We start from the raw sequence: 1,051,270 nt of genomic DNA on the forward strand, positions 1-1,051,270 counted from the left end.
CGACACCGCCGCTCGCAACCTTAGACAGTGGATCAACGACTGCACCAACACCCTCGCCCCGCTCAAGAAGCACTCCAAGTGACACACCAACAAGAAAGCAAGTTGGTTCACCCAATACATCCAAGCAATCCAACCAATACATCCAAGCAATCCTGCCGACAACTAGAGGAGAAATGGCACCGCGAACAGACTCCGGACAGCTACGCAGCCCACAAGAACGCCATCCACAGACACTATCATCTCATCCGATCCACCAAAAGGGCCTCCTTCAAAGACCGCCTAGACAACAACACACACAACAGCAAAGAAATCTTCAATATCATGAAAGAACTCTCCAACCCTAACTCCAACACTACCGAAATCCCACCTTCGCAAGACCCGTGCGACGCTCTCGCCACCTTCTTCCATCACAAGATCGCAGACATCCATGAAAGCTTCAACACCCTGACCGCCCCGACAATCACCCAGCCCTCATACCTCACGGCCACTACCCTCACCGACCCCCTGCCCGCCTGGACAAACATAAACGACGACGACACCATCAACATCATGAACACCATCCACTCCGGCTCTCTGTCAGACCCCTGCCCACACAACATCTTTAGCAAAGCCAGCTCCACCATCGCACTCCATCTCCGCAAGGCCATCAACATCTCCTTCGAGACCGCAACTTTCCCGGAAAGCTGGAAGCACGCCAAAATCAACGCCTTACTCAAAAAACCCATGGCGAACCCCAGAGACCTCAAGAAGTTCCGACCCATCTCCCTGCTCCCGTTCCCAGTGAAGGTCATCGAGAAGACCGTCAACAGACAACTGACCCACTACCTCGAGGAGAACAGCATCCTGGATCCATCCCAGTTCGGGTTTCGCAGCAACTACAGCACCGAAACTGCCCTCATAGCTGCCACAGATGACATCAGGATCCTACTGGACAACGGCGAGACTGCGGCCCTCATCCTCCTGGACCTGTCAGCCGCCTTCGACACTGTCTGCCACCAGGGCTGTGGTGGTAAAAGAGAAACCTATAAAGGGTACGAAGAGCTGCGGTTGCAGAGGAATTACCCATGAAGGGTACAGAGGGCTGTGGTGGTAAAAGAGAAACCTATAAAGGGTACGAAGGGCTGTGTGTGGCAGAAGAATAACCCATTATGACTGGAATAACCCATGAAGGGTACAGAGGACTGTGGTGTCAGAAGAGTAACCTATAACGGGTACGAAGGGATGTGATGGCAGAGGAATAACCCATGAAGGGTACAGAGGTCTTTGGTGGTAAAAGAGAAACCTATAAAGGGTACGAAGGGCTGTGGTTGCAGAGGAATAACCCATGAAGGGTACAGAGGACTGTGGTGGCAGAAGTGTAACCTATAAAAGGTACGAGGAGCTGTAGTGGCAGAAGAGTAACCTATAAAGGGTAGGAGGGGCTGTGGTGGCAGAAGAGTAACCTATAAGGGGTACAAGGGGCTGTGGTGGCAGAAGCGTACAGAGGGCTGTGGTGGTAAAAGAGAAACCTATAAAGGGTACGAAGGACTGCGGTTGCAGAGGAATAACCCATGAAGGGTACAGAGGGCTGTGGTGGTAAAAGAGAAACCTATAAAGGGTACGAAGGGCTTTGGTGGCAGAAGAATAACCCATGAAGGGTACAGAGGACTGTGGTGTCAGAAGAGTAACCTATAACGGGTACGAAGGGATGTGATGGCAGAAGAATAACCCATGAAGGGTACAGAGGACTGTGGTGGCAGAAGAGTAACCTATAAAGGGTGCGAGGGGCTGTGGTGGCAGAAGCGTACAGAGGGCTGTGGTGGTAGAAGAGTAACCTATAAAGGGTAAGAAGTACTGTGATGGTAGAGGAACAACCTATGAAGGGTACAGAGGACTGTAGTTGCAGAAGAGTTGTGATGGCAGAGGAATAACCATGGAAGGATAAGGAGGGCTGTGGAAGCAGAGGAGTAACTGGGGTGGAGGTTGGCTAGCAGACTGAGTGGAGGTGGTCTAGCAGACTGAATAGAGGTTGGCTAGCAGACTGAGTAGAGGTGGGCTAGCAGACAGAATAGAAGTGGGCTAGAAGACTGAGTGGAAGTTGGTTAGCAGACTGACTAAAGGTGGGCTAGCAGACTGAATACAGGTGGGCTAGCAGATTGAGTGTAGGCTGGCTAGCAGACTGAGTGGAGGTGGGCAATCAGACTCAGTGAATGTAGGCTAGCAGACTGAGTAGAGGTGGCAATGCAGACTGAGTGAAGTATAGGCTAGCAGACCGAGTGGAGGTGGGCTAGCTGACTGAGTTGAAGTGAGCTGGCAGACTGAGTATAGGTGGGCTAGCAGACTGTGTGGAGCTAGGCTAGCAGACTGAGTGAAGGTATGCTTGCATAGTGAGTTTAGGTAGGCTAGCAGACAGTTTAGGTGGGCTAGCAGATTGAGTGGAGGTAGGTTAGCAGACTGAGTAGAGGTGGGCTAGCAGACTGAATAGAGGTGGGCATGCAGACTCAGTGAAGGATAGGCTAGCAGACTGAGTTGAAGTGGGCTGGCAGACTGAGTATAGGTGGGTTAGCAGACTGAGGGGAGGTAGGCTCACCAACTGAGTGAAGGTTGGCTCGCAGACTGAGTTTAGGTAGGCTAGCAGACAGTGTAGGTGGGCTAGCAGACTGAATAGAGGTGGGCTAGCAGACTGAGTGTATGCTGGCTAGCAGACTGAGTGTAGGTGGGCAAGCAGACTGATTGGAGGTAGGCTAGCAGACTGAATGTAGGTGGGCTAGCAGACTGGGGTGAAGGTAGGCTCGCAGACTAAGTTTAGGTAGTCTAGCAGACAGTGTAGGTGGACTAGCAGACTAAATAGAGGTGGGCTAGCAGACTGAGTGTAGGCTGGCTAGCAGACTGAGCGTAGGTGGGCAAGCAGACTGAGTGGAGGTAGGCTAGTAGACTGAATGTAGGTGGGCTAGCAGACTGAGTGAAGGTAGGCTTGCAGACTGAGTTTAGGTAGGCTAGCAGACAGTGTAGGTGGGCTAGCAGACTGAATAGAGGTGGGCTAGCAGACTGAGTGGAGGTAGGCTACCCACCTATTAACAAGGAGAGCCAATTCATTACTGAGCCAAGGCCGCGCCTTGGCTCTATGACCCCATGCATGTGCTGAGCCATGAAAATATTTGGCAAGTAAGTAACTCTTGCAACAAACATCATGTAAAAATATGATAAAATTGCTTCACAATGAAAACAGTGCATGTCTTTAACATTCAGGAATGTTTCTCCGTAGAACGTCAGATATATCTGTGCATTGAGAGGCCTTTATCAAAAGTGAGAGTCCTAAAACATGAACTTAGAAATACTCATGCCTCCCCCAACTGTGACGAAAACGAACTAGTGAAGTCAGAGGGGTTGGCTCAGCTTCTTCTTACAGGTGAAGCAAAAATACAGTCTGTTAAATCAAACACAACATTTGCGCTCAGCACACTTCATGAGCTCATGCATTGGAAGGAGCTCTCGTGTGATAATGAGGTAAAATGAGTGGCATGCTGTGTAATACACAGGATTCTTGTTTTCATGTCTTAAGCCACACCCATAATTATCCAGGACCAGCCTCTCCGAAAGGATTCCTAGTTCTACTTCTTTGCAAATTCCCCCTTTAGAGCCTCCCCACCTTTTATTTTATCCCACTGCTGCCTCGGATGCAGACCACAGAGATCCAATCAACGCAGAGCTTTGGAGCGCCACGCCCCTCTCAGGTTTCACGTGCGGGGTTGGACACCTGGGGTCTCATTTATGAGAAATGACGCAGCGCTGTGTGAAAGCAGCGATGCGTCACTTCTCAGTGCGCACTCCTTGCGACATTCCTGATGCGTCATATTTAATGTATGACGCATCATGTCGCAAGGAGTTACAGATACGTCAGTATTTCTGACGTATCTGTAAGCGCAAAAGTGACGCATTGATGGAGTGTGTCACAAAAGTGACGCAACGCAAGCAATGCGTCCTTTCACATGGGGCAAGACCCGTGTAAAAGGGCCTGCGTCAGTCTAATGCCTGCGGAGGCAGGCGCAAGATTTTGACGCAACGGTGTCCTAAAAGTGACGCAGTAAAATCTTATAGATTTCATTGCATCACTTCTACGACCCTTCCTTGCGTCAATACGCCCCCCTTGCATACATTATACCTGGCGCAGGTATAATGTGGCGCAGGGGTTTACAAAGTGACGCATCTACCTAGATGCGTCACTTTGTAAATATGACGCAACAAGGTGCATTTTTTACGCCACTGGTGCGTCACAAAAAGTGACGCATCTGTGACGTAAAAGTGACGCAAGGGCTCATAAATGAGGCCCCTGGGACCCCATCTCCTCTGAGAATACCATCGCCGATAATAACCCTTAGCATCCCAATGAGTAGATCTTATAGCGCTTCACGTTTTGTCATTCCGAAGCACTGTAAATAATAATGTTCTGATAAATCGGGGCAGAGAGGAAGCACAATTGCTGAGTCACAGTTGCATGTATGACTTTAGAGCTGGAACATACATGTCAACAGCATGCTATATATCATTCTGAGATGGCTCACGCCTATTATTTGGTTATGAATTTTCACAGCCAACAGTGGCCAAGTCACACTGTCCTATCAACGTCATCATGTCTGTCGGTGCAGGATTGTCTATTACTGGGGTCTGACACCTAAATGGACATAAGACAAGCCCTGGTCACTGCGCGTGTCAGGATTCCTAATGAGAATCTATAACAGTGCTTCCCTGTCACAGAGAGGGCTCCTGGCTCCACAGGTGGATGCACACACCCTTCAAGCTCACAGCCCCTACTTACAGCTCAGCAGGTGCACAGAGGAGCAGTGCCAAACACAAGAGCATCAACCTCGTTTATACACATCCATCCGCCTGGGCACATACGCACACTCGCACTCATGACCCATCCATACGTACAAACATCCAGAAACACAACACATTCATACACGTATACCACATATGGAAAGCCACCTTTACACCACAAACTAACCATCAAACATTCTTTCACAAATAACCATTATTCTGCAGGCATTTTCCTTTCACCTGTATTCTCATCATCCTTCTCCCATCATCTGCTTATCCATCTGTCCACACAAATTCAACATTCATTAAGACATACATTCATGAGCCATCCAACCTCTCACTCACCCAGTTGTCCACCAGTTGACACCATTGATGGAGCATGATTCGTTGAGAATGATTTTGCTTGATCAAATCTACTCATTAAGTGCAAATTAACATATATATTTTTATAAATATGACTAACAGTGGGGTCAATTCAAAACACGTAAGAGTTTTTAAAAGTACAACGTAAAATGTGCAAGAGTGACACAACACATTTAGAGGGATATGTACTAGGAAGTGGAGGAGCGTGTGGTTAGCCTCCTTGGCTTAACGACACGCCTTGCCACTTCTGAAACGCAAGGTTGCACACTATTTACAAGAATGTGGTGCAGCCTTGCATTTCCCCTGTAATGGCGCTAAGTTTAACATCTTAGCGCCATTGCAGGTACCCTTGCTGCACATAAACAATCCTAAAATGCCATTCTGTCACTTTCATGTGTGCTGCTTCATGCAGCACACATGAAAGTTACAAAATTGATTTGTTTTTAAAGTTTGTTTATGTACAGGAAGGGACACCTTCCTGTACTTAAACACACCATGGCATTTTGCTTTTTCCATGTGTGCTGCACATGGCAGCACCCATGGAAAAAGCAAAAACGAGGAAAAATAATGCATTTCTCCATGTTTCGCCAACTTAAGACCAGGTTTTTCCTGGTCTTAATTTTGGCGCAGCCTCCTATGTACGCAACCCTTGTACATAGGGGGCATCGTCAAAAACAATGGGTGTTGAGGTGGAACACCCACAGCAACACTCACTGCCCACCCCTTTCATGCTATCCATAGCGTGAAAGGGTACCTTATGTACAAGGCAGCGTTAAGCCACGTTAAGTGGCTTAACGCTGTCTTGTACATATGGCACAGCCCCTATCGCCTCTACAACATCCGTAAAAGTGACGTTCTGGTGGCAATAGGTGCTTGTACATATGCACCTTACAGTTCAAAAGCTGCAATGAAAAGCATGCAGAAGGGTTGCAAACTTGTGTAATGAGAGACATTCAAGTTATGAGAAAACTTACTAAAGAATATAGTTCAAGAGTAAATCACAAGTAGTAATATTTAAATATCATAATGAAAATGCTTAAAGTAAAACAATTCTTGTTTATGTTTCCCTTGAATATGAAAATCATAATAGAAAAAGCTATTGCTTATACTTTTAGAAAATTGTATTCAGACAATGCTTATCGGATTAATTAAAATGATGTTTTTTCATATCCTTTCCTATGCATTCTCTATTTTCTAATACATTATTAATAACGGTGTTTTATTCGTTAGTAAAAGATGATGTTGTGGTTTCCCATGTAGGCCTCAAACACCTGATAGTGGGCTATTTCTTTCCTAAGGTAGGCTTCAGAAACATTTATTTTGGCCTTCATTATTTCTAAATTTGCTGATGTATTTTCTTTAGTTGTGAATTGTTCATCCCTAGACTTTCCTTCCTACGATTAGAGTATTTCTCTCTATGAATAATGGTGCACGCTGTGTTGCAAGCTAATGTGGCAGAGAGAGCGTGGATATGGAAAAGTGACGTGACGTTTACGAATTAACAAAGGCATTTTGTTAAAGTTCCGGATGAATTAGGCTAGAGAACGATCGCACCATGGATTCTAACCAATGGAAACGTGTACAATTGTGAAGAGACTACATTTGGGGGCTGGAATTGTGAACATTTTGAGGCATAACGACCCCATGAGAAAAGAACTGATGCTGATGCTGCTGCTGATGCTGCTGATGTTGATGCTGCTGCTGATGCTGATGATGTTGGTGCTGCTGATGCTGATGCTGATGCTGATGGTGCTGATGCTGATGCTGCTGCTGATGCTGCTGATGTTGATGCTGCTGCTGCTGCTGATGCTGATGATGTTGGTGCTGCTGATGCTGATGCTGATGGTGCTGCTGCGAATGCTGCTGCTGATGCTGATGCTGTTGCTGATGCTGATGCTGCTGCTGATGGTGATGCTGATGCTGTTGGTGCTGCTGATGCTGCTGCTGATGCTGCTGCTGCTGCTGATGCTGATGCTGATGCTGATGCTGCTGCTGATGCTGCTGCTGCTGCTGCTGCTGCTGCTGCTGTGCTCGATGCTTCTCTAGCTGGCTGACTATTATCCTTGCAATTTTGCATTCCCTGAACTGAACTATCTTGATTATCTTGCACTTCATCAGCTGTTGATGTTGCACAAGCTATACCCTTCCAGCTGGAAGGTTGGCTGTTTCAGACTTCTGCACACGGTGCATTAGTTTATTGATCTTATGTTCGTATGAACTCGATTTGCATACTGAACATTGCAATATGTATCTTTTCTTGGCTCTCTCTCTCTCTCTCTCTCTCTGTCTCTCTCCAGTTATTGATTTATGATGCATTTTGCCATGATTTGTATTTTCTATTCTGAATTTACCTGTATCCATTGAAATAACAAATGTATTGACAATTCTAATGTATTTTTGTGTATTGACCATTCATTCCTGAAGATTTAGCTAAAAGTACCTGGAGTTTGTCTTTATTGAAGGGAGTTTTTGACGTGATGTGTTTTTTGACTGTTGTTGTTGGTTACGCATTTTCTTCATTACAGGTCCTCATGAAGGAACTAGCGTTGTCTCTTATTATCCGAGTCCATATCAGCTCTCACAAAGACCTATCGGAGGACCTCATGTTTTGAAAGTGGTTGTAGAGTTTTCTATGGGCCCAAACTCTTGGTTGTAGTGAATGCCTATATTTGGGTTGGTGGTGTATTGGTGGTGTTGTGAATGATTACAAATGTTACACCGCTGCCGCTGGACCACCACCATCCAACCCCTCCATCCAGTTACACATGTACCACTCACGGCTCCACACATGACATGACATGTATTTGTAAATGCATACCCACCCCTTGGGGCATCTCTGCACTGAAATAGCAGATGTTAACACTCAACCATCCATACTTAACCATCTTACGTACTCAAACATCCAGGCACTTAGCACACAAACAACCAGACTGAAACATGCGCACCCAGGAGGCAGCGGTGGCAGCATGGCTGTGCGGACTCTGCTGTACCTGTCACATGAGAGCGGAGGGAGGCTTCACTGAGACCAGTTCTGCCTTAGGGTCAGGGGGGAAGCTCCTACCCCAGGTGCCACGCTCTGCCTGGTCTCTGAAGCAGAGACTCTTGCACTTCTGCCCACACTCCATCTCTTCCATGAGGAATGGAGGCGTGTAAGCCTCCCTTCCTCACCGCATAGGCACACAGAACGTGCATCTGCGGACGAGCTGGGCAGTACCACCGTTCTGTGTGCCCTTCTAGTGCCTGGCGGTGCCTGCTCTGTGAGCGGCGCTTGAACTGCCGAGGGTGAGCTGTGCCTATGCGGTGAGGAAGGGAGGCTTGTCCTCAGCCTGGGAAGCATTCATTGCATCTCTGTTGTGTTCCTGTCTGCTGGTGCCTCTGGCCCTGGGTTCTAACCAGCACTGTGAGCATCAAGGGGTGCCCTATCTTCTTTGATGCCCGCAGGAAGGGGTGCCACCTTTCCTAGAGAAGAATACTGGGCGTTTCTGTGTATTCTGAAGGTATGGAGGGCAGGAGGCAGCAGTTTGTGTAAAACTCTGCATCGTTTTTCATAGTGACTGCCTTTGTTTGCATTAAATACTTGGGAACAGTCTAGAAACCTCTGAAATAGTTTTGGCCCGTTTTCGTCTAGTTCTGTCCCCTTTAAAATCTGCATTTTAATGGGGACAAATACTGGAATGCGATGATGCTCATGATTTTTTTTTTGTCGAATTTGGCATGAAAATACTGGCCAAGCCGATGGCCACACTCGGACTTCGAGGGTTCATGCACCTACACCGGAGCACTGCGGGTGCCTTCAGATCTCACACTTTTCATCCAATGAAGATGGGTTGAGTAAATGCCTTTGTTACAACCATCCTTGTATAACCTTTGCCCTCACTTGCTCCCTTTCTTTTATATCTATTTGAAGTCACTTTATCATGTGTTGTGCACCGGGCGGTGGTGCTGCCGGGGTCTCTCATCCTGCCGGAGCCGGGGTCCAAACACCCCTTCTATTTGCATCTGCCTTGAAGTCATCACATTGGGGGTCCTGTCAATGCCAGTGGGTGAGGAGACATGTCCTGGGCACTCAGTCAGCTACAATCCATCCAGAAGTCAGTGTTTGCTACAGTAATGCATCCGGGTCAACCCGCACTAACACAATAACATCACACTAATTCCCATCACCTGCCTATGCACAATGCAGCTCAGCCAGGAAGCCAAGGATCTGCTTCCTCAGTGGTGTGAGTCTGACCAGGACAGACAACCCCAACCCCTGTCTCAGGTTCAAATCCCCATGCTTTCTCCGGATCATGCAACCTTAACATGGAATGCCTGCAAGTATGGAGAATGTGTGACTCATACGCCTTGCAACACTCAGTGCCTTATGTAACATTTCCTGTACATTGATTTACACATTTGCATAATGTATTACCTCTGTATAATGTCTGTGATGTAAAGCGCCCAAACACCCTTCACTGGGACAAGTAGCACCATGAGTATATGTAAAAGAAACCAGGGGGTAAATGTAAATCATCATTGGTGTACCCAGCCTCCAATCAGAGGGGCCGGTTCATCTGCCATTCTTACAGCACATGCATAGATCTCATATGCAAAGGCGGAACACAAACAAACGCCTGCGACGGATCCTAGTGTCTCAGTACTTGTAGCGTGATAACAGGATGAGTTGTATGTCATAACAACGCATGGTATTACCGAGCGTGCCATTACAACGCTGATATTACAACAAAAGTTGTTACAACGACTTTCGCTGGTGGGCGCTGGATAGTGGAATAGTTTAATTTTCTATTCTAACTCCAGCCCACGTTGACAGTAGGGAAGGTGTTGGATAGAAAATTAAACTATTCCCTATCCAACAGCGCCCTCCAGTGGAAGTCGTTGTAACAACTTTCATTGTAATGCCTGCGTTGTAATGGCAGTGCGGGGTAATCCCCGCGTTGTCATGGCTGTTCCCCACAGGATGTGTGGCTCTGTTTCCTTCCATCTTGTTTGCATCTAAGTGTTGGGGTCCCGTTAGCTCCCATTCAGGATGATACTCAACAAAAGCAGGGCTGAACGTCGTTTAAGTGAGGCCTTTGTTTTGGGCCCAGCTGGACATGAACATACGAACCCCTCCCCACCCCAGGCAGGATGCTGCTCCGGACAGAGAAGCAGGCATGGTGCGGGTGCTGCGGCAGGTAGCCTGGTGTTGTTACAAGTGCTTGACATGGAAAAATAGAAGTGCAGGTACTCTATAAGTGCAGGTAATCTCCAATTAAAGGTATTGCATTTCTTTTGAGAAGTGCTGGTACTCAGTACCTGACAGTACCGGCCCATTTAAAGCACTGGTTGGCACATGACACACGAACGCTCTCCGCAGATTTCGCTGGGGCTCGCCTGCTCCCCGATCTGGTTCAATATTAACTACCTCCCCTGCACCCCCTCACACAGTTCCTGCCCTGGTTGCTGCACAGGTGCAATGCTCACCCTCCGGCACCGAGCACGATACTGGGGGTCAAACCTTGGCAGTAGGAGCTTGGAAAGCGGAGCCAGGCTCAAGGTCCAGGCACACCAGGACAGTCAAACACACCAAGGTGACGGGACGGGTGCTGGAAAAGAGTCTAACCAGTGACAATCACCGGGTGTAGCATTACAACCCATGTTCTTCTGCCCACTGTGCCACTGCACAGAGGCCCACCCAATGCAGATCAGCACCGACCCGGGTCCTCATGGAGAGTCCACCCCCAGCCTTGGTCGTCACACACCTGCACCCTGCAGCCCACTGCCCCCCCAATCTCACTGAATGAATGACCATCTTGTAAAGCGCAAACTTTGCCCAAGGGCGTCAAGGCGCTAGGGACAGAATCCAGCGGTCAAGAGTAGCAGAAATAAGACTTTCAGATATTAAAGTACGAAAGCCACGTCTTTAAGGACTTACGGACGGGAGGATGCGACTCTTGGGAAGAGATCGATAGGGGAGGTTGTTCCAAAGCTTGGAAGTGGCGACGGCGAAGGTTCTTCCATCCCACCTAGACCTCTGAAACCTGGGGACTACCAGCCAATATTTGTTGGCAAACGGCAGCTGTTTGGTGGGAACGTACCTACCGTTGGAAGAGTAGTTTGATTCCTTCAGGGCCAGAGTTATGAAGAGCCCTATGGACGGTACATGGGGCCTTAAACAGAAATCTCTTTTCTAGAGGAAGCCAATGAAATTTGCGGATTGCCGCGGAGACCAAGTGAAATTTAGGAAGATCATAACGAGTCTCACTGTGGCCTCCAGGAGAAGTTGCAGCTTATGGATGGATCCCTTGTCAATGTCAAGGCAGAGAGCATTGCAATGGCCCAGTCTGGACAAATCATGACAACAGCTGCCTGCTTTCAAGAAGAGAGAGAAAGAGACGGGAAACATCGTTTACAGCGCAACCATTACATTGCACTACACTTACAACGCAGTCATTACAGAGCAACATCCTTTACAGCGCATGTCACTACAACGCAGGCATCACAACACATACCATTACAATGCATGACACTACATCGCATGTCACTACAACGCAGGCTTTACAAAGCATACCATTACAATGCATACCAGTACAACTCATAGTACCCCTACACTATCCAAAACGTACCCTACTGTTGCACACCCTGGAGTTAGAATAGTAATTTTTACCACTACACTATCCAACACTTACCCTACTGTTGCACTCTCTGGAGTTAGAATAGTAATTTGTACCCCTCCGCTATCCAACACTTACCCTACTGTTGCACTCTCTGGAGTAGGAATAGTAATTTTTATCCCTACGCTATCCAACGCTTTCCCTACTGTTACACCCCCTGGAGTTAGAATAGTAATTTTACCACTACACTATCCAACACTTACCCTACTGTTGCACCCCCTGGAGTTAGAATAATCATTTTTACCCCTACACTATCCAACACTTACCCTACTGTTACACCCCCTGGAGTTAGAATAGTAATTTTACCACTACACTATCCAACACTTACCCTACTGTTGCACCCCCTGGAGTTAGAATAATAATTTTTACCCCTACACTATCCAACACTTACCCTACTGTTGCACCCCCTGGAGTTAGAATAATAATTTTTACCCCTACACTATCCAACACTTACCCTACTGTTGCACTCTCTGGAGTTAGAATAGTAATTTTTACCACTACACTATCCAACACTTACCCTACTGTTGCACACCTTGGAGTTAGAATAGTATTTTTTACCCCTACACTATCCAACACTTACCCTACTGTTGCATCCCCTGGAGTTAAAATAGTAATGTTTAACCCTACACTAACCAACACTTACCCTACTGTTACACCCCCTGGAGTTAGAATAGTAATTCTTACCCTTACACTATCCAACACGTACCCTACTGTTACACCCCCTGGAGTTAGAATAGTAATTTTTACCCTTACACTATCCAACACGTACCCTACTGTTACACCCCCTGGAGTTAGAATAGTAATTCTTACCCTTACACTATCCAACACGTACCCTACTGTTACACCCCCTGGAGTTAGAATAGTAATTTTTACCCTTACACTATCCAACACGTACCCTACTGTTACACCCCCTGGAGTTAGAATAGTCATTTTTACCCCTATACTGTCCACACTTACCCTACTGTTACACGTACCTGGAGTTAGAATAGTCATTTTTACCCCTATACTATCCAATACTTACCTTAAATGCAATGTAATGGTATGCGTCGTAATGGTATACGTTGTAAAGGTATAATGCGATGTAATGGAATGCGTTGTAAAGGTAGTTTGTAAGAATGTGGTGTAGTGTAATGCGATCTAATGGAGTGCGTTGTAAAGGATGTTGCGATGTAAAAACTGCATTGTAAAGGCATGCGTTGTAAATGTATGCATTGTAACATCATATATGTGAGAGAGACATGGGAAGATCTCCCATAGGATCCTGACATTCCAGAAACAGGTTGAGAGAGTTCTGTTGGCCTGGGGGTTACTGACTAAGCTCCGTCCCCACCTACTGGTGGACTCAGCTGCACCGCCCCTTTTTGCTCCAGTGCATCCTGTGGCCACAGGACATTCCGTCCAAAATACCCCTGGACCATATGGCGCCAATGTTTACGCATGCAATGCCTAAGGATATAAACTAACTGTGGCTTCTAGAAGTAAACGAGCCCCCACTGACCCCCGGCTCCCCTCCCATCTCTACCCATCTATATGTCCTTCATGTCACATCTGTAAACATCAGCAGAGTTTAGTTTCAGTCGGAGGAGGCTCCTTACCTGGGGTCCGGTCCGTCCGCGGTGGGGCCCTGTGGTGGCCGGGCGCTCCTCCCGGAGAGCAGAACCTGGGGGTCTATGATGGAGCCGGTAAGGGGGGCTGGGAGGGGACAGGCCCACGTGACCCAGAGACACAGGGCAGCTGAGGTACTATGTGATGAGCCGAAGACCCAGGACAGTCCACGGGAAAGAGGGACTCAGAGAAGGCGCAGAGACACAGGACAGTCCATAGGCTGAGGGACTCAGAGAAGGCACGGAGACACAGGACAGTCTACAGGCTGAGGGACTCAGAGAAGGCACGGAGACACAGGACAGTCTACAGGCTTAGGGACTCAGAGGACGTGCGGAGACACAGGACAGTCTACAGGCTGAGGGGCTCAGAGAAGGCGCGGAGACACAGGACAGTCTACAGGTTGAGGGACTCAGAGAAGGTGTGAGACAAAGGACAGTCTACAGGCTGAGAGACTCAGAGAAGGCCCAGAGACACAGGACAGTCTACAGGCTGAGGGACTCAGAGAAGGCGCGGAGACCCAGGACAGTCTACAGGCTGAGGGACTCAGAGAAGGCACGGACACACAGGACAGTCTACAGGCTTAGGGGCTCAGAGAACATGCGGAGACACAGGACAGTCTACAGGCTGAGGGACTCAGAGAAGGCGCAGAGACACAGGACAGTCTACAGGCTGAGGAACTCAGAGAAGGTGTGAGACAAAGGACAGTCTACAGGCTGAGGGACTCAGAGAAGGTGCGGAGACACAGGACAGTCTACAGGCTGAGGGACTCAGAGAAGGCCCAGAGACACAGGACAGTCTACAGGCTGAGGGACTCAGAGAAGACACAGAGACACAGGACAGTCTACAGGCTGAGGGACTCAGAGAAGGTGCGGAGACACAGGACAGTCTACTGGCTGGGGGACTGAGAGAAGGCCCAGAGACCCAGGACAGTCTACAGGCTGAGGGACTCAGAGAAGGTGCGGACACACAGGACAGTCTACAGGCTGAGGGACTCAGAGAAGACCTGGAGACACAGGACAGTCTACCGGCTGAGGGACTCAGAGAAGGTGTGAGACAAAGGACAGTCTACAGGCTCAGGGACTCAGAGAAGGCCCAGAGACACAGGACAGTCTACAGGCTGAGGGGCTCAGAGCAGGCCCAGAGACACAGCACAGTCTACATGCTGAGGGACTCAGAGAAGGCCCAGAGACACAGGACAGTCTATAGGCGGAGGGACTCAGAGAAGGTGCGGAGACACAGGACAGTCTACAGGCTGAGGTACTCAGAGAAGACCTGGAGACACAGGTCAGTCTATGGGTAAGAGGGACTCAGAGAAGACCTGGAGACACAGGACAGTCCACGGGTAAGAGGGACTCAGAGAAGACCGAGAGACACAGGACAGTCTACAGGCTGAGGGGCTCAGAGAAGGCCCAGAGACACAGGACAGTCTACAGGCTGAGGGGCTCAGAGAAGACCTGGAGACACAGGACAGTCCACGGGTAAGAGGGACTCAGAGAGGGCCTGGAGACACTGGACACACCACAGGCTGAGGGGCTCAGAGAAGGCCTGGAGACACAAACCAGACCATAGGCTGAGAAGCTAAGAGAGGGCCCAGAGACACATGGCAGTCCACAGTTTAGGGTCTCAGAGAAGGACCGGAGTCTCACTACACTACACATGCTTAGGCTGAGAGGCTGGAGAGGGCCCAGAGACACAGGGAAATCCACAGGTTGGGGGCCTCAGAGAAGGCCCAGAGACACAGGGAAATCCACAGGTTGGGGGGCTCAGAGAAGGCCTAGAGACACAGAAGCGCCAACAGAATGAAGTCAAGGCAGAGGGCCGGGAGACACAGAGCAGTCCATCAGCTGAGGAGCTGATGGAAGGCCTGGAGAAACAGGCACAGGGCAGTCCACGGGCTTAGTGAGGGCCTGGAGGCAAGGAGCAGTACACGGGTTTAGTGAGGGCCTGGAGACACAAGGCAGTCCACTGGATTAGTGAGGGCCTGGAGGCACAAGGCAGTCCACTGGATTAGTGAGGGCCTGGAGGCACAGAGCAGTCCACAGGCTTAGTGAGGGCCTGGAGGCACAGGGCAGTCCACGGGATTAGTGAGGGTCTGGAGACACAAGACAGTCCACGGGATTAGTGAGGGTCTGGAGACATAAGGCAGTCCACGGGATTAGTGAGGGCCTGGAGACACAGGGCAGTCCACGGGATTAGTGAGGGCCTGGAGACACAGGGCAGTCCACAGGATTAGTGAGAGCCTGGAGACACAGGGCAGTCCACGGGATAAATGAGGGCCTGGAGGCACAGGGCAGTCCACGGGATTAGTGAGGGTCTGGAGACACAGGGCAGTCCACGGGATTAGTGAGGGTCTGGAGACACAAGGCAGTCCACTGAATTAGTGAGGGCCTGGAGACACAAGGCAGTCCACGGGATTAGTGAGGGTCTGGAGACACAAGGCAGTCCACGGGATTAGTGAGGGCCTGAAGGCACAGAGCAGTCCACAGGTTTAGTGAGGGTCTGGAGACACAAGAGAGTCCACATGATTAATGAGGGCCTGGAGGCTCAGGGCAGTCCACGGGATTAGTGAGGGCCTGGAGTCACAGGGCAGTCCACGGGATTAGTGAGGGTCTGGAGACACAAGACAGTCCACGGGATTAGTGAGGGCCTGGAGGCACAGGGCAGTCCACGGGAATAGTGAGGGCCTGGAGACACAGGGCAATCCACGGGATTAGTGAGGGCCTGGAGGCACAGGGCAGTCCAGGGGATTAGTGAGGGCCTGGAGACACAGGGCAGTCCACGAGATTTGTGAGGGCCAGGAGACACAGGGCAGTCCACAGGATTAGTGAGGGCCTGGAGGCACAGGGCAGTCCACGGGCTTAGTGAGGGCCTCGAGACACAGGACAGTCCACGGGATTAGTGAGGGCCTGGAGACACGAGCAGTCCACAGGTTTAGTGAGGGCCTGGAGACACAGGGCAGTCCACAAGATTTGTGAGGGCCAGGAGACACAGGGCAGTCCACGGGATTAGTGAGGGCCTGGAGACACAGGGCAGTCCACGTGATTAGTAAGGGCCTGGAGACACAGGGCAGTCCACGGGATTAGTGAGGGTCTGGAGACACAAGGCAGTCCACGGGATTAGTGAGGGCCTGGAGGCACAGAGCAGTCCACGTGATTAGTGAGGAACTGGAGACACAGGGCAGTCCACAGGATTAGTGAGGGTCTGGAGACACAAGGCAGTCTGCGGGATTAGTGAGGGCCTGGAGGCACAGGGCAGTCCATGGGATTAGTAATGGCCTGGAGGCACAGGGCAGTCCACGGGATTAGTGAGGGCCTGGAAGCACAGGGCAGTCCACGGGATTAGTGAGGGCCTGGAGGCACAGAGCAGTCCACGGGATTAGTGAGGGTCTGGAGACACAGGGCAGTCCAAGGGATTAGTGAGGGCCTTGAGGCACAGGGCAGTCCACGGGATTAGTGAGGGCCTGGAGGCACAGAGCAGTCCACGGGATTAGTGAGGGTCTGGAGACACAGGGCAGTCCAAGGGATTAGTGAGGGCCTGGAGACACAGGGCAGTCCACAGGATTAGTGAGGGTCTGGAGACACAGGGCAGTCCACAGGATTAATGAGGGCCTGGAGGCACAGGGCAGTCCACAGGATTAGTGAGGGCCTGGAGGCACAGGGCAGTCCACGGGATTAGTGAGGGCCTGGAGGCACAGAGCAGTCCACGGGCTTTGTGAGGGCCTGGAAGCACAGGGCAGTCCACGGGATTAGTGAGGGCCCGGAGGTACAAGGCAGTCCACAGGATTAGTGAGGGCCTGGAGACACAGGGCAGTCCACAGGATTAGTGAGGGCCTGGAGACACAGGGAAGTCCACGGGATTAGTGAGGGCCTGGAGACACAGGGCAGTCCACGGGATTAGTGAGGGCCTGGAGACACAGGGCAGTCCACGGGATTAGTGAGGGCCTGGAGACACAGGACAGTCCACGGAATTAGTGAAGGCCTGGAGACACAGGGCAGTCCACGAGATTTGTGAGGGCCAGGAGACACAGGGCAGTCCACAGGATTAGTGAGGGCCTGGAGGCACAGGGCAGTCCACGGGCTTAGTGAGGGCCTCGAGACACAGGACAGTCCACGGGATTAGTGAGGGCCTGGAGACACGAGCAGTCCACAGGTTTAGTGAGGGCCTGGAGACACAAGGCAGTCCACGGGATTAGTGAGGGCCTGGAGACACAGGGAAGTCCACGGGATTAGTGAGGGTCTGGAGACATAGGGCAGTCCACTGGATTAGTGAGGGTCTGGAGACACAGGGCAGTCCACGGGATTAGTGAGGGCCTGGAGACACAGGTCAGTCCACGGGATTAGTGAGGGCCTGGAGACACAGGGCAGTCCACGGGATTAGTGAGGGCCTGGAGACACAGGGCAATCCACGGGATTAGTGAGGGCCTGGAGACACAGGGCAATCCACGGGATTAGTGAGGGGCTGGAGACACAAGGCAGTCCACAGGATTAGTGAGGGCCTGGAGGCACAGGGCAGTCCACGGGATTAGTGAGGGCCTGGAGACACAGGGCAATCCACGGGATTAGTGAGGGCCTGGAGACACAGGGCAATCCACGGGATTAGTGAGGGGCTGGAGACACAAGGCAGTCCACAGGATTAGTGAGGGCCTGGAGACACAGGGCAGTCCACGGGATAAATGAGGGCCTGGAGGCACAGGGCAGTCCACGGGATTAGTGAGGGCCTGGAGACACAGGGCAGTCCACGGGATTAGTGAGGGCCTGGAGACACAGGACAGTCCACGGAATTAGTGAAGGCCTGGAGACACAGGGCAGTCCACGAGATTTGTGAGGGCCAGGAGACACAGGGCAGTCCACAGGATTAGTGAGGGCCTGGAGGCACAGGGCAGTCCACGGGCTTAGTGAGGGCCTCGAGACACAGGACAGTCCACGGGATTAGTGAGGGCCTGGAGACACGAGCAGTCCACAGGTTTAGTGAGGGCCTGGAGACACAAGGCAGTCCACGGGATTAGTGAGGGCCTGGAGACACAGGGAAGTCCACGGGATTAGTGAGGGTCTGGAGACATAGGGCAGTCCACTGGATTAGTGAGGGTCTGGAGACACAGGGCAGTCAAAGGGATTAGTGAGGGCCTGGAGACACAGGTCAGTCCACGGGATTAGTGAGGGCCTGGAGACACAGGGCAATCCACGGGATTAGTGAGGGCCTGGAGACACAGGGCAATCCACGGGATTAGTGAGGGGCTGGAGACACAAGGCAGTCCACAGGATTAGTGAGGGCCTGGAGGCACAGGACAGTCCACGGGATTAGTGAGGGCCTGGAGACACAGGGCAATCCACGGGATTAGTGAGGGCCTGGAGACACAGGGCAATCCACGGGATTAGTGAGGGGCTGGAGACACAAGGCAGTCCACAGGATTAGTGAGGGCCTGGAGACACAGGGCAATCCACGGGATTAGTGAGGGGCTGGAGACACAAGGCAGTCCACAGGATTAGTGAGGGCCTGGAGGCACAGGGCAGTCCACGGGATTAGTGAGGGCCTGGAGACACAGGGCAATCCACGGGATTAGTGAGGGCCTGGAGACACAGGGCAATCCACGGGATTAGTGAGGGGCTGGAGACACAAGGCAGTCCACAGGATTAGTGAGGGCCTGGAGACACAGGGCAATCCACGGGATTAGTGAGGGGCTGGAGACACAAGGCAGTCCATGGGATTAGTGAGGGCCTGGAGGTACAAGGCAGTCCACGGCTAAAGAGCTTAGGGAGGCCTGAAGATTAGGGCGGTCTACCGGCTGAGGGAAGGGTCTGGAGACACAGGGGAGTCCACCGGCTGACAGAGATAGACAGAAGCACAAGAGATGCAAAGGCTTAAAGGGGGCCCAGAGACAGAGGGCGAGGCACACTGGCTGGGGGGGGGGGGGGGGGTCAGGGAGGGCTTTCAGACAAGGGTGATGGAGACGTGAAATGAGACCCCACGAGGGAGACGGTCAGGGGGTTAAGAAACCTTGAGAAGAGACAGCACCCTGGAGACTGTCAGCGGATGATGGAGGCCAGAAACGAGACAGCACACAGAAGACTGTCAGTCGGTGATGGAGGCCTGAGAAGAGACAGCACACATGAGACTGTCAGCCGGTGATGGAGAGCTGAGAAGAGACAGCCGGTGATGGAGAGCTGAGAAGAGACAGCCGGCGATGGAGAGCTGCAGGTGAGAGGGCAGTGGGTGTTGATAATGTGTGAACAGGCTCCGTGCAGAGCGAGCCCTGGCGCAGAGAGTCTCAGGGGTGCAGGTGAGAGCACACCTGACACCTGCTGAGCAGGGGCCCCTCCCCCCACCTTGGCACTTCTAGGAACCTGTCATTACCTCAGGTGAGACACACCCCGGTCCCCACCCCAGCAGCCCCCGCGTCACAGCCCTCACCCCTCCCCGCCGCCTCTCACTGCTCTCACAACAACAGAGCCGGAGGATGCTGTTTCACGGAATAGAGAGCGAGAGAGCATCCCCGGGGACCAATCAGCGTCCAGGAAAGCACCTGAGCCCAGTTCGCAAACACGGAGGGGGCACGTGACCTGTGCGTACGGCAGGTGCCCTGTGGAGGCCTAGTGGCTACACCTCCCTCAGATCAAGAGAGCCCCCCCGCCTTTCTGACACCAAAAGGGACTTTTATTCATGAACATATCAATTTGAATAAATGATCAAGACCTGAAAATAAGACTTACTATTACTCAGCGGTATTCATCTTGTTAACCGTGAAAGGATGAAACACTGAGCCAGCCTGGCTGCTCTTGTGACCTCTGAGCTTCACGCATTTCACCAGCGACAGGCCCCTCTCCGCTCTATCCTATAGGTTCAGAATTGCTGTGGCTTTTAAACCACAATTAGCGCGCGCAGCCCAACTCTTGTGTGTTTACAGGTCGCCCGCACTCCTCCATGTCACACCCCTCGGTACCCGAGGGCGCCACCTCCACCCCAGGGTACTTCCTTTTCTCTCTTTTGTTTTCTCTGCTTGGAGCCGTGAACTGCCTCGGTACTGGGGTCATTCATTTTGATATTTGGCGCTGAATTAATCTCAGATCTTTTACCTTTTGTTCGCTTGAGCCAAAATAAAGATAACGTTTACTGCTAGGAGGTAGTTTGAATCTATGTGTTGCCCACCATTTTACGCTCTGCACGGACCAAGGTCTCCTACAATCCCACGTCATCACTGGTCGGGGGGCCCTCTGCTTGTTACACCTCAAAGAGGGGATGCAGGTAAGGAGACTGGGGTCCGTAACTCACAACCCCCAAACCTTCGCACCATCGCCTCGGCCCTCGTTCAGGATCTTCAAAACAAACCTTAAAACTCTTCTCTGCCAAAGACATGTTCATCAATAACTCCACCCCTCCCCCCCCCCCCCGACCCCCGCAGCCCCACCAGGCACCGCCCGCCCGCCCGCCCATGGCGTGACCCTGGTACTTGACACTCAGGAGAGTTAGCGTGACCTTCGACTCAGCTCTGTGAATATGTAATATGTATCTGTGCAGACTGTAATCGATAATATGTAATGTTTTGTGTGTGAATATGTAACTTGTAAATATGTAGCTCTCACCACGAGTAACCGTAGTAGATACGCAGGGCCCGCTTTAGGGCAGTGCGACTGGTGCAGCCGCACTGGGCACTGGGGTCACTTTTGCCCGGTGGTAGCAAGAGAATCCGAGGAGGATGGGTGTGGAGAGAGCGCCCAAAATAATTGTCGCACTGGGCGCCGCCAGCGCTAAAGCTGGCCCTGGATATACGCAGTCTGTTGTATACGCTTCCAACAGACTTGCCTCTGCCTTCTTGGATTTTGTGAGGACACTTTGTGCAACTTTCTCCACGCCTCGCGGAACCCGCTGCGCGGGTCCCGCTTCGCAGAGGGGCGCTTATCTTCCTGGGGTGAAGCTGCTGCTGGGGTACATCAGGGGCCGAGGGCTGCGAGCAAGAGGGCTGGGACTCCATTTCCCAGGAGCCCCAGCAACCCGCCCCCGCTCCACCTGGGCTGCTCTCCCTCCCCGCCCCGCCCCCAACGACCAGCCCACCTCCACCACAGCCATAAACTAACACGTGAGTACCGCTGCGCGGGAGCGCGCGGGAGCGTCCCGGGAGAAGCCCGGGACAAGGGCGGGACCGTCTGCGGCCGTCAGGGGCCGGAGGAGGCCGGGCTGGGCCTGACCTCTTTCGTTTGCAGTCCGGAGGACATTGTTCATTACATATTGGATATGGCAACAGAAGAAGAAACCCCGGGGAAAAAATCTAGATTACGTAATGGATCCCTGGAGAATTATTTTCCCAAGAGGAGCGAGGGAGAAAAAGATTCCATCCTAGCGGAGCGGAGGGCAGAGCGGCGTCGCTCTGTTGAGAATATGAAACATAGACCCCTCACTGATAGCCTACTTGAATTAAATCGGGAAGGTGATTCGATTGGCCTAAGTGAGGATAACGTAAGTCAAGATGGAGTCCCCCTATTGTTTCGTGACTTTGTAGCCACTCCTAGTTTGCCCGGGGATAATATTATAACTGTTTCACCCACCCCTAGTGGTAGTCGTGTGGCCGACAAATCCAAATCTAGGAAGCAGAAAGTTAATATTTATCCTGTAGCCCAGATCCACCGCCCGCCCCCTAGTAAAAAAAGAAGGAAACAAAGGGTGGTATCAGGTAAAGCAAAAACATCGCACACTGATTTTGGTAAAGGGACAAAAACCCCGATTATAACTGAGACCCCCACAGTAGTAGAGCAGGAACACACTCCACAGGTAGTTGTTTCACCGGGTCTTTGTCCATCTTCAGTAACTATACAAGATGAGGTTCCTGATAATAACACTAGAGTCACCCCACCTATCACTTCACCAGTACTTCCTTCTTCATTATCAGGGAATCTGGAATTTTTGTTAAGATCTCTCCTTTTACCCATTAATGAGTCAATTAAAAAGGTGGAAATTAGATTAACAATATTGGAAGCCGCCATAACTAGTATGTCTACCCATACCAAAAATAAAGGAAGTGTGGCGGTACATCCCAAACCACCTTCGACCACACCTCAAAGTAAATCTAGAATTCCTCCCGCTCCTGCTCCGGCTAAGCAAACTCGCCAGCTGCCGGGGGGAGCTGTGCCCCCAACTCATAATACACCGCAGCCTAAACAACCAAAAGCACCAGCTACTGGGTTGGGAGTGGGCCCCTCCAACCCATCTCTAAAGGCCCCGACGAGTAACAACCAGAGTGCACACGGGGATGATGGAAAAAGCAGAATGCCTCAGAAAAGGGTTCCACAAGTAGAGATTCCCCCAGAAGCTGTGCCCTACGTGGTGATCTTAACGGGGGTCCCGCAGCTAACTGAAAATAAGAAGGAGGGATTTGTTGACCTCAAAAATAAAATTATCCATTGGTTGCGGTTGCACAGGCCGATAGCACCTAACATAGATGGGGACATAGTTCATGTTAGACGGATCAATTGGCTGGGGAGTAGAATTAAAGATATTGAGGGGGACCTAGTGGTGGTCAATTTTAGAGACCCTCGGGCAGTTGATTACATCCTAAACTGGCCACCTGGGAGTGGGGAAACCTGTGTTATCCCACGGGCTTTAACATACTTTTATCCCAGGTCAAAAGTCACCAACTCTAAATATTTAAACAGAACACAATTTTATAGGCCGCCCATTATTCCGCCCTACATTAATAATCAACCTCAGTATGGTCATCAGCTGACTAGGGTGCCTGATCTACACTCCGCCTGGTCCATGGTCCCTCATGGACATAGGCAGAACCAGGGTCCCAGTATGAACCATCTGATGCCCTTTACCCCATTGGACACCTATAATCGGTTTTCTCAGCTGTCTGGGCTGGAAGACTGTGATTGAAGTTGGGGGCAAGGGGGGGGGGAAACTGATAATGAACCTCCAAGGGTGGAGGATCCTCGTCCACTCTGGGGTAGCATTGGTACTGAAGAAGTTAGTCTATCTACAGACCACATGGTGACCACCATTGACATTACTGAGGATTCTAGGCCAGCTGGGCCCATGATGAGTACGGTTGATTGTTTAGCAACCCTAACTTCAATGGCCCAGGAGGGGGGGTGCCCCTTGACTAGGGTGGCTAATGAGAGGTTGCCAAAAGTGGGTTACACTTCCACGCCTAGAGGAAGGAGGGTAATAAACCTCCTCTCTTGGAATATTGCTGGGCTAAAGAGGAAGTTAGATATTCCAGAGTGGCACATACAAATTGAGCAGTTTGATGTCTGCCTGTTTCAGGAGACATGGAGTTTTGTTCCATTACATAAATCGGGGTATACCACCCACTGTGTGCCCGCAGTAAGTAAGGGAAGGGCAGACCATCGGGCGGGCTCATAGTCTGGATAAAAATAGATCTGAATTGGGTGGTTACAAGACATATTGTGGAGTGTAATGATATACTCCACCTCTCGGCAAAAGGAGGGGAGGATGTTGTCAGGCTTGACCTTTTTAATGTTTATGCAAGAGGGACACAGGGTGACTCCCCCTCTTTGACCCTAACATCCCTGGATTTGGCTTTAGCCAATTGCCCCTGCTCAGCTAAAATTCTGGTGGGGGGAGATTTTAACTGTACATTTGAACCCCTTCTCGGAGACGACCCTTTAGGAATCGAAGAGGAGGATTCAAAATGGTCTATTCCAACTCTTTCCCTGTCCCCTGTTAGGAAGTGGTCGGCTAGGGCCAAACAAATTAATGCATTGACAAGGGACCATAAACTAAGAGCCCTCAATGGTAGGACTATGTCTGACCAGTCAGGGGCATGGACCTTTAATAGACTTTCGGGTCCGTCCCGAATCGATTACATCCTAATGGATGTTGGATTCTGGCCGGACCTGATCGACATGGAGGTCGTCCCAAGCCAGGATAGTGACCACAATCCCCTGTGTTGCAAGTTCCATTGGGGTGTTCTGAATGACAGGTGTGCGATGGCCATCCTAAAAACAACTAAAGAAGTTATCCCATTTAATAACAACCGTAGATTGAAATGGGATAAGGCTAAGCTTCATGAGGGCGATATAGGAAGCATCAAAGCAATGGTTGAGGGTCTATCTTCCACCTTAGAAATATGGGCTGGTGAAAATTGGACCGTTAGTCCCCAATACCCCTCCCTTGACTCTGCCTATAAATCCACAATAGACCAAGTTGGCAAATTTTTTATCTCGAAGGGGAAAAGTAACAGGGCTCCTGCTATACCCTCTACTCTTAGTAAAGTATGGTATAATGAACTTTGTAAAAGTAAAAGGAAAAAATTGACAGAAGCTCTACTTTCAGGGGACCCTCCACTGGTTAGAGCGGCCAGGAAGGATTACCTGAAAGTATTATCATTGGCCAAACGGGAGTGGGAGGAACAGCACTGGCAGGACCTTTCCAATGCAGTGAGTGGCAGGAACCCAAACCACTTTTGGGAACTGGTTAATAGATCTAGGCAGAGAAAATCGCAACCATTGTCTGATCATATAACTTGCCAGCAATGGTTTACACACTTCTCATCCCTATATGGAGACTCGGAAGAAACAACTTGTCCTGGGGTGAATAGCCTGGGTGAAGGGGTCCCCGTGGATGATACCGAGCTTTTGTTTTCAACGGGAGAAGTAGTATTGGCGATTAGACACCTAACCCCAAAAAAAGCCGCTGGGCAGGATGGGATCCCTGGGGATCTATTGTTGGCGGAGCCGGAGGCCTGGGCCAAACTAATAGCGATTATAATGAACCTGATCACGAGGGGACACCAGGTTCCAGACTCCTGGAAAGGGGCTGAGGTAGTTACTGTGTACAAGAAGGGGGCTAGGGATGACCCTGCAAACTACAGACCCATCAGTCTGATAGACATAATCCAGAAAGTGGTCGGCAGGGTCATCATTTCAAGAGTAGGCGACTGGATAGAGGAGGCTAGTATCCTCTCCCATTTACAAGCGGGGTTCAGAAGGAAGGTAGGTACGATGGACCAGGTCTTTCGTCTCTTTGCCATCTATTGGAAGGTGGTTACTATCATGAAGGGCAGTTTGTATATGGCCTTCATTGATCTTAAAACCGCATTCGACCTGGTCCCTCGTACAAAACTTTGGGGAATTCTAGAAGAGATGGGTATTCCCAGTGGTCTTCTGAGCCTAATCGTAAAGCTGCACGAGGGGAACTATGCGAGGGTGAGATGGGGATCCCAGGGTCAACTTACAGATAGGATCCCTGTGCGAAGAGGAGTGCGTCAGGGTTGTGTTATGGCTCCGACTCTCTTCTCCCTATTCGTAAACGGAGTGGTTGACCATCTGATGGGGGAGGAGTCGGATGCCCCATCCCTGGCGGGGGAGAGAATCCCCACACTTCTCTTCGCTGACGACACCCTATTAATTTCTAAATCCCCGGTGGGCTTGCAAAAACTCTTGAATCGATTTAGCTCCTTCTGCACCAACCGAGGCTTAACTATCAACACATCAAAAACCAAATTGATGGCATTTGCACCCTCAAGAAGATTTAGAAATAATTTTGTGCTTAATAACGCCCCCCTTGAGCTGGTTGAGTCTTTTGACTATCTTGGTGTCCGAATTAACAGTCACATGACCTGGAAGGATCATTTGTCTAAAATGCTATTAAACCATCATAGAGTATCCGGGGTGACGCTGAAGGAGATCCGGGAGTCAACCAGCAAACCGGTCTCCCCAGCTATGACCATCTATGAGGGCCAGATCCTTCCCGCAGCACTCTATGGCTCTGAACTGTGGGGGTTTGAAGGGGTTTCTGACTTGATGAGAGCGGAAAACAACTTTTTTAGGAAAGTGGTAGCTCTCCCCACTTCTACCCCAATGATCCCTCTAAGATTAGATCTGGGCAGAAAAACAGTAAAGGATTTGGTGAGGCTTCGCCCGTTGTTATTCTGGTCCCGACTAAGAAGAACTGAGGAGCTCGCAAAGTATGCAGAAGGGCTGGATGAACTGCTACTATTGGACACCTGTAAAAAAATAAGATGGTTAAATAAATTGAAAGAATTGGTTTTCAGCTTGGGTCTTAGAGAGGCATGGGAGTCGCAGTCACCACCACCGAAAGATGTTATAAAAAAACTGTACTGGGACTGGGTACAGAATAACACTATGAGGTCTACGAATTTGGGCTCACTCACTGACCAGTTTTTGTCTATTAAGTGTGTGCGTAAATTGGAACCCTTTCTAGACTTAATAACCAAACCATTGGACCGAGCGCTGTACCTCAAGTTGCGATATGGGACGCTCCCGGTGAATGAGTTTACGGTAAGATGGCTGGATGCAGATGCCTGCTCGCGTGTTTGCCCGGGCTGTGCGGCCCCTAAGGAATCGGTGGCTCACATGTTCTTTGCCTGCCCAGCTTACAAAGGGGCACGGAAATTTTGGTTGAAACCCGTCTGCAGGGAATTGGGGCTGAGGTGCCATAGTCTGGCACTACGCGTCCTTTCTACAGAGTCCTCATCTGCCAGTATGATCTGTGGGGTGGCTAAGTTTTTAGGAAGTGCGTGGATGACACGTTCCCGGTTACTGAAACTACAAATTGGAGGTCCCACTAACTGAGGACGATTATACTGTCAGTAAATTGATGAATGATGTGTCCATGCTTTTACTGTATTTTATAATCTTTTATTGGGATTGAAATGTTTATGTATTTGTATTCTTTTATGGTGAAAAATTGCCGAATAAAGATATTAAAAAAAAAAAAAAAAATATGTAGCTCTCACCACGAGTAACCGTAGTAGATACGCAGGGCCCGCTTTAGGGCAGTGCGACTGGTGCAGCCGCACTGGGCACTGGGGTCACTTTTGCCCGGTGGTAGCAAGAGAATCCGAGGAGGATGGGTGTGGAGAGAGCGCCCAAAATAATTGTCGCACTGGGCGCCGCCAGCGCTAAAGCTGGCCCTGGATATACGCATTGTCACCTACTACCCTGCTACTCTGCATTTCTTATGTAACTTTCTTTTCACTATTGTAAAGCGCTCTGATGCCTCTGGGTAGAGTACGCGCTATATAAAACGCATACATAAATAAAGAGCTCCCCTGCACGCCAGACGGACGCCCTATCAAGTGTCGGTGTGCGGAGGAGTTTGGCGGTCTTGCATCGAGCCGCCACACCGGCGCCCCGCTGCAGGACCACCGGAACCAGAGTCAGACGCCCCCCCCCCCCCCCCATTTATTTATTCATTTATTGAGCTTTTAAAGCGTGACAGCTACCCAAAAAGGGTTTCCTGGCGCTGAAAAATAGATAGCTGCTGAACAGATATAATGTTCAGAGGCTAGGCGGGTACAGATCACTGATTGAACAGCCAGGCCTTTATGGCTTTACGAAACTGGACATAGTTTGTTTCTGTGCGCAAGTTGAGGGAAAGGGAATTCCACAACTTTGGTCCTAAGAGTGAAAAAGACCTACCACCCATCTTGGATAGACAAACTTTAGGCACGCTGAAAAGGCCCTGCGATGAGGATCTTAAACAGCGTGCAAGAAGGTAGGCATGCACCAGAAATTTTAGATATTTCGGGGCAGAGCCGAATTAAATTTTGTGCATGAGACTCAGAGTCTTGAACTTAACTCTATTTTCGACTCTGAGCCAGTGCAAAGCCCTGAGATGCCCTGACATTCGATCTCTCCTGTGACACTTGCACAGCAGTCTAGCTGCACGTTTTGCACGAGCTGGAGACGTCTCATAACAGCTAGTGAGGACCCTAAGTAAAGGACGTTTCCGTAGTCAAGCCGTGAAGTAATGAGGGCATTGACTACAGACTTTTACGTATCTTCGGGCAACATCCATATGATTTTTTTTAGCCATCCCAAGATGGTGAAGCACGTGGCTGTAAGCTGACTAACCTAAGGCTGCATGGTAAGGCCTTTGTCAATGATGATGCCCAAGTTTCGCACTTGGTCAGATGGCATCGGAAGAGAACCCATTTCAGGAGGCCTGTGCCTAATACTCCACAAATCCGGATTTGGGCCAAGGATTCAAACCTCAGTTTTGTCACCATAGAGCTTCAACAGGTTTTCCTTCATCCATGTTGCAATTTTGCTGAGCCCTGCCTGCATAGGAGATGAAGAATTCTGATCTACGTTTGAAAGAGAAAAGATGATTTGCGAATCATCCGCATAAGTGAACATGGTCAGGCCTTCAGATTCGGCGATCTGCGCAAGTGGGGCCACATACAGATTAAAAAGCAAAGGACTAAGCACCGAGCCCTGGGGCTCTCCATACGGGGACAGATGGATGTTAGAGGACCCAGTGTTTGAAGTTATTTGGAATGTTCTTTGGGTCAAAAATGAAGCAATCCAGTCTAAGGCCTTGCCCCTCACACCCATGGCTGAGAGCGATTTTAACAGAATACTATGGGAGATGCTATCGAACGCTGTGCTGAGGTCAAGTAAGATCAGCGCAGCTGAATCCCCTTTGTCTACTAAGTGGTGCAAATGTTCTGATACCCCTAGTAATGTAGTTTCTATCGAAAAGCCGGGACGAAAGCCTGACTGCGAAGGATGGAAAATGTTGTTGGCTTCTGTGTAATGGGCGAGATGGCTATGAACATGCTTCTCGAAAAATTTGGAGAAGGCAGGGAGGAGGGAGATGGGTCAAAAGTTGGCCACAATTTTTGGGTTGGCCGTTGGTTTTTTCAACAAAGGTGAGACCTTGCCATGTTTCCATATGATGGGGACAGTGGCCGTGGATAGGGATTGGTTTAGTGCCTTGCAGATCACAGAGAGATGCTGCATGTAAAGATGTTTAAGAACAGAAATAGGAAGAGGATCAGCTGGGGAACCTGAGTTCAGTTTCCCAATTATCTCTTGAAGGCCATGAACATTCATCTCAGGCCAGGAGGTTAGCGGCTTATATGTCAAGTCAGGCTGGAGTGGAAAGTCCGCATCATTAAAGCCCGACTCAACATTCTTTTTAACGAAACCCAACTGTTGTTTTGAGATGTCCGAATAGATAGTGTCAATCTTACTTGTGAAAAAACAAGCCAATTCTTCACATTGGACATCACTCAAGGGAAAGGGTTCAGCAGTAGTTTTAGAACCCGCTAGTTCTTTAACTAGATTAAATAAAGTTCTGGAATTATTTGTGGCTGCCGAAATGGTCTTTGCCACAAAGTCGGCTTGAGCTGCAATATAGTCTTTTTTTTTTTTTTTGGAAAACCTTTATTGCAGCATTCAGAAGGTACAAGTATGGGCCTACAACCAGGGGGCCGGCCGCTAGACAGAAGCCAAACCTGATTTAACATGATTTATCAGAATTTAACACAGCTCCTCAGCCGACAACCCTGAGGTACGGCAGCGATTCAGAATGGATCTTGTACTAGTACACATTGATACATTACAGGAGATAATAAAGGTTTCATTTTATATTATTTAAATGAGCGGATCAGGTGCCATACAATATGAACAATAGGACACGGGGGACAGGCCAAGAAATCAGGATATGCAGATACAAGAACCATTAATGGGATTCTGGAGTTAAGACTTACGATTCAGAGAACACAACAGTGCAATATACAATTCCGTGGACGCCAGTACTCAGGGCCTGTCCACCCAAGGTTCGACCGAACGTAAATCAAGGCCACTAAATACCAGAGCTCGTTAAGTCAAAAGAAGGCACAAACCATACTGATCCAAAGGATTAAAGGGAAGGGAGAAAAGAAAGGCCATAGAAAATAAGAAAGGCAAAATAAAAAAACCCCACCCTCCAACCCCCGACCCTGCACCCCTGCCGATGTCTATAGCCTAACCCCACTAGCAGCGTGCCTGTCCCCCACTAACCTAAACCCTAAAAGAAGGGAAAAGAAGAAGAAGAGTGCATATTCATACAAAGTTTCCGACCCCTTAGTCCTCCCGCCCAACACAGATCCCCCCTGTCGCAAGGACGGATGTCGAGCTACTCCTACAAAGGATCACAGGGGGTACCGTGATACACTGCCCAGCCTCATTAATCAAACAATTGCAATTCAGGCGCCAATAATAGTAGTTCCAAATCATCCCAATGCAACAAACTTAACCCTGACCCCTCCGAACCAGCACACGGACCTTCCCCATCGAGACCCATGAGCACATATACATGTCAGAAATATGACGGAAGCCATAAAAGTCAAGCCATTACGACTTGTAGCTGATAACTCTACTAAAAGTTCAAGCACTAAAAGTGTCCTTCCCCGCGCTGGACCAACTCGATATTTCTCATCCCGGGATCGTAGAATATCCAAAGGAGGAAGAGGCCACCACACGATGAGGGGGGAGTCTATGGCATAGGTCTCCGGAGGGGGAACGCCATACGATACGTCCAAAGTCATTGACGATGTAAGGTACAGTGACACACTCACGGCCTCGGGGACACAATTTTCCAGGGCGCCATCCGTTGGTTCTAATACTCGCTTCTCTACTCGTTCCCTCACGGGGTCCTCACACAAAGGCAAAATGGCCGCTGCTGGAACAGCTGTAGATTGCTGATTCAATCGTATGGCAGGGTCCGGGGCCCCGAGCAGAATCCCAGTTAAACATGCATCCATTTTAGTCAAGGACACATCCATTTGCGAGCGAAACTCCCAAAGTTCCGACAGTATCGATCTTAACGTTAGCCCAGATGTCGTTTGATCCATTTTATCAAGTTCGGCACCAATATCAGTCAGCTCCCCGGGTGAAAACTGGTATTTCCAGGAGGGGCGAACAGGATCACGAGAGGGCAGGCGTAAACGGTGACCCACTGTTATCCACAGCCGCGGTGACTCGGCGGAACACGCGGGCCGGGGTCCCGACCCGCCGAGACCCCGCAGAAATCTATGCCGGGTCCGCGGGACGGGGATCCCCACCCTCAGTCAGCAAGCAGGTCACCTCTATCTCGATGCTGGGATAGGAAAACAATCGCCTTCAAATTTGGGCATAAATGAAGTTTCCACTGCGATCGACCGGACCCTGCCGAGGTCCCTAGCCGATGTTGTTGCACTGCAGCCCAGCCTTGCCGATACTCGAGTCCCCGGCTTCACCGTCGGAACAGGCCACAATCTTCAACACGGTGTAAGTTCGTTAAATCAGCAGATAAAAACGTCGGGATTTCGCCATCGGAGTGAGGAACACTTCATACACGCAGAGGCTGGGTGTACGGTCAGGATATTGTACAGGATCTTGCGGCGGAATACGGAGATCAGCGGAGCCGGGAACCTAAGCAGCCATCTTGTTTGCCGTCGTAGCTCCTCCTCGCAATACAGTCTTTGTGATACAGCCTAAGTTCCCTCCTGTAATTTTGGCCTGCCTTTGGAGAATAGTCCTTCCTCCAGAGACGCTCAAGACGTTTGCGTTTGGACTTTTTAACTTTCAGTGAATCATTAAACCATAAAGCAGGGGTGTATTGGGCCTTGACTTTCTTATGTATACATGGCAGACAGGCATCAATGGCCTCCTTGAGCCACCTGTCGGTCTTTATGGCCACAGTTTCCATATTGTCCAAATATGCATTCACATCATATGGTACAGAGTCTAATGCAGTTTTAAAAAGGTTTATATGAAGTTTCTTCCAGTTTCTGTAACCATACAGGACTGTTGAGTTAAAAGGAACAGGGGTCACTGGGGCCAAAAGGCTAAAATTGATAAGAAAGTGGTTTGTCCAGTGTAGGGGCAGAGCAGGGGAGCATTGAAGCCGAGGAAGGCTGGAAAAAATAGGGTCCAATAGATGGCCCCCATTATGTGTGGCCCCTGTATTACATAAAGTAAGGTGCATGGCTGCCAGGTCATTAATCACATTTATGGCTATATTATTCTGTGTCATCCAGATGAATATTTAGGTCCCCTACTATCAAAAGGTTGCTAGAGTTGACCAGAAAAGAAGCAACTAGATCTGAAAACTGCATCACCCAGGTTTGTGCGGAACCTGGCGGTCGGTAGACTAGTAATCCAGTCAGCGTAAAACTGGGGAGCAGTGAGAGTTTAAAAAGGGGTATTTCACAGGCATTCAAAGAAACTGGTTCAAGAGTGCATTGCAATGATTTTTTGAATATGACTGCAATGCCACCCCCGGTTCTTTTCGGTCTGTCCCTTCTAACTATGGCATAATTTGGCGGCAGGGCTTCTGCGACATCTGGGCCTGCATTGTCATTTAGCCAAGTCTCTGTAAGAAATAAGGCATCTAGTGTTTCATCGGACAGAAGGTCATAGATGTTTCTTTTATGTTTACGTAAAGACCGGCAGTTAAGACTGCCAAACCGCCAGGTCAGAGGCGATTTACAGCCTGCGGTCGATTGTCTACAAAGCTGGGGAGTATCAAGCTGTAGCTTACATGTAGGGCACACGCTGGAACATTTCCGGTCATTCAGAAAGATCATGCATTGTTCATTTACTGATCCTCGGAGTGACCGTAACATGATCGGGGAGTAGACACTTATTATCGGATCAATTTGTCCAGAGGTCTGGGACCCTGGGCACGACCTGGCGCGGACGGGTGTAGACGGGCTTGCCTTTGGTGCGCCATTGGTGCGCCTTCGGCGCGCCGACGACGCGCCCGCTGCGCCGTCGGAGCGTGACGATCATTTTGTAGGAGGGAATGATGGTAGGCAGCCAGCGACTAGAGCGCTACCCCTGCCGTCCCCCCAAGATGGCGTCCACCCCTCTCTCGCACCAGCACCTGATCGGCTGTGCGAGGAGTAGGGTTTCAGTAGCGGCGTAGAAAAGTGAGGAACAGGACTAAAGTGCAGAATTAGTTAAAACAACCAACAGGTACAGACAATTTATTTAAAAAGATCCTCTGTCACGTAGCTGGGCAATTTTTAAAAACAGAGAATTAAAAGTACAATTTGCACACTGCTTAACAGCCCCCGGCTTTCCGCCTCAGCGGTAAACAGCAACTAAATCAGGATTCCGTTTGAAACTCAGGCGGGTGCGCATCTAAGGCACATAGGTGTGCATCAGACGTGCACCACCAGTTGTGCAGGAACAGGGGGTGCAAATATACAGAGAGGCAGAACGTGTGCCCCCCTGTATGCACCCACAAGCACAGAGGTGATTGGGTGCCCTGTCAGAGCCCCCTGAGTTTCCACACTGCCCCCCTTTTCATGGCAGGCTCGCTGCCATCAAAGGGAGGAAGTGAGGAAACTTGTAATATGCTTTGCAGTGCCGCTGCGGCAATGCCAGCATATTGCAGCCTCAGCAGGGGCGGCTCCTCCACTAGGGCGGAGGAGCGTCACCCCACTGCTTTCGTGCAGCGCGAGAAAGCCAAAACATAAAATGGTTATAACTTTTAGTTATTACCATTTTATGTTTGCTTTGCGCATTGCGGGTGGGCGGGACTGCTCTGCTCTTGGAGCAGGGTATAGGAGGAGTGGTTTGTCGACTCCTGAGTGCACAAAGACTGTTTGGTCGGCCCCCTCGGGCTGTCCAAACCAGTCATGCGCACTTTGCCCTCGGAGAACATGCCCACTCCACTAGCTCCTGACTGGGTGCTGCCCCGACCAATCACGACACTGCCATTGCAGCATTGTGATTGGCTTATGGGAGGGAGCCTGGCTGCCTGCTTCCTGTTCCTGTCAGGGGCAGGAGAGCAGGCAGAGAAGATGCGCAACCCGGCGGAAAGTTAAGTTTAATTTTATTTATTTTACTTTTTTGATTCGCCCACTATCCCCCCCGCAACCCCTCCTCGCAGCCACCCAACCCCACCCGCGAGCAAGGCCGGACACTACTGAACCTCAGACCGCTGCACCACAGCGGCTGGCTCTAGGATCCCGGCTGTCCAACTGCTACACTTGTAATACAGTGGGTGGTCTGGCGTTCCACAGACTACAACGATGACTACAGTGATCCGACGAAGGTGTGGCCTCATTGGCCTGTCACCGAAACGCGCGTCGGCTTGTGTTTCCAGGAATACGGTTCTTTGTCCTAATTACTTCAGGACCCGTAGTAAAAGTCATCTGCCTGGAACAACATCCCGATCTCTGCAACATATTGATCATCTATGTGTTGCACACGCCAGGATTGGAAGAATGAATGGAAGAATGAAAGTTGAATGATAGAATACAAGGTAGAGTGAGAGAATGTATATAAGTTAGTCTGATAGTGTGTCTGAAGTATGGCTGGTACTGGGTAGGTTTGAATGTAGCATAATTCTCCTTTTTCGCTGTTGTCCCCATATCAGTGTCTGTCTTTTTGATATTCCCACTGTATCATGTAGATTGAAAGTACTGTTCACTTTTTATACTTTTTTGATATCTTTATTCTAAAAAGAAAAAAATATATTTAAAGGAAATAAAAAAATATATATTCTGAATATGCTCTGTTGAGTCCATTTGGTTTGACCTTGTGTTTGTTGTGTGCAGTGTCAACTCCCAGGTTAATCACCCCTTCTTATATAATTTTGGGACCCTCTAGCTAGGGCCATTATATCCCTAGGCAGGGTGCTTTCTCTTGTTCTATTTATAGTTGTTTCTTTCCCCCCCTTGGCCTGCCGATATCATTAAGTAACCCACGGGGAACCCCCTTCTTTTGTGCATTGTCTCACAGCCTTGTGCTGTGGGGGTTGTCTGGGTCTCTTGGCTGGATGAACCAATAGAGAGTGTGAATGAGAGTTTATTGAAGGGTAGTATGAATGTTTGTTTGAATGTGAAGCACATTTGACCTAAATCTATACCCACTTTGGCCCACTAAATAGAAAAAAGATCTTTGTTTGGACTATCTACCTCTCCCGGTTAGCACTATATATCTTCATTAAAATAAAAACTATAATGGACACTATAAAAACATTCGGTTTTACCGACGACGATTTCGCCAAAATGCTTGGGCTTCCAGCAGATGGCAACCAAGACTTTTCTGTTCCTAAAGGGCTCAACGGAGACTGGAACAAATTGCTCAATCTCCGTAAAAAATCAAAAAGGACAGAACTGCATGCCAAATTCATGCTCGATTATTTACGAGCTGGTACCATCCCTATCGGGCTTAGAGTCCGCAACATCCCAGGGATGTTTATAGAGATCAGACAGTTCCTGGAGCGATGGGCCCTTATTTCCAACCGTTGCTCCAGGGACTGGATGATGCTCATTGTGGGAGCAGCTCGGACCGTAATGGATATCCTTGAAAAGGAAATCCGAGAATTGGAAGACAAACTAAAAGAGGGGGATGCAGTAGATGAGGGGAAAAGGAAGCTTGAGGAGATCCGATTCGAACTGGAATCCTTCTCCGAATACCTACTCAAAAGAAAAACTGAGAAATTGAGAAAGGATATTCGAATCTTTTCACAGGAAAGGGCCTATCCCTACCTGGGAACCAATTTTTATACCACCCAAGAAGAAAATGCTCCTCGAGGACAGACACCTAGATGGGGCCAAGGAAGGAAAGTCACAACCTTCTCAGAAACAACTGATTCCGAGGGGGATACCCCCGAAGAATATGACCCCAGCTATGACCAAGGACATAATCCCAACCAAGGACATAACTCCAACAGAGGAAATAGAAACGGAGGGTATGACCGCAATTACCAACAGAACCGTTTTTTAGGGAACCGCCGGGGCAACACCCGCCCACCGCCGAGAGCCCCACAAACGAGGAACTACCATCAGGGTCGCGGACAACCACAGATGTATGTGCAGACCCGCCATCATCAATATTGGCGAACATAGGGGGCTCCCTGTGTTCAATTTGTCCAGTGAAACTATAGATCCAATGGCCATCCAAATTTTATCGAGGGGCCTATCTTTTGTGCCATCTACTAACTTCAATAAATTCGAATTGAACAGAGATCTACAGCTATTTTTCAGGAAGGTTCGCCTTCAAAAGTTCTTTCTGGAGGCGCCACCAACTGACAATGACAATAACAGATCTGGTTGTAAACCCCCTTCCTCATTTACACCCTCTTTGGAAATGGTGGGACCAGAAGTAAGTATCTTCGAAAAGACAGTCATGCATAAAATCAACAAAATGACGAAATATGTTCCTATACCAAAAGCGAATTTGCCTATTTCAGAAAATAGAGCCGTCAAGGAACTTGAATCTAATTAAAAAATCACAATTAAACCTTGTGATAAAGGGGGTGGGATCACATTGTTTGATACCATCGATTACAAGAAAAGAATGACTGAGCTGCTTTCATCCTCTGGTCACTACATCCGAATCACTCGGAACCCCGAGAACGCCCTCAAAAAACGTATATTGACAATGGTCCAAAGAGCGGTCAACCAAAACCACATCTGTGAAGCTGAAGCTGAGTTTCTTACGCCATCTAACACCAAAATACCCATTATATATGGGTTACCTAAAACCCATAAGAACAGCGCGGATCCACCCATGCGACCGATCGTCTCCACAATTGGCTCTGCCACCGAGCCATTGTCAAAGTATATTGACAAATTTTTAAATCCGTTGGTGACTGAACTGGAATCTTATGTACGGGATACAGGACACTTTATCCAGCAAGTGGAAGGCATTCCATTTCATGAGAATCTGGAAATAATGGTTACTCTTGATGTGGAAGCGTTATATTCCAATATCCCTCAAAGAGGAGCGTATGAGGCGATTGAAACTGTACTGTCAAGGAACCCCAACATAACAAACAATGGATTCATCCTACAATGCTTAAAAATAGTTCTTTTTGAGAACTACTTCGAATTTGATAACATCCTATATAGGCAGGCCTCTGGAGTCAGCATGGGAGCCAGTTGCGCACCAAGCATAGCCTGCTTGTACATGGGGGAGTTTGAAAGAACAAATGTCTTCAATGAAATGGCCCCCTTCTTTGAAAACGTCATGAGCTGGAAACGGTTCATTGATGACATCTTTTTCATTTGGAGGGGGGAAGAAGACCAACTCCGTGAATTCATTGATTGGCTCAATGCGGCGGATGCAAATTTGAGATTCACCAGCCATGTCAGCAGATCTAAAATAGAATTTTTAGACATCTGGATTGAGCATCATGAAAACCTCATCAAGGTATCTTTATATACAAAACCTACGGCTCGAAATACCTTGCTCCAATATGCCAGCTTCCACCCGCGCAGCCAGAGGGACAGTATCCCCTAAAGCCAGTTCCTTCGCATTAGAAGGAACTGCACTGATCTACATGACTTCTTGACCCAAGCAGATATCCTCCAGGAAAAACTTTGCGTCCGAAGTTACCCACCCAGACTGATCAAGGAGTCTTTCAAACGAGCGAGATACACCAACAGGGAAGCCATGTTTATGGAAAGAGATTCTGAGAAATTGAACCAATTGGTTTGCGTTACCCGTCATTCCGAAATGAACCACAGAATCAGGCAAGCCATCAATTCTAGCTGGCATATCCTGAATTTAGAAAATGAGAGGAAACACCTGAATCGTCCGATCTTTGCCTTCAAGAAAAACCCTAACCTGAAGAATCACCTGGTAAGGGGCAAAATACAAGAAACATCGATAAACACCCAAACTACCCTAACAGGATTGGAACCAATATATGGCAACCACAAATGTGGGACATGCCACATTTGCCCACAGGCCATTGTCGGTGATACTGTGAGTACCAACAACCGAACAATCTCTGTTAGACGCAATACCACCATGACTAACTGCCGCACTAATAACATTGTCTACCTAATACTAACCCTGGGCGGAGTTGGCGGAGTGGGGCTTCGCGGAGCTACGCGAAGTGGGCAAGAAACTACGCCCACCTCCGCACTCCGCGTAGCCCCACTCCGCAAACACCACTGGCCGCCAGCCCCGCCACCCGCCTCCCTCCCGCCCTCCCTAAATACTTTAAATTAAAGGAATCAATTAATTTAAAACGCACTTACCTTGCCCGCCGCATCCCCGGGGCTCGCTATCTTCCGTCTTCTTTACTAATGCGCATGCGCGGGCGGCCGCGCATGCGCATTTCTCACAAGAAAATGCGCATGCGCGGCCGCCCGCGCATGCGCATTAGTGAAGAAGACGGAAGACGGAAGATAGCGAGCCCCGGGGACGCGGCGGGTAGCGGCGGGCAAGGTAAGTGCGTTTTAAATTAATTGATTCCTTTAATTTAAAGTATTTAGGGAGGGCGGGAGGGAGGCGGGTGGCGGCCAGCTACGCTCCGTCTGCGGAGCGTGCTTAGTGCCGCCTGGCTACGCCCGCTCCGCAAAATGCGGAGTAGGCGGCATTACGCACACTCCGTGCACGGAGCGTAGCTGGCCGCCCACCCCTACCTAATACTGTGTCCGTGCAATCTCCCATATGTTGGGGAAACTGGTAGGGAATGCCGGGTACGAATAGGGGAACATAAGTCTAACATTAGAAATCAAAAACTAGCAGCCCCTATAGTAGGACATTGGCTCGAAAAAAATCATAGTGAACTGGATCTTCGCTGGTTTATCTTGGAAAAGATAAAAGCCAGCCCAGGACCTGACCCGGTGGGCCTCCGAAAAAAACGGGAGGTATTTTGGATTTTTTATCTAAATGCTGTGGAAAAAGGATTAAATGAGGACTGCCCCTGGCATCAGACATTTCTGTAAAAAGACCTTCTGTATATCTGATGTAAAGGTGACATAGAGAATGGGTGAAAGAAACTGGTTGGCAAAAAAAAAATTTGTAATTCATATATATGTGCCTTTTGCCTCTTTAACATCACAAGAGGGACCAAGGTCATCAATACAATAGAGTCTGCAGTAATGCTATTCCTGGCTTTTTTTAGGTCTGTCTCCAACGCTCGATAGCCCTTAAGCCTGTTTACCCAAAATGGCCGGACAATTACTTCCAAGGTAAATAAAGCTGGTAACTACCGTATTAGTATTCCATTGGTTTACACAAGATGGCGACTGGACTCAGATAGGAGAAATGAGTCCTTCATTGATGTTTGCGCATTACCAACACAGCTGGTTTTGGTTCCCGTTAGGCGCGAACACTGCACTATTTAAATGGGGACAGAAAGTAAACAGGCGAGAATCCTGTCTCCCGCCGTAGGTCGACCGGTACAGTCGGCGGAACCCCATTGGAAGAAGACGGTCCTCACGTTGAAGGTAAGCGGTCCGAGAACTAGATTCTGGGGATTAAACGGTACCAAAATTAGACATTAAAGATATGTAATAGGCTCCCTTTCTCGTTATTTTATCTTAGGATTTCCATCTACCCGTCTTCCTTCGTGGCTATAGGCCGAGTGGAGGAGTCGTCGGAACCCCATTTAAAAACGCGTGCCTGTTCTTGGAAGGTAACTATCCAGAAATGGTCCTGCGGTATGTTTTGAAACCGGTGTAATTATGGTATTAAATGGATATTCTCCCCCTTTTTCTGTCAATCGCCACTAGGAATTCGAGTAACCGGTCACTCCCGGCAGTGGAAAACACAGTACAGAAGTGCGCACCGGTTCTTCCGGTATGTATATCTGATATCTATTGTGGTCTATTACGTAAAAACTACAGGGAGGCGTTACGGTTATGTGCTAATATTCACCCCCCTTCCCTATAGGAACTTTGATCGGTAACCACTTGCCATCGTAACTTCATTGGAAATACTAAGTCTGTAGACTGCCTTCCAAAGCCACCAGCACTCGATCAAGTTTTCATTAGACAATGCTGTTTGATTAGCGACCTATCCAGGTAAATAAGGCTATACAAAATGCAATTTGCCTACTTGACGGCTGGAGTATATAGCCGAGTAAAGGGCCATAATTGGCGTGTTTTATTATCCTTACAGGGAGAAATCTGGAAATTTTTAACTTCCTATGCCCGTATATCCAGCTTATTTCCGCTATCTCCTGATGGAATATTTCCACGATATTTCAGTTATATTATACGGAATATGATATCTTGCTTATGGCAAACAGAGAAAAGCGAGTATGATCCGTTTGGATAACTCATATAAATATAACGTCCTGGAATTATATGAGCAATGACTATCTGTGAATCTTATCCATGAGTGAAGGAACAAGGAATTAATATAAAGCTCCATCATAGTTGTATCAGTATATAGAACATTGATCCTAATACATGCTATAGTTTGAAATTGCCAGATTTGATATTTAACTCTACCATTGCTATAATATATAATGTATACAATGAGGTTTTAATTTACTCCCACTGTAGGATCTATAGCTCTGGACTCCAGTCAATGAAAGTTGGAGGCTTTAGCCTTCCAGCACAGCATACTCTTCCATATACCTATGGTCTCTCGTAACAAAATAATATACAGGTAAATATCATTATATGTGTTTAGCAAAACAAGCCAAACAACCATTCTCCATTTCTCTCTGCATATAACTAGGAACTAGTATCCGGCTTATAGCTGAGAAATATCACAAATTGTCCTTCAGAGGTTTGGGCCTTACTTTAATAAATTGGTCAGGCATGTGCAAGAGTGAAAGCGTGTTTATAGCTTAAGAAATATGTATGAATGATCTGTGTTACGAAATAAGCTCTACAGGTTCATTCAGTCTAGGCTATAACTATGCCTTCTATAGATTCCACGGAACAGGGAATCTATCTCAGGGAGTGTCTCTAGGTAGTTTGACATTGCACCGCTACAAAAGGTCAACATCATGTATATCTTGTCCAGATTCTTAAATGTGTGTTCAAAATGTTAAGATGAACTTGAACAATGAAAAATGAAATGTAGTTGTTGGAAATGTATATTTTGTTTGATTGTAATTACATGTATATAGAACAGAAAATTGAGACCTGTTTGCTTTCTATCTTCCAGATTTTATATTTGTGTCCCTCCCAGTGTACTGCCCCTAGCCCTGATGAAGGTGTGGCCTCATTGGCCTGTCACCGAAACGCGCGTCGGCTTGTGTTTCCAGGAATACGGTTCTTTGTCCTAATTACATCAGGACCCGTAGTAAAAGTCATCTGCCTGGAACAACATCCCGATCTCTGCAACATATTGATCATCTATGTGTTGCACTCGCCAGGATTGGAAGAATGAATGGAAGAATGAAAGTTGAATGATAGAATACAAGGTAGAGTGAGAGAATGTATATAAGTTAGTCTGATAGTGTGTCTGAAGTATGGCTGGTACTGGGTAGGTTTGAATGTAGCATAATTCTCCTTTTTCGCTGTTGTCCCCATATCAGTGTCTGTCTTTTTGATATTCCCACTGTATCATGTAGATTGAAAGTACTGTTCACTTTTTATACTATTTTGATATCTTTATTCTAAAAAGAAAAAAATATATTTAAAGGAAATAAAAAATATATATTCTGAATATGCTCTGTTGAGTCCATTTGGTTTGACCTTGTGTTTGTTGTGTGTAGTGTCAACTCCCAGGTTAATCACCCCTTCTTATATAATTTTGGGACCCTCTAGCTAGGGCCATTATATCCCTAGGCAGGGTGCTTTCTCTTGTTCTATTTATAGTTGTTTCTTTCCCCCCTTGGCCTGCCGATATCATTAAGTAACCCACGGGGTACCCCCTTCTTTTGTACAGTGATCCGATGGACCGCCATAGTTGCATTTAGGCCCTTAGTTTGCCAGATGGTGTCATGGAACCAGGACACCACTTTTCCATTTCTGGGTTTTGTTTTTACATATTTATCAGGTGTGTTGGTCCAACTGGCTCAACTAAGATAAACCAAGACTCCAACTCCCAGAATGCACTGTTAGGTTAAATCAGAACCCACAACTGGAAATATGTGTGTCCTGGTGATATGCAATCACCCGGTCACCATATCCATGCTCCTGCCAGGAAGAGATTCCCAGAGGTCACTGTCCCTTAACCCCTTCGAGGCTGATGACGAGCTGGGCTCGTCATGGCGTAGCCCGCTCGCACGCTGATGACGAGCTCAGCTCGTCACGCAAAGTGCGATTTTAAAAATCTCAGCGTGCAAGCGGAATTCTGCTAGCGCGCATGAGGTTAAGAAGGTCACGGCCGGTGTCCTGGCATAGATTCCTCCACACATATCCAGTGCTTTTTCTGGGATGGCAAAGGTGGGGGGCTCTAAAGTGGGCTACAGGGGCATCACTAGAAATCCTTTCCAAGAGGAGGGGCCTATGTAACTAAAGGGGCAGCTTAAACTGAACTGACTGAAATCCTGCGCTTGATGCACCCTGAACCCTGACAGCATTTAGGAGCAACATTTTCCTGAGACTAGCCAGACCTGTTCACCCTCCTCAAAGTGTGCTAGCCATCTCAGATACATGAGTGAGGACAGTGGTTTTGTTAGGAATAATTGGGAGCTGAAAATATTGACATTTTTGAAAATATGAGCCAGTGAATGAAACATTACTGAGGGCAGTGGAATAGTTAGTTGTCTTCAGAGGGTGTCAGTCACTTCCGTTCTCCCCTTCGCACCACTCCCCTCAGCAGTCTCTCACACTGAGAGACACGTACATTCATCATTTTGAAATATTCAATCTGCATATCTGTCACATCACCTCCTTTCTCATCATCACTGACGTCTCTCTGTCCTTCTGTATGTTCTTCCTTGCATCACCTGCACTTTGCCATGGCCCTCTCTCTCTCTCACATTCACACTTTCTCCTCACCTGCATATTCTTCTCCTCTGGGGCTCTCCTATGTCAACATCTGTGTATACCTCCTTCACACAATTTCACTCAAAATGGTCATTAAAGCTGTTACATATGTGACCAGCACCTTGTGTGCTCTGCTGAGAGTCCAAAGATTGAATGAGCATGTAGTCCGAACATTTTTATAACCAACTGACAGGCACTGTGATAAACTTGCACTGCCTTCAGTCTCAACTCGGTAGACCCCCCATGGTGCCCTCGTCGTGGACACCCACACACATCAGGAACTCACTCAGACAAAAAGAGGCGACTCAGTTTACAGTTTGCGCTACACAAGAGTCATGGGACGTCCGAGGAAACACCACAGGAGCACATCTGGAAAAAGCACACACTCTTAAGGAATGCAAGATGAAGTAGAACAGCACACACACACAGGGCGGATTCACTGACCATCTTAAAAGTAAGTAAGTATGAGGCTTGTAAAGAGCACACAATAATGTCGGCGTCTAGGTGCTAGCGTCCAGACGAACCCTTCAAAAAGGCAGAAATCAATTTAACAGAAGAAGGAAAAAGTCAGGTTTTCAGCTGCTTCCTGAATTTTGACAGATCTGGCTGGGCTCTCAGATGGCCAGGCAGTGAGTTCCACCATTTTCAAGTGAAAGTAGGAAAAGCGTCTACCTCCCCACCGAGCTCTTTTCATTCTGAGGATCACCACCATTTTTGCTGAACTAGAATGAAGATTGCGAGTAGGTAAGGGCCACTGAACACGTTTCCGAAAGTAGCCGTGGCCAACCTTATGAAGAGCTTTATGGACACAGAATAGTGCCTTAAACTTGATCCGCTCGACCACTGGCGGCCAGTAGGCTTTGCTAGCCAACCACATACATAGCATTACAATTGTCTAACCTTGAGGTGACTAGTGCCATAATAACTGTTTTCTGGAGCTAGGCGGGGATGAAAGGAAAGATCTTTTTCCAATTCTCATTATAAAAAAACTGGAGAAGGTAACTGATTGATATATTCAGCAAAGCACAGCTTTCCGTCAAATAGGACTCCTAAATGTTTGCCTTTTGGCTCTGGTAGAGGAAGAGCGCCAAGATTTGGGGGCCACCAGGCTTTATTACAAAAGGAGATGTCCTTACCAAACAGGGGTGCCTCGGTCTTATTTGAATCTAATTTAAGACCATTATTCTTCATCCAACTGACAGTATTAATCATGCAGTTGTTGAACTGTTTGGCCACCTTTTCGACGTCAGATGAAACAGACACTATTATCTGAATATCATCGGCATAAGAAATGACAGAGAAACCACAGGTGTGGCTCAAGTTGACCAAAAGGGTGACAGATGTTAAAAAGAGTGGGGCTTAACGCTGGTCCTTGAGGAACCCGCAAGGAAGAGAGAGAGGCTCTGAGATAAAACCTCCAAGTGCAACTACTTGCTCTCTATCCGACAGAAGGGAATTTAGCATGGAGGGTGCCAGGCCCTTAATGCCGATGCTTTCAAGCCAGTTGATGAGTAATGAATGGTCAACCGTATAAAACACGGCCGAAAGGTCGAGCAAAATCAAAGCCGCCTTCCCACCATTGTCAACAATAGATCTAATACCTGGCCGCCACAAGGATTTTCTTGGTTCAGTGCCTGGGTCTGAACCCATGTTGAGAAGGATCTAAAAGAAAGATTTCATCAAGGAAGGTGATGATATCCGGATTCATTGACTTCCCTATTACTTTATCTGGCAGAGGAAGGCGAGAGATGGGCCAATAGTTCTTCAGGATGTGGGGGTCTCCGGTGAGCTTTTTAAACAAAGGGAGTATCAAGGCCGTTTTCCACGAATTGGACAATGTCCAAAAATCCGAATTTTGTTCAAAAGATGGACTGATACAGTGTCTGAGACTCTGTGAAGAATGTGTGGGAAGGGGGCAAGGATCTTAGGGGACCCCATATTTGGTAGATTGGATGAGTTTGGCAACATTCTCCTCAGTGAGGGGGTGAATGAGATGAGAGTGTTTGGGACAGAATCAGACTTAGCAGTAGTGGTCTTTCCACCCATCTCCATGTATATAGAGTCTTCCAAAGGTATATTGTTTGGATTAGAGGTGAATTCATTACAAATAGCACTCACCTTTGATTGAAAAAAAAATGCTAGATTGTCACTGAGAGATTGGGTAGGACAGGCAGTGTTTTTATTATTACAGTTAGATAGTGATACCTGGACCCGATCCAGGCCAACACGCTCCCCGCAGCTCTGTTGCAGCGCCGACCAGCTCCTCAGCAGAGCCCCCCTGAGCAGGGTTCGCTCCAGCCTTGTACCTCAGACATCGCTGCTGCTGCCTTCCTCACCTCGCCCCTGATTCCCCTGTGTGGCCTTATAGTATTGCATTATCGTATTTTATTTTTTGGTTTATTGTATTGTACTCTGTTTCACTGTAGCCTGTCACTGTTATTGTATTAGCGTTTTTGTTTCCTCCTAGCCCCAATCGTATCTCTGTGCGTGTATCCCCTCCCGCTGCCCCCGTGGCCCCACCCCCGACACAGCCTCCGCTCCCCACTCCCCTCCTCTGGTCCCGCCCCCTCCCCTACTTATGGTGACCGATGCTCGGTCCCGCCGCTGGCGCGCCGAAGGCGAGCCTAAGGCAAGCCCATCTGCACCTGTCCGCGCCTGATCCACACCCAGTGCCAGACCCCCTGGCCCCCGTGACAACCACAAGACCCAACACCGCAATGAAGCCAGCATCCTCCACACACTCAACGCCGGCCGTATTTTCTCCTGTGTCCAAGCCACCCAGAAGCTCACCCACAGAGCTTTCACCTGCCGAACTGCAGTCACACTAGCCAGCGCACACCGACTCGTCCTGCGTGTCCCAACACTGCAGGCCACAACTATCTCAGCTGCATACTACTCAACACCCGCTCAGTCCACAAACATGCCGTGGAACTCTGGGATCTGCTCGACACCTCCGCCCCAAATGTTGCCTTCCTGACGGAGACCTAGATGAACACCTTCTCGGCGCCTGACATAGCCGTAGCCATCCCGGATGGCTACAAGATCACATGCAGGGACGAAACAGTAACAAACCAGGAGGAGGAATCGCCATCATCCACAGGAAAGCCATCAGAATCTCTCCAAACACCGAAGACTCCCCTAGCCTGGCCGAACACCTACACTTCCAGATCCACACTGATCACAACACCACCCTCAAAGGAACACTCATCTACAGACCCCCGGGAGCCCGACCACAGTTCAGCGAATCCATTGCCGACCTCATCAGCACGCACGCCCTTGCTTCCACAGACTACATCCTCCTTGGAGACCTGAACTTCTACCTCGAGAACACCAACAACAGTAACTCCACAATGCTGATCGCCAACCTCAGACTCAAACAGCTTGTCACGACACCCACCCACTCGCCCGGTCACACGCCTGACCCTATATTCTTCACCAGCAACAACGTCACCTTCAGCCACACCACCTATCTCCACTGGACAGACCACCACTGCATCCACTTCTCCTTCAAGAAACACACCGCACACATCCAACTGCAAAGTATCCCACACCACAGCTGGAAGAATGTCACCGAAGAGCAGCTCATCACCACACACACCCGAGACCCTCCACCTAAACCCTCCGAGACCGACGCAGCAGCCCACAACTTCAAACAATGGATCAATGACTGCGCCAACACCCTGGCCCTGGTCAGGAAACTCTCCAACAGGCGAACCGACACTAGAGCTGTCTGGTTCAATCCCGACCTCTATAACTCCAAGCACACCTGCCGAAGACTTGAGAAGCAATGGCGCAACAACCACACACCAGACAACCACGCAGCCCTCATGAATGCGAGACGCAAACACCACCAACACATCCAAACCGCCAAAAGAACCTCCTTCAAGGAATGCATCGACAACAACGCACACAACAGCAAAGAGCTCTTCAACATCGTGAAAGAACTTGCCACCCCCAGCTCCAATGACTCCGCTGTCACAAGAACTCTGCGACTCCCTGGCCACCCTCTTCCACCGCAAGATCGCAGACATCCACAACACCTTCGAAACCCAGATGCCAACAACAGTCGCCGACACCCTGACTCAACACCCACCAAACAAACCAACGCTCTGCTCTCCTGGCACAACATCAATGACGAAGACACCACCAAAACCATGAACATCATCCACTCCGTCTCACCCACAGACCCCTGCCCCTCCACATCTTTAACAACGCAAGCTCCATCATCGCACCCCAACTCCGAAAGATCATCAACAGCTCCTTCGAGACCGCCACCTTCCCAGAGAGCTGGAAACACGCTGAGATCAATGCACTACTCAAGAAACCCAAGGCAGACCCAAAGGACCTCAAGAACTTTCAACCCATCTCCCTCCTCCCGTTCCCGGCGAAAGTCATTGAGAAGACCACCAACAGACAACTGACCCACTTCCTGGAGGAGAACAACGTCCTGGATTGCTCCCAATCCGGCTTCCGCAGCAATCACAGCACCGAAACCGCCCTCATCGCCGCCACTGATGACATCAGGACCCTATTGGACAACAGTGAAACCACGGCCCTCAACCTCCCGGACCTCTCGGCCGCCTTCAACATTGTCTGCCATCTTACCCTGCACACAAGCCTCCACGATGCAGGGATCCGAGACAAGACCCTGGATTGGATCACCTCCTTCCTCACCGGCAGAACCCAGAGAGTCCGCTTCCTCCCTTTCCAATTCGAAGCCACCATGATCACCTGCGGGGTACCTCAAGGATCATCCCTCAGCCCGACCCTTTGCAACATCTACATGGCACCGCTCGCCAACATCGTCCTAGCACACCACCTCAACATCATCTTGTACGCCGATGACACCCAGCTGATCCTCTCCCTTACCAAGGACCCGGCCACCACTAAATCCAACCTCCACAAGGGAATGAAGGCTGTCGCAGACTGGATGAAGACCAGCCGGCTGAAACTGAACTCGGACAAGACGGAGGTCCTCATCCTCAGTTCCACCCCCTCCGCATGGGATGACTCCTGGTGGCCAACCACGCTGGGAGCATCCCCGACACCCACCAACCACGCACGCAACCTGGGGTGCATTCTGGACTCAACACTCTCTAGTACCCAGCAAGTCAACGCTGTTTCCTCCTCCTGCTTCAACACCCTTTGCATGCTCCGCAAGATCTACAGATGGATCCCCACCGAAACCAGAAGAACGGTCACCCAAGCACTCGTCAGGGACGTATGATGTTACAACACATACATTTACATCGCGGTACATTACATAGCGATTTTTACAACGCAAGTCGTTACAACGACTTGCGTTGGAGGGCGCTGGATTTAGGAGTAGTATAATTTACTATTCCAACTCCAGTCTACATACAGTAGGGAAGGTGTTGGATAGTAAATTATACTATTCCTTGTCCTAGAGCGCCATCCAGCGCAAGTTGTTGTAACGACTTGTGTTGTGAAAACCGCAATGTAATAGCATCTCGATGTAATCCCCGCATTGTAAACGATGTTTCCCACTCGTCAGCCGTACACTGGACTACAGCAACGCCCTCTATGCAGGAATCACAGCTACAGTCCAGAAGAGACTACAACGCATACAAAACGCCTCTGCATGCCTCATCCTCGGACTCCCTCGCCACAGCCACATCACCACCCACGTGAGAGATCTGTATTGGCTCCTGGTCAACAAGAGGATCACCTTCAAGCTCCTCACCCACACTCACAAGGCACTCCACAACGCCGGACCAGCATACCTCAACGAACGACTATCCTTCTACACCCCGAACCGACAGCTTCGCTCCGCTGACCTCGCCCTTGCCACCGTCCCACGCATCCACTGAACGACCACCGGTGGAACATATTTCTCCCACTTCGACACCAAGACATGGAACACCCTCCCAGCCCACCTGCGGCAGACCCAGGACCTGCTGACCTTCAGGAGACTGCTCAAGACGTGGCTGTTCGACCGGTAGCTACTTCCCCCCACCCCCTCAGCGCCTTGAGACCCTCACGGGTGAGTAGCGTGGTCTACAAATGTTTTGATTGATTGGTAGTGTTTAAACTGTAAAGGCTTTAACAGGCTTTAAATCAATGAAAGTTGAGATCATAGAACTAAGGATATGGGCCCAATACCCAGTTTGTCTTGGTTTGATTGCTTATTAAAAGTTATCACGGGTCTCTCACCCAAGTCGCTCCAATGTGGTATTAATGTAACCTCACCTAGCTGAGTATATTGTTCGCACTTGTTTACTGACATGACATGTTCATTGGTTCGCTTGGCATCCTAATGTCTACATGTCAATCTATGAGGTCTCTGAGCTCTACAAGAATACACTAACCACACTTTTTAGAAAATATATTTAAAATATAACAATAAATGACTAAAGGGCCCAGGAACCAGAGAACCTGCATTGTGGAGAAGTGTGGCTCACTGGTTAGAGGAGGCAGACCTGGAAGCAGAGGTCAGCCCAGGACCAGGGTTCAATTCCCGGCTCGGCGGGGTCTTGTGTCCTAAAAATGTCCATGGACTCGACAATTCTCGCTCCGGTGCCTACTCGATTCACGGGTTCACACTCTGCGACTCTGGGCAATAGCTTGCTTAATCTCCACAACGGCCCCTCCGGTGGGGGGTTCACACTCTGCAACTCTGGGCAATAGCTTGCTTAATCTCCACAACGGCCCCTCCGGTGGGGGGTTCACACTCTGCAACTCTGGGCAATAGCTTGCTTAATCTCCACAACGGCCCCTTGCGGCGGGATGCCTGGCTTTCACCTTGTGGATACCCTGCCAGGGTTATCTCACAGGGGAATACCAGGACGGGTTCCCTAAACAAGTGCTTAGAAACCGCTTGGTGATTTGCGCTATATAAATTCCTGTACAACCACCCATTTCACAGTTGTTCATGAGTGCTGGGTCTGAGCCCTGGCAGGCCTGGCCACGTGTCTGTCCACGCTGTACAGTAGTTACTGATGCAATCCAACAACTTGGGGATCATGAAAACATATATACTTTGCTGTATTTTTGGCCAGAAAGATGACGTAATAACCTTGTGCTTTTATTTTAGAATATTTTATATAAGGCTGTTGGAATCTGGATCTTGCTGTTTAAGATGGGGAGACATTCCAAGCCTTGAACCCCGTCATTGCTTCGAGCTGGATGGCAGAACTTGATCGACTTTATTTGTGAACATTTAATTTCGGTGGTGTTCAAAGTCTTGCAAGAGCCTTGCGTCAGACCCGCTTCACCAGTGCTTTACGTACACAACAAATAACCATTGGCAAAACCGATAGGTCTGATGATGATGGCAGTCGTTTGGCAATGTTTGTTTTGTTTGATCATGGGTTTTGAAAAATCTTCTTTCTGGGAAGCTTCTCGGCCCTCTTTAATCTTAAAAAAAAACTTGGATAAAAGAAAAAAATATTTTATTGATCTAAAAAAGCACACATTGTCACTGTAGTCCCTGACATTTCAGGGAACTACTTTGTGAGATGAGTGGATGTTCTCCTCGTGAAAGGGGGGAGTGTCATCAGTGACGTTAGCCAATGACTGAAGAGCACTGAACCATGCCCTCAAGCGGTAGGCTGTAGGGGACGGAAGAACAATGTGACTGCACAAAACAGACCAATGGATGAAGAGGGCTGGCTGAAAGCCCATATGTGTAAGTATATTGTACATATAATTTTTGTAAAATCAAAAGGACTTGGTTAACAACAAGCCTAAGGGGGTGGGGTCAAACACATAGTGTAAAGGAAAAAAATATTCTCTATATTTTGTTTCCACCTTAAGGTAACAGCATGTAAAATAGTACCCACATTTCAAAGAAAAAAAATACAAGTTAAACTAATCAGTTGGAAAATTAATGAATTTATGTTATGGAAACTCCGTTGGTTAACAGGATCACTGCAGTTGTCTCGGTGTGTGAGCATAGAGTCACAGAACTAAATTCTGGTTGCTGTAGTTAAGAATAGCGACTTGTGTAATTGTCCTAGCCTGTGGCAGAAAGCACTATGAATATGCAAATCAACATTTTAGAATTCTATTGCAGTATAAGGTAGGCCTATGCAAAAATGTGGAAAAGATTTAATTTCAGATTAAACAAATGCTTTCAAGATATATGTTTCAGTGACAGACAGTACCTAGTGCAAACATATTTATAAGAGTCCATTAAAAGGACCTCTCCAGAACTCAGATGGTAATAATCTTATAGGAGCCGCCCCACCTCCCCTTGCCTTCAGCCAGGGGGAGGAGACACCTCAAGGTCGGCATTGGCCATTCAGAACCGTCATTTTTAACAAAAAGTACTGCTTTTGCAAAATTAACAAAGCCTGGTCTTGTGTTTCCCATGGATCTCACCTACTCCAACCTCTGACCTTCTGCGCCATCTCACGCTGGGCTCTGCTGGGGGGGCTTAAGCCCAGCGCCCCTGCAGTATGTGCTGGGAATTCATTTTACCCAATATCTCCCTGAGTTAGCGCTTTACTGTCAGACAGCTCAGCTCGGAATCAGGAAGAGGAAAACTCTGCTCATTGTTTCGCAGCTGTACTACCTGATAATAAAGTACTAACTCACAGAAACATCTAGATGAAAGGATTCACTATGTGCACAGTGGATGCATAAAACATGGGCTCGGCTCCTGCACTGCGCCAGAGGGGCCCATGATCATTTGGCCCCAAATAGTCTATGAGCTACTTTGGAGTTATGAGTCAAGGGGCTCCACACCTGTCTATAAAACACATAGAGAACTTGTAGAGTGTGTTAAGCAGGAGAGACCCCAGTGACAGAAGACACCGGATCGTTGTTAAGCAGGAGCAAGCCTAGCGAGAGAAGATACCAGATCTTTGTTAGGCACATGAGATCCTAGTGAGAAAAGACTGATCTTTGTTAAGCATGAGCAATCCCATTGAGAGAAGACACTGGATCTTTCTTAAGCACAAGAGATCCCAGTGAGAGAAGACACATGATCATTGTTAAGCAGGAGAGATCCTAGTTAAAGAAAACACCAGATCTTTGTAAAGCAGGAGATAGCCTAGTGAGAGAAGACACTGAATCTTTGTTAAGCATGAGAGATCCTTGTGAGAGCGGATATCAGCAAGTGGCGGACGTGATGGAGGTGTTGATTATGTAGGTCAGAGTGGTGCTGATTGGTGATGTTCCCAGGTTGTAAATGTAGTGGGTGCATGAGTCGGTTGGGCCCCTAAGTGGATGGTCCACATGATTGCAGCTGTGTTGTTTCTAGTGAGGGTTGTCCAATCAGTCAGGTGGCCACCTTGGTTGCTGGTGGGGAGGTTAGTAATACGTTCTATGGGGTATGTTTGGTGTACAAAGTTGCTGTAGATGTTTGTACCTTTGCTGTGGAAGAAGTTGGATAGGTTGTTGCAGAGTTGCTGGGAGGCAGCAATGATGTTGACAGTGGTTAAGGGCAAGGTGAAATCCTTAACGATCAAGAAAATCTCCTTGCAGTTGAAGCTTTCTTCTATGTGGTCCACTAGTGCTTATTTCTTGTGTCTCATATTTGCTGATGATAGCGTGAAGCCTTGTAGGTAGTTCTGCTGGTGACGGTGTGGCTGGCTCTCTATTTCTTTTATAGCTGTTTGTGGTGTTGTCTGGTGTTTCAGAGGTCTTCTGTGTACCAGCTGGCCTGATAGTTTGATCTACTATGCTTGAAGGGTGCAAGGAAGTCAGCATAGTTCTTGATCCAGTTTTTTGAAGTAATTTATGTCCTTGTCAAGGTTGTCTGTAGGGCTAGGTTGATCTATGCTGTGAGTGCTGATCAAGTCTGCTACAGTGATTTTTTCCCAGCTTTGGTTTGGAATGCTGAACTTGGATGGTGTGTTGACTTGAGGTGTGTTGATTTGGAAATTGATGATGGAATTGTATTTGATGCTGTTGCTTGTGGTGAAGATGGGGTCCAGTGTGTGTCCTGCGGTGGGTGTTGGTTCTGGGACGATCTGGGTGAGTCCAATGTTGCTCAAGCTTTAAGGAGTGCTGTGGAGCAGGGGTTGCTTTGGTCTTCCAGGGGAAAGTTGGGGTCCCCAAGGTGAATGTAGGCTCTGGAGCCAATGGTGCAGTACAAAAGGGGGTGGTCATGGACGGAGCATCTGAATCAATCAAACACTCACACCCAGTCAAAAGATCTGGGTTTAATCATTCACTGTTCTTTAGCCCACTCTGCCACCCCAGTTCAGACATGGCTATATGCAAATCACTCTGACCCTGTGCCTCATGGGAACAGTCCAGCCCGAACTGCCAAGCCATGTCTTCCCTGGACCGGAAACAAGCTTCCGAGGACCGGTTTCTGGCATGCTGCAGCTGCCATTAAGTAGGTCCTAGCAGGGGGAGGAGGGCGGGGTGCGATGGTGTCTTTCCTGTGCTAGTTGGTGATGAGAAATTAAGTCCTTTTGCTTGGCTTTTTCTTTTAAAGACAGGTTTGCTGGGAAAATCAGTAATGCCAATTCCTGTGCAGGTGGATGATGGAAAATTCAGTGATGTCACTTCCTGTGTAGATGGATGATGGGAGATCCAGTAATGTCATGTCCTCTACTGATGGGTGATGGGGAAAATCTACATTTCATACTTTTTTTGTGCAAGAAGAGCTTCACACTTGTAAAGGCGTATCCCTCAATAATGTTCCAAAATTCTTCCCTTTAAATTATTTTTCTTGTCCCAAGAGGATCCTGCAGCTTTTCTAAAATTGGCTACCAGAGGAGGACCCCAAACTATGTGTGACCGAAGGTGGAAACCTGACCCAAGTTTCTTTGATCTTTGCAGCCATTTGAAACTTTCTCACTATACAAAGTGTCCCTACATTCTGCCTGTGCTGAGACAGCTTGCATTACCTCATTCACACAGCATCCCCCTGCACAGTCAGGAAACTCAAGGGGATATGTACAACAGAATTGGCTGAGTGAGGAATTAGCCGGCATGGCTTAACGCCTGACTCCGCCACTTCAGAAACACAAGGCTGCACCATATTTACAACAATATGGTGCAGCCTTGCGTTTCCCCCTGTGCTGGCGCTACACTTAACATAGTGCAAGGGTGTCTGCATGCAGGGGTAGATTGTTTATGTGCAGGAAGGGGGACCTTCCTGCACATAAACAATCTTCAAATGCCATTTAATGCGGCACACATGGAAGTCACAAAATGTCATTTTATAAAAAGATTGTTAGGTCACCTTTCTGTAAATAAACAGTCCAAGGCATTTTGCTTTTCCCATGTTTGCTGCACAAGGCAGCACACATGAAAAACGCACAAACGAGGAGAAATAAAGCATTTCTCTGCATTTTGCCAAATTAAGACCAGGTTTTCCCTGGTCTTAATTTTAGCGCTGCCTCCTTTTTAAGCTGCCATTGTAAATAGGGAGTAGGATCAAAATCAATGGGTGTTTCGGTGGAACACCCACTATCCACCCCTTTCACGCTAAGCATAGCGTGAAAGGGGACCTTATTTACAAGTCAGCGTTAAGCCACGTTAAGTGGCTTAACACTGCCTTGTAAATAAGGCAAAGCCCCATTTGCCACAGAAACGTCACAAAAAGTTATGTTCCTGTGGCGATAGGGACTTGTACATATGCCCCCCAGTTACTACCTTTAGTAACAATATTTCTGGTACATACATAATTATCTTACAGACTCCTCCATTTATGTATTAATGTTCCAGGCATCAGACTGGTCCAGAAAACCTTTTCAGTAGCTGTATTTTTCCATCGCAACCAAGTGGTGCAGTGCGGAATCAGCTGAAACTCTCCTTTGGACATTAAGACATCAGAGTATATTAGGCCCGAACTCACGCACTGGCGTCAGTTGATGGAACATTTTCAACACTCCATAAAGGTGCGTGAAGAGGGACTGAGTGCAACAAAAGTAACAATTACAGCACATAACACGTTTGCGCACCTTGGGATATTACTAGTCACTACACTAACTCAAAGGGGAAGAGTGTGGGTGGTGAGGAATTTAGAGGAAGATTATGTATCCACTAGCAATGTCATTACAGACGGTAATCAAATCTTTCTTCTGATTGATTGATTGATTTATTTATTTATTTAAAGAGTTTTATATAGCGCTGGCTACACTCACCCGCTATCCCCCTCCGCTGTGGAGTACCGCAGGGCTCATCCCTGAGCCCTACGTTATTCAACGTATACATGGCCCCTCTGGAGAAACTGGTCAGTCCGTTCGGCATTTCAATTGTCAACTACGCCGACGACACCCAGCTGGTGGTAACCCTCTCACACCCCCATCACTCTCCCTCTGACCTTCACAGTTGTCTCTCTGAAGTTCACCGCTGGATGAACCTCTCCTCACTAAAGCTAAACGGCTCAAAGACTGAGATACTGATGCTTGGCCACAAAGAGACCTCCCTGCCGCCTCACCTCTGGCCCAGCTGCTTGGGTGATCCTCCCGCTCCCAAGGAAGAGGTCAAAAGCCTTGGCGTCTGGATCGAAAAAGACCTGAGCTTCAGAATACAGGCAAAAAAGACGGCAGGAATATGCTTCGGACTACTCAGAGCCTGTAGAAAGATCTTCCCCCTGCTTCCTGCGAACGCCAAGAAACTCCTGATTCAGGGCCTTATCTTGGCGAGATTGGACTACTGCAACGCAATCTACCTGGGAGCTCCTGAAGCCACCCTCAACATCTTGCAGAAAGTCCAAAACGCCGCAGCCCGCCTGCTCACGGGCACGCCCGCAAGATCTTCGGCTAAGCCAGCTCTCCAGGCTCTCCACTGGCTCCCTATCAGAGAAAGGGTTGCCTTCAAGGCTCTCTGTCTTGCTCACAAATCCCTAAATAACAACGGTCCCCCTCTCCTTAAGGAATTTATCATCCCCTACAAAACGGAAAGGGCCCTCCGGTCCAGCGGAGAAAACCTCATCACAGTCCCCAGAGCTAGAAAAGCCAGAGCCGGTGGCCGCCGCTTTGCGGTCCACACGGCCAAACACTGGAACAACCTTCCACGAAGACTGAGGACAGAACCAAATCTCTTCCAATTTAGGAAATCGCTGAAGACTCTCCTCTTTCCTCACTCATAATTTCCTCCTCTGCTGAAACTACAGGAGACTCAGGTTTAGCGCCGGGATGCTCCAGGGTTACTGCGCGCTCTATAAAACCTTTAAATTAAATAAATAAATAGACCCGAAGGTTTCAGGGCGTTTTACATAAGGTTCCACATAGTTGCAAAGTTACACCAGTTACAAGTTACCAAAGAAACCAGTAAAAACATTTAAGGAGCATAGAAGAAAAAGAAAATGTGGCGGGGAAGGGAGAGGGATTAAGGGAAAAGGGGGTAGGGTATAGATACGACGGAGAGACGAAGCGGAAGTTTGCCCAAGGTCCGACTGGGTAGGTGACGGTCGAGGGGGAATCCGTAGCCCATTTCCTCTTCAGCTATCAGGTAGCTCCACCGGGCATCGTCAAATAGCTCGCTCTCAACAGAAACACATTAAAGGGATAGAAGGCAAGAAGAAGGGAGCGTAGAGGGGGAAGGAGGTAGGGTGAAGGAGTAGGAGGGGGTACAACAGAGAGATGAAGGAAAGTATGCTGAAAGTCTGGATGGGTAAGTGACAGCCAAGGGGGAATCCACAGCCCATCTCCTCTTCAGCTAAAAGGTAGCTCCACCGGGCATCGGTCAAATAGCAGGGTCTCCACGGTCGAAGGAAAGTTCAAAGCGAACATGTCCTGGAGGGAGAGCCGGATCCAGGTCAGGTGAGGGATGTGGTTAAGATCAGGTTGATGACCAGTTCCATTGTCCAGGAGTGGTAGAGCATCATGGAGAGACCAACTGAGGCGGCCAACTTGAGGTCAGGATGCATCTTTCCACTGATCCCTTACCTTATGAATGAGTCCCAAAGGAAAGCAAAACTTCCATGGCAAGATGGATTGAATAGTTCCAGTTAGCCAAGGATTACATGCAACACAGCTCAGGTAAAACAGCTGTCACTGTATGCCTAATAGTTGAAGCGGTGGTGCTAGGCAAAAGTATGGAGATATGTCAATGTAGCCGCCCAGCAGATATCTGCAGCAGAAACACCTCTGAAGAGAGCCGCTAGGCAGCCATGGCCCTGGTGGCATGGGCACAAATGCTCTCTGGAAGACCCTTCTCAGCCAGGTGTAACATATGTTGATAAGGAAGATGACCTTGTGAAATGGCAAGTACCCTTCTTGGCTTCTTCAATGTTGCCAAAGAGCTGATCACCCACTCTCTCCTGATGAGTGCAGACAATCTAGGCTATGCATCTGTTTCTCCTCCTTGGCTGAATTTGGAAGGAAGAAAGATTGAAGGGTGATAGACTGGCCTTTATTAAATCACCTTTGGTAAAAAAAAGAAGGTGAAAAGAACCAACATATTTGGGTAGAGAACTGTGTAAGATGGACAAACTGAGCCGGCCTAAAGGTCTCTGACCCTACATGCTGAAGTTATTGCCACCAACAAAACTGTTTTCAAGGTAGGAAATCGAACCAGACAGCTATACAGACAGCTATACATTGGCATGAATGGGGATGCCATCTAGAAAGTTAACACATGAGTCAAGTCCCATATAGGAACAATAAATGAAGCAGGAGGAAACAAGTAAAGCAAACCATTTAGAAAACAGACCACATCTAAATAGAGGTTTATCAGGAAGACACATGAAAAAAGATAGGCCAGCTGGTTAGCCTTAATTATAGAGTTATGAGAAAGTGGCATTAGTGCCATACATTGTTGCTAAGATGAATAGTCGCGGTAAGTAGCCAGAGAAGAAGGAAACTATCTTGCTCCAAATAGATCTTACCTATATGCCACTAATGCCTCTTTCTCATAACTCTACTTCTTACAGGAGGAAACGCAAAAGGTGATTTTCCTGACAAGCACTTGGGTTTGTGAGAACAAACAACACACACACCATCCTTGCAAGCCATAGTGTGCATGCCTTTTTCTGATTTCTGATGAAAGCTACACTGACCCTGAGAGGCATAAAAAGGTCATGGCTGAAACATGTAGACCACACTGAAGATAGATGGAATCAACTTACTATCCACCATTTCTTTTAACTTTGACCAAAACTTCCACCATTAAAATTTCACATCCAGTGACAGGAAGTCTCAAGCCAATTTTAAAAATGGCACCTTTCACTAACACGCTCATAATCACAGTTTCCCCCCCAAAAAACAGGTCTGCTGTAATCAGCCTTCACAGCACATCCTGGGAGATTTCTGCAACCAGAGTGGTAACCCAATAATGAAGCATGCCTCCTACCAGGTAGGTGAGTGCGGGTTCTTTTAAAACACCCTGTGGGTTCCAAGGCAGGGTATCTAGACAACCTTGAGAAAGTGGTCATAGGAACACTAGCTAAAAAGAAAGGATAATGAGTTCCCAATATGACGAAAGGGTCTTGGCTCTCGCTTCTCCCTCTCCCTTATTTTTGTGTAGATATAACCTTATTATAGCCACGGTAAAACTCCGCTGTGCAAGGAACAGTGCAAATCACAAGACTTTGGAAGGTTGACATGTAAAGCTCTCAATGCCTTCCAAATCTCACCAAGGAACAAACTTGTTCCTGCGGGGAAACAGCCGTTACAACGCAACTATTACAGCGCACACCGTTACAACGCACACCATTACAACGCAGGATCCTTTACAACGCATGTCTTTACAACGCATGATATTACATAGCAGATGCTATTTCAACGCATGCCTTTACAACGTAAGTATAGGTAAGTATATCATTTTATTTAACCTTTTTTTAAATTTCAAAAATATTAAAAATAATTAAAATAAATTAATTAAAGTTATTTTATATATATAGTTTGGGTTTTGGGATACAGGGGTATTTTTAGGGTTCAAGGTTGGGTTTGGGTTTTGGGGTACATGGGTATTTTTAGGGTTCAGGGTTGGGTTTGGGTTTTGGGGTACAGGGGTATTTTTAGGGTTCAGGGCTGGGTTTGGGTTTTGGGGTACAGGGGTATTTTTAGGTTTCAGGGCTGGGTTTGGGTTTTGGGGTACAGGGGTATTTTTAGGTTTCAGGGCTGGGTTTGGGTTTTGGGGTACAGGGGTATTTTTAGGTTTCAGGGTTGGGTTTGGGTTTTGGGGTACAGGGGTATTTTTAGGGTTCAGGGTTGGGTTTGGGTTTTGGGGTACAGGGGTATTTTTAGGTTTCAGGGCTGGGTTTGGGTCTTGGGGTACAGGGGTATTTTTAGGTTTCAGGGTTGGGTTTGGGTTTTGGGGTGTTGCGTGTTTATCTAGGTTCCTGATCGATACTGTGACCTTATGCCCCTATTCGGCTATAAATCCATTTATTCCCTATATTGGCATAACCGTTCAAGTGCGATTTTCTGAAAAGTCATCTCTGGCCTCACACGAACAGAGCCACATTCCAGCATGACTCTCTGCCACTTCCTTTGCGACCAATTAGTGCAATGACAGAGCAGTAGTCACTATCTGATATTCCTAGATAACACTCCGAGTTCTTCAACAAGATAAAAACTTAGCAAACCTGGAAATCCCCGCTTGTTATGTTTTGATTAGTAATGGAACTCTAATGAGCAACTGATAACTATCACTTCCTAGTGACATCTTTAATTGACGTCTTATGTCCAGCAAACTTGCGTCAAACCCGGCACCTGTCAGGTATAAATATTACCAACGTTGCCTTAAGCAATGCGAGCCTGTTGCCCGGTTAGGAGCTGTTGTGAGCTGCGAGCTACTGATGCTGGCTGCCTGCATGACCCTGTGTTGGTAAATCTAGCACTCTGTCGCTGCAGCCTGCTATCCTGTGGTGGTGAAGCTGCTGATTACCATTATCGCCGCTACAGCGCGAACTATGGTGCAGTACGCTTTAGGAGCTGAACAGACGTCCCTCTGCGAAGACATCCAGCAGATTCCAGCTGCCCGCGGACGCTGTCCCCCCTCCTTCCTCGACGCGCTGAAGAAAGCCGCTGCCTTTCTCGTGCAGAGAAATCCAGTCCCGGCGCTTCCGGTTTACCCTCGCGGGTGACTGGGATATCGAGAGAGACCCCTGAAGGAGATACCAATCCTCCATCATTCTATTCAGAGGTATGGTGTTGACTAAACCCTTAGACGAGAATTCTTGAAACAAACCTTGGCAAAACCAGCTTAACTTAAAGCTACTTACTTACTCCCCTTCTCACGTGTTAGGCTTAGGTCAGGCACACTGGGGTAGGCTTAGTCAGAAGCACCAGTTGAGTATGTTAGCCTAATGTATATATGACTGTATATATGTTTTATTACTTTTAAACCATTGTATGGCTAAGAAACCATATCAATGCTTTTACAGTTCTATTTCGCAATACTTATCTTACTGTACGTACTTTTTATAATAACAATTATTGCAATTGTGGCAATACATTTATCTTGTACGAGAAGAAAGACTGTTCAATAAATGTTAACCCTTTATTGATACACGCCCGTCTCTCTATTCTCTACATCTCGTGAAAGTAAACTGCACTAGACTGACTGAGTGAAATACATGTCTATTGTTTCACACGACCCTAGAGATTGACTCTTGATCTGAGGAGCAAAGTTGTCATGTTGCACGGTTGTTGGAAAACTGAATCCCTTCTTGTCTGTGCCAAGGAAGCTGATCACTCCCTATGCAGAGAAGAAAGTTTCCAGTGACCTCTGAGCTAGTTGGTAACACAACCCAATTAAGTTTAGCATAGTCAGTGGAGGCCTGGAATATCCGCAGTTCCACGTCGATACTACTGTTTATGTTATTCCAATGCGCAGGGCCTAGTGGGAAACTAGGAACTACACTACATGGCGCCCAAACGTTTGGTAAGGCGATAAACTAACGCAAGACAGTTAGAGTAACTCAGTCGTGCATATTTCACACAGACCCCTTTCTCCCGTAAATACTCCAATAGACGTCTGGAGTGGGTGAAAGGTTAAAATCCGCCCGACCTTAGTAGGAAGAGATTCCTATGTAAAGCTCTGGTTTATTCAACGTTGAAGGATACAGTGTTCCAAAATATTGTGCACCTAATCTTTGTCTCCTTGGAGACCTACTCTGCAAAACCTGCATTTATACAATGTCAGTAGAAAATAACGGAACTACTGGGGGCGCAGCAGATGCGACTCAGCAAGGTCCCGAATACACAGACCCGGATGCAATAATCATCCCGGCACATTTAAGAAAATCTATAACTTCAAAACTTATAGTAAACGGACTGACACCTCAGGGTGGTACAGTAATTTTCGTGATAGAGGCTCACGAGTATCGGCAGACAGAGGTATTCTATTCATGGATAAACTTTCCAGCGGTAAACGCTATAACAAAAGAGTTTCACTATTACAAGATAGAGGAACCTCCGGAAGAGTACGCTCCTTTCGAGGAGATTGAAATTCCACTTAAATTTCAAGAGCACCTGCTCTGGTTTAATGGCGCCCTAAAACACAATGATCACATAACTAGGCTCGGTCCACTAGGTAGACCAGGAGCCACGTGGCCGGTTCTAGCCAGCTACACACCACATCCTGACATTGCAAAAATGTCTAGAGAAGAGCTGTTAGTACAGCTAAACACATTAATAAAAATACATAGGCAATTAGTCCAATATGTAATGTGGACTGCAACAGTCCAGCCAGCTGTTAATACACCACAGCTGACCCCTCATCAGGGGAACACAAATAAAATTACACCACAGAACATACAGTCATGTCTTGGTAAAACACCCGTAAAACGGGAACAAATTCCTTTCTGGTTAGCCCAGAAAATCACTCAAATAGAGGCAGTATTTCCTGATACTACCCCTATTGAGAAACACAGAATCTTGACCATCTGCCTTCCTATGGGAATCGCACCACACGTGGAGGACGGTGACACTTGGGGTACAGTCTTTGCTTCCATTTACACAAAAACACACGGTGTTCCGTCTATGGCGGTAATACCAGAAGTGCTAAAACAGATTCAAAATGAATTCGGTCCAGAGCCCGCTTTAAATCTAGGTATGAAATTACTGAAAGACTTCAAGCAGGTCACGGCTATATTATTAGCCAACGTAAAGGGAGAAGCAGCATCTGTGGCGATCCGCCAGAAGTTGAAGGAAACAGATATAAAAGATCCTGTTGAGCTTGCAAAAATCATAGAAAAATGCTATGAAGAATTAGGTAGAGACAGCTTGGGTGGAAAACCAGTTAAGCCACAACTGCTCGAAAATCCTGAAAAATTATTTATTAAAAATAATTCAAATACTCCTAAAAAGAGCTGGGATGGAAATAAACAATCCACTCCCAAGGAAAAAGTTTTCCAGTCCAGAGGAAGCTCTCCTCGACGGAGGGAAAGAACTCCGACTCGAGAACGCCAGTCTCCCCAGCGGGAGCCCTCTGAGAAAAGATATAACCTTAGAAATAGGGATAATCTGAAAAAAACTGATAGCTATCAAAGTATTGATACACGTCCCTCTCGATCTTTTCCACAGAATTCGGAAAGAAGAGGACGGTCAGACCCAGGAGAGCACACCAAGTCCAAAGACAAGGAACCTGCTCAAAATAAGAAATTTCAATTTCAGAAAAAGAAGGTAGCCAGTATTAGAGTAATCAACCATGCCGAGAATACTGAGGACACAGTTGAAAAACGGGGAGTGGGCATTGATAATGTTGGACAGTGCAGCAGAAATCAGTATAGCGCGCAAGATCTTGATGAATCATCTGGAGACAGTGGACACGAATGAATACATTCAGGTTGAAACTGCCGACGCCAGACTTAGCGAGCCCCATAAAATATACGAAATAACATTGCGTATAGAGGGTGATAAGACTAGGAAAATTAAGGGTCTATTTTGGGATAAGCTCTCAAAAGGCTATGATATTCTGTTAGCTGAAAAAGATTGGCCCCCAGAGTTTGTCAGGGAGTGCCCTCGTGGCGAAGAGGTGATTATGCCTGCCTTCTCGAATCACATTCCGATTCACAAAAAATATACATATGCAAGGAAATGGGCAGTGGCCCAGGCACCTGCATTGTATAAAAATCATGTAGGATGGGATGAGGATTCACCGCCTCACAAAATCCAACTAAAAAGTGAACCAACTGCCCAACGGCAGTATCCCATAAATAAAGCAAGAAGCTAAAAAACAGGTCAGGGAGATCTTAGATCAACTTGAATACCAGGGGGTGATTGAAACATGCACCTCTCAAATGAACAATCCTTTGTTTCCTGTCTCCAAGCCAGACAATTCATATCGTCTAGTTTTGGACTACAGACATCTTAATACATGTTGCAAAACTTTTGCAGTACAAAACTCGCATAGTGCAGCCCTAATGAATAACATAGTTAGGAAAAAATATAAAACGACATTAGACATTTCTAATGGCTTCTTTTGTCAAAACATTGCACCAGAAAGCAGATATTTGACCGCTTTCTCCGCATTTGGGTCGCAGAAAAAATTCTGTCGACTCCCACAGGGGTTCAAGAACAGCCCAGGACTATTCTCAGCTAGGGTAACAGAGTTACTACAAATCTATGATGATGAAGCATTATCTTACGTAGATGATATTTATCTCACAGACGACAACTTGGATACTCACTTGAAAAGAGTGAACACCATTATACTTGGGTTCGCAGCAGAGGGTTGCGAATTCAACTTTAAAAAGTCCCGAATTGCCCATCTGACAGTACTATTTTTAGGGTACGAATTATCAAGTGAAGGGAAAAGCCTAGCGGACAACTTCTTAGAGAAGTGCGCTGTACTCCAAGCTCCAAAAACGCTGAAGAATTTACAATCCATACTAGGTTTTCTGAATTTCGGAAGAACTTACATACTAAATTACGCAGAGAGGGTTAAACCTCTCTACGAACTAATTAAACCTGATTTTAAACAAATCAATTGGACTCAAAAACACACAGAAATTTTGAGATCACTGCAAACAGACATGTTAGCAAAAACTAAATTAGATACACGTGACAACACGATCGATCTTGTAATCCGAGTCATCCCAGGAAGATGCGGATTCACGTACCTAACCTCTAATGAGGGAGAAAAGGTACCAATTTCAATTAAATCTCACTTGTACACACAAGCAGAAAAAGCATTCAGTCACACAGAAAGAACTGTGAACGCAGTGCAAATCGCATTAGCAAATGAACGAGAACTAGCACACGGCAAACGGATTAATATCCTTACAGCAGAATCCACCTTCGAGGCGCTATTCAGCCCAGTAAACCTGCCTACAGTGTCACTGGATCCGAAATGGATACAGTGCATAGATTCTCTAGGAGCGGAAGATGTGAAATACTATTTCGCACCGCAATTTGAAGAACTGAATGATTTAGAATATGAAGAAGAATATCCTCTGCCAATCGAAATTCTGCCTCTCCCACAATACGCATGTATAATCTATACAGATAGCTTTGTACAGCATTTCAACGTAGAGAGAAAATCCTACGATGCAGCATGTGCGATCATTAAAGGTCGTTGGCTGTGCGGTAAATTCAGACCGAAAGTAACAAAAACTGAATCTGTAAGAAACTGTTCGGTTCAGAGAACTGAAATCAGATCTTTAAAGATGGCGCTCGAAAATGCAGAACGTGAATTCCCAACACTTATAGTGTGCGATTCTCATTTTTGCGTCAACTCTTACAACAATAAACTGCAGAGTTGGATCAAAAACGACTACAAAGATGACACAGGTGCCACAATAAAGCATAAATTGCTCTGGAACGAGGTAGCTCTTTTAAGTAAAGAACTACAAAAGACTCACGTGATTCACGCACAGAGTCTTCAGCGTGATGGCGTTCACGTTGCAGGGAATTCATTGGCTAATACAGCCACAGCGGAAGCAACTAAACCGGCTTCCGTAGCCACAAAAAAGCGTACAGATAAGTACATAGACGGGGAAACCATGCTGGCAGTAAAAACGACCGTAAAAGGCGACTGTGCAGCACTACCCGTAAACTATCCACTCAATTATGCATACATAATCGATGCAAACTCCGTTCCTTTTGCTCGAATCCCTGGAGTGGGGGACAGAGTAATTCCAAACATGAACAGGAGAATATTTTTAATAGCAGACGCACACATGGGTTTGGGTCTAAGGCACAGAGAGATCAAGGAATCACTGACTGAATTACAATCAGTATTCTGGTGGCCGGGAATGAGTGTAGAACACCAAATATATGCAAACAACTGTGAAAACTGTAATAGGGATCGCAGTAGCGAACCTTGCTACCGGCTACCAATCAGAAAGAGCGTAACGCTGCCTACACCCCATCCTGCGTCCTATTAACAGTTAAGACGAAAAGCACTTAAAAAATGAGGCCACCAGCGCTCGGCTGACGCTAGAACGGTTATAAAAGATTTGCGAGTCTTTATCGGCACATACGCAATTACCACGTTCCATTCTGACCAGGGTCCTGCTTTCAGCTCTCGAGCTTATAGGGAGGCCATGGCCAGCATGGGAATTGGGTTGCGGTATTCTTGTCCGTCGCACCCCGAAGGGAATAGTGTGGTAGAAAGAAAAAACCGTGACATAAAGCAATCTATATCAGCGAAGGTATTAGGTTCAGGCGCTGGGTGGGTCAAACATTTAATAAGTGTCCAGACTAGTCTTAACAACATGCCAAGAAATTCTCTAAAAGGTTTCAGCCCATACGAACTATTGTTCGGAATTAGAATGCGAGTTCAGGACCTCGATAGTCAGATGTCAGTGGTACAAGAAAAAACAACAACTTTGACATCAAAGATCGTTTGGCTGTTTTACAGGAACTGAATGAAACAAGAAAATCATTAAGCAACATAAAGTTAAAGCAACAGCCAAGTACCACTGACGAGGCACCACCCGCAACAGCCCCAGCAAGGCCTGTCTGGATTCCAAAGATTGGGGATCTAGTCAGAGAAAAGATCGCGGTGAAGAAGGAATTTGGGCCTTCTTACAGAAAAGCAGTACCTGTCTTAGCAGTCACCGGAACAAGATCAGTTGTGCTACCGCCCCTTGCTGGTAAAAAGGAGAACAGAGTCGTGTCTATCGATCTGGTAAAACCACAAGCATGTGGCCTATAATCAACAGTAGGCCCAGTGGACTCCCAAGAAACAACAGAATACCCAAACTTGCAACAATCCAAGAGGTTCAAACTGAAAGACTCATCACATTCGATCAGCCTGCAGTGCACAATGAAGGACTATGCAATAATGCCATGGAACTCGTGCCTCTTGAAACACAGATTGAAACAGTTCGTCAAGAAACAACACCAGTCTACACTAATGTGGCATCAGAAAGTGCTACCGAGAGACAGATTGAAAGAACAATCCCATCAATTGACAGAACTGCCTCTGGTTATTTCATCAACTTCGACAACTTCTCTGAAGATTTAAATGACCCCGAAGTGATGCCAGAAACAAAAAAGTCTTTTAAAGAAAAAGCAACGGAACTCTTTCATCAATTGAAGGAAATCTACCTTGTTTCCCCTTGGCTAGAGTTCTGGTTCGGTCTAGGTGTATTTTTCCTTCTGCTTTGGCTCATCATGGTGCTGTGTTTGGGAAAATTCATTGAAGGAAAATATATTACAATGGACACAGCAAGTCAGAACATCAACCTAGTCCTGAAACCACACAGATCATCCCACGTGAAGAAAAGAGAACTGTCAACAGTAAATGTCACAGCAATTGCAACACCTGGTGGGGTAGTATGGGAGAAAACTGACTATGAGATCTATGGTCCGGTCGAAATCCTGAAGTATCCTCATCAACTAAAGGTTTCCTTAAGTGACTTTGTGACACCAAGTACATTCTCTGATGATTGGGACTTTAACAGTATTAATGACATGATGTCTGATTTAGTAATGTCAGCTAGATTCACAGATCATGATTATTTACAAGGTTCATCCAGTTATGAGCAGTTATTCTGTTACACCCACTATGGGGATCATTACTTGCATAAATCTGCACAGCCTAGAAATGTTTTTATGTATAATCAATGGGAACATTGTGCTACACCACCTAAAAGCAGTTCTAAAGCATTTTTTGAGAAATTCAAATACTTCTCAGGGTTTAACAACAGTAATGCAGAAACGTTTTATTATAAACTGTTAGATAAAACAGGAATGAAAACAATGCTGACAAATTCTAAATTGATATATTCAGAAGCATTTTATGACAAAATGATGACATTTGGTTTTGATTATTGGAAAAATAATATTGAAACGAAAACAATTTGGGGTACAAAAGATTGGCAGGTGCAAGGCATTGAAGCACTTTTTAGAACCTGCATGATACCTGAACAAATGTTATTTTTAAATGACACAATACACCAAACATCTTGTCTTGGCCTAGCTAAGATCAAAGATCTTAAAACACCGTCTATACCAAAGCCAATACCTGAAAATGCAACCACAGATATTGAGTTAGACGTGTCACAAATTTTACATTTCAACAGAACAAATCCTGATTGGAAAAAGTGGTTAATCTGGCCTACAGACACAAATAGCTGTCAAGATAGGTTCCTGAACAAAACACAGGGGTTAAAAATGACCAGATTAGACCCTAGATACTCCCAGAGACAACATCCAGGGATTATAACAACATACAGTGTAGGGAAACTCTGCCTTGAATGGCTAACCTCGTCCACACTGGCTGAAATTAAGCAACACTTGTGTTTACTAAAAGATGGTGCTGATTTGCGCGATTTCATTCTTGGACCACGCAAACAGCGTCAAAAGCGTTTCATAGCGACCAGTATCTATGCTGCTTACAACGAGGCTTGGAAAGTAAAGCAAATTGAAACTGCTGAAAAAATACGAGAAATTGATCGTATTAATTTGGAGAAATCACTTTCTGTGGTAGACAATGGGTTAATGACTCTGTCTTCCAGAATATATTCGTTGGACAATATTGTATCCTCTGCCTTTGATGTGATAGACAGAGATTTGCTAATGTTACAACATGGCCAGTCTCAATTACACTCTATTATAGAATTAGGCTGGACGCTGCAAAATCTTCGTGCAGGCTATGTGCCTTGGCGTTTAATCAACACAACGTCATTATTTTCCAGTTTTAACCTTACTGATAAACAGATCAGTTTGGCACAGAAAGGAGCAGACTATACAATCCTGAGCATCGAAAAACTCGAGAGATTACCATTGACAATGTCAGAGAGTCCTGTCATTGAATGGATAATACACGGAATTATCACAATTCCGATAACAACTTTCCGATTTAAAAAGTGCCTTGAGTACATACCTGCTGGCCAATATGAACAATTGGGTAAAGGATATGTAAAATCTGAATGGAAATTACCATACACTCATTCTTGCTATAGTGACAGTGACAAAAATGTATTTCTTAGTGGTGAGAATTGTAAACATTCACTAAGCGGTATACTTTTGTGTCAGGGTATTAATTTACACGGAGCATGTGATGGAAATTCAAACAACCTTTCATGCCACCAGCTAGTCACACCTGCAACTCAGATAGAGCCCTTCTTTATGCAACTTTCGAACGGGAGTTACATTCTTAGAACGGATCACAGATGTTGTGGCCTGACGCCAGGGAAAAGTTATCTAGTACAAGTTACGTCCATGGTCAAATGTTGTATGCAAGCTTTGTTCCCGAGCGGGCCTCCAGACATAGTGACTCCCCTCTGGCCTCGTCTGAATCTCTATTCTATACGAATTGATACATTAAGCAAAATGAAATCTGTACTTTTACAGACAACCGTGCCTATAACGTCATCTAAAGAGACGTATGATCTTCTAGTCGCAAGGACGGCTACTGAGGTTCATGACCTTTTATCAACAAATTGCCCCGTGCATTTCGTATAAATGTTCAGCCAACTCCTTAACATGTCTAGTGCAACAAGCATCCCAGGCATATTTAAGACAGTCTTTACGGGACTGCTAACACCCTTCCAGGCAATTTTGGGAATCTTTCCTAATTTTGTGCACTCCATTTTTGGCGGCATACCATTATTTTTGGGACTCATCGCAGGGATTCTATTTTTGACCCTCCTGCTACGTTATGGCAAGCCTCGGCTCAGACATAGCTCCCATGGGAATGGAAGGGACAATCCTAGCAATGCGCTACCGGGACAGGATAACTAACGTCCTTGGATTGGCCAGGCTGAGAGATCTAAACATGACCTGGTTCCTTTCATTCAGACCGATATGGCAAAATTGCATTTTACCTGTGCTACGGTGTATGCTTTGCGGCGATGAATGCGTGTTGGACATCTGTCTTTCACTTCCATCAGCAGTACCAATGGACGTCGATACTTTGCTCAGTCCAATAACGGCTCACGCATTGTGTTGTCCCCAGCGGCTACCAATCCTGATGACGGCATTCGTGGAGACTCCTGTACTACAACCAAGTGGTAACAGTGGAGCGAGTGACAAAAGCAACATCATCCAGGTACAACGTTCTGTGAGCATTGCTGGTCCTGCCTTCGATGACAGCAATCATTCTCACACCTGCCAAGTTACAGCGCTATCTAATTTGGTTGAACTATCACCTGATTTTGTAGACCAATTCTTTGAGAGCCTGTCTGATACGATGTTCTCACCCATAGAGAAACAATAACTTTTTGAGAAGCTTTCCGACACACAGCGTTCCCATGATCTCTGAATTCGGCCTTCAGTTTTGATCAACAAAAACTGCCAAGAGCTTTGGAAATCTATTTTCTTTGAATTGGACAATTTTTTCTAATATTGACCTTTTTTGGCACGAACAATTCTTTGCTTAACGTAAAAACTATTCTTAGAGAACAGAAGCTTCACACTTCTATTTCTAAACACATCTAGAGACATAACAACATAACACCAGCCTCTAGCACACATGTTATTACAATGCATTTTTATGTGATGATTTATCTCGCTTTTCTTCTGTCAGAGATACTTCATGTGTAATTCCTTTTGCATAATCGTTCATTGATTTCAAATGCAATAATTTTTTGAATGATTACTATGCTTTAAAAAACGTACAGTACCTAAATTCCATGTATTACAAGTACGCCTATTTCGAATGCATTTATGTATTTTGGGGTGGGCAATGTTACACATGCATCTAATTGCTTAGTTTTAGTAATTTTGATGGACATTAACCCGTGGAGTGGGTGTTGCGTGTTTATCTAGGTTCCTGATCGATACTGTGACCTTATGCCCCTATTCGGCTATAAATCCATTTATTCCCTATATTGGCATAACCGTTCAAGTGCGATTTTCTGAAAAGTCATCTCTGGCCTCACACGAACAGAGCCACATTCCAGCATGACTCTCTGCCACTTCCTTTGCGACCAATTAGTGCAATGACAGAGCAGTAGTCACTATCTGATATTCCTAGATAACACTCCGAGTTCTTCAACAAGATACAAACTTAGCAAACCTGGAAATCCCCGCTTGCTATGTTTTGATTAGTAATGGAACTCTAATGAGCAACTGATAACTATCACTTCCTAGTGACATCTTTAATTGACGTCTTATGTCCAGCAAACTTGCGTCAAACCCGGCACCTGTCAGGTATAAATATTACCAACGTTGCCTTAAGCAATGCGAGCCTGTTGCCCGGTTAGGAGCTGTTGTGAGCTGCAAGCTACTGATGCTGGCTGCCTGCATGACCTTGTGTTGGTAAATCTAGCACTCTGTCGCTGCAGCCTGCTATCCTGTGGTGGTGAAGCTGCTGATTACCATTATCGCCGCTACAGCGCGAACTATGGTGCAGTACGCTTAAGGAGCTGAACAGACGTCCCTCTGCGAAGACATCCAGCAGATTCCAGCTGCCCGCGGACGCTGTCCCCCCTCCTTCCTCGACGTGCTGAAGAAAGCCGCTGCCTTTCTCGTGCAGAGAAATCCAGTCCCGGCGCTTCCGGTTTACCCTCGCGGGTGACTGGGATATCGAGAGAGACCCCTGAAGGAGATACCAATCCTCCATCATTCTATTCAGAGGTATGGTGTTGACTAAACCCTTAGACGAGAATTCTTGAAACAAACCTTGGCAAAACCAACTTAACTTAAAGCTACTTACTTACTCCCCTTCTCACGTGTTAGGCTTAGGTCAGGCACACTGGGGTAGGCTTAGTTAGAAGCACCAGTTGAGTATGTTAGCCTAATGTATATATGACTGTATATATGTTTTATTACTTTTAAACCATTGTATGGCTAAGAAACCATATCAATGCTTTTACAGTTCTATTTCGCAATACTTATCTTACTGTACGTACTTTTTATAATAACAATTATTGCAATTGTGGCAATACATTTCTCTTGTACGAGAAGAAAGACTGTTCAATAAATGTTAACCCTTTATTGATACATGCCCGTCTCTCTATTCTCTACATCTCGTGAAAGTAAACTGCACTAGACTGACTGAGTGAAATACATGTCTATTGTTTCACACGACCCTAGAGATTGACTCTTGATCTGAGGAGCAAAGTTGTCATGTTGCACGGTTGTTGGAAAACTGAATCCCTTCTTGTCTGTGCCAAGGAAGCTGATCACTCCCTATGCAGAGAAGAAAGTTTCCAGTGACCTCTGAGCTAGTTGGTAACACAACCCAATTAAGTTTAGCATAGTCAGTGGAGGCCTGAAATATCCGCAGTTCCACGTCGATACTACTGTTTATGTTATTCCAATGCGCAGGGCCTAGTGGGAAACTAGGAACTACACTACAGGGGTACAGGGGTATTTTTAGGTTTCAGGGTTGGGTTTGGGTTTTGGGGTACAGGGGTATTTTTAGGTTTCAGGGCTGGGTTTGGGTTTTGGGGTACAGGGGTATTTTTAGGTTTCAGGGTTGGGTTTGGGTTTTGGGGTACAGGGGTATTTTTAGGTTTCAGGGTTGGGTTTGAGTTTTGGGGTACAGGGGTATTTTTAGGTTTCAGGGCTGGGTTTGGGTTTTGGGGTACAGGGGTATTTTTAGGTTTCAGGGCTGGGTTTTGGTTTTGGGGTACAGGGGTATTTTTAGGGTTCAGGGCTGGGTTTGGGTTTTGGGGAACAGGGGTATTTTTAGGTTTCAGGGTTGGGTTTGGGTTTTGGGGTACAGGGGTATTTTTAGGTTTCAGGGTTGGGTTTGGGTTTTGGGGTACAGGGGTATTTTTAGGTTTCAGGGTTGGGTTTGGGTTTTGGGGTACAGGGGTATTTTTAGGTTTCAGGGCTGGGTTTGGGTTTTGGGGTACAGAGGTATTTTTAGGTTTCAGGGCTGGGTTTGGGTTTTGGGGTACAGGGGTATTTTTAGGTTTCAGGGCTGGGTTTGGTTTTTGGGGTACAGGGGTATTTTTAGGGTTTTTTAAATACCTAATCTATTTTTTTTAATATATATATATATATATATGTACAAAATAATTATTTAAAAATAATTTAATTTATTAAATTAATTTAATTTTAATTAATTACATTTTTGAATAAAATAATATACTTAGCTATACTTACGTTGTAATGGTATGCGTTGTAATAGCATCTGCTATGTAATGTCATGCGTTGTAAAGGCATTCGTTGTAAATGCATCTGCGTTGTAAAAAATGCGTTGTAACGGTGTGCGTTGTAAAAGTTTGCGATGTAACGTCATACATCCGTTCCTGGGACCTGCGCAGATGGATTTTGTTGCAGACTGCCTGGTAGCATTGATGATCTTAAAAATCCTAAAAAGAATATTGTAGGAAAGTGGGTTCTGTGTAAGCATGGGCGAATTTTGCGAATCTCGCGTTCGCGAATTTTGCGGATTTGCGAACTCGCAATCCGCAAAATCCGCGAATTCTCGCGAATTTGCGGATTTTTTTTTTGTGTTTGCGCGGGTTTCTGCCAGTTCGCGAGGGTTTTGTACAATTTCGCAAATTGCGAACTTACCTGTTTGGTCGCAAGTTTTGCGAACTTGTTGTTTCTACGTGTCCAGCCTGTTTGGGACACTCTTCTTCATCACTGCCACTCTCTGTCACCACTGCCACTCTCTGACTACTCATGCCACCCTCTGGCCCACCCATGCCACCCTCTGTTTCATCACAGCACCCTCTGGTTGTCCAGTCAGTGTACATTATTGTGGCAACGCAAGCACATCTTCCCTGCCTCAAGTGACCTGAATTAATTTGGGGCTGATTAATGTGTCACAGAATATTTTTTTAGCTGGCACCTGCTTCCTTAGTGCTTCCTGATTAGTGATCTTTTGCACTTGCTAAGTGCTTTCATTGTTGCAAAATTAGTTACAACACCTGCCCTGCCCCAACTGACAATGATGAATTAGGGGCTGATTAATGGATTTGAACTTCCAGCCTGGCTCCTGCTTGTCTCCCTTAGCTGTAATTCAGGACCTTTGTGGCATATGTGTAACTATTCTGAGGTTCAGAGCAGGGTCACATAATAGTTGCAACTGGCAACTGAACTCTGGAGGGGCCCCTCAGGAAGCACTACAGGAAATGGCTACTAATGATGAGCCTGAACTTTTGAACCTGGTAAGTAGTTTCAGTTTTGCTAAGATCGTATTTCTGCAATTTTGCACTTATTCGCGGGGCGCGAAGTTGTACTGGGAAGCCGCGAACTCACGCAAACAGTGCGAGCAAAATCCGCTGCTCGCGGATTTGCGGATTTTGCGGGAGATTCGCGAATCTCGCGGATTGCAAATTTACCGAAAATCCGCAAAATCCGCGAGCGAAACGGATTTTCCGCCCATGCTTAGTTCTGTGCACTCTATACTTTATTTTGGTATAGTATATACAGAGTCAGCTTCCTACAAATATGTTGTCCATCTCTATTGTAGTTCTTTACATTGACCCAACATATATCAGTTTATCTAGTGTAAATATCAAATCATAAAGTTTGTGGCACAGCACTCTGTCTTCAAAGATATTGTTATGCAATCATCTGCTGTTATATTATAAAGAACAACCATATATAATACATGGGAGCCCTGCAATCCTGCATAAAAACCCTTCTCTAACTTCCTTATTACAGGCGACTTGTGACGTCCATGGTGGCTTGTAATGAGGAAATGACGTAACTGCTCAAGTGCAATAACTTACTATAAATGAGTTCTGGCATAAAGATGCCTGCTGCTGGAGCCACTATCTACGGGGAAAGCATCATTTAACCAACACTTTAAAAAATGAAACAAAATATGGCTTTTCCTTCTTCTGGTAATTTGTTCTAGATTAACAGAGATAACCAGAAGGGTGAAACTTGTAGCAACATTGCTTATTGTTTACACACTTTAGGGAATTATAGGAGATACAGAATCTCTCTGCATGTGTCTACACATTCTGAGCTACAGTGATTTTTTAAAATCTGACTTGTAGTAAACTAGTTCTAATATCTTTCCGCAACAAATATCTAACTGATTTTTGGTGTTTAATTTTGCACTAGAAATTTTAATTGTAGTCTTCATGTTTACAAATATCCTAACTCTTGTACATTTAAAAGTACCTCAACAAGGATTCAAGTGGTTTGTAGTAAAGAGTTTGGTGTGACTATGTATTATAAGCAATAAAATACCCCCACCATACATTATAAGGATATTGCAATACAGATTTATGAGGATAAAAGTATTAAATAATAGATTTATAATTATAAAATAAAATATAGTGATTGGATATTCACTTTGAGTGTGATCAGTTACGCTAAACGGAACATCATTACACGTACACACTCATGAAGAACTGTCTAGATCCAGCAGACCCTGCCTTGAATTGACTGAGACAACAGCATTATCTATGACTTTCTTGAAGAAAACAGCTCACTCTCACATCAACAAACTGGGTGCCGCCTAGCCGGAGGAACAAAATCCACTTTGATCCCTATCCAGAATCAATGTGGACAAGAATAGAACCATCCACATTCTTCTAATGGACCTATTTTCTGCCTTAAACATAGCCCACCACCAGCTCCTCCAAGTCTGTCTACAGGTAGATGATTAAAAGAGGAGCATTAATGATTGACTACATTCCCTCCTAGTTCTCTGGCAGATCCTACATCACAACACTATCACTATACACATAAGAGACCTTTACCTTTGAGACAGGCATGCTTCAAGGCTCACTCATTTCTTGACTCTTTTTCAACACCTAACGCATCCCACTACCAGATCTCATCAAATCATTCAACATGACATAGTACAAGTATGGCCATGATACCCAGATCATGTTAAGCCTGGAATACTCAAGGCAGATGAACCACTAAGGACTAGACCCCTGCATCTGATTCATTGACTTAAACCTAGCACATCCAAATCAGAAATTCTGACATGCATCAGCTAGAAAAAGAACTAATCAACACCACTTGGCTCCAGGAACCTGGTAATGTCAATTCAAGTGAGAAACCTTGGTGTGATCATGGACCCACATCCTATCCATGGATCTCCAAGTAAAACACCTTCTCCACCTTAAATACACTGCAGTGAATTTTCCTGCATCTAGTTCATTTTAGAAACAGACAACCCTCTATATGTAGCAGTGAATGATCCTGCTTGCTTATCTTTTCCTAGAAACAAAACTGCACCGTGGTCATCTTGGCAGGCAGCCCCGTATAGAACTCGTAGTAAACGAGGATCCACGTGGCTTAAGACTGAGGCAGTAGTAGGTTCTTTGATTAGTAGGCAATATTGTTTGTACCAAACAGTCCATTTGACAATGAAAGGATCACACACTTCACTAAGGTGATTCATGCTTCTTATTCATTCTCTGATTTTTCCTAGTCGGTAAATATCCTTTGGTCACTTTGGCTAGTGGTTTACAGATTTTGGCAAATCCCAGAACAACTCTACGTCAATAGCCACAGAACTCCAAGAAACCCTGTAGATCCATCAGGATTTTTTGTCTTGGACAAATCCAAAAAGGGGCATTAACAGCTACTCCTTCTTTTATCATGTGTCCTACAAATTGTATACTATGATGAACAATTCTACATGTCTTTTTCGGATCATTTGAGCATTTGTTGTAAGAACATAATCCAGTTGGTTGATTTAGGAGGATTTATTAAGCAGCACAGCATATAGGTCCTGGCAGAATGGAAGCAGGATACAACTGCCCTCCAGTAATAGAATGATACATGAGCAAAGCTCTGTTTGGAATGCAAAACTAATAAAGAAAAATAACATGTTGCATGCCTTAAAGAAACATATTAATATAACATACATATGATAACAACTACACTATAATTATGAAATGTAACACACTTCTTTCTCATTCAAACAAAACAAAAAAAAAGAAAATAAATCATACAAAATCTTGAAACGAAATAGGCCTTCTTCTGACCCGTACATTATTTTTGACTCTTGATGCCACAGAATCACATTTCGGTTCATCACTAAATTTATTATTCTGAATAGAAATGTCCTGAAACCGTTTAACATTTTGTACAGGACACTTAGCCACCTTCCTTGAATTCCAGGCTTTACCGTCTTGGGTAATCACTGTATTTCTAAACACTTTTTTAATTTGTATGGGTCTACCATATTTACTCATACCCTTACTGACCAGAAAAGGTTTCAAAATCCTGACCCAATCACCTACTTCCAAATTGTGTTCCCTTGTTCTCCACTTGTTATTGTACCATGAAGTGATTTTGTCCTGCTTACAACTGACTTAATTGGCAACCTCTTGAATGTCAATTTTGTTCTCCTCCAAGGCTTTACATTTACCCTTAAACCACCAAGGACAAATATCTGAAGCTGGATCTCTTCCCTTCAGTAATTTAAAAGGACTGATCTCCGTGGTAGTGTGTGGGGTGATGCGATGAGTCCACAATTTTTCCCTGAGAACACTCAACCAATTACCTTTTTCTTTAACCGCATCAGAAATAAAAATTTTCAACACACGATTAAAGCGCTCAACTTGGCCGTTTTCGTGAGGTTCGTAGAGAGACGTGCGAATGTGTTTGATCTTACAACTCTTCAAGAAACTTTCCATTTCTGATGAAACTAACTGCACTCCATTGTCAGAGACTAAGGTAGATGTACACCCTTCTTGTGCAAAAACTTATTTGAAAAAACTAATAACAGCACTAGTGGTAGCTTTAGCCACAAATTTAACTTCTGGCCATTTCGAGTAATAGTCAATAATGACCAAAGCGAAACGTGAAGCTTCTGGGAAAATATGAAAAGGGCATGATATGGCAAAAGCAATCTTATTCCATGGAACTTGAGGCCATTTTACAGTTTTGAGAGGTGGAGTATGCACTTTTAACATTTTGTCACTGGCACAACTCTCATTACACTCTCTAACTGTACGGTCAATGAACCTGTCCATGCCGGGCCAACGAAAATACAATCTTATTAAACGCTTCATTGCAGAGATTCCAGGATGTGTTTTGTGCGCTAGTTTTAAAATCATCTCTTGTACTCCACTAGGTGGAATTCATTTCCCAGCTTAAAATATCAACTCACCCTCACACAATAAATCATCTGCTACATTGTAAAATGGAAGTAGATCTGGTCTAACATTAGTTTTACTTGGCCAACCTTCCAATACACATTTCCCGAGAAGCATATGTTTTTCATCAGCTTCTTGAAATTCCTTCCAACATTGTTCAGTAACGTCCTGATACTGAGGAGAAATTAAATTAGAAATTCCTAAAATAAAATCAAATTATTTGAGCTCATTCACATTGTTACAACTATCCTCACAAGGAAGGTGTGGGAGAAAATCCTCAGTAATATTTTTTTTCCTGGAATGTATTCTACTGTGAAATTGTACTGTTGAAGTTTAGATGCCAAGCGTGCACTTCGTGCTGTGGAATTCCAACCACCTCCGACAGACAATATGTGTAAAAGGGGTTTATGGTCCGTTCTAAGGACAAATTTGCTGCCCGAGATGTAAATTCCATAATGTTCTGCAGCCCACACACATGCAAGCAACTCACGTTCAATCACAGCATACTTACGCTCCATTTCATTCAGCGTCCTAGATGAAAAAGCCACATTCCATTCAGTGTCACCATCTGTTTGAGACAACACACAACCCAGGCCATATAAACTGGCATCAGTGGTAATGATACATTTTTTGCCCATTCTGAAAGGTTTCAAGGTCGGCGAATTAACAATATCATTTTTGATATCTACAAATGCTTTTTCTTGTTCATCCTTCCATTCAAATATGTTTTTTTGCCTTAACAGTTTCCTTAACGGTTCCATTTTGGTTGCAAAGTTTTCAACAAATTTACTATAGTATTCACACATACCTGAAAAAGAAAGTAACTGTTCTTTATTACTTGTAGCTGGAGCTTTAAGAATAGCTTCCACGTTAGATTTGTTTGGAACTAGACCCTGCCGTGATAGAGTGTGTCCTAAATACTCTACGGATCTACTGAATAACTTGCATTTATGTGCTTTGATAGTGAGTCCACAATTTCCAAGTCTTTTGCATACCTCATCCAGATGTGACACATGTTCTAATTTGTTCTTGGAAAAAACAAAATATCATCTTGGAAACATTTAACAAAAGAATTGAGATCTCTAAAAATTTGGAACATCACTCTCTGGAACACCGAGGCTGCTGACGCCAAACCAAATGGCATCCTTTTGTACTGAAATAAACCCATTGGCGTAATGAAAGCAGTGTATTTTTTTGACTCCTCAGTAAGTTCAATTTGATGGTACGCTGACCTAAGATCTAGGATGGAGAAGATCTGCACACCATCAAACAAGGAAACAAGCTCATTAATATTAGGAAGGGGATGACAACCAATGATGATGTTGGAATTAAGAGCTCTCAAATCAATGCAAACCCTTAATTTTTGATCTGGCTTCCGTACCAAAACTATGGGTGAAACCTATTCCTAGGATTCAATGGGTTCAATAATATTGACTTTTAGTAGATCATTTAAAAGCTACTTCAACTCATCTCTGACATTAAGGGGAACCCCTCTCAATTTTTGTTTCACAGGAAGGGCACCTTCCTTTAGAACAATTTTGTGTGCAAAATATTTCAATTTTCCCAAATTATTGCAAAATCAATCAATCAATCAATCAATCAATCATTTGTAAAGCGCGCTACTCACCCGGGAGGGTCTCAAGGCGCTGGGGGAGGAGGGTAAGTTACTGCTCAACAGGCCAGGTCTTGAGCTGCTTCCTGAAGGAGAGATGGTCTTGGGTTTGCCGAAGGTGGGTGGTTAGGGAGTTCCAAGTCTTGGCTGCTAGGTAGGAGAAGGATCTTCCTCCGACGGTGGCTCTGCGGATGCGTGGTACGGTGGCGAGGGCGTGGCTGGTCGATCGTAGCTGGCGGGTGGGCGTTTAGAAGGTCATGCGGTCGTTGAGGTACTTGGGGCCCAGGTCGTGGTGAGCCTTGTGTGCGTGGGTGAGGAGTCTGAACGTGATTCTCTTGCTGACGGGGAGCCAGTGCAGGTCTCTCAGGTGTCCGGTGATGTGGCTGTGTCGGGGGATGTCCAGGATGAGTCGTGCGGAGGCGTTCTGGATGCGTTGGAGTCTTTTTTGAAGTTTGGCTGTGGTTCCGGCGTAGACGGTGTTCCCGTAGTCCAGTCGGCTGGTGACGAGTGCCTGGGTAACGGTCTTCCAGGTTTCAGTGGGGATCCATCTGAAGATCTTGCGGAGCAAGCGCAGGGTGTTGAAGCACGAAGAAGAGACGGCATTGACTTGTCTGGACATCGACAGGGAGGAGTCCAGGATGAATCCCAGGTTGCGTGCGCGGTCCGTTGGCTTGGGAGCGGTGCCCAGGGCCGGGGGCCACCAGGAGTCGTCCCAGGCGGAGGGTGATGATCCCAGGATGAGGACTTCCGTCTTGACTGAGTTCAGTTTAAGGTGGCTGTTCTTCATCCAGTCGGCGACGTCTTTCATCCCTTCGTGTAGGCTGGCTCTGGCGGTGGTGGGGTCGTTGGTGAGGGAGAGGATCAGCTGGGTGTCGTCGGCGTAGGAGATGATGTTGAGGTTGTGTTGGCGGGCGATGGCTGCGAGGGGGCTCATGTAGACGTTTAAGAGGGTTGGGCTGAGGGAAGATCCTTGTGGTACGCCGCAGATAACTTCGGTGGCCTCGGATCTGAACGGGGGGAGGCGGACTCTCTGGGTTTTTCTGGCGAGGAACGAGATGATCCACTCCAGTGCTTTCTCTCGGATTCCGATGTTGCTGAGGCGCTTCACTAGGGTGCGGTGTCGAACGCCGCAGAGAGGTCCAGGAGGATGAGGGCCGCTGTTTCCCCGTTGTCGATCAGGGTTCTGATGTCATCGGTGGCTGCGATTAGGGCAGTCTCAGTGCTGTGGTTGGCCCGAAACCCGGACTGCGAGGGGTCGAGGGATCCGTTCGTCTTGAGGAAGGCGGCGAGCTGTCTGTTGACGGTCTTCTCGATGACTTTGGCCAGAAAAGGAAGGAGCGAGATGGGATGGTAGTTCTTGAGGTCGGTGGGGTCCGCCATTGGTTTCTTCAGGAGGGCGGTAAGCTCAGCGTGCTTCCAGCTCTCCGGGAAGGTGGCGGTGTGGAAGGAGGAGTTGATGATGTCCCGGAGATGGGGTGCGATGACGGAGTTGGCCTTGTTGAAGACGTGGTGGGGGCAGGGGTTGGTTGGTGATCCGGAGTGGATGGAGTTCATCGTGCGGGTGGTGTCTTCGGTGCTGATCGGGGTCCAGTTGCAGAGGGTGGTGGGGGCGGGCGTTGGTTTGGTGGTAGGGTGCGTTGGCTGTGCGTCAAAGCTGTTGAGTATGTCGGCGATCTTGCGGTGGAAGAACGAGGCGAGTGAGTTGCAGAGGTCTTGCGAGGGAGTGATATCGTTGTTTCCGGCGCTGGGGTTGGAGAACTCTTTGACGATGCTGAAGAGTTCCTTGCTGTCGTGGGCATTGTTGTCCAGTCGTTCTTTGAGTGCCGACTTCTTGGTGGCGCGGATCAGCTGATGGTGTTTGCGGGTAGTGTGCTTGAGGGCGGTCCTGTTGTCTGTGGTCTAGTTGAGCCGCCAGGCTTTCTCGAGGTTGCGGCAGTTCTTCTTGGATTCCTTGAGTTTGTCGGTGAACCAGGGGGTTTTCTTGCTGCTGGGTCTGCTGGGAGTGTTCTATTATACTTATTACTCCAATAGGACATGTCTTCCTTTCCCTCTATACTTTGACACATGACACTTGCCATATCTTGCACACTGCAAAGAGAAACTGGATCTTTAGCACATGGATTTAAATAATACCTAACTCCCATTGATCATGCGAACCAAGAACATTGACTCCTTTAACAGCAATATAAAGTTTTATGTGAGCTGATCTACCATTAAAGGCTAAAGGTACTCTTGAATATCCTTCAATATCAATTCTTAACCCATCAAAGCTTTCTGCAATAATGTCTGATTGTTGCAAATTAGAAATATCACATACATTTTTAAATTTTTCATCAAAATACTCTCTAGTAATGATAGTCCATGGAGATCCCGAGTCTACAATGAGTTCAATTTCAATAGTAAGAATATGAAAAATGCATTCAGGTGATCTCATACTGCTTACAATTCACAACCTCTTTGAACAATGGACACGACAAACCCTCTGTCGATTCCTGATTCACTACTTCACTTTTGTTAATCCATGACACTTTTGTAGATTCCAAACTGTAGGTAGAAAAACGTGATTTACTATTGTGTGATTATCTATTGTAGCGTCTATCCCTGCAGACATTACTAAAATGTCCTATTCTCCCACATATATTGCATTCTTTGTTGATAGCTGGGCATCCTTGAAAAGAAGCAATATGTGATTTGCTACCACACCTGAAACAAGAAAATTAGTTATTGGATTGATCTATTATCCTGCTGTTAAAATTGTCAAAGGAGCTCTTATTCTTCCCTTGTGCAGGATTGGAATTTTTGTTATCCACTTTGGATTTAACGATGCAAACTTCCTCTTCAAGGGTAAAATTACTGGTATTGGAATTTTGATTAACAACAGTGTCCATCCATTTCTCTGACATCTCTGTAGTTTTGGCTATAGCAATAGCTTCTTACAACTTGGGATCACCCATGCACCAAAGTTTTTCCTGAATTTTTATTATTTTTAATATGGACAGTGATCTAATTGCGGATCATCTCATCAGACATTGCCCCAAAGTTGCAATGTAAACATAAATATCTTAAAGAAGTAAGAAAGTCATCAAATGATTCATCATGTTTTTGTGCTCTAGTGTAAAATTTGAACCTGTTAAGAGCAATGTTGGCTGTTGGTTTAAACCTTTTCTCCAGTCTAGTTAAAGCTTCTACATAAACATTCATGGAGTCACCCTCGCCAGAATGTAAAATTGAGGTAAAGTTCTGAATATTTCTTGACCTTCAGAACCAAGGCAATGTAGTAAAATACTTTTTTTTCTTTCAGCTCCCATATGCTCCCCATCAATATCCTTCATATAGTTAAAGAATTCCTCTTTCCATCTAGCCCAAGGCATGGGAGGATCGCCTTTGACTTGTAGGAATTTAGCTGGGGGATCAAACTGCATCCTGAATGTCACAAGGTAATATTGTTATAGCCTGGGAATCACACGTCAGTCTAAAGCTTCAGGAGTTGTTGGGTATTTTCTTCCAGTTTTGCAAATCCAGCACTTCTCAAAGTTGCACTTCTCCAGCAGCCTTTTTCATCAAACACTGAAAAGCAGTTGGGGCTCCAGGTACATCTTGGGGAATGCTAATAAATTCATAGGCCGTGATTCACAAAAGTAACTCACACTTTTGAGTAAGGTTACACTTTTAATTAAGTCATCTATTAATCTTAAATTCAAAATAGGCTATTAAATATTTTATAATAAAGTAATAAATATGTACTATTTATATACATGTTTTTAACATCAATTTATATATATTAAGTTATAATTGTAACTATATTAAACATTTAATTTAATTTAAAATAATTTTGTATGGGGTTTTATTTCAAGTCACTTCCTCCATTATTTTCTTTATGAGGATGTTGCAGTGCCTGTGGTTGGCCATGTGTGGTGCTGCACGTACTATGAAAGTGTAAATTATTACAAAAGCGCAGTTAGTTTGATTCGGAAAAGTAGTGAACATACTGACAGGTGTAAACATACTCAAAAGAGCAGTTTGTGAACCAGGCCCATAGACCCCAAGTGTACCGGATTCCTCATTCTCTTCCGGAATCGAGGATTCTGGCTTCAATAGCACACAGAAAACCATCTAGCTCCTATTAAGCAGTCTAAGGCATCATCCACAATGGATGTTGAGTACTCGTAAGACATAGTTCCGCTCTTTAGCTTGCAATAATTCATATAAAAATGCAAATATCTTTTTTTCTGCATACACTAGTGGATTTAGCTCTACGCCTACCCTATTCACACTCTCCCTATCCACTAGTCTCTCCTCCCTCCTATCCACACTGCCCCACAATTTTTTGGTCACCCTTCAAGCAACCCTCCTGCCTCTCCTCCCTCTCTCCTTTATCTTGCACCTTTCTATCCTGTGTTTGTCTGCCATCTTCCAGGTTTCTGTTGAATCTACTGCTGTTTCTCCCTGTTCTCATAACCCTTCCCGCCCCCATTTCATCCCCAGGGACATCCCCATTGCCTTGATTTACCAAGCAAAAGTTGTTACCACAAGGAGGAGACAGTGGGATGAATGCCCACACCCAGGACTACTCTGGAGTCTGTTTGATGTTCCTGTCAGTTTGCCAGGCCTCTCTTTACAAGTAGCTCAGAGACATGGAGGTCAAGCCATTGCAGGCAATGGCCAGACCAAGATTCTTGAAGACACGGAGATGGCTAGTTAGGAACAAGCCTTGTTATAGAAAGCATCACTCTAATTTAAGCACTTTTGGAGACTTCTCACTCTAATTTAAGCACTTTTGGAGACTTCTGGAAAACACAGAAGTAAGCAGTTCTGATTCGGTGCCACCCCCTGGAATGGCACCTCTTACTCTGTAGGATCTGTTTTTGACTTTTCCGTCCCCAAGTCTTTCCCATTGATCAGGCAGGGGTTACCTTCATAGTATAATTACTCGCCTTACTTAATGCAAGTATACCACTAGATTTTGTTATATGGTATACAGATAGTAACCCCTTCCCACATAATCTGACTTTTTAAACTTTTTTAATCTTACCATTGGTACCCCAAAAAAAAAGCAGGGTAAGTATACTCCCTGTTAGATCTGGAGCTTTATCTTAAATGCTCCCGGGAAGATGGTTGAGCCCACCCTAGGTTTTAGGGACCAGGGTGCAACCCGATGATGAAGCATGGCACCAATTGGGTGTGCAAGTGTTATAAATAAAAAATATTTGAATTCCCCTGCTGAATAAGACAAGGTCATCTTACTTTTTCAAATAAACACTGATTTCAGGGTGGTAGGATACCTTAGTTGAAAGTTATCCTGGGCCACACCATGAATTCTAAATAACATACCTGGTTACACGATTATTCCTGTTTTTAAATTCCAGTTTAGGGCCATATTTGCCAAGAGACAGGCCAAACAAGATGCTCATTTAGATCTCCTGACTTTAGGGCAAAGATTCTATTTCATATTTCGGTTAATTTTAACAATAGATTTATTGTATACGTTTAATAAAAAAACCCTTACAATATATAAATCAAGTCATTTTAAAATGTGAAATGATAAAAAAACTCAAGCAATACTAGGAACAATAATATAAGTACATTAAAAAGCAATGATTGTATAGTAGTGGAGGATCTCTAGAATCACATTTGCTTTAAGTCTATATTTAGAAGTGCAATTGCCCAATACTTTGTTGAGTCCTGATGGTTTCCTTTTTAGGTCTCGCCTTGGCAGCGCATGCGCTGTCGCGTCGATCGATGCTGTACACAGTGTAGCAGGGGAAGCTCTGCCCACTTTCCACCTATCTTTTTGATTGGCCGAAATCCTAAATGCTGCATTCTGATTGATTTTCGGCAAGTTAGTCCCGCCTCCTGACGGCTATGTCATAATTTTTGTCCTTCCATGGCTATCGTCCTCTTAACTTTAAAAACTGTTTTGCTCCCCTGCCTCCCCCATTCCCTCCAGCAGTCCGTGACTTCTCGTCCCACTACCACCTCCTTCCCGTTCGTGCCTTCTTCGACACCTGCACTTCCGTTTTAAATGCAAATTCAAGTCCTATTGCATTTTAAATGCTTGTCTTGTCCTGGGATTGGCTGGGTGAATTGCACTCTGTTTTGCCAGACCTATCCAGAACACATGCGCAATACAGACGGCTATCGTACGCATGCTTCCAGTAGCTGCCATGGATTTCCTATCACTTTCGCACTAGAAGTCAGGGTAAGTGCACATGAATTAGGAAGGCGCTTTTTGAATGTCCTGAACTCTTTCAAGAAGAGCTTGTAGTGTAGTTCCTATTTTCCCTATAGGCCCTGCGCATTGGAATAACATAAACAGCAGTGTAGACGTAGGACTGCGGTCTTCTAGGTCTCTTCTGACTATGTTAGACTTAATTGGGGTTTGTGCCAGCTAGCTCAGAGGTCACTGGAAACTTTCTTGACTGAATAGGAAGTGATCAGCTTCCCTGGTTCAGACTAGAAGGGATTCAGTTTTCCGACAACCGCATAAACATGACAACTTTGCTCCTCAGAATAAGGGTCAATCTCTAGAGTCGTGTGAAACAATAGACAGCTATTTCACTCAGTCAGTTGTGCAGATTTACTTTCACCAGGATGCAGAGAATAGAGAGACGGGCATTTTCAATAAAAGGTATTATTTATTGAACAGTCTTCCTTCTCATGCAAGAGAAATGAATTGCCACAATTGCAAGACTTGTTATTATAAAAAGTGTGTACAGTAAAAGGAGTATTACGAAATAATACTGTGAAAGCATTGATATGGTTTCTTAGCCATAAGATGGTTAAAATGAATAAAATATATACATTCATATATACATTGGCTAACGACCTCAACTGGTGCTTCTAACTACGCCTACCCCAGTTTACCTGACCTAAGCCTAACACATGGGAGGGAGTAAGTAAGTAGCAGTTTAAGTTTAAGTTGGTTTTGCCAAGAGTTTGCTTCAAGAATTCTCTCTAAGGGTTTAGTCAGCACCGTACCTCTGTAATAGAATGTAGGAGGTCTGGTATCTCCTCTCAGGACCCGATATCCCAGTCACCCGCAAGGGTAGGCTGGAAACGCCGGAGCTGGATTTTCTCGGCAGGAGAAAAGACAGCGTCTTTCTCAGCGCATCAAGGAGGAGGGGCAGCATCCGTGGGCTTCTAGCATCTGCTGGGCTCTCTGCAAGGGACAGCTGATCTACTCCAGTATTCACCACCACCGTGTGTTTGCTTAAGGCAACGTTGGTATTATTTATACCTGAAAGGTGCCGAGTTTGACGTAAGTTTTTGGACATAAGACGTCAATAAAGATGTCACTAAGAACTGGTCTTTCTTACAGTGCTCGCAGGAGTTCTATTACTAATCAAAACAAAGCAAGCGGGGCTTTCCCAGGTTGCTGGGGGTTTGGTATGTCGAAAGAACTCGGTGTGCTATCTAGGAATCTAAGGAAGTGGCTTCTGCTGTGTCATGGACTGTCATGGACTGCAGAGGCGAGTTACAGAAATATGGCTCTAATTATTATGCCGTTATAGGGATATGTTCTGATTATAGCCGTATAGGAGCATAAGGTCACAATATTGATTGGGGTCCTAGATAAAACACATCACCCACCCCACGAATTTATGTCCATCAAATTACTAAAAAACCAAAGCAATAAGATGCACGTGTATTCCTACCCACCCCAAAATACATTTTGCATTCGAAATGGTGTATATGAAATACATGAAAAATATAAATAGGTACTGTACGTTTTAAGCAGAGTAATCATTCAAAAAAATCTATGCATATATATTCAGTTGAACGATTTTGCGAAAATTACACATGAAATGTCTCTAAAAAAAGAAGAGAAGGGCGAGACTATTTCATCACATATAAATACAATGTTGTAAAATGTGCTAGAGGCTGAGGTAAAGTTTTGTCTCTAGATCTACTAAAAATAGAAGCTCTGTTCTTTATGAATAGTTCTACTTTAAGCAAAGTACTAGTGCCAGAAAAAAGGTAAATATTATGAAAAATTTCTTATTTAAAAAAAAACATTTTCATGGTGAGTGGGGAAAAAGAGTTCCAAACGCTTTTCAATAGCTTATGTTTATCAAAGCTGAAGGCCGAATCCAGAGTTCATGGGAACGCTGTGTGCCGGATTGTTTTCCAAAAGTTATTGTTTCTGTTCAGGGGAGAACATCATTTCAGACAGGCTCGCAAAGAATAGGTCTACATATTCAGGTGACAGTTCGACCAGGTTCGATAGTGCTGTAACCTGGCAGTTGTGAGAATGATTGCTATCATCGATTTCAGGATCAGCAATGCTCACAGAAGGTCGTACCAGGGTGATGTTGCTTTCATTTCTTGCTTCACTGCCGCCACCTAGTCGTAGCACAGGAGTCTCAACGAATGCCGTCATCAGGATTGGTAACCGCTGGGGACAACACGATGCGTGAGCCGTAACTGGACTTAGCAAAGTATCGACATCCATTGGTACTGCTGATTGTAGTGCAGGTGTCTAACACGCATTCCTCTCCGCATAGCATACATCGAAGCACAGGTAATATGCAGGTCTGCCATATAGGTCTAAATGAAAGAAACCAGGGGCCTCATTTATGAGGCCTTGCATCAGTTTTGCGCTGCTGATGCGTCACTTTTTGTGACGCATCGGCGGCGTAAAACATGCACCTTGTTGCGCCATATTTAAAAAGTGATGCATCTAGGTAGATGCATCACTTTTTAAACCCCTGCGCCACATTATACCTGCGTCAGGTATAATGTATGCAGAGGGGGCGTTCCCCCGCAAAAAGCCTCGTAATAGTGACGCAGTGAAATCTATGAGATTTCACTGCGTCACTTTTAGGACGCTGTTGCGTCAAAATCTTGCGCTTGCCTCACAGCAGGCCTAAGACTGACGCAAGCCCTTTCACATGGGGCTTTCCCCATGTGAAAAGACGCATTGCTGGAGTTGCGTCACTTTTGTGACACACTCCAGCAATGCGTCACTTTTGCGCTTACAGATACGTCAGAAATACTGACGTATCTGTAACTCCTTGCGACATGATGCGTCATACATTAAATATAACGCATCATTGGTGTCGCAAGGAGTGCGCAGTGAAAAGTGACGCATCGCTGTTTTCACGCAGCGATGCGTCACTTTTCATAAATAAGGCCCCCGGTCATATTCAGATCTCTTAGCCGGGCTAGTCCAAGGACTTTAGTTATGCGGTCCCGGTAGCGTATTGCTAGGATCGTTTCTTCCATCTTTGCCGGAGTCATGTCTGCGTTTTGGTTTGCCATATCGGAGCAGGAGGGTCAAAAATAGAATACCTGCTACGAGTCCCAAAAGTAGTGGTAGGCCGCCAAAGATCGAATGGACACAATTTGGAAAAATGCCCAGGACTGCTTCAAATGGTGTTAACAGTCCCGAAAAAACTGTCCTAAATACACTCGAGATACCACTGGCATTCGACATATTTAGGATTTGGCTGAGCATTTCTGTGAAATGCACGGGGCAATTTGTTGATAAAAGTGTATGTATCTCAGCTGCTGTCCTTGCAACTTGGAGATCATACGTCTCTTTTGATGACGTGATGGGCACTGTTGTCTGCAAAAGCACAGAATTCATTATGCTTAAAGTATCAATTTGTATAGAAGAGATATTCAAGGGAGGCCAAATCGGAGCCACTGAGTCTCCAGGGCCATTTGGATCCAATGCTTGCATACAGCAAGTGACCATGGAACTCACGCTTAAGAGATATGCTTTCCCTGGCACCAAGCCACAACAGCTGTGATCCGTTATTAGAACGTAACTCCCGTTAGAAAGCTGCCTAAAGAATGTCTCTATTTGTGTTGCAGGTGTGCCGTGCTGGTGGCATGAAAGGTTATTTGAAGTACCCTCACAGGCCCCATTCAAGTTAATACCTTCGCACAAAAGTATACCGCTTAGGGAATGTTTACACTTATCACCACTAAGAAATACACTTTTGTTGTTGTCACTATAACATGTGTGTGTATAAGGTAATTTCCATGATGACTTAATGTAGCCTTTACCCAACTTTTCATACTGGCCTGCCGGTATATACTCAAGGCAATTTTTAAACTGGAAAGTTGTTATCGGAATTGTGATAATCCCGTTTATTATCCATTCAATGACAGGTCTTTCTGACATTGTCAATGGTAATCTCTCAAGTTTTTCGATGCTCAGGATTGTATAGTCTGCTCCTTTCTGTGCCAAACTGATTTGTTTATCAGTAAGGTTAAAGATAGAAAATAATGACGTTGTGTTGATTAAACGCCATGGCACATAGCCTGAACGTTGATTTTGCAACGTCCAGCCTAGCTGTACAATAGAACGTAATTGGGACTGGCCATGTTGTAACATTAGCAGGTCCAGGTCTATTATATCAATAGCAGAGGATACAATACTGTCCAGTGAATATATTCTGGAGTCATTAACCCATTGTCCACAACAGAAAGTGATTTTTCCAAATTAATACGATCAATTTCTCGTATTTTCTTGGCTGTTTCAATTTGAGTTTCTTTCCATGCCTCGTTGTATGCAGCATATATGTTGGCCGCTATGAAACGTTTCTGACGCTGCTTGCGTGGTCCCATTATGAAATCTCGCAAATCAGCACCATCTTTAAGTAAAGACAAATGTTGCTTAATTTGTGCCAGTGTGGATGTTTGTAGCCATTCGAGGCATAGTTTCCCTACACTGTATGTTGTTACTATCCCTGGATGTTGTCTCTGGGAGTATCTAGGGTCTGGTCTGGACATTTTTAACCCCTGTAATTTGTTCAGGAATCTATCTTGACAGTTGTTCGTGTCAGTAGGCCAGATTAACCATTTTTTCCAATCAGAATGTGTTCTGTTTTCATTGAAAATTTGGGATACGTCTACTTCAATATCTGTGGTTGTATTATCAGGTATTGGCTTTGGAATAGACGGTTTGTTAAGGTCTTTAATCTTGGCTAGGCCAAGACAGGTTGTTTGTTGAATTGTGTCGTTCAAGAACATTATTTGTTCTGGGATCATGCAGGCTCGAAATAAAGCTTCTAGGCCTTGTACCTGCCAATCTTTTGTACCCCAGATGGTTTTTGTATCAATGTTATATTTCCAGAAATCATAACCAAATGTAACCATTTTTTCATAAAATGCTTCTGAATATATCAATTTAGTATTTGTCAGCATGGTTTTTGTCCCTGTTTCATCCAACAGTTTATAATAAAATGTTTCTGCATTACTTGTGTTAAACCCTGAGAAGTATTGGAATTTCTCATAGAATGTTTTTGAACTGCTTTAGGTGGAGTAGCACAATGTTCCCATTGGTTATATTTAAAAACATTTCTAGGTTGAGCAGATTTATGTAAATAGTGGTCTGCATAATGGGTAAAACAGTACATATGTTCATAATTAGATGAACCTTGTAAATAATCATGTTCTGTAAATGTTGCTGACAACACTAAATCCGACATCATATTATTTATACTTTCAAAATCCCAATCATCAGAGAATGTACTTGGTTTTACAAAGTCACTTAATGAAACCTTAAACTGATGAGGATATTTCAATAGCTCGACCGGGCCATATATTTTGTAGTCTGTCTTGTCCCAAACTACCCCGCCGGGTATTGGAATGGCTGTGACATTCACTGATGATAGTTCTCTTTTCTCGATGTGAGATGACTTGTGAGGCTTCAGAACTAAGTTGATGTTCTGACTTGCTGTGTCCAATGAACTGTATTTTCCCTCAATGAATTTACCCAAAGAAAGTACCATGATGAGCCAAAGCAGCAGGAAAAATACGCCTAGTCCAAACCAAAATTCTAACCATGGAGAAATAAGATAAGTTTCCTTGAGTTGATGAAAGAGTTCTGTTGCCTTTTCTTTAAAAGTCTTTGTTTCTGGTGTCACTTCAGGGTCACTTTGATCTTCAGAAAAGTTATCGAAATTGATGAAGTAGCCAGATGCAGTTCTGTCGATCGTAGGAATAGTAATTCTCATTTGATTTTCATTAGCACATTCTGATGCCACATCATTGTAGACTGGTGTTTCATGACGAACTGTTTCAATTTGGGTCTCAAGAGGCACAAGTTCCATTGCATTTCTGCATAATCCTTTTTTATTCACTGCAGGTTTATCAAATGTGATTAGTCTTTCAGTTTGAACCTCTTGGATACTAGCAAATTTGGGTATTCTGTTACTTCTTGGGAGTCCACTGGGCCTACTATTTATTATAGGCCACATGATTGTGGTTTCACCAGGTCGATGGATACAACTCGGTTCTCCTTTTTACCAGCAAGTGGCGGTAGTACTACTGTTCTTGTTTCGTTGATAGCTAAGACAGGTACTGCTCTTCTGTAAGAAGGCCCAAATTCCTTCTTCACCGCTATTTTCTCTCTGACCAGATCCCCAATCTTTGGAATCCAGACAGGTCTTGCTGGGACAGGTGGTGTGTCTTCAGTGGTGGTTGGCTGTTTCTTTAACTTTATGTTGCTCAGGGCTTTTCTTGTTTCATTTAAGTCCTGTAAAACAACCAAACGATCTTTGATGCCAAAGTCTTTATTCTCATCTTTTACCACTGAAGCATGACTATCTAAGTCCTGAACATACATTCTGGTTCCGAACAATAGTTCGTACGGGCTGAAACCTTTTAGAGAATTTCTTGGCAAGTTATTAAGACTACGTTGGACACTTGTTAAATGTTGGACCCACCCATCACCCGAACCTAATACCTTTGCCGTTATAGATTGCTTTATGTCTCGGTTTTTTCTTTCCACTACCCCGTTTCCCTCAGGATGGAAGGGACAAGAGAACCGCAATCCAATGCCCATGCTGGTCATGACCTCCTTATAAGCTCGAGAGCTAAAAGCAGGACCCTGGTCGGAATGAAGCATGGCAATTGCGTATATGCCGATAAAGACTCGCAAATCCTTTATAACAGTTCTGGCGTCAGCCGAGCGCTGGGGCCACATTTTCTAAGTGAATGTATTCCTAAATGATTAATAGGACGCTGGATTTCGTGTGTAGACAGCCCTATGCTGCCTTCAGAAATGTCCAAGGCATTACTCCGCTTGACTCATTGCTGCGATCCCTGTCGCAGTCTGGGCAGTTCTTTACATATTTATAATGGTGCAGGCTCATCCCCGGCCACCAGTAGTCTGATTGTAATTCAGTCAGAGATTCCTTCATCCGTTTATGCCTTGGACCTTCACCCATGTGTGCGTCTGCTATTAATAAGATTCTCTGATTCGTGTTTGGAATTACCATATCCCCCACTCCAGGGATTCGAGCAAAAGGAACGGAGTTCGCATCAATTACGTATGTATAATTGAGTGGATAGTTCACAGGTAGTGCCGCACAGTTGCCTTTTGAAGACGTTTTTACTGCCAGCATGGTTTCCCCGTTTATGTATTTTTCTGAACGCTTTTTAGTGGCTACGGATGCCGGTTTAGTTGCTTCCGCTGTGGCTGAATTAGCCAATGAATTCCCTGCAACGTGAACGCCATCACGTTGTTGACTCAGAGTGTGTATCACGTGAGTCTTTTGTAGTTCTTTCTGTAAAAGAACTACTTGTTTCCAAAGCATTTTATGCTTGATTGTGGCACCTGTGTCGTCTTTGTAATCATTTTGAACCCAGTTCTGCAAATCATTATTGTAAGAATTAACGCAAGAATGCGAATCGCACACGATTAGTGTCGGGAATTCGCGTTTGGCATTTTCAGGCACCAACTTTAAAGATCTGATTTCAGCTCGCTGAGCCGAACATTTTCTCAGTGATTCAGTTTTTGTTATTTTCGGTCTGAATTTATCGCAGAGCCAGCGACGTTTAACAATCGCGCAGGCTGCATCGTAGGATTTATCATCTACATTGTAATGCTGTACAAATCTATCTGTATAAATTATACAGGAGTATTGTTCAAGGGGCAGAATCTCGATTGGCAGAGGATATTCCCTTTCATATTTTAAATCATTCAGTTTTTTCATGTTTGGACCATAATAGTATGTCTCTTTTTCTGTATCAAGAGAATTCTCCCACTGTATCCATTTCGGATCTACTGCCACGGTAGGCAGATTGATTGGGCTGAATAGTGCCTCGAAGGCTGATTCTGCTGTGTAAACAGTTATTCTTTTTCCTCGAGCTAGTGCTCGTTCTCTTGCTACAGCAGTTTGCACTGCCTTTACAGTATTTTCTGTGAGACTGAATGTTTTTTCTGCTTTTGTGTACAAATGTGATTTGTAAGCTATTGGTACCGTTTCTCCCTCATTAGAGGTCAGGTACGTGAATCCGCATCTTCCTGGGATGACCCGGATTACAAGGTTTCGTGTATTGTCACATGTTTCTAATTTTGTTTTAGCTAACATGTCTGTTTGCAGTGATCTCAAAATTTCTGTGTGTTTTTGAGTCCAGTTGATTAGTTTAAAATCAGGTTTTATTAATTCGTAGAGAGGTTTAACCCTCTCTGCATAGTTTAAAATGTAAGTTCTTCCGAAATTCAGGAAGCCTAGAATCGATTGTAAGTTCTTCAGCTTTTTCGGTGCTTGGAGTACCGCACACTTCTCTAAGAAGTTGTCCGCTAGGCTTTTTCCTTCACTTGATAATTCGTAACCTAAAAATAGTACTGTTAGATGGGCAATTCGTGACTTTTTAAAGTTGAATTTGTAACCCTCTGCTGCGAACCCAAGTATTATGGTGTTCACTCTTTTCAAGTGAGTATCCAAGTCGTCGTCTGTGAGATAGATGTCATCGACATAAGATAATGCCTCATCGTCATACATTTGTAGTAACTCTGTTACTCTGGCTGAGAATAGTCCTGGGCTGTTCTTGAATCCCTGTGGGAGCCTACAGAACTTTTTCTGTGACCCCATTATTGAGAAAGCGGTCAAGTACCTGCTTTCTGGTGCAATATTTTGACAAAAGAACCCATTAGATATGTCTAATGTTGTTTTGTATTTTTTGCGAACTATGTTATTCATTAGTGCAGCACTATGTGAATTTTGTACTGCAAATGTTTTGCAACATGAGTTAAGGTGTCTGTAGTCCAAGACTAGACGATACGAATCGTCCGGTTTGGAGACAGGAAACAAAGGATTGTTCATTTGAGAGGTGCATGTTTCAATTACCCCTTGGTATTCAAGTTGATCTAAAATCTCCCTGACCTGTTTTTTAGCTTCTTGCTTAATTGGGTACTGCCTTTGTGCAGTTGGTTGACTTTTTAACTGGATTTTGTGAGGAGGAGAGTCCTCATCCCATCCTACATGATTTTTATATAATGCCGGTGCCTGGGCTACTGCCCATTTCCTTGCATATATATAATTAGTGTGAATTGGAACGTGATTTGAGAAGGCAGGCATAATCATTTCTTCGCCATGAGGGCACTCCCTGACAAACTCAGGGGGCCAATCTTTCTCGGCTAACAGGATGTCATAGCCTTTTGAGAGGTTATCCCAAAATAGACCCCTTATTTTCCTAGTCTTATCTCCCTCTATACGCAGTGTTATTTTGTATATCTTATGAGGTTCGCTAACTCTGGTGTCTGCAGTTTCTACTTGAATGTATTCATTCGTGTCCACTGTCTCCAGATGACTCATCAGGATCTTGCAAGCTATGCTGATTTCTGCTGCACTGTCTAGCATTGTCTGTGCCCACTCTCCGTTTTTCAGCTGTGTCCTCAGTATTCTCGGCATGTTCGATTACTCTAATACTGACTACCTTCTTTCTTGGAAATTGTAATTTTTTACTTTGAGCAGGTTCCTTGTCTTTGGACTTGGTGTGCTCTTCCCTTGGGTCTGACCGTCCTCGAGAGGGACGTGTATCAATACTTTGATATCTATCAGGCTTTTTCAAGTTATCCCTATTTCTAAGGTTGTATCTTTTTTCAGAGTGCTCCCTCTGGGGAGACTGGTGTTCTCGATTAGGAGTTCTTTCCCTCCTCCGAGGAAACCTTCCTCTGGACTGGAAAACTTTTTCTTTGGGAGTGGATTGTTTATTTCCATCCCAGCTTTTTTTAGGAGTGTTTAGATTGTTTTTAATAAATAATTTTTCAGGATTTTCGAGTAGTTGGGGTTTTACTGGTTTCCCACCCAAACTATCTCTACCTAATTCTTCATAACATTTTTCAATTATTCTGGCAAGCTCAATTGGTTGATCTGTTATATCTGTTTCTTTCAATTTCTGGCGGATCGCCACAGATGCTGCTTCTCCTTTTATGTTGGCTATTAATATAGCCGAGACCTGCTTGAAGTCTTTCAGTAATTTCATACCAAGAGTTAAAGCAGGTTCTGGACCGTATTCATTCTGAATCTGTTTTAGCACATCTGGTATTACCGCCATGGACGGAACGCCATGTGTTTTTGTGTAAATGGAAGCAAAGACTGTACCCCAAGTGTCACAGTCCTCCACATGTGGTGCCATCCCCATTGGGAGGCAGATAGTCAGAATTCTGTGTTTCTCAATAGGGGTAGTATTCGGGAATACTGAATCTATTTGAGTAATTTTCTGTGCTAACCAGAAGGGAATTTGTTCCCGTTTCGCGGGAGTTTTTCCAAGACATGATTGTATGTTTTGTGGTGTAATTTTATTTGTGTTCCCCTGATGGGGGGTTAGCTGTGGAATATTAACAGCTGTTTGGACTGTTGCAGTCCGCATTACATATTGGACTAACTGTCTGTGTATTTTAATTAATAATTTTAGCTGTGCTAAAAGTTCTTCTCTTGACATTTTATCAATGTCTGGATGTGGTGTGTAGCTGGCTAGAACCGGCCACGTTGCTCCTGGTCTACCTAGTGGAATGAGCCTGGTGATGTGATCATTATGTTTTAGGGCGCCTTTAAACCAGAGCAGGTGCTCTTGGTATTTTAATGGGATTTCAATCTCCTCGAAAGGAGCGTACTCTTCCGGTGGTTCCTCTATTTTGTAATAGTGAAACTCGTGTGTTGTAGCGTTTGCCGCTGGAAAGTTTATCCATGAATAGAATACCTCTGTCTGCCGATATTCGTGTGCCTCTATCACGAAAATGACTGTACCACCTCGTGATGTCAGTCCGTTTTCTTTAAGTTTTGACGTTATAGTTTTTCTTATGTTTGCCGGGATTATATTCACACCCGGTTCATTAAACCCTGTAACATCGGAGACCCGTTGATTCGCATCTACTGCGGCTTCAGCGGTCCCGTTGTTATCGACGTTTTCTGGCATTTTACTGTCAGAAAGGTTTTTTGTTGCAGATCAGGTTTCAAGGAGACAAAGATTCGGTGCACAATATTTTGGAACACTGTATCCTTCAGCGTTGACTAAACCAGAAACTCTACATAGGAATCTCTTCCTACTAAGTTCCGGCGGATTTTAACCTTTCACCCACTCCAGACGTCTATTGGAGTATTTACGGGAGAAAGGGTCTGTGAAAAAGCACGACTGAGTTACTCTAACGTCTTGCGTTAGTTTTATCGCCTTACCAAACGTTGGGCGCCATGTAGTGTAGTTCCTATTTTCCCTATAGGCCCTGCGCATTGGAATAACATAAACAGCAGTGTAGACGTAGGACTGCGGTCTTCTAGGTCTCTACTGACTATGTTAGACTTAATTGGGGTTTGCGCCAGCTAGCTCAGAGGTCACTGGAAACTTTCTTGACTGAATAGGAAGTGATCAGCTTCCCTAGTTCAGACTAGAAGGGAATCAGTTTTCCGACAACCGCATAAACGTGACAACTTTGCTCCTCAGAATAAGAGTCAATCTCTAGAGTCGTGTGAAACAATAGACAGCTATTTCACTCAGTCAGTTGTGCAGATTTACTTTCACCAGGATGCAGAGAATAGAGAGACGGGCGTTTTCAATAAAAGGTATTATTTATTGAACAGTCTTCCTTCTCATGCAAGAGAAATGAATTGCCACAATTGCAAGACTTGGTATTATAAAAAGTGTGTACAGTAAAAGGAGTATTACGAAATAATACTGTAAAAACATTAATATGGTTTCTTAGCCATAAGATGGTTAAAATGAATAAAATATATACATTCATATATACATTGGCTAACGACCTCAACTGGTGCTTCTAACTACGCCTACCCCAGTGTACCTGACCTAAGCCTAACACATGGGAGGGAGTAAGTAAGTAGCAGTTTAAGTTTAAGTTGGTTTTGCCAAGAGTTTGCTTCAAGAATTCTCTCTAAGGGTTTAGTCAGCACCGTACCTCTGGAATAGAATGTAGGAGGTCCGGTATCTCCTCTCAGGACCAGATATCCCAGTCACCCGCAAGGGTATGCTGGAAACGCCGGAGCTGGATTTTCTCAGCAGGAGAAAAGACAGCGTCTCTCTCAGCGCGTCAAAGAGGAGGGGCAGCGTCCGTGGGCTTCTCGCATCTGCTGGGCTCTCTGCAAGGGGACAGCTGATCTGCTCCAGTATTCACCACCACCGTGTGTTTGCTTAAGGCAACGTTGGTATTATTTATACCTGAAAGGTGCCGAGTTTGACGTAAGTTTTTGGACATAAGACGTCAATAAAGATGTCACTAAGAACTGGTCGTTCTTACAGTGCTCGCAGGAGTTCTATTACTAATCAAAACAAAGCAAGCGGGGCTTTCCCAGGTTGCTGGGGGTTTGGTATGTCGAAAGAACTCGGAGTGCTACCTAGGAATCTAAGGAAGTGGCTTCTGCTGTGTCATGGACTGTCATGGACTGCAGAGGCGAGTTACAGAAATATGGCTCTAATTATTATGCCGTTATAGGGATATGTATTGATTATAGCCGTATAGGGGCATAAGGTCAAAATATTGATCGGGGTCCTAGATAAAACACATCAAGCTCTTCAGTATTTGCACCTCCCATTGTAGTGTTCTTATGTATGTCATGTAGAATGTTAAGGCCGTCATGGTTAGAATGGCGGATTATTGATACAGGAGCAGAAGACGGTTGCTGCAATAGGTGGCTCCTGCTGGTGGATGTTTAATCTGTCCTTCTTATGCTGAATAAATCTTCACTCCTGAACCTAATTGCTCACTCTCGTTACTTCACGAATTTCGCGATGAGCAGGAGAAGGAAGAAGGCAGCCCTCACCTTTTTCTTCAAATTAGTAGCACTGTGCTAGCTGTTTTTCCTGTGGAGGCATTGTCGTGCTCTCTGCTGCTGTTGCTTCAATCCCCAGAGCTAGTCAAGGTCTGGTAGTATTATGTTCATGCCCTCGTTTTGGGATATTTGAGTCCAGGAGGTGCGGATTACAGTTGGTGCCTCGCGCTTTGTCTCGTGCTGAGTCCAGACTTCTTTTTTCAGTAGGTGCACCCTCCTGCACACACACTTCCTGGGGAACAAAGTCCTGCATTATGATGCCAGAAATCTAACGTCAGTCTTTCCGGGAACGTGCTGACGCTACATGATGACGCTTGGCGGCCATCTTAGTTAAGGTGGAAGTTCCTACACTGTTGTGCATCACTGTGATGCGCACACCCTGTTCTTTTACTGAAACATCGGTGGATACTACACATTATAATCTACTTGGTTTAGTGTGCATCCTGGTATTTATTCAGCGCAGTGATGCGCACACCATTTCTTGTTTACTATGCAAGTAATATTTGCGCACAGCGGTGATGTGCACACCATTCAGGGTCTATTAAGTGGCTGTTAGTGCATCACGGTGATGCACACACCTTTCTGACTTATTGTATTACTACGATTACAATTTTTAAATAAAAAAAAGAAAGGTAAATTTTTTTTCTTTCTTCTTTGTTGCATATTTATTCTGCTTATTGATATTATCTGTGAAAATTTCAAAATGGCTAATATTGCTGCACCTCCACATTTCCTACAAGTTCCAGGTGAGCCTAGTATTGAATGGGAGCTTTAGTTTCCTATGTTTTTAGCATACATTGATGTCCTTGGAAAATAAGACTGTTCAGCAAATAGGAAACTAGCTTTACTTAAGCATTGCTTGGGTGGTGCAGGTTTGAAAGGATTCAATATTCTTCCTTCTATTGAAGATGCTGGTGACATGGATCTTTTTAAAAACCCACTAAAGAAATGAAGGTTCGTTTTGGGAAAAAGATCAACTTGGTTATGGAAAGATTAAAATTCTATTCACGTGCGCAAAAGGAAGAAGAATCTATAGCAGATTATGTATCCGCTCTACGTACTTTAGCCATTTCTTGTGCATTTGAAACCATTACTTTTGAACAAGTACTAAGAGATCAAATAATGATGAAGATCAAAAGCAAAAAAATACGAGAAAAGACTATGGTTAGGTACAGAATCTTCTCTTAGTGCGGTCATTAATATTGCTAAAGGTATCGAACAGTCTGAGAAATTTGTCACTGAAATTAGAAGTCAAAATACCAAAATGCAAAATATTGAACCAAAAGTTTCTCTAGTAAAAAATCAGACAGGACCTAAAAACAATCTGAATCCATACACCAAGAAAGATGTTGAAAAGAAAGCATTAGAGAACAACGTTTTTGTCAAAAGAAACACTGTATATTGTTACATGTGTGGTAGTACCAACCATGTTGGTAATTACAAAGGGTGTCCTGCTTGGGACAAAGTATGTGTGAAATGTAAAAAAAAAAGGTCATTTTAGTAAAGTATGTCGGTCTTCTCAAAAGATTAATTATATAGCTCATGATGAAGACGAAGTTCCTTATGAATTAAATTCTGTACGTGGGGTTAGTGATTCCAATTACAAGAGTTTTTCCACTTGTACTGCAAGGATTGACGATAAACCTGTTCACATGATGGTTGATTCTTGTGCTTGGTATAGTATTATCAGGAAGAAAATGTTCAGTGATCTTTGGTGTACAAGGAAATTGTTTCCACCTGTTGTTCAACCTGGTGGTTATTCTGGTCACAAGATTAATTTTTACAGTTTCATATGGGTAGACATAGAAATTGAAGGAAGAAGAACTAAAGGGAAGGTATATATTGCCACTAAAGGAGTCGCCATTTTAGGTTAGCCGCACCAACAAGAACTTGGCATTAAATTAGATCCTAATGCTTCTCCCTCTGTCAGTGTGGTCTCTGTTGACAATGAGAAGTTCGTTAACAGAATCAAAGAAACTTTTCCTAAAGTTTTTGTCAATTCATGAGGTAAACACAACAATTTCAAACATAGAATAATTTTAAATGATGAAGCTATTCCTATCAAGCACACAGTAAGAAATGTACCTTTAGCTTACAGGAATAAACTTAAAGAGATGTTGAATAATTTGGTTCATAAGCGCATAATTGGGCTCATAGAATCATCACTTTGGGTTTCTTCCATTGTTTTATCGCTTAAAGGCACAAGAGATCTTTATTTGTGTGTAAATCTTTGTAGTTTGAATAAAAAAAATTGGGTAGATAAACATCTTCTTCCCAATATCCATGATTAATTTCCACATTGTCTGGTGCTTCTGTTTTTTCCGCCATCGATCTAGCAAGTGCTTATCATCAGGTGGAATTGCATGATGAGTCTAAGCGTTTAACCGCTTTTGTTACACCAGAAGGAATATTTCAGTTTTTACGTATGCCATTTGGTTGGCAAGTGCCGCTTCCGTTTTTCAACAGTTAATGAAAGAACTTTTAGAAGATTGTAAGGGAGCTATTGCCTTCTAAGATGATATTTTAATTTTTGGTGGCATTGTGATGAACATGATAAGAAATTTGGAAGAAGTGTTAAGAAAAATACCAGAGAAAGGTTTAACTTTGAAGTTTTCCAAATGTACATTTAGCCAAAGCAAAGTTGAGTATTTGGGTCATTAAATTTCTAGTGAGGGTATCAAACCCAAACTCAATCATGTACAAAGTATTGCTAATGTTCCTGCCCTTGTCTCAAAAGAGCAGTTAATGTCAATTTTAGGTCTCACCAAATTTTATGGGAAATTTGTACAAATTAATTCTACCATTGTACATCCATTACGTCTGCTGTTAAAGAAAAATGCTAAATTTGTATGGGTGAACGATCAACAGTTGTCTTTTGATACTTTCAAAAAGATTATTGGTGCTCCATTCTTAAAATCTTATGTAGTTGGTAAGGAATGCATTGTTTGTGTGGATGCTAGTAGTGTGGGTTTGGTAGCAGTACTTATGCTGAAAATCAAAGATGGTGAACATGTGGTATCATATGCTTCCAGAACACTTTGGGATTCTGTATGTAATTATTCTACTATTGAGAAGGAACTACTTGCATGTACTTGGGCCACACAGCATTTTCATCAGTTTCTGTGGGGTACCAAATTCAGTTTAAGAACTGGCCATTAGCCATTAATCAATATGTTGACGGCTGGTGGTGGAAGAACTTTAACTGCACGTTTGGCAAGACTTACTGCTAAATTGCAAGAATACCGGTGTGTAGTTGAATATGTTCCTAGTCCAATGAATGTTCATGCTGACGGTATGTCACGTTTGCCTTTAATGGAGATTACTGAATGTATAAACAAGGATGATTGTGAAGTAGCTCACACTATGGATGATGTTAATAAAACTTTAGGTGAAGAGAAATTAGACAATGTGATTTCTGAAGAAAAGTGGAAAGTAGCTATGGAAGAGGATTATGGTTTAAGGACGTTTTGGCATTTTTGCACAATGGTTGGCCTGAGGAAAGGAAGTGAAATGGTGAGCTAGCTTCATATTTTAAAGTTAAGGAAGAAGTTATGTTTTTAGAAGGTATAGTTCTTCGTGGTGACAAAATTGGACCGCCTCAGAGTCTCAGGAAGTCAATTTGTGAGTTGGCTCATGAATGCCATATAAGGATGTCCACAACTAAGAGGAGAATTAGAGAATTTTACTAGTGGCCATGAACTGATGGTATGGTTGACAGGTGGGTCTTGGAATGTTCCCCCTGTTCCCCGTTTTAAATGCAAATTCAAGTCCTATTGCATTTTAAATGCTTGTCTTGTCCTGGGATTGGCAGGGTGAATTGCACTCTGTTTTGCCTGACCTATCCAGAGCACATGCGCAATACAGACGGCTATCGTACGCATGCTTCCAGCAGCTGCCATGGATTTCCTATCACTTTCGCACTAGAAGTCAGGGTAAGTGCATACGAATTAGGAAGGCGCTTTTTGAATGTCCTGAACTCTTTCAAGAAGAGCTCTTCAGTATTTACACCTCCCATTGTAGTGTTCTCATGTATGTCATGTAGAATGTTAAGGCCGTCATGGTTAGAATGACGGATTATTGATACGGGAGCAGAAGACGGTTGCTGCAATAGGTGGCTCCTGCTTTTGGATGTTTAATCTGTCCTTCTTATGCTGAATAAATCTTCACTCCTGAACCTAATTGCTCACTCTCGTTACTTCAGGAATTTGGCGACGAGCAGGAGAAGGAAGAAGACAGCCCTCACCTTTTTCTTCAAATTAGTAGCACTGTGCCAGCTGTATTTCCTGTGGAGGCATTGTCGTGCTCTCTGCTGCTGTTGCTTCAATCCCCAGAGCTAGTCAAGGTCTGTTAGGATTATGTTCTTGCCCTCGTTTTGGGATATTTGAGTCCGGGAGGTGCGAATTACAGTTTTGGCCTCGCGCTTTGTCTCGTGCTGAGTCCTGACTTCTTTTGTCAGTAGGTGCACCTTCCTGCACGCTCACTTCCTGGGGAACAAAGTCCTGCGTTATGATGCCAGAAATCTAACGTCAGTCTTTCCGGGAACGTGCTGACGCTACATGATGACGCTTGGCGGCCATCTTATTTAAGGTGGAAGTTCCTACACTGTTGTGCATCGCTGTGATGCGCACACCCTGTTCTTTTGCTGAAACATCGGTGGATACTACACATTATAATCTACTTGGTTTAGTTTGCATCCTGGTATTTATTCAGCGCAGTGATGTGCACACCATTTCTTGTTTACTATGCAAGTAATATTTGCGCACAGCGGTGATGTGCACACCATTCAGGGTCTATTAAGTGGCTGTTAGTGCATCACAGTGATGCACACACCTTTCTGACTTATTGTATTACTACGATTACAATTTTTAAATAAAAAAAAGAAAGGTTACATTTTTTTCTTTCTTCTTTGTTGCATATTTATTCTGTTTATTGATATTATCTGTGAAAATTTCAAAATGGCTAATATTGCTGCACCTCCACATTTCCTACAAGTTCCAGGTGAGCCTAGTATTGAATGGGAACTTTAGTTACCTATGTTTTTAGCATACATTGATGTCCTTGGAAAAGAAGACTGTTCAGCAAAAAGGAAACTAGCTTTACTTAAGCATTGTTGGGGTGGTGCAGGTTTGAAAGGATTCAATATTCTTCCTTCTATTGAAGATGCTGGTGACATGGATCTTTTTAAAAACCCACTAAAGAAATGAAGGTTCGTTTTGGGAAAAAGATCAACTTGGTTATGGAAAGATTAAAATTCTATTCAGGTGCGCAAAAGGAAGAAGAATCTACAGCGGATTATGTATCCGCTCTACGTACTTTAGCCAGTTCTTGTGCATTTGAAACCATTACTTTTGAACAAGTGCTAAGAGATCAAATAATGATCAAGATCAAAAGCAAAAAAAATACGAGAAAAGACTATGGTTAGGTACAGAATCTTCTCTTAGTGCGGTCATTAATATTGCTAAAGGTATCGAACAGTCTGAGAAATTTGTCACAGAAATTAGAAGTCAAAATACCAAAATGCAAAATATTGAACCAAAAGTTTCTCTAGTAAAAAATCAGACAGGACCTTAAAACCGTCTGAATGCATACACCAAGAAAGATGTTGAAAAGAAAACATTAGAGAACAATGGGGCATATTACCAACAACTAGCGATAATTTTTGTCTCTAACTTGTTTAGAGACAAAACTTATCGCCGCAAATCGGCGATTTTTATCGCAGATAAACCTTGCTATTAGCAAGGTTTATCGCAAATGCGATAAAAAACGGCCGCAATGCATGAATATCGCTGAAATGTCCGCGATATTCATGCATTATCGAGCAAATGCTCTTAGCCATGTTATCCACCTCCCATTGGATAACATGGCTAAGAACTGCTCAGGGCAGGTGTTAGCTTTTGGAGATATTCGCGCTTAGCACGAATATCTCCAAAAGTTGGTAATAGGAGATAGCGATGTTAGGGACTGTTTCCAGTCGCTAACATCTTGGCACGCCCACTTTGCATGTCATTAGTGATAAATATCACTGACATGCAAAGCGGGGCCCAAGATGGTCGCTATCTCCTATTAGCTGTCACTAACTGGTGTTAGCGACAGCTTGGTAATAGGGAGATAATTTTATCTCTGCTTTCTTGGCTTTTAAAGCCAAAAAAGCGGAGATAAACCCCCTTGATAATATGCCCCAATGTTTTTGTCAAATGAAACACTGTATATTGTTACATGTGTGGTAGTACCAACCATGTTGGTAATTACAAAGGGTGTCCTGTTGGGACAAAGTATGTGTGAAATGTAAAAAAAAAAGGTAATTTTAGTAAAGTATGTTGGTCTTCTCAAAAGGTTAATTATATAGCTTATGATGAAGACGAAGTTCCTTATGAATTAAATTCTATACGTGGGGTTCGTGATTCCAAACACAAGAGTTTTCCCACTTGTACTGCAAGGATTGACGATAAACCTGTTCACATGATGGTTGATTCTTGTGCTTGGTATAGTATTATCAGGAAGAAAATGTTCAGTGATCTTTGGTGTACAAGGAAATTGTTTCCACCTGTTGTTCAACCTGGTGGTTATTCTGGTCACAAGATTAATTTTGACGGTTTCATGTGGGTAGACATAGAAATTGAAGGAAGAAGAACTAAAGGGAAGGTATATATTACCACTAAAGGAGTTGCCATTTTAGGTTGGCCGCACCAACAAGAACTTGGCATTAAATGAGATCCTAATGCTTCTCCCTCTGTCAGTGTGGTCTCTGTTGACAATGAGAAGTTCGCTAACAGAATCAAAGAAACTTTTCCTAAAGTTTTTGTCAATTCATTAGGTAAACACAACAATTTCAAACATAGAATAATTTTAAATGATGCAGCTATTCCTATCAAGCACACAGTAAGAAATGTACCTTTAGCTTATAGGAATAAACTTAAAGAGATGTTAAATAATTTGGTTCATAAGTGCATAATTGGGCTCATAGAATCATCACCTTGGGTTTCTTCCATTGTTTTATCGCTTAAAGGCACAAGAGATCTTTGTTTGTGTGTAAATCTTCGTAGTTTGAATAAGAAAATTTGGGTAGATAAACATCTGCTTCCCAATATCCATGAATTAATTTCCACATTGTCTGCTGCTTCTGGTTTTTCCGCCATCGATCTAGCAAGTGCTTATCATCAGGTGGAATTGCATGATGAGTGTAAGCGTTCAACCGCTTTTGTTACACCAGAAGGAATGTTTCAGTTTTTATGTATGCCATTTGGTTTGGCAAATGCTGCTTCCGTTTTCAACAGTTAATGAAAGAACTTTTAGAGATTGTAAGGGAGCTATTGCCTTCCAAGATGATATTTTAATTTTTGATGGCATTGTGATGAACATGATAAGAATTTGGATGAAGTGTTAAGAAAAGTACCAGAGAAAGGTTTAACTTTGAAGTTTTCCAAATGTAAATTTAGCCAAAGCAAAGTTGAGTATTTTGGTCATGAAATTTCTAGTGAGGGTATCAAACCCAAACTCAATCATGTACAAAGTATTGCTAATGTTCCTGCCCTTGTCTCAAAAGAGCAGTTAATGTCAATTTTAGGTCTCACCAAATTTTATGGGAAATTTGTACAAAATTATTCTACCATTGTACATCCATTACGTCTGCTGTTAAAGAAAAATGCTAAATTTGTATGGGTGAACGATCAACAGTTGTCTTTTGATACTTTCAAAAAGAATATTGGTGTTCCATTCTTAAAATCTTATGAAGTTGGTAAGAAATGCATTGTTTGTGTGGATGCTAGTAGTGTAGGCTTGGGAGCAGTACTTATGCTGAAATACAAAGATGGTGAACATGTGGCATCATATGCTTCCAGAACACTTCAGGATTCTGAATGTAATTATTCTACTATTGAGAATGAACTACTTGCATGTACTTGGGCCACACAGCATTTTCATCAGTTTCTGTGGGGTACCAAATTCAGTTTAAGAACTGGCCATTAGCCCTTAATCAATATGTTGACGGCTGGTGGTGGAAGAACTTTAACTGCTCCTTTGGCAAGACTTACTGCTAAATTGCAAGAATACCGGTGTGTAGTTGAATATGTTCCTGGTCGAATGAATGTTCATGCTGACGGTATGTCACGTTTGCCTTTAATGGAGATTACTGAATGTATGAACAAGGATGATTGTGAAGTAGCTCACACTATGGATGATGTTAATAAAACTTTAGGTGAAGAGAAATTAGACAATGTGATTTCTGAAGAAAAGTGGAAAGTAGCTATGGAAGAGGATTATGGTTTAAGGACGTTTTGGCATTTTTGCACAATGGTTGGCCTGAGGAAAGGAAGTTAAATGGTGAGCTAGCTTCATATTTTAAAGTTAAGGAAGAACTTATGTTTTTAGAAGGTATAGTTCTTCGTGGTGACAAAATTGTACCGCCTCAGAGTCTCAGGGAGTCAATTTGTGGGTTGGCTCATGAATGCCATATGAGAATGTCCAAAACTAAGAGGAGAATTAGAGAATTTTAATAGTGGCCATGAATTGATGGTATGGTTGACAGGTGGGTCTTGGAATGTTCCCTCTGTTCCCAGAGTGATAAGTCTGTGAATATGCCCAGGGACCTTTGAGAAAATTGGGTATTGATATTTTAGGTCATTTTAGTTATCAATCGGGCAAGGATATGAATGCTTTAGTGCTTATTGACTATTTTTCAAAATGGCCTGAGTTGAAAATTGTTGAGAAAGTTGCCTCTGAGCAGGTAATTGAATTCATGGATGATGTTTTTAGTCGGGAAGGTTTACCTGAAGAACTTATTTCTGACAATGGTCCACAATTTACTAGTAAGTTGTTTCTTAAAAGATGTGGTGGTCTATATAGAAGAGTTTCCAATTATTTATTCCAGGTAAAAGGTCACGCAGAATGTTTTAAAAGTGTTGTCAAGGAGTCATGTCAGCTAGCCAATAAGAGTGGGTTGCAATGGAGAAAAGCTTTACGAGCTACTTTATTAACTTATCGTACTTCACCTAATTCTGTTACTGGGTTACCTCCTTTTGAAATGCTACATGTCAGGAAACCTAGGGGCATATTACCAAGCAATAGCAATAATTATCGCTATTGCTCGGTTAGAGACAAAAATTTACCGCTGAGCTGCAGCGATTTTTATCGCAGATAAACCTTGGTATTACCAAGGTTTATCGCAAATGCGATAAAAATCGGCTGCAATGCATGAATATCATTGAAAAGTCAGCAATATTCATGCATTAGCGAGCTAATGCTCTTAGCCATGTTATCCACCTCCCATTTGATAACATGGCTAAGAACTGCTCAGGGCAAGTGTTAGCTTTTGGAGATATTCGCGCTTATCGCGAATATCTCCAAAAGTTGGTAATAGGAGATAGCGATGTTAGCGACTGTTTCCAGTCGCTAACATCTTGGCATGCCCACTTTGCATGTCATTAGTGATAAATATCACTGACATGCAAAGTGGGGCCCAAGATGGTCGCTATCTCCTACGAGCTGTCGCTAACTGGTGTTAGCGACAGCTAGGCAATAGGGAGATAATTTTATCTCCGCTTTCTTGGCTTTTAAAGATAAACCCCCTTGATAATATGCCCCTGGTTCTAAACTTATGCCCTGGTGGTTAAAAGAAAAACATTCTTATGATACTGCCTAAATGGTCTGATCCAGTGAAAGTTACTGAAGTTTTCAGTAAGGCTGCTGGGTGGGTAAATATGGAATTTCAGACGTATATCTGTTTGCAAGTTACTTGTTGGGGAGAGAGAGCACAGGTGATTGTGAGTAATAAGAATGACACGTTAATTCCAAGGAAGAATTTTCCTCTCATCGAGTCAGAGAAGGAGAGTGAATGGATTGCTGGTTCTGATGAAGTTTTTGACAATCTGCAATCTCAATCTGGAAATGAATCCAATACAGATGTGAGTAAGCATCTTTGTGAACAGAATGTTACCACTAATAATCAGGTATCATTTCGTATAACTCATCCTGTGAACAAAAAGAATTTTGAAGTATTAAGGAGTTCACGTGTTAAAAACGTACCTACGAAATATAAGGATTTTGTTCAGTATTCGTATTTTTCTTTTTTTAATGCATTGCTATGTGATATTCATGATTTGTTATTAGTTTTTTTTCTTTTTGATTTTTTAGGGGGATGGTGTGTAGTGTTCTTAAGTATGTCATGTAGAATGTTAAGGCTGTCATGGTTAGAATGACGGATTGTTGAAACGTTGATCGGATTGTTGATACAGGAGCAGACGGTTGCTGCAATAGGTTGCTCCTGTTGGTGGATGTTTAAGCTGTCCTTTTAATGCTGAATAAATCTTCACTCCTGAACCTAATCTCTTACTGCACCCATCCCCCCACTCCACCGAACAGAACCTGAAATGCTGGCTTAGTTTGTTTTCTCTCCACCGAGGTGCACAAAGCTCCCATAGGGCTGAGGGTTCATTGGTCTCAGAGAGTCGATTTGTAGGTTGGCTCATGAAGGCCATATGGGAATGTCCACAACCAAGAGGAGAATTAGAGAATGTTACTGGTGGCCTGGAATTTATGGTATGGTTGACAGGTGGGTCAGGGAAAGTTCTCCCTGTTCCCAGAGTGATAAGTCAACATTGTCTCCTACTCGGACGAAACGCAACTGATCACTCACCAAAAACGCCGCCACCGCCAAAACCAACCTCCACGAAGGAATGAGAGCCGTCGCCAGCTGGATGTAGACCAGTCACCTGAGACTCAACTCAGACAAGACAGAGGTCCTCATCCTCGGATCCACGCCCTCAGCCTGGGACGACTCTTGGTGGCCAGCCGCACCCACACCCACAGACCATGCACGCAACCTGGGGTTCATCCTGGACTCATCACTCTCAATGACCCAGCATGTCAATGCAGTCTCCTCCTCCTGCTTCAACACTCTCCGCATGCTCCATAAGATCTACAGATGGATCCCCTCCAGAACTAGAAAGACGGTCACACAGGCCCTCGTCAGTAGCAGTCTAGACTACGGCAACGCCCTGTATGCAGGAACCACGATCAAACTCCAGAGGCTCCAACGCATACAAAACGCCTCCACACGCCTCATCCTCGACATTCCTCACCACACCCACATCACTGCCCACCTGAAAGACCTGCACTGGCTCCCAGTCAAGAAGAGGATGTAAATGTAAATGTAAATGTAAATGTATTTGAGCTTATATAGCGCACAGCTACCCACAAAGGGTTTCCCGGCGCTTGCTTAGGGAACCCGTCCTGGTATTCCCCTGTGAGATAACCCCGGCAGGGTATCCACAAGGTGAAAGCCAGGCATCCCGCCGCGAGGGGCCGTTGTGGAGATTAAGCAAGCTATTGCCCAGAGTCGCAGAGTGTGAACCCGTGAGTCGAGAAGGCACCGGAGCGAGAATTATCGAGTCCGTGGAATTTTTAGCCCAAGACCCGCCGAGGCGGGGAATTGAACCCTGGTCCAGGGCCGATCTCAGCTTCCGGGTCTGCCGCCTCTAACCCCTGAGCCACACTTCTCCACAAGTTCACCTTCACCTTCAAGTTCCTCACCCATGCCCACAAAGCACTCCACAACGCCGGTCCAGGATACTTCAACAAATGGCTCACCTTCTACACTCCGAACCGCCAGCTTCGCTCCGCCGACCTCGCCCTCGGTGCCATCCCACACTTCCACAGGACCTTCATAGGCTGCACATCCTTCTCCTACCTCGCTACAAAGACATGGAACACCCTCCCCACACAGCTGCGACCGAACCAGGTCCTGCTGACCTTCAGGAGACTTCTCAAGACCTGGCTGCTCGAGCAGTAGATGCACCCTCACCTCCTGTTCAGCGCCTTGAGACCCTCATGGGTGCTATGCTATGCTTTGTTTTGTTAGGCTATGCTATGTTTTATTATACTATGTTTTGTTGTGTTTTGTTATGCTGTGCTATGTTTTGTTATGTTATGCTATGTTTTGTTGTGTTTTGTTATGCTATGTTTTGTTGTGCTTTGCTATGCTATGTTTTGTTTTGTTGTGTTATTCTATGTTTTGTTATGCTATGCTGTTTTGTTTTGTTATGGTATGCTATGCTTTGTTATGTTATGTTGTGTTAGGCTAGGCTATGTTATATTGTGTTAGGCTAGGTTGTGTTGAGTTGTGCTGTGTTTTGTTTGTTATGTTATGTTATGTTTTTGTTGTGTTTTTTTACGTTATGTTTTGTTATGTTTCAGACATGCACACAATGATAGAGAAACATGTGGATGGACACACAACAATAGACGGGTATAGAGACATACACACAATGACACACACGGATACAAACACACATGACAGTCGGGTAAACAACCATGCACACAGTGAGAGACACATGGATAAAGACATGCACAAAACACACTGTGACAAAGAGGCGTACAGACACATGCACACAAACACACACTGCCATTCATGTATAGCGTGGGTAAATCAACATTTTTAGCCGTGACCGAGGGATGTGTGCAAGGCCTGCCTGCTCCAGGAATGTTGTGGCGTCTAGAGGTGTGTGGTGGGTGTGGCAGGGGTATCTAATACCCCCCAAAACTTTCCAGCCTCGACCTGTAATATCCTCGCAGGCTGGTGCAGTGCCCCACAGCGCCAGCCTTGTTGACAGTCAGTTTCCTTGGAAATATTTCATTATTTCCGTTTTTTTTCCATTTGTAAGTCCAGGCCTTGGGAGGAAGGCTGTCCCGGGCACATTTCCTATTATCATTTAGGCCATCTCCAGTGCCATTTATATAACAAGCCAGTGTTTTCCGTCTTTGCCTGCTGAGTTTGCCTGCAGAGCAGCTGGGTCTCACAAAGTGGGTCTCTCAGCACAGACCTGCAGCTCCACTCCACGGCGTTCTCTGCTGCGCCTTCTCAGAGCATTCTCCTTTGAGATACATAGCCACTTCCTTGTGTGGAGCCCTCTGGCAACTGGACACCGACAGACCAATGAGAGAGCTGACTGGTGCATGTTCCAGGCATGAAGCCAGCGTGGTTGCAGGACGCCTGGTGCATGCTCCTTCATGGCTCTCGTGAAGACATTTCTTAACAGTTTGTTAAATAAACAAGCTGATAAGAAATGTCTTCACAACAGACGCAAAGCAGGTGAGTAAGTCTGGCTCAAAGACAAAGGGCGTGTACAGAAAACCTTCATTTCCAATGGCAGGTCATCGTTTACCATAAATGATGAGGCTGGCCAATGGAAATGAGGGGTGGGGCTTAAAACCCTTTCCTGAAAGTCCTCTCCTACAAAATCTCTTGCGAAGGGAAGCAGCACTTTGCGCTGCAACGCTCGTGAGACCTAATGAATCCTTGGTCCAGGACGATTTTGAAACGCGTCTTGTTATTTATGTAATGGACAGAAGTGTGGGTAATGTTTGACGAACTTTATTACTTTGTAATTATTGTGCCTCATCTGCACGGCCAAGCCCAGATATAGTTGGGGTGGTTGTTTGAGGGATTTTTTAAAACAGTCTTTGTCAGTACTGTTCTGCCCACTCAGATCGGAGTGGAGTTGAATGTGTGACTACATCCTAGCGGTAATTCCATGATCAAGTTTGCATAGCCACCCCCAAGTCTTGGTTGGTGTGGGGCGCAGGAAGGGATATTGCAATCTTTCTAAGCTCGGCACGGCATAGCCACGCCCGGGTATGAGGGAGCTTTGAGAGCACAGCCCTGACTGAGCCATCAGGGGGGCTTTTAGCCGGCACTCATCTCTAGGGAGTGATACATGTTGGCCTTGGAGGCTGTCTAATTACCATCTCTGTCAGTCTTCCAGTTATGGGAAGTGTTGAGTGATGAAAACGGCATCTGTCCGACCGACAGCTATCATCCCTGAGACAGCAACCTGCAGTTCGAGAGAATCAACGAGGCCTCTGGTAATTGCTGATGTTACTCATACTTACATGCCCCCTGCACATATGTTTTATTTAAAGTGCCGATTTGCCTGTGGGTTTTCTCAGGACAAGTCGGAGATTTAGCTGTCATTGCTCAGTGCAGCAAAGTCACCACAACAAACACAACTGTTTCTCGGATCATATGTAGATTTTGTAGCATTTTTTTCCAGTCAGCCTTTATAAAGGGCAGCACTGTCACCGCTAGGGGTATGTGAAGCTGTTACAATACACTACTATGCTCTCACACCCTGAAGTCAAGCAGCCTCTGACCGATTAACATGCTTGCATAGCAGGCCCCACATTGTATAATGTATTTTTGGTGTTTTGCACTAGCCTATTGTGCTACTTTATTCACTAGCTTGATTCCACAACTCTGGTACTTTTTGGGGGTTGCCTCAAAGAGCCATAATTTAGCCATTTCACTCACTTTTGTATTTTCGTGTCCCATATCTGTTTGCTCCGTATCCCACAGCTTTTCTTGCCATGCACTTTATTTTTGTCTTGTCCTTATTGAAATTCTGTCACCCCCTGATATTTAGTGCATTTCATTCCTTCTTGCTCAGGACATTTCCTTTTGCCAGATACTATTTTAATTCACATAAATTTCATGCCATTTCATATACTTCTTGACCCACACCCTTTCTTCTTTTTACATCGTTGTATCCCTGCCCCATGCCCTTTTCTTCCCCATGCCCTTTTTGTCCCGCATATGTTTTACTACTTCATGTCCAGCATTCTTCCTCAGTGTCTTTTCTTCTTGCCCTACTTCCATTTTTGCCTTCCCATTACACCCCTTCCAAGACCCATGCCACACCTTCTTGCATCATGTCTTCATTTTCTGAGGGGAGTGGCTTCGGCACTGAGAAGATGGCCGCCGCTCCCTGAAGCTCCCCAACCACCTCCGAACGAAGGCAATTTTCGACTGTCGCCACTTGCTGGTTTGCTGCCATAATGACAGTGAGTTTGTATGAAGCTGTCCTCATTCCATTGCGACGCCCTAGAACATCGCTGGTGAGCATGTTGCCTTCTTTTTGAGAGGACTTTGCTCCATTCAGCTCAGTATACATCCGCCATTTTGTTTTGCTGTTCGAGCTCCATTATTGCTCGACTTTTGGTTTCAAAACTTTCAAAACCTGGCGTTTCCGCAATTTTCGAAGAATGTGTGCTCCCCTCATCTAATGGTTGGCTGTTGCTCCTCCTTGCCGTTATTCCTCATATTCGACTCCTTTTTAGCTATTTCTGGCATTTCTGCAGCCTAAACTATGCTTTTGGAGTCCTGGACATATTATTTGTGCCTCAGTGTGTAACTTCATATATTTTCCCCTAAAGGTGACGAGTTCTACTGGCAATATTTGTCTTCTTGATATTTTTCCTTGAGAAAGAGTGCCTGTATTTTTTCATCCTGGTATTACTCGCAAAAGACAAATTGGGATGTTACCCTGTGAACAGCTATGAACTTGCTTCATCTATTTTAATTGAGCCTTTTTTCTCTGAACGCTGTTTCTATGCTCAACACTAGTGTGCTGTATGAAACTAGTCCGCATATTTTGATGTCTTGGGACTTTTGTTGTTCTGTTTAACTTTTAACCAAAAGTTACGTCTCCCTTTCGGGCATCATCTAACTCTTTTTCAAATAATTCAAAGTTATATTTCAACGTTTTCTCACGAGTGGTGAATACTCTTGGAGTACAATTTTGTGGCGAAGGCACGAGTCACACTTGGTGCGTCCTCTTCCCTCAATCATAATACTTTGGTGGATTAAAATCCATTCAATATTTTGCAGGACAACATGGAGTCTGATTCTGCCTCAATTTCCTCAGTTATAAATGGATCCACTCCTGTTACAACACGAGTTGCACCTAAACCAGTCTCTAAGTTACCATCTGCATCGGCAATAGCAACAGGGAAACAGGTCAAGAAAGATCCTCCCTCTCCTTCCAGCTTTCCAACATCCATATCCATGGAACTCCTTTTGGATGAAATTCGTGCTCTCAAGCCCTATATGACAGAAACAAATTCTCGTCTCCAAAGTATCGAAGACAATTGGTCCCATATCAATCAAAAAGTTATTCACTTGTACCTTCCATGCATCAGGAAATCTCACGTCTGAAACAACAAGTGGAAAATTTAAAAAATAAAACAGGCGTAATAACGTATGCATTTAAGGCCTTGTGGAAGGTATTGAAGGCTCTGATCCCCTTGTTTTCTTCTAATCTTTTCTTCCAAAACTTCTAAATATTTCAGATTCTCTACCCTTGAATATCCAAAGAGCACATCGTTTGGGTCGTGTCCCACAAAATTCTTTCTCATCATTTATACCAAGAGGCGTTATTTTGTACTTTTTAGAATATACTGACTTGCTTAAGGTGTTACAGGGAGCCAAACTTAAACAGAAAATTTCTTAGTAAGGGTCTAATCAGTTTATTGCTCAAAATTATGCAAAAGCGACAGCTGATCATCGGAAGCAGTTTTTGGACATGAGGCCTGCACATCGAAATTTGAATGCTTGATATGGTTTGTTTCATCCGTGTTTCTTTAAGGTGACTTATAAAATCAAAACTACCAACTATGAGGATCTTGTTCTACTACAACACTTTTTGGATACCTACAGAAAAGTAGATATGGACATTCCCCACTCTTCATTACCTTGAAATTTGTTGCTTTGATATCAGTTTTTTCTTTTCTCTGTCCTAATTTTTAAATCTTTCTAGTCTACTTGTTTATAGATGATGTGATTCAGCTGTTTTACGAGTCCTTTTTCCTTGGATCTGATTGTTCTGTTTTAACCTGTTGCTATTTGTTTCCTTCTAGTGTTATATGTTTCAGATTATATGCTTATTATAATGTACTATTTTTCTTTTCTCTCACCAGGTATGTATCCCATGGTCTCCTGATTTTGTGATCGTTCTTCAGTCTAGTTAACCCGAATAGCTGTGCAGCCTTCCTTATGTGGCTCCACCACCCCCATTTCTCATTATATGTTTGTGGTATGTCTTTTTATTTTATTTTTCCTTCTTCTTATCCTCTCTTGGTTTTTTCTTTTTGACTATATATTTATCTCCTGGTTCTTTTTCCTACTATCATGTTCTTCCTTTCTCCTTAATTTGCTATTTTTTTTTGTTTTCATCTTTTTTCTCACAGTATCTACATTCTCCCTCTCACCCATTTCTCTCTCATCGTTTTATTTGCTGGTCTTTTCTTTCTCTTCTCATCAGTACTCATCTCTTGTTTCATTATCATATTGTATTCCTACTTTTTATCTCTCCTCTGCATAATACTTTTCTTCTTGATCTCTTTTTTTGGACATGTATTTATGATGTACTATGTTACTTTACCAGTTGCATTTCATACTAAGTTTTATTAAGACTTTTACTTGTGTAAATGTTGTTAAATGTTATATCCTGGAATGTTAACCTCATCCGTGCGGTGCAGATTTACCCCCGGTGCTGGGCCCTAATGTAAATGGGTGTGGTCATGACGGAACGGTTCTGTCATGAGCACAGCGCCACCGATGCTCATGACGGAACTGTTCCGTCATGAGCATCGAAAGGGTTAAAGGTTTGGGTTCCCCCATTAGACACCAACGAGTTTTATCCCACATTGCTGGTTTGAAAGGTGATATCGTTTTACTTCAAGAAGTTCATGTAACAGACAAAGAAATTTCCAAACTTCGACGTCAGTGGGTAGGTCATGTTTATGCATCTCCAGTTTCAGGCACGCGGAATGGTGTAGCTATCCTTTGTCACAAATGTTTAAATATTCAACTTTTGCATCAGGATGCTGATTCTGAAGGCAGGAGGGTTTTAATTTTGTTACTTGTTAATAAAATTCCTCTAACGATTTTTAATATATTTGCACCCACCACCCCAGATAAACTCTTCTGGCCTCACAGTTTATCTAAATTGATATTATGTACTGATGATTACTTAATATTGGGAGGAGATTGTAATATTATTGTAGACCCTTTTTTAGATAGATGTTCAAATCTATATGTACTCCCTCCACTATGCATACTCAATTTACCTCTGCTATATGTCAAAGGTCTCTAGTTGAATCTTGGAGATTATGTCACCCCACTCTCCAAGAATAATCATTCTTTTTACCCGTTCAGTCCTCGCAATTCCGTGTAGATCACATATTTATCTCAAAAGCCCTTACTCAACATATTACACATTTTGACAAAAGATCTATACTAATTCCAGATCATGCCCCTATAACCTTAGGTTTAGATAATCTTCCTCCCATTAAAGGAACTAGTCAATGGAGATTTAATAATGCCCTTCTCCTTGATCTTAAATTTGCTCCTGCTTTTCAGACATTTGCAGGCACCTTCTTTTTAGAAAATGAATCTCCTCTTATAATAATCCACATTTGTAAAGCGCACAATCACCCGTAAGGGTCTCTAGGCGCTGGGGGCAGTCGGGAAGATTAAGCAAGCTATTGCCCAGAGTCACATGGTGCTGGGCTAATCTGCCGCCGGCCCTGGGGATCGAACCGTGATCCCCAGATTCCGGAGTCAGTCACCCTGGCCGCGGCGCCACACCTCTCCCACTCTTAGCTCTCCCCCTCTCATTTGGGACACTTTCAAAGCTTCTTCTAAAGGTTTCATTATTTCATATGTAGCCCAAAAAAGGAAAACTTCTGCCCAAGTCAGAAATTCACTTACTTCCCATATTCAAAAACTGGAATATTCTTACTATTCTACAAAAGCCCCCTCTGTCCTAACTGAACTTATCAAAGCTAAGTTTGCTTTTAATAAACTTTCAACTGAATCTGCCAATTTATATTTACTTAAGTCTAGCGCTAAATATTACAGTGCGCAAAATAAGCAGGCAATCTTCTTGCCAATTATCTCAAAATAAAAAAAGAGCACACTAAGATTGAATCTATTTCAACTTCACTTAATACTATAGTTCATAAAAATGAAGATATTGCTCACCTGTTTGGTACTGTTAAGGATTGTTGGACTGCGAGCTCTTCACGGCGGATTTGCTCTTCCTTCAGCCTCTCGTCGCCACTACTTGCGGAACCCGCTTCGCGGGTCCCGCTTCTCCAGCGGAATTCCTGGTCTGCACTGATTGAATTGTGCTGTGGACAGTGTTGGAACTAGGACACGAACTGCCTAATTCAACTTTGAGGCGGCGGTGGGTGCAGGGCTGCGAGCGAGGGCAGGCGCAGGACTCCAAGTCCCAGAAGCGCCTGACCCTCAGCATTACTATCAGCTGCGACGCTCTCCCTGCTGGCTCCTCCCCCGCCTCAGCGCTGTTAAAACCTGTGTACCTAAGAGTCTCGCTGGATTGCTCACCTGTTTGGTACTGTTAAGGATTGTTGGACTGCGAGCTCTTCACGGCGGATTTGCTCTTCCTTCAGCCTCTCGTCGCCACTACTCGCGGAACCCGCTTCGCGGATCCCGCTTCGCCAGCGGAATTCCTGGTCTGCACTGATTGAATTGTGCTGTGGACAGTGTTGGAACTAGGACACGAACTGCCTAATTCAACTTTGAGGCGGCGGTGGGTGCAGGGCTGCGAGCGAGGGCAGGCGCAGGACTCCAAGTCCCAGAAGCGCCTGACCCTCAGCATTACTATCAGCTGCGACGCTCTCCCTGCTGGCTCCTCCCCTGCCTCAGCGCTGCTAAAACCTGTGTACCTGAGAGTCTCGCTGGATTGCTCACCTGTTTGGTACTGTTAAGGATTGTTGGACTGCGAGCTCTTCACGGCGGATTTGCTCTTCCTTCAGCCTCTCGTCGCCACTACTCGCGGAACCCGCTTCGCGGGTCCCGCTTCGCCAGCGGAATTCCTGGTCTGCACTGATTGAATTGTGCTGTGGACAGTGTTGGAACTAGGACACGAACTGCCTAATTCAACTTTGAGGCGGCGGTGGGTGCAGGGCTGCGAGCGAGGGCAGGCGCAGGACTCCAAGTCCCAGAAGCGCCTGACCCTCAGCATTACTATCAGCTGCGACGCTCTCCCTGCTGGCTCCTCCCCCGCCTCAGCGCTGCTAAAACCTGTGTACCTGAGAGTCTCGCTGGATTGCTCACCTGTTTGGTACTGTTAAGGATTGTTGGACTGCGAGCTCTTCACGGCGGATTTGCTCTTCCTTCAGCCTCTCGTCGCCACTACTCGCGGAACCCGCTTCGCGGGTCCCGCTTCGCCAGCGGAATTCCTGGTCTGCACTGATTGAATTGTGCTGTGGACAGTGTTGGAACTAGGACACAAACTGCCTAATTCAACTTTGAGGCGGCGGTGGGTGCAGGGCTGCGAGCGAGGGCAGGCGCAGGACTCCAAGTCCCAGAAGCGCCTGACCCTCAGCATTACTATCAGCTGCGACGCTCTCCCTGCTGGCTCCTCCCCCGCCTCAGCGCTGCTATAAATCTTCTTCTAGGGGCGGCAGCCCGGGACAAGGGCGGGACCGTCTGAGGCCGTCAGAGGACGAAGTAGGCTGGGCTGGGCCCCATCCCTTTGATTTTTATTTTTGCAATTAGCAGTGTTTTGTTTGTCAATCTTCCTTCACATATCGGTTGAATCCGATCAGGGTTGCATTGTGTCTTTTTGCTTTGTAAACCCTATAGCAAAGCTTCTTCCCTAATTTATACATGACGGCAAAAAAACTTCGTTCTGGTCGCGTCTTAGTGGGGAGATCTGGCTGCAAAACGAAATCGAACCCTTTACGTAATAAAATTACGTCTTCAATGCAACTGAAAGGTCAATGTCAGCTCTATAATTTATGGGATAAAGGGAAGGACAAGTCTGTAGAGATGCATCTCTCCAGTGAAGCTTTACAGAATAATGTTCCCGAGCCAGCTAATACTGTTAATAAGGCTAACTCTAGTCTGGGTTTGGTTCCTGGCCAGTCTCAGTTTACACCTTTCAGTCCCGAAACAGTGAGGGGTTTACCTTCGGTATCCATTGATGCACAACTGAAATTGAAGCCACCTCACGAGACCTCGGGATGTAATGTTCAGAAATTTGACATTCCCATCCCCCCTCAACCACCTCTCATGGCAGCTCCTAAAGCTATAGAGAATATTAGTATTTCTTTAGTCTTGCCAACTAATCCTGCCATTCCTGAGGGTGATTTTACATTACCAGATATTGATTTAACAGCTCAGAAAGATTTGTTGAGACCTTCTCAGGACAATCCCAGGGCTAATCCCAATATTAACGAAGTTATAACAATTTCGAGTTCTTGTCCACTTAGTAGTACCCCCTCAAACAAATTAGATTTCTCCCTTGCTCAGTTAAATTTTACTTCCTGTTCTGGTCCCAATTTGAACAATTCTCCTGAGAGTTCCCCAGGTATTAATGGGAAGCTAATTTCCAATTCATTATCTTCTTTGGAATCTTTAATATCTTCTATTCTGAGTCTACTTGAAAAATTTGTTGGAGGCTCGGAGTGTATTTTTGACACTGTAACTCAAATCCTAAGAGTACTTTTGCAGAATAAGAGCAGGTCAGTGTCTGAATGCCCTTCAATGCCCGCTACTCCCTTGGAGATCCCTAATAAGAGATCTCCGAATGGAAAAGTGATATTAGACCCAGTTCAATTGCTACCTAATCCGGAAGGTCAGAAAATAATCAATCCAGTAGCTATATCAGCTGACCCTAAGGTTTTCAAGGCGGCCTCGGCCGGAGCTAACTGTATAGTTACCCATAACGATGAGATAGAGGTAGTCTCGGCTTCCCCTGTCATTCAAAATTTGGAAACTCCCTCTCTTTTTCCTATATTCTCGTTACAGACAAAAAAAGAGGAGGAGGCCCTTATAGATTCCCCAGGAAATGTTGAAAAAATGGTTCCCCTAAAACAAAAAAAGAACAGAATAAAAAAGAGAAAACCCATTCGAAGATTTTCTAAAAAAAGACAGAGGAAACTCCTGTTTGAAAAAAGTTTGGAACCAATATTAGAAAATTCCTCCCAGCCTGAGCAGTCCTTGGTTACACAGGAAGATATGAATGCTTCCCCTAAGGTGGATTTTATATCCTCAGGATCGGGTCCCATAAGTTCTACTAACCCTTTCCTTCCTAATGTCCTATTACCCTCTGCCAATTCTTTCCCTTCCTCTCTTAATCCTTCAGCAAGGCCTTTTCAAGATTCATCTACAATTGCAGTTTTACCTCTGGTGCCTCCTAGGGAAAAAACAAATGTAGATACTTTTTTTCTGGATTTTTCGCCCTTGTTTGATACTGATTTAATTTTAAACAGATCTGCCTTACTTATCTGCTTTCAAGAGATTGAAGGCCTAAAATTAATCCAAACGTCTGATTTGGATGTGGTATTTCTTCTTAACATTTTAGCAGGGAGAACAAGGGTGAAATTTCAGTCTAAAGTGGTGCTAAATCACATTTTACAGTGGGCCGAGGAACTACAAATCAGAGGGATAGATGTTACTCCTTACTTCGGGGAAAAACGAAGTCAAAGTGCTTTCTGCAATTTGTCAGCTACTTCTAATATTAATTTGATGCCTTCTGATTGGTCCGCTGTCAGATCTGAGGACTTAAAAATATGTGTGTCTAGAAATGAAAGGCAAGTTCTGTATAAAAAACCCCCTCCTCTTAAACAAACTTTGATGGACGATTATTCTAAATGGAGTTGGTTACCAGGAGTTCTATCCAGTAAATCTTCTTCCTGCCCTAAACTGCCCTCACATTTTTAACAGAGACTTAAAGCTCATTTCTTGGAATACTGCAGGTTTTAAAGATCATAAGGAAAAATTATGTTTTTTGCGTTCCCTGGAGGCAGACATAATTTGTCTTCAGGAAACATGGGTGGAAGGTAAACTAATACTAGAAAAAGAGTACTTTGTCCTTGAAGATAGTGCAGTCCCCGCTAGGAGAGGTCATGCGAAGGGAGGAATAGCATGTCTGTTATCAAACAGAATCAATTGGTATTATTCTCATTATCTTGATCCAGGGAAATTATTCCAGGCAATAACTTTAAAAAATGTATTCAAGGATCGCACTAATAGATCACTTGTTTTGATAAACACTTATATTCCTCCAAACTGCTGCTTCAATGATGGTTTAAAAACACTCTTCTCTTTTTTAACTAAAATTATGGACACCACCCCCTCTCCTTATGTATTAGTAGTCGGGGATCTAAATTGTAACATATCTAATTGTGGACTTGACTTGTTTAGAAACAAACTTAGGGAAGAGTCTCTGAGTATACCCCAGGCCCAGTTCCCGTCTAAAATCAAATCTAATAAAAGAGGTAAACTAGTTCTAGAAGGTCTACATAAAGTGGATTGTCTAATAGTAAATGGGAGCTTCCATCTGATACCCTGGCAGCTTTTACACATAATTCAAATAAGGGAAACTCTATTATTGACTATGTGATTGCAGATTATGCTTTCTTTTCCTTGTTGAAAGACCTTCATGTTATTGATACTAATCTTAGTGACCTTAATGCGTTGATGCTCACAGTTTCCCTCAGTCCTCCAATGGCGGATTCTTGGAGCATCGATACGGATATGGTGAATTTTGACTCTAATTCAGGGAAATGTTTTTGGAATTTCCGTTCCTTTGAGAGCTTGTTGACGCTCCTGATCTCTACTGTGGAGAATTTATCTCTTTGGGGGGGGGGAGAGAACTGTTAGGATTTGCTGATTTTTTAGAATTAGTAATTTCTGTAGCTAAAAAGAAATCAAATGTCAAAAAACCCTTAGCAGCCCCCAATCATTGCGGGCATTAAACATAGAAATAAACAAAGTAATACGTGGGCAATATTTATCATTTAGTCAGGATGCCAACCATAGGTTAGCACTTTTAAAAAGAAGGAGATCCAGGCTTAAGGCCCGTTTAAAACGAAATAAGGAAGACTGAATATGGATTCAACTTAGGGAAGCTTCTTATAACGGCCAAGCCAAGACATTCTGGTCAATAATTGGCAAAGGCTGTGGTACTAGAGTCAGTCCTACGCCTATTGCCATTGAGGAACAGATCTGGGTCCAATATATTGAGAATTTGTACAGTAATAATAATAATTCACAATTTTACAATGTTGTAACTCATGTTGACTCGCGTGTATATGACTCTCCATCTGAAAAGGAAATTGAATTTGCTATTAAGAACATGCGCTCCTCTGGTGCGATGGGACCAGATGAAGTTCCTATCTCTGTATTAAAACAACAGAGTGAGCTATGGAGCAAAATCCTTTTTCCTGTGTTTAAATCTTGCTTTTCTAGCGGAATAGTCCCCCCCTCCTGGAAAGGGAGTATCCTTGTTCCTTTATATAAAAAAGGGGCAAGAGACCTTCCTCAAAACTATCGTCAAATTGCTTTGCTTGATGCCATTGGTAAGGTTTTCGCAAAATGTATTCTCTCGTTAATTAACGAAGGGTAACTGAGTTCAAAATTCTGCCTTTTGAACAAACTGGGTTCAGGCAAAAGCACGGAACGTTAGACAACTTGACTGCACTTCAGGTTATTACGGAAAAATATGTGAAAGTTCGCGGTGGGCATGTATATGGTGCTTTTATTGGCTTCTCCACTGCATTTGATAAAGTGGATAGAACATTGCTTTGGAGAAAGTTGTCTGATTTAGGGATGCCACCTTTTCTCATTAAATTAATCCGTGCCCTTTATTCTGATACCTGGTGCAGAGTATTGCTGGGAGGCGAAAGAGGTTTATCTAGAATCATACCCACATCCAATGGGTTAAAGCAAGGTTGCCTTTTGGCTCCTTTGCTCTTCTCACTTTATACAGTTGATCTTCCTCTAGCGCTCTCAGCATGCTCTGGTATTGCCCCGATGTTGGGGGGGCGTTCCGATTGCATGCCTTATGTATGCAGACGATATTTTGATCCTCGATCTTACCCCGAAGGGCCTGAATAATCGTCTGCAAGCTCTTTATGAATACGCTGGAAACCATTTTTTATTGATAAATATTGCAAAAAGCAAAGTGATGTGCATGGTTGGAAGGAAGAAATCTAAATTTCCTAATTTTCCATGGGAAGTAGGGGGTCAAAAATTGGAAATTGTGAGTTCTTATACCTTCCTTGGTAAAATTATCACGAGTAATTTAAGCGAGAAAGCTCATATGGACAATAACTCCCGAAAGGCTATCTCGCAGGGAAAGAGTTTGGCATCCTTGTATAAAGCCACAGGTAGAAGGCATTTTTCTATTTTACTGGATGTATTCAGAGCAAAAGTACCTGCCTCCCTTCTATACGGAATAGAGTTAATTGACCAAAAAAATTGGAGCTTTCTAAATTCCTCGGAAGGAAAAATTTTAAGAAGTTTATTATCTGTTAGCACTGCAAATTCAACTGCTACCTTAAGACAGGAACTCGGCTTACGCAGTAGCTGGGTTCAAGCTTTGGCTAGTATCATACGCTGGGTTGTAAGTCTTGCAAAGAGTGAGCCCAATACCTTAAGACATCTTATAAAAAATGAATTGCTGGGAAATTTTAATAACTATTCTTTGATTGTAAAAAATTTCAGATATGCTGTGGGTCTATTGCAATTAGATAAAGATGCTCTATTTTCTCTATCTTCCTATCAGTTAAAAACCCTTTTGAAGTCCTCCACGTGGGAACTTGGGTTTAGACTGGATAGAGATTTCCGGTTGTTGAAAAAAGGTAGTACCCCTGTTATTGAGTCCTGTCTACTAAGGAAAGCTCAACCGTACACCCAATGGAACATTCCTCACTGTGTTAGACGCATGGCGTTTTTAGTAAGACAGGACTTGCTTCCGTTGAAATCTCTTTATTCCAGATGGTATGGCCATTCAGCAGTCTGTGATCTTTGTGAGATGTATGACCAGGATTTGGTTCACGTCATTTTCGTTTGTCCAGCTTTGATGTCTTTTAGGCGAAGATGGTTAAGACCAATTTGCCTACAACTCAACATTTTGTCTGCCTCTGCTTTTCAGGCGGCTATGATTAATCCGCCAAATGAAATGTTTTGTTTTAAACTGTACAAATTCTTCAAATGCTTTCTGGATCTGTATTAAGATGGAACATTTTTAAATTGTTGAGTATTTCATATTATTACATGGTTGACATTTTACGTTTAATGCTTTTTGTATGCATATTTTATGTCTTTTATGTGGACCTCGTAAAGAGTTCCGTTATCATAATAAATAAAAACTTGAAACTTGAAGATATTCTGTTGGAATTTTCCAATTTTTATCAACAACTGTATACCCCTGAATCTTCTTCTCAACAGGCTGATATTGACCGTTATTGATCCTCTATTTCTTCACCTTCATCACTTAATGTAGACTTTACACCTTTGGAAAAGGATATTCAGACTACTGATATTCTTACTGCTATACAAGCTATTAAAAAAGGCTAAGCCCCAGGCCCAGATGGATTCACCATTGAATTTTATTCACACTTTGCTTCTTTTTGTAGTGTGGGCTGGGCCTTGTTGCGCACATTGCTATGTTAGCATAGGCTTATTAGAAGTTTAAACGCCATTTTACCTTTTTGCTGCTTTTGCACACAACACTGCATATAACTGTTGTTGTAAATTAGGTTGCGTGAAATGCTTCACATGAGAATGGCTTGTTTTCAGCTTCCCTAGACTTACATTGTGCCTCTAGTCTGCACACTGAGTGCTAAAAGCTTCCAAGGTTATCATAACAAGGTAGCTGTTGTTCGGGCTGATCGCCTCACGTTTTAGCCATAACATACATGCAGCTGCAAGCCAAAGTGATTCTGGCGCCTTTAATATCGCACTGTAAGCATGATTCAAGACACTTGGAAGAATCCCGTTTTTCCAGAGAGACAGAGAGCTTTTGCAGATCCTGATGTGATCCATTCCTGCTGATTCTAGAGGTATGGGGCCCCCCATACTAGCCTAAGAGACCTTCTATATTTTATAAAACATAGTTTCTAGCTAAGGAGGGTGATTTACTAGGCGCTATAGGACCTATTTTCACCATCATTGTAATATGATTTCTCCCTTTGTGTTTTATGGAATTGTAACAATGCTGATCATATTATTTCTAATCATCTGCTTATTTTAGCAAAGATACAGCATCTTAGAGCACGTCGTTAAAATGGAATGAGAGTATAATGAAGGAGTGTTCTTGCTTCCCATCATTCCTGAGTATAACCTAAGTTGCATGTTCTGGGTTGTCTAATCATGTTCCTTTGCTATAGGACGAAGAGCTAATGTGACACTGATGCTAGCTGGTTATGGTTTCTAGGCACTAAGGTGAGTTTTTTGGTACACCACAATTCACTGAGGTTCTGGGTCTCTGTGCATAGTTCTGTGTAGGAGCAGAATCCCTGCGACATGGCACACCTAAAGTTGTGGTCTTATTTGGAGACTCTCGAGTAGAGCTTGTATCAGTCCACGTCCCCCTCACTATTGTTTCCGGATGACAGTGGTGACGGATGAATCTACCTATAGTTAAATAGGTATTTTCAAGCTTGATACATTAAAACAGTTTCTAGAGGATTACTACCCAGTTGTGCTACATTACTTTGTATTGTGTTTTCCTCTTCTGTGTCAGTAAGGGTGACGTTGATATCCCGCAGCATAGTCGGTTGGCTGTACGCAATAATTTGCAGAATTTTAACGTCCCCTTGGAAGGCATGGCAGTCGTTTGTGTTGTGAGTGCTGACGCAGCTTACCCGTTTGAGCTTTTCTACTCATGGGTTACATTTTCTGCAGTCAATGCGGATACCAATTTGTTTCATGTTTCACTGTCGTGCCCATGGAGTCCACTCCTTATAAGACACAGGAGATTCCAATTTCTGCTTGGCAGCACTGTATTTGGTTCAATGGCGTCCTCCCCCATTTATTAACAGCGGTGAGATTAGGTCCTTTTTCCATCCCGGGTGCTTCTTGGCCGGTTTTGGCAGGATTTACACCGCACCCCAGCGCCGGTACGGCTCCCGTTGCTGAAGTGAGGACCCTGTATAACTCTGCTGTAGCGGTTTTCAGGGCCTTGGTTCATTACATTTCACGCAACATGCAGGGTGAGGCCCCTGGTGTTGCGGCGCATCCAGTTGGACCGAACGGGTTGAAACTTAGTCCCGTTATGGCTAATGCGGTTAAGGGCAAGCGTCCCCAAGATAAGGATGAAATGCCTTTTCGGCTTGCCGAGAAATTTGACCAACTGGAAGCAGTATTTCCTAATACCACTCCTGTGGAGAAACACAGGATTCTTACGATTAGTTTGCAGAAAGTCTTAGTGCCTGAAGTAACTGACTGTACCACATGGGGTATGATTTTTGCGTCAGTCTATACAAGGTGCTTCGGCATACCATCAATGTCTGTCCTACCATCCATCATTACATGTGTTCAGGATGAGCAAGGGCCGGAGGCGGCTGTTGAATTGGGAATGAGACTCGTCAGAGTGTTTGACAGAGTGTTCTATCTTGTCCTTGCTAACATTAAGGGAGATGTAGTAAGATTCCAGGTGTCTAATGCTTTGCGCGATGTCCCCGATGCAGAGAAACCCCGTCAGTTGCTGAAAATTATTACGGCGGCTTATAAGAACATTGGCCGTAATAGTTTAGGTGTTAAGTCTTTTGCCAAAGCAGCGCACAAGCAAACACATGCGGCAAAGTCTGACAAAGATGATCACACTTCAGGTCCAAAACAGACTTGGAATAAGAAAAATAAACAGGGGAAAAAGCAACAGAAAGAGGGGTCCCGTCCCGCTTTGCCAATACCTTTGTCTACTGAGCACACTTATGAGTTCCGCGACCGCGCTACAATTAAGTCACCTGATCGTTTTCAGGTTCCTGATCAACGTTCTCCTCGCTCTTTGCAGGATTCATCGGTCTCACCCATCGGTGGAGGAAAAGGCGGCAGAGGATGGGGTGTGAAACAAGAGCAACCCCATAAGACAGACGGTAAAGGCAAGCAGGATGACTCTCCACGTCAGAGGCCCCAGTTTCAGAAAAAGAAAATTGCTGCTTTAACAGCGAGATATGCCACGGATAGTGAGAACGCAGCTTCGGAATCTGACATGGCCACTGACGCTGTTGGACAGCGTGGCGGAGATTACCATAGTGCGAGAGGCGCTGCGTCCACTACTGAAGGTAACAGCGACTGACACATTTGTTGTAGTTGAGACAGCTGACACTAGGGTGGCAGCCCCTGAAAGGCTTTTTGAAATTGTCCTTTTAATTGAAGGTGACATAAAAAGTGGGGAACAGAAAGGTCAGGGTTTTGTCCTAAGTGTCAAGGTATTGGGGAAAGCCTGAATCACTTTTTGTATGTGTGTCCATTATACTCTGCCCCCAGGGCAAAATGGCTAAGACCGGTATGTAGAAATCTAGGAACCAGATCGGCTGTGGAAGCAACTAGATTATTAAAAACCAACCTGGATCCCCTTATTGTTGTGGGGGTTGCCAAATTCTTTGGGTGGGCCTGGGTGCTTAGAAGCAGGCTCATTAAAAATAATCAAATGGGGACTTAAAAGTTGTGACTGCCTTACATCCTGACCTGTAACCTGTTGATCTATGGTTGTACTCGAGTCTCTCTGTAAAGTTTTGTATATTTGCACAAGAAGCTGATTAGCTTGTCACCGATTTAATACTTGTTTTAACTGTTTTATATGTATATATTGTATTTTATGTCTTTTATGATGAACTAATCGAATAAAGACTTCTTGAACTGACATACAACGTACAGTAAAAGGGGTATTTTGGGAGAATCTAGCTACTACCTATGACATTTTATTGGCAGAGGTCGACTGGCCCCCAGCTTTTTTTTTAGCAGCTCTGCGAGGGTCGGAAGTAATCTTCCCTAGTTTCGCGCACACAGTGCTGAAGGAGCAGGCTCTGCATTTTGCAGATGATTGGGCTAAGGCGAGTGCACCGGCTTTGTACCGTACTCACTGTGGTTGGGACAAATTTTCCTCCAGCCATGAGATTCCCTTACGGTCTATAACACAGCCTCAACCCCCATGCCCCATGAGACATGAAGCAAAGGCTTCCGTGGCAGGAATCCTTGAACAATTGGAATATCAAGGTGTGATTGAAACTTGTGTGTCTCCGAATAATAACCCTCTTTTTACTGTGACTAAGCCTGATGGCTCGTACCATTTGATATTGGATTACCGACACTTAAACTCCCATTGTCGTACGTGCGCGGTACAGAAAACTCACAGTTCTGCTCTAGTGGATAGTCTCGTTCACAAAAGGTTTAAAACCGCACTTGACATATCCAATGGCTTCTTTACCCACAATCTGTCCTCTATTTGTAGTCAATGGACAGCTTTTGCCAGTGGTGGCAACCAGCGCCAATTCCGACGTTTGGCTACGGGCTATAAAAACAGTCCTGGCGTCTTTGCCGCCCTCATTGTCTCTCTTTTAGAGGGACTCGACACAGATGCTTGTTCGTATGTGGATGACATTTATCTCACAGACAATGAATTATGGCCGCATCTATGTCGTGTTGACCTCATAATTCGCCGTTTTGGGGACTTTGGATATAAATTCAACGTGGCTAAAAGTCACATTGCAGAGTACACAGTGTTGTTCCTGGGCTATGAGCTCAACAATGAAGGGCGAAGTTTGGCACCTCACTTCCTGGAGAAATGTGCACAGCTGCGCGCTCCCACAACACTGAAAAAAATACAATCTTTATGAATTTCGGGCGTACTTACATTCCCGAATATGTCCAGCGTAGCAAGCCTCTTTACACTTTGGTACAACCTACTTTCTCCAAATCTTGCTGGCTACCTGCACATTCAGCCATCTTGCAATCTTTGCAGGCTGATCTTCTAGAATCTAGATTCTTGTGACTTGTGATAACCACACAAACCTGGTGATAAGAATCGTACCTGGGGGGGTGGAATTCACGTACCTGACCTTTAATGAGGGTGACACAGTCCCTATCTCATAAAAGTCACACTTGAACACCTCGGCTGAGTTGCGGTTTTCCACTGTGGAAAAGGTTATTAACAGCAGTTCAAATGGCGATTCTCAAAGAAAGTGCACTGTCGCAGGGAAAACGCATTTTGGTTGTTACTCCGTATCCTGCCTTGGAGGCAGTGATGAAAGCCAGTGTACCGAATTCGAAAGCTTTGCACCCACTGTGGATACAATGGGCCACGTCCTTGACATCTCCGGATGGCTTGTTCATTTTTGATTCCTCTTTGCAGACTCAAGAGTTTCTGCAGTATGAATTCATGCATCCTGCTCCTCTGACCATGTGGCCACTAGAGGATTTCCATTGTATCATTTAAACTGACGGTTCTGCTCAAGTGGCTACGGGTTCAAGGCACGCCTATTCTTTGGTCTGCGCAATAGTGGTTGGTACTATGGTGGATGGTGGATTCAAGTCCGATGTTGTGCATACACAGACATTAGGGGACAGTACCGCCCAATTGGCAGAACTTCGTGCTCTGATGCTTGCATTGGAGTACACAGATCCCAGTGTGACTACTCTTGTCATTAGTGACTCTTACTACTGAAATCAATCATACAATGACAATTTATTCTTTTGGACACAAAATGACTATTGGGACTCCAAAGGTCTCACAATAAAACATAAAATGATCTGGGTTTGAGTGGCTGAACTTAAAGAGCGGCTCCCACTCGTCTTTGTAATTCATACTCTCGGTCACCAGCGGGTCGGAGTTCACACTCTTGGCAACAGTCTTGCCAATGAAGCGGCCAAGACAGCAGTTGCAGCATACTCAGTAGCAGCAGTTACACCTTCCAAAAGTAAGATTGATGATGACATCTTGACAGCTATTGCCGCAACAGAGAAGGGAGGTAATTACCCGAAAGTTTTCCCTTCTAAATATTCTTATCATTTAAGTCCTGATAAGGTTCCTTATGTGAGAATTAACGACGTTGGTGACAGGTTGATTCCCAAAGCTGACCGCAGGCAGACTTTGATTACAGCAGCACACGGGGCATGGCCTGGGGGCATGCCGGCGTGTCAGCTACTGTATCTCTCCTACAAAAGCGTTACTGTTGGCGATGATTGTACAAACAAACTCATGATTATGTCCTTCTTTGTGACATTTGCCAGCAGGCTAAACCTTCTGCTGCTACACGCCCACCCCAGACTCAGTTGTACATATCTAATAAACCACTTGGTTGTGTTTATTTAGATCACTGCGGTCCTTTCTCCTCTGATACTCCATATAAGTACATCTTAGGAGCAGTTAATTCTTGCTCGCGTTTTGTGTGGGTTTGGACCCAAAGGAGTGCTGATTCTTTAACTGTCGTAAGGGATTTGCATGTCTTTGTGGGAATTTTTGCATGTGGTACCTTCCATTCGGACCAGGGTCCGGCGTTTGCCTCTAAGGCACACAAGAATGCCATGTGTTCATTGGGGTCCAGGTCAAATTTTCATCTCCATATTGGCCTGAGGGAAAAAGTGTTGTGGAGCGGATGAACCATGACTTAAAGCAATCCTTGACAGCTAGGGTATTAGGTACAGGCCGGAACTGGCTAGCCCACCTCTTGTCTTTTTCTCTTTTGAAAAAGTTTTCCTAATTTACTGATTTGAATCAATCTAACCCTGATGCATTTTATTTTAGGATGACTCAGAAGTCTTCTTCCAGGGTTAGACTTACCCACACTAAATTATTATATCCAAAGTCCTTTATCGACCAATTAGCAATTGGAGGCTATGAGCTGTGGAAAGGTACCATTGATCTTAAATCTGTTTGGGGTTCTAAGCATTGGCAAGTGTGAGGTACTGAGGCTTTGCATCATGCATGTCATCCCGAACCATATGTTGTTTCTGAACTCGACTATTTCACAAACCACCTGCTTTGGATTGGCTACGTCTAAAAAACTGAATGCCTTCTCATACTAGCCTAAGAGACCTTCTATATTTTATAAAATGTAGTTCCTAGCTAGGGAGGGTGAATTACTAGGTGCTATAGGACCTATTTTCACCATCATTGTAATATGATTTCTCCCTTTGTGTTTTATGGAATCGTAACAATGCTGATCATAATATTTCTAATCATATGTCTGTTTATTTTAGCAAAGATACTGCATCTTAGAGCACGTTGTTAAAATAAATATTTTAACCTTTCCCATGTCTCTTTTACTCCTGTTGTGGACTGGTATGAGAGTATAACGAAAGAGTGTTCTTGCTTCCCACCATTCCTGAGTATAACCTAAGTTGAATGTTCTGGGTTGTCTAATCATTGGTTCCTTTGCTATGGGATGAAGAGCTAATGTGACACTGATGCTAGCTGGTTAGGGTTTCTAGGCACTAAGGTGAGATTTTTGGTACACCACAATTCACTCAGGTCCTGGGTCTCTGTGCACAGTTCTGTGTAAGAGCAGAATCCCTGCGACACTTTCTTCTCCCCAAATTACACCAATTATTTTCACATTTTATTTCTACTCAAAAATCGGAAGTCTTTTCAATAAGCGTTGATTTGCTTGCTCCCAAGAGAAAACAAATATCACACAGTCTGTAAGAACTACAGATCTATTTCTTTAATTAATTTGGATTACAAAATATTTGCAAAAATTCTTGCACTTCGTTTAGTTTCCTTTCTACCTCAACTGATTGGCAAAGAACAATGTGGTTTCATTAAAGGTCGTCACTTATCAGATAATACTAGATTGTTTTTTAACGTCCTAAGTAAATCTAAATCTTATAAAAAATCGTTAGCAGCAATCTAATTAGATGCTGAAAAAGCTTTTGATAGGGTTAGTTGGTGCTTTATTTTTTCTACTCTTTCTTGGTTTGGTTTCTGCCCAAAATTCAATAATTATGTCTCTACTTTATTCTTCTCCCAGGTTCTTTATTTTAGCTAATGGCCTTGTTTCCCCTTGTTTCCCCCTCCTTCGAGGAGTTCGACAAGGATGCTCTTTATCTCCACTTTTATTTGTTCTATCCCTAGAACCTTTTTTAAAAAAAATTAGATTGAATGTATACATTACTGATTTTTCTTATGGAAACAATCAGTTAAAAATCTCTGCATACGCTGATGATATTTTATTTTTCATATCAAACCCACAATCTTCTTTGCCAGCTTTCCTATCAGAAGTAACTGATTTTGCCCAGGTTTCAGGCTACAAGCTCAATGCTGTAGCCTGAAACAAATTTGTATTAAGTTCTGTATGTACTACTCTGGAAAACACTTGTAACACTGATTTAAAAAGTGTCCAGCTTGCTCACTTCTCCTTTGCCTGCGAAATCTCTTTCTTTTTCTTACAAAACTATCCGCTATCTTTTCATTGTGTTCTCTGTTCTGAGTAAAGCACAGGATTGTGCCCTTTATTTCTGAAATGATGCTCATGTATTGAGATGTTACAAATTCAATGATCATTATAAAAATAAACTCCCTGTCCGGCTGGACTTTGACAAATATATACCAACCTATTATGGTCTGTTTATCATTGCCTCATATCTTTGAAACTGCTTTGGACCACTGTTTTTTCTCAATTGAGGGATGTACTCAGGCACTGATTCTACTGGATCCATCAGCAGCATTTGATACTGTTGATCATGAGATCTTAACAGATTGAATTGCTGCAGAGGGCCTCAAAGGTGCCGTCTTAAACTGGATGAAATCCTTCTTAAAAGACCAAAAACAATCAGTCCATCTTTCTCCCCATAGCTCTGCCTTTGTCAGCAAGAACTGTAGTGTTCCTGGGACTTCTTCCGTGTCTCCCTATCCCTTCAACCTTTACATTCACCCGTAATACATATTTTACAACAAATAAAGGTTACCATTTACAATTATGCGGATTACATGCAGTTGATCTTTACTAACAATGAGACAGCTGGCTTCAAGGAGTTTCTAAGGAATACCATTCTGTTCATCAGAAATTGGATGAACTGCAACCAGTTAGAACTCAACTCTGATAAAAACAGAGATTGTCATCCCTAACAATAAACTCTGCCACTGGAATCCTGCTCACTGGTCAATGGAGCTTGGTTCCACACCTATACCTAAGAATATGATAAAAAGTTTTGGCATACAAATCGATACGGACCTATCCATGAAATCCCAGATAAGCTTGGTCATATCTTCCTGCTTCTTCTAATTTAGGAAGTTTAGGAAAATCAGAAGATTCTCCAGTAGAGAGGCCAGTATTCAAATCATTATAACACTGATCCTGTCAAAAATTGACTACGCTAATGCCATTTATCCAGGTTTCCAGAGTAACCAAAATCACTGACTACAGATGATACAAAACCAAGCTGCCAGAATCATCTATCAACAACCTAGGCGCTGCCATACAAGGCCACTGATGAAGAAGCTTCTCTGGCTTCCAGTTGAACAGCGGTCTATGTTTAAAATAGGTTGAATTACTTTTCAACCAATCCATAGCATAGGCCCCAAATGCCTTTCCTCAATGATCCTTTGATACTCCCCGATGCACACTCTCAGATCTGCACAAATGAATCGACTGGAGGTTCAAATATTCAGATGTAAACTGAAAGGATGGTCACGTTTTTCCATAGAAGGATCCCAATTTTGGAACTTGTTGCCCATCACCATCGTCAAGCAACAGACTACATGGGTTTCAGGAAAAGCTGAAAACATTGCTCTCTACCTAAGCATATAGTTAGTCACAGACCTTTTACCACTGGTGGGTTCCCAACCCAGCACCAAGAGTCCTGTTGGTGTGCTTGCGCTCTATAAATATCCCATTACATAACCTAACATAATGGAGACTATGAAGAAAGTGGAAGTGAATGAGTCATAATCTACTACTTGCGAGCAATTCCCCTGTTTGCGCACAGCAGTGGAACCATATCTTCTCCGTTATGGGTTGTTTAAGATCCACTTCCAATGCCAATCCTGCTGGATTAATAGCCCTAGCGATCCATTACTGTACATAACCATTTATATAGGAAAATAGCTGTTTGAAAATGATAGCAGTGGCAAGATTTCAAGTGGACCAGATCTATCATGTTCTTGAGAAAATGTTGCAGTCAGCTGCTCACGTTTCATTTTAAGCCGGTGCAGCAAGTGGTAGCCCAAAGGCATGGGCAAGTGATTGAGAATAAGCGCATCCTGCTTCATAAATGTCATGTTGTTGTAAAGTTTAGCCCATTTTACTAACTGTAATTTGCAAAATTAGGCACACGCCTTAGGCTCAGCCACCACACCAAATAGCCATAGAGTCTGCAGCAAGGCTGAGTCTGTAGCGAGGACTTAGGAGTGTATAAAGCGGTAGGATACAACACAAAAAGATGATGGGCGAAATGCTGAACATTGTCAAATATTCACCCCCAGTCATAGCCTGGCTGATGAGGGGTGAAACCCTCAAACCGGTCCAAGAATTCTTGTATCCGGTCCAGGGGGGGCATGTCCTGGCAGTTTAGGCTGGACTGTTCCCACGAGGAGCAGGGCCAATACTGATTTGCATATGGCTGGGTCCAAACTGGGGTGGCAAAGTGAGCAAAAGAACAGTAGATTAAACCCAGCTCTGTGACTGGGGGTGAGTGGTTGAAAAGTTTCAACACTCCATCCATCATCTTGTTTTGTTTGCTAGGTTCATCCGAAGTGGCCAAGGGTATGTCTAGATGTAGGTTCCTTGCTTAGTGTGCCACTTAATTCAAGTTAGCCTGGCTGATGAGGGGTAAAACCCCAAAACCGGTCCCTGGATGCTTGTTTTCGTGCAGGGATGGCCTGTCCCGGCAGTTCGGGCTGGACTGTTCCAATGAAGAGCAGGGTCAAGACTGATTTGCATATGGCTGGGTCCAAAACTTGAGGTGAGTGGTTGAAAGGTTTCACCACTATGTCCATTGTCTTGCTATATTCACCCTAAGTGGCCAAGGGTATGCCCAGATGTGCGTTACTTGCTTGCTGTGCCACTGGATTCAAGCTAGCCTGGCTGATGAGGGGGAACCCCCAAAAATGTGTCCCAGGATACTTGTTTCAGGTCCAGGGAGGACATGTCCTGGCAGTTTGGGCTGGCCTGTTCCAGTGAGGAGCAGGGTCAAGACTGATTTGCATATGGCTGGGTCCAAATTGGGGTGGCATAATGAGCAAAAGTACGATGGATTAACCCAGGCCTGTGACTAGGGGTGAGTGGTTCAAAAGTTTCACCACTCCGTCCATCATCTTATTGTGTTTGCTATGTTCACCCTAAGTGGCCAAGGGTATGCCCAGATGTGGGTCCCCTGCCTGCTATGCCACTTGATTCAACCTAGCCTGGCTGATGAGGGGTGAAACCCCAAAACTGTCCCAGGATGCTTGTTTCTGGTCCAGGGAGAACGTGCCCTGGCAGTTTGGGCTTGACTGTTCCAATGAGGAGCAGGGTCAAGACTGATTTGCATATGGCTGGGTCCAAGCTGGGGTTGCACAGTGAGCAAAAGAAAAATGAATTAAACCCAGATCTGTGACTAGGGGTGAGGGATCAAAACGTTTCACTGCTCAGTCCATCATCTTGTTGTGTTTGCTATGTTCACCCTAAGTGGCCATGGGTATGCCGTGATGTGGGTCCCTTGCTTGCTGTGCCACTTGATTCAAGTTAGCCTGGCTGATGAGGGGTGAAAACCCGAAACTGGTCCCAGGATGCTCGTTTCCGGTCCCGGGAGGACCTGTCCTGGCAGTCTGGGCTGGATTGTTCCGTTGATGGGCAAGGTGATGACTGATTTGTATATGGCTGGGTCCGAATATGGGTGGCATAATGAGTAAAAAAAGATGTATTAAACCCAGATATGCAACTGAGGGTGAGTGGTTGAAAAGTTTCACTGCTCCGTCCATCATCTTGTTGTGTTTTCTATGTGCACCATAAGTGGCCAGGGGTATGCCCAGACGAGGGTCCTTTGCTTGCTGTGCCACTGGATTCAAGCTAACCTGGATTATGAGGAGTGAAACCCCGAAACTGGTCCCAGGACGCTTGTTTCCGGTCCAGAGAGGCCTGTCCTGGCAGTTCGGGCTGGACTGTTGTCATGAGTTGAAGGGTTAAGATGGATTTTCATATGGCTGGGTTTAAACTGGGGTGGCATAGTGAGCAAAAGAACTATGGATTAAACCCAGATCTGTGACTGGCGGTGAGTGGTTGAAAAGGTTCACCACTCCATCCATCATCTTGTTGTGTTGACTAATTTTAAGCACGTCGATAATGGTTTTCCTGGAGGTGGAAGGTAGCCAGGGGAAGACCTTTTGAACAGCCTCATTCTAGCATAGCTGGTGCAACATGTGACATTAATCTGGTCTCTCAAAGATAGTGTCCGATCAAGTTTCACTCCTAAGTTTCTCACCACTTTCTTAGCAGCTGGGGCTTGTCTAAGATTTGAAGGCCACCAGTCAGCTGAGCAAAACTTGTGCGCTGTGCCAAAAAACACAATCTCCCGTTTCTCTCCATTTCGTTGGAGACAGTTATCGACCATCCAGTCAGCAATCTCCCTCCTGCAGAGCACAAATTGTTTTTTCACCACATCTGGGTCTGGACCAAAGGAGATGAGGAGTTGAGTTTCATCTCCGTATGATTGATCTCCACACCGCTACATCTCACAACATCTGCCAGAGGTGCAACATGCATGTTGAATAGAGTTAGGCTCAGTCACAAGCATTGGGGGAATCCCTTATTAGAATGTTTTTTCTTGATTAAACGGACCCAAATAAACCTGTTGGGTATGGTTGTCAAGGAAGTCATTGAGCCAAAGTAGTGCCATACCATAGATACCTACGCCATGTAGTCTGTGGATAGAAATGGGATGGGAGAACATATCAAACGTGGCAGACAGGTCCAATAAAACCAACATGACAGGGGTTTCTACATCAAGAGAGAGTCAGATGTTGTCAGTGACTGCCACCATATTGCCTTCAAGTAAAACATAGAAAACGGACTATACTTTTAGTTAAGGCCGCCATACTTTGGGAAAAAGTGAAGTAAAAGTATTTGCATTGCGTGCTTTCTTTTACATGTGGAGCATTAGAAAAGTGCCCAATATCAGTTTTGCAACATGTTTTTATCAAGTTATGAATGAATAAATGAATATAATTTATATGCGCAACTAATGCCCTTGGGCTTCTGAGCGCTATAGAAAACAAGGATAGCTACAGCCGATTTCATAAGCAAGTCAGACAGATGACCGGGTGCCTTTTAATCTTGCGAGAAAAGCCAGGTCTTTAAGGCCTTTCTGAAAGTAAGTAAAGAGGGAGCCGCTTTTAATGTTAGTGGAAGGCTATTCCAGAGCACAGCCCTGAAAAAGCTCTTCCCAACCCGGTTGGTCCTCCTGAATGAGGAGACCGTCAGGTTCATGGCAGAGCCTGAGCCCAGCATCCTCACCATTTGAGTTTCTCCTTGAAGTGGGATGGTCTCAGTCCATGCAACGATTTACAGGCAGAGAGCTTTAAACCTACATCGCAGTCTAACTGGCAACTAGTGTCGTTTCCTGATGGCGCCTCTAGCTGATTCATGTTTAGGAATTTAAAAAAGAAAACAGGCAGCAGCATTTTGCAAAGTCTGAAGCCTCTTCAAGAGACCCTCTGCGAGAGTAAGATAGAGACTTGTGCAGTAATCGATCTTTTTAAGTACCAATGCAATGATAACATTTCTCAGAAGTTCGGGAGGCAGGAATTTTAAAATCTTAAGGAGCAAAATGAGACTGATGTAATTTTATGTATTGTATTTTATGGTATTTATATTTATTACTGCATGATTAGGGCTAGCTGGTGTCATCAATTTTTTTATAACTGGAAAAAGGGTTTTGTTTACATTGCAGGCTGCTTTTATACGCTCAGAGTAATATGAGGTTTTTGCCGCTAGGATATGTTTTTTATGTTCAGCTAGTTTTTTTGTAGATGTTTTTCTGTACCTCATAATTTTTTCTCCGTTTTTTTTTCCAATCATGACTTGATATCCTAAGGTTTTCATTATACCAGGACCGGGATAATTTATGGCTACCATTTTATGGTTGATTGGTGCTTCTATGGCCAGAGCTGAGTTTAGCCAGAGTGAAAAGTTTTCAACATTCTGCTCCAGATCATCGGCCAGTTGCCTAGGTCCAGGGGTGATGGCGTCTCTCAGTTCGGCTGCCCTAACTTCGTGGCAGACTCTACATAGGGGTTGTTGGATAGTATTCTGTGCATGGTAAATTTCTCAGTCTGTATGTGCCAGTTAACTGCCCAATGATCTGACCAGGTGAGAGAGGGATGGGAGTAGAGTAATAGCCGAATAGTTAGAGAAGATCCCATCTAACATATGTCCTGCCCTGTGCGTTGGACCTTTAGTAATTAGTGAAAGTCCGAATGCGTTCATAGTATCGATCAGTTTTATGGAATATGGGTCAGTTTCACTCTCCAGATGAAAATGTAAACCGCATAACACCCAAAAATGTGCATTGGTAATAGAGGATTCCATTATCATGCTGATTTTATCGGCGATGCCATACCTTGGTCCTGGTGGATGATAGATCAGCCTGCCTTGACAGCCTGTGAGTCCGGCTGCTGCACCAAGAAGGCTAAAACCTCGAAACCAGAGGTGGTAGGTGGTTCAAAGGTCGATTTAAAATGTTCACGGTGAAACACTGCCAACCTTCCTCCTTTTTTAATTGTCAGTCCAGCGGATGGACAGCATAGCCGGTGGGGGTAGCTGCGACAATTTCTGGACCAGAGCTGAGGTCTGCCCACGTTTCGGTTACAAATGCCACGTCTCCGCACTGTGCTTTCACTAATTCGGAGAGCTCTAGATGATGTTTCACTAGAGACCTAGTGTTCAGTAGCATGCAAGAGATGTTCGAAAGTGTTGGACCAAAGCAACCTGAACAGTTGACCATGTGTCACCTGAGTTATTTGCCGGCTTTGACTTGGGGCGCCCAGTATAATTGGGGCAAGAAAGATGAGAGGAGGTCTGGGCAGGCGTGCTAAGTATAGTATCAGGAGAACCTTTACCAGACGATCTCATAGCCAGTAGGGCATCACACGAGTGCCTAATGATACCTACTGTGTTTTGGGCAAAAGGATCAGGGGGACAGGCGCACTGGCGCGCCCGCTGCGCTAGTTGGCTGCGGGTCGGCGCCATGCTCTCCATTTGTAGCCTGAAGCCCGAGTCACTGGAAGGAGACTAGAGCATCTCACTATCTGTCAGAAGAAGCATTTTGGATAGAATGTTTTTGTTTTATTTCATGAAAAGAGGACTGAGCTCACTTTATTAGTGACTGTGGATTGCTTGGAATTTCCAAGTCCTTGAGCATTAGTGTTAGCGCTTTTTCTTGTGCAAATTTTGTGGCCATTGAACCGCTATCTGATAAACCAAATTTCAAAACTATGGCTACTTGACAAATCAGGACATTCAAATAAATTGGAGCACATAAGGCTCCACAATAAAGAGAGAGAATGAGTATGATTTCAAAACATAGATTTTATTGAAAGTGTTATCCTTTACAGCAAGCAAAATCAATCAAATTAGTGGAAAATCATTAATCAATGTATGAATGTATCAGTACATATTAAGATCAAATCATTTCATAGCCATAACATAAGAGGATGTACACAGTTCTCCCAACAAAAAAGTCCTCTAAGATCTTCTACTTTGCTCTGAGCTGCACTGCAAAGCAGACATTAGCACTCTGAAATATGTTTCACTGCAATCTACTCTGCACTAGCTTACATCATATAATTCTAACGTTTGCTCCGCCTACACACAGTTCTCATAAAAATATCGATCACTTCAGGTTACCGTAAATCAAAGCCAGTATTACCCTTTCTTTCCTAAAATTTGCATTAAAACTTGATTTCTCAACAATGTTGTATCCAATAAGTGACTTGGGTCTATATTGCTGAAACTCCCAGACCTGTCAATGAATGATTTTTACTTAGTTCAAATAAGACTATTAGAATTCTACTTTGGCACAGATTTTTTACTCATCCTAAAATGTATTACTCTATCTCTTGAGTCTATGCACATATTGTGGATAGATTTGATCCCTTTAGTCATGAACGTCAGTTAGGGGTCGCCCTTGCACCCACCCGCCTCAGAGCTGGCAAAATCAGTGCCAGGAACACAGGAGCAGCTAGTCCTTATGGATATCAGTTGGGGCTCCACTTTTTTTATTTTCAGTCATTTTTGTTCTTACACTAATAGTGAATAATATCACATTATTCACTATTAGTGTAATACAAAAAGGAGTACAGTTAGCAGGGATATGATCGTATCTGGCAGCAGAGGTAAGAAAAAACGGTTTTAAATGTAAGTTGTGTGCAGAATCAAAGGCGAAAATGTGCTTCTGTGAGAGATAGTGTGTGTATGAGGTAATGTTGTGTATGTGTAAGCTAGTGTTTGTGAGGGAAAATAAAGGTTAAAAGGCATGTGATGTTACTTCAGCTACCCCCAGCATTTTAGTGAATTTATGTTGGTGCCTTTAGTTCCTGAACCTATGCCAACTCTCTGTGAGTCAGAATTGTCTGCTACTATAACTTTGCTAAAAATACATGGTCCTGATGAAGGTGGAGCAGTTAACGGAAGAGTGTCACCGAAACATGTCAACTGTTTTATTGTCCGTTGTTTCCTTCAGATGAGGATTTTTTATGAATAGCAATAACCAGGCAGAGCAGAAAAGGTGACCATGGTTTTCCTGAATGAATTGTGGTCCTGGGTTAGTTAGATTCCCTCACGCTGTTGTCCTGTTGCACAGCTTCAAGCAGCGCCAACTCAAACCTCTGAAAGTAAGTGTTCAGCTGGTAATGTATGTTCCATTTGTTCTCTAAGGGCCACACATAACAGTAATATGTAAAATCAGTGCCTCCATCCCTCTATAATAAGCCAGAACACTAATGGCTAAGGCTATTTTCACAGTAATCTGACCAGCATTAAAACATTTAACTGTATCTCTAAAGTAATAACACATTAATATGACACAAATAAATCCCTAAAACATGGAAACTGAGTTTTTGAGCCATGATGATAGCATTAAAAAAGAAATCTTTGCCCTATCAACAGCCTACATTTTACTGTCCAGTTAGAAAAAAACATATGTGCATAATCAATACAAAAAAGCTAATGTATTGTCCTAATAACATAATGTATTACGTGATTAGTGTAAACATGTTTATCAAAATAAATTATTCAAGTTGCCAGAGTATAATACAATTGGAAAATTACTTATAAGGTAGTCGCTAAAGGGGCAAAAAGATTCCGATTCACATTGATGTCCCAATGGAGGGGAATGAGTTCCATTTACAAAATGAAATTGGAGATTTCACCTCCAAACGTTTTCAGCGTTTTGCCTCCCTCTAGGGATCAGACAGGCATAATACAGGCCGCCCACTGAGGTTTGGGTTTCCAATGATTATTTTAGCATTGAAGGGTCAGAGGCCATCCCCTGGAGGGAAGCAGCAAAGCGATTAGAAGCACCTGGGGGGAGTTGTATTACAACTACTTAACATCAGATGTGATGTTAAAATCTGAAAGCCTTTCTTGTTTCGGATTTACTTGATGTAACATAGTGGAGTTTGAGCTGTGTACGCACCCAGCATCAGCAGTTCAATCTATTTAGCGATAACACATGCAATGATAAACTTTGAGACTTCGCAGCAGCTTGGATGTCCTTAGCTGTTCCAGGAAGAGGCCTCAGCAGCTCTACACCCAAGGATCCTGATCTGAAGTGCCTCATGGGGTCATCAACCAGAGTGTGACCTTCTGATGGGTGTTTCTAAGCAGTGCAACCCTCGCCTCTTCCACCAGGCTGTGCCAGTCTCAGCATGGCTGGAATATTGGATTTGCATCCATAACGACTGCCTGTCAGCTACATGATGAGAAGACTCAAGGGCCCTGGAGAAGACCACCAAGAACCCTGATGAAGACCACCAAGCACGTAGCCCAAGAGCACAGGTATAAACGTAGATGAGCTAAGCACTGACACAACATGGAAGAAGGGAGCCTCCCCTGAGCTTGAAATGTCTCACAACAGTCATGGGGCGGTAACAAACTCATCAACAGTAATTTAATCAGTAGAGATCACAGACATCAGCACCTACTTCACAGTAACTATTTGTGCATCAAAAGATAATTTTAAGTTAGGGTAAGACTATCGACCCATTGCCACACTGGAGGATTCCATCTCCACGGCCCAGTGTACACTGGAAGACCTTGAATAGTTGCTGGATACATAGAGGGCTGAAGTCCTTTCCCATGGAAGCCTCTGAAGCGTGCCTGGTTCAGTAGTGTGCATCGAGCTTCCTTGCCACTTGCTGCAGGATATCCTTCATGTTCGCGTAGAGTAGGATCTTCTCGTCCACCATCTGCCAGCGGATGGAATCAGCCGATTCAAGGATATGAAGATTCTGCACGACAGAGAAAGAAATTTACAGTACCACACTGGACCCGCTGCTCCTGTCCAGAACACACTTTCAACATTGTGCCAATTTTCACAAGGTGTTAAATACCACTTATCGCAGCCAGGTCAATCCCTACACAATATAAAATCAACTGATTCAAACACAGGATTCACGTTAGCAACAGCCAAGATCCATCCATGGAACTTACTCAGTGTCAACTCCTATTAATAAATCTTTGGTGCAATCAGGAACGGTCTAAAGTTTACTTTAAAAATATACATTTATTGTCTAATATGTTGTTAAATATCTTAAAAACACCCCTAAACAATCATACATAATCAGATTTATAGCTACAAGCTGTACACATGAGATAGACAAAAATAATTTAGACGGCCATAAGACATTGAAAAACAAAGAAAATACTTATCCTTCATTCGTTTGTTTGTTAATATTAAATCCCCACCTCTGTCGTCAATATTACTCTTAGCAAATGCAAAAAAATCCCATATTCTACTTTCTTATTTTTCAAGGAGTATGAAGAATGAGGTTCCTCTGGGGTGAGGCTACCTCCCGAATGCATCCTAACTGGATGATGCAAAAATAAAACATCTGGGAAATTATGAAGAATTGATGATGATGCTTAAGGAACCCATCTGCATTTGGCCCCACGTCTTCAAAGACAACTGAAGTGAATGAGTATGATGAAAGCACTGATCACATGGCCATCATATTCTAGGTTTATTTACAAATCTGTAAATCCTACAGAGGGTGTTGGACTGTATACAAAGTTAAATACTATAGTAGTATGATATTATTCAGCAAATTGCTTGTATTTTTGTTGATACAAAATTGTATTAGTCTGGACTCTGGCTTGATGTTGATGGCTTCAAAGTACTAAGTGGCATTAGGTCTTAGATCTTCCAATCACCTTCTCACAACATTTTATCAATCTCCAGTGATGGGCCTCCCCAGGATCTCTAAGGACTACTGTGTTAAAAAAAGCATTTGGGCCTGACTCACAAAGTTGTCCTTGAGAAGTCTCAGATTCAGACATTGTACATGTGCACATATGATTTGTAAAATATTCAAAATGTTTAAGGATTCACAAATATCCTCTTAACTACTTCTGTTCCTCTATGTGTTATCCTGGGACTGTCTGCAAGGTGGACAGTCTGTTGGGGTATACATATAACAAATGTGTGGTTGAAAATTTTTGGTAGTACCTCTTTCCACAAGGAAAGTATTTTTCGGTTTATGGAATCCCCCACTTCTGCGCTATCACAGAATGTGTCTGTTCTCTCTCTTGTACCATCATTTACTCCCACTCCCTAAAGGTGTCGTTTTACATGTGTTTCTAGGATGGAAACTACTTCACAAATGCTTGTCATTATCCACAAGACTGTGATTTTGTGGGTGCTTGGTGCATTTGGCATGATGATCCTCTTTTAATCCATTCCGTTGGCTGACGCGAGCACTACCTTCCGGGAGCTGCTCACGACTGTTGGCAGAGGCAGCCCCGCCCACTGTGTTGACCGCTCACACCGCGGCCGAATGTCCGCCGTATTAAACGGGTTAAGGGCCATTTTTCCACCCACAAAATTACGACAGTGGGAAATCCACGATTTTTTAGGACTTCCACCATCGTAAGTGCTTTGTAAGGGTCAAAAGCTCTAGTAATCCTGATTCTGTGAATCAGACTGTAAAAAGTTGACTGGCAAATGGTTGTCAGTGCTTTCTGTAAATGTATCTTGATCTTAGAATTGCAAAACCATTGGAATCGAGTCATCAGTGGATGAAAAGAAAAAAAGACTTTTAGAGCCTGCTGAAGGAAATGTCTCCCAGTGAGCTGATGAAGGAGGAAACATATAGCAAGAGATGGCAGGGTTTATTTATTCCATACTTTTACTACCTCACAAAGATGAACAAAACAAATCAAAGTTTGCAAATTTCTTCTTTCTTTCTTGCCTCAGAAAATAAAAATAATCTGAATTTGTACCTTAGGTTATCCTGTGGCAGGCATAAGCAGAACATCTAGTCCTGCTTTTTTTTAATAAAAAAAAAATTGACCTTCTAGAATTTGAAGTATTGTATTTACAACAGGAAAAGCAAAGCTACAAGTGAAAGAATACAAGAAAAAACAACTGAATCATACACCTGTGCCCGACATGGTTAAACATAAAAGCTATGCACCTTCACGGCCAAATGAGCTGCATCAAACCTATGATGGTAATTGTGGGGAGGCAAAATGGTGACCGGGTAACTCACTTTGCCCGTATCACCACTTCAGCTCTGATTGACTTTTAGTCGAGATCGGGGAAAGAGGAGAAGTCGCCTCAAATGTGGTCTGGGATGAGGTGCTACTCAGGCTGGTGACTTTGCAAGTGGTCGAAATCACGTCTGACTTCACTGAACTCGAAGTCCGGCTTTATCCCCTCCCAGACATGCGAGTAACCACCAGCCCCTCCCGGCCTTCCTCATGCACCCTTTTTCTCCCATCTCAGTAAACACAAGTTGAGTCACTGTTTTTTGTTTTTTTTATGAAACTTTTTTTTAAGGACAGTGTTTCGACATTCAGGCATCACAGCAATAATTGATACAATGATTAACTTTTTGCATGAAGCATATATGCATTGGAGATTGTGGTTATACATGGTAGTGGTTGACACTTCAGCGCCACGATCTCTATACAACAGGTGAGGTGGGAGGAGAACGGAGAGAGGGCGGAACACAAATGTTACCTCTGTACACATTCCATTTGCCTCAGACCTGTGACCACTCTTTTGGGCATCCCCTGGCCTTAGGGAAGAGGTGTGGCGCAGCAGCCAGGGTGCCTTAATCTTACCGAAGGCCCCCAGTGCCTGGGTAATTTTGTGGATTACAAATACTGGATTTCATTTCATATACAGTCTTGTCCCTCGTCATGCACCAATCCATGTCCTTTTCCCAGGTGTCCACCATTGATGCTATTGTTGCTCCCCACATTTTTTGTGATATTCCTCTTGGCAACCATCAGGCCCAATGTCACCCATGTTTTTTCTTTATTGATCAGGTCTGTGAGTTCCCAAATATTCAACAAACATATTTTAGTTTCAAGTTTCAATCTTGATCCAAGAGCCTTCTTCATACTAAGATGTACCCCCCTCCAGTATCCTTCGATATGTGCACTGTTAGAAACGGGTAGCGTGGTGCAGAGCGGGCGGGCCAAACTCAGGAGGAAATGTGTAAAGTAGCCACGCAGTACTCGCAGGCGACACACAAGGCACACTCCAAAAAGAGACGCTACACAAAATTGTGTAAGAATAACTTTTGTATTGTGTAAAACACAAGATAATAATCACAGTAATCTCTACACTGCGCCAACTGGCGCCAAGTCAATATGTACAGGGGTATCACAAGTGCAGATGAACTGGGACCAGCTAGGCACCAGGTAACCATTTACAGGGGGGACTATATACATGGCAGGGTCAATCGGGCTGCTGCCCGAATCATCGCAAAAGGACAAAGGATAAATGAGAGTACGTAAGCAATAGAGGTATCACAGTCCGTAGCTACTGGGGAATGGAAGTAAACTTAGCATCAGCACATTATGTATAACAGTGAACGTGTACTGACCTCCAGACACTTGGCCACCCTGCAATAAACAATAGGCAGACAAAGTAGGCATAAACCTGTGGCATAAATCACATCAGCATGACGCATTAGGCAGGAACCTCTGCAGTGGGCCTAAGTCCCATTAGGTTACACATAAGCACAAAGGCGACATTAGGCATAAACTGAAACATCAGGTTAGGCATAGGCCAAGTCACATTAGCGTGAGGCATAAAAGTGGAACCAGGCATCCATACATTATGTATACCTTCTGGCATCATCACTGGGGTATAAACCCATTTGCATAACTCACTCTAGCCTGGGGCCTAAACATAAGGCATCATCATTAGCATAACGAACATTAACATGGAGGAAGCAGCATTAGCATATGGTCTCTCAATAGCTGGAAAACACTAGGCCCAAAATCAGCAATGCAACCCAGAGGGAAAAGCATTAGGTATCATCCTAGGTACAAATACATTATGCAACAAAATTATGCAAGAAATCATATGGGCCAATAGGCCTCGCCAGCATACACACAGTTCGCCCCAATCGGGGGCACAACACTCTGAAACTGGCCCCAGGCCAACTGGCCTCCCTCTGGGGCTCAAATGCCCTATGTCCTGCAAAGTCAGGGCTGGCTGCAAAAACAGCAAAAGCAAAGTGCCCAAAGCACTGGGGCAGGGCAGGAGTGTCTCTCACTCCTCTCTCTCTTCTCCTGAGGAGTACAATGCCCCCCAATACGTTGCAGCTGCCCAATGTCAACCAAGCAGTCAGGGGGGAATCCCACACGCCAGGATCCCTACCTAGCACTTTAGAATCCCGGCGCTGCAGACGTCCGCTCCTCTTCCCCTGGCACCTTGAATATAGCGCTTGCGAGGCACTAGGTCCCACTAGAAGCTTCAGGGACAGAAGATAGTGTACCTCTTGTGGTAATCAGGAAAACAGTGCCCACCAGGCGCTAGAGTGCAGGCAGAGCAGCAGAGTCACTTCAAGTATTGTGCTCACCAGGCGCTAGGTGACTCACAGTTCCCGAGGTCCCACCCGTGGGAGTAGCGCCCACGTTCCTCACCTTGAAGGGCAGGCAGTCAAAGTTTAGCACTCACGAGGCACTAGGGCAGCAGAGCAGGCAGGCCAGGTTGTGCAAGATCAGCAGACAGTGGGCACTCATCAGTACAGGACAGCAGCTCCTAGAAGCAGTCATCTGCTATAAAGTGGCACTCCTCCTAACACAGCAGTCTTCACTCCTGCAAAGGCTCTCACTGGCCCTATGGACAGCAGAGGGGTACAGGGGCTAGCACACAGGCCCATGCGGTGGTACCTCCTGGCAGTGTCCCTTCTCATTTCAGTCTACCCTTAGTCTGAGCACATGGCATCTCTACTGCTCTACATACACACCCCTCCTCCCACCTACCAGAAAGAGCTGGAAGCTTCTAGATGGTCCCTGGCAGTTCCAGCCTCACTGTCACTGGAGGAAGTGTAGAGCACCTTGTCACTTCAAACACTAGACCGCCAACCCACCTCAGGCAGGCGGCACAAGCAGACAGAAATGGCTTCCATTCTAAAAGTGAAATTTCTGCAATGGTGAAAATAAAGGTGCATACACCATTACACAGCATTTATTATTTTGTTCTCACACCACACATGGCATATACATTTCCTACCATGGGGAGATGTCCCCTAAAGGGGGGAGGGGGCGTGGGGTTCCTAATAGACCTATGTAAGGCAAAAAGTCCACACACTTTGCACTGCTAACCAGCGCGAAAGTGTCCAACATACTGAACCCATCAATTCCATCACAGCAAAAGGGCTAGGGAAAAGGCAAAACGTTTTGGGATGACCCTGCAAGCAGGGCCAAGTCCAACATGACCCCCTCCCAGCCAAAAGCCAGGGTTGACCAATCAATGCCTTGATGGGATTCCCTGCTTAGGGCAAGAAAAATTGGATGCGGGCCCGCAACTGCAGGGGCACCCACAGGTTCTCTGCCACTCTGAAACCCAGTGGTTCCCTCTCTCAAACCTCCCTGGACCAACTAAGCCACCCCACTGGTACTCTCTAGTTGGTTGCGGCCAGGACTGGCCCCTAGGCCATCCAGATGTCTCTGGCCCTTGCTCTCTCACAGAGGGGGGGGGGCTGTAGCCCCAGGCCTGCAGTACCCGTTGACCACTCTCCTTCTCCTCCGTGCACTTCCAGACTGCCACCGGTCCTCCCACCTGGTGTCCGCACCATCAGGCTGACCAGCAATCGGAGGCGAGGCTCTCCTCCCCTACCTCTCCTTCTGGGGTTCCGCCCTATACTCCTATGTGGGGCACCCTAAGACCACCAGTCTCTCACTCGTCCAGGGCCGTGGCCCTCCAACTGCTCCACCAGCCCAGGGTCTAAACCCTTAAGCTGCACCGGTTCCAGGGGTGAGTCCTCCCTCCCCCTGCACCCCCTCCCAGAGTTCTGCACCCTCCTAACTGAAGTAGTACCCCTGGAAGACAATCCTGGGGGACCACTGCTTACAGATGTCCCATCCGCCAGGTCAGGCAGTACCTGTCCCTGGCCTCCCAACCCAGGATCTAAGTCCTGTGGCTGAGCCAGTGCCAGAGGCGAGCCCTTCCTACCTCTGTACCCCCTTCCAGAGTTCCGCACCCTCTCACCTGGAGAAGTACCCCTGGATGACAATTCCGGGGCGACCTTGATTACAAGTGCCCCTCCCTCCAGGTCAGGCAACCCCTGAACTTGGCATCCCAGCCCAGGATCTAAACCCTGTGACTGAGCAGACCCCCAAACCACTGGAGCTCCATTGACCAATGCCCCTGGTTCTCCTGAAACTAGGGGATCCCCCTCAATGGACAGCACATCAGGACAGCCTAGGCTCCCAACCTGGGGTTCCCTTATGGAACTCTCCAGGCCCTGAGACTGCGGTTGGGGCACCTCGGGACACCTCCCCGTCTCACTCCTTCCTGTAGATAGGACGTGAGGCCCTACAACCCTCTCACTAACCCGCGACCTAGCTGGGCTATTCTGCACCTCTCCCGCCTCGCTGGGTCGGAAGATCCCTGCACCATTCCCTTCAGGATCACTCCCCAATGCCTTCTCAGACTCTCTGGCACTCACCCAAAGGACTGCCTCCTGTGCAAGTTCCCTGGGGTCAGAGAACCCACACTGCAACAGGTGGTGGCGCAACCGGGGAAAACAACTTCTTGGCATGTGCTCCTTGATAACTACCTGGCACATCCCTTCCCAATCATTCACAGCGCCACACTCCATCCACTCCTCCAGTGTGGTCCAACACACGTCCACATACTCTCCCCAAGACTGATGGGACAGTTTCTTGCCGCCCCTAAATTCCAACCTGCCCCCTCCTCCTGAGGATCAGGCACCATCTTTCAGGCTCTGGGTGTAGGACTTCCCATACTGGAATCACTCTAGCTGCCACCACTGGATCCCACCCTCACTGGTGAATCCAGACCACAGAAACCACTCTCAGGGGACAACCGACCCACCTGAGCTATTCTCTCCCTGGCGAAGGCCCTCTCTGCCCCCGCCATCCTTTCTTGCGAATGGGACCTTCTCGGTCTCTAGCCTCTTCTCCTCTACCCTCAGCTGCGCTATCTCCTTGGCTTGCTCTAACCTGAGCCTCTCCAAAGCCAGTTGATGCCCCCTTTCATCCCTCCTAACCACCCACTCTTCTGGGGACAGGGAAAGGGATGGGGCAGTGCCCCGGGACTGGACCTAGCACGAGACTCCCTATCTATGGGGTCCTCACTGCCTACTGGTATACACACGATGTCATCTTGCATCTCCTGTTCAGGATCCTTAGGGCCACCCTCCTGTCATACGGCCAGGGCCCTCTCTTGCTCATACTCATAGTGCTCCCGGTCCCACTCTTCCTCTTGCCATTTAATCAGGAATCCCTGAAGACCTGGCTTAGCGTGCAAGACAAGGGACCTAGTTGCAAGAGCTGCCCACAGGAGTGTACAATTCAAAATGACACTTTCAGGGCGCAACAAAATCAGGAACAATAATCCCCAAAACCTGTGATTACTCTAAACCTGTGATTCTTACAAATGATCAGTTTGCAGTGCAACACGTTGTTGCTGTGGTACTGCGCAAATACAAGTCCTATTACCGCTGAGCACCAATGTTAGAAACGGGTAGCGTGGTGCAGAGCGGGCGGACCAAACTCCGGAGGAAATGTGTAAAGCATCCACGCAGTGCGCATAGGCGACTCACAAGGCACACTCCAAAAAGAGACGCTACGAAAGTTGTGTAAGAATAACTTTTGTATTGTGTAAAACACAAGATAATAATCACAGTAATCTCTACACTGCGCCAACTGGTGCCAAGTCAATATGTACATTGGGAATCAGAGGTGCAGATGAACTGTGCCAGCTAGGCACCAGGTTACCATTTACAGGGGGGGGTCCTAATATACCTATGTAAGTCAGAAAGCCCACACACTTTACACTGCTAACCAGCGCCAAAGTGTCTAACATCCTGAACCCACCAATTCCATCACAGCGAAAGAGCTGGGGAAAGGCAAAAAGTTTCGGGATGACACTGCAAGCAGGGCCAAGTCCAACATGCACCTTCCCATATTATATGCAAAAACGTTCCCTCTCGACCACACCACCACCTGCACCCAGATCCCCCTTACTCCCCATCTAAACCAGTGCTGGCCTGGTCAAATATATCCTGTCGAGTATCTTTAGCTGCACCAACCAGAGTCTGGCGGAGATCGCAACCTCGCTGGGAGTGGCCATTGCCTCCTGCTGTTCATCTTCGTCCAGCTCTGATATGTCCCTCTCCCAAATCCTGCTGAGTCATGCTAGGGGGTTTGGTGCATGGTTGATTAGCTTTTGTTAAGTTAGGGATATCGCTTCTTTGGGCATATAGCATCCAGGATCCTATCTTCTAGTGGTGAGGCCTCTGGGGGGTCTCCCCCATGGAATTTGCACCAACAGGGCGTGCCGCACCTGTAGATATCTAAAACGTTCTGTGGTTGCATCTCGTATTCTTGTTGAAGGGACAAGAAAGACACAACCTCCCCCGTTCCCCAGAGGTCCCCTATCTTACATATCCCAATAATGTCCTATCGAGCAAAACCCTTTTTCTTTCTTTGTGGGCCCAATTGTTCCGAGTTCCACAGAGGGGTGGCTTGTGTGATTTTTTGGTTTCAGCCCAGACTTCTAGTGGTTGTGTGCCACACCTGGACAGAATGTCCTGGAGTCCGGTAATTTGACATTTTGTGGGTTTGTAGTAGAGTTTCACCATGTAGTTACCACCCGGCAAAAGCCACCTGTCCCTTCTGTATCCTGGGTCATCCCGCTGTCGATATATGCTGTGGTTAATGGCAGTTAGATGGACCGCCCAGTAGTATTTTGTAATATCCAGGAGTCCTTTTCCCCCATCATATCACCCTCTCACCAATTGTGGGAGCGATATGCGTGGCTGTCCTCCCCAGAGTAATTCTCTCTGCACGCTCTCTATTGCCTTAAAGTATGTCGCCGGAACCCGATTAGGGAAATTTTGTAAAACATAGAAAGCGCGGCAGTGACATCATTTTAAATAGCGCAGCCCTACCTAGCAGTGATACGGGCAGGGCTCGCCAGCTCTCCATGTCTCTTTTTAATCGCTGTAATGGGGGTTGGAGATTAGGCTCATAACTAACTTTGAGATCGGTTGTTATGTATATCCCTAGGTATTTAAAGCCGCATTTGGCTTCATCCACTGGCCATTCCTTGGGCAGGAGAGGGAGGTTCCTGTTCAACACATAGATCAGTGATTTGTTCCAATTAATAATGTATCAGAATATTTCCCAAAATTGGTAAATAGAACCCTGTGCAGGGAGACTCTGGGCAAAGCCAGGTACAACAAAATATCATCCGTGTAAAGGGAAATACAGTCCTCCCATTCTTCCACCCATCTCAAACCTCGTGTGATTTTTTAATTTTTTTTAAATGATCTTTATTGGATTTTTACAGCAATGGTTACCACCCTTCCCCCCACCCACACCGGTCAGACAGGTACACACATAAACATAACATTATACATGTACTATTGTAGGCGGCATATATATTTTGAGGCATCATATATTGAAGTCTAGCATATAAGACTAAAGCAACACTTTTAAAGACTAAACAAGAAGAAAGCAGAAGCAACACAAATAGTTAAACACACATAAGCTAAAAGCATCAAGTTTGAACTGTGCTCTGAGCCAAACCTTGAGCCAAACTGCAATGTAGCAAAGGAGACCAGATGTTTAGTCCCCTAATCCGCCGTTGTTTAGCCTTCTTTTTATAAATTGCAACCTCCAGATTAGAAATAGCTAAAAGTCTAGCTAACCATTGTTGGAAGGACGGTGCCATTGGTTCTAGCCACGCAGAGGCTATGCATAAGCGTAGAACCGCCATTGCAACAATGATTAACTCGTGCCCGTTACCAGGAGAATCTGGATCGGCAGACCCTAGCAGAATTACTTCACTGGTTAGGACTATATTTCTTTGTCAGACAGTAGTCAGAAATGTCTCTATATCTTGTTTTAACTTTGTTAGCCCGCTACACAAGGCAAAAATATGAACCGAGTTGGCTTTCAAAGCATCACGTCTTGGACTGCATGTTCCCTTACCATTTCCCCATTTGGCGATTTTGTCTGGCGTGTAATAAAGAAAAAAGCAGGTTTTATTAAACTGTGTCTGAAGTTTGGTAGACATGAGAGTGGATTGAGAAAGAGAATAGGCATATCTAAATCCCTCAGCGGATATAACTACTGTATCCTGCCATTTCTGGGAAGGTTTCTCTAGATCTTCCAGAAGCATTGCCATAAGAGAGGAGTAAACTCCTCCAATAGTGTGGACCCTGGATCGAATGATTAACTCAATAAAAGCTGTTTCTTCACCCCATACTTTCCCTCTTAGTTCTCGTATAAGAAAATCCCTTATTGGTAGTTATTTAAAAAAATCTCACCAGTCCAGGTGGTACTCAGTTTTCAACATTTCAAAAGATTTAATCCCGGCTGGGGTGAAGAAATAACCTAATTTTGACATTCCTGCCCTGTTCCACCTAAGCAGGCAGTTATCTATAAAGATGGCACCTGGGAGTACGGGGTTATGTACTAGTGGTGTGTAGTATGAGAATTGACCTACCCTCAGCATTTTCCTCACCACCTTCCACACTTTAAACCCGCTGTAAAGAATTTTAAATGTAACTTTTTTTATGGTAGCTATCATGCACATGTCTCCAAAGATAACCTCTACATTTGCTACCAAGCAGTAGTTGAAAGATTGTCGGTGAATCGCCCCCCAGCGGTCCTCTTCCCCCAGGTTTTGTATGAGCTTGCTACTGTATAATACTACCGACGCCCAATAATACATCTTTAGGTTAGGGAGAGCTAGACCCCCTCTATCTTTAGGGAGAGTAAGGAATTTATAAGCATGCCGGGGTTGCGCATAGGCCCAAATAAAGCTGGCAAATGTACGTTCTATTGCCTTGAACCAATGGTTTCTGAATCCCAGACTAAGCATGGGCGGAAAATCCGTTACGCTCGCGGATTTTGCGGATTTTCGGTAAATTCGCAATCCGCGAACGCTTGCGAATTTACCGAAAATCCGCAAATTCGCACGCAGCGGATTTTTTTTTCTTGGTGATACCATTTTGCGGCGTGCGGTGTAAGTTCGCAATTGCGAACATGTAGGTGCGGCGGGCAGCAACAATCTTGCACTCGCGAAATTACAAAAATTGCAATTCTGCACAAGAAATCTACTAGCAAGCAGCATAGAGCTTCTGAAAATGATGATTTTTATCAGAATAACTCCTCAGGTTGACATTTGCCTGCACTTTTTTGGATTTGAGGCCTTTTGATTTTCTTTGGATAACTTTTGGATTAGAAATCAACTTTCTCATATAAGCTTGGTGGGGCATTACAGTTGCTGTTATGCTGTTCTGCAGAAAAACGAGTTTTGCAAAAGTGAAAGCAGGTTCAAAAGTTCAAACTCATCATTAGTAACCGTTCCCTGTAGTGCTTCCTGACAAGGGCCCCTCCAAAGTTCAGTTGCTAGTTGCAACAATTCTATGACCCTGCTCTGACCCTCACAGCAGGCTCATAGAATAGCTACACGTAGGCCACAAAGGTCCTGGAAAAAAAAATTGCACTGCAACAGAAAGCAAATTACAGATATGGAAGCAGGTGCCGGACTGGAATTTTAAAACAGTGACACATTAATAAATCAACCCCCAATTAATTCATGTCAGTTGAAGCAGGCAGGTGTGCTTGCTTTTTCCCCCCATAATCTACAGTGATGATGAACCAGAGGGTGGCATTGATGTACCAGAGGGTGGCAGGGGTGAAACAGAGGGTGCTGGGAACCTGTGATGATGAACCAGACGTAGAAACAACATAATCGTGACCGTTGCGAGCCGACATGTAAGTTCGCAATTGCAAACTGGTACAAAACCCGCGCAAACTGTCAGAAATCCTTGCGAACTGGCAGAAATCCTTGCGAACACAAAAAAAAATCCGCAAATTCGCGAGAATTCGCGGATTTTGCGGATTGCGAGCTCGCAAATTCGCAAAATCCGCAAACGCCAGATTCGCAAAATTCGCCCATGCTTATCCCAGACAGATTGATCTAAATAGGTACATGATCTTTGGGAAGTAAACCATTTTAACTGCGTTCACTCTGCCAATGATGGACAGATGGAGATTGTCAAGGCGGCATTGGTCTTTCTGTATTGAGCCTACCATTGGTCTTAGATTTATGTCTACCAAATTCTCAAGTTTGGAGCAGATGGCCGCACCCAAGTAAGTAGCTGTCTCAACCTTCCGGAGATCGATCATCCTGCTTGTTTTATTTAAAATCATTTGAGTCTTCCCTTGATTAAGAGCATAGCCGGAAACTAGCCCAAAGTTGGTAGCTTCCTCCTCAATATTGGGCATAGCTGTGCTAGGATCGGCAGTGGCAATAGCAACTTCATCGGCGTACACCAGAGTTTTATTTGGATAGTTTTGGAGCAAAATTGATGGTATATTCCCATTTCTTTAGAATCTACGAATAAAGGGGTCGATATATATGGCGAAGAGGAGTGGCGAGCATGGACACCCCTGTCGAGTTCCACAAGAGATTGTAAATTCTTTGGTGAAGCTTCCATTCACAGATACCACTGCCCTAGGGTTAACATATAGTTTCTGTTCTGCCTTAATAAAGCCCTCCTTAAACATGACCTTGGCCATGGTAGCCCATAAAAATTACCAAGAGACCCTATCAAATGCCTTCTGGGCATCTGGGATGATTAATGCCAAAGGGTCTCCTGCCACCTCGAAGCCATCAAATAGGGTAATCACTCTATGTATATGATTAATAGAAGACTTCCCAGGCACAAAGCTGTGTTGACATCACACAATCACCTTATGCACAATAGGAGCAACCCTATTTGCCAGCATCTTTGAGTAAATTTTTTCCGCGTTAATGAGGATCCAAACTGTTCCGGGTGTTTATTCTTTTTAGGGAATATTATTATTTTATCCCTGGACCAGGAACTAGGAGGTTGACCACCTTCAAAAATGTGGGTGAATAGTTCTAAAAGGATACTCTTAATTTGTTCTAAAAAGGTTAGATAGAACTCAGAAGGGATGCTATCCAACCCAGTAGCTTTCCCCTGTAGGAGGCTTTGAATGATAATTAAGAGTTCCTCCAAATTATCTCCGTTATGCCCCCCTGTCCTTCCTCTGTATACAGAGTTTGGTAAAATCTCCAAAAGGCCTCTCTAATAAGCTCTGGGTCAGATATTGAGCCTTCCACGGGGTCGTGTAATACACAAATCAGATTGGAGGTGGCTTGTTGTCGCATACGCACGGCTAACTTATGACCCACTAATTTGTTGACTTCGTAGACCACTTCTTTCCTGGCAGTAGCTTTTCTCAATGCTTTCTCAGTGAAAATATTGGTAATTGCCGCCTTGGCGATTGCTACCTGGCTTTGGATTTTGGAAATTTCGTCAGTCGCCTTGGCTCTGCTTGTAGCTTTTGACAGCTCTTCTTCTGACTGCCTAAGATTCTCTTGCAGGCCGCACATTGTCTCCCTCTCTAGCTTGTCGGCTCTCATTAAGTACTGTATGGTCTCTCCCCGAATACCAGCTTTCAAGGTGTCCCAAACTAAATCGATGGAGGCACTACCTGGGTTGTCAGCTAATAAATTGGGGATCCATTCTCACATATGGGCACAGTATTTAACATCTTTTAGAAGGATTTTCTAAAAGGTCCAAGATGTGGGCTCAGCTTTGGCCAACATTCCATTTAATGAGCAGACTAGGGGATTATGATAAGAGATTATTTGGGGCAGCTTCTCTGTTTGACATTTGGTTTTAAGGGAATTAGACAAAAACATAAAATCAATTCTGGTGTGAGAAGAGTGTGGGTTAGGAAAAAAGCTATATCCCGGATCATTGGGTTTAGATATCTGCTAGCCATCTAGTAATTCAGGTGTGAGGGGTAAATTTTTTTAGGGATTTGAATACTTGCAGTTTGCGACCTCTGTATACCCATTCATCTTTCATCGACCAGTTGGTTGGAAGGTTAATGTTAAAATCCCCACAGACCACTATTGGTAAGGGCCAGTGTGCAAGTTCATTGGAGATTTCATTGAGAACAGCCTCAAACCTCGTATGATGAGGTCTCTATAGCTCCACGCCGTGGGGAGCTCCAGTGTCAGCGCCAAAAACAGTGGGGACAAAGGGCAACCCTGTCTGCTCCCTCTCCCAAGGGAGAAGACTGGCACATTTTTATTGTTTACAACAACTTGCGCTTGAGGCTCTGAATATAGGAGCTTAATCCAACTGGTGAAATTGTGACCAAAGCCCAGCCTTCCTAGGACTGCAAAGAGGTATGGCCACTATGGTATCGAAGGACATAGTGGCATCCAACGACACCACCAATCAATCAATCAATCAAAGACATTTATAGAGCGCACTACTTACCCGTAGGGTCTCAAGGCGCTTGGGGGGGGGGGGGGGTGCCGTTACTGCTCGAACAGCCAGGTCTTGAGCATCTTCCTGAAGGAGAGGTGGTCTTGGGTCAGGCGCAGGTCGGTCGGGGGGGAGTTCCAGGTCTTGGCGGCCAGGTAGGAGAAGGACCTTCCTCCTGTTGTCGCTCTTCGGATGCGGGGGACGGCGGCGAGGGCGTGGCTGGATGATCGGAGGTGGCGTTTGGGAGCGTAGAAGTTGATGCGGTTGTTGAGGTAACTCGGGCCTTGATTGTGTAGGGCTTTGTGTGCGTGGGTGAGGAGACGGAAGGTGATTCTTTTGTTGACGGGGAGCCAATGCAGGTCTCTCAGATGTCCGGAGATGTGGCTGTTTCGTGGGATGTCGATGATGAGTCTGGCTGAGGCGTTCTGGATCCGCTGGAGTCTCTTCTGGAGCTTGGCGGTGGTTCCGGCGTAGAGGGCGTTGCCGTAGTCCAGTCGGCTGGTGACGAGGGCCTGGGTGACAGTCTTCCTGGTCTCGGTGGGGATCTACCGGAAGATCTTCCGTAGCATGCGCAGGATGTTGAAGCACGACGAGGAGACGGCGTTGACTTGTCTGGTCATGGAGAGGGAGGAGTCCAGGATGAAGCCCAGGTTGCGTGCGTGGTCCGTCGGTTTGGGTGCGGTGCCCAGGGCAGGGGGCCACCAGGAGTCGTCCCAGGCGGAGGGCGAGGAGCCCAGGATGAGGACCTCCGTCTTGTCTGAGTTCAGTTTCAGGCGGCTGGTCGTCATCCACTCGGCTACATCTTTCATCCCTTCGTGAAGGTTGGCTCTGGCGGTGTCGTTGGTCAGGGAGACGATCAGCTGGGTGTCGTCGGCGTAGGAGATGATGTTGAGGTTGTGTTGGCATGCGATGGCCGCGAGGGGGCTCATGTAGACGTTGAAGAGGGTGGGGCTCAGCGAGGATCCTTGAGGGACGCCGCAGATGACTTCGGTGGCCTCTGACTTGTACGGTGGTAGGCGGACTCTCTGTGTTCTTCCGTTGAGGAAGGAGATGATCCATTCCAGTGCCTTCTCCTGGATTCCAAGTGTATTTGGCCTGGTTGAGAACCAGGACACCAGTACGCACTACTCAATATAAATTTGAACGCTAGTACATTTATTTTGAATTTTCACGAAAAGTCAACTTAGATCAACATTACATTCATGTTTCATTTGTTGCAAAGCAAATTTTTTATCATCAACATGTACATTGCTATCTTTATACATATACCATACATTTCAATATCAATACATTTTATCTACACCCAATGCATTTCGGGGCGCGAGCCCCTTCGTCAGGGGTCTGTATGTAGAGAAGAGAAAGAAAAAGAAAAGGAATCTTATTACTATTGATGCACTAATGTATATAAATATAGATCTCTGCGCTATGCATGTTTCTTACCGCAGGTGAGGTAGAATCAATTATGGGTTGCAGTAACCAAAATGGATATTGGAATGGCCTAAACGTAGAAAAAGAGGGGGGGGAAGTTGTGTATGAGCATCATGAGTTGATTTGATTTTATTTGAAAACCTTTAAATGAAATTTCACATTACCTGTGCGCTTTGCTATATCTGGTCTGAAAAATAGGAAAAGGGGGAAGAAGGAAGTTAGGAGTTAGAATGGTGAGGGGAGTGTATGTTGTTCTCACTCGATAAACATGGGACTAATTTGACTTTGTATTACGTGATGTGCATTAGTCCTCACCTTATTTATGTTGACTTTAAAACTGGAGCCTATGAGGGAATGTAAAAAATCTCCATCAATAATGCCCAAAGCAAGTATATAATTAGTTCTAACTCCATTAGAAGTGGAGTTTACCTGTGAGTCCTGCATGTTGAACGTCGGGCTCAGCAAGTGCTCAAAAGTGAGGGTAGATCTGCCAATAAAACACAGTATTTCTTATAATGCTGGCTAACGTGCGATCTGTTTTAGAAAACGGTATGAATGAATGTTAAAGAATCCTTACCGGAGCGAAGTGCTCTGTAAACCCGTCACGACGATTTCCGAGTTTCAGCGTGAGGACGCTTAGTCCTTCTTTTAATGTGGTAAACGCTAACTGTGTAACTATCGATGACGGACTTCCGAGTTTCAGTGTGAGGACGCGTAGTCCTTCTTTTGATATGAGGATCGCTAGTTGTGTGGCTATTCACAATAGACTCTCGCTGGCTTTTGATATTACTGTGATAGTACTCTCACAGATAAAAGCTATTGGCGTTCTGGAAAATGCATTATGAGATTTTCAGAATTACGAGAACGCATGTGTAATGATAAGTCGGCTATTTTATGATAACGGCCGCCATATTGAAGTGGTGGATCAGAGGAATTGGTTTACTATGTTGGCAAATATGTAGATCGAGTAGAGGCTGAAATATTGTGGATGTGATAGATTCCCAATTAGATGGAATAAAGTAGAGTAAAGACGGAAAGACGGGCGGGGGGGGAAAAGAAGGAGGCGTGGGATTGAATGAAGTGATTTATGGCAGAACTTTGTCAAGTCATAAGTGTTAGATCCTTTGACTACTTCATATTTATATCACATAAATCGCAATATGCAATCCCTGCTATCAATTTGTTGTGACTACTCCTGCCTATTTCCATTCTATTATCGATATTCATTGACAGACTTAGGTTATACTATGTTAATTTTTGCGCAGGTGCTTATGGAATAATGTGAAATATTGTTGATGATGAGGTGTGTGATTATAGTTTAAAATCATTTATGAAGAGGCTGTATATTTATCCATATCCAGTTTGTTCTGTGATGTGTATGATCAATTCGGACTCCTAGTTGTTGAAAAATCAGAATAATATGGATTGTGTAGTCTTCCGTGAGCTGCGGTTTTAGGAGGTGTTTATACCTATAAAAAACATATGAGATCTAATTTGTCATTCAATCCATTTGGGATAAGAGTTTGGAGCCTACGAATCCAGAATGTTTCTCTTTGGATTAGAACTTTGGCGTTGTCCATTCCCAACCTTTGGGGAACCATTTCGATTACTTGGAATCTTAATTGGGCGATGGAGTGCCCTGATTCGATCCAATGTTTTGCCAGGGCTGCAGTCAGATTCTTGTTGCGGATGCGGCTTTTGTGTTCCGTCAACCTTATTTTCAATTTTCTGTCAGTTTTTCCGACATATATCAGTCCGCATGGACATTTTATCGAGTACACCACATGCTCAGAGTTGCAGTTAGTCGTGTGCCTTAGTTGTATCTTTTCTCCTGTGCGCGGATGAAGCAAAGTGTCTCCTTGTATGACGTTGTTGCAATTTTTGCAATTGTAGCACTTTTGGGTTCCTTTGTAGGTTCTTTTCACTGACTTGTCCTCACTGATGGATTTGTTCAATAGTTCTTTTAGATTCCGTGATCTTTGATACGCGAATAGAGGTCTGTTGTGAAAGAGTGTTTCAAAATCTTTTTCAGCTGTTATAATTTCCCATCTTTTAGTGATAATCCTTTGGACGTCTTTTGACGCAGATGAATATTTTGAAACAAATACCATCCTTTTACTATCTGTTTTGATCTGTTTTTGTAGTAAATTCTTCCTGGGTATGTTTTTGACTTTTTCCAAGTGTCTTTCTAGCAATTTATTGGGGTATCCCCTGTCCAGGTATCTTTGCCTTTGTTGCTCTAGACTTTTTGTACATTCCGTGTCATTTGACGATATTCTCTTGATCCTCATGAATTGAGAAATTGGGAGGTTGTTTATTAAGTTGGCTGGGTGAAAGCTCTCATAAAGTAGTGCCGTGTTTCTATCTGTTGCTTTTTTAAACAGTCTGGTTTGGATTGAACCATTTTGTAGTTCAACAAGAACATCCAGAAAAGGAAGCGCTGTGTCACTGATGTTGTGGGTGAATTGTATACGTGAGTTGGCCAGATTTAGACTCCTGATGTTCTGTAGTAATTCTGTGGGTGTGTTTTTCCATATGATGAATATGTCGTCTATGTAACGCTTATAGTAGACTATCCCAGTTTGCCATGTGGGGTCCTCCAGTATATAGTCTAGTTCGAATTTTGCCATGAAGATGTTCGCATAGACGCAGGCTCCTGGGAATCCCATAGCCGTACCTGTTTGTTGAATGTAGAAATCTTCTTTCCATACGAAGTAGCTGTTCAAAAGACAGAATTCTAGTAGTTGCAGTATGAGGTATCTCAATTCATTTGACATCTCTGATCTTAATAATGCCCATTCCATTGCCTCTAGCCCTTGTTTATGCGGAATTGATGTGTATAGTGAAGTTACATCAATGGAGCATAGTGTCCACTTCTCATTGTCAGCCATAGTGATTTCTGTAAGGCTTCTCAGGAAGTCTGAAGTGTCTTCTATATATGTGACCCATTTTTGCATAAATGGTTGCATGTGTGCATCGATAAAGATGCCAAGATTCTCGAAGATCGAAGAACATCCTGAGACGATTGGCCTGAAGGGGGGATCACTCAAATTTTTGTGAACTTTTGGTAAAAAGTATATTTTAGGTCTTCTTGGGAAAGTTTGCCGAAGGTATCGTTTTGTGGGATTATCAATCCAATTAAGTTCCTCCGCTTTATCTAGGATGTCATCTAGATTTTGGGATATGTTCATGGTTGGATCTTGTTCAAGTTTGGTGTATGTTTCCGTGTCATGCACATGTTCATCTCCTTTATGTGCGTAAAAGGTTGAGTCCATCAAGACTAATGCACCACCTTTATCGGCTCTTTGGAATGTCAGATCCTTGTTGTTTGCTAATCTTTGAAGAGCACTGTATTCTGCTCGTGTGAGATTTCTGCTTTTCCTTTTGAGTTGAATCCTGTTCATGTCGGCTTTCACTAGAGTTTCGAATGTATCCAGAGTTTTGTGGGATGTTGGTGGCATGAAGTTGCTTTTTGGTTTAAACCGTCTGTCTATTTCCATGGTATCTGTTGTTGGGTTTAAAACTGCGAAGAAGTATTTTAGCCTTAGAATTCTCATGAACTTAAAGAGTGCTACCTCCATTTCCAAAGCGTTTGTGTGGTACGTGGTTACAAAAGATATGCCTTTGTTTAATATCTTCTTTTCAAAGTTGGAAAGGGTGTAGTGTGAGATGTTTATTATGAGGTCTTGGTTTGGCTTCTCAATCCTGTTTTCTTCAATAGTTCTCTGTCCTTCTCTCGTTGCTTTTCCCTTTCCCTGTCCTCTTCTCGATTTTTTTCTCCAGTTGTTGTTATTGGGACATCCGGTGGTTTGCTTGGAGGTAAGTCCTTTTCTAAAAAAGGAATCGACGATGGTCCAGCGGCTGTACTGGTTGGGTCAGAAGGTTGTGAAGTTGGTTTTTGTGCTTGTGTGGTTACTATCGGCTGCCTTCTCGAGCTGATTTCACTATCTGAGACTACGCTCTCATCTGAGGAAGTTGGTTGTTGTCTTTTGTTGGTGTTAAATCGTTGTTTTGCATACACTTCCGCCCATGTGTAGGCCTCGTTTAGTTTATAGTCGATAGTGTCCTCACACTGAAACTCGGAAGTCCGTCATCGATAGTTACACAGTTAGCGTTTACCACATTAAAAGAAGGACTACGCGTCCTCACGCTGAAACTCGGAAATCGTCGTGACGGGTTTACAGAGCACTTCGCTCCGGTAAGGATTCCTTAACATTCATTCATCCCGTTTTCTAAAACAGATCGCACGTTAGCCAGCATTATAAGCATTATAAGAAATACTGTGTTTTATTGGCAGATCTACCCTCACTTTTGAGCACTTGCTGAGCCCGACGTTCAACATGCAGGACTCACAGGTAAACTCCACTTCTAAGGGAGTTAGAACTAATTATATACTTGCTTTGGGCATTATTGATGGAGATTTTTTACATTCCCTCATAGGCTCCAGTTTTAAAGTCAACATAAATAAGGTGAGGACTAATGCACATCACGTAATACAAAGTCAAATTAGTCCCATGTTTATCAAGTGAGAACAACATACACTCCCCTCACCATTCTAACTCCTAACTTCCTTCTTCCCCCTATTCCTATTTTTCAGACCAGATATAGCAAAGCGCACAGGTAATGTGAAATTTCATTTAAAGGTTTTCAAATAAAATCAAATCAACTCATGATGCTCATACACAACTTCCCCCCCTCTTTTTCTACGTTTAGGCCATTCCAATATCCATTTTGGTTACTGCAACCCATAATTGATTCTACCTCACCTGCGGTAAGAAACATGCATAGCGCAGAGATCTATATTTATACACATTAGTGCATCAATAGTAATAAGATTCCTTTTCTTTTTCTTTCTCTTCTCTACATACAGACCCCTGACGAAGGGGCTCGCGCCCCGAAATGCATTGGGTGTAGATAAAATGTATTGATATTGAAATGTATGGTATATGTATAAAGATAGCAATGTACATATTGATGATAAAAAATTTGCTTTGCAACAAATGAAACATGAATGTAATGTTGATCTAAGTTGACTTTTCGTGAAAATTCAAAATAAATGTACTAGCGTTCAAATTTATATTGAGTAGTGCGTACTGGTGTCCTGGTTCTCAACCAGGCCAAATACACTTGATACTACATAGTTTGCAGGCTACATACCAGCACAGCACACATATCGAACAAACGCCTTTATAAACTCAATAAATAGAGTGCAGCTACCCTTCCAAATTCACTTCTCCTGGATTCCGACGTTGCTGAGGCGCTGCACTAGGGTGCGGTGGCAGACAGTGTCGAATGCCGCGGAGAGGTCTAGGAGGATGAGGGCCGCTGTTTCTCCGTTGTCCATCAGGGCTCGGATGTCATCGGTGGCAGCGATGAGGGCGGTCTCAGTGCTGTGGTTGGCTCGGAAGCCAGACTGTGAGGGGTCGAGGGATCCATTTGTCTCGAGGAAGGCGGCCAGCTGTTTGTTGACGGTCTTCTCGATGACTTTGGCTGGAAACGGGAGGAGCAAGATGGGGCGGTAATTCTTGAGTTCGGTGAGGTCCGCTGTTGGTTTCTTGAGTAGAGCGCTGAGTTCGGCGTGTTTCCAGCTCTCCGGGAAGGTGGCGGTGTCGAAGGAGGTGTTGATGATGTCCCGCAGGTGGGGTGCGATGACAGCGTCTGCCTTGTTGAAGACGTGGTGAGGGCAGGGGTTGGTCGGAGATCCGGAGTGGATGGAGTTCATCATGCGAACGGTGTCTTCGGCGCTGATTGGAGTCCAGGCGCGGAGGGTGGTGGTGGGCGGTGTTGCTGCGGCCACCGCATCTTCTCTTGTTGTGTCCTTGAGCCCTAGTACTCATGCAGCCTCCTCATGCAGCCTCCACAAATTAAGTGCTGTGTTTCTGGAAGGCATAAACCCTGACTGATCCGGGTGTACCAGCATGGTAATGACTTGAATCAAACGAGTGGCCAACAATATCGCCAATGTTTTGGCTTCAGCGTTTAACAACAAGAAAGGTCTATGAGGAACATTTATTTTTGGGCTTACCTTCTTTGAGTATGGTTATCAGTGTGGCAATTCTAAGTTGAGTCACTGTTGATGCATAATGGCCGCAGTTTATTCACAAACATGGAACATAAACATTGCATTTTTATCAAACAGTTTGAATAATTAGTCTGCAATAACTATTACAGCACTTCGCGCACAGCCCCCTGATTTACAGCCCTTTAGGAAGTGCCCAGCGTTCGAGGCCTCTAGGCTTCCCTTGCTACTGTAATCTGAGTGGATGGCCGTCAGGCCCTGCCTCGGCTGCAAGTGATGTGTTCACCTGCTGCTGACCCATTGCTGGCCATTCGCCTGCTCCCAGTGCCCCTGCTGTAAGGCATCCCAAGGACACTGTTTGAGTAGCTCCTCTTCCTAGGCTACTGTGCTTTCTTGGGTGTCTAAGTGTGCTGTCTCTGTGGTCTCCTTGACTGCTCCCAACCTGCGGCTGCAATGCCCGCAATCTGATGTGGGTGGGCCAATGTGGAGTGGTCAAGTTAGGCACAGGCTGTTGCACTATGCCATTTTAACCTACTTTTCCCACCATGCCACTTCTTTCAGATTGGGGGGTTGAACCCTGCCGCCCAATCACTGCTTCCAATTTCAATGGCTTTTGGTGATTTTTTGGGGGCTTACAGCTTTCCATGTCCTGGGGGTCCCGCCCTCGTAGGCGATCAGCGTAGGCCCTTCATGGGTTCGGCTTTGCCTTACCGTACCACGACTTTATTTGTCACTGCCATGGTTGTGTTGCCGACTGCACGCTGGGCTAATTGAACTCTCGGACGCTTTCTCTCTCCAAGCGCGTCCCATGGTGGAGTATGCCACCCAAAGGTTCTAGACCGGCCCAGGAGCAGGCAGAAGCAGTACCTGTCCTGCAGCACTTTGCTGGGCAAGCCCGCCTGAACACGGACCAGAGCAGCACAGGGGTGAGGAAAATCAAGGTAAATGCCTGTAAGGATTCACATGCTCATCTCCAAGGGGCTGGACTCAGGAAAGCTTCAAATCAAGTAGTTCAACACTAGGGGCATTGGGGGCTTACTAGTCAGCCCAAACCCCCCAATGCAGAGTTCTTCACCCAGCTCCCACTGATAGTTGCTTTGAGGATGGACAAGTTCCAGCAGTGGGAAAAGAAACAGCTGTTGGGCCCATGGATCTCCTGGCGGCGGGGGTATCTGGGCTGGCTCCCAGTTGGGATGCATCTGAAGGAGCCCCACCATCATGCTCCTTCAATGGGAGCAAGAATTTACAGAGGTGCTCTAATGGAATGTCAGAAGGACTGCAGGAGCAATAATCTGCAGTGGCCACTGGGTTAGAGTGCATTGCAGAGGAGGAATGTCCCATCACAACAGGTATATGAAAGAACGTTGCTTGCCACTAAGGTTGATAGTAACTCTTAGAAGGGGCAGGCAAGGCTTGTTCCGGGGATACTATGGGAGGCACTATAGAGAGGAAGAAGAAGAGGGATAAAACAATAAGGACTTAAAGCACTCAGTAAAGTCAATCCCATTGGGAAGACTGGGTGCCGAAGACCAGAATTCCTTGGACGCTCATCTATCATAAGTGGAAATTCTTGCCAACATAAAATGCCTGCCTTCAGGGAAAGTGGTAGGAACAGACAAGATTCCTCTACAGTTTTCAAACATTTTCTCCACCCAGCTAGGGTTCGTCCTGAAGAATACAGCCTCGCTGAAACAAGGGGTGCAGCTGGCCCAAGCCTCTTGGTCCTCAGCAAATATTGTAGTGCTCCTTAACCCCTTCGCTTCTAGGCCTTTTCCTCCTCCTGTGCTAAGCCTTTTTTTGGCTATTTGGGGTAGTGTGCACTTAGGCCCCTGTAACTTTTTGACCACATAAGGTATCCATGCCAATTTTGCGTCCTTTTCTTCCAACATCATGGGGATTCTAAAGGTACCCAGGGTTTGTGGATTCCCTTGGAGGGGTCCCGGAAATTAGCCAAAATACAGTAACATTTGTGTTTTTTCAGAAAAATTGGAAAATAGGCTAGAAATGAAAGCCTCTGGGTTTTTCCCTGCAAATATTATCAAAAAAGGGTTTGTGGGGATGAAATCAAAATTTTCCCAGCTTTTAGGGAATGACAGTTTTTTGTCAGAAAACTAACATTTTTTACAGTTTTGCCATTTTTCTGGGACATAGCCTTTTTTAGTGCTTTCAACCTCCTTCCAGTTAATGGTACAAATGAGTATGAAAGCAATAATGGATCCTGGAGAGCTATACATTTTAGAAAAGTAGACAAACATCTAAATTCAGAAAGGGGTCATTTGTGTAGATCCATCAAGGTTTCTTTATGAAAACTAACAGTTAAATATTGGAAAAATTTAGAATTAGTTGAACAAAAACAGCCTTTTGTGTCAACATTTTAACCTGTAACTTCTTGTAATTATGACACCTCTTTGAAAGCAATATACTGTTACATCCACTGGACCTTCCTGGTTGTGGGGATATATAGGACTTGTAGGTTCACCAAGAAGCAGACGAACCCAGAGTCAAAAACTGAGTAGCAATTTGCAATGGCTTTTTATTATGTACTGGGTATATAGCAATTATTGTGCGAAAATGAACATGGAAAAATCGGTATGAAAGACACCTATGTATTTCTGAAATGGGCACAAATTATAGAGTTTAGAAACAGTACATATTTGCACATTTTCAAAATTGGGAATACTCATACTAGCATGAGAATTATTGGTCATTTTTTAAAAAATGACTTCTTTTTTACACATGTCTTTCATTTGGAAGGCAGAAATGCATCAAAACTCAATAGGTAATAACAGTTGCTTTACAAATCTGAATTACCCTAAGTCTCCCAATAAAAATGGTACCTCACTTGTGTGGGTAGGCATAGTGTCCACAACCGTAAAGGGCTGAAAACCCAATGAGAACACATCACATTTTCACAAAGAAAATGTACCCTTTTTTTGAAAAGTGTGTAGCTGTCGTTTTTTAACCCTAGCTCTGCCGGCACCAAGGGAAAACTAGCAAACCCATACATTTTTGAAACCTAGACACCCAGGGGAATCCAGGATAGGGTGATTTGACTGCCTGCCACCATGTTCTGTTTCCCAGAATCCCTTGAAAACCTAAAAAAAGTCAAGAAAGCCACATTTTTCCCACATTTCTGTGGTGAAAAGTTTTGGAATCTGCGTGGATCCCAAAGTCTTACAAGAAAAATGGTACCTCACTTGTGTGGGTTGGCTTAGTGCCCGCGACAGGAAACAGCACAAAACGTAACGTGGTCACACCTCATTTTTGCAGTAAAAAATGACCCTTTTTTGGCAAAGTGCATAGCTGTAGTTTTTGTACCCTAGCTCTGCCGACACCCAGGGAAACCTATCATACCAATATATTTTTGAAAACTAGACACCCAGGGAAATTCAGGATGGGGTGACTTGACTGCCTCCCACCAAGTTCTGTTACCCAGAATTCCTTGCAAACCTAAAAAATTGTCCAAAAAACCCAGGGTGGTGTGGAGTGCAAAAAAACGATGGATTTTGGCCCAGATCCTTGTACTGGGGTGAATGTATGACATTGTTCTACATTCTGTCCATCAACTGTGTTTTTTGCAATTTTCACCCAGTGTGTGCTGGGTATACTCAGACGTGAGTCCCAGGCTCTCCACACCACTGGAGTCAAGCTATTCAGGCTGAATGAAGGCTGATAGCCAGAAACCGGTCCTTGGATGCTTGATTCCGGTCTGCGAAAGACATGGCTTGGTAGTTCGGACAGGACTGTTCCCAGGGGCACAGGGTCAGAGCTGATTTGCATATAGCCAGTGTCTAACCCAGGGTGGTGTGGAGTGCAAAAAAACGATGGATTTAGGCCTAGATCCTTGTACTGGGGTGAATGTATGACATTGTTCTACATTCTGTCCATCAACTGTGTTTTTTGCAATTTTCACCCTGAGTGTGCTGGGTATACTCAGACGTGAGTCCCAGGCTCTCCACACCACTGGAGTCAAGCTATCCAGGCTGAATGAAGGTTGATAGCCAGAAACTGGTCCTTGGATGCTTGATTCCAGTCTGGGAAAGACATGGCTTGGTAGTTCGGACTGACTGTTCCCATGGGGCACAGGGTCAGAGCTGATTTGCATATAGCCAGTGTCTAACCCAGGGTGGTGTGGAGTGCAAAAAAACGATGGATTTAGGCCCAGATCCTTGTACTGGGGTGAATGTATGACATTGTTCTACATTCTGTCTATCAACTGTGCTTTTTGCAATTCCCACACAAGTGAGGCACCATTTTTATCGGCAGACCTGGGGAAACGCTGGGTGGTAGGAAATTTGTGTGAGCCCAGTGATGCCACACTTTTCCCCCACAAAAATGTGGGAAAAAAAGGATTTTATCAGCTAAAATTGAGGTTTGCAAGGGATTCTGGGTAAGGGGACTTTGGGGGATCCATGCAAGCCATACCTCCTTAGAAGCCCCCGGGTGTCTACTTTTCAGAAATGTGTGAGTTTGGTAGGTTTCCCTAGATGGCCGTCTAACACGGGGCTAAAAACTTATGGGACACCCCCTTGCAAAACCACGTTGTTTTTTGTTGGGTAATTTTGATGATGCCTCAATAGGTTTTTGGCCTTTGCCTGTTGTGGGCTCTAGGCCTATCTACACAAGTTAAGTACCATTTTTCTTGGAAGGCTTTGGGAAACATAGGGTGGGTGGAATTTTGTGGATCCATACGGATTCCAGAACTTTCCAACACAGAAATGTGAGTAAAATTTGTTTTTTTGGACAAATTCTTAGGTTTGCAAGGGATTCTGGGTAACAGAACCTGGTGAGACCCAGGCAAGTCACCCAATTCTGGATTTCCCTGTGTGTCTAGTTTTCAAAAATGTACAGTTTAGCTAGGTTTCCCTATGTCGGCTGCGCTAGGGCCCAAATTCCACAGGTAGGTATATTGCTGAACACAAATCCGTGCCTAGTCGGCTTTCTGACGCCCTGTGGGGATTTCGGGGGTGGGGTTGCCCCGATATGCCCCCAAGGCAGAAACACTGTGGCTATTTTTCTTGGGTGGTGGGGGCATTGGTATGCCCATTCTCTGCTGCCCTCACCCCCACACATAAAAAGCCAGCGTACTCGTTGGCGTCAAGTGTGCTTTTTTCCCCCGGGGGGGCGATTGGGGGCTGCTGCCCCCATCTTCCCACCAGGGGAGGTAGAAAGGCTGTAATTGTTGCGACTGGGGGTATTGGCATGCCCCTGTACCCAAAACCCAAACCTAGCCCTGAACCTTATACATACCCCTGTACCTCAAAACCCAAACCTACCCCTGAACCCTAAAAATACCCCTGTATCCCAAAACCCAAAACTAGCCCTGAACCCTAAAAATACCGCTGTACCCTAAAACACAAACCTACCCCTGAACCCTAAAATACCCCTGTACCCCAAAACCCAAACCTAGCCCTGAACCCTTAAAATGCCCCTGTACCCCAAAACCCAAACCTATCCCTGAGCCCTAAAACTACCTCTGTACCCCAAAACCCAAACCTAGCCCTGAACCCTAAAAATACCCCTGTACCCCAAAACCCAAACCTAGCCCTGAACCCTTAAAATACCCCTGTACCCCAAAACCCAAACCTACCGCTGAACCCTAAAAATACCCCTATACCCCAAAACCCAAACCTATCCCTGAACCCTAAAAATACCCCTGTACCCCAAAACCCAAACCTAGTCCTGAACCCTAAAAATACCCCTGTATGCCAAAAGCCAGACCTATCCCTAAACCCTAAAACTACCCCTGTACCCCATAACCCAAAACTATATCTGAACCCTTAAAATACCCAAACCCCCAAAACATATACCTCAGTACCTCAAAACATATACACCTATACCCATACTTACCTTATCCAAACATTTAAAAAAACATGCTTTTACCATTCATGCATTTACAACAAATTACGTTGTAAATGTATGCGTGGTGAAAGCATATAAAATGTAATGGCATGCGTTATAATGGCATTGCGGAGTCATGGTACTTTCGTAATGAAAGTATGCGGAGTGATGGTATGCGGAAAGAAAGTTGCGGAATAATGGGTGTTTACCCTCCCCCGGTAAGTACATTGGTGGCACGAAAGTCCACATCTCTAGCAACATACTCATATTTTTTTCACCACCAATTTGAAAAATGCACAGGCCTCTCTCATTGATGGCCAGGACCGACATACACTTTTAGGCACACCTTCCGCCACAGGTTCTAGAATTGCGAACTTTAGAGCTAGTGAGCTACGTTCGAATCTCGGCATCAGCTCAACATCCTGTGATTCCAGGCAAATCGCTTTGTTTAACCCGTGCCTACCACAAATGAATGTGTTCTTCTGTAATGTAAATTGTGCTCATGCCATGTTGTCGAGTTTGCGCTATATAATATTGCAAGGAAAAATAAAGTAGGGAAACTCGAGTTCACACACTACCGAACGCGCACTCTTAAGTGCATCAGCAGTGCACTGTAAATCAGAGCATTTCACAGGCCTGTCACAGAAGAGAAATGCTATCAAAACGAAATCCTACAAAACAATATACTACTGGCCGACAGCAATTCATACCCGCGCAACGTTGGGACGGGCTGCTAGTATATATCATGTTTTGGGATACTTGATCTCCTATTTGAAATCTTCACTTTATCGATGTAATTTTGACGGGCAATGTGCTTTTGAGTGATTGGTTTTAATTTCACAATTGTGGTATTTTAATCCCCGTGTTTCCTGTCATTTCTCTCTTCTCTGTCTACCTTTGTGCTCTACACGCTGTTCATACTCACTTTCGAGTGCCCTGATGTCTCCCTGTTGACTCGCTAGTTGCTCTACGACTCTGCCCCTGCTCCCTTTATATAGAGCTGTCGTCACATCCGCTCCTTTCACACTTCGGAAAGGGAGAGGGATTCCAGGCTCACTGTTTAACACATGACACACGTCGGTAATCATTGCTTCACATACTTTTTTTTTTCAACTCTTTATTAGTGACTGCAGAGAAAAATTGTTCTTACACATGGAAATGTACACATCACAGTAAATTTTTCAATTTACACCCTTATATCACAAATAGGAGAAATCTATGTCTCGAACCATCCGCCATCCCACCTAGATCAAAGAAAAACAGAGCAATCGTCTCCATCGTAAGTGGTCTGTTTCATACACAACCAACATGGCGTAGGTCTTCCATACGTACATCATTATTTTCTCAAAACATGTGAAACTCCCCACCGCTAAAATCCCCCCACCCCATTCCCACCCTCTCCTGGTCACTTATCAATTGTCTAGGCAGCTCCCTCGGGCAAGCAATGGAGACTGCCAATCCGCAATGGTGCCATTATCATGTGCTCCTTCTTGAGGACAGGGTTCTCTCCCAGCTGAATCCTTCCCCCTCAGGCCAACTATAGGGATCCTGCTACCTGAGAGGGGATCGATTCAAGCCCCTCCATCTACAGCATCATAACCTCCCACTCCATCGCTATGGGTTGTTTCCTATGATCTCTCTTCTCCTCCCTCCGTAGGGCCGCACCCTCTGCTCGACCCCACTGCACCAAATCCTTTTGCCATGCAGTTAACCTAATGGCCTGGGGACTTCCATCTCATCGTTATGTTCCTTATCGCCAGAATGAAGCCAGGTCTAGAAATTTCAACTTAACTTTGGGTGTCTTAGATCTTTTACGTAACCCTACTAGGCAATACAAGGCTTCTACTGGTACTGGTAAGTGAGCCACTTCATGGAGCGTCTGACATAGGTCAGCCCAGTAGCCCCGTAATCGAGGACAGGACCACACCATGTGGATGAAGTCAGCGTCATCTCCCTGACAATGGGGGCAACAATGTGGGGAGTCCAGAAACATACGATGTAGCTGTTTGGGAGTCAAGTATGCCCTATGAAGCGCCATCACTTGTATAAATTTAAATTTAGCATTATGCAATACTCTTTTTGGGTGCTCCAATATAAGCTGCCACGCCTTATCTGTTAATTCCGAGTCAGAATCCTGAGCCCAGGCCATCCTAAGGGTTGTGAGCGGGATCACTGCATGTTCCCTAATTACAGTATATAGCCAACGTACAAGGTATCCTCCTGCCCCCACATAGTATAATAAATAAACCAGTTTGTGTTGGGTAGGTTTGAGTCGTAGGGGTGCCCATGTGTGCCTTATGTAATGAGTTACTGTGGCATGCAATAAGTACAATCTCGGATGAACCCCACTGATCTGCATGAAGGATTCGTGATCTAACAACGTCTCATCGCCAAAGAAAGCACCTATGTCTTCTATCCCATTGTCCGTCCAGAGACGTAATGCATGTTGTGTAAGACTACCTTGCGGTGTCGTAATGCCCAACTAGGGAATATTCGCTGCGTATGGCGGTACTGCGGAAGTGTACGACAGTGCTTTTTTCCAGCACATCAAGGCCGTGTGCAGGAGAGGAGAGCAGTCCAGGGGAATCCGAGCTCTCGGTAGTAACAAGGAGTGGAGTTCCCCACAGTCCAGACGTTCTTTCGCAAAATCTATCTCTATTCCTGCCCGCAGTCCAATATGAAAGCCATTGAAGTTGGCTGGCATAATAATAGCCCTTCAAATTCGGGACACCAAGTCCTCCCGACCTAGGCCCTAATTGGAGTTTACACAGACTAATTCGCCTCCGACCAGTACCCCAGGTAAGGCTGATCAAGATAGTTTCTATTGCATTAAACATAGATTGGGGAAGGATCACCGGGATATTCACAAAAGAATACAATAGGCGGGGAAGCATAATCATTTTGGAAATAGCAATTCTGCCCATCGTTGACAGGGGTAATGAAGTCCAAAATACCACATTACTGCAGAGCCATGTAATGGCACGCTTGATGTTGCCGTCTATTTGGTCCTCTGGTGACCTGTACACCTGCATGCCTAAGTATTTAAAGGAGGCCTGGGCCACCGGAATCGGATACATGCCACAGCGTATGTGGGGAGAGTGCAGTCCCTCCCTAAAGAAGAAACCGATCGATTTTCCCGGGTTAATCGCTAGGCCCGACACCAGTTCAAATTGCTTAAAAATGTTAGAGATCGCAGTGTGGTCTGCCTCCAAATCCTGCAGGTACAATAGGATATCGTCAGTGTAAATAGATATCAAGTGGCGTGTGCCACCTCCAGGGATGCCCACATGGCTCATGCTACTTCGAAGTGCCAAAGCGAGTGGCTCCAAGGCCAGAACAAAGAAAATCGGGCACAGGGGACACCCCTGACGAGTGCCCCTGTGTACCAGGTAGCGTTCAGATATATGGCGGCCTGTGCGCACCCTAGCCCTAGGGTTAGTATATAACAGTCGTATCGAGCGCATGAAGGCTTCTGGGAAGCCGAAGGGTTTCAAAGATTCGAACATGAAAGGCCACGATAGAGAACCAAACGATTGTTTGAAATCAAGTGCTATGCAGCCTGCCTGCGGGAAGTCCAGAGGCATGGCTGTCATTAATGCATGCAGACTACACGTGTTCATTGATGTACTGCACCCTGGAAGGAAACCACATTGGTCTTGATGTATAAGAGTAGCAAGATGGGACTGCATGTGCATGACTAGGGCCTTGCTAAGGATCTTATATTCCATTGAGAGCAAGGAGAGAGGTCTATAATTAGCCATCTCTAAAATATCTCTGCCAGGTTTAGGTATAGATGTCACCAGCACCTGCATAGTTGAATCCGGTAAATGGCCTACCTCAAACGCCTATCTGTGCACCATCTCAAGAACCGGTACAAGGATATCCGAGTAGGTTGAATAAAACTCTACTTGGAGCCCGTCCATACCGGGCGTTTTATTACTGGTTTAGTCTCTTGATCACTGCCAGTATCTCATGCTGTGTAACGGGACCATCAATCGCCTTCTGTGTGTCGTCTGTCAGTACCGGAAAGGGAAGACCGTGCAAGAATTCAGCGATTTGTATTGAGTCCTCCAGGCCAGTTGGTGCATATAGAGCTCGTGTACGGACCAGGGTACCCGCCGGGTAATAAATTTGAGTTATGGTTGGTGGATCTGGTTGATCACGTATGAACCGGGCCAGTCGGCATCGGTGTGTTGACGACTTAAATATTCCTTATAAATTATTGATCGCAATGTTTCTAAAACCTCAGCATGTTCAATATACCTCGTCTGTAGGTCTCCCTTCCTCCAAGGATCCAGGCTCGCCTCTCATTCTAATACCTTCAAACGAGTCTCCACCTCACAAAGTTTCTTATGTATCTCTTGTCTGGCATCCACCAATTGCCCTATCGCTGCTCCTCTGATCACAACTTTTATGGCGTCCCAGATGACCAGGTTCGAGGAGGCGGGGTCCCAATTGTCTCTAAAATAATCAGTAATGGCAACAGACAATGACGCACGGAAAGGGTGTTCCTCCAGGAGCAATAGGTTAAGTCTCCAGGTAGGCACCAGGTCGGTACCTTACCCCAGAAAAGTGTGAGAGTTAAGGGCCTGTGATCGGAGAATGTTTTGGCCAGATATTCCGAGTTCTCTACTGTAGTGGCTATCGATCTTGAGCATAGGAACCAGTCAATTCTAGTGTGTAAATTATGTAAGGGGGAATAGAAAGAATATTCCTTATGGGTGGGATATAACCCACGCCATGTATAAGACAACATCCAGCCCTCCGCCCAGGAAGCAGAATGGTCAGCCAACTTGGTCGCCCCAGCGGCCTGGAAAGGGGGGGACCTATCCAAACCCAAATCCAATACCGCATTCCAGTCTCCACCTAAAACCCAGGGGATCCCGACCCTGTCTGACAGTGCCAAACCTATATTGTGTAAGAACCTGTCCTGATCATAATATGGGGCCTATATGCTTCCTAGCACTATCAGTGCCCCATCCAATGTACCTTTACCCAAAACATAACAGCCCTGATCATCCACCCTCCTTTCAGTCTCCACAAATGGTGTCCCATGACGGACCCATATGGTTGCTCCCCTAGAAAAGGCCAAATAAGTTGTGGAATAAATGCTGTTGTGAGATGGGATTCCTGAAGGAATGCAACCTGTGTGAAGTGTCTTAGGAGAAAGGCATGGATACGATGTTGTTTTTGGATCGCCCCTAGTCCTCGCACACTCCAGGTAAGAAATTTGTATGACCCTGCAGTCTCAGCCATGGTTGCCATCTATCAATTGAAGGAGTCTCTGTAGCCCCTCTGTAGTACCTTCCACTGAAAGCGCCCAAGAAACCCCGTGCCCTGAAACCAAATCTGAAAACAAAACAAACTTGGCGCAGCGTGAGAACAATGCTGGGCCCAACATTAAAATTGCAAACATATAGGGTCAGATTTTGGTGCATTCGCCAACAGGGGGATGGCCGAGCACTGGTGAAGTCATTTCACCGTCCACGTCAATCACCGCTGGCTCAACGGCCTACCATCCCGGGGATATGAATATAGGATAAACTAGTGGCAAGGGAATGGGGATATGTCCTTGGAGAGAGTGGGCAGCCATATGGGGACCGGGCCTCAACCATGATCGCGGTATGTGCCCAGGATTAAGGGACAGAGTCCAGGAGTGTCCCACTCCGTGCTACAACCCGGAAATCCAATTCCCCAGTGTCTCGGACGACGAGGAACTAGAAAAGGCAGTTACAGAAATAGCGAGCTAATACTTCATAAAGGATACCATGAGTCACAACTCTGAGTGTCCGCATCAAGTTGGTCCGCCAGTGTCATCAGTTGTCCTGTAGATCATCAGCAGCTCGAGGTGTAATAGTGGGAAACAGGATCACGCTGTGGTCAGAGTCGGAATGGACCGTGCTGTCTTCTGAGCCTGTCACAATTTTCCCTGTGTCCTCGCGGAAGGTACCGACTATGGCTACTGCTCCAAGCTGGTCCTTTTTCTGCTGTTCCCGTGACGGACTGGAACGGCCCTCCCTCCTACCGGACCTATGGGATCCTCCATCCTTCTGTCCCGAATCACTGCTCGAACCTTGGCCGGATAGCTCCTGAGTGGAGCCCTGGCTCTCACCTATGCCCATCATCTCCAGCCATTCCTTAACATCCGAGAGACTTTCGAAAAAGTGCGTTTTATTCTCGTGGATGACCTTCAGTGGGCCAGGAAGAGAAGTGCGTACTTGAGCTGGGCCTTTTGGAGGTTCTTCTTCACCGCCTGATACAAAGAGCGCTGCTTCTGGACCATCGTTGTATAGTCCGGGTACAGGGAGACTGAATGACTTTCATACTGAATGAGGGACTTCTCACGGGCTTTTCGCAACAAGACATCGCTATCACGATAATTAAGGATCTTAACTATCAGCGGACTGGGCGGTCAGCCCAGCCTAGGCCTGCCAGTCGGGATCCTATGAGCCCTCTCCACACAGAAGTACGGCAACAATCCCTCAGTGGCCACATGATCCCGCAACCATTGTCCCATAAAATCCACTGCACGTGGCCCCTCACAGCGCTCCGGCAGGCCTATGAGGCGTATGTTATTGCGTCGGTTTCTTCCCTCCGCATCCTCCACCCGATCCATCAATGAAGCAACCTGTTGGTGAAGTTGTTGTATGGAGGAAGAGTGTTCCGCCACCACCGGTGTAAGATCCGCAAGAACATGGCCCTGGTCCTTTACCTTGTCTGCCAGCTTTCCGTGATCTTCCTTCAGGAGGGATAAGTTAGTAGTAAGCGCCCCCAGCTGTTGTTCCATCGCTGATCTGGACTCACTTATTTCCTTCAAAATCAAATCCAATTTGTCGGTCGGTTGTTCCCTGACCAGAGCAGTCTCTGCAGTCCCAGGCGGGGCTCATCCGTCCCCAGCGCCCATCACAGCACGTTTCGCTTCAGAGTCCTTCTGAAATTCCGTCCCCTTTGCCCCCTTCCGAACCATGTCGCCAAGAGGACAGGCCCAGTCCAACACCAGGTAATAGGCATGTATTCAGGCGAGCGACTGTTCCAGATAGAGCTCCCCACTGAGGCAGCAGTCCTCTGGCATCCCCGGAGGCGCCATGCCAAAGAGAGGGTATCAGCCGCAAAGTAATCCCAACAGGAAAAGGAAGAGCCAAATCGCAACAGGAGGAAAGGGGGAAGTGCAAGGGGGGGGTCCACCTTTCAGGGGATTCACAGGCTCCAAAGTCAAGGTCAATGGCATCTCGCCCCCCACTCCACACTGTAGCACAAGCCTCTCTCCCGACGTCAATCTTCAGGGCACAAAAAACAAGATGGCTGCATGTCCCAGATTCATCAGTGGAGAAGAGGGCGCACCCAGTAGATCTACCGGCCGTCCTTAGCTGCACAATCCACTCGACTCGTCAGTGAGCTGACGTTAATACAGGACGGTCACTCCAGTGCAATATCCACCTCAAACTATAGTAGCAGGCCACAACGCATGTGTCATTCACCAGCCAGAGTTAAGAGTCATGGGGCCCTCGCAGCGCCACTCCTATCCGCTACCAACCACCTTGTTGACTCCTCCGCTGCAATCAGGCTCCTCGGTAGCCACGGCCTCCTCCCGACAGCACCTGGGTTCAATCGTCAATCAGGCCGGGAGAATATCAGCTGCCATCCGCCTTATGCACACTTTGCCCACACAGATTACTGCGTCACTATCCCCGCACGGGGGGAGGGCGAGGGGGCATGCCCCGCACTCACCGCACCCAGGATGCCCCACTGCCTCTCACAGCCTCGCCAATCCCTGTCCAGGCCTCAAACTACCTTTAGGATCTGGCTGCACACGTGCGGAAAGCAATCACCCCAGGTAGGCCCGGCCTCGCATTCTAACCAGGCGACCCAGCAAACCCCTTCTGCTGCGTGTCTCTTTACATCACGTTCCGGCTCAGTATGCTTGCGGGCGTAACGCTGTCCATCTGCACCCCAGGGCTGGAATAGCACCGGGGCAGTCACACGCCGGGGGTGCCGTTCGGTGACTACCGGCAGGGCAGGTCTCAGCCACTCCGGCCTCCGCCCGTACTCCAGCACCCGGCTTCACCACGCCGGATGCTGCAGCAGGCCCCGCTCTGCTCTCTGTCGTGCCATAGCCTTCACGGGTCCGACGAGAGTGTTTCGGACCCGGACCGAGGCACCAGCAGCAGTCCCCGCACCTTAGGACAAGTCTGGGCTCTCTCAGGCGCCAAGCAACAGGATAAATCCCCGGGTGGGTTCCGGAGCTCTAGCGGCAGCCGACCGCCATCATGCTTCACATACTTTTAGGCTTATTTACCCCTGACCTCTTGTGGAATCGGTCTTACTATCCCCTTTTCACTCTGCTATACAGGTTGTTCATAAGACGGACGGACCCGCCCCCCTTGACTTGATCCGGTCTCCACGGGCAAGAGACTTACCCATCCTGCCCCCTCCTGCCTTATTCATTGGCACTCCGCGCATTTACTTGTTTTAACCTTACACCAGTACATACCTGGTTGGAATTATCGCCGGTCCAGTGGTGAGTGTTCGCAGACTTGTTTTTTTTCTTGTGTTTCCACATGATTCCACCGAGCACACATTTGTGCCGTTTATGACGTTTCCTTTTTCATTGTCTCCTTCCTCAGAATCTGCTCTTTTTCGTAATTCAGGTACTTTATTCTGCACTTCTCTTAACTGTTAATGCGCGTGTATTCTCTGTGCTAGTTTAACCCTTTCTTATGTTTTTCCTTTCTTTCACCTATCCGCTTATTGTAAACTATCTTTCCTGATTGAAGATGGTGTCTCATTACGCTTGTTTTCAAGCTGCTTGGGCATAACGATAATGTATTGTATGATGTAATACTATTGCCTTTTTGTGACTTAGTTGGCAACCATTTTATTAGTTATCCCATTATCTTGCCTTCAAAAACTCCCTTCTCCCTTGTTTATTTTTAAATTGTATAAAGCTATGTCACTTTTGTGTCACTGTAGTCACGCACTAATAAGTTCACCATTGTCGTTGTACATATCTTGTTTCACACTACAACGTCTCTTCGATATATGGTTTCCTTTTTATTTCTTTTATTTTTATTGCTCCACAATATCAAAACAAAGCATTGCAACAAAATTATTTCATACATTCATATGATCACAGAATGCCCCCCAGATACACATTCCAATCTTCTGTTTCCTTGCCCCTCTTGCCGAATACAAACTCAATTCTAAACTAAATAAATTATACATTTTTGCACGCTAATGGGGGCTCAAGATGGCACCATTCAGAAGAGATACACAATCAAACTACAGTCATTGCAATAAAAATCAAGTAACAATGTTTAAACATAGGGGTCCCCTTTCAAAATCTTGCCCAATACCTAATAACATTATAGCAGGGGTAATTTTAATGGGGATCCCAGCAATCATTGACAAAAAAATTTCACTATCCAACACATACCTACACAATTTGCAGCAGCTAAAAAAAAAATGTAGACTATCCACCTTATCCCCCCACAGCGAAAACATTTGCCATCATACCCGCCCCCCCATTTAAGCATACGTGCCGAAGTAAAGTACAAATTAAAAACAGTTTTAAAAAATGTGACTTTCAAATTAGCGGATAGTAGAGTTTCCCTAGATCTAGCAATAGCTTTCCCTATAGATATATTATGTTCCCCCAGTACAGTGGACCTTTGGGCATTATATTTCTCCAAATCATCATGCTAGAAGATAACAATACTTTAGCACCCCAATTTTCTCGTGCCGTCTAACAGCCTCAATAAGTAAGTTTGGTGTCAGTTCTAAATTTTTCCGATTAAGAAAATCACGAATTTGGAGGAATTAAAAAAATTGTGTTTTAGGCGAGTTGTATTGTCTCGCTAAAACTTCATACGTCGGAAACAACCCCCCAGCCTCATAGAAATCTCCTATCTGCCGGATGCACTTATTCCTCCAGCCTAATGCCACCCTATCCCAGAAGATGGGGGGAAGAATATTTAAGGCATTTGTGTGCGTGTAATAAGTTAGCCCTTCCAACAAGAATAGTTTCCGTATTTTCCTCCACACCTTAAAAGCACCTTCCATAAATTTAAACCTTGTCCTTTTAAAGTAACTGCAATCGATTTCCTTAAACACACAATGTCTTCCCTCAGAACCCAACATCAACTGGAATATAGAAGGAGCCTCTGCTATATTACTGACATCCTCCCCCGTCAATAATAAAAAGCAAACATAATAATAAAATGTAAAATCTGGTATCGCCCAGACTCCTCTCTCGCTTGGTAATGTCATGAATCCTGTAGCACGCCTGGGTTTGCCGGGGGCCCAGAGAAATTTAGTGCACAGACATTGTAAATGTTGGAGTTGGACCCGCAACACTTCCAGGGGAATAGATCTAAATAAGTATAACACCTTTGGTAAAATGTTCATTTTTATAATATTACCTCTGCCTACTAATGTAAAATGTAGTCGCCCCCATCTTTCTAACGAATCCCTAGTGCTACTTAATATGGCCGCCCAATTAACATCAACCAATTCTGACATCGATGTTCTTATTTTAATGCCCAAATATGTGACCTATTTTATTGTTCTAACATCATTCAACACAATATTGTCTGTACATAGCATTTGTGTTTTAGTTACATTAAGTTTATACCCGGATACCTGACTGGATTCATGTTAGAAGCTCAATCTCTTTAAGTGCAGAGAATGGATCGACCGTAGTGATAGCTAAATCGTCTGCATAAGCGAAAACAGAGTGTGAGATGTCCTGTACCATAAAAGGTTTCATCAAAAAACTATTCCCCAACATATCAACAACCGTATTTATGTACAAAGCAAACAACAATGGGGAACAAGGGCATCCTTGCCGAGTTCCTCTAGTAATTCTCACTGACGCTGATACCATACCCATCACAGCAATTTTAGCAACCAGTGTAGTATACAATACTTGTAAAGCAGTCATAAACCCTTTCCCAAAGCCCGCCGGGTACATCAATTTCCACAAATAATCCCACTCTACACAGTCAAATGCTTTTTCAGCATCCAATAAAATTAACTCTAATTCCTGTTTCTCAGCCTGGGCTATGTCGGAGAACGTCACCACCTTGTTCACATGGGTAACCGTCCCGTGAGCAGGTATAAACCCATGCTGATTTACTGACACTAATGGACTAATAATCTTTGCCAAACGATTTGGCCAAGATCTTCGAGTAAATTTTGCCATCATAGTTCAGCAATGAAATCGGATGGTATGATCCAGGCAGATCCAGTGCATTCCCCTTCTTACTAAAGACCATAATAGTGGCTTCTTCCCATGAGTTTGGAGCTTGCCCATCCTGTGCTGCCCTAAAAGTAGCCAACATTTCACCCTTAATCTGGTTAAAAAATAAGTTATAGATCTCACTCTGGAGTTTGTCAGGTCCCGCAGCTTTCCCCATCGCCAAGCTATTAACTGCTGTTTCTAGTTCCTTCATAGTAATTGGGCTATTCAATTGGTCTAGTTGTGATATACCCCAGCAAATATGTTATTACCCACATCTACCACTTCCTGATGTATGTACAGTTCCGTGTAAAACTGATGCAAAATTGCCAAAATCCCTTGAGGATCATGACACAATACACCTGAATTATCCTTTAACGCCAAAATACGGTGGGAGGCTACTTTCATGCGCAGCCGTAATGCGAGGCACCTACCAACTGCTTCCCCATACTCATGACATTGTTTTTTATAGACCAGAAATTTTCTCGCATTGTCCTTATTCCACACCGCATTAATTTTGGCCGACATCTAGCAGCTTCATTCTCCAGATCCATTATATTTCCTCGCTGTGCTATCCCCTGAGTCAATTTTTCCTCAGCCACTCTTAAGTCAGAGTATAATTCCAGCATCTCTAATTTAATTTTTTTTTTATGAAATAGACCAATACTCAATACTTCTCCCCTGACACAGGCCTTAAAAGGTTCCCATATGATTGCTATATTGGGCAGATTGTCTATTACAATCAAAGAAATTTTTGATCCAACTAGACATTTGCTCTCTAAAGCCATCATCTAAGCACAGTTTTCGATCAAAAGAGAAGGCTCTGGGTATAAAATGAAGACCATTTGCCACTACTTCTAAAACAATTGGAGCATGGTCAGATGAAATTGTAGGAAAGATTTGGGCTGAGGACCCTACTAAGTATGCGGAGGGTAAAAAAAAAAAATCCAACCATACCAATTTTTTATGGGGAAAGGAATAAAACGTATACCCCGGATCCATAGGATATAGGTTACCCCATACATCGACCAAAACAAGATCATTCAAAAAATTATATAGGTCATTAAAGACCCATGGTTTACGACCCTTGTATCCTCATGGTCCGTCCTGCAGCTCCTTATTAGCTAAGTTAATATTTTTTTCCCCACATACAATAAACGGAGTTGGCCAAGATGTAAGCTCTAAGTTGAAATCCACCTGGGCTGTTGTCTCATCTAAATTGGACCCATAAATAGTACAAACTGTACATTTTCTGCTGCCAAACTCACACTAGGCTATAGCCCTTCGGCCTAGCTTATCCGCCAGCAACGGCCGATTGTCTGCACATTTGGTTTAGCTAAAATCGCAACACCACGGGTCATTGAGGTTTGCTGAGAAGCCACAACTATTGAAAACCCTAACTCTTTTAAAATATTACATTTACTCCAGGGTATGTGCGTCTCCTGGACACATAACAAATCTGGTTTAATAATTCAGGGTTCAACAGCAACTCTCTTACTCTTATTGATGTTATTGAGGCCTGAGACATTTAGAGAACACATTTTAATCCCCCTGCAAGCCATTATTAAGCCAGAAAAGAACCAATGTCAAAAGCCAGATCGAATATGTAACATTAACATATACCAAGCACCATCCGCAAGGCTGTATCATTACTTTATTACCATTTTTTCTTTTTGTGAATGTGGATTTTTCCCTCACTTTATCCCACCTAAGTGCCCCCCCCCACGATTCCTCCCAACACGCCCCATCCTGCCCCCCCGCCCCCCATTAACGAGGCTTTAGGGCCCATGGTCCTGTAGATGCAAAGCTTGTGTGCATCCCCTGCCTTTCTCGCAAACCCCTCCAGTCAAGGGAGAGGAAATACCTCCATACCCCATGGTTGGACTGGATCTGAAATGCACATTAATATCAACTATAAAGGGTAGAAGGAGTATAGCCACCTAGTTGGCAAAAAAGGAGGAAGAACCCCACCATTATACATCTGACCTTTAAAAGAAAAATTCCTAAATAGAATTCAGAAACTCCGTAGCTGACCCTTCATTAGTGAAAAATCGAGTGGGCTCCTGAAAAATCACTTTTAATTTTGCCAGATTCATCAGATATGCTTGACCCCCTTTGCCTTGAAACTGTGTAATAAGCTGCCGAAGCTGCCAGTGGTTCGCCAGTGGTTCTCTACTTTATATCAGCAGAAATCCGGTCTTACAAAAATTTCAAAATCTTTCCCAGCTCTTTTCTTATTGGGACGTGCCAACTGAAAAACCTCCTCTCGAGCCAGAAAGCTATTAAATGAGATTAAGAAAGCTCTAGGTTTATCACCGGCCTGACCTGCTCGAAGACGAATATTAAATGGAAACCTATGACCTCGTTCAATCTCCCTGTCCCAATCCCATCAAGTGAGCTCACGGAAGGCGTTTGTAAACAATTCCTCTATAAACTTGCGCGGATCCTGCCCTTCCTTTCCCTCCGGAATCTGCAAAGCTCTTAGATTGTTCCTTCGTGCTCAGTTTTCAATGTCAAGCCATTTTCCACTGTGTGTCCTCCTTGATAGAGCGGAGTGATTCAGTCACTGCATTCTGAGGAACCAATTCGTCCTCTAAGTTAGAAATACGCGTTTCTACTTCATTGAATCTTGAAGTAAAGTCAGCATGAGATTTAACAAGCCGCCGCACTGAGTTTTGTAGTTTACAATTTTGAACCCCATGACTCTCCTCTCTTGTTTTCTCCTGGTAGGCCATAATTGATTGATATATTAATGACAAAGAATTAACTTCGCCAGGGTGAGTGTTTTGTGACTGATCAGCAGACTGTTGCCAATCCTCAACCTTCCCCCTGCCAGCATTCTACTCAAGTCTCTTCCCCACAGTATGAGGACGGCCACATTTATATGCTCAGAGTATTGTGCTGCCAAATCTTCACAAGATGAAGTAGACTGTTCCAACAGAGTAAAAAAGTCCCCTGATTCCACATCTGGAAGCTGTGTTTGCTTGTCTCCTCCAAGATTTACAGACTGCATATTAGCTAGGTCACTGCCACCAATGGCGCCAAATTTAGTGCCTCCCTTTGTCGCACCTGAAGCACCAGGACCTCCTGGATCAATAAAGTTTTGTAGTAAAACCTCATCGCAACCATTTGGCTGCAGTCTGAGGTTTCCTGCCAAACTTTCCTCACCGAGCACCTGGTTTAATGCTGAGGTGGTATCTACAGTGTCAGAGCCCTCTGTCGACATATGCATAATCTTTTTACCTTTTCTTTTGTCTTTTACAGCTGAGAAAATTGCCGGAATAGTTTTGTTGCCTGCCGTATCCACTTTAACCCTTGTACAGTTTGAGTCGCTTTTTGCATTTTTAACAGAATTACCTGAAGTTTATCTTTCACCTCAGCATTGTCATCAGAGTTTCCACCTTCTTGGACTCACGGTCTCCCGCGCATTCCTTTTGGGGGCATTACCATCGGAGTCAACTCTTCCACCGTACTCGCCAAACTGTCCTCAGGTGGATTCAATCCGCATACTCTGTAACCAGTGTGAAGCATGCGTCCAGCGGCTCCGTCCGCACCTACTCAGCCCTGCCGCGAGTGCTAACAAAGTATCCAGCATTTACCGTCGGCAGAGATAACATCCCGTAATCAGCTCAATCGAATCTGTAAGTTGCCCAAAATGTCTTTTAAGAGGTCTTAAAAAGGCTGCAGGGTGATCCTTTGATCCCACGCTTAACTCCGTCTCCCTTACAATCACATTTGAGAGCTCAGGCAGGAGCGGTCAGCTCACACGTCCACTTGCGTGGATGCCATCTTGCCCTTGTCTGGATATATGGTTTCCAATGTACTTGCACCACCAATGGTTTCTGTCCCGTATGCTGTGAAGTGACTTTTTATGTCCTTTCCACCATTCTATTAGGGTTTCCACACACAGAGAGGTGCTTTTTCTGGTGTCACGACAGATGGGACTTTAAATGACCATTTTAACCTGTGCTTAATTACATAGTACAACATATATACTTATTATGTTATCCCCAGCCTGAAGAGTCCTGGCTGAATACCCAGGTGACAAAACATGTGTTGGCTGATTTTTCCTATGATGTTACTGTCTAAAGAATTTTGATAATACAAATAGAAAAAAAAAGCATCTACTGGTGTCGACCCTTTTTGATTATTTTGCCTACAATACGATTGGAGTGGATTGACACTTGTGTACTTTTTCCTTAACGTGTGCCCAGGACTTGGTTTAATTTATACAGTGCGTGCCCCTGCCCTCACTTTCAGGGGTTGTTGGGTTCCCCCTGACCTGGTTAGCACGTCTCTATTTTGGACATTCTCGACCCACCGCTTACCTCTTAGAGCGCCATTCTTTCTGTTCACTTCAAAACCCTACGCAGAATTGTTATTAGAAATTGGCCTTACGATGCCTGTGATCCCACCATCGTAATGAAGCCCTAAATGCTTTCTCTTGCCTAAAAGCCAAAAGCGTAAATTTGGGACATCTGAGCTTGACCAGGACTAAGTCAAAACTCAGGTCGTATATGATGAGTGGTATGGCCCGGTTAAGTTTTTACCTTCTGACTTAGTCACTTTTTTGGACTTTTGCTGTCAAAGTCAAGCAAGGCTCCTTGTCAGGCTTGGTTGTAGTTCGGCGACGGCGGCTTGCTTTCAAGGAATGCCTCAGTGGCTCCTGGAGGTCTTGATCCTTGTTATTGAAGGTGAATAGCTACAGATCTTTCTGAGGGCCATACCTTGATTTCAGGCTGACTTGCGGTTTGATGTTCCCGGCTTAATTCTCGATGACTGGCTGGTCCATTTATGGAGCTTTTTGACAACAATTTTCCAAATGGTCACAAGTATCTGGATCCTCTTCCAGAAGGTCCTTCTAGGGCCTTGAAGTCTCCAGAACACCAATCCAAGGTTTTGGATGCTCTGAATTACTCCTTGAGAAGTTGGGACTGCAAGACCCACAATGCATCTGGTAACATTCTTCAAAGTGCTGGAGAAGCTAGTCAGCTGACTTCTTCTTGGTGGAGGTGGAATTCTTTTAACCCGTTGCTTTCAGGGAGTCCACTCCTCAAACTTTCAGAGCAAGGCAAAGTTCTTCTTTTGGTGAAGCACAAAGTGTGCAGCAGGTGCAGTCCTTAATAGTGCAGTCCTCTTAATGCAGACCAGGGGTTCAGCAAGGCAGTCCTTCTTGTTTCTTCAGGCAGGGATCTGAGTTGTTGGGCAGTCTTCCATATTTATCCAGACTTCTGGGCTGGCATGAAGAGGGTTACCCCTGACCAATGACGTGCACTGTGCCACCCTCTGTGATGACTATGCCCCCTGAAGTGTGACATTTCTTAGACCAGAACGCACTGTTTACAAAATAGAGAAAATCTCTGTTGGAGGTTCAGGTCTGGCTAACCAAACCTACAGGTGTAGTCAACTTCCCCTAACACCCCCCTTACAGTCCCCCTGCTAGTTCAATTACAGGGGCTTCCATATGGCTAGGGGTACAGGAAGTGGGAGTGGGCCTAGTTCCTGTCTGTACTGTCCTTTTCCCTTTGAAGACCAGTTTGGCTATCTGGCCCCCTTCCTGCCTTTGCTCTGCAGGTGCAGATCTTCTCCCAACAGATGTCTCTTTGTGTCCGTTCAGGCAACTTCACAACTCATCAGAACAGTTTGGTTCAGCCTCTCAAAGGCTGGCCAATCAGGACAGGCTACTCCAGAGCTGGATTCTGGCACATCGGAAAATCAAGTTTTATAACTTCTTTTCTCTCCTAGTTATAATAAATCCAACCTTGGTAAATTGTTGGATGTATTCAAACTATTATTTGACCACTTTTAAATATTATTTTATCTAACTTCTGTCAACAGTTAGACTTTAGTGATTTTAAATAAAGCCTTCCCATGTTAGACTATGGAGCTGAAGTGCCACAATGGGGAATAACAAATGTGGTAGTTTTCGCGTCACCAGGGCATATAAAAGATCTTTTATGATGCTCCACCTCATTTTATCATGGCACCCTCCCTTTGTGGCACCTAGGGGAGACCTGAGGGGTGACTTATATGTACAAAAAGTTAGTTTAAGACTTTGGAAGTACCTTTAATTCGAAAGTCAAATTTAGACACAGTTTTATTTTAAAAGCAGCCTGTAGACAACACAGCAGTTCACACTTAAGTGCATTAAATATAATGGGTCTCTAGACATACATGCCCTACCATATACTAGGGGCTTACAGGTAGAGTGCCATATACATTGTAATTTCACCTAATTACCAAATACCTTTTATACAGAACACTGGCCCAGTGCCTGTTTAGCAGGGCCCAGGGCACAATCAGAGTCAGTTACCACTAATATCTCTGTCCCTTGCATCGGTTTAGCGTGTACCCTAGTCATGTAAGCAGATTCCAAATGTAAGGCTTCCTTGCACGATTGCAAATAAGCAATTCATTGCTACAAGGTAACTTTATTACCTTGTTTCAATAAAAATGACCTCAAATATTCCAAATTATCCAAATTAAAGGTACCTTGTTTTGAGAACATCAAGTCTCCGCCATCCTCAGTGCACTGTCACCAAGAGCTCCACATTTTACATGCCTTATTTCCCACTGCGAGCCACATGTAATGGCAGGGATCCTTCGTCCCTCAGGCTCTGCTTGACTTTCCAACACCCATTCTGTTCGCTCACTCACACTCCGGGGGCACTACAATGGAATGTGGAAGGAAGCTCTCTGAGCCAGTCCTATCTTTTTATGTATGAAGTTCTCAGCCAGACTGCGGAGTTGTTAGAGTCGTAAAATTACTAATAATATAATTATCTTGATAGTTTGGGAATAATAAAAAAATAGTAGACTTAAACAAAAGTGTAAGTCTACCTTTGCGAATCAGTCCCTCAAAATTCAAGTGTGACAGACGATCTGGTTGACGGGCAAGACCCTAAGAGAAAAATCTGCTTGATGTGACTGGGGTACTGCATTGATAAGAGTTTGCTCATCAGTTCCCTCAGAGCTCTGACAGCCAGGTCCAAGATATATCCCTGTGCCAGCCACCAATACTTGAAGGAGACTTCTGGTATCAGTATGAACTATTAAGTGGATAACAGCAAGGACCATTGGGGACTTTACCTAACGGTTAGAGCGGTTGACCTCAAAGTTGAGGAACTGGGTTCGAGTCTCAGAAGGGACGCTCAACATTCTGTGATTCCGGGCAAATCACTTAATCTCCTTGTGCCTTAGAAAATGAATGTGTCCGTCTGTAAGCCAACTGGTGCTCATGTAAAGTGATGAGATACCTGATACCTTCGGGTTGAGTTTAGGCTGTATAAAACTACCAAACAAAATGTTCCAAGAGATCAGCCCATTAGATAAATGATTACATTCTTATACACTTTCGATTACATAAATATGATCCTTACACAGCCGATCAGCTGCAATTCCACTGTAATATTTTGCAATGCACGCATTACTGTAACTTTACTGTAAGGGTGCTGTTCAACAGGTAATCAGGCATTATATTGATTATCACTAATGCACAAAGAATGAAGCAGGTTACACCAGCATGGCAACAACACACTTTCCATATTTGGATATCAGTTTCACATTATGGGAGTGTCACTATGCATACCAAATATGAGTAAGGCCTAGCTGGCTCTACACTCTGTCACAGCTTGCTGATTTTAAAGGGCCAGTCTGTTTTACAACAAGGCTACTTTTTAACCTATTTCCAAGGATAGTTGTTCTAGTTCCATCCTCATCTGCTCACCCTGGCTCAACGCTGTTCTTGCAAGCATGTACAGCTACTTTCCTGTTCTTTGCTTCTAACCACATCCTTCATCTCTGCAGGTACCACTGCTCTCATGCTCTGGCTCACACTGCAAAGGTCATCCTATGAGCAACACAATAGTTTTCCTATGCAAGGTCATGCAACATAGTGTATTGTAAATTTCCACTTCAACTGCACTAAGTAATAATGGCCCAAATGGATGAAAGCAAGGTAATCATGCTTAACTAACTCTTTTCGTGCTCACAGATAATCATGAGGTTCACACAAGCAAGATCTTACCAATTCCAGGAGATCCAAATCTTCTGGGGATTCAAGGTGCACATTCACTGTGTGTATTTCAACCCACGCGTTATCTGTGTTTCTGGGGTCATCCAGGTAACCTTTGTACACCTGCAAGGGTCAAATCAACAAATGGTCTGGTGTTACATTGGCAATAACAGACCTAAGGACTGGTTCCTCTGGGACCCCATCTTGTCTCCCCTCCCAACTGGCTCGTCCCACTTAGTGTTCACCCTTTTTTTTGTGTCAGCACAGGCTTTACTGCTTCCAGTCTACTAAGATAACCTTCTGTGCTCTCATCGCTTTAATCCTGCCTGTTTGCACTGTAAAATATGCACTTATTGATGGATTCTGCCTGCTTTCATCGAATCATTTGCCAGAACCCCAGCATCCTTGCTGCATCTATGGCCTAGACTACTACACTATACTTTTACGGTTGCATACAGCATTCTTCTATCCTATTTTGTGGCTTGCGTACTGCTTACCTTCCTCTTCACTTGTGACTTGTGTTTGTATATTGCACCATATGTATTTCCCTCATCGCAGGTTCCTACACCCTGCAAACTTTCATCATCATTTACCATGTTTATGATTTTGCCTCCTTATTTCATCTTGTGTATTTTATTCTTGACTGTGCCCATAATTGCTTGTGTTCTTTGATTATACTTGATGGCACCAAACAACCGAGTGCCATCAAAAGGCATGTTCATGAAAAGGTAGAGGTTCTGAGCCAGGCGTGGCACCTAAGGGCCATGTCTGGTCCTTCTTGATATGGAACACAAGCGACTCAGGACTGGTTTTGCCCTTGTTATGGGCTCATCAGCCAGGCACAGCTTGCATCTTGTGATACAGTGTGCATGGGACCTGCGTCTGGGCATACCTTTCCACGTAGGCCAGGTGTTTTGTCAATTTCTGCTTCTGGTACTAAAACAACTTATCCCTTCTGCAGCAGGGCACTACCTCCTGGTGCAGGATCTGAAGATGGTGTCCTGGAGAAAAATAGTGTTGGGGGCTGTTGGAGAAAGGGTAGGAAATATTCCTTGTCTATGCTTTGTAGGACCCAGTGGTTTGAAGTAATAATCTGCCAAGCATGAAGAAAAGAGGATACCCATCCTCCAACTGGCATCAGGTGGGCCATCACAGAGTAACTAATGAGATAGTCTAGATGGAGAGGAGAAAGAAGAGGAGGAGAATGAATCTTGGACTTGTTGATAACATACCTTGCCTCTATTTCTGTCCTGAAGGACCAGAGGGTTCTACTGTGTGTGACTGGCTCCATCTTCACTGAAAGGCTCTGCCAAAGGTCTTGGGTCATTAAAATGAGCAAAAAACCTTAGAGTCCCAGTGAGAGATTGGGGGGGTGCTAGAGGGTGCATGGCAAGATGACTGCGCCTTAGTGCAGCTCTGCCAGTTGAGCCAAAAATCTAATCAATATCCTTATTCCTTGTGAGGCAAACCAGCCCATCTGGTGAGCTAAGGGGTTGGGAATTGCACTGACGCTGCTCAGAAGGAAGTGAAAACCCTGTGGCACACCTAAAAGCGGCGAAACGAGAGTAAGTTGCAGAGACTGCGGTACAGACAACATGGCGGCCATGACTCTTTTCTGAGGCCTTCGGAAGTGGAACTGCGGGCCGATGCTCCTCAGGCCCTGATCACTGCAAGGCGAGCATACGGAGGTGATTGGGGCGCCGAGGGATAGCCGTGGAACAACGGAGCATTGAGAGTGGGCACTGGGCGACCAAGTAGCTGAGGTGCGGAGGCGCTGAGGGCGGCCGTAATCAGATGCTGCCACTGCGCTTTGACGATAAGGAGGGCTGCTAGCCCCGTGAAATTACACCGCGGGAAACGACATGCCGCTGCTGCCATGATGAAACGGTGTAGCTCACAGTATCGATAAAGTGACGTCCAGCAGCAATTGAAGTGAGGCCTGGGCAGCCCGTCTGCAAGATGCAGACTGCCAAAACGCCTGCAGGGGAGGACAGCTGCCTCGTGGACCCCGGTTTCAGGAGGAAAAATTTGCCTGCCGGATGCAACAAAATTAAGTGCTGCATTGTGTGAATCCTGGCCTTCTTAGATAGCTGGGTTGGCTGTGGTGACAAAGAAGAGAAGGATGCGAGGCTGCCTGTGGAAACCCTACAAAAAATATAAATAAATAAAATAAAATCAGACTGCGCCTGGGACGGAGCATCAGGCATGGCTGTAAGCAGAGTGCGGAGGCACCATTTTTTATTTGGTAACCCTGGCCCCCTACAGCAGTAGCGTACTACTTAGTGGAGAGAGAGTGAACAACAGCGGTCCCATACAGCGTGAGCCAGTGACACATAGAGACAGGTAGCTCCCTAGGTGTGAGCAGAGCATAGCAGCGGCTTTGCTATTGTGCATCGTGCTGTGAGATTGAGATATACAGTCCCAGAGTCAACAGAACAATTTCAGTATTGGAGTTGCTGAAGGTGAGGTGAGAGCTAGAAATTCAGGACATAGTCCAAGTGGCATGCTAATGAAATGTGCTTACTAGCAGATCGAGTGACTACTCATGGGAATGCAACAACTTGAGGCCAGGTGGTGTAAGCCCGCTGAAGCCTAACCTAATGTGTAAAACATCATAGGTAGTGCTGCAAAGGATTGTAAAAGATGGGCAAACCAGATAAAACGCAGCCACATCTCACATTTAAAGCTAGCAGGCCACAGCAAAAGACAGCATCGGATTCAGAGGTGGAGACCCTGTCAGATGCCACCCCTACGTTGGAGTCCACACTGCATGCGATGCAGCACAGTTTGCAGACAATCGATGGGGAGATGGATGCATTGAATTTGCGGATGGACAATATGGCAGCCAAGTTAGACAAGAAAGTTGCCAGACTGGGAGAGGCGGAGAAATGTGTTTCAATGGTGAAGGATGGGCTGCATATAGTGTCAGACACAATGTTAAATATGGAATAAGTGCTGGCAGATACACAGGCTAAAAATGAGGATTTGGAGGCGAGGTCTAGAAAAAATAATGTAAGAATAATAGGGCTGCCAGCATCAACAAATGTAGGCAAAATGGAGCCCTATGTACAGAAGCTTCTGCAAGAGATTTTTGGTACTGATAATCTATCCCCAATGTTGGTAGTAGAATGTGCTCATCACTCACTTGCGGTGTGCTCGAATCCAGGTGCCTCGCCTCGCCCCATAATCGTGAGATTGCTGAATTATTGGGATCGGGACATAATTGTCAGGCTTGCACAAGAGAAGGGGCAGATCACACATCAAGGGAACAACCTAGCATTTATCCCGGATTTCACTACTGCGGTGCAAGCTACTAGGAGGGAGTTCCTCCAGACAGAAAAAATACTGCTAGCTGAGGACATTCAATATGCCATGCTATATCCTGTGCGTTTGAAGATCGGACTGGAAGGGGCATCCAAGAAATTCATAAACCTGTGAGCGGCCATGGAACACGCGAAAAGTCTAAAAAAACGCAGGCGGGAAACTACTGCCGGATTTGAGGAGGAGCACTGAGGTTTGCAGTGTGACAATGGGCTGCAAGGACTGCAAAGAGATTCATGCGGGACTAATATAAAGTTCAGGGCTCCAAGTCTTATATGATGTACACAACTAAAGTATGAGCAAGTTGTGGTAAACACTGTAAAAGGGACGAGGGGCACGAGAATGTGAACTGAAAGTTGTATAATGGTGTTCTCCTATATGCCTTATCGGAGGGACGTGGATGCCTTGTCGGGTTATGGATAAGCTCGACCACCTTCCATTTACAATGGGAGGCAAAGAGCACTCTTGTGTTCCAATATGGGAATACCCCTGAGGTTTTTATGGGTTAACTGGGTGTTTAGCTGCTCAGTTATCGTAGTTCGGTTGTCTTTAGCAAGTTGGGGTGCTGAAGTGGGTGGGGGAATTGAGGAGGTGGGGTGGGACATGGCAGACTCAGGAGGGATTGATGTGAAAAGCACAATTTTGTATGCTCTGGTTACACTTGAATATCTCATGGAATGCATTGTGGCAAATATTAGATTGGACAGGTCTGGGTGATAGTATCAAGTTAATAACTTGGAATGTTCAGGGGTTAAACAACCCCCAAAAGGTCTGTAATGTTGGATAGACAAGATGTAGAGATTGCGTGCCTCCAGGAGATGCATTTAACTAAAAATTATGAATGGAAGGTAAGAACCTGCTGGGCCACCGTGAGTATTGCGTCCTCCTTCTCCTTTTACTCCAGGGACACATTGCTTTTGATTAAAAGGATACCTTTATCAAGTCCGGAGTGGATGAGGAGGAGAGTGTTCTGTTGGCACTGGGTAAGTAGGGTGATACATTGATTCTCCTAGTTAATACCTATGGGCCGAATATTGACAATCCTGCTTTTTTTAATGATGTGTGGAGATGCATTGCATCATACCGGCCAGCGGTCGTTATATGGGGTGGTGATATGAATGTATGTCTAGACTCTAGAATGGACCAATCTAATAATGTGGAGGGACGAAGTAAACAAGCTGCAATGTTCTTGGGGGAACTGATCGAGGCAGAAGGGCTAGTGGATGTATGGAGGGCCCAGATTCCAGACGTGAAGTAAGGCACATTCGTGTCAACATTACATGGTTCATGGTCCAGGTTGGATTATTGGCTAAAGTCAGGAGGCCACCGTCTTGGGCTATTTCAGTTAAGCATCTTGCCCGGATGTTGTCTGATCATGCCCCAGAGATACTTACACTAAAGGTGCTGACGTGTATCAGACCCCATCCCAGCGGCGATTGCAGCCATCTTTACTGATAGATATCTTTTTTCGGGCCAAAATAAGGGAGGCAATTGTTAACTTTTTCTCAGAATATGTTGGCACAGTGGAAAGTGTAGGCACCATGTGGGAGGCGTTTAAGGTCACCATAAGGGGGGAATGCATGAGCTCCCAAGCGGGAGTGTTAAAAGACCTACGAAATAGGATGTAGACCCTAGTTGACAGAATCGGCAAGCCGGAACATGACTACGAGAGGGACTCCAGAGCTGACACTTTGGCCCACATAAGGGAACTTGTCAGGGAATACAATGAAACAGCGGAACAGGAGTTATCGCATAAATCCCGGAGGTCAAGGGCAAGATACTATGGTGAGTGAGGTAGGCCTAGCCATTCATTGGCACATCAATTAGCGTTACCTAGGGGAGATGAATACAAAACAGCATTGCTAGATGAAAGAGAGGTTGTCCAGTACTCTGCCCCTGAGGTAAGTACAATTTTAATTGACTATTATTCTAAACTGTATGAGTCCAAGCAAACAGCTCCGGAGGACAAGATTGTGAATCATCTAGGTGATATCGCCTTGGGGTGGTTATCGGATGGGCAGCATGAGTATCTGACCCAACCTTTTGATGTGGAGGATGTAAAGGCAGCTATATTGGCATTGCCCATATTTGGGGCAGCTGGAATAGACGGGTTATCCAGCGAATTCTACAAGGCTTACCGTGAAGAACTTGCCCCACAATGATTGCAGGTGTACACCGAAGCATATGAGGCAGGAGTACTGCCCCCCATCTCTCAGTGAGGCTTTGTTGGTCACACTTTTGAAGCCTGATAAAGTGGATAACAAGTGTGACTCATATAGGCCGCTGTCACTTATAAATATAGATACCAATATCTTAGCAAAATAATAGCATGTCGGCTGCAGCTACTGATCCCTAAACTGGTCCTTCATGACAAATCGGGATTTGGCCCCATACATCTACAATACATAATCTCCATACTATATTTGCGGTAATGCCCCATCTAGACCCTGATACCCCAGCAGCAGCGGTGTTGAGTGCTGCCAGAGCTTTCGACTCATTACAATGGGGCTATATGTTTGCAGTGTTGATAAGAATGGGAATGCCACCATTCTTCCTGAAGTGGATAAGGCTGTTGTACACCGACCCACGTGTGAGTTAATTGCTGGGTAACTGAGGCAATCCCAGTCCGTAGAGGCAAGCGGCAGGGATGCCCACTGTCGCTGATGTTATTTGCCTTGGCATTAGAACCATTGGCTTGTAAAATCCATCAGAAGCCTGCAGTTGCTGTATTGGGGTTCAGATAGCCCACTGGTCATCTCACTCTATGTGGATGACATGTTACTATATGTGCAAGACCCAGCTACTCATTTGGCGACCCTGCTGAGAGAGTGTGTCATGTTTGAATGGCAATCAGGGTTGGGAATCAATTGGGCGAAATCTACTATCCTCCCGTTAACAGACAGCATGCAAAAGTTTCAGATGGACTATCCATTATCTTGGGCTGTGGACACAGTGAAAATATGGGTGTGTGCATGCACAGAGACCCTGAAAAGGTACTTAAAATGAGTTATGGGAAGGCGGTGACCGACATTAATGGGGAAAATATCACGCTGGACGCGCTTACCGTTGTTATTGGCGGACCGAATAGCTGTGGTAAAGATTACAATTCTGCCTAAGCTACTCTACTTATTTGTTAACGTACCAATAAAACGTATTGTAGCATTTTTTAAAGCACTGCAGTCCTGTCTGCGGTCATTGGTGTGGGATGCTAAGAAACCGAGATGCAGTTGGGGCACACTGAACCTACCATTTGAAAGGGGAGGCTTTGAGGCACCAGATATAGGTTTGTATTACTTATGTGCTCAGGCACAGTTTGCACAATACTAGAGTTTTCCACAAAAATATTGGCCGCATTTGGGGGTTGTGGCGGACACAGTACATCCCACACCGTTGATGGCTAAAATATTATATTCCTGCGAGGGAAGTCATAGGAAGGAAATCAATCCAGTTGATTATAAGTTTTAGGCATGGAATGCGCTCGCCATGCTTACTGGGAGAGATCTCATATATGCGCCAGGTCTGCACATTGAGGGCCACCCGAGAATCCCGGTGGCGCGACAGTGTGGGGCACTGGAGATACTACAGACAGCGGGGATTGTCAAGCTAGCGGATATGTGCAGAAATGGCACGTTTATGCCGCTAAATGATTTTCAATCAGGGCAACCATACAAAGCAATGCATGGGTTCATATATTCCAGGCTGCGCGTGGTGGTGCGTTCATTTAGCCCGTATTTCCCGCAGGAACCAACTGGGCTGAAGGCGCTACAGGCCTTATTGGGCGGCAGCGACAGTAAGGGGCTAATAACTAGAATGCATAATGCATCTCAACATGAGAATGATTGCCCGTGTCATCGGCACTAGATAAATGGAACTTGGTGCTTGTGTCCCCCATGCCCTGGGAGAATTGGGAAGACTGTTGTAAATTGACTAGGGATTTGACTGCTAACTGTAATCTACGCATTATTCATTTTAAATATTTGCACCAAGTATTCTTTACTATGGCACAATTGAGGACGTTTGAGCTACGAGAGGGTGACAGATGTTCACGCTGTGGGCGTGATGGGATGGACTCTATACATCTAGCGTGGGAGTGTGCAGTAATAGCGGAGTTTTGGAAGAAAGCGGCACAGACACTAACTGAAATGGGATAAGAAACAGTTCATTGCACACCAGAGATCTGTCTACTGGATATCTCAAAGGACTTTAACCATGCAACAGGCGTATAGTTGCCGTTGCCACTCTATTTGCAAAGCGGGCTGTGGCCATGAGCTGGAACACTAGAGCTGCTCCAACATTGATTAAATGGGTCAAAGATCTTGTTTTCTGTAAGGATCAACTGAATGTCTATGCAGAGGAACTACCAGAAGCCTCTAGGCCTAAGGATTTTTGGTCACCGTTCACGATGTACTTGATTAATCACACTGATAAGATGTAATTTTGTATATATAAACAAGTTGTTGAAACTTAATGGAAGGATGTTAACTGATGCCGCACTCTGGGACGCCAATGACAGAGTAATGTTGTGTATTGCCTTTTTTATGGGTCTGCAATGTGAGTTTGGTCAAAGAAAAAAAAAGTCCCAGAGAGATTTCTTTAGTTCTGACAAAAAGCCACTTCCCATCAAACGGCATGTCCATTAAAGTATTTTGCACATCTGCCAAGAAGCCAGTAGAGCAGCATAGCCAGGTATGTCTTCTCAAGCTAACAGATGAACTTGTGGTCTTGGCAACACACAGTCCATTGTGTTCAAGCCTACCCTGATGATGTGGTGAGAGGCATCTTGTCCATCGCGGGCTATTTCTTCAAAGTGGTCCCTTAGGGTGTTCTGCTGGGCACCAAGGATGCCAAGGGCAGGGATATAGCAACCCAGAAGACAAGTGGCATTCAGAGAGCAAAATACTAGGCTTCCTGCACATAAGGACTTTCCCTCCCACACCTACCAGTTTATTTGACTCTCTGTTGGGGGTCGGTGCCATCATAAACAGTCCTCATGTTAATCGTTGATGGACATCTTTCCCTATGGCGGGGCTTAAAACCTGCCATTTAGGTGGGACCATGTCCTTAGCATTGCACCAAAACAATCTGGAGAGCAAAATCTTTTCCCCTCAGAGCTGAGGAAAGAAGCTCTGGAAAAAATATAACTGACGTCAGGGTACCAAGGTGAGAGATGTATGGTTCAAGTGAGGTCACCACAACTCTGGTGTTGAGTTGGAGCTCGCATGGGAGATGTTAGATGTTTCTGGATCAAGGCTGGCACCTGGGATAGTCAAAGGTGAGGAATCTGCAGGTAGAAGCATTCATCAGAAAGGTAGTGCATGCTGCAGTAAAGAACAAACAACAGGACCTCTGTGGTGTTCTCACTTTCTCTCCCCAACAATGGACTTGGAATTCATTGTTTTAACTGCTGCAGGCTTCATAGAGCTGCCACCATTCCAGCCCAGTGTGTGATGATGTATCAGTGGATGGGGTCTTTACTATGCAATGCTTGATTTACTAGTGCACAAGATTGGTGCTCTGCAGTGCATGTTTGAATCCTTGCTCCTTGGCACATGCTCAGTATAGGGAACATGCCTAGTGGTGAACTATCAGCTCTCATCAAGCTCACTGTTTCACCAAGCACCCTGATGTGAATGGTACTGTGTTGAGTATGTGACCTTTGTCTACACTCATGCCTGGTGCACTGGGACCTGCATCAACCAGGGGCAGCAGCTGCCAGAAACTACTGCAGAGCTGTTCATGTAGACCAGAGGGCGAGTTCTGGAGCAGAGGGTGAATGTCCGTGAGCTCTGAGGTGCCCTGGAGGAAGGGCCTGAGACTCTGCTCACTAATGTAATTATAGCTTGGTGATGCCAGTAAGCACAACCAGTTGTGCATGTGATGTGGGTGATAAGTGATCTTTATGGGAAAGGGATTTGGGCACGAGGCCTACCTGTGATCATTGGGAAAAAGATTTTGAAAGGAAATATATGGACACCCTGTGTCAATAATGCCCCCCCAACCTCAAACTTTGTGCAGCGTCTTGCTACCATATAATTAGGTTTCATGGCCATATAGGGGTGACATCAGATTTATGTGTCTTTGTATACATATTCACCCCTCTGCCCTCCAGAAACATGCATTAAAAAGTCAACATTAAAAGCAGCACCTCAGTTCCATTTTCGAGCAGAGCCTCAAACGTTTCCCAGAATTCCTCCTTCAGGATGTCTTTGAGTGTTGATGGCAGCTTCTCATCTGGCCGCAGTCTGCCCTGAAACACAGGATATCACGGGTGAATGGAAGTTTGAAACATTAAAAACGTGCAGTCCATGACACATCCCAGGTGATGAAGGACATGGATCTTTTAAACAAAACCCTTGGCCCTTATTTACGAGGCCTTGCGCCAGTTTTGCGCCGCCGGTGCGTCACTTTTTGTGACGCACCAGCGGCGTACAAAATGGGCCTTGTCGTGCCATATTTAAAAAGTGACGCATCTAGGTAGAGGCGTCACTTTTTAAACCCCTGCGCCACATTATACCTGTGTCAGGTATAATGTATGCAGAGGGGGCGTTCCCCCGCAAAAAGCCTCGTAATGGTGACGCAGTGAAATCTATGAGATTTCACTGCGTCACTTTTAGGATGCTGTTGCGTCAAAATCTTGCGCCTGCCTCACAGCAGGCGTAAGACTGGCGCTAGCCCTTTCACATGGGGCTTTCCCCATGTAAAAGGAAGCATTGCTGAAGTTGCGTCACTTTTGTGACACATTCCAGCAATGCGTCACTTTTGCGCTTACAGATGCGTCAGAAATACTGACGTATCTGTAAGTCTTTGCGACATGATGTGTCATACATTAAATATGACGCATCATTGGTGTCGCAAGGAGTACGCAGTGAAAAGTGACGAATCGCTGTTTTCACGCAGCGATGCGTCACTTTTCATAAATGAGGCCCCTTTTCATTAGCGAGGCACAGGTGAAAATATCTTTAGAAAGAAAGAAGTGCTTATCCTGCCAATAGAGGTTGCTGAGGCAAGAGCTGTTAGTTTTGTCAGTGCTTGTCATAAATGTCAGTATCACAACTGTAGCCATCACTTCATGAACATGAAATCTAACATGCTCTCCTGGATCACTCAACTACTCCCTCTCTCACTCTTCTGAAGTGCTGTGTCTCAATTCTTGCACTTCATCTTCAGTCAGCAATTGGGTATTTCTCAAACCCTATAACTTTAGGACGGTGAAATCAATGGCCCGCACCCCAGCTCTGGAAATAGTTCCAGGACAACTGGGGAACATTTCATCAATTCTTTGGTGTTACTTAATGCAGATGTCTGAATACAATCTATTGCCGGTGTAGCTGGATGTGATTTGTTGGTGGTGACATAAAGTGTTAACCAATTTGGTTTATGACTCTTAAAGGGTTTGAATGGACCTCAAGCAAGCCTTGGTATCATGGACCACTTCTGGCTTCAGAATCATGCAACAACCTTACCAATCATAATAAGGTCTATAGCATGAAAGCATGTTCAAGGGACATATACCTCATGGGCAAGGAAGAAAATCACTGCCTGATTGATAGTGGGGGGTCTGACCTGTGCTGAGTTGTGATAGACTAATGGCAATGCCTATGCATTGCTGCTGAGGTCACAGCAAGCATTTTATTAAACCTGTCATGCTGTGATGCGTTTGCGCACCATGACTCGCCTCTGTATTTTAAACAGGAATCCAGAGGGAAAAGAGTCAGAAGTCTGATGTGTTATGGACCCAAAAACTGTCTACACCAGGGGCTGTATTAAGTATATAGCGCACTTTCACAGCTTGCGCCATGGCACACCTATCAAAGGTGCGGCGGGTGCAAACAGGGACAGTGTGATGTATTAAGAAGAATGCACCGCCCCGGGGCAGTTGCTAACATACACTGCCTGCGGGCAGCGCATTCAAGTGAAATACGGGGCGGTCGCTTTAAAGCTGCTCTGTGTTTTACAGTGCAGGCTGCATGCCACCGGTACACTTAAGGGGTGAGAGACATCCACTTGCAGGCAGGAAAAGTGAGTGCCCCTAGAACCCCCTTTCCCCCTCCAGAGGCCTATCCTTAGGTGGTGTACTGAAAGCGCACCACCTTTTCACTGCGCCTCCTAAGAATATGTTTGCCTCTAAACCCATGTCTATATTATTGCGCAGGGGCAAAATGATTTCCTCATTTGCATGAGGCCACCCTCTCGTAATAGCGCTGTCGCGACATGCGTGCCAACACTATCATAGTATTACATAAGGGGATACACAAGTGTCTGGGGCCCCTTCTGTAATATCATACCATTGTGCCCGGGGAACACACAAAGCTGTGCATGCATGGTAAAGCTGTGTGACATGAAAGCGCTTTGCATTAGTGTCATCTTCTCTTTTCCTCTTGCATGTGAGGAAACATCTCTCCCTGCTAGTGGACTTACCTACCCAGCTTGGGTGCCACCACTACCACCAGTGTCCTAACTAGTGGCTAAATGTAAATTTTCGGTGTGCAGCGGATGAGTGAGAAGCCCGTCCCCAGAACTCTGATTCAGTGTGTGATTCCTGTTATTGCTGGCAGGAGGGAGGGCGGGCAGCAGGCAACACGGACAGTGGGCAGGGAGAGTGAGGACAAGGAAGTCACAATGCGGGCAAGCACCAATCTGTGGTGGGTTCGGAGTAGGAGCAGCGGCCTTCAAGCACAACCGCGCTTATGGACTGCTGCAACTTTATTCAAAAAAGTGCCTCCAAAACCATGTGACAAGTGGAAGGATGATGGGTGCTGAAGGGAAGCAGTACTTGAGCCATGCTCTGCAAGACTGACAAACACAAAAAGTGGAAGTGAAGCTGACACACAAGGACAGATGAGGAGCATGGAAAAGAGAGTGGCGATGAAGTTAACCAGTGGTAAGCAATGCGTAGGCTCTAAGCCTCTTTAGGTTAACAAAATGTCTCAACGGGGCCAACACATGCGCTGTGCCAGGTAAGACTTAAAACTGCCCCTTCAGCTGCAAATGCTTGATGGAGGCGAAGTAATTCACCTCACTAGCTCAGTCAATCAGTGAATGGTTTCAGATTCTGAGTACTTCCTTAGAAATGTTGTTGTATGCGTGGGATCAAATGGGAACTGAATGGAAATGACAGTGACATAAGTATCTCTGACATCTGACATCATCATGAAACATGTTCTGCAATGAATAAGGTCACTCTTTCAAACAAATATACTCAGAAGCAAAGCTAAACTTCTCTAGCTCCTCAATTAATGATCAATCAAGAAGGAGCTGATGTTATTTCCTGCCTACAATTCCATGTTTCATCAACCGATATAGGATGCTGCAACCCTCATTGGCTCCCTCTACGACCATTGCCCTTCTCCGCCTCCTCTGTGGGTCTTACCCCTGGAAGAACCCAGCGTTCTGATCCCTCACGTTTCACTGCCAGGACCTCGAGGACCTTCTTCGAGTCCTTCCAGACAAAGGACCCATTGTCAGTAGTCTTCCAGCTGCAATGAGAATGAAGGCAGTGAACACCTCGGAAATTGAGTAAAATAACTTAATCAATTAGACTTCATGGAGTTCTGGTCCCAACAAGTTATGCTCAGCATTACATCAATGACTTTGCATTTATAGTGCATCTAGGGCCAGCTTCATATTTACAAATGTGTCTTCTGCATCAGGTAAACCATCTAAAACCAACAGCACAGATATTGAGCAGAACTCCATATCACTGAGAAAATGGATGTTCACCTATGATAAATCTGCTTGGATAGCTGAGGATCTGAAGAAATGATGGAAGGACCACCCCAGGGTCACTTGGACCATCAAGTGAAGAAACTGTTGACTTAATGCGTACACCATATTCTTCATAACTCTCTAGTGCAGTGCATAGTACTCCTTATAAAAGTATCCCCATTATATGCGGATGAAACCCCATCTTGGAAGGGAATATAGAACTTACCGTGTCAACACCGGGTGTAGACAGGGATTGGGCCCATACCACATCTGGCTTCCTAACCCTTTTATGCCTGTTCGTCCCTCTGGATTCCTGTTTAAAATACAGTGAAAAGTCAAGGTGAACATACATATCATACCATGACGAGTTCAAGGACATGCTTGGTGTGACCTCAGCAGCAATGGAGAGTTGTTGACAGTAGATTAATACAACTCACAACATGGGCCTGACGCATGCATCAAGCAGACAACAGATATCAAAAATGCATCAAAGTACAACATACGTATTCCATATTCCCCACTCCAAATATCAAAATTCTTAGTGCTCACACAGCAAAAGGATGAAAAAAATGGAACATGTACACTCACAAACAAGTAAAGCAAGAGACAAATCAGAGAGATATAATGTCATTACTAAACATTAAATGGATGGGATGGGAATGTCCCCTGCACTGAGTGCCCGACTGCCTCCTTCCAGTATCCTAAATTTGGTTTTGGTCCTAGCCTCACACTAATCTAATCTGTGCTTAGAGGCCTAAGTCTGTCTTGCGTCTGCTGTTCGATGCACCACATCTTGTGTGAGGGAATTCCAGTCCAGCTTGCCATGTTCATCCTCTTGTCAAGAAAAGATTCCCTTTTGGGTACAACTTAAAGTCATAAAGCTAATAACTGTCACATCACATTCATCCCGGAGCAAAAAAGGAAAAGTTAATTAAAACAAGGACAATTTATTCAATACGATACAATTCATTAAAAGAGACTATTCATTTTTGTACAACAGTCACAAATAAAAATCACATTAAAATGTCATTACATAATACATTAACATCTTACAAGTGGGAAGCAAAGCTTAAGGAAATTTTTTTATCCTATTCGCATGAGGTAAGTACATTGACCATAATCAGGACCACACTCTGATCTCAACTTATTTTTTTTCCCTTTTTCCAGAGTTACTTTCACTAAAGCCTAAAGTACTTAAACTCAACAAAAAGGGCATTGACGTGTTTCGGTGGGCATAATATTTTTAGAAGCCAACACCTTCTTCATGAAATGGTGGTTGGTTCCCACAGGAAAAGTAAATTATCTGCAATACAAGAAAAAGTCAATGGTTGGCTCTGTGGGAGATAAGGAGCATAAGGAGCATGGGAATCTGCTGTGATTGATGATGCCTCCGGGTCTCTGGGGAACTAGCCTACTTTCTCTCTGCTGGGAGACTAATGTCCTTTGCCAGGATTCAGACTGGTGCCCTTCCCTTTATTTCAGGGTGGCCTCTCTGCCATCTCAGGTATGAGTCTCTGTTTCTCCTGTGGAGTCGTATTCCACAAGGTGGTCAATGACGAAATTGTTGCAGAACCGTTTGAAGAACAACACATTTCTCTTGATAGCCTCCACCCTACTCTGGGCCGACACCATGGTGCCTCGGATATGTGCGATTTTTCAAGGTTTGAGTGGGAGGCAGAACTTACTTCCGGGGTGTTGGTCTTTCTCAGTCAATGAGTCTCCATCTTCTAGCTGGCTAGGTCTTTTCCTTCTTTGTCTGAATGCCTTTTCGTCATTGCGAAGGCTTGATTTTTGGGGAATTTTGCTGTGGACTTGGGTGATGTGGAACGGTGTCTTCCACTCTTCACCCTAAACAGATCATGCTGGGGACCACCTCTGGGGTCACTTGAGGAGCAAGCCGATGCTCTCAAAAAGGCACACACAGCCCCTTCAACATTTTACTTTGTGCCTGTGCTATGCGCTGATTATAGTGAGAGTCTGCATGAACCTTTCATCTTTCCTCCTGTTTGGTTAGGGCAACTGAAGGGTTATACCTCAGTGTTTCATCACAAGGACTGGAGGTAGTTGGCAATTTCATGACCGGTAAATGGGGGCCCATTGTGTGTGTGGAGTTTCTTGAGGAGCCTGTGGGTTACCATGATTTTCTTTCATTTCGGTATGGCCTCTCTTGCAGAGGTAGACTCCTCCAGGTATTTCCCAAAATCATCACTGACCACTAACATATGCTTCCTGCCTGGAAGACTTTCAAAATCAGTGCTTACCTGCTGCCACTGGGAAAGGAGGATGTCTTCAGGGATGATTGGTGCTGGGGGTTCAGGAGGTCCCATGGGTTGGCACAGTTGGCATTGTCAAACGAGCTTGCTTAGACCTTGCTTCTCAGCCGGGGCTTTGTCTTGACGATGCCTTGGTGGGCAAGGTGCACCAGGTCCACTGCCTGTTTAGGTTAGCTGTTTTGAGATCACAAATGGGTGGGGCCTTCAAGAATCAGCCTTCTGCTGTGACAGCCAGCTTATCCTTTATGTGATCTAATAACCACAACATCTGTCTTGCTTCTGCTGTCCGATGCACCGTGTCTCGTGTGAGGGACTTCCGGTCCCCGGATATCACAGCTGCAGATGTGAGTCTTAGGTAGTCATCTGTTTTGATGGCCTCCTCTATCTCTGCAAGAGATATGGGAAGGAGCTTCGATGTCTCCACCACAAGTCAGACATATTCTTCTTTTTTCTTCTGCTTCATTGCTTGTGGTGGCAAGATAATCAGCAGGATTTTGCACTCCAGGTCTGTATTCTGAAGATAACTTGTATTCTTGTAATTGCAGAATCTATTTCTTGATACTTGGGGGTGGTTTGGAGAATGACCCTTTGAACAATGGGAGGAGGGGCTTGTGGCCGGTGCACACCTCAAAGGGATGCATGTAGAGGTGGAAGTGCCTACAACCCTAGTCTATGGTGACTACTTTTTCAATATAAAAATATATCTGTCCAGTTGGTGTGAGGGCTTGAATGGTATAGGTGACCTTGGCCGATTCTCTGCAGCCCTGCTTCTGTGACAGGACAGCCCCCAGGCCTATCGTTCTGGCATACCTGCTAGTTCAGGCTCTTTCCCAGCGCCAAAGTACAGCAGTTGAGTGTGTTCGGACAGATCTGTTTTGGTTGCTTGGGTTGTCTCCCTTTGTTCATTACCCCTGGCCCAGGGTGTGTTCATTTGGCAGAAGTCAATGAATCACTGGACGACCAGTCACTCTGTATCGCAGTCACAGGGGAATCCTTCCTGGAGCGATAACTTGCCTTCTGTGTGAACAAGCTGCACCACAACCAGTTGACTTTGGGTCAATCTTTGGGAATCAGGCTTGGGTCCTTGATACTGTACGGCAATGAGGGGCAGCTATACAAAGATCTGGGGAACCAAATCACCCAAGCAGGCTTCTTCAGCTATTGTGGTCATATGCACCCTAGGGTCTAATGCTTCAGGTGGGCTTGGAAAAATCGTTCTCTACAAACAAGACACAGCAGGCATAGGTCCTTCCCCTTTGATAGCCACTGGTGTGCAGCAGTTGCAATCCACAGTGGTACAGCCTCTCTTTACTGGTTCCTCGGAGCAGCAGGGCAGTCCTTCTGTCCTTGTTTCCAATCTGTTGAAATCTGAGTTCAGGGTGGCCAGAAAATGCCCTCAGGATAGGTTGTGGTCAGCACCTAATGGGCTACCAGGTTCCCTACCTCCTGAAGGCCATTTCTGGTGAAGTGTGGAATTGGCAATCCCAGGTTTCCCATTCTGCCTACTTTGAATATGGCAGGACCTCTCTATTGGTGTCTAGAGCTGAACACAGAAGTACTGCTTAGAGTGATACACACCCCTGAGAAACTGATTTGGCAACTGGTTTCACATTCCTTGCTCCTAGTTCCAGCCTATCTACCTCAAAAAGAGAGTAGCCCCTCTCCCAAAAGTTCTCTTCTTGCCCTTCAAAGGTGTCTTCCCCTTTGAAGCTAGCCTTTTGGACTAACACCTGTGTGGCTTCCTGCGAAAGTGAGGTAACACCTCTCTCGGCCTCTGTTGTGTCTTTTCCTGGGAGTGATATCTAAGTCTCCCCAGGTAGGCAGAAAGCTGTTTTGTGGAGAGGCCCCGTTTGCAACTGTTAGTGGTGCAAGAGACATTAGGCAACAAAGTGGCGAATTTGAAAGAGCTGCACACCACAACACGTTATTTTAATTCCTACGTAAGTAGCAAGTTGAGCTTAATGTAACAAGTTGTTTGATACCTTACAGTATAAACTTTGGTTGCCCCATTCAGGATTCAGACCAGCTGAGGGGTCCAAATGTAACCCTGCACTCGCCAAAGGGGCTACCCAGTCCTTCCACATAAAATACATTTGCTTTCTCATTTTTACTGTCAGAACAAGTAAAATACATGTCCTGTCCCCAAAGTATGTCCCATCCTGTCTTAGGGCTTGTTAGGCCTGCCAGAGGGGTGCCTTGCACATATTAGAGAGGGAAGTCTGAGCTTTGCCATTCGTTTAAAGTTGGGATAACAGTTTAAAACTCTTCAATGGCAAAGTGGGAGATGTGTTTTTCTCCGGTCACGTCCAGAGTGGTGCAAGCAGTGCTGCACTCCCTGGGGTGACCCTGTAACAAGCCCTGGGTACCTGGAGTACCATATACTAGGGACTTACAGGTAAGTTAACTCAGACCAATTGGCTATAGGCCAATCAACCATACCCCTTTTCAGGTCATGGCACAGGCACTGAGGTCAGGTAGTAGGCCTCAGTGAACTCTCAGAGTTGAGAAACCAGGAGACATAGTCCAAAAACTTAGGGCTGACTATACAAAAATAGGCATATACTTACAGCCATTCTTTGTCTGAGTGCTCACAAGTGACAGACAATACAGCAGTAGAAGTCCATCTTTCACTACTGTCGGACTTGGCCCTCTGTACAGTCATGCCCAAACCTTTTGCCTTTACCCTCCATTATGTGCTAAAAAAATGTTGTTGGCCCTAGGACTCTGTGCACGTTGCCACTGCTAAACAGTGCTAAGGTGCTTGTGCTCACTCCCCTAAAACATAGTTAAATTGACTTATACCTTTTGATTGGAAATTGACTTATACCTCATCAGCATATTTAATATACTTGTAAGCCCCTTGTAGAGTGGTATACCCTATATCTAGGGCATTTAAATTAAATGCTACTAGTGTCCCTGCAGCACCTATTGTGCCACCCACTTACGTAGCACCTTAAACATGTTTCAAGCCTGCCACTGCAGCCTGAATGCAGTTTTAAACTGCCATATCGACTGCCCAATAAAACCCCCTTGTCAAGCCTTACAGTCCCCTTTTATTACATATAAATTACCCCTAAGGCAGGCCCTAGGTAGCCAATTGGGGCAGGTGCTGTGTTGTACATGTACGTTTACGTTTTACCTGTCGTGGTAATGACAAACTCCTAATTTCTATTTCACTACTTTGAGCCCCACCTCTCCCATGGGATAGCATTGGGGATTCCTTATTACACTTAAAAAGCTGTCATTTCCAAATGGAGCAGGTAGCTCTATATTATGTTGTGTAACTATGAAATTGTAATGATAAAACCTCATCAATGTTATAGTCAATTTTTATTCCAATTTTAAACTTATAGAAAGTTGCAATTTTTCTGCCCTTAGCTCTTTTTGCCTGCAGCCTGTCTCTTGTGTCACATGACTGGGTGTAGCTAGCAGTTAGTCTTTAATACTTCCTCCCAGACAGGCACACAATAGAGAGATTAGATGTGCCCCAACGGGCCATCTGCTGGCAGGATGGGGGTGGGGGGTGGGGAAGGTGAGCCCAGACCCACTTGCAACTGATTATGATGTACTCTTCCATCACACATAGGACCTAACATTCCCATATTCTCACTGCAGCCAGCTTGGAGTCAGGAAAAGGGAGTCAGGAAATTCCATGAACTTCAAAGAACCTTTATTGAAGCTTTCCCCAACTTCCAGCGGAAGGGTCCTCATGACCCACTCTTCAGTTATCTCGTGGATCTACAGAAGGACTCTCAGGGACTGCCTGCTGCAAGATAGCTTTTCTTTACCTGGGATGACTCGCTTTTGTGCCTGGATCCTGCCTCGGACTCACAGAGGCCAGCCCTGCTGTTGAGCCCTGCATCTTCACTTGAACCCAGGACTACCACAGCATCTCAAAGGGCTAGTTGCTGGCCTCCTGTTCAGAACCACAGTGACGTAAAAGGCTCCCACCATCTTGAACTCGCACATGGATCAAGCCTAAGTGGATCCTGAACCCTCAAGAGGTGCCCCACTAGTCCTGGACACTTGGTTGTGGTGCTAAAGTTATTCAGATGGCCAAACACCAAAACTGAGGACTTGAAAACATTTTGGCCCAAAACTGTTTTGAGAACCAGGAGGAGACTCTGACCAACCTGCACCGCCGGTGGTGCATCGCCACTCAAACTGACTTTGCGGCTTCTCCCGCTAAATTCTCTGGTGCACAAAATTATTTTCTGTGTTTTTTCTTCAAAGGGGTATCCAACCTTGTTGAACTGTCTTTGGCTACGGCCCTCCAACTCGTCCCACTGGATATTTTCGACTCTAAGTCCAAACATAGAAATCTTTACTGTGACATCGACCAAAGGCTACCCCCTGCCAACATTCCCTCCTCAGATACCGCCTGCAGCCTTGCCTCACTGAACTTTGCCTTTGCAAACACGTTTTCTCAGAATTTCTTCTAAGCCTGAAGGTAAGTGCTGACTGGGACCAATCCACTTCTTGTATCTGAACTGCGCTCCAATCATGGTAGGCCTTTTGTTTTCGACTTTGACCCAGTCTTGTTGTGCAGACGCTGTGTTCACTTTGTGCCTTGTGCTTTGCGCTGTGTAACTGTGCCTGTGTGCTTATACTGCAATCTTAGCCCTTAAGCGCCCGATTTTAAACAGCGCTGTGCCTGTGTGCTTACGCTGCATTTGGTGTCCCATTAACTTACATCACTGACTCTGTGGTGACGCTGTGTTGTTTTCCGACCTGCTGGTCCATCTGCTGCCCCTGCCTCAGCTACACTTTCACCCTCCATTTTGCTGCTTGCACTTTCCTGGCCCGCCCCTCCTCCCCGCTACCGACTCCCAGCTGCTGCCCCTCCCACGCTCCGCCCCCTCCAACATCCATTTATGGCCAATGTCCCCACGCGCAGCGTCCACGCGCTTCGGCCACGCCGAAGGTGCGCCAAAGGTAAGCCCGTCTACGCCCGTCCGCGCCTGGACCGCGCCCAGCGCCAGACCCCTGCCCCTCGCGCTGCCCAGCCCTCCCGCATCACCTACGATGCCTCCACCCTCCTAGCCCTTAACCCCGGCCGCGCCCCCAACTGCGTCCAAGCCGCTCCTGGACACACCCATGGACCTTTCTCCTGCTACTCCTGCAAATTCATCGGTACCGACAACATCTCCGCTACGACCACAACACAGACCCCTGACCCCAACCACCTACAGTGCATCCTTCTCAACACCCGATCAGTCCACAGACACGCCATTGACCTATGGAATCTACTAGACACCATCTCTCCGGACGTCGCCTTCCTTACAGAAACTTGGATGAACGCCTCCTCCGCCCCAGACATCACCATTGCCATCCCTGAAGATTATAAGATCATTCGTAAGGACCGCACCGACCACACAGGAGGAGGAATCGCTATAGTCCATAAGAAGTCAATCCGCATCTCAACCAGCTCTGACGCCAATCTCACCAACTCTGAACACCTTCACTTCCAGATCCTCATCGACCCCAAGACCACACTCAGAGGCACCCCCCTTCTCTACAGACCACCAGGACCCCGCGCAAAATTCAGTGAAGACATCACGGACTTCATCACTCCTCACGCGCTCCCCTCCAAAGACTACATCCTTCTGGGAGACCTCAATTTTCACCTTGAAAAGATCAACGACCGCAACACCACCACCCTCTTGGACAATCTCGCCAACCTCGCCAACCTCGGACTTAAACAACTGGTCACATCCCCCACCCACATCGCAGGTCACACACTCGACCCCATCTTCACCTCCAGCAATCATGTCTCCTTCAGCCACACTACGGAGCTCCTCTGGACTGACCACAGCTGCGTTCACTTCACCTACAACAAACCAAAACCCACCAACCACCTCCAACCAACTCTGCAAAGAAACTGGAACAAAATCACCACAGACCAGATCTCCGCATCGCTCCTTCTAAACACCCCAGCCCACTCTTCTAACGCAAACGAAGCCGCCGCCAACCTCACCCTATGGTTATCCAACACCGCCGACACCTTAGCACCACTGAAGAAACGTCAAAACAAACCTGCCAGCAAAAAGGCCTCATGGTTTAACGATGATCTTAAGAAGTCCAAGAAACTCTGCCGCTCCCTCGAAAAGGCCTGGAAAAAAGACCCAACTACTAGCACCAAGGACACCTTCAAAAACGCCACCCGCACTCACCACCAACTAATCCGAAAGGCCAAGAAAACAGCATTCAAGGATCGACTAGACAACAACGCCCACAACAGCAAGGAACTTTTCAACATCGTCAAGGAATTTTCCAATCCCTCTGCCAACTCCAACGACATCACCCCCTCTCAAGCCCTCTGCGACTCCCTAGCCTCATTCTTCCACAACAAAATTGCAGACATCCACAACAGCTTCGACAACCAACCCACCCTACCTTGTGCTGAACATTCTCCCCCCGTGAACACCCTTAACGACTGGAACCCAATCTCCACTGAGGACACAATCCGCCTGATGAATTCCATCCACTCAGGATCCCCCACAGACCCATGTTCTCACCACATCTTCAACAAAGCAGACTCCGTCATAGCACCGCACCTCCGAGACGTCATCAACAGCTCCCTCAACTCCGCCACCTTCCCGGAAGACTGGAAACACGCTGAACTCACCGCCCTTCTGAAGAAACCCACAGCGGACCCCAACGAACTCAAAAATTACCGCCCCATCTCGCTCCTTCCATTCCCGGCCAAAGTCATCGAGAAAGCTGTCAACAACCAACTCGCCGCCTTCCTCGAAGCCAACAAATCCCTCGACTCCTCACAATCTGGCTTCCGAGCAAAACACAGCACTGAGACTGCCCTCATCGCAGCAACAGACGACATTCGAACTCTACTGGACAATGGAGACACAGTCGCCCTCATCCTCCTCGACCTCTCTGCAGCATTTGACACAGTCTGCCACAGCACCCTTTTACAACGCCTCAATAACATCGGAATCCAAGGAAAAGCACTTGAATGGATCACCTCGTTCCTCACCGGAAGAACTCAGAAAGTCCGCCTCCCACCATTCAAGTCCGAGGCCACTGAAGTCATCTGTGGCGTACCACAAGGATCCTCACTCAGCCCCACCCTCTTCAACGTATACATGAGCCCCCTCGCGACCATCGCCCGCCAACACAACCTCAACATCATCTCCTACGCGGATGACACTCAACTAATCCTTTCTCTCACCAATGACCCCAGCACCGCCAAAACTAACCTACACGAAGGAATGAAAGAAGTTGCCGAATGGATGAAACAAAGCCGTCTGAAACTGAACTCAGACAAAACAGAAGTCCTCATCTTAGGCACATCCCCCTCTGCTTGGGACGACTCCTGGTGGCCGGAAGCCCTCGGAAAGGCACCCATCCCGACAAACCACGCACGGAACTTAGGCATCATACTGGACTCTTCACTCTCAATGAATAGACAAGTCAGCGCCGTATCCTCTTCCTGCTTCAACATCCTTCGCATGCTGAGAAAAACATTTCGCTGGATCCCCACCGAAACAAGGAAAACAGTCACCCATGCTCTGGTCACGAGCCGACTGGACTACGGAAACACCCTCTACGCAGGCATTACGGCTAAACTCCAGAAGAAACTCCAACGAATCCAAAACGCCTCAGCCAGGATCATATTAGACATCCCACGCAACGAACACATCTCCGGTCACCTTAAAGACCTCCACTGGCTACCCGTCAATAAGAGGATCACTTTCCGACTGCTAACCCACGCACACAAATCACTCTACGACATCGGACCAGAATGCCTCAACTCACGACTGTCCTTCTACACCCCCTCCCCCCAACTACGTTCTTCCAGCCAAGCCCTCGCCACTGTACCTCGCATCAACAAGACCACCATGGGCGGCAGATCCTTCTCATACCTGGCTGCTAAAACATGGAACTCACTCCCCGCTTACCTTCGCCTTACCCAGAACCACCTAGCATTCAGAAAGCAGCTTAAAACGTGGATATTTGACAAGTAATCTTCCTCCCCTATCTAAGCGCCTTGGGACCCTCTGGGTATGTAGTGCGCTATATAAATTCTCTGACTTGACTTCTCTGACTTGACTTGCTGTGATCTTTTGGGTGCTAGTTTTCACAAAACATGTAAAATATTCATAATTCCAGTTCTACTGATTGGATTTTTTTTAATTGGGTGCCGGCTCAATTGTATCGTATGAACATGGCTGCGTCTTCGTCAACATTCAATACCCATGATCATCACCTTGATCGTTATACAATCCAGATGCATATGAAGTCAATCTAAAATTTGTTTCAGTCATTTGTTCCAAAAAGTGCACTGTGCAATATAACTTTTGCTTAAAATGTTAAAATATAAGTTGGGGAAATATTCAATAGCAAAGACCCCTGGTTGTAAAGGGTGATTCAACTCATAGATACAGAGTTATAGATTGTTAAAATTTTAGAACTATTAAAAAGAAGAAACAAATCATTAGCAACAAATATGTAGATGGAAGTATAGGGTTCAACTCAATTATTAGAATTATAAATTGTTAAAATGTTTAAACTTTAAAACATTTCATCATCCTCAGACTGTATAAGGCTGGAACCAAGAGTATGGTGCATATAAAGAGCATCCCTCTAAACCATGCACCCAAAGCAGTAGCAGCAATAACCTTCAGAGAGCCAAAATCTTCAAATGTGATCCGTTGTGATGCCAACCAGCGAATGATATGCAGCCAACTCAGATCTTACAATATCAGTGACAGAGAGGCAGAACAGCTGAGACCTTCAGTTATTACAAAGCAGCTATTCCTCGTCCCCTTCAACCTCAATCTGCTTGCAATTGCTTCCACCTAATGCCCAACATGAGGCCAAGAAACGTTGCCACTGCACAGGTTACCACTGCCCTAGGGTCTGATCTGAGTATACGCAACGCTTCAGCATGACTATGTGTTCCCAGCTGCCTGCATATTGGTACAAGGCACTTAGCTCTTGGGCGTAAATAGGGCGGGCAGTCAAACAGGACATGTGCTGTTGATTCTATGCTAGCAGTGCAAAGTGAGACGAACCGAGAAGGCACTGGGGAATTACTCCAAGTACTGGTGCTGGAGTTGAGAAGAAGCGTGCCAAATCTGAACTGCATGTATAATTTCCTATCACTAGGCTTCTGGATTATTTCTAAATATGGTTCTAGGAAGGTAATAAATGTATGGTCTGTGAATTCCTTAGTTAGACGACCCTCATTAAGATTGGTGGCTACTGTCTGGGCGACCCATCGCCAATAATGCATTTTTATATGGGCTTTAGTAGGAAAAGATGCTGGGTCCCTATTCTCCCAGTGATCCTCCAGCCCTAAATCGGATAATAGGTACAATTACATTCTTTATCTACCCAATCTTATTCTGCTTATCTAGAGAAATTACTTATTCAAGGGCCTTGGCCTAGGTGCCTAGCTCAGGGGCGGACCTGATCCTCCTCTAGAATAGCAGTGGGCGAAGCTTAGCCTTGTCATCAATCGCTTTACTGCCCAAGTCTAACCTTAGGGGGCAGAGGGGGGTACTCTGTGGTAGCTGGACCAAATGTCTCAAAAACCTGTTCTCAACTCTTGTTAAGTTGACCAAACTTTTGAAACCCCATAGCTCTGCACCATTAAGTGCTGAGCTCACGGCTTTGGATTCATACATCTGCAGCGGCGCTGCCCCTGGTTTGCTATAGGAGGTGCTAAGTTCCTTTTTCAGAGCCCAAGCTAATTGGGCAAGCTTCAAGGTAGATTTAGCCACTTGGGGTTTCAAGGACATAATTCAAGCTAATGTGATGCCCAGGTAGTTGAAGTTGCTGTCTCTCTCAAGTGGGATACCTCCCAGAGTTGGGCTACCCTTGTAAGATTTATGGAGATTTATTGTCAGAAATGCTGTCTTTAAAGTATTGATCTCAAGACCCTGTGACTTACAGAAATCATTAAAACAATTAAGCAATATCTGAAGCCCCCCCCAGGGTTTTTTGAGACGAGCAGGGCATTGTCCGCAAAAGGAGCATCACAACCCTTTCCCTCCCCAGCAAAGGTGAATCGGCTTGCACCATGGCACCACATTATTCATATAAAGGGAGAAAAGTGTAGGAAAAACACACCCTCACTGAATGCCCCTGCTAACGTCAATTGTATCGGTGAGCTGGCCTTGGTCGCCCCACCGAACTTTAGCGAAAGTTCCATTGTGGAGACTGGTAACTAGAGATAACATCTCTGGCTGCATCCCCATTTCTGATTACATGCCACAATTTCTGACTAGGGACGAGATCAAAGGCAATTTGGAAATCGATATTGGACACATTTAGGCTTCCCCGACCAATGACCACAGTCTTCCAAAAAATGAGAAGGAAGCAAAATTCCGTTCCCTATCTTTTCCTTAAAACCAGCTTGGAAGGGAGCTAAAATATTGTTCCCACTAGCCCAATCCTGTATTTTGACCAGTTCTGCTTGACAGACCACTGTTTGTATTGAATCAATAAGACTAATGGGTCTGTAGTTGCTGGGCGATATCCTGTCTCCCTTTTTAAAGATCGGGATCGCCTCTGCTTCCTTCCAAGAATGGGGTGTAGAGGCACACGCAGCGATGGCATTCGCTATTATCAGAATATAGGCCGACCAGTTTTCTCTGTCATGCAGCAACAGGTCACCTGGGATGCCATCCAATCCAGGAGCCTTAGCTTAGACAATAGAATTAATAGAACACTGGATGTCACTGCTCGTGAAGAGCTCCTTTGAGAAGGTTAGAGATAATTCTGGTTGTAATGTTACCAAATCAGCCTGGGTGGCACCCGCATACAGGAGCTTGAAGTGGTCATACCAAGCCATTATTGCAATATTGCAGGAGGATAGCAAAGGTCTCTTGGTGTCCCACTAATTCACTATGAGCCAGAATGATTCGAAGTCCTTGCGGGCACATGACTCTCCGATGAGCCTCCACCTACCCTCATCCCCCTCCCTTTTTGCTTTAACATGGGCTTTTTTGTAGGACCTTCTTAGGGCTCTTACAAGATCAGTAGCATTAGATCTGAGGGCTGACATTAACAGATGTTTTCTTTGCCTCCATTCGGGGTTAAACCACGGGTCCGCAAAGATGCACTAGAGCTGTACCCCGAACAACTGTTTAAAAAAGCAAAAGTGCCTATGTACTATGGCTTCCAGACCTTCCAGATACTCAAGTAAAGGTGTAAGGTCTGCCGTGCACACTGATAGTTCATTTTTAAGTGAATGAATTTTGTTCTTGTCCAAGACCAACTTTCGCCACTTAAGCGGCGATTATAATTCAATGGAAGGAGCTCTCTGGTTACTAAATGCTCTCTATATGTAAGGCAAGACTCGCCCCAAGGGGACATTAGGCTCAGACATAAAGGGCTGTGATCACTATCAACACTTGAACCCACAATCATATCTATGAGGAAGGGCCATAGCCTCAAGTCGAGTAGGAAATAATCTATACGGCTTAAACCCTTGGATCTATCAAATGTATTGGCACCCATTTTATCAGACTTGGTCGCCCATTTGTGGCCCTCAACCCATGTCCAAGGGTAATAGCATTTAACTGTAAGGCCACTTGCGACCATTTTTAATGGTGGTTAGCTCAAGTTGAGGAACTAGCCGTATGTCATCTTCCTCTCTTGCCTCACATATATATTTCCTCTCCAGGAGTTCAAACATAACATTAAAATCCCCTCTAAAATCAAGGGGTGCATAGGACACCTTTTCTTCAGGAGCTCCTCCAGTTGCTGTAAGGTAGAGGATCTGCCAACCCCCCTCCCCAGTACCTCTGGCATAGACATAGTAGATGTCAACGAAAGTGGTCTCACGCCCTTCAGCTGAATGCCCAATATGTCGGCGTTGTCGCAGGACAGCTCATGAACTTGACTATTAAGTTCTATCTTTACCCAATCAAGCAGGCTACCTGTAGGGTGTGTATATTTTGCTTTGAATAGCGGGTCTGTGATATGTAAGCTAGCCTGGCATGTGATATGTAGTGGTACTCCATGTTTCCTAGAGGATACAGATGTTTCCTCCAAGGCTTTCACGAAATTGATCCAATGTGAGAGCGTCATTTGATGTGACCCTGGCCACGTTCCATGATACCATCTTGAGCTTGCACAAAGCCTTCGGCATCAGGATCTTGGGAGGGCTAGAACTATGAGTTTGGTTGTCTACACAAATCTGATGGCGGCAAGGATAGTAGTTACGCCCAACCTGTGGGCATTCCCTGGGCTCGGGTATCCCCCTAGTGTCTAGAAACCTTTGACCATAAATAATTTCACCTTTGCCCTCAGAAGGTGGTAAGGTGACTGGTTTGGTCACTGAAGCAGGGGATGTATCACACCAGTGCAGTCAGTCATTCACAGCCAAGGTTGAATCTTGGCAAACATGTGATGCAGTTGGAGAGAAGCGCGATGACCGTCACTGGTTGGGGTGGTGGCACTTAAATTGAATGCTGGATGTCACAGGAGCCGAGGTTCTTGCTTCCAGTGCAATCAAGCACTGTACCTACCTATCTTCTACTAAGGTTAGTTCAATACAATTTGTGGGGCAATTCAGGGGGAACACCTTCTTCCTCGCAGGATATCTGCTCTGATAACTGACCTACAGTCTCTCACGTGCCTAATCCAGGGAATTGCTTTATTCCAAAGAGCATCTTCACCTTCCTGCCTCTGATAAGTGGTAATTTATGGACCATTGGTCATAAAGATCGTGTTACTGAACTCTCATTTCTCACAGGATACTGATTAGAATGGTTTCAATTTCAAAATTCTCTGCTCTCGTGAAACTCACAGAAGCTCTTGTCAGAGCCCAATGGCTCTGTCCGCCTAGCCAATGACTTTTTGGTGGAAGCATTTGCAGCAGGATTATGTTTGACACCATCAAAACTCTTACGTGGCAATGGCTGACAGGAACGTGCGCTGATCAGCAATCAGGCAGTCAACAGACGCAAGCGTACTTTACTCATAGGGCACCTAACACTTTACTGTGTAAAGTTAAATCTCTACTCATTGGCAGGCCATGCTTGTAAGATAACCTAATCCTTTACTTTGGAATGCTGAAGCTCTCACATCACACAGGCAGTACTGGCACAGGGCACCCAATCCTTTACTGTGTACAACTGAAGCTCTCACAACTGGCAAAGAGTAATCATAGGGGTACCTACTCCTTCGTTGTAAATTGTTGAGTCTTGCACATCACAGAAAGCACTCACAGGTTACCTAATGCTCTTCTGTGTAATGCTGAAGCTCTTACATTAGGCAGAGAGTACTTATGGAGGTACACACTCCTTTGCTCACAACTGGCAGAGTAATCATAGGGATACCTATTCCTTCATTGTAAATTGTTGAGTCTTGCACATCGCAGACAGCACACACAGGTTACCTAATGCTCTTCTGTGCAATGCTAAAGCTCTCACATCAGAAGGAGAGTACTTTTAGAGGTGCACAATCATTTGCTGTGTGTTGTTGAAGCTCTCACAATGGACAAGCAGTACTTACACAGACTAGCCAATCCTTTAATCTGTAATGTTAAAGCTGTCTCAACTGAACCACTGTATTTGATAGGAGTATGCAATCATTTACTGTGTAATGTCATAGCTTTGTTATGAGACAGAAGGCATTCAAACAGGGTACACAATACTTGACCTGCATTGTCACAGCTTTCACATCAGATGGCAGTACTCATATAGACTACCCGATCCTTCATGGCGTCGTGTCAAAGCTCCTACATTGTACATACGCATACAGGGTACGCAATCCTTCACCATGTTATGTCAAAGTGCCTACATAAGCATACACATACAGGGTTCCCAATCCTTCACAGTGCTATGCTGAAGCTCCTGCATTAGACATGTTCATACAGGGTTCCCAATCTTTCACCGCGTCATGTTGAAGCACCTACATTAGACGGACTGTACTCAGACACGGTACCCATCCCTTCACCATGCTATGTTGAAGCTCTTACATTAGACCGGCAGTACTCATACAGGGTACCCTATCCTTCCAGTGTCATGTTGAAGCTCCTACATTAAACAAATTTCACCCCCTCAGCCGTCACCTACCCAGCCGGTCATCTGACATTGTTTTCCTCGTTTTACCGTTGTGCTTCCTTCCCTCCCCTCTCCTCCTCCTCCCTCCATGATTCTTTGATTTCATGGATGTAACTATGTAACCTGTAACTCGCTGATTCTCATGTAATGCACTCTGATATCTCCAGGTCTAGCCAGTGCTATATAAAACTTTTCAAATAACTAAATACAACTTTTTTCAAATAAATAAACAGACAGTGCACACACAGGGTACCCAATCCTTCACAGTGGTATGTGGACAGCCTACATTAGACAGACAGTACTCATAAAGAGTACCTAATACTTCACAGTGTTATGTTGAAATGCCTGCATTGGCAGATTATTCTCATACCTTCATAGTGATAAGTCGAAGCTCCTACATCAGACTGACAGTATTCATACATGATACCCAATACTCCACTGTGTAATCTTGAAGCTCTCACAGCAGAGTGATAGTAGTCACAGGCGTACCTACTGCTCCACTGTGTAATGCTAATGCTCTCAGAACTGACCGACAATACAGGGTACCTAATCCTTTACTGGCCACCCTACCAAGACTGTCAGTGGTGATCACCTCAGCAGGGTTGCTAGTAGTGATGCAAAAAATGAGGTATCTATGTGAAGTGCCCATAGATGGGTAATATATCATTTGAGGACATTGGGTGTATTATATAGTGTGGTTGTTCAACCTCACTGTTTAATACATTTACCGACTCCTTTACGACCAAGAGGTTTCATGTCTTAAATTCTAGCTCAACCCACAGTAGCCGTGGATCTGAGCAGGCATGCATACACAAAGGAAAAAGTGCACAGCATTCGAACAGCACCAACACAACTGAAGAAGAAATAACTCAAATCAAAAAATGTATAAATATAAAGCAGATTCTTGGAGCAAAGGCATGATCCATGTTGGTAACGTCCTTCAAGTTTCACAGCAATTGGAAGCTGTCACTTCCCTTGAAGGTCATTCACCAACGTCAATCACACGGTTGCTCCATCAACTGGAGCCTTGGCTTCTTGTCTAACCCACGGATTTTTGGTCCATTCCCTGATCGCCCACATTAAACAAAAAAGATGCTCCTCTTCGCCTAGTTACTTTCGACTCTAAATTTAAGGAGGATCTTCTTCGTACAAGCCAGTATTGTTATGTTGAGCTGCAGGCGCCGCTCTTACTTGACTTTAACAGTCATCTTTCTCAGGCACCATTTATCTATTCCTGAAGATGATCCCAATAATGTGTTAAAGGGATCGAAACGTCTTCAACTGTTTATAATTCTAAACACAACCTTATACTTTCAGTTGTATGTGCTAAAGTGCATCAATGTTTATTGTTTTCTGGCCTAATTTATGTAATTTTTGGCCATGCTCCATGTAATGCCTGAGTTTCTCCTTTTTAATGTTGTACATGTCCCCACATGTGTGTTCTTCCTTTAACTCTTCATATTAAACGATCATGTGCAGCTGGACAGCCAAATATAGATATCATTGCATCTCTATATACATAATCCTCCAAAAATTGTTTTCTTGGAAGGGACTGTTGTTACTGTAAAACATTCAGTACACAAGGTCCTTGACCATTATTTGGCTTGCCTTTTTTTTGTAACATTGTTTAATATTCAGCACCCTGCCTTAGGACTCGATAGGGCTCCCTTAGGGGAGACGTAAATATGTTAAAAGGGGAGATTTAGGCTTTGCCACAACCTTAAATGGCAACGATGAGTTGTCAGTCTTAAACTGCCCTTTCCATCTGCAGTGGCAGACATAGTTTACACTGCCATACTTGCGGTTGCACAAGTAGTGCTGCAGTCCACAAGAGACACTTCATGTACCCCTGGTACCATATACTAAGGACTTACAAGTAAGTTGGGCTATGTCAACTGGGGACAGGCCAATGAAACATACACCATTTTAATGGAAAGAGTACATGCACCGAGTCCTGATTAGCAGGGCTCAGGGCATTTCAGAGTCATTACACCAGTGCCTAATATTCAAATCGTGGGCAAAAAAGTGGGGGGTGAACCTGCAAAAAGCCTGTTCCTTTACAGATAACAGGCCTCATTGCAAGGTTATAATTAGAGTAATAAGTGTCCATATCACAACATGATCGATAACTCAAATATTAGCTTTAAAACTATTTTGGAAATTGAAACGTGTTCAAGCTTAAGAGTTCAGAAAATGCACACATTTTCATCTTGAATGTCTTCTTTTCAAATTTAGGATATATATGTTAATTGAACCAAGCAAATGCATCTAATTAAGTAGGTTGGACTGCACATAGGAGGGCTACTTAAAGGTTGTTGGAGAGCTACCAGAAGCTCACAACCTACTCATAGGAGAAGCCTGCATTTAACAAGCGTTTGCAATGCAAATAGGTCTTGGATATGAGTTAGAGCTATTGACGTTGTAAATGACAATGGTTTTTACCTATACGTTTTATTTTTGGAGTGAATGTATGTAGTGTGCAAAATCCCTTGGCAAGGTCCTGCACTTCTTAATAAATATATTGAAAGACCCAAAGTGAGCATTTGGCCAAAATTTTGTGTCAGTTTCTTTGCCGGTGAAAATGCACCCTGTGTTACCTGATGCTGAACACGCACCTGCTCTTCACTACACATGGTGAGTATGCACCACAGGGCATGAGAGGGTACCCGCCAGGGGATGGAGAGAACAGGTATCACCCCAACGATTGCACTGTCGGGGCAGGGTCTGAGGGTTTTACCAGGACACAACAGGTGCCAACAGCCAAAAGTAACACATGCCTTGCCTAGGAGGAGTGGGGCAAGGAAGAGGGTGGAGTGCTAAAAAAACTACTCCGTATAAACACTGCCAAGTCAATGCATCACACCTTACAACCTCAGTGCCCCTCGAGAGAGTGGAGCCCTCAAAGCAGGGGTGGTATATAAGAGAAAAGACAGAGGGAGTGTTGAGAGGGGGTATACTGTGGCATGGCCCACCACCCAAGCCACAAGAGGTCTGCAGCCTCCAGCCAGGGACTTCAGTGGACTACCTACCCTAGGCATGTTCATCTGATCACTGGCTCGTGGAAGGCATGGGATAGGATACAAATCTAGTGGCCTTCATGGTCCATGTCACACTTTAATTTTCCTGTTACCTCTACAATGTTCACAGAACTTATGGTAAAGAGATGTGTCTGTGAAAACAAGGACGGCGATCTGTGGCACATGAGAGGGGTAATGTTGGGGCCTGGGAAAGAGGCTGTTAGAACACAGTGCACTTAGAGCCTTGGTCGACAGAGCGTGTTTTCTGAGGAGGAGCTTTAGCCCTAGGTAGTAGGCCCTAATGTTTACAGTCCCCGCTAACCTTTTGTCATTCTGTCTTCACACCCTCACCGAGGTGCCCGGAGATGTAACCGCAAGGGTGGGCGATGACATTGAGATGACCTGCTTCTTCAGAGCCAGCGGATCCAGCTCGTACTCCATGGAGATCCAGTGGTGGTACCTGATGGAAAAGGCCCGGGAGCTGGGGCAAGAGCTGGTCAGAGCACCCCTTGCAGCAGGAACAAGTTAACCCCACCCCCACCAAAGACCCTGCACTCACCCCTTGATCGGGAATGACGTAACATAGCCCCACAACTCCCATGAAACCCATGAAAGGGAACAAAACACACACACCTGGCCCCCAACCCTGCTCTTTAGTAGCAGAAATAAGGTAATGTGCCCACTGACACCTGGCACTTGAATCAGGGACAAACTACTATAGCCCCACTCCCTGCCACAACACACTCCTCCAACTGTGTGCCCCTGGCTGCAGGAGCAATGTAACCCCTCTTCGCCTCCCCACCCACCCACACTGGCACCCAGTCCCTGGACAGCGGAACAATTTCACCTGGCCTCATCCTTCATGCACCGATGGGCCAGGAGAAGGATAGATGATACACACCAAGCCTCTGGACTCATCTCTGCCCCCTGGTAGCCGAAACTAGGTAACGTCCTAAAATACACTGGGCGTGCACGGTTTCCAGGCCGCTCTATGGTGCGCCGTATCTACGGGGAGGTGGAGGAAGAAGAGAAGGAGCTCATGGGGAGACATCTGTGGTCTTTGCACATCCTTCAATCAGGGGCGGTTTAGGTCGACAGTGCTAGCAGCTGCCTTCTTGACAAGAACTCTGAACCCGCTCTGCTGGCAGCCAATGGAGGCTGCGCTGCCTCAGCCCCAGGTGCCGGGTGGCGTGTGATGCAGTGTGTCTGCATAGCGCTGAAGGGAGAGAGAGCCGCAGCGGACAGGAGGATGGAGAACATGGGCAACGGGAGGGGGCGAGAACAAAGTAAAGCACAACAGGAACCTAAAAACATAGTACTCCTACGGTGTAGCAACCAATTAAAGGGGCCAGTAGTCATGGGAGGATACAAATTACAACATGGTCATACTAAGGAGGGACTCACAAGCCTATGAAGGAATCAGACGCTAGCATTTATGAAGAGCAAAAACACAAACCAAGTAAAAATGTGGGCGGGGCTTCTCCTCCGTACAGTACCTACAACAAATAGCCAAAACAGCGATTGCGTGCTGGCTCAGGCTTGACCTAAAAACATACTCACAATAAAAGTCTGTCCTTTTCTGAGTATTCTATTTTGGGTTGGAAGCCAGTGGACCTATGAAAGAAAATAGAGATGGTCAACTTTGGGTTTCCAGAAGGAAAGGATACAACAAGATAGTGGAACATGTGAAGAGCAAAAAGATGCTATGACCAGAAGAGGGCAGCAAAAGGTGATAACACTAACACTAATACACACACACACACGCACACCCGCAGGCGAACACACACACACCGACACACACTTTTTTTCTTGTTCTCTAGCTATAGTTGGTTTCTGGCTCTACAACTATTGCAGCACAAGGGTAAAAGGGCAGGGCCCAGCATGTGGGCCCTATATTGTCGCAGTAGTACATTTTTTGTATAATATGTATATATTCTTTTCAATTCATATTACTACATTGTGTAGCCTGAAATCACCACTTGTGCTTTGAAGAGCCACATTTGGTGGATTTACACCTCAGGTGCAGCCGTACAGTTACTAATAGTATATCTATGGTCATATTTTAAGTTGTATTGGCTCCCACCCCGACCCCCCGATTTAAGTGGAAAACACATACCCCTAATAGTAGGCCTAACACTCCATCTAGAGTTAGTGAACTGCATTTAGGCAGAGATTTAAACCAAGGTGCAGGTTAAGTACATTAGTGTGGAAATGTGTGCCCATTAATTTGCATTTGTTAACTGGGCTCAAATTGTTAATGAATATCATGTAAATGAACATGGCACTGACACATTTCCACTGTCACCATACAGAGGGTGTAAAGAATCATGAGCTGTACTTGTAAATGAAAAGCAATGCTGCATAACTTAAATATTTTTATATGTGTCAGTGAATTGATGCAGAGTTAAAGAATATAAAATGGCTCCAGTGGTTTACTGTTATGAGTCTCTGAAAGGGTTAAGCATCAATGATGTCAAAATGGGCAGAGCTGGCATTTTTCTTCAGCTCCTGGTAACAGGTGGAGTGCTTTGCTTCACCTCCTGTGTGCAGAGGAGGGCCCCACATGTGTAGAAGTGATTCTCTGATCCCCAGCAGGATGTATGATTAGATCTGCAGTGCTGTCCTCCTCCACGCTGTAGGAACCATGCTGACAAATACCTGGAAGAAGAGTGGATGTGGAGCACTGTGATGTGGTCTGTAGAGGAAGAATGTCTCCTACATTGTTCCTTGTGGAACCAAAGCTACAGAGAGTGTGCCCACCACCTCAGATGAAGTGAGGCAGAGAAGGTGCAAGAAGAAGAAATCAATGTCCCTGGAGTCGCTTGTAGACCAACAGGAACCTAGAGGCCAATAAGCAATGGAGAGTCAGGGTGCTCACTCCAGGATCCCACTGATAAAGGCACCTGTGAACCTCATAAAAAAGAACCATTGCTTTCTTGGTTGAGAGAACAAGATGTGGTGATGATTTTCGAGCCTAAGAGGTGGCCGTCTTGAACTGGTATGCACTGTGGTGATGGATGAGGTAGTTAGGCTTGAATTCCCTTGCAAACCAATCAGCTTCTTCAAGTCTGTCTACTGGTGGTTTACCCTTTAAATGGATTTCTCTAAACCTTCCTCATTGTTAGAGTCGCCTTACGTTCCATCATCATGTTGCTGCAATCCATTTTGGTATGGGGAGCCTTTGGGGTCCTAATGGCAGAATAGGGCACCGCATTGCATCACTAACCTTACACGATGCAAATTGTACCTCAAATTTTCAGCAGCATCTGAGAGCATATGCCTAGGGCTCTGCCTGGACAATAGTCAGTTCTGGATGACAGCAGTGGATCTAAAGATGGGCCCAATTAAAACTGAGTTTATTTTCTCAAATATCATAAAGGAAGGTCAGCTGTAGGCTCAGACCCAGGGGGGGTCACTCATGTAATTTCTGGCTCCACCACCACCCTTGCCTCTGGATTTCTACCTGGTCATACACCTCTCATTTAAAGAACACATAGGGTAAAAGGGTAAAATACTCCCAATCAAACCACTCGCCTCATCTAACAGCTTCTGCTCTAGAGGGCCTGCCTTGCCCTCTCACACACTGGTAGAAGCAATCCTCTACTCCTGGGACTCTCTAATGGTTCCTGGTATTTTTATATGCCGAATAAAGATTGTTAATATCAATACTCCTGAGACTCTCCGAAGAAACCCTCATCCCATTGACATTCTCCTTGTGTGGTGGTGTCCATCCAACACCGAGAACCTAAAGTGAAGATATCACACGAGTCACAAACTGAACCGTACGTAAAGTCACAGCTTAGCACAGATGGAAATCTAAGATGCATCGCCTACTGAGTAGAGATAAAGTGTGAAGCAGGAGAAAATAAACGGTACAAACAGCAAAGTAGAACATAAAGAGCAAGAAGAACAGAGAGCCTGAGGTGAAAACCACACTGGGCATCAATAAAACCTGGGAACTCATGGTATATCTGTGTACCAATAAGATGCATTGAAGAATATTGAGTAACAAACCCAAAAGAATGCAAAACTAAGGTACACAATAGTAAGACTAAAGAATGCCTTCAAATACAGTGGTCTGGTTACAGAACAGCATGTGTTGCAATTAAACAGAAACACATTAACATGTCTGGGCTTTATGCCTTTCATTTTAAGTTTGGCTCGACAGAGCAGCTGTGTACGAGACCTAGTGTTACAAATTCTTCAATATATACATAGAATGGGTTTGTGTCCCCCCCCCGAAAAATATTCTCTTTCACCTCATGGTACTGTCTGTTTGTGTATCCTTCCATAGCCATACGCAAAGAATTTTTTTGCTTTGTCTTTTATCACTTGAGGCGAATATTTAACTAATTTCACCAGGGCACTGAATGGAGGGCGGACCCGGTGACTGCTAATGTATGTAATTTTTTTATTGTTTTGACTTGTAAGCAGTTTCCTATGACCATTGCCTCCTTGGGTATGATCAGAATACAAGGAACAACCATTTGTAAGGAAACCTCTAAATGCCCTCATCTGGAAGGGACCAGACCTGACAGTAGAATGTCGCCCTACAGACTACACATGAGAGGGTTCTCCTGTTAAGCTTCCAAGATCCCAAGAAAGAAGAGTCCAGTGTTAGCTCCTGGAAGAGAGGAAGGAAGGAAGATCGAAATTCAAGAAGAAATGAGGTAGTATCTAAGGAGGGGAGGAAGAAAGCAAGGAAAGAAGCGCGGTGGGCCGGAGGAAGGAATATGTTAAAGTGGGAAAGGACAAAGACAGAAAAGAGGATGGGGTTCATTAAATATGAAGCAATGAAACACTGCATGAGAAGTAGGTGAATTGGACATGACAGACAATCATGTCTCCTCAGTACCACACTTACTGTATCCATGGGTTGTGTGTTTCTTGCCTCTCTATCTTTGCGACGTATGAAGGAGGGTCATAGAGCGGGAAATCCACCTGCGGAGAAGAGAAACTATCATTAGACAATGACTGTACACACAGACACACACAAACTGAGAAACACACTCTTACTCCATGCATAGCTGTGACTGTGAACACAAACACACACACCCTCTGGCTTATTAGAACATTGGAATGTTGGGTGCTCCACTGAAGACAATAGAGTGCTCCTGGCTTCTAATGGCTGGTAGAAACCCGGAGACAACATTCCAATATTTTCTTTTATTTTACAGCTATTTCTGTGAACAAAGCCCTCTAGGAGCCTGAGGGGATTTAAACCCCTTTGGGCTACGTGAGACCTTTGTTTTCACAAATTAGAACATTCTGCCGTCTAGGGACAAAAATGTTCTAATAGCCTTGGAGCCCTCTGTAGGGGACTTTACTATCCATTAATGGCCCACTCCCTTGTTAAAGGCCCAAGCCGAAAACGCTGGAGTGGGCCTTTAATGGCTGGTAGAGCCCGCTATGTCGGGCTCTAAGGCTATAATAAAAAATCTCACTTTGCACACACATCTGTACTTTCAAACATCAGAAAAGCACTGGTGTCCCCGAGGTACGTTAATTTTGTGATAAGAGTCTGGTAGGATAATATCATAAGTGTCTCCAGGAATATGATTGAGCTTATTCTGGGTGTTAGGGACCAGGATGAAACCCGATGAAGAAGGATGCCACTAGTGGGTGAGGGTCTTCGTCAACAAGAAAAAAGGTTGTCTAGGGGTTACCTGTCAGTTGTAGTATACCTTCTTGTGTAAATGAGATCGGTCAAGGAGACCGTATACTAAATCATTGAAGATTCTCTTTCCCCTTTCCAGTAAATGATATATTTTTAGTGACTGGTGTTTTGTGTCTTGACACATAAACTGGTTCAGCTGACTGCCACTAGGAATCAGGAAAAGACACACAATTGATGGGCGGAATGCAGCACAAATCAAAACATTCACCCCCAGTCAAGAGATTTGGGTTGAATCCATCATTCTTTTGCTCACCATGCCACCCCAGTTTATGGGCGCAGGGTCAAGACTGATTTGCATATGGCTGGGTCCAAACTGGAACAGCATGGTGAGTAGAAAAACGATGGATTTAGGCCCAGATCTCTGTACTGGGGTGAATGTATGACATTGTTCTGCATTCTGTCCATCAAATGTTCTTTTTGCACTAGGAATCAGGAGCAGACAAATATCTTGGCCACTGTTGTAAGTAGGAATGCAGTCCTCTACTCTACTCATTGATAAGGTTGTTGGTAATGGCAGAGTAATGGAGTGCTGCTGCCTAACATATCTGGCTATTTGTTTAGCACTGTATTTGAGAATCAGTCATAAGCGCCATACAAATTCAATTACTATACAATACAATGTAAATTGTGCAACCACACCATGTAGTCTTAACAATATATGTTTTTTAAATTGCAGAAACTTTTTACATTAGTACATAAGATTTGATTATTGAATCTAGTGTCATTCATTATAAGTTTGCAAGCATAAGCTGACTAGAAACATTCAGGCCGCATTAAAACAACAATGTCATTAGTGAACTTGGATCAGATGCACAAAGCTTTTTTGCGTTTGCAAATGGCCTGATTCGCAGATTTGGGATGTTCGCTTATACAAAAAGGCATTTTCAAATGTACAAAGCCCAAATTACGATTGCAAATCGGTATTTAGAAGGTGCGTGTTTAGGGCATCCCTTTGTAATACCGATTCACATTGATATGTACAAATGTTTTGCTACCGAAATCTGGTCGCATTTTACGACTAACTCAAAATTGGACGTAGACTATTACCGTGGAACCCCTTCCCCTTTTTGAACGAAACAATAACTTTTTTTTAAGACCAAGCAGTGGTCCCTCAAACCACTGCATACTCTTAAAAAATTAACAGAAAATCTTTCATTTTTCTATTTAAACAGACCCCATTTTCCTTTAAGGAAAACACGCTGTGTTTAATAAAAAGGACTGCTTTATTTAAAAGCAATCACAGACATGGTGGTCTGCTGACACCAGCAGGCCACCATCCCTTTGATTTTTGCGAATCCCAATGGGTCGGAAACTGAGACCCCATTAATATTCATGAGGTAGGTCTATTTGCGTCCCGCTTTGATTCACAGAAAGTGTAAAACATAGTTTTGTACATTTGTGTTGGCAAGTACCAAATAGCAAATCGCAAACATTCGCAATTTAGTAATTACAAACACTAAGCTACGTACTTCTGGCCCTAGGAGGCAAATCATTTGTCATATATTGTGCGTGCGATCCATGGACTATATCATTATAGATTTCCTTGGGTTTGGAGGTGAAGTGTGTCAAATGCAGCAGAGAACCACAGTCTCTCCACGGTCACAGAGGTATCTGATGTCACCTGTGGCAGCAATCAGCACCATCTCAGTGCTGTGGTTGATGTGGAATTGTGACTGGGAGACGTCAAGTAGGTAGTTTTGTTTCAGGTTTTCAGTGGGCTGTTGGTTGATGGCTTTCTCGAGGAACTTTGGCCGGGTAAGGGTGCAGGGAGATTGATTGATAATTTTCACTGGGGTCGGTAGAGGGTTTCTTTAGGAGGGGTCTAACCTCTGTGTGTTTCCATCTGTCCAGGAAGGCAGCTGTGGTGATGGAGGTGTTGGTGAGTTCCATATTGATAGGGTTGGCTCCGATGTTGAAGACAAGGTTGGGACAGAGGACAGTGGGTGCCCTGGACTTGATGGTCATGGTGGTCTAGTTGGTGAGAGGAGACCGAGGGCCATATTTACAAGCCCCTATTCCCACAGTAACGCCACTTTTTACGAAGTTCCTGTGGCGATAGGGACTTTGCCTTATTTACCAGGCAGTGTTAAGTCAATTAGCGTGGCTTAAATCTGCCTTGTAAATAAGGCCCTCTTTCATGCTATGCTTAGAGTGAAAGAGGAGGGCAATGGGTGTTGCGGTGGGCGTTCCACTGCAACACTCATTGATTCCAACACTGGCCCCTATTTACAAGGGAGGTGTAAATAGGAGGCAGCATCAGAGTTAAGACCAGGGGAAACCTGGTCTTACCACGGCTTAACGAGGAGACATTTTAAATTTCTCCTTGTGGTTGCTATTTTTCATGTGTGCTGCATTGTGCAGCACACATGGAAACAGGAAAAGGCCAAGGATTGTTTATGTACATCAAGGTTACTCTTCCTGCGCATCAGCAATCATTAAAAAAAATGCCATTTTGCAACTTCTATGTGTGCTGCATTAGGCAGCACAGATAGAAGTTACAAAACGGCAAGTAAAGATTGTTTATGTGCAGGAAGGGACACCTTGCTGCTCATAAACAAGCTTCCCCTGAATGCAGACACCCTTTCACTATGGTGCAAGGGTGCCTGCGTTGGCGCCAGGCTGTTAAGTTTAGCGGCAGCGCAGGGGGAAATGCAGGGCTGCTCCATATTCCTGTAAATATGGCGCAGCCCTGCGTTTCTGAAGTGATGGAGTGCGGCGTTAAGCCAGGAAGGCTAGCGCCTCACTTTGCCTCTTCCCTTGTAAATATGCCCCCAAGTTGTGATAATTCGGCTGCTGTTCGCTGGTGGGTTGAGGCTGTTGAGATTGAGAGAGGTTCGTTGGGGGTCGAAGTTGTTGTAGATGGTGGCAACCTTGCTGTGGAAGTAATCCGTGAGGGTGTCGCAGAGTTGTTGGGAGGGGTGGATGGTGTTCTCTACGGTGGCTGTGGTGGTGAATTCCTTGACTATTTTGAATAGTTCTTTCGTGTGTTGGCTGCTGAATCAATTTAGGACCACAGAACAAGAGGACAAAATTAACAGAACCAATACAAGTTAAAAAAACTGAAGCAAACACCCAGGAGGATAACCGTGGGAGCAAACCGGGAAGATCTCGGGTCTCGTGGCAGGAGGAGAGGCAACCAACACCGGCGCTAGGCCGAGGCAGCGGGGAGCAGTGCACAGACCAGGCAGGTCAAGGCTACTACCCCATGTGACCTAGTTGGAGACAATCAAAAATATAAAGCCCATTATTCTTTCTGTTCTTTCGTCTGCTCTCAAGCGCATCACACAGATCCTATAGAGCCTGTAAGTGCTTTTGAAGGAAAGCTCTGGGAGGCTGGACCCTCTGAGTACAAAGTGCCAGGGCTCTCCTTCAATCAATCAATCAAACAGAGTACTTGTAAAGAGCGCTACTTACCCGTGAGGGTCTCAAAGCGCTGAGGGGACGGGGTGCCGCTACTGCTCGAAGAACCAGGTCTTGAGGAATCTTCTGAAGAAGAGTAGGTCTTGGGTCTGCCGTAGTTGGGTAGGGAGGATGTTCCAGGTCTTGGCAGCGAGGTAGGAGAAGGATCTGCCGCTGGAGGTTGTTCGTTGGATGCGGGGAACAGCAGCGAGGCTGGCGGAGCGGAGCTGGAGAGTGGGGGTGTAGAAGCTGAGTCTGCTGTTCAGGTAGGCTGGTCCGGCGTTGTGGAGTGCTTTGTGTGCGTGGGTGAGGAGCTTGAAGGTGATCCTCTTGTTGACGGGGAGCCAGTGTAGGTCTCTCAGGTGGGGGGTCATGAGGCTGCAGAGGGGGACATTGATGATCAGTCAGGGTGGAGGCGTTTTGGATGCTTTGTAGTCTTCGTAGGTGTTTGGCTGGGATTCCTGCATAGAGTGCGTTGCCATAGTCCAGTCTGCTGCTGACGAGGGCCTGTGTCACCGTAATTCTTGTTTCGGTCAGGATCCACTTGTAGATCCTGCGGAGCATGCGGAGGGTGTTGTAGCAGGAGGAGGAGACGGCGTTGACCTGTTTAGACATGGAGAGGGAGGAGTCGAGGATGAATCCAAGGTTGCTTGCATGGTCGGTGGGTGTCGGTGCTGTTCCCAGTGTGGTCGGCCACCAGGAGTCATCCCAGGCTGAGGGGGTGGGTCCGAGGATGAGTACCTCCGTCTTGTACGAGTTCAGCTTCAGACGGCTGTTCCTCATCCAGTCGGCGACGGCCTTCATTCTCTCGTGGAGGTTGGTTTGGGCGGTGTGTGGTTCCTTGGTGAGGGAGAGGGTGAGTTGGGTGTCATCAGCGTAGGAGATGATATTGAGGTCGTGTTGGTGGGCCACTTGTGCGAGGGGGTCATGCAGACGTTGAACAGCGTCGGGCTGAGGGATGAGCCCTGGGGGGTGCCGCAGATGATGTTGGTGGCCTCGGATCGGAAGGGCAGGAGGTGGACGCTCTAGGTTCTGCCGAAGAGGAAGGACCTGGTCCAGTCAAGGGCCTTCTCTTGGGTTCAGGTTTCTAGGAGGCGTGTCTTTAGAGTGCGATGGCAGACCGTGTCGAAGGCGGCTGACAGGTCCAGGAGGATGAGGGCTGATGTTTTGCGTTGTCTAGTTGGCGCCTGATGTCGTCTGTGGCGGCAATTAGGGCTGTCTCAGTGCTGTGGTTTCGTCTGAACCCGGACTGGGACAGGTTCAAGATGTTGTCTTCCAGGTGGCGGGCCAGTTGCATGTTGACGATTTTCTCGCTGACCTTCGCTGGGAACGGGAGCAGGGAGATGGGCCGGAAGTTCTTGAGGTCCTTGGGGTCCGCCTTGGGCTTCTTGAGGAGGGCGTTGATTTTGACGGGTTTCCAGCTTTCCGGTAATTTTGCTGTTTCGAAGGAGATGTTGATAACCTTCCGTCGTTGGGATGCGATGGCAGCGTCTGCTTTGTTGAATACGTGGTGTGGGCACGGGTCTGACGGAGATCCTGAGTGGATGGAGTTCATGACCTTGCGTGTCTCGTCGTCGCTGACGTAGGACCAGGAGGTCAGGCAGTTGGAGCTGGGGTCAGGCGTAGTCGGGGTGGTCCTGGTGTTGAAGTTGTCATGGATGTCAGCGATCTTGCGGTGGAAGAAGATGGCCAGTGAGTTACACAGTTTTTGTGAAGGAGGTTTGTCGTTGGTGTTGGCGCTGGGGTTGGAGAGTTCCTTTACGATGCTGAAAGCTCTTTGCTGTCGTGTGCATTGTTATCCAGGTGGTCTTTGAAGTAGGATCTCTTGGCTAATCTGATGAGGTGGTGATGTCTGTGGGTGGCGTCCTTGTGGGCTGCGTGGTTGTCCCGAGTGCGTTCGTGGAGCAATAACTTCTCCAGTTTCCGGCATGCGCGTTTGGAGGTCTGAAGCTCATCGGTGAACGAGGTGGCTCTCTTGCTGTTGTGGTTGTTGGAGGGTTTCTTGAGTGGGGCGATGGTGTTGGCGCAGTCGTCGAGCTACTGTCTGAGGTTGCGGGCTGCGGTGTCTGGGTTGGTGGGGTCGGTGGGTGGGTTTTGGGTGAGGGTGGTGATCAGTTGGTCTTCACTCCAGCAGCGGCGAGGTAGCTGTTGGGTGCGATGGTGCGTGGTTAGTTTATTGAAGGTGAAATGAATGTAGCAGTGGTCGATCCAGTGGAGTTCGGTGGTGTGGTCGAAGGTGACGTGGGTGCCTGTGGAGAAGACGGGGTGTAGCGTGTGGCCAGTGGCGTGGGTGGGAGCGGTGATGAGTAGTCTGAGGTCGAGGTTGGCGAGGTTGTCAATCAGGGTGACGAAGTTGGCGTCGTTGTTGTTCTCGAGGTAGAAATTCAGGTCCCCGAGGAGGATGTAGTCTGTGGAGGCGAGTGCGTGGGTGCTTGCGAGGTCGGCGATGGAGTCGCTGTATTGAGCTCGGGGTCCAGGGAGGCTGTAGATGAGTGTTCCTCTGAGGGTGGTGTTGGGGTCGGTGTGGATCCGGAAGTGCAGGTGTTCGGTGGTGTTGAGGGTGTCGTCTGCATATGTGGCGACCTTGAGGGTGGACTTGTGGATGATGGCTATTCCTCCTCCGATTCCATTGGCGTTATCCCTGCTTGTAGCTGTCCGGGATGGCTATGGCGATGTCGGGCACCAAGGAGTCGTTCCACCAGGTCTCGGTCAGGAAGACCACATCAGGGGCGGAGGTGTTGAGCAGAACCCAGAGCTCGACGGCGTGTTTGTGTGCGGAGCGGGTGTTGAGGAGTATGCAGCGGAGGTGGTTGGGTCCAGTCCTTGGAGGTTTGGTGGCTCTGTCGCAGGTGAAGCTGCAGGTGTGGCAGGAGAAAGATCCGTGAGTCCTTTTCGGGGCGGCGTGGAAGCAGGTGTGGTTTTGGCCAGCATTGAGTGCGTAGAGGGTGCTAGTGTCGTAGCGGAGTCTGGTGTTGTGGCGTTCACGGGGTCCTGGGGTTCTAGCTCTGGGCGCGGTCCAGGCGCAGACGGGCGCAGACGAGCTTGCCTTTGGTGCGCCTTCGGGGCGCCAGCGGTGCACCCACTGCACGCGGCCACTCGCGGCCTCCATAAGAGGGAGCGGGGTGGCCAATGGGGAGCAGGGCCACAGGGACGCTGCGGCGGGAAGGAGCGGGAAACGGCGGGAAAACAGGCGGGCGGCAGGGAGCAGGTACGAGGAAGCTGGCAGCCGTGTGTTGGCGTGGGGAGCGACCTGCCTTTAAGTCTTGGTAAGTAGAAAAGTGTCAGGAATTAATGAAAATTATGTGGGGTAGCTTGTTATTCACTTTGTATATTAATACGTACGTATACATATTTATATTCTCCACTCTGCTGATATCAGGTCCTCTGAGGGGCTGTGCCTTTTTCTGGTGATGTATGTTTTATGAAACTCAAACTTACCTTTCTTAAAACCAGGCTCTGCGTTTTATTTTCAAGGATCTTGTGCGAGATGTACAAAGCTTTTATGCTGTCAAAAATGGCCTGATTTGCAGAATCGGGCCATTTGCGACTGAAAAAAAACCTTTTACAATGTACAGAAGGCAAATTGCGATCAGATAACATGTTACCGAATCACAATTTGTGTTTGCTACCAGATACCGAGTAGGTATTTTGAAGGGGCATCCCTTCCAAATACCGAATCAGAATGGTATGTATTAATGTTTTTCAACCAAATTCCAGTTGCAAAACCATAATACTTTATAATCAGTTTACAAGTGGTGGTAACCCATTTGAGAATGTAAAAAATATTTTTTTAAGAGCAGGCAGCAGTCCCACAAATCACAGGTTACTCTTAAAAACCAAAAACTGCAAAGTTTCTTTTTTTCTTTTTAAATGCATCTCGTTTTCCTTTAAGGAAAAGGTGCTGCATTTAAGAAACAAAGATTGTGTTATGATAAAGAAATCACAGTCATGGTGGTCTGCTGACCCCAGCAGGCCACCATCCCTGTGATGGCTGCGATTTCTAATGGGCCACAAATTGCGAGCTACCTAATTCATATGAATGAAGAAAGTCTATTTGCGACCCACTAGGAATCGGTAATGAAATTCAAAAGAGTACTCCAGTCCAAATTAAGCTTCCATTTTAGCAAATGTTCTAGGAACTACTTTTTCCTTTCATTTGGAGCACCTTACACACTACTATTTTTTTTTCACTCCCTCTGAGCTCTGTTGCTCTATTGCTTGGTTCTGTAAACAGGGCTGTAAATCTTGTTCTTATCTCATCACAAATGCTGCTACTCCTCATGCCATCTCCACCAATCACCCCCTGCCCCGTCTTTCTTTTCCCTTCATAGCTGCTCCGTGTTTTCACTGACGCTGGTGCTCCCTCCGTAGCACTTACTAGAACGCTACATGGGTGGAAAAATATGACTTTCTTGAAGTGTAATATATACAATGGACAATTCAGAAGACAATAATAATTAAAAAAATAATAATTAAATCGCTGTCCATAGTGAGTCGGTCATGTCCAATTTGCAGTGAATGTTGAACTTTGCTGTGTCTCTGCCATCTGCAATCGCCTGTGACAGTATGGCTCAGGCTTCCTCCGAGACCATGGGCAGCACTTGTGATACCAAAACCCAAACTGTGTGGGTGTATTGGCCCAAAAAAGAATGCAGTGTTCACCTACTACAGTGCTAGGCTGCCGGAAGAGAACATTCTTTTGACAATAGAGCCCACACTCTTGGATTCCCTATCTGGTGGTGTAGTAGGAAATGCGCCTGGACTACCAAGTTCTCCAGTGTGGGGTGCTGGGTGAGAATAGTGGGATCCCAAGGAGCAAGGTGATGGTGGTAGCAACTGTCCTTTGAACAGGAGCACCTGTGCAAAGCTTAGACCAGGCTCCAAGCAGGATGTTTGTAAGGGCTTCATTCAGTGGGAGGAGAGGTTCAGAGGGGGTGACTCCCAGCTGAAGCACCTCTGCCAAGTTAGTCTTGTATGCCACTGAGGGCAGCCTAAGGTCCAAGACCTCAGCAGCCCTTTGCACCACCATTGCTAAAGAGGCTATTTCTTCCATAGCCATGGTGGGAGGGGAGAATATCTAAGTGTCTGGTGAGGTGTCCAAACTACTGGCTTCTGCCAGTTCCTAGGGGCCCAACTGGTGACAAAAGCAAACATGCTGGCGCAAATCCAGTGGGGACTCTCTCCGAACCAGTGGGGTCCGAAGGCGCTCCATAGAGGTCAGGCGACCCTAATATGAGGTGCATGGACTCATAGATGTCTTTGAGTTGTGCGGGGTCGCTCTGGTTCCGGGAATCTCTGGAAGGTGCGGAGCAGATTTAGGCATAGGCTTTGCTGTGGAAGCGTGTGGGAACAGGGCCTCAACTTGTGTAGTCATTCCTGCTGCTCATCCAAAGACTTGGACTGGAGTGGCAAAGTCAAAGAGTGCTTCGAATTCTTGGGCTTCTTCTTTTTGTGGGACTTACCCAACAAAGGCTTTGACTGCAATGAAGAACGGCTTCACAAGCGGTCCAGGGATATTCAATGTGACTGGGATCTTGATCCTCACTAGGTCATCTCACGTCGGGGTGAGGAGCTTCAGGGAGCACTTCCGCAACACCTTTGGGTTCATGGCGAGGCAGTCCTCGGAGGCTTTGAGTCATGGTCGTGCTCCAGGCACCACAGACAAAACTGGTGTGGATCTGACACAGACATCTGCCTGTCACAGGCACCACAGGGTTTAAAACCTTCTGCTTTTTTTTAGGGGACATCCCTAGATCACCAGGAGGCAAAGTCTGAAAAAAACCTTTGACATAGCGTCAAAAAAGGTCAGTCAAAAAATGACTGGAGGTAGCACTCTCAGGATCTACGCTGTCTGGTGTGGAAAGAAAAGAACAGATGTCAGCGCACTGGGGTAGTGCCTATATAAGCTGATTCGGAGCAGAATAACGCCATCTACCGGCATGCAGAGGTATTGCTCAAAAGGTTTCTGGATCCAGCCTGGGGATAATTCTACGGTAATGAACCTGCGGCTAGAATTCTCTATCAGATACGTATGTTACTGGGGCCATAAGACTTAATGGGCCACTTGTAATGAATTCAACCAAGGGTAGAAAAATTACTGCATGAGTGCAAGTATGAGTGACTAGAGTGGATGGAAGGAGACATTCATTTACCCAACGTTTGCCTCAATCTTGTATTGACCCTTACATCCAAATAAAACATACATGTTCTCTCTCTCTTTCTTTGTCCCTCTCTCTCTCACACACACCAATCAATATTAAGGAGGCACTTTCAGTTCTATGCCTGAGCAATGCCAATGCTTGCTTTGAAATAAAAGGATGGCAACACTTGAAGTCCCATAAATAAATAATGTGGGCACTAGATGGCAGGTGACCCCTGGTTGACTCTTTGACAAAGTAATCCTACATTTACTAGTTAAGTTGCTTTTTAAAAACATTCATTGTGCTTTAGCATTTGGAAATATTCTAGACTATGAGGATTACTCAATCAAGCAGAACTCTTTCAGTACTGAAATATACAGAAGTCAAACCCATTGGACTCAAGATTTTAAGATCTCTTCCAAAACTAGTACAGGTGGAAAAAAAACTTCAGAGTCAAATTTGTCTCAACCCTCTCCTTTCACCTCACATAAACAAAAGATTATCTACTTGCAAATGTCTGAGAAGAATAATTCGAAAAATCCTTCCCCTGCTCCCTACATGCTCAAGGATCACAATGGTCTGAGCATTAATCCTATCATCCCTAGACTACGCTACTTTTCTAGTAGGTCTCCAAAATATGCTACCCTGAGACTAAAAGTAGGACAAAATTAATCAGCCAATTTGAAATAGAAGTCTGAACAAGGCCTTATACCTCTTACATAAAACGTTACATAATCATAGAAAGAACAATTATATGTCCTCCGGGTTCACAAGATACCTACCTTCTAGGATGTTGAGATCAACCTCTCAACACCAGCTCCTGATTCACAAATTTGTAACAGCAAGAACCGGAGGCCAGAGGTTATGAGTTCCAAAGGCGTGGAACAAGGTGGTTTCAAAAAAGGTAAAGGGCAGCAGGGTATATGGCAACTGCACTGCCTAGGCTAGTCATTAAAAGGTACTCTCAAGTTGCATCGCCCACCTCAAATGGCCAGCTGCCACATGCCCACAAATAATTTCAAGAAAAACACTGATGAGAGACAATACACAAAATCATCAAATTGCAGTACACATAAAGTAAAGTTCTTCTTGCAGGCATAGTATATTTTGTCGAAAGTCTTTATTTTCCAAAAGGACCTTTGTATACATGAAATCATACAATGTAGTAGATATTTAGAATCCTTTTAATCAGTGGTTTCTAAATGTTTAATACGTTGTATGATTTCACAGCCCTGAAGAAGCACTTGTGAAGGGTGAAACATGTTGGCTGTTCTCTACTTGTATACAAAGGACCTTTTGGAAAATAAAGACACCTGCAAAAATAACTTTGCTTTATGTGTACTGCAAGTTGATGATTTGCTGTATTGCTTCTTATCAGTTTTTTCATGGAACAAGGTGGCGTTACATTCAAGATCACAACCGGACCTCTTCCATTTCAAAAGACAATTCAAAATGTATCTGTTCAGTCTTCAACTATAAGATCTTCAGCTATTCAACTATTACCATGGCCCTTTTTAATTTGCCTCCTTTCTTGTCCCTGATCCTTCACAATCTTGTGTCAAGCAAAGGGCTGCCTCTCGAGCAGTCATATATGTGCTATACAAATGTAAGATTCAGAAAAGGGGGTGGTGATGGACAGAGTATCTGAATTAAGCAGAACACTCGTACCCAGTCAACAGATCAGGGCTTGATCCATCACCGTTTTTTAGCTCACTACACCATCCCAGCTCAGAACCTGGCTACATGCAAATTAGTCTGTCCGTGGCCCAGTGCATCATGGGAACAGGGCAGACCAAACTACCAAGCCAATTCTTTTACTGGAAAGGAAACAAGCTTCCGGGGACCGGTTTCTGGCATTACAGCCGTCTTCGGCCCGGCTTGCTTGAATCCTGATGGTACAGTGAGCAAGGGACTCATGTCTGAGCATACCCTTCCACGCTTATGGTGGACAAAACGATTCAGAAAAGGGGGTGGTGATGGACAGAGTATCTGAATTAAGCAGAACACTCGTACCCAGTAAACAGATCAGGGCTTGATCCATCACCGTTTTTTAGCTCACTACACCATCCCAGCTCAGAACCCCCTTTTCTGAATCGTTTTGTCCAGGGTATGCTCAGATGTGAGTCCCTTGCTCACAGCACCATCAGGATTCAAGCAAGCCGGGCCGAAGACGGCTGTAATGTCAGAAACCGGTCCCCGGAAGCTTGTTTCCTTTCCAGTAAAAGAATTGGCTTGGTAGTTTGGTCTGCCCTGTTCCCATGATGCACTGGGCCAGGGTCAGACTAATTTGCATGTAGCCAGGTTCTGAGCTGGGATGGTGCAGTGAGCTAAAAAACGGTGATGGATCAAGCCCTGATCTCTTGACTGGGTACGAGTGTTCTGTTTAATTCAGATACTCTGTCCATCACCACCCCCTTTTCTGAATCGTTTTGTCCACCACAAGCGTGGAAGGGTATGCTCAGATGTGAGTCCCTTGCTCACTGCACCATCAAGATTCAAGCAAGCCAGGCCGAAGACGGCTGTAATGCCAGAAACCGGTCCCCGGAAGCTTGTTGACTTTCCAGTAAAAGAATTGGCTTGGTAGTTTGGTCTGCCCTGTTCCTATGATGCACTGGGCCAGGGTCAGACTAATTTGCATGTAGCCAGGGTCTGAGCTGGGATGGTGCAGTGAGCTAAAAAACAGTGATGGATCAAGCCCTGATCTCTTGACTGGGTACAAGTGTTCTGTTTAATTCAGATACTCTGTCCATCACCACCCCCTTTTCTGAATCGTTTTGTCCACCACAAGCGTGGAAGGGTATGCTCAGATGTGAATCCCTTGCTCACTGCACCATCAGGATTCAAGCAAGCCGGGCCGAAGACGGCTGTAATGCCAGAAACCGGTCCCCGGAAGCTTGTTTCCTTTCCAGTAAAAGAATTGGCTTGGTAGTTTGGTCTGCCCTGTTCCCATGATGCACTGGGCCAGGGTCAGACTAATTTGCATGTAGCCAGGTTCTGAGCTGGGATGGTGCAGTGAGCTAAAAAAAGGTGATGGATCAAGCCCTGATCTCTTGACTGGGTACGAGTGTTCTGTTTAATTCAGATACTCTGTCCATCACCACCCCCTTTTCTGAATCGTTTTGTCCACCACAAGCGTGGAAGGGTATGCTCAGATGTGAGTCCCTTGCTCACTGCACCATTAGGATTCAAGCAAGCCGGGCCGAAGACGGCTGTAATGCCAGAAACCGGTCCCCGGAAGCTTGTTTCCTTTCCAGTAAAAGAATTGGCTTGGTAGTTTGGTCTGCCCTGTTCCCATGATGCACTGGGCCAAGGTCAGACTAATTTGCATGTAGCCAGGTTCTGAGCTGGGATGGTGCAGTGAGCTAAAAAACAGTGATGGATCAAGCCCTGATCTCTTGACTGGGTACGAGTGTTCTGTTTAATTCAGATACTCTGTCCATCACCACCCCCTTTTCTGAATCATACAAATGTAAGACACATATACAAACAGAGTCCAACACCGATCAGTGTTTCTGTTACATTCTAGTACTCTTCATTTAGTATGTGAAGAACCTTTGATGGATCACCTGAATACTCCTAGACTGAGAAGAGTAGCTCAGTACTAAACAAATGCCTTAGCTCTCTTTGTGTAATTTTGTTGTCGTTTGCAGGAAACAATCCATCTATTGAATAATGTGAACACCAGAGGACTATGATCTGGACAAAAGTGGGGTAGATTGCAACAAAGGGTCTAAAACATTGCTATGGCAGGAGGAGCACCTAAACGGCAAAACTGCAGTTTTCCTGGGTCTGGGAAATCCTTGCATCAGCACTGATTGCAAAGTATATTAAGTACTAAATACACATGCTCTCTTTAGGGTCTCATATATAAATGGGAACAAGTTGTTAATATAAACCAGGAAACGTGGGATGAAACAGTGTTTCAAAAGAAGAAAGATCAGTCTTGGGAGCTCATCTCTGTGTGTGAGGAGAAGTTGCACCTTATTGCCAGGTTAGACCCTCACCTGCCATGGCACCAGTTCATCCGGCACTGGGAAGCGTTGTACATTTGAGTTGGGGTACATCAGCTGGCGAGAATTCACGTGGTATACACATTTGGAGTACATATGTTTGTCCCCAGTGGTTGGCTCCTCAGCTTCAATGCTCTTCTGATGCACTGCAGGAAATAAAGGATATTAATTGGTCACAAAACACGCCAGGCACTGGTAGCTGCAGAGCTGTAAAGACTGGAAGATGCAACAAGGGGGCACACCCTCATGATACACTGAAGCAGATGGAGGGCAATACCATACCAGCCTTTCATGTAATATAACTCACAATTGCTGCATAACCCCCTGTCATAGAAACCCACAGCCAGTCTGGGGTTTTCAGCAAACAATGCTTTAAACACAAGGGATTGTTGGGACAGTTATTACTATGTTAAAAGTCAAACCACTAGTCTTAGAATGCCAGTGATGCTGTTTAAAAGCCTGGTCTATCTGAGGGGGTCACATAAGACATGGACCCCTTGGAGGTTACAGAGCATATCAGGATTACTTACTGGTAATCTTCAGGACTACAATTCCATATTCCTCACCCCAGTACTTTCTAATCCAGACGTGAGGCCTGCCTCACTAAGAAACTATCTCCCATCCTTCCTTTCTTTTAACTGTCCAATCCCGACCTGCATTAACTCTTTAAAGGAAATGATAATGATGTAACCCAAATCCCAACAGCTCCTCCCTCTAAGATCAAGGTGGGAGTATGGTATCGTAAGAAATGGGACAACAAATGTGGCACTGGAGTAATGAAGATTACATGTAAGTAATCCAGACCTTAACCTCCTCATCCGCTTTTCTCATCCTATTCCTTACTAATGTTTGCATGCCAAAGCATAACAGTCCTTTAAAAATGAACCATGCACACAACAGAATAATGCAGCAAATTAAGTTTATTCGAAAACACATGAACCTGTCTCAACCTTCAGACCATTCATGATTCATTCTTCAAATGCAAACTTTTTATAGCAAATTGTGGTTCAGACCTTTGGCCTAAATTCTATCTAGTATTAATAAAAGTAGAAGGGTTTGCCAAGTAGCCACAGCACACATTTCTGTGATACTGATGCAGTTCCAATCCATACAAGAGGCGCCCATTCCCCCCTGAAGAACGATCTTGTACCAAAACCGGAGGGTCAACTCCTGAGTTAGATTAAGAACCAGCAATCCCTTCCTTTACCCAACAATTTAAATAAGACAGTGAAGATTTCCCACCTCTATTTGCCTTACCAAAATAAACAAATATGGAGTCACATTTTCTGAATTAGTTGATCTAGCAAGGTACCCTTCTAGTTCTGGCCTGAGCTAGAACAGAGCACTGACAGAACTCTTTTGAATAGCAAATTACCCTTCAGTGAACAAAATGATCATCAACAATTCTCAGATTGGGTGGGTCACACATCAATGAACTTAGTTCAGTCAAACTTCTGGCAGTAAATAAGAACACCAGAAATAACCAGAGATTAAAAATTTAAGAGAAATCATTTCTAATATCTCCAAAGGAGCTTTCATTAATGCATCCAGAACCAACAAAAATTCCCAAACTGGAAACATATTTCTAAAGTCTTAGGATCTCGAAACCATTAAAGAAACTTAAGACAGTTTTCTGCCAAACCTTCATGCTCTCTGGACTAGTGCTGCATCTGACCTATCAGTCCCCTCCTGTCAGACTGTTCATCCCCAATCCTTCCTCCTGGACTGATAGGTCCATCTGGAATCCTGGCTATAGGATCAGGACTGTAGCAGAGCATCTAAGAACCTTTTAACCCACAACAAAATGAAGACACTTTCATCAAAACTGAACCTCACTTTCCATCTTGTGGCGATTTCATGGGCCACTCAAAAAAACGCTCTCCAGAAACACCTGTTTCTTCAGTGAACCAGGGTTGCATAGCGCACTTTGAGTTAAACTTAACAGAAAATATGAAAGCAATTTTCTTTCCAGATCAAGAGGCCATAACCGAAATTTATAGTTTTGCATTAGATAAATTGCAAATCTTAGAGTGTCATACTGTAACCCGTACCCAGATTATTACAATGCATGAAAATGTATTAAAAAAAAAGTGGAAGGGGACCCCGAAAACCCAGAGTGAATGAGTGGTTCAATGAATCATGCAAAACTGCCAAGAAGGCCCTGGTAAATGCCCTAAAGAGCAATCAAAGAACACTCATTACTGAGACTAGAAGGTAATATACTAGGGCTATTCAAATCAGTAAGGCCCAGTGGGAGGCTGGTATTTGGGATGACTTATCAGAGAAGGTTAGGATCAGAGACAATAAGAGTTTTTGGCATTTGGTTACAACATGACGGACGTAGAGACCTAGCTAGACATAGCTAGTTCTCTTTGATTAACCACTATATCCCAGGGGAAACAAACTAGCTACTCTAGTTCCTCTCTCTCTCCTTGATTAACAAAAGGCCGTAGAAACCTAACATGCCCATATTGCCATATTGCCCCAGAAGTCTGGGTGAACCACTTCTCGACACTTTATGGGGAGGCAAACTCAGGAGATGGAATATCATAGACTTTCCCATCCTGTACTACAGATTTTGCAGGAGAGGAGCTGAAGTCATTCACCCTAAAAGAACCTTTAGAAGCAATCCAGGCCAAGAAATCTGGCAAAGCCCAAGGCTTGGATAGAATACCCACAGATGTATTCCAGAGTGAACTTCAGATCTGGGGGCCTGATATAAATTGCCTGTCTAATGCATTGATGCCTGCAGCACCGATCTCGAGTTCCTGGAAAGGGGCAGAAAAAATTCCCATTCATAAAAAGGGTAACTAATCTACATTAGAAAATTGCAGACCCATAAGCCTGATTGACAATATCACGGACGTCTATAGCATGCAGATTCTATCTAGGCTATGGGACTTACAGGCGGGATTCAGATCCAACACCAGTCTATTGATCGGATTGTGAGGTTCATGTCCATGAAGTGGAAGATAGTAGATATTGATAGGGGACTGATGAATGTCACCTTTGTGGATCTGAGAGCTGCGTTTGATCTTGTCCTGAGGCAAAACTTTGGGCGGTTTTGCATAAGATCGAGGTCCTGCTGGGACAAGTGTGCCTAATGCAGGCTTTATATATACTGAAAATTTCGCGAGGATTAGGTGAGGCCCTATAGGGGAATTGATTGAAGACATTCAAATCATGATATCAGTAAGATAAGGGTGAGTTTTAGCACCTACTCTCTTTCTTTGGTACATAAATGGCTGCATTCCCTACCGTTTAAATTGCCAAAATGACTCCCCAAATGCAACTGACACTCTGGTGTTATTGAAAACTCCTGAGGTTAATCTATTCTCTTAGGCAAATGTATTATTTTTTGTTCAGACCATGGCCTGGAAATTAATATCAGGAAAATTAATTACATGGTCTATAATTGAATGTATACTAATGGAGAATCTGCCTAATTTTACTTTTAGAATATTCGCCAAAGACGATTGTTTCACTCAATGCGACTTGGTGTACACACGATTTAAATCAAGGTAATACTTATTTACGATATGATAAGAAAACTAAGTAACCCGTAAAACAGCGATTAGTTTGGCCTATTATATATATACCTTTCAGATCGCTTGATTCGATCCTGATCCAATACTAGAATAACAAATATATCGCTACAGGAGAGGTCTGGGCTTCAAATAACTGAAAATATAAGCCTGACTCCGTGAACTACTCTAAGGTAATTTTTTACTTTTGACCGCACTTGTAGGAATAGTCAGTTTTACTAAAACTTGAGTTTCTAATTAGTTTGCATACAATTGCAGAATTCTACATACCGGTTGCCATCTACTGCCAAGCTCCTCGTCATTTTTTGATACAAGTCGAACTTGCAGGTACTCTGAATAGAATTGTCGCCTTGTCGTTTAGCAAAATTATATATGAGACACATTAACGCCATATATAATATTGGCTCCTTATCGATATCTTTTCCAGGTGTATAAGGTGCCGAAAGTAATACCAGTATTTGCGCGTCAGTGACTAGTCTGAATTGAATTCTCGTAAACGTAAAAGTATGTAAGTTACTACACATCCAACCAGTTAATAGTGCAGTAAGAAATGTCACCAGAAACATCTATGGCCTTTCAGAATCAATATCTATAAGATAGTATATGATGTTCCAAGTCACTCCAAATGAGCGTTTACATAAATGGGTCTCATTATAGTAAAGATATAAACTTGCTCATTACATTATGCAATTTTAAATTATATCTTTTTCATTTTTTGTCACCATGAGAGTGATTCAACTTAACGACTTATAATTAATGAAATGTATATAAATTATTGATTTTTTCTTAATGTACAGTAACTATGCATAAATGTATATGTATGTTTTCTATTGTCTTTGTATGTTTTCTGTCCCAGAGATGTGTTATGATGTACATTAATTGCACAGATTGACTTAACAGTAATTGTAAATATTTTTGTTTTACTTTACAATAGGGCAATACAAATATTAAATTTACAGTCCTGAAGATGGTCTCAGAGATACATACATAGGAGACCGAAACGTCGACCTTTGCCTTTATTCTACCTAATTGATAATAGTTGTAAATAGGATAGGCTTGATCAGTACCTACAGAGTACAAGATTGATTCATTATGTTTCTTCCTGTAGGCCTGTTTGCATATTTGTACCTTAAATTCTTAATGCCTCTTAATTTTTTAGATAAAATCTAAGATTTTCATATACACCGTTTATGTCTCTTGTTTTATGTCATATGTGTTTTTTGTTCAAAAATTGATTTTTTACCAACTATATTGTATTATCGATTGACTCTTAAAGAGAACCATTGACTTGTCCTTTTGAGATATTTTTAAATTATTGAAAACGATTTTTTGGAACTAATTCCCTTGGAGGCATCTCCTACCTTTTCAGACACCACAGCAGAGCAACCGTAGACTGCCTCTACATGTTGCTACCCAAATGCTCTAAAAAAAGAAACCTGTGAAGGGAAAGGTCGAAACACATTTTCCAGCTTTTTTACCCTTTATCATTTTGATGTTTCGACCCTTGGCTTCACAGGTTTCTTATTTTAGAGCATTTGGGTAGCAACATGTAGGGGCAGTCTATGGTTGCTCTGCTGTGATTTTTGACACTTTTTTCACATAAGGGACTTCCAACTTGCATGAGACTGGTCATTCGGGTTGGTGACCCCTATGCCACCAAAACTACATGCAACCCCGGCATAGAGATAGCCTACCTTGAATGTGACTTCTGTCCAAGATCCGTATCCGGACGCATTGTTATCCCTACGTACTTCATACATGGCAGGGGAAAATAAACATGTAACTCTGCAGGAGTCGCAGTTGGTATGTTTCCTCTGTTGCCATCTCTTATTTACCTTCCTCATGGGGCATCCAGGCCTCTCCCTAAAAAAGGCCTGGTATGGATATCTTTGCTGTCCAGCCAGATTGCAATAACCCGGCCAGGTCATATACAGTGGTGGATGTCATGGAGGTAACAGGTAAAAGAGATGTACTTGGTTTGTAATACCGCTTGCTCCCCCTCAAACTTTTGACCTCTGAGAGAGAACTCTCACTCAACGGGTTATTAAGTGGTATTAGAACATTGGAATGTTGGGAGCTCCATTGAAAACAATGGAGTAACTCCGGGCTTATAATGGCTGGTATAAGCCTGGAGCTCCAACATTCCAATGTTTCTTTGTTCACAGCTCTGGGAGCCTGAGGGGATTCCAATCCCCTTTGCCTCCCTGAAGACTTTGTTTTATTTGTTAGAACATTCTACCCTCTAGTGGAAGAATGTTCTAATAGCCTTATAGCCCTTCGTAGCTGGGCTATATGGGCTATTAAAGTCCCTCTCCCTTGTTAAAGGCCCGAGCCGAAGGAGAGGGCCTTTAATAGTCGGTATAGCCCGCTACGGCGGGCTATAAGGCTATAGTGTTTTATACTCCGCGGACGAGTAGAGGTACACTTTCTCGAAAGAATATTTCTTGACATCCTTTTTAGGTTTCTTCACCTTCTGGTCTGTAAGGTAATCTTTAAGCTGTCATTTCTTTGTTAATCTCCTCCAATCATTTTTTAAAAGAGGAGAATAAAACTCTACTTTTGCTCTCACTTGTTTGCTACAAGTGCTTCAGATAGTCTCTTTGTGGTGTTTATGATCAGTACAAGCCAATACCTTGTACAATGCCAACCACTGGCTGCCCAGACCGTTTTAAATGTCACATCATTCAAGAAGATGGGGGAGTTCTTCACTATGAGGCCCCTGAGAACGGTTGTCTCTTACAGATACTCTCTCATAATTGTGCCATGTAAGATGTTTTTTTTAACTCTTTTTATTAGTTAAAGACAGTAATAATTCAATCATGGTTACAGTTCCGGTCGGCATTAGGTCACATAACATTTTTACATACATATTTTTCTTGGTCAATACAAATATCAGTTGTTATAAGTTCGTCTTGGTGGGATAAGGCAGGGAGGAGGGGGCATACAAATACTTCCCCGATATTCATTCCATTTGGCCCATATTTGAATGCATTTCTTTGGACACCGTCTAGAGATATATACAGCCTTTTCCCTATCCATACACCAGTCCATATCCTGTTTCCATGATTTTAAACCGGGGGTCTCTCTTGCCCCCCACATTCTGACAATGTTACGCTTGGCTACCATGTGCCCCAGTGTTACCCACGTCTTTTCTTCATTATTCAGGTCAGTAGGTCCCAACACATTGAGCAAGCATCTCTTATCTTCTGGTTGCAGGTCCTGCCCCAACACTGATCCCATACATCGGAGCACCCCAGTCCAGTATTTACGAATGTTACTACACTCCCACAGTATGTGTATAAAGGTACCTTCCTCCCCACAGTTTTGTTTGGAACTTGAATTGTCTCCATAGCCCATACAGGCCAAGGCTATTCTAGAGTAATATATTCTGTGCAGGATTTTCAATTGCACTAGTTTGAGCCGTGAGGAAATCGCAACCTCCCTGGGAGAGGCGAGTGCCTCTGCAGTCTTCTTCGTCTAGCTCCTTCAGGTCACCCGTCCACTTCACTCAAAGCTGTAGGAGGGGATCAGGTATATCATTGAAGAGCTTTCGGTAGGTGAGGGATATCGATTTACTGGGCATGTAACCATTGAGGAGCCTGTCCTCCAACAGTGTTGTTCCGGCAGTGTCTCCTCTGCCAGGAGGTGTGAGTTCAGGGTGTGTCAGATCTGGTAGTATCTGAATATCTCCGAATTTTCCAGCTCATATTCCTTCGATAGCACTGAGAAGTCTATCACTTTGCCCACTTTCCATAAGTCACCCACCTTCCCGAGTCCAATTAGGTCCCATCTATCAAAGCCCTTAGTGTTGCGGAGAGTACCCAACAAGTGGGAGTCCCACAGAGGGGTAGATTGCGAAATACTCCGACCCCAGCCCAAACTTTTGTGAGTTGATTGCCAAATGTGAACCGAATGCAATGTTGGCCCCGTCAATTGCATACGAGCCAGCTCGGCATAGAGATCCCTGGCAAAGGAACCCCGCGCAGGATTCACCTATCCATTTTGTATACCTGGTTGTTATGTGGCCGGTAGATGCTCTTGCTAACAGCTGCCATATAGCCACCCAGTGGTATATTTTAGTGCCTGGGAGTCCGTTTACCCCGTCATACCATCCATGCACCAGTTTGGGGAACGCTTTACGGGGTATTCCTCCTGCCCAGAGGAGAGCGCCCTGTTCGTTCACTATCGCTGTGAATTAGGACGCGGGCATCAGGTTCGGCGAATTTTGCAAGACATATAGAAAGCGAGGCAGGGACATAATTTTAAAGAGCACCACCCTGCCCAGTAAGCATCTTCCAGTGCTCCACATCACTGCAAAGCCGCCGCAAAGGAGGCACGAGGTTGTGGCCGTAGAATAGCTTAGGGTCTCTGGTGCTGTAGATGCCTATGTATCTGAAGCCATCTAGTCCTCCACTACTTTGCACCCCCTGGGAAGGATCGGGAACTGTCTTCTGAGCACATACAATAGCGATTTGGACCACTTGATGGCATATCCAGTGTACCTCCCTATTAATTGAGGCCCTTGGTGACGCAGAGTACAACAGGATGTAGTCGGCATAGAAGGAGATGAGATCCTCCGACTCCTCTGACCAACTCAAAACCTTTACTACCGGGTCGTTACAGATCCAGCTCGGCTGGGGCTCCAGCGCCAAGGCAAAAAGCAACCTGGACAAGGGGCAACCCTGCCTCGTAACCCTACTGAGGGTAAAGAGCCGAAATTGTTTGTTGTGTACTATCACTTTCGCCAGAAGCTCCGAGTATAGAAGTTTCACCCATCCCATGAAGCCATGGCCAAACCCCATCTTCTCCAGCATTGCAAATAAATAAAGCCATTTGATCATATCGAAAGCCATGGTAGTGTCCAAAGACATTACTACCACATCCTCCCTCAATGTGTGTACTCGTCCGAGTACCCCGTGGAGTCATTGGAGGTTCAAGGATGTATCTCTCGTCGGCATTAAGCCCGACTGATCTGGATGGACCAGGCCAGAGATTACTCCAATTAGGCGTGTCGCAGGCAGTTTGGCCAAGATGTTAACCTCCACATTTAATAAGGAGATAGGTCTATAGGAGGAACACTGGTTTCAAGGTTTACCCTCCTTGGGAATGACCACCACTGTGGCCACTCATTGATCTTGGGGAAGTCTGCCAATCTCCATGATTTCTTCATACATTGCTTTAAGGTGGGGGGCCATTTTATCATTTTTTTTTAATTTTTTTAATTCTTTTTATTAACAACAAAAATTACAAATGGTCATCAGCACAGTAAAAGCAAGGGTTGTGTACATGTGCAACGCAGGAAATTACAATACATACTCAGTGTTAACATTTCAGAATCATGCAGGGCAATTCTTACTCAGATCGGTCAGATTGCAAGTGGTTCGTCAATCGGGACCACCTGGGGGGATCGTAAATAGTTCCTCTGTAGTCGTTCCAGTTGGACCAGATTTCAATCCATTTTCGCGGGCATCCCCGCGCTACATACACAATTTATTCCTGGACCATGCATTAGTCCATGTCAGTTTTCCAGAGGCCCAATTTAGGAGGTCTGACCGCCCCACACAATCTAGCAATGTTCCTCTTGGCGATATCGTAACCTAGAGTGACCCACAACCTCCCACGGGGCGGCAGGTCAGTAGGTTCCCATGTTTAACAGGCACCTCTTCGCTTCAGTTCTAAGTTCCACTCCCCACACCTCTTGCATACAGCGTGTCACCCGGGACCAGTAATTCCTCAGTAGAGGGCATTCCCATAGTATATGGGAGAAGGTCACCTGCTCTCCACCCCCCGCCTACAGCTGCCGTCATCACTTCGACCCAGTCGTTGCAATCTTGTTCCTGAGAGATAGGTTCGGTGTAGGATTTTAAGCTGAATGAGCCGGAGTCTGGCCAATATGGCCACCTCCTTAGGGGAGATAAGTGCTATTCTCCATTCCTCCTCATCTATCTCCAAACCGTCGGCTTCCCATTTCCCTTTGAGGGGGAGCAGCAGGTCCGGGGAGTTGTTGATGATCTTTTTGTATGTGAGTGATATGGCATGTTCAGCAAGGTGGCCATCAAGGAGCCTGACTCTAGTGGGGAGGAGTCAGGGGGTTGAGTTCCCGCGGGGATGTTAGCCTGAAGGGCGTGTCTAACCTGCATGTACCTAAAGTGTTCCGAGGCTGCTAGTTCGTAAGTGTGTTGGAGTGTGGCAAAGGGGATTACGCCATCCGGACCCTACAAGTCCTGAATATGTGAGATATCTATGAGGTCCCAGTTTCGGAACCCTTTGGTACGACCAAGTGTTCCTAGTCTTCCCGAGACCCATAGGGGGGTGGCCATAGTTAATGTGTCAGACCATCCTAGTTTTCGCTGCACTACGTGCCACAATTGCACCAAATGTTTCGTGGGACCAGTCAGTTGGTACCTTCCCGGCCTTGAGCAAAGTTCTGCTTCGAAACTACCTTCCGGGAGCAGCCAGCAATCCATTCCGTATCCAGGGTCATTCCCTGCACAGTATGTGGCCTGATTATTGGCTGAGAGGTGTGCCGCCCAGTAATATTTGCGGATGTCTGGGAGCACTATACCACCGTCAAACCATTCCATAGTTCGGTTTTGAAGGGATATGCGAGGCATTCCCGACCACAGCAGTTCCCTCTGTGTGGCCTCTATGGACGTAAAGTAAGAGTGCGGGACTAAGTCCGGGTAGTTTTGCAAGGCATATAGGAACCTCGACAGAGCCATCATTTTGAAGAGCGCTGCCCGTCCTAGGAGAGATAGCGGGAGCTGCCGCCAGTGGGATACGACTCTTTTAAATCACTGCAGAGGCGGGAGAAGGTTTTTTCATACCGGGTCTTCGTATCCTTAGAAATAAAGATCCCCAGGTAACGGAACCCCTCTGTGGCCGTGGCTATTGGGCAGTCTCGGGGGGTGTAGGAATATCACCCCTTAAGACATAGAGTATGGACTTGCCCCAGTTAATGCTGTACCCCGAATTCCTCCCGAAGCTGGTAAAAATATCCATGGCGACTGTAAGGGACCTGCGGGGTCTCGGTAAGTATAGGAGGATGTCGTCAGCATACAGTGATATCCTGTCCTCCCATCCGTCGGCCCACCGGATCCCTCTCAGGGACAGGTCTTGTCTGATCCTGCGGCCAGAGGTTCAAGGGAGAGGGCAAGGAGGAGGGGTGAAAGGGAACACCCTTGTCGCGTTCCCCATCCCAGCTCGAAGACTTCAGAGACTCTGTTGTTGACTGAGACCTGGGCCAGGGGCGTCGAGTAAAGGAGGCGCACCAGCCTATGAAGTTAGGTCCGAAGCCCAGTTTACGGAGAACCGCCATCATGTAGGGCCATTCGAGCGTGTCAAACGTCATCGCCGCATCCAGGGAGACCACTATTGCATCTTCCTGGATGGCGTGGCTTCTTCCCAACACTCCGTGCAGCCTCCGGAGGCTATGCGCAGTGTTGCGGTGAGGCATAAAGCCAGATTGGTCCGGATGGACCAGGACTGATAGAACAGGTTTGAGCCTGTTAGCAAGGGCCTTGGCTAGGATTTTGGGCTCTGCATTTAAGAGGGATATGGACCTGTAGGAGGCACAGCAATCCCTTGGTTTCCCTTCCTTAGGGATGGCCACTATTGTGGCGATACGCTGATCGCGGGGCATAATACCCCGCTCCTTGCTCTCCTCGAATATTCGCTTGAGATAAGGGCTGATGCCGCCAGGCGCAAGTTTGTATAATTCTATTGGCTATGACCCTGGCGGCGTCGGTGGCTAGAGCTCTATATTCTGCTGCCTTAAGTTCCATCAGATGGACCGTTGCCGCACCCCCCCTCGGCATGCGCCGCTGATTCATGTTCTAGGAGATCTCTTTCCATGCTAACTATTTGTTCTTCCCTTTCCTTACGGCGACCAGTAATCGAAGAAAGGGCCTCTCCTCTCAGTACGGTCTTGAACGCCCACCACAAGGTCATTGATGATGCCACAGTTCCATCATTGTCCTCGAAGTAACGTCTATCGAGAGAGTGAGTTTCTTTCTTATGTCTTCACTGCGCAGGTACCACACGTTTATCGGTGCAATGCAACCCTCCCGTTTTCCTACAATTGTGAGGTTTGCTAGTAGGGGTGAGTGGTCCGATATCCCTCTCGCTAAATGTATAACCTCCCGAACAGTAGTGTCCTGATACAAGGGCACTAGAATGTAATCAATGCGGGAGAATGAGCGGTGTGGGCCAGAGAAGAAAGTGTACTGCGTGTCTCGTGGGTGGCGGGTACACCACTGGTCAAGGAGACCGAAGGCCTCAAGAAAGTCCGTAAGCCACCTGTGACCCGGTGGCACGTCCCTGGCCGGGTGTCTGTCCAGGGTACCGGATAGAACAGCATTAAAGTCTCCCCCCACCAGGAGCCGTCCCTCCGGGAGCGAAAGGAGCAACTTTCCAAGATCATGGTATGATTGGGTTTGTAGACCCGGCAGGATATATGTTGTGACTAAATTCAACCTGTGGCCCTCCCACATTCTTGAGACTGTAGCAAAACGCCCTAGGGGGTCAGAGTGTGTGTGATTAATTACTAAAGGGAAGTTACAACGGAGCAAGATGCCAACCCCTCAGGACCCAGAGGTGAAGCCGGCATGTGCCGCTAGGGTATAACCCCACCGGTTAAGTGCATGACATGTGTTTTCCAGCAAGTGTGTCTCCTGCAGGAGTACCACATCGGGAAGGTGCCTTTTGATAAATTGTAACACAATGGTTCGCTTGAGCTTGTCCCCCAGCCCATTGACATTCCAGCTCATAATCTTTATACTTTTATCCCACTGCATGGTGACCTGTAATTCCTCTCGAGCCATCCTCCCCGCGATTTTTGAGTAAGCATTGCTGATGTTTTACCCTGCTCAATGTAGCACAATGTGTGATAACAATGGATTGTCCCTTCCTTGTCTGTACCATAGTCCCATAACTGACCCAAACTTCCCCCCATCCCTCCCATCTCCAACACCCCAAGTCCCCACACCCCTCCCTGCTCCCCTGCTTGGTAGGTTTGAAACTACCCACATCCCCCAATTAGCAGAGTGCCTTTCGCCCTGAACTCACCCCGGAGGAGGAAGAAATTACAACTTTAAATAACCTGTCTTCCCTTCCTAGTGGACCATTTTGTCAGGGGCGCGCAGTAGCCCCAGCCGTGCCCGCCGCCCAGGTTCCCTCCCGCCCAACAAAGCTGTTGAACTGTGCAATGTACAAGTCCTTCATGAAGGTCGTTCTTTACCTGTCCATCACATTCTTATGCAGTAGATACATTCCCCCCCGGTACATCAGCATACATGAACATGTCATTGTTCGTTACACTCCGGTTTACCACATATCTGTCCTGAGGGCCTCTCAGTCTCCGCGACCCTCCACAGCTTCTGGGGTGTCCCATCGAGGGCTAGATGATCTGGACCTCCAGGAGCGTTGGCTCTGGTGATCCAGCTCTAGCCTTCCAGCCGCAGACTCAGGGGATGCCACCTGTGTGACCCTCCAGTTATGACCCTCCGCTCCCTTCCCAGTGACAGGCGAGTCCTTGTCCAGCCACTCCTGCACCTACGATGGTGAAGTAAAAAAGAAGGATTTGCCTCCGGCAAGGACCTTGAGTTTGGCAGGAAAGAGCATCGTGTATTTGATACCCTTTTCACTGAGTGCCGCTTTCACACCTACGAAGGATCCCCTCTCTCGCTGGACCTGCAGAGTAAAGTCAGGAAAGAACCGGATCGTGGCATTTTCGTAGTGTAGGTCCCCCGTCTGTCTTGCCGCTTGCAGGATAGCGTCTCTATCCCTGTAGTTAAGGATTTTTGCGATGATCGTCCTAGGCGGTGCTCCTGGTTTCGGCATGGGCGGCCGGTGTGCGCGTTCAATCGTGAATATTTTCGACAGACGCTTGGGCTTGAGGTGGTTGAGGATCAAGTCCTCAAGGAAGAGTCCCATACTGGGCCCCTCGAGGCCCACCGGCACAACTACGAGGCGGATATTACTCCGTCGGGCCCTTCCTTCTTGGTCCTCAAGGCGGAGTGTCATCTGTTGGTGTTGGTGGACCAGGTTGTTAACCCCTGCTCCAGCCGTTTCGTAGATGTCTGCAGCTCCGCAATGTCTGCCTCGTTAGCCTTGGCCTTTTCAGAAGTCTTGTTAATGTCCGTGCGTAGTAGATTGACCTCTATGGACACCTTGTCTATTTTAGTATCCAGGGTCACTCCCAATCAGTGGATGGCCTCCATGATGTTAGCTAGAGACGACTCCTTTTGGCTCTGTTGTGCGTCCGCCGGTGTCTCCATCTGTTGTGCGCCCTTCTCCACCGTATATTGGTCAAGCTTGTTGGTTTGCGTGGAGGAGCCAGGCTTGGGCCTCATGACTGCGCTATTTCTCCTCCCCGTCTGGTCCGCAAAGGCGAGTGGCATCAATGTCTCGCAAAAAGGAAGAAGGGGGGGGAGCGAGTGACACCTCTCTCTGGGGGGATGTTGGAACTCTCCAGAGATGCACTGTCCCCTCTCAGCTCCCTGTTCAGTAGCCCCCGTTGCAGTGTCGTAGTTGTGGGCACCCCACGTGGCAGCTACAAGCTGGCGCTCAGACCTGGATCCAAACAGCAACACTCACAGCCCTGTCGGTGCCCCTCTGTGACCAATGGGCAGGTTAGTACAGTGTTTCAGGCCCAGATGCGGTCCCCGATGACTTCAAGGAGCACATGGGGGTCCACCGATCCTTTCTGTACTAAGGTCCAGTTTAACTGCGCGGCCTACCTTTATTCATACCCGCCCAACACTCACCGGGGCAGGGTCTCGTCGTTATTCAAGGCCGGGGCAGAGCTACTGCAGTGACGTAGGGCCCGGCCTGCGTCCATAGCGTGACGCCACTTTTCAGGGCTCCGGCCCACACGCAGAGTGTTCAGTAAACACCGCCTCATGTTTGGTGGCAATCGCTGGTGCTGTGGTGGGGCTATACAATTCCCCGGGTGTCCGCTGCCAGTGGTGTGCCGATGGCAGAGTTCTGAGGCTACCGACGGGATCCGGCGGCTAGGCCCCGAAGCCGGGACCTCGCCTAGCGATGGAGGCCGCCCACTGTGTGTTCCCGCTCCAGGCCCCGTCTCGGGCGGGAGCTCCCCGGGCCGCCATCCTGCGGCGGAGGATCGTATACGGGCCGGAGTTGGACCGGAGGATGCAGCAGTACCGGCAGTTGGCAGAACTTGTCGGATTATGGCCGGATTGATTAATGTTGGTGGCTCGGTCGCCCAGAGCTCTGGGTTTAAGCGGCCATCTTAGCCGGCGCTTAGCCCCGACCCAATTTTATCAGTTTTTAATTTATACAATTCCATTGGGAGACCCTTGGGGCGAATCGTCTTCCTGGATTGTAGGTCCCTGATGGCAAGTGCAATGTTGTCATTTGTGAGCTCTCTATCTAATAAGTCACAGTCTTCTTTTGACACTGTGGGGAGCCTAATGTCCGCTATCAGGGCCCTTGATTCCTCTATGCGGCTATTGCAGTGAGCTGTGTATATCTGTGTGTAGTACTTTGCAAATGTGTCCACTTTCACCTGTGTGTCTGTAACTGTTTCTCCACCTCTATTGTAAGCTCTGTGACTAGGCGATTGGCTAGGTCACGGCGATCCAGCCTTGCACGTAATTTGCCTGCTCTATCACCCAGTTCGTAAATACTGCCTACTTTATTTCTATGCATTGACTTAGCCGTCTCTACCGCTAAGTTTTTGTTTTTGTCCTCCTTTAAGCTAAGTTTGTACATTATGTCTGGGTCCCCTGTTACTAGTGACTCCCTTTCTAGCTCTAGTGTCTCCTCTTCCAGATATTTTGTTGGATCCTATCATCAAATAGTTGAAAAGCTGCCTGAGGGAAACCTACAACAAACGTTATTGTCAAAATATTGCCTTGGCTGTGTTAAAAATGTATGCGGACACTGTGTGGGGGGTAATAACCCAAGTATCCTTCCTCATGGTCTACATGTTTCAGTCTTCCCATAGCATAATGAGGCTTTCGTCAAGACCAGCATTTTGAGGATCCCTATGTATTGCCTAATCCTTAATAGGTCAAGAAGTGGGGAATTACCCCTACTCGCACGTCTTGCTCCCTTTCATACCATGTACAACCTTTATGCTTTTTTCTCCTTGTTACGCTGTTACATTAGTGTATTCCCAGGTTGACCGTCAAAAACAATGGGAGTTATATGTGAACACCCATGCAATGCCATCCCAGTGCAGAGTATCAGAAAGCAGCATTATGCGCTGAGTTGCATTACTCCAGATTTATGAAGTCACTTAGGGCCACTCAAGGTGACCTTATGTGGCTTTCCAAATCTCATTTTGGATTTGAATTTTAGGGAGTAAGTTGAGAAAGAACATGCTATAAACATTTCAGAAAATTGCTGAAATGCACTTGCAGAAAAATTAGCTTTAGGCAGGGACCGTTACCTTCCTGATTGAGGCACATGAGGCATTCAGAACAGAAGTGTTCTATTCTTGGGTCAAATTCCCACCTGCAAATGCATGTACAGATAAATTTCATTCTTATACTCCAGATGAAATACGAGACGAATACTGTCATACGAGTACATAGAAGTCCTGTTAACTTACCAAGAACATATAACTTGGTTTAAAGGCGCCCTCCCCCATACCACAGATAAAGTGAGACTCGGTCTGCTTGGCCGGGTCTTGGTGCTTACACACCACATCCAGAGATTGACACATTGCCTGCAGCAGACTTACGTCTACTTCACAAAGAAATAATAAAGCTACACAGAAATCGTACATAGTTCGTAATGAGGACACTCACAATTCAACCTACAAAGGTCACTCAAACAGGTAAACTACAAGGAACTGCAAAAACAATCACCCCACAAATGCTGTACGCAATTATGGAAAGAATGCCCACCAAACATGGGCAAATGCCATTCTGGATAGCACAGAAAATAGCTCAGCTTAAGGCAGTGTTTCCACACAGTGGCCTACAAGAAAAACACAGAATATTGACAATTTGCTTGTCAATGGGAATAGCTCCCCCGATAGAGGATTGTACCACTTGGGCTATAGTTTTCGCTGCAATTTATACCAGAACGCATGCTGCCCCCCCAATAGCAGTCATACCAGAAGTATCGAACCAAATACAGAATAAATACGGGGAGGAACCTGCCCTGTACTTAGAGTTGAAACCCAGGTATCCACAATTATGTTAGCCAATATTAAAGGGGAGGCAGCAGCAGTGGCTATTCGCTAACGCCTGAGGGAATGCACTCCTGCACAACATGAGCAGGAATTGCTTAAAATTATTGAAGAGACCTATGCTTCACTGGGTAGAGATAGTTTGGGAGCTAGACCTGTAAAACCACAATTAATGGGTTACCCTGAAAAGGATAACTCAAAGCAAGCACCCGGTTCTTTCAAGAAGGAATGGAATAATAAACAATAAAAAAACAAGCAGAGTGCATCACAATCAAGCGGTGGGCCTCCTCAACAGGAACCCTCGGACAGGAAATATAACCTTAGAAACTGTGATAAAATAAAAAAACGTGACAGGTATCATGATACTGATACATGTTTCTCTTCTTCCTTTCAGGATTCATCCAGAAACTCTGAGAGGGAAGGACGGTCAGAATGCAGATCAGAAGAGTGAGTCAAGCCAAGAGACACACATCACACTTTAGACTACATTATCAAACAAGATGAGAAACCAAAAACAAAACCTCAATTTAAAAAGAAGGTAGTTGGCCTTAAAACAAGAAATGCCCAGGCTACTGACGACTCAACTTCTGAGCTGGGAATGGGCTCTGACCATGCTAGACAGCGCAGCAGAAGTATCAATAGCTCGCTATAACCTGATGGAAATTTGCTGACAGCAGCGTTGAATGAACATATCACGGTGGAAAAACCTGACACTAGGACCAGTGTCCCACATCAGTTATACAAAATAACACTCCAAATTGTGAGGAACGTACCAAGGAAAGTGAAAGGTCTCTTTTGGGAAGACATGACGTATGGATATGATATCCTTTTGGCTGAAGAGATTGGCCACCTGAGTTTGTATGGACTACCCAAAAGGAGAAACTGTAATTTTACCGGCATCCTCCGACCATGTTCCAAAATCACTAAAACACACATTCGCGCAGGAGTGGCAATAGCACTAGCTCCTGTGTTATACCGCAATCATGTAGGGTATAATGTTTAGTCACCTCACCATGAAAAACCAGTTAAATGGGGCGTGGTCTGTGGAAGCAACATGGCGGCCGAGTCTTAGAGCTGCTCCGTCACAAATCCCCGCTACCCGCCAAACGTACACATGTAGGGGAAACATCCACACTGGCGAAATAAGGGGTAGCTCACCTGACTCTGGGGGGGAGGGGCACACCCTATGATGGCGAAGGCTACAAAGACGGGAGATGGCTGCGGGCCCAGTGTCCTGCCCCGTAGTTGAGCTCACAACTGGAGTGGACCCACAAGAGAAGCATCCACTGTGCTGCCTGGGCTGCACAGATGGGTGATGCAGCACAAATCTTCAGACGTACCCGGAAATAGCAACACAAGCTGGGCAAAACAGGAGCTGGGAAGTCCAGACCCAGCGGCTGAGGCCCTAAGGTAGGGCTGCTTGGTACACCATAGAGGCTGCAACTATGGCAATCCAAAGAGAAGACCCACACAGCGGAGGCTGGGGCTGATCAGACTCCTGATTGGAGGTCGCAGCCGACTGACAACTGGAAAGAACTAGTGGAGTGCAGGACGGTAAGCAGTCACCAGAGCCATGAAGCAGCCGGGAGCGGAGGCCTGCTAGGGAGCGGCAGACTGCGGGCAGAGGGGGTCTGGAGCTGTGGAGGTGTTCACAGCAAGGGACTCTGGGACACAAACGGTTCACATAGAAGTGGCTTGGGCCCAGCTACAGGAATACCTGAGGCAGCTATGCTCTGTGAACGGGGTCCAATGTATAGATGAGCAGGGAAGGAGTGGATACGGCCTTGCAAATATAAAGGGGCAATATGACTCAGCACAAAGGGCAGTGAAGATCCGGGCTTGGCCCGGGCCCTAATGCACATATGCTGCTGAGTGGATCCGAGTCTGCCAGTTGCAGGAGGCAAACGGTGGAGGTTGAAATGAGGCAGTAGGGACTAGGACTCCACACACAGACAGCTCCGACCTGACCCTATAGACACAGAGCAACGAGTCCGCTTATGCGGGGGACACCAGAGCAGAAGAGCCACCAACCAGTAGGAGAAAGCAATAGAACTGCGATCTGCACTGAACCTGACCTGCAAATTGGAATACACAGATCTAGATAACAGAGTGGGGGTAAAAAACCCTATAGAGATGGGAGCAGTTGAACCTGGTAGGACCCCACTGGCCGAGAAGCGGCACACCGGTGACTGCATCTAGCTGAGGGTGTTGCTGACGGAACACACATAGTGAATAACTGTACAAATACTATATCTGTGCTTTTGCAACAGAGAGGAAGGCCAAACTAGTCTAAGACCCTCCAACTAAACCAAAGAGTACTGCTCACCGCTTGACAGGCAGGGACCCTAAGAGCTCGTAGCGGAACACCACCCCGGCCTGGGGCTGACCCAACGGGGTGCTCGGGCAATTGTCACAGAGAGAGTTGTTATCCATCGAGGCAGCCTACGTAAGGGAAGCATTGCAGCCATCAGCAGGAGTCGTTGGTGCCATAGGGCGGGCTGTGCATTTGCAGGGGGTCACCAAGATATTGCAGTCCTAGGAGCCATGGCTTTCACACGCTCTGCATCCCACATTGCTCATACTGACTGAAAGGAAATTAACTCAAGGTGAAGGGCCGCACGAGGGGCACGTGAGCCTGTGCCTCTTCACTACCCATGGACATGTTGGCCAAAGATCAATCGTCACACACTGACCCTCCAAATCATAGGCTTGACACAATACTGAAAGCCATAGAGAGGTCTTGTGTGTTGCTTTAATACAAAATAGACAATGTAGTCGCTGATCTCACGCTCCTGCATGCTGACCACTGGAAATTACTAGATCGATGAGGGCCGTGGAATGCACCCTCTCTGAACTTTAGACAGTAACAATTTCAACTGCCAAACAACAGTCCACTCAGAAGGCCAGATTTTGTTTCCTGAAAGACATCCACTTGATCGGTCTGTCTGAAGGGGCAGAGGGACAAGATGCGTCTGCATTTGTGGAACAATGGATCAAGGACTTACTGCCTGACACCTCTCTATCCCCCTTCTTCATGATCAAGCAAGCGCACTGCATCCCTTCCAGGAGACCGGAGCCAGGAATGGGGTCCTGCCCATTTATTTTCTAGCAATTGCACTACAGAGTAAGAAATGCAATATCCAAGACATCAAGATAGGAAACACACAACTAATGTTCTTCCCGGATTACCCATTGAGAGAACAATGTCCGCGAATATCCTTTCTTCAAGTAAAACAAAAGCTCCGCCAATTGAATATCCAGTACTCACTGTTGTTTCCGGCAAGGCTCCATATGGCAGCGGATGGGAAGACGAGATTCTTTGAATCACCACAGGACACATGGGATTGGCTAGAAACAACTGGAGAGACCAACACACAGAACAATGCTTTGTTGGGCCTGAGGACTCACAGATGCCACAACAAGGCACAATCACAGGGACTGGCAGTGGCACCAGATCTAGAACAAATCATAAGAGAGCGCCGGGAAGCAGCGAACAAAGCAGATCACATAGCGGCTGCATTGTAGTCCTCGTTCAAGGATGCGGCACAGGCCCTCTCATCATAAGACAACCACCCGTCAGTGGGAACCCCGTCCGACACTACCTTGCTAACACTACCAGCCATTACCCTGCAGACCTCAGACATTATTGTATGATAAACACCCTGTATGTCGTGGCTCGTGACCCTCAGCAGTAATCCTGTCATTCTAATAACTGCAATGGTAAAAGTTTTGCATCACTAGGAAACATGAGACAAATAAAATGTACACATGCAGACTTTGCATACCTTATCCATCAGCCAACAATTACACTGCACACACTAACGTACCTAACATAAAGGGACAAGGTAGGGGCCCCCAATGGCTGTCTCTGCAAGGCACCAACCCCCCATTATTTTCCCCTGCTCATTCCGGGATTAGTTTAGTTTAGCGGAATTGCTACTTGAGTTTGGACAGCTTCACCTCTTTGGGGAGTCGGCCCTTTTGGTATTCCCACGTTGCCAGGTCGGCTATTATGTTTCGCACTAAGTTGTATGGGCCTACAGGGAGGATACGTGTCTAGTTGACAGATGGTATACATAATCACAAACGTGCCCGCCATGACCTTGGGATACCCAATGACCCTCCCTGACGCAGTGACATGACTTCTCAAAAGATCCTTACATGGAAAATCAAAGGCCTACGGACACCCTCCCGACCATACGCAGTGTACTCCTATCTTAAGAGACACAATGTCCACATTGCACTCTCTGAAACAACCAGACAACAGCGCAAGTGGAGTAGCAAGGTATAAGCTATAAACTTCTCATCATATGCCCACAATGTACTGATTTGGATCTCCCTTAAAACTCCCTTCCAGTCTGAAGAGGTACTGACGGACAAAGAAGGCAGATGCTTATTCATAAAGGGCAGATAGGCCGACGACATATTCTGTTGGGAAGCATTTATGCTCCAAACACGGAACAAGGCCCTTCTTGTCTCACTCTCTCCAGTACTAGCTAAGTGGTGCAGCATGCCATGGCTGATAGGGGGCGACTACCATAGTGTCTTGAACACAGAGCTAGACAGATCTTTCCCTCCCATGAGCAGTACTGCAGCATCCTCCAATGCAGCAATCCTGAGAAACTGTGAAATAAAATCCACACAGCATGAAACACACCACAAATTGCCCCAATATCATTATACCAATCCACACTGGTGACTACAGAGCCTGACATACCTCACTTTCTTGATAGTCTACTCATCCCATGTCTAACAAAAGAACACTACTTAGAATTAGATGCACCTATCAGATTAGAGGAAATACGGGACGCAATATGGGCATTGTCCTCTGGTAGAGTGCCTGGCACAGACGGCTTCCTGTCTGAATTCTACAAAGCGTATGCTGACCTGTTGGCCCCACAGCGCCTCTGGGTTTACACGGAGGCAGTACAAAACACGCACCTCCCAATTTCACTTACCGAAGCGACACTGATCACCCTCCCAAACCAGATAGGGACCTAAGACAGTTGGGCTTGTACCGCCCACTAGCTCTACTAAATGCAGACTATAAACTTTTAGCGATGATACTAGTGAAAAGGCTGTCGTCCTTTACACCACATCTCATTCATGGGGACCAGAACGGGTTTGTCCCTGCGTGAAACATACCCCTGAATCTTTGTAGGCTGTATGAGATACACTCCGTGCCAGAGTCAGGATGCCTGGTCTTGAACTTGGAAAAGGCTTTCGACACTGTAGAATGGCCCTTTCTATTCACTATGCTCCCATGATATTGGATTGCCCCATACATCCTGAGTCTGGTCAGACTATTATATGGAGCGCCCACAGTTTGTGTCCGCACAGGCACTCCATTCTCGCAAACCATAAGGATTGTAGAGGCACCAGACAAGGCTAACCCCTTTCGCCACTGATTTTCTTTCTAGTTATAGAACCAATCCACTAGCTTTTTACACTTCTGCGACTAATTGGGGCATCTTAATGGGCTCAGACATGCATTCCATATCGTTATACACCAAAGACATTTTAATATATATGAGAGACATCCGCTGAGTGCCATCTATGACACCAGACACCCTCAATTTTTTTGCAGCGCTGTGGGTCTGAGGGTAAACTGAGGAAAATCTTGCTTATTCCCATTCAGCCGCCACATGGTGGACCCTCCCTTCACCCTGGGTGATTCTACAGTGACATATGTTCTGCTATCTGGGGATGTGGATCTCCCACACTGACCAGGACCTATTGGACGGGAACATCACCAGAGCAGTCACAGCACTGAGGTCACAGATAGCGTTCTTGAAATCCCTTAACATATCTGTAGCAGGGAAGGTTGCACTCATTAAAATGATAGTGATCCCGTGCCTGCCATATAATTTCCCTAAGTTGCCACTTTATTTGCCACCACGATTTTCCCACACGTGTGAGAGCACGCTTTGAGACCTGATCTGGAGTTAAACGTGCTGCAGAGTTGCACTCACAAAACTATACCTGCCTTTGCCCCAAGGGGGCCTAACTGTTCCAAACATGGAGCAGTACTACTTATCATCCCAACTACAGTGGGTAGCCAGGTGGAGGTGGATGTGGGAACAACACGTGATATAACCAATCGAGAACTACAACCCTATATGACTATTCTCATAGGCCTCTCCAAGCATTGAGCTATCTATCCTCTTCCAACCTCATTGACCTTTGCAACTCCTACCTTCCTCTACCTATGTGTTCATATCCTCCCCTCTCACACACCAATATCCCAGTTATTGTAGGTACTTACAGAATCCCTCCTGCACTCATCTCACCTAGACCCCAGCTCAACGTATCACCATTCTCCCTTGCAATTCGAACAATGATAACCCTAAACCCCTCTTTTGCATGCTTCTCAATTGCCATTTGGCTGTCCGTCATGCGATTGAAATATCCGAAACCATCCTCAGTGAAGCTATTGATATTGCCTTCCTCACAGAAACCTGGCTCAATGACTACTCAACAGCTTTTCTTGACTTTCTCACCCCCCTGTTTTTTCTATCCTTGGGAGAGACAGACCTGTCAGAAAAGGGGGTGGTCTAGCTATAATCTATAAAAGCGAACTTCAATTCTCCCTCTTAAAAGACTCAGACTATCTAACCTTTGAATACCTTGGAAACAAACCTTTGAATACCTTGGAAACAAAGATATGTAGTGGGATCGGGGGAGCGCAGGGTGCTCCCCCGATCCGACTACATATCTTCTACCCTGCAGGTGAACGTCTTCTCTTCACTGAAGAATTATCAGTCAATCAATCAATCAATCAAAGCATTTGTATAGCGCGCTACTCACCCGGAAGGCGCTCAAGGCACTTGGGGGAGGAGGGCCGCTACTGCTCGAACAGCCAGGTCTTGAGTTGTCTCCTGAAGGCGAGGTGGTCCTGGGTCAGCCGAAGGTGGATGGGGAGGGAGTTCCATGTCTTGGCAGCCAGGTAGGAGAAGGATCTGCCTCCGGCGGTGGCTCTTCGGATGCGTGGTACGGCGGCCAGGGCGAGGCTGGCGGACCATAGCTGGCGGGTTGGCGCGTGGAAGGTCAGGCGGTCGTTGAGGTACTTGGGGCCCAGGTTGTGGAGAGATTTGTGTGCGTGGGTGAGGAGCCTGAACGTGATCCGCTTGTTGACTGGGAGCCTGTGCAGGTTCCTCAGGTGGCCGGAGATGTGGCTGCGTCAAGGGATGTCCAGGATGAGTCGGGCGGAGGCGTTCTGGATGCGTTGTAGTCTTTTCTGTAGCTTGGCTGTTGTTCTGGCGTAGAGGGTGTTTCCGTAGTCCAGCCGGCTGGTGACGAGGGCCTGGGTGACCGTCTTCCTGGTTTCGATCGGGATCCATCGGAAGATCTTGCCGAGCATGCGGAGGGTGTGAAAGCATGAAGAGGAGACGGCGTTGACTTGTCTGGTCATCGAGAGGGAGGAGTCCAGGATGAAGCCCAGGTTGCGTGCGTGGTCTGTCGGCTTTGGGGCGGTGCCCAGGACTGGGGGCCACCAGGAGTCATCCTAGGCGGAGGGTGATGGCCCAAGGATGAGGACTTCCACCTTGTCTGAGTTCAGTTTCAAGCGGCTGTTCTTCATCCACTCGGCGATGTCTTTCATCCCTTCGTGGAGGTTGGTTCTGGCGGTGTCGGGGTCTCTGGTGAGGGAGAGGATCAGCTGGGTGTCGTCGGCGTAGGAGATGATGTTGAGGTTGTGTTGGCGTGCGATGGCTGTGAGAGGTCTCATGTAGACGTTGAAGAGGGTGGGGCTGAGTGATGATCCTTGCTGGATGCCGCAGATGACTTTGGTGGCCTCGGAGCGAAACGGGGGGAGGCGGACTCTCTGTGTTCTTCCAGCGAGGAACGAGATGATCCACTTCAATGCCTTATCTTGAATGCCGGTGTTGCTGAGGCGTTGGGCTAGGGTGCGGTGGCAGACAGTGTCGAACGCGGCGGAGAGGTCCAGGAGGATGAGTGCCGCTGTTTCCCCGTTGTCGAGAAGGGCTCGGATGTCGTCGGTGGCTGCGATGAGGCCGGTCTCGGTGCTGTGGTTGGCTCTGAAACCGGACTGCGAGGGGTCGAGGATTCCATTCGTCTCGAGAAAGGCGGCAAGCTGTCTGTTGGCGATCTTCTCAATGACTTTGGAAGGAAAAGGGAGGAGCGAGATAGGGCGGAAGTTTTTGAGGTCGGTGGGGTCCACTGTTGGTTTCTTCTGTAGGGCGCTGAGCTCTGCGTGCTTCCAGCTCTCCGGGAAGGTGGCGGTGTCGAAGGAGGTGTTGATGACGTCTTGGAGTTGGGTTGCGATGGTGGAGTCGGCCTTTTTAAAGATGTGGTGAGGGAAGGGGTCAGTCGGAGATCCGGAGTAGATGGTGTTCATCGTGGGGGCTGTGTCTTCGGTGGTCACTGCGGTCTAGGTGCGGAGGGTGGCGGAGGGGTGCGTTGGTTCGGCGGTTGGGTGCGAGGATGGTGCGCCGAAGCTGTTGTGGATGTCGGCAATCTTGCGGTGGAAGAACGAGGCGAGGGAGTCACAGAGATCTTGTGAAGGGGTGATGTCGTTGTTGCCGGTGCTGGGGTTGGAGAACTCCTTGACGATGCGAAAGAGTTCCTTGCTGTTGTGGGCATTGTTGTCTAGTCGATCCTTCAGTAATTTCTTCTTGGTGGTGCGGATGAGCTGGTGGTGCTTGCGGGTCGTGTGTTTGAGGGCGGTCAAGTTGTCAGTGGTCCGGTCGAGGAGCCAGGTATTCTCGAAGGTGCGGCAGGTCTTCTTGGAGTCCTTGAGTTCGTCGGTGAACCAGGGGGCCTTCTTGCTTCTGGGTTTGCTGGGAGGGTTCTTCATTGGTGCGAGGTCGTCTGCGCAGGCGGTCAGCCACTGCGTGAAGTTGTGGGCTGCCTCGTTGGGGTCCGGTGTGCTGGCAGGTGGGTTCTGACTTTCTTTCACAATCTTCTCGGTCTGCCACAAAAAATCTCTTTTTAGGAGATTTTAACATTCATTGGAATAATGTTGAGGATCCCACAGTCATGCACCTCATTAACAACCTCAAACAAACATGCCAAAATCCAAACCATGTCAAAGGAGCCACTCTCAACGCCATCATTTCCAATCGTGACACATCCTCCCTATCCCACATCATCCCCATTGACTGGTCCGACCGTCACCTCATTCTGTTTAAGATAGTAACCAATTCCCCTCCCCCTCCACACATATCACTAAAACCCTGAAATGGGCCTGAGTTCTGAGTCAAATCCCTTTGGATGTCCTTGAGTCTAAACTCCAAAGCCCAACTCCCTCTCACCCCCCTCTCCCAAAATTTCAATGAGCTTACTGAGTCCACAGGCAGCAGTACCATTACTGCATGCCCTAAATTTGAATAATTTGCGATTCTATGATCGACGCAGTTATCTTTCAGACACGGTTCCGGCCGCATGTTTGTAGATTCCTGCTCCTTGATCCCATTAAAACAGCTTGCACTGCGTCACAAGCTCAAAAATGAGTCCCATCCTATCTGAAGACCATAGGCTGGCATAGTTAGACTCATATGTGTTTTTCACAGCTCTGAACGCTATAACAGAGCGAAGGTATGCGTGTTAAAGGCCATCTAGAAAACTCATATGGGCACATTGGTGCCAAGAAGATTGAGCAAGAGGATAGAAAGTGAGTGATTTTTACCATGGATGTTTCCATCTAGCACAATTTAATTTACGGTTTAATCGCCTGTTTAATTACAACCATTAACATGTATTCATGTAGTCTGCACTCGATTAGGGAAATATACATTTAAAATATTTTATTGACAATTACTGTGTGTATAATCCAAGAGGTTTTAGAACTCACTATTAAAATAATCCTATAGTCTCATATGATTAATCGTTACCCTAAATGCATCGTCCTAAATATGGCATGGGAGGCATGTGGAATATAGTCTCTCTGATTTCCTGCCTCGAGTTGGTAAACTGGTGTCAGCCGGCAACTTTTTGGATGTCTCAAACCTGGATGGATCTGCTGGTGAACCTGTGAAAACTAATCAAAGTTGACCCACTCCCCGAACTTACCCATAACAGGAGCCTTCTCTTCGCATGCAGATCCATTCTCTGTCAAAGACTTCATGATCCAGTTCAGGGACTGGAACACCTGCAACAAAAATCATCCCACTCCATTAAATTATTGTGTAGCTTCCATGATGTACAAAGAAAAACATCCTTAAATATGGCAAAGACTAGCCTGACTGATGAAGGGTGATGCCCTGAAACCGGTCCCAGGATGCTTGTTTCTGGTCAAGGGAGGACCTGGCTTGGCAGTTCGGGCTGGACTGTTCCCACAAGGAACAGGGTCAAGACTGATTTGCATATAGTTGGGTCCAAACGGGGGTGGTGTGGTGAGCAAAAGAATAATGCATTTAACTCAGATCTCTGTGACTGGGGGTGCATGTTTGCATTGTCCAGCATTCCGTCCGTCAATTGTTCCTTTTGCATATGGCTGGAGAACGACAGCCAAAGGTTCTGCCAGGTTGATCCCCCATTCATTAGGAAGAGCTCAAGATTTAAGGAACATAGTTGGATAAACAGGGAGGAAACATTGGGCTTGAATTACAATACTCCTATGCCTACCCACCCTTATGATATCATAGAGGCCCCCACCCTTCGTGCAACTAATCAGACTCATACCTTTCTATCATGGAACATAGCAGGCTCTAATAGTAAAGGATTTAATGAAGAGTGGTTTAAAGTACTCTTTGATTTCAAAATTACCTGCATTCAAGAAAACTGGGAGACACATTCCATCTTTATAAATGGGTACCGCTCATTCAGTATTCCTTCAGTACCTTCAACCCGAGGCAGAGCTAAGGGGGGCCTTCTGACATTGCTAGCTAAAACTCTTGCAGTGAAAGTATTACATTTTATAAACATCTCCTCACTTTCATGTGCTAGTAATCAAAGGCTATGACTTTTAGGATCTCTTGTTAATAAATTACTACAATAACTTTTCTAACTCTGAAACTGTAGCACAGACTATAGGGATGGCCATCGGGGAGCTTGTTGGATTGCACCCAAAACCTCTACACATTTGGTGGGTGGGAGACTTTATAGTAGGACTTCTACAAGAATAGAGACAAGGTTGTGTGGGATAGAAGGCCATAGGGGTGAGCCAACCATTCATTCCATTCATAATAAACATGGCACTGTCCTGAATAATGTATTGATGACTTGGCAACTAGAGCCCTGAAATGAAACCGATCTGATACCTGGCCAACTATCCCCCACATTTCAGGGCACAGAACATTGTTCTGTGATTGACTATATAATTATGTGCATTCCTTTAAATAAAAATATTTCCAAGATAAAGGTCACTCTCACTGAATTCAGTGACCACACAATGCTTACATGCATCCTAGGGTGGTATGCTATAAAGAAAAGCCTAAGTAAAATCTCCCCTAAACTATTTAGCGAGACAAAATGGCTATACCCTAAAGTGGGACCAAGTGGATGAGCCCAAGTTACTTACAAACCTACTTGCAACCAACTATAAGGATTTTCATCGCTGCTTAGACCCACAACTAAGTAGCAACCTGGTGAGAAAAGCATTTGCTAATATTCAAGCAAACATTAAAACCTTACTGACTCGTCCCATCCTGACTAAAGACATACAGCCTTATTCATCAAGGCCAAATCGGCTCGCAAAGGGCCAGATTCTGAGAATTTGGCCCTTTGCGATGTTGATTTTTGCATTTGGGATTCATCATCCCAAATGCAAAAATCGCTGATTGCGATCTCGCAATTTTGCGAGGAATTACATTTAAGGAATCTCTATTTGAGATTCCTTAAATGTAATTCATCATCCACATTTCTTTTGCGAATTCGCAATTTCTGGCCGCAATTTACCGCGAGGTCAAACCTCGCGGTAAATTGCGAAGACTCAGAAAAATGCATTTAAATGCATTTTTCTGAGTTGCATGTTACACACACACATGTCCTTTGGACATGTGTGTGTGCAACACCTGTGTCAAATGTCATTTGAGGAGTGCTACAGGGTGTCCTTTTGACACCCTTGGCACCCTTCAAATCGCAATCTTATTTGCGATTAGCAAATTGCTAATCGCAAATAAGGAATACTCCCCATTCATTCCTATGGGCCTTTTGGCCCATAGGAATGAATGGGGAGTTTTTCCTTATTTGCGATTAGCAATTTGCTAATCGCAAATAAGGAATCAGTAGGAATCGCAAAATATTTTGCTAATCCTACTTGAATCCCGTGTTGCGAGTCCTTAATAGCGATTCGCTATGATTCGCTATTAGGACCTCGCAAAACGGGAAATTGATGAATCAGGCCGATAGTCCAGCCCAATGGTTCAATAAGAACAGTTCAGCAGCCTCCCATAATCTCCAGAAAGCCCTAAAACTCTCACCTAGAGATAAAGAACTTATTAGTGAACTAAGGAACCTGTATAAGTCATCCAGGGCGGAAAGATGGAAAGAGCTTAAATACGAAGCGTGGGAAACTTTAAAGAAAAGCATCTGCCTCGAAAGATAGCGAAACATTCTGGAACGTGTTCAATTCAGTCTCTCTTCCAGATAAGGGCGGTCCCTGTTTGGACATTCACATAGAGGTAAGACATGGATAAACTACTTTCAGGATATTTTTCACTGTGCGGCGGGATGTCGTCCCATGTTTGACAACTTGCCTATCAAGGCAACAACCTGTCTTTAAGTTGAACTCGAGGAAGCAGAGACCGCTTTATCACAGTCACCATCTTTCAAAGCTGTAGGACCCAATGGGGTAGCAAGTAATCTTTTTTTGACAATAGACTATTGTGGTCTACCCTTCTGATCGTAGTTTTTAACTCAATTGCACAAAATAGTCCCCTACCCTCCTGGAAAACCTCAGTAATTATACCAAGTTACAAAAAAGATGATGCCTCAAAACCACTCAACTACAGCCCCATTTCCCTGTTAGATAGTACAGCTAAAATAATGGGTAGGTTACTATTAAATAGGTTGGAATTTGGACGGCAGAGGAGAAAATTGCCGAAGTGAAGTATGGGTTCAGGCAGGGTAGGGGCACCATTGACCGAGGTCTTAACTTGTCGTTACTAGCAGCGAAGTACTCCTTAGCAAAGAAAGGCCACGTATACATAGCCTAATGGATTTGTCACAGGCAGTTTACTGTGTGGTACACAGCAAACTGTGGACTATCATGTAGGCCATGGGGGCTCAAGGAACTAATTTTATTAGAGAGTCTTATTCGGACGCTTCTGCTATGGTCCGATTTGGAAGACTAGGGGAATGCACAAAACCTTTTAAAATCAAAAGGGGGGTCAGACAGGGATGTTTTCAAGCCCCCCTCCTATTTTCCCTTTATACAAATAACCTGTACGAAACTCGAGTAAAAACATCAAAAGACACCCCGCAAGCACAAACCACCCCCCTTCTGAATCTGCTATACGTGGACGATGCGGTTCTTTTAGCAAGTTCTCCCATTAAACTTAAATATCTTATCTCTGATTATACTGCTTTCATGTCCGATCTGGACCTTAGATTACATAAATCTCAGACCTTTTTTCTAGCTATGTGTTGGGGGGGGGGGGGGTGGGCGGGGGTGGCAAATAAGAAACCACCAAGTCTTTACCATGATGGGGAAACATAGAACAAGTGTTAAGCTTTAACTATTTAGGGGTGGTCTTCAAAACAGTCTTGGAAGGCGATGGTACAGAATAGGGCAGATCGATTGGGCAAGAGTATAGCAGCAATACTCCGCTTCTCAAAAGAATTGAGTGGTAAGCCCTTACCAGAAATTATTAAAATCTACCTGGCTAAATCGAGATCAATTGCTACTTACCGGGCAGCGTTCGGGGGATAGCAGGCATCGCTCCCTTGCAAGTAATAGAAGACAATTTCATTAAGTGGCTGCTACCAGTTCCAACAGCTTGCAGTAATTTTGTTGCTCATAAGGAAGCCAATCTGCCTTATATCAGCGATATTATCAAATTGGCCCCACTCTCTCTTCGGTCGTCATTTTGGAAAAGGAATAGTGTTGATCTGAATCAAAGTATTCTGGAAGATATTTTGCCCTTGGATCACAATCATAAAATCCAATGGCTATCCTACATAAAACATACTTTTTCATTAATGGGGCTATCAAAACTTTAAGACATTCCAAGCCTCTGTTAAGGTTTTACTAAATTGAGGCTAAAGGAACTTTTCTTTAAGAAAACCGCGTCTGACAGGTGGGATAGATGCAGGGGAAATTTTCTGTTTCGACGTATTATGGTTTATCACTCGAGCAGTGAGGGGTTCCATTGTATCATTCTTCTGTTGAGAACATTCAGCACCAGTATATCCTAACAAGATTTCAATTGAATTATATACCGTTAATGCTGGGATACCCAATGAATGTATTCTCAATCTCACAACTCCCCCCTTGTCCGTGTAATAATAAGTCACCTCAATCAACCTTGCTTGTCTCAATAGGGTCTCCTTCTTACAAGCTGCCTTAAGAAGTCGACAGGCTGCTAATGGACTTCACATTTTATCTGAATGATGCTAGATCAGGGGCAGATCATTATTCTAATCGTTTTCTATGGCCAGCTTTTAATGTTAACTGCATTTGCACACTTAGCACACGTATGTATGAACAAATCAATTGCTTATTGCCTTTTGTGCTAAGCTTTCCAATTCCGGCCAAATTTGCACAGCCATTTTATAGCATGTATGAATTAGATAATGGTTCGTTGGTTGAAATGAATTTTGTTTTTAACTTTGCTTTTATCCTCATGTATGTTATTTATACTTGTTTTAATTTTATTGATTAAGTACATGGAGTTTTGGCTAATGGTTTTACTTACTTCAAAAATTTCAACTTGTACTTTAGACTGACTTGCTTTGTCATTGCACCTGCACTTTGTGGTACGAACTACTTATTATATGCACTGCTTTATTCATGTACTTTTATGCATTTCAACAAATGCAAAATAAAGAAAGATTGATTGACTATTATATAACTAATTTAATATGTGCTGTGCTGTCTATCTATCTATCTATCTGTCTATCTATCTGTCTATCTATCTATCTATCTATCTATCTATCTATCTATCTATCTATCTATCTATCTATCTAACTATCTATCTATCTATCTATCTATCTATCTATCTATCTATCTATCTATCTATCTATCTATTTTATTTATTTATTTAAAAGGTTTTATATAGCGCTGCTGGACCCAAGAGTATCAGAGCACTTTACATGGTAGATAAACATATTAAGATATACTATACAATTGACAATTTGAACTGACAAATTAAAAAAAGATACAACATTGCATTAAATGAGAGAAGGGGGCAAAGGAGCAGAGGGATAATAGAAGGGATAGGGGGAGTTGAAATTAGAGAGAGAGAAGGGGGTGAAGTGAGGGAGAGTGAGTGGAAAGGGGGAGAGGGGTTGTGTAAAGGAGCGATTCAGAGAAGAGAGGTAATGATCAGGATCAAAGTCAGTAACGTTACGAACCCCAATATTTTTTGAAGAGATGTACTTTGAGTCTTTTTTTGAAGAGAAGGTAAGAGGAGTTGTAGCGAAGGTCTTTGGGGAGTGAATTCCAAATCGTAGGAGCTTTACCAGAGAATGCACGTGATTGGGTCTTTTTAAATTTTAGTCTAGGAGGGATGAGGACAAGGGAGTTAGTGCTCCTCAGGGACCTGGAACACCCTGCTTTTTGTAGTTTGCTTGAAAGGTAAGCGGGGGTGTTTTTGTGAAGAGCTTTGTGCATGATGCAAGCAATCTTGTAGGTGGATCACCGTTCGCTTGGGAGCCAGTTTAGGTTTTTGAGGACTGGAGAGATGTGGTCAAATTTTTTACAGTCCGAAATAAGTCTGGCAGCTAGGTTGAGAACAGATTTAATCGGTGCTAGGTGGACTTTGGGGGTGCCAGCCAGAGTGGAGTTACCATAGTCAATCCTGGAAAGGACAAGAGATTGGACAACGATTTTGAAATCATCAGCTGGAATGAAGGGTTTGATTTTTTTGAGGTGGTGAAGGGTGAAAAGGGCACTTTTGGCTGTGTTTTTAATGTGGGGGATGAGATTAAGATTCTGATTGATGCTGATACCTAGGGATTTGACAGAATTGGAGGTGGAGAGGGAGCAATTAAGTGCTTAGATCCAGAGTTGAATTGGAAGGGAGTTGTTTTTGGGAGTGAAAAGGATGATTTCGTTTTTTTAGGATTAGGTTTGAGATGATTAAGATGGAACCAGGTTTGGACTTTGATCAGAGTATCATTGAGGTGACGAATGTCATTGTGGGATTTGATCTTGTAGTATAGTTGAGTATCGTCAGCATTGGAATTGGAATTGGAAGGTTCTTATATAGCGCATGGCTACTCGGAAGCATCCCAGCGCTTGAAGAAGGATGGAAATTGATGCAGAGACTAGGAGAAGGAGAAGATAGGTTATGGCCTAGGAAACAATAATGTTTTTAGTTGTTTTCGGAACACCAGAAGGCTGGGTTCTAGACGAAGCATAGAGGTCGTAACTGTTTTTGGCTTGTTTGAGAATGAGGGTGAGTGGTTCCATAAAAAGATTGAATAGGGTTGGGGAGAGGATAGACCCTTGGGGACACAAAATGGGGCAGGATGAGGATTGGAGAGGCAATGACTGTGCTTAATTTGTTGTGATATATTTTGGAGGAACGAGGCAAACCCTTTGAGGACAGTGCCTTCAAAACCAAAGCGATCTTTGAGGGTGTTAAGAAGGGTGGGATGGTGACAGTGTCAAAAGCAGCCGAGAGATCAAGGAGGATAAGTAGCGAGGATTCGCCTTTGTCTAGAGAGCGATGAATGTCATCTGTAGTATTGAGCATAGCAGTTTCAGTGCTGCATCCCTTTCTAAAGCCAGATTGGAAAACGTCAAGGAGATTGAAGGAGATGATATGGTTATCTAATTGAGAAAGGACACATTTTTCAAGGGCTTTAGAGAGGAAGGGAAGGTTGGAGATAGGGCGTAGATTGTTCAGGTCATTCGGGTCAGCGGTGGGGTTTTTAAGAATGGGGGAGATTTGACCTAGCTGAAAGGAGGCAGGAACGCAGCCAGTGGAAAGTGAGGAGTTGATGATATCGGTCCATAATGGAGCAATGATGTATTTGAGTTCTTGAACTAAATGGGCGGGGAGAGGATCATTGGAGTGTGTGGATGGTTTCAGTATAGAGATGATGTTGATGAAAGTAGTTTCTGATATTGGACTAAATTCGCTTCAAGAAGCCTTGTTTTTAGAAAGGCGTTGCGTCCGGGATGCGTCAAGATGGGGAGAGCAGGGAGGGGTTGGGAAGGATCGGGGTGTGGGGGAGAGGAGGAAAAAAGTGAATTGGGAATATTAGGGAAGGTGTGTTGGTTGAGGGAAGGGTGGAGAGAGAGAGTAGGGGAAGATAGGGATAGTTCGATGTTATTGACTTTTTCGAAAAGAAGCTGGCAATTTCTTCGCATCTATCCACAGAGGCTGCTAATTTAGGAGGGCCAGAGAAAGTTTGTTTTTTAACGATGCTAAACAGTTCTCTGGGGCGGATTCTGGCCTGGTCAAGTTGTGACTGGAGAAAGAAGGCCTTTTCGTTGAAGATATGTTTTTTGTAATGGGCTTTGGAGGTTCTCAGGAGAGCCAGGTTATCAGAGGAGGGATGACTCCTCCAAGCACGTTCTGATTGTCTGAGGGCCCATCTTTCATTATAGAGTTCGGCATTAAACCAGGACTTGGGAGGGATGTTTTTTTGTTTTTTTAGTTTAATTGGGGCAATTAGGTCGAGGGCATCAAGAATAGGATCGTTGTAATGGTCTGTAAGGTTGTTGGTGCTAGGAGAGGGGGGGGGGAGAAGTAAGCGAGTTTTAATTGTGGATTCTAATTCGCCAGGTGGAATAAGGTGAAGGTTTCGAGTGGGTTTCATAGGTAACGTGCTAATAGGGGCAGGTAAAGTAATGGGGCTTTTCAAGGTGAAAAGGATATGGTGATGATCAGACCAGTCTACAGGAAGTATATTAGAGAGAGCGGCCATATCCTTGTTCGTCAAAATAGCATCGAGGGTGGCACCTTTGGTGTGAGTTGGGGCATAGCAGAGGTGGGTCAGGTCAGTGATGTCTAAGGTTTCTTAAATAGGGTGACAGCAGGTTCATCATTTTTGTTCCAGTGGATGTTGTAATCACCAAGGAAGAGATTCTTGGAGTGGGAGAGCGATGCTTGAATAATAAGATCGGTCATCTCTTCGGTGAAGGGTAGACAATTTACGGGGGCGTGGGGGGGGTGATAAATGGTGTGTAGTCGAGTGGGTGGTGGGAAAGCCAGGAAAGAAAGGTCGGCGCAAAGGTATTCAAAGGACGTGGGGTCTTGAAGCTGGACAAGTGAGATGTTGAGTTCCTTTTTAAAGATAAGCGCAAGACCTCCTCCCAGTTGATCGATTCTGTCTTTCTTAATCATAGCGTAACCTGGTGGGACGAGCAAGTCGAGGATAGGAGTGGAGTTGCCGGTGAGCCAAGTTTCAGTAAGGAATGCGATGTCTATGTCTATCTATCTATCTATCTATCTATCTATCTATCTATCTATCTATCTATCTATCTATCTATCTATCTATCTATCTATCTATCTATCTATCTATCTATCTATCTATCTATCTGCCTTTGTGAGCCTCTCTATCTGTTTTTGCAAGCCTCTCATCTATCTTTTCAACCTTCTGTGTCTATTTGTACTAAATATTTACACAAAAATTGCAAACAAAAATAGCAAAAGCAAGAAGCTGGCAGCTAACACCTGATCAATTGTTTTAAGTTGTGTTAGTCTGACCTTTTGATTATACAAAAATTATGCAAAAGCCATAGTTACCTATTGACTGCCAGACTTCATCCATAACTGAGTTGTGTTTCTAACATGTTTCTTCCACCCACAGCCCACTTCAGCCGTTATCTGACTTCACTGTGAGTTGCAATATGCATCCCTTTCACAGGAGCACATCCATAAACAATGTAGTTTGTTTTTGTGTTAGGGACTATCTTGGCATTGTGTTGTACTGCGTGCCTTTTTGGACCAAAACAATGTTTTTTTCTGTATGTTTTGTTAGATTGATGAGGGCACCACAGCTCCCCCAACAAAAACGTTTTTTGCAATAACAATAATAGAACAAGACCCAAATTCCCAAAGTCAAAAGGTTAACGGTCAATGCTAGACCTCTTCACTTTGCCAATGCAATAGCTATGAATTTTAGGCCTGGACTCGGCAGACCCTCAAATTCTCCATGTACCTCTGTTGCTGATGTCTCCATGATGCATTGCGGAATGTTTTTTGTCAAGCCACACAAGTGGGGTACCATTTTGATCCGGCCAAGTGTAGACACACTGGTTGGTAGACATTATATTGATCTTACAGCTTCTAGAAGGTTAGGTCACAGATATGTGGAGTGGTGTGGCTCACTGGTTAGAGGCGGCAGACCAGGAAGCAGAGTACGGACCGGGACCAGGGTTCAATTCCCGACGCAGCAGGGTCGTGGACCAGGGTCAGCGGACTCGATAATTCTCGCCTCGGCGCCTACTCTAACCAGGGATCACATTCGGCAACTCTGGGCATTAGCTTGCCTTATCTCCACAATGGCCCCCCACATACGCAGGGGATGCCTGGTTTCACCTTGGAGATACCCAGCAGGGACCATCTCACAGGGAAAGCCAGGACGGGTTCCCCAGCGGTCTACAGCGCTGAGATACCCCATGGCGGGGTGATACATGCGCTTTACAAGACACCATTACATTACATCACATTACATTACATATGTGAGAAAAGGTGTGATTTTAGGCAAAGTTTGAGGTTTTTTCGGCACTATGGTAAAGAACACAAAGCACATCACCCTTGAATCCGTGGGTGTCTAGCTTTAAGAAATGTCCATGTTATGAAGGGTTCCCTGGGTGGCTGATTACCACAGGTCATAACAGGGCTGCCATTTAGGATTGCAAGTAATTGGAAATTTTGATTTACCCCCACTCAGACAGTCCATTTGTCAAAACTATGCCCAAATTATTCCAAATTTCTTACCTGTCAATTGGAATGGGGGGAGGGGCTCTGTGCCCCAGACACTCCAAAAGACTGTTGGGGATTGAGGGGTGGGGTAAAGACCCAAAACCAGGATGTCCTGCCCATAACCAATTTTTTTTTAAAGCAAAAAAATAAATCATTGGTGTCTAGCAGGGTTTCAGCTCCCCGTCCCGGGGTGGGGGGTGCAGACTGGGTGAAAACTCCCCCAATATACACCCATGAGCGTCAGAAACACTCTAAGGCCCGCTGTGGGGTGGGGCCCAGGATGATGTTTAGGCAGCCACCTCCACCTCAAATTTTTTTCAGTCTGTTTTCTCTTGTAGTTTGTGAATTATATGCCCCAAGTAAAGGAATAAATGGAGGTTAACACCCCTATCAACTCCCCAGGAGGGACAGAGAATCTGGCCTGCCCGGGGGTGGGAAGAGGACAGGTCCATGCCCATGGGGAGGATGCTACCCTCACCCGAAAAATACCAGTCAAAACAATATTCCTTGATATCTAGTGGACTTTCTGCATCACCAGGACAGGAGATTGGCATTACACACTCCCTATTTGCTACTGAGGAATGGGCAAAAAGACTGATTAGCATGGAGGAGGGAGCAGAGACACACTCCCTAAAACACTAGTGAAGCAGTATTCCCTGGTGCCCAGTGGCCTAGTGGGTAAAAAAAACCCTATCTGCCCCGCAGGAGGGACAGAAAGTACGTCCTGCCTGTGAATGGGGGTAATCACAGGCTCTTGCCCTTGAGGAGGGATTCTCCTTCCAGAGAAACACCAGTGAAAACAATTTACATTTGTGTCCAGTGGCCTTTCTGTTCCCTGGAGGGCAAATTAGAGATAAACACCCCCTATCTGCCCCCCAGGAGGGACAGAAAGACTGATTATCCCAGAGGTGCGGTTGGAGCAGAGGGTAGGAAAGTCTGTGGAGTGAAGACCCAAGCCTGTATGGGGAGCAAAGACCTGTGCCCTTGAGAGGTGCCCATGCACCCCCATATACACCAGCAAAAACAATATTCCATAGTGTCTAGGAGGATTTCTGGTTTCTACTAGGCTTTTTGTTCCATTTGAGTAGCAGGTAAGGGGTAAACAACCCCTATCCATGCACTGGCTGGGGCAGAAAGACTGATTAGCTAGGAGTGCGATTCCTCAGCAGTGATCCACTGGAGGGAGACAGCTCTGCAAAGGGGACACTGTCTCCTTCCAATACTGCTTCCCATGTGTTGATTGGTGCTGGGGGGGGGCAGAGATATGCCTTTGAGCACAGATCAAGAAGTGAAAGGAGACCGTGCTATAAGTACGGTCTGCTATCACTTTTGCTTTGCTGCCACATGAGTACGCTGTGCGAGCTGGCGTTTTAGAGGATTGGGGAGAGGATGTGGTTCGTCGGCTAGACTATCGACTTTGGAGCTGGAGACCAGGGTTCGAGCCTCGGGGTCGCGTCCACAGCCTGTGAATCTGGGCAAATCACTTAATCTATCAGTGCCTGAATGTGTAAGTAACCGGTGCTCATGTAAAGCGCTCCAATACCTTCGGGTCAAGTTCGCGCTATATACATTTTCAAAAAAAGAACCAATTTGAAAAACAAAGCAACAATCAAACTCAGGACTTGACGGAAGATGTTCCCACACGTTCTGATCATGATTACTGAAAAGAAAATGTTTCTGGTGTGTTAAGTAGAGAAATTTTCTTTTCAGGTATGGAGAATGACCCAAATGAAGTGCAGAGGTTATCCATGGGTTGTCCTCTGTATGTAATGCTTGGAAAGAATTCCACCATGGAGTGAGGCGGACAATACTTCCTTGCTTGTCTAACTCCTCTCGTTTAGGTGGCATCATCATGCAGCAGAAACGGATAAGCCATATGCATGACAGCATCACGCCTAGAAGACTTCTGAGTAGGCATGCCGTTACTTTGGTTTTGCTCTGCAATGGAGTTGCCAAGGTTGTGAGATGTTTGTCTCTTTGGATTGTCTCCTTTTAGTGCTTACTGTGTCTATAATGAACCCTAGAAACTGAATCCTTGTTGCTGAATGTATGGGTTAATTCAAAGTGAGGCCTAGGTCTTTGAAGAGTTTACTACTAGCTTTGACTGATCTTTTGGTAGATTGTACTGTTGAATCTTTAATCAGCCACTCATAGAGGTATGAGTATACCTGATAACCTAATTTTCTGAGGTGGGCTATGACTAGGTCCAGAATAAGTCTTCAGTCTTTTGATGTTTTCTTCTTTATAAGGGAGAATCTGGTGTAAAACTGTACATTGTATGATTTTTGGGGACTGGTTCGGTTGTGGCATGTCAAGAATCTTTGCATTCTGAAAATGCAGATGCGTTTACTTGGTCTTGATTGATGGTGTTGTTGGAGGTCGTTAGATATATTCCAATGTATGTCCGAATTGAATGAAGCCCACAACCCACCTTTCCGTGGTGTCCTTCATTCACTACAAGGCAGAGACTGTCCCATATACCAAGTACAAATGCAGTAGCTAGTGGCAGTAGTTTGTCAATGACATTTGTTTGTGCCTTGATGTTTTGCATGCCTTCTTCTTTTATGTTTGGAGGGTGCTCTTGAATATGTATACATTGATGGTGCTCTGCTGAGGTTTAAACTGAGGTGTTGACTGGTAGCTGGAATATCTGTACAGCTGATAAGATCCTCAATAGGGTGAAGAGTGGCTTCTGGCTCTCAAAATGGCTAGGAACAACACTGTTGTAAAGAACCAAAAGATCTGGATGTATCAGTGGCAGCTTTGGTACTCTGGAGTGTATCATCAATATGCTTGCCAAAATAAATTCCCTCCTGTTCTGTACTCTCTGGTTACAGTAAGTGCTGGCAGTCAAACCTGCCCTCTGAGAACTGCTGCTGCAGCCAGTTGACAAAATGAATACGTTGCTAACTTTCTGTATCACCTTATCTGGTAGGAACTCTATGTAGCTGCAGATTCCTTACCATAGAAGTCTCGATCTGGAAGCTTTTCGAGCAGGTAGTTGGAGCTGCTCAGATTCACATCATCTGCATTGTCTTTTTTTTTTAAACACTTTATTCAAGTCTGTGCAGGACATAAGTAAAACAGTTACATATGTTATATGTATCCAACAGCCCCTGTTTTCCGTTTTCTTCCCTAATAAGTGTTTATCACAGTTCTAAAGAAATTTCGTATATCAAATTATATAGCCTAGTGTCTTTGATTGCCATGAAACTTATTACACATATTCGGCAAAAATGAGGATCAGCCATATGTCTGCACTATCATCTTGAACAATCAATTCCATTAACAATTCCCTTTCCCGCCCTTCCCTTCCCACCCTCTCTGTTCCCTTCCGTCTCCTGGTCCCAATGGGCCCTTTCAATATCTGTCTCTTACTGGTCATCGCTGACACTCACACTGACCTATAATGATTCCAAGCAATCTTTGCGCTATCTTGGTCACTAGTATTTCATATCTTTCCAAGCCCCGTACACTGTGGAGATATTGCAATCCGTCTCCCTCCGATGGTATCAGGTCTATCAACCCCAGAGCTACCAACATGACCTCCCATTCCTGTGATATAGGATGCTTCCTGTGACCCCGTTCCTCCTCCCTTCTAAGAGATGTTCCTTCTGCCCGGCCCCACTTCATTAATTCTATCTGCCACAGGGCTGTCCTTGGCGGTCTGGGCGATTTCCATCTCATTGTCAGCGCTCTGACTGCCAACAGGAGTGCCAGGTCTAGGAGTTTTAATTTAGCCTTCAGTGTTTTAGACAGTTTACAGGACCCCGCTAGGCAGTACAGAGCCTCCTCGGGCACAGGCAAGTGGGTAGTGGTTCGTAGTGTCTGGCATATCTCTGCCCAGTCCCCCCGTATGCGTGGGCAGAACCATACCAGGTGAAGGAATCCCGCCTCTTCTTCCCTGCAGCGTGGACAACAATGGGGGGAGTTGAGGAACATTCTGTGTAGTCTCTTAGGGGTCAAATAAGCTCTGTGTAGTACCATTGCCTGTATAAATCTAAATTTAACATTCCGCGAAACCCGTCTGGGATTTTCAAGGATAATCTGCCACTCTTTATCAGTCAGCACCGTGCCCGTGTCCTGTACCGAGGTGTCCCTAAGTGCGTAGAGCGGGATTGCTGCGTGTGCCCTGATACCCGTGTATAACCATCGCACCAGTTGACCCCCGGCTCCCATGTAATATAATAGATGGACCAATTTGTGTTGCGCGGGTTGGAGTCATCGTGGTGCCCAGGTGTTTCGGATATAATGTGCCACTGTGGCATATAATAGATAAAATTCAGGGGGAGCGCCCGTGGTCTGTAGGAAGGAGTCATGGTCCAACAGATTGCCATCTCCAAAAAAGGCACCCACGTCTTCTCTCCCAGCCTCCATCCAGGGACGCAGTGCGTGCCGCGTAAGCCTACCCTGTGGCGTTGGGACACCTTGTAAGGGGATGTTTGCTGCATATGGTGTTGTCGATGTGGTGCATGACAGGGCTCTCTTCCAGCACAGCAGGCTGTGCGTAAAAGAGGATGACAATCCGGGGGGATGCGACTCCTCGGTAACAACAAGGAGTGTAACTCTCCACGTTCTAGCCGTTCCGGCGTGTAGTCAACCTCGTGGAGATTCCTGCCAGCCGACCAGTACGAAATCCACTGGAGTTGGCTCGCATAATAATATCCTCGGAAATCCGGGAGACCTTCTGCCAACCCCCCAAATAAAACTAATCAAGAGAGTGTTGAGCGTATTAAACACATGTTGGTGGATATTCACAGGTAGGTTTACAAAATAGTACAGTATGCGGGGGAGCATGACCATCTTAGAAATCACTATTCTGCCCACGACGAACAGAGGCAAGGAAGTCCAGAATCCTACACTGCTGCGAAGTCGTGTGACGGCTCGCCTGATATTACCATCTAGCTGATCCCCTGGCGATCTATATACCTGTATCCCCAGGTATTTGAACGTGGTCTGGGCAACTGGGATCAAATGCATCCAAATGTTAATGGATGCGGGACACAGTGCCTCCCTAAAGTAGAAGCCAGTCGATTTTTCTGGGTTGATAGCCAATCCCGATATCTCTTCACATCGGCAGAAAATATCGTAAAGGGCAGTGTGATCTGCTTCTAGGTCTCTAAAATATAATAAGATATCATCTGCATAGATTGATATCAGATTATGCACACCTCTGATCGGGATGCCCATCTGGTCCCTGCGGGCACGTAAAGCTATAGCTAGGGGCTCCAGGGCTAGGACAGATAAAAGTGGGGACAGGGGACATTCCTGACGGGTGCCCCTGTGCACCGCATAGCTATCTGAAACATGCCGGCCAGTGCGCGCCCTAACCGAAGGATCCGTATATAACAGTCTGATCCATTTTAATAAGGATTCCGGGAAGCCAAATCGTTTTAGGGCTTCGAACATAAATGTCCAGGTCAGGGAGTCAAACGCCTGTTTTAGATCCAGTGCTATGCAGCCCGTCCGGGGGTAAATCCCGTGGTGTGGTCGTCATAAGTGCATGCAGCCTCCTCGTGTTCAGGGACATACTTCGTCCCGATAGAAACCCACACTGATCCCAGTGTATGAGGGTAGGGAGATGGAATTGTATTCTTAAGGCAATGGCTTTAAAAATGATCTTATATTCTGTAGATAGCATTGATAGTGGTCTATAATTCGTCATTTTTAGAGTATCTCTGCTGGGCTTGGGTATGGATATAACCAAAGCCTGCATCGTCGATATAGGTAAGTGTCCCTCTTCAAACGCCGTCCTGTATATCTTGTCCCGGACAGGTACTAGGGTGTCTGAATAAGTCATGTAGAACACCACTGGGAGTCCGTCTATTCCTGGTGTTTTATTTTCGTTGAGGGATTTGATAGTGGCTCGTATCTCATGCTGTGTGATGGGCCCTTCCAATTCCTTTCGGACATCATCCGTCAGGACCGGAAATGGAAGATCATGTAAAAACCTGGGCAGTCTGTCTGGGTTCTCCCGCTCAAGGGGAGCATACAGTGCTCTCAGGTGATCATGGAGCACTTTATTGATCCCAGATTGCATGCGGACCAGGTTGCCCGACATTTCATGTATCTGGGTGATCACCGGGGGGTCTGGCCGATCCCGTACCAGGCGGGCCAGCAGGGCGCCAGATCTATCCGCTTCAGTATGCTGGCAGAGCAAGTATTCCTTGTGATCAATAGTTCTCAGTGTTTCCAGTACGTCAGCATGATCTATGTTCATAGTCTGCAACTCCTCTCTCTTCCTGGGATCTATACTCACTTCCCTTTCAAGCACCTTCAAGTGGTCTTCTACCTCACATAATTCTTTGTGGATTCTCTGCCTTGCTCCCACCAGCTGGCCTATGGCTGCCCGTCTCACTACAACCTTCATGGCATCCCATACCACCAAATTAGAGGTCGCAGAGTCCCAATTTTCTTCAAAGTAGTTAGTCAGAGTATCGGACAATGTTGCCCGGAAAGGGCCATCCTCTAACAGAAGTGGGTTTAATCTCCAAGTAGGCACTGGGGTCGGAACCCTTCCCCATTCGAGGCCGAACAATAGGGGTCTGTGATCGGAGAAGGTTTTAGCCAGATACACCGGGTTTCCTATTCTGGAAGCCAATGGCCCTGAACACATGAATAGGTCAATCCTGGTATGCAGGTTGTGTAATGGGGAGTAATAGGAATATTCCTTAAGAGTCTGGTTCAACTCACGCCATACATCTATCAGTCCCCAACCCTCTGCCCATGCCAGGAATACCTCAGTCAACCGCAATATTCCAGACGCCTGAAGTGGGGGATGTGATCTGTCTAGGCCTGGGCCCAGTACCATGTTTGAGTTGCCGCCTAGAACCCAGGGGATACCCGCCCAGCCTGAAAGTGCCAGACTCACCGAGTTTAAAAACGTATTTTGATCAAAATTCGGGGTATATATATAACCAAGTACTAATAGCGCCCCATCTAAGGTACCCTTCACTAAAATATATCTGCCCTGGTCGTATACCTTTCTCTCTATTTCCTCAAATGGTGTCCCGTGTCTGATCCAAATAGTCGCCCCCCTAGAAAAGGCCGAGTATGTTGTAGAATAAATAGTGCCCATCCATTTCTTCCTCAATTTCTGAGCTTCCGACAGTGTAAGGTGTAAGCAGACTTCTTTCTGTGTCTAAGCAGAAAGGAGTAGATCCGGTGTCGTTTTTGTATTGCCCCAAGTCTGCGCACATTCCAAGTTGTGAATCTATAGGATCCTACAGTGTCAGCCATAGCCATCTGTCAGTGGGAACAGGAGTGGCGCTATACCTACAGCATGACCTGTTTTAGCTAATGACCAAGAGACCCCATATTCTAAATTCCCCTTCAAGAACCAAACAAACTTGGCGCAGCAGGGCAACAACGCTGGGGCGAACATAAGAACAGCTAACATATACTTCCAAACACCAGTGCATACGCCATTGGGGGGGTGGCCAAGCACTAATTCGGTCCTCTTGTCTTTCGCACCGGGTACCGCTGGCTCAACGGTGTACCGTCCCGGGGGCATTGTCAGCAAAAATATTCTTCCAATCTCTGACTGCAGATAATTGCATGGGACATACTGTTCGACCCACTGAGGCTGTTCTCAAACAGGGGTCGCCTCCCCTGCACTTCGGCCCAGCAGGGTAAAGAAACCTCGGAGTGTCACAGTGTGGATCAACATTAAATACATATCTCAGGTCTCGCATCTATTCTTACACATGACAATGTAATAAAGCCATAAACAAATATTATATTGTAAAAGGATACCATATTCTGTGTTGTAGGCAGTTTGCACCGAGCAGGAGCCGTCTTTGTGCTCAATTGTCTAATATATCATCAGCTGCTCGTGGAGTGACGGTAGGGAACATGACCACACTGTGGTCCGAGTCCGAGTGGACTGTGCTGTCCTCCGAGTCTGTTACAATCTTCTCCGAGTCCCCTTGGAACGTGCCCACCATCGCCAGGGCGCCCAGTTGGGCTTCCATCTGTTGGCCTTGTGACGGGCCGTGTCGTCTCGCCTCCCTTCTCAGTCTTGGGGATCCCTCATCTTCGTGCCCCAAGCTTCTCCTCGAGCCGCCATCCATTCATCTGCATTGTCCATATTGGAAATGACGTGCGAGGTGCCTAAATAGATGCCACCCCAGCATGCTGACATCAGTTACTTTTCACGACCTTTCCACAGCAGGGCGCAGAGCCATGAAATCTGTTGATGTACCAGTGTAGAGACACTAAGGACCTCATAAGCGTTACCCTATAAGGAGAAATCAGTTCACAGAGCAGGGAGGATGGGAGGCTCAGTAAGGAATCAGAGGCTAGATAGAGTCTCTGCCAGGTAAGGCATTTCCAAAGGTAAGTTTCTAGTTCATCTGGTAGAGATTTCTAGCTGCAGATGATAAACATGCAGAGATGCTCATGTTGTAGCCTGACAGATGTGCATGGCAGGGGCTCTGCGAGCTAATGCAGTGGTCACAGACTGAGGTCTAGTGAAATGAGCAGTTCAAACACTCACAGGGTTGCTTATTTTCCCATTTATAGAAGATGTTAATGCAGAGTACAATCCATCATGAGATGGTCCAATTTCTTCAACCCAATGAACACACTGAAGAGTTGATCATTCACCCCGAACTCTCTGGTATGATCAATGTTGAATGACAATGCTCTTTTTGGGTTAGAGAGATGTGTTCTGTCCTTCTCTTCGGAAGGGTGAGGAGATCAAAGAAGGTAAGCAATGTGACGGTCTGGTCGACTGAAAAAAGATGTTACCCCTTACGCAAGAGCTGCCCATTATCTTGGAAGAGGTCTGAACCATCCTGACCCAGGCTATTGCAGATGGAGGGGACGCAGCAAGATTCAGCATTCGCTGCAGTTTGGATACGCCCAACTCACTAGGAAGAGTGAATGTGTTATTAACGGCACTCAAACACCATGCCTGGCTGAGAACTATTGACCTTTGGGGGGATGTCCAAGCCTCCCTAATGGACATGTCCTTTGATGGCCCTTGTGCAGGGCTTGGCCCATGCACCGAGAAGGATATATTTGAGGGCTTTGTTTAATGGATGGATAGGTTCTGTGGCGTTGGCTGCTGGCCAAAACACCTCTGTCAAGAGATTCATCTTCACTTCCACTGAGGGCAGCTTACGGTCCATGACCCCAGCTACCCTCTTCACCACCATGGCAACGGAAGCCTCTTTCTCCATGGCTACAGTAGGAGAGACCAGGCGACTGTCGTTGAGGTATCCAAACCACTGACATCTGCCAGTTCCTCACACCAGTTTTCTTTCTTCAAGAATAGCTATAGGGATCCATAGATCCCACCCAATCATTCTCCTCCACATGCCTATACATTGAAAACCCCCTGGCTCCGACTTTGAAGGTCGAGTTCCTGCTAGGGCCAGAGTCTATGTCAGCCAACGTCGATCTGCCTCTGTACGGCAGTTGGGTATTACCATGGAGTGAGTGAGCGATCCCAAAACCTTCTCTGCAAGTGGTATCCGGAGCATTGCAAAGACGTCTGACCTCAGGAAACCAGGAGCTTCAACTACTGCTCCTGCAGTGCCTTCAGAAGCATGGTGCAACAGTTCTCACAGGCTCTAGATTCGTGGCTCGGATCAGGCAACAGAGACAAACTAATCAAGGGACCGGCAAAGACATCTGTCTGTGGCAGGAACCACAGCATTTGAAATCATCAGGTTTATTAGTAGACATCCCTGTGCACACTGAGAGCAAGGCTCAAAATAACTTGCCAAACATTTAAAAAGGTAAGTCAAAAATGGACTGGAGGTAGCTCTCTCCCGATCTGTGCTGACTAGTACAGAAGGAAAGGAAGTGGGTGATGGAGTGGTGCCTAAACAGGTGCCACACACATCACTTTTGGCACAGCCGACAAGGAGCTGACCAATGTCACATACTGGTGCACAGAGGTACTGCTTGAAACGTTTCCAGATCCAGTCTGACGCCTGAGCAATATTCAAGGCAAGAAATCTGCAGTTAGAAGTCTCACATTACAATTTGAAATCATCTATTGCTATGGTCGCAACTTTGCCTGTTTTATACTGCAATGACTGGCATTTTAATGTCCCTGTTGATACCCAAAAAAATGAAAAATTCCCCAAAGCCGGTATTTTTTCCTCTTATGAGTACATACTTTAAACAGTGAATGTAAGATTAAAAGGCTTTCTAAAGGTGTTCTACAGCTGCTATAATGACCCCTGAATGATAATTAAGGTAAACAAAGAGAAAACAGGTTAAAAATGAATACAGACAATGTTATATCACGTTTTTATTAAGACTCAGTTCTGTGTATTTGCAGAATGGTAATACATGAACAGATGACTGGTATGTTTTCTCTTTGAATGGTGGCAACCCTATCCATTGCGATTTAATAAGCGCTGCAGACCCTCTCTAGTCTTCATGAAGAATGGACCTTAACTCCTGCTTTTTATCATCTGGCAAGAATTTGAGGCGTGGGACGATGTCACATTTTTAGTCATAGTGGTCTACTATTGCCACTGCCTTAGCCGCTCTGATTAATATTGGTGCCATCAAAGGCGCCTTTTTTTCGTTCTTTTCTTAACACGTTTTCCCTTTATTAAGACGAGTATAAATTGAGACTGAGTAATAACCGCAAGCGGTAGAATGTGTAGAATAACCAAAAGTAGAAAATGACAGGTGATCATAACATAACTTCAAGGGTGGTGGGAATCCAGGGCATGATAGAAGGCTGACACGAACCGACCACTGTGGATACGCTCTGTGGGGTCCATTAATAGGTATTATAAGGGCTTAGCCTTGACCCTAAACAACTGGAATAACAAGTGGAGTGGTGGGGCTACAGGGGTAGGGCCTGGCCCTATAAGCATGGGTTTGGGTGGAGGGTCACAAGCACAACGAGAGGTTGTGCTCTGGGCCACCAAGAAGAGAGAGGGGGTACAATCATGAACACATCCACAGAGGTTACCCAGTAGCCTGTGGGATCCGAAGGGACCCTTGGGAATGCACCAAGCAGTGGAATCGCTCTTGCCATGTATGGATGCCTCCATGCATTACTCAGACACTAAGTTGCGGAGAGGCCGTGATAACTGGCGAGGTTCTAGAAGCCCAGCACTGGTCTACGAGTTGACCAGGCACCTTCTTTTAATTGGAATCCATCTTACAGCCTTCTCTGCCTGATGCAATCCTGCACTGTGTTCAGAGGTTTCTAGATCTCCAGTGTCATGTCGGCATGATTTCTGAGTTTGCTTTAGGATGATCCTGCTTCGAACCCGTGTTACTGTGCCGGGAGCCCGTCATTCTTCATTTGGGGAGACTATTATGTCCAGTGGGCCGTTGTCTTGATTTGCGACGCGGTCCAAGAGTACACATCGTACCAACTATTTAGGAGTATCATAGGCGTTGCTGAGCGACATCCAGGATAGAAACCTTCATTAGCTGTATCATAGAGACAAGATTCCTGTACCTATCAGTATTTATTTTCACCAACGGCGGCAGTCCACGCTTTATTTCTTTTGGAACCAGGCACATTGTAGCAGCCTCACCCAGTATATGACTTAGATTTTCTGTTACCTGCTACGGTACCTGCTTCATACTAGGTCTACCCTTTGTACTTCACTGGTCACTTACTATTCTAAATCAACATCACTGACCTAGACCTGACGAAGTTACAACACGTAACGAAACGCGTTGGCTGTGTATGTCCTTTTTGGTATAATTACGTAAATAAAGAAAAGAAAATTCAAGATTACAAGTACCTGCGTAATTCCTTTGAGTGAGCCTTCCATTCTGTCTCCTTATATGTTTTATCCTGTATTGGGACAACTGTGGCTACTGTTGGTGTAGTTTGCATACATTGTATGCCCTCTTGCCACATCTGGTCTACAATAGCAATAGGGTTGACTGCTCTTCTAGATGGCTCCCTGAAGTCATATAAAAACAGCCATTTCTTTGGATATCACTGGACATTAAAAAAAATTGATTTACTTTCAATGGGATTATGAAACCAGGCGATACTGTCTGGCGGGGAGTCCATCGATTGAGGTGTTGATGGTTTAGCTGTTGGTAATATAGAATTATCTCTGTCCTCTGAAAACATCACACTTCCCAGCAGAAGGCACATGCCTTAAACAGGCTCGTTTTGGACAATCAATCGTTTGCCAAATTCAATTAATGTGCCTATTCCAGAGGTGCTAGAAGAGAAGTTTATCACAAACCACAAAAGGATATGTCAAAAAGTATTATTTCTTAAGTAAATGTAGGACTTATCTGAAATACACAGCAAAAGTCTAAGACTTCCTTTCCACATTGGATGCAGTAGAAGGGCCCTCTCACTTTATTGATTGATCAAAGGTCTAGCCGGCAAGCAGTGCCTGGTATTGCTATAGAAAAGTTACCAATGGGCACCCATCTCTGCAACGGTGAATAATTCAAGCATGTGAATCTTCCAAAGATCCAAAACTGTGGTATATAATTTTGAATTTGAAAGTATATGGTGATAAATTAAAAGACGCCTGCAATTGAGACTCAGAAAGAGCATTACATGCCAAAGGGTGGTGGCGGTGGAACTGGGGTTTAACAGGAGAAGCGGGCTGTGTCCAGTCAAGATTACCGTCATCCTCATTACATACAGAATAGCCTTCTGTATGTAATGAGGAAATGCTGACAAAAGAGTGGCCTAGAAAAGAAAGACTTACAGCTTCATTGCTTTGGAAGGACAAGGCTGTGAATAGAAAGGGGAACGCAGTCTCAAGGGATATGTTAGTGTGATAGTGAATGATAAAGCAGGTGCAGAGAAACGATTCACTGCTTATTTTTTTGTGCCACTGAAGAAAGAGGAACTTTACAGGAAAGACAACATTGAAAATATGGAGAAGTGGCCAGTTAATTGTTAGGTGGTCTTGCATGAATGCAGAAAGGATGACTTCTGGGGAGCAGCTAGATGCATTGGTCATGCTAGCGGAGGGCAGAAGACAGGCACACTAGCTGCCCAGGCTGCATGATCTGACAACGGAAAGGCCTCCTATTCCTCTCCTAAGAGTTTTGTTCTCGATTCACTGGGTGAGAATGATTTGAAACAGATGCCAGCGATACTATTGATATAGAAAATAAAGATGGGTTTAAAGAAGATGACGTAGGTTTGAGGCTGTTGCACGGGCACTATTACTGAAGGGGTTAGTAGCCAGCTTCTCTCAACAGGTGAAGAAAGGAAGAGAATGTGGAAAATTGTTGGATTCTGTAAGCAGAACAATTGTTGCAAGTATGGGGACATATGTTTTCATTACAGTACACGTTTGCTGCCGTCACTTATGATTGCACTCAAGTGGGGCCGGCGCTCAATCATATCTATAAGGGGCAAAAAAGCAACCCAGAATGGCTTTGCATGGCCTCATAGATATCGAGTAAGGCAAGGCAACGCAAAACGCTGTCTTGCCTTACTCTTTGTCAAGGAGGAGCTCCATGGGTTTTGTTTTGCGTTTTCTCCATGCAAAATCCATGGGTTTTGACACATTCCGAGATTTACAAGAATCTATAACCCTGCGAATGCGTCAAAATTGTCCACCACCCAAGGGAGGCATAACGAGGAGAAATAGCTTTATTTATTTCTCCAAATGTTTTTCTCTTTCTATGTGTGCTGCATTCTGAATGAAAGAGGAAAAAAGCCTTCAGGATTATTTCTGTACAGGAAAGTGTCCCTTCCTGCACAAAAACAATCATGCCATCAATGGACACACCCTTGCTTCATGGTGCAAGGGTGCCAACCTTGGCGCTAGGCACCAATTTGTCCACCCGCACAGGTAGAAAGGACAGGAATGCATCATATTTCATTAATACAGTGCAATCACGCCCTTTCCCTTTGACACAGGCAACGCAGCAAGAAGCCTTGCGGCGCTGCACTGCTGCAAAAAGTTGCAAACGAGGACCTTAGTTTTTAGGTGCCCAAATCTCATTTTACAAGATGAGGTGCATGTGACCTTCTGCAGGCAGCTGACGCACCAGCTAATACTAATAGAAGGAGGTGCAGTATGGGACAGTAGTGAAAGAAATTGGAGGACTAGTGGAAGGGTAACATAACCCTATCTTAGTAGTTGTTGCACATTTTGGACTTGGCAGTAAACTACTTGCAGAAAACGCAGAGGCCTGTCCACTAACCAGACCCCCTTCCTGACTGTTCACTGCATGCATGTTGATCACTAGATTACAATATACATGAAACTGAAATAGTAGGTGCTTATAGGAATGATAAAACCAGTGGAAACATGGGCATGATTAGTTCAACTCATTCAGCCCCAAAATAATTTGTTAATAAATTGGAAATGGGCATGAAAAACAACCATGGTACATCACCTGCTGTTCCATCGCCCTGGCACGCTTCTGTTCAGACTCAAATAGTTTGGCTAATGCATCAACCCTAGAAAGAGATAAGAGGGAATGAGTAAGTAGAGTCCTGGGGGGAAATATTAGGCCAACATGAAAGAGAACAAAGAGCGTAAGAGTAATCTGTGTCATAACCACAGCACCAATCCTAGGGAGGAGGAAGGTAGAAGGAAGGGAGTCACTGCAACCAATACCATACCCTGCACCTTCCAGAAGTGAGGGAGGCTTATTGAGGAGTTCTGGGTCAAACAATGTTAGCCCTGCGGCGTGGTGGAGACTTTACACCACAATGAAATAAACTAGCTAAATAAATATGATCACCAATGCACAACCCCACCCGGATTGCAATGCGTATCACTTGATTATTCTAACCTAAAAGAGGGTTATTTGAGAGCAGGGGTCACGTTATAGGTGTGTGCTCCGGAGTGCCTTATTCACAAACTCTTCCAAAGCGCCCTACCAGCTGTAGAACCTACGGTCATGGATCCTCGGCTTCAGACACCTCAGCCGAGTGTGGCTGGGAGACACCGCCTTCAGACTTCGAAGAGCACTTCATGGGGTACCGTGCATACCACAGGCTGTCCCTTCTCCAGTGACCCAACTGAAACAGGAGGCGCTCTCTGGTGGGGTGAACCCATCCGCCACCTCCATAGACCACTCCCCATTCAATTCCTACCCCCTTCCTGCTGTGTCCTGCAATGATTATATCTGAAGAGACCTTCATTTTGTTTTTGCAGTTTCTTTCTTTTTCTCCTCAAACAATGATTTACTACCACCACTCAGGTTTATTGAGAAGTGTTCAGACTGCCGGTCAAAGGAGTCTTTCAGTCGGTCTAAATAGTCTGCTGTCACTTTGTATTTTTTGTGTACAATTCTTAATTTGTATTCAGTCTGGATGTTTCATTTGCTGTGCAAACAAACTGTGACAACATTGCACAAGGCCCTTGAGGGCAGGGGGCAGATGCTGATGTCAAGTGAGTGGACCATTTTAGGGTGTCTAGCTGGTGTGATTGTATGGAAGTATGACGGTACGACGCGTACCGTCACAACGCGTGCTTTTACAACACATCCCTTACAACGCAAGTCGTTACCACGACTTGCGTTGGGGGCGCGGATTGAGAATAGTATAATTTACTATTCTAACACCAGTCCCTGTGGACACTAGGAAAGGTGTTGGAATAGTAAATATACTATTCTTAATCCTCTAGCGCCCTCCAGCGCAAGTCGTGGTTACGACTTGCGTTGTAACAGACGCGTCGTAAAAGCACTGCGGAGTAAAATCCGCGTTGTAAAGGATGTTCCCCGAAATTGTATACCATGAGGCTCTGCATGTTAAGTGCACATGCTGGGCATCACAGAATATGAGCGAGTGAGTGAAAGAGTGAGCAAGCATCATGAAAAGAATGATCTCCAGGCCCTCCTGCCTTTAGAGGTAGTGCAGGCCTGCATCACTGTATGCATTACAGCCATATGAAGGGCGGACTTACTTTTTGGAGGTGGCTCTTGTTTTCATGTCTGTGCTTTGACTCTGTGCTTCTTGCTGATTAAGGAGGTAATCTTCCTTCATATATTTCTCCCAGGATAAGAGGCCTATGGTCTCATAATCGTCCAACTCGTGCTCTAACACATAAATTAAAGAAGCATCAGAAAAAAAGTCCCATGGAATGCCCACACATCCCACAAACAGCAAATTACAGTATTAAAATGTCAAGAGGCTGCTAGGATAGAAAAACCTGGAGAAGAAACAAAAAACAAAACAAGCATTTGTAATGCAATAGATCCCGCATTATTGAAAGTTTTAGCTATTGGTGTTGCATTATTTTTTGCAACGCAAGTAGCTGAAACTTTCAGTCATGCAAGACCTACTGCATTGCAAATGCTTGTTTAGAGTTCTTTGTATTATTGAGTCGGTTGAGACACCTAAAGATATCTCTGGGCCAGACCAAATAATGAATCTGCTCCACACAGATCAAATGCATACCAGCATATAGTAAGTGTTAACATGATAATGATGGTATGGCAAGAAGAACTGTTAAGAAAAGGCCATCAGCAAAGCTTTAAATATGAGCAGTCTGAATCAATGTTCCACTTTATCACCTCCATATTTACAGAAACCAAAATCGTATTCATATTGATCTAACGTTTATATTATACATGTGTTGATGACAGTGATATGCTATAACAATATTTCTCATTAACTTGTATAACTTACATTAAATTATAAAGATGTCATTGTCGCCTTAGTGTTTACAGGAAATAAAACATGTTCATTTATATGTAGCTTTTTAAGAACTCAATACCAGCATATTTCTCATTGCACTTTTACTACTGTTGCTTTTTATTTGGCAACAATAAGCTATGAGCCCTCTCGTTGTATTTACCAGCTTGAAATTTACAATTAAGTCATACTACTATATCAATAATATTATAATTCCATCTGAACGTGTGGGCCATTGTGATTGTTTTACTTTAGTAATATTTGAGCAGTAGCAATTTATCTGGCATCTTTACCATAGACAATGATGATCCATAGACAATGATAGCCCATAGATAATGAGGATCCATAGATAATGATGATCCCTAGACAATGATAGTCTATAGACAATGATGATCTATAGATAATGATGATCCATATACAGTGAAAGTCCCTAGACACTGATGATCCATAGATAATGAGGATCCATAGATAATGATGATCCCTAGATAACGATTATCCCTAGATAATGATGATCTCTAGATAATAATGATCTCTAGATAATAATGATCTCTAGATAATAATGATCCCTAGATAATGATGATTCCTAGACAATGATGACTCCTAGACAATGATAGTCCATAGACAATGATGATCCATAGATAATGATGATCCCTAGATAATGATGATCCCTAGACAATGATGATCCATAGATAATGATGATCCATAGATAATGATGATCCCTAGATAACGATGATCCCTAGATAATGATGATCCCTAGATAATGATAGTCCCTAGACAATGATGATCTATAGATAATGATGATCCCTAGATAATGATGATCCCTAGATAATAATGATTCCTAGACAATGATAGTCCATAGATAATGATGTTCCATATATAATGAGGATCCATAGATAAGGATGATCCCTAGATAATGATGATCCCTAGACAATGATAGTCCCTAGACAATGATGATCCATAGATAATGATGATCCCTAGATAATTATGATTCCTAGACTATGATAGTCCATAGACAATGAGGATCCCTAGATAATGATGATCCCTAGATAATGATGATTCCTAGACAATGATGATTCATAGACAATGATAGTCCATAGACAATGATGATCCATAGATAATCAGGATCCATAGATAATGATGATCCCTAGATAATGATGATCCCTAGACAATGATAGTCTATAGACAATGATGATCTATAGACAATGATGATCTATAGATAATGATGATCCTAGACAGTGATAGTCCCTAGACAATGATGATCCATAGATAATGAGGATCCATAGATAATGATGATCCCTAGATAACGATGATCCCTAGATAATGATCATCCCTAGATAATGATAGTCCCTAGACAGTGATAGTCCCTAGACAATGATGATCCATAGATAATGAGGATCCATAGATAATGAGGATCCCTAGATAACGATGATCCCTAGATAATGATGATCCCTAGATAATGATGATTCCTAGACAATGATAGTCCATAGACAATGAGGATCCATAGATAATGATGATCCCTAGACAATGATAGTCTATAGACAATGATGATCTATAGATAATGATGATCCATATACAGTGAAAGTCCCTAGACACTGATGATCCATAGATAATGAGGATCCATAGATAATGATGATCCCTAGATAACGATTATCCCTAGATAATGATGATCTCTAGATAATAATGATCTCTAGATAATAATGATCTCTAGATAATAATGATCCCTAGATAATGATGATTCCTAGACAATGATGACTCCTAGACAATGATAGTCCATAGACAATGATGATCCATAGATAATGATGATCCCTAGATAATGATGATCCCTAGACAATGATGATCCATAGATAATGATGATCCATAGATAATGATGATCCCTAGATAACGATGATCCCTAGATAATGATGATCCCTAGATAATGATAGTCCCTAGACAATGATGATCTATAGATAATGATGATCCCTAGATAATGGTGATCCCTAGATAATAATGATTCCTAGACAATGATAGTCCATAGATAATGATGTTCCATATATAATGAGGATCCATAGATAAGGATGATCCCTAGATAATGATGATCCCTAGACAATGATAGTCCCTAGACAATGATGATCCATAGATAATGATGATCCCTAGATAATTATGATTCCTAGACTATGATAGTCCATAGACAATGAGGATCCCTAGATAATGATGATCCCTAGATAATGATGATTCCTAGACAATGATGATTCATAGACAATGATAGTCCATAGACAATGATGATCCATAGATAATCAGGATCCATAGATAATGATGATCCCTAGATAATGATGATCCCTAGACAATGATAGTCTATAGACAATGATGATCTATAGACAATGATGATCTATAGATAATGATGATCCTAGACAGTGATAGTCCCTAGACAATGATGATCCATAGATAATGAGGATCCATAGATAATGATGATCCCTAGATAACGATGATCCCTAGATAATGATCATCCCTAGATAATGATAGTCCCTAGACAGTGATAGTCCCTAGACAATGATGATCCATAGATAATGAGGATCCATAGATAATGAGGATCCCTAGATAACGATGATCCCTAGATAATGATGATCCCTAGATAATGATGATTCCTAGACAATGATAGTCCATAGACAATGATGATCCATATATAATGAGGATCCATAGATAAGGATGATCCCTAGATAATGATGATCCCTAGACAATGATAGTCCCTAGACAATGATGATCCATAGATAATGATGATCCCTAGATAATGATGATTCCTAGACAATGATAGTCCATAGGCAATGATGATCCCTAGATAATGATGATCCCTAGATAATGATGATTCCTAGACAATGATGATTCATAGACAATGATAGTCCATAGACAATGATGATCCATAGATAATTAGGATCCATAGATAATGATGATCCATAGATAATGATGATCCCTAGACAATGATAGTCCATAGACAATGATGATCCATAGATAATCAGGATCCATAGATAATGATGATCCCTAGATAATGATGATCCCTAGACAATGATAGTCTATAGACAATGATGATCTATAGATAATGATGATCCCTAGACAGTGATAGTCCCTAGACAATGATGATCCATAGATAATGAGGATCCTTAGATAATGATGATCCCTAGACGATGATCCCTAGATAATGATGATCCCTAGATAATGATAGTCCCTGACAATGATGATCTATAGATAATGATGATCCCTAGATAATGATGATCGCTAGATAATGATGATCCCTAGATAATGACAGTCCATAGACAATGATAGTCCATAGACAATGAGGATCCCTAGATAATGATCCCTAGATAATGATGATCCCTAGATAATGATGATCCCTAGATAATGATGATGCCTAAACAATGATAGTCCATAGACAATGATGATCCCTAGATAATGATGATCCCTAGATAATGAGGATCCCTAGATACTGATGATCCCTAGATAATGATGATTCCTAGACAATGATAGACCATAGACAATGATGATCCATAGATAATGAGGATCCCTAGATAAGGATCATCCCTAGATAATGATGATTCCGAGACAATGATAGTCCATAGACAATGATGATCCCTAGACAATGATGATCCATAGACAATGATGATCCATAGATAATAATGATCCATAGACAATGATAGTCCATAGACAATGATGATCCATGGATAATGAGGATCCCTAGAGAATGATGATCCCTAGATAATGATGATTTCTAGACAATGATAGTCCATAGACAATGATGATCCATAGATAATGATGATCCATGGGCAATGATGCTCTATGGATAATCAATCAATCAATCAATCAGTGACACTTATAAAGCGCGCTACATACCCGTAGGGTCTCAAGGCGCTGGGGGGGGGGGGGGGGGAACCGCTACTGCTCGAACAGCCAGGTCTTCAGCTTCTTCCTGAAGGAGAGGTGGTCTTGGGTCAGGCGCAGGTCGGTCGGGAGGGAGTTCCAGGTCTTGGCGGCCAGGTAGGAGAAGGACCTTCCTCCTGTGGTCGCTCTTCGGATGCGGGGGATGGCGGCGAGGGCGTGGTTGGCTGATCGGAGGTGGCGTTTGGGAGCGTAGAAGTTGACTCGGCTGTTGAGGTAGCTCGGGCCTTGGTCGTGTAGGGCTTTGTGTGCGTGGGTGAGGAGGCGGAAGGTGATTCTTTTGTTGACGGGGAGCCAGTGAAGGTCTCTCAGATGTCCGGAGATGTGGCTGGTTCGTGGGATGTCGAGGATGAGTCTGGCTGAGGCGTTCTGGATCCGCTGGAGTCTCTTCTGGAGCTTGGCGGTGGTACCGGCGTAGAGGGCGTTGCCGTAGTCCAGTCGGCTGGTGACGAGGGCCTGGGTGACGGTCTTCCTGGTCTCGGTGGGGATCCACCAGAAGATCTTCCGTAGCATGCGTAGGATGTTGAAGCACGCCGAGGAGACGTTGTTGACTTGCCTGGTCATGGAGAGGGAGGAGTCCAGGATGAAGCCCAGGTTGCGTGCATGGTCTGTCGGTTTGGGTGCGGTGCCCAGGGCGGAAGGCCACCAGGAGTCGTCCCAGGCGGAGGGAGAGGAGCCCAGGATGAGGACTTCCGTCTTGTCCGAGTTCAGTTTCAGGCGGCTGGTTGTCATCCACTCGGCTACCTCTTTCATCCCTTCGTGCAGGTTGGCTCTGGCGGCGGCGGGGTCGTTGGTCAGGGAGAGGATCAGCTGGGTGTCGTCGGCGTAGGAGATTATGCTGAGGTTGTGTTTGCGTACGATGGCCGCGAGGGGGCTCATGTAGACGTTGAAGAGGGTGGGGCTCAGAGATGATCCTTGGGGGACGCCGCAGATGACTTCGGTGGCCTCTGACTTGTACGGTGGTAGGCGGACTCTCTGTGTTCTTCCGTCGAGGAAGGAGATGATCCATTCCAGCGCCTTGTCCTGGATTCCGACGCTGCTGAGGCGCCGTACTAGGGTGCGGTGGCAGACCGTGTCGAATGCCGCGGAGAGGTCTAGGAGGATGAGGGCCGCTGTTTCTCCGTTGTCCATCAGGGCTTGGATGTCATCGGTGGCGGCGATGAGGGCGGTCTCGGTGCTGTGGTTGGCTCGGAAGCCGGACTGTGAGGGGTCGAGGGATCCGTTCGTCTCGAGGAAATCGGCCATCTGCTTGTTGACGGTCTTCTCGATGACTTTGGCTGGAAACGGGAGGAGCGAGATGGGGCGGTAATTCTTGAGGTCGGTGGGGTCCGCTGTTGGTTTCTTGAGTAGAGCGCTGAGTTCGGCGTGTTTCCAGCTCTCAGGGAAGATGGTGGTGTCGAAGGATGTGTTGATGATGTCTCGCAGGTGGGGTGCGATGACAGCGTCGGCCTTGTTGAAGACGTGGTGAGGGCAGGGGTCGGTCTGTGATCCGGAGTGGATGGAGTTCATCGTGCGGATGGTGTCTTCGGTGCTGATCGTGGTCCAGGCGTGGAGGGTGGTGGTGGGGGGTGGTTGTTCGGTCATGGTGTGCGTTGGTGGTTGATCCACAGATAATGATGATCCATAGACAATGAGAATCCATGGATAATGATGATCCATAGACAATGATGATCCCTAGACAATGATGATCGCTAGACAATGATGATCCATAGTTAATGATCCCTAGAAAATGATGATCCATAGACAATGATGATCCATAGATAATGATGATCCATAGATAATGATGATCCATAGGCAATGATGATCCATAGATAATGATGATCCATAGATAATGATGATCCATGGATAATGATGATCCATGGGTAATGATGATCAAGGGATTATCATGATCCATGGATAATGATGAACCATAGACAATGATGATCCATAGATAATGATGATCCATGGATAATGATGATCCATAGACAATGATAATCCCTAGACAATGATGATCCCTAGACAATGATGATCCATAGATATTGATTCATAGAAAATGATGATCCATAGACAATGGTGATCCATAGACAATGATGATCCCTAGATAATGATGATCAAGGGATAATGATGATCCATGGATAATGATGATCCTTAGATAATGATGATACATAGACAATGGTGATACATAGACATTGATGATCCATAGACAATGATGATCAAGGGATAATGATGATCCATGGATAATGATGATCCATGAATAATGATGATCTTTAGATAATGATGATCCATAGACAATGATGATCCATAGACAATGATGATCCATAGATAATGATGATCCATGGACAATGATGATCCATGGATAGTGATGATCTATAGACAATGAAGATCCATAGACAATGATAATCCATGGATAATGATGATCCATAGACAATGATGATCCCTAGACAATGATGATCCCTAGACAATGATGCTCCATAGATAATGATCCATAGAAAATGATGATCCATAGACAATGATGATTCATAGACAATGATGATCCCTAGATAATGATGATCCCTAAACAATGATGATCCATGGATAATGATGATCTTTAGACAATGATGATCCATAGACAATGATGATCCATAGAAATGATGATCCATAGCCAATGATGATCCATAGATAATGATGATCCATAGACAATGGTGATCCATAGACAATGATGATCCATAGACAATGATGATCAAGGGATAATGATGATCCATGGATAATGATGATCCATAGATAATGATGAACCATAGACAATGGTGATCCATGGACAATGATGATCCATAGACAATGATGATCAAGGGATAATGATGGTCCATGGATAATGATGATCCGTTGATAATGATGATCTTTAGATAATGATGATCCATAGACAATGATGATCCATAGACAATGATGATCCATAGATAATGATGATTCATAGACAATTGTGATCCATAGACAATGATGATCCATATTCAATGATGATCAAGGGATAATAATGATCCATGGATAATGATGATCTTTAGATAATGATGATCCATAGACAATGATGATCCATAGACAATGATGATCCATAGACAATAATGATCAAGGGATAATGATGATCCATGGATAATGATAATACTTAGATAATGATGATTTACCACTCTGCCAATGCACACCATGGCTCTGATTACTATCACATCAGCTGTTTGAATCAATATTGTTCGTGTTTCTTAGAAGAGGGCAATTCCAGAGAATATGGCAGCTTGATATATGTTGCAAGGTAATTGTCTTCCTTGCTTTACATCAATTCATTTATTCCAGGATTCTCCTGTTCCCCAACATTCCACCTGAAGTGTGTGTGGTACGTTGTTGTTTGTGGTTAGGTCTGGTGGTAGCCAAGACCGTTTGATTTTACTAAAATTATAAATATGTATACTTATTTGTATGTCCTGTAATGGTGTCATTAAAATGTTTCTTCCTCCCAATACAGCCTATATTACAGCATAGGGTAATGGCTCAGCCCACTTCAGTCATTGGTTAACATCACTGTAAATTACAGCATTCTGCCCTTTCGCAAGTTGCATATCCACACACACAGTAGTTGGCTTGAATGTCAGGGACTACTATGGCAAAATGTGCTTTTTGAGACCCAAATATTTTTGCTTCTAAGCTGGATCTGTGTTCATCAACAAACATAGAGGAGATGAGGGTCTTTGAATTTGCTTGATAGTTTTGGGGGTTATGTTTCCAAGGCGCTTTCCAAAGCACAGCACAATCTTCCCAAAAAACGAAATTATTTCAGAATGAAATGTGTTTTTAAGTAATTAAAAAAGCAATAGGTCACTTATGTGAACCTCCTCTGCTATGATTTGAAATCCCTTCCCGTGCTAGGGGAGCCCCGCCACCCAGGCATTTTCCAAGGCAAGGAATATCCGCTGTGCTATAGCTACCTCTGGCTCGCTTTAAAGGAGGTTGGAACAACATCATCTACATGAAGAGAAGCTGCTGCCTGCTATTTTAGGAACAAAGAAAATAGAGCAAAAGAACTGAAGCCTGCAGGCAGTAGCAGGATGTCAGAAGCTGCGGTGCCTCTTACAGAAATAAAACACATTTTGGTTTTTATCTCACAATTGCTGCACACTGCGCTTCAAAAGGCAGAGAACGAGGAACCAATCATCACAAAATGAAAGCACTATTTACATACTAAAAATTAGCAGACACCTCTGATGGGGTTCAAACATGTCACACAGTTATTATTATTCAAATCACAGCTACTAGTTGCTTCAAAGTGGCGGCTACCATACTATCCATGTGAAGACACAGCTTTTGTTTGCTATCTAGATAACAAAGGATCTGAAGTGAGCACCCAGTAGCATGTGTGTCAGGGACTGCCTGGTCTCATGACAAAAAAAATATATATCAGCAAAGGCAAAAATAGTTAACAAAAACTAAGAAGACTGCAACAGTTGTTATCAAGCAGGGTAAATCGTGAACTCTCTGGAAGCACGAAACCTCTAAAAGAGAGCTGACTTCAAAATTATGCTGTCTGCTGTCAACTCTTCACGATTCACTATATTTAAACAATCTGCCCATTATTACTGGATATTTCCATCCAAACTCAGTGGCGGCTGGTGACATTTGAAAGTGATGGGGAAGAACTTTGAGGTGTACTATAAATGGAAAGCAGCATATCTTTACAGATCCTGTTTTCATCTGTGCTCGGATTTCCCATTATGTAGTGAAAAACAGCAGTGCAGCTGTACTTTTGGTTTGATGTTTCCTTGTCTGCCTAAATTAGTGACTAAAGTAAACTTGGTAAAAATAGTTTCACCCTATTTTTCAACAATTGATGTGAGCTCTCAGTACAGCTGAAAAACATAAGCATTTGCAATGCAATTGATCTCGCCATTGGGACCTTATAAGTATTTAGCCATGCAGCACATTATTGTGGGTACAGCAACATTTACTGTTGTACTGTACACAAAGCAGTGAAAGGGTGCAGAACCACAGACTATTACTAGTCGGCCCATGTGACATGTTTTTGCCAGATAAGGTACTGCACCCTACAATATGGATAGGGAAAGGATATGGCCCAGTGGGGAGAGCTTCAGACTGAGGAGCTGGAGATCCATGTTCGAGCCTGGTGTCGGCGGCTGAACATTCTGTGATTATGGGCTGATCCTTAAATTTCCCCAGAGCGCCTGGATGGCTGCCCTATATAAATGAGAGCTACTAATTTGAAATCAATTCAGTGATCTTGGAGGTGAGGTGGGCAAGAAGTGTTGTGCGACGGGGTAGGGTAAGACTGCATAGTGATATTAAATGAGGGCACAGCACTGCAAATCATGTGTAAATTAACCAAACGAACAAATGAGCAGCAGCCTCAGAGGGGTGGTGGAGGCTTGTGACCAGTGTTGTTGGAGGGCTGAGGGAGGAGGCACGAGGAGTTTAAGGCATGGCAAGCAAATGAAGTGGACCAAAGTATTATTGTGCCATACTGAAAGATACTAGGTGGCTGGCAACAACCAGCAAATATGTATTCGATTTAACTGGCATCAAACAGCGGAGTTAACTAGCAACATTAACAAACCAGTCGTTCAGGATGACTAAGAAAGGGCATTATTAGCATGTGTGTAGGGCAGTTCAGCTGTGTAGGTTCCACTGGATTAAGGCAATCATCTACTCTCTGAATTCAAAATTGGAGGGACAAAAGGGACAAAAGAGTGTTACACCACATGCCTTTCAGGCACAGAGGTGCAGTCCAGGTACTGTCGATAGGTAATTGGTTTGGGGATAGGAATGGGTAGTACGATCAGCAGTTAACTGGTAGATGTGTGAGGGTCTTTTTGCAGGCTTTGCGACATATATCTCGATTAAGGGGAGCAGGCGTTAATGACCAGGTTTCTTATCCCACTCTTAGAACATGGGTTTTTGGTGTGCATGTTTAAGAGTTGAACAGGTGAGTTAGGCTTGCTACAAGTTTTTCTGCAAGTTGTTACTAATGAGCAGGTATGGCCGATATGGTAGGTACGATGATGGTTCATAAGCCACAATAAGGCAGAGTATGCTGCTGGGTAGGCGGATCAGCATAGTTGGGTGTGGGGAGAAGGCTGGAAACTTGCTATAGATTGAGGTATGCAACAAATGGAGTTTTGTTGGAGCAACTGGAGGAGAACTGAATACATATTTGCGTGAGAATTGTTTGGGAGCTGTTTGGAAAGTACCAGGCTGGTCCTTAGGGAATGGGGATGTATTGTTTAGGATGAAATCTGTTTGGGGAGGTGTAGTGCTAGTCTCTAACGCAATTGCAAGAGTTTAGTCTATCCTGCCCTGATGCGCACCAGCTTTAGGAACGTTTGCCACTTACACTGGTGGCATGCATTTCTTGGGGTGCCCTGCCTCGCTCCACTAACTACTTTTAGACGTCAAGTACTGAGAGTATCAAGTTTCTGGATTTAAACAAGCAGTTTTCAATTTAGATGAACAGTCTCGAGAATAAACCTGCTTTAGTAACACAACCGTACATCAAGTCAAGTTAAAAACTAATACTCAAATACAGACATACATGTATCACCAAATATATTATTAGTCCACCTTTAGCCCAGTTTCAACACTCTGGTACTCTTTTCATACTTACAGGGTAGAGATACAGCACAGATGCCACCATGATCAGAAGTGACTACGTCCAAACTGCTCACCTTTCCTTCTTTAGCTCTGTGTGTAACTAAAAAAAAATCTTACCCTGTGCTCTAGCACCCTAAATCATAAGTGCTGCTCTCTGTGCCTCTGCCAAACCTTTATTTATTATCATGCGACTAAGGATCCCCCTCCTGTGTATATTAAAAGAACCCTTACTATCCTCCAGCAGCCCAACTCTTCCACTGCCTGTGCAGCAACAACACAACTCTGTTAGCCCTGACTGTCCAGGTGTCCCAGTGCAGTAAAAGAACGGTCACTCCAACCCCAAGATTCCCTGTCTGTTCCCAAGAATGACTATGAGCATCCTGCACTCTGCACCAGCCTAGCTTCAGCAGACAATCTCCACGGCTGGGCAGAGTATGGCAACCCGCTCCAGCTGCAGGACCGGCACTCCATATTCACCAGTGCTCGGAGAGGGCCCAGCCTTGCCCAAAACCTTGTCCGGCAGCATTGAAAACTTTGGCATTGCAGGGGCAAGAATGGAACAGACTAAAGCAATCAAGCATGCTGAAAGCCACACACAGTCAAAATGATATGTGTAGAAAGGAGACGATGATAGCAAAGGTAACATACGACAGGCAATACCAGATTAATTTATTTGCTGTGTGATATAGACAATGTTTTTATTATAATTTAAAATACATTTGACAATTCAAGGAACGCTACTTATTTAGGAATCAAGCTAGCAGCAAGCGTCGAGAAAATATTAAATATGAATTATGAATTCTTACTAAAAGAAACTGCTCTAACTTTCAGAAAGTGGCACAAGATGCCACTTAGTTTAATAGGGCGACTTAATTTGATAAAAATGAAGATACTACCTAAAATACTATACTTATTTAGGGCTATACCTTTACAACCAAACAAACTTTTTTTTTAAAAATTAGATGGCATATGTAGTAGCTTCTTATGGGGGTTTAAGAAAGCTCGTAGAGCTATAAATCTCTTGAAATTACCGTTTGAAAAAGGGGGTCTTACTTTGCCTGATTTTAACTTATACTTTTTAGCAACTTTTTTTGTCGCATAAGAAGTTTATTGAAAAATGAAAGTCCTCTATTTTTCCATCAATACATGCTAGGACCAGACAGTAACCAATTTTTGTTTCGCGTACACGATCCTAACTATTTCAAACGTGTTAAATTCAAGACGGACAGACATATTAAAAAAATTTGGGATCAAATCATGTTTATTGACAAAAGCTCATTTTTAAATGCTGAACTTAGACTTTGGAACAATCCTGGCCTTCCTGACATCTTTTCAGATGGGACAGGAAACCGCTGGATCCGATTTGGTATTAATACCTTGGGAGACCTTTACGGCTCGAATGGAATTTTGGATTTTGAAAGATTGAAAATAACATATGGTTTAACAAATGATATGTACTTTAAATATATGCAAATAAGAGACTATTTCTTCCGTAAAATGAAAATCACTGAAATAACCCAATCAGATTTACTAGCCTGTTTATATTCAGAAAAAACAAAATCATTAATAAGTTTGGGCTACCAATATTTAGATAGTGGTAAATGTGACGATACTACTAAAATTGCAATCAAATGGTCTGGTAGATTCAACATGGATATTAATTCTGTACAGATTGCAGCTGCACTATCCCATATAAACACCGTAGTACATTCTTCCAATCTAAGACTTCAACTTTATAGAACAATTACACAACTTTACTATACCCCACAAAGAATATCTAGCTGGACACAGGGTAACTCCGTAACTGATAAAACAAAATGTCCGAAGTGTGATTTGTATGCAGCTGGCATAGAACACATGTTATTTTCTTGTCCAAAATTACTTACATATTGGAAAGGAATAATTGAGGTCTTAAAACGCAAACAAATTACAACTCCGGTGCTTTCTGCACACTTTGTTCTTTTAGACATCCAAGATACTAACTGTCTGAATAAAGACCTCATAACTATACTTATTGCATGTGCTAAAATTAGTGATAGCAAGAACATGGATCTCCAAAGATCCTCTAAATGTTTCAGAATGGTGTGCTTTGGTCAGCGAAATAAGAATTATGGAACTTACATTAGCAAAACACAGAGGTCCAAAAGCTGGTAAAAAAAAGGAAAAGACCTGGAAACATTTTTTTGAATGTTGAAGATTTGAATATTTAAAGAGGGCAAACTTATTTGTGACTATCTACTTTATGTTTGAAATAATTTATATTTATATAATATGTACTGTATAGCTTCCCCTTTTGTTTTGATTTGTCGTTCTTTTGATAGTTAAAGATTTGCTATATCACCATATTCTGTTATTCTGATGATATGCAAATTGATTTGTCTTTTCTTGCAATAATAAACATACGTTAAAAAAAAGGACAATTCAAGGAAAATATGCAAAAATTAACTATAACTTTTGAACGGATACCTTTCCCTCAAATTGTTGGATAGAATCATTAAACAATGAATGTCTAACGTAATTATTGAAAAATCCACAATTAGAAACAGCATCGCCTCTTATAAGTGAACAACACACACAACAATTCCAAGATGGCTTCGACTGTCTTATTGAGCAGAAACAGCGCCAGGCTTGCCGCTGCTAAATTTGGAGGTACTATTTAATTCAAAACACAATGCATGTACCACTGGAGTTATAGTAGCTGCTAACAGAACTTAATTTTTTGCTGTTCTATTCAAGGATAAACTGAAAGAAACAATTATTTTATTTCTGTTTAATTACTTCTATCAAAATGCTGGCACAACTAGTATAGCAAATCCACGTTCCAAGATGGCGCCTACATTTATAGTGGGCTTGTTTTGAACGTTTGAACGTGCAAAGGGTTTCCGTTTATGGGAGTGAAATTTGGAAGGACTGTGCAATCGGGATGCTTGTTATGAAATGCAGGTCCCAGTAGGGAAAGGGAAGATGAACCCTAATGAAGTAAAGGGAAAGGGAATAAAAACAAGCATTGGCAATGCAATAGGACTCGCATTCACGCAAGACCAAGTGCATGGAAAACGGGAGTGCAGACGAGCGTGAGAAGGCACGAGCATGACTGGGAATGTGCAGGAGGGGGGTGTGGGGCCCCAAGAAGTCATGGATGGAGGGAGGGGGGGTAGGGAGGGACAGGGAAAAGTAGACTGTGCAGTAAAGGGGCCATTAGGCATAGAAGGATACAAATGAATGACATGGCTGTCACGGTGAGGGACAAGCTTAACAACAATCGGAAGGCAACCTAACCTAAGCTAATGAAGAAGATGGGCTGGAGAGTGGGCGGAGCTTCCACGAAGCTTCCACACTATAGTTTATACTGCATGCCTCGCAAAGGGATGGCAGCACATTCGCGGTGCAACACTAGGCGAGACGTAAAAAATGATATGACCGGGAGAGCTGTTTGCATGTTTTCTTCATTTAAATAGCAGGAATGCAGCAACAATAAAACATTAGTCAATCGGTGGTGGTTGTTGCTGAAGTCACTGGTGGTTTATTTTTATTCACCTAGCAGGGCATGAGGAAGGCAAAGCATGTTCAGTTGAGACAGTTTTAAAAATAAAAAACATTATAATAAAATCACCCAATAGGGACGGCTGAGCGGGAGAAAAACAAAGAGCTGTTTCTGAGCATAACATTCAACGTGCTCGCTCTTCACAATGCTTCTGACTCGATAGAAACCGAAAGTCAGAATGCCCTCTTCTGCAAGCAGCCCCTTAGCTTTACGAAGTAAAGAACAGAGGCTGATATGGAGGAGGTGGAGCCCTCAGTAAGCTGGCCAACACCCACTCCTTGCTTCAACTGATTGGTCTGCTTCTCCCTGTCCTTTGCATGAAAGAAGCTCTGCTGAACCAGCCCCTGAGCTCCAGCAGTAAATGCCTAAATGGAAAACTAGGGGCAAATTATCAAGAAAGGCGATAAAAATATTGCTGCTTTAGCAGCAGGAAACTGCCGCTAAAGGGGCGATAATGGGCTTGATAATATGCCCTTGTGAATTCCCATAGAAGCCCAGGTTAACACCAGAACATGGGCTTTCCTGGTGTTTCCTGCCGCTAAAGCAGCGATAATTTTATCGCTGACCTTGATAATATGCCCCACATTTATTGCCGATAAAAGACTTCCCGGAGGGGTCTCATTAACATGTGAGTGAAAGAGTTAACAGCACTCCCAAGGAAGGCAGCACTGGCTGATTACTACCATGGTAACTCAGCAGCAGCTTCCTTCGTGCGTAATGATAAATATATTGCCGGCAAAAAAAAGAAACATTTATTAATATTCATAATCCTCATGCTTGATGTATATATTTGCTATTGCTTTTCATAATGTGTTCTTAAATCCTCAGAAATATGGCAGTATTCACTCGGTAATACAGCCGTGTTGTGAAGCATGTGTTCAGGCATACAACTAGTCACAAAATGGTGGGCGTTGTATTTTATAGTGATCTTGAAGCTTAACCACAATTAAAATTAAAAGCATTTACGCAAAAGTTGCCTGTAGTACAGGTCATTTTAACATCACTCAATGTATTTGTTTAGTAAAGGTATGCATGGTAAAAAAAGTGTGGTAAATTTCTGCATTGTAAAGCCGTGCATTGTTATGAGATACATACCTCAGTGCTTTACGTACTTCATTGTGTCTTGCAAATGATCGTAAATGTTTTTTTTTGTTACAGTTTTATATAGGTGAGGAAATAGAAATTTTTAGGTAGCCAATGTGTCCCCCACTCACACCCCATCCATGCACACGTGCCCCATGTATGTCATATAATTCCCTTCCCGTGTCTGCCATAAAGACGCATATGCATTTGCGTCCAACGTTAACATGTCAATTATTCAGTTCTCCAAGAAAACCACGTTAATTAGGCTTTTAGGCCTATGGTGCCAACGTCTTTACATGGTGCACTTCTGAATAAAGCACACGTTTTCTCCATGTTTTCTGGCTCAGCCGAGCCAGGCCCTTAATTGAGGCTCCGTGTCTCTTCTGTCTCTGCAAGCTACAGTTTAGGTATGCATCCCTGACCTCTACTTTACATCCTGCCCAGCGAGCCCTGCCCGGCTCGGCCTGGCCTGCCTGCCAAGACGGTATTTTGCCTACAGTTATCTGCTCATCCTCTGCGAAAACACATTCCAGTCTAGTGAAATAGGTAAACATATTCCCGGCTGCAGAGCAAAGGGCCCTGCCATCCTGTCTCCATGCAAGTGATTTACTGCACCCGTTACCATATGCACGCACTAGCATTCAGTATTGAACGGCCTCTGCCCGAGAGACCTTTTACTTCAGATAATACATCTTCTAAACACAAGATATCAGATATGCTATAGGTACAGGTCGTTCTGACATCCCAGACATTAGTCTCCTCTACTAGTGCTAAAGTCAAGCCCCAGTTCTCCCCAGTTACACGTCTACGTCACGTCATGCTCAGTTGCGCGCGCATACGTGCCAAAGGTTTCTGCTGATCCTGCAAACTTTCTCTAAACATCCACCCACTTGTGACGTTTCTCTGACTCGTAAAGTGCACGCCTACGTGTACGCCTTCTTACACGCCTCCTGTTACGCACATGTGTTCTTATCTCTCTTATTTCACTTGTTACGCCTACTGTATTCATTTCAATTGTACAGTTTTACTATATATAATGTGTGATGTTCATAAAATGTTGAATATCCCTTACTGAACCTTAGTGGTGATGGAACCCGATGTCCAGTATCTCGAGATATTTAATTAAAGCCCGTATGACCCAGATACCACGGACTCTGCCTCTCATTTGATTGAGCTATCCTTATTGTCATTTAATGTATAGAAAAATAGTCCCGGTAATTTTATTTACCACATAGGGGAAACTCTAAGCAAAGGTATTGGAGCAGTTTACACGATCACCATTTACATTACACAAGGACATAAATGTTACGTTTTTTTTAAGCATGGGCGATTAAGGGATGATTTAGATCTTGTTGTATGGCTTACTCTCAGGGCCAGACTAGCCGTAGAGAGCACTGGGCATTTCCCCAGTGGCACGCCAGGGTGGGGACTGGTTTTGGGCCCCTGTGTACCGGTTTTGTTACCAGGGGCCAGCAATATCATCCCCCTATAACAAAATCAGCCAAAACCAGCCCTAACAAACAGCTCGGCCACCCCACCCTCCTCTCCAGAGGGATGGCCTAGCAGTTTGCCAGGGCCAGTTTTGGTTCCCAGTCCAGCCATGGTTACTCTGACACAACCAGGACAGATGTCCTGTCCTCTGAAATATAAATCCCATTATATCCTATGTAATTTATATTTTGGCAGATGGGATACCATTGATTTCTCAAAAAATTTCTTGTTAGGGTATGCAGTAGAGGAACTATGAAATCCCGACCGGTTGTGGAATAAATAAATCTGGGTTCCGGTGCTCCTATGAATTACATGCCGCATATCCTCTGCAGACAAACAAATAATGTTTCAAGTAATAGAAGGAGAAATGAGTAATGTTCCCCTGCAATATCTTGTCAACACCCTAATATAGGTGTTCTGTGTTGTAGGTAGATCATATTGTACCTAGGTCTTTGCTGTGTTGCTATGTTGTTCAGCAGCTATTATGGACCTTCAGCAATGTCAATTACAGAGATATCATCAGCATTAAGGTTATCTGACATCACTTCTTGGGAAGATTTTTAATCAAATGTCATAAGATGTCACTTACTGTCATAGCAGTAAGGCCATAGCGTGTGTGATCCCACTTCTGCTACCCCTGTTATTTTTATTAATCAACATCCATGGGAAAAAGCATTCTTTCTGCAGTTGTGGTGGGAGCCCCCAGGAAAGACATTGGCCAAGTTCAGCAACTGGCCACACACAGTTCTTTCATCAGAAAAATGTTTAGAATCAAACCTAGAACAGTCTGCAACCCTCCCCCTGCATCCGGTTCCCTGAGTTTAGAGTCTAAGAGACTGAACAAACAAGTAAGGAGATGCAGAGCAGAATCTGGCACTAGAAATGCCCGATAGGGGAGGACATGGAGGAGCAAGGTCACATGAGAAAGAAGGGGAGGTAGACAAGGGCTCAAGTAAGATAGAATTGAGAAAATGTGCATTTCACTCACTTAGAAAAGCAAAAACATGTTGGTAAAGGATTGGATGAGACAGAATTGAGAAAATGTAGTTTACTCACTGAGAAATAGGAGGTAAACAAAGGATGAGTCGAGATATAATTGAGAAAATGTTCACTTTTTTCACGAAAAGAGAATAGAAGGTAGACAGGATCAGATGAAAGAATTGTGAAAATCTACTCTTTACTCACTGAGATACAAAAGGAGGTAGACAAAGGATCGTAGGAGACATCAGATGATGCATAATTGAAAAAATGTACACTTGGTCACTCTCTAAGAAAGAATATGAGGTAGACAACTGATCACATGAGGAGGAATTGAAGAAATGTTCCCTTTACTCACTACACCGCTTCTCATCATGGTTTAGCTTCTCCGATACCATCTTTATGAACTTTGTGACCAAACCCTTTAGGAGGTTTAAGATGATAAAGGGTGGTGGGGCAGGAGGTCGGTTGCTGTATTCCTTGATTAGCTTATAGCGTTGGAACTTCCAGATCTGATCAGTGTTTTCCTGCACTTTAGAGAAGGTATGGCTGAGAAAAAAATTATAAATGCAAAAAGTTAAATGGAGGCATACATTTTCAAAGGATCACGGCAAAATCATGAAAAGTAGGATGAGAATTGAATGACACTACAGACTGGAAAAAGAAGAAGCAATCACTTTTGGAGAGGAAGAATGAGTGCACTAGAGAAGACAGACAAATTAGCAAGAATCACGAATGCAGATGTCAATGAGAAAAAGTGAGCAGAAAAATTAAAAAAAGAATTGGAAATGATGGAAGAAACAAGTAAGCTAAATGGAAAACAGCTGAGCAATGCTGTCACTTACTCTGATTATGAATGCACTGCCCTAAACCAGAGGAAAATGTAGATGTGTAGCCAAGTCAAATCTTTACAAAAGTGGCTTAAGTGCAACTTTACATGGGGTCAGAGGAGGGATTGTATTTCTTGTGGGAATACAGACCATTGCATTAGACTGGATATACTATTTTAAATCAGTAACATCCTTTGCAGCCAGTCAGGGGTCGCAGCTGCAACCTCTAGCTTGCTACCTGCTACTCCTAGCACTTCCTTTGCGACCCCTAGCCTCAGAGGGGCAAACATTTTCATCTGATGTTGCAAGGTTATTGTAAATAAAATGCATGTTGCCCATGTTACATACAAGCAAGGCCTGACTCTTTATCTGCAAACGCTCAGTAACACATTAGAAAATGGCATAAGGCCTAGAAAGCAGACCAAGGACCTTATTTTGAGTTTGGCGGACGGTACACTCCAACACATATTAGCAGGTATCCCATCTCCCCGATGGCAAATGCCATAGGCTGTGAGGCATTTGCAATACAGTGGATGGATATGAGGAGGTATTCTGTCTGACACGCTCTAAGGCCCTAACTCTTTGAATGGCAATGCTAAAATATGTTTGCCAATCACATTGTTTTTATCTTAGTAACTCCCATCTTTTCTGTCACTATTCAAGCTAACCGAACTGAGATGGAAACCTTCTGTACATTTTCTGGAGTCAGCTGATAGATTCTTCTGATATAATATGTGCCATTCACAATTGTAATGGGAGCTTTTTCTTCATTAGTACCCCAGCCACTTAAAGACCAGAAGGCAAGAAAGGGAGTGCCATAGAATGGAGCCATCACTGCACAAGCCTAAGAGCGCTGCAACAAAGGCGTACTTTATTTCATTGTGAGGTGAACCACAGTTTTAGGAGCAGTATTCAATGAAGCCGGAGGTCAAACAAGACTGTGATCAGATCAACTGCAGTATCAGGTGATCACCACCCCAAGCCCATCTCTGATGAGTATCTCGAGTTTCCTGGCCTTGAGCACATATACATCTAGGAGACTAGTAATGGACTATCGCCATGTGAACCAACTGCCACGCAGTCAGGATAGGCCTGGTAAGCAACACCTCCATTTTACATGCTCAATCTTCTTAAGTTGGCTTCTCTATGTACACAATGACTTTTGAGATACATTTGAGTGCATATCAGTGCAGCATAACATTTCCACTTCGTAGGCACTATGGGCCTGATTCTGATGCAGTTAGGAAGGCCTCCTAGCGGCATTTGCTCCTTCCACATTAGATCGGGAACATGTCTTACCGACCGAGGGCCTAATTATGATGCGGTTAGGAACATATGCTCCCATTGAAATCAATGGGAGCCCAACCAAATCGTATCGGGAAGCATCCGGATGCATTGTACTCCATCGGTCGGACTCTCCCGATCTGAGTGGGTCGGAAACCATTTTCAAACCAATTAGATCTGGAAGCTTTCCAATCCGCATCAGAATCAGCCCCTCTGTTGTGACACCTTGAACATTTACTCCAGGGATAAAGCTCAGTGTGCACATTTTATTTATGTTATTGTCAGGTATGCGACAACGCTATTGAACTAGAATAAACAATTGCGGCCTGACTGAGGTTTCGACATGGACACATGGGTGCAGTTTATTATAGCCACTAACTACTTCCTTGTTTTGGGCAGAGGAGCACTCAGCTGATACTGAGAGAAAACTGCAGACCGGAATTTCAGCTCAGGTGATTCCTGTTTACTGACACAAGGGATGTCCAGCTCTACACCAAGATGGACAGCTTGATGTCATTTGCCTGCAGGTAATGTGGAGGTTAGACCACCTGAGATGCATTTGGCAGATCATCCACCCTAGGCAAAATTAGGTTACGGAGCGCTAGTTACGAGTACACTATAGACAGTATTTATATGCCAGCATATATTCACTGCTGGGGAGAGTATGTGGCTTAACGGCTAGATCGGTTGACCTCGAAGCTGGGAATCGGGTTCAAGTCTCTCCAGGGACGCTCAACATCCTGGGATTTTGGGCAGATCACTTAATCTCTCTGTGCCTAATAAAATTATGTGTCCTTCTGTAATGCAACTCGTGCTCATGTAAAGAGCTCTGACACCTTAGGATCAAGTTCGTGAAATATAATGCAAAATAAATAAAGAAATGGTGGAATTATTTGTATTTTTCACTATTCTCATAATGCTAATTAAGCTACTCTGTTTCATTCTATTGATTATCGTAGAACACATATTTTATGCAAGAATCACAATAAGCCACTCACAAACCCACCCACACAACCACTCACCCACTCATACAGCTACTCTTACAACTAGCCACTTTTCCATATAGCCACTCACACAGCTACATACTCACCCATACATCTACTTACACATCCACTTATTCACCTATACAGTCACTCACTCACCCACCCATACAACCTCTCAACTCAGCCACTAGTTCACCCATACAAGCACTTACACACCGGCGCAACCACTTATATACCCATTAACACACCCATAAAAGCACTCACACATATGCTCAATCACCCATACATCCATTCAAAGACACATTCTCTCTACAATAGATTCACTCACATACCAACTCACTTAACCATACACCCACTCAAAGTGCTACTCACTTACCCATACAGCCCCTTACACAGCCTGTCACTCACCCATACAACCATTCAGGCACCCACTCAGTCACCCATACAGTCACACACCCACCCAAACACCTACACATTACCGATCCATGCAAGTTCCATTAGAACAACAGTTGTATAGATATATGTTCAGGCCTCTTTCCAAGTTCTCGTTCAATTTTACAAGGAAAGGGCTCTGAGGTACAATTGTCTCTGATGTGACAAGGCAGGACAGCAGCAGACAGTGTGCGCAGGTGATTCAGTACGGTATTGGAACAAGCTGCACTCCTTTTCACCTGAAGAGATGTGTTTCCAGTGACCCCTAAAGTTCCATATGGGTAGGGTTTAAAGCCGGGACCGCAATATGTTCTGCAGGGCTTGCCTTCCCATTGCGGCATTCGGATATGGTTTACACATGCTGACTTTGTGTGATTGTCAAAAAGAACAATGGTCCAAACCGTCGTAGTTTTTTATCAACAAGTGATATACTCTTAGTTACTCATTAATCATTTTTTAATTGGGTATTCAATTGCTCTACCCTATGGAATTAATCAGTGAAAAACAATTTATACACATTGAAAGCAACTTCCTGACGACATGAATTTATTCAAAAGGAGTTTTAATATATTACTCCACCACAGTAAAGTTCATTATATACATTTGTCAATCTTCAATACTAACGGTAAAAAGGAAAGCAAGGTGCTTCTGTAAAAAGGAATTTCAGAAGCTCAAAGAATGAACGTGGGAACGTAGGTTGTTCAAAAACGGCATCATAGCCAGCTTACAATGTTGAAAAAACGTCCACCATTCAGCACTCACGGAGGTGACTTGAGTAGTTAAAGGGAGGCGGAGACTGTTCCACTCGGCGTCAAGGCGCGCTTTTGAAACTTGCGCGTCCGCTCTCGAAAGGATACTCCGTGAGTGCTGAATGGTGGACGTTTTTTCAACATTGTAAGCTGGCTATGATGCCGTTTTTGAACAACCTACGTTCCCACGTTCATTCTTTGAGCTTCTGAAATTCCGGGAGTAATGACCGGCTAAACACACCAAAAGCGATTGATGGTGTCCGTGCTTTGAACTGTCTCTGCCTTCTCCATTTACTCACCCCTCTGCTTGGGACGTGAAACATAGATTGGGATAAGCGACTCACACTATTTTTGGTGTGTGGCAATTTATGACAATCCAGTTGTACCGTCCGTCCAGGAGCAGGAGGACTGAGGGCACCCTTGGACTAGCCCTTGGGTTCACACATTTTTGAACATCTACGGTTTGAAGGCTGTGTCACACTTGTCCTGAGGAAGACCCGCAGGTTGAGGTTTCCAGTTACCCCTGAACCAAAAGACGGGTCGAAACGTCGATGCTTCTTCTTTTTATTAGCAAATAGGACCACTAATCAATTTCATTATACATGCCAGTTTAGACTGTATATATGATACAAATATATGAAAAACCAACAGTGGCCTCTTTGTACAATTGACTGGATTTTTTACAGTTTTGTTTTTCGAATTTACTTTCAAATAGTCCTTTTTCACTTTTCTGTTGAGGCTTACACCTCTTTTCTTCTAATCACCATTTCTTCTTTTTCTGACACTCTTTTTACAGAAGCACCTTGCTTTCCTTTTTACCGTTAGTATTGAAGATTGACAAATGTATATAATGAACTTTACTGTGGTGGAGTAATATATTAAAACTCCTTTTGAATAAATTCATGTCATCAGGAAGTTGCTTTCAATATGTATAAATTGTTTTTCACTGATTAATTCCATAGGGTAGAGCAATTGAATACCCAATTAAAAAATGATTAATGAGTAACTAAGAGTATATCACTTGTTGATAAAAAACTACGACGGTTTGGACCATTGTTCTTTTTGACATTATCGATTACCCAGGTCCATGAACCGCTTTTGGGTTACCCCATTCTTGTAATGGCCGACTTTGTGTGATTGGGCAAGACCATTTGCACCCAAGGTATTTCTAATCTGTTTAATGGCCTGGTCCCTTCAAGTGCGCCTGCCTTGGGCGGTTTACATTCTTTTTAAATTGTCAGTTAGTGATGAATCTATTATGGTTTCAAAGGGCAGGCTAAATCTTTCGCTGGCACTAGTCAAGAACCTTGCCCAGCTACTTTTTGTATTTTGGAATATCACCTTTAGTGCTTCCCTCATTGATGCTGGTTCTTTCTTTATCAAACTATGATAGTATTTGACCGTTTTTTTTTTTACATTTAATGTCCATGGTTGCAATATTGAATTCAAGCCAGATCAATGTGCGCCTAGTATTTTTTTGGAGAAATAGCTTTCTAAAAACAGCTGTGTAATGACGCTCCAGAGTTTCAGTGAGCAGGCCAAGGAAAGCAAGATGTTCGTAGCGTATTGTTCATATTAGTTTTGCCTTCAGAACTCATCAAAGTCCCTCTGCGGAATGACTTTGAAGCTTGTAATTTAGTTTATACTGGGCTTGGGGGCTAACAACTCCTCCAGTTACCTCCTGTAAGTCCCACACAGCGCGATTGCTGAGAGGTATTTGGAGGTCATGCCCCGGCTCTCCACCACTCTGCAAACAAGCCTCCTGGTGCACTACTGATAAGGGGATGAAGTCCACTTTGCTCCTGACGGTCTGTGGGGGCCAACTAACCCTCCTGTTACCTCCCGTAAGTCTCCCACAGCTGGATGGCTAAGCGGTTGTCAGAGGCAACTCCCTCTTTCGCCGTACACTCTGTAAACGCACCTCCTGGCAGGCACAGAAAGGGGGAGGGGCCTCTGGCGACTTGCCGGTGCTTCTTTTTTTTAAATTTATTTGGGACGGGGCATGTAGCCCCCTTTCCTCAACACATTTTGCCCCCAGGGACCCCATCCCCCGGGGCCTGGCCTTTTATTTTTTTAATTTATTTTTTAATTAAAGGGAGGGGAGCTGCGCCCCCCTCTCTGTGCCGATATCAGCCCTGCGAACCCCAACCCACGGACTTTTAAAGATGGGGAGGAGGCTCCGTGGTCTCCCCTACCCGGGCTGAATTCGGCCCCGGAGACCCAATCCACCGGGCCTGGTTGTGTAAAGTGGGTGACTGCAGGGCACCCACTCTTCACTGGGACTGTGTGGGGAGCCTCAAAGCTTCTACAGTCCCTGACGGCTCCCCACATACTGCGCATTAATAAGTAAAGAAGCCTCAGGGAGGTTGTTTTCCCTGGGGCATAATAAGCCCCAGGAGGGGGGCTTGTGTGCCCTCCTCCTTTAATTACACAATGCTCCCGGGATCTAACCCACCTGGGGGCCAATTAATAACAATGTACAGGAGCCCTTGCTTTGTTTTTAAAAAACAGTTTGGCGAGATACGTAGATCCAGCACGACTCCTGTCAAAATTTAAAAAAATGCTTTAGCCATGGCAGGATCCTTGTGGGAACCCCCACGATATCTGGGGGTGCAGGGTATTCCTACCCTGACTCCTTTTCTTTATGTTTTGCTTTTTTTGTGGGAGCCAAGTCCCAAGATGGCTGCCAACACTTCTTGGTTGAAGTTTTAGCAGCCAATCAAATTTCAGTAGGATCCGTGGGTCCAATGCAGGGACTCGTGTCCCCAGATATCCATATTTTTTAAACTTAAATACCTTTAAAACTACATACCAAATCGCAAAAAGCATGCTATGCAACAACTTAGGTTGTAACTATAACTACCAACCGGCTATCGCCACACCACGTAAGAATGCCCAAGAGACATGCCAGTGTTCCGGAGGACCTTCAGTAGGGCCAACAAGTTGTTAACACCCCTGTAGGGTAGGGTTTCTCAGGCACAGATTTTAACTAACTGAACTCATGCTGTGGCCTTCCAGCCCACCACCCCTTTCTCATCTAAAGAAGAAGTCCTAAAGTGGTGGTGTTCTGCAAGGATCACTTCTTTTTTGTTTCTTTTAAAACTTTACCTTCATCCCCTCGCCCTACTACTCCACCATGCTGGGTCTACATTTATATATATGCAGATGTCACTAAATTATTTTTCCTTGCAATACCCAAAGCTCTGAAAATTCTCAGACAATTGAGCTGGCATCCTGGCATAACTTTTAAAAATATCAAGAAATCCACCAATTTCCTGAAGTTAAAGTAATTAAAGACAGGTTCTACTTTTCATGATGAGGTATGAGTTCTGAACGTAGCAATAACTGGACCTTGGTTTCTTCCACTTTCAGGCCCTCACTTTTGGGGATTTGGCGTAGGGCAGTGCAGCAAGACAGCTTGCTGCTCTGCCCTATGCCAAAGTGAAAGTGCACTGCATTACTGTCCTTTTCCCCTCCTCTGGCGCCGTTTTGCATGCCTAGCGCTAACGCAGGCCCTATTGCACCATGGTGGAAGATAGCATGTGTTGTCAGCAGGATTGTTTCTGTGCAGGAAGGTGGAGAAAGATCTGAAGAGCAACATAGAGAGAAATAGTGAAGTGAATAAAGAATAAAAAATAAGCTAATAATTAAAATATCTAAAGTTAAGTAGAGGAGAAGGGAGACTAGATTAGCCTGACTCACCTGAACATGGCAATCAGCAGGTTTAAGAGCAGAATGTTGGCAAACAGCAGGTACAGACAGTGCAGGACAATCGTCAGCCCCTCTGGGAACATCGGATATCCATCCAGGAGTTCAGCACATTTCGGCTTATCTGCGACTGACCCATCAGAGGTGCACGGGGTGTCAGTGTCATTAAAGTGTGTTTCTTAAACAAAGCAAATACACAGTCATGTGCCAGTAGTAAAGTCTCAGCATTCAAAATGATCAGTCCTGTCTGTTGTAAGAATCACTTTAAATTGAAAATGCTGTATACACGTTTACATTTTTATACATAATGAAACAACATATTAATAAGCTATTTGCAACAACATAGGCAAAGGTGAGGTCAAGTCTTAAAGCAATCAGAGCTGTGCACACACACTCAAGGAAGGGTACTTAAAATGCCAAAATCCGCACTCCCACATAACAGGGACAACCATATTAGCTGTCTTCTTCCACAAATGCAGAACCTCACTTTCCCACATTTAGATACCTTCAGTTGCATCAACTACATTGAAAGCTGCTGCAGTCTCATGAATAAAAATAAAAAATAGTCTGTTCTACTAAAATCATGCATTGATTCTTGCATACCAACTACCAAGTGAACATCAACATGCATAGGTGTTGATAAATACAGAGGTATGCAGTTTGAAGGATGGGATTTCGGGACCTATCCCCCATTATGGCCGAAAATTTTCTCAACTTGTTCCTATATTCACACTGCCATCAATCCATGGATCTGCACTGAAGAGGTGAAGAAAGATATCCTTGTTTCAACTCATAACGTAAACACAAATCACCTACCTGTGCTAGAACACCCTTTCATCTATTCATGTGGGTTATATTCCAGGTAAACTTTGGGAGCCTCAACTGATGCCCAGAGCAAAGGATACTTAGCGGTATATTTGGATGGTGGGCGGATCCACGCCTGAATGACCCCCCACCATATTAGGATGGCTGGGGGTCAGAGACGTACGTGAAGACCGTCAGCCGCTTTCCACCTGTGGATGGGTCGACCGGGGGAAAAAGGGACTTAATATGGTGGGGGTGGCTGCAAGACACCGCCATCCATATTAACATGCCGGCGGAGAGCAGCCTTTTCATGGCGGCATTGCTGTGGGGGTGGGGGTTGCACATGGGGGGTGTCTATGGTACCCCCCTGCATTGGCATGGACAAGGTGGCAGGCACCACGCAGTGCCTGTCACCTTGTGCATGCCAAGGCACAACTTGCATTCCCAGTATTGCGGCAGGCGGTGCTGTGATCACCACCCTCCACAACGCTGGGAATGGGGGATGCCACCGCCACGGTGGTGGTGGCATCCTAATTGCAGGTGCGGGACGGCTGCACCCCTGGCGGACAGTCCCGTATACCGTTACGGTGTAGCATCGTAATAGACCCCCAAGTTACAATACAATATAGAGTGAAATGCCATTCTTTGAAATGTGCCATTATTGGGCATCATCAACTCCTTCAAACAGGTATTTGGCTTTCATTTTGTGTCGATTACTTTGCTGGTGGATGAACATCTGGAAGTTTTTGCTATACTTAGCATTAGTAAAGTACGTCATCACCTGATCTCTGTGGTAAAGTGATTCATCAATACTCTACTGATGAATAAGTTGAACTATTGTGTAAGAGTATTCTAAAATATAATATCTATTGCTATGTCATAGTAATGAATAACACGCTTTATTTTATGGTATTCCCAATAGTGCGATCAGTGAGAACCATACATAACACTGTGCTATTACTTCCTCATCCATTGCTAGAGGCATTGGGTCTCTCAGACGGCTTGCTTTTATTCCTGCAGGGCAAGCAAGAGTATACTGCTCTGGGCAAAACCCAAGGGGATGATGAACGGAGTGTAGAACATTGCAAGCACTCACGCCCATGCAACTGATCTGGGTTTAATCCATCATTATTCATTAGCTCACTCAGCCACCCCAGTTCAGACATGGCCATATGCAAATCAGCATGACCCTTTGCCTCATGGGAACAGTCCAGCCCGAACTGCCAAGCCATGTCTTCCCTGGACTGAAAACAAGCTCTGGGCCACAGAGAAACCTTTCCTGGTTTGACTATCTTTTTATTCCTAAGATGGTTCCCACAAACTCTTGGATGCACACATCCTCTCCCGTAGTCTCCATGACCATCCCCCTCTGATAATCACCCTGAGAATGACCACCACCAGGAGCCCTCCACGGTGGAGAGTGTCAGTTTTGTCCTTCCGGACACTGCATGCACCACACACATTCTAGACTCGACAGACACATACTTCTTTAATCGAGAATCCATCACCTCCCGTGGCACTTCATGGGAGGCTCTTCAAGCAACCCTTCAAAAATAGATTATCTGTTATCTAACTGCAAAGTAAAGGAAGAAAATGGCAGCAGGTCTGAGATTCAAATATGCAGATTGACTCCCTAGAATTACAATATGGAGACACCTCCACACAAGAACTACTTACAATATAAATTGCACACAAACACAATTATGACAGGCAGTGCTGAACGAAGCCAGAACCATCTGGGTGGCCTCACTATTCATTTATCTATCAATGGGGGGACAAGGCTAGCAAATTGATTCTCCATCTCTGCTCCAATATTACACATCCAGACTCGAGGGCCGATTCCGATTTGGGAAAAACCACTCCGAATAGCCGTACAGAGCGTTTTTACCGTACGAATCGTACCCTGCAACGTCCCCCGTACGTACGACGAAGTACGATTCGTACCAGGAGCCGGACTCCGTACAAATCGTACAGAGACCGAATCCCCATACGAGTGTCCGTCAGAACCCGCTGTAGCGACATCTTTAAGGCTCGCGGCTGGTTTATACGACCCAGCAAGTACGATACGTGTTGGGTACGCACCGTACGACCCTTTTTCTATGGGAGCTGAAAACAGCAGTAAAAGCAGAGTTCGCGACGAAACAGGTATGGAACGGCCCTCCCACGGGCACGCACCGTACCCCATGTACGCTGGGTGTATGGTGCGTACCCCTGCGATCATGGGGGGTACGCACCGTACCTCAAGTACGCTGGGTGTACGGTGCGTACCCCTGCGATCATGAGGGATACGCACCATATGGTGTGTATGTGATGGTGCGCTTTTCCGTACGAATCGCCTTACCTGACATGGACTGTACGGATCTCGTCCTGATACCCCGGTCCGGATCGTACTCGTCGGGTCGTACGGCATGTGTACGAGTCGTACGGAGAGGGCTCCGGATACAAATCGTACGGACGTTTTTTTTACTGTATCGGAATCGACCCCCAAGTGTTATACGGGGCAAAATTCTACCATCACTCTCTGGCAACGTTGGTGGTAATTCACCTTGGAAGAATGCCCTGAAAGCCATAGGTTGGGCTAAAACCCTCATGGGCCTGATATCACTGTGGAAGGGATCTACCCCTAGCCAGATGGCCGCACGGGAGACTTTCATTGGAGAAACACCAGTAGCATCTCCAACCTTGGGGATCTGATGGAATGCACTGCATTAAAAACTGCCAGAGACCAAATGTGACCTGCACCACAGTCAATTCTACTGGTATTTGCAACTAAGGCATGCTCTCACACCATACAGCACAGGATTAGATGGCCTTCCAGATTAATATCTATTGGAGGCCAAAATACATATTGGGGATCTAGAGGACAATACAAGTTCACTAGTTTACTGTGCCTCAGTACATCATACCCCTGAAACATTCACAGAACTAGGAACGGCTTGTGAACCAGAGGAAGGAACCCTCGTAAAGGAGGACTGGGCGGAGGCGAGAGCATCCCTGAGGCAAACGGAGATAATCATACAACATCACATCATCCAATTAAATTACCTTAATAGAGCATACTTAATGAGGCAATGACTTCAACGGATGGGGCAGATTCCTCACCTCTCTGTTTGGGTGGTAAAATACAAGTAGGAGACTTCCTCCATACTACATGGAGTTGTACAAGACTGAACCCATACAGGGATGTATGGGAATGAGTGCTCTCCTTCTTGGACCATGTATTGGGCCAGCCCATCCCCGTGACCCTAAATTGACTCTTCTTCAGATTACTTAGGGTTTAGCTCTGGGTTACAACTGGCTGGATTGCTTTGGCTGTGTTAACAATAGCAAAATGAGACAAAGGGCATCAGTGGAAACAGACTGAAAAATTGGATTGGACAGGTGCATGATAAGGGAATAGCAGATGTACGAATCCAGGGAGATAGCTCCCCAGGAACACATGAAGGTATGGGGGGCATGGGCAGAGTACAGGGGTATTACTATTGAAAGGATCTTTCAGCGATGATTATAGACAACAAAATGTGATCGTTTATGAATCCAGGGCCGTGATCGGCAAACACCACACCAAATTAGATGTATTGTCTTGGAGGTGCATAGAATTTGGGGTTTAAGAAATATGATGCCTTTGTTGTATTGTTACTATGAGATTTGTTTTTTGCTACACCTGCTACAAAAACTAATGAGATGTGTTATTAAAACAAATGTCAAAGTAGAAGTAAAACTCCCTAAATCTCCTTGCACATTGTGCTCCAGAGCTGGGAAAGGCCAGAATGGGCCGTATCGTGTTAAATATGACGCCTTCCTGCCCTTTCCTTGTCATGCAGCGCAGTGCAGACAGGTGACCTGCTGTGCTGTGTTACTTCTACATAAATATGGGGCTCAATGTAAGGAATACCCCATGCTGTTAGTAGGGCAGCGAGACTCTGGATTACTTTTCCATGTGTGGATGGTGATAAATATTCCACTAGAGGAAAATGTGAGTACTTGTCAATAACTAGAAGAAATGGGTCTCACCATTTACTCTTATGCGGACGACACGCAACTTGTGTTCTCCCTTTCATCTACAGATAAATCTAATGTCTCTCCTCTCCGGGCCGAACTACTTAACATGGCCACCTGGCTCCATGAAAATAAATTAAAGATGAAAGGAGACAAAACAGAGCTACTAATCTTTGGCAATTAAAAGAATCTCTGGGGTCCAGCCCACTGGCCCAAGGAGAAGGGTGCTGTCCCAACTGCGGTGCCATCCGCACGCCACCTAGGGATAATTATCGATGATAAAATGTCTATGCAGACACATATAGCCATAACTGCCTCCACATGCTTCCTCATCCTTAAATGGCTGAGGAAAATATTGTGGCAATTACCAGACAGGGCTCAACGGACTGTTATACAGGGCTTAATTATGTCACGATTAGACTACGGTAACGTCCTGTTTTTAGGAGTTACGAATAGCACACTGAACCAACTGCAAGTAATGCAGAACTCCGCGGCGAGAATGCTTCTCAATCTCCCAGGACGGATAAGGATGACAGAACATCTTAAAAACTTACACTGGCTGAGGGTGACCAGCAGAGTAAAGTTCAAAGCACTGTGCTATATGTACAGGATCAGCTCAGGAATAGCCCCGAAGTATCTACGCAAAATGGTCCAAAAATACTTGCCCACGCGTAACCTACGCTCAGCAAATCAAGCAAAATTCATTGTGCCCAGGGTAAAAAGGGCTCGGCAAGGAGGGCGCTCCTTTTCCTGTATAGCGCCGACTTTGTGGAATTCACTCCCCTTACAACTAAGATTAGAACCCTGCTATTTACGCTTCCGCAAGGGAGTGAAAGCATGGCTGTTTGACCAATAATTGCTTCCTGCTCTCTTACAAGTAATACGGATTCAGGGCGCCGGGAAACCCTCAGGGTAGCTGTTGCGCCATATAAATGCAATAAATAAATAAAATAAATAAATAAACTACAATGAGATGGTGTGAATTACAGAGGGGTCCAAAGAAGTCAACCGTAACTCTCTCCCAAGCCTGTTTAGTCAGTTCAGACATATTTAACGGAGACAAAAAGTTGCACAGTGTAGTAATGTAGACCCCGCTGGAAGATGTAGTTTAAGTAGGATTATTCAAGATGATAACAAGTAGCTTATATTCTGTACAGCAGCCCCATCAGGAGCAGCCTGCTAGCTGCTCAGCCCTTCCATCAACTGTCACCACTCATACCCATTCACTCAAGCATTCCACTCATGGCCCACACACCAACATTACGCACAGAACACTCGCACAGGCTCAGCAGCTAGGAACAGGATAGCATAGTATATAATAACACAACATGAGAATACTACACACAGATGACAAGCTTTTCAATTCCCTTTCACCACTCACCATGAACCGATAGGTCACTGCCGTCACCTCCAGCTGCTTCAACATCCATCGCATCCACCGCAAGACCTTCAAGTGGATCCCCCCTGAGTCAACGAAGACAGTCACACACGCACTCATCACCAGCAGACTAGACTATGGAAACGCACTCTATGCCAGTATCAACAAGTCCCTATTTCGCAAACTCCAGACAATACAGAACACCGCCGCCAGACTCGTCCTCAGCATCCCACGACAGAAACACATCAGTCAACACCTATGAAGTCTCCACCGGCTCCCCGTTGAGAAAAGAGTCGCTTTCAAAATCCTCACTCACACCTACAAATGCCTACACAACAACGGACCCAAATACCTCAACGACAGAATCAACTTCCACATACCCAAAAGAAACCTCCGATCTTCCAATCTCGCACTGGCCAAAACCCAGTGCATCCACAGAGCCAGAGCAGACGGAGGATCCTTCTCTCATATTGCAGCTATAGACCTGGAATGAGCTACCAGCCGACATCAGACGCGCCCCTTCTCTGAACACCTTCAGGAAGACCCTCAAGACCTGGCTCTTCGGCTAATCAGATCTGCAGTCCCCCACCCAACCCCTTCCTCAGTGCCTTGAGACCCTCATGGGTGAGTAGCACGCTTACAATTCCCTGATTGATTGATTGATTGATTGATTGATTGATTGATTGATTGAAACATGTTTATCAAGTCGTGGAAACCACACTCGATCTCAGAGAGCTCTTTTGGTAGTAGCAATGCCACGATTATTGTCTCAAGCTCTCAGATATGACTATTCCTGCCTCTTGCAGTATGATAACATGGGTAACATCGTATGTGAGAGGTCATGTCTGTCTCTTCCTTGCCTAGGTTGCAATAATCTCTTTGAGAATGAGCATGTCTCTGTCAGAATTAGTAGCCAGAATTTGTTCAACGGACAGAGCTGCAGGCAAGCCAGATTTTAGTATGAAATTAATGTATGCTTTGGCCGCTTTAGATGTTGTATTATGATGCTGTAGCAGCAGTTGTGAAAAATAGTCTGCTGGGTTTTGATCCTTCCCCGCTTGTGCACAATAGTGTAATCATATACTTACAGTCGCAACCACTACCTCTCGATGCGAGGGGGCATCTTGGCTTTAGGATTCCCAAAAATTTGTGAGCAACGCGTGGTGGTCTGTGAACAGGATAAAGAGCTTACCATACAGAAATACATGAAAATGTTGACATGCACATACCTTGGCTAAGCTCTCTTTTTCAGGTTGAGAGTAAGCACGTTCAGTCTGAGCATTGTCTACAATGTGTCTCTGAGCTTCTGACTGTCCATTATGTTGGGCAAGGATCATACTCAAATCCACCAGGCTGCATCTACCACAATCTCCGTTTGTAACTTTTGATCAAAGTAGGCCTTTTTAGTTGCATTTTCAATTGTGTATTTGATTTGATTGAAGCTTTGCTCACATTCAGAGGATGATATGTTAATTCTCTTAGTTATGTTATGTTATGTTATGTTACATAAATTTGTAATGCGCACTGCTGCCCCAGCTAAGGGGCGTCCAGGCGCACGGCAGGTAAAAATGCAACACCACAGGAAACAGGACAGAAGGGAGAGAGGTGAATTAATTAAAACAAAACGGTTTTCAGGGCTTTACGAAAAACCAGCAGATCGTCTAACAGTCGCAACTCTACAGGAAGAGAGTTCCAGAGCTCGGCTGCTCTGACCCGGAAGGAACGGCCACCAACCCGGCACAGCCTGTACCGGGGAACCACAGTAAGTGCCTGACCCAAGGATCTCAGGGGCCGAGTAGGCACATACCATGACAGAAGGTCCGCAAGAATGGGGGGACCTGCTCCCTTCAAAATCTTGAATGCCATACACAGCACTTTAAACTGAATTCTGGCCTTGATAGGCAACCAGTGCAGTGATCTCAAAGTGCTGGAGGCAGAGCAAGTACGGGGAAGGCCAACAATAGCTCTCGCCCCAGCGTTCTGGACGCGTTGGAGGCGGGTGACCTCAGCCACGTTGGACCCAACCAGAAGAGAGCTGGCATAGTCCAGGCGAGATAACACTGTAGCCTGGACTATCAACTGCCTGGTACGATGGGGCATTTACTGTGGCAGAATCACTTTGCCCTTTCTCAATGGCTTCCTATAGGTAAAAGGCAATTCGCTGGGCAACAGGGCAAATATTTTCATTAATGTGAAGTTGCACCTTAATTGTTTTAAGTTTCCCAAGTCCATGAAACAATGACGAAAATTGATTCACTATTTCACAATGTGCATTTATGTTGTAGTTAAAATAAATAATTCCCAAGTCAGCAGCAGTATTGAAGCTGAGTAAACACTCACTCAACTAAGTACTGCGAAAGACATGAATTGGTGCTTGCACTGCCGTTTTCTTTAGATCGCATGGTCGCTACAAAGTAACCTTGGTTCTGAAAGGTCCTAGAAGTTGCCCAAGTGTACAGTTTCATTTTCAATGGCATGAAACGTGGTATCAGATATAGTTCATGATAATTTTCTGCAGGCATAATGTTCATTGAAGCATCACTGCCTAGAATACAAGTTACAGGCAACCATTCACCTTTAGCATTATCTTAGGACAATGTCAAAATGAATTCTGCCATTTCTCGTACCGATTCGTTTTGAGTTTGCGTTCTTCTATGCGAGCGGCCAGCCCTACATGTTCACACCGTTCTGTGACTGACATCATCATTGCACATCCATCTACGTCAGACTCCTTGATGTTACAGAACTTTTGGAAGATGAATATGATGATGATCAACTTCATTTGGTTTCCACTTAATTGATGTGGATGCTTATATCTGTGGTAGTGTGCTTCTGATACTTTCTGGTGCCCATTTTCTCATCTTGTCATGACACACTTAGCTTTCTTTCACTCTGCATATTTGTCCATTGACCGGACATTTACCTTCATTTGGAAAGGAGAATCCGTAGCAGGAACGCAATTTCTTTTTCTTCGGAGCACCACTTTATGCGCCCCAACCTTGTGTTTCTGCTCGCTTTTCATGTTCAGTGCTGATTCATTTTGGGCTGTTCCAGCTTCCATATCAGCAGCTCGGGGATCTGTACATTCCTCTCTCTTGCAGCCACAATTACTTTCTCCAGTCTAGGCTCCTGATTTAGTTCTCAGCAGACAGGTTACTCCATCACAATGGTGACGGATATCCTGTTTGCCAAAATACAAATCCTATAGTTTATAAAAGGATTTATATTTCATTGGCTGGGATATCCGTCACTGTTGTGATGGAGGAACTCGTCTGCCAAGATCAGAATCAGACTTTAAATATTTCACATAGCATTGGTCTTCTGAACAAATCAGATAAGCAACCAACAATGACTCTGAGTCCTGACAACCCGGAAGCAAAGCTAGCAGGAGGCCAAAAAAGGCGAGCTGCGTGCAGGCAGAGGCGACGAGGGGTGAACGAGGGGGGGTGTGGACCGCACCATCCCAGCACATCTCGGGACCACCAAGAACACCATGTACCAGCCAGCCATGTCGCGCTGGGAACCCATTCCACGCTGCTCTACCCTGTCCCGCTCTGCCACCTGCCTTGTTTTGCAGCAAACTCCTGCTCGCCAGACCCGTCCCACATCTGCCCTGCCTCTGCCCTACTTCTTCCCGTGAGATATTAAGGGGTGGGTGGCGACTTGAATATAGGAGCGTGCAGCTTGTGAGCCGGTGGGGCCGCCTACAGTCGTCTGCCCGCTGGCCCAGCTGTTTACATTTAATTAAACCACAGAGGCCCTAGCCTTGCACCAGCCTGGCATTGTATTTACTCACCGCACCCCTTCCCAACCTCCTCATCCCCCTTGCTACTGCATAGGTGGGGGTGGGCAAGCGAGAGGTTACACCGGACAGCGGGAATAGCCTGAAATACAGTGGAGTTTGGCTGCCGCTCACTGGGGGCAAATTTGCAATAAACAGGAGGCAAGGTGGCAATTTTAACCCACAAGGAAGATAAAGGGCCAAAGAAAGGGGGAGTAGCCACCCCAAGTTACAGTCATACCACAATGCAGTCTTGAAGGCTCTGGAAAGAAACAGCAAAAACCCACAAGAAGTTGAATAAAGAACCCATTCAATCACCTGCAGAATCAGAGATGGTATTACCCCACTTCTCGGTGCCACCGCTCCTGCATTTGCAGTACTCTCAACAGGGATCTGGCTCACTTGGCTGTTCCCCCGAGATGGAAACAACAACACCTCTAGGGCCTTCAATTCAACAATATAATACGCAAGATGAAATAATTAACGACACAAAAAAGAGGAGCCTCAGAGATTATTTTAAGAAACTTGGAATTACAGTCCCAGCTTTAATTAACCCTAAAGAGATGCTGTCTCCATCAGCACAGCCTTTCCAAACACCCCTTAATACAGACTCAGCTCCAATGAAAGTGTTGCCATGATTCACAAGCAGCCCCACAACCAGGTCATCAGTACGTCCCCGGATGGTCACCTTATAAGGGACAAATCTTCTACTCCTGTAAAAAAATAGGTCAAGCTCAGTCACCCAGTGAGAAGATATGTTTTATCCTTCGCAACAAGTCCATCAACCAACTAAGGAACAAAGCTCTTCGCCAATAGCTATTATAAGTGAGGATTCTTCCATAAGCCTGAGATCACCCTCACAGCAGGAAACTCATTTTCATACTAATAAAATAGGTTTTCCTGGAAACAAGATAATTTCTACCCCTCAAGCTGCACAGTAGACCAGGATTTTCCCAGGCAACATCAAACCACTTACTCCAATGACGCCTCTTGCTTTGGCTTCTCAAGAACCCCCGAAATAAAGCCAGGAGAGCCTAATTAGCACTCTTTTTCGGATTTATTTTTTTCAAGACAGAATTTAAAAAGACAAAAGATATGATTGAAGGTCATGATTCAGCAGCGTTTGAGCCTAATACTGTCTGGCCCCAGCTTTTGCAAACCCTACAATCTACAGTGTCTGCATTAAACTATCCCTCAGATACACTTGACCTACAAGTCGACCTTCTAAATACACTAGCAGTATTCACGGCAGGGATTGACAATAAATTGGAAGGCTTGAACACCTTAATTACAAAAGCACAATCAAACGTCAACATAACCCAAGCGGTTTGTTGTTGCTCACCAATAATCAACAGCTTGTCTTCGCTTCCCCAGTTCCTCACCTTGGTCCTGACAGAAATTAGGAAATTACCACCAGTTCCGCAAGGCCAAGCACATCTTTTATGCTCACATCCAACCAATTTACCTACTCAAATATCCAAAGACCAAAGTATAAAGCAAAAGAAAATCAACAACGTTTCACGAGTAAAAGCTGACAGCCAACCGACCGACAATCTAGCAGCAGTCCCTTCACCAGACAATTAAGCGGTACCCAAGGAGTATGGTATTTTCCACATAGCTAAACCGGACAATAAGAACAAAATTACATTAAAAACGGCACCATTGTTTATTTCCGAGTGTTTATTCTCCGAGATAACGCAAAGTTTTGACATCAGAGACGCCGGCATAGGGATGGGAATAACAAACAAATCCCCTCAAAATCAACACCTGAGCAAAAGGGAAAGAAAGAGACTACGAAAAAAATGTAATAAGCGCCGCACAGCAATTCAAAATATGATCAGTGATCTCCCCCATACCAAAAAAGGTAACATACGACTTGGCTCGATCAGCTCTGCAAGTTCTGATAGCATTTCCCTTCTGCCACAACGATCACCTCTACAAACAACAAAAGAGGCGATTAGCAAGATGACACAGGAATCTACTTACTGTAAAGAGCACAAGGATTTACCCGGGGCCAGGAGAGAGGTGTCAGCGAAGATCCTTCAACCCTTGATCTTAGACGAGTTGGAAAAGGTCACCAAGTCAAAATCACCACCGTGCACCTCAAAGATTGGACTAGAAGACACGACAATTCCAATAAACACAGCAAACATACTCAAGGAGAACCAAAATAGGGAAGCCATAGAACAGTGGGAGGATGAATTTAGGTCAAGAGGCAAGGAGAATTTCTAGATAACACAGTTAAAGAATCCGGACACAACACAAATGGATGAACACCCTTCCAATAAAGTGGATTACCAACCCGAGGTGAACAAGTGATACACCTGTAGCAACTATCACGCATTCAAAGGAAAATTGACCTACCCCAGACAATGGATAAAAGTAACCACATGAAGCCCGGGCAGGATCCTACTACAACAAACCAAAAAGCTAAATTGTTATTTATCCCTGAATACCTCACTCAAGGACCACATGATATCATGAATAGAGGTAACATTCTTAAACTTTTCAAATCCATTTACGAACTGCGTCATATTGAAACTAGTGATATCGTTTCAATTGAATTTAAATCCATCAGAAGTAACCAACCTACTGAACCAATGGTAATTTTTCAACAGTAGTAATCAAGGAGCAGGTAATACTACGGTCTGATCAATTTAACAAATGGGGCATTAAAATAGTTCCTCAAACCAAACCACGGTACGCATTGGTTCTTGCAAAATCTCCGGCCCCCCTAGACAAATTCGGACCACCATCTTTTTCAATACTAAGATCAGCTAAAGGTCGATCCCCGGAGGAGCTTTCCACCCTGAAATAGAGGAGTCCAAAACCATGGCGGTCGATTGGCCATGGCTGCCAGTGGCCCTGGACGGGGGAAACCAAGATTGAACAGGCCTCTCAGTATTTTCGTGGAACATTAACTGCCTTACCCCAAAATTTCAATCTCCAGACATGATAATTTTTAAAACACCACCAGGTTACATTATTGCAGGAAACATGGTCTTTGGCTAGCCTTCCAATAGAGGGATATTTGGAATATAGACTGAGCGGCGGCCTTTCAACCTACGTTTCAGCCAAGTTAAACGTTAATATAGTTCAACTGACATTCGAAGAAGACTGGATTTCCAGTATAAGGATTGGCAATTCCAAACAGACTGAACAACTGCTCTTGATTAATGTTTACGTCTCACCAAGCACCAGGGAGAAAAAAATCCAGGTTTGACCACTTAATCCAGATTTTGTGTAACCTACCAAGTTATTATAGAAGAACAGCCTGTTTAATATCCGGCGACTACAATATAAACATTTTTCAAGAACTTCCAGAAGGCCAGATATATTGGAACAAACAATGCCCACCGGTAACAAATATAGCTAACTTGGCGAATACATGGTGCTACAACTCAGCATCCAGGGTTACACAATTCTGAATGGTCGCTTCCCCATGGATAATCCACCAAATTGGACGAGAACAAATGGTTGTACTCATTCCTTTCTAGATTACACCATTTGCAACAAGAAAATGCTCCTTCTGATTGAGAGTTACACAATCGCTGCACGAGGGGACAGTGATCATCGACCCCAAGTGATCACTATGCCATTCCACGTAGCACGGCACGCTAGGACAAGCCAGACAACAAGAGGACTTCGTACCAAGAACCTCAAAAGGTTGAAATGGTCAGATCCTATTATACCAACAATAATGATTAAATGTAGAGATCTGCAGGGTTTAAGGAGCGCCGACAAAATCCCCCCCCCCCCCCCTCCCCCCCACTATATCATGGGAACTCTTCTCGCGGGAACTGCTTAAAAACTTCCCATGTACCACACGAAAAAACAAAAAAGGTAATTCAACAATACCGACTTCTGAAATTACGAAATTAAAATCATTGTGCAAGTATGCGCTAAGATAAGCACGTAGGCCCCCAGGGGAAGACCTACTATTTAATACATACAAGCAAGCTAAAAAAGCACTTCGACAAGCAATATTCTCAGAGACTAATACGCACTCCGAACAGTTCAGGTTAAAACTGATACATGCAAGTAAAAACCATAACCCAAAATCTTTTTGGTCGCTTGTTAATTCAAAAACACACACTCAAGGAGGACAAAGTAGTGCAAACATCCCTGAAGTCGAATGGGTATCCTTTCTAATGACCCACGTTGAAAAACGAGGAAAGGAAGGTCCATCGGCCAAACCTCCAACTTTGGCTCCTCAACTCAACTTACGCCAATTGCTAGGTACAATACAAGTTGGGACATCTGAGCAACCCGCTGAACTGAACAAAAGGATACCTTTTGTAACTGACACCAAATCGCTGCTCCAGCATGAAGAATTGCCTCAATGGGTACCCACAACAGTAGAACCTCTAACAAAAAGAACAGCACAAATTATAACTTAGGCCTGCTCTGATGGAGCTCCCGGGCCAAATGGTCTACCCCAGGCACTCTACAAACAGGACACCGATTTTGGGTTAAACAATTGGCACCCTTATTTACTTACTGCTGGACTAATTAGGTCTTTCCGGATTCTTGGTGTGGTGCCATTATACATCCAATTTACAAAGGTGGCAAGAGATCAGACCTGAAAAACTACAGGATGATTTCTCTATTGGTTGTTGAATCCAAATACTACGCCAAGTTGCTTCTTCAAGATCTGGCGTCTTGGGCCACAAAAAAAAATCTTATACACTCTAAACAGGCAGGATTTGTGCCAAACTCTGGTACCATAACCAACCTGCTAGCAATATCTGTCCTGTTGGATAAAGCGTCAGAGCCAGAATGCTAATGCATGCCTGTTTTGTTGACTTCAAGGCCGCTTTCAATCACGTGCCCAAACACCAACTGTGGTTTAAACTGCAGAAATGAAAGGATTCCACCTGTGCTTTTACAAGTCATAATTGAGCTTCACACTAATACATGGATCCGTATAAAACTTGGAGAAGGATCCTATATCTCCAGAAAAGTTCAAACAAACATCGAGTGGAGTGAAACAAGGTTGTGTGCTGGCACCCCTCCTTTTTAATCTCTTCATTTCCGATCTGTCGGAGTCACTTGACAAAGTCAACTCTCATCCTCCAAAAATTTCAGGGGTAAGAGTTAACAATTTACTGTATGCTGATGACCCTGTCCTGCTCAGCCACACCAGGGTTGGCTTGCAGAAACTACTCGATTGACTATCTCCCTATACCATGGAAAATGAATTGGAACTGAACTTATCAAAGACAAGGGCAATCATCTTTGGGTTAGGGAAACACCAAGGTGGTGGCTGGCAGTTCAAGGGTAAAAGTATTGATAGGGCCACTTCATATAAATGTCTGGGGGTCCACGTGGAAGGAAGGGGTTCATTCTCAAAACACAGAGACGTGGTAGAAACCAAAGCTTTGACAATCCAGGTGGCATTTAAGGACCTCGCAAAGCAGTTGTCTGGTCCAAGCCTGACCCCTATTATAAGTGTCATGAAGGCAAAAACCCTCAATTACCTCACTTACAGTCAGGAGATCATGCAAGGGAAAGACAACAGCCTCGTGAACAAAATAATAACCAGAATCTTCAAACAAGTGCTGAGCCTTCCAAAATCCTCATCCCCCGCTCAAATACGACTTGAGTTTGGTCTCCAAGATCACCGTGTAGTAGGGGCTGGAGCATTCATCGTGTTGTGCAACAAGCTACGTACTTCCAGAGAAGGAAGCTTGGAGGATTATTTTTGGCAGGAAATTTCAACCGGTCAGCTTGGAAAATTGTTCGGCATTATCTACAAGACTCTTTAAAACTCCTGGATGAAGAAGCAATCTCGAGCTCCAATCCTCTGCAGCAGGCACACAAAATTTAAGTCAAAAGAAACGTCCGCTTTGGTCCTCCCATTTGGACAGAGCCCAACTGTTACAATGTAACCAGCCAGGGGTCGTGGCGCCTCATATGTCATGCACCTACTCAGTGATGTGGAAAAAAAGATTTTTGGCCCTGAGAATGGGTGAAAGGCCATTCTTGTATCACCTGCCAGGTTGGCGCCACACAAATACCAATGTAACGTGCAGGGGGTGTGGGAGCAGCAAGGAAACAATCGAACATGTGGTATGTCTTTGCCCTGCACTTCTTAATGATCAAAAGATCTTGCAAAAGGGTGAATGGAACAAACTCGGGATTCACACTTGTCGACAAGCCATCCTTGCATCTACGAATCCGGACAATCCAGTGCTTAATATCCGGTTCACTAAGTTTGTCACAAGTTCAGTAAAAAGACTTATAGACTGCGAGAGCCAGCAAGCTATCAAGTGTTAATCCATAACAGGGAGACCTAAGCCTGATGTTGTTCTGCCAATCTATTTAGTTCTTTGTACTACTTGACAGCGATTGAATATGGTATTTTGCACATTGTTTACTTCCTGTCATCTGTCTTGTGCGACCCTGGAACTTTTAAATATTATACATAGGGGTGCTACTTATTTTTGGATAGATTTGCACTAATAGTGGTTTAGCTATCAGCTTTTTAACAATAACTAATGTGTCCCATGGCCTTAGTCGATGCCAAAACTAGAACGGATCACCATGGCTCTCAACTGTTTCTTAACTGTTTCTTAATAAAAAGGACCAATTGTCTAGATGAAGTTTATTTTAACAACATGAATAAATATAGATTATTAGGTTTTTAAAAAATTATTTATTGTTGAATTTTACACCCTTTTATTACTTACCATTTGCTTGCGACGGTATTAATGGATTAAATGGCCGCATTTAGGCAGCTTCTAAAAAAGCATGAGGAAACAATGCAAGCAAAGACAGAGGAGTCTAATTAATGCTTGTTTACCCTATGTGTAAATATTTTAGAAATTGTCCAATATACTTTTGTGTGTATTAGGAGGGGTGGTGGAGGTGGTTAGCTCTGAGGTGACTGAGATCTCTCCTTCCTGACAGCTACAGTTCCCATCTGCTAGAAGCAGGCCAAACTTTTGCCGCTTCTTAAAAAATCAAGATTGGATCCCTTGGTTCCATTGAACTACCGACCCGTTTCCCTGCTGCCAGCGCTGGCGAAGGTCTGTGAAAAGATGGCATTTCACCATCTGGACGCCTTTGTGGAGGCCTCCCATGCTTTGCACCCTGCTCAATCTGGGTTTCGTGCTGCTTACAGCACCGAAGCAGCTCTGGTTGAAATGTCAGAGAGGTCCAGGCACAGGGAGTGCCTGGACCTCTCTGCTGCCTTCGACACGGCACACCCTCAGCTCCGACTCACCCGGTTGTCTTCCATTGGCATCACCGGCTCTGCTTTGGAGTGGCTGACATCATTCCTGGATAATCAGACCCAGCAGGGGTGGATGCCTCCCTATTCGCCCTCGGCCAGGCTACTATCCACTGGGGTACCTCAGGGGTCTACTTTAAGTCCCCTGCTGTTTAACATTTATCTGACCCCTTTCATCTTTTTGGCTGAAGAACTGGGTGCAAAATTGATAGCCTACGCCGATGACACCCAGTTACTATTTACCTGACGGGCACTGACCTCGATACTTCATCTGTCCAGACTTGCCTTTCAGCCAGTCTTCCGCTGGCTTGCACTTGCACAGCTAAAGTGCAATGAGGAAAAATCAGAAATTCTCCTCTTTGGACGGTGCCCTGCCAACTTTAGGGAACTATTGTGGTCATCTGATGTTCCTTGCCCCCATTTGACGGGAAACACAGCAGAAAATCTGGGGGTATGGTTCAGGGTAAATCTAAAATTTGAGGAACACATTAAGAAACTAACCAGTTTATGCTTCGGTACCCTCAAAGCCCTGCATAGATTTTTCCCTCTGGTCCCGAGGGAGGCCAAAGAAACAGTGGCGCGTGCCCTTATTCTCTCTCGCTTGGACTACGCTAACGCCCTGCTTATTGGTATTCCAGCCTATTTGACCAACCTGAATTCAGATTATACCGAATGCCGTGGCTAGACTGCTCTTTAACATCTCGAGGAGGTCTAGTGTACCTCAGCATCTGCGTAGTTTGCATTTGCTGCCAGTGACCCAACGGGTATTGTTCAAGACCCTTATCCTTTCTCACAGAGCCATTCACGGTCAAGGGCCTCTGTACTTGAGGCGACGCTTCACTTTGTATGTACCTAAACGCCCTCTCCGGTCAGCCAACCAATGCCGGCTGGTTGTGCCAGGATTCCAGCGGTCACGTCTAGGTGGTCAATCTATCTCTGTGAAAGCAGCTGCTGCAAGGAATGCTCTCCCCGCAAAGCTTCGTGCTACTCAGGACTTCAATCTTTTTAAAAAATCACTTAAAACTCGTCTTTTTAAGATGACGCTGTAATTCCTATTTTCCCTTCCTACTGCCTTTTTGCTTGAGCATGCGCCAGGACACTCATGAGTATTTGAGAGCGCTACAAAACTACATATAACATAACATAACTTTTTTCATTGATTCACGCCCATTATTGTAATCATTTTCATTAATCAAACAATAAAGTATTCACATGACTCTGAGATGCATATGGTCTTCAATATTGAACTTGTCGAACTTACAGTGCTTAAAAAGCATATCAAGTCTCTCAACAAATTCATCTATCACGTCACCAGCTTGTTGTCTGACCTGGCTGAAAGTATACCATTCATAATTGACATTCGGCAATGGATTGAACTTGGCTTTTAACATCTCTTTGATCTGACAGTATGACACTTCATTATCAGTTTGCGATATTTTCTTTATCATTTCTTTTACTCTGTCACCAACAAAGTTCTTTAAGTATTTAAAAGTCTTTTTGTCATCTGAATCTTCTAGAGCCTCTATGAGGTGTTCAAACATTTCGATCCAGGCATTGATTCTGGCATCAATAGCCTGCTTTTTGGCAGTATCAAAAGGAGGTGGTGGTTTCAGGAATGGGGCAGCGCCATATTTGGCACTTCTTTCGCCAGCCATTTGAGAACTTTGACAGCTTGAAGACCTTTTGTGTTGTGCTGAATGCAACCGGTGACCTGGGTGGTCATTTCTGCAGGGACCAATGGCTTTGTAAGCACACCCCCGTGTGTGTCCTTGGATTGTTTGCCCGATTCTGAGGTCATTTAAGATTTTCTTCATTCGCACTGGTAAGTACACTTGTACTATCTGTACCAGATTGACACTGCCTTTAGTGATTTTTTATACCTGGATGTTGCTACCTTTAGTGTTTCTTCGCACTTGTCAATTCTATTTTCAGCGATTTCCTGAACCTGGCTGTTGCTGCTTTTAACGCTTCTTCGTACCTTGTTGTCTCTGCCTTTAGCGTTTTTGCTTCATATTGATTATGGCTCTGTGGCACCTTGTTTCTTCTTTCAGCATTGTCAGTTGATTTCTGGTGGACTTTCTAATTGTGCTGCTCAGTGGGACCTTTAACTTCTTGAGGGCCTCATAAGAGCTGAAGTGGCGCTTTGACTCAACACATACTGACAGGAGACTGCTTCTGGGCTGTATGTGGCATGCACAAGCAGTTTGCTGGACCACAGCAAATTCTCAGGGAGAGCAGTCTTTAATCTTTGGGGCACGTATCCCATGCTTGTCACCAGTTATAGAATCCTCCCCAGCCTGGGAGCATATAAAGAACCACGCCACACACAGAACTCTGTTTTGCATGTATTTATTCTGCAGCAACCAAATGTTAACTTGGTGCACTGCATTATAAGCTTTATAAACAGAAGACACAACATCCAACATTACCCCTCCTACTCAACCTGCTCTGAGGGATGTGGCAATGGTTTCACCATCACCGTCCATTTCCATATGTGTAAGTCTACTGCTGAGACCTGCATCCACAGCTACCTCGGTCAAGGTATGCACTGTAGAGAGCCAATTCTTGACACACCCACCTACCTTTAGTTCTTTGGGCCTTGGCAGTAGCAGTGGCACCAGTGGCCCACTAAGAAAATTCTTCACCCAAGTTTGTGCCTTCTTTATGAATAGAGAGCAGGAGGTTAACATTACAATATGCTCCATTTGCAATGCAAGTGTTTATCAAGGTAAGCCTGGTTCACACTATGGTACTGGATACCAAACGACGCATATGAAAAACATCATGCAATGCTGTATAAGGAACACCTTAAAAAAATTGATAGCTAGACGTAGGGTTTTTAGTAAAAGCAGGAAGATTGGCGCTCCGACTGGTACGCGTTATGTGTACTTTGCTTGGAGTATGGACAGTGCTGCCAGGTCATGGGAGATACCCTATAACGCTGTGAGTGCGTGAGTTGGCAAACCCACACCAGTTACCAGAACACAGTCCTGGGCACACGTATTTAAGGATAAAACAATGGTATGAATGTCTTGTATAGTTCAAATTGCCGTGGTCGACACCAGTGTTTTGTTCAGCATTATTTAATGAGGCATAACAAAAGAAAAACAACCAGCCACCACATGTTTAGTCACAACAGGAAATTATCCTGTGACTCTTAAGGGCTGTGTGGCGTTACGAGAAGGAGAGGGTTGTCTCACAAGGCCGGTGATAATTCCAACCCAGTCCGGGGATCAAGGAGGACCAGTGGTAATAGTTGAAGTCTCAAGAAATTCTCTTGAAGGTCGTGGACACGTTTAGGTACAATGTGTAGATGAGGCGGTGGAGGTGGCGAAGTGCGAGCTGCCTAGGTGGAAGCAGGGTACGTGTGAGTGCACATAGGGGCGGGTATGGCAGACTGCGGGAAGACGTCAGAGGCCTAGCAACACAACAAACTGGTCCGTAAAGAGCGGGAAAGCGGTTGCGCTGTACTGAAGGAGTATCTTCAAAAGCCTGAGTGCGTCGCAGTCGTGGCCATCCAGGGTATAAGATGGAGCTGGAAGGCGTGTGCGCCATACTGCTGAAGTATGTATGGTTAAGAAAGCAGCAACCCTTGTTCCGTTTTGAATTCCGTATGCGGAAAAATATTGCTACAGTTAGTGGTGGTGATGAGAGAGGGGAATCAGCTACGATCATGGTGGAAGTTGATGGGGAAGAAGACTGTGAGAGCTTTACGCAAAGCAGCCCTACCTGCAGCAGTGCACGCATTTTCTTTTGTGGAAGAGATTTCTTTGAATTTGTGGCGGCCAGCTGGCTGAAATGGAAAGTTCCTACCGGGACCTATTTTGCCAGAACAGTGTGTTGCACTTGGTTAGACAAGCTTTGTAGCAGAGTGCTGTTCACACTATTTACCTGATGACTGACATGTGGACCATTTGTCAAGCAACTGATGACATAAGTATCAGTGCACACTGGATCTCTTTTGTGGGGGTTAGGTAACAGGTGTCTACAGGTCTCAGTGTTGAAGATCCTTTTAAGAGAATTCAGTGACATGCACAAGTAGCCATGAGAAAAATCCCATACAGCTACATACATCTTGGAAGACTTTAAAAGCAAGGCATTTGAATGGCTGCAACTCAGTGGACATAAAAATTGCGTTTGTTGCCATGGACAATGTCAGTAATAAAGGCCATGGCAGATTGTAGCTATTTCAGGGTGCTGTGCTTGGTGCATTGCATCAACCTGTTTGTGCAGGACTTTCTCAAAAAAGAAAACATAGTCAGCAACATACTGATCACTTGCAAAATAATCTGCGCTCATGTCAGTCATTCTTCTAAAGCCTGGAAGCAGTTGAGGATCATATAGCATGCTAACAGGGTGCCAATTAAAGCCCACACACAGGAGGTGCCAACACATTGGAACTCAACTGATTACATGTTGCAACATCTGTTTGAGCACTAAAAATCAATTAATGACTATGGCAGTCAAAGAGGAGGTACGCAACTGGGAAAAGCATGGGGAAATGGAGCCTAGTCATATGCATGACATAGATGCTGCTTCCTTTTGAGGTTTTCACACTAGAAGAAAGCTAGGAGGACAGTACAATGAGCCAAGTTATCCCATTGTTTCATCTGCTACAGGAACAGCTAAAAAAGGTGTTGCAGAGGTCCGCTGGTGTGAACAGAAAAGCGTATGAGTTGGCTGAAAGCTTAATCCTTCAATTGGCTGTTAATCCAAGAATGCAAAGAAACATTGTATCATCCAAAGAGTACATCTGTGCCACAATAAATTATTTTCAGAAGTGGATATTTCACTATACAAGATGGGGATTGTTAAGCAAGCAAGAGACCTGGAAGAAGAACGGCTGGAAGATACACTCCCGGGCAGAAGTTCTGGTGTGCAGCCTTCAACCTCCAGAGAAGGCAGTGCTTTTGTCTCACAGCAGCTAATACCAGCAACAAGAACACCAGAACCAACAATATCAACAGAAGAATCAGCCCCAACATCTGCAATGGTTTGGTTTCAAGAGGCAGGGCTTAAGTCAAGTGCAGAGGCAAAGGCAAAAGAGGTTGAGCAAGTGGCAGCAATAATGACCAATCAGAGGATGTTCCAAGACTATGATCCAAAATAAGTCTATGTGGTTCAAAACCCATTGGTCATTTGGTATGGGAAGATGGCTAATTGCCAGAGCTCAGTAGGCGGGCAATTTAAAGTGTCTGGTAGCCATGTGTTTGTTGAGTGTGTATTCAGTGCAGTTGGTGCAGTTGTAACAGTGAGAAAGAACAGTCTCTTGCCTCAAAACATGAAGAGATTGACCATGATTAAAGTTAACCAACACTTTCTGTAACACAATTACACTATTCCTGAAATACCACAAGAGTAGGAGGAGGATAAGGGCGATTGGTCAGACTTACGTACACTAGCTGACAAACTTCTGTGTGAACCACCTGATTTTATGGACAAACTCTATTTCCCTGACTGAGTAGGCCACCATAGAACTTTAAGAATACCGTTCAACTGGTTTGCCAAAAAGAAATGGATGTAGCTAGAGGAATATTACATATTTTGTTTGTGTCTGACTAATGCAGTCCCGCCATTTAGGCACATGTATGACCGGATTGGAGTTGGACCTGTGTGCATTGAAGAAACCTCTCCATTCCCTTCAAGGACATTGGAGACAATGCCTGCCTACGTCCCATGCCTATCCTTTATTTTCATTCCCTGGAAGTCCTGCCCCAGTATATATAATTTAACTTACAAGGTAGCCAATATGTTGCTTCCATGGGAAAAAAGGAGATACAATAAGACCAATGTGTATCACTGTGGTTGGAATGGGATAGGCAACTTTTGCACCAATGAGTGATATATTATTCAGTGAGTGTTAGTGAATATTCATGATTTATGTGGTGGCAATGAGGGAGGGTGTTCAACTAAATTGTAAACTTGATTTCAACGGTTTGCATGCTTGAGAGCTGATGGATGATTTTGTCGGAAGGTAATTGGCCCTTTCACATTTAGCTAGATTTGCTTGCATGGTCCACTCCTCACTGTAAATTTTTTTCTGGTTCTTTAGTTTATTGGGATTTTGTGCAACAAAGGGGTCTATTAGGATGGCGGGTAGATCCACCCGCCAAAACACACCGCTGGACGTCCTTTTACCCCGCGCCACATTAGCATGATAGGGGGTACTGCCGCGGACGGAAAGACCGTCCGCCGCTTTTCCGCTGGTAGGCAATCATCACGATTGCCTACTGGGAGGCAAAGACCTTCAATACATGCTTACAGCACCGCCCGCCACAATGCAATATATGCAGGATGCGACCGTTAGGGTGGCGGTTGCATCCTATTTGACCCCAAAGTATTTGTAATTAATAATACCTAAATATAAGGGTCTGCACATTACTCCGGGATTAATTCAGACACAGTTCATCTAAATGATATGACTCTTTTCAGGGTATAATGTGTTTCTTTGATCCTATCTCACTGTCAGTGATCAATGTCTAAAGTGTAATTAATACAACATACAATTTTATCAAGTTTTCCTTCAAAAAGGATCACTGGTGTAATACATATAACTATAAGCAAATTCAATAACTTATTCTGTCTCAATGAGTATACCATTGAAATTCTTCAGCGGTACTAAGCATCAAAGGTTCCATTGTATGTAAATACTTGCATTAAATGTGTGAACAAATGTAAAAATTATTAGATGACCAGTCAAAAGTGAGTTTCCTCATGTGCACAATGCCAACTATCACATTAATAATTGCTTAGTTATTCCCAAATTTCAAAAATTCCATGTAATATCGCTGGCCCCAACGCACATATGCCACTTTCAGAAGTCACAAACGCCCCCAAAGCACACTAATAATATTGTCCTCTGTAGATTGTTAACGTTTGTGCATAGAATAAGCAATTTGAAATAAACTGCACTTTTTCAACAGGCTTAAAACACTATTGCTGATGCCCTGGGAGGAGGGAGGGGTGTAGGAATCACAGAAGGTAAGCTAGAAATAAATATGGCATGTGACATAAAAACATGGTGGTTCCTTACTGTCAACATCAGTAGGTATCTGCCCAAAGAGTGTGAGGTATGGCTGATAAAGCACACTGCGGAAGATCCAGTCCAACCGTTGTTCATTGTTTACAATGATGGCTTGCTTAGATACCCCAAAAGACACAATCCAAACAGCCAACAGAAAGAGGAAGAAGAAGATGTCCTTTGTCTGAAATAAGAAATAAAATAATGTAAGCCCCTTCAGCAAAAATATACTACTTTTTGTGCAACAGTGAGGCACATTTACAAGGTGTAAAGTGGTGATGGCATCACCACTCAGTGAAATTAAAAAAAACAAGCCTTGCATCATTTATATCATAGAAAGCAGGAATAGTATTGCATGAAGATGCAAAGCACCAAAATAGATTGCAAAAGTGAACAGCAATGCAGAAGATTTCAATTTTCAAGCCCGTAAGATCCTACTGTCCTGTCTTTCTTGCCATGTAGCTCAGTAGCAGCCAGATTTTATGAACAGTCATTCATGAAAGCTGAAAAGCAATATAAGAACTACAAAAACCCTGTGCTTGGGTACTGAACTAGCAACCATTACAATCACAGGTGTCTCATTAGCCCTCGATATATAGTCTTTGGACATCCTGCTCTTCACTTTCTTGCTGCTGGCAGTCACTTAAGTCTCTGCACACTTTCCTTTCAATGGCTTTGATTTGGTTCATTCATTGTGTACAGTGGTAAAGTGGATATTATTTAGAATGCTTGGTTTTTATCATTTCTATGGCCAAGACGAATGGCTTTTAGTTCCTGTTTAACCCATTGACCGCGGCGGAATGTGATTTATGACTGGGCCTGGTAAGGACGGCCCCCGGCTGTCCTCCGCACACGCCCACCATGACGTTGGGGGGCCGTCTGACGCACGCAAAGGGTTAATGTGCACTGATATTTAAACACATTATTAGGCACTTGAACTCAATACTAAATAGGACTGTAAACAAAATGGGATGTCTTTTAATGTTGGGGATCATTAACACATTTAAAAGTACTTTCCATTTATGTATGTTGTTTGAAGCTCGTACCTATAAGGGATAAAAGTACCTGCTTATGGTGATTTAGCTTAATTTTGTACCAGCTAGGACATCAAAATACTGGTGGTGCAGGTAGTAAACCGGTCAGGTGGCAACCCTACTTGCAGCGCCAACAAAACCATTTCGATCCCTGAGGGGCTGTTGTGCCATCAAATGACTACTCACCTGTGTCAAGCGCGTCCTTCCACAGTTGGCTCACGTTCTCAAGGAGGTCTCTTGACAATGCTAGGGCTCCATAAGTATTTCTATTAGATAATATTTACCCTTCTGCTTCAAGGTCCACCTCTCACATAGGATAAAACAAGTCCTGTCGCCTATCAGAGTTCCAACTTAAACTCCTTCAAAAACGTCATTGTTTCCAGTGCACAGCCTTGGATTTGCACAATATCAAGAGACTGTTCATTTCATCGAGACATATTTGTCTATCATTAACTCATACAACCACTATCACAATCCCTCACTCACACATACAGTCACACATATACTCCAACACTCACCTATACACTTACTCACCCATTTATCACTGACACATCCATTGACTTACTGACAGAGCCACACACACTTAGCTACTTATACAGCCCATTTCTTATACACCTACAAACCTAAACACCCACTCACTCATCCATGCAGTCACACACCCTCTCACCCACCCCCACTGACACTCATACAGCCATACAGGTACTCAGACAACCAATCAGTCACACATATGCTCACTCATGTACCCCTTCACCAACACATACATCCACTTAGATACCATCTGACAGACTGATACAGACATTCAGACAAACGAGTCAGTGACCCATACATTCACTGAGTCACCTAATCACTCACTTATACAGTCAGTCACCCACCTACAGAATCATCAATACAGGCATTCATACACCCTCTGATTCATCACTACACCTTTGTACATATATTTAAAACTCAGAAACATTTTAAAAACACTCACAGTCAATGGATGATGTCATCAGTGATGTCATTGACCATGTCCTGAGTGATGTGATATGTGCAGTCATAAGCAGTGCATTGTGGGGGCATGAGTTATAGTTAGCTCAGCTAACTATAACTGCTGAACTTCTCTGGTTATGTACGAGCAAAATGTCATCCTATTATAACGTCCCTGTAACCTTTGTTTTTTTCAGTGAATTTCTACGGTTTTTTTAAATCTATTTCCTAATTAAAACATCCCTGTAATCTTTGTTTTTTTAAGTGAATTTCTAACGTTTTTTTAATTCTATTTCCTAACTATTATGTCCCTGTAAACTTTGTTTTTTTCATTGACTTTCTAAGGTTTTTAAATGCTTATATTGTACATATAGGGGCCGATTCTGATTCGGGAAAAAACACTCCGAATAGCCATACGGAGCGTTTTTCCCGTACGAATCGTACCCTGCAACGTCCCCGTATGTACGATGAAGTACGATTCGTACCAGGAGCAGGACTCCGTAGAATCGTACAAAGACCGTACGACTCTAATCTCTGCATGATTCTCCCTCGGAACCCACTGTACGCGACATCCGTACAGTTCGAAGCAGGTTTTCCCGACCCAGCAAGTATGATTTGTGTCGGGTACAGTAGGACGCTTTTTTTACGGGAGCCCAAAACGTCCCGAGTAGCAGAGTTCGCCTTGAAACAGGTACGGAACACCACCCCCCCCCCGAGTACGGTGTGTACACCCCATTATCGCAGGGGTACGGTGCGTACCCCTGCGATCATGAGGTGTACATACGTACGGTGCGTACACCCTGCCATAATGGGGTACGGTGCGTACACCCCATGATCGCAGGGGTACGCACTGTACCCCTGCGATCATGGGGTGTATGCACCATACGGTGTGTATGTGATTGTGTGGTTGTCCGTATGAATCGCCCTTACCTGACGTGGACCGTACAAATCGCGTCCTCATACCCCGGCCCGGATCGTACTCGTCGGATCGTACAGCATGTTTACGAATCGTACGGTTCACTGTGAGGGTCCGTGTCGTACCGTTTCACCCTTGCAATTCGTACGGTTTGCAACGATTCGTAGGATTGACGAGATACGGATCGTACTACGCAATTCGGACGGACGTGTACGATTCGTAGGGAGAGGGCTCCGGATACGATTCTGACGGACACTTTTTTCCCGAATCGGATTCGGCCCCATAGTCTCACTGTATAATACACATGGCACTTATGTATGTCATTTATGTACTCCTTTCCTGCCCTGACGAAGTTCTTCTGAATGAAAAGCGTTGGCTGATGTTCTGTTTTTGTTAATTTTGGATACATTTAAATAAAGGATGATACCAACGAAGGAACTGATCTTGCTTCATCATTGAACGTCATCAGACTCTGGTAGTGCACCGCTCCATTGCTTTCCCTCTTTCAGTTTCTACTTGCCTCAACTGATGTTGCCATTTACTTCAATGGGCATGGCTAGAATGCTTCTGAAACTTTCTGGTATCCATTTTGTTTTAACTACGTGACACACTTAGTTTTCCCATATCTTTGCAAACTGTTACAAAATGGTTCACTTTCCCAAAGCCTTTGTATATATGTCCAATGGCGGGACATTTACGTTCATGTGAAAAGGAAAGTCCACATTAATAACACAACTTGTTTTTCTTCGGCGACATCACTTTGTGACCTTCAACCTCGTGTATTTTCTTGCTCTTCGCATTGAATGCTGATTCACTCTGGACTACTTCCGCCTCCATGTCAGCCGATTATAGTCGGCACATTCTTCTGCTCTGGCCACCATGAGCACACGTTGCAGAATGAGTGTTTATCTAAAAATTTGGCATCTGAAGGAATTCGAAATGCAACCATCCATGACTCTGAGACAAATGGATTCTTCATCATTAAATTCACTGAACTTACAGTGTGTAAGCATGTCCTCAAGTCTATTGATCAATGCATCTATCATTTCACCAGCTCTTTGTGTCTCTTGGTTGAAAAGGAACATTTTAACGTCATCATTGTGTATCAGATTGAACTTGGTGTTCAGCACTTCTCTGATTTGACCATATGAAGTCTCTTCCCCTCTTGGTATTTTCTTTATCACTTCCTTCACTCGATCACCTGCTATGTTTTTGAGATATTTGATGATCTTTTTATCATCTGCTTCTTCCAGCGCATCATTGAAAGCTTCAATCCAGGCAGTCTATCTGGCACCAATATTTTTCTTCCTAGCGACATCGAAAGTAGACGATTTCAGAAAAGTGGTGGCTGTATAACCATTTGTGGAACTTATTGATGTTGAGAGTGCAGTTCTTTCCAGAACTGTTTGATGTCAGCTGGGACCTGTTTCATTTATACCATCTCTAAGGCCTTACAATGTGGTGGCCTCTAAATAGTTGCGGCCAAATTTAGCTAATGTGGCCTCTTTTTTCTTGGTCATTGGAGTTTTTCACTCTTAGGTGACCTTTGGATTTTTACTGAGACCCGCCCGACAGCTTCCGTGGGGTGCAGCTTAAGGTACAGACAGCTCCGTAAGCACAACCCTGGTCTACTCACTTGGGTCTGTGTGCTGAAACCTGAGGTCATGTGGCTCTCTTTGCTCTGGTACTGTTGAGTAGATGATTGTTTCTTGTATCTGAGGTATGTCGCGTTTGACGCCTCTTTACGTTTTCTTACACCTGGTTGATCTCTGTCTTTTAGCATTTATTTTCCTGTTTCTTATTTTCCCCGCAGTGTTTTCTTGCAATTAGCTTTCGCTGCTTGTTGCAGGTGCTATACCTGGTTATCTCATCATCAGTTGTAGCCTCCTACCCAGCTCTATAGCACGTAAATGATTACTCCACACATGGAGCTCTGTATTACACAACTTTATTCTTCAGGGTGTAACCGTTAACTGAAATGCACTGCATCATGAATTTTATCAAGCCCACCCAAACACTTATGTCTCTAGACTATGGAGTCTGTTAGGGACCTGAAGGTTTCCATTTCTATAAGACACTACAGTTCCTGCTGCCTGTCTGGGGTGGGGAACAGCTGGCTTCCTGCTCTCCCTCTAGACATCCACACACAAAGGAAGGATAGGTATGACTGAGTGGCCATCTGCATAATGATGGCTCATCCTGAAGCAGGATGTGAGAGAGAAGCTGACACTATCACCTGAAATGGTTGTATCCCATCCCCACACAAAAAATGATTATCCCTTGTAGTGTGGTTGGAGCAAGGTCAGGAAGGGAGAACCCCTAAGCCCTTCAAAACTTTCTTTGAAGTCTCCCACAATTCAAAGGCACCACTGACCATAAGTACTGGACATCTGGCACTAGCAAGTCAGTTCTGGACCTATGACTACCCTGACAAAAGGACTGCCACTCTGCTGGACTGCTGTTTTTCTGGACTTTGTCTTGCTGTGCTCTTGCCTTGCTGAGCTGCCCTGCTACTTGCTGCTCTTCTGCCTGGGTGAGAAGGACTTGAACCCAGAGTGACTTCAAGGCTTGCTGGCTTTGCTCGTGTTTCCAAGTCTCAGGGATATCAAATACTTGATGCCATCTGCACCTGGACTCTCCATGTTATGAGTCTACCTTGCCAAGTGGTGTCATCCAAGTCCTGGAACCTTGGAAGTAAGGCTTAAGGAGCTGCTTTGAGAACCCATGAATCCTATCCGCAACCGGCGCATGTCCGCCTTTGTGTTGATCGGAACCCAGGCATTCTTGTTGCTGAGTGGAGTGGACCCTGCACATTTCCCCCCGAACCAGCCTATTGCCCTTATGATCAATGTATCGGCTAGTGCAGGAGAAACAGCTATACGTTGCATCACGACCCGCCGCCTCACACTAGTAACCTATGCGTCCCCACAGTTGCTTGGTGAAAACCGATGATTCTCGTCCACTGCGTGGCTCGATATTGATGCATGGCCTTGGTTGCACCTTGCATCCTCATCAAAGCTTTGGTTCAGTGGGCCCAGGTGGGTCCCTGTATCCAGCCTGCGCTCCATCGCAGTTGACCTGAACTTTTGGATGTGCCTCGGTCTAGCCTGACCAGATAACCCCCTTAAGCGCCTATTACTTCTTTACGCCATTGTCACATTTATTCTATCATATTTCGACTTCTACTTGATGGGTTTTTGTTGTTTTAGTCTTGTTTTATTTATAAAATCATAATCTATTATTGTAACGTGAGGTAGAGTTTTTTTGTAGTATTTTCACTGTGTTACTGTATGAGTTATTGCACAAATACTTTACATCTGCCTTCTAAATTAAGCCTGCCTGCCCTGTGCCAAGCTACCAGAGGGTGGGCACAGGATAATTTAAGTTGTGTTGTGACGCCCCCTGACTAGGATTGTGGTCCCTATTTGGGCAGGGTGCATACCTCTGCTAACTAGAGACCCGATTTCTAACATACAGACATCTAAATTATAAACAATTATGCTTTTAACAACTCTATTAAATGCAAAACAAAGCAATAATAATCTTACCTTCTAAATTTCAGTCTACAATATTTTTGATATCACTATTTAAAGGTAATTATATTATGGTAAGACGATATTTACAACTTGATATTTTGGTGAAAAACCCTTCTTGCAGGGTCAAAAGTGACCTCTTTCTGAAGGCACAGTCTGTGTCTGCATCTTACTACTATGCTATTACTAGTGGATGGGAGAGGTGTTTTCTGCTGCATTTTAAGCGATAGAGAAAAGTATATCAGTTTTTTCAAGAGTTTCATATAACTTTAATAGGTTGTGGTTAGCTCTGGTTTCAATGGATGTTTGCCCAATGTCAGCTCTGCATACATTATTGGACATTTTGTGCATTGCAGCACCAACTGGTTTTCATGCAACTTTCAAGTCAACACTGGAAGCAGAAAGCTGATTGACATGCCAGTCAACATCCCAGGTGCCACTCTGAGTGGACCTATGAGAAAAACTCTCATTAATGTCTTTTTGTAAACATCTGAAAATCTACTCATTAGGACAATGTCTTTTCAGACTAAATCAATCTACTATCCCATTAAATACTGCTACTTTATTGTTATGTGATGTTTCCTGTACAACATGTATCTTGTTTTTCTATCACACCCACAAAAGGCGATGGAAGGAAAGCTTGCAATAGGTCTAACCTCTGGCAATCGCACGTGGCAACATTACAATCTGTTGTTTTTTGCCCACAGAGCCACCTCTGTTTAGACCCCACCACATGCAAATCACTATTGATCCTTCTCCAATGGGAACAGTCCAGCCTGAACAGGTTGGCTGGGTCTTCCCTGAAGTGGAATAGAAGCAACCCAGGACCGATATGAGCCTGATTGGGGCTCTTCAGTCGGGTGCAGCTTGGCTCCAGTGGGACAGTGAGCACGGGACCCAAGTCTGGATTTACTCTTACAACAAACACACAAAAGGAGATGGAAGGAATATTTGTCTAGCCACTGGCAACCATTCGGGGTAGAATTCCAACTTATCATATTTTTGCCCACCATGCCACTTCAAATTGTATCTGGTCCTTCTATGTAAAGGAGTCTCCTGCCTATCGGTGCTATGCGTTGCATAAAATCATTATCCGCGGCGTGAATTAAGCCGCGATGCTGGCGGAATAATGAGGGGGTGGGGTTCGACTGGCCCCCGGCCTTCCTCCACACACACCACCCGTGACGTCGGCTGGCCGGGCGCTGTCCGACGCATGGAAGGTGTTAAATAAATAAGTAAATGTATCTGCGACACTGTTCATTGTGCGAGTGCTGGTGCAATGCAAAAATACATGTGGGCTTTTGATGACGCTGTGAATTGGAATAATGAGAAGTTGGGATATTGAGTAGAGGAACAGGAGTTCTCACCATCCTCTGCATCATGATGATCTTGGGCCCGAGCACCTTGCTCAGAGTGAAAATGTGCATGAGGCGGAGGCAGAATACGATGAAGTCCACAGCGAGGATGACTTTTCCGGCATAAGGTGAGTGTGCGATGCATCTGTGGACAGGAAGAGGAAAACAGCGGTTAGTGTCAGTGCAGTGAGAACTAGGGGACACATGTAAATATTGACTGACTAATGGCATTGACCCATTCAAGCTACACAGCTCTCTGTTATACTGCTGGTGGTTATGGGTTGGTGATTGAAGCTAAAACTGGCATTTCATCTAATACTATGAAGGAACATGGAACAAAGCAACCTAGGATGGGTCCATTGGGTTGGGTAGCAGCAGCATCAGGACCATTTATGGACTCACCGAGTGGGGTTTGTGTTGGTGACACAAAATAGCTCCCCCTACATTCCATGCTGAGAAATGCATGCAGTGTAGTATGTTTCTGGATTAAGTGTGTGTCTTTATGTGTGTGCGCGCACAGGTGCAAACGCATGCAAGATTTATAGATTCGGGGAGCTAGCACATCTCCTTGATATGACCAGAGACACAGAACTGAGGCTTCACACAGTGCAGGAGAAACTACCATGAAAACTGCATGCCCAGCTGACAATGTGCAATATGTCACTGACTAGACTGTAATAATTCAATGTGCACCGTGCCCATGCTTGAAACCCTGGTGTGTGTAAGTGTTTGTACCACAGTGTGTCTGTATGCCTAAAATAAGTGTACCCCATAAAAGACATTCAGTGACACAGCCTGGAAACTCGCTCCCAACCAGTAATAAAATACAGTTATACATGAGGTGCAGCTTGCCCATCACAACTGAGGATCCCGGTGTCACTGTACCTGCAACCTTAATGTAGTTTAGGGGTCTCATAGTACCCCATTCTACTCATCTTTCCTTTTCTCCTCCCTATCTCCACCCCCTCTGCTCTTTTCTATGTCGTCCATGTAATGCTCTCCTCTCTACCTCCTTCCTTCTTCTGTCTGTCACTCATCCTCATCTCCTTCCTTCCTCTTCTCCTTATTTTTTGTTCCTTGCAACTCTTTTTTCTTTGCTCACTCTTCTCATCCGTATCTCCTTTCTTTTTGTGACTCATTCTTATTTCCTTCTCCCATTCTGTCACCTTTCCTTGCCTTCCTCTCCTGTTCTTTCATGTCTTTCCTCTCTTTTCCTTCTTGTTCCCTTCTTCTCCACTCACTCTGTACCACCACCCCAAAGAAGTAAACGAAGCCAAGCCTTGGCATGCACTCTGCCTAAAAAAACAAATCAGAACAGGAACTCTCTGAAATAACATCAGCTGGTGCAGGGCTTCCTGGAAACCCGCCCACCCCTTGGGCTCCGGTGAACTGCACCGGCTGCACCAAAGGTAGCTGCGCCCCTGATACACAGTGCAGATACATCTGCATCCCTGGAATACACACAAGTGGTAGCTGTAACAGAAAAAAGAAAGATGCAACCATGCCTTTTAAGAAAACAAAATAGCAGTTGTTCAAAAAGGGATCCTGGTAAATGTCATTTCTCGTGCAACCCTAATTTGTGAAAGGTGACAGGTCATTGTGGCAGTGTGCACATAGTGGAGTGACACAGGCTGATTCCATACGCTGACGGCAGTATTGTATTCCATGTGGGATGCCGCACCATGAGGGGCTGTTTCTTGAGCACACACGTTCCATCCTTCCTGCCAAAAGCAATGCATGCAGCTGGCAGTGACCATGGACGCTGAGGCCGCCTGCCATGCTGGGCTGCTATCTCATGCTGAGCCGCTATCTCATGCTTGACTGCTATCTCATGCTGAGCCGCTATCTCATGCTGGACTTCTATCTCATGCTGAGCTGCTATCTCATGCTGAACTGCTATTTCATGCTGGACTGCTACTCATGCTGAGCCGCTATCTCATGCTGGACTGCTATCTCATGCTGAGCTGCAATCTCATGCTGGACTGCTATCTCATGCTGAGTCGCTGTCTCATGCTGGACTGCTATCTCATGCTGAGCCACTATCATGTTCAAGTTCAAGTTCGGGCATTTGTATAGCGCACTACTCACCCAGAGGGTCTCAAGGCGCTTGGGGAAGGGGTTCATTATTTGTCGAATAGCCAGGTTTTCAGTTCTTTTCTGAAGGAGATGTGGTTCTGAGTAAGGCGGAGGTGGGTGGGGAGTGAGTTCCAGGTCTTGGCAGCCATGAAGGAGAAGGATCTGCCACCCATGGTGGATTTCCGGATGCGCGGGACTGCGGCGAGGGCTTGATTGGACGATCTTAGTTGGCGGGTGGGTTTTTAGAAGGACAGTCGAGTGTTGAGGCATTCGGGTCCTAGATTGTAGAGGGCTTTGTGTGCGTGGGTGAAAAGGCGGAAAGTAATTCTTTTGTTGACAGGAAGCCAGTGGAGGTCTTTTAGATGACCGGTGATGTGATCTTGACACGGGATGTCTAATATGAGTCTCGCTGACGCGTTTTGGATGCGCTGGAGTTTTTTCTGTAATTTTGTTGTGATTCCAGCGTAAAGTGTGTTGCCATAATCCAGTCGACTCGTGACCAGTGCATGGGTGACAGTCTTTCTTGTCTCGAGGGGGATCCAGCGGAAGATCTTTTTGAGAATGCGAAGGACGTTGAAGCATGAGGATGAGACGGCGTTGACTTGTCTGGACATCGAGAGAGTGGAGTCTAGAATGAAGCCAAGGTTACGTGCGTGGTCTGTGGGTGTGGGTGCTGTGCCCAGAGCGGAGGGCCACCAAGAGTCGTCCCAAGCTGAGGGGGAAGATCCTAGGATGAGCAACGCCGTTTTGTCTGCGTTGAGTTTTAGGCGGCTCTGATTCATCCATTCGGCTACTTCTTTCATGCCTTCATGAAGATTGGTTTTGGCTGTGTTGGGGTCTTTGGTGAGGGAAAGGATTAGCTGGGTATCATCGGCGTAAGAGATGATGTTGAGGTTGTGTTGACGCGCTATGGAGGCGAGAGGACTCATGTAGACGTTGAAGAGGGTGGGACTGAGTGAGGATCCTTGAGGTACGCCGCAGATGACTTCGGTGGCCTCTGAGTAGAATGGGGGAAGTCCGACTCTTTGAGTTCTCCCAGCGAGGAATGAGATGATCCAGTCCAAGGCTTTTCCTTGTATGCCGATGTTGCTGAGGCGATGTATAAGGGTGCTGTGGCAGACTGTGTCGAAAGCGGCGGAAAGGTCGAGGAGGATGAGGGCCACTGTTTCTCCATTGTCCAGGAGTGCTCGGATGTCGTCAGTCGCTGCAATGAGGGCGGTTTCGGTGCTGTGTTTGGCTCGAAATCCGGATTGAGATGGATCAAGGGAGTTGTTGGATTCAATGAAGGCGGCGAGCTGGCTGTTGACGGCTTTCTCAATGACTTTGGCCGGGAAAGGGAGGAGGAATATGGGTCGGTAGTTTTTCAGTTCAGAGGGGTCTGCTGTGGGTTTTTTCAGAAGGGCGCTGAGTTCGGCGTGTTTCCAGCTTTCTGGGAAGGTGGCAGAGTTGAAAGAGCAGTTGATGACATCGCGGAGTTGGGGTGCGATGATGGAGTCAGCTTTGTTGAAGATGTGGTGGGGACAGGGGTTAGAAGGCGAGCCAGAGTGGATTGAGTTCATGAGGCGAATGGTGTCTTCAGTGGTGATTGGGTTCCAGGCACTGAGGTTGTTAGTTGGAGGCTGGACTGCTATCTCATGCTGAGCCGCTATCTCATGCTAGACTGCTATCTCATGCTGAGCCGCTATCTCATGCTGGACTTCTATCTCATGCTGAGCTGCTATTTCATGCTGGACTTCTATCTCATGCTGAGCTGCAATCTCATGCTGAGCTGTTAGCTCATGCTGAACCGCTATCTCATGCTGGACTTCTATCTCATGCTGAGCTGCTATTTCATGCTGAGCTGCTATCTCATGCTGAGCCGCTATCTCATGCTGGACAGCTATCTCATGTTGGACTGCCATTTCATGCTGAGCTACTATCTCATGTTGGACTGCTAACTCATGCTGAGTTGCTATCTCATGCTGAATTGCTATCTCATGCTGGACTGCTATCTCATGCTGAGCTACTATCTCATGTTGGACTGCTATCTCATGCTGGAATGCTATCTCATGCTGGACTGCCATTTCATGCTGAGCTACTATCTCATGTTGGACTGCTAACTCATGCTGAGCTGCTATCTCATGCTGAATTGCTATCTCATGCTGGACTGCTATCTCAGGCTGGACTGCAATCTGGTGCTGAGTTGCTATCTCATACTGAACTGCTATCTCTAGCTGGACTGCTACCTCATGCTGATCTGCTATTTCATGCTGGACTGGTATCTCATGCTGAACCGCTATCTCATGCTGGACAGCTATCTCATGCTGAGCTGCTATCTCATGCTGAACTGCTATCTCATGCTGGACTGCTATCTCATGCTGAGCTGCTATCTAATGCTGAACTGCTATCTCATGCTGGACTGCTATCTCATGGTGAGCTGCTATCTCATGCTGAGCTGCTCTCTCATGCTGAATTGCTATCTCATGCTGGACTGCTATCTCATGCTGAACTGCTAACTTATGCAGGACTGCTATCTCATGCTGAACTGCTAACTCATGCTGGACTGCTATCTCATGCTGGACTGCTATCTCATGCTGAACTGCTGTCTCGTGCTGAGCTGCTATCTCATACTGAACTGCTATCTCTAGCTGGACTGCTACCTCATGATGATCTGCTATCTCATGCTGGACTGCTATCTCATGCTGAGCTGCTATCCCATGCTGAACTGCTATCTCATGCTGGACTGCTATCTCATGGTGAGCTGCTATCTCATGCTGAGCTGCTCTCTCATGCTGAATTGCTATCTCATGCTGGACTGCTATCTCATGCTGAACTGATAACTCATGCTGGACTGCTATCTCATGCTGAACTGCTAACTCATGCTGGACTGCTATCTCATGCTGACTGCCAACTCATGCTGGACTGCTATCTCATGCTGGTCTGCTATCTCATGCTGGACTGCTATCTCATGCTGAGCTGCTCTCTCATGCTGAGCTGCTATCTTATGCTGGTCTGCTATCTCATGCTGGACTGCTATCCCATGCTAAGCTGCTCTCCCATGCTGAACCACTATCTCATGCTGGACTGCTATCTCATGTTGGACTGCTGTCTCACGCTGGACTGCTATCTCATGTTGGACTGCTACCTCATGCTGGACTGCTATCTCATGTTGAGCTGCTATCTCATCCTGGACTGCTATCTCATGCTGAGCTGCTATCTCATGCTGAGCCGCTATCTCATGCTGGACAGCTATCTCATGTTGGACTGCTATCTCATGCTGAGCCGCTATCTCATGCTGGACAGCTATCTCATGTTGGACTGCTATCTCATGCTGGACTGCTATCTCATGCTGGACTGCCATTTCATGCTGAGCTACTATCTCATGTTGGACTGCTAACTCATGCTGAGCTGCTATCTCATGCTGAATGTCGAGATTGGCAGTAGTGTAAGCTCCAAGAACACCACTAACCTTGTCCTGTGGCCAAGCAGAGACGATATCTGACGCTAAGTCCCTTATTTCCTCACAATACGGAACCCAGCAGAGAATATATACTACTCTGTCAGACTCCGCACCCCAGAGGAAAAAAGGGAAAGAGGATGAAGGTGTGTTCCCCCGACTTCTCTCTGGGACTTGATTTACTCTTTGGGCTGGGTCTAGTATACCTTCAAGGCTGCAAGTGGGATGACAAAACACACAATTACTCATATACTCACTGACCCCTGTTTTTCCTGTATTGTGCGTGTGCCTTTCTTCACTCACCAGGATTCCTCTATTCCCTTCCTTTATTTCCAGTGTAATCCCAGACTTATCTCACTGATGCCGATAAAAGAAAGTCCAAAACAAATGCAGGTTCAGGAGGCTAATACCAAAACACGTGCCTCTTCACAGCACTAGTCCCCTTCAAGAAAGTTACTTCTCTTTCACTCGTGCTCCCTTCTTATTGTTTCCTTCACAATACTGGGGCAGGATTATCCACAAAAAGATACAGTGTCTCTGGCACAAAGAAATAATAACGTTGGCTTTGCAGCGCTACAAATGTCTCGAATACAAAGAGCAGGCGATTATACTCCGGAGATTCAGTACCTGCTTAACTACACAAAAACCTTGCTACAAACTAACAGTGTTTTTCCCTGAGCGCGTCCAAAATCCGGTCGCTTACAGAAATAGAAACACTGTTACATTTCTCGCGTGTTAAATCAGAAGCGTCTCGCGCCTCACAAGAACATCGCGGCTACACTTACTATTTAGCAGAAACAAAGTATCCAGTTTCCAAAGCTTTCAGGACAAGTAGAGAAAAGGCGAGCCCGCGCTTTTCTCACAAACAATCAGAATGGGGTTACAATACCAGCCGGTATTCAGGCACTTGAAGTCAGGACAAACAGGCTTCCAAAAAGGCTGTGCTCTTCTCGCTGGGATCCGGCGGGGAATACCATCCGCCCTCCTTGATTCTCCAACAGGATTAATTGACAAGCACTTTCCCCTTGGAAAGGAAGTGCTTATATCCCACTAGAAAATCCCAGGGCAGTCTGGGACTTGTAGTTACCGTGATTCTTCCTGATTTCTCTGCATACCTGGAATACTGTCCTCGTGATATCAAAATCGCCACAGAACCCCCTCTCGAGGACTGCCGTCCCGGCGGTCGTCCGGGCTTCCCAGGATACTTTTCATGGAATTGCGCGACCAACTCAGGACAATTCAGATTGGCCAAAGGCTCCCACGTTCTTTCCTCAGGTCCGTAACCCTTCCACCCAACCAAGTATTGGATCCTACCCCTAACCATACGGGAGTCAAGGATAGCCAGCACCTCATATTCCTCCTGCCCATCAATGTCAATAGGAAGTGGCCTATCCAGTAGTCTTGCACCATCAGGACAAGGAAGGAGGAGGGAAACATGAAATACGGGATGTATCTTCCAGGAATCAGGGAGGGACAATCTCATAGCCATAGGGTTAATAACCTCCACTATGCTGTAAGGCCCCACATACTTAGGTTTCAGCTTGTTTTCCCCTTTCAAATGTATGTGCCTAGTGGAAAGCCACACCCTGTCTCCCACCCCATATTCAGGTGCTGGTGATCTCTTCCTATCAGCAAAGCGTTTCTGGGAAGATTGAGCACTCGCCAAGCTGTTACGGGCTGCCACCAACACCGCCTTGAGATGGGCATGATGTTCATGAATGCTGGGTACAGGGGAATGCACGGGTACCTCAAAGGGAAGTGAGGTTCCGTGACAATTGTAAGTGGTGTTTTCGACTCGCACGAATATGGTCGAGTCTGGTATCTATGAACCGCAAATGACGAGTTTAGTAAGTATGCGCAGTTTCGCTGTGCTAACTTAAACCGTTCGTTTGTTATGTGGGTTTTTCATCTGTACCCACGGGTTCCATCTTAGATACGGCATCCATTTTGTCTCTTGCCCTCAAGTAGTCAGCGAACGGACGCTGTCCGCTTCGCGACCCTGGGACTCCCAAGATATTTGCGGAAGACACATGTTCGTTGTAAGTGTCTTTATGACGAGGGGGATGCTACTGTAAGGCAGGTGGCGCCGCTCGAGGCTCATCTTGCCTCACAGGCTTATTGTCTCAGCCGTGCATCTCATTAGGCACGTCCCTTTGATGCCTGTATCTCGTGCTTTCCGACACCTCCCCTTTTTACACCCTTTCCGATCTCCCCACTGTCTCCGTCTTCCTTTGCACCTGTCTTCATTCCTATTTCCGATCTACTTTACTGCTGATTGGAATTTGCTAATGGTGGGAAGATGGGTTTTTACAGTTGGGAACCGCCAAATGTTTCCGCACTTATGATCCGGACCTCATGTGTTTGAAAACGACCAAAGCGACCCCTCTGGGGGATGATGGTGGGAACCGGGTTGTAAACTTTTGTGTACCATGTTGTCTTATGGGTAAAAACTGTATAAAAGGAGCGATCCACAGAACCAATTTGAAGCAGTCTCCCCGAACTACACTCGATGTACTTCCTGTGACTTCTGTTTTCCCTGCAGCAAATAAACCTTGAATCTTTGACGTCAGAGGAAGTGTCCCGTGTCTCTGTGACTTGTACGCCGGAGCAGGTTACCCACGAAGGTTTCAGGTGTTGTGCCCTGGCACCGCTGGGTCCAAAAGAACCCAGTCCTTCAGTTGGCGCCCAACGTGGGGCTGCATCAGTGGTACCAGTCCAAGCCCGACGATCGTGAGGAACTTCGTGTGAAATCTCCGAGGGAAGGTGCACCCCGCTTCATCGATCCTGTTGTCGAAATAAGTGGCCCGAAGACTTTTCCCGCGAAGATTCCCGCCTCCTGACGGCTGCGACGGACTGCTGCCCTGACTGTAGACCTGTTTTGGCGCCTGGCGTAGACCTTGGTAGAGCGAGACGATAGACGGGCCTTCCTGGTGACGCCATCGATCTTTGAGTTAAGTATTTGTGGGTCGCTCCCATAGTCCTTGGTTGTTGACACTTTAGCAAGTGTCTTTGTTGTGCACGCTGTGTGAGTGTTTTTGTCGGTGACACTTTGCTAGCGTACTTTGTTGTTGTATTTGTTTGACGACTGCAGCCGCCAAAAACCGAGGGTTTTGTTCTTTGCTGGGATTTGGTAAATCCCGTAACCCTTGAAGTTTGTGAAACTCGGCTAGTGTGCAAGATGCCTGGTCGCAGTACTTTATTTAGTTGTTTCAGACCTTGTGGTGCGGATTCCCTGCTGGAGGACTCGTGTCCGATACCTCCAGTTGGAACTCCTACTTATGACTTATATAGCAAACATGGGCTAGGCCCGATTGCTTTTAACGATTATTGGATTAAATATACAAAGAAAGATGGCGATCTTCGTTGGCCACCTCACGGTAGCTTCGAGGCGTCGATCTTAGATAACCTAGAGATGAAGTTGTTCGAACGTAAATCAAGGCCGGCCATGTTTGATGCCTTTCGGTTGTGGCGCAAAGAAGCCCGACAGAAAGAAATCAGACAAAATAAACGTAGTCAGCGAGATAATGTTGCTACCATTGTAAAGAAAGCTGAGCAGTTTCAGCGTGATAAGGAGGATAAGGATAAGGAAGTGTTTGAGAGATTACAGCGTATGACCATAGATAAATGTTATCCTGCTTTACCTATGGAGTCGGATAAGAAGGAAGAGGCAGTTGAGGATCCTTTAATGTCCTATCTTATGAAGTCGCCACCTCCGTACGTACAGGGTACCGCAGCTCCTGTGGTCCCTGCCGTACCTGTTCTTCCACCTATTGTTCCTCCACCAGTTCCTCAACCTGCACCCGTTCCTCCGACTGTTCCTGCTCCTTCGTCTGTTTCTATTCCTACTGCTCCTCCGCTTCCACATACTCCTGCTCCCGCTACTGCTCCTGTGTTGTTAACCCCCGTTGTTGATACTGTTTCCACTCCTTCTCTTGTTAGTCCTGTGTCTTATCTCTCTCCCTCTACTCGTAGTCGTAATTCTCCTATTGCACCAAGTTTTTTTCAGTCGCTTGGACCTGTTTTTGGGTCTGCTGGTTCTGATGGTCCTCAGAGACGTAGCCAGCTTCCTGGTAACAGGGAACGCGTTGCGCTATATAATATGGCGATGGGTTGGATGGACAATCCGCAGAGAAATCCACCCCGAGTTGTTCTTGAAACGTTTAGTCAATTCAACATACCAACTCAGAGATATGTGTTTGACGAAATGTGTAAGTTGCTACATGACCAGATAGCGGCTAATGCGCCTGACGAGGTGCTGACCGCCCTGTCTAACCTCCGGCTTCAGTTCGCAACCGGACTGATAGTAGATACTAATGTCCGACGAGCTATTGAGCAGTTGCTATCCCTTCGTCCCGCTCCCATTCCTCATGCACTGTTTGTTGAGGATATTGAAAAACAAGACGAGTCTGGCCAATATCCCATGCGCGAAGTTCCGCCGGTTTGGGTACCAGCTGATAATACTAATGCTGCCCATCCAGTACCGGCACATTTTGAGAGAGTATGGATACACCTTCCATGGAAACGATCGGAAGTGCTTCAGGTGAAGCAATCTTTGCCCGATCCTCGTAAAAATCCTACTGGGTATTATAAGGAATTATCGCAGCTCGTAGATGCTACGGTGATGAATCTTGCCGATATCGATATGTTGTTTGGCAACGTCGTACCGCAGCCGGTATGGGCTAAGATCCGTCACCAAGATCACGCAAATGAATTAGGTGGTGATTGGGCTGCCATTACAGCGGCAGATGCTGGACATGTGGCTGCTACTAAGCCCGATCAATTGATTACTGCTCTCCCTCAAAGAATTATTACGTTAATGAAAACGCTTATGCCAGCTACAAGGGTAAATTGGGACAAGTTGTCAGCTTGTAAACAAAAGAAAGATGAGAGTGTTTCCGACTTCTTTACGAGGTTTGAAGAAGCATTCATTGATCATAGTGGACAGGATATGGGTACTGAGGGTGGACAGAGGTTGTTTGTGGATAAATTTGTGTCGAACTTGTTGCCCGATTTGAGCTATAAATTAAAGAATTCGGAAAGTGCATGGGCCGTTTCTACTTCAGCTCAGATATTGGCTACGGCACAATATTACGAAAATAGGGAGAAAGAAGAGAATGACCGTGCTGACAAAAAGACAAAAGAGCTGAAAACTAAAGTGTTGTTGCAACAAGCGTATCCACCGCGTTCCAATCAGAATGCGCCTCAACAGAATAGGTCGCAGTCTCAATCGAATAGATCGCAGTCGCGTAACGATTCCTCTTTCCAAAGATCCTCGTTAGGGTATAATCAATGTGCTTATTGTAGACAAGAGGGACACATCAAATTCAATTGTCCTGCTCTGAATGAACGTAATAGTGGTAATTCGTCCAAAGGAGGCCGTGGTGGTGCACAGCAGGCATCACGTGGTAGAGGTCGTGGTGCTCAAAATGATCGCTCAGACAATTCATCTAGTTCTAATAATTGTTTCGATCAACGTGGATCATCGCAAGGACGATCTGCGCAGTACAATGTAGACGATTATTACGTCGATCAGGGAACTGACGACAGAAATTACTAGGACAGCCAAAGACAAAAGGAGGGAGTGGTATCAGTTCCGGTTGATCAGAGAGGGCCTTACGTCGCAGTTGCTACATCGGGCGTCGTTGAGCCTTTTCTGTTGGACACTGGTGCAGCGAAAAGTTCTATTATGCATTCGAAACTCCCTGGCGCACCTTTGTCTGGCTTAACAAATGTTTCCGTTGGATTCTCTGGCGCCCCCGTTAGCAATCCAGTTTCACGCCCTTTGCCCCTTCAAATTGGGCCACGTGAGCTCGAAGCTCCGTTGATTTTGACCACTGGTTGTGGCGAAAATCTTTTGGGTCTGGATTTGCTTAAACGTTTGTATGCAACATTGTATTGTTCTCCTGCGGGTGTAAAGCTTACGTTAGGAGAGAGGGTTGTCTCTCCTATGTATTTGTCTCTCGATAGGCTTCCACCGGAATTGAATTCTCTTCCTGTGTCTTTGTGGGCGACGGGTCCAAATGATGTGGGCCTACTTGATATCTCCCCTTATGTTGTTCAGTTGAAAGCTAATGTGCGACTGCCACGTATTCCCCAATATCGTATCTCCCTTGAGGGTGAACGAGCACTGTTAGCGATCATTTATGATTTGATCGAGAAAGATGTTATTGAGGAGACTCGGGGAAACGTGTGCAACAGCCCTGTACTACCCATTCTTAAACGTACTGATCCTACAAAACCGCCTGTTTATCGTTTTGTTATCGATTTACGGGAGGTAAATAAAATTGTGGTTCCTCAATTTCCTGTTGTGCCTGACATCACGGCGCTACTGACTCTGATTCCAGCTACTGCATCATGGTTTTCGGTGATTGATTTGAAAAATGCGTTTTTCAGCATCCCGATTGCCGAAGAGAGCAGGGACCTTTTCGGTTTCTCTCTCGGTGGGCGTAGCTTCCGGTTCAAACGCGCTCCTCAGGGCTACTGTGAAAGTCCATCGATTTACAGTCAAGCCTTGAAGGGTCAACTGGATGCGTTTAGGTTGCCGGTTGGTGCGGCCTTAATCCAATACGTCGACGACTTATTGGTGGCTGCTGATACTCAGGACATTTGCAAAATTGCTACGGTGTCGCTGCTGCAACATCTCTGCGAGTTAAATCACAAGGTGTCACCTTCTAAACTCCAATATTGTTGTCAAGAAGTGACCTATCTTGGTCACTTATTGTCAAAGGAGGGAAGGCGGTTGACCCCAGAGAGAATTGCAGCGATTGCGCGAATGGCTGTGCCAAAAACCCAGAGAGATGTGCGTGCCTTTCTAGGTATCACGTCGTACTGCAGGCAATGGATTCCTAATTTTTCATTGCTAGCGAAACCATTGGTGGCTCTTACGTGCAAGGATGTTTCAACTCCTTTACCATGGACGGAACAATGTCAGAAAAGTTTTTCTGAATTGCGTGATTCATTGTGTTCGGCTCCTGTGTTGGGTACTCCTGACTACAGCAAGCCGTTTACATTATATGTTCACGAGAGGGAAGGTTGTGCTTTGAGTGTCTTAACGCAACCTTTTGGTGGTAAGCAGCGTCCATGTGCATATTTTTCCTCGACCTTGGACCCAGTAGCTAGAGCATTGCCGAGTTGTTTGAGAGCAACTGCGGCAGCTGCGGTCTCCATCCGACAATCAGCAGGATTGGTCATGGATAATATGCTTACGGTGATGGTTCCGCATGCAGTCGATACTCTGTTGAATCGTACGAAAACTCAGCACTTGACGAGTGCGAGGTTATCTGGGTACGAATTGACGCTTCTGGCAAGCCACATTCAGATAAAACGTTGTAATGTCCTAAATCCGGCAACTTTGTTACCAATTAGTGCAGAGTCAGATGAAGTAACAGAACATGACTGTTACTTGCGGACGGAAGAGGAAACAAAGGGTCGAGTGGACCTTAAAAACACCCCATTGGAAAATCCGGACGGCACTTTGTATGTGGATGGGTCATGTTTTAAGTTGCCGAATGGCGATGTGACTATTGCTTATGCTGTTGTAACATTGAACACTGTTGTTGAGACTGCGAGATTGAGTCAGAATTCTGCCCAAGCTGCAGAGCTGATTGCGCTTACTAGAGCATGTGTGTTAGCAAAAGGGAAACGTGTGAATGTGTACACCGATAGCCAGTATGCCTTCGGTGTAGCGCATAGTTTTGGACGATTGTGGCGAGAGCGTGGTTTCTTGACGTCGCATGGCACGAAAATACAGCATGGCCAGCTTGTGAACGATCTTTTGGATGCATTGACGTTGCCTGCACAAGTTGCGATTGTTAAATGTAGTGCGCATCGTAAAGTGACGGATGATGTTGGTCGTGGTAACGCGTTTGCAGATGAGATTGCTAAGGAGACTGCCCGGAACCTTAGTACTCGAATGTATGTGACGAGTTCGGTTAGGTGGCCTACAGAATCAAGTATGTGTGTAGATACTTTTGAGAGTGTGAAAGCAATTCAGAATGAGGCCACTGAGACTGAAAAGATGAAGTGGAAAGAAAGTACGGGAAAGTTGGATGCGAATGGTTGTTGGATTGATTTGTCGGATCAGAAAAGATGGATGTTGCCTGATGCGTATGTGCTGGCCGTTGTGACAATGGCACATGGGTTAGCACATATTAGCGCGAAAGGCATTTGCAAGTTGTTGGCCGATGTGTGGAAGAATGATGGCATTACAAAGTGTGCTGAACGTCTGGTGAAGAATTGTATGGTGTGTCTAATGTACAATCCTGGCAAAGGAACCCCAACTCCCCCTGGCAGTTTTGCTCCTCCTTCGTATCCCTTTGAGGTGATCCAATTGGACTTCATCCATATGGAGCGATGCAATAACCTGAAATACGTTTTGGTTGTGGTGTGCGCATTCTCCCGATGGATTGAGGCCTATCCCCTCAAAGATAATACTGCTTTGTCTACCGCGAAAATCCTACTGAAGGAATTCTTTCCTCGGTATGGAATGCCTAGAGTTGTGTGGTCAGATAATGGAAGTGAGTTCGTTGGAAGTGTGATGAAGAGCGTGTGTAAGGGCCTTGGAATTAATCAGAAATTCCATAGCGCCAATCATCCCCAGTCAGCTGGATTGGTTGAGGGGTACAATGGCACCCTTAAACTAAAGTTAGCGAAGATTCAGGCTACGACTGGTCTTTCGTGGCCTGACGCTTTGCCTCTGGCATTACTGTCAACTAGGGCGACTGTACACTCCCGAATAGGGCTTAGTCCCTATGAGATAGTGTTCGGCCATCCTGCGAATGTGTGGGGGGTTCCTAGGCCAGGAATATTCTCTGATCTTGAGTACCCGATGTTGATTGATTATTTGCATGACTTGACTGCTAAACTGAGGTTAATTCACCAACAGGTTTACGACGCCTTGCCAACGCAGACGGAGGGTCCAGGCCACCAGCTCCAGCCCGGGGATTGGGTGGTTACCCGCAACTTCTCACGCAAGAATAATCTGGACCCCCGATTCACCGGACCGTACCAGGTACTCCTGGCCACGAGGACTGCCGTTCGTCTCGAGGGGCGGAAAAATTGGGTACATGCTACCCATTGTAAGCGAGTCCCTATTCCTTTGCCGGCAAACCCGTGGGTAAGGAAAGGCATTGCGTCAACAGAAACAGAAACATTGCCGGCGTTTGTACCTTTTAGCGACGCACAGCTTGTTGGAGAACACTCAGCGCAGCAGAAAGCCACTGTTGAACATTTGTCAGCAAAAGACTCAAGACCAGAACAACGAACTGATCAGCAGGACGCTGTCTCTTCAAGAGATCCTTTGTTCGGCGAGCAGACACGTCCCGGGAAACATCGATATTCTTTGCGATCTCACACTAAGGACAAATAAAATTTTCTTGCGTTGCTGTAATTGACAACTGCAATATCCTCGTTTCCCATGATCAATTTTGAACATTCATATCATTGAAATTTTTTGTATATATGTCGAGCTTTTTCCTTGTATCTTTTTCCTTCCACAGCTGAGAAATATTGTGCTAATATATATACATATTGTGTATTGAGGGCCGTAGGGCCGCGCGCGTACTTCCTTCTGGACAGTAGGTCTTGACGCAAGGTTAAAGGCCGTCGGTTCCTAGGAACTCCTGGGGATTGACTATTGCTGCACAGAACGAAGTGCGTCAAGAAACGTTGCGGACGGTCGTAGGGAATGGCATTTTCGAAGCTAAATGATTTGGAAGGAGCTCAGGCATACAGATTCAAGCTGCAGCAACTCAGTCGTACCAAATGTTTTATATTCCAACTGTTTGTATTGTTTTTGACTGCTTCTGCATTTTTGACGGGTGGGGTGTATTACACTATGTTTTACTTCCTACCTGCTACCCCTACTCCTACTCCTCACCCTAATCTTACTACTACTGCTTCTCCTCATTCCTTTCACATGTTACCGGAACACGAGCAGGCTAGACGTGTAGAATTCCGCAACAATTCCTTTATTCAGCTCCTCCATCAGCATCAGTTAGTGGTTAACACTACTAATTGTTGGGTGTGTGGGTTGATGCCACATACTACGGGTAAGGGAATTCCGTATCTGGTGTTACCGTATAGTTCCCAAGGGTCAGCTCGAGCATTCCAAACAATGTTTCGAAGCGCACTGGGTTTCCACCCCAATCGAGAACCACGTTCCCCCAACTCTGGTCCTACCTCGTATCAGAAGTTGCTATCAATGGCAATAGAGGATATGGAAGATGAGATCCATGATCCTTTTCTTATCCCTGAAGAAGAGGTACGAGCTTATAGGGTCCTAAGTAGAGGGGAATACAGTATGTTCACTAGTGAAAAGCAGCTTAAAAGCTCGCCTCCAATATGGGTCGTACCCCACACTGGTAATTTGTGTCTCATGGGTCGTGGCCAAAGTCCGCAAGCCCGATTTGGAGACAGTGCTTGCACTGAAAACTACGTTGTGCCAATGACCCCGTCCCCTGTGTTTCTGGCTGCCAAGGGTACTTACTTTATCTGTCATGATCGTGCATACACATGGTTGCCCACAGACTTTATGGGTACATGTTTCATTGCAAATTTGTTGCCTCCGACGTTTACTGTAGATGCCGATTATCATAAGACTAGAGTTGTACGAGGCATAATTAGCGAAGAAGATACTGCCGGTCAAGAGGCAGGAGACTTTTTCAAGGGTTTCCTCCCGTTTTGGGGACCTATGGTTAATAGTAGGAACCTGAGACAGTTGACTCGAGTGGTGGAATCGACAGCTAATGTTACTGCCAGTGCCCTTGGTAATATCACCACGGAACTTCAGGCGGAGAGACTTATGACGTTACAAAACCGTATGGTTTTAGATGTCGTCTTAGCGGATCGCGGTGGGGTATGTAAGGTGATCCATTCGAGCTGCTGCATTTTCATCCCAGATAATGCTCCTACTGTCTATCAAGCCATCTCGAAGTTGCATAAAATCTCCGAATCCATACACGTGGATGTAGGGGATTGGACGCTACTTGGATGGTTTTGGGGCCTGATGTCGACTTGGGGTTGGAAGATTCTGATGATCATCGGAGTTGTGGTAGTGTTCCTGTTCACGTGTTGCCTTTGTGTACAGTGTGGTCCTGCCTTATGTGGCCTCTGTGCTACAACGTGTATGAGACAACCATCTGTTACCGAGGGGACTCGATTGGACAGAGCTATGCTACAACAACATCTCGATGGTCTGATGAATATCGAATATGATTCCGACTAGTGCTTGCCTACATGAGGGCAAAAGGAGCGTCTGAGGTTCCGTGACAATTGTAAGTGGTGTTTTCGACTCGCACGAATATGGTCGAGTCTGGTATCTATGAACCGCAAATGACGAGTTTAGTAAGTATGCGCAGTTTCGCTGTGCTAACTTAAACCGTTTGTTTGTTATGTGGGTTTTTCATCTGTACCCACGGGTTCCATCTTAGATACGGCATCCATTTTGTCTCTTGCCCTCAAGTAGTCAGCGAACGGACGCTGTCCGCTTCGCGACCCTGGGACTCCCAAGATATTTGCGGAAGACACATGTTCGTTGTAAGTGTCTTTATGACGAGGGGGATGCTACTGTAAGGCAGGTGGCGCCGCTCGAGGCTCATCTTGCCTCACAGGCTTATTGTCTCAGCCGTGCATCTCATTAGGCACGTCCCTTTGATGCCTGTATCTCGTGCTTTCCGACACCTCCCCTTTTTACACCCTTTCCGATCTCCCCACTGTCTCCGTCTTCCTTTGCACCTGTCTTCATTCCTATTTCCGATCTACTTTACTGCTGATTGGAATTTGCTAATGGTGGGAAGATGGGTTTTTACAGTTGGGAACCGCCAAATGTTTCCGCACTTATGATCCGGACCTCATGTGTTTGAAAACGACCAAAGCGACCCCTCTGGGGGATGATGGTGGGAACCGGGTTGTAAACTTTTGTGTACCATGTTGTCTTATGGGTAAAAACTGTATAAAAGGAGCGATCCACAGAACCAATTTGAAGCAGTCTCCCCGAACTACACTCGATGTACTTCCTGTGACTTCTGTTTTCCCTGCAGCAAATAAACCTTGAATCTTTGACGTCAGAGGAAGTGTCCCGTGTCTCTGTGACTTGTACGCCGGAGCAGGTTACCCACGAAGGTTTCAGGTGTTGTGCCCTGGCACCGCTGGGTCCAAAAGAACCCAGTCCTTCAGAAGGGCATTGGGATGATAACCATACAAACAAAAGAAAGGAGAACAACCCAAGGTGGAGTGTATGGCATTATTATATGCAAACTCAGCCATCCAAATTAACATTGTCCAGTCCATATCATTTTGCAGAGCAAAGCAGCGTAGATACTGTTCCAACGTCTGGTTCAGACGTTCTGTTTTGCCATCAGTCTGGGGGTGATAGGAGGAAGAGAGACGAGCATCGACGTCCATGGTCTTACAAAGAGCCTTCCAGAATCGGGAAGTGAATTGGGTTCCTCGACCCGTAATGAGCACGCAAGGAATGCCATGTGCTCTAACGATATGTTGCAGAAACACCTGCGCCAGTTCAGCTGAAGTAGGAAGACTCGTCAACGGAATGAAATGACCCATTTTTGTCAAATGGTCGACGACCACGAGGATCACGGTCTTTTCATTACAGGGAGGCATTTCAACTATGAAGTCCATAGACAATGTGTGCCAGGGTTTTGGAGGAATAGGCAGAGGCCTCAGAAATCCCATGGGTTTGACATGGACGGATTTCCCTTGCATGCAGACAGTACAGTTTTTGACATACTGTCTCACATCATTCTAAGGTTGGACCACCAGAACTCGCGTTCCACACCTACTATGGTCTTGTAGATTCCCAAATGGCCTCCTAGGGGGGAGTCGTGTATCCATTTCAGGACTTGCAGCTGTAAGATCTCAGTGGGTACATAGATAGCGGACCCATGGTAAGCAAGATCATCTTTTTCCATTCGATGTTCCGGATCTTCTTGTATCCATGCTTGTACATCTGACTCTGCCAGGGCTATCTTCACGTCGTCCAGAAAGTCCTGTGTAGCCAACAAGGCTATAGCGGGTAGACAACCACTTGCTTCTTTCAGGATTAGTGGGGGTTCTTCCGTGGTTCCTGCATGTTGGTCTTCAGTTTCACCTAGGCGAGACAGGGCATCCACTTTACCATTCTGTAGTCCAGGTCTGTACTTGATAATAAAATCATAATCCGAGAAGAACAATGTCCATCTCAACTGCCGAGGCGTAAGCGCCTTCGCGGTTTTCAAGAACAGAAGATTTCGATGGTCTGTGTAGATTTCAACTGTGTGAACAGCTCCCAATAGGTAGTGACGCCATTCTTCACATGCCCTTTTAATTGCCAGGAGTTCATTATCCGAGATGGAATAGTTGATCTCGCAAGGCGTCAATTTCTTGGAGAAAAAGGCAACAGGATGCAGTTGACCAGTGTCAGGATGGCGTTGTGATAGTATACCCCCTATTGCATATTGCGAAGCATCCGTTTCCAACACGAAGGGTATTTGAGGATCCGGATGGCGAAGGATAGGAGCTTGGGTAAACTGATCTTTCAGATACTGGAAGGAGATAGCAGCTTCTTGGTTCCATACAAACGGTGTGTTTTTTCTCAACAAGCTGGAGATGGGATGGATTATCTTTGAAAAATCCTTGATGAACCGTCTATAGTAATTTGCAAAGCCAAGGAAACTTTGAACGGATTTCACATTTGTAGGCGGACTCCATCCGATAATCGCCTCGATCTTACTAGTATCCATTTGGAATCCTTTGGCGTTGATGACATATCCAAGGAATGCGACCTCCGTGACATGAAACAGGCATTTTTCAAGCTTGGCATACAAGGAATGATGTTGCAACTTCCTGAGAACGATCTTCACATGCTCCACATGTTCATGAAGGGTCGACGAATAGATCAAAATGTCATCGATATACACGATACAAAAGGTTTCTAGACAACCTCTCAATACTTCATCCATGAAATATTGGAAGGCGGCAGGGGCGTTACAGAGCCCGAATGGCATCACTCTATATTCGAACAACCCGAACTTTGTTCGAAACGCCGTCTTCCACTCGTCTCCCTTCTGGACTCTGACCAGATGATACGCCCCTCTAAGATCGAGCTTGGTAAAGAAACGGGCACCCTTCAATTGATCCAACAGCACCTGTATAAGAGGGAGCGGATATCGATTCTTGATGGTCATTCTATTGATGGATCTGTAATCGATGCATGGTCGTAATTCGTCGCAGTCCTTCTTCGGGATGAAAAACATGGGGGATGAGGCAGGCGATGTAGAATGCCGAATAAATCCCGTAGCCAAATTCTCATCGAGGTAATTCCTCAGATACCGCGTCTCTTTTTCAGTCAAGGCATATACTCGACTACACGGTATGTCTGCTCCCGGAATGAGATCAATACGGCAATCATACACTCGATGTGGAGGTAACTCCGTTGCCTTCTGTTTGTCGAACAATGATCGGTAAGCCTTGTATTCTTCAGGAAGAACCGTGGCGCAACAATAGTGTCCTCGGGTACACTCTGTTGCCAAACACACAGAGGGCGTGATGTTATTCTTTTCCAGGTCAGGCAAAGCTTGCCTACAATTCTCTTTACAAAAATCCGATGATAGAGTGATGGTTCGCGCCGCCCAACTAACCTTAGGATCGTGAAGGGTCAACCACGGCATTCCAAGGATGAGCCGGAACTGTGGCGCGTCAATCAGATCGAATTGTATATGTTCCTGATGATTCTGGTTCGTCTGCATCAATAACGCACGTGTATGATAGGAAACAGGGCCCGATGACAAGACAGTCCCATCGACTGCTTTCACTAACTCCGGTTTGTCCTTCTTCTCGCAGACGATTCCTATCTTCATCGCATATTCTTGATCGATGTAGTTGCCTGTAGCACCTGAATCCAGTAATGCATCGATTTCCATAGCTTCACGAGAATTAACCCACAGGGTGACCTTCAGGTTCATATGAGCTACTGCGGGATGCAAGGTGTTTGCAAGTATTGGTGAGATCGTTTGTAATTGACAACCCAAGGCAGAGACCTCTTCCTGATTTGGGCGTTCTAGTTTTCCGCCGGTCGTCCTGATTGAATCATCGCTTGGGTATTCGGCCCTTGGAATCTTCCCGGCAAGGCATTTCTTGCTCTACAATCCTTAATGAAATGGCCTCCCTTGCCACAATACAGGCATTGCTTCAGTCTTCTTCTCTTCTCCTTCTCTTCCTTGGAGAGGGGTCCCCTTATACCTCCGATCTGCATAGGCTCTACCCCATCAGGCGATTTCGGATGCTCCTCTGTGGTATTCTTGAACCGGGGATAGAAGAAACGTCCTTCTCCTCTGTTCCTATCACCCCTTCTTTCCAGAAGTCGGTGGTCCAATTGGACTGTCAGGTCGATCAACTCTTCACAGGTAGAAGGGAGCTGCACTACTTGTGCCAACACGTCTTTAAGCTCCCCTCTTAGTCCTTGATAGAAGATAGATATTCTTTTCGCCGTGGGCCACTCTGTTTCAACCACTAGACGATTAAACAAAGTGATGTAAGAAAGCAAGTCTTGAGACCCTTGGCGCAATGTTAATAGCTCTCTATCCAAGGACAACATGTGTAGCTTCCTATCAAAAAGTCTTCGTAGTTCTAAACAAAAGTCCTCGAAATTGTGCAACACAGGATCATTTCTCTCCACCAAGGGTATCGACCAACTAGATGCATTGCCTCCCATATACGACATCATGAACGCCGTTTTCGCACCATCTTCCTGGAACACCCCTGGTTTACACAAAAAGTGTAATCTACACTGGTTCAGGAAGGTCTCAAACTTACGGGGATCCCCATAGAACCTTTCAGGGGGCGCAAGAGGAATACCCGTGCTTTGTATCACATGCACGGTGGGTACAGTGTCAGGAGGTGAAGAAGTGTCTGAGGAGGACAGAGAAAACCCCCCCCTTCAGCTCCCTGAGAGACCGTAAATGCAGGGGGTTGTAATGTGGCTGGCTTGATGTAAGACGCCCCTCCTGTATGTTTACGTGCTAACCCTGCTACTTCTGTCCGAAGCACCCCCACTTCCTTATATAACACCTGATTCTCCGTTCTAGAAGTAGTGACCTCCTGTTGCAGAGCAGCAAGGCTCTCTACCACAGACTTCAACACACTTTCTATATTCATCATCTAGGCCGGGCTCGTACACTTGGGCTTGTCAATCTGTCGAGATTGGCAGTAGTGTAAGCTCCAAGAACACCACTAACCTTGTCCTGTGGCCAAGCAGAGACGATATCTGACGCTAAGTCCCTTATTTCCTCACAATACGGAACCCAGCAGAGAATATATACTACTCTGTCAGACTCCGCACCCCAGAGGAAAAAAGGGAAAGAGGATGAAGGTGTGTTCCCCCGACTTCTCTCTGGGACTTGATTTACTCTTTGGGCTGGGTCTAGTATACCTTCAAGGCTGCAAGTGGGATGACAAAACACACAATTACTCATATACTCACTGACCCCTGTTTTTCCTGTATTGTGCGTGTGCCTTTCTTCACTCACCAGGATTCCTCTATTCCCTTCCTTTATTTCCAGTGTAATCCCAGACTTATCTCACTGATGCCGATAAAAGAAAGTCCAAAACAAATGCAGGTTCAGGAGGCTAATACCAAAACACGTGCCTCTTCACAGCACTAGTCCCCTTCAAGAAAGTTACTTCTCTTTCACTCGTGCTCCCTTCTTATTGTTTCCTTCACAATACTGGGGCAGGATTATCCACAAAAAGATACAGTGTCTCTGGCACAAAGAAATAATAACGTTGGCTTTGCAGCGCTACAAATGTCTCGAATACAAAGAGCAGGCGATTATACTCCGGAGATTCAGTACCTGCTTAACTACACAAAAACCTTGCTACAAACTAACAGTGTTTTTCCCTGAGCGCGTCCAAAATCCGGTCGCTTACAGAAATAGAAACACTGTTACATTTCTCGCGTGTTAAATCAGAAGCGTCTCGCGCCTCACAAGAACATCGCGGCTACACTTACTATTTAGCAGAAACAAAGTATCCAGTTTCCAAAGCTTTCAGGACAAGTAGAGAAAAGGCGAGCCCGCGCTTTTCTCACAAACAATCAGAATGGGGTTACAATACCAGCCGGTATTCAGGCACTTGAAGTCAGGACAAACAGGCTTCCAAAAAGGCTGTGCTCTTCTCGCTGGGATCCGGCGGGGAATACCATCCGCCCTCCTTGATTCTCCAACAGGATTAATTGACAAGCACTTTCCCCTTGGAAAGGAAGTGCTTATATCCCACTAGAAAATCCCAGGGCAGTCTGGGACTTGTAGTTACCATGATTCTTCCTGATTTCTCTGCATACCTGGAATACTGTCCTCATGATCTCAAAATCGCCACACTGAATTGCTATCTCATGCTGGACTGCTATCTCATGCTGGACTGCTATCTCATGCTGAATTGCTATCTCATACTGAACTGCTATCTCATGCTGGACTGCTATCTCGTGCTGAGCTGCTATCTCATACTGAATTGCTATCTCACGCTGAGCTGCTATCTCATGCTGGACTGCTATCTCGTGCTGAGCTGCTATCTCATACTGAACTGCTATCTCTAGCTGGACTGCTACCACATGCTGATCTGCTATCTCATGCTGGACTGGTATCTCATGCTGAACCACTATCTCATGCTGAGCTGCTATCTCATGCTGAGCTGCTATCTCATGCTGAGTTGCTCTCTCATGCTGAATTGCTATCTCATGCTGGACTGCTATCTCATGCTGAGCTGCTAACTTATGCTGGACTGCTATCTCATGCTGAACTGCTAACTCATGCTGGACTGATATCTCATGCTGGACTGCTATCTCATGCTGAACTGCTATCTCGTGCTGAGCTGCTATCTCATACTGAACTGCTATCTCTAGCTGGACTGCTACCTCATGCTGATCTGCTATCTCATGCTGGACTGGTATCTCATGCTGAACCGCTATCTCATGCTGGACAGCTATCTCATGCTGAGCTGCTATCTCATGCTGAACTGCTATCTCATGCTGGACTGCTATCTCATGCTGAGCTGCTATCTCATGCTGAACTGCTATCTCATGCTGGACTGCTATCTCATGGTGAGCTGCTATCTCATGCTGAGCTGCTCTATCATGCTGAATTGCTATCTCATGCTGAACTGCTATCTCATGTTGGACTGCTATCTCATGCTGGACTGCTATCTCATGGTGAGCTGCTATCTCATGCTGAGCTGCTCTCTCATGCTGAATTGCTATCTCATGCTGGACTGCTAACTCATGCTGAGCTGCTATCTCATGCTGAATTGCTATCTCACGCTGAGCTGCTATCTCATGCTGGACTGCTATCTCGTGCTGAGCTGCTATCTCATACTGAACTGCTATCTCTAGCTGGACTGCTACCACATGCTGATCTGCTATCTCATGCTGGACTGGTATCTCATGCTGAACCACTATCTCATGCTGAGCTGCTATCTCATGCTGAGCTGCTATCTCATGCTGAGCTGCTATCTCATGCTGAACTGCTATCTCATGCTGGACTGCTATCTCATGCTGAGCTGCTATCTCATGCTGGACTGCTATCTCATGGTGAGCTGCTATCTCATGCTGAGTTGCTCTCTCATGCTGAATTGCTATCTCATGCTGGACTGCTATCTCATGCTGAGCTGCTAACTTATGCTGGACTGCTATCTCATGCTGAACTGCTAACTCATGCTGGACTGATATCTCATGCTGGACTGCTATCTCATGCTGAACTGCTATCTCGTGCTGAGCTGCTATCTCATACTGAACTGCTATCTCTAGCTGGACTGCTACCTCATGCTGATCTGCTATCTCATGCTGGACTGGTATCTCATGCTGAACCGCTATCTCATGCTGGACAGCTATCTCATGCTGAGCTGCTATCTCATGCTGAACTGCTATCTCATGCTGGACTGCTATCTCATGCTGAGCTGCTATCTCATGCTGAACTGCTATCTCATGCTGGACTGCTATCTCATGGTGAGCTGCTATCTCATGCTGAGCTGCTCTATCATGCTGAATTGCTATCTCATGCTGGACTGCTATCTCATGCTGAACTGATAACTCATGCTGGACTGCTATCTCATGCTGAACTGCTAACTCATGCTGGACTGCTATCTCATGCTGGACTGCTATCTCATGCTGAACTGCTGTCTCGTGCTGAGCTGCTATCTCATACTGAACTGCTATCTCTAGCTGGACTGCTACGTCATGCTGATCTGCTATCTCATGCTGGACTGGTATCTCATGCTGAACCGCTATCTCATGCTGGACAGCTATCTCATGCTGAGCTGCTATCTCATGCTGAACTGCTATCTCATGCTGGACTGCTATCTCATGCTGAGCTGCTATCTCATGCTGAACTGCTATCTCATGCTGGACTGCTATCTCATGGTGAGCTGCTATCTCATGCTGAGCTGCTCTCTCATGCTGAATTGCTATCTCATGCTGGACTGCTATCTCATGCTGAACTGATAACTCATGCTGGACTGCTATCTCATGCTGAACTGCTGACTCATGCTGGACTGCTATCTCATGCTGAACTGCCAACTCATGCTGGACTGCTATCTCATGCTGGTCTGCTATCTCATGCTGGACAGCTATCTCATGCTGAGCTGCTCTTTCATGCTGAGCTGCTATCTTATGCTGGTCTGCTATCTCATGCTGGACTGCTATCCCATGCTGAGCTGCTTTCCCATGCTGAACCACTATCTCATGCTGGACTGCTATCTCATGTTGGACTGCTATCTCACGCTGGACTGCTATCTCATGTTGGACTGCTACCTCATGCTGGACTGCTATCTCATGTTGAGCTGCTATCTCATGCTGGACTGCTATATCCTGCTGAGCTGCTATCTCATGCTGAGCCGCTATCTCATGCTGGACAGCTATCTCATGTTGGACTGCTATTTCATGCTGGACTGCTATCTCATGCTGGACTGCCATTTCATGCTGAGCTACTATCTCATGCTGGACTGCTAACTCATGCTGAGCTGATATCTCATGCTGAATTGCTATCTCATGCTGGACTGCTATCTCATGCTGAGCTGCTATCTCATGCTGGACTGCTATCTCGTGCTGAGCTGCTATCTCATACTGAACTGCTATCTCTAGCTGGACTGCTACCTCATGCTGATCTGCTATCTCATGCTGGACTGGTATCTCATGCTGAACCGCTATCTCATGCTGAGCTGCTATTTCATGCTGAGCTGCTATCTCATGCTGAACTGCTATCTCATGCTGGACTGCTATCTCATGCTGAGCTGCTATCTCATGCTAGACTGCTACCTCATGGTGAGCTGCTATCTCATGCTGAGTTGCTCTCTCATGCTGAATTGCTATCTCATGCTGGACTGCTATCTCATGCTGAACTGCTAACTTATGCTGGACTGCTATCTCATGCTGAACTGCTAACTCATGCTGGACTGCTATCTCATGCTGGACTGCTATCTCATGCTGAACTGCTATCTCGTGCTGAGCTGCTATCTCATACTGAACTGCTATCTCTAGCTGGACTGCTACCTCATGCTGATCTGCTATCTCATGCTGGACTGGTATCTCATGCTGAACCACTATCTCATGCTGGACAGCTATCTCATGCTGAGCTACTATCTCATGCTGAACTGCTATCTCATGCTGGACTGCTATCTCATGCTGGACTGCTATCTCATGCTGAGCTGCTATCTCATGCTGAACTGCTATCTCATGCTGAGCTGCTCTCTCATACTGAACTGCTATCTCTAGCTGGACTGCTACCTCATGCTGATCTGCTATCTCATGCTGGACTGCTATCTCATGCTGAGCTGCTATCTCATGCTGAACTGCTATCTCATGCTGGACTGCTATCTCATGGTGAGCTGCTATCTCATGCTGAGCTGCTCTCTCATGCTGAATTGCTATCTCATGCTGGACTGCTATCTCATGCTGAACTGATAACTCATGCTGGACTGCTATCTCATGCTGAACTGCTAACTCATGCTGGACTGCTATCTCATGCTGACTGCCAACTCATGCTGGACTGCTATCTCATGCTGGTCTGCTATCTCATGCTGAGCTGCTCTCTCATGCTGAGCTGCTATCTTATGCTGGTCTGCTATCTCATGCTGGACTGCTATCCCATGCTGAGCTGCTCTCCAATGCTGAACCACTATCTCATGCTGGACTGCTATCTCATGTTGGACTGCTGTCTCACGCTGGACTGCTATCTCATGTTGGACTGCTACCTCATGCTGGACTGCTATCTCATGTTGAGCTGCTATCTCATACTGGACTGCTATCTCATGCTGAGCTGCTATCTCATGCTGAGCCGCTATCTCATGCTGGACAGCTATCTCATGTTGGACTGCTATCTCATGCTGAGACGCTATCTCATGCTGGACAGCTATCTCATGTTGGACTGCTATCTCATGCTGGACTGCTATCTCATGCTGGACTGCCATTTTATGCTGAGCTACTATCTCATGTTGGACTGCTAACTCATGCTGAGCTGCTATCTCATGCTGAATTGCTATCTCATGCTGGACTGCTATCTCACGCTGAGCTGCTATCTCATGCTGGACTGCTATCTCGTGCTGAGCTGCTATCTCATACTGAACTGCTATCTCTAGCTGGACTGCTACCACATGCTGATCTGCTATCTCATGCTGGACTGGTATCTCATGCTGAACCACTATCTCATGCTGAGCTGCTATCTCATGCTGAGCTGCTATCTCATGCTGAACTGCTATCTCATGCTGGACTGCTATCTCATGCTGAGCTGCTATCTCATGCTGGACTGCTATCTCATGGTGAGCTGCTATCTCATGCTGAGTTGCTCTCTCATGCTGAATTGCTATCTCATGCTGGACTGCTATCTCATGCTGAGCTGCTAACTTATGCTGGACTGCTATCTCATGCTGAACTGCTAACTCATGCTGGACTGCTATCTCATGCTGGACTGCTATCTCATGCTGAACTGCTATCTCGTGCTGAGCTGCTATCTCATACTGAACTGCTATCTCTAGCTGGACTGGTATCTCATGCTGAGCTGCTATCTCATGCTGGACAGCTATCTCATGCTGAGCTGCTATCTCATGCTGAACTGCTATCTCATGCTGGACTGCTATCTCATACTGAGCTGCTATCTCATGCTGAACTGCTATCTCATGCTGGACTGCTATCTCATGGTGAGCTGCTATCTCATGCTGAGCTGCTCTATCATGCTGAATTGCTATCTCATGCTGGACTACTATCTCATGCTGAACTGATAACTCATGCTGGACTGCTATCTCATGCTGAACTGATAACTCATGCTGGACTGCTATCTCGTGCTGAGCTGCTATCTCATGCTGAACTGCTGTCTCGTGCTGAGCTGCTATCTCATACTGAACTGCTATCCCTAGCTGGACTGCTACCTCATGCTGATCTGCTATCTCATGCTGGACTGGTATCTCATGCTGAACCGCTATCTCATGCTGGACAGCTATCTCATGCTGAGCTGCTATCTCATGCTGGACTGCTATCTCATGTTGGACTGCTATCTCACGCTGGACTGCTATCTCATGTTGGACTGCTACCTCATGCTGGACTGCTATCTCATGTTGAGCTGCTATCTCATGCTGGACTGCTATCTCATGCTGAGCTGCTATCTCATGCTGAGCCGCTATCTCATGCTGGACCGCTATCTCATGTTGGACTGCTATTTCATGCTGGACTGCTATCTCATGCTGGACTGCCATTTCATGCTGAGCTACTATCTCATGTTGGACTGCTCACTCATGCTGAGCTGATATCTCATGCTGAATTGCTATCTCATGCTGGACTGCTATCTCATGCTGAGCTGCTATCTCATGCTGGACTGCTATCTCGTGCTGAGCTGCTATCTCATACTGAACTGCTATCTCTAGCTGGACTGCTACCTCATGCTGATCTGCTATCTCATGCTGGACTGGTATCTCATGCTGAACCGCTATCTCATGCTGAGCTGCTATCTCATGCTGAGCTGCTATCTCATGCTGAACTGCTATCTCATGATGGACTGCTATCTCATGCTGAGCTGCTATCTCATGCTAGACTGCTACCTCATGGTGAGCTGCTATCTCATGCTGAGTTGCTCTCTCATGCTGAATTGCTATCTCATGCTGGACTGCTATCACATGCTGAACTGCTAACTTATGCTGGACTGCTATCTCATGCTGAACTGCTAACTCATGCTGGACTGCTATCTCATGCTGGACTGCTATCTCATGCTGAACTGCTATCTCGTGCTGAGCTGCTATCTCATACTGAACTGCTATCTCTAGCTGGACTGCTACCTCATGCTGATCTGCTATCTCATGCTGGACTGGTATCTCATGCTGAACCACTATCTCATGCTGGACAGCTATCTCATGCTGAGCTGCTATCTCATGCTGAACTGGTATCTCATGCTGAGCTGCTATCTCATGCTGAGCTGCTATCTCATGCTGAACTGCTATCTCATGATGGACTGCTATCTCATGGTGAGCTGCTATCTCATGCTGAGCTGCTCTCTCATGCTGAATTGCTATCTCATGCTGGACTGCTATCTCATGCTGAACTGATAACTCATGCAGGACTGCTATCTCATGCTGAACTGCTAACTCATGCTGGACTGCTATCTCATGCTGAACTGCTAACTCATGCTGGACTGCTATCTCATGCTGGTCTGCTATCTCATGCTGGACTGCTATCTCATGCTGAGCTGCTCTCTCATGCTGAGCTGCTATCTCATGCTGGTCCGCTATCTCATGCTGGACTGCTATCCCATGCTGAGCTGCTCTCCCATGCTGAACCACTATCTCATGCTGGACTGCTATCTCATGTTGGACTGCTATCTCATGCCGGACTGCTATCTCATGTTGGACTGCTACCTCATGCTGGACTGCTATCTCATGTTGAGCTGCTATCTCATGCTGGACTGCTAACTCATGCTGAGCTGCTATCTCATGCTGAACCCCTATCTCATGCTGGACTGCTATCTTATGCTGAGCTGCTGTCTCATGCTGGACTGCCATCTCATGCTGAGCTGCTATCTCATGTTGGACTGCTATCTCATGCTGAATTGCTATCTCATGCTGGACTGCTATCCCATGCTGAGCTGCTCTCCCATGCTGAACCACTATCTCATGCTGGACTGCTATCTCATGTTGGACTGCAATCTCATGCTGAACCACTATCTCATGCTGGACTGCTATCTCATGTTGGACTGCTATCTCATGCCGGACTGCTATCTCATGTTGGACTGCTACCTCATGCTGGACTGCTATCTCATGTTGAGCTGCTATCTCATGCTGGACTGCTAACTCATGCTGAGCTGCTATCTCATGCTGAACCGCTATCTCATGCTGGACTGCTATCTTATGCTGAGCTGCTGTCTCATGCTGGACTGCCATCTCATGCTGAGCTGCTATCTCATGTTGGACTGCTATCTCATGCTGAATTGCTATCTTATGCTGGACTGCTATCTCATGCTGAGCTGCTATCTCATGCTGGACTGCTATCTCGTGCTGAGCTGCTATCTCATGCTGAACTGCTCCTTGGAACCATCATTGACAGGGCCATAGATCCAATTTGGCCCCCCCTGTCTGGGTCCTCCCCCTCCACCCAAAGATTCTATCAAAAGCCTCGGCATATGGCTCGACAAGTCTCTCAACTTCAATCATCAGGCGGCCAAACTATCCGCCATCTGTTTTGGCCTCCTAAGAGTGCTGCCCAAAATCCTCCCTTTTCTTCCCTTTCATGCCAGACGGATTATGGTACAAGGCCTAATCCTATCCCGTTTGGACTGTGGAAACGCTCTATACCTGGGGGCTCCCCAGTCCACCTTGAACAAACCTCAAATAATCCAAAACTGTGCAGCCAGGACCCTCCTTCAAATCCCCCGGCCAGTCTCAGTTAAAGCCCGATTAAAAGACCTCCACTGGCTCCCAGTAAAGGCAAGGATTGAATTCAAAGTTATGTGTATTGCCCACAGGTCTTACTGGAGAACCGGTCCCATCATCAACCGCCCCCTTATAACCGTTTACCACCCTAAAAGACATCTCAGATCAGGGTCCTCCTACCTCACCACAATACCCCGATTTAAGAAAGCCAGATGCGGAGGCCCCTCACTCTCTTACAATCTAGCCAAGCTTTGTAACACCCTCCCCCTCACACTCAGATCAGAGCCTAACCTATTGACGTTACTAAAACTCCTGAAAACTTGGCTTTTTACCAAACCTGAGTGATCTTCTGCGGCTCTGTCTCAGGCCTGTCCTCTTGCAGCGCAGAGACACCTTAGGGTAGCCACCGCGCTTTACAAATTGTCTTTTCATTTCATTTCATGGGATGCACCTGTTGGGGGACAAGGCCAATTCTGCGCTCATACATTTCCAAGGGAGAAGGGCTACCACTTGTTCTCTGGGTCTTCTCGCCCTGCCTCATCAGGCACAGAAATTCCATTGCTTCTTTAGTGGCTTTGGCAGAGTCAAGCCGTACCACCAACCTATCCAGCCCTTGCAGGGAAGCCAGCAGTTTTTGTATTAGAAGCTATGGTGCCACCGCCCCCACTTGTAAGGTCAGTGTGCCAATCAGTTAACTGCCCCCCACATTGCCACCTACTAAACCTATTTAGTGTACCCGCACAGGACTAAGCCACCCAGTGGGACGCAGAATCCACCAAAACCATTTGGGTTGGTAAGCAATCACATTGGGCAGGCAGGTCCTATATATTGTTTGCAAAGGATGCGCCTTACTTTTCATTTGTCCCTAGCCACACCTTCTACTATCCAACCAGTGACTGAAGGAGGACCAACCCTCCATTTCATGGCAAAGTCCTTTTGGCCAACAACAAGAGGATGTGGTTGTTATTCCTGCTACTTTTTTATGTTTAAGAAGGATGGACGTCTTCACCTTATTCTAGTTCTGCACCTTCAAAACACCTTTCTTCAAAAGGAGAAAATCAAGATGCTCACCTTCGCCCAGGTCTGGCCAGCCCTTGACCCTGTGAAGTGGTTGGTGGCATGGGACTTGCAGGACGCCAATTTCCATCTACCTGTCCTTACAGCCCATCAGGCACTACCCGCAGTTCGTGTTGGGAGAGGAGCATTTTCAGTTTGCTCTGCTCTTCTTTGGTCTCACCAGCGCCTCTTGAGTATTCACAAAGGTGATAGCTGTGGTGGCAGCACACATTTGCAGGTCAGGTCAGCCAGTCTTCCCTACCTCGATGAATGCCCTAGGCAGTCCTCACCCACCTCTAGACTACAGCAAACCTGCTGTCATCCTTGGGGTACACTATCAACGTGCCAAAATCAGACCTGACTCCTCAGACACTCCCCTTCTCAACACAGTTCAGTTTCATACCTTTCCCCTGCGAAAGAGAGTACTGGGCATTCTGGCTATTATCCCTATCTTTCAGCCTCAGTCTTGGATTTAAGTGAGGTCGACTCTGAGGTTGTAGGGACTGATAGCCTCCTGCAACCTAATGATTGAGCACACCCAATCGCATATGCAGACTCTGCAGTGGGATCTTAGTAATAGTGGGCCCAACGTCAAGGGAATCTCTCTGACCTGGTTCAGATTTTGGAGGAAACTTCTTAGGGTATTCAGTGGTGGTTACTAAACCGCGATTGGGTCAGCAGCAGACCCTTCTCCTTTCCCCACCTAGAGATGACAGTGATAGCCGATTTATCACTTCTGGCTGAGGCTGACACATGAGAGAAGTGGAATTCATAGGCCTCTGGTCTCAGATAAAATCCTGTCTCCGTAGCAACCTTCTTGAGCTGAGGGCATTTGCTTGGCATTGAAAGCCTTTCTGCTAAACATCAAGGGGGAGCTGGTACAGGTGCTCAAGGACAACACAACCTCCATATCGTACTGCAACAAACAGGGCAGGATGGGATCACAAACCCTGTGCAAGAAGGTGTGGCACATCTGGAAATGGCTGTACCTCCAAGGAATCTTCCTGGTGGTGAACCACCTGGCAGGCTCATTATATACCAGGGTGGACAATCTCAGCCATCAGCAGCTAGTGGATCAAGAGTGGCAACTACACCTGGAGGTGGCACAAGGTCTCTTCCATAAATGTGGAGAACCTTGGCTCGATCTGTTTTCCATTTCCAAGAATACACAGTGTCATCACTTCTGCACTTTAGGGTTTCCAAGGCATCTCTTGGAGACACATTCTTCCTAAAATGTAACTTGGGACTCCAGTATGCCTTTCCACCGATTCTACTCCTGCCCGAGTTCTCAAGAAAATCTGGACTGCCTGCCCCCAAGTCATCCTAGTGGGTCTGGATTGGGCACAGGAAACAAGGTATCCAGTACTCCTGTGCTTGAGCATTTGTCCTCTGATCAGGCTGCCCATCCTGGAGGATCTGCTGTCACAGCAGCAGGGTGTGGTTCTCCACTCAGGCTTTCCCATTCTGTACCTTCAGGCAATGGGTAACAGCTGAATACCTTCGAACTTCCTTCACAGTAAGTTGATGTCATCTTGCTAGCCAGCCATTGCTTGACGAAGATTGTATACATCGGTTGTTGTGACAAATTTGTGGTTTGGTGCAGCACATGTCAGATTGGTCCCCTCCAGCCCAAACTGTCTGATGTCTTATTGGTTGTTTCATCTCTTGTGCACTGGGGTCTTGCTTTGGGCACGTAAAGGGTTTTCTTTCACCCTTCGGGCCTTCAGACAGTTCCCTGATCAGTCTGCATTGTTCAAATCACCCATTGTGAAGCAATATATGTAAAGGCTACAGCATATGCTCCGCCTTCTTCTTTTGTGATTCTCCAGTTGGACCTCAATCTCTTTACTTATTTTTGTTGTGCAGACCATTTAAGATGCTCACCATCTGTTCCTTATAGCTCCATACCAACAAGACTGCGCTCCTTAGCACCATTATGTCTACACAATGGGCAATCAAACTTCAAGTGCTGTGTGTTTTAATCCTACCTTCTTCATGGATAAGCTGGTTCTGGGGGCTCGGGCATCCTTTCTGCTGAAGGTAGTGACACTGTTCAATGCTGGTCAAAGTATCCACCCTGCCGGTATTCTATGCTCTACCTCACTTCTAGAATGAGGAAGAGACTCCATCACTTGGACTTCAAGAGAGCTCTGAACTTCTGCATTGATCGTACCAAAGAACACTAGGCAGAAAATCAGCTCTTTGTGCAGTTTGCTGTACCGACAAAAGGCAAGGTTCTGCTGAACTGTACCATCGCGTACTGGATTGTGCTCTGAATTAAGATCTGCTACGCACTGGTGAAGAAGCAGCCTCTAGAAAGATTACAGGTATATTCAATCAGGGCCAAAGCTGTTACTACTGCTTTAGGACACTAGGCCATATGTAGTCAGCTTAATACCGGTCGGTAACGGCCGAAAATCAGTAAATTTCCTGTTACCGGCCGGTATTTAGCTTTTTCTAATGTAGGTAGGTGGATTTAAGGATTTGGTAATTTACCGATTCGGTAATTTATGGAATCAGTAAATTACTGAATCCTTAAAATACCGAATCGGTAAACTGCCAAATCCTTAAATCCTATGTAGGGATCACTCAAGTGAGTGCATTTTTGATTTAAGGATCTGTTATTTACCACCAACTACAAGTTGGTGGTAAATATCGAATACCTTTAAAAAGCCATTTTGTGCTTTTTGGTCGAGCCTTCGCAGCGCGCAGGCGCTACAAAGGAAAACAACCTTTTTTCGAACGTTTAGGCTTTTCAGCCAAGCACGTGCACGTGTTGCCATTGCCTTCAATGGCAACACTTGCACGTCAGGAGATTCACTCATGGGAGCGCCCGGCTCATCTGGTCACGATTATCGCTCCCGCGAGTGAATCCCTCCCCCCGGCTGCTACGCGAGCGCTTTGCTTTTTTTCTTGTTAGAGGATCTCTTGAGAGCCGCCATCAAGCCCGGGGTGCGTGTCTCTGCTCTTGTCATGTCCAATGTGCTGGCCAGCACGCTGCTGTAGCCAATAGCTGTTCCCTGTGCAAAGAGGGGCGGAGTTGGTGCTGCTGTAAGTGGTTACATTGACAGGGCTGCTGCTTCTGTCCCCACGTGCAGTAGAACGAGCAGCGCGAGCCTATGTCTATACCACTACACAGGCATTACTCAGCATGCTGCAACTCAGGTCAGACCCGGGCCGTGGGATGGGCAGTGGATGTCGGAATCAGACCTGGGCAGGGGCATGTTAGCTACATTGCAGGGAGCAGTCACTGCACGGACTCTGATTTTCATGCTTTAGATAAGATCATACCAGGGCAAAGAGAAGGATGGAGTTCAAGGAGGAGGCACTGAAAAGGGCCAGGCTCTGCATGACATGCAGCAGTTCGTGTCAGTCTGAGTGGTGGGACAGCGAATAGGAAGGGATTCGCTGTATGGGGAGCAGTGCTTTGTCTAGTGCATTGAAGACTAAGCGTTGTACTCATGGGTCATTGGAGAAAGGCCAAGGGCCCCATGACATGACCAGAACTGAGTCTGGGCGGGGTACTAGAGATGATGTAGCGTGAAGGTGTTAAGAGCTCAAGGATAACTACAACACACTGTCTGTACGTTCACTGCTTCCAGCTCTGGACTTGAATTTGTCAGTATACTGCATTGTGGGTGTTGTAGTATGGGTTTGCTTCCATTTACCTAATTACACTGACGGAACTGATAGCAGCGGTTTGTATGTTAAAAGATGAGGCCTGGAAACCTTGTGTGCGAGGATATGGAGTGAGGTGAAATGGCGAAATGAGCAACGAGCCAAAATGATTGTCGTGTTGGATTCCATGATAACAACATATGACAGTTGAGGTTGAGGAGGCAGTGTAGCTTTCGGGTGCACCCCATTCCTCTCCCCGCGAAGCACGTGCTTTTTTTGACAGTTCAGTGTTATAATGTTTTACAAGCGCTGGAGCACAGCCCCTGTCGCACGCAGATGAAGCTGGAGGCACTTTCCAGGGGAGAAGCGTAGACGGTGGCCTACAGGACAGCTACACTGCTTTTGAAGGCGGCTGTGCAGGGCAGCGACAAACCGGAGCCATTGAAGTCCCCCCGTGTTTGCCAGTGCATGCTTCTAGGAAGGGGTGGGGTTGTGTGCTCTGAACGCTCCCCCCTTCCCTTGTAGAGTTTTGTGGGTGGGGGTATTTTTAATGTCTGCCCCTTCTAGTTCTCATAAACCTTTATAGGAACATGCTCTCTATGTTCCCCTCACAGGAGCCCCCCAACCTCATTAAACGTGTTTAGGTGCAAGCTGTCAACCTGTCGTTTGATGGGCTCTGTGCGCAGATCTCTTCCGCTACACCTGTTGTTGAAGGGGCTGTTGTGCACGTGTCACTGGGCCCCCAGAGTGTTATCACACCCTCACAGAATGTCATTGGTGGCCTTGCAGAAGCACGTGGGGGCTGCGTAGCGCCGCAGTATGTGAAACGTTCTTTGTGGATAGTCCTTGGGGGAGCTTGGAAGGGGTGGTGGGGGTAAAGCTTGTGCTGTCGAGTTTCGATATGCAGGTTCTAGCTTGTGCTGAAAAACGATCTTTCCGACAGCCCTTGTCTACAAGACACAGATTGTGCTAAGGCGCTACATATGGAATACGTTTTTATTCTTATATAAAAAAAAATCCATAGCTGGTATTTCACAGAGAGGTGTAAACTTGAGTACCATAAAAAACATTTATCTAACAGGCCGGGCATTTCACTACAGGAACAGGAAAAAGGGCAGATCTTTTTTTTTTAAAATGATCGTCTCCAGGCTTATGGTCGACACCCGTGATATATTTTCAGCTTTCTTGGCATAATAATGGGCGTCTTCATAAAAGTTGTATTTATGCCAGATATTGTGGTGGCTATTTCTGCCCTATAATAGTTCTGGCCAACCGTGTGCAGCCTTTCATTGTAATGGTAATTGCAAGCTTAATGATGAGCATCACAGACATAGGGGTAGCTATTCTTGGTGTAGTTGTCACCATCACTGACATAATGGGGGGCTCTACATTTTGTGGACACTCGTGCCACATTGGCTGCAGTTTTAGGTTGAGCCTGCCTGATAGCGCAAGCTGTCTAGTTGCAGAATGCAGATTGTGGGCTTACCAAGAACAAAGAGGGAATTGCTGCCTGTCATGGCTCACCATTGGTTAGCTTTACTGTCAATCTTATTTGCCTGCTTCAGTCTTATCTCCCAGCTTGTCCTTCTAATGCTTGACATTCTCATAGAGTATAATCTGCCTACCATCTTTTTAATTGGCAGGAGGCCGTGCTTGCTTTGCTTGCTTTTAGAGAACTACTTTTTTTCTTTTTGTTTAAGCACTCCATGAGTTTTCCAGTTTTCCTTTGTGCTTTTCTCCCCGCTTCACTTTGCTGTCTCTCGCCCCCATGTGCTTCTACCCACCTGCACTTGTGTTGCACTCTCTTGCATCGGTATGCTTCTTAGCCCTGCTGTTCACGTTGCTCTCTTTCAATTGTGTTGCTTTTCCCCCACCTGCTGTGTTGCGTCTCCTCCCTATCTGCTGTGTTGCGTCTGCCCCCTGTCTGCTGTTTTGTTTCTCCCTAAACTGCTTCTGCAACCAGGCTATCCTTTTTATTAAAAAAAAAAAAAAACAATTCATGCTCTTTTACAGCAGTAATTTTGTGCGTCTGTTTTGACTTACAGGTCCATCTTGGATCAGTAAGTACAAAAAAACAAGCATTGGCATAGCCAGTATGTCTCGCTTTGGGATCTTATAAGTATTTAGTTATGCAGCACAATATCCTTGGTGCAACAACATCATCTGTTGTATGGCTAAAAAGTTATAAGGTCCCAAAGGCGAGACCTATTGGCTATGCCAATGCTTGTTTAAAAGTGCCAAGTGACAGACATACATGGCCTTAGGGTATGTATTTGCACCACATGTGCACACATGCACGAATTAGGGGTGCAACAGGGTGTCAATGTGACACTCTGCCACCCTTGAATTTGCTCTCCCTATTACGATTCGGTATTTACCGAATCGGTAATAGTGAATAGTGAATAGTGAATAGTGAATAGTGAATGGCTTCCCATTCATTCCTATGGGCCTGAAGGCCCATAGGAATGAATGGGAAGGTATTCCTTATTACCGATTCGGTAAATACCGAATCGGTACTAATGAACATTACTGAATCGGTAAACATTACCGTTTTTTTCCTACATACTATTTACTGATTCTTAAATACTGAGGGGCAGATTTATGATGCCCTTGCGCCGCAATTGCGTCACTTTATTTGACGCAACTGCGGTGCAAACAATGCGCCCTATTTACAACGTGACGCATCTAGGAGATGCGTCACGTTGTAAAGCCCTGCGCCATAAGGAGGCGTTCCTGCGCAGGAACCCCTCCTGAAAGTGGCTGAGTGAAATCTATGAGATTTCACCCAGTCACTTTCAGGCCAATGCTGCGTCAAAACCCTGCGCCTGCTTGAAGCAGGCGTAGGTCTTGATGCAGCATTGTGTACATGGGGCACCCCCGAGCCTTGCTGGAGCTGCGTCGTGCTTGCGACGCAACTCCAGCAATGCACCACATTTCTGGCACAGATGCGTCACGCATCTGTGGCATTTTTGCACCATGGTGCGCCACATTATAAATGCGGCGCACCATGGGTGGCGGAGCTGTGGCGCACGTTAACTGGCGCATCCCTGGGGATTCGCCAGTTAACATAAATCTGCCCCACAATTGGTAAGATTCGGTATTTAGGAATCGGTAAATAGTATTTACCTACATCTGGCCCAAAGTTCCTTTCCTAGAAATCTGCCAGGCATCCCTCCATACCTTCGCAACTGAGGCATTTTGCTAGCTAGGACTTGCAGGAAATTCTGGTTTGGGTGCCTTTACAGATCCACCTCCTGATAAGTACTGCTTTGGCATCTATTCAAAAAGTGAGGAATATGTGACCAGAAGTCACTATCAGAAGAACCAGTTACTCATCTTCAGTAACACTCTTTATGGTAGAGCCGCAGATTTCCATCGACCCTCCCATCCTCCCAGTTCTGTGATTGAATTCTACCTATTAATAAGTCTAGTAATCAGCAAACTGTCTACCAATTGGAGTAGGTCTTACAATACGCCTCCACGTCATTTCCGGAGTGGAACAGTATCAGTGTGGAGCCGCAAGGTGTCATTGGATGGCACATTGAGGTACTACTGAAAAGATTCTGTATTCCCTTATCACACCTGGGGAATATTAAAAAGAAATTGGAATATGTGGCTAGATATACCAGAAAGAGCATTGCTGAAGGTAAGTAACTTGTTCATTTTATTGTTCACAATAAACATCTGTTATTAAGCACCAAGATACCCTTGGGTGAACGTACGCCTTACAAATACACATGTTATGTTATGTTATGTGATATACACTCATACTTGTGTTTATATATAGATTTCAACACACAAATACACAGTAACATTTTAATAAAGAATACAGTATTGCGATGAAAGGTGCTTGGACAAATAAATGTGTGTGACAAGGTGCAGTGTCTGTTATTTTCTGAGTTGCCTCATGGCACAATAAGCAACTGTGGTGGAAGGGCACAAGGGGCGGCCTTCCACTAAACAGAGTTGGGGCCTGGGTCCCATCTGTCACAACCTTCCAGAGACACCATTATTGTTAGGGGCCTTCTTTGTTACAGAATTAAAATATGCAGAAATTCTGATCACTAAAATGTGCTTCTAGTGATCTACCATCAAGAGCTTTTGAGAAGAACAATCTGTGGGTTGGGATCTATGAGACATGGGATCAGCCTCTTATGCACTGGCTCTGTTAGCCTGGCTGCCAATGGAACCTGTGCTGTCAACATAGCACACACACATCAACATTGTACAGGTTGAATATCAGAAACTAACTCTAGCAATACTGCTAGGGAACACCTATTACACACAGACCTGACAACCAATGGTATCATCCATAAAAGATCCCAGCACAATTTTCAGTCTTGGATTTTTTGTCGCTAATGCTCTAAAACAGTAATAGTTTATCTCCGTGGTGGTGCTAATTTGCACATAGGTGTAATTAATGCGGTATGACCTATTATAAGGGGGTGGTATTTCACTTCAGTTTGTGTTCTTTTCCATGCCTGAATTGGGAAGACCAGGCAATGTCACTTATGCATCCATCTTATAGTCAGGTAGACCATAGGGTCAGCCACTCCCAATTTCATGCAGAATGCCTACATTTGCCAATAACTGAAGTACATGCATAGTTGAGATGGGAATGTCCCTTGCATGGTAAACAGGCATGTACCCGTTCCTTGAGTGCCTGACTGCATTTAAAACTGGTAAACTGACAATTATTTTGACCCTGGTGTCATGCTGATCAAGTGAGGGCACAGAGCATTAGGTAAGTTCCTGGACTCTTCCAGTAAAAATTAGGGGTGCACCAAACATGTCCTGTTAGTGGACAGTGGACTCCTGTCCATGACGTTTCACATAAAGTGGTGGTGGAAGCATAGAGTATTTTGTGAATTTGACTAAACCATTATTTCTGTGCCAGTGACAGCTGCTTCTATTGTCCCTCTTGTGTAAAGTTTTGAGTTTATGAGAAACCTAGAAGATTGTTCTGACATGCAATGGGTATTTTGAGTCTGTGTGTACGGGCAGGCATATGTGGCACACAAGTATTGTAATTGGATCCATTATGGATGGGCCTATTTTACCCTGGCACAAGATAGAGGGCGAGGACAAATTCCGCAGATAGTGGAAGTGTGTTACCTGCATTCATGGGGATGGATAGCAGAGGCCCAGACACTGAAGAGACAAGAGGGATACAGGAGTGCTTTTAGAAATTCCTTGCGGCCCTATTATCAAAGGCAGACAACTCACATCTCATGTTGCCACTGTTTTGGGTTCCTCCTGCTTAGAGTCATCCCTAGTGATAATTGTTGTTTGAAACCTCAGTTTACACAAATGCTGTATCTGGAGAGCAGCCTGGAAAGAGAACTACTCCATACTCCAAACCGGTTCTGATGCCTTTGAGAGTTGACCCACACCCCATATATGAAGAAAAGGTTTATAAAAGTGAGATCCAAACCAGAGCACTTGGCTCCAATTCCAAGTTTTTCATAACCAAGGAAGGGCATGCTTCACGGACTCGAAGGAATGTTGTGTGCTCTGGGCTGGTTTCTGGAAGACATCTAGTCTCCCAGGGGTGACATCACCTAAGACCTGCAACTTGCTGGAAAAGATGGGGTTCTGCCTAAAAGCCTGCCTGCACAGAGAGGAAAGCAGAGTGCCTTGTCTTGTATTAGAAGTGACTGTCCAGAGGAGTACCCATCCATGTTCCTGGCATGTGGAGCACACTGAAGCAGGTGACTGTGAAGAGAAGTGAAGGGGATCCTGACCCGAACACTGCAGGGCTCTCTGCTCTGTGGAGTATTGAGCTTTGGCCCCCATGCTACCTAACCGAACTGAAGCTGTTGTAAATATTATCAATGCAAGTTGGGAATGTATTCCTGGGTGGGCTTCACTGGGGTGTACATAACATGATTGCCATGAGTGACAATGCCTCACCTCTCACTGCAGGCATGCAAGGGCCTCACTATTGGTCAGAATGGGGACTAGTAATGCCTGTCCGAAGCAGGGGAGAAGACCTGGGGGGCATAAAGTACAGAGGTGGCACTCAGCGTAAATTATTGATATTATTAATGAGGATGTGTGCTGAATATAAATGTTAATGCTCAATGGAGAAGCATTCACAGACATCAGATTATTTATTGTCTAATTTGAGCATCCACAAAATTCGATTGGCTGATTTAACAAGTGACTGATAGGCAGTTCGGGCCGGACTGTTCCCATGAGGCACAGGGTCAAGACTGATTTGCATATGGCCATGTCTGAACTGGGGTGGCTTGGTGAGCAAAATAACAATGAATTAAACCCAGATCTGTGACTGGGGGTGAATGTTTTGCCATTGTGCAACATTCCGTCCATCATCTTGTGTGTTTTGCTGTTCACCCTATGTGGGAATGGTATGCCTAGACGTGGGTCCCATGCTCACCACGCCATTGGAGTCAAGCTATCCCGGCTGAAGACGGCTGATAGCCAGAAACCGGTCCTAGGATGCTTGATTCCGGTCCAGGAAAGATATGGCTTGGCAGTTCAGGCTGGACTGTTCCCATGAGGTGCAGGGTCAAGACTGATTTGCATATGGCCATGTCTGAACTTGGGTGGCTTTCCCATGAGGCACAGGGTCAAAATCAAAATATGAGTGAAACCAAAAGGGCCATTAATGTGTGGCAACACAAGAAGCAACTTATGCGCTTGTTAAATGTTGCAAAGCTAGAAGCATACTAGTATGATTTGAACAAAACACCCTACTCTTTGATAAATGTTTGAAAGCCAGGAGTAGAACCCAGGTGTCTAGATTTAAAGGTCAGCCACTTAGTCACTAAACGACATATCCTCCTAGGTGATGATAAAAAAGACAAATGTAAAGCACACACCTAATTGGCAAATACCATATACCAATTCATTGTAATGAGGATCAGGGGCTCGAGTAACACGTTTGACATTTTAGATTATCAATCCTCTCTCCGAAGCTGCAGAAAAGGCTGTATTGAAACTGGTACAGCAAGCACCACCCCATTCCTAGACCTCAAGCCCACCTTTTGAATCAGTACCTTGTTGCATGCCAGCCTCAATGCCCACAGGCCCAACCATGCCCAGGATCACAAGACCTAGAGGATTGACCTGCACTTTCCAGATACCACATGAATTCACAGCTGGAGCAACTGGCTGCAGCGTGGCTTCAGTCTTCAGAAAGTGGTAAAGGCTGCTTTATAGTGTAACTAAGAAAAGAGGAGTGAAAAAGAGGTCCAGTGCCTGTGCTCCAAAACTAGGTATCCTCCAAATAGGGGGGGGGGGGGGGGGGGGTCACTGTTCCCAAAGAAGATCTAAAGAAAGAAGAAGATGTAGGAAGTAGATAGGATAGTCAACAAGACTATTACTTGTTGCCCTCACACATTACAAGGGATGTCATGCTTCATCATAGGGCCCAATGTGGGTTTCTCCTTGTCGGGCCAGCGCTGCAATGCCCAACATGTCTGCCGAAGGGTCACTTTAGCGGAGATCTTTTGATATTCCTGCCGCATGATGCGTTTGAGGGAGTGCTCCTAGAGAAGTGAGCGAGCATAAAACTGACCAGGGGATATTAGTACAATGTTATTTTAATGGGTGGATTCATCTGTCAGATTAAAACAACAGATGGTTGGTGCTACTAGTGGGTTGTAATGTCTCTTAGTAATCAAATGTGAATGCTTATGCAAGAGCATTTGGGCAGACGGATGGAAGGGTAGGAGCAGCCACAAGAAGCAGCCGACAAACCTATGTGACTATGTGCACCCTTTCGTACTGACCCATGGGGCTCATTTCCTATACAGAATAGGTTGGATGACCAAAGATACGATCAAATAGGCGGCACCAGTCGTCTAGAGGGGGACCCCTCTCATCTTAAACTACATGCAATTTTTCTGGTCCTGAAGAAGCGCCAGCGATATGTTGAGACCAAAAGGGGCATGAAACATGTTGATCCATTTAATTTTTTTCACTCATATTAACATGTAACTACTAAGGGACATTAAAATCCACTAGTAGCACCAAACATTTGTTTTTTTTAATCTGACCGGAATCCACTCATTAAAATATCATAGTACCGAAATCCCATAGTCAGTTTTATACTCACTCACTTCCCCAGGAGCAATCCTTCAAACCCGTCATACGGCAAGAATATTATAAGATCTCAGCCATAGTGACCCTTAGGGGGCCTCTTAGGGCATTGCAGTGCTGGCCCGACGAGGAGCAACCACCCTATGAAGAAGCATGACATCCCTTTGGATGTGTGAGTGCAACAAGTAATAGTCTTGTTGACTGTCCTATTTACTTCCTAGATCCTCTTCTTCGTTTAGATCTTCTTTAGGAACAGTTACCCTCCTATTTGGAGAATGCTTTATAGTGTAACCTTGCTGACCCTGCAAAGTATTATCAAGACCCTTGGTAACTCTGGAAAGTGCTCTGGTGCCCTGCACAGGGTGTGGACCATGCTTTTATACCTCTTCACTGCAGCGCGGATTCCGCCGCAGTGCTGGACATTCAATCGCGGGCGCGGTAATGACGGCTCCCAGCCGTCATGAGCACACGTCCACCGTGACTCATGATGGCCCGAAGCCATCATGAGCATGGAAGAGGTTAAGACACCACTAAATAAATTAAATGTACTGTCTCGATCAAAGAAGCAACAATGATACCAACCTGACAGCTAGGCCAGCTATGAAAAGACCAATCGCCACAACATCCATCTGGTTCCAGAACTCCGTGATGTACATCCTGGCTTTAGTCACGAGTCTCATATCTTCGTGGTCATAGAGGAGCTACAAAAAACAACAATATTATGTTTTAATGCGTCTATAAGTGTTATCTTTGGATTATTATGTATCTTTGTAATATTGGATTTCTTCAATGCTGTAAAGAGCTCTGACACCCCTGTGGTATGGATCATGTCATAGAGAAATTCTAATTAATAAATAACATTTCTACTCAAACATATCAAGAGTACAATGCAAAGCATCACAAACCCTTGACCCAATCACATGACGAAGAAAGAGGGGCTACACTCGCCTCCACTTCTTCCCCAATTTATAGGTGAACCTCAACCTGTGTAAATCCTCATGCCCAGCCAGGTGGGACACATTCCCTCCTCAGCACACATGATCCAGCCCACTACAGATGGCTCAGAATGTAAAGGATTCAGCCAAAATCAGTATAATTCCCAAATACACGTATGATGTGTTTAAGGAGGACTAGCACTTTCTGCAAAATAAAAGCAAGGTACAGTTTGGAACGATGTGAACTAAATATACGTTGTGAAAATGAAATTTTTCTAAAGCCAAATTGAGTTCTAACATAGACCTTACTTTTGGTACCACCCGCCACTCTGACCCCTTTAGAAAGGGACTATACTCATACTCAAAATATGTAATACGAATAACCAGGGATCATTGGGGGATGTTTTTCTACTGCAGATAGGGGCCTCATATGATACTTATTTGAAAACAAAAGACAAACAAATTATGGATGGAATGCAGAACAATTCAAAACATCCATCCCCAGTCAAAAGATCTGGGTTAAATCCATCATTCTCTTGCTCGCCACGCCACCCCAGTTTAGACCTGGCCATATGCAAATCAGTCTTGACCTTGTGCCTCATGGGAACAGTCTTGCCCGACCTGCAAAGCCAGGTCCTCCCTGGACCGGAAACAAGCATCCTAGGACTGGTTTTGGGGTTTCACCCCTCATCAGCCAGTATAACTTAAATCCAATGGCACAGTGAGCCTGGGACCATGTCTGGGCATACCTGGTGCACTTAGGGTGAGGAAGCAAAAGACACATGATTGATGGACGGAATGCAGAACAAATCAAAACATTCACCCCAGTCAAGAGATCTTGGTGAAATCCATCATTCTTTTGCTCACCATACCACCCCAGTTTGGACCTGGCCATATGCAAATCAGTCTTGACCCTGTGCCTCATGGGAAAAGTCCAACCCGAACTGTCAAGCCAGGTCCTCCCTGGACTGAGAACAAGCATCCGAGGACCAGTTTTGGGGTTTCACCCCTCATTTATTTATTTAACATTTATATGGTACAGCGAATCATCCCCAGGGGGATCTCTCGGCGCCCAGCAGAACAGAAAGAGCAGGACCCTGGACCGGCCTAGACTCTTAAAAGAGGTCTTTAAACTATTCCTGAAGTGACCCAAAGATGTACAGCCACGAATTGCTTCCGGTAACCTGTTCCAATGGAAGGGGCCAGATATGAAAAAGCACGCGCTCCCAGGCTAGCTTTATTGATCTTGCACAGGATTAGGAGGTTTAGATTACTGGATCTTAATTGACGCCCTGGCACATACGCTCTTACCTTCTTTCTTAGGTATACCGGGCCAAGGCCTTGCCTTAAACACCAAAATAAGAAGTTTAAAGACTGCCCTCTTCTTCACGGGCAGCCAATGTATGGATTGCAGCAGGGGTCGAGACGGGGTAAGTCTAGTCTTATTCAAAGCCATTCTTGCTGCGGTATTTTGCAGTACCTGGAGCCTGGAGAAGAGTTCTTCCCTGGCCCCTACCAATAAACCGTTCCCATAGTCCAACCTACTAACAATCAACGCCTGGATGAGAGTCTTCCTTGCATCCAGAGGGATCCAAGGAAAAACTTTCCTTAGCTTTTTCAGGATCCCAAAACATGAACTAGACAGTGTTTTTACATGATCTTCAGAGGATAGTTTGTTGTCCAATAGGACTCCCAAATTCTTGGCCTGCTTTGTAGGGGAAGGGGAGTCCCCCAGTTCCAAAGGCCACCAATCTGGTGTCCATAATTCTTCCACCTTCCCAAAGAGGAGAATCTCCGCCCTACTGGAGTTGAGCTGAAGAAAATTATCCCTCATCTAAGCCACTATGCTCAATATACAGATTTTAAACTTAGTTCTAGTGATTGCAGGATCCAATTCAAATGGAATAATCACCTGTGTGTCGTCTGCATACGAGATCGTCTCAAAACCGCACAATCTTATTATAGCAGGGGCCACATATATGTTGAACAAAGTAGGGCTTAGGATGGAGCCCTGAGGAACCCTCTTGTCCACTAAGGTGGTTGCTGACATGAATGGCTCTAGTTTGACCCGCTGAGATCTATTTGCCAGAAAAGTTTCCAACCATGCCAGTACTTGGCCCTCAACACCAATCTACTGTAATCTACAAAGCAGGATGGAATGGAAGATGGTGGCGAAGGCAGCCGACAGATCTAACAGTATCAGCATAGTGGGAGTCAATTTATCTAGGGACATTCGGATGCTGTCAGTCACTTCCATCAAAGCAGCCTCCATACTATGTCCTGCTCTGAAACCCGATTGAGCGGGATCTAATAGTTGGTTCTGCTCCAGATAACCTGTCAATTGCTGGTTAATCATCTTCTCCATGACCTTTGCACAACATGGCAGAAGAGATATTGGCCTATAGTTTGTCATTTCTAAAGGATCGGCTGACGTTGTTTTTAGAAGCGGTCTAATCAGTCAATTTTTCCACTTGTCTGGGAAGATGGCTGTGTCTAAGGAGATGTTACAGACGTCCGTGAGCAAAGGGGCTAAGATGGTAGCCAGTTCTGCCATAATGAAAGGAGGGGCACAGTCTGATTCAGCTCCTGATTTGATTGCTGCAAGAGCCGCTCTTATTTGCTCCGTTGTGGTAGTGGAAAAAGATTCAAGCTTGACTACAGAGGGGGTCCTCCTTATCGAGTTAGGTAGCTTTGCAGGCTCTCCACCCCCCTGAGAATTATAGATGATGTCTATCTTTTCTCTGAAATGGGTGGCCACTTTATTGCATAGATCTTGAGTATGCCGGACCGCTGAGCTGCTCACCGTCGGATTAGTGAATTCCTTTAGTATCGTAAACAGTTCCTGTGTGGAATTGTTAGCTTCCCTAATCCGCCTGTTCAGATGTTCCCTTCTAGCGGTTTTGCAGTGGTCTAGGTAAGCTCTATGAACCTCGTTATAGGCCCACTTGTCCTCAGAACATTTCGGTCTTCTCCATTTTCTTTCCCGCACCCTACACCGGCCCTTCTCCACTTTAAGTTCTTCCGAATACCATGGAGCAGGTGCTTGTTTCTCATTTATTTTCACTGTTGTCAGAAGGGCAATGCAGTCCAGGACCGCCTCCACAGCAGCCTCCATCCTCTCCAATGCCTTATTGCTGTCCAGCACCCCTCCATAGATGGGGCTGAGAAGGCCCCGCTGAATGCTTCAGGTGTAACTTTCCTCCAAGACCTGTGCACGGCCTTCCTTCTGAGGAGCTTTTTTCCCCCTCCTGGTTGGATGAAGGAGAACCTTAAGGCCCGATGGTGGATCCATGTTAACTCCAGAGGTGTTTCTACAGACAGGAGGTGGACATTGGTAAAGATAGAATCCAGGGTATGTCCTGCGCAATGAGTCACCCAGAATAGCTTGAATCCAGTGGCACAGTGAGCCCGGCACCATCGGCCCAGATCTCTGTACTGGGGTGAATGTATGACATTGTTTTGCATTCTGTTCATCAATTGTTCTTTTTGCATTTTGCACAATATCAATAGGCATTCCTGAGCACTGCTGGAGTTGTGTCGTGCTTGAGACACAACTCAAGCAATGTGTTACCTTCACGCCAACAGATTTGTGACGCATCTGTCAATCCTTGCGCCACTGTGCACCGTATTGTAAATGACGCAATTGAACTGAATCATCTCTGCTAAAATGCAGAGATGTGTCAGTTCTTTTAACTCTGCCCCTAGGATTACAGGTAAGTGTGCATTCCTTCTCCTCCGGGGGATTTTCATTCATAGTCATAAACACTGAACAGAATAGCAAGCTCATCCCAAAAGAGACAGAGAAAGATACATAAAAAATACAGAACTACACTCTGAAAAAACACTCCCTAAATAAGCTTGGTCCACTTAATCATCTGCCCTGTAATCTGAATCAAGAAAAACATTTCTTGTAGAGGTATGTATGGCTCTCCAAATAACTTCCCTAAATATGTAAGCAATGGAGACATTTCTTAGAATAGTTGCAGTATATTTTTTACCCTTTGTAGAAAGGGCTCTAGATTTTTTTAAAAAGCAATGTTCCAGTAACACTGCTTTAACAAAGGAGACAATCCACCTGAAAACATACTGCTGCAAGGTGACAAGTAGGTTCACAATTAGCTAAGAAATAGGTAAATTGTCTTAAGCTTTACTGTTATCGATATAAAAACGTAATACCCTAATACATCTAAATAATGTAGAGTCTTCCCTGTTGAACATGAATGAATATGGGAGAAAGTTGGAATGTGAAATAGTTTTATTGACATGGAAATCTGTGTCTAATTTAAGGAAAAAACTCAGATGGGTCACTACTTTAATTTTATGGAAATTTGTATGCCCTCCCTTATAAAAAAATAGTCTGGATTTCAAGAACTCTGTGTGCTGAAATGAGGCTATTTTCATTTTGAAAGTGCAGTTCCCATGCAGAAAAGGGTCTCCTTAAGGAAGGAAAGACATTTTTAATCTCTTCCAAGAAATCGTTCACAATTTGGATCTTGAAAAAGATGGTGCTTGTGGTCGCTTCCATTGACGGCAGCCCTAACTGTTGGGGCGACACAATGAGGATTCCTCCACTCACGCTGCACTCTTTAATTATTATTACTAATTGACATGGCGTGATCTTGGGCTGTTCGGGACACTCTGTTTAAATAATATAGGCGCCATTCTTCGTATAAGAGCTCTATTTCCTCCATCCTACCTCAGTGACTTTCTGGGAAATTGGCTCAGTTTGTTTTTACATGGGGAGGTTGAGGATGCGCTGTGCCTGTAAAACAGAAATTTATTTAAAAATCTACAGTTTTTGCAAAACTAGCTGCCATGGAGGCTGCTTCAGTCGCCTCTTCTCCTTGAAATGGTGCATCCTCTAAATCAACCCCTGGCATGCTGCCTTCTAGGAAAATCTCAACAAAGCATCTAAAAAAGGACAGACCCACCATCTCCTGCAAAATCTCCCCCTCCGGTATCTTTAGATTTGCTACTAGTTGAGATCTGCGCTCTATGCACTTTCATGGAGGAAACAAATAACAAATTACAACACCTTACTGAAAGATGGTCGCAAATGGACGTACGTTTGGTTGTAGTGGAACGCAGTGTCTTTTCCTTCAGTGAAACCGAGAATAAAGTGAACTCTCTTCAAAACCCAAGTTTCATATTGACAAAAACAAGTTGAAGAGTTGGAAAACAGGAATAGAAGAAATAATTTACGATTCTTTGGTTTGGCAGAAAATGTGGAAGGATCTGACCCACTCACTTTCTTCTAGAGCTTCATTCCAGAACTATTAAAGCTTCCTGAGAACACCTCTCTAAACATCCAGCACGCCCATCGACTAGGTTGTCTTCCTGCTTCAGGTTCATTGCTAAGACATCCAAGAGGTGTTATCCTGTATTTTTTAGAATTTACTGTCTGACTCAAAGTCCTCTCAGTGGCAAAATCAATCAGTTGTATTTCCTGGTCAGGTCATGCTTCATTTTTCTCAAAGGACTACGCCAAGAGCACAGCTGACAGGCCCAAGGAATTCCTTAGTATGAGGCAGGATCTTCATTTACTGGGAGCATGGTCTGGCCTATTCCATCCAATACTTTTTTAAGTTACTTTTAGACACGACTACCTTTGAAGACCAAACACCTTACTCTGAAACCACGCCCGCATCCAGTAATGACAGTCAGCTCACCATCTCCTCCTGGACCCCAGTCACCACCAAAGACACCACATTGACCGTGAAAGGCATCCACTCAGGAGCCCCCACAGACCCCTGTCCCCACATATTTTCCACAGAGCGGCCTCCACCATTGTTCGACACATCATCAATGCCACCTTCGAAACAGGCACCTTTCCTGACAAAATCAAACACACAGAAGTCAGACCCCAACTAAAGAAGCACTCAGCAGATCCCATGGATCTCAAGAACCTCTGACCCATCCCCCTCCTCTCCTTCTCGGCCAAAGTCACTGAGAAGACTGTTAGTCCAACTAATAAAATTCAATGAAGATAACTCCATCCTCAAACACTCCATATTCTGCAGCAAACACAGCACCGAGACCGCTCAACTCACCGCTACAGACGACATCCGCACCCTCCTTGACCAAGGACACACCGTAGCCCTGATCTTACTCGACATCTCTGCAGCCTTTGACACCATCTCCCACCGCACACTCGCCAGACTCTAAGATGCCAGCATACAGGGAACTGCCCTTGACTTGCTCCGCTCCTTCCTCACTAGCAGAACCCAAAGAATCGGACTGCCTCCCTTCCTCTCTGAACTCAAGGAAATCAACTGGTGAGTACCCCAAGGATTGTCACTCAGCCCAACGCTGTTCAACATCTACATGGCCCCCCTTGCTGCCATCGTCAGACAGCACAGACTGAGAATTGTATCCTATGCCAACGACGCCCATCTCATCCTCTTCCTCACCACGGACCCCATCACCACCAGACTCAACTTCCAGGAAGGAATGAAGGACGTTGCATCCTGGATGAGCAGCAGCTGCCTGAAGCACAACTCAGAGAAGACACAGGTACTCATCCTCGGACCCTCCCTCTCTGCATGGGACAAATCCATCTACTCCCTCTGTCTGTGCTTTCACTGATACCTTACAGCACTGCAGCAGCAGTGCCTGTCAGCAGCTCCTCCACCCCCACGGACTACGGCCAAAACCTCAACATCATACTCGACTCCTCCCTCTCTATGACGCGACGGGTCAATGCCGTTGCCTCCACCTGCTTCAACACCCTCCAGATCCTCCGCAAGCTCTTCAAATGGATCCCCCTGAATCTTAAGAAGACCGTCACCAAAACACTTATAACCAGCAGACTGGATTATGGAAAGGCCCTCTATGTCGAGATCAACAAATCTCTCCTCTGAAAACTCTAGACCATACAGAACACTGCAGCTAGACTCGTCCTTAGCATCCTGCAACACGAACACATAACCCAACACCTTTGTGATCTCCACTGGCTGCCCACTGAGAAGAGAGTAACTTTCAAGATACTCACCCATGCCTACAAATCCCTCCACAACACCGGACCCCAGTATCTCAATGAGTGAATCTCCATCCTCATACCCAAGAGGAACCTCAAATCCACCAACCTCACCCTCCCCAAACCCCTGCGCATCTACAGAGCAAGAACGGGTGGAAGAACCTTCTCTTACATTGTGGTCAAGACCTAGAACGAGCTCCCAATCAACATCAGATGGACCCCCACCCTACACATCTTCAGTAGGACCCTCATGACGTGGCTCTTTGACTGACCAGAGCTGCTCCTCCCCAACACCTTGAGACCCTCACGAGTGTGTAGCGTGCTTAAAACCCTCTAATTGATTGATTGATTGAATGAGGCAAACCAATTTAAGAAAGGGCCCGATAATCCCATCCTCTTTTCAAGAAAATCAATGAGGTTTTCATGTTTGTCTGAGTCAAATGCTGAGGAAAGATCAAGGAGATTATGTAGGCAGGGTTTGTTCTTGATACCTCACAGCCAGCAGATAACTTCATACAGAGACAACCACTTCGAACAAGGTGCCACAGAAGCAACAAAACTATGCAGTATAACATGAATTATGTGTTCTAGTAGTGTGTTTCTGGGCTTCCTCACCTGCCGCACTTCCTCACAAACTAAGGTGAAGCTCCAGACGTAGAGCAGGTATTCATTCCGGGAAGGGTTATCCTGAAAATCCATCATCAGCACATAGGCAAAGAGCCAGAGGAATCCTATGTATGATGCCACGTTGTAATAGAAGATCACCACTGGGGCGGTGACGAAATAACACAGGTGTTGCCAAGTGCTCAGTTTGCCCGACTTTTTTGATCTGTTGGAGAGGAGAGATATACAGAAGTGTCAGCGAATTTCCAATAATAATCCTTTGCATACTATCTCATCTCCATCATAATTAGCTCATTCCAAGCCTTGTAATAATCTTTCACAATTTACATAAAGGGTTATTTAAGTTTGCTCATACTCCCCATGCATGCTCAGCTTTAAACAATAAATTAATCTAGTGCTTAGAGAGAAAAGAAGGAAAGAGGAGAGAAGGGAAAGATCTAATAACTGTGACAATAGGAAAAGTATGGATGACAAAAACTGCAAAAGTGTGTGTTAGAAATGGAATTTCTGGCTAGCTGAGACTTGCGCCAGAGCAAGGCAGAAACCATCACTCTACTCAGGATAAGGGAGTTACACTTCTTAAATAAACCCGGCTAACCCCCTTGGTAGCTTGGCACGAGAACCCAGGCTTATCTTAGAGGCAGTGTGTAAAGCATTTGCACATAACCAACAGTAAAACAGTGTGCACACTACAAAAGGACAGCACACCAGTTTAGAAACGTATCAAATGTTTACATACTTAAGAGAAGACCAAATACGCCAAAAATCCACAATACTATACTTCACACTCTTCACTTATTAAAATATGCTTTAAAAATAGTTCCTTGATGTCTATAGCTCTGTCCAGGGCTATCACAGCGTTGTGAACAACAAATCCAACAGTTCTGGCTGGTTGCGGGGTCGCCGACCAGCTACGGTGTCGGGAAGACCCGCAAACAGTACCTCTGAGAATTGCAGGGGGTTGAGTCACTCGCGTTGCAGGTTGAGCTCCTCTCTGATGGAATCAGGAGCACTGGAGCTGGCATACTTCGGGTGCTGTGGTGCGAAGTGCGGCATGTGGTGCCCCCAGGTCGCAGTGCGATCAGAGGCTCAGTGGCAGCGCCAGGTAGCGTCGTTGGTGAAACCGGGGTCGCGGAGCGAGATGGAGGCAGTGCTCGTCACGGTGCTATCAGGTCATGGTGCAAGCAGCGGCGTTGTCATTGCTGAAGCACTCTCGTCGGCTGACGAACTGGAGTCAATGGCACTGGCGTCGGTAGGCCAAGGCTGCGGTGTGGGATGAGGGCAGTGCGTCATGTAACTTACGAACAGTGCCCCCTGAACCACGATGCAAGCAGTGAAATCGATTTCAGCTGGAAGTGGAGGTGTCAGGATGGCCACGGCGTCATCGTGTAGTGAGGTTGTGCACAGTGCGGGCCCACAGGTTGCGGTGCGAACAGCAGCTCGGTGATGGTGTCCGCAAGTTTTGTTGGTGAGACCAGGGTCACAGTGCAGCGTGGCGGCAGTGCCCTCTGCAGTGCCAAAGCATTTGCTAAGGCAATGCAGAGTACGGTGCCCACAAGTCACGTTTTGAGCAGCAGCTCGGTGATGGCATCAGCAGGCGTCATCGACGAGATTAGGGTCATGCTGCGGCATTGTGGGGTGCCCTCTGCGGTGCCTTCTGGACACAGGTTCGGCGGGGTCGTCATAGTAGTCATTGAGGGGCGTTCTTCGGGTTGCAACACAAAACACACAGTCCACAGTGCTGCGGTCGAAGAACCTGAAGTCTATCCTATTCCTAAGACTTCGGGAACAGGGGGCAAGCTCTACCTCAAGCCCTTGTAGAGTCTCACCAATTCAGTTGCAGAAAGTCCAGTCCAGGCCTTTCATTGCCCAAGACAGAAGCAGGCACTGCAGGTCAGCCCAGCAAAGCATGCAGCAAATCGGTCGTTTCTTTTAGCAGTTTCTCCGGCTCTTCTTCTGTGCAGTCTTCTTGATCCAGAAGAGTTCTAAATTTCAAGGGGTCTGGGACCCAGCATTTGTACACTAAAATCCTTTGACCTTCTAGGCAGAGGGTGTCGGTGTCCGGCCTGAATCAGTTGGACCTTCTCTGGCATGAATTGGTGGCAGGAGGTGGAGACAGCTTTGTCAGAGGCATACCAGGTCCTTTGAGGTGCAAAGAAATCTCTTCCCTCTTCCCCCCATTGTAACCCAGGTCTGTTTAGCCCTTTACTGACCTACCTAGACTATTGGGAGCCACCCTGCTCTCCCAGCCATATGTCGTCCAAACACCAGACAGGCAATCCACATTCCAGCAGAGGCACATGGGATGACCAAGCTAAATAATACCCACTTTCTAAAAGTGGCTTCTATGAATTCAGAATGAAAAGGGCACCCTCGCTAAAGGCTCCGTCTTTAGACGCTGAGTTTGGGCATACCAAACTTCATTCACTTATACCCTTTTTGGGCTAAGTATGTGGGTGGCACAATCCGTGCTACAGGCCCATGAGTAGCGGTTGACTCACAAGCCCCGGCACCTTCAGTGCCCTTTACTGGGGACTGATAAGTAAGTCACACATCCAATCATAACACAATTTCACCACAGGAGCACCAGCGATTTACCACTGATCAGCAGTACGAAAAGTGCGCAGAAACGTTATACCAGCCAAAACAGAGTCAAAACCGGGAGGGGAGGAAGCAAAAGCTCAGAGGAAACACACGAAAAGATGCCAAGTCTAACAGTGTGATAAAGGATTTTGAAGGTCTCTGGAGGTGGACAAAACAACGATTACGTTGAATGAAGACTAGTCATCCTAGGTATTCAACAAACTTGATATTCATAAGCACTGGTAGTGGCTTCTAAGGAAAATGTTGGGCACCAGCATGTATTCTTTTACAGATAAAGCACTGCATGAACCTAGGGTAGAAACAGGGGGGAGTCAGATATGGATACAGACAGGCTAGGCATGCATTGCTGCTGCAGTGAAAGGAATGGGTTGGTGAGGTCGCAGGTGGCTGACAGACTGTTGCAATGAGGACAGGAACATTGAGAGTGGACAGAGGAGGGAGCCGACTTCATGCTGCAGCAGTGAGTATAACGAGGCAATAACAGCAGTGAGGAACACTTGTATGTACTGCTGAAGCTGTGAATGCAAGGGAACAAAAAGAGTGCATGGGGAGCAGACAGGCACTGCTGCTCCTGTGCTGCAAGGTATCAGTGGAAGTACAGACAAAGGGAGTAGATGGATGTCCTATTCCAGTGCTTAGCTGAGCACACACAGAGTAGAAGTGAGCAGACAGTTCTGCTGCAGTGAGTGCAAGTGAACCGACAAAGCACAGACAGAGGGGGCAGATGGGTGGTGCTGTTGCATTTAGTGCAAGGGAACAGGGAAAGTACAGAGAGAGTAGAAGTGGACAGACAGTGGTGCTGCAGTGAGTGCAAGTGAACAGAAAGACCACAGAGAGATTAGATTAGAAGTGGATATACAGTACTGCTGGAGTGAGTGAAAATGAACAGAGAGAGCACAAAGAGAGTAGAAGTAGAAAGACAGTACTGCTCTAGTGAGTGCAAGTGAACAGAGAGTACAGACAACGTAGAAGTGGACAGACAGTGCTGCTGCAGTTAGTGCAAGTGAACAGAAAGCACAGAGAGAGTAGAAGCAGACAGACAGTTCTCCTACAGTGGGTGTAAGGAAACAGAGAGCTCAAATGTCAACAGACAGTACTGCTGCAGTGAGTGCAAGTAAACAGAGAGCATAGGCAGAGTAGAAGTGGACAGAAAGTGCTGCATCAGTGAGTGCAAGTGAACAGAGAGCCCTGAGAGAGTAGAAGTGGCAGACAGTACTGCTGCAGTGAGTGAAAGTCAAAAGAGAGCACTGAGAGAGTAGACGTGGACAGCCAGTACTGCTGCAGTGGGTCTAAGTGAACAGAGAGCATAGAGAGTATAGAAGTGGACAGACAGTAATGCTGCAGTGAGTGCAAGTGAAGAGGAAGTGCACAGAGAGATTAGAAGTGGAAAGACAGTACTGCTGCAGTGTGTTTAAGTGAGCAGAGAGCATAGAGAGTAGAAGTGGACAAACAGTGCTACTGCAGTGAGTGCAAGGAGCAGTGATTATTAAATGGGAGGAGACATATCTCCAGTCAATGCAAGAAGTCATTGCTTGTGATTTTTTAAAGTGATGGAGCATTATACATGCCCTAAATTACAGTGACGTGAGCATAACTTTCAGTATGGGGGTTCTCCTTCCAAGAAATATTTGAAAAGAATTTGATATAATAGCGCATATTACAGAAGAATATTCATACTGATTTGCTCAAAAGCCACTTGAATGCACTCTACTGAAGACAGAGGCTCCCTGGTGTTGAATCCATTTATTAATAAATGGGTAGAGGTTGCGTCAAGTATGCCACTGTGCCAGTACCAGTATTTGTTACATTTGCCCCATATGTCATTGGCAGCTCTTACACCAAGGACCATGGGTAGGCCCATATCTGAAAGTTATCTCTGCTATGTTAGAACCAGCATTTTAGCATGGTTGGCCCTCCTAGCCCTGTATACTATGGTTGACTTCCTTAATTCCAAGAAATTACCTCAAGAAGGTCAGTGTCAGCATTTTCTTATGGGTATATCATACGCCAAGAATTTCCTCTTGTCTGCCAACTAGAATTTTGCCATGGGTGCCCCTTATGCCAAGAATTATAACTAGTATATTACACCATCAGCAACTGGACCTGATTCAAATGAACTTTACAACTCTTTGTTTGAATACCTGGAATTTAATCAGAGCAAACATCTTTATAATGAACTATATGGTCCATTGCCTCTGTGCTATAGATATCTTTATAATCTCCTTACTGTTCCACACTGTGTGGTCACTGAGCACAGTCAAGATTGTTAAATGGCTATTGTCACTAATTTATGATTGGGGATAATTCGTAGATCAGATCAAATAGTTTATTTCATAAGAGATCACACTGGCAACAGTTAGAGTTCATACGAGAGCTGTACATCTGTGCAATTTGTTCACTTTTTTATTCTTTCATGTTTAAGTCCTAATATTCCTGCTCATACTGTGAGTGCATGCTGACGGGTACTCTCATCAGACCTGGAACTTCAGGGTCGGTCCTGTGATTCAAGACAGCAGTGGCCGCCTCTCTGGGGACATGGAGCCGTGAGGAATGTGTTATCTTGCATGTGTTATGTTCCCGGGTTCGGCACATGTAGCGAAGTTGCTCATTTCTTATATGGTCTTCTTTTTCACCCGGTAGTTGCTGCTGCCTCTGTTGGTGCTGCTGACCCTCTGGTCAGGAGTTTGAGGTCCTCCACCCACAGGCTCCTGACTGCGCCTCATCCCTGGTGGTCTAGTGGCAGAGCATCACTGCTCTGCTGCTTGACTGCCCTACTGTCTTTCCTTTTCTGCTTTTTTCTGCCTCCTTTAATTTTTCTCCTGCTTCTGCTGTTTTGTATTTCTTTGCTTTTTTAATGTAGCAAGGGATTCCTGATCTATGGTAACCTCCCCCTCTACTGGCGACCCGCCCTGTCATTTTCTCTCATCTGCCACTAAACATAAAAGAGCAGGAACACCATTTGAAAATGACACTCTTGAGGAAAAACAAAATCACAAACAATAATCCCAAACATGTGACTATCTAAAATGCAGAGTTTTGTAATGTAGCCAGTTGTTGCTGTGGCACTTCGCAAACACAAGTCCTAATCCACACCGCTGTCCAACAATGTTAGAACTGGCTATTTCTGGTTGGCTAAACTGACGCCAAAGCTAGGCAGAAACCACCATTCTAGTCAGGGCAAGGGAGTCACACGCCAAGATAACCCCTGCTCACCCCCTTGGTAGCTTGGCACGAGCAGACAGGCTTATCCCGGAGGCAATGTGTAAAGCATTTGCGCCAGCACACAACAGCAACAACATCCTAGGCACACCACAAAAGGAACTCCTCACAAGGTTATATAAAAATAACTTCTGTATTGTAAAAACACATCAGATAGAAGTCACACATGTACATTGTGGCAACTGGCACGGGCAATATTCACAAGGTATTATTAAGCAGGACAGGGCCACATGGGAAACTGTCAGAATCAACACTTTTTGAAATAGCACTTCTAGAAGTTACAATAAGTATAGCACAAAATAACAGTTATAGATCACATCAAGTAATTACAGGGAACAGGTAAGTACCACCTACGCAACCCTAAACACCTTAGGAGAAATGTCACGCAGGGAACCAGGACCTCACTTGGACTACCTGTACTAGAAAGAACAACCACCTAAGTATCACAATACAATTAGGGGTATAAGCAAGAACACATTACGCATGATGCATCAAAACATTCAGAGGTGTAGGGAAGGAAAACACATGATGCATAAAACATACATTCAGCGGTGTAATAACAAGGCACATGATGCATCAAAAACACATTCAGAGGTGCAGGGAAGGAAAAACACATGATGCATAAACCAACACATTCAGAGGTGTAAAATCAAGGAAGACACATGATGCATGAAAACATTCAGAGGTGTCAGAACCTAACTCAATAGCGCAAAAACACATGATGCCTAAAAACATTCAGAGGTGTAAGATCTTGGTGCGTAATCATATTAAATGCATTACATTTCCTAGCACCACATCACATTGCGCAAAACTCACATTAGGCAATTACCATCACTTAGATAATCACATTGCGCCTAAATAAAATCACATACCAGCCCTCATCTAATAAAGGGACTAAGGAGCCCTGTGTCCAGAATGTCAGGGCGTGCTGCCAATGCAGCGCCAGTCAGGGATGCGCCACCGGCGCCAAACCTAAACGTTGCAGGTGCCCACTACTTGTTGGGCACCTGGGAACAATCACAAGACCTAAACGGTGCAGCTGCCCACTAATTGCTGGGCAGCTGGGAATCAAAACTGCGACAGGGTCCTCACTGACCCTTAGGAGCAAACTGCTCTCACTGCTGGTGCCACACAGGCTCTGAAACTAAACAGGTCGCCCCTGAGCCTGTCTAGAACAAAAGAACTGGCCCTCGAGCCTCTCAGGGCTCATAAATACACAAGATTTGGGCGTGGAGCCTCGTGGGCTCAAGAACCGTGAAATGCCCCTCTGAGCCTCGCAGGCTCGTAAACACAACTGTGGCACTGCGGAGCCTCTCTAGGCTTTCAACAATCAAAATGGCCCCCTGAGCCTCTCTAGGCTCGAGCACAAATATGCGGCACCGTTGGAGTCCCTCCTCGGGGGACTCGACTACTGGGAATGCCCCCGGAGCCCTTTGTGGGCTAAAAATGACCACAATATGTCCCCGGAGCCCTGGTGGAGTCCCTCCCCTGGGGACTCACAAAGAACCAACTGCCCCGGAGCCTCAACGGCCTCCACACACTGGAGGGGGGGCGGGCACCAGCAATGTGCCCCGATGGCCCCCCTCTGAGCTGCTCTCACACTCACCGGCTTCCTTGTGCGGCGGCAGCCCTCCTCTGGCGTCACGGGTCACCGGACGCGGCCCCAATCCGCTTGCAGCATTACCGGGCGAGCCTCCTGAAGCCCGCCAATGGCAGCGCGGCGCTTCGGGGAAGCCCGTCGTCGTTAGCAAATCCTAGCGCGGTCTCCTCTCCTCCCGGGGCTCCCTCAGCACATGGGAACCCCGCAGCAGGCCACGCTTCCTCTTTCCTGCCTCGGGCCGGCAGCCAATCAGAGCGCGGCCCGGGGAATGATTACACGGGGTCTCCCTCAGTCCCGCCCCCGGCCTGCCTGACTTCCTGGTTGCGGCCGGGCGGCAACGGGGACAATTTCACCGGGGAATGCCGGGTGGGCACCGGCGGTAAAGATAAATAAAGCGCTTCTCAGGTGCTAGCAATAAAATACAGCGCTCTCCAGCGCTATGGCAGAATGAAGCGCCCCTAAGCGCTATGAGCAAGGAAACAGCGCTCCCAAGCGCTAGAAGATAAATCAAACGCCCCTAAGCGCTAGCAGGAACCCACAAAGTCCAGGACAAAGAGAGGGAGCATCAACAGCTCCTATCCAGGAAAGTCCTCCAGATTTCCAGGGGCTGGGCAGGGCTCAGGGAGGCAAGCCTTCCCCTGAGCCCAAGCAGCAGCACGCCCCTGGCAGGATTCAAGTCAGAAACAAGAACATTTTGTAAGGGGACACATCCCCTTTTTATACTGTAAATTCCTTTGTCTAGCAGGGTGCAGGCAGTGTGAGAACCAGCTAGAACTGGTTATAGGGAATTCCTTTCACTGGCCAGGCTAGGGACATCAGACGCACCCCAGGGGGTGGAGCCAGCATTGTGTGGGGAAAACCCAGCCTCACTCAGGACCCTCAAACCAGACGGTCAACCCACAAGCAGACCCAGGCTCACTCCTCCCCTCACATCAGCCTGCCAAAAGGGCCGTGTCCAACACCAGTTTAGAAACGTATCAAATGTTTATATACTTAAGAGAAGACCAAATACGCCAAAAATCCACAATACTATACTTCACACTCTTCACTTATTAAAATATGCTTTAAAAATAGTTCCTTGATGTCAATAGCTCCGTCCGGGGCTATCACGGCGTTGTGAACAACAAGTCCAACAGTTCTGGCGGGTTGCGTGGTCGCCGACCAGCTACGGTGTCGGGAAGACCCGCAAACAGTACCTCTGCGAATTGCAGGGGCTTGAGTCACTCGCGTTGCAGGTTGAGCTCCTCTCTGATGGAATCAGGAGAACTGGAGCTGGCAGACGTCGGGGGCTGTGGTGCGAAGTGCGGCGTGTGGTGCCCCCAGGTCGTGGTGCGAGCAGCGGCTCAGTGGCAGCGTCAGGTGGCGTCGTTGGTGAGACCGGGGTCGCGGTGCGAGATGGAGGCAGTGCTAGTCACGGTGCTATCAGGTCATGGTGCAAGCAGCGGCATTGTCAATGCTGAAGCACTGTCGTTGGCTGACGAACTGGAGTCAATGGCACCGGCGTCGGTAGGCCAAGACTGGGGTGTGGGATGAGGGCGGTGCATCATGTAACTACGAACAGTGCCCCCTGAACCACGATGCAAGCAGTGAAATCGATTTCAGCTGGAAGTGGAGGTGTCAGGATGGCCACGGCGTCGTCGTGCAGCGAGGTGGTGCATAGTGCGGGCCCACAGGTTGCGGTGCGAACAGCAGCTCGGTGATGGCGTCCGCAAGTGTTGTTGGTGAGAACAGGGTCATGGTGCAGCGTGGTGGTAGTGCCCTCTGCAGTGCCAAAGCTTTGGCGTGCAGTAAGGCAATGAAGAGTACGGCGCCCACAAGTCATGGTGTGAGCAGCAGCTCGATGTTGGCATCAGCAGGCATCATCGATGAGAGCAGGGTCATGGTGCGGCATTGTGGGGTGCCCTCTGCGGTGCCTTCTGGACACAGGTTCGGCGGGGTCATCATAGTAGTCATTGAGGGGCGTTCTTTGGGTTGCAACACAAAACAAACAGTCCCCATTGCTGCGGTCAAAGAACCTGAAGTCTATCCTATTCCTAAGAATTCGGGGACAGGGGGCAAGCTCTACCTCAAGCCCTTGTAGAGTCTCACCAATTGGGTTGCGGAAAGTCCAGTACAGGCCTTTCATTGCCCAAGACAGAAGCAGGCACTGCAGGTCAGCCCAGCAAAGCACGCAGCAAATCGGTCATTTCTTTTAGCAGTTTCTCCGGCTCTTCTTCTGTGCAGTCTTCTTGATCCAGAAGAGTTCTAAATTTCAAGGGGTCTGGGACCCAGCATTTGTACACTAAAATCCTTTGACCTTCTAGGCAGAGGGTGTCGGTGTCCGGCCTGAATCAGTTGGACCTTCTCTGGCATGAATTGGTGGCAGGAGGTGGAGACAGCTTTGTCAGAGGCAGACCAGGTCCTTTGAGGTGCAAGGAAATCTCCTCCCTCTTCCCCGCATCATAACCCAGGTCTGTTTAGCCCTTTACTGACCAACCTAGACTATCGGGAGCCACCCTGCTCCCCCAGCCATATGTCGTCCAAACACCAGACAGGCAATCCACATTCCAGCAGAGGCACATGGGATGACCAAGCTAAATAATACCCACTTTCTAAAAGTGGCCTCTATGAACTCAGAATGAAAAGGGCACCCTCGCTAAAGGCTGCGTCTTTAGACCCTGAGTTTGGGCATACCAAACTTCAATCACTCATACCTTTTCCGGGCTAAGTATGTGGGTGGCACAATCCGTGCTACAGGCCCATGAGTAGCGGTTGACTCACAAGCCCCGGCACCTTCAGTGCCCTTTACTGGGGACTGATAAGTAAGTCACACATCCAATCATAACACAATTTCACCACAGGAGCACCAGCGATTTACCACTGATCAGCAGTACGAAAAGTGCGCAGAAACGTTATACCAGCCAAAACAGAGTCAAAACCGGGAGGGGAGGAAGCAAAAACTCAGAATAAACACGCCAAAAAATGCCAAGTCTAACAGCGTGATAAAGGATTTTGAAGGTCTCTGGAGGTGGACAAAACTACGATTATGTTGAATGAAGACTAGTCATCCTTGGTAGTCAACAAACTTGATATTCATAAGCACTGGTAGTGGTTTCTAAGGAACATTTTAGGCACCAGCATGTATTCTTTTACAGATAAAGCACTGCATGAAAATTAGGGTAGAAACAAGGGGAAGTCAGATATGGATACAGACAGGCTAGGCATGCATTGCTGCTGCAGTCAAAGGAAGGGGTTGGTGAGGTCGCAGGTGGCTGACAGACTGTTGCAGTGAGGACAGGAGCACTGAGAGTGTACAGAGGAGGGAGCCGACTTCCTGCTGCAGCAGTTAGTATAACGAGGCAATGACAGCAGTGAGGAACACGTGTATGTACTGCTGAAGCAGTGAATGCAAGGGAGCAAAAAGAGTGCATGGGGAGCAGACAGGCACTGCTGCTGCTGTGCTGCAAGGTATCAGTGGAAGCACAGACAGAGGTAGTAGAAGGATGGTCCTATTCCAGTGCTTAGCTGAGCACACACAGAGTAGAAGTGAGCAGACAGTGCTGCTGCAGGGAGTGCAAGTGAACCGACAAAGCACAGACAGAGGGGGCAGATGGGTGGTGCTGTTGCATTTAGTGCAAGGGAACAGGGAAAGTACAGAGAGAGTAGAAGTGGACAGACAGTGGTGCTGCAGTGAGTGCAAGTGAACAGAAAGACCACAGATAGATTAGATTAGAAGTGGACATACAGTACTGCTGGAGTGAGTGAAAATGAACAGAGAGAGCACAAAGAGAGTAGAAGTAGAAAGACAGTACTGCTGCAGTGAGTGCAAGTGAACAGAGAGTACAGACAAAGTAGAAGTGGACAGACAGTGCTGCTGCAGTTAGTGCAAGTGAACAGAAAGCACAGAGAGAGTAGAAGCAGACAGACAGTTCTCCTACAGTGGGTGTAAGGGAACAGAGAGATCAAATGTCAACAGACAGTACTGCTGCAGTGAGTGTAAGTAAACATAGAGCATAGGCAGAGTTGAGATGGACAGACAGTGCGGCAGCAGTCAAGTGAACAGAGAGCCCAGAGAGAGTAGAAGTAGAAAGACAGTACTGCTGCAGTGAGTGCAAGTGAACAGAGAGTACAGACAAAGTAGAAGTGGACAGACAGTGCTGCTGCAGTTAGTGCAAGTGAACAGAAAGCACAGAGAGAGTAGAAGCAGACAGACAGTTCTGCTAGAGTGGGTGTAAGGGAACAGAGAGATCAAATGTCAACAGACAGTACTGCTGCAGTGAGTGCAAGTAAACAGAGAGCATAGGCAGAGTTGGGATGGACAGACAGTGCTGCAGCAGTGATTGCAAGTGAACAGAGAGCCCAGAGAGAGTAGAAGTAGAAAGACAGCACTGCTGCAGTGAGTGCAAGTGAAAAGAGAGCACTGAGAGAATAGAAGTGGAAAGATACTACTGTTTCATTGAGTGCAAGTGAAGAGAAAGTGCACAGAGAGATTAGAAGTGGAAAGACAGTACTGCTGCAGTTAGTGCAAGTGAACAGAAAGCACAGAGAGAGTAGATGCAGACAGACAGTTCTGCTAGAGTGGGTGTAAGGGAACAGAGAGATCAAATGTCAACGGACAGTACTGCTGCAGTGAGTGCAAGTAAACAGAGAGCATAGGTAGAGTAGAAGTGGACAGACAGTGCTGCAGCAGTGAGTGCAAGTGAACAGAGAGCCCAGAGAGAGTAGAAGTGGCAGACAGTACTGCTGCAGTGAGTGCAAGTGAAAAGAGATCACTGAGAGAATAGAAGTGGAAAGACAGTACTGCTGCATTGACTGCAAGTGAAGAGAAAATACACAGAGAGAGTAGACGTGGACAGCCAGTACTGCTGCAGTGGTTCTAAGTGTACAGAGAGCATAGAGAGTGTAGAAGTGGACAGACAGTAATGCTGCAGTGAGTGCAATTGAACAGAGAGCACAGAGAGAATAGAAGTGTAAAGATAGTAATGTTTCATTGAGTGCAAGTGAAGAGAAAGTGCACAGAGAGATTAGAAGTGGACAAACAGTGCTACTGCAGTGAGTGCAAGGAGCAGTGATTATTGAATGGGAGGAGACATATCTCCAGTCAATGCAAAAAGTCATTGCTTGTGATTTTTTAAAGTGCTGGAGCATTATGCATGCCCTAAATTACAGTGACGTGAGCATAACTTTCAGTATGGGGGTTCTCCTTCCAAGAAATATTTGAAAAGAATTTGATATAATAGCGCATATTACAGAAGAATATTCATACTGATTTGCTCAAAAGCCACTTGAATGCACTCTACTGAAGACCGAGGCTCCCTGGTGTTGAATCCATTGATTAATCAATGGGTAGAGGTTGCGTCAAGTATGCCACTGTGCCAGTACCAGTATTTTTTACATTTGCCCCATATGTCATTGGTAGCTCTTACACCAAGGACCATGGGTAGGCCCATATCTGAAAGTTATCTCTGCTATGTTAGAACCAGCATTTTAGCATGGTTGCCCCTCCTAGCCCCGTATACTATGGTTGACTTCCTTAATTACCTCAAGAAGGTCAGTGTCAGCATTTTGTTATGGGCATATCATACGCCAAGAATTTCCTCTTGTCTGCCAACTAGAATTTTGCCATGGGTTCCCTTATGCCAAGAATTATAACTAGTATATTACACCATCGGCAACTGGACCTGATTCAAATGAACTTTACAACTCTTTGTTTGAATACCTGAAATTTAATCAGAGCAAACATCAATATAATGAACTATATGGTCCATTGCCTCTCTGTACTATAGATATCTTTATAATCTCCTTACTGTTCCACACTGTGTGGTCACTGAGCACAGTCAAGATTGTTAAATGGCTATTGTCACTAATTTATGATTGGGGATATTTCATAGATCAGATCAAATAGTTTATTTAATAAGAGATCACACTGGCAACAGTTAGAGTTCATACGAGAGCTGTACATCTGTGCAATTTGTTCACTTTTTTATTCTTTCATGTTTAAGTCCTAATATTCCTGCTCATACTGTGAGTGCATGCTGATGGGTACTCTCATCAGACCTGGAACTTCAGGGTCGGTCCTGTGATTCAAGACAGCAGTGGCCGCCTCTCTGGGGACATGGAGCCGTGAGGCATGTGTTATGTTGCATGTGTTATGTTCCCGGGTTCGGCACATGTAGCGAAGTTGCTCATTTCTTACATGGTCTTCTTTTTCACCCGGTAGTTGCTGCTGCCCCCGTCGCTGCTGCTGACCCTCTGGTCAGGAGTTGGAGGTCCTCCACCCACAGGCTCCTGACTGCGCCTCATCCCTGGTGGTCCAGTGGTAGAGCATCACTGCTCTGCTGCTTGACTGCCCTTCTGTCTTTCCTTTTCTGCTTTATTCTGCCTCCTTTAATTTTTCTCCTGCTTCTGCCATTTTGTTTTTCTTTGCTTTTTTTATGTTTTAAGCTTCTTCATCACCCAGGCCACTGCGAACCCTAGCGGCCCAGATCCCCATCAGTGACTTTTCCTGCTCCCCGTGTTCTCTGTCTCACAGCTGTCCAGACCCCCAGCATTACTTAATGGCAGCTTCTGGCACGCCAAAGGCACACCGAAGGCAAGCCCATTTGCACCCATTCACACCTGGACCGTGCCCAGAGCCAGGGAACCTGGTTCTCAGACCTTCTACCACTACGACACCAGCAGTCTCCTCAATCTCAACTCAGAACGCCACCCAGCCTGCCATCCCGTGTCACCAAAGGAGACCCAAGGACCTTTTGCCTGCCTGAACTGCAGCCACACCTTCAAACACGCCAATAGCCAGCTCCTCTTGCCGCCCAGCTGACCAACAGCACTGACCAGCTCAACTTCACCCTTCTCAACACACACTCCCTCCAAAAACATGCCACAGAAATCTGGGACCCCTTCGACACCGCCTCTTCCGACATTGCTTTCTTCACGGATACCTGGACTAACCCCTCTAATGGACCGGACATTGCCACTGCCATCCCCGATGGCTAATAAATCACCTACAAGGACAGTTCTGACCAACCAGGAGCAAGCATTGCCATGGCCCATAAATAACACCCTTTGACTGACCACCTACTTGAACGACCGAATGACAACCATGGAACACCTCCACTTCTAGATCCAGACCAACCCCAACACCACCATCCATGGCACCCTCATCTACAGGCCCCCCGGCCCCACCCGTCGTCCTTCACCAATGCCATTGTGGACCTCATCAAGCACCAGTCTCTCGCATCCACCAATTACATCCTACTCAGAGATCTCAACTTCCACCTGGACAACGCCAATGAGAAGAACACTGTCTCCCTACTGGAGAACCTTGCCAACATCTGACTCAAGCAGCTAGTCACTGCACTGACCCACAACGCTGGGCACACACTTGACCCCGTCTTCTCCACCAGCCGGAACATCACCTATAGCCACACCACCAAACTCCCCCGGACTGACCACCACTGCATGCCCTTTGCGTTCACTATTCCCACCATTTACCACCACCCTCACCGCCCCTCATTGTAGCTAGAACAGGGCCTCCGAAGAACTTCTTGTTGACTTCCACAGCACAACCACACCACCAACAGCAACAGACGCCAACACCGAAGCACGCAACCTCCACCTATGAAGTCCAGACGCACCTGCAGACGGCTAAAGAATAGATGAAGGAACAACAAAACACCAGAAACCCACTCAACCTTCAAAACAGCTGTCAATGCACACCACTGTCTCCTCTAACCCACCAAGAAAATAGCCTTCCAAGACAGAATCAACACCTAAGTACACAAAAGCAAAGAACTCTTCACCACCATCATGGAGTTCCCCAGGCCCAACATCAATACCACAGATGTCCCACCCACCCAAGATTTCCATAGCAAACTCAGCACCTTCTTCCACCACAAGATCAGGCAGATCTACAACAGCTTTGACACCTAAGACCCTGCCACAATGCTGGTCACAATTGCACGCAACCACGCTGTCCCATCAACAGATTGTGCTCAACTGGATTCTGCTCACCACAGAAGACACACTCAAGACCATGAAGAGCATCCACTCTGGAGCCCCGTTGGATCCTTACCGGTATCATATCTTCCATAGAGCAGCTGCTTCCATCGCCCCCAAGTTTTGCTGCACTATCAACTGCTCCATCGATATCCCCACTTCCCTGACAACTGGAAACATGCCGAGATCAACTCCTGCTGAAGAAGCAGACTGCCGACCCGACAGACCTCAATAACCTCAGATATATCTCCCTCCTCTGCTTCAAAGGACATCAACACCCAACTCTCCGAGTTCATGGAAGAGAACCATGCTCTGGACACAGTCTGGTTTCCAAAGCAACCACAGCACTAAGACCGCACTCCTCACCGCCACTGACAACATACGCTCCCTCCGTGACTAGGGCGAAACTGCAGCCCTCATACTACTGGACCTCTCGGCTGCCTTTGACACCGACTCCCACCACACCATATCATAATCACAAGACTCCACGACACCCGTATCCGCGACAAGGCACTGGACTGGATCCACTCCGTCTTCACCAGCCGAACACAGCGAGTAAGACTACCACCATTCCTCTCAGAACCTATAGATATCAGCGGAGGTGTTCCCCAGGGCCCCTCCCTGTGCCCCTTCCTCTTCAATGTCTACATGGCCCCCTTGCTTTTAAAATATTTGGTGTAGGGATACAAAGCTGATGTGTTTTATTCCTATTTTGATTTTCCGAAAAGATTGTGAAGGAATAACTGTTACACTGTTACAGTGATAATCTAATTGGTTCTCCAACATGTAAATAAAATGTTTTTTAATTTAGATATGGGTCTTGGGATGGGACATACAGCTATTGTACAGTGGTGATATTGACGGTAAGGAATATGCATTATTGCAGAGCGCCTTGTTTTTGGTGCTGTTTTTGGTGTTTTTTTGTAGCGTGTTTGTTGTTTGTTTATTTGAAATTTTGGCAGAGCCCTCATGGACGTTAGGGAGTTTTTTGGGCTGCTTTTTTACGCAGGGTAGGATGGTTTTATGGTCCCAGGAGTGCTGGGTCAGCCTATGACAGGATGTCCTTTTGGTAGGGAATGGGGTAATTGCACCTCCTGTGGGGATTTAATATATGGCTAATGTTGATGTTATTCAGTTCACTGTTTGCTTAAGTTCAACTACTAAACATGATATTCCTATATTATTTTCTCTTTTAAGGCTTTGAGGTTGGCAGCGTCAGTGATTCTTTCAGTCAGGCATACTAGTGAGCATAAACGGCAGGGACAATGGATGTGGGTTAGCAATGAGGGTAAAGAAAATTGCTACTTCTTCCGAGCTAATGTGAGTCCACATGTCTGTGAGTTCTAGTATCTTGCAGACCTACAATAAGACTAGTCTGCAAAAGGGCATCAGGTGCAGTAATACACCTTTGAACAGGTATCAAGTGTCCGGTTCATTTCCTCTTCATCAAAAGGAAAATCACGGAGCGGGTTTTCCTAATGCCTTCGTCCAACCACAAAATTACACAGTTCAAAAAAGCGGTGAACTGGAGACACTTTGATGGTGGTGTGAACGATGGAGCCCAGCCATCCTACAGTGGGGCTCGTCAGGGGGTTTCATGTTAATGGTGATGATGAATTATCTGATTTGTAAGATGGTGAGCTTGCTAGCTATTATGATTTGTCTAATAGCCTTTTTTCTCTGCAAACAGGGGGTGGTTTACTAACAAGATTTCCCGAGCTAATATTTTGCAGATAAAAGAATCTTAAAGGAGTTGGAAGGATTTGGAGGGATATTCCAAGGCATCTAAAGGCGCCAGCAAGAAAAAGCTTTCCCCACCGGACAAGCCCTGTCAAGCAGGTGAGCCGCTGATTGATATTCAGGCTCCTTTAGTTATAAGGTATCTTAATATGAATTAGTAGCTAAATATTGCTTTCAACAGTTACATTGGTGAAATGGCTAGTGTAGATCATCATGTCTTTTTCCATATATTACAATAAGATTTAAACATAGTGCAAAAAGAGTTCAAACTGACTAGTAGCCCTTAAATAACTTAAATCACTCTAGAAATTGTATTAAAAAAAAAATGGGCCTTTAATGACAGAGATTGATAAAAACAACATAATAAAGAATTGCCTATACGAGTATATAGAGTCCTGTGGGGCCCGCCTATGAAACTATCTGAGCCATTGCCCCTTTAACATGAAGCTCCCACACTTGCCCTTTTAATATCTCTTCTTCATGAACGGGCATCGGAACAAGAGGAGTTAACTGGAAGCAGGGGTAAGCCTAGGGCCAGTATACACGCCTTGGGACGGTGTTTGGTTGAACACAGGTGCGGCCTATTTGAATTGCCACACTATATAGATTAGAAAACGTGGTGGGTTTCATTCAACACGCGAGTTAAGGGAAGACCGGTACGGCCGCACACGCTTTCAAATCAGGTAACATAGGAGCGGTTCACTAAGTACGATAAGGGTGGGGTAATTGTCCCCTCTGTGTAGATTGCCTCAAGTAGGGCGGGAGCCTGCCTGAATGCCACTAAATGACGTGTGATAGGGCCCGTTTACGGGTAGAACATACAAATGACAAGGGGCCATTTTAAACTGCACAATCAGGGCGAATCGGTTTCCTTTCCCGTTAAGACGGCGGGGTGTAAAAGCTCTCTGAAGATTGCTTCAAGGAGGGCGGGAGTGTGTCACAATGCCACTTAAAGTAAGCAGTTTAAGTTCCCTTATTGACACAATGCACAAACATGGAAGGGGACCTCCTTTACAGTAACACAGTACGGGAGTGTTCTACTATTTTATTATAATAATAATAGAAAAGCTCTGAACGGATATTGCCGTTTATATTCGTAGTGAGGTCATTTTGCACGAACATCGCGTAAAATATCGTAAAATATGGGGAAGGGGTGATTAGAATGCTCCCCTAAAGGACGACTCTATTAATTAAATACTGACCAGACCAGGTTTTTGCTCCCGCTCCCGCCAAAGCCAAACGATTGCTCTGCGCCGAGAGCAGAGAGGAATCACTGCTGTTCCCCTGTTCGGGAAAATTTCCGCCAAGTTCTGCCAAAGTCATGACGCTGTTGTGGCATTTCTTTACAGAGGCAGTGTGAGGCGGCGTAGGGGCCAAACCGAGAGTGGGGTTGCCACAACAGGAAACACAGCAGGAAAGGCGGTGATCAGTTATCGGCAGGAGGCTTCAGGGGGCTGCCGCCGGCCGTGGATCACTCCGGACCCACCTCCCCCCGCCCACTCTTGCTCTCACCAAGGTTCATCAAGGCTCTCGGTCCTCCTCCGCGAGCTGATACTGGAAGGAGGTGAGGCCGATTGAGCCCAGCAAAGGTGAGGGGGACAGAGTGGGGGTTGTACCGCAGCGGCTGACCTGAGAGCATTTGCCGATTAGACAAGCTCTGGAAAAAACATTTGGGAACATTTTATTGGGATCATTTGGAAATATTCGGTGGTCAGAGACAGGCCTAGATTCCCGTGATTGTGAAGAAACGAGCAGCGTGCAGGTCACGGTCGTGGGAGCAGATCGTGGGAGCAGATTGCAAAACCCAATCGCAAAATCACAAAACCGTGAAAAAACAGCCCACGGTTCGTGGTATTCCTCCCACTCTGCCTACGAGAGGCCCTGGCATTCCTCCCCGCTTTGCTCACAAAAGGCTCTGGCAGACAACAGCAGACATTAGCTCACGGAAGCCTGCACAGGTGGGCCTCCTGAACCTATTGCACCTGCCGAGCACCCCTCACAGTTTTCTCATCTGGTCTCTTGCTGGCTCGCCTGGAGTGAGTGGTTTGCGAGTGGACTGCGGCGGACAGCAGCGGACAGCAGCGGCCCAGTTGTACCTATTGGCACGGGGGCGGCGGGCGCCGTGAGGAGCCACTGCGGAGCTGAGGCAGAGAAAGCAGCGATTGTGGCTGTTAAAGCAGGTGCGGGTGCCGGGAGGCGCAAGCCGGCTCTGGATATAGCGACTGGGAGCTTGGAGCCGGTGGAAGCTAACACCCAACTGTCCGGGTCAATCTCGCAAAAACGCAAAAAAACAAGGATTTTTGGGCTTCTCTATCTGCCACAGTGCACCAGCTGTCAAGGTGAGAGGCGGCAGCGAGTTGGTGCTGGGCGCTGGGGTACCGGGTGCTGGGCATAGGCGAATCGTTAAACATTTTTTAGTCAAACTAAACCCTAGGCGTGGGTGGGATCATCGTAGATCCATTAAGACCATGCTAGCCAAGTCCTCAGCTGAGACCCCACTGCCACGAACACGCAGGAATACCCAATAGAACACCCGAGAGCACTTGAGAGGCCACAAGGAGCTGAAGGCAGTTACAGGCACCCCCAAAGCACCATCCTCATTCTCACCATGAGATCAGGGAGACTCGCAACAGACCCAATCGCTAAACTAAGCAAAAGCAAAAAACGCTGGATAAAGAGTGAGGAACTAAATGATTCATCTGACAAGGATTCAACAGAGGTCATACTAGAGACGCCTGAGATCATTGCCAATGCCGACACAACTAAAACACTACAGAAGACAGTAGGTCTTAAAAACACTAAGATCACAGATTTTTTAACTCCTTCTACATCATTCGCCCCAACAGCGCCGCAGGAGCAGAATTTAAAAACCGCAATTAGCACCAAAAGAATGTCGCAGCCAGCGACCTCCCCAGCAAAAACCTTGCTGTTTCAAAATAACATCCAGGGGCAACAACTTCCAAGAAATTAAAAAACACCCTTGGGACATTCTTCGAAAAAACTAGATGAATCAAGTTACAGTGAATGCCCAAATAAACACAAGAGAGGAAGTGGGCATCACTAACTCCGTTATAGTGACAAGTGATGAGCGCTTTGAGAGTACAATGGAAATATCAAATGTACAAATGACACCTACTGCGCCAGTGACACAGCGCTCCCTAAGTTTAGGTTCATACTTCGACTATGACCACGGGACCCCCACACGCCTAGCTCTAAGAACGGACAACAAAGCCTTATTGGATCCAATTGTTAAGCTCACCATAGAAGCAGATAACAAGGATCTGCCTTCAAGTGAAAGCTTGACATCAAATGGCCAAACACAGCAAATGGAGGGCCTGTAGGTCACAGAGGTACAAATCAAGCACAATGTCACTCCAAAATCGTCCGCAGGCGTAGACCTGCAGGAGTATTACAGCCCGAATAGCGCTCTCACCTCAACTACCAATCCAATGAGAAACCACGAAACACCAAACTTGCAGGAGGGTCACAAGCCAACCAACGCTCTGAACACAATAGCTAATCAAAGGATCACTAGTAAAACACTAAATTGCCCATCTGGGCTATTCCCGCTCCACTTCAATATTACGTCACCAAGTCCAACAACCTCACCAATAACTTCATCAAAGGGCTTCAATACAAGGCATAGAACGGCCAGCCACACTATCGTCCCAGACACGGCTCCAGGAGGAGATGAACGAGTACCACCACCTGACTTTCGAGATCCACGAGCTCCGGGTTCAGCAAGGGACAAGTTAAGGGACAACTCCCCAAGACCTTAGATATCAAGCCTACCAGTGCACGCACAGCTGTGGCCACCGTTCATAAATATGATGGAAACTATATCCGCAGCCTTACTCCAACACTCAGAAAAGCTGGAATTACAGATAGATATCTTGCAAATTTTGGCCTCACATGTCGTGGGCATTGACAATAAGATTCTCGAGTTAAATTCCTTTCTCGAACGAGTCCAGAAAGACCCACGCACAACGTATCATGAATGTCGGTGCTCTGATACAATGAATCAGCTTAAAGTCTTACCGGTCATCTTAACTGACATCCTGGCAGAGATACAAAGCAAACCAAATAATGCCCATAATTCATCTGAAATTCCAGGGATTGAAAGCTCGCCCGGAAACTTGACAAGCTCAATCAGCAACGCCATTATATCCAGGGAGGATCTGATGGCGGATCAAATAGAAGGTAGCCTATCGCCCTGTTCCTCTGTCTCAGTCAAACAGACTACAACTACTGAAGCCATCATACTACATGAAAAAGATATTCCGGTCCTAGCTCACTCAGGAAAAGAAGTCTCCTGGCCATCGCAAATAAATGGGCACCAAACAAATAGATCTATGGTTGAATTGGAAAATCCGCCCAGCGAAGAACCGGGGACAACATCAAAGGGGCAAATAAAATGAAACATGCCGCTGACAAAACGTGAACGTAAGAGACTAAGGAAAGCAAGACATAAAAAGGCACAGGGGAAAAAAGATGCTGCTAGATCCATCAAGCCAACCTTAATTATAAGAACGTCATCGCAAGGACCGAGCAATAAGGACATGCTTAAGGCGGAACAGGAAGAGGATGTGGACTGTGGGCAGGCGGCCCCTCTGGTGACTCCGCATCAGGAAGTCAATGTAACAGCCGAAACAAAGAATTCAAATACCTTAAATTCAATAGAAGCTCAAATAACTAGGCAATCAGTGGTCGGCTCTCCCCCACAGAAGCCGCAGGTAGCACAGAAAAACATTTTGCATTATTTCCCGAAAATGGTACAGGTACCAAAAGACTACCCCCCAGCATTGGGGCAACAACAGAGACGTACTTCACAAGCCCCGGTGGGCCAAAAACCACAGCAGATGATTCGTGAGATTGAGCCGTCGCTTAAAAATAAAAATAATCTCCCATCAACCGAGCAACAACAGAGACTGATTTCACATGTTCCGGTGGGCCTAAGACCTCAGCAGGCGGTCGTTGAAAATACGCCGGAAACTGAGCTGATCGACCCAAAGCAGGGCACCCGAGCCAGACCAGTAAAATCCAACAACCAAACCTTCCCTTTAAAACACAATTAGAGGCAAGACGCAAGCTATCCGGCGGGCTCAATCATGCACGAAATAATACCACATTACAATTCAAGGGGAAACCATGATATCTTAAATCGGAGTGCCATATTAAAACTCATTAACTTGTTCGAGACGCTAAAGCATGTGAATACAAATAAAAGAAATAACATAGAAAGCATCGAATTCAGAATAATTCCTAACTCAAACGGGAAAGAAATGACAGTGGCCACATGGAACGACCCCGAAATAGCCAAAGAAGTCTGGCAATACAGAGAAGAGTTCGCCAACTGGGGAATTGAAATTAGGCCAGTGGCGCCAGAAAGATATCCGGGCCCTTTATCAATATCTGCGGAAGAAAGATCAAAACCAGAAGGTGGACTTCTCCAGGGGGCCGTCGGGGGCACAGACACGAACAAGGGGGGATGGACCAACCTCCGCATAACACATCAAGGCCAGCTAGGGGGGTCCAAAGAGGGACGGACAATTCTAGCCCCAAAACGAAACATATCAGTGGCAAGGATGGCGGAAGCGTGAAAACCGACTCTGAGAGCCTGTTCGTGGAATATCAACGGTCTGGGGGGCAAAACTAATGACGTAGAATTAATGGCATTTTTAAAAGATTTTGACATCATTCTACTTCAAGAAACCTGGTTAACGGCTCCCCAGCACATAGATGGTTTTAAGGAAGTTCAACTACAAGCGATTAAAAGAGGCCCCTTGGGAAGGGCAGCCGGAGGCTTATCCATCTACCTCAACACTAGCATTGTTTGGGCTCCCCTCACCATTGACACAGGACAACAATGGATCCAGTGTATTAAACTTGATATAAAGAAAGACCCCTGCAAAAGCACACAGAGTGCGCAAAATTCCTCGCCAATGATAATCTGTAACGTATATTTACATCCAGACTCTAGGAACAAAGTGGAAAAGATTTTAATTCTCAAAGCCTTCATTAAATCTATGCAATCTGTCTACCCAGGGGCAGGGCTGGTCGTGTCAGGCGATTTAAACATGTTCTTGCTTGAAAAGGACCAGGCCCAAACCATGACTCATAACAAATGGAATGGCAGATTCATCCCAAGCATCATTACAAATCATCGGAAAAAGGATAAGTTTGGTCTACAGTGTGCATAAATGTTTGCCGAGGTCGTAATGATTGCTTTGAACGGACGGTTTTCACAAGATCAACCAGCGACCCCCACTAGAATTGCTAAACAGGTCAATCAGTGCTGGATTACACTATGGTGGACTTAGAGACCTTGCAAACCATTGTGAGTTTCAAAATCATCCACAAACTGGAGAGCGACCACAGCCTACAAGCTTTCGAAATCATTGTCTAATACAAAAGCGCCACCGCATGCAAAGCACTGATCGAACCTCCAAGTCTCTACAATCTTAAGAGACTAGTTTGGAATGGCAACAACATCAAAGAAATAATGATATACGTGAAAAATGTACACACTGAAGTGTCCGAAGCAGATGCATCCGCCCTCAGGGACAACTGGGAAAATCTGATCACAAATTTAATGGAGAGATTTTCGACTCAAACCCAAATCATTAAAAGGAAAACTGGAAAATCACTGCATGTGCCTTTTGGCCCAATATTGCGTAAGAAAAGGTCACTCAATCGAGAAATCAGAAAGCTACATGCAATAGCCAAGACAAAGGGTGAAGATATTGGCAAACAAATTTACAGCTTGAGACAAAACTACAAAAAAAAGTGTGGTTAGAAAAAGCAAAACACCAAAACGACATCTGGCAATCACTACTAGCATCTAGTAAATCTAATAACAACGGAAAAGTTTGGGCTGAAATTAACAAAGTGGCAAATGGAGCGGCACAGGTCTTCAACTCAAACATTCTCGAGGGCGACTGGTTACAACACATCGAGCAAGCCCAAAGGAAAACTATCCCGGCCTGGTGCACTGACCAGCAGACTTCGCTACTAATAAATATCCAAGAAGTGGAGCCACAAGCATATGGAAACTGGATAACGCCATCCCAGGTAGCAATGGTCCTTAAAAAATTGAGGTCCAAAGGCACCCCAGGCCCAAATGGCCTACCGAACAGTTTGTTCAAACAAGACCAACAGTTTTGGGCAGAATACTTCACCCCACTATATAATGATGTATTTCAAACTGGAAGCATCCCTGAGTCATGGAGAGGTAGCATTTTACATCCTATTTTTAAGGCAGGCTCAAGGTCCGACCCAGGCAATTACCGCCTTATTGCACTCATAGATGTCGAGGCCAAAATCTATGCCTCGAATCTCCTTAGGGACCTGGAAGATTGGGTGAGTGCGAATAAGATTCTGCCGATCACGCAGACAGGATTCAGGCCAGGAACCAGTACATCATGTAACCTGCTGGCGCTAAATCTCATGGTGGAAAAAAGTAGGGAAAACTCAGCGAAACTGTACACATGCTTTGTAGACCTCAAAGCAGCGTTCAACACAGTTCCGAGGAAGCACTATGGCGAAAGATGGCAAACTGGGGAATAACAACAAAGCTGCTGTTGGCCATTATAAACATATACTCGAATACCTGGGTTAGAATAAAACTAGCCAACGGCGATAGAACGACAGGTAAAATCTTCACCCATGTTGGCCTCAAACAGGGCTGTGTATTGGCACCAACGCTCTTTAATATTTTCACAGCGGACCTGGACAAGTGCATTGCAGAAACAGAAAGCGATCCACCAAAGCTAGCCAACCACAAAATCAGGAGCATACAGTACGCAGATGACAACACAACGTACTCTGCAGTCAGACCCCGTCGGGCCTTCAACGTTCCATCACAAAGCTCAACGATTACATCTGTGCACAAGGGCTCCAAATTAATTATAAAAAAACGAAGATTGTCTCTTTTGCCGCTCGGCCAGGGAGGAAATCCTTTAAATGGCAAATTGCAGGCAACACATTAGAGCAGACGTCCACGTACAAATACTTGGGAATTGTAGTCGATGCTAGGTGGTCACTGAAAGATCATCAGTCTTACAGAAAGGCACAGGCTATCAAATTACGCTTCGCCCTAAATTTGTAAAAAAGAAAAATTAACTGTCCATCCAATTCGCATTTGTTGAAGATAATACCTGCAAAATTTCTCCCATCTCTCACGTATGGATCGGAGTTGTACAAGGGAAAAGATGCTAACTTTTTGAACACACAACAATCAGAGTTGTTCAAATACATCTTTCATATTCCGAGGTTCGTATCTCAATCCCAGATCTGCTTGGAATTCGGTCTACTAAACCAGCACCAAATCAGACAAGCAGCCATATTAAAAACATGCTGGAAATTAAGAGCTGCCGAAGAGGACACCCTTATGGGCCATTGTTGGACTGAGATAAACAACCAGAAAAAGACAAAAAACTCATGGAAAATGGTATGGGAGAACGCCGTCTCGAGCCTTAATATGGAAAAGGCATGGAACACAAATCAATCATTCGTGGCGTTCAAAAAAGAGACTAACGCAGCAGCAAAGCAAATATCATGGACAGCGGATAAAGCTGCTACAGCAAACAAAAAACATTAATGGACTGTGTTGGCCACATATGGGAAGCCGGAGCCACAACCATATTTAGTCAACCATATATCCCCAGCTGCTCAAAAAATACTTTTAAAATTACGGCTGGGAACCACCATATTAAAAAATCACACACCTGCATGGAAGCAAACATGGCCGACACCCTTCTGTAGACTATGTGGGGAAATGGAAGAATCCTTGATGCACATATTGTGCATTTGCCCATTTTTAACAAACTTGAGACGTTATTACCTACTTCATGGTTTTCGACTTCCTCAAATTAGATCATGCCGCCCGGCCGTCATGCTGGCCCTGAACAGCTACAAACCGCAGACAGCTTGTAGGGCCGCTAGATTTAGCCAAAAGGCACTTCAGCTAATCATGAACACTGTGGTAAAGGACGGCAAAGGTCCGAATCCGACTGTGCGAAGTGCAAGTACAACTGCGAAATCACTATGTACATTAACATTTTAGAAAGTTTCTCTATTTTAATGTATCTTTAGTTTGCATACTTTAATTTTAAAGTACAAGTTGCTTCTTTTATATGAACAATTAGTTTTAATTAACTATATACAATAAAATTTACTACACTGAGTTTACGTGACTCTATTAATTAATTAATTAATTATCATGCTATATATCTATAGGTCGCATTATCAGTGAAGGGACCTTGGGACTACATCTATGTGAATTAAATAAACTAAACATCCCAGCAATATTATAGAGGCGCATACCTACAAGAATTGTGGTGAGTGCATTAGTATGTTTAATATTAAAAACATGGGAGGCACAGACATAAGAATTGCCTTATGATTCTTGCTTATATTTATAGGATTCCCACACAGGAACGAAATTGTGAGGAATACTCCTAATATTTGGAAGTAGCACTGACCGTAAGCACTAGGTAGGTTCCTGATATTAAAAGGGGCCAAGTATTACTAAATGGATAGAAAATGGACTTCACAGCAAGATCTGTTGTTGTTGTGTTTTAGCTACTATAAGGAGCGCACAGAACTGGCGTTTGGAGCCCTAAGGAGCCCTGCCTATATCAATTGGAGGACATAAACTTCGGGTCCAACCTGGGTATTTTTTTTTTTAGGTAGGTCATATGATACCCCGAGTGATAGGATGAATGTAGGGGCTCCTCACATTGGAAGAGACCACAAGAAATGTGTTACTTACCTGTAACTGCAGTTATCCAGTATTGGTGTCTTTCATAGATTCACATGCCTGAATCATTCCACGTCGTCGGAATGGGAGTCCCCGGTATATAAATAAAGTAATGTCCCATAGACATATGGACAAATAGGCCTAAAGGCCTCACATTAGTAACCTATCCCTGTCCTTTTGTAGAGAGGACCAAACTCTAGAAAAGAGCCAATCAGCTGTCACCTCCCTCTAGAATCGTCCTGGAAGGAGCCTCAGTCCCTCAGATTTTCGTACGCACAAAGCTAAGTAGGAGTATTACTGAGAGAAGTAGGTGAGCCCTTCCAGGGGAGGCGGGAGGGTTGCATGTGAATCTATGAAAGACACCAATACTGGATAACTGCAGTTACAGGTAAGTAACGCATTTCTTATCCAGTATTAGGGGTGTCTTTGATAGATTCACATGCCTGAATCAGAGTAGCAAGCAATGAACAAAGCACATTTTGGATGGTATAGGATATACAGGTCATTAAATAACAACATATCAAATGACTAATAGAAACATGCAGTTGCAAACACGAAATACCACCAAATTATACAATCGAGAAATGTGCATACATGAGAAGGATTGAGGGATGAAAGAGGGCTCACCTTACTGAAACAGATGACGAAGTACTGCTTGTCCCACCGCAGCATCCTTTATGAGTTCTGTATCTAGGCAGTAATGCCTAGTGAAGGTGTGTGGCGACTTCCATGTTGCCGCTCTACAAATGTCTATGACCGGCACTCCTACAAAAAGCGCCATAGATGTAGATATTGCCCTGGTAGAGTAGGCTCGCACTTTAGATTGCAGGGGCTGCCCTGCCTGTTCATGACAAAACGAAATAGCTGCAGAAATCCAGCGGGAAATACTTTGTTTGGTGAGTGGAAGACCTCTCCTGGGCCTGCTGTAAGCCACAAATAGCTGATGAGACTTCCTGAAGGCTTTTGTCTTTTCAATAGAGAAATTTAGGCAGCGCTTTAGATCTAGAGAGTGTAACGACCTTTCCACTGCAGTTGTGGGATTCGGGAAGAAAGAGCGTAAGACCACAAGTTCGTTGAGGTGGAAGTCCAACGGGACTTTTGGAATAAACGTTGGATTTGTCCGTAAGATTACTCTGTCCTGCTTGAATTGCAGGAAAGGCTCCTGTATTGATAAAGCTTGGAGCTCACTCACTCGTCTTGCAGATGTGAGTGCAAGCAGGACGGCTGCCTTCCAAGAGAGGTATTTGAGGTCAGCCCTGTGAACTGGCTCAAAGGGATGCTTCATAAGCTGGTTAAGGACTGTGTTTAGGTGCCAGGTAGGTGGCAAAATTCTCACAGGGGGAAAGGTTCTGTAGAGTCCTTTTAAAAACTGTTTGATCAATCTGTGAGACCAAAGAGAAGGGCCAGTAGGAGATCTTCTGTAACGAGATATCGCCGCCAAGTGGACCCTGATGGAAGCATGAGCAAGGCCTGAGTTCGCCAGATGGAGAAGATAAGGCAATATTTGTTCCGGAGAGGAAGAGAAAGGATGTAAACCTTGAGCCTTACACCAGATGCAAAACCTCTTCCATTTTAAAGAGTATGTTTTGTTGGTGCTATTCGCCCATGCCCGAGCCAAGATTGCCCTACATTCTGGCGGAATAATTAAACTCTGAAATTCTCTGAACTCAGGAGCCAAGCAGCTAATTTGAGTGAGGCCAGATTCGGATGCTGGACTTGCTGGTTGCTCATCGTGAGGAGAGGCGGGAACTGTTTCAAGCGTATCGGCGGTTCCAGAGATAGGCGGTGGAGTTCCGTGAACCAATGTTGGCGTGGCCAAGTTGGGGCTACCAGAATGAGAGTACAAGGCTCCGCTTTCAGCTTTCTGAGGACCCTGGGAATCATTGGAAATGGTGGAAAGGCGTACGCAAAGACGTTGCACCATGCGATCTAAACAAGCATTCCCTAGGGACCCTTTCAGGGGATGCCAACTTGCGAAGTGTGGGCATTTGGTGTTGGACCTTGTGGCGAACAGGTCGATCTGAGGGGGCACATCTGTAGACGGCAGTGAGGTATCAAGAGGATACATGATGACCTCATTCCCAGCAGGGATTTGAAAAGGTGGACCGTTAAGGTCTTCTTTGAAGCCACGAGCATAGCCAGAGTTAAAAGCTTGTTTTTTTTTTCTCCTGAGATGGGAAGGCTTTCCTTAGTCGTGTGTCGAGGGTTGCACCTAGGAAGTTGATGCGCTGAGAAGGTAGAAGGACTGATTTCTCCCGATTGAGCGTGAGTCCTAAATGATTGAAAAGTTCCAGACAGGCGTTGAAAGACCTGGACGCGCCTTATAAGGATGGAGCCTTGATCAGCCAGTCGTCCAGATATGGAAAGACTTGATGATGGGGCTGTCTGAGATATGCAGCTACTGGGGAGAGAAACTTTGTGAAGATGCGAGGTGCAGACTTGAGCCCGAAGGGCAGGACGCGAAATTGAAAGTGTCTGCCTGCCACCGCGAATCTTAAATATTTTTTGTGATTTCTGTGAATCGGGATATGGAAGTATGCGTCCTGAAGGTCCAGGGACGTCATGTACTCTTCCCCCTCCAGGAGTTGTAAGACCTCCTGGATCATCACCATGCGAAACGACTGCTTCTTCAGGAATTTGTTGAGGGCCCTGAGGTACAAAATCGGTCTCCACTTCTTCTCTTTTTTCTGAATTAAAAAGAAGCGAGAATAAAATCCCCTCCCCCTTTGAGACCGAGGGACTTTCTCTATTGCCCCTTTCTGGAGCATAAGAGAGACTTTTGGGAGAAGCAGCGGTAGATTTTTGTGAAGCATAGGGCGGGGAGGAGTTTGGCGAAGAATCTGCGTGAATTCTAGAGAATGGCCGAATTTAACTAATTGTAGGACCCAACGGTCCGTGGTAATCTTCTTCCAGTTTTTTAAGAAATGTGAAATCTTTCGTCCAATTTTTGATGAGGGAAATAAATCTGGGACTGGCTGAAGAGATAGGTCATTGTCTACGTCCATTGTTTTTTTGTTGGCCTTTACCACGAAAGGACGACTTGCCATAAGAAGGTTGTTGTCCATGTTTCTGGCGCTGCTGATACTGGGATAGACTCTGGCCTGAAGAATATGAAGACCGGTATTGGAAGTTCCCTCTATTAGAGGACTGTCCTCTTCCTCTAGACCCACGAAAGGACTGGTTTTTGTACTGGAGAGTGCCCAAAGCTCTAGCAGTGTCCGTGTCCTTTTTATAGTCTGCAGAGCTTCATCAATCTTTGAGCCAAAGAGAAATTGGCTATCATAGGGCATATCCAATATTTTTGTCTGTATCTCGGGATGAAAGGAAGTTGCCCTTAGCCAACCTTGTTGTTACAAGACAGCTGCTCCAGCCAGTTGTCGAAAACCTGTTGTAGCGATATCCATTGCACAGTCTATTATTTCTGACGCCGATTTTTTACCCTCTAGTAATATCTTTTTCACCACTTCCTTAGATTAGTCAGGCAGTTCTGATAGATATGGGGCTATATCTGCCCATAGTTGTCTATTGTATCGCCCTAAAAGCGCCAAGGCACTGGCCGCCTTCACAGTCATTGCAGACAATGAAGAAAAAACGCTTCCCAATGTTGTCTAATCTCCTGCCTTCCTTATCCGGAGGTGCTGATAATGGGGCAGAAAGATTCCTGTAATTCTTCTGGGCCGCCTGTGTCACTACCGAATCCGGTTTGGGGTGTCCTATTAAACAGGCCGGTGCAGTATCAAGTGCTCTATAATTTTTATCCAAGCGAGGCACCACCGGAGGCACAGAGGAAGGGTTCTGCATGACTTTAACACCCCGCTCCCACAAGTATTCAATGATGGGTATTGATCTAACTGATTTTTTGAGAGGCGCTTTAAAATCATACAAGAAGCAGTCTCGTTCCTGAGAGACCATTGGTATTTTAAAACATTGAGCAGCCCTCTCATGTACATTCTGGAACCCTCCAATGTCGCCTGGTGGTGAATCTGCGGGCGCAGGCACTGGAGAAGCGGGAGAGGGAATGACATAGTCATCCCAGTCATCATGTATAGATTGAATATCTTGCAGTTCTCCCTCTTCCTGCTGTTTTTCCTCTTCCTCTTCCTCTTCCTCATCAGAAGTCGGAGGATGTGGTAGATCAAACCTCTCGGGCTGAACACTCAGAGGTGGAAGCCGTGGTCTTGGTGAAGGTTGAGATACTGTGGTAGGTGGAGGAGCAGGAGACTCTGGAAACCTCTGTTTGTAGTCTTGTATGAGGTATCTCAAGTCAGTCACTAAAGAGGCTGGAAGGCAAACCATAGGAGGAGGTGGCAGATGATATTCCTCCCCTTGATCCTCTTCTTCGTCTGAACTTTGACATTTCACATGAAGCTCCGAAGGGCTTGTTGCCGTCTGAAACATGTCTCCTTTATCTGAATCCTCCTACTGGAGAAGACATGCTGGAGGCAGTGGTTGGACTCTGATTGGCGATGTTAAAGTAGGCGTCAGCGCCTTTTTCGTGATCTTTAGGCACACACATGTGGTTTGTAGACCAGAATCTATCATCGTTGACGAGCCCGTCGACTGTGTGATCGTCAACGGTGGATCGTCGACGGGTGTCGTAGTTGGTGGAGTCATCGTTGACGGGGCCACCGTCGACGGTGGAGACATCACTGTTGTCTACGACGTCTTTGTCGAGGCTGCTTTCGTCGACGAGACCTTCGTCAGCGACATTTTCGTCGATGGTGCCGACCTCGACGATGTTAGATTGGTCGTCGAGGTCGTCACTGATCCCGTCGTCGGCGAGTCAAGCGTCGACGGGTGCTTTGACGTTGACGGTATTTTCTTGATGGCTATCGTCGACGACAAAGTCTTACCTGCCGTCGACGATGGGGTGGTAGTCGCCGATGAGGATAAAGACGACGATGCCATCGACGTAGAAACAGTCGTCGTCGACGTTGATACATACGACGCAGAAGTCATAGCTCTCCTCGACGATGAAGACGTTGTCGTCGATACCGTCGTCGACGGTGTCGAAACAGGCTTTCTGAAGGTGTGAACTTCCTGAGAGGAAACATTTGCAGAAGTTGCCATGGAAAGAACCTCTGAATTCTTCTTTGATGTCTTCTTTTGAGGAGGAGCCGTAGAGCTAGGGGAAGCCACCCTTGGTCTCTTTAGAGAAGATTTTGAAGAGACTGAAGAACCTTCACTTTCCTCAGAAGACAGATTAAGAGGCGTCCCTCATGATCTTTGAGGGTGTTAGTGGAAAAGATACCTTGCAGTCTTTAGAAGAATGGTCCAGATACAGGTAATACAGACAGTCTTTATGCTGGTCATCAATATGCAGCCTTTTCTTTCAACATGAACCACAGGATCTAAAAAGACCCTTTTTTGGTGTGTCAGCCATGATGAAATCAGCAATCACAGAAGAATCAGGATAGAATATCCAAGAACACTGGAAACCAGTTGTGAAGAAAAAACTGAGCTGAGCTCAGAGGAGACTCCCTTAGCACAACGTGCGGTAGAAAATCTGAGGGACAGAGGCTCCTTCCAGGAGGGTTCTAGAGGGAGGTTACATCTGATTGGCTCTTTTCTAGAGGTGGTCCGTTCTACAAAAGGACAGGGATAGGTTACTACTGTGATGTCTTTAGGCCTATTTGTCTATATGTCTATGGGACATTACTTTATTTATATACCGGGGACTCCCATTCCGACGAGGTGGAATGATTCAGGCATGTGAATCTATGAAAGACACCCCTAATACCTGATAAACTACTCAATAAATAGAACATTGTCTTTATAGCAAGATTTGTTGTTGTGTTGTAGCACTTATGGAGAACACATAGAATTGACGTTTGGAGCCTTAAGGAGCCCCGCCTATATCAGTCTGAGGACATAGGCTTTTGGTCCATCCTGGGAACTACTTAGGTGTATCAGATGGTACCTTAAGTGACAGCATGAATGTAGGGGTTAATCTTATTGCCCTAAATATATTAATGTGTCATGATTAACTGGAAGTATTCAGACCCTAGTGGGTCAGATGTTACCCTGTTTGAATGTGGGGGTTAACGTCATTGCCCTGAATACATGGATGGGTATTGATTGACTGCGAGTTTCTAGACCCTAGTGGCCAATTACAAAGATTGACTCAGTGTTGTGACACTGAAGTTAGGAAGGATTTCTGTTACTGTAGACATTGGCACATAATATGTATTTTTAAATACTGTGATTACAAGTTATGGTCATAGAAATGCGTTGAAAAAAAGTTTTTTTAACAATGAAATTATATAATGTATGTAAAAGGATCATTTTTAACATGTTTTCAATGTTATTTATATCTTTGTGTCTATAGGAATTTACAGGTCTTTTAACAAGAGAGACTGGTATATAGTGTTAGTCTTGAAGAAGGTGGTTTTCATAAGAATAATAACACCGAAACGCATCGACGCCTGTGGTTTTACAAATTGGTTGTATCCAAGGAACTTGTCAATGTCCAATAGAATATAGAGAGCTGTAGACATTTTGACAAAGAATAGTATGAATTCCATAGGAAACAACTCAACATAGATGTGATTAATTGTTTGCACTTTATTTTTCTGTCTCTCGTTGCTATATAAATACAGTATTGTGTTTTTAATGTATTTTTAATGCACTGTAAGTTTTTATATTGGAAGAATCATTGAGATACTTTTGGAATAAATAAAGAATCTTCTTAATGCATTTCTTTGTCACATCACATGAATTGTGGTTGACTAATAGGGTCTGGGGTGCATGATTGTGATATTGAGCGATACAGGAATAGATATTTATGTGACAGATTTTCCCCAAGAAAACTTTGATTTTGATATTCATTATAAGACAGTTTCTAGGAAACGTAAAGCAGGAGTTGTCAGTAAGGCCGTAGAGGCTAAGGTTTGTTGCCGTTGTGAGTCACCTTCAATGTTACAGATCGTAGTTTTGCCGAAGCTTGATATAGTTCAAGACAAACTGGATTATCTGACACAAATTCGCTAGGGGAAAAGGATGGTAAGGACAACGTCATTGGTCTTAAAAGGCTTCCCTATATGGGGCTGTTGATGCCCTTGGGTTCTCGTCTTAACAAGTATACCAAAGACAAACATTTTGGATGGAGTGTTTGTGGTTGCGGTCAAGTTACTGCACAGGGAGATTTAATCCAAAGAAGGCTGTAGAGAGGAGGCTTGGGAGCTAGCTAAAAGACCCAGGGCTCCCACTAATATTGACTCTTGGACCTCAACCTTTCTGATTTTTGCAAGTGTTTACTGCATATGATTTCCAGACAGTTTGGTCTCACTTTTCAAATATTTGGATACAATTCGAAAGGCTCAGTCAGAATTGGAAGGTTTTGCCTGGCTACATTATGACGAAGAGTTTCCTCATTCCATTGAACCCTGGGGGTGAGGTGGATAATGAATTATGGATGCAATGGATGTATCCCCCAGAGACCTCCCCCTATGATGCATACTGCTAGTGGGCTGCTATTGCTACCCTGCCCTTCTTAACAGACCCACCCCGGGAGGGGTGGGCACTTGGGCAAAATCTCAAGCTATCACTACAGGAGCCTGCTGGAATTTTAACAGAGATTTCTGACAGAAAAATCCATGCAAATATAGGCATGAATGTTCCAAATGTGGTGGCAAATATGCCATTTTGCAATGTTTTAATAAACAAAGATCAGGTTTCCCTACCAGTCTAGGTAGAGGGAGTTACACCAATTGATGACATTCTGTGGTTCACCCTGACAAGAATTGTGGCTGTTGCTTGAGCAGGTTTAACTCCCCCAACAGTCAACAACCAAATTTCTCACTTGGACTACTTTTTTTTTAATTCATGTATACCTATATATTAGCCTCCCCCATATTTAAGGGGGTGGATACATGTAAATCTACAGTTTTGAATATCTTTACACTCAGATTTTGTGATTAGTAAAGTTACTCAAACGTGTAAGACTAATTATGAACATGTTAAGTACTCACAAGTGTAACTTTTCTTTGTGAATAGCGTCAAATGTGTTCTCAGAAAATAGGGTCTAATATGGGCCACACATTCACTGTGTAAAACACAATAGATATGTGGCAAATGGAAATATAAATAATAAAGCTATATGGATAAATCTCAAGCCACACCCATGACCCCAGATAATCGCTTTCCATTTTTGCATCAAGATAAAGTTGGAGTTTGCAATCCAAGCACATCTCCAGTCAGGATTGGATGTCTCTTCTAAGCATTCCTATTTAATTCCAGTTTTAACGCTGGCATGAAAAGGGAAGGTCTGAGTCCAAAAGATTAAGGTGGTTTGTAGATTGTTCTCAGTCAAGCTCTGCAAAGGTTGTCGGATTGTTAGTTGGTGCCCAGCACAGCACTAGAAATAGGAAGGAGTGAGTTTCAGTGAAGAAATATCTGGTATGGCAAAGGGGCAGATGTAATTCTTCCGGCCCTCTGACAGTTCAAGTTTTGAGACAGGGAACCAGGTACCAAAGAACATCCAGACTATCTCATTCTCAGGTGGAACAAGTGCAATGTGTAGGAGAGTAGGGTCTGCTTTCCTATGGTCACCCCCCTTTTTGCTTTTTGCTTCACTGGTTTTCGAATTAATGTGGCTGTGGGCCTGCTAATCAGACCCACATCCCAGCTGTGCTCTCTCTAAATTCAATACAATGTTCTTTAGGTACATTACCAATTGGACATTGGGTCATTTTATGAGCCCCTGTACAGTGTACTATAGGTACCCAGGGCATAGGTGCATCCAATGCATACCAGGGGCTGCAGCATGTATTATGCCACCCCTGTCTGGTCACTCACATTGACACAACTGGCTGATCACTCAGCTGGGGCAAGGTTGTGTAATCACCCCTTGCTTAGATATAGTATCCCTATATCTAACCTTATATCTAGACACATATACACCCATAAGTCACTCCTATGGCAGGCCTTAACAATCCTGGAGGCAGAGTGCTTGGTTTTATGTGAGATGGTGCTCTAGCATGAGCTGAGCCTGTCTGCAGCTTTCGGAACCATGTCCTTATAGCTGTTCTAGGATATTGCCATACCATATACTCTTAAGTGCATTATGAACCTCGCGGTTAAATGCTAACTCTGGTTTGGCTTTATCAAAACATGTCGAGTAAGGTGTCATACGTTTTGGAATACTACCCCCACGACAGTCCTGGCAACGGGGGTAGCATTCCACCCTTCTAGAGGGAGAAGACATGTTGTTCCTACTAATCCCGGTTAAAGTTAAGCAGAGTCTCAGCATTACAAAATGGATGCTGCTGCCACAGACACAAGTCTGACCTACTGCTGCTGGGAGGCCCAGGCTATAGTATATTGGGGCAGGGAGGGCTGAAAGAAATGAGACACTGCCTAGGGCACACAAGGTGTCCCATGCATAGTCCAGTTCAAACCAGTGCTGGGGCACGCCAGCCCCAGCTCTGGCGCAAAACTGGACAAAGGGAAAGGGGTGTAACCACCCCCTTCCCTGGTCCCACCCATAGGAGGTACCTAGCAAGTAATCCAGCCCCTAGATTTGGTATATAGGTAGGAGCTGGGTCCCAAGACTTTAGATTTATCCTGACTGAAACTTGAAACGAAACTCTGGACCTTCGACATTCTACCTGAAGATAGAAGACTGAAGAATCTCCCTTGTGGTCAAGGAGTGACCACCCTGCAAAAGCAGGCACCATCCAGTGATCAACGGCTTGCTTTGTCTACGCTCCTGCCGGAGCCCGAGCACAGAGCCTGACAAGAACCAGACTTCCAGACTTCCTTCAGCCAGATCTACAGTCCCAGCAAAGCTGAGACCCGTGGAGGCGACGCAAGACGTGGGACAGGCCATCTTGAAAAGTCATCGACTTGCTTTCCGCGCAGCTTCTGAGGCATCCTCAAAGCTGTGCATTGGGGATTGAGAAGCCCCAGCCCGAGCATCATCTACACCGAAGATCAGCCCTGCACACTCCACGAGTTCTGCGTGGGGCCCTTCTGCATTTTCCTGCTTGACGCGTCTGTCCTGTCACTTGCCCGTTGGCTAGTGGTCATCTTGACGACGAAACCTTGAATTTACACTGCTGGTTTGGTTGCTCCAGACTGGCCCCTGCTTCCCTGAAAAGAAGCAGCCCATCAGACCTTGCTGGTCTGATTAAGAAGCCAACTTCGATTCCTGCGTGGGTTGCCTTTGCCAAGGTTTGTTGACTCCAATCCGGAAGCCAACACCGCCGACAGCGAGAGCCTTTGTGGGATAGTCCGTGCCTGACTACTGGCCGTCGATGACGCCTCCTGGTCCACGTGGCTGCAGAGACAAGCTTCACAACATCACCTGATTGCTTCACGACATCGCCTGGTTCCTTCCTGGTCACTGGCTAGTGACCCAGACTCTGTCCCCTCTGCTTTCAGGTACTCTTCAACCACGATCCACCCTTGGATCCAACCGAACACTTCTCTCCTGGTCGCCTGCAGCATCTTTCTTCATGGCTCCATAGGACTCAGCGACGAAACCCGACACACTTTGACACCTATGCACCCGCTTTCTGTGGGTGAGGTAATGCGAGTACTCCGGTGCTCCTGTGGGTATTGACTATCCAACTATATAGGTTTAAAGTAACTTTCATCGAGTCCACTCAGAAGTGCCCTAAAAGAACTAGTTTCTAACTCTTTTGTTCCCATTCATTCTCTATGGTAACCCGCATGTGTGTTTAGACACTGCATACGCATCCCGTGGGCCGACTGCTTCCTAACTCTTGGTAGTACAGCGTAGCCCCAGCGATTCCCTTGGCCCTAGGCCTATCCATTTTCTGGGTAGTGGTTCTTTTACCACTGTTTTAGTATATGGCTTAGCGTGCCTCTAGGGCCCTACTGTATTTTGTGCAACTTATTGTATTTTAATTAAGTATCTTGTTATGTGCTTGTGCCTCTGACCTCCTAAAGACTTCAGAGGGATTGTCTAGTAATGAATACATATATATTTTATATATATATCCTGTGTGGTGTCCTTTTATTTGGTATTAAAGGGGTTACATAAGGTAAAACAGCTGGCTTTACATGCCCTCTTGAGTTTAGCCTAAGACTGCTTTGTCTAGCTGGTCTATAAGGTTGACTTTACAACCATCACCATAAGGGTTGTTTGGACTGGTGCAAGGTGATCACTAGAATAGTGAACATCATATACCAGGCCAACTTCTCACATTAGTGTGCAGCGGTTGGGATTTGAGCTTGCTGTTGTTTTACCAATTGTAATCTTTGCAATATCATTTGAAAGATCACATAGGTACCTATAGGGACATATAATAAGACTTAGATTACTTAAGTTCTACTGAACTTAGTTGTTGTAGAGCAAAGGGCCTAGCACACCCTGACTACAACTCCTAGAGAGGTTCAGTAGAAAAACACTTAGTGGAGGTAGGTGCACACACCCACACCTCACTAGATCATATCTGGCACAGGTGAGTCCAGTGGACCTCTACCTGTGGTGAGTGACCCTCCCAGGGCACCCTCCAAATTTGATATACTCAGCTTCAGGGAACTGAGGCACTTGTGTACTACAAGAAAGGTGAAACAAGGGTCTAACCCTACCCTTCAGCAACTGATAGAACTCCTAAAGGAATCTGAAGTTCTAAAGGCCTCTGGTTCAGGCCCTACAGGGAATGCAGATGAGGTCCAGCCCTCAACAGATGATGATACTGACCCCCCAGTCCTAGAAGATGAGGAGGATGAGGTTGATGAAGATTCTGGAGAAGAGGTAGACTGCCAGGTACCAGTCAGAAGACTTAGCCAGGCTAACCTAAGCCAATTTGGGGCTGATAATGGGACAGCCCCATTCAGGCCTCCAAGTGGGCTTAATCAGAGGTACAGGAGGAATAGATCTCCCTCAGGGGACTCTCTTCGCTCCAATGCTTCTAGGGGTTCTCAGATGGGAATGCCTTCGCCTCAGATGAGAGAACACCAGGCTAGGATGAGGGAAGTCAATCTCAGAATTGAGAGAGAGGAACTTGCCCTAGCCAAGGAGAAACTTGCTTTTGACAGAGAAAGGAAGTTAGGTGGGCTAGAGTCCACTGGTGGCAGCAATATCCCTAAGGATAAAGACAGGTCCTATGATCATAGAGACCGGAGTAAGATTGTGCCCCCTTACCAAGTAGGGGATGACATCCACAAATGGATAACTGCTTTGGAGAGGGCCTGCAAAGTACAGCAGGTACCCCAAAGTCAGTGGGCAGCAATCTTGTGGCTCTCCTTTTCAGAAAAAGGTAGAGATAAGCTCCTCACAGTGATGATGATGCTAACAATTACACTCTCCTGAAGAGTGCTCTGATTGATGGGTTTGGCCTAACCACTGAACAGTACAGGTTAATGTTCAGAGATACCCAGAAGACACAGACTCAGGACTGGACTGATTTTGTTGATTGTGCCACTAAGGCTCTGGAAGGCTGGTTGTTGGGAAGTAAAGTTAAGGACTATACAGGGTTGTATAATTTGATCACGAGAGAGCAAATACTTAACAATCGTCAGAACCAGCTGTTGCATCAACACCTGATTGGCTCAGATCTGACCTCTCCCCAAGAATTGGGAAAGAGGGCAGATAAGTGGGTCAGAACCAGGGTTAAGCAGAAAAACCAAGTTCAAGGTGGTGATCAGAAAAAGCAGACCAAAAAGGTGGGGATCAGAAAACAAAAGACCAGAAATCTTCTACAGGGCCCCAAAAGTCCAATGAGGGGGGTCCCAAGCTTCCAAGGAGAAGAAGAAAGATGGCCAAAGAAAACCTTGGTGTAATTTTTGTAAATCCACTAGTCAATTGACCAGTGACTGCACCAAGAAAGATTCAGCCTCTACCACTGCTGCCCCTAAGGCAACTGCACCTCCTAGTTCAGCTGGCAGTGGTAGTTCTCAACCCAAGGCTATAGTAGGGTTAACCCTGGGAACTGAGATGGATTCTGGCCTAGTCGGAATACCAACTCAGGCTGTTATTGTCTGTGATGTGGACATGGCTATGTCCTCTACTGTGAGTTCCAGTACTCTGGGCAAGTACAGGCAAACACCTTTGATAAATGACAAAGTGGCTCAGGCCTACAGGGACACATGTGCCAGTGTCACAATGGTAACACCTAACTTTGTGGACCCTGTACAGATTGTACTGGGTGATAATTACCTAGTGACCAATGCTAGCAATGTCACTACTACACATAGTGTGGCAGTTGTTAATTTCTCCTGGGGAGGGGTAACTGGCCTCAAAAGAGTTGTGGTAAGTGCAGATCTCCCAGTTGAATGTATGTTGGCAATGACCTTGAATCCTCACTATGGTCAGAAGTGGAGTATAGGACTCATGCTGAGATGTTAGGTATATCATTACATGTCCTTGCTGTGACCAGGTCACAGGCCAAAAAGTGCCTCGCTGAACAGAACTTGAATCCTAAAATTATGGACCAAGTGCCACCCAAGAGAAAGAGCAGTAGGGTAAAGGCAGTGCCGTCCCTCCTGCCTACAAGTGAAGATCAGCCTTCACAGGAAACTGATTTTGAGACCTCTGAGGGAACTGTCCCAGAAGAGCTTGAACCTGACCAGGTTGAGTTTCTTGGGACAGAGGGACCTTCAAGGGCAGACTTGAGGCAGGCACATTTAAACTGTTCCTCTCTTGAACCCCTCAGACAGCAAGCTGATTCTGAGGCTGCTGGGAATGCTACAGGTACCCACAAAGTTTACTGGGATGGAGGGCTCATTTTCTCTGAGGCTAGAGACCCCAAGTCTGGTGCTTCCAGGAGGTTGGTCATACCTCATTCCTTTAGGGGTTTCCTTCTTACCATAGCCCATGATATTCCTTTAGCAGAACACATGGGCCAGAACAAGACTTGGGACAGGCTTGTCCCTCACTTTCACTGGCCCCATATGTCAGAAGATACCAAGGAGTTTTGTCGCTCCAGTGTAACCTGCCAAGCCAGTGGCAAAGCAGGTGGCACCACAAAGGCCCCCCTGATACCACTACCTGTGGTGGGGTTACCCTTTGAAAGAGTAGGGATTGACATTGTTGGACCAATGGATCCCCAAAAAGCCTCTGGGCACATATTTATACTGGTGGTAGTGGATCGTGCCACCAGGTATCCATAAGCTATTCCCCTAAGGACCACAACAGCTCCTGTTGTGGCAAGAGACCTTCAGGGAGTTTTCTCAAGAGTGGGCTTTCCGAAGGAGGTTGTCTCAGACAGAGGTGCAAACTTTATGTCTAGGCACTTGACTACAATGTGGAAAGAGTGTGGTGTAAATTATAAATACACTACACTCTACCATCCACAGTGCAATGGACTTGTTGAAAGATTCAACAAGAACGTGAAGGGTATGATCAAGGGGTTACCTGAAAAGATTAGGCGGATATGGGACATCCTTCTACCCTGCCTTCTGTTTGCTTACAGAGAGGTCCCACAGAAGGGGGTTGGCTACAGCCCTTTTGAGCCTTTGTTTGGACATCCTGTAAGGGAAACCTATGTCTGGTGAAGGAAGGATGGGAGTTACCTCTCAAAAAGCCTAAACAAGACATAGTGGATTATGTACTTGGTCTCCGCTCCAGGATGGCTTAGTATATGAAGAAGGCTTCTAAAAACCTTGAGGCTAGCAAAGAACTTCAAAAAGCTTGGCATGACCAAAAGGCTGTGCTGACTGAGTACCAGCCAGGACAGAAGGTTTGGGTGCTGGAGCCAGTGGCCCCAGCAGCACTCCAAGACAAATGGTCTGGACCCCACACCATTGTTGAGAAGAAGGGAGAAGTCACCTACTTGGTGGACCTAGGCACTCCCAGGAGACCCCACAGGGTGTTCCATGTCAACAGACTCAAAGCTTATGATGACAGGGCAGACATGGGCTTGCTCATGGCTACAGATAAGGGGCAGGAGGAAGAGAGTGACTCTCTCCCAGACCTGCTGACTCAGACCCCTGATGTTGGTTCAGTTGATGGTGTGGCCTTAGCTGGCAGGCTCACTGACCAGCAGCAACAGGACCGCAGACAAATTCTACAGTCCTTCAGACATATGTTTTCACTAACACCTAGTCAGACTAACTGGTGCACCCATGAGGTGTACACTGGTGACAGTCTGCCTGTGAAGAATAAGATCTACAGGCAACCTGACCATGTCAGGGACTGTATAAAGACTGAGGTGCAGAAAATGTTGGCCCTGGGAGTAATTGAGCCATCAGAGAGCCCATAGGCCAGCCTAGTAGTCCTTGTACCAAAACCTCACACCCAAGATGGTAAGAGAGAGATGAGGTTCTGTGTGGACTACAGAGGTCTCAATGCTGTCACTAGAACAGATGCTCACCCAATTCCAAGAGCAGATGAGCTCATTGACAGATTGGCTTCTGCCAAGTTTTTGAGCACATTTCTTTTGACAGCTGGCTATTGGCAAATCAGGTTAGCTGAGGATGCCAAGGCCAAAACTGCTTTCTCAACCCGAGGAGGTCATTACCAATTTGTGGTGATGCCTTTGGCTTGAAGAATGCACCTGCCACTTTCCAAAGGTTGGTGAACCAAGTCCTCACTGGGTTGGATGACTTTTGTGCAGCTTATCTAGATGATATTGCTGTCTTCAGCTCCACCTGGGAGGATCACCTGATCCACCTGAAGAAGGTTTTAGAGGCCCTGCAAAAGGCAGACCTAACTATCAAGGCCACAAAGTGCCAGATAGGGCAGAGTAAGGTTGTGTACCTGGGCCACCTTGTAGGTTGGGGTCAGGATCAACCACTGGAGAGTAAGATCCAGACCATCAAGGACTGTGCTCCTCTAACCACCCAGACACAGGTCAGAGCTTTCTTGGGCCTGTCTGGTTATTACAGAAAGTTTGTTAAGAATTATGGGTCCATTGTGACACCACTTAATGACTTGACTTCCAAGAAGATGCCAAAGAAGGTTCAGTAGACAGTAAGCTGTCAAAAGGCATTTGATGACCTGAAGAAGGCCATGTGCTCTGCACCTATCTTAACGAGTCCTGACTACCCAAAAGAGTTCTTTGTCCAAACTTCTAAGTTGGGGAAGGGAGCTGTGCTTTCACAACTTAATGTAGATGGTCAAGACCAGACCATTGCTTTTATTAGCAGAAGGCTGACCCCTAGAGAGAAACATTGGTCAGCCATTGAGATGGAGGCCTTCGCTGTGGTGTGGGCCCTGAAGAAGTTGAGAACATACTTGTTTGGCACTCACTTCAAGATTCAGACCGACCATAAGCCCCTCTTGTGGCTAAATCAGATGAAGGGTGAAAACCGCAAACTGCTCAGGTGGTCCATTTCCCTACAGGGGATGGACTTTACAGTGGAGCACAGACCATGGACTGACCATGGCAATGCAGATGATCTCTTCAGGTACTTCCACTTAGAACATGAAGACACAACTTGTCAAGGTTAGTCTAATGTCCTCGCGTTTGGGGGGGGGGGGGTTGTGTAGGAGAGTAGGGTCTGCTTTCCTATGGTCACCCCACTTTTTGTTTTTTGCTTCACTGGTTTTCAACTTAATGTGGCTGTGGGCCTGCTAATCATACCCACAGCCCAGCTGTGCTCTCTCTAAATTCAATACAATGTACTTTAGGTACATTATCAATTGGACATTGGGTCACCATAAGGGTTGTTTGGACTGGTGCAAGGTGGTCACTAGAATAGTGAACATCATATACCAGGCCAACTTCTCACACAACCTGTTGAAGAACCATTATTTTGTCCAGAACAATTCATGGTGTCAGTCATCCACAATATTCAGCCGACTTACAGCCCTCTAGCCTCACATACATATGCAACAAGCACACACACACAACCCACCTTAAACATCCTGCAGCGAGGGAACAAGTTAACCTACTGGGGTGAAGGGGGGTCCAAACAAACGTGCATGACCTGAAAGCCTCTTCCTTCTATGGCACCTCCTGATAGGTGAACAATAGGCACAGATATTTGATAACCCACCTCCTCTCCAATGGTGCTTTCAAAGCATCCATGACAATCTATGACACATTATTATAACCTCCCACAAAAACAGTGGTTTGAAGAGGTGGAGAAATGATAACGTAACTAACATTCATCAAAGGTGGTCTTTGGTAATGTGGATGTAAAGTAACCCCGTGGTCACAGATCACTTCAAACTAATATTCCAAGGAGAGCCCGGCCTGCCTCACCACAATGGGGGTAGGAATGTGCCTGAAAATGCAGCCTCTATCAAGGGAACAGTAGAAAGGCCTTCAGTCAATTCTTAGCCAGAAAAACAAGGGTAGTAGTCACACTCAACTAGTCCAGTGGCAAAAAAATAAAGCATGCCAGCAAAATGTCCAACAGTACAGGATGGCACAGGCTTTCCAAACCAAGCAAATACTTCTCTCTACCTGGGACTCATGCAGTGTCGGAGCATGGGTTTTCTGGGACTATTCTGGTTTACAGCACCCTGAGGATGCCCCAGACCTTGCAATAAGCCCTTGATTATGATAACAACTTTTCTCCTTCATCCACTCACTCACATATTCACTGGCACTCTCTTTCTTATGACAATCTTATTGCAATGTTCTTATGCTTTACAATGCTGTCTAAAGGGTGACTAGGCAGAATTCTTTTAATACATTTAAAGAACTTTCATGTAATATATCAGTCTTTAATTAATATGGAGCTCTTACCTGAAGGTGATCAATCCAGTGTAAATTAAAGGGAAAAACACCATGCAGAAGAGAAGCCGTTTCAAGGAGTTGTCCACGGACAGCTTCCCCCACCAGATCTTGGTCAGAAACTTCTGCAAAAAGAGAGAATGTCTAAGAGTAGCAGTTATGGCATGCTAGTAAAGAAAACAGATGAATAATACATGAAAAAAAGACCTCATAAAGGCTTAACTGGATAAAGCTTAAGACATGATTTGGCGGCAAATGTTTCCCATAGTGCATCTAAACCCCAAAGTGAAGTTGTAGAACTGGTTGTGCAGCTGACAGGGGACACAAGAGCCTTTCTAGAAGATGAACCAGGATTGAAGAAAGACTATCAATGTTTCAGAAGATCCCAGTTATGGTTAGCCACCCATGGCTTGCGTGACTAAATAAAGAGTTAAGCATGCCATGGTATATCTAGGGAGTTTTGAAAGGACAAGAGGGGCTGCATACCCACCCAGTGTCAGGAACTCTTTACACTCCCTACAATTAACAGCCATAATTTAGTAAAATGTGCAGCGGCGTAACATCCATTGATAGCTTCACCATGTAAACCTGGAGGCCAGAATACAACCATACTCTCAGTGCCTTTGTATCAAATAGTAGGCGTTGTGTCCGGTCAAAATTGTAAATATTATTTTACCCTTACTTGTTTGCTGCTAATTGTTTTTATATGTTTTAACGGATATTACTTAATAGTAAAAATTTTATTCTAGATTAAAGCTATGTTTTTAATTTTTGATGCAAGAAATGTTGTGAAATAAAGCATAACTTGATTGCAAATAATATGGTTACTTTCTTAAACAGCTACTGGGAGTAATAAAGTAACATAGCTTCCAAGAGCTGAGGGAGCTAGGCTTCATGTGACTTGGACAAGACTCTCTCCCAGAGAACTAGGCACTAGGTGTGTCTATGGGTGTTTTGCCATATTTGTGTGACTGCCTCATTGCACTATTTGCCAGTCTTTGGAACTATTCCATTAACGGAATAAAGTAAGTATGCTACACCTTATACTAACAAGTTCTGCAAGAAGTCAAGCACACACTACAATGTGATGAATTTGTTTTTACTGTCAAGAAGACATCCCATGGCATGGACAGTTAACAGATGAAGTATAAGGGGGCTGGCTTAGGGCCATATGTATGAGTAGACCAACACAGAGTGGTACTAAATGCTACTTTATTTGGTCACAAAGTACCATTTCATTGTGTAAGAGGGTGCTCTTGACAGGTCATCGGTCAGAAAAGGCACTTCTATGCAATGCGGCCCAGAATGGATTTCAGTTTTATAGAGCAAAGACCTTCTGTGATCAGTAGAGTAGCACATTGTATCCCTCATACAGGGTTGCATAATTAACTTGAATTTGCTTACAAAGTGACCAAAAGTCCAATACAGCAAACTCTGGGAATGAGTAGAAAAAGTGAGTGGGATTGTTAAACATTGAGTTTCTGGGTGGCAAATGAATGCACCCTGTTCAAACAGGAACCACATTCCAAGTCAGGGTGAGTCACAACATAGCCTAAATTAACATGAGCTCAGGCTGTGGTAACTTGACACAGGGCAGTCAGGCTTAACTTAAGAGGCAAAGTGTAACATATTTGTACAACACTTCAAACAGTAATGCAGGGAAAACACTACAAAAATATCCACACCATTAGAAAAATAGAACTTAATTTTATAAATAAAATGTGACCAAAATGACAAAAAACTCACAAAGTGAAAGTTGTGATAGAATTTATAAATAATACATTTAAAATAGCTCTTGAAAGCAATAGGCACAAATGGGTTTTCTAGTGGCATAGGACCGGGGTAAAGTCAAAAGTTCAGGCAGACCGTGATGGAGTGTGGGCCAGATACAGGGACCTATGTTGTCCAGCTGAAGCAAAGTACCTTGATCCGGGATTTGTCGACGAAGATGCAATGTGCAGTCTAAGTGATGCATCATGGTCGAGCCATGCAGTGGATTAGACGTGGCAATTTTCTCCATGCAACTGCAGCAATTCCAAAGCCGATGCATTGGTTCTGAAGGTTATGTGCCGGGTCCGCTTCACGCAACAACGAGGATGCGCTGGTTTTGACTCACACAAAGGTGAATATGTGCCAGTTCCAAGGAGGATGCTTGGGTTCTGGATGTAGAAGCACCTCACTTCCAAGGGTAGAGAACTGGGGTGTCACCACTTGACAGGGCAGACTCACAGCTTGTAAAGTCCAGATGCAAATGTAGGAAGAGGTAGTTGAAGTCTTTGATATTCCAGAGACTTAGAACAGCAGGCAAGACAGTAAACCCTTGGAGTCACACTGGGTTCAAGTGATGCTGGTCCAATCCCTTTCACCCATTCAGGAGAACAGCAGGCAGCAGGGCAGCTCAGGAAGGCAAGATCACAGGAAGGCAAGAGTCCAGCAAAGCAGTAATCCATTAGAGGGGGAACAACCTTCACAATGCAGAAATTAGACCACAATACTATTACAACGCGGTCATTACAACAACCGTGTTGTTAGAATGCATGCCTTTTCTGTGCCAGTCATTACATTGATTTGCAGTAGATGGCGCTCTAACATAAGGAATAGTATAATTTCCTATTCCAACACTTTCCCTACTGTTGCATAGGCTGGAGTTGGTAAATTACACTATTCCTAATGTTAGGGTGCCATCTACAGCAAGTTGATGTAATGGCTTGCATTGTAAAGGCATGTGTTCTAACAATGCAGTTGTTGTAACAGCTGCATTGTAATAGAACGCAATGTGAAAGCTTGCGTTGTAGCATGCTATATTCCATTAGAGTGTTATTCCTTTCTGCAGCACAGCAATTCTTCGTGACAGAGTGATCACAAGTCCAGAAGTGTACTGAAGTAGATGGTGTCAAAGGTCCAGTACCTATACACAAGTAGTGGGTAGACTTCAAAGAGATGCCTTTGAAGTGCACAGTCCCTGCGATTCCTGCCCTGGCTCCAGACTCACTACAGGGACTGTACAACCCTTTGTGTGGGGACAGGATACAGCCTATTCAGGTGTATCAGCTCTTCCCTCACATCTTGCCCAGGATGCCCATCAGGATGTGGATTGCCCATCAGTCACACTTATGCTGCCTTTGTGTATTTCTGTCTATAGGGAATGCCCGACACCCAGCTATCGCCCATGCCAGTTGTGTATTCTGAGAGAGGTAGAAGGCATCAAATGGCTAAAGTGAAAAACCTGCTCCTTCCAAAAGGGACATTTTCAGAATTGCAATTTAAAATCTGACTTCACCATAAGTTATGATTTTAAATTGTGATTCGAGAGACACCAAACTTGGGGGTCCAATCTCTTCTCTATTGGGAATTACACTTATAAAATATAATAAGGTAATCTCAATTTTATCCTATGGCAGGGATACGTCTTGTAGTAGTGAAAAACAAATTTAAGAGATTTTCACTACGAGGACATGTAAAACTTAACGATACATGTCATACTTTTTACATACACTATACCCTGCCCTTGAGCTGTCCAGGGCATACCGTAGGGATGACTGATAGGTATTAAATAACAAAGTACTTACCTTCGGTAATGCCTTATCTGGTAGAGACTACATCTAGCCGCAGATTCCTTACCTTTTAATTTCCTAGGTGTCAGACTGTATACAGAAGATCATTTGTGACCAGTACCCCTACACACCGGTAGGTGGCCTCAATCGGTTCTGCGTGCGTTGTCGGTGTCATCCATGCTGAAAATGAGAACCACGGCACCTATAAAGGTACCACCTATGCGCACTGACATTAGTTACTTTCAATGCCAGAAGTGCAGAACCATGAAGAAAACTTACACTGGTGTGGATAACTAGGGCCCTGAGAAGTAGCAGCCCTGACCGTAGAAATCTGTCCGCAGACCGGGGAGGAGGGGTGGGTCAGTAAGGAATATGCGGCTAGATATAATCTCTACCAGTTAAGGCATTACCAAATGTAAGCAACTTGTGCATCTGATAAGGACTTTTAGCTGCAGATCCCTTACCTTTGGATAGATGCCCAAGCAATTCCATCCACGATGGTGGGTCTGTGGATCAATTTCACACAAGTAAGTCCTGCAGGACTAAGCAAGTGAAGTTCCCTTCACTACGGGCCTGACTGTCCAGGCAGTAATGTTTGATAAACATGTACAATGAAACCCAGGTTGCTGCCTGGCAAATATCCAGGGCCGGAACTCCATATGCTAATGCATTGTTTACAGCTGTAGTTCTGGTAGAATGAGCTCGCAAGCCTTCAGGGGGTGTGCACCTGTTACAACGCATTTTTTACAACGCACTACTGTTACAACGCATCCATTACAACGCGGATACTGTTACAACTCATGTTTTTACAACGCATTTTTTTACAACGCAGGTACCTTTACAACGCATACCATTACAACGTAAGTATTGGTAAGTATATAGTTATATTTTAAATGTTATATGTTTGGGGTAAAGGGGTATTTTTAGGGGTTAGGGTCAGTTTTGGGTTTTAGGGTAAAGGGGTATTTTTAGGGGTTAGGGTCAGTTTTGGGTTTTAGGGTAAAGGGGTATTTTTAGGGTTCAGGGTCAGTTTTCAGTTTTTGGGAAAAGGGGTATTTTTAGGGTTCAGGGTCAGTTTTCAGTTTTTGGGTAAAGGGGTATTTTTAGGGTTCAGGGTCAGTTTTCAGTTTTTGGGTAAAGGGGTATTTTTAGGGTTCAGGGTCAGTTTTCAGTTTTTGGGTAAAGGGGTATTTTTAGGGTTCAGGGTCAGTTTTCAGTTTTTGGGTAAAGGGGTATTTTTAGGGTTCAGGGTCAGTTTTCAGTTTTTGGGTAAAGGGGTATTTTTAGGGTTCAGGGTCAGTTTTCAGTTTTTGGGTAAAGGGGTATTTTTAGGGTTCAGGGTCAGTTTTTAGTTTTTGGGTAAAGGGGTATTTTTAGGGTTCAGGGTCAGTTTTCAGTTTTTGGGTAAAGGGGTATTTTTAGGGTTCAGGGTCAGTTTTTAGTTTTTGGGTAAAGGGGTATTTTTAGGGTTCAGGGTCAGTTTTTAGTTTTTGGGTAAAGGGGTATTTTTAGGGTTCAGGGTCAGTTTTTAGTTTTTGGGGTACAGGGTAAAAATAAATTAAATTTAATTTTAAATTAAATTATTTAATAGTAAATAAATTAAATTAAATTATTTTTGGGGTTGAGGGTCAGTTTTGAGTTTTTGGGGTACAGGGGTACAGGGTAAAAATAAAGTTATAATTTTTTTAATTTACAATAATTAATTTTAATTATATTTCATAAAATTACTTTAATTTATTTTTGGGGTTTAGGGTCAGTTTTGAGTTTGTGGGGTACAGGGGTACATGGTAAAAATAAAGTAATATTAATTTAAATTTAAATTAATTTACGGAAATTAAATTATTTAAAATTACATTAAATTATAGTTTTAAAATTAAGTTACTATTATATTATAAAAAATAATATATACTTACCAATACTTACGTTGTAATGGTCTGCGTTGTAAAGGTACCTGCGTTGTAAAAAAATGCGTTGTAAATACATGCGTTGTTACAGTATCCGCGTTGTAAAAACCGCGTTGTAACGGTATGCGGAGTAAAAGTCCGCGTTGTAACATCATATATCCCTTCAGGGAGGTGCTTCGTGGCCAGGGAGGGCTAGTCTACTTCTGTACTACCCACCCTTTCTTCGCTCAAACCTTTCGTCGCACCAAAATACCCCACAAAGAGTTTGTCGTCCATCAGGAACTCTCATGTGCGGTTAAGGTAGAACTACAATGCTCTATTTGAGTCAAGAGAGTGGAGTTGCTCCTCTTCTTTAGAGGTATGTAGAGGAGCTTAGAAGATAGACTGGGTGATGGACTAGCCTACAATGAAATGCAGTGACCACTTTAGGCAGAAAGGAGGCCTTTGTGTGGAGCACTACTTTGTCAGGGTTTAATGAGAGGTAAGGTGGCTTGGATGACAAGGCCTGTAACTCACTCACTTTATGGGCAGATATATTTGCCACAAGGAAACCTGTTTTCAGTGTGAGTTGCCTGAGGGGACAGTTGTGGAGAGGCTCGAAAGGAACACACATCAAAAAACTGAGTACTAAATTATGGTCCCACTGAGGCATAATGAATTGCAAAGTAGGGAAGATGTGGACAAGACCTTTCAAGAACCTATGTACAATGGGTTACTTGAACACATCCACAAGAAGGCAGACAGAACAGAGAGATATCCCTAAAGAATGCCAAGAGCATAGCCCTGCTGGGCAAGGGAAAGAATAAACAACAAATTAAAGAAAGGGGAGCAGAAAGGGGACCAATGGATTTATCGGCACTCCATGCCACAAATGTCTTCCAATTGAAGGTTTGTACTATCGTGGTGGAGGGATGCATGGCTGTCAAAATGACATTACAAACTTCAGGAGAAAGGTCATAAGCTGTCAACTGCCACCGCTCAATCTCCAAGCAAGAAGGTGAAGAGTGGACAGGTTCAGGTGGAGAACCCTCCCCTGCTGCTATGACAGGAGATCTTCCTGAAGGGGAGGCCTGATCAGAGGATCAATGGGCTGGTTTAGAAGCTCAGGACACCAGACTCTCCGTGTCTAGTCCACGGCCACATGGATGACTTGAGTCCTGCTCTTCCTGATCTTCTTGAGAACACTGGGCAGAAGTGGTATGGACAAAAAAAGTGAGAGCTGCCTTGGAAACTCTAATGTGCAAAACTGCTGACATGGCGGATATGAACGGATCTAGCTAAGGCTCTCCCTACTGCTGAAAGAGACCTTGTGCCTTGTTTTACTGTACCACATGGCGGTGGTGTTGTCCATGAGCAATTTCACTAGCCAGATGACCTGGAGCTTCAGCAGGTTGATGTGGAGCCCAGATTCCGCTGGAGAACAGGGTGGTTTGCTCTCCACCTCCCCAAACATCCGAGGGGCACCTGAAAGGCCAAAGGGGAGCAGGGTGAATTGAAAAGTCTTGTGTCTCACCATAAACCGCAGATAGAAGAAATGGGCAAGCAGGACGGGAATGTGGAAATAGGCATCCCGCAAGTCCAATACTACTTCCAATCTCCTGGGTCCAAGTCAGACAAAACATGAGGCAACATGAGCATTTCAAACTTCTCCTTCTTTAGGAACTGGTTGAGGGCATGTAGGCCTAGAATGGGATGTTATGTTCTCTAAACTAGGCCGAAGTAGAAAAGTGACCTCTTATATACATTTGTCCTACCTTGCTCTGCATAACAGTTCTAGCACTGACTTTTTTACCCAGTTATAAAGGAATAAATGTTGATTGGTTTCTTTGAAACTAGCTTCGTTATGTATGAGGATTCTTTATAAAATCCCCTGCACATGACGTACATAACAGAATTAACATCTTCTGTACAAAAGTCATCGCTATCTTCATACTAGGGTGACATGGCTACTTTGCTTAGTTTCAATTATTGATTTAGGCTCATTCACATATTTGTACTCACAACATATCGAGTATGGTAGAAACCCCAAGGCTACCTATTTGGTATAAAAGAACCGTACCTTCACTAGGTAGCTATAGGAGACACTTCTAAGCTGACACTGACACAGAGGTTCCTTCATGCCGAGGCTTCAACATGCAGTGATCTGACATCCCTTGCAGAGTGTCCAACTCATGACCAAGACAGGGTCCTTCTTTCTCTCCCATCAGGTAATGGGGTTGGCTCTTTTCTAGGGGATTCTTGGCTTTACACCCACATACATGCTAGGTACAATTAGGTACACTTAGCTAGGGTCTGCATAGTAGGAGTACATAAAGATTACTGTTTTTATGTATCTGACTGAATGTATTTGTTGTTTAGCAGCATAGTGGAGATGTATCTACTGTTTATTCTACTGGTGCTTGTAATCATTTACATTTGCTTCAGTCTATTCATTGTTGCGACAAACGTTTTATACTAGTATGACGCTGGTTCAATAAATGCTTATTGAAAACCTCCCGGCATTTATTCTGTGTATCTCTCTGAGACTGAGGGGTCTATTAGGATAGTGCTTGAAAATTACGCCGACCGTAATGGTAGCGGGAAAAGACCGCCCGCTAGGACCACGGCATAACCGCTGGTCCAATTAGAATGCTCCACAGTCGAAATTGGACTGCAGCAGTACCATTGTGGCCTTTATTTGCGGTGGTTGCCAGCAGCACCGCAGCAATTTGAAAAGGAGCATGTCATGCATATCACTGCACTGCGTGGCAGGCACTGCACATTGCCTGCCACCTGGTACAGGGTCATGTAGGGAGGTACCATGGGGTACCCCCCCAGTGCACCCACACACCCCAACACATTGTGGGCCCGCAATGGGCTCCGGGAGACATTCTCCACATGCCTTTCCATGGTGGTCTCACCGCCACGGAAAGACTGGCTACTGCCAGTATCATAATCATGCCGGCGGAGCCTGGCCATGCACCGGCACCATTGTAGCAGTCCAGTTCCGCCCGCTAGGCAGGCGTGCAAACTGGTACCGGCGGAAAAGAGGCGTGAGGAAAATCTCACCACTTTGGTCGTCACCGCCATGCTAATGGGACTGGTGGTTTTTCAGATTGCGATCGCGGGCGCATGTCCACCGCCGGCCCAGCAGTTGCCATCCAAATAGACCCCTAAGTGAACACGATTGACAGATTGAAAAGTACTGCACTGTTTCCACGATCCCTGAAGGATCAAGTGTTGTCATGTTCTATGGTTGCCAGAAACTATTCGCTCCTTGGTAAGGTTTGGGGCCTTATAGTGTTACTGTGAGCTAACTGGTTTATAGTCTGACATATCCTGTGGGGATGTACGGAATCAGTGTAGACACCAATACCTCGTTGTCCATCAAATTCACAGATTCTTTGTATTCTTAGGAACTATGCGACAAGGATGAAAGCCTTCATCTTTTTTGGGGACCAGAAAGTAGAGAAAATAGCAACCACAGCCTACCTCTGGCCCCATAACCCTCTCTACAGCTCCCTTGGCCAATAGAAGCATTACTTCCTGGCAGAGAAGGGACAGATGATCCTCCCTCAGCCAGTTGTGAGAGGGTGGCAGGGAGAAAAGGGTAGTCTCAGAGGGGAGAAAGTGGCCCCTTTGGATAATTTGCAAGACTCACATGTTCAATGTTATGGACTAGCAGTGGGGCAGGTGATGGTGAATCAGCCACCAACTGGTTGCAGATGATGGTAAAGGGGCAGATTAGGAGGGTTTTTGAGGCGAAAGCTGTTGGGGGGGATGATGTACAGAGCAGCCCGCTAGCTACCTGACCCACAAGGTCTGTGGATACCATGCCCTCACACACACAGAGGCTGGGAAGTATATGCGGCTCATTGGCTGGGAGGGAATTAACATGCAGTGTTCACAGATGGAATCCGTGGCTGGTGGAAGAAAACATATTCCCCAAAGAGTCCAAACAGATTGGTCCCCTCTGATACTGAGGGGCCCGAAGAAGCATCAGAGGAGTTGGGCTGCCAAAACATGAGGTGCATGGCCTCATAGAACTCTTTCTAATAGGTGGGGGTCACCCCGGAGCCCTCAAAATAGGGATGGCAGGGAGTTGGCCCTGACGCAGGTTCCGAGGAACCTGGTCTTGAATGACAGCGCTCCCTCATTGCATCGGCTGACAGATGAGGAGAAGTCGAAGAGTGCTTTGACTTTGTGCTCTTTTTCCTGTGCCTCTTACCTGAGTTTCCCGAGGACTTGGAGTGGGATGAGGATGACTTTGGGCTCAGTGACTGGTCCTGGGACCTTCTGCTTGATCGGGACCTTGATTTGCACGGAGATGCATGCTGGGCCACCATGAGCTTTAGAGATGGCTCCTTCAAAGCTTTAGATTCATGACGTGTCAGTCGGAACTCGACTTCGGGTCATGGTTGCACTTCAGACAACACAGTCAGTTAAATCCTGTCTTCCTGCATGACATAACCTACCACACCAGAAGGAAAATCCTCAAAAACTCTAGACAAAATGTCAAAAAATCCCGTAAAACAATAACTGAGGAGTAGCTCTACTCTGGATCAGTACTGGCTGGCAAGAAAAGAAAAGAAGTGACGTCAGTGTGCCTATATTGGTGCCGCAGATGTCATTTCCAGTGCAGCTGATGGTGATGATGCATGCGTGGCCAATCGATGCCACCGACTGGCGTGCAGGGGTACAGTTCATGAAAAATCTTCCGGATCGAGTCTGATGCCTAGGAAATTCAAAAGTAAGGAATTTATGGCTAGAAGTCTCTATCAAACAAGGAAGGTTTGGGCCTGGCAAAAGGGTTAACTTGCCAGAATAACATAGCAGTTTAAAACTGCTCACACAGGCTCAGCAGTGGCAGGCCTGGGACATGTTTAAGAGGCTACCTAAGTGGGTGGCACAATCAGTGCTGCAGGACCACTAGTAGAATTTAATTTACAGGCCCTGAGCACTTGGAGTGGACTTTACTAGGGACTTATAGGGGAAATTAAATATGCCAATTGGGTATGAGCCAATGTTACTGTAGGCAAGTTGTCTGTTTGACAGGGCCACCCACACTTTTTGCCCTAGTACTGTTGCTTTGTGACTGAAAGTGCACAGGGTTCTTCTTAACCAGGTCCCCAGTGCCAGTTCACTTTCCCTTACACAGATAAAATCAAACACCCTGTCCTAATGAATCTATACTGATGCAAGTATCAGATTTATTATGACATGCACCCAGAGGGCACCTTAGAAGTGAAACCTACTAGTTACATAGTGGCACATACTTCAAGGTATTTTGTGATCGCAAACAGTGTGATTGGCAAAAACCAGCTGTTTACGATCATCACAAAATGGCCTTTTGCAATGGATGACAGTTTTTGAGATTCGCAATTTAGGTTATCACAATTTCTTGTGGTTTCCTGAATGGCGAAAGCAAATAGGGAATCACAATTTTGCGATTCCCTAATGCTAATGCAAGAATCCTTTCCTAAATGCCAACTTTGTGTTTAGGAAACGTTAATTAGCATCAACTTCAATGTGGAGGTTAAGAGGATGCAGTCAACACCAGAGAAGCAAGAGGATGAAAATCCTGAATAGAAGAGACTGGACTTTGATGAGGAGGAGGACCCAGCCATGGACACTTAGCTGTGGGTGGAGCACAACTCACCCCCAGGAGAGGAATACCACATGCCGCAGCTTCAAGAGGTGCGTTAAGAAACAATGTCCTGATAGGTAAGGATGTGTAGGCAATTAATTATGCATGCATACAGCATTACTCACAAGGACAGAAGGAGAGTACTCATTAGTATGAAAAAAGATAGTTAATCATCTTTATATTGTGACATAAGTTCATGTTCGGAAGTTATACAGTTGGAAGCAGCACTGCATAAATTGAATTGGTGACAACCATATAGTACTTGGTGCTTAGAAAAGTGTCTGTGGTGAGAGTGGCGACGCAAGTGAAGAAGTGAACAGCATGGACAGCGCACTGTGAACAAGGTGCAAATAATTTAGTCATGAGCGGGAAATCCGTTACGCCCGCGGATTTTGCGGATTTTTGGGAAATCCGCAATCCGCGAATTTTGCGGATTTCCCGCAAAATCCGCAAAAAAAAATCCACGGACGTAACGGGTTCAAAAGTTGAACCCCCACTCATGTAACTATTTTACAATGGCGCCAGCAAGCTGCCAGCGCCGTTGTAAAATAGTTACAAAGTTAGCTTGCACAGGAACCACTAGATAAAACGAAGCAGGTGCTGCTTTATTTTATCTAAGTGCTTCCTGTGCAAGCTAACTTTGTAACTATTTTACAACGGCGCTGGCAGCTTGCTGGCGCCATTGTAAGATAGTTACAGCTCACTCACGGGACCCCTGCGCCCTTCGGGGCGATTGCATAGTAACACACACATGGTCGCTCGAACTAGTTGATGCTCAAATTCAGTGACTCATTCATTAGCCCAAAAACAATCGTGAGCGTCGTCGAGGCTGGACAGGTGTGCCTTCTTCCCAAATCTACCGTGGAAAATCAGCTGTGATGCTGGATAGACTTTGCATCCTTGACTTTCACGAGCGCAATACCCGTGCTGTTCCTGTGACCAGGAGCTTCTTTCTCTTCATCTGCTGAACTGATCTTTCTCTGACCTTTTATACACACAAGAGGCACATACATGAGTAGGCACATTGTGTTCGCATGGGTTTCTGCAAGTTCGCGAGCGTTTTGTACAATTTCCCAATTTGCGAAATTGTACAAAACCCTCGCGAATTTGCAGAAACCTGTGCGAACACAAAAAAAATAAAAAATCCGCGAGGATTCGCGGATTTTGCGGATTTTGCGGATTTTCGCAATCCGCAAATTCGCGGATTGCCAATCCGCAAAATCCACCCATGCCTAAAATAATTTACAGTGAGTGGCTCCAAAACATGTGACAACGTGATATCACAATAAACAAAGGTTCTTTCAATTGGATGTTGAGCCACATAGGAGGAGTACGCCTGTTATTGAGCTGTTAAGTCAACGGCGTTTCGATCCACATTAGTTTGGATCGTCATCAGGACTTGGTTGTCTGAATTGGGGCGCCGACCATGAACTTATGTCACAATATAAAGATGATTAACTATCTTTTTTCATACTAATGAGTACTCTCCTTCTTTCCTTGTGAGTAATGCTTTATGCATGCATAATTAATTGCCTACACATCCTTACCTATCAGGACATTGTTTCTTAATGCACCTTACTTACCCAGTCCTGAATTGGTATATGGGTTACGCTCCTGTACATTTTACAACGCAGCTTCAATAGGGGCTTTGAGACACAGCCAATTTCACCGGAGGCTGTGTGGGGACCTTTGCTGCACGGGAGACCTTTGATGCACGGGAAGTATATCGCAGGGCTGGTCGAGTGAAGTACGGACACAACAGGTGGACTCCCTGTCCCAGGAGGCCTTGGCTGCCCACACCTGCACACGAGTTTGTGCTCAGCCCCCCGCCCAGACACCTCAAAACATTTCGCCGCACCCGCATCTCGGGTGGCGCAGCGTCAAGAGGGGCTTTGTGACACAGCCAATTTCACCGGAGGCTGTGTGGAGACCTTTGCTGCAAGGGAGACCTTTGCGGCATGGGAAGTATATCGCAGGTCTGGCCGAGTGAAGTACGGACACAACAGGTGGACTCCCTGTCCCAGGAGGCCTTGGCTGCCCAAACCTGCACACGAGTTTGTGCTCCGCCCCCCTCCTAGACGCTATTTAACTAACAAACTTTGCCGCTGCGCGGGAGCGTCCCTGGAGAAGCCCAGGACAAGGGCGGGACCGTCTGTGGCCGTCAGGAGCCAGAAGAGGCCAGGCCAGGCCACCCCCTAAAAACTCTGCCATAAACTCTGTGAATAACTGCATAGTACCTAGAACAGGTTATATACTTGTAAGGTACTGATTCGAAGTTATTTCGTGGAATAAGTTAATTGCAGCTACCCAGCATCAAGTGAACAATTTTATATTGGTTAAATGCATAAAAAGATAACACTTTATTTCTTTTAGCTGCAATATATATCATTGTGTATCAGGATACATTTGTATTCATTTACAAACCTTGATTTAGAAATTGTTGCTCTGTCCTAAATAGAAGGTGCCAACAATATAGAGATTATTTCCTAGGTTCATCTTAGATTTGTTCTTTTTTTTAAATAGGATATCTTAATTAACTTGTATTTTGCAATGGCACCACGGAAAGATACAGGTGCTATAGGGATGATTGGGACTTTGGATGCCTATTTAACCAGGGCTGAGTCAGCTGTCAATAAGGAAATCATTTTGACAGAACGTAGGCTTTCTATGGACCCCTTATTTGGTAGATTAACAGGTACAAAAGCCCCAACCATTAACCAGACAAAATCTACCCCCCTCCTGGCCAAACAACGGTTGCCCAGATAGAGGACGATATTACCTCACTAAGTGACAGCATGACTTCTGGATCACCAGAGCTGGCTCCTAGCCCAGTAAAGTCCAGACTACGGGCTAGAGGATTAAAAAAAAAGCTAGTCTCTAACTGCCAGAAAAAAAACACTACCTCAAAAATAGCTAGGGTAACTAATCAGAGCCATACAGTTACAGATTGTAAAGTTATGCCCACGGCAGAAATACATAACACTGGGAAAAAATATGATAGAAGTACAACTGCTAATGCCCAGTGCAATGGAGGAATATCGACCTGTAATTTTGGTGGGAGAGAAATCTGGGGGAAATTAGAAGGCATGTTGCAAACTAAGTGGGGTAGAGTCTAGGCTTTCACTTTTGGAGTCTTCAGTGGGGAACTGCCTGAAAATGAAAAATATAGCACATACAAATATAGAAAACACATCTCCTCCAAGTAGGAAGAACATGACAGTCGGTAACAGTACCAAGGTGACTGACCCAGCATCAAATAGCCTAAGCTCTACAGCTATAGTGGGTGCCATTAACTCCAGTGGAAGCATGAGAGGGAACGCCCCGACACCACATCCACCAAGTATAGGGAGGAAAACACCCACACCTGATTTCCAGCCACGGTTTGTTGAGGGACCTAATGTGGCACAAAGACCCATAGTGTTTGATCTCCCACCAGAAGCTACCCCATATGTGGTCATACTGGGCCATGCTCCTGCTCTCCCTTTAGGAGAGACCGAGAGCTATGAACAATTGTGGAATAAAACTACGTTTTGGCTCAGTCAAAATACCTCAGGTGGGAAGAACATTTCCAATAGCATAATAATGGTACGCATAGTCAGCTGGATAGGTAGATCAAACAAAATAGGCAATGGGGACTGTATCATCGTTAATTTCGATAACTCTCTCATTGCAGGTCACCTACTATCAAGTGGTCAATGCCATCAAAAGATGATGGGTACGGCAATCGAACTATTACCCCTAGGGTTCTTTTATAGGCCCTCACGTGGGAGGGGCCCGATAAGATCTGATCAGGGAGGCAATTGGCAAATGGGATATCAGTCAAGGGTGAGATTTCACACTGGCTGTCCTCTCCCCAGGTTACAACAGAATAATTTCAGCAACCCAAATATGAACGGGCATGGAGTTCCAGTCCATAACAGATTTGAACTTCTGTCTGGGCTGGAACGCTGCGATTGACTCCAGGTACCGGATGACCAGGGAGGCGGGAGACCGAACGACCGGGGAGCCATGGAAATTAGACCACATAAGGGGAGTTCTAATAATGTTATCTCCTGGAATATTGCAGGATTAGCTGCTAAAATGGACGATCCTAGTTGGATCACCTATATTAGGCAGTACCAGATCATTTGCTTACAAGAAACATGGCCAGTTGAATGTAACCATATCCTTGAAGGATATAAGCATACTTTGTCCCAGCAACTGTTCCCATCCGGGGAAGACCAAAGGGGAGGCTGGTTGTTTATATTTCCGTGGAGCTGTCCTGCAAGGTACGCATAGTTCCAACTTCTAACCCAGGCATTCTTGCCTTAACTTTAAAAGGAGAAAACTGTATAGCTGGCCTGGTAAATTTTTATAATTCAGTAACTTCACGCTCGGATCACAGTCACATATATGCTTTGGGCGCTTTTATTAATATGTCTATGAGCCATAGCTCGCACAACCTTTTGGTTATGAGTGATTTTAATATACATCCTTGTGGTGACCCCTACTTAAATGCATCTCTGAACTGAGTTGCTCTAGAACTCAAGGTCTGCATTTTGAGCTTTCGGTTGAGGGGGACTTGCTTAATGACATGTTGAATGACTTTGATATGACACCCACCATGGCATTGATGGACCCCTTCACCAGATTTGGGGTACCTACTTTTAAGGGCCATGGGAATGGGACATTCATTGATTATGTGCTGATTTCATCCCCTATGCAGATATTTGTAGATTCTTTTTTAATTGAGGAGAGTGAATTTAGTGATCACAATCCTCTCTCTCTGTTTTTATCAGGACCCTGGACTGCAAAAGTGGGGTTAAATCCCAGACAGGGAACATTAAGCACAACTGATGGAAAGCGCAGACTTAAATGGACTAAAGTCACCCCTGATCTATTTTACAAAGATATTAAAACGTTCTGTGCAGATGAAATTGTCACCTGCACACAAGGGGGGCATCAGCACATGGAGGTGCTAGTGGCATTCCAGACGTCTCGGATACGGTTACTGAGCTGTTGTCTGTACCAACTAAAAAACAGACCAATGTGGGGCCCTAAGTGGTTCGATCGTGACTGCTCAAAAGCAACTAGTAGTCTAAGGGTAGCCTTAGCTGCTAAACCAAGAGTGCAGGCTAATGTAAAAACGTGTCGGAAGGACTATAAGACAGTGTTAGCCAAATGCAAGGAGACCTTAAGGGATGAGGCTTGGAATGATTTACTGGACCCTGAAACCCTCAAGAATAGTTCTAAGTTTTGGGGCACAATGAAAAAGCCATTTTGTGTCCAGGAGACCGGAGACGGTCTTGAATGCCACATACCTAAGGAGGACTGGGAAGCCCATTTTGAGCATCTGTATGCTTGCCCTCTGGAAGATATCGCCAGTTTGGCAACTGTCTGTTGTGGTAACAAAATTGTAATTGAAAGGGGTGAAATTCTTGAAGGTATTTAGGACTAACAGCCGGGAAAGCACCTGGCCCAGATGGGATCCCCCCTGATCTATTTAGGTCTGAGCCTTCCTTTTGGGCACCTATCCTCGAGTCTGTTTTTAATGCTGCGGTACAAAGTGGATGCCCCCAGTCTTGGGGCGTCTCCACAATTGTACCTGTTTTTAAAAAAGTGGATAAACGTAGTGCACATTGTTATAGACCTATATCAATCATAGATTCTATGGTGAAAGTAATAGGAAGGATACTGCTACAGAGACTCACATCCTGGGTTGAGGATAACAATAGTATGTCCATCTCCCAGTATGGTTTCTGCAGTGGCCGTTCAACGACAATCCAATGCCTCAATCTTTTTTTAATATTAAGTAAATATACAGTGGCACATAGGGGAACCATCCATCTCGCCTTCATGGATTCGTCCTCTGCTTTTGACTGTGTGAACAGACGGAAGCTGTGGCAGTCCATGAGGGCGAAGGGGGTTGATGGTGGTATCGTTGACTTCCTAGTAGATCTACATAGCAATACCAGAGCGAATGTTAGATTCTCCCAAGATCTGAGTGTGACAAAGAATTTTAATATTAGAAGAGGAGTCCGACAAGGATGTAGTTTGGCTCCTTTTCTGTTCAATTTTTATATCAATGACCTAGATAGTGCTGTTCAGGAGGTGGCGGCTGACTGTCCCAGAGTCGGACGCCGGGGTATTCCGGTCCTATTATATGCGGACGATGCCGTCCTCATATCTAGGACTGAAAGAGGCCTCCAAGCTCTTTTAACTCCTTCATGACAGATAGGGATCTAACGATCAACAACTCCAATTTGTTTATCATGCAGGTAGGTCAGCAACCCAGTAGGAATTTTTTAATTAAAGTAGGTGAAGCAACAATCCCCACATCAAAGACGTTCTCCTATCTTGGGGTCCTTTTCAACAATAAATTAAACTGGGGTCTGCATGTTCTTAAAAAGAAAGGGGAGGTTGCTAGGGTGAATGCTTCAATCTTTAATTTTGCATCTAAACTTGGGAAAAAATCTACTGGTGCTATGTTGCAACTATACAATGCCAAATCAGTGGCCACAGCTGTATATGGTAGTGAAGTTTGGGGGTACATTGCGGGAGAGCAACTCCAGATTGTGGAGAATTCATTTCTGAAACGTCTAGCGCCGGGACACCTCCTCGCGAGGTAGCTGTTCGCGCTGTATAAAATCCAGTATTATTATTATTATTATTTTTTGTGTCCCCTTGGGCACGTCCAATTTAGCTGTCCATGAAGAACTCTGGACACAGTATGTCAGTGATATTTTCTCTTTACGCCCACTGACCTGTTGGTTAAAACTCTGGTTAAATCCTGATATTCCTCTTACGCACCTAATTGTGAAAGACTGTTTGTCTCAGGATAATGCACTCGCTATACCATGGTTGAAATTAAGCATGGGCGGATTTTGCGGATTCGCGATCCGCGAATTTGCAGATTTGCGGATTTGCGATTCGCAAAAATCCGTGAATTCCCGCGGATTTTTTTTTTTGTGTTTGCACGGGTTTCTGCCAGTTCGCGAGAGTTTTTGTACAATTTCGCAAACGCGAACTTACCTGTCGGGTCGCAAGTTTTGCGAACTTGTTTCTACGTGTCCAGCCTGTTTGCGACCCTCTTCTTCATCACTGCCACCCTCTGGCTCACCCATGCCACCCTCTGGCTCACCCATGCCACCCTCTGTTTCATCACAACACCCTCTGGTTGACCAGTGTACATTATTGTGGCAAAGCAAAGCACACCTTCCCTGCCTCAAGTGACCTGAATTAATTTGGGGCTGATTAATGTGTCACAGAATATTTTTTTAGCTGGCACCTGCTTCCTTAGTGCTTCCTGATTAATGATGTGCTTGAACTTTTGCACCTGCTAAGTGCTTTAATTTTTGCAAAATTAGTTACAACACCTGCCCTGCCCCAACAGACATTAATGAATTAGGGGCTGATTAATGTGTCACTGAATTTGAACTTCCAGCCTGGCTCCTGCTTGTCTCCCTTAGCTGTAATTCAGGACCATTGTGGCATACGTGTAACTATTCTGAGGGTCAGAGCAGGGTCACACAATAGTTGCAAGTAGGCAACTGAACTCTGGAGGGGCCCCTCAGGAAGCACTACAGGAAATGGCTACTAATGATGAGCTTGAACTTTTGAACCTGGTAAGTAGTTTCAGTTTCCCAAAAATCTTTTTCTGCAATTTAGCGCTTATTCGTGGGGTGCGAATAAGCGCGAAATTGAACTGGGAAGCCGCGAATAGTGCGAGCAAGCAATAAAATCCGCTGACACTCAACTGATCCTTTCTCTCACCAATGACCCCAGCACCGCCAAAACTAACCTACACGAAGGAATGAAAGAAGTTGCCGAATGGATGAAACACAGCCGTCTGAAACTGAACTCAGATAAAACAGAAGTCCTCATCTTAGGTACATCCCCCTCTGCATGGAACGACTCTTGGTGGCCGGAAGCCCTTGGAAAAGCACCCATCCCGACAGACCACGAAAGGAACCTAGGCGTTATCCTGGATTCTTCACTCTCAATGAACAGACAAGTCAGCGCCATATCCTCATCCTGCTTCAACATTCTTCGCATGCTCAAAAAAACATTTCGCTGGATCCCCACCGAAACCAGAAAAACAGTCACCCATGCTCTGGTCACGAGCCGACTGGACTACGGAAACACCCTCTACGCAGGTACTACCGCTAAACTCCAGAAGAAACTCCAACGAATCCAAAACGCCTCAGCCAGGATCATATTAGACATCCCACGCAACGAACACATCTCTGGTCACCTGAAAGACCTCCACTGGCTACCCGTCAATAAGAGGATCACTTTCCGACTGCTAACCCACGCACACAAATCACTCTACGACATCGGACCAGAATGCCTCAACTCACGACTGTCCTTCTACACCCCCTCCCGCCAACTACGCTCTTCCAGCCAAGCCCTCGCCACTGTACCTCGCATCAACAAGACCACCATGGGAGGCAGATCCTTCTCATAACTGGCTGCTAAAACATGGAACTCACTCCCCACTTACCTTCGCCTTACCCAGAACCACCTAGCATTCAGAAAGCAACTTAAAACGTGGATATTTGACAAGTAATCCTCCTCCCCTCCCTAAGCGCCTTGAGACCCTCTGGGTATGTAGTGCGCTATATAAATTACTTTACTTGACTTGACTTTACTTGACTCGCGGATTTGCGAATTTTCGGTACATCCGCGGGAGTTCGCGGATTGCGGATTTACCGAAAATCCGCAAAATCCGCGAACGGAACGGATTTTTCGCCCATGCTTAGTTGAAATACCTGAAGTCAAGCTTCCTCAGATTAGGGCGTAGTGAGTTGCTTAAAAGCCCTGACTGCATTACTAAGAGGGACCTGGAGGCAATAAAACTGGCCTTCCTCATGGATAGGAAGATTCAGAGGGAAGCCATAGAGATTCAGAAATCGGGTGTCAGAAAATATGTTATGCTAAAAACAACTGCATCTATCAAGCCTTATTTAATGGGCGCTCTGACCTCACATGAAAAATTTGTACTCACCAGATTTCGGCTGAATCTATTTTATCTTTTGCTTGTTAGCCCTAAATCTGCTATTTTTAGTAAAGTTGCAGCTCCCTGCGGCTGCAACGGAAAGTCTCCGCAGGATATGCTGCATTTTACTTTTTTATGTAGTATTTATGAATACCCCCGCAAACGCTATCTGGTGTCACTCTTAAGAAAACTTAATTTTTGTCAGATCAGACCAGCTGTGATGTATCTACAACTTTTGCATACTGACAGTATTCTCCATGTACTTGATTTTTTAAAATCTATTGTTAAGTACAGAAAATGCCTCGATTTGTAATGGTTGTTCTTAATGACATTTTTATGAGCTTGTATTTATTATATTTAGGTATAATTATGCATTCTTTTTTTGTGTGATGTCAATTATGTATTGTGTATTTTTAGTGTCCTGATATGGTTTACTTTTTATAGAACAATGAATTCTGTATTACTGTGATCGCACTTTTATGGTTTTCAAACAAAACCGAAATTAAGTCTTATTGATTGATTGAATACCACATCAGGGCAGAAAGCAGTGTGTCTGTCTGTGGTCTATCCCCAGAGAAGCTGGATTAGAGAAAGCAGGAGTAGGAGTTCAATCTGCAGCTGGCCAAGCGCAGCCAAGAGGGCGCTTCTCAAAGGAAAAGGTCCCAGGCCCAAACTGAATACAAGAAACATTAATTTGGGAACAAGGGTAATAAAAAGTTTACCCCCAGTGCTATGAGTGCTACAGGTTTGGCACTCAAATGGTGCTCCCGAGTGCCCTAATCAGGCAGAGCCCCCACTTGTGATGGAACCACGGGTTGGCCAGTGTAGCGCTTGGGGAGAAGATAGGCGCAGTTAGTGTGGAAAAACAGTTGAGTTTACCCCAGTGTCTCTCAGTGACTAAGACATGGTATCCAAAGCCTGAATGTCTTCCAGTACTTCTCAGTATTGGCAGTGGGCCACCATTAATGGGAAGAGGGTGGAGATTTGATGCCCACAGGAGCCAGCATGACTATAGAATGATGTAATCTGGTGTCCTATTAGCAGATGATACCCAATGGTGTGAGGACAGAATATCGAGTTTAAGATATCGAGTTGCACAATTATCGGGTCAGAAATATCGTGGTTCAGAAATATTAATAGCAAGAATATCGTGGTCATGAATATCGACTTATGGTAAGTAATATCGATTTTAAAAATATCGAAGTGTTTAATATTGTTTGTAAAAATAGAGTTGTTAAAAATATAGATTTTTTAATTAGTGTTATGTATTTTAGTATAGGTTTTAAATGTATGTGATGAATGTTTTTGTATAAGAATTGTTTGTATTTTTGATATATGTGTAAAATATTTTGTAGTATTGTTATTGGTGTGGTGTTATAGGGTAGGAAACCATAAATACATTTATGCTTTAAGTTCTTGTTTAAAATATTTTTTTAATGTATTGATTATTTAATTGTATTCAAAATGTGTTGGTATTTTTTATATGTAATTAATATTATATGTTTTCTTTTTATAACTGTATTTCTTTTCAATTTTTTAAATATTATTTGTTTATATATGTTTTCTTAATTTTTAATATATTATATTATATCGAAGCTCCAAAATCCTAAGAATGCCCAGCCGGGTCATAGGAAAGAAAAAGCACTCGCAAGCACGGCACAGCTCGTTTTCACAGGGCAGGTTTATTGAAGACAGACGCGTTTCGGGAGAGCCCTCCCTTTCTCAATGGTTTCATCTTACAAGACGGGCGCAGCGCCATTATGAATGTTTACAAACTCATATGAAAACAAACAAAGGACTGATACTTTTTCGCAGCAAGGGGCGCCATCTTAGAGTGTACTAATTCTACATGTGTTATACTGTTTTGCTTAACGAACAACCACAAACAAAATAATGCCGTGTATCGGCTATCCTACTGTCATAAAGAAAAACCCAATACTATTCCTATATAGTATATCACAAGGCTAAGACAGTAATAGGATGTTGGAAACTGACCAACCTACGACATGAACACCGTGTTTACAATGTGAACAGGTCGGATAAATCTTGCCGTGGATCGGCAATTGCAGCCCCTGAGTGGACTGCAAAACATACAGTGTGGTTACCTATTTAAGCATATCCTCCAGTATAATCTCAGTGGTGATGAAGGCATCCATCACACAACAGAAACAAAGAACAAAAACAAAAAACACTCAGAACAATTCCAGTAAATCTTAGCACAAATTAACAGAATGTCAAGTCTATGTTGGAAAATCAGTACTCAACTTGACGGAAAGTCATAGCATAAAACTGCACATGTATTCAACCCAAGTGAGAGGCCAGTTCCTCTCCCATATTTAAGCCTCCAGGTGCTTTCGTCTCAAGGTCTATGATATACCGGGACTCAAGTCTCCTGAGTGCAAGTAATCTATTACCTCCTCTAGGATTTTCCTCGACTCGGTCCAGGCAAAAATATCTGAGAAGGTTTCTATCACTGTTGTGTTTTAAGGAGAAATGACGGGCCACTGGATACGTGATGTCCTTATTCACAATGGCCCGCATATGTTCCAAAATTCTCAACTTAACAGGATTGATGGTACTCCCAACATACTGTAACTGACAGGGGCACATTAGGCAATAGACAACAAAGTCAGACTGGCATGACATAAACTTTGCTATTTTCCTACCATTCTTTTTACCCGGGACTTGGTATGTTAAAGTCCTTTTACTTGAAGCACAGGCTTTACATTTTCCACAAGGAAAAAAGCCTTTGGCGTCTTTCAGGGTTCCTAGTGATTTTTTCATCGGTGGTAAGTAGCTATGAACCATTTGGTCCCTGAGTGATCTGGCCTTTCTAAATGTGATCAGTGGGGTGTTGGGAATATCAGGCCCTACGATCTGATCCGATTTTAATATGTGCCAATGTTTGGACAAAATAGATCGCAGTTTAAATGAGTCGGCAGCATATGGTGTTATGATGCGAAATTTACCTTCAGTTTCAGGGCCTTGTTCTTTGGCAAAAAGACTAGCACGTGGTATTTTTCTGACCCTGTTTAGGGTATTTTGCAAAAGGGAAAAGCTGTAACCTCTTGTTAGGAATCGTTCCATGCATTCACCAGCTGCTTTCTCGAAGTGAGTGTTATGGCTGCAATTACGTTTTAACCGCAAAAACTCCCCGTACGGGATGTTATTGATTAATTTACGGGGATGGCCGCTAGAAGCGTGTAAAACGCTATTGCCGGCCGTAGGCTTGCGGTAAAGTTGCGTGCAGATATGTCCCTCACTTACACTCACTTCTAGGTCTAGATAGTTGACCCTGTCCCTGCTGATTTCGCTGGTAAACCTCAGATGGTATTCATTTTCATTGAGCAGTTGGATATATTGGTTAGCTTCCTCAACCGTACCATTCCACACCAGGAACAGATCGTCTATGTATCTGCTCCAGGTGACCACCCTGGTGTTCCAGGTGGCCAGTCTGGGGGCCCAGGCTACCTGCTCCTCCCACCAGCCGACAAAAAGATTCGCGTAGCTGGGGGCGAAGCAGGAACCCATGGCCGTACCAGAGAGTTGGCGGTACATAGTATCCTGGAAGAGAAAGATGTTATTATGCAGGCAGAATGAAATCAATTCCAAAAGCATCTTATTATGCATCGCATATTTGAGTTCTTTTTTGTTGAGGAAGTATTCCACTGCCTGTAACCCCTGTTCGTGGTCAATACAAGTGTATAAACTTGTTATATCCATGGTAATCAAGATGTAAGATGATTGCCACTCCAACTGTTCCACCTTTTCAATGAAATCAGTAGTGTCTCTGATATATGATCTGAGGGACAGTACGAAGTTAAACAGGTGGTGATCCAGGAATTTGGACAGGTTTTCAGTCAATCCTCCTATGGATGAAATAATTGGTCTACCTGGAGGTTCCTTGATATCCTTGTGAACCTTAGGTAGGTGGTAGAAGCAGGGTAATACAGGATTCGTAGTTTTTAGAAACAGATATTCCTCCAGCGTTAGCATTTGTTTATCATACCACTTCTTCAGTAAGGTATGAAGATCGTTGATGCTGTTGAGATATTCTTGTTTTTTAATCACAGCATAACATGACATATCCTGTAGCTGGCGCATAGCTTCTGCGATGTATTTAGGCCTTGACATGATTACAATGTTGCCTCCCTTATCTGAGGGTTTGCATACAATGTTCTTGTCCTCCATGAGTGAGTTGATGGCATGTTGTTGCTTCTTCGTGGTATTGAATTGCGTCTTCTGGTTGCTTTCGGCGTTTCTTAGAGACATCAGATCCCTGATGACCACATCAGAAAAGACGTCAATAGGATCCACTGGTGATTGGGGCACAAATTTAGAAGCCAACTTGAAATCACTCTTTGGTGCAATCTGATCTATGTCGACATTGGCCAGTCTTTGTGTGAGTGTATTTTCTACCAGACTGGCTTCCAAGTCGCCTTCTCTTCTCAGATTGTGTAATACTTCGCAGGCTGTCAGGTCGTTAACTGTGAGGAGGTCCGTTACATTACGATTCAATCTCAGTTGTTGAACTTCTTTCGCTGTGGGCTTAGTTTTGTGAAACTTGTGAAGTTTGACTTTCCGAATAAATTTATACAAGTCAATACGCGTTTGCGTATATTACATGTTCCTATTCGGACAAAAAGTGAGTCCTAGCTTTAATACAGACTCTTCGGTTGGCGTGAGGTGTCTTTCGGAGAGATTAACGATGGTGAGTTGTTCTGACGGATTCACCGTCTTCCTCTTCTTTGACTCCTGGTAACCCTGGCTGTCGGTTTGGTCTGGTTGGTGCCTCTGCCTTTTCCCTTTTCCTTTCCAGCCTCCCCGTCGGGTTTGTCGGCCACTTCTGGTGGCTTGTTCTTGCCGCCCCTTAGCCAACTTTCTTGGATGACCGTGTACTCCTGTTGAAAAGGGGTCTGTTCATCTACTGCCTCAAATGAAGATGCCGCGCCAGATGTTTCTTCGCCTGACAGTTCGCTGGCATTAACGTCGGAGTCTGAAGTTTCCACTCTCGTTGCGACGTTTGATTTGGGCAGTTGTCTTTTTCTTGCCACCTCCTTGCGTGGCTGATCATATTTTTTAGAAAAGGTCAGAACCCTTCCCATTGCATAGTCCCGCTCATCTCGGTCAAACTTTTCTTGTTTCCGTAGTTTAATTTTCGTTTCATATTTTTGAAGTCTTTTTTTCATGTTAGCCCTCAACGTTTCTTGCTCCTCTTTGTCAGTATTTTGTGCTATGACCGATTCCAATTCTTCAATTTCTTTAACCACTTTGTCGCGATCACTCCAAGCGAACTGGATTAAGATCTCCAGCATGCCTTTACATGAACTCGCTATGTGGGCCGCCCAGGCTTCTAGTAGGAGGGGGTCTGGATTTTCGTATGCAGGGACGGTAAAGATTCTCAAACCTCTAGGTACTCTCTGTACCTCGATGTAACCCTGCAGAGACGTGCCCTCCCACCATTTACGCAATTCACGTTCGTATAGTTTTTCCAACTTCTGGAACTGCGTTGTCAGGGCATTAGGGGTGGTCACGTTGGTGATTTGTGCTGGTTTGGAAATGTCCGGGTTTTTGTTTTTGAACATGCCCCCAGCCGCGTCTCTGCGCTCTGACATGTTGAACATGTCGCTTGTATCTCAATTGGAGCCTGGTCCCAGGATCCAAGGAGTTGCCCTGCTGTGAGTCTGCTGCCGGCTTTCGCTAAGCCACCAAAACGCTCAACTTAAACAGTCAAATTGGGATTGTAATTGTAAAACGGCTTACCGCTTCGTGGGTCTGCCGGTTGGCTGCAATCCCTTGCGCTGTTCAGGTCCGGAGAAAAACAACGTCGAGGTGTACTTCCAGCCTCGGTTCACGTTCTCCGGTGGTGGCGGTGCACTCGTGTGTAGAAAAGCCGCTCCGTTGTTGCACCAACGAAACACGAGTCACTCCAAAGTAGCGGGTGCTTTCAAACCGCGTGGATGCTCGCGGAGAAAATATCGAAGCTCCAAAATCCTAAGAATGCCCAGCCGGGTCATAGGAAAGAAAAAGCACTCGCAAGCACGGCACAGCTCGTTTTCACAGGGCAGGTTTATTGAAGACAGACGCGTTTCGGGAGAGCCCTCCCTTTCTCAATGGTTTCATCTTACAAGACGGGCGCAGCGCCATTATGAATGTTTACAAACTCATATGAAAACAAACAAAGGACTGATACTTTTTCGCAGCAAGGGGCGCCATCTTAGAGTGTACTAATTCTACATGTGTTATACTGTTTTGCTTAACGAACAACCACAAACAAAATAATGCCGTGTATCGGCTATCCTACTGTCATAAAGAAAAACCCAATACTATTCCTATATAGTATATCACAAGGCTAAGACAGTAATAGGATGTTGGAAACTGACCAACCTACGACATGAACACCGTGTTTACAATGTGAACAGGTCGCTATCTGGTGTCACTCTTAAGAAAACTTAATTTTTGTCAGATCAGACCAGCTGTGATGTATCTACAACTTTTGCATACTGACAGTATTCTCCATGTACTTGATTTTTTAAAATCTATTGTTAAGTACAGAAAATGCCTCGATTTGTAATGGTTGTTCTTAATGACATTTTTATGAGCTTGTATTTATTATATTTAGGTATAATTATGCATTCTTTTTTTGTGTGATGTCAATTATGTATTGTGTATTTTTAGTGTCCTGATATGGTTTACTTTTTATAGAACAATGAATTCTGTATTACTGTGATCGCACTTTTATGGTTTTCAAACAAAACCGAAATTAAGTCTTATTGATTGATTGAATACCACATCAGGGCAGAAAGCAGTGTGTCTGTCTGTGGTCTATCCCCAGAGAAGCTGGATTAGAGAAAGCAGGAGTAGGAGTTCAATCTGCAGCTGGCCAAGCGCAGCCAAGAGGGCGCTTCTCAAAGGAAAAGGTCCCAGGCCCAAACTGAATACAAGAAACATTAATTTGGGAACAAGGGTAATAAAAAGTTTACCCCCAGTGCTATGAGTGCTACAGGTTTGGCACTCAAATGGTGCTCCCGAGTGCCCTAATCAGGCAGAGCCCCCACTTGTGATGGAACCACGGGTTGGCCAGTGTAGCGCTTGGGGAGAAGATAGGCGCAGTTAGTGTGGGAAAACAGTTGAGTTTACCCCAGTGTCTCTCAGTGACTAAGACATGGTATCCAAAGCCTGAATGTCTTCCAGTACTTCTCAGTATTGGCAGTGGGCCACCATTAATGGGAAGAGGGTGGAGATTTGATGCCCACAGGAGCCAGCATGACTATAGAATGATGTAATCTGGTGTCCTATTAGCAGATGATACCCAATGGTGTGAGGACAGAATATCGAGTTTAAGATATCGAGTTGCACAATTATCGGGTCAGAAATATCGTGGTTCAGAAATATTAACAGCAAGAATATCGTGGTCATGAATATCGACTTATGGTAAGTAATATCGATTTTAAAAATATCGAAGTGTTTAATATTGTTTGTAAAAATAGAGTTGTTAAAAATATAGATTTTTTAATTAGTGTTATGTATTTTAGTATAGGTTTTAAATGTATGTGATGAATGTTTTTGTATAAGAATTGTTTGTATTTTTGATATATGTGTAAAATATTTTGTAGTATTGTTATTGGTGTGGTGTTATAGGGTAGGAAACCATAAATACATTTATGCTTTAAGTTCTTGTTTAAAATATTTTTTTAATGTATTGATTATTTAATTGTATTCAAAATGTGTTGGTATTTTTTATATGTAATTAATATTATATGTTTTCTTTTTATAACTGTATTTCTTTTCAATTTTTTAAATATTATTTGTTTATATATGTTTTCTTAATTTTTAATATATTATATTATATATATATATATATATATATATTAGTGGAAATTCTCCTCCGATGAAAAGAAAAAGTTACCCATGCAGAGGATACAAAGAAGCACTTTAATAACGAGATGTCCTTTGCGAATGCATTTCGGCATGTGTGCCTTCTTCAGCGCTCCATCCCATCTGCTTGCTTTGCTGTGGCGTAGGCAGACCTGCCTCGATGGTGTTAAAGTCCATATTGCTCCGCCCCCTTGATGGTTTCAAGCTCCCACGTGCAGTCCTGTAGAGAAAGACTGCAAATCCCAGAATGCAGCGGTATGGCGTCACCTGGGGAAGGAGATGCTTGTCGGGGTTGCGTTTGCGGAGAGGAAACCGATGGCAGGCACAGACTCCAGGCATGATGGCAGGTAGGGCAAAACGATAGTCCAGCGCCCCCTCGGGTCCCCTGCATTGGATTCCGCAGTCACCTCTCAGCCGGGAAATCGTGTCGGGGGTGTGCACAGGAGTCCTGGTCCCCCAGAAAGGAAGTGAAATACGTCCTAACCTCTGCGTCGTCCCGGTGTCCTGGTGGGTTCATGGGCGGAATTGCTAGCGCAATCGAAGTGAAGAAATGCTCGGATGAGCAAGCCAGAACGCCCTGACCTCTTAATACTGCGGGGGTAAACTGCAATGCGTCCTGGCAATCGCATGGAAATATTAGTGGAAATTCTTCTCCGATGAAAAGAAAAAGTTACCCATGCAGAGGATACAAAGAAGCACTTTAATAACGAGATGTCCTTTGCGAATGCATTTCGGCATGTGTGCCTTCTTCAGCGCTCCATCCCATCTGCTTGCTTTGCTGTGGCGTAGGCAGACCTGCCTCGATGGTGTTAAAGTCCATATTGCTCCGCCCCCTTGATGGTTTCAGCAAGAATATCGTGGGCATGAATATCGACTTATGGTAAGTAATATCGATTTTAAAAATATCGAAGTGTTTAATATTGTTTGTAAAAATAGAGTTGTTAAAAATATAGATTTTTTAATTAGTGTTATGTATTTTAGTATAGGTTTTAAATGTATGTGATGAATGTTTTTGTATAAGAATTGTTTGTATTTTTGATATATGTGTAAAATATTTTGTAGTATTGTTATTGGTGTGGTGTTATAGGGTAGGAAACCATAAATACATTTATGCTTTAAGTTCTTGTTTAAAATATTTTTTTAATGTATTGATTATTTAATTGTATTCAAAATGTGTTGGTATTTTTTATATGTAATTAATATTATATGTTTTCTTTTTATAACTGTATTTCTTTTCAATTTTTTAAATATTATTTGTTTATATATGTTTTCTTAATTTTTAATATATTATATTATATATATATATATATATATATATATATATATATATATATATATATATATATATATATATATATATGAAGAAAGATTCCTCCCCAGCCTGCTCTGCGCTCGCAGACACCGCCTCCACGCCAGCAAGGAAGAGGACCGGACCAGCAATTCAGCAAAGATGGTATTTTTATTTACAGATTAAAACAGAACCAGCGACGCGTTTCGGGCGGGAAGCCCTTGATCACGCTGCAACATGTTTGTAATCAATTATGCTTTTTTTATAGGTGTATGCAGTGAAATAGGCGCCACCCCCTGGTGACGCCCACCATGATCATGTGGTAAATACTAAACAGTAACAACGCACTACCGCTGATACATAGTTGCTATTGCTGAATAAACATACAAGAATTTATAACTGGTTAAATCCAGGAAACCATTAACATATATTCAATGATATAAAAATATTAAGGTACAATCCTTACATATTGAATTTCAGTTAAAAGATATATCTCTGTTATGTGCAAATAAGCAATCTAATACCTTTAGCAGCAAGATAGTAAAGTGCGTGTACCTAAAAGTGCATAAGTGATAAAAAATTGTGATAAAGTGCAAGAATTAGCGGAAGACATATGGAACTACCACTGAAACAATTATTAGCAGTTAGGCGTCATTTCTCAATGTTTGAATACAAAAAATTCATCATCCTAGTTCATAATTATTTCTAATCGGAAGGTCAAAATAGAACAAAAAGAACCATTTTATCAAGAAGCTAAAAATAACAGTATGTATAAAAGAGATTCATAATTCATATATATACATCCCCACTCTTATACCCACCACCCCAAATACCTAGCCCATTTTATAAGAAGTGAGTATTTCAATAAAATGAAAATCCCTATGTGCTTGTAAAGAACAAAGCAAAGCAACGTAAACAACAATAACTATATACACACCCAACTCAAAAACTATATATACACACCCCCAACTAAAAAACCCCCTCATAATTATTTACAAAGTGCATATCTGTGCGATTCGATATATACACGTTCATGTGCAACCCTAAGCCCAAGGTCAAAATAATATCAATATCAAAATTCAATACATGGTTTTCACATAATAGTAAAATCACTGTACATTTAAAAGATAATACATATTGTCTATCATTAAAATATTGTACGTGATATGTGAAATAGGAATGTATGAAAATTATATATGTATAATGATGCCTAGTGCCTAAAAGTTGCCAAGTAAAGTGCATAGGTGTCCCTATAGGTGAGAATCGATGTAAGTTTCACCAGTTGTAATTACAGAATAAGGGACATATATGTGGGACTTCTAATAGGGAACCTAACTAGAAGAGCCCGAAATCAGAACACAGATATAGGTGGAATCAGAAGCTGGCAAGGCCAAATGAATTTACAAAAAGTGATGCATCTCCTCAATGTTATTGAGCCCGTTAGGCCAACGGCTATCGAGCTCCAATATATATTTAGACTCCAATTTTCTGAGTTGAGCTTCTCGATCACCTCCTCGTCTAGATAAAGGAACTGCCCCTATCACAAAATAGCTTAAACAACTTAGATCTTTGTTGTGCACTCGTTTAAAGTGACGGGCGACAGGGTAAGTGGGGTCACTATGCAAAATAGCCCTGAGATGCTGCAAAATTCGGGCGTGCACCTGGAGCTTAGTGCTTCCAACATATCTAAGCCCACAGGTGCACGTCAGAACATAGACAGCATGATCAGTCTTGCAGTTGTAGTTGCCATAGATGTTTTTGGCAACTTTGCTGAACTGGGTGTTGTACTGGGTGGTAGTGACCCCAAACTTGCAAGCCCTACAACTGGAGCATTTAAAGAAACCTCTGGACGGGCGAAGCCATGGGATTTTGGATTTCAATTCAGGTGCTGCTTTGTCCAGATGGCTGCCCATGGTTCTGGCTCGTCTGAAAGTCACTGTAGGAGAAGAGGGCAACCTAGTGTTGAGAATGTGGTCGCTCATGACAATCGGCCAATGTTTGTTCAAAATTGACCTAATTTTTCTGTCTTCTCTACTAAAAGTGGTAATCAGACGTGGGCACTCCAGTAGGGGTGTAGTAGTGGGAGGAGGTTCGATTTCCAAAGAGGAGTCAGGGAAGAGACTCTCCCTAGATCTAGTCAGGGATTTATTTACTGCTGTATTTAATATCCGCTCGGAGTAACCTCTGGCCCTCAATCTGGCCAAGAGTTCTTCCAAGCAGGTATCAAAATCCGAAGGAGAGCTGCATATTCTTTTTAATCTAAGGATTTCCACATAGGGGATTCCCGAGATTGTGTGTCTAGGATGCATGCTGGAGGCATGCAATGTGGCGTTGCCAGCCGTCTGTTTTCTGTGGAGGGTGGTGTTGACTATTCCATTAGAGACATACACCTCCACATCCAAAAATTGGATACGATTTTCACTGATGTTGGCCGTAAAATGAAGATTAAGCGAATTATCGTTGATGTCATCAATAAATCGCAAAGCTTCCTGTTTGCTACCCTTCCAGATAATAAAGATATCATCTGTGTATCTTAAGAAGTATCTAACGTGATTGTCCATCCATGTCTTGTGGCGCACATTGAGGACCTGCTCCTCCCACCAGCCAACGTGCAAGCACGCATAGCTGGGAGAGAAGCAGGCCCCCATCGCCACGCCCCTTAGTTGCTTGTAAATTTCTTTCCCAAATGAAAAGAAATTATTATTGAGGCACCATTTTATTAATCCCACAATTATCTTATTATTTTATATATATATTTTTGTACTGTTGGAGTGTGAATAGTAATTTCTTTCCCTATAGTAAATTTTACCTCTCCATTATCCCACCCTTTCCCTACTGTTGCATTGGCCGTATTGTGTTAAGTTTAAGTTAAAATATTTTTCAATAGTTTAATGTTTTAATTTATTATAGATTTTAGTTTTTTTATATTTTAAATCATTGAGATATAATTTCTAAACTTTTAACCTAAATTAAAAATAATAGTTTATTAATTGTTTTAAAGTAAATATACATGTATAAATAATTATGTTTGTGTGTTTATATATTTTTTTGAGTCTATTTGTTATGTTTTATTTAAATGTATATTAAATGTATTTTATTTTGTTAAAATTAAATGTAATATTTAATATATTTAATATATATTATTTTATTTTAGATTCATATACAAGTCAGAATCAGATTTGCTTTTTTCGGTGCAACAGATAACACCATAAAAGCATACTAAACAAAATACATCTTACAATATATGATGAAAAGGTATGCAATTTTAACAATTTTAACAATTTAAGAGCTCATCAATAATGTTTAAAGGTAAAGCAGATACTAATGCACAAAAAAGTTGAAGTAAACAAAATGCAACAATATCATTGATTTAAAAATCGATAATACTTCATGTTAATCAAGTTACAAAGCATACATTCAGGCGATATAAAGTGCTAATGCATAAAAGTACGTTGGGTTATATAAAGTGCAAATTCCACCTCCTGACTCGGGACAAGAGACTAGACTAAAAGGATTCATCCTGGTTTTCATATAACAATACATCTAAATATGAAAAGTCTTTTCTTTTCCTAATTGTGAGGTGTACAAAGAGAGTGATGGCATTAATAATTTTCCAGACTGCATATGAAGTTAAAAGCGTATTTATAATTAAAAAGTCTATGTGATAAAACATGGGGTTTTAAAACCGATTTCCGGATATTTTTATAAAAACTACAAAAAAGGTTTGTTTGGATTTTCCATCGCAGGGACAATTTGGTAATTTATGGTACCATTTATTCATTTTTGGAAATGCAACTGAATAATGTATTAAACCCATCCTCATTCTAGTTAAGTAAAATCTCTTTTGTACGTTTCTCACCATTGTTAAATATGGTTGTATGCCCCTCATAAGTGGGCGTTCACAATAGGAAACAACAGTAGGTTTATGGCTGGCACTTCCATCTCTTTCATTTTCAGCGACATTTAAAAATCTTGACTTCAACTCAGTTTTAATATCCTGTATAAATGTAGGATTCTTAATATCGATGGTAACTTCACAATATTATGCAGTTCAAAAATATATTCAAGCCAACATTCTCTTTAAGAATTTATTTTCTAAAACTTGTTGGGGGGCAATATTGGCTCTCCCCCAGATTGCAGCCCCATAGCAAACCCCAGTAATAAATTTACTCCGATACAAAGTCAAGATCTCTCGGATGGGTTTGTTGCCTATTTTCGCTGAAAATGTTAAGATACTCTCTATAACCCTTTAGGAATTCATTATTGCATAATTCAATGTGAGAATTCCAAGTGCCATTCCTATTAAAAAGCATGCCCAGATAAGAAAAAGTTGATACTCTATTAATAAGAACCCCATTCACATAGTGTGATTTGTTCTTAGGCTTGTTTTTCCCGCATGTCATGACAAATGTTTTCTTTAAATTTAATTTAAGGTCCTTATCAGTCATGAACAAAGCAAAGTTCTCAATAAGGGATTACAAGCTATTTTCTGTACTTGAGATTAGGACAGCATCATCAGCATATCGTAATACAGGCGTCGAGCGAGTTCCAATTTTCGGGGCATCCACAGTTAAAGTTTGTAAAAAGGGATCAACGTTGTTTATATAAAGAGAGAAAAGGAGGGGTGCTAGTACACAACCCTGTCTAATGCCACACATGACCCTAAAATCAGGTGTGCATTCACCCCTTTTTCCAAACCGAACAATAGATGTTAAGTGGTTATACATTTGGGATAAGTAAATAATTATGTCAATGGGTGCTCCTAACACTTTCAAAGTTTCCCATAATTTACAATTATTAACTAAGTTGAAGGCGCTAGTAAGATCGATAAAACAGAGGTGTAGTGCTCGCTCCTTAGCTAGATTATATTTCCCTATTAATAGTTCTAGTTTAGGCACTGTTCTACCGTGCAATACCTCTTCTGAAACCATACTGGGCATCAGTTAAAATATGTTTCTCAGTGGCCCAGTTTTCGAGAATTTCCAGCAAGATTCGACCCATGAGTTTAGAAGTCAAATCAAGAAGAGCTATTGGCCTGTAACAGTTTGCCTTCCCTCTATCCCCCTTTTTAAAAATGGGTACAATAATACTTTCAACCCACGTTGCAGGTAAAATGCCCCAAGAGAGGCATTAAAAACATTCAAATAAATTGGTGCCCAGAAGTCAGTTTTATATTTAAAAACATCGATGGGTACCCCGTCTGAACCTGGAGCTTTTCCATTCGCGCATTTCCGCAGGGCTATTTAAATGTCTTCTAACTTTATAGGTGATTATTTGACGGGTTCCACCAATATAAAATCACCTTTATTATCCTTGGTTACTTTTTTAGCATCTGGGTTAAAAATGCCCTCAAAATGTCGTATCCAATCTTCCGGAGGTATCACAATATCAATGTTTGTCCCCGTGATTAATTGTTTTCCAGAAAAGCTCAGAATCTTTCAATTCTGCCGCCTGTGTTAATTTCTCCCAAGCACCTTCACGAATCTCCCTTTTTCGTTCTTTTAGGTTATTTTTATAAGTTCTCCTTAACGTGATAATCCTAGCACTATCCCTTGGCTTTTGTTTAAGGGCCAGTTTCAAATACCCATTCAATTTTGAACATTCATGGTTAAATCATCTTGGGTTACAATCATGAATCTTCTTTCTTTTTTTGGTTGTTAGGTCATGAGCAATTTCACTTGTAATATTACAAAAGGCGGTTACGATTGCAGTATTCGTAGAGGAACTATCTAAACAGGTATCCAGATCTTTTAGTTTTTTTGCTTTAAGGTTTTCCATAAATGAAGTGGGGTTCACACCTGTCCTTTGTGTGACAATATCATTCTCAGTGGTCTTTCCTAGATCTTTTTGTGTCAGGTTTATTCTCAATGACACAGTTAGGGAATGATGGTCACTATATAGGCTAACATTTACCCTCACTTTTACCACCAGATCGCTGCAATTAGTTGATACAATGATATGATCAATATTTGATGATGACCTTGCTCCAACGAAGGTTTGTATATTTATTTTTTCATTCTCTAAGGTGGGATCTAAGGTTACAAGGTCATATTTAGAAACACCTTTATTAATGGTTTTTCCATATAAATCATGTGAAAAGTGGGAGATCCTATGATCAAAGTTATCAAAATATTAAAGTCAATATTCTACATATCTATAATTTTTACCTGTTTAAGTATAGGAGTCAATATTTTTTACTAGATATTTTTTACATTGACATTTATTAGATCGATGTTGTGTCAGTGAACCATATCCAATACATAACACCAGGCTGCAGTAGCAGACAATAGTGGTGAGACAACGAGTGGCTCTGGTTCCCTTTGAATTGGGGGTATCAGGTTCTCTTATAGAAGCTGTGAGCCCTGTCATGCCAGTGGATTATCTGTTAGGCAATGGGCCAGAGCACACTGCCTAAAAGGAAGTGGAGTTCAGGTTGCATCTTTAGATTTCAGGGGCAACTCAGTGGGTTTGTATGACCACACATTCCACGGCTACCCAGGAGGGAAGTCAAGGGACCCTAGAGTCTGGAAAGATGGTGTAAGCAGCGTTCATGAAAGGCAAGAGAAGGAGTTGTGAGAAGCCAGCCCTTAAATTTCACATGGAACAGGATGATGGAGCGCTAGGGGCAGCCGCCCCAGACCCTACTGTGGAGGGTATTGCTGCCCTAAGAAACCTGCCTGAGTTTTCTGCATGGTAATTTGAGGGTGGGCCCACCACAGATGAGTTCAATAAGGCATATCAAAAGTGCCCAGCTCAAGAGGGCAAGGCAGCAAGCTGAAGCCCAGGCAGCTGGTGACACCTCTGGAGACCACCTCATCCACTGATATAATGACCACCAGTATAGTGGGCCTAAGACAGCAATGGGTGGGGCAACACATGTGATGGTGGTCCCCAATGATACAGAGCCTTCCTACTGGGGCTGGCTCATGGCATGCCTATGACATGTCATCTTGGACCAGGCCTTCACCAGGATTGTCTCCCACTTTTGCTGGCCCTGGATGAAGACACTCCCAGATTAATTCTGCTCTACTTGTCCCACCTGCCAGGTCAGTGGGAAATCAGGGAAAACACTTAAGGCTCCCCTGATTTCCTTACCTGTCATTGACACATCTTTTGAAAGGGACATCAATGTTGTTGGACCCTTGGACCCCAAATCTGCATTAGATAATAGGTTTGTCCTGTGTTTGGTGGATCATGCCATTAGGTGCCCAGAGACGATTTAGAAAAGGGGGTGGTGATGAACAGAGTGTCTGAGTTAAACAGACCACTCTTACCCAGTCCAAAGATCAGGGCTTGATCCATCACCGTTATTTATCTCACTGCCCCATCCCAGCTCAGAACCTGGCTATATGCAAATCAGTCTGTCCCTGGCCCAGTGCATCATGGGAACAGGGCAGACTAAACTACCAAGCCAATTCTTCAACAGAAAGGAGACAAGCTACCGGGGACCGGTTTCTGGCATTTCAGCCTTCTTCGGCCCGGCTTGCTTGAATCCTGATGGAGCAGTGAGAAAGGGACTCATGTCTGAGTATACCCTGCCACACCTATAGTGGCCAAAAACGATTTAGAAAAGGGGGTGGTGATGAACAGAGTGTCTGAGTTAAACAGACCACTCTTACCCAGTCCAAAGATCAGGGCTTGATCCATCACCGTTATTTATCTCACTGCCCCATCCCAGCTCAAAACCTGGCTATATGCAAATCAGTCTGTCCCTGGCCCAGTGCATCATGGGAACAGGGCAGACTAAACTACCAAGCCAATTCTTCACCAGAAAGGAGACAAGCTACCGGGGACCGGTTTCTGGCATTTCAGCCTTCTTCGGCCCGGCTTGCTTGAATCCTGATGGAGCAGTGAGAAAGGGACTCATGTCTGAGTATACCCTGCCACACCTATAGTGGCCAAAAACGATTTAGAAAAGGGGGTGGTGATGAACAGAGTGTCTGAGTTAAACAGACCACTCTTACCCAGTCCAAAGATCAGGGCTTGATCCATCACCGTTATTTATCTCACTGCCCCATCCCAGCTCAGAACCTGGCTATATGCAAATCAGTCTGTCCCTGGCCCAGTGCATCATGGGAACAGGGCAGACTAAACTACCAAGCCAATTCTTCACCAGAAAGGAGACAAGCTACCGGGGACCGGTTTCTGGCATTTCAGCCTTCTTCGGCCCGGCTTGCTTGAATCCTGATGGAGCAGTGAGAAAGGGACTCATGTCTGAGTATACCCTGCCACACCTATAGTGGCCAAAAACGATTTAGAAAAGGGGGTGGTGATGAACAGAGTGTCTGAGTTAAACAGACCACTCTTACCCAGTCCAAAGATCAGGGCTTGATCCATCACCGTTATTTATCTCACTGCCCCATCCCAGCTCAGAACCTGGCTATATGCAAATCAGTCTGTCCCTGGCCCAGTGCATCATGGGAACAGGGCAGACTAAACTACCAAGCATATTCTTCACCAGAAAGGAGACAAGCTACCGGGGACCGGTTTCTGGCATTTCAGCCTTCTTCGGCCCGGCTTGCTTGAATCCTGATGGAGCAGTGAGAAAGTGAGATTGTTGTAAATATTTTTGTCCACCCTAAGCGTGGAAGGGTATACTCAGATGTGAGTCCCTTGCTCATTGCACCATCAGGATTCAAGCAAGCCGGGCCGAAGACGGCTGAAATGCCAGAAACCGGTCCCCGGTAGCTTGTTTCCTTCCCAGTGTAAGAATTGGCTTTTGTAGTTTGGTTTGCCCTGTTCCCATCATGCACTGGGACAGGAACAGACTAATTTGCATACAGCCAGGTTCTGAAACTGGGATGGTGCAGGGAGCTAAAAAAAGGCGTTGGATCTAGCCCTGATCTCTTGACTGGGTGAGAGTATTCTGTTTAATTCAGAGACCCTGTCCCTCACCACCCCTTGTTGTAAATATTTTTGTCCACCCTAAGCGTGGAAGGGTATACTCAGATGTGAGTCCCTTGCTCATTGCACCATCAGGATTCAAGCAAGCCGGGCCGAAGACGGCTGAAATGCCAGAAACCGGTCCCCGGTAGCTTGTTTCCTTCCCAGTGTAAGAATTGGCTTTTGTAGTTTGGTTTGCCCTGTTCCCATCATGCACTGGGACAGGAACAGACTAATTTGCATACAGCCAGGTTCTGAAACTGGGATGGTGCAGTGAGCTAAAAAACGGTGTTGGATCTAGCCCTGATCTCTTGACTGGGTGAGAGTATTCTGTTTAATTCAGAGACTCTGTCCCTCACCACCCCTTGTTGTAAATATTTTTGTCCACCCTTAGCGTGGAAGGGTATACTCAGATGTGAGTCCCTTGCTCATTGCACCATCAGGATTCAAGCAAGCCGGGCCGAAGATGGCTGAAATGCCAGAAACCAGTCCCCGGTAGCTTGTTTCCTTCCCAGTGTAAGAATTGGCTTTTGTAGTTTGGTTTGCCCTGTTCCCATCATGCACTGGGACAGGAACAGACTAATTTGCATACAGCCAGGTTCTGAAACTGGGATGGTGCAGTGAGCTAAAAAACGGTGTTGGATCTAGCCCTGATCTCTTGACTGGGTGAGAGTATTCTGTTTAATTCAGAGACTCTGTCCCTCACCACCCCTTGTTGTAAATATTTTTGTCCACCCTAAGCGTGGAAGGGTATACTCAGATGTGAGTCCCTTGCTCATTGCACCATCAGGATTCAAGCAAGCCGGGCCGAAGACGGCTGAAATGCCAGAAACCGGTCCCCGGTAGCTTGTTTCCTTCCCAGTGTAAGAATTGGCTTTTGTAGTTTGGTTTGCCCTGTTCCCATCATGCACTGGGACAGGAACAGACTAATTTGCATACAGCCAGGTTCTGAAACTGGGATGGTGCAGTGAGCTAAAAAACGGTGTTGGATCTAGCCCTGATCTCTTGACTGGGTGAGAGTATTCTGTTTAATTCAGAGACTCTGTCCCTCACCACCCCTTGTTGTAAATATTTTTGTCCACCCTAAGCGTGGAAGGGTATACTCAGATGTGAGTCCCTTGCTCATTGCACCATCAGGATTCAAGCAAGCCGGGCCGAAGACGGCTGAAATGCCATAAACCGGTCCCCGGTAGCTTGTTTCCTTCCCAGTGTAAGAATTGGCTTTTGTAGTTTGGTTTGCCCTGTTCCCATCATGCACTGGGACAGGAACAGACTAATTTGCATACAGCCAGGTTCTGAAACTGGGATGGTGCAGTGAGCTAAAAAACGGTGTTGGATCTAGCCCTGATCTCTTGACTGGGTGAGAGTATTCTGTTTAATTCAGAGACTCTGTCCTTCACCACCCCTTGTTGTAAATATTAGGTGCCCAGAGGGCATCCATCTGAGGACTGTAACTGCACCTGCAGTGGCTAGGGCCCTGATGGGGATTTCCACTAGGCACAGGGAGAATGTTTCATTTTGCTCATGGAATTTTAGGAATTTTGAATGCTCTGTGTTTATCTGTGGAAGTCTGGCCAAATTTTGCCAACGACACAAAGACAACAAGAACAACATAAGCAATTAAGCTGGTGAGCGCGAATGAGATTTGACGGGATTTCCAGTGTGATTTTCCATAGATGGCTGCTTTTCAAGGAGATTTTCTACTCAAGAAGAAGAAAAATCAACTCAAACTACTTTTTCCGGTAGGTATTCTATCCAAATAAACAGTTCAGAGAGTATTTGTAGCATGAAACACGTTTCCTTTAACTTTTTTTTCCAACAGGAAAGCAGTGTGACAGAAACTCCAACTTCCTCTTCCTGTCCAGTAGGCTTCTCCACTGCTTTGTTCATCCCCTTGCCACTTTTGTTTAGATTTTGAGGGGAAAGGATCACTCTCTTTTTTTGTCTGAAATCCCTGCTGCATGTATCATTGGATTTTAAGTAATTTTGTGTGAGAAATCAATTAAGCTAAAGAACATTCAAATACGTTTGTTGTTTGATGGAGAGCGTGCACCAGCATTTTTCTTTAACTTTTTTCTTTTTCTTATTTTGTTTATTGTGATTGTCGGTGACCTGGAGTTGAAGTAGGGGGACTATTTTTATTCACAATTTTAGTTTTTTTCTAAGGGAAAATATTTGCACTTTTTTAAAGTACTTTTTCTCCATTTTCTTGTATGTTTGTGAATTTTATACTAGTATTTTGTTCATTTTACTATCTTGAGCCAAGTCTGACCACAGGCCATGACCAACTAGCACTAGTCAATTGGTGTATATTAAAAAACTTTTTCTGTGCTACATGTTTTGTCATAACATCTATTGATTTATGGATGGCCTGGGATTAAATGCAAAATGTCAGGTAGAATCTCAAGACGTGGCTTTTTGGTGTCCCCAGCACTCAAGTGAGCCTCTCCTCTCTCCCCTGCCCCCTAGCTCCTTGAGACCCTCACAGGTGAGTAATTGTGCTTTACCAACCCTGATTGGTTGATTGATTGATTGATTGATTGTCAAAGTGTGTGGAAAAAAATTGAATTAATCTTAGTGCAGAGAGGTGGCACTTATATAGGCTCCACTCTGTCACTTACAGTATGGGCAGTATGACATTACCACTGAGTCACATGGTGCTACCTACTGTCACACGGGAGCATAGAGGAAACAATCAGTCTCCCAAATCAGTCTGCTGCCTAGAAATATTCTTAAGGTGAAGAATCCATGGTCAGTAGTCCATCAGAAAGATAAACATACACAAACTCCATGTGGCCAAAAGGGGATGATGGACGTCGATCATCCCCTTTTGTATCGCTTTGTTCGACCTAAGTTGGCAGGGTATGCTCAGACGTGAGTCCCTTGCTCACTTGGCCACTGAATTCAAGATAGCCGGGCTGATGAGGATTATGAATCTGAAACCGGTCCCAAGATGCTTGTTTCCAGTCCAGGGAAGACATGGCTTGGCAGTTCGGGCTGGACTGTTCCCATGAGGCACAGGGTCAGACTGATTTGCATATGGCCATGTCTGAACTGGGGTGGCTGTGTGAGCTAAAGAATGGTGATGGAATAAACCCAGATCAGTTGACTGGGGGTGAGTGTTTGATTTGCTCAAACGGTCCGTCCCTCATCCCCTTTTGTATCGCTTTGCTTTGGTACTAGGCAGCACATTGTGCGCCAGTGCAAGGAAAAAACAGGGATGCCCCGTATAATGTTTAATATGAGGATTCCTGCTCTTCCCTCTCATGCAGCACTGCAAGGTTGCACGGTGCACTGCATAATTTGTTGATAAATGTGCCCCTTTGTATCTCCCATGGAAGAAGGGATGACGGGTACCAATGACTGTGTTGGGCACCTATAATGAAGGACTCATTCAAAAGCTGCATGTTCTTTGTGAGAAAAGTTTTGCCATCTTAGGTAAAATTAAAATCTTTTGAACAAATACGGGAATTTACCACAGAGCTCAGCTGACTGTTGCAGCCCTACAATATCTGTGAGTGCTTCTAAAACCGTGGTTCTGGAGTTAAGACCATCAATTTTATTATCAAGAGACTCACATAAGTTCCTTATTTCTGACTGGTTGGCAGCAGAGACCTCGAAACCCCTTTTTATGTCTAAGGACAGAGATGAGAACATAGATTTTAATGAGATCTCTGCCGGGTTGATACTAGTCTCCCCCTGCGGTCCAGTTGACATTAAAGCCATAGTTTCCTGCAAAGCCTCTCCGAGCTTGACAACTCTAGATCTGCCAATGCCTCTGACGCCTGCAGTGGATGTTGCTGTAGGTCAGCTTGTTCAGCTGGACTACATCCAGCTTCTAACCCTTTATCGCCCTCCATCGAGGCAATCGGAGCCATGTTACCGGAAAGACATGCTGCTAATATCGGATATCTTACCCTCCGTTGAAGACTCCTCTAAATCCATTAAGGAAAGAAGGACAGGGAGGAGAGGAATATTGAGCACAGACACGGGTACCTCTTTAGCCAGGTCAAAGATTGTTATTTTTACACTTGAACTTGAACCAAGAATAGCAGCCTTAGTAGCTTTTGCTGACTTACACCCTTTTGAGTAAGGGTAGGCGTAGTTCGCGAAGTAGTGCTACGCGAAGTGCACTTCGCACTACACGAACTTCACGTAGCACTACGCGAGCTGCGTAGTAGCATGTTCGCACTGTGCAAGATGTGTTTTCAATGATTGCACAGTGCGGACAAGCATCCGGCACTGTCCAATCATTGAAAAATGCATTTTGAACAGTGCGAGCAGTAGTTTTCTGCTGCTCGAGTAGATTATTACTCGAGCTGCAGCTTTCTCAACGCGAACTGGTAGTTTCTCATTGAGAGTGGTCGCGAGCATGCTCAACCACTCACAATGAGAAACCTTACCTCCCCGCGTTGAGAATCTCGCCGGGATGTCATTTTGCTTGCTCGCAGTCGCGAACATGACGTTCAGGACTGCGAACAAGCAAAAAATGAGCTCGGCACTACCCTACGCTGCACTACGCGTGTTCGCACTGTGCTACGTGCAGCTCGCGTAGTGCGAAGTTGCGCAAACTTCGCCAACTCCGCGAGCGTAGCGTAGTACTTCGCCCAGGCTTACTTTTGAGCGCTTAGCTTTGACCTCAGCGCATAAAAAAGTGGAAGATTTACCTTTATTGCTGCCTTCGATGGAGCTATGGCTCAGACCTTGGGGCCAACCATTTATATCCTTGGTTATTGCTAATAAAGGAGCTCTCTCCTCACTCACTTCTTGTTTCCTGGTATAAGATTTAGCTAACAGAGACGTGGAAGATTTTCATTTTATGCCTCCCCCAGTGGAGTTTGGCCTTAAACTTTTGGTTATCAATGGGGGTCACTCACAGTCGCGCTTGCACCATATTCTTCTTGTGATTTATTTTGAGCTTTCGCTTTGACCCCTCGTTTACCTTTCTTCCGCGTAACTGGCCCCGCTGTCGGTGATGTTGAACCAGCCAAGACGTCTCGTTCCTGCCCCTGCACAGCGCTCACCTTAATAACGAGATCCTCCTCGGTCTGTCGTTCCCCGACCTCCTCTTGGCTTGCACCTTTGCCACCCTCAATGGAGCCCGAAGAGAAGCTGCGAGTGACCTGGAGAAGGCTCCTGAACCTATGCCCCTTACAGAGCTCCAGGGTGGCCGCTCCCCAATGCAGCAGACCATGCTGCCATCCCGGCACCAAACCCGACGAAAGAGGAACCGCCTCTTCCCAACACATAGAAGACTGAACAATGAGACACAGAGACGGAAAACAGACCCGCGAACCAGGGCGGACCCAGGCGGAGCAGGGCGGACCTTCCAGTCGCTGCTACACTGCAGAACGCTGGTCCCAGCAGCGCGCCCAGGCAGGGCCTGAGATTCGATATCCAGTAATCCGAAGAGTTTGCTGAAAGAGGGACTGTCCAAAAAAAAGGCAAGCAACAGGTATTCCTCCTATATCATATCGCAACAGGCACCTCAATTTTATGCATTAAAAAAACGCACTATGAGAGCCCGGACTCAGGAGCACTGCGGCAGCTCGGCTTGCTGCCGCCATGTTTCCCCCATAACTGTGTTTTTTTAGAAGAAACAGTGGAGGGACTCTTATTATATCTGGATCAGGCCAAGGTGGACATTGTGAACCTTAGAAAAGAAGATCTTGCCCTTTCTGAGAGAATGGAGAGGTTGGAGAGCAATGCCCGGCGCAGTAACCTTCGAATCCTTAACGTTCCTGAGGGGAGTGAGGCCACCGACATAAAGCAGTATGTTATCATGCTTTTAAGAGATTCTTTATAGCTTGAGCAGTCAGCGGAAAACTTGAGTACTGATATCCAAATAATTCATAGGGATCCCTTTAGAAAAAATCCACAAAGATCTAGACCTAGGAAAATCCTAGTTAATTTCCACACTTACTCCCTTAAAGAGTTGATCCGTAGTCAGGCCCTTAAACAGAAATCTTTGAGTGGGAAGGGCTTCACTTTCAAGATAAGGTCAGATTTATCTAGGATAACCCTGGATAAACAATGGGAGTTGGGGAGGAGACTAGACGCCTTCAGGCAGCTAGGGGCCTCTGCCCAGCTTAAGTTCCAAGCCGCATTAAAGATCATGCACAACAACAAAATGCACAACATTAGATCTGTTCAAGCAGCAGATGAATTGTTGTTGGTTTTGGTTAATAAGGATGGTCCATCAGGTTAGGCGGTGGTTCCATTACTGCCTTGTTTTTTTTTTCTCTTTTTGGATCTGAATTTCGTTAGAGTTGTCTCTCACCCCTTTCACTTAACTGGTATCGGGGATAGTAGTTCTGGGATTATGTTCCTATCTATATCATTCTTAAATAAACTGTTGTCTCTCTAGACTTACTTATTAAGGAAATAAGAAAGACAAAGAGAATAAAAAAAATTAAAAAAAGAGACAAGGAGCAAATTATAAAAAAAAGGGGGAGGCTTCATACTCTAAGTTTTAATCACAATGTAGTGGGTTAACCTCAAACCTCAAACCTCTTGGTTATCTTGGGCACCTTTGTAAATCTGAGCCACACTGCGGGTGCTTGGAGGGGGCACTATCTTCTGGACATGTTCTGGATAGATAGGGCAAGCGTTTCCCAGGGGGTGGGGGGGTAGAGTAGGGCACGAGGTTAATGGGTGGGAGTTGCAAGGGGAAAAAAATCAAAAAAGTTTCTCATTTCTTTCTTGGTAATGCTTGTTCTTTTCTTTTGTATCAAAGTGATCTTTGGCTTGATTATATTACTCTTTTGTTGGGTTTCCCCCAGTTGCGACGGGCATCAGGATAGTGGTAGGATAGAGGCAACTCTTTTATGAATATCTTGCGGATCCTCTCCTGGAATATCAATGGCCTCCACACCAGTCCCAGAAGGGACAAGATTTTTCAATATCTTTGTGACTGTGATGCGCAGGTCATTGTTCTCCAGGAGACAGACCTGATAGAACTAGAGTTGCCTGCCTTGGTTAAAAAAAATCCATGGATTGATTTCATTATAACTACAACACAATTGATGAACAATAGGGGAGTTGCAATTTTGTTTAAAAAAATCTCTAAAAGCTCGACTGATATCCACATTAACAGACCCAGGTGGCAGATGGGTCAACTCCACAGTTAGTATTGCAGGGGCACAAATTACCATAGTAGGATATTATGGCCCGAACGTGGATGATCCTTCTGTCTTGGAATCTGTCTTTTTTCATCTACTTTCTTTTCCAGAACCCACTATCTTTGCGGGCGATTTTAACATAGTTCCTGATCCCCTGCTAGACAAGTCTCCAAATAGTCAGGCTTTAACCACTTCTAAAACCAGGTCTCTCCTATTGGCCAACATGAAACAGTATGGTTATTTAGATATCTGGAGGATAATGTCTGGGCAACAAATGGGTGTCTCATTTCAAAATGATAAATATCACCATCAATCAAGAATTGATTTTGATTAGTCAGACACTGAGAAGTGTGGTAAAAAACATCATTTACCTCCTCTCACATTTGTCAGACCATTCAGCGATATCAATGGTAATGACTGGTTTTCCTAAAGCAGCTCCTAGAAGTTGGTCCTTTAACCGTTCACTGCTTTCAGCACAAGACGAGATCTCTTTTTTGGTAAAGAAAAGCAAGTGCTTTATGAATCTTAATATTGGTACGGCCAATCCAGGACTTGTTTGGGACTCTTTCAAGGCCTTTCTTAGGGGCAAAATTACTAGCAGGGTCTCCTATATGAGGAAGATAGATAGAGAGTAGGTATCTTTAAGTGAGGCTGAAATAGGTAAGCTTCAAAGGGAAATCGATTTGCAATATTCCGCCTCTCCAATCCTTTTACAAAAACTACAAAACAAATTGGTCTGAGTAAAGGGGGTTTTGGACTCTGTGCTGAATGCACGTATCCTACAAAGGTGGGAAGCCAGTAAATAGCTCACTTCCAATATGATGAAGGTGCAGGGAGACTCTTATCCTGGAAATCTTAGACCGACTAGGTCCGGAACAACATTAGTTCAATTACCCATGATAACGTGGTTTATTCTTCAGACAAAGATATTAGAATAATCTTCAGATCATTTTTCCAAGGCATTTATAATGAGGATAAGTGCATTAACCAGGATTCTATTGGTGAGTGGCTGAATGAGATATCTTTGCCATCATTGACCTCTGAACAATCAGCTCTCTAGTTCAAGCGATTACACAGGACGAGGTCAAAAAAGCTATCTTGAGCAGTGAGTCTGGGAAGGTGGCGGGCCCAGATGGCCTTCCAGCTGAGATATATAGGGTTCTGGAGCAGGCGATTGTACCATTTTTAACCTCCTTATTTAATCAGATTCTTCAGGAAGGGATGTCACCACCAATTTCTTGGGATAATGCATCAATAACTTTAATTCTAAAATCTGGTAAACCAGCATCCTCCTGTGGGTCATATCGACCAATTTCTATTCTAAATGCGGACTATAAAATCTTTGCCAAATTTTGGCCAAAAGGTTGGGCATGGTTGCAGGTGGCATCCTACATCAAGACCAGGGGGGTTTTGTTAAAGGTCAACAACTCTTTGAGTTGACTTATGATCTTATAGGCGCAATTGATATTGCATCTTCTGCTGGTTTACCCCTGGCTGTTCTTACACTCGACGCCACCAAGGCCTTCGACAGGGTGAACCGGTCATACCTGTCGGGGGTCTTGGGTAAGTTCAACATTGTAGCTGGATTTCGCCGAGCAGTAAGACTGCTTTATCAGAACCCTTCAGCCTGTCTTCTGGTTAATGGATCACTGGCTGACCCATTTAACGTCACTAGGGTAACACGTCAGGGCTGCCCTCTCTCCCCTCTCCTGTTTGACCTATATATTGAACCCTTCGCTCAATGGCAGAGGGACGATATTAACATCAAGCCTTTTAGGTACAGGGGATGGGAAAAGAGAGTGGCCCTGTACGCGGACATCATCTTGATATTTTCCTCTGAATTAAGTACAGCACTCCCTTCTGTTATTAAATTGGCCCAGAACCTTGGAGGAATCTTGGGATATGAGGTTAACGCCTGAAAAATGGAGATTATGACCTGGATCCAAAATGAGTTAGTCATGGGGGTCCAGCCCAGCTTAAGAATGCGATACCTGGGTATAGAAATCGTCCAAGACGTTAACAAAATTGTTGAGACTAACTTCTCTGCTATAGCGAAAGAATGCCGTAAACTCATGAGTTCTTGGTCGTCATTGCCATTGTCTATCCTGGGAAGGGTTAACCTTACACAGATGACCATCTTACCGAAAATCACTTTTTTGTTTAATACTATTCCTCTTTATTTTGAACCGTTATTTTTAGCCAAATTACAGAGTGACATTAATTCATTTATCTGGGCTCAGCGTATTCCTAGAATCGCCTGGAAAAAACTGCGGCGCCGAAGAGAAAAGGGAGGGCTAGCAGCCCCAGATCTTCAATTGTATGCATGGGCATTTCAACTCACCCACTCCGGCATGCTGTTGAAAACACCCACCAACATCGGGATTGGCTGCATGTTTAGTGCCATGCTTAGTGGGGCAAGTTTAGCACAGATGGGGTTTCTGTTCAAATTTGGAGATCCCAAATAAAAAAAAGTAAAAAAAACTGAAGGTTCTGCAGGGCTTGGCTAGAACATGGACCAAGGTTAGCAGCTCCATAAAATTAGGATACTTCTCAAGTAAGGCTCCTTTGTGGGATCTACCTGGGGGTCCAAGTTGGCTCAAGGATACCCTTGCATTGCCCTTGAGAGAGGTTGGGTTGGAAGTTTCGGGTGATCTGTTTGTTGATTGAGTATTGATACTATGATAATCTTTGAATGTCAGAATAGTACCACATCTTTCGAGATTTAAATATTTACAGATAGCAAGCTGGGCTCATGCACAAGCCCCCATTAAGTCTAGATTCCCGCTAGGGGGTGGTAACCACCTGGAGTCTCAACTTCTCAATAAAATTCCAGCTAAAAAGGAGATATCACTCTGGTACCACTCAATTTTAGAGGAGATTGACTGTGAATTTTAACTGGCCGAGGAACTTTGAAGGGAGCGCCTTTCCAGACCTCGATGTGGGAAGTCTTTGGCTCAATTCTTTTAAGCTATTATGGGACACAGTTAAACCAGCATGGCTCCGAAGAAACCATCTCTTCTCCCAGCATAGGGCTTACTATTCGCCACAAAGGCTCTCAAAATTCTCAGAAGACCAACCGATTGCCTGTGCGAGGTGTGGGGCAATAGCTGCCTCGGACTTACACATGTTTTACGAATGTCCTTTTCTATCTCAATTTTGAGACTCAATAAGTACTTCACTTTCAACCTCTTTGGGTCGCCAGATTACAATAAATCCTGCATTGGTAATTTTTGGACCTATGGAGGGGGTTATGTGGCCTTCTAAACATCTTCTTTTTTATTCTATTCTTCTGGCCAGGAGAGAAATTTGTAAAAAATGGAAGAACTCAATACCGCCATCTCTTTCTTATTGACAGACATCAATGGTGCAGATCTCAAAACTCGACCTATTGAGGTCAGGGAACCTAAACAAAATATCTTTTTGGCACCCTTTGAAGTGGAACCAACTTTGAACCATATGGGTTCCCCCCCTCCCCCCCTTTTTGTCCAATGATTATGCTGCCTTTGTTTTCTCTTTTCTCTGCTGGCATACCCAGACCTGCTAGATCTTGACCAGGTTGCAGGCATACCTGTGCAGCAAAACATTTCCCCCATGGTCTCCGACTGTGGGTCCTAGAGACTGTGACGTCACTAATCAGGAGGGCCGGTCATAATACAAGCCTTCCTATCCAGATATCTGAGGCAGTGTGTCGCTCTCTTTCAACTTTAACGGCATGACCAGGGTAGATAATGAGGACCAAAATATATATATATTTGTGAGTGCTAAAAAAACTAAGATCATTATTTAATTATTGGTGCAGGTTTGCAATTGCCTACCCTGTACATTTTACCTGAAGGCAAGGCAATATCAACTAATGAAGACGTGTCACTTAACCCCCCATGAAATCTGACAATATGAAGATTCCCCCAAACTTTTCAACCACAGGCAGACACCTCACCCCCTGCCCCCATCTATGTTTTGTTCCTTCTCTGCAATGTCATTGAACACAGGCTTGGAATGCAAGAAGTGAATGTGTGGTTCTGAGGCCTGTGTTTGCTTTAACCCTTCTCAGTTAGATGGTGCAGAAATATGGTAATGTAGGACCATCAGAGGCCAGCTGCAGGCAGGGTATTAGAACAACTGTTAGGGCCTGATTCTGATGCGGGTTGGAAAGCTTCCCGACTGAATTGGTTTGGAAATGGTTTCCGACCCACTCGGATCGGGATACGGAGTATGATGCATCCGGATGCTTCCAGATACAATTTGGTTGGACTCCCATTGACTTCAATGGGAGCATATGTTCCTAACCGCATCATAATTTTGCCATGGGTTGGGAAGACATGTTCCCGATCCAATTTGGAAGGAGCAAATGCCATTAGGAGGCCTTCCTAACCGCATCAGAATCAGGCCCTAGCTGGGAATGCTTTCCTAACCCCATCAGAATAAGGCCCTAGGTGGGAATGCTTTCCTAACCACATCAGAATCAGGCCCTTAAAGAACTCAATTCTGTGAATAGACAGACAAAGAAGGCTTGAAAAGGGTAAGCAGACAACTGGAAGATGAGGGTGCCCCCTACCTCGCCCTTCACCTATCTTCCCCACGACCTCACACTAGGCATATCTAGAAGCACCCTGCTGAACTGTACTATGTATTGGTTCCCTTACTCTCACCCTACCTGTTTACCTAATGTAGCATGTCCTGATACTCACTTTAGCTTGCTTCTCCTTCTACCATTTCTCTAGACCTGAACATCATCTGTCCCCAACTCTCTCTCATCTCCCTGCATATCTCTTATTTTTAATGGCAACTCTCTATGACCCCTTCCCTTGCCCAATCTCATTTGTTTTGTATACCTTTCTTTTCTGTATAGCACTTTATGACTTTGCCTCTTGGTTCACTCTTTACACACACGTAAAGGAACTAAAAAATTAAAGAGGCACCAGTGGACTGGATGCCCTCACCCACCTGCACTCCTCCATTTGACATGAAACTCATGGCTTTAGCGTTTGTAGCCAGCTCCATGCAGGTGGTGTCTCCCCAGCCCAAGGACCTTCGAGTTAACAGCTGCTCAGCACGCACTTTATTCTTTCCGTAGCACTCTGAGAAAACACCTGAAATAAGCATAATGAACATTACAAACTGGAAAGGTGGCCAAGCCAGTCCAAATAGCACTGATACCAATGCTAACATTTGGAAATATCATGCACAAGAACTCAAAGATTATAATACTATGATAAAAAGGAAACAACAACAACAATCTAGAACAGAAACATAGACATCCAAAACACCAAAAGGATGTTATGTTACATTATGTTATGATATCTGTAAAGTGCTTGGTTACTCCAAACCAAAGTGTGTCCCCATGCTAGGAGGTCAAACTGTCAAGTTACTTTAAACAGCCAGGTTTTGAGGTTGTTTTTCGAAAGGGCATTTTTGAGCTGTCCTGCCACAGGTCAAGTAGAAGGGAGTTCCACAGGGTGGAGGCCAAGAGGCTGAAAGAGTGGCCACCCATGTGAGCTCTTTCCACCCTTGGCATAGCTGCTAGCCTGGGTTTAAAAGGTCTGTTAGGTCTGTAGGGCTTAATCAGTGTATGAAGTTAGTGGGGGACTCTTTTTAGAATGTTATGGCAGAAACAAAGGACTTTGAAGAATACTCTTTTATTAATCAGGAGCCAGTGCAGTTTCGTGAGCACGGATCCCAGAGAGGAGTGTCTAGGGTTCTTCAGGAGCAGCTGGGGTGCTGCTTTTTGTACTCTTTAGAGCATCTTCAGTCTGACTTGGGTGGATACTAGGTAGTGTATGTTACAGTAATCTAGTCTGGAGACCACTGGTGCTTGGATTACAGTCTTCCTGCCACTTCTGGAAAGGCAACCAATGATCTTGTGTAGCATTTTCAGATTGCCAAAACATTCTCCTGCAAAGTTGGATATCTTGTTGTCAAAAGAGAGACTGCTGTAAAACCAGAGTCCTGGTTCTTTATTTTTGGTTTTGTAGTTGGTACTAGACCCAAAGCATTTGGCCACCGGACCGGATGAATGGCTGTTTCCCCATGATTAGTGCATCCGTTTTCTTTGCATTTAGTCTGAGGCAGCTCTGGCCCAGGCTTGCCAAGCAGGTTTGAGAACCAGCTGTGGAGGTCCCATTGTCCTGTGTCAGCGTGATGATAAGTTGAGTGTCATCAGTGTATGCCACTATGTTCATGCCATGACGCGCAACCACGTCATTGAGGCGATGAATATACAAGTTAAAAAGTGTCTGGCTCATCGTAGATCCTTGTGGGACCACCTGTTGAAGTGTGACAACCTTCAAGGAGAATATTTGTTGGAACACCAGATCAGTGTAATTCTCAAGAAAACAGGTCAGCCACTTTAAGGCAAGTCTTGCGACACTATATGACCATAACCGTGTAACTAAAAGGCCGTGGGACACATTGTCAAAGGCCCCATTCAATGCAAGATGAATGGGACTGTGTGCAACAAATGCTTTACACTGTCCTCTGATACTGCCTTACTGCTCAACTAAGCTACCACTTTAGAGAGTAAGGTTACATCTAACTTTAGCCTCTGCCAAACCTCTGGGGACTGTGGACTCTGTGCACACTGTTCCTTACTTTGGTCCAGTATATACAGAGCCACTTTCTTACAGCCATGGTTTGTTGTGCTTGTTAAAATGGCATATTTTTAGTGAATGTGAGCAAAGGTGCACGTATGGGTAATGCTGCAATTACTTATCATTAATTGCTTCACTCTGAATCCTTCCCTCCCTCTCGCCCTGTTTCCAGGACCCCCTCAAAAATATCTTTAAGGTCAGGGAGAAGAGGGGAAAGAAAGCAAACCGCACTGTAGAAACTCCCTCTTGACCTATATTTCTTTTTAATGATTCATTTGAATAAAAAAATGGGCCGTATTAAATTACATCATGCAAATACATCAATATTCTTTGCAACTTTATTTATTCTTTTTGTAACACTTTTCTATTAAATATCAAATTCATTATCAATAAACAATATCTGATTGATCAACATACAAAAATATAATCATCATATAAAGCTATAACTTTTCACATTTTTTGACGTCATGTAGACCCCAGGTAAAAAATTCACACAAACAAAAACACACTCTCTACTACATTCATAATGGTTCCATCAGCATTCATACTACATTCAAAACTCTGGCAAGTCGGAGATAAATGATCTCCTTTGACCAAAGAGACAACTGCAATGAGCAGGATCTAGATGTCAGTGGTCACTCAATCCAGCATAATCAATGCTGCCAATTTACCTTCATCCTCAATGATTCGCAGTCATTCTGACCCGAGCAACAGTATGGATTCCGTACAATACTGGGGGCAAAAAAATTCTGGGGTGCTTGCATTCAGAAAGGGCCTCTTGAGTGCGGGCATCAATATTGCATGTTTCCATTTCGGAGGAAGTTAGCCTATGTTGAAGGACTGGTTAAGAAAATCACACAGCCTCTGTAAAATGGCCTCCAGTCTGCTCTAGCATTGTCGGAAGGGCTGGATCAAGTGGGGAGCCTGATTTTACTTTAAGGGTCAACATGCGCAGTTGTGATATGGTCATGGCGTTAATCCTGAACAAGACACTGGTTTAGCTAGGTGGCTCAGTCCAGATGACAGGGCAGCTGGAAAACTATCCGTCTTCTATGGGGAAGGTCTCATATATCTTAGCAATTTTGTTAGAGAAAAAGTGGGCAATTTCATTACATTTCTCAACTGAAGGCACCGTAGCTGGGGAGGCATGTTCCAAGGAGGACAAAGAAGTCACAATCTGAAACAATTCACAAGATGAGTTTTGTGCTTGCTCAATCTTATGAGCATAAAACTGGCTAGGTACAAGTCTGATCTGCTTGTAATAGAACGTCCGTGCTTTATCATAGTTGGTCTTTATTTTTTATTTTTAGAGTTTTATATAGCACGAACTAGACCGAGACAACGGGTATCAGAGCGCTTAACATGAGCACCAGTTTCGTTACTGAGGAACACATTCATTTTTTTTGGCACTGGGAGAAAAAGTGATTGGCCCAGAATCACACCATGTGCCATAAGGCCACATCCTGTCTTTGCTATGACATTGTATTCTTCAGTTCTTTTTCACGGGTATCGGCGGGCTGTGCTCACCTGCAGAGAATTTGAAAATAAGGTGTTCAAAGAGTGACCCTGCTTATGTGACACATGGAAAGGCTTTAATACTCTTCTGGTAGAAGATTACCAAAGGACATGTGGTGTCCTAAAAATATAGATTAAGGTCACACAAAAAAAAGTTAGATTCTTGTTGTGGAAAGTGAGTCAAGCCAGTTAAGAATTGTGAGGCGGAGCCAGGTGGGCGATAAATCAAGAAACCTGCTATATAGTGCAGTTGCTGGACAGTGTCAAGGCAAACGCAGCATCTTCCCTGCCTGGAATTGTAACTTCAGAGAAGGAACAGGAAAGGGGGAGATTATCTAACCAGCCTCAAAAACCCATAATCTTGTGAGACTGCATTAAGAATGTCAGCCAAGTGCGTTGTTAGCCAAGTTTCAGACAGACAGAGCACAGACAGTCTTGCTCACAGACAGTCTTGCTCACAGTTGATATTATCTCTTATTATGTGTTGTCATCCGTTTTACCGCCTTCCGAGTGTTTGCTTGTGCAGTGTTCTGTCATCCCAGTGAGTATGCGTACTGGGAGAGAATAACTAAAAAAGTCAAGGAACTATTTGGGGAAACTGGGACAGAATTACCACCGGTTAAAAAATAACAAAAGCCATACCGAAGAAACAGCCCTGAGTAAGTCGTGGTAACCTGCCATGGGTGACGAAACACAAGGCTAAATAAAGAACTAAATAAGAACATATGAGAATAAATCTAACAAATACAAAGAAAGACAAGAATTGTTGATATCTGTTATTTATGTAATACATGTTGACATTAGCGTGTGCTGGGGATATCAATTTTCTGGAGAAACTGGGTGATTTCGGTCATCTAATTGGAGAGCACTGCACATAATTGAGTTCACGACAACTTTCAAGTGTACTTCTGTAGAGCACCACAGAACCTTCTGCAAACCTCACATGAGCTAGTGTATAAAGCAAATGCTATCAATAAAGCCACCAATAGAAGCAGACTTATTTTTTATGGAATCAAGCACTTTATCAAGCACATTCCAAACTCACCTATTCCTCACACCCCAGAAAAATGCATTCCATCACCCGATTCGCCAGTAAAAAAATACATAAACACATCCCCAACAACAAGCCTGCTTTGTCTATTATGCCCTAACTCCCCAAAGAAATCTGAAATGGTTATCCTTCAAAGCCCTATCTCTTATAGATCTTGCCAACATACTCACCAATCTAAAAAGCCACTTCTTATGAAGATGATGTTTTACTCTTGTACTTCACCAAAGCTATCTCCGATGTAGCTATCTCACCCCTACTCACCAATGTCAATGCCTCCCTTCATCAAGGAACCTTCACAGAGACTCTTGAGACAGGGCAGATAATGCCACTCATAACTAAACCTACAGTAGACCCTTTTGACCTTGCCAACTATAGGCCCTTCATTAACCTATCATTCACCAGCAAGGTCACTGAAAAGCGGTCTATAATCAACATCATGTCAATGCTAAACATCTCCTGCCAGTCTGGCTTTAGGGAGGTGGTCAGAGCTTTTATGAATAGAGATGGAGTACCCATGTTGATGAACTAGGACTACATCTAAATACATTTTCTTTCTTCATCACTGGATTTTCTCTGATATTCTGAGAAAATAGAATAGAGTAACAGGCTCCCTAAAATTAAAAGCTTGACTAGGGCCACAGATTTGAACCCTTAGACACAAAGTTAAGAAGGGGAATCTTACCCACAAAAGTATCCACCTTGGAGTCACAGTCCAACAATAGTGCTTTGCAAACATAAGGACTGATCACCAAGTGGCTGACTTACATTAGTCAGTAGAGCTACAGTAGCTGCTTCTCCAGAGGTGGAATGGGTCCTAAGCTAGACATGACATCAACAATTTAGAGAGTAATGCATTTTACAAAGGTAGAGGGGATAGGGTTCAGCCAAACCAATACAAAGGTTTTTCCCCAGGATTTGTATTTTAAACCCACTTTTTCTGTATGCGGATGCTTAATTATCAAACAAATATAACTTTGGTGTAAAAAAAAATAACAAACAATTTTGCTCCAACCACAATATTTAGAGTCTCATAGATATTTAATAAAAATACACATAAAATACTTATAACGTTTGTTGATATAATATATCATCCATTGGACCAGATACATCATCAAAAACATTTGGTCCAACAATTACATAAAACAACAACTGCACAAAATCAAAGTACTACAAAAGGTTTTTGTGTTGACGCAGCATTTTGGTGACCTCTTGATCTGTATCCCTCCTTCTTCAGGACTAATAACTGAATTAAAACCATTGATGTCTTTAGTCTTGTCTACATAATATCAAAATGCCCTCTTTCACATAAGGGTATGCAAGAGCATCTCTGCTGGGGTAGACAGATTTGGAGAAAAAGTAGACGATAAAATAGTTCAGAAACCATTTGTGGCAGAAAAGAAGCATGTGTTTTTATTGATTGTTTGTTATGATCTTACATTGTGTATGTTTGATCAGCACACAGAGGTTGAAGCTCACTCACCCATCTGAAATACAACTGCCGCTAATAAGACAACTAGGCATTAATGATGTTACAAGTCAGTCTAAGCTTGAGTTCAGGTGGAGACCCCCTCAATTTGGAGAGTGCTGCATTTAACTCCTAGGATTGAAACTGGGCTAAACACATTCTTGAGAATCTCCAGAAAATCCTACCTCACTGGAGTAGAGAAAACACAAGCCTAAGAAGGACACATACCGTAAGAAGGAGCGATGGCAGTGAAAAAAAGTAATTCAAATATAAGGCAATGCTGGTGTAAACGTTTTTTGAATGTGTACATTTTGCGTGACAAATTATTTGTATGAGTTCCTAATTTTTAAGTTCGTGTTCTCACAACAGGTGAATGGATGATATTGCACTTTGAACAGTAAGGAAAATGAGTTCAGAAATGTTTTAAAATCAAATTTTGTCTTCTTATATGTTTAAGTGAGACATCATTTTATTACAATTGGTGCTGTGTTCTTCTCTTCTTGTTTATACTGCTCCTACTCGTTCACCTCCCAATCAAAGATCTGCTACAACCCTTCTCTCCTGAGAGTTTCTGCGGACCTGAGCAGGTATGATGTAAATTATTTACTGTTGGAAAGAGTGTTTTGTGACTTAATCTTTTTTACTGTCCCCTTTGTATCATTTTGAACAACTTCCCTTTTACGTTCCGATGTGGCCTGCTAAAGACCTGATCTGTAAAAGTGTTTGCTTGGAAAAGGTTTCAAAAAGTATAATTGAATTTTTGGACTACCGAAGATAGATTGCTGAGGGAGCAAGGGGAGAGATATCTTATATTAACCATGTGATGCTAATACTTTTCCCATTAGAATGCTGAGCACTTTTTTGGCTATTTGGGGTAGTATGAACTTATGTCCATAGCTTTCTTTTCACAGAAGAGATCAACGCCAAATCTATGTCCTTTTTTCCTGTCTGTGGCTGTGTGCCACCCTTAGCTCCTTCAGTGCCCCTGCAGTGAGGCATCCCAAGGACACTGTGTGAGCCTTCTATCTGCTTCTAGTAATTTTCTCTCTTTTATATATCTTTCCTGGGTTTCTTCCGCCACTCTACCTATGATTTCACGATTGGAGTGAGCTCCCCCTGCTCTCCCTTTGCTTCCTTCCTTACGAGAAACCCATTTGTTCTAGTACCCCACGATGTGTAGCAGGAACATATCCATTCCCACCCCTGTCAGATGTACCCAGTCCTCCAGAGGATAACCCTGGTATCTCAAGTTGATGAAACCGTGTCTCGCGAACCCCCAATCGTTGGCCCAACATATTGCCATGGTGATATTCAACTTAAATCTGGACTTCTCCACCGCCCCCAGCTATACCGCCCCTCTCCATGCTCTGCGCACTATTATCTCTGAAAAAATCACCTCGGCTGGGCGCACTAGTCTTGCCATACCTGTGAGGCCTGCCTGCATTTTTTCTAGGAGGCCCATCCTTCCTATTTCTGCCAGGCCATTCCTCCTAGTTGGACCACCACTGCATCCGGTCTGCCACCTTGCCCCAGAACTTCCCGCACCACGAGGAGCAGTTGGTCACTTTTCATCCCGGATTGCCCCTCCCAGATTACTTCAGTGTCCAGGAGCAAGATTATGCCAAATTTGCGTCTGGCCACCCCCCACTGTTGTGGTCACGTTATGTATAAGTGACCCATGATCCAGAACTTCTTGTGCCGCTCAGCTGGACCTAGATGCCTCAGTATATCGTGGGGCGTATGTTTCATCATTCTAGCCCCTTGATTTTTATCACCGCCAAAACCTAGCTCTGCTGCAGTGGTGGGTGCCCCAACTCGGAAGGAATTCCTTAGTTGGGAGCCCTACTTTAACTAGTGCCTTCCTCATCACCGCTATGAGTCTAACCAGCTCAAGTAAGCCCATCCCCATGAGTTAGTAGTGGTCCCAGCTTGTGTTCCCCGGGTTGCAAGTACTTCCAAACCAAGCACACTGGACAGCATGACTTGTCCCAGATGCAGTTGATCCTGGTCCGCTTCCCTCTACCTGCTTGGTCCGTTTATGACCAGTGCAGGAGGATGTTCATGTGTCCTTTCCCCAGTTCTACATCGGCCCGGTGTACCCAAAAAATTCCAGTGTGGACGCTGCCTTAAAGAGTGTAGGCTACTGCTCCGTGGTACATATCTCGCCCAGTGCCCTTATTGTTTGTTTCAGCACTGCAAAATGAATGGACCACCTACTATGTCTCTTTTTTTGTTGCAATCTACCCCAGCCTTTCAATGCCATTCTACTCTGGAAAGACCTAGTTGGATCTTCCCCTGCTGCCATTTTTGTGTAGTAGGTGTAACATCGAGGTGTACTTTGGCCCAAGATTTTGTTTCCCCCATCGTGAATGCCTATTCTATGAAGTCCAGGCCTCCTGTTGCCCTGCCAGACAGCCCCCTGTGATCCCCTTTATGTCAGCATACGTCGCCCAGCACTTACGGTATATGTTCCCCATTTTAGGGGCCAGTGCGTTGTCCAGCATCATCTTTACCTCGGGTCCACCCATGCCCATGCCTCTTCTGGTACCGGGGTCATCCTTAGGTCCACGTCCGGGGCAAGCTCTTGGAATCTGCCCCAATGAAACCGAGAAATGCATCCGCAATGGAGTTGTTTTCCCCCCGAATGTGCTGTGCCCTTATTGCGATGTTTGCTTTTAACTGGCAGTCGACTAGTTTCCGCAGCACATTAACCACCGCAGGACATTTTACTGTTCCCGTGTTGATTGCCTGCACTACCACCTGGTTGTCAGACCATAGGATTATTAGTCTGTTGGCTAGCTGTTGGGACCAAATGTGGAAAGCCACCACAATGGGGAACATTTCCAGCAGGGAGATTGTGGCCATAACCACTGTTTTTTGCCAGCTTGTCGGCCACGCCCCTGACCACGATATTCTTGCTGTCAATATTTCTGAAACACGTTATTTATGACTCAATATATGTGCAACTCAATATTTAAAACTCAATATTATGTCTGCACAACCTCAGAGACCACTGCTTGGGCTGTAATTATAACAACAATCTGCGCTTTGACATGCATGGAATTTATAGAAATGTTGGATGTAGGGAAAGGGTGCTTTAAGTAACCTGAAACTCTGCATCCGGTCTTATGTATAGCAGTTATATACACACAACCAACACAACGGCTCTTGTCAGAGCCACCCTAATACCTGAAATATTGTTAAATTTTTTATAAAGGTTTTTTTTTCTTTAGCTTTTGGGGATCTTTGAGACGATATCTCGATCCCTGCGGACATGTCGCAGAAACAGAAAACAAAAGCAGACATTCAAAGGCCACCAACACATCCAAAAATAATTTGTAAAAAAATCCATTCTGAACATTGCCCCACACATTTTACTATATACACACGTCTTTCAAAGCATGTTTAAACTCAAATTGTTGTACTAAGTTTCTTTATATACCATCTTACAGACCTATTTTCCAGGTAATTCAGGGCATCTCAATGACATTGTTAACCGCGACGATCGAGCCTGTTCCATATAGTGAAAACACATATATGCAGACACACTACAGTATTTTACACATTAGGGTTTATTACTGTACACTTCAAACTAATGTTTTCCTAGTGTATTTCTAGAACAACCATCTCTAAAACCTATTTTCCGTTTTCGCAGTGAGGCCAGATCACGATGATGTTGGTAATCGTGATCCCCTTGGTTATATAGTGAAAGCAGAATGGAAAAGAAGGATTTCAATAGCCACCACCACATAAAAACTATAAAATTAGGTCTAACCATTACAGTAGTTAGTTCACTATATAAATAACTCTATGAAAGCATTTATCAATATCTCTATATGATATTTTTATATATTTTCACTAATATTCACGGCAACGTTGATAGTCGCGATGTCATCGTGATGTCCTGCGATGGCACATTGGGGCCTGCGCTAGCGGTTGCGGCATCAGTGCAAATGTTGCACGTGATTAAGAAAATTAAATTTGGACACCTCCATTTCTCAACCATGGGGGTCAGAGTTTCTCCACCCTCACCTCTTATGGGGGCTTTCACACAGATTTTCAGCTCCGGGAACCGTTCTTGATAGATAAAATGGTGGCCGCAACTTTCTATTCAGATTGCGTCCAGACAATCAGAGCATTCCCATTGGCATGTTCATTCGCCATTCATTTGAAATCCCCGCGAAATATCCACGGCCAGAAATATCACTATCATTTTTAACTTAACAAATTTTACACCAAAAAGGCATCCTTATTAAGTACCTCAAATTCTAGGTCCCCACTGCACCGATCACCCCCTAAATTTACATAACAATAGTACCCACTTTTTTGGGGAAATTGTCTTGCAGATTGAGCAAACAATGCCAAAGTTATAGCCAAGTCAAAAAATGCTTTTCCTATGGAAACTCGGTCCTAACTTTAACTACCTACTGGAGACCAGGTTCAGGGTGGATATGGGTTTTTGGGTGGTAAAGTCTTTTTAGGGTTTAGGGTGTGTATGGCGTTTTAGGTGGTAAGGGATTTTTTGGGGGTTTAGGGTGGTTATGGGTTTTTGGGTGGCAAGGACATTTTTAGGGTTTTGGATGTGTATGAGTTTTGGGTGATAAGGGATTTTTTATGGTTTAGTGTGGCTATGGGTTTTTGGGTGGCAGGGGAATGTTTAGGGTTTAGGGTGGTTACAGGTTTTTGGGTGGTAAGGGATATTTAGTCCTAAGGATAGGTATGGGTTTTTGGGTGGAAGGGAATTTTAGGGTTTTGAGTGGGTATGGGTTTTTGGGTGGTAAGGGATTTTTTTAGGGTTTAAGGTGGGTATGGGTTTAAGGTAGCAAGGGGACTTTTAGGGTTTAGTATGGCTATGGGCGTTTGGGTGGTAATGTATTTTTTAGGGTTTAGCATCTATATGGGTTTTTGGGTGGCAAGGGTATTTTTTGGGTTTAGGGTGGGTATGGGTTTTTTGGGTGGTAAGTGATTTTTTTAGGGTTCAGGGTGGGTTTGGGGTTTTGGGTGTCAGGGGCATTTTTAGGGTTTAGGGTGGGTATGGGCTTTTGTGTAGTAAGGGATTATTATGGTTTAGGGTGGGTATGGGTTTTTGGGTGGTAAGGGAATTTTTAGGGTTTAGGTTGGGTATGGGTTTAGGGTGACAAGGGATTTTTTAGGGCTTAGGGTGGGTATGGGTTTTTGGGTGGCAAGGACATTTTCAGGGCTTATAGTAGTAATGGGTTTTTAGGTGGTAAGGGATTTTTCAGGGTTTTAAGTGGGTGTGTGGTTTTGGGTGGCAAGCACATTTGTGGGATTTAGGTCTTGAGTGTAAGGGAATCTTTAGAATTTAGGGTGGGTACACTTTTGGGTGGCAAGGACATTTTTAGGGTTTAGGGTGGGTATGGGTTTTTGGGTAGGAATGTAATTTGCAGTATTTAGAGTGTATGTGGGTTTTTCAGTGGCAAGGGACATTTTACGGTTTAGGGTGCGTATGGGTTTTTGGGTGATAAGGGAAGTTTTAGGGTTTAAGATGGTTGTGCGTTTTTAGGTGGTGAGATATTTTTTAGAGTTTAGGTTGGGTATGGTTTTTGGGTGGCAAGGCAATTAGGGTTTAGGATGGGTAATGGGTTTTACTGATCAGGGGTTTTTAGGGTTTAGGGTGGGTAAGGTTTTGGGTGGCTGAGGATTTTTTAAGGTTTGGGTGGGTATGAATTTGTTGAGTGGTAAGGATTTGTTTGGGGATAGGATAGCAAAGGATTTTTTCAAATTTAGGGTGGGTATGGGTTTTTGGTTAGCAAGGTATTCTTTAGGGTTTAGGTGAGTATAAGGTTTTGGGTGACAATGGAGTTTGTAGGGTTTAGTGTGGGTATGGGTTTTTGGATGGCAATGGAATTTCTAGACTTTAGGTTGGGTTGGGTATGGGGTATGGGTTTTGGATGCAAGGGAACATTTATGGTTTAGGGTGGGTATGGGTAATTGGGTAATAACTGGATTTTTTTAGGGTTTAGGGTGGCAAAGGAATTTTTAGGGTGTAGGTTGGGTATGAGTTTGTGATTGGCCTGGGAATTTGTAGGGGTTATGGTGGGTATGGGTTATTGGATGGCATCAGAATTGTTTGCATTTTTTTGACTTGCCTATATCTTTTGTGGTGATTGAAGAATCTTCACAAACGTTTCTCAGAAAAGTGTACCTGAGATTCTAGTTTCGGAAGCATAGAAAAAAGCAAAGGTTAAAAAAAGTCTTTAGCAACTACTGCAGCCTGAACCTCTGGACAGAATTACATAACATTTGGCAGAAAGGTAGATTATGTTCCATAGATCACATTTTTCTTATTTGGTGTAAATCTGTTCAGTAGTTTTTGAGTTATTACAGGAAACCAAATATGTATGTCGGGGAGTACATGCTATCTTAGTATATATGTTTAAATCTCATAAACATTTAGAAAACCCTAACAATCACTGGATGATGCCATCAGTGAATTCATTTGAGAAGTCATCAGTGATGTCATGAGTAATGTCACTGACCATGTCATGAGTGATCTCTTCATTGTTCCTTCTCAGTGCTTATGAAAGTGAAATTGCATGGAAGGTGCATGCTCAACTAAAATGGCGGTGCTGGACTAGCTGCTGGCGGTGTAGGAAGAACATCCACGGAGCTTGCTGTTTTTTGCGGGCGGTGAATGGAGGAACAGCGGACCCCCTGGTGGTGACGGGATTCCGGGCTGGATTCGCCACTGCCTGGTGCTGCCGGACTGCTCGGGAGGTGAGGCGGCCGGGGTTCTACGGCCTAACGCGGTGTTGAGGAGATTCTTGCGGAGCTGTGAGGACGGCCTGAATCTAGGGCCAGGACGCTGTGCAACGATCGGCTGCCCTTCCCCATTGACAGCGTGCGTCTGCTGCCGTGGAGTAGACGGAGCGGGAGTGCTGGGTTTCCGCCTGCGGTATCTGGTGCCTGCGGGCGCCGGCGGTGAGCTGGGGCACTGTGGGCCGGCTCTTCGGTGGTGACGGCATAGCGAGATGTTGAGGGAGACGTGGCAAGGCTACAGGGCGCTGTGTGAGGCTGTACAGGCCCCGTCCACTGGAGAGGTACAAAAGATCCGGCGGCAGACCCATCTTCGTGCTTTCTGGATCAACGGGAGCTCGGTGGTGGTGGTGCAGGCTGGACTGAGCTGCAAGGTCCCTCGGTGGCATTTCAAGTGTAGCCCAGAAGTACTGATATTGCAAGAGAGCACACGCTGGGACTGGGGCTCAACGGTACTGGAAAGAGGGTTGCATGTCCCAACATAACAATACAACAATAACAATACAGCCACTATAACAATCTCCAGAGGTGGGAATTGTTATTTGACTCCTTGTCTTTGCCGCATTTCTGACCCGCATAGGAACTTGCCAACTCACCTTCTGCCACCGCATCTGACCCGAACAGGACCCAGAGCAATTGGGGAGCATTTGGGGAGTGTCTGCAATTGGGCTCTTGGTCCCCCCCGTTGCCGCGCTTCCTACCGCGTCCGTAGAGCGGGAGGACTACAGCCCCACAACCCCCTGAAGCCACGCCCACTGACAGCAGTGCCCGCGCCTGGAGGAGCAGAAAAGGAACAGCTTTTCTACCGCGACGCAGGATGCGCGCGGGAGTAGCCCGGGTCAAGTGCGAGGCCGTTTTGTGGCCGTTCGGAGGCCAAGGGAGGCTGGGCTGGGTCACCCCCCTTGGTTCCATGTTAGAACATTCCTGGATCAGCCTGCTGCATTAAGTAAGGACTATTGTTGGATATTATTACTTATTTTGTGACTGTGGATAGAAGTTATTGGCTATTGTGGTCTTCATTTAGGGGATTGCTTTGATTATATATTGGCTGTTGAAATGCCTGCTCCAACTACTAAGAAGCAGAAACAATCTAAGTCAACCTTACCTAGTTTAACAGCGATAGATCGCATGCTTCAAAAGACTATAGGGGTGGTGGTAAATGCCATTGAGCATACTGAGAGACGCCTCTCACTTCCGGTTGGGTCCCAACCCCTTTTGTCAACAGTGGATACATCGGCAATCAACAACAACTCTCAGGACTCATTCCTTGCCCCATCTTTCATATCTCTCCCAGATATACATCATGCCATGAGCACGTATAACGGACAAATCACCACAGATAATGTTACCCAGGAGCCGCAGTCTTTGCTTACTGCATTAGCTGTGACTTCCCCTATGTATTCTAAACGCTCTTCTCTGGGAATGATTAAACTCGCCAGTAGTCCATTTGAGCTGACTAAGGGGGGGGGGAATAATGAAGGCGACATCAGTATCCCACTTCAGTTAAGGGATCATGACAAGTCAACTGATCTTAATAAAGATGTTTCAAATGTGGACTTGTTACTAGAAATCTCATCTGCTGACGAGAAATCCTCTGCTGATCTAGTAGCGGATAACCCTCCAAAAATGAAACAGGCCCCGACAAACCTGCCAAAAAAGAGGAAACGTAGGGGTGGTATTCACCAAGGTAGAAGTGCCAAATCCCTAAAATTAGCTCACAATCCACCGAGGATGGAGGGAGTGGCTTGTGCCCCAACGAGTAGTAAGGAGATTGAGCACCAACCTTCGGACCCTCCTGTTACAAAGGAACTACTAGGGAATATAGAGCAACTAGTTAAGTCTCTAATACTCCCATTAATACATAGGGTAAAAATTATATCAGAAAAAATGGGGGAGATAGAAACCATGATACAGAGGAATGCTTAACAGACCAGGGAGCTTATAACAAATACTTATAAAAACCATAATTGTAAATCGGCTTTATCATCGCTCCCAAAAGGTAATAAGAATAGCAAGGAAGCGCAGCCTCTACTAGCGAAGGGAACCAAGATCATTAGTAATACAGCAACGGAACAAACAAATGCTGGAGGAAAAAAAGGGGAAGGACAGGTCCAAAAACCAAGAAACAACCAAATTAGCACAACCCGGTCACAAGAAAATAAGAGTAAATCTTATCATAACCCACCCAGAGTGTTTAAGAGGAATGTAGATATTTCACCTCAGGCAGCGCACTTTGTAGTAATTATGACGGGGGTACCTGAACTAGAAGAAGGTAAAAGAGAAGACTTCCAAACCCTGAAGAACAAGGTGATACATTGGTTGGCAAATAATAGGCCATTGCCACCAAACTTAAATGGGGAAATATTGAATGTCAGAAGAGTTGGATGGTTGGGCCGTAGACCCAAGGACCAGACAGGGGATGTGATCATTGTAAACTTCAAAGATCATAGAGTCCCTAAATACATCGGGGAATGGTTTGATGGGAGAGGCAGGGAGGGAATTACAACACGAGACCTGACCTACTTTTATCCCCAGTCCCTGTTGGAGGGACCACCCTGTCTACCACCGACACAGGGCTGTAATCTTTACACCCGTAGCTTCAATGTTCCCACATTTAATCGTTATTCCATGTTTGCAGGGATGGAAGGAATTGACTGACTGTGTGGTTGGGCTCTGGGGGACACTCCGGTTAACACCTACTGTTTTAACACTAAACCTTACACCAACGTAGTGAGGGGTATTCCACCATACGCCCTGGGGCCAGGGAACACAAGAATAGGCCAAATAACAAAGATAAAATTAGTAGTAGATAGTATTACTCCTGAGGTAACTGAGGGTAGATCTCGTAACTTAATTAAAGACAGGGATCTACTCATGAAAACCTTTGGGACCACAGAAAAAGATGTAACAGCAATACTGACACAGGAGAGTATTGCTGTTCAACATCATCTCCTACGCCGACGACACCCAGCTGATCCTCTCCCTCACCAACGACCCCGCCACCGCCAGAGCCAACCTTCACGAAGGGATGAAAGAGGTAGCCGAATGGATGAAGAACAGCCGCCTGAAACTGAACTCGGACAAGACGGAAGTCCTCATCCTGGGATCCTCACCTGCCACTTGGGACGACTCCTGGTGGCCCCCCGCCCTAGGCAGCGCACCCAAACCAACAGACCACGCACGCAACTTGGACTTCATCCTGGACTACTCCCTCTCCATGACCAGACAAGTCAACGCCGTCTCCTCGTCGTGCTTCAACATACTGCGCATGCTACGTAAGATCTTCCGGTGGATCCCCACCGAGACCAGGAAGACGGTCACCCAGGCCCTCGTCACCAGCCGTTTGGACTATGGCAACTCCCACTACACCGGAACCACCACCAAACTCCAGAAGAGACTCCAGCGGATCCAGAACACCTCAGCGCGACTCATCCTGGACATCCCCCGTCGCAGCCACATCTCCGGACACCTGAGAGACCTGCACTGGCTCCCGGTCAACAAGAGAATCACCTTCCGTCTCCTCACCCACGCACACAAAGCCCTACACAACCAAGGCCCAGGATACCTCAACAGCCACCTCAACTTCTACGCTCCCAAACGCTAGCTTTGATCGACCAGCCGTGCCCTTGCCGCTGTCCCCCTCATCCGAAGAGCCACCACAGGGGAACGGTCCTTCTCCTACCTCGCCGCCAAGACATGGAACTCCCTCCCCACCCTCCTCCGCCTGACCCAGGACCACCTCGCCTTCAGGAAGCAACTCAAGACCTGGCTGTTCGAGCAGTAGCGGACCCCCCTCCCCCAGCGCCTTGAGACCCTCTGGGTGAGTAGCGCGCTATATAAATGCGATGATTGATTGATTGAAGTTAGCGCAGAGGTAGTTCCCAGGTATGACCCTAGACCTGGTGTGCTGGATCCTTATGAAAGTAATGACCCTCAAACATCGGGTAAAGAGGCTAGGGCGGTTAATGACGAGGTAACCCTGTCAATCAGGGAGGGAAGTCTTGGGATAGTGCCGATAGTCGATAAGCCCCCAAATACAGACATAGGAGGAAAAGTACAAGATGTAATTATTATCAAGGTTAATCCAAATACAGGAATAATCAGGTTAATTCTAGGAACATAGCAGGGCTTTTTAAAAATATGTCAAAACCAGAATGGAGTGAATTTATAGATGGGTTTGATATATGTATGTTTCAAGAAACATGGAGTATATCTCCCCAATATAAATGTGGTTACTCCACCTACTTTATCCCAGCTATTAGTACAGGGCGGGGTCGACCTTCTGGGGGCTTACATATTTGGATTAAAATAGCGCTTAACTTGGCTATTACCCTTCGCTCATTGTCATCACAGGATGTATTGTATATTTCTGCCAAGGGCCACAAGTTTGCAAGCTCTTTCGAGCTGTTTAATGTGTATGCACGTGGGACTCCGGGAGGCCAAACGTCACCCCCATAGCTCTACTTGAGGGGGCGCTGGCAGGTATTGCCCCACTATCTAGTGTTGTCATCGGGGGAGACTTTAATTGTACATACGAACCTTTGACCACAGATGACATCATGTGTATGAATGAGGACGATTGTAAAAAGTCAATCCCGCTGCTGACTTTAGCACCAATAAAAAAGTGGACCCAAGAGTGATTCAACTAAATGCCCTAACAGTAGAACGCAACCTACGTGCCCTGAACGGGAGAACAATATCTGACCCAAATGAGGCGATGACCTATAATAAACTCAGTTGCCCCTCCCGTATCGATTATATCTTGCTCGATACCAGCTCCTGGAGCAGATTAGTGGATATGGAAGTTGTACAGTCATAGGACAGCGACCATAATCCACTATGCATGGAAATAAAATGGGGGAGGGAGAGGGAATTAGTAGAGATGCTGTTAATGACTACAAAAGAACTAATCCCGTCTGATGGTCACCGTAAGCTCAAGTGGAACAAGATACTGGGTCAAGAAGATAGTCTGCTTTGTATTAGAGGATTGGTGGAATCACAAACTAGGGAACTTGTTTCTGAAATCATGGTCCCCTACAATGAAAATAACAATTTTAGTCTTGTAGATTCTCATAATACCCTAGTGAGGAAAATTGGCTCCTTCTTCGTAGTAAAAGGCAGCGGAGGATCTATAAGGAAGTACCTTATAAAAGCTAGCACCCCCTGGTATATGGCGCAATGTAGGGAAAAGAGAAGGGAAATAGGAAGTGCCATTAGGAGAAAGGATAGTACAGCTGTACGGCTGGCTAGAAGGGATTATATTACCTGCATACAAAAGGCTAAGAGGGATTGGGAGGAGGAGTACTGGCAGGAACTAAAGGTGGCTGCCAGCTCAAAAAATGTAATATTGTTCTGGAACTTGATAAATAAGTTAGACAGAAGAGGAGTGAACCCGCTTGCCAACCATATAACTGAACAACAATGGCATACACACTTTACCAAACTGTATTGTTGTGAGGAAGAAGCGGTTCCATCTTGCTGGGGACAAACTGACCCCTACAACAATGGGACTATATCCATTGAGCCATTCACAACCCAGGAAATAGTTGCAGCTATAAGGAATATAACCCATGCAAAAGCGGCTGGCCCGGATGGGATACCGGGTGACTTGTATATATATGAACCCAAGTTGTGGTCTAACCTCATTGCCCCCTTGATGAACCTAATCCTTGATGGTCACCCTGTTCCCGACTCTTGGAAGGGAGCAGAAGTGGTCACAATTCACAAGAAAGGTGACAGGGAGGACCCCGCCAACTACAGGCCGATTAGTTTAATTGATGCTATGCAGAAAGTGGTTGGCAGGGTGATTGTGAACAGAATAGATAGATGGCTAGAGGAGGGGAATATACTCTCCCACTTCCAGGCGGGATTTCGCAAAAATGTGGGCACAATGGATCATGTCTTCAGGTTTTGGGCAATCTATTGGAAAATAGTAACCGTTATGAAGGGGAAACTCTACCTGGCCTTTGTAGACCTTAAAAGTGCGTTTGACTTGGTACCCCGTGAAAAACTCTGGAGGGTCTTACTGGACATGGGGTTCCCACGCTACCTTCTGGAACTGATAGTTAAGCTCCACGTGGATAGTTACGCTAGGATTAGGTGGGGGAGCCAGGGTAAGCTAACAGGGAGGGTGTCCGTGAACAGGGGTGTACGACAGGGCTGTGTGATGGCCCCAACACTGTTCTCCCTCTTTGTTAATGGGGTTGTGGACCATTTGAGGGAGGACAGTGCTGATGCCCTGGTCCTGGCCGGGGAGAAAACACCCACCCTCCTCTTCGCGGACGATACCCTGCTGCTGGCCAAAACCCCAATGGGCCTGCAAAAATTATTGGATAAATTCAGCCTGTTTTGCCATGAACGTGGACTCACCATCAACACGACTAAAACAAAGCTGATGGTGTTACCCCCCCCCCCCAAAAAGGGAAGGAAACTTCAGATTTCTCTTAATGGATCCCCTCTCGAGGTGGTCGAGGAATTTGACTATCTGGGAATCAGCATCAATAGTAAAATGAGGTGGGATTCCCATATAGCCAAAATGTTGCCAAACCTCAAGAGAGTTTCGGGTGCCATCTTAAGGAGCCAGCGATTGTCAGTTAGTAGACCCATTGCCCCGGCTCTTACTGTATATGAAGGAAGGGCACTGCCTTCTGTGACATATGAGCCAGAACTATGGGGTGGTGAAAATGTCCAAGACTTGGTCAGAGCTGAGAATAAATTTATAAGGGAGTTAGTTGCCTTACCGACCTCAACCCCGCTGAAACCACTGTATTTAGATATGGGCAAACGCTCTATCTCAGATGTAGTACATCTGCGCCCATTGCTGTTCTGGGTGCGCCTAAGGAGGACCGCAGAGCTAGCAAAATATGCCCTGGTGATGGACGAACTGATTGCTTTGAACACCGGGAGTAAAATACATTGGGTAAACAAACTTAAACAGATGGTTTTGAAGTTGGGTCTGGCTGAATCCTGGACCACCCAGTCCCCACCACAAAGCAAGTAATAAAGAAAATTTATTGGGAGTGGGTAGAGGCAGAAGAACAGAAGAATCCGAGCTGGGGCCCTTTAACGTCTCAGTTTTTAGAACACAAGCCAATTAGGAAGTTGGAACCGTTTCTAGACCTCATCAGAATACCTAGAGACAGAGTGATCTTTTTAAAGATGAGGTACGGGACATTACCACTCACCAATTTCACCAAAGGTTGGAAAGGCTCAAGGGCCCCAAACGGTGGATGCCCTTGTTGTCCTTGCAAAATAGAATCCCTTCCACACTTTCTGTTTGGCTGTAAAGCTTATAAGAGGGCAAGACATAGATGGCTGAGACCGGTTTGCAGCGAGCTGGGGTTTAGAGACTTCCGGGTTGTCCTCCACATCATTACAACTAACACATCTTCCCTCTTTATTGTTTGTGGTGTGGCAAAATATTTATCAAGTGCTTGGCTCATTCGCACGAGGATGTTTAATGCTACTAAAGCTTAGACCCTTTGGACATGGTCATTAACTCATAATGTTTTTAAATACCGCCGTACTTGAGTATTGTCATGTAATTATGTTTTAAATGTATATAGCATTTTAGCAATTTTTAATATGAAATGTACATTTTTAGCTCCAATGTTTTTTTTAATGAATGTATGTACTTTTATGATATGACAATATCGAATAAAGTATTGAATGGTGATCTAATATATGAGGTCATAAACAGTCCTTTTGGGGGCATAAATTATAGTTAGCTCAGGTAGATGTAAGTGCTGAGATTCACTGGTCGTATACAATTGAAATCTGTGCCTAATGATAATGTTCCTGAACCTTTTCAGTACATTTCTAAGGTTTTTTTGTACGTTAAATAAGATGCCCATTGCAATACACAGTGTGGGGTTGAACACAGACGTGGCTTGGCCTTGTGCTGCCCCCACCCCCTTGCCATCCACTGTCGACGTCCATGACCATGCTCTCTCAATACAGCTGTTTGTGGGTGTTGTTCTGCCACTGCCCTTCCTGCCAATCTTAAACAGTTAGCTTGTTACCCATCCTCCTCCTCCCTAGCATCTGTTCCCTCCATTCTGCCCATCATATTCTATGGACCCGCCACACTCCTATCTACTCTGAGCGTACTGTTGAGCTGCCACTACCACTCCAACCTGCCTATCATTGTCAGATGGCTGCCACCTGTCCCTGCCACCTCCATCCTGCATGTCTGGGTTCCATGCCCCATCGCTGTGCTTGTGGCGGCTGGCTACTCGAAGCCCCTTCCTGTTTGGGGTCTTGTATAGTGCAGCCTGCCATAAGCAGTAAGGTCTCTTCGCGACATCTCACCATCTGGAATTTAAACGTCAGATCGGCGGTCAAGCATTATCAGGATACTGCTGATCTTGTGGACAATGACCCCCCTGACATCTTTTGTCTGACAGAGACATGGCTGCAAGACACCGATTCTACGGTATTGAATCTGGCGTTCCCCGTTGAGTATTCCATCTACACGCTCAACCGCTCTTCGAGAGGGGGTGGCGTCGCTCTTGCTGTTAAATCGTGCTATTCTTGCGCCTGGAGTGTGCAGAACATCACGGGCTGCGAAAGCGCCCTGTTCAAGGTTGCGGTTACTCCGCATTTTACCTTGTCAGGATTGCTGATTTACCGTCCATCTGGTAGCTCAGTGGCATTTCGAGAGGCTCTCCCTGAGGCGGTTAGTTCACTAGCAGTAGGGTCTGCCAATTTTTCTATCATTGGTGACTTGAATCTCCATTTTGACACTTTGTGTCTTTCTTCTGTGGGAGGTATGGTGGCGGACCTTGAGGCCCTTCAATTGTTCCAGCTGGTCTCGGACCCCACTCATAGTGGTGGCCACACTCTGGACCCCTTTTTTTCTAACTTAGAAGGGGTTACAGTGCCCCCCCCCTCCCCCTGACCTGGTCAGACCACTCACTCGTGACCATTCACTGTCTTCTTGATGAAGCCCCACTTAAGGTGCCACTGCGAGCCATGCCCAGACGGCGCTGGAGCAAATTAAAGGCGGAAGATCTCCACCGCCTTCTCACTGACGACCCACTGGGTGCAGTGGAGAACGTGGAGTCTGGTTATGACCATTTCTGCGGATGGGTAACCAGGGCCCTCGACTCCCTTATCCCGATGGTTTCCAGTAAGTGTGGCTCCCGCGCCCCCAGTCCCTGGTATGATGGCAATCTGAGGGCTCTGAAAAGTGTCTGCAGACGTGCAGAGAGAGACTGGAGGAAGAGGTATGACAGCAGCAAAAAAACCCTGTATATGGCTGCGGTCAAGTCTTATCACCGCGCGGTTTGTAGAACCCAGGCTGAATACTACGCTCTGGAGTTTCGCAATAGTGGGAATCCTGTTAAAACCATCTTTAAGGCCCTTAAAGACCTTGTGGCAAGGAAGCCGGCCGGTAACTCCATCAGCTCCAATACTCATTGTGAAGCGCTGGCGGCTTTCTTCCTGGAGAAGGTCCAGACCATATATAGGGCCTTCCCCTCCTCCACTGCACAAACCAGTATGGGGCCTCCCATCCGGTTGGATCAGGTGGTGCTAGACTCTCTCCCCTCTCTCTCTTTGGAGTCTTACACGGCCTTGGCTCTCCGAGTTAAGTCGGGGTCGCCGGACGACCCGCTCAAGCCACCTATGTTCAGAGACCAGGTTTTTGCTCGCCCGGTTTGCGACTTAATCAACACGTCGCTATCATCAGGCCAGGTGCCTTTGAAATGGAAGCATGCGGTAGTAATGCCCATTTTGAAAAAACCATCTCTCGACCCTACAAAATCGGAGAACTACCGCCCCATTTCGCTTCTCCCATAGCCAGCCAAACTCGCGGAGGCGCATGTCAACACCGCCCTCACTGGTCATCAGTCGCGTGCCAACATTCTGGACGACACCCAGAATGGTTTTCGGGCTGGCCACAGTACGGAGACAGCACTGTTATCTATGGTCGAGCACCTTCGGGTAGTTCTGGATGCAGGTCAAACGGCGGCGCTTGTTTTGTTAGACCTAAGCGCCGCCTTTGACACGGTCTCCCATGACATTCTCCTGCAACGTCTTGAGGAGATAGGGGTGATCGGCACTGCACACCAGTGGTTCCGTTCGTTTCTCAGGGATCGTTCCTTCTGTGTGGCGTCCCCGCCCTACCAGTCCAAATGTCATCCTCTGTCTCTTGGGGTCCCACAGGGTTCCTCACTGAGCCCCACGTTGTTTAACATCTACGTGAGGCCTCTGGCTGAGGTTGTGAAGCTCTGTGGTATGACCATGGTGTCGTACGCAGATGACACCCAGCTAGCGGTCACGATCAGCGGGGACTCTGGGGTGGATGCCCCAAGATTCAGAGAAGGACTCAGGGCAGTGGCTGGTTGGATGACGTCCAACTGTCTCCAACTAAACGCCAAAAAAACGGAGGTGATGATCTTTGGGAAGCGGACGGACCTATGGGGAGATACTTGGTGGCCCTCTGAGCTGGGGCCGACCCCCACTCCGGTTGCGGAGATCAAAAACCTTGGTGTTTGGCTGGACCCTTCCCTCAACTTCGTTGGCCACACCAAAAGGACGGCGGCTTGCTGCTTCGGCATCCTGCGCAATCTGCGCCCTGCCCTTAAATACTTCGATGCCGCAACTCGTCAATTGGTGGTGCAAGCAACGGTTTTGGCGCGGTTGGACTATGCCAGCTCCCTTTTTATAGGATTAAACTAGGCTGAGTTAACCCGACTTCAAAGAGTGCAGAACGCTGCGGCCAGAGCGATCGTAGGTCTTCCTAGGTTTTGCTCGGCCGGTCCATCTTTGCGAGCCTTGCATTGGTTACCCGTTAGGCACCGGATCCACTTTAAAGTTTTGTGCCTTTCCTTCAAAATTCTGAAGGGCCTATCACCTCCCTTACTGCACCAACTCTTGCGCCCTTACATCCCGGGCCGCACTCTGCGCTCGCTAGACCAAGAATTAGCGGTAGCCCCTCGGTTCAAACTCAGTCGGGTGGGGGGTCGCTCTTTTAAGGTGCGGGCAGCCGCACTCTGGAACGCTCTCCCTTTGAAACTCCGGACCTTTGGTGACCTGCTCTCCTTCCGCAAGGCCTAAAACTCATTTATTTGCTGAGCTTTGTTAAATCCTTCACTCCCCAATTTCTTAATAATTATTTCTGTTCCCCAGTTGTGTTGTGTTCGCCACCTTGTCGGTGCGCCGGGACGCTCCTTCGCTGGAGCAGCCGTGCGCAATACAAATAGCACTAACATAACAGAACATAACATCCCTTCTCTTTTGTCCTCCATGGCCCATTTTGCTGCCACTGTCTTCTCCCCTTCATGCTCTGTTTTGCTGCAACTGCTTCTCCTGTCTGCTCTTTGTGGTCTGTTGTGAAGTCCCTTCTACTGCCCTATTTTGTCCGTGTCCATACCCCTACCTTTCCCTTCTGTCCTCCATGATCCTTCTCTTTTGTCCTCCATGGCCCATTTTGCTGCCACTGTCTTCTCCCCTTCATGCTCTGTTTTGCTGCAACTGCTTCTCCTGTCTGCCCTTTGTGGTCTGTTGTGAAGTCCCTTCTACTGCCCTATTTTGTCCGTGTCCATACCCCTACCTTTCCCTTCTGTCCTCCATGATCCTTTGTGCATGCCCTATTCCCTCCCTCTTGCCAACCATGGCTGTTGTGCACCACTAACCCTCCTGTTTGCCATTCATGGTCTTCTGTGCTGCCATATCTCCTCCTGCCTGCCCTATTTAGTCAGCTTGCTGCCCTGACCTACCCACCCACCTTCCCCCCAGTGTCTGCCATTATAGTCTCACCATTTCCTTCCATGGTGTGTTCTGCTCACAGTGCCCACCCCTCCTGCCCTCCATGGTCAACTTGCTGCTCCTGCTCCCTTGCCCCTGGCCTCTGTTTTCCATTTGCAGGCTGCTATCCCTTCCCTCCTGCCTTGTCCCTCCTTCCCTTCATGGTCCGTTAAGCTCCAACTGTACCTCCTGTCTGTCCGGTATTGTCAGTTTACTTCCCATGCCTCTTTCCCTTCAGCTCTCTGTTGTCAATGTGCATGGCCCTGTTCCCTTCCGATTGCTTTCCATGGTCTGTTGTGCTGCACTGCCATCCCAATTGCCCTCTGTGGTATATTGGCTGCTACAACCCATGATGCCAGCTTTGTAAGGTCAGTTTGGTGCTCCCACTCATCTTTCTCCTTAAAACATCAGGAATCTCCTGCCAGAATTGGGTCTTTTGGCATGCATGGTTGTACTGCCACTACCTCTTACTACTGCCCTCAATGATCTTTCATGTTGCAACAGCCTCTTTTGCCTATGCTGCATGGTTTGTCTGCTGCCCTTGCCCCTCTTTCCTCTGCCCTCCATGGTCCATTGCACTGGCACTGGTCCTCTTGCCTGTCCAGCATTGTCAACTTATTGCTGCTGCACTCTTCTCCATGAGAGGGTCTTATTCCCAGAGAAACTATTGTTAGTGCTCTAAAAAACTAAAACGAGGACATCTTTTCTGAGTTCTCAAATAGCAACAAAGCCCTTTTAAATTATTTGCAATTTTTATGTTTTTTTATTCAGTTGATCACTTGAATATTTGTAACACTTAACCCCTTCCCTCCTGCCGTCGGCCAATGGCCGACGGCAGCACTACCTCCCCAGTGCTGCCGTCGGCCATTGGCCGACGGCTCCCCACCCGCGCACCAAAACGCCCGCACCGCAGCGGAATTATTGCCGTGGTTAACGGGTTAAAGGACAGGATGTGGCATTTTGGCCAGAGCTGCAGACTTTGCAACTGGGGAACCAGGTTCGTGTTCTGACGTCGGCTCAACATCCTGTGATTCTGGATGAATCACTCAATCTCCTCCACCCAAAAACGAAATGAATGTGTCCTTGAGTATTGATGCTCATGTAATGCACTTCAATACCTCTGTGTCAAGTCTGCGCTAGATACATAGAAATAAATACGTGTTTTGCACACTTCTGACATTGGGTGATATTTGGGTGATATTTGTGCTACATTTGGGCTCTTTTTTCTCTGATGGCCATCATAGGATACTTATTTGTTATGAAGTTCCCTCATTTATTCCTTTAATGCAGTATATTCAGTAGAAAATGCTTTCAGTTTTCTACTTCAATTCTATCAAGATGGCGTTCATCTGTGCCACACTTTCGGCAACAATTTAGAATGTTGGCACTCTAGTTGCTTATTAGAACACTGTAGTGATCACCAGGGAGTTAACTGGCGATCTGCTGCTGGTGTTGATTTTACCCAGAGATCATTTGTAGTTGAGCATATGATATGTGGGTATGTAGTCATTTTTGTCTTGAAAACAATGGAGTACTTTTGAGATATGCTTGATGCTGGTCAAGATCACACAAAGATTAACTTGGAGGGTTATTAAGGTTAGTGGAGCAGGCGGGTGTTGGAATGTGAGGCCTAGCTGCACATGTTGTTGGGGAGGTTGATATTGTAGGGGCTGAGCTAGCTAATCAAGGGTACAGGTGAAAGTGACTTGTGTTTCCATTTTGGACATGGAGTGGAGACTCAGACATACTAGGGGCAGAACAAGTAACAATTTTTATGAGAGTGGAAGAGAAGAGCTAGGGTCAAAGGCAGTTCTTAGATAGGATACGGATAGTATCCTCATCATAACAATGTGAATTTTTGGAAATGCGGGGGTGTGGATATCAAAGTGTGAGACCTCTAAAAACTGGTTAGAACCTGTCCGAGGTGTGCTTTCAATAGGTAGATGTGATTGAGGTAGAAGTTCCAGCCGGACAAGGCTAGAGGCTGGCAGGAAATGAAAGCTGTAGTATGTGGCACTACGGTGAGAGAATCCCTTTGATAGGGCAGATTCATTGAGAAAGGTAGTTGTTAATATGCAAAAGTTAATAGAGGTATGGAGCTTGGAAATGAGATGTGGATGTAATAGAGCCACAGTGAGACAAGGTTAAAGTTTTTAGGTGACACAAAGTGAATACGTGTATGTCAAGAGTATACACCAGTTGTGTAAGTTAGGGTGCTGGATGGGGAGATGCGAGGTGTTGGACAGTAGATGGATGTTGTATTTGAATCTGTGGATTCACTAGTTTGACAATTGACTAGTAGTATGCCGTAAACAGAGTAGGGAGAGTGAATGGTGAGAGGCAATTGAATGAGAACAGAATCATTGAGCAATATAAGTGTCTGGATGAAAGCTGTTGTGAGGTGTTAAGTGTGAATGTCAGAGTTGGATAAGATGCTGCACCTCATGAAAAAGTTTGGTCAAAGCAATTGGTAAGGGGCAAAATGGGGATGAGAGGTAAACATTTGACATGATACGGTTGTCAGCTGCTGAATCATGTCAGCTGCTGAGGAGGTGATGAGTGCAGTACATTGTGTATATAGCATGAATGGGAGAGGTGTTGTATACATAGTGGTGAAGAGTGGTGCTGGGAATGTAGGTGTGGATATAAGAAGTGCAGTACCCGAATGATAATGTGAGAGTCTGGGTTGGAGTACAAGGGTAGAGCTTGGAGGGCAGAAATGTTTTTAAGGATGGCAGCACCAGAGGTTGATTGTAAAGAGCTTGTGGAGAAAGGATAGGTTGAGAGATGAGCCTGTACTTTGAGGTGGAAAAGAGAGGGGTCAGACCTGCACAAGTAGAGATTTTGCAGGCCAAGAGGTAATGTAGAAAGGTACACAAGGAGAGTATGTAGATGTAGATGTAAGCATGCAAAAATAGTTGCAAGATGAAAGTGGAGGTTGTAGTTTATGTTAGCTGCTGCTTGCTGTATGCCACTGATTGTTCATGACAGATTGTTGAAATGGCCATTAGGAGACCGCTAGCACAGGTACAACCTGTTGGTATCACAGGATATGCTCCCTATACCTGTCCTTGCCTTGGCTTAGTTGTGTGTGAGCATAACTGGTAAGTTTCACTTTGTAGTTTGATGTTGTCAATGATGGCTCATTCTTCCCCTTGGTTATTGCCTTGAGATGGAGTTTTTGAGGGTTCATATTTACTTTCATGAGGAAGAACCATTGGATAGCAGTCCATCGAATAGAGGCCATAGGCCCCCAAGTAAATAGTCTAGGCTGTGTGCTGGTGGCCCACCCATGGGCAGACTACTCCTGAAATGCCTTCCCACACTTGGCAGTACACTACACACATGGGTACTCATGGCATTATGACTTTGAATGTCAGAGGTATGTGGACAAGAAGGGAGAGACACACATTGTGATGATATATCAAGATGCACTGGGAAAAAACATTGCACTGTTACAAGAGACCCATGTGATACCAGAGTATTAGATCCAGTTCCAGAAGTGTTTGCAGAGCCATTATTTTTGCATAATCTACTCTGGTTTGGCAAGGGTAGCCCTTGTGTGGGTCTGTAAGGGGGTCCCACTTAGCCCATTTGATAATGCTATGGAGCCTGAGGGTAATATGTCTTTGTAGAGGGTCTCCTTGATGTTTTCAAAGATTATGTTTCTGTGCCAAATGTGGACAAATCTTCAATCTACACTTATCGCTCATCCTCAGGAGGTGTACCCAAATCCCCTGGCTTGAGGATGGCAATGTCAATTATGTCCAAGACCCATAGATTGCCCATTCTCACCCACGGCATCCGCTCCAGTGTTGGCAGTGTGCCTTTCACAATGGGCTGTGCACTGGTCTCTCCGACACTGTTGATGGGTCCTACATCCTGAAAACCAGGAGTACTCCTACTACTCTACTGTACACAATCAGCACATTCTAAATTTAAATATTTGTTAACACCACGCTCATACAGCCTGAGGTGCTAGATCCTGAAAACCTGTGAAGAACATAACCCAATACATATACACATAGGGTGTAGTGTGCAGCGCCCCAGTCCACACATGCTGACTGCATCCTACGTTGTCGTTGGCCTATGCATTTTGCTCATTACTAATTAACTTAGCAAGTGGGACACAGCCACCTCTAGGTTGTTGAAGTGGTAAGCACTGATATGGTACTGAGTGGTGGGTGGTTGTAGCTTTTGTGGTGGCTAGGGCCAATATCCAAAGGGCTTGGATGGCTAGATTGAAAAAGAGGCACCACTAGGTCGGCGTGAGACTGCAGTACAGTAGCATCCTGGGATGTTACCCATGCTGACATATGCTCAAACACACCACAACCATCTAATTGAGCAGCTGCATTGCTTATACTTTAGAACATGATAAGTCTGTGCAACTCCTGCCCTTCCTCCTCAATTGCATGACAACAGCCCAGCAGATGACTCTTATTAATCACCAGCCCCAGATGCACATTTATCAGGCACCCATCCAGGAATCCTTCAAGTGTATTATTGTCTCTTATACATTCCCCATGGTCTGATAGAAAGGTAGATGTTTCCTAATTCCTGACTGGATTGAATCTACCTGTACTTGAACAGGCAGCACATGCAGTGATCAGGAACCTGTTGCCTGGTACCAGAGATACACAGAGTGATTATGTGCACTGCCACATTGACAACTCATGGGTTGGACAACCTTCTGTCCATGCTCAACAAGGCCTATGAGCTTGTACTTGCCCACAAGTGACTGTAGATCTCTCTGGCCACCTTGAGTGATTGGGAGACAACCACAATCCACGCAGAGGTATTTTTTGTGATCATTGGTAAAACCCTACAGTGACCTGGCCAAACTGATGTCCTACAATCTATTGGCCATGCTTGCAAATGATTTTTCAACCTTAGTATGGTAGTGGGAGCTCTCCTGCTGGTACACATATTGCAGATCGTTCTCCCACCTCGCCGTCAAGACCTGGAACACCCTCCCCATCCTCCTACGGCAGACCCAGGCCCTACTAACCTTCAGGAGGATACTTAAGACCAGGCTATTTGAGCAGTAGCAGCACCCCATACCCCCCAGCGCCTTGAGACCCTCACAGGTGAGTAGTGCACTTTATAAGTGCCATGATCGATTGATTGATTGATCTAGTGCATGGTGTCCAAAAGTTTATATCCCTGATAGATCCACAATACTTTACATTCATAGACAAAAAAGAGTACTGTAGGTGGTCCAGGGGAGGTATCTCAATAGCCTGCTTAGTGCTGAAATTAGTGGAGGCATTCCATACTGTTGATTGGGTGTACATGTTTACCACTAAGTCAAAACTGGACATTGCAGGGCAGATGCAACACATACATGTTTTTCAAACCAAACCAACTTCCCATTGTCACCCTCTTTTAGATTGGGCAGGGGGGCTCATCAGGGTGCCCCCTTTCTACACTGCTCTTTGCCCTGACACTGTAACCGCTAGCCCAGCAACTTTTTCAGGGGTGGTAAGCATGGGGAGTTCCACTATGCGATGAGGTACATGTAGTATCCATTGATGCAGACGACATGCTGCTTTATATACAGTTTATCTACAGTAACAGTCCAGATATTTCTGTCAGACTATTAGATTTGCAGAGTGTGCCAAGTTTGGGTGTTATCTGGGCAAAGTGTTGTTTTTTTCCCTTTGAGTTGATGACGGGTGAGCAGAAGGTGATGCGTGAGCTTCATGTGTTTTGGTACTCAGGGATCTGTAACTGTCATGATGCAAACTATCTCATTGTGTAAATATTAGCAGGGCCATATCCTCATTATGTCCACAGATGGCTTTTTGTATCACTCTTTTAGTTACAGGCCAAGGATATATTTCACTTTCCAAATTATTAATGCTCCCCTGCATCTTGCACTTTTTACATCACCTAGCAGTCGCTTTCCCTCGTGCCACCTCCAGAGAGTTGGACACCATGCTGAAAGGGTTGATCTGCAATAGTGGCATGAAAAGTGTGGCTCTGCGAAGGCTGAATCTGCCTGTGTGAAGGCTGTCCAGGTTGTGCATTTTTTATGGAATGTTATGTGGCAGGACTGCTGCACTGCAAAGGCTGGTATGATGTTTGGATGGGAGGCAGTTGTACGTAGTAGGCATGTTCCCAACATGCAGGGCACAGGAGATGGCAGGATCAATATTGCTTCTCTGTGGAGATGACAGCATGGTGAAAGTGGGTTATTTGAGCTAAAAGTGTCTGTGGCTACAGAGAGATATGATCCAGTACTCTCTGGCTGTTATTCTACACTTCCTAGCACTTTTTTATAGAAGCATTGTTGGGAAGGACTGATGGCATGGACAGACACAGGATTGAGCACAGTGGGGGACACATTCAGGGTCTGGGAGCATATTTCCTTTGGCCAGTTGCAGGAAGATCCTGACATTCCAGGGGGCCATTTCTTGGAAAATAGCACACTGAGAGGTGAGATGGGAAGCCTGCAGAGATTCAGAGATACTGAATCGGTGCACCACCCCCTAACCACGCCCTGCATGTCATGGGGGGAGGCCAGAGTCTGGTGACCTTATTTGGTGAAGTGTTTGCACGCATGAAGAATGACCCACTCTCACCTGGTCGCTGGCTATCAGATACTATTGAGATAGATATTGGGCGAGTCCCCACGGCCAATTAGTGAGAATGCAATGGGCAGTACTTGGGTACATTACCTCATGATACCAAACTCCAGTGCATTCAATTTGACATCTAGCACAGGGAATGTCTCTCCTCAGCTGTCTGACCCTGAAAGTGTGTGTCCTGCCATCTGTGCACATGATGTAATGCACCTAATTTGTATTTGATACATATGTTCTGTGCATGGCCGTATGCTGCGAACCTGTGGTCCAGAGTAACAGTTGTACTTGACACAGTGGGGGGTTCCTTCCATTGGAGAGGATTCAGCGAGAGATATTCATGCAGATGAGGTTTTAGAAGGTATCCAATGAAAGGATGGATTTGTAAATACTCATCACAATCCAGGACATTTGCATGCATGGTTAGGCGACTGCAGTGCAAACACTGCAACACTTGGCCGTAGCAACACACTAATTGGGCAGGGCTGAGGCTACTGGGCAGCACAGGGAGTGAGTCATGTGCCTTCACAGGATCACAATAGCTAAGCTGCGGGACAACTTGTTTTAGGACTTAAAGGATGCACAGGAAGAGCCACTCGATGGGTGCAGGACTTTGAATGGTCAGGCTCACAGACACAAGGTCATGGACCTATCGGAGATGGTCCTGACATGGCTAGATGAGGCAGCTGCTCTCTCATTTGAGGCAGACTGGCTGCCTGACATCCTTTCCTTCTCTCACTTGGAGGGGGTCTCTCAGAATCTACATGTGCTACAATGTCAACTGTTAACAATGGCTATAGTACTAGAGGCCACAGTCTGACCCCCTCATGTCTGCCCATGATCCCTCTGTGCTTATCTAGCTTGTAATGGCTTCTGTCTTTTTGAAGTTGTTCAGTATTGTACCATATGCTCCTGTTGTGGTATAATTGACTCAATGATGAATGTGTTTGTTATGCCCAGCTGACCGGATCTACATTGCCTGCTTAGCGAAAGATGATTTACATCTATCCCAATTTCTGTCCAAGACATGATACTGAGCTGATAGTGAGGGATTTGTTTGGATGTTGAAATGTCCTGTGCAGGTATATGCATTGAGCTATATGGCAGTAAACGCAATTCCCTGTCTCTTTCTTTTGTATGTATGAAATTGTCTTAGTTTTTAGATTTGTGCCTTCCTTCCCCAAGGTTTGGTTTCAGGAACCATCCTTTAAATGCTTGCATATTGGAAGCCAACTCGATTACTTTGGACCTTTTTGAGTACTGTGACATTTTGATACCATGTCCTGACTGTACAGGTAGGTATCCTGGCTCATGCCCCGCTGTCTGGCCTCAGTGAACAGTGGTGGAGAATTGCCACAAGTCCACCAGGGATGTGTAAACCAGGCCTAACAAAGCATAGGGGGCCTCGGGATAGTTGTGGACAAATGTATTTGAGTGAGGTCTGTGTGCTAGCAGACCTGGGTGCATGCTAGGAATTTTATGGAAGGGATTCATATTTCGAAGTCCAGCTCTGGATATGTGCTGGATCCTTCAAATGTTGTTATTACTGACACATCACACATCCCATGCTGGTTAAGACTCCTTATGATGACTTGGCTTCCTGCCTTGCGGTGAGGCTGAGATAATGGAGAGCGGAGGCTTTGGCAGCTGCATGCTCCGACACTGCTGTACTCATCAGGACACAGGATGAGGGACTGTGCGATTGAGTCAATGGAGGAGTGGCAAGCCAGATTGGAATGTAGCAGTCAGTTTGTGTTTAGAGTCATGTATTGATCTGTCAACGATTGGTACATCATGTTAAGTAAGATGTGAGATTGTAAACTAGCTAGGCCTAGCCTTTCCATCCAATTGTGTGGATGTTTTGTATTGTTACTTGGTAGATCAGCCAAAAGGTCACATAATTTTAATGTGGGATTTATACATGTTGGGCAATTTCAAGATATACAGACTAGATAAGGTGCTTCTTGCAATTGTGTTTGAAAAATGGCAAGGTAGTTATGGTAAACTATGTGACTTCCTGCAACGTGGCTTCCTATGACATGCGATCTTGTGGTATTTATATGCATTTCTGATATTCAGGCTTTGCCCATGCAAATGATGAATCTAGGAGCTGCTCTGGTGCCAGTGCATCTGTTTCTGTGGACATTCTTTTGAGAGTGCAATGGTGTTCTGTTGCCATGTAATATTGCTTTTAGTGCTGTGGTGTGCACACCCATACACACATGTATGTAGCTATAGGTGTTCCTGTCCAAATGTAAAAACTGTATTTCTCCCAGTATTTGCTAGTCTAACTTGAGATATCTGAAGATGACATTCCCTCATTAACCATACTCAACAAGCTACAGGATGGTTTCTACTCTATCGACTTTCGCTTGGTATCTTTGTTAATATGTAGGGGTAGATGTCTTACTTGGCAGCAGCATCCACGTGGGTTTGGGTTGTAATATTCTTCGATGATGTATAGTAGAGGAATGACATGCATGATGGACTGCATAGCTGCACTGCTTGCTGTCACAGGAAGAGTGTTATGATGAAATTTGGAGTTGATTAGCGGTAGTCGTGGATCGCTTGAGGTTCTTCAACCATAGGGCTTACTTCGCTCGGGCGCATGCCGAGGGAGATAAGGTGGGTACTTTATTGGCGTGGTTGGCCGACCCCCTCCCTCGGAGTGCTCCTATTCTAGCGCTGACCTCCCCGGCGGGACAACCGGAATACACTCAGCATCAGATTAATGCCAATTTTCGTAACTATTATACAGATTTGTATGCTAGCCAACTACGGACCGGTGAAACTGACCTCCGGGCTTTTTTGGATGATTTGGAGCTTCCTGTCCTGGATGCAGAGCAGGCTGACTCCCTTGGCCAAGACATTACACTGTCTGAAATTAGATGCGCTATCAAGTGCATGACGCAAAACAAAACTCCGGGAATCAATGGCATATCCATAGAGTTTTTTGCGACCTATGTGGATGTGCTTGCCCCTAGATTATTACTGGTTTTTAAAGAGGCCAAGAGCTAAGGATGTTACCGACCTTGGCTAGAGAAGCTATCATTATCCCTCTACTTAAACCAGGGAAGGACCATACTGACCCCTCTGCATATCGCCCCCTATCCATGCTCACCTCTGACTATAAGATTTTGAGTTGTGTTTTGGATGCTCGACTCCTCCCGCACATTGTACCTTTGGTTCATCCTGATCAGGCCGGCGTCATTCCTACTCGCAATACCGCAGGCAGCGTGCGCCGATTGATACGCAGATTGCGTGGGGACCATATTGGAGATCCAATGGCAGCAATCCTCTCTGTGGATATTGCAAAAGCGTTTGATAGTTTAGAATGACCCTACTTATTTTCTGTTATGAGAGCCTTCAGGCTTGGGGAAGGCTACGTTTGCTGGACTGAAATATTGTATTCATCGGCTTGCGCCAGAGTGAAAGTGGAAACGGTTATCTCCTCCCCCTACCCAGTGGGGTGTGGCACGCGACAGGGGTGTTCGCGATCCCCGCTGCTGTTTGCTCTGGCCATAGATCCATTGGCTATCAGCGCTAGACTGGTTAGGACGTTCCAAGGTTTACAACTCCGAGGTCAAACGCACTTTATCTTGCTATATGCGGATGATCTCTTGCTCTTCGTAAAAGACGCAGGTGATGGTTTGGAGGGGGCCCATGCACTGCTCCACAGATTCGGGGAAATCTCCGGGCTCAGAGTCAATTGGGCGAAGACTTGTGTTTTCCTGGTCGACCTGGCATGCATTCCGCCTGCACCCGCGCAAGACATCACGTGGGAACCCCACTGCCTTCCTTACTTAGGAACACATATTTATCATACCCAGGAAGACCTACTAGACGGTAACATTGTCCGGGCAATGCGAAACCTCAAGAATAGCATGCAGTTCTGGGGAACCTTGCCTTTATTAGTGGCAGGTCGTGTGGCTCTACTGAAGATGGTAGCACTTCCCCGACTACTTTATTATTTCCGTACATTGCCAGTGTGGATATCCGCTTCCCTATTTCAACAGCTTCGGTCTATGGTGGGTGGTTTATCTGGGGGAACAGGAGACGGAGAGTGGCACTCGATAAATTAACATGCCCGAGTGCCGAGGGGGGTCTTGAAGTCCCTGACTTCCAGCTATATTATCTAGCTGCACAATTTCAAGGGCTTACCCAAGCGGTGACGCTGGAATTCAGAGGCCTTGAAAGAGACTATGAACCGGATGTGCCTAGGCATGTGCTGTCATTTATCATACTCCAGCAGAAATTGCATATGAACTCACTATCCCTTGAGGAACGCACTCTGAGGCATTGCTGGGAACGTTATCATAATAGAGTCAAGGTGCGGCGCCCTTATGCCCCGGAGATGCCCTTGGGTATGTGTACCGCCTTTTCGCATGGCGGGGCCTGGCTGGCCCTCGCGGAATGGGAGTCTCTTGTACTACAGGTGGTAGGCGACCTGTACTATGATGGCCCTTTATTACCCTATGGTGAGTTGCAGGAGAGATTGGGGCTCCCGAGAGGACACTACTTAATCTATACAGCCTTGATAGCTGCTATACAAAAGTACTGGGGCGGGGAATATTGGAACCGCCAGTGAGCTCAGTGTGTCAATATGCAGTATTGGCAGCAGGCACCTATAAGGCTGTCACCTGCTTATATAGACGTACGCTTGGGTAGGGTTTGCAGCCGTTGCAGAAACTACATGACCAATGGATGACAGACATTGATAGAGACATACCAGACCTGGCCTGGTCGCAGATAGTTAAGAGGGCGTGGATGAGCACTAGAAATGCCAGATTTCAATTGATTCAGTTCTTCATACTGCACAGGGCCTACCTCACCCCAGCGAAGATCAACCATTATTTTCATGTAGACACAGGCAAGTGCCCCCGCTGTAGGCTTATGGACACGGGCCTTTTACACATGCTATGTTATTGCCCAAAATTGGGCACATATTGGGATGACGTAATGGCGTTACTATGCAATACTACTGAACAGCAGATTACTTCGGACAAGGGTACCTGCCTATTACATTGGTTCCCCCACACTAGTAAGACTAAAATAACAAGTAAATTCCTGGATTTGGGACTGATGTTGGCCAAAATGGAAATCACAATCCACTGGAAAGCTGCGGGAGGGCCTAGTTTAGCTAGATGGAAAGCTGTGCAGCTTACATGGGCAAGAAGTGAGAGTGTAATTCACCTGCAACAGGCCCAGAGGTCCCACAACGAGAAGGCACTAGATGCACCCCGGGCGTGGGAAGCCCTAGTTACTGAATTGAAGGCTGTAGATGCTGACTCTGGATCAAAATTGAGCGAGCATTCGGGAGGTCGAACTTAGTAGATTGTGCCAATATAGGAGATGGAATGAATGAATGTGCTCCCTTTCCTCATATAGCCATGCTCTTCTATGCTGTTATATATACGGCACCCTGTACAATTATGTTGCTCCAACTGGTTATGGAGATAAGTTATGCTGTGGTAAGCGACACGCCGGTGACGGAGGGTGGGTTGAGGAGGGATATGGGAGGGCAGAGTAGTTGATTTAACACTATATAGCTATACAGCACATGCATACCTATGCTGCAGTCTGATTTCTTGCTGTTACTATGAGGATGTCAGTGCTATTTAAGAGCTAATTAACAATTGGTTTTTACTTGTCCTGGCCTTTACCTTGACTTTCCTATTGCATGCTGTATGCTCTTATCATTACCCAAAGTGAGACTGAAGAGCCTGTCTGAATGTAATTAACAACAGGGCAAGTTGTTTGCGGTTGAAAATCAATAAACAGATAAAAAAAATGATGAAATTCAGAGTTTATATGCTCCCATCCGCCTGCTCTGACGAGGTGGTTAGACCGACAAATTCGGCATGCTGGAAATACACATCCTAAAGGGGACAGCGGTTCCAGGGTCGGAAGTAGCTCTGAGCGGCTCCTTTGCGGCGGGACTTCCAGTTGGAATCAGTGAACTGAGTCAGTCAGTAGGCAATGGGTTTTGGGCACCATGATGCAGCGGTCGGAGCGACCGCTTCCAAAGCTAGTTCGGTCGGGCCGACCGCCTCTGACAGGAACACTGAGTCACTTCAGACAGCAATTGTAATCCGCCCCCTAGGATCTATGGCATTACAGTATACACAAGCATGGGCAAAAAAAGTGAGCATGGTATCTCTTTTCAGATGAAAATTTGTATTTCTCGCTTCATGCATAAGAGAAAACAATAAAATACTCAGGACCTGATGCCCGCTCTTCAAACCGATCCGCCAAGGCTTTCATTGCTGTTTTATTGTTGGTGTCCTTTTCGTCCTTGGAGAGAGCTCTCAGGATCTTGCTGCATGCTAACGCCCCCACAATGCAGTCCTGGCACTGCAACAGAGCAAACAAAGACAACATAAGTTTACAATACATTTTTTGTCACAATCACTTCTCTATGAGATTAATCGTATCTGCAAATTGGAAGCATACTAATCTAAAAATGTGACAATGGAACATAAATTGTGAGAATAACAGAAGGGGCATAGTTTAACCATGATGTATAGTCATACTGGAGGCACAAAAGTTAATCAGCCACAGTCAAATGGTATAAGGGCTCCCAATCATTGTCCAAAGTCATGTTATGAGCACATACTGTTATCTGACACATTGGGATGGGATGAAGGCTATCAAACATGATGCAAAGTCATGCTGGAGGCACATACCTTGATCTGACACATTGGCACTAGTCCATCAAAGATTGTAAATGGCTCCACTGGCTTGCCGGGCTATCTACGGCTGTACTCGTACTATTGGATTTATCTGCCGCCTTCGACACGGTCGATCTTTCCATCCTGATCGACCGTGTCTAAAAGATGGGAATCCAACAGCGAGCGAAGAATCTTCTGACTTCTTTCTTGGCGGATAGGACCCAGGCAGTTACCTTGGGCCCTTTCAAATCAAGTGAGCTTTCTCTACCGTGTGGGGTGCCTCAAGGCTCATCCCTGAGTCCAACACTTTTTAATATCTATGTATCGGACCTAGCTACTGTCATCAAGCAATACGGGATGGGCCTTACCTCTTACGCAGACAACACCCAATTGGTCATCGCCATTAATAATGATGGAGAAAATGTGGCAAAACGTTTTCAGGAGGGTATGCTGGCTATTGGAGACTGGATGTCTGCCAGTTCCCTTAAATTAAACTCCCAAAAGACCGAGGTGGTAATTTTCGGAAACCTTTCCCCTTGCTGGTCTCCGGTGTGGTGGCCTTCATCCTTCGGTACCCCGCCATGTCCTGTCCCAAAGGTTAGGAATCTGGGAGTGGTATTCGATGAAAAGCTTAACTTTTCGGCTCATGCAAATCAAGTTGCAGCCACAGCTTTTCATAAGCTGAAACTTATCAAAACAATTACTCCGTTTTTACCTGATGCGGCAGGGAAAACCCTGGTGAGTGCATTGGTATTATCATCACTCGATTATTGTAATGGATTGTTTACTAACGCACAGACCAGAGTCATCAATAAAATGCAATCTGTGCAGAATGCAGCAGCGAGACTGTTGACCAACACTCCTAAATTCAAACCCATTTCTCAAACTATCCACAATCTTCACTGGTTGACCATCAACAATCGAGTAAAATTTAAAGCAATGTGCCTGGTTTTTAAGACCCTTCAGAACTCAGGTCCACAATTTCTTAGGATCAGATAATACCATATCGTCCACAAAGACAATTAAGATCAGCTACCTTGCTCCATCTAAATATTCCTCATACGAGAACAGTCTCTTGGGGTGATAGACGATTTACAGTTGCAGCATCCAGACTCTGGAATTCTCTTCCTCTGTCAATTCGGATGAGTCATACGCTGCTGTCATTCAGGAAGAACTTAAAGACTTGGCTGTTTAACCAATGACCTGGCCTACAACATCAGTAGGGAATCATGAATCGATTTTTAGCGCCAAGACGCCCTCGGCATATGTTCGCGCTCTATAAATTTTAAAAATAAATAAATAAATAAATAAATAAAATCTACCTTTCTTACTATATGCAGTTTTTCAGTGCAAATCGAGCTCCCGGCAATAAATCACAGTGCAGGCAGTGCAACATGCCTATTTTTGCCCGTTTACTGAATTCAGTAAAATCTTGTGGAGTTTTTTTGCAACTTCACAGAATTCTGTGGTGTGAAACCCACTTGGTGATTCTTAGATCTACACACACATCGAATCACTTACCTATAGATTCACTCATACATGCTGTCAATGATCAATAGAACACTATCAAATATACTTATACACCTATATCGACATTACACACCAGCACACATCCTCTTCACGTATGCAGTCATCCTACTCACTTATGCATTGCAAACAATGGATCATACTTGCATTTACTCAGCTACACACTTATACAAATACCACTTCATTTATTCATATGGATAGTAACTCATAATTAGTGTGTTATAAAATCACTATTACAAGAATACAGATATCCATACAGTCACTCATACTGAGTCTTATGTAAACTTATTTATATACAACAACTGTCACATACATTGCCTTTTATTTTTCTAGTTTGTTGGAAATGTACCATTGAGAGATATATTTGCTCATCACCACACCCATAAAGATATTCACTCACCCAGACAACTGTTGTAACATGCAGTCTTAACCTCATATACCTACTGAATTATCTATTCACACATCTTTGGGCAGTCGAACACCCCCACCGAACCACACACACATTCACTCTCCCATACAAATACTCAGTTAACTAATCAATAACTAATTTAGACTTTCACATAGCCAGTAACCAACTGGTGCAGCAGTTTACACAACAACTGACAAAGTGATACAGATATTCACACAGTTTAGTCACTATCCAATATATTTAGTGAGACACTATAAATTAGTCAAGTAAACAGTCAATCAAACTGCTACTAAATCCTCCAGCCAGATACTTATATTTATATATCCACTCATTCTTCAATGCAGATTGCTATATATATATAATTCATATTTAAATAACAAACCAACCCACATTCACTGGATGATGTCATCAGTGATGTCATTTGAGATGTCACTGACCATGTCATGAATGATGTAATATGTGACATCATCAGCAGTGGATTGCGGGCGCGTGAGTTATAATTAGCAGAACTAACTATAACGGAGGATTTCAATGATTTTGTATGAGTGAAATGTCCAGCTAACTATGACAGCCCTGAAACCTATGTTTTTTTTAGTGAATTTCTATGGTTTGTTAAATGCTAATTCTAAACTATAACATGTCTGAAACCTATGGTTTTTTCAGTGAATATATATATGTATAGATATATATATTCACTGGAAAAACCATGGGTTTCAGGGACGTTATAGTTAGTTGGACATTGCTCTTGCACTCGTACAAAACTAGAGAAATTCGAATGTTATAGTTAGTAGAGCTAACTATAACTCGCACCCCTGCAATGCATATACTCTCTGACACTATGCAGTTACTCACCCATACACCACTGAGACATCAATTCACTCAATGTCAGAGCCATACGCACACTCACTCACACATACATACCCTCGCAGATGCAGTCATGAACCCATACTGCTAGTGAATCACCCACTCACACACCCATGCAGGGAATAACATACCCCCACCTACCTACACAGCCATTCAGTCACCCATACTTACTTAGACAACCAATCAATTACCCATATAGTGCACTCATGTAGGTACTCACCAACCCATACAGCCACTCACACACCAACTGACAGACTGATACATTCAAACAGATTAGTCACTAACCCATACATTCACTGTAGGAAAACGGGTCCTTATGCACCACCCTGTTTCACATTTCTCCCCTCCCAGGCTCTAGATAGCAGGGCGATTTCTCTCAAAACAGCAGCAATACAGAGGATTGCATGAGCTATATGTAAGTGGCGAGACTGAGTCGAGCATAAGCACGTGTAAATGCAAAACCATGTGAAGCTAAATTAGGCTCTCTGTCTATTTCCTCCAGCTTTTAACTGTTCAGCGTCGTGGACGATTTACAAGCCACTACTATTGAGGTAAGGAGCAATTGGCCTTAGTGGTGGAGCTACCTGTAAATAGACAGAAGAATCTATACTACTATTATAAAGAGAGAACTTGCACCTTTTGGCCAGGTAAACTCGGGAACCACAGCGCCAATCTACACACCCGATACATAAATGAAAATGTCAGGGTGTGTAGATGGACATAGGCTATATAAATTAAAAAAAAAAAGTAAATTAAAAAAATTAAGTTTGAAAACAAAGTAGTCCCATGGAAGTAGCGCCGGCCGGGACCTAGCGCTGGCCGCGACGCGACACGGCATGCGTGATGAACGCGACGCGACGTGCGTGATGAAGACGAAGGAGGAGCGGCGGTGCAGTGAGGAGCGGCGGCACAGGTAAGGAAAGGGAAAGTTCAGTGCGAGACTGTGTGATGCAGAGGGAGGCAAGAAGGACCTTCACAGTGCTATCAGCTGGAAGAGGCAGCAGTAAAGGAAAATGTCAGAGCGTGAGTGAGTCGGGCGGGAGGGGGGCGGGAGTGAGTCGGGGCAGGAGTGAGTCGGGGCGGGAGGGGGGCCTGGTCCGTGTCCGGTCATGGGCATGCACGGACAATGTCGGGGTGGGCGGGGGCCGGGGCGGGCGGGGGCCTGGGCGGGCGGTTGGCCCTGAAGCCTCATTGCCCCCAGGCAACGCTGGGGCGGGCTGCTAGTATATATATATATATATATATATATATATATATATATATATATATATATATATATCATTCTTAAACATTCTTAAACTTCTTAGAAACACTCACACTCACTGGATGATGTCATCAGTGATGTCTTTTCAGATGTCATCAGTGATGTCATCAGTGATGTCAATGACCATGTCATGAGTGATGTAATATGTGAAGTCATCAGCAGTGCATTGCGGGGCGCAAGTTATAGTTAGCTCAGCTAACTATAACAGCTGAATTGCTCAGGTTTTGTACTAGTGAAATGTCAGCCTAACTATATGTTCTCTGTAAGCTTTGTTTTTTTCTGTGAATTCCTAAGGTTTTTTAAATGCAAATTCCTAACTTTACCGTCCCTGAAACCTGTGATTTTTCAGTATCTATATATCCTGTTCTTGCTTACTTTGCACAATCGCATATACTTTGCACATGCAGGGGATGAAGTGAAATGTTTTGATTAATTTTTAATTCTTCTTTTTTCATATATAGCGCATACTTTTATCTAGAATTATTTACACCTACAATGTGGTTTTTTATTCTTAAAATTATTTATGCTATTTATGTTATTGCTAATTGTGCCTTGAAATGTATTTACATCTTTTTGGTTTTAATGACATGAAACCTATAAGTATTTTCTCTATGCCTATTTGCCTGGTTTAACTGGTAACCAATCGTGTATCAGGTTACTTTGCACTTTGCACTTTAAATGTGGCAGACAGGAAGGCTGATGAAACTTTAATAAAATCATTCACCTGAACGTTTTACTGGGTCAGCATTCGTTTGTTCCTGTGTGGTTCCGGCCATTGGGGAATCTGTGGTATTGTGCCTGGAGTGGTAGTGTCATTTTGCAGGTCGGCAAGGACAGCTCTGTGCTAGTCCTATGCTTAAAAACTTTGCTATAGAAATGGCAAAAGACTTTATCCATTTCTATCTCGGCTTGGATAGCACTGTGCTAATCCTATGCTTGAGTTCTCTGCTTCTTTTTTGCATAATTTATTCATCACTCTATGCCTGAAATGGTATTTTTCTGACTTATACTGGGTGTTCCCTTATGTCTGGACAAGGCTATACCTCTCTGAAGAGCTCTAGTTGGAGCGAAACACTGCGTCTGGGTTGCTTTTGCTCATTCCAGGTTGGCTTGGTTGGTATTTCACCAATTCAAAGCTGTGGTATTGTACCTGGAGTGGTTGTTGGCTTTTGTCATGTTGCAGCTCGGCAAGGACAGCACTGTGCTAGTCCTATGCTTAAAAACCTTGCTGTAGAAATGGCAAAAGACTTTGTGTTCTATACAGGAGATGCTTTCCACCTAAACTTGAGAACTACCCCGAGTGCTGTGATTTTTTGCATAATTTTTTTGTCACTCTATGCCTGAAAGGGTATTTTTTTGACTTGTACTGGGTGCTCCCTTGTGTCTGGACAAGGTTATACCTCTCTGAAGAGCTCTAGTTGGAGCAATTCACTGTGCCAGGGGTTGCTTTTGCTCATTTCGGGTTGGCTGGTTGGCATTTTACCAATTCAAAGCTGTGGCATTGTGCCTGGAGTGGTAGTTGACATTCGTCATTTTGCAGCTCAGCAAGGACAGCACTGTGCTAGTCCTATGTTTAAAAACTTTACTGTAGAAATGGCAAAAGACTTTGTCCATTTCAATCTCGGGGAGGATAGCACTGTGCTAATCCTATGCTTAAAAACTTTGATAGAAAAGCAGACAGTTGATGTGAGCAGATCTAGAGTGTCTCTGGTGTTGAGAGTGCTCTATACAGGAGCTGCTTCCACCTAAGCTTGAGAACTACCCAGAGTTCTCTGCTTCTTTTTTGCATAATTTATTCATCACTCCATGCCTGAAAGGGTATTTTTCTGACTTATACTGGGTACTCCCTTGTGTCTGGACAAGGCTATACCTCTCTGAAGAGCTCTAGTTGGAACAAAACACTGTGTTGGGGGTTGATTTTGCTCATTTCAGGTTGGCTTGGTTGGTATTTCATTCATTCAAATCTGTGGTATTGTGCCTGGAGTGGTAGTTGGCTTTTGTCATTTTGCAGTTCGGCAAGGACAGCACTGTGCTAGTCCTATGCTTAAAAACTTTGTTGTAGAAATAGCAAAAGACTTTGTCCATTTCTATCTTGGCGTGGATAGCACTGTGCTAATCCTATGCTTAAAAACTTTGATAGAAAAGCAGACATTTGAGGTGAACAGATCTAGAGTGTCGCTGGTGTTGAGAGTGCTCTATGCAGGAGCTGCTTTCCACCTAAACTTGAGAACTACCCAGAGTTCTCTGCTTCTTTTTTGCATAATGTATTCGTCACTCTATGCCTGAAAGGGTATTTCTTTGATTTATAATGGATGCTCCCTTGAGTCTGGACAAGGCTATACCTCTCTGAAGAGCTCTAGTTGGAGCAAAACACTGTGTTGGGGGTTGCTTTTGTTCATTTCAGTTTTACTTGGTTGATATTTCACCAATTCAAAGCTGTAGTATTGGGCCTGGAGTGGTAGTTGACTTTTGTCATTTTGCAGCTCGGCAATGACAGCACTGTGCTAGTCCTATGCTTAAAAACTTTGCTGTAGAAATGGCAAAAGACTTTGTCCATTTCTATCTCGGCGTGGATAGCACTGTGCTAATCCTATGCTTAAAAACTTTGATAAAAAAGCAGACATTTGAGGTGAGCAGATCTAGAGTGTCGCTGGTTTTGAGAGTGCTCTATACAGGAGCTGCTTTCCACCTAAACCTGAGAACTACCCAGAGTTCTCTGCTTTTTTTTTGCATATATATTCACTTCAACCAAATGATACAGGGGAATTATAGTTAGAATAGAATTTGAAAAACCTCAGAAATTCACAGAAAAAAACAAATAATAAAGGGACATTCTAGTTAGGAAATAGAATTTAAAAATAACTAGAAATTCACAGAAAATACCTAAGGTTACAGGGATGTTATGGATAGGAAATAGAATTTAAAAAACCTAAATATGCAGCTTCCTCTGTCTATAAGCACTTCTGCTCCACTTCCAGCAAGCAAGAGCATTTTCATGCTCTCGGTTGCTGGAAGCGGTGTATTTGCTGTGGCTTAGCTGGAGTGGTAAAGCTTCCTCCAAGAAATATTAGACAGCTAAGTCCTGTGGGTGGTCACCCCACGATGTAATGGGAGCCGGCCCTGAGGGTGGTGGGCCCTGGGGCCAAGAACACCCCAGTTGGAGGGCCACACAATGTACTTGACCCCTGGGAGATGGTGGTCCCTGAAGCCAGGAGGGGTTGCTGAGGCCCCCTCTTCAATTTGGTTTTGGCCCTGCTGAGGAGGTGGGTCTTGGCTGGAGTGTGTCCGAGAGGTCCCCCCATAATAATAAATAAGCCCCAAGCGGCCCCCGATTTCTCATTGGAATTAGGAAGCAGAGAGGTGGTTTTCCACAGAGCGGGGGGGGTCCAAGAGGCGCCCTATTTTTTGAAAATGAATATGCTCCTCAGGAGGTAGTGGTCCCTGGGACATTATTAAGCCCCGGGAGTGGGGGGCTGTGCATCCCCTAGTTTATTAGCAACATGCCCCCACGACCTGGCCCACTCTAGGACCATTTACTAATAAAGTGAGAACACCTGTGCTTCAAATTTATTTTATTTTTAACATTTCGGTGGGAGCCACAGATCCAATGCGACTCCTGCCAAAAATAAAATAAAAATGCTTTCTTGGCCCTGCGCGGTCCTGAAGGACAACCCTCAGAGGCCTAGAGGGTCAGGGTATTTCAACTCTGCCCCCTTTTCTTTTTTTTTTACATTTTTCTTGGGACTTGGCTCAAACCAAGTCCAAAATGGCTGCCAACAGTTCCTGTTTTAAAGTGTTGGTAGCCAAACAGATTTTAACATGGGGACTGTCAGATCCTCGGAGGATCTTTATCCCTAACAAACCGTTTTGAAGGAACAAAACTAATAAACTTAACCAGTTATATTTATCTCAAGTAAATATAACTCAGTCCCTAAAATACCTATAACTCGTTCCCTCTCCATGCATAGTGTAGTCATTAATAATGTCAATTGGGATATTGCAGGGATGTTGTCAATGATGTCGTCATTGAACATCATGAGAAGGGGTGGGCAAAAATTCTGCTCCATGATCTAAGTTCGGGTAGTTTTGCCCACTCCTCATTATGCTTGTAACACTGAGTTCCAACAAAAGTCTTCCACTGAGTTTTCTATTGCACTCTGCTCGCCAACACTAAGCTGATGAACAAAATCGATGATTGGGTCCCCTAGATCAATTTTCAGGTGCTAGATTTTCTCAACGCAGGAAGTTGCAGCAGGTTTTGACTGTTCCCGTTAAATAACCTTGTGCTTCAGTAGAAAATCTACTCAAGCAGCAGACAGAAGCAGCACCCTCTTGCACACCCTTTGGTGCCATTGGTGCTGGTTGTACAGCGCAGAAAAGATCCTCACACAAAAAAGTAGCACGAGCAGTGCAACATGCCAAGTTCTGCCCGCTTGCAGAACTCCGTGGAATCTCGCAGAGTTTTTATGTAACTCTTCAGAATGCTGTGGAGTGAAACTTTGCAAGTACCGCCTACCCCTAGTCATGAGTGACATAATATATAAGGTAATTATCAATGCCCGGCTAGGGCATTGGGCGCAGGCTTCATTTTCCCGCACCTACTCAGATGGGAGCAGCTTACTTCTGTGCTCCCACTGGTTGGGATCCCGGCCCGCACTCTATCCTGGGCAGAGAACACCAGTGTCCTGGGATAGGAGGTCCCTGGGATAGTGCACTGATTGAGCCACCAGAGGTGGGATTCCCATAGCCGGAAAGTGGTTCGGCATGTTTTCCTCCGAAAATGTAGAACTTTGGGGATGATATTCTCAGTGAATTTATGAGGTTCAGGAAGGGGGGCCACACAACCATCTAAACAAAAATTATTGACTCTTGGGGCCACTAGAAGGCTCAGGGATGAGGGATGAACACCTCTCCCCCAAAAATATATTGCCCTGACCCCCTGGGCCCTGGCTTACCCCAGTGGACTTATTTATTTAAAGGTAGGAGACTGTGCTTTTTTTCTTTAACAGGAAGGCAGATCCACAGATTTATCTGTGGTCTCATTCAAAATATAAATATGTTTTTTCACCTAGGGCACCACTCCGCCCCCACCAGGCCTAGGCAGCAGGGTATTCCTACACAACCGTCTTGTATATTTCTGAAGTTTTGACAGGGCAGGGGACTGAGTCCCCGAGTCCTAAAATCATTAATGACATATTTTTGTCGATGTGTGGGCAGCCAATCAGATCTGAACGTTAGAGCTGTCAGCTCTGTGGATTCTCTACAGCATGATACATTTACATGCATAGAATGTTAACCTTAATTTCTCAAAAGCTACTGTACGGATTTACACCAAATCACACATAGCTCGCTTTCTGGACCAAGATCTAGCTTTCTGCCAAAATTGGTGTAACATGGCAGTAGCTATGCCTAACTTTCCTATCGAAGAGTGCATGAGGAAAAGGTGTTTTTTGACCCCTCCTTTTTCTTGGCCCCTGCTTGACAGATGACCCCGAAACTTTCCAGGAAAAAGGTGAGGTGGATGAAAGATTTTTGGGGTATGTTTTTGGGGAGATTCATCAAATGGAACCAAAGTTATTAGCAAACCAAAAAATCCATTTTGAATGGAAATGCGGTCCTAAATATAACTATCCAGTGGTTGCTGTCAAAACTTAATTCTGGATAACTTTTCTGTTTTCCCCAATGTTATCCAACAAATTCTTAAAAAGAATAACTGTTTTCTAATGATTAACTAATCCAAGTAGCACAGTCCTGGATGCAACAACATTGTGTCAAGACTGCCTAGCAAGGATGACGTGGAACACTAGGACACATCTACGCAAGGATTTAAAATGGCTCTTACCATCTCTAAACAACCTCAGAGATTATAGATTCATGTAAAATGTAGGTTTGCTGTCATGTCCCATCATGTTGTTCATTTTCCACAGATGCAAAGCAACACTGACATTCCGTGACCACCTGGAACTTTTCCTTGCTCAAACTGATCTCCGGGAAAGCAGGTTTAATATACTGAATCCACACTCTCCAAGCTTCAAAAAGTGAATCACAAATCATGATACCAGTTAAAAGATCGACTTCAGAACATCGACTACTATTATAGTGCCAATGTAAGTATATGTACGTAACTTGTTAAAATATATATTTGCCAATAACAGAGTTAGGCATAGTAAATCCATACCTACCTTCATAAACAGACCTTGAAGAAATATTTGTGTCCATTTTTATAGACATACCTTGATGAAATATTTGTGGTTGATGTTCTACAGTCTCTATTGTTTTACTTCGAATTTGGTTACAATCATATTCTAAGTTACTGCCTTGAAGATTAAGTGTTCCTTACCTGTGTCCATAGGATCTCTGCCAGCTCCCCTCGGTTCTGCATGACGGCCCAGATAAGAAGAACTCGTATCGGATATTTGACTTTTGATGGACACTGCCCATTAGTGTCATGTATGCCCTATTTCGGAAGAATAAAGCACCACAGTTTGAAGTTAAACGATTTGTGGGTTACAATATTAAGAATATTACTCTTGCTTCACTTAGTGAGCCCATTTTACACAGATTATGAATTAATATGGAATGCAGAGAAAGTATAAGGGGGTTGTATTCAGCAAAGTGGTACCACCACCATAAGCTGGTACAGTGTCCGCAGCCCTACTGAAGGTAGCAAGGTTGGGCATGTTTTCCCAATAGAGTCAATTTTCTTACTTTCTTTTCCCAGAGTGACAAAAGAAGTTGAACCCAAGTAGTTCTAATACTTTCTAGCTGTAGAGGCAACTAAAGAGTTTGAGGAAGAAGATTTCTGGTGGAAGAGTTTAAGTCTGGAGGCATATCATTATTCTCCATACACCACTGGTGTAACAGATAAGGGTGTCAAAAAGGAGTTTGTAATTCATTCTATTAAAACTATCATTATAAATTCAGACCTTTAATTTTCAATTAAAAAAAAGTAGTTTTAATGTTTGTTTCATCATTTCTAAACTGCATTCTTCCCTTTTCAACTCATGTTTCATGACTAACATGTCACTTTATCGGGGCTCATGATTAATTTTCAAATGTTATCAACAATCCCTGTTTTAACTGGATCCTTAGAAAGTATGACTCTATCGCTAATCACTTCTGCTGTTTTAAAAAAAAAAGGAAACATTTGTGCCACTTTCAGCATCCTGTGTGCTTGGATGAAGTGAGCAGCTACCGGCTGAAAATAGTCGCTTAATCAGGTGCAGCTGAACTCGAGTGGCAATTGGGACCTGATGATTGGTGATGGAATCATCTGAAAGTTCAGTGCAATTAGAAATTGGTGGGGATGGGATGCAGAAAACATGTGAAACAACTAATAATCAAGTCAATGATAAATGGAGAAGATGTTCTTCATGAAAAGAGGAGACGCACAAAGGGCTGAGAGCAAACCTCTAGTGGTTATGAAAGAAAACAATGTGTAAAGGATGGTGAGGGGGAGGAACTACGCGCGGATCCAAGATGGACGCGTGAGCAGGGCTTCCGAGAACCTTTCCGCCTCCCGCATCTATCCTGCTAAATATCCTGATTTGGACGACGGGTCATATTAGCTGATGCCCTGCTGACATATTATCGTTTTTCAGAAATTGATTTGGCCGCTGGGAACCGGACTCTCTGCGCCTTTGAACTTTGTGGCCTACACCGATGGACCTCCGCGGCCTTGAGTCTCTGAAGTACCCAGGTGGCAATTGAACAACAGCGGCCTTTGAGATCCATCTGTCGCCCCTATGGTACTTTCGGTTTCGCTTTTGGGTCATCATCCACTGGGATTCACCGTCTGCTGCGACTGTTGACCTCGCTCTGCTGCTGGCCCTACGTCTCTCTTCTCTTGCCCTCATCCCTGCCTTTGTTGGTTGGTGTCTTGGGGACCATTCTCACCAGATCTCGAGCGGCTCGGCTGGGCTCTCTAACTGGTATGGCGGGCAGGTCGGATAGTGAGAAGAGAGCCACCAGGGGGACATTCCGAGGAGGTGTAGCCCAGTCTAACACTATCAACTGCTTCGCCCACCCAAAGGGATCCCCTGGTGGAGTGGGCAAAGTTTCGAATGAGACTGGAGATGGCTCTCCTGGAATGGAAGACATGACACTGCGGGATGTCATGGGTGCCATTGCCGGCGTTAAGACTTCAACGAGCCAGCAGTATGAGACCCTGGTTTCAAAAATAGACACGGTTGCGATTGAAGTCAACCTTATTAGAACGGACCATACGAAAACCAACGAGCGGGTCAAGTTGTTGGACAATAAGACCGCAAGCCTCACGACGGATGTATGATACAGGCGGAGGTTCGTACTCTCCGATCATCAAATGACTTGTTTGCCCGCCGGCTGGACGATTTTGAAAGCCGTGCCAGGCGTAACAACGTTCGTATCATTGGTGTTCCGGAAAGTTCCTCGGAGCTCTCCATGGACCTTTTGGTGGAGGATCTAGTGCTGAACCATCTCGCGTCTAAGGGACTTAGCAACTTTTTCACTGTGGAGTGTGCTCACAGAGTCCCGGGTGGTAGGCCTAAACTGGGCGCCGCGCCGAGGCCTATTATTGCCAGGATTTTCAACTTTCAAGATAGGGACGCTATCCTGCAAGCATCGCGTACCAACGGACCTACAAAACTTGATAATGCATCGATCAACTTCTACCCAGATTTCACGCAGGCGGTGCAAAAACAGCGTATGAGCTTCACTGGTGTTAAAAGGCGCCTCAGGGACATGGGACTAAAATATGCCATGCTCTTCCCGGCTCGCTTGAGGATCCAGTACGAGGAGCGTGTGCTCTTCTTTGACCGCCCGGAGGTTGCAAGTGACTGGCTCGACACTTTGCCAACACACCGTGATGGACAAGATCGGTCGACGGGAGCCGATGGTGGCCTGGAGGAACGGGTGGAGTGAGCCCTCACCGGTGGGCCATCTATCTAGATTTTCAGCGGGGGTTTGATTATTATTTTGCGTATGACCTGTTGATTGCTAGGGGGCGGGAGGGCTCAGGATTCTTCCTCCTCTAAAGGGGTCTTTCTCTCTCTTTCCGTAGATTAGTTCAATGGGGCGACAGGCACACTGCAAGTTGGGGTGGCTTTCGGGTCTAACGCAGGGGTGCAGGGTGGGGGGGGTGTTTTGCGGGTTTCCCCGGGGTTGGGGGGGGGGGGCTTCTTGTCTATTTGTTTATCCCGAGGGTCTGTTTTGCTGCATACTTCGATCACTGTGGCTGTTTCTTTTGGGGGGGCATAGCTCATGCTCTAGGAATGGTGGTAGGGGGCTACGGGTGCTGAGTTGGAATGTTAACGGTCTGGGTGACAGGATAAAGCGGGGGATTGTTTTACAGTATCTGAAACGTCTTTCACCTGATGTAGTATTACTGCAGGAGACACATCTTATAGGAAATGCTTGCCAGGCAATGAACAGAAGGGGATGCCGCTTGGTGGCGCATTGAGGATTCACTAATGGATCGAGGGGGGTGGGTGTCTTGGTTAGGAGTTCCCTCCCCTTGGAGATAGACGACACTGTGTTAGATGAAAGAGGCCGGTACGCGGCCATTACAGGTCACTGGGCGGGGAAGACGATCTCTATTCTTTCTGTATATGTCCCACCAGGTTTACAGTCCGTCACATTTGCTGATCTGGGTAGGGTGGTGCTGAATTTCCCACTGGGTATGATGGTGGTTGGTGGGGATTTTAACTCGGTTGTTTGTGGTAGCGAAGATCGTCACCCCCCCCGGACTCTTTTGAGGTCGCAGTTATGGATGAGCGATTTCCTGAATGCATTAGGTTTAGTAGATTGCTGGAGGCACTTACACCCTGGGCAGGCACAATATACTTTCTATTCGGGTGCCCACGGAAGTCTCTCTAGGCTCGATTATATCCTATTGCCAGCGGCGCAGATGGTCTCTGTGAGGGAAATTCGCCATCTTGCTTGGGGCATCTCGGATCACTCGCCTCTCTGGCTTACGATAGATGTACAATTCGAAGCCGCGGGCCGGGTTGCCCCAATTAACCGCTGGCACCTACGTCATCCGAAAACAAGGGCCGAGGTTGTTAAGTGTGTATACCATGTGTTGTATTCTGGTTTATAGGTATTTCCCTTTTAACTTACTTTTCCATAGTGTTTGGAAGACACTTTCGGATGAGTTTCCTGGAGTTTTTTTTTGTAATAAATAAATGGAAAATACAAATAAATCCAGGTAAATCCAAGGTTTATTGAACTGCAGCACAGTACTTCCACACTCCCAGTTGTCAGTCCTAGTCAATCATTTCAGATCATAACAATTCTAAATGGAATCCAAAAGACAGTGTGCATGAGCAGCTAAGTACAGGCATTCTATTTAAAAGGGAAATATGTACAAGAATGGAAAAGTAAGTTAAAAGGGAAATACCTATAAACCAGAATACAACACATTTTCTCCCTTAAAGAAATAAAAGGACACTACTAACATTTTAACTACCAGTAAAGGAAAATGTCAAGTATAAAAAGAAAAACTAAGATGCACATTTTGATACCCTTCTGACATTCCATCTCTTGCCATCTTGTGTAACTACGCTATTGTGATAAACTTTCACAACTTTCATAGGTTTACCAAATTTAGTCTCTCCTTTGGTTATATATCCTGGTTTACGAATCCTAACTACATCACCCACCATGAAAGCAGGTTGCTTAACATTCATCCTAGTATCATAATCACATATATATTTTTCCTGTTTGAGTTCCACTTTCTCAGCCACATCTTTGACATTCACATCAATCGTTTGGTGACCAAAACTCTTTTTAAACCACCAAGGACATAAACAAGATACAGGATCTCTACCTTTTAGTAAGCGAAAAGGAGAGACCTCCGTTGTGGCATGAGGTGTTATACGGTACAACCATAATTTTTCTCTCAATTTTTCTTTCCTGCAACAGCTCGCATAGCTAGATTGATGTCACATTTGCAAGAATATAGTTTCGACATTGAATATGTACCTGGGAAACTAAATGTGACTGCAGATTGCTTGTCAAGATTGCCATATCCAAGTACCGGAGATGATGAAGATACGGAGGTGGTAACTAGTATTTCTGAACTGTTATCAGAAAAATACAATGTTATATCAGAGGATTTGAAGATGAGAAGCATGAATGAGGATGATATATTGTGTAAGGTGAGAGATTATGTGAATTTGGGGTGGCCTTCTAAGGAGCACATTCCTGCTGAAATTATACCTTTCTACAATATTGCTGATGAATTGGCCATTGAGGGAAATCTTTTATTCAGAGCTGGGAAATGTATCCCACCCTCGTCGCCAATTTTGTAATAAATAAGTGGAAAATCCAAATAAATCCAGGTAAATCCAAGGTTTATTGAACTGCAGCACAGTACTTCCACACTCCCAGTTGTCAGTCCTAGTCAATCATTTCAGATCATAACAATTCTAAATGGAATCCAAAAGACAGTGTGCATGAGCAGCTAAGTACTGGCATTCTATTTAAAAGGGAAATATGTACAAGAATGGAAAAGTAAGTTAAAAGAGAAATACCAATAAACGAGAATACAACACCATTACTTTGTGGAGAATGCTGGGTCGGTGTCCGCTTCGATTTCCCTGTGGGAGGCCTTTAAGACTGTTGTCCGGGGCCAAGCCCTTTCTCTGATTGCTAGCCCGAGAAAGTGCAAGAATGAGGAAGTGGTGAGACTGGAGACTGAAATTACGTCGTTGGAAGAGGAGTTGGGGTCTGAGGTCACACCCGAGGGTTTGCATGTTTTGGCCCTTAAACAAGCCGATTACAAGGCGCTGGTGACGGATGCGGCGAGGATGATGAGTCATGAGCAACAGGGGCGTTTGTACGATGTCGGAGATAAGGCTGGGAAGTTGATTGCATGGCTGGGTAAGAGAGAAAGGCTGAATCGTGTGGTGCCTGTTGTGGTAAATGAGGACGGTGAACGGGTCGTGGACCCGGATGGTATAGTTGCGGTGTTTGCTCAGCACTTTCATAAGGTTTACTCGCTGGTTTCCGACAGGCCAGAGGAGGATTCACACTTGCTACTTAGGGATATCGCGTTGCCTAGCCTCTCAGAGTCTGATAGAGAGCTTATGGAGGTGGATTTTTCTACTGATGAAATAGCGCTCGCTATTTGCTCCCTTCGTTCAGGGAAGGCCTCTGGTCCAAATGGTCTCCCGATAGAGCTGTATAAATTGTGTCCGGATAAAATAGTGCCACACCTTCGCCAAATGTTTCTGGAATCGCGTGATCTTGGGCTTTTTCCCCGAGATCAGAGATTGGCTTCTTGTGTAGCTATTCATAAAGATGGGAAGCCTCGTGATCAATGTTCTTCATACCGGCCGATTTCACTCCTGAACGTTGAACCCAAGATTTTGGCGAAACTCCTGTTGAATCGTTTGATCACGGTTATTAGTGATCTGATACACCCAGATCAGTCCCGGTTTATTCCTCACCGGAATACGGCTCTCAATTTACGCCGCCTCCATGGTGTGCTTGCAAGGGCGGGGTCGCTTTGCGAGTCGGCCATCTTGGTTTCGTTGGACGCCTCGATGGCCTTCGACATGATTGAATGGCCATATTTGTGGGCGGCACTTGCTAAATTCGGCTTCGGACCTCATTTTATCGGCTGGGTTAAACTCCTTTACGAGCAGCCAATGGCCCAAGTGGTTGTAAACGGTAGGGCTTCGGAGCCTTTCGTCCTTGGCAGAGGCACACGACAGGAATGTCCACTATCACAGCTCCTTTTCGCGCTTGCTCTCGAGCCCCTGGCAGTGTGGCTTAGGTGGGAACCGTCGCTAAAGGGCATTAGGTGGTCCTCTGATATTGAGGACCGTATATCCCTATACGTGGATGATACCCTGTTATATCTCACTTACCCTCGTAAGTCCCTGGGAGTGCTGTTTGACGTATTGCGCTCCTTTGGAAGGAACTCGGGTTTGGCCATCAATTGGTCTAAATCCTGTATCTACCCGCTCACTGCGGAGATGCCACTGTTGCCCCGTTTCTTTCCGATACCAGTATCGCGTGACAGCTTTAAATACTTAGGGATTTATATCTCCCTGGACTCAGCCATACGATATGAGAAGAATCTGCTCCCGCCACTCCACCGGCTTCGATCCGACGTTACAGCATGGTGCGGATTGCCGTTGTCCCCGGTTGGGAGAGCGGACTTGTTTAAAATGATGTCCCTCCCTCACTTTTTGTATGCCCTTCAGATCACGCTTGACCTGGTGCCTGCAAGCTACTTCCGGGAAATCGAGGGCCTCCAGAGGAAGCTGGTATGGGGCGGGCGACCTCGCATTGCGTTGGCGAAACTGACCCTACCCTGGTACGACGGTGGTATTACGTTGCCTGACATAAAAAGGTATCACTGGGCGTCGCAACTGAGTGCCATCAACCATGCAATGTACGGCCCGGTCCCTAACCCGGCATTTGAGATGGATAGATGGCAGCTCCCTGGAGGAGACTATAACAGGGCGCTATACTCCAGGTCAGCGGGAAAGTATTTAACCGGGCCTACCAGGGTTGCGGTACGAGTGTGGGGTCGGCGACCGCTGCTACGGGGTGGACAGATCGGCTGACCAGAGCCACTCCGCTTTATGCGGCTGAGAGACTGGGCTGTCTTTGGAGAACAAAGGGGTTTGACAAGTGGGATCTCATAGGGATTAGCAAGGTAGGAGACCTCTGGATCAAGGCAGGATCAAATCCTTTGTGGAACTCCAACAAGAATGTAGACTGGGCGATAGGGAGCACTTCCGCTACTTGCAGGTTCGTCACGCACTTGTATCCGTTTTCCCTGTTGGTACTGATGTCCCAGAGTCCTCTCCCTTGGAAGACAGGGTGCTTGACGGGCATGTTCCAGACAGCACCATCTCCCTTATTTATAAAAAGCTGATTAATAATCGCTCAGATCTTCTTGTGCGGCTTCGTGAGGCCTGGACTGGTGATGGGCTGGAGCTGGACGATGAAGATTGGCAGGCTGCGATATCCTCTCCTAAGGAAGTAGCGATCCCGGCGCGTCTCCGACTGGTGCAATTGAAGATCCTACACCGTGTGTATGTTACGGGTCCACGTTTGCTGCGCATAGGTTATTCTCTAGATGGATTGTGTAGGCGCGGCTGTGGTATGCTTGCTACTTTTCTTCATATTCTGTGGGAATGTCCTGAGGTGGTGGAGTATTAGAAATGAGTGCATGAAGTTATGGATGAAGTCACGGGTGTTTCGCTTTTGCCAGAGGCCAGGAGATGTCTGTTGAATGTGTGGGAGCCGAATGACTATAGCGTAGTGCAGACTCAATGGGCCACCCTCGGCAACATGATTGCGAAAAGAGACATCGCACAGCTGTGGGGTCTCCACGTACACCCCTGGTTTCCACTTGGGAGGACAACATGGACTGGTGCATGTTCCGAGAGAAAACTGTGTACATCGCCCGTGGATGACCTAAGAAATGGGGAAGGATATGGGGTCAATGGAACTCGTATCGTGGAGAAATCTGTACCCCCCCTTTGAAGAAACGACTGCCGTCCCTCAGTCCCCGTGACCGAGCATTCCATACGTACATGTCCTGCTGTATTTCACCTGGTTGTCTGACCATGACCCCTTCATTCCCCCCTTATGTTTTCATATCCTTTAACCCCTTCCAGGCTCATGACGAGCTGGGCTCGTCATGAAGTAGCCTCCTGCCAGGCAGATGACGAGCCCAGCTCGTCATGAACAATGGACTTTTGAAAATTCCAGCACAGGAGAAAAATAGCATTAGCAGTGATGAGGTTAATAGTTGTCTTCTTGAGTCGCTCCCCCTGCTATTTAAGACAGTCACACACCCTTTACATATCACCTCGGGATTAGGTTGTTTTGTTTGTTTTAAATAAAAAAAAATGTGAAACCTTTCAATGATCCTCTTTCCATTACAAGGATATCGTCTGGGTGTATTTTATCGCTGCCGGACCCCCGGGTTGCCGGCTGATGAGCTGTGTATTACTTATGGAATTTGATGCTAGCTGTTACTGACCGGCCCCTGTGGTTGTAGGTCTGTATTTGTATTGCACTGTCGAAATAAAGGTTTTCAAAAAGAAAAAGGATGGTGAGGCAATCCATAACCTATGCCCGGTGTGATGAATCACAAAAATACTACAAGTTAGGCTCCACAATAAATAGAACAAGGGTCAGGCCTTTCAAACAAAGTGTCTCTTGACATTTTAGTCTCTTTCAACACACTATGTAATTTTTGGAGGAACATGTTGTAAAGTAAGGTGTGCCAGTAGAGTTAGTGATGAACAATGGCGTGCAGTTGATATTAGTAGAGATTATGAAATATTTAATTGTGGGTTCATCAAAGTCAGTCATAATTTATTATCTAGAAGGGAATGGCTAGAAGAAAGGCAGAACAGGATCTTGAAGGAAATGTGTGATGGGGGTAGCTGGACAGACACAAAGGGTTCCTCAAAGTAAAAACTGATATCGGTGCAGGACAGGGAGTACAAAAGGAAGAAAAATAACCCACATACAATCCAAAGCTCTATATAAAGAGTCAAATGTAGATGTTAATAACACAAACACCTTTTTTATGTAGAGTAAATCAAAAATTTGTCTTAATACATTCATGATCATATTCAATATTTTAGAACATAGTAACTTATACATGATATTTTATTTATTTATTTATTTATTTAAGGTTTTTGTAGAGCGCGTAGTAACCCTTGAGAATCCCAGCTCTTGAACCTGAATTCAGGAGGGAACAGCAGCGGAAGGGGCTAAGAATCAGGGGAAAAGAAGAGTTTTCAGTGCCTTCCTGAACTGAAGGAGGTTAGGTTCAGTTCTTAGTCTCCGGGGGAGACTGTTCCAATGTTTGGCCGTGTGTACCGAGAAGCGGCGTCCTCCAGACCGAGCTTTTTTTACTCTGGGGACAGTGATGAGGTTCTCTCCGTTTGATCGAAGAGCTCTTGTCGCTTTGTAGGGAGTGATGAAATCATTGAGGATGGGTGGGCCTTTGTTATGGAGAATTTTGTGGGCCAGACAGAGGGCTTTGAAAGCAACCCTTTCTCTGACTGGGAGCCAGTGAAGAAGCTTCAGAGCTGGCTGTGCCGAAGATCTGGCCGGGGTGTGAGTGAGTAGTCGGGCCGCGGCGTTTTGGATTCTCTGCAGAGTATTGAATGTAGCTTCAGGGGCACCCAGGTAGATTGCATTGCTGTAATCTAGCCTCGCCAAGATGAGGCCCTGGATCAATAGTTTCCGGGAGGAGGCAGGAAGCAGGGGGAAGACCTTCCTGCATGCCCTGAGGAGTCCGAAGCATATTCCTGCCGTCTTTTTGGCCTGAGTTCTGAAGCTCAGATCCTTTTTGAGCCATATGCCCAAGCTCTTAACCTCCTCCTTGGGTGCAGGGGGGTCACCTAGACAGTCGGGCCAGATGTTAGGCGGCAAGGTGGGCCCTTTATGTCCGAGCAGCAGGATTTCGGTCTTGGACCCATTCAGTTTCAGCGCTGAGGTGTTCATCCAGCTGTGGATTTCGGTGAGACAGCTGTGAAGGTCGGAAGGGTCTTGGTGAGGGTGTGAGAGGGTCACCACCAGCTGGGTATCGTCGGCGTAATTGATGATCGTTACGCCGAACGGGTTGACCAATTCCTCCAGCGGGGACATGTAAACGTTGAATAACGTAGGGCTAAGAGATGAGCCCTGCGGTACTCCACAGCGGAGGGGGATTGCGGGGGAGTGGCTGTCATTCTCCCAGACTTGAAAGGAGCGACCATCTAGGAAAGACATGAGCCACTTCAAGGCAGTGCCCCTTACTCCAATGTCTCCCAGTCATTGGATTAAGGTCTGGTGGTTTACAGTGTCGAAGGCCGTACTGAGGTCCAGGAGGATCACTGCCACTGATCCTCCTGTGTCCAGAATGCTTCTGGCCTTCTCCACTGCCGCCAGGAGGGCGGTGTCGGTGCCCTGGCCTGGGCGGAAACCTGTCTGGGAGTTCCTGAGTAAATTGTTACTCTCTAGGAATAGTGATAGTTTTTTATTCACTAGCTTCTCTGTAATTTTACTGTTTCCTGGGAGGAGGGAGATTGGTCTGTAGTTGGCTAGGTCCTGTGGGTCCAGTGAAGGTTTCTTCAAAAGACCTTTGACCACTGCCGCTTTCCAGCTGGGAGGGACTACTCCCTGTGAAAGGGAGGTATTGATGAGGGACGTGAGAGGAGGGATAATGGTGCTGGACACTTTTTTCAGGAAGCGAAGTGGGGCAGGGTCGCTGGGGGAGCCACTTTTAATTGTGGCCAGCGTCGCGGCTACCTCTTCCTTGGATACTGGGCCGAAGGTGTCGAGAAGGGGTGAGGGGCCATCGGTGGAATGAGTGTGGTAGTGAGGGAGAGTTGAAAGGATCCCCGTCCGTGTGGCCGGCGTCGAGGGGGGGTAGGGACGTGAGAATTTTTTGAATTTCCTCGTGGAAGAAAGTGGCCAGTTTAATACATTTACTTTCCGCTGCTTTGGGATCCAGAGGTTTCGCAGGGGGGTCTGGAGCATGAAGGAGTTCTTTAAGAATGGCAAAGGTTTCATGGGCCGAGCAGGAGGAGTTTTTAATTCTATCTTCGTAAAATGCGCTCTTGGTTTTGTGGAGCTCCCGTTTGTAAGATTTTAAGGAGGCACGGAATATGCCTTTCTTGTCTGCTGTCTTGTCTTTCCTCCATGTGCGTTCATTTCTCTTGCATTCCTTCCGTAAGAGATTCAATTCGGGAGTGTACCAGGGGGAGGGGTTGACTCTCTTGGTACGTTTAAGGGTGCTGGATCTCGGGAGGAGGCAATCCAGAGATTGGGTGACCCATGTATTAAATTCAGTATCAGCAGTAATGGTGTCTTGAGAGGGGGGGGATATCTTCCCTACGTTTGGCTGCCCATTCATCTGGGACCAGTTTGTGCCAGCGTCTAATAAGGGTTCTGATTTTGGGAGGTTGGGGTGGGGGAATATTGATGTGCCATTCAAAGGGGACCAGGAAATGGCCGGTCCAGGTGAGAGGAAGGTGAGCGCGGGTGTTCAGGTCTTGAATGTTTGTGAAGATGGGATCAAGTAACTGTCCTTTGTCGTGAGTGGCCTGTGGGTTCTTTAGGCAGAGGCCAGTGGAGGAGATGTCTTGTAAAAGTTTGGCAGCCTGAGTGTCGACTGGGTCCAAAAAATGGAGATTGAGATCCCCTAGTAAGAGATAGTTAGAGGAGGTCGTACACTCGAGGGTGATATGGTCGATGAGCTTGCTAGGGAATTCGGCGAGATGGCCGGGGGGCGATATACAAGCAGTCCAGACAAAGATGTTACTGGTGAGATTTGGATGGAGAAGTTGCAGCTTTCACAGTCTTTGATGTTGCCATCAGAGATTCTGCAGGTGAGGGCATCCTTGAATATTATGGCTAGGCCGCCTCCTCTACCACAGGGTCTTTTTTAACATAAGAGAACCATCTCAACCTCACAAACTAAAACTCATCATCCTCACAAACTTTATACATACCACTTATACCTAACACATCAGTAAATTACTCATTAAAACTATCAGGTACCATGCTTCAATTAAATAGAGCCAACATATAGCCAAGGAAAATAAATTGTCCCCAGATACAATGCCTGATAAAGAGATAATTGTTGTACATTAATTGTTGTATGTCACAAAGACTGTCAGATGCACCCACTCATGTGGTACAAGCTTACGATGCAAAAGTGTTAAAGGCAGGCAAAAAATGCCAACTTTATGAAAGTTTTTCACACAAAGTGCCACCCCACTTCTTTTGTTAGCTCTTAGTTACAAGCAACACATCAACCTTAGTTTGATATGTTAGGTATATTTATTTTTACCTTTTCTTTCAAATCTCTTTTTGACAACATTTTTGGTTCTATGTCAGAGAAAGAACACAACAAATATAACATATATGTACATCAATTTAAACACAACATTTACCAAAAAGAAAACATCATTACATCACAATACATTCACTATACACAACATGGCATCTATATCTATTTCAGACTGTTCCAAAGGCAAGTCACAATTTCTCGCCTAATTAACCATCAGTGATTTGAAGTAGAACCAGACACAGTATAACCACGGCTACGATTAAGGTAACATGGTCTCTAAATGTAGGAGATTATAAGCGGAATGATAACATGAGGCTATGGGAATCGACACTGAATCAGTGTTCTTTTTTCCTTACACACATGCAGATAGAAGTGACAAGGCCCTGAGGAGAACCCATAACTGCTGTATGGAGTTCGAAACGCGTTGGCAGAAAGGAGATAAAAACTTAGAAATACCAATAACCACTGACTCGTAGAATTAATGTTTTGTGATATCTCCTTTTAACTATGACTTTGTCCACTACTGTTCCTTATACTTCAAATCACTGATGGTTAATTAGGCGAGAAATTGTGACTTGCCTTTGGAACAGTCTGAAATAGATATAGATGCCATGTTGTGTATAGTGAATGTATTGTGATGTAATGATGTTTTCTTTTTGGTAAATGTTGTGTTTAAATTGATGTACATATATGTTATATTTGTTGTGTTCTTTCTCTGACATAGAACCAAACATTTTGTCAAAAAGAGATTTGAAAGAAAAGGTAAAAATAAATATACCTAACATATCAAACTAAGGTTGATGTGTTGCTTGTAACTAAGAGCTAACAAAAGAAGTGGGGTGGCACTTTGTGTGAAAAACGTATAATAAAGGTCCAGCCTTTCCCACATGTTAAGGGCCTAACTCCTTTACATTAAAAACTTTATGAAAGTGGCATTTTCAAAATTCGACTTTACCATTACAAAGGATTTATCATTACAATGTTTTAGGTATCAAACATGATACATCTGCCTGCTCTCAATTAGGAACTATAGATTATTAAATTTAAAAATTAATCCCAAATGATATACAATGGGAGGGGTAGGCCTCACAGTAGTGAACAACAGATTTAGGAGTTTTTCACTACTAGAACATGTCAAACTTAAAAGTACATGTACAAATTACACAGACCACTGCCCTATGGGCTACATAAGGAAACATAAACTTAAGTTTAGGGATTGGCAAGGGGGTTTTAATGACAAATCAACATGTCAGCTTAAAACTGCATCCAGGGTACAATGGCAGGCAATGGCAGGCCTTGGACATGTTTTACGGTGTATGTAAGTGAGTGGCACAATAAGTGCTGCAGACCAACTGGTAGTATTTCATTTTCAGGCCGTGAGTATATGGTATACCACTCTACAAGTTACCTACATGTTAATTAAATATGCCAATTAGTTATATGCCAATCATACCATGTTTAGGAGAGTAAGCATGAACAAATTCCTCTCTGCATGAAGACGTTCAGGAAAACAGTGAGATACTAAGAAGGGATTCAACTACGGGGGAGAGAGAGATTAACATATTTTGATATCCTTGCTGCAACTACAATAAAGATAATAAGGTTAGGGGTAAGCTTCTCTCTCCACCTCAGTGCTCTCTCAGGTACCTGCATAGGCTTCTAGCAAGAATCAGAATTAGCGGAACAATACAAAAATCAGTCATCTATATCATCATAGTATTCTCAGTCGGCAAGCCAGTTATCGAAGTAGAGAAGAGAACCATCATACTCTCTTCTGCCATCGAGGAAGGCAGCCACTATTGATAATTGTGACATGAATGCATAGTGTTTATTCTGTGGTGACAAGGCACTCTTGAAGCATATTTACAAGCCCCTATCGCCACCACAAAGTCACTTTTCACAATGTTGTGGTGGCGATATGGGTTTTAACTTATTTACAAAGTTGGTAACGGTGTCTTGTAAAGAATGAACCCTTTCAAGTTATACTCAGCGTGAAAGGTGAGGGCGATGGGTGTTGCACTGGGTGTTCCACCGCAACACCTATTGATTTTGAAGCTGCCCTATATTACAAGGGTGGCAGAAATATGGGGCAGCAATGTGGGGCAGCGCTAAAATTAAGACCAGGGAAGACCTGGCGCATCAAGGAACAATTTTTAATTTCACCTCATTTTTTCTATTTATATGTGTGCTGCATTGTGCAGCACACATGGAAACAGCAAAACCCCATTGATTGTTTATGTGCGTGCAGGAAGGTGTCCCTTCCTGTGTAGAAACAATAATTTAAAAAAATGACATTATCCTACTTCTATATGTGTTGCATTAAGATTGTTCATGTGCAGGAAGGTGTCTCTCCCAGAACCGGAGTTCTTTTTTTTCAGTGTCACCATTCATTTTGAAAAGTTCTAAAGGACTGTGGGGAAAAAGTCCACACCTCGGTTCCCATCCTTGCCAGGCTGCAGTCTTTCGTCTTTATTTAGTCAACTCTGGGTCAACATCCTGTGATTCTGGGCTAGAACTGTGTAATTTGCTTGGTATTCTGATAATGCGCTCCGATGCCCTCGGTTTAGTACCCTCAGTAAGTTTGCCCTAAATGCCAAGTTAGCAGCGCTTGCTTGCCTTTTGTAATTCCATCTGCGTCACGTGTCCACACCCTGCCAGGTCTCACGTATAAATAAAACCCTCTCCTCCATTGGCCACTGTTTCTGCTTTCCTATTTTATGACATGTACCTAAATGGCCACAGCCATTCAGAAGGCACTAGTCTCAAATAGGAATGTCTCTGCCCCCATGCCACCTGTCTTCAAAAGCCACCTGCCTGACATCTGAGTGAATTTACAGAAGCCCTTCGGGCTCCTGAGAAGAAAGGTACTCTTCCCCAGCCCCACAGCTCTTTCAGAGGCCCTCTTCAAGTACGAAACAGTCAATTCGGTCTGATTTTATTGGCACTAAGTTAGCTCGGCATGTTAAATGCTCCGAATGCAAAGATCAATCTAAAGGGTCTCCTTCTGATCCAGCAGGCTCAGATGAGCCTAGATGCGAGTTTAATAGAATTACTGCTATGTTACATTATGTATTGAAAGTGGTTTACGAGATTGCATGTTACCACTCAGCATGCAATCATGCCTTCCACACCCCCAACTGTCTGCCTAGCACATGTGCGTGGGAGAAGCCAATGCATTTAAAATCAATTTGACACAACTGAATTTGACAATTGATGGACAGAATGCAGAACAAATCAAAACATTCACCCCAGTCAAGAGATCAGGGTTAAATCCATCATTCTTTTGCTCACTAAACCCCCCAAGTTTGGACCCAGCCATATGCAAATCAGTCTGACCCTGTGCCTCATGGGAACAGTCCAGCCCGAACTGCCAAGCCAGGTCCTCCCTGGACTGGAAACAAGCATCCTAGGATCGGTTTGGGGTTTCAGCCCTCATCAGCCAGGATAGCTTGATTCCAGTGGTATAGAGAGCATAGGACCCACGTCTGGGCATATCCTTTCCACTCGGGGTGACAAATGCAAAAAGAACAATTGATGGACAGAATGCAGAAACATTTGTGATTCCCTATCTGCCTTTGTACATATGGATAGGCCATTTATCATTTTTTAACGGTCCGTAATAGCTATTCGATCCACAAAGAAATGATAAATCCTTTGGTACACTGGCACTGACTTATTTATTTAGACAATTTATGTGAATTACACAAGAGATTGATTTTCTGTTTTGCACTATTCTTACTGGTTTTTAACATTGCTGTAATGTTAATTATATTTACTCAATAAATCTAGTATTATAAAAAATCAAAGGAGAGCCTTTACTAATTCATTTTTTTTGTAGAATTTCTGAATCCACTTAGACGCTGACTGGTCATGCAGATTGACCCTTTTTAATGGAAGTATCTAAGTTGTTATAATTCAGCTCTTACCTAATTCTAAGCTTAGAGAACACCAGGAAAGGTGAAGCCTGTGGCTTATTTTGATTTGTAGTGGCACACCTACCACAAACATGTTTCTGAGGAAAGCACTGCTGCTTGGGCTAGGTCAGCAAAATGTTTTCCACAGAAATTTGATTAACTTTTAGAAGTCACATCCGGGCTTATTTACAAGCCCCTTGAGCAGCACGGGCGTCACTTTTAACATAGGAAGAGTGACGCACAGGTGCTGAAAGGGGCTTGTAAATGTGCCCCATCATTTTCTCTTGGTTGGAGTGCAATCACAGCTCACTATAAGATATTGTCCATCTTCCTCCAGTTTAACAGTCCTATAAGCTATGACCACAATTCAATTTACTGAAAAAACACTGAAGGATAATGGACTGGCTAGATCTATGTAGAAGTCAGTCACACTCACTGGAAGAAATTGAGGATGTTTTCTGATAACCCAATTTGAACCCTTACTTAATATTTATTAACAGAAGAGCAGATATTGTAAAGACCTTTTATATATGTCAGCAAGCACAATATACATATTATTGAGTAGTTAGGATCCTCATTCATCAATTGCAAAATGTATTTATGGGTTAACATGTGATTTCAGAATTAATAAAGTATCAGCAGAACTGTTGATCTACCTGGGATTGGATGTTGACGGCTGCCTGTAGCACTGTTGGTTCTGGTGTGGAGTCAACTAGTTTTGGGAACTTGCCCAACAAGCTTCTCAGGGCCTTTTCAATGTGGTCAAGATTGACACCTTCCTCATTCTCATTTTTGCGCTTCTTGGTTTGCTTGAACATGATTTTCTCCAGTTTCTGGTGGAAGACGAAGGTTGTCTCTATATTATTATACAGTTGGATCAGAGTTTTCTCTGTCACATAATCCTGCAGCCTTACACCTTGATCCAGGAAAAGCTGCACAAAATTTGGCCTATTTTCAATCAGAGCAACTGTAAGCGCTGGGTACAAGTCTTCAGGCTGTAAAGATGAAAGAGACAATCTGTTAATCTTCAGGATAGCACTTGTGTCTGTATTTATGTATTTACTGATTTAGAGATATATGGGAAATGCTGCACATAGAATAGTCTGTAAATTTGAACATGAGGAAAAGGTGATTAGATGGAGACTGCGAGCCAATTCAGGGGGTAAATTGACATTATACAAGACAAAAACAACATCACTAGAGAGAGAATGATTTTGACAATTATTGCAGGGCAGTCAGTGCCCGCAGGACAGTTGTGCATTCACTACTTCTAGGCTGGATGACATACATGCTCTACTATTTAAAGGCTGTTATTCTATGCAAAAATGTGTTGTGTAGTCCCTGTAAATCTATATAGGATATGTGCGTTTGGACAACATGAAGTATGGGATTGGTGTCCAGACTGATTCCAGACACCCTTACAGGATGTTAGTCTGTAGGCCAGCTAGTTCACAGTGCCACTTTGTGCCCCTCTTACCAAGGAGTGAATAGTTTCTGGTAACTATCGAACATGACAACCTTGACCCCTCAGGGATTGTGGAAATTGTACAGTACTTTCCCCTCAGTATCTTGTGCTCACCATGTCTCATAGAGATACACACAATAAACGATGGGGATGTTTTCACTAAGCGTCATTCTAGTGTAAAGTATGTGTGCTGAAAAAACCATTAGACGGAAACAGATATATATTCCCACTAAAATATTCTAAGATGGAACGTTGTGGGGTTGTCAGATAAAGTATCCCATCCACCATGGCTTGACATAGCTACTAAGTACAGTGTACTTTGCCTCCAGGAAACGTGGACCATAAATGAGCTACACATTATTGGGTATCAAACCTTCAACACTCCGGCCGCCGCCAGTCCACAAGGTAGAATAAAGGGGGGTTGTGCGCGTACATTTCAACTCTGGGGGGGATTAAAGTAGTCAAATTCACGACAACGGAGTATTATCAAATCATAACTATTATTTGGGAGATTTAAAAAATATAACAATAGTAAACTTTTACAACAATATTCCAACATTATCACTGGAAAATGTCATACATAAACGCATGAGCAACCTACTTAACCTTGAGGAACAGGTGGCAGGAGACATGGCTTTGATCTGGGTCGGCGACTTTAACTGAACCGTATGCCCTCGCGGCTCGACGGGCATTTGTGGCCTAGGCGATAATAGGGAGGATACCCCTTCTCATTTTATACACTCTAAATTAGGGGATATGTTAAATAACTTGATCTTTTATTTTAACTTGTTATATGCCAACAAATTATGTACACCAAACATACCATTCCAGCCCACCTTCAAAGGGAGAGGGTATAATTCGACCATCGATTTTGCCCTCCTATCCTCTAGGTATGCAGGGCTAGTATCATCTTGGGAAATACTTGACACTACGCTCAGTGACCACTATCCTACCTCCCTCGGTCTAAAACTTAAGTTCGGCAAGCAGAAACCGAGAGGAAACCCCCCATACAACCCCAGGATAAGCCTGGCAAGAAGAAATGGATATTCCATTAAATGGGACAAAGTGGAGCCAGTGGCCTTTCTTCAAAATTTAGTTACAAACACTTATGAACACATGGCAATTTGTCTTTCACAAAAAGAGAAACCCCAGACAGTCATTGATTCCTTCATTAAAATCTTAGCAGAATCAAAAAAACTATTGACAAGGTAATATTGCCATGGCACAAACAAAGCCCGTAGTTGGTTTGATAAAAGTTACACAAAGGCACTCACTAGCTTGAAAAAGACCCTACATGCTTCACCGAGATCCACTGACGTGATCCGGAAAGCGAGAAAGTCCTACCAAACTGCTATAAGGACCAGGAAGAAACAATTAAAGAGGGATGTATGGTTGACATTACGTGAAGCTTCCCATAGAAAAGACAATATGGCTTTATGGAAAGCGGTTAATGCCCCGTTCCTACAGAGTAAGGAGGCTGATGCCATAGACCTTGCCATCACCGGTGAAACTTGGGTAACACACTTCAAAGGTCCCTACGACAAAGTTAACCTGGTCGATCTGGAAGCGCAATCACAAACGAAATGGGTACGCATTACGATAATAACCCACCTAGTGTATTCCCGCTGGGTATCGTTTTTGAATGCGAGGAGGTCATAAGAGCTCTTAAGGAAAGCCCCTCAGGTAAAGCATCTGGCCCGGACTGTGTCCCAATAGATGTCTACAAAACCGAGATTATCCTATGGGCACCCATGCTAACTAACGTTCTAAATTGTACAAACCGTCATGGGTTTATACCATCCTGGCCTGACGCAATCATTATCCCAATCTTTAAAAAAGGGGATAGGAACGATCCTACTTGTTATCGCCCGATATAGCTGCTTGATGCATTGATGAAGGTGGCGGGACGGATAATCTTAAATAGGATTCAGACGTGGGCAGAGGAGAACGATGATATCTCCAAATTACAGTACGGTTTCCGGGCAGGCAAAGGCACAATAGAACAGGGCCTCAACTTGGCGCTTGTAATAGCCAAATATACGCAGGTCAAGAAGGGAAATCTTTTCGTCACCTTTGTGGACCTAAGCTCCGCCTTCGACTGTGTGGACCATGAGAAATTATGCTCGATACTCAGCGACATCGGCATAGATAGACAAATCCTCCTTTTTATTAAAGAACTGTATAGGGGGGCAGGCGCAAGTGTGCGATATGGCAGGAAGGGCGAGTGCTATGAGAAGTTTGATATACGGAGGGGTGTGAGACAGGGGTGCATTCTAGCACCCCTTCCTTTTACCCTATATATCAACTCCATCGGTTAACATCTTAGTGAATCTCAGCATGACTATCCAATTATAAGGGGAACACCACTGCCATTATTTTTGTATGCCGATGATGCCGCCAATATGTCTCGGACCAGGGTCGGCCTTCAAAGGGCAGTAGCCAAATTCACCAATTACATGAGAGGAAGAGGGCTTAAAGTCAATGATTCTAAAACCTACACCATGTCATGTGGCACTGGGACAAAGAGGACACCATGCCCAATTTTCCTGGATGGGAAAAGGATCGAGAATAAACTTTGACAGAAAAGGCTCCTGGCAGGCAGCCGTAACTGCAAGGAATTTAGCCTTCTCTAGGGTCACAGGGGCGCTGACTAACTTTGCTGCTAAACTGGGTGGAAGACCGGTAGGAGAATTGTTACAAATTTATAAATCAAAATGTGTATCTACTGGAATCTATGGAGGCCTCTGGGGGATTGAAAATGTACAACAGATACAATGCCGCGAGAATCACTACATTAGCTACTTATTAGCAGCCCCCAAATCCATAGCTACTTATATTGCACATAATGAAGTGGGCCTACCATACATTTCTGACATCATTAAAACCTCCCCTGTATTATTGTGGCATAAGGTATGGGTCACACCTGAGACAAGTTTAAACAGAGATGTAATTATTGACTGTCTCACGTTAGACGGAATGGCAAATATAAAATGGCTAAATTATGTCAAATGCATGCTAAATGAGATCGGGCACACAGTATTTTTTGCGAGCCCTGCAAGCATGGAAGCTGTGCCCAGAGACTCATTGAAAAAGACCATTTAGAAAATAGGAGGTGGGCCCTGGAAAAAGCCAAATGTACAGTTGTAGAGAACCAGCAAATTACCATCTGTGAAGGGGTTCACCCGTATCTGTTATCTGAGCGAAGCTGCTATGCTCGTATTTTGCTGACCCCCTTTCGTACGGACACCTTCTATCGAATGATTACTTTCCCAGAATGTAATGTTTGGTCTAGGGAAAAGGTAACCTGCCTCTGTGGCGATACTTCACTCCAATCAAATATTCATTGTATATTGTTCTGTAAGTTTTATTGGATACCGAGGGGGGAGATTCTTGAAACCTATTTTAAAGGCTTGGGGGCTTCGTATTTGCAGAGTGGCATTTCTTAAGCTAAAACAGATAGAAAACAGTCATGTCATCAAGGCAGTATCCTCCTTTTTAAAACTCGTTATTAGGTTTCGGAATACGATGTAATGTATATGGTAACTAAACTCCCCCTACATTGCAAACTTTTTGGTAAGTTTGAATCTCAAACTTAATATCCGTGCATATATACGTCTAGCTCTTCTTTTTATATGACATCAACTAAATAAATTGAATCGTGTGGAGTGATCTACTGAAAATAATTGGCTTGTATGAATTGCATTATTGCTTCCTTTTTAAACTTTCTACATTTTTAAATGTACAGATCTCTTTTAAAAATGCCTTTTAAAGGTACGCTTTTATGATTTTGCACTCTGAAATCGAATAAAGCATAATAAATTGAAATTGATATATATGGTTATGAGCAGCAACAGAGTAAATAAAAGGCAGAATTCTACCATAGGGCTAAAACAATGAATATATGCAGGCATATAGACATGTGACAGTAATAATGCGTACTTCTATGATGATAACCCTAACGAGATGTACCTAAATGTACCTAGCATGTATGTAGGTGTATAGCCAAGAATCCCCCTAGTAAAGAGCCAACCCCATTACTTGATGTGTGAAAATGAAGGACTCCATCTTGGTCTCGAGTTGGACACCCTGCCAGGATGTCAGACCACTGTGTGCTGGAGTATTTGCATTCAGGGAATTCAGTGCCTTGTTTCAGTGTGTCAGCATGGAAGTCTTTCTCCTTGGGTTTGCCCAGAAAAGATGGGGTGCTTATATACCCAAAATGACCCTCAGGGGTTCTATCTAGATGTGTCATGGTACTGTTGGCATGTCGGCCAAGAATGGCGATAGTGATGACCTTTATACAGAATTATTATGCAGAAGATGGTAATCCGGCTGTGATACTAATAATCATCATGCAGAATAAATGAGGTTAGTTTTCAGAGAAAACCACACAACATTTATGCACCACCTAACTAGGTAAAAGGTCAGCACCAGAATCAGTATGTAGTACAATGGCAGGGTAAATATAGGTGAAAGGTTAAGTGACTACCCTGGCCTATATTGTGGTACATTGGGGTTCATAACAAATGTAGACAAATCTTGGGAATCTGATTCAAAATGAGGTGTTTTGGGTGACAGATCCAAGTCTTGTAAAAGTCAGAGAAGCTATCAGCAAAATTACATCAGTATCCCAAAGAAGGCACAGACCAACATACACACAATTGCAAGATGTAAGATCGAACACTGCAACATCAGCCACAGATCTAACATCTCGTCAGCCAGGGGTTCATCTAGGCTCAATAAAGGAAGAGATGTGATGTCCAAGGTTTGTTATCTGGCCAGCAGGCTTGTGCTGCCGCTCATGAAGCAGGTCTGGGTAAAACTGGCTCAGTGCTCTACACAAATATAAAATATCTTAAGAACATTGGGAGAGGGATAGAGAGGCACAGCATTGGCCAAAATACAAAGCACAGAAAGTACACACACACACACTCACGCATACACAACACACACACATACTACATTAACAGAGAGTTTCTTCTCAACTCAATACAATTATAATGCATTCTTCACACAGACAGGAAGACTGAATGATATAAACTTCATATCAGTGATTTTTAAATGTAAGCATTAGTAACAGAGGCTCAGTGGAATCCTAAAAGATTGGCATCAACACCACTTGTTCAGAACAGCTTTAAATATTACAGAACATGAGCAAGATCCACCCTGCCAAAATCGAAACAAGCTACTTGTTTTTCTATTGCGAGCTGTAATTTGTCAGATCCAACTTGTCTTCTCACCAGGTCTCTCTCATGTGACTGACATGTTGAAGAGCTATTAACATAGGCCACCGTTTTGCTAATGTAGTAAATGTATCAGTCAATGGGACATGAGCCAGCAATAATTTCCTGCCAACTGTTTCCATCCTCTGAGCAGTCTCACTCAGCTTTGTCTCATAGAAACTGTTCCTTGGTAGGAATCCAGTGTAATATGGCCCTACCGGTCCCCAGTGTCATTGAGCAGAGTTATTTGGTCAAAACACTAAACACCTCTATTTTTTTTTTGTTTAATTCATTTTGTTTATTTTCTTTTCTAGGTACAAATTCAACCAGTAACAGGTGTAACGAAATGACATTACAAAGTTACTTATATTGGAAATTGTGCAACATGCTTCCACATTTCATGTGTCCTCATAATCTCCCCGGTGCAATGCAGAGCGAATTAACATTTAACTCAATTGGTGTTGAGGGCCAGGTATGGAGCAGTGTGTGGAAGGTTGATGGGTGCAGCGCACCATCAGCTGAGTGTGGGCATCAGATCCTTGTGGACAGAGTGCAGAGGGGCTGTACATTGGTAATATTAGCAATGCGCCATTCCAATAGGAGGCGGGACGGATTAGTAATAGGACAAAGCAAAAATAACAGGAATAACTTGACCCAACTAAAGTAATGCCGGCCCTCCTTTTTGGCGAATGTGAAGGTGCTTAAAATTAGGACATCTTATCTATCAATCACATGAGCCTTACTTCATGTAGGAGTCACAAATGGTGAATGGTTCTTGCACAGGGTGCTAACCCCGGGTTAGTCCTGGTCTGGGGAGGTACTTAGGCACTGGTGGGCTGGTGGAAAAGCCAGTTCTTAGGCAGTATGAAATGCAAAAAGCAGTATCATTTTATCTTTTCCTTTGTACTTGTTCAATACTGTGAGATCAAGGATGAGTCTGAATTCTTATTTTGGTCCTTTTTTCCAACCGGAAGGGACTGTGAATACGTTCCCTGTAATTTTTGATGAAAAGGAACCTCCGCCACTGCTTTTGTGTGAAGTAAGTTATTGACTTTCCTTTGCAATATTTCCTGATGATACATTGATGTTTTGTTTGGAGGAACAGATGGACGGGGGGGTCCTGTAGAAAGGAGAATATCCATTTTGAAAAGTATTCAAGAATCATTTGTCTGCAGTCATTAAAAGCCAGTCTAGAAAGTGTTACACAACGCCTTCCTACTGGAACAAATAATGGAGCTGGGGCAAGAAGTCATTAATTGTTTCCTAGGAATTTACAAAAGTTTGCAGGTTGCGGATGGTGTCCTCCTCTCCTTCTCAAGGTTTTGCCCTGGTGGTAATGCTGCCTTTGCTGCTGTTGCTGCTGCTGATGAGATCAAAGAGAGGCTTGAACCCTCTGGAGTAGTGAAGTGTTTTTATAGGGCCTACATCTTCTTCTTTAGCCCTTCCTCTTCTTGAAGCCCACATCTTTTAATGTGTCTAATTGATTTTTCATATGCAACATTTCGTGATCCAAAGAGTGTATTCCCTGAGAATAGCTATTTGAGGATTAATTGCTTATCTTCAGGCTTATGACTTGATGGTCTAAGGCATGAGCTTTTTCTAGCAGAAGCACCATGGCCAAATCCGAGGTATTGGCCGCTGAGGCATTTATTTGGTTTGAGATCAGTATACCTTCGTTGAGGACTTCCTGAAAGTTTTGTTTGTCCTATTTACGGACTTTGTCTGTAGTCCTACAATGAGAGTCCCAGAGGAATCGTAGCTCCCTAAAGGGCATTAGCACTAGCTGCTCTCCTAGTAGTAGCTGAAGTTCCACACTTTTTTCTTCCTAGAGAGTAGATTTTCTTACTTTTGCAACTGTGTATGACTACCTTACTGCAGCAATAATTACAGAATCCAGTGGATGATCTGATCTTAGTAATGAAGGGACCGGGTCAGGAGGCTTATATTTTTGTAAGAGCGTAGATGGAGAGGATTTTATTGCTGCATTTTTTTAAAATAGCTACATTACAGGTTTAAGAAGGCAAGGAACTAGAGGCGGGGAGTCTTGATGATGTCCCCTGATGCGGCATTTCAATGATTATTGATGTTGGTATGGTAAGAGTAGGCATAGCAATATTTAATTTCGCCACTCCTCTTACCAATACATAGATAAATGTATTCAGATCATCAATTGGTGACAACATTGCTGGAGGTGTGTTTGACAGAGTTGAAGAGTAACCTCTGATAGAAGATCTTGAGGTAGTTGTCCATGATGAAGATCTTGTTCTGTGCTGAGATTGTCACCTCCTGGTAGATCTTGTACTGGATCCTCTCAATCTTAGGGTGAAAAGATGTGTTTCTTTCTCTAGACCTCCTTCAAGATCTAGGTCTTATCCTGGGTTTTGAATAAAAAGTGTCGTAGGAGGACTTGTATGTTCCCGTAGTCTTGTAGGTACTGATGGCCATTGATAAGCTAGGTGTATGTTATTGAACCCAGAGGGAACCCAGCTCATGTCACTCTCTCTGGTGAAGTTGTACGAGATAACCCTATTACAGGAGTATGACGAGAGGGTGAGTATATCTGAGAGAATTCTGAGCCTGGAGAGACAGGTACTCTCTTTTCCATGTTCTTGTATCCATCTCGGTGAGGCTTGGATAGATGATGACAGAAATCGGTTTTTAATGGCTATGATCACGTTGTCGTTGACATTGGGGGAGGGGACTTTGATGTCGATGGAGGTGGCTTCAATTTCAACAGAGGTGACTTCGATGTTGATTTAGGCGGCCTTGCCACCAAAGGTGTTGCCTTTAACGTTAATAGTATTTTTAGCGGTGGCCATCAGGCTTCTTTCGCTGTCGATTGGTGTCTCTACTTCGTACCTGGGGACAGCAAGCACACAGGCAGATTTTCAGTCTTTGGTATCATGCTCATTAATGTCATGATTCTCAACATCAATGAGGAGTGATGTATTTTCTAGTGATGCTTCCTCTCCTTGTATCTACCAATAGAGGAGTCCTTGGAGTCGGAAGAAGATGCTCTGGTAGAAGGCTGACCCTGTCCAATGGCTTTTGGAAGATATGGCAGCATAGTCAAGTTCTTTTCAACCCATGTAGCCTAATATTCTGTCTATCCTTTGACGTTCTTCTTGGGAAGGGTTGGCGATGAGTTCAAGAGTCAGGAGAATGATTTTCCAGAAGACACAGAATACAGACTCTGTGGGGATCTGACTGTGCCTTCTTTTTCCCATAAGAGGGGTGCTTCACTGAAAGTGGAGGGTCTCGAAACACTCTATATGTCAAAAGATGTTAAGTGCAACTTTAATTATAAGGTTTTGAAAAGATTTCCATTGTTTTTTGGCCATAAAAGGAGTGTGTTTCCAGGATCCAGAAAAATTAACTGTCACCTGCTAGGCATAATGGGATGCAGGGTACATTTTGAGGTTTTAGTGGCAAAAAGCCAGTTTTTATCTCCTATGCTGCTCATTTGAAGCCTATTGGCTAACATTGCACATATTTCCTTTCTTTTCCCTTTTACAAAAGGTTTGTAGAAGATTTTCTATGTTCACTTTTCTATCAGTGGCTGATTTCTATGTGATTGGCTTTTTTTTCTAAGTTAAAATCCAATGACCTCTGGCTATTTTTTGCCTACATTTAGGTTGAAAACTTTCATGCAGTGCATTTTTTGTACAAAGTTAGATCTAAATATATGTATTTTTTTTTTTAATCCAATCCAATCCAAAAATCTTTATTTCGGCCATTAAGACCATAAAAGATACATAGAAAGACATACAACATTCAACATTTTACATCAACATTTAGTACGTGTAATACAAAGGATTCAAATATTGGAATTAAAAGTTAAGAAAGATAAAAATAGATAAAAAGATACATCACAATTATATTGATTCATTTAAAATAGTATTGATGTAAAAACTTTTCCATAGAGGGCTGAAATTTAATTTTAAGACAGTGGCCGGAACTATCATCCTATGTTGATAGTGCCTTAATCAACTTGGACCTAATGCGCCACATGGCGAACAGATATTTTGAGACTGCAAAAACAATGTGAGGGGAGGAATCAGATTTCAAAATTCTATAGGAAATAGAACAGTTTCTTATTGCCATGTTTCTGCATAAAGGCACCAGCCAATACTTCCTTGGGGACCTATAGGTGGAGCAGAAAAATAAGACATGGATTTCCTCCTCATCACAGGAATTGCAGCCAGGGCATAATTTATCCCCTCCATTGGTCCATTTACTCGTAAAGGATTTGAGGGGAAGGGTTCCAAATCGCCACTGTAAAAAGAGCTTCCTTGCTGCGACCGGATAAATAAAATCCAGGAAAGTTTCAAATTTATAAGTATTTTTGGATTGGGTGAAACAATGGGTTAAAATGCCAGTGCTAGGTGCAGTCATTTGGGTTGCAAGATTTTGTTGCTTGCAAGCTTTAGCTAGGCTTTTCCGAGGGACCTTGATACAACCAGTTTCGGGGGCCAACCACAGTTCACTAAGGCCTAGCCGGAACAATTCTTTTTTAACAAAAGTTAGCCAGGGGATCTTGTCGTTGACATTTAAGTTCATTACATGCACAAGATCACTCCTGTAGTGGTTAAGCTCCTTAGTTGACCAGAGTCTGTGCCAAAATCTTATAGGGTTTAGTTCAGCATCCTCCCTGATAGATGATAAGCCCAAATCAAGACGTAGGGGAAGTAATGGGGTTGCAACTGGAAGGGCCAGGAGACGCCTCATGAAATTGTTCTCCACACGTACCAACTCATTTGCAGCTTGGTGTCCCCAGAGTTCGCTGCCATATAAAGCAGCAGGTTTTGCTTGGGTTTTGTACATCTCAACTGCGGGGGCTATGGGTTTGTATGTTGAGGTGTTAGTAATCTTCAAGATAGCCCCTGACAGTTGGGATAGCCTTAACCTAGAATTTGCAACTTGTGGACACCATGACAGATTCTCTTGAAGGGTAACGCCCAGGTATTGAAATGTTTTTACCCTCTCTAAAACTGTGGAATTTAGGGACGGGTTGGGTCTGGTTGTGGAAGAGGGGTTAAAGATCATATACTTGGTCTTCCCGGCGTTGATCTCGAGGCCAAACTGCCTGCAAAAGAGATCAAAGCCATCCAGAGTTCTCTGAATACCCATGGGCGATTTGGAAAGCAGGAGGGTGTCGTCCGCAAACATAATTGCCGGTACCCTCCTGCCTGCCAAGACCGGGGCGTCGTTGTCTCCAACATTGGCTAAATGCGAGATGACACTATTCACATAGAGACAAAAAAGAGTTGGGGCAAGTACGCACCCCTGCCGAACCCCTCGGGAAACAGGGAACCTTTGTGTCAGAACACCACCCCTCCCACAACGTACCTGGGCAAAGTTACCCTGATGAAGTCTTATGATTGCCTGGAGTAGATTAATGGGTACTCCCATCTCCCTCAGGACCTCCCAAAGTTTTTTCCGTGGTACAAGGTCGAAGGCTGACCTCAGGTCTACGAACACCATGTATAATCTCCCGCCCTCGATGGTCACCGTTTTCCAATAGAGGAGAACGAGGCGGAAGATTTGGTCCATGGTGGACGTATTTTTCCTGAAGCCAGCCTGGAGGGGACTTAAAATTTCATTTTCCTCCATCCAATCCATGAGTTGGTCCAGTAAAAGTCGCGAATAAATCTTCTGGGGAACATCAATCAGGCTGATCGGCCTGTAGTTGGATGGGAGCAGAGGACAGCCCTTCTTGAAGATAGGGACTATCTCTGCCCCCAGCCAAGTGCAGGGGATCGCCATTCCACCTGCTATTGAGTTGAAAAGAATGAGGAGATACGGTGCCCAAATTTCTGGATGGGACCTAAAAAGGTCACCAGGTAATTTATCAAGGCCCGGGGCCTTGCCCATTGCTAAGCCATCTATTGCACTGACCACTTCCCCTAGTGTGAACTCCAGAGTATCCCCAGGGAGGGAAAGAAGTGCCGCAATAGTGGCATCGGTGTTTTCTAGCTCATCTGCATAAAGTTTCCCGAAATGGTCTTCCCATAAATATGCAGCTATGTTGGGCTCAACCGCAGCTTTAGGTTCCCCTGAGCCAGTGGAGACTAAGGACCAAAATCTTCTAGAATCCTTCGCTATTAATGCTGCTGAGAGATCATGCCATCTATCCCAGTCCCAGTCTGACCTCGCACGGGCCATAATGATTTTATAAAGTTGCCGCAAAGCAGACACCCTATTGCGGGGGGCACCCTCTTTGACTGCAGCTACAAGATCGGATTTGGCCTTTCTGCAGTCAGAGTTGTACCAAGTGGAAGTTCTGGTTTTATGCTTGGGTTTAGGTACCTCAGGATAGAGGACCTCACCCAGAGTTCCCACTAAGTCCTCGTGTATAGAAGGTAAGATTTTAGATAGGTCCTGGGCACTGGAGTGGCTAATTGCTTCTTCCAAAGCCTCAAATCTTGGGAGAACGAGATTGTAAATTTTCCCAATATTTTCTTCCGACTTGGAGAATTTCTGCCATCTCACCCTGCGCCTGTTAGAGGTTAATACCAAGTTTCCCCGTTCATCTCCTGACCCTGGAGAAAAGAGTCCAGTGGACTCAGGAAGATAGCGCAAGGTGAGTGAAAGGGCGTTATGATCGCTATCTATGCGGGGGATTATATTAAAATCCTCAACCTTTGGCCACAGACTCGTATCAACGAAAATATAATCCAGTCTTGACTCATGGTTTAGTCTGTTAAATGTGCATTTTGAGGGGGTATCTGAAGGTGTGCGACCATTACAGGCTCTCAACGCATAGTTAAGAGTTAGCGCCATGATTTGGACCGCAAGTGGCGACCAAGCTCTGGGGTGGGGAGATTGGCACGGTGGTATGCCCCAGTGGTCGTCTTCTGCCATGAGGGCCCCTTCCCTCAGGCCCTCTAAGGGTTCAAAATGACAGTTCAGATCGCCCCCCAAGATCACCTTATAGTCTGGCGGAAGCTGACTCAAAAAGGATGCAAGGTCTTCTAATGTGGTAGACTCCGCCGTCGGTCCTACTGGGCGGGAATAAACATTTATAACTGCCAACTTCGGGATGCCCGTCCAGGTTAATAAAACACACTGGATATCCTGGGAAAGTGTGGCTATACATTCCGCTATACACCCAGTGTGAGATGCTATCCACACCGCCAGACCGCCTGAGGGCCTTCCCCTTCCATTCCAAGTAGCAGGGATTTCAAAAACAGCGTAACCAGTCTTGTGAACCGGTTCCCTCGCCCATGTCTCTTGAAAGAGGCAGATCTCATAATTGTTTATCAGAGAATCCCATTCTTCAGTTTGTATTTTGTTCAGGATCCCTGCAACATTCCATGAAAGTACCCTCAGGGCTCTGGGCTTAGTTTGGAGTGAGGGGCCTTGGCCCTCGGAGATGACTCCACCACTACGTACATGGTAGCTAGAGATGCGAGGGGGGGGAGATGAACTGTGATTACTTCCCGCTAGATGGATTGGGGTTATACCACGGACATCTCCAAGCAGTTGCCGGGGAAGGTTAGAAGCTTGGGCGTCGGGATTGCCATGATGTTCAATTAGGGCCCCCTCAGCAGTAGAGTGACCGGAGGAGCACCCCTCGAGTCAATCACAAGAGTCCAAGCCAGAGAATGCTTCAAATCTGTTACTGACTTCCAAGGGTGTAAAAGGAAGCAAGTGGTCCATCCCCCCCATTAGGGACGAATGGTCCAAACTTCTATAATTGGAACCATAGCCCCTCTGGGGGACAGATCCCCACCTATGAGCATTCTTTAGGATCAAGGAGTCAGGATGCAAGGGGGGATAGTGGTTGATTTGGTTAGGACCATTTATCCCTGTCGAGGGCATAGAGGGCCATGGACATGACAGGGGGGCCACTAGAGCTCTAGGGTAAAAATATGTAAGATCACATGGCATAATGGATTTTCCAAGATTCCCTGGCATCCAGCTCAGAATATGCCTGACAGCTTCTGGGTCCCTGAAGTTAATCACAATCAGGTCGCCATCTATGTCTTTCACCCGCCCTCCCAGCCAAGGAAGTCGGCGCACATGCACTATGTCCCCATTTACATTCCCAGGGAGTGGTCTGTTCTTAGACAGCCAATACATGGTCTTGTTTTTGAGTTGTTGCGGGCCTTCTCGCTTATCAGGGTCAAGAGGGGGCACGCCCGTAAGCACCACTACATAAGGTAGTGATTCCGGAGGCAGTTCGACCTGAGGGATCCTACGTTTTTGAACTATACTAGGGGGTTCCCTCTCTTCAACCGTCTGGGCTGGTCTAGGTAGCATGTTTCCGCCCTTGGGAATGGCACCATTCAAGTGCGTGTCAGATGTAGAATCATTTTTAGAATTTGAAGTTCTCAGGACATTATTTACCACTTTATTGGTGGGGAGATTGGACAGGGGGAGAGAGGCCGTTGTAACGGTGGTAGTGGTTGTGTGAGCCGTCTTAGCTAGATTGGAGGAAGTTGAAAGGGGCTTCTTAGGTACATGGGGTTTTAAACCATTTAATGAGCTGGCTAAAGCTGTCGCTGTGGTGGATACGGGAACGGCCATCTGGATGTCGAGTTTATTATGAATAGTCTGCTCCAGATTCCCTAGCCGCTCTTCAATGGCCCGTAATTTGTCCATAATTGGGGAAGTGAGCGTCCTGAGCATTTTCCCAAGAAACTCCAAGGTGGGGGCAAGCGGGAGGATCTCCTCAGAATTTAAGTTTGAAGGGGTAGTGTTAACTGAAGGAGGTGGAGTGTCTTGTATAATCACTGTTGGAATATCAAGTCTGGTGCTTCCAGTTGGTTTAGAAGCAGAAGCAGAAGCTATAGCTGTCCCCCCCCCCTTGGCCTTGCCAAAATCAGTGTGACTAATTTTGCTTTTTTGTAAGGAGCCCCCCTTCCTCATTCTTTTTTTGGGCGGAGGACCATGATTTATCTGGACCACAACCTTCCTCTGCTGATTTTTAGGATTAGTTTTTCCAGTTTGAATAGGAGCGGACAGGGGATTTGGGGCTGGATCAGGGTTACCAAGTGGTGGGGGGGCAGAAGAAGATGGACTAAAGGGATCCACAAGAGAAAGTGGTGCGGAAGAGATATCTCTTAAGAGTTCAGGGACACCCTGGGATGTAAACGGGTCCTCAGTGATCAATTCTGTACTAGATAATCGTATAGGCAGGGATGTACCCAAGGTGGATCTAGCCTTATGACCCTCGATGGAGCGACGACGCTCCATCCTTTTCTCTTCCAGGGCTTCTTCTCTTTCAATCTCAGAAATGGATTTCTTAAAATAATTGTCCAATGTGCCCTTGTTTGAATTTGCCCCCGCTTTCCCAGGTGAAACCATGTCCATTATAACAGAAAATGACATCAATGGAGAGTAACAATACAACCGTCACACTAGTTAGCCAGCCACCGAGTCGGAGAGACTAGGCAGCCACTTAACAATCACCTCAGCCGCGTAGTACAACACAGTGGGGAAACATGCATTAGGAATTGCAAACCAGGGTGTGTGCCTGAAAACTCAGGGACAGGGCCCAGCCCAGCCTCACCAGCCACCTAACGGCCACACAACGGCCCGCTCTTTGTCCGGTCTTCGCCCCGGCCTTTGCCCCGCGCGCGACCCGCGTGCGCGTTACTGAGTCTCAATGTTATAGGGTGCGACAGGAAGGGGCGGGAAGAGGACCAGCTGCGGCCGATTTGCGCCGCACAGCAGGCTGGTCCTCGCAGTCCCGCCTCTGGGCTTAAGCAAAGAAAGTACTTTGTAAATAGCGCGTTGGTGCTCCAATGCACAGCGGTAAAGGATTAACCAGCACCCTTCTGGTCACTTGAGCCTACGAGCGGCACCCGCGGAGCGGGGGCCGCGAGGCGTTGAGTTTGAACAGGCAGGTGAAAGCAGCAACCGGGACAGCACTCCCAGGATGGCAGAAAGGACAAACCCAGGGAACACACTCTCCGCAGCTATTTCAGCAGATGGAAGGGGCGGGAAGAGGACCAGCTGCGGCCGATTTGCGCCGCACAGCAGGCTGGTCCTCGCAGTCCCGCCTCTGGGCTTAAACAAAGAAAGTACTTTGTAAATAGCGCGTTGGTGCTCCAATGCACAGCGGTAAAGGATTAACCAGCACCCTTCTGGTCACTTGAGCCTACGAGCGGCACCCGCGGAGCAGGGGCCGCGAGGCGTTGAGTTTGAACAGGCAGGTGAAAGCAGCAACCGGGACAGCACTCCCCGGATGGCAGAAAGGACAAACCCAGGGAACACACTCTCCGCAGCTATTTCAGCAGATGGAAGGGGCGGGAAGAGGACCAGCTGCGGCCGATTTGCGCCGCACAGCAGGCTGGTCCTCGCAGTCCCGCCTCTGGGCTTAAGCAAAGAAAGTGCTTTGTAAATAGCGCGTTGGTGCTCCAATGCACAGCGGTAAAGGATTAACCAGCACCCTTCTGGTCACTTGAGCCTACGAGCGGCACCCGCGGAGCGGGGGCCGCGAGGCGTTGAGTTTGAACAGGCAGGTGAAAGCAGCAACCGGGACAGCACTCCCAGGATGGCAGAAAGGACAAACCCAGGGAACACACTCTCCGCAGCTATTTCAGCAGATGGAAGGGGCGGGAAGAGGACCAGCTGCGGCCGATTTGCGCCGCACAGCAGGCTGGTCCTCGCAGTCCCGCCTCTGGGCTTAAACAAAGAAAGTACTTTGTAAATAGCGCGTTGGTGCTCCAATGCACAGCGGTAAAGGATTAACCAGCACCCTTCTGGTCACTTGAGCCTACGAGCGGCACCCGCGGAGCGGGGGCCGCGAGGCGTTGAGTTTGAACAGGCAGGTGAAAGCAGCAACCGGGACAGCACTCCCCGGATGGCAAACAACATGTGTGATCCCTGTGCATGGGATGCACCTGATGAATTACTAGAGGCTAATATTAATTGAAGCATACCAAGTGTCGCACCAAGTGGCTATGCCCAGATGTGAGTCTTGTGCACACTGTGTCTCTGGAACCAAGCTAAACCCAGCTGATGAGCACACAACATGAGTGAAACCGGTCCTGGGTTGCTTGTGTTCTGCTTCAGGAAGGGTCTTGCTTTGCATTTGGGATGGACTGTTTCCATTGGAGCAAGACTGATTTGCATATAGCTGGGTCCAAACTAAGGTGGCATGGTGTGCAAAATAACAATGGATTGGGATGAAACTCAAGGTATTACCTGCAGCTGAGAATAATTCAAGCATTCCATCCATCACAGATTTCTATAGTTTTATGGGTACTGAAAGACATAAATGTCTCCGCCGTGTCACGGGCACCAGACTGCAGCAGCTTTTTTCATGCGTTTTTGCAGGACCTTCAAATTATGGTAAAAGCTGTTTGTTTTAATAAAATGCTTCCAGAAATTCCTAGAGTTTAACCCAAACACTGGTGAACATTGTGTGGCTGTATTTATGCGGGTAATATCTTCATACACAGCTGCCCAGAAGTTTACACATACAACATATCTTTTAGTTTCAAGAATGACAATTTGCTAGCCAAGCTGTATAAAGATGGTAAAGTTAGATGATTTTAGGAGTGAAGCAGAGAATAATCCGGACAGTCATTTAATTGACGCAATTGAGAAACCCCAAGGTTACTTACTGGTAGACACTCTGGAAGACTATAGAGTTCATACAAGTATTTTTCTATTTGACCTTCCTTACACAAACAAAAACAAGCTCAAACCTATAAATAAAATCACTAGGGAGTCCTATTAGTATTTAGAATAGACCTTGTGACCACTGTGTCATTGTATGTACTCCTAAATCTAACCCTCAAGAAAATGCAAGCCTACAGGAAACTAGGCCATCCTGTACATGGTGCCACATGATTTTGAGGCTGCAACTTCAGAGATTGCCATGTTCCAAGTTCTGAAGAAGACGAGTGTATATGTCTACTTGCTAAAATGAAGGTGATAAAGAGCAGTACGGAGAATTTTGTGCTACTTTAGGACTTTACGGCGACCTGAGAAAAAGGTGTGTTTTTAATCCTTTTTTAGAAAAGTCCTCCTTACTTCTCAGTGCCACGGGTAAGGCATTCCACAACTTAGATGCGGTGAACCTAAAGCAACGCCCCCCATCCGTTTCCTCAAGATTTTAGGAATAACCACCAAACAGGCAGAGGAGGAGCGGAGGGATCTGGTGGGAATGTACCAAGAGAACATCGTCTGCAGCGAGGAAGGCCCCTGGCCATTAAGAGCCCTAAAAACAAGGCCTAATGCCTTAAAATCAATACGCCGGGTGATTGGCAGCCAGTGGAGATCCATGAGCGCCAGGGAGGATGAATCAAGACGCCGTCTGGAGAGGGCCAGCTTAGCAGCCATATTCTGCACCCGCTGCAGTTTACCCACCAGGGTGGCTGGGGAGCCCAGAAGTAGTGCGTTGCAGTAATCGAGCCTGCTTAAGATGATACTACGCACTACCTCTGGGCGGGCATGTCCCGGAAGAGAGGAGAGGATCTTGCGCAAGGTTCGAAGCAGCAGCATGCACGTTGCCACGGTTTTATTGACAAACGCGTCGAGCTGGAGATTAGGTTCGAACAGCACCCCCAGGTTCCGGGTGGACACTGTCACTGCCCCTGTGCCCTGGAGGGAGGAAGGCTAAAAGTCTGGTGGCAAATAATAAGGTTTGAACACCACATTTTATTTCCCAGGTACAGTGTTACACATACATTTAGCTTACATTGTTTTACAATTTTAACAAAATGTGTAAGCTGTTTAGTTGCATTTGTTGTAGCATGTGTTTTGCATATAATGTAACAAAATGCAAATTTTTACGGGATCATTTGAATGTAGTTTTAAAGAGTTTCTAAACAACACATTATCTGAAAGCCTACTACTTAAATATATAGGTTGTTTCCCACATGTTGACAGAGTTTATCCTGGGTCAGTTTTTTGTCAGAGTACATCCCTTTTTTGCACCTTTTTTTAAATAAGAAAATATAGGTTTTTGTATAGATGCAGTGTGTGGAAAATGCTGCAGCGCTCTCAACCATGGTAACCTTCTCTGTTTCTAAAAACAGAGGTGCCCAGTGAGTTTTCATAAAGAATGGCTATGTGTTAAAAAGAAGAGTAAGAGATCTTTCTATCCTAATCTTGATAGGAAGCATATCAATTCGCAAAACACCTATAAAGTATTTCTTCGCATATTTATGTTTTCTTAAGAAATCATGAATCTGAAAAAAATGTGTCAATTGTTTCAGAAATTTCAAGATAAACAAAATCTCTCTGCCGGTATAGGTAGACCCCACTGCCTTAAGGCTTTTTTCCTGTTAGTACCAGTGGTTTTGTGGTACACTGTTCCTTCCTGGGGATGCTTGTTCATTTGTTCAATTATAGCAGATGCCACAACACCCCCCTCATCCTGATGATATTTTCAGGAGTGGCTTTATTGTGAGGCTTAAGATTGTATACTATTTTCTCAAGCTACACAAGCTTTGAAAAACCTACCAACTCTGCTCTCTAAGTAACAGTGAGTCTTGAAAGAATAGGGGTATGTCATAATGGCCTGGTGACAGTAATTTTTTCTATACAGCGCTGGTGCGCCCCATGTTTAAATAAACACCATGTAGAATTATAAAAAATGTTGCTGTCACAGTCTTAAATGAAGCTTTAAAATCACCTTCCTGTATTTAAAGGCCACTGGCTCATACTGGTCATTAAATATCATGATGGCCAGTGTATTAAAGTGGCTCTAGAAATATGTTTGTACTCAGGCTTAATATATTGAATAATAGCAATTGTGGTGTTGTCCCCCTTCACCTGCATGCATCTTAGCAAGGGGTAATATCTATTATGTACCATCTGCAATTCTATGATATTGCTACATGCATAGTGAGCACAGAACCTACATTACTATCTGGACACCGAGGGTCGATTGGCAGAGTGCTTTATATATGCTGTACCATTCCTGAAACCCTGCTTCATTTTGCTCTACAAATAAACTCAGTATCAAGCTGTAGAGTTCTGAAAAATACCTACTTTATGATGTTGACTAAAAATAGCTGAATATCTGAATATGTTTTAATGCTGACTAGAGACTTGTTGATTGCATCGATCACACTTGCAATAACGGAGAATACCAGTTAAGAAATCCCACGTGGAGTAGCTTGACCTTCTGTTTCGGCTCAATGGTAAACTTAGTAGTAAATTTATTCCACATGCATGGATACTGGAGTTCAGTGAGATCACTCTCCCAGTCTTCTATTAGGTCCACCGGCCGAGCCAATTTCAGAGTAAAATTTGATTGTTTGGGAACATGTCTTCGAAGAGTGGAAAGTTAAGGTATATTTTGGTTCCACTTCAGGGAGTCCAAAAGTCACAGGTCCTTTAGCGACTTAGTCCGTATACCCAAATGTCAAGCTTCGCTGACCGCCCCGTCCATTTGACTGAAGCTCCTTTCTTTGCTCTGTTATCTTTCCATTGTAAAACCTTTTCAAACATGCAGAACACATAACTTTTGTTGTAAAAGACACCCATAGCACCTTTGTTGTTGTACTCTTTTAAGTAGTAAACATATACACCTTATTTAGGCTCACGTTTTGCCACTATAAATATTTAATTGCTAAAAAATTACTGGGAAATAGGAGGGAGTTAGCTGCAGCCTCCGATCCATACTATTATCTGAACTGGGAGCCTCCTTTTGCCAGGCGTGCTAGGGGGTGACTGTCCCCAAACGAACAATTTCATCTGTTCGTGGATTATGGATCTGTTAGTTTCCTGGTGAGTAAGCGGTCAAATTAATTTTTAAAATCTGTAAAAAAAACATCACTGTGACAGTAGGGAAAATGGATCCCACTCAAGAAGATTTTGGTCCCATGGTGCTGTAGGAGTTGCCCTACAGTGGGGTAGAGAGAGGGTAAGGGACAGGAGTGGAATTGTCCAAACTAGATCCCGTGTGTCTCCTTACTTGGACGTGCTCTGACATTGTGGACCTTCAAGAGTCTCCAACACAGAGAAAGTGCCATAGAAAACCAAAGATTCTTCTCTTTACTGCAATAATTTTTCAGTAATTAGAATTTCCAGGAAGGAATATTATTCATGGGAAGGGTGAAGTTGTACACCACTACACCTTTGACCCTGATGTGGCTGGTTGTGGGGGACATTTAGGTACAGTTCTAGGGAATCATGGAACACTAGAAGCGTGTGTTACTTTTTAAGAGGTTATGCACTGTTGCCTTGAAACTGGATGAATAATGGGGAGGGATAGTAAAGAGTAACACAAACAGAGGGCAAAGGTCCAGGACAATATATTACCAGTAGATAAAAGTCTAAGACTACATATTATTAACCATACTGGAAAGAAAAAATGCCAGTTACATAAACCATAAAATAAGAAAAGGATCAATTATGACCATTTATGACTCCAATAAAAGAGAAAGGATGTCAGCATATGACACAAACACCAAAACATTGGCAGATAAGTGACTCTAGCATAGATAATCATGCAAAGTCATCTTAACTAAGACCAGGCCTCAGTGACCCAAAACAGACATAAGAGGTTCCATCAGCAGCTATTGAACAGTGATAATATAATCAGGTCTAGCAGCTAGTGATCAAAGGAAGAGATGTAAGAAATAAGTGGCAGAAGTACCAAAATCAATCATCCTGCATAAAGATTAAAAAAACAGCAGCAATCAACCCACAAAAGCATAAACGAGACTTGCCATCAATGACCTGACATATAGAGATTAGGAGATGTCATCACTAACTGCTATAAGATGCCACACCACAATCAGTCTTGCTGCTACTGACTGAACAAAGAGATGAGAGATACCAGCTGTAGATAGTACATAATACCGTACCATAATTAGCAATCAGTGAACAAACACGGATCGAGATTCCTGGAGAAAATACTGATCAATGACACGATTACCAGGATAATAGATTAGTAGTTTCATTATGCAATCAACTCAGGTGCCAGGCCACATAGAAATGAGTGACTCTAAGAGAGGATGCAGGGACATATTAGAACCTTGGCACTCCTCTTACCTTCCAGCTCCATTCACTCTTGAAGATGTCGCTTTTTGCTATATCCAGGTGGTTCCATAACACAGCCAGTTTGAGCTGGTAGGCCCAGTTCTCATTGCCCATGTGATCCATGCTTTGTGATGCTGCAAAGAAACAGGTGACCAACAGGTTGACATGCAAGTGAAATTCCAGTTTGGGAACCAACATTTACATGCTACAGTAGCAGATATCCATTAAATACAGATCATCTAAGAAATGCCTGACAAGCTTAGAGAGAGATTTATAGTAAGACCTAACCCGCTGAAAGAATTTGGCACAGATAAGCGTTTTTTTTATCATGACAATAGTAATAGTGAACATAAATGTTTGCTTATATGAAATTTAACAGACACAGTCTGAACTAAATTTGCCCTGCAGGTTGTGTGAGGAATAAGCCATCTCCATGGCCACTTTTGAAATCCTCTGAGCAGCCCCTGTGCATAACCTAATTCCAAAAGAAGTGGCTGCCCTTTTGAACTGCACTTGGACCTATTAAAGCATGGAATATAACAATCATTAAATAGCCATGCCTCTTTTAGATGGTTTTGTGGTTCTAGGGACATTTCATGATTAAGTGAAAACTATTAAGTAAAGCAGCATAAAAACACTATCCTTCACGTCCTCCCAGAATGTTATGTACATTCCATACAATCCCTATTAAGCACACCAGATGTACCAGGTTTACAATATTATGGGTTTTCATAAGCCTCTGCTGTCCCCAGGAAGATAGCCTGGCACAGTAAGGAAGAGGCCTCCTGATCAGTGAAGAGACCAGAGGGTGTCAACATGCATTTGAGAGTATCTTGGCCACCGTACGCGGCCCACTCTGAGCAACCCACACATTGTGCCTCACAAAGCTGGAGGATAGTTTGCTTATTCATATTAGAAATGATGTGAACTGAGGTGATTGAATCCTGAAGCTTCAAGTCTGGGACAATGGCGATGGGAATGGGCAGCCCCTCCACCATTCAGCATCTTCTAAGCAAGTGTGACAAAGACAATGACACTGGTCAGATTCTTCAATAGTTTATATCCGCACCATCAACACATCATGAAATCAAGTGGAATGCTCTGTCTCTCCTCACAGCTTCCACTCCCCAGCCAAAAACTGCCCCATATTCTAACAGTGGTAGGGCAAGAACAGAACCAACCAAATGGAAAGTAGGGGAGGGTATAAACAAAGATTAAAATGATGGCCTGTGCTTAGAACCTCACATTTAGTAGTTTATAATAATTTGTCTAACATCTAGAGGTATTTCCCTTTTTTGTTTTTGTTAATAAAATTTGACTGACAGCAAACTTGCCAGCAGCTAACTTATCTCATTTGATCCCCCATCAAAACGTTACACAAATTGGTCAAGGGGAGTCGACGTTTATTTTTTATGGGGAATCACATTTTGTGAGAAACACACTGACATCTCATGTTACTATTTCTAGACCGAAGTTCCATCGGAATACATTTTTTTTGTTAATTGATGAAATTCACTCAAGTTATTTTGAGGCAAAGAACATTTTGGAACTTCAGTTTGAAAATAAATGTCATAGATGGAGATGACTTCCTGTCTGCACACAAGCAGAGTTGTTTAATTTGAATTTAAAAGTTTTGAATTTAAAAGTTTTTGTACAGCGCTCGCATACCCAGCGGTTTCATGGCGCTAGTGGTGATCAGTGAGTGGCAGCAGCGGAAGGATTAGGGGTAGGCTTGCGTGAACAGAAAAGTTTTAAGATTTTTACGGAACAGGGGGTAGGAGGGTGAAGTGCGCAGAGCAATCGGAAGGGAGTTCCAAAAAGTTGGAGCCAGGACAGCGAATCTCGCTCCGCCCGCCCTCTGTTTTTTAAAGCGAGGGATGGTGAGGAGGGCCAGATGGGCCGAGCGAAGTTCTCTGCCTGGACAGTAAGGTTTGATGAGGGCACAGATGAACTGGGGGGCAGTGCCCACTCTGGCTTGGTAAGTGAGACAGCCGAGTTTAAACAAGGCACGCTCCCTTATGGGGAGCCAATGCAGAGTTTTGAGTATAGGGGTGACCCGATGATATCTGGGAAGGCCATGGATCAGGCGGTCCGCCTGATTCTGCACCAGTTGTAATCGGTGGATCATGTAAGCAGGGGCTCCGTTATAGACTATGTTGCCGTAGTCTATACGGGACAATACCATGGCAAACCATCTTCGAGTGGTTGAAGGAGGAGAAGAGTGATTGTTCTCGCCTTCTTTATAAGTTTCACAAATCAGACATTTCTGTTCATAAAACACATGCTACAAATTTTTTGGCAGCATTTGACAGGGCAAGATAGTCACAGTTTCACCAGAAAGGATGAGGCTACAACCTTCCTTGATCAGAAAAAGGAGTTGGGGCCACCAGCCTTGATCCAGAGTTTGTGAAACAGGGCTGTGGCAATGAGGGAGTCATGACCAAGCAAACTAAATTCATGAACAGGAAGCTTTACCTCAGGGATCATGACCAGCCGTGGGTCACAACAGGTTCATAAAATGAGCAAAAAATAATTTAAAAAGAATGGAACATATTTACAAGAGAATTGTGGAGTGTGGTGTGCTCCGCTATTCTGCCCTATTTACTAGAATGCGGTGCACCCCTGCATTTCCCTTAGCGCTACATTTAGCTGCCTAACGCCAATGCATGGGTAGTGTAGCCTCCAAAGGAGTTTGTTGATAAGAGTCAGTTAGTTGTTTGATAGTGCAGATTGATGGCTGATGGCTGAGACCTCCCGCTACCATAGAACGCTCGAGACTAATACAGATCGTTCCATCCAGATTGCTTTCTTGACCAGTTTGCAAGAAGCATTAACCCAAGAGGAAAGATTACTTATTCCCTCCATGATACTATAACAGATCGTGGTTCCTTAACGACGCTGAAACCCTCTCAAATCTTGTGAGGTGGGACGAATTAATAGCGAAAACTTTTTCTTAAACTGCCTGTCCCCGCTCCAACAGAGATAAAGACCTGTCCAGACTGTATATATTATATAATACATCGTCTCAACATATGAAGAAAGTCTGTTCCATTTCAAGGGAGTAACAATACTAACATTCCTCCGTCCTGATGATGGTCTTAGAGATTTACCTATAAAGACCGAAACGTCGACTCCCAGCCTTATCTTAAGAAAATTGTCTACATCTTCTTGGATAGGCGTTCCACAGGCTTTACAGTGATTTTGATTTACTGTCCAATCCTCATCCTGTATTCCTGTTTTACATATTTTTTCTGTATTGTATTTCCCTTTATGAATGAACTTTGATAAAATCTATTTTTTGCCTATACACATGTCCATTGGTTTTTGTCACAACTGTATTGTTTAAATGTCAAGTTCTGTTTTGTTTAGTTAGTCTTAAGTGTATATCCTTTCATTCCATCGTTAAGAATTAAATTCACTCAGGATAATTAATTTACCTGTATACCACTATCAAACAACTAACTGACTCTTATCAACAAACTCCTTTGGAGGCTACACTACCCATCCTTATTACGTTCTTACCCAAGCCCCCAAAGGTTTATTGGGTCGCTCACTTTATTTCCTATAACGCCAATGCAGGCACCATTGAACCCTGGTGCAAGGGTGCCTGTGATGCAGAGAATGATTGTTCGTTTGCAGGAAGGTTTCTTTTCCTGCACATAAACAATCAGTAATGGTGATTTGTAACTTCCATGTGTGGGGCTTTATGCAGCACACATAGAAGTTGCAACTCTTCCTTTTTCAACGATTGTTTAAGTACAGGAAGGGACACCTTCCTGCACATGAACAATCACTAGGGCGATTTCCTGAATCTATGTGTGCTTCATTCTGCAAACAGCAAGAACAAGGAGAAATTCATAATTTTCTCCTTGTTTGGACAGGTTAAGACCAGGTTTTCCTGGTCTAATTCTTGAGGCTGCCTCCTATTAACGCCACCCTTGTAAATAGGCAATGGTGTTGTAGCTGAAAGCCACTGCAACTTCCATTGCCCACCCTTTTCACTGTAAGTGCTCCATGAAAGGGGGCTTCATTCACAAGGCGGTGTTAAGCCACGGTAAGTGGCTTAACGATGCCTTGTAAATAAGGCAAAGGGCTTATAGCCACCAGAACATCACATACAGTGACATTCCGGTGGTGATAAGCTCTTATAAATATCGCCCATAGTATCTAAACTGAAAAAAAAATTCAAAAACCTGCATTATGTAACATTATAACTGAGACATAAGAACAAACAATGATCTTGCGCAATTATAGCTATAAGCACTGCTGGACTCTATAAACACATAACCTGAAAATTGAAATTGAAAGAAGCACAGATATAACAGCATTAGGGTGTGGGTAGGGCTGATACCCATAATACGTGCGTTTGTGTTTTCTCTTTTCATGGCTCCTACTTTTATTCTTATTATACATGTCACTTTACACATGTAATATGCCATATAATCATATGGGTCTGGTGGCTCAGTGTACTAACACACCCACATCAGAAACCTGTTGAATTTACTCATCCTTTCATCCTAGCCAGGTCAATAAAATGAGTACTACTAGGTTGGGCAACAATAAACACTTGTTATTCAGCACCAAGAAACCCCAAGCCATGAACATGTGCTTTACAAATATGTGTGTTGTTGTGTTAGATGTTATGGAAGTTTTGCAGTGTGTCAGTGAAGCCCTTACTAACCTTTCATGAGGGCACGTAGCATAGCAACATCCATGTCCTGCGCGCCGTCCTTGTCGTCCCTGAAAATGGTGAGCAGCCTACTCATGCGCACAATGTCTTGGATCTGGAAAATGAAGAAAACATCTTGGGATAATCTCTAATATGCACACTCTCCTAGACTGAGAAGATCAGGGATCAATAACAGAATGGTTTTAAAAGAGTGGTTGACGATCAAGAGATATCCTATTCACATCCTATATTATGACAGCGTTCCTGCCTCCATGACTCACGCATGAGGGACAGTGGCACAAAAGAGCAACCCTTCACGTCTTGCTGGAGTAGCAACATGGACAACTTAAATTTACATGCTGGACATGGTGTCAGCATCATTCCATAAGGAGGGAGTGCCATGTCATTGCATGACAGACAGGGCGTAACCACATATTTCCAGGCTGTGAGCACCATGGACGTACACAATGAACATGTCCAAGAAGTGCCACAGACCTGGAGCTCATCACAGTCAGGTTTTTACCCTGGAGGGTGTCCTTCAGTGATATGGTGGGTGTTTTGATTGTGGTGTCCTAGCGATGTTGCAGTTGGAAGCTCTGACATTCGCCAGGGGCACCTGGCAACTCATTTCCATCTTAGATTCACTTTTTGTTATGATATGTTCAATTTTCAAACATTTTCAAGCAAAGGAGAAGAAAAAGGCCTCTGTTAGGATGATGCTGTTGTTGGCCTTAAGGTCTTTCTATGAATGGTAAATTGTATTACTGAATAGGGAGGACATGATTCTCCTGGTACAACAATATCGTGGATAAAGTATCGAAAGGTAAATGCATACAAAGGAAGTATAGATTTTTTATTCCTAATTCCACATCTACATACATTGAAGAATGATATATATATATATATTTATACATATATATTCACTGAAAAACCATAGGTTTTAGGGGTGTTATAGTTAGCTGGACATTTCACTCGTACAAAACCATTGAAATTCCCCGTTAACTATAACTAGCGCGCCGGCAATCCACTGCTGATGATGTCACATGTTACATCATTCATGACATGGTGATGACATCACTGGATTGAAGAGGAATTAAATTCCCAACTTAAAACGCGCCACAGGGCGTGTTTGCACACATATCACCTCAGGCCCCGCCCCCTACCTTCACCACTGTGCAAACGTACCCCGTGGCATGTTTAAGTTGGGGGATTAAGTCCGAGGCAGCCATGTTGTGCCTCGGTAGAAGCGAGGCTCAAGAAATCATTGGAATAAGTGTGGAAAACATATTAAAGGGACAGGGTAGAAATATCCTGACCCTCGAGACCTGCTTAGGGGGTCTTACAAGCACCCCTAGGGCCCCCAAAACAATTGGGCAAGGGAAAACGGAAAAATGTGCGGAGGGTGCACGGATCTGCCGTAAAAAAAACATAAAAATGAGGTGAGGTCTCCTGCGCTTGTTTAAAAATTAGCCCCCGGGGGTGCAAAATGCTGGGGCAAAAAATAGTTTAATGGAGGGTTCAGAGGGGGCTTCCTAGCCCCAGGGATCATCATCCCCGGGGCTTTTTATATTGTAGGAGGGGGGCTTTCTTGGAGCCGTCGAGGGCCCTGGGGAGCGCCACCCCAGGGGACTCCTGCAGTGTCTTGGGGTGCCCACCTCCGGGACACTGCTGTTTGCTGAGGCTCCCGCCCTGTCATAGCAATCTTTGTTTGGATTTTCTGTTTCAATATGCAAACCAGATTGGTTTTCCACATGGTGAGCTGTATGTTAGCAGCTCCCCGTCTCGAAAAGATATACCGGCTCCTGAAGGGGAGAACATTGTACACAGAAAGGTAGGGTGCATGTTTCTGTTTTTTAAAAGCATGTTTCTTATTAGTAACAAAAACTGTTTGGAAGGAACATTACATACAATAAACTGATATTTTGAAAAGTCAAGCACACTTGCTGTTTGGATTAGCAACATTGTGAGTTGAACTTGTGACCTGTGTGCTCAGTTGAGTGTTCCATGAACTGTTACTATGGTAACAGGCAGTAAGCAGATTGGGGGTAGGGTTCAAACGTATGTCAATTTCAAACTGTTGAAATGTGTGACCAATAGAAATGTGTGTTAGCTTTTGAATTAATGTGGGAAGTAATGCGATTTGATATTTACATGTATATGTGTTGCCTTTGTTTTTAATAGGGGAAATGTGTTTTACCTGCTAAAGTGCTGGGAGTAGTCTAGTTTGTCTAGAATCACATTGGGGCATATTAGCAAGGTCCATTTTGTCGCATTTTTGGCTTTGAAAGCCAAAAAAAAGGGCAAAAATTACATCGCCCTATTTACTATGCAGCACTACCATGCATTAATGCATGTTAGCAGATGCTTTGCTAACGCCTCGCCTCGCATCTCCAATGAGATGAAATGTAGAAGTTCCCAGAGGCAAAGTAGTTGTTCCTTTGACAATAGAACATTGAAGAGGGCGTTACCACAACAGCGTTGTATTTACAAGACGGCTTTTGACTTGAGGAGTGATAGCAAAACTCACGCTAACCGCGGTTTATGCCGGATTTTAACATCTAGTTTGAAATTAGACTTCATGACATCGGTCTGAGGGGTCGGTGCTCGTTGGTTTCGCTCCTTTCTAGCCAACCGCCGACAAACGGTCTGGGCCTCCCCTGGATCCGCTGAGATGTCGCCTTTGGGAGTCGGAGTTCCTCAGGGCTCTGTATTGAGCCCAACTATATTTAACATCTTTATGACCCCTTTGGCGACATTGGTGGAGTCCTTCGGGCCCAGATCGTTTCCTATGCCGATGACACCTAGCTTCTCTTTACCTGCCGGAAGGGTGAAGAATTTGATGGTGAAAGTATCCGGGAGTGCCTTGGGGCTGTCTTTAATTGGTTCCAACTGAACAGCCTCAAGTGCAACTCAGACAAATCTGAGATACTTTTTTTCGGATGTCCACCTGATCCGGATTGGCAGGGTGGTGGCCCGCCGACATGTTCTCCCCAGCTCATTCATCCCAGTCAGCCAAGAACCTGGGAATTACAATCGATAACGGGCTGACGCTCAAATCCCCAAAAGCTGGCTCTTACAGGAACATGTTTTGGCATCCTCAAGATGCTCCGGAAGTTCTTTCCGTTACTGTCGGAGGAACACAGGAGAACAATAGTTCAGGCCCTCATTGGATCCAGATTGGATTATGCTAACATCTTATACCTTGGCCTCCCGGAGTACCTCCTACAACGCCTACAGGTGGCCCAGAATGCTGCCGCGCGAGCCATCTTTGGCCTGCATAGGCGAGCCAGTGCCTCGAGTCTATTGCAAGTTCTACATTGGCTCCCCATCCGGAAGCGGATAATATTCAAGGCTATGACGCTGGCCCACAAAGCTCTGCATGCCACGTGAGCTCAATACTTGCAAAGGAGGCTGGCTTTTTACCATCCGGCACGATCCTTGAGATCGGAGTCCCTTGCGTTTGCGGTAGTCCCCCGAATAAAAAAAGCCCGCATTGGAGGGCGGTCATTTAGGCTGTTGGCCCCTCAGCTGTGGAACTCCTTACCTCTGACCTTGCGTTCCACGCCTAACTTACTTGCGTTCGGGAAGGGCTTAAAGACCTGGCTCTTTACCTGTTAGAGACTTCCTGCCCTGTTCTAGGATTGGTGACTGCTTGTATTTATTTTCACTGTTATGTTTTGTCTGTTCCTTCTTAGGTCTGGTAGTACAAAGCGCCGGGACAGTCCTCGGAGTAGCCGTGCGCTATAGAAGACCTATAATAACATAACATAACATAACAAATTGATTTAACTATGCTTAATATGTGAGATGGATTGACATGTTAAGTCCACATTCTCATATTAACAAGGTTTCACTTGCAAACATGAATTATTGCTGTATTTTCAACGATATTGGTACTTGTCGCCGATATAGCTGGATTTTTTTTTAGCTTTTGGAAAACGTGTTGGTAATACCGCACTGTTTCGGCGATAAAATCCAGGTATAGCTGGTGAAAGGATAAACAGCGCAAGGTGCGCTTTGTGGACATTATCGCAAATTCTTTTTAATATGCCCCTTCATGTGTTTGCTGACAAATAACTGCTTTAAAATCTGTTATGTTGTGAAGTTTTAGTAGCATTAGAAGGCAGTCATTGCTTATGCGTTTGCACTATTTCTGGTTGGCTAAGGCTGACGCCAAAGCTCGGCAGAAACCACCATTCTAGTCAGGGCAAGGGAATCACACGCCAAGATAACCCCTGCTCATCCCCTTGGTAGCTTGGCATGAGCAGACAGGCCTATCCCGGAGGCAATGTGTAAAGCATTTGCGCCAGCACACAACAGCAACAACATCCTAGGCACACTACAAAAGGAACTCCGTGCAAGGTTATATAAAAATAACTTTTGTATTGTCAAAACACATCAGATAGTAATCACACATGTACATTGTGCCAACTGGCACGGGCAATATTCACAAGGGATTATGTACAGGACAGGGCCGCATGGGCCACGGTCAGAATCAGCACTTGGTAGTAATAGCACTTCTAGAACATAGAATATAGGATATAAAATCACTGTAGCACAAATTAGCAAATATAGCACACAACCAGTAAACTGGTAACAGGTAAGTACCATCTACGCAACCCTAAACACCTTAGGAGAATGTCACGCAGGGAACCAGGACCTCACTAGGACCACCTGTACTGAAAAGAACAACCACCTAAGTATCACAATACAGTTAGGGGTATAAACAAGAACACATTACACATGATGCATCACAACATTCAGAGGTGTAGGGAAGGAAAACACATGATGCATAAAACATACATTCAGTGGTGTAATACCAAGGCACATGATGCATCAAAAACACATTCAGAGGTGCAGGGAAGGAAGACACATGATGCATAAAAACATTCAGAGGTGCCACACCACAACTCAATAGCGCAAAAACACATGATGCCCAAAACCATTCAGAGGTATAAGATCAAGGTGCGTAATCATATTAAATGCATTACATTTCCTAGCACCACATCACATTGCGCAAGACTCACATAAGCCAATTACCATCACATAGATAATTACATTGTGCCTAAATAAAATCACATACCAGCCCCCATCTAATAAAGGGACTAAAGAGCCCTCTGTCCAGAATGTCAGGGCGCGCTGCCAATGCAGTGCCAGTCAGGGGTGCGCCACCGGCGCAAAACCTAAACGTTGCAGGTGCCCACTACTTGCTGGGCACCTGGGAACATCACAAGGGCATAAACGGTGCAGCTGCCCACTAATTGCTGGGCAGCTGGGAATCAAAACTGCAACAGGGTCCTCACTGACCCTAGAACAGAACTGCGCCAACTGTTGGAGCCACACAGGCTCTGAAAACACTTGTGTCCACGTGGGAGCCACACAGGCTCTGACATAACACATGCCCCAAACGTTGGAGCCACACCGGCTCTAAAACTGTGCCACATTGCGCAGAACGTTGGAGCCACACAGGCTCTGAGACAAAATATGCCCTCAGGGAGCCTCTCTGGGCTCTAGACTACGTTGGGGCGACCCGCTGCCAACCGGGGCCGCCCTAATTGCACCGCCCTCACTGTACCACACGGGGCTCAACTGGATGCTGCCAACATGCCCTGACGCCCCCTAGAGCCCTCGTGGCTCTAAACAACTGTGGGGCCATGGAGCCGCTCAGGGCTCAAACTACAAATGCCCCTTTTCGGAGCCTCGCTGGGCTCTTAATCACAATGTCCCCGGAACGTTGAAGTCCCGCTCGGGGGACTCTAAATCCACAAATGCCCAAGAGCCTCTCACGGGCTCTGCATCACAAGTGCCCTCAAAGGCAACACGACATCTGCCCGGAGCTTCCCGCCTATCCCACAGCCCTTCAACACTCACCGGGCAGGTCGGGGCGGCTACGCTTCACTCGCTGCTTCCTCTCCTCTACGGGCGGCGGTGCTTGGCAGCAGGCGGGGCTCTACCGTAGCACGGGAGCCCCGCGGACTTCACCTGATCTTCTCCCTCGGCCGCAGCATCTCCGGTCTCCCTCTTCTCACGGGAGACCGGACGGGCACAGCATGGCTTCCCCCAGGCAGGGGGAAGTGGAAACAACGTCCTCCGGCCCCGCCCACAACCAGGCGGCGGGCCGGACATCTCCTTCCAGTGTTTTACCCCAGGCGGCTGCGGTGACTTTAACGGAGGCAATAACGAGGGGTGGGCACCCTCGAAGTTCAAAATAAACATAGAAGCGAGGTGGGCACTCGCTAAATAATTAAATAAATGCAGGCAAAGTCGCAGGGTAGGCACCTGCCAATCCTCACGCAAAATGCGTGATGGCGACACGCTTGCACTACAGCAAAAAGCGCTCTCAAGCACTATGGGACCAAATAAAGCGCTTCCATCGTGCTGGGGCACTGACAGCCCCACAAGCTACCAGAGATAACCCTTACATCAAGAAGGGTCCCAGTAGTCCTGAGGCATCAAGGAGGCAGCACAGCAGCTCCTAATAAGAGAAATCCTCCAGCAAAGTTCTTCAGGAGTCCAGGACCTCAATAGTCCAGGACATAAGGTGGAGCACAGCAGCTCCCAGAAAGGGAAAGTCCATCAGGTATCGAGGGGCTGGGCAGGGCTCAGGGAGGCAAGCCTTCCCCTGAGCCCAAGCAGCAGCACGCCCCTGGCAGGATTCAAGTCAGAAACAAGAACATTTTGGAAGGGGACACAGCCCATTTTTATACTATAAAATCCTTTGTCTAGCAGGGTGCAGGCAGTGTGAGAACCAGCTAGAACTGGTTATAGGGAATTCCTTTCACTGGCCAGGCTAGGGACATCAGACGCACCCCAGGGGTTGGAGCCAGCATTGTGTGGGGAAAACCCAGCCTCATTCAGGACCCTCAAACCAGATGGTTAATCCACACGCAGGCCAAGGCTCACTCCTCCCCTCACATCAGCATGCTACACACTCCATTCACCACCGCGGCAGACCATCCCAGACTCTTGGAGCCAGGCTCACCAGCCAGCCTCAGCCAATCACACGCCAGACACAAATTACAAAAATATGCCAACTTCTAAAAGTGGCACTTCTACACTAGACATAATCATGCCGCATATATCATTGCGCAGCATTTAATCTCACAAGTTTGCACATACCAAACTCGACCCTGCACTCCACACACATCAGGAACTACCATGGGCATACATATTCCCCATTCATTCCTATGGGAGGGCAGGTCACTCACCACACATACACAGAGAGCTCACGCACTTTACATTGTACCACAGTGAAAAAGTGCGCAGAGGCCTAAAATCACCACCACGAGGTTCCAGAAACAGGCTAGGAAAAAGCAAAAAGTCTCGGGGTGAACCTGTCAAAAGGGCCGGGTCCATTAGTGAGGCATTCAGAGTAAAGTGCAGTATTGAAATATGTGGAATGTGTGCAGTCATATTACCTCTTCCAGACTAGTAAATGTGTTTTAGTAAAGTCCAAGGAATCGTGCTGCTTGTCTACAGTCACATTGAGAGTCTGTGTGCATTTGGGAACTATTGTCAGAGAAGCATTTGGGTATTTCATAGCTTTTCAGACACGTAACTGCTTAAAAACCTGTTCTGTGCAGGGAGTAGTCTTGCTTTTCTAGAATCACATTGGGACATATTAACAAGGGGCATTTCAAAATTACATTTACTATATGGTGCTAACATGCATTAAGGCATGTTACCAGCCGGTTGCTTAATGCTTGATATGGGAGGTGAATTGACATGTTAAGTCTACACTGTCATATTAAGAAGCTTTTCACTTGCAAACATGAATTATCGCTGTATTTTCTGTGATATTGGTGTTACTCGCTGGTATAGCTGGATTTCATATCAACTTTGGAAAATGCGTTGGTAATACTGCGCTTGCTCGGTGATGAAATCCAGGGATAGCTGGCGATAGGATAAACCGCGCTAGATGTGTTTTGTGGGTATTATCGCAAATTCTTGATAATATGCTCCTTTATGTGTTTGCTGAAAGATAAGTGCTTTAAAATCAGTACATAAGTACACATGCAGAGATCCAGGGCCTTAGCACTTGGACTGGTATAAAGATATATGCACTATGCATGTAATTCTCTAACCACCTACACCATTGTGTTTCAGGCCTACAATGCCCCAGTCAGTATCCATACACTCCATCAAACACCCTGACACTGCTCTTGCAATCCTATACTGACATATTCAGTACCATATACTAATACATTTAGTGTAGTAAAATACAAACAAGTATACATTCATGCAGTGTCTCTCTCTCCTTATATTACTCTAATCATTCAGTTAGTATCCAAGTACTCGTATAGAGAGGCAGGCTTTACCAAATGGACTGGTTTAAAGTCATATGCACTATGCATGTCATGGTCTAAACACCTACCCACTTGTGTTTCAGGTCTACAATTCCTCTTTCAGTATCCATACACTGCTACAAACACTGTATCATTTTTTTTATTCCTATACAGTTATATATACACTTTGAATTACAATGTTATTTAACAATATTAAAAGAAGTAGTTAAATGGTTTTATTTAGAATGTGTTTGTATTGTAATAGAAAAGTATAATTTATAAATGTATTTAAATACATTTATTTATTTTATTTACAGATATTGTTTATCATCATTGAAATAATGTTATCATGCATGAAAAATCAAGAAAGAGAAAAGGACACCTAAAGGACAATTATTTGAAGAAAATTCAACAACAAGTATTGGATGACCAACATCATGTGTGTAAAAAGAAAAAATCTTCTGGTAAGATAACAAAGGATTTCATTAAAAAACTTTCAAAGTCAACAAATAGCGTGCAGAATGTGGAAACTAGTGATTAAGATTATACCAGAAAAAAATATATGAATAATAGGAAAGGAAAAAAAGTAATTTTGAAGTCAAAAGATTCGATGTATGGTAAAAGAAGGCAAAATCAATATAAAGAAATTCGTATAAAAAGAAGAAGCATATTAAATCCATTGGTCAAAAGGCTTTTGAAGTGAAAATAAAACTATTTATTTTAGTTGTGAACAGAATTTGATCACTAGATAAACCAATCCATTTTATGAAGGTCAAAAGTAAGAGGAAAAAAGTAATTAACAGAACTAATTTTTGTGATTTTTTTCTGGTGAATGGAAACACAGTTCAATTTTATTTTCAGACCAAGGATTTATTGCATGCAGTTGATACCAGTGGTCAAGCTTATGAGGTTAGAAATGGTTGTCCAATTGAGAAAGGGAAAATGGTTCCCAGAAATGCAGAAGAAGTGTTAGCTGATGAAGTTCTAGGGAGACGTCGTAAAGCCCCAGTGTACACTTGGGATTGCAGTAGTATTTGTAGGGTACGACAAGAATCTATTGATATTTTACGCAATTTCTTACGAGCATATACTAAAAAAAGTGTTAAACAAAAGATTCAGATATTGCAAGGACTAGACCCTTGCCGAGTGAGAAAAAATACTGGTTTGAAAGGTCCTTCTCTGGCTTGTCTTTCCAGAAAAGTATGACAAAGTGTTTTTCACCATTTCAGGATGTTAGCAGTACATCATTCTCGAAAGCGGAAGTTAGTCAGAAGGTTGTATTATGGAAAAATTCCAGCTCTAAAATTAAGTGAGTTGAACAGTGCTCTTTTGCATGGGTCAGTTTCAGATGTGAAGAGGACTTGTGATGACATTGAGTTTTGTTACTCTAGTCTTGAACAAGAGAGTGCAGAAACTGAGACATTAATAGAAGAAAATAACGAAGAGAATGTGCAACACAGTACTACCAAAAATTTTGAAGAAAAAATTACAAAGTTTAAGGTGATTTCAGGTGAAAAGCTAGAATATTCTTGTGTTTGTTGTCGATGAACTCACTATAAGAATCAGACTAGGACTGTTGATCTGTATTTAAAAAGTGAAAGAGAAAATAATGATAAGTGGAAGGAATTTGCAAATTATTTGTTGGTAGAGAATTGTTTTGATTTGGGTTCGGATCAGCGTATTTGTAAATATTGTTATAATAAATTAGATGAGAACAAAATGCCTGCTAGAGCTGTCCATAATATTCTAGAGTTGGTAACTATTCCTCCTGAACTGATAGATTTAAATACCTATGAGTCTATTCTCATTTAATGTGTGCACCCATTTCAGGCTATTGTTCGTATGGAGCCTAAACAGGTAAATTGCCTCCTTCAGATTTACAGAGAGGATTAAAAGGAAGAGTTGTATATTTACCTCTAGATTTAAAGAAAAATGATGAAACTATTGGTGTAGAGTGTGTAGAAAATGAACCACTAATTATTCTAGTTAATGACGTGCCTACTAAGACTAAGAAAATTGGGCAGGAATTTGTGGATGTTAGAAAAGTGCAGAAGACAACTTTGCATCCTATAAAAAATAATGAGTACTATAAACATGTGTATATGGGAGAAGAATTAGTACTTTTAGCAGAAGCTACTGAAACGTCAAGTAGACAAATTGAAAGAGTGGACATGTCCAGAAGTGAAGAAATCTATGAACATTACAGTATACATCCACTACATTCAAAAGAAGTGATGGGGAATACTATTGAATTATTCCAAATGAAAAAAGCAAAGGGAAGTCCCATGAGTTCAGGGAAGAAAGCTTGGAAGCTCGCTGTTTTCGCAAGTTATTCCCAACAGGAAAAGGAGGACGGTATGATGAATGACCTGTGCAGATTCCTGCATCTGAATATCGGACAACAAGATTGTATGCAGAACATCCAAGATTTCGACAAAGTATCCTATATATATTTCATCTTTTGTTTGAGAGTGACTTGTCTGGACTTTCATATGCAGTCAATCACATATTGAAAACAGGAGTACATCTGCAAAATGTTTCTGCAAAGGACTTTATGGATAAAGTGCACCAGAGAGATGATCATTTAGAATCTCAGCTGGTTAATCTGTTGGCATGTCAGCTTGGCACTAATGAGTATTGGTATCGTCGTAATGGAGTACTTAAATATATGCTAAGGAACTTAAGAACTCTTACATGGTTCCTTACTCTAAGCTGTGCTGAATACTCTTGGGATGATTTACTTGAAATTCTTCGAGGCAAATTCGAATATAAAAAATATTGAATACAAGACACCTGGAGAATTGTGCTCTTTGGATTCAGTTAATGTATGCAGGTATTTCAATCATAGATTTGAAGCTATGATGTCTTTTATCTGCAATAAAAACAAATCCTCCTCTTGGAGAAGTTGTGGATTTCTTTTGGAGGAAGGAGTATCAAGCAAGAGGTGCTCCTCATATACATATGCTGATATGGATCAAGGATGCCTCCAAATTTGGAACAGATTCGGATGATACTGTTTTGTCTTTTATTGAAGAATATGTCACATGTGCTATACCCAAAAGCACAGAAGAAAACAACTTAAGACAACAAGTATTATGATTCCAAAGCCATAGTTGTGGAAAATACTGTCAACCAAAGTACAAGTCTAAGGATAAGTTTTATACCAAATGTCGGTTTAGTTTTCCATGTCCTGTAATATTCAAAGGAAGAGTAAACAGTTTTATGTCAGCTATGCGACATACCATCACAAGAAAGTCTCCATAAAATACCTACAATTTGAGAAGAAGCGAAGAGTCAAAATACATAAATGATTACAATCCGGTCATTTTGGCCATGTGGAATGCTAACATGGATATTCAGTACATTTCAGATAATTCTATTGCTGTTGCTCGATATGTAATGTTGTACATTACAAAATCCGAAAAGACGGAATTAAAAGAAATGTGGGAAAAGATTTCTCATGAGAAGAGTCTAAGTAAGAAATGATACAGTTTCAGTTTGAATATGTTGTCTCATCGAGAAATCGGAGCGTATGAATGCTCAGATCGGTTATCATCTGCAAGTCTATACTCAAAATCTAGAAGAATTATTTAGGTGAGTCTAGGTCTTGCTGCAAACCGTAATCGGATACTTAAATCTGTTCAAGAAATCAAATATTTAGCAGAAAAAGATCCGGAAAGTATAGATATTGTGAAAACAAATATGTTGGACAGATATTATCCAAATAGAAGTCATCATCTTGAGAACATATGTCTCTATGAAGTACTGCAAAACTACACTTTTAAACGGAATACTACAGAAAACATCAATGACGGAAAATATGCAGTTATTGGTTCCGAAGGATGTTTTGTGCAACAAAGGAAAGGAAATTTAATTAATTACAGAAAATTGAGTTGCGACTCTGCTGCTAAAAGAGAATTTTACTATTTAGCCCTTTTGCAACTGTTCAAACCGTGGCGTTCAGAATTGGAATTACTTGGAGATTTTCAGAGCTATGAAGATTCCTTCAATGCTATAGAATGTACTGTTTTGCAAATTATATGAAAATGTTGAACAATGAAATTGATCAAGAAGCTTCTATTGCAGCTGAGATTGTTAGAGACAGTTCTGAAGACAGTCAAACTTCTGCTCCGCTGAGTCAAGATCCACTAGGACAACCAATTGTTGAAAATGAAGCAGCAATTGCCATGAATGAGGTGGAAACAGCAATGCATCAAGCCCATGAAGATATTATGGACTTAGCAAACTTGGAAGAACAACTAAATGTTGAACAGAAAGAAATATAGCAGCAAGTGAGAGAAAAGATTGATCATGGATTACTTCATGAAAAGAAAGAATGCACATGCACATCATTTCAACCTATCCGAATGTATGTCAGTGGTCAAGCTGGAACGGGAAAAAGTTTATAATTAAAGTAATGACCAGTTATCTATAGAAAACAACTGACTCACATTTGTCTTGTGTTGTAATTGCTCCAACTGGGTTGTCAGCACACAACATTAAAGGAATTACATTGCATCATTTACTTAAGCTACCTGTGGAGCATGAAAACAAATTGGAATATCATAAGTTATGTGGAGATGCTTGTTATGAAGTTTCAAGAGTGCTTACAAAAATGAAACTTCTGATTATTGATGAGGTAAGCATGGTCTCAAACTTAATGCTTGCATTTGTGCATTTAAGAATGCAGTGAAATCTTAAAACAGAGTAAAATGTCTTATTTGGAGGAAAACATATCATAGTTTTTGGAGATCTACTGAAACTTACTCCCATAAAAGGACAACCAGTATTTAAAACACTTGCGCATGAAGACACCAGAAAGTCTTTGGGTAGCGTTGGAAATGTTAACATTTGGTCATATTTTGAATACAAAGAATTCATTACAAATATGCAACAGGCAAATGATGTTGATTATGGAACTCATTGCACCCTGGCTCACGTGACCTGCGGTGTAATTACTGCAGTTTTGAGGCTATGGAGGCAGGCCCAATTCCACCGGCCCCCGCTGACAAAGTTAACAATATTGCGAGCTTACAGATACTAAGCCTCAACTGTAGGTCCCTTGTTAAACATCATGAGGATATTTATGAGCTTCTTACGGACTACTCCCCGGACCTGCTAGTCCTAACAGAGACATGGCTGACGAATGACACACTGGCCATCACTGCTTTAACCCTCCCTTCTAACTATCTTATTCTAACTCAGAATAGATTTAAGGGCAGGGGAGGGGGATTGGCAGTGATATTTAAAGACATCTATTCCTGCACTCTCTCCCCTACAGGGATAGCCAACTGTGAGAGCGCACTTTTTAAGTTGAAGGTCTCAGATACCTTCACTTTTACGGGCGTGCTGATTTATCGGCCTCCCGGGCTAGCGAGTACATTCCAGGAATCATTGGTTTCTAATGTCTCTGCCTTTATTTTACAGTCAGCTAACTTTAGTGTACTGGGGGACCTCAATTTACATCTGGAGTCTAGTCTCTCCCCAGCAATACTGAAGTTTCTAGGGGATATGGAAGCCTGCCAATTACGTCAGCTGGTGGTGGGGCCCTCCCATCTAGCAGGCCATTTACTGGGCCCGGTGTTTTCGAACATTCAGGAAATTTCAGTTTCCACTCCTAGTCCTCTTAGCTGGACGGACCATTTTCTGGTACAGATCGCTGTTAGGATTCCAGCTGGCCCTGGGGGAAAGCCTCCTCCTCCTTTTTTGAGACGTGCATGGCACAAACTTGATGGGGCACTATTTGAGGCTAGATTAACTAATTCCCGACCTGCCTGGCCTGCTAATCTGGATGAGGCGGATCTAGCCTATAGAGAATGGATCAATGAGTCTTTGGATCATTTCATACCCAGGAAAATGTCAAGACCTAAACGTAAGCAGTCCCAGTTATGGTACTGTGAGGCGCTTGTACTAAAAAAAAAGGAGTGTAAGGTACTTGAGCGTATCTGGAGAAGATCGTATGACTTGGTAGCCAAATCCAATTTTAGAATTGCCACGAAAGCCTACCATAAGCTTATAAAAAAGACCAAGGCTAGTTATTATACTGATCTGATCAAAGCCAGCACAAATCGCACAAAAACTATCTTTGCATTAGTGAAGGAGCTTACTACATCTCCGGTGGGGACTAATAGCACCATAGTATCTGACTCACAATGCGAAGAGCTGGCTCACTTCTTTATTAATAAAGTACAAGGGATTTATAACACATTTAACTCTGGAGAACCATCTATGACTTACAGACCTACTACTGACTCATTGAGCCTTCCCTATTCCCTCCTAACTCTCCCACTCATCTCTCAGACAGACATGGAACCCCTAACTTTAAGAATCAAGTCGGGGTCCCCGGAAGATCCTGTCAAACCCGAGATGTTTAGACTGTTTCCGGAATCTATCTTGATGGAAGGGCAAAAACTGATTAATAAATCTCTGCAATCAGCTACCATCCCGAAATCTTGGAAACATGCCAAAGTGGTCCCCTTGTTAAAAAAACCCCACCCTGGACCCCTCCAAGCCAGAAAGTTTCCGGCCTATCTCGTTGCTTCCTTACTTGGCCAAAGTAATGGAGGCACATGTCAATTCTATTCTGACGGGTTTTCTGGAGACTAATGGGATCTTGGAGGCGTCTCAGAACGGATTCCGTGCCAAACATAGCACGGAGTCAGCCTTATTGGCCGTCACAGAACATCTAAGGGTGGCACAAGACAGGGGTGACACCTCAGCTGTGGTGCTGCTAGATTTGAGTGCGGCGTTTGACACCGTCTCCCATGGGATCCTAGTTAGGAGGCTATGGGAGATAGGTGTCAGAGATGATGCTCTGGACTGGTTTGTGTCATTTCTATCTGACCGTTCCTTCCAGGTTCATGCTACCCCGTACTCATCTGGCAGTTTTCCATTAGGCTGTGGTGTTCCACAGGGCTCTGCCCTCAGCCCCACGCTGTTTAATGTGTATGTCCGCCCCCTGGCCACATTGGCCAGGGAACGTAACATCGAACTAATATCTTATGCGGACGATACACAGCTGATCTTCACCTTTTCTAATAACATCGTGGGTGATGAAGCCAAATTCCAAGAGGATATCATGGCCATTTCCAGCTGGCTTACGGAGAACTGTCTTCAGTTAAATTCATCTAAGACTGAAGTCCGACTGGTTGGCCCGGACACCCAAAAGTGGGACGAGCGGTGGTGGCCCCCTACATTGGGCTCACCGCCTATGCCTAAGAAGGAAGTTAAGAATCTGGGTGTGATCTTAGATGATGCTCTCACCCTGGATTCCCATGCGAAGAGGATAGCTGGTACTTGCTATGGCCGCCTGCGCTCTCTGAAACCTATTCTTGGCTTCTTTGAACCTTCCATCCGTCAGACAATTGTCCAGGCTATGGTCTTATCCCATCTAGACTATTGCAATGTATTAATGCTTGGGTCCAATCTGACAGTCATCAATAGACTACAGAAAGCTCAGAACGCGGCAGCTCGTACCCTGTTCGGCTTACCAAAACGTTGCCATACCTCTCAGGTTTTGCGAAGGCTCCATTGGCTGCCCGTTAAACAACGCATTCAATTTAAAACCTTGTGTGTTATGCATAGAATTACATTGTCTAGGTCCTAAAATCTTGCAAGGAATCTGTTCCTTCTATGTTCCACAGCGTGCACTCCGGTCTGCGGACCTCTTCCTTGCTTGTACCATCAAGATTCGGAGGTGCAGAGTTGGTGGCCGTTCTTTTAGGTTTCGGGCCCCAAAACTCTGGAACTCTATTCCTTTAGATGTACGTTCCATCACAAACCACCTACATTTTCGAAAACAAGAAAAACTTGGCTGTTTTCTTCTATTTACGGTTCCGCGGTGAATAGATATCCTGCCGGATTCCTCCGGCTGTTATGTGATTGGACCTGTCTGCAAGCGTTGGGATGCCTCGTTGTTGGGGTAGCCATGCGCTATATAAGCGTTACGTAACATAACATAACATAACATAACATAACTATTCTTCAAGATATAAGAATTTGACTACTGACAGAACATGGCAAACGTGCTTTGGAGACACAATTACTTTCCAATTTGTTTCCAAATGAAAATATAGTTCCTGAGAAACTATACATGAAAATTGCAGAAAGCAAATCTGTAATCTACTTAATGCCAACACATTGGGTGAGTGTTATATATTCAATGAACAACTTTTGAAGCTAAAAAATGAAGAAAAAATAAAAATGGAAGCTATTGATAAAATAGAGCATGAAGGAATCACTATTATTTTGACAGAAAAATTGAAAACAAAATTGGATTCTTTAGAAAAATCAATATCCAAAACTGCTGGTTTAGAAAAGAATCTATATGCATGTATAAACTGTTGGGTAATTCTAAGCCATAATTTGGGTGTACAAAAAGGTTTAGTTAATGGAGCAATGGGTAAAGTTCTGGATTTTGTTAATTATCAGAATAAAGATGGAATTGAATTTTAAAAAAATTTATTTGATCAGATTGAAGAAGTGAAACAAATTTGTTGTTGTTCAGTTCGTAGTTAAAGATTTATATGTCACTGGAAAGCAGTTTCCAGTTTCTCTGGCATATGCAGTGAGTAGTCATAAATCTCAAGGTTTAAGTGTAGACAGTGCTTTGGTGAACATTGGAAATACCGTGTTTAAGGAGTCTTTGGTATATGTTGCTTTGTCTCGTGTCAGAATTTTATCTGGATTTAATTTGATTGATTTTGATGAGACAAACATTACTGCAGATGAAACTGTGTAAAAGAGTATTATAGGTTAAAAACAGCATATGCTCCCAATTTAGGTCAATATCCGGTATTTGAAAAGCGTGTGGTCGGTCGAAAAAGAAGGTATGACAATATCTGTAGTGAAGGTATAGAGAGAGAAAAAAAACAAGATAATGTTGTCATTGAAAGCAAAAAGAAAAAGTACACTGTTGAAGAGATTGTTGGTTATCAGTTTGAAAATAACAGCCAAGCCCCTCCATATTAAAGCCCCTTCCAAATATATAAGGCACAGGTTCTAACTGTGGGGTTGCATGGAAGCGAAATATGGGCCCATTCATACTTGACCAATCTGGGCTGTGAGGAAAATACATTTGTGTGATCATTATTAGCACTCCACCAGGGTTGCCCCTTGCTACCTGTATTATTCAAACTTGGACTAAGGCCTTTGGGCCTGGTGGGCAAATTGCACCCGTTAGTTTACTGGGTGCATATCTGGAAGTCAGAGTGAAAGCCTTATAGGGAGGGACTTGCAGACATTCTTGGAAGGTCAGGAGCTTCAAGGAAGATTCCTTGGCTAAGATCGATCAAGGCTGACTTGATAGAGCTCATCTTGGAAGTTTTTAAGTTCCCTTGAATCCTGAGGGTCCAACTAGCCCACCATGTACCTCCCATTAAATAAATAAATAAATAAGTCCATTTGTAAAGCGCCATGGTTACACTAATGCCAGTGTGTCCCCGCGCTGCAGTAAAAGTAGCCGTGATCAGCCCAGAGCCTCCTGATTTATCCTTGGGGAAAAATATGTGTTTTTAGTTTTTTCCTGAAACATTTTTCTTGGGTCTCCAGCCGGAGCTCCATCGGGAGGACGTTCCATTGTTTAGCCGCCAATAGGCAAAACAGCCACAAGCCAAGAGCCACAAGCCATAAGCGCCACAGAGCTGCATTGTAGAGAGGTGGTCCGAGGCTTCCAGGTACATCAGGCCCCGCCCCCTCCCTTTACCACTGTGAAAAGGCACCATGCAGCTCTTGTTAAGTTGGAGGATTAAGTCCCCTTAAATCCTGAATGTCCCTGGGGTCCAACTAGCCCACCAGGCATCTCCAGTAAGCGCCACAGAGCTGCGTTGCAGAGAGGTGTAAAAAGGGCTGTGTCCTCAGGCCACCTCTCTGCAATGCAGCCCTGTGGCACTTACTGAAGGTACCTGGTGGGCTAGTTGGCCGCCAGGGACCCTCAGAATTCAAGGGGACTTAATCCCCCAATTTAAAACACGCCACAGGAGGTGTTTACACACATGTCACATCAGGCGTTGCTCCCTCCCTTCACCACTGTGCAAACGCGCCCTGTCCAGCTCAGGGCAGAGGCTCATCTTGAGAGACGGAACTAATGTATGTGTCCAGCTCTGGACTGTGCCTCTCATTGAATAACAGTGAAAAACATGCTTCAAGCCGTGTACTAGGCCTCACATTGGGTGTCGGAATTAAAACAAGCATAATTCCTGGGCAGGGCTGCCCTTTGTGTGATCAAACAATGCTGCTTATACCGCTCTTGGCTGTTCCTCTCTTGAGTGATGGAACTAAACCGCAGCCTCAGGATTTTCCGCACTTTGAGTGATTGACCTAATGTCCATTCAGCTGCAGAGAGGGAGGGAAGGGGTCTCACCTTCTTAGTCCACTCGATAATCTGCTTTTCGCCAAAGGTATCCTGAGAAAAATGGCTCAGCTTCTCCTTGACCAAGGCGATTGTGATTTTTGAAGGGTTCATGTCAGCCACCTGAGCTATGATGTCAGCAACGCCTCCTGAGCCCTCCACAATCACACATGGCGTGTTGTTAATCATGGATCTGTGAATAGTCTGAAAAGAAGCAAAATGTGTCTTTTAAGAAGTGAGTTTCTGTAACATGCACACACGCTCCAAGGAACAGGCAGGGGCTCTGCACTTACTCTAGCCCCCGAAGTCTATTATTACCAAACAGCAGAGGAAGAGGTCTTCATTACCTCACTCATCCCGGTCTTTCCATGACATTTTGGTACAAGTGCCTGACTGTACTCCTGTTCCCTTCTGCTACAAATGCTGCTCTCACAAGATATGAACAGCCTTCTCTTTCCATTACTATCTAGAAACATCTACAGCAAAACCAAACCACAGAGAATGAGTTGAGTAGTTTCAGAACACACCAGGAAACGTTTTATACAAAGTTCCCCAAGGGCGCATCAGGCTGTGTGCCTGTTTTGAGCGCCCGCAGTGCACTTTTGTATTACAGATAGGGCCGCAGAATCTTGTGCTGCCCAATCTGTAATACAAATAGCGCTGGCACACATATAACACCAGCGCTATCAACAGACGGTTTCCCCTCATTTGCATAGGGACTTGGACACATGCAAATAAGGGAATCCCTTTGCCTCTGTGCTGTATAATAAATGCGGGTGCAAAGGAAAAGAAGCTATCAAAAGGTGCACAGCCACCTGCACAGTGAAACATGGAGTGGCTGCTTCAAAGCCGCTCTGTTTTTCACTGGAATGCTAAGCCCCAGGGCAGCATGAGTTGGCGGCTAACATGGGGCAGCACATTCCATGCAATAGGGTGCACTTTCTCTGTTTGTGCCCAGCGCACTTGTTTTGAGATGCGCCATGGCACAAACTGAGATGGTGCAGCCTATCTGTAATTGGGCCCCAGTGCTATGTGGGCCTACAACAACTAACATTCTCCACTCTCACAGCACCTTCTCTTACATCGCGTGGTCTATGCGGTGATGTGCCTTAGCTGAGCTTAGTGTCATATGCGGCAAGGGCTACAGAATGAAGTGCAGCACAAGATGTAGTCCAGCAGTGAGAACTGGGTGCAGTGCAGCAGGAAAGGCCAGGGTGCAGTCCCGCAGAGAGCACAAGATCATGCACAGCTAGATGCACAAAATGAAGGTTGATGTACAGGGTGACATGCAGCAGAGGAACCCAGGGTGATGAGCATCAGGGGAGCATATGGTGACATGCATCAGGGGAGCACAGGGAGGTGCACAGCGGGTGAGCAGAGGGTGACATGCAGCAGGGGAGCAGAGGGTGACATGCAGTAGGGGAGCAGAGGGTGGTGTGCAGCAGGGGAGCACAGAGTGATCTGCAGCAGGGGAGCAGAGGGTGACATGCAGCAGAGGAGCAGAGGGTGGTGTGTAGCAGGGGAGCAGAGAGTGGTGTGCAGCAGGGGAGCACAGAGTGATCTGCGGGAGGTGAGCAGAGGGTGACATGCAGCAGGGGAGCAGAGGGTGGTGTGCAGCAGGGGAGCACTGAGTGATCTGCAGCAGGGGAGCAGAGGGTGACATGCAGCAGGGGAGCAGAGGGTGACATGCATCAGGGGAGCAGATGGTGGCGTGCAGCAGGGGAGCAGAGGGTGGTGTGCAGCAGGGGAGCAGAGGGTGGTGTGTAGCAGGGGAGCACAGAGTGATCGGCAGCAGGGGAGCAGAGGGTGACATGCAGCAGGGGAGCAGAGGGTGGTGTGTAGCAGGGGAGCACAGAGTGATCGGCAGCAGGGGAGCAGAGGGTGACATGCAGCAGGGGAGCAGAGGGTGGTGTGCAGCAGGGGAGCAGAGGGTGGTGTGCAGCAGGGGAGCACAGAGTGATCTGCAGCAGGGGAGCAGAGGGTGACATGCAGCAGGGGAGCACAGAGTGATCTGCATCAGGGGAGCAGAGGGACGTGTGCAGCAAGGGAGCACAGAGTGATCTGCAGCAGGGGAGCAGAGGGTGGTGTGTAGCAGGGGAGCACAGAGTGATCTGCAGCAGGGGAGCAGAGGGTGACATGCAGCAGGAGAGCAGAGGGTGGTGTGTAGCAGGGGAGCACAGAGTGATCTGCAGCAGGGGAGCAGAGGGTGGTGTGCAGCAGGGGAGCAGAGGGTGGTGTGCAGCAGGGGAGCACAGAGTGATCTGCAGCAGGGGAGTAGAGGGTGGTGTGTAGCAGGGGAGCACAGAGTGATCTGCAGCAGGGGAGCAGAGGGTGGTGTACAGCAGGGGAGCAGAGGGTGGTGTGCAGCAGGGGAGCACAGAGTGATCTGCAGCAGGGGAGTAGAGGGTGGTGTGCAGCAGGGGAGCAGAGGGACGTGTGCAGCAGGGGAGCAGAGGGTGACATGCAGCAGGGGAGCAGAGGGTGGTGTGTAGCAGGGGAGCACAGAGTGATCTGCAGCAGGGGAACACAGAGTGATCTGCAGCAGGGGAGCATAGGGTGGTGTGCAGCAGGGGAGCACAGAGTGATCTGCAGCAGGGGAGCAGAGGGTGACATGCAGCAGGGGAGCAGAGGGTGGTGTGTAGCAGGGGAGCACAGAGTGATCTGCAGCAGGGGAGCAGAGGGTGGTGTGCAGCAGGGGAGCAGAGGGTGGTGTGCAGCAGGAGAGCACAGAGTGATCTGCAGCAGGGGAGTAGAGGGTGGTGTGTAGCAGGGGAGCACAGAGTGATCTGCAGCAGGGGAGCAGAGGGTGGTGTACAGCAGGGGAGCAGAGGGTGGTGTGCAGCAGGGGAGCACAGAGTGATCTGCAGCAGGGGAGTAGAGGGTGGTGTGCAGCAGGGGAGCAGAGGGACGTGTGCAGCAGGGGAGCAGAGGGTGACATGCAGCAGGGGAGCAGAGGGTGGTGTGTAGCAGGGGAGCACAGAGTGATCTGCAGCAGGGGAACACAGAGTGATCTGCAGCAGGGGAGCAGAGGGTGGTGTGCAGCAGGGGAGCACAGAGTGATCTGCAGCAGGGGAGCAGAGGGTGACATGCAGCAGGGGAGCAGAGGGTGGTGTGTAGCAGGGGAGCACAGAGTGATCTGCAGCAGGGGAGCAGAGGGTGGTGTGCAGCAGGGGAGCACAGAGTGATCTGCAGCAGGGGAGTAGAGGGTGGTGTGCAGCAGGGGAGCAGAGGGACGTGTGCAGCAGGGGAGCACAGAGTGATCTGCATCAGGGGAGCAGAGGGTGGTGTGTAGCAGGGGAGCACAGAGTGATCTGCAGCAGGGGAGCAGAGGATGACATGCAGCAGGGGAGCAGAGGGTGGTGTGCAGCAGGGGAGCACAGAGTGATCTACAGCAGGGGAGCAGAGGGTGACATGCAGCAGGGGAGCAGAGGGTGGTGTGCAGCAGGGGAGCAGAGGGACGTGTGCAGCAGGGGAGCACAGAGTGATCTGCAGCAGGGGAGCAGAGGGTGGTGTCTAGCAGGGGAGCACAGAGTGATCTGCAGCAGGGGAGCAGAGGGTGACATGCAGCAGGGGAGCAGAGGGTGGTGTGCAGCAGGGGAGCAGAGGGGCGTGTGCAGCAGGGGAGCACAGAGTGATCTGCAGCAGGGGAGCAGAGGGTGGTGTGCAGCAGGGGAGCACAGAGTGATCTGCAGCAGGGGAGCAGAGGGTGGTGTGCAGCAGGGGAGCACAGGGTGATCTGCAGCAGGGGAGCAGAGGGTGGCGTGCAGCAGGGGAGACGAGGGTGGTGTGCAGCAGGGGAGCAGAGGGACGTGTGCAGCAGGGGAGCACAGAGTGATCTGCAGCAGGGTAGCAGAGGGACGTGTGCAGCAGGGGAGCACAGAGTGATCTGCAGCAGGGGAGCACAGACTAAACATGATACACCTCTGCTTTTTGAAAAGTAAATTTCTCTAAGGAGTTATTATTAAACTCAACACCTCTAACAGTGAAAGTGTAAAGTGAGGAACTCATGACATTGTTGTGAATTTGGAGCCACATTAACACTGAAGTACATGTGGTAATCCTGGTTAGTAGTCCTCCTAGTCTTCGCTGCTGCACTCGCTCTTCAGGACACGTTTTAATCCTGGTTAGTAATGATATTGATATTGAGTTGTTTGCTCCTACTCTTTTGAGCCGCATTTTCAACTTGCCACTTATAGTAATCCTGGCAGGTAGTCCTAATTTCTGATCCTCATTATGACATGTGTTAATTCTGGTTGTTTGTCCTCTTGGTCTGATTGTCTGCATTCTCACTTTGCCACTCGTGGTATTCCTAGTTAGCAGTTGTCCTAGTCTCCTGAGTCGCCTTCTTGCTTCAGGACTTGTGGTAATCCTTAAATAAAGTTCTTCTAATCTCCTGAGCAGAACTCTGACATCAGCATACATGGTAATCCTGGTAAACCATTGTCCTAGTCCCCGGCATCACATTCTCAAATCAGTATCTGTGGTGATATTGGTTGGTTGTAGTCAGAGTCTCCTGAGGCACATTCTCACTTCAGGACATATGGCAATCATGGCTAGTAGTCCTACTACTCTTCAGAGCTGCATTTTCACGTTTGTACTCATAGTAATCCTGGTTAGTGGTCCTAGTGTCCAGAGTCATATTCTCACATTGGTACTCATGATAACTCCTAATTAGCAGTTCCTCCTAGTCTCCTGAACATTCTCAGTGTGGTACTTGTGGTAATCATGGTTTACCAGTCCTGAAAGTCTCCTGAGCATTTTGAGTTTGGTATGTGTGGCAATCCCAATAAGTAGTCACATTTTCACTTCAACACTCACAATAATTCTGGTGGTTTGCATCCAGTGCCCAATGATGGGGGCCATGAGTCACAGGAGTCTACTAGTCCATGGAGCTACCACAGGGGAACTAAAGCTAGTTCTGTTGTCCTTTCATCATAATACCCATAAAGGGCACTAGGTATTTAAAAGGGGGCTTTTATATTTGAAATGTAGAACTTGGATGGATGTTCTCTGTGTCAGAGCTGCCCTCAGTTCCAGCGGCACTGGCTCTTGTGAGGCATATCAGCCAGTGGTTCCCAGAGATGTGTCACTCAATTGATTAACTGAGTTGCATCACTAATCCTCCACATAGTTTACATATCAGTGTGCTCATCCATGACATAAAAGACAGAAGGGTACGGAGTTCCTTGTAGTGGTGTAAGTAGGCCACTAAATATGTACTCTAGGTGGGAGGAGGGGAATATCACATTTCGGAACTAGGACCCTCACACACCCAGCAAGCTAGGTGTCATGCTTCATCATATGGGTCTGCGCCTCGTCAAGCTGGCGCTGCAGTGCTCGACGGGCACCCATAAAGGGGCTCTTTATCGGAGATCTTTTGTTCCTCGCCGTATTGGTTTTGTGGGCGTGAGTGGCCTAGTAATGTGTAGATGTAGGAAGTGAATAAAAACATGTTGATCATCAGGGGGTTAAGCGAAATGTTTGTAACTTTATAACAAAAACAGTCGCCCCCCTCTAATCCTTTTAACCAGGGTGGGAGCCCAACAGAATACATTTATCACAAAGGGTTCCCTGACCTGTACACATTTAGTGGCTTACTTACACCACTACAACTAACTCCGTACCCTTCTGTCTTTTGGCTTACCTTTGGGCATGTATGTTCGACCTATATCAAGGCCTCTCTGTCCCTCCTTTTTTTGAGACTTCTCCATGGCATATCACCCAGGATTCCCCTGAAGCACTTCAGCCAGGGCTCCACTGAATTGCATCACTCCTGGTTAAGACAGCTGTGTGCTCCCCTACTGACATCACCCAGTGTTCCTCTAATGCATGATATGCACTGTTATATTGAGGCACTCACAATGTCTCCACTGAAGTGCTACCCAAAGGCATCGGAATTAATGCTGCACTTTGAGGCACCTTGCCCCGGACACACCTCCGTAATGTTGCTCTGAGATGCATCATTAGTGCTTGCCTCCCAATCCACTCCCCCTTAGGACCCTTGTAGTACTCCTTACCCTGTCACACACTGATGCACATCACCCTATACTGCACTGCACATGTTATGTATGTATATGAGCTGTGTGCAATGATGCCTGCATGTGAGCTGGTCTGTGTACATGGATAGCTGTATCATGGAAGGACTTTGCGCAAATGGCATCTGTGGATGTGTTGATCTATTTGCATGTGTATGTGCATAAGAGATTAATCATTGTCAATGGTTGTGACAATGCTGGTTTTGTATCACTGTGGAATGGCCTGGGCATGAGGCCATTCCTACTTTGTCCTGAGTGCTGGTTCCCACAATGGAAGCAGATGGCAGACAGCATTGACAAAAGACTATTCTCCAATCTCTACTTTGAGTTGAGGCTGTGAAAGTTCACTCGACATCAGACTGGCAGTATCTAGTGAACAAGTCTGTGTTTCACTCCCTGAGGTTCAACTAGGGAAGCTTCTAGGGCATGGGGGAGAATATCATCAGACACTTTTTAGGATAAGAATAGAAGGAATAGAGGCTAGGACCTAATCCCATGAGCTGTATCCTCATTTAAGAGGTTCCTAGCTCCTGGGCTGGAGTAGGTGTGATTCCCAATGCATGTTCTTGCTTGAGACCCAGTTGGGTCTTGAAAATTTGGAAGCACTTCAGCACCTCAAATAGCATCCCCTTGTTTATCGCATTGGGAATGCATCACACAGTACACATACCCCGTCTGGAAAAACAACGTGGCATGGACTATCTTTAGTCAATGGTCATTCACAGGGGTGATGTAGTACCTGAGATGCCATGATCCAAACAGTCTCAAAGCACTAAGAATTATGGTAAAGTTAAAATGGAGGTCACTCGTGGAACCGCAAACATGGCCAATATCCACACAAAGGCCAGGAAAGCAAGTACCCTTCTGCTGTGGGGCACCACCTCAGTTTCAACTATTGACAACAAGATACAACAACCTACCCCTTGACACCGAGCCATGAGCCGCCACCATGCCATGGCTTTTTTCTCCTTTAAAGTGCGACCAGTGGGCCAAAGCCATACCCAACTCTCCCTTCCTTTTAACCATCATTTTCAGACAAATTCATTGTGCTCCTATCTCCATCTAGAGATACTTACATCCAGGGTGCCCGGATCTCCTTCCAGCACCAGACACATAATGGGGATCTTCATGCCCTCTCCTAGAACAAACAAAAATATTTGTTACATAATGAAACACAAAGCCAAACACAAAACAAATATAGGGCCACTTACCAAGAAATGCATTACAGTACAAACCAACCCTACATCAGAAAAACTCATTGATTCTTGATGACACAGATCTACCTTTAAAACCGATAAACAAACTGTACATTTTTGAAACACAAAGCAATCCCCTAGAATAAACAAAAAACACGTTACTGTGGTATTGGAACACCCCTAAAATATTATCATAGACTGAAACAAAGCTACAACAACAAAAAATTATATAATTATGCAGAATACAAGGCTACAATATGAAACACAGTGCCATGCCCACAACATTGTAGCAACATGACACCTAAAACAGAAAAACATAATGTTTCTGGATAAACACAAAGATATCCCAAAATATGTTACAGTAAACACAGAAAGCCACCACGAAAATCAAAGAAAATCCTTCCACAAAATTGTTAAGCTATAAAATACAAACCCAGCCCAACTTTGCAGCTTTAAAATTGTAGGTGACGTTTAGACAGAAGTGCCACTGATGAGTTTGCACCCACTGTATCTCTAACCTAATGCAGTTTTCATCTGTTTGCCTTACTGACTGTGACAAACACTCACACACCCTCCAACCCCTCAGCAGCATTTCATGCACAACCAGCACCAAGGCTCAGACCAGTCTTCCAACCAGTGTGATACACAACAAATTCACCTGCCACAATCAGAAAAGCCATTCTCAGCTTACCTATTTCACCCTCCCTGTAGACAGCCGAGATCTCTCTCACCGGTCTCAAACTGCAGAACTACTCCACACATACCACAGTCAAAAATGCCTGGTTACTCACTAGTAATCTTAATTATTCTGGGTCATTGTCTTCCTGTTCCATTCCTTAACAATGAGCAGCTTGTCTGCTCTACAGAAACACATTACCTAGCAAAATTAAATACTTTTCCCAAAATGGCGATGCATACCTGGCCCAGCATGCATAAAGGGGGAGGTTCATCCTCCAAACATCATGAGAATCCAAAAGAAACTTAGGAAGAAAAATACAAACCAATCACAATCAACAAAAACAGGGAGGGTGGGACGGTCTCAAGAATGTAACAGGTAAACCTTGACTCGGAGTAATGAAGATTACCAGTGAGTAACGGGCCTTAGCTCCTCAGCCCTCTTCCAGTCCCATTCCTTCACAACGAACCCATACCCAAGCGCATGGTGCTTGAAACACAGACCAGAAGGAGGTAGCAAAAACCAACAGGTCAGTGCAAATGACAAGAGTTTAAAACATGAGTACCACAAGTAGCAGAAGATACCATCCCCAACAAAAGATATGAAGGGGAAACAAAAGCATTGGGAGAAGCCCATATAGCAGTACAACAAACATCACAGAAGGAGGCACCCTGAAACATGGCCCAAGAGGAGGAAAACAACACCCAATGAGCCAGAAGGCATACAGATGGCACAAAACCCCACTCAGAGAGACCGCAGGCGACACATAAGGAAGGCACCGGCCAAATGCACAGGAACGGCCCTCGGAGAACCAAAAGCAAAAAAGATCCTGCAAAAATAAGCCACCATGGAAAGAGGAGACAGACCCATCCCCTACACCAAGTGCCAAAGCACCTCCAATGAGGATCGCAAGATGCCTGGGTTCAAGGTCCATGAGAGAACCAGAGGGAGGGAGACACAGCAAGGGAACAACCCAGAGCCAAGAGGAACAACCATCCCAGCTACAAATGCTTAGCTGGAGGTGCAGGAGAAATGACAGGCTGAAAAGAGGAGTAAGCAGCTGAGAAGGCTGTCTAGAAACCAAAGAGCGCAGACATCCAGGACGAACCACAGGGGAACGAAGTGACCAAGAGAGGGAGAAGTTCCAACACACCAAGGCACATAGACCCAGACAGGGATGGCCGAGCCAGGAGTGAAATGTCCTAAAGAGAAGGGACACAACCAGGGTAAAAGAAAATGAAGGCCCCTGCAGAGAGAGAGGAGACTTCCCCAGGCATCCAAATCGGCCATGCCTCCAGAGAAACAGTAAACAGAGACCAGCACAACCTACCCTGCCGGTCGACTGAGGCACAAATGACCAGGACGAATGACTGGTACACAGAAGGCATGAGGCCGAAGGAGAGTTTCTGGAGAAACGTGACATAGTAAGGTGCAATCAGGAGGGAAGGGTGACCTAAAATTACCTAAAATTACTTTATATCTCTTTGGGATGGAGCAATCACTCACTCTATAAGCGCAAAGCACATCTTGACAGGAGATCTTAGTTTCTATTTCGAGCCTATACTAACAAAGTCTTTCTGCTCTTGTTGAATTTTCTTCCTTTCATATACAACATGCTATTTTACTTTCAAACAATGGGTGTCAGTCTCTTTGGGTACGGACTTCTCCTAACACAGCAGTTTAAAGAAAAGTGACTTACCCATGCCGTATCTTTCGTCCCTTGAGGCTGTGTCGTGAATGGGTTGAGGACAACGGAGACGTTGAAAGCCTAGAATAAATAAGAAGAGACTGCATTACTATCTTGGTTGTTAAACATTTTGAAAAAACAAAACACAAGGGAGAAATAAAACAGAGTGCTAAGATTACTTATTTAGAAGCTTCTTATAATCCCGCTAACAGTGTCGGAGATATTGCAGCGGGTCCCTTATGGCAGCTATGGAAGTACTACAGCAGGTCGCTTGTGTCAGAACTGTGGAAGTACGGAAGCAGGTCACATATAGCTGCAGGTCACTTATAGCAGTTATGGAAGTACAGCAGCAGGTCGTTTATGGCAGATTTGGAAGTACAGCAGCGGGTCACTTGTGGCAGATATGGAAGTACATCAGCGGATCACTTATGGAAGAACTATGCAAGAACGGCAGAAGGTAACCTCTAGCTGCTATGGAGCTACAGCAGCAGGAACGTATGGCAGCTATGAATGTACTGCAGCTTGTCACTTAAGGCAGCTATGGAAGTACAGCCGCAGGTCACGTATGACGGAACTATGGAAGTACAGCACCAGGTCCCTTATGACAGCTTCAGAAGTTATAGCTAGTTTATGTTGGGTATGTTGGCCCAACGAACCATGCACTATTCACTTGGTGCTATGCACCTAAACTGATAATACTTTTTCAGCAAAACGTAAACCTGTTGTGATTACAGTATCTTGTTTTTTATTTCTTTTATGTCTTATATATCATATATGCACTTCATCATTCCTTGTTATTAACAATCTTTCAATTAACATAAATGGTCCAAAGTAACAACCAATATAATTTTAACATTTCATGTTCATGTTATGATTTACAATGCAGAATATTGTACATTTTATAAGAGAGCCCAATGCATTTCGGCACTACCAAAGTGCCTTCATCAGGGGCGAACCTGGGTATGGTGTATTCAATGCTCTAGCCGCTAATGTTGTTGCTGCACCAACTTCCTGGTTCTCCAAAACTTTATCTTTCTCTGCAATTCAACTCTCTCGTTTTCTCTAATGTGCATATCATCCGCGTCGCCTTACTCGAACTCGCTGTTGCTCACACGAGCAATGATTGAGCTTCAGATGGATCCCCACCGAAACCAGGAAGACCGTCACCCAGGCACTCGTCACCAGCCGACTGGACTACGGGAACACCCTCTACGCCGTAACCACAGCCAAACTTCAAAAAAGACTCTAACGCATCCAGAACGCCTCCGCACGACTCATCCTGGACATCCCCGACACAGCCACATCACCGGACACCTGAGAGACCTGCACTGGCTCCCCGTCAGCAAGAGAATCACATTCAGACTCCTGACCCACGCACACAGGCTCTCCACGACCTGGGCCCCAAGTACCTCAACGACCGCATGACCTTCTACACGCCCACCTGCCAGCTACGATCAACCAGCCACGCCCTCGCCACCGTACCACACATCCGCAGAGCCACCGCCGGAGGAAGATCCTTCTCCTACCTGGCAGCCAAGACCTGGAACTCCCTCCCCACCCACCTCCGGCAAACCCAGGACCACCTCTCCTTCGGGAAACAGCTCAAGACCTGGCTGTTCGAGCAGTAGCATACCCCCCAGTGCCTTGAGACCCTCCCGGGTGAGTAGCACGCTTTATAAATGCCGTGATTGATTGATTGATTGATAGGTTAAAAACGACGTTGAAAATCACCAAATTTCTTGGCCTCAGGCATTTAAAACTAATGGAGTGACTTGGCCTCAAATACTTATATACAGTAGTCAAATTTGTAAAAGGCATCTTGGGATCCACATAAATCAAGGCAAAAGCAATTGGAGTCAAGACGTAGTGTGCCTATGACGTTTCGATCCCTACTATCGTGGGGTGAGCATCATCAGGATGGAAAGAACTATGCCTGAGGAGAAGCCTGTATGGGGCCGGGAAAAAAGAAACAAGAGAGAAAAGAAGAAAGGAAGACAAGGGGTTAAAGGAAGGTTCGGGGATGGATAAGCACAATTACTGCAGTATTCGCATTGTTGTTGTGCGAAAAAGTAACTATAGATGGTGAAAAAAATCTATTTTTGCATATAGACGAGATAATGAATTCAAAGTGTATAGTGCTCAGTGGATACTATACAAGACATGTGTCCGATGCAATCCAGTGGCCAAAGGTGTGACAAAGTGCAAAGGTGGGGGTGAACCTAAGGGGAAAGGCACTTACGCTTATTGCTTGCGTCAACCCGAAAGGAGGCGGCCAAGTCCGGGTGCCAACCCTAATCTAGCCTAAATCAGCACAGGAGACGATGATACTAAAAATAACCATGCATCAAGGTAAGATTTGTACACAGTTATTTAAACAAGAGTTAGTGAAAATTATAGAGGCACTTGTAATGAGTACACACACCGCTGCCTAGGAGCGGAGGGCAATGGAGGGAAGAACCAAGCGTCTAGTTGATACCGGCAATGGTGCACAAACGCGAGAGTCCTGAAAACGAAATGCCTAACGCTGAATGAAAAACTAAGAATAAATGGCTTGCTCACATGAATGCCCAAGAGAGATTTATGGTGCCTACCTTACTGAAAAGGGATAGTGGTATGTCGATGTGATTGTGGTCATGGAGCAGAAGGGAGACGCGCAACCAGGCTGAGCGCATGTTAACGAAGCAGTTTGAGATGTAGTGATTGTGCATACGTGTGATAGAGAGCTGTGAATCTAGACATATTACAGAATAATAGGTGGTGCCATATTGGAAGAGAAAGAAAGGATAATGGAGTAGTGAATATAAGGTTACAGAGACAGGTAAAAAGAATAATACATGACAATATCAACCTCGCAAACATAACAGTATGTCATATTGGCAATTACGCTCGCAAAGATGGAGTTGCGGTCACTAATGCAAGTAAATTCTATATACACTACGCTCTTATTACGATATACACAGGTCACACAACATTAGAAAGGAAGACACGTACAAATTTTGTGTTAAACAGCGATGATAAGCACATATCAATCTCATATAAATATACAAGTATCAAGTCAATTGCTAGTCGTACGCCAGCGGAACAGGCAGTTAGGATGAAAAAGGTGTACGAATTTAAGGGGGGGTTTGGCAGAGCAAAGGGAGGAGTTTCAACTAGACTTCATGAATCAATACCCTAATTAAGGGTACAGTGTGGACACAAAGTGTGTGGGTAAACAGATTGTTACAGAGTCAGCGCGATGTCATGGTCATATGTACGAGATATCAAACAGTTTGAGAAGAGTTTACAGAAGCAGCTAATTGCAAGCATGGAAATGAAATTAAATCAAGGTGGTCCAATCCTCCATATGGTTGAGTCCAGTTTGCAGGCTGTTGGTGTGTAGGATCCACTTCAGTTCCTCATTGTTAAGGATTGTGCTGATGTCTGTGCTGCGAAGTGGTGGTTGAATCACATTAATCACTTGCCACTTCAAATCGTCCTCCATGTGTCCAAGGTTCATGAAATGTTCAACTAGTGGAGCATTGGGGGTTTGACCTCTTAGGCGACTGCGATGTTGGCAGACTCTGATTTTTGGAATAGGTGGACCCCTGTAATATTATTTGTGATAGCGCATTCTGGATTGGGTATTAACTCCCCTTGATTCCTTAGTAAGTCATAGCCAGCATTCCATGCACGCCCACGCTTCCTCCACGACCTGGGTACGTTCTAACCCCTTACTCCGGAGCCACTCCTAGGTTGAAGTCGGCAATATTGACCCCGCGGAGATAGCCCTGCCCTCTGCATTATGGAATCGCTGCCGCAATCATCGCTATGTTAACGCGCCCACCCCTCCTTACTTATACTGGACGTCGTTTCATCTTCGACTAAGTTGTTCGCAGTTCTCAACCTTTACCGCTTTTAGCACCTGCACGGAACTCAGTCTGATTGTGGCATTAGCTCTCCTCCCATTAGATATCCGGTGGTCCAGCATGACTGGGAGTGACACTTTATGGTTGTATGATTACAAACGGCCCCTCATTACCGGGTCCCTCGATTCATCGGCTTCCTTTGGAATGCCCAGTAAGTACTTCACTATACTCACCATACAGATGCAATTCTTTAGGCACTTAGTAACACCTACCCCTTCTTTTTCTCGAATTTTTCTCCTGTCCCCATCCCTTTTTCTTCTAATAATACTGCCAGTAAACTGTTTTATCACAATTGACCTTTTGTTTAAATTGATGATTCCATTAACCCCTTGGATGCGGGCGAAATTTTCCCGCAGTGTGGGAAAATTTCACGTGTGGTGAATCGGGTGGCTCCAGGCAGTCTGACGCACCCGCAGCGTCGGACGGCCCGGGGGCTCTCCGGCGCATCCAAAGTGCTAAATATAATTATGGTAGTGTTAACTGGGAGTACTAGGCAAACTCTCAATTAATTTGTTAGAACCTATGATCCAGGGACATTGTCTGATGCAAATGTACGTTATTTCACCCTTTCCTATAGATTTTTCATGCCTACATAGCCTTTGTCCTGATGATGAACTCAAATCAGTGAGATCGAATCGCCATCGAGCCATATACAACAGATACTGCTTTTACTGTTTATATTACCAGCAGGAGTTTCTCTTTATGTTGTCTATGCGATGTATATATTTTTAAATGCCACCTTCACTCAACACATCACGCTTATCACTTTTATATGAGCACTTGAACTATAAATCCTGAATAAATTGCAAAACTGTTTATAAATAACTAATCTACTAAACCTAACTCGATCTGTGTCCCTGCCTACATTCAAAAGTTGCCTATTATTGCTCCTTCTGGTAATAACTGCCTATATATGCCCAATACTATCGGCATATTGATTAACACTGTTCTTATTCAACATTTCACACTATTTTGGGATCTATTTGGCCCTCTATGAACTATTGATTTCAAATAAAAGCAATGGAAGTACAGCCTTAGGTCACTTATGGGAGCTATGGTAGTACAGCAGCAGGTCACTTATGGCAGGTGTGAAATTACTGCAGCAGGTCACTTATGGCAGCTATGGAAGTTAAGAAGCCGGTAACTTAAGGAAGCAATGGAAGTACAGCAGCCGGTCACTAATGGCAAAACAAAGAACTACAGCAGCAGGTCACTTATGGCAAAACAAAGAACTACAGCAGCAGGTCACTTATGGCAAAACAAAGAACTACAGCAGCAGGTCACTTATGGCAAAACAAAGAACTACAGCAGCAGGTCACTTATGGCAAAAACAAAGAACTACAGCAGCAGGTCACTTATGGCAAAACAAAGAACTACAGCAGCAGGTCACTTATGGCAAAACAAAGAACTACAGCAGCAGGTCACTTATGGCAAAAACAAAGAACTACAGCAGCAGGTCACTTATGGCAAAACAAAGAACTACAGCAGCAGGTCACTTATGGCAAAACAAAGAACTACAGCAGCAGGTCACTTATGGCAAAACAAAGAACTACAGCAGCAGGTCACTTATGGCAAAACAAAGAACTACAGCAGCAGGTCACCTATGGCAGCTATGTAAGTACAGCTGCAGGTCACTTATGGCAAAACAAAGAACTACAGCAGCAGGTCACCTATGGCAGCTATGGAAGTACAGCAGCAGGTCACTTATGGCAAAACAAAGAACTACAGCAGCAGGTCACCTATGGCAGCTATGGAAGTACAGCTGCAGGTCACATATGGCAGAACTTAGAAGTACAGCAGCGGGTCACTTATGGCAAAACAAAGAACTACAGCAGCAGGTCACCTATGGCAGCTATGGAAGTACAGCTGCAGGTCACTTATGGCAAAACAAAGAACTACAGCAGCAGGTCACCTATGGCAGCTATGGAAGTACAGCAGCAGGTCACTTATGGCAAAACAAAGAACTACAGCAGCAGGTCACCTATGGCAGCTATGGAAGTACAGCTGCAGGTCACATATGGCAGAACTTAGAAGTACAGCAGCGGCTCACTTATGGCAGCTATGGAAGTACAGCAGCAGGTCACTTATGGCAAAACAAAGAACTACAGCAGCAGGTCACCTATGGCAGCTATGGAAGTACAGCTGCAGGTCACTTATGGCAAAACAAAGAACTACAGCAGCAGGTCACCTATGGCAGCTATGGAAGTACAGCTGCAGGTCACTTATGGCAAAACAAAGAACTACAGCAGCAGGTCACCTATGGCAGCTATGGAAGTACAGCTGCAGGTCACATATGGCAGAACTTAGAAGTACAGCAGCGGGTCACTTATGGCAGCTATGGAAGTACAGCTGCAGGTCACATATGGCAGAACTTAGAAGTACAGCAGCGGGTCACTTATGGCAGCTATGGAAGTACTGCTGCAGGTCACATATGGCAGAACTTAGAAGTACTGCTGCAGGTCACATATGGCAGAACTTAGAAGTACAGCAGCGGGTCACTTATGGCAGCTATGGAAGTACAGCAGCAGGTCACATATGGCAGAACTTAGAAGTACTGCAGCAGGTCACTTATGGCAGGTGTGAAATTACTGCAGCAGGTCACTTATGGCAGCTATGGAAGTTAAGAAGCCGGTAACTTAAGGAAGCTATGGGAGTACAGCAGCCGGTCACTAATGGCAAAACCTAGAAGTACAGCAGCGGGTCACATATGGCAGAACTTAGAAGTACAGCAGCGGGTCACATATGGCAGAACTTAGAAGTACAGCAGCGGGTCACATATGGCAGAACTTAGAAGTACAGCAGCGGGTCACATATGGCAGAACTTAGAAGTACAGCAGCGGGTCACATATGGCAGAACTTAGAAGTACAGCAGCGGGTCACATATGGCAGAACTTAGAAGTACAGCAGCGGGTCACATATGGCAGAACCTAAAAGTACAGCAGCGGGTCACATATGGCAGAACTTAGAAGTACAGCAGCGGGTCACATATGGCAGAACTTAGAAGTACAGCAGCGGGTCACATATGGCAGAACCTAAAAGTTCAGCAGCGGGTCACTTATGGCAGCTATAAAAGTACTGCCGCAAGCAACTCATGGAAGATATGGAAGCACATCAGTGGGTCATTTATGGCAGCTATGTAAGTACTGCAGCAGGTCACATATGGCAGAACTGTAGAAGTACAGCAGCAGGCCACCTATGGCAGCTTTGGAAGTACAGCCGCAGGTCACTTATGGCAGCTACAGAAGTACAGCCGCAGGTCACTTTTGGCAGATATGGAAGTACATCAGTGGGTAACTAATGGCAGCTATGGAAGTACTGTAGCAGGTCACATATGGCATAATTGTAGAATTTGAGCAGTGGGTCACTTATGGCATATAATGAAGTACAGCAGCAGGTCACATATGGCAGAACTATGGAAGTAAAGCAGCGGGTCACTTATGAGAGCTGTGTAAGTACAGCAGTGGGTCACTTATGGAAAAATTATGGAAATACAACAGCAGGTCACGTATGGCAGTACTATTGAAGTACAGCAGCAGGTCACATATGAATATGACACCTTACCACGTATAAATTACAACGCATGCAGTTAAAATGCGGTAGTTACAGTGACTGCCTTGTAACAACGCATGCCATTACTCCGCAAGTCGGAACAACAACTTGATCTAGGGGGGGCACTGGATATTAGAATAGTATAATTTACTATTCCAACTACAGTCTGTGAATCAGATGGGAAGGTGTTGGATATTAAACCCAACACCTTCTGACCCCTCCAAAAGTCGAATGGCATGCGTTGTTACAACGTGGTCGCTGTAGTCACAGAGTTGTAATTGCATTCTGTGATAACGATTTGGGGTAAACGAGGTTTACCATCACATATAGCAGCAGGTCACTTATGGCAGATGTGGAAGTACAGAAGCGGGTCACTTATGGCAGATATGGAAGTACAGTAGCAGGTCACATATAGATGCAGGTCACAAATGGAAGAAATATGGAAGTTCACTAGCAGGTCACGTACATCAGATATGGAGGTTGTGGAAGGGTGCAGGAAGATGTGGAGGATGAAGATATCCCTTGGCATGTCATCCATACTTCTCACTCACCTGAACAAAATGCTTTCTCCTAAAACATAGCTCTGACTCTGCTTCGTAGGAGAATGAGGGAAAGGAACTGATAAGAAAATGTGAACCTGGTGACTCGAATTACGACGCAACCCAGCAGGCAATCAGAATGTGAAGCCGTCCCCTTAAAGGGGGATACGGAGCAGAGGGAGAGGACAGAAAGAGTATGGTGACTGGCGAACAGGAATCTGCTTCAAGCCACCTCTAGGAGAAAGTGAATCCAAAGCCCAACTGGAGAAGAGGGACTGGCTGAGGGTTTACAGCCCTGAGACCTTCATCCTTGGATTACTCAAACTGTATCATGGACAACAAAAACAGAGAGAGTGCCAGCAACTCCTCCTTACTGACATCCTTAAAGTCAGAGAGAAGCGGAAGACTGGCACAGCCCCAGTTGGACTTACAGTCCTGCCACGTTTCTGGAGAAACGTGGCATAGTCATGGATGGGGATGGATCTGGTGCAAACAGGAGGAAAGGTGGACCTAAAATTACATTATATCTCTTTGGGGAATTGTAATTTCTTTAGGGTGTTTTTCTCTTACTCAATACTTGCGTAAATCAATCAATCATTTAATCAGAGTACTTGTAAAGCGCGCTACTTTCCTGTGAGGGTCCCAAGGCGCTGAGGGGAGGGGGGGTGTGGCTACGGCTCGAAGAGCCAGGTCTTGAGGAGTCTTCTGAAGGTGAGTAGGTCTTGGGTCTGTCGTATGTGGGTAGGGAGGGTGTTCCCGGTCTTGTTGGTGAGGTAGGAGAAGGATCTCCCACCGGAGGTCGTTCGTTGGATGCGGGGGACAGCGGCGAGGGCGAGGCTGGCGAAGCGGAGCTGGCGGTTGGGGGTGTGGAAGCTGAGTCTGCTGTTCAGGTAGGCTGGTCCGGCGTTGTGGAGTGCTTTGTGTGCGTGGGTGAGAAACTTGAAGGTGATCCTCTTGTCGACGGGGAGCCAGTGTAAGTCTCTCAGGTAGGGGGTGATGTGGCTGCGGCGGGGGACGTTGACAATCAGTCGGGCAGAGGCGTTTTGGATGTGTTGTAGTCGTCGTAGGTGTTTAACTGGGGTTCCTGCCTAGAGTGCGTTGCCGTAGTCCAGCCTGCTGCTGACGAGGGCCTGTGTCACCGTTCTTCTTGTTTCAGTCAGGATCCATTTGTATATCCTGCGGAGCAAGCGGAGGGGGTTGTAGCAGGAGGAGGAGACGGCCTTGACCTGCTTAGACATGGAGAGGGAGGAGTCGAAGATGAATCCTAGATTGCATCCAAGGTCGGTGGGTGTTGGTGCTGTTCCCAGTGTGGTCGGCCACCAGGAGTCGTACCAGGCTGAGGGGGTGGGTCCGAGGATGAGGACCTCCGTCTTGTCCGAGTACAGCTTCAGACGGCTGCTCCTCATCCAATCGGCGACAGCCTTCATTCCCTCGTGGAGGTTGGTTTTGGTGGTGTGTGAGTCCTTGGTGAGGGAGAGGATGAACTTGGTGTTGTCAGCGTAGGAGATGATGTTGAGGTCGTGATGGCGGGCCACTTTTGCGAGGGGGGCCATGTAGACGTTGAACAGCGTTGGGCTGAGGGATGAGCCCTGAGGGACGCCGCAGATGATGTTGGTGGCTTCGGATCAGAAGGGTGGGAGGCGGAAGCACTGGGTTCTGCCAGAGAGGAAGGACGTGGTCCAGTCAAGAGCCTTCTCTTGTTTTCCGGCTTCTAGGAGGCGTGTCTTTAGAGTGCGATGGCAGACCGTGTCAAAGGCGGCTGACAGGTCCAGGAGGATGAGGGCTGATGTTTCGCCGTTGTCTAGTTGGTGCCTGATGACCTCTGTGGGGGCGATGAGTGCTGTCTCGGTGCTGTAGTTTAGTCTGAATCCGGACTGGGATGGGTCCGAGATGTTGTTGTCTTCGAGGTGGCGGGCCAGTTGCATGTTGACGATTTTCTCGATGACCTTTGCCGGAACCAGGAGCAGTGAGATGGGCCAGAAGTTCTTGAGGTCCTTGGGGTCCGCTTTGGGCTTCTTGAGGAGGGCGTTGATTTCGGCGTGCTTCCAGCTTTCCGGGTATGTCGCTGTTTCGAAGGAGATGTTGATGACCTTCCGTAGTAGGGAGTTGCGATGGCTGCGTCTGCTTTGTTGAATATGTGGTTTGGGCACGGGTCAGACGGAGATCCTGATGGAATGGAGTTCATGACCTTACATGTCTCGTCGCCGTTGACGTTGGATCAGTAGGTCAGGCGGTTGGCGCTGGTGACGTTCACAGGGGAGGTGGAGTCTGGCGTAGTCAGGGCGGTCGTGGTGTTGAAGCTGTCGTGGATGTCAGAGATCTTGAAGTGGAAGAAGATGGCTAGTGAGTCACACAGTTCTTGTGAGGGGGGGATGTCGTTGACGTTGGAGCTGGGGTTGGAGAATTCCTTTACGATGCTGAAGAGCTCTTTGCTATTGTGTGCTTTGTTATCCAAGCATCTTTAAAGGAGGATTTCTTGGCTAATCTGATAAAGTGCTGGATAAAGAGAGGTTCCTTAAATTGTGACACAACCAGTTTGACACCACCCTTTCTAATTTTTTCACAGTGAAGCCTATACCCAGTCCCTGTCCTGAGGAGAACCTGTAATTGTTTTGGTTCGAAACGCGTTGACCCCCAGCCTGTGACAAGGAAGAAGGGTGCAGCTAGGGACCAACTAATCCCACTGTTGTGGGCCCTTGCTTGCAATCATCTTAAATATTCCGTCACAGGTTTTGTGAGACAGGCAGGCAGTTTTATTCCATCTCTAGTTCCGCCTGTCCACTGGTATTCTAGTCAAAGGACTGGCTTTTCCCTTTATGTCTTATGAAATGTTTTTTGATCACAATTGATTTGGAATGTATGTACTGTGTATCAAGTCGTATTTTGGTGTCATGTAATTTTTTGAGTATTCACTATCAATGTCTGCATATTTTGTATTTATTGTGCACACAATTGTTTGGTTTTGCTTTTGACTTGACTGTTTTTGACAGTTGTTTCCTTTGAAGACATGTTTTTATGAATTTTTGAAGCTTGATTATAAATGAAAATAAATGTTTTGCTTAACAAATTGCTGGGTCAAACAGCATATATGGGCTGTGTGGGTTCTAACTTCTCTTTAAAGTATCCTGGCTAGCCACTTTGTTCTGTTTTGCAATTGTTGAGGTCCAGGCTGGTCAGTTGTAGGACCCAAAACCTCCTTGTGTACCCGTTGGATAAAGAGAGCAAGCACTCCCTCTAAAAGGCTAACAAAGTCTTTCTGCTCCTCTTCCATTTTCTTCCTTTCACCTATGACACACTATTTTCCTTTTAAACACAGGTGTCAGTTTAAAGATAAGTGATTTACCCCTCGATTTTCTTTCTTTCCTTGCGGCTTGGATGTGACCGGGTCGCGAAGAACGAAGACGTTGAAAGCCTAGAATAAAGAAGAAGAGACTGCATTACTACCTTGGTTGTTAAACTTTTTAAAATAACAAAACAAAAGGGAGGAATAAAACAGAGTTCTAAGATTACTTATTTGTAAGAGCATTATAATTCCCCGAAATTTGACAGAGTTATAGCAGTGGGTCCCTTATGGCAGCTATGGAAGAACTGCAGCAGGTCAGTTATGGCAGAACTGTGGAATACAGCAACGGGTCACTTATGGCAGAACTATGGAAGTACAGCATCAGGTCACTAATGTCAGAGCTATGGAAGTACAGGAGCAGGTACCTATGGTAGCTAAGAAAGTACAGCAGCAGGTACTTGTGGCAGCTATGGAAGTACAGCAGCAGGTCACTTATGGGAGAACTATGTAAGTTAAGCAGGAGGTCACTTGTGGCAGCAATGGAAGTACAGTAGCAGGTCACTTATGGCAGAACTATGAAAGTTAAGCAGGAGGTCACTTGTGGCAGCAATGGAAATACAGTAGCAGGTCACTTATGGCAGAACTATGTAAGTTAAGCAGGAGGTCACTTGTGGAAGCTATGGAAGTACAGCAGCAGGCGACTTATAGCTGAACTGTAGACTCACAGCGGCAGGTCATTTATGGTGGCCTTGGAAGTACATCAGCAGTTCACTTATGGCAGATATGGAAGTAAAGCAGATGGTCACTTATGGCAGATATGGAAGAACTGCAGCTGGTCACTGATGGCAGCTATTTAAGTACAACAGCAGATCACTTATAGCTGATCTATGGAGCTACAGCAGCAGCTCACGTATGGCATCTATGGACATACAACAGCAGGTCACTTATGACAAATATGGAAGTACAGCAGCGGGTGCCTTATAGTAGCTCCGCAAGTACAGCAGCAGGTCACTTATGGCAGCCATGGAAGTGCATCAGCTGGCAACTTATGGCCGCAGTGGATGTATAGCAGCAGGCACTTATGGCAGCTATGAAAGTACTGCAGCGGGTCACTTATTGCAGCTTTGAGAGTCCAGCAGCAGGTCACTTATGGCAGCTAAGGAAATACAGCTGCAGGTCATGTGTAGCAGAACTATGGAAGTACAGAAGCAGGTCACTTATGGCAGCTTTAGCAGTAGAGCAGCAGGTCACTTCTCACAAAGATGGAAGTATAGCAGCAGGTCACATACTTCCGCTGGTCCTTTATGGCAGCTATGGAAGTACTGCAGCAGGTTACGTATGGAGGAACTAGGGGAGTACAGCAGCGGGTCACTTATGGCATATATGGAAGTACTGCAGCAGGTCACTCATGACAGCTATAGAAGTACAGCAGCAGGTGCCTTATAGCAGAACTATGGAATTACAGCAGCAGGTCACTTATGGGAGCTATGGAAGTACATCAGCAGATGACTTATAGCTGAACTATGGACGTACAGTGGCAGGTCACTTATGGCTGAACTATGGACATACAGTGGCGGGTCACTACAAAACAGGATTCTTAAAAGTACTTCTTTGAAATACATTTGCATGTTGCTTTGTATCCATATGAATAGTGTGAATGCCTTGAACTCATGCACTTCACATTTACAAGGGCCTATTAGTTTAAAAGATGAATGGATATTTCGTTTAACTCTGATTCAGTTTCCATAAATGAAAATACTTTTTGAAGAGACATTTCAGATCAAAATCAGGCACACAATGGAAAGGCAAATAGAAATTTCAATCAACAAATTGTGTAGAGTACTCAATTTAAGAGCCAAAGGGCAGGGGCATTAAATAACATATATGCTATGAAAAGCTGTGCCTTGTTAGAAGGCACCTCATTGTTGAGTCTTAGTTTGGCCAGCCTAAGCTGTCTGCCTCTACCCACTTTGAGATCCTCACAGTGGAAACTGTCTTCAGTTCTTGATACCTTTGAACGTTGTCTGCTGTTTTCTCATGGGCTCATTGCTCCCCCTGGCTGTTGTAGTAGTGAAACTGTCTCTCCCTGGTCAGGGCTCACAATATTACTATATTCTGGGGGACTGCCTTGCTCTTTTATTCTGAAATTGGTGAATTTTTAAACACAATTTTAGACTCAACCAAAATACGAAGCCTGCAGTGTCTTCTATCATTCGCAACTTTGTGATTCGTAAGTTCTCCCACCCCCCACAACTCTACATACTAGGAGCTGGTCCCTCTTACACTGGCAAACTTACCTTCTCCCTTCACGGTTTGCTCTGAGATGAACTGTTCCAGTTTGGTCCTCAGGGGTATCTCGCCTCCACAGCTCCCCTGCGTCCCATCGTCCACCAGGATAAAGTAAGAGTGGTTGTTATCCAGACAGGGAAGATCGTCTATATTTTCGACATCTAAACAGTACTCGGCTGGGAGAACACCCTGAAAGCAAAGACATTTAAGAATGGGTACCACTGATGGAGGGAGGTCTGAAGACAGTTTCAGGAGTATATTTAAAAATGGTTCCTGCACAGGCCCAGAAAGATAACTTCAAGAAGAATCAAAAATACTGGTGTGTGTATAAGAAATGTATATAGTTTTAGAAACTGTGAGATCAGTTCTCTTGGGCCTGCAGAAATCAAGGGCTGTTAGTCAATTCTTGTAAGAAGTACTGCAAATGTCTCTTGAAATACAGAAAGAAAAGCTCATTGAAAAGCGAAGCGCCTCTTTTGTAGGGCTTATCTTTCAGGGGCTAGTAGGGTGCAAAAGTCATGGCCTACTCTTGCAGGATGGTCTAGAGACATAAAGTCAGGCAAGAGAAGGATCAATCACAGTGGATGAACAGAATAGTTTATTTTGATTCATGGGATCCTAAAATCCCAGATAGAAAATGTACAAATATGGTAAAGTCTAAAAATGTCTGCAGTAAAAAGAACATTTCAAAGAGGAAGAAATACCAAAATATAAAGAGAGGAAAGTGGGGTGAACTTTCATAAGTAAGAAATACCTAATCTAATAAATAACACATTTGCATTTCATGAAACAAACATTCCTCTGCCTAACAAATCGTAACCATAAGACTTCCTCAAATGGGCTGCAAAGCAGACAAGAGAATGTGAATAGGTCAGAGAGAATGTGGCCTTTGGTTAGAGAAGTTGACCTCGAAGATGGAGAACTGGGTTCATATCTCAGCAACTATGCTCAGCATCCTGTGATTCTGGACAAATCACGAAATCCTGCCCTTGCTAACAAAAACAAGCATTTTCAAATGTTTGACCCATTGGTATTATAAATGACAATGCCTTTTATCATTGTAGGTTTCTTAAACACATAAATAAAACACTTTGCCATTTACAATGCCAATAGCTCAAAATTTCGCAAATGCGAGACCTATTGCCTTGCAAATGCTTGTTTTCTCTGGAGGCGACCAGTAGACTTGGGATGGATGCCACTCAGTTGATCGAGCAGACAGGGCAGGCTCATATAACGGCATAGGCTGCTGTACATGCTTTCTGTCTCACAGCAGCATTGGTCTACCCTTTAGCAGTAGTTCATATGCCTCACACACAACTTGTGCAGCTGGCTACAGGTACCCCCAACTGTTACTACCTCGGCTTACTGACTGGCGGGAGTGGGCAAAATAATTTCACGTGCAGTGGTGCTTTGGCTTCATGGGCTGTTTTGTAACTAGATGACTTTTCAATAATGATTCAGTGGGGGGGGGGGGGGGTCCCGGGATTCAAGTGATGAATAAGTGGGGTCTGCAGAAGCAAAAGATTAATAACCACTGGTATTCACAAAGACTGTATGAAAGTATTTGTTTATCAAAATGAAGGCAATGGGACTGTTAAGAGTGTCTGCGCGGTGACGCATCCTCCACCACTTATGCCCACCCCTCCAAGAACATCAGGGCCTCACATGTCAAAGAGACAATGCGTGGTTGACTTCAATAGTAAATAGCCTTCCCCTACATATCTGTAGTATCTCTGATCACCAGGCCTTCAGACGGCTTGTGAAGACTTAACTCTTTTCTCAGCTTTAATCCCTTCTCTGTCCCCTACTTTGTCTTGCTTCAGCGCTGGGATGCCTCATTGCCGAGGTAGCCATGAGCTTTACAAGTATTCTCATCTAATCTAATCTAATCTAATCCAAGTATTCTAATCTAATAGAGAGTATCTGTCTGCACTGATGAAGACAGTGCATGACTGGAGAGAGAGACATGCTAAAAACTAAGCAGGGAGGAGCAGAGGTTTGCTACAGTTACATTCCATATATCCAGCAAAGTGTGAAATGAGTCCTAGAATTCAGCATGACTGCATGACACGGAACAAATATTCTTCCACAAGCCTCTCGTCCACAGTCAACTCCTGGCAGAGGAACATTCACCTCCAACACTGAAACACCATATCTTTCCCCCTGGCCAATCAGAACACAGCATTCCACACACGCCCTTATCCCTTCCCTCCCATGGTGGCCGGTGTTCCTCGGAACTGACAGTGTTGGGAAGTAATGAAATGTTTGTATTTTATGCACAGGAGAATCATGAAACAAAACGTTGACAGACCAAGTATCGGTTTTAAAAATAAGGAGAGAAAAAGACACTTACCCGGAAGATCTTGAGCAGTGATTTCATGTAAATTATGCGGCTGTCAAAGGAAACGCCAAAGATGGCGGGCACGATGATGAAGACCAGCAGGCGGTTGAACCAGAGGGTGAGGGAAATGCCCAGTAAGTTACAGAGAAGGCTATCGAATTGCAGCAGGAGGTACATGGCGAGATATGCCCGACGAGGGCGTCCCAAAAAGTCAACCACAGAAGTTCAGCACATTACATCCATGTGGAATTCATACAGTATCTGGAAGGCAAAGGGATCCCTGCAACCCCCATTCCAAGTACTTCATTAATGGTCAGAAGAGGGCTAGGCCAGCTCCCTCCAAGCACACGCTCAGAGTGCCAAAATTGTCTTGATCCAGTCAGTGGGGATCCCAAGTGCGCACTCCAGAGTCAGTCTGGGGCCTCGAGACAGTGCGCTGGGGAGGAATGAGGGATCCACGCTGGTGTAGAGGATCCGTGGACGACAAAAGTAAACTCCAGTTACCCTCAGAGGGTATCTGCGCTATTGTTAGCCTTCTCTAAACAAGAACCGTCAAGAGCGACCCCCAGTGGGCACTAGTTCGAAGACCTGCCTGTTATGAGAGGCACCGGTGAAGTGAGGGATGGCGAATTAGGGAGCAATGAGCGCAGCATTCCGTGAGCAGGGCAGCACTGACAGCTGAATTTTACAGTTCAACATAAAGTCTAGAGCTTCTCTTCCCAGAGCTGGGCAACGTCCCCGGGCATGTGTAAAGCAGAAGCTGTCCCCCGGGAGTCCCACTTGCATGGCACTGCCTCACTGAATAAGCACTGATTTGCTTCGGTCCCCCTACCTCCAGTGCTCTGCTATTGTTCTGGGCCACCGAAAAACCACACAAAAATAAGAGCTGATTTGTAACATAAAAACCTGACCTCTCTGTGGCCCTAACTGCGCTATGTTGCTATCTGGCCGGCAAAAATAAATGTGCTTGCCAACTAACTAATATATGCTTACTAATTCACAAACCTATAGAAAAACACAAATTGAGGAGACGGCAACACATTATACAAAAGCACATTCACCCGATATTTTTCAAAAAGCGTACATGTCCATCTCCTTAGCTTCAGTGGGTAGTTATCGGGCCACGCCATCGGAAAAACACGTTGCAATAAACTCATGGCAGCCATTATGAGTATTAAAGGTAACGCAATGTTAAACACCAAACGTACATTACACGAATGGTAAAAAAAGTGCCTACCCAGTAATTAAAAGACACCATGTCACGCCGCGAGTAAGATCCGGTCCTGGTGGGCGGGGCCAAAAGGAGACAGGGCGGTACAAGGAGGGACCAAAAAGCCTCACTTACAATTGAAAACCAGCATTTAGCATAAACGATGACACAAGCCAATGAAAAGAAGGGGCACTTCTGAAATGAAATCGATTACAAGAAGCCTTGCAGAGTGAGCAGCGCATGCGCGCTGCAACGCAGGTCTGCGAGACCTAATGAATGTGTGCATTTGTACTGTAACTGGTGCTCATGTAAAGCACTCTGGTATGGGAAACCATCGGGTCGAGATCGCGCTATACAAAACCAGCTAAAAAAATGTATTACATTAATAAACATTAGTCTGCATTCATGTCTGCCTTGCTTCCTGAATGATAGTTGCATATATTTGCAGCTGGAAAAAATATACAAACTACAAAATAAAATCCTATTGTGATTATTTTGTTGGTAGATCGCAGGGCAAAAGTGGGTTAAAGGACCAGATGTCTTTTACTGGGAAAATGAAGCCAACCAGCCATCAAGCTCCTCTTGAAGCTTGGTAACCTGCCTTGTTCCCAGGAGCCCCAGCCATGTCCAGCTAAGGTACCATGACAAGGCAGAACCTAGCAAAGATATAAGCACATGCACAGAGCTTCCATGCTTTTGCACCGTCCCGCTCTGTTATGACTAGTGACATATTATTTCTGGCAAATTAATCAATGTCTTCTGGCACCTTTACTTCTCTTTCTTGAGAAACAGTGTCTCCCAAGATAACTCAAATAATTTACCCCATCAATGGCATGATTGTAAATCTGAATTAGATTAGCCCCTGGGCAGGGCAGCAAATAGAAATAATCTTGGATTTGCCAGGTTTTTTGTCTAACACACAGATCCCATGTATGTTACATAGCAGTCCTTCAGGGTCTGTAGCAAAGACCTGGCATCAGAGGCATCAAGTAAAAACCTTCTCATTCTCATTTATCACAGCAAATAGCCCGCTTTCCCAGGCAGTAGCACTGTTACCGCATAAAGACCTGTACTCGGCAAAATGCCCGTGCCGCCACTACTGCTTGAGCACTGACGAATTTACCGTGATACACTTTAGACACTTGACGCCGTGTCACATATGTTGTGCCTTAGAAACCCAAAGGTCCTTAACCATTTGTTTCTGTGTTTGTCCCCCTCTTTTCCCTACAGGTACAAACTGAGAGGAACCACCTCTCACAACTACAGCCCCTTAGCAAGCGCTACACATACAGGATACTGACTACACGTAAGACCCCTGTATCACCCCCACATATAAAAAGGTCCTGAAGAAAGCCAGTTTTAAAAAAAAGGTCTGGCTGAAGCTAGTAGACCACACTGGATGTGGGAGACCGTAAGTCTATCCCTGCACATCCAAAAGCCTTTGTTTTTAACCCTCCCAGGGGCCCACCAATAAAGTAACTGTTTGGGATCCCTCAGACAAAATTTTAAAACCTCACTCAATGCACTAGCACCCACACTCACATAACAAAACCTGCTCCGCTGTAGTCAGGCGTCGCAGCACACCTGAGGTACACTCGGTACCTCAGGTGGGGCCCGATGATGAAGCATGCCACCAACTAGGATGGTGGGTGAGGGCCTTCTAAAAAAACAATTGGGTTTACTTGTGCAGGCACTACACATACATTGTTGTAGTAGCTAGTCCTTCTTGTTTACTTCATATTCCCCTGGGGAAACGAACTAGCTACTCTAGTTCATCTCTCTCCTTTTGATTGCATAAACTCTCTGCAAATGCCACCTTCTTTCATGAAAAGTACATCTAATGCTAAGCGGTTCTGCCTAACCATAGCACAAATTGTAATATGCTGGAAGTTGATTAGCATAAGCACCACCACTACAGTAGCAAAGCTCCAAATCTTCATATCATTCATAGTAATTCCAATAGGTGGACTAATAGCTCCTTATATATCTAGCATCACTTATCCAAAGTCTTGCTTCGTTCTCTTCAAGACCACACTATCATTTATTGCACTCACATGATAGACCCTATGAAATACTAAAGCTAAATACACGGTCCCACCAACTTTCGCGGTATATTGAAATATGCGGTCGTACGGCACACATAATAAATGCAGCTAAAAATTTGTTCTTCGCCAGTTAACAATTCACTATTTACTAGAAAACTCTTCAAACACTAACACAGTCATGCTCCTGCTGCAACTCACATCCGTCCTGAGTCCTCTTTCTGAGTCTTTTGAGGGTGGGTGAGATGCATCCTCAGTGGACGAGCAAAGTTCTGGCTGGCTGATGTTATCAAGTCCAGTTACAGAGTCAACCCAAAGGTACAATGTAGGGGCAGGTCACCCCACTCTTTGGAGCATTAGCCTGCAGAGAAGTCAGCAGTGTCTCCATCTTGGTTCTTCTTCTTCCTGTCCTAGGGCATTTTGGGACTTAAGAACTACCTATTCCAGGATGGCCACAAGTAATGCCTTTCTATGGCCTGTCCCAATCCAAGATGGCGGCACAGATTCTTAAAATAACTTCCTGTCTTTCCCCTATATAAAGGAGGAAATCCAATTGCTCCCTGCATCACAACACTTCAAGTGGTGGATATTATTGCGTTCTTCGCTTCTGACTTTTTTCTTGGGTTTTTTCTCCTGATATTTGTGCCCATTTTTGCATCGTTGTTTTTTTCAGCCCTTTCTCTGGGACTTAACTCCTCTTCTCTATTCCTTTATGCTTTCTGGGCAGTGTGTCTAGTCCTGGTCCCAGGATTTCTCTTCAAAGGCAGTGTTGAGTCCTTTATCTCTGCATTTTATACTTTTGGAAGCCCATCCAGATGAACTACAGGGGGGATTTGCCTCTGTGGCTTTTTCCTCCTTGGGGCTCCTTCCTAAAGATGTACACTTGTTGGTGGCATCGTCACTACTAAAAGGGTTCACCCTTATCTTAAGCGTGCTAAATCTGTGTAGATCAGGCCATTCAAAATATAAGCAACACCAAAGGGAATGATGGACGGAGTGTTGAACATTGCAAGCACTCACCCCCAGTCAACTGATCTGGGTTAAATCCATCATCATTCTTTAACTCACTCCGCCACCCCAGTTCAGACATGGTCATATGTAAATCAGTCTGACCCTTTGCCTCATGGGATCAGTCCAGCCCGAACTGCCAAGCCATGTCTTCCCTGGACCAGAAACAACCATCTGGGACCGATTTCTGGCTATTCAGCTGTCATCAGCCAGTCTAGCTTAAATCCAGTGGCAAAGTGAGCAAACGACCCACCTCTGGGCATACCCTGCCAACTTAGGGCGAACAAAGCAAAACATAAGACAGTCCCAAAAATCCGTCCAGGCATTGGCCAAGTGACAGTCTGTGATGATCATTACTTAGTCCAAAAGAATCAGATGGAACAATCTCAGGATCTGGCCTGACACAAGAACCAGGGGCGGCTTGAGGATGAGGGCATTGGGGCTCTGTCCCCTTTGTTCCCCCCCCCCCGCAGGACAGGTAAAAATAAACTCACATTTGTTTGAAGCGACAGAGCTTCTTTTTTTTCACAACACACTGTTCCTGCTCACACTTGTTCTTGCTGGCAGGAGGATGAGGCTCACGTTTGCTGTCTTTAACAGTCCTCCGACAATCATCAATACCTGCCAGAGGCCCAAAGTTTGCACTATGTGCCATGTTGATGACCTCACATCCCTGAGGCATGTGTGTTCATCAGTTTGGCAAAGACATAGCCTCAGCGACAAATCTCCACCCCTTGATGACGTGGAGGTAAAGTTAGCCCTGGGTGTTTCAGGGTGGAGCTCTTTTGAGCTGGGGCTTCCCATCAATCATGGGATGGAGAGCATTGTCACTCCACCCTTTCCCAAATCCTCACACGGTGGGGTGGGTCCACCCTATGACGAGGTGGGAAAACGTAGATTACATGCTGCAGGTAGAAACTGGGAAATCAAGTCTGTGCAGTTTTGAAAGCACTCTGCACAAACTTGCATTCCAGATTCAATGGAGCCAGAGAGCACACTGCAGGTGGCGTGTGCATCAACATAAGAGCCTAGTTTTCCACACAGAAGGGTGACTTGCAGCCCTGATCCCTGAGATAAACATGCATGTGGAGCAGGTAAGTGAAGTAAAATAGCTTCACAGCAGCTGGGGTAGCGAGTAAGTAACTAGCTCCAACTTTCATAGACCAACTTAGTGAATTAACCACATGGCTGCTGGGCGTTTTCCCCCCCCTGTGCTGGAAAATGCCATTTTAGTGGCACCATGACGAGCTCAGCTCGTCATCAGCACACGACACCCGTGGGTGATGACGAGCTGAGCTCGTCATCAGCATCGAAAGGGTTAAGACACGTTGCAACATCAGGGCACTACTTTCACTGGGAGCTTCGGGAGCAATATAGCATTGGCCCTAAACTGTAAATAGAGACCAGCAAACATGAAATGCAGCGTCCCGAGCTGCAGGTTACAGTCTGAGGAATGTGAAACTGAAAGTGAAGACATAAATTAATGTTATTTAAAATATTCTAATTTAAGCGGGCAAACAACAAGAAATGTTGGCTGTCAGAATTGTAATGTTTTGGTTTTGTTGTGTGAGGATCATTATTCTAGTTTGCCTCCCCCCTTATTGACATCATAATGGTTTTTCCCCAAGGTCATCTGATCAAGGGTACATAACATGAATAGACGGGCCAGACTGCCCTGCTTTCATCGAGCTGAGCACGCGACAACATAGAGCGCTACAGTACCTTATCAGCTGGCAACAAGGGTGCTGCCCAGCAATAGCATCCCAATTTGCCAGGACAAAGTGACCTCCACTTGCTCGGTGGCTATACGCGCCATACTGTGCCTATCAGGGGATGGCATTGCACCTTCCTCTGGTGCCTCCAGTGCCCAAGACGCTGGCCCAGACAGCATCAGCACAGCTGCTATGGGGACCGGGTAGGGTTTCCAACTCATGCTTGCCCATATACCCTTCAGCACTGGGCACTCTACAGATCCTATCTTTTCTGTACCATGTAACTGGCAAGCTCACAGTCACTCAGGAAGGATGCCTGCTGAGGGGACCTTGACTAGTCATCCTGTTAGACCTGATCCAGCGAATTATTGACTTTGCGCATAGGTCCCACCAAGGGACAGTAAAGACAAAAACATACTCCATGCAAAAATGTGGTTCCCTGGCCTGGGTAAACAGGTGGAGAACATGGTCCGACAATGCAGCCTATGCCAAGCCACTGACATGCTTGACTCGCCTCCCCCTCTCACCACAGAGGAGATACCATGGTTCTGAGCCGGTGCTGATTTTGGAAGTCTCCTGGACGGATTACACATGCTGGTCATTTTCAATGATCACTCCAAGTATCCAGAGGTGAAAATAGTGAAGTTGACTTCTGCGGAAGACATCCTGCCCAAACTGGAGAAATTCATGGCCACCCATGGCCTGATAAAGGAGTTGGGAGCAGAAATGGCAGTGGACAACATTAAACCACAAGATCCAAAGCAGAAGACCAATGGTTGGTTTTATAAGACTCCAGTGAGCTGCTGAGCCCTCTTTCTTGACACTGGCCCGGAACAGAGAACCTCCTTCCCAGTCCAAGCCCATGTCTAGTGCCCGAAAGCATCCCATCCAGACAATCAGAAGCTGTCACAAAACTGCCCAGATGAAGGTTTGCAGCCAGGGTCCATTGGAGGATTTGCAAGGCACCATCTTCGCCACAGTTACAGGACTCTAAATTGTACACCTGAGACTGATGAGCATGTCAGGTTAGTTGTCATATGTGTTCTTGGCATGGGCGCAATGAGGAATGGAAGGATAAAGGGCTGCTTTTACCCCCTACAGAATTTGCTATTGGAGAAGCAGTGAGTGATTTCCCACTTCAACTTTGTTTGAGAATTGGGGCTTTCCAACCCAATCCAATAAACTTTATTTCAGTCAGAGTAGGCCACGAAAGCATTTGACAATAAAGTCACAAAACACAAATAGTGCATAAGAATAAAAAACAAATATATTTGGAACTGACCAACCTTTAAATTCATTGCACAATAAAAAATTCAAAGAGAAACAAATAAGGGATTACTGATCAACGTCCAGCAACTGCCAGATCATATACACAGTTTACAACCACAATCAGTAATAAAAAGGGGGCTATGTGTTATTTTGGTACTGTCCAATTTCATTTAATTAATACTGTAATTTATACAGAATAAAAAAAGGATTAAAATTTAGCTGAGAAATGGTTAAAAAGTAAAAAATAGATCAAATGTGGCAACATATACAATATGGGAGCTTTATGCTTGGGGTTTCAGATTTAGCAGCAGCCTACGTCTAATCCACATAGAATTCAAATATCGGGACACAGCAAATACAATAGGTGGGTGAGTATCAGTTCTTAATATTCTATATTCCTCCACACATTGCCTAAAACCTAAATTTCTGCAAAGTGGGACAAGCCATCGCCGTCTGGCAATTTTACAGCCAGGACAAATAAAAAAGACATGAATGTCAGACTCATCTACACTATTGCAGACGGGGCACCCAAGGGTGGATGCTTTTGACCATTTATTGGTAAATGCAAAAACAATTGATGCATTCTGTCCATCAACTGTTGTTTTTGCATTTGTCACCCCGAGTGGGACGGGTATGCTCAGACGTGAGTCCCGTGCTCTCCACACCACTGGAGTCAAGCTATCCTGGCTGATGACGGCTGATAGCCAGAAACCGGTCCTAGGATACTTGATTCCGGTCCAGGGAAGACATGGCTTGGCAGTTCGGGCTGGACTGTTCCCATGAGGCACAGGGTCAAGGCTGATTTGCATATGGCCATGTCTGAACTGGGATGGTGTGGAGTGCAAAAAAAACGATGGATTTAGGCCCAGATCTCTGTACTGGGGTGAATGTATGACATTGTTCTGCATTCTGTCCATCAACTGTTGTTTTTGCATTTGTCACCCCCGAGTGAGACCTGTATGACCAGTTGTGAGTCCGTGCTCTCCACACCACTGGAATCAAGCTGTCCTGGCTGATGCTGGCTGATAGCCAGAAACCGGTCCTAGGATGCTTGATTCCAGTCCAGGGAAGACATGGCTTGGCAGTTCGGGCTGGACTGTTCCCATGAGGTACAGGGTCAAGGCTGATTTGCATATGGCCATGTCTGAACTGGGATGCTGTGGAGTGCAAAAAAACGATGGATTTAGGCCCAGCTCTCCGTACCAGGGTGAATGTATGGCATTGTTCTGCATTCTGTCCATCAACTGTGGTTTTTGCATTTATTGGTAAAGGCACGAAGCAGCAGTGTCCCCACTCTAAACTGGCTGTACAACTTTCTTGCCATAGTAGGTTGTATATCTTCCAGAAAGGATATCATCTAGAAAGGGCTCAATTATATACTCAGCTTTAAAATTTAAAAAGTCAGCTGTTAGATGGCCAGTTTTGGTGTTCCCCTGAATGTCGGCTAATTTGAGAGATCTATAGGCTCTTCTAACTAAATCTGGGTGAAATTGTCGGGTAGACTGCCTCGGGTTACTCCGTAGGTTTGGGTTGCCTATCCTATAACATATCCCCCTGATATATGAATACCATGTTAGTTTACCCATGCCCGCAAGACTCAAGATCTCCTTCCGTTCTAGCTGGTAAGCTGCTAGTTCTGGGGTCGCCCACAGTCTACGCCAAAACGTTAGAGGTCGCAGTCCCACCCCCTTGACAACGGGTCTAATACCTAGGTCAATGCTTAGTGTGATGAAGGAGGCGCTTGATGGAAGTCCCAGCAGCTGTCTCATAAAATTATTCTCGGTTTTGGACAGTCCATCAGAAAAGCAGCGTCCCCAGTATTCAGCCCCATACATTGCTGCACTCCTCTCTTGTATATCTCTGCCAAAGGAGCGACTATTTTGTGGGCAGAATTCCTATGAGTTCTATCTATTACCCCAGCTGTCTGAGCTAACTTAAGGCTTGCTTTGGCTAACTGTGGGCCCCACTCAAATGAGTGTAACACCAAGGTAGTCAAAAACAGAGACCCTTTCTAGGAAGGTGCCATTTAGGGTTGGGTTTGGGCGAGATGTTTTAGCTGGATTAAAGACCATGAGTTTTGTCTTTAGTGTGTTAATTTCAAGTCCCTGTTTATTACAAAATGTCACAAAACTAAAATCATCTGACCATAGGGAACTTAGATAATAGCAAAGTATCATCTGCAAACATCATTGCAGGTACCTTACTTTGCACCAACTTCGGCGCATTGTTGTACTTTATTTAATTTAAGTGGGCAATCAGAGCATTAATGAAAAGACTGAACAGAGTAGGGGCAAGCACACACCCCTGCCTTACTCCTCTGTTGACTGAAAAGCGGGGGGTTAGTTCCCCAAATTTCCCCATACCTTACCTGAGCAAAGTTGCCAGCATGTAGTCTCATAATCAATGTCAAGAGGTATGTAGGGATTCCCAACTGCTTAAGGACCTCCCCTAGTTTAACTCTAGGGACAGAATCAAAGGCAGATTTCAAATCAACGAATATCAAATAGAGGCTGCCACCCTCTATTGACACCGTCTTCCAATACAACAATGGGAGCCTAAAGATTTAGTCGATGGTGGATATATCTTTTCTAAGACCAGCCTGATAGACACTCAGAACTTCACACTCCTCCATCCACACCTGAAGGCGGTCGAGGAGAATCCTTGCAAACAATATCTGAGTGACAACAATCAGGCTGATTGACCTGTAGTTGGTCGGGAGGTGAGGTTAACCCTTTTTAAAGACTGGACGAATTTCAGCCCCTAGCCAAGTGTCCAGAATTGCCATACCTCTCAGGATAGCATTAAATATTGCCCAAAGGTAGGGATCCCATACCTGTGGTCTTGCCAGAAATAGATCCCCAGGAATCTTGTCTAGGCCCGGGGCTTTACCGAGGGGGAGCTTCAAAATTGCATTTAGTACTTCTAATAAGGTAAACCCGGGAGCCTCTTCAAGAGGAGTCCAAACGGTTATTGGGATATTTCATCTTTTATGACTATTGCTTCCTGGGTGGTGTATAAGGCTTGGAAATGTAGTTTCCAAAAATCTGCTGCAATATTAGGCTCTAGTAATGGCTTCCCTTCGTGACTAGCTGTGCAAAGTAGTGCTAAGAATGCCTTCATATCCCTGTTAAGTCATGCTGTTCTCATGTCATCCCATCTATGTGATTCCCACCCCTTCTTTGCTTGCATAATACTATCACGATAGAGGGCCCTCATTTGTTTTAACCAAGGGCTTGTCCTTATTTTTAATAGCGGCCAAAAGAGCTCACTTGACCTTGCTGCAAGTGTCATTAAACAAGGTTTGTTTTCCACCCTTTTCCACCTTGGACTGTGTCAAAGGGTTAAATATGTTGGTCATACAGGTTGTCAGTACTTCATGCAATGTTGTTATCCTAACAACATTTGGGGGGGAGTCTAGTGCTGTGACAGCCTTCTCCAATTCCATTAAATGGGAAATAGTTAGGGAGAATAATGTGGCAACCTTGTCTGGTGACTGCTTGACTATTTCTCACCTAATTCTCCTTCTGTTGTTGGTAAATGGCATTATATTATGAATATCAGGGATCTCCTGCTCCATGGTCAGGGCGGTATGGTCGCTGTCCATTCTTAGGAGGACGGCAAAATCAACTACCCAGTGCCATGATCTTGTTTCTACCAGGATATAATCCAACAAGGAGGCTTGGCCAATTCTGTTAAAAGTTAGCTTCCCTGTTCTATCTGGCAGTCGTTGCATCATAACGAATATAGTGCACAATTAAAAAAATCTATTTTGGACACAATTTGTGCCACTAATACACCCATTTCTTAAACATGGGGTTAGAATATCTCCACCCTGAACCCTTATCTTAGTTTTGACACAAATATTCAGCCACAGTAACTGTTCCCGAATGATAAAATGACAGCCGCAACTTTCTGTTTAGGTTGCTTCCAGCCAATCAGAGCATCTTGCTGGTGCGCACTTTCGCGAATTACCTTGAACACGTCGCAATTTACCCACAGTCACTGTGAAACCGCCACAACTTTACATTCAGGTTGCACCCAGCCAATCAGAGCATTCTCATTGGAGTGTGCTACTGTGATTTACCCCAAACACATATGATTTAACCGTGATTGCCGCTAAACATTGTGAAATATCTATGGGCAGAGATATGAATATATTGTTCAGATTTAATTTCACAAAATCTACTGATGAACACATTTGCACCAAATAACAAAACGCAGAATCTACTTAACAACATTCAAATTTCTGCCAATTTGGTGCAGTTCCGTCCAGAGGTTCTGGCTGTAGGTTTGACAGCGCGTTCCTATGGCAATTAAAATGACAAATGCGCCCTTATTTTGCAAACCTATTTTTCAGTTCCGCTGCATGGATCACCCCCAAACTTTCCATGATGCACAGAACCTACTTTGACACTTTTGTTTAGAAAATTGTATGAAGATTGGGCAAATGACTAGGGGTGGGCGGAATGTGAGTAGTCGCACTACGCAAAGCTCTGCGAAACAGTAAAAAATCTCGGCGAGCACGCACAGTTCCGCTAACACGCGGAATTGCTTGTTGCGCCCGTTCGCAATGCTTTTTTACTGTTTACGTACGCTGTTTGCGTGCTTGGGGGAAATATCTTGCGAACACGCATTTTGAAAGCGCAAACAAGCAAAAAGTTCCTCGAAGCCGCGGATCGCGGAATTATGGGCAATTCCGCGTTCTTCACGGAACGTAAATTTACCCAAATTCCGCAACTTCCTCAAGCGGAATAGAATTTACCGCCCAGGCCTACATATGACACCAAAGTTATAGGAAAGTCATACAATGCTTTTCCTATGGAAACTAGGTCCTAACAATAACTACTTACTGGCGACCGCCAGTAGGTAATATATATACCATGATGCATGGTAAGGGCTGGATAGTAAACTGGATAGTATAGGCAAAGTTGTGACGGCTTTTTCACTGTTAGCAAATTATGAGTATCACAACCTCAGCAGAAGAACAATATAAATTATTGTTTTTATGTATAAATACATTCTATGATCTTTGCATACTGGACTAAATCAATAAGCAGCTCATACTTACATAATAATAATATTAATAATAATAATAATCCTCATTTGTAAAGCGCAAACAATCAACCGTAAGGGTCTCCGGGCGCTGGGGGGCGTCAGGAAGATTAAGCGAGCTATTGCCCAGAGTCACATGGTGCTGGGCTAATCTGCCACTGGCGCCGGGGATCGAACTGTGATCCCCAGATTCCAATGTTAGTCGCCCTGGCCGCGGCGCCACACGTACACCAAGTGAGCCATGCTGTCATTAGTAGCACTGGGGAAACAGCGTTTACAACGCTGTTAAAAAAAACTGGATGCTATTGCAATGAGGTTGTTACAACAACCGCATTGTTACTGCACAATACCATTACATCGCAAGTCATTACAATAACTTGCTATAGGGGGCGCCAAGGTATTGCATATGAAATCCAACACCTTCCCTGCTGTTGCACAAACTGGAGTAGGAATAGTAAATAATACTATTCCTAAGTCCAGAGCGCCCCCTACAGCAAATCGTTGTAATGACTTGTGATGTAATGGTATCGCATACTAACAACGCAGTCATTGTAACAACTGCATTGTAAAAGTATGCAATGTAATGGCATGCGTCGTAACATACTATATTCGTAACACTGTAGAGTGTTTATATGCTTTCCCAAGATTTTCATTTTATTTGTCAGCCATATTTTATGTGGCTGTTCTATTTGCCTTTTTGTTACGATCTTTGGCTCAGTCTTTCTGAGGGTCAAAATGCATATTTCAGCTCTCCTCTCAGAGAAAAGGACTGGTGTGTTGAAATGTTGTAGCTTAGAAAAAGACTTGATTTATAACAGGGAGAATGTCACATTACTTAAGCACATCATGTGATCTCAGTGTCTAAAATACAGCATGTGACACAATTCCTGTCAGCATACCAGGATACTAATGTTGAATATTTTTTCGTGGGATTCGCCATGATAAAATCCCAAACTGCCCAAATCTTAAGAGTCCTCCCACCCTCCACTAGTCCTCCATGACATCTACTCATTCACACATATTCCCACTGGTGGCCTTTACAATGTCTGACTGTACCTATCACCCACAATCTCTCAAATACCCTTCATGTTAGTCTTCTGGACAGCTACCCTCCTCCTTTGTCCTTCATATGTCTATGGATGACTTGCATCCCTTGGCATTTTTCTTGTGTCGCGTTCCCTCACCGCTTTGCTGATCATTCTGGCACTGTAGTAGACGATGCCCCAGGTGGCGATGCCAATGGTGACAATTTTGTAGCTGCTGCTGGTCATGCTGAAGTCCCGCACTGCTTCTCCAACAAGCTTCATCACACCAGCATGGCAGCCACCAGTGATGATCCAGGCTTCTATATTGACAGGAATGTACAAAGATAAGAAGAACATTCTGAAAAGAGGGCCGGACTCACAGAACTAACTTACCACAAAATCTTAAATTTACTACCATTTTGGTATTCACAGAAGGCACTTACTCATTTTGGTATTCACAGAAGTTAGGAGTCCTAACTTTAGGATTCCTAAATGCCTTCTGTGAATACTGAAAGTATTGAAGTTAGGATTTTTCTCAGTTTAGTAGTAGTAAAGTTAGGACTCCTAACTTTAGGACTCCTAAATGCCTTCTGTGAATACCGAAAGTCTTAAAATTAGGATTTTTCTCAGTTTAGTAGTAGTAAAGTTAGGGGTCTTTATTGATATGTGATGTCCCTCCTCACCTGTGCTCTGAGCTGCTTTGACAAGCCCCTTTCCGAACAGCTCCTTCAGCCTGGGATTCATACTGAAGTTCCTGGATCCTCCTGTAACAGAGATCAGCAGGTTGGGCACCCTGAGCTGCAACTGGTCGATCATCATTTCATATAGAAATTCAGGAGGGGTGTTGTCGGAGGTGCGCACATACTATGAAGAAAAAGCATCAGAAGGAAAAATGTTAGGGATAAAATGCACACTGTGTTGTTATGAAACACTAATTATTAATTGAAAATGTGTACTAAGAAATGGTGCTGCAAGACTAAGTAAAAATAGGAGCACACTGCCTCAAATATTGGTATCATCATTTTGTCCTGCTTCAGCAAACAGGTCAAGCATAGAAAGCATAAAACTGAAGCCCACCTTAACAAGCATTAGTACAAATACTGAATGTCTTGCTACACTTCAGGGTATGCTGCACCACTTAAAATGGTGTTACCTTCCCATGGGGCTTGCTTACGAGGAGGGTGTTGTTTATGACCAGCACGCAAACCTCTGTTTTTATGAGGTTCAACATATTTCATGTATCTGATAATTATCGGATGCGTTAAATACCTCAACCTTTGTTAAATTTTGCCATGTCAAACCTGACATAGTTTTACAGAGAAAAAGAATACAGTTTTTACTGTGTCATGTGGCTTAGTATTTTGAACACCAGAATCTGCATGTAATTTCATCCAAACTAACAATAGTGCTATTTATTGCACCTGTTAAATAATAATATACCGTGTGTATCGTTATTTATGACATGCAATAAATAGCATCTTCCTTCTAGACCCATTTGTAATAAGAATCAATAGTGTGTACATTTTAATGACACTATTACATCCCATCTGTACTCTCCTGAAGGCAGAGGTTGCTTGGTAACTTCAGCAGCGTAGCAAGGACTTCAATCTGCTTCACGACTGGCAGTCTTGTTTCCAACCAGGTAAAGAATGAGAGACTATCTTAATGGATAAAAAGGTGGAATTTTATCCGCACCAACCAGGAGCCTTTAACTGACCAGACCCATTGGAATTCTACAACACACTTTTAATGCAATACCTACACGACAGCATAGACTTCGGGGTACTGGTCCTTGTGTGTGCACAGTCATTTGTACCAGGCTAAGGATGAACACAACAAATGAACAGGTCCCATTCTCAAAGATTGGGCCACTTGTCTGGGCTTTTCAAGGCATATGTATAACACTTTACACCAATATAGACGGGCACTAGCTCTCTTTTCAGACCTAGACTTATAATATGTAGGGCAGGCAACCACTGGGTAGTGAGCCAAATAGCTTTTAGCGCCTCATAAGAAATTAAATCTGTACTAACATAACTCCCAATACAAGTTAACTCAGATTGCAACATAATATGGAATTACAGGCAGAACCCTAAGAAGCTGATTACGAGTGGGTCAGTTAATTCTGACCAGTGCATAAACCCCTTTTATGCATGGGTCAGAATTGGGAGTTTGAAGGTATTTGAAGCTTCAGATATTTATCGGAGAACTCAACCATCATTACATTTTGGCAAGTCAAACCTGCTGAAATTTAACCAGGAAAAAGCATGCTGTATTTACAGAATCTTGCAGAGTTTGTTGCAATAAACATCAATATCCACATGTTATTTTTTACAATCTCATAATCGACGCTATTTATTGCACCCTATGAATATCGTACCGTGTGGTATTGTCCTGTGTTTCTTACATGGCCCTCTGTAGTTGTACCTATATTAGTCTAACTATGCACATTGTAGGCCTCATTTTCCTCTGCAGACATTACTATATAAACACATTTTGCTTTTGTGCCTCGTTGTACTTTCACCTGGAACCTGCATATGTTTTTGCGTTCTCTTCTTTAGCTGTGATTTAATCTGAACATCATAGAGAAGGGCAAACAACAATGTCCTTTGTTATTCTATCTGCCTGGCATTAGCACCCACACAAGAATGTTATTTTATATAGGTTATTTTGTCCTATAAAATAACGGCTTTTCATGATATATGAAATATTAACCATGCTAACATTGTTTTTGGTATGCATTTGTTTTATAATTGTGCATTTCAGAGCACGATAGTTTAAATAAATATTCTAAACTGCTTTGTGTCTCCTGGTTATCTTATTGTGGAAGAGTGTGATTTAGAGAGCGAAAGGATGTGTCCTGTTACCGTGATCCCTGAGAGGGTCGAGAGTGCTGTGTTCCGGGGATGCAATTCAGTCTCTGTGGTAAGGTTAGGAGGGCAAGTGAGGCACTATAGTTAGTCGGACCTGGACCCATAGGTACTGTGGTGGTATGGGACTCAGTCCATACAGATTGATGTTCTATCGTTCTATAGTTAAACAAAAGAGAAAGTGAGGGATTGAATTCACAAAAGTGAACGGAGAGTACTCCTAGTCCCCTGGGTATCAGTAATAAACAAACAAAAGAGGAGTACCATCAGAGACTGCTTAGATAAAGCGGTCTGAGTGGGATGACTGAAAAAAGAAGAGAGTCCTTCCTTTATTAATAAACCCCTCACTCACCGACCTAGTCGGTTACATGCTTCATCATCGGGGTCCACCCTGATAGCTGAGTGCCATCAGGGTGTGCTGCGACACCTGGACTACAGTGGAGCTGGTATTTGTGTGTGTGAAGTGAACAAAAAAAGGGGGTGTTAAAAATTGTCCTGGTATACTTGTGTGAAAAATTTATTTGCAAGGTACTGGACAATATTAAAATTAAGTGTGTGGATACAATAGGGTATATTATGACCGTGTGTATCACTTATGTGTGAGGTCTACATGTTTCAGCCCGTAGGATGGAAGGTACCGGGTTTTCGTCAGGACCTGAGGAAAATGGGTGGTCAGGGCACACTAACGTCCTGCCGGTCCCTAGATTCCTGTACACTACTGACAAAAATCTGTCAAAGTGAAAATAAAGAGCTCAAAAACAAAATAGTCGAGCTAAAAGCAAAAAAAGACTCAATTTTCGGGTCTTTTGGGCTTCACGGGGTGGAGGGAAGGTATTTAAACTCAAAATGCCATATTAGTTAAGTTGAGGTTAGGTTTCTATGTACCTACTCGCCTCTCCGTGCCTCCCCGCTCACTTTACACGCACAAATACCAGCTCCACTGTAGTCCAGGTGTCGCAGCACACCCTGATGGCACTCGGCTATCCGTGTGGACCCCGATGATGAAGCATGTCACCGACTAGGTCGGTGAGTGAGGGGTTTATTAATAAAGGAAGGACTCTCTTCTTTTTTCAGTCATCCCACTCAGACCGCTTTATCTAAGCAGCCTCTGATGGTACTCCTCTTTTGTTCTATGGTTCTAAGCATAGTTTTGTTCTTCGAGCAGAATTACTGCAACATAATGTTTGTTTATTAGGCACAATAAATAGCACGTTTACTATTAACCAGGTTGTAAGAATCTTGAGAAGTGGGGAATTACCTGGAAAAATTGGTAATTCTAGATCCAATTGACCCAATAAATAAATATTTTCTTTCCAGAGTTCCACACAGAGATTTAGTCTGCTGTTTTCAGTGGAAATATTTGGGTGAAGCATGTTGGGCCTGCAGTATTCTTGCCGACTTTGTAGTTCCCAATGAGGCAACTAACTTTGCCCTCAGTTGCTGAGCATACATGATCTGGTGGTGTGGAAAGACTGAGTGAGGAGGCTCACTCCTCATGTCAGGAGCATATATCCATGGGAACCAACCTCAGTAAATGAAATATCTCGAATCTGAAGTGTGATCTAAATTTCTAATCTGAAGCAAAATGTATATTTCTAATCTGACCGCAAATTTAAATATAATCAGTTGAAGTGAGATCAGCATCTGTAATCCGAAACAAAATTAACATTTCTATAATGAATCATAATAAGTATTTAATCTGTAAACATCTCAGTTTCTGGTATTTGAAGTAAATTCAGTATGTAATCTGAAGTGAGGTTGATATCTCAAAGCAAAGTCTATAATCCGAAGTAAGGTTAGCATTTGTAAAATGAAATACCACTAAGGATGAAAGTCCTTGGAGCAATGTCTCTGTAAGGAACTGCTCCTGGTTTTATTGTGCGAGCAAACCTCACAATTTTCTTGTACATTCAAATCATCTCACAAATGTTTTGACAAGCACAGAATCTTGGGCTGAAGAAACCAATTGACTCAAGTTTACTAGAAAAAGCAACCTTGGTGGTGTGACACTGCTGTCTGATAAGTGGTGTCCTGTCACAGTTGTATCTTTTACACCAGCAGTATGTAAGCTTCCAATCACGCATCTTCTGCAAACCTATGGATGACATGTGGCTGCAACGCAGCACTTCTAATGGTTGCCAGTACCTTTGGGAACCCCTGAACCTGAAGATTGAAAGCTTTCCTCCGACATCTGCAGGAGTGAAGCCGACATGTGACGTTCCACCAACTAACAAGAGCATCGTCAGGGACACAATGTCACTGTCCAAGGACAGTGTGACTGATATACCCACACCTGGCGCTGAACTTGGGGGCCACTGTGTTTAGAAATTACTTATGGGTTTAAAAGCACTTGCTGCAGAGTTCCTTGTGTGTCACGCAGTTATTAGGCAACAATCAAAGTGGCAAGATAACTCTTGTGGTTAATGTTCCTGCTGCAGATAGATTGGAGTTGTGTTTACTGGCAGTTTTGATTCATCATAAAGTAGCACAGAGGGTTAATGTTCTTACTCCATGTACCACGTAGATCACAGAACTGTATTTTATGTGTAGAGCTCAGTAGGTAATGCTTTTGTCAAAGAGATCCTTTTGTTACTTGCAGTTCATAAGTTACATCCGATGAACTTTCATCAAAGGGCAGCATGGAAACTGCATGGTATAGGTTTGAACCTCATATTTTTCCTCCAGTTTTTCATTATCCAGATTTTGCAAAAAAAGGGTTCATTTGGGTAGAAGTAGCAAGATTGTTTTTGTGCAGGAATCCCCTGAGGCATTTCCCTCTTTCTATGTGTGCTGCACAATGTAGGAGAGGAAGAGGGAGTAGTGAGGAGAAATAAAGATATTTCTCCTGGTTGCACCTCCCTAGGGCAGTAATGGTTAATCTGGGCGTGAGCCAGAATCCATTGGTGAATGTCTGGGAAACCCCGGGGGCAAACAAGTGGAATAAAGCAATTTGCACTGCATTGTATTACTCGAGATTTATCAAGCCATGCAAGTCCATGCAAGATGGACTTGCGTGGCTTGATAAATAAAACATACAAGTTGCATGGGGCATAAGTGATGCAACCCTTTGATGAATGTGCCCCTGATTATGTAAGGTATATGTGTGACAAAACATTTTAGTTACTAAGCATATAGATATTGCAGTATAAATTATGAAAGAGTTGTGTTACCTTACACCACGCAATGGTGTGGCGCAGCAGACAGGACAGCTGATTCCGGAGCTCATGGTTCAATCTTAAGCACCGGAGGCATATCAGCTCAGCATCATGTGACTCTGGGCAATTGCTCACTTAATCTCCCCAATTGCCCCCAGCACCTTACGGGTGATTAGTTTGGGCTTTACAAATACCTGGTTAAGAGCGACACAGATCTTAGGTTTAATTTATGAAGCAACGCAAGGCCATCTTGCATGACTTGACAAATCTAGAGTAGTGCAACACTTCAGAAATCGTGGTGTTATTCTGCCCCAAGGAGGCTTTCCATGGGTGGAGCGTGGGTGTTCCAACGCATTCACCAACGGATTTTGGTGCTTTACCAGAGTTACCATTAACCCCTTCCATGCTTATGACAACCTCAGCTCGTCGTAACTGCCGCGGCCGGCCCACGTGCGGCTAATTCCCCGCCTGTACGATCATTCTAAAGGAGTGGGCGGAGTCATGACGAGTCCAGCTCATCATGAGCACAGCTCCACTGTGCAGCAAGACGAGCTGGACTCGTCATAAGTACAGCGGCAACATGCGCCCCCCCCCCCCGCGCCGCTGGAGAATTAGCCTGACGTGAAAGGGGTTAATGGTAAATCTGGAAATACATCAAAATACTATGCATCCCTAGGAGAGGCATAACCAGGAGAAACGTCTTTATTTATTCCCATTATAATTCTTCAAGGGATTGTTTTGTCCCTTTTGGCACAAAAACAAGCCTGCGTACAACTTAGGAACCCTTGCACCATCAAAAAAGCAAGGGTCAAGTTATAAAATGAAAGAACCACCTTTAAATTGAGGTTAGGACATCATTGGTTAAGAGCTAACACCAATAGGCAGGTTGCAGAATAAGTTAATGGTGTGTATTTGTAGGTCACAGAGTGCTGCTTCTTTGACACATAATCCCTTCTGACTTGTAATACTCATATGAATGGTACTAATAGGGCGGGGATTCATTTGCACATGTATGTTAAATAGGCAGAATCAGTTTGAGGTGCCCTGGGAGTTAGTGTGTAAAGTACATATATTAGAATGATTGCGCTGATCGAGTAAGGCTGCAAGTTGTGAGGATAAACCCAGCCGTGCTAAGTGCTATCCCAGCGCCAATGACCACGCGTCAGCTTTGTTTTGGTGCCCATGAGTGTTCATGGGGTGCAAGTGTACTAGATCCGGACACACTGGCAGAGCTTTGTTCGACTGCACCAGTGGCACAAGTAAAGAATTCTGGGGTGGCAGAGATCTACTGGGTCAGCTCTGTACAGTAGCAGAGTTAGTACAGTAGAGGACTCGGGCAGAGCTCTGCAGTCCTCCAAACCAAATCGTACCCTTGATCTTGCCATTGATCATGTGTATGCCATTCAATCAGATACCTAGCTGCTCGCTTTGTCTACTGACTCTGAAGACTGTGTTGCCCATTGCAGTTCATCAGCTATTGCACGAGTGAGCCACAAGCACTTTCAGTGCAACATCCCTACACCACTTTTTTCCATGAAAAGTAGGCACTGAGGACTCAGACAACCTTCTTATCTAAAGTTGTGACTCTCTTCCATATTGGGCAATCTTTCACATACCAGCATTTTCTTTCTCCCCTCACTCCTGGAGAAAAGAAAGGAAAGACGTTTTGGTCCTTCCCACAGACCCTTGGCTTTGGGAAGGTGCTGTTTGATATCTATTCTAAGATGAGGAATCTAGGATTAAAGGTATCCATCATAGGAACAAGTTGCTTACCCTTAGTATACACCTTCTAACTGCAGATTCCTCATTGCCCTCCCACCTCCTGATCCTCTGGAGTGGCCTCTTTTAGCATCCAAAAAAGTCCTTCCTTATTATTTGCACACAGTTACCAATAATTGGTCAGACTTCGTGCCTGATATCGTGGAAAATTAAATGACAACAAATTGTTTTCAGTGCACAGAGCTGGCACTTATCTAGGGCTTTGCTCTATAATTTCTAGGGTGCTGATAAGGAGACAACCAGAGCCTCACAAAACCAGCTAGCGGTGCTGTAACGGAGCGACTGCTCCAGCGGAGTACTCACAATACCCCTCCCCTCTTGTTTGCACTTCACAGCATGAACTTCCCTCGATGGATTACAGTGCGTGCCCCTACGACGGTGAAGTGGTTCACTGGCCCTTTAATTCCATGCACCAGGACGAGTGGGCGGAGCCGGATGACGAGGCCGTCACGTCACATGCGGAAGCAGGGAACAGCGGGGTGTGCTTGTCCACCCAGAGCATAGGAGGAGACCTGAGCGAAGGATCGAGAGTGGAGAGGAGCTTTGTAGCAGGAGAGCCGAGCGGAGTCGTGGAGAGAGGGAGCGGCGTACGAACGAAGGAGGAGCTGGGACGAGCAATGTCCGGAGAGGAAGAGAAGCCAGGAGGCCACCGACCCCTCGAATCGCCCCGCCACACACCCTGGGGAGGTGTGTGGCTTACCCAGGTACGTGGGAGAGGTGCGGGTTGGTTCGGGAAATAGGAGTCACCGTGTGACCTGAGATCCCCCTTCCTTTTTTCCTTGATGTAGTTACCCTTCCTGTGCACAATCCCCTCATGGACGAGAGTCTGTGTCACGGGTTACAAACTCCCCACGCCTTTTCCCCATTGCATCATGGATAGCGGGACTATCCCCTGACGGTCTGTTTCTTTCCTTTACGGTCCACGATGAGAGACACCACGGAGGACGAAGACCACAGACCAAGGAGGAGCCCCGAGGGTTTAAGGAGGAGTCCGTCCAGCCCAGGAAAGAAGAAGCGGACCAGCCGTAGCAGATCTCCCCGGCGTTCTCTGCACTTAAGAAAAACTTGCACAGACTACCTGTACGCCTCAATAAAGCCATCCCTAACTAAAACCTGTATCATTCCCATTCCTCCCGCCCGCGTTACAGGTGCCTAGAAGCATTGCTAAATAAAATGTGCTGGTCCAGGCTGGTGCCTGGAGAAAATTCTAAGGTAGCAATTTGCAGTTAGACTTTTCACCAGGAGGAGTGTTACCGATGGTAAGTAACTTGAGTCCATATGTAGGTAATCTCAATTTACCTATTCTTAAATCGCGAATTTTACCAATTCGGTATTTAGGAATAGGGAAATGGGATGTAGATAATATTTTGGTAAAAATTACCGAATCGGTAAGATTCGGTAATTAAGAATCGGTATTTACTGATTCAGTAATTCCCCTTCATTCCTATGGGCCTGGAGGCCCATAGGAATGAATGGGAAGCCATTCAGTATTACCAATTCGGTAAAAACCGAATGGGTAATACCGCAACCGCAATACCGATTCGGTAAATACCGAATCGGTAATTGGGGGAACATTTTCAAGGATGGCAGGATGTCACATTGACACCTTCTTGCACCGCTGAATAGTGCATGGGTGCACATGTGGCACACATACATGCCCTAAGGGCATGTATGTCTGCCACATCGTTGTAAAAGCAAAATAATTGCTTTTGCAAAGGTTTTCGATATTTACCACCAACTTGTAGTTGGTGGTAAATAACAAATCCTTACTCTGGAATGCACTAACTTGAGTGCTCCCTACATTACAGATTCGGTAATTTACCAATTCGGTATTTTAAGGAATCAGTAATTTACCGATTCCTTAAATTACCGATTTGGTAAATTACCGAATCCGTAAATTTGGCCACCTACATCTGAAAAGCCCAATACCGGTCGGTAACGGCCGAAATTCGGTAATTTCGTCCGTTACCGACCAGTATTGGGCGACCTACATCTGGCTCTTTGGAATGGCAAAATGCTGCTGGGACAAGTGGGGGCTGGTCCTCCTCCCTCTGTTAGACTGACTTTGATGCCAAAATATCATTTTGCTGATCTGTGCAAGGAGTCTGGTTCTTTTCTAAAGATTAGAGCAATAGAACCTATTCCCATGCCGCTATTGTGAAAGTCATATATTTAAGATATTTTCTAATACAGAAAAGGGGACCCAAGAAGAATTTCAAACCAATTCTAGATCTAGGATTCGCCAACAAAAGAATCAGGAAATAAAGATTGTGTATGCTTGCACATCAAATGTTTACCCATTTAGAATGTGTGTTTCTTCAGTCCAATAGCAAAGAAACCCGGGAAGGATTGTTTTTGGTTCATGGTGGGAAAGTCTCATTTTTGATATACTGTACTTCCCTTTGAGCTAAAGTCTGCACTTCAAATGTTCTTCAAATGTATGGCAGTAGTAGCAGTCCAACTACATCATCAAAATATCCAAATTTACTTTCACAAGTCGCTTGTTAAAGTGGGTGGTTCAACAAACATTTGCAATGCCAATAGGTCTGGCTTTAAAGGAATGTTGTATGGCAATGTGAAGTGTTACAAATAGATATCATGGTCATGAATATGTGTTTGTATGGAAGCAAAGAACTGTAGAATAATAATGTTGTATATTAAAAGATTTAGTGACAGTTGCAATTGGTGTTATTGCTTGGGATTCTGTTGAAATAACTTTGAGAGATTGGATGCTTCTAGGGTTGTCTGTGGCATGGTGGCTCTGGGCAGACATGACTTTGACTCGCTCTGGAGACTCGAGTATGGACTGCAATATAGGGGCTAAAATATGGTCAACTGATGCTGATCTATGGAGAGGAGATTGCTTGTGTGGTCTGCTCGCCGGGTGGTCTCTAGTGGCTTGGGAGCCGCTCCTGTATTGGTGCTCTTTAGGCTTATTCTCACTGTTTTTCTGGATTATAGCCTGAGCAGAGATATGGGGTAATAAACCCCTAAGGTCCTCCGACTCCATTTTAAGTATATACAATGGAAATCTCCATTTTAGACAATAGACGTCACCATCTTTTGACGATGGAGGTCGCCATCTTTCTCAATTCATGCAGAATCATTGCCATTTCTGACATTTGACGCAGATGTCTGACCTTACCTTTCCGAGAAATGTGTCAGGTAGTTAGGCTAATGTCATAAGGAAACATCTGCGACGCACACCTTGAGGCGCATAATCTGTCAGACATTCTAGACTAATGACAGTAATTCCAATCTCTGATAAGGTTTAGTATATATTGACTGCCACTTGACCACTTGGCAGGAGAGGTCCTTCGCCCAGATTATTGCTCTAGATTCTGACAGAGATGGTCTTGCCTACTGCCAGCATACTTCAAAGATGCTACATCTTGCCCAGTGCTGATAAAATAGAGTCTCAGAGAAGGCCTTGACCGCATCACATTTACACTTCACAGGGAACACTGCCTTATGCCTCCACTGATAACAACATCTCTCGCTGTCAACAAGGTATGCAGTTCATCACTTCTCCTTAAGAAACTCTAGATTGCAATTAGTTCTGATTTCTGTGCTCTCCTAGGGCCTCATTTATGAGGTTTTAGCATAGGGCAGTGCAGCAGGCCTTCCTGCATAGCTGCCCTGCGGCAAAAGAAAAGGGTAAGAGTGTGCTGTACCTATCAGATATGGTACATTCCTCTCCTTTTACCATGCACAAGCACACAATGTGCAGACACCTTTGCTCGAGGGTGCCTGCATTATAGGGATGATTATTTTTGTGCAGGAAGGGGAACCTTGCCGCACGAAAATTATCACTAGAGGCATTTTCCTATTTCTATGTGTTCTGCAATATAAAGATGTTCCTCATTGCTTCAGAGTTACTATTTCTCGTAAATCTGGGGCAGTGTCAAAAAGCCAAGGATGTTGCCGGGAGCACCCCCAGCAACACCCATTTCAGGCCCCTTTAACGCAGAAAACTGTGTTAAAGGTAACGGTATTTACAAGGAAGCATTAAGCCAAAAAAGTGGCTTAGTGCAGCCTCGTAGATATGGAGCTGGCTCCTGTGCAACCGGAGTATCACAAAAAGTGAGGCCTTTAGTGTAGAGAGTAGAAGTAGGTTTACGGTGTTTTAGATGACATTTTAACTATGTAAGAGATGTTCATCTCATTATTGCAGCTTACAACGTTTCTTCTTGCTGTATTTATGATTTACTGTGTAATTGTTTTAGATATAGTGTGAAACAGGTTATTTCTGGTGTAATAAATGTTTTTACTTAAAAGTGCCTATCCTTCCTAGTTGAGTGTGTGTGTGTGTGTGCGTGTGTGTGTGTGTAGCCCTGACCCGGACCAAAGGGAAGGTTGCACCCTCCATTTTATGTCCTTGGTTCAATGCTATAAGAGACTCAGGAAGCCATTGGACTTCTCTGAAGTAGTTGGTCTATATACTTCAGGCTCCGACTGCAATTCAGATCCTAAGGTCAAAACAGACATACCCAGGGTACTGGTAGGCAATGGTAGAGGGCTTGTCCCCAGACGCCCTACCAATGTGATTGAACTAAGGATGGGGACAGACTCCTCAGACAGGGATTATATAACACTGGAGCCTTTGGGGTCACTGCCAAGAATAGGCTAATTTGGGATACTGATGGGGCTAAATTGATGCCTGCTAACGAAACCTAGTTGGGGACACAAACGGTTATATCTTAGTCATGCATGATACTAGGTGATAACGATTTTCTGGAAACATATCTTGCTGTCAAGCCTGGGCTGTCAACCCTTGGAGGGAAAGTCTCAAAGCCTGAAGTCACAGAGTCCCCCTTTCTGACCTCAATCTACAATATGCTCCAATTTCACAGGGATGAATATAAAAAGGACTCACTGGCTCTAAAAACTTCCCATCTTAAAAAGCAGGTGGTACTGCAGAAGATGTCTAAGAATATAGTTTATTTGAACGATATTGAGTTGTGAACCACTAGTCTTATGAAGTCGACAAAAGCCATTACAAGCGAAGTTGGTCAACAGGAAGAAAATTCCAGGACATATCCCAAATGATGGAAGATATAGAAAATCACAAGACGTGAAACAACATCCGGGAGTTAGGGATTCCAGAGGGAAATGAGGGGTGTGACCATACAAGCTACATTGTTCACCTATTTAAGCAATAGTTTTCTCAGCTTGGAGACCGGGACATGGATCGTCAGATTCGACAGGATTAAAGATTCTCCTTCCATAAGCCGACCAAGGACGGGGCAGCACAGTATCCCCATGTCATTTTGATCTATGTGGGGAATTTTATTTTCAGGTAACTTATATTTTAGTTGGCATACTCTTGGAAGCCTATTAAAGCGTGTGCAGTAAACTTTTTTGCCAGTCTGACTTCTGTCAAGAGACAGTTGAGCGCCAATGACATTTGCGAGAGACAATGTCATCCTTCCAGAAACTCAGAGCAACTGTCTCCTTATTAGACTCTGTTAATCTGAAGCTATGCTATAACGGTCAGATGTTTTCAGGATCCAGTGAAAGCACAGGATTTATTAAAACAATTAGGGGCGGCTAACATGAAATGATTCTGTAGCTCACTCCTTGTGATTAGGAATGTTTGTAGCTAGAGCTTGTGAAAATGGCTCTCTTCATCATGATTTGGCAAGTTTGTATCTGAATTATCTTTAATTTCTCAGATGCAATGTTGTATTAGGATTTACTTAGGTTTCTTTTGTTCTTTCCATTTCATATTATATTCATTATATATATATAGCGCGAACTCGACAACATGGCATGAGCACAATTTACATTACAGAAGAACAAATTCATTTGTGGTAGGCACAGGAAGACAAAGCAATTTGCCTGGAATCACAGGATATTGAGCTGATGCCGAGATTCGAACGTAGCTCCCCAGCTCTAAAGTTCGCAATTCTAGAACTTGTGGCGGGAGGTGTGTCTAAAAGTGTATGTCGGAGCTGGCCATCAATGAGAGAGACCTGTGCATTTTTCAAATCGGTGGTGAAAAAATATAAGTATGTTGCTGGAGATGTGGGCCGCCATGCCACCAATGTACTTACCAGGGTAGGGTAAACAACCATTATTTCGCAACTTTCTTTCCGCATACCATCACTCCGCATACTTTCATTACGAACGTACCATGACCCCGCAATGCCATTATAACGCATGGCATTACATTTTATATGCTTTTACCACGCATACATTTACAACGAAATTCGTTGTAAATGCATGAATGGTAAAAGCATGTTTTTTTGTAATGTTTGGATAAGGTAAATATGGGTATAGGGGTATATGTTTTGGGGTACTGAGGTATTTATGTTTTGGGGTGTTTGGGTATTTTAAGGTTTCAGATATAGTTTGGGGTTTTGGGGTACAGGGGTATTTTTGGGTTCAGGGGTAGGTTTGAGTTTTGGGGTACAGGGGTATTTTTAGGGTTCAGAGCTAGGTTTGGGTTTTGGGGTACAGGGGTTTTTCTAGGGTTCAGGGATAGGTTTGGGTTTTGAGGTACAGGGGTATTTATAGGGTTCAGGGCTAGGTTTGGGTTTTGGGGTACAAGGGTATTTTTAGGGTTTAGGGATAGGTTTGGGTTTTGGGGTACAGGGTATATTTATAGGGTTAAGATGGTTTAGTGTTTAAGGGTGTTGGGGTATTTTAAGGACTACGGGTGGGTTATGATTATGGGGTGCAGGGGTATTTAAAGGGAGCAGGGTGGACACCCGGAGCTGGAATGTACAGAACCTGGGAAGAAAAAACAATGAAATATTGGGCACAACGCTCGCTTTTTTTTTACGTAATCCCAAGCTCGCACAAGCCCACGCCTCCAGCACACGCCCACAGCACACAATATGAGACATTGCATGAAGGGCGGAACGTACCACAGGCCCCCCAGCGTTTGTCGCGCTGCCAACACACACCCACAGACACGCCCACAAGGGACTACTTTGCTGGCACGGTTCTTTTACCTTTTAAATGTATATGGTGGGCGTCTGCATAGCCTATGTCCTTCTGCTGCAACTGCCCTCTCCAACACTGTATTGGGTGTTGTGATTGGTGCTGTGGTTCCTGAGATTACCCGCCTCAAAGGTTTGGGCACTCTCTTTATTATATTAGTATGGATAGATTTTCTCAAAATTGCTTGAATTTGGTGGCATAGGTTTGGGCATGTCATTATCACTTGTGCTCAGGGTCGGTATTGTCAGTCTTATTGCCATCTTGTCACAATGTGGAGAACAAGTGTAGACTTACACCGAAGTTACTTAAATCTTCTTTCCTTTGGGAAAGTAGGATGGAAATGGCAGGGTTTTTTGAGAAATATGGGGAAGTTTTCTTGGTTGGGGAGGTTGGGGTAATGCGGGAAGTGATTGGGCGCAAGGTGCATGAGAGCCTGGCTCTCTAATAAAACAAACTATTCAATGAAGGGTGTGGGAGCAAAAATGGTAAAGTAGGAAGTTTCAATTAAGCGTATTTATTGTGTCATGCGTAAGAAGCTTCTATTTTTTAATGACTAGTACTTTTATCACTCATAACCAGGAAGTGCATATACTCCACTGGAATTTTGCCGGCATGCTTTCGACTGTTAAGAATATCAAATGTATTAGAGAGCAATTTGACACTGCGAACCATCATCTTCTCTCCTTACCATTTGTGAGTCTCATAATTGAGCAGCCCTGGGTATAATAAGTTTGTAGCAAAGGGAATTGATGTACCAAAGCGGGGTTTGGATTTACTTTCTAGGAGGAATTAGTGGAATTCATATTGGGTCAAAAATGACAACTCTGGGAATTAGCTGATTCCTGATTCCTCATATAGGGAAGGGCCACAATTCCATGTACCCTGTGCATCTAACACTAGTACAACAATAGTTAATTTCCTCCTTGGTAAAATAAATTGTGGCAAGACTCAGTTGTCATGTGTGATGATTTTAATTTGACTACGCACCAAGGGGTGGATTCAACAACTTCTTACAAATTAAGTAAATCGTATGAGGAGATCAAGAGCACCCTTGAAACAAATTCTTGACGTATGCCTTGATTGATATTTGGATGGCATGCCATGGGAAGGAGGAAGAAAAAAGGAAGAAATGTAATGTCAAAGAGAGTAGGAAGGAGAAATCCTTTCAGGATGAGAACCCTCACTCATCATTAGGTGACATGCTTCATCATATGAGCGATGGAAAATGATGAGTGAAGGGCAGAGTGAAGTAGGTTCACTAAAGGGATCCAGCAACATTCATCAGGACCTAAAACTCTCGCTGAGATGTCCGCTGGCTGTGCACCATGCTTAGAAAGCTGGACACTATGAGACGTACCTAGAGCATGGAGAGTGGGCTTTTCACTTCAACTCATAGACAGATGAACCCCTACAAGCACACAGGATGCTGACTGCCTGACAGCCCTGTTCCTTTGGTAACCAATATATTTATTATTTTTCCTCACACACACATGCAGAGTGACTTACTACATTTTAGGTCCTGACAAATGCCGCTCACCACTTACTTGGGCCTCTAACATAGGGTGGTTTTCACTATTCCATGAATGATTCTAAATATAATGTGACTGGCTTGTGTCTTGAGCCCTGATGCCACCCAGCGGAATTTGAATGGGAAGTGTCTGGGATGCCATATGCAGTGCAGACTAACTGGGGTCATTCATATGAGGCTTCAATGCTTGCCTCATCCCCCACTCTTGGATTCCTATGCCCTGATGTCTCTGCAGCTAATAAAGCACTCCTCCACGGTGTGTGTCTTTGAGTCACTGCGACATCCAGAACTTCTGTTGCCGGTGGTCACTAATGCCAGCTACAGGTAAGCATGAGGGCATTGACACACCCACGAACTGCATCGCCCACACCCCTGCCGAGTGCAACCTGGAGTATTTTGTTGAGCCTCTGGCATTTTTACAGAGATGCTGGAGGCAACGTTCAAAATTCCTGAAGCCATGTGGCTTGGAGAACATGACAGATGGTCTCCATATTGGATAGGAAGGGAGGAGGGAAAGCTCCACATTACCTCTGCGCTCATCTTTTGCACAAGCATGCTCTGGTCAGCACTGCTCTTCCACTCTGCAGTTCCTTGATGCCCAGAGGGGTACTGGTGCTTCCAGGCCAATCGAACTGGTAAGCCACTTCTCAGGCCCGCTCTAAGGCACTGTACTACAGCCTTTCACAGGACCCATCTGTCTGTGAGGAGCTGCTGGTGCAGCCTGGTGATTGAATACAGCAAGTCACCTCCACGAGTGTTCACCATACACCTTGCCAATTGACTCTCCTGATCAGGTCTTCGTTGTTTACTTGGTGAGTATTGCCACTGTGCCCTCCTTGACTATCTTTTCCTGCACTACTCCACTCATGTCATCCATGTCCAAGAAGGCAGTAAAAAGGCAGCTTATTTTTGTGGATGTTACAAGTCACACCAAACCATCTCTTACATCCTCCGCTAAAGAAAAAAATGTGGGTTTTTTTTAGCAATAAATTGTGAATTTGAATGTTTTTTCACTAAAGATGTTTTTATGTTTGTGACAAATTGTTTTTAAATGATGCATAATATGATTCCAGTACTGTACTGATATTTTAACAAGACCTTTAATAAATAATTGAAATTTTAAGCTCATGTGTGATAATGTGCCCCTGTTGAATAATTGTTACAAAGAGTTTTGTAAATTTGATAACCTGTGCAAAGACTTTCTTCACACTGAAGGGAAGGTCGCTATACAGTTTAGCGACTTGCCAGGATTTTTCCATCCTCGAAAAAAATCTTTGGAAAAGGAAATTTGTTGTTTTATTATTGTGACCCAAACCTTTTCTAGCAAAAGGGTACCTCCCTCCATACTTGGTTCAACATCATACCATGCTACAAACCATCTGGTCTCTCCATGTCAACGGCATGACTGAATATATCAAGCGCAAGAAAACTCTCTCTTCTATTAGCTCCCAGAGACTCATCATCACTCCTGGAGGCCGACCTCGCTGGGAGCTGCCCCGATAACCACAAACCACGCACACAATCTGGGGTTCATTCTGGACTCAACGCTCACTATGACCCAGCATGTCAACACCATGTCATCCTCCTGCTTCAACACCATCTGAATTCTCCGCGAGATCTACAGATGGATCCCCACCGAAACCAGGAGAACGGTCACTCAAGCACTTGTCAGCAGCAGGCTGTACTACGGCATCGCCCTCTATGCAGGAACCTTGACTACACTCCAGAAAAGACTCCAACGCATACAGAACGCCTCCGCATGCCTCATCCTTGGACTCCCCTGCCACAGCCACATCACCACCCACCTTAGAGATCTGTACTGGCTCCCAGTCAACAAGCGGATCCCCATCAAACTCCTCACCCATGCTCACAAAGCACTTCACAACCCCGGACCAGCATACCGCAACGAACGCCTGTCCTTCTACACCCAAAACCGCCAGCTTCGCTCCGCCAATCTCACCACCCCCCACCATCCCATGCATCCGCCGAACGACCACCAGCGGCAGATCATTCTCCCACCTCGCCGCAAAGACATGGAACATCCTCCCTGCCCACCTTCTCCACACCCAGGACCTGCTGACCTTCAGGAGACATCTCAAGACCTGGCCGTTCAACCAGTAGCTGCCTGCCTCCCTCCCACCCTCCCCTTAGCACCTTGAGACCCTCACGTGTGAGTAGTGCGCTCTACAAATGATTGATTGATTGACATTTGAAAAGAAGCCAAATTTGACATATGTTATATAGGTCTGCATTTCTTTCTTGTTCGTTATTATTGAGTTTTAACAATTGAGACCATATTTCCTCATTTCCAGTACAGAGGGCAATATTTATTGCTTTTGAGAATAATCTGTTGCTCTTAATTTGTATTTGACTCATGACTGCTGGCCTTGTCCTTGACAAGCTTTGGACCATCAGTGATCACTCACCTTTGCTTTCTTTTTTCTGAGGCCTTTGAATGTGAATTCCCCGGTAGAAGTGGGAGTCTTCTTTCTGGAGCTTCTCTCCTGGCTCCATGACTTCCTGTCTGCTGGTTGATCTTCAGCACAGCCTAAAGTCACTGTTAGATGCTGGTCCTCAACATTTATCCTGAGGGAAAGAGAAAGGGCAGGTATTGTGTTGGGGGAAGAAGCTACTTGACCATCAGAGAAACACCAACGGTCAATATCCACAAAAGACAGCATTTGACCAAAATGGAGTTGTTTTCTGATATCCAGACATGTTATCAATGCCTGCGGCCATTACAAGAGCAAATGTACAAAAGTTGTAACAAAAACAAACAGCAGGCGTTTGCCACCGCTGTTGTAATAGAGTGATTTCTAGGAGGAGATCTGTAACTTATAAGAATGTACAAGTCATTTAGAGACATAATTCATAACATAAATGTATCCTGAATGTTACTATGATCTGCCAAACAAAACTAAATCAAGAAAACGGTTGTATAATCATTTTGTGTATTATCTTGGGGACATTTCTGCCATAGCTTCAGACTACCTGTATGATACCAGCAGATTCGCCACAAATCCTTCCATTTTCACATTCGTCCTGCATCTGCGGATTTATGGCAATTTCTGTCTGTTCAATGGCACACAACTCTCAATGGAATCATATCTGTTCTTGCTGTGTAATTGATTATAAGTGAGCACCAGAATCATGAGGGCTATGATCACTATAACTGGTGTGTAAAATGTTGCCGGATTGGACACGCTATCCCATTTACCAGATTACATTTTTTTAATCAATAGTTGTTCCCTTTCCTCACCCAATAAAAGTTGGTTTATAACTAAAACCTTGCCCTATTAAAGAACCTCTATTAGATCTGTCTGTCCTAGGGCTCTTATCAGCCACCGTACTCTTCCATCTACCACAGATGAGTGTTTATGAAGCTCTTCCAAAGGGTTCTAATCGAGGCATTCGCAATTAGGAAATCAGTATTCCTAATGTTTGTACATCTGACCCTAAGCCGGAAAGTGGAAATCTTCATATTGACTTTATCCAGCGGCTTCCCGATGACACTTCCTCCCCTGACACTGCATGCATCCTGGTCCCGCTGAACTTCTACTTTCTCAGACACTTTCCAGAAATTTCTTGAAAGTCCGACAGTAAGCGTCAACCGGGCCCAATTCAATTTTTGCATACGACTCACAATCTATCGCAGTCAGCATTATTTTTCATCTTTAACCTAGTCTCACATGACTAGATGTCTGTGGTTGATGCTTCAACAGAGAAAACTACATCCGACCCTTTGCAATTTACACCTCCATGCATGGAGATTGAGTGGCAGCAGTTTGCAATTCGCCTATTGAGGAATGGGATGCCATCCTAACCACTAGCTGACCACTAGCTGACCTTCCATAAAAACTATTTATCCTAGGTGCTGCCAGAAATTTGTGACCCAATGTTGTGCCTGGAATGCAGTCACTTCACAGGCAAAACTGTTGGATGAGCAAGTCTTGAAGTCGGCAAAGAAAATGGTTATTTGTGTGACCTTTTAGGCTTTCTGTGTTTACTTGTTTAAATCCTGTGTTGTGATGAGATCTCTTAAAGGTAGACACGTTTCTTTCCAAGCCGTTAGTGATGCCACAGTGGGACGTTAACTTGGTCTTGACATTCCTCATGTGTAGGCCTTTCGAGCTGATGGATAACTGCTCCGGGCGTCATCTGACCTTGAAGGTTGTCCTCCTCATTGCACTTACATTAGTTTGTCTTATGGGTAAAATACAGATGAAAGGCCCAAGAGCCCATTGTACCAGTGCCAACGCTGCTGCCACTGTCTGTCTTTGAATCTGCCAGGCTGCAACATGCGCATTAGTGCATAATGTTCATGAAGCAGTAATGTCTTAAGAGCAAGTCTAGGGGCATGGACATTTTGCTTGCTTGGCACTGCCAGACTTTTCGTTCCGAGTCCACTCCAGAGAACCTACACCTTGGGTATCTACTCTAGAGTGAGGAATCGGTGGTTAAAAGTATTAATCATAAAAATACGTTACTTACCATTTGTAACACTTAATCTGGTGCGTGCTCTCCCTCCCTGTAGACTCTTCAAGGCCCTCCCACCCCCACATTCTATGGAGAATTCTCCTTTTAACACCGATCAGATAGTACTAAGCACTCGTTATCCAAGTGTTATTCTTGCTTTATGTCTGAGAGATTGAAAAAGGAAAGGATGAGAAACTGAGAAACGCAGGGGTATTGCTTATTTGCGGCTTTTTCTCTGTCCCTTTCAGGTGAGTATGGTGAGTGGGAGCACCGCTGGAAAGCATCTCCCGATCCATTCTGGTGCCTGGGTCACAATCTAAGGTGAGCAATCTGTGGTGAGTTAGAGTATCCACCAGGAAGAGCATTACTGAAGGTAAGTAGCATGTTTGTTAGACATTACACTTCTCAAAAGCGCCACGGTCCAATTCACTAGTAATGTTCAAATCTACACATAATTCAGATCTCATTAAAAACTCTGTCTCGCCAAGTCATGGTAGGGAATGCTTGCAGCGTGGATGATCTGTGAAACAGGTATTCATGATGTACCGGGTTATCCTTGTCTGGTACATGTACATGACACTGAGCTGTCATCTAATTTCAGTGAACTTCTATAGGATGTATAGTTTTGCCGGCGCAGAATGAGATTGGGCCAGACGGTACAGAACGGGAATATTGTCGCAAAAATATTGACTAACCTAAATATCACAGCAAAAATATCTACAGGAAGAAATATCGATGACAAAAATATAGTCTGACCAGAATATCGACAGACAGGTAAGTAATATCGATAACATTAATATAGTTGTAATAAATATCGTTTACAAAAACATGGTTTACAAAAAAATCGTTTTTTAAATAATTATAAGTAATGTAGTGTTTTTAATGAGTATTTGTAGTCAAAGTAGTATTTTTTGTAGTATTTTATTAGTTAATAATGTATTTTATGTTGAATTTAGTATTAATAGTTCCGTAGCGGGTTGTGGGTTTATAGGGGAGTAGGGTGGGAAGTAATTTAAATATAATAAAATAATAGATAAATTAATGTTTTAAATGAATATAAATAGTGTAATAAATAATAGTTAATTAATTTCAATTAGTTAATTGATTAATAATTATGTAATTAATTATGTTAATTTTTAAATTAATTTTAGGTGTGTGTACTGGAATTTTTTAGTGAAAATGTATTGAATTAATTACATTTTAATTGAATAATTATTTAATTAATGATTAAATAAATAAAAATAAAGATTTGTTATTTTATAAATGACAAAATACATTTAGTAATTTTTACACCTACACTATCCAACGCTTTCCCTACTGTTGCACCTTCTGGAGTGGGAATAGTAATTTTTACCCCTACGCTATCCAACGCTTTCCCTACTGTTGCACCCTCTGGAGAGGGAATAGTAATTTTTACCCCCACGCTATCCAACGCTTTCCCTACTGTTGCACCCTCTGGAGTGGGAATAGTAATTTTTACCCCTACGCTATCCAATGCTTTCCCTACTGTTGCCCCCTCTGGAGTGGGAATAGTAATTTTTACCCCTACGCTATCCAACGCTTTCCCTACTGTTGCACCCTCTGGAGTGGGAATAGTAATTTTTACCCCTACGCTATCCAACGCTTTCCCTACTGTTGCACCCTCTGGAGTGGGAATAGTAATTTTTACCCCTAGGCTATCCAACGCTTTCCCTACTGTTGCACCCTCTGGAGTGGGAATAGTAATTTTTACCCCTACGCTATCCAACGCTTTCCCTACTGTTGCACCCTCTGGAGTGGGAATAGTAATTTTTACCCCTATGCTATCCAACGCTTTCCCTACTGTTGCACCCTCTGGAGTGGGAATAGTAATTTTTACCCCTACGCTATCCAACGCTTTCCCTACTGTTGCACCCTCTGGAGTGGGAATAGTAATTTTTACCCCTACACTATCCAACGCTTTCCCTACTGTTGCACCCTCTGGAGTGGGAATAGTAATTTTTACCCCTACGCTATCCAACGCTTTCCCTACTCTTGCACCCTCTGGAGTGGGAATAGTAATTTCTACCCCTACGCTATCCAACGCTTTCCCTACTGTTGCACCCTCTGGAGTGGGAATAGTAATTTTTACTCCTACGCTATCCAACCCTTTCCCTACTGTTGCACCCTCTGGAGTGGGAATAGTAATTTTTACTCCTACGCTATCCAACGCTTTCCCTACTGTTACACCCTCTGGAGTTGGAATAGTAATTTTTACCCCTACGCTATCCAACGCTTTCCCTACTGTTGCACCCTCTGGAGTGGGAATAGTAATTTTTACCCCTACGCTATCCAACGCTTTCCCTACTGTTGCACCCTCTGGAGTGGGAATAGTAATTTTTACACCTATGCTATCAAATGTTTTAACTAATAATATATTGTATATTTTAATTATATGTATGTATTATTGTTGTTATATAAAGTAATGTGTTCAATATATGTATATGTACACATTTATTAAGTTTATAATGAAAAAGTGTAGTTAATTTGTTTTAAATATTTAAAAAATAAAAGTAATGTAATGTATTTTGTTAATAGTACTTATATTTATTTATTATTTAATGTAATTTTAATTAATTTAAAAAGTCAATATTTTTTACATCTATATTTATTACAACGATATTTATGAGTAGATATTTATGTACTTACCTGTTTAAGTATAGGGTGTCGATATTTTTGTAAACGATATTTTTACAACTATATTTATGTCAACTATATTTTTGTAGTCGATATTTCAACACCCTAACAGCCAGACATTGACCACAAAAGTTACAGGATTTTAACTAGAAGGTTGGATAGTAAGAAAGAGCAGCTCCCTGATCTGAGATGAACCGTGAGACTGAGGCTGTGGAAGAACCAATGGCTGAAGCCTTCCCAGCAGTGCACCTCTGCTCTTGGCTTAATGCTGTTTGATATGGTATAAATGAACCTCACTGTCAGTTTTGAAACGTAAAATATTATAATGTGACTAAATAAAAGCTAACCAGGAACTTCAATGTTTGCTTCTATTTCTCGAAAGAACTAAATAACTTGCCCCTTCACTATATCTCCCAATATGTTTGGAATTTGGTCGATTAAATTTATGGCATAAAACAAAAAATGTTTTGAACTTTCCAATCCAAATGACCTGACCTCACTGTTCTCAATCAAAATATTCAGCTTTCTTGCACATGTGAACTCTGAGAAAACGCTATTGATTACTAGTGTTTGTCTACATTTAAGTCCCCATACATTTCCAGCATGTTGTATGCAGCCTAGTAAAAATAAATGTGAAAGTATTCTCTGTTCCTTTTCGAGACTGAGTAGGTGCTGTCTAATTTCATTAAGGGGTGACCAGCATGGAAAAGTTTGAAGACCACTGGAAAAGAAGGATGTAGACAAGCATTAAACCTACCTCTGGCCTGTCTACAGTTCATTGTTGAATTCTAAGTTAGTGCCTGAGTGAGGAAACCACCAGAGGTTTGGAACAATCCTGCCATTGACGACTTTACCTGTGATCGGGAAGGTCAGTGCCCCTGAATTCCACCTTTTTAATGGTCTTTTTGCAAAAGTTCTCATTCTGCAGAAGAGAAAAAAAGAGTTCAGTCAAATCTCGAATAGAAGAAGGTTTTGCTCATCTTCTGTGTGCTGCTTTGTAAATTGAAAGCTAGACTGGAGAGTTCTACAGGTGGTTTGAGTTTGTATTTGAAAAATAGCAGTTCGAGTGATTTTGATCTTGCATAAAACAGTGTTAGAAACACAAATACATCATGGCGTATGTCCTGTGCGGTCAAGTTGCATAAGTTACAAGTCTGATAATTTAAAGGAAAATAGTTGCAGCTTCAAACAAAGAAAAAGTTGCCACTGAGCTTGTACTTGGTAAGAGTGTCTAAGGGATTTAAAGCTGGGCTCTACTTTGCAGAAGATTGCAAAAAACATATGAGGTGGAGTTTGCTCTCTTGCATCCCTTGCCTTGCTGTACCTCTTTTATATGTGTTTGTAGGAAGCCTGGATTGCTGCTGTTCATGCCGCATCTGTGGGTGTCTGTTGCTCGCTCTTCTGTATCTGCTGCTATGCCTGTTTTGTGTGTTTGATGGAGTTGTTGCACTGCGGCTGGCCATGCTTTCATTCTGCTGTGTTAGGTAAGTGTGCTAAAACGTTTACAGTTTAAGAACTCAAAATCATGTATTTTTATAATTCAGGGCCACTAAGACCGGAGGGCATTAGGACTAGCCCCAACTGTCCAGAGGGGGGTAAAGAGGAGAGAGCAAATCTATCAAACTTTCACGCGATGCAGCACAGAAAGACACCTTGATGTGCTGCATGCAAGGACAGGAATGTGCCCTATTTAACCTTATATTGTTCTTTACTGTCCTCTCCTTTCATTGGCGCACGATGGGCTGCCATGTGCCAATGCAGGTACCCTGCGCCATGGTGCAAGGGTGCCTGCATTGTAGGCAGGATTGTTTTGTGCAAGAAGGGACACATTCCAGCACAAACACAATCCTCTGATTGGTTGGATGTAAGGGTGAAGGAGCTGGGATTCGCGTGCAAGCGCCCTGCTCTCATACAAAACCCTTGCCTAAATCGTATAATCATATTAACACTATTGTTCGTCATTTATTTAGTGTTCTCCCAAACACGCGGGTGTCCCCAGGATGCTTGCTTGTATGTCTTTTCTCATACTAACGAAGCTTGCACTAGAAACGGCTGCTTCGCTGAAATTCAGTCTGCGCATGCGTCGGTCATACCCATGTGATGTGACGCACTCGCATTCTGGAGGGAATTTGTGCTCATGCGCACTGTTGCAAACATGGCTGCTTGTCTCTCACCACGCATTCTGCTTGCTACTGCTGCTTTAGCCTATCTGTCTTTTCGCATTAAACCAATAATGCTATAGTCATTATAAAATAAGGGTTGGTTAGTATTTTATCATGGTATACAGTGTAATCGTTTTATATGTGATTTTAATTCGTTCTCGCTTACTTTTCATGTACCGCGTCTCTGGGGCTGGGAAATCGGGAGCGGAGCCATACTTGAGGCTCTGCTGGGCACCGTCACATGACTGGAGAAAACCTCCACTGCGCAGAAGCTGAAACAAGCCAGCTGGCTCCTGAAGCACAATGCGCCTGGGAACATCTCTGGGAAGACGAAATCTTACCTTGGACGATGCAACTCTGTTGCTACCTATTGTGAACTTTTTCTATATTGCTGTACTCTATGCATGGGAACGTGAACCCAAGGGGCGGGTAGGAAAATTTTAATATTTGGGATGAGAAAATTGAATTCTAGGAGGTGGTAATTACCGCACCACCTCTCCTGACCAATCATAATGTGAGAAACTGTCACTTGCAACATTAGTGGGTGGTCTAAGGGCCCCCAAAACAGTATAATTGCCCTAGTTTAGCTTAGGAAAATTGTCCGACTTGTCCGAGTAGCAGACCTGTCACTGACCCTACGAACTCTATAGGTGTTCAATCTGAAGTGCTGCGGAGCACTCTGTCCATACTTTCCACAAACTCCTAAGGGGTGGAAATAATCTTAAGTGCTGGCGAAGCACTTTGCTGGGAAATTCGAAAAAGCCCAATCGGGGTTACTGGCGGATTACTTGCAGAGAGGAGTAACGCTGGCGTTGCTTCTGAAGCTGTGGGTGTTGGTCGTACCTTGGTGAGCCCAGTCCTGATCCCAAATCCTGAGGGGTATCCTGTCCTTACTGTCCGTGAGCTGTACCTGCTCGCATTCTGGCATTCCTTCCTGAGGGTCCTTGTCCCCGTCCTTCCAACTGACCCGTGGCCAGGGTTAGTCTTCTCTCAGACCTAGGTAAATATTAACCTGTGGGTTTGCGTCTCTCTCTCTTCCTCTCCTCTCTCTATTTCCTTAATAAAGCACTCTTGACTGTGATATTGCTCTATCACCTTGAGAACGAGTTATATGCAATTGTTTAGAATTGTTCCAATTCTCTCCCCTCCCTTAGAATATTACCAACTGTTATATTGTATTAGTATGTTCCAATTTTTCCCTTACCTTTAGCCTGATTGCGGTGAACATAGTAAGAATAGTTTTAAATCACTTAGGTTAAGTACGTGTTCTAGGTCCCATCCACATCCTATGTTCTAGTATAAAGTTGCAGTGACTAGTTTTGTTCTAAAATTCCTACCTTCTAGTCTTCCCATATACCCAAATGGTCTTAGCATTAATCTATAGCTATTTTATGGTGTTGATTTTGATGTTAGACGCATTATTCTGCCTATCACTTATTACCTTGTCATATTCTCTCTGAACTTTACATAAAGTTTAAACATCCTCAGGTGTCTGTGGTCATTTTACAGAAATTGTGGATAAGTATTGTATTGATTATAAAGAGTATCTGATTTTAGGCCTGTCTGCTATTTCCCTTATAGCTCCAGATCCGTCATAAGAATTGTGCCTGTGGTAAGTCGGGTACATGGTGAAACCAAACCTTAATTACTCATAGCAGCGTGCAGGAGGAGAAACTATAGTAATCCTCTCCCGGTTCACCCAAAATTATTAGTGTGGTGTTTGGAAAATTCGCACGCCAGGGCCCAGTGCGTGTAAAGAATTGGTAACCTCGGTGACCCGGGAGAACTGCGCGCTCTATCAGTAATTTTCTGGTAGCCAGAGGATGGTTTGGACTAGTTAGATTAGGTAGACAGGATAGGTCATAAACAAACCGTGAAAATAAAATGTGCTGCTGATTTTCTATTGTATTGGTTCAAATATTTTGAAATGTTTTAAGGATTTATATGTAAATGTATATGATTTTTGCATTGCTGCTATAAATGTTATATTAACCAGTGTTTGTGAATGTTCAGTGTAGTCCGAATCCCCGGGGAAGTATTTAGCTAACGGTGAGCAGAATCCGGTTAGCTGTTGAAGTCACTAGGTTTGAGGTATTAGTGCAGGGTTAAGGAGAACTGGAAGCACTAATTAGGACCTTTGTTTTCTGGAGTGAATGATAGCTACGAGTCCTTTATAAAACTTTTATTGCGATATCACCTAGTAAGGGTCGTATACGGAAGAAGTAGTAGGGTCTCCGAGGCTTGTCTGGTAAGTAAGATAGTTCGCTGGTGAAATCCTGGCTCAGTACATATCCCCGACTAAGGTGGATGAGTCAGAAGAATAACGGGTTCTATGTTACTAGTGTGAAGGGACTGGCAAAGAAGTCTATCCAGAGTGAATGAAAAGTAGACAGAAGTGGTTTACTAGTAGTGAAAGAAAAGTCTTTTCTCTCTTTAGAACACTCAGACATAGTGGCAAACGTTGTGTGTTGTTGACTAAAACGTGCACTTGCACTTTAGAGAGAGTAAAAAGTTTCCGTTACCTTGTAAAGGAGGGAGTCAGTCGGAGAGCTGCTCTGACGTCACTCCGTGCCGCGCTGGCATTGGTCAAGACAGCGGGTGTGTAGTGGAGCTGAATTTGTAAAGGAGGGGTGAGTGCCGAAGCGTGAGACTCTGTCTTGCGAAAAGGCCGCGCACCCATTGGTCAAGGGGGTTTGTATTCTCTGACCTGATTGGGCAGTGCGAAATAAAAGTCGCGCTAGCATTGGAAGCACAAAGGTAAACAAAATTAATCAAGCCGAGTTAGAAGCGAGTCTGGAGAGTTGCATGTGGTATCCAGATTTCATACCGAATCCAAAGTACCTAGGATTTCATAAGGAGCAGCTTATACGAGGTAGACCGCACATGATGTATGGAGTAAAGAGGAAACTGTCCTTCTCTGATAAAATAAAGAATTTTTTCAAAACTGACAAGCCCATTAGAACGAGGGAAGGCGTGCTCATTCCCCCGCCAAATACCCCTGCCTCTTTCATGCTGTTTGATAAAGGGTACCACACTTGTGTCTGGTTAGAAAATTGGGCAAAGTATACTGTAGATGACGGAGTCCTAGCATTTCCTGTTGAAGGCACATTTAATGGTCGGATTCTGTTTAACCTAAGGACCCGCATGAATGAATTACACCCTAGACCTAGGTTGACACAGTACGAAGCCCTGGAGGAATGGGAGATTGAGGCTGCAGAGCGAGATAAACCCCGGATGGATAAGGGAGTGAGTAAATGGTATCCGAGGGTTCAAGCGCAGACCAAAGAGCAGAAAATGAAACAGTGGAGGCAATCTATGTTGACTGAAGGGCTATTCCCTATGATGGGGGTATTGGAAGAGAGAAAAGGAAAATGTAAAGACAAGACCCATCACCTAATGCCCATAGGGGACTCAGAAGATGAGCACCTGGAAGATTTGTTAATGAAAAATCCACCTCCATATGTTGCAGAGTCAGAGCCTATGCATTCTCCAAATCCCTTTGCCAAATATCCAAGATGTGGGAGGGATAGTGATACAGATGGAACAGGTACAGACAGTAAAGCCAGTGAGGGGGATGGGTTTTGCAGACCTAGATCCACGGTCCCAAATTATCAGCCGTTCGGAGAAGGTCCACCCCGATTGGTCACTCCAACTGCCCCAAGTATTTATCCTTCCTTGGTACCTCAGGTATTGCATGGCAATTCTGCAGAAAAGGTGTTGCAGGAAAAAGAGAAAGAAGCCCTGGCTAAACAGCGAGAGGATTTAGTTCGAACCATTGCCCAGATACATCCCCATCCTGATTCCCTGACTATTCCAGTAACTATTGGTCCAGCTATTCCACTGTATAGAAATGACCTGACTAGTCCCCATCCTCCTGTTATCACCCCAATACTGCCTACTCCTAGCATCCCGACCCCGAGGAAGGAAGTATTCATAGATGAGGATCAGGAAAGTGAGTGTGAATCTGTGGTCTTGATGGATTTGCCCATAAGAGAGTCTAGAACTGGTATATCGGGGGCAAGAAGCCAGACAAGACCAAAGGAGGTGTTGATTGAGGGTGCATCCGGGGTTAGGAGTGCCACCGTAGTTTCCCCAGAAGAATTGGACAGATGGACAAAGGAGCTAGAGAAGGAGACCACTCCCCAACCTAAAGCATTAGAAATATATAAATTAAGGATAGAAATAGAAGAAATGATGGCTGGGAATGTAGGAGTTGAGCGCCTAAGCTCGTACAATGAAGAAGAGTTACTGTTTATCAGCAAAAACCTTACCCGGAGTGCTAGGTTGCTCCATGAAAGGATAATGGATACAGCCACAGAAATGGGAATTGATGTTAGTCGCTCCAAAATTCTTCAGAAACCCTACAGAGTAGATTTTTCAGATAAGGATTTAGAAAGCCTGAATGTGATGGGAAAACAGATCCAGATAAAGGAATTGTTGAAGCTCTTGCAGAAATGGGGCGAGGTGGGAAAATGGAGAACCCGGTGGGCAAAGAAAAAGGAAGACAGCAGGGCTAAGTCTCAGGCTTCAGAATTCGTGTTAAAGGAAGTAACACCAACAGAAAAATTGTGCCCCATGAGAGAGGTCCCGGGAGGAAAATATGTCCATGTCCCTTGGTCCAGACAGGATATTGTGTCATTTACAAATGACTTGCCGAAATTACGTGAGAAGCCAGTTGACTGGTACAGGCAGGTAGAACGCTTCATAAAAGTTCAGAAGTGTCTGCTGAAAGACCTGGATGGGTTTTTCGACATTGTGGTCCCTGTAGATCTATGGACTGAATGTAAAATAGAAATTGATTGGCCTAATGATGAATATCCCAGAGATGAGAAAACCGGAGCCCCCTCACCTGATGTAATGAGGAAATATGACCAGGTCATACAGTACCTTAAGAAAAAGGTGCCAGCAAAGGAGACGGATTGGACCCGAATAGATAGAACCACCCAAGAACGTGATGAAACGGTGCACTCATTTTATGAAAGGTTACTGCAGGTATTCAAAACTTACAGTGGTATCGATAACGTAGACATGAAAGACATGACCCATTTCAGTTATAGATTTGTGCTAGGATTAAGGCCTGAAATATCCCAATGGATTCGAGATAATAAAATCAGTTGGCAGGGAAAGCCCATAGATGATGTCCTGAAATATGCAAAATACTGCGAAGATGAAATCGAAAATAAAAAGAAAGCCCTCAAGGAAAAAGTGATGTGGGCACAGGTGAAATTAGCTGAACAGCAGGAAAAACAGTTAAGTAAATTGACTTCTAGTAATAATGCTCAGAATGCCACTGCTGGGGGAGGAGGAAAGCCCCGAGCTAAAATGAGTCGGGAAGAAGCCATGAAAAAGTTTCCGTGCCATGGGTGCGGCCAGATAGGGCATTGGCGAGACGAGTGTCCACACCTGCAGGCCGGTAATGCCCCTGTAAATGGTTTAAATCCACAGGTGCCGAAAGAGGGGACAAGAAAGAACCAGCAACAGGTAAAATTACCCCCCATACCTCGCGCTCCTAGACAGAATTTTAAGAGTCAGGGTCAGCAGAATGAGAGGGCGGAAGTATGGGAAGTTGAGAGTGAAAGAAACGCAATCATTCCACAGTACTTGCTAAATGATACCTTCCTCTGTGAAGATCAAGATTGACGGGGCCTGAGAGGGGAGGATGAGGAGTGCGTGCTTGGCGCCTCCTTACCGGTAGACCAGACTGGACCATACATTGAAGGAAAGGTTGAGGGAAAAGACGTCACCTTTCTGTTGGACACTGGTGCTACCAGATCTACTGTAAGAACAGTGGATGTTCCTAACCTACCCCTCTCGGGAGAAGCGATCCAAGTAGTGGGCATCTCAAATCAAATAATAAGTACTCCAGTAACTGAACCAATTGAAGTTTCTATCGGAAATTTCAAAGAAATGCACAGATTTGTGGTCTGTGATTCCAGTCCTGTGAACCTGCTAGGACGTGATTTGTTGTGCAAGATGCATTGTACCATCTATTGCACACCAAAAGGCGTCGAAATTCAGACACCCGATGAAGATGGTTTGTACAAGCTGATGTTAGTCAGACAAGATTCTGATATCAAACCTTTAACAGTTGAGGATTTACCTGAAGAGCTCCAGTTAAGAGTAGTTCCAGAGGTGTGGGATTTCACAGGAAAGGATGTAGGTTTAATGGCAAATGTGGACCCAGTTAAGATAGCATTAAAAACAAATGCTGTATACCCCAAAACCAGACAGTACAAAATGAGTGCAGAAGTAAAAGCTGGAGTAGCGACTGAAATTACCCGGCTACTCGAAGCAGAGATAATAGAGGAAGTAATGAGCAGTCCCTGTAATTCACCAATCATTGGGATCAAAAAGCCTAGTGGAAAGTACCGGGTGGTGCAAGATTTACGCAAGGTAAACCAAATTGTTGTGCCGTGCTGCCCTATTGTACCCAACCCTGCCGTGATACTATATCAGATTCCCTGGAATGCAGAATGGTTCACTGTCATCGACTTGTGCCATGCATTCTTCTCCATCCCATTGCATCCAGAAAGCAAGTTCCTTTTCAGTTTTGAATTTGACAGCCATATCTATGTCTGGAATCGTGTCCCCCAGGGGTACACCGAAAGTCCATCGATTTTCAACCAGATATTAAAAAAGTGCCTTGAATCCCTAGTGCTGCCAAGAGAGTCTGTTTTGGTGCAGTACATAGATGACCTGTTAGTGGCATCTAAAACCCAAAATGACTGCGTCACTGACACCATTGCCTTGTTGAATCACCTAGGAAAGGGAGGACATAAAGTGTCACCTGACAAGCTACAATTTTGTAAAAATTCAGTGAAATATCTGGGGCACCAGATCGAAAAAGGAATCAGGAAAGTTACTACCGAAAGAATCAAAATAATTAAAGCAATGGAACTGCCCAGAACTCAGAAGGAGGTGAGAATGTTCTTGGGAGTTGTGGGTTACTGCAGACAATGGATTGTGGGATTCGCAGCTCTAGCCAGACCCCTGATAAATATGACAAAGAAAGGCGTAGAAGACCCCGTCAGTTGGGACAGTGAGAGCATGAACGCTTGGGTGACTTTGAGAAACTGTCTATGTTCTGCTCCTGCATTGGGTATGCCTGACTACACCAAGCCCTTTGAGCTATTCTGTGACACAAGAGAGAATTGTGCTCTTTCAGTCCTGACCCAGGAGCACGGACTAATTAGAAGACCAGTGGCCTATTTTTCGGCCACCCTAGAGCCGGTGGCTGCTGGATTACCTGGATGCTTGAAAGCAGTTGCTGCTACTTGCGTCAGTCTGGAACAGAGTGAGAACATTGTCATGGGACATCACGTCACTGTATATGTTCCTCATTCTGTTGTCATCCTACTGACTAGAACTAAGACCCAGTACCTCACACCTAGTCGGCTGACTAAGTATGAGAGAATTTTGATTGGTCCCTTTGTCAGCTGTTGTGCAGCGAGTGCAGAACCCTCATCTCCTTTCCTCTGTTGCTGAGACCTACGCCTCGCGGCCCCCGCTTCGCGGGTGCCGCTCGCAGGCCAGGTCAACTTGCAGCCTAGTGCAGCGGGACCTTCAACCTAGTGCTTGGAAGCACCAACGCGGCTTTGTTGAGCCAGCAGGACGTGAGGCGGGACTGCGAGGACCAGCAGGCAGCGCGGCGCTGATCGGCCGCAGCTGGTCCTCTTCCCGCCCCTCCACCGGTCAAATACATCGTGCCGAGTGAGCTGCCTGGGACTCCCTTTGTCAGCTGTTGTGTAGCGAGTGCAGAACCCTCATCTCCTTTCCTCTGTTGCTGAGACCTACGCCTCGCGGCCCCCGCTTCGCGGGTGCCGCTCGCAGGCCAGGTCAACTTGCAGCCTAGTGCAGCGGGACCTTCAACCTAGTGCTTGGAAGCACCAACGCGGCTTTGTTGAGCCAGCAGGACGTGAGGCGGGACTGCGAGGACCAGCAGGCAGCGCGGCGCTGATCGGCCGCAGCTGGTCCTCTTCCCGCCCCTTCACCTGTCTCTCCCATATATTCTGCTGTAACAACGCGCACGCGGGACGCGCGCGGGGCGACTACCGGGGCGAAGACCGGGCAAAGAGCGGGCCGTTTAAGGCCGTTCAAGGACGGCAGAGGACGGCCCTGGCCCAGAACTCTTGCGTCTTCACCCCTGGAAATCAACACCCAAGATGTCGACCATACGCAACAGAACTCGAAGTTGCGCGAAAAAAGCTACGGCGGTAGCCCAGGTGACTGGTCCTATTGATCTTTTTATTTCACGCGTACATGAGACTATTGATCAAAGTATTGTTTTATTGGAAAAAAGAGTCTCTATGGACCTCGCTAACGCTAGGCGTTCATCCTTGGGCCCTTTGGCAAAGGCTAAATCTCCTGTTCCGCAGATTGTGAATAATTGTTCATTACCTATAACTTTGTCCACTAATCATGTTTCGACTGTACCGAATACTGTAGATCTATCGGTTGCCCCATCAGACTCGGACCCGTCTTTTGAAGATCTGGAGGCTACGCCAGATCTCGAAACTTGTCAGTCACCTGACAAAGTGGAGCCGAGTCTGAGTGGGCATAAGGTTGTGGATACAGCTTCAGTACCCATTGCTCCACGGGGAAGGGCTCCTAAACCCCATAAGGCCACTTTGAAGGGTAAAAGTAAAGTAAGGAATCATAATTTGATCTCCCCTACCCCTCAATTGACATCAGGTATCCCGTGCTGGGTGCAAAACATGGTAATAGACTTAAAACTAGACCTAGAAGCCACTTTAGCAGCCCAAATTAAGCCCTTAATTTCTAAAGTGGACAGGCTTACTTCTTTATTACAATCTAAATGGCCACAAAAAAAGCAGGTACAAGTGCCTGTCCAGTCGCAAGGGACCCTGGAATTAACCACTGAATGTCCAACGAGTACTCAGGCCCCCAAAGGTGTATTAAATACGGCTCAAGGTACAGCAGTCCATGGGAACCCAGTTATACCCCCAAAGCCGCAATCAGGGAATATTCCCGCTCAACCAATGACTGTCCACATTACAAAAGAGAATACTCCTGTACAGGCGACCCAACTTTCTGTTGTTACTAATATTGCTACCCCCACTATTCAAGCTAAAGATGCAGCAGGGAAACCTAGCTCAACTTCGGCACCTCCTATTATAAATAAACCTGAAGTGCCCAAACCCAAGCAGACACGTTTTAGGTCCATAAACCTACCGCCAGAGGTTTCCCCGTTTGTAGTCGTGTTGACGGCGGTTCCTCCATTAAAGGAGGGAGTAAAAGAATCGTTTACCGAGCTTAGGAATAAATGTGCTCAATGGCTCCATCTACATAAACCCCTACCTAACAACATGAACGGTGAAATTCTCACCGTACGTAGAGGGGATTGGGTGGGCAGAAGCAAGAAATCAATAGTAGGGGACGTAATAACTGTTAATTTTAGGGATGTAGGGGCAGCAAGTTACGTGTGTAATGCACCCAATAGTGGTCCTGCGACCCAAATTAACCCACTTCCCCTGTCTTATTTTCTATCAAAGCCTGCACGACCTAACACCCCCTGTCCCACCTTTCAAAGCAATAGTGGACCCGGATATTTTCCACAGCAACCTGCTAAATCTTGGTTGCAACCACCTTATCCGCCCCCTTTTTTTCCACATCATGTTAATTTACAGCAGCAGCCCCCAAATGCCCCACCTTTTCCTATGCATCAAGCAAAAGCCCACTGGCAACACCCTTTTCACTTCCCGCCACCTTTACCCCAGCCAGTTTATCAATGGCCGCAATCCTTTCAGCCACCTCAATTGGATAAATATTCTTGGCAACAAACGTGGCAGGACCCGCCCCACTCTCAAGATCCCATGTCCTCACAATTCGCCCACCCAAATAGATATGCCGTGCTAGATGAGGTAGACTGACTCAGCTCACTAGAAGCATCGGATCTTAATAACCCTAATTCTGTGAAGGAGTATTCCTTCCCCTCTGCCAAGCCGCCAGTCGTACCTTACGATTCTATTGAATTGTCTCCATTAAGATCTTCCCAGCTCATAGGCAATCAGGGTAGCCTGGATATATGTACAACTAGTGCTAGCCCTAGCCTAAGTCCGGTTACCATCTTTCGGGAACAGGGTCCTGCTTCATTATCACCAGTAAACCAGCAGGAGTTATCTGTTGCTGGTAATGCTGGGAAACCAGCAGGAATTTCCCTTATATCCTGGAATATTGCCGGTCTTGCTAGTAAATTGGGTACACCCTTTTGGACCAGCTTTTTGGGCGAGGGTTTTGATTTAATTTTACTACAGGAAACGTGGTGTCCAGACCCTATTAATATTGAAGGGTATGTATCTTTTTGTCTCAGTGCAACCAAATCCAGCTCGGGTAGGGCTAAGGGAGGCCTTTTATTGTTAGTGTCAACTAGGCTATGTGACTGTACGGTTAAATATAGTACAACCGTGGGGACACACAGCCAAGTTATAAGGGTGGAATGCAGAAAGAACATTGACTTAGTTATTGTTAACTTTTATAATAACATTTTTGATGCCACCAGGGGGGATATTTTACTGCCTTTAGAAAAGGAAATCATTAAAGCTTTAGATATCTCGAAAAGAAAGGCTGAGGTGGTATGGGCTGGGGATTTTAACTTGCAGCCTTGCCATCTATCTAACGGGAATATTTGTGGCTTTGATGTAGCATTAAATAGTCATTGGAGAGACCGGGGGGAGAAGGAGGATTCCCCTCATTTTCAACACTGTAGTTATGGTTCCACCCTAAACAATATGCTAGCCATGCTAGATATGACCCTGTTAAACTGCAATGTCAACAACCGGGCAATTCCATGTCCTACATTCACGGGCAGAGATGCAGGTTCATTTATTGATCATATCCTGTTGTCTAGCAGTGGAGACTACACTGATTTATATGTGAACGAGGAAAGTCTCAGTGACCATAACAGCCTAAGGGTTACCCTCTTGGGTCATGGCACCTCAACAGCTTCAGGTGGTAAATGTATAACCGATATAGTGCCTACTAGACCAAAGGGCCTTAGGGTTAAATGGACCAGTACAAATTCCAAAGTTAAGCAGAAGGAGGTGGTCAGCCAATGCAAGAATCAAATTAGTTATTGTCTAGATGATGACAGTGATTCTGGCTATTTAATTGAATGTTTTGTATCTCTGAATATCATTATTGAGGGTATCTTTACTAAGTCCCCGTCAGCCAATAATAGTCAAAAGCAGGGGTGGTTTGACAAGACATGTATCGTCGCCCTCCGCAACCTAAAGAAAGCGCTCGGCACCAAACCACGCGTTAAGACTGTGATACAACACCTCAGGGCTAGTTATAAATTAGCCATTAATAATAGGAAAAGGGTTTTACAGTCTGAGGCGTGGGACAAGCTGAGGGAGGCCGCTGAGACTAAAAACAGCAAACTCTATTGGGAAACGATAAATAGTCCGTTTCTCAGTAGAGAAAATGTTCCAGAACTGACCTCATATGTGGCATGTAGCGACTGGGTTATTCATTTCTCGAAAATATTTAACCCTGAAGGGCCAACATCTGAATTACCACCACCAGATACAAATTCATGGTTGCCCCTTTCGTTGGCTATAACATTGGAAGAATGTCAGGAAGCAATTTCTTTGAGTAAAGGAGGCAAGGCACCTGGCCCCGATGGGGTCCCGCTGGATTTATATAAAGATGAAACAGCATTATGGGCTCCCATTTTGACAAGGATTTTTAATTGTGCGGCTGAAAATGAATTCCCTTCTACCTGGGGTCAATCGATTATCATCCCTTTACATAAGAAGGGCGATAAGTCAGAGGCCTCTAATTATCGCCCAATTTCACTATTGGATGCCTCTGTAAAGGTGATGAGCAGGATTTTGCTAAAGAGGCTAGAAGACTGGGCAACTGATTTTAACATCTTAACTAAAGTCCAATATGGTTTCCGCAAAGGTCTGGGTACACTGGACCAATGCGTTAACCTGGATCTTTTAATCAGTAAATATACTGTGGCTAAAAGTGGCAACCTCTTTTTATGTTTTGCTGATTTGAGCAGCGCATTTGATTTGGTTAACCATAGTATTCTTTGGGAGGTTCTGCTTGATGCAGGGGCACCAAGGGAAATTGTGTATTTTTTAGCCAGACTATACGAAAAACTTTCATGTAAAGTCCGCTATGGCACCCTTGGCGAATGTACCCCGTTCTTTAAAGTGTCTCGGGGCATTCGTCAGGGTTGTGTTTTGGCCCCGCTTTTATTTTCCCTTTTTATTAATGGTGTAGACCGATCCCTGACCAACATTTTAGCAGATGCCCCCTTGATTGGCGGTAAACCTGTTCCGCTGTTACTCTATGCGGATGACGCTGTTCTTTTATCTCGTACACAGTTGGGCTTACAGCGCCTTATTGATAATTTCACACAGTTTATACAAGCTAGGCAGCTTCGTGTGAATAAAACTAAGACATACGTAATGTCATGTGGTCAGGCAGCCAAGCAGGTAAAACATACTTTCTTCCTAGATAAGGAAAAGCTGACCTCTGTTAAATCTTTTTGTTATTTGGGAATAACATATAGTAACAGTGGGTCCTGGAATGCGGAATTTGATGCCGTAAAAATAAAAATGTTACGGTCCACCAGTAGCATCTTTCGTTTTGCCTCTAAACTCGGCTCAAGAAGTATCTATGATATGATGAACATATATAATGTATGTTGTGTTTCCTCTGCTCTGTATGGGGCAGGGGTGTGGGGTCACTGTGAGGGTATTCTCTTGCAGAAGGAGGAAAACAAGTTCTTAAGGAGGCTATTATGCGTTCCTCCCTCCGCTTCCATACAGTTGATCCATGACGAAGTTGGGATCGAGTATATCTCTGACTTAGCAGCAGTTCGGCCACTGTTATTGTGGCGATCTATTTGGGCTAAGTCGGAGACTCGATTCACTCAGGATATTATCCTTGATTGTATAGGTTTGGATCATTCCTCACGGGTATTATGGTTAAGATACATCCACCATTGGTATCTACTTTTGTTTAACATTAATGTGTTCTGTGAGCCGGAAAAGGTTGTATCTATTACAAAAAAAGAAATTAAGATAACGTTCCTTAAATTTCGTAAGGCTGAGCGAGACAAAGCTGCTGGAAATCTTGCTACTCTGAAATTATACAAAGATTTAAATTTAGCTCCTGGATTGCAATCCTATCTTGTGTTTGTGACCCGCCCTTCTCACCAGTATGTTTTAACACGGGTCAGATTGGGTATTGTACACCACTTGGTTGCTTTTCCAAACACAAAGACTAGCTCAAACACACCCTGTCCATGTGATGGTACTTCGCGTCAGAGTAGTTGCCATTTTTTACTTTTTTGTAAATTTTACCAGTATTTTAGGCTTAAATACCTTAAACCAATCTTTATCAAATACAACATCCGTACCACACAAACAGCATTGATAATTTTATCCTTACTAGTGAACGAGGAGATTTGTTTTTTCTTGGCTACTTTTATTTTAAAATGTACAGCTGCCAGGAAAAGTATCGTATTTTAAAAATTGTTTACTGACCTGTCTGTACTTGTGCTATACAGCTGCCAGGGTTTATTTATGATGAAATTAATGTTATTATCCCTGTCTGTATATATATGTTTTACTTCTCCTTGAATTTTTATATCAATGTCTGTATTAAGGTATTTTTACAGTGTTCCGCAGTATTGAATGATTATTTAACAATTTTTAATATACAGTTCCCAGTAAATGCCTAGTAAGTAATTTCTACTGACTCCTAGGTAGTCTATGTAAGAACGTCGTGTATTTTAAAAGATCGTGTCGACCTATAGAGGCATGTTTATTTCCTACTTGCTGCACTTCAGCTTTTTCCCCTTTTTAGGAAAGATTATTCGTGATTTTTAATATTTCAATTGTGTTTTGCTTGTATGATTTGTATGTACAAATCGAATAAAAGCTTTTGAACTTGAACTTGATTGGTGCCGAAAATGTCACTATTTCCCGGTGCAATGTCCTAAACCCTGCGACATTGTTACCTATCCCTCTGGATGTAGAAATTGAAGAGGAAGGGGAGCATAATTGCATCGATCTAACTGAGTTCAGTACCAAGTCCCGTCCTGACATCCGTGAAATAGCGTTACTTGATGGGGATAAAACAATGTTCGTGGATGGCTCGTGTTTGAGACATGAAAGTGGGAGCCTGAGTGCTGCCTATGCTGTGGTTACATTGACAGAAACCATAGAAGCATCTTACATGAGCGAGGTGAAATCTGCACAAGTGGCAGAGCTCATCGCGTTAACCAGAGCATGTAAGAGGGGTAAGAACAAGAGAATAACTGTTTACACAGACAGCCAGTATTGTTTTGGGGTTGTTCATGACTTCGGCCAGTTGTGGCTGCAAAGAGAATTCATGACGTCCTCAGGCACCCCTATCAGAAATGGAAAGGTGGTGCATAACTTACTGGAAGCTATCCAATTGCCCAAAGAATTGGCTGTGGTCAAGTGTGCGGCTCACAAATCTGGAAATGATGATGTGACTGCCGGTAATAGGTACGCTGACCAAATTGCACAGTTTTGTGCCCGATACCATATGTCACTCCAAATTGCGCTGTGGGATGGAACCAGCTGCCAACTTATGTTGTTTGAGAATGTGTCAACGTGGGAGGAATTAAAGGATTTGCAACAGGCAGTAGACAGACAAGAGAAAGGAAGGTGGGCAGAAGAGGGATGCAAGCTGAGAGATGATGGTGTGGTGGTAAACTCGACTGAGGTGCCTGTATTGCCTGACAGCCTGATAGACCCCATGGTCAGAATGATACATGAGCCAACACATATGGGAAGGGACGCAATGTGTCGGGTGTTTGACAAGGTGTTCTGTAATTCAAAGTTCAGGAACCAGGCGGAAAAGCTTTGCCAGAGGTGCCTAGTGTGTCAGCAATTTAATGCAGGAAAGAGGACTGTAGTGGAACAAAGTACTATTGGAAAGGCAGTAGGTCCCTTTGTCAGAATGCAAGCAGACTTCATAACAATGCCTAAATGTAAAGGGTATAGATATATCCTAGTCATAGTTTGCCTATTCTCCAGGTGGGTGGAAGCATATCCAGCAAAGAAAAATGATGCTCTCACCACAGCCAAATTATTGCTTAGGGAGTTGATACCTAGGTACGGAATTCCAGAGACAATCGAAACGGACCAAGGTGGGCATTTTGCCAACGATGTCCTATTGGAACTCTGTAAAGCATTCAAAATGAAGCAAAGACTGCACTGTGCCTACCATCCAGAGGCTTCTGGGGTAGTAGAGCAAATAAATGGCACCCTGAAATCCAGACTGGCCAAAAAGTGTGATTCCACAAAAATGAACTGGATAGAGGCTTTACCCCTTGTGCTGATGAGTTTGAGAAGTATCCCGAACAGAAAAACTGGCCTAAGTCCCCATGAAGTGTTGATGGGAAGAGTGATGCGACAGGCTTGGGTACCCGGACACAAACTGCTAAGCATTTCTGATGATATGGTATTAGAATACTGCAAGCAGCTGGGTGACCAAGTGCGTTCTCTCTCTCAGCAGATTGGAGAGACTGAAGACGAGTGGCCAAAGACTCCGGCACATAAACTGCAACCAGGAGATTGGGTGGCGTTAAAGAAACACACCCGGAGCAGTTGCCTGAAACCAAGGTGGGGAAAGCCACGACAAGTGATCCTCGTCACTACAACTGCTGTAAAGTGTGCTGGTGTACCGAAGTGGATCCACGCCAGCCACACAAAGCGGGTGTCTGGAGAAAACGCGACTGGAGCTGAAGGCAGCACAGCTGAAGAAGCTTCCGAGGAGGAAAGTCCGGAGCTAGCTGACATTGAACTGCCGAGCACAAGTCGAGACGTTGAATGGTACCCCGCCGACGACCCGGTTCATGACCCAATACGAACCAGGAAATATTCCTATTTAGACAGTGAGTGGGATAGTCCAGGTGAGTTAGAAATAGAGGAAGAAGGTCAGGTCAACGAAAATCACAACACACCTGATCAGGACGTAGGCCAAGTAGGGTCAGATCAAGGCATCGAAACTCCTCCTGAAACTCCAGAAATTGGAGAGGGACAGTTAGAAATTAGGGCTGACGTTCATGCAGAAGAAAGCGAAGAGATCGAAGAGCATGAACAGGAACAGATAGAATTAGATCAAAGTGCTCAGACAACGGAAACAACAATAACCAGAAATAAAAAGCGAGTACGATTTGAATCTGAGCAGGGACAGACTAGGGACCAGGCAGAAGAAATAGACGAAAGACCTGGAACAAGTCAGACAGGCAGGAAAACAGAGGTGCCACATCAAAAAGTAAAAAGAGTGCACGAAGAAGGCCAAGTTTCCTCAACGACTGGGAGGCACGGAGGCAGAAGTGCACCCCGATACGTCAAGAGACTGAGGCTCAGACTAAAGACAGTCGAAGAAAAACTGAAAGACAGAAAAAGGGCTGAAAGTGAAAGAAAGGCAGCCCAAGGAAAATCGCTAAGAAAGAGCGACAGACTAAAGAAACAAAACCGACTGTATCGGAGCCCTGAGTGGACTTACTTTGTGTTGGAGGAAATAGACGAACCACGCAACAGTGGCAACAGTGACGAAGAGTCCATCGCTGATCGGAGTTCTGACGAAGACCCTCCTTGAGAGAGCCCCGAAGTGAGCCTTTGGTGCAAAGAAACGAAGAGGGGTAGCAAAAGCCACCTGTAAGCTAAAAATGTCTGATCCGAATGTCTCTGGAAGATCCCGGTGTGGGTGTCTTAAAACCTGTTGTAAAATATGCGTGTGTAGTATAGCAATGTTAATAGTAATGTGGATAGGACTAACAATTTTTCTACCTTTTATGATAAGCAAAAATCCCAATTTGTCCCCTACTGAACCCGAAGCAGTAGACGTAGGGGTTGTACAGACTGCAGAAACACCACGAAGCCTAGAAAGACGCGACAAACGAGTAGGACTGACACACACACGACCTAATTTAGAAGCATCAGATGAGGATGGACTACACTTTCACAAAATGAGAAACAAGACGCATTTAAATGTTTTTGCTAACTTGTTAGTGCATTATGTAGAAGCTATGGAAATAGAGGACTGTTATGTCTGCATGAAGCTACCAACCTCAGTGGCTGAAGGTGTGACATATCACCATCTACCTTTAACCTATGGAATTTCCTGTAGCATATTAGCTAGCTTGTTTTATAGGAGCACTTTGCAGTATTATTATTCAAATGCTGACGTAGTATTTTCTGAACTTCCTATTAGAGGACACTTGAACCGTGTACATATTAAAAGTGACGTGACCCGTTATATGGGAGAATATTTTCTGACTATAGGTAACATAGATTTAGATGAAGCAAGACAAGCTAATCTGACCTGTTCTCTGCAAGAGCAGGAAAAGATGTTCATAAAGATGGCAGACAGAAGGAGAGAAAAGTTTCAGAAGAAGGCAAATGACGAAAAGGATAGAGTCTCTAGGTGGGCTGAGCATTTGGATAACACCTCGCAAGGCGAAGCTAGTCCTGCCTTGTTGCTGGATTTTGAACGAAAGGGGAAACTTTGTATCCACAGGGAAAAGACAGAGTACTATAACAATGTATTCATCGGTTCCAGCGAGTGTGAACATAATTACAAGGTAATTGGAGGTTGGGGTTTCAAAAATGGGTCAGAACCTGTGTTCCCCGGAATATATTATATATGTGGGAACAAGGCTTATTTCAAATTGCCGGATCACTGGTATGGAAGCTGCTACTTTGGCATTGTTTTCCCGAAAATATACCATGTGAATAATGCAGCTGGAAGCGATGAAGAGACTAATGGCTTAGTGCGTAGTAAACGTGAAAGTGTAGGTGAAATTATAGGTGATATTTTTAGTGCACTGATACCTGGAATGGGGGTAGTTCTGAACACCCATAGAATCTGTAAATTGTCTACAGTTGTGGACCGGTTATCAACGGACACTGCTGCTGGATTCCTGCTGGTCAATACTGAAATGGTTGCGATCAGATCAATGGTTTTGCAAAATCGTCTTGCCCTTGACACCCTATTAGCAAAAGAGGGCGGAGTCTGTAGAATGCTGAAGGCGCAACATTGTTGCACCTACATTCCTGATAAAAGTATCGAACTAAAGCAATATGTGAAAAACATAACTAATTTGGAAAAGGAACTCAAACCATTGGAGGTTGACAGTGCTTGGACGAGACTGACTGGAGGTCTCTCCTCTATAGGTAGTTGGTTTACTAACCTAGGTAGAAGTCTTTTGTGGAAAATACTGATGCCAATAGTTATAATAGGTGTAGTTGTATTAATCATTTTTATCTGCTGCAAATGCCAGAAGTGCACAAAGAAATATACTGTAAATAAGAGGGGGGTGAAAAGAAATATTGATGATTTAGAATTAGAGGAGTTAAAGAATGAAATTTACAAAAAGGTGAAAAATCACCACTCTCATAGAGAAGCTGCAAGAAAACTAAACGATAAATTTGTTGAAATTCAGATGAATGATATGGATGAATGAGAAAAGTTGGCATCTGTTTCCTTCTATGTGGTGATGATAGTAAATATCATCAAAGAGGGGATTGAAGGAGCTGGGATTCGCGTGCAAGCGCCCTGCTCTCATACAAAACCCTTGCCTAAATCGTATAATCATATTAACACTATTGTTCGTCATTTATTAAGTGTTCTCCCAAACACGCGGGTGTCCCCAGGATGCTTGCTTGTATGTCTTTTCTCATACTAACGAAGCTTGCACTAGAAACGGCTGCTTCGCTGAAATTCAGTCTGCGCATGCGTCGGTCATACCCATGTGATGTGACGCACTCGCATTCTGGAGGGAATTTGTGCTCATGCGCACTGTTGCAAACATGGCTGCTTGTCTCTCACCACGCATTCTGCTTGCTACTGCTGCTTTAGCCTATCTGTCTTTTCGCATTAAACCAATAATGCTATAGTCATTATAAAATAAGGGTTGGTTAGTATTTTATCATGGTATACAGTGTAATCGTTTTATATGTGATTTTAATTCGTTCTCGCTTACTTTTCATGTACCGCGTCTCTGGGGCTGGGAAATCGGGAGCGGAGCCATACTTGAGGCTCTGCTGGGCACCGTCACATGACTGGAGAAAACCTCCACTGCGCAGAAGCTGAAACAAGCCAGCTGGCTCCTGAAGCACAATGCGCCTGGGAACATCTCTGGGAAGACGAAATCTTACCTTGGACGATGCAACTCTGTTGCTACCTATTGTGAACTTTTTCTATATTGCTGTACTCTATGCATGGGAACGTGAACCCAAGGGGCGGGTAGGAAAATTTTAATATTTGGGATGAGAAAATTTAATTCTAGGAGGTGGTAATGACCGCACCACCTCTCCTGACCAATCATAATGTGAGAAACTGTCACTTGCAACATTAGTGGGTGGTCTAAGGGCCCCCAAAACAGTATAATTGCCCTAGTTTAGCTTAGGAAAATTGTCCGACTTGTCCGAGTAGCAGACCTGTCACTGACCCTACGAACTCTATAGGTGTTCAATCTGAAGTGCTGCGGAGCACTCTGTCCATACTTTCCACAAACTCCTAAGGGGTGGAAATAATCTTAAGTGCTGGCGAAGCACTTTGCTGGGAAATTCGAAAAGCCCAATCGGGGTTACTGGCGGATTACTTGCAGAGAGGGGTAACGCTGGCGTTGCTTCTGAAGCTGTGGGTGTTGGTCGTACCTTGGTGAGCCCAGTCCTGATCCCAAATCCTGAGGGGTATCCTGTCCTTACTGTCCGTGAGCTGTACCTGCTCGCATTCTGGCATTCCTTCCTGAGGGTCCTTGTCCCCGTCCTTCCAACTGACCCGTGGCCAGGGTTAGTCTTCTCTCAGACCTAGGTAAATATTAACCTGTGGGTTTGCGTCTCTCTCTCTTCCTCTCCTCTCTCTATTTCCTTAATAAAGCACTCTTGACTGTGATATTGCTCTATCACCTTGAGAACGAGTTATATGCAATTGTTTAGAATTGTTCCAATTCTCTCCCCTCCCTTAGAATATTACCAACTGTTATATTGTATTAGTATGTTCCAATGTTTCCCTTACCTTTAGCCTGATTGCGGTGAACATAGTAAGAATAGTTTTAAATCACTTAGGTTAAGTACATGTTCTAGGTCCCATCCACATCCTATGTTCTAGTATAAAGTTGCAGTGACTACTTTTGTTCTAAAATTCCTACCTTCTAGTCTTCCCATATACCCAAATGGTCTTAGCATTAATCTATAGCTATTTTATGGTGTTGATTTTGATGTTAGACGCATTATTCTGCCTATCACTTATTACCTTGTCATATTCTCTCTGAACTTTACATAAAGTTTTAAACATCCTCAGGTGTCTGTGGTCATTTTACAGAAATTGTGGATAAGTATTGTATTGATTATAAAGAGTATCTGATTTTAGGCCTGTCTGCTATTTCCCTTATAGCTCCAGATCCGTCATAAGAATTGTGCCTGTGGTAAGTCGGGTACATGGTGAAACCAAACCTTAATTACTCATAGCAGCGTGCAGGAGGAGAAACTATAGTAATCCTCTCCCGGTTCACCCAAAATTATTAGTGTGGTGTTTGGAAAATTCGCACGCCAGGGCCCAGTGCGTGTAAAGAATTGGTAACCTCGGTGACCCGGGAGAACTGCGCGCTCTATCAAGGGAACATCCTTGCTCCCCCCAAGGAACGCCTTCCCAGGGCAGAGTCACGCAAGGCAGCCACTTGTGCTGCCTTGCGTCACCCCAGATTTCCCAAGCAAGGCGGCAGTGCAGCGCAACTCGAGGTGGCCTTGTGTTGTCCGGTAAATCTGACTTAGGGAATACGTTGCACTTGCGATACTTTGCCTGATCCAAGGGCGATGCAATCCCTTGATAAATCTAGCCCGAGGTTTTAAAACTAGTCTGCTGTTCTTCTAATGCTGCCTCTGGCAAGAGAAATGCAGCACAGCTGTGTATACGCGTACACACACTGCTCTCATTTCCACTGCATTCTCACAGGCTGCATGTCAGCAGTAAGGACAGGAAGGTATTTCTAAGAGATGCTTTATTCCTCTCCTTGGCAGACCCTTTAGTGTGTCAAGTCTATCCAAGATACACTTTATCCAGCCAGAGGACTTAAAAGCTCCCCAAAAAACTGATCACATATTTATAAAAATAAGACAAATAAAAACACATATCACTCAGCCAGATAAAATTTTAGGACAAAAGTAAGGGATTTGCAGGAGGGGTTCATTTAGACATCTGGCCCTGTACTGGAAAGGTGAGGGGTTCTGAAAGGGTGACCATACAGGTTGAATAGGTGAACAATTTCTGATGGGGAAGGATAGTGTAGCGTAGCAGTGCGTTGAATATGTTTTTGCAATAGTTGGGTTCATCTGGGAAGAGTATGTGGTCTTACGGCTAGAGCGGTCGACCTCGAAGCTGGGGAACTGGGTTCGAGCTCCGGCAGGGACGCTCAACATCCTGTGATTCTGGGCAAATCACTCAATCTCCCTCTGCCTATCAAAAATGAATGTGTCCGTCTGCACCATAACTGGTGCTCATCCAAGCACTCTGATACCTTCGGGTCAAGTTTGCGCTATATAAAACACTGGAAAAACAAAGAAAATCTGACAACAGAACAATATTCAGGGTCTTGGCTGAAAGGAATGAGATATTGACGGGAATTTGGATGCAGTAGCGAGGGAGTGACTATTGAGGCGGTCAAAGTAACCCCTCAGGCTCAATGTAGAGGCTGAGAAAAGGCGAGTCCAGAAGGACACAGGCTGGGATAAGAGAGGTGACCACTGAGTGTAGGGTAACATACTCTGGCAGAATTGTGAGATTGTCCCCCAGTTATGGGACTGGTCAAGTCTGTCTCTATTGAAAGAACAGGGTGACTCCTTACATACTTGACCCAGCTCCTTGTCCCCCCAGTCCGCTCCCTCCTCACTTGCCTCTGCATCTTTTGTGGGGCTGCGTAGGTTTCTCTGTACTGTCACCTGCATGCTGCTGCCTGATCTGAATGCTTGTTGCAAGTGCAGCTCTTGGGGTTTCGACCCATCTTCTTCATCTGTGTGCACCATGTAACTCTTCCTGGACGCCATGACTTTGTTTCCGCAGGGCTGCTCTGGTTCAGCTCCTTCAGCGAAGGCTCATCCTGCAAAGATGGATAAAGAGGTTTTTAGCAAAGGCTGCTCGTTTACAGGTGAAACACAGATATCAATTCTCCAGTACAGAGACATCCTAAGGGAACAAAGTTATCTTTGATTCAATTGCCAAACGCCTCTTTTGAAGAGGGTCCTACAGGGGCTGTAGAAGAGACAGGTTTTCAGTCAGATGCTGGCCTAGAAGTCTTCTTCCTCATGGACCAGCCATTTTTCACACAATAGCCAGATGTTAGGAAGTCTCTCTTTATTCAGCAGCTCCCTCTGAACCAGGGTCCTGGGGCTCTCAACAAGCACCAGTTTACACAGATTCCGACCATGGCAAACTCCAATTATAACTGAATGAATGAAAATATGCAGTATAGGACTTTCATTTATTTGGCCACAATTGGGTTGGTTTTCTGCTTAGACCAATTACTCTTACCCACGCGCAAGCCTCACTACCCTGTTATACTAGAACAAAGAGCCCCGATGTCCCTGGCCCCTCTTCTTTTATTTCTACGCAAGCAGAGCCCAAGATGGCCCTGCCAAGATGAGCCTTCATGATGCTGAGTCATTTCATCTCTGGTTCAGAGCCCTCAGGCTCAAGAACCCTGTTATCTCATGTTCAGAGTCCACACTTTCCAGTGACCCATCAACCAAGGCCACAGAGCCCAGGGATCCCTGATCTTGCCTCCTTGTCCCAGAGAACCGAGGCCTCTGAACCCCTCGGCCAAGGCTGCAGAGCTCCAGGCCCAGGCGAGTCCTCACCCTTCTGCCTTTACGCCCAGAACCCCAGAGCCATGACCCATAGCAGGACTTCATGTATCCACAACAAGGCCGAACTACATGTCAACCAACGGGGATGGGCCTAACACTTCAAACACTGATTCAAAGACATGAGGAATCCAGCTGTGCCTACTATAATGCGCAAACCCATATGATAGTGAGTAAGATTTTCTCGTATTACACATGAGTAGATATATATCGGGTTTAGTAATGAGGATAACGGTACTTACATACCCAGTGGAGAACAGATATAGAATGTATTTTGATGGCATAATGCAGTACGTGTCATACAATGGATAATAAACAGGCTTTGACAATTTCAACTAACCATTGTTAAGCAAGAAGTGACGCGGTTAGACTTTCCAAGATGGTGACCACTACTTGAAGTAATACACAGGACATAGTTGCAATAGTCTGTTCTGACTTCTTTATGGACGTAATGGTGGGGCCGTATGCCAGCCCCATCATCCAGAGGATTGAACAGCGAATCTCCCCCAACCCCACCGCTGTGCGAGCATCTCATGGCCCTCCCGCTGTTCTTCCATTCCCATCAATTATACACACCAAAACCGTTGTGGCATAAGAACAGCCGCAGTTTATTCACATTATACACACTTGTCATGATGCCATTAGTCATCAACATGCTCATTAGGATGCTACGCTGGTTGGGACACAGAAGAAAGGATCTTCCTGGGGATTGTGTTGTTATTAATTTTGGGGATAGGCAGGTGGTAGAACACATTTCCAATTGGCCAGCCCAGTTTAGTGAGAGTAACATCCTTACTAGGGACTTGAGTTTTTTTTACCCCCAACTTCCCCCAGTTCAAACCATCAACTATCGTAGGGGATTTCCAAATTGAGATGTTCTAGTAGGCGGGGGTCTGAGATATAATATCCCTACTTTCAATCATTTCGATGCGCTTTCCGACTTGGATCGAGTGGATTGACTTCCTCCCACGGTTTTGACCCAACCAGGGGGGGTCAACACACCCATTCGTTCTTCTGCTTTAGTTAATTCGGTTCATAGCGGTGCAACAAACAACGAAGTCTCTCTAAACTCCATACAGCTTAGTTACTGTGAGGGAAACGGGGAATCAGATCCTAAGCCTGTAACAAGCAAGGCCAACTCTATCTTGAATATTTTGTTCTGGAATGTGGCGGGCCTACGTTCAAAGGCTGCAAATGATATCTGGCTTGATTTCATCCACAACTACAGTATTAAAAAGTTTGCAGGAAACCTGGGCAACATCAGAATTACACATAGAGGGTTACAGAACTCTTTTCTCCCCAGCATTACCCTCTCTTTCTGGCAGAGCAAAGGGTGGTCTGGTTATATATGTATCCAATACTCTCCAACTTACAAGGATAGTCCCTGTCAAACTGGAACTAAACTTCCAAATAGTCGCCCTTCATCAAAGTAATATCAATGCCCTGGTAATAGTAAATTTTTATAACAACTTGACCGTGGAGGTCTTAATAAATACAATAAAGGAAATAGATCATTGTCTCCACAAATTTTCCTCCAGGGCTCGCAAGGAGCTGACTATAATCTGGGGCGGGGACTTTAACCAAACCCTCTGCAAGCACAGTTCTAACTCGCTCTGTGGTATAGTGGATGAAAATAGTGATCCGATAACCCATTTCCCTCACACCGCAGTCGGGCATACCTTGGATGAAACCTTATGCGGTCTTGATCTCGTTCTTGCTAATGACTTGGTCAATCCTCCTGTACCAGTAACACCTACCTATAACGGCAGAGGGAGGCAAAGCACAATTGATTTTATATTCATATCAGGATCAGCGGGTAGGGTTATTTTAAAATGCAAAACTCACGATATTGCTGTCAGTGACCACTATCCGAATAGTATCGCCCTAAAACTTTTTAATAGCCACATGAGGCCCAACATTGAAACGCTATTAAGTCAAAATAACATTTTAATGGATAGACTAAATGGCTATTCACTTAGGTGGAAAAAAGTGGATCCGCTGGCAATTACAAGAAGTCTGGTTACAAACCTTAGGCAAGCGTTTGCAAATTGTCTTGATCCAGCAACTACTAGTGAGGGAATAATGGTTAACTTCTCCAAAATGATAGCATCAATCAGGGAAATCCTTTTTGTAAACACGAAATCAGGTAAAATCAGAACTAAGGGTTGGTTCGACAGTTCCTGCACAAAAGCTCACCAGAACCTAAAAATAGCCTTAAACAAAAAAGATAGAATTCCAAAGGATATTGCAGCTCTTAGAAAGAACTATAATCAGGCCCTAAAATCTAGGAAGACTACTCTCAAAGAAGATCTCTGGAGGCAACTCCACAGATCATGTACTATGAGGGATAGCGCCGCCTTCTGGAAGGTCGTGAAGTCCCCTTTTTTATTAGATGCACCAGCTAACCTCAGCATTGATGTTGCGATTGATGTACACTTGTGGGTTGAGTATTGTGAGCGGATTTTCAGCCTTCCCTCAACCGCAAATCAACCAATTCCAACGGGATCAGTCCAATCAAACTTTCCGTTGCCTATTTAAATCACATATGAGGAGGTGAAACTTGCCCTAAAGGCTAGTAAAAACGGTAAGGCGCCGGGACCCGATGGTGTTCCAATTGATCTTTTCAAGTTTAATATGGATCTATGGTCGCCAATTTTAACCAGGGTTCTCCAAGCTTCTTGTGACCTGGGACTTATTGAATCATGATCCCAGTCAATCCTCGTTCCTATCTTTAAAAAAGGGGACCGTCAATCGCCATCCTGCTACCGGCCTATTTCCCTTCTGGATTCACTGGGGAAAGTGGCCGGTCGTATTATTTTAGAACGCCTCCAACACTGGGCCTTTGATAATAAAGTTCTTTCCGACCAGCAATTTGGGTTCCGCGAGGGACTGGGCACCATAGAGCAGGCTCTCAATTTATCCTTACTGATAGGGAAATATGTAAATGCTAAGGGGGGGGGGGCTTTATATGTTGATCTTTCTGCAGCTTTTGACTGTGTCAATCATAGCAAGCTGTGGTCTATTCTGGCAGACATGGGTATAGAAACTTCCCTCATTATGTTTCTGCGTGAATTATATTCAGACGCCACAGCCCGAGTCAGATGCGGTACAGGGGGGCGAGCAAACAGAGTCGTTCAGAGTGGAGCGAAGAGTAAGACAGGGATGTGTCCTGGCCCCGTTTCTATTTAACTTATATACCAACGGCTTGGAAAAGGACATGCTGACGGGTTGCCAGGACCTCCCCTTAATAAATACCCGCCCAATTCCGGTCCTACTCTATGCGGACGACGCTGTAATTTAGCTCGCACCCCTATGGAATTACAGCGTGCACTCGAGAAATATTACATCTTTATGGCCAACCTCGACCTTAAGGTCAACATTAAGAAAACGTTCGTAATGTGCTCAGGGTTGAGGATTAAGAACATCAAGTCCATATATATCGATGCACAAAAATTAGAGAGTACAACTACGTATCCATACTTAGGAATTACATTCAACCACAAATGCTCTTGGAATTATGCCATAGAATCCAGGAAACTTACCCTTATGAGAACAACTGCTGCCTTAGTAAAGTTCGCGAATAAATTAGGTAGACGGCCCACGGTTGAACTCCTAGAAATGTACAGGGCTAAATGTGTGTCGAGCGCACTTTATGGGGCAGGAGTGTGGGGTTACGCAAAGGTCAAGGAGGTACAAAAGGTGGAAAACACTTTCCTTTGATTCCTTTTGGCAGTCCCTCAGGGTACGTCCACCTACGCTTGTCACATGGAAGTGGGTTTGTCCTATCTAACAGATCTGATCAGGATATAACCTCTTCTCCTGTGGCACCGTATTTGGTCGTCTAGTGAAACAACTCTCTGCCGGGGGATCATAGAGGACTGTGTTTCCCTTGACATGGCCTTAAAGATCGGTTGACTTGCTTACATCAGAAACTTCCTTAACGACCTAGGCATGATACAGTACTATCACTCCCCCATCTCAATAGCTGCAATCCCAAGAAAGAAGTTTAAAAAGATTTGTCTGGCCCACTTAGAATCCCTTCGGCTTGCTAGTGAGCTTTCAAAAGTTTCAGTCCAGAACTCACTAGTAATCCAAACATCACTTACGATCCAGCCCTATTTAACTTACAACTTTACGGGCTACGAAAGATTGTTGTTAACCAGATTCAGACTTAATATCTTCCATCATCTGGTTACTTTTCCTAAGACCAACACCTGGACAAAACCCCTTCAAGCTTGCCCCTTGTGACAATAGCTCTCCCCAATCGACGATCCACATAACACTCTTCTGTAAATTTTATCAGGAACTGAGGTACCATTGGCTTTTGCCAATTCTCAAAGTAATGGGTCTGCATAGGTGCCGTCCAGCACTCCTCGCCCTCCAATTCCTTGACGCCGAACCTTTTGCTAGACTAGTAGTAACATTTCTGAAATCAGCCATTAAGCATAGGCAGAATTTGGGCTGAATCACCTTTGCATTTCCCCAAATTAGCGTCCTCTCGTGACTAATAATAATCTAATCTGTTGTGTTTTTATGCCAGTTTATGCCATTTTTAGGGTTGCCGTTATTTGTTTTTCGTACTTTATGTATTAACTCGTTATTTTTTAGGTTTTTGTTTTTATTCTTTCGGGCAACCAGTTTTTAAAAACAAAAAGTTTTATTGTGATTTTACTGTGATTTTTGTGTATGAAATACACTGTGCTTTAATGGCTGTTTTGCTTACAACCGAATAAAGCTTGATTTGATTTGATTGAACATGCTCATTTTGGCCTATCTCGTATTACAACGCAAGCCATCCCATATCAATCTTAATGAACATAATTTGTCTAATTCTGTGATGCATCAACCTTACAGTCATTATGTCTCTTCCAGGTTGTTACAAATTGTTTCCAGCTCAACTTCTGTCACTTAGTACAGCAGGTTGCAGCTTCGAGGCTTCAACTTGCTCCCGAATGTGTGGCATTCGTGGCCCTGTGTCCATGCCTGAGTTGCAAGTGCCGTGACCGCCCTGCACTGCCCATTGTACCTTATCCCTCAAGTATCCCTGCCGCGAGGCATCCCAAGGACCTTGTCCGCCACTGTCTCCAGAGCCCCTTCCATAAGGCATCCCAAGGACCTTGTCCGCCACTGTCTCCAGAGCCCCTTCCATAAGGCATCCCGAGGACCTTGTTTGGGCAATTGCCCTTTTACATCCTTATGTGAAGATATTTATTGTTAAACCTTGTGACTCCCGCCACGCTGGACGTGGTTTACCGACCACTGACAGCTTCCTTCAGGCTCAGAAGAAAATTAGTTCCAGCCCTTGTACGATGTTCCGGGGATCCTATTGCTCTCTGCTAGGCAGCTGAACCTTTCATGTCTTTACCCCTGGGGACACACTGAAGAAGGTATTCTCCCACTTCAGCTCTTTTCCCGCCCTGCCTCATCCATCCAGAGGGTCAGGCTGGTGCCATCACCCCTCACAAGGGCCTCATCTAAAGCCCTGATTCCAATATTATATGCTTGTGACCATGGTTCCTTTCTGGCTATGACTTGAGCCCTTATACACCCCCTTGGAAATCCTGTTCACCTCATGTAATAAGACCCATGATCCGGCCCAGGGGCTGCCATCCTCTGCCCTGGTCCCTTCTATTCTCTTCTTCATTGCGAGTGCCTAGCCTACCCCTTGCATCCATCCTTCTTTTTCTTCTAAAGTTAAATAATGCTATGACTCGAGCCTCGATGCAGTTCTCCTGGGAATACTGTTCTCCCAATGTATCATAATCTGCGATCCAGACAAGGGGTTATTGCCCGAGGTTGCCCTGTTTCGCATCTATTCCCTGGTTTATTGTGTGGGACCTAGCTCACGGATGTATGACGGTACAACGCGTACCGTTTCAACGCGTGCCTTTACAATGCGTCTTTAACAATGCAAGTTGTTACAACAACTTGCGTTGTTGGGCGCGGATAGTAAATAGTATAATTTAATATTCTAACACCAGTCCCCGTGGATAGTAGGGAAGGTGTTGGAATAGTAAATATACTATTCTTTATCCTTTAGCGCCCTCCAGCGGAAGTCGTGGTTACGACTTGCGTTGTAAAGGACGTGTCGTAAAAGCGTGTCACCATGTGACAGACTGCCCTAAGTGTGGTGTTGACAATTAGGTGCCTGTGCCGAGCACTGGAAACCAATTAAGTGACAGTGCTCAGCACCGGAAAGCACCGGCTCAAATTAAGCACTGATCGCTCGGTTCATTTATCCACGCTACCCAAGCTGGTCGACCCAGATCTGCTCGAGGTAAGGTTTTCATAGTGTTTAGGTTCAGCGCCTTATTTCATGGTAAATATTCTCGGTTAGAACCAATTTTTTTTAAATGCAGCTCACGTGAGGAGGTCTTTTCAAGAAAAGGCAAAGCTGCGATGGCCTGCTATTCCATGCAGTCTCATGTTTTCGAGTTACTGTAGCCTCAGATGGATAATAAGTATATGTCAAGAACTGAAGTCTGCTAAAGTTCACATTGCTGCATGAGGTGGGGGTTGGGGTGGGCGAATGAGGCAAAGGGGGACTAGTTAAGTCTGATCGGAAATAGGTTAAACAAAGGGGCAGATTTACAAGCCACTTACGCCACTTTTGTGTCATTTTTCCCATGTTCAAAGTGACGCGAAAGTGGCGCAAGGGGCTTGTAAATTTGCCCCTTGTTGTAGTTTATTTCGTCCCTGGCCTTAACCGGAAGCCCTGTTGCGACAGGCCTTTTGTGTCAGATGTCTCTACCGCCATTCTAAGATTACCCAGGCATTACCTAGGGAGCTGAAACTAAGGGGCATATTTACAAGGGCCATATCTCCGCTCTTTTGACTTTAAAAGCCAAAAAAGCAGAGATAATAATATCGCCCTATTACCAATACAGCGATAGCGTGCATTAGCGCATGTTAGCAGCCGTATTCCACATGCCTCGCATTGCATCTCTAATGAGATGCAGAGTAGGCCTTCCTTGCCAAAACTAAAAGGATAATATTGCTAACTGTCCTTCGCCGTATTTACAAGACGTCCCAGGATACACGTAGCATTACAAAAAGCAGCGTTAACCGTGGTTATTGCTAGGGATTAACATCTAAGAAAATCCTGACTTGTCTATATGTTACATGAGAGGTAGATTGTACGGCTCAATACACGTCTCTCTATTAACAAGGATTCCCCTTACGCTGCCGGTGTATCGCTGGATTTCCAGCGATATCCCCGTATTTTGCCGCTATCGCCAGATTTTTGATCGCCATGGAGATATGCGTTGATAATGACACAATATCTCGGCAATTGAATCCAGCGATAGCCGGCGTTGTGCAAAGTCGCGCTAAGCAGGAAATGCAATATTTTTATTGATAATATGCCCCTAAGACCTTTCTCATTGACAAGCGCCATTTTTCTTTGCCCCCCCCCTGCCGATTCTCACCGACCTGACAACAGACCCCTGTTCACTACTCCAAACGTTGAATGATAGTTTCACCTGCGCAGGGGGTATTAGTCTCCTGTATCGCAGCGATAGGGTCTTTTACCACTACATACAAGATATTTCAGAGGGGAGGAATAGATCCTGTGGTTGTAATTATTATTCTTTCCTACAGCCTCCTACATTTTTTTATTTTTTTATTTACATTTTCTTATTGGGAATTTATATTTTCCATGGTACATCATTGTATTACGTTGATAACATACATTAGATCATGTTAAACTCATGTAGCGCAGACAGCAAAAGAAACACACATTATGGAGCATCCATCGCATGGTATATCCTGTAGTTCTAATTAGAGACATTGAGATTCTACATGGATCCCACCCTCATTGGTCTGGTCTAATCTTTGGTGTGTTGATTAGTACCGTGTGCCTGTGCCTGTATAGGTGGGTTCCCGCAAGTGTGTGGGTTGATATGCAGTCCCCCATTCCAACTCTGTCTATCTCTTTGGTTGATGGCCATGTGTATGTTCCCAATGTATAGAAACTAGCTTTATGGTGTCATAGGGTGAACGTGTAACAATGAATTGTGTGTGGGGGGGGGTGAACGGGGGGGCCTAGGTGAGTCCACAGTTAAAAAGTATTGTAGTCGGTAACTATTGTGTGGTCAGTTCCATTTTGTCTACAAGATGTCTGTGGTTGCAGAATCGGAATTGGACTTGGAGGACAGAGGACGTTCGGGGTAGATTATGTCTCCTGTCACAAGTTGGGGTATTAATATTGCGGGCCATATTTTGGGGGTATTAGACCTCCTATTTTGGGGGGGTTAGACCTCCTGATATGGTCACTGGGGGCATGCATTTGCTTGCACCATCTGGGCAGGGGCGGAGTCTGGGATTGGGATGGCATAGCGCCGGGTGAGTCGTCATGTGTTGTCTCTCGCGTGAACTGAAACACCTCCTATTTCCGCATTAGCGTTTCCTCCGCTGCCTCCCATTTTTTAACTGTCCCTATCCAGGCTGCCTTAGGGGGCCCTGCTGGCGCCCTCCAATGCATGGCTATTCCCCTTTTTGCCAGGAGTATGGCTAAGGATGCAAACCTACCCTGCACTTTTTCCGCCTTCCACCTGCGGAAGACTCCCAGGGCACATACCTCTTATGTGCTGATGTGCATTAGGTGCCGAGATCTTAGCTGCAGTCACTAGAGGGAGCCAGAGAGCTGAATTGTGTGCACACCAGAACGCCATTGCCTCGAGGCGAGTGCACTGCTGTCGCAGAGGGAAGCGGAAAGCCACCGCAGTGAGAAAGGGAAGGGAAAGGAAAGCAGGCTGCCGGTCGGGCGGCCGGCCCTCGGCTTCACACCTGTCACACCTGTCACTCGTCTCCATCTGCCGATTCAAACGGCTCACAGGCTGGTTGCTTGGCTGCTCCCTGCCCCCCCTCCCCTGTGGTGTGCAGTGCAGACCAGAGCGCGGAAGCGCGACCGCAGGTGGCCGCCAGAACTCGCAGCCTTTGCAGCAGCGGCCGCAAGAAAAATTCGGGAACGGCCCGGTCGCGGCGGGAGCCCTCGGCAGGCAGCCGGCCGGGGCCACGAGAGCTCTTGGTCAGCTCAGGGCCAGTCTGGAAAGAGGAGAGGATTGCAGCAAGGTCCCCTACAGCGGCAGGAGCATTCCAGAAGCCGCGGGAACACTCAGCAGCAGGAACAGTAGCAGCGAGGGCTTCCCCTGAGGCGGTGGGAGTCGCAGGAGCCACTGAGACCAGCCTGTACATCTGTGTATCTGCCGACGCGGGAGACAAGAGGTAAGAGGTGGAGGCAAGCGTGGCAGCCGTTAGAGGTCGCCGCTAAGTAAGAGCCAGAGGGTGCGGTCTGAGGGGTTGGTAGACTAGGTCTCCAGCTTGCAGCCCCCCTCGTGTGCACCGCTTGCTAACCCCCTCCATCCCCCTCCACCCCTCCGTGCCCTCAAAACAAAAAACACAGCTCAACCCAGGGGCCCACATCAGCACTAGTACTGGTATTCCCTCCCCCCCAGCACAATCAGGCACAAACAAGCCTAGCCCCAGCAAACGGCGCAAAAAGAGATGACGCTGAGGAAGACTAAATCCTGCACGGAGGATGAGGGGGAAGTGAACCCTGAGAGTCTAGCACAAAGAAGGGTAACCAGAAGCATAAGCACCCAAAAATCCCAGGATCTGGTCTCTGGCAATTCCCTCCCCCAAGGCCTTATCACTCAATTCTTTCAGGCCTCAAACTGCCCCTCACCTTTGGATGAAACGTCACAAGATCCCGCGACCAATGCCATACCGGGGATCCCAAAGATCCACCTGGACCCAAGGGACTCTTACTCCTGCGAGTCTGCTAACTTCGAATCACCTGGGAGCCTTGATGCTTGTTTTCAGCCTGAGGCCAGGACAAAGAGCCCGATTAGGGTCACTGCCGACATTCACGATAGGCCAAATCTGGGGGCAAACGTGGATTCAGATACTGGGAGGACAAGCGAGGCTGTCGCATCCTCCTCCCCAAAGAGCACAGGCACAGGCAAGGGTCTGAATGCAATTGTGACACCTAGGGAAATACAGAGGCCAATCCCCCAAGGTACGGAGGTTCCAACAACTTCGTTCTTACTAAAATTGGAACAGACCATTGAACGAACACTTGAAACTACCCCTATTAATTTAGGAAGAGCTAAGGCCCCGAGAACTGCACAAACGGAGGGTTGGAGTCCGCTGAGTTTAACTCATCACCAAGACTTAACCGACCCAATTGATGAACCCACCTTTAAAGACCTTAACTTGTCAGCAATAAGAGAAGTCCAGGACACAATGGCCAGGGCACTGCTATGGCAGTCCGCAAAGATGGAACTCCAAATCGATCTTTTGCAGTCGATAGCCCAGCATTTGGTGTGCCAAGATGATAAGCTGGCAAAGCTGGAAGTCCAACTTAACGTCCAACAAGCTCATGCCGCCAGCACCAATTCCTGTGACGTCTTAATTGATAAATGGGCAAGTCTACCTGAAGTCTTAAAAGAGATGCTTGCATTAGCCAAGGGTCAGGGCGAGACAACCACGCAAGAACAAGCCGCACAAAAGCCACCACCACAGACGACAGAGCATGCCGAAACAGCAACCCTTAGCACAACGGGCAATAGCGCCTCAAAGGTTCCCCTAGTAGGGCCCCGCATTAACTTTACTTTGGCTAATAAAGGGAATGGTGACCCCGAGGTCTCGGATCTCGAGACCGTTAGTGATGACCTGTCTGTTACTACCTCTCAGGTGGAGAGGGTCGAAGGTGCATTAGCAAGTGCCAAAGCCCCGTTATCAAGGAGAGCCAAAAAAAGACTCAAAAAACAACTTAAGAAGTCCAAAGCTAGAAGCAGAAACACACCCTCGGTGGTATCAACCCTGGGCGACACTGAAACTAAACGTATCCCTAAACCACTCTTCCCCATTTTCATACCCAAGCAGGTGTCTAAAATGGGCAAGTCATGTGACGCACCTCTTGTTCGCGGTGAGGCCCAAAGTCAACAAATCCCTCTCATGGAGGGTCAAACCAATGAGCCTCTCCAACAAAGGCCTTCACAGGTGGCCGTCGCCGCTCCATTAAGTGCCCCCAGCCCTTCTGGTTGGGTTCTGAAACATGAGTCTGTAACAAATCCCACACTACAACAGGGCGCACAGCCAGTACAGTCTAGAGTGGTAGGTCTACAAACTGAGGGGCAGGGGAATCAGCAACCAGGAGTCGCACTCAAAAATTACCTAAATTTAGCATCAGACCAGGGGGAGAGGCAAGGATGTCCGAGTGTGGAAGGCCAATCAAGCATGGGGCCCAATGAGCAGCAGCCAGAACCCACTCACAAAAACCCTTTAAATTTCAGTTACCAGAGGCTAAAGCTCCAGGGAGAAGGGGTGAGTTTGTGGTCCATCACACAAAAAAATAAAACAATCCACCTATGAGCTGCAGTTAACCCCAAGGTACACAGCAAAAGGCTCATTTGACATCTTGAACAGGTCCAACATTGTCCGCCTGTTTGGCCATATTGCCTCCCTGGCCCAAATCACCTCAGAAAATATTGAGTGGGTGATATTCAAGAGACTGGAGACAGACACTCATGACGATTCCACCATAATCGGACTTGCGAGTCAGCAAGTCCAACAGGCTGTCCTTAAGGAAGCAACACTGTTCGCTGAATGGGGCATTGAAGTTGTTGCACCAAGTACACTGAAATATCCACACGTCCTGTTGCCGCAACAGGACACCCCAGAACCGTCATCCATTCTTAAAGGCATAAGGCACACCCGCCCAGAAATAGGGGCGAAATCAGGGCGGGCAAAAACCCCGCTAAAAATCAAAATCCAGCAAACCGACGGGCAACGGAGCGTGCAGCGGCATTTCCAGACATCGGATCACCTGGAGGCCACATGGAGACAGTGTCCCTAACCTAATAAACAGCCATGTAAATAACGCCTGTTCAAATCCACTTAGGGGCCTAGTCCGCGAGTTATCCATTATCTCATGGAATATTGCGGGGATGAGCAACATCTTTAGGGACATAACTACACCTGAATACCTCGCACAGGGGGACATACTGTGTATTCAGGAAACCTGGGCAAGGGCAACGACCGCCATCGGTGGCTTTTACGAACATTTTAAACCAGCGACCAAAAGGACAATCTTTGGACGGCCGTCAGGGGGCCTCTCTATCTACGTAAGTCATGCGTGCAAAATTAACACAACTGAATTAAAGTTGGGGTCTCCTGATCTTCAAGCCATCCTAATCAGTGGGCTGTCATCGGGTCGAAAATCTCGCCCCCTTCTACTAATTAATTGTTATTTCAACCCAATTAAGTATCAATCCTCCCAGGCCATGGAATCACTTATTTCAATTTTGGAAGATCTTTTAATAAATTGGAAGGACCAAGACGTAATAATCGCGGGCGACTTCAATCACAGAGGCTTGGGTTTAATTTCGGTGACTCCATCAAGCAAGAAGTCAGTCCCACTGACTGAATTTCTCACAAATTTTAAGCTGCACTCCACCCATAGAATACAAAAAAAGACCCAACCTGAATGGACCACCATTCTGACCTTTAGAAATGTCTCTACTATAGACTACATCTTTATCAATGAAGGGCTTGCCCGCAATCTTTGCAACTTCACAGTGGACGACAGAGAGGAAAGCGATCATAGGCCCCTCCGCGCCACATTCAATCTGGCGCGGGTACAAGCAGAATTACAAGCAGTTATTGGAACTACCACGGGGGAGGAACATCACAATGTGCTTAAAAGAATAAAATGGTCAACCAATCTCAGTCATAGCCTGCTAGACTATGTAGCTAGAAGGGAGGAAGAACCTAACCCAGTTCAAACTAAGAACATCATCCACCTCTGGGAAACTCTGACCTCCGACTTATTGGAACGTCTGGGCAATAACCATCATCCAAGAAGTCGCCAATTCCACTTGATCCTCGCCGTGCAACATCGCGGTGCCTGTCACAGTGCAAGCGTGCTCTAAATAAGGCAATCAGGGCACAAAAGAAAGGCACTCATTTGTCAGGGAGATACTCCATTGCTGCTCTGCGAACAGACTATAAAAAGAAAGTCTGGGCCCACAAAAAACTGAAGACTGAACAGAATTGGTTGACTGTGTTCTCCTTAATTAAAGGTAATGACAATAGCAAGCTTTGGCGTTTCATTAACAGTCTGACCCCCAGAGGAGAGCAAAAGGAAAATAGTGTTGCAGGGAAAGTGTGGGAACAGTATGCCAAGGGGCTTTATACCTGCGAGTCAAATCAGGCCACTGCAGGAAGCCGTGCGTGGTCCAAGGTGGCGGCGGAAATTATCGAACCCGAAAGAGCTACGTCAGAAGGCGTAAACTCGACCTGCACCGGATCATTCACAGAAATGGAGGTACTAAAGTGCATCAAGGCCATAAGAACTGATGGCGCTCCAGGCCCAAACGGGATTCCGGCCCAGGTTCTGAAAACCGCCTCAGCCTTTTTTGCATCCAGACTCACCCCTTTATTTAACCATTCTTTTGCCACGGCAATGTTGCCATCCTCTTGGAAAGGTTCTATTCTATTCCCCATCCATAAAAAGGGGGACCACACGAACCCGGCCAATTATAGGCTTATAGCTCTCCTCGACATAGAAGCAAAGATATACGCCCGCCTTCTTCTCAGGGATCTGGAGGATTGGGTGGACAAGAACGGCATTCTTCCGCCCACACAGACCGGCTTTAGGGCCCATAGCTCCACTCTTGACAACATCTTAGCCCTTTCCTACCTCGCGAAGAAGGCCAATACGAGGAACAAACCGCCCCTGTTCTGCTGTTTCATAGACTACTCCACAGCCTTTGACCGAGTGAACAGGGGCCGGCTCTGGGCAAAACTTGACTCGTGGGGGCTACCACAGGCTCTGCTAAAAGCTATAAAAGCGCTCTATGAGGGCACTCGGGTCAAGGTGAAGCTAAGCCCTACAATAACAAGCGAAAGAATTGAAACCAACTCCGGCCTCAAGCAGGGGTGCGTCTTGGCCCCCATGCTTTTCAACTTGTATACTGCGGACATGGGGACAGCTCTGAAAGATGCCAACTTAGCACCTCCAAAACTGGGGAGGCTCGTCTTGGGAACACTCCAGTATGCAGACGACACGGTGATCATGGACCACACTAGGGTGGGGCTCCAAAGAGCCTTAAGCAGTTTGGCCTTATACAATAAGTCAAATGACTTACGGATCAACGTGAGCAAGACCAAAATCGTCATTTTTGGCAAATACCCCCACAAAAAAGAAGCTTCATGGTCTCTGGGGGAGCACCGTATCGTCACTGCCCCATCCTACAACTATCTGGGCACCTGGGTCTCTGAGAGTGCCTCTGCAGTCAAACATCTGAAGGAGCTTAAACCTAAAATTAACAAAACCATTCTGTCGCTAAGACGCTTATGCCACCGCTTGGACAGTCCCTTAGCAGAACCAATGTTGACAGTGCTTCGGGCAAAACTGATCCCTGCCATTGCATATGGGCATATAGCCTACCCTGGTGCATTTGATAAAGTGGTAAACGCGGCCCAAGCGAAAGCCTATAAGATGGTGCTACAGGCCCCTAGATACGCAAGGAACACTAGATTAAGGCTAGAAATAGGCCTTAAGCGACCTGAGCTGGTATTACTGGGGGACCTTTTAAAACTCTATATTAGAGTATTGAAAGCACCAGAACATTCGCTAAAGCACTCCCTAAAATCAATCTTTGATGAGGTGGGCTCCCCCTGGTACTCAAAGGTAGGACAAGCTATTGCAGCATTGAAAATCGAAAGAAGGAGTTTGCCCCTGCACGAAATTCCTTTCTCAGCTTGGGCCCAAGCAGTTAAGCGCCAAGTCCGGATCATCTCCTTTGGACTTGACCTTGCATCTCTTCGGCAAAATCCACTAACTCAGGCCCTGGACAAATCATATATTCCAGGTAAACCCCAACCTTACCTGCAAGATCCAGTATCCACTTGCGCGAGAAAGAAAATTTTGTACTTTCGACTTTTGGCCCTCAGGATCATGGACTTCAACCCCAAATGGGCCCGTACGGATGGCACCCTGGCCTGTCGTCTATGCAATTACCGCAGAGAATCCTGGCTACACTTGCTGTGCTGCTGCACAAAGCTGGCCAATGATCGCCATCGCTTGCTGCTTCCGATTTTACGGAATACGGACTATAGAACTTGCAGAGAGGCTTCGGACTGGTGCCTCTCAGTCTCCACGAACTGTTTGATAGCCAGAGTTGCGAAATGTATACACCAGGTAAAAATGGCACTCGACTCCCACTTAACGGCATTGTCTGCAAAGTAACTGGAAGCCCTCCGCCCCAGTTATCCAACCTGGGCTGGTTTAAAGACCCACGAAGAATCCATCTTTCGTCAACAGCTCTTGGTACATGAATTGACTCTACCGAACTTTCATGTGCCTCCCCTTATCAGTTGGGAAACACTGGTACAACCTATACATCACTCCTTTTAAAAGAACTCTGCTTTGGACAGCTAATCAGGACTAATATGTTAATGTTTAACCCAAAGTGACTTTCACTTTTATGTGTGGATGGGACTTGTGAGGGGGTGAGTCGGGACGTTCATAAAGCTTCTTTTTTTTTTTATTTTATCTTATACTGTAAAGATTTTAAGTAATCATGCAGTTTATTAATAAAATTGTCTAAATTGTCAAAAATTGTCAGTCGTCCTCAATACCCGGTGTAGCTAGATTGTGGGGCAGTCCCAGACCATGTGTTTGAAGTTTGCCTCAGGCATTTGACATCTGAGATATGTGAATTGTGTGTCGGAGTAGAAGCGGTGAAGCTGGTGCGGTGTTAAATACGCGCTTTGTAATATATTGAATTGAATGTTTTTAAAATAGGCGTTCCTTGATACTTTCTTTGGGTACTTTACAGTCTTTTTCCATTCTTGATCATGCAGTACCCATTCTATTTCATCCTTCCACTTTTGGCGAGGGCCTGCAGAGGGGTTGAGGCCAGTTTCCTAATTGCCTTATAATGCCAAGTGACCAAGTGCTTGCCGTTACCCATACGTAGGATTGTTTGGAGTACCAGGTGTGTAGGCGGTTCCCCCTCCGTAAGATCTCAGCATTGCCGAGCACTGTCTACTAATCGTCGGTGTACTAGGAATAGTCCTGGGGAGAGATCACAGCAGTCCCTCATTTGGGCATATGTTTTCAGCTGCCCATCTTCAAACAGCGTTTCGATCTCCATCACCTCGTGCTCCGTCCATATCCGGAGGGCTCCGGTAATCCCACTAGAGCAGAGGTCTTCAAACTTTTGGGTGCCGAGACCCCCCTGTCAACATTTTCAGTCGTAAGGACCCCCTCTTGACAAACATTTCTAAACCTGTAGGCAGGGCTTCTAGAATTACGAGGCAGGTGAAGACCAATTTACATGAAACGCTTGACTAAATTGTGATGAAGGAAAATGTAAATAATGTTATGTGATGCCCCGTTTTTTTGGGATAGAATTGCTTCATTATTTTGACATTTTTGTGCACACAATAACGCAGAGGAAAGATTTCACCCCAGTTTATAACCAAAATACAGCAATTAACATCAGAAAGAGGCCTAGTCAACCTTTGTGATGGGCCTTCCACTCCGCAGGAATAAGTGCTGCCACATTAGAAGCTCACCTGGCCCTGGCCAGGAGCAGCAGGGCTCTCTTAAAACCCTGGCGTCTTGTGCAGAGTTAAGCAATTTACCCATGCCGCTTTCATCTCACCCCCTCCCTTCCATCCCTCTCTCCTCTCCCAACCCCGTATCCCAACCCTGTATCCCTCTCTCATATTGCCGGCATTTTCTTTCACCCCTTTTTACAACTTCTGAACTCTCCCCATTCAACTTCACACTTCAGCCTTAATCACCTCTTGCCATTCTGTCTTTTCGCTGCCCTCATCTCCAACAGTTTCTCGTATTTATCTCATGGCCTCTCTGGCCCGTAACCTCCCGTGCCCATCTGCACTTCTCATTCACCTCAAGTCGCACCATTCAAATTATTGTCTATTTGTATCTTACACCTCTCCAGTCCCCCTATTCATCTTTCACATCTCTACTTTGTTCTTTCACACCTTCTTGAACAAATGTCCCTCTCCCCTGTTACCTCAGCACCAGTGCTTAATTAGAGCAGGTGGTTTCCGGTGCTCCGCACTGGCAGCTGTTTATTAATTCAATATACATTAAAAACGATAAACTCCTGACATCCATGCCATTCTTATAGCTTTGGGGGCTTGGCAATGGATGGGTGGTTAAAATTTCAGTGGCCCCAACAATGCACCTCATCTCTCTGTAGCACATTTCTGACAAACATTTTTTTTTATAGTGCTACGCATAGTTTACTCACACTCAGTTCTGTGATCTGCATAGTACATATTCTTTGTAGCAGGCACATTAACCCTCTGCACTCTGTGGATGAGAAGAGTGCCCATGTGAGTGCACGGTGAGCGATGCAACAGTATGAGAGATGGGAAAGAGGAGTGACTGCAGGGTGAGTGAGGTGGCCATATGAATTTGGATGTGGATATAAGTGCAGAGTGGGATGAATGAATGTATGGTTAATGATGGGCTTGTTTGAGCGAGTTGCAAATTGAGCAGTGAGGGGGATAGGTGAATGAGGTGTCAGATGAGTGCAGATGAGTAGTGTGACTACAGGGTGAGGTACAGGGTGAACAGCGCAAGTGCATTGTGAGGGCAGAGTGATCACTGCGAGTGCAGGGTGAGAGGGTGAATGATGTGAGTGCATGGTGATCAGTGCGAGTGCATTGTGTTCGCTGTGAGTGAAGGGTGAGCGTGAAAGTGAAGTGCGAGAATAAGTGAGTTCTCTGAATGCAGGGTGTATTTCCAGACACTTTAAGTAACTCAGCATAATATTGACGGCGGCGTAGGGTTTCAGATATAAGTTAAACTATTGCTAATATGACATTAATCAGGGATCGAGGGTGGAAGAAATAAATAATATGCTGATCTTGCAACACACTTCCAGTCCTATGGTTAGGGTTGCCTGCTCATTATTTTGATGTCCCAGACGGTACAAAAATAAGCAGTCACCTAAAGCAGTATATTTCAGCACTCATCTGTGCATACTGGGAACAGCAAATCTAAAAAGAAAGCAATTTTAATTGTGTTCTAGGGCTGCCTCAATGAGCCATGGCTGATAATTAAAGGGAACAAAGACAGAAAAGTCACATTACAAATTTATTTATTTATGCGTTTTTATATAGCGCGGACTTTACCCAAAGGCGTCAGAGCGCTTCACAATAGGAACAGTAATAATACATGAGGAGAAAATTACAAGTGAACAAATTACAAAAGCAAACGTTGTTACATGAGGCAAAAGTGACAATAGTGAGCAGTGGCAAACGGTGCATTACAGGAGGAAAAAGTGATTGCAGGTTACAAAAGCGTGTAAAGTACAAGTAGAGGTATAATACTGCAATAAATGGCAGACACTCCATCACGTAAACAAACATTATGTAGGCAATTGTGCAAGTATCTAAAGCAAACAAAATGTGAGAGGGAGCAAACAGTGTGTTACAAGACAAATGGCTTCTATTTTTTTTCTTCTGGCAACCCTACTTTATATTTCTTTTCATGAAATACATTCTCACACTATTGCAGCAAATGTAAAATACAAATGTGAGGAAAAGGCTGAGTTGGGGCCCAGGGGGTACTGGAACTATAAAAAAAAACTAAGCCTCAGTAACCAGTTTTCAAAAGGTATGTAAATATGCAAATGGTCTTTAACGACCTGTGAAAAAACTCAGGGGTGCCAGGCTGTGCTGGAGATAAGACTGCAGACACAGCCCAGCGCAGCTCATAGCAGCTCGAGCTGAGACACATTACGGGGGAGGAGGGGGGCTGAATCCCTGTAGTCAGATGGGCCCGGGCAGAAGTGTGATCGGGAATGCGCGTCCCCCTTTCCATCATTCCACGGCCCCCCTGGGGGTCACGCCCCACACTTTGAAGACCTCTGCACTAGAGAGAGCAGTGGGGAGTAGAAGGGTATGCCCCTTGACATGCGATGTATGCGCATCATACATTTACGGGCTATTGATACCTGCAGGGGATGTGTTTGTGTCGGCTTAGTGCCCGGCATCAGCAGCCTCCCAATGGCCGGGAGGGGTATCTGACCCTTGTTAGTAAATGTCTCCCCTACATGGTGTTCCGCCGTCCAATAGGACAGCCTTTGGAGCTGTGCTGCCAAGAAATAGGCTTCAAAGGATGGGACCCGTAAGCCTCCTTGCATGGTAGGTAAGTGGAGGGTGCGCAAGGCTACTCTGTGTCTACCACCTCTCCATATCAACGTTGTGAGTAGTGTGTCTAGCTCCTGAAAAAAAGGAGCGTGGCGGTATCACTGGGAGATTGGTGAAGAAGTATAGAAGTCTGGGCACCATAATCATCTTTGCTAATGCTACACGCCCTATTGGGGCCAGGATCAGGGACTTCCAGAAGTCTACTGCCTCTTGTAATCCCGCTAGTGTTCTGCGGTGGTTTCCCTAGTAGAGGTCTTCCGGTGAATGGTATAGTCTCACCTCTAAGTATCGAGGTGCTGCAGTGCTCCAACCGAGCACCTGGGGCCCTATCACGACTTCCGATGGAGCCAGGTGAATACTAAGGGGAAAGACCGTCGATTTTTCCCAATTGACTTTAGGTCCAGAGACTTCTGCGAATGTCCGCAATATTTCCCACCTCGCTCCACCCGAAGCGGATCTGAAATGTACTTTCCCACTCTCACCCTAGTGGTGAGGCCCTTATAGAAGAGTTGCGTGTGTTCCAGCAGGGTCGGGCCAACGCGTACCTTACGAAGGACTGCAAATAGATATGGCCATAGGAGTGTGTCAAAGGCCTTTTCAAAGTGCAAGATGAGGCATGCGGCCCATGGAAATGGTCTTGTCCTCTGTCCTATATGTGAAAGAATCTACATATATTCAGCGATACGTTGCGTCCAGGGAGAAACCCATTTTGGTTTAGGTGGATCAATTGTGGGAGAACCTGTATGTGTCTGTCCACCAGTATTTTCCCCAAGATCTTCAGCCTCCTACATTCTTAGTCCCCATGCTCTAGAATCTTAACCACGCCTGACTAAACTAAACTCTGCATGGAGCGCAATCAATTGAGGAAATATGCTACCCTCACCCTCTACCCTTTTGATGACTAGAGCCTACTAGATGCAGGCCTGTGCTCACCTCAGAACAATGGGGCGCAACTGTACGAGGCCTCTGGTGAGTGCTGACTTCAACGGCTTTGGGGGCACCACCGCCTGCACCGACCTCCCCTGCGCTGCAAGACCTGCCAAGAGGCAGCCTCACCAGGTCAGATGTACCCATGCCCTAGTTGGAATGCTTTCCTAGGTGCTGCTGGCCCCTTTGTTCTTGTGCCCCTGATGGGCCTAACGGGCAGCACCCTCCTGGTTGCATGCGCCTGTATGTTGGGATCAGTATCATCTTCTGGAACTTCTTTGTGGGGCACCTGTAGAGAGCCACCCGGGCTCTCCTATACATTGTTACATGCATGCACTCCTTGGGCGGGCTCGACCCGAGGAGATACAATAAGCAACAAGAGACCACTCGGGTCGCCCCCCCCGCCAGTAATCACTGTATGGACCAGTATTATTTCAAGCGATGCGTAGGCCTTACTCCCGTGACCCAGCCATGCTACATTGGCGACAAAGCCGTTCTGAACCACGGTGCTCAGACTCACCCCTGTACGGGCACCAAGTTCCCGAAATGAATATCTGTGCGGGCCATCGCCACCACACGAGTGCAGTGGCCCCCAGGGTGCCCATCCCTGCACAGGCACTGCGGGCCAGCCTTCCGAGAGCCCTCGACTGCCTGCATCCGGCGCCAGTCAGCACGCCCTGGTGCTTCCTGAGGAGACGCGCATCGAGGAAAAGCGCATGCACCATAGCAGCTGGAGCCAGCGTGCTCCCATCACTGACTGCCTGCAGGTGAGTGCCTGCAATCCCGGGGGCGACCTCACTCATGCACTGCCACACAGACACCACCTGCTGCTCGGCCAGCCAGCACCCACCCACTGAGGGGAACATAAGAGTGCACAAGCCCCACACAGCATGGTGGAAAAAAAGAAAGGAAAAGCACAAAGACAGGGAAGACCACTTTGGCACGCCAGGCACCAAGCTGCCTGATCTGGAGTCTGCCGCCCCCCCACCTACAAGTGATCACAGCATACTTGCAAATAGCCTGCAGGCCAAGGATGCCAGTAATATCTCCACGCCCGCACAAGCACTTTTTGCCTGGACTGCAACAGGCCCCCAACATTGCGCACAAGTCCCTGCAAGCTACGACCACGCAAGCCGGCCAGCCACGTGCTGCAATGCTTGCCCGAAAGTAGGTGACACCCTCAAGTGGAAGAGGTGGGGGGGAACAAAGTAGGGGACCGGTACGCCGCAGCTGGGCACATACATGCCACCAACATGAGCATGCAGCCACAAGCAGGTGACGCTGGCCAGCAGGCCAATGCTGGCAATCAACAAAGGAGTGCCAAAGTACCGCCCCAAGATACGGCCACGCGGTTGTGGTCCAGCTGCAGCCATTCAACAAAATTGCCGACCCAGCCACAGCAACCCCATGGTGGAAGGTGTGGATTGGGCGATTGAACCACTACTTCAGGAGTACCAGGGAGACAGATGGCGTACTGAAAAGGTCACTGCTCATATACTATGGCGCAGAGATTTACGATCTTTTTGAAACACTGCCAAACACAGGAAACGATGGCGACTATGAGGCGGCTGTGCCGCGCTCGATAAACATTTCGACCCTCAGCTGAACCCAAACTTCGAGTGTTTCAAGTTACGACAAGCGTCACAGTCTGACACGGCGTCGGTGGACATGTTCTATGCACAGCTGTGCAGGTTGGCAAGCTCATGCGCATTCTTAAACCAAAGGAAGAAAATACGCGGTCAGGTCATCCAAGGGTGCCACTCGGCACTGCTGCACAAACTGATCCTTCGGCAACCGGGGATCTCCCTGGACAAGATTCTCATCCTCGCCAGTTCTCACAAACTTTCATATGCCTTGAAGGGCGAAATGGAAGCTGCCCTGCAGAGGACTGCTAATGCGCCAGCACCGCTGAAATATACAACCATCAAGGAAGAGAGAGTCGAGGCCATACAACGGCGCCCAAGTACAACCCGCCCTGCACCATGGCCGTCTACAAGTGGGGCGTGCAGCAACTGGGGAGTAGAAAACCCATCAGCGGCAGTGTGCAGAGCTAAAGGGAAGACGTGCTCCCACTGCGGGAAGGTAAACCATTTTGCCAAAGTGTGTAGAAGCAGGTGGTCTCGACAGTCCTTCCCTAGGCCTCGAGGAATAACGCAACGTCTACGCCAGGTTTCCCTTAAAGATGGACAGTCACAGGATGACTGAGCGACGCGTGGGCGCTGCCTCGCGCTCAAGGAAGATGACGATGAGGTATTTGTCATATCCTTCATCAGCAGGTCAGACAAACACCGAAGGCCGCCGCTGATGTGCTCTGTCCTGGTCGGAGGGTCCGCTGTTCAGGCGCTCATCGATACGGGTGCATCAGTCAATGTCATGGACTCGGAGCAGTACGAACGGTTGCCACCACGACCCCCTCTTACACCCACCAAGGCCAGGATCTACACCTATGAAAGTACACACCCTCTACCCTTCAGAGGGGTCATCGAGGCTGAAGTCATGAGTGATGAACATGTTACGAGGGCCCGTTTCCACATCACGGAAGGGAGTAAAGGCACACTTCTCAGTTACCACACTGCAGAAGACCTTGGCCTGGTCTTCTTTGCTCGTCAAGTCCACGACTCTCACGTTGATGCCACGTTGCACGACTTACCAGCACTATTCACGGGGCTCGGCAAACTGAAAGGGAAGCAGTTCAAGCTCCACATTGACCCCACCATGAGGCCGATGGGCGTAAGACATCGGAGGGTGCCATTCAACCTTCATCAGCAAGTAGAGGGGAAATTAAAGAAACTCGAAGACCTTGACCTCATCACAAAGGACATGAATGGCGCTAAGTGGTTCCCAAGCTGGACCTGAATGCGGGGTACCATTAACTGGAACTTGAGCCTGAGAGAAGGTACATCACCATGTTCTCAACCCATGTTGGCCTTCGGACGTACAAAAGACTGAGCTTCGGGGTGTCGTCGGCAGCTAAGGTCTTCCAGAATGCCATACAGAAAGAACTGTCCGGTCTGCAGGGCATCATAAATCTGAGTAACGGCATCCTGGTGTTCTCGAACACCCTGGAAGAACATCACACCAACCTCTGTGCCACCCTCCAGTGGCTAGAAGACTGCGGACTGACCCTACACAGGGCCAACTGCTCCTTTTATGAAGAGTCAGTCGACTTCTTTGGCTCAAAAAGTAATAAAATGCATAAAAGAGCCTTTGTAGGAAATGTCTTAAGGGTTGCTTTTAAAGCTCTAGATAAAAGCCTGGGGCTGGGGAAAAGCCAGTGTAATGCTCCACAGTGGCTGGGATAACCAAAAAGTGCAAGTGTTCTTGAAGGAGCCTGAAATCATAACAGCTGGCATATATCTTCGCGGAGAAAAGTCAAGTGCCTAGCGGTGAGTGGAATGCACATAAAATACAATTGTCTGGTCATGTGCTAAAGGTTAAAAGATTCAATAGTAAGAGACATTACAAGACCATAGGTGAAAAACATTGAAAGTGGCCTTAATGTAGGTTATGTAGTATTGCACAAATTCAGAGAGAGATCACTGCTTGCCATCAGTGGCTAACTGAAGTGAGGTTTTTCTTTTCAGACTACGACTATCCAGTCTTATTGGGTTCATTAACACGTACTTGTAAGAGCCGGGGAAGGCGAAGCCGGACCCAATGGGGACCCTCCCATCCCCCAGGGAGAGAGCCCACAAAAAAAAGAGTGACCAGGATTGGTCACCCCAGGGCAGTAGATGGCCCCCCAATCAGGGGGCGTGATAGTAAGCCCCTGCGATGGTGTTTAAGAAGGGGGTGAAAGGCCACCCTAAACACATACTCCCCCTCGCTGAAGAAAAGGAAGTCACACAGCAGGGACCTGGAAGAGCAGGGAAGGGCCAAGAAGGGGGTCGAAGGCAAGCGGCACAGCACTTGCACCCGGGCTGATCCTGATGGACACCCACCAAATCGGTAGCAAGTTGAAGCCAAACACTGTGGAGAACAATGGCCCAGGTGGCTGGGCCCCTTCCCAGAGATTGACCTGCCTGAAGGCAGACAATGAAAAAGAATGGACTAAAAGGACTGTCATTGCAAAGACAATATATTGTTCAACAGTGTCAACAGAATATTATGCACCAACAAGAAATTGGCAATAATTATAAATGTTATGTTATAATAAACTGCAACCTTTTAAGGCACCAAGCACATAGTCACTGGTGTATGTCAGAGGTTAAGAGGGACGCAATTTGAAAGAAAGATTGAGTGGGTGAGGTGACTCGCCACTGGGGAGGAGTTATAGGTTGACATATTTACCGAATTTGACCAGGTTGCATGGATCATTCATAGTGAAGAGAAAATTATTGGCCTCATTGCAGGATCATATTCTGTGGGCTAGAAAGAGTGGTTTCATCTATTGTCTGGGATTTTCCATTGCTATGACCATCTGAGATAGTTTTACCATCACCCTGGTAGAGCTGTATTGTGACAATATTGCCAGGAGAAAGTTGTCCAGAATTCTCCAGCTATGTAGTTTCCTCCACAGATTTTTCCTGTGCACTGAGTCGAATGCGTTGTAATAATCGACAACACATGTGTAAAGGAGGGATGAATTCTGTGTGAAGGCTTAGTATATTAGGCACAACAGTTCAACTAAGTTATCCGTAGTTGAAGAGTTTGCCCTAAAACCAGTTTGACAAAACAGAGCTATCTCATTTGCTTTCGCCGAGCACTATAGTTCTTTTAGGAGGACTGAGGAATGTGCCTTGACTTCGATATCGAGAAGGGTTATGAGACGATAGTTGGCTGAATCCAGACTATCTCTGTTCTTGAGCCCCTCCAGCTTTCTAGGACCTGCGAAGTAACTGAGCATGTGTGGTACAATGGGAGAAGTATGGTAGACCATAGGTCGATGTTATCCTTGAAGACTTGAGCTGTAATGCTATTTGGACCTGGAGAACCTGTCGCTCTGATTTTAAACAAGATTTTAGAGATGGCCCTCACAGTGAAGATTGGCTCTTGGTTCAAGGTATCAACTGCAGCGCATGGTACGCTCAGGTAAAGGACTACCGGGGAGACTAGACAGATAGAAAGGGATCCCCCACGTGCAGAATGGTGGGTTGCTGACTCTACTACCCCCGCCTCTCTTCGCCCAAACCAGCACGAGTGGAATGCAGAGTCACAGCCACGACGGACTACACAAGCTGATGAATTAACAGAGGGCTCCTTTAATTAGGCGTACCTAGAGGAAGAGGCCTCGCCCCCAGATGACGCACGTGCAACCGGATTGGACAAAAGTGAGAAAGCCCGGAGAATGGCGTGCGGCGCCACCCCGGAGGAGTTTGCTGTCTGTTGCAGAGATCGAGTGGAGTGCGGAGGAGAAGATTGTCGGGACGGGAAGACGGGAGAAGAAGGACTGGAGGGAGTTGCAGAGCCAGGAGGCCACCGCCCCTACGAGTCACCCAGCCACACTCTCGGAGGAGTGTGGCTTAAGCAGGTACGGCAGCGGGTGTCGGGCTGGGTCGGGAGGCGGGGAGACTCGTCTCTGCAGTAGCTCGTCCGACCTGCTACTACCTGTGGGTCATTCCTTGTATATAATTCGTCCTACCCCTCTTCCCTCTTACCCCTGTCACACTTTCCTCACAACTCACTCACCAGCCACGTGTATATAGTATAAAGTGTATATACACCTTCTCAGCGGTGCTCCCTTCACTCCCCGGTTCCCACTGGGCAATATTTGAGTCAAACTGAAACCTGACGGCCATTATATATCTCTTTTCTGCATGTCCGGCGGTGGAGCATCCGAGGAGGAGCAGAGTCCATTGGGCCAAGCAAGAGGAGGAAGAGCCCTGAGACATCCCCAGAGGGCACCAGCAACAACGGATTCAGCCAATCTTTCTCGGGAAAGATTCTCTTTGCGTAAAAAGAAAACCTTTACCAAAATAAAACCTTACATACCTAGATCCATTCTCTGGGCCCTTTCTACAACCCTGCCACAAAGACACTTGCTGTATTAGCTACATATAACTTGTTTACGTGCTGTGTCTGCTGAGATTCATCAATCGTGTTATCTCCAAATGGTCCAACTGACTATGTTTGCCCAGGAATAAATATATCCATAGCCATTCTTCATCTGTTTGTTTACGTTTTGTGGACGAGACCAGTTGCTTTTGTTGTTTGAATTGGGCCCGCAGCTTTGACTGCAGGTCTGTTTCTGTTGCAGTTCAGATTTTGAGTTTTTTTAAGGGGTCTCTGAAGCCTGAGGGTCTTCTGCTTACTTTTCATTATGGGGCCCTTGTTTTGGGAAGGTTTAGTAGGAGGCCTCTGAGGTGCTGAAGCAGAGCTTAGGGTAAATTAGATGTCTTGAATGATGGTCTCCCAATTGTCCAGCAAATATTTACCATTTTGAGTCATAAGAAACGAGCTGCTGGTAGATTTCCAGACTTTGAATTTTTGCAAGGAGGCTAGTCCTCATTATATTTGCCAGATTAAATGTGAGTTTTCATCGCCTTTTGAGGTATCCATTGTCTTCTGGCAGTCATGGTTTTTCGAACGTCATTTCAGCACTATGCAGAGTGAAAGGCGGTCACTCTCTTGCGCCAGAGGAATTTTGAAGTTCCACAGGTGCTCCATGATTTTATCTGAGGTAAATGCACAATCAAGAATACTTATTCCTTTGAACGCTTCAGGGAATTTTAAAGCCACTGATGTATTTTCAAGTGTGCGCTGAATATACTTGAGGCCATGTAAGTAAGTAAGTAATTTATTCGATCAAGAAGAAATTGATCATTTTACAGGAATAAAAACCATCATAATACAGTATCAAAAACAATTAAGTAAAATTTGATAGGAACATCATGTTCCAAATGAGAACAGAAACAGTTAAGAAGTAATAACAGTTCATTTCAATAAATACTGTTATACATATACTAAAATTAAGTTAATAAAAACTTCATACGTTTCCGCCACGCATACAGAAGATACCTTTAGTGCAAATACAAACCATCTGGTATTATCAGATGTAAATATTCTAATGGCATCAGAAGGGCGAATGCAAGATAAAATGCGACACACAGGGATGATCCATTTTGAGAAACTATGGCCTATTCATGCAGACTTAGTCTGCGGGTTGGGAGATGTTTTTAACCCTGTTTCCACCTCAAGGAAAAAGAGGACACCGACCTCAGCTTGGTACAACTCTGCCTGTAGAAAGGCCAAGGCTGAGTTGATCGTAGTGGCTAAATCTGGCACTAATAAGCATAAAATGCATGAGCTAAGACGCCACTACAAAGAAGTAATGGCACTCGCGAAGAATGAATGGGACTGGGACAGATGGCACAATTTAACATTGGCACTTGAACCTAGAGATGCACGAAAGTTCTGGTCCTTAGTAAACACAGGTTCAGGGGACCCGAGAGCGGCTGTAGAACCAAACATTGCTGCTTCAGTATGGGAAGCCCATTTTAAAGCATTTTATTGTGATGGACCTACCATGTCTATTGAGGTTGGTTCCCCAACTCTAGTTGAACAATTTGACCCACTTGAGTTCACACTGGGGGAAGTCCATAACGCAATAGGGAGACTTGCACTGGGGAAGGCTCCAGGTCTTGACAAACTTCCTGGAGACCTATTTAGGCACCAACCCGAGATATGGGCCCCTTATTTGCTTATCATTTTCAATGCGATTTTAAGGGGCATGGTGATCCCCTGTACTTGGCTGGGAGCAGAGATAGTTCCGATTTTTAAAAATGGCTCTCCTCTGCTCCCAGCCAACTACAGGCCGATCAGTCTCATTGATGTCCCCCAGAAACTTTTTGCTCGTCTTGTGTTGGACCATCTCCAGGGTTGGATGGAGGATCATGAGATCCTGAGCCCCTTTCAGGCGGGCTTTAGAAGGAACACATCCACCATGGACCAGATCTTTCGCCTTATCCTCCTTTACTGGAAGACGGCAAAGATTGAGGGTGGCAGCCTCTACATGGTGTTTGTGGACCTCAGGTCCGCATTCGATCTGGTGCCGAGGAAGAAATTGTGGGGAGTTCTCAAGAATTTGGGTGTTGTCTTCGCAGGGTTTTTGGCTCTATTTAGCAGTGATATAGACTTTAATCTTGCTCACATCTAGGGTAGGTATTCTTAGCTTGTGTTGGCCCTTTTAAGCTCTTTTTTCCAGACCTAGAAGAGGATAGCTGCTTAATATGATGATAGATCCCTTATTCTTGACTCTAATCTGTCTATTGCCTATTGGCTTTGACATATTTGACACATTGGTATGGTTTATGTAGGTATTCTGACAGAGCTAAGGGGTATTTCATCCCTTTCAGGCCTACAGGCCTAGAACTAGAGGGACTCCATCTTGATGGAGCTGAGAGGCTTTTAGAGTAAAGGTAAAGTTTATAGTTAAAGCTGTTGTTCGCTTGGAGAGAACCGGCTCAGGCTGGCCCTTATCGAAGGAATGTATTTTTCTCCACTCCGAAGACACAACTTCAGGCCGGCCGGCTGGGAACGTGTCCTTGGTACGGGGAGGTACAAGAATTTGGTGGGCGGCAGGTTACTGGCCGTAACAATTCCATGAAAGGACAAGCTTCCATATTAGCGAGCTACAGGAGAGGAGGAGGGTTCATTCCAGCTTGTGTGCAGTTCAGCCTGGAGCTCAGTTCAGCTTGGAGCTCAGTTCAGCTTGGAGAGAGAACAGGATGTCTGCTGGAGCTGCAGAATAGATTGCAGTTCTTGAATGGAGAAAGAAGGCAGACGATTGCTGAAGATGAGGAGAGAGAGCAGTGCAGAGAGCATCAAAGAAGGCTGTCAGCTGGAGCAACTGAACCAGAGGCGTGGTGATGTGGTGAAGGAGGGAGAGACAGAGAGAGCCTTAATCCTACCAGAGGCAGAGAGAAATCTTCCTTCTAATAGGTGAGGTAGTCTGAACTAGTCCCCTTTACAATTACACCTTAATCTTGTTCTTATTCCCTAGGCTATTGTATGTCTAATCGTTTCCCTTTCAGCGGTGTGTTAAAAGATCCTGTTACCCCGCAGATAAATTGTATGTCTAATCCTTTTCTTTCAGCGGTGTGTTAAAGTTACTGCTAGTTATAGAGACCCCATAGTTTTGTGTATGTATACTTTATTATTGTTACAATAAACATCCCCATTAATTAGTGAACTACAGTGCATGAGTTTTTTATGATAAAGCTAGCCTATCTTCTAGCCAGTTGCCTTTGAGCCACTGATGGATCAGAAGGGAGTAGGAGCGCTTAAATCAAGGAATAACTCAATCACATAGTGTGTATATCTTTGGCCCCATACAGTGAGGGTAATCCCCTTTCCTAGTCAGGTATTACTGTTTGAACAGATGCTACCCCTGATCAGGTAAGTAATAGTGAATAATTAGGGAGATAGGAGACCTGCAACTAAGGGACCAAGTTAGTACACCATCCCATAATCCTGTAAACAGTGTCTTCTGTTCCAAAGCATAGGTAACCATTTTCTCCTAGTCAGATGTTACAGCCAGAACAGATGCTGCCCCTGATCCGGTAAGTCTGAATAAATAGGGAGAACAGGGAGCCCTTGAGCTAGGGAATTGTTGACACTAAGTAATTTGGCTATCCCATAATATTATTGTAGTAGCAGACCCTTAGTGAAGAGACAGAAAACTGAAGGTGTTCATAGGAATGTGGTCGTCGTTGATATACGGCGTTAATGAGAGCGCTGGGGAGGATTACCAGCGTGGAGGTCTGCCAGATTGCGGGCCGTGTGTAAGTGAGAGCGTTGGGGGGGATTACCAACGTGGAGGTCTGCCGGATTGTAGACCGTTTGGAAAAGGAGAGCACTGGGGCTGCAGACCCACGTGTGTAGACACGCCAGATTGTGTGTCATATCTGCCCCAGGGTAGATTAGTCTGGGTCTGAGTGGCCGCGAGACTATAAGGTATGAGTGTGGTGTAGGGCATGGATATCCTTAGTAATCAGTGAGTATTCTTAGTATCCCTATAGATTTAGTGGTGTTTCTAATAATATGAGCTTGTATATTGCGAGTTCCCCATCCTCAGGTAGGTACCCAGGTGCCTGGATAGATGGTCCTGAGGAGGGATGTGGTTACGTTCTGGCTGGGTTAGAGGGGCCCCTAGGGGCTGGTCCCATCTAAGCAGAAAATCCGGCCATTACAGGCGTCCTGCCCCAAATTCTGCACGTACTGATGAGGCTCCACGAGGGGAAATTCGCTCAGGTTAGATGCGGAAGGGACGGGGCACTGTCATCCAGGTTCCCAGTTTGCAGAGGGGTGAGACAGGGTTGTGTCTTAGCTCCAACCCTGTTCTGCAGGCGCCAGAGGAATTTTGAAGTTCCACAGGTGCTCCATGATTTTATCTGAGGTAAATGCACAATCAAGAATACTTATTCCTTTGAACGCTTCAGGGAATTTTAAAGCCACTGATGTATTTTCAAGTGTGCGCTGAATATACTTGAGGCCATGTAAGTAAGTAAGTAATTTATTCGATCAAGAAGAAATTGATCATTTTACAGGAATAAAAACCATCATAATACAGTATCAAAAACAATTAAGTAAAATTTGATAGGAACATCATGTTCCAAATGAGAACAGAAACAGTTAAGAAGTAATAACAGTTCATTTCAATAAATACTGTTATACATATACTAAAATTAAGTTAATAAAAACTTCATACGTTTCCGCCACGCATACAGAAGATACCTTTAGTGCAAATACAAACCATCTGGTATTATCAGACGTAAATATCCTAATGGCATCAGAAGGGCGAATGCAAGATAAAATGCGACACACAGGGATGATCCATTTTGAGAAACTATGGCCTATTCATGCAGACTTAGTCTGCGGGTTGGGAGATGTTTTTAACCCTGTTTCCACCTCAAGGAAAAAGAGGACACCGACCTCAGCTTGGTACAACTCTGCCTGTAGAAAGGCCAAGGCTGAGTTGATCGTAGTGGCTAAATCTGGCACTAATAAGCATAAAATGCATGAGCTAAGACGCCACTACAAAGAAGTAATGGCACTCGCGAAGAATGAATGGGACTGGGACAGATGGCACAATTTAACATTGGCACTTGAACCTAGAGATGCACGAAAGTTCTGGTCCTTAGTAAACACAGGTTCAGGGGACCCGAGAGCGGCTGTAGAACCAAACATTGCTGCTTCAGTATGGGAAGCCCATTTTAAAGCATTTTATTGTGATGGACCTACCATGTCTATTGAGGTTGGTTCCCCAACTCTAGTTGAACAATTTGACCCACTTGAGTTCACACTGGGGGAAGTCCATAACGCAATAGGGAGACTTGCACTGGGGAAGGCTCCAGGTCTTGACAAACTTCCTGGAGACCTATTTAGGCACCAACCCGAGATATGGGCCCCTTATTTGCTTAGCATTTTCAATGCAATTTTAAGGGGCATGGTGATCCCCTGTACTTGGCTGGGAGCAGAGATAGTTCCGATTTTTAAAAATGGCTCTCCTCTGCTCCCAGCCAACTACAGGCCGATCAGTCTCATTGATGTCCCCCAGAAACTTTTTGCTCGTCTTGTGTTGGACCATCTCCAGGGTTGGATGGAGGATCATGAGATCCTGAGCCCCTTTCAGGCGGGCTTTAGAAGGAACACATCCACCATGGACCAGATCTTTCGCCTTATCCTCCTTTACTGGAAGACGGCAAAGATTGAGGGTGGCAGCCTCTACATGGTGTTTGTGGACCTCAGGTCCGCATTCGATCTGGTGCCGAGGAAGAAATTGTGGGGAGTTCTCGAGAATTTGGGCGTCCTGCCCCAAATTCTGCACGTACTGATGAGGCTCCATGAGGGGAAATTCGCTCAGGTTAGATGCGGAAGGGACGGGGCACTGTCATCCAGGTTCCCAGTTTGCAGAGGGGTGAGACAGGGTTGTGTCTTAGCTCCAACCCTGTTCTGCCTCTATGTAAACAGTGTTATTTCACATCTTGACAGTGTCCCTAACAATGATGCCCCAATGTTGGCAGGTAGGAGGGTGCCGGCAATTATGTTTGCCGATGACACCCTCCTGCTTTCCAAATCCCCAATGGGGATTCAAAGGATATTGGATGGGTTCGGGGACTTCTGCAAAAACCACGGCCTTGAGATAAATGCCGATAAAACGAAGTTCATGATATTTAACCCCTTGGCATCTACCCGACCTAACCCGACTCTTGGGTCGGAAAGGTTGGAAAGGGTTATGACCTTTCAGTATCTTGGGGTGACTTTGCATGAAAACCTCTCCTGGCGACCACAGCAAGCAAAATCCCGCTTAAAACTATCGCAATTGGTGTGTGGTATCTTGAAGGTTTCAAATTCTTTAACCTTCAAGCCAGTAAGTCCGGCACTGGAAATGTATAAAACTCAGGCCAGAGCAGAAGCTCTCTACGGCGGAGAGCTGTGGGGGCACTGCGGTGCCAGTGAACTCACCAAAGTGGAAACAAATCTTATCAGACGCTTGCAGTCGTTACCACAAGGCACCCCATCTTTTCCCCTGAGATTAGATCTGGGACTCCCATCCATAGAAGATGAGTTAGCTCTGAAGCCACTCAGGTTCTGGCATAGGCTATGGTCAACTACGGAACTGTTATACTATAGGCAAGAAATAAAGCATGTGCTGAGTCTTAACACTTTCAACAAAATACCCTGGCTAGCCTTTGTCATGCGGGAGCTTTTGCGTTTGGTTGACATGTGGGAGGACCCCGAACGGGGTTGTTCTGAGGTCCCACGTAAAACCTTGACTAGGATTTTTAAGGACAAAAGTATAAGTACGGCTCTGTATGCTTTGAATGTTGGCACTCTAACCCAACAATTTCTTGTCGCAAAAAGTTCCTATAGGTTTGAGGACTTTATGGACATTGTTTTTCCTACAATTGCAAGAAAGCTTTTTATTCAATGGAGGTATGGTACCTTGCCCCTTAAAGTTTTTACAACCAAATGGTCTGCTTCAGATGATAAATCTTGCCCAAGTTGCAGTGGAAGTGTGGAGGATGAAATCCACATGCTTTTCATTTGCCCAGCATATAGCAGATCTTGGAAGTATTGGTTGGTACCACTATGCAGAAACTTAGGCTGCAAAAAATGTTTACAGTCCTTCAGAATACTAAAAACTAGCACTTCAAGCTCTACTATTTTTGCAGTCTCAAAATACCTGCTAGCTAAGTGGACGTTAAGACAAAAACATGTTCCTAGTTAAAGTGAACCTGGAGGAGGTATTTTTATTATCTAATATTCCGTAAATGTGGATTTTAACTATATAATGTAAATTATTGTGTTTTATGGGCTGTGTGTATTTCTCTGTAAAAATCTCTCTGTAACTGTGAAATGATGAAATGATTTTTAAATGTCCTTGTATCTTTGATGGCCGAAATAAAGAATTTTGGATTGGATTGGATTGGATATACTAAAATTAAGTTAATAAAAACTTCATACGTTTCCGCCACGCATACAGAAGATACCCTTAGTGCAAATACAAGCCATCTGGTATTATCAGACGTAAATATCCTAATGGCATCAGAGGGGCAAATGCAAGATAAAATGCGACACACAGGGATGATCCATTTTTTCCGATAATCATTATATGCAGTACAGAAAAAGAGAAAATGTTCTATGGTCTCTGGTTTATCCAAACACACAGGGCATATAAATGAAACAAGTGCATTGGCCCAGTTACTTCTTCTAGTGTGCAATGGTAAAATCCCATATCTGAACTGCAAATATACAGCTCTGGCCTGAAGGGGCTCAATATCATCTAAAATAAATTCTAAGATAAGCTCCCATTTAAAATTAACAAAATGTATTGTAAGCGGGCCATTAAAATTATTTATAAAGAATTCATGGTCCATGAAAGCCTAGAACCTTTTTTTTAAAAACTGAATAGTCGCCTTCTGAATACACCCTGGTTCTTGACATAGATAACTCATACTAAGCTTGGTGAACCAATCCCTCTATTGTTTATGCCATTTGACCCGCCCCATTTTTTTATGTAAATCAAGGAGTTCGCCCATAGCACACCTTAGGGGTACCTTCGTTCTACTCACCAATATTCTTAGCCAAAATGTGAGCGCCCTTAGGATAGCATAATATCCTATGCATCTTAACCCTAAATTAGATCTAAGGGGTATTAAGGGCGTGTATTCTGGGAGGTTCACGATTGCCCTTATAAACTTATTTTTGGCCCAGGTCAACTCTTTTACATTATCCGGACCCCACAGCTCAGCCCCATAGAAGGCTGCTCCTAAGCCCTTTGCCTTGTGAATTTCTAATATAGGGGCTAGTGGTCTATAAGGAGAGGTTCTGATCTTACACAGCAGTGCTCTATCAATATGTTGAAGGGTCAAAGTACTCTTTCTAATCTGGTTTGACCAGGATACACCTTCACTTGTCCTGATTCCCAAATAATCAAAGACTTTGACCTTCTCTAGAGCCTGGGAGTCCAAAACAAGGGCCCTGTGCTTTTCTTATCAGGGTTGAAAACCATACATTTTGTTTTGCCACAGTTTATCATTAAACCCCTACTCTGGCAAGCCTTTTCAAATCTATTTAACAAATTTTGGATGCCACTTGGAGTTTTTGCAATAAGTAGCGTGTCATCATCAAATAATAAACATGGGATCTGTTGACCAGCCAATTTTGGGGGGTCCCCACTACAATTAAAAATCTCCCCTATAATGCCATTTATAAAAAGAGTAAAAAGAGTCGGTGCCAGGATGCACCCCTGGCGTACTCCTTTAGTACTCCTTTCTGTGTAGATATCTTCCCAGAAAGGGCAGCGTCACTGCACCATCTCACCTTTGCATAGGTTTCATAGTGCATACGGATCAAGATGTTGACTAAATAAACCGGCATCCCCATATCCCTCAGGGTGGCCCACAGCTGTTCCCGATTTATGGAATCAAAGGCGGTCTTCAGGTCCACGAACACAAAATATAGGTGGCCCCTGTTGATGGCGACCTCCTTCCAGATCACCATCATAAACCTGGGGACCTGGAGGTCCGACAGAATATTTACTTCATCCATCCAATCTTGAATTCGATTTAAGATTACCTTACCAAAAATTTTTGGGGGGACGTCAATTAGACTAATTGGCCTGTAATTCTCTGATAACCCTTTGTCCCCCTTCTTATGGATAGGAATAATTTCTGCTCCCAACCATGAGGGCGGGAGCATACCACCCTTAAGGATACTATTAAAAACTACAGTCAGGACCGGGCCCCATACAGCCGGCTCCAAACTGAAGAGGTCACCTGGAAGTCTATCAAGGTCAGGGGCCTTTCCCTTCTTTAAATTTTTTAAAGCCAAAATGGTTCCACCACCATTTATCTCATAAAAATCCTTTTCCGGGTCTTCGGTGAACGATGGGCATAGAGAGGGGCTTATTGTTCCCTCAGAGTTTGCAAAAAGCTGACCATAGTAATCTTCCTATACCTGGGGCTGTAGGTGGGAGTCAGATTGAGCCACCTCCCCAGATTTATCTCTAGCTAAAAGGTTCCAAAAAACGTTGCTGTTTTTTCGATGGGAGGCCTCTACCAGGATCCTCCATTTTTCAATTTCCCAATCTTTCTTGGCCTCCCTTTGAATTTTTTATAGCTTTTCCTGCACTCTCTTATGGTAGAGGAAGAACTTCCCTTAACTGCTGTAATTAGGGTTATCCTGGCCATTTTGCAGGCATTATTAAACCATGGGGCTGAGAATCTATTTGACTGCACATTACCAAGTGGCTTACAAAAGTACCCCTTAATATCATTTCTCAAGTTCTCACAGACCATTAAGGGGTCATTTTTATTGCCATTTTCTGGGTCTAAGTTAAAGATTGCTTCTGACACCTTTGTATATACCTTGGATTACACATCCTGTTCAGCCCACTTAACTCTTCTTCCATCCTCACTTGCTATTACGGGGGCATTTATACTTAGAGGGGCCAAACAAATCAATCATATCACACATAGAGAGAGCTAGTGCGTTATGATCACTATCGCTTCTTTCTAGGACTTTCATATCTTTGACATTTGTCCAGAGATCTATATCTACCAAAATATAATCCAGTTTAGATTTGAATAGCCCTCTCTTAAAGGTGTGAGCTGCCTCTCTATCTGATTCTGTTCTGCCATTGCATGTGCGCAACCCATAATTAATAACAAATGATGAAATCTGTTCTGCCGCCTTGGAGCTTTTTTTTAGGCAGGGAATATTTAGTCTCGCTATCCCTCTTCCTTCATCTTCAGATGCTGTGAGATCCTGTATGTAGTTTAACGGTTCAAAGGAAATATTAAAATCATCGGCCACCATCAGATAGTAGTCCCGTGTGGAAGCTTCTAAATGGTTTAACAGCGTTATTATTGTGTTTGAAGGTCTATGGGGGCTACTAAAGAGATTATAAATATTAAAGATCTTCAAAGGAGTTTTCCCATTAGGGAAACACACCTCCAGGCCTAATAATTCATCCGATCTAAGGTCAAGAACCTTAAATCTACCAACTAAAGAGTAGCTCAACCTAGTGCTCCCTTTTTAGCCTCCACACTATAAGTGGTATAACCTGGTCTATAAAGTTTTTCCACTGCCCAAGTTTCTTGTAAAATACATATATGGAAATTCTCCATGAAGATACACCAGTCCAAATCTTTTAGTTTGGATTGAATGCCTGCCATATTCCATGAGAGAATTTCCAAAATTTGCCTAGGACGCGCCACCTCCTCATTAGTATCACTCCCCTTAGTATCATCTCTGTCAGTGGTATAATCTACCTGGTATTCATCTGGAGGAGCAGTGTCTGTTAAGGTCAAGAGGAAATCAGCTGATGGCACTACACCCCCAGGTAACACCTCACCATTTGATGCACCACGGGAGTCCAGGGTTATACCAGATACAGATAGAAGTCAATCTTGGGCGTTCAAGCCTGAAAGCGAATGAACACTACCAACCTCTGTTAACGATGATTCAGTTCCCCAAATGGCAGGCCTCCGGCTCCAAGTCCCACCACTAGTAATACCTGCATGGTTTGTGTCCAGGTGCTTATAAAGGTCGCCAAGTGGTAGAATACTAATCCCACCTGCCCCACACTGGTTATTCCAAAATCTTCCTTCCTCTATCAGCCATTTTGCAAGTTGGTAGGATCTACAGTTGACTACAACACACAATCACCTCCCACCTTTTTCGCTGAGGGACCAACCCACTTAACTCTTCTCACAAACAAAATATCCCCAATGTGACTAGAAGAGAAATTTATGGATTTGGAGAGCCAATGGCATACCTTATTTTTAAGCTCAGGGTATGTCTCTTTACGCAGATAATCCAATAAAGGATCATTTTTTAAAATCACCACATACGGTGAACATTCAGGTGGAAGGTGAAGAGTTTTCCCGTCATCCCTGAGAGTAGACCCTGAGCTTTGTGGATAGACCTTATTCCTTAAGGAAGAGTCTATAGGTACTCCTGTCAGGGTGGTCTTACATGCAGGAGGCCTGTCTGTCAGACCAGGGACCGGATCAATACGCACTTGGGCTCGACTTTTCAAAGAAACAGCCTCAGTGGCTCTTTTGGGGAATTTTTGGGTGTTGGAGGGAGGCCCAAAGAATTAGAGAGCTTTGCTGGTATTTGGGCCAACCCCTGATGGAACATGGTACTACCATCTTGTGCAGGTTTGTTTTTAGAGCGGGACGCCAATTGACCATCTACATTTAGAACTGGAAAAGGAACATCTGATTTATTGGAAGGGAGAGATATACTCGTCACTGTTTGTTTTTTAATTACCACCGCTAAATCTAATATCATCTTTTTCAAATCCGCAATTTCTAAACGAAGAGAACCTACCACCTGTACCACATCTCTAAATGTCATAGGGGCAACGTCACATGGTTCAATAGAAATCTCAATAACCTGAGGGGAAGTACATTGGCCTCCAGAGTGAAAATGTTCATCAGCCCCGTTTGCTGAATCTGAAGACTCAGCAAGGGCGGCAAAGCGGTTTGAGCACACAACCGCTGATGGCTACAGATGACCGCCTTCCACCCGCTGGGAAATGTCAACAGGGCTCCTCGCCCTCATGCCCCTTTCTCACAGCTGAGCAGGGTCTGCAGAGGACACAAAACCCAAGGCCTGTGAATTGGGGAGTCTTAAGGCCATGTTTATTAAGCAAGTTTCGGAATGAGTTAGTCGGAGCGCTCACTGGCGAACTGTCAGATGGGGTTGCTCCCAATTTGCATCCCCACAGATTAGGATATTGCAGTTGACGTAGTCACAAAGCACAACATTTAGTGTTTCACATAGTTACGTCATCTTATCCACATGCTCAGGGCTGAAACTACTGAAGTAGACGTTGATCAGTAGAATCCTTGCCTGGCAGTCATTTATTTTTAGGACTTCCAAAGTGATCACTTGTATAATTTTGTCCTGGACTGTGATTCTTTTCGTTTTCAGATCTAGACCAATGTTGAGGTATATGGAGAGGCCACCGGATGGTCACCCAAATATCCCCTAATCACCGACAAAATATAAGTACTCATCATGGGCCCATACCCCAACGCCTGAAATGACACCTGGTGGCCCCCCGCCCTCAGTAGCCCACCCACCCCCATGGATCATGCATGCAACTTTGGAATCATCGTAGACCCCGAGCTCAAAATGGACCACCAGATCAACTCTGTCACATCCTCCTGTTTCCACATCCTCTGGCTCCTAGAACCTTCAAATAGATGCCCCTTGAGCACAGAAAAAACGTCACCCAGACCCTCGTCACCAGCAGACTCAACTACAGCAACTCACTCGATACCGGAATAAACAAAAAACTCACCTGCAAGCTACAAAACCTCCAGAACACCACCGCAAGAATGGTAATCAGCCTACCACAACACTGCCACATCTCCTAACACCTGCGCACACTCCACTGGCTCCCCATCAAGGCTAAAATCACCTTCAAGATCCTCACCCACGCACACAAAGCCCTCTACAACACCAGACCAGCATACGTCCACGCACCCCAAAGAATCCTATGATTGGCCCAGCTCCCCTACGCCGTGGTTCCCTGAACCAGGAAGACCTGATCAGGAGGCCACTCTTTCTACTTCCTCTCAGCCAGAGCATGGAACACCCTACTGCTCCACCTCAGACAGACAACATCACTCCCCATCTTCATGAGAAACTTCAAAACCTGGTTGTTCGACAGACCCCGTCCTTGATGGACTGGAACCTGCACCACCCCTCCTCGCCAGGGCATTGAGACCATTACAGGTGAGTAGTCGCGCTTAACAAACCCGTGATTGATTGATTGATTGATTGAGAGTGCATTACTAGGAAGAAATGAATCTGGACCAAGCCTTGAGTACGGAAGGAGGAAGGACTTGGGTGAAGTTAGGAAGGATGGCGGGGTAGCTTGACCTTTTGTGAGTGGAGAGCACAAGATCAAGAGGGTGTACAGTAGAGTGGTTGGGGTCAGATGCCAGCTCGTGCGCATAAAGTGTCAGATAATTTAGAGACTGTGGAAAAGGATAAAGGATTTTTTTTCAGGCACTTAGTACATCAATCCTAGAAAAAAGATTTCAGTATTCAGTGAAATCACATGGCAGAAGGCTAACTTAGAGATTTCCTAAAGAAATTGGTTCAATTTGATAACTTTGTATAAAATATGGTAGACAGAGAGAATGTTTATTTTTCTGGTGGCATGTCAAGTTAGGTCCATTGCAGGCATCCTACAGTTCATGCAAATCTGAGAAGAGGGGGTAAACTTAAAGGGACATTTAAAACGCCTTTGAATTGCTTATAACATTCATTATTTGATGGATTGCATTGCAGCTGAAATACAAGAATCCGTCTTAAATTAAAAACTGCTTGTGCAGCTGAAGATTGGCTGTATGGTAGGTTGATTGCCTGTGGCAAGCTGCGCAGTTGTGGTTAGCCACACAGTGGGTTTACGCAGAGCCAGACCTATGTCGACTCCTGATGCACACAGCTGAAACCCAGGCAGAACGGGTGGTAGGTGGCAACATGATACAGAGATAATATCATTCTCCAGCACCCAACACAACTGTTGACATAATCTCTGATGTTAACACTAAAAACCACGTTTCAAGCGAGGTTTTGGTTATGAAAAAACAAAAGAATCCCTGAAATTCCCTAGTTCTGGTTAGCACCATAAACCATAGCTTGCATTCCAGCTTTGCAAACCATAACAAATGTTGGTAGACACCCACCATGGGTTGGACCAGCTAAAAATGATTAAATACTTCATTTCTTATTTATTTTATTTATTTATTATTTATTTAAGAGTTTTGTATAGCGCTAGCCAGACCCGAGGGTATAGGAGCACTTTTCAGCAAAAACTAATGGTGACATCAGCGAATGAAAAACAATATACTACAATGGAGTCATGGCGAATCAAAAGTCTGAGAATATATCATTCATGGCATAAAAACGCATTATATGGGAGTAAATAAAAATGCCAGCATTTGTAAAGTGCACAGCGCCCTCCGGAGAAGTGTCCCGGCACAGGGGGCCATCGGAAAGATTAAGCAAGCTATTGCCCAGAGTCACATGGTGCTGGGCTAACCTGCCGCCGGAGCAGGGGATTGAACCTGTGAATCCTGTGGTCCGGAGTCAGGCACCCTGGGCGCTGCGCCACCCCTCTTCCATAAGTAAATTGATTTGAGTGAGGACCTATTTCCGGATGGGAGGACCAGGTACCGATCAGATGGTGGGTGAGGTAGAAGTCATTAATGCTCAGGTTGCTGAGTGCTGCGGAGTGCAGGAGTTTGCGTTTGAGCAGCGGCTATCCATTCGGAAGGGATCGGTTGAGGAAGAGGTCTTTGAGTTGTCTTTTGCATTTTACAAAGGAGGGTTGGTCCTGATATGGACTGGGATGGAGCTCCATATTTTTGGCGCATTTCCTGAGAAGGAATGAGATGCAGTTTTTTGTTTGTGAGTTCTCAGAGGGATGAGGAGTAGAGTGTTGCTACTCCTGAGGCTCCTTGTCTGGTCTGCTTTTTTGAGTTTCGCGACAGGTAGGCGGGTCTTCTGGTGTGTAGGGTTTTGTGTGTGAGACAGGCAGTTCTGAAGTTCGTACGCATTTCTATTGAGAGCCATTTTAGTTCTCTGAGCGCAGGTGATATGTGTTCAAATTTCTTTACTGCTGTGACTATTTTGGCTGCTGCATTCAGAGTTGTTCTGAGGGCAACAAGGTGGGATTTTGCTGTTCCTGTGAGGGTTGCATTACTGAATGAGAAATACAGAACCCCACTTAATGATAAAGCGGAAACAAAGCCTTGCACAGAGAGCCAGTGGAACAAGCCATCTGCAAAGTGGAGGCCAGAAGGCCTGAGGGAAGTGCTCCAGGTGGCAAGGGCTCAACACAAGGAGAATGAGACAAAGAGCAGGCAAAATGGCTCGACAGGCCAAGATGCAAGCAGGAGAAAGATGTGACGCCCCAGCAAGGCTCAGAGCGCATTGAGCTCTGCTGCTGGGGAATTCTAAACTCCTGTGGTGGCCAGGGGTTGACGCAGGAGCCCTTTCCTCTTTGAGGTTGAGGGAGGGATTGTGCATAAGGCCCCCTCCCAAGAGTGCCCTGAGGCCTGGGGATCCCAAACCCTGCACTGGTTTCCTCCTTGGGGACCTCGACCCCCAACTCTGGACCCTGCCAATCGAGAAGCATTTGGGGGGCACCATCCTATCTCTCTAGGAAGTCCTCAACTCCAGGCCCCCAATGTTGCTGCCAGCAAGGGCGCACCTTTGCATCCCCCAGTAGTGGTGGGCCTGTCCCACTAGCTGTGTCTGGGGGGGTCAGGGTGGCAATCAGCGAGAAGACAATCCCAGCCTGCAGGAGAGGGCAGGGGAGAAGAACTGCCAGCTCCCACTGCAGCACAAAGAAGTGCTGCATGTTCGGGCGCCAGCAGGGTAGGCTGAGGTAGAGTCCCTGAGGTTCTTCCAACATACAGAGGCATGGGGGTGCCCGGGTGAGAATCCCTTATTTAAAAGGAAACAACTGCACAGCCCGAAAAACAATATAAAAGCAAGGCAAAGCAGGAGAGTCCCTCATTCAATAGTCACTGCTCCAGGAGGGGTGCTCATTATGCCCTACTGAGCTGAAATTCACCTAGTGGGTGCCCCAGGACAGCAGGGCCACCCCCAATCAATGTAAACAAGAATGGGGGAGTTGCAGGAGCATCGCAGCTCTCCCTCTCAAAGATGCCCAAAGGTATGTTTTTTTAAGTACTGACCCTTGGTTTACAGCTGTCCCTAGGTTGGTGCATGAGCTCTGAAGCTAGGAGTGCTGCACTCTCTAGGGGCTAAGGTTTTGGCCACAGTCAATGTGGCCTGGAGGTGTCTAAAATAATGTATGTGCTATACTGGTGCCCTCTAGGGGAAAATGATGGCTGAAGTCAAAGCAGTGTACACCTTCTGCTTCCACATCCTTTGCATGCTGCATAAGATCTTCAAATGGTCACCTCAGAAGACCAGACGGACCATCACGCAAGCACTCTCTACCCCAGAATCTACAAACAACTCTTACACAGCCTCCAGACCATTCAAAATGCAGCAGCAAGACATACTCAACCCCCCACGCCACACCCACATCACACTGAACCTCAGGAAGCTTTAAAGGCTCCCCATTCACAAGCGCAACCAATTAAAGTTTCTCACATACACACACATAGAAAGCCTTATACATCACAGGACTAGAATACCTAAACAGCCGTATGAACCTTTGCCAACCCGCAAGACACCAACTATCTGCCTCACTCTCACTCGCACACAATGCCCTGCATCCACAAAAGCAAAGCAGGAGGTTGCTCATTATACTACATTGCAACCAAGACATGGAGCGGCTGCCCTCGACACATCAGAGCCTCTTCTTCACTTCTCGAGTTCTGCAAGAAGCTGAAGACCTGGCTCTTCACATGAGCACCTTGGGACCACACACCTTGCCCAAGTGCCTAGATACCCTGGCAGGTGATTAGAGCGCTACACAAATGAACATAACCAAACATGGCAGGTGCACATATGCCTATGCAATGTGCTGAGGGCAGGAGGCTTGTTTCCGGTTCATCAGCCAGTCATCAGCCAAGCTGTCTTTGATTGCAGACACCCCACGTCTGCCAAGCTGCAATTAATCCTTTGCTCAACAGGACTTTTAATCATCTTGAACTGCAAAGAGCCAAGTAAGTGTCAGTTAAGGTGCCTGAGGACAAATGCTACACAATCGTGACAGTCTAGGATTGGGAGTGCACACGCTCACCCCACCTCATTTCCAATAATATCACCTGCAATGCCCTGCACACAGTACTGGTTAGTGTCCCACACATGATTATTAGATGACTGAAATAGTTTCATAATTTCTACGCCTTTTCCATCACTCTGCAGTCTTAAAAAAAGCACAGATGTGGTTTAGCCCCATGTTCGTAGATAAATACTTGGTTAAGCAGCCCTCGGGACCCAGTACCGTAGATCAGTGGTAGACTGTTGTGATTTGTTCGCCTTCACCTCAAATCGTGCGCCCAAATGTGTGTGTGAGAGAATCATTGACTGAGAAGCTCTGAACATCTGCATGATTGCATCAGAGCTCATGGATAGCTTGGCATCTTTAGGATTGTATGCAAAGGGCAGGGATTGCTTAGGACGCCTCAGTCTGAGTGTCTCTCCGGGGGAACCTCTGTCAGTGTCTCTGGGGTCAGTGATTTTTCAGTGCCCCTGGGAGTACCTATGAGTGTCTCTGGGGGACAGTGATTGTGGGTTCAACCGAGGATTATACACGTCAGTTTCTTCTGTTCCTATCAACCTAAAGCTTTGAATGTTTTTTTGTATCTTTTCATGTAATAATTCAGAAAAGGATGTCGAGTCATAGAACTCCTAGGGGCATATGTACAAAGAAGTGGCAGAGTGAGGTGTTAGACGTCATGGCTTAATGCCGCTCTCTGCCACTTCAAAAATGATTCAGAAAATGGGGTGGTGATGAACAGAGTGTCTGAATGAAGCAGACCACTCTTACCCAGTCCAAAGATCAGGGCTTGATCCATCACCGTTATTTATCTCACTGCACCATCCCAGCTCAGAACCTGGCTACATGCAAATTAGTCTGTCCCTGTCCCAGTGCATGATGGGAACAGGGCAAACCAAACTACCAAGCCAATTCTTTCACTGGGAAGGAAACAAGCTTCCAGGGACCGGTTTCTGGCATTTCAGCCGTCTTCGGCCCGGCTTGCTTGAATCGTCATGGTGCAGTGAGCAAGGGACTCACATCTGAGTATACCCTTCCACGCTTATGATGGACAAGGAAAAGGCAAGGCTGCACCATATTTACAAGGATATGGTGCAGTCCTGTGTTACCCTCTGTGCTGGTGCCAAGTTTAGGAGCTTAGTGTCAACTCAGGCACCCTTGCACCATAGGGCAAGGGTGTCTGCGTGCAGCGGAAGATGAGATGTCCCTTCCTGCACATAAACAATCTTTAAATGCTGATGTGTCACTTCTATGTGTGTTGCTTAATGCAGCACACATGGAAGTTACAAAATGTCATTTTTAAAAAAAAGTTTGTTTATGTGGAAGAAGGGACATCTTCCTACACATAAACAATCCTAGGCGATTTGCTTTTTCCTTGTGTGCTGCACAAGGCAGCACACATGGAAAAAGCAAAAACGAGGAGAAATAAAGCATTTCTCCTCATTTCACCAAGTTAAGACCAGGTTTTCCCTGGTCCTTATTTTGGCGCTGCCTCCTATGTACGCCATCCTTGTACATAGGGGGCAGCATCAAAATGAAGGGGTGTTGTGATGGAACGCTCACCACAACACCCACTGCCCACCCCTTTCACGCTAAGCATAGCATGAAAGGGTGCCTTATTTACGAGGCAGCGTTAAGCCATGTTAATTGGCTTAACGCTGCCATGTAAAAAAGGCAAAGCCCCTACCGCCACAGGATCGTCGGAAAAAGTGACGTTACTGTGGCGATAGGGGCTTGCACATATGCCCTCTAGTTGTGTGTAGGGTGCACATATTCTTTTTCAATTTAAAAATTTCCTGATCCAAATAATTAGCTGCTAATATACTTCCCAGTCAAGTATGTATTTACAGCCACTTTCCATAGATTTTTATACTTATTGAACACTTGTTTGTATAAAAGTTTATCTTCCGCTCCATTTCCTTTTACATTTTTACACCATTGTTTACTGCCTATATCCCCATAGTGTACAACATAGCTGATGGCTTTCTCCTTTTAATATTTTATACATTTTTGTGGCATCTAAGGCAGTGTTAATCCAATTACTAAAATCCTCAATGATTGTCTCAGGAAGGCAGATATTCCTCAGTATCCTTTGGTGCCTTTATGAATCCTGTGTAATACAAGAAGGAGCCAAGAGGGAAATAAGGATACTGTAGGGATAGCCCTCCACTCAATAAGCATCAATATCAAAAAATCCCAGGACCCTGGACATGGATTAACAATCGTCTGATGGGGCATTTTTGTTCGCTGGAAAATATACCATTAGATTCCAGACCGCACACCTACTCAACATCAAGTTATGCGTATTCTTCAAGTGCCTATCCGTCCAAAACAAATCATTATTTGTAACCATAAAAAAAGGGGGGAGAATCCGGATTGCTTTCAACTCGACCTGACCACCTATGACTGCTCAACTGAGACAGTACGTAATCCCACACTTAGAACAAGAGAAACATGAAAAGAAGTGTGGTGAAGAGGAAGGCGCCTCACGGGCGAACACCCTCGGGGCACTTGGTAGATGTTTACCAGTTTCTTGGCCCTTTCTCATCATTGGTCGCCATTCCTTTTCAAAATAACAAGTGTCCAAAACAAAACCAAGCGTGTTTGTGCAAAAAAGACAGGTGCAAGACAAGAACATCCAAGGAATCACTCCTTGATATGACACAGAAAAAGTGATTAAAATCAGCAGTCACACCAATGTTACAATTTTATTACTGGATATGGTGTGTACTGGTGAATTAAAAAGGCTGGTAGCTTAACATCGCATACCAATACCCATAGCCAACATGTTTCACTGCCCTACAAACTTATTGGCAGATTCATCAGGGCTCACCACTTGGTCACTGCACCAGTGTTGGACATCCTCATAGTGGAAACCTTATCCAGCCAAGTCCTCTCATACCAGCCGGAGGAGGAAAAGACTCTCAGTCTTATCATCAATTGTCTCATCAATCGTATGTATGGTACAACGGGACCATAAATCATATCCTATCAGGCAAACTGTGGCCCTGACATTCATCCTCCGAACCAGACTGTGGTCTGGGCACTCATCCTCTCGTGCAGAATGTGGCTCGGGCACACATTCTCTCAGGCAGAAGGCAGACTGTGGCTTGGGTACTCATCCTCTCAGGCAGGCTTTGGTCCAGGCACTTATCCTCTGAGCCAGACTGTGGTCTGGGCAGTCATCCGCACAGGTAGACTGTGATCCAGGCACTCTTCCACCCAAGCAGACTGTGGTCCCGGCACTCATCCTCTCAGGCAGTCTGTGGCCCGGGCACTCATCCTCTCAGTCAGACTGTGGCCCTGGCACTCATCCTCTGGGGCAGACTGTGGCCCGGGCACTCATACTCTCAAGGAGACTGTGGTACCGGCACTCATCCTCTCAAGCAGAATGTGGTCAGGGCACTCATCCTCTCAGTCAGACTGTGGCCCGGGCACTCATCCTCTGAGGCAGACAGTGGCCCGGGCACTCATCCTATCAGGCAGACTGTGGTCTGGGCACTCATCCTTTGTCCTAGCACTCATCCTCTCAGGTAGACTGTGGCCCGGGCACTCATCATATTAGGCAGACTGTGGCCTTGGCAATCATCCTCTCAGGCAGACTGTGGCCCGGGCACTCATCCTCTTTGGCAGACTGTGGCCCGGACACTCATCCTCTTTGGCAGACTGTGGCCCGGACACTCATCCTATCAGGCAGACTGTGGTCCAGGCACTCATCCTCTCAAGCAGACTGTGGTCTGGGCACTCATTCTCTCAAGCAGACTGTGGCCCGAGCACTCATCCTCTTTGGCAGACTGTTGTCCAGGAACTCATCCTCTCAAGCAGACTGTGGTCCGGGCACTCATCCACCCAAGGAGACTGTGGCCTGGGCACTCATCCTCTCAGGCAGACTGCGGCCCGGGCACTCATCCTCTTTGGCAGACTGTGGTCCAGGCACTCATCCTCTCAAGCAGACTGTGGTCCGGGCACTCATCCTCGCAGTCAGACTGTGGCCCGGACACTCATCCTATCAGGCAGACTGTGGTCCAGGCACTCATCCTCTCAAGCAGACTGTGGTCCGGGCACTCATCCTCGCAGTCAGACTGTGGCCCGGACACTCATCCTATCAGGCAGACTGTGGTCCAGGCACTCATCCTCTCAAGCAGACTGTGGTCTGGGCACTCATTCTCTCAAGCAGACTGTGGCCCGAGCACTCATCCTCTTTGGCAGACTGTTGTCCAGGAACTCATCCTCTCAAGCAGACTGTGGTCCGGGCACTCATCCACCCAAGGAGACTGTGGCCCGGGCACTCATCCTCTCAGGCAGACTGCGGCCCGGGCACTCATCCTCTTTGGCAGACTGTGGTCCAGGCACTCATCCTCTCAGGCAGACAGTGGCTTGGGCACTTATCCTATCAGGCAAACTGTGGCCCTGACATTCATCCTCCGAACCAGACTGTGGTCCAGGCACTCATCCTCTCAGACAGACTGTGGCCTAGGCACTCATCCTCTCAGGTAGACTGTGGCCCGGGCACTCATCCTCTTTGGCAGACTGTGGTCCGGGCACTCATTCTCTCAAGCAGACTGTGGCCTAGGCACTCATCCTCTTTGGCAGACTGTGGTCCGGGCACTCATTCTCTCAAGCAGACTGTGGCCCAGGCACTCATCCTCTCAGACAGACTGTGGCCCGGGCACTCATTCTCTCAAGCAGACTGTGGCCCGGGCACTCATCCTCTCAGACAGACTGTGGCCCAGGCACTCATTCTCTCAAGCAGACTGTGGCCCGGGCACTCATCCTCTCAGACAGACTGTGGCCCGGGCACTCATTCTCTCAAGCAGACTGTGGCCCGGGCACTCATCCTCTCAGACAGACTGTGGCCCGGGCACTCATCCTCTTAAGCAGACTGTGGCCTAGGCACTCATTCTCTCAAGCAGACTGTGGCCTAGGCACTCATCCTCTTTGGCAGACTGTGGTCCGGGCACTCATCCTCTCAGACAGACTGTGGTCCGGGCACTCATTCTCTCAAGCAGACTGTGGCCCGGGCACTCATCCTCTCAGACAGACTGTGGCCCGGGCACTCATCCTCTTAAGCAGACTGTGGCCCGGGCACTCATCCTCTTTGGCAGACTGTGGTCCGGGCACTCATCCTCTTAAGCAGACTGTGGCCCGGGCACTCATCCTCTTAAGCAGACTGTGGCTTGGGTACTAATCCTCTCAGGCAGGCTTTGGTCCAGGCACTTATCCTCTGAGCCAGACTGTGGTCTGGGCAGTCATCCGCACAGGTAGACTGTGATCCAGGCACTCTTCCACCCAAGCAGACTGTGGTCCCGGCACTCATCCTCTCAGGCAGTCTGTGGCCCGGGCACTCATCCTCTCAGTCAGACTGTGGCCCTGGCACTCATCCTCTGGGGCAGACTGTGGCCCGGGCACTCATACTCTCAAGGAGACTGTGGTACCGGCACTCATCCTCTCAAGCAGAATGTGGTCAGGGCACTCATCCTCTCAGTCAGACTGTGGCCCGGGCACTCATCCTCTGAGGCAGACAGTGGCCCGGGCACTCATCCTATCAGGCAGACTGTGGTCTGGGCACTCATCCTTTGTCCTAGCACTCATCCTCTCAGGTAGACTGTGGCCCGGGCACTCATCATATTAGGCAGACTGTGGCCTTGGCAATCATCCTCTCAGGCAGACTGTGGCCCGGGCACTCATCCTCTTTGGCAGACTGTGGCCCGGACACTCATCCTCTTTGGCAGACTGTGGCCCGGACACTCATCCTATCAGGCAGACTGTGGTCCAGGCACTCATCCTCTCAAGCAGACTGTGGTCTGGGCACTCATTCTCTCAAGCAGACTGTGGCCCGAGCACTCATCCTCTTTGGCAGACTGTTGTCCAGGAACTCATCCTCTCAAGCAGACTGTGGTCCGGGCACTCATCCACCCAAGGAGACTGTGGCCTGGGCACTCATCCTCTCAGGCAGACTGCGGCCCGGGCACTCATCCTCTTTGGCAGACTGTGGTCCAGGCACTCATCCTCTCAAGCAGACTGTGGTCCGGGCACTCATCCTCGCAGTCAGACTGTGGCCCGGACACTCATCCTATCAGGCAGACTGTGGTCCAGGCACTCATCCTCTCAAGCAGACTGTGGTCCGGGCACTCATCCTCGCAGTCAGACTGTGGCCCGGACACTCATCCTATCAGGCAGACTGTGGTCCAGGCACTCATCCTCTCAAGCAGACTGTGGTCTGGGCACTCATTCTCTCAAGCAGACTGTGGCCCGAGCACTCATCCTCTTTGGCAGACTGTTGTCCAGGAACTCATCCTCTCAAGCAGACTGTGGTCCGGGCACTCATCCACCCAAGGAGACTGTGGCCCGGGCACTCATCCTCTCAGGCAGACTGCGGCCCGGGCACTCATCCTCTTTGGCAGACTGTGGTCCAGGCACTCATCCTCTCAGGCAGACAGTGGCTTGGGCACTTATCCTATCAGGCAAACTGTGGCCCTGACATTCATCCTCCGAACCAGACTGTGGTCCAGGCACTCATCCTCTCAGACAGACTGTGGCCTAGGCACTCATCCTCTCAGGTAGACTGTGGCCCGGGCACTCATCCTCTTTGGCAGACTGTGGTCCGGGCACTCATTCTCTCAAGCAGACTGTGGCCTAGGCACTCATCCTCTTTGGCAGACTGTGGTCCGGGCACTCATTCTCTCAAGCAGACTGTGGCCCGGGCACTCATCCTCTCAGACAGACTGTGGCCCGGGCACTCATTCTCTCAAGCAGACTGTGGCCCGGGCACTCATCCTCTCAGACAGACTGTGGCCCAGGCACTCATTCTCTCAAGCAGACTGTGGCCCGGGCACTCATCCTCTCAGACAGACTGTGGCCCGGGCACTCATTCTCTCAAGCAGACTGTGGCCCGGGCACTCATCCTCTCAGACAGACTGTGGCCCGGGCACTCATCCTCTTAAGCAGACTGTGGCCTAGGCACTCATTCTCTCAAGCAGACTGTGGCCTAGGCACTCATCCTCTTTGGCAGACTGTGGTCCGGGCACTCATCCTCTCAGACAGACTGTGGTCCGGGCACTCATTCTCTCAAGCAGACTGTGGCCCGGGCACTCATCCTCTCAGACAGACTGTGGCCCGGGCACTCATCCTCTTAAGCAGACTGTGGCCCGGGCACTCATCCTCTTTGGCAGACTGTGGTCCGGGCACTCATCCTCTTAAGCAGACTGTGGCCCGGGCACTCATCCTCTTAAGCAGACTGTGGCCCGGGCACTCATCCTCTTTGGCAGACTGTGGCCCGGGCACTCATCCTCTCAGACAGACTGTGACCCGGGCACTCATTCTCTCAAGCAGACTGTGGCCCGGGCACTCATCCTCTCAGACAGACTGTGGCCCGGGCACTCATCCTCTTAAGCAGACTGTGGCCTAGGCACTCATTCTCTCAAGCAGACTGTGGCCCGGGCACTCATCCTCTTTGGCAGACTGTGGTCCGGGCACTCATCCTCTCAGACAGACTGTGGTCCGGGCACTCATTCTCTCAAGCAGACTGTGGCCCGGGCACTCATCCTCTTAAGCAGACTGTGGCCTAGGCACTCATCCTCTCAGGTAGACTGTGGCCCGGCACTCATCCTCTCAGGCAGACTGTGGCCCAGGCACTCATCCTCTTTGGCAGACTGTGGTCTGGGCACTCATTCTCTCAAGCAGACTGTGGCCCGGGCACTCATCCTCTTAAGCAGACTGTGGCCTAGGCACTCATTCTCTCAAGCAGACTGTGGCCCGGGCACTCATCCTCTTTGGCAGACTGTGGTCCGGGCACTCATCCTCTCAGACAGACTGTGGTCCGGGCACTCATTCTCTCAAGCAGACTGTGGCCCGGGCACTCATCCTCTTAAGCAGACTGTGGCCTAGGCACTCATCCTCTCAGGTAGACTGTGGCCCGGCACTCATCCTCTCAGGCAGACTGTGGCCCAGGCACTCATCCTCTTTGGCAGACTGTGGTCCGGGCACTCATCCTCTTTGGCAGACTGTGGTCCGGGCACTCATCCTCTTTGGCAGACTGTGGTCCAGGTACTCTTCCTCTCAGTCAGACTGTGGCTTGGGCATTCATCCTCTCAGTCCTGGACTATAGCAACACTCTCTTCATTGTTCTTTTGTGCTATCTTGCTTACCCACTCCAAATCTTACAAAATACTGCATATCGTAGGATCTTCCTCCTGCCTCACCACTCTACTACCTCACATATTTCAGCCACTTACATTTGCTTCTGGTGGTGGGCAGAATTTGTCGTTCCAGATTTTGTTGTCACTCTTTTGTATACCTCCCTCAAATACTGAATCTTTTTTCCTCCTGCACTCAGTAAGCAGCACAATGTTCTGGCCTTTTACTAGGCTCTTAAACCTTATATTTTCCCTTCTTAACAACCTGTCTTCTTTCCCATTTCCACTTGGAAGCTTAGCAGCAACCACCAAGTTTAGTACCTAGTGCCTGGATAACCTCTCAGGTGATTCCTGCTCTATACACATCAACATAACATAACTCCAACATATCATTTTCTGGGTAATAGTAATGTTGTGTAGTGACAGGCGAGTATCTTCAGTGTGAGAGAAATATCATGGTATGGTAGTGCATTGTAAGTGAGTGAGAGAGAGAACCAAGTACAGAATCTGCAGTTATAGAGATGATAATACAGAAGAGTCTGAGCAAGAGAAAGAAACATCACAATACAGGAGGGCAACTTCAGTGAGTGATAAATACCATGATATAGAAGAGAATCGTCCAAAGTAGGCCAAGTGCACCTTCCAAGGTGAAAGACAAATACCTGACACAGGAAATCATATAACATGTGACTATCCTGAGTGAGAGAGAATATTTAAGAAAAAAACACAATAGATGAGCTGCCAGTGAGCAGAGGAACGGAAGTGAGACATGAACACACTTTCAGTGAGAGGTGTATCCTGGCATCACAGTGCATTCTCATTAAGAGAGAAAGTGAAATCAGAAACTAGACCGTCCTCAGTGGAAGACAGAAGTGCCAGGTGAAATGAGAGCAGCTTAATGACAAGGAAACAAGATAGGCATAAAACAATCTCCAGTGTGCGAGACTCATATGCAATCGTACATGAGTATACCGTCAGTGACAAAACAATGCACACAGCATGAAGAGCATGCTTAGAGAGAAACAAGTATGGCACTGAAAAGGCACTGAGTCAAAGGGAAATGTGACATCACACAGGCGAGCATCCTGAGAGAGACAGAAAAAGCAATGATACAGGATAGCATCCTCAGTGACACAGAAGAAGTCATGATACAGAAGAATATACTGAGACAGAAAGAGTCATGAGACAGGAGAGCATCCTCAGTGAGACAGATGAAGTCATGATACAGAAGAATATCCTGAGACAGAAAGAGTCATGAGACAGGAGAGCATCCTCGGTGATACAGAAAGAATCATGAGACAGGAGAGCATCCTCAGTGAGACAGAAAGAATCATGAGACAGGAGAGCATCCTCAGTGAGACAGATGAAGTCATGATAGAGAAGAATATCCTGAGACAGAAAAGTCATTAGACAGGAGAGCATCCTCAGTGAGACAGAAAGAATCATGAGACAGGAGAGCATCCTCAGTGAGACAGATGAAGTCATGATAGAGAAGAATATCCTGAGACAGAAAGAGTCATGAGACAGGAGAGCATCCTCAGTGAGACAAATGAAGTCATGATACAGAAGAATATCCTGAGACAGAAAGAGTCATGAGACAGGAGAGCATCCTCAGTGAGACAGATGAAGTCATGATACAGAAGAATATCCTGAGACAGAAAGAGTCATGAGACAGGAGAGCATCCTCGGTGATACAGAAAGAATCATGAGACAGGAGAGCATTCTCAGTGAGACAGAAGAAGTCATGATACTGGCAAGCATCCTCAGTGAGACAGATGAAGTCATGATACAGAAGAATATCCTGAGACAGAAAAGTCATTAGACAGGAGAGCATCCTCAATGAGACAGAAAGAATCATGAGACAGGAGAGCATCCTCAGTGAGACAGATGAAGTCATGATAGAGAAGAATATCCTGAGACAGAAAGAGTCATGAGACAGGAGAGCATCCTCAGTGAGACAAATGAAGTCATGATACAGAAGAATATCCTGAGACAGAAAGAGTCATGAGACAGGAGAGCATCCTCAGTGAGACAGATGAAGTCATGATACAGAAGAATATCCTGAGACAGAAAGAGTCATGAGACAGGAGAGCATCCTCGGTGATACAGAAAGAATCATGAGACAGGAGAGCATCCTCAGTGAGACAGATTAAGTCATGATACAGAAGAATATCCTGAGACAGAAAAGTCATTAGACAGGAGAGCATCCTCAGTGAGACAGAAAGAATCATGAGACAGGAGAGCATCCTCAGTGAGACAGATGAAGTCATGATAGAGAAGAATATCCTGAGACAGAAAGAGTCATGAGACAGGAGAGCATCCTCAGTGAGACAAATGAAGTCATGATACAGAAGAATATCCTGAGACAGAAAGAGTCATGAGACAGGAGAGCATCCTCAGTGAGACAGATGAAGTCATGATACAGAAGAATATCCTGAGACAGAAAGAGTCATGAGACAGGAGAGCATCCTCAGTGAGACAGATGAAGTCATGATAGAGAAGAATATCCTGAGACAGAAAGAGTCATGAGACAGGAGAGCATCCTCAGTGAGACAAATGAAGTCATGATACTGAAGAATATCCTGAGACAGAAAGAGTCATGAGACAGGAGGGCATCCTCAGTGATACATAAAGAATCATGAGACAGGAGAGCATCCTCAGTGAGACAGATGAAGTCATGATAGAGAAGAATATCCTGAGACAGAAAAGTCATTAGACAGGAGAGCATCCTCAGTGAGACAGAAAGAATCATGAGACAGGAGAGCATCCTCAGTGAGACAGATGAAGTCATGATACAGAAGAATATCCTGAGACAGAAAGAGTCATGAGACAGGAGGGCATCCTCAGTGATACAGAAAGAATCATGAGACAGGAGAGCATCCTCAGTGAGACAGATGAAGTCATGATAGAGAAGAATATCCTGAGACAGAAAAGTCATGAGACAGGAGAGCATCCTCAGTGAGACAAATGAAGTCATGATACAGAACAATATCCTGAGACAGAAAGAGTCATGAGACAGGAGAGCATCCTCAGTGAGACTGAAAGCGTAAGGTTACAGGAGAGCATCCTCAGTGAGACAGATGAAGTCATGATACAGAAGAATATCCTGAGACAGAAAGAGTCATGAGACAGGACAGCATCCACGGTGAGACAGAAGAAGTCATGATACAGGAGAGAATCCTCAGTGAGACTGAAAGTGTCACGTTACAGAACAGCATTCTCAGTGGGACAAAAGAAGTCACAATACAGGAGAGCATCCTCAGTAAGACAGAAGAAGTCATGATACAGGAGAGCATCCTCAGTGAGACAGAAGAAGTCATGATACTGGCAAGCATCCTCAGTGAGACAGATGAAGTCATCATACAGAAGAATATCCTGAGACAGAAAGAGTCATGAGACAGAAAAGCATCCTCAGTGAGACTGAAAGCGTCACGTTACAGGAGAGCATCCTCAGTGAGAGAGAACCACGCTGTTGTTGTAGAGCATCATGGAGAGAGAATCACTAATACACTGGAGTACATCCTCAGATAAATTAATAATAGTAGTAATAAAACCTGCTAATAAAGAGCTTCCTCAGTGAAGAGGCTAGAGGCTCTCTTGAGTGAGTGCATGGTCAAGCTCTTCTGCTCGCTGTTCATACAGAGGTTGAGCTCTGATGGCGCTAGATGGGCCAGCTGTTTCTGCCTATGATAACTGACTGGTATGAAAAGAACTAGATTAGCAAACAGTAAAATACATACTGCCCTAATATAATCTAAATATCATTTGCACTTGAAGTGATTAACTTTCAAAATAAGCCACATAATGGATAGCAAGGAATATTGATATAGTGTTTATTTTTAATTTATAGAGTAGAAAAGTTGTTATTTAATTCATAGGTGTTTTGTTTCTTTTTCTTTTCTTATTTCATAAAAGATTTTTTCATAAAAAACTTTAACATACATAATTAATACAACGACAGAGAAAAAAATTAATACATAGAAAGACATATACAAAACGCAATTTAGGTCGATGTTTTCACAGATGCAGGCAATATGGTGTTGAACATGACTGCTCATAACTTGGACAAGGCAGTTGTCATTTACTGGTCAGTGATGAATGGAGGTCCGAGCCTATACCTATCTGAGACTCCAGTGTGACCACAATGTGTCCATGGATTTGCTAGGCATTAACAAAAAGGTAGCTTTCAGGATTTTAACTAACATGAAAAGAATGACTGACAGTACAGAATCTGAAAGAAATCCTGCGATTTCTCCAGTCTCTGCACCTATTCCTTTGGTTTGTTTGTGCCTCTTTAGGACACTGGTGTTTTCCTCAGGCTACAATGCTTGTGATTTAATTCTGCCAGGGGTTCCTTCCACTCTGCTGGACCCACCGCTGATTTATTCACTCTCTGTTCATGCCTCCTTGAGCTATCTCCCTCATAGTACTACTTGATTTTCCTGGCAGTAATGTTGTTTCTCAGGAAAATGCAGGATGGCTCGAACTGTACACAAACACAATATAACCAAATGACCTCCTGATAAGGGATAAAATGTCCCTGATGTCCAAATCCGCATCTAGGGACCGCAAACCTCAACCAGTTTGAAGCATCCTGCCCTTTCCTGAGAAGCAACATTGCCTCACATTGTATTGGCACAGCTAATTCATAAGCTTCCAACATTTCATTTTTCAATAATACCCCCCCTGTAGTGAGAATGTCTTTTTTAACGGGAGCTGATGACTGACATAGCTCTCTTTATACCTTAGAAGCCCTGTAGAAGTCTTGTTTGAGACGAAACAAGTGTTGGCTGTATTTATACCATACTGGCTGTGTTTATACAATATTGAGACATCGTCTACAGTCATACCATGTGTATTGTATATACATACACATGTATAACATTGATTTGCAGTTTGTTTTGATATGCAAATACAAACTGGCTTTCCATACAACCAAACGTGATAAGATTCAAATAATTCTACTATGCAATTTATATTGTGCTCCAGGCAGGTTAATTATTTTGTTCTGCTTGGAATTGCTCCTGGACAATTTCCTTGATTTGTTTGATTACACCTCTTTGCAGAAGAGGTGTTGTCTGTAGTAGCACACTTTCACACAAATTGGCCAAATTTAGTGAGGGGTTTCAGTGCTGGTTGTACTGTCCCACTGCTGCATTTTTGTATTAAATACTTCGATTGGTTATCCCCAATATTCACCCTGTTTGAACTATTTGTGGGTCAGGCTTTACCTCCCATGTCCTGGCGCCTTGGCTCTTCCCCAGTGCTCGACTAACACATTCTGTCCTGATGATGACCTCGTAGTAATTCTAGAAGTCGAAACACAGTTGACAACTGACTATACAAAGACCCGATTGACCCCCTAATGTAAAACACTTTCAACGTTATATGTCTTTTTATGTATACATATATTTAACAAGGTTGGAGAGTTAAGGGATTTTATCCACTGGCGTGGATGGAAGGGTACTCCCAATCCCCTGGTAAGGTAACTATATAACAAAATGAAGGAGTATCACCAAAGATAAGGCTGGACAGCCAATAATGGTGGAATGAGACACTAGTGTAAAAGAAGAAGTCCTCCTTTGTTTTTAAGGAACCCCTCACTCACCGACCTGGTCGGTGACATGCTTCATCATCGGGGCCACCTTGACAGCCGAGTGCCGCCAAGGTGTGCTGCGACACCTGAAATACAGTGGAGCGGGTATGTGGGTGATGAATGTGAAGAAAGAAAAAAAGTCAGTGAGTTAAAAATTGTCCTGGTATGACTTATCCAAACATTATTTATTCTAAGACTACTGGACAATATTAAAAACAGTGTATGATACAATAAAGGCTTTAATAGGACCTAATGTATCTGTGGTATGTGTTGGGTCTACATGTTTCAAACCAAAATGGGAGTTACCGGTTTTTCTTCAGGACCAAAATGATGTAAAAGGAGTTGGGTGGTCAGGGTACACTAACACCCTGCCATACCTGCAACCCTTTCAGGACCCAAAAATAGCAAAATTGCTATGTGGGTAAAAATATTTGTAACACAAATGTGGTTACAAAAAATGCAACCCGGAGGCGGAGTTTCCGGTTTGGGGCGGGGATTGCAACCCTGAGGCGGAGCTTGCAGCTTAGAGGCGGAGCTTCCGGCTCCAAGGTGGGGATTTAGCCATGGCTGAAATCTCATCTTCTGGGCCGCAAGATCCACCTCCGGGCCACAAGCTCCGCCCCCAAGCCAGAAGCTCAGCCTCCGGGCCGGAAACTCCGCCTTCATGCCGGAATTTCCAGCCCGAGTGCGGACGTAAAGTTAGTAGTCTTAACTATTCTGTGAATACCGAAAGTAGTAAGTTCATTCTGTGAATCCCGAAAGTAGTAAGTTCACTCTGTGAATCCCCAAAGTAGTAAGTGCATTCTGTGAATACCAAATAGTAGTACGTTTAGGACTTACTCTTAAATTCATTCTGTGAATCAGGCCCATTAAGTACTTCTTTCTTTTAGTTGGCCATTTGCAATCAAATCTATTTTTTATATGTAAATGTTTCATTTGTTTATCTATATTTTTGGGGGGGATTATGGATTCCCTGGGTTGAAAATTGTAGTATCTAAAATAAGTTGACAGTGAACCATTGTTGTTTTGATACTAGCATTTCACTGGTCCCTGCTTTGCACACTGGGCGTTTCCTAGTTTCTGTTTATGGTCTCAGAGGGGCATCACGACTGAAGCTGAACATGGTTTAAGACTGGGTTTGATGATCCTGGTGACTTTGGTATTTTTGTTTCACCAAGCCCATTGTGACCTTCTAAAAAATGGACTAGTAAGAGTTTAAAATGTGTCCTTCTACCCATTGTCCATAAAACATATTGTTATAGTTGTTCTTTGCAAGGGTGCCTCAAATCCCTAGATAGACAGCCTGTTTATGCACACAGTCTTATGCACTATAGCATAGGGTGATCTGTTGAAGGTGCTATCAGGTGCAGTACGTCACAATTCATCTTAAATCATCACTGAAATCACCTGTTTTTGATACCACACACAGGAGAGCAGCACATCTCAGTCTTATCTCATACCTAGAACCGAAATATCAGAACATCAATTCTAAGACCTAGAATTAAAACAGGAGAAAAACACCTCTCAGACATATCTCAGACATAGAACCACACAGTAGAGCAACACATCCCAGCCCTATCTCAGACCTAGAAAACACATACTAGAGCAGCAGCCCTCAAACCTAGAAACTGTACAGGAGACCAGAACACTGCAGGCCTATCTTAGCACTAGAAACCAAACAGTAGAGCAGTACCTCTCAGAACTATTTCAGACCTAGAACTACACAGGACAACAGTATATCTCAGACCTATTCCAGGCCTAGGAACCACACAGGAGAAGAGCATCTCCCAGACCTATCTCAGATATAGAAACAACACAAGAAAGAAGCACCTTTCAGACCCAGAAACTACAGAGGGCACTAGCACCTCGCAGACCTAGAAGGCACATGGGATGGCAACACTTCTCATACTTGGAAACCACACAGGAGAGCAGCACCTCTCAGACCAATCTCAGGCCTAAACCCACACAGGAGAGCAGCACATCTCAGACCTATCTAAGACCTAGAAACCAAGCAAGAGAGCAGCACTTCTCATACCTTGAACCACACAGGAGATCAGCACATATTGGCCCTATCTCACAACAAAGAAACCAAACTGTAGAGCAGAACCTCTCAGACCTAGAACCCACAGAGAAGAGCAGCACCACTCAGATTATGAACCACACAGGAGAGCAGCACCTCCCAGACCTATCTCAGAGCTAGAAACCACACAGGAGAGCTGCATATATTGGCCATATCTCACAACAAAGAGACCAAACTGTAGAGCAAAGCCTCTCAGATCTAGAAACTAAACAGTAGAGCAGCACCTCTCAGATTGAGAACCACACAGGAGAGCAGCACCTCTCAGCCCTATCTCAGATCTAGAAACCACCTACGACGGCAGCACCTCCCAGACCTATCTCTGATCTATAAACCACACAGTAGAGCAGCATTTCTCAGCCCTACAAAAACACATGAGAGCAGGAGCTCTCAGACCTATCTCAGACCTAGAAACCACACAGGAGAGCAGCACCTATCAGACAGGGAAATCACACAGGACACCAGCACCTCTCAGACTCAGAAAACACACAGGAAAGCAGTGCATGTGAGATCTAGAAACCTCACAGGAGAGCAGTACCTCTCAGTCCTATCTCAGACCTAGAAACTACAAAGAAAAGCAGCACCTCTCAGACCAAGAAGCTACACAGGATGGCAGCATCTCTCAGACCTAGACACCACACAGAAGAGCAGCACCTCTCGGAGCTCTCTCATAGCTAAAACCACGCAGGAGAGCAGCACATCTCAGCCCTAAAAACCACACAGGAGAGCAGTACCTCTCAGCCCTAAAAACCACACAGGAGAGCAGTACCTCTTAGTCCTATCTAAGAACTAGAACCCACATGGGGAGCAGCACCTCTCGGACTTATCTCAGACCTAGAACCTCAGAGGAGAGCAGCACATCTTAGTCCTATCACAGCCCTAGAAACGAAACAGCAGAACAGCAATTCCCAGACATAGATACCAAACAGGAGAAAGGCACCTCTCAGACATACCGCAGACATAGAACCACACGTTAGAGCAACACAGCTCAACCCTGTCACAGACCTAGAAACCACAAAACAGAGCAGCAGCTCTCCCACCTACAAAACCACACAGGAAAATAGCACCTCTCAGAACTATCTTAGACCTAGAACTACACAGGACAGCAACACATCTCAGCCCTGTCTTAGACATAGAACCCACACAGGAAAGCAACACCTCTCAGACTTATGTCAGGCCTAGAAACAACATAGGAGATCATAACCTCCCAGCCCTATCTCAGACCCAGAAACCAAAGGGGAGAGCAGCACCATCTCAGATATTGAAACCACACAAGAAAGCAGCACCTCTCAGACACAAAAACTACACAGGACAGCAGCACCTCTCAAACCTAGACAACACACAAAAGAGCAGCACCTTACAGACCTAGAAGACACACGGGAGAGCAGCACCTCTCAGAACTATCTCAGGCCTAAAAACCACACAGGCAAGTAGCAATTCTCAGACCCATTTCAGACCTAGACACCAAGCAAGAGAGAAGCACTTCTCAAACCTAGAACCTCACAGGAGAGCAGCAAATATTGACCCTATCTCAAAACAAATAAACCAAACTGTAATGCAGCTTCTCTCAGACCAAGAAACCACACAGGAGAGCAACACCTCTCAGTCCTATCACAGACTTAGAAACCACACAGGAGAGCAGCATTTTCCAGACCTATCTCATAGCTAGAACCACACGGAGGAGTAGCGCATATCAGCCCTAAAAATCACACAGGAGAGACGTCCCTCTCTGTCTTATCTCAGAACTAAAAACCACATGTGGAGCAGCATCTCCCAGGCTTATGTAAGACCTAGAACCACAGAGGTGAGCAGCACATCTCAGTCCTATAATAGACCTAGAAACTAAACAGTAGAAAAGCAATTCGGACACCTAGCAACCACACAGGAGACCAAAACCTCTCAGACCTATCGCAGACCTAGAACCCAAATAGTAGAGCAGCACCTCTCAGACCTGTATTTGACCTAGAAACCACACAGGAGAACAGCACCGCTTAGCCCTATCTCAGACTTAGAAACCACGCATGAGAGCAGCAGCTCTCAGACCTAGAGACCATATAGGAGACCACAACCTCTCAGACTTTTCTTCGAACTAGAAACCACACAGGGGAGCAGGATCTTGAAAACCTATCTCAGACCTAGAACCACACAGGGGAGCAGGATCTTGAAAACCTATCTCAGACCTAGAACCACACAGGGGAGCAGCACATTTTGGCCCTATTTCAAGACAAAGAAACCAAACTGTAGAGCAGCACCTCTCAGACCTAGAAAGCAAACAGGAGAGCAGCACCACTCAGCCCTATCTAAGACCTGGAAACCACACATGGGAGCAACACCTCCCAGACACACCTGAGCTCTAGAAACAACACAGAAGAGCAGGATCTCTCAGACCTAGAAACCAAACAGGAGAGCAGCACCACTCAGTCCTATCTAAGACCTGGAAACCACACATGGGAGCAACACCTCCCAGACACATCTGAGCTCTAGAAACAACACAGAAGAGCAGGATCTCTCAGACCTAGAAACCAAACAGGAGAGCAGCACCACTCAGCCCTATCTAAGACCTGGAAACCACACATGGGAGCAACACCTCCCAGACACATCTGAGCTCTAGAAACAACACAGAAGAGCAGGATCTCTCAGACCTAGAAACCAAACAGGAGAGCAGCACCACTCAGTCCTATCTAAGACCTGGAAACCACACATGGGAGCAACACCTCCCAGACACATCTGAGCTCTAGAAACAACACAGAAGAGCAGGATCTCTCAGACCTAGAAACCAAACAGGAGAGCAGCACCACTCAGTCCTATCTAAGACCTGGAAACCACACATGGGAGCAACACCTCCCAGACACACCTGAGCTCTAGAAACAACACAGAAGAGCAGGATCTCTCAGACCTAGAAACCAAACAGGAGAGCAGCACCACTCAGTCCTATCTAAGACCTGGAAACCACACATGGGAGCAACACCTCCCAGACACATCTGAGCTCTAGAAACAACACAGAAGAGCAGGATCTCTCAGACCTAGAAACCAAACAGGAGAGCAGCACCACTCAGCCCTATCTAAGACCTGGAAACCACACATGGGAGCAACACCTCCCAGACACATCTGAGCTCTAGAAACAACACAGAAGAGCAGGATCTCTCAGACCTAGAAACCAAACAGGAGAGCAGCACCACTCAGCCCTATCTCAGACCTGGAAACCACACATGGGAGCAACACCTCCCAGACACATCTGAGCTCTAGAAACAACACAGAAGAGCAGGATCTCTCAGACCTAGAAACCAAACAGGAGAGCAGCACCACTCAGCCCTATCTCAGACCTGGAAACCACACATGGGAGCAACACCTCCCAGACACATCTGAGCTCTAGAAACAACACAGAAGAGCTGGATCTCTCAGACCTAGAAACCAAACAGGAGAGCAGCACCACTCAGCCCTATCTAAGACCTGGAAACCACACATGGGAGCAACACCTCCCAGACACACCTGAGCTCTAGAAACAACACAGAAGAGCAGGATCTCTCAGACCTAGAAACCAAACAGGAGAGCAGCACCACTCAGCCCTATCTCAGACCTGGAAACCACACATGGGAGCAACACCTTCCAGACACATCTGAGCTCTAGAAACAACACAGAAGAGCAGGATCTCTCAGACCTAGAAACCAAACAGGAGAGCAGCACCACTCAGCCCTATCTAAGACCTGGAAACCACACATGGGAGCAACACCTCCCAGACACACCTGAGCTCTAGAAACAACACAGAAGAGCAGGATCTCTCAGACCTAGAAACCAAACAGGAGAGCAGCACCACTCAGCCCTATCTAAGACCTGGAAACCACACATGGGAGCAACACCTCCCAGACACACCTGAGCTCTAGAAACAACACAGAAGAGCAGGATCTCTCAGACCTAGAAACCAAACAGGAGAGCAGCACCACTCAGCCCTATCTCAGACCTGGAAACCACACATGGGAGCAACACCTTCCAGACACATCTGAGCTCTAGAAACAACACAGAAGAGCAGGATCTCTCAGACCTGTGTCAGAACAAGACTACACACAGGAGAGCAGCACCTTTCAGACCCAGAAACCACACAGGACAGCAGCATCTCTCAGACTTGGAAAACACACAGGAGAGCAGCACATGTGAGACCTAGAAACCTCACAGAAGAGCAGCAGATCGCAGACCTAGACAACAGTTGTTAACACACTGGAGTTCAGTATCTTTCAAACTACAGAATGCTAAAATACCACAAAGGAGAACAGCAACCTTCACACCCCGGAGCCGTAATATAACACATGGGAGAGTAGTACCTTTTAGACTACAGACCAATGTGACACACAGGGTGAAAAGCCCTGTGAGACTTCAGAACCAGCGAATAACACTCAGGAGAGAAGCACCTTTTAAATTCCCCATCCATGTGACAACACACAGGAAAGCAGCACCAGTGAGACTTCAGAACCACAAAATCACTCACAGGAAAACAACACCTTTCGGTGGTCAGAGTCAAGCAATAATAAGACATTAGAGAGCAGCACTTCCATAAATTCAAACCAAAGGGGCCAAGCTCAACAAATGATTGGTGAGGCCCTTGTCATAGGAGCAGTTCCATGGGGAGGCGGGATGACACAGGTGGCCCACAGAATGCCCTTACATATATATGATGGTCCCTGGAAAAGAACCTGGGATGAAAGAACTCACTCTAACTCAGGAATTATAATAAAGAGGCAAGTTACTAATTCTGTTTAGCACCAACCAATCAGTGTGGACACCAGCAGGGACTAAGTCCTAATAAAAATAGGTTGTATAAAACATGGGTGTGGGCAGGGGGCATTAATGTCATTTCATCAAATGAAGGATTGTCATAACCTTATTGCGCCCTCCATCACTGTCATAGGGGAGGCATTTGATTGTGAATATACACTTTACAGAGCTTATTTTCATAAGTGATTCTAAGAGTTTATGATCATGTTTTGTGTTTATTAAGTATTTAGGTTCTTTAAAAATAAACTGAATGTTATTCCAAATGAAATGTGAGAAGAGCATTTAAGCAGTTTTAATGAGGTTATTAATCACAGGCATGTTTCTATGTATTTAGGAGTTGACCTCAGGACATTTTAAAACAAGAGGCACCCTTGCTTGGTGAGTTTATAAGGGATAGTTTTTCAACAAGTAAAGTAAATGTTCTTGCTACTTAAGTGCTCAGTGCTAAAGGTGTGAGGGATGCAATGTTCTTCTGCCTTAAGTGCTTGGTGCTGAAGGTGTGATGATGCAATGTTCTTCTGCCTTAAGTGCTCGGAGCTAAAGGTGTGAGGGATGCAATGTTCTTCTGCCTTAAGTGCTTGGTGCTGAAGGTGTGATGATGCAATGTTCTTCTGCCTTAAGTGCTCGGAGCTGAAGGCGTGAGGGATACAATGCTCTTCTGCCTTAAGTGCTCGGTGCTGAAGGCGTGAGGGATGCAATGTTCTTCTGCCTTAAGTGCTCAGTGCCGAAGGCGTGAGGGATGCAATGCTCTTCTGCCTTAAGTGCTCTGGTGCTGAAGATGTGAGGAATGCAATGTTCTTCTGCCTTAAGTGCTCAGTGCCGAAGGCGTGAGGGATGCAATGCTCTTCTGCCTTGAGTGCTCCGGTGCTGAAGGCGTGAGGGATGCAATGTTCTTCTGCCTTAAGTGCTCAGTGCCGAAGGCGTGAGGGATGCAATGCTCTTCTGCCTTAAGTGCTTGGTGCTGAAGGTGTGAGGGATACAATGCTCTTCTGCCTTAAGTGCTTGGTGATGAAGGCGTGAGGGATGCAATGTTCTTCTGCCTTAAGTGCTCAGTGCCAAAGGCGTGAGGGATGCAATGCTCTTCTGCCTTAAGTGCTCTGGTGCTGAAGATGTGAGGAATGCAATGTTCTTCTGCCTTAAGTGCTCAGTGCCGAAGGCGTGAGGGATGCAATGCTCTTCTGCCTTAAGTGCTCCGGTGCTGAAGATGTGAGGAATGCAATGCTCTTCTGCCTTAAGTGCTCTGGTGCTGAAGATGTGAGGGATGCAATGCTCTTCTGCCTTAAGTGCTCTGGTGCTGAAGATGTGAGGGATGCAATGCTCTTCTGCCTTAAGTGCTCTGGTGCTGAAGATGTAAGGAATGCAATGCTCTTCTGCCTTAAGTGCTCTGGTGCTGAAGATGTGAGGGATGCAATGCTCCTCTGCCTTAAGTGCTCTGGTGCTGAAGATGTGAGGGATGCAATGCTCTTCTGCCTTAAGTGCTCTGGTGCTGAAGATGTGAGGGATGCAATGCTCTTCTGCCTTAAGTGCTCGGTGCTGAAGATGTGAGGGATGCAATGTTCTTCTGCCTTAAGTACCTGATGCTGAAGGCGTGAGGGGTGCAATGTTCTTCTGCCTTAAGTGCTCGGTGCTGAAGGTGTGAGGGATTCAATGTTCTTCTTCCTTAAGTGCTCAGTGCGGAAGGCGTGAGGGATGCAATTTTTTTTCCTTAAGTGCTCAGTGCTGAAGGCGTGAGGGATGCAATGCTCTTCTGCCTTAAGTGCTCGGTGCTGAAGGCGTGAGGGATGCAATGCTCTTCTGCCTTAAGTGCTCAGTGCGGAAGGTATGAGGGATGCAATGTTCTTCTACCTCAGGTGCTTGGTGCTGAAGTTATGAGGGATGAAATGTTCTTCTACCTCAAGTGCTTGGTGCTGAAGTTATGAGGGATGCAATGTTCTTCTACCTCAAGTGCTTGGTGCTGAAGTTATGAGGGTTGAAATGTTCTTCTACCTCAAGTGCTTGGTGCTGAAGTTATGAGGGATGCAATGTTCTTCTACCTCAAGTGCTTGGTGCTGAAGTTATGGGGGATGAAATGTTCTTCTGCCTTAAGTGCTCTGTGCTGAAGGCGTCAGGGATGCTGCTTAAGTGCTCCGTGCTGAAGGCATGGTGGATGCAATGTTCTTCTGCCTTAAGTGCTCAGTGCTGAAGGTGTGAGGGATGCAATGCTCTTTGCCTTAAGTGCTCAGTGCTGAAGGCGTGAGGGATGCAATGCTCTTCTGCCTTAAGTGCTCGGTGCTAAAGGCGTGAGGGATGCAATGTTCTTCTGCCTTAAGTGCTCAGTGCTGAATGCGTGAGGGATGCAATGTTCTTCTGCCTTAAGTGCTCGGTGCTGAAGGCGTGAGGGATGCAATGTTCTTCTGCCTTAAGTGCTGGGTGCTGAAGGCGTGAGGGATGCAATGTTCTTCTGCCTTAAGTGCTCGGTGCTAAAGGCGTGCGGGATGCAATGTTCATCTGCCTTAAGTGCTCAGTGCTGAATGCGTGAGGGATGCAATGTTCTTCTGCCTTAAGTGCTCGGTGCTGAAGGCGTGAGGGATGCAATGCTCTTCTTTCTTAAGTGCTCAGTGCTGAAGGTGTGAGGGATGCAATGTTCTTCTGCCTTAAGTGCTCGGTGCTGAGGGCGTGAGGGATGCAATGTTCTTCTGCCTTAAGTGCTCGGTGCTGAAGGCTTTGAAGTGCACCTCGCTGGTCTCTCACACCCGCCCCAGCCCTGTTAGAAATGCTGAGGCTCTCTCACCCCTGTCTCTCTGAAGGATGGAGGGGGCTGCAGCACGTGGGGAGGAGGGGGGCTGTGAACAGACCAGACCCCACACCTGGACAGGTATCATGGATTATAGGTGGGCCCAAAACACGCCAGCCCTCCGAACCTAGCACCGATGTAATGCGCACAGAGAGCGGTGCTTTTCAATTGTAAGAGTCATGATAATACGAGAGTGCCGGCTTTAGGGCTCAAGTAAAAGAGTGCACCACCTGGGAGAGTGCAGTGTAAAGAGACCGCGCCTCTGAGAGAGCCCCTGAGAAAGAGGAAAGTGACAGAGCAGGGGCGGCTGTTACCTGGGATGAGACGTGAAGCAGGAGCCGTCTCTGGAGAGATCGCGGTCCTCAGGATGCTTTCGCACAGCTCTGCACAGCTCTGACGGGGAGGTCCTTCACAGGAGCCCGGCGGCAATGCTCCGCACAGCCCGGTGACACAGCTCTGCACAGCTCTGACGGGGAGTTCCTTCACAGGAGCCCGGCGGCACAGCTCAGCACAGCCCGGCGGCACAGCTCTGCACAGCTCTGCACAGCTCAGCACAGCCCGGTGTCAATGCTCCGCACAGCCCGGTGACACAGCTCTGCACGGGTGACACCCGTGGAAGGGGTTAAGAGAAAGGCGGCTTCCTGAATCTATTCACCCCGAGGCGACAAGGAGCGTTTACTCACCTTTTAGCCACTGACAGGGCACGCCCGCACATCCCAGATGTGACCGGTGTGCAGGGGCGGAGGGGGTGGGTGGTCAGGGGGCACGGGATGTCTAGAGAACGGTATCAGGCCAGGGCGGTCTGTGCCGCCTCAGTGTCACGGCCTGTAAAGTGCCGACGAGGGCTCTGGTTTACATTCCATCCCCTGTTCGCTCTCTCACTGCACCCTAGTGTCCGTCTTTCGCCTTCAGAGAGCAGTGGGGTCACTGGAGTGAGGCGCTCTACACTGCACCCCTGCTCTTGAGTTGATTCCATTCATCCCTTCATCCATGCACAGGGACCCAGAGGCAGGGCTCCTCTAGCCTCTCTGTCCGGGGCAGTGGGAGGCTGTGCCCCCCTGCTGGGGGGACTTGAGCCCCCCATAATGAGAGATCTGCGCGTGCCAGGGGGGCTCTCTGAGACCCCGGCCACAGCTCCTCTGAGGCACCGAGGTTTTCCTCTGATGAGACAAGTGCAACGCACCTTTACAGCAACAGTTTTTGTTTTTGCAAAACAAGCTCCAAAAACAGTATTTTTCACCCAAACTGCGGAGTATTTTATCTCTGCTTCTGCTTGGGACTGCCAGGCTTTTTCTGGTGGTCCCAGACAAGAAAAACAAGCATTAGTAAATGCATTAGCTTTCGCTATGTCATTAACAATACGCAGTTTTTGTTGCAAGTTGTAGTTTGCTGAGTAGTTGTACAATAGAAGTTACAGAAAGTCTGTTAAAGTGTTATGACTTGTTTATGTACAAAATGGCAGTATATTGTGCTATTAGTGGTATAGTGCATGTAAGTAATAGCAACATTTTATAAAACGAAAGGAAAGTGGGAAATAATAGAATTAATTGATGTAATAGCAATATTATGTCTTTAGAGGAGTTCTGACAATTTTTGGGACATGTGCCACTACACCTGCTGCACCATTCAAATCATGCCCATACTGCAAGGTAACTGCATTTGTACCTACCTGTTTAGTGGTAAAATATAGCAAAATTTGGTGTTTAGATGAGTTTTGACAACTTTTGGCCCCGGTGCCACTGCACCTGCTGCACCATTTAAATCATGACTGTATTGCCTGTAAGGTAACTTGACTTGTGAGTACCTGTTTTGTAGTAAAACTTTGCAATATTTGGTGTTTAGAGGCGTTCCTAGCACTTTGGACTCCGGTGTCACTGCACCTGCTGCACCTTTGAAATCATGACCTTAGTGCCTGCAAGGTAACTATACTTGTGACTACTTATTTAGTAATTGAATATAGCAATATTTAGGGGCATGTTTACAAGAAAAGTGATGAAGCACTGTGTTAGCCTTCTTGGATTAATGCCGCTCTCCGCCACTTTTGAAAAGCAGGGCTGCACCGTATTTACAACAATACGGTGCAGCCCGCCGTTTCTCCCTGAGCTGGTACTAATTACAGCTGCCTGGCACCAACGCAGACACCCTTGCCCCATAGTGCAAGGGAGCCTGCGTTGTGGGAATGATTCTTTTTGTGCAGGTAGGAACAACAATATTACATGGCGATTTGCAACTTTTGTGTGCTGCTTTGTGCAGCACGCACTGAAGTTGCAACTCATCATTTTTAAAACGATTGTTTATGTGCAGGAAGAGACACCTTCCTGCACATATACAATCATGCTTGCCGTTTGGCTTTTTTATGTGTGCTGTACAATGCAGCAGACATAAAAATAGCAAAAATTAGGATAAATAAAGCATTTCTCCTCGTTGCGCCCTGTTAAGACCAGGTTTTTTTTGGTCTTAATTTTGGCGCTGTCCCAAATTTACACCACCCTTGTAAATATGGGGCAGGGCCAAATTCAGTGGGTGTTGCAGCAGAACGCCCACCACAACACCCTTTGCCCTCCCCTTTCATGTTAAGTACAGCGTGAATGGGTGCGTTATTTACAAGGCAGCATTAAGCCATGTTAAGTGGCTTAACAATGCCTTGTAAATAAGGCGGAGCACGTATCGCCACAGGAACTTAAAAAAGGTGATGTTCCTGTGGCAATAGGGGCTTGTAAATATCCCCCTTGGTGTTTAGAGGAGTTCTGAAAACGTTAGGCCCCGGTGACACTGCACATGCAGCACCATTGAAATCACGGCCCTAGTGCCTGCTAGATAACTGCACTTGCGACTGCCTGTTTAGTAGTAACATTTAGCAATTTTCTGTGTATAGCGGCGTCCCTACAGCTGTTGGTCCCAGTTCCACTGCACCTAACATAACATGTGTATTAGTAAAGCGCATGTTCACCCGGAGCCATCTTGGTGCTAAATGACAGATGTTTATTTTTACCAAACTCAATGGTATTCATTTTATTGACCTCAGATGGATGAAAGGCTGAGTGGACCCACCGTGATTTGAACCTGTGACCATGAGGTTGAACAAAGGCCCCTGCAGTGGACGCATTAGCCCTCTGAACCACCAGACCCAGCCGGGACCGGGACACCTACACCGGACACCTACACCATCAAGTTAAGCCCATCCTAACTGCAAGATACCTGCAATTGGGTCTGTCTGTATAGTAGTAAAATACAACATTATTAGGTGTTTAGAGAAGGTCTGACAATGTTTCGGACCAGTGCCACTGCACCCGCTGCACCATTCAAATCATGACCCTGCAGTCTGCATGGCAACTGCACTTGTGACGGTGTGTTCATTTTCTGATTTTAGCAATATTCTGGGTTTAGTGGGGTCCCTAGACATTTTGGCCCGTGCCACTGCAGCTGCATCACCATTCACATCAAGTCCCTTGTAACCGCAATTGTGACTGCCTGTTTAGTAGTAGTAGCAATATTAAGTGTTTAAAGGAGCGAGAATGTCTGAGTTGCTTGCAATATAACCCAGGAGCTCAGGAGACCCAGACCTGAGGCAATTAAGAGTCTTTATGCATGCATGTGTGTGTAAGCATAGATGCATGTTTATATAGTTACTGTGTGGATGTATGTTTCCTGTTTGCCCCACCCTAGTAAACAGTATCTGTCTCCAGAAGCTATGCTTGATGCTAAGGACCACCAAGAGCATGGACCGCCCCATCATAAGTTGTTAAGGGTCATCCTTCCTATATTTTGGGCCTACATGGTCTAGATATGGAATACTGTTAGCCATCACTGGCATAAAGCATGACTGGCCTAAATGCAGCCATCTCTGGTATAATGGTGGAAACTCTGCATAATAATGAGTATGGCTGGCACATTCAGGCATTCTGGCCGTCATGTTGTTTAGCGTTGACACACTGATGGTCCTGGTATAATAGCATCAGAGGCTTACTGCAGGCTCCATGAGGGCACAGTGAACTTTAAAGTTCTTTGATTGTGGTGCCGGGGTATTTAAGGCTGAATCTATCCACATGAGGCAATTATAAATGATCGGTACTTGATGACAGGTGTTTTGGAAGCTCTGTACTTCCTAAAAAAGAAAGATATTTTAAAAGAAAAAGTTATATTTCAATTCAATTCAATTCAATTCAATTCAAAAGTGCTTTATTCGAGTATTTACTCATAAAAGCAGACAAACAAACACATAATAAAATACAATTAAATTACTAAGTCAGCATGACTATAAGCACAATACACAAAAAAAAAGAAGTTTTAAAACACATTTCATCCAGTTATTTACCATCGAGGTGCAAAGTTCATATTATAAAGTCATATTAAAAACAGTCCAATTACATAGTTAAAAATTAGTTGAATTTTTTTTTTCGTCAGATAGACACCTGGCATGGGAACAGAGAATAGATGAACTAGCAGTCTCTGATCGTCTAGGCAGAGAGTAGTCATCCTACTAGCAATCTCTGCCTAATTACCCACGCCCACCCCAAGTACTTTGCGGTCGCTATGATAATCCAGTTTAAGGAGGTAGTTTTAACAATGTGTAGAGCTACCATGGAGCTTTTAGTACCCAAATTTCTGCACATGGGGGCCAACCACACACGTCTAGGAACAGAATATGCATGACAGACAAACAAGAAGTGTCCCAGAGTCTCATTGCCTTCCCCGCAAACTAGGCAAGTTGCTGGACCTCTATTTCTCCATTTAGATGTTAAATTACCAAGAGGTAGAGAGCCAGCCCTCATTTGGAAAAACAGTTTCCTGTCCATGGGTTTAGTTATAATATCCCAGTACATTTCAAACATTGGAAACAGTTTAGCTTCAAGGAAGGCAGTCGTCATAGACCCATTATTACTGTTAAGGAGACTCTTATTTTCGACCTGTTCCCAATAAAGGTTTTTTATAAACAACTTTGATGGAAAGGATGACCCGGTTGGATCAGACCACAATTCACTTAACCCTAGTTCACTTAGTGCAGTTCTCAATGATCTAAACCATTTAATTTCATGAAATCGATCTGCTTTGATCACATCAGCAAATCCTTCTGCATATTGTGACAACTCGGGGGTGGTCCAGATTCTACGCCAATATAATATCGGTCGAAGTTTACACATAGCCGAGATTTCCTTCCTACCAAGATCATATCTGAGTGGCAAGAGGGGACTGCTCTGTGGGGTGCCAGTTAGTTTTCGGAGGAAGCTATTCTCTGACCTCTGTAGCTCCTGGAGGTTTTCTTGCCCCCACAGCTCTGCCCCATATAGTGCAGACCCTATTGCTTTAGTCTCGTATATGATTAGTGGCGGTTTGATTGGCTTAGTTAAAGATTTTGTGTGCTCCTTAATGATGGTACCAGCCAGTTGTTTGTGTCCTAATATTCTCAAACAAAAAGCCCTATTCAGCCTGCATGTTGTGAAACTCAGACTCAGTAATTTAAGGGGCCAAACCTCCTATTGGCTCACCAAGCGGCCAAATCAGGCCAATGCTGCGTTTACAGGTCCGGACATGCCTTCAAACATACCAACAACCCTGTGCACAGAGTATGACACACAAAGAAAATAAGTGTGAAAGCAAGGAAAGTACCTCACGGACGTGACACCCGAGGGGGTTCCCGGTCTATGAATTGCCGGTCTACCCACTTCTCATCATCGGTTACTTTCCTTGCAAGGAGGATGGAAAAAGTGCAAGAAGATGTGCACCGAACAGAAAAGAGAGATAAAGAGGGAGTGTACAGATACACTACCCAGTAGGACAGAAACTAGTGTTCAAAAAAGATTTCACAAGTACCTACACCCAACACCAACAAAACATAAAATCTAAAATAGTGAAGTTTGGCTGGCTGAATCAATTTTATTCTGGTGCTGCCAAACTGCACTGTTTAAAATAAGGTTAGATTAATACCATTCAATGTTGTAATTGGACCAACATGTTTCATTGCCTTGTCATTAGCAATTTCATCAGGGCAAATGGTTGGGTCTCTTATTCTTAATCCTCCATTTGAAAACCTTATGCTCTTTCTCTATGGCAGGTCTTCAGACCCAGTGGCATAGCTAGACCTACTGCCACCTGGGTGCACCCTAAGTTTGCTGCCCGGTGCAGGCGAGAGCAGGGCGGGGGTGGCGGTGAATGGACGGCTTGTTCAGGGGGGATCTGGCAGCCGACTTGTTCTCGGAGGCGAGGAATGGGTGGTAGTCGACAGACATGACTTTATCACCTCCGACGCCCCCCAAAAAAGTGCAGTCCGAGGCAGACCTCACGAAGCCATGCTTTCAAATATGGAGAAGTTTATTACTTCAAAGCTTGCCCAGCCAATAAGACCCCAATGCAACAAAAAAATGACAAAGGTATTGGGTTGGCACTTTCGCTTCACTTCTGTACTACTCTACTCTAAAAAATCGAATTTTCTGATTCTCATTTGAAAAGCTAAAAACAGATAGCTTTGGTTCCCTGTAAAGTGTTTCGTGACTCTTTCTTTTGGAATTTGTGAAAAATATATTTTCTACGAGCTGTGCGAAGTAACATTAGCATGATAAGTTCTTGGCGCCAGATAGCACGTTTCATTTCATGATGTTTTATTCTGCAGAAGGTGGCTTCTGTGCTTCACACTGTCGGAAGCGCCGGAGGGACTCGGCTGCGGTGACTCACATTGAGGAGTCTCCTAGACGGACCAGTGATCCTTTGACACGCTGTCCGTTTGATGCTCGACGGTATATCTAATATTTGCGAGCATAAGGTTTTCAAATGGAGGATTAAGAATAAGAGACCCAACCATTTGCCCTGATGAAATTGCTAATGACAAGGCAATGAAACATGTTGGTCCAATTACAACATTGAATGGTATTAATCTAACCTTATTTTAAACAGTGCAGTTTGGCAGCACCAGAATAAAATTGATTCAGCCAGCCAAACTTCACTATTTTAGATTTTATGTTTTGTTGGTGTTGGGTGTAGGTACTTGTGAAATCTTTTTTGAACACTAGTTTCTGTCCTACTGGGTAGTGTATCTGTACACTCCCTCTTTATCTCTCTTTTCTGTTCGGTGCACATCTTCTTGCACTTTTTCCATCCTCCTTGCAAGGAAAGTAACCGATGATGAGAAGTGGGTAGACCGGCAATTCATAGACCGGGAACCCCCTCGGGTGTCACGTCCGTGAGGTACTTTCCTTGCTTTCACACTTATTTTCTTTGTGTGTCATACTCTGTGCACAGGGTTGTTGGTATGTTTGAAGGCATGTCCGGACCTGTAAACGCAGCATTGGCCTGATTTGGCCGCTTGGTGAGCCAATAGGAGGTTTGGCCCCTTAAATTACTGAGTCTGAGTTTCACAACATGCAGGCTGAATAGGGCTTTTTGTTTGAGAATCGTTGAGTGGGGGACTGCCCTAGATAGCCTTTTTTCCCCTCGTATCCCTTTCTGGTTGATTGTGTCTTAATATTGCCAGATTCAAGTGGTGGTTCCATCTATTGTCATTTGAGATATGTATCCCCAGCTAAGTAAAGGAATTCACAACTTCAAGGCAGCGCCCACTCATGGTAATCTTGGATTTATAGTTCCTACAAGGATTAAAAACCATGAGTTTTGTTTTAGCTGCATTTACCTCCAAACCATGATCACAACAAAATTTGTCAAAAATTGCCAATGCCTTTTGCAGACCACTTGGGGATTTTGATAAAATTAAGGTGTCGTCTGCGAACATTAAAATTGGAACTTTTGCACCAGCGAGAGAGGGAGCATCTACGGGCTGAGCTTGCATAAGGGGAAAAATTCCGTTTATAAAAAGAGTAAACAGTGTTGGTGCCATTGAACAACCCTGCCGAACCCCCCGCTCGACAGGGAAGTCAATAGTATCGTTACCGTAGCCACCCCATTGGATCTTAGCATAAGTGCCCTCGTGAAGTCTCATGATCAAGGTTAAAATAATCATCGGGACCCCCAGGGCTGCCAACACCTCCCACAGTTTCGCCCTTGGCACCAGGTCGAATGCAGCCCGTAGGTCAACAAAAGCTGCGTAGAGACTGCATCCGCCCAGGACCACTGTCCGCCATTGTATCAGTTGGAAGCGAAAGACCTGGTCTACAGTGCTAGTTGCTCTGCGAAAACCCGCCTGAAAAGGGGATAGGACGTTCTGCTCCTCAGCCCAATCAAGCAGATTATTAATGATTACACGTCCTACCACCTTTTGGACCGTGTCTATTAAGCTGATTGGGCGATAATTACAGGGTTGGGCACGATCCCCCTTTTTGTATACTGGTATAATGACAGCACCCCGCCAGGATACCGGGATTTCAGCCCCCCTGGCTATGTGGTTTAATAGAAGGCAGATGTACTTACTCCACCTGTCGGTGTCATCTAAAAAGACATCCGCCGGAACGCCGTCATTACCCGGGGCTCTGCCCCTATGAACAGATTTCAGGGCAGTCAGGATTTCGCTTAGCATAAAAATGTCTTCATCTGCAAACAGATGTGTAAGGTTAGAATTGCTAGCAGGCTGATCTCTGGAAGAGTATTGCTCGCTAAAAAACTTAACCCAGGCATCATGACGGACATTATTGTTGGGAGGCTCTGAAGATCTATCATGGCCCCATTTGACGATATGCCAAAATTGTCTAGAATTTTTACTTTCACTAGCACATCTCAGTTTCTGCCAATGGTCTTCGTCCCAGTCTCTTTTTGCCCTGGCGATACAGTTTTTATAGTGCTTCCTGGCAGACCGAGTCTCACTCAGATTATTATTTTTAATTGCAGCTCCTAGTTTAAATCTTGCTGCCCTGCAATCTTGGTTATACCACCTTGCTGGTTTAAATGGACAAGCCCTGTTGTTTCGTGCGGGTTTTAAGAAAAAGTTTTTGACTTCATCAAAGAGAGTCATATGAACTTTATTAACATCTTCTTGTCCTTGTGCAAGAGCAGTGATATTTTCCAATGCCAGGATAGCCTTGTCTGCCGCTTCTCCTATCTTTTCCAGGGCCTGCTGGTCCGTCTTAACACCAGACCATCTTAACCTACGCATATTATTGGATTGCGTGATCGTTGGCGGCACAAGTAAGTCACAATGAAATGGAGTGATTGCATTAGATGTCCACCAATTATGCGAAACACATAGCGGGTCGTGGTCACTTTCTATCCTGGCAGTAACTACCATATCGCTGAGAGATGGCCATAGCGATGTACTACAGATGACGTAGTCAATGCGGCTTTTGCTTCGCCCGTTATTAAACGTCATGGCGGGAACACGGTCTGATTGGGTTCGGCCGTTCAGGGCTCGTAACCCATGCTCCAAGCACATGGCGTTTAGACCTAGGATGTCAGCCGTCCACCGAGTTATCGGGGGGGACTCTAGTGCGGGAATGTCCCAAAGCTTATCTTCCTCCGATCCCAGAGGAGAATCACCAGTGATGAGAGGTTCGAATGTCCGATTCAAATCACCTGCAATTAAGATGTTTTTTCCTGCAGATACGGTCTCAAGAATTGTAGAAAGGCACATAAGAACCTCGGATCTACCTTTGCTACCACCTCTGGCATAGATATTATATATATCCATGGAGAGGGGTAAATCACTGGTCAATCTGATAAGCTGGATATCTTTTTGGTCAAGTTCCACACATTTTACAGCAATTCTTAAAGACTGCCTAACCCATATAGTAAGGCCCCCCATAGGCCGCCCTTTAGGGCCCTTGATAGCAGGAACATGAAAGTTTACATACCCCAATGCAAAAGTAGGCTCACACGCCCAAGTCTCTTGAAATATACAGAGGTCATACTTATTTATAAATTCAAACCAATCTGCGCTGTCCATTTTGGAAGATATTCCAGCCACATTCCATGACAAAAGATTCCCTGAGATAGGTGTCATAGGAATACCGGAGCTTGTAGAATGCGTGTTTAACACCTTACCCCCTGTAACCTGGTCTATGATTGTAACATTAGATACCCCAGGTAAATCGGCAGTCAAGAGCCCCAGAGGGCTAGTTGTTGGGTAATTACAAGCTAAATCTGGTGTACTTTTGGCACTAACAGGCACGGTCACAGTATTACAGGTAAATGGTTGTCAGTCGCAATCGCTTAGGTTAGATAATTCAGAAAAACGATTTTCCGACCCCAGTCCACTGAAGCAACATCCTTCCTCCCCCTCTTAGTCACAATGTTCCATTTTGTTCTTAAAATACTTGAGTCGGGTCCGCTTCCCTTTCTAGGATAGAAGAAGTCCAAAGTCAATGGAACAATTGAAGTTGTTCGCCTTTGAGGTGGTAAGATGTTTGGTAGAATGTTAGGCAAGACCCCAGGGTCAGAGAAGTGGAGGACGACACACTCCCCTTTAAACTTTTTCACCCTATCCCCGATCCACTGTACCCTTCTCGCTTTGACGAGCTCTTCAGAAAGTTGCTGCTTTCCCCAAGGGGTAATTACCATGTTGGTGGTTAACCATGATAAAGATTTGTTTCTTAGAGAAGATGTTGTTTCCCGTTCGCCTTGAGCCAAGGGAGGAACATTGGCAAGGACAAGTACCAGTGGGGAAGCTTCAACCACAAGTTCGAAAGTCCCCTTTTCAATGGACGGGTCTTCAACAGCAGGAGCAGGGATCGAGGTAATATGAGAATCACCTGGTAGAGTGTTATTACTTGCCATTAGGGGGTTTGATACAGGGACAGGGATGAGACCACTAACAGCTGTAATTACTGATTTGTTTACAGATTCCTCTATCTTTGCAGAGACATTTTCCGGAAGTTTCCCTATCTCACCCATAGATTTTTGTAGTAGACCTTCCAAACGGTTAACCTCAGAAGTTAGCTTATCTATTTTGCTAACCAGGGGTTTGACCACACCTTTAATTTTTGTGTCCATCAGAGCCAGTAGTTTATTAAATTGGGCATTCGAAAGTGTAATATACGCTTCACTAGTCAGATCATGCTCCTCTTCCTCAGAGTGTTTCCTCGGGGGGTTTGCTACTCTATTCTTAGCTGACCTGAGACATTCCCGTTTACCCGGAACGGGTGCTGGAGGGGAGGTAGAATGATCCTGACTAATAATTGTATCAGCCAATACCTCATTGACACTCAGGTCTTCAACTCCAGCAACGGTACCACTTGGCTGTATAGTAATAGTATCTGGAAACAAGTCAGGTGTAGCACTATTAGTGCTATTGTTGATTAGAAGGCCAAAGGGATCATCAGCCTCGATGTCAATGAATGGAGATTGGGCAGATGAGTCTATTCCCAAAGAGGCTCTTCTGTCGATGTTAATTTTTTCAACTACTTGCACCAGATAATTTTCAATAGAATTACTAGAAGTGGTTAACTTTTTAGGAGGCATCATACACTTTATGAACGACCACAGTCAATGCAACTTACGTAGCAGTCTGCACGGCAGATGTCGAAGCGCAAAAGCGTCAGCTCCAAGACAGCGAGCCAAGAGACCAGGCCCAACCCAACCTTGTCCGACCTCGGACGGCCACAGACGGCCCGCCCTTTGCCCAGGCTTAGCCCGGCGTCCCGCTTGCGTCCCGCAAGACGGACTCTCCTTTGATGATATAGGATGGCAGTGGGGGCGGGCACGCAGGGGGGCGCTGACCGATGTCACGTGGTCATGCAGGGACTCCTGGGATAGTGAGTCCCTGCGCGCTTACCCCTGCAGCCTCCTCTGATGTTGGTCTCCCTCAACCGGCTGAAGCAGTCAGCGTCGGCAGGTCTGTTACTCCACACAATGGCGAAGCGGCTCCCGCGCAGCGGGAGCGGCAAGCAGTGGTCAGCAGGCGGAAAACGGCAATTACTCCCACGTTGTTCCAAACACCTCGGGAAAGGGTCATCAGAATGGTAATTTTCTTCTGGAAAACCTTCTTTGCCCAACTTGTAAAGCTTTATTTGATAAAAAAATGGTATATTTGCAGAAACTGGTGTCTGATGAAGACAACAGGTTGCATTTCCAAAACAGACATAAAGCTGATGGTTGCAAGATAATAAGGATGCGTTTGAAGGACTTTGGGCCTCATTTATGAAAAGTGACGTATCGCTGCGTGAAAACAGCAATGCATCATTTTTCACTGCGCCCTCCTTGCGACACCAATGATGCGTCATATTTACAGCATGACGCATCATGGCGCAAGGAGTTACAGATATGTCAGTATTTCTGACATATCTGTATGGCGCAAAAGTGATGCTTTGCTGGAGTGTGTCGCAAAAGTGACGCAACTCCAGCAATGTGTCCGTTCACATGGGGCAAGACCCATGTGAAAGGGCCTGCGTCAGTCTTACGCCTGCTGTGAGGCAGGCGTAAGAAATTGAAGCATTTGTGTCCTAGAAGTGGCGCAGTGAAATCTCATAGATTTCACTGCGTCACTTCTACGCCCCTTCCTTGCATCAATACGCCCCCTTGCATACATAATACCTGGCGCAGGTATAATGTGGCGCAGGGGTTTACAAAGTGACGCATCTACCTAGATGCGTCACTTTGTAAATATGGTGCAACAAGGCACATTTTTTTACCCTGCTGGTGCGTCACAAAAAGTGACGCACCAGCGGCGTAAAATTGGCGCACAGCCTCATAAATGAGGCCCTTAATGCTTAGGTTATGCCCTTTGTGCCAGAGGGTACATGCTGCTTTGACAATTATTTCATTAGTCATGTGAAGGCATTTTTATAATGTTATGCCTTTCCAGGCATTTCTGTTGGAAACATCGCATGAAATACTTTGGTGGTCACTATTGATCACCTTACTTGGGGTGGATACTAGTGCACTGTTAACAGATGTGGCCACTCTTTTTCAGGTGATAATAACCTGCTGTTAGCGTGAGAGGATTTTCCTTGACCAGGAATAGCTCTCATTCTAGTAAACGCTGGAGAACACTGCTCTAAATAGAAATGGTGAACCAGGAGTTTGTGTACCCAGTACAGATGGGGTACAACTGAGGTATTTATCTTTAACCACTTCGGTGCGAAGGACGACTCCAAGCCGTCCACTGTAGCATTCCCCATGTGCTGAGGATGGCTCCGGAAGTCCTTTGCACCCAAGGCAAGAAATCCCTTGACAAGCACCAGAGTGAATTCCTTTCATTTAAAATAGCCTCTGGAGCTGAGGAAAAGCTTTCCCAGCTCTCAAGGCTATTTCATTTTTAGGTTTCCCTTACGCAGCGCGCATGCGTGACATAGGAAAAAGACCTTTTGGAATCCATGCATTTTTTGCCCTAAAAACGTGTATGCGTTGCATTGCTTTCAATGGCAACGCGTGCACGTTTGGCGATTCCCTTGCGGGAGCGAGCTTTGACACCATATGTTTGTAATTAACTTGCAAACATATGGTGCCCCTGATCACTCCCGTGAGGGAAACAGGTGCAGGCCCCTTCCTCTCTCCCCTTCCCCTGCTGCCTTCTCCTCTCCTCGTTCTCGCCTCCTCCACCCCTCCCCCTTCCCCTCTACACAAAAGCGGAACAAATTTGATGTGCCGGACCCTTCAAGACAATCACTTGGAACCTGTCACTGCTCTTTTTTATATCCGCAAACCTTAAATCCGTCGATGCCCCATTTTAACCCCCCATTTGTCATGGATTTGCGCATGCGCACTAATGTACAGACCCCTCCACGCGCCAGCGTGCCTGGCCGTCCAGAGAAGCGACTAATAATAAAATGGGCCTCCATCCAAGAACTGGTGTCGATCATAACCTTACCTCATACACCACCCGCCCCCACCCTTTTGGGCCCCACTCCCAACCTCTACCAAAAGCAGCTGGAGTTTGGGTAGAGTTTCAGAGTGCGTAAAATCCGGAAACTGCGCCAACAGAAGAGGAAGAGGAGAAAGGACTGCGAAGGCTGTGCTCAAAGCAGTATGACACACTGTGGGAACAATGCGTACAACTCCAGGTTGTGAAGCTAAAGCCCAAACTTTACCATCACTCACCACCCTCAGCTGTGCGTGGACTCACTGCATCCCCTGCTGTGCATAGTGTGTGATGTTCTTAGTGCCTCACTCGATGTCAGCTGAGTGTGTGGTAATGTTAATTAGGCTGTGAGGCTCGGCCACTTTAATGTGCGCATGTAGGCTACGTAATAACAGGCGGGGCACGGAAGGTGCTGGTAACTGGTGTCGGCGCGCTGGCGGCTCTGACACCGGTCAAACCCTCCTACACGCTGTTATTTGACATGGTAGCGCAGTGTGGGCAAGTCCATCCTAACCACCTCCCCGGGGTTCGCAGAACTCACCTGGGACGTGTACACCCCACAAATAAACTAGGCCAGCAATCATCCTGCGATACAACACTGTGCACTCCCTGCACCCCTGCTGTGTGTGGTCTCACTGCAACCCTTGCTGTGCAAGGTGCAAGGTGGACTCACAGCTACGCTAACGGACTCCAAAATATGTATCCGTGTAAGGGCACACCTGGGTTCACACTGTACCACCCCCTGCTGTGCGTGGACTCACTGCTACACTAACAGACTCTGATCTGTGGAATGCACACCTTGGATCACCATGCACCACCCCCGGCTGTGCGTGGGGTCTTTGCTGTTCATGTGTCCAGTGATCCATAGATTCCAGCACACAGTTGATCATTGTTCAGTACCCTCTTCTGCATTGCCATAAATTCACGGTTCTTCCAACTTAAGTCTGTGGGGCACAGCAACACATACATACCTACTACTTCTTCAAGGTGCAGGGATCACCGACCACACACCTAGGTCCATAACTTAACATTAGTTGTAGTTTAGGCACATCCTACACCCTGCCTTATGCAGTTCAGCGCAGCACTCCAAAAACGAAATCCCAGCCAAGCCAATAGGTCTTGCCTTTGGGACCTTATAAGTGTTTAGCCATGCAACAGTTGATATTGTTGCACCAATGTTATTGTGCAGCATAACTAAATACTTATAAGGGCCCAAAAGCAAAACATATTAGCTGTGCCAATGCTTGTTTTCTCTGTAATGACGGCTCTGCATTTCCCTTTTACTTTCAGAGAAAGTGAAAGTGAAATGAGCCGATCAGCTCATTTCAATTTCACTGCTTCGGTGCTTTGGAGGCATATCTCAGCCCCCGAGCACCGAAGCACATAAGAGAGACATCACTGGAAAGGGTAAAAAAACCCTTTTTCAACGGTACCATTCACTAATGGATCCCTGTATGGGGATTGTCGCAGGAGCGGGAACCACAAGCAGGGATTCACTCAATTAGACTCCAGAGACTTTTTTTGAGGGGGGAACGGCCACCTTACAACGGGCTAGTGCCCCCTCCCTCAGCCCCAAAAGTCTTTATTAGACTTAAGGTTAGAACCTCCAATCTGTCACCGGAGGGGGGGAGGAGCAGAAAGCCCTCTAGACACTAGGGATTTATTAACAGGGCATAAATGGGTGTGGGCAGCCCACCCAGGCATTGGGTCTAGCCTGTCACTTTTTAATTCACTCCAGCAGTTGTGCTGCCCCTGTCTGGGCCAGAGTGGAGGAGTCTTAATCCAATCAAAGCCCACTAGACCACCCAAGAGTATATTTGGAGGGGGAGTAGGGCCTTGGCAATTGGATAGTGCCCCCCCCCCCCGGCCCTAAAGTTTTCCTGCGGGGGCAGATTGGAGCTTCTTACAACCAATCTGCCGCAGGGGGGTGGCGAAAACTCACAAGATACCAGCGGTTAATTTTAAAAGCAGAATGGGTGGGGACGACCCTTTCAGGCATCAAGCATTTTCTGCCCCCTGTCATGGGTAGATTAGAGGTGGTTTCCTCCAATCTGCCCCGAGCAGGGGGCAAATAACCCACTCACTAGACCACCATGGACTATATTTGGAGACGGGAGTGACCCCTCTGCAATGGATAGTGTCACAACAGGCCCAAAAGTCTTTTTGCCCCCCCCCCCCCCCCCCCGGAAATTGGAGGTTCTTACGGCCATTCTGCCCCCAGGTGAAGGCAGAAAGCTCACAAGACACCAGAAATTCATTTTAAATGCAGAATGGGTGGACTCGGAGCAATGAATATCACCGATAAGTAACCATGGCATTACTCACTCTGCTTTCTATTTAGTTTTCTGGATTAGTGAACTTCCAGTTGCTCCCTTATGGTTTCCTAATTTGCATATTTTGGATGTTTTTTCTAGATTCCAGGCGGAGATTCTTGCAGTCAATAGATTTTTCAGACAGTGCAGTATATCTTTATAAAGCTGGAGATGAGCTCCTTCAGGACAATCTGGTGTCAAAAATATAGAATATTCCTCCATAAAGCACATTCTGAAGTGTCTTTTTGTGCTGGTAACGTTTGAATGATAACATTTGTTTGTGATCTAGTTTTGACTTCTGGTCAGAGGTTTAGTAGTTCTTACCAAACTTGTGGAAAGATGTCACTAACTGAGATTGGGCACAGGGACTTTGTACGGAGGCACCAGTATAAGAGATGTTTTCAGTGCATGTCTGACCATATTTTTGTTTTTTGGGATATGAGAAAGAACCTGTCACAGCTGAAGTGCAGTTGCTCGCTCATGGGTCTACCCACTTGTAGTGTAGTTCCAATATTACTCATACAGGACTTTGGCGTTTGGATAACATAAACTGTAGGATCGGTGGCAGACTAACTCTGATCACCCCCACGAGGATGTTAGCCTGTTCGTATTAGCTAGCTCACACTGCCACTAGAATCTACTCTTATCAGGGAGAGAATATTTTTTGGCAACCTTGGAACATGACAACCCTGATCCCCCAGGATAGTGGAAACAATTTACTACCTTTCGCTCAGTCACTCTTGCTCACTTCGTTTCTCTCACAGAGTTACACAGAAGAAACTGTTGGGTGTGTTTGCAATAAGTATTTATTGCACAGTTGGTATTCTAGTGTATAATATATGTGCTGTGACAACCGTTAGACAGTAGCAGAGATATATGATTAGCAGTACAGTGAATATAATAGGATAGTACAGTTCCACAATTTTGCAATATTCGTGAACACATAGATGGATATATAATGCATGATAAAAGAAAGCGAGCGTACTCCTACGATGCCTATCTAGATGTACCTAAGTGTACCTAGAATGTAAGTAGGTGTGAAGCCAAGAATCCCTGTAGGATTTAGTCTCACCCCATTACCTGAAGTGAGAGAGTGTGGGACCCCCTCCTGGTCTCGGGTTAGACACCCGCAAGGGATGTTTAGACCACTGTCAGCTGGAGCGTCTGCATGCAGGAGCCTCAGCGTCTCTGGTTTGTGTGATGGCCTGGAAGTCTCGGTTCTCTCTGACTAATACTAGCAAGAGGTACAGAAAGGTATCTAGGGTTCCTTTGTCCCTTGTTTATTGTATTAGCCTTTGTTGGGTTTGAGGATGACGTATGGGATGAACCTTGTACGTAGAAAATATGCAGATGGATGTAGCTCCTTCCTGGTTTCCGAGAACCCTCATGAATATTCATTCATTCGGTGTCAATCTAAACATGACATCATAGAATGTTATTGTTCAGGGTAAACCCTCCTTCTGCGCCCAGGACTAGAACTAGGTAAAGGTTCAATGCAAACAGGCTTGTTACTGTGTAGTATAGGGGAGGTGATGTAGGTGAAAGGGTATGATGTTACCCGGGCCTATATTAGGGTACCTATATGAAATATAACAGGCTCACTAGTTCACAGCACATGCGCTGAACTGATTGACTGTCCTCATGGACCCGCCTGAATTAGCAAGTGCTGCTTCAAATGCTTGTTATCATTAACTTCAGTGGTAACAACTGGTCAGTGATGTAAACAATAAAATGTAATATTCATCTAATAAACTGGCCATAAACTTGAGCTTTTTCTGCATGGTGACTGTTGCTGGTCGCACATACGAGCCCAGCCAACGGGACAGTAACATCAGGCCTGTTCACCCCAAGGAAATCCATCAACAAACTCTAGATAAAGTGCCTGAGTATGCTGCCTGACTGAAACGTGGCACGGTTTGCGTGTAGCCCATTTTTCCACTTAGACTCTGTACACATTTTAATGTCTACAGAGTTTTCTAGTAAACAAGCCCTACTTATTTAGGTAATGGGTACTGGCAAACATTTCCCAGTGGCAAAAGTGTCTGGGCTGTGATGGGACCTAGGGTTGCATTGAGACCTGTAGGGTGGTGGTTATAGGTGGGTGTAGGGGAATCAATGCATATGAAGAACCGGAATAACCCACTTACTGGGTCTCGGCTGCAGGGGAACCGCCCAAGTCTTCCAAACCTTCCATACTTAGTAAAAGGAGACACAGGAGCCTTTGTCTGCAGGAGGAACCCAGATTTATTCAGATAGCCCGGGCTATGGAACAGAGTCCCAAGCTAGTCAAAGACAAGACAGAGGAGGCTGCTGTTTCACTCTGCAGCTTACAAGCCTTTTATACTTTTTCATCCAAGTCTTTTGGCTGTTAGTTCATTGTTTAATCAGGGCAGTGTTTACAGTTGATAACCAGATCCAGACGATGTTTGTAGTTGGTGACCTGGTCAAGGCTTGGTACACAAATCATTGTTCACTCGGCTTTGATCAAGGCTCAGTCTTTCAGGTCATTGTTCAATTGCCTTGATCAAAGCCCGGTCTTTCAAGTCATTGTTTAATCACCCTGATCAAGGCCCAGCAGTCAGACCATTGTCCAGATAACCTGATCACGGTGTCAAGGATGTTTACCAGGCTGGGAGCAGGAGATGGAAAACAAATCATTTACTCAGGGTGTGAGTGTCTTGTGGCTTTTAGTTTAACTGCAATGAACAGGGGGGGGTTGGGTGTGTGACAGTTCCTGGGCAGAAATGCAGGCTGCAAGATGGTTTTTGTCTTGTCTGTTAGAATTTCCTCAGGCATCAGCAGAAATGACCAGGTGGGTCGTGTGGACGTGTTTGACACAAGATGGCAATGAAAAAGCAATTGTGTCCCGGTGCAAATGATGCCAATCAGAAGAACACTTTTCCTCAGACCCTCCTTTTGCCATTGAGTGGCAAATACTTTAAGAAATGCCAATGTTCATAAGGCCATCCGTTTCTTGTTGGAGCACATCATCATATTGTTGTTGTGAATGTTGGAGGGTGGAGGCTTGATGGTCAGGACACACATTGTACAGAGCACTGGCATACACTCAAAGCACATTTATGACATTCACAATGTCTCATTCATCAGGCAGTGTTGGGTTTCAGGGGGGGCGGGGGCCTTCTGTCTAGATCCCCGGTCACTGGTTTTAGCGTGTAGTGCCAAGTGCAGATGCAAATTTATGGACGCTCCCTTGGGCTCGCTTTAAAAGGGCTTGCCCGCAGGAAACCGGTGCTTGGTTTCTTTGATGGTCCTTTGCCGTGTGTTTCCAGTTCCTGTTTTCCTACCTTGTTCCCTCTCCGTTGCGATCCATTACAGCGGGCCCTTAGAGAGCTGGCCTTTGGTTCCCCTTTTCCCATTTATCCTGTTTTCTAAACCTTTGGGCTATTTGAACCCTTAGTGGGGACCTGTTTTGTATTCGGTGACACTTCGGGATACGCGGCTGCGTTTCCCTTGAGTTCTGGCATCCCGTTTATTTCTCTTTTTTGTATGCAAAGCATCTTGTTGTGTATCATTTGGGTGGTTTCACGAAGGAGCTGAATAACGGCCGTTTTTTGTGCTACCTTCGTGTTCATTTAAAGACAGAGTTTTTTTTGGGTGTCTTATTTCCTTAGACACCTTTTTTCCCCTATCCCTTCTTAGTCTTTTTTCTTTGTTTTTATTAATTCCACCCCCTTTGTCATTCTCGGTGTTCCCGAGGGGGCGTGGTTGGTCTGGGGTTACACAAGAAATATCCAATACGAAAACAGTGGATTGTTTCCTGGTTCGTATCAAGCTACACCCGAGTGTTGACTGGGGTAAGCAGGGAGGTCGGTGGTTCGTGTGTGTACTTGGCACTAGTTTTGTTTATGGGGTGTGTCTAATCTTGTCCCCCTTTTCTTTTTCAGCAGTCTCGACTGGGTAAGCAGTCTGCTACCAAGAAATAAGAGAAGACGAGCTGTGTTCCCCAAGACCTTGGGTTCCCTTGTTTTGTTTACCCACCTTCTCCCGGTGTCATGTTCTCCACCACCCGGAATACATCTGTGGGTGCTGGGGGTCACAGCGAGGGTAGGGGATTGGAACGTTCTTCACTCCTGCGGTGTTTGGCTGGTTGGCAACGGAACAGGCAGTATCCTTCTTGTGCGGAATCTGGAAAATGATTGTCGATTAGTTGAGTTGAATCCTACCATCTCACCGAGTTCATCTGGTGGTAGTAGCGTTGTGGATGAGCTGGTCGGGCAAAAAGGAGCATTGACATGGCCAGAAGTCCTCTCGAAATGTTCCAAGGGCAGAATTAGCAGTACCATTGACAGTGTGGGCCTCCTGTATCAACATCCACCATGCAAGACAAGACCCAGAGATGGAAAAGGGGTAGGGAAAGAATGGGACAGGGTGTACCATGAAATGCAGCATTAGTCCACAAACCCAGCAGATGGAAGTGTTCATGATCATCTGGTGATGATGCAGCATTTGGATGAAGGTGTTATTGAAGAATTCTGCACTGTGGGGTAATTCGTGGGCCGGTAGCGTGAAATACTGGTGTTCTGCAGGAGTCGGGGTAGGAGTAGGTGAGTTAACACGATGGTAGATTAGTAACAGCCAACCAAGGATAGACAGGATGAGGGAGACAAACAGCGTCACCACGGTGACCATGAGGCATTTACTATGTCCGAGGCTGACATCTTGTTTCTGGATTCGGGTGTTTTGGACGGCGGCCATTGTGCTAAGCCAGGGACCTCCAGTGGCTGTGTGTGATTGGTGTTTGCTTCACTGGGCGCAGGTGCCAAGGGCCTTTATGGCTTACCTTAGTCCGACACACCAGCACTACTCTCAGCCGGGGAAGATCACAGCCTTACAGCCTATAAGTACTTGGCGAAGTCAAGGGCAAGCCTTCCCTCGGGGCGCAAGTTCTATCGGTCGGAAGTAGGGACATTATGGTCGGAAAACAATTGTTCTTGGGGTTGAGCAGAGTTAAGGGAGGGTTCCACCCTTCCTTTCAGTGTGCTGTCACTCTCTGCTTCCGTAGATGTAGAATGCAGCCTGGCATCGCTGAATGGGACAAACGTCTGGACTGTTTCTGTTTCTGCATCTCCTAGTCCTTCCCTCACCCACTGATCATAGGGGAGGGGCAGAGGCACACGCCTGCAGTGTGATGAATGCACCCAATTCTTCCGACCTTCTACTTTCACAGCGGTGCGGGTGGCTAGTAACACCTGACGGGGTTGTGTCCAGCGGGGCTCGAGGCTCTTAGTCCATTGAAAATTCCGGATCAGGACGAAGTCACCAGGTTGGATAACATGTCCTGGGCCCTCGCTATAGTCAGGTATGGCCTCATGCACCTGGTGATAAAGAGTATGAAAGGTATTAGTTAGACTGTGCAGATAATCAGTTAACACAGCGTATTCAATGGGAGACAGTTGCTGGTGTGGGCCGTTGTTCTTGTGGACAGTAGGGCTAAGGGCAGAGCATCAACCCAAGTGACACCTGTCTCGGCTACTATTTTGGCCATTTTAGTTTTTAGGATGCCATTGTACACCTCCACTAGACCTGGTTACTGGGGGGGGGGGGGTTAGCTGCATGACATATTCCATAATTTGGGCCGTAAAGTGTGTCCCATTGTCACTCCAGACCAAGCGGGGCAAACCGAATCGTGGGAGGTACTCTTTTAATAGTACTTTGGCGGTAGTGATATTGGTGCAGTCTTTGACGGGGTAGGCCCCCACCCATCGGCTAAAGGTACAGACCACCACTAGGACATATTTTAAATTGTTACATCGGTCCATCTGGATGTAATCCATTTGGAGGACTTCAAAAGGAAAGGTAGGAGGAGAGAATTCTCCCTTAGGAGTAACTGTGCCTTTTCCTGGGTTATACATTAGGCAAATCATGCATGTTTTAACCAGTCTGTCAGCATATGCTGGGATCTTAGAGTTGTACCATGTAGGTTCCAACAGTTTACATATCTCTTTTGCACTGGTGTGAGCAGGACCATGGGCCATCGTAACTACTGGTGGCACATGAAGGTAAAATCCATTGTCTTTCCATAGTCGTACGGACCCAACAACCATCAATTTCCTCCTTCGAGAGGAGATGACCTAAATAGGTCACCTTCTCTTGACAAAACTGTGCAGTGATTCACTAATGATTAAGCACCATTCAACTGCTACACCTACACTTACTCCACAGACTAGACCTTAAATACCTGACTGTGTTCATCTCCACAAAACTAGACCATTCAGTAATTTTCCTAACAGAGCTAAACAAGTCTTTTTTCGTCCTACATCTTGCAATCAATGTAGGCTGAAAAAAACGAAAGATATCAACAGTGATTAAAACATTTACTGACTTCCTGTTGCCCAAAGCATTAAATTCAAAACACCCACCATACCTCACTGAACCCTTCACGGAACTGTCCAGCCCAGCCTTGATATCATAACAAGTTTAATGCCTGCTATAACCAGGATCTGGTGCTCTTCCCATCCTAACCAAATCAATGAATCCAAGTTCAGTGGCATTAACTAAACAGCCTCCAAAAGATTATGGAATGGCTTCTTCCGCTGCTTCCATCATATCGAAGAGCTCAGCCAACAATGTTCACAGAATGCCCATCAGCGCTAACTGGTCAATGCTGGTTTACTTATCAGGTACATTAAATGCTGTTATTTGATAAATTCTTCACTTGAATCTGTAGAACATTTGCCTTTGTAATCTAGTGCCTTCATTTGTTTAATATTTTCAATGCCTGACTTCAACATGGCAATTTAGATGTTTTTTTGATGTTTATGGGCCAGCTTTTCACTATATTTCATTAACAAGTTAATGGATTATATGTTTCAAATCTTGATCGTGATATCACTGCAAAGATATAGCAACAATATTTCTTTTTAGTCTTGTAGTTTATACCTTTAAGTTTAACATCTATTTTAATGTCAATTGAGCATGAGCGGTGAGAACCACCATCTCGTGCCAGCCGCTTGCTTGTGTAAATGATTGTTGATTCTAGAATGGTTTGCCTTTGGGTTACTCTGGCAGTTGGAGGTTGGTCACCTTTGCCTACGGTCACCACTCCACCGCTGAGGACATTATTATAACTATTAAACATCATTGCCTGCGAGCTACTGTCTGCCCTCATCACGTCAGTCTGGTATTAACCAACACCCTTTGATTTTGCTCAAATTAAATGTATATTCTTGTAGGAGCTTTCAATCAGCCATTTAAATCCATTGGCCTGTTTTTGTGCCATTCACATTTTTCTTCAGCGTTCTACAGCATTGACCATGGGGCAATGGGTCAGTCCTCACTGGGAGTGGTGGCATTATGCTCCTTCACATGGAGCACATCCTCACACAAAGTAGTTCCCGTAAGTGCCAGGAACTACTATGGCAATGTGTGCTTTGTGAGACCAAAAAAAGGTTTTGCTTTTATATAATGTTTGTTTTAGAATAGCCGTTAATCCAGGGCTTGCTCTAAAACAACAACATCGATGGATACTCACAATGCCAGTCCCTTCCATCTTTTGATACTCACGATGCCAGTCCCTTCCATCTTTGGATACTCACAATGCCAGTCCCTTCCATCTTTGGATACTCACGATGCTAGTCCCTTCCATCGTTTGATACTCACGATGCAAGTCCCTTCCATCTTTGGATACTTATGATGCCAGTCCCTTCCCTCTTTGGATACTCACGATGCTAGTCCCTTCCATCGTTGGATACTCATGATGCCAGTCCCTCCCATCTATGGATACTCACGAAGCCAGTCCCTTCCATCTCTGGATTCTCAAAATGCCAGTCCCTTCCATCTTTGGATACTCACAATGCCAGTCCCTTCCATCTTTGGATACTCATGATGCCAGTCCCTTCCATCTTTGGATACTCACAATGCCAGTTCCTTCCATCTTTGGATACTCACGAGGCCAGTCCCTTCCATCTTTGGATACTCACAATGCCAGTCCCTGCTGTCGTTGGATACCCACGATGCCAGTCCGTTCCATATTTGGATACTCATGATGCCTGTCCCTTCCATCTCTAGATACTCACAATGCCAGTCCCTTCCATCTTTGGATACTCACGATGCCAGTCCCTTCCATATTTGGAAGGGACTGGCATCCCTGCCGTCGTTTGATACCCACAATGCCAATCCCACTCAGTCTTTGGATACCTACAATAAATGTTGGAAAATGTATGTGTCTTGTAAAGCGCACTGCTGCCCTGAGGCATCGTGGCGCTGTAGACCGCTGGGGAACCTGTCCTGGCTATCCCTGTGAGATGGTCCCTACTGGGTATCTCCAAGGTGAAACCAGGCATCCCCGGCGAATGTGGGGGGCCGTTGTAGAGATGAGGTAAGCTAATGCCCAGAGTTGCTGAGTGTGATCCCTGGTTAGAGTAGGCACCGAGGCAAGAATTATCGAGTACGCTGACCCTGGTCCACGACCCTGCCGCGTCGGGAATTGAACCCTGGTCCCAGGCCGTTCTCTGCTTCTGGGTCTGCCGCCTCTAACCAGTGAGCCACACCACTCCACCCATGCCAGTCCGCCAATGCCAGTCCACTTAGTCTTTGGGTTCCCCTTAATGCAAGTCCCTCTCAGTCTTTGGATACCAGCGATGCCAGTCTGCGGATACCCACAACTAGTGATTATTGAAAAATTAGGGAGCCTAGCCTTGCCTTTCTTATCGCTCCACTGCCAAATGTCCCACAGTGAAACTTCCTACGTCCAACCAGACCATTGTGTAGTGTTTCCCACTTAAGTTGGGTGCATTGACTTTAGGCTTTGCACCTGAATGCCAGTAGGGCAGGTGGAGAGACAGTCATATGTCAATCATCTGATGAATGTGTTAGCCACATTTTCAGTCCCATTGGGGTAAAACAAGATTGAATGAGTTTTCGCAGTCGGGATCTTGTAATTCCCCTGTAAGTAAAGTGGTCCTTGTCACGTCTACACACATGCGTCAGAAATGTCCACAAAGGCTGGCCTCCTGCTTTATCAATCCTACTGTGAGCTCTGGCATGTTTACTTCACACACATCTGGGGCTGAAATCAAACAGTGAGTAACACCCTTTCTTTTCTGAACACAGCCACTTCTGTACTGAGGGCTACCTTTCAGAGAGGATCCAGGTAGTGCTCGCCGGGGTCTTCAACCTTCCTTATGGCCAGTTTGTAAGAATTGAGGGTTCTGCTCCTAAGCGGGGCTCGCGGTGCAGTGGTGCTTCTGAGGTGTGTCCCCCTCCACAGCAGGTTGCACACACTGGAATGTCTGACCTTTGCTGGGGGTCCTGCTGAGGTCACAAGAACTCTTTAGGAGTCGGAGGCTCACCTTGATGATAACTTGGGTGCATAGTTTAGCTTCAAGAAGCCACTAGCAGGCACTGTGCAATCAGATGGCATCCTTTTTAATGACCATAAATGGAAATTTACCCATGAGTCACTTTTAAGCCCAGGAGTGTGGCAAACATAAGTTACCTTTGGAGTCCACAGCTGAATGAATGAATGTGACATTTCTTTTTTCGTCCTTTCAGTTACAGTTGTAAGTGGGGACAGAGACCAAAAGTATTCATGCACCTCTGCCCTCCCTGGAGACCCTTAGAGGTTGGAAGTGTCAAAAGCTGTGTCATTCTATCTGTTACTGCCAATTCTATTGTTTTCCAGTGCCTTGCCGAGGCTTTGGACAACATCCTTTTCCCCAGTCGCCATTTATAGTGAGACAGACAAGTGACAGGCACTTGAACTGACGCCCAGGGCCTGATTCATGAAGCCAAACTTAGACCTGAAGTCTAACTTTGGACCTAAAGCCTAAGTTTAGAACTGGAGTCTCAGTTTAGACCTGAAGTCTAAGTTTAGACCTGAACTCTTAGTAAACACCTGAAGTCGAACTTTAGACCTAAAGTCTAAGTTTAGAACTAGAGTCTCAGTTTACACCTGAAGTCTAAGTTAACACATGAAGTCTAACTTTAGACCTAATTCTATATTTAGATGTGAAGCCTAACTTTAGACCTAAAGTCTAACTTTTGACTTCAAGTTTAAAGTCAGACTTCAAGTCTAAAGGTGGACTTTAGATCTAAACTTAGACTACAGCTCTAAATTTAGGGCCACATTTATGTAGGGATTGCAACGCTTTCCACCACACAGCATGGTGGATGTGCAAAGCAATCCTAAAATGCAGTTTATCAAACCACACAAGGTCACTTTGCGTGGCCCTCAGTGGCTTGATAAATCAGGAGTAAAGTCAAGTCATATCACTGGGTTGCATTACTCTGCCCGGGGAAGGAGTCCCATGGGCATTGTGTGGGAGTTCCCACACAACACTCATGGATCTTGAGCCATTCCCAGTTTGACCATTACTGGTAGACTTAGGAATGCGCCAAAATGCTGCGCCTTCCCCAGAAGAGGTGTAACAAGGAGAAATGTCTTTATTTCTCCTTGTTACCTCCTCTTTTTATGTGTGCTGCATTCTGCACACATATAGAAGGAGGAAAATGGCTCAGGGGATTGTTTTTGTGCAGGAATGTGCCAGTTCCTTCGCAAAAACAATCCTGCATGCAATGCAGGCACGCTTACAAGGGTGCCTGCATTGGCCCTAAGCAGCTCATTGTGTGCCAGCACTGAAAAAAGGCAGCAATACGGATATTCATATGGTTGTTTGTTGTTCGATGGAACACATATATTGTTTTTTTTATATATATGTATGTATTGTGTATTATTATTGTAGTTCTGTTTGGTTCCACCTTTTTCACATGGAATACTATGCACGTGAGAAAAATAAAGAATAATTGATTCATACCTTTTCGACTACTCTCTCTTGTTAACTTATGTTGTGAACAGCACCCCTATAAAAAACCAACAAGAACGAGCTTGCTTCCATTAGGGCCTGCTGTCATGAATGTTCTTTACTCATGTACCTAGGGTACCATTAGTTTTTTTTAATAACTCTCACCCTCCAACCTAGTTGCTGGCATGCTTCATGACTGGGTTCCCACCCAAGATGCCTAATGCTGTGACGCCTGATTACAGTGGAGCTGGAGTTTTATTATGTGGTTGTGAGTCTATGAGTGGTTTTAAAACTAACTCAAGGTTGTCCATGCCAGTTGACTCTTTTATTTTAGGATACCTTGGGTAGGTAAATAAAAGCAATACATGTAAGGTGAGAGACTAATGGTCTCATACATCACGGTGTGTGGTCAACATGTTTCAGCCAATTATGAGTGCTATTAAGTTAGTGTGGCTTTCATCATGACCAGGTGTACTAGGAACCAGCCTAACGTATTGTGAGCATGCGCACTAAGGCATGGGGCAATTATTTGATGGATTGTAACTTATGGTTTACACCAGCCTCTTTAATAATATTATCGTTGTGTGGATTTCAGGCGGCATGGATCAGCTGGGGTGGGCGGGGCCAGCAGTCACACATTCATCAAGGCGAGTTGCCCGTATTTCTGCCTACTAACAACCTCACGACGATCCTATGAACAGTACACCTACATACAGTCATTGTTGCTTTCAGTTATGCTTAAACTAACTGTATCACTAATACGAACCATTGTTTTCGCAGAAAGATGACTTTTCCATAAATATGGGCCCTAGACTTTCTACTCCACTCAATGCCCCTCCATTCTGAGACAATTGACTCCACTCTGTGCCACTATACTTTACTGTACTCGACTCCATCTATGCCACTCCATGCCACTTTACTCCACTCTATGCCACTCCACTCTACAACACTCTATGATACTCTATGATACTGTATGTCACTCCACTCTATGACAACGTACTCCACTCTACTACACTCCTCCACTCTATGCCCGTACACTCCACGACACTCCACTCAACCCCACTCTACACCACTCCACTCTATGACACTCCACTGAACTCCACCCCAGTCTCTTCTGTGCCACTGTTTTTTTTCTTCAAACATATGTTTATTACCATTTCATCATACATTACAGTGCCATTCAACAAAAGGATCTTCATCATCGTTAAACTAGGTATGGCATGGTAATTGTGTCACTGTTGAACTCACATTTGTAACAGTCCACGCCTTTCTCAGTGTTGGATTGCTAGTAATAGATACAGTTTCCAATGTACAACGGCAGGGGCCATGCGGCATAGTAAAAGATACACATTCAACTTGCCTTTCTTTTGTGGCAGTTTTTAGCTCTGAGCTTTCCAACGGGAAAAGTAACTCCAAGAAACACTAAATAAGTGTTTTTTTTTAAAAACTCCCCCTCGAAACAAACAATATAAGCGGTGGCTGCTACATGTTATGTTGGTCTCTACTTCCTAGTCATGTGCGAGGCCTTTAATATTGAAAGAGGTGCATGGCCCTAACATAGGGGGGACACAGGACACACTGCCAATGGTAGTCCCTGTGTGATAAAGGCGACCAGTGGTCCCCATTTGAATTCAAAACCTTTATAGTCATCTCAGAAGATATCTGTCATTCTCTGAAGGCACAATAATTTTCAAAGCCGAGCATGCCATAGAGAAAGGGAGGGGGCTTCTGTTTTCTTCCTGGCGGGCGCTATCGTCACTTTCGTGGCTCCTATGCATTTCCAGATGATGGCCTTATCTGCTTTAGTTTGATGTTCGAGCGATGGGTGCCGAACGCCCAATAGTATGCCCTCCATAGATGTTGGGATGGGATAACCCAACATGCTTTTAATTTGGGCTAGGGTTTCCTCCCAAAAAGATTTGGTTGTGGGGCAGTCTCACCAGATATGTTGAAAGTCACCTAGTAGTCCACAGCCCCTCTAACATTGATCTGAGGTGGTCTGGAACATTCTTTTAGTTTAGTGGGGTACAAGTCCATCAATGTTTTGAGGTGTGCCTCCCTGAGTTCCAAAGAGTGGTTAAACTTTGTGATATCGGACCACAGCCCAGTCCATTCCTAGTCATGTATGTTTCTTTCTATTACCCCTTCCAACATTGTCATGTATTGGGATTTCAGGAAGTGAGTGGACTAGAGCAGGAAGTTATATAGGAAGGAAATCACTCCTCTCATGGAGCCCACCTTCAGCACAAATTTTTCAAACTCTGTTTTCTCTCTTGTGGTTGCGTCGTGGTTTTGGGGGTGGAGAGCCCAGTACCTGAGCTGTAGGTACTGGAAGTGTTTGGCTTGGTCTAGCTGAAACTCCCTTCTGCAGTTATCAAAAGTGAGAATATCGTGGTTGTGGAATAAATGGGATATTACTAGACAACCCACGCCTTTCCAGGGAGTAAAGGGTCCCTCATGGAGTGCCGGGGGAAAGCCGGATTGAAGTGTATTGGTGTGTAAGGTGAGGGGAATGTTGTGCGTTCCCAGAGATAGAGTCCTGGGCTTTCAGAGGGGTGCATGTGGGGGTGCTAATTTAAGCCTACTCGGGCTTTTCCCTCCTGGGTTTCCATGTGAGATCCCAGACGGTTCTCCCAGCAATGGCGTGATCCATGTGTAGCCAGTGTTTCCCGTTTGGACCATTCCGCCACTATTTGTAATTGGTACAAAAGGGGGTGGTGATGGACGGAGCATCTGAACCAATCAAACACTCACACCCAGTCAACAGATCTGGATTTAATCCATCACCGTTCTATAGCCCACTCTGCCACCCCCTTTTGTACCGCTTTGTTCGCCATAAGTTGGCAGGGTATGCTCAGACGTGAGTCCCTTGCTCACTTTGCCACTGGAGTCAAGCTATCCTGGCTGAATACGGCTGTAATGCCAGAAACCGGTCCTAGGATGCTTGTTTCCGGTCCAGGGAAGGCATGGCTTGGCAGTTCCACGAGGAACAGGGTCAGACTGATTTGCATATGGCCATGTCTGAACTGGGGTGGCAGAGTGGTCTAAGGAACGGTGATGGATTAAACCCAGATCTGTTGACTGGGTGTGAGTGTTTGATTGGTTCAGATGCTCTGTCCATCACCACTATTTGTAATTGAGCAGCTTTATAATAGAGTCTGGCAACCTCAGCCCTCCCTCCTTTTTAGGATGCCTCAAGATTGAAAAGGGTAGTTGTGCCCTCCCTCCTTGCCTGATAAACTGAGTGATTAAGGATTTGATGCTAGGGAGGAAATCTTTGTTGAGGTAGGGCCTGAAATAGATATAAAACTTTGGGGAGCACTGTAATTTTGACCACATGTATACGACCGAGCCATGAGATAAAAAGATTTTAAAACCTGCAACTGCTTCAAACCGAGTCAGTTCGGACTGCAGTGCAGGGAGAGAGAGAGCGGATTTCCCAAGTGATAAGAGCACATTGTCAGGGAAAAGTTAGATTTTGTGGGAGTCACCCCCAAAGGGTGTGTCTTTAATTGCTGGTGCCTCTCGGGTGGATATCGCCAAAGGCTCGATGCTAAGGGCGAACAGCAGGGGCGACAGCGGGCACCCCTGTCTTGTCCATCTCATGAGGGTGAATGGGGCCGATAGGGTCCCATTTACCTGTACTCTAGACCGTGGTTGTATATAGTTGGCCCTGAACATGTTGATTAATGTGTCTGCAAAGCTGAAGTATGCAAGAGTGTTAAAATGAAATGACCAGTCCAACCTGTCAAAGGCCTTCTTGGCGTCTGGCCCCACGAGCACTTCAGGGATTTTACGCTTAGCGAATTTCTCAATGAGGTGCACTTTTTGCCGGAAATTATCATGGGTCTATCAGCCTTTTATGAAGCCTGATTGGTCAGGGTGGACCAAGTCTGGCATCAAGTCATTCAACCGAGCTGCTAAGATGGCTGAATAGAGCTTCATGTTGAGGTTCAGAAGGGCAATGGGACGATGGGAGGAGCATAGATGGAAATTTTTCTTGGGTTTCAGAATGATCGTGATCTTCGCATTCACCATAGAGGGAGTCACTCCACCCTTTCTGCCATTTTATTAAAAAGATGCGTAGGATGCGGCATGAGGTCGGGGGCAAAGGTCTTATAAAAGTGTGCAGTGAGGCCATCGTGGCCTGGGTCCATATGAGGTTTGAGGGACTTAATGGCGTCTCCCACCTCCTCTGATGTATTGGCGGCCATAAGCCTATAGTTCCAATCTCGTGAGTGGGGAGTTGTAGTGCTTGAAGGTATTTGGTTTGTTGCTCTATGTCCTGTATTTCCCCAGTGTACAGGGCCTTATAAAATGCTCCAAATATGTCAGCTTTCCCTGCATCTGTGTGAAGCATTCTGCCCTCCGCGTCATGTATGCCGCCAATGTACTCCCTTTCACGCTTTTCTTTCAGTTGTCTGGCCAGGTGTTTGCCAATTTTGTTTCCCTGGGAGTAGGATATGTGGAGTAATTTTAATAGGGTATATTCTGCCCTGATGGAGTAGATTGCTTTGAGTTTTCCCTGTAATGCTGTAAGGGTGCGTAAGGTACCCCTAGTGGGCTTGTTCTTGTGTTGTTTTGTAGCGGTTTCGAACACTGTTTCAAGGTCCTTTCTCTCCTCCGTCCTCTGCTTGTTTAAGGTAGAGTTGAGTTCTATGCATTTCCCCCATATTACTGCTTTAAAGGCATCCCAAATATTGAACACCGAAGCGTCCTCTGGGTTGTTTATCCTAAAAAAGTCAATGATCGCCTCTTGTAGTTCAGTGCGGAGCACTCTGTCCCGCATGAGGGAGATTGGGAAATACCAGTTGGGTGCCGTGGGTGTGGTTCCACTCCACTGTAGGCAGATCGAGACTGGGCAGTGATCTGAAATGGAAATAGAGAAAATCCTGGCCTCCCGCAGCGAGCCTAGTAGGTTCTGACTAATACAAATGTAATTGAGGCGGGAGTACATGAGAAAAGAAGGTGTAATCTCTGGTTTGAGGGTGTACTTTGCGCCAAGCTTCTCTAAGGCCTAAGTCCTGTAATTTTTGCTTAACATTAGCATAAAAGGAGTTGGTTCCTGTTCTGTGTGTTTGAGTACTGTCCAGGTCTGCTTGCCATGTGAGATTAAAATTCCCCCAACAGAATTATTGGACCATCTGCAAATCTACTCAATGTATCCAAAATTGTGGTTTGGAAGGCTGCCTGGCCTGTATTGGGTGCATATGTGGCAATGAAAGTGCACAATCTACCTTTCAAGTTTCTCTTGACCATGACCATCCTGCCCTCTTTATCCGCCTGAACAGCCGTCGACTGGAATTTGGTCGAGATATGGAATAAAAGGGCAACTCCCCGCTGACTGGTGGGCGCCGAGGATCTGTATATCAGGGAATATTGTTTATGCCTAAACCTCAAGTCCTCCATCTTTTGATGGTGTGTCTCCTGAAGAGCTACTATGTCGAAGTGATGGTCTGTGTGAGAAGTTAGCCTGGCATATGGTGTCCACTATTCTAATGGGCACCTTGCACCAGTCTAATCAACCCTTATTGATGGTGGTTGTAAAGTCAACCTTATAGACAAGCTATCCTAGTGGTAGCATGGACCGGCAGTCTTAGGCTAAAACTTCAGAGAGCAAGTGAAGCCTGTTGTTTTACCAATATTAATACCAAATGAAAGGACACCACACAAGGTACATATCAAATATACATGTATTTATTTCTAACACAACCCCTCTGCACTCTTTATGAGGTCAGAGGCCAAAGTACATCACAAGATACTTAATTAGCATATGATAAGTTGCACAATATACAGTAATGCCCTAGGGGCCTCACGAACCATATAATGATATAGTGGTATAAGAACCACAACAGAAATAGTAAGTAGGCCTAGGGCCTAGGGAATCGCTGGGGCTACACTAAACAACCAAAGGTTAGGAAGTAGGAGACCTCACCCAGGGAAGCCGGGTGCATAGGTGCGTTTTGGTGTCGGGTTTCGTCAATGTTTTCTATGGAGATCTGCAAAGAAGTGCTGCAGGCGACCAGAGGAAAAGTGTCCGAGTGGATCCAAGGGTGGATCGAGGAACTGAAGAACCTGAAAGCAGAGGGGACAGAGTCTGGGTCACTAGCCAGTGACCAGGAAGGTACCAGGAAGGAACCAGGCGATGTTGAGATGATTTCAGGTGAAGAGGTGAAGCTTGTCTCTGCAGCCACAAGGACCAGGAGATGTCGACGACAACCAGGAGCTGGATTCAAGCTGTCCCGCGCCGCCAACGGGTCTCTTCTCCTCTCCGCCATAGGTGTTAATCCGGTTCCTCCTCTCACATCTGCTTCTCCCACTTCTATCTCCGACTCCTCGCTCGACTCCACTCCACACTCGCCTCCAACTCCTCCGGTGAACAAGCACTCCTGTGTGCCGTCAGCTGCCGTACTTGACGCCTGTGCTGGCTCCTCCCACTCGCCAAAAGTGTGCCAATTAAATAGACCGCCGTCTTCTTCCTCCTCGTCCCGGGAGCGGCACTGTTCCATTGAATACCTCCAATCGTTAGGCTGCGGAGACAAGAGGGGGGTGTCACATAATGAATCCCCACATGGGGGAGAAGAGTTCCTGGGCCGCTGGGGTGATGGCCTCTCCACGCTACATAGTCGAAATAGAACGTCGAAGGTCCAAGAGTTCTGTATCAAAGTTTCGTTCCAGGACAATCTATAGTCCTGGGGACACAGTTCCTATACTTATACTAAGAAAAGGGGCTAGATTACCTGCTAGGTCCCTCCAATGGGTGGACCTGGAAGGGGGGTGGTTACACCCCTTTCCCTTTGTCCAGTTTTGCACCAGAGCAGGCCTGGAGTGCCCCAGCAACTGGTTTGAATCGGGCTATGCATGGATCACCTTGTGTGCCCCAGAGAGTGTCTCAAACAGCATCTGTTGCTGTAGCCCTCCCTGCCCCAATACACAAAACCCTTTCTGGGGAGGTGCTGGCACCGCCCTGGACAGGAAACCTATTGTCCAGGCCACCCTTGCTGGAGTTTCCCCCAGCAACATGAGGTCAAACTCGTGTCTGTGGCAGCAGCATCCATTTTGTGATGCTGTGGCTCTGTTTTACTTTTACCGGGGTTAACAGTAACTACATGTCTTCTCCCTCTAGAAGGGTAGAATGTTACCCCCACCGCTAGGACTGGCGGGGGTGGGGGGTTAGTATTCCAAAGTGTTTGACACCTTACACAACATGTTTTGATAAAGCCAAACCAAAGTTAGCAATAACCGCAAGAATTATAATGCACTTAAGAGTATATGGTATAGTCGAGTTCGGGGAAGCTGCAGGAAAAATATTGGCATGGAAAAAAAAAGCTGATAAAGCCCTAAATTATATTAGAGAAATTAAGATAGCAGGAGAGATTGAGACAAGATCAACCAATCAAGAAATAAGGAATGCCTTCCTTTGAATTTTTTGAGGAGATTTATAAAGAAGATCTCCCCAATGACCAACAAGCAAGACATAGGTGGTTAGATGCTATTACACTTCCAGCTTTATCAACGAATCAGAGTAAATTGTTAGAGAAGGAGATCTCTGTGGACGAAGTAATAAAAGCAATTCGCCACTCAAAAAAGGGAAAAGCGGCAGGGCCGGACGGTCTGCCCGGAGAAATTTACAGATCCCTTGAACATATCATAGCTCCAGAGCTCACGGTAATTTTTAATAGTATTCTAATAGAGGGAGATCTGCCACCTAAATCTTGGGGAGAGGCCACAATCGTACTCATTCCTAAACCAGGAAAATCTCCATTAGAGTGTGGGTCATATAGACCAATATCACTTCTTAATAGTGACTACAACATATTCACAACTATTATCTCCACAAGACTGGCTAGCGTCATTAGTAATATTATCCAAACAGATCAAAAGGGATTTATCAAAGGTAGACAACTAGCGGAGTTAACTCATGAACCTGTGGGGGCCATAGATATCGCTACTGCCATCTTTGTACCCCTGGCTACTTTGACCCTAGACGCAACGAAAGCGTTTGACAGAGCCAAATGGCTTTATCTAAACGACGTATTAAAAAAATTCAACTGTGGGGAAGGGTTTTGTAGAACAATTAAACTACTATACAACACACCCTCTGCTAGCTTAATGATTAATGGGGGTTTGACCGATGCCTTTAACATATCTAGAGGTACAAGGGAGGGCTGCCCTCTTTCCTCTCTCCTTTTCAACTTGTACATCGAACCGTTCGCTCAACTTTTAAGGGACGAGGCTAATATTCCATCTTTTAGCTATGGAGACTGGGAAAGGCGGGCAGCATTATACGCGGATGATATTTTGGTCTTTACATCTGACCCAGTCAAGGCACTTCCAGTTATCATTGCACGTGCAGAAGATTTCGGCCATATTTCGGGCTACGATATTAACTCCATTAAAACGGAGATAATGGTATGGAACCTTCCAAATATTCAGCTTGGGCAAACATTTCAACATCTATGCGTTACTTAGGAATAAGAATAACCCAGGAAGTGGGCAATATCGGACAAAATAATCTAGAAAGAATACATATTGAAAGTAAAAAACTTTTAAATTCCTGTTCACATTTACCGCTCTCTATAATGGATAGAGTAAATCTAGTTAAAATGTGTATCCTCCCTAAGTTCACTTTTATTTTTAATACTATCCCAATCGCATTTGAGCCAAAACAAATCGAAAAATCTCAAAGAGAAATTAACTCCTTTATATGGCCTCTCTAATATTTTAAAGCAAGCAGGTATTATAAGATGGGGTCAATTTTTTATAGACGGGAAATTAATAGCCTGGAACGAACTATACGAACTTGTAGGATTAGGGCTGTCTAGATTCAAATACATTCAATTAGACAGCTGGACGAGATCACAGAGCCGTATAGACACCAACATTGGGAAAATTAGCACAAATGCTAGTAGAGCGACCCATTGGAGGGAAAGAAGTAGCTACATGGTATTGGCAGATGCTGGAGGAAAACGATGGGGAGTTTAAACTACCAGATGAGTTATGGGGATCAGCGATTAGCACTCCATGCGACGAGATATGGCAAAAATCTTTTGGATTATTGTACAAAACTGTAAAACCCGCATGGTTAAGACATAACCATCTCTTCTCAATTCATCATGCTTATATATGACCTCTTAAACTCTCTAAATTCCTACCAGACAAAAAATGTAACAAATGTAACATGGTAGGTGCCAGTGACATGCATATGTTCATGGAATGTCCTGACAGTTCAAATATTTGGCAAGAGGTGAAGAACACTCTAAATTCTATTCTACATTTATCTCTGTCAATAACCCTTTCACTTGTCATTTTTGGGCTAGAAGAGAATATCAAGGGCAAGGCGAAATCTTTTCTTTTCTATGCAATTTTATTGGCGAGAAGACAAATTTGTATACAGTGGATAGAAAAAACACCCCCATTACATTCTCGGTGGCTTTCATCCCTATATGAAACTTCTAAAATGGACCTTAAAAGAACAGCTAGTAAGCGTAATTTGGCCTTTTGGGACCTTTTAATCAACTGGAGGTGATCCCGGGTTTCCCCGCCCCGCCCCCCATCCCCCCCCCCCCCCGGGTCCGATGATTATGCAATCAACGCTCCTGGACCAGGGCCAGCCTAGAATCGATTTTGGCCCTACAGGTTGAAAAAGACCTAGATGGAGTTAAAGGTACCCTCTTTCTTCTTTGGGACATCTCTACCACCAGAAAATCAAATCACGTCTTAAAGTCGTGCAAGGTGGTTGGTATTACCCTTGTCGGGAAGGGAAGGCAAATGAGGACCAAAAAAAAAAAAGAGTATATGGTATGGCTATATCATAGAATAGCTATAAGGAGATGGTTCCGAAAGCTGCAGAGGTGCTCACTTCATGCTAGGGCACCTCTCACACAAAACCAAGCACTCTGCCTCCAGGATTGTTAAGGCCTGCCATAGGAGTGACATATAGGTTACTATGTGTCTATATATAAGGTAGATATAGATATACTATATCTAAGTAAGGGGTGATTACACCACCTTACCCAAGCTGAGTGATCAGCCTGTGGTGTCAGTTTAGAGGGTCAGCCAGGGGTGGCATAATACATGCTGCAGCCCCTGGTAGGCCTTGGATGCACCTATTCCCTGGGTACCTATGGTACACTATACAGGGGATAATAAAGTGGAAGGCACTCCTTCTTTTAACGAAAATATTATTTTAATCCTCTTTGTTTAACACATGCGTGCTGCAGCGGTGGCACGTTTGTCCTCCTTCCGTGCCTGCAAAACTAACAACCTAACTAGAGTGGATGGACCACTCAACCCCTGCGCACTGTTGCTGCTAGTGGATCACACTAGAAATATCATCATTCTGAATTTTTCATCCTAGTTTTAACAATTATAGTTTTCACATAACCAATTTCACCATTGTTATTTGACAGTGTGATATTTTTAATCATCAGTTCATTTTCAATAAATTTCAACATATATTCAAAAATCAAAACATTTCAAAATATTTCACTATATCAACAAAGTCTTTCTTGACATCGTATAGTTGATGTAGCCCGATGCATTTCGAGTCCTAGTTGGACTCTTCCTCAGGGGCCTGTAAATATGAACATCTAATGTCAACAATTTCATAATATTATACATTTTTCATCAGATTCAAGTTTCAAAAACGTACGGATGCACAAAACAACAAACAATCACTTTACATTTCAAATAGAGGTATAATGACTACATCATGCACTGATAAACCTGAAAACTCCACCACCTCACCTCAAGAGTGAATGTGTTAACAACAGAACCAAGAAGTTGGAATTCCTGCAAACGGAAAATGACTGCTAAATTCATTTACCAACACCCTGAAACCAATGAGCCACCTAACGAAGCTTCCTCTTACCTCGATTCTTTTTAATTGGAAACCACCGCGTTTCCGTATCTATTCAAAGTTGCCACCTGCAACAAATGTGAAACCATCCTTAGCTTCGTGTTGCTGGTACAATACATTGCTACCGCTATCCCTCCCGGACGCCACTTCTTACCTTAAAGCTAATCACCAGCTCCTTCGTATACTTCCTACCGATTTCAAACTCAACACCGGGCTCTCCGGGTTTAAAACGCGTTTTTCTCTGAGTAAACTAACAACAGTAAAAACGGACTAGACCGAGTCCCTGGGGCGTGCCATTTTAGTGCAGTCTCAAAAACGAAACAGAGATACACCTCCTAGCCGATGGACCAAAAACGCTCGAAACAAACGTGGGATTAATGAAAAGTTGCAATAAAGATCATGGGTTCACAGCAGTGAACACAAACTGAACGAGGTTGCTGAATCCGCCCTAACAAAACAAAAACCTCTATTCCAGTGAAACCACTAATGCTCACTAATAAAAAGTGAAGAGGTGCTCAAAATAAAAATACATTTACATAGAGTAGATTTCAATACAAATTCAAAAAATATATAATAACAGTGCATGGTTTACATTTCAAACACTCAGATACACATATGTTATGAGTTTAATCAAATATACTCATGCTAAAGAGAGGCTTAGCCAAAACCTCTACATGCCTCTAGCCTAGCTGACAGTATCTTTACTACAGAAAACATGTATAGTCTATCTTTTCATTTAAACCTTTTGGTTCCTGAGTCCCTAGGAACCGGATCCAAAATATCTCTCTTTGTAGGAGGGATCTGGTGAGATCCACTCCTTCTTGAAATTCAGTTTTCTCCAAAACTGAAAACTGTAGCTGGGAGATGTTATGCCTATTTTCTGACCAATGTTTAGCTAAATTGCTTTTAACGTTAACATTCCTGATAGTACTTTTGTGTTCAGATATTCTTGTCTTTAATTTTCTTTCCGTTTTCCCCACATACAATTTGCCGCATGGACATTTGATGTAGTAAATCAAGCTTTTAGAGTTGCAATCACTGTCATGGTGTAAATCGATAGTTTTTCCTGTCTGGGGGTGATGTAAAGTATTTCCAACTATCACATTGTGACAGTGCACACAGTTCATACATCTTTTCATCCCTTTATGGGTTTGTCTCTTTTTGATTATAGGTGTTTTCAACAACTCCTTTAGGTTTTTTGATCTTTTGTATGCAAACATTGGTTTTTGCAAAAAAATACCTCCAAAGTCTGGTTCATGTTGAAGTAGTTCCCAATGTCTTGTTATTATATTTTTTATTTTTGATGAACTTGTAGAGTATTTTGAAACAAACACCTGTCTGTCCAGAATCTTCTTCGGTTTCTTTTCCAGGAGATTCTCCCTACTGAACGTGACAACCTTATCCTTTGTTTGCTTCAGCACACTCTCTGGGTAACCTCTGGATGCATATTTTCCTTCTTGTATATCCAAATGTTTTTCCAGAGTCTCAGACTCTGAACAAATCCGTTTTATTCTCATATATTGTGACAAGGGCAAATTCATTTTTAAATTCTGAGGGTGAAAACTCTGAAACAATAAAGAATTGTTGACATCGGTCTCTTTCCGAAACACTTCAGTTTGTAATGTTCCTTGTTTTAATGTCAATAAAACATCCAAAAATGCTATTTCATGGTCACTGATGGTGTGAGTGAACTTGATTTGATCCACATGAGTATTTAAAGTCAAGATTTTTTGTTCCAACATTTCTCTGTTGCCTGACCATAATACAAAAATATCATCTATAAATCTTTGATATATCAAGCTGTGGTCTCGCCATTCTTTGTCCGAGTAAATGTAGTCTGCTTCAAATTTAGCCATGTACGTATTGGCATATGCGGGGGCCCCCGCAAATCCCATTGATGTACCATTCTGTTGCAAGAAAAATTTTGAGTCCCATTGAAAATAGCTGTGATACAAGCAGAAATGCAGCAATTCTAGAATGAAGGATTTTTCTGCTCTAATAGTTTCCAGCCCCAACAACGCCCATTCCACAGCTTCCAGTCCTGCTTGGTGAGGTATCGAAGTGTAAAGGGATTTTACATCTATAGTACAGAGTAATAGGTCTTGTGTTATAGTGGTGTTCTTCAGTTTTTGTAAAAAATGGTTGGTATCTTTTGTATAGGATGGCCACTCTTGAACAAATTGCTGTAAAAAAGTATCTATATACTGCCCCAATGGTTCAAAAATCGTGCCACAACCTGTGACGATGGGCCTCATAGGAGGGTTCAATTTGTCTTTATGAACTTTGGGCAACATATAAAGGCGGGGTCGCCTGGGGTACTGTACCGAGAGGAATTGTTTCGTAGCCATTGAGATGTGACCAAGTTCACAAGCTTTATCCAAGATGATTTTTAGGGTTACTTCCAAATCATAGATGGGGTCTTTATCTAGTTCCAGATATATTGACTCATCTGACACGTGTTCGTTGACTTTAGCCACATAAAATTCCTTGTCCATCACAATTATTGCTCCTCCTTTGTCAGCCTTTTGAATATGAATATTCTCATTCATTTGAAGTTTTTTCAAGATGTTCCTTTCATAAACAGATAGATTCTTCGTTTTAGATCTTTGAAAACTCAATTTCTCTAGATCATTCCTCACTGATTTTTCAAATGCATCCAAAATTTTGTGTGAAACTGGTGATTGATATTTGGATTTGACTTTGAATTCCATAAATTCAGTAGGCTCTTTGACTTCTTGTGTGGGAACCACATTTGTAAAGAAATGCCTGAGTCTTAACACTCTCATACATTTGAACAATGCTATTTCACATTCCAAAATATTTGTGTCGTAGGTCGGGACAAAACCTAATCCTCTATTTAACACTTGAAGTTCATCAGATGTTAACTCTGTTTTGGAAATATTCATCACCAAGTTTACCTGGTGCTCCTTGTTCTTGCTCCTTCTCTGACTTCTCCTTGTTTTTGTTTTGGTTTTCCTGGTGGTTGAGTTAAATCCCCTGCCTGGGGAAAAGAAGACGGCTTTGATGTAGTTGCTGTTTGATCTGGTTCTATCTGTTCATTGGAACCGGATGCCTCTCCAATTTGTGTTTGTGCTGACGGTCTGGAAGCACTTAAATCCGTATCTGAGACTAGGCTTTCCTCTGAAGTAGTAGTTGGTTTTTTCCTAGGTTGATAAGCTCTCCTCTGGGCATATACTTCAGCCCAAGAGTATACTTCATTAAGCTTGTAATCAAGCGTGTCCCTTTTGAATTTTCTTAATTTACCTTCTTGAATTTCCTTGGTATATTTTTCCAACGTGATGTTAATATCATTTAGAGTTTTATCCCAATCTTCCTTTTGCATCCTTCCCTCTAGATTTTGTTTGATCTCATCAATTTCACGAGTCAGGTCTGCAATGACTCTAGCCAATTCCTCAACCAGTAACAATATTAAATCTAAAGAACACTTATTTAATATTCGATACCATTTTTCCATAAAATCTTTGTTTAAATGAAACCTGTAGAGCATTGGTTTGATAGACATTCGCAATCCTCGTGGGATCCTTTTTTCTTTGTGGTACTGTACCAGGGTCGATGCATGGAGTTTTTGACTTACTTCTCTTTTGGCTAGAAATTGTAATTGCTTCAATTGTTGTACTATCGTGTTGCCCTGGGCATCCGAAGTTTTTACTTCTTGAATCAATGAATAGATATCTGTTGCTTGCTCGGCTGTGTATGCCAATGTTTTTGCTCTCTCATCTGTGAGACTTGATATTTGGTCAAACGACATTTTTATTTCAGTGGGTGCTCTTTCCGTTTGGACAACGTGACAAAATGAGATAATAAAGTGGAAGGCACTCCTTCTTTTAACGAAAATATTATTTTAATCCTCTTTGTTTAACACATGCGTGCTGCAGCGGTGGCACGTTTGTCCTCCTTCCGTGCCTGCAAAACTAACAACCTAACTAGAGTGGATGGACCACTCAACCCCTGCGCACTGTTGCTGCTAGTGGATCACACTAGAAATATCATCATTCTGAATTTTTCATCCTAGTTTTAACAATTATAGTTTTCACATAACCAATTTCACCATTGTTATTTGACAGTGTGATATTTTTAATCATCAGTTCATTTTCAATAAATTTCAACATATATTCAAAAATCAAAACATTTCAAAATATTTCACTATATCAACAAAGTCTTTCTTGACATCGTATAGTTGATGTAGCCTGATGCATTTCGAGTCCTAGTTGGACTCTTCCTCAGGGGCCTGTAAATATGAACATCTAATGTCAACAATTTCATAATATTATACATTTTTCATCAGATTCAAGTTTCAAAAACGTACGGATGCACAAAACAACAAACAATCACTTTACATTTCATATAGAGGTATAATGACTACATCATGCACTGATAAACCTTGTTAGGGCGGATTCAGCAACCTCGTTCAGTTTGTGTTCACTGCTGTGAACCCATGATCTTTATTGCAACTTTTCATTAATCCCACGTTTGTTTCGAGCGTTTTTGGTCCATCGGCTAGGAGGTGTATCTCTGTTTCGTTTTTGAGACTGCACTAAAATGGCGCGCCCCAGGGACTCGGTCTAGTCCGTTTTTACTGTTGTTAGTTTACTCAGAGAAAAACGCGTTTTAAACCCGGAGAGCCCGGTGTTGAGTTTGAAATCGGCAGGAAGTATACGAAGGAGCTGGTGATTAGCTTTAAGGTAAGAAGTGGCGTCCGGGAGGGATAGCGGTAGCAATGTATTGTACCAGCAACACGAAGCTAAGGATGGTTTCACATTTGTTGCAGGTGGCAACTTTGAATAGATACGGAAACGCGGTGGTTTCCAATTAAAAAGAATCGAGGTAAGAGGAAGCTTCGTTAGGTGGCTCATTGGTTTCAGGGTGTTGGTAAATGAATTTAGCAGTCATTTTGTGTTTGCAGGAATTCCAACTTCTTGGTTCTGTTGTTAACACATTCACTCTTGAGGTGAGGTGGTGGAGTTTTCAGGTTTATCAGTGCATGATGTAGTCATTATACCTCTATATGAAATGTAAAGTGATTGTTTGTTGTTTTGTGCATCCGTACGTTTTTGAAACTTGAATCTGATGAAAAATGTATAATATTATGAAATTGTTGACATTAGATGTTCATATTTACAGGCCCCTGAAGAAGAGTCCAACTAGGACTCGAAATGCATCGGGCTACATCAACTATACGATGTCAAGAAAGACTTTGTTGATATAGTGAAATATTTTGAAATGTTTTGATTTTTGAATATATGTTGAAATTTATTGAAAATGAACTGATGATTAAAAATATCACACTGTCAAATAACAATGGTGAAATTGGTTATGTGAAAACTATAATTGTTAAAACTAGGATGAAAAATTCAGAATGATGATATTTCTAGTGTGATCCACTAGCAGCAACAGTGCGCAGGGGTTGAGTGGTCCATCCACACTATACAGGGGCTCACAAAGGTGACCCAATATCCAATCTGGTATGTACCTAAAGTACATGGTATCAATTTAGAGAGAGAACAGCTGGGCTGTGGGTCTGATTAGCAGGCCCACAGCCACTCTAAAGTCGGAAAACCTGAAAATCACCGCAAAAAGTGGGGGTGACCATAGAAAGCAGGCCCTACTCTCCTACAGAACCCCCCTCCAAACGTAGGGACATTAAATTAACCTTGACCAGTTGAGTCTTCATGTTCTAAGTGGAAATATCTGGAGAGTCCATCTGCATTGGCATGGTCAGTCCCAGGTCTATGTTCCACTGAAAGCCCATCCCCTGTAGAGAAATGGACAACCTAAGCAGTTTGGGATTTTCACCCTTCATCTGATTTAGCCACAATAGGGGCTGATGGTCTGTCTGAATCTTGAAGTGACACCAAACAAGTATGGCCTCAGCTTCTTCTGTACCCAAACCACAGCAAAGGCCTCCCTCTCAATAGCTGACCAACGTTTCTCTCTAGGGGTCAGCCTTCTGCTAATAAAAGCTATTGGCTGGTCTTGACCATTGTTATTCAGTTGTGAAAGAACAGCTCCTACACCCAACTCAGAAGCATTTGATTGAACAATGAATTCCTTGGAGTAGTTTGGACTTTGCAGAATAGGTGCAGTGCACATGGCCTGCTTCAGGTCATCAAATGCCTTTTGATAGCTTACTGTCCACTTAACTTTCTTTGGCATTTTCTTGGAAGTCAAGTCATTAAGAGGGGTCACAATGGACCCATAGTTCTTAACAAACTTTCTGTAGTACCCAGTCAGGCCCAAGAAAGTTCTGATCTGTATCTGGGGGATGGGAGCAGTCCAGTACTTTATGGTCTGGATCTTGCTCTCCCATGGTTGAACGTGACCCCCACCTACAAGGTGGCCCAGGTACACAACCTTACTCTGCCCTATCTCGCACTTGGTAGCCTTGATAGTTAGGCCTACCTTTTGCAGGGCCTCCAAAACATTCTTCTGGTGGATCAGGTGGTCTTCCCAAGTTGAGCTAAAGTCAGCAATATCATCAAGATAAGCTGCACAGTAGTCACCCAGACCTGAGAGGACTTGGTTCACCAACCTTTTGAATGTGGCAGGTGCCTTCTTCAGCCCAAAGGGCATTACCACAAATTGATAATGACCTCCTGGGGTTGAAAATGCTGTTTTTGCTTTTGCATCATCAGCTAGTCTGATCTGCCAGTAGCCAGCTGTCAAGTCAAATGTACTCAAAAACTTGGCCGAAGCCAATCTGTCAACGAACTCATCTGCTCGTGGTATTGGGTGGGCATCTGTCCTACTGACAGCATTGAGACCTCTGTAATCCACGCAAAACCTCATCTCTCTCTTACCATCTTGGGTGTGAGCTTTAGGCACTAGGACTACAGGACTGGCCCAAGGGCTCTCTGAGGGCTCAATGACTCCCAGCTTCATCATCTTTTGGACCTCTGTCCTGAAACAGTCCCTGACATGATCAGGTTGCCTGTAAATCTTACTTTTAACAGGCAGACTGTCCCCAGTGTCCACCTCATGGGTGCATCACCTAGTCTGACTTGGAGTCAGTGAAAACATATGTCTATAGGTCTACAGAACTTGTCTGCAGTCCCTCTGCTGCTGATCAGTGAGGCTGCCTGCCAAGGCTACACCATCAACTGACCCATCGTCAGGGTTCTGAGAGAGCAGGTCTGGGAGAGGGTCACTCTCTTCCTCCTGTCCTTCATCAGTAGCCATGAGCAAGCCCATGTCACCCCTGTCAACATATGGTTTCAGTCTGTTAACATGAAGCACCCTGTGGGGGCTCCTGGGAGTTCCAAGAACAACCAAATAGGTTACCTCTCCCTTCCGTTCAACATTAGTGTGGGGCCCAGACCATTTGTCTTGGAGAGCTGATGGGGCCACTGGCTCCAACACCCACACTTTCTGCCCTGGCTTTTAAACAGTCAGCACATCCTTCTGGTCATGCCAGGCTTTTTGTAGTTCCTGGCTAGCCTCAATGTTTTTAGATGCATTTTCTTATATTCAGCCATCTTGGAGCGGAGACCAAGTACATAATCCACAATGTCTTGCTTTGGAGCTTTGAGAGGTAACTCCCATCCTTCCTTCACCAGACAAAGGGGTCCTCTTACAGGGTGCCCAAACAGAAGTTCAAAAGGGCTGTAGCCAACTCCCGTCTGTGGGACCTCTCTGTAAGCAAAAAATGGCAGGGCAGCAGGATGTCCTATCTCCGCCTAAGCTTTTCAGGGAATCCCTTAATCATGCCCTTTAAGGTCTTGTTTAATCTCACAACTAGACCATTGCACTGTGGACGGTAGGGCGTGGTGAACTTGTAGTTCACTCCACACTCTTTCCACATAGCAGTCAGATACCCAGACATAAAGTTTGCACCTCTGTCTGAGACAACCTCCTTTGGAAAGCCCACTATTGAGAAAACTCCCAGGAGGGCTCTTGCCACAACAGGCGCTGTTGTGGTCCTTAGGGGAATAGCTTTTGGGTATCTGGTGGCTTGATCCACTACCACCAGAATAAACCTGTGCTCAGAGGCTGTTTGGGGATCCATTGGTCCAACAATGTCTATCCCAACTCTTTCAAAGGGAACCCCCACCACAGGTAGTGGTATTAGGGGGGCCTTTGTGGTGCCACCTGATTTGCCACTGGCTTGGCAGGTGACACAGGAGTGGCAAAACTCCTTGGTATCGTCTGACATGTGAGGCCAGTGAAAGTGAGGGACAAGCCTGTCCCAAGTCTTGTTCTGGCCAAGATGTCCTGTAAGGGAAATATAATGGGCTAATGTAAGAAGGAAGCCCCTGAATGCCAAAGGTATGACCAACCTCCTGGAAGCACCAGGTTTGGGGTCTCTAGCCTCTGAATACAGGAGCCCTTCATCCCAATACAGTCTATGGGTTCCATTAGCATTCCCAGCAGCCTCAGCAGCAGCTTGCTGTCTGAGGGGTTCAAGAGAAGGGCAGTCCAACTGCACCTGCCTCAGATCTGCCCTTGAGGTCCCCTTGTCCCAAGAAGCACAACCTGATCAGGCTCAAGCTCTTCTAGGACAGTTCCTTCTTGGGTTTCACAATCGGCTTCCTTGGAAGGCTGATCCTCACTCTGAGGCAAGGGGGAAGGCACTGCCTTAAACCTACTGCTTCTCCTCCTGGTAGGCAACTGGTCCATAATTTCAGTATCCAGGGCCTGTCCAGTGTTGCAATTTTTGACCTGTGACCTGGTCACAGCAAGGACATGTGCTGATACACCTAACATCTCTGCATGAGTCCTATACTACACTTCAGACCAGACTGAAGTTTCTAGGCCATTGCCAAGCAAACATTCTACAGGGAGGTCTGAACTAACAGCAACCCTTTTGAGGCCAGTTACCCCTCCCCAGGAGAAATTCACAATTGGCATACTATGGGTGGTAGAGACATTGCTTGCATTGGTCACTAGGTACTTATCACCTAGTATGATCTGGCCAGGGTCCACAAAGCTGGGTGTCACCATTGTGAGACTAGCACATGTGTCCCTGTAGGCCTGAGCCACTTTGTTATTAATTAAAGGAGTCTGTCTGTACTTGCCCAAGTTACTGGGGCTCACAATAGAGGACATAGCCATTTCCACATCACAGACAAGAACAGCTTGAGTTGGCATTCTCACTAGGCCAGAATCCACCTCAGTTCCCAGGATCAACCCTACTACAACCCTCTGTTGAGAACCAACACTATTAGCCGTACTAGGAGGAACAGTTGCCTTAGGGGCAATGGTGGCTGGAGCTGTCTCCTTCTTGGTGCAATCACTGGACCAGTGAGTATTAACCTTACAAAAGTGGCACCATGGTTTCTTTGGACCCTCTTTCTTTTTGGATTTCTTGGAACCTCCCTCATTAGAAGCTTTTTGGGGACCTGGCGAAGACTTCGGGTCTTTTGCTTTCTCCCCACCCTTTTGGCCTTGCTTCTTCTGATCACCACCTTGGTTCTGTACCTTCTGCTTCACCCTGGTTCTGGCCCATTTGTCTGCCTTCTTACCCAATTCTTGGGGAGAGGTCAAATCAGAGTCAATCAGGTGTTGATGCAATAATTGGTTCTGACAATTATTAAGTATCTGTTCTCTCATAATAAGGTTATACAATCCTGTATAGTCACTTACTTTACTGCCCAGTAACCAGCCTTCCGAAGCCTTAGTAGCACAATCTACCAAGTCAGTCCAGTCCTGAGTCTGTGTCTTCTGGGTGTCTCTGAACAGCAACCTATACTGTTCAGTGGTTAAGCCAAACCCATCTATCAGAGCACTCTTCCGGACAGTGTAGTTGTTAGCATCCTCATCATTAACTGAGAGGAGCTTGTCTCTCCGTTTATCTGAAAAGGAGAGCCATAAGATTGCTGCCCACTGACTCTGGGGTACCTGCTGTACTCTGCAGGCCCTCTCCAAAGAAGTTATCCACTTGTGGATGTCATCCCCACTCCTGTAGGGAGGGACAATCTTATTTAGGTTTTTATGGTCATGAGACCTTTCCCTATCTCTATGAATTATGCTGCCACCAGTGGACTCTAGTCCACACAATTTTCTCTCTCTCTCTCAAGAGCCTGGGTCTCTTTTCCAAGGGCAACTTCTTGCCTCTTGATTCTAAGCTTGGATTCCCTCATCCTAGTCTTATGCTCTCTTCTCTGGGGTGAATACATTATTGCCAGAGCTGAGGCATGGGACCCTACTGAGACATCAGAGAGGTCAGATCCACTGGAGAGTGACCTTCTTCATCTGTGCTAAATATTAGGCTGACTTGGGGGTCTGGTTTGGTTCCTACCATTCTCAGTCCCATGCAGGGTACCCTGAATTTTACCTGGTTATCATCCACATCATCATCAGTGCTCCAATTTTATAGTGAGGTGTGGTGTGTGCACCTACCTACACTAAATGTTATCTACTAGAACCTCTCTAGAGTTGTAGTCAGGGTGAGCTAAGCCCTTCCACCTACAACTGCTAAGTTCAGTAGAACTTAACGTATTATAAGAACTTGATTTATATGTACCTACAGGTACCTTAATGTGATCTTTCATATGATATTTTAAGATTATATGGTAAAACAACAGCAAGCTCTTATCCCATCCGCTGCACACCAATGTGAGAAGTTAGCCTGGCATATGGTGTCCATTATTCTAGTGGGCACCTTGCACCAGTCTAATCGACCCTTATTGATGGTGGTTGTAAAGGCCAACTTATAGACAAGCTATCCTAGTGGTAGCATGGACCAGCAGTCTTAGGCTAAAACTTCAGAGAGAATGTGAAGCCAGTTGTTTTACCAATAATAATCCCTTGAATACCAAATGAAAGGACACCACACAAGGTATATATCAAATATATATGTATTTATTTCTAACACAACCCCTCTGCACTCTTTATGAGGTCAGAGGACAAAGTACATCACAAGATGCCTAATTAGCATACGAAAAGTTGCGCAATATACAGTAATCCTCGAGGGGCCTCACAAACCATACAATAAAATAGTGGTATGAGAACCACGACAGAAATAGTAAGTAGGCCTAGGGCTTAGGGAATCGCTGGGGCTACACTAAACAACCAAAGGTTAGGAAGTAGGAGACCCACTGGAGACGCGTGCAGTGTCTAAACACAGTCGCGAGTTACCGTTGACTTATAATGGGAATGTAAAAGTTACAAAGGTACAGTTTTAGGGCACTTCCGGATGGACTACGACAAAACCCCTTTAGGTTAGGATACTTCGAGAGTCAAGACCCATGGTAGCACCGAAGTACTCGTGTTACCTCACCCAGGGAAGCCTGGTGCATTGGTGCCTTTTGGTGTCGGGTTTCGTCAATGATTGCTATAGAGATCTGCAAAGAAATGCTGCAGGCGACCAGAGGAAAAGTGTCCTGGTGGATCCAAGGGTGGATCGAGGAACTGCAGAACCTGAAAGCAGAGGGGACAGAGTCTGGGTCGCTCGCCAGTGACCAGGAAGGAACCAGGCGATGTCGAGATGATTTCAGGTGAAGAGGTGAAGCTTGTCTCTGACGCCACAAGGACCAGGAGATGTTGACGACAACCAGGAACTGGATTCAAGCTGTCGCATAAAGGATTTAGTTGACTGCCGTGTCGGTATCCAGATTGGACCCAACAAGACTTGGCAAACGCAACCCACGCAGGAAGTGAAGATTGGCTTCGGTGCAGACTAGCAAGGTCTGGGTAGCTTCCCCTTTGCAGGGAAGCTGGAGCAAGCCTGGAGCAACCAGGAAAACAGTTTGGATTCAAAAGAAAATCTTCAGAGGGCTAACTTGCCAGTAGGCTAGACACCGGAAAAATGCGTCAAGCTGAAATGCAGGAGCAGGGCCCACACGGCACTCATGGAGTTTGGAGGCTGAGCTTTGGTGCAAATGGCACTCAGGTCTGGGGCTTTTCGAACCCCAATGCACAACTGCAAGTTACCTCAGGAGCCGATACAGTTAACAAAATGCAGGATGTCCAGGGTGTCTAGTCCCACATCTCTCGTGTCCGCCACAGGTCTCAGCTTTGCTGTGGATGTGGATCGGAGTCAGAGAAGTCTGAAAGTCCAGTTCCTGTGTCGCTGAGTCTTCGGGTTCCGGCAGGAGCATCGACAAAGCAGACCGTCAAGTTACTGGTGGTGCCTGTTTGCACAGGGTGGTCACTCCTTGACCACAAGGGAGATGTCTTCAGTCTTCTAGTCGAAATAGAACGTCGAAGGTCCAAGAGTTCTGTATCAAAATTTTGTTCCACAATTATATAAAGTCCCGGAGACACAGCTCCTATACTTATACTAAGAAAAGGGGCTTGATTACCTGCTAGGTTCCTCCTATGGGTGGACCTGGGAAGGGGGTGGTTACACCCCTTTCTCTTTGTCCAGTTTCACTCCAGAGTGGGCCTGGAGTTCCCCAGCAACTGGTTTAAACCAGGCTATGCATGGAGCACCTTGTGTGCCCCAGGCAGTGTCTCAAACAGCATCTGTTGCTGCAGCCCTCCCTGCCCCAATACACAAAACCCTGTATGGGGAGGTGCTGGCACCTCCCTGGACAGGAAACCTATTGTCCAGGCCGCCCTAGGCCGCCCTTGCTGGAGTTTCCCCCAGCAACAGGAGGTCAGACTCGTGTCTGTGGCAGCAGCATCCATTTTGTGATGCTGAGGTTCTGTTTTACTTTAACCAGGGTTAACAATAACTACATGTCTTCTACCCCAGCTGCCAGGACTGATGGGGAGGGGGGTAGTATTCCAAAGTGTTTGACACCTTAAACGGCATGTTTTGATAAAGCCAAACCAAAGTTAGCAATAACCGCGAGGATTATAATGCACTTAAGAGTATATGGTATGGCTATATCATAGAACAGCTATAAGGAGAGGGTTCTGAAAGTTGCAGAGGGGCTCAGCTCATGCTAGGGCACCCTCGCACATAAAACCAAGCACTCTGCCTCCAGGAAAGTTAAGGCCTGCCATAGGAGTGACTTATAGGTTACTATGTGTCTGTATATAAGGTAGATATAGATATACTATATCTAAGTAAGGGGTGATTACACCACCTTACCCAAGCTGAGTGATCATCCTGTGGTGTCAGTTTAGAGGGCCAGCCAGGGGTGGCATAATACATGCTGCAGCCCCTGGTAGGTCTTGGATGCACCTATGCCCTGGGTACACTATACAGGGGCTCACAAAGGTGACCCAATATCCAATCCGGTATGTACCTAAAGTACATGGTATCAATTTAGAGAGAGAACAGCTGGGCTGTGGGACTGATTAGCAGGCCCACAGCCACACTAAAGTAGAAAAAACAGAAAATCACAGCAAAAAGTGGGGGTGACCATAGGAAGCAGACCCTGCTCTCCTACAGTCTGTAAGATATTACCGGGGTTTTTGTTGCTTCTGTGGGGAGCTGAGGACTCTAACATTCGATGACCCTATTCATAAGACCACCTGCCCTTTAGTACACCTCACCCTACCTCCGGGCCTCCAATGTCCGATCCTCCTGACTATTGCCCCCCTGCCGGTATCAGGAGTCTACCCCAATGTGCTGGACGTGGTGTGTGTGTTCTGCGGTCAAAGTCCCCAAAACACCTCCCCCTCCCAACAAACAAAAAAGGAAACAAAGACCAACATTACCAATAATTCAAACGCCCATTGATGTCGCAATGATGACAGCTCTCCGACCACGGGTGTGCTCCCCCACTTGGCCTTGTTGGCGTATGGTGCAGCCGGATTTCCCCTCCGCGCCCCTCTCGGAGATAGCAAATATTCCTGCATAGTAAATCCGTCAATGGTTGGGCGTAGCTAGTCAGATCAGGTCTCCAGATATGTAGGAGTCTGCACATCTCAGACAATTGTCGACCACACAGAACTGTCCTGTACGTCGTAACTGAGGATCCCTAGCGTCCGTTCCTCATTTGCATTAAACGATCAGAGTGTTCGCCTTTATGAGGATATTGGTGGGGAGAAGGTCCAGTGTGATCTTGTAGCATTCAGTGGTTGGTGCCTTTAGATCCGGGGTGTGTCATAGCTGAACATGTCTATGTTGCTCTTGTGACGGCAGGATGTTGTTAACCCTCTGTGAGTTCCTGAGGTTGGTTCCCATCTTTAGGCCATCACGTATGTCCTCCCTTGGTACTAGTGGTCCATTGTGTTGTTGGCGTGTCACTTTGTTCATGTCTTTGCGGCCTGCCCTGTGTTGTCTCGGTCTCAGCAAGAGGTAGTCCCATCAGTTTCAGCCCCTCCGCCAGCTCGGTGATGGGTCTCATCTTGTTAGAGTCTTCAAAACTCAGACCAAATGGGTATGTCCATCTACATCTTATACGCTCTTCAAGCAGTTTCCTCGTAAGGGTTCTATTTTGTTGTCGGCGCACCAAGGTTGCGGGTGCCAGATCTTGATAAATACTGCACTTGTGTCCTTGGAACGAGATGTCGGCTTTCCCTCTAGCAGCTTCTAGAACCATTTCTTTCACCTTGAAGGAGTGGAACTTTGCAAAAATGTCTCTAGTTCGCCGCCGGTCCCCAGTCGATGGTCCCCCCGCTCGGTGGACCCGGTCTAGCTTGGTCTTGACTGTCTTTGGGCTCACGATCTCTGCGAAAAGGCCCTCCAGAAAGGCTTCGAGGTCTGATCCTTCTGCACCCTCTTCCAGGTTCCGGACCCGAATGGTGTCTTTTCGCACCCTGTTCTCTAAATCTATGGCTTTCAGATGGGCTTACAAACCTTTCTTGCGTGTCTGTGGTTCTCCTCTCCATTTCCTGGGTGTGCGTTTCCAGATCTATCACTCTCATGCCCATTGAATCAACATCCTGCTGGAGAGCGGCCAGGCAATCATTTAAGTCTGCCTTAAGGTGGTCGATGGAGTCTTTAATATCCTGCACGCAGTTCAGTTTTAAAATCCCTTTAAGATGCTAGCATGTCTTCTTTTGAGAGAGCCATATTTGCTGTGGGATCGGTGTGCTCTGATGCCTGCCGTTTCTCAGCAGTAGTTAAGAAATTGGAGACTTTGTTTGGTGCCTTTTTTGGCGGCATAGATGCGGACTCCACCACCCCCTCCGGGTTTGTGGTGTGTAAGGTGGCCTGTGCTGGTGGGTACCACTTCTCCTCCCTCCCGGATGGCACCAAAGTTAGATAAAGTGGGCATTAGGCTGGCAACGCAATAACTCTGAGGGTTGTGGAGTTCTGGACTTTTTGGTTCCGTCCAGAGGTGTCAGGGAACAACACCCAAAGACCCCGGAGTTCCACCTGCCTTGGTGCGCAAATGAACAGAAACACGGGCTTCTCGATGGTGGCGTCAAAGACCAAAGGTTTATTACTGCAGGGACACAGAAGTCACAGAAACCACACATGGGCAGATTCTAGGAGCCTGTTCAAATTGTACAAAGAGGGTTGCTCCTTATATACTAAATTTTAAGCTGGGGGCGAATTCTTTACATGTAATACATTCTAAAAACCTTTGTGTCTAAAACAATAAATATTTGGCGTTACACAGGAACCGTCGATAAAATCTGATACCAAACATCTACGAAGAGGGGTTCCCACTAGTTCATCACAATCCCTTGTCAATATTGCATTCAAGAGCCGGACCGCCTCATCGTAAATTTTGTTACCTCCCCCTAATAAAGATTCAGAAAGAAAGGAACGGAGCCAGGTGTGGAAGATAGGAAAGCGGGATAAGAGATGTTTGTAGGTTGTAAATGGGCAAGGCTACCGGCTTCGGCCGCCTAATCGTGATCAGGACAATGGATACGAAGACCAGTTTAGCAGGACTGGCCTCGGGCAGAGGAGGCAGCCTTTGTCAAGTCATGCAGCTACAGCGTGATCTGGTTTAAGGTGCACGTGTCATGAAAGAGGTGAATCTCCGGCTAAGGCTACGTGTCCTTAATCGAAATGAAGTGATCAGAGGTTATTGCGTATGTGAGGGCAAGAAACACAAGATGGCTGCCATGATCTAAGATGGATGCCGTGGGTAGATCAGAAATGTGTTCATAACAGGAGTGCTCTTGCTCGTAGCATAGCGAAAACACCAGGATATGCTAAATGGATCATTTGCGGTTCGCTGATACCAATATTATGTATTTCCGACAATATTGAAAACACGGGTTCAAATCGTCACGGAACCTCAGCCCTCCTTTTGCCCTTACATAGGCAATTACTCAGTCTATGTCAGAATCTAATTCTATGCTCATCAGGTCAGTGACATGCTGTTGTATCATCATCCTTTCTCGTGGCTTTTCTCCAAACGCAGGTGGTTTCCTAAAACAAGTTGCAGCACAGAGATTACACAGAGCAGGACCACACTGGATAATCAGGCAGCATGAGAATAGGAATACTAAGATGACACCAATGACCATTAGAACCTTCCATCCCCACGCTGAGATCAGAGTCCAAAACCACTCCATGAAGGACCAGTTTCCCTGGTCTACGTGTATAGAGTCGGAAATCTTGTGTAGCTTAGAGATCGCCTCGTAGACTGTTGGAGCATTATTAGGAATAAAGACACAGCAGCTCGATTGGATCATTCTGCATACCCCACCTCGATCTGCAAGTATAACGTCTAGAACCATACGGTTCTGCAACGTCATGAGTCTATCCGCCTGAAGCTCAGCTGTCAAATTGCTAAGGGCACCAGCAGTTTCGGTAATAGTAGATTCAACTACCCGTGTTAGCTGACGTATGTTTCTACTATTGGCCATAGGCCCCCAGAACGGAAGGAAACCTTTGAAGAAGTCTCCAGCTTCCTGACCAGCAGTATCTTCTTTGCTGAAGACACCTCTCGCTACTCTGGTCTTGTGATAATCAGGTGAAGCAGTGTATGTTGGAGGCAACAATCGAGCAATATAACATGAACCTGAAAAGTCGGCAGGCAACCATGTATAAGCTCTGTCTCGACAGATGAAGTAGGTACCCCTAGCAGTAAGAAAGGCAGGGGAAGAGTTAGCCGGAAACACATAAGTCTCTACGCACTCACTCCTCCCTAGCTGAGCTCTCGGATTTCTTCCATTACCTTGCAAACAGACCTGACCTCGGTGAGGTACGACCCAGATTGGAGTTGAGCTTTTACGCTTGCTTTCTCCCAAACTAAGGCGATACTCTGAAGAATTCCAACTCAAATATACTCGCAATTCGTCTCTAGGGTATGATGGAGTATTATTGACGTCCTTGATCATGTCAATAATTCCCTGAACTAAAGCTTTGTTGGCAGAGTTATATTTAGTGGAACGTGGTGGACGTGGAGGATAGGTTTCAAGGGCATAAGCAAAGATGGTTTGAAGGGCCTGAAATGATCCATTGTAGCTGAAAGGCAAAACCAGATAGGGAATACCTTTATCCATAGTGTGGGGTATCAAGCCACACACCCAGCAGTCTGTAGTGTTAACTACCAGTTGGTGTTGATGCAAGAGCTGTACAAAAGTGTTGTTATTGAATTCTGAGCGTCGGGCTTGCTCATGTTCAGGAAATGAGTGAAAAGAGTGTATAGAGGAAACAGTAGAAGTAACAGGATCAAGGGGAGGTACTGTAGTTACTGGCACAAAAATCAAACTCATACCGAAAACGATTCCACCCACCAACGTTATCAAAACAATCAAAAATGTAATGGCACATTGTATTAAAAAACATTTGCTGTGAAGAATTCTATAAAGTCTGTTTCTGCGAACATAAATCACATTTTCCCGTTGCAGCGCAGGAAGCTCCATCTTCTACAATCCGCTCGCGACCACTGATGATGTGTACGTAGGTGAAAATGCCTCTATCAGCCCTGGGAGTTCCCAGAACCAACAGAAAGATCGACCTTGTGTCAGACCCCCGCAGATTCAACTAGGCACACAGCCACGACCCTACGGCTACCCAGACGGCAAGGCAATTTTAAAAACAATAAGCAATAGCAAACTTCCTGGCTGAAGGCAAAAGTTCGAAATTTCAAAATATCACAATGGGCAGTTACCTGCTTTATTTGTCCATATTAGGAGGTCGTAAATTGTATCTTTGCTTCGCAGGTACTGTTTGATCGGCAAATAGTGTATCACTGGTAGCTGTTGCAGTGTTCAAGTTCGCAGATGACAGAGTTTTTTCTGATGCAGGGGACAAATGTTCAGAGTTTAAAGGAGTCTTTTCAGGAGGAGAGTCAGAGTTTGGAGTGTCGGTGATCAATTCGGCATCGCTGAAAGGGATGAACTTTGACGTGCGTTCAAATTCGGAGGCACCAATTCCCTTCTTCACCCAGTCGTCGTAAGGAAGTGGCAAAGGTACACGCTTGACGTGAGATGCGTGCACCCAATGCTTGCGACCAACTACACGAACTGCGGTTCTTGTCACAAGCAGGACCTGGAAGGGGCCGATGTATCTGGGCTGAAGGTTCTTCGTCCTCGCGAAATTTCTTATTACCACTTGATCGCCGGGTTTCAGCTGATGCCCTGGACTCTCCGGAGGCTTTGGCAATGCATCGAAAACCTGTTGGTGAATAAGACTCAATTTAGCAGTCAAGTCGTAAAGGTAGTCTATCAACATAGGATATTCTAGAGAACAAAACTCCTTAGGCCTCGGCACACCCCAAATATTTGCCGGGCGGCCAAAGACGATCTCGTAGGGGCTAAGCCCTACTCTAGAATGTACAGTTGCTCTCGTTGATAACAAAGCCAAAGGAAGTGCGTCTGGCCAGGGTAAACCTGTGGATGCTTGTATTTTAGCTAGTTTTAGTTTGAGGGTGCCATTGTAACCCTCCACTAAACCAGCAGACTGGGGATGGTTCGCACTGTGGAACTTCTGTTTCAGACCCAGGCCGGCACACACACTCTGCATAACTTTCCCTATAAACTCACTTCCGTTATCTGACCATACAATCCGTGGCATACCGAATCTAGGGAAATATTCTTTGAGAAGAATTTTGGCAGTTGATAGGGCAGTATTGTCCTTTAGTGGGTATGCTTCGATCCACCTGGAAAAAGCACAGACTACCACCAGGACGTATTTCAGATTATTACAGCGATCCATGTGAATGAAGTCTAACTGAATCACTTCAAAGGGGCAGGAAGGAGGAGCGAAGTGACCAGCAGGAGTTGGAGTTCCCTTGCCAGGATTATGCATCAGGCATACCATGCAATTTTTCACCACTCTCTCTGCACACTTACTGATCCCATCATTCTTCCAGACCGGAGCCAACATCTTACAGATTCCTTTAGAACTTATATGCGCTACTCCATGCGCCATTGTCACCACTGCAAGCACATACGCATCAGGCCACATCCAACGCTGCTGTTCTGTCAAATCAATCCAACACCCATTCGAATCCAACTTGCCAGTACTTTCTCTCCATACACGTTTTTCCTCCTCAGTTGCCTCTTTCTGAATCTCTTTCACACTTTCCATTGTATCCTCACACATTCCAGACTCAGCAATCCATCTTGCAGACGTAGCAACATACATTCTGCTCATCATGTCTCTAGCTGTCTGTTTAGCAGTTTCATCAGCAAAAGCATTCCCACGACCAACATCATCCGTGATTGCTCTATGAGCACTGCACTTTACAATCGCAACTTCAGTCGGCAAGGTTAGAGATTCCAACAAGTCGTTAACTAGCTGACCATGTTGAATCTTAGTCCCATGGGACGTAATGAAACCTCTTTCTCTCCACAGACGGCCAAAACTATGGGCCACGCCAAATGCGTACTGACTATCTGTAAAAACATTCACTCTCTTTCCCTTAGCTAAAACACACACTCTCGTTAGAGCTATTAATTCTGCAGCTTGGGCAGAATTCTGACTCACTCTTGCAGTTTCCACAATCGTCTTCAAAGTCGTTACTGCGTAAGCAGCAGTCACATCACCATTCTCCAATTTAAAACATGACCCATCCACATACAGCGTGCCATCTGGATCTGATAATGGAGTGTCCTTTAAGTCAATACGTCCTTTTGTCTCTTCCTCCGTTCTAAAACAACAATCATGTGGCTCGGAATCACTCGACTCTTGATTAGCCGGCAACAGCGTTGCTGGATTCAATACATTACATCTTTTGATCTGAATATGACTCGCTAGTAATGTCAGCTCGTAACCAGATAGTCTCGCACTAGTAAGGTGTTGCGTCTTGGTTCGGTTCATGAGTGTATCCACTGCATGAGGAACCATGACCACTAGCATGTTGTTCATCACCAAACCAGCAGATTGTCGAATGGAAGCCGCAGCTGCCGCTGTAGCTCTCAAACAACTAGGCAACGCTCTAGCTACTGGATCTAATGTTGATGAAAAATACGCACAAGGGCGTTGTTTATCACCAAACTTCTGTGTCAGAACACTCAACGCGCAACCTTCTCTCTCGTGAACGTAGAGCGTGAATGGCTTACTGTAATCAGGTGTACCCAATACAGGAGCTGAACACAATGCTTTTCGTAATTCAGTGAAACTTTCCTGACATTCATCAGACCATGGCACCGGACTCGGAACATTTTTCCCAGTCAAAGCTACCAACGGTTTTGCTAAAAGAGAAAAATTTGGGATCCACTGCCTACAGTAAGAGGTAATACCTAGAAAGGCACGTACGTCTCTCTGTGTGCGGGGAACACTCATCTGTGTAATTGCTTTTATTCTCTCTGGGGTCAACTTCCTTCCCTCCTTTGACAAGAGATGACCTAGGTAGGTCACTTCTTGGCAGCAGTATTGCATTTTCGAAGGTGATACCTTGTGATTCAATTTAGACAAATGATGTAATAACGAGATCGTGGCTGCTTTGCAAGTTTCCTTGTCATCGGCAGCCACTAGAAGATCATCTACATACTGCACTAGAGCAGAACTTGGAGGAAGGACAAAGGAATCTAACTGGCTTTTTAATGCTTGACTGTAAATAGATGGGCTCTCACAATAGCCTTGTGGAGCGCGTTTAAATCTGAAACTTCGACCTCCTAGACAGAAACCAAAAATATCTCTGCTTTCCTCGGCTATTGGAATGCTGAAAAAGGCATTCTTCAAGTCGATGACTGAAAACCAAGTGGCTGTAGCAGGAATCAATGTTAACAAGGCGGTGATGTCTGGAACCACAGGAAATTGCGGGACCACAATCTTATTAACTTCTCTGAGGTCGATAACAAACCTATACACTGGAGGCTTTGTAGGATCAGTTCGTTTCAAAATCGGTAATACAGGACTGTTACAAACATTTCCTCTAGTTTCTTCAATCACACCTTTCTTAATCAAATCTTGCACAATCAATAAAAGTGCACGCTCACCTTCACTAGATATTTTGTATTGAGGAATTCTTGGAAATTTTACATTTGCTTTCAAAGTTACTACATAGGGTGGTATTTCTAAAAGGCCTACATCATTAGGACCAGTTGCCCAAAGAGAATCAGGGAGTGAACGCAGCTCTGGCGGGAGCGCATCCATTGACAAGTACATCGGAGAGGTGATTCTTTTACCCAATGTAAGCTGTACTCCTTCCGGAGAACAGTACAATGTCGCATATAGTCGTTTTAACAAGTCTAAACCAAGCAGATTTTCATTACAACCCGTCGTCAAAATCAGGGGTGCTTTCAATTGACACGGTCCAACAGAAATAGACAAAGGACCAGATATGGGGTTGTAAACAGGGGTGCCTGAAAAACCTACAGAAACATTTGTTAAGCCGGACAAAGGTGCGCCAGGGAGTTTCGCATGAATGATAGAACTTTTTGCGGCACCAGTATCCAACAGAAACGGTTCGACTACACCTGATGTTGCTACTGCGACATAAGGCCCACTCTGATCCACTGGAACTGATACTACTCCCTCTCTCTGTCCATGGCTGTCCTAGTACCCATTTTGCTGAAATCCCTCATCCACTTCACAATAGTCTTCAACAAGATATTGTTGAGATCTATTTTGCTGGGTAGACTGGCCATTTCGTTGATCAAAGTGATTGGAAGGACGATCATTTGTCTGTGGAGGCATAGCACCTCGCCCTCGGCCTCTAGAATTCTGCACAAAACCACCACGACCTCTCTGGGCTGCTGCTGCATTATTTTGCGCTAAGATCGGACATTCATTCTTGTAGTGACCCTCTTTCTTACAGTACGCACACTGGTTCCACTGATATTGAGGTCTTGATGAACTATAATCTGTTCTTTGATACGAGCCCTGTTGCGTATTGGTCTGATTCATGCGAGGCGGATACGCCTGTTGCAAAAGAACTTTAGTTTTTAAATCTTTTGTTTTCTTGTCTGATTTCTCTTTTTCCTCTTTATCCCTATTTTCATAATACTGTGCAGTTGCAAGTATTTGCGCAGTTGTAGAAACAGCCCACGCACTCTCTGAATCCTTTAATTTATTGCATAATTCAGGTAACAAATTATGCACAAATTTATCGACAAACAGTCTCTGTCCTCCTTCTGTGCTCATATCCTGACCACTATGATCTACAAAAGTCTCTTCGAACCTGGTGAAAAAGTCGGAGACACTTTCGTCTTTCTTCTGCCTGCATGCTGATAACTTGTCCCAATTAACACGCAATGCGGGCATCCGAGTCTTCATTAAGTCGATTATTCTACCTGGAAGATTAGCAATTAGGGGTTCGGGTTTTGCACCACCTGTTTGCTGACCATCCGCTGCAGTGATAGCTGCCCAATCACCACCTAAGGCAACTTGATGATCCTCTCTACGAATTTTAGCCCAAATTGGTTGTGGAACTACATTGCCAAATAACATATCGATGTCCGCTAAGTTCATTATACAAGCCTCAACTGTCTGTGTTAATTCCTTATAGTATCCAGCAGGATTCTTACGCGGATCTGGCAAGGCCTGCTTCACTGCTTCGGCTCGCTTCCATGGAATGTGTATCCACACTCTTTGGAATTGCGCCGGAGCAGCTACAATACCACGAACATTGTCAGCTTGCACAGCTTCGCGCCAAATTGGAAGAACCTCCCTCATTGGATATTGACGACTTAACTTCGTCTTGCTTTTCTCTAAATCTCTCGGTGAACGAAGTGATGGATCATTCCTATAGCTTAAAATCAGTTCCATCGCTTCTTCTATATTTTGGCCTACTATCATTCCTGCAGCAAACTCTTTCTGAACCTTAATTAAGTCCTCTAAATTTGATTCAACATCATCTTCTTCTATCTCCTCACGTAACAGCGAGCACATCTCATCAAAGACATACCGTTGTGTTGGTTCCTTCCACTGCATAAATGTTTCTAGCACATCCCTCGTACTATATCTCCTACTCTTCGAAATCCATCTGAGAGCCGTGGAATCTAAAATTCCCCGTTCCTCAGTACTTGGAACCTGACTACGCCTTTGAACAGAGTCAGAAGTAGGAGTCTTGATTAAAGTTTTATAGAAAGGAGACAGAATATTAGAAACAGAATCAGTGATTCTTCGACGAACAGAAAGTGGAGTCAACACACTCGCAGACGTAGAGAACACAGTAGAGGTAGGAACAGATAGCGGAACAGTAGGAGTATCGAGAAAAATAGTTTGTGGAACAGTAGGTGTAAGCGAGACAGATACAGGTATAGAAGTCGGCAGCCCAGGAAGAGGAGGAGCCGTAGAAACATTCACATTAACCACAGGAGGTACGAGAACTTGATTCTGAGGGGCAGGAGCAGGAATACCATGTTGTCCAGCAACCGGCAATTGAACATTCGGAACAAGTGGAGCCGTAGCACCTTGTGCATACGGTGGAGGTGACCGTAACAGATAAGACAGCAGAGGATCGTTTTCGGAATCCTCTAGTATCTTAGCTGTTTTCTATGGCAAGGCAGGGTAGCACTTGTCAATCGCTAAATTATGCTCTCTAATGGCCACCTCTATGGCCTTCTCACACTCGTTATCTTGCAGCTGCTTAGTTGCTTGCTCTAGAGTCAACTCTTCTTGCTCTTTCTGTTCTTTCTTTAACCTTTTCATTTCTCTCTGTTTGGATTCTTTTCGCCAGTAACGGAAAGAATCAAACATTGCCGGCCGGGCTTTCTTCCTAAACAATTTCGCTTCTAAATTGTCAAGGATTTCGGGTTCAAAACTACCATGCAATGGCCAACTAAGGACACCATCTTTCTCAGTGTATCGGACCCACAGCTCATTATAAGATATAGGACCCACACCATGTTTACAGTACAAGTCAAATAGGGGAGTCCCAATCGGAGGAACCAGACATGAGTCCTCCAATCGTGAGTCACTGTTGCAACCGAAACAAGACAACATACAGTTTCTCCGACTTACCATTTTTCAGACCGGAACACAGAACAAATAAAACAAGAAACAAATATGTGCACCTGAACCAAGAACTTAGGCCTACCAAAACGAACTGATGTATCGATACCCAAACTAAACCAAAAAGATTATCGTAACCAGAACAACCAGTGATAATCTTACGAAACCAAACCAAACCAAGAACCAAAAAGGATTTTAACAACCCTCACGAAGTAACCAGCTAGCAACCACTAAATACTTAACTGAGGCACTGAAGACGTCACCAAGGAGAAACCCGTCACATTTCGCTGTACTAAGGACTGCACCTCGGGTCCAAGACAGGGCGACGGTCAAGGCAACGGCCCACTGCAGCCGTCCTGAACGGGAACCCTCGTGGAAGAGAACTTCGGGCCACTTTTGCGATATGCCGGGATCGATGAAGTGGGGCGCCTCCCTCAGGAATCTTCACACGAAGCTTCTCGAACTCTTCAGGCTTTTGGACCGGTACCGAATGACGTCGCCCCACGTTGGGCGCCAATTGGAGTTCTGGACTTTTTGGTTCCGTCCATAGGTGTCAGGGAACAACACCCAAAGACCCCGGAGTTCCACCTGCCTTGGTGCGCAAATGAACAGAAACACGGGCTTCTCGATGGTGGCGTCAAAGACCAAAGGTTTATTACTGCAGGGACACAGAAGTCACAGAAACCACACATGGGCAGATTCTAGGAGCCTGTTCAAATTGTACAAAGAGGGTTGCTCCTTATATACTAAATTTTAAGCTGGGGGCGAATTCTTTACATGTAATACATTCTAAAAACCTTTGTGTCTAAAACAATAAATATTTGACGTTACACAGGAACCGTCGATAAAATCTGATACCAAACATCTACGAAGAGGGGTTCCCACTAGTTCATCACAATCCCTTGTCAATATTGCATTCAAGAGCCGGACCGCCTCATCGTAAATTTTGTTACCTCCCCCTAATAAAGATTCAGAAAGAAAGGAACGGAGCCAGGTGTGGAAGATAGGAAAGCGGGATAAGAGATGTTTGTAGGTTGTAAATGGGCAAGGCTACCGGCTTCGGCCGCCTAATCGTGATCAGGACAATGGATACGAAGACCAGTTTAGCAGGACTGGCCTCGGGCAGAGGAGGCAGCCTTTGTCAAGTCATGCAGCTACAGCGTGATCTGGTTTAAGGTGCACGTGTCATGAAAGAGGTGAATCTCCGGCTAAGGCTACGTGTCCTTAATCGAAATGAAGTGATCAGAGGTTATTGCGTATGTGAGGGCAAGAAACACAAGATGGCTGCCATGATCTAAGATGGATGCCGTGGGTAGATCAGAAATGTGTTCATAACAGGAGTGCTCTTGCTCGTAGCATAGCGAAAACACCAGGATATGCTAAATGGATCATTTGCGGTTCGCTGATACCAATATTATGTATTTCGCTTCTGGGTTAACTGGTGTACCAAATTCAACTGGGGTGACTCAGTACTTCTCCATTACGGGGTTTTGTGATTGAAGGGCTGCCATTTTGAAGTCAGGCAGACTCACGTGTGGAATTGGAGGGCCGATGGGTTCGTGTTCAGCGGCACCTGCAAGGCTTTGTGTGCTAAGCCTGCATCTGGGTGTTGTAGCATTCCCCCTGACTCACCAGATAGCCACTGGCCTCCACCCAGCCGATCTTGTGGTGCTGATGCGGTACATGGCCTCCTTTCGGTAGAAACTACCACAACCGATGTCATGGCCGTTGTACCTCTGTTGCAGGCCCTCCGGTGACGGCAAGGGTGCTCCGGCGAGGGTGCTCTGATGCTGGTCTAGTCCACTTGGGCGGCAGCCCTGCGATTCTCTGGCTCCGCGTCCTAGAGCCCCAGCGGCCGCCATTTTATGAAGCTGTGCAACCTGCTTCACCCGGCTGAAATATGGCTCCATAGCTTGCGCTGTGCAACAAAACTCGGCACCCACAGAGTCTCTAGTGGTTCCTCTGCATTCTGGTGAGACCCGCCATCGGATCGGCAGCTTTTGCAGGCTCTCTACTCACTCAAAGGACTAGCACGAACTGGGAGCCGAGACGGCTCACGTCTGTTTGGCCATCTGCCCGGCCATGCCCTGTGCCACTAACTTTTAGCCATGTTGAAAAGCAGCCACACTGGTTTATAAAATGGCCAAAGCCAATAGCTCTTGCATAGGCAAGACCTATTGGTTTTGCCAATGCATGTTTTTTCATTGAGGCTCTGGCAGCATGGCTGATACATGACCGGGGCAGCCTGGAGCAGGAAGCTCAGCAATTACAGGCTCATTCCGGTAGTAGCAGCCCCCTACCCACCAAAGGAGCCAGTGAGGGCCTTGCGTGCTGAGACCCCTTACCTCATTGATTGAGCAGGAAATGCTAAAGATAGCGCCAGAACCACGGGAGATGCTGCGGACACTGAACAGTCTGGCACAGGGGTCCAGTTGAATAAACTATATAGGCTCGCTCGTACAAGGCAAATTTCCACCACACATTCACAATAGTGGCTCATTGAAGCCCTAGAGTGCACAAGAGTAAAGGGCGATGATTAGTTGTAGGCCTTGTCATGGTGCAACAAAGGTCTCAAACCTCTGCTGCCTGCAATGAGAGAGGGCTGAGCTAGCAGAGTCCACCTTTTCTCAGTGAGGGTCTTGCATGGTTCAAAAGTGATTATGTTTCTTCTGCTCTCACTGAGCCTGACTGGAACTCTCACACAGGCCTCCATCTCTTGTTCCCTTTGCCCACTGAGTCTGTCTGGAACTCTTGCTCAGGGTACCCTCTGCTCCCACTGATTTCAGCATGAACGTTCTCCAAGCCCCCCTTGTTTTCTCTGGTCTCGCTGAGCCTGGCTGTAACCTTTGCCCGAAGTTCTTGTTCCCTTCTCCGCTGAGTCTGGTTGGCGTCCACGCCCATTGTAGGAGACGAGGGTCTGCAATCCTATGGTCACCCCAGATTTTTGCTTTTTGCTTCACTGGTTTACGACTTTCCCTGGCTGTGGGCCTGCTAATCAGACCCACAGCCTAGCTGTTCTCTCTCTACATTGACATCCATGTACTTTAAGTGCATTTACCAATTGGTATTGGGTCACTCTTGTAAGTCCTTGTACAGTGTACCATAGATACCCAGGGCATAAGTGCATCCAAGGCCTACCAGGGGCTGCAGAATGTATTGTGCCACCCCTGGCTGGCCATCTAAACAGACACAACTGGCTGGTAACACAGCTGGGGCAAGGTGGTGTAATCACCCTTTGCTTTAGATATAGCATACCTATATCTAACCCTAAAATGGACACATATACTCCTATAAGTCACTCCTAATGCAGGCCTTAACAATCCTGGAGGCAGAGTGCTTGGAATTATGTGAGATGGTGCTCTAGCATGAGCTGAGCCTGTCTGCAGCTTTCGGAACCAAGTCCTTTAGCTGTTTCCATGATAATGCTATACCATATACTCTTAAGTGCATTATAATCCTCGCGGTTATTGCTAACTTTGGCATAGCATTATCAAAACATGTCGAGTAAGGTGTCATACGAATTGGAATACTACCCCCTCGCCAGTTTTGGTGACGGGGGTAGTATTCCACCATTTTAGAGGGACAGGACATGTATGTAACTGCGAACCCCGGTTAAAGTTAACTCGAGCCTCAGCATCACAAAATGGATGCTGCCACCACAGACACAAGTCCGACCTCCTGCTGCTGGGAGTCCTTCCAGCGAGGGAGGCCTGGACAAAGGGTTTCCTGCTTTGGGAGGTGCTAGCACCACCCCAGACAGGATTTTGTGTATTAGGTAGGACAGGCTGAAAGGAATGAGACATGCCTGGGGCACACAAGATATCCCGGTGCATACCCCGGTTCAAACCAGTTGCTCGGGCACTCCAGCCCCAGCTCTGGCGAGAAACCGGACAAAGGATAGGGGGTGTAACCACCCCCTTCCTGGTCCCACCCATAGGAGGGACCTAGTCATAGTACAGCCCCCTTTAGGAGAATAAAGGTAGGAGCTGGTCCCATTCCAAATTAGATTAATCCTGATTTGAAACTATACAAGAAGAAATTCTGGACTTTGACGTTCTGCTCCACAGAAGACTGAAGAAATCTCCCTTGTGGCAAAGGAGTGACCACCCTGCACAAGCAGTCACCATCAAGCAACCTAGCAGTTCACTTTGTCGTCCTTCCTGCCGGAACCAGACTTCAGAGCCTTACGAGATCTGGACTTCCAGACCTCTCCGACCTCTACCTACATCTGCAGCACAGCTGAGATCCGTGGGTGTGACGAGACACGTGGGACCGGCCATTTTGAAGAAACTGTACTTCGCTTCCAGCACTACTTCAGAGGCATCCCCGTGAAAGTGCTTTGGGGAATGAGAATCCCCAGCCCCGAGCAGCTCCTGCACAGAAGATCAGCCCTCCAGCATCCACGAGATCTGCGTGGGGCACTTTTGCTTGATTGCTGCTCGACGCGTTGTCTGGTCACTTGCCGGCTGGCTAGTAGCCTCCTAGACGACGATCCACAAAATCTACACCACTGGTCTGGTTGCTCCAGACTGGCCCTTGCTTCCCTGCAAAGGAGAAGCACCTTGGACCCTCCTGGTCCACACCAGACGCTTTTTCCACTCACCGTGTGGGTTGCCTTTGCCAAGGCCTTTTGACGCCAAATCCGGAACCAACACTGCCGACAGCGAGAGCCTGCGTGGGACAACTCGTGCCTTCATCCTGGTCATCAAAGACACCTCCTGGTCCACGTGGCTGCAGAGTCAAGCGTCCACTCTTCACCTGATTGCGACAACAGCATCTGGTTCCTTCCTGGTTCCACTCCGGTCACTGGCTAGTGACTGTGAACATTGTCCCCTCTGCTTTCAGGTCTCCATCTTCCTTGATCCACCCTTGGATCACTCCGGACAGCTTCCTCCTGGTTGCCTGCCGCATCTTTCCTTCAAGGCTTCATTGACTTCAACGCAGAAACCCGACGCACTTTCACACCTATGCACCCGCAGCCCGTGGGTGAGGTAACAAGAGCATTTCGGTGCTCAAGGGTAGATTGACTCTCCCAGTGTCCAGGTATCCAGTTGTTTTAGTCCTAACTAGTCGGAACTGTCTATTACTTACCATTTTGTAATTTGTACTGTCCATTGACTTTGTTACGCATCTCGCGTGTGAGTTCACACTCTGCACACGCGCCCCGTGGGCCTCCTGCCCCTTACCTAAGGTTAGGGTAGTGTAGTCCCAGTGATCCTACAGTCTCTGGACAGCTCCATTCCTTCTATCGATTTCCTTATACCATTTACTTAGTATATGGTTTGTCGTGCCCCTAGGGCCCCATTGTAATTTGTGCAACTTAACGTATTTTTCTTAAGAGTCTTGTCATGTGCTTAGCCCTCTGATCTCATAAAGAGTTCAGAGGTGTTTTGTTATTAATAAATATCTTGTTTATTTCCATAACAACCTGTGTGGTGTCCTTTCATTTGGTATTCAAGGGGTTATATGAGGTAAAACAGCTGGCTTCACATGCCAAAAGAGTTTAGCCTAAGACTGCTTTGTCCATGCTACCATTAGGATAGCTGGTCTATAAGGGTGACTTACAACCAATCACCATAAAGGTTGTTTGGACTGATACAAGGTGATCACTGGAATTAGTGAGCATCATATATCGGGCCAACTTCTAACACCCATGCACACTTTGCACCCTCTGCTCCCACAGAGTCCAGCGCCAGCCCTCGCCTAGGGGAGGACTGGGTGCAGCTTCTGCAGTCTGCAGATCTTGTAAAGTTTAGTGAGTCTTTATTATCTGAACATGTTTTCTACATGGCGACAGCAGGAGCTCATAAGTAGCAATTTTGACTCTTTTCTCACTGCTCCTGAATGAGTGAGGTGCCATTGATTCCCTTTATATCTTTAGGTCCTTCCTTTTGTCAGTAGGTGCCTTGTAGTGCTACTGAAATGCATGACCCATGAAGCAGTCTGACCCTGAAGCCACTAAAGCATGGGAAGTTATTAGTCCTGCTTGAGAGGTAAACTACATTTGCAGGGGGAAAAATGTGACTGATAGAACAGACTGCTCAATCTGGGACAAATTCACCCTAAGCCTATCTCTTAGGCAGAAGCAGACCTGTTTCCCAATAGAGTTGGACACTGTCATACATAGTAGCCAGGTTCTCCACAGTTAATGTATATGTTATCTTCTGTCATCATTCCTTTTCTTCCATACTTAATGTTTTCCCAATGCTGGTGACTTGCGTTTGTTTCTCAGTTTATATGTTCTCCTCCATGTCATTTCCAGGGCCTGATGGACATGATTCTAGGCCTATGTCGCAGGGGCTGCAGTAAATGACACATACTCTGCAGCGAAAGCCACGAGCGACCACCAGCCCATTTATATATAACCTTTGTGCCAAGCCTAGCCCTCAGGGTGCAGGTTGCAATAAAGTATGGAAGAAGCCAGGTGAGACTCTACATCGCTTCTAGATTTGACTGGGATTGCCTTAGCTTCTCAGTCATCCAACTTGAAGACATAGTCTCTAAGCTGCTGGCTGGTGTTGGGTTGGGGCGAAGCTCATACCTCTGCCTTATGGATCATATTGATTATCCACTCCCCAGACCAGGGTGTCCTATTCCACTTGAGCTGGGACTGAGGCTTTGACGCCAGCCGTTGGGAGTGACACACTCCGGCCGCTGGGGGAGGTGGAGGTGTCATGGCACCTTGCCGGTACACCCTGCCCCAATGAACAGTTTATGAATGAATGTTCTCCAATGACCTCTTCACCTTCCTTAGCTCTATGGTCAAAGTCCACTGATGGGTTTAAACCATGACACATTCCTGACAGAGGTGTGATGTCCCCACTGTACTCTGACCACGGATCCGCACATCTTCACAACTTGCCAGGTTTCGGCCTCAAAGGGGGCTCGGAAATTCCAAACTGGGTGGGAAGTTTTCATGATGACATGATCTGCCATGTCCAGGCTCGCCCGCATGTTCATTACTCTCCTCTTTTTCTGCATTGCTTGGACATCCAAGATGGCCGGCTGCCATTTGTGGCCTGTCAGAAGTCGGTCTTTAGTGGCCTCTGGAATAGCAGGTCCGCTGTAACGCATCTGGTGGTACTGAGTGCGGTCTACCTGTTGGCCCTCAGGAATTGATACAGGCAACACTTGGCATCTTCTCGTTTTTTGACCTGAATCAAGGGTCCAGTTCAGGGTTCTCGTGAACCCCTCGACTTTCTTGTTTGCTTGGGTCCGCCGCGTCACTTTTGAAGGACTGGGTTCTTTAAGACCCAGCGGTGCCAGGGCACAACACCTGAAACCTTCGTGGGTAACCTGCTCCGGCGTACGAATCACAGAGACACGGGACACTTCCTTCGACGTCAAAGATTCAAGGTTTATTTGCTGCAGGGAACACAGAGATCACGACAAGTACACCACGTGCAACTTGGGGAGACTGCTTCAAATTGGTTCTGTGGATCGCTCCTTTTATACAGTTTTTACCCATAGGATAACATTGAACACAAAAGTTTACAACCCGTTCCCATCATTATCCCCCGGAGGGGTCGCTTTGGTCACTTTGAAACACATGAGGTCCGGAACATAAGTGCGGAAACATTTGGCGGTTCCCAACTGTAAAACCATCTTCCCACCATTAGCGAATTCCAATCAGCAGTAAAACAGATTGAAATAGGAACAAGGACAGGTGTAGAGGGAGACGGAGACAGTGGGGAGATCGGAAAGGGTGTAAAAGGGGAGGTATCGGGAAACACGAGATACAGGCATCAAAGGGACGTGCCTAATGAGATGCACGGCTGAGACAATAAGTCCGTGCGGCAAGATGAGCCTCGAGCGGCGCCATCTGCCTTACAGTAGCAACCCCCTCGTCATAAAGACATTCACAAAGAACATGTGTCTTCCGCAGATATCTTGGGAGTCCCAGGGTCGCGAAGCGGACAACGTCCGTTCGCTGGCTACTTGAGGGCAAGAGACAAAATGGATGCCGTATCTAAGATGGAACCCGTGGGTACAGATGAAAAACCCACACAACAGACGAACGGTTTAAGTTAGCACAGCGAAACTGCGCACACTTACTAAACTCGTCATTTGCGGTTCATAGATACCAGACTCGACCATATTCGTGCGAGTCAAAAAACACCACTTACAATTGTCACGGAACCTCAGACGCTCCTTTTGCCCTCATGTAGGCAAGCACTAGTCGGAATCATATTCGATATTCATCAGACCATCGAGATGTTGCTGTAGCATAGCTCTGTCCAACCGAATCCCCTTGGTAACAGGTGGTTGTCTCATACACGTTGTAGCACAGAGGCCACATAAGGCAGGACCACACTGCACACAAAGGCAACACGTGAACAGGAACACTACAACGACTCCGATGATCATCAGAATTTTCCAACCCCAAGTCGACATCAGGCCCCAAAACCATCCAAGTAGCGTCCAATCCCCTACATCCACGTGTATGGATTCGGAGATCTTATGCAACCTCGAGATGGCTTGATAGACAGTAGGAGCATTATCTGGAATGAAAATGCAGCAGCTCGAATGGATCACCTTACATACCCCACCTCGATCTGCTAAGAGGACATCTAAAACCATACGGTTTTGTAACGTCATAAGTCTCTCCGCCTGAAGTTCTGTGGTTATATTACCAAGGGCACTGGCAGTAATATTAGCTGTCGATTCTACCACCCGAGTCAACTGTCTCAGGTTCCTACTATTGACCATAGGTCCCCAAAACGGGAGGAAACCCTTGAAAAAGTCTCCTGCCTCTTGACCGGCAGTATCCTCTTCGCTAATTACGCCTCGCACAACTCTAGTCTTATGATAATCGGCATCTACAGTAAACGTCGGAGGCAACAGATTTGCAATGAAACATGAGCCCATGAAGTCAGCGGGCAACCATGTGTATGCACGATCATAGCAGATAAAGTATGTACCCTTGGCAGCCAGAAACACAGGGGACGAGAACATCGGTAGAATGTAATTTTCAGTGCAAGCACTTGCTCCAAGTCGGGCTTGCGATCTTCGGCCACGACCCATAAGACAAAAATTACCAGTGTGGGGTACGACCCATATCGGAGGCGAGCTTTTAAGCTGCTTTTCGCTAGTGAACACACTATATTCACCTCTACTTAGGACTCTATAGGCTTGTACCTTTTCTTCGGGAATAAGCGAGGGATCATAGATATCACTATCTAAATCCTCTATTGCTATCGACAAAGGTTTTTGATACGAGGTAGGACCAGAGTAGGGGGAACGTGGTTCTCGAATGGGGTGGAAACCCAGTGCACTTCGAAACATTGTTTGAAATGCTCGAGCTGACCCTTGGGAACTATACGGTAACACCAGATATGGAATTCCCTTATCCGTAGTATGTGGCATCAACCCACACACCCAACAATTGGTAGTGTTAACCACCAGCTGATGCTGATGGAGGAGCTGAATAAAGGAATTGTTGCGGAATTCTACACGTCTAGCCTGCTCGTGTTCCGGTAACATATGAAAAGAATGAGGAGAAACAGTAGAGGTAAGATTAGAGTCAGGAGTAGGAGTAGGTGTAGCAGGTAAGAAGTGAGACATCGTGTAATACACCCCACCCGCCAATAATGCAGAAGCAGTCAAGAACAATACAAACAGTTGGAATATGAAACATTTGGTACGACTGAGTTGCTGCAGCTTGAATCTGTGGACTTGAGCTCCCTCCAAATCATTCAGCTTCGAGAATGCCATTCCCTACGACCGTCCGCAACGTTTCTTGACGCACTTCGTTCTGTGCAGCAATAGTCAATCCCTAGGAGTTCCCAGGAACCGACGGCCTTTAACCTAGCGTCAAGACCTACTGTCCAGAAGGAAGTACGCGCGCGGCCCTACGGCCTTCAATGCACGATATGTATGTATGCAAAACAAAGTCTCTCAGCTATAAAAGCAAAAATACAAGGAATGAAGCTCAATATATATACAAAATAATTACAGTAATATAAATGTTCAAAACTGATCACGGAAACGGGATAATGCACTTGTCAATACAGAAAAGCAAGATCTTTTTATTTGTCCTTAGTGCGAGATCGCAAAAAGTATCGGGTTTTCCCAGGACGTGTCTGCTCGTCAAACAAAGGATCCGTTGAAGAGACAGCGTCCTGCTGATCAGTTGAGTGTTCTGGTCTTGAGTCTTTTGATGCTAATTGTTCAACAGTGTCTTTCTGCTGTGCTGAGGGTTCTTCAACAAGCTGTGCGTCGCTAAAAGGCACAAACGCCGGCAATGTTTCTGTTGCAGATGACGCAATGCCTCTCCTTCCCCACGGGTCTGCTGGCAAAGGGATGGGGACTCTTTTGGTGTGCGTGGCATGCACCCAATTCTTACGTCCCTCGAGACGGACGGCAGTCCTCGTGGCCAGGAGCACTTGGTAGGGTCCGGTGAACCTCGGGTCCAGGTTATTTTTGCGTGAAAAGTTCCTTGTCACCACCCAGTCTCCGGGCTGGAGCTGGTGGCCTGGACCCTCCGTCTGCGTCGGCAATGCGTCGTAAACCTGTTGGTGAATTAACCTCAGTTTAGCAGTCAAGTCATGTAGATAATCGATCAACATTGGGTACTCAAGATCAGAAAACACTCCTGGCCTAGGAACCCCCCACACATTCGCAGGACGGCCGAACACTATTTCATAGGGACTAAGCCCTACTCGGGAGTGTACAGTCGCCCTAGTTGACAGTAATGCTAAAGGTAAAGCGTCAGGCCACGAAAGACCAGTCGTAGCCTGAATCTTCGCTAACTTTAGTTTAAGGGTGCCATTGTACCCTTCAACCAATCCAGCTGACTGAGGATGATTGGCGCTGTGGAATTTCTGATTAATTCCAAGGCCCTTACACACACTCTTCATCACACTTCCAACAAACTCACTTCCGTTATCCGACCACACGACTCTAGGCATTCCATACCGAGGAAAATATTCCTTCAGTAGGATTTTCGCAGTAGACAAAGCAGTATTGTCTTTGAGGGGATAGGCCTCGATCCATCGGGAGAATGCGCAAACCACAACTAGAACGTATTTCAGGTTATTGCATCACTCCATATGGATGAAGTCCAATTGAATCACCTCAAAGGGATACGAAGGGGGAGCAAAACTGCCAGGAGGAGTTGGGGTTCCTTTGCCAGGGTTGTACATCATACACACCATACAATTCTTCACCAGACGTTCAGCACATTTCGTAATACCATCATTCTTCCACACAGGAGCCAGCAACTTACAAATACCTTTCGTGCTAATATGTGCTAACCCATGCGCCATTGTCACAACGGCCAGCACATACGCATCCGGCAACATCCATCTTTTCTGATCCGACAAATCAATCCAACAACCATTCGCATCCAACTTTCCCGTACTTTCTTTCCACTTCGTCTTTTCAGTCTCGGTGGCCTCATTCTGAATTGCTTTCACACTCTCAATAGTGTTTTCACCCATACTCGATTCTGTAGGCCACCTAACCGAACTCGTCACATACATTCGAGTGCTAAGGTTCCGGGCAGTCTCCTTAGCAATCTCATCCGCAAACGCATTACCACGACCAACATCATCCGTCACCTTACGATGCGCGCTACACTTAACAATCGCAACTTGCGTAGGCAAAGTCAATGCGTCCAAAAGATCGTTCACAAGCTGGCCATGCTGTATCTTCGTACCGTGCGACGTCAAGAAACCTCTCTCTCTCCACAATCGTCCAAAGCTGTGAGCAACACCAAACGCGTATTGACTATCAGTAAACACATTCACACGTTTCCCTTTCGCTAACACACATGCTCTAGTAAGAGCAATCAGCTCCGCAGCTTGGGCAGAATTCTGATTCAACCTTGCAGTCTCAACAACAGTATTCAATGTTACAACAGCATAAGCAGTAGTCACATCGCCATTCGGTAACTTAAAACATGACCCATCCACATACAAAGTACCATCCGGATCTTCCAATGGGGTGTTTTTAAGGTCCACTCGACCTTTTGTTTCCTCTTCAGTCCTCAAGTAGCATTCATGTTCTGCTACTTCATCTGACTCTGTGCTAATTGGTAACAAAGTTGCCGGGTTCAGAACGTTACAACGTTTTATCTGAATGTGGCTTGCCAAGAGCGTCAACTCGTACCCAGACAACCTCGCACTCGTCAAGTGCTGAGTTTTCGTTCGATTCAAAAGAGTATCGACTGCATGCGGAACCATCACCGTAAGCATATTATCCATGACCAATCCTGCTGATTGTCGGATGGAGACCGCAGCTGCTGCTCGTAAACAACTCGCCAATGCTCTAGCTACTGGGTCCAAGGTCGAGGAAAAATATGCACATGGACGTTGCTTACCACCAAAAGGTTGCGTTAAGACACTCAACGCACAACCTTCCCTCTCGTGAACATATAATGTAAACGGCTTACTGTAGTCAGGGGTACCTAACACAGGAGCCGAACACAATGAATCACGCAGTTCAGAAAAACTTTTCTGACATTCTTCCGTCCATGGTAAAGGAGTTGAAACATCTTTGCACGTAAGAGCCACCAATGGTTTCGCTAGCAATGAAAAATTAGGAATCCATTGCCTGCAGTACGACGTGATACCTAAAAAGGCACGCACATCTCTTTGGGTTTTTGGCACAGCCATTCGCGCAATCGCTGCAATTCTCTCTGGGGTCAATCTCCTTCCCTCCTTTGACAATAAGTGACCTAGATAGGTTACTTCTTGACAACAATATTGGAGTTTAGAAGGTGACACCTTGTGATTTAACTCACAGAGATGTTGCAGCAACGACACCGTAGCAATCTTGCAAATGTCCTGAGTATCAGCAGCCACCAATAAGTCGTCTACGTATTGGATCAAGGCCGCACCGACCGGCAACCTAAATGCATCTAGTTGACCCTTCAAGGCTTGGCTGTAAATAGATGGACTTTCACAGTAGCCCTGAGGAGCGCGTTTGAACCGGAAGCTACGTCCACCGAGAGAGAAACCGAAAAGGTCCCTGCTCTCTTCGGCAATCGGGATGCTGAAAAACGCATTTTTCAAGTCAATCACCGAAAACCATGATGCAGAAGCTGGAATCAGAGTCAGTAGCGCCGTGATGTCAGGCACAACGGGAAATTGAGGAACCACAATTTTATTTACCTCCCGTAAATCGATAACAAAACGATAAACAGGCGGTTTTGAAGGATCGGTACGTTTAAGAATGGGCAGCACAGGGCTGTTGCACACGTTTCCCCGAGTCTCTTCAATAACATCTTTCTCGATCAAATCATAGATGATCGCCAACAGTGCTCGTTCACCATCAAGGGAGATAAGATATTGGGGAATACGTGGCAATCGCACATTAGATTTCAGCTGTACAACATAAGGGGAGATATCAAGTAGGCCCACATCATTTGGACCTGTTGCCCACAAAGACGCAGGAAGAGAACTCAATTCCGGTGGGAGCTTATCGAGGGACAAATACATAGGAGAGACAACCCTCTCTCCTAACGTAAGCTTTACACCCGCAGGAGAACAATACAAAGTTGCGTACAAACGTTTAAGCAAATCCAGGCCCAAAAGATTTTCACCACAACCCGCAGTCAAAATCAACGGAGCTTCTAGCTCACGTGGCCCAATTTTAAGGGGCAAAGGGCGTGAAACTGGATTGCTAACGGGGGCGCCAGAGAATCCAACGGAAACATTTGTTAAGCCAGACAAAGGTGCGCCAGGGAGTTTCGAATACATGATAGAACTTTTCGCTGCACCAGTGTCCAACAGAAAAGGCTCAACGACGCCCGATGTAGCAACTGCGACGTAAGGCCCTCTCTGATCAACCGGAACTGATACCACTCCCTCTCCTTGTCTATGGCTGTCCTAGTAATTACTGTCGTCTGTTCCCTGATCGACGTAATAATCGTCTACATTGTACTGCGCAGATCGTCCTTGCGATGATCCACGTTGATCGAAACAATTATTAGAATTAGACGAGTTGTCTGAGCGATCATTCTGAGCACCACGACCTCTACCACGTGATGTTTGCTGCGAACCACCACGACCTCCTCTAGATGAATTACCACTATTACGTTCATTCAAAACAGGGCAATTGAATTTAATGTGTCCCTCCTGTCTACAATAAGCACATTGATTGTACCCTAACGAGGATCTTTGGGAGGAGGAGTCATTACGGGTTTGGGATCTGTTCGATTGTGGCTGTGATCTATTCTGTTGCGAATTATTCTGATTTGACCGCGGAGGATACGCTTGTTGCAACAACACTTTAGTTTTGAGCTCTTTTGTCTTTTTATCAGCACGGTCATTCTCTTCTTTCTCCCTATTCTCATAATATTGTGCCGTAGCCAATATCTGAGCCGAAGTAGAAACGGCCCATGCACTTTCCGAATTCTTTAATTTATTGCTCAAATCGGGCAATAAATTCGAAACAAATTTATCCACAAACAATCTCTGACCACCCTCGGTACCCATATCCTGTCCACTATGGTCGATGAATGCTTCCTCGAACCTCGTAAAGAAGTCGGAAACACTCTCATCTTTCTTCTGCTTACAGGCTGACAATTTGTCCCAGTTTACTCTCATAGCTGGCATAAGTGTTTTCATCAATGTTATTATTCGTTGAGGAAGGGCAGTGATCAACTGGTCAGGTTTAGCAGCAGCCACTTGTCCGGCATCTGCCGCTACAATGGCAGCCCAATCACCACCTAATTCAGCCGGATGATTTTCCTGCCGAATCTTAGCCCATACTGGTTGCGGCACGACATTGCCGAACAACATATCGATATCGGCGAGATTCATTACCGTAGCATCTACGAGCTGCGATAATTCTTTATAATACCCTGTAGGATTTTTGCGTGGATCAGGCAAAGATTGCTTCACCTGTAGCACTTCCGATCGTTTCCATGGGAGGTGTATCCATACTCTCTGGAAATGCGCCACCGTCGCAGGGTTAGCATTAGGATTAGCTGGTACCCAAACCGGCGGAACTTCACGCATAGGATATTGGCCAGACTCGTCTGGTTGTTTTTCAATATCCTCAACAAACAATGCATGAGGGATGGGAGCGGGACGAAGAGATAGCAATCGTTCAACAGCACGTCGAACATTGGTATCCACTATCAGTCCGTTTGCGAACTGAAGCTGGAGATCAGACAAAGCGGTGAGCACCTCGTCAGGCGCATCAGCCGCTATTTGATCATAAAGGAACTTGCAGATTTCATTAAACACATATCTCTGGGTTGGTATATTGAATTGACAAAATGTTTCGAGGACAACACGGGGTGGACACCTAAGAGGATTTACCATCCAACCCATCGCCATATTATATAACGCAACGCGTTCTCTGTTTCCAGGAAGCTGACTACGTCTCTGAGGACCGTCAGAACCAGCGGACCCATGAACAGGTCCGAGCGAATGAAAGAAGCTAGTCGCAAGAGGAGAATTGCGACTACGAGTAGAGGGAGAAGCATACGATACAGGACTAACAAGAGAAGGGGTAGAAACAGTGGCAACAGCAGGGGTTAACAAAACAGGAGCAGTAGCAGGAGTAGTAGCGGGAACAGGAGTATGTGGAAGCGGAGGAGCAGTAGGAATAGAAACAGACAAAGGAGCAGGAACAGTCGGAAGAACGGGTGCAGGTTGAGGAACAGGCGGAGGAGGAATAGGCGGTAGAATAGGTACGGCAGGGACCACAGGAGCTGCGGTACCCTGTACGTACGGAGGTGGCGACTTCATAAGATAAGACATTAAGGGATCCTCAACTGGCTCGTCCTTCTTTTCCGACTCCGTAGGCAAAGCGGGGTAACATTTATCTATAGTCATACGCTGTAATCGGTCAAACACTTCCTTATCCTTAACCTCCTTATCTCGCTGAAATTGCTCTGCTTTCTTCACTATGGTAGCAACATTATCTCGTTGATTACGTTTAGTCTGTCTGATTTCTTTCTGTCGGGCTTCTTTGCGCCACAACCGAAAGGCATCAAACATGGCCGGCCTTGACTTTCTTTCGAACAATTTAATCTCTAGATTATCTAAGATCGGAGCCTCGAAGCTACCATGAGGTGGCCAACGAAGGTCGCCGTCCCTTTTCGTATATTTAATCCAGTAATCATTAAAGGTAATTGGGCCTAGCCCATGCTTACTATAGAGCTCATACGTGGGAGTTCCAACCGGAGGTATCGGACACGAGTCCTCCAGTCGGGAATCCGTACCACAAGGTCTGAAACAACTAAACAAAGTACTGCGACCAGGCATTTTGCACACTAGCCGAGTTTCACAAACTTCAAGGGTTACGGGATTTACCAAGTCCCAGCAAAGAACAAAACCCTCGGTTTTTGGCGGCTGCAGTCGTCAAACAACACAACAAAGTACGCTAGCAAAGTGTCACCGACAAAAACACTCACACAGCGCTAACAACAAAAACACTCGCTAAAGTGCCAACAACCGAGAACTATGGGAGCGACCCACAAATACTTAACTCAAAAATCGATGGCGTCACCAGGAAGGCCCGTCAATCGTCTCGCTATACCAAGGTCTACGCCAGGCGCCAAAACAGGTCTACAGTCAGGGCAGCAGTCCGTCGCAGCCGTCCGGAGGCGGGAATCTTCGCGGGAAAAGTCTTCGGGCCACTTATTTCGACAACAGGATCGATGAAGCGGAGTGCACCTTCCCTCGGAGATTTCACACGAAGTTCCTCACGATCGTCGGGCTTGGACCGGTACCACTGATGCAGCCCCACGTTGGGCGCCAACTGAAGGACTGGGTTCTTTAAGACCCAGCGCTGTGGGGAGAGCACCCAACAGGGAGGAGAAAGGCCCTTGGGAGGTCCTGCCAGCAAGACCTAAAAACCTTTGCCGTGAGGGGAACGGCCGCGGACAGACCGACAACAGCGCCAGCACCCTGACCGCCGCGGGGGCAAGGGACTACATCCCCCAGGTGCCCCGGCGGTCAGGTGACATCAGCGGAGCGCCCGGAGGCGCAGGGGTAAAAGCCACGAGAGCCGAGCGCTGGTGGCGAGCGCTGTGGGGAGAGCACCCAACAGGGAGGAGAAAGGCCCTTGGGAGGTCCTGCCAGCAAGACCTAAAAACCTTTGCCGTGAGGGGAACGGCCGCGGACAGACCGACAACAGCGCCAGCACCCTGACCGCCGCGGGGGCAAGGGACTACATCCCCCAGGTGCCCCGGCGGTCAGGTGACATCAGCGGAGCGCCCGGAGGCGCAGGGGTAAAAGCCACGAGAACCTCTCGCACCGCGAGTCGCGCGCGGGAGCGCCGGGCGAAGGGCGGGCCCTCTACGGCCCTCATCGGACAGAGAAGGACGGGGACGGGCCACCCCCTTTGCAAGTTGTGAGGTAAATTTCCGACCCGTATCACTGTAGTACTGTATTCATGCCTAAATCAGGGGATATGTCCAATCACATCCCGGACGATATATTTGCACATTCCCCATCTAGCTTCCCATGGCTGGATGACCTGAACAGTTTGTGCAAGGTCAAATACGTGCCTGCAGCACCCTCCCCCACTCCAAAACGTCGCAACTCATTATCACAGCCAAGGGAGCAGAATTGTCTTTCTGATACAAAACCCACACCTCCCAGGGCTGCGCTTGTCAAAAAGAAGATTGCGGGGAACAAAGCCAATGTGAGTTCTACTAAACTTCAAACACCTGATAAACCTTCTCCAAGCCCAAATCCACCCTTAACTAATCCTCTTTCTACCATGCCACCTGGTGTCAACCTGGAGGATTTATCACCACCTTCCCACCAGGCCTTGCTATCTATAGTTGATCATCTGCTCAAATCTTTAATACACCCCTTGATGGACAAAATCTCTATGTTGGGGAATAAGCTCATAGGGCTGGAGAACTCCATTGAAGCACTCCGGAAACCCTCAGCCCATATCGCAACAACTCATTGTCCACCCACTACCGTCCATTCAAATGTACCTAACTTGACTACTTCATATGAAGCGGCGCCTATCCAATTGCCAACCCCCACCTCCTCCCCGCCTATTAAACCCAAAGCCCCCCTGAAATTGAAAAACCCACGTCATGCTCCCCCTAAACTTACATATACCACCCACATCCACTTACCTCCAGAAGCGGCGCCTTTTGTTATTGTCCTGTCGGGAGTCCCTGAATTAACAGAAGGCAAAGCTGAGAGACACCACGAACTAATGAACAAGGTCAAATATTGGCTATCAAAAAACAGACCTCTGCCCCACTACCTTGATGGCCGAATAATAAGTGTCCGGAGGGTGGGATGGCTTGGGCCTCTTAAAAAGGACATTTCGGGGGATCTGATCTTGATACGTTTTAGGAGTAGACTCATTGTGCCATACATGCGGACGTGGCTACCCCAGAATGGAGACGGGCTCATTTCTACCTGGAACCTTCATGACTTTTACCCTTATAGGCCCTACATGTTTTCCCCTAGTACCTGGGGCATTGATAGCTTCCGGGGTGGTAGTGGAACATACCCAAGAAACTGCAGTTCTTTTCCAGTGGCCTTTAACTGTCCCATACCACTGTACAATGGTTTTTCTGTGTCATAATTATTAATTCTTGTAGATTACTGTGCCCTATAACGTGGCCTAAAGGTGGCGTAAAGCATGTTTAATGGACTAACTGTGTAACCAAAAGTTATTAGGAGACTTATCTTAAAATGTTTATAAATGTATTTTAGTATTTGTATGTATGCTTTTATGATTTTAATATCTAAAATCGAATAAAGCTTTGATTCATTCATTCAGACCCAGCGGTGCCAGGGCACAACACCTGAAACCTTCGTGGGTAACCTGCTCCGGCGTACGAATCACAGAGACACGGGACACTTCCTTCGACGTCAAAGATTCAAGGTTTATTTGCTGCAGGGAACACAGAGATCACGACAAGTACACCACGTGCAACTTGGGGAGACTGCTTCAAATTGGTTCTGTGGATCGCTCCTTTTATACAGTTTTTACCCATAGGATAACATTGAACACAAAAGTTTACAACCCGGTTCCCATCATTATCCCCCGGAGGGGTCGCTTTGGTCACTTTGAAACACATGAGGTCCGGAACATAAGTGCGGAAACATTTGGCGGTTCCCAACTGTAAAACCATCTTCCCACCATTAGCGAATTCCAATCAGCAGTAAAACAGATTGAAATAGGAACAAGGACAGGTGTAGAGGGAGACGGAGACAGTGGGGAGATCGGAAAGGGTGTAAAAGGGGAGGTATCGGGAAACACGAGATACAGGCATCAAAGGGACGTGCCTAATGAGATGCACGGCTGAGACAATAAGTCCGTGCGGCAAGATGAGCCTCGAGCGGCGCCATCTGCCTTACAGTAGCAACCCCCTCGTCATAAAGACATTCACAAAGAACATGTGTCTTCCGCAGATATCTTGGGAGTCCCAGGGTCGCGAAGCGGACAACGTCCGTTCGCTGGCTACTTGAGGGCAAGAGACAAAATGGATGCCGTATCTAAGATGGAACCCGTGGGTACAGATGAAAAACCCACACAACAGACGAACGGTTTAAGTTAGCACAGCGAAACTGCGCACACTTACTAAACTCGTCATTTGCGGTTCATAGATACCAGACTCGACCATATTCGTGCGAGTCAAAAAACACCACTTACAATTGTCACGGAACCTCACTTTCCAGTGCCTAATCACCGGGGAGTCAGATATTCCTGAAACTCTTACCTGTGAAACTTTGGTTTATTGTCTATCTTCAGTTCCTCAGGCAGACTGACCAGATCTAACACTTACTCTAGCATTGGTTGACACTGGGAACTGTAGTTGACTGCAAGTCAAGTCAAGTTTATTAGTTTATTTTAGTTAATTAAAACCATACAATTACACATCACAATACAATAAATTAAAAAGGTTCACAGAAATTGAAAACATTAACCTCTTTGAATGGTGCAATATCATCCTGTATTATCTTATTCCCACTGTGTCCCATTCCGTCTTGCAATACCTCTTCCATAAAACTGGAAATGTAGTGCATTATGACAGGCAAGGTGCACTGTTAGTGCAAGGACAGCATAAAGGAGAGACAAGGGAAGGGCCAACTCTTTCTAGCCAGCAGTAATGCCCAATCTTCTCTTTCTCTACATTGTTGACTTATTATTTTACCCTGCCCCCTTCATAATACCAGATAGAAAGGGCAGAAATGACAAGATGAACTTTGCTAACAATGGAAGAAGCCACGAGTTAAAGAGATTTACTCACCCCCTCACACTGTAACCGCTGCAATTAACATCTGACAATGACCTGTCCATAAACCCAGATATGTGCTGCACACGTGACAGCCCAAGATGTGCTAAAAGTGCAAGAGCTGCGTAAAAGAGAAACAAGGAAGGGGTAGAACTCATTCTGGGAGCAGGGCTGCCCAGACTCTCTTGTTCCCGGCTGTTGCCTTTATCTCACTCTGCCTCTTCAATGCCACCTGTAACTGCAGGTGCCATCAAATAAAAGTTGCTAATACTGGACGAAAAAGACTTCGAGCTAAAGAAATAAAAACAATTGTTCATCCCCCCTCATACTGTCCTATAAGCAATTAACATTTGATCTGACAGTGACCTGCTCACTTTTCCAGTTCGTGCAAAATTCGCACCAAAGTGCGAAAGATAATAATAAGGAGCGTCCAATCAGGGTATTCCTCGATTGTGTCCCCTCATGTTCCATTGCACCTTTATCTTCCACATCTTGTCCTGAAATGGCACTTCCATCATATTTAGGACACTAAAAGATTGCAATGCTGCACTTTGGAAACATTGAACGGTGTTAGTGGGGGGTTATTGCTCGCACTTCCTTCACACTTCGGCATCTAAACCTTGATCTAAACAGCCGATCCGCTTTTATCATAAGGTTTGTGAAAGCTGCAGCCACGTGGAGACATTCACCTTTCACACAAAGGAGTGAGGCGTGGCTGCGAGTTCTGATTACAACTATTGCGCAACAGAGACTTACTTTCAGGGAACAGCGTGGGACAAGTTGTTTCGATTTGACTCAGACTCTACGTGCAAATGACAGAGCCTGCATTTTCAACACACATATTCCTTGAACATGTTGGCAGCAGTCGGCAGCTTGGCACAGTCTGGAGTTCACATGCAGCAACCTGCTTTGATACAATCTCGTCTATAAGTCTCATCACTAGTACAGAGCCTTTCTCGTGTCCTCCTGTCACCCCTTCCTCTCCTGCTTCTCTCTATCACCCTTTCTCTGATTTTCAGTGAGTCAAGTCAGGTGGGGTTAGCTAAGCATATATTTCGAAGTGCCTGTAAACACTGTTGTACAAACTACGGGGCATATTATCAAGCACGGCGTTAAAATTATCGCCGCTTTAGCGGCAGAAAACTGGAGCTAAAGCGGCGATAATAGGCTTGATAATATGCCGTAGAGAATTCCCATAGAAGCCCAGGTTCACACCAGAACATGGACTTCTATTGGAATTCTCAAGGGCGTATTATCAAGCCCATTATCACCACTTTAGCGGCAGTTTTCTGCCGCTAATATGCCCTGCGTATGGCTAACCTTGTAACAGAAATGCAAAAGTCTTTGGTTATAAAATTAATAAAATACTTTAAAATAAATAAATCAAAGAATCTCAATCGAGCAGTTAGGAATGGTTGTGGTCGGGGTCGTCCATAAGCGTCAAAGGCTGCCCCAGCACGGCTCTTTTACTAAAGTCTCTGTTGTCCCTAATCCATGAGATGCTTGTTGGGAGATATTTCAGGGTGTTGCTTCCCTTTGTTCTTTTTTGCCTCAAGGACATTCTTGACCAGCCTGTGACCAGCTCTCTGCTGTTTGAATGTCTTCCATTCCTCAGCAGGTGGTGTCAACCGACCCCACAGCCTCAGGAGTGACATGCCCTGAAGCAAAGAGCCGTACTGTACTAACACTTTCTAGTATCCTGCATTAGTAATGTAACGTGTGTTACACCTCCTGCTCAGCCAGTGCCTGTGCTCTGTGCTCAATAGAATGTTGGAGTCATGATGCGCCTCGGAATGTTGCGGCACGGAGAGTTGGAGTGACAGTGGAGCGTGGGCTGAGCAGCTGATAGGCAGCTCCTGGTGCTTCCGCAGACCATAGTCCACCCGCGACAAGGAACGCCTTGCTTTGCGCGGAATTGAAAAACACCTCAAACGTTCCCAGAAAAGCCACTGAGCCAAAGTTGTCTGACAGAGTACGTGTGGCTTTCATTGCTGCATGAAGAGGTGCCAAGGTTGGGCGAATCAATTTACGCTCTAACAATTGAAAAGCTGCAATTAAAGAGGCGGTCTTAGGCTTTAATGAGATTAGATGCAAATGAAAAGACTGACGTTCCTGGAGCCAGACACCAAGTTATTTATAACAAGCGCCTCTGGGGACCGTCAGTCCCCCCAGGACCTTGCTTCCTTCCTGACCCTCATTCCGAACCCACGATCTGGCTTTTTGTGAGGTTCACCAGCATTTCATTTTTGGGACAATAAGCGTGGAGATTGTTTCTGACCATCCCAAGCCCAATGCCTGACAAGGTCATCAGAGCCACACCATCAGAGGACTGTCACGGGGTCACCTGACAGTGTCCAAGCCTTGGTGGATTGAATTTAGCTGCATCAAGGAATGAGAAGCACTGGGGCCAGAAATCACCCTTGTTTCAGACCCTTTTTGACTTCTATTTTGGACGGAAAGCCATTGTTAGAGCCAAGTTAGACCACTGCCCAGTTATTTGAGTGCAAAAGTTGGATGGCACATACTAGTTTTGCAGAGATGTTCCAGGCAGACAGTTTTCTCCAAAGAAGGTTACGATTGACATGATCCAACTCTTTGGAGAAATCCACAAAACAGGACTATGAAAGCTGTTTTCTATTGATGATATATTTCCCAGCAATCCTCGAGAGCAATACTGAGTTATCTGTGCTACTAGATTTATCTCTGAAACCAGTTTGATTGAAAGCATTCAACCAAGCAATAGCGATAATTATAGCTATTGCTTGGTTAGAGACAAAAATTTACCGCTGAGCTGCGGCGATTTTTATCGCAGATAAACCTTGGTATTACCAAGGTTTATCGCAAATGCGATAAAAATCGGCCGCAATGCATGAATATCGCTGAAAAGTCAGCGATATTCATGCATTACCGAGCTAATGCTCTTAGCCATGTTATCCACCTCCCACTGGATAGCATGGCTAAGAACTGCTCAGGGCAGGTGTTAGCTTTTGGAGATATTCGCGCTTAGCGCAAATATCTCCAAAAGTTGGTAATAGGTGATAGCGATGTTAGAGACTGTTTCCAGTCGCTAACATCTTGGCACGCCCACTTTGCATGTCATTAGTGATAAATATCACTGACATGCAAAGCAAGGCCCAAGATGGTCGCTATCTCCTACTAGCTGTCGCTAACTGGTGTTAGCGACAACTAGGTAATAGGGAGATAATTTTATCTCCGCTTTCTTGGCTTTTAAAGCCAAAAAAGCGGAGATAAACCCCCTTGATAATATGCCCCTCAATTTTTATCTCTCCACCAAGGCTTCAAGCTCTGCCAGTAGTAAACTAGCAAAGATTTTTGAGTGTACGAGGTTGACCACAGCAGCTCTACTACTGGGAATTTTGAATGGGAGTCGATGAGCGCGGTCGTAATGCGGCCGACCGGGAAACTACCGAAGTCCATGCTCACCTTCCCCCATGGTCTAAGACTCGGTTCTTCTGTGATTACGGGGGCTGGTGGCAGGTCCCGCTGGTTATAGAGTACCCCTTAAGTATGTGAGGGCCTGAGGGACATACACTGGAGTGGATACCCCTCGGTACCCTTACATATGCATGTAAGGGCACAGAGAGGAATGTACTGCAATGTGCGGTGCCCAATCTGCCCCCCTCACGGATTTCTGTGTAATTTTAATGCAATTCCATAGAAATCCACTGAATGAAGCTTCACCAATTCTGCCACCCCCCTTGAAAAAAGAGAGTGGGCACTTTCTAAAGCTAAACCATCAAAAAGCACATTCTATAGCGAGATATGCATGGATGGATTATTGGAGGATTTTGATAACATGGTTCACGTTTTATTTGAAAACTTGCAATCCAAGTTTGATGTTACTTATTCATGGTTGATTTGAGACTTGTGGCAACTGTCTTGGTATCATTGAGCAATCGCTCTCAGAGTTAAAGGCGTAGGCAGAAATGCTCACCTAAAACTGGTCTGTCAATGGTAGTCGAAGGGCTGCTGCCATCACTGCGGAGGTTGAATGGATTGCATTCATCACAAGGGAAAACAATCAGATAATTATCGCTATTGCTTGGTAATATGCCCCCTTGAGTCTTGCCCCCAGATGTATCAATTGATGCCTTTGAGGGAGGCCACCGCTTCAGGACCAAATAATCTACTCCAAGGTCTGGAGTTACCGTCAACCTCCGTCCTGAGGCCACAGCTTATGTGGTTGTATTAGTAAATGTCCCCCTGTTGAAGCCAAATACACCTGAAAGTTATATGCAAATAAAACACCAGGTTATCCATTGGATAGGGAAGCATTCCACTATAGGGTCTAATGTTTATGTTTGGATCAACATGGTTAGAAGGGTAGGCTGGATTGGGAAAGACACTTACAAATTTGCTGGCGATTGTGTCGCTATAAACGTGAACAAGCCTGGAGTGGCAGGCCATGTGCTGGCTACTATGGGTTTCTCTAAAGCCAGCAAATTTGTATATATAATTGTCCTCCCATTGTGTTTTTTTGCACCAGCCTGAGGTGGTATGATCTGTAAATTTGCAGTCAACTAGTTACCTTGGAAATCATCCTAGGGTAGGTTCCCTTGAGGCTTTCTTCTTAGCGACATCCAACAGATGTGAGCCTGGAGCACCTTGGATCAACATTCGAAGCCACACAGCCCCCACTTTTAGCCCTGATAGTTGCTCCATAGTTAAATTAAATGTACCTGAATGTATAAGCTGGAACTTTACAGGCTAATTGGGCAAGATAAAGGACATCAGCTGACTTACCTTTATTATAAGTTTTAGTGTGATCTGTTTACAGGATACAGGCTACATCAATGTCTTTTCTCCTGGATAGGTATACTTCTTTTTTCATTTAACTGGGTCGAGCTCGGGAAAGGCCATAGAAGGTTTGGCCATTTCTGTCTCTCTAGCCTTGAAAGGCATGATTGAGGAGCTCTCTACCAGTGTACCTACCCTTCAGGTTCTAAAGATGTCCTTCCCTACTGCTCCTAAATTAATTTGATTAACTTTTATAAAGCTATTATATCTTGATATGACCTGGTCAATCTTCATACTATGGGTTCATTTATGGCAACTTGGTCAGGGGAGAGCTACGGTTGGTAATATAACTGTGTGGGGGCTGCCAGACATCATCGAGAAAGGTCTTGAGATGTACGTCTTTGAAGGATCTACATATAGAACATCCCAGAAAAGAGGCCTTGTTATTTCTCTTATAAATTAGTTTAACTTTGTTTATTCTCTTGATAAATGTTGGTTTCTTCTATGTTGCCTCTAGTACTTTTGACTTCTACTGGTAGGGGAGTTGCCTCTATAATTGATCTTATTTTTGTTTCTGTACCTTTATTTCTTATGAACAATGATATAAAGATGCCGCTGAGTTCATTTAGGCATAATAATCCAGTATGCCTCTGTTTGGGGTGGACGCAGTCAGTTAACATGGAAACCCAAGGGGGCAAACATGAATGGGAAGCAATCAATCAGGGTAGAATATTAAGATGGAAACAGGTGGCACCGAGGTTTTTAAGAGGGCACTGTTTTTCTGATTTGCATCTGAGTTAACTGTTTGTTTAAAATAATGAGTCCTCTCATAGTAATGTTTTAGGGGCTGTATAGGATAGTAGGTTGCTGTTGCAGTACCCCTCCACTTTTTTGCCTGGAATCTGATGCAACTTTGACTGAGAGTGTGCTGGGTTCCTGTTGATCAGGTCCCCAGCACCACTGTACTTTCCCTAAAACTGTACAAAAATTGCCACAATTTCAGCAACCCTGTTAAGTCCCTAGTAAATGGTACCCCTGGTACCCAGGGCATAGGAACTGAAAAGGACCCACTAGGTCTGCAGCACAAATTATGCTGTCCTAAGGACTCCTCCACAAGGCTATGCAAACTTCCATTACAGGCTGCGTGTCTTGGTGCAGAGAAAAGTGAAGAGTTGACATGTCGCACAGCCCTATGTGCCATGCCACCCATACACTGCATGAGGTATAGTCCTATAGCAGGCCTTACAAGCCCTCTGGCATGGTGCACTATACCCCATATGTGGGCATATCTTCCTGAACAGATATGACCCTGAGTCCATTCTTGGGTATTGTATGTGCACAGGGAAGCCATAAAGAGTAAATGAGCTGGATACTCGTCATCATGAGCTGCCTTGCTCCATGATGGCTTCACTGTGCCAAAGATGTTTGGTACCAAACATCTTGCCGTAATAAACTCTCACTGATCCCTGTGACAGCCTTAATAATAGATGCACACAAGAGACCCTTTAGAGGGTCCCTAAAACCAACCAAGCAGTGGTGTGGTTTCTGACTGGTCTTGGCGATCCTTCCACAACCAGACATGTTTCTGGGCCCATGGGTTGAGGGCCGGAGCTCTCCGGATTCAGGAACAAAGCCTGCTCTGGGTGGAGGTGGTAACTCCTTCCCTCCTGCAGAATCTGCCTCGCAGAAGAAGGATGATTGAAATGGCACGCTGCCTTTGAAACCTGCCCCTAGCCATCTGCTGTCAGTAACAGATGGTGACCCCCACAGTTCTGCCCCACTTTTGGTGGTAGGACTAGCGAGAAACTTAGGTAGATAAGGCGGTGTGTCCACATTCAATCTGCACCATCCCTCAGGTGGGACAGGCAATGTGGACCCCACTTTTCACATTCTTGATCATGGAGAAAGTAGCCTATCAGAAGTTAGAGATATGCCCAACCCCCACGTGGGATGGCATTTAGAGGGTGTAGGCACCCTACAGGTCATCAGCACATTGGCTACTACCTGTCCTACCCATTAACGACCCTAAATTTAGTATTTAGGTGGCTTCTCGAGACCTTGACTTCGGATTTGACAGATGAAAAAAGGGATGAAAGAAGACTGCTGCTGGTTCAAGAACAGAGCCCTTGAAATGGTTCTCCAAGCACTCAATAAATCAATGTTGAGGTTGCGGTATCCACTGTGCTTTTATTGCAGTATCAGATTCTTAGTTTTCATTCAAACTTTGTCACTATCCCACTTGCCAACACTATTTCGTATATGCTGCATCCTGTGACAGCAGACTTCATCAGGCCTCCATAGCACCTTGTACGTGATCAGCATATATGGTATAGCTCATAGTTCAGATCCAGTAATCAATATCAGTTGAATAGTGTGTGAATCATATCTAATGTCTTGTGTCCCAGAGTACGGACCGGTTATGTACTGAGCAACATTTTTTAATGGGAGTAGTCCCTTTGCGTGTTCGGATGCTGGCGTGACCAACCCACCAGTTGCAGCAACCATGGGTTGTTGGTTTGCCAGCCCGGTAACCGACCCCCTTCAGCCCGAGAGCTTCTCACAGCATAGCAACTGATGTTGAAAACAACCCCGCTCCAGTGAGCCTGCACCCTTCTGCCGCTGGCTTCAACTGCACCAAAGCAGCACTCTTGGGCACGACCGCCCCAACCGTCACGGACTGCCCAGCACCGCACCTGTAACTGACCGCTACCGGTGAAGACTGATACAACCACCCACGATCTCTGGTTCCTCCTATCTAGGTTACCCAGAACTCTCTGCTGTACTCGAGTCCTGGGCCTCCAAAGACCTTAATCCTTCCAGAGAAGAACTCCCTCTGAACCCTGAGTGACCATGGTCAACCCACACCAGTAAATGTGTTGGTGGTCCTCCGCTATCTAACTTGATACCTTCTTTGCAGCAACTGTAACTCTGTGTTGGGGGTGTTCCAAAATCCATTGCATCCTATGTTAACCCATTGCTTTCACCACTCACTGCGATGGAAACTGTTTGATGGGGTTTACTGTCTTGTGCTAAAATACCTAAGAAATTGCATATTCCAAACTGCATTGCTTTTATTGTAATTACTTAGTTTGTACAAAGTATTTATCCTATTTTGAAGTCTTGCTTTCTCATAACATATATACAGATATTTGATATTTTTCTACAAATGGGTCTCGGATTTATTCTTGAGTGTGTGTCTCATTTCTTGCCTCTGTGTGTGGCAACAAATGCTGAGTACTACCCTCTGATAAGCCTAACTGCTTGCCCACAGCATACAACAAAACAGAGCGTTGGTACTATGCACTTTACCTCTGCACTCAGGTTGGGTAATGACAGGACTCTCTGCCCAGGTCACTTCATTTCAGTACCGTACATGGAGAGCCGGCTTCCTACACTGCTTTCTCCTGCAGTTCCTGGAAAACGTCTGATCATCATATTGTTCCTCCTTCGAATAAGATCAAACCTGCAATTAAATGGCTCGAGAGAGGGTGTTGGCAAGCACTCGCAAGGCTGCAGAGCCCTGAAGTATAAGCCAGAGGCAGAGTACGAGTAGCAGCTTGCCAGATCAGCTATAGCTGGAACTTAGGAGGCAGAAGAATTCGCTGCATTGCCCTTCTGTGTGCCGGGAAGGAGCCATGGGTGTTGCATGGGTGTTTCTACACAACTCCCATGGTTTCCAACACATTCCCAGATTTACCAGAACTGCTAGACCGGGGAATGTGCCATAAAGACGCGCCTTTCCAGGAGAGGCGTAACGAGAATAAATATCTTTATTTCTACTTGTTACTTCCTCTTTCCAGGTGTGCTGTATTTTGCAACACATATAGCAAGAGGAATATGCCTCTCATAATTGTTTTTGTGCAGGAAGGTGCCCCTTTCTGCCCAAAAACAATCCTGCATGCAACACATGGTGCAAGGGTTCCTACTTTGGCGCCAGGCAGCCGAAAATGGCTGAGTGAAGGGGAAAAGGGAGGAATGCGCCATATTGCCTTATATAAGGTGCATTCCTGCCCGTTCTCTGCCACGCAACTCAGCACAGCTCTGCACTGCACGACACAGTTGTAAATAGGCCCCAGTCTTTAAATGTTGCTTCCAGGGAAAGACTCGCTCATTCCTGGCGCACCTCTCTCATTGTGACGGTTCTTAAAAAGGGCAATGAGGACAATCCCCAGTGATATAGACCAATTTCTTTAATTGATTCCATTGCGGTTTATTTTAAACAGAATTACTACCCGGGCACATGAAGACAATGCACTGTCTGATCTGCAGCATGGATCTAGGTCCAGCAGGTCCACCACCGACCAGGGCTTGAATTTGTACACGGTGATGAGCAAGTAGACAGTGACACACTCGGGTTCTATACACGTGGCCTTTATGGACCTCACGTCGGCTTTCGATAGAGTTAACCATGTCAAATTATGGAACATTCTTCTTACTATGGGGTTGATCCTGGGATTGTCTACTTTTTAGGGCTCTTCATGCTCATACTTTGGTGGAAGACCGATAAACAGATGATTCCCTCTGTCCTGGGCCATTTAAGACTGGCAGTGGGGTGCATTCTTGCTTCTTTCTTCTGCACTTCTCTAGAACAGGCCCTCATGGCAGTAAAACCAGGCTGACCCTTGATGGGGACGCGCTCTTAGCCAGGACTGCTTTATTCGGACACTGGTGAGGGGTTGCAGATCCTTCTGGAAGCATGTGTGGTTTCCATGGATGAGATGGACCTTGCAATTCATTCTAATAAATCGTTGGTAATGGTGGCGGGACCACGTCTACTTAAGTCCAACTCTTTCCATGTGGGGACACATGCCTTATCGAAGGTTACAGAACTTTCTTATTTGGGAATTTAGTTTGAATTGGATACCCCTGATATAAGCTAAACATAGTGAGCTTAGAAGGGTCAATGCAGCAGTATGTCGGTTCTGCCTCCAGATTAGGGGAGGCCACTGAAGGAATTATTGGAGATTTATTAGGAAAAATGTCTATCTAAAGTTTTTTAGGGTAGCGATATATGTATGGGATGGGGTATTTTCAAACCGTACACTGATGGCGGGGTTGGGTGGGGGAGGGATTTCTTTGCAAGTTAGTGTTTTGTGGGTGGGACTTTCTTTTGGGTTTGGGGGCTTGTTTAGAAAAGCAGATGACGGACAGTGGATTATCCGGACCAGCCTTTCGCTCCTGCTGAACCCCCACTGGATTTTATTGCCCGACTTTGAACTGTGGGCTGGATGATAATGTATAAAAACGTGCTGCGGGGGGTGGACGGGATGCAGTCGATTGATTTCAGTGTATTTTTGATGCTGGTCGTATTTGTAACAGTTTCCTGATTCCTGCAATAAAAATATATTTCAAAAAAAAAAAAAAAAAATGGGGTATTTTCAAATTGAACAGCTATTGATAATTGAAAATAAATTCCTTTGGCACATGTCAAGCATTCCTGGAAGCATTCCATCATGTAGTGTCCACGGGGCACCGGGTGCGAGCTGTCTGGCGCACCCAGCGGCCCTCCGCCCCCTCCTGTGCTGGGTGAAAATATGGACAAGAGCTTAAATTTAGCTCAACAAGGACATTTTGCAGGATTGCATCTCTCTCGAAAAGGCGCTCCGAGGCGTGAGAACATGGAGGAGTCACTGCAGAACGTGGGAAGCGCACATGAATTTACTAACACCTGGGGACTGGTTAAGTCTGATCGGAACTGGGTTAAACAACGTTTTTTTAATGCAGACGTCACATGGCAGGGACATTCAGTCATGACAGAAATCTACAGTCCGAGGGTTCATCCTGTTGAGACCGGTGCACTCACTCGATGGAGCCTTGCGTACATTTGTACCGACGGGACTCGTTTTCCTTACCAGATTCGGGTGTAACCTGTTGCATTGAGTATGCAAACATTTAAAGTTGTTGGGTCTTTGAGGCTGCGACCATGTGCTCCGCAAGATCCCCAACATTTGACAATACTTTGTAGATTTTATGATAAACCCCAAAAAGTTTCTATAAATTCCTGAAGGACTGGGATTGTACTCAAATTCAACCGGCCTTCTTCTTTTTACTATTATTCCCTGATGATTTTATTACTTTAAAAGTTGATCGTTTCCTCAAAAGCTGCTCTTGGATTGAGGTGCGCCTGGGGAGATTGAATGTATGTGTTCATTTTTAATAGTGTATTTTTTTTATTTTGACTGTTGTGGTTCACGTGTTTTTAACCGAAAGACATTTGATGCAGATGACCGCCACAGGCAGTGAGGGGGGAGGGGGTTATAATCCCAGACTATTCTGTCCCGGAGTGGACTCAGCTGGATCCCTGGCCTGTCCAGGCGCACCCTGTCCCGGAAACGACTCAGCCGGATCCATTGCAGGTAAACACGCACCCTGTCCTGGAGTGGATTCAGCCGGTTCCATGGCTGGTCCAGGCGCACCCTGTCCCGGAGTGGACTCAGCCGGATCCATGGCCGGTCCAGGCGCACCCTGTCCCGGAGTGGACTCAGCTGGATCCATGGCCGGTCCAGGCTATTCTGTCCGAGAGTGGACTCAGCCGGATCCATGGCCAGTCCAGGCGCACCCTGTCCCGGAGTGGACTCAGCCCGATCCATGTCCGCTCCAGACGCACCCTGTCCCGGAATGGACTCAACAAAAAGACCTGGTCCTAATCATTATAGGCAATATTTTCTGACATCAACTGTCTAATCACGTGTGTGGATTTACTTAAATCTAACACTGACTATATTTCTATCAACAGAGTGCGCCTTCTTAATATCCATTAAAACCCACTATGTGTCTATATGTGCCTGCTTAAGGCAATCTACTAGGTGTCCATAGAAAAATGTGTGTGGGGAAGGAAGTAACCTCACGGGAGCAACCACCAGGGAACTGCTGACTGGTACTCGTCAGTTTGTTCCTCTTATCATCATTGGCTCCTTCCAACCATAAATGAATTGCAAAAAAATGATGTAAAAGGGAAAATAATAATGAGCAACTCAAAAGGTGATTCTACCTAGTTACATTCATGTGCACCTAACCCCCTAGGGTACAAGAACCGCTATTCGGCGCTCTACCTATGCTAAAAATGGGTTAGATATCCCTAGCTGTGTGATACTCTTTATTCTGTGCTGGGTATCTACTCCTATTAAAACCTACACTCTACAGTTGAGCTTCTTGTACCCTAGGGGGTTAGGTGCACATGAATGTAACTAGGTAGAATCAACTTTTGAGTTCATTATCATTTTTTTGCAATTCATTTCATTTATGGTTGGAAGGAGCCAATGATGATAAGAGGAACAAACTGACGAGTACCAGTCAGCAGTTCCCTGGTGGTTGCTCCCGTGAGGTTACTTCATTCCCCACACACATTTTTCTATGGACACCTAGTAGATTGCCTTAAGCAGGCACATATAGACACATAGTGGGTTTTAGAAGATATTAAGAAGGCGCACTCTGTCGATAGAAATATAGTCAGTGTTAGATTTAAGTAAATCCACACACGTGATTAGACAGTTGATGTTAGAAAATATTGCCTATAATGATTAGGACCAGGTCTTTTTGTTGAGTATATTGTGAGTGGAGGGCAACCTGGGTCCAATGTTCTTCCCTCTAAGCTCCAATTTATGAGGACCGGAGTGGACTCAGCCAGATCCATGGCCGGTCCAGGCACACCCTGTCCCGGAGTGGACTCAGCCGGAGCCATGGCCCGTCCATGCGCACCATGTCCCGGAGTGGACTCAGCCGATCCATGGCAGGTCCAGGCGCAAAATGATGCACCTCCAGCAATGCGTCACAACAGAGAGGTGACGCATTGCGACATTCCTTATGCCTGGACTTAGCAGACAAGGGGATTTTGACGCAGCAGAGGCATTGTGAAATGTTGTAAATTGCACTGTGTCAGTTCTGCATGGCTTTTTGAATGGTAATGCCTACCCTGCATACATTAGGGCAGATTTACAAGCCCCTTGAACCGCCATTGCGTCACTTTTTTGACGCAATGGCGGCGCAAACAATGCAGCCAATTTACAATGGGACGCATGAGATGCATCACGTAAAGCCCAGCATCACATTATTCCTGCACCATGTATAGATGCACAGAGGCACACAGGCACAGAGGCACATAGGGACGGATGCAAAGGCACATAGGCACGGAGTAACATAGGGATGGAAGCAGAGGCACAGAGGCACACATGGGGTCCAATGGGAGACTGGATGGTGAGACTGCTCGGACGTCCTGAAGAAGAGGATCTGACCCTCCCACACTAGACTGTGGAGATTCAAGGGGCAAAGGGCTCAGGGATGCCGGTGAGAGCGGGTCCCGCCACGAGAGATGAGTCTACAGCCGCTCATCTGCAGGTTGCCAGGAAGACAAAGATCTTGTTTTCCAAGACCATCCCATGAATGTTGGTGCACGAAGTACAGGTGGCAGGAGTAATCCTATCAAGAGACATCTACCTTACAGGTGGAGTGACAGACTTAAAGGTGGGATTTGTAGTGCTTCCTTCGTGAACCTAGAGGGTGGCATTTGAGAGACACAGCAAAGTACACCCAGTCCAGGGAAAGCCTAGTGAGGTTGATCTTAGGGACATTCCATGAAAGGGGAATACCCAATTGAGGGGCATCCTGGTGAGAGAGGGATGTTTGCACCTACTCTGCTGTTCTGTAGCTAGGAGCAAGCCTGCTTCTGAGAAGAAACAACAACCAGGACTGAGTTGTGAAAGGGTAACATCTACCAGATTCATTATCCATCCACCTGCACCGTCCCAGAGAGCTGTACATAGAGAGACTTTAGTGTCAACTTCCACGCTGTGAGTACGAGGAGGACCGGACCTGCAGGGCAACTCTGAACTGTGTCAAGCCAAACTAGTTATCTTAGATGTAGTTGTACCATCGTCTTGTTTCTACGAGCAGCTGAACATACTCAGTGGAAGTTTCCATTATTATTTTATTCTCTCCCACAGGTTGGACTTTGTTGTTCCAGTTTGAATAAAGTTTGTGAGGAATGTAGTCATCTGCTAGTCACTGTGCTTGTTGTTATTGTCCCAGCCACTCCCAGAGGGCCGGCTTACACCCCATACCCATTCAACACAGGCATCACAGGACATGTGATGCTGATAATTAAAAGGGGCTAGGCACACGTGCCTATGGCCAGTGCTACTCAGTAACTAATGGTGTCTGTGTGACAGTTATTATTCATGCATTAGGCCTAAGGCCGTACTATATTACACCTGCCTTTGCAGCCTAGAAGGAGGGAGGAGCTGATGAGCGACATGTGGATGGCCAGGCTGGTGCTTCACCCGTGGAACCTGCTGCGTGGCCCTCTGGACTGAGGAACACGGGCAAATGGAGTTTTGGGCTGATGCTGTCACACTGCATGTGGGTTCAGAGGGGAGCCCCAGGTACCCGGTGACCACCCCCCCCCCCCCCCCCCCACTGCTTGGACTTCACTACATCCAGCGAGTGCGTGTTCTGGACTTTGCCCGTATGAAGATGAGGACCCTGATTATTCGGAGGCAGAGATTAACTTGTACTATCTAGACTTTGTTGGTGAGACGTCTCACCCCTCCAGCAGCTTTGGCCCTGTGTCTTAGCACCCTGGAGGTCGGACGTTTGGGCTGGGGTGTGCAGTGGTGCACCCTGCCTGGGGGTAGGCGCCGGATCTGTACCTGCTTGCTGCCCACACACATTAGATATCTGGCAGTGTTAATCCCTACCCTGAGACAATTTGGTGGGGTACCAAGTACCTGCTAGGGGGAAGTTTGCCGTGATCCCCAGCTGTGGGATGGGACTGCACACCGAGGCACTGCTGAGAGGGCCCTGGGTCTAGACTCTGTGGACGAGGGGGACCAAGTGCGACCTGGACCCTGCTGTGATGAACTGATAGATCAGCTGTTCACACTCTCAGGGCCGGCCCTGCACCTGGCACACACTGCATGCTCCCAATAAGTGTGTCCTCTGGTGGAGAGTGCAGTATGTAGAGTTGGCCTGGTATATGCTGTCCACTACTTATAGTGGGCACCTTGCACCAGTCCAAACAACCCTTATTGATGAAAAGATTTAAGACAACCTTTATTGAAAGCTATCCTAGTGGTAGGTATGGAGAGCAGCCTTCAGGCTAAGTCTTGAAGGAGTGTAAAGCTGCTTGGTATAACAGATTATAACCTCTTGAATGACCAAATGAAAGGAGAACCACACCAGGTATATATAAAATATATGTATTTATTACTAAACACACTCTACTAACCTCTTTACGAGATTAGAAAGCAAGATACACAATATCAACGCACTAGAACGTATGTAAATAGCACAATATACAATGGGCCCCAGGGGGAGACCAAACCATATATTAAGAAAGTGGTATAAGAGCCACAACTTGACTAGACACAGGGGCATATTACCAACAACTAGCGATAATTATTGCTATGTTGGCTTAGCGGGAATATTCCTATCACCGCCCTTCACCTGTTTTTATCGCTGAGATACCTTGCTATTATCAAGGTTTATCTCAGAAGCGATAAAAAACAGGCGAAATGCGTGAATATCGCTGTCAATACAGCAATATTCAGGCATTACTGTGACAATGCTCTTAGCCATGTTATCCACCTCTCATTGGATAAAATGGCTAGAAACTGGTCAGGGCAGGCGTTATGGTGTTAGCGACAGCTTGGTAATAGGGCGATAAAATGATCGCCGCTTTAGGTGGAAAAAGTCCTGCTAAAGCGGCGATAATGGCCCTTGGTAATATGCCCCTTAGTGCCTAGGGTACGTAGAATCGCTGGGACCCCAAGGAACCACCCAAGGTAGTGACACAGGGGACCCATGGGGGACGTATGCAGTGGGAGAACACAGCAGCGAGCTCCATACAATCCTTTGGGAAAGTCGCGGTTAGAATTTTAAAGATTAAGGACACTTCGGAGAGGACTTGGAGCAAACCCTTTTAGACTTGAAAGGTTCTAAGGCCAGCACCCATGTGAGCACCGGAGTACTCGTGTTACCTCACCCAGGGAAGCCGGGTGCATAGGTGCCAAATGGTGTCGGGAATCGTCACTGTTTTCATTGGCGAGTTGCTGCAAAGTGCTGCTGCTGTGGAAAGGAAAAGTGTTCGGTGTGATCCAAGCCTGGATCAGACCTGTGAAGAACCTGAAAGCAGAGGGGACAGAGTCTGGGTCACTTCAGGGTGACAAGGGCACAATCGACCAATGCCCACCAATGTTGGGTGTTTCATGTGCGATGAGGTGAAGCTCGACTCCGCTGCCACGGGCCAGGAAACGTTAACAATGACCAGAGTCGGCAGGCTTCATGTCCCATTGAGGATGTTGAGGTCTGGGGGGTCAGTGTCTGGCTTGGAGACCAACAAGCCTTGGCAACAACCACCCACACAGTGAGAGTAAAAAGGCTTTGGTGTGGACCCGTAATGTCCTGGTGACTCCCCAAGAAATGGAGGGTCAGGGCATGTCTGGAGTAACCAGGTAAGCCCATTGAAAGTTACAGTACCCTTCTCAGGGACCCACAAGTCCACGGTCAAGGGATCGCAAAGGGACCTCGAGAGGAATCACTAAATACCAGCCCACGGGTCACTCTTGGAGTGTAGGCCCGTAAACTTTGGTGCAATCACTGCTCAGGGTCTGGATTACTAGTAGCCCAAAGCACAGCCTCAGAGATCACCAAGAAGCATATGCTGCTGCAAATGGTCATGGTGTCCAGGGGTTCGGGTTGCACGGTCCCCACAAGGGCTTTGAATCTCAGGTATTCGGAGAGCACAAATCGGCCTTGAAGAAGCTTGGAAACCCACCTTCTGTGTGACAAAGTCTTCAGAATCCTTCTGTAGCTGCGTAGTTGCAAACTGGTCTTTGGTGCCTGGCTTGCAGGGGCGTAACTCCTTTACTCCAAGGGAGATTCTTAGGTCATCCAACAAAGTGTAGATAATTGAAATTCTGGGATTCTGTAGCAGAGTTTCATCCAGGTAAACCTGAAGTCCTGTAGTCCGGGGTTTCTACTTTATACCCAAGGAAGGGGTGGGACAAATTTGGGGAACCACCTATGGGAGGGTCAGGAAAGAGGGGCGGTTACACCTATGTCCTTTGTCCAGTTCCACCCCAGAGCAGGGGCTGGTAGCCCCTGCAACCGAATTGATCTGGACTATGCACGGGGACACCAAATGTGCCCCCAGTGCAGACATCAAAACACTCTTGGACTGCACCCACCCAGCCCCAATACACTAAAGCTTGTCCGGGAGGTGGTTACACCTCCCTGTGACAGGAAACCTATTGTCCAGCCTCCCCTGCTGAAGTTTCATCCAGCAGCAAGAGGGCAGATGAGTGTCTGTGGCTGGCAGCATCCATTTTGTGATGCCAGGGTTCTGTGAACCTGGTACCGGGTGTACTGGTGTAGGCACATTTCTCCCTCTAAGCGGATGGAATCATACCTCCCCTGCCAGGACTGGTGGGGAGATATGACTCCAAGGTGTTTGATGAGAAACACAACATGTTTCCTTGCAGCCATCTCAAAGATAGTATTTACTGCGAGGTTATAATGCTCTTAAGAGTATATGGTTGGCCGCATCACAGAACAACCCCGGAGAATAGATTCCAAAGGCTGCAGAGGGGCCCTGCTCATGCAAGGCCACCCTCTCACACAAAACCCAGCACTCTGCCTTCAGGATTAATCAGGCCTGCCATAGGGGTGACTGATAGGTTTATACATATGTGCAGTGATATAAGGTAGATATAGGGAACCTATATCTAAGTAAGGGGTGTATACATCACCTTACACAGGCTGCTGCAACAGACCTGTTGTGTTATTTTGAATGGTCTCTCAAGGGTGGCATAATACATGCTGCCCCCCTGAGAGGCATCTGGAGTACCTATGCCCTTGGTATATAGTATACCATATACTAGTGACTTATAAGGGTCCCCTGGAATCCAATCTGTGGTGTACCTAAAGTACATGCAATCATTTTATAGAGGAAGCAGCTAGGCTGGAGCCATGGATGGCAGGGTACTAGCCAGACTAAAGTCGAAAAACAGTGAAACATCAGCAAAAAGTGGGGGTAACTATAAGAAGCAGATGTACTCTCCTACATGGAGTGGGGTGTTTTCTTCCCATGCTAACTGCTAGTAGCTATGGGGAAAGAATCCAAAAAGCACCAGCCGTATTCCCCCGGACCGGAGAGGAGATTGTGCCATTCCCCCCCCCAGGGAGAGGCCCAGGACTGGTCCATGGTTTGTGGCATTATGCATGCTATAACCTGGCTACCTTAAAAAAGATCACCAACGCCTTGCTGGGAGTTTCATTACATCCGAGTGGACGCTGGCGGACATACCACCAGCGATTGCCATTCTCCAGAATAAACTGTCTGCCATGGAAGGAAGGGTTAAGATACTGGAACTGAGTATGGAAGACAGTGAAAACATATCCTGCAAGAACAGCATAGGGGTCATTGGTGTACCCAAGTGCACTGAGGGTGACAATATGCTGGCCTATTGGGAGGACTGGCTGCATGAAGAGATGGCACCGGAAGGTGTTTTCTTGTTTTACGTCCTAGAGCGGGTGTACAGAACACTGGCCTGCCTGTCTAGACTGGGAGCGCCAACACGCATGAAAATGGCCATGCTGCTCCACTATAGAGATCTCGGCCACATACTTACACAGGCCAGACTATATGGTAGCCTTTAGATCGGCAATGGCAAGGTCATCATCTTCCCAGATTTCACTTGAGATATGCAGTGGCAGCGATCCACCTTTCTGGAGGTCAAGCGACGCCTTAGACAACTAAATATTCGATATGCCATGTTGTCCCCGGACCATTTACAAGTGGTCACGCCTACAGGTTTTCAGTTCTTCTGGACCCGACAGGAAGTGTGAGGCTGGATTTAAGGAGGCCAGAGGTGGAGAGGGGTGGGGACTCTCTGCAGCCCACCACTCGCCGAAGGAAGCCAGAGAAAAGTAAGAAAGGGGGCCCATTAAAGGCCGAGGCCCGATGTGAGTGGCACTGAGTGATTAGGGCTGTAAGGGAAATCAGCAGCAACAACACTGGCATGAGCCCACGGTGAGCAAGGTGTCCCGAACTCTGAAGATAAAAAGGAAAACTGTATGGCAGAGGACACGGACAGGGACTTACCAAAGGTTACCCCTGGCACTGCAGACAACATCATTTAACGAGCGCTCCGAGAACCATTGGTTGGCGAGAACACTGGGGTATGGTTGATTTGGGCACCTGTGTGTAGGAACCTGGCTCTATATATACTACAGCAAAATTAGGTATGGTGTGTATAGAGTCCAAGTGACCCCAGAGGTAGGCAGAGGTTAAAGTTAGATAGAACCTTACTCTCTATATTTGTGTTGGAGTGGTCGAGCAGTTAGGGAGTATCAGAGGACAGTGTTAAGCATTTGATGTGCACACTCAGTTAGCAAATGAATTCCTACACTCAATAACTGAACTCTAGGCCAATTGTGTTTGTATAAAAATATATACTCTTGTTTTATTTTTAGAACCAAGCAAGCCTGGCAAAGGTAAGCATTAAATACTTCTCAGTAATAAGTTACAGGATATAGAACAGTTTAAAAAATGCGATGGGGCGTGGCTACGCAAGCGGTGATGGCGGTCGCAGCTTGCTAGAGCTCCCGCCGGCCCGCCGATTATCCGACGAGTTATCCTGTCCCCAAACCCACAAACCCACTACCGGACCACGACTGATGTTGCTGAAGGCGCCGGGAACCATCCGGTGGGCTCGGGGGTGATCTCGTGCCCCCAGACAGACCCGAGCAGAGAGGGGCGAGGTGCGGCCTGGTGGTCGCGGAGCAGCCGGGGCCTCGATTTTAGCGAAGCGGCAGAGTGCGTTGCTTGGCCCGGGAGCAGCCGCGGTGTTGGCTGTCCCTGAGGCCGTGACACTACAGACGATCCTTCACCTGGGGCCAGGCTGGGCCGGAGAGAGGCACAGGCGCCACGAGTGGACAGTGGCAGCAGAGGCGGCCTGGTGTCCTGGCGCAGCCGGGACCTCGATTTTCGCGGCCTCGTGTCGGGCCGGGGCCGGCGGCCTGGAGGAGTGACTGGCATCCCCTGGAGACCCTGGTCGGAGGCAGACGGACGTAGGGCGACCGGTGGCCCGGCGAGCAGCAACTGTGAGTAGTGGCCCTCCACCCCCCCCCCCCCCCCCCCCGGGCCCGCTATTCAGAGACATTATCGGCGCAGCAGTGCAGGACGCAGGGAGTCCGCGCGCCTCCTGAGAGGCAACGTGGGTCACGGGGGGCCCTGCTGGTCGACGGTGGCTGGGGGGGCTGTTCCTGGGGGAAGTGGCTGACGCCTGCCCCCTATTTCTCAACTGCCACCAGTCCTTACCGAAGAGACTTCTTTCGGGTCTCCCCGACTGTGGTCCGGCGACCCTAGTGGCCCTCATCCACCCGGACAATCATGACCAGGGGAGGTGGTGGATCCACCAAGCAGGTGACCATCGACAAATTTACTGGCCCCGGTGGGGGCCCTGGATCATCGGGGGTGGTCCATCAGGAGGAGGGCCGGACAATGCAGCCCTTATGGCGGCCATAACCCAGTCACGGGACATGCTGGACGCAAAGATAGGGGCAGTTGGCGCCGACGTAACCCTGTTGCGCCAGGATCTTAGAAACGCAGTGGCACGAATCACGGAAGCCGAGTCCAGGGTGTCAGTGGTGGAGGAGGATGTAAGTGCCCTTAAGAAGAGAATGGCGGCGGTGGAGGACGCGCAGCGGACCACAGCGCTCCGGGTGGAGGATGCTGAAGGGCGGGCACGGCGTAACAACCTCCGTTTTCTTGGATTTCCGGAGAGCTGTGCCAAGGGCAACATGGAACACTTTCTCACACAGTGGCTGGAGTCATGGATGCCCCCGGGGTCGCTATCTGCCTGTTTTGTTATCGAAAGAGCACACCGCGCCCTGACGCAAAGGCCGCCTGAGGGCGAGCGGCCTAGGGCAGTGATCGCTAGGCTGTTAAATTACCACGACAGGGACGCTATACTGAGGGAAGCCAGAACCAAGGAAACCCTCCTGTTTGAAAATCAAAAGATCATGATTTTCCCTGACTATACTAGACTCGTGCAGCAACAGCGCCATTCTTTTGTGGCGGCTAAGGCTAAGCTGAGAGGTCTTAAGTTACAATACTCCCTGTTGTACCCGGCGCGCCTGAGGGTGATATTCCAGTCACGGACACTGTTTTTTGATACCCCGGAAGACCTTTTCAAGTGGACGGATGAAACAGTACGGGTCAGACCGAATCCTCAGCCAGGACTTCATCCAGGCACCCCTGAGGGTTCACCGCGGGCGCAGAGAGACCAAACGACAAAGAGTGGGCGGTCCAAACGCTCTAAATCACGCAGGCGTGCGGCCTCGGTGGATGGCTCACTAGACACTGGTAGAACAGAAGACTCGGAGCAGTCGGGAACAGATCACTGAAGTCTCCGGAGCCTCGACTCCAATTTATTGCTAGTAATGCTGTGACTCCGGGCTGGGTGCGCTGAGTCGCTTGAGACCTGTGAATTACTGACCACTCTGCAGCTCTGAGATAGTACTGTTTTGATCTCCTAATTGGGGGGAGAGTTTTTGGTGGGGTTTGGGACTTGGGGACTACGATATAAGGGCTACCACTCTCCTAGTTGAGAGTGGGACGTCGAGGGGAGGGGGGTGTGTTTACGTTTTTTCTGCTTGGGATGTTGGGATCCATTGGTATGGGTGGGCCCGGGCCCTCGGTTTTGGGCTCGAGACTACCCATGCCGCGACAGGTACTTCATGGTTCATTGAGGTATAGGGTGGGGGGAGGCGGGATACGGGCGGTCGGGGATGCGACTGCTGAGTTGGGGGAGGGAACTGTTGCAGATCATGGGACGAGGGGGTTGATAGTTTTTCTTGGGGTTGTTAGTGTACTGCATGTGTGTACCAAGGTGATGCTTTGTGTGGTGTGTGGCGGGTGGTGCGGGCCTAGGGGGCTTTTATGGTGGACTCCGATTGACTATGGCTGAATCGACCGATCGACTCCCTGTGGACTCTATGCGGGTGGTTACGTGGAATGTCAGGGGATTGTTAGACAAGATTAAACGGGGGGCGGTGTTGCGATGGGGGAAAAGGGAAGCGGCAGATGTATTACTGCTTCAAGAAACTCACATGATGGGCACGAAGGCACTGGGCCTACAGAGATTTGGATATCAGCAGGTTTTCCACGCGGGGTTCTCCAGAGGATCCAGCGGTGTGGCCATATTGATACACCGCAGGGTGGCGTATGTGCACGAGAAGCAGTGGGTGGATCCTCAGGGTCGCTACCTGTTCGTTAAGGGCATGGTGGGCACGGAGCCCGTGGTGTTTGGGAGTGTATACGCCCCCCCTCCCCTGCAGTGGGCCCTGGCAGAGCGGCTGTTTGCGGTGTGGGAAGATGTCTCTGGACCACTGGCAGTGATTGGGGGTGATTGGAATGATGTGATGGACGTGAGTGTGGATCGCCGGAGACGCCAGGAGGTGACTGACACCACCCCCCCCTCCCTTCCGCCCACCAGATTGCATGCCATGAGTGAGGGGCTAGGCTGGGTGGATGCTTGGCGACATATGCACCCTGTAACCCGAGACTATACGTATGTCTCAGCGGTACATGGCTCGTTCTCGCGGTTGGATTATATGTTTCTACCTCGAGAATACTTGTGTAGGGTGAAGGGTGCAGACATCTTGCCGAGGGGCCTGTCCGACCACTCCCCAGTTTCGGTTAAAATAGATCTCCTTCAGAAACGGCAGCCTTTTAGATGGAGGATGTCCTCGTGGCATCTCCTGAAACCGGCGTACACTAAGCACTTACGAGAAACCATTGACCATTATTGGCGGGAGAACCTGGTGGAGGGTGCCGATGTAGGTGTGGTGTGGGAGGCTATGAAACCTACCATACGGGGAGTCGATATTGCATGGTGCTCGGCGGCCCGTCGGCTGCGACGAGAACATACTGCGGAGGCTGCTGCCCGAGTAGCGACCCTCGAACAAGAACACAGTACCGGTGGTGATGGGGTGGATCTGCGGCTGCTCCTGCAGGCACAGCAATCGTACGCGTCCCTATTGCTAGATGAAGCCAAACAGGCGTGGCTCGCCACCAGAAGTAGGGTGTATCAATGGGGGGACAAGTCGTGTTCCATGCTCCATAGATTGTGCCAGCACAATTTCCAGCCCCTCGTACTACCGGGTCTCACGAACGACAACGGAGACGTTCTAACCGACCCAAACGAATTGGCGGCAAGCTTCGCCACGTACTTTACAGACCAGTATGCCCCACGCGACCAATTGCCTGAGGGCGACTTGGCCCGCTTCTTCGCGGAGTTCCCGCCGGTGCCGGTGTCGGACGAGACCAGGGAGGTGAGGTTCCGTGACAATTGTAAGTGGTGTTTTCGACTCGCACGAATATGGTCGAGTCTGGTATCTATGAACCGCAAATGACGAGTTTAGTAAGTGTGTGTAGTTTCACTGTGCTAACTTAAACCGTTCGTTTGTTATGTGGGTTTTTCATCTGTACCCACGGGTTCCATCTTAGATACGGCATCCATTTTGTCTCTTGCCCTCAAGTAGCCAGCGAACGGACGCTGTCCGCTTCGCGACCCTGGGACTCCCAAGATATTTGCAGAAGACACATGTTCTTTGTAAGTGTCTTTATGACGAGGGGGTTGCTGCTGTAAGGCAGATGGCGCCGCTCGAGGCTCATCTTGCCGCACGGACTTATTGTCTCAGCCGTGCATCTCATTAGGCACGCCCCTTTGATGCCTGTATCTCGTGTTTCCCGATACCTCCCCTTTTACACCCTTTTCGATCTCCCCACTGTCTCCGTCTTCCTCTGCACCTGTCTTTGTTCCTATTTCGATCTACTTTACTGCTGATTGGAATTTGCTAATGGTGGGAAGATGGGTTTTTACAGTTGGGAACCGACAAATGTTTCCGCACTTATGTTCCGGACCTCATGTGTTTCAAAGTGACCAAAGCGACCCCTCTGGGGGCTAATTGTGGGAACCGGGTTGTAAACTTTTGTGCTCAATGTAATTCTATGGGTAAAAACTGTATAAAAGGAGCGATCCACAGAACCAATTTGAAGCAGTCTCCCCGAACTACACTCGATGTACTTCCTGTGATTTCTGTGTTCCCTGCAGCAAATAAACCTTGAATCTTTGACGCCGAAGGAAGTGTCCCGTGTCTCTGTGACTTGTACGCCGGAGCAGGTTACCCACGAAGGTTTCAGGTGTTGTGCCCTGGCACCGCTGGGTCCAAAAGAACCCAGTCCTTCAGTTGGCGCCCAACGTGGGGCTGCATCAGTGGTACCGGTCCAAGCCCGACGATCGTGAGGAACTTCGTGTGAAATCTCCGAGGGAAGGTGCACTCCGCTTCATCGATCCTGTTGTCGAAATAAGTGGCCCGAAGACTTTTCCCGCGAAGATTCCCGCCTCCTGACGGCTGCGACGGACTGACTGCCCTGACTGTAGACCTGTTTTGGCGCCTGGCGTAGACCTTGGTATAGCGAGACGATTGACGGGCCTTCCCGGAGACGCCATCGATCTTTGAGTTAAGTATTTGTGGGTCGCTCCCAGAGTTCTTGGTTGTTGACACTTTAGCGAGTGTTTTTGTTGTTCACGCTGTGTGAGTGTTTTTGTCGGTGACACTTTGCTAGCGTACTTTGTTGTATTGTTTGACGACTGCAGCCGCCAAAAACCGAGGGTTTTGTTCTTTGCTGGGACTTGGTAAATCCCGTAACCCTTGAAGTTTGTGAAACTCGGCTAGTGTGCAAGATGCCTGGTCGCAGTACTTTGTTCAGCTGTTTCAGACCTTGTAGTGCGGATTCCCTGCTGGAGGACTCGTGTCCGATACCTCCGGTTGGAACTCCTACTTATGACTTATATAGCAAACATGGGCTAGGCCCGATTGCTTTTAACGATTATTGGGTTAAATATACAAAGAAAGACGGCGACCTTCGTTGGCCACCTCACGGTAGCTTCGAAACGTCGATCTTAGATAATCTAGAAATGAAGTTGTTCGAACGTAAATCAAGGCCGGCCATGTTTGATGCTTTTCGGTTGTGGCGCAAAGAAGCCCGACAGAAAGAAATCAGACAGAATAAACGTAGTCAGCGAGATAATGTTGCTACCATAGTAAAGAAAGCTGAGCAGTTCCAGCGTGATAAGGAGGATAAGGATAAGGAAGTGTTTGAGAGGTTACAGCGTATGACCATAGATAAATGTTATCCTGCTTTACCTACGGAGTCGGATAAGAAGGAAGAGGCAGTTGAGGATCCTTTAATGTCCTATCTTATGAAGTCGCCACCTCCGTACGTACAGGGTACTCCGGCTCCCGTGGTCCCTGTCGTACCTGTTCCTCCTCCGCCTGTCCCTCAACCTGTTCCTCAGCCTGTCCCTGCTCTTCCGTCTGTTCCTGCTCCTTTGTCTGTCGCTATCCCTACTGCTCCTCCGCTTCCACATACTCCTGCTCCCGCTACTGCTCCTGTTTTGTTAACCCCTGTTGCTGCTACTGTGTCTACTCCTTCTCTTGTTAGTCCTGTGTCTTACTCTTCTCCCTCTACTCGTAATCGTAATTCTCCCCTTGCGACAAGCTTCTTTCATTCGCTCGGACCTGTTTATGGGTCCGCTGGTTCTGATGGTCCTCAGAGACGTAGTCAGCTGCCTGGAAACAGAGAACGTGTTGCGCTGTATAATATGGCGATGGGTTGGATGGTAAACCCCCTTAGAAATCCACCTCGTGTTGTTCTCGAAACGTTTTGTCAATTTAATATACCAACCCAGAGATACGTGTTTGACGAAATGTGCAAGTTCCTTCATGATCAGATAGCGGCCGTTGCGCCTGACGAGGTGCTAACCGCCCTGTCTGAGCTTCGACTTCAGTTCGCAACTGGACTGATAGTAGATACTAACGTCCGACGTGCTATTGAGCGGTTACTATCTTTCCGTCCCGCTCCAATGCCTCATGCATTGTTCGTTGAGGATATTGAAAAACAACCAGACGAGTCTGGCCAATACCCCATGCGGGAAGTTCCACCAGTGTGGATGCCAGGCGATGCTACTGCTGTTCCTATTATCCCGCCACATTTCCAGAGAGTATGGATACATCTCCCTTGGAAACGATCGGAAGTACTACAGGTGAAGCAGTCTTTGCCTGATCCGCGCAAAAACCCTACAGGTTATTACAAAGAGTTATCGCAGCTCGTAGATGCTACGGTCATGAATCTTGCCGATATCGACATGTTGTTTGGCAATGTCGTACCGCAACCGGTATGGGCTAAGATTCGGCAGGAAGATCATGCGAATGAATTAGGTGGTGATTGGGCTGCCATCATAGCGGCAGATGGTTTACAAACGGCTGCTGCTAAACCCGAGCAGCTGATTACTGCCCTTCCACAACGGATAATTACGTTAATGAAGACTCTTATGCCAGCTATGAGAGTAAATTGGGACAAATTATCAGCTTGCAAACAAAAGAAAGACGAGAGTGTTTCCGACTTCTTTACGAGGTTTGAGGAAGCATTCATTGACCATAGTGGACAGGATATGAGTACTGAGGGTGGACAAAGGTTGTTTGTGGATAAATTTGTGTCGAACTTATTGCCCGATTTGAGCAATAAATTGAAGAATTCGGAAAGTGCATGGGCTGTTTCTACTTCGGCTCAGATATTGGCTACGGCACAATATTATGAAAATAGGGAGAAAGAAGAGATTGACCGTGCTGACAAAAAGACGAAAGACCTAAAAACTAAAGTGTTGTTGCAACAAGCATATCCGCCACGTTCTAATCAGAATGCGCCTCAACAGAATAGATCGCAGTCGCAATCGAATCGGTCGCAGCCACGTAATGATTCCTCTTTCCAAAGATCCTCGTTAGGGTACAATCAATGTGCTTATTGTAGACAGGAAGGACACATTAAATTTGATTGTCCTGCTTTAAATGAACGTAATAGTGGTAATTCGTCTAAAGGAGGTCGTGGTGGTTCACAGCAGGCATCGCGTGGTAGAGGTCGTGGTGTTCAGAACGATCGCTCAGACAATTCGTCCAATTCTAATAATTGTTTCGATCAACGTGGATCGTCGCAAGGACGATCTGCGCAATACAATGTAGACGATTATTACGTCGATCAGGGAACTGACGACAGTAATTACTAGGACAGCCAAAGACAAGGAGAGGGAGTGGTATCAGTTCCGGTTGATCAGAGAGGGCCTTACGTCGCAGTTGCTACATCGGGCGTCGTTGAGCCTTTTCTGTTGGACACTGGTGCAGCGAAAAGTTCTATCATGCATTCGAAACTCCCTGGCGCACCTTTGTCTGGCTTAACAAATGTTTCCGTTGGATTCTCTGGCGCCCCCGTTAGCAATCCAGTTTCGCAACCTTTGCCCCTTACCATAGGGCCACGTGAGCTCCAAGCTCCGTTGATTTTGACCACTGGTTGTGGTGAAAATCTTTTGGGTCTGGATTTGCTTAAACGTTTGTACGCAACTTTGTACTGTTCTCCTGCGGGTGTAAAGCTTACGTTAGGAGAGAGAGTAGTCTCTCCCATGTATTTGTCTCTCGATAAGCTTCCACCGGAATTGAGTTCTCTTCCTGCGTCTTTGTGGGCGACGGGTCCAAATGACGTGGGCCTACTTGATATCTCCCCTTATGTTGTTCAGTTGAAAGCTAATGTGCGATTGCCACGTATTCCCCAGTACCGTATCTCCCTTGATGGTGAACGAGCATTGTTAGCGATCATCTACGATCTGATCGAGAAAGATGTTATTGAAGAGACCCGGGGAAACGTGTGCAACAGCCCTGTACTGCCCATTCTTAAACGTACTGATCCTACAAAACCGCCTGTTTATCGTTTTGTTATCGATTTACGGGAGGTAAATAAAATTGTGGTTCCTCAATTCCCTGTTGTGCCTGACATCACGGCGCTGCTGACTCTGATTCCAGCTACTGCATCATGGTTTTCGGTGATTGACTTGAAAAATGCGTTTTTCAGCATCCCGATTGCCGACCAGAGCAGGGACCTTTTCGGTTTCTCTCTCGGTGGACGTAGCTTCCGGTTCAAACGCGCTCCTCAGGGCTACTGTGAAAGTCCATCTATTTACAGTCAAGCCTTGAAGGGTCAACTGGATGCGTTTCAGTTGCCGGTTGGTGCGGCTTTGATCCAATACGTCGACGACTTATTGGTGGCTGCTGATACTCAGGACATTTGCAAAATTGCTACGGTGTCATTGCTGCAACATGTCAGAAGGCTCCAATCTTCGCAGAGGCAGTGATGCTGTACCCGATCACCCTTCCACCAGTGACTCCGCCACATGGGCGAACGCACTAGTGACAGGGAAAGGGGAAGTGGACAGAGAAGAGACACCTTGAGAGCTTCTGGCACCTTCACCGATTGGGTAGACCTGGACTTCGGTTTCTGTAGATGCCTAATGCACAGAACAGGGGGGGAAAGAGAATAAACAACCACTTCTACCTACCAACTTTCTCACTCTATGTAAATAATGAATCTTATCCTACCAGTAGTTCCCAGAGGTATTGCTACTCTTCTTTAAGATGTGTAGATACATTCAGAGAGCTTCAAGCCTGCAGGACAAAGACTAACATTACTAAATGTTCCTTACGGACAATTCTACCACCCAGGACTAAAACTCTCTCTCTCTCCTTCTTTACCTGTAAGCTTTCTGTATTAGCCCCAACTGGGGTTCTGCTTATATCTGTTGATGCTTTGTGGTGAACATGCGGCTCCAAAGTTTCCAATGCTGAATGAAATGAAGCGCGCAAAAAGGAACAAGGGAGGCAAGAGGGGGAGGAAAGAGCAGGTAAAACGCAAGAAGGGAATAGCTGTTCAGCACAAGTTCGCCGACAAAGGGGAAGGAGGAGAAAGCAGCCGCTGGCTTACTGTTCCTCTTGCAAGCTCCGCAAGAGGTTGATGGAGTCCGTTGAACCTTCTGAGAAGAAGTCCTCAGACGAGCTTCCACAGAGTGAACTGGCTCCCACGACGGAAGGAGATGAACGAAGTCTCAGTCACAGCAACAGACGGAAGAACGTTTCCTCACGAACTTCCAGAATTCACTCAAAAGTAACTTTCGACAGAAGAAACTCTCTCTCGATAAGTCTCTAGATTAGCGAACACAAGAATATCCCAAAACTACTCCTGTCAGGAATACTTGACACGGAGCGTAAGACTCTAGCTGTTACCTCAGGAACTCGAACAGTTGAAGTGCGCAGTTAGAACGCTGCGCAAGACGCACATCAACTAGCCCTCACGTACTAAACTCTGAATGACTTCAGTGGCTATCGTGGCGGCCATCTTAGGAAGGAACTAACCCCACTATGACCTGAACCTATTTACATGATAACGAAGGAATCTATTTGGAATTACACGGGTACCAAATGTTTACCCGACAAGGCTTTACAATTGTCTTTCCACCATTCCCTACTCTTGGAACATAGGTAGATGCAATTTGTAAATTCCTGACAGTACCCCCTCTCAAAGACCGATTTATCGGTCCAGGTTTGAGAGGTTGTCGTGCGTGGAATCTCTTAATGAGTCGGGGAGCATGAATTTGGGCAGCTGGTTCCCACGACCTTTCCTCAGGGCCATACCCCTTCCAATCCACCAGATAAAATAGCCTACCTTTCTTGTGTTTGGAATCTAGAATGTCATGAACCTCGTACTCAGGGTGACCAGAAATAAAGAGGGGTTCAGGTGGTTTACCCAACCTCATGTTAGACTTAGACTTCTTCAGTAAGGAGACGTGGAAGACTGGATGGATCCCTAATTTAACTGGTAACTTGAGCCTCACTGTCACCGGACCCATAACCTGCTCAACTGGATAGGGACCCACAAATCTTGGTTGGAATTTTCTATTCCCTTTTAAATGAAGGTTTTTTGTGGAAAGCCACACCTGATCTCCTACTTTATATTGTGGAGCGGGTTTTCTATGTCTATCTGCACTTTTCTTGTAGACCTGTTTAGCTTTGATCAAGTTCTCTTCTGCAGACTTATGTAAAGTGGAGATATTAGTCAACAAGGTCTGTACTGCGGGGACATCTAAATCCTCTTGAGGGCTAAATGGATTAGGATGACGTCCAGAATTCAAATAAAAAGGGGAGTAACCTGTAGAAACACTTTTAGCATTATTACTAGCGAATTCTGCCATCCACAAGTGATCTGACCAGTCACCACCCTTCTCAAGGAGAAACAAACGGAGGTACTGTTCCAGTTCTTGGTTAACTCTCTCCGTCTGTCCATCCGACTCGGGGTGATAGCTGGTAGACAACCTTCTCTCAATCCCCAATCCCTTTAGATAGGCTTGCCAGAAACGGGAGATGAACTGGGGACCTCTATCAGAAACCACAATCTTGGGAACCCCATGTAGTCTTACAATATTCTCACTAAAAGCTTGTGCTAATTCAGGAGCAGTAGGGGTACCGGACATGGCAATAAAGTGACTCATCTTGGTGAAAGTATCCACAATCACCAGGATAGTATCGAATCCCTTACTGACCGGCAAATCTACAATCAAATCCATTGATACTGTATGCCATGGATGGGTCGGGGTAGGAAGGGGTTGCAGCAATCCTTGTGGAGCCTGCCGACTAGGTTTACCCCTGGCACACAATTCACATGACTGCACATATTGCTGGACATGAGAGGACAACCCAGGCCACCAAAAATAGCGCTGAACTAAATCCAAAGTCTTAGAAACTCCTTTATGACCGGCCAAAGGATGATCATGACAGCTTTGCAAGGCTCTTTGTTGGAGAGGAATGGTTGGGAGATACAAGGCTCCTTTGTAGTAGGGTAAGCATTGGATTAACTCTCTCCCCTCACCCGATTGAACCCACTTCTGCATTTCTTCTGAAGATAATCCCTTCCGCACCTCTTCTTGAAAGTTACTCAGAGAAAGAGCACAAATGATTTTAGTTTCTGGGATGATTGGTTGAGGTTCAACAGGATGTTCACAGTCGTCGGTATCCAAGCGAGAAAGCGCATCCGCCTTTCCATTCTTTGTTCCAGGGCGAAAAGTGAGCACAAAATCAAAATCTGCAAAATACAAGGACCAACGTAACTGTCGAGGAGTGAGGGTCTTTGCGGACTTCAAGAATTGTAGATTCTTGTGATCAGTAAACACAGTCACAGTATGTTTAGCCCCCAGCAGATAATGCCTCCAGTCCTCAAATGCATCCTTAACCGCTAGCAGTTCCTTTTCTGCAATGGTGTAGTTCAGTTCTGCAGGATTTAATTTTCTAGAGCGATATGCTACCGGATGCAACTGACCAGTCTGGGAATGTCGTTGCGAGAGAACTCCTCCGATAGCCTGATCGGATGCATCTGCTTCTACAAAGAAGGGTTCTTCCGGGTTGGCATGCAAAAGAATAGGAGCAGACACAAATCTTTCTTTGAGATGACTAAAAGCCTGAGCAGCTGCTCTGGTCCACTCGAACGGCACACCTTTCTTTAGTAAACGGGTGATGGGGGCAATCAAGTGTGAAAAACTCTGGATGAAGCGCCGATAGAAGTTTGCGAATCCCAAAAATCGCTGTATCTCCTTGACACTCCGTGGTTCTGGCCAATCCTTGACGGCTTGCACTTTTCCTTGATCCATGGTGATTCCATGTGGAGAAAGGATGAATCCTAGAAACTCCACCGTGGTAGCGTGAAAAACACATTTTTCCAGTTTTACATATAAATGATGTGTTCTCAAACGCTCCAACACCATTCTGACGTGCTTAGGATGGTCTTGGGTATTCTGGGAGTAGATCAAGATATCGTCCAGATAAACTATCGCCACCTTGTCAATCAAATCACTCAGAATGTCATTTATGAAATGCTGAAACACTGCAGGTGCATTACACAACCCAAAGGGCATCACGCAATATTCAAAGAGGCCAAACTTGGTACGAAAAGCCGTCTTCCACTCGTGCCCCTCTTTCATCCGCACCAAGTGGTACGCCCCTCGCAAGTCAAGCTTGGTGAAAATCTGTGCTTCTTTGAGTTGATCCAGAAGAACTGAAATCAAAGGCAAGGGGTATCGATTTTTGATTGTTACTAAGTTCAAGGCGCGATAATCAATGCAGGTTCTCAGACTGCCTTCTTGTTTCTTTGGAATAAAAAATAACGGGGAGGATACCGGGGACTGCGATGGTCTGATGAATCCATTGGCCAGATATCGATCCAGATACTCCTTGAGATGGTTATTTTCAGCTTCGGTCAGAGCATAAATCCGACTGCAAGGCAGTACTGCTCCTGGAACCAGATCAATTGTACAATCGTAGGAACGGTGGGGTGGTAACACCTCCGCTTCCCGTTCACTAAAGACCATCTTCAAATCCTGATATTCGGAAGGAATTTCGCCAGCATTAATTACACAGACTGACTGACCTCCATACGATAGTAAAGAAGCGAGAGAGTTTTCCTCAGAGGGTTCTTGGGGCCCATAACAATGTTCCTGACAAAAGCTTGACTGCATACTGACAGTTTGATTCGTCCAATCAATGGTCGGATTGTGTAAAGTCAGCCAAGGTAGACCCAAAATCAATTGGAACTGAGGGGCGTCTATTAAATTGAATTGCATCACTTCTCGATGCCCATCCGATTGAATCAGTTCCAATTCTTCCGTATGACTGATAATTGGCCCAGATGATAAATTGGTTCCGTCAACGGCTCTCACTGGCTCGGGTCTCTCTTTCTTTATGGCTTGAATTCCCATGCTTCGCGCATACCTTATGTCACAGAAATTTCCTGTGGCCCCAGAATCCAACATAATAGCCACTCCAGAAATCTGTCGTCCACGGAATTTTAAGGTCATGTGAAGGATTACATGTGGGATACACGACTGAAGAGTATTTAAGATTAAATGCGGATCCGGAGTCGTCTTGTTCTCCTGCACCACCAGAGCGACTCCGTCTACTGATGGCCCCCCTCGTTTCCCTTAAACGGTGTTCTGGGGCGCTTAGGACAATCCTTTACAAAGTGGCCAGCGATCCCACAATAAAGGCACAATTTCTTCAAACGCCGATCCTCCTTCTCCTCTTTACTCAATGGCCCACGGACGGCTCCAATTTGCATGGGTTCTGCTTCATTACTCCCTCCAGAACCTTTCTCGAACCGAGCCCGGTCGAATCGAGGAACATTTACTCTCCAATCTTTTCTTCTTTCTCCTCTACGCTCTGAATGACGAAAATCCAACTCCAAAACTAAATCCACCAATGCAGACAGTTCAGTGGGCCGGTTTGGCACTTGGGCTAAAGTATCTTTAATCTCATCTTTCAGTCCTCGATAAAATAAGGCCGCTCGTTTCTCCTCCGGCCAGTTGGTTTCCACAATTAACTTATTAAACTGCGTCAGATATGATAGCAGATCTTTAGAACCCTGACGCAATTCCAGCAGCTCATTATCGGTGGCCTGAGAAATCCTTCTCCTGTCAAAAATTCTGAGGAACTCAGCTTTGAACTTAACAAAATCACAAAGGATTGGGTCATCTTCGCTCACTAAGGGCATTGCCCAATTAGCAGCATCCCCACTTAGATAGGACAAAATAAATGCTACTCTGGATTGGGCATCAGGAAAAAGGGTTGGGCGGCACATGAAATGAAGGGAGCATTGAGTTAAAAAGAGTTGGGCTTTTTGCGGATCCCCCGAGAATCTCTCGGGAGCTGCCAAAGGAATTAACGGGGAGACTGAATGGATTACCTGAGCTACTGATTTAGGATCTGAACCTACAGAACTGGTGTGGGACGTAGAAGGACCCTGAACAGGATTTCCCATTACTAACCCATCCATCTTCTGAGCTAACACTCTATTTTCTTGCCTAGAAGCCTCCAACTCTAATTTTAAACTTTTATTTTCCTCTCTTACTGCTCCTAACTCCCGCTGGATACCCGCTAACATGTCTCCCAGTTCCTTTAGATTTAAGCCCTCCACCATACTGCCTGGGCGAAGTGAATACTTGGGCACTTCAATCTGTCAGAAGGCTCCAATCTTCGCAGAGGCAGTGATGCTGTACCCGATCACCCTTCCACCAGTGACTCCGCCACATGGGCGAACGCACTAGTGACAGGGAAAGGGGAAGTGGACAGAGAAGAGACACCTTGAGAGCTTCTGGCACCTTCACCGATTGGGTAGACCTGGACTTCGGTTTCTGTAGATGCCTAATGCACAGAACAGGGGGGGAAAGAGAATAAACAACCACTTCTACCTACCAACTTTCTCACTCTATGTAAATAATGAATCTTATCCTACCAGTAGTTCCCAGAGGTATTGCTACTCTTCTTTAAGATGTGTAGATACATTCAGAGAGCTTCAAGCCTGCAGGACAAAGACTAACATTACTAAATGTTCCTTACGGACAATTCTACCACCCAGGACTAAAACTCTCTCTCTCTCCTTCTTTACCTGTAAGCTTTCTGTATTAGCCCCAACTGGGGTTCTGCTTATATCTGTTGATGCTTTGTGGTGAACATGCGGCTCCAAAGTTTCCAATGCTGAATGAAATGAAGCGCGCAAAAAGGAACAAGGGAGGCAAGAGGGGGAGGAAAGAGCAGGTAAAACGCAAGAAGGGAATAGCTGTTCAGCACAAGTTCGCCGACAAAGGGGAAGGAGGAGAAAGCAGCCGCTGGCTTACTGTTCCTCTTGCAAGCTCCGCAAGAGGTTGATGGAGTCCGTTGAACCTTCTGAGAAGAAGTCCTCAGACGAGCTTCCACAGAGTGAACTGGCTCCCACGACGGAAGGAGATGAACGAAGTCTCAGTCACAGCAACAGACGGAAGAACGTTTCCTCACGAACTTCCAGAATTCACTCAAAAGTAACTTTCGACAGAAGAAACTCTCTCTCGATAAGTCTCTAGATTAGCGAACACAAGAATATCCCAAAACTACTCCTGTCAGGAATACTTGACACGGAGCGTAAGACTCTAGCTGTTACCTCAGGAACTCGAACAGTTGAAGTGCGCAGTTAGAACGCTGCGCAAGACGCACATCAACTAGCCCTCACGTACTAAACTCTGAATGACTTCAGTGGCTATCGTGGCGGCCATCTTAGGAAGGAACTAACCCCACTATGACCTGAACCTATTTACATGATAACGAAGGAATCTATTTGGAATTACACGGGTACCAAATGTTTACCCGACAAGGCTTTACAATTGTCTTTCCACCATTCCCTACTCTTGGAACATAGGTAGATGCAATTTGTAAATTCCTGACACAACATCTCTGTGAGTTGAATCATAAGGTGTCCCCTTCTAAACTCCAATATTGTTGTCAAGAAGTAACCTATCTAGGTCACTTATTATCAAAGGAGGGAAGGAAGTTGACCCCAGAGAGAATTGCAGCGATTGCGCGAATGGCTGTGCCACAAACACAAAGAGATGTGCGTGCCTTTCTAGGTATCACGTCGTACTGCAGGCAGTGGATTCCTAATTTTTCATTGCTAGCGAAACCATTGGTGGCTCTTACGTGCAAGGATGTTTCAACTCCTTTACCGTGGACGGAAGAATGTCAGAAAAGTTTTTCTGAACTGCGTGATTCATTGTGTTCGGCTCCTGTGTTAGGTACCCCTGATTACAGCAAGCCGTTCACGTTATATGTTCACGAGAGGGAAGGTTGTGCTTTGAGTGTCTTAACGCAACCTTTTGGTGGTAAACAGCGTCCATGTGCATATTTTTCCTCGACCTTGGACCCAGTAGCTAGAGCATTGCCGAGTTGTTTGAGAGCAACTGCGGCAGCTGCGGTCTCCATCCGACAATCAGCAGGATTGGTCATGGATAATATGCTTACGGTGATGGTTCCGCATGCAGTCGATACTCTGTTGAATCGTACGAAAACTCAGCACTTGACGAGTGCGAGGTTGTCTGGGTACGAATTGACGCTATTGGCAAGCCATATTCAGATAAAACGTTGTAATGTCCTAAATCCGGCAACTTTGTTACCAATTAGTGCAGAGTCAGATGAAGTAGCAGAACACGACTGCTACTTGAGGACGGAAGAGGAAACGAAAGGTCGAGTGGACCTTAAAAACACTCCACTGGAAGATCCGGATGGCACCTTGTATGTGGATGGGTCATGTTTTAAGTTACCGAATGGTGATGTGACTACCGCTTATGCTGTTGTAACATTGAATACTGTTGTTGAAACTGCAAGATTGAATCAGAATTCTGCCCAGGCTGCGGAATTGATTGCTCTCACTAGAGCATGTGTGTTAGCAAAAGGGAAACGTGTGAATGTGTACACCGATAGCCAGTACGCTTTCGGTGTAGCGCATAGTTTTGGACGATTGTGGCGAGAGCGTGGCTTTTTGACATCGCATGGTACGAAGATTCAGCATGGCCAGTTGGTGAATGATCTTTTGGATGCATTGACTTTGCCTACACAAGTTGCGATTGTTAAGTGTAGTGCGCATCGTAAAGTGACAGATGATGTTGGTCGTGGTAACGCGTTTGCTGACGAGACTGCTAAGGAGACTGCCCGGAACCTTAGCACTCGAATGTATGTGACGAGTTCGGTTAGGTGGCCTACAGAATCGAGTATGTGTGAAGATACTATCGAGAGTGTGAAAGCAATTCAGAATGAGGCCACCGAGACTGAAAAGGCAAAGTGGAAAGAAAGTACGGGAAAGTTGGATGCGAGTGGTTGTTGGATTGATTTGTCGGATCAGAAAAGATGGATGTTGCCTGATGCGTATGTGCTGGCCGTTGTGACAATGGCGCATGGGTTAGCACATATTAGCGCGAAAGGTATTTGCAAGTTGTTGGCTGCTGTGTGGAAGAATGATGGAATTACAAAATGTGCTGAACGTTTGGTGAAGAATTGTATGGTGTGTATAATGTACAATCCTGGCAAAGGAACCCCAACTCCTCCTGGCAGTTTTGCTCCTCCTTCGTATCCCTTTGAGGTGATTCAATTGGACTTTATCCATATGGAGCGATGCAATAACCTGAAATACGTTTTAGTTGTGGTTTGCGCATTCTCCCGATGGATCGAGGCCTATCCCCTCAAAGATAATACTGCTTTGTCTACTGCGAAAATCCTGCTGAAGGAATATTTTCCTCGGTATGGAATGCCTAGAGTCGTGTGGTCAGATAACGGAAGTGAGTTTGTTGGGAGTGTGATGAAGAGTGTGTGTAAGGGCCTTGGAATTAATCAAAAATTCCACAGCGCCAATCATCCCCAGTCAGCTGGATTAGTTGAGGGGTATAACGGCACCCTTAAACTGAAGCTAGCAAAGATTCAGGCTACGACTGGTCTTTCGTGGCCTGACGCTTTACCCTTAGCATTACTGTCAACTAGGGCGACTGTACACTCCTGTATAGGGCTTAGTCCCTATGAAATAGTGTTCGGCCGTCCTGCGAATGTGTGGGGGGTCCCTAGGCCAGGAATGTTTTCTGATCTTGAGTATCCAATGTTGATTGACTATTTACATGACTTGACTGCTAAACTGAGGTTAATTCACCAACAGGTTCACGACGCATTGCCGACGCAGACGGAGGGTCCAGGCCACCAGCTCCAGCCCGGAGACTGGGTAGTAACACGCAACTTTTCACGAAAGAACAATCTGGACCCTAGATTTACCGGACCTTACCAGGTGCTCCTGGCCACGAGGACTGCCGTTCGTCTTGAGGGGCGGAAAAATTGGGTACATGCTACCCATTGTAAGCGAGTCCCTATTCCTTTGCCGGCAGACCCGTGGGTAAGGAAAGGCATTGCGTCAACAGAAACAGAAACATTGCCGGCGTTTGTGCCTTTCAGCGACGCACAGCCTGTTGGAGAATCCTCAGCGCAGCAGAAAGCCACTGTTGAACACTTGTCAGCAAAAGACTCAAGACCAGAACAATCAACTGATCAGCAGGACGTTGTCTCTTCAACGGATCCTTTGTTCGACGAGCAGACACGTCCCGGGAAACACCGATATTCTTTGCGATCTCACACTAAGGACAAATAAAATATTTTTGCTTTGCTGAAATTGACAACTGCATTATCCCCGATTTCCCGTGATCAGTTTTGAACATTCGTATCATTGAAATTTTTGTACATATATTAAGCTTCCTCCTTGTATCTTTTTACTTCCACAGCTGAGAGACATTGTGCTTATATATACATATTGTGTATTGAAGGCCGTAGGGCCGCGCGCGTACTTCCTTCTGGATAGTAGGTCTTAACGCTAGGTTAAAGACCGTCGGTTCCTAGGAACTCCTGGGGATTGACTATTGCTGCACAGAACGAAGTGCGTCAAGAAACGTTGCGGACGGTCGTAGGGAATGGCATTCTCGAAGCTGAATGATTTGGAGGGAGTTAAGGCGCACAGATTCAAGCTGCAGCAACTCAGTCGTACCAAATGTTTCATATTTCAATTGTTTGTATTGTTTTTGACTGTTTCTGCATTATTGGCGGGTGGGGTGTATTACACTATGTCTTATTTCTTACCTGCTACACCTACTCCTACTCCTTACCCTAATCTTACTTCTACTGTTTCTCCTCATTCCTTTCATATGTTACCGGAACACGAGCAGGCTAGACGTGTAGAATTCCGCAACAATTCCTTTATTCAGCTCCTTCATCAGCATCAGTTAGTGGTTAACACTACTAATTGTTGGGTGTGTGGGTTGATGCCGCATACTACTGATAAGGGAATTCCATATCTGGTGTTATCGTATAGTTCCCAAGGGTCAGCTCGAGCATTTCAAACAATGTTTCGAAGCGCACTGGGTTTCCACCCCATTCGAGAACCACGTTCCCCCTACTCTGGTCCTACCTCGTATCAGAAGCCTTTGTCGATAGCCATAGAGGACTTAGATAGTGAGATCTATGATCCTTCGCTTATTCCTGAAGAGGAGGTACAAGCCTATAAGGTCCTAAGTAGAGGTGAATATAGTGTGTTCACTAGTGAAAAGCAGCTTAAAAGCTCGCCTCCAATATGGGTCGTACCCCACACTGGTAATTTTTGTCTCATGGGTCGTGGCCGAAGATCGCAAGCCCGACTTGGAGCAAGTGCTTGCACCGAAAATTACATTCTGCCAATGTTCTCGTCCCCTGTGTTTCTGGCTGCCAAGGGTACTTACTTTATCTGTTATGATCGTGCATACACATGGTTGCCCGCAGACTTCATGGGCACATGTTTTATTGCAAATCTGTTGCCTCCGACGTTCACTGTAGATGCCGATTATCATAAGACTAGAGTTGTACGAGGCGTAATTAGCGAAGAAGACACTGCCGGTCAAGAGGCAGGAGACTTTTTCAAGGGTTTCCTCCCGTTTTGGGGACCTATGGTCAATAGTAGGAACCTGAGACAGTTGACTCGAGTGGTAGAATCGACAGCTAATATTACTGCCAGTGCCCTTGGTAATATCACCACGGAACTTCAGGCGGAGAGACTTATGACGTTACAAAACCGTATGGTTTTAGATGTCATTCTAGCAGATCGCGGTGGGGTATGTAAGGTGATCCATTCGAGCTGCTGCATTTTCATTCCAGATAATGCTCCTACTGTCTATCAAGCCATCTCGAGGTTGCATAAGATCTCCGAATCCATACACGTGGATGTAGGGGATTGGACGCTACTTGGATGGTTTTGGGGCCTGATGTCGACTTGGGGTTGGAAAATTCTGATGATCATCGGAGTTGTGGTAGTGTTCCTGTTCACGTGTTGCCTTTGTGTGCAGTGTGGTCCTGCCTTATGTGGCCTCTGTGCTACAACGTGTATGAGACAGCCATCTGTTACCAAGGGGACTCGGTTGGACAGAGCTATGCTACAACAACATCTTGATGGTCTGATGAATATCGAATATGATTCCGACTAGTGCTTGCCTACATGAGGGCAAAAGGAGCGTCTGAGGTTCCGTGACAATTGTAAGTGGTGTTTTCGACTCGCACGAATATGGTCGAGTCTGGTATCTATGAACCGCAAATGACGAGTTTAGTAAGTGTGTGTAGTTTCACTGTGCTAACTTAAACCGTTCGTTTGTTATGTGGGTTTTTCATCTGTACCCACGGGTTCCATCTTAGATACGGCATCCATTTTGTCTCTTGCCCTCAAGTAGCCAGCGAACGGACGCTGTCCGCTTCGCGACCCTGGGACTCCCAAGATATTTGCAGAAGACACATGTTCTTTGTAAGTGTCTTTATGACGAGGGGGTTGCTGCTGTAAGGCAGATGGCGCCGCTCGAGGCTCATCTTGCCGCACGGACTTATTGTCTCAGCCGTGCATCTCATTAGGCACGCCCCTTTGATGCCTGTATCTCGTGTTTCCCGATACCTCCCCTTTTACACCCTTTTCGATCTCCCCACTGTCTCCGTCTTCCTCTGCACCTGTCTTTGTTCCTATTTCGATCTACTTTACTGCTGATTGGAATTTGCTAATGGTGGGAAGATGGGTTTTTACAGTTGGGAACCGACAAATGTTTCCGCACTTATGTTCCGGACCTCATGTGTTTCAAAGTGACCAAAGCGACCCCTCTGGGGGCTAATTGTGGGAACCGGGTTGTAAACTTTTGTGCTCAATGTAATTCTATGGGTAAAAACTGTATAAAAGGAGCGATCCACAGAACCAATTTGAAGCAGTCTCCCCGAACTACACTCGATGTACTTCCTGTGATTTCTGTGTTCCCTGCAGCAAATAAACCTTGAATCTTTGACGCCGAAGGAAGTGTCCCGTGTCTCTGTGACTTGTACGCCGGAGCAGGTTACCCACGAAGGTTTCAGGTGTTGTGCCCTGGCACCGCTGGGTCCAAAAGAACCCAGTCCTTCAGAGGCCCTGGATGCACCCCTCACGGCGGAGGAACTGGGAGACGCATTGGGGCAACTCAACGCCGGTAAGGCCCCTGGACCGAACGGCTACCCGTGTGAGTTTTTTAAAAAATTCCATGTGCAGTTGGGACCGCACTACCGCCGAGCGCTGGAAGCGGCCCGTACTCGGGGTCTGCTGCCACCAGACTGGCGCCATGCAGAAATAGTGGTCTTTCAGAAGCCTGGCAGGCCCCCAGATAGCCATGATTCGTACAGGCCCATCTCCTTAATTAATACTGAGGCTAAGATACTGGCCAAGGCTCTGGCGAACCGTCTGGCTCCACACATTACTGCTTTAGTCCATTCGGACCAGGCAGGCTTTATGCCCCAAAGGGCGACGCAACACAATATCAGGCGCGCACAGGCGGCGATCGACGCTGTTGGAGCCCTGGGGGACCAGGCGGCGTTGTTGCTGGCCGATATCAACAAGGCCTTCGACTCGGTTAGCTGGTCGTACCTCTTTACCCTATTATCTTGGCTCAACTTAGGCCCGGTCTTCCTATCCTATATAAAGGTCCTCTACACTGATGTTACAGCCTCGGTGCGGGTCGCCGGGGCGGTGTCAGAGACATTCCGCATAGGCCGAGGGACCAGGCAGGGCTGCCCGCTCTCCCCCTATCTTTTTGCACTGGCCATGGAGCCCCTGGCGGCAAGAGTGCGCCAGGATGCACAGATACGGGGCTTTGTATGGAATGCTACCCTGTCGGACAAGATCGCGTTGTACGCGGATGATGTCCTCTTTTTCCTTACTGATTTGCAGCGCTCGGGTCCACGTGTCTTGGAGATCATGCACCAGTTTGGAGAGGCCTCGGGCTTGTATCTCAACCTCCACAAGTCCACCCTGTGGGTGCTATCAGGAGACCCGGTGACAGACCCCTGGGCTTCAGGATTACGGATGGCCACGACTGGGCTGAAATACCTTGGGGTGTTTCTCTCAGACTCGGCTGACACTGCCTGGGACCGTAACTTGCAGCCCGTCTGGGAACGAGTTCAGACGGACGTCAAAACTTGGTCTCGAATGCCCCTGACAATCTTTGGCCGTTCTGCCATTTTCAAGATGGTTGCGCTCCCGCGCCTACTCTACCAGTTGCAAAACCATCCGTATCCTATCCCACCTCGGTGGTTTAAACAGGTTAACTCAGTGCTGGGCCGCTTTCTCTGGGCGGGAGGCTCTGCCCGGGTGGCACTGCGCACATGCTTTTTGTCCACCTACTGTGGAGGCCTGGCCACCTCGGATCTGCAGTCGTATTACCAGGCCGCTCATCTCCTTATTCTGAACGAATGGTGGGGACCTGGCCTATGCCCTAGAGCGTGCTTTGATGGGCGATAACTCGCTCCATACCATCCTATACTCACCCCGACTGCGTAACTCGCTGCCAAGGGTTACTAAACTCGTGTTTGCTATATGGCGACAGGCCTTGCGTCGCGTGGGCTGGTGGGGCCGACTAACCGCAGAAACACCTTTATGGCGGAACGGCATGCTACCTGAACTCTCTAAATTGTCAGGTTTTGATGGCTGGGATGCAATAGGTATCTCGCAGTTAGGCCAAGTGATGTCTGGTACGTCGCTCAAATCCTTTCAGACCCTCAGTGCCGAATTTGATATGCCCCAATCTCAATTTTTCCGGTACCTACAGTTCCGACATGCACTGACGCCCAGCATTGCCAACCTTGACTCACTCCCTGACTTTAGCCCGATCGAGGCGAAGGTCTTCATGGGAGATCTTGGGGACAAGAAAGTATCGCGCATTTATCAAACCATGGTCACCCACTGCTCCCCTACTCTTCTCTCACTGAAGACGACTTGGGAAGCTGATCTCGGCCCCTTGGACGAGGACGACTGGCGAGAGGCCTTGGAATCCCCGAGGGGGGCGGCTATCGCAATGCGATTCCGACTCATCCAATTCAAGATTCTCCATAGAGCATACTATACCCGAGAGCGTCTGTGGAAGGCGGGCCTGATTGGGTCCCCGGAATGTCTGCGGTGTGGGGCTGAGGTGGGTACGCTACTTCACACAATGTGGTCGTGCTCTAGGCTGGTTGGCTTCTGGCGGGGTGTTTGGGGCTGTCTGTCTGAGGTGCTGGGCTGGACCCTCCCCCGTACCCACCGTCTGGGTCTGTTGCACGTCCTGGAAGGGGTTGGTGGCAATATTTATAAGCGGCACCTGCTCCTACTGGGGCTGGTGGTGGCTAAAAGGGACCTGGCCCGAGCGTGGAAGAATGTGAGGCCCCCCCCCCTGACTGCATGGAAGGCTGGTATGGACTTCTGTATGGGCCTGGAGAGACCTATATTTGAGGCGCGAGGATGCCCCCGCAAACACTTTAAGATTTGGAAGAGGTGGGCAGACTATAGAGGTCTGACACTGGACCCTCCCGTGGAGCAAGAAGAGGACCTTTAGCCCCGTACTGGCTGGCAAAGCCCATGTCCACACACATTACCCACGTCACAATCTTACGTCGATACGGTTAGTGCACACATGCATGGGGTTCGGGTGGGTTCCAGGGTGGGATCGGGGAGTTGGGTAGGTAGGTAGCGGAATAAGGTGAAGGTGGGGTAACTGTTTTCTGATATCCTTAATTGCATCATCTTCTTGCTTGGACACTTGGTTAACTGCTGTGATTGTATCATAATGTCTGGTGGTGTAGTCCTGATTGTGGGCTGCCACTCTATTTCATATGCTCATCTTCACCAATAAACTGGTTGTGAAAAAAAAAAAAAAAATGCGATAGAAATTGTACTTTGTTTGATTTACAGGGAATGCAGGAGGTTGCAACACTTAAAAAATACAGTACATTGGAATGAATAAGCTTTTTCAGTAAATTGCAGGTAAGTTACTTTTCTTGTTACTTTTCTAACTCAGAGCTGGATACCTAGATTCAGCACTGGGACATTTCCTGGAAACAGGTAAGTAAATACGTTTTGGTTATGGGCTGGGTTTTTAAAGAATATTTTTAGATTTCAAAACTCCACACTTAGTCGTTTTTTGGAAGAAAAACAGTGCATTGAATTGAATAGGCTTTTTCAGTAAATTGCAGGTAAGTTACATTGTACGTTACTTTTCTTGCTCACTGCTGGATGCCAGAATTCAGCACCTGGACATTTCCTGTAAACAGGTGAGTAAATATGTTTTGGTTATTTGTGCGATTTTTAAAGAATATTTTTAGATTTCAAAACTCCACACTTGTAAACTTTTTGGAAGAAAATTGTCAATGTTATCCTATTGAGGAAAAACAGGCTATCAGTTTACAGGCAAGTAATCATCTGTGGGAGTTAAGGTTCTGGGGTTAGAATCAAGGGTCCCCCAGGGTCAGTGATGCACTTTTGTTTCACACTCAGCGGCACTATGGCGTCCGGGTGCAGAATGTTGAGGCAAAATGTTATCCTATGGAGGATAGGGGACTCCGGTTGGTGGCTGCTGGCAAGCAGGCAACACGGCTGTGGGAAAAAAGCTCCTAGGGTTTAGGTCAGGGCAAATAGGGAACCAAATTAGCACCAAAGGGGCACCCTCAGCTGCTCTAGGGTAGCCGGGTGCAGGGTGCTGTTTTGAGGTCAAGTGCCCTGTTGTGTTCAATGGAGAACCTCTGGTTTGTAAAAGCACTGCAGGCAGGGAGACGAAGGACTTCTGGGTGCAACCACCACTTTGAGAGGTCCGTTGGGAAGTTAAGGGTTGGTTAGGCACTGTTGGCTTGGGCACACAAGGCCGTGGGGCATCGGGTGCAGGGGTGCCTTTTGGGGTCGGATTTTATTACCAGCTCCGCGTCGCAGTCAGGGGGGCCTTCTGCATTTAGGCTACAGGCGTTGTTGGCTGGAGGCATGCCAGGGGTTGCCGGATCTCGGGTCAGGATTGCCAGTGGGGACCTCCTTGTGGTGTTTTTCCACTCGAGCTCGGGCTGGGTTCGGCGGGTGCAGAGTGGGCTGGATTCGCAGTCTCTGGCTGCTGCCAGAGGTTGCAGTTTGAACAAATCTAGTATTCACAGGAGAAGCAGTCTTTGTATGTTAAGGCAGGCATGTCCTACACAGTTTTTGAGGTTGCTGGCTGCTTGATACACCAGGATTTCGCAGGAGAAGGTTCGAGGGGAGAAAGGCCGGGCTGGGGCCAAGTCAGTGGGCGCTGTACTCTTGTTAGCTGGCTGTAGGGCTGATCGGTCCTTCTTTTCTTCTTTTTGTCAGGCTGGATCTAAGAAAGCAAGGTTCAGGGTGCCCCCTAAATACTATATTTAGGGGTGTTACTGATAGGTAAGGGCAAGAACCAATGGGTTCCTTTCCTGGGGAGGTACACCCCCTATCATGCCACCCTCCAGTGGGAGGGGGGCAGGAGCCTGTCCCTGGTTGGCTAGGTCACCCATCCTCAAGATGGCGGGGTCTCCGAATTGTGCTTCACCTTGCCTCCCCCAACTGAGGGGTGGAGTTGGCAGAGTTGGGCACACCTCTTTCTCTTGCTTGTTTTTCCCGCCGGTTCTCCCGCCCAAAGTGGGAGGTAGAACCAGTGGGGACCAGGTGCTGAAAGCAGCAAATTGTCTGGGGAGACTCACAAAGGCGGTATGGTATGCCTTTGAAGCTTCCCCTTCATGAACTCTCCCCTTCCTGGGGGAGGAGGCTTGACATCTCATCCCAGGATGTGCATTGTTTCAGGCCCCCGAGAGCAGCAAGCTCTCGACCCAGGGTACAGAAACATGTCTGTTTGTGGCAGCCTAAGCAGCCACTCAGTCAGGTCACTAGAAGTTGGTTGAGTTTCTGTTGTGCATTTTACATTAAATCCAACACTGGCATCAGCGTGGGTTTAACGTGCTGAGAAGTTTGATACCAAACTTTCCTGTCTTCAGTGTACCCATTATGGTGTTGTGGAGTTCGTATTGACAAACTCCCAGCACCATATACTCTTAATGGCAGCACTGCACTTACAGTGCCCAGGAATGGACTTGGGCCCTGTAGAGGTACAGGGCTCATGCACCGGTACCCTCACATCTGGAATAAGGCACCCAGCTAGAGAGGTGATTGATGTATGCCAGGGCAGTGGTTTGTCGGCATGGCACACATGGAGGTGTGTTGAGTCGACTCTTTACTTTGTTCTGCACCAAGACATGCAGCCTGCAGAGGCAGTGTGTGAGTGTCAGGGTACAGGACCTTTAAGGATGGCACAATAATTGCTGCAGCCCATAGAGGCCTTCTCTGGTCACAGTACCCTGAGTACCTAAGGTACCATTTACCAGTGGCTGACCTGTGGCCAGAGATGCCAATTGGGTTTAGGCTTCAATGCGGTTATTTGGGAAGGGGCATATGCCCTGGGTACCTGATTAGCAGGAGCCCAGGGCACACTCAGTCTAAGAACATCAGCAATTCAGCAAGAAATGGGGGCATACCATGCAAGAAAGAGGGCACTTTCTCACACGGTGTCCTTGTTGTTCCCTTTCTTTGCAACTTAGTTTATAGATTGGGGATATACCTCTACTTTTATCCTGTCTGGGATGGGGGGATCAAGTTGGGAGGGGGCTGTGCCCTACAGCGCAGATTGCTGGGACAAACCTACTATATGGATTACTCTGCTTTTGCTGGGGGTGTGCTGGTGTGGATAAAACCTGGGGTACCATTTCAATATAATGGCCATTTAATGAATCCTGAGGGTTGGTATGTAGTGGGGTCTGGTAAATTAGATGGCCACAAGGTAACTAAAGAACTCTCTCACTGACTATCTAATCCAACCTGCTCTGCCAATGGCCAAAAATAAAGCTCAATGGTCAACCTTCAAACTTTACGATCATAGAGATATTACAAAACCTGATCGACTTTCAAACCCAACAACAACTTCAATGACCTTCTCCCTTCGAAATGCCTTTCCCCTATCTACCATATTGTCACTCCTCTCTGGACCAAAATCATCAATGCATCACTATTGCAAGGTTCCATCCCGGATTGCCTAAAAATTGGTCAAGTTCCCCCATCCTACAAAAACCTTCAGAAAACTCCTTGGACCCTAATAACTTCCGACCAATAACCAACATACCAATGCTAGCCAAGGTTTTGGAAAAATGTGCTTACAACAACATATAAGCCAACACATCACGGATTTCAAGCTAACGGATGACTGCCAATCAGGATTCAGACCTGGGCACAGCACTGAACCAGTAACTCTACATATCGTGGACAACGCCCTACTCACTCTTGACCGTAATGAAACATTGTCTTTGCTTGTGTTCCGTAGCGTCCTACCACTCATTTGTGCATTGCTCGCATTACCTCTTGGAGTATTTTTTGCCATTCTTTACATTGCTCGCATTGCCTTAAAGAGTGTCTGGGCCAGTTTATGTCGTAGCGCTCGCATTGCATAATAGATTTTAAATAATAGTGCCTGATTGTGCTAGTGCCACTGCCCACAGCGTAATTCATATTCGTGCCCCAACCTGTTCCGGTTTCGCTTTTGCTGCCATTTTGTTGTTGTTGTGCCCCGGAGCCCGTCCTCTCCACCCCTCTCCCGCCTCCCAGCTGCTCCTCCCTCCCACTGACTGCTAAGGCTGGCCCCGTCATTGGAAGCGCTGTGACCGTCCTGACTCCATCAGAAGCGGTCGCTCCCCACGCCCCCTGGTCTCTCCTGGGTATCGTCGTTGTTGTTTGCTCGCATTGCTTTGCTGCCTTTAATAGAACTGTTGCCTGCTTGTGTTCCGTAGCGTCCTACCACTCATTTGTGCATTGCTCGCATTACCTCTTGGGGTATTTTTTGCCATTCTTTACATTGCTCGCATTGCCTTAAAGAGTGTCTGGGCCAGTTTATATCTTAGCGCTCACATTGCATAATAGATTTTAAATAATAGTGCCTGATTATGCTAGTGCCACTGCCCACAGCGTAATTCATATTTGTGTCCCAACCTGTTCCGGTTTCGCTTTTGCTGCCATTTTGTTGTTGTTGTGCCTCGGAGCCCATCCTCTCCACCCCGCTCCCGGCAATTCTAGTCTCTGTGGGAAAGGGGTAGCGGGACAGTCTCGGTACCGGTCTGGTACAGGAGTATCGGGCGGACAGCTCTCAATCCTCGAGCTGGAGGGTCCGCAGCAGCGCCAGCAGGCTTTCAAGGATGGTGCACGAAGATGAGCCGCGGCAGCGCCAGCAGGCCTTCAAGGATGGTTCACGAAGATGAGCCGCGCCAGCAGGCCTTCAAGGATAGTTCACGAAGATGAGCCGCGGCAGCACCAGCAGGCCTTCTAGGATAGTTCACGAAGATGAGCCGTGGCAGCGCCAGCAGGCCTTCAAGGATGGTTCACGAAGATGAGCCGCGGCAGCGCCAGCAGGCCTTCAAGGATGGCTCACGAAGATGAGCCGCGGCAGCGCCAGCAGGCCTCCAAGGGTAGTTCACGAAGATGAGCCGCGGCAGCGCCAGCAGGCCTTCAAGGATGAGTTTGTCTCGGTGTCTCTTGACTCCAGGATACAACTCGCTTCCTGCTCTGGAGCTGCCCCAGTTATAGGTCTGGTGCCCTTTGATGTCCGGACCCTCGCACTTGGAGGTCGGTGGGTCCGGGATGAGGGAGTCCAGACACCCAGCAGGGGGGTGGAGCCAGCGCCCAGGGAGGCCGGGGGCGATCGAAACCAGGCGGATGGGAGCCATTGACACTCCCTCTCCCATTGACTCGCCAAGTGGTCTCTTTACCCCCTGGGTGGATGGTGGTGCCTCGATGTCGGGGCTTGGCAGAAGAGGTCGCTCCAAACGCTGCTCCCTGCTGCTCCCCGCATCGCTGCACCGCCAGACTGATAAGTGCATAACCTGCCTTGCTCGCTTCAACCGGATTAATTGTTATTATAGCTGACAGATCGCAGCGCTAGACTGCTTTGCCTTGGATTTTCATTTTCATTATTAGATTACTGTTTGCGCTAGACGGCTTCGCATTGTTTCACATTAGCAAATCACTGCTGATAAATTACTCGTAGCGCTTGTCTGCCAAGGTACGCTTCAATTATAACAAATATCTCTGCTGCCTGTACATTCGTGTCTGACTGTGCCAGCGCCATTACCGTCAGCGTAGCGCTATTCACGAGCATTCAGCCCCACCCCTGAGACGAGAATCCTTGCGGCCATTTTAATTGTATTTGTTGTTGTTGTTTTGCCTCCCTGACCTGAGCTCCACCCCGCTCCCGCCTCCCAGCTGACCCCCCCCTCCCACGGATACTGCTTTCCTCTCTCCACCGTCCTAACGCTGTGACCGCCCTGCTCTTCACAGAAGAGGTCGCTCCAAACGCTGCTCCCTGCTGATACCCGCATCGCTGCACCGCCAGACTGATAAGTGCATAACCTGCCTTGCTCGCTTCAACCGGATTAATTGTTATTATAGCCGACAGATCGTAGCGCTAGACTGCTTTGCCTTGGATTTTCATTTTCATTATTAGATTACTGTTTGCGCTAGACGGCTTCGCATTGTTTCACATTAGCAAATCACTGCTGATAAATTACTCGTAGCGCTTGTCTGCCAAGGTGCGCTTCAATTATAACAAATATCTCTGCTGCCTGTACATTCGTGCCTGACTGTGCCAGCGCCATTACCGTCAGTGTAGCGCTATTCACGAGCATTCAGCCCCAACCCTGAGACGAGAATCCTTGCGGCCATTTTAATTGTATTTGTTGTTGTTGTTTTGCCTCCCTGACCTGAGCTCCACCCCGCTCCCGCCTCCCAGCTGACCCCTCCCTCGCCCCTCCCCCTCCCACTTTCCACATATCACTGATGCCTTTCCGCGCAGCGTCCACGCGCAGCGGTCGCGCCCCATGCACGCCGAAGGTGCGCCAAAGGTAAGCCCGTCTACGCCCGTCCGCGCCTGGACCGCACCCAGCGCCAGACCCCCTGGCCCCCGCAGCTCCCTATCCTCTAGAGTCACTTATGATGCCGCTACTCTCCTCGCCCTCAACCCCGGACGCGCACCACAATGCTGCGAAGCTATCCCAGGATGTACCCACGGCCCTTTTGCCTGCCTCTCCTGCAAGTTCAACTGCTTCAGGACCCTCACCAAACCCACTTCCTCCTCTCACAGCTCCGAACCCAACCGCCTGAACTGCATCCTACTAAACACCCGCTCGGTCCACAGACATGCAACAGAACTTTGGGACCTAATCGACACTGCGTCACCTGACATCGCCTTCCTCACTGAAACATGGATGAACGCTTCCTCTGCTCCCGACATCGCCATCGCCATACCGGACGCTTACAAGATTATTCGAAAAGACCGCACCAATCAAACTGGAGGAGGCATCGCCATCGTCCACAGAAATACCATCAAAATCACAACCAGCTCCGAGGACAATCTTGCAAACGCCGAACATCTCCACTTTCAGATCCACACCGACCCCAGGACCACCCTTAGAGGCACCCTCATCTACAGGCCTCCAGGTACCCGCACTCAATTCAGCGATGACATCACGGACTTCGTCAGCCCACATGCCCTCGCCTCTGAGAACTACATTCTTCTAGGAGACCTCAACTACCACCTTGAAAACACACTCGACAGCAACACCACCACCCTTCTGGACAACCTGGCCAACCTCGGACTCAAACAACTTGTTGACACCCCCACTCACACAGCCAGACACACACTCGACCCTATCTTCACCTCCAGCAAGCACATCTCCTTCGATCGCACTACAGCTCTCCACTGGACGGATCACAGCTGTGTTCACTTCAGCTACAAAACCACCCTGACCCACAACCGTCCACAACCCATTCCCCGAAGAAACGGAACAAAATCACCACCGACCAACTCCTCACATCACTCAACCAAAACTCTCCCACCCTAGCAACGGACCCAAACCAAGCGGCCACCAACGTCAGGCAATGGATTACCCACAGTGCGGACGAATTAGCTCCCCTGAAAAAGCCCCAGTTGAAATCAGCCAACAAAAAGGCTCCCTGGTTCAATGATGAACTTAAAAAATCCAAGAAGCTATGCCGCACCATGGAGAAGAATTGGAGAAAAAAACCAACCTCAGACAACATGGCCTCCCTTAAGACAGCCACCCGCAAACACCACCAACTGATTCGATCCGCCAAGAAATCAGCATTCAAGGATCGTCTCGACAACAATTCTCATAACATCAAGGAACTCTTCAATATCGTCAAAGAACTCACTAACCCCACCGCAGCATCCAACGACATCACTCCCTCCCAAGACCTCTGCGATGCGCTATCCTACTTCTTCTACAACAAAATTGCCGACAACCACAACAGCTTCAAGAATACTCCCAGTGATCAACCCGCCCCACCCCCTTCAGATCCCACTCCTCCAACCAACAACCTCAGCGCCTGGAACCCAATCACCACTGAAGACACCATTCACCTCATGAACTCAATTCACTCTGGCTCGCCCTCTGACCCCTGTCCCCACCACATCTTCAACAAAGCTAACTCCATCATCGCACCCCAACTCCGTGATGTCATCAACTGCTCTTTCAACTCTGCCACCTTTCCAGAAATCTGGAAACACGCCGAACTCAGCGCCCTTCTGAAAAAACCCACAGCAGACCCCTCAGAACTAAAAAACTACCGACCCATATCCCTCCTCCCTTTCCCGGCCAAAGTCATCGAGAAAGCCGTCAACAGCCAACTCGCCGCCTTCCTTGAATCCAACAACTCCCTTGATCCATCTCAATCCGGATTTCGGGCCAAACACAGCACCGATACCGCCCTCATTGCAGCGACCGACGACATCCGAACACTCCTGGACAACGGAGAAACAGTGGCCCTCATCCTACTCGACCTATCCGCCGCTTTCGACACAGTCTGCCACAGCACCCTTATACAATGCCTCAGCAACATCGGCATACAAGGAAAAGCCTTGGACTGGATCATCTCGTTCCTAGCTGGGAGAACTCACCAAGTCCGACTTCCCCCATTCTACTCAGAGGCCACCGAAGTCATCTGCGGCGTACCTCAAGGATCCTCACTCAGTCCCACCCTCTTCAACGTCTACATGAGTCCTCTCACCTCTATCGCGCGTCAACACAACCTCAACATCATCTCTTACGCTGACGACACCCAGCTAATCCTCTCCCTCACCAAAGACCCCAACACCGCCAAAACCAATCTTCACGAAGGCATGAAAGAAGTAGCCGAATGGATGAAACAGAGCCGCCTAAAACTCAACTCAGACAAAACGGAGGTGCTCATCCTAGGATCCTCCCCCTCAGCTTGGGACGACTCCTGGTGGCCTTCCGCTCTGGGCACAGCACCCACACCCACAGACCATGCACGTAACCTTGGCTTCTTTCTAGACTCCTCTCTCTCAATGTCCAGACAAGTCAACGCCGTCTCATCCTCCTGCTTCAACGTCCTTCGCATTCTCAAAAAGATCTTCCGCTGGATCCCCCTCAAGACAAGAAAGACTGTCACCCATGCACTGGTCACGAGTCGACTACATTATGGCAACACACTCTACGCCGGAATTACAACAAAATTACAGAAAAACTCCAGCGCATCCAAAACGCGTCAGCGAGACTCATATTAGACATCCCGCGTCAAGAGCACATCACCGGACACCTAAAAGACCTCCACTGCCTTCCCGTCAACAAAAGAATTACTTTCCGCCTTCTCACCCATGCACACAAGGCCCTTTATAATCTAGGACCCGAATGCCTCAACACTCGACTGTCCTTCTACAATCCCACCCGCCAACTAAGATCATCCAATCAAGCCCTCGCCGCAGTCCCGCGCATCGGAAAATCCACCATGGGTGGCAGATCCTTCTCCTTCCTGGCTGCCAAGACCTGGAACTCACTCCCCACCCACCTCCGCCTTAAACAGAACCACATTTCCTTCAGAAAAGAACTGAAAACCTGGCTTTTCGACAAATAACGTACCCCTCCCTCTAGCGCCTTGAGACCCTCTGGGTGAGCAGCGCGCTATACAAATGCCTGAACTTGAACTTGAACTTGGCTGGGCCTGAGGCTGAGGTCGACCCAAGGCCACGAGGCCTGGTCGTGGAGGGTCCAAGATGGCGGCTGGGCCGGGCACGGTGGTCCGGGAAAAGGGTCCGGGCCAGCCGAGAAGGTTGCGGATATGAGTTTGAGTTCCGTCGGGGAAGAGCTGGAGCGGCCCGGAGGGGCGGAAGGTGCGGCTCTTGTCCGGGGAACAGGGGTAACGGTAGTCCGGGACCCGCCATGCGGGAGGGGTCGGACCACGCCACGAGGCCGGGTCCAACATGCGTCCCCCCCCAGCTGAAGGCAGGGAAAGTCACCCATCTCCTTGGGTATTCTCCTCCCCGAGGCGGAAGAAGCGGGACAGGCCGTCTGCGTTGCCTGGGCGATGCTCCACAGTGAAGTCCATCCCTTGCAGGGAGATGGACCAACGCAACAGCTTCGGATTCTCCCCTCGCATCTGCATCAGCCATTGCAGAGGTCGGTGGTCTGTTTGCACCCGGAAGTGGGTACCGAAGAGATAGGGTCGGAGCTTCTTGAGGGCCCATACCACGGCAAAGGCCTCTCTCTCAATGGTGCTCCAGCGCTGTTCTCGGGCCAGCAGACGTCGGCTGATGAAGGCTACAGGCTGGTCAACTCCCTCTGCATTGATTTGGGAAAGAACGGCTCCGATGCCGTGATCGGAGGCATCGGTCTGTACCACGAATTCCCGGCTGTAGTCGGGAGCTTGGAGCACTGGCGCGGTGCACATCGCTGTCTTGAGGGTCTCAAAGGCGGCCTGACACTCGGGGGTCCAGTGTACCTTCGGGGGGTGCTTCTTTGACGTTAGTACTGTGAGGGGGCCCACAATGCTGCCATAGTCCTTCACGAAGCGCCGGTAGTATCCGGTGAGCCCCAGGAAGGCTCGGACTTCTGTCTGGGTGACCGGAGGTTCCCAGGCCCGGATGGCGGCGATCTTGGGTTGAAGGGGGGCCACCTGGCCACTTCCCACCTGGTGCCCTAGGTAGGTCACGGAGCCTTGGCCGATTTTGGACTTGCTGGCCTTGATTGTTAGTCCTGCCCGCTGGAGGGCGGCCAAGACCTCCCGGAGGTGTTGGAGGTGTTCGGCCCAGTGGAGGCTGTACACGGCAATATCGTCCAGATAGGCGGCGCTGAACTCCTCGAGCCCCGCCAGCACCTTGTTCACGAGTCTCTGGAACGTGGCGGGGGCGTTTTTCATCCCGAAGGGCATCACCTTGAAGTGATAGTGGCCATCCGGAGTGGAGAAGGCGGATCGCTCCTGGGCGCCCAGGGTGAGGCCGATCTGCCAGTAGCCCGCAGTTAGGTCAATGGTGCTCAGGTAGCGGGCGGCCCACAGGCGGTCGATCAGCTCATCAGCCCGGGGGATGAGGTGAGCGTCTGTTCGGGTGACGGCGTTCAAGCCCCGGTAGTCCACACAAAATCTGAGTTCGGGGGTGACGCCAGGGGCGGCGGCCTTGGGGACCAGCACGACCGGGCTGGCCCAGGGGCTGTCGGAGGGCTCGATCACTCCCAGAGCCAGCATCTTGGACACTTCCGACTGGATGCAGGCGCGTACTCGATCAGGCACTCGGTAGGCCCTGTGCCTGATAGGAGGGCTATCCCCGGTGTCGACATCATGGAGGCACCAGGGAGTGACCCCAGGGGTGAGGGAGAACAGATCGGCAAACTGCTGTAGCAAGTCTTGGCAGCTTGGGCGTTGTGCTGGGGTCAGGGCGGAAGAGAGGTTGACTCCTTCCACGGAGCCGTCCTTTTCGAGGGTCTTCAGGAGGTCAGGGAGGGGCTCGGAGTCCTCTTCAGCCCCACTGTCGGTAGTCATCAGGAGACTAAGTTCGGAGCGCACAAAGTGAGGCTTAAGTCTGTTGGCATGGAGGACCTGGAGGGGGTTCCTGGGGGACTCCAGGTCTACCAGGTAGGTGACGGGGCCCTTGCGCTCCACCACCTTGAAGGGTCCTGTCCATTTGTCCTGGAGGGCGCAAGGTTCGACCGGGGACATGACCCAGACCTGTTGTCCCAGCTCGAACTCGATGGACGAGGCGTTTTGATCGTACCAACGTTTCATGTCTTCTTGGCTGGCTTCGAGGTTGGCCTTGGCAAGTTCCCTGAATCGCCGAGTTTGGTTCCCGAGGGTCAAGAGGTACTTGTACACATCAGGAGGAGCATTCTGGGGGGTCACCTCCCATCCCTCTTTGACCAGACTTAGGGGACCCCGGACGGGGTGCCCATACAATAGTTCGAAGGGGCTGAATCGCAGGGACTTCTGTGGGACCTCCCGGTAGGCAAATAGGAGGCAGGGCAGCAACATGTCCCATTGGCGTCGTAGGGGCTCCTCCAGGCCCATGATCATACCCTTGAGGGTGCGATTGAAGCGTTCCACTAGTCTGTTCCCTTGCGGGTGGTAGGGGGTCGTAAATTTGTAGGTGACCCCGCACTGTTGCCATAGGGACTTCATGTATCGGGAGATGAAGTTCGTGCCCCGATCACTGACGACTTCTCGGGGGAAGACCACCCGTGAGAAGATCCCCATCAGGGCTCGGCCCACCACGGGCGCTGTCACGGTCCGGAGAGGTATGGCTTCGGGATAGCGGGTGACATGGTCCACCAGGACAGGTATGAACCGGTGACCTTGCGATGTCCGGGGCTCCAGGGGCCCCACAATGTCAATCCCCACCCGTTCGAAGGGAGTGTTGACGATGGGAAAGGGTTGCAGGGGGACCTTCAGTTTTCGGCCGCTCTTTCCGCTGGCCTGGCAGGTGGGGCAGGCTCGGCAGTGGTTGATCACATCGTTCCTCATCTTGGGCCAGTAGAAATGGGTCACCAGGCGGCTGTAAGTCTTGTCCTGTCCCAGGTGCCCAGCGAGAGGGACATCATGAGCCAGGTTCAGGAGGAAGTCTCTGAATCGAAGGGGCACCACCAGCACCCGGCTGGCCCCTAGCTCGGCAATCTTCTGCTCGCTGTAGAGAAGCTCATTGTCCCAATAGACCCAGTGAGCCCCCTAGGCATCCCCTGCGCTCTGGGCTGCGGCTTGCTGTCGGATCCCCTCGAGGGAGGGACACGTTTTTTGTTTTTGGCTGAACTGTTCTCGAGTGGGGCCACCTTCCTGGCGCCACTGGGCCAACTCCGGGAGGTCGCGGAGTGGTTCCGATACTTCGTCGTCGGGCCCCTGTGGGTCGGCCTCAGGGGTGGCGTCCTCAGAGGTGACGGGCAGTGGAGGTTCGGGCCACTCGGGTTCTTCAGTGGAGGGGATGGCGCGGGCGGCCATGGATCGGGTCGTCGCACAGACCCATTCAGGAAGGCCAAGCATCCCCAGGTGCTCCCTTCGTTCAATGGCCGCCCAGGGGGAGCTTTCCAGGTCGTTCCCCAGGAGGCAGTCCACGGGGGCATCGTCTCGGACGGTCACTTTCAGCATGCCCGATACCCCCCCCCATTCGAAGGGGACGCAGGCCATCTGGCACAGGCTTTCAGAGTTGTCGGCAGACCGTACTGGGCATAGTACGTTGGTCAAGATTTGATCTGGGGTCACCAGATGGCAACGGACGGCTGTTACGCTGGCTCCCGTGTCGCGGAGGGCTTCGGCCCGGTGTCCATTGATGGTGACCCACTGGCTGTACTTCTGCGTGTTGGCCGGGATGGGGGCCCGAGGGACCATGTCTCTCTCCCCTAGACACACCAGGGACATGGCTGCGGGTTCCCACTCTGCCGGGTATTGTTCACAATCTTCGGCTTCTTCTTTGCCTCGCTCTTCTCCGAGGGCGACAGCGGTGATCTGGCGGTTCAGCTGACCCGTGGCCTGGCCTGGCTGGTTTCTGGGACAGTTGGGGTCATTGGCGTAATGACCGGGTCGCTGGCATTTGTGGCAGACCACGTTGGTGCGGAATTCCGGCCGTGTCGGAGGGCTTCCTCTTCCGGCCGGGGACGGTGGGGGGCACCGTGGTGGTGTCCCGGCCCCGACCCTGGCCTCCTCCTCGCGGGCGGTGGGACCCCTGGGAGGCTCGGCCTTGGTCACCCGCCCAATTCCTGAGGACCCGGGTGCTTTCCCATCGATCCGCTTCAATGGCGAGTTTCCTGGGCTCAGTCAGCTTGCTGTCGAGGAGATGCTGCCTTAGTTCGACGAAACAGTTATTTGAGAGGTGCTCCCACACAATGAGATCGACTAATTGTTCGTAGGTGGTGACCTGGCTGCCTTTGATCCACCCCTCTAAGGCTCTGCTAAAAAAGTTCAAATATTCCACCCAAGTGGTACCGGGGATCCTTTTACAGTCTCGGAATCGCTGCCGGTATATCTCGGGGGTGAGCCCATAGCGAGTGAGAAGGGCGGCCTTCATATGCTCGTAAGAGGTCATCTCAGCGTCGGGGAGCTGTAGCAGGGCATCTCTTCCATCGTTAACGAATCTCCCCCACAATCCGGCCCCCCAGTCTTTTCGCGGGACACGGTGGGAGGTCATGGCTACTTCGTATGCCTTAAACCATTGCTGGATGTCGTCGTTCCAGTACTACTCTCGAACGACATCTTTGGGAATGTGGACCTTGGTGTCCGTAGAGGGAGTGGAGCTCTAGTTCTCGGAGACGCCGAGGTCCCTGTTTTGTTTTCTAATTTCTAGTTCTTTTAACCCGCGCTCGTGTTCGTACGCGAGCTTCTTCTCCTCCAGCTCCCTCTGGCTTTTTTTCTCTTCCCATTCTCCCTGTAATCGTAAGTGTTCAAGGGCTATCTTTTTTTCCGCTAGTTTCAGTTCCCCATCTAAGCGGAGTCTAGCCAGTTCTAACTCGTGGAGCCGGCTCCTTTCTCGTTCTCGGGCCTCCTCGGGAGAGAGGCCCGCGCTTCTCTCCTCCTCGGGGGTTGCAATGGTTTCTGTGGTTGCGATGTTTTCGTTTTGGGGTGGTGATGCTCCCGTCTCCACCCAAGTCTGCAAAGCGTGCTTGAGATCGTCTTTGGTACTTAGTCCCGTGGTAGCGATACCCAAGTCTATGCAGAATTGCTTCAATTCCTTGTGACTGTACTCTTTCAGCCGTTCCATCTGGAATTTTGCAGTTGTTCCGGTTTCTTTTGTCGACATGGTCGCTGTGTGTTTTTCGTTTGTAGTGGGGTGAGTTACTCTCTGTACGATTTGCGTCGGCTCGAATCGCGCCGCTGGCCACCAATGTTAGACGGGAAACCTGAGGGTCGGCCGAGCAAGGGGGGAGAGACCACCTTGCGAGGGTCCTCTCCTCAGATCGTACGGATGGCAACCACCCCCCACAGATGAACGGCACACAAAGATAGGTTCTCAACACTTTTATCAGTATTCTAGGCAGGTTATCGTAACGATACAGGAAGAACAGGATACTGGGATCCCGGCAATTCTAGTCTCTGTGGGAAAGGGGTAGCGGGACAGTCTCGGTACCGGTCTGGTACAGGGGTATCGGGCGGACAGCTCTCAATCCTCGAGCTGGAGGGTTCTCTGGCAGGGGCCGCGGCAGCGCCAGCAGACTTTCATGGATGGTGCACGAAGATGAGCCGCGGCAGCACCAGCAGGCCTTCAAGGATGGTTCACGAAGATGAGCCGCGGCAGCGCCAGCAGGCCTTCAATGATAGTTCACGAAGATGAGCCGCGGCAGCGCCAGCAGGCCTTCAAGGATAGTTCACGAAGATGAGCCGCGGCAGCGCCAGCAGGCCTTCAAGGATGGCTCACGAAGATGAGCCGCGGCAGCGCCAGCAGGCCTTCAAGGATGGTTCACGAAGATGAGCCACGGCAGCGCCAGCAGGCCTTCAAGGGTAGTTCACGAAGATGAGCCGCGGCAGCGCCAGCAGGCCTTCAAGGATAGTTCACAAAGAGGAGCCGTGGCAGCGCCAGCAGGCCTCCAAGGGTAGTTCACGAAGATGAGCCGCGGCAGCGCCAGCAGGCCTTCAAGGATGAGTTCGTCTCGGTGTCTCTCTACTCCAGGATACAACTCGCTTCCTGCTCTGGAGCTGCCCCAATTATAGGTCTGGTGCCCTTTGATGTCCGGACCCTCGCACTTGGAGGTCGGGGGGTCCGGGATGAGGGAGTCCAGACACCCAGCAGGGGGGAGGAGCCAGCGCCCAGGGAGGCCAGGGGCTATCGAAACCAGGCAGATGGGAGCCATCGACACTCCTTCTCCCATAGACTCGCCAAGTGGTCTCTTTACCCCCTGGGTGGATGGTGGTGCCTCGATGTCGGGGCTTGGCTGGGCCTGAGGCTGAGGTCGACCCAAGGCCACGAGGCCTGGTCGTGGAGGGTCCAAGATGGCGGCTGGGCCGGGGACGGTGGTCCGGGAAAAGGGTCCGGGCCAGCCGAGAAGGTTACGGATATGAGTTTGAGTTCCGTCGGGGAAGAGCTGGGGCGGCCCGGAGGGGCGGAAGGTGCGGCTCTTGTCCGGGGAACAGGGGTAACGGTTGTCCGGGACCCACCATGCGGGAGGGGTCGGACCATGCCACGAGGCCGGGTCCAACAGCAAGGAACTATTCAACATCATCAAAGAATTTACCAACCCCACCGCCGGCACCAACGACATCACTCCATCCCAAGACCTCTGCGACTCCCTAGCCTCATTCTTCCACAACAAAATCGCTGACATACATAACAGCTTTGAAAACCAGTCCGGAGACCAGTCCACCCCACCCACCTCCGAACTAAAACCCCCCTCCCACAACCTTTGCGCCTGGAACCCAATCACCACTGAAGACACCATCCGCCTGATGAACTCCATCCACTCAGGATCGCCAACCGACCCATGTCCCCACCACAGTTTCAACAAAGCAGACTCCATTATCGCACCCCATCTCCGAGACGTCATCAACTGCTCCCTCAACTCCGCTACCTTCCCGGAAAGCTGGAAACATGCCGAACTCAGCGCCCTTCTGAAGAAACCCACAGCAGACCCCAATGAACTTAAGAACTACTGCCCCATCTCGCTCCTACCATTCCCTGCCAAAGTCATTGAGAAAGCCGTCAACAGTCAGCTAGCCGCCTTCCTCGAATCCAACAATTTCCTCGACCCTTCACAGTCCGGCTTCAGAGCCAAACACAGCACCGAGACCGCCCTCATCGCAGCAACAGACGACATTCGAACACTACTGGACAACGGAGAAACAGCTGCCCTCATCCTACTCGACCTCTCCGCTGCCTTCGATACAGTCTGTCATAGCACCCTTATACAACGCCTCAGCAACATCGGAATACAAGGAAAAGCATTGGACTGGATCATCTCGTTCCTCGCCGGAAGAACCCAGAGAGTCCGCCTCCCCCCTTTTAGATCAGAGGCCACCGAAGTCATCTGCGGCGTACCACAAGGATCATCACCCAGTCCCACCCTCTTCAACATATACATGAGTCCCCTCGCATCCATCGCGCGCCAACACAACCTCAACATCATCTCCTACGCAGACGACACCCAGCTGATCCTCTCCCTCACCAAAGACCCAAACACCGCCTAAACCAACCTACACGAAGGGATGAAAGAAGTAGCCGAGTGGATGAAGAACAGCCGTTTAAAACTGAACTCGGACAAAATGGAAGTCCTCATTTTAGGTCCATCCCCCTCCGCCTGGGAAGACTCATGGTGGCCACCGGCCCTGGGAAACGCACCCATACCTACTGACCACACACTTAACCTGGGCTTCATCCTGGACTCCTCCCTCTCGATGACCAGACAAGTCAACGCCGTCTCATCATCATGCTTCAACATCCTACGTATGCTCAAAAAAATCTTCCATTGGATCCCCATCGAAACAAGAAAGACGGTCACCCACGCATTAGTCACAAGCTGACTGTACTACAGAAGCACCCTTTACGCCAGAACCACAGCCAAACTATAGAAAAAACTCCAACGCATCCAAAACGCCTCAGCCAGACTCATACTAGACATCCCCCGTCAAGTTCACATTTCCGGTCACCTGAAAGACCTCCACTGGCTTCCCGTCAATAAGAGAATAAAGTTCCGTCGCCTCACCCACGCACACAAAGCCCTCTACGACTTAGGACCCGAATGCCTCAACACGCGCCTGTCTTTTTACACCCCCACCCGCCAACTACGATCGTCCAATCAAGCCATCGCCGCAAATCCACGCATCCATAAATCCACCATGGGGGGAAGATCCTTCTCCTACTTAGCGGCCAAATCCTGGAATTCTCTCCCCACCCACCGTCGCCTCACACAGAACCACCTCTCCTTCAGAAAACAACTAAAAACTTGGATATTCGACAAATAAAATACCCCCTTCCCTCAAGCGCCTTGGGACCCTCTGGGTGAGTAGTGCGCTATACAAATGTTTAACTTGAACTTGAACTTGAATCAAAATCTATATCCTTCATCCCCTAATCCATTAGGAGTTCCACAAGGCTCTACATTATCCCCTGCACTATTTAACCTCTATCTCGAATCCCTAACTGAATTATTACAGCAGGCAAATATCCCCTTCCACATGTAAGTGGATGACACACAGTTGTATATAAATATCACTTCCCTAGAAGAGATCAAGATGATGAACCAATCACTAGAAAAGACAGTCCAATGGCTAACAATCAACTACCTTAAGCTAAACTTGCAAAAAACTGAATTCCTTCTAATCTCCCCCCCAAAAAAACTCATCAGTGATAAAGTATTAGACCAAGGTGATCACTGCACTAAATTGTACCCTTATCCTAGTGGACTCTACCAAATCACTTGGAATTACGCTGGATAAGAACCTAAATATTCAACAGGATGGCTAAAAATGCCCGCTTTCACCTCAGCTATCTTAAACAAGCATTTGCAATGCAATCGGTCTCGCTTTTGGGACCTTATATGTATTTAGCTATGCAGCACATTAACCTGGGTCCTCAAACATCTACTGTTCTTTAACATGGAGAGAAAGTAAGCACCAAACTGTGTGACACACCAGGTATGGGAGCACATGGAGCGAAATATTGCCTTTCAGCAGGAAATGGTATATATTAAAGCTCTGCTTTTAATATAAAATCAGGGCCTTCGGTGGTCATATCACTAAAAATAAAAGATTTGAGAAAAATATTATTGTCTATGGGTGCCCGTGGAGACAATTTCTATGGACTGAAATCTAGAGAATGCTAAAGTGATTCTGGTATTTTACTGACCTCCGCTGGTCAGTTTCTCTCAAGAAAGTTAAATAGAGGCAGTTGCCAGAAAAATTTAAAAAAGAGAAAGTCCCTAAGCAGAAAGCAATTCTGGTATTTTACTGACCTCTATTAAGACAGTTAAATTGAGGCAGTTGAACAGAAAAAAGTCCCTAAGCGGAAGCAGTCAAGCCCTAGGGCTGATCTCCAGAGCCCACAAAGTACATACACATATAAGTACATACTATATACAAGAGGTCTCGAATGCTCGACCTAAAAATAGTGGGTTCAGCCCGAATTGCCTTTTTGATAGAGCATTCCCGATTGGTTAATATCAAATACAGGAAAGAGGTTATATTTTTCCCATTAGCCTCTCTGATGAGCCAAATATATTTCAAAGGGACAAATAAGCATCATCTTTGGCCTTTGATTGCGCACAGCCTCTGGCTTTTAGTTCCTTCCTGGATTGTAATGATAAATATAGTTCTCCAGTTTAAAATACCTTGAGATCGTCCGTGGACGATCCCTTAACGCCTTTGCCCAGTTTTGTTCACTAACCATCATTTCACTTGCACAGTAATTTAAAAACATTTAAAATCAAGGGATAAGTTTATGCCAGTAGCAAATACTTGGGATTGTTGTTCGCAATTCCATGATTTTAAGTGTGCTTCCATCCCAACAGTTTGGACCATTACACTTTTAGGAATGCCTGGCAACATCCTTCTGCCTTAGCTCAATCCATATATGATCCTAGGCATTATACACATGGAGACACTATGGCACCGCCGGCTCTTGGAGCTGATAGAACCCATGGCTGCCAGAGCCATGGATCATCCCTTTGGTACTGGACATAATGGACCATACTCGATAGCCGCTCCCTATGGCAGAAGACCAGCAGTTTTCAAACTTGGTAATGCCACGCCCCCTTGTGGAAAGAATACATTAATCGGGCCCTGTTCAACATTTTTCCCAATTCTATTAAATTGGCAATAGTTTGATATGTCTCGACTTATTTAACCACAAAACATATTTAAACATTGCATTTAAATTATGTTACTATTTTAAAAATGAAACCAAATACTTGATTGGCAAACATACTATTCTGGTCACTTGGGTGGCAGGATGCTGGGTGGCCGGAACCTAGAGGTGGCGGTGAGTCCAGACGCCTTACTAACTTGTAAATGTATCTGCTGAGGAACTTATTAGCAATTGTGTTTTTGAAGAATATTTGGAGTCCCTTCCCTTTGAACTCATCTCCGGCTAGGATATAAATGACAAAAGGTATTACTGATGGCCACATTATAGAAAGGCTCAATTTTTCCCCGCTTAAAACAAAGGAGTGTTATCAGCATAATGCTTCCTTTGCCCTGAGACTGCCCCCAACCCCCCGGGATCACTTGAGGCCCCCCAGTTTAAAGACCCCTGCAGTAGACTGTCAATGCTCCTCTATTAGACTTAAACCCCCACCCCAACTGCTGGAGATGGTAGTCACCCACCCCTTGCTGCTGGTGTATAAGCCGATAGACTCACACTGGCTGCTGCTAAAAAAGCAGATGTTTTGCAGCTGCCGGTGTCAGAGCCTACAGTCTACCTCGGGCTGGTGGAGCTGGTAACAGATATGTTTCCCGGTATTTCATATATCGCTCCCTGTAACTTTAATATAATCATTCCTTTCCAACAACCAGCTTTAGGAAATAGGTCACTAGTGGCGAGAATCAGAGCCGATGTTTCTTCGTTGAAACCAGTGTTGGGTTAGATACCTCTCCAATCCCTCCTTAAAATAAACAGATCTCTCCTTTCCAGTATTGAAGCCGATATCTATCCCACTTAAAAATGTGATCACTAGTCCCAGAGAAGATACATTTTAATTGTCAGTTTTAGCCGCTTTCAAAGCGCAGTTGGTTTAAAGAAATAAAACAGGGTTGGTTGGCCGAAGGTGTCTGTCATGGGGGCTAGTTGGCAGGCACACGCAGCATCAAGTCTGCTTTCTGGGCTCCAGCTTTACGCCTGCTCTATCTAATTGGTGCCTTCTCCTATACGGCTCTTATTACACAGCTTTCTTTGATCGCACCCTGGGCCCGATTCATAGAACTAACGTAAGACAAAATCCTAAACTTACTTCCATTTTGGTATTCAGAGAAGGCACTTACTCATTTTGGTATTCACAGAAGACACTTACTCATTTTGGTATTCACAGAAGACACTTACTCATTTTGGTATTCACAGAAGACACTTACTCATTTTGGTATTCACAGAAAGCACTTACTCAGGTTCAGGTTTCAAGTCTTTATTTCGATTTTTGACAAATCATAAAAGACACATTATAATACATTAATAAAACAATAAGTTAAGAAACTTTTGGCAAAAAAAAAGAAGTGCAAAACGTTCGTAAGCAAAGGCTATATACATGTAAGGCAAACCATGTAAACCACACAATAATAACCTAAAATAAGTTGATTTTGAAGAAGTTAAGAAAAAGTATTAAACATCTAGGGGGAGAAACCTGATTAAGAACATAAAGGTTTAATAATACATATCGAGTCACGTCAATCAATGGGAAACCATTTCATGATTAAAATGCAAAAAATGCAGATAGTAGAAAACAGATGTTTAGGCAATAAACAGGATATGTCACTTTATGAAGCCCTATTTGCGGGCTCTGGCAACTTTGACATGTGTTTTAACCTTATGAGCCAGGCCCACCCCAAATATTTAGCCAGGTTCACTACAAAGACCTCAGAGGTATTAATCTTTAGCGCCCAGATGGCATCGGCAGATTTTTTAATTGGTAAACACTGAAACAGTGGTTTTAACCATTTCTTTCGCGGCACCGAGTAACTGGGGCAAGCAAAAAGAAAATGACCCTCTGATTCTTTCTGGCCCGGGCAGCCTTTACAGAAATTTGACACCCCGAGGACCATTTGTTTACAAAAGTATTCAAAGGCAAAGCACCCACTCTGAACTGGTGGTACAGTTTCTTGTCCAGCGGTTTGGTTATAACATCCCAATAGGGCTCACGGAACAGGTCTAGCTTGAATGTAAGGAACCTGCCCGTGAGGCTGATATTGCTGGAAAGTGAAACTCGATTTAGACGAACAGAAGCCCAATACGAGGCTTTAAACTCCTGTTTAGAGGGAAAAGCATTGGATAAAGGAGATATCCAAAGCTGTTCTAAACCCATATCAATGAGGATGTTTTTTACAGCTTGGAGCCATGGGATTTTTCCGGATCCACTGATTGACCTGACTTCTGCTAGTTCTTTCGCAAATAGAGACAGGCCAGGGGAGGTCCATATTCGCCTCCACAGGGCCACCAACCTAAATCTAGCCATCTCGTTGATCGGTAGGCACCCCAAATCCAGGCAAAGGGGGATTGATGGAGTCGACTGTGGTAAGCCTCCCAGGTTCCGTAGGAACTTGCATTGGGTTTTAAAGAGATTAAGGAGATCCATGTGGCCCCAAAGATCTGCGCCATATAGGCTAGCAGTAGTGATTTTGGCGTCATAAATCTTGAGAGCTGGGAGGACCCGCTTAGTGATGGATCTCTTTTGCTCTTTTATAAGACAGCCCGTTAACCGTGCAAGCTTGAGATGTTGAGTGTTAATTTGATCTTTCCATCTCAAGCGGCTGTCATGGGTAACCCCCAGGTAGGTCATAGTCTCGACTTGCTCGAGATTAACGCCATTCAAGCTCACAGAGCTCCGGAAAGGATGATTTCTAGAAAAAACCATGAACTTTGTTTTTCCCACATTCACCGCAAGATTGTTAATGGCACAAAACTCCTCAAAGCGGTCCAAGGCCCGCTGCAGCCCGCTGCGTGTTCTAGAGAGGAGTAGGGTGTCATCGGCGAAGATGAGCAGTGGGAATCTCGTCCCAGCCAACATTGGTGCATCAGTGGGGGTGTCCATAAAAAATTTCACCACTTGGTCGATGAATAGGAGGAAGAGTGTTGGTGCCAGGACGCACCCCTGACGGACACCTCTGGTTACGGGAAATGTTTCCGTCACTTGTCCCTGGCCTCCCCACCTCACCCTCGCATAGTTATCCTCATGGAGTTTAATTATGAGGTCAAGTAGTTCTGGTGGACAACCTAAGTTTTCCATCACTCCCCACAGTTTGTCCCTTGGCACTAGGTCGAAGGCGGACTTTAGGTCAATGAATGCAGCAAAGATGGTACCGCCGCCAAGCAAGACCACTTTCCAATAGATCAGGCATAGTCTAAACACCTGATCAATGGTGCTTATGCCTGATCTAAAGCCCGCCTGCATAGGAGATAATATGTCCTCAGATTCAATCCAGCCCTGAACCCGTCCCAAGACCATACGTGCGATGATTTTTTGTATGGAATCAATGAGACTGATAGGGCGGTAATTCCCTGGCTTGGACCTGTCGCCTTTTTTGAATATTGGAATTATCTCAGCTCCCTTCCATGATTTTGGGATCGTAGCTCCTTTGGCTAAAGAGTTAGCAATCATGGTTATGTAAGGGAGCCACAGGGCTGGGTTTGATTTAAACAGGTCCGCTGGTATGAGATCCATGCCCGGAGCTTTCCCTCGCAGGGTCAAGCCCAATGCCAGCTCGGCCTCTGATACTGAAAAAATGAGTTTCTCCCCGCGGGTGTTTAGCGGGGGTGTCGTACCCAGGGTTTTTAAGGGTTTGGAATTATCGGCTCTGAATGGGGCAGAATAGAATGTTACCCACTCATCTAGGGGTACATGGTTAGCCGGGGTACTCGAGTCTGGATCCTTCCCCCACTTGACTAGATCCCAGAACTTTTTCTGATTATTCGAGGTGGAGGCGTCTAAGAGATCTGACCAAAACCTGTCCTCCCACTCCCGTTTAGATTCCCACTGGGTTTTTCTATAATGAAGCCTAGCCGCTTTGACTGCAACCATGTCACGAGATTTAATAGTTTTGATAAGATCAGAATGGGCCTCCCTACATTTTTTGTTATACCATTTCTGGCAAAGGGAATTGGCTTTGATGGGAGCACTCCGGCAAGGGAGGGAAAGTAGGGACTTTAGATGGTCAAAGCAACTAATGTGGAGATTAATGACATTGTTTGCCAAGTCCGGACTTCCCCCCAGCAAATCAATTTTTAACATGTCATTGTACACATTTTTGGCCATTGTGTTAACATTATCCCATAAGGATTCATCCTCCATAATCCTGGACCATTTCAAACTCCTCCTGTCATTGGTTAACAAAACGTCCCCTGTTTGTGAAGTAGTGGGCTCCTCTAGTCTCTTTATATCTGGCAATTTCAATGATAATAACAGCAGATTATGGTCACTTTCGGGGCGCTGTATTACTACCATGTCTACTAGTGAGGGCCAATATTCCAATTTTAACAAAACGTAGTCAATGAGGCTCCGCCTAAGTCCATTATCAAAGGTACAATTAGCTTCTTTATCCGAACTTGTGCGGCCATTACAAGCGGAATCCCGGAATCCCCTATTTAGGCAAAGGGCCATCCAGTTCACTGCCGCCTCAGTTGCTTTAGTCATTTTATCAACCATCAGATCAGGAATGTCCCAAACAGCATCCTCAGCCGAGCTCCAACTGTCCCCCATATCAAACAATGGCTCTATGGTGCAATTTAAGTCTCCAGCTAAGAGGGTGACATTCCCACTACCTATTTCAGCAAGTTTGTGGTCGATAACGTTCAGCAACGGCGGGCTACGGCCACCAGGCATACCTCTGGCATATATGTTAAAGAAGTACAGATCCCGTTGATTAGCCTTACTCAGTTTGATTAAAAGAAGATCCGGGTGCTGAACATGTAACTCTGTTGGATAAAGACCCAATGACTGCTTCACCCAAATCAATAAGCCACCTGAGGCACGCCCTTTACCCCCTTTAATCGCGGGTTTAAAGAAATTAGCATAGCCCAGCTTAAAGACTGGTTCAGTTGGCCAGGTTTCTTGGAGCAAAATAATGTCATATTTGTCCACAAATTCCAGCCAATCTGCAGAGGACATGCGGGCCTTAATTCCTGCGATATTCCAGGATAAAATGTTCAGGTTGTCAAAGATTGAAGCCACAGGGGGAGGTTGCAAAGATGAAACTAGAATAGGTGCCTGATTGCGCCCCCTATCCTTCTTGTACTCCATGAGCTTAGGATTATCCATGGAATCAGCATTTAACATAGCATCTGGATCATCTTTGGGTGCAGGTAGATTAATCGCCCTTGTCTCTAGACCTCCCCCAACTGCATCTAAGTTATCAATTGAATGCGGGGTCTCCATACTACACCTTATTGGCTCATGTCCAACTACTTTAGCAGGGGAGGACTCACAAGGTGTTGTGTGAAGTCAATCTATGGCCTCAAGGTCAGAAAGGGGGCCAAAGTGGTTAAAGAGGAAAGGGCGTTGGCGGTCAAGAGGGGTTAATGCCAAGGGGTATCTTATAGCTGGGGGCTGACGGAAGGAGGAATATGGTTCGCTGGGTCTTTGCCTATGAGGGTAAAAGTACGATAGGGCCAAAGTTTGGACATCCCCCTGTCTAGCAAATCTTGCTTCTCTTCGAATGGTATCAACCGCCCATGGGTCCTTGAACGAGATCAAAATACAATCTCCCTCCAGATCCTTGGTCCCATGACCCACCCAGTCCACTCTTCTTACAAATAAAATTTCAGTAGGAGAGGAGGGGGCAAAGGTCGGTTTTTATTTAACCAGAAGATTACTTTGTTACGGAGGTCCCCATACGACTCCTTACTACCAGGTTTTAGTGGGGCAACACCTGTCAAGACTATTGTGTGTTGAGTTGCTTCAACCGGTAGATCAGCGCGAGGGGTGGTAAATCTTCTGTGTCTCCCCTCCCTATGATTATTATTACTGCGTTGGCCAGCTATATCTCTATGTGGCGGGGGACGGGGTGGCAGGGTTTATTTTAACTTGTGGGGGTGGCCCAGTACTTTGATGTTTATCAATAACCTTTGTCTTGGGTGCCTGGGTTAAAGTACTCGTGGATGGTTTAGAGGATGTGGCTTTTTACTTCTCCCCCCCTGTGAGTGTGTTGATATTTGGCCTTGATGTTTTATTATGGGCTGTGTTGCTCATTGCCATATTATTACTAACTAAGTTTTTTGGGGCTGTTTGTGTTTTGCTAACTCCTATGTGACTAGTGCCAGATAATTTTTGTAGCATAGCATGGTTTGAGTTGATTACAGCCTCCATGCTGTCAATTTTTAAGGTCATTAGCCTTGTCCGCTCCAAAACAGGTAGTAATAAAGTTTTGAACATGGCCTCCATTTTTACTAACAGTATTTTGTCGCTGTTAAGGCACATAGGGCAGGTGTTTGAAGAGCCCAATGTAGTGAGGGAAGGGCACAACATATTAGAAAACGCAGAAGGATTTTGTGTGTCAGCAGGATGCTCCGAGCCCTGACTCCTTTTATCTGAAGCATCTTTTATTTTTGGGATCTTTCGTTCTCTCCCCCCGACAGTCTAGAATCTTGTTTTCTCTTTTTGGTATTAAGGTCAGTGTTAGTGTTTGGGGAATCCGCGGTGGCAACAGTGTTAGAGACGTTAGGGGGTAGGTATCCAGATATCTGGCTAGGTTCAAGCCCCTCACTAGTCTGTAAATCGTCCCCCTGGCTAGCTTGTGAGTCATCTGTACTGTACCAATCTTCCTCCAGAATAGAAACAGTTGGGCTCACCCCCACGCTTTCTAGATGGACAATGGCGTCCGTGGAAGAGGTTTGGACACAGTTGAAAGCAGCATGTGCTACGGGGCTGGTGATGGTAGCTAGTCCCCCCAGCGATGAGCGCTTTCCGCTGATAAGGTCAAGCGAGAGTCTTTTTTCAACCATGGCAATTTCCTTCTTCAATATCCCCGTAGCCCGTGTGATGAAGGCGTCAAGGGGGCCTGATACGACTCCCTTGGTGGTGTGGATTTGGACTGTGCGTTCTTTACCTGACCTTAAGGGCATTGTAAGATGTAGGTGGAATGAAAGATCACACAGTTACTTTTAATCCGTCCTTGCAATACCAAGAGGCAAAGGTTTGTATGCTGAGGCGCGCCGCCTACCTTAGGTACTTCCAAACGGCCAGGGGGGTGGGCCCGGGCCGGACTCTTCCGTACTCGAACGGCCTCAAACGGCCCGCTCTTTGCCCGGTCTTCGCCCCGGTCGCCCCCGCGCAGCGGATGTTCACCTATGAAATAGGGCAGGGCAGGGGGCGTTGCCGGCAGGGAGAGCGGCCACAGGTGTAGCACGCAGGGACTCCTGGTCAATGGAGTCCCTGCTAGGCTGCTCGCAGCCCTGCCGGTGACCAAAGATGTTGCTGGCTATAAGGCTCCCCTTCTGCGCCCCACAGGGTGTCTCTATGCGCAGCGGGACCCGCACAGCGGGTCCGGCAAGTCGTTGCAGGTTAATCCGATGACAGGCAAGTCGCGTGAGCCTCCTTCAGTGCTCCGTGATCCGATGAGGTTTCCCGCTTTGGCAGGGGAAACGCTGGGCTTTCACTCCGCTGTCAGGGGGCGTTGCCGGCAGGGAGAGCAGCCACAGGTGTAGCACGCAGGGACTCCTGGTCAATGGAGTCCCTGCTAGGCTGCTCGCAGCCCTGCCGGTGACCAAAGATGTTGCTGGCTATAAGGCTCCCCTTCTGCGCCCCACAGGGTGTCTCTATGCGCAGCGGGACCCGCGCAGCGGGTCCGGCAAGTCGTAGCAGGTTAATCCGATGACAGGCTAGTCGCGTGAGCCTCCTTCAGTGCTCCGTGATCCGATGAAGCACTTACTCATTTTGGTATCCACAGAAGGCACTTACTCATTTTAGTATCCACAGAAGACACTTACTCATTTTGGTATTGGCACAAGGCACTTACTCATTTTGGTATTCACAGAAGACAGCGGGTCCGGCAAGTCGTTGCAGGTTAATCCGATGACAGGCAAGTCGCGTGAGCCTCCTTCAGTGCTCCGTGATCCGATGAAGCACTTACTCATTTTGGTATTCACAGAAGGCACTTACTCATTTTGGTATCCACAGAAGACACTTACTCATTTTGGTATTGACACAAGGCACTTACTCATTTTGGTATTCACAGAAGGCACTTACTCATTTTGATATCCACAGAAGACACTTATGCATTTTGGTATTGACACAAGGCACTTACTCATGTGGCACTTACACATTTAGGCATTCACAGTAGGCACTTACTCATGTTGTTATTCACACAAAGCACTTACTCATTTTGGTATTCACAGAAGGCACTTACTCATTGATGAGTAAGTGCCTTCTGTGAATACCAAGATGAGTAAATGGTAGTAAGTTTAGAAATTTGTCTTAAATTAGTTCTGTGAATCGAGCCCCCTGTTCCCGGCAGCACCTTTTACTTTTGACTAGCTTCATTCTCGTGCCCCACAGCCCGGTCTTTACATTACTTCGCACTATTCTCTTTTCGCTACCTAGTCAGTAGCTTTTCTTGCATTTCCCTCAGGGAAGGACTACGTTGTATTTCTTTCGCTCCTTGCTGAATTCACCCTCTGTGCTATTGCTCACCTGTCACCTGGGCCTCAGCTGTTCCCAGTTTTGTAAAAAAGTTAGAGTCGTCGTCCATCTGTAGCTATTTTTTTTGTTCCCGTCTAAATAACCCCGGCTCCACTGCACCTCTCCTGTGTTCAGGTTTCTCGATTCACTCTGGCTCCCCTGTTGTCCCTTATCTGTTCCAGGCCTATGCAGTCCTCCATTTTTTTCTTCCTCATCCTCCGCTTTGCGCAAATACCTACCTGTAATTTGCAGATGTGTTTTAGGGCACATAAACCCCCCTCGAGTATCTGAACGCAGCTTGCCAGATGGCTGTGTAGAGGGCACTGAGGCAAATAAGTGGTAACTTTCCAGATGTAGTTATCAATTGTGGATGACCTTCGAACAGTTTAATATTTTTGTATTTATAAAAAGACACCGATAGAAACTTGGCACATTCCTCACTTTGATAGTTGGCCATTGTTTGCCTGGATACGCTCCAACATATGTTCTATATTTTTGAGGATAAGCGAGCGACATTTAACTTGGGCTGAAACACATGTTTTTTTTTGGTGTAAAAAAAATATATGTCAAAGTTAAAATTAGTCTTAATCTGCCTTTATTTGTTTTTGGTATTGAAAATAATCCTACTAATCAACTGTCTAACAAATCGATTGGTGTACTCCTCTGCTTGATAATAGTGGCCCGCAGAGAGATCTGCAAGTTGTGGAAAGACCCTGAGCCACCGCACTATGAGATCTGGCTGAGAGCAGTATTGAGTATGGCGAGACTGGACCAAGGGGAGGGGAATATCTGGGTACCATTAATTACCTGTGGTACAGAAATGAGGTTTGTTTAACCTCCTATGGTCCAATGATTGCACCAAGCCTCGCACATAAGAAGCTGGCCTCGTCGGCCTAAAAGCGAATTCAAGAGCTTGGACCCAGGGCACCCAGCTTGGAAGTGGGTCCTTATGCGAAAATTGAAGATGCTTAAGGTGAAATGAGGACAATAAATAAATATATATATGTAAAACGGGTGGTGGCATGGTCTCACCAACCTGCCATGTTTTTCCCCGTCTCTATAAATAGCTCCAGTGTGCTTCATTTTTCTTTAACATACATTATACTTTCAAGGTAATGGATGCAGTATGTGTATGTCCACGGTTTCAGTATTATTGTGCAGATGGGACGCCTCAGTTGCTGTACCATATACATAAGTCGTCTTGTACGCACTGTTCTCTGAAACCATAATTTGATTTGTACAGCTTTTTTTCCTGTTCTTTGTGTAGTTTGTTATACGTTTTCATCCGTCCCGTGACTTCTGGGTATGTGTGCTTCTGAACCATATCGAGTTGTAGCCTTCATTTTGCTTGTTTGTATTCTTGCGTGATTTAGTTTTAATTAAAATTTGCCCTTAACAAACCAATATGGACATGTTCTGAGGTGCTCTCGGTTGTAAGGCGCAACGTGGTGCATGGTTTACACCGCCACTGCGTCACAGAAGTGACGCAACAGTGGCGGAAATGTGTCGCAAGGGGCTTGTAAATATGCCCTATGTATGTCGGCTTAATCTGGTACCACATGGAGCATTCGGTTAAACAGCTTTGGGGGCATATTTACAATGTCTGGCGCATCTCTGCAAATGAGCAGGGTTGCACCAGAACGGGAAACAACATTTACAACGCAACTTTTACAACGTACTACCATTACAATGAAACTTTTACAACGCAACATCCATTACAACGCATGGATTTACAACACAACCATTACAACGCATCACACTACAACTCACACCGCTACAACGCATGTCATTACAACGCAGTCATTACAACGCATACCATTACACCTCATAGCATTACAACACATAGTACCCCATCACAATCCAACACTTACCCTACTGTTGCCCCACCTGGAGTTAGAATAGTAATTTTTACCCCTACACTATCCAAAACTTACCCTACTGTTGCACCCCTTGGAGTTAGAATAGTAATTTTTACCCCTACACTATCCAATACTTACCTTATATGCAATGTAATGTTATGCGTTGTAATGGTATGTGTTGTAAAGGTAGTATGCGATGTAATGGAATGCGTTGTAAAGGTAGTTTTTAAAAATTTGTTGTAAATGCATGAATTGTGATGGAATGCGTTGTAATGGATGTTGCGTTGTAAAAGTAGGGGTTGTAAAAGTATGCGTTGTAACGTCATACATCCACCAGAACAGATGCAGTCTCCAGTGCCACTACGGATGCGTCGCATTTACACTGCGGCGCACCATGGCGTAAGGATAGGCAGTTGTGTGTCGCATCTTGTGGGCGGCACATTGCTGGAGCTGAGCTCCAGCAATGCATAGAAGCCGCCCATACCTAATGTGGTGCGCCAGTCAGGCTAAAGGTTTTGTCGCAGCGGCCTCGGAAAAGTGACTCCAAGCCAACGGACCACGCACGTAACCTGGGCTTCATCCTGGACTCCTCCCTCTCGATGACCAGACAAGTCAACGCCGTCTCATCATCGTGCTTAAACACCCATGCACATGCTCCGAAAGATCTTCCGATGGATCCCCACCGAAACCAGGAAGACGGTCACACAGGCACTCGTCACCAGCCGACTGGACTACAGAAACACCCTCTACGCCGGGACCACAGCCAAACTTCAGAAAAGACTCCAACGCATCCAGAACGCCTTCGCACGACTCATCCTGGATGTCCCCCGACACAGTCACATCTCCGGCCACCTGAGAGACCTGCACTGGCTCCCCGTCAACAAAAGGGTCACGTTCAGACTCCTCACCCACGCACACAAGGCTCTCCATGACCTGGGCCCCAAGTACCTCAACAGTCGCCTGACCTTCTACACGCCCACCCGCCAGCTACGATCAACCAGCCTCGCCCTCGCCGCCATACCACGCATCCGCAGAGCCACCACCGGAGGAAGAACCTTCTCCTACCTGGCAGCCAAGACTTGGAACTCCCTCCCCATCCACCTTTGGCTGACCCAGGACCATTTCCCCTTCAGGAAGCAACTCAAGACCTGGCTTTTCAAACAGTAACGAACCCCTCTCCCCCAGCGCCTTGAGACCCTTCCGGGTGAGTAGCGCACTATACAAATGTTATGATTGATTGATTGATTCATTGATTGACTCTGTGAAATCTTGTACATTTCACTGCGTCACTTTTTCGAGGCGTACCTGCGACGGAACGCACACCCTACGATGGAACGCCCACATGAAACCTAACGCAGGTTTCATGTGGTGCAGGGGTTTACAATGTAACGCATCTCCCTAGATGCGTCGCGTTGTAGATAAGGCGCTACGTGGCGCACGGTTTACGCCACCGCTGCATCACAGAAGTGACACAATAGCGGCGTAAATGTGCCGTAAGGGGCTTGTAAATCTGCCAATTGGTCCAGTTAGGTACTATCTGGGACGTTATGTAATTTGGCTAATTGACCCCTTTACTGCATGGTAATTTTAGATACCACCCTTGCCATCTGTTCGTTTTTTTTTAGTTTAGAGCGTTTTACTGTATTGTTAGTTAATTCGTCGTGGATGCAGGCCTAGTCCTTTACCATATGCTGTGTGATTCCTAATATAGTTTTTGTTGTTTTAGGGGTCGCTTATGTAAGCTTGTGATATGCCACAGTTTGTTTTGACTATTAGTTGTGAGCTGTTCTATATGCTGGTGTTTCTTAATGCAGTTTCGTTACCTGCTCAGGAATGGTCCATATCCTGGGGTGAATTGGCAGTTTTGCTTTCTGGTCCTTTTTTAATGTGTGCAGCGTTTATTACTGTAGTTTTCGGCAGCAACTAAACTCTTTGGCGCATTTTATCTTTTGAATTTAGTTTGCTTGATAGGGAGTTCAGTAGGTAGAAGACAGGTGGTTTAAAGAAAAGGTGGGGTTAGTCGAGGTTGCTCTGTCGGGAGCAATGGAAATTGAAGGTGGTTGGTCGAGAAGATGGTTGACTGAGGTTCGTGTTGGCGGAGAAAGGGGTGGGCAGTTCTAGGGTATTTATTTTTTGGATGGGGCAAAGGATGTTTGCCTGAGTTGATTTTCTTAGACTTCTCTTTTGGGGCGAGGTTTGAATTTAGGGAGGGTAGGCCAAACTTGTGTTTCGGGAGAGGTGAGTAAGTTGGCTGTGTTTAGTGATGGTTTGGGTCAAGATTGGCTTGTGTGTTGGAATTAGGGAAGGGTGCTTTTATTGGAGCGGGTGAGACTTTACTGTGGTCGAAGCATGGGTGAATGGCATAGTTTGAGGTTGGTTTTGGTGGAACAGGGGGTGGGTGGTTACGCTGGCTTGGTTCTGTCGAGAGGGGGTGTAGGCGAGGATTAAATTTGGCTGGGGGGGTCGTCAGTTATTTTTTTCGAGGCAGATGCAGGGTTGGATTTGTAGAATAGGGGGAGTTGGCAGAATTTAGTTGGTGGGTGGCTTAAGTTGGTTCATTGAAAAGATAGGCTTGGTTGGCTCAGGTTAATTTGGGGGGGTTGTTAGGGTCAGATGGGCACCATTGGACCGCCTTATCTGCAGCTGGCGCTGCGTTTGGATGTGGTCAGAGCTTGGGTTAGTGGCTTTTTTTCTCCTTTGGGTTTGGTGAAGCACAAGGCCACGGACCGTGAAGCTCGCAGAAGGGGTGTACAAGGTTGTCGGGCTGTGCGGTACCTTGCGGCTGTCGTTCTGTGCCACAGCTCCTGGCGTGCGTGCCTGTTTGTCTGTTTTTAGCATTGTTTTTCTGAGGTGCTAATGAGCACGCCAGAGCTACAGGGGTCGGTAGTCTGTGCTGTCTGGCAGGATGAGGAGAATCTGTACTGGAAAGGAGTTGCGGGCGTCGCCCAGGGTTCATGCTACAGGGTGGAGGGCCTCTACGAGAGGTGGATAATGTCTTTATTGTAGAGCCAGCTGTCGTCTGGCTGTGCACTGCCCATAATCCAGAACGCGCCCCAGAGAGGGTGTGGGGGAGAGATTTGTGCGCCCCCTCTTTTCATCTATTAAAGGGATCCGCCTGGAACCGGGGGTGGCGTGCTGTGCCTTTTCTTATCATGAGATAGAGACTTGAAAGATTACAATACAAAGCTTGTAAATGACTGCCAACCCCGAGTACTGTACAAAACAAGCATTTGCAATGCAAAAGTACTTGCATTTAAGCGAGACCTATTGCATTGGAAATGGGGGCAGGGGCGGGTAGGAAGGCATGAACGGGGGGTGAGGGGAGGCCAAGAAGTCATGGAATGTGGGAGGGGATGGAGGGAGATAGGGAAGAAAATAGTGTTTGGAGTAAAGGGGCCAATAGCCATGGAAGGATACATTTGACAACATGGGCGTCATAAGGAGGGACTAACAAGCCTAAAACCAATCTGAAGGCAGCATTTAGGACCTAAGCCAATGAAGAAGATAGGAGGAGAGTGGGCAGAGCTTCCATGAAGCTTCTACACTATACTCAATACTGCATGCCTTGCAAAGCGAGCACTGAATGCGCTTCAACGCTAGGTTTGACCTAAAAATTAAACCGTTAATTGAAATTCCAGACCTCAAAACTGCAGTTCAGGCTTTATTAATATCGAGGTTGGAGTACAGATGTACAACTTTATCAGGTCTTCCCAAGATCTCAACAGCCCCTTTAAAAACGTGTCTCAATGCAGCCGCAAGATTCCTAACAGGATCTAGAAAATTTGACCACATCATGCCACACCTGAAGGCGCTCAACTGGCTGCTTTACGAAGCGAGACTACAACTAAAGATGGCAATACACTACAAAACTCCCCGGTATCTAGCCCAGAAACCTACAATATCTGGAGGAAGCAGACTATCTAGGATCTATGGCATCTCCTGAAACCTATATTCTTCAACAAAAAAAAAACATATGATAGAGCATTCTCTGGAGCTGCATAGGGAAAATCGGTGTGGTTTATGATCTTGTATGCAACGGCAATCTACTATACATGTATGAGAAAGACTGCCTTAGAGTACAGTTCTGCTTCCTTTTGCCTGCAGAGACCAGTGACGTATGAAAATGGGGTGGAACCTGTATAATAAACTTAAATCTAAAAGTACAGCTTACAGGTCATCCAGGACTGTCATATTTCTCTGGCTTAGCTCAGGATCAAAGCCCAGGCCTTTTGTCACCCTGATGTGCCACGTTAATTACATTTCACTCCAGCAGCAGGAACAAAGGTTCCGCCACACAAAGAGAGCAATTAGCAGTGCTTCAATTAGCTCCTGAGGAGGAAAGGGGTGTGGATGCATGATCTGCATCAATCAATTAGCCGTCACACTGTACCAGAGATGGGCCGGATCAAGCCCACTGAGTGAAGGAGGGAGCCAAGACCTCTAGAGCCAACACAGAAGGGGGCTCCCCTTTCAATGTTTGGTGGGAAAGGCCCTTGCAGTGATGACAGCGAGGGGTGGAGCCAAGCTTTCCAGATGAGATGTGACCCATGACTCCTGGGTAACTCCATTTTGAATTGCCCCAGCATGCTGTCCAGAAGGGTTGGGAAAGGGGTGGAGAGGTGATGTGGCACCACAGGATAGGCCAGAGGTGCTTGGCTTCTAGAACCTTCCACCTCCACTTAAAAGGTCTTTCACAAAGGTGAGAGCTCTCTCTTAGTTGTGTTTTTCTACTGGACCCTGGGACTGGAGGCAACAGCCACGGACAACTGGAAGAAGGAACTCTCTGATCTCCATCTGGACTAGGGATTCTGACTGTACTTTACCCTAGGACCAAAGACCAATGGAGTTCTCCCCAGGCCCAGAGAAGCGGGTCACCCTGCACCTCCTAAGGAGTTAGTGGGGGATGAACTGGACTGCTATACCAAGGAGGAGAGAAGCATGTGGAGCTCCGCTGCCCATCCTCTCAGAACCCTCCTTGTGGGTCAGGGTCCATGAGTTGCAGAAGGAGGATTTGCCAATTTTAACCTTGGAAAGGAGTGTGTGTGGGGCCTCTCCCCAGAGTTCCAAGGACCAGAGGCTCCTAAACCCTGGGCCAGATTTCATTCACAGCGGCCTGAACCTTCCAAATCCAGGCCCCCACCATCAAGCATAATGCAGAGAGCCCCATCATATGCGAAACCCGGGATCCCCAACTCCAGGCCCGATAAAGAAAAGGAGGAAGGGAAGTGCTGCTGCACTCCCCTCATCAATGGTGGGCCTGCCCTACTCCCCATGCATGGGAGGAGCTGGCGGCCACCACCACCACAAGGAGAAAAGAGCTGCAATCCCACCCCATGGCAGTGGAAGCATGAGGCTGTGGTGTGGGGGCTGGCGAGGAAGCAGTGATGGGTTTAGTGTGTTGACCACAATGCTGAAAGCACAGGGAGATGCCTGAGCAAGACTGGGCACCCTCAAGATAAAAATAAAAAAGAAGGAAAAGATCACGTATCATGGGGCAGCAAAAACTAGTAGCCGAGCCGCTCATTATAATTCACGCTGCCAGAGGGAGCGTCCCATAGCGCCTTGAAGGGGAAATTGATCAACACACCTCTCCTCTGCCTGTATGGGCCCTAGGACATGGGGCTACCATTAACAAGCAAAAATAGTGCGAGGAGCTTCAGGGTTGCCATATCAACCCTCCCCCCTAGGAATCCCAAGATGTTTCAATGACGATTCTGACTAAGTTTGGAGAGTCCCAGGATTTCCCCTATTTGTTCAAGAACTCCCAAGGATGCAGCTTTTGCTCTACCGCTAGGAGTGCAGAACTCTCTAGGGATGAGTTTATGGTTGCAGGCTCTATGGTCTAAAGATGGTTAAAAAAGACACAGAGACATGGCAAATGTAAAATACTTTATTCAAAGATGACTGCAATAAGGCTTTGAACAATATTTAATTAAAAAAGTGTTCTTCATGATGGTTCGGAAATGTTGTCTTTATAAGGATCTTTCACCATGAGTTTCAAAAATGCTTTATTCAAATATGTCAATGATAATGCTCTATTTAAAGGGTTGCTAATGCTGACATTAACCCTTATCCCTGATAGGCTGCATTTATTTTTTATTAATGATGGTGTAAGCACCTTATTGCAATGCCTGAGTACTCAAAACAAGTGCAAAATGGGATGTTGTGCTTTATTCTTGATAAATCAGGACACTATGCTTCATTACTGATAATGTGGGCACACAATTGTAATGCTTGATCAAACATAATGATTGCAGAGGCATCTTGGTTACTACAGTCAGTGGTGGAATGAAGTGTTACCATAACATGTGGTCCAAGTCTTGAAATTTGACAACATTGACCTTGAACATTGACACGCCCACATATCAATATGTGTTACATTGTACATGAATTAGGTTGCACTCTGAACTTCAGGGTCATGACCCTTTAGGGGGTCAAATGCAATGTTGCCAATGGTATTTCAACTAGCCTTATGTATATTTGTCAATTACTGCATAGTATTGAGTAATGTGTGTGTGTGTGTGTAATAAACGTGCTTCTACTTTTCTAAAGAAAAGCACACACTCGACAATCATTCCTTGATTATTAATCAGTGCCAGTGTATGATGATTACTATCCCACACCCCCTCCCTTGAGCAGGCCTTGGACTGCTCTGTTTCCTACCCTGAGAGAGGCAAGCTCTACAAATGGATGTTTGTTTCCCAGTAGAGGATGAATGTGGACCCATTACTTGTGCAGGCCACATAATTAATGACCAGTTTCCTCATAAGGAAATTGTGTCTAGCTTAACTGGGTAATCTAGTAATGATTTGAAGTACTGTAAGTTTACAAAAGAATCTTCGAGTTTGTAGGCCTTACTCAAGAAGGACACCTGGTTATGACTTGCAGCTCGGAAATGTTTGTTTTTGAACCTTCAACGATTTACCGAATGGTTTGTGTGGCAAGTGTATTTTCTGAAACTTAAGACATTAGTTCTCAGAGTAACTCAGCGCAATGGCAAGCTGCATCCTGTTCGCTTGCCCCAAGCAACTCAAAAGAAGATACACAAGAGCAGGAGTTACATGTTTCTTACCTGTTACCACAGTTTTCCAGTGTTGGTATCTCCCATATAAATTCAAATGCTTCACATAATATTGAAACACCCACACTCTTTCGATAGTATAACCCCTTCATATAAACTGATTTCAGGCTAGTGTGGAGTATTGATTTGCAGCCTCATGAAGAGGGAGGATGGCTGTTCCATGCAAATCTATCAATGCTGGAGAACAGTAGGTATTAGTAAGTAACATGTTACTCCTAGAGAGCATAGGATCTTTCTTTGGGTACTATCCACATTCTTATAACAGTAAACCGTGGAAAAAGTCTCACACAGGACAAAAAGATTAAGCAGCACTCTCTGTCCAACTGCCTCTCTGATTTTGACTGGATGTCAAGGCAGTATGTGTGGGTGGATGTCCACATTGCAGCTCTGCAAACTTTGCTCAGGGGCACACCACAGACTTCTGTAGCCATGACAGCTATGCATTTGGTCCATATGTTTTTCATATATACTGGTAATCAAATGATTAAGTTGACTTTGAAATAGATATCTGGGTTGAATGATGAACTCTTTAGACAGTCACACCTGTGCAAACAATTGTAACGAGGCAACTTCAAAGAGGATATATGTAAAAGCACATTACTATATTAATAGCAAAAAGGGATGAATCGAGAGGTCTGTTCTTTGCTTGCTATTGTTCTTGTATTCAAGGTCTTCATGACATCAGGAACGATCTAACATCTCTAGACATCCGTCTAGTAAACAAAGAGCCTACCCACGATAAAGGCCATTTATTAGATCCTATCATCACCAACATAGCAACAATGACCACTGATCCACCAGTGACCTTACCATGGACGGACCACTTTATGGTACCCTTTTCTTGGGAAATCCCCACTCTCGCTTATTCGATTCCAAAAATCCAAGTCACCGACCGACAATGGCGCAAACTATCACCGGAGATCTGGGCCGCCTCTCTTGCAGAGTCCACTCCTGCGCTCTCGTCTGATCCCAATATAGCGGACAAACAATTCAGCGACTGGATCACTTCCTCACTGGATACGTTACTCCCGATAACTACCACCCGGAAACAACCTAAAAGAATACCACCTGCTTTATGGTACACTCCTGAGCTTAAAACTCTGCGGCAAGAGTGCAAAAGAACCGAACGCTCATGGAGGCGCGATAAAACAGCAACCAACAAGACCATCTACTCTACTTCTCTCCTGACGTATAAAACTGCTATCCATAAAACCAAAAGCATGTTTTTTCAGGAGAGAATAGAGAACGCAGGCTGCTCCAGTAAGGAAGCATACGTCATCCTTAAAGAGCTGTCTAAACCCCAAAGACAAGAAACAAGACCCATTGCCGACCCTGGAAGCCGATCTGGAAAAATGCCAGAAACTGGCCAACTTCTTCCACGATAAAATCAGACTAATTCTGGAATCCATCCCCCCCTCCAGTCCTGAGGAAAATATCGCCTGCCCACACACTACCACCTGCCTGTCCAAGTGGGGCCAGGTCACGGTGGACGAGGTGAGAAATGTGCTCAACTCTATGAAGAGCGGCTCCCCCAGTGATCCTGCTCCTCTCCATATCCTTAAAGAGGTAACCCCTACTATCATCCCTTCCCTTACCCGCTTGATTAATACCTCTCTCCAACAAGGAGCTGTACCTCCAAGCTGGAAGAAGGCGGTGGTAAAAGCCCTGTTGAAGAAACCTACATTGGACCCCGAGAATATGGCTAACTACCGACCCATCTCCCTTCTGCCTGGAGTAAGCAAGGTCGCAGAAAAATTGGTCAATAGGAGACTCTCTCACTTCCTAGAAACCAATAATAAATTAAAAAGCTCCCAGACAGGTTTTCGACCTGGACAGGGCACGGATATCGCCCTTCTGGCTGCTGTAGAGGAGGCAAGAGCACTATTGGATGGGGGAGGATCAGTGGCAGTGATCCTCCTCGACCTTAGTGCAGCGTTCGATACAGTCGACCACCAACTACTTATCGAAAGACTGACTAGGATGGGAGTGAAAGGAACAGCCTTATCTTGGCTTTCATCTTTCCTGGCCCAACGCTCCTACCAAATTTGGGAAAAGAACGCCCGCTCCTCCAAAATGCCCCTCCAATGTGGTGTCCCTCAGGGCTCCTCCCTGAGCCCCACTTTATTTAATATCTATATGTCCACATTGGAGGAGGTTATCATCCCTTTCGGAGTGAGCGTCGTCAGCTACGCCGACGACACTCAATTAGTGGTGTCTTTGTCCCATCCCAAGCAGCAGAAAGCTGATCTGTTCAACTGTCTCACGCAGGTGCACCACTGGATGAACAGATCAGCCCTAAAACTCAACGGGACAAAAACCGAGGTCCTTATACTTGGCCCAAAAGGAGCCTCACTTCCCCTGGACAGCTGGCCAGCCTGTTTGGGTCCGCCCCCTGACCCTAAGGAAGAGGTGAAAAGCTTGGGGGTGTGGATCGATTCCGATCTCTCCTTCACCTCACAAGCTAAGAAGGTGGCAGGGACTTGTTTCGGCCTCTTAAAATCTCTGAGGAAAGTCCTGCCCCTTCTCCCCCCTAAATCCCAAAAACTTTTAGTCCAAGGCCTCATAATATCGAGACTGGACTATAGCAACGTGATTTATCTGGGTGCCCCCGAAGCGACCCTTACTAAATTACAGACAATTCAGAACGCGGCCGCCCGGATCATCACTAACACCCCGGCCAGATCATCTGCCAAGCCCGCTCTCAAACTTCTCCATTGGCTCCCCATAAGGGAGAGAGTCAAATTTAAAGCCCTATGTCTCGTTCACAAAACGCTGCAGAACCAAGGCCCTCCTGTTCTCAGCAAACTGGTCACCCCTTATAGGAACTCTAGGCCCCTCCGCTCCAATGCAGAAAACTTTACTACCATTCCTAGATTCAGAAAAACACGATCAGGAGGAAGACGTTTCTCGGTTCAAGCCTCCCGCCTTTGGAACGCACTTCCCCGGAACTTACGTCTTGAACCTCAATACCTGCGCTTCAGGAAACTGTTAAAAACTCATCTTTTTCCCTAAATCCTGCACACCCCCCCCCCCTCCTTTCTGCTCCAGTTTCCCCTTTCTTCCCTTGTCCTTCTCAGTTTCTTGCTTCGATGTTCGGGTGAATTCAGGGTTCTTCAGCGCTGGGATACCTCTGAGTGACTATCGCGCTTTACAAAAATAAATAATAATAATAATAATAATGATGGTAAGATAGCAGTTCTGTGCAGCCAATGCGTTTCAAACAAGATTTGGCCTTCTTCAGGGCTGCAAACATATATGAACATAGATAACATTACTTTCTGTTGCAAAATTGTGAGGTACATACAATCACATATTTACAAACAATTCAACACAACACATAACATTACAATGCACCAATTGTGGTGGAACACATTTTGGGGCATATTAGCAATAGACGGTGATAAATATCGCAAAGCACGCTTAGCGCTTTTTTATTTATCGCCATCTGTCGCTGGAATTATTCACCCAGTTAGTATGTTATTAACAACGCGTATCACCGTGGCAATAAGAATTCCAATGATAGAGGGAATATCGCCGTTTTCAAATGTTGGTGTTCCAGCGATGTTCCATGGAAAACGGCGATATCCTAGAAGATAGGGCCTGTGGTTTTAGCCACACAATCCACCCTCCATGTAAGGTATGCCTTAGTCTGGAATTAAACAGACATTAAATTCCAGCGTTAAGGCCCAGTTAGCGCGAATTTAATCAGCGCTAAACCGGATGGGCTTTGTTGTAAATACAGCGAAGCACTGTCACTAATAGTTTATGATGTAGTTCTGAGGGGCACGCCTACCTTGCATCTCATTAGCAATGTGAGGTGAGGCGATAGGGAACTGGGCGTTAAGGCAAGGAAACACACGCTAGAGTGTCCTTGCTAATAGTGCAATACCATTATTGACGCTTTTCGTCCGAAAACGGCAGCTAAAGCGTTGATAATGGGCTTGATAATATGGCCAGTAGTTTTGCACTTGATTATTTAGACAATACAATATTACATCAGTTATTGTGTTTGGTAAGGGTTTGTAGGAAGGTGGATATCTGACTATGGTTACCCCCAAACTTTTTGCCTGGTGTTTAGCTGGTTTTTGACTTAGTTGGCCTGGGATCCTGCTATTCAGGGCCCCAGGCTGATTGCTCTCTCCTTAAAATGGACTCCATGTACCTTAGGTGCATAACACAATTGGAATTGGTTCACCTTATAGGCCCCTGTAACAGTGTACCATGGGTACCCAGGGCATAGGTGTAGCCAAGGCCTACCAGGGGCTGCAGCATGTATTGTGCCACCCCTGGCCTGGCCTCCATATTTGACACAACTGGCTGATCACTCAGCTGGGGTAAGTTGGTGTAATCACCTCTTACTTAGGTACAGTATGCCTGTGCCTAACCCTAAACTGGACACATATGTTCCTATCAGCCACTCCTATGGAAGGCCTCATCAATCCTGGAGGCAGAGTGCTTGGAAATATGTGAGATGGTGCTCTAGCATGAGCTGAGCCTGTCTGCAGCTGTCGGGAACCACTCCCTAAGCTGTTCCGGGATATTGCCATACCATATACTCTTAAGTGCATTATAATCCTCGCGGTTAAATGCTATCTTTGGTTTGGCTTTATCAAAACATGTCGAGTAAGGTGTCATACGAATTGGAATACTATCCCCTCGCCAATTCTGGCGACGGGGATAGCATTCCACCCTTCTAGAGGGACACGACATGTGTGTAGCCTTAACCCCGGTTAAAGTTAAACAGAGCCTCAGCTTCACAAAATGGACGCTGCCACCACAGACACAAGTCTGGCCTCCTGCTGCTGACCGAAACTCGGCAGATGGTGGCCTGGGCAAAGGGTTTCCTGCCTTGGGAGGTGCGAGCACCACCCCAGACAGGATTTTGTGTATTGGGTAGGACAGGGCTGAATAGAATCAGACATGCCCGGGGCACACAAGGTGTCCCCGTGCATAGGCCAGTCCAAACCGGTTCTGGGGCCTTCCAGCCCCAGTCCTGGCGCGGAGCTGGACAAAGGAAAGGGGGTGTAACCGCCCCCCTTCCTGGTTCCACCCAGAGGAGGGACCTAGTAGGTGATCCACCCCCAGTTTGGGAATAAGAGGGGGAGCAGTGCCATTGCACAGCAGATCATCCCGAAATCAACTTAAAACTAAGAAGAAGACTGGACTTCGACATTCTGCTGCACAGAAGACTGAAGAAGAATCTCCCTTGTGGCCAAGGAGTGACCACCCTGTGAACACAGGTACCAACCAGCAACTCGACGTCTGCTTTGCCGCCTCCTCCCGCCGGAGACCGAGCCCAGAGCCCGACAAGAACCAGATTCCCAGACCTCTCAGAGCCCGATCCACAGTCCCTGCAAAGAAGGGACCCGTGGAGGCACCGAGTGACGTGGGACCGGACCTCTTGGAAGACACTCGTAAAGCTGACTGCGCAGCTTCTGAGGCATCCTTGACGTTGTGCTTTGGGGATTGAGAACCCCCACCACCGAGCAGCCCTTGCACCGAAGATCAGCCCCCCAGCATCTCCACGATCTGCGTGGGGCCCTTTTGCACTGTGCCACTCGACGCGCCATCCCGGCCACTAGCCACGTGGTCAGCGGCCATCTTGGCGACGAACCCGAAGATTTAAACAGCAGGTCTGGTTGCTCCAGACATACCCAAGCTCCTGTGAAAAGGAGCACCCGCTCTGACCTTGCTGGTCCGAGTGAACAGCATCTTTCAACTTCTGCGTGGCTTGCATTTGCCAAGGCCTGTTTGCTCCGATCAGGTCGCCGACACCGCCAACAGCGAGAAGCCTACGTGGGACAGCTCGTGACCGACTCCTGGACGTCCTCGACCCCGGGTATCCACCTGGCTACAGAAAGAAGCTACCCGACAACGCCTGTTTGCACCCAACATCGCCTGGTTCCAATCTGGTTCCACGGTAGTCACTGGCTAGTGACTTTGAACACTGTCCCCTCTGCTTTCAGGTCTTCACATCTACAGATCCACCCTTGGATCCACCGGAACTCTTCTCATCGAGCCGCCTGCAGCATCTTCAGCTCCAAGCACCATCGACCAGCGTGACGAAACCCGACACAACTTCGACCCTGTGCACCCGCTTCCTGTGGGTGAGGTAACTCAGCTCCGCCGGTGCTCCTGCACTGGTACACATCCCAAGGGCCTGTGTTTTAAGTTTCAGCTCTGTAGGTCACTCGGAAGGTTCCTAACTTTCTAACTTTGTGCTTTTTACGCACCATAGACTTTGTATTGAGAAGTGCGTGCACTTTGGACACTGCACCCGAGTCCCGTGGGCCTTTCCCGACTTAGTTAACTCCAGTCTCGAATAGCTCCAGCGATTCCCAAGGCCCTAGGCCTCTTCACTTTCCTCCTGGTATCTCTTATACCACTTTCTTAGTATATGGTTTAGGTGGCCCCTAGGGCTCATCCATATTGTGCAACTTTTGTGTATTTTAAACTGTCTTGTGATTTAACGCTTGTGCTTCTGTGCTCATAAAGAGTCCAGGGGATTTTATAGTTAATAAATCAATATATATTTTCAATATATATCTGTGTGGTGTCCCTTTCATTTGGTATTCAAGGGGGTTGTGTATGGTATAACAGCTGGCTTCACATGCCTTTCAGAGTTTAGCCTAAGACTGCTTTGTCCACGTTACCACTAGGATAACTGGTCTACAAGGTTGAATTACAACCATCATCATAAGGGTTGCTTGGCATGGTACAAAGTGATCACTAGAATTAGTGAGCATTATATACCAGGCCAACTTCTCACATTGGTGAGCAGCGGATTGGGATCTGAGCTTGCTGTTGTTTTACCATTACAATCTTTGAGATTATCATTTGAAAGATCATACAGGTACCTGCTAGGTACATATAAAACAAGACTAGTATACATAAGTTCTACTGAACTTAGTTGTTGTAGAGCAAAGGGAGTAGCACACCCTAGCTACAACTACTAGATAGGTTTAGTAGGTAAACACCAGTGTAGGTAGATTGCAACACATCCACCCACACTAGAGCAATGTCTGGAACAGAGGGGTCCAGTGGACTTACTCCTGTTAAGAGTGACCCTCCAAGGGCACCATCCCAGTTTGCTATTTTTTTCCTTTAAGGAATTAAGACAGCTTTGTGTCTTAAGGGGTCTGAAGACAGGGCCTTCCCCTACTGCAGACCACCTAAGAGAGCTCTTGGATCAGTCTGAAGCTCTAAAGACCTCTAAAGCAAACCCCACAGGGAATGCTGAAGGAGGCCATCCTTCAGAGGATGACACTGTAGACCCCCCTGCCCCTATCATCCTAGTAGATGAGGAAGCCTCCACCACTGGAGCTCCTCAAGTAGATGAAGAGGAAGAGGAAGAAGAAGAGGAGGAGGAGGTGGAAAGCAGTGAGTCAGATGATGACAGAGATAGTCAGGTGCTGGTCAGTAGACTGAACCAGGCTAACTTAAGTCAACTTGGGAATGAATCAGGTAACAACCCATTCAGACCCCCAGGTGGACTTAACCAGGAGCCTAGGAGGAGAAGGATTCACTCAGGTGACTCTGACAACTCCTATGCTTCTAGAGGTTCTCATGGTCACTCCAGAAGGAGGATGACTAGCCCTCAGAGAAGGGAACATGAGACCAAATTGAGAGAATCTCAAATTAGAGAGGCTGAATTGAGAGTCCAGAGACAAGAGTTAGAGATTGCCCTGGCCCAAGAGAAACTTGCTAGAGCAAGACAGCCTAGAGAGAGTGGGGTAATAGAACCCACTGGTGGCAGCAATATCCTGAAGGATAAAGACAGGTCCTTTGATACAAGAAACCTGAGTAAGATTGTGCCCCCCTACAAAGCTGGGGATGATATCCACAAATGGATGACTGCACTTGAGAGAGCCTGCATGGTACAGCAGATCCCTCAGGAGCAGTGGGCAGCAATCTTGTGGCTCTCCTTTGAAGGTAGAGGCAGAGACAGACTCCTCACAGTTAGTGATGAGGATTCTAGAAACTACATGGTCCTGAAGAGTGCTCTGATTGATGGGTTAGGCTTAACCACTGAACAGTACAGGTTAATGTTCAGAGATACCCAGAAGACACAGACTCAGGACTGGTCTGAATTTGTTGAGTGTGCCACTAAGGCTCTGGAGGGCTGGTTGCTGGGAAGTAAGGTTACTGACTATACAGGATTGTATAATTTAATTATGAGAGAGCAAATCTTAAGTAATTGTCAAAATCAGCTTCTACATCAGCACCTGGTTGACTCTGATCTGACCTCCCCACAAGAATTGGGTAGGAGGGCAGACAAATGGGTCAGAACCAGGATCAGGCCTAAGAACCAGGGTGGTGACCAAAAGAAAGAGACTACCAAGCCTCAAGAGAAGGGTGGGGATAAAAGTAAGGAAAAGACTTCCCCAGGGCCCCAAAACTCCAAGAATGGGGGTGGGTCCCAAGACACTTCTACATCCCAGAAAAAGCCTTATTGTCATACCTGTAAACAGGTGGGGCATTACAAAACAGATAGCTGTTGTCCCAAGAATGGCAATAAGGAGAATATACCTCCAGGTAAGGCTCCAACACCTCCTGTCACTGTTAGCAGTGGTCCCCCAGGTGGTGGGAGCACCCCCAAGAATTTGGGTGGGTTTACTTTTGGAGGACAGGTGGACTCTGGCCTATCCAGGTCCCCTAACTCAGATACTCTTGTCTATGAGACTGGCATGGGGTTTGCCAATTTCACAGCTTGCCCAAACACTTTGAGCAAGTATAGACAGGAGCCCCTCATCAATGGTTTGAAAGTTGAGGCCTTCAGAGACACAGGGGCTAGCATCACCATGGTGGCTGAATGTCTAGTCCCCTCAAGGCAACTTTTACCTGATGCCAGATATCAGGTGACAAACATTGATGGCATAGAAACCAATCATCCCATGGCAGTAGTCAATCTTAGCTGGGGAGGTGTCACTGGCCCAAAGAGAGTGGCAGTGTCAGCAAACTTGCCTGTAGATTGCCTACTGGGTAATGATTTGGAAATCTCAGCCTGGGCTGAGGTTGAACAGCAAACCCATTCTAGAATGGTAAATCTCCATGGAAAGGTTAGTGGGGCTGTAATGGCTACAGCCCCAATTCAAGATGTCCTTCCTGAAAAGGTTGGGAGGGCTGAGCAAACCTCAGCCCCATCTTTAGATAACTTCCCTCCTGGAAAGAGTAGCAGGGCTGTACTGGTAACAGCCCATACCCAAACTGAGTCTCCTCCTGAAAAGGTTGGAGGGGCTGTGATGGCCACAGCCCAAACTCAAACAGATACATGGGTAGTGAAGCCTGAAATGATGGATCACTCCACCCAAACAGAGAGCATGGAGGAGGAAGAGAAATCTCCTCCTCACCAGACTTTAGGAAAGGATCAGCCTCCTCAGGGAACTGATCTTACCCCTGATGAAGGAACTGTCCCCGAGGTTGTTAGGCCTGGCCTGACAGAACCTCTGATGGCAGTGGACCCTTCTCAGGAGGGACCCAGTCTGGAGCAGGTAACCTGCCCCTCTCTACCTTGCCTTACTCAGCCCAGGGCTGCAGAGGACAAGAAGGACAGTGAGACCCAAAGGGCCCCCTGTCAAATAAAGCACCCCCATCAACAGATTAGGGGCACCAAAACTAGTAGCCCTAGTGAGGTGAAAACTTTAAAAACTCCTGAGGGATCCCCCTTAAAAGTAGTTAGGGACCTCCCCCAGATGGATATTGTTGGGCACAGCCAAACCTGGGACCAAAAGGCCCCAAACCTGACCTGTCCCTCCAGTAAGCCAAACAGAGGGACCCAGCCTTTAGCTTTAGGTAGCCAGAGGTTGACCCTGAGAGCACAGTGCAACTCAGTCAGAGAAAGAAAGGCACACATGGTGGAGAGTGATTGGAGGAAGCTGAGCCCTACAGAGGAAACTCACTTCAGTACTCCATCCCAACACCAGCCTTTGACTTTGCAAAGACACACCACAGGTAGAGATTCCCTATGGTGGAGACCCTCAGATGCCCTTAGGGTGAGGGATTGCTTAGTGGACCATGAGACAGGGGGTTACCAAGCCAGAGCTGGTACTTCCTTATATGGCCACTTAGGCAATATAGGCTTACCTGGTCAAGGATAGCCTTATCTCCTTTCGTTTGGGGGGGGGTTATGTAGGAAGGTGGATATCTGACTATGGTTACCCCCAAACTTTTTGCCTGGTGTTTAGCTGGTTTTTGACTTAGTTGGCCTGGGATCCTGCTATTCAGGGCCCCAGGCTGATTGCTCTCTCCTTAAAATGGACTCCATGTACCTTAGGTGCATAACACAATTGGAATTGGTTCACCTTATGGGCCCCTGTAACAGTGTACCATAGGTACCCAGGGCATAGGTGTAGCCAAGGCCTACCAGGGGCTGCAGCATGTATTGTGCCACCCCTGGCCTGGCCTCCATATTTGACAGAACTGGCTGATCACTCAGCTGGGGTAAGTTGGTGTAATCACCTCTTACTTAGGTACAGTATGCCTGTGCCTAACCCTAAACTGGACACATATGTTCCTATCAGCCACTCCTATGGAAGGCCTCATCAATCCTGGAGGCAGAGTGCTTGGAAATATGTGAGATGGTGCTCTAGCATGAGCTGAGCCTGTCTGCAGCTGTCGGGAACCACTCCCTAAGCTGTTCCGGGATATTGCCATACCATATACTCTTAAGTGCATTATAATCCTCGCGGTTAAATGCTATCTTTGGTTTGGCTTTATCAAAACATGTTGAGTAAGGTGTCATACGAATTGGAATACTATCCCCTCGCCAATTCTGGCGACGGGGATAGCATTCCACCCTTCTAGAGGGACACGACATGTGTGTAGCCTTAACCCCGGTTAAAGTTAAACAGAGCCTCAGCTTCACAAAATGGACGCTGCCACCACAGACACAAGTCTGGCCTCCTGCTGCTGACCGAAACTCGGCAGATGGTGGCCTGGACAAAGGGTTTCCTGCCTTGGGAGGTGCGAGCACCACCCCAGACAGGATTTTGTGTATTGGGTAGGACAGGGCTGAATAGAATCAGACATGCCCGGGGCACACAAGGTGTCCCCGTGCATAGGCCAGTCCAAACCGGTTCTGGGGCCTTCCAGCCCCAGTCCTGGCGCGGAGCTGGACAAAGGAAAGGGGGTGTAACCGCCCCCCTTCCTGGTTCCACCCAGAGGAGGGACCTAGTAGGTGATCCACCCCCAGTTTGGGAATAAGAGGGGGAGCAGTGCCATTGCACAGCAGATCATCCCGAAATCAACTTAAAACTAAGAAGAAGACTGGACTTCGACATTCTGCTGCACAGAAGACTGAAGAAGAATCTCCCTTGTGGCCAAGGAGTGACCACCCTGTGAACACAGGTACCAACCAGCAACTCGACGTCTGCTTTGCCGCCGCCTCCCGCCGGAGACCGAGCCCAGAGCCCAACAAGAACCAGATTCCCAGACCTCTCAGAGCCCGATCCACAGTCCCTGCAAAGAAGGGACCCGTGGAGGCACCGAGTGACGTGGGACCGGACCTCTTGGAAGACACTCGTAAAGCTGACTGCGCAGCTTCTGAGGCATCCTCGACGTTGTGCTTTGGGGATTGAGAACCCCCACCACCGAGCAGCCCTTGCACCGAAGATCAGCCCCCCAGCATCTCCACGATCTGCGTGGGGCCCTTTTGCACTGTGCCACTCGACGCGCCATACCGGCCACTAGCCACGTGGTCAGCGGCCATCTTGGCGACGAACCCGAAGATTTAAACAGCAGGTCTGGTTGCTCCAGACCTACCCAAGCTCCTGTGAAAAGGAGCACCCGCTCTGACCTTGCTGGTCCGAGTGAACAGCATCTTTCAACTTCTGCGTGGCTTGCATTTGCCAAGGCCTGTTTGCTCCGATCAGGTCGCCGACACCGCCAACAGCGAGAAGCCTACGTGGGACAGCTTGTGACCGACTCCTGGACGTCCTCGACCCCGGGTATCCACGTGGCTACAGAAAGAAGCTACCCGACAACGCCTGTTTGCACCCGACATCGCCTGGTTCCAATCTGGTTCCACGGTAGTCACTGGCTAGTGACTTTGAACACTGTCCCCTCTGCTTTCAGGTCTTCACATCTACAGATCCACCCTTGGATCCACCGGAACTCTTCTCATCGAGCCGCCTGCAGTATCTTCAGCTCCAAGCACCATCGACCAGCGTGACGAAACCCGACACAACTTCGACCCTGTGCACCCGCTTCCTGTGGGTGAGGTAACTCAGCTCCGCCGGTGCTCCTGCACTGGTACACATCCCAAGGGCCTGTGTTTTAAGTTTCAGCTCTGTAGGTCACTCGGAAGGTTCCTAACTTTCTAACTTTGTGCTTTTTACGCACCATAGACTTTGTATTGAGAAGTGCGTGCACTTTGGACACTGCACCCGAGTCCCGTGGGCCTTTCCCGACTTAGTTAACTCCAGTCTCGAATAGCTCCAGCGATTCCCAAGGCCCTAGGCCTCTTCACTTTCCTCCTGGTATCTCTTATACCACTTTCTTAGTATATGGTTTAGGTGGCCCCTAGGGCTCATCCATATTGTGCAACTTTTGTGTATTTTAAACTGTCTTGTGATTTAACGCTTGTGCTTCTGTGCTCATAAAGAGTCCAGGGGATTTTATAGTTAATAAATCAATATATATTTTCAATATATATCTGTGTGGTGTCCCTTTCATTTGGTATTCAAGGGGGTTGTGTATGGTATAACAGCTGGCTTCACATGCCTTTCAGAGTTTAGCCTAAGACTGCTTTGTCCACGTTACCACTAGGATAACTGGTCTACAAGGTTGAATTACAACCATCATCATAAGGGTTGCTTGGCATGGTACAAAGTGATCACTAGAATTAGTGAGCATTATATACCAGGCCAACTTCTCACAGGGTTCTTGTTCATTGTTAAGTACACAAAATCAACTTCCATAAATAAGGCAAAATCCCAAATCATTCTTGGTTGCAAGGTTCTATTTTTTCCTTTGTCTATCAAATTCCGAGGATAAAACAATTATTTTATTTTAAAACATTTTTGGTATATATAATATCCTTGAATATGATGTAGATCGAAACTTTAGAAAGTGTTACAGTTTTCCAATGCCCAAAACCCAGATAAAAAAAGTCACAACATATTACTCCTTTTTATGCTCAATATAAACAAATGCATACATGTGAGAACTGCATATCTTCATCAGCATTGTTAGTGTCTGTCTCATCAATGGAAGTGGAACAGAATCAAGTCTGCCCATCACCCTGTTGATGTTTGCGTGATACGCTTCACTTCGGATCTCAGCATCTTACGCGAACAAGCACATGCCACTACTTCCAGGTTTCATCCTCAAGAACGCTAATCCTCTCCACTAATGTGCCTCTGGGTTGCAAGGGACAAAAGTCGAATAGATGACGCCTGAATATTGCTGTTCCCAAGTGATCCCAGCTCAATGCACGCCTAGATAGGTGCCACTGCATACAGACCCCACCTCTTAAACCACTGTTATAACCATTGATTGTACATTTGTACAGTCATCCATCTTTCTTTGTAATACAGTTACATGTTTCTTTATGATTTATCTTGAGCAACTATATTCTTTAATCAGCCAGGGTCATGAAGAAAACTTTCGGTCAGTCGCTCAATTTTCCTACCTCTTGCCTTATTATTCATAATTCATTTCCAATGTTTTGGCAATATGTCCAGTCTGTACAAATATGCACAAACCACTTCCAATAGTATGACAATATGCCCAATCCTCCTAATCATATTGTGCATACAAGCCACAACAGTAGCAAAAACAATCGCCCCCTATAACGGACGTCATCAGACCTCAAGAAACATCACTCATGCACATATGGATAGACCCTCAAACAAAACATGAGCCATTCTAAAATACTCTGCAGGGGGCAGCATTACAAACGAGGAGCTACAAGGACTCTTTCGTAAGAGTGTCTTTGTGCGAGCCTTTTAGTTGACCAAGGGCCTTGTCCTCCAGACAATACAAGTCGCTAGTTGCCTGTTGACTAAATACATCAAAGCTGTTGAGATGTACACCATGGGGTATACGTTTACTATGTACATGCATGCCACTATCATGTGTACAGTCCTGTTCAATGCACACATCTTCAACAACCTCCTCTACAGTGCAAGCATCATCCTCATTCAACGATAATAACATATGGTAACTAGCCAGATGTTTTATTGAAACAGTCAGTTGCACCACTTGTTCAGTATGGTATTTGTAAATGTGGCTAAGGAGCAAGAAATGATATTTTACATATATTGCTTGACTGTACATTGATTTTAGTAGTACGAAAAGTATTTTTACATCCAATATTTTTAAAATCTAAGGTGAATTCACGTGCTGACGCAGTTGGTCTTCTTACAGAAATGTCTTTTTTAGATATTGCAATTGCGCTGGGGAAGTTTTTGAAAGTAACAAGAGAATTTGTAATGGAGGCAACAAAGGAGGGTAGTAGATTTTAAAAATGTTTAGAGCTATCCCAATATTGTGATTTTATGGTTTTATATCCTTGTAAATTGTGTCAAATTGAATTGTGAGTTAATCATGTTATCACTATGTGGATCTAAAGTTCTATGCATGGTTTATAGACTATGGTCTAAATAAACATCGTTTTATCATCATCACTATCACGTGTACAGTCCTGTTCAATACACAGATCTTTAACAACCTCATCTACAGTGCAAGCATCATCCTCATTCAACGTTATAATATATGGTAACCAGCCAGATGTTTTATTGAAACAGAGTCAGTTGCACCACTTGTTCAGTCTTTTTTTCTGATTCTGGGTTAGCACTCCATCCTTTCTTTCTATTTGTTATCCGCGCCCCTCTCCTGGTCTTGTGATAGGTCTTTGTTGTCTGTTCCCCTATCCTGTATATTAGGGCCTCTTCCAAAAAAGTTGAGGAGCTATTCAATTTTGCTCCTTTTTCAGTAATACCAATTGACTCAGCCTCGTCCAAAGAAGGTACATCTGAACGGTAAACATCGTTTACAACGCAGTGTTTACACCGCATGACATTTACCACGCTGCCATTACAACGCAAGTCGTTTCTATGACTTGCGCTGGATGGCGCTGTGGGTTAAGGAATATTGTAATTTTATATTCCAACACCTTCCCTACTGTTACGTGGACTGGTGTTGGAATATAAAATTATATTAATCCTCAATCCGCGCCCTCCATCGCAATTCGTTGTAACGACTTGCGTTGTAAAATCCGCGATGTAAAGTACTGCGATCAAAATGATCACGTTGTACTATCATACATCCATCTGAACTATTGTCAAATTGGCAAAGGTCTAGGACAAGGTCCAGGACAGGGATTCTGTGAGATAACAGTGGTCGCAGCCTTGGCTCTAGTGGAATGAGCGCACAAACCATGAGGGGTTGATTCTTGTCTAATGCATAGTGGAATTTAATTGACAGCGGTATCTGTACGGCCTTTCTTTTCTTCGCCCTGACATACCCAATGAAGAGTTGACCGTCCACCCGGAGCTCTCTGGTCCAATCAATGTAAAGCAACACTCTGGGCCCAGGCAGTGGAGTTTCTCCTCTTCTTTGGAAGGGTGAGGTAAGCAAAGGAGGCAGGCACGGTTATATGTTGGCCCATATGAAAAGGCTTCACCATTTTCAGAAGAAAGGAGCATGTGTTCTCAGAACCTGTTTTTCTGGATAGAATGTCATTAAGGCAGTGAGCTCTTAAGGATTTTGTGGCCCTGGTCTCAATGTATTTTGAGGTTCCCTGTTCCCAAAATATTTGCATTTATGAATCAATTTTAGCTCTTTCATCCCTATGTAACCAGGTCACTTACAGTGCACAGGCACACTGGTCCAAATTCTGAATGTGTGTGCATCTAATATTCAGGAATAGGGACGTGTGTTTTTAAATTGTACCACAGCAGCAGCTCACTCATATTACTGTGAATAATCTCTGTGAGACCTGTGGTGTCTTGCTGGATATGTTCCAGTGTCTCAGCAGGCACTTGTATTGCCAGCCACGTCCACGGGGGCTGGACACAATTGCACCCTACACCTATCGATCTCAGGCGTCATGAGTGACGTGTTCCTGCAAATTAAAGGGCACAGGTGTATGTGCTTGTGGCCAGTTAACTAAGTGTCAAACTGCCTCTGTGTCATCCTTTTAGTAGCATGTGGGCCTAGGGCCCAGACTACTACTATGGCGACGAGGGATTCTGACCTCATGCCGTTTCACCTGTGAGGGGGGCTCGTGATTGAGGGGAGACAAAGGTCCCTGCCCCAGCTTGCCCGTGAAGCAGGTGCGTCACCCCCAAGAAGGTGAACCTGGCATCGCCGCTACTGCTACCGTCAACCTACTGCGGGGCTAGGAGAGCCGGTGGGCAGCATGATGAGGCAAGACGCCGATGAAGACTGCGCTCTGACGCCCAGGTAGTGTCCAGGTCCATGCCAAGCCAAGCATCACCTGATGAGGTGTTGATCAGCAGCCCCCGCCCACCACTATCTCTCCCTGTGAGTGAAGAGGAGAGTATCAACCCTGCCACCCGCCTGCAGAGCACCGGGGGAAGTACAGGCGAGTGGTGCTCTGGCACACAGGGCTCCTGCCACCAATCCATTACCCCTCTAGCAAAGGGGAGAGAAACCGAGGCGGCTTCAGCTCCCTGCACCTGACCGGAGTGGCTGCATGTAAAAGAAAAGTGACACAGCCCCGCTGCAGAAAGCTGCAGGCCGCAACCATACTCAACAGCCCGTTGGGTTTCAGTTAATTGTATGTATAGCACCCACACAAGAGGGGCATGACCTGCATGCTGTGCAAGGAAGACTGCAGCGAGAGAAGAGACCCCCCACCGGAGGACTGAACGGAGTCAAGTGCTAACATGGACGTGGCAAGGTCCAAAAATAAGCTATCACTCAAGACTGCACTCAAGAAGCTCTGCAATGCCCCGGCCTCATATCGAAGAACAGAAACAACAAAGGAACCGCTGTGCCCACCGGCAACCAGCCAGCACCACATGACCTTCCCTGTCTGTGGGCGGACCGTCGTCCCCATGCTGCGAGCCCGCGGGCCACCAAAGCTCCCTGCGGGACTCATGTGCCTCAAGGCCCTGTCCTGGGTCTTCTGTTCATGCTGCCAAGACTTGACCCAGTGTGGTGCGCACCGCAGTGCCACCTAGTGGTGGCTTATTGCACCACACCCGGCATCAACATCAAATTTTATTTTTTTTTTTAAATCTGTTTATTAGCATAGTAGGTAAAGCAGTCACAGAAATTTCCAGTCCCGGAGGGAAACAGAGTAATACTTACATAAGGTTGCTTAGAACATATAATTGCATAGTTGTCTCAATTTTTCATTTTGTTGGTGACAGTAACCGTCACAGTTTATACAAACCCCTGTCAAAACTATCCCTCCCCCCGCCCTAAACAAACCCATCCGACACTCTCACAAAAACATATAATTGAGCAATCATTAGACTGGGGCACATAGAGAATCACAACATATGGATCCATTCGACTGTACACATAGGTGGGACGAGACCAATACAGCGAGTGTAAATTGGGGGACTACTCGCACCTCTCCCTAGCGCACCACGGTTAGTGACAGTGCATGTTGGTCCGGCCAAGGACCCATTTATCGTGCATTCGAAGAGGCACTTGCACCCTCGTCTTCCCCGTCTCTCCCAGTTTCAAACATACCTAATATGGTATACCAGTCCAGTGAAATTGGCGTTTTCCTCAGACCCCTGTATTCCTCCCTCTGTAGTGCAACTCCCTCTGCCTTACCCCATCGCACCACTTCCGCCCTCCACAACTCCGGGTCGGGAGGTCTGGCTGACTTCCACCTCATCGTGATGGCACGTTTCGCTAGCAACAGGGCCAGGTCCGCGAAACGTGTCGCCACGGTTCTAGTGCGCTGTGAGGGCCCCAACCCCAGTAACGTGTCTTCCAGTGTTGGAGATCGGGTCAAAGCACCTACTTCCTGGAGCGATTCATGGACCGTGGTCCAGTAGTATCCTAGTTTGGGGCATTGCCAAAGCATGTGTATTAGTGGCAATTACTCTTCGCATCAGGAAACATCATGTGTATGCGGCGTGGGGTCAGGTAGGCTCTGTGTAGAAGCATCGACTGAATAAACTTAAACTTGGGGTTCCTAGCTACTTTTTTGGGAAACTGAAGGATACGTTCCCACTCCTTATCCCTCAGGGGCCTACCAATGTCCACTTCCCATGCTGCCCGGAGTGGTGACAGATCGAAAGCCCTCCCCTTCTTAATGCTAGCAGTGAGCCACCTTGTAAGGTGGGCGCCCGTGCCCATCAGGTAGTGCATGGTGATGAGAGGGTTTGTAGCTGGTTCTATGCCCCTAGGGGACCACTTATGTGTGATATAGTGGCGAAGGCCAGAGTGTAGCAGGAAGGTGCCTCCAGGGACTCCGTGGGTAGTTCTAAAGTCTGCAAAGGACAGTAGGTGCTCTTCCGCGAACAGGTCACCCACGTGCGACACTCCGGCATCATGCCATTGTTCCAGCGAGTCCGCCGACAGAGTCCCCGTGGCCAGTGGGATACCCAAGAGCGGGATCGTGGGGGCATAGGACGACCCAGGGGACGTGTACTTTAACGCCTTCCGCCAGTAAGTTATCGCCAGTTTGAGGAGAGGCGGGACATCCCTCGGTATAACCGAGTTGGGCAAGAGTAACGTGTGTATTCTCCCCAATGCATGACCCCTATCCGTCATGTTAATCTCCTGAAGATTGCGACCCGCTACCCAGAAGGCCAGCCATTGCAGTTGACACGCATAGTTATAGGCCCTAAAATCAGGCAAACCCATGCCACCGGCTTCAGAGGGGAGCTGCAGCTTGGACAGTCCTATACGCCTGCGGCCGTGCCCCCACACAAGTTCGGTGAGTAGAGTGTCTAGGGTCTTAAAGGTTGCTGCCGGGATCAGGTGTGGGAAGTTAGTGAAGTGGTAGAGAAGGCGGGGGAGCATCACCATCTTGGATATCGCTACTCTGCCGGGTATAGAGAGTGGTAGTGTGAGCCAAAATTGTATCTGCGACTTCAGTGCTCTGATGGCCCTCCCAAGGTTACCGTCGATCATCTGGCCTGCTTCCCTATAAATCTGCATCCCCAGATATCTGAAGGTGGTTTCAGCTATCTGGAACTCATGGGGGGCGAAGGGTAGTGGAGTAGTCAGACCAGTCGCTGCAAATGTGAAGCCATATGATTTGGATTCGCTTATGGTCAGGCCTGAGATCGACCTAAAGACCTCAAATACCTGGGCAACAGGGCTCAAGTCACTCCTCAAGTCCCGGAAATATAAGATAATATCATCCGCATAAGCGGACACTATATGTGCCGTCCCATGTCGCAGAATGCCAAACCGGGGGGCCATGTGTCGGAGTTTACAGAGCATCGGCTCAAGGGCAAGGACAAATAGGAGAGGGGAAAGTGGGCAGCCCTGCCTGGTGCCCCGGGCGATAGCTATGGGAACTGATATATGACCTGAGGTGCGCACTCTAGCTGTGGGAGCTGTATACAGCAATCTGACCCAGGCGAGGAATTCGGGGGGTATCCCAAATTTCGACAGTGTGTCAAACATGTAATCCCATCTGAGGGAATCAAATGCTTGTTTCAAGTCCAGGGAGATGCAGCCTTCGGAGCTCGTGTCCTCGCGGTCACCGAGCATGAGCTGGGCTAGTCGCCTGAGGTTCATTGCTGTATTGCGGCCCGGGACAAAACCACATTGGTCCGAGTGGACCAGCTGAGGTACATATTGCACGAGCCTTGATGCCAGCACCTTGCTCAATATCTTGGAGTCAGTATTGAGAAGGGACAGGGGTCTATAGTCAGCCATCTGAAGCCCTTCTTTATTAGGCTTCAAAAGGGACGTGATTAACGCCTGCATAGACGATTGCGGTAGGGTGGCTGTCCGCAGTGCTTCCAAGTAAATAGCGTGTAACCGTGGGGCTAGTAGGTCTATGTATGTTGCATAAAAGTCGGCTGGTAGGCCATCTGTCCCAGGGGTCTTACCCTTAGGAAGGGCGCGTATTGCCTGTCTGATTTCAGCTATGGTAATGGTGCGCTGAAGGTCTTTGACCTGCCCGTCTGTAAGTCGAGGCAGGGCCAAGTCCCTCGTAAAGGCCTCGAATGCAACCTCGGGAAGGGGCTGTGGGGGACTGTACAGCGTTGTGTAGTATTCCCTGAACGCAGTGTTGATCCTGACCTGGGTGGTGACTGGATTTCCTGCTTGGTCCAAGATTCTCAGAATGGGGTGGCTCACTGGGGAGTCCCGTAATATGCGGGCTAGGAGGGGGCCAGCTCTATCCGCTTGTGCATGCTGCCTGTTCGTATATTCCCTATAGTCTAGGAGCCTCAGGTCTTCCAGAAGCTCTGCGTGTCGAATGTGAGCCTCCTGTAGTGGTGTGAAGGGTGCATGTGTGCCGGCAGCCTCATTCTCTAGGGAAGCTAGGGAGCCCTCCACCTTCTTTAGTTGATTAATTATCTCCCTTTTCCTGCTCATTCCAGCGGCCATGGCTGCCCCCCTAAGACAGACCTTAAATGCGTCCCACTCCACTTGACGGGTGCTGGCCGTGTTCATGTTTGTGGAGAAATATGTTACTATAGTGTCGGACAGGGAGGCCCGGAATACTGAGACTTCAAGGAGATCTGGGGACAGTCTCCAAGTGGGGATGGGGGCTAGTCGCCTGCCCCACTGCCATGTGAGTTCTACAGAGCTGTGATCGGACAGAGTGTTCCCCATGTGTTGGGCCTGAACAATTGTATCTGCTACGGATCGGGAACAGAAAATATGGTCAATTCTAGTATGAAGCTGGTGTGGTGGGGAGAAAAAGGTATATTCCCTCTCTTGTGAGTGTGTACTGCACCATGCATCAGTCAGGTCCCAACTCTCAGCCCATCGATTAAGAGCATCCGCTTGTTTCCTACTCTCAGTCGCCTGTAAAGGGGGATGTGACCTATCCAGCGTAACATCAAGCACAGCATTAAAATCATCCCCAATAAACCATCGATGATCAGCCCATTCCGTCAGCACCCCGTTCACCGTTAACAAGAACTCCGATTGATTAGAGTTCGGCGAGTAAACACACCCAAATACAACAGCATCCCCGTCTAACAGCCCCCGCACAAATACATATCAGCCCTCTTTATCAATTCTATGCTCTAACATCTGAAAGGGGACAGAGCCACGGAACCAAATCGCTGCCCCCCTTGAAAACGCAGAATAGGAGGTGGCAAATAATTGTCCCCTCCATTTCTTGCGCAGCTTCACAGCTTCAGAGGCGTTCAAATGTGTCTCTTGCAGGCATGCAATCTGGGTTCCCCTGCGGTTAAGCTGGGCCAAAATTCTATGGCGTTTCTGGACTGCTCCCATGCCACGCACATTCCAGGTGCATAGGTGGTAATTATTAAGTGGCCCCATATCCATCCATGTGGTGCGACCCAGTGAAACGCCCTAGGCCCCATGTCAGTTCTGCGTTGAGATAAGGTGAGTGTGTTGTGAAAACAAATAACCCCTTAACAAAAAGGTCCCCAAGCCAACGTGCCCGGGATCCAAACTGTGGTGCCCAACGTGGGCACAAGTCATTGGAGTCCATGTGCATACCGGGGGGTGACAGGCCTCTGTCGACTGTCATTGAACGGTCTGCATGGGCTCGGTAGTCCTCAACAAAGTGGGTTCCCCCTGCAACCCACCACATACGAAAGGAAGGGAAGGGGGGGGGGGAAGTTCAAGTATACATTACCACCTGGAGGGGATCATATGTTCAGCAAATCAGAACTCCTCCGCCATTTGGGCTGTAATTTTCGGGAACAGCGGCAAGCTGTCCATTGAGCCAGACACCTCTGTATGTGTGTCAGTGGTGGCGGAGTGCCTTTCGATGAGTGCTTGGGCGTCGTGTGCTGCTAGTGCCTCCTCCGTGAGCCGCTGCCGGTGAGATGACGATGGGTGGCTCGTCATCCGAGCATCAGGGGGACGCGTCTTCACAGAGGGTCCATGGGATGAGTGGAGTCCCGGGTCGGGAATGTTGCGCCGTCTGTCCGGTGTATCTCCGCTTTCGTTGCGGCCGCCTTCCTGGTGCTCCCCGAATGGGTCCTGTGTGGTCGGCGGTGTCAGAGTGACCTCCATCCATTCCTCCGCCTCCTCTGGTGAGTCGAAGAAGTGGGATTTGTTGTCGTGCAGGATTTTGAGCCGAGCAGGGAACAGCAGTGCATACTTCATGTTTCTGTCTCTTAACCTGCGTTTGACACCCATGAATGTGGATCTGGCGCGCTGTACAGTGGGCGTGAAATCAGGATAGACTGAAATGTTTTTATCTTCAAATCGTATCGGTGCTTTCTCCCTGGCCGCCCGCAACACAGTGTCCTGGTCTCTGAAATGAAGGAGGCGCGCGATTAGGGGACGAGGGGGTGCCCCTGGTTTGGGGGGCCGAGGAGGCATCCGATGTGCCCTCTCCACGCTGTGCAGGGCAGTGAGATCTTCTTGGCCCACCAGTTTCCGTAGCCAGTCCTCAAAGAATTGGGTGGGGTCCCTCCCCTCACTTCTCTCCGGAATACCTAAGATGCGGACGTTGTTTCGGCGCGCACGTCCTTCTGCCTCATCCACCCTATCCCAGAGATGTTTAAGCTGTTTCTCGACTCCCTCTAGCCTCGTGGAATGCTCCGTCTGCTGTGGCACTAGGTCATTCAGTGCTATCTTCTGCTCCGCCACTCGTTCCGCCAATTTGTTATGGTCCGCCCTTAGTAGTGACAGGCCAGTCGCCATATTGTCTATACGCGATTCCAGGGCTTCGCGAGTCGCTCGTATCTCATTAAGGATAAGGTCCAACTTTGCGTCCTGGGACCTTTCCCCTGTCGGCGGAATGATGTCCATGTTGGAGGAGGCCAGAGGGTCCTCGGAGCCCGTGGACTGCAGGTCCGTTGCAGCGCCCTGTCCATGAGTCTTGCCCCTTTGCTTGCCCATGGCTCTTGTTAGCAGGGTGACGCCGGAAAGGGCACAGCAGATCGCCGCCGCCCGCTCCCGTGTCCACTCCGGGCGTCGGGCCGCGTCCGCCGCAGGATCAGGGAGCGGCGGTCAAGGGTGGGAGTAGCACAGGCCCAGGGCCGGCAGGGAGCACGTAGAATCCCTGTTCTTGGCGTCAGTGTCAGTATAGGCGGCTTCCTCAGGGAGGCCCCGTGTGCAGAATCGACTTTAGCTCCCCAGAAAACAGTTGAAGGAAGGAAGGCGGCCTGCTGCAAGTGTCCAGTGAATCGGCCTTACGCAGGTGCACTCAAGTAGCCCGGGCCAGTGCGTGGTGATAGGCCCGCAGCGCACGTGTCTCTCCCCCTTTGCCGCAGTCCGGGCCGGCCGCCCCGATATCCAGGGTCTGCAGTCCACCGCCCTCCGCCACCCCTGCCTCCAGAAGCCAATGAAGAGGGACCGGGGGCCCCGGGTAACGGTAGTCTAGGCGCGAAACCCTGGCAGAAGCACGATGGGCGACTGTGCTGGAGTCATGTGGCCAGGCTTCAATGCGCGTGTCGTTCCCCTGCACAGTGGGCCGATGTCAGCAATCCAGGCTCTTGGGGTACGGTGTCTACTGCGGGGTGTCCAGTCTCAGAGATGCGGCACCTCGATTTTGGGTCCCACCTCTCATGCAAGGCGCCACAGTCCCAGTCCCTGGGGGCAACGCACTGCCCGGTTGTGCCTGCAAAATGGCGCCGGCGAGAGAGATTGCGCCTCAGATCCGACGTGCTCAAGGGGGTCCAGGTGGAGTCGGGCTCCCTGTGACGATGGCTGGTGAGTGGTAGCGCCCATCCGCTGTCCAGGTCAGCGCTGCTGAGGGTAGGCGCCGCAGTGCGGATGGTGAGCAGGTAAGCCGATCCGGGAAGGTTCCCGTGTGGCTCACGGGCCCCACAGCAGGGCGGCCGGGCAGGGCGCAGTGTTAGGAGGCAGGCAGTAGGGCCACGGGCATGCGAGGGTGTCCTTATGCTTCCAGTGACCTCCGCCAGTGACCACAACCACTTCCGTCCGGGGCCCCGATCGGACCGCGAAGGAGGTGTAGGGCCAGTCGGGCAGGCCAACTACTTTAGTCCGGGGCTTCGCGTCGTCCAGTAGGCCGCTGCAGGTTCCAATGTCGCAGCGTTCGTGTGCTGCGGGTCGGGTGGACTGACACCGCTCCGCTGCTTTCAGCACCCCCCCGGGGGTCTTCGGTAGTGAAATCAGGTGGGTTGCAATCCGGGGCTGAAGGATAATATGCGAGTGTTTCAGGCTACGGACGGAGCTCAAGGACTACACGTCCACCATTGTCGGCTCCAGGCCACGCCCCCATCAACATCAAATTACACAACAAGCAGCACAATAAGACAAGCATTTGCAATGCAATAGGTCTCACATTTAGGAGGCTTTGAGCTATTGGCCTTGTAAATTACAATAGCTTCAACTCTGCAAATACTTTTTTTGTAAAAGCGCCCCATGCCGCGCTTTCATGTTAATGTAGGCCACGCCTCTTTCTTTAGATGAGCCGCATCTAAAGAAAGGTTTGCGACCGCCATTAAACTGAAAGAGTGGCATGAGGGGCTTCTAAACTAAACAAAAAAAATTAATAAATAGGGAAAAAAAACATGCAGCTGCGTTTGTCTCCCCAAATAAAATGAGGGCGCGGCCGCCACTGAGGCGTCTGTGCTATTACAAAAACAAAATAAAGGGTTAGTAGAGAGTGTGTCTTGTCTGCACAGCAGGCAGGTGAAAACCATTTAAAGAAATAGTGCCCGGAGGCTGTAAGTGAAGCCTACCGAGTAACAACACAAGTATGGGAGGTTACAAAATGAGACAAGGCAGTACTAAGGAAGGACTACTAAGCCTATAGACCGAGAAAAAGACACAGTTTACAAAGGACAATGACACAGCCAATGTACATTATGAGCAGAGCTTCAAGTCCATACCAGACAGGAGAGTAGTCTGGCTGCTAAATTTTAGCTCCTCTGGAGACGATGGGGGTAAAAACAGGCACCACGCAAAGATGTCTTTGATTCAGACTGGTGGATAGAGGAGAAGAACAATGGTTGCCTGAACTCATGGAGGTTATCCAACTAAAGGGAACAGGAATAGGCATCCCAAAGTTCTAAGAGTGTGGAAGAAGATTGGACCATCTCATTAGGTTGAGGGATTAAAGAGCGTGTGTTGCCAGTATAGGGCACGATTAACAGAACTCACTTAAGACAAAATCCTAAACTTACTACTTTTGGTATTCACAGAATGGATTTACGACTACTAACTTTACGTCCGAACTCGGGCCGGATTCAGGCCCGGAGACGGAGCTTCCGGCTTGGGGGCAGAGCTTGCGGCCCGGAGGCAGAGCTTCTGGCTTGGGGTGGAGCTTGCGGCCCAGAGGCAGAGCTTCCAGCCCAGAGGTGGAGATTTCAGCCATGGCTAAATCCCACCCCTAAGCCGGATGCTCCGCCTCCGGGCCGGAATTTCCGTCCGAGTGCGGACGTAAAGTTAGTAGTCATAAATCCATTTTGTGAATACCAAAAGAAGTAAGTGCATTCTGTGAATACCGAAAGTAGTAAGTTTAGGATTTTGTTTTAAGTTAGTTCTGTGAATCGGGCCTGGAGAGTACAGGCACCTCTGGTAACTGGGGATATGATTTCAGGTTTCATTACATTAAGTTCAAGATGGCGGCTGTCATCTCTTTGGATTGGCAGCCGGGATGGGTCAGGAGACCGTGGTCTGCTTCTGTTGATTTTCCCTGTTGTAGATTGATGCCGACGTCATTGGTGGGTGGTAACAGGAGAAGCTGAAGGTCTTGATCGAGTAATGGAGAGAATTGCCGTAGGTCCAGAACAGCTGGGGTGTTATGGCGGGGCACCGAAGAATGCCTGCTTCAGTGCTGAATTTGTAGAGATGATCTGTGGTCTTCCTGTGAGGAAACATCAGCTCCACTTCTGGGTGGTCCCTTGAATTCCAAGACCCTTCAGGCTCTGCATGAAGATGGTTCGATGGCCTTTGCTCCACACCTCACTGGTTGTTATGTTGATCTCTTATATAGTTGTTTTCTCATTCAATTCCGTTTTGCTGGTGAAGTTGATGCAAAAAGAATAAAACACTTTTCTTTAAAAATCTGTCCCATGAATATGCAAATACTGAGATTGATTCTGCTTAAACATGGAGCTGGTTTCTGAGATGGACCCTGTCCAGGGAACTTGCAGTCTGTATATTTAATTGACCAAAGGATGCATACATTCAATATTAATTCGGTCCAAACATCTACCCAATGTCTTCAGTTAATGATGCCCAGTGATAGCAACTCGACCCAAAGAATAGGACGTTAGCGACATTAACGCCTATGGATAAAAATGTAGGGGCATATTATCAAGAAACGGCGTTCAAGTTATCGCTGCTTTAGCAGCAGGAAACTGCCACTAAAGCGGCGATAATGGGCTTGATAATATGCCCTTGTGAATTCCCATAGAATCCCATTTTCTGAGCGGCAATAATTTTAATGCCATTCTTGATAATATGCCCCTAAATGTGGTTGACCAGGTATCCTTGAATGAGGCTCTCAGCATAGCAAGACCCAGGAGCCCCCCTGTGGCATCCTTCTGCAAGGGGCTTGGGGCAGTGATCTTAAGGTGTAGGATCCGCTCGAAGGGTTGCTGGTGCCGCTGCACAGCACCCGCATGAGTTGATGCCTCCATGTGCCATGTCCCTCTCCCCTGCACATATGAGGCCTCCCATTCAGCACCTCTGAGCAGGGTGATTAGACCTCCCCTTCCCACCCGTGCACACGGGGATTAGCCTACCATGACGAATGTGGCTGCAGACATGACTCCTCTCTGTAGCGGGGATTGTATGTGTGTGGGAGGGGAGGAAGTCTTGGCGTCCCCTCCTACGAATATAATCCCACATGCATCAATCAATTCAGCATCGATTTGAAGGAAATGTGATGCCCCTGCGGAAATTGATCACCTACTGCAGTTTAAGGGGACATCCTACCATGCAGATAGCATGTTATTAGCATATTTATCAGATATATTTTTCTATCAAATATTTAAATATCACGTTGCAAAATATGTTTTTTAAATTAAAATACTATAATGAAAACTTTCAAATATTCCGATTTTTACTGACATTTTCATTTAAATATATTCAAATCCGGACCCAATTGAACATTGAAGGAGGAATGTATTTCTATTAAGTGCAATGATGGCTCAGCATATAAAACTTGAAGTTTGTGAAGCATCGTCATAGTTCATCAAACTTTCGTCATCTAGAATACAGCGGATGGGACAGCCCCCCTTACTTGCTTCAGCTCTTTACATCTGCACCATTGCATCCTTGGGGTCAGAGTGGGCGCCTTCATCCCTAGCATCTTTAGAACTACCCGCCTCTGAGGGTCAGGCTGGGTGCCCGCCCCTCCCTCTTGTGGTCTGCGCCTGGTAAGGTCGATGGACCTGGGCCCCACATACACTGCACCAAAGATTTCATGCCTGGAATTGGGAAATCCTGGTGTGCGCTGTCCCTGCCCGGGTTTCTCCTACATGAGACATCATATGAAAACAATCCTACACTGCCATCTACTGGCTTCACAAGGTAATTTAGAACTGTCTATGTAAGTTAGTCTGTAATTTTTCAAATAGATCATTCATTAGATGTTTATTCAAAATAGTTTACATTCGAAGTGTACTTTAAATGAATTACATTTTTGTTTCGTGTTTAAAGGTCGGAGATGTTGTGAAGGCCACTTCTTGAAGTAGTTGGTAAGGAGGTTGTGGTCCAGTTCTAGGTTGTTGTTTGATAAGGCCACTCGTTGTTAAAAACAATAGTTGTTCAGGCCGTTGTATGAATAAACAACTCCCTCTGCAATCAGGAGTGCCTAAACCACGAAGGCTAAACAACGACCAAATCCCAACCACAATGGGGCAGATTTACGAGCCCCTTCCGCCTCCAGTACGTCAGTAAAGATCTTAGGGGCATATTTACAAGGACGGAGTTAAAATTATCGCCGTTTTAGCGGCAGAAAACTGCTGCTAAAGCGGCGATATTGGGCTTGATAATAGGCTCTTGAGAATTCCAATATAAGCCCAGGTTCACACCAGAACATGGGCTTCTAAGGGAATTCTCTGGAATTCTCAAGAGCCTATTATCAATCCCATTATCGCCGCTTTAGCAGCAGTTTTCTGCCGCTAAAACGGCGATAATTTTAACTCCGTCCTTGTAAATATGCCCCTATGTCTATATGATGGGAGCCATTCTTAGAGGGCGATCCACCCATGCAGTGCACATTTCCTAACGAAGTGACCGAAAGGTGAAATACGTGCTTTAAAAAACTGGTACACACAAAAAAACCACGCATTTGGTGATAGATCCAATGATGCAGAGAATATGCGCCACATGCATTACCTGTCTGCAAGAGGCTTAGATGCACACAAGGAAACTTTTTTTTTACAGGTTCGGTAGATGGCCATGCCTCCTCCTCTGTGTTTCTCAATAAGGCCACAGGATATAATATTTTGTGGTCCCTAGGCCATTCCAAACAAATCAAGGCCACTGCTGAATCCACTCTGAAGCCCTGTACACAAGTCACATCCTGGTGCACTTTCGTTGGATGGGTCGGGGCTGAAACATAAGAGGCTGTGCAGCTCGGGCTTTTAAAAAAAAAAAAGAATTGTTTTTTAAATAGTTAAACACCAAAACAAATGACAGAGTTAGGGGAACAATAATAAAGTGGGGAGCCTATTTACAGCCTATTTACAGCTAAGATAATACGAAGATACACTTAGAATTTATAATTTTGCTGACTACAATTGTACTTGAAATATAATCATAGGGAATGATCGGGGGGAGGAAAAGGAAGGAGGGGAAAAAGTAATGCATACATGTTTTCTTTAAACTTTTTATTTACGTTTTCAAAGCAATCAACAATGCAACACTTAGGGAAAGGAAGAGAAATACATACATTACATTTTAACTCGGAGGATCCAGTATGATACATCAGCGCATCAATACACCCAGTCACTGCTTTAAATGGGCCGGTACTGTCCGGTACGGAGTACCAGCACTGTTTTTATTTTGAAAGGGTAGAAATGCTATACTTTTAATTGGAGAATACCAGCACTTCTCAGAAACAAGCAGGTACTCTGGTACAGAGTACCTGCACTTCAATTTTTCCATTTCAAGCACTGCACCCTTTCTACCTCCTTCCTGATTCCTGTCCATGGCACTGCTCACCCCCTGCGGGATCCCCTACCATTATGGAGGCACGTGAGTTTCCTCCTCCACGGCCCATTCCATAACATCCAGGTGCCAGCGGTCAGAGTCAGGGGTCCCCTGACCCATCCAAGTGATGGCCACTCGTGGCCTGGCACGAACCAGGGTCAGCTACGGAAATGTATAGGACATCTTCTCCCTTTGGCCTTGCAATATTACCCAGTAGGCGGCAGGCTGGAGTAGGGTTCAAAAGTTATGTGCACCGTTCTGTATATCTTCGGCACTACCTGAGCCCCCCAGCAGCGCTGAACCCCATCACACGCCAGGGTAAGTGTAAAAAATCCGCCCCAGCCACACCGCACTGAGAGCATTCAGCTAAGTGGGTCGAACTCTAGCGCTGGAGTCCCCTTGGTGTAAGGTAGGTCCTGTGCAAAAAATGGTAATGTGTCAATTTAAAATGAGCATTGCAGGAGACCGTATGTGTAGGATCATTAACTCGATCCCAGTCTCTGTCGGTGAAGGGTGTATCTAAGTCTATGTCCCAGGCCAAGCGCGCTTTCGGCGCTGGCCTCACTGCGTCTTCACTCATAGCTTTATATAAGAGTGTAATTAAGTGCCAGCCCTCCAAACACGACAGTATAATGCCCAGGGTCCGGCTAGACATGGGGGCCACAAGATATGTGGGCTGTGTCGTTTTAGCAATGTTTGCTAATCCAGCATACTGCAGGAGATGACCAGGGCCAATCATAAAAGTATCTTGGGCCTCATCAAAGGAAATGAAGGACTCCCCAAGCTGTTCTCAACCACTATCGCACCATGCCTGACATAGTCCAGTGCCTCTAGCGCACGTCGTTGTAATAACTTGTGTTGTAATAACTGCGATGTAATGTACCGTGCTGCAAACGATTGCGTTGTAACATCATACATTTGATTCAGTAACAGTGGGACGGGTATCAGTATCCAAATTGGAAGTTTCCTGTGGAACGGGGCCCGATTGAACACCGTCCGGACAAACCTATGTCGCAATATGGTTGTGTGCCTAACAATGTGAGTGGCGTCCCAGGGGACCCCTGAACCATCAATTAGTAGCTCTGGCAAGCGTGTTAAATGCACCCTGTCAACCCACAGCCATTTCTCATGTTTGTCAGAGGAGTCCAATCATCTAGCTGCAGCAGAGGGTCAAGGCACGGCACCTCACGGGCCCCATCTGTGTACGGCAAGGTCAAGGTTGACAATGCCACTGTGCTGCACTTTCCCGCTCACAAAAGGGAGATTAGGATGGTGTCCAACTATCCACAAGGACCTTCAACAAGCCACCCAGGCACTAGTCCTCTCCAGAATAGACTACGGCATCGTGACCTTGATAGGGTCAGCAAAATCTCCCCTTGCCCCCTTGAAGACGACACACAACGCAGCAGCAAGAATGGTCTCCGGAATGAAGAAATTTGAGCACATCTCTCCAGCCCTCAAAGATCTCAGATGACTCCCAGTGGAGTTACGAGCCAGTTTCAGAACAGCCTGCATCTCGCACAAAGCCCTGCATACAGGTAAACTAGAATACCTGGTCGCCAAACTCAATAGGGCAGGCCAGTCCAGAAACCTCAGGAGCTCCAGCTCTCTACTGCTCATCCCTCCCAAATCTCGCAAGCACAGAACTACACCCAAATCTTTTGCTGGTAACGCTCCAAAAATCTGGAACTCCATTCCTCCCCACATTAGAACAACCTCCTTGTTTCCAAAATTCAAGAGACTACTCAAAGACCTCTTCCTCGACCGTACTCGAGGGAACTGACAGACCCTGGACTGCCCACAATCTGTCACCCCAGCTGTACCTAAATTCCGAGTCTGACAACAAGGTCGCAGCTCAAGATATCGTCTGGATACAAACATTCTGTTGACAGATTCTGTATGATTGATTTTCAGTCTGCTCACTATTTTATATGTTGTATATGTTGTGAAGCGCTCTGATATCCCTTGGTCTAGCTAGCGCTATACAAAACTAGTAAAAGAAAAAAAGAAATAAAAATGTTATAACCAGAAGCAGGCAAAACGAGTTCTGCAGTACATGCAAGCATCTAGGCAAGAGTACCATCTTAGCGATGGCCATTCGCTCATTAACGAAACGGCAGTGTCCAAAATGACACAGAGGACCTGAGTCCCTCCATGACCCTGCCAATATCATGCCAAAGCTGAAGCTCAAGTGTATGTGCTACATTAATACCCAAATATCTAAAGTAAGACATCTCCCATCATAGGCCAAAATTTGGTCATCTTTCCGCCATGGCCATGGCCAGAGAGGCGAGTGGGACCAGCAGGGATTTCCCACGTTGAAGCCAGAGACTGGAAATTGACCCAAACGTATCATCAGCATACAATGAGATGACGTGCCACACATCAGCCGCCAAAATTCCCCATTCCTGCATCTCCCATCACACCCAGACAGCCAACAGCTCCATCACAAGTGCAAATAGGAGAGGGGACAGCGGGCATCCCTGTCGAGTCCTCTGACCTACCGCCCAAGCCTCCCATTGATATCTACCCACCCTCACTCCGACACGTGGTTCGGTGTACAATAAGGTAATGAGATAAAGAGGTCTCCCCAGTCCACTGTGTCAAAGGCCTTATCTAGATAAATAGTCATTGGCGCCAATACTTCATCCTTGTGTGGCACGTCATGAAGGACGCGAGCTAGTCTCGCAGGTTCAGCCCAGTGCTACAGCTAGGGATAAAGCCACACTGGTCTTTGTGTGCCAGACTCAACATATAGGGTGCCAAGCGCATAGCGAGCACCTTACAGAGGATATTCATGAATGCATACATGTCAACTGGACATTCATATAATAATTCATTATAAAAACCTGCCGACAGTTCATGGTTATACATTTGGAATAATGAGCATGTCATTAAAGACAGCAGGGTAATGTGCAATCAACTGAAGGAGGTTTCTGGGTCTCATCTGGTGTAAAGATAATCATTTTGGCATGTAAACTGGATTTAGATAATATAGTGATCTCTTTTTATAGCTAAGGAAACAGGTGTAACAATGCTAATATCAAGCCTACGGTTAGAAGCATATTGCGTTCCACCAGAATTTAAAAGTTACAGCTTGCACATTTGTTCCAGATAGAAGTGACCATGTGAAGGCTACAGCTCATAGTGGGTCCGCCAGTCTATGACCTTGAGTAAGCTCAGACCAAGCTGGAGCAACTCTACCTAGAAAAATAGTGGAAAACGAAAACGCTGTGTTGATTTAAAACATCGTATTAATCTGATACCATTAGCTCGGCCTGTTTGGACCTGGCTTGCAGGGATATATCTGTACCAGTTTTTTAAAATATACATAGGGTGGGCTTTGGCTCCACCCAGTTGTGCCACATTCCAGGCAGTGCCTCCATTAGAATGCATGAGGGACTATTTTACATCCAAAAAGTACACTGAGTCATTATGCTCTTTGTCAGATCCAGTTCTTTACCCATTATATGCTTTATATACTGAAAGCAATCCATTTTTTGGGTGCAATTTTTCCTATCGCTATTAACCTCAGTATTGGCAAAGCCAATAGTTCAGGCATTAAAGTGATAAACTGTATTGTGCTTGCAACACATAATCCACATTTTTAAGTGCCTTTGTTAACATGCTTTAGCATTTAAAACGTAGACCTATGGGCTTTGGCCATGCCTGTTCTTCTTTTATTTAGTGTAATGATGTTGCTGGTATGTATATTCCTGGGGCCTCATTTATGAAAAGTGACGCATCGCTGCGTGAAAACAACGATGCGTCACTTTTCAATGCGCCCTCCTTGCACCACCAATGATGCGTCATATTTACAGTATGACGCATCATTGCGCAAGGAGTTACAGATACGTCAGTATTTCTGACGTATCTGTAGGCGCAAAAATGACGCATTACTGGAGTGTGTCATGAAAGTGACGCAACTCCAGCAATGGGTCATTTCACATGGGCAAGTCCCAGTTCAAATGTTCCTGCGTCAGTCTTATGCCTGCCATGAGGCAGGCATACGATATTGACGCATTTGCGTCCTAGAAGTGACGCATTGAAATCTCATAGATTTCACTGCGTCCATTCTACGAGGCTTACTTGCGTCAGAATGCACCCCCTGCATACATTATACCTGGCGCAGGTATAATGTGGTGCAGGGGTTTACAAAGTGACGAATCTACTTAGATGTGTCACTTTAATATGACGCAACATGGCTAATTTTTTACCCTGCTGGTGCGTCACAAAAAGTTACGCACCGGCGGCGCAAAAGTAACGCAAGGGCTCATAAATAAGCCCCCTAATATCTAAGCGGAGTTTACTTTTGCAGCTTGCTAATGTTTGTGGACTTGATCGCAGATTAGCCTAATATACCCGAATAAAAAGTTGTGGTTTATCTCAATGGTTTTTGTTCTATTGGAAAGAGGGCGGGTACAAGGCAGAAGTTGAAACCCAGCCTACTTAAAATTACTATATTAGATAGTACAGTGCACAAGTTCAGCACAGGCCAAGAAATACCGTGTTAAAAATACACTGAATGCAGATAACAATAGTAGGTATATATGCATCGTGACAGACACCCCCCTCCCCCCACTGGGGCCTGCTAAAATGGCTATGTTTCAAGCAATATATCATGTTCGGCAACCAAGTAAAGGGGTGCATGAGCAGGTAATAACTGAAACAGAAAACCACCACAAAAACCATTTACAGAAGACTGTGCAAGACAAAGTTCACCTACTGGACCAAGGGAATGATTTATGCACTCTCAATTATGTGTGGGCACCGAGGGCCCTAAGATGCAGCTCAACTAGATGTGGGACTACACAGGTGGGGTCACTCGGGGCAGCATAGCGCCATTCCCAGTACAAGCCCCCCAAGCAGGGCTCGAGTCAAGGGTAGACGCCGTCGACCCATTATTTTCAGAGGGTAGACGCCGTCTTCCCTGTCAAGAGGTTGGATCCCACAAAAATATGCCGAACTGGTCCCGGTGTGATTTTCTGGCAAATTCAGCAGCGCATGCACGTCGTCTGCTTTTGCTCCGAGCAGCACCATGCGGGTGGGGGGAGGGCTTATCAGATTCCAGCTGGGCCCATAACACAGTCCGAAGTTAAGGGGCCATCAGGCCTCCTTTTGTTGGAGTATCCTGCTGGAAGCTATCGGGAGCCTCACACCCAGATAGAATGGAGGGGAAACAAAGCCTCACATCAGAACACTTCACAGGTACTTCAGAGAAAAATGTGTTTAACTTTGTTCAGTCCCTGTATGTAAGAGATATGCAAACACTGCAAGAATGTCAGATGTGTTTATCTGTCCCAGTGATTACACAAATAATTTAAATTCCACTATTTTGTTTTATTTCTTTTAGAGCGCTTTAGCACTACTCATCCCAATGCAAGGTGTCAGAGCGCTTTACATCACACGTACAGATTATACATGGACAATAAATCATGAAGCAAATTTATGAGGCCCTTGCGCCACGTTTATGCCGCTGTTGCGTCACGCAAGGCGGCGTAAACGTGGCGCATCCCTACGAACGATTTACAACGTGACGCATCTAGGCAGATGCGTCACGTTGTAAAGCCCTGCGCCGCTTGTGGGCGTTCCGGCGCAGGGTGGGCGTTCCGGGGCAGGTGCGCCTCGCAAAAGTGGCTGAGTGAAATCTATGAGATTTCACTCAGTCACTTTTAAGCCAATGCTGCGTCAAAAGCCTTGCGCCTGCTTGAAGCAGGCGTAGGTCTTGATGCAGCATTGTTAAAATGGGGCACACCCGAGCCTTGCTGGAGCTGCGTCACGCTTGCGACGCAACTCCAGCAATGCGCCACATTTCCGGCACAGATGCGTCACGCATCTGTGCCGTTTTTGCACCATGGTGCGCCGCATTATAAATGCGGCGCACCATGGCTGGCGGAGCTGTGGCGCACTGTGGCGCATGTTAACTGGCGCATCCCTGGGGATGCGCCAGTTAACATAAATCTGCCCCCATGTGTGTACAGCAATATAAAGGATGTGTTACATGAGACGGTATAGAGTCAAAATATCAAGTTTTTAATATCGACTAGACATAATATCGAGTAAAAAATATAGAATGGACATAATATCGACTAGACATAATATAGACTACCAAAATATCGACTAGAAAATTTTAATATCGAATAGAATGGACATAATATCGAATCAAAAATATAGAATGGACATAATATCGACAAGACATAATATAGACATCAAAAATATCGAATTTAAGGTAAGTTAATATTAGTTTTTATTTTTTGTGTAATATAATTCTGTAGCGGGTTGTGGGTTTATAGGGGAATAGGGTGGGAAGTAATTTAATTATAAATATTACATATGGTATTTTATTTATTGTTATTTATTTAGAATTAATTGTTAATTCATTATTAATTGGTAAATAATTAAAATGTTATTGGTAATGCATTTTAATTGATCAATTGATAAATATGTTAATTCTAGTAATTTATTTTCTGTAGCGGGCTGTGGGCTTATAGGGGAATAGGGTGGGAAGTAAATTAATTATAATTAATTAAATATGTTATTTTATTTATTGGTATTTATTTAGAATTAATTGTTAAATATTTATTAATTGGTAATTAATTAAAATATAATTGGTAAATAACTTTAATTGATTAATTGATAAATATGTTAATTTTAGTAATTTATTTTTTGTAGCGGGTTGTGGGTTTATAGGGGAATAGGGTGGGAAATAATTTAATTATAATTAATTAAAAATGTTATTTTATTCATTGTTATTAATTTAGAATTAATTGTTAATTAATTATTAATTGGTAATTAATTAAAATATAATTTGTAATTTATTTTAATTGATTAATTGATAAATATGTTACCTTTATTACATTATTTTCTGTAGTGGGTTGTGTGTTTATAGGGGAATAGCTTGGAAAGTAATATAATTGTAAGTCATATTTTTTAAATATTTTTTTGCGTCTAATTTTCATTTATTTTTATATTGTAAATTAATTTAATGGTAATTGGTAAATAATTAGTATTAGTAGGTAATTTTTATTATTAGTTATTTTTTTTGTAATTTTAATTGATTAATTAATATATTTTATAAAATTTTTAAATATTTTAATTATCTTGAAATTGGTATTAATATTTATGTTATTTATATTTATATAAGAAGTATTTATTTTCCCTACTATTGCACTCACTGGAGTGGGAATAGTAATTTTTACCACTACGCTATTCAATGCTTTCCCTACTATTGCACTCACTGGAGTGGAAATAGTAATTTTTACCCCTACGCTATCCAATGTTTTCCCTACTGTTGCACTCTCTGGAGATGGAATAGTAATTTTTACCCCTACGCTATCCAACGCTTTCCCTACTGTTGCACTCTCTGGAGTAGGAATAGAAATTTTTACCCCTACGCTATCCAATGCTTTCCCTACTGTTGCACTCTCTGGAGTTGGAATAGTAATTTTTACCCCTACGCTATCCAACGTTTTCCCTACTGTTGCACTCTTTGGAGTTGGAATAGTAATTTTTACCCCTACGCTATCCAACGTTTTCCCTACTGTTGCACTCACTGGAGTAGGAATAGTAATTTTTACCCCTACACTATCCAACGCTTTCCCTACTGTTGCACTCACTGGAGTTGGAATAGTAATTTTTACCCCTACACTATATAACGCTTTCCCTACTGTTGCACTCTCTGGAGTTGGAATAGTAATTTTTACCCCTACGCTATCCAGCGCTTTCCCTACTGTTGCACTCTTTGGAGTAGGAATAGTAATTTTTATCACTACGCTATCTAACGCTTTCCCTACTGTTGCACTCACTGAAGTGGGAATAGTAATTTTTACTCCTACGCTATCCAACACTTTCCCTACTGTTGCCCTCACTGGAGTGGGAATAGGAATTTTTCTCTCTACGCTATCCAATGCTTTCCCTACTGTTGCACTCTTTGGAGCAGGAATAGTAATTTTTATCCCTACGCTATCCAACGCTTTCCCTACGGTTGCACTCACTGGAGTAGGAATAGTAATTTTTACTCCTACGCTATCCAACACTTTCCCTACTGTTGCACTCACTGGAGTGGAAATAGTAATTTTTACCCCTACGCTATCCAACGTTTTCCCTACTGTTGCACTCTCTGGAGTTGGAATAGTAATTTTTACCCCTACGCTATCCAACGCTTTCCCTACTGTTGCACTCTCTGGAGTAGGAATAGAAATTTTTACCCCTACGCTATCCAACGCTTTCCCTACTGTTGCACTCACTGGAGTGGGAATAGTAATTTTTACCCCTACGCTATCCAACGCTTTCCCTACTGTTGCACTCTCTGGAGTTGGAATAGTAATTTTTACCCCTACGCTATCCAACCTTTTCCCTACTGTTGCACTCTCTGGAGTTGTAATAGTAATTTTTACCCCTACGCTATCCAACGCTTTCCCTACTGTTGCACTCACTGGAGTAGGAATAATAATTTTTACCCCTACGCTATCCAACGCTTTCCCTACTGTTGCACTCACTGGAGTGGGAATAGTAATTTTTACCCCTACGCTATATAACGCTTTCCCTACTGTTGCACTCTCTGGAGTTGGAATAGTAATTTTTACCCCTACACTATCCAGCGCTTTCCCTACTGTTGCACTCACTGGAGTGGGAATAGTAATTTTTACCCCTACGCTGTCCAACGCTTTCCCTACTGTTACACTCTCTGGAGTTGGAATAGTAATTTTTACAACCACGCTGTCCAACGCTTTCCCTACTGTTGCACTCACTGGAGTGGGAATAGAAATTTTTATCCTTACGCTATCCAACACTTTCCCTACTGCTGCACTCTCTGGAATAGGAATAGTAATTGTTATCCCTATGCTATCCAACGCTTTCTCTACTGTTGCACTCACTGGAGTGGGAATAGTAATTTTTACTCCTACGCTATCCAACTCTTTCCCTACTGTTGCACTCTCTGGAGTGGGAATAGTTATTTTTACCCCTACACTATCCAATGCTTTCCCTACTGTTGCGCTCTCTGGAGTGGGAATAGTCATTTTTACCCCTACGCTATCAAATGCTTTCCCTACTGTTGCTCTCTCTGGAGTGGTAATAGTAATTTTTACCCTCTCACTATCCAACGCTTGCCCTACTGTTGCACTCTCTGGATTTGGAATAGTAATTTATACCCCTACGCTATCCAACGCTTTCACTACTGTTGCACTCACTGGAGTGGGAATAGTAATTTTTACCCCTACGCTATATAACGCTTTCCCTACTGTTGCACTCTCTGGAGTTGGAATAGTAATTTTTACCCCTACGCTATCCAACGCTTTCTCTACTGTTGCGCTCACTGGAGTGGGAATAGTAATTTTTAACCGTACGCTATCCAACGATTTCCCTACTGTTGCGCTCTCTGGAATGGGAATAGTAATTTTTATCCCTACGCTATCCAACGCTTTCCCTACTGTTGCACTCTCTGGAGTGTGAATAGTAAATTTAACCCTCTCGCTATCCTACCGAAAAAATATTGTATATGTTTTGTTAATAATATGTATATATATATATATATATCCACAACAGAGTTTGCCTGGTATGAGTAATCCCACTCGAATGAAAAGTTGTAACCTTGTTTATTCATCAAAGGAATCAGCATACTGTTGACAGCACACTTGCTTCGCACAAAATAAAGTCCTGAAAAGCCCGACGCGTTTCATGCCGGATGGCATTTCATCAGGAGCTGCAGGCTTGGAGAAGAAACAACGCTTGGCAAGGAGGAATCACCATTTAAATGTTAGTTTCCCGCCCTTGTGGGCGTGGCCACACTGTGGCCTTCTGGATCTTGTGGTGATTACCGTATTATTCCAGTGAATTTGCCAATGCTTGCCTTCAAGTGTCCAAATGTAACACCCCAGTGGGTTGCGATAGTCATTGTGCGTTGCTCACAGCCACCCTTTGTTTCCTTCAATAGGTTTCACTCGCCCCAATGCCGAGGCGTCATTTGGTGTCCCAGCGGGGCTGCAACACCGTGCAGTGGGGATTAACTCGCGGCTCAGACTGCGTCGCATTAACATCTACAACAGAGTTTGCCTGGTATGAGTAATCCCACTCGAATGAAAAGTTGTAACCTTGTTTATTCATCAAAGGAATCAGCATACTGTTGACAGCACACTTGCTTCGCACAAAATAAAGTCCTGAAAAGCCCGACGCGTTTCATGCCGGATGGCATTTCATCAGGAGCTGCAGGCTTGGAGAAGAACCGTACGCTATCCAACGATTTCCCTACTGTTGCGCTCTCTGGAATGGGAATAGTAATTTTTATCCCTACGCTATCCAATGCTTTCCCTACTGTTGCACTCTCTGGAGTGTGAATAGTAAATTTAACCCTCTCGCTATCCTACCGAAAAAATATTGTATATGTTTTGTTAATAATATGTATATATATATATATATATATATATATATATATATATATATATATATATATATATATATATATATATATATATATATATATATATATATATATATATATATATATATATATATATATATGTTTTAAAATTATTATTTTTTTAAAGTTACATTAATTATTTATTACTTTTTAGTTTATTTAAGTATTTTAAGTATGCTTAAAATAATTATATTTATTATTATATTACTTTAAAATTGCTTTTAAGATATTTGAAAAATTCGATATTCTGACTGTCTATACTTTTTTCTATCGATATTTTGGAGTCGATATTTTTGTACTTACCTGTTTGTAGGTAGGAAGTCGATATTCTGGCATTCTATATTTTTACCTCAATATTTTGGCAAGTCGATATTTTGACTGTCGATATTCTGTCAGTGATCCACATGAGACAGTGGGAGTTACAAGGAGTAGGGGCCACATGTACTTCATACCACACTGTACGATTTTAGAAGGATTACAATTTATGAACTGCAAGTAACAAAAGGATCTCTTTCTTAAAAGCAGTAACCCACTTGCCAATTTACGTAAAATAAAAATCTGTCTTCTGCGGGTACATGCTTTGCAGGCGACATATTATCCCTCTTTGCTACTATGATTTAAAAGTGGAATTAGGCAAAACACAGATCTCTCCAACAAATATGTTATCCTCTAGAGTTATCTTACTATTATTATTATTCCCCGAGATTTAGCTGTCGCACAAATATCTCGTCAACAGATGCCTTAACCCCATGAGATAAAATACAGACATTGCAACCAATTAAGCAGAATATATTTACTGCCACATTTCTCCTTGTTGCCAATTTCTTTGTGACAGGGTTTAAAAAACACATAACCATATAAGTTGAGGCCCAGATTTTGCGCCTGGATTGCGTCAATATTTTGGCACACCCCCAATGCAAAATCTAATTTGTTAAATATTGTAATGCGCTCAAATGTACTCATGATAGACCTGCTAAACATATGTGAGGTCTTAAGATCTGATGTCACTTCATGTGAGTTCCCGAGTTGTGTTGCCACATGCGAAGTCATGTGGGTGATGTCACTTCCAGTGTTGCCATACAAGGTGATGTTACTTCCTGAGAAGTCACACATAGTGATGGCACACCCATTCTGCCTAACTTTGTGAGTCCCTCCACCACTTCTTTTTTAGGACTTGAGCCCTACCCCAAGGATGGAAGATACACTACAAACTTGATGCTCTTGGCCTTCAGGGCTCTCACGAAAGAGAGCTACAGTGAGCATTTTAACCAGGGCCACTGCAGTTATGCGATTGTGCAGCAGTGGCGATTTTTGCATAGAGGTAGATTTGTCGCATTTGCCACATAATCCATCATCTGCCGCATAATCTGCAGATTTTAACCAAAAACAATTGTTTCTATCTCAAACGGTTCCAACATTACCAAAAGCGCCGCAACACGTGTTACCATGCAGTGGAAGGCTCTTTTCAAAGCTTGACTCATCACTTTTCTGTAGCTTATTGCTATATGTGGGTTTTAAACTGTTACTAATGAGGTGCAACCAATACCCAGACAGTGTTAAGTTTAAAAATGACCAAATAATGAAGTAATAATATAACAAAATAAGCCGCATAATGCCACAAAATTAGCATTTTCTTGCTGCATAATTTACTCACCAATCCTGCATGATTAGACCCTCTCCTGCCTCATAATTTCAGAGGCCCTGCTTTTAACACATAAAGGATTGTTGGTATCCTGACAACTAGGGGATTTTGCTTTTAAATGCTCTGTGTTTATCGGGACCTCAGTACCACTTTTAAAATGTCAAGCACCACATTTAAATGTAGTCGGGTACGAATGGGGCTCTGGTGTGGTATTCAGGGGGGTGCAGGGCTCAAAGTTTAACATAGTGCTGAATCACACTGAACTTAACCCACCCTACGTGAGTGTCAAAGATGAATAAACTTGCACCATTTTCCCTTAAACAACAACTGCCCATTTTGCTCTTGTGACACATAATAGTTCATTAACATCGCTGGTGTGAATTACGATAAGGTTTGAGGTGGAAAACTAAGAAAAATCTTTGCAAAAATCTAGATTTTGTAAAGATATACTGACATTTCCAAAAGCTCCAGGCTACCTAAAGGAAGCAAACTTCTACAGGTCAGAAATCACCTCAGCCTACAATGGAGCAAAATAACACGAGTGCAAAACGCAACCAGGGGGCGAAAGTGTCACAAATCCACCAGAGGGACAACAACTATAGTTAGCTGAAAAAGGCTGATTTAATATGAAAACAGCACTAGTGTCAGCTGTGTAAGGAGCCCTTGCCAAAGGAAGGAACTGCGCCTCCCCCACCCCACATGCTGTTCAAAGTTATTAAATACAACTATCAGGGTTGAGCGGGGCTGTGGTGCCACTGCCCCTGCTACACTAATGGAAAGTTAAGGATGACTTGTGCAGTTAGACACAGCACCACAGTGCTGTACACATGCACTATCCATGGGTGCACAGTGTAACCGGCTGCCATACATGGTGCGGTTATTTCTGGGGCCTCGCTTTGCTCCTGGAGCGGCACATGCTGTGTCTACGTGTCTGTCTCAAGCCCCGCTGCACTCACCGTGTCTCTACCAGCAGTCTCACTCCTGGTCAGCGAGCCGCAGGCCTCTCTCTTCTCCCTCTCCCTGCCTAGTCTCACTGCCCTCACTCCTTCTCCCAGTAAGTGACTGACTGTTTGCACACAGGAAGCAGCTGGCTGCAGTCACCCCTGTATCCAAGACAGCGGCGGAGGCTTCTCGGAGCTCTGACAGCCTCCGCCTGCCTCCAGCCCCGCCAGGGCCTTGTAAAAGCCATTTGTCCGCGGGATGCAAGGGAGAGGAGGGGGCCACCACCCCCATCCCCGACCGGCCCTCGCAGATCTCAGCAGCGAGTCGACGCCCCATCTGTCACTGTGTGGTCAGTTTAACAACCACAATTCCAGTCCCTCACCACCCTTGGGGCAGTGATGGCCCCAAGGTTCTGCCTTCTGCGTGTCTCCTGGCTTTCAAAGCTACGGCAAGCAATCAATGGATCTGGAAGGGACAACTGAGGTCCTACAAAGGTGACAACTTCATTCACTCCTCTGAAACGGGCCAGCGATTGGTTGAGCGGAGATCCACTGAAGTGACTTCCCTTTTGTTTTTACCATTGTACATATCTGTGTAATTGATTCATATGTAGGCGTGCCTAGATTAGTGGTCTAAGTGCATAAAAAATCAAGAAATGGCCGCCATTGGTCCAGGGAGTGCTGTTTAGTTAAGTAAATATGGTTCTCTGGAGCTGCTAATGGAAGCTACGGAGTAAGGACACAAGTAAGAGGGGCTGTCCTTACGGGAGGTAACAACAGGAGACAAGGAGGTACTAAGGACAGGAAGAGGAGCCAATTGTAAAGATGGGGGGAGCATGGGCGAAGCTTATTGCACATATCCTGAATACAGCATGTCTCGAAAAGACAGCGTAAGCGCTGCCTAGGCGAGACCTAAAAAAATATATTTTAAATATATGGATGAGAAGTTTTTGCATTACAACCCCGCATTGGCATCTCCTGAGGCCCACAGTTTCAGGGAAGCTGCCGCGCCACCAGCAGATGCAGCATCAACTGGTGGCCAATGAGCCAAACCACACCAGATACAAAAGACTGCTGCCAGAGCACAGGTACTTGTGCAGAAAACAAGCCGCTCTGCCGCCCAACAATAGCTATGGTGACACCCATTGCAGCATTAAAGAAAACACTGCCCCAGCTAAGAATTCTGCCATAAGTTCTGTGGAAACGAAGACAGTGAATCCAAAGGCGGCTCCATACTGATCCCCAAGGAGATCATATCAACACTGCAAGGTCCTGCTAATCAGCCAGCAACACACTGAATGCCACATACCCACCATTGTTCTCCTGCCACCAACGCAATCTTCCAGGAGCATGCAAAAAGTCTTCAGGTCCAAGTGTAAGGTGCGCCCATAGAAAAAAGACTGCCTGCTCAAGCCTTAACGCGCTCAAACGAGAGATAGACTGGCACAAAGGGGCACCCTCTGAAACAAATGTACGGGAATGTCAGAGAGAGCAGGCCTCTGCCACTACTGCAAGTGAGAAGAGCAGGGGCACCCTCACAGAAACAAACCAAGTTACAGTTAGTGTCCGGTTGCCCGCCAGGTGCCTGCAAAAGTGACACTTCACATGCCCAGCGTTCCCCAGAGAAAAGAGGCGAGTAAAGCCTAGTGCTGCCTTAATGCAGGAGGAAGAGCCTCTACACTTCCACTGCAACAGCAACTCCCAGCAGTGGTCCAGAGACAATCAAGGGAGTGCCCCAACACTGCCCTAAGATTATGTCATACACTGGCCCAGTACAGGCGAGAGGAGAGCAGCACATCCCCAAGTGGCAAGATGCCACCACCTCAACATAGAGAAGAGAATGCGGCATGAGGCCCCATCATGAAAGAGGAGAAGAGTGTCCTCCCCCACACTGCCTCAAGATAAAGTTGTCAATGGCCCAATACAGACAAGAGGAGAGTCGCACACTCCAAGTGGCAAGCCACCCCCACAGCTCCCTACTTCCCATGGAAACCATTCCCAGAAGAGGGAACACCGGAGTCGGAGCTTCAAGAAGCTTTCTGAAGAAGAAACATGTGAGACAAGTGGCTGGATGCCACCCAGCAACTAAGAGGGATAAGAGAGGAGAGCCACTGAATTTTTGTCCGCATGGTCCAGAAACCATTGAATGTTGATAGGCCCTGTTTTTCTTGATTGGAAGATGGTGCATACCATTGCAGCCGGAGGAAGAACTGAAAAGAAAAGCAACAATCCCGTCACTATAAAGAACCGGACAAACACAGGTGCGATGGAGAGAGTAATAGGGGTAGAAGTACAAGGACTTGTATCACTACAAGCCAAGCGTACACCCACAGACACAACTCAGGCGGAGCGACGTCCCTGGAGACAAAGTCTGACCAGCTTGGTCTAAATTAGGAAGCTGACGACCAAACAAGTTCAGGAGGGAAAGTTGTGGGAGGCCAAGCCTGACACTGCAAAAAACTCAAGCTGCGAAGGGAGCGCATCCAGACACACAAACAGAAGGCCAACAAGGTGACACAACTTGAGAACGGCTTGTCGACCGCCCAGTGGGAGACGGGGAGTAAGCCGCAAGCATGCACAAACATAGTCTCTGCCTCACGCTTCTCAGCCTGTTCACCATGCCACTGTCGCCGACAGCTCAGTAACCCAAGAAATCCTAGCGCAAGAATGCAGATACCTCCCCAAATGAAATGGAAGTCCCTGGCCACCCCCACTTCCAGTGATCAACTCAAGACTGAAGGACTGCAACCATCAAGGCAAGTCATCACCAAATGTTGTCCAGATTCACCACATGGCTGGCTACGCCATCACGCAAGTGTTTGTCAAGTGCATCAAACACCCATCCACCTCTGAGATTTGTGCGAACGACTAGGCACTGTCTCCTCAGTGGTCTTGCTGCTGCAGTGTTTAGGCAGAAAGACATACAGGAGGCCTGAGCTCCACTCATAATGAAAAGTGTCTCTGAGTGGGATGTATGACGGTACAACGCGGTCTAACACACCTCAGACCATCACAACGCAGGTTTTACAACGCAAGTCATTACCATGACTTGGGCTGTAGGGTGCTGGACTTAGGAATAGTAAGATTTACTACTACGTACAGTAGGGAAGGTGCTGGAATAGTAAATCTACTATTCCTTAGCCTAGAGCGCCCACGACTTGCGTTGTGAAACCAGCGTTGTAATGGCACTGCAGTGTCATTACCACGATGTAAAGGATGTTCCCCCTCTGAGTGAGAGAAGCTCTGAAAACTCCTGCTTGCAGAATTGCTGAATTTGATATTCTCTGCAGTGGTGAACAGATCTAACCAAGCTTCTCCGCTGGCTTGGAAGAAACCTTGCACCACCTCCGTAAGGATGCTCCATTTGTAACCTGCTAGACATTGATGGCTGAATTTGCTGGCCCAGGCATTCAGAAAGCCTGCCAAATGTTGAACCATCAGGTAAGTGCCCTGACCATCCAGCCATGACCAGAGATGCAAGACCTCTTGACACAGGGCCCACAACCCCATCCCGCCCTGTTTTTGGCAGTACCACATTGCGGTTGTCTGTGAACACCTGCACCAGCCTGTCTGTGATCAAAGGAAGAAAGGCTTTCAATGCTAGTCAAATCGCCTGCAGCTCCAATAAAATGATATGGAGCTGGGATTCTGCCGGGGAACAAAGACCTCGGATCTCCACCTCTCCCAGATGACTGCCCCAGCCCATGAGTGATGCTCCTGTCACTACAGTCAGCTCTGGATAGGGGAGGGAGGAGGGTCTTCTGCTGACCCAATCAAGGTCTCTCACCCACCGCTGCAGGTTGTTAGCAGTTCCCTTTCAGAAATGCATTTTTTTGAAGTTGTGTGACCTAACAGTTTAATAAAATAAAGAACCCCTTAAGGACCAGTAGATTTTGTTTTTCAAACCCTGACCTCAACCCTGGGTAGCGGTGCCTGTGGGCAGCAATGAACTTGTGTAAACCATTTAAACCACAACGAAACAATTGAAGACAAAATAATTCTGATACCAATTTATAAAATGAAAGCAGATTTTTATGGATTTCTAGACACCAAAACAAAAAAATTCCGCCAGAGATTTCCATAGCTACAAATGTTTCAAGGCATAACAAATACAAATATGCCCTTTTTACTCAATCACAAACAATCATTGGCAAATTCAACATATTTGACATTTATAAACGTTTTAAACAAAAAGTTTGACTATTTGTGAAGCAGCCGGTCAGAGTTACTTTGGCCAAACAACTCAGCCAGGTTGCCAATCAGGGGGACCAACAAGGCCATCAAAAATAGTTACTGCCAAGGCGGAAGCACTGTTCAATCAGTTTTAGGCACTTTTAACTCCATGTCACAGACACCTATGGAAGTGGTCCTGATACAAGGGATACAGGATGTTGAAGTAGATTAAGAATGCTGTAGATGCAACACAGTCGACAGAGGTCTCCCTGCAACTACGACTGGGGTAAATGTCTGTCAGTGGCACAGCACTGCACGTTCTAGGGCCTCCCCCAACCCAGCAGAGCTCCTCTTGTCCGCTCTCCTGGTATCCAGCCTGAGTGTCCCCTTGTGATAAGATTCATCTGGTACCCGAGTATGCTTGAGGTTGTGTCGCCCTGGGAGCTCTAGGTACACATACGGAGGTGTGGAGGTGAATGCATTCATGTGTCCATTGCAGGGATGTGCTTTATTGATCCAATGCCATACACTGTTCCTAAGATCTCCTTAACCCTGCCAATAAAAATGTTTTTTACCCTTTCTTTGCAGTCCTGAGCATAGGATCGAAATGCCCAAGCTGCCCCACAGATGGCCATTTGGATGTGTTCTGTGTCCTGAGGAGAAGCTGTCAAGAGATCTAAGTGGGTTCGAAACGCGTTGATAGTTCTTTTTGACCAAGCAGGCGTTCACGTGGATGTAATACCACTCGTGCTCACATACCATCTTTGTTCCTTTTTTGTTCATTACAAATGAATGAGCTGAGTCGGGTCACCATTTGGTCATTACCTCTAAAGCGAGTTAAACATAATTAAGTGACTGTGGGTTAAAGAACCTGTACAGAACCCGAGCTACATATGTGGTCTATGTTATTGTATCGTAATGTGATATGTATGTATATTGACAATATATTGTATCATTTAACTTTTTGTTTATTTGTCTTGTTGTATTCTCAGTGTATCTTCAAACATCTAAAAAAAATGGTGTATGTTGTAAAATTAAAAATTGTTTCCTTTAAAAAAAACACTCCACCACAAACACAATTTATTAAAAGCAAAGAAAATAAAAAGACATTTTGAGATCAGAATGATTAGGTTGTTTGATCTTTGTATGAAGGATGAATGAATGATCATCAGTATTGGCCCTTCTTGTGTTGGTTTCTAGTTTAGTGACACAGCCTTACTGATTAAGGGCCAAACACTTTTGTGATTTGCACTTTCTAAAAGAGGCATTTTTAAACATGCAATTTGAAAACCAACTTCACTAAAAGATGTCTTTTCAAATTGTCAGTTCATGGCACCCAAACTCCTAATCTCTATCGCTTCACAATTGGAAGTTACACTTGTAAGAGATTACAAGGCTGCTCCAATGATAACCTCTGGGCGAGACAGTCTTTGCAATAGTGAAAAAAGTATTTGCAGTATTTCATTATCAGGACATGTAAAACACACCAGTAAATGCCCTACCTTTTAAATACACCGCGCCATGCCCATGGGGCTACCTTGGGCCTACCCTGGGGTGCTTTACATGTTGTAAAAGGGAAGGTTTGTGCCTGGCAAGTGGGTGCATTTGCCAGGTTTGCAATGCAGTTAAAAAATGCACTCACAGACACTGCAATGGCAGGTCTTAGACATGTTTCAGGGTTAGACATGTGGGTGGCACAACCTGTGCTGCAGGCCGACTAGTAGCATTTGATTTACAGGCCCGGGCCACACCTGATGCACTTTACTAGGGACTTACTAGTAAATCATATAAGGCAATCATGGACAAACCAATCATCAATACTATTTAGGCAGGGGACTAAGGCACTTTAGCACTGGTTAGCAGCTGTAAAGTGCCCAGTGTCCCAAAACCAACAAAAAGAAAAAATAAGCGGCGAAGGCAAAATGTTCAAGTTCAAGTTCAAGAATTTGTATAGCGCACTACTCACCCAGAGGGTCTCAAGGCGCTTGCGGAGGGGGTTCATTATTTATCGAATAGCCAGGTTTTAAGTTCTTTTCTGAAGGAGATGTGGTTCTGTGTAAGGTGGAGGTGAGTGGGGAGTGAGTTCCAGGTCTTGGCCGCCAAGTAGGAGAAGGATCTACCTCCCATGGTGGATCTTTGGATACGCGGAACTGCGGCGAGGCCTTGATTGGAGGATCTTAGTTGGTGGGTGGGTGTGTAGAAGGATAGTCGAGTGTTGAGGCATTCGGGTCCTAGTTTGTAGAGGGCCTTGTGTGCGTGGGTGATGAGACGGACTGTTATTCTCTTGTTGACGGGAAGCCAGTGGAGGTCTTTCAGGTGGCCGGTAATGTGAGCTTGGCGAGGGATGTCCAAAATGAGTCTCGCCGATGCGTTTTGGATGCGTTGGAGTTTTTTCTGTAATTTGGCTGTAATTCCGGCGTAGAGGGTGTTTCCGTAGTCTAGTCGACTCGTAACCAGTGCGTGGGTGACATTCTTTCTTGTCTCGGTGGGGATCCAATGGAAGATTCTTTTGAACATACGAAGTACGTTGAAGCAGGAGGATGAGACGGCGTTGACTTGTCTGGTCATCGAGAGGGAGGAGTCTAGGATGAAGCCTAGGTTACGTGCGTGGTCTGTGGGTATGGGTGCAGATCCCAGATCCGAAGGCCACCATGAGTCATCCCAGGCAGAGGGGGATGATCCTAGGATGAGCACTTCGGTTTTGTCTGAGTTAAGTTTTAGGCGGCTGTTTTCCATCCATATGGCTACTTCTTTCATGCCTTCGTGAAGATTGGTTTTGGCGGTGTTGGGGTCTTTGGTGAGGGAAAGGATCAGCTGGGTGTCGTCAGCGTAGGAGATGATGTTGAGGTTGTGTTGGCGCGCGATGGAAGCGAGTGGACTTATGTAAACGTTGAAGAGGGTGGGACTGAGTGATGATCCTTGAGGTACACCGCAGATGACTTCGGTGGCCTCTGATTTGAATGGGGGAAGTTGGACTTTCTGAGTTCTCCCAGCTAGGAACGAGATGATCCAGTCCAAGGCTTTTCGTTTTATGCCGATGTTGCTGAGGCGTTGTATGAGGGTGCTGTGACAGACAGTGTCGAAGGCGGCGGAGAGGTTGAGTAGAATGAGGGCCACTGTTTCTCCGTTGTCCAGAAGTGTTCGGATGTCGTCTGTTGCTGTGATGAGGGCGGTTTCGGTGCTGTGTTTGGCTCTAAAGCCGGACTGTGAGGGATCGAGGGAGTTGTTGGATTCGAGGAAGGCGGCGAGTTGGCTATTGACGGCTTTCTCAATGACTTTGGCCGGGAATGGGAGGAGGGATATGGGGCGGTAGTTTTTTAAGTTCAGAGGGGTCTGCTGTGGGTTTCTTCAGGAGGGCGCTGACTTCGGCATGTTTCCAACTTTCTGGGAAGGTAGCAGAGTTGAAGGAGCAGTTGATGACATCACGGAGATGGGGTGCGATGATGGAGTCTGCTTTGTTGTAGATGTGGTGGGGACATGGGTCGGTTGGCGAGCCAGAGTGGATGGAATTCATTAGGCGGATGGTGTCTTCAGTGGTGATTGAGTTCCAGGCGCTGAGGTTGTTAGAGGGCGGTTTAGGTTCTGAGGGGGGTGGAGAGGATTGTCCGTTGGAACTGTTTTCGAAGCTGTTATGTATCTCATCAATTTTGTTGTAGAAGAAGGAGGATAACGAGTCGCAGAGGTCTTGGGAGGGAGTGATGTCATTTGAGGCTACGGTGGGGTTGGTGAATTCTTTGACGATGTTGAATAGTTCCTTGGTGTTATGGGCGTTGTTGTCGAGTCGATTCTTGAATGCTGATTTCTTGGTGGATCGAATCAGCTGGTGGTGTTTGCGGGTGGCTGACTTGAAGGTGGTCATGTTGTCGGTGGTTGGGTTTTTTCTCCATGTTTTCTAGAGAGTACGGCATAGCTTCTTGGATTTCTTAAGGTCATCGTTGAACCAGGGGGCCTTTTTGTTGTCTTGTTTGGTGTGATGGTTTTTCAAGGGTGCTAATTCGTCAGCGCTGTGAGTGATCCATTGTTTGAATTTGATGGCAGCTTGGTTTGGGTCCGATGAGAGGGCGGGTGGGTTCTGGTTGAGCGATGTGAGGAGTTGCTCGGTGGTGATTTTGTTCCATTTTCTCTGGGGGATAGGTTGTAGGGGGTTGTGGGTCGAGGTGGTTTTGTAGCTGAAGTGAACACAACAGTGGTCCGCCAATGGAGAGCTGTGGTGTGATCTAAGGAGATGTGTTTGCTGTAGGTGAAGATTGGGTCGAGCGTATGTCCGGCTACATGGGTGGGGATGTCAACAAGTTGTTTGAGGCCGAGATTGGCCAGGTTGTCAAGAAGGGTGGTGGTGTTGCTGTCGTTTTTCTTTTCCAGGTGGAAGTTGAGGTCTCCTAGTAGAATGTAGTTCTCGGAGGCGAGGGCATGTGGACTGATGAAGTCAGTGATGTCTTCGCTGAATTGTTTACGGGTTCCTGGAGGCCTGTAGATGAGGGTGCCTCTGAGTGTGGTCCTAGGGTCGGTGTGGATCTGGAAGTGGAAGTGTTCGGTGGTTGTAAGGTTATCGTCGGAGCTGGTCGTGATTTTGATTGTGTTCTTATGGACGATGGCGATGCCTCCTCCTGTTTGGACGGTGCGGTCTTTTCGGATGATCTTGTAATTGTCCGGGATGGCAATGGCGATGTCGGGTGTTGATGATGCGTTCATCCATGTTTCAGTAAGGAAGGCGACGTCCGGTGATGTAGTGTCGAGTAGATCCCAGAGTTCAGTGGCGTGTCTGTGGACCGAGCGGGTGTTCAGCAGGATGCACTTCAGGTGGTTAGAGTCGGAGCTGTGTTTGGGGTTAGTGGATGTGGTATGGGTCTTATTGCTGGTAAATTTGCAGGAGCGGCAGGCGAAGGGACCGTGGGTACGTCCCGGGGCAGCTTCGTAGCATTGTGGTGTGTGTCTGGGGTTAAGGGCGAGGAGAGTTGCGGCGTCATAGGTAAAGCGAGTGGGGTGGGTAAGGCGGGGACCAGGATGTCTGGCGCTGGGCGCGGTCCAGGCACGGACGGGCGTAGACGGGTTTACCTTTGGCGCACCTTCGGCGCGCAAGGGGCGCGATTGCTGCGCGTGAACGCTGCGCGTCAGCTGTTCTGACATATGTAGATAGTGGAGGGGGAGGGGCGAGGGAGGGTCAGCTGGGAGGCGGCAGCGTGTTGGAGGGACGGGCTGGGACGGCACAACAACAAAATGGCAGCAACAAAAAACAACTTTAAGCAGGGTGAGGTTGGGGCGAGCAGTGGAGCGCTATTACTAAAAATTAAGTTACAAACAACAGTGATGAATGGTAAACGCTACGAAGGATCACAAAGCAGCACATGGAACAAGATACTGTAACATTTAAAATAAATCAAAATCAGACCTCTTCCATTTTCAAAAGACAATTAAAAGCATATCTGTTTGGTCTTCAACTAGGAGATATTCAGCAATACAACTACAACCACAGCCTTTTCAATTTCACGCCTTTCTTGTTCCTGATGCTTCACAATTTTGTGTGCCTCTCAAGAGGTCATATATCCATTATACAAACTTTAAATACAAATACTAACAGAGTTCAACGCCGATTAGTGCCAGTGCTCCATTATAGCACTCAGTTGAATACTACTGGACTGGGAACAGTAGCTCAGTACTAAACACATGTCTGTGCTCTCTTTCTGTAGTTTTCCAGTGGTTTGGTTTACAAAAACAATCCATTTATTAAATAATTTAACACCACAGGACTATGATCATGACTGATGCTTGAATAAAATGAAAGTCTTCACAAGAAGCCACTCTACTACACCACCACAAGAAACCACAAAAGGGTGCTAGATTGCAACAAAGGGTCTCAAAGTTGCCCTACTGATATGGCAGGAGGAGCACCCAAACAGCAAAGCATCAGTTGTCCTGGGCCTATGGAAATCCTTGCTCTGAGACGTATTGCGAAGTATATTAGTACCGAATACACATGTTGTGTTTATAGAATCTTATATACAAAGTGGAACAAGTGCTTAGTATCAAGCAAGCAATATGATGGTGAACAGTGATTTGATTGAAGAAACATCAGTCCTGGGAGTTCATCTCTGTGCTTGGAGGAGATGTACCATATTGTCAGGTTAAACCCTTCTTTCATGGCTCCAGTTCATCTGGCACTGGGAAGTGTTCTACATTGGTGCCAGGGTTCATCTGCTGACGAGAAGTCAGCTGGTCTTCACATGTGAGGGTTGGTTCCTCAGCCCCGATGCACCTCAGAACCACTGTAGGAAGGAATACATATTAATGAGTCCCAAAACACAGCAAGCACTGGAGGATTGTGGAGTACCGGCACTTCATGAAACATATTACACTGTTACTGCATGACCACTTGTCATGAAACCCCACAGCCGGGGGTTTTCAGTATACAATGCTTTTTTATTAGATTAATCCGCTTTATTTAGAGTAAAGGTATATACAGGTGATCATAAATACAACACAATATAAATTAAGCCAACAAGAATACTACATCTTGGATACAAATCTAAAGCAGGTTACATTTTACGAATTTTATCAGGAAAGAGTGGAAGAGAGAGAAGAAAAGAAGAGAGGGGGAGGAAAAAGGGAAAAGTAAGTGAAGACCAATACCAAAACTACAAGTAAGAGAATGCATTTTAAGAAGAGAAAAAGGGTAAGAAGAAAAAATTTGAAAAGAAAATAGAGGTAAGACAAAGCATAGAGAGTAGGAGTTCATGGAAATTTACAATTTTCCGAAAGCATAGAATTCGTATTTTGCTAAGCTATTCTGTCTAAAAGGTTTGTTAACCCCTTTGCTGCTCGGCCTTTTCCTCCCCCTGTGCTAAGCCTTTTAGAATATTTGGGGCAATTTGTGAGTAAGCCCCTGTAATGTTTTGTCCAGATGAGGTATCCACGCCAAATTTGAGTCCTTTTCTCCCAACATCTAGTGGATTCTAAAGGGACCCAGGGTTTGTGAATTACCCTGAGAAATTGGCCAAAATACAGCTAATTCATGTTTTTTTCTTTTTAGAAAAAAGTACTACAGATGAAAGCATCTGGTTTTTCCCTGTAAAATGTATTACCAAAGGGGTTGTGTTGCTAAAATCACTATTTCCCAGTTGAGGAACTGGTAGACATTGTCAGAAAATCAACATTTTCAACATAGGTTAGGCATTTTACTGGGACATAGTGTATTTTTCCTATTTTTTGGGCTTTCAACCTCTTTCCAGTCAGTGGTATAAATGGGTGCGAAAGCAATAATCCATCCCAGAGAACTACACATTTCTGCAAAGCAGACAAAATCCTGAATTCAGCAATGGGTCATTTGTGTCAAAGTTTCAAGGTGTTCTGTAGAAACTAACAATTGAAATAAGAAAATATTGAGATTGAGTTGGAAAAAACATCCATTTGTGCCGTTTTCACCTGTAACATCTTGTAAGTATGGCCGATTTATGGTAGTAATATACCGTTGCATCTGCTGAACCCTTCTGGTTGCAGGGATCAATAGGACATGTAGGTTCCTTAAGTACCCAAGGTACCCAGAGCTTATAACTGAGCTGTGTCTTGCACTGGTATTTCATTGTGTACTGAGTATATGGTGATTCATTTGGTAAAATATAAAGAGTGAAAATTAGGTATCAAGGAAACCTATATATTTCCGAAATGGGAATAAAATATAGAGTTTAGAAGCAGTGGTTGTTTGCACATCTCTAAAATAGTGGGTACCCATACAAACGTGAATTAGAGGACATCTTTCAAAATGATTTATTTTTTACACATTATCTTACATTTGACAGGCAGAAATGCAGAGAAAGTCAATTGGTATAACACTTGTTCTACTTTTCCGTATTCCCCTAAGTGTCCCAATACAATTGGTACTTCACTTGTGTGGGTAGGCCTGGTGCCTGCCTCCGGAAGCGGCCCAACACTCAACGTGGATACAGCATTTCTCCAGTGAAAACTGACCCTTTTTGGCAATGTGCCTAGCTGTGGACTTTGGACCCTAGCTCAGCTGGCCCCTAGTGAAGCCTAGCAAACATTTACATTTTTGTAAACTAGATACTCAGGGAAATCCAGGATGGGGTGACTTTTGTGCCTCTCACTAGGTCCTGTTACCCAGAATCCCTAGCAAACTTCAAATCTTTGTAAAAAAAATATATATATTTTCCTCACATTTCTGTGATGGAAAGTTCTGGAATCAGTTGGCAACCACAAACTTCCAGCCACCCAGCATTTCCCAAAGTCTCCCGATAAAAATGGTACCTCAATTGTGTAGATAGTAACCGCGACCAAAATTGGCCCGAAACGCAACTTGGATACATACTTTACAGCTAGGGAAACCCAGCAAACCTATACATTGTTGAAAACTGTACATCCAGGGCAATCCAGTATGATGTGACTTGTGTGACCCTCACCAGGTTCTGTTAACTAGAATCCCTTGCAAACCTCAAACTTTGTAAAAAATAAACACATTTTCCTCACATTTTTGTGATGAAAAGTTCTGGAATCTGCAGGGAGCCAGAAACTTCCAACCACCCAGCATTCCTTAAAGTCTTCTAATAAAATGGTACCTCACGTGTGTGGATAGGCCTGGTGCCCGCGACAGGAAATGGCCCAAACCTAGGGGTCGATTAGGATGGCGGACGGAAGAGCCACCGCGGCCCGTGAGTAGGTGGAAAAAGCCTTTTCCGTGTCCGCCTGCCGCGGATACTCCGTCCGCCATATCAGGATAGGAAAACTTGTCAAATTTCCGTCTGCGACGGAAAAGCACGCTCCGCCGGCCAACTACACACGACCACGCGGCGGACGTAACAGATCCGGACGCACCGCCGTACGTACTGACGACGAAGACCGTCCCCCCAATCAAGATGGCGGAAAACACACATAAAACCGCAGCGGAAAAACAACCTGTCTGAACACGTCGGAATCCCCACAGCGAACACAGGTGACATAGCCGAGATACCCACCGCAAGCTGACCACCACCATGGACCCTGCGCTACACGCCTTCCCGATGCTCTTCGCGATCCACCACGTCCTAGTCATGGCCTACTATGGACGACGCAGGTAAGGCACAAACCATTGGCTGTCTGGAGGTGAATACCAGCAAGGGACGTGACGTAGGGAGGGGGAGTGTCATGTCACCGTAAACACTGATGAGAAGCAAATACGAATACACAATTGTAGTACGCAAGCAGGAATGACAACGACAAACCACGAGATTTGATAGACCACCTTTATTTCACAAAATAGGGGTTCAATCACAGTGTATGCGTGAGCATGGGCAAAGTGGGCACCAGAGCAGGCACATCATAGCAGGTAACGGGAGGGCAGTATGCAGTATCAGAGCATCAACAGGGCACAGTGCAGTACACAGCAGGTACATCATAGCAGGTAACGAGAGGGCACTATGCAGTATCAGAGCATCAACAGGGCACAGTGCAGTACACAGCAGGTACATCATAGCAGGTAACGAGAGGGCACTATGCAGTATCAGAGCATCAACAGGGCATTGCAAAGAACAGGTCCATCAGAGGCAGCACATGAGAGGGGCCAAGTGCATGAACAGTCCATTGCACAGAACAGGTCCATCAGAGGCAGCACATGAGAGGGGCACAGAGAATCAACAGTCCATTGCACAGAACAGGTCCATCAGAGGCAGCACATGAGAGGGGCACAGAGAATCAACAGTCCATTGCACAGAACAGGTCCATCAGAGGCAGCACATGAGAGGGGCACAGAGAATCAACAGTCCATTGCACAGAACAGGTCCATCAGAGGCAGCACATGAGAGGGGCACAGAGAATCAACAGTCCATTGCACAGAACAGGTCCATCAGAGGCAGCACATGAGAGTGGCACAGAGAATCAACAGTCCATTGCACAGAACAGGTCCATCAGAGGCAGCACATGAGAGGGGCACAGAGAATCAACAGTCCATTGCACAGAACAGGTCCATCAGAGGCAGCACATGAGAGGGGCCAAGTGCATGAACAGTCCATTGCACAGAACAGGTCCATCAGAGGCAGCACATGAGAGGGGCAGTATGCAGTATCAGAGCATCAACAGGGCACAGTGCAGTACACAGCAGGTACATCATAGCAGGTAACGAGAGGGCAGTATGCAGTATCAGAGCATCAACAGGGCATTGTGCATAACAGAGCAGGTACAATAGAGGCAGGTAACGAGAGGGCAGTATGCAGTATCAGAGCATCAACAGGGCATTGTGCATAACAGAGCAGGTACAATAGAGGCAGGTAACGAGAGGGCAGTATGCAGTATCAGAGCATCAACAGGGCACAGTGCAGTACACAGCAGGTACATCATAGCAGGTAACGAGAGGGCAGTATGCAGTATCAGAGCATCAACAGGGCATTGTGCATAACAGAGCAGGTACAATAGAGGCAGGTAACGAGAGGGCAGTATGCAGTATCAGAGCATCAACAGGGCATTGTGCATAACAGAGCAGGTACAATAGAGGCAGGTAACGAGAGGGCAGTATGCAGTATCAGAGCATCAACAGGGCATTGTGCATAACAGAGCAGGTACAATAGAGGCAGGTAACGAGAGGGCAGTATGCAGTATCAGAGCATCAACAGGGCACAGTGCAGTACACAGCAGGTACATCATAGCAGGTAACGAGAGGGCAGTATGCAGTATCAGAGCATCAACAGGGCATTGTGCATAACAGAGCAGGTACAATAGAGGCAGGTAACGAGAGGGCAGTATGCAGTATCAGAGCATCAACAGGGCATTGTGCATAACAGAGCAGGTACAATAGAGGCAGGTAACGAGAGGGCAGTATGCAGTATCAGAGCATCAACAGGGCACAGTGCAGTACACAGCAGGTACATCATAGCAGGTAACGAGAGGGCAGTATGCAGTATCAGAGCATCAACAGGGCACAGTGCAGTACACAGCAGGTACATCATAGCAGGTAACGAGAGGGCAGTATGCAGTATCAGAGCATCAACAGGGCACAGTGCAGTACACAGCAGGTACATCATAGCAGGTAACGAGAGGGCAGTATGCAGTATCAGAGCATCAACAGGGCACAGTGCAGTACACAGCAGGTACATCATAGCAGGTAACGAGAGGGCACTATGCAGTATCAGAGCATCAACAGGGCACAGTGCAGTACACAGCAGGTACATCAGAGGCTGCACAACTACGTGTCCCTACCAACCCGTCACAGGAACCACAAGAGTGCCACGCAGTTCCCAATGGACACACCATGTGAAGTAACATTTCAGTGAAGTGTACAGCACCTCACATCACAGACTCAGGGGGACTGCGTGAACCACCTGCCTCGGACACACTGGCAGCACCAGCAACAGGAGTGTGAGACACAGCCACAGCCCGAGTCACACACACATGGGCCACGGACCCAGACACACTGGCAGCACCAGCAACAGGAGTGTGAGACACAGCCACAGCCCGAGTCACACACACATGGGCCACGGACCCAGACACACTGGCAGCACCAGCAACAGGAGTGTGAGACACAGCCACAGCCCGAGTCACACACACATGGGCCACGGACCCAGACACACTGGCAGCACCAGAAACAGGAGTGTGCAACACAGCCACAGATCTCCTAACTGACACGTGAGCCATAGACCCAGATACACTGCCAGGACGTGCAACAGGAGAGGGCACAACTGACACTGTGCCACCATCTGATACATGAGAGTCAACTGCACCAGTGCCACTGGGACAACTGAAATGATGAGCCACAGGGCTGTATGGGCCAGGAGGCAGGGTGGGCCTGGGAGCTGGTGATAGGTCATCTAGAGCCAAATCGGGTGTGGCAGGTGTCAATGGTGTGTGTCTGCGTTTCTTATGGAGGTGTGAGTGCACCCTGGACAGGACTGGACTGCCAAGTGGCGGGGACTCCAAAGAATCACCACCCAGCATAGGTGGAGCAACTGCTGCCGGGGACCTGGTTTCTGGGGACGTGCTGGAGCCTGCTTGTCGTTTGCTCTGTGCCTGCCGCCTGGACTCGGAATGATGTGTAATGGGGGATGCTACAACAGGGGACACCCACCTCTGCTTCTGACTGGCCTGGATGGGAGTGGAGGTATGGGGGGACTCCGCCGCGGAGACATTAGTTTGGCGTCCAGTAGTAAACATCAGCCTCAGTGCAGCCAGGGGTGGAGTATGCCTGTCCTTGATTGCGCCAATGTCCATGCTAGATGCCTTGTCCGTAGGAGGTGCCTTATCCTTAGGTGGAGTGTTGTCTCTGGATGTAGCCTGTGCCCTGCTCGCCGCCCTGTTCCTGCCAGCAGACTTGTCGTCTGTGGTGCACCTGTCTCCAGTAGACACCTGCTCTCTGTGTGTGTCCATGCCCTTGGGAGTGTCCCTTACCTCTGCTGTGGGCCTGCTCTTGGGAGTCTCCCTGCACTTAGTAGGTGCCTTAGTCTTCTCACTGTCCTTGGGAGTGTTCCTATCGACCGCTGTGGGCCTGCTCTTGGGAGTCTCCCTGCTCTTAGTAGGTGCCTTAGTCTTCTCACTGTCCTTGGGAGTGTCCCTTACCTCTGCTGTGGGCCTGCTCTTGGGAGTCTCCCTGCACTTAGTAGGTGCCTTAGTCTTCTCACTGTCCTTGGGAGTGTTCCTATCGACCGCTGTGGGCCTGCTCTTGGGAGTCTCCCTGCTCTTAGTAGGTGCCTTAGTCTTCTCACTGTCCTTGGGAGTGTCCCTTACCTCTGCTGTGGGCCTGCTCTTGGGAGTCTCCCTGCACTTAGTAGGTGCCTTAGTCTTCTCACTGTCCTTGGGAGTGTTCCTATCGACCGCTGTGGGCCTGCTCTTGGGAGTCTCCCTGCTCTTAGTAGGTGCCTTAGTCTTCTGACTGGCCTTGTCCAAGGAACAGTCCATGGACATGTGAGTATCCCATGCCTTGGGAGTACCTTTTGTGTTGAATGCCCGTGTAGCTCCTGAAGGCATGTCCTCCAACAACACTTGTGGATCCTGTGTGTGTACTCCAGTGCATCTGACGTCGTGTACGTGAACAGATGTAGGTGATCTAGGGGATGTGGTCTGTGCCCTGCGTGCCCTGACGTGCTGTCTGACGCTGCTTCTAGTGCAATAACCTTTATTTGAGTCTTGCTCACAATAATCACTACCCCCTGAGACATCCAGCGGTGTAGATGGGGAAACAGAAGTAGGACCCTGTTCATTCGACTGAACTATTGCAGACGACACACTGCTTGCCAATGACTGCACTGTCCTGTGTAGACCTGAAAGATCGCCATGCATCCCTTCCATGAATGCCACCACCTGCCCCAACTTCCTATCATGGTCCTGGAATGCATTCATCATATTGGTCTGCCCCACACACAGCTGTCGCAGCAGATCAACTGCCTCAGCACACAGTGCATTTTGGCTCACCGTGGCAGGGGCAGCGGTGCCTGCACCGAACGCCACTCTGCTCCCCCTACTCCTCCGGCCACGAACAGTACATGGTGCAGTTGGTGGAAGTGTGGGCCCTGTGTGCTGTCTTCCGACAGAAGGTGATGAGTGCCCACTCCCAGTCTGTGACAACAGTGCAGGCTCACCAAGAGTGTCCGACGAGGAGGACGATGGTGTCTCCACATGCGAGTCCTCAGGGACGGTCCTGTCCCCCTCTCCGGCGCTGGCCTCCTCCGTGTCAGTCTGCGTGTGTGCGATGTCTGAGCCGGACTCATTTCCTCGGCTACTCTCCACCGTCTGTGGCAGAGTGTCCTCTGTCAAAGCTGAAATGCACAGAAAAGATGTGTGAGTCATGGGCAGACTGACGTACAGATGGAACAGGATAGCCAAATTACATAGCAGACAAAGGTTTAGGAGCCCACATCCTGCACATGGCCCACCCCTACCAGTCATCCTCACATTTCCTGGAATGGGGCCATGGACCACTAGGGGATGTGCATTAACACTCAAGTACTAAGCAAGTGGCGTGTCAACATGGCGGACCTGGCTGTCAAATGAGTACCACCCAATGGGACCAAAATGGCAGCACAGGCATACGTACGCAACACGGAACTCAATAGTGTGTCTGGGCACCAATACATGCATAGCACTCACAAGTTTCCTACACAGACAGTATGCTCACCGCTAGTTTGCTGTTGATCGGCACTCAGACGTTCGGCCAGTTCAGGATGCGTCACTGCAATTATACGGTGCATGAGAGGGGTCATGGAGCGTCGGGCCAGACGGGGCGTCCTTGGAATCAGGCCCAGTGTTACTTCAGCTACATTCTTGCTCAGCCTGGAAATGTCGTCCCAGCGTTTGTGGCAGTGTGTATGTCGTCTGTTGCACACCCCCAATGCCCGTACTTCCCGTGCTATGCCCCTCCACAGGTCCTTGCGAAGGTGCAGCTTGACCTACCATGATGAAAGAGAAAAGGGTTTTAGTCAGTGGACAGGTGGCCTGTGACACACATAGGGGCAAGACGTAACTGTCAGCAGCCATGCACAATCGGGAACATATGTGTAGCCCACACTACACAGCTTAGATAGAAATTGGCAAGATCATTTAGCCCCCTCATGCACACCAACATGTCCCACACTGCACTTACCACCCGTCCTGGTGCGCCGTAGAGGCGTCCATAGTTGCGGAGTACACCGTCCACGAGGACATCAAGCTCCGCGGCGGTGAAGGGTCGAGACCGGATCTCATTGCCTCTCGACATGGCAAGATCACGGAGTATGGCACTAGAGCAGCAGTCGGTGGTCAGCTCAGCAGCAGCAGTAGGTCGAGGTGATGGTCACAGGCAGCAGTCGGTGGTCAGCTCAGCAGCAGCAGTAGGTCGAGGTGATGGTCACAGGCAGCAGTCGGTGGTCAGCTCAGCAGCAGCAGTAGGTCGAGGTGATGGTCACAGGCAGCAGTCGGTGGTCAGCTCAGCAGCAGCAGTAGGTCGAGGTGATGGTCACAGGCAGCACTGGTCCCCAGGGTAGGTAGCGTCGTTTTGGCCAACACACATATATAGGGCCCTCTGCACGTGTCAGTGGCATACGTCGCCAGCAATTGGTCAGCCCTGGAAGCGTGATCGTGAAATGGGCCAATGACTGGCCCATAGTTGCGGTGCACACCTTCCGCTACTTGCGATTGGCCATATGCGGCCAGCGTCCCTCTCCCCATTGGCTGCATGTGCATGGACCGTCACGGGCAGACATCGGCGACCGCACGTGCAAGCCTCAGGCACGGATGCTTCCGTTGCAACAATGTACTATCACTGGCGCCTCCATGGCGGTGCACGTACTCAGCGGGGGAGGTGCAGGCCCATACACCCTGTAGATGTAGTCAATGGACATGCCATTTCATGACCCCCCTTACAGTCACCTTGCATCATCCACCGTACACCGGCCGGAGCGGCCGGGCCTAGGACGACCGCCGTGCCCGGCCATGAACACAAGCGCCATGGCCGGGCACGGCGGTTGTTCATGGCCGGGCACGGCGGTTGAACATGGCCGGGCACGGCGGTTGTTCATGGCCGGGCACTGCGGTTGAACATGGCCGGGCACGGCGGTTGAACATGGCCGGGCACGGCGGTTGTTCATGGCCGGGCACGGCGGTTGAACATGGCCGGGCACGGCGGTTGTTCATGGCCGGGCACGGCGGTTGTTCATGGCCGGCCACGGCGGTTGAACATGGCCGGGCACGGCGGTTGTTCATGGCCGGGCACGGCGGTTGAACATGGCCGGGCACGGCGGTTGAACATGGCCGGGCACGGCGGTTGAACATGGCTGGGCACGGCGGTTGAACATGGCCGGGCACGGCGGTTGAACATGGCCGGGCACGGCGGTTGAACATGGCCGGGCACGGCGGTTGAACATGGCCGGGCACGGCGGTTGTTCATGGCCGGGCACGGCGGTTGAACATGGCCGGGCACGGCGGTTGAACATGGCCGGGCACGGCGGTCGTCCTAGGCCCGGCCGCTCCGGCCGGTGTACGGTGGATGATGCAAGGTGACTGTAAGGGGGGTCATGAAATGGCATGTCCATTGACTACATCTACAGGGTGTATGGGCCTGCACCTCCCCCGCTGAGTACGTGCACCGCCATGGAGGCGCCAGTGATAGTACATTTTTGCAACGGAAGCATCCGTGCCTGAGGCTTGCACGTGCGGTCGCCGATGTCTGCCCGTGACGGTCCATGCACATGCAGCCAATGGGGAGAGGGACGCTGGCCGCATATGGCCTTTGGGAAGTAGCGGAAGTTGAGCACCGCCATGGCGGCGCCAATTATGTGATCTTGTCAGACGCTGCACCGTGATGTGTTGTGTGCAGTTGTGTCATGAGGGATGTGAGCGTGATTGGGAAAGGTCATATGTCATACAATATAGCATGTGTGTCCATACAATGGCAATCGGTCGGAACATTATGGGCAAAAGATGTGCATTTCTACTTGTTGACGTCGGGTGTGACCCTACAGACGTTGTTACATCTTCACAACTACACAGTACATCACGGCTGTGTGGCCAATTAATGCATCTGTTGTCAGTTTCTTGTTGTGTCGAGGTGACTACAGTGGTGGTGGTACACATGCATTCCGTGTATGTGTTTTGTACGTTGTGTCACCATGCATGTCATTTCCGTATGCACATCATTATTGGCATTTGTGCTTGATGACATGGCGTGTGTACACTTATCGTTTGTGTGCATGCAGTAGCATGAGTGTCTGTGATGTGTCTACGAAACATTAGGGTGATGACAGAAGTTTTGTCAGTAAGGTACACATGTGATGGAGTTCTACACGTATGCGTCGTTTGTAAGTTGACCAAAGTTACATCTCTGTCCCACACAGGAGGGCTCCAAATGTGCTTCGGCCATACACTGTGCTGGAGGATATGGTAGACGAGGACATCATTCGGAAATTCAGGCTGGATCGACGTCGGTTGATGGACCTTGTGGCACTATTGTCTCCTCATCTGCAGCCACGTAGAACGTATCCTGGGTCGATTACACCCACTGCAAAGGTCATGGCGGTACTACATTTCTTCGCTACTGGCACTTTTCAGTTCACTGTTGCAGTTTCCGGGGGGATGTCGCAGGCCATGTTTAGCACGGTTCTTCGGGATGTGTTGACAGCTATGATGCTCTACAAGGATGAGTACATACATTTTCCACGGCCGGAAGAGTTGCCAGCTGTCAAAGCTGCTTTCTATGCACTGGGCCACATGCCTCACGTTGTGGGCTCAATTGATGGCACACACATCGCTCTGATTCCACCACGGGCACGCGAACAAGTGTTCAGGAATCGCAAACACTTTCATTCGCTGAACGTGCAGGTGGTGTGCCTGGCGAACAACATCATCTCCCATGTGTGTGCCAGATTTCCTGGATCCGCACATGACGCCCACATCATGCGGAGCAGCAATGTCCCACGACTCATGGCAAATCTGCGACCCGGTCAAGCGTGGCTTGTTGGTGAGTGTGCAGTGGGTACTCTTGTGATCTCTGTGTTGCATGGGGTACCCACCATATATATTTCAGATGTTTGTCTCTGTCATCCCCCTACATAGGCGACTCGGCTTACCCAAACCGGCCCTGGCTCCTCAGTCCCCTACGTAATCCGAGGACGGCGGGTGACATGCGGTACAATGAGGCACATGGAAGGACACGGGGAGTCATCGAACGTACCTTTGGACTGCTAAAGTCCAGGTTTCGGTGCCTCGATAAGACTGGAGGGGCCCTGCCTTACACACCAGGAAAAGTATGCAAGATCGTGATAGCCTGCTGCATGCTCCACAACATTGCAGTACGCAATGGCATTGAACTGCTGTTGGACCCTGAAGACGAAGGAGTGCCTCGGCCTCCCATCCCACCCATGTCCACTGATGAGGATAGTGGTGAGGAGGAAGGTGTGGACCAGAGGCGCCAGCTCATAGATCGCTACTTCCCTTGAATGTGAGTATCTACCTGTAGTGGCGGTTGACAATGCCTCATGTATGTTTGCTGGTGTTGTGTGGGTATGGGGTTAATCAGCTGGGTGTTGTTTGTGATGGTTGCACATGTGTGTCTTCATGTCTTTGGACATGGAAGTGTCCATGATGTGTGTGCTCTCATCCCATGCTTGTGTGATGGTTGTCGTTTGTGTAATGTAGCTGTGCATTGTGTTGTGATGTGTGTGAATCTCTTTACTGACGTGTGTTTGCTGTCTCTGGTTTTCTCTAGGTCACTCCCGCAGCGCCATGATCATGTACGACTATGATCCCTGTACCTGTTTACGTCTGTATCTGATGGCAATCATGTGAATAAACATGGAGGCAAAACATCATTGTGTGAATTAATGCTATTTATTTACAGGTTGTGCTTCTGTGCTGGTGAATATTTACAAGTCAGTGGGGTGGAGGGAGTTGGAGTTGAAGGTATTGGCTGATGAAATGTCCGTGCTGACGCCACATTGGGGGGTGTCAGGGTAGACCAGCAGACCAGTGGGAATGATTGTCTGTGGGACAGGCTACTTAGCTGGGTGAATGTCTGGCACAGGCAGTGACATTGTCATGGTCGTCCCCTCTTGGAGCGTGTGCCTGGCGCTCCAACACTGCTCTCAGCCTCTTTCTTACTCGGACGGCCCCTCCGTCTCTGACCTGGAACAGATTCAGCTGGGAGGGCAGGTTGTTGATGGGCCACATCCGTCGCCAGGGGCTCAGGTGGTGGTGGCGGCGGTGGAGGCGGAGGCGGAGGTGGCGGCGGAGGCGGAGGTGGCGGGGGAGGCGGAGGTGGCGGGGGAGGCGGAGGTGGCGGGGGAGGCGGAGGTGACGGTGGCGCTACCACACTTGGTGGAGGGGGGGGGGGGTTGTTCCGGTCAACCCATTCACTCCACATCGTTGCCTGCTGCCCCATGATCAGCAACATCTGGCCAAGGATGCCAGCGATTTGGCGCTGGGTGTTGGTGTTGTCCACTGAGTCCTGGTGTGCACGATCAGCGTTTGCCTGGGACCGGTCGTATGACGCCTGGCACCTGGCAAGAGCTTGTAGGGACTGTGCCACTGGCTGGGGTAGCTGTTCCTCCTCTGCACGGCGGTGTGTGGCTCGCCTGATTGGATGTTGTCCCGTTGCCTGTGTTTGTGGCCCACTCACCCTGCTTGTGTGTGGGGCCGTTGGACCAGCGTTGCGCGGTGGGTTCTGCTGGGTGGCAGCGGCAGGAGTCGTGGTGCTGGTGGTAGTGGTGGTACTGGTGGTACTGGTGGTACTGGTGGTGGTGGGGACTGTGCAGATCACAGAGACAGGTGCCGCTGGAGTCACACATGCGACGTTGGTCTGTCCAGGGAGTCCCTGTGAGCCAGATGGCCCTGGCTGCGTGCTTGGTCCCGCTCCATCCTCCGCCCCGGAGCTGACTGTGTCCTCGTCACCAGAGAGTCCTGTAGATGTGAGAGGCGAGGCTGGCGGCCGGGTACTGGTTTCCGCAGTCAGTTGACGATCACCTGAGGGACAAGATCGAGCTGGTCAGTAATTTGGACATTACATGGGTATATGGATTTGTAGCCATTTCGGTTTCCTGTCGAACACACCTCACCCTCCACCACCACCACCACCACCACCCTCCCCGTGAACATGGGGGCCTGTTGGGAGTTGTAGTTTGGGCCTCTCACACACCCCACCCTCCACCACCACCACCACCACCACCACCCTCCCCGTGAACATGGGGGCCTGTTGGGAGTTGTAGTTTGGGCCTCTCACACACCCCACCCTCCACCACCACCACCACCCCCACCACCCTCCCCGTGAACATGGGGGCCTGTTGGGAGTTGTAGTTTGGGCCTCTCACACACCCCACCCTCCACCACCACCACCACCACCACCACCCTCCCCGTGAACATGGGGGCCTGTTGGGAGTTGTAGTTTGGGCCTCTCACACACCCCACCCTCCACCACCACCACCACCACCACCACCCTCCCCGTGAACATGGGGGCCTGTTGGGAGTTGTAGTTTGGGCCTCTCACACACCCCACCCTCCACCACCACCACCACCACCACCACCCTCCCCGTGAACATGGGGGCCTGTTGGGAGTTGTAGTTTGGGCCTCTCACACACCCCACCCTCCACCACCACCACCACCACCACCACCCTCCCCGTGAACATGGGGGCCTGTTGGGAGTTGTAGTTTGGGCCTCTCACACACCCCACCCTCCACCACCACCACCACCACCACCACCCTCCCCGTGAACATGGGGGCCTGTTGGGAGCCATGGACATGTTAGTGAGTTGGTGTCGAACGTGCATGGTTTGGGGCGTAGGGGATGTTTCTTCTCAGTTGTGTGAGCCTGACCATGTCGTGCTGATCGTGGTGTTGGTTTGTACTCACCAGTCTCTTCTCCTTCGTCAAGTCCGTCTAGGCTCTCTCGGTGCAGTATCCCCAGCACCTTCTCCTCCCAATCTGTGTAGGGTAATGGCTCTGGGGGTGTGCCACCGCCAGTATGATTGGCTCTAGTGACGTTTTTCGCTCGGATGCCCTTGACCCTGGTCTTCAGGTCATGCCACCGCCTCTGAATGTCATGCTTCGTCCTCGGCACAGTCCCCGACGCATTCACCCGAGTGACGATCCTGTCCCACATGTGGTTCTTTTGCGCCACGCTCGTCTGCTGGACTTGGGCCCCGAAGATGTGGGGCTCGACACGGATTATTTCGTCTACCATTACCCTCAACTCTGTCTCTGAGAATTTAGGATTTTTTTTGGGTGCCATGGTGTGTGGTGCTCAGTGTGTGAGTTGGGAGGTGCAGGTGTGTGGTGTGTGATGTGTCGGATTTGTGTGGTGGGTGTTTGTGTGGTGGGTGTGGTAGGGTGGTGGGTGGGTGTCTTCTATGTGATTTTATGTGAGTTAGCAGTTTCTCGATTTGCCCTCTTGCTGGCAGCAATGCTGTGGTGCAAAGGATTGTGGTTGTGTGTGGGTGTCATTTTGTAGTCGTGTCTCAATGGTTGTTGCGAGTCAGGTGGTAGGTGGGCGTGTTGACGTGTGTGCATTATTGGATGATTGGGACTTGTCATGGTGGCTTGTGATTGGTGTTGGGGGGGGGGCTTGTCAATGTTCGTATGTTTGCTTAGGACTTGCGGTGCAGTTTCTGACATTTGTTCGGCGCTAGGGATGTTGTGCGTGTTGCCCTTCCGCGGTGATGCTGTGGTTCTCGTGGCATTGTTTCCGCCGCGGACGTGGATGGCTGTGCGTTCCGTGGTACGGGCGGATTTATCCTAATTGCGGCCACGGAGTATTCTCAGGTATGGCGGTACATGTTTTATTTTCCGCGGTCATTTCCGTCCGCGGCAGTGGTTGTTCAGTGAACTCCGTCCGCCGCGGACGGACTTGGTTGTGTTCCGACCGCCGCGGACGGTGTTGGTTGAGAACCGTCCGCCGCGGTCGGAGTTTCGTCACATGAATATCCTAATCCCAAACGCGGTATCTCCGCGGCGCAGCCGGGAGTAAAATTTCCCCCACCATGGCGGACAGTACCCATTTCCGTCCGCCATCCTAATCGGCCCCCTAGTGTGGGACTTCAAAATTATCAACCACAAAAACACCTTGTTTTGCAAGCGAGTCACCTGCATTTTTGATCCCAGGCTAGGCAACCATCAAGGGAAACCTTCCAATCCCAGACATTTCTGAAAACTAGACACCCAGGGGAGTCCAGGGAGGTGTGTCATGTGTGGATCCAGAATCCCTTGCAAACCTCAAATTTAGCTGAAAAAACCCAACATTTTCTCACATTTCTGTGTGGGAAAGTTGTGGGATCACCGGGTTGACACAAATTTCCTACTACCCAGCATTCTGCAAGGTCCCCCATAGAAATGGAACCTCTCTTCTGTGGGTGGGCCAAGTATCTGCGTCAGGAAAGGGCCCAAAACATATTTGGAGACATCAAAATGAACTATCACCAAACAACCTGTTTTTGAAACGGGGCCCCTGCGTTTTTGGTCCCTGATTCGGCTGCCATCTAGGCAAACCTACCAAACCCACACATTTCTGAAAACTAGACACCCAGGGGAGTCCAGAGATGTGTGGCTTGTGTGGATCCCCCAACATTTTCCTAGCTGAACCCACCTACAAAACTCACATTTAGCAAAAATTAGCTGAGATAGCCCCACGAGCACCAAATCACTGAAACTAGCCGATCGGCTTATTTCATTTTCAATTTTATTTGTAACAACGTCAGTGCGCCATGCGCATGATTGGCATTACATATGAAACAAAAAGAATAAATCAGGAGGTTGGGGAAGCTCTGCCTTTTTTTAAATGCAATATTGAGGAACATTTCCAATTAATTGTAACTTGCTGAAAAGCTAACATATGGTCCTACAATGCATTCTTAAGAACACTTTATTTATTTATTTATGTTCTTGCATAGCGCAAGAATTCAACCCCCGAAGGGGTATCTCTGCGCTTCCGCTTTACCAAAGGAGCTTAGACCTAGTTCTAAGCTGTGAGGGAGCTAGAGTGAATATTTTAGAAGGCAAGTAAATAAAAAAGTTTTTAAGGTCCTCCTGAAAGATTGAAAGTTGGTGGTATTTTTAAGGGTTGAGGGTAGTGAATTGCATAGAATGGGGCCTTTGTAGGACATGAGGCGCCCTCCCTGCCTCCACTTGACATGGTGAACTCATATAGGTGACCTAGAAAAACAAATATAGGGGGTTTACTACATTGTAATTTGCAACCAGACTTTCTCCCAAAATGATGTAGGTAGAGTGCATAGAAACAGAAACTGGAAGAGGTCCCCATTCAGATGACCACACGAACAATAAGCCCTATTACTAGTGAAGGAGAATTTAGCAATAGATGTTGGAGTATAATATAATCTGTGATATATAAAGAATAATTATTGTGTAGTGGCCGTCATTCTAGAAATCTTAAATACTCTGACCAGATTTTATTCCGGAAGGTGACTGGCTGAGCACATCCAAATCTGCTTCCTATTTTGTGGGAACACCCACCGCAACACTCATGGAACGCCTCCTTAACACAGAGTAAGGCAAGGCATCATTTTGCTGCCTTGCCTTACTCCAAATCCACGAGGCCATGCAAAGTAATGCAAGGGGGCTTTTCATCGCATCAGATATTATTATGAAGCCTGCGCCACCGGAGCTCCAAAACATTTTATGCTCATTTGTAAATGAGTCCCAGGGAGTTATATGTTCACCCACATTTCGACCAATTTGATGATCACTAGAAAAGCAACTTGCCATGAGTTATGTTTCCCGGCAGCTCTGTGCATTGGTTTGGCTCACAAATGACAACGTTAAGGTCCCAAGGAGGAGACAAGCTCTTTAACGTGGGGGAAGGGCAGGATTCCTCATCCTCCATAACAAATAATTTGTCACTAACATGGTGAAAAGGCCAATTCCTATAAGCAGCATGTTCTTGAATAGAAGAGAACTGAAGACCAGATGTAGCTAATTAAAGAATATATGGTAATACCCTTTCATCTTGACCAGGCTTTCAGGACTACCTGCATCTGGAGGCACCATGTACAGAATCTTTCCAATTTAAAGTCAGACTATTAGAAACTAAATGGTCTTTTCTATCTCCTACAGTATAATCATGTAGTCATCTGGAAAATGGAATTGTCTCTACTGTAGGAATTGAGAAGCATGTCTAGGATGGAGAATCATGCCTGACATTCCGGAAAGCAGGTCCAGTTTGAGTGGAAGTCTTCTGTGAAGTTGAAGCGACAGGTACAGAGGGTCTGGATACCACAATTGCCCCAATCAGTCTGCTGCAATGAGGATCATCTTATTTTTCCACTGTGTCATTTTGATGATGGTTTTGGGAACCATAGGTATAATTGAAAAAGCGTAGGTAAATGTCATTGGGCAGTCCATTGTAAGGGCATTGGCCCTAAATGTGGGCTGTATGTAGATGATTTGAGGCATGACGTCAGAGAGCATCCATTTGTGCTGTTCAACTAGATGTCTTGCTCAGTTTGTCTTCTTTCCTGGAAGATTTACCGCCCCATGGACTCGTTCCCCACTAATGGCCAGTGCCATATCCAATGTGCTGCCTTCAGTGGCATAACAAAAGCTCCCGCGGCCCCTGCATGCGGGAGGACCCTCTGAGCTCCAGGGGGCCCCATAGGGCTCTGGCAGATCCCTGGCCTGAGAGCTCCGAACTGGAACAGGAGCATCTTCAGCCCCCTGAAAGTACTTTTCAGGGCGCCTCCTCAAGTTTTGTTATGCCACTACCTTCCCTTGACAAGAATCTGGCACTTGTTCCTTTCGTCTTGTTGAGGGGAAATCTACAAGTAGGGCAGGTCTTCTGAATACCTCGGTAATGCTCTGCTAGGCCTGACTTCACTGAGGAGGCTTCCTTACTTTCTGTGAAATTGGCCAGGAGGGGGGTACCCATCTTGGGTGATCAGGAGGGCAAGAAAGAGAGCAACTAATGTCAACCAGGAGGTACTTCTGTCCAAAACTATTAAACCTGTGTCCAAGAAACCTGTGTTTGTTTCAACATTTGATACTGCTTCCAAACAGATTAAACGTTTGGTTCTCAAAAATTGGAGGATTCTGAAATCAAATAGGCTGAATGTGGATAAGCCCCTGTTCTCATTCAAACGTAGCAAAAACCTGAAGGACTTATTAGTCCACACTATACCCAGGGTCAATCAAAGGGGTGGAAGGATGACATCTACTTTTCTACCTCCGGTAATGGGACACACACGCTGTGGTTCTTGCAGTGTAGGTCATTTAACAATTAACTCAAAGAGTATTGACATTGGCTTAACGTATCCTTGGGAACAGAGAACCCATACAAATTGCAATTCAGAAGTGGTCATCTACCTGATTACATGTCCCTGCATGAAGCAATATGTTGGGATGACCATCCGGAAAGTTAAAACCCGGATAATGGAGCACCAAAGCACTATTAGATGTGGGAGATCTCATATGAGGCTGACTGCCCACTTCCTTGAAATGGGACACACAACGAATGACTTGAGATGGTCCATTATTGAGTAATTACAATGTAACATGGCTGGTGGGGATAAAAGCAGGGCCCTACTATTGTGGGAACAGAAGTGGGTATATCGTCTTAAAAGCTGCATAGTGGGATTGAACGATGATATTCCGTGGCATGCTTTGACGAGGTGATCTTCTATCTAGACACAGTGATTACTGATGTTCTGGTTATGATTATCGCTTTCACAAACATCACCATTTTTGGGGCTATATTTTAATGATAACTGCAATAGGAATTTATACTTGCCCTCTCTTTTTGGTTAGGTAAGAATATTGACCCCCGGGGGGTAGTTCTACCAGCCTATCCCTGTGGCATTACATAGGTTTTCAATCGTAAGGGGTGTCATCCCGTTGTCCCCCCACTATGTTATAGAGTACTCTTAGCACTTTGTGGGGCTTTGTTGGACTTTTCCAGGATCTGGTTTTGTTTTTGGGATCTGGGTTCCCAGGGGACTTATGTTTCATTGACAGGCCTGCAATACGTGTTGGCACTGTCTCGCTCGGGCCTCATTATTTGTTCTGTTGCCTTGACGACATTCAAGCCCCTACTGTAGCGTCACTTCTGACGAGAGTCAGGGGGCGGGACCAGTGTGACGTATGTTGCCACCGTCCCCTTGGTGCATACGCGCTGTCACGTGATCTGTGGATGTATGCGGAAGGAGGAAGGAGGGGATTTAAAGTTGAGCATGGAGGACCTACGTTATACTACACGGCAGGACTTTTTTGCTAACCGATTTGGGTGTGAAACCACCTGCGGGACAGTGTTTCTTTTTCTTTTTCACTATACAGACTTCCTGATTTTTACTCTCTGTGGGGTCGACATATTTTGTCCCTTTGTGGTTATCATTCTGACTATAATGTTGAATTCTTGTTTATAATTATCGGAGTATGCCGGCATTTGCGGATGGCATACATGACGTGTTCCTCCCCTTCCCCCCACAATACTGGTTGTGTCCTTTTGGGTATCTCCTCGCATACCGCCAGTTCAAGCTCCCTATATCAGTAGACTCAGTGAGTTCTGGCACTGGGGTTAAGGGGAATTCATGTATAATGATGATATTAGTTTTTAGATAAATATTCTTGTGAAGTATATCGTTTGTGTACGACATGGGCTGTTATGAATAATTGGTATATACTAGATGTCTAATATTGGAGTTTGGGGACTGAAAGATTAATCTTGTAGTCTTCAATTTTGCCCTACTATTATGTAAGAGGGTGGTGTACATATACTCTACTATTCGGGAGATGTGTGTATACTCTTGCGGCTTGGGATGTCAATTTGAATGGTATTGGATGTGACTTACTTGAATCTCCCTAACACCCGAGGTTATATGTGTTTTATTTTACAGTACTTGCATCCCATGTCAGGGGAATTACCTCCACACATCAGGATTGTTGGATTTATATACCTTGGTAATGAACCAGAATAAGGTAACAGGGTGTGCTTGACCGGGACTTTTAGAAGTCCTGATGAAGACCGACGTGACCCGGTAGTATGGGCACACCAATTATGGTCCAAACATGTTGACTTAGGCAGACTAAGGAGGTTTGTTGTGAGTTCCTAATATTCTCGAACAAGTCCATCCTTCTTGAAATGTTATAATCCTGTCCATGGGATCCTGCAATGAAATGGACAAATAGGTTACCCACGAGCCAGTTTTAGATTTTTCCTTCACTGCACTTTTTTCTATCACTGTTTTCAGTCTGGGTTGGTAGCACTTTACTCACCCACTTATGAGTACTGTTTATGATATTTATGCTGTTTGTGTACCCCTCCCCTATGCTCCATCCTGTGCGTGGCTATGCCACGGTGTTTTGTAAGCAGACCCGATGATGAAGCATGTCACACGCAGACTTTTGTGTGAGTGAGGGCAGTTTTACTAACATATTTTATGCCGCTGCATGCTTTCTCTTTTTTCTGTGCTCTGTTTTGTTATTCCTCTCTACCCCTTTGGTGTGAATATGATAAACAGACTAATTCTAAAGCTCCCGTTCTGACTACACCTGTAGTGCAGCCAAGAAAGGAAACCTTAATGGTTGATGACCAAGCGAGAGAATGTGAGTTGGTAATCTCCTTGATGGATTTACCTATGAGGGAACCTGAGAGTAGCTCAGCCAGGAAAAATACTCTCGGAAGCTCTAGAGAAGTAAGAATTAAAACATCCTCAGGATCGATAAGTGCTACAGTAGTGTCCCCAGAAGAAATAGAGAGGTGGTCTTAAGAAATAGAGAAGCCAAAATCACAGCCAAAAGTATTAGACATATTTAAATTAAGACTCAAATTGGAAGAAATGATTGCTGGAAATGTGGGATTGGACAGGTTGAATACCCTCAGTGAAGATGAGTTATTATTTATATGTCGAAGTATCACTCGAAATACAAAAATGTTTCATGAAAAATTAATGAATATGGCTTCTGATATGGGGATTGACATTGGTAAATCTAAAGTGTTACAGAAACCTTACCGAGCTGAATTTTTTGACAAAGATTCGGAAAACATGAATGTGTCAGGTAGAAAAGTGCAGTTTAAGGAATTGCTATCGTTGTTGCAAAAATGGGGTGATTTAGACAGATGGAAAGCTAGGTGGACAAAGAAAAAGGAAGAGGCCCAAGCAAAAGGTGCTACATCTGAATTTTTATAAAAAGAACCAGACAAAGTGGAAAGGTTGTGCCCAATGCGAGAAGTGCCAGGAGGAGGTTATGTTCATGTCCCATTGTCCCGACAGGATATTTTGTCATTTAAAAATAATTTCCCAAAACTCAGAGAGAAACCTGTAGAATGGTACAGGCAAGTCGAAAGGTTTGTAAAGGTTTCGAAAGTACTGTTAAGAGACTTGGATGGTTTATTTGATATTGTTGTTCCTGTAGATCTATGGACAGAATGTAAAACTGCAATCGATTGGCATAGTGATGAGTATCCTAGAGACCCAAAGACAGGAGCCCCGTCAGATGAGGTTATGAAGAAATATAATCAAGTAATACTATACCTGAAAGGAAAAGTTCTTCCTAAAGAGACAGATTGGACAAGAATAGACAGAACTACCCAAAATAAAGATGATTCAGTGCACACATATTATGAACAACTTTTGCAGGTATTCAAGTAGTACAGTGGTTAGGAAAATATTGATACGAAAGACATGACACATTTTATTTAGCGTTTTGTGTTAGGGTTAAAGCCAGAAATTTCGCAAATGATTAAAGATCATAAAATTTTCTGGCAGGCTGAACCCATTGACGAAATTCTAAAGTATGCAAAGTATTGTGGAGATGAAATTGATAATAGACGAAAGAATTTAGAAGAAAAGGTAAAGTGGGCACAGGTAAAATTAGCAGAACAACATGAACTACAATTGAGTCAAATGAAAAATAATCAGAATCATGGAGAAGGAAGTGGAGGTAAATTAAGGGGTAGATTCAACAGAGATGAGGAAAAGAAAGAAGTTTCCCTGTCACGGGTGCGGAAAATTGGGGCAGTGGAAAAATGGGTGTAAGGCTGTTTTGAATAATAATGTACAAACTGATCATTTGAATTCACAGACGCAGAATGAGGTGCCCCGGAAACAACAGGAGCAGGTAATACAAAACCAGTTACCCCTTGCACCTATGCCAGATTCTGGGAGCCAGGGAAAATACAGTTTGGACACCAAAAATTGGGAGGGAAATAACAGGAGAGACACAGTGACATACCAATTTCTTTTGAGTGACACCATTTTTGAAGAATATAACTTCTGACGGTGCCTGAGAGGGGAGGACGAAAGTGCATACTTGGCGCATTCTTGCCGGTAGATCAGTCAGGTCCATACGTTGAGGGAAAAGTTGAGGGCAATGATGTTACCTTTTTAATGGACACTGGCGCTACCTGTTCTACTGTGAGAACAGCAGACGTTCCAAACTTAACCCTCTCAGGAGAAGCGATCCAAGTAGTGGGCGTTTCTAATAAACATCTTAGGACATCTGTCACAGAATCTCTGGAAGTGGAGATAGGGAACTTTAAAGAAATGCATAAATTTGTTGTATGTGATTCCAGTCAGGTAAACCTATTAGGTAGGGACTTATTGTGCAAAATGAATTGAACTATCTTTTGCACCCCAAGTGGTGTTGAAATTCAAACATCAGACACAGACAAAGATGGAATTTATAAATTAATATTAGCAAAACAGGAAACTGAAAACAAAAAGCTGACTATAGAAGACCTACCAAAAGAATTACAGCATACAGTGAATCCTAATGTGTAGGATTTTACAGGAAAAGATGTAGGATTAATGGCAAATGTTGATCCAATAAAAGTGACAGCAAATGAAGGTGCTGAAATGACTGTGTTATTGATACTATTGCATTACTAAATCATTAGGGTGAAGGGGGACATAAAGTGTCACCTGAAAAATTGCAATTCTGTACCACATCAGTTAAATATCTGGGGCACCAGATAGCGAGAGGTGTTAGAAGAGTTACCTCAGAGAGAATCAGAATAATCAGAAACATGAATCTACCACAAACTCAGAAAGAAATCAGACTGTTTCTAGGAGTTGTAGGTTATTGCAGACAGTGGATTGTGGGATTTGCAGTCCTAGCAAAACCGTTGATACAAATGACAAAGGAGAGAGCAAAGGACCCAGTAGAATGGGATGACGAGAGCATGTCTGCTTTCCTAAAATTACGAGAATGTCTGTGTTCTGCTCCTGCATTAGGGATGCCTGATTATTCAAAAGAATTTGCACAATTCTGTGATGCACGGGACAATTGTGCACTTTCAGTTCTGACTCAAACACACGGTCTGATGAGATGTCCTGTGGCATATTTTTCTTCCACACTAGATGCAGTGACATCTGCATTGCCAGGATGTCTGAAAGAAGCTGCGGCAACTTGCACAAGCCTAGAACAGAGTGAGTCCATTATTATGGGACATCCTGTAACCGTATATGTTCCACATGCAGTTATAATTTTGTTGACAAGAACTAAAACTCCGTATCTGACTCCTAGATGGCTGACTAAGTATGAACGAATCATTCTAGGTGCGGAAAATGTGACTATTGCTAGGTGTACTGTTCTGAACCCAGCAACACTGTTACCTGATTCACATTTTGCTGAAGTAAAGGAGGAGGTTGAACATGATTGTATTGACCTTACAGAATACAGTACTAAACCACGTCCAGACATACGAGAAGAACCATTAATAAATTCAGAATATGAGCTGTTCATAGACGGCTCATGCATGCGACATGAGGAAGGAGGATTGAGTGCTGCTTATGCTGTGTGTACCGTGGAGGGTCCAATTGAAGCATCCTATTTACCTGGAGTCAAATCTGCACAAGTAGCTGAATTAGTTGCATTGACAAGGGCTTCGAATTTGGGAAAAATTGGAAAGTAAGCATATATACTGATAGCCAATATGGTTACGGGGTTGTGCATGAATTTGGCCAACTTTGGATGCAGATGGAGTTTCTGACTTCTTCAGGTACTCCTATTAAAAATGGTCATTATGTAAAGGATTTACTTGAAGCAATTCAATTGCCAAAGGAAGTGGCTGTGGTCAAGTGTGCTGCTCGCCAATCTGGAAATGACAGAGTGACAGCCGGTAACAGATATGCTGACCAATTAGCCCAACATTGTGCCAAACATAAGATGGCAATAAATAAGAAAATTGACTCACATGGAAACAGCTGCCAACTTATGTTGCTTGAAGATGTGAGAACGTGGGAGGAAGTGAGAGAATTACAGAATGAAGCAGAGCAGAAGGAAAAGGAAGAATGGGAAAAGATAGGCTGTCAGAGAAGGGCTGGAGATGGTGTCATTGTTTACCTTGATGGTAGGCCTGTGTTATCAGACTGTATGCTTGCTCCTATGGCTAGGATGTACCACGGAGATTCCCACCTATGGCGAGATGCGATGGTTAGGTTGTTTAGGCAAACATGGTTCAATGTGTAATTCAGGAACATAGCAGAAGGTCTTTGCCAAAGATGCTTAATTTGCTAACAAATGAATCCTGGTAAGAAAACTGTAGTTTGCCCTGGGAAGATTGGGAAAGCAGAAGGCCCATTTATAAGTCTGCAAATTGATTTCATTCAGTTACCCCCTTGTCGAGGACTAAAGTATGTTCTTGTCATTGTTTGCCTGTTTTCAAAATGGGTGGAAGCCTATCCTACTCGTAGGAATGATAGCATCACTGTAGCCAAACTCCAACTCAGAGAACTCATACCTCGTTTCGGTTTTCCAGTATCGATTGAATCAGACTGAGGGTCACATTTTAATAATGAAATAATTGGTCTAATCTGTGAAGCATTCAAGGTTGAGCAGAAACTGCACTGTGCATACCGCCCAGGGGCTTCTGGTGTGGTAGAACAACTGAATGGCACAATCAAGTCAAGATTGGGAAATATGTATGAATCTACCCGCTTGGAATGGCCTGATGCTTTACCTCTTGTTCTGATGGGACTCAGAAGTATTCCAGACAGAAATACAGGCGTGAGTCCTCAAGAAATACTCATGGGAAGAGCGATGAGGCAAGCATGGGTACCAGGACACAAACTGCTAAACATAACTGATGATTTAGTACTAGAGTTCTGCAAAGAACTGGCTGACCAAGTACGTTCTATCTCTCACCAGGTTGGGGAAGACGCTGTAACCAGACAATCAACTCCAGCATATGACCTGAATCCAGGTGACTGGGTAGTGATAAAAGAACATACTCGAAAATCTTCCCTAGCACCAAGGTGGGGAAAGCCACATCAAGTGATATTGGTTACCACCATAGCTGTAAAGTGCAAAGGAATTATAAACTGGATCCATGCAAGTCACACAAAAAAAGTGACTGAACCTGATAAAACAGAAGCTGAAGGTTGTGCAGCTGAAGGGTCTCAAGACATCAATCCTGAAGTAGCTGATGAGGAACAACCGAGCACTAGTCAGGATGAATGGATTCCAGTAGTCGACATACCTGCAGATATTGTGAGAACTAGAAGTCAAACTTACTTAGATAGTCGGAGTGATACTGAGGATGAGACAGGAATAGAAGAACACACTCAGTTTACAGAAACCAAAGCCAATAGTGATTCTGAGGAGGATCAGATAAGGAGAGATCAATATACTCAGACATTTGACACATCACCTAGAACTCCTGAGTCTGAGGAGGGACAGACAGGAATTAGTGTAAAAGTTCAGGCGGAAGACAATCAAGAAATTGAAGGACCTGAACAGGACCAGATAGGAGTAGAAAAATGTGATCAGGAAGAAGAAGGTGAACCAGGTCAAAATCAAATTCAGCAAACTCCTGAACAAGGCCAGAATAGTAACCAGGCAGAAGAAACAAAAATAAGTCCTGGGCCTAGTCAGAGAGAGAGGAATTCAGAAGACACTAATGAACAAATCGTGCCACAACTAAATGAAAATACAAGAGCATTTGAAGAAAATCAAAGCACAGTGCAAGCTAAAAAACTCAGAAAGGGAGATAAGTGGTTTGGTTTTATCAACAGACTGAAATTTCGTCTTAAAACAATAAATGAAGAACCAGAGCAAGTAAATGAAATAATCAGTCAAGCAGGACCATCCACAGAAAAGCCAAGACGGAGGAGTCCTAGGTTGAAAAGACTGAATAATAAATTCAGAGTCATGCTTGAAGACTTCAAACACTTAGAAATAAGGGATGAAAGTGATGACAAATTGATTGCTGATCAGACTGACGAAGATGTGAGACCAACCAGATAGAAAATACACAGGTTAAAAGACTGTGTAAGAGTTTCAAAGAGGGGTTAAGACTCCTTGGTCAGAAATGGATGATTATAATGTTGTTGGAAGACCGAAAAGAAACTGCCTTAAAACATGTTGTAGAATAAGTACCTGTAGTGTAGTCATAGTACTCATAGTATGGTTAGGACTGACATTAGCTATTCCTTATCTAATGAGTAAGCACACACATAATGACAGTAGCATACATGAAAAGTTAGATACACATAGCAATGCAGATAGCCTGAAGCATAACAAGGTAGATTTAGAAGCAGCAGATGAGGAAGGATTACACTATAGTAAAGTTAAAAATAGAACCAATTTAAACGTGTTTTCTAACCTGTACATACTAAAAGTGACACCACTTGTTATATGGGTGAATATTTCCTAACAATGAAAACTATAGATATAGCTGAAGCACACAAGAACAATTTAACATGCATTTTACATGAAAAAGAAAATATATTCTTAAATTTACTTGAGAAAAGGAGACAGGATTTCCATTGAAAAGATCCTGGACCAAAACGCCAGATTCCTAAATGGGCTGAAAGTAAAGAGTTTACCTCAAATGGCAAGACTCAAGCTGCTATGTTACTGGATTTCGAAAAGAAAGGGAAACTCTTTCTCCATTGGTTCCATTGAATGTGAACACAACTTTAAGGTAATTGGGGGTTGGGGTTTAAAAGATGGAACTGAACCTGTATTTCCTGGAATTTATTATATATGCTGAAATAAGGAATATTATAAACTGCTGGATCATTGGTATGGGAGCTGCTATTGCGGAATAGTATTCCCAAAGGTGTATCATATAAAGAAAATAACTCGAAGCAATAAAGAAAGTAATGGACTAACACGTAGTAAAATAGCTAGTTTTTCTGAAATTGTAGGTGATATATTTAGTGCATTGATACCTTCAGTGGGAGTGGTTCTGAATACTCAATGAATTTGCAAGTTATCAACAGTGGTGGATCGCTTATCAACTGACACTGCTGGAGGATTTTTGATGATCAATACCGAATTGTTGCGATGAAATCAATGGTTTTACAAAATCGACTTGCTCTTGACACACTATTGGCAAAAGAGGGCGGAGTCTGTAGAATGTTGAAAGCGCAACATTGTTGCACTTACTACCTGAAAAAAGTGTTAAAATTAAAGGGTAGGAATATTACACATTCAGAAAGAGAACTCAAACCACTGGAAGTTGACAGTGCATGGAAGAGACTAACAGATGGTCTCTCCTCTGTAGGTAATTGGTTTACTAATATAGGAAAGAGTATTGTAGGTAAAATACTGATGCCTATATCGGTAGTAGCCTTATTAATTTTAGGAATAACGATTTGGTGTAAGTGTTGTAGAAACAAAAAGAAATATACAGTGAACAAAAGAGGAAAGAAAAGAAACTGTAATGAAATTAAACTTGAAGAATTAAATGGGGATTTGTACAAGAAAATGAAAAACTTTCACATGAATAATGAGAAAGACCCTAAAAGAGTTTTTGAAGAAATTGAACTGAATAAATGTTGAAAGTTGGCATCTGTTTCTATAATTTGTGATGATATAAAATATCATCAAAGAAGGGATTGATGGAGCAAGGTTTTGCACGTAAAGACACTAGATTGTATTCAATCCTCTCGAAATAACAAGTAATGAAATAATAAACATGTTTTGTCTTATTAATATTGCACCACATTAAATTTCTAGTATCTAGGGGAAGCTTGCCTATGTGCTTTTACTAACAGTAACGCGAATGCACTAAAATGGCCGCCGCAACGCGGGAATTTCATTGCGCATGTGTCAGTCACACTCATGTGACATGACGTCCTATTGCCTTGGTGGAAAACTTTTGCTTCTGCGCACTAGAGCTAAGATGGCTGCTCTATGTCTTAACATGCTAACGCTTGTATTGCCGCTTTTACTACATTGTTCGCTCTGCTTAATATCTAATGCTATAGATAAAATAAAGTAATGGGGATAGAGTAGAAATAAGTGGTATACAGTGCATTCATTTATTCTTTGTTGTAAAATTGTTTCTCTTTGACTTTATCACTAGCTCGTGTTTGGGCCTGGAATGTATTTGTAAATCCATTTTGAAACCCACACTGCGCATGTGCTGAAATTTTGAAGAATCCACAAGTCATGGCATTGAATTCACGCCAATGACAGTTTTGACTGAAATGCGCCTGGGAAGATGAACCTATGACCCGCAGACAGGAATCAGGAGTGCCGCGAGGGAAACGAAGAAAAGAGGACGATCGGGCGCTGGATTCGGAAGACAAGAAACTGTCCATACGGTCCGGGTAAGGTAGTGTAGGCACGACGAATTGCGAAATAATTGTTTGATTGATTGAAAAGAAAATACTAGTATTACCCTTTGTTGATTCATTTGGAGTTTCGCTGTCGGCAAACGGAGAAACAACCGGCTCTCTCTTTGCAAGCAGTGAAGGATAGGTAACGCACCCGTCGTACCTATCTTTCTCCCCCACTGATTATTTGCCCCCCCCCCCATTGATTAACTGTTACAGATTATTTTCTGGAGATTCTCTGTCTGCAAACAGGAAAGAATAGGTTCCCTCTTTGCAGATAGTGAAAGGGTAGGTGACGCAGACCTTTTTGCGGGCCTATTTATTCTCCCCATTGACCATTTTTGATTGATATTGGTTCATGAGGTATTCACTGCCTGCAAACAACGTAGAATAGAAATATTCTGTCTAGTCTTTGCACACAGTGATAAGATAGGTAGTGCTGACTATTGTCCCCATTGTGACCCGTCATGCCTGTCTTCTCCCCACTGATTGGTAGCTGGTTCAGCCCGGACCGTTTATTAGAGGTGGACCATCTAGCTCCGCTGGAAGGCACCCCTAATAAAGAAATGTTCACAAAGTATGGATTAATTACCATAGCCTATAGTAAGCTATGGCACAAGTATACCAAAGCAAATCAAGAGAAACAGTGGCCACTGATAGGATCCTTCGATCTTGACAAAATAGAAACATTAGAAATAGCCCTCCGTAGTAGTAAGACAACGCCTACTATGCTTGATAGTTTTGGCATGTGGCGCAAAGAAACTGAACAACGTAAGAAGAGAACTGAGAGTAGGTTGGGAAAAGAGCTGCGAAAAGCAGCCCACCTAGCTGCTCAGAAAGTAGAAGAAGAGATAAAAGAAAGGGAGGAAGCCAAACAGAAACTAGAAATAGAAACGTCAAGCCAGTGCCCGGTTAGAACGTCCTCCACGCTCTACCCTGAATTACCCTCGAAACAACGAGCCAACGATGATCTGCTGCTAGGTCCTCCGATCATCTACATGCCCCCTCCATATGCCCCTTCCCAACCCCTAGCACAACACCCACCACCCCCAGGTACAAACGGGAGTAGCGCCACAGCTTCGGCCCCCATGGCCTCTGTGCCGGCCGAACTCCTTGCATTAGATACTACGCAAACGACAACGTTAGGCGACCCTAAGGCCCGAAGGGTTGGTTCTGCAAGAACAAGCAGACTAAGCAAAGATGAGCGAGCAGGGATTGACAAGATAGCAAGGACACTGGTAGAAAGGAAGGAAGATGAAGAGTACATCACGGATGTGTTTAACTCGTATACAGGGAGTCACAGACGACATTTTACCGTACAACTGTGTTACCATGTCTTGAACGCATACGAGGACCGATATCGAGACAAAGGTCCCCAGAGCCTAACGACTCTGTACCGGAAGGTCGATATCGGGGATGAGGTTGAGAGTGATGTGACGGACCTCCTTATGCGTACGCTTGAGGTTTTCCGCCACCTCACTGAACGAAAACCGGCAACTGAACCCACGACAGCCGTAGTGACCGAACCACAAACTGAACAATCTAACACCATGATGCCGATACGAGAGGCTGCCCCTTACTGGGTTCCTCCACGAGGTGAAGGGACTCACGATGACGCAAACCACAAAGATGCAAAAGGAAGGGTAGTGTACAATTGGGTCTACCAGCCATGGGACCGGCAAGAGATTCTGACATTCCGGAAATCTCTGCCTGACCTACGCAAAAACCCCACTGCCTTCTATACCGAATTAGGTACAGCCCTAGGTTCAACGATTATGACTCTGGCTGACATCGACTTGTTTTTCGGGTTATGTCTACCAGCTGATGTGTGGAAGCAAATCCGGAAAGTCGACCACCTTGAGCTGTTTGGACACACCTGGTCACAACTCGATGGCTTTGATAAACAACGAGAACCTGGACAAAAGCCTTTGAAATGCATTTTAGACCTCCCGGATAAAATCGTACAGAAATTAAAAACCCTGATTCCAGAAAAGAAAGTGGACTGGTCGATAGTAACGGCCTGTCGCCAGAAACCTCAGGAGGATGTATCGGACTACTTCTCCTGGTTTGAAACGGTATTCTCCGATTACAGCGGCCAGGACTTGACCACTGCAACCGGACACCATCTGTTTGTCCAGAATTACGTTAAGGGTCTGTCACCAGAGGTCTCCCAGAAACTGCAGGCCAGCGACAGTAGTTGGGCGGCCTCCAAACCAACGGCTATCCTCCAGATGGCCCAATATTATGAATATCAGAAAAATGAAAACAATAGAGCAACAGAGAGAAAGAAGAAGGACTTAAAAGAGAGGGTGATGATTGCTCAACTGCAAGGGGTGACTATAGGACGAGACCAATACTGGGGAAACTATCAGACGAACGTCCCTAAAACTGCACCTCCCAGGGACCGCACTTTGACTCCCCACATTGGACGTACAGACATTAGAGAGGACCAGTGTGCTTTCTGTAAAGGAACGGGCCATTGGAAATCTCAGTGCCCAGTTCTGTTGGAAATAATCAGAAATAAAGACTCTAGGGACATAACAAGTGGGCCGAGAAATAGGGGACAGCAGCGAGGGCCCCCAAATGACACGACTAACGATAGATCAGGCAGGCCAAATACATTTGACCGACCCAGACAGAACCAATGCCAGCAATCTGACTACGATGACGTCCATGACTTTGCATAGGACTGCCCAGGGCAAGGGAGGGATCCAGTCGAGCTCTATGTTGACCAGCAAGGCCCTTACGTCACTGCTAAGGTCTTGGGTACAAAGTCTCCATTTCTGGTAGACACTGGCGCAACACGTAGTGCGTTATCTAAACGACTGATTCCAAGGGCACCCTTGTCTGGCTCACTAATAACATCAACAGGTTTCGATGGAACGCCCTCCACTAACCCTTTGTCCGCCCGATCCTCTTCAACTTAGAAAACAACACCACTGACACCACGTTTTTGCTTTCCTCCAATAGCCCTGACGCAATTATGGGACTTGACTTATTGAAATACTTCCGAGCGACAATTAGATGTTCTCAAGACGGAGTTCCAGTTTTTCTTTACGACAACCCCGTTCTGCTTAGACATTGCCCTCCCAGACGCATGTTTTCCATCACCGACGCTGACACATCCCTGCTTGACACTCTGCCTCCGTATCTGTGGGCCAAAACGGATTCGGATGTAGGGCGCATGATGATTGACCCAGTACACATTACTGTCCGACCAGATGCAACACTCCCAAAACTTCCACAATATCGGATATCGCCCGAGGGCGAGAAGGCATTGGTAAAGATTATTCAGTCACTGATAGACGCAGGAGTGGTAGAGGAAGTGGTTAGCAACGTTTGCAAAAGCCCTATCTTGCCCATCATCAAGAAACAGGGAGAGGGAGATGAGAAAGCATACCGCTTTATCATTGACCTTCGAGAGATCAACAAAGTGGTGGTACCCCAGTACCCCGTGGTCTCAGACATCACCACCATCCTGACTTTGATTCCCTCTACTGCCACCACCTTCACTGTCATTGACCTCAAAAACGCATTCTTTTCCATCCCCATTCACCCAGACAGCCGATATCTCTTCGGCTTCACCCTAAAGGCCCGCTCAGATAGGTTCTGCCGAGCACCCCAGGACTACACAGAAAGCCCTAGCATCTACAGCCAGGCCCTCAAGAGACAACTGGATCAAGTCCGGTTACCCGACGGAGTGGTGTTAGTGCAATATGTCGATGACATCCTTTTGGCAGCCGACACCACTCCATTAGCTGTCACAGCCACCATTCAACTCTTGCACTTCCTTGCAGAAAATGGCCACAAGGTCTCCAAGAAGAAGTTGCAATTCTGCCAACCCCAGGTCACTTACCTAGGCCACCTTTTGTCCAAAGACGGAAGGAAACTCACTCCCGACCGGATCCAAACCATTCTCGAAACTCCTATCCCTAAGACTCAGAAACAGGTTCGCTCCCTACTAGGCCTCACCTCCTTCTGTCGACAGTGGTTACCCAACTTTAGCCTCATTGTGAAACCACTGCTTTCTCTGCTAGCTAAAGACGTCCCTTCCCCACTTCCTTGGACCCCTGAGTGTCAAACCTCCTTCACGGAACTACGAGATGCCCTTTGTTCGGCCCCTGTCCTAGGTACCCCCGATTACACAAAGCCCTTCTCCCTTTACACTCACGAAAGGGAGGGGTGCGCTTTATCTGTCCTGACCCAGTCCATCGGCCCTAAGCAACGACCGTGCGCTTACTTCTCTGCCACTCTTGACCCTGAAGCCAGAGCCTTGCCTGCCTGCCTTCGAGCTGTAGCTGCTGCTGCAATCTCTATCCGACAGAGTGAGGGGATCGTGCCCTCGAATTCCCTCACGGTACTGGTACCCCATGCAGTTGACACCCTCCTGAACCAAACCAAGACGCAACACCTGACGAGTGCACGACTGACTGGATACGAACTGACTTTGCTCGCACCCCATATCACCCTGAAAAGATGCACCACACTGAACCCGGCAACTCTGTTACCCTTACCAGAGAACGATCCCAATGTGCACCCTGTGCATGACTGCGTGACCCTTACGGACGAACAGACTAGAAGTAGGGTTGACCTCAGAGACACGGCTTTTCCCGACCCTGACGGAGAGCTGTGGGTGGACGGTTCTTGCATCAAACTCCCCGATGGCACCACTTCAGCTGCCTATGCAGTCACCACGGCTCGAACTGTAGTCGAGACAGCCCGCATCACGCAACGATCTGCCCAGGCAGCGGAACTGATTGCCCTGACATGAGCCTGCATTCTAGCAGCAGGAACCACAACGAACATTTACACCGACAGCCAGTATGCCTTCGGGGTGGTTCACCATTTTGGGCTCCTTTGGAGGGAGATGGGATTCTTGACCTCACACGGCACCCCCATTTTGCACGGGGATCTAGTCTCCGCCTTGATCAAAGCCGTCCTTCTCCCCAAAAAGCTTGCAGTCATCAAATGCCAGGCACACAAAAAGGTGACAGACATTATAGGACAGGGAAATGCACTAGCTGACATCACTGCCCGAACGACAGCTGAAAGTAGGACGACAACACATATGTACGTGACCAGGTCACAAGCAGAAAAATGGACTGACGCTAGGGACACTATTAGAGACATTGAAATGGCTAGCACACAACACAAACTCACTGAATGGACACGGGTGGGATTAAAAGATGACGAAGGCTGCTGGCGGACAAAAGACACAAACAAATGGTTGCTACCTGACTCGTACCTGATTCCCATACTGACTATGGCACACTCCCCTGCCCACATAGGATCAGCCCCCATGATTGAACTAGTCTCCAGAGTTTGGCACAACGATAAAATCACAGACTCCGCCAAACGTCTGGTCCAGCAATGCTTGATATGCCTGCAACACAACCCCGGGAAAGGAACTGTAGTACCCCGGGGAGGGTTTGGGGTCCCAAATCACCCATTTGAAGTCCTGCAGATGGACTACATCCAACTAGACAGATGTCAAGGCCTGAAATATGTACTTGTTGTGGTATGCGCATTTAGCAAATGGGTGGAAGCATACCCAACCCGTGACAACACTGCTATGGCCACAGCAAAAGTACTGTTAAAGGAGTTTTTCCCCCGTTACGGCCTTTGTCGGATTTTGTGGAGCGACAATGGCCCCCACTTCGTAGCCGAAGTTATCCAACTCATTTTGAAGGGGTTGGGTGTAAAACAAAAGTTCCACGCAGTCTTCCACCCCCAATCTGCTGGACTAGTTGAACGACATAACGCCACACTGAAACTAAAATTGGCCAAAATAGTGGCTACCACAGGACTGAATTGGCCAGACGCACTCCCACTGGCATTGCTCTCAATGCGTTCCACCCCGACCAAACACCACTTGACACCGTACGAGGTTGTATTCGGCCGGCCTATGAATGTCTGGTCTGCACCGAAACCAACTTCCATTCATGACGTCCCGGACGTCCTAATGTCTGATTACTTATGCCAGTTGACTAAAACACTGTCTGTTATCCATCAACAGATGCTGCATGCCATCCCTGACACTTCCAGGGGTCCCGGACACACCATCCAACCTGGGGATTTCGTTCTGATCCGGAACTTCCAGCGTGCCAAGAGTCTGGAACCCCGGTGGACGGGCCCCTGGCAAGTCCTCATCACCACCCGAACAACACTTCGAGTGGAGGGAAAATGCAACTGGTGCATGCGCACCACTGTAAGAAGATCTCCTCGACCCTGGCCACGACAGAAAACATCGACAACCAAGAAGAGCTCCTGAACAAGGACCGACCGTCACTGACCTGCTATCCTGATACCGAAGCACTTGAACTTTCAAAATTCTCTGATCCCACTGTACCATCCAGAGAAGGGTATTTCCTGCGTCGAAGGGAGGGAGCTTCGGCTAAGTAGACCACGGACTAAGTTGAATCTCAGAACGGTGACCTAAACACAACCAAGGGTTACCGGGAGAGAAGCTAAACAAAGTCTGTGGTTCTGCCCACCACCGAGCACCTTGAAGATGATGGAAGCGCCAGATAAGAAGATGATGGAAGCGCCAAATAAGAAGATGATGGAAGCAACAGGAAATACCCACTACAGAAACCCAAGAGCAGACAGACTCCACAGCTCAAAGACAATTGCACTCTTCATCACAATCCTTTTCTGCTTTCTCCTCATGACCACACTCTGGATTGTGGAAGAAAATGCACCTGCTCACGAAACATTCCTGACCACTGCTCAGCCTACCACCATGAAGGAACATTATCTGATTTCGCTCTCTCCTCAACTCAGAGAGAGGCGAAAGGAGTTTTGGAATAACTCTTTCGTACAGCTACTTCACCAGCACAACCTCGCCACCAATGCCACTAACTGTTGGATCTGTGGGTTGCTACCCCACGCCACTGGACACTCGATACCATTCATCCCTTCACCTTTCTCAGTTCACGGCTCCTGCCTTGCTTGGCTGATCCTTCTGCAAGAAAGCTTTAAGGACAATGCCACCTCCAGCAAAACTGTAACGCATTACTACCACGGGGTCTGGCGAAACAAAACAAAGACACACTTCTGCCCGCAGACCTCCAACGACTCAATCCACATGGACATTCCTGCTCAAGAGCGAATTGAAATGCAGGTGTTCAACAATCCAACCAGACCCACCTTCTCCTACCTGCGGAAACGAACGGCTGCCACCCTGACTGTGGCCCTGTCAGTCATCAACGTCACAGGCCACATGTGCATAGAAGGGCTTGGGACCCAGCTGGTAGGCCACAGTGCTTGCCGGTTTACCAGAACTTTGGACTCCACCGATCCACCTTCCTTTGTGTCATCCCCAAACATGTATTTCGTCTGCGGCACGAAGGCGTACACCTGGCTCCCCAAAGGCTGGGGGGGCACTTGTTTCATCTCCTTCATCCTTCCTCCGACTTATGTGGCTCCAGCGAATCATCATAGGCAAAAACGAGCCAAGGACATTGAACAAGCCGACTCAACAGGAGCGCAGTTCCTCGATGCTATGAAGGGACTTGTTCCACTCTGGGGCCCGATGGCAAACAGCCGTGCCATCCGACATCTGACCCAGGCAGTTGAGACAACAATGAACATCACAGCTGGTATCCTTGCTAACAACACCGCCGAACTTCAAGCGGTCCGCTTGGTGGCCCTTCAGAACCGCCTTGTCCTAGATGTGGTTCTTGCGGACCGTGGTGGAGCATGCCGCATTATTGGGTCCAGCTGCTGTACATACATACCGGACAACTCACCCTCAGTGTATAAGGCCATCGAACATCTTCACAGACTCTCTTCAGAAGTCCACCAGGAACAGGAAGAATGGTCGCTTGGTGGTTGGTTCTGGAACACCGTTAAGAACTTGGGCTGGAGACTGTTCACCATTATCCTGATTCCTGTAGTTGTAATATGCGGTCTATGCTTAGGAATTCAATGTCTGCCACCTCTGTGTTCACTATGTGCAAATTGTATTTGCCCTAAGACTGTGGACTTTGGAAACGAACGTATGAGAGCATTATATGATGCCGAGGTTAGGAATTTGATGAAAATTGACATTGAGTAGGCAAGTTGGCTAGATATGTTGAAAAGGGAGGACTGTTAAAAGTTAGGCTGCAAACGTCAACATTATCGGCGCCATCTTGCTCTTTTTCGAACCCATTCGTGCGCGTAAGCGGCAGCCATTTTGAGCACCATGGCCCCTCTGCCCCTCGCTGATAGCCAGCGCGTCTCTCACTCTCTCTTAGCCCCGCAGGCATCCCCCGCATGCTGGCAACCCCCTCGCTCTCATATGCGCCTCGGGTCATAAACCCCTCTTCAGCGCAGCTCTGCCTCGGAATCCCATCCTGTTCCCAGCGCGACACCTCCCTCCATCCCTTTCATGGTCCCGGGTCCTTTGATACAAACCCCCTTTTCCTGTGTGCCCGTTTGTCTTCCTTGTTCCCAGGCAACCACCTGGCCCTGCAGATACTGTTTATTACCCCGTACAGTAGGGAGCTTCCCCTCCCCATTAAAGGACCCTCGACTTGATCAAAGCCCCCTCCCTATGAGATCCGATCAAACCTCACACATTCCGTGAATCGGCGGAATGCCCAGCTGTGCGATAATCACCACCTGTTGTGACCGGGGCAGGGACTTCAACTGTAAATGTGTGGGAACGGGCTTGAAGCGGGGATTCCTAGGATACCTTTCCGTACATCAAAGTACTGACAAGTATATGTTTCATGTAATAAAGCAATAAAACCGTGTATAAGAGGCCAGGCCTCAGAGATGCGGTTAGAGCACCTTGTGACGATACTTGCTGTCCGAATTGATGTGTTCTCCTCCGGAGAGAATAAACCCTCGTTTCCTGCCTTTCAGTCTCCAGCGCCTGCTTCTTCATTGATTACTATTTTGTGGGTAATAGAGGCGACACCGCTGGGCAACACAAAGGGTCTTTGGTCACTGCTTGTCTAGCCACCCTTTTACACTCACATGATGAATCATTACCCGGTATGCATCATCCTAAATACGGCCTGGGAGGCACATAGGATACAGTCTGCTCTGACGTCCTGCCTGGAGTGGATGAAATGCGGACCCAAAGCTGCCCCACTCCCCAGACTTACCCATAACAGGAACCTTCTCTTCGGCTGCCAATCCCTTCTCTGTCAAGGACTTCATGATCCAGTTCGAGGCCACTGTAGACTGGAACACCTGCAACAAAAATCATTCCATTCCATTGTATTATTGTGTAGCTTCCATGATGGACAAAGAAGAACAATAAATCAGGCAACATTTCAAGACTGAGTGTAATCGTGAGGTACCAATGAGCACCATGAGACAATAATGAGGGAGATATTGATAACCTGGTAAGCAGGACTGGTCACAAACTGTCTTAAAAATTAGGGCAGTGTGTACATGTGCATTAGTTTTTAAAGTTTACATTTTAAAAAATTATTCTGCTGCATAGACAGCCTTACAGGATTCGGACTCCAATACGCAGGATTTAAAGAAATACACTCTAGACCTACATTGACTGCGGGTGGAGTCTGGGAGAAGCACCCACCCCATTTCTGCAGGTTGTTAGTGCACTGCTGCAGCTAACAGTGGCATCCATGTACACATATTTAATTACCAAGCACAGTTAATTAAGACCATCACATGTACACTAAAAACAGATTCAAACAAGCAAATGCTTTGTTGAGTACAGCTGATGTAACTCAATAATGTTTGAGCTGAGGTGGGGTGCATTTAGCTTGATTTTACTTGGTCAGCAAAATCAGACTAGGTTTGACAAACTGCTAGTAGCTGCCTTTCCTAATTTCTGCAACAGAGTTGCCATGGTTTTGAGAACTTTGTCTTGCTCGGATTGTTTCATTTTTAGGTCTTGCCTAAGCAGCGCGCATTCGCTGCTTAAAAAAAAGACCTTTAGAAATCGATTCAGTTTTGCAGGCAAAAATGTGCACGCATTGCATTGCTTTGAATGGCAACACGATCACGTTTTGAGATTCTCTTGCGGGAGCAAGCTTTAAACCATCTGTTTGTAATTAACAGATGGTTCCAGCTCGCTCCCGCAAGGGAAACAGGTGCAGGCTCCCTCCTCTCTCCCCTCCCCCTGCTGCCTCATCTCAAACATGTTTTTTTTTACTTTGAGCGCAAGGCACGTTTGCTTGTTTTGTTAAAGCTCCCCAATGCTGCACTTTAAATTTGAAGCATGCACGCTTATTTTGTTAAAGCTCCCCCGTGCTGTGCTTTAACTTTAAAGGCGGAAACCGGGGTGGGGGGCTGCTTGTGTAAATGGCTCACAGACATTGGTGCATGCTTCAGAATGCTCTGTGGTGCGAGCACGTGACACAGCCCGTTCCATGCCTGTCAGAGCTCCTTCACTCTAATGTTCTGCAGAAGCCCCTTTGCAGCCTCCCTCCTTTTTCCTTGAAATATCTTGCAGTGCTCGGGTGTGGCGAAGGTAACCCTGAGATATTTAGAGCTCAAGGAGACGGAAAACAGCTTTAAAATTAGAATGTTGTCTCTCTGTATTCTTCCCCATCATTTGCCCATGAGTGCTGTCATTTGGGTAGCTGTATAAGTTAGTGGCGTGTGGTGAGAAAGCGTTATTTTGAGGGCCAGGTGAAAAATGCGGCTCAAAATAACTGCCTTCCAAGATTTCGCATGTATCTCTATATAGCATTTCAGATTGATGTCCTTTTCAGTTTTGTTGCATATTCTCTTTACCTGCCACTCTGCTGCTTGAATATTATTAAGCGAGCAAAGGGTGCATGATGGATGGGAATCAATGCAGCCTCGGCCTGGGAAGCGCAGTGGGCTCCCTTGCTGTAATTACACTACCAAAGCATTTTTATACCCCCCCCCATGCCACACTTTAATTTTAATGGCGGACGTCGCTTTTCTTTGCCGTATTTATTTTACCACATTTGTTGTTGTTTTTTTGTTAAAGCAACCCCATGCGGCGCTTTAACTTTAAAGGTGGTCACTCCCCTTTCTAGATGCCTTGCTCGCCAGAATCAGTTTATACAACTCTGTAGGTTGTAGCGGCGTACAGTGTGTTGTGTCATTTCCTGGTTCCCTCTGCCTAACTGTGGTAGGGTAAAATGCAGCATTTTCATTTCATTATTTTTGTGCAATTGCTCTAGCTAAACACTTAAAAGGTCAGAAAGGCGAGACCTATTGGCTATACCAATGCTTGTTGTGCTTACTGTGCCTATAATAGAACCATTGAAACTGATGTCTTGCTGCTGGATGCATGGGTAACGTGTCCTTAACAAAAGTGAGGCCTAGGTCTGTGAAGAGTGTATTGCAAGCTTTGACTGATCTTTTGGTCGATTGTACTGAATAGCCACTCATACAGGTTTGATACCTGATAACCTGGGGTCATATTACCTAGGAAGTGGCAGTGAAAGGTGTTAGCCTCCTTGGCTTAACGGTTCTCATCGTCACTTTAAAAGCGTCAGGCTGCACCATATGTGTGCTGCGCAAGGCAGCACACCTGGAAAAAGCAAAAACGAGGAGAAATGAAGCATTTCTCCTTGTTTCGCCACCTTAAGACCAGGATTTTCCTGGTCTTAAGTTCGGCACTGCCACCTATTATCGCCATTCTTGATAATAGTTGGCAGCGTCGAAGTGAATGGGTATTGTGGTGCCACCTATTATCGCCTCTCTTGATAATAGTTGGCAGATTCGAACTGAATGGGTGTTGTGGTGGAACGCCCAATGCAACATCCACTACATGCCCCTTTTACGCTAATTTTATCGTGCAAGGGACCCTGTTACCAAGTCAGCGTTAAGCCACTTGACGTGGCTTTTAGCCACGTTATTTGGTTTAACTCTGTCATGGTAATAGGGCGCTGACCCTATTGCCACCACAACGTCACAAAAAGTGACGTTGTGGTGGCGATAGGGCTTGGTTATATGCCCCATATTTTTTAGTGTTGTTTTTAATATTGTAACACATAGTGTAGAAATAGATATTTTTTTTGTTCTTTTATTTTGTAGTCCTCATTAGCCTTGGTTACCAATAAATAGTGTTCCGTACTCCATGGCCTCCATTTTAATAGCACCAGCCAGAGATCTTTATTCCACACCAAGGTTGGGTCACTAGTTTAATTTCACACAGTATTTGGGAAGACACCAAAGGAGTGAACAAGCAGTACAGTATAGAGGCCTAATGATCGGACTACATTTAAGAAGATTGCTTCACCGAGTTCTCAAAAGGAAGCCAAAACTCGTTCCGCTTTTTCTTAGATGACCTATCCAACCAACTAGTATATTTTACTGATATCATCCATTCTATTTTATTTGGGGGAGTAGATTTAACCCAACTTTTACAAATTTCTCTACAGGCCAAAAGTATCAGGTAGAAAATCAATTTTTTTGTGTTATTTTACCTAACTTCACCATGCTCCGTAATCCCAAAAAAGACAAGAGTTTTGCTTACCTAGAGTGACTCTCCAAGTATTAAAGATATTGTGTTACTCACATCCTCCCAAAACTTCTGAAGTATGGGGCATTCCAAAAATATGTGACTGTCATCTCCTTTTTTCTTACCACACTTTGGACGTCTCAGCGTGGGGCCTTTCCCCATTTTGGACAGTTGATACGGAGTCCAGTAAACTCTGTGGAGACAGAAAAGGTGGTTCTGCCTTAAATTTGCAGCACGGACTGTGGAGTATAAAAAGTTACAAGATACTTGCCATAATACTTCAATCTGCTCTACGGGCAAGATCTTCTCCCACAGTAACGATGGTAGACTGAAGTCTCCGTCTGCCAATTCCATTAACCCCATCGCTGCTGCCGACGTTCAACGGACGTCGCGTGCACTACCTCGGTAGTGCTGCGCACGTCCGTTGAACGTCGCGGCCCCGCCCGCGCAATAGAACGTTCCACACTAGTGCGAAACGTTCAGCGCAGGCAAGGGGTTAAAAGCCAATACCAGCTCGCCACCTCTTTTTTCCGAGTCACATTCATCATCATCCTCAATTCAAAATCATTTAAAATTACAACACCAGCACCCAAAGAAAGCAACCAGCTTTTTATTTGAAGATATTTAAATCTTGAAAGCGGATTGTTGGCTATTTCTTGACATTCCTCCCATGGAATCAGTGCCCCATCTGATATCAGTTGTCCCCGGTGTACTATTTCTGCTTTTTTCAATGGGAGAATCCTGTCTTTGGACCACTCTGGTGAACTGGGCGAGTTCCAAATAGGAGCCATTCCGCTGTGATAATTTAATTTTAATTCTTTCCAGATTTTGTACCATTTCTCTGCAAAAGACTGTAGAATCTTAAGTCTCACTCTTTTAAAGAAACGTGGGTCTCCATACTTATGTATAAACCCATATTCACCCCTTTCTACCTCCTGAAACATTGCCTTAAACCTATTCCCAAGATCAGAAAAGAAAAGTCTGGTATACTAAAAAGCATTTTCCCTGATTTTAAACGAAATAACCAAGCATAATACGATAGATCTGACAATCGTAATCCTCCTTTATAATACTTCCTCCTTAGCTTCTTCCTTGAGATATGGACCCCTTTTGAGGCCCAAATAAAGCCTGTAATTTTAGATTGAGCTTTATTGAGCCAGACTTCCTTAAACACCATAGGAATATTCTAGAACAAGAAAATGTACTTAGGAAGGATGGACATTTTTACCAGGTTGATTCTCCTATATAATGTATAATATAGTGTTCCTGGCCATAACCTGACTCCCATTGCAAGGACAACCTGCTGCCTGCATACAACGCTGACCTTTCGCCACACCCGCTTCGCGGGTGCCGCTCATCACCTGCCTGCCTCCGTTCTCCTTGGTGTGAGCGTCCACAGTCAGTGGAAAGCCATCTTCGCTCCCAGGTTGAGTACAGCGGAGGTCAAGAGAGCGGCAAGCCTACCGGGGGACTGCGAGTACCAGCAGCCTTAGCTCACCACAGCTGCTGCCTCTTCCCCCGGCGGCTACGCCCCCAGCCTTCGGCCTCTTGAAGCTCTGAGCTGCGCACACAGAGTGGTGTGTTCCTGGCCATAACCTGACTCCCATTGCAAGGACAACCTGCTGCCTGCATACAACGCTGACCTTTCGCGACACCCGCTTCGCGGGTGCCGCTCATCACCTGCCTGCCTCCGTTCTCCCTGGTGTGAGCGTCCACAGTCGGTGGAAAGCCATCTTCGCTCCCAGGTTGAGTACAGCGGAGGTCAAGAGAGCGGCAAGCCTACCGGGGGACTGCGAGTACCAGCAGCCTTAGCTCACCACAGCTGCTGCCTCTTCCCCCGGCGGCCACGCCCCCAGCCTTCGGCCTCTTGAAGCGCTGAGCTGCGCACACAGAGTGGTGTGTTCCTGGCCATAACCTGACTCCCATTGCAAGGACAACCTGCTGCCTGCATACAACGCTGACCTTTCGCGACACCCGCTTCGCGGGTGCCGCTCATCACCTGCCTGCCTCCGTTCTCCCTGGTGTGAGCGTCCACAGTCGGTGGAAAGCCATCTTCGCTCCCAGGTTGAGTACAGTGGAGGTCAAGAGAGCGGCAAGCCTACCGGGGGACTGCGAGTACCAGCAGCCTTAGCTCACCACAGCTGCTGCCTCTTCCCCCGGCGGCCACGCCCCCAGCCTTCGGCCTCTTGAAGCGCTGAGCTGCGCACACAGAGTGGTGTGTTCCTGGCCATAACCTGACTCCCATTGCAAGGACAACCTGCTGCCTGCATACAACGCTGACCTTTCGCGACACCCGCTTCGCGGGTGCCGCTCATCACCCGCCTGCCTCCGTTCTCCCTGGTGTGAGCGTCCACAGTCGGTGGAAAGCCATCTTCGCTCCCAGGTTGAGTACAGTGGAGGTCAAGAGAGCGGCAAGCCTACCGGGGGACTGCGAGTACCAGCAGCCTTAGCTCACCACAGCTGCTGCCTCTTCCCCCGGCGGCCACGCCCCCAGCCTTCGGCCTCTTGAAGCCCTGAGCTGCGCACACAGAGTGGTGTGTTCCTGGCCATAACCTGACTCCCATTGCAAGGACAACCTGCTGCCTGCATACAACGCTGACCTTTCGCGACACCCGCTTCGCGGGTGCCGCTCATCACCTGCCTGCCTCCGTTCTCCCTGATGTGAGCGTCCACAGTCGGTGGAAAGCCATCTTCGCTCCCAGGTTGAGTACAGCGGAGGTCAAGAGAGGGGCAAGCCTACCGGGGGACTGCGAGTACCAGCAGCCTTAGCTCACCACAGCTGCTGCCTCTTCCCCCGGCGGCCACGCCCCCAGCCTTCTAGCGTAAAGGAAGAGGGGCCCATCCCGCAACGCGGGACGCACGCGGGACGCAGGCCGGGGCGAAGACCGGGCAAAGAGCGGGCCGTTTGAGGCCGTTCGAGATCTTGAGAGTCCGGTCCGGCCCATATCCCTAAGCACTACATACTGGTCATCCCGACACAGATAAACATCATCTCTCTGACCTCTACAATAACCCTGTCAGACAGCTTAGAAAGATCTCCTAGCAACATATCACGGAAAAATGAATACGAGATCTAGCAAGCAGAAAAAATCTAAAAAGAACGGGATAGGAGAAAAACTGTTAGGTCCAATGGATGACTTTCTAGCTAAAGCAAATTCCTTCATAGACCAAAGCATAAGTCTAATGGAGGGAAGAGTTTCATCCGAACTTGCAATAGCACGCCGCTCCTCAATGGGGCTACTAGCAACCGCAAGAACCCCAGAACTACAGTCAGCGCCAAACCAAACCTCGGCGACCGCAAATAGACTCAGCCTTCCAAATAATGTAAACCTTTCAGCTTCTCAACTATCCATAACTTTTACAGAGAGCGACTTAGAGAAAACCCCTGACATCTTCCCTGACCCAACCCCAGAAGAAATAAGGCAAAAGAGAGGGAAGCGGGAGGGTGCCATAAAGAAAAGGAAAACTAGGAAAACTCCAGAGCACACCGAAAATCTCAAACCGTCCGAACACATAGTTTTGGTCGGTGATACAAACCCGGCAACTTTATCCCACCCCACGGTTCCCCCAAACAATAATATTGTAACAATCCATCATGTACCACAAGATTTCCAAGACTCCTTAATACCAGAACCCCTCATACCACACCAATCAGGTAGAGACAGGGAATCAGCGAGGCTAATTAAGGAGATAGCCTCCCTGCTAAATTCCTACATTCGCCCTTTAGAAACCAGACTCAGCAATATTGAGAGCCAATTAATAAAAATCTCTGGCTCCCTCAAACCTATACTCCCACAACCCCAGCCTAAACCAGCCCCAAATCCCACGACCACACTTCCCGTACATAAGAAACCCGCAACTTTACCTCCACCACAGACCAAAAAACAAATTGCAGTAAAAGTTCCTACAGTAACAAACCCTCCCACTGCACAAAAAACAATCCCAAAGCCTCTGACCATTCCCTCACAAACCAATTCCCACCCGACACCAACAGTAAATACCCCAACAATAAATACAACTGTTCCTAAAACTCCCGCTACAACAAATGCAAATGCTCCAAAAACAAAAGGTCAACAGGGGGGGATTACTGACCACAGACCTATTTTAAACTTGCCCCCTGAGGCATCCCCATTTGTGGTAGTTATGACGGGGGTCCCCGAACTTACAGGTGAGGGGACAGAACCTAACTGGTCGTTAAAGAACAAAGTCCAGTATTGGTTGAATACAAATCGCCCCGTCCCGCCACCCTGGAAAAGCAAAATAGCATCAGTATCCCATACCTCGTGGGTAGGTCACAGGAAAAAAACCATCCGGGGGGATTGCATAGTTATCACGTTTGAGGACCCCAGCATAGCCGATTATATCTGCTCCTGGGAATACAATAACTCCTCAGGAGGGATTGCAACAAGATCTCTGTCGTATTTTTATCCAAAAAGGTTTAACAATAACAACTACCTACGTGATAATGATAACATCTGGCGGAAACCAATCCCACAGCCATGGGAGCTAGACTTTACTGGTCCCAAACTACCATCACAACTTAATGACCCGAATAACTCCTGGTGGCCAGTAAATCAGAACCATCAGCAGAGAGAGGCCCCATGGCAGCTCATCGGCCCACAAAATAGATTCAGAAACTGGGAACAATGGGAGAGACCACCCCACCAACCTTATGGACCCAGTTACAGAGATAACATCTACGGACAAAATTGGATGGGCATACCAACCTCGAACAGATTTAGCGGCCTGGAAATGGTTGATTGACCAACAATTATACCCCCGGAGCCCCCACAAACAACTGTGACCTCCCCCGTCCTTATCACAGTCCCCCCACAAATGGAAAACACAGCTTCAGAAAATATGTCCACCCAGCTTTCTGTGATCTTCTGGAACGTGGCCGGCCTCCGAAACAAGATCGAGGATGGTACGGCCGCTGGCTTCCTAAAGGACACTCAAATCATTTGCCTACAAGAAACCTGGGCAACGGCGTCCCTCCACCTTGTAGGGTACAGGACCTTTACATCCCCCGCCCTTCCCAGCATTTCAGGCAGACCAAAAGGGGGTCTGGTAATCTACCTGGCAAACACAATCCCAGATATGAAGATTCTCAAGGTAGACTTACTATCGAACTTCCAGATCCTCACTGTCATACTGGGGAAAAAACTCTCTATTTCTATAATCAACATATACAATAATTTGGAGGACGAAAACTTTTTGCGTATTCTTTCTATAATTCAGGAAAAAATAACTGAACACTGTCACTCTAAACAGAAAACGGAAAATGCCCACATATTATGGGGAGGAGATTTTAACCTACATCCTTGCCCCAACAACGATACCTGTGGTCTGGTGGACGAGCACGACAACCCCTTAGTCCACTTTATCCACTCAGGAGCAGGGACAGCCATGAATAAAATACTGTCTGATTTGGATTTGCAAATTTTAAATCCTATCCATCAACCAAATAACACACTGGAACCAACGTATAGAGGAAGGGGCCATAAGACTACCGTTGACTATGTAATAGGCACAGAAGCTTTGAAAGCCCAAATTAACAATTTCAAAATGTTGGAAAATAACCTCAGTGACCATTCCGCCATAAGCCTAAACCTAGGAACAAACAAACCAATAACATTGATGACAACCATGGCATCCGCACTAACCCAGAATCTGCTTGAATTGGGCAAAAGGAATGGATTTACCATCAGATGGGAAAAAGTGGACCCTAACATCTTGACAAAGCAATTAATAACATCTGCATATAATAACATAATGATCTGTCTCGATCCCTGTGCGGAACCAAAACAAATATTGGAAAACTTCAACATTATAATAGAACAAATTAAAAACTTTTTAACTAAAACATCTAACCGAAATAGTTCCACAGGATGGTTTAACCGAGACTGTACCAAAGCGCATACTAATCTGAGGAAAGCTCTCGGAAAACCAAACAGAGACAAGTAAATATCCAATCACTTCGACGGGAGTATAACTCCGTCAGAAAAACAAGGAAAAAAGAGCTTAAACAATCCTTGTGGAATGCTTTGCATCGGAGTGCACTCACGAAAGACAGCCAGGCATTCTGGAAAATAGTTAAAACCCCATTCCTAACCGATTCCAACGGCCCAAAAATCGACGTGGCTATTGATGAGGACACGTGGGTGAATTATTTCTCGAAAATCTTCAATTTGACATCTAGCACTGAAGAATCCCAGTATACCACCACTGTAGTAACCTATCCTATACCACTGGAAGTGGATTTGCAGGACTTTGAACTGGCGCTATCCCTAAGCAAGAGCAAGAAAGCCCCCGGCCCTGATGGGGTCCCAGTCGATCTATTCAAACACCTTCCTGACCTCTGGGTACCAATAATTACAAGAGTTTGCATGGCAACAACCAAACTTGGTCTGTTAGATTCATGGTCCTCCTCTACCATGGTACCAATTTTTAAGAAGGGGGACCGACAAGATCCTAAATGCTATCGACCAATATCGCTTCTTGACTCTTTGGGCAAAGTTGTGGGCCGAGTCCTCCTTGAAAAACTACAAGACTGGGCAGAAGATAAAAAGATCCTCTCGGACCTGCAGTTCGGGTTCAGAGAGGGTTTTGGAACCATCGAACAGGCCTTAAATCTAAGCTTGTTAACATCAAAGTACACCCACGCCAAACATGGTGCCATCTACATGGTTTATGTAGATTTGTCCTCCGCATTCGACTGTGTCTCGCATGCTAAGCTTTGGTCACTGCTGAGCGAAATGGGGGTAGATCCCCCTCTTCTGGACTTTTTAAGAGAGCTGTACAGTGAAGCCACGGCGAAAGTGAGGTTTGGGACAAGAGGCGAACTGACGAGGCCACTCAAAATAGAGCGGGGAGTGAGGCAAGGCTGTGTTTTGGCCCCCTTCCTCTTCTCCTTGTACACCAATGGATTAGAAGAGACCATGTTGAGAGGAGGAAGGGACCTCCCTAGAACAAAAGACCGCCTGATCCCCGCCCTATTATATGCGGACGACGCTGTTATACTAGCGCGTACCCCCATTGAGCTGCAGAAGTCCTTATCTAAATATGCAGATTTCATGGGTGCTCTGGACTTGCACATCAACATTAAAAAAACTTTTGTCATGGTGGTCGGTGGACCAAGAAAAGCTCCTAAATCCATTTACTTGAAAGAACAAAAAATAGAAAAGACCTCACAATATCCCTATCTAGGGGTTGTGATTGATGACGCCCTAAATTGGAAAGCGGCGGTTGAGGCTAGGAGACATTTATTTAAACGTGCAATTATGGCATTAATGAAATTCTCAAACAAACTTGGGAAAAAAACCCAGGTAGAACTACTACAGATCTATGCTGCGAAATGCCAATCCATCGCATTATACGGCGCAGGGATCTGGGGTCATACTCGTACTGGCTCTATTCAAAAAGAGGAAAACACTTTCATAAGATTCCTTCTATCAACACCACGAGGCACCTCCACCCATGCCTCACACATAGAACTGGGAATATCATACATTGAGGATTTAATTAAAATCCAACCTCTCTTACTTTGGAGGCGAGTCTGGCTGTCGGAAAAGAATACTCTGACCAAAAACATCGTACAGGACATTATGGAGTTGGACCACGCCCACAAAATAGCTTGGCTCTCCTATGTAAGACACTTCTTTTCCGACATGGGTCTACAACAATATTATCATAAACAAGAAGACCTAAAAGACATATCCAAAAAAGAACTGAAACAGACTGCATTGAGCCATTTGGAATCTTTGAGACTGTCTTCATTGATCTCAAAAAAATCTACCATGCATGCGATTTTAACACAGCAGTCTCCAAAAATCCAGCTCTATTTGACTTTAGAGATCACCGCATACGAAAAAATGCTTTTAACAAGGTTCAGAATGAACCTCTTCTTCAGACTTGTGACATTTCCGGAAAAAAATAACTGGAAAACTCAGCTGGACCTGTGTCCTTGCGATGATCTTTCTCAACAGTCCACCATGCATACAATATTGTTTTGCAAGTTCTTCCACACCCACCGAAAAATATGGCTTATCCCCTTACTAAAAAAATGGGGTTATAGACAATGTCGTCCAGCTATGCTAGCACTTCACTCTCTGGACTCTGAAACCATTGTGTATCATGTGTTGAACTTTTTAAAGTGCATTATGAGACACAGAAACAATCTTTAAACTAAAAAGATAATTCTATATGTCACGTAAATTCTGGGCACTCTCTCTTCTTTTAAATGTATATTCAACTGCAAATTTTTACTGTGAATGTTTGAATGTCATCTTTTATGGTTTTGCAAATGCTAAAAAACCGAATAAAGAATATTATTATTATTATATAATGTCAAGGGAAGATGGGTCCAACTTAGTAGCAATTTTCCCACTTCTTTATTGGTCTTATAAAAGTTGGATTCCTGGATTAGTTCTACTTTTGATACTATCTTAATGCCCAAGTATCTCATCTCCTCCTGAATACAGTCCAGCTGCAAGTTAATATTCCAGGTCATTACTACTGTTTTATTTTCATTTATCTCATATCTTAAGATAGCTCTGAACTGCGAAGCAGGCTCAGGAAGTGAAGAGTCCGCTTCTGAGGAGTAAACCACCAGGTCGTCAGCATATAACCCAACTTTTTTTACCCACCCTCGTAATTTAAAATGAGGAAATGCCCTTATGGTTTCTTATCTTTTCTACTAAGGGCTCAATATATATATTAAATAGGAGGGGAGGTAAAGGGCACCCTTGCCTAGTTCCCCTGAAGATGTTAAATGATTTTGACAGATTCCCATTCACTACAATTCAAGCGTTGGGACTTCTTTATAGTAGATCTATTGCCCTGCAAAAATTCTCTCCGAGATTAGATAATTTAAAAATCTTCTGTAGATAGGACCAGTTAACCATATCAAACGCCTTGGTTGCACCACTGTAATCACTGCCAGTGGTAATTTGTACGTGGTGGCTATATTTATAGCCCTGATTAAACTATATGTAGGGTCTTTAATTCCCCTTCCTCGTACAAACCCCTTCTGATCTTCATGGAGGAGGTTCTATACTACCCCACTAAGCCTATCGGACAACATTTTTGAAAATATTTAATAATCTGAATTAAGTAGCGAGATAGGCCTATAGGAATCACAACAATTTGGTGGTTTGTCAGGTTTTAGTATCAGCATCACAATGGCATCAGCCCATGATGGTTTTGAAGATAGCTGATAATAACTTGGCCATTAGTGGGGCTAAACGATCCCCTAATTTTTTATAAAAGTAGGAGACCATTCGGACCTGCTGCTTTGTTTGATTTCCCTGCTGTAATGGAATTTCTTATTTCCTCTACTGTTATTGGGCTATTAATAGATTCTCTCTGGGCGTCTGGAATTTTCCGTGAAGTATCTTGACCCAACCATTCTTCCACCTCCCTTGTGGTTAGGTCTTCTGCATATACTTCTCCAAAATGCTTCAGAAAGCCTCCTCTATACCTTCTCTTGTCTCAATTAGGCTCCCTGAACCTTTTTGCTTTAGCTCTTTTATAAAGTATTTTACCTGGTCATTTTTGGTCTTTCAAGCACGCTGTTTGCCACATCCTTCTCCATTATTAAAACGGGCAAGTTTATTTGCTTGCCACCTTTCTTGTAGTCTGCCTTTCACCACTCCTGCAAGGTCGTTTTTTAGAGTCTGGATGGAGGTTTGCAAGGGTCCTTGTGCTATTCCATTGTCCGACAGCTGCTGTTCTAAGAGCAAAATCTTTCTCTCAATACTTGCTATCTCTTCCCTTCGTTGTTTATTTGTATGGGATTAGATGGATATTATTTTTCCCTTAACCCCTTCCCTGTGCCACAAATTTTGCCACGGTGTGGGGAGGTAAGGGGGTGAGCGCAGTGCTGCAGTGCTCATGACGGAACCACACCATCATGAGTCACGGGCGGCGTGTGCTCATGACGGCATGGTTCTGTCATGACCCCGCCTGCTCATTAATTCAGCCGCACAGGCGGGGAATTAGTGCTGCATGGGCGGAGCGGCAGTGACATGACGGAACTACGCCGTCATGAGCACACGCTGCCTGTGACTCAAGACGGCCTGGTTCCGTCATGAGCACCCAAGGGGTTAAGAAAGCATTATAGGCATCCCAAACTATACCTATTGGTGCTGTATCTAAGTTTTTCTCAAAAAACTCTTGGGTTTCCATCCCGAGTTTTCCTACTGTATCATCATCAAACAATTTAGTACGATCCATAGACCACCTCTTCGGTACTACACTATTTGAGGGTGCCAAAGATATCGTGACGGCCGAGTGGTCTGACATGTGTGTTCCCACATGATTCACACCACCAACCTGATCCTTTATGTTCTGACTGATTACAAATAAGTGAATCCTAGATTGGTTTTCATATTTTTTTATTATTAAAGGTATAACTCTTAAAGGGTCCCTTCCTCTCTCTCCAGACGTCACACCAACCTCGATCCTTTTTTGAATTTTTATCAGGGATCGAGTTTTATTGTTAACACTGCTCTACCTTTGGTGGAACGATCTAGATTAGTATCCAGGCCTACATTGAAGTCCCTGCCAAAATGACAGGGTCAGAGAAATCCAAAAGTTCTGTAAGCAAATTACCAAATGGAGTGGGGTCATCTAGATTTAGGCCATAGTAGCCAGCCAATGTATAGGCCTGATTATAACATCTTATTTTGGACATCACCCACCTACCTGCCCTATCTACTTTGCTATAGTCTATTATGATTAGTTTTCACCAAAATCGCTACCCCTCTAATGGTAAGCTGTTAATCAGTGAATATCGCTTTCTGTATCCATTTCCTTGATTTAAGAACCTCTGTCATCTCTTCACTATTTAGATGGGTCTCTTGTAAAATTATGATCTGGGCTGGGGCATCTTTTAAATATTACAACAACTTCTCCCTTCTCCGTTTTATTCTAAGCCCATTGACATTCCATGATAGTATTTCTATCTGCGTTTTCTGGCTGGCTGTCATCTATTGTTCCTTAGAGTCATTATCTTGTTTGAGGCTAGATTATATATTTTCCATTGAGGACCACATTTTTTTGTCCTTTTTACCCGCTGCTCCCTCACCCGTGCACTAATAGCTACCTGTGACTCCTATTCCCTCCTTCCCTCCCTTGGAAAACCCTCCTCTACCTTCTTGATGGTCTAAGCCTGAGGACGCCCCCTGAATTTGAGAAACCATACTAAAATAAAATATAAAGAGAAAAGGATAAGGAAAAGAAAAAAATACTAATCATTCTGCTATTACCCAAGAGCAATCTGAGAAAAATCATAACAGTAGCCAGGAGAGTGAAATGGTGCACACTAACTGCCTATTAACTGCATAAGAGTGCTAAAGAAGAACACGCCTCTACCTCCACCATGTATCTAGTGATTTAAGAAATTCTGCAACATCTTCTACCCTTCTGAAATTATGCAATTTGTTGTTATGCATCACCCGAAAACTAGCTGGAAATGTCAACAGGGCAATATCCCCATTTTTTATAAAAGACTCGATCATATTACCCAATTCCCACTGCTTATTTGCTGTAAAATAAGAAATGTCCGATCGTCTTTAAAAAATCATGTCATCAACTGTTAAGATTTTCTGTTTTAGGGTCTTTATAAGAATTTCCTCCTTGACCTTATGTGTTTTGAAGTTAATGAGAATTTTCATTGGTTTTGTCTTATTCGGAGACACCTTAAAGGGGTCTCTATGAACCCTCTGTATATCCTCCATTAAGTCATCTAGTGTGCACTCGATCTGTGTGCTTGATTTTAAAAATATTGCAACAAAGGCCTACAAATCTTCGCCCTCTGAGCCTTTTGGGATTTTTTAAATACGGAGGTTGTTTCTTCTCATGTTATTCTCTAATGATTCCATCTTTTCCTTCCAAATCACCTCATTCCCCTTTAAAATCTTAATCTCCCTAGTGTTAGCTTCTGTTTGAAATGTAAGATCCTTGACTGCAGTTTCCAACTGAGTGGTCCTACTAGCCAGGTCATCCATTTTTCTCACATCCTGATCTGATCTCTCTTTGATTTACTTCAGAAACTTCAAACCTATTTCTCACTTCAGTTGTTAACACCCTGATTAAATCTATAACTGATTTAGACTGCGGTAGGGCTTGTGGTTGGGAAAGGGATATGCTAGTAATTCAGGATTATGCTGAGCCTGGTTTACCTCCTCTCACCCTTCAAAGGAAAATAGAGGGACTTCCGAGGGTACCCCCTCTAACTCTTGCTGCATTTCACCTGTGTGCAGAGTACTAGACTCCATAATCCTAAGGGTGGGGGGTTGTACTCTTTCCTTGACCTGTGATGATCTGGGCTTCTCCACTACTAGTACTTCCGTTCACTCTGGAAGACTTGCCAATGCCTGCAATCTGTTTGGGCTTACCAAATCTCTATCCTCTTCCTGATTATTCTGAAAATGAGCTAGAGCTGGATTATTTAGTACCAAGGTCTTTAGCACTACTTTAAAGAAAGTCCGTAATGATGGTGTGATCTTCAAACTTGTCATCAGAGTCTCCTCTTTTTTACCTCACAGCTTCCTTCTTCTGGGGATCTCCCAGTCACTTTCTATGATACTGTGTTTTTTTGAGGCAGTAGCCCCTACAACCTCTGCGGCCATGGTTGCCGTAGAGTCTCCTTGAATTTTGATTGGTGTTCTTCTGATAGGATTTTTCACCCCCGGCTTCTCAGCTGATACCTGTTCTGGTGAGGGCCCCTTTCTGACTCCTCCTCCCCTCTTTTAAAGATTTGCAATGCCACTTTACTCATTTGGTGTTTTCCTAACAGTCCAAGGAAAGGGCTTTTTTTGTATCTGTGTGTGCCCTCTTTCCTTCCCCTCACAGTTATTTTTCTCCACTTTTATTATCTGATATTTATCGGTTGTACCACCTATTTTAGTGTACCACTGACCTGGTTCTGGTGCTACGTGTCCTGCCGTAAAGCTTGTGCCCAAGATCATCCAAGACTTCAAACTTATACTAGCCACTGGCACCTGCAACCCATTTTGACTGCCTTCTTGTTGTATGGAGCTCTCTATTGCTCCTGTTCTGCCTCTCCCTAAAATGCCCTGGATGGGCTCTGCACTACTGACCTCCTTCCCCTACCGACCTCTCTGACCACGCATATCCAGCAGGAGTCCCGGCCAGACACCCTGTGGGTTTCTGTGAAACCGATCACCCGCCAAGCTTTCTATCCACCAGCCCTCTCACCGCCAGCCGGCCACACCCTGAAGTCCTGTGCGTAGCCCAAGACCTGCGTCGCTATTGGGTATGAAGCCATTTCTTTTGCCGATTCTATTGCTGCGAACCTTCATTAATTCCAACTGCTATTCGAAGCATTCTTCCATATAATTCTCTGCTTTGCCAAATATTGTTGGATATAATAATGTTTGTAACTATTAATTAGGATATAATGTATTGCAGTGTTTTTTTATATGTTTAATATATTTTGTATTTGTTATTTTAGGGGGTTAAAGTTGGGTAGATTTAAAAAAAAAGTATCTACGAAACTTAAAGTGTAAGGTAATAATTTTAAAGATATGCAAATCAATAATTTATACATTTGGAAATGTATGTTATCATATTCTGTTTGAAATCTTTATTTCGACCAATAAGAACATAAAAGATGTACACACATCACAATCACATAAAATTTGTACAATGCATCAATGATTATAAAAATTGGTCTCATCCCTATAAGTCAAATTGTCCACGCTAGGAGCTAAAACCAATAACCAAATACAATTTATATAAAACGGAATTAAGAGTCCGCGTCCAGCTTAAGAAAGCGTGAACGTGTGTGCCACATTGCCGTTAAATACTTCGCCACTGCGAACACTATCTGTGGAGAGGGATCATTCTTCAGAATTCTGTACGCAGGTAAAAAGTTTCTAAAACCCATGATTTTAAGGAGGGGGATAAGCCAGTATTTTCTGATTTTTTGGTAGGGTTCGCAAAAAAATACCACATGTGAGTCATTTTCTTGGGGATGCGTGCATGCTGGACAGCGCTCAGTAGCCGGGGTGTAGACCATGAGCTTGTAAATGACCTTAAAGGTAGAGTACCATACCGCCACTGCAAATAGAGCTTCCTGGTTAGCGCGGGAGTCATACCATCCAAAACACATTCGAAAGAATAGTAGTCTTTGTTTTGGATGAATAAGTTTGCCAGGGAGCCCACCCGCGTCTCATTCACGGCAACAGTAAGCTTTAGATCGTAATAAGCTTTTGATATGTCTTTCCGTGAGATCCTGGTGCTTGCATTTTCCGGATCAGTCCAGAGTTCTGATAAGCCAAGGGTCTCAAATGACCTTTTTATATAGATTAGCCATGGGATAGCACTTACATTTGGTATATTTAGGAACTCCTGGAGCTCAGTCCTGTATTTGGTGAGATCGTTGCTCCAGAGTCGTCGCCAAAAGGTTAGTGGCTTAAGTCCCAATTCGTCTGCGATTGGCATGATGTCCAGGTCGAGTCTCAAAGGAAGCAGCGGCGTGCTTGTGGGGAGAGCTACCATCTGCCTGATAAATTTGTTTTCTGTGTACATCAATTTTTGAGCAGTGGTGTGACCCCACAGTTCGCCCCCATATGTAACTGCCCCCCTGGCCTATGATTTATAAATTTGAACGACTGGTCCCAGTGGACGGTATGTAGAGTTCTTCACCATCCTTGAGATGCTACCCACTAGCTGCACAAGTTTCATGTTGGCTTTAATCTTGCGTGTTTCCCAGGTCATTTTCTCGTTTAGAGTTACCCCAGGTACTCAAACGTGGAGACCCTCTCTAAGCGGACTGTACCAAGCATAGGGGTAGGGCGTGTTGAGGGGGTGGGGTTTAAGATCATGTATTTTGTTTTTTAAGACGTTGATCTCGAGTCCCCTTTCTGTGCAGAATTCCAGAAAACCATCCAGTACCTTTTGGATTCCCATGGGGGATTTGGACAGCAGCAGGGTGTCGTCCGCAAACATAATGGCGGGCACCCTGCTGCCATCTAATTTAGGGGCATCAATGTCACTAATCCTGGACAGGTGGGCGATTATCCCGTTCACAAAGAGGCAGAACAGGGTCGGTGCAAGCACACAGCCCTGTCTCATCCCTCTGTCAACGGGGAATTTGTCTGTAAGGTCCCCGTTCCTGCCACACCTGACACGTGCAAAGTTATTCTGATGTAATTTGACTAGGATGGATAGGATATCTGCTGGGACACCCATATCTGCCAATACGGTCCACAGTTTTAATCTTGGCACCAAATCGAAGGCGGCTCGCAAGTCCACAAACACCGTGTAAAAAGTGCCGCCCTCGATTAGTGCAGTCTTCCAATAAATGAGGTTCAGACGGAATATCTGATTGGTTGTAGATATCCCCCTTCTAAAACCTGCCTGGTAAGGGCTCAGAATATCACATTCCTCCATCCAGCTCTGTAGCTGATCTAGTATGAGCCTCCCAAAGAGCTTCTGGGACATGTCTATGAAGCTTATGGGCGTGCAGTTGGCTGGGAGCAGAGGCAAACCCTTCTTAAATATAGGAACAACCTCTGCTCCCAGCCAAGTACAAGGCACATCCATGCCCCTCAGAACTGCATTGAATAGTACCAATAGGTATGGGGCCCATATATCAGGCTCCTGTTTAAACAGGTCACCTGGGAGACCATCCAACCCTGGCGCTTTGCCCAGTGGTAGGCCCGCAATCACTGATCTCACATCCTTTTCTGTGAAGAGGTCCCCCTCTAAGTGATTGGTGACAGATGGGGATGAATAACATTTGGCCCCATTTTCCTCTGTGTAGAGGGACTGGAAATGTTCCTGCCATACACTTGGTGCAATATTGGGTTCTGTTGCAGGTGCTAGGTCTTCGGACCCCGTGTTAACGATGCGCCAGAACGTTCGGGAATCCCTAGCAGCTAAGGAACCGGATAGTTCCTCCCATTTGTTCTGATCCCACTCCATCTTAGCACATTGACCATTTTCTTATATGCCTGTCTTCTGGTCTGTATCTCTGGTCTACTTTTGCCTTCTTTAATAGAAGAGACAAAATCCCCCTTTGCCTTGCGACATGTGGCATTATACCATGTCGACCGGTGGTAGGCAGCACCTCTACTATGAGCCTTGGAAAAAAGATCTATCGCCAAGGTCCTAACAAGTTCTTCATGTACCAGCCCCAGTAGTTTGTGGGTTTCCCGGGAACTTGGTTCCGCACTAAGGAGACCGACTTTTTCTAGTATTGGGATTACTCTTTTGTAAAGGCTGGATAATTTTTCCCTACTAGTAGCCAATTTTTCCCACCTTACTCTCTTTCTATTGTTCTCGAGAAGGAGGCCTGGATTTGGATTTACCGCCAGCATGGCATGGTCCCTAGCCTCTTTGCCAGGGACGCCGTAGTCCAATTCTAGGGCGTTGTGGTCACTGTCTGTTCTAGGTAGTACCCTAAAATCAATGATGTGTTGCCAAGAGGACAGTTGTACTAAAACGTAATCTATTCTTGACTCCCTGCCCACTCTATTAAAAGTAAATTTACTGGGGTTGTCAGATTTAGTGCGGCCATTGCATGCCCTGAGACCATGTTTGAGAGTTAGAGCGGTGATCTGTAGGGCAAGTGGGGTCTATGCTCTAGGGGGAGGGGCTACCGTTGGAGGAACTGACCATCTAGCATCCTCTTCTAGTGAGGACCCATCCAGGAGGCCAGCAAGAGGCTCAAAGTGTGAGTTGAAATCCTCTCCCACCACGATTGGGATTCCCGTGGGTAGTTCATTAAGGAAAACTGAAAGTTACTCAATGGTGGTCGATTCTCGTGCTATATTTACTGATCTAGAGTAAACATTTATCAAGACGAGTCTACGGGAATTTGTCCAATCGAGCTGGACAGCTAATATATCTTGACTGATCAGCGGGAGGTGTGTGGGCCTGCATCCCAAGTGAGTTGCCACCCATACTGCAAGGCCACTAGAGGGGCGTCCCCTACCCCCCATATCGCGGGGATATAAAGTGTTGCAAAGCCAGGGGGGGAGCACTCTTCCCTCGCCCAGGTTTCTTGGAAAAGACATATGTCTTTAGAGTCAATGAAGGATATCAAATCCCATTGGTCCCATTTATTTCCCAGGCCTGCCTCCCTGAAAATGATTTTCAGGGAGGGAGGTCTGGGGTTTGTGGGTGATGTTGGAGAGTTGGCATGGTCATTTATGTTACCCGTGAGCGTTGTTGCTGAGGTCAAAAGTCCTCGTGCTTCTCCTGATTCCCTGTTACTATCGGGGAGCTTAATTATGGTTTTATTTGCATCCCTACTATGATTCATTTCTACAATCTGCCTAGTCTCTATCATTGCTTCATTTGTAGAACTACAGGGTGTGGTGGTTCCCTCGATACCCTCTCTATGGCAATGGAGATACTCCTTGCCATGGGGCCTTACCTCTCAATCCACCATTTCCAGTTCGCTGTATCTATTAAATGTGGGAAATTATGTCGGGTGATGGACTCTGGGACGGTATTCTCCTCTATTTCTTCCACCCCAGCCGCCTCCCCTACCATGATAGGTTTCCCAACCCTCCTCCTCCAAAGTTGGTGTGAAAATCACTTGTTGTTGGGTTCTGGGGTAGTTGAAATTCGCTCTCTCGCTATGATCCCACCCGCCCCCCTCTCTGGGAAACTACCCCATCTCTCCACATCCCTTTCGTAGTTCAATGGGGGATAGAAGAAGGAAAGGGGTAGTGACTTGATGTTACTCCCTTGGTCGTCCGGGTGCCATCCACAAATGTAGGAGGCGGTCCTGGGATCTCTGAAGTTAATCAGGACACAATCTCCTTGGATGGTTTTCTTTGAACTGCCTACCCATGGAACCCTTCTGACCATCAGGACCTCACCAGTTATACCTTGCGGTAAAGGTCTGTACATGGATAGCCAACTAACCACCTTATTCTTCAAGGAAGCTGTTGATTCCTTGAAGGTGGTTTTCAGCTCAGGAACCCCTGCTAAAATCACTGTATAGGGGCTCGCCTCCGGGGGTAAGTACACTGCTCTAAACTTCTTGATATTCCCAGGTGCCTGAACTATTGGTGGAATTGTTTTGTGTGCTTTGTGTGACTCGTTTGAGAATTGGATATTATCCTTAGTATGGTTGGGGTTAGTCTGGGGGTGGGGATTCGATAGTTGTTGGTTGATTGGAATTGTCTGCCTTGGCCTTGGATTGGTTAGTCGTGCTTGGGGGGGTGGGGGGGGATTGATTTGGCCTTTTGCACCAGAGGGACTGCCCTATTATCCTTTGTTGACCTTGTTGGGGGATCCCTTTTATTCTTTGACTCTGTGCCCCCTCTGCTGCCCCCGCTATCTGTTTTTAGACTGTCAGCTACCTGGACAGTCTATTTTTCTATAGCTACTAGCCTAGCAGCCAGGCAGGAGGGCATAGCCGCTGCGGGAAGAGGCTGCAGGTGTGTCCTGTCCCTGCCTCGCAGTCCCACAGCGGTGCAAACAGGAAGAGCGGCACGCCCGTGGAGCGGGAGCCGCGCCAGCCGAAATCCGAAGGTGAGCCTCCAGCAGCAATCAGGAATCCGACCAGTGAAACAGCGGTATATGTATATATATTTAGATTTAGGGGTAATTATGATATGTGTTACTGGTATTAAATATTTTATCAATATGTAAAAATGTTATAAAATATGAAAGACCTATTTTTATAATTAAGTAGAAGGTCTAGAAATCTTTTTATGATAAACAAATACATTAAAACATATAGAAATGTATTTTGTATAAAAAATATAATTTTGCATTTATTAAACTATAAACCTTATATAAATATTGTTAATTTTGTGTTAGGATTGTTTTTATTGTATCAGGTTTATGAATGGTAGTAAATATTTTGAACAACATATTATAATTAAAATAGTAATTTTATCATTTAAAATATTACAAACATTATGTGAGAATATTGAGAATTGTTTGCGTTTGCAATTTATTTATTTTGTAATAAGTTAGGTAAAATGTTTTACTTTGAAGTATATATTGGAAATATCACCCCTTTTTGTGTCCAAAACCTTCCTCCAGTATAGTTAGAACAGAGTGTGAAAAGTAAATATCACCTTTTTAGTGTTCAAACTTTTTCAAATTAGTTTGGATTGGAGTGATTAATTCCTGATTGTTTTAATTTATTAAAACCAAAACATGGCACAAACAAAACCCATGGCAGCATTACAGTTCTAACCACATCATGAAGTCGAAGATAAGTTAAGAAAGAAGCGCAACCACTCATTCTGAGGACAGAGCTATAAATTCAACAATAACGAATTTTTAAATCCTATCTTAATAGATATAGAACTAGTCAAATCTGCATTTGTGCAACTTAGCCAGCCAAGTTAACCATGTGTACAGATTGAGTGGTTCGACCCTGGGGATTAGTTCCTCTGCTGGCATCCAGCCCTTCATCCGACGTCACTATTTACTTTGGTGAAGCTTTTGACTAGGATTAATCAATTGGAGCCATTGTTAAGCATCCCACAAGTTTACGGTTTAACCGTGGGTCCACAGGGCCAAGGCTGGCATTTATCACTCCCCTGCACCTCTCTTCAATATAGAAAAGCAAATTATAGGCAGTTCAGGACAGATGCAGACCAAATGGGTAAAGTCCTCTTTTTGTGAGTTGCAGAGACTACGGGGCATACTATCAAGGGGGTTTATCTCCGCTTTTTTGGCTTTAAAAGCCAAGAAAGTGGAGATAAAATTATCTCCCTATTAGCTAGCTGCCGCTAACACCAGTTAGCAACAGCTAGTAGGAGATAGCGACCATCTTGGGCCCCGCTTTGCATGTCAATGATATTTATCACTAATGAGATGCAAAGTGGGCGTGCCAAGATGTTAGCAACTGAAAACAGTCCCTAACATCGCTATCTCCTATTACCAACTTTGCGCTAAGCGGGAATATCTCCAAAAGCTAACACCTGCCCTGAGCAGTTCTTAGCCATGTTATCCAATGGGAGGTGGATAACATGGCTAAGAGCATTAGCTCGCTAATGCAAGAATATCGCTGACTTTTCAGCGATATTCATGCTTTGCGGCGATTTTTACCACATTTGCGTTAAACCTTGATAATACCAAGGTTTATTTGTGGTAAAAATCGCCGCAGCGCTGCGGTAAATTTTTGTCTCTAACCAAGCAATAGCGATAATTATCGCTATTGCTTGGTAATATGCCCCTACATTCTGTGGGGCCCAATTATATTTCCATGTTGGACAATTGCCAGTGATGATGTTTTGCCAAAATGCCAAGTCATAAGTCTGTGTTTTAAAGGTGCCGGAATGGAATGATTAAGTGTGGTGCTGGTGTTAAAGCCTCCATGCATGCGATCAGCAGCTTCATTTTTCTTTATCTAAAGACATGATTGGAACTTCACTGCCCTGTTCGTTGCCCTTTTGAAGGCATCATATGGCACACTCAAGCCCCATAGTTCAGTTAGCTGCACCTGGTTCATGGAAAGGTTTAAATATTTGTATTATGCCAACTGTTGGTCACTTTTCAAAGCTAACCATATTGTATTGTTTAGCGAGGCGTCTTGAACCTGCATTACCTCATCAAGCCTCGAAAAATCATAAAAATGTTACTAGACCTGCAGGTCTAGGTACTTAAATCATCTACTCGACCTATTTATAATGCTTTTATTTGTTAAATCTGTTTATTGACATTTCACAGTAACACATCAGAAGCAAAATAACAGTAGCATGCATGTCATACTCAGAGTAGCAACCCCAAATCCCAGAGGAATTTGAGTTCTTTGAAGCATCTGGTGTGCCAGGAAACAAGAATCAATGAGCATGCGTTGGAGGGTTATTTACCATATCAACTGTGACACAGGTGCCGTGGGGCAGTACATAGATATGCATAGAGTCCAAGAGTGTATGTCTCAGATCTGACCAGTGGGAGTGGGGTTCAACAAAGTGAGGACAAAGTAACCCAAAGGGAGGGAGAGCACAATGTTAGTGAAGCACTGCTGCTTGCTCTCCGCCAAGTACCAACCCACATGGGTATCATATGTGGGGAGGGAATTCTTGTAGGTATGTATTAGCTCGGAATTGACCCAGGTGTGATGCTACCCTCAATACATCTCCGAGGGCGTATTGCCTGGTATACCGCTACAGCAATCCTAGCCCCCTCCACAGGGGTTGAATCTATCTTCTGCACCTCTGCTAGAATGGTTCCCCAGTTACCAGGCTCGGGGGATCTTGTGGAGGCAAAGCAGGTCCTCCTTGAAAATGGCGACAATCTCTGCCCTGGCCCAGTTACGCAAAGAGCGGCGCCATGCTACCACATGCAGAGCAACAGGTGTTCTCCAGCGTTTTGTGATTAGACGTTTAGCGGTGGCTAGGCCCAGGTCCAGGAACTCTGGGGCATATTATCAAGGGGGTTTATCTCCGCTTTTTTGGCTTTAAAAGCCAAGAAAGCGGAGATATAATTATCTCCCTATTATATAGCTGTCGCTAACACCAGTTAGCGACAGCTAGTAGGAGATAGCGACCATCTTGGGCCCCACTTTGCATGTCAGTGAAATTTATCACTAATGACATGCAAAGTGGGTGTGCCAAGATGTTAACGACTGGAAACAGTCGCTAACATCGCTATCTCTTATTACCAACTTTTGGAGATATTCGGGCTAAGCGCGAATATCTCCAAAAGCTAACACCTGCCCTGAGCAGTTCTTAGCCATGTTATCCAATGGGAGGTGGATAACATGGCTAAGAGCATTAGCTCGCTAATGCATGAATATCGCGGACTTTTCAGCGACATTCATGCATTGCGGCCGATTTTTATCGCATTTGCGATAAACCTTGGTAATACCAAGGTTTATCTGCGATAAAAATCGCCGCAGCTCAGCGGTAAATTTTTGTCTCTAACCAAGCAATAGCGATAATTATCGCTATTGCTTGGTAATATGCCCCTATGTGTTTCCAATCCCTTTTGAACAAGTGCAATAGATAGACCTCCCATTGGAAAGGAATGTTGCATTCAGTGCAGCGAGCTAGGGAGGTGGCTACTTCAGTGCAGTACCCAGTGGGTTTAGGGCATTGCCATAGCATGTGTAGGACGTCTGCATTGACTGAATGGCAAGTGGGGCAGGCAGTCTGGGCAGTGAAAGTAATTCTTAATTTGGGCTGGGGTGAGGTATGCTTAATGTAAAATAAAAATAGGAATCTGGCAGACACTCTGGCCTGGGGGATATGAGTGGGGCTTTCCAGTACGGCTGTCCACTCGGATTCAGAGGAGGTACTTCTCAAGTCTGCCTCCCTCTGTTGTTTCAAGGGGGTGAGAGAGATTGCAGCATGCTGACTGAGTGACGCTGTGAACCATCCAATCAAGTGACCCCCTTCACCCATTATTTGTGAGTATTGGATTGTATGGCGCACAGGAGGCTGTGTGGACAGGCCACCTCATCTGGACGAGATTGATGTGATGAGTGAGCGATGCAGCAAGAAGTACCCCGGGGTAGACCCTCCTCCGCCACAAGCTCGGTGTATGGAATACGGGCACCGTCCCAGAATAGATGACCGGTATCACAGAATCCAGCTGTGTCCTAGTCATGCAACTCTGCTATCGTAGTAATCTTTTGCCCCTTTGGTATCCCCAACAGAGGAATAGATGGGGCTCGCGGCTTTGTGGCGCGGGCAATAAATAGGCATCGTTGGTAGCTCAATTACAGTGTCTCACTGATTTTACCTCCAGCAAGTGACCCAAAGCACTCTGTCCCCAGTCACCAGTTACCTACTGCGTGCCCCTTCCCCTGGAACCAGATACCATCTGTCTGCATTCTTTGTTTGCTGATGATTGTTGACTTCTGCTGAGTTGTCAAATTTGAAATATTAAGCAAGTACAACACCTCTCTTAAAAAGAAGACTAAAGCTAGCAAAAAGCCTTCCAAAAGAAGCCCAAAAAGATCCCAGTCCAGCACATCAAAAGGAGCATCATGAAAAGAAAAACTATGTATCTCATGATTGAATAAAATATTTATGTAATATGCTTTAAAACCATACTCAGTATTCTTGACAGCCAAATACTCCCTGACTGAAGCACAACACATCTATGTGCCATATCCTGAAGCTTCCATTTAATTTCTACATGTCTAGTTTGAATATTAGAAAAACATTAATCTTAATATTCAAAATTGATTTCACAGGTTTTTCATCTATAAACAGCTTAGCGAAAATAATGCACTTATCTTTTTACAAACTATTGTAGATTTGTATATGCATTTACTTTTAAAAGCTTCACACATGTTGCATCCCCATTACAAGATGGACAGCACACTACCATTTCCTGGAGGTTCTTTTTAAAATGTGGCTGGCTAAATACCTCAATTACACTATTTATCTGGCTGCTGGTCAAACTGTACTACATCTCTTCTATTTAATCTAAGGCCGAGTAAACAGCTGAGATATGTACTATGTTGCCGGCCACTAGGTAAGTAGCAAAGATTTGTTACTATTTGGCATGGGGCTGGAAAAATAGACACTTTCTTATGCTTTTGCTGCAGTCACATTAGAATTTATAGTAAACAAATGTGTACAGAAATAGTGGCAAGTGATAAGCTGTAAGCTCTCAAACAGAAACATGCAACAGGTCTCCTTGTTTGTGCCCTGTTGTCTTTTGGTGCTATGGGGGAGTTAAAAGGATGATCTTTGACTTAATTCTCTTTTTTTTAAAAACATTCTTATTTAAAGGTGGCACAAGCAATTTAAGCGCATACAGACTATTTCGTTTAACAAAACTTTTATCATCTGTGTAAATATTACAGGAAGCAGTAGAAGAAAAAAAGACAAAAGAATAGAATGAGTAAAAAGAATTGCAAAATAGTAAGATAAAACAGGGCTTAATTTCACATTAGTTCAATTCACAGGTAGGAAACAAGCAGCCCCATATTCTATCTATTTTGGCCAGTGCTTTAACACCTCTTTTCCTAGCTAACAGTAGTTCCATGGGATGAATCTCTGTCACCAAGCACCACCATTCGTTTGCATGAGGTGATTGTTCCGCTATCCATGCTCGAGCTATGACCAGCCTTGCACATGCTAGTAAAATAAAAATTAGATCTTGAAATAAAGAAGTGTTGAGTTGCAGGCCTAAGAGAATCATATCTGATGATAATGGTACCTCAATTAGATGTTTCAATCTCAGAGTATTTTCTATGCTGTCCCAAAATGGAGCAAGAACAGGGCAAAGAACCAGCATATGTTCTAAGTCGGTAGCCTGAGTATGGCACTTTGGGCATTAAGTACGATCGTTGAAAACGTTGTTGGGGGCCCATTTACTTATTTGTAAAGGGGTATAGTATAGTTGACATATCGTTTTATATGCTTGAAGTTTTAAGCTTGAAGAGTGGACTAATGTATCCATTTTGTTTAAAAAAGAGGAAATTTCATTTGAACAAATACCAGTAGTAAACCGTAAAGCCCATTTCTGTGCTAATTTGGGACAGTCATCTCTATCTTGCATTCAATAAAACATTTGTATCCTTGGCTAATGGTATTTTTCTTGTTCCCCGTTCCTTTATACATACATAACCAAAAGTCTGAATCAACAATCTCTTTAAGGTTTAGTTTCCCTATAAGGAAGTTGCGTATTTGTATATACTTAAAATAGGTATTTGCTGGTAATTTATATAATAGCCTAAGTGTATCAAAGTCAAGGACTCCTGCTGACCCATATAGGTCCCCCAATCTTATTATGCCTCGGTTCGCCCATATCTTACATCCTGAATCACTAAAAATACTTGGTAATCCCGGGTTATTCCAAAGGGTTAAAAGAGAATGGTAGAATGATGCTCTATTCTGAGTCATTACTATCTTCCATATGCTTATTATATCTTTCGCGGTCTTGAACTTAACTCTTTTAAAATAATTCGGGTCATTATTTCTGGCCAAGAATTGTAAGGAATCTGATCCTAACATAAATCGGTGGAAGAAATATGGATTACTAGAATCAAACAAGCTCTGTAACCGTCCCAGAAATGAGGCAAAGTAGTACATTCTGAAATCTGGAAAGTTAAGCCCTCCTTTAATGAAAGGTAATTTCAGGGAAGAAAGTGCTCTACGATTCTTTTTAAAGCCCCATATAAAACTGCCCAACATGCCGTCAAGTTTCCTAAAAAATATTTTATTTATCTTCAAAGGAATGCATCTAAATAAATATAAAAATGTTGTTTTTATAAGATTGATTCGCCCAATAAGGTTTAAAGGCACCTTATGCCATTTTTTAAGGAGAGCCTGAGTATCTTTTAGTAAAACATCATAGTTCAGTGCCATTATATCCTTGATATTAGATGTTATCTTGATACCTAGATAGGTAGCAGCGTGGCATATTCCCGTTACTTGTATCTGTGGTTTATGATTGGCTATAATTTGAGTCTTGCCTAAATTTAACTTGTATCCTGAAACTTCGCCAAATGCATCTGCTTCTTTGATAATTCCTGCCATAGCTTCATTCACATCAGTTGTATAAACTGCCAAATTGTCCGCGTAAGCAGTAATTTTAAGCGAGTTTGTCCCAAATGTAAATGGTTTTATCATCACCTGCGTCTGTATAGCATTAATAAAAGGTTCCATAGCCAGAGCAAATAATAAAGGTGATAGCGGACATCCCTGCCGGGTCCCTCTCAAAATTTAAAATTTAGAAGAAAGTAAACAATCATATCCAATTACAGCATTAGGGCAGTCATAAAGTGCTTGAATTTTCGTTAAAAACTTGAACCAGACTGAAGTCTGGTTCAAGTGTCAGGATAGACCAGTGTTTTCGGATGATGGCTTGGAAGCGGTTAGAAGTCTTGGAATATTTTGATATAACGACCAAGCGTTCTGATTGATCTTTTTTCTTAGGTTGCAACAAGGCAGACCTGCATTTTTTGTCACTTCTTGCCATAGCAAGATCCAGTATTGGTGTGGGGTATCCTCTTGCTTTCAACCTTTCAAGAGTATGTTTCATTTGCGTTTTACATTCATCTTCTTTTGAAAAAATACGTTTAATCCGAAGAAGTTGGGCATAGGGTAAATTGTTCTTAAGGCCAGGGCGGTGAAAACTTCTGTAGTGGAGAGTAGAGTTTCTATCCGTGGGTTTAATGCAGGTCTGCCTTGTTGCAACCTAAGAAAAAAGATCCAGACTTCAGGGGTTTATTCAATCAACCACCCATTTTTGCATTCACACGAGGAAGAAACCTAAAAGAAATCTTTTGTAAACCCAGCCAGGATGACACACAGAAGGTGTATAAAGGACTGAAACCCTGTTATAACTGCTCTAATTGCAATACCTGCATCACTGGCAATGTCATGTGTCACCCTATGAAAGGACATTCCATCAAACTAAAAGTGAATGCTACATGCAACTCTAACAATGTCATTTACCTCTTGAAGTGTCCGTGCGGCAAATGTTATGTAGGTCACACCGAAAGAAAAATCCGCACCAGGATTTTAGAACACAAAAGTAACATCCGCACAAACAATCTCAAATCCACTGTAGCTTCCCACTTTACTGAATTTAGACACACTGTTGCTCAACTCAAATTCCAGATTTTGGAACAAGTTCCAGTTACCTACAACAATAAGAACACTTTGCTCAAGCGAGAAAATTTCTGGATCCGTTTTCTCTCCACGATGGCGCCCAAGGGTTGAATGACCGCATTGAATTCCTATGTTATTTATAAACGTTCCTCATTACTGTTATTGTACATATATCCAGCTCTCATCTATCCTTTCTCACCCTTTTTTCACTGTCTTTCTGACACTTTCAATATGGTGATTTATTTTCCTCACACAGACATCACCGCATGGTCTTTCCTTTATGTTCACTAGCTTTAGGTTCTTTTCCCTTCGTTTGTGTTTACTGCTATCGGCTTAACTTTCACGAGAACATACACCCACTGTATCACTGTTCCGCAGGCACGCCGCGAGGCACTTCGTAAACCTCTTTCTGTAAGTAATTTTCGGGAGATTTCTTTCGCGCACCTTGAAACGCTCGCGTTTCTCACACACGCATTTCTGGTTTGGTACCCTTTGAAGATACTTGTGTTCCCATCGTTTTCCTTCACTTTTCGTTTTACATCACGCTTTCTGCTTGTGTTCACCATGGGATATCGTAAATCACTTGGCTGATTTTCTGCAACTTTGTCACACCATTTTAGTTTCCGTCACAATCCTTTAGGCACTTAAGTCTCGGCTAGTGCATGATTCAGCTCGATTGTAAATATTTAGTTTCTGATACTAGATTGATTCTGGTTATGTTTATTTTTCTTTGTAGAGTAATCCCTTGACAAAGGGCTCTGGCCCGAAATGCAATGGGATCTTTTTGAGGGTTACAATGGTTGATTTAAAACTGTGCAGTGACACGTTTTTGGTTTCTGTTGCTACTTTGAATATGAATATATGAGAATATTCACAACGTGAAGATTAAAAACTATGAAATCACACATATAGACTTATGATCAATCTGTTTATGGAATAAGACTACGGTCCATTCGTTGTGCACCGGATTGTTCCCCTCCCAGTAGGGGGACCCTCGAACTTTCTAGCTTTTGCTTACACTGCCTGGCCAGACAGTGTTTCAACCCGGTTGCACACTACAATCCATTACTATACGCAACTTCAAGTAACTCAACGCTGTGCGAGCTCCCACTCATTTTGAATTTCCACTAACCAGCTTAGGCATGATGGGGGAAAGTCTTGTGGCGATTAATTTGGCGAATACCTTGGCATCGGAATTAATCAAGGAGATTGGGCGGTAAGACCCGCACTCCGTAGGTGGTTTGTTCTTTTTAAAGAAAAAAATAATTTTTGCAGTGTTCCAAGAGGTCGGGCCCTATCTGTTGTACTTATCTGATTAATGACTGAGCAAAATAATGGAAGTAGTTCCTCGCAACAAATTTTATAAATTTCAATCTGCAAGGTGTCATCCCCCGCAGCCTTCCCAGAGGGAAGAGAGAAAATAGCTAATTTTAATTCTTCCTGAGTAAAATCTTTTTCCAGTTCTTCCATATCTACTATATCCTTCTCTAGCCGCCAATTGTTTCTAATATATTTTTCCACTATCTCCGTAGGGGGGACACCCTCTGGGGTGCACAATTTGGTATAGTATTCTACAAATTGTTGCAATATCTGGTCTGGGCGATTGTAATTAATACCGTTTGCACCTTCTATGCTTTTAATTAAAGAAGTGGCTCTATCATCAGCAATTTTATAAGCGAGGATTTTACCTATTCTGTCGCCGCTCTCATATTGCAAAAATTTATATTTATGTAGTTTAGTGATGACTTTATCTCTAAAAAATGTCTTGGTCTCGCATCGTAACGTTATCAGCTTAAGTTCTAGTTTAGCTTTGTTTAGGTTATGAGAAGCCCCTGCACCTTCTTTTCTAGTAATTTCAGCCAAATGTTCTTCTAGCCCCCTTATCCTTGATGTGATAAAACGGATCTCTTCCTTACGATTGGCATTCTGTTGTATAATAAACTGTTGGGCAAAACCTCTGATGCTAGCTTTACAACAGTCCCAAACTGAGGTAATTTTGGCCGTATCAATGTTAAACTCTAGAAATTCTTTTATATGTTCCTTCAAAAGAGAAGTAAACCTAGGATTAGATATCAGATGTCTGGGAAAGGAAAATAACCTAGGTTCTGTCTTTTTAGATACAATCTTGAAGATTATCATTTTGGGGTTGTGATCAGATGTTACCTTTGGGCAAATCTCCATTTTACAGCACTCCAAAATATGGGTCGTTGCCCAAGCCATGTCTATGCGCGAGTACATTTTATGTGGTATTGAGTGATAAGTGTATCCAGCAAGCATAGGGTGAAGGTACCTCCAAACATCTTTCAGTTTATGTATACGGGCTAGTTCTAAAATAGATGCCCTAGTCTTACGCATTCTTTGTGAGGGAATGCCCTTAGTCGTATCTTTTGCGTAGTTTATAACACAATTAAAATCCTCCATAAGTAATATCTCCCCTTCCCAGCCTAGTAGTTCAATATTTAATCGGTCAAATATTGCTGCATCATCGTGATTAGACCCATACACTGCGCATAGGGTATATTTAAGATTAGATAGCGTAATTTGAGCAATTACCCATCTTCCACCTTTATCCGATGCAACCCTATTAACTTCATCCTTAAATAGCTTTCTCTTGAGTATAGCCACCCCACGGATAGAGGCATTCAATGGTGTGCATGTTATAAGCTCATACCCCCCTTGCTCCAATATTTTCCTATCTTGGTATCGTATATGTGTTTCATTTAATAGTGCAAAGTGAGGGTTGTACATTTGTAATTCTTCAAAAACAAGTTGTCTTTTGCTTTTATTATTAAGCCCTGAAACATTCCAAGCAAGGCAACTAACTTGACACATGCCTTAATTCAGATATGTCTAGAACAATTGCTTCAAAGAAAAAAAACACTTCTAAAATTATAACTGTGTACCTCCCATTGTGCCTGCTTGTGTCACCTTTTTCAGTTTCCCCTAGGTCCCTCCCACCCCTCCCACAAACTCCCCCTAACCTCAACCTACATCCCTCCCCACACCCTGTACCTACCCGGAAGCCTACCCCTATCTTCTGCTGCCGCTGGATGGGCAGCCAGTCAGTGGGAGCTCCTCAAGGACCCCCTCCCTCCGTATTAAATCATACGTAAGTACCCTATTACCCTATTAGAAGAGTCGAGAAAATAGAAAGGTGTGAAAAGCACACAAAAAGAGAATGAGAGAAGAAAAGAATAGAGCCAACCCTCTTTAATCTATCAAAAATCAGTATTTTTTGGAGGCTAATGATCAGTTGCCAATGAGGCAAGAAATTGTTCAGCATCTTTAAAGTCATTGAATATGTGGGTGTGGCCTGCTTTTATAACTTTAAAGCCTAGCGGCCTCCTGGAGATAGACCACTGCCCCCATAGATTTTAAAGGGTCTATCAACTGTCACAGCTCCCATCGTTTGTCCATTGTAACTTTGCTAAGGTCTGACTTCGTAAAGAATGTAACATCATCCACCGTCACCGGTTTATTGGGCCTGGCTTTGATGGAAATAGCCTGTCTTAATAAAAAATTTCCCAGATAAATCAGTATAGGTCTAGGAAATCTGCCATCTTTTTTCTACGTAAACATAGGTAGTCTATGAGCTCTTTGTATTTGGGAGTCCCAATCCCAATCGGATAGATCTGGGAAGGCTTTGTGCAGAAACTTGACCATATATGCTCGGGTGTCTGCCCCTTCTGACCCCTCGGGTATTCCAAAAAATCGCAGGTTCTGGCGCCTTTGGCGATTTTCCAAATCCTCATCCTTATTCTTAAGTATCAAAATGTCTCTATCCTGGCGATCTGAAGATATAACAGTAGTAGCGAGAGTTTCCTCAACGGTGACAATCCTCTGCTGGATTTCAACAATCTCCTCAGTGACATTGTGCAGTTTACCTCTAACCTCCTGCAAACAGCTCTGCATTTTACAGTTGTCCTCCCTTAATTGAGAGAAGCTATGCTGAACTTCTTGGCGATGTTCTAATAGCGTCTTCAAAATTAGATCCAAAGAAGTTCCCATGGGGGAGGCTGCAGTTGCTTGAGGTGGTTGTTGTTGGGGTGAGGTTGGTATCGGTGCTACGTCTAATGCAGTACGAGGGGCCTGAGTAGACCCACTGCAAGCGTGAAAGGAAGACGAGGAGTCAGCATTTTCACCCACTATAGTAGTGGAGCTGGAGCCATTACCTATTACCTTCTGTGAGGCTATCTGCAGAGGATCTGGAGGTATATTGTTACTGGCAGATATAGTCTTAAAGTTATTTATGTTATTATTGCCAGAGAGGCGCTTAGCTTTGGTTTTAACTCCTCCTTTTGCCTGTATCCACTTACGCAGTGGGCTCTGATCTTTCAAAAGTTTTTCCCCGGGCACTGGCAGATGGGTTGAACGGGAAGCAAGATGGCGGACTGAAGCCGCCACAGTGAGGACGCTTCTGCAGGACCTCCGGACCTTCGTGCTAAGCTGAACCGAACTGCACCAAGAGAACTAGGAGAATGGAGTAGAGATACGTTTCTTTTCTGGACGGTTGTATGATGTATGCAGAAGAGCAGATGACTCGAGAGCCGGGACTCTAAGCAACTTTAAACTACTCTTCGGAAACACGGCAAACCCGCTAAAGTAAACTCTCTAAGCTACTTACTTCCTGCTTGCTCGAGAAAAAGGACGCTGTACAATCACTACGCTACGCGGAGTCGGTAGCGGTAGCTGTGGCGTGCTGGGAATCCTTGAGACGGCGGCAGCTGTAGCTGCAGAGAGAGACGAGTGAGGCGGAGTTAGTGGAACCAACCCGGCAAGCGCAACTACGCGAAGCAGAGTCACGGCAGAGTGGAGCGGAGGGGAAAAGCGTCAGGTAGGAGCAAGCCAGGGTTCTCCCAGTTGAGAGGTCGGGCGGCAGCGAGGGTTAAACGAAAGCCCCACTGTGGCGAGGACCAGGAGTAAGAAGAGGCTGGAGAGCGGTGCAGCGATGGCCCCTAAAAACGCACCCAAAAACCCCCCTCGCCTGAATAAACTGCAGAAGGAGATTAATGAGGGTAAAGAGACTGTGGTGCCGGTGGGGGTTAAACCTGCAATAGCAGCGCCAGTAACAGTAACAGTAATAGCAACAGCAACAGCATTAACACCAATGGCTGCTACCAAACCTGCCACTTCCCCGAGCGCTCTCTCCCTCAGCATACAAGGAAAACAAGTCAGTAAACCAGTAGTAACCCGCCCGTTGGTATTATTGGCCTCAGGGGGGAAAGATAGAGTATCAAGTGCTGGAAAGAATGTAACCGGAAAGAATGTAACTGTTAGCAATAAGGGACTAGCTAATCCTCCGGCTTCTTTTACTACTATCCCCATGGCCAATAATCATACAGACGCTGGCATTACCACCACTAATGACATGCCTATAGTTACAGATGACACCATTACAATTTCAGTTAACACATGCCAGTCTGAGGCAGATACGGCGCAGAGCTTCGTCGAAAACTGCCAAGGTCCTGAGGGGGCGAACAGGGTGGTTCAGACCCCAGGATCTGATACGGAGAGAGAGAATCTGATCAACGATGATGTATCTAATCAACCTGAATCACCAGCTAACTAAGATACTGATATTGTGATTATCAATTACATAAACACAAACATAGCAAACGCCTCAAATGAAACTGCAACCGAAATTGGAAAGGGGGAAGATTTAGCCAGAATTGACCTTTCAGCAGCAGAATCTAACGAGGATGAGTACGAGGACCTAGGGGTTGGAGAGGGCCTCGAGGGTGAAGAGACTGAAGAGACTGAAGATGATTCCGCGATAATGATTAACGGTAAAAACACTGGTCTTTTAAAAAGGAAAGGGAAAGCTAAGACCAAGGTTAAGAAGGGCAGAGGCTTGAACTTTCACATTCTGCGATCTTTGAACTAATTCTCAATGAACTTTAGACATTACCAATGTAAAAACAGAAGTAGGATAATGCTGTCATGTTACGTTGTAGATACTGGAGATTGCACCACTCACTCCTGAAGGAGTATTGCAGCACCGAACTTATCAGGCATATGAAAGACTGTCTAGAACAACCATGTTTTGAGCATCTTCTTGTATTTCAGGAAATTGGGGCAAGTGTGGATATAGAGAGGAAGATTGTTTCAGTAATGAGGAGCCAGATATGAGAAGGCTCTACCACCAAATCTGGCAGTACGGATCTGTGGACTCTGCAGAAAGGCTTTATTAGAAGGTCTTGAAAATTGCCGTTTTTTTATGGGCAGTCAATGTAATTTTTTTAATATGAGATCCGAAGATGACCGAGCAGGTAAGTTACAGATCATCCAGACAACTGTGTTCTGAACTACCTGTAGTTTAGCCAGGAAGTTGTCAAGTGCTGCAACCAAAACTGCATTTTCATAGTCCAGGCGACTAATTATAAACGCCTGGACCAGGGTTTTCTTTAAGGTGGAAGGTAACCATGGGAAGACTTTAAAGCCTCATTCTGGCATTAACCTGGTCTGTCAAAGGTAGTGTCTGGACAAATTTCACTCGTAAGTTTATCAACATTTGCTTAGCAGTTGTGTATGGTCTAAGATCCAAGGGCCACCAATCACTGAGCAAAGCTTGTGCGCTTTGCCAAACAACACAATCTCAGACTTCTTGCCATTTAGTTGGAGACAGTTATTGACCATCCAGTCAGCAATCTTCCTCATGCAGTGCACAAATTGTTTTTTCACACTATCTGGGTCAGGACCGAAATAGATGAGTTGAGCGCCATCCCGGCATAACAAGCTGGATCTCACAACATTTGCCAGAGGTGCAACATAAATGTTGAATAAAGATGGGCTCAGGCATGAGCCTTGAAGGAGACTCCCTTGTTAGAAAGTTTTTTCTTGATTTAAATGGACCCAAATAAACCTGGTTTGTATGGTTGTCAAGGAGGTCCCTGAACCAAAGTAGTGCCTTACCATGGATGCCTACGCCATGTAGTGTGCAGACGAGAATGAGATGGGATACTGTGTCAAACGTGGCAGACAGGTCCAATAAAAACAACATGATACGGGTACCTACATCAAGACAGAGTCGGATGTTGTCAGTGACTGCCACCATATTGCTTCGAAGTAAAACATTGGAAAGACATGTTTTGTTTTATTTTATGAAAAGATGACTGAGTTCACTTTATAAGTGACTGTGGTTCGCTTGGAATGTCTAAATCCTTGAGCATTAGCATTAGCGCTTTTTCTGTGCAAATGTTGTGGTCTATAAAGCGCTATCTGATAAATCAAAATTCAAAACTAAGGCTATTGGACAAATCAGTGCATTCAAATAACGTGGAGCACATGAGGCTCCACAATAAAGAGAGAGAATGATAAACATTTCAAAACAAAGATTTTATTGAAAGTTTTATCATTTACAGAAAGCAAAACCAATTTAGTGGAAAATCATTAATCAGAGTATGCATATATCAGTACATATTAAGTTCAAATCATTTCAAACCCATTACATAAGAGGAGAACCCCAGTTCTCCCTTCAGAAATGTCCCTTAAGATCTCCTACTTTGCTCTGAGCTGCACTGGAAGCAGACAAAGGCATTCAGAAGTGTT

The 1,051,270-nt window shown here is 45.7% G+C and overlaps 1 protein-coding gene across 2 annotated transcripts; it reads right to left on the reverse strand.

Moving 5' to 3' along the window:
- Nucleotides 1-138,804: 138,804 nt before the first annotated feature.
- On the reverse strand, nt 138,805-762,099 carry LOC147693338 (transient receptor potential cation channel subfamily M member 2-like). 2 transcript variants are annotated; one of them, XM_086933675.1, is made up of 35 exons: nt 762,010-762,099; nt 694,118-694,275; nt 670,851-670,918; nt 665,292-665,451; nt 647,269-647,449; nt 646,745-646,905; nt 630,935-631,115; nt 628,698-628,766; nt 617,371-617,439; nt 614,876-614,937; nt 607,777-607,968; nt 589,144-589,246; nt 584,475-584,596; nt 562,478-562,816; nt 545,446-545,562; nt 534,595-534,724; nt 497,582-497,727; nt 447,419-447,531; nt 402,901-403,114; nt 394,957-395,075; nt 351,246-351,378; nt 343,442-343,613; nt 319,207-319,390; nt 311,585-311,775; nt 292,903-293,035; nt 291,386-291,449; nt 267,087-267,165; nt 240,342-240,493; nt 225,986-226,062; nt 222,682-222,735; nt 202,019-202,105; nt 201,458-201,563; nt 198,233-198,334; nt 188,779-188,889; nt 138,805-141,699 (listed from the first exon to the last, which is right to left on the reverse strand). In XM_086933675.1, exons 2-35 carry the CDS (start codon nt 694,220-694,222, stop codon nt 141,574-141,576), a joined length of 4,422 nt encoding a protein of 1,473 aa, XP_086789801.1. In that variant the 5' UTR covers nt 694,223-694,275; nt 762,010-762,099; the 3' UTR covers nt 138,805-141,573. The 2 variants fall into 2 exon arrangements, with proteins under 2 accessions (XP_086789801.1, XP_086789800.1); XM_086933674.1 differs by having other exon boundaries at nt 694,073-694,275.
- Nucleotides 762,100-1,051,270: the final 289,171 nt, after the last annotated feature.

The sequence above is a fragment of the Lissotriton vulgaris genome, chromosome 8, assembly GCF_964263255.1.
Source record: "Lissotriton vulgaris chromosome 8, aLisVul1.2, whole genome shotgun sequence".
NCBI lineage: Eukaryota > Metazoa > Chordata > Amphibia > Caudata > Salamandridae > Lissotriton > Lissotriton vulgaris.

What these genes read in the sequence shown, in the direction of transcription:
- LOC147693338 (XM_086933674.1), bottom strand. Translation starts at nt 694,222, where the DNA reads ATGGCGTCCAGGAAGAGTTACATGGTGCACACAGATGAAGAAGATGGG. An exon ending in GCCCCACAAAAGATGCAGAG is followed by an intron (nt 670,919 to 694,072) that starts GCAAGTGAGGAG and finishes TCTCTTCTGCAG; the next exon opens with AATGAGAACTTTTGCAAAAA. An exon ending in GAAAAGGACAGACTTTTATT is followed by an intron (nt 202,106 to 222,681) that starts GTGAGTATGTTT and finishes TATTTTAAACAG; the next exon opens with GAATCCAGAGGGACGAACAG.